General features: G+C 42.7%; 2 protein-coding genes and 2 long non-coding RNA genes across 6 annotated transcripts in view; 2 read left to right on the plus strand and 2 right to left on the minus strand.

Annotated features, from left to right (window-relative positions):
* Positions 1-58,354: 58,354 nt before the first annotated feature.
* On the plus strand, positions 58,355-724,642 carry BMPR1B (bone morphogenetic protein receptor type 1B). Of its 2 annotated transcripts, XM_030190709.1 has the most exons (15): positions 58,355-58,570; positions 206,130-206,191; positions 297,534-297,625; positions 375,474-375,572; positions 499,991-500,189; positions 609,373-609,511; positions 631,388-631,490; positions 633,143-633,245; positions 660,550-660,646; positions 666,084-666,222; positions 677,465-677,657; positions 687,721-688,018; positions 692,302-692,477; positions 715,722-715,852; positions 724,137-724,642. In XM_030190709.1, exons 5-15 carry the CDS (start codon positions 500,117-500,119, stop codon positions 724,260-724,262), a joined length of 1,578 nt encoding a protein of 525 aa, XP_030046569.1. In that variant the 5' UTR covers positions 58,355-58,570; positions 206,130-206,191; positions 297,534-297,625; positions 375,474-375,572; positions 499,991-500,116; the 3' UTR covers positions 724,263-724,642. The 2 variants fall into 2 exon arrangements, with proteins under 2 accessions (XP_030046569.1, XP_030046570.1); XM_030190710.1 differs by lacking the exons at positions 58,355-58,570; positions 206,130-206,191; positions 297,534-297,625; positions 375,474-375,572; positions 499,991-500,189 and adding an exon at positions 555,830-555,893.
* Positions 724,643-738,237: 13,595 nt separating this feature from the next.
* Positions 738,238-1,153,433, minus strand: part of UNC5C (unc-5 netrin receptor C) — a 644,470-nt gene continuing 229,274 nt past the window's right edge. Inside the window, exons 2-17 of the mRNA XM_030190711.1 lie at positions 1,061,690-1,061,911; positions 1,009,734-1,009,877; positions 942,711-942,814; positions 881,035-881,215; positions 873,406-873,573; positions 872,611-872,775; positions 815,169-815,225; positions 809,669-809,860; positions 805,785-806,129; positions 802,432-802,519; positions 789,817-789,985; positions 769,939-770,172; positions 754,559-754,708; positions 751,760-751,924; positions 742,493-742,674; positions 738,238-741,884 (exon numbers count right to left, since the gene is read on the minus strand). Coding sequence (XP_030046571.1) covers positions 741,719-741,884; positions 742,493-742,674; positions 751,760-751,924; positions 754,559-754,708; positions 769,939-770,172; positions 789,817-789,985; positions 802,432-802,519; positions 805,785-806,129; positions 809,669-809,860; positions 815,169-815,225; positions 872,611-872,775; positions 873,406-873,573; positions 881,035-881,215; positions 942,711-942,814; positions 1,009,734-1,009,877; positions 1,061,690-1,061,911 — 2,732 coding nt within the window. The 3' untranslated portion in view covers positions 738,238-741,718. The remainder of the gene's footprint in view (positions 741,885-742,492; positions 742,675-751,759; positions 751,925-754,558; positions 754,709-769,938; positions 770,173-789,816; positions 789,986-802,431; positions 802,520-805,784; positions 806,130-809,668; positions 809,861-815,168; positions 815,226-872,610; positions 872,776-873,405; positions 873,574-881,034; positions 881,216-942,710; positions 942,815-1,009,733; positions 1,009,878-1,061,689; positions 1,061,912-1,153,433) is intronic.
* Positions 960,070-977,283, plus strand: LOC115461118. 2 transcript variants are annotated; one of them, XR_003940665.1, is made up of 3 exons: positions 960,070-960,153; positions 970,824-970,828; positions 977,274-977,283. It is a non-coding gene; the product is annotated as an uncharacterized LOC115461118 (long non-coding RNA). The 2 variants fall into 2 exon arrangements; XR_003940664.1 differs by lacking the exon at positions 970,824-970,828 and adding an exon at positions 968,824-968,829 and having other exon boundaries at positions 960,071-960,153.
* On the minus strand, positions 960,075-979,055 carry LOC115461119. Its single transcript, XR_003940666.1, has 3 exons — positions 979,044-979,055; positions 973,552-973,561; positions 960,075-960,150 (listed from the first exon to the last, which is right to left on the minus strand). It is a non-coding gene; the product is annotated as an uncharacterized LOC115461119 (long non-coding RNA).

Here is a 1,153,433-nt window from a genome sequence, read left to right on the forward strand (position 1 = left end):
ATGCACAATAAGGAATGCACATCCCTGTTGTGGATTTGTTCCCTTGTATTTATTTTGCAAGGGTATGTTAGGGCAAAAAACACTGTTCTCGCTGAGGTGATGGCTTTTATAGATGGTAATCGTAAAGTGCTTGTATTCATAAAATGCAATCTGTATAGCTTCTATTATTTGCAGCTTTATTTTGCTTAATAAATAATCTACTCTCCCTTCTGATACCATATTTACAAATGTCATGAAATTCATACAAAAGAATTAAAATAGCCCAAGCTTGAAACCTATCATTGATGGTGCCAGCTGTTAAGCTTTCAGTATTTGTGATTGATACAACATCTCAAATGTTTCTTATTTCTGCTTGATCAAAACTTTGTATGTTACCATGTGGGTAATATACGCACATATATTTTTCAGTTCAGGTTTAATAAAAGAAAGCTGTCTGTATGATTAGGCCTAATTAAAATATTGATTGTGATAAAGGGTTTTTCTTTTAGAATATCAATGCTTTTGAGTGCATATATTCTCAATAAATGATTTACTGTAAAAGAGCGATTGTTGGTCTGTTTTATTTATGTTACATCTTCTTAGTTTACAGTCATAATGACACAAATATACTATGAAGGTGATTCTCACACTGGCAATATTGTCAAAGTCTGTATGCTTTTGACCCATGGTCTTTGCATCAGTTTTTAAAGTGAAAGTAAGCATGTACTTTCATTTTAAAAATTGCCTAAGGGACAATACCTGCTGATATTTGGACCTCTGTTCTGATGTTGGATAGAATTATTATTCTTTTCAGTCTAATGTTTATTAAGATTTATTTAGCGCCTTTTTGAAAGAATTCACTCAAGGCGGTGTACAGTAAGAATAAATCAAACTTAAGAAATAGACAATTACAGCAGTAAAAAATATTCAAATAACAGTAAAACGTATGGCATAGTATACTAACAATGTCAACACAATATGTAATAGAACATTTTAATAGACAGTATAATAGGGTATAAGCAAAGGTGAAACACATATGTAGGTAAGAGAGTGAGAGGAGTTAGAAAATAAGGTGACTAAAGAAAGTTGCACATGAGGTCAGAGAGATGGTTAAATATTATCTCAGCTAGGGTAGGAGTGGATAAACATGTCCTGCTGCAGTATGTGTGTGAGTGAGACTAACAAGTTAGTTACTTCTTCCATTAAAGGCCTGGTTGAAGTGCCAAGCTTTCACCTGCTTCCTGAAGTGGTGCCTTTCAGAGTGTGGGAGCTTGCGGGTATCACATCATGTAATATCTTTTGGAGAGGGTATGGTTAGGGAAACTCCTTGGGAGTGTCCTTGGAGGTGTGTAGAGGGTGGTCATGTTCATTTATTTGGGGCCATTTCCTTTAAGGGCCTTGGAGATCAGACATAGAGTTTTAAATTTAGCCCTGTATTGTACTGGTAGCTAATGAACTTTTTCCAAAAATGGTATGATGTGGTCACATCACTTGCAACCTTCTATGAGTCTTGCTGCAGCATTCTGAATCAATTGGAGCTGGTGCAAACCCTTTGTAATCGGACCATTGTGTAGGAAAAAGAGAGGGTTAAGAATGTCTGGAGGCAAAACAACTCTATTTAATGGAGCAAGAACAAATTTGGCATGAGAGTAAAACTAGTAGAATGACAAGTCAATTTTAAAATGAGCCAGCAGGCTAGGGTTTCCAGAGAAATGAGCTCCCCTCCACAAAATGGGCCAACATATTTCTACAAGAGAAGCAATTCCAGCTTCTGCCCCATGGAAACTTTGACGCAGTGAAACATAGCAGTTATGAAATTGCTTCTTTTAATCTACCTCTCCTCTGTTCTCTACTTGTCCAGTCAGACTATGTCAACATATGCACACACAACTGTTGACTGAATCATGGTATGAAAAACACTGTTCTCGCTAAAGTGATGGCTTCAAAGATGGTAACCGTAAAATACTTGTATTCATAAAATACAATCTGTATAGCTTCTATTATTTGCAGCCTATAGTGCTTAATAAATAATAAACTGAAATAATTTACTTCTGCTTTCCCTTCTGTCATCATATTTGAAAATTTTATGAAATCGCATTCAAAAGAATTAAATTAGCCCAAGTTTGAAACCTATAGCTGATGGTGCCAGCCATCAAGCTTTCGGTATTTCTGATTGGTACTACATCTCATAAGTTTCATATTTCTGCCTGCTAATATCTGTTGCTGTGGGCAGGCCAGATTAAGACACTGACTCATGTATAAGGGCATAGGCGTCAACTCTGTGGGTGCTCCAGCACCCCCAATATTGCACCCACCGGAAGTTCGTTCACCCACCGGCAGTTCGTTCCCTTCCTCCCTCCCTTCGAGTTCCAGGCCCCCTCCCTCCAAATTTTAAAAGTCATCTATTTTACCTCATCGTGGTTAGGGCAGCAGCAGTGGTAAAAAGCATGCAGGCTCGGTGCTTAGTTCAGTTTTCCCTTCTGTCTCTCTCAGCTCTGATTCCTGTTTCCGACGAGGTAAAATAGATGACTTTTAAAATTTGGATGGAGGGGGCCTGGAACTCAAAGGGAGGGGAAGGAGGGGACCCTGGAGCTGGGAGGGAGGGACTGAGGGACCCTGGAACTGGGAGGGAGAGGAGATGAGACCCTGGAGCTGGGAGGGTGGGAACCTTGGAACTGGGAGGGAGGGGGGACCCTGATAACCCTGGAACTGGGAGGGAGGGGGGACCCTGGAACTCGGGGGAAGGGGGCCTGGAACTGGGAGGGAGGGAGGACAGGAGAGAGGGAGGGGGATGGGGGGACGGGGAGAAGGATGAGGGGGAGGGGGAATGCACCACCTGTAAAAAAAAAAAAAAAAAAAATCAGCACCCCCCAATCATTTTGAAAAGTTGGCTCCTATGGAATAGGGCCCAAATATTTAGAGGGTCCCTGTCAAATGTGCTTAGGATTTGGGAAGCTGGGATTGTCTGTCTTTTTTTCTTTTTTTTAGGATTCTACAGATTTTTAATTAATGAGTGGAAGCTAAAAGGATGGTTAAAGTGTGTGAGCATTACTATTTGGGTATCTCCAATACTCCCTTCCCCCCTCCCCCATGTGAGTTAGCCTACCAGGCCTACTTCAATTGTCACTATCAGAAAATGGCAAGTCACTGGAGGCAGGAGCGCTGGAAGGTTGTGCTAGTCAGATACTGGGGGTAGGATCTAGCCAGTGGGAAAGCAGTAGATGCAGAGAAGTGAGAGGCAACCTAATAGCAAGAAAAGAGGGGAGTAGCGAAGGGAAAGGTCCTGTGCTGTTCCTGTAAAGCTTATGCATGAGGTGAGGGAGGCTGGAAATGAACTCTACACTTGCCTAAGCTTGGAGAGAGCCAGTGAGTGTCCTGAAGGAGGGAGTGTTCTGAGAAGGGGTAGAAATGGAATCAGATAGGGAGCTGCAGGCTGAGGAAAAGAAATGTCACCAGTGCAAGAACTTTACATGAAAATAGGTAGAGATGAGCAACATGGTAGCAGAAGAGTGTGTATGTGTGTGTGCGCACACGTGTTTTTGTGAGGCCACTGTCACACTATTTCCCTTTGAAAGCTGGGACTGGAAAGTCCACTGCTACAAATGTAACCATATGCATACTAAGTGGAAGGAAGTTTTCAGTCTGGGAAACTTACACAGGTAACCAATTATTTGTTCTAATTTCTATTCTGTGTGATTTAAACAATATTAATTTTGGTGGGTAGCAACACAACTTAAAACATTCTAATGTATTATTTGACCAAATTCCCTTGAAAACTGGCCTAATTCTGCCTGTACTCTTTTAGAGGCGCCAAAGAAAGCTAAATATTTCATACTGTTTCTTCTATTTATGAAGCCTTTTTGACACATCTTTCTAAATGCACTAATCATAACACAGATGAACATAAAAACATATGAAATGATATCATGGGTTATTGTAAGGTTCCAAACAATTTAAATGACCTTGGTCAATGTCCAAGAGTAACCAAGTGATGCAAAAATCTCAGTGACTGTCCATAGAAGTCAAAAGTCAGGTTCATAATATAGAATAGTGCTTGACTGTAGCTTTGTTTCTACAGTTCCAAGATCATCTCCTCCAGCCTTTCGCTGTCTTTTCTGGGTCAACTCAACCAGGGGGATGCCCACCAGATGGTCTTCTTTCTCCTGATCTGTTGTGTACCCTCATTTTCATAAAGAGCTTTGTAACATGGCACAAAGCACCCTTAGATCCTCTGCAGCTACTCCATTGCTATTCTGAATGTTTAATTTTCAGGTGTGCTATGATATCAGTGTGTGCTACTCGCTGTATTTCACTCCTCAAAGTACACCTACTTAGCTCTCATTAAGTTATAATGTATCTCCTCTGTCATCAGTGACTTCATCTTGCTTTTTGCTTTCTCAAGGGCCTTGCCTTGTCTCTATTATTACATTTGTACCCCGCGCTTTCCCACATAATGCAGGCTCAATGCGGCTTACATAGTAATTTGAAATACAAAGTTAATAGAATTCACCTTGCTCTGTTCCACCAGCTGTGGTCCCTTATCACCTTGGGCCAGTGAAATTTGTCTGTAGCAGCCTCCGCGTCATTGACCCCTGATGCAGGTGCGATAGCTCCGAAACACGGCCCATGTCAGGTGTTTCTTCAATCAAGTTCACTAATAAAGATTTTTTTTAATGAAAAAACTGTGTCCCTTCTGTTTTTAAAGGCCCTTTGTGCTCTTTTATTTGCTTGGACTTTTTTTCCGTACTTAGTTCCCTCTCTCTGTTACATATATTCCTATGGGCATCTCTAGCACTTAGCGTGTGCTAAAAACGCTAGCACACCTTTGTAAAAGACCCCCTTACTGAATAAGTATATAACCCAGGCTATCTCAAATTACAGTATGTTTTCATATGCAATAAATAATATAATAACTTTAAATATTGTTAAATGTGCTCCGAAAAAATAAAATGTGACCACACATGAAATTCATGGTTACTGTTCTCTATCTTCACACTCAGTTCTTAATCTTAACTGGTTCTACTAATATTATTCTGAAATGGCATGAATCCTAACAGGACTATACAATTACAGAATATTTTACTTGTACATTTCCCTCCATGTAAACCAAGAAACCCTGATACAATCCAGGGAAAAAGATCACCATCATAGTACCAGAATAACTCCACAAATATCAGCACAATGTCAAAAACCAGTGCCACCTGAGGAACATTGAGAGGTTTTGTTACAGTTTGCCTTCAGTGGTTTCTGACATACCCACAGGATTTTTCTACTAATGAGATCCAGGTAAGCTTTCTTTGCTATCTCCTCAAAGGTTACCTACTGCTGAAAAGTGACATCCCATCTTTGTATAATTTTAAAGATTTTATAACTGCCGTAACCTTCAGGTTGGGGAAGCTGAGTTCTGCTTTAATGACAACAAAATTTCTGGCTCTGATCTTGATTTCAAGAAGTCCTGTACCTATGGGTAGTGAAACAAGCTGGGCCACTAGGAAGCTCAACTGAGTAGGGGTGAAGGCAGATTGACCTTCTCATCCAAAACAGATGCTCTGTTTCTCTGCCTGTACGGCAGCCTCCAGCTCCTGGGAGCAGAAGTGTAGTTAGGTGGGGAGCAACTGCTTCCTGAAACAGATTTTGAATGAAATGGCGCCTATGTATCATATAATGCTTTCCTTTTTTTATGACTTTTGAACATGGATATTACACTTATGATTCTTGAACATAGATATTACATTTCATTTTATTTGATTTGGGTATTTATTTAAATGTATATACATATAGAATTCTTATGATTTCTAGTATTCATATATGTCTTAAGTAGGCTTTTCATTTTGACCAGTGACTTTTGTCTTTAGACTTACATGTACTTTTCTTGTTTTAATGCTTATGATGTTTGATGTTCAACCACAGATGTTTATTTGTTTATCTGAGTAGCATATATACCCCCCTACTTTTACAAAGCAGTGCAAGCGGCTGCTGGTGCGGTAATGCTGTTATAGTCCATTCAAAGTGAATGGACTGTATGGGCATTGCCACAAGGCTTTGTAAAAGGGTGGAAGGGGAGTCTTTTATCATTTTAACATTATACTATAATGTTATATACATATGAATTTTTTTTTTACTTTTTATGTTTATGTATTTATATATTCTTTATATTTGTATATTTATATTTTTATTTCTTTTTTGCTCATAGTGCATGTGATCCCTGAGGCAGGCAGTTCTCTCGGCTGAAACAGTCCCATGTCAGGTCCTTTATACTTGGTGCTTTTCCAATAACAATTTGCGTTCCACTCATCAAGCTGTGAGAGGTTATTTGTGTCTACCCCTACTCCTGCTTGTTTTTTGCCTATGCGAATTGAGCCTGCAGCCTTGTACTGGCACCTATTTTACAAATGGTCTGCTCCCCGTGACGTCAAAACCTGGCTATGCTTCTGCCTGGGAGTCTAATTTGAGCCACAAATACATCTGTTACAATGAAGTCAAAGATAATATTTACTGGCACTACCCAGTTAATGTTGTTGAATATTCCACTGGCTGGTACCTATCTGGTTAGCAACACCTGCTAACCACATAAGTGCCTTTGGGTATTGGCTGGCTAATTTGTTGCTAGCTGTACTCTATGCCCTCAAAGCATTTACAATGCAGGCCTCTCAGGCCAATTATATATGCTCTACACTCATTTAAAACTAGTAGTGCCAATATCTTTCATTGCTATTCTCTAGTACTATATTTAGTCTTGGCACCAAGAATTCTCTGCTTTCACCATCCACTCAGACACAGTCATTTACTTGACTGTGATGGGAACATCACACGAATCTAATTTGTCTGATATTGTCTAGCTAGATTTATTGTCCATGTTTTTCAAATGTTTTTAGAAAATATGAAAAAAAGTACTGGAAATGACTCGTTTGTGCAGCCTTACTAAAATTTATAATTGTTTCACAATTCAAGTTGTTAGATGAAGACTAATTTTAATCAACATACAAAACCTACAAAAAAATACAACTGCAGAAGCAAACACCCTTGCAAGAATTCATCTACCTTTCACATTTATGTGACAGATGTTTGGTTCTCTCAATCACGTCATCATTAACCCCCCCCCCACACACACACACACACACACACACACTGTTTACAAAGTCGCACGGCAAGGCCCACACAGCCCATTCGAAGTGAATGGACTGTGTTGGCATTAGCACGGCTTTGTAAACAGGGGGGTTAGTGTGCAGACAGAAATAAGAGATTTGTCACCCCTTTGTTAAGAAACTAATCTTGTATGGAAAGTGCTTTCACCATAAATCCTCTTCAGTGCCCAAACTTAGCCCTAACAAGTCTGTTGCTCAAGGCTCTTTACTGAAAATCCCTCAAACAAGAGCTAAGCAATAAGTCGTCTTCTGAAGAAATTTCTTTTGTTGGGAAAAGATCCACTAGAACTGACCCATAATTTCAAAGACCAGACATCTTGTTTTTATTAGAAACACGTGGAGGGGCATAATCAAATGGGGCGCCCAAGTTTTCCTGTGGGCGTCCTGGCAGGACGTCCCCCGCGAAGGGGCGGGGAAACCCATATTATCGAAACAAGATGGGCGTCCATCTTTCGTTTCGATAATACGGTCGGGGACGCCCAAATCTCAACATTTAGGTTGACCTTAGAGATGGTCATCCCCAGTTTACAGCCATAATGGAAACCAAGGACGCCCATCTCAAAAACGACCAAATCCAACTCATTTGGTCATGGAAGGAGACAGCATTCATAGTGCACTGGTCCCCCTGACATGCCAGGACACCAACCAGGCACACTAGGGGGCACTGCAGTGGACTAACTGAATGGAAAAAGCCCTTTCTTTACCGATCCCTTAGCGATTTGGAAAGGAACGGGCATGCATAAAGGAAATCACATGCAAATGAGCTGCTCACTGTTAGCTCATTTGCACACGATTTCCTTCCTAAGGAGGAGAAGCCAGTGCAGAGCAGCCAAGCGTTATGCGTGGCTGCTCTGCGCATGCCAAAGACGGCTTCATACATGCAGACAAGCTGCATGTATAATAACTGTCTACAACCTTACAAAAACACAAGTCCTGGTGAAAACATCCAAGTGCTCGTCAGGAAAGAACATGCTCCCCCGCAGAGACCACTAGACCTGGTGAAAACATCCAAGTGCTCGTCAGGAAAGAACATGCTCCCCCGCAGAGACCACTAGACCACCAGGGCTCTTCAGGTAGCACCGGGGCAGCGGGGTTGTCAGCTGCAGTGGTAGGGGAGGCAGCAGTGTGGCAGTAGGGGATGTGTCAGGCAGTGGCCAAGCAGGGGGGCCCAGACCAGTCTCAGTCCGCCCTTGCTTCCAAACCAGTTGGTAGAGGGAATTTCCATTGTTGCAGCAGCTTGTACCATTTAGATGCAATACCATTTCCCTCAGATAATTGTGAGCATAAATCCCAGCTGATAGGTGTGAAATTAGACATAGAAGCAATAAGCTGAATCCATTGAAAATGAAGACAAAGAGGAATATTATACTTTGTCTGCAACTCAGTAAAAGGCAACCAATTATTATTTTGAAGTAATTGATTTATACACCAAATGCTGGTCTTACCCCATTCACCATTCAAGCCAATAGAAAGCCATATTGTTGATTTTGAAAATGGGATTCTACCAAATCCTCATATGAAAAGTAGTGATATAAGGATGTTGAACATTTTCAATAGTTTTAAACACTACTTGGGAGGAAGAAAGCAACATATTCTGCTTCCCAGAGGGCAGAGTGAGCCAAGGCAAGTTAGGGAGCGGAATAATCTCCCATTTATTAGCTTCAAACCGGATCCAAAGAGGAGTTATGGACTTATCCTGGAAAGTTGTCCAGTTAGAATTCTGTTTCAACAAAAAATCCAGATAGTACTCATTAAATCTGGGAAAGTTTAGACCTCCATGCGTTTTGTTAAAACGCCATAAAAATTGAGTAAGCATTTTTCCTATTGATTTATGTGTGCTGGGGTTGAGCAAAAATGGGATCATACTAAACATATAATTAATTTTGGGGGCTATCATCATTTTTATAGTATCCACTCTACTCCACCAAGACAGCAGAAGAGGCGACCATTTAGAAGTTAATTCAGAGGTTACTTGGATTAGCCTGTCAGTATTTAAATGAATTGTATCATCTGTGGTAGGGCATTAAAAGATACCAGCAGGTGTCCATTTTAAACTGATGACCATCAACATCACATTTAAGGGTAAATTTGTTCAATGGCATCATTTCAGTTTTAGTGGCATTCAGTTTATAACCTGACACTGCCGAATATTTACTAATTATATTCCAAGATTGCAGGTATGGATGATGGGGCATATGCTGATACTTTTGCAGTAACGACACCTATATCCACACCCTGAACCTAAGAAGTGTTTCTAAATGCAATCAGGAGAGGCTCAAGGGCAAGATTAAAAAGGAGAGGAGATAAGAGGACACCCTTGACTGGTACCCCTAGTTGGATGAAAAGGGGATGACAAAAGGCCATTAATTTGAATTGTAGTTGTTGGAGCTGAATACAGGACATGCAGCCCATCTGTATATCCTCACAGCCTTCTCCGGGGTGACTCCCAGGTCCACCCCAATCAACTCAGAACCTCTGCAACAGGTGCCTAGCGCTTCCACCTGCCTCCGCTCCAGGTGCCTAGAGCTTCTACCAGCTACCTTCCTGGTGTCTTGCAGGCACAGGGACAGGACAGGGACAGAACCTATGGGGACGGGGCAGGGATGGGGACAAACTTTGTCCCTGTCCCCGTGTAATTCTGTAATGCAGATGACGATGTTTTGAATTTTGGAAAAACAAGCAAAAGTACTTTTCAAAACTTGCATGGGGGCTCCTGTGCATTCCTGCTACCAGCACATCTTCTGAGAGGATGTTTTCTATTGTGAGAAGGAATGTGGTAGAGCTAGACGGAACCCTGAGATTACTGATGATTTATTATTCATCCACAGATTAAAAAATCATAGCAGTGCTTTATAGGGCATATTTATCCCCCACTAAGGTATGTTGTACCCCTGGACATTTTATCCCTGGTGGATTAGGGCTCCTTGGGGTAGTAAAAGTCCGCTATTGTTAGGGTTGGAAGTGTAGAGGGTGGTGGTAGGGGTTATAATTGTTGCTTGTTGTTATTATTGTTTTCTATTTGTGATTTATAAACAACAGTTATACAGAATATTTTTCCTTTTTATACTTTAATAAAAATATTTAAATATAAAATCATAAATGTTCAAGGCTTGCGCAGATGAGAACAGAGCCCATGGGGATGGGGTGGGCATGGGGACAAAGCCCGCAGAGACAGGGCGGGGGTGGAGACAGAGCCTGTGGTGACGGATACAACTTTGTCCCCATGTAATTCTCTACTATATAGATCCTAAGGAGTCTATTTACTAAGGGGTATTAGTGTTACCATTCATGTAAATATATTAATGTGTGCAAAGTGCAGGGCCACCGAGGGGGGGGGGGGGGCAAGGGGGACAAAGTTCCTCGGGCTCGGGCCTCCAAGGGGGGCCCGGCGCTGGGGCCTCTCTCCTCCTGCTCCCAGGCCTCCAACGCTGCAGTCCCTGGTCTCACCTGCCTGCCCTCGGCTCTGTCGACAGCCCCCCTCCGTCCACCACTGGGCCCCCTGCATTCAAATCGGCAGCGCCTCACCTCCATGTGAAAGTGGCAGATCGCCTCCCTTCGGGCCTCCCCTCACTGTGTCCCGCCCTCATCTGATGTAACTTCCTGTTTTCGCGAGGGTGGGACACAGAGAGGGCCCGAAGGGAGGCGATCTGCTGCTTTCACATGGAGGTGAGGCGCTGCTGATTTGAATGCAGAGGGCCCATTGGCGGACGGAGGGGAGCTGTTGACAGGGCTGGGGGGTGGGCGGGTGGAGACTGGGGACTGTGGCGCCGGTGGCCTGAAAGCAGGAGAGGGAGGCAACAGCGGTAGCGATTGGGGGGGCGGCAGTGGCGGGGGGGCCCGGGGGCAGCCTTGCCCCGGGGCCCGGCTCAGTCTCTTGGCGGCCCTGGGAAAGTGCATAACCATTAGTATGTACAAATGCCCCATATTTAAACAATAGCTCTGTGAAATTTCGACCTTTCTTCTTGAGGTGGACTTTAGGATTGTACATTCAATATGTGATTTGTTTTCCTATCTTGATTTGTTTTGGAGATCTCTATTCCTTTTCCTAATTATATGGTTCATGTACACATATAAGTTTAAATTCTAAATTTAAAAAAAAATAGCTCAAGAGGCTTTAATGCTGGCTGTACAATCCAGTTTTAATATCTAAAGGGCCCTTTTACTAAGGCGTGCCCAAAAGTGGCCTGAGCTGGTGTAGGTGTGTGCTTTGGATGCATGCTGGTCCATTTCCTGAGTGTGCCTGAAAAAAAGGGGATTTGTTAATGTGCCAGAAAATGGATGTGCGGCAAAATGAAAACCAGCGTGGGTCCATTTTCGGCCTGAGACCTTAATGCCACCCATTGAGTTAGCGGTAAGGTCTCACATGCTAACCGGGCGATAGTGCCACTTTGACGTGTGTTGGATGTGCATAGGCACCTATGCGCCTTAGTAAAAGGGTCCCTAAATGCCTTGCTCAATATATTAAAATCGAATAAGTATTATTAACTTTTTTCTCTGGACCTAAAACTGTCCCCAAGGTGGAAAATGGGCTCTGAGCACTTCTAATGCCTCCCTCCATTATGGCTTTGTCTGGGTCAGAGTGTCCCCAATCCCTGGCAAAGATTTACATGATTTTGGGGGCTTATATTAGTCTAGAGGGCATCAACTGGTAAAAAGGCTTTAGTCATTTTGAAGAAATGTGGGGGTGGTGAATGGGAGGACCACAGAGACCCACTTGCTAGCTTCAGGGATATTAGGATGACCCAGAGACCATTGCCAAATTGGAGGGAGGGGTTTGGGAGGCCCCATAAGCTATTGTAAAGTTATGGATAGTAAAATGTTTTGAGGGCTTTTTCAGGTTCAGAGGGTGCGTGAGGAGGACCATTAGAGACCCATATTTGGGCCAGAGGAAGGCATAAGGGAAATTCCCTGATTGAACCAGCCATGAAACTTTGTGCTAGTTAGGGGGCCTGTATTACTATGGCTATACAGTCCTTCACACAACCAAGGTATCACTGTAATATTTTGTAGTTCATTAATTCTATACATTAGGCTTTAAAGTATAATGCAGCACTGGTACTAAAACTGAAACTCATATTACCACATTAGCTTTATCCCTTTTTGTAGTATAGATAGCTGTAGCATTTCTTGAGTAATGGGAAAACCACATGTCTGTAAATAGGGTCCTTAAGCTTTATGTATTTGCTCATATTGAGAAGGAAATGGTAAAAACAACTGATTATATTACACGAACAAATTACAGCTTGCATTGAATCATATGGAGGTAATAAAGTATGTATGCAAACATTAATGGCTTGTTAAGATGGCAAAGCATTTTATTTTCTGCATTTCTCATTAGGCCTGATTCATTACAAATTTAATTGGGCCGTTGGAGTTACATTTTTGCTCAGGCTTGATTTCATTCAATTAACCGGTCATTTGAACACCAAAGCACAAATACCTCTTGTTGTAAGGCCCCCCTCAGGCCAAGTACGTGCACAAACTGTACTCTGTTTAGTACTGCAGGATGCTTAAAATGGGTCTTGAGATTCACACCAAAACAATGTTTCATATTACCATATTGTACATTAGGTAATAATAATATTGTCCCTTTTACTGATGCTCTCATTCTACTTACAGGATAGGCTAGAAATATGCCGCTTCCTGCTCCTGCCCCTGTACTCCTCAGCAAAATACAGGGAATATGAGGGGCAGGGTAAGCCTGGAACAGACAGAACTCCGAACAGAGCAAAGAAGATCTATCCTGCACCTTAATTCAGTCCTTCTGTGACTATTCTCTTGTGCTTGACTGCTTAAATATTTTAAATTTAAATGCTTTACTTTTTGTCTATTAGATTGTAAGCTCTTTGAGCAGGGACTGTCTTTCTTCTGTGTTTGTACAGTGCTGCGTACACTTTGTAGCGCTCTAGAAATGTTAAATAGTAGTAGTAGTAGTATCTCCTCCTGTTGTTTCCCTCATTTGTCCCTGTAATACAGGGAACAGAATTGGAGTGGTGAGTGTAGAGTGGACAGAACAAAGGTGTTTCATAAAGTGCCTAAAATGGAGGGACTTTGTGTCATTGTTACTGAGGTGACCAAATAATTTTGAAAATGTTTTGTAGGGTGGTTAGTTCTGCCCATGATATAACAAAAGAGAGGGAACGAAGTACAAACTAAAGTCCAAACAAAAAAAAACAGCACCACGGGCCTTTAAAAATGGAACACAGTTCTTTAATGAATGAGCCTTGACAAAAAGACCCGACAAGGGCCGTATTTCGGTGACTAGCATCTGCGTCAGGGGTCCCCACGTCTCATATAGTAAAAGCTACAAAGCACCAAGGCACTTTCACAGGCCCGTGGTGCTGATTAGTTCTGCCCAGTCAGTTCAGAGATTTCTTCAGCCAATGCAGAATGAGTATCTTGTATTCACGTACTAATTGATTTTATTTCTGTGTTTTGCATGCAGTTCCCAAAGTTTGCAGATGACATGTTGTTTAGAAATTTTGGCATAATTCCTGAAGTAGACTTGTATTATCAGTGTATAGTACAGACCACTGCCAGGGTTGGGTTTTGGCTTGCTATGCCAAAAAGATAACACAAAGAATTTGTAAAAACTAACAAAAGGGGGTTTGCAGGTAACAAAGGGAGTCCACGGCTCCAAGAACTGACTTCCAGATCACACTGGAAAACTCTGTATTGCTCAACAGCTTAAAACTCCAGTCTAGTCCAGGGGATTCTTTCTTAACTGCAGCAGTTGAAGGCAAAATTAGCAAAATAGTTCAAACAGTATAGTTTCAAATGAATAGAACAATCATATATTTAAAGAGGTAGCAGGCTTCTCAACAAAATACTTCACATCCACTTTAGATTTGTGTTAACTGGCTGGTGTATGTCCAGTGCATTTTTTTCTAGTGAAAAAGGTACCAGTACTCAAATGCCAGGCCACCCTTCAGGGATGGGTGATCACAGAGGGACCCACTCCACAATAGCCAAGCCCCCTGCAACCAGCCACAGAATCTATGACAAGGCAGAATTGGTGTGTAGAGCCTGAGCTCTTTCATTAAAACTTGGGGATCATGGGTCAACTTTAGCAGACAATGGAAAAGGTGGCAGTACTCAGTACCCCCTCAAAAAAAGCACTGTGTATGTCTCATCTTCATGTGCCCTTAATTGGGCACCCACTCATCTTCACCTTCCCTGAAAAATACCTCATATAGGATACAAACTTCAATGATTTCCTCAGATACTTGAGGTAAGTACACTGCTTTTGTGCCCTGGACCTTATAGGAAGTCACTATAATCATTCCCAAAAACAGTGCCATTGGGAAAGGTGCAAAGGGTATCACCTCCACAAAGATACTTCAGAGTTCAGTCTCTCTCACCACAGTTTAAACTTCCTAGGGTGTTAACTTTCTGAGGAACATAATCAAGACAAAATCTTCAGACACTTCAGCCCTCTGCTGCTTCAATAGGTCTCTCTTTCTATCTCTTAGCCCAAGCTGGCCTATGCAACCTCTTCTCCTTCAAGGACAAGTTGGCCATACAGAGAGGTAGATCCCCTTAACTGCTTCTCTGCAGCTCCAAGCTTCTTGTGCTCCATGGCAGCTCTTTCTCAGGCACTAACAAAGGACTCCAACCAAATGACTGTCTCTAAGAACAGAACCTATAATTCCTTTCAAAATAAAGAATGGGAACTAAGAATGCACCCCAACTTCTGAGGTGCATTGGTAGCACCCAGGTCTAGAACATTAGCAATCAGCCTCACGAGCCCCTTCTGATGGTCGGTTGAGGGTTTGTCTAGGGCAGGAGTAGGCAACTCCGGTCCTCGAGAGCCACAGGCAGTTCAGGTTTTCAGGATATCTACAATGACTATGCAGGAGATATATTTGCAAGCACTGCCTCCATGGTATGCAAATCTATCTCATGCATATTCATTGTGGATATCCTGAAAACCTGACCTGCCTGCGGCTCTCGAGGACCGGAGTTGCCTACCCCTGGTCTAGGGTACCTACTATTCTATTCCTGTTCTTATATCCCGACTAAATCAATCAGGAATCAAGACGGGTTACATCCAGATAAAAATAACTAAAATAGCATCAAATATACATTCTCCGAGGACAAGCAGGCTGCTTGTTCTCACTGATGGGTGACGTCCACGGCAGCCCCTCCAATCGGAATCTTCACTAGCAAAGGCCTTTGCTAGCCCTCGCGCGCCGATGCGCACCGCGCATGCGCGGCCGTCTTCCCGCCCGAAACCGGCTTGTGCCAGCCAGTCTTCTTTTCTCCGCGCTCGGTACGGTTGTGTTTTACCGTTCGTGCCCCGAAAAGTCGACCTCGCGCGTCGTTTTCGACTCGTTTCTGTGAGAAACTCCAAAAATTGTTTGGATTAACCTCTTTGGGTTTTTTCCTTCCTCTACTTCGAGTTTTTTCGCCACGTTAAGTTTTCTTTCGTCGTCGGGGTAGGCCTTACTTAGGCCCCGGTCGAAATTTCCTATTTTGCTGGTGCCAAATTTCGCCATTTCGTCTTTCGATTTCGCCGGCGTGATTTTTCCGCCCATGACATCGAAGCCTTCCAGCGGCTTCAAGAAGTGCACCCAGTGCGCCCGGGTAATCTCGCTCACTGACAGGCACGCGTCGTGTCTTCAGTGTCTGGGGGCTGGGCACCGCCCTCAGGCCTGTAGTCTGTGTTCCCTTTTGCAAAGGCGGACTCAGGTAGCGAGGTTAGCCCAGTGGAACATTTTGTTCTCGGGCTCTTCGTCGGCATCGGCACCGGGGGTATCGAGTGCATCGACGTCTTCAGCGTCCAGACCGTCATCCTCGGCGGCCAGTGCATCGAGTGCATCGAGGCATCGGCCCTCTGCATCGGCGCTGAGACATCGGACAGCTGCATCGACGTCGGTGGTACCGGGACCTCGTCTGCTGATGTCGTCGGACGGTGGTGCTTCGTCTAGAGTGCAGGTGAGGGCTGTCCATTCCCCTGCTGGTGGCGGTGAGCCTTCGGGTGGGTCTCCCCCTACCCTGAGGGCTCCTGCGGTACAGCCCCCCCGAGACCGACCTTCTTCGGTCTCGGCCCCGAGGAAGCGACGGCTGGATTCTACGTCCTCCTCGTCGGTGCCGGGAAGCTCCGGTGACATGCTTCGTCCCAAGAAGTCGAAGAAGCATCGTCACCGGTCCCCTTCCCATGTCGGTACCGAGAGCTCTGGGTCGCCGAAGGAGTCGGCACCCAGCAGGCATCGGCGCCGAGAGGACCGCTCACCCTCTGTTCAGGAGGTGTCGATGCGCTCCTCTCTGGACAGCCCAGAACAGCCTCCACGCCCGGTTCTGACGTCGACGCCTGCATCGACCTCCATGCCTTTCTCTGCAGCCGCTCTGAACGAGAGCCTCCGGGCCGTTCTCCCAGAGATTCTGGGAGAGCTGTTGCGCCCTACCCCTCCGGTACCGGCGGTGCTTGCGCCACCGGTACCGTCGAGCGTGGCGCCGGCTGGCCCATCGCCCGAGATGAGGTCTCCGGCGTCGGTGCCGCGTGCGGTACCGGCTGCCGTCGCCTCCCAGGAAGGCTCCCTGACTACGTCGGCGGAGGGAGCTTCGCCGATGCGGGCGAGGGAGTCTACCTCTCGACGCCCCCATCGTGGACGTGGCTCCACGGAGTCGAGTCGGGCACAGTTGCAGACACAGGTCCGTGAACTTGTGTCTGACACCGAGGGTGAGGCCTCGTGGGAAGAGGAAGAAGACCCCAGATATTTCTCTGACGAGGAGTCTGAGGGTCTTCCTTCCGATCCCACTCCCTCTCCTGAAAGACAGCTTTCTCCTCCTGAGAGTCTGTCTTTTGCTTCCTTTGTCCGGGAGATGTCTACGGCCATCCCCTTCCCGGTGGTTGTGGAGGACGAGCCCAGGGCTGAAATGTTTGAGCTCCTGGACTATCCTTCTCCACCTAAGGAAGCGTCCACTGTACCCATGCACCATGTCCTAAAAAAGACATTGCTGGCAAACTGGACCAAGCCTTTAACTAATCCCCACATCCCCAAGAAGATTGAGTCCCAGTACCGGATCCATGGGGACCCAGATCTGATGCGCACTCAGTTGCCTCATGATTCTGGAGTTGTGGATCTGGCCCTAAAGAAGGCTAAGAGTTCTAGGGAGCATGCTTCGGCGCCCCCGGGCAAGGACTCTAGAATCTTAGACTCCTTTGGGAGGAAGGCCTACCATTCTTCTATGCTCGTGGCCAAAATTCAGTCCTACCAGCTCTACACGAGCATACACATGCGGAACAATATGCGGCAGTTGGCGGGCTTGGTTGATGCGCTTCCCCCTGAGCAAGCCAAGCCTTTTCAGGAGGTGGTCAGGCAGCTGAAGGCGTGCAGAAAATTCCTGGCCAGAGGGGTGTATGACACCTTTGATGTTGCGTCCAGGGCCGCTGCTCAAGGTGTGGTGATGCGCAGGCTCTCATGGCTGCGTGCCTCCGACCTGGAGAATAGAATCCAGCAGCGGATTGCGGACTCGCCTTGCCGTGCGGATAACATTTTTGGAGAGAAAGTCGAAGAGGTGGTAGAGCAGCTCCACCAGCGAGACACCGCATTCGACAAGTTCTCCCGCCGGCAGCCTTCAGCCTCTACCTCTACAGGTAGAAGATTTTTCGGGGGAAGGAAGACTGTTCCCTACTCTTCTGGCAAGCGTAGGTACAATCCTCCTTCTCGACAGCCTGCGGCCCAGGCTAAGCCCCAGCGCGCGCGCTCTCGTCAGCAGCGTGCGCCTCAGCAAGGCCCCTCGGCTCCCCAGCAAAAGCAAGGGACGAGCTTTTGACTGGCTCCAGCAGAGCATAGCCGCCATCCAAGTGTCAGTGCCGGGCGACCTGCCAGTCGGAGGGAGGTTGAAAGCTTTTCACCAAAGGTGGCCTCTCATAACCTCCGATCAGTGGGTTCTCCAAATAGTCCGGCAAGGATACACCCTCAATTTGGCCTCAAAACCTCCAAATTGTCCACCGGGAGCTCAGTCTTACAGCTTCCAGCACAAGCAGGTACTTGCAGAGGAACTCTCCGCCCTTCTGAGCGCCAATGCGGTCGAGCCCGTGCCATCCGGGCAAGAAGGGCTGGGATTCTATTCCAGGTACTTTCTTGTGGAAAAGAAAACAGGGGGGATGCGTCCCATCCTAGACCTAAGGGCCCTGAACAAATATCTGGTCAAAGAAAAGTTCAGGATGCTTTCCCTGGGCACCCTCCTTCCCATGATTCAGCAAAACGATTGGCTATGCTCTCTGGACTTGAAGGATGCCTACACACACATCCCGATACTGCCAGCTCACAGACAGTATCTGCGATTTCAGCTGGGCACACGTCACTTCCAGTACTGTGTGCTACCCTTTGGGCTCGCCTCTGCGCCCAGGGTGTTCACAAAGTGCTTGGCTGTAGTAGCAGCAGCACTTCGCAGGCTGGGGGTGCACGTGTTCCCATATCTCGACGATTGGCTGGTGAAGAACACATCCGAGGCAGGAGCCCTGCAGTCCATGCAGATGACTATTCGCCTCCTGGAGCTACTGGGGTTTGTGATAAATTATCCAAAGTCCCATCTTCTCCCAGTGCAGAGACTAGAATTCATAGGAGCTCTGCTGGATTCTCGGACGGCTCGCGCCTATCTCCCAGAGGCGAGAGCCAGCAACTTGTTGTCCCTCGTCTCGCGGGTGCGAGCGTCCCAGCAGATCACAGCTCGGCAGATGTTGAGATTGCTAGGCCACATGGCCTCTACAGACCATGTGACTCCCATGGCCCACCTTCACATGAGATCTGCCCAATGGACCCTAGCTTCCCAGTGGTTTCAGGCTGCTGGGGATCTAGAAGACGTAATCCACCTGTCCACGAGTTTTCTCGAATCCCTGTATTGGTGGACGATTTGTTCCAATCTGACTCTGGGACGTCCTTTCCAAATTCCTCAGCCACAAAAAGTGCTGACCACGGATGCGTCTCTCCTGGGGTGGGGAGCTCATGTCGAGGGGCTTCACACCCAAGGAAGCTGGTCCCTCCAGGAACGAGATCTGCAGATCAATCTTCTGGAGTTACGAGCGATCTGGAACACTCTGAAGGCTTTCAGAGATCGGCTGTCCCACCAAATTATCCAAATTCAGACAGACAACCAGGTTGCCATGTACTACGTCAACAAGCAGGGGAGCACCGGATCTCGCCCCCTGTGTCAGGAAGCCGTCAGCATGTGGCTCTGGGCTCGCCGTCACGGCATGGTGCTCCAAGCCACATATCTGGCAGGCGTAAACAACAGTCTGGCCGACAGGTTGAGCAGGATTATGCAACCTCACGAGTGGTCGCTCAATTCCCATGTAGTGCGACAGATCTTCCAGGTGTGGGGCACCCCCTTGGTAGATCTCTTCGCATCTCGAGCCAACCACAAAGTCCCTCAGTTCTGTTCCAGGCTGCAGGCCCACGGCAGACTGGCGTCGGATGCCTTCCTCCTGAACTGGGGGGAGGGTCTGCTGTATGCTTATCCTCCCATACCTCTGGTGGGGAAGACTTTGTTGAAACTCAAGCAAGACCGAGGCACCATGATTCTGATTGCTCCTTTTTGGCCGCGTCAGATCTGGTTCCCTCTTCTTCTGGAGTTGTCCTCCGAAGAACCGTGGAGATTGGAGTGTTTTCCGACTCTCATCACGCAGGACGAAGGGGCTCTTCTGCATCCCAACCTCCGGTCCCTGGCTCTCACGGCCTGGATGTTGAGAGCGTAGACTTTGCCTCTTTGGGTCTGTCAGAGGGTGTCTCCCGTATCTTGCTTGCTTCCAGGAAAGATTCCACTAAGAGGAGTTACTTCTTTCTATGGAGGAGGTTTGCCGTCTGGTGTGACAGCAAGGCCCTAGATCCTCGCTCTTGTCCTACACAGACCCTGCTTGAAAACCTTCTGCACTTGTCTGAGTCTGGTCTCAAGACCAACTCTGTAAGGGTTCACCTTAGTGCAATCAGTGCATACCATTACCGTGTGGAAGGTAAGCCGATCTCAGGACAGCCTTTAGTTGTTCGCTTCATGAGAGGTTTGCTTTTGTCAAAGCCCCCTGTCAAGCCTCCTACAGTGTCATGGGATCTCAATGTCGTTCTCACCCAGCTGATGAAACCTCCTTTTGAGCCACTGAACTCCTGCCATCTGAAGTACTTGACCTGGAAGGTCATTTTCTTGGTGGCAGTTACTTCAGCTCATAGAGTCAGTGAGCTTCAGGCCCTGGTAGCCCAGGCCCCTTACACCAAATTTCATCATAACAGAGTAGTCCTCCGCACTCACCCTAAGTTCCTACCAAAGGTCGTGTCGGAGTTCCATCTGAACCAGTCAATTGTCTTGCCAACATTCTTTCCCCGTCCTCATTCCTGCCCTGCTGAACGTCAGCTGCACACATTGGACTGCAAGAGAGCATTGGCCTTCTATCTGGAGCGGACACAGCCCAACAGACAGTCCGCCCAATTGTTTGTTTCTTTTGATCCCAATAGGAGGGGAGTGGCTGTGGGGAAACGCACCATATCCAATTGGCTAGCACATTGCATTTCCTTCACTTACGCCCAGGCGGGGCTGGCTCTTGAGGGTCATGTCACGGCTCATAATGTTAGAGCCATGGCTGCGTCGGTAGCCCACTTGAAGTCAGCCTCTATTGAAGAAATTTGCAAAGCTGCGACGTGGTCATCTGTCCACACATTCACATCTCATTACTGCCTGCAGCAGGATACCCGACGCGACAGTCGGTTCGGGCAGTCAGTTCTTCCGAACCTGTTTGGGCTTTAGGATCCAACTCCACCCCCCCGAGGGCCCTGTTTGTTCTGTTCCAGGCTCCACTCTCAGTTAGTTGGTAAATTTTTTAGGTCAATCTCAGTTATGTCCTCGCCGTTGCGAGGCCCAATTGACCATGGTTGTTGTTTTGAGTGAGCCTGGGGGCTAGGGATACCCCATCAGTGAGAACAAGCAGCCTGCTTGTCCTCGGAGAAAGCGAATGCTACATACCTGTAGAAGGTATTCTCCGAGGACAGCAGGCTGATTGTTCTCACAAACCCGCCCGCCTCCCCTTTGGAGTTGTGTCTTCCCTTGTCTTTGTCTTGCTACACATGAGACTGGCCGGCACAAGCCGGTTTCGGGCGGGAAGACGGCCGCGCATGCGTGGTGCGCATCGGCGCGCGAGGGCTAGCAAAGGCCTTTGCTAGTGAAGATTCCGATTGGAGGGGCTGCCGTGGACGTCACCCATCAGTGAGAACAATCAGCCTGCTGTCCTCGGAGAATACCTTCTACAGGTATGTAGCATTCGCTTTACAAATGTTCCATATATTTACTAAATAAGTAGGTTTTCAATGCTTTCCTGAACATTATATAATCAGAAAGTGTCCTTATCAGTACTGGGATAGAATTCCAAATCTTACTAGACTGAAAATTAAAAGAACTTTCAAGAATACTTAAAACAAACTTGGTTAATAGATGGACTACCCAATCTTATTAATGACCGAAAATGAGAGGCAGAGCGAACAGCTGGAAAAGTAACTGAACAAGAGCTTGAGGACAACAACCGTTAATTATCTTAAAGACCCAACATGCCACCTTAAATTCAATATGGGAATCCACTGGCAACCAATGCAAAATCTCTTAACAAATAGTGTCTTTTTAAACTAAAGATCATTCTAGCTGCTGTGTTCTAACAAAGCTGAATCATGTTTCTAATCTTATGAGCTGTACCCACATACAAAGCATTACAATAGTCCATCTGAGACAATAATACTGCTTGAATTAATAGTCGAAAATGCTCTGGATAAAATAAAGATCTTACAGATCTTAATTACGAAATACAATTTTTTTTTTTACTGTTACTAATCTGCTTATCCCTAGCCAAATCATTATCCAACCAAGGCCTCAATCCTTACATCTATGCAGACAATGTCACGATCTACATCCCATTCAAACATGATCTAACAGAAATCACAAATGAAATCAAATACAGTCTCCAACTAATGAATTCATGGGCAGATGCATTCTAACTAAAGTTCAACGCAGAAAAAAACACAATGCCTCATCCTCTCATCACAATATAACACAAACAAACCCACCACTATAAACACCCCAAACTATACCTTTCCTGTTTCAGACAGTCTGAAAATTCTCGGAGTTACAATTGACCGAAATCTTACACTAGAAAGCCATGCGAAAAATACAACAAAGAAAATGTTCCACTCAATGTGGAAACTCAAAAGAGTAAAACCTTTCTTCCCAAGGGAAATATTCTGCAGCTTGGTACAATCAATATGCTAAGCCACCTAGATTACTGCAACACCATCTACGCTGGATGCAAAAAGCAAATCATTAAGAAACTCCAAACTGCCCAAAACACAGCAGCCAGACTCATATTTGGAAAAACGAAATATGAAAGCGCCAAACCCCTAAGAGAAAAACTACACTGGCTCCCACTAAAAGAATGAATTGCATTCAAAATTTGCATCCTGGTCCATAAAATCATTCAAGGCGAGGCCCTGGTCTATATGTCAGACCTAATAGACTTACCAACCAGGAACACAAAAAGATCAGCATGCACATTTCTGAATCTACACTACCCCAGTTGCAAAGGACTTAAATATAAATCAACATATGCATCCAGCTTCTCCTACATAAGCACGCAACTATGGAACGCACTACCAAATGTCATAAAAACAATGCACGACCTAACAATCTTCCGAAAACTACTAAAAACCAACCTGCTCAAAAAGGCATACCACAATGATCCTTCCTAAAGACCAGACAACGAAACTCTACCAAAACTAGACAAAATCGAACTCTCCACACATGACTGCTTCAGCTACTCTGTCACTAATGAACGTTAACGCACTACCACTTTATTTCTCATGCCGGAAATGAAGTTCAATATTTAACTGCCTAACTTACTCTATAAGTTATTATCTAACTTACTTTATATTTTTCTCTATCATTTATGAACTCTAATACAATACCACTTTGTATTTCTCAGTCCAGAAATGGCGTTCGCCATTACGACACAATGTAAGCCTCACTGAGCCTGCAAATAGGTGGGAAAATGTGGGATACAAATGCAACAAATAAATAAATAGTTAATTGAGAATCCAAAATAAGCCCCAAGACTTTAGCCGATGTCATATAATCTATTTGTTCTCCAGATGTCAATCTTAAATATTTGGGAACCTGTAACAGGGAATTACTGAAATATAATAGGTTAGTTTTTTCAGTACTAAGTTTTAATAGATTACTAGTGGCCCAAGCCTGGACTTTCTCAATATATTCCAGGATCAGAAAATTGGAGGCTTCAGTATTAAAACACAGTGGAACTACCTTTGTATTGGCCCTGAGTTGGCACCTTTTTGGAAGTAAACGTTACCCCCAAGTTAACTTCCTGTGTCACAGCACTACAGTGGTCCAGATGAGGAATCAGTGACAGTTGCAAATGGTCATAATGTACATAACTATAAGCTCATCCATTAAAAATGTCTCTGTGTAGATATTTATTCATTTTATAGACCATCTAGTCATGGGTGTGGTGGTGTATTTCTTCCAGTACCTTTCGATCTCTTCCTCGTTGTCTGGGTAGTCTGGTACACCAAACACCACATACACAAGAACTGCTATAACTATCTTAGAGGGGGCTGCCAGCAGCTAAATCAGTCTTCATATATTAATCCCCCCCCAAAATATACATCATAAGCATAGACATGGACTACCTCAGTTGTCCTTACCCTTTAAAACACAGTTTATAGGCTAATAGGGATTCCAATACAATTATCGGGATCACATATTCTAAAAATCAAAAGATATTATATAATGAGGGAGTAAACCCAACTACAAAAAATGGGATCGCCCGCCCCACTATAACAACAATAATGGTTGTGGAAGTCTGCTCAAAAGGCAAAATCAATTAAGGCACCTTATAAATAGAAATAGCTCAAAAAGTATATCATGTTCTCAACAAGGACTCTTTATTTTACATTTCTAATTGAGGGGCTTCAGAAGTGACAACTGATGATTCAAATTCAAGAAGGCTGCTGACTTTGTAATAGACTCCGAGATTCAAAGTAACCAATCAAACTGAAGTATAAAAGTTGAATCTGAAACACGGAAGCAGGATGTAATCACTCTGCAGGAAAACAAAAACCCCACATCATTAATTATAAAACACATTCTACTTCACATGGATATTTAAACTAAATGACTCAACAGTGTTGAAATAAAAAAAAATCCAGTTTTGTTTGCACTGCTACAGCTGATATCACCTTTTGAGCCGAGTTATAAGGCACACCTCCTGTATCTTTAAAACCAGAATAATAGAACAAAAACATTGTATCACACATAAGAAACTAGAAGAACTAATAGTGAGACATTGGAGCTTATTTTCACAGCTTATAGATGTCTCAAAATGCCCAAATTGATATTTATTTATTAGGATATTTTTTTTTTGTTACATTTGTACCCCGCACTTTCCCACTCATGGCAGGCTCAATGCGGCTTACATGGGGCAATGGAGAGTTAAGTGACTTGCCCAGAGTCACAAGGAGCTGCCTGTGCCTGAAGTGGGAATCAAACTCAGTTCCTCAGTTCCCCAGGACCAAAGTCCACCACCCTAACCACTAGACCACTCCTCTAGAAACATCCAAATGTCAATTTTGCAAAGGGAGAAAAGGAACATCTAACACTGAGGTACATCCAAATAGCAAGAGATCATATTGTGATGTTTTGTGTGGGACTAGGGATATCCACGATCAATAACAGACAAACAAAGCAGATCAGCAGATAGAAATAAGTTTTATTAGTATAAGTTGCCCGATGTGATCATGTTTCACCTGCACTTAGGCTGCGTCAGGGGCCAACTATTAAATTAAATTAAAATATATCTAAAACATTATACACAGAATAACACAAATCAATACATAATAACAAATCATAACATTTAAAACAATACATAAGTTAGATCAATAAATAATGATAACCAAATAAAAACATTAAAAAACACCCCCCCTCCCCCGTTTACTAAGCCACACGGCAATGCCAATACAGGCCATTCAAAATGAATAGGCTGTATCGGTATTAGCACACCACCAGCCGCTAGCGCAGCTTAGTCAACGGGGGGTGGGGGAACTATTCCTTGTCCAGTTTAGTTACATAAAATGATTAAAGGTGTATGAGACACAAACACAAATGTAAAGGAAGCCAAGGACTGTGAAAGTTGTAAAAAAAAACATATACGTGCTTCTAGATTGGATGATGAATGAATCATGCACATTGGGCTAGATTCTCTACATGGCACCTGAAAACTCCATGCGGAAAAAAAACTATGACTAGGCTTATTCTCTAATGCACATCTATATTTTATAGAATAGGCTTAAATTTCTACACAGTATATAGGATACGCCGAGGACTTCTCCATGTGACCAAATTTAGTTGTGGCTATTTACGCCATATTTTACTTGGTGTAAATCCTGATACCTAAATTAACAACATGCATAGAATTCAGAAACACCTATACCCTGCCTATGGCCACACCCCCTTTTCAACTATGCAATTTTAGAATTTAAGTGCACCACGTTACAGAATACACTGAATGAGTTGTGTGCGTAAATCTTAATTAATGCCAATTAGTGCTGATAATTGCTTAACAGCAAATTGACAGCACTGATTAGCTAGTTAACCAATCAAGTTGCGTGCACTGTTATAGAATATGCTTCAATTTCTGCATGTAAATTAAGGCGCAATATACAGAATCCCAGGGACAATGTATTAAAGCATTTCAAAACAGCTCTCTATTGCAGCAACTCAATATCATGAATATTCATTGTGGCACCTGCACAAAAATAATGTGGAAGCAATTACCACTTCCTATTTAGGAGGTGTTGCATGCTCCTGCATTAACCCTGAGTTATCCAGTTTGAGGGGCACAACTGGAAGAGCCTAGATAGCTGCTTTGCTCCCTTATGCCACTCTTTTTATTGGAAAGCAGCTTGGTTGTCAGGGGCTAAGGAAAATGCACCACTGGACTAGGGGGGGGGGGAGGTGTCCACATAAGTTTGCCCAGGGCCCCATAGGTACTTAAAGTGGCCCTGAGTGCAGAGTTGGTGTAGCTGGCGAGGACGCCCAAGCCACCTAAGATGAAGACATTGGCAGCTGGCCAGAAGTCCCCTTACAGCAGGAGCATGTGTAATAACTGAGCATGCGTGGAGTGCCAGAGTCAGCAGCTGGGAACATTGCTGCTGACTGCCAAGAGGGGAGTTATGTCTGGTTGCCAATGTCTTCAGTTGGTGGGACTTGGGGAGCCTCACCAGTTAAGGTATTTAGTTTTTAAGTTGAGCAGGGGGGCAAGGAACAGGGGTCTAAGGAGGTTGGGACTAGGGGGGGCAGGAGCAGTGAGGAAATGCATCGGCCCACCCATTCTTTTGTTGACCCACATAGAATTTGCTGTCTTGCTACACTACTGTTTTAAACCATACCAGTGGAACTCATAGGAAGTTGCTGGATTTACTCTGTCTCTACCAGCAATGACAGGGTTAATTTCCATTTGGGCTGTTTGGCCTAATAATAATCAGGAACCAGACCAAGTCTGGGTCCTTGCTTGTATTTCCACTTTAAAGATCAGCTGCTTCATGGTCAAAAAATTATGGTATTTCCAAACCTTTATAGGGCTATGCAGATGAGGAGAAAAACCTTTCTGGCTTTTAAACCTCAAGTCTTGGCCTTGGGAGGAACATATTTCCTTCAGTTTCCATGTAAGTGTGTTACAAATCATGGGGGTAAAACATGTATTTTCCTTGATCCAGTTCATCTACAAAATTTTTTGGAAGCTAGGATACCTCCAGTTCCAATAATAGCGTATTCTACCTTTGGAAGATATTTTCTTTATTTTCTTTGTTATTCTGGGGTAGGTTCTGCTTCTCCACTTCCCTTTGCCCCCACCCCTTTAATCCCTTTAATTTTGTCCTCAGTAATAGCCTGTGGTCAGCCTCCTGCTCCGACGGTTGGACCGATGGACTTTTTTCTGTGGAGTTCCGAAGTGCTGATTAGGTCGGATGTCAGTGCTAGAGATCACCCTAAGCCCTGACCATAGAGTGCCTCCCCCGCAGCCATAGAGTGCCAGTTCTCTGTTATTGGTGGCGTCCTCTCTCCAGCTAGGAAGTGCAGTAGAGATGGCATGATGAGAGGCTCAGGAACAACAAACAGAGGACTTAGGGAGTTCTAGTGGTTTGAATTCCAGGGGAGCTTTAAAAGGATCAACTATTTCTGCGGGAGACTTCTTGGCTGCTAGTGGTAAGGTGAGCACTCATATTTTATTGGTTCAGAAGGTACAGACTCCATTTGATTTTACTTTCTTAGAAGAAAAACCATTAGAAGTTACCCATGATAATCTCTGGGCCTTAATTGTTAACCTGGGAAAAGCTTTATGTCCTCAGATTCAGATCTTGGACTCTCAAACTAAAAATTTGAAGGAGAAATTGGAAATAGTAGATGTTGATATCAAAACAATTATCAGAGAAAATCGAACTACAGGAAAAAGAAGTTGAAAAAGTGCAAGATGTGCAATCTACTATGATAAAAGATACAATGAATATGTGGAGAAAAATTGAAACTATGGAAAATACTTTGAGAAGTAACAATTTATGATTTTTGAATTTTCCCAAGGTTGGGTCTATTACACCTAGGGAAATGCTAAGGAAATATATAAAATAAATATTTGGGGTTCCAGAGGACTCTATTCCCCCTTTCTCTCAAATATATTATCTCCCGAGTAAACCGACAGGAAGTCAAATGGCTCCTGAACATGCTGATTCTCTTTTAGATATATCTGCAAACAGAGTCTTCAGACTCAGAAACAGTTATTGCCTCAACTTTATTGGCCTCTGTTGCTTTAGCTCCAGATAAAACATGGCTGATGAAAATAAAGAATAAAGAAAAAGACTTTATGGGACTTAAAATACGAGTATTCCCAGATGTATCAAGAGAGACTCAGAGAAGACGTAGACAGTTCTTAATACTTAAACCAGGGGTTCTTCAAATTGGTGCTGTTTTTTATTTACGTTATCCATGCAAATGTGTAGTCCGATATCAGTCAATTAAATATGTGTTTCATCTCACTGAATTTCTAGTAGCCAAGAGATCTGTGAGGATAAGTTAATATTAATGTTATATTGATGTTCTTGTTAACAATATTCTAGGAATGTAAATAGGGCTCTTTGACCACTTGGGTTATATTTCTTATAATGGTATTAATATACAATAATTCCACTTATGTATTCTTGGATCCTAAGTAGTGGACTTGAGTATAGTTATTGGATAACTTTATTTTCTTCATAATTATATAATTTGTAATTAATAGCGCATAACTTTCTTTTTTCTGTACAAGTTTTACTTGATTGTAAGAATTTGAAATTAATAAATATACTTATCATAATCCCTTTAATTTCCTTATTCTTGGGGTTGATGATGCAAACTATTCCTGTTTGTTTGTTTCTTCAAATATTTGGTATGTTTTTGTTTTATTGCCTTGAAATGGCTAGCATTTATGTTTTCAAGTGTTAATACTTGAGATGCAATTAAAATCACGTATAAATAAAAAAGATATTGGACATATTTGGTGTCTTTGGTTTGATTTGCTTCAGGTTTTTGCTTGTGTACAGTAGCATGTGTGTGAGAAAGAGCTAAATGTGCACAGATCATAATTCTGTACAAAGAAAAGATTCCAATAATAAGCAATTGCAAAGAAGTTAAAAAATTGCTCATTCAGTTGTCATAACAATGGTCAATGAAATGGAGGTGAACTATTTTCAGTCTTGGCCACGCTCAGGTTGACCAATTGCTACAGATGTACGATGGATAATGCGATCATAAAAGCAGCAAAACGTTCCCCAAGAGCATCATCAAGTGTTGTCAGAGCAAGAATTGCAGGTAGTCCACTGAAGAAACCAATAAACAGGACAATACGCAGGAGATTATGCAATGCTGAACTTTGATTATATCGGCCTACTTGAAAACCACAGTTGTTTGCCAAGAGTATCAAAGATTGGCTCGTTTTCTGTCACTAGTACAAGCAGTGGACAGCTGATCAATGGGAGTGAATTATGTATTCAGATGAAAGAACTTTCACTCAGTTCTACAACTTCTGTAGAAACATAAGGAGACCTTTAAATCAGAGACATAACCCAAAACATGTTATACCCACCGTGAAACAAGCATCATAAGATATGGTTTGGGATGCAGTATCAGGATGTGGTCGAGCAGGGCTGTGGATTACGCCAAAGAATACCACAATCAGCAGAACTCTTTATTTGAATGTTTTGAAGGAGAAACTGCCAAACTTTATGCTAATTCATCATTTCTAACAGGATGGTGCACCGTGTCATTGAACAAAAGCTGTTAAGGCATGGCTGGCTCGTGAAAAGATGCAACTGATAGAACCTTGGCTGGGCAATAGCCCAGATTTGAACATTATTGAAAACATGTGGACCACGATGAAGCAGAAAGTGGCCATACACGATCCAACATCTGAAGCAGACCCAGTACACTGAATCAAAGCTGTGTGGGCTGAGGAGATAACTGCAGACTTCTACTGCAAACTGGCCAGATCAATGCCAGAACATATACAGACAGTTATTAAGAACAAAGGACATAAGTACATAAGTACATAAGTAGTGCCATACTGGGAAAGACCAAAGGTCCATCTAGCCCAGCATCCTGTCACCGACAGTGGCCAATCCAGGTCAAGGGCACCTGGCACGCTCCCCAAACGTAAAAACATTCCAGACAAGTTGTACCTAAAAATGAGGAATTTTTCCAGTCCATTTAATAGCGGTCTATGGACTTGTCCTTTAGGAATCTATCTAACCCCTTTTTAAACTCCGTCAAGCTAACCGCCCGTACCACGTTCTCCGGCAATGAATTCCAGAGTCTAATTACACGTTGGGTGAAGAAAAATTTTCTCCGATTCGTTTTAAATTTACCACACTGTAGCTTCAACTCATGCCCTCTAGTCCTAGTATTTTTGGATAGCGTGAACAGTCGCTTCACATCCACCCGATCCATTCCACTCATTATTTTATACACTTCTATCATATCTCCCCTCAGCCGTCTCTTCTCCAAGCTGAAAAGCCCTAGCCTTCTCAGCCTCTCTTCATAGGAAAGTCGTCCCATCCCCACTATCATTTTCGTCGCCCTTCGCTGTACCTTTTCCAATTCTACTATATCTGATATTTTAGCAGAAAATGTCTGCAGACATTGGCTTTAGATGCTAAATACAACATAAACAAATTTGTAGCTTTCAAATCGGATTTGGTTCATGTGAATGTTGTTAAATATCAGTCATAAATAATGAAAATGGTAGAGTCGCAAACCTTTGGCCACGGCTGTAGAGCAGTTGAACAGAGAGGAAAGGTATTTGTCTGACTTGCAGCTAAAGGCATTTTAATTTTCTTTTGCTTATTTCAGGACTAAATCTTTTCCTCTAGGTTTTCTATTTCCTGGTGTTGCTAGTGCTGCTGGCACTCATTTTGGAATGTTCCCATATTAATATTGTGAATTTGTAATGATTTATAATAAGCTGTCATAACGTTACTGCCAGTGTCTCCTCTTAAGTGCCTGCTGGTATTTAAGTATTAAGATATGAAACAAAAAGAAAATAGAATGGCATACCATAATGATAACAAACAATTAATTTAATTAATACTGAAATACACATCCGGTTCAAAAATCTTACCAAAACATGGCATGAACAAACACATACAGAAACAGAACCACAAACTTGCACTTAAGCTGCTCACTGCATCTTTAATAGTCACATATTGATATGATATGATATGATATGATATGGTACTTTCATTCCACCAACTCCCTCATTAGGTTCAGACGTCCAACAAAATTCTTATTGCAAATGATACAATTTGTCTAATCATTCTGACAACAATTTTCACCGAGATATTCATGGGTGAAAAACATTTAACCTGTATAAATGGCCTGTCTGAAAATTGCCAACCCTGTATGAGAGGGATAAGCATTGTAGTGAAGGCTTTCCACAGGGAGGGCTTAAGTTGAGCGAGTAAACTAGGAGGTCTTTTTACAAAGGCACACTAGCGTTTTTAGGAATATATGGGCATCTCTAGCATTTGGCACATGTTTATTTTTAGTGCGCACTAAAAATGCTAGTACGCCATAGTAAAAGGACCCCTTGGTGTGTTTTGCTCGTGAAAAGTATCCACAGAGGAGGTAATTTCCAAAGTACCTGCACTAATGAGGTACCTGAGATGAAACAAAAAGTGGAGTTGGCCAACGAAAATGGGAACCAAATGATTCTTTATTGCAAGCATTTTATTTATTTATTTGTTACATTTGTATCCCACATTTTCCCACCTATTTGTAGGCTCAATGTGGCTTACATGGCACCGGAGAGGCGTTTGCAGACTCTGGTGTGAACAAATACAAAGTGATGTTGTGGTAAGATAAAGTTCATGTGGCACAACCACATTAGGGAATCGAGCAACGTAAGAGTTTTGTTATGTCCATGATGTTCTTTAGTTTTGTTGTGTTGCTGAGATCCGGCATTTAAGTTGGATCGGTAGGGTATGCCTTTTTAAACAGGTTAGTTTTTAGTGTTTTCCGGAAGTTTAGGTGGTCACGTCATTTTCAAGGCTTTTGGTAATGCGTTCCATAGTTTTGTGCTTATGTAGGAAAAACTGGATGCATAAGTTGATTTGTATTTAAGTCCTTTGCAGCTTGGGTAGTGCAGGTTTAGATATGTTCATGTTGATTCAGATGTGTTTCTTGTATACTTGACACAGCTGTGTTTCGGCCTAAACATATGCCTGCATCAGGGGTCAAAATAAAATCTTATTGTCAATTTCCAATAAAACCAATCAATTGGTGGGAAAATATGGGATACAAATGCTGCTACTACTACTAATAATAATAATAATTGTTGGTTTTGGATTCTTAATTCTCCAAAGAAAAGCTATTTCAAGGTATCACTAACAAGTGAAGGAGTTTAGTCTGCTGCTTGAACAGAACGCCTTACTCACAAAGGGCTTCTTTCACTAAGTGGTGGTAAGCCCAATGCAGGCTTACCACTCGCTATATAGGAAGTACTGCTGGGCTACCACAGCGGCCCGGCGGTACTTCCCACCCCTAGCACGCCGTCATTTCCGGTGCTACAAAAATGTATTTATTTTTGTAGCGCTGGAGGGTACCTGGTGGTAATCAGGCACTGCTGCACACTACCCAGTTACTGCTGGGTTAACGCGGGAGCCCTTACCGCCACCTCAATGGGTGGCGGTAAGGGCTCTCCTCAAAATGGCTGTGTGGCAAGTTCTTTACTTGCCACACGGCCATTTCCTGCAGGAAGGCGAGACTTCCCTTTTACCAGCTGTAGTAAAAGGGGGCCTCATTGCACATTAAAAAACATGTTCCGATGCCAGCATCGGCCCCCTTTTGCTGCAGCTTGGTAAAAGGGGCCCAAAGTGATTTAGCCAGCCAGAAATGGCTCCTGGGTGGTTAAATTGCTTGTTTGGGGCTCACCAGTCATATTCGGTGGCACGTAACCAGTTAGTGCCACTGAAAATGTCCATATAATGCTGTAATGGAAGATGTAAAGGATTGCTTTTCAACCCTGCTTTGATTGATAATGAACTCTGAAATCTTTTGTCTTTGACCGAAAGTAACTTTCCTTGTAAATACAAAAACAAGTTAGAAGATAAGAATTAATTTGGTATGCAAAGGGGAGGATGGCACTTGCTTTCTGGGTCCAGCCTGGCCACCTGGGCTTGAAAAGCATGTGACCACGTTCCCACAGTATGGCTTGTTTACCTAAACAGAGAAGCATTCTGTAATTTTCCCTAGCTCTGAACATGAGCTTTGAGTCTAATAAAAATGGGGACTTGTTGCAGCAGAGTGGGGGCTTATCTGTGAGTGGACACGCTGCGCAGAGGATCTGTTCCTGGTCCAAGAAGCTCCTGGCTCTCGCTGTGAACCAGGCCCCACCCCCCAGCTGATGTTAAGAGCCTGGATGATGTAAGGACCAGTGATGTTGTATGTATATAATGTATTATTGCTTCCTTTCCTGGTCTAAGAACTCTTAGCACTGCTTAGATGTAGAGACCAGTGATGTAATGATTGTTTAGCTAATCATTTTGTTTATATAGCTAATCATTGTATATACCTTAATCATTGTAGAATTTAGCACCTCTAATAAAGGTTTCATTTATCTAATATGAATCCAAAAGAATCCACAGTAATTATTGAGTAGTCTGTGTCAGTGAGACAGGCTGTAAATCCATAGCAGTACAAATGCCCAACTCAAATTGGCTATTTTGGGGGCAGAGTCAGCCCTTGACTGGTTAAGTGTCAATATTAAGCACTCAACTGGCCAAGGTCACCACATAAATAGGACCGCATAAAAATCAGTCCTATGTTTGTGCAGGTCACCATAGCCAGTTAATTGCTGAATATCTCACTTAACCGGCGATGGTTTCGCCAGATTCGTAATCCCAGAAATTCAATGCCAGAGCCCGGACATGACCAGGCATTGAATTTCCAGGTATAATGCCAGTGGTGATCAGCAAAACGCTGAGTTCCACCAGCTGAATATCGATCCCCAAGAGCATAAAAAGCTACGGTCCCTGGAGTCATCTTATATAAAATATTTAAAAACAAATAAGTATCACAAAATAACTAAACTGTTGCCAAACAATATCATTGATTTAGGGAGAAAAATTATCTAGAAAGCTATGTAAAATAGTCATTGTTCAGTCCATCTGAGTTCAGTTTTTCCATGATGATTCTCTTTGAAATAGCCTTTGTTCTCTCTCAGCTTCTCTTGTGGGACATACTTGAAACCCATGAATGGGAAAGGTGATAGATGATGGTTTTACAGCCAATGTTTAACAAGGGTGATTGTTTCTGCACTTATCCAGTCACACCCTTGCATTATGAAATTCTAATTCTACGTTTCCTGTTTGTTTTTCTTATACAGCACAAGTCACACAGATGATTAATCAGAAGTGAAGCACTCCGTATCACTGGCTGTCTGTCATTCCTGATTTTGGATGGTTAAAATGTTAAGCCTACAATCACATTATTGTAACAAGCACAACTGTGGGGTCTAAAGTTACCAACCAGCCCATTCTCGGGACGTGCACTAACAGGTTCTTCCCTGAGGTTTTGTTTGATAAGAGATCAGATGGTGCGTTCAAAGCTTTTTTCAGGAACAAGTTTGTGACAATCCTTCCTTGTGCTATTTTAAATGAAACCTACTGCTTTTGTCAATAAAGAAACAGCCACAGAAATAAATCTGTCACCAGGATCAGCTAATTCTGGGTTCCTCAGCAAACCATCCCTCCAGACTTCATTCACTTTTCCAGTCATAAATGGAAATAAAACAAAATATGACTTCAATTTTCCAGTGAAGTCCTGCTCTTTCCTTCAGTGCCCCAGAAATATTGAAATAATTTTTTCCAGTGGTTTTTGGCAGTTGGTGAGGAAGGAAAGTTGGATGACATTTTCATGAGAATCACCAATCAGCGATGTGTAATTTGAGTCCTGAATATATATAACAGGATGCCTATATGAGAAATCCAAAAGAAGCTTGAGGGATCTTGCAGGACAGAAGTGTGATATCCTGACTGGGAATCAGGAGAAAAGGAAGATTTCTGGCTGCTAGAGCAAGGAAGATACAGAGGGAGAAGTTTCCAAATGTATTTTTTGTCTTCTCTTTGTGGCAGAGCACCACAATGTGCTCTCTATGTCTAGACAGAGGAACATACTGGTGTCCTTGTTCCTTCAATGTGAGGTAGTGAAGAATGGGCTTGCCTGCCAGTCAGCGATCAGGAGGTGTCTTCTACATTACTTTTGGAAGAATATACGAGACTCTTTTTCCAGGACTCAGGGGTCTTCTTGTGTTCTCCACAGGAATCTGAGGGGGAAGGTGAGGCTACAGAAACCAACTTGGGGGGAGAGGTGTTGCTCTGGAGACAGTCTCCCACACAGAGAGTGCTGTGATTCCAAAGTCAAATAGATTTACCAGAGAAAGGCAGACCTGCCAAGCCTCCCACATTCAGTGGGAGACTCCAACTTTTGCAGGTCATCTACTGTTGGGGAACAAAAACTTTGACTGATGACTGAGCAGGCTCCCCTTCCATCGGCAGAAGGAGATGCATTAATAAGACGTCATCTCCCGCTGCCACGGGACCAGTCTCATGATAAGAACTGCAAACTTTCACAATTGTTATTGTGAGACTGGTCCTGCAGCAGCAGGAGATGCTGTTTTAAGGTATCTCCTGCTTCCCAAGAGGGAAGCAGCTTGTTGGTGCTGAGACTGAGGTCTGCCAGGGGAATGGAGCCAAGAGGTGGAGTATGTGGGTCTGGGGCATGGCTGGGTGAAGTGGAGTGGAGTGGAACTGGAGGCATCTTTCATAAAGATTGGGTCCCCTTGGCAGCTCTGAGAAGGTAGAAGACCCTGGAGGAGTCTTGGTCAAAGGAGAAGCCTAGAAGTCATCTCAAGAGCACAAGGTATCAAGAATTCAGTTTAGGAGTATCAGAAGCTCCATTTGCCCTAGAAGCTGTTTTCTTCAGTAAGGTATGTGGGATTTACAAGGAGTATCCCACCTCCACTACTGAAATATCCAGAGCTGAAGTACAACGGACTGGTCACCTCAGTGTATCCCAAACATCCTGTCTGGGGAAAAGTTCGAGCTTTTTGCAATTCTGAATTTATTCTCTTACAGGCCGATTCTCAGAATTCCTGCGGTAACGCCAACAGCACACACCCAATACCATCTAAACAGCATAGAAAAATAGGTCTCCAAAGGAAATTATATTCAAATTATATGCACACTATACAAGCAAAAGCAAGGGGGATGAATGTGCTTGGCACATGCACAGAAATGTTCCAATGTAAGCACAGCTCTTGTGCGCATGCACCAGGCAAATCTGACCATGCAGCACACAGCAATGCTGCTCTTCTTTTTTTTTTTTGTTACATTTGTACCCTGTGCTTTCCCACTCATGGCAGGCTCAATGTGGCAATGGAGGGTTAAGTGACTTGCCCAGAGTCACAAGGAGCTGCCTGTGCCTGAAGTGGGAATTGAACTCAGTTCCTTGGTTCCCCAGGACCAAAGTTCACCACCCTAACCACTAGGCCACTGGCCCTTAAATATAAGAGTTTCAATTTTTTTTTATTTGGAAGGCTTATATTTAAGCACAGAAAACAAGCACCAATGTATGCTTTCACTTTCAGATTTGCCTGGACTCATGCACATTTCTTTCTCAATACCGGCACTTACAGGCTGGCATGGGCTTTTGTTCTGCTTCCAAAAGAAATCAAAACTGGCAGATTTTAAACTGGAAATCAAAAGAAATCCTCTCTTCATACCTTCCACCGTCAGCTCTGAGCTGGCGTTATTTTTCCAGCAGTATGAGCAGTGTTTGAGCGCTGTTCTCTGAGCATTGCCAAGGCATAACAAACAACATCAATAGCACATATTTGACTACATTTAAATACAATTTGCGGCCATCTCTGCCACGCATGTTGTTTCCCACGCTAAAGACCTCTGCTCATTCTGTGCATATTTATAAGTGCACTGTTCCCATGCTAAATGGCTTTACCACTTGCAGTAGGTTTTGAGAATTGGCTTGTTGGAGAGGGACATAAATTTCCCAATTTTTTATGTTTACAGTTAGGAGGTTTTTTTGATGAGGGAGTTTTGAATTTTGTCAAATTGTACAGAGCATAAAACACTTGACTGTACCTGCTTGTGGTAGTAAATGTTTGGAGTTTTGTACTTTGCACATATACTGGAAGGAAACTGAAGTGCCCAGCCAGGGACCCTGGAAGTTTGACAAGGGGAATATCAGAGGAGCTACTTGAATTTCAGGAGTTGAAATAATAATTGTTTTGTGGATTTTTCTCTCTAATTAAAAAATAATAATTTCTGTTTTGTATTGTACGTACTTAAGCTTTAGAGATCACCAATCAAGATGTTTTCCCTAAAGAAAATTTTGATGCCCAAGTGTCTCTTGACAGCTTTTTAATGTTTTTTGCTTCAGTTGAGGCCTTGAGATGTTCTGACTCCCTGTTCCACCAGGACCCATTACTTTTATTGCAACTATTTTTCTCCTAGTCTACCTGGGTGCCAGGTTCCTTTTCTTTTATGTAGTGCTTCTGGGGATATAGTGGAATTAGAAAAGGTACAGAGAAGGACGATGAGAATGATAAGGGGATGGGATGACTTCCCTATGAGGAAAGATTAAAGCGGCTAGGGCTCATATGTTTACTCTTTCCAAAAATACTAGGACTAGGGGGGCATGCAATGAAGCTACTAAGTAGTAAATTTAAAACAAACCAGAGACAATATTTCTTCACTCACCATGTAATTAAACTCTGGAACGCGTTGCCAGAGAATGTGGTACAAGCAGTTAGCTTAGCAGGGTTTAAAAAAACGTATTTGGATAATTTTCTAAAAGTTCATATGGTGGACTTGGAAAAATCCACTGCTTATTTCTAGGATAAGCAACATAAAATCTATTTTATTCTTTTGGGATCTTGCCAGGTACTTATAACCTGGATTGGCCACTGTTGGAAATAGGATACTAGGCTTGATGGACCTTCGGTCTATCTCAGCATGGAAACATTTATGTTCTTATGAGAGGCCTCCTATACTGTTTTAGTCCATGACAAGTGTTTTACTCTATGTTTTAATTACTAATTAAAGTCTCTGGGCCTGATATTCAAAGCAAATTATCTGTTTACTAAGAGGTGACAAACCTATAACTTGCATATCTGTGAGGAGGTTTTTATTTGCCATTATACCAACAAAATCTTATTTCTCTAAACAGATGATTAAATCTAATAATCCAAGTAAAACCTCATTCTCTCTTACATCTGCTCTTGTCAATCGTCCTCCATCATCTAATTCTAGTTCAGAACCCTCTGCTGATGATCTAGCTCCTTTCTTCATTAAAAAGGAAACTTCTCTTGATCAAACTTCCTGTTCTTCTTTCACCACTTCATTGTATTCCATCGACCAAACATATCATAATACTAACTGTTCCTCCTGGACAACATTTTCCATCCCTTCGCTTATCCAGCTTTCTAAAACTTTGTGTGATATGCTTCTTACTACTTCCCATTTGGATCCTTTCCCCTCTAGCTGGTTAAAAATTGATAGGCATTGCCTTCTTCCTTTGGCCTTAGTTCCAGACTTTCCACTAGTGTGGTTCTATCAGTTTGGAAGCATACTGCAGCTAAGCCTATTCTTAAAAATTCTTCTTTAGACCCTTCTTGCCCTGAACACTACTGTCCTATCTCTAATTTTTGTCTTCTTTCTAAACTTACCAAACGCATTGTTTTTGATCAATTCACGGTACAATTCACGGATAGTCATCACATACTTCATCCCCGACAGAAAGAATTTTGAACTAACTATAGCACTGAAACCACCATAACTGCTCTGGTAAATGAATTCCACTCTTTTCTTGATTCTGGTCAGATGGTTCTCCTTGTTTCCCTTGACTTACCTGCTGCCTTTGATCTTGTCAATCATTTGGTCCTTCTGGCTCGTCTTAGCTCTATTGATATCTCAGGTTTAGTACTTCAATGGTTCACTTCTTTTCTCTCTGGTATGAATTTTCAGGTCTCTACTTCCATCTCTAAATCTGCCAATTTCCCACTTAAGCATGGTGTTCCTCAAGGCTCTATTCTTTCTCCACTGTTATTTAACATTTTCTTAAGTCTTCTGGCTCTTCTCATTCAAGATTTCAATATCAAATTCTTCTTCTATGCAAATGATATTCATTTGATTTTCCCAGTGGTTCCATATAATCCAAATATTTCATCTTTGCAGGCTTGCCAATCAACATTATCCACTTGGCTTCTCACTTATAAAATGGTTTTGAACCCTGGAAAAAACAATACTTGTTGGGTTTTTGGTGCTTTATCTCCTCCCACCGCACCTCCTGGGAGTCATCATTGATTGCAGACTCTTTTTATTCTCAAGTTTTTGCCATTATTAAGAAGGGATTCTGTTGGTTGCGTTGCCTCTGATCTATCAGACATTTTATGAACTTTACTTCCCTTCACACCCTTGTATGTGCTTTTGTTATCTCACGTCTTGGTTATTGTAATGCTGTTTTTTGTGGAATTTCATCTTCACTTCTTTGTAGATTATATAAGTACATAAATATTGTCATACTGGGACAGACTGAAGGTCCATCAAGCCCAGCATCCTGTTTCCAACAGTGACCAATTCAGGTCACAAGTACCTGGCAAGATCCCAAAAACTACAATACATTTTATGACACTTATTCTAGAAATAAGCAGTGGATTTTCCCCAAGTCCATTTTGATAATGGTCTATTGACTTTTCCTTTAGGAAGCCATCCAAACCTTTTTTAAACCCCACTAAGCTAACTGCTTTTACTACATTCTCTGGCAACAAATTCCAGAGTTTAATTGCACATTGAATGAACATTTTCTCTAATTCGTTTTAAATTTACTACTTTGTAGCTTCATTGCGCATCCCCTAGTCCTAGTATTTTTGGAAAGAGTAAACAAGTGATTCACGTCTACCTGTTCCACTCCACTCATTATTTTATAGACCTCTATCATATCTCCCCTCAGCCATCTTTCCTCCAAGCTGAAGAGTGCTAGCCGCTTTAGCCTTTCCTCATAGGGAAGTCGTCCTATCCCCTTTATCATTTTCATCGCACTTCTCTGTAGCTTTTCAAATTACACAATATCTTTTTTGAGATGCGGTGACCAGAATTGAACACAATATTCGATGTGTGGTCGCACCATGGAGCGATACAAAGGTATTATAACATCCTCATTTTTGTTTTCCATTCCTTTCCTAATAATACCTAACATTCTATTTGCATTCTTAGCCACTGCCGCCACACACTGAGCAGAGGGTCCTGAAATGGGGGGGTCATGGGCATTTTGGGGTGGAGCGTGGGTGTGGATTTGAGTTAAGCAAGCAATTATAGAATAAGGGGGCTCCGCGTGTATATTTAGGCGGGGGCATTTCCACCATATTTTTGTTGGTGCAAATGGACTCAACCACCCAAATTTATATGTGACCCCTGTGCTTAAGCATTATTCTATAAAGTGTGCCTAACTTTAAGCACGGCTTATAGAATAGTGCTTAAGTGTGTGTGTGTGGGGGGGGGGAGGTTGGCGCGGATTTTTTAGGTACGATTTATAGACTTCACTTCTATATGTGTGATGTTTTAGAAATTCAAGCACAAACACTCCTCACGATAGTCATAGTTAAGGCCTATTTTTTACCAACTGAGATGAATGTGGAGAATCTTTGAAATCATTTTTCTGTCGGGAATGTATCAAAGGACAGTCTAGAGGTCACCAGACTGTTGGAGGAACCTATCCAAGAAGAGGGACTTATGGGGTCTTTTACAAAGCATCGGTAGGCCCAACGCGGGCTTACCAAACGCTAAATCAGGACTACCACTGGTCCAACGTGGCAGTCAACGTTAGTTCTGCCCCAAGCACGTGCTATTTCCAGGGGATAAAGAAAACTCCTAGAAATGGCTTGCGCTGCAGTAACCCGGCGGTAATCGGGCATCGCCACGTGCTGCCCAGTTATTGCTGGGTTACTGCAGGAGCCCTTATCACCACCTTAATGGGTGGCAGTACAGGCTCCCTGCTGCATGGCCATGTGGTAAAAATTCTCTTACCACATGACCAAGTTTCTCTGGGGGCTTTTTACCTACTGCGGTAAAAAAGGCCCTGGCGTGTGGGAAAAACAGCCCTGGCCACTAGCGCAGGGTCTTTTTTCCAGCAACTTTTTACTTTCCAAATGGATAGGGATCATATGCTTAAAGTATGGGGTCCTTTTACTAAGCTGAATTACAAAATGCCCATTTTTAGTATGGCTGTCAAAAAAGGGCTTTTTTAAAATATTTGTTGAATATATATCTGTGCACTGTTAGCATTAGTGTGTGGCCACTGAAAATAAAATTACCATGGGAGCTCTTAACAGCTCTTGTTTAGAAGGTGCAAATGGTTTCCACTTTATGGACGCACTAGCATGTTAGTACAGCTAGCTGGTTAGTACATCTATGCCCATCCTCCACCCTGAAATGCATCATCCCAAAAAATACCACACACTTAGGACCAGATGATCAAAAGGAAGCACTGGCACTAGAGGTTATTATCGTCAGACTAGCACCCCGCGTTTGCCTGCACCCCAGGATTACAGCTGGGGTGCAGAGACACCCCCCATTCCCTCCTGACATGAGACCCCCAACTGACCGACCCCCTCCCTGCAAGACCCCCGACAGAAGAGAGGGTTGGAGGTCCGGTGGACCTGCAGCCCCCCCCCCCCCCGGGTGGTCTAGTGTCCCCTATACCTGGTGGTCGAGGAGCCCCGAGTGTCCCCCTCATAGCTTCGGATGATGGAGGAAGGAATAGCACTCCTTCCAGCGCCGCCTCCAAAATGGAGGCACCATGCCATGCCCAGGGCTTCCCTACCATATTGGCGCACAAAGAATGCAAAACTAACTTGGAAGGTTTTAGTGCATCCCATGTTAGGCCATTATTGTTTAGTAAAAGAGTCGCTATATTTCTGTAGAAGGAAGGCGCTGTTTTTTGGTCAAAAGGCTTGGATATTTCCTGACCTTTGCAAAGCTATGCAAGAGCACAGGAAAAATGCATTTTTTTGCCATTAGCATGTCTTTTTTGCTTCAATTTCCTTGCAAGTGTATGCTTAAATTTCAGAATATGAAATATGTCTTTTTTGACCCTTTACAGCTCCATTCTTTCCTGGATGCATATAAACCTTGGGACTGATAACTGGGTGGGAAGAAGGTTTTCATCCCTGTAAGTGGTGTTCTGGCTTCTCCTCCTAGTTTATTTAAATTACGCTCCTTTGTCTTTCTCTTGCTTCTTAGGCTTTCTAATACATTGGCTTTCCTTATTCATTTTTCTTGTAGACTGATTTATTTTCATTACTTTTGGTATTTGAGTACAATGTAATGCTCTGATTACTTCTGCATTTTTATCTTGTGCTTCGCTTGATGTAATTTATAAAATTTGATAAATAAAAAAAAAATAAAGAATAAATAACTGCACCCCATAAAACCCCCTCTGTACCATAGGAGCCGACTCTGTGGGTGCTGTGGGTGCTTGAGCATCCCCAATATTGAGAAAATTCCTTGTACGTGTCCAAGGCAAGGTTATTTCCACTGGGCTTAGCACCCCCAATAATTTTGAAAAGTTGGCTCCTATGCTCTGTATTATGGTTAGTTTGTAAACCTGACTACAACTGTCACTAGACTACATTCTCCTCAAAAAAATTAATTCACCTGCCTAAGCACAACCTTCCCCAAGAAGCAAGGGTTACTTACTAACATGCTGGCCTTTCTCCCATGCCTCTTAAGAACCGGACTAACTACTAGGGACGTGCATTCATTTGAAACGTCAGCCCGACATTTCCCATGTTATTTCATGTCATTTTCTGCCCGAAACAGGAAACATTTTTTTTTCATATGTACTTACTGTTTCCAAAATAGTGTGAACTAACAAAGATCTTGCTCTCATTAACAAAAAAATTGGAGAAAACCCCAAACCCAATGAAGATTTCAGTAAATGACATGGGAAATGGCAAGAAGTGAAAATTGTTGGGTTGCACAGCCCTACTAACCACCCTATCTTTCAGAATTCCTGGAATCTCTCCTAACCCTATTGAGAAATTCACCATATCAAGAGCTATGTTAGCAAAACAGGCAGCAACCCCCCCCCCCCCCCCAGTCATAAGGTCATAAAAGGTCAGTCAACCTCATTGACTGTACCACCTGATGAAGCTCAAATGCTTCATCCATCTTCAGATTATCACAAGCCTGCCTGTTCCCGCTGCAGCAAAGCATCCTCACACATAATGCCGTCCCGTTCCTTACACTCATCGAATAAGGGATTACTTGAGGTACCTTCATTCCATCATGTTTGGTAGACACTTTGTATGCATTATTCAGAGGAAGTATAAATGCCAACAGGGAAATGTTTTGAAATATATGTGTATTCTCCTTGTAAAATGGTAAGTACACATACATTTTAAAAGTCCATCGCCCATGCTTAAAACACACCCTGTGATATCTGTGTGTGCTACAGGTATACACATATATGTAGGCAGTTATTTATTTATTTATTTATTAGGATTTTTTGACTGCCTTTGTGAAGAGATTCACCCAAGGCAGTGTATAGCAGGTACAGTTGAACATGTATTTGCACCATCCATCTTTAGATCATCAGAAGCATGGGCATAGACTGGGGGGGCGAGGGGGGGCAATGCCCCCCCCCAAACGACAACGTGAGACTGGCGCCAGTAGTTAAAAAAAAAAAAACAAGCAGGCACGCGCTCATCTCCGTCCGCTTCACTTTCCTGCCCTCTCTGTCTGCGTCCCGCCTTCCTCTGATGTCATTTCCTTTTGGGCGGGACACAGACAGAGAGGGCATGGAAGCAAAGCGGACGGAGACGAGCATGTCCGTCTACCCCCTCTCTTCCTCCCTCCCTCCGGCACAGGCAGCAAGCATGCTTCTTCGCTTTTCTGTGTTCCTGGCAGCGGTAGCAACGTACACGCTGCCTTCGGCTCTGCCCCGAAGCCTTCTCTTCAAGTTCCTGTTCCCGCATAGGTGGGAACAGGAACTTGAAGAGAAGGCTTCCGGGGTAGACCAAAGGCAGCGTGTATGTCGCTACCGCTGCCAGGAGCACAGAAAGGTTGAAGAAGACTGCTGCCTGCGCCGGAGGGAGGGAGGAAGAGAGGGGGTAAATGGAGTCACGATCCTGGACCTCGCAGGGGGGGGGCAGCAGAGGGAAGATGGATGGAACTGGGAGGGGTGGGGAGCAGAGGGAAGATGGATGGGATTGGGAGAGGTGGGGAGCTGAGGGAAGGAGCAAGAGATGGATGGGCCTGGGAGGGGTGGGGAGCAGAGGGAAGGAGCAGGAGATGGATGGGACTGGGAGGGTGGGGAGCAGAGGGAAGCCTACTGGAAAGAAGACACTGCATAAAACAGAAGACACTGGGACCAAAGCGAATAGAAAAACTAAATGATCAGACAACAAAGGTAGAAAAAAGTATTTTATTCAGAATTTATTAATTGAAATATGTCAGCTTTTTGAAATGTGCATCTGTGATATTTTGCCTGTAAATGTCAATTCCTGCCTCCATATTAGCATATTCATTTGCATATGTATATATGCAAATGATATGCTAATATGCTCCGCCCATCCTTTGCCCCCACCCCCCAAATGAAACAAACTACGCCTATGATCAGAAGCTTCCCTGTTCTCGCTGCAGCAAGGTTTCCACACACATAATGCCATCCCATTTGTTAAGTCATTTAGGGCCCTGTTTACTAAGCAGCGTTATAGGTGTGTTAACATTTTTAATGCATGTTAACCATGTACGTGCCTACAATATCCCTACAGGCGACTACATGGTTAGCACACGTGCTAAGTGTAGGCATGCTGAAAATACTAACACACCTTAGTAAACAGGGCCCTAAATAAGGGATTACTTGAGGTACCTTCATTCCATCAAGTTTGGTAGACATTTTGCATATCAGGATTTTTCTGGTGGCAGTGCCTGAATTATGGAATTCTCCTCTGCAGGAGTTGACAGCAGCTTTTATGCTTTTCCAGACTAGACTGATGACAATGCTCAATGGGATTTATACAGAGGCTTTTAAAATTGTATGTTATTTGTGTTTTTGTTATTTTACATTATTTTAAATATTTTAAAATGATATATATGTTATTTGTACCATGCTTAGATTTTTAGAGAATGCAGGTTATAAATCTTGTAAATACATAGAGGGTGAAGAAAAAAAAGTAACTCCTTAGAGTTTTTGCCATTTTCTCAGCATCCACTTTGAATTTTAATTAGAAATGTTATGTACTTGTTTAATAGTAATACGTAAGTATGATGACTAACAGGCTTATTTTCGAAAGAGAAGGATACCCATCTTTCAACACAAATCGGGAGATGGGCGTCCTCCCAGAGTCGCCCAAATTGGCATAATCGAAAGCCAATTTTGGGCGTCCCCAACTGCTTTCCGTCGCGGGGATGACCAAAGTTCCCGGGGCGTGTCGGAGGCATAGCGAAGGCGGGTCTTGGGCGTACCTAACACATGGGCATCCTCAACCCATAATCGAAAAAAAAGTGTGTCCCTAACAAGCACTTGGACGAATTTATTTGGTCCTTTTTTTCTTACGACCAAGCCATGAAAAGGTGCCTGAACTGACCAGATGACCACCGGAGGGAATCGAGGATGACCTCCCCTTACTCCCCCAGTGGTCACTAACCCCCTCCCACCCTCAAAAAATATGTTTTTAAATATTTTTTTGCCAGCCTCTATGCCAGCCTCAGCTCTATGACAGCAGTATGCAGGTCCATGGAGCAGTTTTAGTGGGTGCAGTGCACTTCAGACAGGCGGACCCAGGCTCATCCCCCCCCCACCTGTTACACTTGTGGTGGTAAATGTGAGCCCTCCAAAACCCACCAGAAACCCACTGTACCCACAAGTAGGTGCCCCCATTCACCACTTAGGGCTATGGTAGTGGTTTATAGTTGCGGGTAGTGGGTTTTGGGGGCTCAGCATACATGGTAAGGGAGCTATGCACCTGGGAGCAATTTCTGAAGTCCACTACAGTGCCTCCTAGGGTGCCCGGTTGGTGTCCTGGCATGTAAGGGGGACCAGTGCACTATGAATGCTGGCTCCTCCCATGACCAAAGGGCTTTTATTTGGTTGTTTCTGAGATGGGCGTCCTCAGTTTCCATTATCGCCGAAAATCAGAAACGACCAAGTCTAAGGACGGCCATCTCTAAGATCGACCTAAATTTCACGATTTGGGCATCCCCGACCGTATTATCGAAACGAAAGATGGACGTCCATCTTGTTTCGATAATACGGGTTTCCCGCCCCTTCACGGGGTTGTCCTGCGAGGACGTCCTCAGAAAAACTTGGGCATCCCTTTCAATTATTCCCCTCCACATAACACTTAATTATCTTCAGCTATGTTGATGTTACTGAACATTTTAGTATTACTGCCTAGCAATTTTTGCTTGTTAAAATGTTTGAGCTAAAACATAGTAAAATAACGTCATTCAAAAAATACAACTAACTCTGTGTCAGAATTTCACAGTCACTGTGAATGCTCAAAGTGTCCACCTCCAGCTTTAACACAGACCTTCAGTCGCTTTGGGAAGTTCTTAACAGCCTTGTCAATTGGTCCCTGTGGCAGGCTATCCCAGATCATCTGCAGTGCTTCCTTGAGTTCGGTGATTGTTTGTGACTTTGGGTGGAGCTTGTGATAGGCATCCAACATTGCTACAAGACAAAAATCAAGGTCACTGTGACATCATTAACAGTAAGCTGGTACCCCATTTTTTTTCTCAAATAATGGTAGCTCTACAGTGCCAACATTTTTGAAAGCACAAAAATCACTGGGTGGTCACACTAAAAAGTCTAACTTCATTGTGTTTGAAGACAATCTCATTCCAATAGTCACATAAACGTAGATAGTAACAACAAATAAACCTGTAAAATTTCATGTTGAAATTCCAAGCAGTTGATGAGAAAAACAGTAAAGAAAACTCTGGAGGGATACATATTTTTGTCTCACCCTGTACATATGTTGATAATGCTTGACGTGAAGGCTCTGTAGGATGGATGGTTTTAACAAGAAACAGATGAACGAAGTCCCTCACAGGGCACACAAGTAAAAATCATAGCGAAGGTGACACCAAAAAAAGAAAATGACTAAATGAAGTAAATAAATAAATACATCTTTAATAAAAACATTCAAAAACTCAGTTTTAGCATTTTATGCAACACATGTTGTTGAGCACCGAGACAAGAAAATCTCATTGGCCCACAGAACCTTCTCTCACATGTGTGCAGTGTCCCATAAATCTTTCTTTATAAACTTTATATGACATTTTATATGGTTCTTCCTTAGCAGTGGCTTCCTTCTTGACATCCTCCCAGACCATGTCTGTAGAGTAACTTTGAACTTATTGAACAACCAACATTTTTCTCAGTCACAATCGGAAACATCTATAGCACTTTTAAAGCAGGGGTGTCCAACCTTGGCCCTTGCCCAATCAGGTTTTCAGGATTTCCACAATGAATATGCATGAGATCTATTTGGATACAATGGAGGCAGTGCTTGCCAATAGATCTCACACACATTTATTGGGAAAATCCTGAAAACTTGACTAGGTTGCGGCCCTCAATGACAGAGATTGGACACCCCTGTTTTAAAGCAATATTTTGCCACATAGTGATCTTCCTTGACAATGGACTGCATCCTCCTCCACAAATTCTCTCAATACAACCTTCACCTAGAAGCAAGGGTTAGTTACTGGTCAATAAGTTGAAAGCATGCTACCATTTCTCCCATGCCTTTAAGAACAAGATTAACCACTAGGGATACGCATTCATTTGAAATGACATGGGAAATTGCAGCAACATTTCTCATGTTGTTTCACGTCATTTTCTACCCAAAATGAAAGAAAAAACCCACAAATTTTGTTTTATTTGTCATTAATAGTGAGCATCTCTTGAACATCATCTTCACTGGCTACTGACTTTGGAGGGATGACCTGATCGACGCTGGGTCTTGGTTGTGCAAAGCTGTTAACACACTGAAATTTTCTTATAAGTACATAAGTCTATACTTTTGAATAGCTCTGTCCTGCGAGTCTTTTGGCAGCTTTGTGTTCAGCATAATTACTGTAGATCATTGCATCAAATTCACTTTGATACAACAGGAGTCAAATCAGCTATTCTACTGTGATTTGACATAGGTAGCTTTTAATTAAATTTGGGTTCCTTTACTAAGCTGCGGTAAAAGGGGGCCTCTGCTAGTGTCAGTGTGAGTTTTTGACGCACACTGAGGCCCATGTTTTACCGCAGCAGGTAAAAGGCTGCCCATTTTTGGGAAAAAGAAATGGCCGTGTGGTAAGTGAATCACCCATTGAGATTACGGTATGCGCTCCTGCACTAACCCGGTGGTAACTGGACAGTGATTATCGCCGGTTAAGTTCTGGCACTAGAAAAATCTAAAAAAATTACTGTAGCGCTGAAAATGGCGTGCACTGGGGGTGGGAACTACTGCCGGGCTCCTGAGGTAGTTCCAAATTGGTGCGCGGCAAGCCTGTTGCCGTGCGCCAGCCCTTTAGTAAAAGGGCCTCTTTGGAAACTGGTGAGCTAATCTGTGAAATGGAGCTAATCTGGGTTTGCTGTTATGCAGTCAAGATGTTTTGGTTTCTTATCCTTAATTTCAAACTCAATTACATATTGAAAAGAAATTGTACATGAGTCAAGAACATCTGTGGGCAAAACAACTCCTTGAAAATGTAACAGTTTAGGACTGAATTTTGCATGGGTCCCAAAAGCTGTACGAGTGGTAGGGACACAGAGGACACAAGGAAGATGGGGGCACAAAAATCACTCCCCGTCCATTATCTCCTCTGTAGTAGCCACAGTGCAGTGCACAGGCTGGGGCACTAGGGGGTACTGTATAGGGCCCAATTCCTGGCTTGGGACATTTCTGCTTTTACCAAGCTGCATTAAGCAGCTGATGCAGATTTTACTGTACAGTAGATATTAGCGTGGACCTGCACTAATTAATATTATTATTAGCATTTGTATAGTGCTACCAGATGCACGCAGCGCTGAGCATCTGATACAAAGAGACAGTCCCTGCTCAAAAGAGCTTATAATCTAAATAATACAGACAGACAAGACAGTTACGCGTGAGGGAAGTAATGGGTGAGAAGGAAGGAAGGAAGGGGAGGGCAATTGAGTAGTGGCTAGGAGCTAAAAAGCAGCAGTGAAAAGGTGGGTTTTCAGCATAGATTTGAAAACAGGTAGAGATGGAGCTAGACGTATAGGTCCAGGAAGTCTATTCCAGGCATAAGGTGCCGCGAGAGAAAAGGAGCGAAGCCTGGAGTTAGCAGTGGAGGAGAAGGGGGATGACAAGAGAGATTTGTCCAGTGAGCGGAGTTCACTGGGAGGAATGTAGGGAGAGATGAGAGTGGAGAGGTAATGGGGGGCTGCAGAGTGGATCCATGAATGACTTCAGTGCTAAAAAAGCAGACAGCACAATAAAAACCCCATGTTAGCTGCCTATCATGAGAGTGGGTGAGAGCTGCATGCAACATGGGTGCGCATCCACTGTACCTGATTGTAACTCACCTTGAGCTACTACTGAAAAGGGTGGGCGCAAAATCCAAAATTAACAATAAAAAAAATTCAGCCCTGTTTCTTAAAAATGTCTGGGCTTTTAAAGCCCTGTATATATTTCAAGAGTTTTACCTGGAAAATATACAGCTGACTAAGCCTGCAATTTTTTTTCATACTCGTCAAGAATTTCACAGGCATCAGAACCTTGACTTCTTTCAAGGAAAATATCAAAGTTCCATGGTAAAGTTGAAAATTCTAATTTCTTGCATTTCAGCAGGATAGTAAGCTTCCTGTGCGTGTACAAAGGGAGGTGTAAGAGATATATGCAGTAGAACTATCAGTTTTGATGTATTACACAAGGGAAGAGTGGACAAAAACATAGGGAAGAATGGACAAAAAACTATAATCTGAGGAGGCACATAACACAACTGTCAATTCACCACTTCCAAGGGCACCATTTCTGTCGCTGCCCGATTACCGCTGGGTTAGCATGGGAACCCTTACTGCCACCTCAATGGGTGGCGATAAGTGCTCCCCCTGAAATGGCTGCGCAGAAATTGGTTCACTTACCGTACGGCCATTTCTTTTTGTGAAAAGACAGTCTTTTACCCGCTGCGGTAAAAGGGGGCCTCAGCACACATCAAAAACATGCTCTGATGACGCTAGGAAAAGGATCCCTCAGTTTGGCTGGTCTATTTTTCACATCTCCTCAAAAATGTCATGAATTTTTTTTCTAATTAAATTAACTATGCACAGTATTTATGATTAAATTTTGTGGACATCTAGGGAACCGTAACATTTGCAATTACTGCCTGGTAAACTTGGATATTTATAGTTTTGAAAAAAGACACGTGTTAATTGAAAAATAAGTAAGAAAGAAATGCAGCCCAAAGATATTACTGGATAATAATTGTACCAACTGAACTTGGAGATTCACACCAGTTAATGTTTTCCAAATCTATATGTGCTTTTTCTTCATGGAAAGATAATTAATATACTTTTTTACTTTTTTGTGTAAATCATTTTTATTAAGTCATAGTACCAGCAAATGAACAATGTCCTGTCCCCAATCCCTCCCCCCCCCCCCCCCCCCCCAGTATTGCAGATATTTGTGATGTTAAGCCATGGGCACCATGTTTTGCGAGCTCAGTGTCAGAGCTTCATTCAAAGTGTCCTGTATGTCCTCACATAAATCTTCCCTAGGCAGCTGTCGCAGATAGTGAGCTAACTGAAAATAAGCAAACTTGCCTCCAGGTGGTAACTTATATTTATTACTGAGGTCTTCAAAAGATGGTAATCGTCCAGCATCCCGTCAGCTGCTACGAAAAGTAATGAATCCCTAGCGAACGCCAGTGAGAAAACACTGTAGAATCTGTACCAGCTGGAAAGTCACGATTGTGTTGCAAAGCCAGAAATGGGGTCACTGCCATTGAGAAATGATGGCGCCTGCAAAGCCATCTCCACGCAGCCCATGCTACCTGGAGGAACGGATTCAAATGGAGCAATGAGGGACATCTGCTTGGTATAATATAGAGTTGCCAGCCAAAATGAATGTCTGTGAACAAAGTAGTTTCTGGAAACGGAAAAGTCTTCTCTGTTACGGTACCAGTCATTAATATGTCTCATGCTGCTTGCTACTGATAGGTAGTGCAAGTTTAAAAGTCCCATCCCTCCATGTGCATGAGGTTTTTGAATTATTGAAATAGGTAAATGAGCACTCCTGCCCTGCCACAAGTACTTCTGTAGCAGAACATGAAGGGAGTGCTCACCCCGCACTTTCAAATACAAAGGAAGCATCTGAAAAACATGCATCCATTTAGGAGCTAAAAACATATTAAATAATGTCATCCGTCCACTCAAGGAAACAGAGTAAGCACAATATGCTTACTGTATGTCTACCATGTTAATATTAAACCTGGTTAGACTAGATTGGCTATGCTGGTCTTCATTATGTTACTACATTTATATCATTTAGCAGCTCTGCCTCATATACAACATATCAGAGGCATGGCAAATGGCCTAAGAAGAGCAGTTCCTTCCCTGGAGATGTGCTCTTTCATACAATGGCAAGAATGAAAGTAATATGAATAATTAACCATGGATGTACAAATACCTAGAGATGCAATATTCAACACATGGCAAATTCTAAACTGCTGGTAGTCACAGGCTGAATTAAGGCCAGATATTCAACACCAAGTCATGGCGAGGCACCATCATTCAATATCCAGGTAAGGGTGGTCACTTGGAGGTTACTTGACCATTAGCTGATATTTACACTGGTGCCTGTCTAGCTCAATAGATAAAGTTAGTATAGTGCCATCTAGTGGTCATTGGCAGTATCACACCCCTTTTGGTCCAAATGATATTAAGGCCCCCTTCTACAAAGCCACATGGCATTACCGCATCAACAGCCTAAATATGTTATAACAGCCAAACAGAGGTTGCCCCCCCCCCCCCCCAAGTGTGATATCTTACTAAGCTGGGGGTGTACAAAGAAGAAATACAAATATTTTTCTTTATTATAATAGATGTTATTGTATAAATAAACTAAACAGATGGTAATATCAGAATAAGTTATATATTATACCAGAAGATGAAGTAAAGGCAACAATATAATAAAGATTTACAATAACACTTGGAACATTAATTGTCACAGTACAGCAAAAATCACATTAACCAAAGAATTTGATTCTGTGCCTCTGATCAAAAATCAAGAGTGACAACACTTCAGCATTTCAGGTAAGTACATAAGTATTGCCATACTGGGAAAGACCAAAGGTCCATCAAGCCCAGCATCCTGTTTCCAACAGTGGCCAATCCAGGTCACAAATACCTGGCAAGATCCCCAAAAAGTACAAAACATTTTATACTGCTTATCCCAGAAATAGTGGATTTTCCCCAAGTCCATTTAATAATGGTCTATGGACTTTTCCTTTAGGAAGCCGGCCAAACTTTTTAAAACTCCGCAAAGCTAACCGCCTTTACCACATTCTCTGGAAACGAATTCCAGAGTTGAATTACACGTTGAGTGAAGAAACATTTTCTCTGATTCATTTTAAATTTACTACATTGTAGCTTCATCACATGCCCCCTAGTCCTAGTATTTTTGGAAAGCGTAAACAGACGCTTCACATCTTCCTGTTCAACTCCACTCATTATTTTATAGACCTCTATCATATCTCCCCTCAGCTGCCTTTTCTCCAACCTGAAGAGCCCTAGACACTTTAGCCTTTCCTCATAGAGAAGTCGTCCCATCCCCGCTATCATTTTTGTTGCCCTTCTCTGCACCTTTTCTAATTCCACTGTATCTTTTTTGAGATGCAGTAACCAGAATTGAACACAATATTTGAGGTGCGGTCACACCATGGAGGAATACAAAGGCATTTTTGTTTTCCATTCCTTTCCTAATAATACCTAACATTCTATTTGCTTTCTTAGCTGCAGCAGCACACTGAGCAGAAGGTTTCAACGTATCATCAACGACGACACCTAGATCCCTTTCTTGGTCCGTGACTCCTAACGTGGAACCTTGCATCACGTAGCTATAATTCAGGTTCCTCTTTCCCTCATGCATCACTTTGCACTTGCTCACATTAAACGTCATCTGCGATTTAGACGCTCAGTCTCCTAGTCTCGTAAGATCCTCTTGTAAGTTTTCACAATCTTCCAGCAATCTAACGACTTTGAACAACTTTGTGTCATCAGCAAATTTAATTACCTCACTAGTTACTCCCATTTCTAGGTCATTTATAAATATGTTAAAAAGCAGCGGTCCCAGCAGAGACCCCTGGGGAACCCCACTAACTACCCTTCTCCATTGAGAATACTGACCATTTAACCCTACTCTGTTTTCTTTTAACCAGTTTTTAATCCACAATAGAACACTACCACCTATCCCATGACTCTCCAATTTCCTTTGGAGTCTTTCATGAGGTACTTTGTCAAACGCCTTCTGAAAATCCAGATACACAATATCAACCGGCTCACCTTTATCCACATGTTTGTTCACCCCTTCAAAGAAATGTAGTAGATTGGTGAGGCAAGATTTCCCTTCACTAAATCCATGTTGACTTTGTCTCATTAATCCATGCTTTTGAATATGCTCTGTAATTTTGTTATTGATAATAGTCTCTACCATTTTACCCAGCACCGACGTCAGACTCACCGGTCTATAATTTCCCGGATCTCCTCTGGAACCTTTTTAAAAAAATCGGCGTTACTTTGGGCACCCTCCAATCTTCGGTACCATGCTTGATTTTAAGGATAAATTACATATTACTAACAATAGCTCCGCAAGCTCATTTTTCAGTTCTATCAGTACTCTGGGATGAATACCATCCAGTCCAGGAGATTTGCTACTCTTCAGTTTGCAGAACTGCCCCATTACATCCTCCAGATTTAAAGAGGATTCATTAAGTTTCTCTGACTCATCAGCTTCAAATACCATTGCTGGCACCCTAATGCAAAACAACCTATGTATCCAGATTTTCCTACATAAGCACACAACTATGGAACGCATTACCAAAAGCCGTGAAAACAACTTATGATCACCTAAACTTCCAGAAATCATTAAAAACTAACCTGTTCAAAAAGGCATACCCTACCGACCCAACTTAAATGCCTGTACCCTGCAACATAACGAAACCAAAGCGCGTAATGGACATATAATAACTCTTACTCTCTACAATTCTCTTCCTCTCTATGATTCCCTAATGTGTCTGTACACACGAACCTTATTCTACCACAACATTACTGTATTTGTTCATACCGGAATTGGCGATCGCCTTTACGGTACTATGTAAGCCAAATTGAGCCTACAAATAGGTGGGAAAATGTGGGATACAAATGTAACAAATAAATAAAAAATAAATGTAATATTGAGAATTTGTTTATGTAATCAGTAAGTTGTTTGGTTACCATGCTTTCCATCAGTTTGACTGCTAGTGGGATAGACGCTACTGGGCGGTAATTAGTGAGTTCATTTGTTTTTTTTTCTTGGTATCTTTTGGTATTGGGGTGAGTAGGATGTTGCCATTTTCCTTAGGGAAGAGACCTTGTTGGAGCATGTAGTTTAGGTGGGATGTGAGGTCTACTACTACTAATCATTTCTATAGCGCTACTAGATGTACGCAGCGCTGTACACTTGAACATGAAGAGACAGTCCCTGCTCGACAGAGCTTATAATCTAATTAGGACAGACAATCAGGACAAACAAAAGATAAGGGTATATTAAAGTGAGGATGAGAAAATAAGGGTTCTGAACAAGTGAACAAGGGTTAGGAGTTAAAAGCAGCATCAAAAAGGTGGGCTTTTAGCTTAGATTTGAAGATGGCCAGAGATGGAGCTTGACGTACCAGTTCAGGAAGTCTATTCCAGGCATATGGTGCAGCAAGATAAAAGGAACGGAGTCTGGAGTTAGCAGTGGAGGAGAAGGGTGCAGATAAGAGAGATTTACCCAATGAACGGAGTTCCCTGGGAGGATTGTAGGGAGAGATGAGAGTGGAGAGGTACTGAGGAGCTGCAGAGTGAATGCACTTATAGGTCAATAACAGGAGTTTGAACTGTATGCAGAAACAGATAGGAAGCCAGTGAAGTGACTTGAGGAGAGGGCTAATATGAGCGTAACGACACTGGCGGAATATTAGTCATGCAGCAGAATTTTGAACAGATTGAAGAGGAGAGAGATGGCTAAGTGGGAGACCTGTGAGGAGCAAGTTGCAATAGTCTAAGTGAGAGGTGAAAAGAGCGTGGATGAGGGTTTTGGTAGTGTGCTCAGAAAGGAAAGGGCGAATTTTGCTGATATTATAGAGAAAGAAACAACAGGTTTTAGCAGTCTGTTGAATATGTGCAGAGAAGGATATGGAGGCGTCGAAGATGACCCCAAGGTTACGAGCTGATGAGACAGGAAGGATGAGAGTGTTATCCACAGAAATAGAGAATGGGGGAGCAGGAGAGGTTGGATTAGGGGGAAAGATAAGAAGCTCAGTCTTGGTCATGTTTAGTTTCAGATGGCGCTGAGACATCCAGGCAGCAATGTCAGACAGGCAGGCTGATACTTTGGCCTGGATTTCGGCTGAGATTTCTGGTGTGGAAAGGTAGATCTGGGAGTCATCAGCGTAAAGATGATACTGAAAACCATGGGATGAGATCAAAGTACCAAGGGAAGAAGTATAGATGGAGAAGAGAAGAGGTCCCAGGACAGATCCCTGAGGTACACCAACTGACAGTGGGATAGAAGTAGGAGAGGATCCACTAGAGTATACACTAAAGGTACGCTGGGAGAGATAAGAAGAAAACCAGGAAAGAACAGAGCCCTGAAATCCAAGTGAGGACAGCATATCAAGGAGTAGGCTGTGATCAACAGTGTCAAAAGGTCTGCTATGAAGCGGTCGGGGGCGGATTTTATTAGGTAGCTGGGGCAGGTATCCAATTTGCAGTGAGTGTCGGAGAACCTATAAATCGCATGTGAGGAGAGCGAAGTTTGACCAGGTTCGGTCCGCTGGGTATTCTCCAAAGGTTGGGTCCAAACCATTGATGAAGTTTTCGATATCGGTATTGTCCTGAGGTAGTGTGTTGCATAGATTTGCAATTTTTTCATTGATGTATTTAGCAAGTTTGTCTGCAGATGGGATGTCTGTATTGGTTGTGGTGACCAAGGTGATGTCTAGTAGTTTGTTTACAAGTTGGTATAGTTTCTTCATGTCTTTGTAATCTGGCCCTATTTTAGTTTTATAGCATGACCTTTTGGTCTGTCTTATTGCGTATTTGTATTTTCTTTGTATTTGTTTCCATGCGTTGAGTGTGTGTTCAACTTTTTTTTTCCATGCTCGTTAGAGTTTCCTGGATTGTGTTTTTAGTTTTTTCAGTTCGTCGTTGAACCATGGTATCCAGTTATGTCTTCGTGATGTTCTTGTTCGTAAGGGTGCTATTTCGTCTATTATGCTTCTGCATCTTTTATCCCAGTCTGAGAGGTAGTATAAGGAGTCTGTTTGTGCTGTCCATTCGTTATTGTATATCTGTTGCCAGAATGTTTTCGAGTCTATTTGGCCTCTTGTGCTGTAGGTTGTCTGTTCTTGTATACAGTATGAGCCCTTCTTCCGCCAATTTAGGGATAGGTTTAGTTTGTAGTGATCGGTGCATGGTGTTTCTGTCCATTTAATATGTTATTATTAGGTTTCTCCAAGGACAGCAGGCCAGTCATTCTCGCATATCCTCTCACCTCCCCTTGGATTTGTTTCCTCATAGTAGTATGCTATATTATTGTACTGATGGTCCCAAACTCTCGCAGCCGGCAGGAAGGCACACACGAAAGTGCGGTGGGGACAGTGTGTGCTCTTAAAGCTCTAGTAGCTTGTTTAAGCTCTGCTACAGGTAAGTATCTTTGCTTTATATGGGTGATGGGGGCAGTAGAGAGTAAAGGAGAGAAGAAGAAGGGAAGAAGAGAGGAGAAGATGTTGTGTAGAAGGGGAAAAAGTATATCTACACCCCCTCACTTACAAATACCTACACAGCTCCCTGAGATATAATCCTACACCCTCCCCAATACACAACCCTGTAGTACAAAGTAAACCACATACAACCTCCCACTACCATCCTACCCAGACTTCACTACATCCTCCCTACCCAATGGTGAACTGGTTGATGTAGTGTATCTAGATTTTCAGAAAGCTTTTGACAAAGTATCTCATGAGAGACTCCTGAGAAAATTAAGGAGTCATGGGAAAGGAGGCAATGTCATGTGGATTAAGAATTGGTTATTGGACAGAAAACAAAGGGAAGGCAAGGTTAAATGGCCATTTTTCTCAATGGAGGAGGGTGAACAGTGGAGCGCTACAGGGATCTGTACTGGAACTGGTGCTATTTAACAGATTTATGAAAGATCTGGAAATCGGAACAACGTGAGGTGTTTAAATTTGTAGATGACATGAAATTATTCAAAAGTTGTCAAAACGCATGCGGATTGTGAAAAATTGCAGGAAGACCTTAGGAAACTGGAAGACTGGGCATCCAAACTGCAGATGAAATTTAATCTAGATAAATACAAAGTGATGCACATTGGGAAGAATAATCCGAATCATAGTTATCTGATGCTTGGGTCCACTTTAGGAGTCAGCACCCAAGAAAAAGACCTAGGTGTTATTGTAGACAATACACTGAAATCTTTTGTCCAGTGTGCGGTGGCAGCCAAAAAAGCAAACAGTATGCTAGGAATTATTAGGAGTGAGATACAAAATAAGACCAGAAATATTATAATGCCTCGGTATCGCTCCATGGTGCGACCTCACGTTGAGTATTGTGTTCAGTTCTGGTCGCTGTACCTCAAAAAAGATATAGCGGAATTAGAAAAGGTTCAAAGAAGAGCAACCAAAATGATAACGAGGATGGAACTCCTCTCATATGAGGAAAGAGGATAGGGCTCTTCTGCTTGGAAAAGAGACGGCTGAGGGGAGGATATGATTGAGGTCTACATAATTCTCAGTGGTGTGGAGTGGGTGGAGATGAATCGATTTTCTCACTCATCCTCAAAAAGCAGAAAGATCAGGGGCCACTCAATGAAATTGCATGGAAAACAAATAGGAGAAAATTTCACTCAAAGAATAAAGTTCTGGAACTCGTTGCTGGAGTATGTGATAACGGCATATCTGGATTAAAAAAAAAAAAGTTTGGATGAGTTCCTGAAGGAAAAGTCCAAAGTCTGTTATTGAGCTGAACATTGGGAAAGCCACTGTTTGCCCTTGGATTGGTAGCATGGAATGATGCTACTAACTGGGTTTCTGCTAGGTACTTGTGACCTGGATTGGCCACTGCTGAAAGCAGGATACTGGGCTAGATGGACCTTTGGTCTGACCCAGTATGGCTATTCTTATTTTCAGGAACGAGAAAGAAGTCATTGTGTGTCACGTTGTAAATACACACTTTCTCTATGAGGGCAATTAGCAGCAGCGCCGGGACTTAACTTGCTCGACGTTAATCAACAGTGAGGAGCCTCGTTCCCCAGAGGCGTTAGACGCCTGGTTCATTCGTAGCTTGGTGTCGGTGGGTGGTGTCAAACGTATAAGCCGTTCGGTTAAATACAGTCCCGGCAAACCGCCTTTAAGCGCTAGTGGGAGCTACAGAGAGAGCGAGAGCTGTGAGGAGAAGGTGCTGTATTTTATCGCGCCAGTTTTCCTAGTCACTGGCGTCTGCTGCAGTGGGGGAGGCGGCGCTCAGCCCAGACCCTGATAGCAACAGCACGAGCACGAGGAGCAGGAGGCATCGCACAGCCGGTAAGGGGCTGCATTGCAATGTGAGCTGCCATGCAAGCTAGGGGGGAGCCGCCGAGGAGGAGCTCACCTTTCATTTTACGACTGGGGTTTAAGTTTGCATCTGTTTCTCTGTCAGAGTGGGGTTGGGAACTGAAGGAGGGCGTGCGTTGCGCTTTGACCACTGACCTTAAGTTTCAGACGTGCACCGATTCGAATCCTTTTGGGAAAAGTCCCCCCCCCCCTCCCCCGCATAGCTTGTATGCATGCACTTTGAAAGTTTGAAGGCTTTTGCCTGTGTAGGCTGAAATCGTAGGTTTGAAGTCAGATTAGTAATATACTGGCTAGCAGTAGATTGTTACACTTGGCAGCTCGTTTATACTGTTTGGGTCAAATTGATTCCCCCCCCCCCCCCCCCCCCCCCGTTTTTGTGACAGACTCCGATTCAACCGGTTTCAATTAGTGCAAGGCTGGTGTTGATTTGTCTTTTTTTTTAAATAACCTTTCTTAATATAATAAATCCTTATTGTCATACTGTCTTCTATGTTTGTGCAGCGCTGCGTACGGTTTGTAGCGCTATAGAAATGCTAAATAGTAGTAGTAGTACTTGCACTATCCTATGTTTAAAAACAGTTAATTTTTTTGTTTTGTTTTTGGGGTTGGTGTGATATATTGACTAATTTTACTGAATAGCATATTTTACTATTTGGTTGAATACAAATAATGAAAAATATCCCCCACCCCTTTACTAAGCTGCATGGCAATGCCAACACAGCCCATTGAAAGTGAATGGGGTGCCCTGTTGTTCTCCTGGGCTGTCTGGGGGACCAGTCTACTAAAAATGCTGGCTCCTCCTACATCCCAATGGCATGAAGCTCTTTGTTTTTTGGTTGTTTTCTTTTGAAAATGGACCAAAAAACAAAACACCCAAATAACAAACCCATGTTGAAAATAGTATTTTTTTGTTTTTAAAAAGATGTTTTTCATTTTTGAAAATTACCTTCTTTCCTATCCAGATTTTGGATGTTTTGTGCAAAACATCCAAAGTCAGACTTAGACGTCATATCGAAAATGCCCCTCTATGTGTAGAAAGCATGCATTAAAATGAAGTATGTGATTAAAAAGGTTGTGATCATGCCCACAGCTTTTAAGAAGGCAAATTAGGACTGATGTGATGTGGCTTTTTTAAATGTCTGCAGTTTTTCCCCCCCTGTGGTTACCTGTTACAAGTTGAGATAATCTGGTTTACATGCGTGTCAGAAGCAGGTGATACATTTTTTATTGATAGTCTGATTTTAAAAGCATGTTTCACTTTTTGTCAGTTTCCTAAGATAAAACATTAGTTGTGTGAAACTAAGTTGGTCCCTACTGTTGGGAACCAGAGCCAGTGGTATTCTCTGCGCCTTGTGCAGCAGGAAAGAATGAGAATGTCTTAGGTTTTTCTTGTTGCAATTGCTCTAGTATTTAAAACCCAACTAATACAATTTAAGATGTCTATTCTGCCTTTCCAGAGCAGATCACAGCTAAGATGCTTATTTCAGAAGCCCTATGTTCATTTTTGACGTGCATAACTCAGCACTTTGAAGTGTATATTGTACAGACGTCTAAATCCCATTTTACAGTGCTGGGAATAACATGTCTAAAACTTAGGGGTATGTTTACTAAGGTGCGTTAGCATTTCTAATGCACTTTTAAATTTAAGGTGCGTTAAACGCTAATGCGCTTATACATTTCTATGGGCGTGTTCGCATTTAACGGGTGTAAAGCATTTATGCGCATTAAAAAGGCTAACGCGTCCATAGCGCACCTTGGTAAACATAGGCATTAGTGTGTTTATCAGAAGGGGGCGTGGTCTGGATGAGGAATGCATGTTTATTTTTTTTTGGCCACATTTCAGAAGGGAATTCATGTCTCTGTGCAAAAAAGATGGCTATCGGGATCTACACCAACTCGATAAGATGTCTTGGTTTCAGAAAAGTACTTGTTTTTGTGTGGCACTCCACTGGAGGCATTAGGGAACGTTTCCCCCCTTAAACTCTCAGTATTTCTTGGCCCCCTCAAAAGCAATACCAACCAGGGATAATGGACTCTGTGATGGTGTTGGAAAACAGGCATTTTAGAACATGCATATCATACACATGAATGTGCCCGCACATATGTATGTCCTGAAATAATTTCAATTCGAGCATCAAGAGGAGGTAGAAAATATCACAGCTCAACAGAAACCTTACTCCATAGCAAAACAGAAGTAAATTCACAAATTACATTGTAGTATTATTGGATCAATCAGAATTGCATAATTCAAACCTCAGGCAGTAACTTAGCCATTTAGCAATAGGGAGAATATGTAATCGTAATTGATCCAGCTGTATAAATATCCAAACTTTTATCAAAATATCAAATCACTTATCTTTATTTGGATTTTCTCTTTTCTTCCACAACTAGTGTAGGATTTTAATATAAGAAATTCAGATCAGGAGACACATCACACCGACATGAATCCATGTTTTGCCATAAGGCTGTCTGAAGGTCAGTCACCTAAAAAATGTAAATATCTTCAAAAACTTGTCATATCCAATAATATAGGCACTAACCATTTGGGTGCGTTCCCGCGGTGCATCAAAGATGGCTGCAGTGTCTTTTTTAAAGCTAGATATAGATAGATATATAGATATCTATCGATATAGATAGATATAAGGAAGACTATCTAAATAAGGTCAACACCAACAAAACGGAAGAAAAGATCACAACAAAAACAAACCATCCAATGAACGACAGCTAACAAAAATCCACACAACATCAAACCTAACAGCCCCATACCTAAATATCCAAGTGGGTTACATTAATGCTAGGTCCGTAGTTAACAAAATAACAACAATGTCAGACTGGATTAACTCAGAAAACCTTGATCTTATCTTCATCAGTGAAACTTGGATCCACAATCAAAAGGACCCCATAATCCTTGAACTATGCTCTCCAGGTTACAAAATCACTCACTGGACCAGATTGGAAAAGAGAGGAGGAGGCATAGCACTAATCCACCGAGAACAATTCACTATTGAAACCACTGCCAAATCCATAGTAACATAGTAGGTGACGGCAGAAAAAGACCTCTAAGGTCCATTTAGTCTGCCCAACAAGATAAACTCATATGCACTACTTTATATGTATACCTGACCTTGATTGGTATCTACCGTTTTCAGGGCACAGACCATAGAAGTCTGCCCAGTACTAGCCCCGCCTCCCAACCACCGGCGCTGCCACCCAATCTCCGCTAAGCTTCTGAGGATCCATTCCTTCTGAACAGGATTCCATTATGTTTATCCCACGCATTTTTGAATTCCGTTACCATTTTCATCTCCACCACCTCCCGTGGGAGGGCATTCCAAGTATCCACTACTCTCTCCGTGAAAAAATACTTCCTGACATTTTTCTTGAGTCTGCCCCCCTTCAACCTCATTTCATGTCCTCTAGTTTTACCTCCTTCCTGTCTCCAGAACAGGTTCGTTTGCGGATTAATACCTTTCAAATATTTGAATGTCTGTATCATATCACCCCTGTTTCTCCTTTCCTCCAGGGTATACATGTTCAGGTCAGCAAGTCTCTCCTTGTACGTTTTGTAACACAAATCCCATTCCATTTTTGTAGATTTCCTTTGCACCACTTCAATTTTTTTTACATCCTTAGCAAGATACAGCCTCCAAAACTGAACACAATACTCCAGGTGGGGCCTCAACAACGACTCGTAAAGGGGCATGTGCGATAGAAAGCAGGGGGGTAGCCAGACAACAGACTTTGGGTGGGCCTAGACAAGAAGTGGGTGAGCACCAAGTGCCCCCCCCCCCTCTGTCTGCCCCCACTCCTACTCAACTTTTTAAAATATACCTGGTGGGGATCCCAAGCCCCGCCAGCTAAAATCCCCCCCCCCCCCCCCCCCCGGTGGCACAGAAAACACTGCCCTCCACCTCTGCAGCCTGCGATAGCTCCCCGAACTGCCGACACTGGAACATGCTTAGGTTTTCCACATGCGCTGTAAAGTAAGCAGGTGCAAATGCCAGCGTTGGTAGCTCAGAGAGCTGTCCCAGATACCCCAACTAGAAATTGTTTCATTCAGAATTCAAATCAAATACTTGCTTGATCAACTGAACTGCATCCTATTTTATATACTGCCCGGTAACTGGAACGAAAGCCAACCTATTTTCACGGATTGCATCTCAAACACTTGTGTAAACAATTCCAATACACTAATACTAGGTGACATAAACCTCCACCTAGAAGACCCCAACTCCGCCAACGCACGCGAGTGCATAGACTTCCTACAGTCCTGGGATCTCAAATGGCCTCACATGCAAGCTACTCACATCAAGGGACACACACTTGACCTCTTATCACACAAACTGTCCACAGATCATAACCTATTAATAACAGACATCAAATGGTCAGAAACACCTTGGACTGACCACTACAAACTGAACCTATCCCTAAATTGGCGAAAGAAGGGATTAAATCGTACAACAGAACAAACAACTTACACTACGAGAGGGCAAATAGATCCGCAAACATTCTGGCAACAAATATAACGGATGGACAACACAAACTGACTCCATACATTATCTCAATCACTGAGAGGATAGATGCAGAAGCGTACTAAACGAAATAACACCCTTAAAGAAAAGAATATCAAAAAGACAAAACTTGATACCATGGTTCAATGACGAATTAAAAGAACTCAAAACACAATCCAGGAAACTTGAACGAGCATGGAAAAAAATCAAAAGATGAACATAGGAGAAGAGACGGCTGAGGGGAGACATGATAGAGGTATATAAAATAATGAGTGGAGTGGAACAGGTGGATGTGAATCGTCTGTTCACGCTTTCCAAAAATACTAGGACTAGGGGCATGCGATGAAACTACAGTGTAGTAAATTTAAAACAAATTGGAGAACATTTTTCTTCACCCAACGCATAATTAAACTCTGGAATTCGTTGCCGGAGAACGTGGTGAAGGCAGTTAGCTTGGCAGAGTTTAAAAAGGGGTTAGACGGTTTCCTAAAGGACAAGTCCATAAACCACTACTAAATGGACTTGGGAAAAATCCACAATTCCAGGAATAACATGTATAGAATGTTTGTACGTTTGGGAAGCTTGCCAGGTGCCCTTGGCCTGGATTGGTCGCTGTCGTGGACAGGATGCTGGGCTCGATGGACACTTGGCCTTTTCCCAGTGTGGCATTACTTCAATGCATGGAAACAAATACACAGAAAATACAAATATGCAATAAGACAAACCAAAAGGTCCTACTACAAAACTAAATTAGGACCGGATAACAAAGATCTGAAGAGACTATTTAAACTCGTGAATAAGCTACTAGACACCACCCCTGTCACCACAACCAACACAGACACCCCACCCACAGACAAACTGGCTACCTACTTTAACGAAAAAATAACAAAACTACGCAGTAGTCTTCCTCACCACAACACCAACATTGAAAAATTCTTCTACGACCTGGACATAATCCCGGGCGGATACCCAGCTGACCGTACGTGGTCAACATTTAATCTACTCACCTCTGAATCAGTTACACAAGCGACTCATAGGTCCGCCAGTACCCATTGCAAACTGGACATATGTCCTAGTCATTTACTTAAATCTGCCCCCGGCCGCTTCTTAGAAGACCTCACATCCCACATAAACTTCATGCTACAACAAAGTTTCTTCCTCGAGAAATATGGTAATATCCTTCTTACCCCAATACTCAATAAGATAAATACAAATGATCACACCAATTACCGCCCAGTTGCATCCATCCCTCTAGTAGTAAAATTGATGGAGAGCTTGGTGACAAAACAGCTTACGGAATACATGGACAAGTTCTCAATATTACACAACTCACAATCAGGATTCCGCTCCCACCATAGTACTGAAACTGTCCTAGTCACTCTCCTGGCCAAATTCAGGCAGGAAATAGCCACAGGTAATAGCATACTTCTCCTCCAATTTGACATGTCAAGCGCATTCGACATGGTTAACCACAATATACTACTAAGACTCCTTGGCTGCTTCGGGATTGTTGGAAATGTACTTAACTGGATTAAAGGCTTTCTAACCACCAGAACATACCAAGTAAAATCAAATTCTAACATATCAACACCGTGGAAAGCAGTGTGCGGAGTACCTCAAGGATCACCAATACTCTTCAACATAATGATGATCCCACTGACCTCAACCCGTTCATCTATGCAGATGATGTTACAATCTACATTCCCTTCAGACATGCCTTGACAGAAATAATCAATGAAATCAATGATGGCCTGAACATCATGAACTCTTGGCCGAACTCATTCCAATTGAAGATGAATACTGAAAAAACACACTGCCTCATCCTCTCATCTCAACATAACAAGTACAAGCCCGCAACCATTAACACCCCAGGACACACACCCTCCCTACCTCAGACAGCCTAAAACTACTCGGCATCACAATCGACCGCAACCTTAATCTCAAGAGCCAAGTAAGCACCATAATAAAGAAAATGTTTTATTCAATGTGGAAACTCAAACAAATAAAACCTTTCTTCTCGAGAGAAACTTTTAGAAACCTAATACAATCAATGGTCTTAAGCCATGCAGATTACTGCAATCAAATCTATGCGGGATGTAAAGAACAACTCATAAAAAAACTCCAGACCGCCCAAAACACAGCAGCCAGATTCGAAAGTGCTAAACCCCTTCAAGAAAAGTTGCACTGGCTCCCAATCAAAGAATGGATCACCTTCAAAATCTGCACTTTGGTCCACAAAATTATCTACGGCATAGTCCCGGGATGCATGACAGACCTCATTGATCTACCAGCCAGAAACAGAATCGGATCATCATGATCATACCTAAACCTACATTACCCAAATTGCAAAGGACTTAAATATAAAACAACTTACACATCCTGCTTCTCTTACATAAGCGCACAACTATGGAATGGACTCCCAAAAGCTGTGAGAACAATTCACGACCACCTAAACTTCAGGAAATCACTAAAAACCCTCTTCAAAAAGGCCTATCCCACCGACCCAACGTAAATCCCCACACCCAGGAACACAGCATAAATGATCATACTGGACAATTACAATCCTCATTCCCTTCGACCCTCATGATACTTGACTCATACCTACCTCATTGACCATAATATAACCTGGTATATGTTATCAACCAAATTGGCAAACGCCCTTACGGTACTATGTAAGCCACATTGAGCCTGCAAATAGGTGGGAAAATGTGGGGTACAAATATAATAAATAAATATATTCTACATAGATATATAGAGATATATGTCACTTGAAGGGTGAGTACCAATCAGAGCATGAAATCAAATAAACGTCATCCACTCAATTTTTTGGTTCAATGCCTTAGGTTCTATGGAGTACAGAGAAAAGATCCAATATTGTTATCTATAATTACGATAATTTTCCAAAGATAAGTGATTTGATATCTTGATAAAGTTGGACATTTTATACAGCTGTATCAATGATGAGGACATATTCTTCCTATTGCTAAATGGCTAAGTTACTGCCTGAGGATTGGATTATGTGATTCTGATGGCTCCAATAATATTATAATGTAATTTGTGAATTTACTTCTGTTTTGCTGTGGAGTAAGGTTTCTGTTGAGCTGTCCTGAAATAATGGGCTTTGAGCATCAGCACCTCAGTTACTTGAGGATCCTCTAAACTCTTGATTTACTCCCTGCCCTATCAACAGACTTTCTGACTTTTTATTTTTTTTATTTCTGCATTTTGGGTGGGCAAAGTTTAGGTCCCAGAAAAGAAATGTCTAAATTTATTAAGTCTAAGCATGGTTTATAAGAAAGTTTTGGGGTTAATTCCACAACAAAATACCAATGTGAAAAATAAAAAATGTGCCTATTTTTTTCTAGTATATAAAAAACTAATTTATAGCAGCCCAATAAATTTGGGTAAACAGAACTGTATCTTCATAAACCAAATCACACTTGATATTCACACACATTTTATATAGAAAATAGTCTTTCCTTATAAATAACCAAGTAATTTCCTGCTTTTTATAATCTCCTTGTTTAATCAGAGGTCCTATATTTTTAAAGACATTTGGATTTAGATTGAATAAAGATCCTGGCAGTTCAAGTTACAGTATAAATACTGCTGTCTCTGTCCGACATGCTGTGTTCACATCAGTAACTGCTTATGCAATCCGTAGCTGCCTATGATGTACCACTGTGATGATTTCTGAAAACAGAAGAAGCCACAATAAATGTGAAAGGCTGTCAATTAACTAATTGAGATTTCAGTGTGGATCACATTTTATGGGATGGCTCATAAGAGACCTAATAACCCATAATTAAGTCCTGATTAAGTATTTCTGGTATTCTTCTCATTGGATTTACATAGAGCATGTTGTAAGCTTTGCCACATTGAGAGCATATAGTAGGAACATTACTCTGTTTTTCCACTATTTTTCCTTTTTGTTGTTTATTTATTAGTGGTTTATTTACTCTCTTCATTTGAAGTTGTGGGACAAGTGACAGTCAAAAAGTAAAGAGAAAATATGCTGAAATTACTTCTGCCTCCGTTTGCTCAAAGCATCACATGATCTCTCCAGGTTCTCCAGTTTAAGATGAAGCAGCTCACTGGTTTAGTGCCACATGCTGCTTTGAGAACCTGGGATTGATTCCTGTGTGAGGGTTACAGGGGTTGAAGAGGTTCACAGCCATTACACAATGGCAGCACCTAATGGCTGGATTCAGAGCCCTTGGTAACTTTGTTTGTTCTAATATGTGTGGTGTGTGTGTTTGTTTGTAGACTGCTTAGAATGTAAAATGGGAGGGAATGAGTTCATTGTTTCACAGGTAGCCCTGGTGTTTGAGCCCCAGCCCAGTACTGTGGTTGAATGACAGGACTAAAAGATGGAGGAAGGGGAAATAATGGGGGTCTGCCCAGGTGGATGCAAGTGAAAGTTTACAGTTCAAGATTTCAGCCCTGGATCCGAATAAACTGGAAGCTGAAAGGAACAGGAGGAAACAGTTAATTCAAACAAAAAACAGGGCAGAGTACTCATCATATTTTAAAATATACATGGAAGAGAGGTTTTTGTGTAGTCCTTTTTGGAAGGAGCTCATCAGCAGTGTGACTAGACAAAAGCAGGGTTTTTTTTGTTTGTTTTTAATTATACTGTTTGATTTTACAGACTTCAAATGCCTTGCATGTAATTGATTTGAAAAGTAAAAGTGAAGCCTAGGTAGGAAATGTCCAGAAAAGACATTTAAACAAAAAGTCTTTGAATTATGTGGCAGTTTAAGTGTGCTTAATGAAAATAACATGTTTTCTTTTACTGATAGTATTAGAACCAAGTGGTTAGAGTAGTAGTCACTGTCTTGCTGCCACTCTGTGATCTTGGGCAAGTCACATAACCCTCAATTGATTCAGCTGCAAACTGAGGGGGCCTTTTACCAAGGTGTGCTAATGGAGTTAGTGTGCGCTAAATAAGACACCCATTATATTCCTATGGGCATCTTATCTAGCACGTGCTAAATCTGTTAGCACATCTTAGTAAAAGGACCCCTTAGAACGGACCTCCAGCTCCCCCCCCCCGTCACTTGCTGGGTGGGAGAGGGTTTGGCCGGTGGCCAATGGACATTTTCTGGGGGTTTGGGGGGCTGGAGACCCACCGGATCTCCAGCCCTCTCTGAACCTGGGGGGGTGGGATCGTCGGGGGGACCGGAGGGCCACCGGACCTCTAGCCCCCTGTTAGCGTTTGCTTTGGGGGGGAACGGGGGCCTGCCAGCATGCAACTGTATGCTGGACAGGGCTCACCATTCCTCCCCAATGATCGGCAAACCCTAACGCCAGCTTGGAGCTGGCGTAGGGTTTGCCGCGGCCAGCGACCCAAATTTTGGCACGCTGGCCGCTGATCATTGGGGAGGAATACCTAATGCCCTGTTTAGCATGCATTTGCTTGCTACTTGCGCTACGAGCCCTCGAGTACGTTCTTTCACGCGCTCGAGGGCTCTGATTATGCCGGGTTAGCAAAGGCCGGCGCTAGTACGGCGCTAACAGCCTCTAGCACCAGCCTTTGCTTTTGATCATGAGGGCCCTACTGTTACCTGCATGTAACTCGCCTTGACCTGTTACTTAAAAAAAAAAAAATGCTCTAAATCTAAAACTGTTATTCTGCATGGGGCAGTTTTCCGCACGTTAATGCTCCAGTTCTCGGAGTATTTGTGAAATATTAGTTTTAATTATATAGAACTCAGACTTCTAATCAGTTAACACATTGTTACTGAAACCAGAAACATAGAAGCATGATGGTAGATAAAGGCCGAATGACCATCCAGTCTCTGTAACCCCTAACTCTTCCTTTTCCTAAGCGATCCCACATGCTTATCCCATGCCTTTTAAAATTCTGACATAGTCCTCAACTCCACAGCCTCCACCGAGAGGCCATTACATGCCTCCACCACCCTTTCCGTGAAATAATACTTTCTTAGATTACTCATAAGCCTATTCCCTCTTAACTTCATTGTATGCCCCCTCGTTCCAGAGCTCTCCTTCAGTTGAAAAAGGCTCGCTTCCTGTACATAAATGCCCTTGAGATATTTAAATGTCTTGATCATGAAGATGGTCATTAGCTGCCTGTGGCCATTCTCTCTGTGGTTTCCTGCAAGACAACCAGGTTAATTGGCAGAATGAGCAACTTTATACCATGGCATTGTGGACTGCATACGGTTTGTCTATAGAAAGTAAACTTGTGAAAGTACATGTGTTCTTATAGAGGCCTGTTTACAAAACTGCACTAAAAAATAATAAATGCTTGTTTTGCCTTGTCTTGCATTTCTGGGTCCCAGTTTTAATCCAGCTCCGAGTCGTGCCTTGTCCTGTCTGGGTTCCAGTTCTGGTTCTTTGCCTTCTTTTCCTTGCCTTGTCTGGATCCGGTTCTTGTGTTGTCCATTGTGTGTTTGGTTACCTCTGTCCTGCCTTGTTGAGTCTGTTTATCCTAGTCCAGTCTGTTCTGATTCCTGCCTGTGCCAGCCCCGGTGATTTGTCTGCCAAAGCTCCAGCTTTGGTCCAAGGGCTCACCATTCCTGACAGTTGTGACAGTAGGTATTTAAATGTCTCCATCATATCTCCTCTCTCTCGCCTTTTTTTCAAAGAATACATATTGATCTTTAAGTCTGCCCCCCATATGCTTTATGATGAAGACCACTGACCATTTTAGTAGCCGCCATCTGGACTGACTCCATCCTGGTTATATCTTTTGAAGGCGCTGTTTCCAGAATTGTACACAATATTCTAATTGAGGTCTTGCCAGCCTTATATAGGGGCATCATCTTTTTTTTTTTTTCTTACTGGCCATTCCTCTCCTTGCATTTTTAAGCATTAAATCTTAGCTGTCAAATTCCAGACCATTCCTCTAGCTTTGCAAAGTCATATCCATACCATTAGGGGTGTCTACCCTATTGCAGATTTTGGCATCCTCCACAAAGAAGCAAACTTTACCAGACAGCCCTTCAGCAATATCGCTTAGAAAAATGTTAAGAAGAAGTGGCATATCACTGGCAATGTCCTCTTCCTCAGAATGAGCTCCGTTTACCACTACCCTCTGTTGTCTTCCACTCATCCAGTTCCTAACCCAGTCAGTCACTTTAGGGCCCATACCAAGGGCACTCGGTCATCTAAGTGGAACGTTGTTAGCTTTGCGAAAATGTAAATACACCACATCTAGCTCTCTTCTTTAGTCTAACTCTGATCACCCAGTTAAAAAATTTAATCAGGTTTGTCTGACAAGACCTGCCTCTATTGACTGCAGGAGTTGCTAACCTGCAGTATCTTGGTAATGCAGGTTTGTGATTCCCACAGTAAATTTTATACTCATTTCTTGTCTGCCTAAAAACTAGGTGGTATAAATATATACCACAACACAGATCAGATCAACTTCACTGATCACACCAAGAGATGATCATCGAAACACAAACAGTGAAGAGTGACTCGTCAAAAGGGGAAAATGTCTCATACACCTGTGGCAAACAATAACACTTTATATTCACACAGCACAAAAAGTAATCATCGACATAAAAACCCCCCAAAAAACATTTTTTAGTGTATTTTTCTTTTGAACTATGCAAAAAAAGTTTTAAAATATTTTTGGAATTTCTTTTTTTACATACAACAGTACACTAGAATCGAAAAACAACTTATCTTAAATGAGCTGTCCAGTTCATGTGAAAAGTGGTACATCCCAGCTTCCAAAATAGACAAGTGTGCAGTCCCAGTCCTGTTTCGCTCCAATTCTTCAGGGAACCACACCGCAGACCATAAGGTTCTGGAAATAAAAAAACCAATGCTTGAAATGACAAAAACCATGAACTGAAACATTGCCCAAAACAAACAAAAAGTCACTGTAGTCATATTACTAACTTCAAAATGCTGGAGGGTAGATTTCCCACTGCCCCACTACTGACAAACATCGGGTCAGGGCGGACGGCTAAGTATAAGCCATCCATTACCCATTCACAGATCGCCACATCATCCTCAGCTGATGACAAGTCGACCAATCCCAGTTAAACAGGAAAAACCCAGTGCCAAAAGTCAAAAATTCAAGTAAAAAAGGACAAGACAAAAGAGACTGTCAAACTATAAAAAGGCAGCCCAATGCATTCTGGAGTTCAGTCCACAAGGTTCCAGCGATTGTAGACGATAGATTCAATTCTGTTGACCTTGCAGTAGCCTCTTGCTGCGATCTCCCCCAAGTGTGTGGTCAGTAACACTGTCAATCACCCAACACTGAGCATGTCAAAGCTGTGCTGCAATTCTTTGCAATGGGATACCAAAGGAGCACCTAGCTTTTGATTTGAAACACACGACTCATGCTCACTCAAGCGTACACTTACAGGCTTATTTTCGAAAGAAGGGTGCTCACCTTTCGACACCAATCGGGAGATGGGCGTCCTTCTCCCGCGGTCGCCCAAATCAGCATAATGGGAAGCCGATTTTGGGCGCCCTCAACTGTTTTCCGTCGTGGGGATGACCAAAGTTCATGGGGGCGTGTCGGAAGCATAGCGAAGGCGGGACTGGGGTGTGCTTAACACATGGGTGTCCTCGGCCGATAATGGGGAAAAAAGAAGGGCGTCCCTGACGAGCACTTGGCCGACTTTACTTGGTCCATTTTTTTCTTGCAACCAAGCCTCAAAAGGTGCACGAACTGACCAGATGACCACCGGAGGGAATTGGGGATGACCTCCCTTTACTCCCCCAGTGGTCACTAACCCCCTCCCACCCTAAAGAAAACAACTTTTTAAATATTTTTTGCCAGCCTCAAATGTCATACACAGCTCCCTGACAGCAGTATGCAGGTCCCTGGAGCAGTTTTAGTGGGTGCATTGTACTTCAGGCAGGCGGACCCAGGCCCACCCCCCAGAAACCCACTGTACCCACATGTAGGTGCCCCCCTTCACCCCTTAGGGCTATGATAGTGTTGTACAGTTGTGGGTAGGGGGGTTTCAGTGCTCAGCACCCAAGGTAAGGGAGCTATGCATCTGGGAGCAATTTCTGAAGTCCACTGCTGTGCCCCATAGGGTGCATGGTTGGTGTCCTGGCATGTGAGGGGGACCAGTGCACTACAAATGCTAGCTCTTCCCACGACCAAAGGGCTTGGGTTTGGTCGTTTCTGAGATGGGCGTCCTTGGTTTCCATTATCTCCGAAAACTGGGGACGACCATCTCTAAGGTCAACCTAAATGTTGGGATTTGGGCATCCCTGACCGTATTATCGAAACGAAAGATGGCTGCCCATCTTGTTTCGATAATACGGGTTTCGCCGCCCCTTTGCCGGGACGTCCTGCGAGGACATCCTCAGGAAAACTTGGGCACCCCATTTGATTATGCCCCTCTTAGTCTCCTTTCAGTTTTGCCCACATATAATTTCATACATGGACATTGAGGGACGTATACTACATGATCGCATCTGCAAGTGGTCTGATGTCTCAGCTTGTATGCCTTTACATCAACCGGGTTGAGGAATTCAGTGCATTCAAACATCATGTCACAATAAGAGCATGGCCCACATTGCCTGTGTCCACCACTTCCATGGGAGAATCTTTTGGCCACATCAGCTGGACACAATATTTATTTAAGATTGCAATTCCTTGAAAAGTCTACCCACAAGCCACAGTTCCTAAAAATGTCGTGTGGTTGAATGATGTCCCAGTTTTTACGAATAATAAAAACATATGTGTCACAACTGTCAGGAATGGTCCAGAGTAGGGAGCCCTTGGGCCACTGCCAGTGATCGGCAGCAGCAGGTGAAACACCCATACAGGAAGCGAGGCTGAATACGGACAGGCTGGTACAAATCCAGGATTCTCAAACAGGCTTGGCTGGAACAGGATTCAGGATTCTCAAGCTTGAGCATCCTGTTCAAACTCCTTCTACTAACCTATAAATGTACTCACTCTGCTGCTCCCCAGTATCTCTCCACACTTGTCCTTCCCCACACCCCTTCTCGTGTACTCCGCTCCATGGATAAATCCTTCTTATCTGTTCCCTTCTCCACTACTGCCAACTCCAGACTTCGCGCCTTCTGTCTCGCTGCACCCTACGCCTGGAATAAACTTCCTGAGCCCCTACGTCTTGCCCCATCCTTGGCCACCTTTAAATCTAGACTGAAAGCCCACCTCTTTAACATTGCTTTTGACTCGTAACCACTCGCCTCTACCTACCCTCCTCTCCTACTTCCTGTACACATTAATTGATTTGATTACTTTATTTTTTGTCTATTAGATTGTAAGCTCTTTGAGCAGGGACTGTCTTTCTTCTATGTTTGTGCAGCGCTGCGTAAGCCTTGTAGCGCTATAAAAAATGTTAAGTAGTAGTAGTAGTAGTCAAGCAGGATTCTCAAACAGGCTTGGCTGGGACAGGATTCAGGATACTCAAGCAGGATTCAGGATTCTCAAACAGGCTTGGCTGGAACAGGCAGAGTTAGAGTAGAAGTTGAAGACTGGCAAGACAAGAATTAGCAGGGCTGGGACTGCAACAAACACACACAAACGAAAACTCATCTGAAGACCTCTGTTGGAAAGGCAAGCCTGAAAGTTCCCAGATGCTTAATAAAGGCAATTACAGATGAGGTCACAAGCAAGAGTGAGGTTTGAGAGCAAGAACACCACAGTGAGGCGTGACTGCTAGAGCACCAAAGTGAGGCTTGGCTGCAGGAACTGCAAAGCAAGTCTGGAATGCTGGAAGATCAGAATAGGACTGGAGTGAACTCTGGAACATGTTTGGGAAACGGGAAGAAGACAGCCCACCGCAGCCATAGGGCCTGGTCACTCGGAGGCTAGGTGAGTGTAGGCATGGGATACAGTCGCAACCAAGACAATATGTACACAAACTAAAAATGAGGAGGTGATCCACCGAGGTGGAAGAACACTAACTCCCACGAAAAATCAACAGATAAAGGGAAGTGGACCAATGACTCCAGGGAGACGGGATACTGATGTACAAAAGTACCACTTTATTCACAGACTCGACACAGTACCGTGTTTCGGCCACAGGCCTGCCTCAGAAACTAAACAATAGGTTAAAAGATATAAAAATAAATACATGTACATATACACACTAAATGATATAAAACTAAAAACAACATAATACAAAAACAGATAGAAACTACCCCCCCCCCCCCACGACTGTATTCTAGTAAAATCACGTTATTAGTATGTACTGCATTTTATATTGGCTTACTCGTTTTGTTAAAGAGAGCCTATGAAAAAATGTTAATTGTTTGTTAAATTTAGATATACCACAGACCAAATATAAATACACTGGCATCTTATTCCGCAGCAGAGAACCTGCAATAGTGAAGGCAGCTTCCCTTGTATCAGCAAAGAGTAACTTTGCCGAAGAGGAGAGTGAGAGGTGTCTTGTCCCAACTGATCTCTGTGCCCAAGAGGGCTGGTAGACTTTCAGTTCTGGGGGTCATATACAATGGAGAAGCAATATTCAAATTTCATGAATACAAAACAAGATATTAAATCTAATATAGTAACATAGTAGATGACGGCAGAAAAAGACCTGCACGGTCCATCCAGTCTGCCCAACAAGATAAACTCATATGTGCTACTTGTTGTGTATACCTTACCTTGATTTGTATCTGCCATTGTCATCCTATATTAGATTTAACTAGTCAGTAGTGGAGTAATATATGCTCGCACCTAGACATCCTAGTCAGTAACTTGGCTGCTCTTTTGTTGTGTTTTTATGTAACTCCAGGTTGCAGTAGTCACCTAGATAGCTGCCTAGCACACACTCTGTGGAGTGGGAACTGGGTACACAAACAGATTTGAACATTACCAGGACCAAAGCCAGGATGGGATGGCTCTAGGAGGCTGAATAAGCAGTTCAGACTTTTGATAAACTCCACTAAATGACTCTGTTAACTTCAATCATGCTGTTCTGAACCAATGGATTTTACTTAATGAATCAAGTCAATAGTATCGCAAACAAATATGTTCAAATGTGGCAGAGGCATATAGCAAGAATTTGAAACTGTATCCAAACGTATGTTGTAACCAGGTGCCCCTAGGTGCAGCCAAGGATAGAACAATCTCCTCCAGCCACAGGCTCCCAGCACAATGAAGAAATAGATGACCACCAGTAACGTCAGTCTTAAGGACTTTTATTCCATGCAGGTTTCTAGTACACAGTTCCAACAGCAGCATAGCACATACCAGGATTCAATACAGGCTTACAGGCTGCAGTCTGGGCTCTTTATCCAATGCACAATAAACAGTAATTCAATTCCCAAGACAAACAGTTCTTTCAGTTCATCATCACAGTTCAGTCACCAAGCAGCAGTTTCTACCTTCTATCCTCTTTACCTTCAGCAGAGTTCAATATTTTATGGACTCCTTCTACCCAAGGGTTTTCCCCTGCATCAGCTTCACAGTGAATTCAATACTTTTGGGACTTCCTCTCACCCAAGGAATTTCAGCCTGTAATTGCCAGTACTTTAGGGACCTCCTTGCCTAAGGGTTTTCAGCCTGCAACTCCTTCTCTCCTTCTGCTTCTCTCTCCTGAACTGAACTCCACTCCTGGGACTCCTTCCCACCTGCCTAATCAATCCCTGGCTTCAGCTACCACAACCAATCATTCTCCTTCCCTTAGCTTCCTCACACCCAAACCAGCTGAGTTAAGCATTAGACTAATGAGACCAATGATGAGCTCCTGCACACAGGGTTTCCTAACTCTCTTTCCGCCTAGTGGCAGCCACTCTACATAACCTGCCAGCTTACTCCCATGTCTTCCCCGATTGCAGCTAGGAGTCCAGTCCGGGTTCTTCATCTCACCCTCTGGCTCCTTGCCTGCAATGCCTTCTGGGACTTGTATTTCAGACTGAAACTGCCTTAACCCAACTATCCTGGATGTGACTTTATTACATACATGTGACCTTATCACAATGTACAAAAGTTATCAAATAGTTCACTTCTTTAGCCAGCAGTGGTCACACTCCTTCTAAGTTCTACCACTAGAAGTGAAGGACTGTCTTCCATTTTGCTTCTCCATTGCTGTGAAACCGGCAGATGACTTCTCTGGTTTGCAGTGCATGCAAATCTCTCTCATGAATATTCATTGTGGATATCCTGAAAACCTGACTGGCTGGTGTGCCTCCAGGACCAGGCTTGGGAACCACTGCCTTGACTCATATTTGTAGCTACTTGTCTTAAGTGGGACTGCTGAAAATCCATGGATAACCTTAAAAAGATATGTTTAAGTTTTTAACTGCTATTTGTGTGTAGCCACTTAAAACAAATCTAATGAGCCGCTAAATGTTGCTACTTTAACAGATAACTTTTTTGTCATGCCTTAAAATGCTCCTAGCCATGTTTTCCTTTTTAAAACTGTTAACTTGGGCCATTTAGTGATTTTAAATGGCCGTAGTTATCAATATGTCTGGCATGGATTTAAAAACAAAACAACCATGATCAGCGCTGTCGGTGACTGCATTACTGCTTTTGAATATCTACCCTAAAATATTTAGAGACCCCAGCCAAAGTTCTGAATACTTTGTTTTGGTACAGCCAGATAGGATAATTTGGGTCATTTATCACAAGTCTTCATAGTAAATTTCTGTTCTCACTAAATTAAAGCACTAAGGGGTCCTTTTACAAAGGTGCACTAGCGTTTTTAGTGCGCACTTATGATTAGCGTGTACTAAGCGCTAAAGATGCCCATAGAAATATATGGGTGTCTGTAACGTTTAGTGTTCGCTAATTTTTATCGTGCACTAAAATTGCTAGCGCACCTTTGTAAAAGGGCCCCATAATTAGGTAATATAAAATGCACTTCACTAAAGTACAGTATCTTTTAATTGCCATCTAAAACGTATCCTGAGCAAGATGTTTCTTGTATATTTCTAAATGAATAATTAATAAATATAAATTAAAAAAAAAAAACAAAAAAAAAACGTATCCTGCTTCAGGTTTTCAACCATGTATTCAAATTATAAAACTAGTTTTACAAGCTCCTGTAAAAGGAGTGGAGCATCCTTTTTGTGAGTGGAAAAAAAAAGTTGGAACAAAACATCATGTTGGAATGACGCCCAACAGTGGTGTGCTCTGCGCCCAGATTTACTCTTTAGCTATCTTTAGAGTGATGATTACTACTAGTGAGCTATATGAGCCCCAAATTTCACACTTCCATTCATTCTGAACTTCAGAGTTCCAATATTTCAGGAATCCTTTCATTGATACAGTCTAAAAAGATAATGAAGATTGTGTGTGTGGAATGTCCCGGTGGCTTATTGTGGTACTTCAGAGCAGCTAAAAATAAATAAAAAGATCAGTGTCTCGCTTAAAACAAATGTTTGTTTCCCCTTCTGAGCTGGTTGGATTTCTGTTCCTGGGGATAGAGCATCCTGCAGCTTTTTGGGCTGGCACATGCACTTTGGAGAGCTCGTTGCAAGCCTTACTGAAGTCTGGATAGATCACATCTACTACCCCCCCCCCCCCCCCTCCTCAGGACTGTTTTTCTATTTCATATTGCACTGACCACCTCATAACTCGCTCAGATATTTCTTTGGCAAGTATTTGAAATCATATTGCTTAGGATCCTGGAAATCCGTGGCTTTCAAGTATATTAGTGACGTGTTACTACTTTTGGCATCCATTTTGCTCACTGCTGATTGTAAACTACAGAGAGGAGGGTATTTAAAGAAAGAAAGAGAGCAGGAAAGTACAGAACAATTATGACATCAAATTTGCAGTGGGTGGTTTTTTTTTTAATTTTTAAACTTAATGCATGAAATTTTGTATATAATGCACTCTTTATTAGAGACTTCCCTGTAGACGTAACGGAGTTACCTTCAGAGGCTGCACTGTAAAAGTACAGTAATCCCCTTGTATAACTCTTTCGCCATTTTGTGTGCATTACAGAACTTGTAATAGTAGTAGTATAGGCCTGTGCCATTGTATAGATTCTTTGTGTCAGAAACTGTTTATACTGCATTGCATTAGACAAGGGCAGGGAGTGATGCTGCTATCCTGAATCAAGAACAGCATGTTCAATAACTCAACTAAAATCTCACCTTGAAGAATGAAAACATCCTTGGGGAAAGTATTGTTGATGCTGCTTCAGGCAGTTGGGAACCTTGCGCCCTGTTTTGGGATATCTGAAGATAATGTGGAAAACATCTATAAAATTAGGCCGATATGTCAACAATTGTCACTTCAGCCAGTCACCATCCACTGTACTGTCATGATTTGAAGGACTTGACTGATAAGAGTATACAGTACATATGATTGTTCAAGGATTACCACCACTTCCAGCTACCCCCTCCCCCACCATGACCCAGGCCTGCTGTCCTAGCATCTGTTCTCATCCAACCACTGTCGTCATCGGAGAAGTTTACACTGCCACCTACAAGTCATATTGTTCTATGATTACATTCGCATCCAGTTACAGATAGTTATTACAGAAGATGAAATGTATGTTGGACCAAGTAACACTGTTCTTATCTATGTTAGGATTTCTTAAACTTATTTGGTTTACACTGCTTCTTATTTCATTTATCCTGTTGTGCTAAGTAAAGAATGCAAACCATCAGAATCCCATAAATTTATAATGCTTTATCAATAGATATGGGGATTTGTGAATATAGGGACTAGCGATTAGGTGCATTTACTTCCTAGACATATCACTGTTATTTACCGCATACCCTAGCTGCAGCGTCTGGAATCAGATTCTCAGGGTATGAACTGCAATAGTTGTAAGGCAGGGCCTAGGAGATCATGTCCTTTCAAAAACAGTCAACAATTGGATGTTGTTCTCCAAAGTAAGAGTATGTTTACTGACTAAAAAAAAACAAACAGCCTTACAATACAAAAATAGTCGAGAATATTGCAGGTAAAAAGTCATTAAGGGTGGAAAGTTATCAACATGTAACTTCCTCAAGTGTCCCTTAGTCTTTTGTACTTTTGGAACGAGTGAAAAAATCAATTTACTTCTACTCATTCTACATCACTCAGGATTTTGTATTCCTCAATCATATCTCTCTTTTCCAAGCTGAAGAGCCCAAATCTCTTTAGCCTTTCCTCATATGAGAGGAGTTCCATCCCCTTTATCATTTTGGTCGCTCTTCTTTGAACCTTTTCTAATTCTGCTATATCTTTTTTGAGATACGGTGACCAGAATTGAAAGCAGATGCACCATGGAGTAATACAAAGGCATTGTAGTATTTTCAGTCTTATTCACCATCCCTTTCCTAATAATTCCTAGCTTCCTGTTTGCTTTTTTGGTCGCCACTGCTGCCGCACATTGAGCAGAAGATTTTGGCGTATTATCTACAATCATGCTAGTCTCCACCCCTTCCATGACATCACGGAGCATTGAGCATTTTAGGGAGAGGCCTTGCACTGGAGGTGCTCACGCTGGAGAAAGCGCACCGACTCATTGCTCTGAAGGAGCGTGACAAAGGAATGCTCCTTCATGAGGACAGCAGAGGATACTAGAGGACTCATTTATTGTGTTATAAGATTCTGTTTTTTTTGGGTAGGGACAGATATGCGGGTTTAAATATTAAGAGGAAACAGAATGTCACTTTATGTTGTCTAACCCCGGTTCATATGGTAAAGATAAGAAAAGATGATATAGTTCAGAAGTTACACCTCGTACTAGTTAATTCCCAGTCTATTAGAAATAAGATTGCAATGATAAAGGATTTAATTCTTTTGCGTAATCAAGATTTAGTTTGTATTACTGAGAGTTGGTTGATGGAAAGTGATATAGAGGGGCATTTTTGATATGACATCTAAGCCCGAAATAAGTGCAAAACAGATAAAATCAAGCCATTGGGATGTAGGAGGAGCAGCGTGTTTAGCAGACTGGTCCCCCAGACATCAGAGGGGAGCAGTGGGGCACCCTAGGTGGCACTTCTGTGCACTTCATAAAAGTACACATCTCACCTTTGCTCCCTTATCTTGTCCCCTGAGCTTTTAAAACCCACCCAAAACACCCCACTGTACACCACTACATTAGTCCTTGTGGGTGAAGAGAGCACCTATATGTGGGTACAGTAGGGTTTTGGTGACTTTAGGAGGGGTCACACTTTCCACCACAAGTGTGAGAGGTACAGGGAGATAGGGACCTGAGTTCCCTACTCCATAGTGCACTGCACCGACCAGTACACTACTCCAAGGACCTGCATGCTTCTCTAATAGACCTGACTATAACAACTGAGGCTGTCATAGAGGCTGATGAGTTCATATTTTTATTCACATTTTGTGAGGTGGGAGGGGGTCAGTGACCACTGGGGGGGGGGGGGGTATTGGGGGGGGGGTAGATTGTTGGCTGGTTTAGGAGTGAAAGCTGTCAGATTAAATCTGAATGTTTCAAACACACAGGTATTTATACTCTCCTATTCATCATCTGTAGAATTTCCTTTGATATGTTGGGAGATGATGATATTCAAATTTGTCGAGAGATTAAATACTTGGGTATTATGGTTGATTCTTCTTTGCCAATTGCATGTGAAAATGCTGTTACTTTTTTTTTAAATTTAAAATGTTGCATAGATTGAGATATTTGTTATCTGATTCTAATTTTAGAACTGTTTTACAGTCATTGTTTCTGTTGTTTGATTACTGTAACTTGTTCTTTTTGGGTTTGCCATCGTATGTTTTGAAACCACTTCAGATGGCACAAAATGAGGTGGCTTGGCTTATTTCAGGGATTTCGAGATATGAGCATGTTTTATTGAACTTCATTGGTTACTTCTGAAATGGAGGGTTCAATTTAATGTTTTGTGCTTGCCTTATGGGGCAATGCATGGGGATATTTCAATTCCTTTAGCACAATTTGCAGGTTTGCTGTTCACCTTGTCCTTTAAAGTCCGCAAATAAAATGTTGTTAAATGTTCTCTCTTATTAGTAGTTCACATTAGAAGACATTAGATCAAAAATCGTCTGTGTTGTGGGTGCACACCTTTGGAATTATCTCCCAGTTGAATTATGCAAAATTGAGTTATCTTCAATTTAGGAAACTATTCAAAGCTTACTTGTTTACCCAGGCTTATGATTAAAATTTGTAAGATTTTGAAAGTTTTGAATTGTTTTTATTGTACGTATTACATACAAAATCGACCAGCTCACGTGGATAAAGGTGAGCTGGTCGATTTTTTTTGTATGAAATACGTCTACTTTTTCAGAAAGCTTTTGACAAAGTTCCCCATGACAGACGCCTGAGAAAATTTTTAAAGTTCTCTGAGGACAAGCAGCCTTTATAGTCTCACATCTGGGTGATGTCATCCAATGAAGCCCGGTTTAGACGCCTACTAGCTAGTAAGGTAGAAAGTTCCAGCATTGTCCCATCGTGCATGTGCTGGTACCTTAATGCATGAGCGCAGGTCCTCTAGTCCTTGTTTTTCTGCAGAGCTGAGAGGACACGTTTTGTGTTCTGTCCCTCATGCTGTGCTGCTCGATTTTCATGAGTGCCTTCCTGTGTGGGTATTTTCATTATTTCATTCTTTTATAATTTTTTTTCTTCCATTTTGGTTTTTGCCATCCCCTTTATTTATTTGTTTTAAAGAACTTTTTTTGGCATTTCAAAGCTTCCTATATTTTCTTGTGTGACTGCGCATTTATGCCACAGCCTGTCCTCAGTTTGAACACTGCCCCTTTTTTTTCTCTGTTCAAGATTGAGACATTTAATTTAGCTGAGATTCTTTCTTTTTTTTTTTATGTCCCAGAAGACCGCCCCCCCCCCCCCCAGTGTAGGTATGTGATTTCTGCCACAGACCCGCACAATAGGGGCGTTGGGTGCCTTGGGCCAGATCATGAGCCCTTCTGTGATCTATTTACAAATGCAGGTGAGAATTCAGTGGGTGTGACTGGCTCAGATGGAGCATCTTTTTCGCTCTTTAAAGTCCAGACCACCAACTTCGGTACTGGGTGCATCAGACCGACAGACATTGAGGATCCTATGCATCAGAAGAAACCCAAGAAGCATAAGCTCGGTCTTCCTCAACGCATGGTGCCGGGAGCACAGGGGCATCGGCACCTCCAATGTTCGAGAAGCACTGGGAAGAGCGCTCACCCTCCTTAGAGGTGCCAGTACACAAGTCACCGAGTTTGGCACTGACACATACCACTGCCTCTGCCCCCAGCTCCCAAGCTTTTGGCGATGCCCACTTTTGGCGAGCAGTGGCACAGATGCTGCAGGAGACTCCTGCTTTGGCATCAAGTCACTGCCAGAACAGCACCAGACCCTCTCTGAGGCACAATCAATGCCACTGCCCAGATCTTAGATGCCAGTGTCTCACCATGTGTCAATGTCTGGGTAGGCAGTACCCACTTCAACATCAGGGGCGGAAGCTTCCCTGGAGTCTGAGAGTAGAGATGCCCCTCAGGGTTCCTCATTTCATTTTGAGTATTTATATACCACTTAGACCTAAGTGGTTTACAGTTTCACTTTACAGGTACTGGGTCTGCCCCTATTGGGCTCTCACAGTCTAGGTAGTACATTGTACTACTGTTGTACCTAGGGCAACAGAGGGTTAAGTGACTTGCCCAAGCTCATATGGAACTGTAGAGGGAATTGAACCTGGCTCTCCAGGATCTCAACCCACTGCTGACCATGAGGCATCAGCGAGAACTGAACCCAGTTCCCCAGGGCCGCAAACCACTACACTAACCTGCTTACACTAGCCATTAGGCCACTTTTCCACTTCTTAATGCATGGACATCATTCCACCAGAGTGAGGTCAGCACAGATTCATTCAGCTGCTTCTGAATATGGTGGTGACTCTGATTGGGACCGCTCATGGGACTCGGATGAGAATCCACATTACTTCTTGGAGGAGGAGTCATGTGGAATTCCATCTGATCCCTCTCCTACTCAAGAGGCAGAAATCTCCATCAGAGGCAATCTTTCAGCAGTTTTGTGAGGGAGATGGCAACAGCCATCCCATTTAAGTTGGAAACAGGGGAAGAGCTTAAAACAGAGACCTCTATTTTGGGCTATAAGCCTTCTATGGAAGGAGTCACAGTATCATTGTACCCTATCCTTAAGGACGCGCTGTTGAAGAACTGGGAGTCTTCCCTTACAGTGCAGGACCCACCTAAGAAAGTGGATATACAATATCATATCTAGAAGACTCCTGGATTTGAGAAGGCACAGTTGCCCCACAACTCCATGGTGGTTGAATCTACTCTCAAAACGGGCCAAGAGTTCTTGGTCTCATGCCTCAGTGCCTCCGGGGCAGGAGGCTAGAACTCTGGATTTGTTTGGGAGGAAGATTTTTTTTTCAGGCCTTGATGCTCATTGCCTGCATCAAGGCCTACCAGCTTTACACAAGCCTTCACTTGGAGCCTCTGGTAAACAGTACATTGACTCTGGTGGACTCTCTCCCTTCAGAGCAGGCTGCAGAGCTTCTCCAGCTGGCCAACAAAACAGATGGAGTGTAGCATTATCTGGCCAGGGGCGCCTAAGATGCTTTTGATGTTGCGTCCATACACTTTGGAATGGGTGTGGGGAGGTGCAGACTCTCATGGCTGCATGTCTCTGACCTGAAACCAGTGATTCAAGAGAGGTGGTTGGACATACTGTGCTAAGGGACAACTTGTTTGGATAGAAAGTGGAGGTTGCTGAGCTCATTAAAAAGCGTACACACTCTTTGCATACTCCACAACAGAACATTGCCTCCTATCCCATGACTCTTTAATTTTCTCAGGAGTACCTTAAAAGCTTTCAAAAAATCTTTATCAACTGGCTCACTTTTATCCATACGTTTATTCACGTCTTCAAAGAAATGAAGCAAACTTCGAGTGGTGAAACGCCACTACCAGTATTGTGTTCTGCCTTTTTGGCCTGGTATCTGCACCCAGAGTTTTTACCAAGTGTGTGGCAGTAGGCGCAGCCTATCTATGCAACCTGGGGGTGTATGTATCCCTACCTGGACAATTGGCTGGTCAAGAGCATATCTCAGGAAGAAGGCCAGGAGTCATTGAGGATAACTATTCAGGTGTTAGAACTACCGGGGTTTGTCATCAATTAACCCAAATTCCACCTACAACCAGTTTGTCAATTGGAGTACATAGGAGCCCTGCTAGATACAGCACAGACTTGGGCCTTCCGTCCACAAGCGAGAGCAGACACCTTGGTAACGCTTGCCTTACAGGTCAGCAGTAGGGTTACCATTCGTCCGGATTTCCCCGGACATGTCCTCTTTTTGAGGGCATGTCTGGGGCGTCCGGCGGATTTTGCCTGCACCCACGTTTGTCCGGATTTCTGGACAAACGTGGGTGCGGGCAGGCGCGTGCGTGTGGGCGGGCGATCGGCACCGTGGGTCTGGTCTCCTGTCCCCTCCCCTTCCTTACCATGTTCCCTGGTGGTCTAGTGACATCTTCGGAGCAGGAAAGAGCCCTCTCTTTCCTGCCCGGAGCGCTGCCTCCCCTGTCTATCATCTTCCTCGGTCTGGCTGGGGATTCAAAATGGCCGCCGAGAGTTGAACTCTCGCGAGGCCGCTTCAACTCTCAGTGGCCATTTTGAATCCCCAGCCAGACCGAGGAGGATGCAGCAGGCAAGGGCAGGCAGCGCTCCGGGCAGGAAAGAGGGGGCTCTTTCCTGCCCCGAAGAGAAGACGCTACTAGACCACCAGGGCTAGATAGTGAGGGGGGGGTATGTGGGGGGGGGGAGGGGACTATGTGACGGGGGGGGGGGGGCGGTGAATAAAGGGGCGGAGCGAGGACCCAAATGGGGCGTGGCGGGGCGGGGTATGAGGCGTGGCGGGGGCGGGGTAGGGGGCGTGACGTGTCCTCTTTTTCAGAGGACACAAAATGGTAACCCTAGTCAGCAGTAACCAGCAGGTTTCAGCTTGGCAAATGTTGAGACTGATGGGCCAAATGGCCTCCACTGTGCCCTGATTTCAACAGGACTTTTGTAGTGTAGACTGATGCATCAGACACTGGACTCGAGGGTAGTTCTAGTCCAAGCGATTGTGAGAGAACACTACCCTGTGGCCTTCGTTAGCCGGAAGCTGTTTCCCTGAGAACGGAACTATGCAGTCAGTAAGAAGGAGGCCTTAGTGGCCAAATGGACCTTAGAAACATTTCAATATTATTTATTGGGACATCACTTCTTACTGATTACAGACCATGAACCCTCAAATGAATTGCTTACCATTAAGGAATCAAATGCCTGCATCATGCGGTGGTTCCTCAATCTGCAACCCTTCAGCTTTGAGGTACAACACTGGGATCATTCTAATGCTAATTTCCTGTCTTGGGGAGTTGGAGCCTGAGGCTATGGTCACTCAACCAGGTAGGGTTGTGCTGAGAGGAGGGGGGAGGGTATGGGTACGGAAGACCAAACGTTGTGTATTGTGAGGAAGCTTTTCTTGAGGCCTGGTTGGAGCCGTACTAGTGGTTGTGCAACTCTGAGGTAAGGCTGCATAAACTGTGACTTGGGCCCTGGCAGCAACAGGCCCACAAAGATTGCATTTGAGTTTCCAGTGACATTGTTCATTTATTGTGCCTGTGAAGGAACAAGCTTCAGCATTTGTGTTAAAGATGTTTTGGTTTTCTTTTTACCTTTGTCTGGCTCAAACCTCGCACACATTATCACAGGTGGTTAGTACTGATATTCAGCAGGTAAAGGTTGTAGAACATCAGTAACTAGCCTGACACAGGCTACTGCAGGAGCCTCACCTGCCTGGTTAAATCACTTTGCATACACAGGGGTCAATATTCAAACAGCTTTCAAAATAGCCAATCTTTTGACTCCCTTTAGAACTCTTAAGGCTGTTCCTCAACAGAGATGCAGTTATAAAAGCTCTGCTTTTCATACCTTTTGTGCTCAGGAATCTGAGTTAACTTTCTACTGCCCAGTAATCCAGTAGTGAATACTACTTGAAACTTAGTGATGGCAGTGGTGTGGTATGTTATGATATACTTCATATCACTTCCCTTTTAATAAAAATGTAGCACATATGTTTTCTTCATGTTCCATTGATCTCTTTGGACTCCAAGGAAATGTAAGGGAACTGGATCTTCTAAATCTGACCTTTTTTTGGTCATGCAAACTACATACAGACACTGTAATGCATCTCTTATACAAATGTCCCAATATTGCCATTTTTTTGGTCTGATGTTATCTTCAAATTTCAATCACCATTTTCACCAAAATACATAATTTGAAAGTCCATATTAGTTCCATTTTCTCTCTCTCTCTCTAATGAAGATAAATTACTGTTTGATTTTTTTTTTTTTTTTTTTGCTTACTATTGCCTTAAAAATTATAATTTCTCAGTGGAAAGACAACTCGCATGTAAACATTTACCTGTGGTGGCATTGGATTTTACTTTACAAAAAGCATGAACAAGCTCTTAGGGCCCTGTATACTAAGCCATGCTGTAGGCACACTATGTGCGCACTAAAAATTAGCGTGTGCTAACAATAGAGACACCCATTATATTCCTATGGGTGTCTCTATCATTAGCGCGGCTTAGTAAACAGTGCCTTTTAGTTTCTTGTCACCAGGGTTACCAGCCAGAATTTAAGAAATGGAAAACTTTTGATTTTTTTTTCTTAAATAAGAATTCTTTTTAAATTTTCATGTTTAACTCAGCATCTACTTATTTCAACCTACTCATTTATGTCACTGTTCGATATTGTATTTATTTTGTTGTAAAAATCAATGAAAATAATTTTTTAAAAAACGTAGCACATATGCTGCACATTAAAACTGTCCCATAAAATGGCAGCAATGTACTCTTATACCATTGTGTTTTGCCATCTTCTGCAGACTCACATCATTCCCTGATGTGAAAGATAAGTCAGTGTTTATCCAGCTGGCCTTTCTATAACTTTGCTTTTTGGCTTCAATAATTCCCAGCTATCCAGATGCAAAAGGTTGTGTTGCATTTCTTAGGGAACTTTCCTGACTTCCCAGATTTTTTCAGAATCCATCATAAAATGCTGCCATTGGTGACATTGCCTTCTCATTATCTCACCTACTACCAGAGCTTCCCTCTATCCTCCCCACACTCCCCCTAATTTGGAATAGTCTGGCCTCTTCCATTTTCGATTATTAACTGAAGACTCGTTTGTATTTGTAGAGTTTACCATACTGTTAATGCTCTACTAGGCCCTTGTGGTCCTGACTTAATATTGTTGAGATATTTGTATTGACTTAATATTGTTTAGATTCATCAAAGGGCTCACCTTAGGACAGAGAATCGAGCTAATTTGATTTATCCCTACTTTACATACCAGTTCTCACAACAAGTTGGTAAAGCGGTGTACAAAACATCAACCATAACGTACATTAAAGTTCGATGATAAAATTAAAATCAAGAATACAATAAACTGCCCATAATAACAGTTAACCAAAAACCTAATTGCTTCAAGTAGGTCTGTGTTTGCAAATTAAACATGTACTATGGCACATAATTGATGAGCTGCTAATACTAATCTACAATGCAGCTTAGTGACTCAACATAGTAACAGACAGCAGATAAAGATCAGAATGGTCCATCTAGCCTGTCTAGTTAGGTGGTTAGTGTTGTACCAGCTGCTCTGTGCAAACATGCAGTTTGCCACCTCTTTGCCTTTGTTTAGGGTTATGTCTGCTACTCTATGCAGGTTACACCCATGATTATCCCATGCCTTTATTTACTTATTTATTTGTTGCATTTGTATCCCACATTTTCCCGCCTATTTGCAGGCGCAATGTGGCTTACAATATTACATCATGTCAAGCGTCATTCAAGAGTAGATATACAATTAATTACATATAATTATAGTCTGAATGTTTTCTTACTATATCAGTTTGCTTAATTCAATTATGTCATCCATGTTCTCTATGTAACACCTTTTACTCTGAATGGCGAATGCCATGACGGAACATTGTAAGCCACATTGAGCCTGCAAATAGGTGGGAAAATGTAGGATACAAATGCAACAAAATAAATATAGAACAAGTGAAACATAGTGGATATAATCAATTCCGTAAACAAGAAAACAGAATATCAAGTGACTAGCAGTATGTTAGAAATCCTATTATTGATTGTTATGGTAAGTCTTTAAAAGGTAAGTCTTTAATGGTTTTTGAAAGTTGATTAGGTCGTGAATAGTCTTCAGGTCAAGTGGCAATGCATTTATGAGTTCTGTCACGGTTTTTTACCCCATTACCTCTACTGGTTGGGTGTTCAGGCATAAACTAACTCTTATAGAAATTTTCCTGATTTTGCTTTTAAGCATATTTTCTTGCAGTTTCATTTCATGTCCTCTAGTTCTGTAGCTTCCCTGTCTTTTTTTTTTTGGGGGGGGGGGGGGGGGTTAGTCAAGGGCTTGATTCACCTAAAATTATTTTGGGCCCTTTTTAATAAGCTGCATTAGGTGCTAGTGGGTGCCTAAAAGCATTCTGTGTATGTGTTGCTATCTGCACACACTATTTTTTCATTTCTTTGGAGGGGGCATGTTGGCAGAGAATGGACATATATGTGCTAATCAGCTAATGTCTGACATTATCACCGTGCTAACTGGTTAGCACATCCATAACATGGGAGCTTTTAGTGCCTTCTAACGATGAGGCAGTAAGTGCTACCACAATACCTTTATATGAAAGGTCATGTGCTAATGCTAACATTAGTGCATGGCCATAAATGAAACAAACAGAAAAAAGCCCTCTTTAACGGCTGCACTAGAAATGGACTTAGTGCACAGGAATGGACTGTCTAAGGACATGCTAAGCCCATTTCTCAGTGCATCTTAGTAAAAGGACCCCTTTGGTACCTGGAAATTGATAAGCAGGAAATAAGAGGTTTTGCTGAATAGCAAACTATTATAAGAGAAAATGATTTAAGATTCTTACCACAAATAAGCTACTCATTCAGGCCTGTATAAAGATATTCAGAGCGTGCAGGAGGCAGCCCTGTTAGATATATTACCAACCTCTAGTTCACTTGCAGATAGACTTGCATACTTGGCTGACTAGATATTTATGCAGCTTTAATTCACTTCAGCAACCATCATCATACTTGGCTATGTTAACTCCTGTTCCCTGACCCCAAGAATAAAATAAGGGAAGAGCACTTGCAGTACTATTGCCAGGCAGCTCCCTTTGCTGACTATAACTTGCTTTGTGTTAATGAGAAATCCAAGTAAGTATGGTTGGTAGGAAAAGTGATACTGTGTGGTTCTGATGGAACCAAACACATGTACTTGCTAAGCATCAGGTGAGATGTAGTTTAGAAGGTCACTTTCATCATGAGATGTGCAGCGTTCTACACTACATTTCTCGCCAGGCTCAGCTAGAAGACTGACATTGCTGCTCATTTGTTTCAAATAGTGCCCCAATGATCCTCTTCATCCTTTCATCCTCCAGGCTTAAATTGCCTTGAGCCAAGAGGTGTGTGTGTGTGTGTATTACTGTTGTGAATTGGATCCAAACTCGCCTGACGGTACTCAAAGAACTCAAGCATGAAATTGATGATCTGCTGTTAGGTTACTTACTATCATTAAAATCGACCACAGTACCTGAAGATTGGAGGGTGGCCAATGTGACGCTGATTTTTAAAAAGGGTTCCAGGGGTGATCTGGGAAATTACAGACCGGTAAGCCTGATGTAATTGCTGGGCAAAATAGTGGAAACTATTGTAAAAAACAAAATAACAGAACGCATAAACAGTCAGCATGGGTTCAGCAAAGGAAAGTCTTACCTCACCAATTTGCTTCATTTCTTTGAAAGTGTAAATAAACATGTGGATAAAGGTGAGCTGGTTGATGTAGTGTATCTAGATTTTCAGAAAGCTTTTGATAAAGTTCCTCTTGAGAGATTCTGAGAAAATTAGAGTCATGGGATAGGTGGCCATGTTCTGTTGTGGACTAGGAATTGGTTATTGGACAGAAAACAGAGGATAGGGTTAAATGGTCATTTCTCTCACTGGAGGAGGGTGAGCAGTGGAGTTCCACAGGGATCTGTACTGGGACCAGTGCTATATAACATATTTATGAATGACATGGAAATCAGAATGTTGAGTGAGGTGGTTAAATTTGCAGATGTCACAAAACTATTCAAGATTGTTAAAACATATGCCTTACACAACCCATAGCCTTACACAACTAACTCACCGATCCACCCAATTATTAAAGTCTACCTTCTACCCTGCCTAACACCTTCCTTCTCTCTTCCCTCACTCAATCTTTGTACATCACTAATTGTATCTGATATCATGGAACGATTGTGTCATAACCAAACTCTGTAAGCCACATTGAGCCTGCAAATAGGTGAGAAAATGAGGGATACAAATGTAATAAATAATAATATGCGGACTGTGAAAAATTGCAGGAAGACTTTAGGAAATTGGAAGACTGGGCATCCAAATGGCAGATGAAATTTAATGTGGAAAGATTGAATGATTCACCGAGGAAGATTTGGTTGGGATACCGGTGCCGGACAGGGTATTCGAGGCTGACGAGTCGGAGAAACTTAATGAAATCTCTGTAAACCTGGAGGATGTAATGGGGCAGTTCTGCAAACTAAAGAGTAACAAATCTCCTAAACTAAAGAGTACCAAAACCCTCATCCACACCCTTGTCACCTCTCGTTTAGACTACTGCAATCTGCTTCTTGCTGGCCTCCCACTTAGTCACCTCTCCCCTCTCCAGTCGGTTCAAAACTCTGCTGCCCGTCTCATCTTCCGCCAGGGTCGCTTTACTCATACTACCCCTCTCCTCAAGACCCTTCACTGGCTCCCTATCCGTTTTCGCATCCTGTTCAAACTTCTTCTACTAACCTATAAATGTACTCTGCTGCTCCCCAGTATCTCTCCACACTTGTCCTTCCCTACACCCCTTCCCGTGCACTCCGCTCTATGGATAAATCCTTCTTATCTGTTCCCTTCTCCACTACTGCCAACTCCAGACTTCGCGCCTTCTGTCTCGCTGCACCCTACGCCTGAAATAAACTTCCTGAGACCCTACGTCTTGCCCCATCCTTTGGCACCTTTAAATCTAGACTGAAAGCCCACCTCTTTAACATTTGCTTTTGACTTGTAACCACTCGCCTCCACCTACCCTCCTCTCTTCCTTCCCGTTCACATTAATTGATTTGATTTGCTTACTTTATTTATTTTTTTGTCTATTAGATTGTAAGCTCTTTGAGCAGGGACTGTCTTTCTTCTATGTTTGTGCAGCGCTGCATACACCTTGTAGCACTATAGAAATGCTAAATAGTAGTAGTAAATCTCCTGGGCCGGATGGCATTCATACTGATGGAACTAAAAAATGAGCTTGCGGAGCTACTGTTGTTGATATGTAATTTATCCTTAAAATCAGGCGTGGTACTGGAAGATTGAAGGGTGGCCAATGACGCCGAAAGGATCCGGGGAATTATAGACCGGTGAGTCTGACTTTGGTGCCGGGCAAAATGGTAGAGACTATAATTAAGAACAAAATAACAGAGCACATTCTAAAGCATGGACTGATGAGACAAAGTCAGCATGGATTTAGTGAAGGGAAGTCTTGCCTCACCAATCTACTGCATTTCTTTCTTTGAAGGGGTAAACAAACATGTCGACAAAGGTAAACAAACATGTCGACAAAGGTGAGCTGGTGGATATTGTGTATCTGGATTTTCAGAAAGCGTTTGAAAAAGTCCCTCATGAAAGGCTTCAGAGGAAATTAGAGAGTCATGGGATCGGAGGTAGTGTATTATTATGGATTAAAAACTGGTTGAAAGATAGGAAACAGAGAGTAGGGTTAAATTGTCACTATTTGCAATGGAGAAGGGTAGTTAGTGGGGTCCCTCAGGGATCTGTGCTGGGATTGTTGCTTTTTAACATTTTTCATAAATGACCTGGAGGTGGGGGTAACTAGCGAGGTTATCAAATTTGATGACACAAAGTTGTTCAAGGTCATCAAATTGCAGGAAGATCTTGCAAGACTAGGAGACTGCGTCTAAATGGCAGATGACGTTTAATGTGAGTAAGAGCAAAGGGATGCATGTGGGAAAGAGGAACCCAAACTATAGCTACATCATGCAAGGTTCAGCGTTAGGAGTCACGGAACGAGAAAGGGACCTGGGCGTCATGATTGATGATACGTTGAAATCTTCTGCTCAGTGTGCTGCTGCGGCTAAGAAAGCAAATAGAACGTTAGGTATTATTAGGAAAGGGATGGAAAACAAAAATGAGGATATTATAATGCCACTGTATCGCTCCACGGTGCGACCGCACCTCGAATATTGTGTTCAATTCTGGTCGCCACACCTCAAAAAAGATATAGTGGAATTAGAAAAGGTGCAGAGAAGGGCGACAAAGATGATTAAGGGGATGGGACGACTTTCCTATGAGGAAAGGCTAAAGCAGCTGGGGGCTTCAGCTTGGAGAAAAGGCGGCTGAGGGGTGATATGATAAAGGTATATAAAATGAGTGGAGTGGAACAGATAGATGTGGAGCGTCTGTTTACGCTTTCCAAAAATACAAGGACAAGGGGGCATGCGATGAAGCTGGAGTACAGCAAGTTTAAAACAAAGAGAAAATTTTTCTTTACTCAGCGCGTAATTCGACTCTGGAATTTGTTGCCGGAGAATGTGGTTAAGGTGGTTAGCTTAGCAGAGTTTAAGATGTAGGTTTGGACAGCTTCCTGAAGGGAAAGGCCATAGAATGTTATTAAATGGACGTAGGGAAAAATACACTATTCTTGGGACAAGCAGTACAAAATGCTTTGCTCCATGGATCTTGTCAGGTGACTGTGACCTGGATGGGCCACTGTCGGAGACAGGGTGCTGGGCTAGATGGACCTTTGGTCTGTCCCATTGTGGCGATGCTTAAGTCTTATGGACAAATGCAAGGTGATGCACACTGGAAAGAATAATCCAAATCATAGTTAGCTGATGCTAGGGTCCACCTTGTGGGTCAGCACCCAAGAAAAAGATCTAGGTGGTGTTGTAGATATTGAGCAGAAGATTTCAGCATATTGTGTGGCGGTGGCCAAAAAAGCAAACAGGATGCTAGGAATTATTAGGAAATGGATGATGAATAACACTGAAAATACTATAATGACTCTGTATCACTCCATGGTTTGACCTCACCTTGAGTATTGTGTTCAGTTCTGGTCACTGTATCTCAAAAAAGATATGGCAGACTTAGAAAAGGTTCAAAGAAAAGCAACCAAAATGATAAAGGGGATGGAACTCCTCTCATATGAGGAAAGGCTGTCCCAAGCCCCTGTGGCTCCTCTGTGCTGTCTCCTCAAGCACACACAGTCACCTGATGCTTCCCGCTGAAGGAGGCACCTACCACATTTAGCAAGCGACGATCTCGGCCTCCCAGTCGTCGAAGCCAGGAGATGAGCTGTGTCCATGTTGCTTCTTTATTACAAGACTGCTAACCTGCAAGCCTAACATTTGCATAAACTTGAATAACTTTGCACACAACTCTTTCTGCAGCAGTAGTTACTCCAGACTTGTAACTGTTAGAAAAGAGACTGATGAAGGGAGATATGATTGAGGTCTATGAAATCCTGAGTGGTGTAAAACGAGTAGAAGTAAATCCAAAATTTTTTTTTTTTTAACTCGTTCCAAAAGTACAAAGACTAGGGGAGGATCAAGGAAGTTACATGGAAATACTTTTAAAACAAATAGGAGGAAATATTTTTTCACTTAATGAATAGTTAAGCTCTGGAACTCATTGCTGGAGGATGTAGTAACAGTGGTTAGCATATCTGGGTTTAAAAAAGGTTTGGACAAGTTCCTAGAGGAAAATCCATAGTCTGCTATTGAGACAGACATGGGGAAGCAACTGCTTGCCCTGGGGATTGGTAGCATGGGATGTTGCCACAATTTGGGTTTCTGCTAGGTACATATGGACCTGGCTTGGCCACTGTTGGAAACAGGATACTGGGCTAGTTGAATAGTATGGCTACTCCTTTTTTTTGTTGTTGTTCTTATGGGGTTTACCCTGTTGCATACAGGGACTTTTAGTTCTGCTTTCTCCATTGCATTCCCTAAGAAAAGAAAGTACAGGTCCCTGCATGGAATGGGGTAAACCCAGGACCAGATCAATCCGAGTCACATGAATCCTGCATGGCTGCCCGAAACCAGAGTGACTAGATAAGTAGATAGTAACATAGTAGATGACGGCAGAAAAAGACCTGCACGGTCCATCCAGTCTGCCCAACAAGATAAACTCACATGTGCCATTTTTTGTGTATACCTTACCTTGATTTGTACCTGTCTTTTTCAGGGCACAGACCGTATAAGCCTGCCCAGCACTATCCCCACCTCCCAACCACCAGCCCCGCCTCCCACCACCGGCTCTGGTACAGACCGTATAAGTCTACTCAGCACTATCCCCACCAGCCCTGCCTCCCACCACCGGCTAAGCTTCTGGGGATCCGGTTTGAATAGATGGAATGGAGAGATTTTCTGCCTCACCCTAGGTCCACCAAACAGGCTGATATAGTCCTGGTTTTGCTCCACTGCTTGTGTGGATTTCTAATGACACTGCTTGCGTGGATTTCTAATGATGGTTTCCTCAGATAGCAGTTGGAAGATCAAAACTAAAAATCTATTTAATGAGGCAAAACAAAGATAGAACTAGGCACACCCATTAAGGGGGGGCCGCCCACAACCGGGCTGAAGGCCAGGGAAGACTGAAGGGTGGGGGAGGGTACAGGGAGGGCCAGCTAGAGAGCAGAGGTAGTAGGTGGAGACAAACACAGGGTAGCAAGGGGAGGGGCAGGGAAGAAAGGGAGGAGGAGTGAGAAATACGAAGAATTAATTTTGAATTTGGAGACAGGAGAAGAGCAGCGCTGGCCCACCCGCCCATCCAATTGAGAGGCAAGGTTTGTCGCAGCGAGGCGTTAGGCTACAATATGTACGCACAGCCAGCAAGGGGTATAAAGCAGCTTGATACCTAATAGTTACAAGTTTGGGGTAACTACTGCTGCAGAAAGAGTTGTGTGCAAAGTTATTCAAGTTTATGCAAATGTTAGGCTTGCAGGTTAGCAGCCTTGTAATAAAGAATCAACATGGACACAGCTTGTCTCCTGGCTTCAACGACTGGGAGGCCGAGATCGTCGCTTGCTAAATGTGGTAGGTGCCTCCTTCAGCGGGAAGCATCAGGTGACTGCGTGTGCTTGAGGAGACAGCACAGAGGAGCCACAGGGGTTTTGGACGGCACGACCTGTGGCTCAGAATATGTATCTACGTTTAGAAGCTGTGTACCCCGGTAGAATTGTTAACATAATGGTTATTTAAAATTATGATGTATTTCGTTCAAGTTATAACGTTTTGATGTTCCTGGCTGCAGCCAAAATAAATCCAATTATAACAAACATACAGCTTGCAGTGTTGTATTGATGGGGACAGGGGGATAGGACGTCTGTGTGTGCCGAATGCCCGAGTTGTGGACCAAACTGAGATGATAACACCATGTTATGATGACTGATCCACTGCCTACCTTTTTGCGAAGTACAGGAAATTACTTTGCTCTGCCTCAACTTAGTCTACCTGAAAACAAAAAACAAACCAAAAACTCAGATATATGTTGGTCCCCTAATTTGTATTTCAAACATAACAGTAGCAAGAGTTTGTCTTTGGGGCAGTAATTCACTATCTGAGGATTTCCAGTTGTATTTAGGACTTGAATCATGTCATCAGTTTTTACTCTTTCTACTCTTAAACTCTTCAAAGCAGCACTGAATCAGCAGTTAAATGAATCTTTGTTGAATATACTGTGTATGTTGTGGCAGTCAGAAGCCGGCACCAGTTTTTGTGCAAGAGGCAAAATCTCATTAAATAACTGGCTGGTATTTTTGTGTTTCACTCTGGCTGGCTGTGCCAGTTTCAGTGTGTAGGGCGTCGTGCCCTTCTCACCTCAGCACTAATTCCCCTGTTACGTTTTCTTTGGCATAGGTTCACAGCAGGTTCTCGCAGCACTATTGTCAGACCTGTGGCTGTGAAATGTGAGCTGTGACTGCAGTTTTGGTTTTTATTTTTATTTGTTGGCATTTACATTTTATCACTCCACTAGGGTCTCTTCAATATTTTAACTTGAAAGAAAGGCTAATGCTTGTAAAGTGTTGAGAAGGAAAAGTAGTAGAAAGTGGAAGTGCTGAAAAATTAAACATGTGACTTTTTTAATTTTGTGTGTTCATCCTTCCAATGCCACCTCCCGGCAATGCATCAAAGAAAGGGAATGCAAATGAGCTGCTTGTTGCAGCTCACTTGCATTCTCTAATCTCTCGTAAAACGGTCGGAGAATCGGCCGGTTGAGCATGCGCAGAGCAGCCAAGCGTCAAAAAATTTAAAAAACGACGTGCCTATGGACGTCCTTTATTGACGGCGTTTGCCTCCCCCGCCCGAGGCTGCCGCCGCTCCCCCCTCTCTTGAAATGACAGCTTCCCCACCATCCTCTGCCCCCCCCTCTGTCTGCCACCGGGCCCTCACAGCGCCTCTCACCCCTGTGTGAAGGCGCTGCACCGGTCGCAGCAGCAACAGCTGATAGCTTGACTTCGGGACTTCCCTTCGTTCCTCCTTGGCCCGCCCTCGTCTGACGTAAGTAACTTAACACGTCAGACGAGGGCGGGCCAAGGAGGAAAGAAGGGAAGTCCCGAAGTCAAGCTATCAGCTGTTGCTGCTGCGACCAGTGCAGCGCCTTCACACGGGGGTGAGAGGCGCTGTGAGGGCCCGGTGGCAAACGGAGGGGGGTGGGTGGAGGGGGGAGTGACGGCGGGGACGAACTCAGGGGGGGCGGCGGGGCCACGGGGGTGCAGAGGATGGTGGGGAAGCTGTCATTTCAAGAGAGGGGGTAGCGGCAGCGGCGGCCCTCGGGGGGGGGCTGCGGAAAGCTCTTTCAATGCAGGGGGAGCGGCGGCAACCTCGGGTGGGGGGGGACGTCGGAAGGGAAAAAAAGAAAGCAGTGCTCGTCAGGGATGTCCTTGAAGGACGTCAATGTTAGGCAGAAACGCGCAGCTTTTTTTTTTTCTTTTCCCACAGCAGCCCCTGCCTAACGAGAGGTGCAGACCTCACGTTAGGGTTTCCACTGTAAGGGGAATCGGTAAACATTAGTGCATATCATTATAATAGCCTTGCAATGGTACTGCAGCTCATTATGTTTCAATTTGTTTATTAAATTTTAACATTTTAACAAGAATATACTTGTTATTGAAATACAGCCATAATACAGTTTATGCAGAAATAATAACATTCCTTAAGAAAACATCTTGCAGAAGTAAAATCTACTTCAAAAAATAGTATAATTTCTTAATTAATTATGATAATTATTGCTTCCTTAGACCTCATTTTTGGAGGAGACGAAAAGAGTTATGGGGAAAATATAACAATAATTCACAAAAATAATAAGGTGGCGTAATATTCCCTTGTAGTATTACAATTGTTTAGAATCTAGAAAAGATTTAAGGGCTTCTGGTGAAAAAAATGTATATTAACCTGACCCAGTCTTACAAGGCACTTGCATGGATAGGCCAGGAAAAACATCCCTCCTATCTCAACAGTTCTTGATTTCAATGCCAAAAAGGCTTTCCTCCTCTGCTGAGTTGATTTTGTAACATCAGGAAAAATCTGTACTTTAATCCCCCCAAAACAGGTTTTTAAATTCTTAAAATACTGTTTCATTATGTTATTCAAGTCCTGTTCGAATATTAAAGACACTATCAATGTAGACCTTTCTGTTGTCTCATCAAGTGTTTGTTCAAGTATGGCTGAAATGTTTCCAGGATCTATGTTCATAAGTTGAGCTTCTTGATTTTTCCCAGTCTCTCCTTTAGGAGTAGGAATATAATATAACTTATTAACAGGCGGTATAGCTTCCAGAGGCATTTTCAACACCTCGTTCAAATATCTCTTAAATAGATCTAGAGGAGTAATCCCTAGGAGTTTGGGAAAATTCAATAAACGTAGATTTAGCCTTCTATTAAAGTTTTCAACTTGTTCCACTCGTCTCCGAAGTTCAACATTATCTTTCACCACATTTATTTTAAATTCTTGTAAAGAATCTACATTCCTTTGAATAACAGTCATTTTTTCAGCTGTTTCTTCTTTTAACAGGTCTACCTTTGCATTTAACTCACCAAATCTCTTATTAAAGTTACTGACTTCACCCGATGTTTGTTGTAAAGTCATATCCATTCTGTTCAGCTTTACCCAAATCATTTCAAGATTTACCTCCTGCGTTTTCCTTGAGGTTCCTACGACCTCTGCTCCCAGCGTCTTCTGTGGAACTTCCCGACCCTCACCGTGGATCTTACCCGATACACTTCCGGTAGGGCGTTGATCCACATCGGTGCTCGCCATCGATGCTGGGCAGGGAGGTTTACTAGTAGATGGTGAAGAGAGAGATACATCCTCTCCCAGCGGGACCTCCACTTCCCCAAGGAGCCCCGCTATGGGATCCACATCTCTGCTTGTTTGGGAAATCGGGCTGAAAAAACGCTCTAGTCCCGTCCGAGTCAATGAAGGAGTCGAGGTAGGTGGGGGAACTATCCTCGTCAACCCCTTCCTTTTAGTATGGGGCATATTGTCCGCAAGAGTTTTTCTCCCGGGCTGGTTCTCAGAGCGACTTTTCGGCGCTACCTGTTACGCCGCCATCTTGAATCGTCTGTCTTCGGTACTGCAGCTCATTATAATATTTGCATTCCGTTTTCGTTAGCTGCTACCGTGATCGGGAAATGGCATTTAGTGCATGCCAGGGTATACTACGTGCTTGTTAAGGGCTCGTTAAGTTTAGTGCATCTGGCCCTCACTCAGAACTTGCCTCATTAGGGTTATGGTGGTATCAGCACTCATATGTGCCAATGATTCTACCCTTTTCCTCCTGTAACCTAGCCTCAACATTGACAATCCTCCATACCCCCACTCTTTCCAGAACCTGCTTCATATAAACTCTGAATACCCCCCCCCTTAGATGTCACTGTTGTGGGATGGCTGGCATTTCCTACATCCTAGAGACTGAGAACTGTCCTCCAATATATGCCAGTCCCTGCCAACTAGCTTTGATCTGATGTTTCAGAGTGGTATGAAATGCTCCATGTCCTTGAGGGTAGTGGAATTTCTCTAAGTATTACAGTGACAGAACTCCATATTTCTCCCTGTAACTAAAGATTATTCCTTAAGGGGTCCTTTTACTAAGGTGTGCTGAAAAATGGGCTGTGGTAGTGTAGGCGCGTGTTGTGGACGTGTGCATATCCATTTTTCAGCGCACCTGTAAAAATGCCTTTTGTAAAATTTTGACTGAAAATGGATGTGTGGCAAAATGAAAATTGACACGCGTCCATTTTGGGTCTGAAACATTACCACCATCCATTGACTTAGCGGTAAGGTCTAGCTTGTTAACTGGGCGGTAATGGTCTATCCATTTCAAATGCCTTTTACAACCTGGTAGCGCTGCGCACCAGAAAATGAAAACAATTTTCTGGTGTGCGTCCATGAAATTACCACACTTTTGAGTATTGTGTTCAATTCTGGTCGCCGCATCTCAAGAAAGATATAGTAGAACTGGAAAAGGTGCAGCGAAGGGCGACAAAAATGATAGTGGAGATGGGACGACTTCCTATGACGAAAGACTAAGGAGGCTAGGGCTTTTCAGCTTGGAGAAGAGATGACTGAAGGGAGACATGATAGAGGTATATAAAATAATGAGTGGAGTGGAACAGGTGGATGTGAAGCGTCTGTTCACGCTTTTCAAAAATACTAGGACTAGGGAGCATGCGGTGAAACTACAATGTAGTAAATTTAAAATAAATTGGAGAAAAAGTTTTCTTCACCCAACGCATAATTAAACTCTGGAATTCGTTGCCGGAGAATCTAGTGAAGGCGGTTAGCTTGGCAGAGTTTAAAAAGGGCTTGGATACTTTCCTAAAGGACAAGTCCATAGACCGCTACTAAATGGACTTGGGAAAAATCCACAATTTTGGGAATAACATGTATAAAATGTTTGTACGTTTGGGTAGCTTGCCACTGGATTGGCCGCTGTTGGGGACAGGATGCTAGGCTTGATGGACCTTTGGTCTTTTCCAAGTATGGCATTACTTATGTACCGCCCAGGCCACACTGTAGCCAGGTGGTAACTCAGAATTGGCACAGGTGGGGCACATGTAAGCGCTTACACAGCTAAGTAAAAGGACTCCTTTTACGCAGCTCATTGGAAATAATAAAAACACATATTGATTCTTTGTGCACTAATATCTTGACCAAGTTGCTCCTAGAAAGGTAAACTTTATAGGATGAAAGTACTAGTGACTACTGATTAGAATTTCTTGTTCTGTTTGGCTAGATATGGTGAGTTGTTAGCATTATTTTGTTGACTTGTGTTGGCAGCAAAACTAAGGAAGAAATCAACTTGTCTTGAGTTTCAAGACAAAGGCCGATGCTCTAATTTAACCCATGCGCTTCCAAAGGCAAAGTGGCCTCCATTCGCATCTGTACCAAAACTGCACGTGAACTCCTTAGAAAAATTAAACACAAAAATTAGCTACAGGGCTTGGTATAAAAAGATAATTGCACCTTTCTATGGTGTCCCACAGATCAATCCAGAGACTTGTGGTTGTGTCCCTCTACCAGCAGGTGGAGATAGAGAGCGCTATAGAAATGATTAGTAATAGTAAAACTTCCGAGGTTTGCTATATGTGGACCTGTGCAGCCAGTATTCTCTCTATCTAGCAGGTGGAGGGACATCTCTGTGCAGCTCTGTTTTGATCTGGCTACTAGTGTCCTTTGGGCCTAGTTTAACACAGACAGGGGTTGAGTGGCTCTTTGCAGCTTGTGGTGTACACCTGGTGGTGCCAGGTCCCTCCCGGTCTCCCCCTACCTTTCCTCCGTTGCCCGGGGCTGTTGGCCTGATCGGGTGTTTCCTTTCTCTCCTGACAAAAAAAAAAGGTACGAGACTTTGTTTTTGTTTAATCATACGGTGGAACTAGACGTTCTGCTAAGTCAGTTTTGGGGCAGTCATTTGAGGAGCATGTCAGTGCCTTCTGAGGCCACCAAGAGGGGGGGAAGGGGGGAACAAAATTCCCAGGCCGCCAAGGGGGGCCTGGCACCACAGTCCCACCTGCCCGCCCTCAGCTCTGTCGACCGTCCGCCACCGGGCCGGGCTCATTGCATTGAAATCACAGAGCGTCACTGCCGTGTGAAAGTGCAGCAGGCAGTGGCAGATTGCCTCCCTTCGGGCCTTCCCTCCCTGTGTCCCACCCTCGTCTGATGTAACTTCCATGAGGGTGGGACACATGGAGAGAAGGCCTGAAGGGGCTTCCTGTGTCCCACCCTCGTCTGATGTAACTTCCGTGAGGGTGGGACATAGGGAGAGAAGGTTGAAATCACAGCACATCACTGCCGTGTGAAAGTGCAGCAGGCAGTGGCAGATTGCCTCCCTTTGGGCCTTCCCTCCCTGTGTCCCACCCTTGTCTGATGTAACTTCCGTGAGGGTGGAACACAGGGAGAGAAGGCCCGAAGGGAGGCGATCTGCCGCTGCCTGCTGCGCTTTCACACGGAGGTGAGGCACTGTGATTTCAATGCAGGGGGCCCAGCTTGGTGGCGGACGGTGGGGGGCAGGTGGAGGGGAGGGCGGCGGCCTTGCCCCGGGCCCGGCCCAGTCTCTCGGCGGCCCTGCATCCTAAGATCCCATCTTCCAGAATTTCCTCTCAATTGAAAGAGGCTCACTTCTGTGCATTTATGCCACGGAGGTATTTGAATTTCTCTATCGTAACCCCCTTTTCCTGCCTTTTTAAAGTATACTTATTGAGATCTTTAAGTATGTCTCCATATTCTTTATTACAAAGACCACTGTCCATTTTGATAGCTGTCCTCTGGACTGACTCAATCCTGTTTATCTTTTTGAAGGTGTGATTCCCAGAATTGTACGTAGCAGGGGTGGACTGACATTGATCTGGGCCCCCCAGGCACTAAGGGTTATGGGCACCTAACCACTATCCAAAAATGATTAAACTAGATGGAAGGTAGGGGAGAATGGGCTTCTGGGCACTGCCCTATTGTCCGAGTGGTCAGTCCACCCCTGGTGTAAGGTACTCCAAATGAGATCTCAGCGGAGACTTCTACGAAGGCATTATTGGTACCATTAATTTTCTCCTCAGGATAAATATGACTAGGAAATAGTCAATCCCTGTGACAGGGTCACATGTAACTTATTAGTCAATTGATCACACCCTTGAACTGAATACCTGATTTTAAAGAGCGACCTGCATTTGTTTCCTGCACTTGTAGCTTAATACTGTAAAATGAATTAGACATTTCTAACAATAAGAAATACTGCCAGCACAATGGGAATAAACTTGAATTAAAAGAAGACTTATAACAGTGACATCCCTGTTATGACTGTCCTCATAAGTACTGAATTGTGTACTAAAATGGTACATACCTTTCTTGGAAAAATGGAAATGATTTTCTATTCATTTGATTATGTAACAGTTCTGCTAATGCCTTTCATAGCATACATGACATATTTTTACATCCTGTATTGTTATTAGATTACCTTTAATAAGAACTTGAATAAATACTACCTTTCGTGCACTTTTGGATTTTTATTACACAAAAACATGTACCCACAGAATCTGGCAGCACACCTCTGGTTTCAAGAGACTTTACGCAAAATTCCATAAGGGAGAAGGAAGAAAAATACATATTCTATGCTCTATATAAAAGCTGCACTAGTTAACCAGCAATAACAACCTCTTATGGGCTTTTTTTTTGTATAATTTTGTGATCATGTGGGCAGTTGTACAGTATATTTGGATCCAATATATGTTGTGTTTTACTGTTTAATAACATGGAGAGTACAAAGTGCCCCAGAGGCTGCAAGTCAGATTTTAAGATGCTCTCCAGGGAGTTTCCCTTTAGAAAATCCTTCTATAGGTTGGTTCTGCAAAAAGTCTTTTATCATGTGTTCTTTACAGAAGACAGCTGCTACTTTTAGCCTACAGGATAGCTGAGGAAAAGTTAGGGGCTTTGGGAGTGCTTTTTCTGTTTTCTTTCTACAGGTACATATACTTAAGCAACTGCAGTGTGGCTGGGAAACATGTCACCAAAGCTGTTGTCTGTTACAGCTTCTGCATCTGTGCAGACAGAAAATGTGATCCTAGGAGAGGGTCTGGTAAAATGTGCAAGCTGTCTTTAGCTTGAATCCCTCATGAAAGAATTGAAAGAGGAGGTGACAGGGCTGAGAAGCATCTGCAAAAATGAGAAATACTTCATGAAGCATCAGATTTCCAGCAGCGGGGAAGAAGCTGTGCTGAAAGAAGGCAACTGGACTCGGATCATGAGAGTGTGCAGGATCAATACCATGATTCCACCTGCCCTCGAACTGTAGAATCGATATGCGGCCCTGGAAGTGGAGGAAGTGAGAGCATCCCAGAGACAGGAGGAACTGGAGCTTGAAATCCTCAAAGTTGCTGACTCAGTGACCTCTAAGAGGCAAAAGGTAGGGGTGATTTGGTGATTTTTCTCTTCTGAAGGGCATAGAGGTGTCCATCTGCAGACCAGACATTTCCCAGGAGCTGTGTTCTCTGCTAGGTGCCAAAACTCAAGATGTTACAGAGAGCTTGCATTGGATAATAACTCTTTTCCAATGCTGCTCATCCATGTTGGCACAAATAAGAACATAAGAATAGCCATACTGGGTCATACTGATATCCATTTAGCCCAATATCCTGTTTCCAACAGTGGCCAATCCAGGTCATAAGACAAAGTACCTGTCAGAAACCTAAATAGTAGCAACATGTTACCAATCTCAGAGCAAGCAATGGCTTCCCCATGTGTATCTGAATAGCGGACTATGGACGTTTCCTCAAGTAACTTGTCCAAACTTAAACCCAGATATGCTCAAACCACTGTCACCATGACCTCTGGCAACAAGTTCCAGAGCTTAGCCATTGAGTGAAAAAATATTTCCTCCTATTTGTTAGTATTTCCATATAACTTGCTACTTTCTGAAAGAGTAAAAAAATCAATTCAGTTTTACTCATTCTACGCCACTCAGGATCTTGTACCCCTGCAAATGTATCAAAAATGACTTGAGAGAGGGTGAAGCAGATAGGTGCACAGGTGGTGTTCTCGTTGATCCTCCTTGTTGAGGTTAAAAGGCAGAGAAGCTCGCATCCTGGAGACGAATATGCGGCTGCACAGATGATGTTAAGAGCATTTTGGATTCCTGGACCAAGGGATGCTTTTCCAAGGGCTGTTGAGCAAAGATGATGTCCGTCTATCAAAGAAGGGAAGACGTGTCTTCAGCAGCAGACTGGCTAACCTACTGAAGAGGGCTTTAAATTAGAATCGTTGGGGCAGGGTGATCAAAGCCCCCAGGTAAGTACAAGTCCTCAGGTAGGTGAAGCATTAAATACCTCTACACAAATAGGGAAAAAGGGGCAACATCTGGAAAGCAGTATATACTAATGCCCAAAGTATGGGAAATAAGATTTTAGATCTTGAGGCTGTGATGACGATTTGGATTTAGTGGTAATCAGAGACATGATTCACAAAGAACCAGGACTAGGATATAGTTATACCAGATTAGGAAAGACAGAGTAGGAAGAAAGGGAGGGGTAGTGGCATTTAATGTTAAAGATAATATTAAAGCCACATAATTGCAAGACCTACAGGGTAAGGAAGAGGCACTGTGGGTCAATCTGGAAAGAGGGAATGTCAAATCTATTCCAGCAGTTGGTAATGGAACCCATACTGGATTTAATGCTTACTAATGGGGAGAGTATTTCTGATGTTATAGCAGGTGATCTGGCATCTAGGAAAGTAAAATGCAAATGGAAGAAAAGAATAGCCCAATATGGTAAAATTGGGGAGGGGGAGGGGACAAGACATTGAAGTGCAAAAGTGGCATTGTGAGCCTCAAAGGTGAAGGGGAGGAATATGTAGAAGCTGGTAAAGATAAGGTGGAATTGCTTAACAAATATTTCTGTTCTGTGTTCATAGCTGATGGGCTGGGAACAGGACCGCAGAAGACGAACACAAATGGGAATGGAGGGGTGGTAGTCCTTGGACGATTTTTAGAGGACTCTGTTTGTGAGGAGCTGGCTAAACAAAAGGTGGACAAAGCAATGTCGGATGGTGTACATACAAGGGTTCCGAAGTTCTAACGGTTCTGCTGGCTGATCTTTTCAGTGTTTCTCTATAGTTGGAAATGGTCCCAGAAGACTGAAGAAGAGCAGATGTGGTCCCTCTCCAGAAAAGTGAAAGTCGGAAAGAGGTTGGGAACTACAGGCTGTTGTCTGACTTCTGTAGTGAGTAAATTAATGGAAAAGCTTTTAAAACAGAACGTAAAGTTTTTGGAATCCAATGGATTATAAGACCCGAGGCAATATGGTTTCACTAGAGTCAGGTCTTGTCGGACAAAGCTGATTGATTTCTTTTAACTGGGTGATCAGAGAGTTGGATCGAGGGAGAAAATGATGCATATGGTGTATTTAACCTTTTGACACAGTTCTGCATCGATGACTGATAAACTGAGTGCCCTCGGTAGAGGCCCTAAAGTGACTGGTTGAGTGGAAGACGACAGAGGGTAATGGTAAATGGAACTCATTCTGAGGAAAAGGATGTTACCAGTGGTGTGCAGCAATCTTGTAAGTGATATTGCTGAAGAGTTGTCTGGTACGGTTTGCCTCTTTGAGGACGATGCCTAATTATGCAGATATGGCTTTTTAAAATTGATCTGTCTTTCTGTAAATTCATAAGTGGAGAGTGATAATGAGGGTAGCTTAGGTTTTGTGATTCCATCTAATAGCCTTGAGCTATCACCTTTTTTGGAGACTTCCTTCAACAAATTCTATGGGTTTTTTTTTTTTTTGCTAAGCTGTGGTAGGAAATGGCTTTAGCGTGCCCTTACATGGGTCTTTCCCACATGCTAAGACCATTTTTACTGTGGCTGCGATAAAGGGCTATTTTTTTTATTTTATCAGTTACCTCAGATGCACTTACTGCCACCTATTTAGGAGGCAGTAAGGGCTCCTGTGTAATGTAGGTGTGCTAACTGGTTAGTTCAGGAATGCCCACTCTGCACCCCTGACAACCTGCTCAAAAAATTTACAAAAAAATAATCACTAATTACAAAACAGCTCTTTAGTGCATCCTATTTTATGCTAATTCTTCTGTGGTAAGCGTACGTTAGCACTTAAGGTAGCTTAGGGGTCCTTTTACTAAAGTGCGCTGAAAAAAGGCTTTCGGTAGTGTAGGCACAGGTTTTCATCGCGCCTGAAAAAAGCCTTTTTAAAAACTTTTTGCCGAAAATGGATGTGCGGCAAAATTAAAAATTGCCACGCATCCATTTTTGGTCTGCAATCTTACCACCAGCCATTGACCTAGCGGTAAAATTTCACACATGTCTGAAAATAAAAATTATTTTTCAGCCTTGTGTATTGGACATGCGCCAGAAATGAAATTACCGCAAGAGCCACGCAGTAGCTGGGCGGTAACTCCATTTTGGTGTGTGTGGACGCTTACGCGGCTTAGTAAAAGGACCCTTAGAGCCATGTTTAGTTACATTCTCCTAAGAACTGGATAAACATGAGAAGGAGGAATATTTTAAGAACAAGCCAATTACCATTTGTACAGAATGTATATTCCCTGAATGGCAAATGTTACTCAATTGTGGTGGGGGGAAGTTAGCAACTTGGACTACCGTTAAGATGTGTTAATTTACTGTTAATCCCAGTTATTAGTAACTAGGTTTCATTGCATAAAATGGGGCCTATATTAAAATAGCATGAATTAATGGTATAATAACCCGTCTTAACGATGGCCCATAATAATTATGCCCCTGAGTTGGAAGAATTTCCTTTCTTTAAACCTTCAGGTACTTGAAATAGGGGCAACTACCTTTTAAGGTTCCCCTGTCTGGATGATGCTGTGGAGGTCAGAGGATATTCAGCGGCATTGCCTGGTAACATGCCACCAAATATCCCCTACTGAGGTGCTCAGCAGGATTTAAGCAGGCAGGAGCCTCTCTTGCCTGGTTAACTCCTTTGCATATTGAGCCCCCAGCTTTTTTGATCCAATTCAGTTGGCAACAGGGCTTTTATTCAGGGGGTAGTTGGGGGTACTGAGTACCGGCACCTTTTCTGTTGTCTGCTACAATTGACTCATGGTCCCAAGTTTCTCGGGCCCTACACACCAATTCTGCCTTGTCGTAGATTCTGTAACTGGTTACAAGGGGGCCTGGCTGTTGTAGGGTGGGTCCCTCAGTGATCACCCCATCCCTGAAGGGTGGCCTGGCATTTGAGTACCGGCACCTTTTTCATTATAAAAAATGCACTGGATGGAAGATTTCTTTCAAGATGAGAATGTGTAGTGCTCATCTTCCAATTTATAATTTTGCATAATCTTGTCTTTTCTGAGTAGTTAGATCACTGTGACATATACTGTTACATCAGGTCAATATTGATCTTGATTTGAGATTTCCTAGATGGTTTGTGGTGTTTCAAGGTCTATCTTTATTTAAACACCTTTTCCTCCTTTATTTGAGCTAGACATTTTATTTGCCTAGGTTTTCTGTTTTTCTTTGTAGTACTTTATGCTCCTTTTTTTTTTGTCTAGATTTGGAAATGTATATATTAAGAATAAAAAAATGCTGCTAAGCTCTGTTAGATATGGCGTTAGTTTACTCCTTTTGAATGAATATACGTGTACAATGTTGAGTAGCTGCTTCAAGCTCACACTTAAGTCATGTTTGAACTGAAAGTGTAAAATTGCTGATAAAATGTGAAAAACAATTTGTCCAATTCTAGAATTTTTGTAATCAGGAAGAGTTAAGTCCGAACATTTTCCTGGAACGCCTTACTGAACTTTCCATATCTCTCACTGCTGAGCAGGTAGCCACTATATAGAAAAGTCTACGCCTTTCCCACTCAGCTTTTATTTTCTTTCACTCTCCCCCTCCCAGGCAAAAACATATAAAATTAATTTTTTATGAATTTTCAACTGCAGCTAAGGTAGAACCTCCAGATGGCATTTTCATTCTCAAGTGACCTTTCTTTGAAGAATTGTGACTTTGAATTATAGTGGGCAATTTGTGTTTATATTATTATTTTAAACTGTTGCTCTAAAATGAGGATACATAATGCAGTTACCATGCAATAAACAAATTGCTTGTTTGCAATTCAATAGTCAGGGTACAAATTTTTTTTTTTTTTTTTTTTTTTTACTGCACATAGAACTGTATGCAGAAGGACTGTTCTTATGAGGGTACTTTTCAAAGGCTACTTATGTGATTAAATATTGGTTGAGGTTTACGGTTACTAACATGCACCCTGGGTCTCATTTTACGCAATGGAACCTAGTTACTAATGAACTGTGTTAATTAATTAATTAATTTTATTTATTTGTAGCATTTGTATCCCACATTTTCCCACCTATTTGCAGGCTCAATGTGGCTTACATTTGCCATAATGGCGGTTGCCATTTCCGGGTAACAGAATTACAATTGGTATTGCATTAAGGAGCATACATACATGGTAACATTCATGGTGTATACATGCATGGTAACATATATGGGACATAGTGTATATGGAACAAATCGTGATATATATATATATACCATGTGATACATATATGGTAAAGAATAAATTGTGGTAGTGCAAGAAGGTTCCTGAGTAATAGGCATTAGCACATGGTAACATGATAGTGCACTCTGGTAACTAGCCTTAGCTGGGTGCAAGGGCTATTTGAACAATGCTCACCCTTATCCTGGCTAAAAGTGTGCATCAAGTTTCATAACATGCATACATTCAGCTGTATTAGGAAGGGATATTCCTAGGTGCATGTTTAGATAAAATCGAGGGTAGGATAGTTGTGTGGAAGTACTTTATTTGATGGTGGGTTAAGTAGGTGATGATTGCTTTGGGGGTGGAGTAGCTGTGGAGGAAATGGGGGCTGGGGTAAGTAGGTGGGGTAGTTTTGGGAAAATGGGGGAAGGAGAAGGTGGGATAAATAAGTAATTGTTGGGGGGGTTGTTGAGTATGGGGCAATGGTGTGCCTGGGAGAGAAGTATGGGATAGAGGCAGTTTGAAAGGTTGTTTTTTTAACTGTTATGTTTGACTGATGTAAGTTTCTGTGCTGTAGAAGGTGGAACTTCCATAGAAATGAACTGGGCCATTTTGGGGGGTGGGTGGGTTTGGGGTCTTAATCCTCTGGAACCCCCACTCAAAGCTGGCTCATTTTTGAACTTATGTCTTTTTTTTTTTTTTTTTTACTGGTTTTCCCCAGTACTAGATTTTATCCCGCACCATTAAATTTTCAGAGTTATTTTGCCCTCAGACAGATATTCTTGACACCTTACATATAATTCTTTCCAGCTTCTGTTGGATTGAAAGAATAAAAAGGGCTCCAGGGATGATCTGGAAAACTATAAACCAGTGAGCCTGAGGTTGGTGCTGGGCAAAATGGTAGAAATTTATCCCCCCCCCCCCCCCCCCCAAAAAAAAAAATCACCAAAGAAGTAGATAAACAAAGCTTACTAGGAATGAGTCTGGATGAGCTTACCACAGGAAAGTCTTGGTATGGCAATTTATTCTTTTTTTAAAAGATTCGGTACAAACATATGGATAAAGGTGAGTCAGTTGATATAGTTTATTTGGGATAGCCAAAGGGATGTTGGTCAAAGAATTACTGAACTGTAGAATCTTGGTTTTACTTTCACTTAACTTTTTAATAAATGCATAACGGCCCAATGTTTGTTTGGTTTTTTTTTAATAGTATTAATTTAAAAAAAACACTTTCATAGGATTGAAAAAATAAAAACGGCTCATATAAGAATATAAATGCTCACCTCTATCCAGCGTGATAAGGCCTAAAGAACTCATAAACTGCACACGTAGGTTTTCAAACTGAAGATTGCTCCCCACTTTTCAGCACACAATAACTACAATTAACCCCAAAATAATCGAATCATATAAGGATTGATCCTAAAATCCCAAACTTACTAAGGGGCCCCTTTACTAAAGCATTTATCACAATCTAAGCTTTCGTAAAAGGGCCCCCAAGTCTCTTCAGCAGTAAAAAATGATCTACATTTTTGAAAGCAGCAGAGATGTCAAACTGAGGGAGCACGGTCTGTTACCTTGATGTAAAGCATCATCTGTATAACTAAAACAAAGTAAAGTTGTGCGCAAGGTGGATTATCTTTGTCAGATGTCGAAATTGACAGCTCTGAGAAGGGGACATCTCCAACTGTTTCAGAAAATATGGCAACCATATGAATATATGAGAGATATGTTAATGCCACCATCATAGTGTTGGGGGGAGAGGAGGGGGGAGGCTAGGGAAGGGAGGGATGTGCAAATTGTATGATGTGTTAAGGTTTGAATGTTGTTGTTGCGATGAGACGGACAATTGTGGCAATGTTGCTTGTCCTGTAAAATTTATGGAACAAAATATAAATAAACTTGGTAAAAAAAAAAACAAAGTAAAGTTTTATGCTATTTAGACTCCAAAATCCAGATTGAGAAGAATGACTAAATATTTAGATGATCATCAAAAGTCTACAAGAGCCTCAACCAATTGGTAAAAAAAAGAGGGTTGTTTGTGATTGGTCTAAATTAGGAAGTTTGTGACTAATCCAAACATCTGATGTGTGAATAAATGTTAATATAACCATTTTGCAATAATCCATTCACTAGTGTAATAATCCATACTAGTAATTTCTAGGGGAGGATTGCCTAACAAAAAAGATGGACAGCTGTCTGAAAACACCATGAGGTTAAGAGAGCTTATGTAGCAAAGGCTGAATTTCTTCAAGAGTAATAACATTAAATGTAGACCATGTGTGATCAGCTGGAATATCATGACTAATAACAGGCTGAGATTGAACTTGATCTAAGAACGTTAATTCACAAATTAAGAAGTTTTGGATTAAGGGGACCTTATGTGAAAAATATTTGACGTTTGTGAGCATTTGGGGCGCTGTTTTACTAGGGTGCACTAGCAGTTTTAGCATGTGCTAAACACTAGTCACCCATATGTTCCTATGGGCAAATGTTTAGCGCATGCTAAAAATGCTAACGCAGCTTAGTAAACAGAGCCCTAGGTTGCAAAGCCTGTGCTGGAAGATCTAAGACAAAAGTGATTTTTTTTTGAATTGAGGTGGGGGATTCTTATCAACTTATCATAATATAATTTTCTGGATTTAATAACTTTTGATTTATAATGGCTCATATCGTTCTAAGAAGATAGAAGCACCATGCAGATTTGAATCTGCTACTCCATTTCTTAGGAAGCTTCACTGGTTTCCGATTGAATCCAGGGCTCAGTTTAAACTTTGCTGTTTTGTTTACAAAATGTTAACTGGGTTAGACCCTTTCTATCTTGGGCAAATTTGCTTTGTTCTAATTCCTCTTATTCTATACATAACTTGATGTTGCTACAGTTTCCTTCAATCAGACAGCTTGGATATAAATCTATATTCAATTCTTCTTTATATTATCAGGCTGTAGTACTTTCTCAAATTACTTAATCTTTCGTAAATTGATAAAAACATGGCTATTTGAGAATGTTTTTGGAGTTTATTATTGAAATGTATTGTAGTTCTAGAAAGTTTTGATCCAGTCTTTATGTAATCCGCAACAAACTGGTCAGGTGTTTTGCAGAATAGAAGTACTATATAGTAATAGTTCTGATTTCGTGTCCACGACCTTATTTATTTTGACATTCATACCCCACATTATCCCAAACATATTTGAGTTCAATGTAGCTTACAATAAATAAAACGACAAGCAAGGTTTACAATAACATAAACAAAACATGAAATAAGAACAGGTCCCTTCAGTTTTTGTTGTTGTTATGATTAACTGAGATTGCTTTGAAGAAGAATCATTTTTTGTTAAGGGTGTAGTGCTGGGAACATCGTTTGCCCTGTCTATTGCAAATTTATTTGTAGCTGAATTTGAATACAGGTATGTGTATTGTTCAAGGTACTACCTGCATGCTAACTGTTGATTTTGAAGTGGTGGTGCGGTGGAATTAAATCATTTTGTAGGTGAATTGAGCAGCTGTCGTCCCGCGATTAATTTGAATACACCTTAAAGATTGTATTACTGGATATGAAAGTGGAAAAAATTGTGTGTTTTAAAACTGATGTGTATATTAAACCAACACAAATATTCTGTTGCATGCATCTGTTGTTTAATATGAAAAGGTTTGTCTTTTTTTGCAAATTTGCATCTTTTTAATGTGAAAAGGTCTGCTATCTAGTTTGAGAGAGATTTTTGAAGCATGGTTATCTAGATAAAACAGTAAAGTGATCTTGTAAAAGAGTACTATTTAATAATCAATCTGTTGTTGCAACCTTTGGCCCTTTCAGTGTTTTGACATCTTGTGTATGCTGAAACAATTTAGTAACCAAACAAACAAAGCAAATACTGGGCCTTCAGGGCTGAGAAAAATGTTTGAACAACTCGTCTGTAGAACGCCTTCAGCCTCGTAAACCGGTTTACGAGGCTGAAGGCGTTCTACAGACGAGTTGTTCAAACAGCGGGAAATATATCCTGATTGTTTGTTTATTTCACATCCTTGTTCACCAGTCCATAGCTGACCTATAGGAGTCTTTTGACCCCTGATGCAGGCGTTTGTACGCTGAAACACGGTCTGTGTCGGGTCTTCATCATAAATAAAGGACTACATTTTTCTCAATCCTGAAGGCCCAGTGTTTGCTTTGTTTGTTTGTTTGGTTGCTTCTGTATGCTGTACTCCCTCTCTTTTTGTGGCTGGAAACAATTTAGTAGACAATCATTAAACATTGGACTGTGCTATTGGTACATGAAATTTTTTTCAGAAGAGAATGCATGGAATGCTAACATTAGATAAAACTGTAAATTGGCTGTCTGGACCAACTATGAAGTAACTGGCGTGGGCCATTACAAATGTGGAAAGTGCTCTGTATGAAATGACAATGGAAGGCTCTTAAAATGGGATATAGGTCAGCAGGAGAAACAGTTGAGACATCTTACAACCTGCAACTCCATGAACATTATCTATGTGATTAAGTGCCCATGTGATCTTTTATATATAGATCTCGCATTGCATAGTTGTAAGACAAGAATCATTGAGTCATTCTCAGGCAGTGTAAGATAGAAGCTCTGATGGTCAAGCATTGTGTGCAGTTTAAGCATGCTTTTGAACAGATGTGATGTATGGTAATTGATCTGTTGCAATTGATTATGTGCGGAGGGGACATCAAGAAACATCTCAGAGGGTGTGAATAATGTCGGATTTATAAATTGGGAAAGCGGACCCTGGTGGTTTGACTACATCAATTGAATGGAATGCGTTTTATTGAAAGGTTTAAGACTGGGATATGTTCCTTTTAATTCTTCTGGATGTTCGGATTGGTCAGTTTTGATGTTGGTGTTTTATTTAATATCAACCGCCATCTTGTTGCCATTTTAAAAAGGTGAAAGTTCCAAATAGAAATTGTAACTCCTGACGCAGCAGTTGCAAGACATGAATTTAATTGAAGAAATTATTGGATTTGATTGAATTATGACCTTGAAGATAAGTGGTTGCATCTGATTTTTTTTTTAAATATTCTTTGTAATTGTGCACAGACGTTCTGGAACATTTTTCCACATTGGGCTGACTTGTGATTATATTATTAATAGTCATGGGTTTTTTTTGAAACATATATTTTTCTCCGTATTTTGGAGTTTTGACTTCTTTTTTTTCCTCGTGATTTTGAAAACAATGATAGAATCTCCATTTTAAAGTGTAATACCATAAAATATTTGAACCTTCAACTTTTAAACTATGATATCTGGAGCAAGGGATTTCCCACTCACCTTTATCAAATTCAGATTACCAGCAGACATGAGCAACATTACTGACTGTAGGCTACAGATGAATTTCCAAGACCGAAGTTCTTGATAACACGGTTACACTCTCGGACATCCGGTTATCCTTAACTGCTCCCTTTTCTTCCTGCAGAGCTCCCTGTGCATCAGCATTATTAGCTAAATAATTGTAGCTGTAATAGACTTGAATACAGATCCCTTGTACCCAGTGTTGACAGGTGTCAGCTAAATAGTGTTTAAAAATTTATTTATGTAATTTCTCCCCCAAATTAAGTAACTACTTTTTACAGAAAAGTAAGGCCCAACTACACAAAGTAAATATCATTTAAAATCATAATTAAATTATAAGGAAAAGAATAAGGGACCCTACCAAAGTCCATTAATTTAGGAATCGGAAGAGAACATTTAGGAGAAACATTTAGAAGCAAAAATATTAACTAATGAAATAAGACCAGAAAGCTTGTGCCAACAAGTTCAGTAACTTCTCAAAGCAAGCCTCAGCCCAGAGTTCCACCAAGGGTTGTCTCTTTGGTACTCATGGATACATATTTAGTAGTTGAGAAAAGCAGCCAATTGCAAGGATACACCGAGAACATGCTTTAGAGGTCTAATATTTTTCCACAAATCTACATGGGAATTTAGGAAAAGGTAAAGTCCCCAGCTGGGTCACTCCTTGATGCATCATAATCCCCCCTCACCCTTGGACAAAATATTTATTTTTTGATTAAAAACAAACAAAAAAAAAACCTCCAGTAATCTGGATGTTTTTAGGAGCATGACTTTGATAGTTTCAGGTATTCATTCCTTTAACTGTAGCCTATTCAAGAACACTTTAGCTGAATGTGCCACTGAATATACAGAATACATTTAACTGGATCAGGGGCGTAGCCAGACAACAGATTTTGGGTGGGCCTAGGCAAGAAGTGGGTGGGCACCAAGTGTTCTTCCCCCCCCCCCCCCCCCCCCCCCCCCCAACCACCACCCAAAAAATATCTCAGCTGGTGGAAAAATGCTTCTTTCCACCTTGGCAGTCTGAAGCAGCATGCGCAGGTGCCGGTATCGTGGAGAGTAGCATTTTCATTACCATCAGGAGAAAGTCTTCAACTGGCCGAGCTTGGATTCCCACCAGCAACCACTAAACGTGTGCTACTGTTGGGTGGGCCTGAGACCTGAATGGGTGAGCCCTGGCCCACCCAGGCCCACCTGTGGCTACGCCACTGACACTGGATAAAGATAGCTGCTTAACTTTTTACCTTTGACTACACTGCTGAATATCAGCCTAATTGAATTTAGCCATCCTTGCATGGACTCTGCACCCAAAATAGCAGTGCTTTTGCTTTTGAAGCTGGATTCCTGGAGAGCTCATGGAAAACTAAGCTTCTACAAAGTAGTTTCAGAAACAGTGACTAATAGAAGGAAAAGAGCTGACATTTATCCCTTCTCTGGCTATGAAATGATGACTGCAGGAAGGAGTAAATGTGGTTCTGATGTTGGCCTAGAAACCGTGCTCCGTTATGGTTAACAGATGATAGAGGGGAAATGTTTGTTTAGATAATGTACCCTAGCTGTATATTACTGTTGTGGTTAGTAATCTGTTCTGGCAAAGGGACAGAATAAAGTCTGAAGAAGCACTTGTGTGTGTTCTGACTGCAGCCATGTTTCTGCCGCAATAAATATCTCTCCTGGGCTATATTAAGTCATCATGGTAGACATAGTGTTTAAATAAATACAAGTATTACTGCTTTAAACTTTGAACCGAAACTTGTTTTTGGATAATAGTGGGATACAAGAATGGAGTGGAGGAGTGGCCTAGTGGTTAGGGTGGTGGACTTTGGTCCTGAGGAACTGAGTTCAATTCCCACTTCAGGCACAGGCAGCTCCTTGTGACTCTGGGCAAGTCACTTTACCCTCCATTGCCCCAAGTAAGCCGCATTGAGCCTGCCATGAGTGGGAAAGCGCGGGGTACAAATGTAACAAAAAAAAAAAAAAAAGAATGTATAAATCAGGGCTTTTTTTGAGGGGGTACTGAGTACCGGCACCTTTTTTTGAGGGGGTACTGAGTACCGGCACCTTTTCCGTTGTCTAATAAAATTGACCCATGGACCCCAAGTTTTAATGAAAAAGCTCGAGCTCTACACACCAATTCTGCCTTGTCATAGATTCTGTGACTGGTAGCAGGGGGCCTGGTTATTGTGGGGTGGGTCCCTCAGTGATCACCCCACCCCTGAAGGGTAGACTAGCATTTGAGTACTGGCACCTTTTTTGCTAGAGAAAACATACTGGTATAAACTGTAATATCCTTCAAAATTTGTACTCGCCAAAGCAGCCTGGTAGCTCATTTACAACACTCTGCATTGCCCTGTGGAGGATCTGGGTTCTAGTCCTGGGTCAGGTCCTCTTTTCTTCAGGCCAGCTTGGAGTACCATAGAGGCAGAAACTACAGTTCCTATGAGAAGGAATCCCAGCCATCATGTGGAGGTGACAGTTGGTGGCCCTTCTCAAAAAGAGGGGCCTGCCCATAACAGTTACTACTGAGGTTTTACACGTAATATACCTTAGCTTTTGCAAGTTAAACACACCCTGATGCATCATAATCTCCCCTCACCCTGGGATAAAATATTTATTTTTTTGTTAAAAACAAAAAACTCCAGTAATTTGGGTGTTTTTAGGAGCATGACTTTGATAGTTCCAGGTATTCATTCTCTTAATTTTAGCCTATTCAGCAACACTTTCGCTGGATGTGTGCCACTGAATTTAGAATGTAAATGTATCTGTATAAAAATAGGTGCTTAACTTTTTACCTTTGGCTGCACTACTGAATCCCAGCTGAGTCAGAACTTTCTTCCCTTGGGCTCTATGGCTGTCCTGGGGCAGGCTCTGTCCCTATCATACCATATAAGCACTTTTGAATACCAACCTGGAAGAATTTTTACGTGAATGACAAAATGAGGATCAAGTGTGGAATTCATGATTTCTTGTAATTCAAATTGAATCAAATGTGACGGAGTAGCCTAATGGTTAGAGCAGTGGCTGAGCTCCAGGGGAGCCTTGTTCAAATCCCACTGTAGTTCCTTGTGTTTTTGAGCAAGTCACTTAAGCCTTCCTTGCCTCGAGTACAAATTTATGGGCCCTGTTATAAGTGCAGTAAAATCTGGACTTAACACTTTATAAAACAGAACTGAACTTTACTGTGCGGTAAGCCCGGATTCAATGTGGTGCTTTATTAGGACTTTTTATTTGCAAGTCGTGCATTGTTCCCATTAGCAAGTGGTACCTGCAGATAGTTAATGCTCCTGCATTAAGGGGTCTTTTTACAAAGCCACAGTGAAAAGTGGCCCGTGGTAGTGTGGGTGCTTCGTTTAAGCATGCTGGGCCATTTTTTTTACCACGACAGGGAAAGACAATTTTTTTTAATGGGCCGGGAAATGGGCCTGCAGTAATATTAAAACTAGTGTGTGCTTATTTATGACCTAAGCCCTTACCCACCACCCATTTACCTAGCAGTAAGGGCTCACGTGCTACCCACGTGGTAAACATGCGGCTTGTTCCAATGTGGATACGCTCCAGTTAGTGCCGACAATGCCCCCCCCCCCCATGGTAGAAAATTATTTTCTACTTCAGGATTTGGCATGCACCAATTGCTGCTGGGTGCACGTGCTACCCTGGTGGTAGTGCCAATTGGGTGCACGCTATCAACACGTTAGCCCTCCCACGACTTTGTAAAAGGGCCCCCTAAGTGTTAGCCAGTTAACTTGTGCTAATCCTAATGTGCTAGCTGGTTAATGCTTCTGTGCCCATGCTCTGCCCATTTCATGCCCCCCCATCAGAGAAATATTCTTAACATTTAAATAAATCATGGTTTAGTGTGTGGAAACAGGAAAAATACAGCAAAACCTAAATCTGAAATCCCTTCTTATTCACAAATATAATGCTACATGAAATCCCCTGGATAATATATATGATGCTCAATTTCTGTTCATAATTTTAATTGGATAACGACCTAACTAGTGCTAATAATAGTTGATTGCTAATTGGCAGCAATTAGAATTTACGTACGCATCTTGCTAGGCATAATCTATAAAGCGCATGTAAATTCTAGTGTGCGGATCTGAGAAGGGAACATGACCACGGGAGTTCCTAGAATTTGTGTGCACTAGTGCTGTCCGATTTAGTCAAAAAAAATTTCAGTTTGGTATGATTCAGTTCTTTTTAAAAAAATAGTTTTTTCAATTCACTTTGATTTAAGTAGATTGAAATAGTGAGGCCCTCATGCTAATAGGGTGCAGGGGCATAGCCAGACCTCTGAGGGAGGGGGGGCAGAGCCCGAGGTGGGAGGGGGCACTGTTTAGCTGCCACCCCCCCGCCACTTTGGACCGCCGATGACCCCCCCCCGCTGCCGCCACCACTGCAAAAACCCTCCCCCGTCGCCGCCACCGCCACCAGGTACCTTGTTTGCTGGCGGGGTCCCCAACCCCCACCAGCCGAAGTGTCTTCTTCAGCACCGGTCGACTCTCTGGCGTCTTTGCTGTGCGATGATCTGTTTTGAACGCCTGACGTCCTGCACCGTGCACGTCCTGTATGTAGCCCTGTGCAGAACGTAAGGTGTCAGAAACAGATTATTACACAACGAAGGCGCCGGAGTCGACCGGCGCTGAAGAAGACTCTTCGGCTGGCGGGGGTTGGGGACCCCCGCCAGCAAACAAGGTACCTGATGCAGGGCGGGGGGGGGGGGTCAAATGTAGAGGGGGCCAGGGCTTCATCTGTAGGGGCTCATGTCCCCGTGGCCCCACGTAGCTACGCCCCTGAAAGGGTGAAAAAAAAGGCAGCAGCAATTGAACAAAGGCAAACTTTAATGTGTGCACGCCATGCTGTGTTACATCATGTGAAAAGTGAAGTTTGTTCAAGTCCTACGTCTTCCACTTTTTATTAAGAAAAATCATTTTGTCCACTTTGGTTGGCTTCAGACAACTGCATCTTGCAGCTTTAATTTGTTCAGCAGCAGAAAAAATTGTTTCTGAGGTGGCTGGCGTACACAGAAACTTCTGTGCAAGCTGGTTCAATAGTGGCAATTTCATTTGACTTTGCTGCCAAAAACAAAAAATGCCAGTTTCCAAAGGATCTTCATATTTTTGCACTCCATCTGATTTGAATATCACTGTCATAGTCTGATTATGATGGAAGTCTGGCTTTCTTAGCTGAAACATTTGTATAGTCCACTGTTTCCCAGAAACTGCATTTCTGTCGAGGCTTATCCACATCCTGTGTTCCAAACCCTGGAATAGCTGGTAATGTCTGAGTGATCTCCATGGTTTTGCTGCTGTTGACTGGTACATATGTGGTTTGCATTTTTATGATCTCTTGAGCTGCAACTGCAATGACATCTGGTATTTCACCGTAGGTTGACTTGAATCTCAGATCCAGGAAGCTGCTTAATCTATATAAAATGTCAAATAATATATCTTGAAATCTGTGGAGTAAACCTTTCTTCAGCTGTTCTTTCAAGCAAGAGATAACTTTCAGTTTTGCTGATTCTGTATCTTCATCATCGATATCCACTTCCTCTCCTGAATCTTCCCCATATGTTGTATCAATTGAATTAATCAGGTGTTCAACCAGAGGATGAACAACAGACACAGTAACATACTGTTCTCCAGATCCAATTGTTGGTGGCTTCCTCAAAAGCCTGCAAAATATCAACACACTAGGAAAAAATGCCCGTTTCTGAGGGCAATGAAATGGGCGCTAGCAAGGGGTCCCCTCCCTCCGTCCCTCTGAGCTACTTGCCTTGTTAGTTCGCTGTGGCGTTTCGGTTTCAGGCCTCGAGTGTCATAGCTCCGCCCTCGACGTCATGACGTTTTGACGCGAGGGCGGTGCAGACACTCCAGGGCACACCGGATATCTCGGGCGCCTCAACTTCCGTGGAGGCTTCAGAACGTTGGGGTTGCCTTTTATATAGAGAGATTTTTGGACAAGATCATAGTCTCATTCGGCAGGTGCACCTTTCTTTGTGATTTTATTGCTGCTGATCAAAGCTAAACCAATGGCTTGCTTCAGTTCAACTGCATTTCGCAACATAACACAAGTACTATTCCAGCGTGTTTTCACATCACCAATCAGTTTATTCACTGGCATTCCCAGCATTTCTTGAGCAGTTTTCAAGCTTTCTGTAAGTATAGTACTGTGATGGAAAGTGCTGACGATATCACAGAATTTATTGATGACATCGGAGATTGCTGGATGAGACTGCAGCCTATCTTCCACACATAACTGCAGAGTGTGTCCAAAGCAACAATGGTGAGCGGTACAGATTCCTTTTCGAATAAGTTTTCCTACTGCTTTTTTCATTGATGTAGCATTATCGGTAACAACTGCAAATCCTTTGCCTTCTAGCTGCCATTTCTTCACTGCACTTTCCATGGCATCTGCTATATTGTCACCTGTATGTCTCTCTGGCACGTACTATGTATCCAGCACAATATTCATTGCATGAAAGTCATCTATGCCATGTGCAGTAATTGTGATATAAGCCATCATGGTTCTGCTGGTCCAGAGATCTGTGGTAAAGCTTGCATATCTCAGACTTCGAAGCTGACTCAAAATGTTGATGAACAAATCATCATATTTAGCTTCAATCATTCTACCTAAAGTTTGATGTGATGACACGGTATAACACCCGTTGAGAGACTAAGAATAGGCCAAAAAGCCTTCATTTGTAACAACACTAAATGGTTGCATATGTTTAAAAATAAAATACATGAGGGCAGTGTCAGATAAGAGAGAATTTGTTTTCCTTATCTGCTGGTGCAAGTGGCTTGTGGAAAAAGCATGAAACCCGGGGTTGGGGTGCTGATGCTGACTTTACTTTATTCTTTCTCCGTCAAATCTATTGTGTTCAAGATTTGCAGTTCAGTTTGCATGGAGGCCAGGGGCATCCTGCGTGAAGAAAACAGAAGTGCAATCTTTCCCTCCAGCAGAGCAGAGTTTGTCTTCTAGGCTTGGGAAACGGTCGGAGAGCCACCGGGTCTTAAGAGGGGCACCACGGGGGAAGGTACGAACGTGGTGGCATGGAGCCTGTGGGCCATCCTGTGCGAAGAAGATGGAACTGCAATCTTCCCTTCAGCAGAATAGAGTGTGTCTTTTAGGCTTGGGGAACGGTCGGAGAGCCATCGGGTCTTAAGAGGGGTGCTGCGGGGGGAGGTGTGAACGTGGTGGCATGGAGGGGGGGGGCGGGACACGCATCCTGCATGAAGACGGAAGACACAGAGGAAGGTGTCTGGTGGCAGAGGAAGCGGCTAATAGTGAGCTTTTTTTAAAAATCCATTTTTCTTTTTCTTTTTTTTTTTTTTTTTAATCGAATTGATTCGCCGAAAATGAATCGATTCTGAATCGTGAATTGGACAGCACTAGTGTGCACTGTTACAGAACATGCTTACTTTTCTCAAATTTGGACACAGGGTTTTACGTCTGGTTTCAGTTGGTGTAAATCCTCATGCCTATATGGAGAAAAGCCTTAATGAATTGGCTTCTGACTATTTCTTAATTAAAACCTGTGGCATTTTGTGATGCCTACCCTTTCTTTAAACGGAGGTTAGGAATATTTTGGAATTTTTTTTTTTTTTATGTGTGTGCTTAACTTTCATTGCAGTAAAGGCTTACTTATAGTTTGCTTGCAAATCTCAGGGTGAAACACATTTCTGGGTATGTTGATTATCCATGTAAAAAAAACTTGATTTACTATGTCATCAGCCTCTTGTTTTCATGTTGCTCTAAGAAAAGAAACTGCCAAGCTCTAGATGTTAAATATAGTATTAACATCGCAGTCACTGGGCCAGATGTGCTAAAGGCTTTTTCCCATTTGGTGTCTATGGCAAAAACCAGCTTAGTACACAGGGCTCATTATCTTAAACTTCTGGTCAGCCCACACACACACACAAATCATAAATTATTCTCTGCATCATTTCCATATGCGTAACATGAATAACACCTAGTATTTATAGTCTCTGGCTCTCATCATTAAGTTATTTGCTTTATGTGGGTTTTGCTACTGAAAGATCAGTCGCCACGAGCAAGTATTCTCCATAGGTGACGGGACTATGTGTCTGAGTTTCCATGGATGTGGTACAGATTTCACAACATTCCAGCTTTGCTACTCTGGCCATGCCATTAGTGTGACATTAGCAACAACGCTTAATATTCTACTCCAAAAAGGGTACTGGGGGGGGGGGGGGAGGGAAAAATAATTCTTCTGTTTGTTCAGTGATCCTTACAGAACAAAATCCAATTGAACAGACAAGGAAATTGGCCAGATGGCATCATAGGCTGTGGTTCATATTTAACAAAAAAAATGTTTTTTTTTGCAACATTTGTAGAAAAAGTCCTATCTTTTTTTTTTTTTGTTTGTTTTATTTTATAACAGCAAATAGCTTAGTTCCACAGATCAAAATGAAAATGCTAAACTAATTCAGTTATAGGAAATTATCCTCTCTCAAGTCTCCAAATAGGGGAGAGAGAGAGAGAGCCAACAGAAAATATAGGGAAGTAATTTATAAAGCAGAAATCATCACAAGTTGTATGCACAGAACAAGACTATTCCAACTAGACCATTAATCCACCCCATGGGATATTATAATAGAATTCACTGCTGACTCCCCCAGTCTCGGAACCAGTCCTTTCTAAATCATCACTAGAGCTTCTCATTTTAGGCTTTACCTGATAGATACCAATAAAATATCCCATATGTTAAAACAAAAAAAAATAAAATAAAGTAGGTGCTTATTGGATAAGCACTAGAAGAATGCTATTTCCTCTAGTACTTTTTCATCTTTGTGTTCTGTTTTTGTGCCTTTTCTGTACTAACTGTTCCTAAGTGACAGAAATATACATATGGGTTCCACTGGAAAAGACACTAATAGTCTCTGGGAAGCAAAATCACTTATAAATGCCGTTTTTTTTTTGGTGTGGTCAAAGACAAACACCTAAATTGACAGTTTATAGAAACCTAAGAATAGATGCCCTAATCATGAAGCACTGTCATGCACTTGGTGAAAGCTTTCTGATTTGCATAACTTTGGCATTCACACTCCCTTGCTTCTAACATGAAATAATTAACATAAACGCTGACACTTTGCATGTGGCAAAACAGGCTTCAACTTTATTGCTTATATTAAACAATTTTAAACTTTAAACCTTTCCCTTTTTTCATAAATTGTACTTCTTCCAACTTATGTTTTATTATCAGTTTGCAAAGGTACATCCACGGATTAGTCAGTATTGAATTAACCACAGCTTCCAATCAACATTTACAATAACTTCCCCACCCCTCCCAAGGCAGACTCTGTGATGCCTAACCTTCCTGTTCAGCAGTTTTCGCAGACTCAGAATCACAAAGCACACAGTGAAGATGACACAAAGATGTAGTCTTTAGATAATGAAAGTCCAGATTTATTATGTAGCTCAAAAGACACGACAAGTCCAGATCAATTGGGGTAACCCTAAAAGACTCGACCGTATTTTGGCCAACCACTCTGCCTCAGGAGTCTTTAAGGTCTTTTGAGCTACACAATAAATCTGTCTTTAGACTACATCCTTGTGTCATCTTTGCTGTAACCTGCCTGTTCCCCAGGATCCATGGCGATGACAAAGATGAATCTTACCCCTTCCTTTTGTTACCCAGTGATATTATTCCAGATATCGATCCCCAGAATAACCATCTTATGGGGAATGGCCCTTAAACCACTACTACTAGTGGTGACAGCATTGTTTGTTTGCAATGGGTCCCCCCCCCCCCCCAATCTCCCAAGCTGCGACTGATTTAGTCTGTTGCTTCCAGAATATATTGAATGTCCGACAAAAGATATCTAATCCAATGTCTGAGAGACCTGCGCAAAACCCACTGTAAGGCAAGCTAGCCACCGAATAAATACTCTGCCCATGGGAATAATGCAACCGTGGTAGGCTGTGGCTAGACTTTTTCTTGGCTAAAGGCACTCCAAACTCTTGAGCAACTGCATGAAAGGCATTAACAAGGTCTTTACATCTCTCTGTCCTAGCTGCTTGTACAAAAAAAAAAAATCAAGGTAGTGCACAACATCCTCGCTACCTGCCACTCTGAACCACTCACTGCAAGAAGATACAGAGAGCCTCAAAATAGGCACAAGCAGTAGAGTAGTCCATTGGCATGCAGCAGCCACACATCCATAGAAAGTACTTTAATAGGCAATATGTCCTTGCATAAATGCTCCACTTGCACCCACTGTACCGGGAACACGGTGGCAGTATTCTAGAAAAACTCCCAAAAGGTGCTCTGCAGCAAGGGGCCAGGTGCAAACCACCGCAGACTGATCATCTGTTCTGAAGACGACATTCTGGGCAGTCACATCGCCCGCCATTGAAGTGAAGGCAGATACCAGGGGTCACTAACGTAGGGGATGGACCATCCCCACTGATCGAGAAGGCCCTGCAACACCAGGATGAAAAGAACCTGCAGAAGGACCCCCAGGCATCCCGTATCCCTCCTGCGGGTCCTTTAAATACACTCCTGGCAAATCAGTCATCTTAGCCAGCCAGAGAGCCACATAGCAGAAGCCCCACAAATCCACTTAATCTGAGGCCAGGCCCTTCTGAAAATGTTCATCATAATTAAGCCAAGCCCATCCCCCGAATGTTTAGGAAGCCCACAAGATCAAGATCAAGATCGGTGTACTTTAATAGGCCAGGGTAGAAGGCTGGCTGACTTCACTGCACCTAACACACTATCATAAATATTAAATCCCAGGAGCCAATTAAAGATAGACTTGGACACCTTGGACCTCTTCTTGTTATCCTGTCTTTTCTTTTTTTTTTTTTTAATGATCACCCTCATCCAAATCCCTAGCCAGCAATGAAAATACATACAGGTATTTTGTCTTGTAAAATCGGATGCCTCAATTTTTGATACAACTGACCATCTAAAGGGGCAATAGCATACAGAGTATTACCCCTTCTGGAAACTTGTGCGGCACCGTTCACTATCGATACAGCTATGCCTGGGAAACCAGTATTTGCACACTACCCTCCCAAGCCACATCTGACTCTGAAGAAGTGGCGAAACCTGAAGAACATGACTCCTAAACCTGCAGGAAATTTAAACCTCCACTCCTAAGCACGGTGTGGAAATCAACTGCAGTATCTTCTTGATACTTACAACTTTTTAAAAATGTGTTTGAGGGATCCACAATTGCCCTCCCCTTGTCCCTTCCTCCCTTCTCACCCATTACGTCCCTCACCCGTAACTGTCTTGTTTGTCTGTATTACTTAGATTGTAAGCTCTTTTGAGCAGGGACTGTCTCTTTGTGTCAGATGTTCAGCACTGCGTGCGTCTGGTAGCGCTATACAAATGCTAATAATAATAATTGGGGTTTGTGTTATACTTTCAGGGAGCATGGTGTGCTAAAGCATAGCCAGGCAGTTGGCAAGACAGGGGCTGATACAGGAATATAGCAGTTTTTGGAGCTGTTTGCAGTTCTGGTGGCAGTTGGTGTGTGGGACGGACAGTTGACAAATAAAATATTGGTAGGGTGTACAGATTTGCACGGGGTTCGCGGGAATCCTGCAGAACGCACAGGGACGCAAGCCATTCCGTGGGATTCCTGCAGGGACGGAAGCCGTTCTGTGGGATTCCTGCGGGGACGGAAGCCGTTCTGTGGGATTCCCTTGGGGATGGAAACAATTCCTGCGGGATTCCCATGGAAGTGTAGACTGCACCTGTGCCAGCCTCTCATCTACTGATTACCAAGTTCTTTAAGTGTTGTTTCCTACTCCTCTTCCTCCTTGCTTTAACAGCACAAATGTGAAACATCTTCTGTTAAGGAGGTGGTAGAGACACAAATGATGGAATTGAAAAAGGCATGGGATGAACACAGAGGATCCCTAATTAGAAAATGGAAGTTATTAAAAAAAACCCTAACCTTAAATGGTTGCATGCGTGTGGATGTGTCAAGTGACGCTTAGATGGTGACTCTGGCTGTGTTGAACTAGGGCCGATGCCGGGCAGACGTTTATGGCAATCTGGTTTAGGATGGGCTAGAAAGGGCTTAGACAGCAACTTCAGTGGCTGAAACATGAGGACAGTGCTGGACAGCCTTTTATGGTCTGTGTCTCACAAATGAGAAGATGAATAGATTGGAGTGGGCTTCAATGGCAACTCCAGCAGTTGGAATATAAGGGTAGGGCCGGATAGACTTCTATGGTCTACATCCCCAAAACACCAAAGGTAGACCATAATCAAGTATATAATATCACACTTGTTGATTTAATCATGAATTGATAATGAGTGCGGCTATTGGGCAAACTGGATGAACCATTCAGGTCTTTATTTGCCATCACTTACTATGTTATTGTTAATCCTCTTTGCTCCCAGTCTGGTGTGCAGACCTCAGCTCTGACACAGTGCCAGTGAATCAGAGGCAAATCTTACATGTGCGCACCAGAGTGTTCCAAGTTCCAACTTCCGTTCCTTGCTTGCAAGGCTGTGGCTCAAATCCAGAGAGAGACTGAGAGAGCTGACCGGAAGTTTCTTTTATGTACCATTAAATTCTTGTGGGGATGGGTAAGATTCCAGTGGGGATGGCTGGGGACAGGTAAGATTCCAGCAGGGATGGCTGGGGATGGGTAAGATTTCTGTCCCCGTGCAACTCTCTAGTAGGGTATTCATAATGAAATAGCTGATGCTATTTTTCATTTCCAGTGGCTGCAGGTTTTTGTGCTTTGCCACTAGGAGCCAGTAACGCTGTGGAGAATCATTCCAGAAGTTTAGTTCGTCTTTTGCCCTCATTGTTGGTGGGTGGACACGCAAACTTAGCATGCGCTAAAGATAGACATCCACTATGGGTGTCCATCGTTAATGCATGCTAATTTTTACCGCGTGATAAAAAGTTTGCTTTCTTACAGCGCGGCTTAGTAAACAGAGCTCAAAGAAAAGGAAAATGTATTTACAGGAACTTATCAGTGTTTACTTTAAAATAACAAGTTCAGTAACCTGAAGTGTGAAAGTTTTATGGCAAGCCGTGCAGCAGTGCTGACACAGCCTATTCAAAGTGAATGGGTTGTGTCAGTATTAGCTCACAGGAGCCGCTAGCACAGCTTAGAGGGGCATAATTGAACGGGGCCGGCCATCTATATGGGCGGCCATCTTCAAGGCTGACCCTGTAAAGCGGCGTCCCGACCGTATTATCGAAACAAGATGACCAGCCATCTTTCGTTTCGATAATACGGTTGGAGCCGGCCAACATTTGGGTTGGCTTTAGAGATCGCCGACATTGGTTTTCAGCGATAATGGAAACTAATGGCGGCCATCTCAAACCCGGCCAAATCCAAGGCATTTGGTCATGGGAAGAGCCAGCATTTGTAGTGCACTGGTCCCCCTCACATGCCAGGACACCAACCAAGCACCCTAGGGGGCACTGCAGTGGACTTCAAAAATAGCTCCCAGGTGCATACCTCCCTTACCTTGTGTGCTGAGCCCCCCAAATCCCACCCAAATCCCACTCCCCACCACTGTACACCACTACCATAGCCCTTAGGGGTGAAGGGGGGCACCTACATGTGGGTATAGTGGGTTTTGGGGGGGGGGTTGGAGGGCTCACATTTACCACCACAAGTGTAACAGGTAGGGAGGGATGGGCCTGGGTCCGCCTGGCTGAAGTGCACTGCACCCACCAAAACTGCTCCAGGGATCTGCATACTGCTGTCATGGAGCTGGGTATGACATTTCAGGCTGGCATAGAGGCTGGCAAAAAAATGAATTTTAATTTTTTTTGGGGGGTGAGAGGGGGTTGGTGACCACTGGGGGAGTAAGGGGAGGTGATCCCCGATTCCCTCCGGTGGTCATCTGGTCATTTGGGGCACTTTTTGGAGGCCTGGTCCTAAAAATAAATGGACCAAGTGAAGCCGGCCAAGTGCTCGTCAGAGCCAGCCTTCTTTTTTCCATTATCAGCCGAAGCTGGCCATCTCATAACCACGCTCCCGTCCCGCCTTCCATACCCTGCCGAAACGCCCCCTTTAACTTTGGCCAGCCCTGCGATGGAAAGCAGTTGAAGCCGTCCAAAATCGGCTTTCGATTATACTGATTTGGCCGGCTTCAGGAGATGGCCAGCCATCTCCCGATTTGTGTCGGAAGATGGCCGGCCTTCTCCTTCGAAAATAAGCAGGTTAGTAAACAGGGGAGTAAATGAGAGATCAGCTCATTTTTAAATTGAGAAGAATTGTTTATGTATAAATTCTGAAAAAATAAGAATTTTTAATAAAACTTGTCAGAGAGAATTTCAGACAGGTATCAAACAATTGAGATAAATCTCATTTTGTGAGCATTTTAAAAGATGAGCAAGTCTTTTTTTTTTTTTTTAAGAGGGCAATTTGAGAGAGAGTGAATTTTGAATGAGGGTTTGTTGAAATAATTCTGATAGAAAAAGAAATATTTTTGAACCTGAAATTTTCTGTGCACTGCTCCAGTTTTAAAATAAATACTGGCAACTGTTCTTTTAAAAAGAAAAAGAAATGTGCTGAGAGAACTGGGTCCTGTTACCAAGCTGCCACTCGCTCCAGCCCTTTTTACCGCAGAAGGTAAAAAGTCTGAAAATAGCCATTACTGTGTGGTATGATTGCTCTTACCGCATGGCCATGTGAGGGGGAGCACTTACCGCCACCCACAGAGGTGGCAGTAAGGGCTCCGGTGCTAACCTGGTGGTTAACAGCACGTGGTGTTGCACAATTACTGCTGGGTTAGCACTGCGCTAACAAATACGGGCCAGGGTTCCCCCCCCCCCCCCCCCCCCCAGTGCGAGAAATGGTGTGTGCCGGGGCTGCAACTATCGCCGGTGCCTGTGTTGGGCCTGCAGTAGCTCCAGATTAGCCTGTGGTAAGCCCACGTTGGGCTTACCGACACTTTGTAAAAGGGACCCTTCATGAACAGCACATTTCTCACTAAAGAACCCAGTTTAAAAGAGAGAGAAATTTAATTCTCTGTAACTGGGAGTTTGTATGAAGTGGATGTTTGAATGTTCTAGCAGAGACTCCTCTCTGGTGGCAATCTTATTCTGTCTCTTCTCCCCCACATCTGCCAGAAGTTTACTATTCTCGGGGGACACTTGGTAGATCTGAGGAGGCCCCTCTTAATTTTGGGCCCTAGACATGTGCATGATTTTGATCTGCATTAATTCCGCCCTGATTAATGTCACTCAGTGTTACTTGAAATATCCCATGTCCTGTGCTTGGTAGAAATTACAATGCCCTTTAGGTAATAAAGCTTTGCTCATCTTGTGGGTGAGCGAAGATAAGTAAATGCCTTTAAGAATTGGCTGAACCTTTAACCTATGTTTTATTTTTCATAATGATTACAGGATATGAGTGGCCAAAAAAAAAAGGAAAAAATCTTTCATGTTCATTAATGTATTATAATTGGTTTAAGCTACGGTAATGTTTATAATGCTATTGTCAATGAAACCAGATTCTAAATGGTATAATTGGTAAATTAGTAATATTAATTTGCTTCTGGTGTTCTTTGTTTTTGGACAATTTAGCTTATTAATTGATGAAATTATTGCAATTTTATTAATAAAGAAGTTCAGTATCCTGTTGACCTGATGTGGAGGTTCCAGAGGCTCTCAGGGACTATATTTTGCTACTAGTTTTTATCATAAAGGTGTGTTTGTATGGAAGTTCTGTGTGAAGGGCTCCACACAGCATGCCACTTAGACAATGAGGTAATGTACTGGTGTAAGGATGTCCATAAACTGCGCCTTACTAATATGGTATGTGCCTTGCAGATTCATGTCTGAGGTCAGAGAGCAGTTGTGCATTGTTGTCTTGGATGCTCCCTTAGGGAAGGTGTTTGAATAACAGAAAAGTCCTCAAAAGTTTCTTATTCCTTTCACCTATCTTTTTTTTTTTTTTTTTTTCTTGATGTCCTTCGGTGAAAGATGGCTGCACTCAAGGTTAGAGCATTGAGGCCTTTGGCAGGGAGATATTTTTCTTAGGTTCGTAAGGATCATGAGAGTGAAACAACCAGAAGACGTGAGCAATGAGAAGGGAGTTGGTTCCATATTCCTTGTTCTATACTGAAGGTTGGAGTGGAGGAGTAGCCTAATTTGAGCAGCAGGCTGTGGGATCCTTTAATCTTGGACAAGGCACTTCATCCTCCGTTCTTAGATTCAAACTTAGGGGTCTTTTTCTAACCAAAGCTTAGTGTGCGCTAAATGATGCACAGTCCATTTTATACCTATGGGCTGTGTGACACTTCGTGCACGAACAGACACTAGAGTGTACTCTAACTTTTAGAAGAAGGGCCCCTTTGATTGTAGGTCCTCCAGGGACAGGAAAAGATCTACTGTACCTGAATGTAACTTGGCATGAGCTAAAAACAAGCTCCCATCCTTTCCTTTCCCTTGTTTTTAAGAAAGTGGATTTACTTGCTGGACTTGGGGGGGGGGGGGGGGACTGAAGACCTTTGAGGCAGCTACAGAGTTGTGGCTTGGAAGAAGTGTCGACCTAAAATCATCTAGCCTAGTGGTTGAGGTGGCAGCCTGAGAACCAGAGAAGTCAGAGTTCAAATCCCACTGCTGCTCCTTGTCACTTAACCACTTATTACCTCAGATGCAAGATTAGATTGTAAACCCTTTGGAGGGCAGGGAAAATCCTATAATACCCAAATGTAACTCACCTTGAGCTACTACTTCAAGCTATGAGTTAAATCCAAAATTCATTCTCTTCCCTTTCCTTATTGGGTATTTAGGGGCCTCTCCGCTCCCAAAAGTGCCTTTGCTTCTGATCAGAGTGGAGCAAAGACTAGGCCCCAGAAAAACTAGACAACTTTGTTGCTGCTACTTTCAAAGGTTCTGAAGTTGGGGTCCGAAAATATGCATCATCCAAATGCACTACAAAACTGTTAGCTTTGACAAGATCAGTGGACTGACTTGATTCCTCACAATCTTTGTTGTGTGCGCAATTTATAGTTGACTAACAGAATAGTAGTGAAGTTCCCCTGAACCATTTCGTGTTCACCTCCACCCTCGCTTGGTTCCAGCAGCTCTGTCCTCACCCTTCCCGCCTACCTCTCCAGGCTCTGTCACTACCCAGCATCACTCCTCTCAGCATCAGATCCCAGCCCAAACAGTCCACCTGTCTTGCCTTTTTTTGGGCTTCTTGGGCTCACACATGGCCATGGGTTATGGGGCTAGTTGCTTTGTCCCCTTCCTACCCATTTGGTTTTTATCTTCATTAGTCTCACGGACCTAGCTCTGGAATCTACCCCTTGTCCAATTCCTACCTTCTTTTAGGCCTTTCTAATTTTGCATCACTTTGTGGTCTGGTGGCTATCATCTCCCCATGCCAGTTGCATGCATGTGCACCCCACTGATTGCTGACAGATCCCAAATGCATTGTTCTTCAGATTTGCATGCCCAAGATGCACTGCTTATTTCTAGGATAAGCAGCATAAAATGTATTGTACCAGGTACTTGTGACCTGGATTGGCCACTATTTGAAACAGGATGCTGGGCTTGATGAACCTTTGATCTGATCCAGTATATGGCAATACTTATGTAGCTGAGTAACAAACGCTTAACTACCAATATTGGGTGCCAACAATGAATTATTGAAGTTAATCGGTAGCACTTAAGATTTGCGTGCACATTTGGCTGTGCGCTATTCTATAAGGCATTGTGTGTGGCTAACTCTACTAGCGCCTAACTCAAAAGGGGGTGGGGCATTCCAAAAAGTTGCAACATAGGCATGCTGAGGCAGTGTCCTGTAACTAATTTGGGCGCCAGCATTTATACCAGGTTTCAGCAGGTGTTAAGTCTTGTGCCTGCAGTTAGGCGTATAAAGGGGGCCCTTTATAGAATAGTGCTTGGTGCCAATTTTTTTCACTGCCCATTTTTGACTGCCATTTATAGAATTTTCCCTTGTATCTTGAGATTTTTTATATGCTTTGTAGCATTTCTAATAATTTAAGCAAATTTGTATCATTTTATCATTTGTAAACCTGGGATATGTTTGGGCATAGCTATCCTGTTCCTTTCACAATATATCTGCAATCTGGTTGATGTGCCCAAAAGAATATGGAGCCTCAGAAAATCCCAGTGAAAGCAGCAGCAAATCAGGAATCCATTTGCCCATGACTTACTTATATTGCTTGCTGCTTTTTGGTCTCATCTCCAATTCTTTCTTTTGTTTCATTAAATTGTGTTTCTTATAATTTTAAACATCTTTGAAATACACACTGTTGGATCAATATCCAATAGCAGCAGTGACCATATGTTTTTTAAATGTTAGCCAATGATGATCAAAGAGTGGAGTGAGCCAATGAGAATGGAACCAGATGAATCTTTATTGACTCAGCAACTGTAGACACAGCTGTGTTTCGGCATACTAATATCTTTCTTGTATGATGGACAGGAAACAAAAAAACTGGTTCTGTATTCAGTATTTCACTTGATAGCAACTTCAGTGTAGCTCAGCAAGTACAGTCATATAAGAAACATTACCCCTGGTGCAGGCATATTAGTATTCCAAAACACAGCTGTGTCAGGTTCTTCCCTTGTCTACATGTCACGTCTGTGGCCGTGACCACCCTCATTCTTACCCTGTTTCTGGGAGTCAGTGGCTGTGCTGGCTTCTGCTTGTCTCTGTGTCTGTCTCTGTCTTAGTTTCTCTCTGGCTCTGTGTGCTCATTGCCTTACTGGACCTCACCTGTGTGGGCTATGCCTCTTCCAAGATGGCTGCCGACTCCTCTATGCCAGTATCCAAGATGGCTCCCACTGTTCCTTCCTGTGGGCTGACTTCTCTGTGTGTCAAGCCTCTGTTTGGAGGCAAGGAGATTGCTGCAGCTGTGCCTCTGGTGTTGAAGGGCTTTATTAATCACTTGGAGACTGCAGCCCTTGCCTTTGCATTTCGTCTAAGGGCCCTGGTATGTAGAGTGCTCTGTACACTGCTACCTTGTTTGCTCTGTGTGAGTTTCTAGTGTTTGACTAGCTAGCTTGGGCACAGCTTTGCTTGTTAGCCTGTGTACATCTTTACTAGTTCTCCTGTGTTTGCTCTTTGTATGTTTCTAGTGTATGACTTGTTAGCTTGGGCACAGCTTTGCTTGTTAGCCTGTGTACAGCTTTACTAGTTCGCCTGTGATTGCTCTGTGTATGTTTCTAGTATATGACTGGTTAGCTTGGGCATAGCTTTCCTGTTAGCTTGTGTACAGTTTCCTAGTCTTCTCGTGTTTAGCTTTCTGGTTTTTCCCGTGTGTGTTTTCTTTTGCTTCTGGAGCTTCAGCCCTTGTTCTGTCTGTTGCCAGTACTCTTTGATACTGGAGCTGCAGCCATAGTCTTGCTCCTTGTCCTGACCATTGCTTTGAATCTGACTACTGCTTTGCTAGCGGCCCGCCCAGAGACTTTGCTTTGAACCTGACTACTGCTTTGCTAGCGGCCCGCCCAGAGACTTTGCTTTGAACCTGACTACTGCTTTGCTAGCCGCCAGCCCTGAGACTTGCTTTGAACCTGCCTACTGCTGGAACCCAGACATTCCCTGCCTGTCTGCCTTGCTTTCGCCTAGGTGCCTCGGGGCACTTCTGTATCCTGACTCCTGTTGTTCCTGCCTGCTAGTTCCGGTTTTTCCTGTAAGCCCTGCTGGCTGCCCGAACCTGAGGGCTCAACCCTCGGGGAACGGTGGCTAAGCGTAGGTGAAGCCTAGGTCCAGTGTGTTCCTGTCCAACAGGTTCCGGTCCCGTGGATTCTGCTCCAGGGTGTTCCAGTCCAGCGGGCGTCGCTCCCGTATGTTCCAGTCCAGTGGGCCCACTCCAGTGTGTTCCAGTCCAGCGGGCTCCACTCCAGTGCGCACCCGTCTGGTGCGTTCCAGTCCTGTGTATTCCTGTGCAGAACTCCAGTCCGGGGTTCCGGTCCAGTCTCGTCTCGTCTCTACCTTGAAGGTGATCTTGCCTGCCACTGCCGCTCCACGGTAGTGGCCCAAGGACTCACAAACCCAGTACTCCCGGGGAAGAAGCCTGACAGTATGCCAAGGTCCTCGGGAACGTGACACTACAGTTGCTGAGTCAATAACTATTCTTCTGGTTCCTTTCTCACTGACTCACTCCACTCTTTGATTCATCATCATTGGTTTGCTCCATTCGTGGAGGTTTTCCTCCTCGTGTTTCCTTTTAAATGCTAGCTGCAGGGTTTACAAAATATTTATTTGGGTAGGCGGTGGTGCAGACTATACATATGGGACTAGATTAGTAAATGGCGCTGAAAGAAAATCAGCATGGAGTGCCATCCTCGATCCGCTTCAATCCGGTTTTCGCCCTCTTCACTCAACAGAAACAGCACTCTCTAAAGTCTGTAATGACCTGTTCCTTGCCAAATCCAGAGGCCACTACTCCATCCTCATCCTCCTCGATCTATCCGCCGCTTTTGACACTGTCAATCATGACTTACTTCTTGCCACACTGTCCTCATTTGGGTTCCAGGGCTCTGTCCTCTCCTGGTTCTCCTCCTATCTCTCCCACCGCACCTTCAAAGTTCACTCTCATGGATCTTCCTCCACCCCCATCCCCTTATCTGTTGGTGTTATCCAGGGATCTGTCTTGGACCCCTTCTCTTCTCAATCTACACCTCTTCCCTGGGCTCCCTGATCTCATCTCATGGTTTCCAGTATCATCTCTATGCTGATGACACCCAACTGTATCTCTCCACACCAGACATCACCACGGAGACCCAGGCAAAGGTATCGGCCTGCTTATCCGACATTGCTGCCTGGATGTCCAACCGCCACCTGAAACTGAACATGTCCAAGACCGAGCTTATCGTCTTTCCACCAAAACCCACTTCTCCTCTTCCTTCACTTTCTATCTCAGTTGATAACACCCTCATCCTCTCCGTCTCATCTGCCCGCAACCTCGGAGTCATCTTTGACTCCTCTCTCTCCTTCTTTGCGCATATCCAGCAGATAGCCAAGACCTGTCGCTTCTTCCTCTTTAACATCAGCAAAATTTGCCCTTTCCTCTCTGAACACACCACCCGAACTCTCGTCCACGCTCTCATTACCTCTTGCCTGGACTACTGCAACTTACTCCTCACCGGCCTCCCACTTAGCCATCTATCCCCCCCTTCAATCTGATCAGAACTCTGCTGCACGTCTCATATTCCGCCAGAACCGATATACTCATATCACCCCTCTCCTCGGGTCACTTCACTGGCTTCCGATCAGATACCGCATTCAATTCAAGCTTCTCCTTCTTACCTACAAATGCACTCAGTCTGCTGCCCCTCACTATCTTTCTACCCTCATCTCCCCTTTTGTTCCCACCCGTAACCTCCGTTCACAGGATAAATCCCTCCTCTCAGTACCCTTCTCCACCACCACCAACTCCAGGCTCCGCTCATTCTGCCTTGCCTCACCCTATGCTTGGAACAACCTTCCTGAGCCCTTACGCCAAGCCCCCTCCCTGCCCGTCTTCAAGTCTTTGCTTAAAGCCCACCTCTTCAATGCTGCATTCGGCACCTAACCCTTACCGTTCAGTGAATCCAGACTGCCCCAATTTGACTGCCCCTATCGGACCGACCGTTCACTTGTCTATTAGATTGTAAGCTCTTTGAGCAGGGACTGTCTCTCTTTGTTAAATTGTACAGCGCTGCGTAACCCTAGTAGCACTCTAGAAATGTTAAGTAGTAGTAGTAGTAGTATAAATAGCACCTCGAGTTGTGCGCTGTTTATAGACTAGCATTTTAGAGCCGATTTTTGTGCCAAACTTTGAGTGCGAAAATTTACATCCACTGAAACCTGGTATAAATCCTGGAGTGTAAGTTGGGTATGGATTCCTGGTATTCAGTAACGCATACAGGTTGTGAAAAATTGCCGGAAGACGAAATTGAATGTGGACAAATGCAAAGTGATGCACATTGGAACGAATAATCCAAATCCTAAGTAACCTGATGCTAGGGTCCACCTTAGGAGTTAGCACTCAAGAAAAAGATCTAGGTGTCATTGTGGACAATACGCTGACATTTTTTGCCCAGTTTGTGGTGGCAGCCAAAAATACAAATAGTATGCTAGGAATTACTAGGAAAGGGATGCAAGATAAGACCAAGAATATTACAATGCCTCTGTATCACTCCATGGTGCAATTTCACCTTGAGTATTGCATTCAGTTCTGGTCGCTGTATCTCCCCCCCCAAAAAGATATGGTATAATTAGAAAAGGCTGAAATAAGAGCGGCCAAAATGATAAAGGGAATGAAACTCTTCCCATATGAAGAAAGGCTAAAAAGGTTAGGGCTCTTCAGCTTGGAAAAGAGATGGCTGAAAGAAGATATGATTGAGGTTTACAAAATCCTGAATGGTGTAGAACAGGTAAAAGTGAATAGATTTTTCACTCTTTCAAAAAGTACAAAGACCAGGGGACACTCAATGAAATTATAATTAGGAGGAAATATTTTTTCACTCAGTAACTCTTTGCCGGAGGATGTGGTAACAGTGGTTAGCATATCTGAGTTTAAAAAAAGGTTTTGACAAGTTCCTGAAGGAAAAGTCCATAGTCTATTATTAAGAGAGAACATGGGGAAAGCCACTGCTTGCCCTGGGATTGGTAGTATGGACTGTTGCTACTAATTGGGTTTCTGCCAGGTACTTGTGATCTGGATTGGCCAATGTTGGAAGCAGGATACTGGTCTAGGTGGACCATTGATCTGACCCAGTATGGCTATTATGTGTGCATCTTTAGTGAACGCCCATGCCATTCCCCCTTTTGAGTTGTGTGCTATATGATTTGAACATATCAAACCTATAAATGGCAAGTGACCGACTCACCTGCAAATGCGCAGTAGAGACTTCCCTCTCTGTCCCGCCCCCGCGTCAAGACGTGATGACGGGGAAGGGGGGCGGGACAGAGAGGGAAACTGCGCTGAAGGGGAGGGAGGGAACCGCTGACGTCGCTACCCCGCTCCCCCCCCCCCCAAGGTAGCCGCTACCCCCGCCCCCCCACCCCCGGAGTCGCCACCACCCCCCCTTCACCCGGCCCGGGCCCTCTCTTCGTTATTGAACTTACAGCAGCGCCGAAACAGCAGCAAGCAGCTCAGCTTCAGCTCCCGTCGGCCTGCCTTCCCTGCCTGTGCCCCGCCCTCGCCGACGTGACGTCACACGAGGACGAGGCACAGGCAGTGAAGGAAGGCCAACGGGAGCTACTGCTTGCTGCTGTTTCGGCACTGCTGTAAGTTGAATAACGAAGAGAGGGCCCGGGCCGGGTGAAGGGGGGGGTGGTGGCGACTCCGGCGTGGGGGGGGCGGTAGCGGCTACCTTGGGGGGGGAGGGGACATGGGACGTCTCAGAAGGAGGGGGGCCTTGGAGCTGGGAGGGAGGGAGGGAAGGAAGGGGGCCTGGGGAGCTGGGGGGGCCTGGGGCCTTGGAACTGGGGGGGAGGGAGGGAAGGGGGCCTTGGGAACTGGGGGGGCCTGGGGCCTTGGAACTGGGGGGGAGGGAGGGGGGGCGGGGGGACTTGCAGCTGGGAAGGGGGGAGGACTGGAGCCTTGGAGCTGGGAGGGAGGGCAGGGGGGCCCTTACAGTTGTGAGGGAGAGCAGGGGGCCTTGGAACTGGGAGGGAGGGAGCTGGGGGGCCTTGGGAGCTGGGGGGGCTGGGGCCTTGGAACTGGGAGGGAGGGCGGGGGGGCCTTGCAGCTGGGAAGGGGGGAGGACTGGAGCCTTGGAGCTGGAAGGCAGGGGGGCTGTTACAGTTGTGAGGGAGAGCAGGGGGCCTTGGAACTGGGAGGGCGGGAGGGAAGGGGGCCTTGGGAGCTGGGGGGGAGGGCCTGGGGCCTTGGAACTGGGAGGGAGGGAGGGCAGGGGGCCTTGGGAGCGGGGGGGAGGGCCTGGGGCCTTGGAACTGGGAGGGAGGGAGGCCTTGCAGCTGGGAAGGGGGCCTTGCAGCTGGGAAGGGGGGAGGACTGGATCCTTGGAGCTGGGAGGGAGGGCAGGGGGGCCCTTACAGTTGTGAGGGAATGGGGCCCCTTACAGTTGTGAGGGAGAGCAGGGGGCCTTTGAACTGGGAGGGAGGGAAGGGGGCCTTGGGAGCTGGGGGGGAGGGCCTTGGGAGCTGGGGGGGAGGGCAGGGGGCCTTGCAGCTGGGAAGGGGGGAGGACTGGAGCCTTGGAGCTGGGAGGGAGGGACAGAGGGGGCCTTGGAGCTGGCAGGGAAGGAGGATGGCAGGGGCTTTGCAGCTGCAACGGGAGGGGGGCCTTGGGGAAAAAAACATTCCAATACCCGCCCGTTTTTACGGGCTTAACGGCTAGTATCTTTATAGAACAGCATGTAGCAACATGAGCACGCAAATTTTGGTTCCCTGATCCAGATTAGTGTGAGTCAAGCAAATGAAGGGGTGCTGTATTTGGTGGGAAGCCCCAGTAGTAGGTGTCATTCAGAAAATTGAGGGAAGTTAAAATCTGGATGTAGGGAGGTATCCAAGATCTTCCTTCTTACAGTTGGGAGTCTACTAAAGATGTAGTGAGACGTTTGATGGATTTGCATCCTAGTGACCCATGAAGACCTTGATCTTCCTTACTCAGAAACTAAGGGTTAGGAGAAGAGAAGGGAAGGGCCAGGAGTGGGACTTTCTTCCCTTAAGAAATCCACAGTTGAACCCCCCAAGGCACAGTGGGGCTTTTTACAAAGGCACACTAGCATTTTTAGTGCGCACTAATGATTAATGTATGCTAAACGCTAGAGATGCTTATAAGAATATATGGGCATCTCTAATGTTTAGTGCTTGCTTATTTTTAGCACGTGCTAAAAACGCTAGTGTGCCTTTGTAAAAGGGGCCCATTGTGCCCAGAGGAGGAAAAAAAGAGGGATCATCGGAGAGGATCCCATGCAAAGAGAGAATTAATAAATAAATCTGTAGCTAGTTCCACATCAAACATGGGGAGAAGGATGAGAGCCCAGAAGAGGTGAAACTATTCCTGTTCATAAGAACAGGTTATTCATAAGAAGTCCTATATAATATGTACATATACTGAAGTGTTTGCAGGGGAGAGAGAATGGTACGTTAACTCAAAACAATGCCATTCATATGGTGCTCTTTCACTAAAGTGTGGTAGGATTTTGCACTCACCACACATTAACAGGAAAAATTAATGTGTAGTAAAATCAAAACCTGGGCAGTGAATGTGGGTGGTGTGCTCTGCATCTGCCCTGCGTTTACCACAGAAGGAAGACTGTGCAAAGGCACCATTCTACATGATGTGCCAAACCTTGTACACCACCTTGGGTAATTTTTCTTTAACAAAATGCAGTAAATAAGTCTTAATAAATAACATGACTGCTCTCACACTGTATGCCACTGCAGGTAATGCAGGGTAGGCCGACCACAAAGATTGACAGAGCTGCCATCCACCTGACACCCCCCAACACTGTGGCCAGATCCGAAGTCCCATGACATCCCTTATATGGAAGGATGCCCCCAGCAGTAGTAGCATAAGACCACTGCTAGAGCTTATAGTGGCTATTCTGGATCCTGTCCGAGTTCCAGGTAGCAGCAGAGGGAGCTGCTGACTACCGTGAGGTCCTGGGAGGGGCAGCCTTTGGAGGAGGAGCTTGTGCTGGGTAGGGGAAGGTTATGGGCGGGGTTTTTAGGGTGGATTGGATGTGTGTGGGAAATGCCACAAATGGACTGCTGGTAGTGCAGTTGTGCGTACTGCTGCCTCTACAGATGGTGATAAGCACAGCAGTCCTATTGGCAGTTGGAACAACTAGTGCACAGTAATGACCTGCGTACTGTCACAGCAGGCCACTCCTCTGCTCTGTCCAGTCACACCCGCTCCTGCATTAAGCAGCTAGCATTGCTTCACTGGCAAGTTTGCTAATGCATTAGACGTTGGTGTGGGTCTGCACGGATGTCTACTGTGCGATCATACTCATGCTAGCTGCTCAACACAGCTTAGTAAAAGGGCCCCTATATCGAGCATAAACCTAATGATGACTGGAAATTTTTGTTTATTAAAGGGATTCATTTTCTTTCCCTCCCCCCCCCCCAAAATAAAAAAATTTCAATTAATGAAAATGTGTAATTGTGTTCTTCAGTCTCTCACCAGCGTAAATGAGCTTTTCATTTAATGTTTGTTGTTGTTGCCCAGTTTTGAAGCTGTACGTTTTCTCCTTTTCAACTGTGAGACTAGCTAATGGACACTTTTTCATTTTTGCTTCTTTGCTAATCCTATTAATTAAATGTAGTTTGTTCCAGACCTGCTCTGGAAGTGATTAAAGAGCTTTTTAATTGGACAGCAAAATATCTCTAACACTAACAGATACAGTCTTGGCAGAGTGGATGAACCAATAGTTCAAGGAGATTAAACTAGGAAATTGTTCTAATTTATAGCATTGTTAAATGCATAAAGTAAATTAATTCCCCTTACTAGCAATAAGGTTTAATGGGCTCTGCTACAGAGGTGACTGTTTCAACAACAGAAAACCTTTCTAAGGAGAGGATGAGTTTTTTTTTTTCTTTTCCTCTTTTTGGAAGCTCCGGAGCTCAAGGTGGGGGTGAGGTACTTTCTAGGCTTCAAGGAGAGGGTCCTTGGTTGGAGTGAGGATTGTGCCCCTATAAATCCATGTGGATGGCTTGAAGTGGGGTTTGGTGAACCAAGAAGGAAATGAGTTGAAGCTTCTACTTCGCTGTCCCAAAATGGCTTTGTTAACTGGCAGAAAAGCCATGCCTGTTAACAGAATAGAAATAGATGTTCATATGAGTGCAATACAAATAGGTGAATTTGCCATTTCCTTGAAGGCAGAGATTAAATATTTGGTGCTCCTTCACAATTCAAGGGTGATGATAGAGGCTCGTCTAGAAAACAATTTGTCAAATTGCATTTGTTAAAGACGTTTGAAGCCTTTCTTGGATCCTGCTTACATTAGGGACAGTTCCTTCTTTTACAGGGTCTGGATTACTCTAATTCTATACTTATTTGGACCTCTGGCATCCTCTGGGTTCTACAATTTGTGCAAAATGAGGGAGCTCAAGTGGTGTTTGGTTGCAGGAAGAGGGAATATATTTCCTTAAGGTTAGCCGAATTGCATTATTTACCTATTTTCTGTATTAAAGTCAAATTTGATTTTAGTTCTGTTCAAAGTACTTAATGATACATCTTCAGTCAGTCCACTTTAAATCTTTGATTCAATGGCCATCAAACTGCTCAAGCACTTCATCTCTCACAGTAGAGCATGTTCAGTTTACCTTTTTGTCAAATTTAATTTGGAGAGCCACCAGTAGGTTCTTGATTTTTTTTTTCTTTTTTTCTGTGCTTGCACCAACTTCATAGAATGCTTTACCAGCTGGCCTGACATCTTTGAGTGATTATTGTTTTAGAAAGCATGTGGAGGCTTGGTTGTTTTTTTGTCTTCCTTTTAAAGGTTTTTATTGTTAATTTTTATCTTTAACAGTATTTTTACATCTTAGGATTTTAAGAACATAAACATTCTACTGGTTCAGACAAAATGTCCATCATGTTCAATATCTTGTTTCCAGCAGTAGGTCACAAGTACCCCTCAAAGCATATCTCACACTATGACCCATACTATGCCTGGAAAAGTTCCCTCTTTCTAAATACAAGATACTAAAATACACTGAAGAAACGCTGAGTTGGAACCAGAGTTCATTGAGTGGGTAGAGGCAGGCACACCAAACACCATATCTCTGGAGCTATGTTAGATGGAGAAAAGCCTAACTTTCATTGCCCTGCCTCTGAGAATTTCACTTCTAATCTCTTCCAGCACCACCCAGTCCCAAAGAGGCCAGTGCCTGGTCCAAGGAGGTTTTACTGATGAATTTCTTTAAGAACAAATACAAACAGCTGACATCTTGCATAAGAACATAAGCATTGCCATACTGAGACAGGCCGAAGGTCCATCAAGCCTAGTATCCTGTTTCCAAAAGTGGCAAATCTAGGTCTTAAGTACCTGGCAAGATCCCAAAACATGGGATCTTGCCATGTACTTATCAACTCAGGAGTTATCCCAAGGCTACATGTATGATTGAGATCTGATCAAATCATAACACGTGGCGACCCCTAGGGTTTCTTCAGTGTATTTTAGTATCTTGTATTTAGAAAGAGGGAACTTTTCCAGGCATAGTAGGGGTCATAGTATGAGATATGCTTTGAGGGAGGTGCTGCCCATTTCCCAAGGATGGAGCAGGAATAAAAATGAGGATGCTGCAAGTGCTTGCGGATTGGGGGGGGGGGGGGAAAGGTATAATGAGAAGGAACAGTGGGAGTTGGCCAAGGGGGCAATGCCCTCAGGGGCTCCAAGGAAGCAGAGGCTCTTCCTTTTTCATTTGGAAAGAAATGTGTCTACACGTTCCTTCTGAAGTGAATCTGTAGTAGACCCATGTGAGCAGTGTCCATGAGGGTAAGTTTATGTCTTAAACTATGTCTCATGGATTAGTGTCTGATTCTGGAACTTTGCATTCAACAAGGTATTGAAGGGATGTTTATATCTGATAAAGAAAAGAGGACTCCTTCAGTTTTTCTGCTCTTAATCCCTCTAAGGCCTCTCCTCTCCTATTGAGAGGCCTAAGTTTCCTTCAGAGTGCTCCAGAAGATAGTCAGTTTGTCAGAGGATTTGATGTTACTACTACTACTGCTTAACATTTCTAGAGCGCTACTAGGGTTTCGCAGCGCTGTACAAATTAACAAAGAAGGACGGTTCCTGCTCAAAGGAGCTTTCAATCTAAAGGACGAAATGTCAAGTTGGGGCAGTCTAGATTTCCTGAGTAGAGGTGTAGTGGTTAGGTGCCGAAGGCGACATTGAAGAGGTGGGCTTTGAGCAATGATTTGAAGATGGGCAGGGAGGTGGCCTGGCGTATGGGCTCAGGGAGTTTGTTCCAAGCATGGGGTGAAGCGAGGCAGAAAGGGCGGAGCCTGGAGTTGGCGGTGGTGGAGAAGGGTACTGAAAGGAGGGATTTGTCTTGAGAGGGGAGATGAGGGTAGAGAGGTAAGGAGGGGCTGCAGATCAAGTGCATTTGTAGGTTAGTAGGAGAAGCTTGAACTGTATGCGGTACCTGATCGGAAGCCAGTGAAGTGATTTGAGGAGAGGGGTGATATGAGTATATCGGTCGAGGCGGAAGATAAGACGTGCAGCAGAGTTCTGAACGGACTGAAGGGGGGATAGATGGCAAAGTGGGAGGCCAGTGAGGAGTAGGTTGCAGTAGTCAAGGCGAGAGGTAATGATAGAGTGGATGAGAGTTCGGGTGGTGTGCTCAGAGAGGAAAGGGTGAATTTTGCTAATGTTATAGAGGAAGAAGCGACAGGTCTTGGCTATCTGCTGGATATGCGCAGAGAAGGAGAGGGAGGAGTTGAAGATGACACCAAGGTTGCGGGCAGATGAGACGGGGACAATGAGGGTGTTATCAACTGAGATAGAGTGAAGGGAGAGGAGAAGTGGGTTTGGGAAGACAATAAGTTCGGTCTTGGCCATGTTCAGTTTCAGGTGGCGGTTGGACATCCAGGCAGCAATGTCGGATAAGCAGGCCGATACTTTGGCCTGGGTTTCCGCAGTGATGTCTGGTGTAGAGGGATAAAGCTGGGTGTCGTCAGCATAAAGATGATAGTGGAAACCATGAGATGAGATCAGGGAGCCCAGGGAAGAGGTGTAGATTGAAAAAAGAAGGGGTCCAAGGACAGATCACTGAGGAACTCCAACAGAGAGCGGGATAGGGGTGGAGGACGAACCATGAGAGTGTACTCTGAAGGTACGATGGGAGAGATAAGAGGAGAACCAGGAGAGGACCGAGCCCTGGAACCCAAAAGAGGACAGTGTGTCAAGAAGTAAGTTGTGATTGACAGTGTCAAAAGCGGCGGATAGGTAGAGGAGGATGAGGATGGAGTAGTGACCTTTGGATTTGGCGAGGAACAGGCCATTGCAGACTTTAGATAGTGCCGTTTCTGTCGAGTGTAGGGGGCGAAAGCCGGATTGAAGTGGATCGAGGATGGCATGAGAGAAGAGAAAATCAAGGCAACGGCTGTGAACGGTGCGTTCAAGTATCTTGGAGAGGAAGGGTAGGAGGGAAATGGGGCAGTAGTTGGAGGGACAGGTAGGGTCAAGTGATGTTTTTTTGAGGAGTGGTGTGACTACAGCATGCTTGAAGGTGTCTGGGACAGTTGCAGTGGAGAGAGAGAGGTTGAGGATATGACAGATGGGAGGGGGGTGATAGTCGGAGAGATTGTGTTAAGTAAGTTGGTGGGGATGGGGTCTGAGGAACAGGTGATGCATTTCGAGGAGGAGAGAAGATGGGCGGTTTCCTCTTCGGTGATATCGGGAAAAGAGGAGAAGGAGGCCTGGGTTGGTTGGTTGAGGGAATGGGTTATAGGATGAAGAGGAGGAGAAGGTTTGGTGGTGAATTTGAGGTTGATCTTCTGGACCTTGTCGCGGAAGTAGTCAGCCAGAGATTAGGGGGAGAGTGAGGGGGGGGTGGGAGCAGAGAGCACTTTGAGGAGGGAGTTGAGGGTGGCGAAGAGACGACGAGGATTAGAGCTGAGGGAATTAGTCAATTGGGTGTAATAGTCCTGTTTGGCGAGGAATAGGGAGGACTGGAAGGAGGATAGCATGAATTTGTAGTGAATGAAATCAGTATGGGTGCGAGATTTCCTCCAGAGGCGTTCAGCTGAATGGGCGCAGGAGCGAAGGTATCGGGTGCAAGGGGTCAGCCAGGGCTGGGGATTGGTATGCCTTGTGGGACGGGAGATGGACGGTGCAAGGGTGTCTAGAGCAGAGGAGAGAGTGGCATTGTAAGTGGAGACAGCCTTGTCAACAGACTCGGAGGACATGATGGAAGGGAGGAGATCAGAGATACTAGAGGATAAGGTGGGGGGGGGGGGGGTCAACAGCCTGGAGATTCCTGGAAGTAGTTGTTAGTGTTGGGCGAGACTGAGGGGGAGGGTGATGAAGTGTGAATGTGATCAGGTGATGGTCAGAGAGAGGAAGAGCTGATGCGCGGAAATTGGAGGGTGAGCAGGTAGAAGAGAGGACGAGGTCAAGACAGTGGCCAGATTGGTGAGTAGGGGTGGTGGAGCTCAGTTGGAGGTTGAAGGAGGCGATTAGAGTGAGGAATTGAGAAGCGTATGAGTTGGATGGGTTATCAATGTGTATGTTGAAGTCACCAAGAATGAGGGATGGGGATGAGGGCTCAAGAAAAACGGAGAGCCAGGCATCGAAGTCGGTAAGGAAGGAAGGGAGGGACTTATCAGGGGGGGCGGTAAATGACTGCAACTCTGAGTGGCAGCGGGTAGAATAGACTGATGGAGTGGTCTTCAAAGGATGAGAAGCAGTAAGACTGTGGTAGGAGGAGAGGTTGAAAACTGCAGGAGGGCGAAAGTAGTAGCCCGACGCCGCCACCGCGGCCAACTGGGCGGGGCGAATGGGAGAAAAGATAACCTCCGTGGTATAGGGCCGCGACTGAGGCAGAGTCGTCAGGGGTGAGCCAGGTTTCAGTTAGGGCGAGCAGTTGAAGGGAATGGGAGATGAAGAGATCATGGGTGAGTGAAAGGTTGTTGCAGGAACAGGTGAGTGCGGTGGAGAGCACAGCAGCAGGACTGGAACAAGCTGGAATGGTTTGGAGCAGAAGAGAGCAGAGCAGTAGGATTGGAGCAGGCTGGAACAAGCAGGAGCTGACGGACTGGAACAAGCTGGAGCAGACAGACTGGAACAAGCTGGATCAGGCGGGCTGGAACAAGCTGGAGCAGAAGGCCTGGAGCAAGCAGGGAGAAGCTGGGTCAGGCGGGCTGGAACAAGCTGGAACAGGCTGGAGCAGAATGACTGGAGCAAGCAGGGAGAAGCTGGATCAGGCGGACTGGAACAAGCTGGATCAGGCGGACTGGAACAGGCTGGAGCAGATGGACTAGAGAAAGCAGGGAGAAGCTGGATCAGGCGGACTGGAACAAGCTGGAGCAGATGGACTGGACAAGCAGGGAGAAGCTGGATCAGGCGGACTGGAACAAGCTGGAACAGGCTGGAGCAGAATGACTGGAGCAAGCAGGGAGAAGCTGGGTCAGGCGGACTGGAACAAGCTGGAACAGGCTGGAGCAGAATGACTGGAGCAAGCAGGGAGAAGCTGGGTCAGGCGGGCTGGAACAAGCTGGAACAGGCTGGAGCAGAATGACTGGAGCAAGCAGGGAGAAGCTGGATCAGGCGGACTGGAACAAGCTGGATCAGGCGGACTGGAACAGGCTGGAGCAGATGGACTAGAGAAAGCAGGGAGAAGCTGGATCGGGCGGACTGGAACAAGCTGGAGCAGATGGACTGGACAAGCAGGGAGAAGCTGGATCAGGCGGACTGGAACAAGCTGGAGCAGATGGACTGGACAAGCAGGGAGAAGCTGGATCAGGCGGACTGGAACAAGCTGGAGCAGATGGCTGGAACAAGCAGGGAGAAGCTGGATCAGGTGGGCTGGAACAAGCAGGGAGAAGCTGGATCAGGCGGACTGGAACAAGCTGGAGCAGATGGCTGGAACAAGCAGGGAGAAGCTGGATCAGGTGGGCTGGAACAAGCAGGGAGAAGCTGGGTCAGGCGGGCTGGAACAAGCTGGAACAGATGGACTGGACAAGCAGGGAGAAGCTGGATCAGGCGGACTGGAACAAGCTGGATCAGGCGGACTGGAACAGGCTGGAGCAGATGGACTAGAGAAAGCAGGGAGAAGCTGGATCGGGCGGACTGGAACAAGCTGGAGCAGATGGACTGGACAAGCAGGGAGAAGCTGGATCAGGCGGACTGGAACAAGCTGGATCAGGCGGACTGGAACAGGCTGGAGCAGATGGACTAGAGAAAGCAGGGAGAAGCTGGATCGGGCGGACTGGAACAAGCTGGAGCAGATGGACTGGACAAGCAGGGAGAAGCTGGATCAGGCGGACTGGAACAAGCTGGAGCAGATGGCTGGAACAAGCAGGGAGAAGCTGGATCAGGTGGGCTGGAACAAGCAGGGAGAAGCTGGATCAGGCGGACTGGAACAAGCTGGATCAGGCGGACTGGAACAGGCTGGAGCAGATGGACTAGAGAAAGCAGGGAGAAGCTGGGTCAGGCGGACTGGAACAAGCTGGAGCAGATGGACTGGACAAGCAGGGAGAAGCTGGATCAGGCGGACTGGAACAAGCTGGAGCAGGCGGAGTGGAACAGGCTGGAGCAGATGGACTAGAGAAAGCAGGGAGAAGCTGGAGCGGGCGGACTGGAACAAGCTGGAGCAGATGGACTGGACAAGCAGGGAGAAGCTGGATCAGGCGGACTGGAACAAGCAGGGAGAAGCTGGGTCAGGCGGGCTGGAACAAGCTGGAACAGGCTGGAGCAGAATGACTGGAGCAAGCAGGGAGAAGCTGGATCAGGCGGACTGGAACAAGCTGGATCAGGCGGACTGGAACAGGCTGGAGCAGATGGACTAGAGAAAGCAGGGAGAAGCTGGATCGGGCGGACTGGAACAAGCTGGAGCAGATGGACTGGACAAGCAGGGAGAAGCTGGATCAGGCGGACTGGAACAAGCTGGAGCAGATGGACTGGACAAGCAGGGAGAAGCTGGATCAGGCGGACTGGAACAAGCTGGAGCAGATGGCTGGAACAAGCAGGGAGAAGCTGGATCAGGCGGACTGGAACAAGCTGGAGCAGATGGCTGGAACAAGCAGGGAGAAGCTGGATCAGGTGGGCTGGAACAAGCAGGGAGAAGCTGGGTCAGGCGGACTGGAACAAGCTGGAACAGGCTGGAGCAGAATGACTGGAGCAAGCAGGGAGAAGCTGGGTCAGGCGGACTGGAACAAGCTGGAACAGGCTGGAGCAGAATGACTGGAGCAAGCAGGGAGAAGCTGGGTCAGGCGGGCTGGAACAAGCTGGAACAGGCTGGAGCAGAATGACTGGAGCAAGCAGGGAGAAGCTGGATCAGGCGGACTGGAACAAGCTGGATCAGGCGGACTGGAACAGGCTGGAGCAGATGGACTAGAGAAAGCAGGGAGAAGCTGGATCGGGCGGACTGGAACAAGCTGGAGCAGATGGACTGGACAAGCAGGGAGAAGCTGGATCAGGCGGACTGGAACAAGCTGGAGCAGATGGACTGGACAAGCAGGGAGAAGCTGGATCAGGCGGACTGGAACAAGCTGGAGCAGATGGCTGGAACAAGCAGGGAGAAGCTGGATCAGGTGGGCTGGAACAAGCAGGGAGAAGCTGGATCAGGCGGACTGGAACAAGCTGGAGCAGATGGCTGGAACAAGCAGGGAGAAGCTGGATCAGGTGGGCTGGAACAAGCAGGGAGAAGCTGGGTCAGGCGGGCTGGAACAAGCTGGAACAGATGGACTGGACAAGCAGGGAGAAGCTGGATCAGGCGGACTGGAACAAGCTGGATCAGGCGGACTGGAACAGGCTGGAGCAGATGGACTAGAGAAAGCAGGGAGAAGCTGGATCGGGCGGACTGGAACAAGCTGGAGCAGATGGACTGGACAAGCAGGGAGAAGCTGGATCAGGCGGACTGGAACAAGCTGGATCAGGCGGACTGGAACAGGCTGGAGCAGATGGACTAGAGAAAGCAGGGAGAAGCTGGATCGGGCGGACTGGAACAAGCTGGAGCAGATGGACTGGACAAGCAGGGAGAAGCTGGATCAGGCGGACTGGAACAAGCTGGAGCAGATGGCTGGAACAAGCAGGGAGAAGCTGGATCAGGTGGGCTGGAACAAGCAGGGAGAAGCTGGATCAGGCGGACTGGAACAAGCTGGATCAGGCGGACTGGAACAGGCTGGAGCAGATGGACTAGAGAAAGCAGGGAGAAGCTGGGTCAGGCGGACTGGAACAAGCTGGATCAGATGGACTGGACAAGCAGGGAGAAGCTGGATCAGGCGGACTGGAACAAGCTGGATCAGGCGGACTGGAACAGGCTGGAGCAGATGGACTAGAGAAAGCAGGGAGAAGCTGGATCGGGCGGACTGGAACAAGCTGGAGCAGATGGACTGGACAAGCAGGGAGAAGCTGGATCAGGCGGACTGGAACAAGCAGGGAGAAGCTGGGTCAGGCGGGCTGGAACAAGCTGGAACAGGCTGGAGCAGAATGACTGGAGCAAGCAGGGAGAAGCTGGATCAGGCGGACTGGAACAAGCTGGATCAGGCGGACTGGAACAGGCTGGAGCAGATGGACTAGAGAAAGCAGGGAGAAGCTGGATCGGGCGGACTGGAACAAGCTGGAGCAGATGGACTGGACAAGCAGGGAGAAGCTGGATCAGGCGGACTGGAACAAGCTGGAGCAGATGGCTGGAACAAGCAGGGAGAAGCTGGATCAGGCGGACTGGAACAAGCTGGAGCAGATGGCTGGAACAAGCAGGGAGAAGCTGGATCAGGTGGGCTGGAACAAGCAGGGAGAAGCTGGGTCAGGCGGGCTGGAACAAGCTGGAACAGATGGACTGGACAAGCAGGGAGAAGCTGGATCAGGCGGACTGGAACAAGCTGGATCAGGCGGACTGGAACAGGCTGGAGCAGATGGACTAGAGAAAGCAGGGAGAAGCTGGATCGGGCGGACTGGAACAAGCTGGAGCAGATGGACTGGACAAGCAGGGAGAAGCTGGATCAGGCGGACTGGAACAAGCTGGATCAGGCGGACTGGAACAGGCTGGAGCAGATGGACTAGAGAAAGCAGGGAGAAGCTGGATCGGGCGGACTGGAACAAGCTGGAGCAGATGGACTGGACAAGCAGGGAGAAGCTGGATCAGGCGGACTGGAACAAGCTGGAGCAGATGGCTGGAACAAGCAGGGAGAAGCTGGATCAGGTGGGCTGGAACAAGCAGGGAGAAGCTGGGTCAGGCGGGCTGGAACAAGCTGGAACAGGCTGGAGCAGAATGACTGGAGCAAGCAGGGAGAAGCTGGATCAGGCGGACTGGAACAAGCTGGATCAGGCGGACTGGAACAGGCTGGAGCAGATGGACTAGAGAAAGCAGGGAGAAGCTGGGTCAGGCGGACTGGAACAAGCTGGATCAGATGGACTGGACAAGCAGGGAGAAGCTGGATCAGGCGGACTGGAACAAGCTGGATCAGGCGGACTGGAACAGGCTGGAGCAGATGGACTAGAGAAAGCAGGGAGAAGCTGGATCGGGCGGACTGGAACAAGCTGGAGCAGATGGACTGGACAAGCAGGGAGAAGCTGGATCAGGCGGACTGGAACAAGCTGGATCAGGCGGACTGGAACAGGCTGGAGCAGATGGACTAGAGAAAGCAGGGAGAAGCTGGATCGGGCGGACTGGAACAAGCTGGAGCAGATGGACTGGACAAGCAGGGAGAAGCTGGATCAGGCGGACTGGAACAAGCTGGAGCAGATGGCTGGAACAAGCAGGGAGAAGCTGGATCAGGTGGGCTGGAACAAGCAGGGAGAAGCTGGGTCAGGCGGGCTGGAACAAGCTGGAACAGGCTGGAGCAGAATGACTGGAGCAAGCAGGGAGAAGCTGGATCAGGCGGACTGGAACAAGCTGGATCAGGCGGACTGGAACAGGCTGGAGCAGATGGACTAGAGAAAGCAGGGAGAAGCTGGGTCAGGCGGACTGGAACAAGCTGGAACAGGCTGGAGCAGATGGACTGGACAAGCAGGGAGAAGCTGGATCAGGCGGACTGGAACAAGCTGGATCAGGCGGACTGGAACAGGCTGGAGCAGATGGACTAGAGAAAGCAGGGAGAAGCTGGGTCAGGCGGACTGGAACAAGCTGGAACAGGCTGGAGCAGATGGACTGGACAAGCAGGGAGAAGCTGGATCAGGCGGACTGGAACAAGCTGGATCAGGCGGACTGGAACAGGCTGGAGCAGATGGACTAGAGAAAGCAGGGAGAAGCTGGATCGGGCGGACTGGAACAAGCTGGAGCAGATGGACTAGACAAGCAGGGAGAAGCTGGATCAGGCGGACTGGAACAAGCTGGAGCAGATGGCTGGAACAAGCAGGGAGAAGCTGGATCAGGTGGGCTGGAACAAGCAGGGAGAAGCTGGGTCAGGCGGGCTGGAACAAGCTGGAACAGGCTGGAGCAGAATGACTGGAGCAAGCAGGGAGAAGCTGGATCAGGCGGACTGGAACAAGCTGGATCAGGCGGACTGGAACAGGCTGGAGCAGATGGACTAGAGAAAGCAGGGAGAAGCTGGGTCAGGCGGACTGGAACAAGCTGGAACAGGCTGGAGCAGATGGACTGGACAAGCAGGGAGAAGCTGGATCAGGCGGACTGGAACAAGCTGGATCAGGCGGACTGGAACAGGCTGGAGCAGATGGACTAGAGAAAGCAGGGAGAAGCTGGGTCAGGCGGACTGGAATAAGCTGGAACAGGCTGGAGCAGATGGACTGGACAAGCAGGGAGAAGCTGGATCAGGCGGACTGGAACAAGCTGGAACAGGCTGGAGCAGAATGACTGGAGCAAGCAGGGAGAAGCTGGATCAGGCGGACTGGAACAAGCTGGATCAGGCGGACTGGAACAGGCTGGAGCAGATGGACTAGAGAAAGCAGGGAGAAGCTGGGTCAGGCGGACTGGAACAAGCTGGAACAGGCTGGAGCAGATGGACTGGACAAGCAGGGAGAAGCTGGATCAGGCGGACTGGAACAAGCTGGATCAGGCGGACTGGAACAGGCTGGAGCAGATGGACTAGAGAAAGCAGGGAGAAGCTGGGTCAGGCGGACTGGAACAAGCTGGAACAGGCTGGAGCAGATGGACTGGACAAGCAGGGAGAAGCTGGATCAGGCGGACTGGAACAAGCTGGATCAGGCGGACTGGAACAGGCTGGAGCAGATGGACTAGAGAAAGCAGGGAGAAGCTGGATCGGGCGGACTGGAACAAGCTGGAGCAGATGGACTGGACAAGCAGGGAGAAGCTGGATCAGGCGGACTGGAACAAGCTGGAGCAGATGGCTGGAACAAGCAGGGAGAAGCTGGATCAGGTGGGCTGGAACAAGCTGGAACAGGCTGGAGCAGAATGACTGGAGCAAGCAGGGAGAAGCTGGATCAGGCGGACTGGAACAAGCTGGAACAGGCTGGAGCAGAATGACTGGAGCAAGCAGGGAGAAGCTGGATCAGGCGGACTGGAACAAGCTGGATCAGGCGGACTGGAACAGGCTGGAGCAGATGGACTAGAGAAAGCAGGGAGAAGCTGGGTCAGGCGGACTGGAACAAGCTGGAACAGGCTGGAGCAGAATGACTGGAGCAAGCAGGGAGAAGCTGGATCAGGCGGACTGGAACAAGCTGGATCAGGCGGACTGGAACAGGCTGGAGCAGATGGACTAGAGAAAGCAGGGAGAAGCTGGATCAGGCGGACTGGAACAAGCTGGAGCAGATGGCTGGAACAAGCAGGGAGAAGCTGGATCAGGTGGGCTGGAACAAGCAGGGAGAAGCTGGATCAGGTGGGCTGGAACAAGCAGGAAGAAGCTGGATCAGGTGGGCTGGAACAAGCAGGAAGAAGCTGGATTAGGCGGGCTGGAGCAGATTGCTGGAACAAGCTGGAGCAGATGGATTGGAACAGGGAGAAGCTGGATCAGGCGGACTGGAACAGCAGGGAGAAACTGGGTCGGGTGGCTGGAACAGATGGACTGGTACAGGCAGATGGATTAGAACAGGCAGAATGTTCTTTTAATGCTTTAGAAGTGAACAATAGCTGAAGAATTGACACTTTGGAAAATGCAGATTTTTTTTTTCCTCTGTGCCATTTCCAGCTGCTGTATCACTTCCTACTGTGCTGCTGGCTTAGTTTACTTCTATCAGTAAACTTGATTTGGAAAAAAAAAAAAACTTGTAGAGTGTGAGAACGAGTGATCCCTTAGGCCTAGATCTCCCAGCTATTGCTGGTCTCATTCCAAGAACCTATTTGCAAGATACAACAGCCAATGAACATTTTTGCTGCAATCTTTGAAGGTAAACCAACCCCTTATTTATTTTAAAAATGTATATACCACCTAAAACATAGGTAGTTTCCATAAAAATACACATAATATCACAAAACAATAAACAGTACATTATAAACACCAAACAATTAACTGCTACAGCTTGGGTTCTCAGCACAGTCCTTGGGACACACCCAGCCAGCCAGCCAGGTTTTTCTGGATCCACAATGAATATGCATGAGATACATTTGCATTCACTACTTCCATTGTATGCATACTGAAAACCAGACTAGCTAGGTACATCCCAAGCAATGCGTTGAGAACCACTGTTCTGCAAGGATTAGTCCCAACTATAAAGGTATTACATACATACAGTAACTGATATCTTAGTATATTTTTCCCATGGCTAGATTGATAACTGATTTTTTTTGCTTCTAATTAGTATGTGAAGGAAGGAGGACACATTAAGCGAGTCCGTGTTTTGTCCTATTGTTGGCATAGAGATGTAGCGCTAATTTTGAAATATATTTCTTGAATCAAAGCAGACCACTTCTCCATAATTACCGTGGAGTAAATTTGGAACTTGTTCAGGTAATACCCTTTGACATAGAGGTTTATGGTTACCCAGTTTGTAACTGAAATATAAATTCAGTATTTAATGCGTGGATATATGTAGATAAGAATACCTAATAACACTGTTTTGTAAGGGTGTGGTTCATGCTGGTTAGGACACAGATTTTTTTTAACAAGCATGCATTTGTATCCAGAGGTTGAAAACTATAATATCTCTTGTGGCAGAGGTGTGTATAAATAGGATTGGATGGTATTGTGAAATGCTGGCCAGGCTTAATTCGTTCTTGGTGGGAGTTTCAAAATAAGACTGAAAATAAACTCTCTGCATCCAAGATTCTAATGTGTGTGACTCCACAGGGTTCAGCATTGTCACTGCTTCTTTTTAATATCTTTTTTTTGTTTTGGGACTTTTATTTCAAGTTTAGTTTTTTTTTTTTCTGTATGCATTATCCTTTAGATAGATTGTACTGCTGGGGGGTGTGTTGGAGAGTACAATGGTGAAACTTAACCAGTGTTTTACCTGGGATTTGTCTCCTATATAGAGAGTTATCATCTAAACACATGTAGAGACTGCGCATGGTTCGGGAAGCAATGGCATGGTGATTGCTGGCTGGGGTAGAAGGGAAATTACCCAACCAGCCTTGGTCAGGATTGTGAGGACTGTTTGAGAGAGGGGTTGAGATAGTATGAACCAGTAAGATTGTTAAGGTCAAGTCAAAGGCATTTCTGCAGTGTTGGAGGTTAAGGGCATTTTCATTCATTGCTCCAGTGTCATGGAATAAACTCCAGTTGGGCTTTAATTTGATTAACCCCAGGAAACAGTGATCCTTTTTCTGAATGTTGGGTCAATGATGTGGTGGAGAATTGGATTTCCAGTTTTTGTTTTTTTCTTCATTTTCTGCAGTGGGGGTGACATGGTTAAGTTGTGTTCAAACTGTTTGCATTCTTGGGGGGTTTTTTTGTGTTGAATTTGAAATGTTTTGAGTTATTTTAAATTGCTTTGAATGATTAATCAGATACAGAAAGGGCCAGATTAACACTATATTTTCTCACACCCCCCCCCCCCAAAGACAGATTGTTTCCCTCCCTCTCCCCTCATCTTCATTCATTGTCTTGCTCCACATTTTACCTCTGTAGAAGTAGCAGAGGAAAGTGTAGTGTCTAGCTGTGGGAGTGGCAGCAGTAATTTGTGAGTGAGCTTGGGGCACTAAGCAACCACATGTATTGAATGGAGTGGCTTAATGATCGAAACTATAGAGCTGCCAAGATACCTGGTTCCATACACTCACTTTTAAGCTTTCATTCTTCAGATATACACAGACTGTCATGCATGCATTTATGCATGCATGCACACACAATCATCAATTCTTATTCTTCAGATATACATGTGTGCAGTTTCACACTTAACTAGAGCTGAACTGAACCCAGAATTTTTGGTTTCTGCCAAAACCAAATCTGCAATCAAAATTGGCCACTCTGTTTCAGTAGACATCAAAACTGTAAACGAAAACGCCCTGCCCTCCTCAGGCATACTTTAGGAAGCCCTTGTGGTCTAGTGGACTCTTCAGGGGCAGGAATGAATCCCACTTGTTCCTGCCTCATGCTGCTGCTCCACAGGGGCATAGCCAGACCTCAGCGGGAGGGGGATCCAGAGCCTGAGGTGGGGAGGGGGCACAGATTAGCCCGCCTCCCCCAGCCGCCAACTCCTCTGCCACTTTCAACTCCCCCCTCCCGTTGCCGACCCTCCCCCATCGTCACCACCACCAGGTACCTTTGCTGGCGGGGGTCCCCAACCATTGCCAACCGAAGTCTTCTTCAGCGCCGCCTTCGCTGATCTGTTTCTGTCAGTCCTGACGTCCTGCACGGGGCTACATACAGGACGTGCACGCAGGACTCAGGACTGACAGAAACAGGTCAGTGAAGGCGCTGGAGACCGGCGCTGAAGAAGACTTCGGCTGGCAGGGGTTGGGGACCCCCGCCAGCAAAGGTACCTAGCAGGGGAGGGTCGGCGGCTGCGGGAGGGGGATCAGAAGTGGTGGGGGAGGGTGAAAGCCTTTCAGCATATCTCTTGCTCGTTATTGCATGTCGCTATATATTCAAAGCAGCACTGCTGCCTGTAGCCATGGAGGTCTGCAGTGGACACACATGCTAAGGAGCATATGCCAGGGTAATTCTAAGTGTGCCTGTATATAGGCACCCTTTGGATACCTAAGTGACACCTTTTTCTGTAAAGTAGACACCTACTTTTCTATATAGAATACTAGTGTAACTGGGTAAATGCACAAGTGCTTACACCAGCCGTAGAATTGGTGTGTTTGTGCTTAAGTGCTAGAGCTACACATTTAACGAAAGTATTGTATAAATGTATGTATTTAAGCATGAGTACACCTAATGGTAAGATGTGCGTATTTACAGAATAGTGCTTAGGTGAATTTTGGGGATTTATGTACATATGTGCATACAGGTATAAGCTTGTAATCTAAACATTTGCATGCATAATTGGCATGAAAATGTTTGCAACTGCTTTTATAGCACTAGCCCCCCCTCCCCCCCCAGAACAGATAACTTGCTCACTTTGACTGACTGGCTGAAAATGAACAATGCTGTCAATGTGGTAAAGAGTGAAATCAACCTTTTGCAGGCAAAAAGTATACACCATATCAGTCCTTGAGGATAAATGAACATAATTTATCTTCTCCTGAAGCAGAGGAGGGTTTGCATTTAAGTTGAGAGGACCTAGCTACTCTCGCCTATCTGCACAGAAAGTGGCGCACCATTAAACCCTATCAAGGGACTTCTATATATGGTGATTAGCGTTGCATGCTATTTCCATACCAATTTTTCAGTGCAAAAAAATGTTATAATGGAAGCAAGACACTGAAATGGCCCAAAAACGGCAGATCTGCATGAAGCTACACTTACGTGCCCTGTTATACCATAGCACCTAAATGTTTCCACGAGGATCTGAAAAAGGGACATAATAATGGGAGGGACACAGAGGGGCATAATTGAACGGGGCCCAAGTTTTCATGAGGGCGTCCTGGCAGGACGTCCCGTAAAGGGGCGGGGCAACCCGTATTATCGGAACAAGATGGATGTCCATCTTTTGTTTCAATAATACGGTCGGGGACACCCAATTCATGAAATTTAGGTCGAACTTAGAGATGGTCGTCCCTGGTTTTTGGCGATAATGGAAACTGAGGACGCCCATCTCAAAAACGACCAAATTGAAGGCATTTGGTCGTAGGAGGAGCCAGCATTCATAGTGCACTGGGCCCCCTCATATGCCAGGACACCAACCGGGCACCATAGGGGGCACTGCAGTGGACTTCACAAATTGCTCCCAGGTACATAGCTTCCTTACCTTCGGTGCTGAGCCCCCCCAAAACCCACTCCCCACAACTGTACACCACTACCATAGCCCTAAGGAGTGAAGGGTGGCACCTACATGTGGGTACAGTGGGTTTTGAGTGGGGTTTGAAGGGCTCACATTTACCAGCACAAGTGTAACAGGAAGTAACCTGTTCCGGGGCAAAGAAAGCAGGTAAACAGCGGCGCCGACACTCCCCCAGCGCGTGCACCCGGGGCGGACCGCCCCACCGCCCCTCCTTCCTATGCCACTGGCTAGCAAAAAAAATGAAAAAATCATTTTTTTTAGGGTGGGAGGGGGTTAGTGACCACTGGGGAAGTAAGGGGAGGTCAACATCTGGTCAGTGTGGGCACCTTTTTGAGGCTTGGTCGTGAAAAAAAATGGACCAAGTAAAGTCTACCAAATGCTCGTCAGGGACGCCCTTCTTTTTTCCATTATCAGCTGAGGACACCCATCTCTTAAGCACGCCCCAGTCCCACCTTTGCTACACTGTCGAAACACCCCCGTTTAGTCGTCCTCGTGACGGACTGCAGTTGGGGACACCCCAAATTGGCTTTCAGTTATGCTGATTTGGGTGACCCTGAGAGAAGGACACCCATCTCCCGATATGTGTCGAAAGGGCGTCCTTCTCTTTCGAAAATGTCCCTGACAGTGTTAAAGAATTGGGGGATTCATGCCTAACGTGTGCTGGGATTTACACATGGTTTCTGTTGATGTAAATGCTCATGGCCAAAGTTGGGTGTGAATTCCAGGGCACCCTTTTATAGAATATCAATTCAGATTTATTTTTTTTTGGGGGGGGGGGGGGGGTGGCGCTGATTTTTCAGCGCCATACTCTGAATCTAGCCCTATTTGTGTTCCTGAACCTCAGTACACTCTAGATAGTATACAAAAAAAAAAATGCCCCTAAATGCTATGAATACATTGCTGGCATCACAAAAGAGTACAGTCCGTGAGACTTATTCAGCATCCTGAATTGTCACAGTGCAAATTCAAGTTTAGTCTCTGATACTTACAGGTCCAGAAGATGTCTTTTTGAGCCCTCGAATGACCGAATCCCCATGCAAGCACAATTGTTACCTTATTTTCCTAGTGGGAATGAGCTTGAGGGAGGTCCTATTGGATCCTGGGAAGAGTGTGTGTGTTTAAACTTATTAAATGAAATGAAATGTGATAACGACTGTTTCATAGAAGCTCCTTTGTGCCTCCTTACTCTTCTGCTTTGACCAAAGATAATGAAAGTAACCAGGCATGTAGGCAAGCCTGACCTACAGAAAGTAGTGGCAGCATCTGATGAAACAGAACTGAACAATTCACAAGCAGTGCAAAGCATGGCTCTCTGATCCCTTTTTGGTTAAGGTCTGCTAAGTGTGACCGGTCGCCCCATTGTTCTCGTCTCCGTTTTCTGTTGGCTTTTTCATATGTTTCTCATTTTAGATGAATTTTGATAATATTGTAAGATGGCTTCATTTTGAGTGGATATAGATATAAAGGAAATGAATGGATAGATAAGTCTCATCTCTTTCCACCTCTTGGAGGGCGCCAATACCCAGGTAATGCAAAGGTGTTACTATTTTTCATCTTGCAAAATTATAAAGGCAGGCGTTCTCAACCGTATCAATGGAGGCAGTGCATGTAAACTTCTCTCTTGCATTTTCATTGTGGGTATCCAAGGACTGGGTTGAGAACGTTTTTGTACTAAGGCAAATCACTGTCAAAAGGATGACAGACAAAGAGAAAATCATATATAAGAGAAAACAGATATTAATAATCAGTAGGAGTACTTCTTACCATGGGTTCAGGTAGAACAATGTAAATATACAAATAAAATATTTGAAAAGCCCAGCTTGGTGTCATGTGTTCCCCTATTATCCAGTCATGAATATATCCTATCTCTCTAGAAGTTGCAGCTGGGTCATGTCATTGGTGTACTTTAGCTGCTTACTTTGGGTTGTGGGGGGGGGGGGGGCAAAGGGTAAGGAAGTCATATTATAGGGAGGAGAGGGAACAATTCATCATTAGCACCCCAGTGCCCACCCAAAATTCTGCCTATGGGGGGGGGGGAGGGGGGTCACATGATTTTATCTAATTCAATAAAAAAAAAATAGTGGCCTGAGTGGATTCATTAAGCTTGGGAAAGTTAACTACAACAGTAACGTATGGGTTGTACTCTACCTTTCTAGTTTCTAGTTAGAATACTATCCAAAGTAGTTAGCAGAAAGTAAGAGGTGTAGTTAAATTTTTACCAATAGTGTTGGCAATCAGTATGCCTGCTGCTATTCTTGGTCTACTCTCTCCATAAGGAAGACCCTCCCACTGTTTAACGTGGTTTTATGTCCCCTTATCCTGCTCCTTACCAAGCAGTTGTTCCTTACCCCATTCTTCAAGCATTTTGGAAAGTAAAAATGGTGACCACTCACCTGTGGTCTCCCTTTGCCATTCACAATAAGCTCACTTCAGAATACTACTGCGTATTAAAGATTCATTTTGAAGACTCCACAAGCACAGGAGTTTTCAGGATATTCAGTTAGTACGTTTGAGTTAACTTTGCATATGCTGTCAACAATACATACTTAGGGGCCAACAATATAACTAAGGTGCACTGAAAAATGGCCTGCAGTAGTATAGACATGTGTTTTGGGCGTATGCAGAATCATTTTTCAGCCCACCTGTAAAAAAAAATGCCTTTTTTAAAATTTTTGCCGAAAATGAACGTGTGGCAAAATGAAAATTGCCACCCGTCCATTTTGGGTCCGAGACCTTACCGCCAGCTATTGATCTAGCGGTAATCGACATTTTACACGCGTAGACCATTACCGCCCGGTTACCAATATTTTTCGGCACACATAACGGACACGCCTCAAAAATGAAATTACAGCAAGGGCTATGCGGTAGCCGAGCGGTAACTCAAAATTGACACGCATTGGGGGTGCGTAGATGCCTATGCGGCTTGGTAAAAGGGCCCCAAAGTGTTAATCTCATGCACAGTCATCATAGATGTTCTGAAAACCAATTATCTCTGGCTGCCCAAGATAGATTTTTGAACCAAGATATCTAACTATTAAACTTTAGGCCAGCCTGTTGCTGTACTTTAACCTAATCTTAATCATTTTTTTTGTCTGGCTTTATTTTAAATCTTTACCAGATAATGTCACAATTTTGTTCAGTATTAGTTTAGTTACAGTCATGGCATTTTTTTTGTTAATAACTCAACTGTGTGTTTGTCATGAAATTTCTATGACTAATCCACATAAAGCTTCAAGTCAGCTTTATCAATGTTTGAATTGACCAATGTTTGTATTTGAGTGACTACATAAAAAATGTTGACTTTCCTTGAGATCATTAAGATCTAATGTACACTTGGTGTTACATGTGATCTTTTTTTTGTGTGTGTGGAAGTAAATATATCTTCTGGTATAGGCACAATAACATTAAAATACAATTTACAGGCTCTGTCAATATTTGTGTAAAGGGTAATGCAGCTCTCTTCTGAAAGGGTGGATTATTAATAATGCATCAAAGGTGACGGTTAGTTAATTCCAGGTGATTTTAAAGCGCATTCAGCATTTCAGAATGCTGTACTCATTCACAGCAGTTGAGATCATGGAAGCCAGTGTAAATAGTTATTTGCATGGTGTAGTACTCTTGAACATTTCAGAATTTAATTTATTAGCTCCTTGAAAATGCTTCTTGAAAGGGAAAAATTCTATTACCCGGTAAATAGATTCTTCATTGGAAAAAAATGCTATATAGCAGCTTCCTAGCTTTCTGCTTGAAAGCACAGCAGTATTATCCAAAATGCCTGCCACAACTTGACTTCTCACCTAATTTAAACAAAATTGTTACATTGAAGAAATGTCTGGCAATACATTATTATGGATTTTTTCTAGTTTTCTTTATTGGCTATTATCGGAATGTGAACTCTTTATACTGTTTGTAGAGATGGATTATATGCTATGGTTAACCATCAGCTCACTAGAGTGGTGCAAATGACCAGTGTCGTCGTGCTCCATATATTACATTTTAGTCTGCTGTATCCTATGCTACCATATTGGGGTTTTTTTTTTTCTTTTGGACACTTGTCTTACTTTTATGAACTGGATATTCTTTAGATTACTTCAGGAAACAAAGGTAATTTGATTATGTACACATTTACAACATCACCCAACAGTTCTTGCATAACCAGGTGTAACCTATTCATTTGAAACTATGTGGGAAAAGACTGGTTTATAATGTTCATTGTAAGGAAGATTATCTTTAAAGATTTTTGATGTTGACAGACTGGTATTTGTGTGTTTATTATCTTGCTCTTACTGCAATATGTGATTTTGCATTTCTTTCTCTTTCATTTATCTTGAATCTTGTATTTCTTGTGTCTTGTTATATATAGGAGTGAATTGATCTGCCTGTGACTTAGCTCCACCATTGTTTTCCTATTGTAGGTAGATGGTGCACATAAGGAACAGTACATGTGAAGTCTGGTCCTTCTGGAAAACTTTGAGTTCTTTTGATACTCCTATGGATTTCAACTTCCCTTTGGTGAATGGTGGGAGAAATTCTGGTTTTGCTCGAGTAGCAGCTGCCATAAAAGTTCTGTTTTAGGAACTGCTCAGGACTGAGGAAACAAAATCTGCCCTTTGTTCAAAGCAAGATGGATGTTTGGGGCGTGAGTACCTCCTGCGGTGCCTCCCCTCTTCCTCCAACATATAAGCCACCTGTGCATTTAGTGCCTCCATTTCCCCACACTACTGGTGCAATGCAGTGCCACCAGTGCTCACCTCTCCCTACCAACTTGGTGAAATACAGCAGCAACAAACAGAAGCTGACACTCACTCTCCTACCACCGACAAACAATGCGGTCACACACAGCAGAGCCACACTGCAAGCACTCTCTGACCCAGTACAAACTCTCCTGCCACACCTTCTAGCCACTCACTCTCCAAGCAGTCTTCACAAACACGCTGCAGCAGTACACAGGACAAAGAGACAAACAGAGACTACAAACAGGTAAGGGAATGAAATATGAACTTGGGGATAGTGAGTGGAGAGGGATAGGGGGAGGGGATGGGGGAGATAGAGGAAGGAGTAGTGATGTCTGGGTTTGGGGGCTAGAAGGGGTAGGGAAAGCTGAAAAGGTAAAACACAAACGAGGAAGGTGAGGGTGAAAACGTTCCGACTACGACACACAGACAGAGGTAACAGGTACTCAACAAACTCTTAGCTTTCTCTCCCAACAACGCTCTCGCCACTTTGCAACTGCACAAAATCGCTGATGGGTCTAAAGACAACTTCCTCCTTACCCTGGTCACTTTTATTTCGGGTCTAACTAAGGACGGCCATGTTCCGACCCATGCAAAACCATTTTGCTAGCTGTTATACGCTGGGGGCGCCCATCTCGTAACGCTGCCCATAACACGCCCCCTGTGGGGACAACCATAGATGGTCAACCTCGTGCTGAGGACGCCCTTACGGCCCAGTTTCGTTTATTGGATTTGGCCGACCTTCTTTCATGGGGACACCCATGTGCCTTTTGTGTCGCTTTTTGGACGCCCTTTTCTTTCAAAAATGATCCTGATAGTGTTCTTGATGGAGGCTAACTTGTGATTCTTGTCTCCCTTGAGGAAATCCTGTGTGTTGGATCTGGTTGACTACCATTTACTTCATTCCTTTTCATCATGGGCCTTCAGGGGACTGTGTTTTTAGCCTGGTTTTCATCTTCACCGAGCTCAAGGTCTTTCTATTAATGTCGTGACTCTTCCGTTTCCCCAATTCATCGTTACCTGAAATGTGGAGTCCTGCAGGGCTCAGTGCTTGCTCCTGTTCTCTTCACTCTATTTATCAGTCCTTTTTCCACACTGATACAATCTCTTGGAATCGGTAGTGATTGTTATACAGATGACCTACAACTGTCATCTTATGATATTCCTAATCAATTAGATTTTACCCTTCCCATTCTCGACACTGCTAATATTGGATAATGTCCAACAGGTTGAAACTGAACTCTGACAAAACTGTCTCTATGTGGATCATAGGCTCATCTGTCAACCCACTGATTTTTCCCATCTTTTTCAGATTCACCGATTTACACTTGTGGATTTGGTTCAAATCCTTGGATGTCATATTGACTCGACACTCTTTCTTTTGAGCAATAAATCACTGCTGTCATCCTGTTTTGCGTCTACTCACTACAACCATTACAGGGCCTCTGTTCCTTCTTTGAGAAAGAGGCCTTACAGACCTTAGCACATGCTCTTGTTACCAGTTGCCTTGATTACAGCTGCAACAGGCTAGTCTAAAGAGGTTAGAAAATATTCAAACTATCGCTATAAAGTTGGATTATACTTCTAACACATAAACCCCCTGCCCCCCACTTGTTGCAGAGCACTGGCTTCCATTAATATATCACGCTCTACTGCTTGCTCATAATACTTTTTTTCTATTGGCCTTCCTACCTATTTAGCCAATCATGAGACTCCAAGATCCTCAGTCTGACCTAGGTCATCCATGAGAACCAATACCTTCTACCTTTTGTATCTTGCTCTTGCCTTGTCAACTCATCACAGTGCTTTTCTTGTTGTTGTTGTTTTTTTTTTTTTTTTTTGCTTCATCTCTTTGGAATACTTTGCCAAATTACCTTCATGTGGAGTCATCCTGCCCAAGACTTAAAAAGGGGATGAAAGCATTCTTTTTATTTAGGGCATTTGGAGAAACGCTGGATGCAGTACTCTGATCCTGTCCCTAGAACACTTTTATTACATTTTCTCTAACCTCACTCTCTATCATTCTTATGTTTTTGTTTTCTTTTGGTCATGTTGGTCTGGTTTAAAATTTTGTTTTAATATTTTTGAATTGTAGAACAAAATGGTTTAATAAAAACTAAGGGCCGTGTTTACTATGCCGCATTAAGGGTGCGTTAGCGTTTTTAGTGCAGGCTAAACATTAGCACGTGCTGAACGCTAAAGACACCCATATATTCCTATGGGTGTCTCTAGTGTTTAGCATGCACTAATTTTAGCATGTGCTAAAAATGCTAGCACGCCTTAGTAAATAGGACCCTAAGTTTTAAAAGAAATTATTTGAATTGTAAATTGCCTTGCTGTAATTGTTTAGGAAAGGTGGTATAGCAAAACTCCAAATAAAATAAGCTAATTTATATATTTGCTGGCCCTTCTAGTGGGAGGGATGAAATGAAAGAAATTTCTTCCTGTAGCCGTGTCTGGATTCTTAAAGGTGTCTCCTTGGAAGTGTTGATTGAGCATGATAGAAAGGGACACTCTAGGGCTGTGCACATATTTTTATTTTATTTTATTGTTGTTTTTAATTTGTATTTATTAAAATGAACCCCACCCCCCACAAAATACCTTCCTGGACTCATTTATGCTCCTTCACAGGGCAGGAGTGATTCCCAGTCATTTCTGCCATGCTAGTCTGGCAATTACAAATGTTGCCAGCAGACCAAAACCAGTGCTATTGTTAATGTCTGCTAGAGAAAATTGTGCTGGCCTGGGTCTGAGCAGAGTAAATCAACAATGGTTCCAGATTTCTCTGCCTCACCGTTTTGTAGCCGTTGCACTGGTAGGGCAGGGGCAACAAAGGATCACTACTGTCTTCTGAAGAGAGTCTTGGAATGGGCTGGAAGAGATCAGGAGAGGACCTCGGAGATTTTTTTGTTTGTTTGGATGGTAGCTGCATAATGTTTAACATAACATAAACAAACAAACAAACAAACAAACAAAAAGGTTAAATTAAACAACATTGTGTATGCTCATTTTTTTTTTTTAGTTTTGCAAATGAATTGAAATTAAACAGGAAACTTCATTAAACCTTCCTGTTTGCTTTCAAACAAATGTGCATTCCTAGCCCCCTCACTTTTCTGGTTGGTTCTGTCATTGGAATACCAGCATTTCACAGTGGGACTGAAAAGGAAAACAAAGCGTGAGAGGATGCTTTGTAGACCAACGGTACCCAGGTAATGAAAATCAAGATACAAATCTTTGAAGTTGTGTGTCATCCTCTACTCCTTGGACCTTGTTCTGATCTATGTAGAGGTTTTTTCCTGTTTCTTTTTTTGATATGGCTACATGTAAAGACTCATCTCCTTTCTAGGGTAAGCCCCTGCCACGCATCCATTTATGGTAAGGCTAGACTGGGGGATTTGATCTTGATGGAGATGCGTAATCTTTCTATACAGAAAACTACAACAAAATAAGGAAAAATACATGGAGGAAACAGTAAAACATTGCAAAGTGGAATGCTATAAAACAAAGAAAAAGCAGGCAATATAGCAAAGAGCAGGAAATATTATAGCTATCCCTGAAATTCTAGACCCCAATCAACAAGCAAATGCCTTTTTTTTTTTTTTTTTTTTTTTTATGTAACAGCAAAGCCTACCCAAGGCATAACACAAACATGAATGCAAAGGACAAAAACAGCATGCATGCAGAATATGAAAGATTGCAAAGTGGCACACAGTACCAGCACACCAAATAGACAGACCTTTATGAAAGCAAAAGTGGGAACAAAGCATACTGTACACAACATGCATGGAGAGGGAGAGTCTTGCAGTATACCCATTGAGTAAGGTCAAGAACTGGTCTCCCAGTCTTCCATTAACCATTGCAAATACAGTATAGGATGATTTAAACAGTCATAAAACTCAAATTTTTAAAACTATACGGTAGTATCTTCATGATGCTGTTTCTTCAGTCATATAACTTTTTTCCTTGTTTTTTTCCCATATTTGTCTACCATTTGTCTATTTCTCCATATATCTCTATGACATCTTTCATGTTCCTTTTCACCAGTTATGTCTTCTCTTTCTCTTTCTTTCTCCCTGAATTTCTGGGGCCTCTTTACTAAAGCGTGGTAATCGATATTTGGAAAAAAAATACTTTAGTTGCAAAAATTAGCATGCAGTAACTGCAGAGCCTGTGTGGTAACTGTTGAGGGCATGGCCAGCATCTGTCCATACAGTTACTACACAAGACATACCTTTACCGCTTGGTAAATGCATTAATGATAAAATGGGTACATTTACTGCCTCCTCATGAGGAGGCAAGAACATCTGTGCTGTGCCCTTATTGTGTGCCAACACTGAGAAACAAGACCCCCTTCACAACCCTCTGCCACCACTCCTCATGACACTGAGTGCCAAGTCTCCCTCAGACCTTACCAGGGGTATCTGTAGCTAGGGGGTAGGAGTGATCCATTGGTTTTCTTGCCCCGTTTGTTTTATGGCACAGAATGTCAGTTCTGACACCTATGGGTGGATGATTGAAAGCCCCTCGCTGTTCCAAACAGTACTTTAAAAATAGCGCTGGAACAGCGCAGGGCTTTACCACCCCTATGATCAGAGATACTAGCATGCAAATTTAAGCACGCTATTCACTCTGATCATAGGGTAAAAGTTCGGGAGGATTGTGCCTGAGCATGCGCTCGGTCACAATCCTCCCGCACTTGTTTGACAGGTCTAGGCTGTGAAAAAAAAAACAGACACAAGTTCGGGGGGGGGGGGGGGGGGCTTGAGATCTGGTGGGCCATGAGTCAATCCCCCTGCTCCCCCCAGCACAGGTTCAGGGGGGGCTGGAGATCCCGTGGGTCTCCACTCCCCATAACCCCCCCTGGCATCCCCTCACATGGAGCCCTGGTGGCCCAGTGGGCTGCTAGTCAATCCCCCCCACCCCTACCTTTGTTGGAGGAGGGAGGTGGCCTCCCTCCTCTTCTATCGGCACCTTATATGGTATGAAGCCCCGCTGCACTGCCATTTTCAGTGGAAGCCACCTTCCTCCTCCAACAAAGGTGGGAGGTGGGATGGGGATTGACTAGCGGCCCACTGGGCCACCAGAGTTCCATTCATGTGATGGAATGCCGGGGGGGGGGGGGTTAGGGGGGCTGGAGACCCACCAGATCTCCAGCCCCTCCCTGAACTGTGTCAGGGGTGGAATTTGGGGGACTGGAGACCCACTGGACCTCCAGCCCCCATATCTGTCACTGGGAGGGTGTGTTGAGACGGGATTCCTGCTCCTTTGGGGGGGGGGGGTGCGGGCTGCTGCATTGGGGGGGGGGGGATGGGGGTCCTGCCCACATGCAAGTGCATTCTAGACAGGGATCACCATTCCTCCCCAATGGTCTGCGAACCCTAACACCAGCTCCGAGCTGACGTAGGGTTTTCTGCAGCCAGCAGGCCAATGTTTGGCTCTCTGGTTGCTGATCATTGGGGAGAAATAGGTTTAGCCCTGTTTTGCATGCATTTGCATGCTAGTTTCATTGTTTCACGCGCTCTGGGTCTCTAATCATGGGGCAGTAGCAAACGCAGGCACTAATATGGTATTAACAGACTCTAGTGCCTGCGTTTGCTTCTGATCGTCGGCCAACTAGTTAGTACTACTGCTAGGGGTCAAGTTGCCAAATAAGTGTGTACTGTAAAAAAAAAAAAAACTGCTGAAGAGTTTCCACTGCTGTTCTCCAGATTTTTGATCTGAACACTCTTACAGTCTCCATCTCAAGCCAGTCTGGCCTAGTGAACCTTTTCTCCTGCTCTTCCATGCCTAGGTGGCATGAAGAGTCAGCAGCCCTGAGTCGTGGGTTCTAGCAGCACCGCTGCTGCGATCTAGTTAAAAAAAAAATCAAAAACCTTTTCAGACCCAGCCTAAATTGAGCCTTTTATATTTCTCTCCAAAACTGCTCATATTAATTAATGACATCTGGCCCATCTTCTATTATATCATGTCTAGACCTGGACAGTTAGGAGCAGGGACTCTATACATTTCCTCATTGAAACAAATGGGGGAAGATCCTAGTGTCCTGCTACACCACAAAATACATTTCCTGCTGTAACCTTGTACATTGTAAATTTGTACAGGGTGAGGCAAAAAAAAAAAGTAACCCCCTAAATTTTTTTGCTTGAGTTTCAATGATAAATTTTACATAGTTATTTAGTCATCATACTTATGCAAGGACGGCCCAAGGCAGAGATGAGATGCCCCTGCCCAATCTGGCATCTCCCCCTTCTCTCCTCAACCCTCTTCTCTGCATTTACCTTATTTTATTCTATTCCAAAAGATGGCAGCGATTCCCATAGGCTGTCCTGCTGCAGTGCTGCTGGTACTGGCCTCTTCACTCTACTGTGTCCTGCCTCTGAGAAAACAGGAAGTTATGTTAAGAGGCGGGCCTCAGTAGGGACAAGAGTCCGGTGCTGGCTGGACCCATTGGAGGAGGGGGGAGCCAAAAGGGAAGGGAAAGAAATGTTGCACCAAGCGGATGAAGTAAAAGGGAGTCAAATAGTGAACCCACAGCGGGAAGGAGAAAGGGAAAGAGGGCAGGTAGGTGTACTAGATTGGGGGGGGGGGGGGCAACAGGGACACAAAGGGGAGGTGCTGCATGGAGATAGTGTGTATGGACACGGGGGCAATGCAGACACAGAAGACAGATCTTGATCCACACCGGGGGGGGGGGGGGGGGCGGGAAGCGAGATAGAGGAGATGATGGATGAAGGGATATGAACACGGGAAATACTGGACAGGAAAGTATAGAGACACAGAAGAGAGATGCTGAACATGGGGTATGATAGGGACACAGAAATGGAAGATGGATGGTGGACAGGGAGAGAGAGAAGAGATGTCAAATGGACATGTGAACCTGGTGAGTTAAGAGAAGATAGAGGTAAGCAGAAACCAGAGCCTGAGACCAACATGATTTAAAAAATAAAATGACCAGACAACAAAAGGTAGAAAAAATGTGTATTTTATCTGTTTTGTGATTAGAGTATTACTACTACTACTACAATTTAGCATTTCTATAGCGCTACAAGGCATACGCAGCGCTGCACAAACATAGAAGAAAGACAGTCCCTGCTCAAAGAGCTTACAATCTAATAGACAAAAAATAAATAAAGTAAGCAAATCAAATCAATTAATGTGAGCGGGAAGGAAGAGAGGAGGGTAGGTGGAGGCGAGTGGTTACGAGTCAAAAGCAATGTTAAAGAGGTGGGCTTTCAGTCTAGATTTAAAGGTGGCCAAGGATGGGGCAAGACGTAGGGGCTCAGGAAGTTTATTCCAGGCGTAGGGTGCAGCGAGACAGAAGGCGCGAAGTCTGGAGTTGGCAGTAGTGGAGAAGGGAACAGATAAGAAGGATTTATCCATGGAGCGAAGTGCACGGGAAGGGGTGTAGGGAAGGACGAGTGTGGAGAGATACTGGGGAGCAGCAGAGTGAATACATTTATAGGTTAGTAGAAGAAGTTTGAACAGGATGCGAAAACGGATAGGGAGCCAGTGAAGGGTCTTGAGGAGAGGGGTAGTATGAGTAAAGCGACCCTGGCGGAAGATGAGACGGGCAGCAGAGTTTTGAACCGATTGGAGAGGGGAGAGGTGACTAAGTGGGAGGCCAGCAAGAAGCAGATTGCAGTAGTCTAAATGAGAGGTGACAAGGGTGTGGATGAGGGTTTTGGCAGAGTGCTCGGAAAGAAAGGGGCAGATTTTACGGATGTTGTAAAGAAAGAAACGACAGGTCTTGGCGGTCTGCTGGATATGAGCAGAGAAGGAGAGAGAAGAGTCAAAGATGACCCCGAGGTTTCGAGCTGAGGAGACAGGGAGAATGAGAGAGCCATCAACAGAAATAGAAAACGGGGGGAGCGGGGAGGTGGGTTTGGGGGGGAAAATGAGAAGCTCGGTTTTGGTCATATTTAATTTCAGGTGGCGTTGAGACATCCAGGCAGCAATGTCAGACAAGCACGCTGAAACTTTGGTTTGGATGCAAGGTGAGATATCAGGGGTAGAAAGGTAGATTTGGGAGTCATCAGCATAGAGATGGTAGGAAAAGCCATGGGATGAGATTAATGAACCAAGGGAAGAAGTGTAGATAGAAAAGAGGAGGGGACCAAGAACAGAACCCTGAGGTACGCCGACAGGCAGAGGGATAGAAGTAGAAGAGGATCCACCAGAGTGAACACTAAAGGTGCGGAGGGAGAGGTAGGAAGAGAACCAGGAAAGGACAGAGCCCTGGAATCCAAGTGAGGACAAGGTATCGAGAAGTATGCTGTGATCGACAGTGTCAAAAGCAGCAGAAAGATCAAGAAGAATGAGGATGGAATACTGACCTCTGGATTTAGCCAGTAATAGGTCATTGGAGACTTTAGTAAGCGCAGTTTCGGTTGAGTGGAGAGGGCGAAAACCAGATTGTAATGGGTCAAGAATAGCATGTGAGGAGAGAAAATCAAGGCAGCGGCGGTGAACAGCACGCTCAAGTAATTTGGAGAGAAAAGGAAGGAGGGAGATGGGTCGGTAATTAGAGGGACAAGTAGGGTCAAGTGAAGGCTTCTTAAGGAGAGGTGTGACCACAGCATGTTTAAAGGCAGCAGGGACAGTCGCAGTGGAAAGTGAGAGGTTGAGAATGTGACAGATAAAAGGAATAAGAGTAGGAGAGATGGCATTAAGAAGGTGGGTGGGAATGGGATCAGAGGAACAGGTGGTACATTTTGACGAAGAAAGGAGAAGTGTAGTATGTCAGATTTGAAATGTACATCTTGCCAGAGTTAGTGTTAGACATGGTTGAGACCCAGCGCAGAAGTTTGGAAGGGTAACCCAAAACCCACTGCCAGGCTGCACTTTCTTCAGCTTTGATCAGGCTTGGGGCTCTCCCTGATTAGGGGCTAAGCACAGTTGCCCTACTTATACTCCCCTAGCACCATCCTTGGCATGCGCCACCTTCATTTTTCACAATACAGGAATAAATGTATCTCTTTCTATATCTATAACTAAACCAAGACAAAACCAAATTTCTGGTTCTATCCAGCTCACACAACCCCACTACTTATCAAAATATCACATTAGACCAACAAATGTATCTAATCGAAACACAACTAAAAATATTGGGAATTATTCTCGATAAACCAGGTTTCTGCAGTCATATCAAAAAGCTTCAAAACACTATGGAAACTGAGAAGGATTAGAGATTGTCTGGGGAAGTGATCATTTCGTCTTATAGTACAGGCGCTGATATTGTCCCAACTAGACTATTGCAATGCAGCATATGTAGGGTGCAAAGAAAACATATTGAAATCACTGCAGACCGTCCAAAACACCCCAGCACAGACCCCTGGGGTCCCGCAGGGGTCTGTGCTGGGTCCGTTGCTTTTTAATGTATTTATAAATGACCTAGAGATGGGAATAACTAGTGAGGTAATTAAATTCGCCGATGACACAAAATTATTCAGGGTCGTCAAGTCGCAGGAGGAATGTGAACGATTACAGGAGGACCTTGCGAGACTGGGAGAATGGGCGTGCAAGTGGCAGATGAAGTTCAATGTTGACAAGTGCAAAGTGATGCATGTGGGTAAGAGGAACCCGAATTATAGCTACGTCTTGCAAGGTTCCGCGTTAGGAGTTACGGATCAAGAAAGGGATCTGGGTGTCATCGTCGATGATACGCTGAAACCTTCTGCTCAGTGTGCTGCTGCGGCTAGGAAAGCGAATAGAATGTTGGGTGTTATTAGGAAGGGTATGGAGTCCAGGTGTGCGGATGTTATAATGCCGTTGTATCGCTCCATGGTGCGACCGCACCTGGAGTATTGTGTTCAGTACTGGTCTCCGTATCTCAAAAAAGATATAGTAGAATTGGAAAAGGTACAGCGAAGGGCGACGAAAATGATAGTGGGGATGGGACGACTTTCCTATGAAGAGAGGCTGAGAAGACTAGGGCTTTTCAGCTTGGAGAAGAGACAGCTGAGGGGAGATATGATAGAAGTGTATAAAATAATGAGTGGAATGGATCGGGTGGATGTGAAGCGACTGTTCACGCTATCCAAAAATACTAGGACTAGAGGGCATGAGTTGAAGCTACAGTGTGGTAAATTTAAAACGAATCGGAGAAAATTTTTCTTCACCCAACGTGTAATTAGACTCTGGAATTCGTTGCCGGAGAACGTGGTACGGGCGGTTAGCTTGACGGAGTTTAAAAAGGGGTTAGATAGATTCCTAAAGGACAAGTCCATAGACCGCTATTAAATGGACTTGGAAAAATTCCGCATTTTTAGGTATAACTTGTCTGGAATGTTTTTACGTTTGGGGAGCGTGCCAGGTGCCCTTGACCTGGATTGGCCACTGTCGGTGACAGGATGCTGGGCTAGATGGACCTTTGGTCTTTCCCAGTATGGCACTACTTATGTACTTATGTACTTATGTACTTATGTATTCAAAAAGTCAAAATATGATGGAGTAACCCCATTACTTATAATGCTAAACTAGCTCCCAATCAAGGCCAGGTTATTTTTCAAAACAAGTACAATAATTTTCAAAATACTGTTTGGCATGTCTCCAGATTACATGCTAGACCTGATTACACCGTCACCAAGAAATGCAAACCTAGGAACCAGGGGTTACCTACTGCTTCACCTGCCCAACTGCAAAAACATAATCTACAAATCCACCTACATGGCAGGATTGAGCTACCTGGGCTCTAAATGGTGGAACTCAATTCCTAAGTTCATAAGAAGCATCACAAACTACCTCCAGTTCAGAAAAGATCTAAAGACCTACCTTTTAAATAGGTTTTTATGGTTAGTCTAGGTGTAGTAAAAATACTTCGTTAATCATTTCTGTGTTAACACTGTACCACACAACTTTGTAATTGTAATACATCAATGTAATCTCCTATAACTTTTAAATGTAAGCCACATTGAACCGAAACTTGAGTTTGGATAATTGTGGGATATAAGCATGGATAAGTAAATAAATAAATCTTTGGTGTTGAGGCTTGTGCAGATGGGTCCAGAGCTACCTTTTGTCCCTGTGTCATTCTCTATGATCTTTTTCTGAGGGCACCAATTTATAGGTTTGCAGGGGGTGCCAGAATATAAGAGACAATTACAGCAGTAAAAATATTGTATGGCATAGAGGCATATTTTCAAAGCACTTTGGGAGGCTAAGTTCCATAGGTTTCTATGGAACTTTGGGAGGCTAAGTGCTTTGAAAATGAGCCTGATAGTATACTACATTACAATGCCTACACAATAAAACATTTTCATAGACTACATAGTGTGTAAGCAAAAATAGAACACATAGATCAGACAGAATAACAGAAATACCTCATTTAGGGCCTTTATCAAGCCGTGCTAGCGGTTCCTGCGTGGTGGTGCCAACGAACCCCATTCAAAGTGAAAGGGCTTTGTCGGCATTACTGCACCTGAGCCGCTAGTGCAGCTTGATAAGAGGCCCTTCAGTAATGTGCATTTACCCAGGGCTTGACAAACCCCAGGCACCAGGTTGCCATGGTGACTAAAAACAAATGGACTTGGCACCTAGGTTTTGCCAGCACAATTCAAGGCAGGAAGCAGCTCAGTTGGAGCTGCAGGAAGTAAACAGTAATGGCAGCTGGCTCTCTTCTTAGCTCCACCACAGAATCTGACACATGTGCATGCACATACTGGCATATGTCCCTAATCTCCCCCCCCCCCCCCACCCAAGCCCACCATAGGGATACATGAAAGAAAAATGGAGCAGCTGCATGTCAGGCAACAGTGTCCTCCTCAGCTGCCTGATGCTGAATGCAAAATTAGAACCATATACTTCATTCCTAACATTCAGCAGCAGAAGAGGACGCTGCCTGGCTGACACTGGGTCCCCCTCCTTTCACTCCCTCTACGGCAGGTTGGAGAAGGTGGGGGCAGAGAGCACTGAGTGTTTGTGTCCTTGAGGGGGGGGGGGGGATGGAGCTGGACATAGGCACCCTGAAGAAATCAGCAGGGGCTTAAGCAGTACTTCCCCATGGCAGCGGTCCAAGCCCAAATCTCGAAGTGAGTTGGGCAGCTGCAGCAGTAGGAAGGAAGAAATGGCTGCAGCCATGAAGACTGCTTCACCAGGAGCCATAGAGAGCAGCAGCCATAGCAGCATAGTGAAGTCTGGAGGTTATAAAGCTTGTTGGGACAAGGAACCAAATGTATACCTTCTGCTGCTAGGCACCAACACTTTCTATTCCTTCCATGTGGTTCAAAACTTCGACTCAGAAAACTGAATCAAGCTGGAATGAGGCGAAATCCTCATCTCTGCTCATCTTCCAGTGTTAGTTGGGCCCTGGAGGTAAGAAAGACTAGCAGTATTTTTGGCATTGAGGTGAGGTAGACTAGAGGACAGGAGCACCAGGGTGGAATTTAGGGGATGGGAGGCCAGGAAGCATGGTTTGATAGGGTGACTGGGGAAAGCAGCAATTAGAGGATGGGGGTCAGTATTGACTGTGGTGTTGGGTAAGCAAGAATTGGGAGACTGAGCATGGGTGGGCCGGGAGAGCAGTAGTGAATGAGTGTATTTAGTTACAATTGAGACATGGGTAGCAGGGGTGGTGGTGAAGAGAATAGGTTCTGGGGCTTGGAGGGTGGAGGGAGCTGGAGTTTGGTGGGACTAGATGGTGAGTCTGGAGGAGGAGATGCTGTAAGCTAGGTATATAGGTAGCTAATATGGAACACAGAACTAGTTAATATGTGTGTGTGTGTGTTGGGGGGGAGGGAGTTAATAATATGGTATAAAAATGGGGGCCCGCAAGACAAGGTAGTAGTGTGAGAGAAGGCTAGGGTATGTGAGATGTGGGGTGAGAGCATGACATGGTGTGAAGCATCTGGTGATTAGGGAAGAAGTGAGATGCAATGGAAAGAGACAGTGTGGGAATGGGTTATGGTCTCACTCACTCCCCCCACCCCGCTATACCCAAGTTGTGTATGTGTGTGTCTCTCTCTAACAAGCCAATCCCTGCAAGCTTTTCCATCCCTGTCGCTTCCTTGCCATTCTGTCACATCCTTTTTATTATTTTATAACATCCCTCTTCTTCCCAGCCTACCTCTATTTCTTACCCTATAGTCCCTACTAGTTTTCACATTCATCTGCCTACCTACTGGCTTTCTATATTCTCACACCCCTTCCCACCTTCCCAGCCCATCTTTCCCTTTCTCTCACCTCCTTCCAACCCAATTCTTACTCATTTCCTAGCCTACTGTTTCCTCTGTCTTTCACTCACTTTCTAGTCTCCCATTTCATCCCTTCGTACTCCTCCCTAGCCAATTTAGGAATAATGGGGGGGGGGGGGGACTGAAAAGTTGGACAGTTAAGACAAGCCAGATACCTGGTGAATAGGAGATGAAGGGCTGAGAGGGAGCAATGGATTGAGGAGAAGAATAACAGGGACAAACTAGAAAGGGAGAATGAGTGAAGAAGACAGAGTAATGAGATGATAGGGAAAAGTCAATGTCAGACAAACCTAGGGGAGGAAGTGAAGCAAGTGGGAAGATAAAGAAGAAAAAGAAATGTATTGAAGACTAGGGGGGGGGGGGGAAGCCTCAGGACCAACACGATTACAAAAAATAAAAGAATGCCCAGACAACAAAAGGTAGAAAACATTTTATTTTGTATAAAATGATTCTCACATGGCAATTGTCAGTTTATTTTTATTTAAAAATTCCTAACAGAGGAGAAAAAAAAGAAAACTTTATTTTTAAGTTTTGTAATTGGAACATGTCTGCTTTGGGACTATACATTTCTGATATATTTGTATTTCACACAGTGATGGAATGCATGTCTGTGGTTTTTTTTAATTCATTGTTTCATTGCATCTGGAGTCTGACTTCTAAGGGGTTCTAATTTATTCTAGATGAGGACTTGTGTGTTTAAAGGTGAGAGATTTTTACTATTGTTTTCTTTGTGCGAAAGAGCTTAGCAGTGCATGTTAGAGGTGTATTGGTGTTCAAGGACCTACCTGGTGTAATATTTGCATTTTCATAGGTAGGATTTGTGCTGTGTGAAACCTGGGAGTTAGTGCCATTTAGTTTGGCAGGCTTGCTACATTGCTTTTGTTGAATTTTGTCTTATTCCGAAGTGTCTGAAGCTTATAGGGGTAGGTGGATGGGTGGTCTACCCTTAATAGCTGCAGTTTTAGCCTCTCTTCCATTGCATCAGCAACCACAGCCAGATACACTGCAGGTGGGCGGGCAATGAAGAACAGTGACCTCTTATCCTTTCTTTCCCTGGTACTGTAATACATAGCTTATGTGCATCATGTCGAGCACATTATAAATATGCAATTTATAAATGTGCATAAATAATTCAAGTTGTTCCATGTCTGGCTCCTAGATCCTAAGAAAATTTGTTGAGGCCTGCTTTAACCAATTCAAATGTGTTAATTCGACTTATGCACATACCTGTTTATAATAAGGGGCCTAAAGTTAGAGGCCACTTGTGCACGTATATTATAGAATACTCCCATACACCGATTCTCAAAATTAACAGTATCAGTAGCTTCTCTTAATGGAGGGGGCTCCTATATCTCCAAGTGAAAATGCCCAGCTCCAGACATTACAAATTAATCTCACAAAATACACATGTCTAGTAGCACTCCTGGATCTATCGGATGCGCATGACACCACTACTATGGCTTAATTTATCAAGCCAAGCATTGCTTAGAGTGGGCATGTATTCGTTATTGAATCAAAATTTTATTACTTTTAACTTTTTCCTTATAATTTATCTTTTATCAAAAAACGTATTTTTCCAACATTCAAATACTTAGCTTAGACGCTTCTTCTTTTTTTATTTTCACAATTCTCAGTTTTCCACATATTAAATTGGAGGAGACTTCTCTTACCAACATGAACCCATGTTTTGCAAAGCTGCTGTATCAAGGACTGCCTCCTGTAAAGGAAAGCCAAGTATTAAATCTTCATAAGGCTCACAAAATGCAAATTTCTCATAGGTGGACCATTTTACCCAATATACCACTATACAATAGACTGCATGGGTTCATGTTGGTATGAGAAGTCTCCTCCAATTTAATATGTGGAAAACTGAGAATTGTGAAAATGAAAAAAGAAGCTTCTGAGCTAAGTATTTGAAGTTTGAAAAAATAAGTTGTTTTTTTTTGATAAAAGATAAATTACAAGGAAAAAGTAAAAAAGTTATAAAAATGTAAAATCAATGACGAATATATGCCCACTGTAAGCAATGCTTGGCTTGATAAATTGAGCCATAGTAGTGGTGTCATGCGCATCCGATAGATCCAGGAGTACTACTAGACATAAGTGTACTTTCTGAGATGAATTTGTAACTGGTCTGGTGCTGGGTATTTTCACTTGGTGTTATAGAATATTAGCACATATACACATGAAGGACTAAATTCTATAAGTGGCACCCAAATGTCACCTACTCTCATTCAAACATCTTGTCCTTTATAAAGACAGTGCTATTTGCTCAAGTGAACATTCAGATACATTTAAGTTTCTCAACCTGTCAAGTCCATCTGCATATTCCTCTCAGCATGCTACAAGGTGACTCCCAGGTCCACCCCAATCCACACATGTCCCTTGCCCCTGCTACCCAGTGCTCCCACTAGCCGCATACCAGGTGGCGTGCACCAAGACCTTGTATTTCCATAGGTTTTTATTTTCCTATTTCCAATGGTTCCACTATACTTTTTTTTTTTCTCTTCTTGATACTGACTTTTCCCAATCTTTTTCCCCATCTCAAACCACTGCATGCTTTAAGTCTACATTGCCCACTTTCTGCTTTCATCACCTTACCGTCCCTTTTGTCTTCTACCTTTCTCAGCTTTCAAGCTTCAAAATTTTCTTCCTTTCACTCAACCATCTTCATTCTATCTGAATAAATGCATCTCATCTTCATTGCTGTTATGCCTCTTCTACTCTTCTCTGTACTCATGCTCCTTCTCCTGCTCTCTGCTGTGATATTAGTTCCAATCCTGTTCCTCTAAGTCAAATCTCACCTTACCCATACAAATCACACCACGTCTCCAATTTTATTTCTGTTCCTGTACTTTCCCCTTCTCTGCCTTTTACATGTGCCCTGTGGAATGTCTGCTCTATCTCCAACAGCCTCGGCTACATGCACGACCTCTCTATCTTATACTCTCCATCTGCTTGTTCTGAGGCTTGGCTTTGCGCGGAAGACTCTACTTTAGTTGCTGTCATGTGTCATATAGGTAACCTTTTTCTCCCATACACCTTGCCTGGTTGACTGCAGAGGTGGTGTCGGGTTACTACTCTTACCTTGTACATTTTCTTTCTCCTCAGTCTCATTGCATTTCTTCCTTTTGGTCTACTTCATCTGTCTATTCACTCCACTACCTCTCCAGATAGTAGCCATTTGTTGACCCCCCCCCCCCCCCCCCCCCGATAAATCCTTTCTTCATTTCTCACTGACTTTGAATCCTGGATTTCCTTCTTTCTTGAACCTTCATCTCCTCCCTTCTTGGGGATTTTATAATTCATGCTAACGGCCATCTCATTCTTATTTCTCCAACATCCTTGTTCAGTTTTTCAGCAGTGCTAAACTACCCTTACTCACCAGAATAGCCACTGCCTTTGACCTTGTCATCTTCTCTAACTGCTCACTCTCCAATTTCTCCACTTCAGTTCTTCCCCTCTCTAACCATTTGATAACTTTCACGCTTAATCACCCTCCCTGGTCTCTTTCAATCTCCACCAATTCATTTAGGAATCTTCAGGCTATTGACCTTTGCACGCTCTCCTCCAGTTTCATCTGTCTTCTCATCCACTATGTTATTCAAGTCTAGCAATGGGGCTGTCTCTCTTTCTATAATACTATTCTGTCTTCTGCTCTGGACACTCTGCTCCTCCCATTCCCCATTCTGTAATATGTACCAAACCCCAGCCGTGGCTGACCTCCAGAATCTGCTACCCGTGTTCCTGTACCTGATTTGCTTGAACGCCTTTGGCTAAAATCCTACACCCATGCTGATTTCATACATTTCAAATTCTTGCTAACATCCTTCCTGTCTGCTTTTTCACTTGCCAAACAAAATTACTACATCCATTTGACAAACTCTTGGCTCCAAACCTCGTTGTCTCTTTGCCACACTGAACTCAAAGTACCTCCAGCTCCAACCCACCTTTCCATAGCATCCCACAGATCAATCCAGAGACTTGTGGGTTATGTCCCCCTACCAGCAGGTGGAGATAGAGAGAACGCCAGAGGCTTGCTATATGTGGTAATGTCAGCCACTTACACCTCTATATTCTCTTTAACTAGCAGGTGGTGGTAATTGTGCATCTCTGGATGGATCCGGCTCCTACTTTCTAAGTATCTGGTTGAGCCTGGACTGGGGTTGAGGCCTCTGCTGGTCATTTGAGGTGCACACCTGGTGGTGCCAGGTCTCTCCCTACCTCCCCCCACCGACCCTCCTCTCGTTTGCTGGTGAAAATCCTGCTGGCTGTCTCTCCTGCCTCTTAAAAAAAAAAAAAAAAAAAAAAGTAAAACAGCCTCGAGGTAAGCAGAATATCTGTGCTTTGGAAGGACTCCTTGTAGACCCGTGGTTTGGCGAGGGAGTGAGAGGCTCCGTTGTGGGAGCATTGTGCAGCATGTCTGTGCCCTCGGAGGCTGCGAAGCGCTACTCCCAGTGTGGGAACCAGCGAGCAGTGTCGGGGGAGTGCAAGGCGTGTGTGTGTTGGGCAGCACTAGAAGCGGACCATGGTTTAGCCTCCCCTGGGAAGTCACCCAACGGTGGGGCAGCGTTGGATGATGGTATAACGGACGGCTCTGGGTCTGGTTTTTCTCGCGCGCCAGCGGGTGCCATTTTTTCGGAGTTCCTGTGCTTGGACAGCATGGCGCTCGAAATGGCTGCAGCTCCCGCGTCAGGCAGTGAGCTGCCATTAGGACCAAAGGAGATGGTGAGTGGCTCAGTAGCAGAGCCTTTCTCACCAGAATTTGTAGTGCTTATGCACAAGGCCTTTATTTTAAAATGCGCTGGGGGAGTTTTAGGCTCTGCTTTGCCCTTGCAGACGGACCCCCCCCCCCCCCCCCTTCCTCCTTGCCTATATCTCAGTCTGGGTTCTCTAAGCGACCTAGAATTGACTTGGAGTTTATGGATATTTCTGATGAGGGGGAATTTGGTTACCCTGGGGGTTCTCCTTCAGGTTCGGTAGAGTATTTGGAGGATGTGGAGCAGCACGAGGATGGGGATGACCTGAGTGCGGTGCATTTATTCCGCAGGGAGGAGTTGCCTAATTTAATTGTCCGGGCATTGGAGATTCTGAATATTTCTGCTCCGGAGGCGTCAGCGGGGCCCCCTCCTTCCATAATGTCGGGTACCAGGTGTCCTGCGAGGTCTTTTCACATTCACGAGGCCATGAAGGTGCTTATTTCAGCTCAGTGGGATTCTCCTGATGGAGGCCTTAAGGTAGTGCATGCTATGAGCTGGCTTTACCCGCTACCGCTGTCTGATTTGGAGACCCTTAGGCTTCCGGCCGTGGATTCCTTAATCATGGCGGTTACTAAGAAGACAACTCTGCCAGTAGAAGGGGGCACTGCCCTTAAAGATCCTCAGGATAGGAAATGAGAGGCTTCTCTAAAGTTGTCATTCGAGGTAGCGGTACTTTGTTTACAGGCGTCGGTGTGTGAATCCTCTGCGGCTTTGGCCTGTTTGTCTTGGGTCCAGAAGGCATCCTCGACAGAAGAACTGCTTAGTTTTTTGCCAGCTATGGAGTCCAGTCTTGCTTATTTGGTGGACTTGCTTTATGACCTTCTCAGGGCTTTGGCTAAAGGGGTTTCCCTTGCAGTCACGGCTCGCCAGTGGATATGGCTGAGACATTGAGCGGCAGACGTGGCATCTAAATTCCGCCTTGCAAAGTTGCCGTTTGGGGGCAAGTTGTTATTTGGTGAGGATTTGGCAAGGATTGTAAAGGAGCTGGGAGACTCCAAGGGTCAGTGGCTTCTGGAGGATAAGGCTAGATCTTTGAGGTCTAATGTTCCGTGGCCCTGTTTTTGAGACACTAGGCGTTGTAGGCCAGGCCGGATTGGTACATTCCAAAAGCCGTGTTTCTCTCTGAAGCTGCAGCCCTTTTGTGGAGACCGTCGTCCTCTCGCCTCAGGATCTCGGCCTCAGCCAGTGGCAAGAGCTTCCCAATGATGGGACTCTGTTCCATCCCTTTCTGGTTATAGGGGGCCGTTTGTCCCTTTTCCTGGGGGAGTGGGCCAGGGTAACTTCCGATAAATGGTTCTTGGAGGTCATCCGAGATGGTTACAAGCTGGAATTTGCTCATCCTCTGTCGGATTTCTTTCTCGAGTCCCCATGCAAATCGCCCGTCAAGGTAAAAGCCATTTGGGAAACCTTGGACAATTTGCTTCAGCTGGGGGCGGTTTGCTTGGTGCCGCCGGCAGAGCTCAGACAGGGAAGTTATTCTATATACTTCGTATATAGGGAGGAGCCTTTCGACCTGTCTTGCCTCTCAAAAGAATGAAAAAGGCACTCCGGGTGCGTCATTTTCGCATGGAAACCCTACGGTCGGTTATAGCGGCGGTCCAGCCAGAAGAGTATTTGCCTGCGCTCCAATCTCAAGGAGGCTTACCTTCATATTCCCATTTGGCCTCCTCATTAGCGTTTCCTCCGCTTCACAGTATTCGGTCAGCACTTTCAATTCAAGGCTATGCCATTTGGGCTAGCGACCGCTCCACGAACCTTTTCCAAGGTTTTGGTCATCATGGCAGCGTTCCTTCGAAAAGAGGGAATCCAAGTGCATCCCTACCTAGACGATTGGCTTACTCAAGCTCCGTCTTTTCAGGAAGGCGTTCGGGCAATGGACAGGGTGATCAAGCTGCTGCAATCCATGGGTTGGGTCATCAATTTTCCCCAAGTGTGACCTACAACTTTCTCAGTCTCTGGAGTACCTGGGGGTATTGTTCAATACCCGAGTGGGGACGGTGTCCCTCCCAGTAGCTTGCAGTCTGCGAATCCAGTCGCAGTTACGAGAGTTGTTGAGGAGCTCGGCTCCCAGTGCCTGGGATTACGTTCAGGTTCTGGGGTCTATGGCGGCCACCCTGGATATGGTCCTCTGGTCCAGAGGGCACATGAGACCTCTTCAGTGGCATCTGCTCAGTCGGTGGTCTTCTCTTTTGGAGGACTATTCAATCCGCATCCTGTGGTTGACCCAAGTTCAGTCTGAAATGAATTGGTGGTTGAGTCCAGAAAACCTGCTAAGGGGCGCCCCCCCATTGGCTGCTCCGGAGTGGATGGTGATGACCACGGATGTGTCCTTAACTGGTTGTGGAGCACACTGCTTGGGGCACACGACTCAGGGGAGGTGGTCTCCGGAGGAGTCGGAATGGTCCATCAACAGACTGGAGCTCAGGGCCATTCGCTTGGCTCTGAGAGAGTTTCTCTTCTTGATTTGCAGTCGCCCGGTGAGGGTGCTCTCCGACAATGCTTCTGCGGTGGCTTATGTGAACAGGCAAGGAGGCACCAGGAGTGCTCCCTTGGCTTGGGAGGTGGCTGAGATCTGCCGGTGGGCAGATCATGTGTTCCTTCTCTTGGCAGCTCACATAGTGGGATTGCAGAATGTTCAAGCAGACTTTGTATCGCTCCATGGTGCGACTGCACCTCGAATATTGTGTTCAATTCTGGTCGCCGCATCTCAAAAAAGATATAGTGGAATTAGAAAAGTTGCAGAGAAGGGCGAAGAAAATGATAAAGGGGATGGGACGACTTCCCTATGAGGAAAGGCTAAAGCGACTAGGGCTCTTCAGCTTGGAGAAAAGGCGGCTGAGGGGAGATATGATTGAAGTCTATAAAATAATGAGTGGAGTTGAACGGATAGATGTGAAGAGTCTGTTCACGCTTTCCAAAAATACTAGGACTAGGGGGCATGTGATGAAGCTACAATGTAGTAAATTTAAAACGAATTGGAGAAAATATTTCTTCACTCAACATGCAATTAAACTCTGGAATTTGTTGCCAGAGAATGTGGTAAAGGCAGTTAGCTTAGCGGAGTTTTAAAAGGTTTGGACGGCTTCCTAAAGGAAAAGACTATAGACCGTTATTAAATGGACTTGGGCAAAATCCACTATTTCTGGGATAAGCAGTATAAAATGTTTTGTGCATTTTTGGGACCTTGCCAGGTATTTGTGATCTGGATTGGCCACTGTTGGAAACAGGATGCTAGGCTCGATGGACCTTTGGTCTTTCCCAGTATGGCAATACTTATGTACTTCCTGAGTCGGCACAGCTTAGATCTTGGGGAGTGGGATCTGTCTCCCCTGGCCTTTCAACAGATAGTGTTAAGGTGGGGGCTCCCGGTGCTGGATCTGATGGTGACCCGGTGCAATGCCAAAGTGACCAGTTTCTTCAGCAGGGGCAGGGAGACAGGCTCCAGTGGAATCGATGCGCTTCTTCAGCAGTGGCTGTTGGGCCTGCTGTATGTCTTACCTCCCTGGCCCATGGTGGGGAGACTGGTCGCTCGGATAGCCAGGCACCCCGGGTGCGTAATCTTGGTGACCCCGGATTGGCCGCAGCGGCCTTGGTATGCGGATTTGATCCGGTTGATGTTCGACAGTCCCTTACATCTCAGTGTGAGGAAGGGTCTGCTGTGTCAGGGCCCAGTGGTTATGGAAAATCCCTCCCCCTTTGGTCTTACGGCATGGCTCTTTAACAGAAAAAATTGAGGAGTAAAGGTTATCCAGAAACCGTTATTACTACCATGCTTCAGGCATGAAAGCAATCTACTTCCACAGCCTATGCAAGAGTGTGGCGCACCTTTGAAGTGTGGTGTGCTCAGTCGGGAGTTTCGGCAACGTCAGCCTCCAAATCAGAGATTCTCACCTTTCTTCAGCAGAGACTACAAAACCCCCTGTCTTTGAGAACGTTGAAGGTCCAGGTAGCGGCGTTAGTGTGTTTTAGGGGTCACCTTCAGGGCATGTCGCTGGCGGCCTATCCGGATGTCATTCATTTCCTAAAGGGCATGAACCATCTTCGGCCGCCTCATCCTGCTCTGCTGCTGAGTTGGAGTCTGAATCTTGTTCTCAGAGCCATGCAAAGATCGCCTTTTGAGCCTTTGACGAAGGTGTCATTGAAGGATCTTACGTTGAAGACGGTCTTCATGGTTGCGATTACTTCAGCCAGGAGAATTTTGGAGTTGCAGGCTCTTTCTTGCAGGGACCCTTTCCTGCAATTCACGGAAGCGGGGGTGTCCATTCATACGGTTCTGTCCTTTTTACCAAAGGTGGTTTCACGGTTCCATTTAAGCCAGTCTCTGTCGTTACCGTCGTTTCGCAGAGAGGATTATCTGGAGGATTTTAGGGCCCTGCGTTGCTTGGATATCAAACATGTTTTGATGCGATATCTGGAAGTCACCAATGAGTTCCGGCATTCGGATCATTTGTTTGCTCTTTTTGCAGGGCACAAGAAAGGTTCTCCGGCATCAAAGGCTTCGGTAGCTCGCTGGGTTTGGGAGGTGATTGCGGCCGCATACTTGGCCTCAAGGAAGGATCCTCCCTTACAAGTTAGGGCTCATTCGACAAGAGCGCTGGCTTCTTTGCTGGCGGAGGTCCGGTGTCTTTAGAAGACATTTGCAAGGCGGCCACATGGGCATCGGTTCATACTTTCACTAAGCATTATTGGGTGGATGTGGCTGCCTGCCAGGACACAGTTTTTAGTGCTTCGGTTATCACAGCAGGGTTGGGGATTTCCCGCCCTACTTTAGGACTGCTTTGTTACATCCCACAAGTCTCTGGATTGATCTGTGGGACGCTATGGAAGGTAAAATTAGTCCTTACCTGATAATTTTCTTTTCATTAGTCCCAACAGATCAGTCCAGAGGCCCGGCCAGTTAGTTTTTTTGCTGCGGTTCGGTTTGTTGTGAGTTCTATAAGGATTCCTTTGTTAGCACTGGTTAATGTTTATTAGCAGTTTAAATGTGTTGAAGGTTCCCACACACACATAGTGTGGTGTAAAATTGTTCTTCAGGAGAGGAAGGAGAGTGAGTTTGGTATCACATATCTCCACTGCTTTGGTATCGTTCATACTGAGGTGTAAGTGGCTGCACCTGGCCACATATAGCAAGCCTCTGGCGTTCTCTCTATCTCCACCTGCTGGTAGGGGGACATAACCTACAAGTCTCTTGATTGATCTTTTGGGACTAATGGAAAGAAAATTATCAGGTAAGGACTAATTTTACCTCACTTTCTTCACTTTGTCATGACTGAGTACTTCTATGTCGAGGTTCACAAGATTAACTTTGAGTTCTCAACCAAGTCATTTCCATCTCTTCTTCCCCCACTTATTCTCTCAACCTTCCTTCAACCCCACCACCTTTTCTTCCTTTTTTAAAATCATTGAAGAGGAAACTACACATGTTCTTTCCTTCTCCAAACTTTACTACCTGTTCCTTTGGTCACATTTCCACTATATACTCGGTTCTCTTTCTCCATCTGTCTGTCTGTCTCTTTATTTATTTAAAAACTTTTTATTCTGCCAATTTACCATCCTTGGTAGATCACAATAAAACATACATAAAACACAAAATACAAAATACAGTGGTGGAAATAAGTATTTGATCCCTTGCTGATTTTGTAAGTTTGCCCACTGACAAAGACATGAGCAGCCCATAATTGAAGGGTAGGTTATTGGTAACAGTGAGAGATAGCACATCACAAATTAAATCCGGAAAATCACATTGTGGAAAGTATATGAATTTATTTGCATTCTGCAGAGGGAAATAAGTATTTGATCCCCCACCAACCAGTAAGAGATCTGGCCCCTACAGACCAGGTAGATGCTCCAAATCAACTCGTTACCTGCATGACAGACAGCTGTCGGCAATGGTCACCTGTATGAAAGACACCTGTCCACAGACTCAGTGAATCAGTCAGACTCTAACCTCTACAAAATGGCCAAGAGCAAGGAGCTGTCTAAGGATGTCAGGGACAAGATCATACACCTGCACAAGGCTGGAATGGGCTACAAAACCATCAGTAAGACGCTGGGCGAGAAGGAGACAACTGTTGGTGCCATAGTAAGAAAATGGAAGAAGTACAAAATGACTGTCAATCGACAAAGATCTGGGGCTCCACGCAAAATCTCACCTCGTGGGGTATCCTTGATCATGAGGAAGGTTAGAAATCAGCCTACAACTACAAGGGGGGAACTTGTCAATGATCTCAAGGCAGCTGGGACCACTGTCACCACGAAAACCATTGGTAACACATTACGACATAACGGATTGCAATCCTGCAGTGCCCGCAAGGTCCCCCTGCTCCGGAAGGCACATGTGACGGCCCGTCTGAAGTTTGCCAGTGAACACCTGGATGATGCCGAGAGTGATTGGGAGAAGGTGCTGTGGTCAGATGAGACAAAAATTGAGCTCTTTGGCATGAACTCAACTCGCCGTGTTTGGAGGAAGAGAAATGCTGCCTATGACCCAAAGAACACCGTCCCCACTGTCAAGCATGGAGGTGGAAATGTTATGTTTTGGGGGTGTTTCTCTGCTAAGGGCACAGGACTACTTCACCGCATCAATGGGAGAATGGATGGGGCCATGTACCGTACAATTCTGAGTGACAACCTCCTTCCCTCCGCCAGGGCCTTAAAAATGGGTCGTGGCTGGGTCTTCCAGCACGACAATGACCCAAAACATACAGCCAAGGCAACAAAGGAGTGGCTCAGGAAGAAGCACATTAGGGTCATGGAGTGGCCTAGCCAGTCACCAGACCTTAATCCCATTGAAAACTTATGGAGGGAGCTGAAGCTGCGAGTTGCCAAGCGACAGCCCAGAATTCTTAATGATTTAGAGATGATCTGCAAAGAGGAGTGGACCAAAATTCCTCCTGACATGTGTGCAAACCTCATCATCAACTACAGAAGACGTCTGACCGCTGTGCTTGCCAACAAGGGTTTTGCCACCAAGTATTAGGTCTTGTTTGCCAGAGGGATTAAATACTTATTTCCCTCTGCAGAATGCAAATAAATTCATATACTTTCCACAATGTGATTTTCCGGATTTAATTTGTGATGTGCTATCTCTCACTGTTACCAATAACCTACCCTTCAATTATGGGCTGCTCATGTCTTTGTCAGTGGGCAAACTTACAAAATCAGCAAGGGATCAAATACTTATTTCCACCACTGTAAATACAATAGACAATACAAATAACTAAACATATATGAATAATACTCAGATTACTGTGTTAAGCTATAAAATGCAAAATCTAAAACACACAAAAAATAAAAATAATTGACATTAATAAGAAGATTACTGCAAAGAACTGTAGAACATACTCTTCCATTTCTTTCATAGTGCTCCATAAGCACATTGGAAAAAAAAAAAGGTTTTTAGACTATTTTTAAACTTCACCATATTTCTCACTCACTATCAGCTTAGATGACGGTGCATTCCATAGTTTTGAGCGAGCTATATAAAAGATTGATGCCCTATATTCTTCAAGAAAAACATACCGACATGGTTAAAAAGTGAAGGACACTATTAGAGCTAAAAGACAATCCTTTAGAAAATGGAAGAAGGATCTAACTGAAAATAATACGAAACACCATAAAGTCAAATGCAAAGCGCTGATAATGAAGGCAAAGAGGGACTTAAAAAAGATTGCATTGGAGTTTGAATCCTTTCTGTAAGGAGCTTCAGCCCCTAGGAGAGGAAAGTGGTTGGGTTTTACTCATGAGGTACCCATCTGTCATTAGCCATGGCCCCCAGCCCAGATTAGCAGGTTGTTTCTTTTCTTCACTGTACTTGTGCTAGGTCTTGCTATAGCTGGACAATAGAGAGAACAAGGAGAGAGTTCCTTGAAGTAAGTAAAAATTAAATAACAAACATAGGGGTCGTTTCATTAAGGTACGCTGAAAAATGGCCTGCGGTAGTTAAGATGCGTGTTTTGGCTGTGCGCAGAATCATTTTTCAGCACACCTGCAAAAAATGCCTTTGAAAAATTTTTGCCAAAAATGGACATGCAGCAAAATGAAAATTATCGCACGTCCATTTTGGGTCTGAGACCTTACCACCAGCCATTGACCTAGCGGTAAAAGTCTCACACAGTAACCGGGCGGTAATGACATATGTGTGCTAAATGCCATTTGACGAGCACCAGAAAAGAAAAAATATTTTTCGGGCGCACATAGCAGACGTGCACCAAAAATGAAATTGCTGCAAGGGCCACGTGGTAGCCATACGTAACTCCATTTTGGCGTGCATTGGGCGCACGTAGATGCTTACACAGCTTAGTAAAAGGGCCCCATAAGGTTCAAGGCAGGAAGGATGTAACGTTTCTCCTGTTTCAATACTTTTTTTTTTTTTTGCATATTTCCTGTCACTATCAACTTCACAATCTTGGTAGTAATTCTAGGAATACATGCAAAACAATATCTAATAAGCACTAAGGAAAGCATTAAACCTCAAATATTAACAGGCTAGGAAAGGATCTTGGTTCCAAGAGAGGTGCATGGGTATTTATTTAGTGGTGATTTGCACTGATGTACTGTACCTTACACATGCCCAGTCTCCTGGTGGTGGTGGTTGGGAAGGCTACTTTTCTGGCTGTTTGGAATTAACTTGAATGGAGGACATCAACAAAAATTAAACAAGTTTTGCAAAGAGGTGGTACAATAGTTCAAAACAGTTAATTAGTTAAAAACCTCATACTCTGCAGGCCACAGGTCAGTTTCTGCACAAGATATAGCAAACGTAGTATCCGCTTTTCATCTTCTTAAAAGCAGTACGTGTGCCAACATTTAGGTACTTTATTGGCTTGGGTAGTGATCCTCTTCAAAAAGAGCAATTATGCGCTTAAGCGTTCTTATAGAACTCTAACATAAAATAGCACCAATCCAGCAAAATTTAGGCATAAACATTTTTTGACAGATTTTATGGCTAGTGTAAACATTAGTGTTTTAAATGTGACATTTTTATACACGTAATTTACAATATTCTGTAAGTTATGTTGGCCCCCGCCTTTGCCCCCTCCCCCCAACGAACACCCCTCTAACAATCCCATATCAAGGTATTGTAGCATGTAATCAAAGAAAAATGCTTAGGCATGTGACTGCCACTTAAATGCATTAGTGTTCACTTACCCCCTGGATGGCAGTTTTCTATAAATTTAAGCCCATGAAGGGCATTTAAATTTAGGCTACCTGTTACAGAATGTCTTTATTAACCTTTTTATCAGCTCAGAAGCTGAAACTGTATAAAAGTTCTGTTGGCTCTGTATGCCTTGCATATCTCTTTCATAATTTGTAGAAGTCTCTGGATATAAAAGTCCCTTGACAATTTCCTTTGCTTTGCTACCTGTACTAGAATCAGCTTTAGTTTTTACTCATCCTGAAAAATGCGCAGTATAGTTTATATAACCACACTCTCTCTCTCTCTCTCATTTTACCTTCATATTAATTTATAGTGCACAAACCTAGTTTCTGTACACATTTCTCAAACTCCCCCATCTGGTTCTGTTAAAGAATCATGATGGGTTAGGATAAAAACTGGAAATGAAAACAAGCCAGCAGATATTCAGCCTGTGGCAGTTGGTGTGTGTATGTGTGGCTTTTTTTTTTTTTTCATTTTGTTTGTTGTTTTTTTAAATGCTGACCAGCAGGCACAATTAGCCCCAGATATTCAATGCCAGGTCTCGTCCATGCACTGTTACTGACATATGTGGGACTAATTCAGTATAAGGAAGCCGCCAGGTCTTATGCAGGCCCCAGTTCAATATCGACCGGGACCTACATAAGGAGTCTGTTCTTCCAAATTATTGTTCCTCCATTCCCATGTGTACGTAAGGGCTGGCCAAGATCCCCTCCCCCCCCAACGACCCTACCTGTGAAATGCCTGGTGGTCCTATGCGGGCTCGACTGGTCCTTACCTAGGTCCATGGTCATAGGGAGAGAAGATCGGAGGCATGGGGGAGGCAAAGGACCAGCAGGAAAACTAGTCCCACAGCCCAGAAGTTAACGGGTACCAGCCAGTATTTAGATTGGTTCCCGGTTAGTTTCACAGGTAAAATTACTGGTCTGAATATGACTTCTAATTGATTGGGCCTGGTTCCTCCCTTGCTCTACCCACAGACCCTCCCCCCCCCCCCCAACACCTAGCACTAATTGTACAGTGCAGGAGAGGTGTATGGTGATATTCTGCGGCACTTAGGAGATCAGAAGCAATTTAACTGAGCAAGAGCCATTATAGAATATTAGCGCACGTCCTCAGTTATGTACCTAACTCTAGGCAAAGGCATATATGCCATGCTCACATCTAACTCTTGTTTGTTAGGTACCTAACTGCTAGTATTCTAGAACCTATTTGAATACGTGCTGGGCATGCCCTTTCCCTGCCCATGCCCCTCCCAGTTACATGTAATGGATTTTGTACACACAATTTGTAGAATTAACTAAGGGCAAATTAGTGCCAACCCCAATTAAAGCAATTATTCGTTGTTAATGCCAGTGAGCAGCTAATTATTAAGGGCCCTGTTTACTAAGCTGTGCTGTAGGCGTGCTAACTTTTTAGCGCATGCTAAAAACTGATATCTGTATTAGCATGCGCATTAATTTTTAGCGTTTGCTAAAAGGTTAGCGTGCCTACAGTGCAGCTTAGTAAGCAGGGCCCTAAGTTAGGTGCATAACTGACAGTATTCTATAATTTGCACTTCCAGCTTTGCATGCTTAGCGCAAAATTGTGTGTGCAAGTTTATTGAATTAGGATGATAATGTCCAAAGCTATTTTTTGTAAATACATTTGATAGTCATGCTGTATTCTTAGCAATTAATTACATACACTCCAAGAAACACTTATTTCAGATCATAAATCATATTATTTGTATTCCACATAATCAACATCATCAAATAACAAGAGTAAATGTACAACAAAAATATAAAATAATCTAATAGTAACGGTCCCCTGCTGACAGCATACCATTGAATATCTACTATAATAATTTGCATCTCCAACGTTCTGAAGCTGACTGTGGCACACTGAAGTGAAGCGTTCGTAAGGTTCGTCAGTCTGTCACTATCTTTCTCTGTCCCGCCCTCGCGTCAAAACGTGATGACGTCAAGGGCAGAATAGTGAGAGGGAAGGGCACGCTGCAGAGTTGCCAGACAAAGGAACGTGATGTCACACGCATGAGGGTGTCATCGTCCCTCCCTCCCTTCCAGTTCCAGGCCCTCTCCCTCCGATTTTTAAAAGTCATCTTCACTTACCAAGTCAGGGTTATGGCGGCCGGTAGCAGCGGTAAAATGCGTGCAGGCTCGGCCCTTCTCTCTCTCTCTCAGCTGTGGTCCCGCCCTCATTTCCTGTTTCCGCAAGGGCGGGACCACAGCTGAGAAAGAGAAAGAAGGGCCAAGCCTGCACGTGATTTACTGCTGCTGCCTGCCGCCGTAACCCTGACTTGGTAAGTGAAGATGACTTTTAAAAATCGGAGGGAGGGGGCCTGGAACTGGAAGGGAGGGAGGGACGATGACCCTGGAACTGGGAGGGAGGGGGGACACTGGAAGAGGGAGGGAGGGGGGACCCCGGAACTGGGAGGGAGGGACCCCGGAAGTCGGAGGGAGAGAGGGGGACGACCCTGGAACTCAGAGGGAGGGAGGGGGATGACCCTGGAACTCGGAGGGAGGGACCCTGAAACTCGGAGGGAGGGGGGACGACCCTGAAACTCGGAGGGACAGAGGGGGGATGACCCTGGAACTCAGAGGGACGGAGGGAGTGGGGATGATGACCCTGGAACACGGAGGGAGGGGAGACACTGGAACTGGGAGGGAGGGAGGCCCCTGGCACACACTCTCAATCTCGCGCACACACACACACTCTCTCTCTCACAGACAAACTCGCACCCAGTCTCACTCTATCTCTGTCAGACACACACACTCGCACATTCACTCTCTCTCTCTCTCACACAGTCACTCTCACACACACTCTCTCAAACATACACACTCCGAGGAAAAGCTTGCTAGTGCCCATTTCATTTCTTTGAGAAACGGGCCTTTTTTACTAGCATACTAATAAAGGGCTCCTTTTTACTAAGGTGCGCTAATGGTTTTAGCTCATACTAACAAGTAGCACGCACCAAATGCTAGGAAGCTCATTTTGTTTCTATAGGCTTCTTAGCATTTAGCGCAAGCTAATTGTTAGTGCGTACTAAATCCATCAGCACATCTTTTGCTAAGCCCATAATATTGTGCCTGAAAAGACCAAAACCAACTTAAGAAGGATCCGGCCCAGTTATTGAGAATCCTACTTGATGGTAATTACAATTGCTGTGTCCCAAAAGCTTGGACAAATAAGTAAGCTTTCAAAATTAGCTGTCTGAGTCATCTTATCTGTTTTTGTTGGGGTAAGCCTATTCTCACGGTCTGCAAGCCTGGTTATAATTACTAATGACCTTGAGATCTGAACCACTAACTTCAAGTTACAAGAATTTCTTGATTTTATTCTGTGCAATATTTTAACCCTTAATATACTTTCACAAGAAATACTTTCTATATGACTAATGCAGAGAGGCAATTATTTTTCTCATAGCTGCTTTGTCTCATGCTGTATAGAGGCATAAATCTTTACTTGGGTAAGGATTCTATTCTTATTCTTTGCCTAACATGATTCTACCTTACTTGTTGCAATATTTTTCTGTTCATCTTTGGACAAATGTATTTACAGTTTTGAGCCCATATGCCTTGTGGAATTGACCAGTAGTGTCTGCCTAGAATTTTCCTCTCTGGGCTACTGTTATCATGAATCTTAATTCACAAGTATCTGATTTTTCCTCTTATTTTACAGTCAGCTAACATAGTCCATCTATTTATTTATTGGGATTTATTAACTGCCTTTATGAAGATACACCCAAAGCAGTGTACTGTAGATACCGTTTAACATCAAACTTACAATTTTGAACAGCATAACAATAGTAAAATGAACAAGTATAAACATAAATACAATAAAACTTGAAAACAGCAAATTGAAACTTAGTAGGACTGCCATGAAACAGGATAAAAAAATATACACATTTAATAGCACTGAAATTCAAATAACAGTGATATAACAGTGTCACGGAACACCTAGCACCCACCTGAGGCTATCCCTGCAGCCACTTAGAGGATCTGCCCTCAGCACTGCTCAGGTCTGCCTGCACCTGCCACCCATGCTCTATACCCTCCTCCCACTGACTGGGTCCCGCTTGCCTCTGGGCAAGTTCCCACTCTCAAGTTTATTCCCCAGTGATTTCTAGGTTACTGGGGCCACACTCTCAGGGGTCCCACAGTTCCTAGAAAACACCCACAGTCCCAATGCACAAACCACCAGGATTTTAAGTTAGTCCATGACAACAGAGCCAATAAACTAACAGGTTTATTGTCCCAGTAGAACAATGAACACTTGAAAAAACAGGTGAAAAAGTACACCAAGCAATAACAGATAACCAAAACAAGGATCAACATTAAAATTATCAAACACTTGTTACTACCTGAGTAGCACCTGAGGTGTTTCAGGAAATTAACAGCTCACAAGTCTTGAACAGGATGTCAGGACAGAGATGTTTCTTCTCTGTTCTCCCTAGCTGAGACTAGTACCTCCTGGCTAGATTTGAACCCCAGAGCCAATCAGAGCTCAGGGCACCAACTTTGAAAAGTATCTAGCCAATGCTACTGCAGGTTGCCTTTCACTAAGCTTAATTTGAAGAAGAAAGTCTTTACAGCAACAGCTTTAAAATACAAAACACCATCTGATGACCAATTAGGAGAAATATACTTCATGAAATAATACAATCCACAGGCTTAGAAACCCACTTTTTTGTAACAAATAGGATGTTGGCATAATACCAATGAAATATCTAATAAGCATACAATTAGAACATTCAAATAACATTGCTATGATACTAATGCTTTTCGACAATACAGCTTACCAGATATATAGATGGTAACAAGATGCGTGGTACAGAGTCAGTTGGGATAAATAAATAAGTGGCTAAACTAGGTACAGTTAATCAAGATAATAAGGAACTGGTCTATTGCAGTTGCTGGTCAGGAGCCACACATTGCAGGTCCCTCTGTAGTATGCACCAAGTCTAGTCAGTAAATATCACTTTTGTGCAATGGCTTGAATGCCTTCCCTTCTCTCCTGAGATTGTGATTCAAGAGCTTAGCCAAATGAGGACGCCTGGGCCCCTTCAATCGGTTTAAGGTTCAAGGTTCTTTATTTCTTGTTATACTGCTAAAGAGTGTATACTATCATAGCAGTTTACAATATTGTAATAAAACAGGGAGGAGATGAACTACAACATATGTATAGGAAAGGTAATAGGGCTGGTGTCACGATTGTGGTCGTGACCCCTCTCAGACTCACCTTATTTCCGGCGGTCAGCTTCTGAGCTGGCTTCTGTCTGTTCTTCCTGAGTTAGTTCTGTCTCTGTGTACTGGCTGCTTCCAGCATGGCTCTGATTACTCCACTATACTGCACCTGTGTGTGTTAAGCCTCTCTGTACTTCAGTATGCTTTCTGCCTTTGTTTTGGTTTGTGTTCCTCTTGCCCTCTGGTGGCCAGACCTGGTGGCTGCATTGGATTGTCTGTGTGCTGTTTCCCGTTCCAGACTTCAGCCCAGTCCAGTCCGGATCTTCCGGCCTGCCAGACTTGTTTGTCTTGTTTGATCCTGCACAGCACCTGTAGCTGCCTGGTGATTGCTGCTGCTGGGCTTATTAGCCATTTGGAAACTCTCTGCTTTGCCTTTGCATCGTCTAGGGCCCTGGTTTGTTGGTGCTTGTTGCACTTCTGCCTAGTCCAGTTTATAGTCTGTAATTCTTGCCTGATTCTAGTTTAGTCTTTGTGTAGCTTCTTGTACTGTATTGCTTGTTTCCCAGTCTTGTTTCTTGTTTGTATTTTGGTGTGTAGTTTTTGGCTTGTCTGTGTTTCTTGTTCAGTGGCTGCCTGGCAGCTTTCAGTTCTGTCTCTTGTCTATCAGCGTTTGTTCCCTGTTTCAGTGGCTGCCTGGCAGCTTTCAGTTCTGTCTCTTGTCTATCAGCGTTTGTTCCCTGTTTCAGTGGCTGCCTGGCAGCTTTCAGTTCTGTCTCTTGTCTGTCTGAGAGTCCTAGTCTAGTATTCTGCCTAGCCTCCCTGGGTATTCTAGACCTTGTATGTATCCTGCTGGTTTCCAGTTCCTGCCCTGTCCAGTAAGTCCTGCCAGCCACCTGGACCCAGGGGCTCAACTCCTGAGGAACGATGGTCAAGTGCAGGTGAAGTCTAGCTGGCCCTGTCAGAGTTCTGCCTTTTCCCTGTGTGGGGTGGTTTTGCCTGCCACTGGCGCTCCTCAGCAGTGGCCCAAGGGCTCACGATCCTAGTTCCTGCTTTTGGAAAACGTGACAGCTGGTAAGAATAAAGAATACAAAAGAGAAAAGGGAAAAAAACATAAAAGGGAAATGCAAATAAGGTTAAAAAGCAACGGTCAGCAGGTCCAGTATCCCAGCCACCAAACACACAAGTGGCTGCAAATTAGGCTTGTAGTAATGCAACAGACCCATATAGGTGTCTGAAGAAATAAATTTTAAGGGCTGCTTTGAACTCTGAGTGGGAACTCACTTGCCGTAATTCTAAAGGAAGGTTATCCCAGATGGTGGGACCAGATACAGGAAACATTGCCTTCTGAATAGTAGCAAGTGGCACTTGTTTGGTAGAAAGTATAATGAGATGAACTGATGAGTGTAAAGTCCGACGGGGTTAATGATGAGAGAGCACAACAAGATGGAGGGGTTGATCCAAAGTAAGTGTTTTGTGGATTAAAACCAAAATTTTATACCAAGTTTCATACATGAACTGAATGCTAGTGTTCTTGTTTTAAGAGTGGGGTCACATGTCCATATTTGCGACCGCCAGAGATCAGTTTTACAGCTGTGTTCTGTAGTACTTGAAGATGGCGCAAATCCTTCTCTTGCAGCCCATTAAATAGGGCATTACAGTAATCAATGTTACAGAGCACAAGTGCATGTGTCAAAATGTGAAGCGTGTTGGGCTCTAAGAGGGAAGCAACCTTATCTGATGTAATCTGTAAAAGTATTTGGAGATCATGGTGGAAATATGTGTTGAAAAGGTAAGGCCTATATCGATTGTGACCCCCAAGATCTTAAGGGAATCAGAGATGGGTATAAAACAGTTGGGAAGACATATATTATTCATCTGCAAAGAGTTAGGATCTTGAGAAAATACCATCGTCCATGTTTTAGAGACGTTCAACTTTATTCTGTTAGATGCAATCCAATGTAAAATTTGCTCAAACTTAGATAACTTGACAGACTGAGAACACATTAGTGGCTCAAAGGGTGCTAAAATCTGAATATCGGCATAGAGAAAAGGTGTTAAAAAGCAGTGAGCCAATAATGATCCCTGTGGAACACCACAGGTAAAGAGTATCACGCTAGAGGACATGAAATGAACAGTCTTTCAGATAAGATTGAAACCAAAACTACACATTCCCAGTAATGCCAAGGAGCCTTAAACTCTGCAAAAAAAATAATACAGTTGGCAAGATGGTGGGAATTCCTAGGTCCTGCTAGTTGAAGAAATCAGGATCAGAGTTGTAGGTATGACACCACGAGCATTGAAGGAAAACCAGCAGGAGCATGTAATACCAGCAAAGTGAGCATGTTCTGTGTTACCAGGAGCACTTGTGATGATCGGGTTAACATCATTCCTTTTAGAGTAGTCTGTAAAAAAGAATAATTAGACATGTTATATGTTTAAATATTAAAATGTATTTTATTGAACATAATGGTCCTGATTTTAAAATATGACTAAGTTCAAAAAGCTGCCTTTTTAAACCTTATTTTATAAAGGTAATATAGAGGGGCATAATCAAACGGGGGCGCCCATCTATAAGGGCGGCCCCGGAAAACAGCATCCCCGACTGTATTATTGAAAAAAGATGGGCGGCCATATTTTGTTTCGCTAATATGGTCGGGGACGGCCAAATCTCAATATTTGGACCGCCCTTAGAGATGGCCCACCATTGGTTTTCGCCGATAATGGAAACTAAGGACGGCCATCTCAAAACTGGACAAATCCAAGCCATTTGGTCGTGGGAGGAGCCATCATTTGTAGTGCACTGGTCCCCCTCACCGGGCACCCTAGGGGGCACTGCAGTGGACTTCAGAAATTGCTCCCAGGTGCATAGCTCCCTTACCTTGGGTGCTGAGCCCCCAAAACCCACTACCCACAACTGTACAACACTACCATAGCCCTTAAAGGGTAACGGGCACCTAGATGTGGGTACAGTGAGTTTTGGGTGGATTTTGGAGTGCTCCCATTTACCACCACGAGTGTAACAGGTGGGGGGGGGATGGGCCTGGGTCCGCCTGCCTGAAGTACACTGCAGTACCCACTAAAAACTGCTCCAGGGACCTGCATAGTGCTGTGATGGAGCTGGGTATGACATTTGAGGCTGGCAAAAAAATGTTTTTTTAATTTGTTTTTTTTGGGTGGGAGGGGGTTGGTGACCACTGGGGGAGTAAGGGGAGGTGATCCCTGATTCCCTCCGGTGGTCGTGTGGTCAGTTTGGGCACCTTTTCAAGGCTTGGTCGTGAACAAAAAGGGACCAAGTAAAGTCGGCCAAATGCTCGTCAGGGACACCCTTCTTTTTTCCATTATCAGCCGAGGACAGCCATCTCTTAACCACGCCCCCGTCCCGCCTTCGGTTCACTGATGACATTCCCCCTTGAACTTTGGCCGTCCCCACGACAGAAAGCAGTTGAAGGCGGCCAGTGGTAATTGGGCATTGCTACGCGCTACCTGGTTACTGCTGGGTTAGCACGGGAGCCTTTATCGCCTCCTCGGTGGGTGGCGGTAAGGGCTCCCTGTCCTTCTTTATTTTATTCAACACGACGGTTCCAAAATAAAGAAGGATACTATGGACATAGACGATATAGTTTAATACCATTTGGGTCAAGCTAAGTATCACTTATTTATCCCCAGGTTCTGGAAATTGGTAGAATATACATTTTGACTTCTTATTGAATTTACCATCTTTAGAGTTTCAGCGGTAAATGATAGATATTTGTTTGAGCACTTGGTTCAAAGTTTGTCAATAATAATTAAACCCCACCTGCCTTTTTTTACTGCAGATTTTTTGCTCCGTATTGTTTTTGAGATAACTCGGGAGTTTTTCTCTGCAGTTTTTTTGATTGGTGATGGAGCCAATGATGATAGCCATTACAGTTAGTGTCCTAATTACAAGGTACCCTGGGCTTATGAGGCTATTTATTAATAACAAATTTTGACTGCTGTCTCAAGGGCGGAACTAATATCTAATAATTAGAGCAGAATTATATTTTCAAAGTTTCTATAGTGTTTGCTGTATGCAGTGAAAATTTTTTTTTTAATTTTTAAACATAACATTTATAATATCTGTAGAGACCTAGATGAAAGGATTTTTGTTAATCTACCAAATGGCTTAAGCAATTCATAAGTGTTTTTCATTGTTGACACCTTTTAATCCAGTGCTGTCAGCAGAGGTCAAACATCTCATCAGTAATTTTAGAGCAACTTGATGTGCTCTAGATATATGCTCTGCTGGTACCAAAAGGCAGATGAAGTTCTACTTAAAAACATAGAAAATGAGAGCAGATAAAGATCATATAGCCTAGCCAGTCTGCCTATCCATTTAAACTACTCAGCTCTGCAGTCCATTCCTCTTCCTTAGAAATTATCTGTCCTTGTCCCATGCTTTCTTGAATTCAGATATAGTTGTTATGTCCAGTGGCGTAGCAAGGGCGGGGTGGTGGGGGCAGTCCGCCCCGGGTGCACGCTGCTGGGGGGGTGTCGGCTTTGCTGGCTCACTGCTCCCTCTGCCCCGGAACAGGTTACTGCCTGTTCCGGGGCAGAGGGAGCAGGGAACCAGCGGAACCGACACCCCCCCCCCCAGCAGCATGCACATGGCAGGCAAGAATGCACTTGGGGGGGGGCTTGGGTGATGTGCCGAGGGGGGGGGCTTGGGTGATGTACTGAGGGGGGGGGGGGGTGCGCAGCGGCAAACCGCCCCGGATGGCAGCCACCCTCGCTACGCCACTGCTTATGTCCAACACTGGGAGACCATTCTATTCATCAATCACCCTTGCCAAAAAAAATATATATTTCTTTAGGTTTTCCTGATTCTGTCCCCTTTCATTTCATCCTATGCCCCTTCAGGCCTTCTACCGTGCATTATGCCACAGAGCTGTTTGTCTTTTTTATATCTCCTCTCGACCGCCTTTCTTCCAAAGTATACATATTTAGATCTTTAAGTCTGTCACGATATGATGTATGTTGACCATTGTCCATTTCAGTACACGCCCTCTGAATAGATTCCATCCTGTTTTTTTATTGAAGATGCAGGCTCCAGAATTATCCTCTTTCTTTCTTGCTGGCTGTTTCCCTCCCTAGCCACCTTGGCATACTTCTGACTTTTGTTGTTATCTGTTGGGTGATCTTAAGATCATTAGATATAATCATGCTCTGGTCCTAATATTCTTTTGTGCACAGAAGTATTTCACCCTCAATACTGTACCTCTCCCTTTTGGATTTTACAGCCCTGCATTTTTTTATTTTATTTTATTTTATTATTTTTTAGCATTAAGAGGGAAAGTTATCAAGCCACATTAGGGCTCTAAGTTGTGATATTTGCCATTAACACATGTTAAAGGCCACTAACACAACTCAATTTACTGTAACACAGTGATTACAGGCTACATAGTAATCAGGTACAAAACATGCAAATGCAAGAAAAGCAACTCATTACTATGTAAAATCTATAACATGACTTGTGATGAACAATGTTTAAAATATGTAAAAAAAAAAACAAAAAAAAAAAAACCTGCTCTTTCCATATGTAATCCTGATCCCCTCCAGTTAGTCCTGGATGCCAGCTAAGCTCTTGTGATCACGGCTCTCGGACCACGGCATACAAAATATAGTCTCAATTTGAGCTGCACACAGGCTAGGGCCAGGCTCAATCCTGGTAGGCCATGGGGTTTCAAGCCACCACCTGGTTCACTTGAGACAGTTCCAAAAAAAGAATTCACTCTCACTCCAGTAGTTGGGGTTTTATTTTTCTAGCTCTTGAACTTTTATTGTTGAAACTTCAAACTGGAACACTTAACATCTAAGTCAATTGTAATAATTATCACTCTTCTCTCCCTCAGGGAATCCCTGGGGTACTAAACAGTTGAATAGTTCCCTCCTCTCCAGTGCAATTACAGTTTTTCTTGTGTCCTCTGTATCTCCTACACCCATCATACCCAGCAGGACAACCCAGGGCTATGACTTGTCTGACCAGAGAGCAGGCAAGTGTCCCATTGGGACATCCCATAGCTGCCAGACTATGCACAGGACCGGACCTTCCTATCTGTCCTCTGTCTCTCCCCAGAGGTGCAGTTTCTCTCGCCCACCTCTGGCCTGGAACAGGTCTCTCCCTGTTCTGCTCATGGGAGGTATTTCTTTTTTCTCTCTCCTGATCACAACCTTCGCCGCCTTTAGCAGAATTTACCTCATTGAGGCAGCCCCTGTTTGTTATGCCAAGTCAGGATATCCCCTCACTCCATGGGTCTTGAGCAGGGGTGTGGGCAACCAAAGATCTCATGCACACAGAGGCAGACACTTAAAAAAAAATTCTCCTTACTCCTCCCTCCAGTGACATCCCCTGTCGATCATTATAGCATTAATATTTCCCAGTCGCATCAATAACACCCAGTTGTGTTATTTAAACCACTCCTACTATTACTCCCAGCCCCTGGCTAGGAGCCAGACACATTTAGTAATCCCCTGGGGGAACTCTCCCAGATTCAACTCTTAACATTGATATTCTAGGGGATTACAATTAAAAGCTTTAAAAAGAACGTACCATAGAACAAATCCTCATGACTGTCTGTCACTGACAAAATCTACCACTAGTCCAGGGTAGAAGTTTCTGAAATTGTATAAATAAGCTCAGTTTTTCACAGTCTAAAGAGCTGAAATCACAACGTGGACCTTCAAATCGTGTGAGCTTGCTCTTGCCACCATTTTAAAATAAACTGTCTCACACGCTGAATGCTGATTGATAGCTGTGGTTCAGATTGGGGACAATTGTGTGCTTGCTATATTAATCATCATATAGAATTCAGCTATAAAATGCTGCTTTATTATGTGCAGTGTGGTGTAAAAACAATATACTTCCCAATGTAAATCTTACTAAATGGAGCTCTGTGCAGTTCAAACCACGGTTAAAATAGATGATGCTTGAACTGCGCAGGGCTCTGTAGACAGAGCCCCATGTTTCAAAGAGCAGCACAGAAATCACCCAGCCCGATCGATTAGAAGATGGAGCTGTTGTGCATCCCAGTGCTAGTTCCGCCAATCCCAGCCAGACCAGCTTAGGGCCATCTGGCTTTGGCGTAGGGGTCGCTACGAGGTGGCAAGTGCCACTCCGAAATATTGCCTTGTCACCCCTTTGCCTCTCCAGCCAAAGACTCTGATCCCCTTGTAATGTAGTACAACGGCCAGGGAACCAGAAACTAAAGACAAAGCATTTAATTGGAGCTATGGATTTATACTGGAGGAATACCCTAGTGGTCAGTGCAGTGGATTTTTGAACAATAGGACCCATGTGTAATTCTCTTATTCTTGTACAAATGGAGTGGAGGAGTGGCCTAGTGGTTAGGACACCAGTTTTGCAATCCAGAGGTGGCCAGTTCAAATCCCACTGCTGCTCCTTGTGATCTTGGACAAGTCACTTAACCCTCCATGACCTCAGGTACAAACTTGGATTGTGAGCCCTCCTGGGACAGAGAAATATCCAGAGAACCTGAATGTAACGCACCTTGAGCTACTACTGAAAAAGGTGTGAGCAAAATCTAAACAAATAAATAAATAAATAAATACTAGTCTTGGGGGTCAATGTGCAAAGTATTACTGCAGCACTAACCTGGTTTTACTGACCGAGCAATGCTCAAATGTTTCACCTTGGGTATTAACATGTCAAAACCTGTACCATAGACTGCATTAAAATGTATGTTAATGTGGTCATTTAAGTATTCTGCTATCCAGCTTGAAAAAATTCTCACGTACGTTGTGTGCAGTAAACTTTTTGTGAGGTTCAGGAATGGTCGATTGAGAGAGTGGGTGTCCAGCAGCACCTCTTTTCTCCCTCCAACCCAACTATCTTGCAATACTTCATGACCCAGATCCCTCCTCCCCTGGATACATTAAAAAAAAAAATTTGCCTAGATGGTCTAGTGGCTCCTCTGCTGACACAACCCCCATCCCCTAATATTAAAAAGAAAAAAAATGCCCTGTGGTCTAGTGACCCACTGGCCCCCTCCCCCTCCCAATTCCCTGGTAGTCTAGTAGTCCTCTCCCTCCTTCCCCCAGTCCCAAAAATTCCATGATATTCTAGTGGCCCCATCCCACCCCACTCTGAAGCCCTCCAACCTCTGACCTGAAACGATGTTGGAGCGATGCCCACTTGATCCTGACTCGGTCACCATCATCTTCAAAATGACAGCAGCCTGCCCTGCAAGGTGCATCTCCCTTTATATGGTAAACTGACTCCATCTGGTGCATTATACTGCCATTTTGAAGATGATGGTGACTGAGGCAGGAGTGAGGTGGGCATTACCCCTACCTCGTTCAAGTATGGGGTTGAGGGACCTTGTCTTGGGGTTGTGGAGGGGGGCCCACTGGACTACCAAGGATTTTGTTGGGGGTGTGGGGGAGAGGACTGTTATATCAGGAATTTGTTTGGGAGGGAGAGAGGAAGGGGGCTGGGGTGCCACTAGATCACCAGGGCATTTGTTGTTTTTTTTAAATATTAGGATGAGGGGTGGATGCTGCTAGATGCCAGGGAAATGCTTTGGGGGGGTTTTGGGGGGGAGGGTGGAGAAGTGTTGGGGTGAGGCCAATGAGCTACATCATGCGTGTGTGTGTGTTTTTAAATTTGTGTCAACCTTTCCTATCAGTTTCCTTACCAGTCACTGCTCAGGCACTGACATTTAGCAATGAACCATAGTTTACTGCCGTATTAAAACTGTGACAGAAGTTTTGTTTGCACATTGATTAGAGTAAGCAGTAGAGGGAAGACTATCGTAAGCTTTTGAGCACGGGGCCCCTCAGTCTTCCTCCAAAAGGGTTATCCTCCTACCATTACTTCACTGATCAGACCTCCCTTTGTTCTGGAAACTACAGGGGTACAAACAGCACACAGCACAATACTTTAGTAAAGCCACTAGAGGTCTCTGCCATCCACCTAAACAGAACTTTACATACATAGCCATGGAAATTTCCGACGTACTTTCCCCTCCTTAAGCCTCTAGACTAGGGGTTCTTGATGACCTCAAGACACACCTAGCCAGTCAGATTTTTCAGGATACCTACAATGAATATGCATGAAAGAGATTTGCATCCAAATTCATCTAATACCTATTCGTTGTGAATATCCTGAAAACCTGACTGGCTATGTGTGTCCTGAGGACAGGATTAAGAACCCCTGCTCAGGACAGGGTTATGTAGGCTTCATCCCTTCTGTCTAATCTGTGCTACTCCCTTGCACATAACAGCTATTGCACCTTGTGGGCCTCCCTGCAAAAACAGAGGCAGAGAGACAGGTCTCTTGAAAACCCTAGGGGTGTCTACACTGTTAACAACTCAGTCCTTTCTGCTAACCTCCCAAATGCTCACTCTTATGAATGGATCATAGCATATCCATATACTTCATAAAGCATATAATTTAGAAAGAGGGCATATTGTTTAGTGGTGAGGGTAATGGGCTATATACTTGGCTCATTCAAGGCTGCATTTCTCTTAGGGTTAGTATGTTTTTTTTACTTATCTGCTAGTATCTCAATCAAAGCTTATCAGAGTATTTCTTGTAAATAAAATAAATCCCATTTTAGATATCTAGTTTTGAAATAAAACCACCAAAATGACAACCCTTAATTTGGCTAGTCATTTTTTTGTGGTGTGGATCATGTATTCTTTTATAAATCGGACAAATCTCGAGGCTATATTCTTGTCTCGTTAATTGTAACATGAAAATGTTTTGCTTTCAGGAGAGCTTATCACTGAAGCATGGCCACCCTCATGTTTACACTTTTCTGAAATTTGTTCCAGCCTCTGAAATTGCCTTCATTTTGGTTAAATTTTTCCAGTCGGTTTTAACCATCCTTAATTCTGAGTAATTTGTTTAATTATCTCTAACTCTGTTCTCTTTAATGATTTCAGGCTGTGTCCCTTTGTGAACATTTTGCCCCAGGGTCTTGAAAATTGCCATGAAAGTGGATAAGTCAAATTTCATGTCAAAGATCCAGGGTTTCACAAACCTCAAAGTGGACACATTTTTAAGTGCTTGAAATTAGAATAGTATTCATCTGTAGCTACTGAAAGAGGTGCTGTCAGATGTATTTGAAAATGTATGAAAACCATTCTTTTGCCTGATTTTAAGATAGTAGTAGTAGTAGTAATAATAAAACAGTACTCAGCTGCGAGTCAGTCGGTCATTGCTCCAGGCGAGATCTATGGGCGGATTAAACAAACTGTAGTGAAAGCTGTAACTTGGAAGCACCAGAGCCAAGAACAGTGATGTAATATGGGAATCGTCCTTTGATCTGCATTCCCCTGGCCATGTTACTCTAGCACCAGCATAGCAAACATCCATGTTATGTCTTACCTTTCCTCTACAACTTTGAGGCAGCTGAGCTTGTACCTGTTTGGTTATTGCTTATGACTACAAGACGCTGCCTGAGCAGCTTCTGAAGGGGGAATAGCTAAAGACCTTAGAGCAGTGGTTCCCAAACCTGGTCTTGGAGGCACCCCAGCCAGCCAGGTTTTCAGGATATCAACAATGAATATTCATGAGAGAGATCTGCATGCAGTGGAGGCAGTGCATACAAATCTCTCTCATGAATATTAATTGTGGATATCTTGAAAACCTGATTGGCTGGGGTGCCTCCAGGACCAGGTTCGGGAACTAGAGCAATGCTTCTCAAACTATTTCTGGAGGCACACCTAGCCAGTCAGGTTTTCAGCCTGAATATGAGAAAACTATTTTCAACTTACAAAGCATTTAAACACCTGCTGCAGTAATGGTGACTCTGTTAGTGGTCAGTCCACCTGTACTCAGCTTGCTACATATTTTTCTCAGAAGATTCATATGATTTTTTTTTCTTTTCAGGAAACATCAGCTCATGTTTTTGAGGATAGAGATGAATACAGTAGATCATATTTCTTTTGCAACTCTAGCACGTACTCTGTCCACATTTTATCTAATGTATTATAAATTCTTAATCTCCTGAGAATGTATCCATAGAAATCAGTAATTGTATGTTGTTGAGTAAATAATCAGACCTAGAGACTGAATGAGCATGGTCAAGGGAAAGAGTATTAAAACGTAATGAGTCCTACTCTGACCCCTGGGGATCGTTTCACCACACTGGAGAGTCTGAGGGACAGAAACAGATTCAAGTCAATGTATCAAAAAGAACCCAGATTGGATATAGGATGGAAACTATATGAGAACTGTACCAGTTATTTGAAATTTAGAGGTTGTTGCTGAGATGACTGGGTTGAATAGTGAATAGGATATAATAGGACCCAAAAACCTCTGTTTTCCTGGCACCCTAAGCCAACAGAAGACTAAAGGAGCAGGGGGGAACTTCTGCCTGCTTACTGGTGGGGGGGATGGTAATGAAGTCATATTCACAGTTGGGAAGAGGGACCTGATCATCATTAGCACCCAGAATGTTTTGGGGGGGGGAGGGGGGCACCTTTCCATGCCTACCTCCCTATGTGTATGATAAAGTGTCATAAAGTAATCTGAAAGTAGCGTTGCTTGCTCAACATTTTAAAAATAAGTCTTAAGAACAAATTTTAAAATAGTTGGCAACAGAAAAAAAAATCACAATAAACTCAGATTGGGTGCTCATCAAGACTGTATATCTGCTTTGCTCTGCTCTGTTCCTTGGCAATTAATCCTCTTAATATAAGTTAATTAGGGTTTTATATTCTGCCTTAACCTAAAAGCTCAAAGCAGATTACAATAATTAGAAATCTATAATCCCAGCAACTACAACAGCAGGATAAGATATCAATAACAAAATAATTAGTTCGTCGATCCTGCAGTGCTATAGAACTCAATCCAGTTCCAAATGTCCCCTTCAATTTAGGCTTTAGGCCCATGTTAACTGTTATTGTATAATTTTAACATGCCCCTTAAGATACAATATTCTGACTAAACAGCCAGTTTTCTAGTAACTTCCTAAAATCTTTATAAAGGCTGCCTTTGTATTTCTAAAATAGAGAACTCATAACATTGACCCTTGTCCCTTCTGTGATCTTGGACAAGTCACTTAGCCCTCCACTTACTCAGGTACAAACCTGGATTGTAAATCCTGAATGTAACTGGCCTTGAGCTACAACTGAAAAAGGTGCAAACAAATTGCTGGCTTCCTTTCCCTTTTGCCTCATTCAGGATGATGCTCAGCTGGAGAGCCCAGACCAAGCAGGAAGCTGGGCTATGGTTGACAGTGGCTCAGTTGCATGGCATCTTATGTGCAGTTCTGATCATTCTGTATTCTGAATGAGCAGCATTGGATACAAGCTATAGGGATCATCCTTGCCCTGTGGACAATGATTACTTCTAATTTTATTTTCTGAAATTAGTCCAAGTTGATCAACAAATTTAACACTAATCTTTTAATCTTCTTTATTAAAAGGGTTGAACACTTTGTGCCTGAAACTGACTTGACAGCCTGGGACTTCTGCTTCCTTGCTTACGGTAAGAAGCATTCAGCATTGCGTCCTGAAACTAAGCTCAATTATGTTCTTCAGTTTGCTTTTTAAACTCAAGACCCTTAAAAATTGTGCTTCATGGTGACTTCATTTACTTAGAAAGCCACAGCAGTGTGCTGGGTGTACAGCTGCTGCATGCAGTCTTGCATCCACACACTTCATGAATGGAGGGGAGGCTGGGCCATTTACATCAGCTATGATTGTCACAGCATGAACTGCTATTCTGGGCCTCTGGAAGGGTTGCAGACCTTGGCTGTGTAGTGGGCAGACACATCACTGTAGAAGGCTGCTAGCTGTAAATCTGGATGGTATCAACAGAAACTTTGATAAGAACATAAGCGTTGCCATAGTGGGACAGATCAAAGGTCCATCAAGGCCAGTATCCTATTTCCAACAGTGGCCAATCCAGGTCACAAATACCTGGCAGGATCCCAAAAGAATAAAACACATTTTATGCTGCTTATCCTAGAAATAAGCAATGGATTGTCCCAAGTCCATTCTAATGGACTACTCTTTTAGGAAATTATCCAAACCTATTTGAAACCCTGCTAAGCTAACTGCTTTTAGCATATTCTCTGGCAACGAATTCCAGAATTTAATTACCCATTGAGTGAAGAGATATTTTCTATATTTTGTTTTAAATTTGCTACTACTTAGCTTCATTGTATGCCCCCTAGTCCTAGTATTTTTGTAAAGAGTAAACAAGCGATTCATGTCTACCTGTTCTACTCCACTCATCATTTTATAGACCTCTATCATATCTCCCCTCAGCCATCTTTTCTCCAAGCTGAAGAGACCTAGCTGCTTTAGCCTTTCCTCTTAGGGAAGTTGTCCTATCCCCTTTATCATTTTTGTCACCCTTCTCTGTACCTTTCCTAATCCGCAATACCTTTTTTGAGATGCGTTGGCCAGAATTGCACACAGTATTTGCTCTTTTAGCTGCAGCTACACACTGAGCAGAGGGTATCAACTTATCAATGATGACACCTAGATTCTTTTCCTGGGCAGTGACTCCTAATGTGGAACCTTGCATCACGTAGCTATAGTTCGGGTTCCTCTTTCCCACATGCATCACTTTGCACTTGCTCACATTAAACGTCATCTGCCATTTAGATTCCCAGTCTCGTAAGATCCTCTTGCAAATTTTTTTTTTTTTTTTTTTTGCAAAATCATGTTTATTGACACTAATAAATGACCAATACAAGGAGAAACAGACGTCATGAAACAAATAGCCAACTTGGCCAAGAACTCACAGAATCAAACATGGAGAACATTAGTGTCATAAAACATTTTCCAGTAACCCTCCACCGTCCCACCTCCCCCCCCCCCCCCCCCCCCCCCCCCCCCCCGAAACTTCCATCTGAAAACGCTCCAGATCTTTCCTGGGAACCCCTAACGGTAGAGATTGAAATAAGAATAACAACCTAGGTAGGAGGTTCATTTTAATTGCTGAAATTCGTCCCCACCATGATAGCCACCCATTCTTCCATCTACTTAAGTCTCTGCGGAGTTCCCTAAATAAAGAGATATACTTTAATGAGCACAGTTGGGTCAAGTCCTGAGGGATCTGAATTCCTAGGTACCAAAACCCCTTTCCTGCTTTTTTTTGAACGCAAATGACTGTAACAATCTTTCACACTCCTGTTCTGGAATGGTTACCCGCATTAATTCAGATTTGTCATAATTAACTTTGAAGCCAGAGAATCCCCCAAATCTGTTAAGTTCTCTAATAATGATGGGCAGTGTCAACAAGGGGACTCCCACGTAGAATAAAATGTCATCTGTGAACAATGCAATTTTGTGTTCTTGCTCACCCCCCCCCCCCCCCCCCCCCAAGGTGTACTCCTCTAATATCTGGTAGTGACCAGACTCTCTGAGCCAGGGGTTCTATTGAGAGGGCGAATAGCAAGGTAGAGAGGGGACACCCCTGCCGAGTCCCCCTCTGGATGTTAAATTGATCTGAATAACCCCCGTTAACTTTTATTCTTGCCACCGGGGACTCATATAGACACTGTAACCATCACACAAATTTTGTACCAAAACCCATATACTTTATAACATCCCACAGATATGTCCAGTCCACCCTGTCGAAGGCCTTCTCTGCATCCATTGTTAACAAGGCCAGTGCATCTCCCTATGTCTGGTCACTTCATATAATATTCAGGGATCCTCTAATGTTGTCTGCCACCTGTCTTTTTGGTACAAAGCCAGACTGGTCTTTATGAATAAGCTAAGGGAGCAACTTATTCAGTCTATCTGCCATTACTTTGGCTAAATTTTTGAAGTCCACATTCAGTAGGGATATCGGTCTATAGGACCCATAGTTAGTCGGGTTCCTTCCTGGTTTAAGCGGAACCGATATTCCTGCCTCAAACATGCTAGTGGGGAGAGAGTGCCTCAAGAAACAAGCGTTACCCACCCTCCTCAAGAGAGGGGCCAATTCTGAAGCGTATATTTTATAGAATTTAGCTGTTTACCCATCTATTCCAGGTGCCTTGCCCCCCCCCCCCCCCAGAGTCCTTTTATCACCCTTAGTACTTCATCCAAGGATATTAGGGATTCTAACTCTTCTTGTTGATTATCTTCTTGTTATCGGATAGTTTCTTTAATCCCAACTCCTTCAGATATTCACGTATCTCCGATCTTGGGACCCCTATGTCTTTAGAATATAGCTTAGTGTAGAATTGTACAAACTGTTCTCTGATTTCCCTATCCCCGGCTCCTTTTATTTTGGTTATCATGAATTTAGACTGACGCTGTCGGAGAGAGCGTGCTAACATTCTCCCTGCCTTGTTGCTATACTCAAAAGATTTCTGCTGTACCAAGCGTCTACAAAATTACATCTTTCCTATCTGAATCCTTTGCAGATCTGACCTACATGCCATGAGTTTGGGCAAGATGCCCGGATTCTTCCCCCCCTGATGTAATGCCTCCAGACGAGCCAGTCACATTCTAATCTCCAGCTCTTGGGCACAGCGTTCCTGTTTGTGCTTAGCCCTCCGTTTAACTAGGTATCCCCATATAATAGACTTGAGGGCATCCAATAGGATCCCATCCGATACGTCCCTCCCATCTAATAGTCCTTTATAGTCTCTCGCACCTCCTGACAGACCTTCACGTCATCCAACAGAGATTCGTTCAGTCTCCAGAAGGTAGTCTTGCGTTCCTTCTCTAACCCCAAAAGGGACACCCACACCGAGGCATGGTCGGAAGCATGTATGCTTTCGATTTCAGTATCCCGGACCTGTCCCCATAGGGAACGGCTGCACCAGATCACATCTATTATATTGTATGTCTGTTGTGCATGTGAATAGAAAGAAAAAGTTCTCTGCCCCAGGTGTTGCAATCTCCACATGTCCAGTAGATCCAGCTCTTTAACAAATTGGAGAAGCTTACCCCTATAAGCCGAGGGTCCCCCCATTTACCCCTTTGGTGTGGTCTATGTCTGCCACCATCAAGTTAAAATCCCCTCCCATGATCACCCTTCCAGAGACGAACTGTACCAGGTCTTCCCCCAAGGAGTCAAAAAAAATTACCCTGGCCCACATTGGGAGCATACAAATTAATAAATGTAACCTGCTGATTAGAAATCTTCCCTGTTACCGCTATATATCATCCCTGATCCTCTGTATACACTCTCTCTTTAACAAAATGTACCCCCTCCCGTACACAGATTACCAGGCCCCCCGTTTTTCCCCCCCCCCCCCCCCCCCCCCCCAGAGTCCACAAGAGGAAAACATTCTCCCAACCTCTTTTGGCATAGCGATGACGTGGCCTTCTTCTGTATATGAATTTCTTGGAGCATTATTATATCCCACTTCGTGGTGTAACTCACGGAAAATAATACTCCTTTTCCCCGGGCTATTGAGACCATTCATGTTCCAAGATCCCAACCGCAACCCCCTCCCATCCCCCTTTACCCGTGTCCCCCAACAACCGGCCATCTCCTCTTCCGGCCAGTTAAATCCCGGAGGAAGTGTGCCCTCTCCAGAGGCCTGTATACTTTATCCATGTCCCAGTTCTTTCCAAAACTCCTTGCATCCATCACACTTGCACTCCCCAAGCAATTCTCCAAACTCACCATCTTCTAACAGAATGCCTCTACTACAGCTCCCCATTACATACACCATGTCCTTGTATTTTTCATGTTGTCTCTCCTGGCTCAGGTCTGGACTCAGTCGGGGGAGGGGAGCGCCTCTTCCCCCTTGCACCTTCACCCATCCGTTTTGCTGTTTTGGTGGGGAACCCATGCTCTGATTCTGGGCAGCGCCACTTGTTCCAGGCAAGTCTGTGCATCCAAAGTCTAAGAGGACCTTCCAAGATCCAGTAGTGGTTTGAATCTTCCGAGTCTGGTTTCCAACTGTTACTGTAATCTACATGGGAAAAGCCATCGATATCGCAAACCAGCTTTTTGCAAGTAAGCTGTAATCTCCCGGAAGTCCCTCCACTTTTGTAAAGTCGTCTTGGCCAGGTTTGGAAAACTTTAATCTTGCCATTCTTCCAAGTGATATCACCCATGGCCCGGGCCCTCCTCCAAACCAACTCTTTCACAGTATATTTATGAAAACAAGCGATGATATCCCTAGGCATTGCCCCCTTCTGAGGACCCAGGCTCTGATGAGCCCTGTTGATCGCAATGTGGTTTTGACCCTGGTCTCCAGAAGAACAGTCTCCTTGTTGTAATATGAACTTGCACAGTTCCTGAACAACTTTAACACTGTCATTAAACTGTTCCTCCTCAGGGATTCCCTTAAAGCACAGGTTGCAGCGCCTTGATCTATTCTCCAAGTCTTCTATCATAAGTTCCATGTATGCCCTTAGTTCGCGTTCCTGTTTTAGAGCCGTTTGTAAACCATGTATATCTTCCGTGATAGTTTCCACCCTCTCCTCCATCTCAACTACCCGATTTCCAGTCTCTCTGACCTCTTCATGCAGCTCAGCTACTGCCAACTGGATGTCCTTTCTGGTCGCTATCAGTTTGGATTTCAGCTCTTTAAACCAGTGGGCAAAGTCTTTCCTGGTAAGCTCAGTGTCACTGTCTAGCTGCTCTTCGGGGTCTGGATCTGCAAGAGTTCTCAGCTACCATTTTGGTGCCTCGTGTCACCGTTCTCAACACTGCGCTCACGCCTGTTAATAGCTTCCCTGCAGTGTATTTAAATTTTGCTAGCTTCTTTCGTGCCGCCATTCATGCATGGGCTGTATCAAATCACTTGTGGAGGAATCGAGCAGTATTTCTCGGGCTAATCTGGCAATTAAATTCAGGCACCAGCGGAGCTTCGTGGTCAAGCGGCCATCTTTCAGTGATGATGTCACTTCCTCCTTTAGGTTCTCAATTTCAAAGCAGATGGTCACTTCAAAATACCTAAAAAAAAAAATAAAATCCATCCGCTAAAGACATCCAAATCCTGACTTTGGAACGTTTCACACTACAGTTCATCCAAATAGTAAGGGGGAATGTTTTGGACAGGACTAGGGAGGGCCCAAAAGTAGGACGTCCAACAGTAGTTCCTTTCTTGTGTTTTCTGTTCTTACAATTTTATTGTAAGCTCCTTTGATATAGTATTATGTAATGCGGTATATCAAAGTTAATGAAATTGTAAACTGTACCAAAAGATATGACACCTGCAGGAACAGTAGGTATTTTTCTGTTCCTAGAGGGATCACATTTACAAAAAAAAATGTTAGTGGGATTTGAACCTGTGTCCCTTGGTTTACTGTCCACCGTGCTAACCTTGAGGGTCTGATCTGCAAGGATGTCTGTCTGGCCACTTTCATAAGAATGCTGCAGACCTGTGCCTTGTTTTCCCCTGTTTATAATTTAAACCATTTTGTTCAGGATGGACTTCTCCAGTGGAAGGACATCTTTCTCACATTATTTTTGAACCGGAAATCTGGACATCTTTCCTGTTCAAAAATTACTGCGATATTACTTTTTTTTAATGTTATGAGCAGGATGTCCCAATTCTGACATAGACGTTCTTTTGAAAATACCCCTCCACATATGATGCTTAGCAAGGTAGTTTCTGTGCTATGATGAGCCTTGAAGCCTCCCATACTGGGGTATAAGACACGTTCGTGAGCTGATCATTTGCTGCACTGTCCACCAGTTTTGTAATGAAAAGCTGTTAGCAATGGGTCTATAATTGGAAATACTGGAGACTTTCAGTGCTGGTGACCACCAAATTGTCGCTGCCTGAACTTGGAACCCAAGGAGAGAACCAGAAAGTACAGGATACTCACTGATGAGGAGCAAGGTAGGAATAAGGTCAAAGTCAAGCAGAGAGTGGAGCAGGATCAAGAGGTATCTAATGAGACAAATAGAATCTAGTGAGAAGTAGGCAGCCAAAGCACAAGATAACACCATGTAGTGCAGACCAAGCTCTGTTAAGAAAACCAAATGATTGGTTCAAGTAGGAGTCCAGTTAGGAAAAGGATGGTGCCTGCAGGAAACTGCAGCCATGGTGTGAACAAACCATGGGAAGGCACACTGATACCAGTTGATAGGAATTCAGAAATTCATCCCAGCAAAACTTTCCCAGGAGCTGAGGCCCCTGTAAACTGGTGGCAGAACTTTACCGGGCTGAAGGGGCTAGCTTGACTTTAAAGACCCAAATATATGTTGTTTATGTGAATGTAGCTGGCCTCTCTCTGAGGGGGTGAGGGTAGCCCTGGAGTCCTCAGTTCAGACAAAAATTAATAGACAAATAAAAAAAATAGACATATATTTGTTCAAAAGTTCCTTTTTATTCTCCTCTCCTGATGCTTCCTGGATGGGTACCCATGTTTTAAAGATCTATTTCAAGTTGTATTATTCTGTACTGTAGGAGTCACTAGTTTGCAATACTGGAATTCTGCAGATTAGTGACTTCATGGAAAACTAAGATGTGGTAAAACACCAATTTCTAGAAATTTGTGTGTGCCTCTGATCAAGGTCTTGCGCTCACCTATAGATTGTATAAAAGGAGTGACATTTAGTGTTTCAGAGATATATTATTGCACTCCGGGCAATTTAAGATTTTTTGATTATGGTGTACTACTTGCAATGTCAACACAATACGTAATGGAACATTATAATTGATAGTGAAGGCTAAAGCAAAGTTGTAACATATAGATAGGTAAGAAAGTAGGAAGAGTTAGAAAGTAAGGTGACTGGTTTGAAGAAAGTTGCACATGAGGTCAGAGAGATGGTTAAATATTATCTCAACTGGGGTAGGACTGGATAAACATGGCCTGCTGTTTATTTCTATTGCAAAATGGGGAATGCATGTGAATTTTTGGCAAGCCCAACCATCCTAAAATGATTATAAAATAAAGAATGCTTGATGACTGAGCCGCATAAAAAACAATAGTATTCTCATCAAAAAAACTTATGATCAGTTGATGCGTATTTTACACACTCATTAATGTGGTTTGTTCTTTGACTCTTATGCATGTTCATGTCACTATCTTTCAATGTACCATTATATTATAGATTGTAATTTATTTGCATGTCTTAAATGAAATTAGTTTGTTATAGTTTTATTATTTGTTTTTTTAATTAAATTTGCATGTCTGGCCTAAATTGCTCTACCCCTGACGCAGCCTTTTTAGTCGAAACGTTGCCATGTCGGGTGTTTGTTTTAGTAAATTGCCTACTTTCATGCCAGTTGGTTGGAATATATAAACATCCAGCCAGTGATCCACCCCTTAGTTCCTTTTTACTCTCCCAAGGCTTTTAATGCTCTCCAGCTGTGGGATCAGGCATGTTTTAATCATTTTTCTGAAGGATTTATAATCTGTTTCTACTCTGGCTTCCCTGGTGCTGTCACTGCTGGCTACTACTTTGGTTTCTCTCTGCCTCCAGCACAAAAATGGAGCTGCTTTTTTTTCTCCCTCACTAGGTGGTACTGTGTTTAAGAACCAGCACTGAATTAGCAGAACATTGTTTATAAGAGAAGGAGCCTGCTGAAAATGCAACAGAATATTGGTGAGATACAGAAGGGTTAGGAAAACAACATCGTCATACACTTAAAAGTGGATGCACCACAATTGTGACACACAATTCTTCTCATATTTACAAGGACTGCTATACAGACTTTTGTCATGACATATTCTGAAGACTGTGTGTGTTTATATATATATTTAATATAACATTTCTTAATATGTATAGGATAAAAGTTTACTCTAGTAATGTATCGCATGACATCCTGTTCCCAACCTAGAGTGGGCTCAGATTGTCATAGTCACAGATTTGCAACGTTTTGGAATCTATCTTTGCAAAATAGAGTATGATCATTCATTTAGAGGAGCATGTCTCAGACCTTTTTGTCCTGGTGTCTGATATAAGGATTGATTTAATTGGAGAATTGCAAATCGTTTGAATGTAAAATAAGTTGAGCATTTGTTTCAGATTTCAGACGGCGGTATTACCACTAGGGGGGTTCAATTGCTGTGTGAGGGCAAAAGTACACATGCAAAAATAATCCTGCAGTTGTCATGAAAGTCCACATGGATATAACTGTCAAAAGACAAGTTTGTTTATGTTTATTAAAACCTTGATATACCATCTGGATTGGCTGAGTGACACCTTGGACTAATGTGAAGAAAGGATGCATTTAATTAAATTTTTAACTCATGATTAATTACACAATTAAAAGTATTGTGTATTTCCCACTGTAGCTCCTTGTGACTCTGGACAAGTCACTTAGCCCTCCATTGCCCCAGGTACAAAATAAGTACCTGTATATGATATGTAAACCACTTATGATTTGATGTACCCCCTTTCTGTGGTTACAATCAATCTCCCTTCCCTAAAGAATTGATCTCCCTGTCTCCCACCCCTAGATCCAACATCTCTCCATTTCTCTTCCTTAAGTACATAAGTAATGCCACACTGGGACAAGACCAAGGGTCCATCGAGCCCAGCATCCTGACCACGACAGCGGCCAATCCAGGCCAAGGGCACTTGGCAAGCTTCCCAAACATACAAACATTCTATACATGTTATTCCTGGAATTGTGGATTTTTCCCAAGTCCATTTAGTAGTGGTTTATGGACTTGTCTTTTAGGAAACCGTCTAACCCCTTTTTAAACTCTGCCAAGCCAACGGCCTTCACCACGTTCTCCGGCAATGAATTCCAGAGTTTAATTATGCGTTGGGTGAAGAAAACTTTTCTCCAATTTGTTTTAAATTTACTACACTGTAGTTTCATCGCATGCCCCCTAGTCCTAGTATTTTTGGAAAGCGTGAACAGACGCTTCACATCCACCTGTTCCACTCCACTCATTAACCTTCCTTTCCTCTTCCCCCCCCCCCCCCCCGTCCTCTCTCTCACTCCCACCCCCTGTGAGCAGCACCAAGCTTTTCTCATGGCTGATGGAACTCACCACCTTGGCCATAGCTTCAACCAGTGGCCCCTCCACTACTACTACTACTACTTAACATTTCTAAAGCACTACCCGGGATACGCATCGCTGTACAATTTAACAAAGAAGGACAGTCCCTGCTCAAAGGAGCTTACAATTTAAAGGACAAAAAGTGCAGTCAATCAAATTGGGGCAGTCTAGATTTCCTGAATGGAGGTATAATGGTTAGGTGCCGAAAGCGACATTGAAGAGGTGGGCTTTGAGCAAGGATTTGAAGATGGGCAGGGAGGGGGCTTGGCTTATGGGCTCAGGGAGTTTATTCCAAGCATAGGGTGAGGCAAGGCAGAAAGGGCAGAGCCCGAAGTTGGCGGTGGTGGAGAAGGGTACTGAGAGGAGGGATTTGTCCTGTGAGCGGAGGTTACGGGTAGGAGTGTAAGGGGAGCTGAGAGTAGAGAGGTATTGAGGGGCTGCAGATCGCGTGCATTTGTAGGTTAGGAGAAGCTTGAACTGTATGTGGTACCTGATCGGGTGCCAGTGAAAAGACTTGAGGAGAGGGCTGATATGAGCATATCAGTCAAGGCGGAAGAGAAGACGCGCTGCAGAGTTCTGAACGGATTGAAGGGGGGATAGGTGGTTAAGTGGGAGGCCGGTGAGGAGTAGGTTGCAGTAGTCAAGGCGAGAGGTAATGAGAGAGTGGATAAGAGTTCGGGTGGTGTGCTCAGAGAGGAAGGGGCGAATTTTGCTGATGTTATAGAGAAAGAAGCAACAGGTCTTGGCTGTCTGCTGGATATACGCAGAGAAGGAGAGGGAGGCGTCGAAGATGACTCCGAGGTTGCGGGCAGATGAGACGGGGAGGATGAGGGTGTTGTTGACTGAAATAAGAGAGTGGAGGGAGAGGAGAAGTGGGTTTGGGTGGAAAGACAATGAGCTCAGTCTTGGCCATGTTCAGTTTCAGGTGGCGGTTGGACATCCAAGCAGCAATGTTGGATAGGCAGGCCGATACTTTGGCCTGGGTTTCCGCAGTGATGTCTGGTGTGGAGAGATAAAGCTGGGTGTCGTCAGCATAGAGATGATATTGGAAACCATGAGATGAGATCAGCGAGCCCAGGGAAGAGGTGTAGATTGAGAAAAGAAGGGGTCTGAGGACAGATCCCTGAGGAACTCCAACAGAGAGCGGGATGGGGGTAGAGGAAGATCCATGGGAATGTACTCTGAAGGTACGGTGGGATAGAGAAGAGGAGAACCAAGAGAGGACAGAGCCTTGGAATCCAAATGAGGATAGGTATGGTAAGGAGTAAATTGTGATTGACAGTGTCAAAAGCGGCGGATAGGTCGAGGAGGATGAAGATGGAGTAGTGGCCTTTGGATTTGGCAAGGAACAGGTCATTACAGACTTTAGTGAGTGCTGTTTCTGTCGAGTGTAGAGGGTGAAAACCGGATTGAAGTGGATCGCAGATGGCATATAAGGAGAGAAAATCAAGGCAGTGGCCATGAACAGCGCATTCAAGTATCTTGGAGAGGAAGGGTAGGAGGGAGATGGAGCGGTAGTTGGAAGGACAGGTAGGGTCCAGTGATGGTTTTTTGAGGAGTGTTGTGACTTCAGCATGCTTGAAGGTGTCAGGGACAGTTGCAGTGGAGAGAGAGAGGTTGAGGATATGACAGATGGGGGGGGTGATATTAGGAGAGATGGAGTTCAGTAAGTTGGTGGGGATGGGATCAGAGGAACAGGTGGTGCATTTCGAGGAGGAAAGAAGGTGGGCGGTTCCCTCCTCGGTGATATCAGGAAAAGAGGAGAAGGAAGCTTGGGATGGTTGGTTGAGGTGGGTGATTTCCTCCTCGGTGATATCAGGAAAAGAGGAGATGGAGGCCTGGGATGGTTGGTTGAGGGAGTGGGTTAAAGGGTGAAGAGGAGGAGGTGGCTTGGTAGTGAATTGAAGGTTGATCTTCTGCACCTTGTCGCGGAAATAGTCAGCCAGTGATTGAGGAGAGAGTGGGGGGAGGGGGGTGGGAGCAGAGGGCACTTTGAGGAGGGAGTTAAGGGTAGCGAAGAGACGACGAGGGTTGGAGCCGAGTGAATTAGTCAATTGGGTGTAATAGTCCTGTTTGGCAGGGAGGACTGGAAGGAGGATAGCATGAATTTGTAATGAATGAAGGATAGCATGAATTTGTAATGAATGAAGTCGGTATGGGTGCGAGATTTCCTCCAGCTCTGCTTATGGGTCTGCATCTCGCTACTCTGCAGGGTTTGGCATCTGCCTCCCTCCCAATCTTCCCCCTCCCCTCAGCCTACCTTAAATGTGCTCTTTTGTTGAAGCTTTCCTTCTGGCCTGCCTGCCTTCTCTGGCACTTTTGTGTTTTTGTATGGAAGGGACCAGTCAGAGGGAAAGCTTTGGAGCAGGCCTCATGCAGCGTATGTGGTTGGGAATGGAAGAGAGCAGAAGGGATGATGATTGGAGGAGATGGGAAATGCTGAAATGTGATTTAATTTTTTTTTAAATCCCAAGTAATAATGCATTAATTGCAAAGTTAACTGTGATTAACTTGTAACTCTGATGTGAAGAGTAGCTTTATAATATGGTACCTGGGGTGGGAGGGCACCTATGGGTCTTTATAAAATTGCCCCACAAAAGCAGCCGAACTTGCAGCTTAAAATGAAGCCACAGTTGTTTAAAGCAGTTTGAAAGCAGGTGTAAATGCATGGTTTAGAAAGTATATGTGTAAATTAAGTCTATGCCTTTACTTCACCCAAGATCCACTCCCAAACATGCCTAGACATGAGTCATGTAAAAGTAGCCATATTCTTGTGGGCACATGTATTTTTATGTAGGGATAATAAGTGCATTCAATGGGGCAGATATAACTTTAAGGCCATCACACTAATCCACAAGATCATCCATGGAATATTACCAAGTTACATGGTCAATCTATTAAACTTTCCGACCAGAAACATGTCCGTATCTTCACGATCATACCTTAACCTGCACCTTCCCAATTGCAAAGGACTAAAGTACAAAACATATCATGCATCTAACTTCCCCTGCCTCGGATCCCAACTCTGGAATGCTCTACCCAGATACATTTGGTCAATTAGTGAATACCTTCCCTTTAGAAAATTATTGAAAACCCATCTATTCAAACAGGTTTACACAAACGACTTGACCTATCATAAGCAAACAAGGAACCCATCTATTTACTGGTTCATCTTATCATTAACAACATGACTCGGAAATATCTCCTACCAATCCTTCTTACCCTCCATGCTCTTCCCAACTTCTCCTTTATCGCTCCACCTTCTTACCTATCCATATCCTTTCTCTCATACCTCTTTTATCCCATTTACTCCTTGCTCATTTGTCCTATCACATACCTCCTTTGTTGATTCTGATACTACAGATTGTATTCTCTTGTTACTATGTAACCCGCCTTGAGTCTGCGATGAGCGGGAAAGCGCGGGGTACAAATGTAGTAAATAAATATATACAATTACCCCATAAGATCCAGTTGCACTAAGCATCAGCACTAATGGGAGAAATTCCTTCATCCATCTGCCTGTTAATACATTTGTGTGATTGACATCATTTAGCCTGCACAGTTAGAAGCAACGTGGATTTTTTTTCCTAAGGCATAAATCTAGTGGTAGGAAAAGCTTGTGCAAAATTGTTTCAAGTGAATAACCGTTTTGCAGTACCTTTGGGCCAGCTCGGTGAGTTAAAACTGAGAACCAGACTCAAGTCAAGAAATGTGTAATGCTAGATACATAGATACATGATTGCTGTAGCGATCACGTTTACGGTTCCACAAAGTGAGTTTCTTACTGTAATCTATCCAGGCAGAACTCATTCAAGATATTAGCTGTGTGCTTTTTGCGGCTTGGCTTTGAAGAGCAGCATTATCCATTTTTTTTAAATGTTTTGAAAATGAATGCTTTTTTTTCATGTGGAATCTTCCCTCTTTTTTTGCATAAAATCAGGAGGCCGGGCATCGTGATTTCCCTCTAAAGTAATGCAAACCACCCATCATGCAGGTGCCGAGGAAGCCGTTCCCAATAAACATTTCTGGCTTGTGTCTATCAGACCGGCAGCAGCTGTGAAAATGTAAGATTTCTCACTTTGCCCGTCTACGAGCAATTTGGCTGAGTGGCCGGCGGTGTTGCTGCTGGTCCTTCAAGAGAACTTTCCCAGCCCAGACTCAGCCGATTTTGCTTAGATGTTACTGTTCCAGCACTGAGGAAACCTGAGAAGGAGACGCAGCCTTCCTGCAAATAACAGATGGTTACTGTTTAAATGCAGGGAAGAAGGAAAAAAAAAAAAAAAAGCAGAACTCTTTTCTACCCTGGCTGTGAGGTTAAGAAGGAGGGAGGTCTGTCGCAAACAGAAAAGTTGATTGGGTCGTTTCCTTAACCTATTTCATCGCGGTTGCACAGGGAGGGCGCTTTGAGCTCTTAGGGAGAGAGAACTTTGTTGATATTTCTAGCAGACTGGAGTCTTGAACATGAGTTGCATTGCACGGTAAGTTCCTGTGGCTTTTAATCACTGTCTTAATGAATAGCTGCCAGGATTGCTTGCGAATGCATCAAGACGTTTATTATGAAATGCACCAAATTTTGACAGACGGCGAGTTGCATGCAGCGAGATGTGTGCTGCAATGGATTCTTGTTGGTAAACGTACACTTCATGCATTTTTCTTATATTTTTTTGTGTGTAGTTTTTTTTTAATAGGGGGTTTTGGCAACACAATTTGCAAACTGCAGCACAGAGCGTGAATCTTTCCAGGGTAAACGGTCTGGAGTTCTTTAACTGTACTAGCGGACAAGCGCTATTAATTGGTTCAGAGCTTGTGCCAAAGCCTACTTACTCCAAAGGTCGCTGTGATGCTGTTACTTCTCTCTGGCGAAGAGCAGCACCTCAGGCAGAGGGGAGATCAAGTTGGAGAGGATTGGGGAGCCAGGGGACAGGGCATTGAGACGGTGCTGCTCAGCGGGGCCTGAGGTTTGCAGCGATGAAGGAAGTCTGGACATGGGCCATCAATAGTACGCGAATTGTCTCGCTGCTGTGCTGGAGTTGGATGAATAGAAATGATGGCAAAAACCAGGGTGACGTGAACTAATCTCTTGTTCAGTGGCGTCAAGCATTCATAGATTTTGACATCTTAGAGGATGTCATACTTAGTTTTGTTATTTTTTTTTTCAGGTAATTCTACAATTAAGGCAGTTTTATTACAATTTAAGGGGCCTGTTGAGTAAAGTGTACTTGGCAGTTAAATGGTGATTATGTATTCTAGGCACCCCTTGTGTGTATAAGTTTATAGAATGTAAGTGTACATTCTATAAACTTACTTACCTTGCCTATCTTACCTATCCTCATCTAAACAATCACCTCTTTATTTACTATATTGCAGCTATATCCATTCTATGTGACTTTGTAAACCTGATATACTATGTAAGCCACATTGAACCTGCTAATAAGTGGGAAATGCGGGGTATAAGCGTTACAAATAAATACACTTAACCCGTGAACATGCCACGCTATTCTGTAGCAGTGTATAAACGCAAGTGACCGTATACATGGGCTCCCACTTCTGCACATACGCCCGTAGGTACACCATATTAACTGCTGGCATAATTGTGGGTGCATAAATGGTAGGTGTACCGATATCGGGGTACACTAATACTCTATAATGAGCTTGAGTAAATTCCTATGTATCCTTGGGGCTTTGAAATGGAGGTGCCCGGTTGTAGAATTGTCCCCTTAGGGCTAGATTGTATATATGGCACTTGAAAATTTCACAGGGAAAAATATGCCTAGGCGTATTCTCTAAAGTATGCTTAAATTTTATAAAATAGGCTTAAATCTCCACTTCGGTATACAGAATACACCGAGCGCTGAAATTGGTGCCAATAAGCTTAATTGATATCTCAGTGCCTAAATCTATGTGCATGCATTCACACACCAATGAAAATGTGGCGTAAGTCCTAGCATGTGGATTTAGGCACACGGGGGCCATAATCTATAACTAGTCATGTAAATTTTGGAATGCCCGAGAAATGCCCATTTCCCCGCCTATAACCGTGCTCCTTATTGCCTGCACACGTTAGAAGTTCAGCGCACATCATTACAGAACATGCTTAGTGAGTTGTGTGCCTAAATTCTAATCAGTGCCAATTAGTGGTCATTATTGCTTGTTAAGAGAAAGGGAAATGGGACTTGATATACCGCCTTTCTGAGGTTTTTGCAACTACATTCAAAGCGGTTTACATATATTCAGGTACTTATTTTGTACCAGGGGCAATGGAGGGTTAAGTGACTTGCCCAGAGTCACAAGGAGCCGTAGTGGGAATTGAACTCAATCCCCCAGGATCAAAGTCCACTGCACTAACCACTAGGCTACTCCTGCACTGTTATCAGCACTTATTAGCTTAAGCTTAAATTATATGCACTGTTATAGAATCCATGCTGATTTTGGCGCTGATCTCTAGGCATGCTATATAGAATCCAGGGGAGAGTGGGCATATACTGTAATAACTTACATAAGTTTTAGAAATGCCCACACCTAATGAATGTGCGGTTTTTAACACCATGCTTTCATTGGCTTTGAAGGTAATTTTTTTACATTGGAAATCCATGAATCAGGTCACATATCAGGACTGGTGGAATTTGTTGTTCCAAACTTATAAGTATGAAACATATCTTGCAAAAAAAATCACTTAAGTTTGCCTTGCATGTGGAAAAATGGTCTCCCCTTGTATCTTATTTTCAAAATGTACCACGCTGTGCTTAATATCACTAGCTGCTGTTCTTTTACTGCATATGGCATGTGCATGTTTTTTTTTTTCCCTCTTCCTTTCTTCTTTTCTTCTATTGCCTTATACGCCGTGTATACTGTTTGTTGCACAGTGGTTTGTACTGTATTCAAAACCAATAAAAATATTAAACAAGAAATGCCCACACCTTGCCTATGGCCATGCCCCCTTTTCAACTATGTGACCACGCCACATTACAGAATCCGCTTAGTGAGTTGTGTGTGGAAATCTTAATGCCAATTAGTGCTGATAGTTGCTTATTAACATCCAATTGACAACACTGATTAACACCTAATCAGTTAAGTTAGTGTATTGTTATAGAATACGCTTTGATTTTCCGCATGGAAATTAAGGCGCGATATATAGAATCTGGCAGTTAACTACAAGCAGCATCGGAGGGTGAGAACTGGATGGGGTTATGGGCAGAGAATGGGGCTTGGACTGCACATCGCAGTGATCACATGGTACTAACCGCACGCTGTCACTTTGCAATTAGCAAGAGTGTGGTTCCAGCCTCCAAGTGGAAGTGTTAAGGGCATGGGCAGTAATTACAAATCATCATAATGTGTCAAAAATGTATTTTTCTGTCCGGCACCTACAAAGGATATGCTGGGCTGGGCACAACCCCAACAGTTACTGCATAGCTTTTCCACTCACGATGTGTTAATTATTGCAGTTTAACCGCAGTAAGGGCAAAACTTTACCACACTTTAGTAAAGAGGCCCCTAAGATGATTTATGATTTTTTTAAAAATCAAACACACCTTTACAAAAAATTGGTCCAGCAGGTATAATTGGCTAATTAGAACACTACTGACATTGGAAGCTGCTGTGGAATAGAAGAGCACCAGTTATTTAAGTATTGTAATTTTGGGGGTGAGGGGTTGGCTTGGTGCATGGCATCCTGATTTTATCTAAAAGAAGGGAAGATCTTATATTAAAAAAAACATTCATTTTCCTCTGTTCTTCTTGTCTTGCATCTCAGTTGTAACTAGCTTCCCCTATCCTATGATATCATGAGTCCCCCCCCCCCCCCCACCCCCTTTGACTTATCTTTGCCAACCACTGCATCATCAACAGTCCTTCAGCAGTGGTCACAGATTTTGTCGTCCTCTGGAGTCTCTTATTAAGATGTGCTGAGTCTTGGCTACTAGCTGATACCTCCCCTCACCAGTATGAATGTTGCCTTGACAGCATGACCTCTGTGCACCAGGGAGCAGAAACTGACCTTGGGAATCACCCCCTAGGTCTCCTATATGACCGCACGCAGTACTGGTTGTGTGGCTAAGACCTTTAAAAAAAAAAATGAAATCGATCCCACTAGCTTTCATTCATACTACCAAACGCGCACAAAAAAAAATCCAAATACTTAATGCTGCTCTGGCAAAGGACTATTTAGTTGTTCATAGGAAATTGGAAACCGAAAGAGTTTCAGCAAGAGACTTAATCTTTTGATCTATCAACATTTCTATTATTGATGCGGTGACACCATTAAACACTTTATGGAGGTACTATACAGAGATGCTTAGTTTCCTCTGAGGCAGCCTTCCCCTCTTTTAGAGCTGCTGTTTTTTTTTTTTTACCATCCACGAGCTCAAGGAAATCAACAAAACCTTAGGCAAGGCTGGGGATGTTTCCAGGCTATTGGAAGAATCAGTGACTGAAGTTCTTAAGCCTTTATTGTTTTTTTTTAATCCCACATTATTTAAAAAAACAATTTTGAATTCAATGTGACTTACGTACTGTAGGAAAGTTGAATTATGATAATTTAGAGATTAAAGATTGCATAGCAATAAAGCAATTATATAGCTTATATGATGTTATAATAGAAATGCCAAAGTTAGTATCTAGGGATGCAAACTTTATGAACAAAGTTTTTAGGGGTTATCAGAAGGAGAGGTAGTTGTCATTTTGCCTTATTTCTTTTGGGAGAGAATTTCACCATTTTGTTTCTAGATATGAAAAGCCGCTTGTGAGTATAGATGTGTACCTGATATTCTTCCAGTTAGGGAAATTCAGAATAAGATTAGTCTTTGACACCTAAGGTAGCATTTCATGCTGGGTGGTCTATCAGGTTTAGCATGTAATCTGGTGCCATTCCATAAAGTATTTTGTATATAAAGGTACAGATTTTGAAGATAGATCTTGCCTTAATTTGGAGTCCCAGTGAAGTCTGATCAATGATGGTGATGCCCTTTCAAATCTAGAAAGCTCTGGAATGTAAAATTTGGACATCGAAAATGTTCTATAAATTTGTCATTTTAGGGAATACTATTGCTGGTTTTCCTGATATCTCCATGGCTGCTTAAGAGGTGTAAATCTTCTTTGAATAAGAGGCAAGGGATTATCTTGTTGGACATGTCCTTTATTTCATATTTTCCATGTTCGTGTTGTGTCAGAGTAAAATAAGTGCATCTTTTGTGATGTCCCCCCCCCCCCCCTCCCAGCCTGACCAGGATTTTCTGGATAATAGAAGAGAAATATATGCTAGTGATGGTGCCTTGGGTTGCACTATTGGATTGCTCCTGTTTGCTTCCATTTTATACCTCTAAATTGTTTTCTGTTCATGGTAAACGATTCATTGTTTTGAGATCTAATTGCTTTTGGTTAACCCTCTCTTGAGGTTTTATTCAACAGATTTAATATTTCTTTGCTATGTAATATTTCCTTAGGGGCCCTTTTACTAAACTGTGGTTAAATAAAAAGGGACCTGTGCTAGTGGCAAGGGCAGTGTTTGCCGCACGCTGAGGCCCATTTTACCGCAGTATCTGAAAAGGCTAAAAAAAAAAGACATGGCCATGCAGTAGGATTGTTCTTATTGCGTGGCTACCCAGGGAGTAGTAGTTACTGCCATCCACTGAGGTGGTGGTAAGGGCTCCCATGCTAACCCAGTGGTAACCGGGTAATGTGCGGCGCTGCCTGATTACCGTCGGATACCTGCAGAAATACTTTTTAAAATGTTCCGCTAGCGTTGGGTATTAAGGCAGTTTTATTACAATTTAAGGGGCCTGTTGAGTAAAGTGTGCTTGGCAGTCGAAGGGTGATTCTGTAAGCTAGGCACCCCTTGTGTGTGTAAGTGAGCACGCTGGGGGTGGAACTACAGCCGGCACCCGCGTTGGGCCTGGTGCTAGTTTCGTATTGCTGAGTAGTAAGCCCACGTCGGGCTTAACGCCGCTTAGTAAAAGGGCCCCTTAGTTTAATATTCTCATTTGTGAACTGTAGAATTCTGCAAGATTAATGTTGTAATTATGTTGAATGTGATATAAACCAAAAAATAAGAAAAAATATTTTCTAGTACCAACTTTTTTTTTCTTCTTCACTTTTTAGTATTTGTTCCCTCCAGCTGAGGCCTTGAGTTTTACTTCCCTCTACCTACCAGGACCTTTATGTATATTTTGTGTTTAGGTTGTCCATTTTTTTTTCTCCCAGTTTAACGTGCCAGGACCCCTTTATCCATTCGTTTGTGTAGGACATCCAAGATCACCCTCATTCCCTACACAAATGGAACATCATGAAAATCCTTTTCCTACTTGAAAGCAATTTTTTTTTAGTGCAACCTGACATTGAAATGAGTTTGACACCCCTGCTCAGTTGTTGCTAATGGTCAGAAGCATCTAGTTTGAAACATGATTAAAGCTGTAATCTAGCTGTCTTTGATTTTTCTTTCTTGTTTCCCAGATATTAAGCTTCAAGCTCCATTAAGTTGTTGCAAGTTTTGCAATTTCTTGTAGCCACTTTCTGTTGTGGCTGTAGATTCTCTTGCTCAGTTTCTAGATTTGTTCTTTATACACCAGAGAGAGACGCTACATTATTTACAGCATACCGCTTAAAGTCTTTATTAAGACTTCCCAGTACCATATTTATCATTAAACCTCAAGGATCGATTTAAGATTCCTGAGGCAGGCCTGTGGCCGAAACACAGTACTGTGTCGAGTCTGTGAATAAAGTTATTCTCTTTACTATCGTAACCCACTTCCCACTCTTCATTTGATTGTTTTGACTTTCGTGGGGGTTTGTGTTCATCCAGTTCTGTGGATTGCCTGCTCCTCTAGATTTGCAGCACCATGATGCATTCTACAGCATCTGATAGGACACTGACCCTCAAGAGTCTAAATATATTTTCCTGGTTTGACTGCATCACAGAACTGTTGCAGGTCATCCACATTATAAGGAACTTCCCTCCCCAGCCTGCAGGCTTTCTCCAGGCACCTCCCACCCCTGTATAATCCTCTCCTTCCCTATAACTTGCATAATTCTCCTTTCCTTCCCCTACAGTTTTTCCTTTCCATCCTGACCAGCAAGAGATGTATAGACCAATGCTTCATGCTGTCTCCTCTGTTGGCACAGTTCAATTAAGTCCCATAAGACTACAGGTCCTTAAACTTTCAAACTGTCAGAGTGAACCTGGCCATCAGAAGTTAAAGATGTAGCATGAAGCACCACACTCCTGATGGCTGCTGGGGTGAGAGGATCATGCTGGAAAAAGAATAGGGACCAAGAAGGGGAGCACTGTGCTGCCCCATGTCCACCCATGATGCTGGACCTGAGCAACTCAGTTTTACCGGCATAAAGCAATGTGGTTACCTCGTTAGTCCACTTGAATACACAGAACTAACTATACGCAATTCTTGTCTAACTTTAAGGAACAAACTCTCCCTTGCACAGGTCAGAAAAGAACGAACAAAATAAGTGAATCAAAAAAAGCATGATTATATTAAAGGGGGTGGGAGGGGATAGTTAACAGGTAACAGAACTATTTGGCTCATAATGAGTTAAGAAACCTAGAATGCTGAGTTTGAAGTGTCTGATTGTTGTAATCAGTGGCGTAGCCACAGGTGGGCTGGGGTGGGCCAGGGCCCACCCACATAGGGCTCAGGCCCACCCAACAGTAATACACATTTAGCAGTAGCTGGTGGGGATCCCAATCTCTGCTAGCTGAAGACTTCCCCCTGATGGTAATGAAAATGCTACTTTCCACGATACCGGCACCTGCACATTCTCAGTTTTCAGCGCCTGCCTGCTGCAGACTGCCAAGGTGGAGAGAAGCATTTTTCCACCAGCTGAGATATTTTTTTGGTGGGGTGGAGAACACTTGGTGCCCACCCACTTCTTGCATAGGCCCACCCAAAATCTGCTGTCTGGCTACGCCCCTGGTTGTAATGTCAGTTTTTCATTCCTGAAATGTTTTGAATTTCCTTTTCAGTAATTACCGTGATGAACATGTGAAGTGTCACCTACACATGCGCATGCATACACACAAGCTCGACAGGAAGCCACAGTTCAGCTGGGGGTCTACGGCAGGGCAGCAGGAATTAAACTGGTCAGACTACATGTGTCTTAAATTCCCCAGGCTTTTGCAGCTAATAATGGAACACTGACTTTCTAGATGATGATATATTTATTTATTTGTTTTCTTTTATTTATTCTTTCTTTTTTTCAGTTATGCTGTCTTCCATTTAAACAACCTTTTAAAAGAATTTTAATTTAAGCATTTAGCTCTGTCAATATTAGAGTGGGTAAACAGAGAGGATTATTTAGGTGTAGAAAATGTGTGCATTGGGAGAAAGATGTGTTTAGGTGCAATAATCGTATTTATGAACTGTTAGGCTAATTCTGTAACAGGAGCCTGTTCTATACAGGAAAGTAGTAATAGTGTGACCTCTTATGCTAGCCATAGAGCTGATGTAAATGCCAGAGATATGCACGTAGGGCGACATACTGACCCAGTGGTATTCAAACAGGTCTCCCTATATTTAAAAACAAACAAAACAAAGACAGATTTTAAGCTTGGCGGTTCTATTAGATACAACTTACAGTGCAAGCTCTGGATCACCCTGATTTATCTATCTTTTTTATCAATTGCAGGTTTTGATTAAAACGAAATCAATGCTGTTGATTGCTAGTGTTAACAAAATAAGACTCTTGTATGAGTTTATATATGGACGTAACATGGGTGAGATGTAGGATGTGAATTGCCTGTTTACTCTTTCCAAAAATACTAGGAGTAGGGGGCACGCAATGAAGCTATTAAAAGTAAATTAAATTAAAACAAACTGGAGAAAATATTTCTTCACTCAACATGTAATTAAACTAAGGCCAGTGACCCAGACATTTAGGCGGGCACAAACACAAATGGGCAGCAGCCCAGCACAACCGGAGGAGGTCTAGGGAGGGGGATGGGGAGTTAGGGGAAGATCGTAGGCCTATGCAAGTTAGGTTAGGGATAACAAAGGGGAGGTAGTAAGGGGAGATGGGGAAGGGAGAGACAGGTAACCAGAGGGGAAGTCAGTCCAGGAGGCAGAGAAAAGGAGGTGGCCACTGAAGCAGTAAGGGCAGTGTTTGCAAAGGGCAATCGCCATTTTGCTTGCTGCTCCAATGACTCGCCTGCCCCATTTCAAGGAAGTAGGGCTTTGTCGCAGCATTAGATAGGGTGGTGGGTCCTAGCCTGATAGAGAGTACACAGCAGTATGTCTCGGACCAAATCAAGATCAAATGTCAAGTAGTTGCTGTCCTATGGTAGCAGTGGCATGGACGATGTCTAAGTCCAGGGGCAATTCCCCTCTTGTATGGAGCCAGTGCCAGAGTAACAGATGATCCAATGGTGCCTACCTCAGGCTTGGATGGAATGGGGAGGCTGAAAGCTTCAAGAAAGAGTCAACGGTTGAGAAGGGGAAGATGCTTTTACGGCAATACCCTGACATGTTAGCACCTAGGCATGTCTGCAGTATATGCCCCAGGCGGAGCAGAAAATGTACCTTGTGACTAAGGCAGAAGTAGAGGGATCTGTGTGACTCAAAAGGCTAGGCCCCTTGCCCTAAATGCTCCAGATAGAAATCGAGTCATATATTTAATTGGTTATTACTGTAAAAAGTATATATGAATGAAATTACATGCTACTTGAGTGTATTTACATATATGTTGTAGAATGCTTCGGCATAATAAATTCCACACTTTTCTCGGATAAATTGTCTGTCAAGTGTTGATATATGTTGTGTATGGGAAAATCTACTACTTATTTATTTATTGCATTTGTATCCCACATTTTCCCACCTTTTTGCAGGCTCAATGTGGCTTACAATACTTATTCCTGGGATAAGTAGTATAAAATCTCTTTTGGGGATTTTGCCACGTACATATAACCTGGATTGGCCACTGTTGAAAAATGGATACTGGGTTTGATAGACTTTCAGTCTGTCTCAGTATGACGATGTTCATGTACTTAAGGCACTGCAAGGTACAAAATGCAGCACTGGCTTCCCATTCGTTTTAGAATTGTTTAAACTTTTGTTATTTGTTTATAAAGCTCTGTCTGTCATAGCTCCTTTTTATCTGACTAAAGTATTACATCTTTAAGAAATATCCTGTGCATTGAAATCTGAATGGACACCAGAGATGCAGCTTTTCCTATTGCAGGGCCACTGTTTTGGAATAAGTCACCAGAAACCCTGCGACTCCTCCCTTGACTCCTTCTCCTTTGTCGTGCTTTTAAGAAGTAGTTGAAAACACATCTGTTTCTTCAGGCCTCATTTTAGAGTCGGTAGGAATATGGAGCAGTTTGTTTGTTTATTGATGTGAAGAGCTTTGTTTTTAATTGTGTGTTATTATAACTCACCAAGTGTTCCTTTTATTAAGATGTAGTAAGAAATGAGTTTAGCGCATCCTAACATGGACCTTTTCCTGTACGCTAGGGGCCAGATTCTATATATGGCACCTGAAAACTCCACGCAGAATAAATTTTCACCTAAGCATATTCTGTAAGCAGCGCCTATATTTAGGCACAGTATATAGAGTACGCTTAGTTGATATCACAGCTCTTAAAACTACGTTCATCCATTTACATCATGGGAAACATGGCGCGTCTAAATGGCAGATGATGTTCATGTGAGCAACTGCAAAGTGATGCATGTGGGAAAGAGGAACCCAAACTGTAGCTACGTAATGCAAGGTCACCAACCAAGAAAGGGATCTCGGCGTCGTTGTTGATGATACATTGAAACCCTGTGCTCAGTGTGCTCCGGTGGCTAAGAAAGCTAATAGAATGTTAGGTGTTATTAGGAAAGGAATGAAAAACAAAAGTGAGGACGTTATAATGCCTTTGTATCGGTCCATGGTGCGAGCACCTCGAATATTGTGTTCAATTCTGGTCACCTCATCTCAAAAAAGATATAGTGCTATTAGAAAAGGTACAGAGAAGGGCGACGAAAATGATAAAGGGGATGGGATGACTTCCCTATGAGGAAGGCTGAAGCATCTAGGGCTCTTCAGCTTAGAGAAAAGACAGCTGAGAGAAGGTATGATAGAGGTCTATAAAATAATGAGTGGAGTGGAATGGGTAGACGTGAATCATTTGTTTACTCTTTTCAAAAATACTAGGACTATGGGGCATACGATGAAGCTACAAAGTAGTAAATTTAATACGAATTGGAGAAAATGTTTCTTCACTCAACATGTAATTAAACTCTGAAATTCGTTGCCAGAAAATGTGGTAAAGGCGGTCCAGGCAGCTTCCTGAAGGAAAAGTCCATAGACCATTATTAAATTGACGGGGAAAATCCACTGCCTATTTCTGGGATAAGCAGCATAAAATGTATTGAGCTTTTTTGGGATCTTGCCAGGTATTTGTGACCTGGATTGGCTACTGTTGGAAACAGGATGCTGGGCTTGATGGACCTTTGGTCAGTCCCAGTGTGGCAATACTTATGTACTTTTGTCCCAGCACGTAGATTAAGGCGCACAATCCAAAGTTTACAGTGCGTGTAAACTTTTGAATGCCCAGAAAATGCCCATTTCCCTGCCCATAACCACACCAATTTTTGGCACATTAGAATTTAGGTGCAGTGTGTTTCAGAATACATTTAACGAGTTGTGTGTAAAAATTGTAATTGCCAATTATTATTCATTAAGACCTGTTATCAATGCTGATTAGCTTGTTTAGCCAATTAACTTATGTTATAGAATATGCTTGGATTTTGGCACGGAACACTAGGCATGCTATATAGAATCTGGGGGTAAGCACGTTTCTACCATGTCTAGGGGCACACATGTATATCTGCTCTTTAGAATTTACAAATTCCCCAGCTTATTTTAGTCATTAAGCAAATGTAAGAGCGGATCAAAAACACAATGGAGCATATGAAAAACATTTTTTATTGACCACAATACTTGGAGAAAAAAATGCCTGATGTGCTCATATTTCATCTCTATAGGGGTTGCGTTAGAGGTATAAAAACTTAGTACAATATCAAATATAATAAAATCATTAATAGGACATATATAAGTAAAATTGTTTCCGTCGTGACACAATTAAATGCAAAATAAAATAAATGTCCATTCAAATCAAGGGGTCCTTTTACTAAGCTGCACTATAAAGTGGCTGAGGTTGCTGTCACTTTTGTATGCTGTGACCACTTGAAGCGCAGCAGTAAAATGGCTGTGTTGGGTTGTTTTTTTTTTTTTGTAATAACCACGTGCTAATTTCCCCATTAGCGCATGACCCTTATCGCCACCCAATTAGCACAGGCATGCCTACTCTCCACCCCTAGACATGTCTCCTCCTGCTGGAAAATAAAAGATATTTTCCAGCGTGGGATTAGCACTCAGTGGAACACTACCGCAGTCTGCCTCAGTGCATCTCACGGTAGTGCTCTTTTAGTGTGCAGTAGGCCCACGATAGGCCTACTGCAACTTAGTGAAAGGGATCCTAAATGATGTACACTCAAAAGCAATAGTAGAAGTTGTAAATTAATACATAAACATGAGTGTATGGATATTATTGACACAGACCAGGAAGTAGGTAAATTAAAGCACTTCCTTCAAGTACATAAAATTAGTTCATCTGAGCCTAAAAAGAAGGTTCTGTTCAAGTCACATTGGGTCAGTGTTGGAGATTTTTTTGATTTTGACTTTCCCTCCAATTATAGGTTGAGGAAGGCACTGAACTGAAGACCAGTGACCCTATTTTGTAGTGTGTCATGCTCAAACAAAACATCATTCATACCAACTTATATTGATGCCAAAGACCAGGAAGTCTTAATTTTGGCTATTAATAGACTGGGTATAAATGCAGCATCTTTGACCCTGAAAATCAACATAGCTGTAGGGACTTCATTGCCATAGTTCATGTTGAGATCCTGTTTCACCTTTCAGAGAACGTGGGGAGGAAAAAAGCTCCAGTCAGTGGTTCCCAAACCTGGCCCTGGAGGCACCCCAGCCAGTCAGGTTTTCAGGATATCCACAATGAATATTCATGGGAGAGATTTGCTTGCACTGCCTTCACTGCTGCAGATCTCTCTCATGAATATTCATTGTGGATATCATGAAAACCTGACTGGCTGAGGTGCCTCCAGGGCCAGGTTTGGGAACCACTGACTTGAGCAATTTGTAATTGAGTTTTTACTATATAGATTTTCATACTATATCTAGGTATAGCTACTGAAAAAATGTCAAATACTAGAGAACTGCAATTTATATCAATTCTTTCATAAGCTCTTGGATAAAGTACCTATCGTACGAATTAAAACATGGTGACTATCTTTATCACTTGCTATATGCATATGTATCCACATAATAAAGAAGAGAAAGGTATGTCCATAGCATATTGTTGTTAGAGTATTCATATCATGGCAAAAGGAACATTTCTCTGCACACACTTCTACATTTGTATTTTCAGATGTCAGAAGTTTAGCAGAGTTGTAGCACAATCAATATTGTTGACAGTGAAAACAAAATCAAACTTTGAAACTCAAACATAATGTATAAAATATTAAAAGAATGGCTGGCTACCAATGTATATTTTTGATGACAGGGCAAAGTGGAGGAGTGGCCTAGTGGTTAGGGTGGTGGACTTTAGTCCTGGGGAACTGAAGAACTGAGTTCGATTCCCACTTCAGGCACAGGCAGCTCCTTGTGACTCTGGGCAAGTCACTTAACCCTCCATTGCCCCATGTAAGCCGCATTGAGCCTGCCATGAGTGGGAAAGCGCAGGGTACAAATGTAAAAAAATAAAATAAAATAATGTTGTATGAACATTTTAAATCTATATATTCAAAAATACTCCTGAGGAGATTATATGCAAAACAAATTTGAAAATTCTGCACATAAATATTTCAAAATTCTGCATACTTTTAATTTCCAATTTCTTTCAAAGAATTCTCCCAATATATTTGACTCCTAACCCAGGCCTGAAATCTTTTCTTCCCCCCCCCCCCCCCCCCCAGCTTTCCCCCTCACCAGGGAACCCTCTCCATCACTGTCACTCTTCAGGTTCCACCCTCCCCAGCTCTCTAGCTTTCCCTAGCTTAGCTTGAATTTCTTTTCCTGTTCATGGTAGTTTCAGCCCTTAGCTTTCTCTGCTCCTTCTCCAGGGTGGACCTCTTCCATCTTTCTGCCTCTGCCCCTAGTTTTTCTCCCCTTGCCCTCGGTTCTTTTTGTTACCCCATTCTCTCTAATTCCCAGCAAATCCCCTAGTTCTGTCTTATGAAGGTCCCCCCCATAGCACATTGCCTCACCTTTCCAGTTCCCTTCAGCCACCCCTCCCCACACTGCTCCTTCTTTCTCCCCCACCATTCATATATCCAGCATGATCTGTTCCAACCCCATACGATACACACCCCTTAGCTTTCTCTTGCCTTACTGCCTACATATATCCCTCTATTTGCCCCTAGTCCTACCCAACATCTCCTGTGCTACATATCCCAGATTTTTATTCCCCCTTCCGCCCCCCCCAAAAAAATCCTGTGGCAAGAGGAGGAGATGTAGTGACCAGAATTGCACACAATATTTGACGTATGGTTTCACCATGTAGCGATACAAAGACATTATAACATCCTCATTTTTGTTCCATTCCCTGCCTAGTAATACCTAACGTTCTATTTGCTTTCTTGGCCACTGCGCCACTGCTGCACACTGAGCAGAGAGTCAATGTATCATCAATGATGACACTTTGATCCCTTTCCTGGTCAGTGATTCCTATTTTGGAACCCTGCATCATGCAGCTATGGATTGGGTTCCTCTTTCTCACATTCATTACTTTGCATTTGCTCATATTAAATGTCATCTGCCATTTGAAGCCCAGTCTCCCATTCTCGTAAGGTTGCCTTGCAATTTTTCACAATCCTCTTGTGATTTAACAATTTTGGATAACTTTGTGTCGTCTGCAAATTTAGGGGTCTTTTTTTCAAAGGCATGCTAGCATTTTTAGCGCATACTAAAAATAAGCACGGTCTAAATGTTAGTCGCCTATATATTTCCATGAGTATTGCTAGTGTTTAGCGTGCACTAATGATTAGTGTGCCCTAAAATTACTATTGCGCCTTTGTAAAAGACCCCCTGAATTACCTCACTAGTTACTCCCATCTCTAGATCAATTATAAATATGTTAAAAAGCAGCAGTCCCAGCATAGACCCCTGGGGAACCCCATCTCCATTGAGAATACTGGCCATTTAACCCTACTCTCTATCTTTTAACCAGTTCTTAATCCACAGTAGGACACTATCTCCCGTCCCATGACTTTCCTATTTCCTTTCATGAGGTACTTTGTCAAATGCCTTTTGAAAATCCAGATACACAATATGAACTGGCTCACCGTTATCTCCTTTATCATATTAAACTCTGGAATTCATTGCCAGAGAATGTGGTAAAGGCGGTTAGTTTAGCGGAGTTTAAAAAAGGTTTGGACGGCTTCCTAAAGGAAAAGTCCATAGACTGTTATTAAATGGACTTCGGGAAAATCCACTATTTCTGGGATAAGCAGTATAAAATGTTTTGTACTTTTTTGGGATCTTGCCAGGTATTTGTGATCTGGATTGGCCACTGCTGGAAACAGGATGCTGGGCTTGATGGACCTTTTGGTCTTTCCCAGTATGGCAATACTTATGTACTTATGTATCCACATGTTTGTTCACCCCTTGAAAGAAATGTAATAGATTGGTGAGGCAAGATTTCCCTTCAATAAATCCATGTTGGCTTTGTCTCATCCATGCTTTTGAATATTCTCTGTAATTTTGTTATTTATAATGGTCTCTGCCATTTTGCCAACCTAATTTAGGTGTACTTGATACAGCACGTGCGGTTTTTTTTAGCGCAGATTTTTCAGGCGCCATATATGTAGAATCTAGCCCATGGTGGCCAAATTTGGGTGAGCTTCTGAGTTGTGTGTGCAGCGTAATTGGCTAGCGAGCTGCTAACAATAATTGGATGCTAACAACCAATTATTGACATTAATTGACACTAGTTAGGATTTGCACGCACATCCGGCTGCTCACTATTCTGTAACACTGGGTGCCTAAATTCCATAGTGTGCAATTCAAAACGGGATGTGGCCAATGTAGAGGCATTCCAAAAAGTCACATGCAGTGTTATAGAATAATGGGTCTCCTTACCCAGCCAAGCACTGGGATTTGCATCAAATTTCAGAAGGTGTTAAGTATAGCACCCAGCATCACCCTTTATAGAATAGTACTTAGTGCTTATCTTTTCCGGTGTCCATATTTGAGCACCGTTTGTAGAATTTCCCTCCAGTTGCTTTGAGGAACTGCCCAAACCATGTCCAGAACACTCGCCTTTATTTGATTTTCATAATAGGACACCTACATGCATGTGAGAAATGTAAGAAGGCATATAAAGGGTCATTTTATTCCTATGGGTCCTGTTGCTGATAATTTGAACTTAGCTTTAGTAAAAGATCCCCATAGTTTTTAATGGCATCATTAGAAACTATGTGCCTCTATAAAATAAGAACATAAGAGTAGCCATACTGGGTCAGACCAGTGGTCCGTCTAGCCCAGTATCCTGTTTTCCAAACAGTTGCCAAGCCAGGTCTCAAGTACCTGGCAGAAACCCAAATCGCAGCAACTCTCCATACTACAAATCCCAGGGTAAGCATTTGCTTCTTATGTCTGTCTCAGCAGACTGTGGAGTTTTCCTCCAGGAATTTGTCCAAACCTTTTTTAAGCCCAAATACGCTAACCGCTGTTACCACATCCTCTGTCAAAGAGTTCCAGAGCTTAACTATTCATTGAGTGAAAAAATATTTCCTCCTATTTATTTTAAAAGTATTTCCATGTAACTTCCTTGAGTGTACCCTACAGGCTTATTTTCGAAAGAGAAGGATGCCCATCTTTCGACACAAATGGCAAGATGGGCGTCCTTCTCCCAGGATCATCCAAATCGGCATAATCGAAAGCCGATTTTGGGCGTCCCCAACTGCTTTCCGTTGCAGGGACGACCAAAGTTCCCTGGGGCGTGTCGGAAGCGTAGTGAAGGCGGGACTTGGGCATGCCTAACACATGGGCGTCCTCGACCCATAATCGAAAAAAGAAGGGCGTCCCTGATGAGTACTTGGACAACTTTACTTGGTCCTTTTTTTTGTTACGACCAAGCCACGAAAAGGTGCCTGAACTGACCAGATGACCACTGGAGGGAATCAGGAATGACCTCCCCTTACTCCCCCAATGGTCACTAACTCCCTCCGACCCTCAAAAAAATTCTTTAAAAATATTTTTTGCCAGCCTCTATGCCAGCCTCAAATGTCATATACTCAGGTCCATTGCAGCAGTATGCAGGTCCCTGGAGCAGTTTTAGTGGGTGCAGTGCACTTCAGACAGGCAAACCCACCAGAAAACCACTGTACCCACATCTGGGTGCCCCCCTTCACCCAATAAGGGCTGTGGTAGTGGTGTACAGTTGTGGGTAGTGGCTTTTGGGGGCTCAGCACACACGGTAAGAGAGCTATGCACCTGGGTGCAATATGTGAAGTCCACTGCAGTGCCCCCCCTAGGGTGCCCAGTTGGTGTCCTGGCAGTGAGGGGGACCAGTGCACTATGAATGCTGGCTCATCCCATGACCAAAGGGCTTGGATTTGGTCATTTCTGAGATGGGTGTCCTCAGTTTCCATTATTCCCAAAAATCAGAAACGACCAAGTCTAAGGATGACCATCTCTAAGGTCGACCTAAATTTCCAGATTTGGGCATCCCCGACCGTATTATCGAAACGAAAGATGGTCATTCATCTTGTTTCGATAATACAGGTTTCCCCACCCCTTTCATGGGGACGTCCTGCGAGGACGTCCTCAGAAAAACTTTGGCGGCCCTTTTGATTATGCTCCTCCTAGTCTTTCAACTTTTGGAATGAGTAAAAAATCAATTTACTTCTACTTGTTCTATGCCACTCAGGGTTTTGTAGACCTCAATCATATCTCCCCTCATCCGTCTCTTTTCCAAGCTGAAGAGCCCTAACCTCTTTAGCCTTTCCTCATATGAGAGGAGTTCCATCCCCTTTATCATTTTAGTTGCTCTTCTTTGAACCTTTTCTAATTCTGCTATATCATTATTGAGATATTGACCAGAACTGAACGCAATACCCAGAACCAGCCCCAATAGTGTACAAATGCTGGTGCACACATTTACACCTGCTTCAAAACTGGTGTAAGTGTGGTATGCACTCTACATGTATACTGGTATAGTTTATTTTTTTTATTTTTTTTAAATCACCCATATATATTTTTTGTTTAGTTTCTTTGTTCAAATGTCAAATATGTGTTGTGGTCTATTGGTCCTAATTTTGTATGTAAAGAAATATAATAGATTTACTATATTTGGTAGGAGTTGGAAATGGGATAGGACAGTAGAAAAATAGAGAAGTCAAAGGTTTGAGGTACTGATTCCACAACCCTGGAGACAGCAGTGGGTAAGAATTACTGCTCACTAAATCCTCCTGCCAAGTGGGGAGCAATGTGGTGGAGGGGAAGAGTAGACTCTACTCCTTCTTTCTGCTTTTCTTTCTACCAGTGGCTGACTGGCTGACTTGCTAGGGCAAAAGTTGTCTTGGGAACTTTGGAATTACTCTTCAGAGTCCCTCAACAGTTGGACCCAAGGCATGTGCCTAGTGTGTCTATGCTTTAATCCTACCCAGTCAGCCATCTTGCACATTATGGGCTAGATTCAGAAAATGGCACCTAAGTGATATTCTATAAGCAAGTTCAATGTGGTTTATAGAATAACACTTAAGTGTTTATGGTTGCTTGTAAATTTAGGCACCACCATTTGCTCCAACAAATGTATGAGCACCTTTATTCTGTACATACACGCGTAACTGAAAACCAAACCTCCGTTCCACCCCGAAACGCCCATTACTTCCCCTCTCCATGCCCCCTTTTGCAGGCCACATGTAAATTTTAGGCGCATAACACAAATCTAATTAGTGTCCATACTTGTTTAAAAAGCCAATCATTGGTACAAATTCGCTTGTTCAATTAAATTGCGTGCCCAAATCAGAAGTGCGCCTACATTTGTGCACACAATTTTTGGTAACCCTTATAAAATCAGGGGGTATGTTCCCATATCAAGTACTATGTGCCAGGATTGTTTAGAGCAGAGCATTGAATAAAAGTTTGTTGAACTACTTAGGGATCCCTTGGTTATTAATGTGTTTCCACTAAAGAACACTGTACCAGTGTAAAGCAATGTCAGAAGTAGATATTTCTCACATAGTTGCCAAGTCTTTTACATAATTTTTTAAAATAAGTTTGACTGTGCCAGCAGCTCACATTTTGAGCTGTGCTTATACAACAGATTTGGTAGCTTAACGATAATATAGCAGCTCCATTCACATTGCCCAGTCAGTATTTCTAAATTTAAACATTTATTCCTTTCTCTAATAGAAGGGTTTTTTTTCATGTAGAATACACATTATTTATTATCAGAACATATTTTAGAACAGCAATATTGCTGTTTCAGAAGAAATTCAGGTTATTACTTTTGAGGCTGAGGGTGCAGGGCCAGCTTCAGGCAGAGAAGCGTGGGAGGTGGGATTTGGGAATAACCTGCCAGTTGTAATCTTCAGAACCTTTATATAAACAAAGTAGGAATGAAAATAGAGGTGGCTGTTTTCACTTTGGAAACCTGTAGCTCGTCCAATCATAACATTCCATGCTGAGTACTTTGCATCATTTTAGAAAGACACTGCAGTGTGGTAGAGCAGGGCTGAAGCCCAACCTCAGTGCCTCTTTTGTGCACGGGCAGAACATTCTACGTCAGCTACTTTTATGGTGTATTTTTACTGTGTAACCGTAAAATGAGCAGCAGCTGGGAGGAAAAATGGACTAGCCTAGCAATCCTACACTGAAATAACACCACATATGTTTTGCCTGTGCTATAGAAAGTTGAAGAATACAGTACACGCTTTTAGTCATTTTGTGAAAAAGCTGGGAAGTGCACACTAAAAAAGACAGGCAGTTTTTTCTCTAAAGATTTGAGTACACGAGGGTGTGGGTGAGATGCATGGGTAAAGGGTTGTTGAAAATTGTGACTTGAACACAGCCTTCTTTTTTAGGTTTAGATGGACTAGTTTTATGTACTTGAAGGAGAATTTTCAGGGTCTCATGTTAATCTGTACTGTCTCCTCTCCTTTCATGTCTGTCTTTTCCCTCCCTCTCCTCTGTTATCTTCTTCCCTTTCCCTTTCCTGTGCACCCTGTCTTCTCAGCACAGCACAGGCTGCTTGCTTTTGTTCCTTACCATTAACATGTTCTTTTGCCACTGCATGGGTGTGCCCCCTTCAGCAGCTTTTATGCATTGATTTACCTGCGGTTGAAGGTCTGTTCTATTTTGAAAAATGCCCACAGTTTAAAATATTTTTACATGTATTTATCAGTGCTATCCGCAGAAATAGTGGTGCTGAATATACAGTGAATTATCACTGCTGTATGGATAGCTGGCAGTATTCAGTCACTGTCTGTATAGCTCTACAGATAAATATAAGAAGTCTTTTTGATTGACTACATTTATTCATATAACTATACAGAAAGTATCTTAATGTTGCCGGTTTAACCATAGGTTTAGGTAAGGGCTACTCATTTCTGTCCTCGAGGTCCACAGTTAGGCCACGTTTTCAGGATATTGGTAATGAATATGCACGAGAGGGACTTGCATACCAAATCTCTCTCATGCATATTCATTGTGGATATCCTGAAAACCTGGTCTGCCTGTAGACCTCAAGGCCTGGAGTTGAGTAGTCCTGATTCAGGTGGAATGGTCACGCCCCTTTCTCCCTTTGCCCCAGTGCTATGTAGATAGTGCCAGGGTGGTCTGTAAAACATTTTCAGCAGCACTATTCACATGGGGTAAACTTAATAAAGCTCACCTACAGCTAGGCACCATGATGCTGCGCTCTCATCGTGAATTCTGTATTGGCAATTTGTGAGTGCAAGTGATATCATAGAGCAGTATTTCCCAAGTCCGGCCCTGGAGTACCTCTTGCCAGTCAGGTTTTCAGGATATCCACAATAAATATGCTTGAACTTGACTTGCCTATACTGCCTCCATTACATGCAAATCTCTTTCATGCATATTCATTGTGGATATCCTGAAAACCTGACTGGCAAGGGATACTTCCCTGGAGAAACACTTATAGAGTACTAGATTAAAATAACGTGCCTAAGTTTAGATGTGAACGCTTACGTTAGCCAAATTACTGGGGTATATGCTCATGCCTAACTGTAGGTATTCTAGAACTTGTGCTCGTAAGTGCTGGGCACGCCCCTGACCCACCCCGGATCCACAGCTCCCTGGCAAATGCACACAAGAGAGCTTGAGCACCCAAGTTATAGAATCCTGACTAATGGCAGTTACATGCATAACTATAACAATAATGGTGGTTAAGGCCAATTAATATCTAAGTATTTCATTAAGATATGTGTACAGCTGACTTTATTCGATAACCTGGACATGCAACGTTTTGCGCTCAGCATGAAGTTGCACACAAGTTTCTAGAATTAGGAGGTAGGGCTGCTGAAAATTCAGATAGGACACTTACCTGGCTAGTGGGCTGCAGCTGCTTTTGAATATCAGGCCCAGAGTTATAAAGGGGTCATGGATTTGATAGACTACCTTTATTTGCTACAACCAAAGCAAATAAAGGTGCTTTCTCTGTCTCTACTGGGCTCACAGTGTAAGTTTTGTACCTGGGGTAATGGAGGGTTAAGTAACCTGTCCAGGGTCACAGAGCTGCAGTGGGAATTGAACCCAGTTCCCCTGATTCTCAGCCCACTGTTTTCAGGTTTAGCAAAAAAAAAAAACAACCCCAAAGTGCTTTTCTTTTGTATGGAGCTAAAGTGAAATCTTTCAGCCTTAGCAAAGACCACTACATAATTTCCTCAGTGTTCAGTGTGTTTGTACAGATAATCAGATTACTGTTAGTACAGTACTGTAACTAATTCCCAAAGAAATCTAATTTTGGCTTCTACTTTACCTAATGTTACGGCACCTGTAGAGAGATGCCAAGGAATACAAAAATGTGCAGAAGTGCTCATTCCAAGGTAGAACTCGTATTTTTGTCCCTACAGTTCTTGTGCAGTGTAGTATGTTTATATGGAACAACTGTAAAAGCATATCATAACATTATGACAATTTTACCACTTTTTTGTTCTTTTTCCCCCCAAAATATTTTTGCACCAAATGTTAAAAAAACAAAACGCATTTTCTTGAAAAGCCAGTATGTTTTTTTTCTCACAAAAGAAGTTTTGAAGTGAAACCGTTTTGCATATCTATTCCATAGGGGTTGCAATTCAGTGTGGGCTAATGTGACCGGATCTACATTGCCCATTACCCAATAGCAGAATCCAGGGTTTCAGAGCACAACTTTAAGTCTGACTGTGGGAAACGCATTCTGAATAAAGCTACAATTAGGCAAAAGAAGGGGGGGGGGATTCCTTGTGGACAGAGGTCTAGGAAGAGGAAAGAGTGGAGCCCTACCCAATCTGCAGCTAAGTTTGCAGTCTAAGATGGTAGAAGGTGATAGAGGTAGTGACAAATGGCCAGCTAGCAAGTGAGCCCTGGTGTCTGTAAATAACTCAAAAAGTTCAAAGCTGGAATCATTTACACAGCTGTCTCATAGAATTAAGGGGAATGGGACATTTGACTAAACTACTATTAGAGAGATTAGAAAACTGAGAACTGCTTCTGCTGTGGCCTCCTGAGAGTATACTGGACTGCCTAGCAGCTCACCCTAGAAGTTCAGAGCCTCCAGCGTGTGTGCAGCTGCTTTCCGAAGTCAAGAAGAAGAAATACTGAACTGTGCTGCATCGCAGTGCAATAGGTTTTAATACCATGCTGAACCTATGGAACATGGAAAGCAGGACAGGACTTGTTTGGATAATTAGGGCAAAATTCAGTAAATGGTGCTCAAAAATAAGCGCTCAATGCTGTTCTATAATGTGCACTCAAAAGATGGGCTCCCATTATAGAATAGCATTGAAAGCTGATTTTGACGCACCAATTTGGGCGCCTGCTGAAACCATGTGTAATTCCTGGCACCCAGTTTGGACGCACATCCTCAGTATTCTGTAACGCTGCACGCAAATTTTAGGAACACCCCTGACGCACCCATGCATCTCCTATGGCCACACCCCCCTTTTGGGTTGTACGCTATAGATTTGAGCGCACATTGTTGTAGAAAAGTGCAAAGCAAGATGTGCGCCCAAATCCAAATTTGAGCCAAGTAATACCAATTAGCAACCAATTATTGGCACTAATTGGCTCATTCACCGATTTAGTTGACCCTTTTTTGTCTATGGGGAGAAAATTTAGTAAATCAGGCCCTTAATTGAAATTTAATGTGGGTCCTTGTTGCTTTCTCTAATTTGTTTTACATTTACTACTTTGTAGTTTCATCGCATTCCCCCTAGTCCTATTATTTTTGGAAAGAGTAAACAAATGATTCGTGTCTACCCGTTCCACTCCACTCATTATTTTATAGACCTCTGTTGTTATGATTGTGGTCAGAACCCCTCTCAAACTTACCTTTTTCCTGGTGGTCAGCTTCTTAGCTGGCTTCTGTTTCCTGTGTCTGTCCTTTCTGAGCTAGCTCTGTCTCTCTATGCTGGCAGCTTCCAGCAGCATGACTCTAATTGTTTCACTATACTGCAGCAGTGTGTGTGGACTGAGTTAGCTCTACCTCTCTTTGGGTATACTGGCTTCAAGTGCTTCACGGTGCTGCATTGGTGTGGGTTGGGCCTCTCTGGGTTTCAGTGTGTTGTCTGCTTGGGTCTAGGGAGTGTGACATCATCTGGGAGGGCCTTGATAAGGAAGTGGTGTTCTTCCTTTCAGGGCCTTTGCAACGTTTGCTTGAGGTAGGGTGGTGCAGTGTGCACTTCTGACTTTGTGTCTAGTTTCCCTGCTTGCTTTGCTAAAGGTCCAGGTTAGTGTTAATGCAGTGTGCACTTGTGACTGTGTGTTTAGCTTTCCTGCTTTTCCCTTGTGGTTCCCATGCTTTTCTCTCTTGGTGCTTTGGAAGCACTGCTGTGTGTAGGGCTTTGGAAGCTCTGTTGCTGATAGAAGTACTTCAGGGTTTGGTGTTGTTAGGAACACTGCAGATTTGGCTGTTAGAAGTACTTCTGGTGTTTGTGCTGTTTTTTTTTTGTGTTTTTTTTTTGTTACATTTGTACCCCGCGCTTTCCCACTCATGGCAGGCTCAATGTGGCTTACATGAGGCAATGGAGGGTTAAGTGACTTGCCCAGAGTCACAAGGAGCTGCCTGTGCCGGGAATCGAACTCAGTTCCTCAGTTCCCCAGGACCAAAGTCCACCACCCTAACCACTAGGCTACTCCTCCACTCCTGTTGGGAGCATTGCTGTCTTTGCTGTTTGTGTTTGGTGCTTTGGAAGCACTTTTGGCTTACGTGTTTAGCTTCCCTGTATTTTCCCTTGTGGCTCCCCTGTCTTCCCTTTTAGTGCTAGGAGCTCTTCTGGTTGTTTGGTGCGTGGGAGCACCTTAGTTAGTTTAGAGTTGTAGAGCTTCTGTAGCGTGGTGCTCAGAGCACCTGTGTTAGGTCTGCTGAAGTTTGGTGCTTAGGAAGCACCTTTATTAGCTTATGTGTTTAGCTTCCCTGTTCTTCCTTGTGGCTCCCCTGCTTTTCCTTTTGGTGCTGTGAGAAGCACTCCTGTTAGGTCAGTGCCTAGGAGCACTCCTGTTAGTATAGGGCTTAGGAAGTCCTTTTGTTAGTTTACTGTTAGGAACACTTCTGTTGGTTTAGGGCTTGGGAGCACTTAGGTCAGTTTAGGATTTAGGAGTACTTCTGTTTCCAGTCCTGGTCCCTGTGTCATTCGGTTTCCGGTAAGTCCTGCTGGCCACTCGAACCCAAGAGCTCAACCCTTGGGGGGCAGTGGCTATGTGCAGGTGAAGCTGTACGGACCAGTCCAGTGTGTTCCGGTCTGGTGTGTTCCAGTCTAGTGTCCTCCAGTCCGGGGGATTCCAGTTCAGTGTTCCAGTCCTGTGTCCTCCAGTCGGGGGATTCCAGTCCACTGTTCCAGTCCAGTGTTCCAGTCCTGTGTTCCCCAGTCCGTGGGATTCCAGTCCGTGTGTTCCGGCTCGCTGGGCGGTGCCTGCAGTCCCTGCCAGTGCCGGAGTGCTTGCCCAGCGTTGGTTGGTGGGTTTTGCCTGCTGCTGTCACTCCTCGTCAGCAGCCCAAGGGCTCACGTTTGCTCCAGAGCCCGGCCCCGCAGGCTCTGAACCTGAGAACCTGACATCTGTCATATCTCGGCCATCTTTTCTCCAAGCTGAAGGGCCCTAGACACTTCAGCCTTTTCTCGTAGAGAAGTCATCCAATCCCCTTTATCATTTTTGTCGCCCTTCTCTGCACCTTTTCTAATTCCACTATATCTTTTTTGAGATGCGACGACCAGAATTGAACACAATATTCGAGGTATGGTCAGTCCATGGTGCAAAGGACGTTATAATGCCTTTGCACCATTGACTGATACAAAAGCATTATAATGTCCTCACTTTTGTTTTCCATTCCTTTCCTAATAATACCTAATATTCTATTTGCTTTCTTAGCCGCTGTAGCACACTGAGAAGAGGGTTCCAGTGTATCATCAACAACGATGCCGAGATCCCTTTCTTGGTCTGTGACTCCTAACGTAGAACCTTGCCTTACATAGCTATAGTTTGGGTTCCTCTTTCCCACATGCATCACTTTGCACTTGCTCACATTAAACGTCATCTGCCATTTAGACGCCCAGTCTCCCAGTCTCCTAATGTCCTCTTGTAATTTTTCACAATCTTCTTGCGATTTAACAACTTTGAATAACTTTGTGTCGTCAGCAAATTTAATTACCTCACTAGTTACTCTCATCTCTAGATCATTTATAAATATGTTAAAAGCAGCAGTCCCAGCATAGACCCCTGGGGAACCCCACTATCTACCTTTCTCCATTGAGAATACTGACCACTTAACCCTACTCCCTTGTTTTCTGTCTTTTAACCAGTTTTTAATTCACAATAGGACACTACCTCCTATCCCATGACTCTACAATTTCCTCTGGAGTCTTTCATGAGGTACTTTGTCAAATGCCTTTTGAAAATCCAGATACACAATGACCGGCTCACCTTTATCCACATGTTTATTCACCCCTTCAAAGAAATGGAGTAGATTGATGAGGCAAGATTTTCCTTCACCAAATGAGTAATATGCATGTGGATATCGGTGCCCATTTTATGAACTTGCCCCCTAAATTCATCACTATCTTTAAGTTCAGAGACCCAGTTGTTAAGGAATAAACCACTCTGCTCTTTCTCAGATTGTTTTTCATATCTTTTTTTCCAGATATTAAAATCTTTAATAGAGAAGGGTCACCTGAAGAAATAAAAGTAAACTATTCCTCCAAACCCTTCTGCAATATCTTTCATACAGATGTGGAACAGAATATGCCACAGGACTGATACCTAAAGCACACCCCTCATCGTTTCTCTTTACTGAACTCAGTGTTACGTCCCCTTTTCTCGATATTAACACTTAAAAGAGAGTTTTCTGAATCCACTTACATAATAATTATAAACATATTATAAGATGAAGATTCTTTGAGTTCTTTATGGTGAAAGCTGATGAACAGATGCTTCTGAGTGACCTGAATTTAGACTGTGTGCCATGCTAGTATTCATTAAGGGGGGGGTGTGGTGGAACTTCAAAATAAAGCTTAAAATATTTTTCTTGGTCTAAGATATCAGTTTCTAGTTAAGGATTCTGTGTGGTTTCTGATTTTAATTAGTCAAAGAATGCAAGTTAGAAGTTGACCTTAAAGTGACCCGGCTGCTGGTAATACTATGTGATCAGTTACATGGAATCCTAAAGATAACTTAATTTAGAAGTGTGGTGGTTATTGGAGAGTTAAAGATGCATGGTACACATCAGGTCTGATATTAGACATTTTCTGAAGTTTCATAAGGGTTCTCAATACTCCACCTTTGTAGCCGGTATAGAACATCGTTTTATGGGGAGCAATTGAGTTTGGGAAGTCTAACCATTTGATAAGCATATGACTGAATGAGAACCTTCAGCAGAAATTACAACTCTTTGAGAGGGGTATATTATGTTCTTATTTTACTTGAGTAAATTAATGAAGAAACAACGTGACATTGAGGAGATGAGTAGGACTCCACCTAAAATGTAGTTAAGCAGTGGACTAAAACAGAACTGTGGGAAATAGCTGAATAAAGCTCTTTTTTTTTTTTTTTTACCTTGTAGTTCTGTGGAAATTGAAGAACTCTGTCATTGCTTTACTGTCTTAACTCAGAATTCTGTCTGTTGTACTTTGAGATAGAGAGTTGCACGGGGACAGAAATCTTACCCATCCCCGCAAGAATTTAATGGTACATAAAAAAAATTCCAGTTGGCTCTCTGTTTCTCTCTGGGTTTGAGCCGCAGCACTACAGGCAAGGAAGGAACAGAAGTTGGAACACTCTGGTGCGCACATGTAAAACTTGTCTCTGATTCACTGGCACTGTGTGCTGAGAGGTCACCACATGCACGCTCCAGTAGGTCAGGTGATATCTGATGTTTGTGCCTGTATCAGAGCTGAGGTCTGCGCATTAGTCCTGGAGCAAAGAGGATTAATAGTAACATAGTAAGTGACAGCAGATAAAATCCTGAACGGTCCAGTCTGCCCAATAGTCAACAATGAACGTGATATTATATTCTTGATTATGGTCTTTCTTTGGTGTTTCTGGGACATAGACCATAGAAGTCCGCCTGGCCTTATCCTTATATTCCAACTAACGGAGTTGTCGTAGAAGCTCACTCCAGCCTATTTGTCTTCTCATTTGCGGGAAACAGGCTGTAAATCTGTCCAGCTCTGTCCTCATGTTCCAGCAACTAAAGTTGATGTCTATGCCCTTTCCAGCCCATCCTGAACCACATTGCCATATATGAGAGACAGACCATACAAGTCTGCCCAGTACCGACCCTAGTTCATCAGAGCTGGAGTCACCATCTAAGCATCGCTCGACACATAGACACACATGCAGCTATTTAAGTTTAGGTTTTTTATAACTTCCATTTTCTAATTAGAGATCTTCTGTGTTCATCCGCATCTGTGCTGTTAAAGCAAGGAGGAGGAGGAGGAGAAAGCACTCAAAGAACTTGTGCCAGCGTCTCACAGTACCAATTGCAGCATACACTTCCACAGGAACCCCTCAGGAATTGTTTCCATCCCCACGGGAACCCCACAGGAATGGCTTTCATCCCCACAGGAACCCTGCAGGAACAGCTTCTGTCCCCAAGAGAACCCCGCAGAACTGCTTCTGTCCCTGCAGGAACCCCGCAGATTTCGTGGGATTCCCATGAACCCCGTTTCCATGCAAGTCTCTACTTTGAGAGGGAATAGTACCACAAGAATGGAATAGGCTTCCTAAAATTCTATGATTTGAAATGAATCATTTACGTGGGGTGTGTGGAACTCCTTGAGACCTCACCATTTTCAAATGATTAATATAGGGCAGTGCATATTTAACCCTGTCATATATAGACCAACTCCCAATTAACTCACAAAAAACAATCTGCCTGATAGTCAAAGCGATTTAAGCGGGCAGGAGAGGCTCCGGCCCAATTAAATCTCTCCTGGCCACCCATGGGATTTCACATGTTATAGACATTACTATTCAGTAACATATCCCAGTGATAAATGAGACCTCCCCCCCCCCCCCCCATTATTACACATTCAAGTGAGCCATATTGGCCAGCATCTGCATAACTATTAAAGATTTCCTGGAGCCGTCTGAGGTAGCCTGAGGGGGGGGGGGTATTCCTTGGGGGGGCTCAGTTTCCTGGTGGTCCAGTGGGGGCAACAGGGGCAGAGGTGAAGCCCACTCACTCCTGCCCCTTGCGGCTGCCTGAAGAAAATGGCTGCTGCCCAAACTAGACCACCAGGAAACTGAGGTAGGCCCAGGAGGGTGGGGGGAGGGGAGGAAGGTTCTGATTATTGTGGGCTGGGGGCGGAGGCAGAAGGGGAGTGCTGTGGCAGGAGGGGAGGGCTCTGGGAAACCTTTAAATAGTTATGTGGGTCTCTGCTGATATTCAGCTGGGGCCCACATAACTCTTTTATGAGGGCCCGGCTGAGTATTGGCCTTGATCAACTTAAGCTCTAGCTGCTAGCAGCGAGACAATTAGCCCTGGATATTCAGGGCTAGGGCCTGCACGTGGCCTGACACTGAATATCTGGGGCTAATTCAGCTGGCCATGATCTGTGTTTAAAAAAAATATATATATATTGACTGCCACCAGCTAAATATTACCTCCAAGTGTGCTTTTAGAATCCCCTTTAGTCACTGCCCCTGAAGCAGCCTGCCATAGAGAAAACATGATCCATTGTCGTCTTCTGCTGCTAGGGTCCTGACATGGATTATGTTTCACTGTTCGCGGTTTCAAGGAACCCCAATAGTTAAAATTTATCTCTCTACTTGTTTATAAATGTGCTCCTCCCATGTCAGGCTCTGAAATAAAATCTACAAATTACCAAGTATCTTAAGCTAAAAATAATGTACAAATTTGTAAGCAATATAACACAGTAGTTCTTCAGTATAAGAATTAGGTAGGTTGGAGGGAGTGCCTCATATCTTGAAGTCGATGCCTTGTAAAAGACACCATCAGAACTTAATCCTGCCCCTTTTGAAGATTTTAATCATGTAATCAACAAACAAAACTTGATTGGAAGGTTTAAAATTGTAATCAACCGATACATTTGAGTTTACAGAAATGCCCACCATTTGACTTCGTGATTTTGTCCAATGGAGTTATGGTCCATCATATGTAGGTCCATTTTTGCTCCTTGTACCTAGATATTGTAAAGAGTTTTCTCCACAAAAATAGTCATGGAGCCTCCAGAACTACTAATTGGAGATCCACAAATGAATGTTTATTTTTTTCTTTAATCAATCCAGTGCTGTTCCAAAGGGGCCTCTGTGACAGCCTACCAAATGCAATTGAGATGTTCCATAGTGCCAATGTGAATTTGAAGGCTTTATGGGCCCAATATTAAAAAAGTGAGCATGGACATGAGATTAAATTACTCTGATGATAGTACAGTCGGTATCTTGCATCGACTAATGTGTACGTAAGTCTCTGGATGTTTCGTATTTGTCCAAAACAAAAAAGTCCTCTATATAGCGTTTTCATATTAGAATGTGGACAAAACGCATAGATGAATGCAAAATGGTTTCCTCAAACATAGCTACTTATAAATATGTTAATGTGGGAGCCATAGTGGCCCCCACGGCATTGCCTTTTATCACCATAAAAAAAATGTGTTTGAATGAGAAATTATTTTTGCAAAATGCTATTTTAGATATGGTGATCAAAAATTCAGTACATGCATATGACATAGATTATAATTGCAAATGGTAATGTATAACTTCCAGTGCCTCCGCCTGTGGTATGTTCATGTAAAGCAATGCTATCTAGAATAGCCAACAGAGCACCAGACTGAATACCATCACCGGTCTGTAAAAATGAATTAATCACCTCAGTAGAATTCTTCACATAGGATCTACTTTTGGGCACCAACTTAAAAAAATATGGTCCACAAAATCCGACAGCGGTTCCAGTACTGAGCCAATGCTGGAAACTTTGGGGTGGCTAGAAGATGCTGATAGAGATATATCTTGGGCACTCTCCCCTGGATTTTATATATTGTACTTAAAATTACACGTGGAAATTTGGGCACACGCAATTTAGTTGAGTAATGAGCTTATTAGTGCCATTTGGCAACAATTTGGTGCTATGCACGTATCTTGCATTATTCTATAAAGATGTATGCGTAAATCTCTTAGCACAAAACTAAAAAGGGGGCATGGCCATGGGAGGAGCATGGCGGGTCAGGGGCATTCAGTAGAGATGTGCATAGTATTGTAGAATTTGGAAGATCCGTGCCTAATTTGGGCATGAGGATTTACACCAAGTTTCAGTTGGTGCGGATCTTGGTGCTATGTGTTATTCTATAAATGGCACTCAACTCGTTTGTAGAATAGCGCTTAGTGCTTTTTTTTGTGCTATTTATAGAATTTGGCTCAAAATAAATAACTGGACTGGTGGGATGTTTCTGTAATAATTCAAACTCTCAGTAATTACATCAGATTTTAAAGTATAGGGGGAAGGGAAGGGAGATGGGATTTGATATACTGCCTTTCTGCGTTTTTTTGCAACGACGTTCAAAGCGGTTTACATATATTCAGGTACTTATTTTATACCTGGGACAATAGAGGATTAAGTGACTTGCCGAGAGTCACAAGGAGCTGCAGTGAGAATCAAACTCAGTTCTCCAGGATCAAAGTCCACTGCACTAACCACTAGGCTACTCCTTCACTCCTGGAGGAGAACACACTGATTCTGTCAGAAATGATGCCCAAATCTGTTAAAGCAGCTAACTTTAATGTTTCAATGTGAGGGTCAATAGGACCTGCAGGACACCAAGACAATTTCTTCCTCAAAGAGCAAACGAGAAGGGTTGACAGTGTGCTCTGGTAGAGGGTTTGAACGTTCAATTTTAAATGTTATTGGTCGGTGAAGACTAATTTAAATATTTCTATATTATTGGTGTTGATTACTAGGAATGCCAGATTGAATCATAAGGTATATAAGATGAATGTACTTGGATAGTGAGATTGATTATGTGGTAGTTAGGTGAACTGTATTTTACTCTATAATTTGTGTTTGTGTATTTTTATTATAGTTTATTAAGCTTGATATACAGCTAAACTTCACATGGAATCATAGAGCTGTAAATCAAAAATTAAAATATAAAGAAGGAAAGGAACTCCATATATAATAGTAAAGAACATTCACACCATAAAAGCAAAGAAGAAAGAAAACAGCAAGAATAGAATCAGTAGGTACCCAAAACATCAAACCCACTAATCCCCCAGAAAGAGCATCATCAAATGTGGCTACATAATAAGCTTTTAAAAGTGGCTTTAGCCAGCCTGCAAAGATTGTGGTAATGCATTCCACAAAATATGTGCCGCATTACAAAATGCCCTTTTTCTAGTCACAACTAACTGTACCTTGGTTGATGGTGGTGCTTACAACAACAGTGCCCCTGCTGAACGCAAGATATGGACAGGAACATACGGCGTTAACAGTACAGTCAGGAAGAAGGAACCCATTCATAATAAATCCATTGCGTAAGAACCATCAAGTTACAAAGAACCCTATACCCCAGCGGTAACCAATGATAGTGCAAATACAAAGGTATGGTCGACCTACAAGCGCTCCCCAAAATCTGTATCGCCATGTTCTGCAAAGTCTGCAGTTATGGTAAACCACCTAAAAATTAATTTAACTAGATTGTATGCTCCAGGAATAGAGTAGGCTATACATAAATTGCCTTAGTAATACATAATTCTGCAGTGTAGAATTCTTTTGGCTTTCACAGCAATGCCTTAAAATAGTTCAAGCTTTGAGGTTCCTGGTCTCTCCTGTTCTCAGGTGAGCTAACCTCATGATTGGGCTAATGGCTTGTTAATCAACCTGTCTCTGCACTGTCCCTATAAATCTGCTCTCCGATTGATTCTGCATTCTGGGACCTGTTCTCTGAAATGCTGTCAGGATTTGAAGTTACCATATGGTTTAATTGCAAAGTCTATGTTCTAACTGTTGGAGGTGTTCCCAGTATCTTGTCATTTAGTTAAGGCAAATTAAGAAAATTGTCTCCATGTCAGTGATTTGCAGTTAATGTGGTGCAGTTAGCTATACTTACTTAGGCGATATTAAGTGTGCTGTGCTATCTGCTGCTTTAACAGCTAATGAGCAGTAATTACCTCTGTGTTAACTGTGAGGCATAGTCCCTGGCTGTTCTCCATCCAGTCTCTACTTATTTATTTTTCACCTCGTTCCACATAGAAATGCACTTCATTTTGTACTGAACACAATCAGTGGCATAACCACAAAGGGAAGATGGCATAGAACCCCCTCCCCCACCTGAAATTAACATCTCCCTTGCTGTGGCTAGTGGGACTCCCCAAGCCTCACGAACTGATGACCACTACCTTTCTCTCCTCACATCCAGCAACCAGAGCTATCCAAACTCTGGCTGTATTTCAGAGCTTGCATGCATGAAAACTGAACATGTGTGGTGGTGGTGAGGGGGACAGGCAGTGGCAACTTGAGGATACAGCCACCAGCTGCAGAGCTTATAGATTTCTAGCTGCTGGACTGGAGGAGGAGGTCTTCAGTTAGCAGGGCTTGGGGATCCCTGTCAACTCAAGTATTTATATTTTGTATTTGGGTGAGGAGAAAATGTGGTGTCCACCCATTTTGGGTTCAAGCCCCATTCCCCCCCCCCCCCCCCAAATCAGCCATCTGGCTATGCCTCTGAATATAATACAAAAACCATCCGTGATGCACATATCCCAAAGGTAACATTCCAGTAAATAAATTCAAAATAAAACACTTTTTTCTACCTCTGTTGTCTGGACATTTTGTTTTTTCCTTCACCTTGGTCCCAGTTTTTTCTCTTTCTGCTTTCTTGTCTGTCTTCTGCTAATTCTCTTTCCAGTGTTTGCTGTCCATTTTTCTTTTCTCCTCTCTTCTCTCCCTGCCCTCATTACACCTGTCTCTAACATATTGATTTTTCCCTTTCAGCTGTTTCCTCCCGTTTTTTCCCTTTCTGCCTCTGTCCACCTAAATTCGCTCTCACACCCTTCTCCTTTTTAAATTTCAGCTACCTATCAATTTTCCATCTCTTCTCAGTTTATTATTAAATATTATTATTATTAATGTAGATTTTGCTCACACCTTTTTTAGTAGTAGCTCAAGGTGAGTTACATTCAGGTGCACAGGGTATCTCTCTGGAGGGCTCACAATCTAAGTTTGTACCTGAGGCAATGGAGGGTTAAGTGACTTTGCCCAAAATCACAAGGAGGAGTAGCAGTGGGATTTGACTGGCCATCTCTGGATGTCAAGACAGGTGCTCTAACCACTAGGCCACTCCTCCACTCTCTAGCTCACTCATTTCCCATCTCAATCCTTTCCCAGCCTCCTATCTCCTTCCATCTACTCCTCCTTACCCCATTTCTACTTCTGTACTCACTATTCTCCTCTCATTCATCTTCTTGCCATCCCCCCTTTTGATCTCTCTCGCATGGTTCCACCATTTCCAGAATCTCCTCTCCCTCTCTCTACTATTGTAGCCCACCACAATCTCACTGCATGATAGCTCCCTGTTGCTTTCCCTCCACCTCTTAGCATCTTCCTGTTCCACCTCTCTTCTCTCCTGTCCCCCCATGGGTTCATCTCTCCTCCTTTCTATCCCCACTCCCATAGTCCAATATTACTCCCTCTTTTCTGTTCTTCTTCCCCCACCTCAATGCAGCATATTTTTCCTCCCTCCATCCCATTGTTCAGCATTTCTCCCTCCATTCCACCCCCAGACCCAACTTTTCTTCCTCTCTCTTCCTTCCCTCCCTCCCATCTCCAGGTCCAACTTCTTTCTCTTTCTTCCAGACTGCCTTCCCGTCCATTATCTCTCTTCCTCCCTCCCTCCCTCCCTCCCTCCCTCCCACCTCCAGTCCACCTTGTCTCCCTTTGTCTTCCCAACTTCTCTCTTTCTGTTCCTCCCTCCTCAGCACATCTGAGAACACCACCTCTCCATTTCTCTTCGCAACTGCCCTCCCATCCAGTATCTCTCTTCCTCCCTCTGCACCAACTCCCCTGTCCAACTTCTGTCTGTTTCTCTTCCCTCTCTCCATCTTATTGTCCCACCATCTCTCTCCCTCTCCTCTGTTTCCAGGCCCATTATTTCTTCCTCCCCCTCCCCTCAGTCCAGCATTCCCCCCCCCCCCCCCCCCCCGTCTGACGTCTTCCTCGCCTTCCCAGTAAATGCATTTTTCATTGCAGAGGGCTGCTTTTGGCTTCCTCAGTGCTCTCCCTCTGCTGCAACTTCCTGTTTTCTGCCTATGCAGACTGCAGCAGAGGGAGAGCACCGAGGAGGCCAGAAGTTGCCTGTTTGAATCACTGCTGCGCCAGCAACCCTCTGAAAAGAAAAATACATTTACCAAGAAGGTGAGGAAGATGCTGGACGGGGATGGAGAGAAGGGAACAACATGCTAGCCCACTTGGAACTTTGGGGCCCAGGGCAGCTGCCCTGTTTGCCTCCCCCTCCCCCCCCCCCCCCCCCCACGCTGTCCCTGTGCAAAGATGGAGTTGCAAGAATCTAGTTGCGTGGCTTCCTGAGCTTAAAAAAGGGTAGCTCTACTGCCCACGTAAGCCAGTCTTATGTTCCACCTCCTATGCATTGTTCTTGAGTAGACAAGAGAAGCTGGGAAGCAGCGCTTCATACCTGCTGCTTCTCTTCCTGTCATAAGAGCATAAGATTAGCCATATTGGGTCAGACCAATATATTAACCCAGTATTCTGCTTCCAACAGTGGCCAATCCAGGTCACAAGTACCTGGCAGAAACCCAAAAAGTAGCAACATTCCAGATTATGGACTTTTCCTCCAGGAACTTGTCCAAACCTTTTTTTAAAACCAAGATACACTAACCACTGTTGCCACACCCTCCGTTATCATCCTCAGAGCTTAAATATTCTTTGAGTGAAAAAAAATTCCTCCTATTTGTTTTAAAAGTATTTCCATGTAATTTCATTGAGTGTTCCCTGGTCTTTGTACTTTTTGAAAGATAGATTCACTTTTACTGTAAGTTTTCCACTTCAGTCAAAACCACACAGGGCCCCATTTGGGTGAGTTTTAAGATTGTATTTGTATTAACAATGAGTGGTCCGATGTGCTTGCTTGCCTAGGAACCATCAAAGGGTTAATAGTACACATGTAGATTAGTATATATTTTACAACTCCACCCAGACCGTGCCTCCATCAGTGCGTACAATAAACAGATTCACATTCATGCCAGCGCATGTACTTATACCTGACTTAATTTTATAAAACCGCACGTACTTGGCACTACTAACTCTCTCTTTAAGAGCCCTTCAACTGTAACTACTCCCCTAACAAGGCTCATATATGGTTTTAACCTCCACCGTAACCATATATCATATAGAAATCATTCATATGTTTTTTATCGCCTCAGCAGTGCACATGACCAACTTCACTCTTTTATTGGACATTCAATAGCACCCAAATCCTCACTGGCGATAATATTTTATTAAACTGTTTCTTCATTTACTTATTTAACTGTTCATTTTACTTTTTAATCTCTAAGTTACTTATAAGCAATACTTAACTTGCACTGAACGGTCAGACCAGGGGTTCAACAATGCCCGACATGCATGTTTCGCCCTGAAAGGCTGTGTCAAGGGCTCCCCCTTAGCCCTTCTTAGTACCAGCCTCGCAATGTTTTCTTTCTGGATGTCCTCCTGCTAAAAGCCATTTTATGCAGCAGGGATATTGTCAAATATGTGCTAAAACGATGTTCTCAAATTACCTCCTTGTTGGAACGCTGGAGAACAGCACTGATTGTGTCTGTGAAGAAAGCAGTTTCCAACTAACTTCAAATGTAGAACATGTGAGGAAGGGATGTGGTTCAAGAGATGGGCATGTCTGGTTCTGTAATGGGCGACTTTCTGAAGAAAGAACCCTTTTGTAGAGAGTGGAAATTATACAGTGGATTATTTAGAATAGTGACTAAAAGATTTAGTAAATAATACAAGTCATCCCTCGTCTGAATAGTTTTAGCCGCGGTTTAATAGGGAACTGTTTTCAGACATATCTACAAATAGACATGTTTATAATGTTAGCTTTACAGTTTGGGCCACTTCTCATAAAGTGGAACTGCATAGTGTAATTCTTTGTGAAAGCAATAAAATGTTTCTTTCAGGAAGTGATTAGACTGTGGAGGAATACCTTGGTGGTTAGTAGGAGAAGCAGGATTTGAACTCTGGCTTTCCCGGTTCACAACCTGTTTTTCTAACACTGTGACTTCATCTTGCATTGCCTTAGGTGCAGCTTAGATTGTGAGCTGGTATGGGTAGGGGAATAACTCATGCACCTGAATGTAAGTTGCCTTCAACTCAGATTTGGAAAAGGTGAGTAATTCACCTAGGGAATCTACATCTGTATTGAAAAAAAAAACACATAGGTGTTGGAATTTACAGCTGCCCTGGGGCATATTTAATGAATGGATTTTTTTTTTAATGCCTAGAGATTTTTTCTCCATTTATATTTAGGTTTGCTGAATGATTGGTTAACAGTAGCACCGAGATTAGGAATTATTTCACATTACCACCCAAAGAAAGCTCTAGATGTCATAATGGATAATATGCTGAAATCTTTGGTCCAGTGTGTGGTAGCAGCCAAAAAAGGAAGCAGAATGCTAAGAATTATTAGGAAAGGGATAGAAAATAAGTCAAAAGAATTTTATAACGTCTCTTTATTGCTTCATGGTACGAACTCACCTTCTAGTGACTGTATCTCAGATATAGTAGAATTAGAAAAGTTTCAAAAGAAGGGCAACCAAACTGATTAAGGAGATGGAACGTTCCTCATATGAGGAAAGGCTTGGCTTAAGACGTTAGGGCTCTTCAGCTTGGAAAAGAGATGGCTGAGGGAGGATATGATAGAGGGCTATAAAATTCTGAGTGGAGTAGAACAGGTAAATGTGAATTGATTGCACTTTGTGAGTTAACAAAAAAAAAAAGACTAGAGGACACTCAACACAGTTACACGGTAATACTTTAAAAATGAATAGGCAGGGTCGGCCTGACCATTAGGTCACCTGAGGGGAGGCCTCAGGCGGCACTCTTGGAGAGCGGCATCTCCCCCTTCCTTGCTCCACCCCGTTCCCTGAGATTTACCTTCTTTCTTCATGTTCCAAAAGCGTCTGGCGGCAGAGATTTCCATACACTGCTCTTCTGCCAGCACCCGCCTCTTCTCTTTACGTGGCCGCCTTTCTGATGTAACATCCTGTTTCATAAGAGATGGCCACATTAGAGAAGAGGTCGGTGCTGGCGGCAGAGCAGCGTATTCAGCCAGCTTTTGGAACATGAAAAAAGAAGGTAAACTTGGCCCGGTGGGGACGGGGGACGGCAGCATCTGAGCCCTGCCTCAGTCGGCGGCATCTTGCTTTGGGCCGCCCCTGTGAATAGGAGGAAATTATTTTTCACTCAACAAATAGTTAAGCTCTGGAACTTGTAATAATATCAATTAGCATATCTGCTTTTAAAAAAAAGGTTTGGGCAATTTCCTGGAAGAAAAGTCCATAGTCTCTTAAGATAGATTTAGGGAAAGCTACTATTTATTCTTGGGTTGGTAGCATGGAATCTTGTTACTAGTATGAGGAGAGAGAAATTTGAATGTCTAAGTCAGGACCTGGGGAATTCCAATCCTTTTTATAAGAGACTCTTGTAAAAAGTCCCTCCATGTACAGAGACAGCAGTGATTATAGAAAGCTGCATGTGGAGCTAACAGACAGATACCCCTCCCCCCACACACACCTAGGCATGGGAGCAGCTTTCCAAAATTTCTGGGCCTTCTGCAATGGGCCTTGATCATATGTGACCCCCCCCCCCCCCCAAGGTATTAGTTCTCCAATGGCACCAACCAACTCCCTCTCCCCCATAGCATACCCCATAGTGGTCTCCGGTGTGGGCAAGCACCCACCATGTGGTGATTTCCTTCTGAGGCCTATACCCACACAAAAAGGTTAGTGATGAAAATGGCCTCCCCATCAGACCCTCCACCCCTCTGATCACATTGTTGATTTTACCTAGGCGTTTCTAGGGTGGGAGTGGAACACACTTGCTCAGCTTCTTCAAAATAACCACCAAGACCTTTAGCTTTAATATTGCTTGACCCAAACAGTCCTATCACCATATTACCTCTAAAGGTCTCAGCAGCCATTTTGAGAGCCGAGCATCACAGTAGGACTGAGTGGGCATCACTGTGCCCCACTAGACCTCAGCTACTTCTAGTAATTCCAGGAACGGAATCAAGGGTGGAGTCTATAGGGGTGCATTTTTACCACTAGGGGAGTATAAATCTTGGGGGAAAGGCACTACATGGACGCTTACCCACACATGGGGGCCTTCACCACCAGGGGTCTTAATTTGGGGAGGAGAGTTTGCAAGGGATTGTTGTCAACGGGGGGGGGGGGGGGCACAATTGGGAAAGGGAGATTCATGCCTTCAGGGGGAGCAGATGGGATTGGTTATCAGGGGATGGACATCAGGGGGGCCCAGGATGTCAGAAGCCATAAGCTAGAAGAATAGACATACTGGATTGGACCAAGGTCCATCTAATTCAGTAACCTGCTTCCAACAGTGGCCAATTCAGGTCACAAATACGTAGCAGAATCCTAAATAAAATGCAAGATTCCATGCTATTTACCCTTGGGGATAAGCAGTGGCTTTCCCCAGGTCTGCCTTAATAAGGGTCTATGGACTTTACCTCTAGGAATTTGTCTAATCCTTTTTATAAACCCAGCTATATTAACTGCAGTGAGTTTCAGAGCTTAACTATAAGTTGTGAAAGAATATTTTATCTTATTAGTCTTAATTGTGCTACTGTGTAACCTCATGGAATGTCCCCTAGTCTTTCTACTTTTTGAAAGAATAAACAATTTGTGTTTATCCATTCCACCCCACTCGGGATTTTATAGACCTTTATCATATCTTCCCTCAACAGTGTCTTCTTAAAGCTGAAGAGCCCTAACATCCTTAGCCTTTCCTCATCTGAAAGGCATTCCATCCTCTTAATCATTTTGCTACAACATCGCATCTCATGAATTTCCCAATGGTGATGTGACCTCTAAGACCTATCAGTGGTAAATTACTCAGCTTTTGTACATGGTACAGTATTTTTCAGGAATTGGCAATCACTGTAGGATGGAAGCTCTGCTAGTTGTCATAGTGAAGCCAATTGTTCAATCACAGGTGAATTGATGTAGGTTGGCCAAAGAGGGCTTTTATACCTGGCGGAGCTACACTATTGTTTCAGTAATGTTATTAACTTGTTCCTGTAGCTTGAATATAATGCTATAACCACTTGAATAGTTAGAGGCTTGAAGGCTTTAAAATGCTCATTTTTCCTGCAAGTAATGGGTCAAGGTTAAATATTAACAAAGGGGTTTTTTTTTCTTTCTCTGTCTGGGTAAAATTCTTAGTACATAGGCCTTGATTATATTGCTTTTCTAGCTGAGCTTACCTTAGGAGCCATTGAATTAGCACATCTCAGAGAGCTCCTTCTAAACATTTGGGCCGTAGACATGTACTAGTATTCTTACTGAATGGCTTAGCCCTGCCCTGTTGCATACTCTGTGCGGATATTTATACCAATTCTCAAGCAGGCGTGATGATAGTATTGTATAAAACATATAAGCATCTTAAAAATAGATTCTTCCTCCCTATTAAGAAATAAAATGAAGTAGCAACTTCTGATACTTCAGCTGCCTGATTTTGTAATTACAAGTTAACCTAAAGAAACATAGAACCTTGTTGCAAGACTATGTTGACACCAATCAGGTCCTATTTTAAAGGGGTAGAAGGAAAATGTAAAACAGATCAGGTTCTAAGTCTGAAACGTTTAGGGCTCCTTTCACTAAGCTGGAGGAAAAAAGTGGCCTTAGTGCCAGGGTCATACCTACATGGGGTCTTGAGGGGCCCAGGCTCCCCCCATTCCTGGCTCAGGTCCCCCCTAGAGTGTGGGCATTGGCCAACATGCATGCCTCCTCCCCCTCCCCCCCCCCCCCCCGTGCTCTATATCTCTCCCTTCGCTCCTCTTACAGTCTGGCATCTTTCATTTCTGTAATCACCGTTTGGTGCTGCAGTCATCTGACTTTCAGCAGCATTGGCAATCAAAGCAGCCTCACCTCCTTCCAGCCCCGTAAGTTTTCCCTTTGCACAACTTCTTGTTCCTGCACAGGCGTGCAGAGGCTCTGCAGAAGGAAAGCTTCTAGGACTGGCAAGAGGCAAGGCTGCTTTGATTGCCAATGCTGCCAAAAGTCAGAGGATAGCAACGCCATGGTGGGGAGGGGGAGATGGAAGTGGAGATTCCTAACCTGAGGGTGGCAGAGGAGCAATGAATGGAAGGGTAAACAAAATGCCAAATGGGGGGGGGGGGGAGAGGCAAAGAGATGCCAGATCTTGGGGGCTGGGGGAGGGAGAGGGGAGAGGGAAGCGAGAACTGGAATGATAGAGGGGGGATGGAAGACAGGGGAAAAAGACCCTGGACCCACTGAGTGGAGAGGGAGAGAGAGAGAGAGAGATATGCTGGGATAGGGTTGGGGCTTGAGTGGAGGAAAAAAAGTAAGAGCCCAGACCAGAGGAGAGATGGGACTCTGGGGTGAGGAGTCCAGGAGAAAAGGAACAGAGGGAAGAAGCTGGGCACAGTGAGGCACAGGGACATGGAAGGAATGATGATGGACAGGAGACCCTTGAAAGAGCAGATGGTGGATGGGATGGTGGGTGGGGGTAGAAGGGGAACAGAGCAGAAGATGAATTGGACTGGGGAAGAAGGGAAAAGACCAAAAGATGGATGGAGACTAGAGAAGAAGGGGAACGGAAGATGGATGGGACTGGGGGAAGAGGGAGAGTAAAGCAGATACTTGGACTCAGGGGGGCATAGAGCAGAAGATGACTGGGACTTGGTGATTTAATAGGAGAGCGTTAGGGAGCAGGGAATTATGGATGGTAGAGATGGAGTGGGAATTTTGAGAGGATATTGAGTGCTTGGAAATTGGTAGGTAGGAGTTGCAGGTATGTTGATGGGTTGGGGAAATAAGTGAGGGGAATGAAGTGAAGAGTAAGAGAGGGGATGAAGTGTGGGGGAGAATGAGAAATATTGAAATGGGATGGGGGTACTGGGTAGGGATGTGAGAGGAAGGGGGTAGGTCTCTGAAGGGGTTAAGTGAAAGCAGAAATGATGTTAAAAAGATGTTGAAAGAGGTAATAGGAGATGGAGTAGAGGGTAAGAGAAGAATGGTCTGGAGGCGAGGAAAGACCAGGGAGTGAGAACAGATGATAGAAATGGGGGACTAAGAAGTGGGTTAAAGATGATGGGAGGATAGGAGACTGGGGAAGGAGAGAGACAGAGGGGCCAATGGGAGTGCTGGAGAGGGAAATGGGAAAAGCGAGTAGGTAGATGAGATTTTATTTATTTATGACATTTCTATCCCACATTATCCCAAACAAGTCTGAGTTCAATGTGGCTTACATTAAACAGTATAGGATACATAACAAAGAATAATGCATAAGAAAGTAATTTGTTGTAAGAATCCAATTTTACAATACAGTATCATAAACATATTGGGATATCTATGGATGCTTAACATTTAGAAAATTTGTTATGAATGAGAAATTGTACATGAAGCAAAGAGAAGGTTAATGGTAAATAGAGTAATAACCAATTAAGGTAATAATTGTTTGAGATATGGTTGTTCTTTGTGAGGGTTTGTTTGAATAGGAACGATTTGAGGATATTGCGGAATCTAGTATATTCCTGTATATTTCTTATTTTGGATGGTAAAAAGTTTCAACATTTGGTTCCTAGGTACGTGAAGTCTGCAGAGTGGACAGTTTTGTAGATCACTTTTTTGCAACTTGGGAGGTGTGGTCTGAGATAGTTTCTTGCCTCATGTTTCGCGTTTCTTTGAGGTACGTTTATTAATGGTACCATATAGTCTGGAGCTGTGCCATTTAGAATTTGAAAGATAAAGGTAGATTATTGCCAGTGTAATTTGATTAATAAAGGGGAGGTACTTTCAAAATGAGAGATTTTGTATATGAAGCTGGCTGCAGTGTTTTAAGCTGTTTAGTTTTTTCAACGGGTACTCCTTACAACCAAGCATATATGGCATTACAGTAATTGAATTGGGATAATGTTAATGATTGTACCAATAGTCAGAATGTTTCTGATGAGAAATAAGGTCTGACTGATCCTTTTTAGTTTCCAAAGAGACCGGAAACATTTTGTGATTACTGAGGAAACTTGAGTATTAAATATTAAATGTTAATTATACCTAGAATTTTCAGATTATTTTCAATGGGGAATGAAGTGTTGTCAGTTGTGAAACTGTCATTTTGGTCAAATAGGTTGGTAATGACCATGAATTTAGTTTTTTCTTTATTTAGCTTTAGTTTGGATTCCGAGGCCCAGGTTTCCGTCAAATTTAAGCCAAGTTTTGCCTTTTGTAAGATGTCCTGAATATTCTTTTTGAAGGTTATGTATATGTTAACATCAGTGGTGTGCTGGAGCAGGCTCTTACGGGCTCGCGAGACCCATTTTGTTAAGTTTTTTTTTTTTTTTTTTTTTTTATTTATTTGAAGTCAATATTAACAAATGATACATGTTTCAGACAAGGCATACAAAGGTCTGATGACAATGCAAAGCCATACATATAACTTCAAATTTTATAAAACTTTTACTTTAGAAATCAAATTTGCCCCCCTCCCCCCACCCTCTTCCCATACCCCCCTTGGACTGGCTTTATCACAACCCGGTTCGTCATCAAAATTATGTATGAAGGAGAAAGGGGTCCCAAATCGTGTGCCATCTATTTGTACGGTTACTCCGCTCAGCTATGAGCCGTTCCATCTCACAGACATATCCCAATTTTCGAAGCCACCTAGTTAATGGCGGAATCGTATTCTGTTTCCAACAAGCCGCTATAACTATCCGAGCTGCACAGGTGGCATAGCGCACCAAAGTCTGTTGAGTAGGTGTGAGGCCCGCTGCTTTTGTTGAAAACAGAAATATGGTGGGATTCCATGGAATCTGAGTTCCCAGCCATACCTGCAGTCTGCTACGGACTGCTTTCCAGTAAGCTTTGATTTTCCTACATTTCCACCAAATATGTCCCATGGATCCCTTCACACCACATCCCCTCCAGCACTGCCCAGACATTGTGGGATAAATTCGTTGTAAACGCTCTGGTGTCATATACCACCTAAATAGAACTTTAATGGCATTTTCTTTGAACGGGACATGAGACGACACCCCGGCCGCCGCTCGTTCCATCCTCTCCCATACCGTATCCTCCAGTTCAATCCCCAGTTCCCTCTGCCAACCCTTCCTGTGAAGTGTATAACAAGGTGTTTGTTGAGTAATAATATGATGTAGACGAGATATCAGCCCTGTGGTCATAGCCTGTCCCTCACATATTTGCTCAAGAGTTAATTGCTGTCTGTGTATTACTTCCTGAATTGCTTTCGTCTTAAGGAAATGCGAAAGCTGGAGAAATGCATACTTATCAGTCACCACTGTTGGAAACTGTTGTTGAATTTCTGTATAAGACAAAAGGGACTCTCCCGCCAGTAGTTGCCCCCAGGTTCTCAGCCCTCCTTCATACCATCTAGAGAATATGCCTCTCTCTGTCCCCGGAAAAAATAAGGGGTTATATGCTATGGGGGATAAGCGCGACAGTAAGCATTGACGATGCGGAAAAAGACTATCCCAGTTAGACAGAGTAACGTATATGGAGGGGCACAAACCCTCCTCCAATGACCTAAGGGACTTTGGTAGCCACATTAGTGCCCCCAACGGCCTTGTGCCCAATGTGAACTGCTCCAGGCCCACCCATTGCCGATCAGGGTAGTCCTGGAACCATTCCACAGCCGCACGTGCCTGAGCTGCTCTGTAGTACCAACCCAGGTTGGGACCCCCAGCCCTCCCCTCCTCCTATCCTGGTACAAGAAGTTCGTGCTAGCCGCGGACGTTTGCCAGCCCAAATAAAGCGCACAATACGATCTTGCAGTGCAGCAAGAAATTTACGAGGCAAGGGGACCGGAAGAGCCTGGAACAGGTACAATAACGTGGTAGGATGTTTAGCTTAACTGCGGCAATACGGCCCAACCAGGAGAGTGCAATGTCTCCCCATCTCTCCATATCTGCAGTGAGGACACGGCCCAGGCCTTTATAATTTGCTGTGAAAAGATCAGAGAGCCTAGCAGTAATGTTCACCCCCAGGTAGCGAATACTCCCACTAGCCCACCGAAAAGCATACGTCGATTTTAGAGTTTCCACCAGTTCCGCATCGAGGGTCACGTTTAGGGCTTCAGATTTGGACATATTTACTCTAAATCCTGAGAGTGCTGAGTATTGTTCAATGTCCTGCAAAAGCTCAGGGAAAGATGTTAGAGGGCGAGTAATGAACAATAACACGTCATCTGCGAAGAGGGCCAGTTTATGTGCTCTCCCCGCTATTGTAATGCCAGTGATCCCCGGGTTGGATCTAACCCTAGACGCAAAAGGTTCCATAACCATTGCAAACAACATCGGGGAGAGAGGGCATCCCTGCCTAGTGCCCCTGTGCAGAGGGAAGAGTTCAGAGTAGCCCCCATTCAAGCTGATACATGCTTTAGGTGAGGTGTAGAATGCTTGAATCCACCTACAGAATTGGGGTCCTATCCCAAAGGTCTCCATCACTTTGTACATGAATGGCCAATGCACCCTGTCGAAGCCTTTCAGCGTCTAGACTAAGGAGACACATAGGCTTTCGCATTTTTTTGCCAAATACATTAAATCTACTACTCTCCTCGTGTTATCCATTGCTTTCCTATAGGAAACGAACCCACTTGATCTGGGTGAATAATCGCTGGGAGTATAGGGGCTAGTCTATTAGCTAAGACTTTGGCTAAAATTTTGACGTCTGCGTTTAGAACCGATATAGGACGATAAGACCCACAGTCCGCTAGGTCCTTGTCTGGTTTTGGCAATACTGCTATCCATGCTTCTAACATGGAGGCTGGTAGAGACTCCCCCCATCCTATTTGGTTGAACATGTCAGCCAGGAGTGGGGCCAGATCAGAAGCAAATTGCTTATAAAACTCATTAGGTAGTCCATCCAGCCCCGAGACTTACCAGATGGTAAATGCTGAATAGCTTTGTGTATTTCAAGCGGGGTGACCGGCTCATCCAGAGTGGCTCGTTGCTGGCCTGTCAAAGAGGCTAAATCAGTCTCAGCTATGTAATCTGCGATAGAGTCAGCAGGGGGGTTTATTTCTCGGGCATATAACTCCTTGTAGAAGTCACCGAACCGCCTTCTAATAGCTTCCGATGTATTCAGCATGTCCCCTCCTCTCTCCCGGATATGTGTTACCGCCCTTTCCGCCTTTTTCCTACGTAGCCTCAGGGCCAGCAGGCGTCCCGCTTTGTTAGAAAATTCATAGGAATAAACCTTCGATCGGGATTGTAATTGGCTTAAGTGTTCAGAGTAAATAGAGTCCAGCTGAAGACGCTGGTTTCGCAGCTCCTCCAATGTGGTCGGAGAGCCGCCAGCCTTGTGCTGAGCTTCTAAACTCTTGATCCTATCTAAGCATTGAGCCACTTGTTTTCTGCGAATCCTAGCCCTCCTACTAGCCAACTGTAAAAAGTAGCCTCTCGACACTGCCTTCATGGCGTCCCACACAATGCTAAGGGGTGGCCCCGATGTCTTATTGATCTCCAGATACTCTTTCAGCACTTTTTTACAGCCCTCCACCACCTCACTCTCTTGTAACACACTGGCATTAAGTGCCCATCTTTTGTCTTTAATCTCTGCCTTGATTGTTGGCAGTACGACCCAAACCGGGGCATGGTCAGACAGGGTCGCACTGCCAATACCTGCGCTGGGCCCCTGCTCTGATAGAGCTACATCGAGAAAAATATAATCAATACGTGAGTATGATGCATGCACTGCTGAGTAATATGTATAATCTCTCATTTGCGCGTGACTCAATCGCCACACATCCAGAGTCCCCAGAGAGGTGGCCATTGATCCCAACGCTAAGGCATCCCGAGTGCCTACAGTCTGCCCCGTCCCAGACCGGTCTAAAACCGGATCCATTACTCCGTTGAAGTCGCCTCCCAGTATTATAGATCCTTGTGCAAATGTAGCTAAAAGATTCCTTGTTTTAGTGTAGAAAGCCTGCTGGTGATCATTCGGGGCGTATATACAGGCTAGTGTTATGTCCATGTGATCTAGTGTTATGTGCAAGAACAGAAACCGCCCGCCTGGATCCCGTTTGACCTTTACTATTTGGGCCTGTACTGACTCATGAAATAACACCGCCACCCCACGTTTTTTGGATCCTTCGTTAGAGGAGGCAAAAAAGGACCTGGGGTATTTAGGATGGGAGAGGAGTCTTTCGTGCTTCCGGCGGAGGTGCGTCTCCTGCAACAGAACTATATGAGCCCCCAGCTGCTGGAGCTCTTAAATAATTTCTGCCTTTTTTGCGGCATATTCAATCCTTTTACATTGTAAGATAAGATCTTAAGATTTATACTCATAACTAAAACATAAAACCAAGCAGAACGAGCGGAGCATACCGACCCACTATCCTCACTTTCACCTCCCTCCTCCTACATTGTGCCAGTCCGAGCCCCCCCTCCCCTTCCCTCCCCTTAAACCCAGTATCTAACCCCCCCTTCCCCCTTCTCCAGTCACCAACCCGAAGGTACATGCCCCCCGAGTGGGATGTGAGAAAGTAACCCACTGTGTTTCAGGCCGATCCAATTCCCTCCCGCCCCCCCCCTTTAATTGTTGCCATGTTACCATCAGATGTCTAGTCCCATTTAAACAGAGCAGAAAAAAAAAACTGTAACTTATATACATGCCACAACTCTCCATGAATTACCCCTCTCCCAGTTCTAATACAAAACCTCACTCCTATTAGGCGTCTCACTGTTGAGACCATCCCTCCTCCCACTAAAGGAAAAGAAGAGGAGGAGATGAGAAGAAAGGAAAATGAATAAAATGTATATATATACATACAGACCCCCCAATAACCATGATACTTCAGAGTAAACTCAGAACAAAGCAGGTTGGGAGACTCTATGAGCAATGTCCCCCTGGTACCACATATGCGTCCATCTGTTCTTCATCATCCACAGACGCAAGGAACTCAGGTGACAGGCCCCGATTAGGCCAGCGTATCAGCATTCAGGTTCCCTCCATCGTCGCTCTCCGCCTCGGGTTGCTGCGCTTGTTGGATGCGGGAACCCGCTGCCATTTTTGTAGCTTTGCTTTCGTCGTAGGTGCCAGCTCTCCCAGAGGCGCCTTCGAGCTCACCAGTCCCACTGCATACAAAGACGCCCAAGCTTCGGTTAGGGAGCAAACCCTATATCTGGTCCCCTTAATCGTGAAGTTCAGCGAAAAAGGGAAGCCCCACCGGTAGATAAGCTTCTCTTTGATTAGGACATCCAGGGCCGGCTTCATGAGTCGCCTCTGCTGCAGCGTGAACTGAGAAAAATCTTGGTATACTGTTATCTTGGCTCCTTCATACTCCAAATCCTGTTTCTTCCGAGCACAGGCAAGAATTTGTTCTTTTATTTCATACTTATGAAATCGCACGATGATGTCTCGCGCTCTCGTCTCCTGACGCGGGCCCAGGGCTCTATGTGCTCTGTCCAAGTCAATCTTCTCTGCCGCTACCTCGGACCCATCAGGTTTGCACATATAGTTTGCACTATTAGTGGGACGTCTTCCGTCTCACCACCCTCTGGAACCCCGCGGAGCCGGAGATTATTCCTCCTGCCCCGGTTTTCTAAGTCGTCCAGTTTATAAGCCAAGTCTTTCGCTTTTTGGTCCAATTCCTGTATGTGTGCATCATGAGCAGTTAGGGACTCCGAATGCTCGTCCAGCCTAAGTTCCGCTTCTTCCATTCGTCCCCCCAGCTCGCGGAGATCTGCGCTTAGCACCTCCATCTTTTCTAATATCTCCTCCTTTGATTTTTGGATGTCCTCTTGGATACCGGACAGAATCTGTTTGAGTTCTCCCGAGACGCCCTTTTTTGCGGGGGGTCTCCGCGTTTCCGCCAGCGATAAGGCTGAGTCGGAGTCAGAAGGCGAGGCCTGTGCCATTGCCTCGTGGCGCTTCGGGGTCTTACTCGGCCCGCCGCCTGCCGACTTCTCCGAGTCCTTGTTCCGCGCCGAATGCGCCTTACTCATACCGGCTGGTGGGTATTGCCAATCGGGAGTACTCAAAAGCGGTGAAAATGGCTGATGGTGGTCACTTAAAGCTGTTTTATCGCGGCGGGGAGCGGGAGCTGAGAAGCTAGACCGCCATTGCCAGTGGTGACGTCACTTCCTCTCATTTTGTTAAGTTTTTAAGAATTTATGGGAGCCGGTTGTTAAAGTAGCCCCCCCTCCCCCCCATGGCTACTTTAACACCTGGCTCCCAAAATGTGGGCTTGGGCTCCCTCCTGGATTATCTTTTACTTTGCTGGCAGGGATGCTGAGCCCTGCCAGCCAAGTAAATAGACTGGTGCTGCTGCTCCCCACTCCTTGTTTCCAGCTCTGAGCAGCAGGCTGGGACTTCTCCTGCATGTGAGAGAAGTCACAGCATGCTGCTCAGAGCCAAAAAGAAACGTCAGAGAGTGGTGGCAGTCCATTTATTGGCTGGTGGGGCTCGGCGTCCCTTCCAGCAAAGGTATGCCTAGCATGCCCGCACGAAGATGGGGGGGAGAGGCATGCGTTACCCCTGCCACTCCACCCCTGGCTCCCCCAAATTGCAGGGCTGGCTACACACACAGAGAGAGGGCCCATTGTTAAAAATTTACTAGCACAACCCTGGGTAACATTGTCAGCATATATGAATCCTGCTGATTCTAGCAGTGGCGTAGTTAGGTGGGGCGCCAGGGGAGCTGACGCTTCCCCAAACGGTGTTCTGCCGGCACCTATGTTTTTTTATCCTTTTGCAGTGAAAATGTGTGCCAGCGCCGGTGGAAGTCCGCTCTCGCTCCCCCTGCACAGTCAACTTGCCTCATCCTGGCTCTGCTTCTGGTTTCTAGTCTGTTACCTATTGGTGACATCATTACATTAAATAGTAAAGGCGATAGTGGAGAGCCCTGAGGGATGCCACAGTCCGTTGACCAAGGAAAGGATAAGGTTCCTTTCATTTTCACTTTGTAAGGCATGTGAAAAGGAGCAGACTAAAGGTAAGGAATGAATGAAGTCTGAGCTGATAGAGAGGCAGAAAAATAAGTGAAGAAAAGTGAAAGGAAAAGATCAGTCTGATGGATGTAGGAGAAGAAGTGAAGAAGACAGGGACAGAAGTGGCAGATGGACTGGAGACATTGGAAAGAAAGTAAGACAAAGGAAAGCAGAACTGGAGACTGGGGCAAACATAATCAGAAAAAAAAACAGTGACCAGAGAGCAAAGGTAGAAAGAAGAACTTTATTTTTAATTCAGTGACAAGAAAATGTCAGTTTACAGTAGATTTACACTGCTTTATATTTTGCAGAGTGCAGGACGCTTTTTCTCTTTCTCTTCTTCAGTGTTGCACTGCATGCAGAATGTGGCTTCTTGGGGTTTAAGGTTAATTTCTGTCTACATATTCATATTTTAAGCTTGTGGTCACTTATTCTGTACTTGGCATGGGTCTATTTCAGGGGTGTAGCCAGACCTCGCCGGGAGCGGGGGCCACAGCCCGATGTGGGGGGAGCACTGTTTAGCCGCTCCCCCAGCCGCCGCCATGATCCCCTTGAAACCCCCTTCCCGCCACCAACCCTCCCCCGCCATCGCCGCCCGCCCCGCCGCCACATTGGACCCCCCTGCCAACGATCCCCTTGAACCCCCCTCCCGCCACCAACCCTCCCCCGCCGTCGCCGCCCGCCCCGCCGCCGCAGCCGATACCTTGTTTGCTGGCTAGGCCAGCCGAAGAGAGTCTTTTCAGCGCTGGAGTAGCGCATTCGTTCAAGGAACTTCCTGGTTGTGATCAGCTGTTTCTGACGCCTTACGCGACAGGCGTCAGAAACAGCTGATCACAACCAGGAAGTTCCTTGAACGAAGGCGCTACTTCCGGCGCTGAAAAGACTCTCTTCGGCTGGCCCGGCCAGCAAACAAGGTATCAGCTGCGGTGTCGGGGCAGACGGCGATGGCAGGGAAGGGTTGGTGGCGGGAGGGGGTTCAAGGGGATCGTCAGCAGGGGGCCAGGGCCAAATCTACGGGGGCCTGGGCCCCCTCAGGCCCCACGTAGCTACACCACTGGTCTATTTGTGTTCAGTATTTGTGACCAAGACCAGGTACTCCATTTGCAAGGAGTTTCTATTTAAGCATCTGTAATAATTCAGCTTGTTCAGTTTCCCAATAGGCATATTGATCATGATGCTTGATCACACCCTAACATTTTGTCTGAATCACCCCATCCTATTTACCGATACTTCTTAACTGTACTTGTCACTGTAATAGTACCCCTATACTGTATTTGTTCACACCGGAGTCTGTAACTGCCTCTCCTGAACTATGTAAGCCACTTTGAGCCTACTAATAAGTGGGAAAAGGTGGGATACAAATGTAACAAACAAACAAATAAATAATGATGTTCTAGGTCCCACTGCAAGATTTACTGTGTTGCTTTTTCCTAGGTAGTACTTGATGTGTGTAATCTGTAAGTTAGTGGTGTTGTAGTGAACTAGAGTAGCTCTGTAAGTCCTGAGTGATTTATTATTTTGTAGGTTTTGTATTACAGGTACTTCATAATATACTTGGGACTAGAGGGGGTTTATATTTTTACAGAGATTACAGCACAATCAGAACTTTTTTTTTTGTATGGTGAGTACCTGGGGAATAGAGCATTTATATTTGATAAAAAGCAAAGTTGAATATGTACCACTTGTAATTATTTTGCAGGATTACTGTGATGTGTGTTGAGATGTTGACCAGATGCAAGTGTACTATAATGGCAAAATTTAAGTTATGAGATAATGCAACTTTATTTAAAAATGTCAGTGACATTTCAAAATGTCCACGTTTCCATAAGTGTGTATGTGGTTTTTGTTGATTTAGGGCAGACTGTTTACTAAGAAATCCATCATCAAGTGCACTCTGAGGCATTATTTAGGAGTATTCCAAACACTACTCATACCTATATGCCTAGTGCCCTCCCCCCCGGTGTTAACTCTGCCCCCTCCTCAAAAAAAGTCAGGTCTGGCTACGCCACTGCTTAGCGTGCCCTTACTCTGGTCTTTCCATTAAGGCCGTTTGTTTTGCAGCTAGAAAATGGCTGATTTTTCATTTTCCACACTAATGGCCATGTGTCAATGTTACACACAAAAAAGAAGCTCAAATGAAGAAAAGTCCAGAAGGCTATTTATTCACCACAACAACTCTATTACCAAGTAGCCCAATACAGCCATGTTTTGCCCATGAATGGGCTGATTCAGGGGCATACACGGAACTGGTAATAAATAAATAAAACATATGTTAGTAGGAAATCATAAACGGAATTAAAATTATATAAACTCAATATCCTTTTTGGTGATTCTAATGTGTTACATATGTGTTCAGTAATGTAGCTGTGCTAACTTATTAGCGTAGAAACGCCCACTTTCCATCTCCCAGTCAAGCTCCCTCTGCAGAAAAGTAAAAAATATTTTTAGCACGTGGTTGGTGCATGCACATTACAAAATTACCAAGAGACACCTCAGCACATCCCATGATAAAGCCCTACTCAGCTGTGGTAAGTATGCGCTGGTGCTTACTGCAGCTTTGTAAAAGGAGCCCTTAATCATAATGTGTAAAACAAGTCAGATAGCTCATTCTAGCTGACGGTTTAGTCCTGGCTGGCACTGCTCTGCTAGCCTACAAGAACATTTCAACAGATTAGCACATAGATGTCATTTTAGAAAGATTTCCACACACAAAGTTCTTTTACATGCGGGAAAAGGGATTTTGAAAACTTGCTCAGCTGTGTATCAGGAGAAGAGCCACACCTGCTATTTTGGGTGGGCCCCGAGTTCACCTGGGTGGGCCCTTCCTACCCCTATCCCTGTACATACATACAGTTTTTTTTTCACCTTTCCGTCTGCCCCTACTCACATACTGTCATCATTCGCCCCTTCCCCTGCTCACCCAGCATCTGCCCATCTCTCTCTGAAACATCCCCCCCTCCCGTATACCTCTGAGCCATAGCCGGCAGCGATTCCAGTAGGCAATCTGCGCCGGTCCTGCAGGCTTTCCTCTACTACATCCTGCCAGTGAAAGAAACATCTTTCCTGTCATGGAGCGTGGGACCCGGTAGAGGGACACCTGAAGGTTGCCTATAGGAATGGCTGCCAGTGACGACTCAAAGGTAGACTGGGGGGAGGGGGTGGGGGTTCAGAGAGAGATAGGCAGATGCCGTGTTGCCTGCAGAGAGAGAGGAGTGAAGCACTGCCAGTGAGGTGTCTGAGGGGCCATTAGACTGAGTGGGCCTGTGCCCACCTAGACCCTCCCGTAGCTACGCCACTGCTGTATAAAGTACATTAACACATGTAAGATAAGTGCCCTTCCTAGGTATCCCTGGGAGGTAACTTTAAATCAGGTCACCTGTGTGAAGGCCACATAGGAGATTCTTTTTATCTGATATTATAGACTCATAGGCACTTATATGTCTTTATAAAATATTAGGGGTAAATGGGTACAAATCATGCCTAGATTGTAGCCATGAATATTTACGCTTGCCTGGGAGCAGGTGTCAATGTTAGCACCTAAAAGTACACGCGTGAATCATGATTCGTTCTCTTCTCCTCCCAAACATCACCTACTGAATACGCCTACACATGAGACATGTAAAACATGCCTTCTTGTCCTGCATACTTTTATGTGTTCAGTCTCTTTGGTAATATTATAAAAACAGTTTCATGTGCAAAAATTTATTTCTAGAATTTCCTCCATAGAGGTAACTTTTATGCCTGTCTTGAAACTGGTATAAATTTAAATTAGTTTGTTTAAATTTGCCTGGCACAGAGGCTGCCTCTGGCTGCTTATTTTATAAAGGCAGATAAGGGAGAGCAAGACTATATGGACTGTGGACTGTCCCTGTGAGAGGGAGAGGGGGGAGGGTTGAAGGGGGAGGGTGAGGGGATGGGATGGGAGGAGGGGGGAGAAAATGTAAAAAGTTACAAGAGCAGTTCATGTACGATGTTAAACATGTGCGCTTATTCTAATAGAGACGCTGAAACAAATTAGTCGACTGTAATGACAAGTTGCTTGTGGGAATTGTTGCTTTGGTATTTCTCTAATAAAAATCATTGAAACATAAAGGCAGATAAGGTGCCTTTGATAAAATACAAACAAAATAAGTGCATTGGTTACAGTTTGTATGTGCGCTTTTATAAAATTCCTGTTTGTGTTCTTGATGGACAAACATCATAGACTTTATTTTCAAAAAACGTTCTATTAGAGCATAACATGAAGAAAAAAAATCTCAAATATGAGAGGTTGCTAGGTGTAAATATTTAAATGCCATCACATTATATGAGTTATGTGGCAGACGTTGGGTATTGTGCCTGACATATACTAAATATAGTTGAAGGTGTATAGATAAAATTTGTGTGTTGATCAGAGTGATCCATTAAATTGTCTCATACTTTTTTCGGTAAGACCTTCTTTCTTTTTCCTTAACTTCCTACATCTTTCTGTTTTACTATTATCTGTAGACCAAATATTTATTTTAAATGCTCAAGCCAGCTGCATTCCTGCTAGGAAATTTCTTTGCAGTCTGCTGACAGGAGCTTGTCATTCAGGGCATAGTTAACCTTGTGCCATTTAGCAATGATTGATTTTTTTTTTTAAATAGAATTCCTTATTACTACTATTACTATGTATTACTGCTACTTATTTCTATAGTACTACTAGATGTAAGCAGGACTTCTCTGGTGAGGATTCTGGAGGTAGAGGAGATTCTGAAGGAGGGAGATGAGGCTGTGCTGCTGAACCTGCTAGGAGCATCAGAGAGCCCAGAAAGCTATGTTTGTTCAGAAGCATTTGCACAGGAAAAGAAGGGTCAGAAATTCCAGTCTTCTGTCTTGGAGCTGCCAGAGGAGGAGGAGGAGGAGCAGTAGTCAGAGCCAGAACAGGATAGTACAACAGAAGAAGGGTAGAAGAATCACTGCTGAAAGTGCTGAGCACTGAATTAAGCCTAGGTATCTTGTCTCCTAGCAGTAGTTCCATGAGACTACCACTAGAAGTTGCCAGCACCATTTTGAGCCCAGTGCTGGAAGGGGCAGAATGATTAGGAATTGTGACTGTTCAGTACCCACTACACCTCAGGGACTTCTGAAGGTAGCCCAGGAGAGGCGTGGGGGCCTTGAAAGAGAGGCCCTTTAGGGAGGTGTGATGAGGGGCTATGGAGGGTTGAGATCAGGAGGGATCCTTCACGGTGGTGGTGTATAATTGGGGGTGTGGTTTGTTGGCAGAGCTTTAAGTGTAAAGGGACAAACTAATGCCTGTCACTTGTGGCCGATGCTCCCAGGCGGTAATGCTCTTGCAAGGTTGATCATAAAGTGTTATTAATGTATTTGGGGGGAAGGGGTCACGAACTTGGAGTACTGAGCTACTGCGGGTTGGTGACTTCCACGATGATTTAAGGAGCAGTAAAAGCTTTTACCACTCCATAACTACCTCTCCCTAAATTCTCATATAAGGACACAATGGCCTCTAAGCTTAAGAAGTAACCAGATTCTTTGCACTTCAGTACAGCCCAGCAAGAGGATCTTGAGCTGAAAATCCAGGATTTGGCTGCCGTCCTTGTTGTCTTTCCTTGTTGTCTCTTTCCTGTTTTGTCTCATTGTGTTTAGAAGTACTTGCAGCAGTGAAAATACTTCCACTCCCTGTTCACTCTCTCATGCTCCCTCAAACCTAACAACCTGCCTTTGGCCAGCAGGTGGCTTTTAGTTTGTGCAGTGGGCAAGTAATACATTTTCAGTCTTACCTAATTAAGTAGTTTGTGTTTCAGCCTGGTGCTGGGGTACACCTTAGTTAGTCTGGTTTTTAGGACATGTGTGCACATAGGTGTCAGCTCTATGAGTGCGGACTACTCTCCGATAATGAGCACGCTCCTTCATTGTGTCCAGGAAGAGGTAATTTGTGTTTAGCAGCCCCCACTAATTTCAAAGGTTGGCATTTGTGAATGTGCATGGGAGAGATTTGCATGTATATTTAAATCTGTTTTATGCATATTTCTTGTGGATATCATAAAAACTAGGTGTTCCTCTCTGAAAATGTACTTACAGGTCCATGGGTACAATCTAATCCCTTGTGGGCTGCTTATTGATTGATTGATTGGGATTTAAAAATCTCCCTGTAAACCCTTCCACATCCCTTGTTGCCATAAGGCAACTGAAATAAGTTAAACATTTATGGGCACAGAAATATTATGGGCATGAAAGGATTACTGAATTGTGGGCTATTTATCATGCATACTATTTGAGACCTGTAGTGAATCAACCCCATTGTCTTTCCATCATAGTTTATTTTTTTTATTATTTTAGAAGCAAATATGGCTTTGATAGGTGCTTTAATCTTTCAGTGACAGTTTTATAAAACAATTGCACTCTTTTTAAATGAAAGAAAAAAAAGTGTCCAGATTTGATTTTTAATAATGTAGTTGACAGTAGAAGTTAATTGAGGAAGTGCCCTGAGTGGTCCTAGCCATAAGTTTGATGAGTGTTTTATGTGAACAGCTGACTTGTTGTGTAACATGCGCTATCCTGTTCACTCTGATGTGTTGCCTGACATGAGAAAGCCTGGGGCTGCCTTCATTCCAGGAATGAGATAAATTATGCTAGGATAATTTTGGCTGATAACCTTTGCATTCAGAATGGTTAATAAAAGGGCCACTGGGCAACCAGTTTTTCTGAAGAAAGCTGCATGGAGTTTTGCCCCTCTGCCTACATACAACTCAAGATTGCAGAAGTGGTGTTAACTTATTTTTGTGGTACGACACCTCGGCAGCTACCATGTATTCATCTGTCAGACTCTTGATAGTGTCAGTACAGAAGTAATGTTTTCCTCTACGACTTGCTGATTGACAAGAATCACTGCTTCTGGAATCAGTAATTCAACATTATCACAGGCAAGTAGACTTACAGTGGGCCACAGCACAGGTAAGAGCGCACACCTTACTGGTCTCGTTTTCAGGATGGCCACAATGAATATTCACTTTAACACAGATGTGGGCAGATAAATCAAGAGTGGCATATCTATTTTACCTTGTTACTCTGCTTTATAGGGCAGCTGTAGAAGCTTGGATAGTTGGAAGATTCAAGTGGAAATGATCTTTTTGGTTGAATTAAGATTTTGTTGGATGTAGACAGGTTTAGGGGGGTAAGGTGCAGGAATGTTAAAATCCTTTTAAGGAGGCAGATCTTTATAGAGTAAGGGAATGTTGTCATCGGTGAAAATGACATAATAGGGTTCATCAAGGCTCCTCAATGTCCCTCTAACTTTTTAATATCTTTATTTACAGTTGCTGAGATGGTTATTTTGTTCCTTTGTATATATTTTTATGCTAATCTTGGTGCATTTAACTTATTACACCTCTGGTACCTTCCCCAGACTAAGTGGTGTAAACTGTTGTTTGGATAAGGTCAGTTTTTCATGGATAAAGGCCAGTTGGTTCCTTAACAAGTCTTAGAAACTGAGTTGTTGATAACTGAGATTCATCCTTTCCAAATATCAATCAGAGCAATGACGGATGGGTGGCTACTTCAGGACTTAAGGTTGATTTTTGATGTGGAAGAATAATTTCTCCACCAAATGTCCAGATGGTGGCAATACCTACTATAAATTGAGTTGGTGAGGCAGCTAGGGCTATTTTCAAGTGTGTCTGTACTGCTGTTAACAATTCAGGTATTGGTTATTAGTGTTCTAAACTGTGAACATCTTTTATATGTAGACCTTCCAGCAAAATCTCTACAAAAGCCACACATATAGAATGTGGGTGTGTAAGTGATTATGGGCCTAGATGAAGGGGGTGTTAGCTAGGTATTCAGGGTCCTATACTGGCTCCCACTTTGGAAGTGAGTACAGTTTAAATTGTCTTTGTGAACCTGGCACCCAAAAGGGCAGGAGCAATGGGAGATCACCCTCTCTTACCTACTAGACACGAAGGAAACCCTTGATAGGTCCTGAGGGTGTCTTCAGGGGATGAGAGATTTTTTGCTGGGGAGAGAGGGCTGGGGTGTCATTGCTGAGGAGAGTTAGCACTTATTGTAACTCAACACCCTTTTAAGATGATTCTCAAGAACATCAGGTCACACATTCCTGGGGAGAAATAGTAATTCCAGCTCAATGCTGTGGTTAGTTTTCCATGAATAATGCAGCTTGTGAAGTTATTCAGTTAGCTTAGTAATGGAGTGCTTTGCTTCTCATTATTATAGTGTTTGCTGTGATAAGCTAAGATGTGTTAAGGGTAAATAACTGAGGTTTTTGACTTTAGCATGCGTTAGGTGACAAAAATCCTACATTATCCCTCTAAATTCTCTTGCACTTAATATGTTTGCCTCAGTGTTAATTCAGTACTGATGGCCTGTTTTATGTTGTGATTTTAAGTATAGGTGATAAATCTATTAAGTGGATGTCTGCATTTATATGTTTATAACAAATACATGATTAGGATAATGGCATATACATACATACATGTGCCGATGACTGGAACCACCCTGTAATTCCTGCTATAAAAGAAATGTTAAGGGAGGTTGGGTTCTGAGGTTTTTTCCTCGTTACATTGATCACACTATGCTTCTATACTATTGCTTATATTATAAATGGTAATTTATTGCTACCTTTGAGAAGAGTGGGGGGTTTTGGAATTGTACATGGGGGTCTTTTCTCTCCTCTATTAAGTATTTATACATAACAACATAATAGCCATACTGGGTCAGACCAGTGATCCATCTAGCCCAGTATCCTGCTTCCAGTGGCCAATCTAGGTCACAAATACCTGGAAGAATCCCAAATAGTAGCAACATTCCAAGCTACCAATTCCAGGGGAAGCAGCATCTTCTCCCATTTCCATCTCGATAACAGACTATAGATTTTTTTTCTCCAGGAACTTATCCAAACCTTTTTTAAACCCAGATAACGCAAACTGCTGTTACTACATCCTCCAGCAACGAGTTCCAGAGCTTAACTGTTCTTTGAGTGAAAAAATATTATCTCCTATTTGTTTTAAACGTATTTTCATGTAATTTCATATGCCAAAATCCATCTAGGCACTACACATATCTTACTTAGCATGTATTATACAGATGGGCATATGCATAGGCGGAGTCTGTGTGAAACTTAAAGAATACTATTAGTAACACACATCCTGGTATTTAGGCACCAGCAGGTACACCAGCTTGTGACTGGTGTAAGCACTCACATCTAACTACATAGTATGTACTCGTTTTTGATATATCCTATAAAAGAAAGTAGGGACTAAAGTAAATGAATTGTTACAGAATTCCTCTTGTAATGTAGAAGTGCCCCTCCCCCCATGGCGGAAGCCAGGGACAGAGCTAGTAATATTAATGAAGTCATAATGGAGAGGTTTGACATGAACTTGGTCTTTTTCCACTTAGAAGGAGAAGTTTGACGTGAACTTGGTCTTTTTCCACTTAGAAGTAGGCTAAGTGCTCAGCGTTATCAAGGATTGCTCTCTGAAGCACCAAACTGGTTTTAGGTTCAAGGAAAATGAGAGGAGTCGTTGGTCTTTGCCTCCTTTTTGCCAATTCGACAAAGAGGGAACATTGGACTCCTGAGGAAGCTAGGCTCTTGATATTGAACTAGACCCTCTACAAAAGGAAAAGTAAATGGTATGGGTTTTGCTGCCTTTTACCCTGAAGAAGAAAGTTGATAGCATAATTGGGCTTGGAAGAGTAGCCTAGTGGTTAGTGCAGTTGACTTTGATCCTGGGGAACTGAGCTCAATTCCCACTGCAGCTCCTTGTGACTCTGGGCAAGTCACTTAATCTTCCATTGCCCCTGAATGTAGTTGCAAAAACCTCAGAAAGGTGGTATATCAAGTCCCATTTCCCTTTCCCTTATTTTGTCCTGAGGAAAGTTTAAGAGTTTGGATTACAGTAGTTTGTTCATTCAGGGTATCTTGTTCATTCAGGTTATGGAAGTGCTTGAAGTGAAGAAGTCTTGGACTGGGAATGCATTTGTGTGCCAGATGGGAGAATCTTGTAAGCACAAGGAGGTCTTTTTTTTTTTTTTGTTTTTGGAGATCAGAGTTGCCAGAAGGGGACATGGCTAAAGGGGATGAGATTTGATATGCTACTTTTCTGTGTGTGGTTACAATCAAAACAGTTTACATATAATATACAGGTGCCTTATTTTGTACCTGGGGCAATGGAGGGTGCCCAGAGTCTCAAGGTGCTGTAAGGGGAATCAAACCCAGTTCCCCTAACATTAGGCGTCTACTCTACTCCTTGCAGAACCTATGTGTATGAAGCAAGAGGAGAAGTGTTGTTCTGAAGCAGTTTCCTGAGTCATAAAAGGAGTTGGCCTGTTACAAGAAGAGTCTTTCTGACTGAGGATCCAAAGATTTTGAAGAAAAGGAGAGAAATCCTAAGAGAGATGAGGAAGACAGAAGAAGAAGAAATGTTTTCAGTAGGTTTTTTTCCATGTCTATGAAGTTGAAAGGACAAATTGTGATGATCACCTAAGAAATAATTGTTTGTATACAGAGCAAAACTCGTTTGGGCCACAAGTGTCACTGCAGGGTGGCAAAAGGTGGCAAGTGCTACCCCAAAAACGTGGTTTGCCACCCCAGTTCTTGCAGATGTGGTGGCTTCGCTGCTTCCCACCTGTCTTCTCCCCTCTGTTTCCTCTACTATTTCTGCTTTGTGCAATGTGCAGCAGCAGCAGCAGCAATAAAGCAGAGAGATCCACAGAGCCTTTCATTTTATCTGCACTGCTACACCCTCTGCCGGTGCTGGTCCTGGTCCTGCTCCCCTCCCCCATGAAGTCACTTCCTGTTTTTGAGGGGCGGGAAAGGGAAAGATCGAAATTGGAGATGGATGTAGGAGAAGAAGTGAAAGACAGAAAGGGAAAGAAATGGCAGATGGACTGACGACCTTGGAAAGAGAGTTAAGAATTGCCAGACAACAAGGTAGAGTAAAGAATTTTATTTTTTTATTTAGCAAATGGAAACTGTAAGTTTTACAGTAGGAATTTACATTTGCTTTCTTTATATTTTGCAATTTGAATAATATTTGTGTATTGTGAGTTGTATGGGGAAAGGTCCTAGATCAGGGGTGGGCAATCACGGTCAGGTTTTCAAGATTTCCACAATGAATATTCATGAGATCTATTTGCATACAATGGTAGTAGATCATGCAATCAATTTCATGGCTATTCATTATGGAAATCTTGAAAACCCAACTGGATTGTGGCCCACAGACTGTGGTTTCTCACCCCTGCCCTAGATCCTTTGTTGGGGACTGCATTTTGTATTACAAATCTTGGAGGTTCCGGGTTTATACTGAGATTCTCAGAGTTGCCAAGTTACCCAGTTCCATTAGGGAGGTGTTAGACCATTTCTGGTTTCTAACAACCCTGCACTAATGTATTATGGGACCTGCAGCATGAATTTCAATGGATAAAATTGGGGACTGTAACTCCCACGCTGCTTTGTGGTGTAAGGATTGGCCAAAACATCTCCCTCCTGGAACTAGGTAACTTGGCATATCTGGTTTCTGATCTGTCTTGTATGGAATCCAGATTTCACTCCTATGTTGAAGCATTTGTGAAATAATGCTGTCATTTTACAATGGTAGTTTTCTGGGTGGCTGATATTAGCTGGCGGGATTCTTTATGCTTAGCAGTCCCATGGGACTTAGTGTCTTTCATATCTCTCCCCTCCCCCTCCCCCTTACTGGCTTGCCTTCCTGTAGAGTATTATCGCAAGGTGAAGACTTGCTTCAAGGCCTATCAATAGAAGGAAGGAATAGTTTCCACCTTCACTACAGTAGCACTTGGAAGTGCATGAAATACCATTTGCTGGAGGAGCCATTTAGCCATTAGTTATCTGCTCAGAAACAGCGAGAGGCTGCAGTACTAGTAGTGACCACAAGGTGGCAGTGTCATCTACTAGGATGGATAGATGCTACTAGGTTTTCAGGTAGATTAAGTTATTAAAGAGGGGGTCATAATGCTTCACTTGTGCTTTGTATTTTTGCTTTTGTCTTTGGTATTTGAAAATGTTTTATTTCTGTACATTGCCTGGTGTGGAACTTTTTATTTTGGGGCAGCAGTTACTAAATAAGTTCAATAAGTAAATATATATTCATTGGTAAGATGTACTATTTAACAATGGTCAGATGCCAATAGAGAAGGTTAGCGAAACAGTCTGCTATGGGATTGTACACTAGAAATATGTACACTATGGGAATATGTACACTAGAAAATTTGCTGTGGTATCACAAGAATTATAAGATATTTGAATAAACCAAAAACGAGCTTTCAAAGTTGAAAATTTAAACAAATTTGGGTCAGTCTTCAAAAATCTGCTCAGTAGATAAGATAACTGGTCAACATTACCTAGTAATGTTTAGCCAGATTTTTTTTTCTGCACTTTGATTAATGGGTGAAGATTTACTAAGTCTAACTGGACATAATTTGGTCAGATTTACACCTGGTATTTGTTGTCAAAGCTGTTTTGGATAAATTTAACAAGTTAATACTGATAGCACATGCTAACCACCTAACTATGTAAATCTAAAAACCAACTCTTAGCCTAGGGTCCTGTCTTGTTCTTGCCTGTCTATACTTTTGTGTATAGGCCAAAATTTGCATAGTTATCATATTTAACTGACTAAAAGTTAAATTATTTGAAAATTCAGATGGTGCATAAACAGATGTCAGTTTTTAAGGGTATCTATTGATGCTTCATATTAATGCTTTCTCTTTTTACCGTATTGTTTCATTTCCAAAACGTTAAGATGTTTAGAACAGAAATAAATCCCTCAACTACCATTCTGTTATGAAAAGCACTCTGGGTTTCAAGTGAAAGAAAAATGTGGTGAAACCTCTGTGCATAGAAGCCAACATTTCAGAATGATGGGGGGTACTAAACCCAATGGAATTCACTCCTCCCTAGACAAATGTCAAGGAGTTTGCTCAATATCGGGGGTGCTTAAGCACTCATAGAGCTGGCTCCTATGCCTTTGTGCTATCTGGTGGAAGTCCTTCATCTACTTACATTTTCAGTACCATTCACATATTTTTTTTTAAGGAATCAGAGTGGCTACAGAAACGAACACTAGGTTTGGGAGGATCTTGGTTAGAAAGGACCAGTACTTCATTTTTGTCCCTCACAGCCTGTTTTGGGAAGGTGAATTGGCTACGCTGTTGCAAAGGCCCCAGATTGATGGGGTAGTTGTTGCATTAGGAGTCTTCGAGTGTTAATAGATGGGAAGTCCGTATCCACAGCTTATGAAGGTTATCCAAACTGCCTTCTATAGGTTGAGTTTGATGCAGCAACCTTATTTAAATTATATTGCACTTTGATCAGTTATGCAGACGTTGGTAAGTAGTGTTGTGGGTTTGTAACAGTCTTTGTTGGACTATCAGCAAAGATGTTGTGGAGGTTACAGATTATCCAAAATAGAGAAGCCAGACTTATGACAGGTATCCCTTGAAAAGAAAGTGCCCGTCTGGTATTATTTAACCTTCATTGGTTACTGATGAAAGAGCAGATCCAATTTAAATGGATGGCAGTAGCCTTTAATGTGCTACATAACCAATACTCCAAGTTTGCTTGCTTGCTTATTTATTTATTTAAAACATTTTGTATCCTGCACCATCTTTAATTCTTTTTTGAATCAATACATTTTTGTTGAAGTTTTTCCAAAGCAATGCAATCATAAAGTAAACAGCAACAAACAACTGATATCCCGACACCACCCCTCCCCTTATCTTTATCACACCTACCATCCTCCCCCCCCCCAGCAAAGTCAACAACACAAAGAAACAAATGGCCAACCAGTGGTCTCTTCAGGTTGACTGTGCAAATTTTTAATACCTAAAGAGACACCCCCTTCCTTGCCCCTTCTTACAACATCTTCCGCCTCTGGGTCATAGCACTTCTTCCGGCTATCTGTATGTTTGTCCAACTCTGCCACCACCTGCAATCAGTAAGATCAATCCTTCAGTGTAGGGCCCACTGCCTGCTTCCAGTGAGCATCAGTTTCACAACTTCGCTGCAGCTAAAGAAATCCTCTTTAGTCTTCTGCTATTTTGCTCCCGAGCCACACCCACCCCTAGCAAATGTAATTTAGGAAATAACTAAATATTGTAACCTAGGCCAAGGGTCAGTTTGTGCATAACTAATGACCAGAATTGATCTGACTTCTGGACATGTCCCAGCTCAGATTCTGATAATTTTCCCCATAAACAGCAAAGGACATCTATATGTGTATGAGTGTTAGTTGCATATTTGCATGAGAGTAAAAAGTATAGTTTGTGTGTGTGTGTGTGTTGGATGTTGGAGTGTCTATACATCTATAAATTTGAGCGATCTAATAAAAACAAATAATACCACCCGATGACTATTGTTATAGTGAACCCCATCACCTTGGGAATGATCCAAAGTAGGGTCTGGTGCTACATTTACCCCCCCCCCCCCCCCCCCCCAAGATAACCTCTCTCTTAGGTAAAGATGAGAAGTCAGATCTAAGTTTAAAGTACATAGCTAGACTATCATTGGAAGCATAAAAATTAACTAAGGTAACATTGCCCCTGAAGTTCCCTCTTTTAGTCACACACCTCCCCTCTACATCTTGATACACCTCCCTAGCCTGAAAAGAGAAGCCACCCCCCCTTTTTTTGTACCATCTCCGGGACCCCTATGGGCAAAAATGTGATCAAATTCCCTCTGTTGAAGATAGCCATAGTCTCATGATCTCACCTTCTTAAATGGGGTTCTTGCATAAAAAAACAACATCCCATACAACCTGTTTAACTCCTGAAAGATAATGCTACATACCCCCCCCCCCCCCCATGAACATTCCAGGATCAAACATTAATCTCTTAAACCCCCTTCTAATCTCAACTTGACTCCCCACCCCTCTGTCGCCGACCTACCATTTGCTGAGCCAGCCAATAGAACAGAAAGATGCTGACAGTCTGAATCGAGCCAGTGTGCACACGATTGTTTACCTGAATCTCTGTTATTACCAGTGCTTTTTTTGTAGAAAAAAAGGTGCCGGTACTCATTATGGGCGGGGTCACGACATATGGCTCCACCCCTATGATAGCCACACCCACATTAACCACACCCCCTATACCAGCCATGGCGCATATAAACAGACATCATTGAAAATATTAGTACTATAGGAGAAAAAAATAACGTGATTTTTTTCATTATAAATAATCTGTGTAAGCTCTTACAGCTCCAGTATACCCAGTGCAAAATAAGACAGCCAATGTAAATTCTCAAATTGGACATAATTACAAACACTAAAATGAAAATAAAATGATTTTTTTCTACCTTTGTTGTCTGGTGACTGTTTTTCTTTCCATATTGGTCCCATTCTGTGATTCTGCTTTCTTTCTTTTCGCTTAACTCTTCTGTGCCATTTGTCATTTTTGTCTCCTTTTTCTTTGCTTTCTTCAATATTTTTCAGGCTCTCTCTCTGTCCAGATTTAATTCATTCTTACTATCCATTCTTTAATGTCCTTCATCTACCTGTGGCTTTTCATCTTTTCCTCACCCTTGTTCTCCCCATGCCCCTTCCTCTTATTCTCCAGTCTTTCTCTATTCCCCTTTTCCATCCAGCAGCTCTGCTTTCTCTCCCCATCCTTCCAGTGTCTCCCCTATTTCTTTCTGCATTCTTCCATCCAGCATCTTCCCTCTCTCTCTCTCCCCATCCTTCCATCTGTTTTCCCCCTCTCTCTCCCCATCCTTCCATCTGTTTCCCTCTCTCTTTCCCCAATCCTTCCATCTGTTTTTCCCTCTCTCTCCCCAATCCTTCATCTGTTTTTCCTTCTCTCTCCCCATCCTTCCATCGGTTTTCCCCTCTCTCCCCAATCCTTCCCTCTGTTGTTTTCCCTTTCTCCCTCTCCCCAATCCTTCCCTCTGTTGTTTTCCCTTTCTCCCTCTCCCCAATCCTTCCATCTGTTTTTCCCTCTCTCTCCCCATCCTTCCATCTGTTTTTCCCTCTCTCTCCCCAATCCTTCCCTGTTGTTTTCCCTCTTTCTCTCTCTCCCCAATCCTTCCCTCTGTTGTTTTCCCTCTTTCTCTCTCCCCAATCCTTCCCTCTGTTGTTTTCCCTCTCTCTCCCAATCCTTCCCTCTGTTGTTTTCCCTCTTTCTCTCTTTCCCCAATCCTTCCCTCTGTTGGTTTCCCTCTCTCCCCAATCCTTCCCTCTGTTGGTTTCCCTCTTTCTCTCTCTCCCCCAATCCTTCCCTCTGTTGGTTTCCCTCTCTCTGTTGGTTTCCCTCTCTCTCTCTCTCCCCAATCCTTCCCTCTGTTGTTTTCTCTCTCCCAAATCCTTCCCTCTGTTGTTTTCCCTCTTTCCCCAATCCTTCCCTCTGTTGTTTCCCTCTTTCTCTCTCTCCCCAATCCTTCCCTCTGTTGGTTTCCCTCTTTCTCTCTCTCTCCCCAATCCTTCCCTCTGTTGGATCCCTCTCCCTGCCAAGTTTGGCGCGAACGGTGCGAAGACGCGATGCACGCGGCACCCAGCCCCTATTTCCGGCCGCTGCTGCTTCTCCTGTTGTTGAGCAGCAGCGGCCGCTACACAAAGAAAAAGAAGATTAAAAAAAAATTGAAACCTGGCTGAAACGCGGCACCCCGGCACTGTAGACAGCCATTAGGCATTGGCTGTTGCCCCGCAACCGCTCCTCCTCTTGCCTCTACGTCACTGCCCCTGGAGGAAGACCCCGGAGGAGCGCAGTGACGTAGAGGGCAAGAGGAGGAGCGGCTGCGGGGCAACAGCCAATGCCTAATGGCTGTCTACAGTGCCGGGGGTGCCGCGTTTCAGCCAGGTTTCAATTTTTTTTAAAATCTTTTTCTTTGTGTAGCGGCCGCTGCTGCTCAACAGGAGAAGCAGCAGCGGCCGGAAATGGGGGCTGGCACTGCGTGCGGGACATGGACTCACGGGGCGGGGGGAGCAAAAAAAAAAGGTGCCGGTACGCCGTACCGTTGCGTACCGGCACAAAAAAAGCACTGGTTATTACACGGGGGAGAACCCCCCCCCCCCCCAATAAGGACTACAATAGCTAACAAGTAAAAACAGGACTGTGTAATAAATCCCTCCACAGTCAAGCAAGAGACATGAATATCAGAACTGAAACGTGAAAACAATATTCATAATTTCTTGACTCTGGAGTGCAGCATACTGCAGTTCTGGTTCCAGGAGACCCTTGCATTACCAGGAGATCACTGCATCCTAGCTCCTTTAGCGCCTTCCATGCATCTTTCACAGTATTCATAGTGAGCATGACTGCAAATGGGAAAAGCCAGTGATATTTCAACCCAGCATGCTACAAATACCGGGTAACTTCTCTAAACTCTCATCACTGCTGCAAGGTCCAACTGGCCAAATCCAGAAACACTGAAACTTTGCAGTTGTTCCAGACAATCTCTTTCTGAGCTCTGGCTTTGTGCAAAACTTGCTCTTTAGTCACAAATTCAGCAAAACATGCCACAAATGTCCCCCTGGCCTCACATCTGAATGGTGTCCCAAACTACAGTGGGCACAGTATAATTTGATAGTCATCAATACTACTTCTGTGGTTTCTGAATCAGCAGAGGAAAGGATGAAAGCACAAAGTTCTTGCCCCATCCACTCACAATCCGCAAATTGGTCCACTTCCAGAATGCCCTTAAATCTAAGGTTGCTATGGCAAGAGCAGTTTTCAAGGTCTTCTATAGCACCTTGGTGGCAGTGTGGCTTTGAGAAGTCTGTAAGTCTTTAAAGTCGGCCCTGAGCACAATCACTTGCTCTTCCACTTCATCCAATCAGGATCCAATTTCATGTAACTCCTACTTCATTTCATTAAGCGGACCTTGTACATTCGTACGCACTCCTTCAATGTCCAGCTTAAGTTCTTTAAACCATTTAAGCACAACCTGCTGAGAAATCTTTCAATCACTGCATTCAGACACCACATGCATTTCATCCTCCGATTCTTATGCATCATCTTGTCAGCTCAAGCTGATTCTCTGGAGGCTTGCAAGGTAAGCTGAGGATCCTATGGTTCACCGTAAATTTAGATTTCTTGAGTTTTTTTTCGAGTTACCATCGTGTCCACCAATAGCCAACTCACTTTAAGGATCCTAGCAACTTCTATAATTACAGGGAAACTGCACTTAAAATCCAACCCAACGGAGCTCTGATTCTAGGCTTCCATCCTCGGCTGTGATGTCACTTCCTCACCCACCATCTACAGTTCTAGATGGCTTACATAACATTCATAATAAAAATGACATCAAGACAATAAGTAAAATCCTTCATGCTTTTAAATAGAGCTCAAAATCATGCAAAAGCCTGCTTTAAAAAAAAAAAAAGACTTTTTTTAATTGTTTCCTAAAGGAGAATATTGGTTGAACTTGTTGCAATTGTTGTGGTAGAGGAATCCATAATCTTGGAGTTGTCACTATAAATACTGTCTCTCTATATTTTAATCTCACCTGCTTGTATGAGGGAATTTCAAAGAGACTGTGACTGAAATCTCAAAGAGTGAGTAGGAGTGTAAATCTTAAGAGAGGCCAAAAGTAATAAAGGGGATTCTTCATATAGTATTTTAAACACCAGTGTAATGATCTTAAAATAAATCCACCAGGTGATGAGAAGCCAATGTAACTGCATTAATGTCTGTGTTGTGATCATAATGGGAACCCCCTGAAATTAAATGGGCAGTAGCATTCTAGGTTACTTGAAGAGACTTCTTTGATAGCCATAACAACAAAGTATTACAGTAGTCAAATAATGTGAAAATGAATACCTGGACTACACGATTCAATTCAATTCTTGTATACTACTAATATCCCCTTTCCAGGGTTCAGTGCGGTTTACATTCTAGGTGAGACAAAAGCCGATAATGTTAGTGTGAGGTATGAGAAACATTAAGACCCTTGGTGTAATGCATGTGACTAAAAACATTAAAGGAAAGGATAATGGATAATACTAGGAAGTAGAAGTCATGGTAGATTATTATGAAGCAGTCTTTCAGAAGAGAGAGAGGTTTTTAGTCTCTTCCTGAAGTTAAAGTAGCTGTTTTCTCTTTTGATGCGAATAGGTAGAAAGTTCCATATTTTGACTCCAAGTACGGGGAATAGAGAGCTGAAAATCTTCTGATTTCGAATTGTCTAGCATTAGCATTAGTTGTTTTCAGGCTGTTAGACTGGCCAGATATATCAAAGTGGTCTTAGCAGTTCAGAGGTGAAGCCCTGTCCTGTACGATTTGAGAAACTAAACAAGTAGCTTTGAACCTGAGTCTTTCTGCTATGGGAAGCCAGTGCAGTTTGTTTAGATGAGTTGAAACACTAATATATTTATTCAATCTGTATATTAGTCTTGCAGTTGTATTCTGTAAGATTTCCAGTTTTTTCTGATATTGACATTTAATACCAAGAAGTAGAATATTACAGTAATCCAAGTGAGGTAGGACCAGGGGTGTGCTGGCAAATTTTTAACAGGCTCTTTCTCCAGACGTAGCCAGCTCTGCAGTCGGAAGGGCCAGGAGTGGCCAGGGGTGGGGGGAGGGGTGGGGGGAGCAACACTTGCCTCTCTCTCCTCCCTCCCTTCGTGCGGGCACGCTAGGCATACCTTTGCTGGCAGCCAATAAATGGACTGCCACCACTCCCAACGTCTTGCTCTGAGCAGCATGCTGGAACTTCTCTCACATGCTCGAGAAGTCCCAGCCTGCTGCCAGAGGTGGAAACAAGGAGCGGGGAGCAGCAGTAGTCTATTTACTTGGTTGGCAGGGCTCAGCATCCTCACCAGCAAAATAACAGATAATTCAGCAGGGGGCCGAAGCCCACATTTTGGGAGCCAGTTGTTAAAATAGACATGGAGGGCCCTACTTTAATAACTGGCTCCCAAAATTCTTCAAAACTTAACAACCAGCTCTTGCGAGCCTGTGAGAGCCTGCTCCAGCACACTACTGGGTAGGACTAACATTTGGACTAGTAGTGCAAAGGTTTTTTGGTCAAAGAATGGTCTGGCTAGACGTAGCTGTCTCATTTTTTAATAGTGTTTTCGTCCATGGCTACAGACTGAGTTGGATCTTTGTTTGATGCTGTTACTGGTAAGAGAATCAGGATGTGATACACGTAGGATAATAGTAGTTCATTAAGTCCCAGGTGTATTGAGGCAAGGGATGACATAAAGAGGCTGAACAGGATCAGTGAGAGGGGAGATCCCTGCTGGACCCCACAGTTAGTAGACCAGTAGTTGGAAAGTTGGTTGTTTTGCTTGACAAAATAGCTTCGATTTGAAAGGAATTCACTGAGCCATTTGAGCACTGTCCCTGTTATTCCTATGTGATCCAGGCATTTGAGTAGCAATGTGTGGTCAACTGCATTGAACGCCGCCGATATATCAAATTGGAGAAGAATTACTTGGTCATCTTTGCATACGTGTTTGATATATGTAGTTAGAACTAGCAGTAATGTTTCCGTACTATGTGAAGATGAAGCCAAATTGTGACCTGTGTAAAATAGAAAGTTTTTCCAGATAAAGAGTTGTTTACTAATGTATGTTTCTAATGCTGTAGTAAAGAGGGGTATGCTTGTCACTGGATGGTAGTTTGCAGGTGTTGTTAAGTCTAGCCCAGATCCCTTCAGTAGTAGAGTGAGAACAATTTTGCCCATATCAGGCGGAAGAGAATCAGTTTTTAACACTCATTGAGATCATCGAGTAACCAATTTACTGCTTCCGTAGGGATGGATTTGAGTAGGTGTTTTGGGCATTTATCCATGGAGCAGTTGACTCTGGAGCATTTCAACAGTATGGATCTTACATTCTCAGCTGTTAGTGGTTGAAAAGATTCCCAGTTTTGGTTAGTTTTGTGTCCTTGGGTTGTAGGATCTTCAGCGATTAAGACTGAACTACGGGTTGGGCTATTTTCCTCTGTTGGAGTAGCCTTAGATAGTTCGGACCTAATTTGAAGGATCTTATTGGCGAAATGATCAGCAAAAGGTCTTGGGCAGTGGGACATGTTTTCTGTGAATGTTCATCCTTATTAGTGGAACCTAGTGTTTTAACTAAGGAGAAAAGTTTTCTGTTATCAAAATCATCTTGACCTATTAGGGTGCTATAGTATTGGCATTTTTGAGTCAGCTAATTGTAGTGTTGGAAGGCTGACTTCCATTTGGATTTATCAGTAGTATCTTTGTTCTGTCTCCATTGTTTTTCAAGGCATTCTCCTTTTTAGGATGGTTAGTTCCTCTGTAAACCATGGCGAATTTCTGGATGTCTTGACATTTTCAGTGGTAAATGGAGCAATTTTGTCTAGTATGGCTTTCACCTTGGTGTTCCAATGGGATTTGATGGAACCATGTCTAGGAGATGCAGTAGTGAGGGAATCTGTTAGCTTTGATCAGAAAGTGGCCTCGTTGATTTTACCTCTGGTGGAGATGAGTTTGGATGACGTGTGACTGATTAAGCTTGACATACAGATATCAGTAGTGAAATCCAGTTGGAAATGATCAGACCCATGGTACTGGCTTCCATTTGAATGAACTAATCAAGCTATTAGGATAGGACATCATGAAGTCTAGCATGTGTCCTTTTTCATGAGTTCCATCCTCGGAGAATGTAGTTAGTTCACAGTCCTTCAGGAATGATTTGAAGTTGTGGACATTGCTGTCTGCATCATTTTCCAAGTGTAAGTTTAAGTCTCCCAGGAAGATAATCCTTGAGAATTGTGACATGGCAGAGGAAGTAATCTCTTCAAGTAGTGGTTCTGCCTTGGACCAAGCTCCCGGAGGTCGGTAAATGAGGAGTAGGGCAATTTATTTTTTTATTATTATTTATTTATTGCACTTGTATCCCACATTTCCCCACCTATTTGCAGGCTCAATGTGGCTTACAAAGATCTGTTATGGCATTGCCAATACAGGTTAAAAGATACAAATTGGTGTTAAAAGAGGTCAAGGACGACAGAGAAGAACTAAGTAAACATTTGCCTCTTTTGAATCATCACAGAATTTGCATAGCATGTATTCCAATTCAGAGAAAACCCCAGAGCTAACTAAATACGCATGGAATAACTCTTAAAGATAAAAGCAAGTCTTGCCTCCTTTTTTTTTTTTACCCTTTCTTGGAGAATGAAAAACACCATAACTGGGTGGATGAATGTGGGGCAGTATTGGACTATCAACTTCTGTGAGCCATAAGATAAACAGAAAGCCCAGATCTGAAGATTCTAGCAGATCCCTGAATAAGAGAGCCTTGTTCCCCACAGATCTAGCATTGATATAGATGGCTGGGACAGGAATGAGTTCAGACTTGTGTTCCAAAGGGGAGAGTTGTTTGGTTAATTGCAAAAGGTAGCAAGGTCTTTTAGGCCATCGAATGTTAGCCATTTTGTTCTGGTCCATAACCATAGTAGTATTCTGACGGCATATATTGGCATTGTCTAGCAGGTATCTGACATTACAATTAGGATGTTTCTTAGTTCAGGGTTTTCTAGACTGATTACAGATTATGAGGATAGGATTAGACACTAAGTTATCTGGTAGGTTGCCACCCAACATGCTCAAGAGAGCTAAGCAAATCCATGTGAGCCACTTCATGTTGATAGTTTTTTGAGCTACTTTAAGTTAATCGGGTTTATCGCTGTTTATGAGTTTTAGAAGTGCGCTGTTAAAGATTTCAGAACTGAGTTCTCCTTGAAGGTAGAAGCTACTGATACTGAGGAAAGTCATGGTGTCTCAGGAACTCATAAGATGGGGAGGTGTGGATGTGCCGGTGTGATAGACTTCAAAATGATGCTATCATTCGCTGTAATTAGGTAGGGTTCCTCATTTAAGCTGCCATTCTTCCAAAGTCAGTTGTGCAGCAGTAGGGAGAGTTTATATCAGGCGAGAGGCCACAGTGTAGCTCTCATGAAAACTACTGTCGCTCAAAAATTCACGCAAGTAGATTAGGGTTATGTGCTGATTAGAATTTGTGTTCAACTAAAATCTGGTTGATCTCCATACCCCTGTTAAGAGAATATGGAATGTTGCACCAAGTGATAGAGCCATTTCAATAGCGTGCCAGAATTGTGGAACCCACTCCCTGCAGAGATGCGATTGGAGGATAGGCTAGAGCCATTTTTAAAGAAGCTCAACCCATTTGCTTAGCAAGATAGGCTTGAGTTAGTATGGTAGCTGGCTGGGACTTCTTACTAATGCTGGGGAGGGTACAGATATGCATCACCAGATGAAATGTTTGTGTTTTTATGTTTGTAGTTTTGTAATTTTACTGTTGTGAGCCATTTTTGCATGACTGTTTCAGAAGGTGGTACATAAGTGTTTCATAAGTACATAAATTACTCAGAAGACCTGCTTCACAGTTTTAAGCAAATGGACTTGTTCATGCATATCCAGTTTATCAGCTATTAAATGGAGAGTTATTGGACATCAGGCAACTAAGCTGTAAATTTTAGATTGCGGCAAAGAGGTGGTTGGGGGGGGGGGGGGGTAATTTTACCTTGCGATCAGGTGCAGCCAATGTAGAAAGAAGTGATGGTAAGGAAAGCTTGGATGGTACCAGAGGGTGAAAGAGCCAAATTTAGGCTGCTTGTATTGTACCAATGACTTATATTTAGATTCTAGCTGTCTTCAAATCTAGGCTAAAAGCCCACCTTTTTCAGGCTGTTTTCGACTCCTAACTTCTGTTCACTTGTTTCAGTACCCATATCTGTTTTATCATTCTCACCTTAAGTAATTCCCTTAGCCATTATTTGTACTGTTTGTCTGTCTTGATTAGATGGTAAGCTCTGTCAAGCAGAGACGGTCTCTTACATGTTCAGTGTACAGCTCAGTACATGTATAGTAGCGCTATAGAAATAAGTAGTAATATTTGATTTCTTTACAAATGTTAATTTCTTGGAGTACACTTAAAAGTTTTAGTAAGTGTAATGTTTTAATCAGGCTTTGTTGTAGTTCTTTCTAAAAGCAGTATTTCATGTCTCCTTCAGACCCTCTACCCAAATTTCGAAGAATGATGAAAACATTTTGCAGCATTGTTCTGTTGTTGAAAGTGAAATAAAATTGCCACCTTTGACTTTAGTTTCATAGTTGGGGTACATTTGTAAATCATAATAAAAGTCATAAATGGAGGTGGGATGAGTAAGGAACACATAGCTCTTTTTTAGTTTTCAAACCCTGTGATTTTGCAGTATGGTACTTGTCTCCAGTATTACAGGACAGACAGCTAAGGCACGAGAGGCTTTAGGTTACCTCTTGGATAAAAACTGAGAACAGTCTCTTGCTTTTCCTGTGCAAGTTCTGCTGCTGTCATCAGTAGGAGTGAAAGAGCTTCCTGGCAGGAGTTCCCAGTGCTTCTTCCTCAGGGGATAGGTAACAGGATATTACCCAGCTAGAGGGTGACCTCTGACAGTGCTGCTCAGGCTTGCCTCAACCCTAGTAGCTGTGTCGAGGTATGTGCTTGGCTGTTGCAGACTGAGTAGACATAGTAAATGTCCTGAAGCATGTGGTCCTGTAGAAATCTAGGCTTTATTTGTAGATTTGAGGAATAATTTTTATAATGCTCATTTTTATTGGCGCTTTTTTTTTTTTTTTTTTGCAAATACATTGCAACTAGAAAACTAAATGCAACTGCTTCAATATTTCATCTATTCCCTGTAATTAAATCTGTCTCCCTCCCAAAAAATATAGAGAGAGGGAGGTGCATGGTTTGATTTATTAAGCACTTGATATACCACCATACATAGTAAAGAAAGGAGCTACAAAATATGCACAGAAAAGACCCAAGAGAGAAGGGCGTAGAAAATAAGCAAGCAGGAGCTTTCACAATTGCCTGCCACCACTGCCTTTAGCAAGATACATCAAAGTGGTTTACTAACAAATATTAAACTATGCTGAAATGAGCACATAGAACATTACACAGTGTCTTCATAGATGATGCCTTATTTCCCACACCTTGGTGTTTTACCAACCTTTACCTCTCAGAGGACAAATAGTACACAAAGAGACGAAAAACAAACCAGTGTAGCAAGTACCTTTAGTGTTAATAAAATCATTTTATTTAAATATAGTTAGTGCACTGATTTGTTTCCTTCTGATTTCATTGTGCTTATGTTTATTTCTTTAAGTTTAATTAGTGTGCTTAGATATGAAAATCTGCTCCAAGCATGGAAAAATAAAATACGAAATAACTATATTGACAGCCCTAAAAGTAATGGGAAATAAACTTTACTACAATGAAAAACAAACCCTAAAATAAACTATTCACTCTGTGAATTTTATCACCATAGTCACACAGAAATCTTCTGCTCGGTTTCTATTTTTGCTCTTTAAGAGTGAGTGTCTTCCTGGATGTGACAAAAGCGATTCAAAAGCATTGTAAATGGTTTCTTTTGATGCACCCCAGAGTTTTGGCTCTAGAGGGCGTTATTCTTCAAAATGTCCTTGTAAATGTGTAATTTAAATACCAAAGTGATACATATGTATTTTTTGATCCATTGCAGTTAGTGATGATCTTGAGTAATAAGACGATATGAAAGTCAGGCAGGAGTGAACAGGGGAAGCCGAGGCGCCAGCAATTTAATATCTGCAAACTCTACCTCTGGAAGAATTGGAATTTTGTCCTGCTCTAGGGCTAATTTCTTTCTTCACTATTATTGTATATTATCTGGATGGTTTGTTCTCTTCTCCCCCCCCCCCCCCCCCCCCCCCCCCATAAATTGGAGGACTATAAGATAGTGGGTCAGGTGTGATTTTTTTTTCCTATAATTATTGGAATTCTATTTAAATTTTGTACCTGATGACTACTGATCTCTTTTTCAAGTGTTATCTTGAATGATTTGTTTTGAAATTCAATAAATTAAAAAAAAATCTTCAGCTCAGGATTGTTTAATATAGCTGTGTGAGGAATGTTATAATGCCATCCCCAGGACTCTCAGATCACTAGACAGAAGCAAATGGAATCTCAAAAAGTTAGGGGCCCTTTTTCTAAAGCATGGCCATAGTAACATTGGTGCATGCCAAACCACCATAGTAATTTGGGCATTAAAAGAGTAATTCTATAACTGTGCATAAGTGGTGGCAAAACACCTAAGCACACTTCTGTAAGGGTGTGCAACATGTGTAAATGCAAGGAGGCATTCACATTAAGGCCCTTTTACTAAGGAGTGCTGAAAAATGGCCTGCGCTTCTGTAGACGTGTGTATTGGATGCATGCAGGTCCATTTTTCAGCGCACCTGCAAAAAAAGGCCTTTTTTGCCGAAAATGGATGTGGGGCAAAATAAAAATCAGCACACGTTCATTTTGGGCCTGAGACCTTACCGCCACCCATTGACTTAGTGGTAAGGTCTCGTGCGTCAACTGGGCAGTAATCATCAGTGCGCGTACACTGCCAATTACCGCCATGCGGTAGAAAATAGAAATTTAGACACACGTAGAAATTAGAATTACCGCCCAGGGCACGTGGCAGCCAGGCGGTAGTTCTAATTTGACGCACGTTGTATGCACACAGGCGCTTACCCGTCTTTGAAAAAAGGGCCCTATTATTGTTAATGGGCCTTTTTTTTATATCAAACTGTGGTAAAAAATGGCCTTAATGCATGCTTACATGAATCATTCCTATGTGCTAAGGCCATTTTTACCACATGGTTAAAACGGCTGAGTTTTTTTCAAAATTTAATGGCCACACACTAATTTTCCCTACTGCCACCTATTTTGTAGGTGGTAAGGGCTCGTGTGCTAACCATGAGCTAACTGATTAGCGCAGCATATGCCTACTTCCCCCCCCCCCCCCCACCATTTTCTTAGGCCATGGGAAGCATGTGTAGATGCCAAAATTACCATGGGAAGCCTGAGTGTGCCTGTCGTAAGGCATTTTAAGCTGCAGTAAACACACAATACCACTTACCACAGCTTAGTAAACGGATCCATACTGCCTGATTTACTTTTTGTGGTGTTGCTGCAAGTTCATTTTGCCCACGTTTATAAAGAAGTTTAGGCATCTACATTTCACACATAGGCAGTGTTTTAGTAAATTAATCTATCTAAGCCAGAAATAACTTTCAGAATTGCTTTAAGGCAGAGGTTCTTAGCCTGTGGTCCACGGATAGATTTCAGGGGGTCCGTAACTTGGATGGGGAAAAAATTTACAGTTTTATGTTTGCTAACCTCTAACTGAAATTTAGCTTTTAATTCAATAATGATTGTAGGCTACAAAGCAATTTATGGCTTCTAGGCTCCAAAAATGTTTAACTTTAAATCTCACCGTCTTAAATTATTATACTCTATAAAGCGAAACCAGAATATGTTTGGTTGTGCTAAATACCTTTTTGTCCAAAAATGTGCAATTGATGATGTGAATCCATATTTGTTTTTTAAAATAATTTAACTATATTTGAGCATAACCATATTACAAAGACTCTCACCAGACTCTCAAAGGGGTCTGTGGCACTAAAAGTTTAAGAGTCCCTGATATGAGCAGAATTTGTAAATGAAATTGAGAAATGCATAAACCATGCTACTGGGGGGGGAGGGGTATCGTGGTATAATGTATATATTTTTATAACTTCCATATTGCTGAAAAATACGCACAAACCTTTCACTATGCCTCTGCTGTATTATCAAAGTGAAAGTCTGCACGTCTTTTCATGTTGAAAATTACCTCAGGAAAATTTTGCGACTTGCACCTGCTATTTTGTAAAATACCCCTAAGTGAAAGCCCATTTCAACCCTACCCTGGTGAGCACTTCTTCAACTTCCAAGAAATGTTACATGCATATAGGTTATATACACATAACTTCATCTGCACAAAGGGTAGGCAGTTTTATTTGTTCTTAAAAAAATATTTCTTTTGGTAAAGCATTTCTTTACACATGGAAATGGCTTAAAAACTTACCCTCAATGGGAATAATTCTCAAAAGGCCACCTAAAGTTAGGCGCCTAATGCATAATTCAACAGTTAATTTATACGCATAACTAGCAGTATTCTGTAACCTGTGTGCACCATTTTACATTCTAAGTGTGAAAATGGACATGCAAGATTATAAAATTAGGGAGAATATGATCATTGCCATAATAACCATTAGTGCAATTTGCTTTTCAGCTTACTCCCTGCCACATCCTGTTTTAATGTAGTATGCAGACGAGGCAGTATTGCAGTCTGGCTTGAGTGACTAGTTATTGGCGTTACAAAAGGTAAGACTGACAGTTTGTTTCATTGAATCATTCTGGATTTAGTTTCCAGAAGCAGTAATCTCTGATTTGTTCTTCATTAACTCTTTTCCACGTAATATTCTTTACATTACAAAATAAATGGCTCAGTGAGATCTGAAATGGTGCTTTATTTTGTATGCCCATAGTGGCAGTTGTGTAGAGGTAGACGAGATAGTGACACTGTTTCCCTGTAGGAGACTAATTAGTGGTCGCCCATATTTATGTAATGGTGGCTTGATTTATTTAATAATAGGAATGTTCTAATGTTTTTCAATCTGGATTAGAACCAGATTTTGGTTTTCATAATTTGACATATCTAATCTAAGTTGACATTATGGCTAACCTAGTGTAAGGATTCTTGCAGGACCCTCTCCAGTGCAAAGTTATATTAGAGAGTTTACAGCATCCACCTTCTTGGATGGCCATGTAGGTCAGTCACCCCTAAAGAGTGTGTGTGTGTGTGTGTGTGTGTGGTGGATTTGTGTGGATAATGTTAAGAGAAGCAGAGTGTGTCTAAGGCTCAGCCTTTGGGCCATCTTTAGTTTTTGTCTTGTGTGAAATCTCCATTGACATTTGAGTCTTGTGTTCAGGGTGAAGTGAATGTGACAGGACAGAGGTTTTATCCAACCCTCTGCCTACTATTTAATTAGGGAGTGGAACAGTAGCCCCATTCCCAAAAAAGCCCCACTAAGAGCTGGACTACAGGAGGAGGAACAGTGTACAAAGGTTTTTCCTATTGGGAAGAATCTGTGTGGGCATGGATCCTAGAAAGGAGAGGCTGTGTGTTTGACTTATTATTCTATTTATTGTTCTATAAAGCTTATTTATCTGATCACTCTGTGGCCCTCGGCCCCTTTTTCCCCTTTTTTATTACAAAACAAGAATAGAACAGAAATAGAATTGGTCTTCTGTGACCAAGAATCTGTAATAAACTTTAATTTGTAATATATTAGATTTATGTCTGTACCCTCTTCTATTGTCTAGGTTAGGATATGGTTTGTTGAAACTGAGGGAAGACAAAGGAGTAGTTTATGCAACAGGACACTTCTGTGCTGAGGGGGCTTACCATTTGCTAATCCAGAACTACTGCTGGCCCAATTTCAGCCACTGGTGATAGTTCCGGCTGGAGTGCACGCCATTTCTGGTGCTCCAGAAAATTCTTTTTCTACAGTGCGGCACTAACCCAGCGGTAATCGGGCATCTCCACACACTGCATGGTTACTGCTAGGTTACAGCCACCTCAATGGGTAGTGGTAAGTGCTCCCCACCACATGGCCACGCAGTAAGGGTTATCTTACTGCGTGGCCATTTTTGGGGGGCATTTTACCTATTGCGGTAAAAAGGGCCCTGACGCATGGGGAAAACAGTCCCTGCTGCTATCGCAGGGCCCTTTTTCCCGTAGCTTAGTAAGTAGACCCCTCAATGAAAAATGACAATGCAGTCAAGATGTTCACAAAAGGGCTGTCTTTATTCTGAGACTAAACGGCACCGTGTTTCAGCTAGATGCCTGCCTCACGAGTCTTAAAAACTTATCACAAATTATGTGTGAGTCTGGTGCTGCTACTCTTTTTTTATCATAATCCTGCACGTTGCTTCACCAGATTCTTTCATGCTGTAGAAGTACACCTCAGTCTTTTTAAAGACTGCTGCATTCTTTGCCCATGTTTTATTGGTTCTCACATCGTCGTTTTTCATTGAGTGCGGAATTGTCCTGTTTCATACGCTACTCCTCAAGAACGTAGTGTTTCTGTTCTTCCACCTCAGTAGTTTTCTTTTGGTTGTTAAAATAAAGATCATGCTGGTGAGGTCTGACTGCTGTGATATAATATAGGGGTAATTCATCTGAGATCAATTTTTATTATTCGCTGTTCTGTTCTTGTTTGGTGCCTACTTCTGGGCATGTTTGCTTGAGCCTTCTCTCGGGAGTTGTGATGGCTAATTATATTTGCTTTTGGTATGTGATAAGGCACCCTGCTTTAAATTTCTTTGTGATTTACTAGATTTCTTGCCAAGCTGTTTACTTGGTTGTATTTGAAAACCTGGTAGTCTTTTCAGTTGATATTTTTTTTAAATTTACTGAAAGAGCGATGTCTTAATCCCCTGTGTACCCTGTTTCCCCGAATGTAAGACATCCCCCGAAAATAAGACCTAGTAGAGGTTTTCCTGAATTGGTAGATATAAGGCCTCCCCCGAAAGTAAAACCTAGCAAATTTTTGTTTGAAAGCAGGGCCGCCGAGAGCCGGACAAGGCCCACCCGAGGTCACCGGGCCCCCCTCCACCCACCCTCTGTCGCTTCCGGAACTAACCTTAAACGCCTCCTTTCACCTTCGCAGCAAGCAGCAGCTTTACTTTACTTGGAGAGGTCTTCCGGTGAAGGGGGAAAGGAAAGTTCTGGGTGGGGGGGATCTAGATATGTGGGGTACCTAAAGGTTAGGAATAGAGTTTCAGGAGGGGGTTGTGCCTGTGAGGACTCAGGGACACCTAGAGGTTACTTTGCTCGGTCTGATGCTCATGGGGACAGTAGCACAATGCTGCTCTTGAGGTTGCTCACAAGCAGTGTTATGCAGATACCACAAGTCAATTCCGTCAGTAACCTAAGGTGTGGTAAAATTCTGAGTTTTACTGCACCGTTAATGTCTGTAATGTTATTGTTTTGATTTTTAAACTTTGCTACATTCCTGCCTTAAGGTTGTGGTAAAATACAATAACAGGGCATTTCTATACAGTACATGGAGTTGCACATCAGTTACATGCATATGTCACTAGAATAATGGCATATGCACGTATAGGCCAACATTCCACCTAAGTGCTGTTCTGTAAATGTGTGTGTTTCATATAGCACATATTTTACAGGTAGGCATACACATGGAGAGGACTCGCATAACTTATAGAATGTTATGTTTGCGCCTATCCCTGGCTGTAAGGTGCAAACACACCAGCTCTATGGCTGGCATAAGTGCTTGCACCTAAATTATAGGCATGTACTTTCACTAGTATTCTATAAGGAAAGTGGACAGCTATATTTCTTCATAGAATAGGCTTCTACCAGGCCCCAGTTATAGAAATGTCCTCCTGTGTTTTTGATAGTAATGACAAGGCGCAAACATTCAAATTTTCTTAAAGAACTCTGAGAAATTAGGGGCAAATGAGGTTACAGCATGTTAAATTTGCATCTGTTCAGACTCTGGGCAAGCCATTTAACCCTCTATTGCCCCAGGTACAAATAAGTACTTGTATATACTATGTAAACCGCTTTGAATGTAGTTGCAAAAACCACAGAAAGGCAGTATATCAAGGCCTATTCCCTTTTCCTTAAGCTATTTTGTCTATACTTTCAGGACAGAATTGACATCTACTCTTCTCAACATCTTTAAGCAGTCAATATTATTGACTATCCCTTAAAAATCCAGATAGGATTGTAATATGCTGTTTTGGGGAGTGTGCACAGTGAGTTTTTGGCATTTAAGAAACGTGATTTGTTATGGATAACTTCAGCAGAAAATTGAGTTGTGAATTTTGACATAACAGAGTTACAGGATCTCTGCAAGCTCTGGAGACAGATTCATTAATATGGCTGCTCGCTGTGTGTTCTGTCCTGTAGTTGTTGAATTATATTATAATTTACTGCGGCTGAATGATATAGAACAGTTCATTCGGTAGTCCATGCCCTGCTTAGATACGAGTGTAAAATTATACAATAGTACGGGTCTAAGATTATTTATCCCTCTAGTACAGATAAAGGGGTTAAGTGCAACATCCTAGAGCTGCCATAGAATGATTAGTGGCAAGCCTGGTTATATCCCACACGTTTACATATATTTGCAATAATGACTCCTGTGTAATTCATTATTTTTGATGGAACTATATAGTTGACCACCCATAAAGAATTTTACAGTAAATCTTATTCAAATTTATGTGTATCCTAAAAAAAAGAAAAACAATGCTGTTCAGAATGTTGGAATGTAATTGTATTTTACATGCATTGCCTGTCACCTATTATTTCTCTGTGATTACTCTGTGACCTCTGATGTGAATTACTTAGAGAGGTCACACAGCTATGCAACTTCCTGTTGGGGGTTAGATGCAGCAGATGCAGCACATGGAGCACATGGAGCTCATGATCTCTCCTAACCTGAGAGGATCTATGGTGGTGTGAGCATCCATTACCATCTAAGCACATGGAAGGAGCTGATAATACAAATGTATAGTAATATGTATATATAAGCCTGTCTGATTATAATCTAACTACAAACTGTGAGTAAACAGATGTTTTGTTACTTCAACTTTAAAGTGACTCAGCAGTGAATTATTCAGGGGTGAATGAGAGAGAGATGAAGAAAGAAATTAACATTTCTAAAGCTGAAGCTGTGTGTACTAAAATCTGCTAATTATTTACTACAAATAATCCAATAAAGGGTTATGGGCCCAGGGCTCAGGAATTGAAAAAGAAGAGAAATATTACCAGGCAGAAAAAAAGGCCACATTTTTCTCTTAAGTTTTAAAGGAAAGATTCAGTCTGTCTCTCTCTCCCCCCACACAGCAGACAGAAGGCTAAGAAAATGGCTGAGGGAAGAAATTCACCATTGTTCTATTCTCTCAAGGTGCCTAAATTAACTGAATTTAATTATCGGCAGTGGGAACTAAGATTCATATGTCTCCTTCGAGCAAAAAGATTAGATATATGCTTAGACCAAGACAGAACAGCTGAAAATATGGCTGAATGGGACAATGCAAACTATTATGTGAAGTGCATGCTTTTGGAAGCTCTCTCAGAGAAACAAGCCATATTAGTGGAGGGAAAAGATACACCAAAGGACATTTTACATAAACTGAGAACTATGTATGCAACTACATATGCAAAGCAGCAACCAATTTGGTTAGCAGAGTTGAATGAAACCAAATTAAGGGATAAAAGTAAATGTAATGATCACATTATGCATCTTATGTCTTCATTTCAAAAGTTAGAACTTTCTGGAATTCCCATGTGTGATGCATTGAAAAGAGCATTTCTTTTTACCTCACTATCAAAGAAGTTTGATGTTTTTAGGTCTGTAAATGAGGCCATTGAAGGGCAATCTTTTGAACAGACAACATCAAAACTAAGGCAGGAATGCATAATAAATGATTCTGAGGAGATGTGTTCTCAAAGCAAGTCAGAGAGAAATGAAACAAATTTCTTGGCAAAGAACAGAGGAAGGCGGAGCTATGGGAAAACTCCACCCAAGGGCAAGCTGATTTGCTACTCATGTGGAAAGGAGGGACATGTATCTAAATGGTGTAAGGAAACACAAAACACTCCCTCTAGCTCACCTAAGCCAATGGATCTAAAGAATTTTCAAACCAGGAAATGTATGAAGGACAAAGATAAACACAAGGGCTTTCTAATGGCAGAAAAATCTTTGACTATGGTAAATAATAATTCAAATGAAAGTACTTGGATTTTGGATTCAGGGAGCACATGCCATTTAACCAATTGTAAGGATTTCTTTCAGGAAATGTGTCCAGAAGAAGGTATTCTTAAAACTGCAAACGCAGGGACTGCTAAGATCCAAGCAAAAGGGATTGGATTCTTAAAATGCAAAGTGTCTAATGAAGTTAAAGAAATTCCTGTAAGTGATGTCTTGTATATTCCCCAAGCAGTTTGCAATATGCTTAGTGTATCTACATTAGATAAGAAGGGATTTGTGATTCATTTTGAAAACAGTAAGTGCACAATCTCTAAAAATGATGAAGTGTATGCTGAAGCTTTTATGCATAATGATGTTTATAAACTGAGCATTTCAGGTGAAGCCTCACATATGGCGCAAGTAAGGAAGAATGATGGTAAATGTAGTCTGGAAATCTGGCACCGCCGCCTGGGACATCGTGATTCTAAGGTGATCCAGGATCTTTACAGTAAGCAACTGGCCACCGGCATTCAGATAAGTGCAGATGCTGGTAATATGGAGAAATGCATAGACTGTGTTACTCAAAAAGGTGTGAGACCCTCATTTCCTGCATACACAGGAAATAGGAGTAATAAAGTACTGGACTTAATACACAGTGACTTATGTGGACCGTTTAATATCCCATCATTGGGAAATAACAGATTTGTGCTAATATTCTTGGATGATTTCTCTAGATATTGTGTGGCCTATTTGCTGAAAGAGAAAAGTCAAGTCACAGACATGCTGAAGAAATACGTAGCCATGGTGAGCAATAAATTTGAAAGAAAACCAAAGGTTCTTCAGACCGACAATGGTGGTGAGTTCACTTCACGAAGCATGCACACATTTCTAGAACAAGAAGGCATTCAGCATATCACAACAGTAGCTTACACACCAGAGCAAAATTCTGTTGCAGAGAGAAAATTTAGGTCAATTGTGGAAATGACCAGATGTATGCTGTCAGATAGCAATCTCCCTAAAAGACTATGGGGGGAAGCCATTCTCACAGCAGTGTACCTACAAAACAGAATGCCAACTAAAGGCGCTGAGCGCACACCACATGAGACATGGCATGGTAGGAAGCCAAACCTGTCACACATAAGAACATTTGGAAGTACAGCATATGCTCATGTACCAAAGCAAAGAAGGCATAAGCTGGATTCCACAACAGAAAGGGGCATTTTAGTTGGCTATGCTCCAGGACACAAAAGATATAGAATTTTGAATCTGAAAACTGGCATTGTTGGCATAAGACATGTTACATGTTTTGATGAAAACAAAAGGGTTGATAAAGGCTGGATTATCCCAGATGAGCCTTATCATCCAGAATATGAAACTAGAACCATAATAGACATGCCAGTGTATATAAATGCCATACCAAGGCAGATGTCTGAAAGCAACTCACCTGTATCTAACGAGGAACAGGCAGAGGAAACAGACACAGAAAGGATCATTGAAGAAGACAGTACAGTTGGAGAAGGGGAATCAATTGGAGAAGGACTCTCAGATTTAGAGGATGCAGAAAGGTCAGACCAACCTGTTGTCAGACGCTCATCCAGGGAAAACAAAGGTGTTCCACCCCCAAGACTGTCTTACCTAACAAAGTCAGCAGAAGCTCAAGAGCCCTTAACATGGGATGAGATTGAGAAAATGCCAGCAGAAGAAGCTGCTGAATGGCATAAAGCTGCACAAGAAGAAATTGATGCATTGGATAAAAATAATACTTGGATTCTTACAAAATTACCTCCTGGCAAGAAAGCTATAGGATGCAAATGGGTATTCAAGTTAAAAAGGAATGCACAAGGAAAAGTGGAAAGGTATAAAGCCAGATTAGTGGCAAAGGGATATCTTCAAAAATATGGAGAAGATTTTGATGAAGTGTTTGCACCTGTAGTGAAACACACGACAATCAGAACACTTCTGAGCATTGCAGTCTCAAAAGGCATGCAAGTCAACCACGTTGATGTGAAAACAGCGTTTCTTCACGGAGATATAACTGAAGACTTGTACATGGAACAGCCAACAGGTTTCATAAATACAAAACAAAGACAGCTAGTGTGTAAATTAAACAAAGGTCTTTATGGATTAAAGCAAAGTGCAAAATGTTGGAATGAAAAATTGCATGAAATATTGACAAATTTAGGATTTAAGCAAGGTGAAGCAGATAAATGCTTGTACACTAGGTGCACAAATGGACAATATGCATACATTTTAGCTTTTGTTGATGATCTGCTCATTGCAAGCAAAAGTGAGCAAGAGTACAAGGACATTGTAAAGTGTTTAAACCTGAATGTTGAGATAAAAGAACTTGGTAATGTGTCATACTATCTTGGTATAGAAATTGAGAAACAAAATGATGGTTCTTATCTTCTAAGCCAGAAGCAGAAAATAAATGAGCTTATTGAAAGTTTAGGTATGCAAGATGCCCAAGTTGTAAGCACTCCCATGATCACTGATTTTCTGAAGGATGAAACAGTAAGAGAACCTTTACCAGATAACATCCAATATAGATCAGCCATAGGTAAGCTTTTATATCTAGCTACCACATACAGGGCTGATATAGCAAATGCAGTAGGAATTTTGAGCAGAAGGGTCAGCTCACCTACCAAATCAGATTGGACTGCAGTTAAAAGGATGGTAAGGTATTTAAAGGGTACCATTGATTGTAAATTAAAGATTTCAGCCAATAGTAATCCAAAACTAATATGTTACTGTGATTCAGATTGGGCAGGGGATCATTCTGATTATAAATCCACAAGTGGATATGTGTTTATGTATGGAAATGTACAAATTTCATGGGCCAGTCATAAACAAAGTATTGTGAGTCTGTCTTCTACAGAAGCTGAATACGTGGCCGTATCGGAAGCGTGCAGAGAACTGATGTGGATTGAAAAACTTTTGCTGGATTTCGGAATAGCTGAACAGAGACCAATCCAGTTAATGGAAGATAATCAGAGCTGCATCCGACTGTCACAGAATGACAAGGTTCAGTCACGCACCAAGCACATCGCAACGAAATACCACAACGTGCGAGAGTTGGCGAAAGAAGGGGTCATCAGTCTACACTATTGTCACACCAGTGAGATGACAGCTGACATCATGACCAAACCGTTACCCAGAGAACATTTTGTGAATCTGCGTATAAAGCTTGGACTTTGTATGAATAAATAATTGCATGACAGTTATGCATGAGAAGGGGTTTGTTGGAATGTAATTGTATTTTACATGCATTGCCTGTCACCTATTATTTCTCTGTGATTACTCTGTGACCTCTGATGTGAATTACTTAGAGAGGTCACACAGCTATGCAACTTCCTGTTGGGGGTTAGATGCAGCAGATGCAGCACATGGAGCACATGGAGCTCATGATCTCTCCTAACCTGAGAGGATCTATGGTGGTGTGAGCATCCATTACCATCTAAGCACATGGAAGGAGCTGATAATACAAATGTATAGTAATATGTATATATAAGCCTGTCTGATTATAATCTAACTACAAACTGTGAGTAAACAGATGTTTTGTTACTTCAACTTTAAAGTGACTCAGCAGTGAATTATTCAGGGGTGAATGAGAGAGAGATGAAGAAAGAAATTAACATTTCTAAAGCTGAAGCTGTGTGTACTAAAATCTGCTAATTATTTACTACAAATAATCCAACACAGAAGGCTACCCAGCAGCAGCAAACTATAAGGGCCATAAAAAATAGATTAAAAACCTGATTAACAATCAAGAAATGCAAAACCCCAATTAATCAAACCCAGCTCCTGGAGTAGCCAAATGATTAGAGCATGGGGCTGCGAACCAGGGAAGCCCAATTCAAATTCTGCGGCTCCAGTGATCTTTGAGAACTCGCTTAACCCTCCATTGCCTCAAGTACAAATTGAGGGCTAACATGCGCCTAACGCAGAAAAAAATGGAGTACTGCAGGACACACTCTGGCATCCTTTGGTAATTCTGAAATTTAAACACACTATCAGCGACATAATCGAAAGAGAAGGATGCCCATCTTCTGACACAAATCGGGAGATGGGCGTCCTTCTCTCAGGGTCGCCCAAATCGGCATAATCGAAAGCTGATTTTGGGCGTCCTCAACTGCTTTCCATCGCGGGGACGACCAAAGTTCACCAGGGCGTGTCGGCAGTGTACCGAAGGCGGGACGGGGGCGTGGTTAAGAGATGGGCATCCTTGGCTGATAATGGAAAAAAGAAGGGCGTCCCTGATGAGCACTTGGCCGACTTTACTTGGTCCAATTTTTTTCACGACCAAGCCTTGAAATGTGCCCAAACTGACCAGATGACCACCAGAGGGAATGGGGGATGACCTCCCCTTACTCCTCCAGTGGTCACCAACCCCTTCCCACCAAAAAAAAAATTAAAAAACATTTTTTTCCAGCCTCTATGCCAGCCTCAAATGTCATACCCAGCTCCATGATAGCAGTATGCAGGTCCCTGGAGCAGTTTTTAGTGGGTGCAGTGCACTTCAGGCAGGCGGACCCAGGCCCATCCCCCCTACCTGTTACACTTGTGGTGGTAAATGTAAGCCCTGCAAAACCCACCCGAAACCCACTGTACCCAAATGTAGATGCCCCCCTTCACCCCTTAGGGCTATGGTACTGGTGTACAGTTGTGGGGAGTGGGGTTTGGGGGGGTATGGGGGGCTCAGCACCAAAGCTTACATAGTACCGTCAAAGGTGTTTGCCCAGTCGGTCGATAACAAGTACAAGGTTGAAAAGTGATCATATGAGGTATATGTGGAGGGTCGGGAGGGATGTCCAGTTGTCCAGTACGGTCATAGTCATGCTGTGTTGCTGGGTGAAGAGGTTTATGTGGGGTCGTTGGGGTAGGCCTGTTTGAAGAGGTTGGTTTTTAGTGATTTCCTGAAGTTCAGGTGGTCGTGGATTGTTTTCAGGGCTTTTGGGAGGCCATTCCATAGTTGTGTGCTTATGTAGGAGAAGCTGGATGCGTAAGTTGTTTTGTATTTCAGTCCTTTGTAATTTGGGTAGTGTAGGTTTAAGTAGGATCTTGACAGTCTGACTTTGTTTCTTATTGGTAGATCAATAAGGTCTATCATGTATCCTGGGACAACGCCGTATATGATTTTGTGGACTCAGGTGCAGATTTTGAAGATGATCCGTTCTTTGATTGGGAGCCAATGCAACTTTTCACAAAGAGGTTTGGCGCTTTCGAAGCGTGTTTTGCTGAAGATCAGCCTGGCTGCTGTAATTTGGGCGGTCTGGAGTTTTTTTTATGAGTTCTTTGCAACCCGCGTAGATTCCATTGCAGTAATCTGTATGGCTTAGAACCATTGATTGTATTAGGTATCGAAAGGTTGCTCTTGGGAAGAAAGGTTTTAGTCATTTCAGCTTTCACATTGAATAGAACATTTTCTTTGTTACAGAGTTTATTTGACTCTCGAGAGTCAATGCATTATGCAAAAAATAGAAAAAAGGCACTTTTATGGCTGTGGTAAAAATGGCCTTAGCATACAGGAAAGACCCACTAAGGCCACTTTTTACTGCAGCTTAGTTAAAGGACTCCTTAGTTTATGCTTTCAGGGGACAGGAAAAATATCTACTGTATCTGAATATAACTCGTCTTACGCTACTTCTGAATATCCTTTCCCGATTATGTTTCCATAAGAGGCATAATAGTTGGCATCGGTGGGGGGGTGTTTGGGGAGGGGGTGTTTGGGGAGGCTCTTCCTATTGGGGCGGGGGGTGGTTAAGGTGATCATGGGGTGGGGACAGCATTGCAGCCCCTTTAAGATGCAGCCCGGGAGCATGAGGCTGCGCTTTTATGCTCCGTGCTCCGGGGCTGATAGACTAGCATTATGTGAGATGGTTCACAGGCAGCATTAACCCTTTACTATGGGATTCATACCACAGGTTAGTGGCTCCTGTTGTAAATCAAGGTGTGGTAAAATCTTGCTTTTTGCCACACCTTCATAACTTCCCTCCTCAATTTATTGCTTACATATTCTGACTCAGTTTCATGTAGAGATTAAAAGATGAGGGTTAGGGCATTAAATGGAATTCTGGAGGAAATTGGACAGCACTGTGGATTGGCCAAAGTTGGCATAAATCCAGCCAAGGCTGGTCAGTAGACAAGCAGCCAAGATTTGGATCAATTGCAACCTTAGAAGAGTTTTACATAGGTAAACCCAAGTACAATAAGTAGTTATAATCAAGATAGCATGTCAGGGTGGCAGGAATAATAAAAGCAAAAAAACAATTTGAACTAATGAGCATCCATATGTTTGTAAATGTTATGCATGTTGGGTAATAACCTTTTTCTGTACTGTATTATACATTATTACTCAGTGATTATATATTGTAAGATCTGAACAAGGGGAAACCTGCAAAATTTTTAAAATATCTGTACAATTACATTTTTCTGTTTTGCACAGAATTCTCTCTAGCGTTCTCCTTTGCATGGCTCTCTGTCTCTTTAACAGCTACTTTTGCCCTATTGCTGAAGGGACTGGTACACATGGTACCCTACTACTACTAATCATTTCTACAGCAGTACTATAGAAATGATAAGTAGTAGTAGTAGTACTAGACGTACTTTCTCTGTCCCTAGGTGTTTTTTTTTAATAAGTTTTTGAATCAGAACTGACTGTTGACAGAGCTGGTGACTTTGTGTGATCTGTTTTCTTGAAAATGTCTGCTTCCTGCCTTTGAATATTGTTTCAAAGAAGTCCTTCTTTGTCATTTTCTAATATATGTATATGTGGAACATGTGTACACACATTGTTTAATGCAAGTGAATGACTTGTTTACATTACATTACATATCACTCTTATATTCCGCAAACACCTATGCAGTTTTATGCAGAGCACAAAAGAAAAAAACTTAAACATAATTCAGGAGGTACAACCTAAAAAACAAATCTGACCAAAGAAATTAACTCCCATATTTTTTAAATTAAAAAAAGCTATCAACTGTTCTGATCTTTAATTACTCCCTAAGAGCAAGAACTGAACCAGGGAGAGAATTCCAAATTGAGGCTACTTGAAAGGACAGTGACAAGTTCAAATGTCTGATGTTTTAACCAAATAACCAAAAAACTTTAAAACATGTCCTCTGATTAATTGTCTGTCTAGCAAGGAAAAATCAGTCAAATAAGAAGGTATCTCCAACAAGGGATTGGAAAACTACAAAACACAACTTAAAATGAAATCTTGCCATCATAGGTAGCCAAGGATGATTGTGAAAATAAGGTGAGATGTGTTGTTTCCTTTTCAGCGAAAAAATAATTTGTACAGAAATATTTTGAATAGTCTGAAGCTTTCTCAACACTTCCTTCATGCAGCTAACATAAACAAGATTACAATAATCTAATTTAGATAACAATAAGGCTTCCACTATAGTAGTAGAGAGGTGTGGTAGCTGTGTTAGTCCACTTTTAAAGGTAATCAATAGAAATAAAAAGAAATAAAACATGGACAAGAAAATAAGATGATACCTTTTTTATTGGACATAACTTAATACATTTCTTGATCAGCTTTTGAAGGTTGCCCCACTATAGTAGTGAATCTCACAGGCTTTTGCCAAAATTAATCAATTTTGACAGGTGACATGCCCACTTCCAGGTTTTCAGCCAAACAAAAGTGAGGATACACCCAATCCACACCCACTCCCTGCCCCTTTTGATGATGTCACTGTTTAAGCCACATGCAAGACATGCCCACTCCTTGCCCCTTGAGTGACGTCACCAGATACGACATCTTGACCCCATTTGCATAACCATGTCCCTTGCCCCACTTTATTAGCATAGCCTCACTCCCATATCCCATCCCATCCCCTTTTTGCATAGCCCTGCCCCAAAACCCACCACTTTTGACGATGTCGTTGGGAAACGTCTCAGCTAAGTCCCTTTTCAAGATGGCGACCAGTACTGTATGCATCACGTCACTTCCTGTTTCCACTACTAACCGCCATCTTAAATGAGGTCATATGATAGGAAGTGATGTAAAAAAAGAAAAACCTGACGGCCCCCTACAGCCTCAGTGGAATTTAGCCACGCATGCGTACTTTAACCTTTTTTTTTTCTCACAGGAAAGAAAATAGACATTTTTGTTTTCTTTTTCTTATAATTTTTTTTTTTCAAAAGAATACCTTGCTTACTTTTAAAGCTGTTTCTTTACTTTTTTCTCACAGGAAAGAAAATAGGCATGTTTTCTTTCAAAAGGATACCTTTTGCTTACTTTTAAAACTGTTTTTACTGAATGACAGCCATTTTAGGTTTTAAAACAAAAAGAATAGAATGACCCTCCTCCTCCTCCTCTTTGCTTTTAGCTTACATAAGAATGCAAGAGCTGGCCCCCCTTCTGTTTTCAAGAGACAACTGTGTGAAATTGTGCCCTAAACGGCTGAAGTGAGACAGAAAAAAATGCCAAGGGGTTGCTTGTGTAAGAGCTGAGCTGGTTTTCTCTGCAGCCACTTTGAAAAGAAATGCCCTTTTCTAACTCATCTCTCAAAGCAGAGCACTGTTGCTTTGTGCCTCCCCCTTCCTCCTAGCTAGCAACAAAACTTACAGGTAGAATCACAGCTCTGAAATAAGACAGATGAATTTAAAAAGTTACAGACAAGCAAACCTTTTTTTTCAGTGCTTTCATTTTAAATGAAAAAAGTGGAATGGCAGAATAAATGCTTTTCTATAGGTATTGTTTTGTCCCCTTTCTTGGCAGTTTGAACCCCTCTTTGATCCCCACCTTTTTCTCTGTCTGTAGCCTCCTCCCTCTTTAACCTAGCAAGTCTGTTTATCATGCAGTCTCATGAATACACACAGTAAACTATTCTCTGTGTGAGATCAATAGGGTCTGTTGCTGCCACCTACGCCCCCCTCTCCTTCTCCCTAGCTAGCAACAAAACTTACAGCAAAATATCAGCTCTGCCTCTTCCAAAAAGCAGGCTCAGTCACCCTGGTTTCTCATAGCTTTTTTCAGCAAAAGCAAACTATATACATGGAATCCCAGCTCTGAGCTGTATGCTTTTATTCCAGGAAATATGCTGTTTTCTGTGTGAGATCGATAGGGGGGTCTGTAGCTTCCACCCACAACCCCCTCCCCTTTCCCCTAGCATAGGGAATCCCGGAGCTGCCCCTTCCAAGAAGTGTGTACTTAAGCATTAGATCCCCCTACTCCCCTTCTCCTACTCCATTCCCTCCTGCTTTCGAGGTCTACAAGTTTTACAGATAAGCAAACCTCTCACTCTCTGCATCTCCCACCTGCCCCCACCTTGTTCTCTGTAACCTCCTTTTACAGGGAGAAGCCCATGAGCTGTGCCTAGGTCTGCATCCTCCAGTGCGACCCCCTCCCTTTTTTGTTAGCCATCAGCAAACTTACAGGGAATCCAGGCTCTGCCTCTACCTCTTGTTTAGTAAAACCATCAGCCAACTGGCTGCAGTTGGGCCCATTTATATAGAGAGATGCAACGTGCATGTGCGGCTAATCCTTCTCTCCCTTTTTACGGCTCCCCACCCACCCTGTAGTGCTAGTATTGAAACACGCGCCACTCTATGAAGTCATGTACAAAAAAAATCCTAAGCAGAATTTACTTTGATCTAGAGGTGTTCAGGAGTTTACATTCGCGCTATAGCTACTGATGGGTTTGATGTGCGCTTGCGCCATCCCTTCTTGTGCATCATGGGGGGCCCTCCAATAGCGTTAAATGTTTCTTTGTTAAAAAATGATTATATGTAGAGCTTGAAACCCGATTCAATTGTATAGTATTACTCCTGTTGGAGTGGAGGAGTGGCCTAGTGGTTAGGGTGGTGGACTTTGGTCCTGGGGAACTGAGGAACTGAGTTCGAATCCCAGCAAAGGCAGCTCCTTGTGACTCTGGGCAAGTCACTTAACCCTCCATTGCCCCATGTAAGCCGCATTGAGCCTGCCATGAGTGGGAAAGCGTGGGGTACAAATGTAACAAAAAAAAACCTATGTATGAAGAATTGTCAAACCGTTACCTGTTTATATATTTTACGGATTCACTACCAGTGATGTTTAACGATAACCTGTTGTTTCCTCCCAATTAAGTAAACCTGGTGATCGTCAATGATTTTATGGAGACCGGTTGTAAAAATTGTGAAATTGGTGTGTATATTTGATAAAGGCTTTTTCACAAGAATTTAAGTATTATATATATATCATCCAAAACACTTTTTGTCAAGGGAGAGCAAGCTGCACCATTACCTTAAATACAAAATATATGGTGGTGTTTAAGAATCTGAGAGATAAACAGCAGATAGCTGTTCTCACCAGACAAATGTATCTGGGCAAGATGCATTTCTTTCTCAAAGCCTTCGAAGACGCTACCAGAAAACCGTACGGCTATCTCGTTTTTTATACATCCGATTCCCTGCTCCAAGATGGCTGCGGTATTTAAACTGACGTGCTCGGTGTCCCAAGCCAATCAGCTTTAGTCTACCTTTTAAAGGGACCTTTCAGTAGAATGCTTTCCTTTCTACGTTTTTATTCATTCCATTTGATGATATTGTATTAAATTAAAATATCAGTCGCTGTTCACGTTGCCATAATTGTTGTTTTATATCTCCCCCTCTCTTGCCCTTATGTACTACTTCTAAGACTATAAATTTCATCTGTTCAAAAGTATGGTTTTCTTTTACACAATGCAATGCCATAGGTGCTTCTGGTCTTTTATGCGTGGTGCCATACTTTGTATTGTTGTTCGAATATTTTTACTGCTCTAATTGCCTCCTGCTCATGTTTGATCTATTCTTACTGTACACCGCCTTGAGTGAATTCCTTCAAAAAGGCAGTAAATAAATTCTAATAATAATAATAAATAAAATATATATATACCATACTTATACAATACAAGCATATATGATAATATTATTGTACAGAAATAACAAATAATGTTACCTTTTATTTGGATATATGGGATGCTTAGCTAGCCACTATAAGATACATGTGGTTTCTAGTACCTGAAAAGGAGGAACATCTTTAAAAAAAAAAGCGGAAAAATATAAACAATCACAAAATATATTCACTCAAATAATAGAAAATGTGTGTGAAGTAGCTGAGAAATCCTATTATATAACAAAACTCCCAAAAATAAAGTGCAAGATCAGAATAGAGAGGGGTAAGAAATACTATCAACAGATGTCACTATTGTATTGTTTCTCAGTTACACAGAAGCAAAGCTACAGAGATGAAAACTGAGGAATAATAAAAAAAAAAAAAACATCCACTCCAATGGTACAAGTGACTCTATTAAAAATAATAAAGTCCAAACAAAAAAACAGCACCACGGGCCTTTAAAATGGAACAAAGTTCTTTAATGAATGAGCCTTGACCCGACACGGGCCGTGTTTCGGTGACTAGCACCTGCGTCAGGGGTCTACATAAAATACAAAACATAGAAATAATATATTTTTAAAAATTGTTAACATATAATGAATAAAACCAAGAATTAAAAATAATATTTAGACTCATCAAGCATACATATATAAGCCTATATAAACACCTAAAGCATTTAATATTTTAACATTGCATTTAATAATTTAACATTCTCATATATTATTATATAGTAATTTGAAAATAAATGGATAATTAATCAAAACAAAAATGGTAATGGTAACTCACCACAGTGATGATGTGGAAAACTTGGGGAATAACTCGAATATTTTCATCTACAATATTCCTTACTTTTGGACAAAAAATTTTTCATATATTAATATATGTTTAAAATGCTTATTTTAATTATTAATAATATATTTTATAGAAAGGCCATATTATATAATACTGGCTATAACTGAATTTAAAAATAATTTTTAAAAACATTTTAAAATATACAACAAATTTCAAACATTACACTGATAATATCATGAGCCTTCAAAAACATTCAAATCAGCACAGAATAAATAGATATATACATCTTCAAATATAAAAGCCAAGAATTAGACACCCATGTCAGAACCTCCAAAATGAAGCCCTTGGACCCAACTGTATTTAGTTTATTGCAATTGTACTTTTCCAGTGCTTATGTATTCTGCTTATAAAATAGTTTAATGCTGGCAGAAATAACCAGTGTCACTTAAGGAAAACATAGTAAAAGGTGTGAGGAATGGACTACATCAATTACACTAACTTGAGTTTCACTGGAGTTACTTTTGTTTGCATATTACTTCAAGAAAAAGAACATAGCATTTTACAAAATAAGACACATAAAGAACATACCTAGCTTTATACAAGATAAGTCACATATTTACAGAACCGTACGTAGGCATCATACTGGCATATGTGCTTATATGCAAGCATTCTAAACATTTACACATTCAATGGGGCATAAATGTTAGCATCTAGTTTATAGAATTTTCCTTTTTATGTCTTAATTGTTTTTATTGCCCTTCATTTGTATATTTCTGATGTCTAGGAGGCGCTCATTAAGTGGGAATTTTTATATAAATTCATACGTCTCCCTTGGGATTAAAAAAAAATTACATTTGGGTAGCTAGCTCCTACCCAGGGATTATAGAGAGAATTGTAAACCACCCACCAGGGGTCCTTTATTTATATTTTGTTTGCATGGGAAGAAAGTGGTGGAAGAGATTGTGAGATTTGAGCCACAGACACCAAAATGCTGGGGTCACCTTTAGCCACACTTATTTGAAGAGCTGGCAGTTATATTTTCACACAACTCAAGTTGGAACAATGTTCACCTGTAAATTCAAGGGTGAGATGTTCTTTAAAAAGGCCCAGGTCAACTATCTGCTGAGGTCTCAGTGCTGTCCTTGATCTGCACTCACATATTTTTCTGGGAGCCGGGTCTTCCTTCATTCAAAATGTCTGTTATACAACTAAACCTGTGGGAAATATTTTCACTGCTCACTTTAGATAAGGGCCTCAGTGTCATGGTGCCCTTGATCTTTGAATCTTTTTTTCCTCCCTGACTTTTTTATTATTATTTTTTTTTGCTTCACTTTCAGAATTAGTTTAATCATCCTAAACTGTGTTGCAGATTGTTATACAGAACTGTATATAATGAGAACCATGAAGTGGTAAGTGCATTAAATTGGAACCTTATACACAACATATTTTGCTTGCCTACTGCCAAGAGGCAAAGAGGTGAACTGCTACCACCATGGTTATTAGTGGCTTTATTTTAAGGGAAAACAGACCCTAATCCATTTTTCACTTATACTGCTCAGGAGATATTCCCATATGTGTGCGGTTCTGTGTTTAGTTAATGGAAGCCTCCCCCTGCACTGTGTGTGCACTGCTTGTTTAAAGCTCACAAATCTCACAGCATTGCTTTGTAAAATTACCATTTTTTTTTTTGTCTTGAGCTACAGAGAGTTCTCACACTAAGCTGGTATGTTTTGTGCCAAAAGAAAACAGTTTGGCAATAAATAAGGGCAATTAAAATAATAGCTAAAAAGTAGTACATGTTGTTTCACTGGCTTTAATATAAGCTAAAAGACAGGAGTCTATATGATTGTGACTCAGTTTTCCAGTCTATGTAACTCATTCTCCAAATGCCTCTCTCTAAGTTTCAACACTGTAACTGCCCTTGGGGCAAATACAAGGTGAGACATGATCTAAATGTAACCAAATATATATAGCATTCAGTTTTAATTAAGCTGCGCTAAACTTTATTAACATTTGTATGTGAACAAAAGAAATGGTTATTTCTTCTTCTGTACTCCTTCTCCTATTCTTCTGCTCTCAACATTTTTGGATACTCCTTTAGGATTTGTTTTCTCTTCTTGGGACTTAATGGGTTCCTCTGGCAAAACTCCTTACAAATTCTAGCTGGCAAACTCCTCCTGACCTGAAAAATACTTATCTCACGACTACTTTCTCTTTTATGGATTCTGTGAACCCAAGGGGAGGCTCTAAGCCACCAATTCCCCAGATGGTCACTTCTCCAAAAATTATCTGGCATGCAATTAAATTCGTGCTGGACATTCTCTCCCCAAGTGTACTCCACTGGTCATAGTCTCATCAGTATTTCACAAAAACAAAACAAAAACCATTTAGTCCTTTTCCCTAATGTAAATCTCCATGGGAAGTTGTACACAACATTACACGTCAAGGTCCCTGCAGTTGAAAGGAGACCATCTCTTTCTCTTGTCTTTCCCTCTGACCAAGGGCTCTGGTGGCTCAAGAGTCCCATGCTTTTATACTTTTATACTGATGTCATTGGAGTCTTCGGGTCTCTGCCTCTGTCTGCTGGTGGGACATAGGCCATTGATTTGGGCTGGTTTAGCAGGACTCAAGTAAAAGAAGCTAATAGGTAAGAATAAATTTCACCTTGTCCCAGGTCCAGAATCCAGCATTACAGATGCAGACACTAGAGCTGAAAAGGTCTCCTATTCACATTGAGTAATCACTCCAGGTCCTTGGAGTGGAGGAGTAGACTAACATAGGTGCTGGCAATGAACTCTGAACAATGCAAAATTAAGTAAAGATGTGAATTATTGTAGTTATGCAAATTCCAAATTAGCATATTAGTGTGCTGTGTAGCTAAAATGTTCTTTTAATGTGATGAATATACTCTGAGTAAGACCGAAGCAAGGGTACAGTTTCTGAAAATAAAGAAGTGCAAAATTAACTAAGCATGAAATGATGTAAATCATCTGCAAAGGTGCTCCTGGTAACATATGTTGAACTATGATAATACTAGTAAAAAAAAAGGCCCGTTTCTGACACAAATGAAACGGGCGCTAGCAAGGTTTTCTTCGGAGTGTGTATGTTTGAGAGAGTGTATGTGAGAGTGACTGTGTGAGAGAGAGTGAATGTGCGAGTGTGTGTGTGTAAGAGAGAGAGAGTGAGTCTGGGTGTGAGTGTGTGTGTGAGAATGAGAGTGTGTGCAAGTGCGTATGTGAGACACAGTGTGAGAGAAAGAGTGTGTGTTTCACACAGATACAGTGTGTGTGTGAGAGAGAGAGTGTGTATGAAGCACAGACTCTCTGTGAGACTGAGTGTATGAGACCAAGAGAGTGTGTGAGTGACTGTGTGACACATAGAGAGTGAATGTGATACAGTGTGAGACATAGAGTATGTGAGAGACAGTGTGTGAGAGTGAGAGAGAGAAAGACATTGACTGTGAGAGAGTGTGTGTGTGTGTGTGAGAGAGAGTGTGTGTGTGACAGAGATACCTCCCCTCCCTCTCTGGTGTCAGCCTCCCCTCTCTCTGGTGTCTGAGCATTATTGTGCAGGACGCTGAGCTCTGGCTGTGCTTCAAGGAACTGACCAATCCTATTTAATAGAATGCACCTCCAATATTCTGAAGCCGAGAAACCTTGTGTGGTTGGTCACTTCTGCTTGTGATGAACCCGGAAGTACGTGATGTCAATTCAGGAGATGGATACAGAGAGCAGGAATGCCTCAGCCATGCAGTCAGCTTCAGAATGTTGGAGGTGCGTTTTATTATATAAGATAGTTTTGAATGATTCTATGTACAATAGTGACTTATTGCAAAACATGCAAAGATATAATTCTGATACGTGAGTGAGAGAACGTGGTGTTTGTACTCTCTAATAACAGGCATATTGGTGGTGAAAATATGCCAGTATAGGAAATATGTGCCAGAAGTTAGAATAGGTGAACTCAAAAGTAAGTGTGCCTTAATAGTAGGATGAGAATAAACTACACAGAGCATTGATAAAAATGTAGAAAAACATTGTGATTGGTGAAACATACCTTTAAAAAGACCTGAGTAAGGTGAGCTGCCGCAGCTCCAAAGGAAAAATCAGAACTTAATACTGTTGCGGTTTAAAAGTGAAAATTGGCACCTTAAAACAGGGAGGGAGGAGGAAAGGTAAGCATGCGCAGAGATAAGAAATGCTGACAGTGAAAAAATGCAAAATGGCGGCCTAAAATAGAAAGCCAGAACTAATACTGTGAGGATAAAAAGGTGCAATGGGGTGCCAAAATAGATGGAGAAAGGAAGAGGGATGCGCATTCGCAGAAGTAAAAAGTACTTAGTGCTGAATGACCATCAGCCTTTATTTTGCTGCTCCATCCCCAGGGGATCCCCATGGGAGTCTTGTGGACCTGGAGGGGATTCCCGCAGGATTCTCACTAAGCCCTTTCCCGTGCCGCTCTCTATTCTAAATATCACCGTTATCTGGATAATTCTGTGCTCTGCCCATGGACCACCTCAACACTATCCAGATAGCACCGTGGCAGTCTGCAATGCTTTTCAGTGGGATTTGAAAATCGATTCACTTTATTCGTTTTACACCACTCAGGATTTTGTAGACCTCAATGATATCTCCTCTTGGCTGTCTCTTTTCCAAGCTGAAGAGCCCTGACCTCTTTAGCCTTTCCTCATATGAGAGGAGTTCCATCCTTTTTATCATTTTGGTCCCTCTTCTTTGAACCTTTTCTAATTCCGCTATATCTTTTTTGAGATACAGCGACCAGAACTGAATGCAGTATTAGATAATGACACAGGGACGGGGAACCGCAGGAACCCCGGGGATGGGGACAGAGCCCACAGGGACAGAGACAAACTTTGTCCCCGTGTCATTTTCTACTTTGAAGCCTGTTAATGAACTGGACTGTTATTTATGTTTAAGTGATGCCTACAAAGATATTTTGATTTTTTGGAAAAACAAGCAAACATACTGGCCACAACTAGCAAAATTTGCATGGGAGATCCTGTACATCCTGCTACCAGCACATCTTCTAAGAATACAACTTCTATTCCAGGAAGGACTGTGGAAGACTGGAGAGCTAGATTGAATCCTAAGATTGTTGATGACTTCTTATTTATCCACAGATTAAATAACCAAAACGGTGCTTCTTAGGGCATATTTTTCCCCTCTAGGGCATATAGAACAGGTTGTATTTTATACCCCTGGACATTTTAACAGTGTGAATTAGGATTCCTTGGTGTAGTATAAATCACTTATTGTTGGGGTTGGAAGGGTAGAGGGTGGTGGTGGGAAGGAAGGTTATTATAGCTGCTCATTGTTATTATTGTTCTATATTTGTAATTTATACCCAACAGTTGCACAACATATTGGTCCTTTACTTTAATAAAAAGATTTAAATATAAAATCATAAGTGTTCAAGGCTTCTGCAGATGGGGATGGAGACAGGGCCTGTGGGGACGGGGCAGGGATGGAGACAGAACCTGAGGGGACGGGGTGGGGACGGAGACAGAACCCACAGAGACAAACTTTGTCCCCATGTCATTCTCTATGCAGTACTCAAGGTGACATCACACCATGGAGCAATAACAGAGGCATTATAGTATTCTCAATCCTATTTACTATCCCTTTCCTAATAATGCCTAGCATCCTGTTTACTTTTTTGGCCATTGCCGCACACTTAGAAGAAGATTTCACTCTATTGTCTACAATAACATCTAGATCTTTTTCTTAAGTGTGGACCCTAGCATCAGGTAACTGATTCGGATTATTCTTCCCAATATGCATCACTTTGCAGTTGTCCACATTCTGCAATTTTTCATAGTCTGCATGTGTTTTAACAACTTTGAATAGTTTTGTGTCATCTGCAAATTTAATTACCTCACTCATCTTTCCGATTTCCAGATCATTTATAAATGTTAAATAGCACTGGTCTCAGTACACATCCCTGTGGCAGTCTACTATTCACCCTCCTCCATTGAGAGAAATGGCCATTTAACCCTACCCCTCTGCTTTCTGTCCAATAACCATTTCCTAATCCACAACAGAACATTGCCTCCTATCCCAATACTCTTTAATTTTCTCAGGAGTCTCTTTTGAGGAGTATTGTCAAAACCTTTCTGAAAATCTAGATTCACTACATTAACCAGCTCACCTTTTTCCACATATTTATTTATGTCTTCAAAGAAATTAAACAAATTAGCGAGACAAGACTTCCCTTGGCTGAAACCATGCTGACTGTCACATTAAATCATGTTTATGTGTTCCTTCATTTTATTCTTTATAATAGTGTTCACTATTTTACCTGGCACAGACATCAGGCTTACCGGTCTGTAATTTCCCAGATCTCCCCGGAAACCTTTAAAAAAAATCGGCATCACATTGGCCACCCTTCATTCTTCAGGTACTATAGACAGCTTTAACGATAGGTTACAGATTACAAACAGCAGGTGCAATTTCATGTTTGATTCCTTTCATTACCCCTGGATGCATGTCATCCGGTCCAAGTGATTTATTCTTGAATTTGTCAATTTGGCTCCGTGCATCTTCCAGATTCTCAGATTTTTCAGTTCCTCCACATCATCATCACCCTTAAAACCCATTTCTGGTACAGGTGGATCTTACATCTTCTTCCATAAAGACCAAAGCAAGGAATTCATTCAGTTTCTCTGCCATGGTCTTGTCCTCCCTGAGTTCCCCTTTTGCTCCTTCATGATCTGATGGTCCCATGAATTCCCTCGCAGGCTTTCTGCTTCTGATGTACCTGAAAAAGTGCCTTTGAGTTTTTTGTCTCTGTGGCAAGTTATTTATTTATTTGTTACATTTGTATCCCACATTTTCCCACCTATTTGCAGGCTCAATGTGGCTTACTTAGTACCGTAAAGGCGTTAGCCAATTCCAGAATGAACAAATACAGTAATGTTGTGGTGGAATAAGGTTCATGTGTAACAGACACCTTAGGGAATCGTAGAGAGGAAGAGAATCGTAGGGGGGAAAGAGTTCTTATATGTCCATTACGAGCTTTGGTTTCGTTGTGTTGCAAGGTACAGGCATATCAGTTGGGTCAGTGGGGTATGCCTTTTTGAACAGGTTGGTTTTTAATGATTTCTGGAAGTTTAAGTGATCATATGTTGTTTTCACAGCTTTTGGTAATGCATTCCATAGTTGTGTACTTATGTAGGAAAAGTTGGATGCATAAGTTGATTTGTATTTGAGTCCTTTGCAGCTTGGGTAGTGGAGATGTAGGTATGTTCGTGTTGAGCCTGTTGTGTTTCTGGTTGGTAGGTCTATGAGGTCTGTCATGTATCTCGGGGCTTCGCCATAGATGAGTTTATGAACCAGGGTGCAGATTTTGAAAGAGATACGTTCTTTGATTGGAAGCCAGTGCAGTTCTTCACGGAGGGGTTTGGTGCTTTCGAATCGCGTTTTTCCAAATATAAGCCTGGTTGCCATGTTTTGAGCGGTCTGGAGTTCCTTTATAATTTGTTCTTTGCATCCTGCATAAATTCCATTGCAGTAGTCTGCATGGCTTAGTACCATTGATTGTATCAAGTTGGGAATTGTTTCCCTTGGGAAACATTTCACAAGGGAATGGGAAGTTACTCTTCCCATTCTCTTTTAGCCTTCTTTATCAATGCTTTGTATCTAGCTTGACAGTGCTTATGTTGCTTATCTAGCTTGACAGTGCTTATGTTGCTTCTTATTTTCTTCATTTGGGTTCTTTTCCCATTCTTTGAAGGATATTCTTTTAGCTCTAATAACCTCTTTCACTTGACCTTTTATCCACTCTGGCTGTCATTTTCTCTTTTTTCCACCTTTGTAAATACGTGGAATGCATCTGGTCTGGTTCTTCAAGATGGTATTTTTAAACAACACCAATACCTGATTTAATGTCCTCCTAGCTTCATTTTAACCATTTTTCCTCATTTTATCAAAGTCACCCTTTCGAAATTAAAAGCAGCTATAGTAGATTTCCTTTGTGGCTTCATTCCAGATAGTAGCTCAAACTTGATCATGGTATGATCACTTTCCCAGCAGACCCAACACTGTTACCTCTCATGCTATGCCCTGCACTCCACCAAGGACTAGATCTGAAATGGCTCCCCTCTCTTCTTGGTTTCTGGACCAGTTGTTCCAAGAAGCAGTCATTCAGGTAACATTTATCCAGACAATACTGGGGTAATTGAAATCGCCCCATTATTATACTTTTGCCCAGTTTGCCAGCTTTTCTAATTTCTGTGAACATTTCTTCGTCTGTTCTTATGAAATCCAGAACACCAAGTAAACAGGATCTTATGGAGCTCGGATTCTACAGGTTATTTCATCATCAGGATATATATATATATATATATATATATATATATATAGTGATCAGGCGGGGAGCGAGGGTCGCGCAGCGATGGAACTGGGAGGGGGAAGTTGCTTGGGTATCCTAGACCACCCCAGGAGGACAGAGCCGAAAGGGCCAGAATCAAAGGTGCAGGGCCAGTGTGGGAAAGCAGCCTGTCTCCTTCACCTTTGAGGGCAATGAAGCTGAAGGACTACAAGTCCCAGCAGCCCTTGAGAGAGAGGCCGGTAGGATGAGGAAGTGTTACCCAGTGGTGTGCTGGTAAATGTTTAACAGGCTCTCTCCCCGGTCCCCCTCTGCGCCCCCCCCCCCCCCCGGTCCCCCTCTACGCCCTCCCCCCCAAATTGCAGAACTGGCTATAGCCGGGGAGAGAGCCTGGGGGGGGGGGGGTGGCAATGCATTACTTCAGGAAAAAAAAAATTAAATGATCCAAGGTTCCAATCTAATTCGTTTAATGTGCGATAAAATGCCATAAATAAGTAAATAAATATAAACTTTTAATGTTGAGCACCTGATTCTCAAAGTGAACATATTCCAAACACTGTAATGAAAAAAAAATGATTTTTTTTCTACTTTTGTTGTCTGGTGACTGTTTTTCTGCTCATGCTGGCCCAGTATCCGATTCTGCTGCTATCTGTCCTCTTAACTCCATTTCCAGGGCTTCCTTTCCATTTATTTCTTTCCTTTCCTCCTTTCTTCTTCATTTCTGGTCCTCAGCTTCTGCCTATTTTCTTCATCCATGTGCAGTTTTTCTCTTCCTTTCCCCTCATCTCATCTCCTTCCTCACTCTTCCCTCCCCTCCATCCATGTCGAGCATTTCTTCTCTCTCCCCTCCTCTCCCCTGCCCTCCATCCACCCATGTCCAGCGACTCTTCTCTCCCCCTGCCCTCCATCCACCCATGTCCAGTGACCCTTCTCTTCTCCCCCTGCCCTGCATGCACCCAGCGACCCTCCTCTCCCCTGCCCTCCATCTACCTATGTCCAGCAGTGACCCTCCTCTCCCCTGCATGCACCTATACCCAGCGACCCTTCTCTCCTCTGCCCTGCATGCACCCATATCCAGTGACCCTCCTTTCCCCTGCCCTCCATCCACCCATGTCCAGCAGCGACCCTTCTTTCCCCTGCCCTGCATGCACCCATACCCAGTGACCCTCCTTTTCCCTGCCCTCCATCCACCCATGTCCAGCAGTGACTCTCCTCTCCCCTGCCCTGCATGCACCCATACCCAGCGACCCTTCTCTCCCCTCCATCCACAAATGCCCAGCAACTCCCTTCTCTCCCCTGCCACTCCCTCCCGAGTTGTTCGGTGAATTCTCCTCCCTCCCTCTTCCCTCCCTCTGGATCCAGTCCCTCATGTCACTGATCTGACTCTTTGAATTCTTTAGGGCAGGCAGTCTTGCCTGCCCGCTGCCAGCACTGACTCTCTCCCGCTGGCACTGCCGGTTCATGCTTCAAAATGACCACCGAGACTTACAAGGGCAGCCTCCAAGACTTCAGCAGAAGTCTCGCGAGGCCACCTCTGGAAGTCTCGGCGGCCATTTTTAAAGCGCGAACCGGCAGTGCCAGCGGGGGAACCTGGAGAGGGAGGAGAAGGATTGAAGAGAGAGGAGCCTTCAGAAGGAGAGCCCATGGACATTTCTGCATTGGCACAAGCTAAAGGAGGGCAAGTAAGAGGGCTCCTGGCCATATGGTTTGATGACTTAATGAAAGAGGGAAAGAAGTGACTGCAGAAGCACTCCAGCTGGGGGTGAGGGTTTTCAACTGGGGTCAGGAGGAGTGGGTGCTGTCAGCTGCTAGAGACTGACAGAGGTTGGGTGGGGACCCCTTTCATCTCAAGAGTACTGAGAAGGGAGTGAAGGGAAAGTTGAAGCAAACCTTGCTAATTGTGTGTATCAAAACTGTGTTGGAGAAAATAAAGTGGAAAAGAAATACAGTTGAAATAATGTGGAAAAGAAAGACTGTTGGTCTGGAGTTGGTCAATCCAGGACAAGGGGATTCCAGGGAGGGACAGGCACAGGTGGGCTGTCTCTGTGCTTGTCTCCTGGCAAGAGGCCTGCTCAGCTAGGAAGTTTGAGGAATTGCAGTGACCAGAGGATTACAAACCTGTGAAGGCCCCTGTGGGTCACTATCTATCTATCTATCTATCTATCTATCTATCTATCTATCTATCTATCTATCTATCTATCTATCTATCTATCTATCTATCTATCTATCTAATGTGTGTGTGTAAAATATAATTAGAAAAAAAATTAGTGTACACACCAGTAGTGTTTGAACTGTATTATCACATGGGCTCTGTTTTGCAAAGGCTCAAAGTTTTTTTTTATTCCCTTCTCTCTGCTTCTTTCCACCAGTAATGTGTAAGAGAGCCTTGTACACAATCTTCACTTTAGTGATAAGCCAGAGGGAGAGAACAGTGACTGGACCGAAGCTTTGATAATTGGATTTAGAAGAGAGAAGGGATTTAGTATGTGCTCTGAGGAGAGTGTCTTAATTTTTGTTTGGTCGTAATGTTCCATTGTGCTTGTGAGTATCTCTTAGCTGCTCTAAATTTTATCATCCTCTGTATTAGAATTTGCAGGAGAGAAGTGAGTATGTGACAGGATTAATCAAGAGTGTGGATATATAGGCTTGCTAGGCATGGTAGTGATGGGTGTGGTTAGGAGCAGGAGAAGAGTGGCAAGGAGACTGAGGAAGAGCAGTGGAACATAGAGGAAGATGGAGAGTTCAGAGAGTTCCCCAGTAAAGAGAGAAAGAAAACAGGAGGATACAGAATGGGGAATGGCATAAGACAGACAAGCAAGATAGAAGCCATCAAAAGTATAGAGCCCCAACAGCAGCAGCCAGCAATTCAGGTGGTAAAAGAGGCAGAACCAAACACAAGTGGTGGTTAAAGCCATTGTTTTACATGCTCAAGTATAGCAAGATTCTGGAATATATGACACACAATTACAGCATTGTGTTTGGCAAAAAAAAAAACCCCACATGACTGAAGGAGCACTTATAGAAGTTGATGGGAATGGAAGTGAGAAGATTAAGTGGTATCGTGAACCATCAAGAAAGAAGAAATCAACATCAGTTTTGGTGGATTACTAGAGGAAAATGTAGCCAAGATAAGGGTACATGAGAAGAAAACGGAAAGTAGGGTCTTTATACGTATCAACTAACCAGCCTAGAAGAAAGGCTCTGTGGTAGCATGGAGCTGGAAGTCATATTTGGGCTCTTTGAGATGCCAAATATCACTGAAAATCATTGCAATTATTGTCAGGTCTCTAGTGGCTAATAGATTTGTTGCTATTGGTGTGCACTTGCTACACAATCAGTTGTATATTGGTTTTTAGTTTACGTTTTAGTTTATTCTTGATTATACTGCATCATAAGTATTTACTATCTAAGTGGTTTACAATCACTAAAAATTAAAGATGGAAAAAACAACAATAATTAATAGGACACCCTGAGCAAAGATTAGCTTACTAGCAGTCCCTATTTTAGAACGTTGGCTGCCCCACCCTGTACTATAGTACACAATGATAGCAGCCTTTAATGAACTGACCACTATGGGCGGGAGAAAAAAACTTGGTCTTTGGTTGCCCTCAGCCCCGCCAAGACCTTTGAGGAGAAGGGGTATTCTGCCTGACATTGCAATTGGGGGCTGAAGCAAGAAGGGAGTCTCTGCTATAAGAGCAGGGACTGAGAGAAGAGCTCCGGGAGAGGGAAAGGGGAGCGGAACAGGGCTGGACCTGTTTGGCGTAAGAGGTGAGAGGGTGGACCTGCATCTTAGAGCGAAGTAAGGTTAGACAGGGAGGTCTTGTCCTGAATTGGCCTGGCAGCCGGGGAAAAAACCTGGTGAGATGCTTTCCTGACGAGAGAGAAGATAAGTTGAAGCACTGGATTGTTTTTTCTGTTGTAAATAGTTAATTAATGAGGATTTCTTAGTACATCAAATTTGCACGTATTTTTCTCCAAGGGACATATCAGAGGAGTTGAAATTGTCTCACTTGCTGCTATTGTACTTGTTGGACTGTTGCAAATTGTTAGTAAAGTTATTTGAATGTTAAACCTTAACCAGAGAGAGAGTGTATTTTGTGAACAGTGATACAGAGGTGAAAGTGATGGCTGAAGACCCCACAGCCTACTGGGATTAAGCCTGGCCCTGGCCTGCACCCTACTCATCTGAAGTTTTGTGGACCCTGGTTCTAGGTGCCTGATTTGAGGAGCTTGGTCAGCAGCCCCAACTGAGGGTTACATTTATTTTAATCATTTTTATTGACAGCTTTTGGATATTTTGCACACAGGGGCTTAAAGCTTGACTATCAAGCACTCAGATTCTCTATTTAGATACATTCTCAACAAAAAGATATTCATTGACTTTGTTATTATACATAATTCTATTTGCCTAAACATTGTTCAAAAGTCCTGTGTATGTTATGTTTACTGCTGTAATTGCCTATTTCTCATGTTTGATCTAATCTTACTGTACACCACCTTGAGTGAATTCCTTCAAAAAGGCGGTAAGTAAATCCAAATAAATAAAATCAACCCCCTTTTATGCTGGTCTCTGCTTGAGAACACATAATATATCAGTGTCCTGACAATGTGCTTTTATTATATTATCCTATTTCTTATGTGCAGAGTCACTCATATGACAACAGCAACATCTGGAATTGGGCAGAAGTGTAGACCAGACATCCTTATACCTTAAAGTGATGTAAAACTAAAGGCAGGACGCCAAAAATGATTGGATACACATCAAATCATTGTATTTATATATGCTCAAAATCACTCATGGAGTCCAACTCCATAGAAAGGAGTGGGAGGGAGACAGAATATAAATCTTTCAATCCTGATTGAAAAAAACCCACTCAGAATTAGAGGAAAGGTTAAGGGCAACACTGTATTGGAATTATGAAAGACATCTGTTTCAGAATAAAAATCAGTTTATATAAAATATAATCCCTCTTGCACATCAGACAAGGTTTTCAGCCAGCACAGTCAGTGAATTAACTTAAGCGTTGATGTTTTTCTGTGTCTCTCTCTTTACATACGTGTATACACACATACATGTGTGTACTCACACTCACACAGGGAACTGAGCCAGGAGCCTTTAAGGGTCCCTCTCCCAGGGTAGCAATGTCCTAAAAAGAGGTATTAAAGAACAAAGAATAGGTATAACCCTTTAAGAGAAGGGGGGTAGGAAGAGAAACTCTTCTGTAAGCTATTAGTTCATCAGGGAGATTCCCCAGCTTCATTATTGAGGTAAAGCAGTTCATTCACAGAGGAGGGAGAGGAGAGATGTTAATTCCCCTTTCAGGAGACGGAGCCAGCCTTGTTATAAAAGACATTGAAAAGAAGGAATTCCCAAAGGGTTTTGTGAAAACCCTAATTGCCAGTCCCCATTGAGGGCTGGGGAGCTAATCTGTATATTCATTTACTCCAGACTAAGAAAACATGCATGCAAATCTCTCTCATGAATATTCATTGTGGTTATCCTGAAAATTTGACTGGCTGGGGTGCCTCAGGATCCAGTTTGGGAACCACTGTCGTAGCTAAACACATGACTCCTGGAGGAGAGACTCTTTTTTTATGGTCTGTGTGCAATGAGTATAGTTAGGAGTGTAGAAGTTTAAATTTGGCTATTGACACAACAAATTGATTATGTACCTGCCTCCGGTGTAACCCTCATCCTCAAACGTTGAGCATGCCACTACATAGATAAGTAAAACTGGGTAACATTTGGATGTGTTTATAGCATAATGATCATATTGCACCACACCTCAAAAATGCTCATTGGATACCGATTAATCACTGTATTACTTAATAAAATGTTACTTTTAGTCTAAAAGATCTTAGCCACCGAAGAACCATTGTATCTCTACAATAACTTAATTCCATACCGTCCTTCAAGAACTCTTTGGTCGGCGCAACAAAACCAGCTTATCATCCCTTCTTATCGTATTATAGTTCATGAACACATCAGACACTCTGTCATCTCTGTTCTAGGACCACAACTCTGGAACTCTCTCCCAGGCTCCTTAAAACTTCAGTCATCCCTAGTAAAGTTCAAGGTAGATCTTAAAACGTATCTTTTTGATGATGCTTTCTTCTGACATTGGCTGTTTGGATTCTGTCCAGGATTTATACCAAACTTACAAAGCCTCCCCCTCCCTTTTGTGTCTCTTGTTTCTTTCCTGTTATTATTGTAGTTTTTGTCTATTTATTTATTTATTTGTTCTATATATTTGATTGTAAACCACCCTGAAAGCTGCCATAGGGCGGGGTAGTAAATTCTAAATAAACTCGGAAACTTGGATGTTTGTGGGCCAGGTGGCGAGGGGTAGGCAATAATGGAGCATCTTTAATAGATTCTCCTCCTGCATGCTCCAAATAAGCTATGACACATTTTGTTTTTTAGCTTAGTATCTCCCAAATATCTGTTCCTTTCTTTCCCCCCCCCCCTCCCCTAGTATTTGCTCTCCAGAGATCAAAAAGATTGTGGGCGACTTGACACATCACGTTCAATGGAGCTTCTAAAATAAATGTTATTACTCCTCTCACAGTGTGAAGAATCATGCTGTTAGGATGATTATCTGTGAATCAATTTAGAGCAACATTATTTTCCTACTAAAAGCAGAAATTATCCTGCTTTGATTAAATTCTACCGTTGCTTTAAAATTGGTACATTTGACTACAAAAGATTGGTTTGGGAGCTGATGTGTTAAAATCAAGCACATAATGGAGCCTATATTTTACGATAAAAATGTGTGTTCATACAGGCGTTGCATCATATTCCTCTATTCTTTGTTTTTCTTCGCCTCATTTCATATCTAGTGCAAATAGCAGTAGCATAAATAGAAAGCAGTTATTTCAATTTTTGAATAAGTAGATTTTTGTCAGTTTGCAACATATTTTGCAATGCCAGCTGCAGCCCTTTCAGAGCAGAAGAGATGCCACTTGTGTTTGGGTGTTCTTATTGAACTGGGTAGCAGAGATTCATCTTGTTTAACTTTGACATCATAGGAAAACAACACATAGCCTAATTTGATTGTGAGAGGCCAGAGCAACAAATTGCTGTCTGCTTGGTCTCCCAGCACACACACAGCTCCTCATCAGGGAGGACAGATCTAATCATAACATTATTTTGTGTGGCTGCTCGACTGCCGGTTGCAGTCCCGCAAGGAGAGAGCGGAGACTTTAACCTTCTAATTTTGCAGACATTTGGAAATAGAGTGATGATAATGATTTTGGGCACAATTTGAGAAGCTTGGCTGTTTTGTCGTGAAACACAATAGCCCTGCAAAGAATTTTCATTCCCACTTGCAGGCCTTAATTGTTTGCTGCAGGCTTTTCAGTAAATATGTCTAACATGGGCAGGCCGGATTTGACCGACCATCCCTCCCAGGCAAAGCACAATAACACAAGCAGACAAATCCCAGGTAACTCAATATAAAGTTTGTGATCACAGGGAAAAATTGACAAATATTTTTGGTCAAAAATAGGTAGTATTAGGGGAATTGGATGAATGGCCAATATCCCCAGTTACAAATTGGAACAAAGTTAGATGGGCTTGCTCCAGTAACTCAGCGTCATTGCCATCGTAAGTCCCCATGGTTTAACACTGAATTACTTGCTTTGAAAAAGTGGTGCAGAAAGCTAGAGGGTATTTGGTGCAGGATCTGAATGAAATTAATAAAATTATTTGGTGAAACACTATTATTATTTGTTACATTTGTATCCCACATTTTTCCACCTTTTTGCAGGCTCAATGTGGCTTACATATGACCGTTAACGGCGTTAGCCGATTCCGGTCTGAACAAATACATAGTATGAATGAATACAAAGTGATATTGTGGTAGAATGAGGTACATGGCATGGTAGGTACAATTGGGGGGAGCTTAGGGAGGGAAAGGGGGAAGGAAGAGTCAGGTAATGCCTGTTATGGTCTTTGGTTACATGAATTATAAACATGATTAAACAGGCTAAATTGAACTATTATTCTACTATGATAAGGCAAAAATTACTAAATATGAAAAAACTATTCAAATTAGTATCTACAGATTAGACCTAGTATCTATAGAGGAGATCTAGCACATTTTTTAAAAGAAAAAAATTGATAACCCAAGGGCACGGATTATAATTACTGATATAGATCCAACATTATATAAGACCATTCATTTCAAATTTGGATTTTCTATTAGATAGTCTATGCTATCACTTTTCACTGTTAATAATAACTTATATTTTACACATGCTCCCAGCCAGGCATAAATGTGTGTACAGTCAAGCTCAGTCAGTTAAGTAAAGCTGAACCTTTATTTTTATACTAGCCGTTGAGCCCATAAAAACGGGCTCGTAAAGGAAGGGGGGGGGGTTGAAAGCCCCCCCCTAGATAGGTCGCCGCCGCCCCCCCCCCCCCCGGAGGCCCCTCTGCCACCCCTCCACCCGGGCCGGGCACCTGGCTTCACTATTCAAACCGCCAGAACGCAGCACACAGCTCATCTGAGCTGCTGTCGACCTTCCTTCTTCTCTGCGTGTGTTCCGCCCTCGTGTGACGTAACTTCGGCGAGGGTGGGTCACAGGCAGGTAAGGAAGGCCAACGGCAGTTCAGATGAGCTGTGTACTGCGTTCCGGCGGTTTGAATAGTGAAGCCAGGTACCCGGGCTGGGTGGAGGGTGGGTGGCGGCGTCGACTCCGGGTGGGTGGGGGGAGCGGTAGCGGCAACCCTGGGGGGGGGGGAGCTGTGGCCACGGCAACTTGCAGGTTGACGTGGGGCCGGGACAGAGAGGGTCTCTACTGCGCATTTGCGAGTGAGTACGCCTCTTGCCATTTATATGTTTGATGTTTGGCAGTGGGATGTACTGGTTACACAGTAACAATCCGTTTTTTGTTTTTTTTTCAAATCGATGCATGATGCAATTAAAAAAAATTTTTTTTTCAGAAAAAAATTAATGAAAAGAGAGAAATAATTTTGCACAACTGTTGTGGTTGGCTGGGGTTTTTTTGACCAAAGATTATAGAGAGCAGACACATGACCAGGATGGTCTCATTGCTATAGGCTTGCAGTAGCAGGTCATGAGTTTCTGAGGTCTTTTCCCCCATTCTTTGTCTTTTTTTGATTGGGTGGTGTTATCACATTCAAAGTTTTTGCTCGCTTTTTTGTAGTACCATTGAGGTTGACTCTGAGCGAGCTTTCCCCTTCTTTCTGTGTAGTACTTTGGTACACTATATGCATGTACATACAAATTTTATAAAGTATGCATATACATTTAATCTCTGCCGCCTTCTACATGCCTTCTTGTTCTTAAAACATGTGTATACAGCTGTGCAGTTTTATAAATGTCTTTCCGCTCCCAATGTTAACAAAAATATTTTCTATTTTTTAGTGCATGGGTAGCATATGCTGAACACAAAACTACGGCGGGATGCCTGAGTGCTCCCTTCGATAGTACATAAGTATTGCCATACTGGGAAAGACCAAAGGTCCATCAAGCCCAGCATCTTGTTTCCAACAGTGGCCAATACCTGGCAAGATTCAAAAAAGGGATTTTACCATGCGGTAAGCATGAGTAAGTGCTTATAAGAACATAAGAATAGCCTTACTGGGTCAGACCATTAGTCCATCTAGCCCAGTATCCTGTTTCTAATAGTGGCCAAGCCAGGTCACAAGTACCTAGCAGAAACCCAAATAGTGGCAGCATTCCATGCTACCAATCCCGGGGCAATCAGTGGCTTCCCCATCTCTGTCTCAATAGTAGATTATGGACTTTTCCTCCAGGAACTAGTCCATACCTATTTTTAAGCCCAGATATACTAACTGCTGTTACTACATCCTCTGGCAAAACGTTCCAGAGCTTAATTATTCATTGAGCAAAAAACTTTCCTCCTATTTGTTTTAGAAGTATTTCCATGCAGCTTCCTTGAGTGTCCCTTAGTCTTTTTACTTTTGGAATGAATAAAAAATGGATTTACTTCGTTCTACACCACTCAAGATTTTGTAGACCTCGATCATAATCTCCCCTTAGCTGTCTCTTTCCAAGCTGAAGAGCCCTAACCTCTTCAGCCTTTCCTTATATGAGAGGAGTTCCATCCCCTTTATCATTTTGGTTGCTCTTCTTTGAATCTTTTCTAAATCTACTATATCTTTTTTGAGAGATGGCGACCAGAAGTAAATGCAGTACTCAAGGTGAGGTCACACCATGGAGTAATACAGAGGCATTATACTATTTTGGGTCTTATCCCTTTCCTAATAATTCTTAGCATCCTGTTTGTTTGTTTTTGGCCACTGCCACACACTGAGCAGAAGATTTCAGTGTATTATCTACAACGATACCTAGATCTTTTTCTTGGGTTCTGACCCCCCCCCCCCCCCCCCAAGGTGGACTGCAGCTTAATAAAAAGGCCTTTTGGGAAATAAAGCTTTGCTGCTCTGAATGATCTTCCATTCTGTAGTCCAGACCTACACATTTCCTCAGTCTACCCCCTCCCCCGCCCCATAAAGATAAATACCTTGGCTGGCGGGGCTCTCCGGCCCTGCCAGCTGAAGAATCTTCTGGAGTCCCTCAAGAAGTCTCATCCCCGTACCAGTCACCAGCACATTTCCAGCTGCCAACACCGGCACTGCCCCCACACCCTGTGCATGCTCAGTTCAACCAGCATCCCAGTGCACGCATGTGCATTGGTGCCAATTGAACTAAGCATGTGCAAGAGGTGGGGGGAGGGGGAGGGGGAGGGTGCAGGCATCAATGGCTGGAAGCACACTACTGCAAGGTTGAGACTTCTCAGGGAATTTATTTTTGATGCTTTATCATTTGAGAAATGGATCTCTGCAGTTGTTCATGTGTGTTTCATAATTATTAGATATATTAGAGCACTTCATTCAGTCTTATATAAAACTGCTGGCTGGACTATTGTAGCACATTATACAATGGTATCATGAGTACTCTTTCTTTCTTTTTTTTTAATATATCATCTTTAACTTATTCAAAATACCAAGGTTGAACTCATTGTACGAGTCCACAGATTCAATCATGTCTCCTTTGCTGCCTATCAAATATCATATTAAATTTAAATTTGTAGTATTGACTCCTGAAGAATTATATTCTGGATTTCTGCTGTACTTGTCTAATTTGGTGATTCCCTATTGTCCCTCCAGATGTTTAAGATCACTGAACCAAAACAGATTGGTTCTAACTACTCCATCCCAAGCTAGATATGAGTGCACTTGGCAGTCTGCATTTTATTTGTTATCTCGTGTCTAGAATTCCCTTCCTAATAACTTTAGGCTCAAGCCTAGTGTGCACAGATTTGAATGGACTTTTTTGCTTCTCCATTTGAGGGTCTGCTAAAGCTTGATGTGCGGTTGAGGGGTGCGGATGAGGAACCCCAGCAGCACTTTTTTTTATAGGGTGCTTTTTACATTTACAGTATGTATTAGATATGTAAATCACCTTGATTATGTAGACAAAGATGGTATATGAAGTACATAATTAACATAAACCTACCTGTGCCTTCCTGTACTCCCCGTACACATGGCATGGCTTACCATGTTGAGCCATGATGACATCTTTCCAGTTCTGTTACACAGCGGCTTCAAGTAGTTCCTATTTAGGGGCCCTTTTACAAAGTGGCGGTAGGTCTACCATGTGTGTAGTGCACGCCAAATTGACACCACCACCCAGGTAGCGTGCCCACCTGGCAGTAATGTCAAAGTTGGCGTGCACTGTTTCCCATGGTAGAAAATATCTTTCTGTTTTCTACTGCGGGGGGGGGGCATTCCTGGCAGTAATCAGCAGCGCGGCCACATTGGCATGCGCTGCATGAGTGTCATGCATGTAGCACGTGAGCCATTGCTGTTAGGTCAGTTGGTGGTAGTAAGGGCTCAGGCAGTAAATAGCTGCTCACGGCCATTTATTGCACCCATTGAAAAAAGCCTCTTTTCCCAGCTGCGGTAAAAAATGGCTCAGTGCGCACCAAAAACATGTCCATACTACTGCAGGCCACCTTTTTACCGTGGCTTAGTAAAAGGACCCCTTAGAGAGCACCAGTGGCGTGCGGTGACATTTTACACCAGGAGATTCAGTAAATATGCAGCACCAACACCATATCAGCATACAAATGGGCAGTCTGAAACATATATATACAGATAAAGGGTCATTCTCTCATTCAGAGACAGCCACAGGTAGACACACAGACTTGCTGTCAAGGTGGCAAATGCAGGAGTTTGAAGGGAACCTGGAGGATGAGAGATACAGGGGGTTTGAATGAGGAGGCCATGAGGGTGATGGGGGGCCTGGAAACAGAACATGGAAATAAAAGGTAAGCAGAGATACACCTCCATGGGCACAGATGACAATCAGGCAATCAAAATGCTCTCAGGGAGAAAGGCCATCTCATAGCTTGTTATTTTGGGGGCAATAGGAGGATTTGGGGGTGGGAGATGTAGGCCAGCTAAAGGGAATAAAAAATATTGATTGCAGTAAAGTTATTTTAAAATAGTAGATTTGTATGGAAGCTCCCTCCATATAGTCAATTGTAGAAAAAAATGAAACACGGCTATGTTTGAGATATGAGCTTTGCAATGCTAAGGTGAACCGACAGTATTGTATTATAAGCAACTTTAGGCCAATCTTCTGACGATATATCCCCACCACATGAGGGTCAATGATGAGAATGATAGGTATCGAGAATAAAGATATAGGCTGGAGTTTGGGGAAGGGGAAGAATGTTGTGTGAGGTGTATGGAGATTTGTAAAAAGGGAAATACAATTAAATAAAAAAAAACACCATACAGTGAAGATACTGGCTAATGAAATTCTCTCTAGATCATATTCCACCAGAGGGAAAGTACGTCAGCTGTAAATGTATGTTGAAATAAGGTGTGAATTGTAAGCTAATATGGATATTGAAAGTGCAATTGTAGCTGGTTATTTTTGCTGTGGAATAAATAAATACATTTTTTTAAATGCTCTCAAATCTCTTCCCACAGCCAGTAACATAAGCAATGGATCCAAAAACGGGTAAGATTGTTGTTTGTTTGTGATCTATAGCAGGTATAGATGCTAACATTTAGATTTTCAACCGCTCAACATCTACAGGCTTTCTGGAATATGTCATAGATGTGCAGACCTCGGTGCCACCCATGCCAATCCTCAACATTCCTCTTTCCTAAACATGGATATCCACCAGCATATCCGTGTGAAGAGAGCTCAGTCATCTTAAAATTGATATTTCCACATGGAAGCTGCCTACATATGCAAATGCCACACAGGACTCGTTTGTAGAACTTCTAAAATAATGGCCACTGTATTGTTGCACAATCGGTAACTTTTTTTTTTGTTTTAAGAAAGCAACCAGAATTACTTAGGTGAACATTAGAATCTGCCTTTTGTTGTGTGTGTTTGGGGGTGGGGGGAGAAGGGAGAAGTAATATTGGATTAAAGGATGAGAAGAAGAGAAACTTTTATGGTGAAAGGAAGTATGCAAAGGTACTGCCAAGGAGAGACATATGAAGTGCATTTGCCTCCATTAAGAGGGATGGAGTCATATTTTGGATTCATCCCAAGGATGTGGTATCCTGTACTATTAATCACAGTGATGCATGAGGTACCTGTAATGGGGTCTTGTCATCACAGGTTCAAATTCAGGCCATTGACATACATTTGAAACAGGATCATGGTAGAAGACACTAGGGGTGCAAAGCTTAGAGAATAAAATGCTTCTGAACTAGAAAAACAGTGCATGCTGTTTACGCTCGCATAAGGGTCAGGAACCTATGTGAATAGAAAGCTGCCCTTAGTTGCAGTGCACTTGTCCGTGGTCAAAAATAACCTTGCATCACCATTGTAACATAAGTAATTGCGGTCTAAAGGGATTAAAGGTGCCTTAGCTGTAAACACAGTGGCCAGTATTCAAAAGTACTTATGTAGTTAGTAGGGATGGGCATTCTTTACCATACATTAAAAGGTTAGTGTACACAAAACAATTTTAACACAGCTAACTGGAAATTAGAGTGTGCATAATCAATTTTTTAAATTATTTTTAATAACTTTTTGAATAATAATAATAATATAACTTCTGAAGTACTGACCAGTTCCCACTATCATTAATAAATATGAACTGAACTCATACAATAACAAAGTTACCAACTTTTCCCCTCTAACCCCCTCCCCTCCTCCTGTACCAAGGGGATGTACAGCCAGTCTGTTATATAAAGTTCAGATAATTGCATCCATGTCCACAAGTGTTGCCCATATTTTGTTCATTAAACAGAGTCCAAATTAAGCAGCTCCAGCTATAAGATAACATAGGACTATAGGTTTGTAAGAATAGTCCCAGCACTCAGAATAGAGAATGGTATCATACCATACCATCTTTATTCCTCTTGAGGCCCAAACTAGGTGATCCATGGATGTCACAATTTCCCAAATTTTTGTTCTTGGTGGTATTTTATAGCTGTTAATTTAGACATATACTATATCGTATGCCAAATAATACTGTACATGCTCTTGAAATTGGAGGCACCTCAATCTTTTTTCCAAGCTTGAGCAAGTCCAATTCTGGCTGCAGTACAAATATAAGTAACCAGCTTATCCTCTTCTTCAGTCAATCCCCCCATGGGGGAATTCAGTAGACCTGTTAATATAGAAACATGGATATTTCTGCCTAATAAGTTAAACAATGTGACCCCGTCCTTCTAGTAACCCTGGACTTAGGGCAATCCCACCAAGTATGTTTATATGATCCAATACTTCCACATCCCCCTCCAACATGTAGCTGGTATGGCAAGTTTCATTCTATGTAAGTGTTCAGGTATTAAATACCAGCGATATAATTTATATTCATTTTCTACCAGAGATGACGCTATAGAAATTTTTGGGATTCTAAGAAATATCTTCTCCCATTGGGCATCAGTTATGTTAAGGATTTGTATCCTGCCAAATCCTTAATCAATTGGGTTCAAAGCAGGTAACAACATCATCAAATCTGCAATCGTAAATGAAATAATTTATATAAAAGTTTACAATCGGCGAATACAAACTTGGTAGGAAAAATGTATTTTCAGCTTCTTTCTAAATTCCAAATAAGTCAAAATTTGCCAAATGCTTAAAGATAAAAATTCCAAATACTAATTGTACCATAACCAAAGAACATTTCATGAGCAGATTTAAACTTCACTCCTTTTATCACTGGAAGAGAAAATTAAATGTGTACTATTTCTGCCACCTAAAAGTTGAAACATAAAAGAAAAATGCTCTGGTGCATCACCATTCAAAGTTTTAAAAGGAGGCCTTTTACTAAGCCACGTAGGCGCCTACGCACGGCCAACAGGCACCAAATTGGAGTTACCGTCCGGTTACCACGTGGTCCTTGTGGTAATTTCAATTTTGGTGCACATCCGCTATACGCATCTGAAAAATATTTTTATTTTTTGATGCGCAGCAGTTACGCGTGTAGACCATTACTGTCCAGTTACCACATAAGACCTTACCGCTAGGTCAATGGCTTGCGGTAAGGTCTCCGCACGTTCATTTTTGGGAAAAAAAGCATTTTTTGTAGGTGTGCTAAAAACACGCATCTACACTACTGAAGGCCATTTTTCAGCACACCTTAGTAAAAGGACCCCTAAACAAGGCTTAAATAAAATACGGGCCTCAACAGGAAGCCAACGAAGACTCTCAAACAAAAGGGTGACATGATCAAATCTTGCTTTCTTAAATATTAGCCTAGCATCAGTGTTTTGAATCAGAATTTCCTCATAAGCTTCACTGAAATACCAGAATACCAAGAGTTGCAGTAATCCATCTGAGACAGAATGATAGCTTGAACTAATATTCTAAAATGTTGTTGAAAAAAACAAGAACAAATTAAACACATTGTTTCAACTTATACAAATATTTTTTGACAATAGCATAAACCTGAGGATCCATACTTAAAGAGGAATTTAATAGCACTCCCAATAGTTTAGATATTTTATTTTAAAACAAGAGCCATCCAGCATTTTAACTGATGGCAGGAATACACTCCTGAGGAATACACTCCTGATTCAGACTAACCCACAGTAATTTAGGGCCCAATATTGCTGGCCACTGATTGATCAGGTCACTTGGTCGGGGCTAGCCGCTAATATTCTGCAGCGCATAGGGCCTCTTTTACTAAGACGCACTAGCATTTGTGGCATGCACTAATATTTAGGGTGGGCTAAACATTAGAAACATCCATATATTCTTATGGATGTCTTTAACTTTTAGAGTGCCCTAAATATTAGCACATGCTAAAAATGTTAGTGCACCATAGTAAAAGATCCCCTTAACTAGCTAATATATTGAGGCATATTTTCAAAGCACTTAGCCTTCCAAAGTTCCATAGGTTTCTATGGAACTTTGGAAGGCTAAATGATTTGAAAATATGTATGTGCCACTGAATATTGTGGTTGGCACCAGACACAAAGCTGGCTATATTGGGGGGCATTCCGGAGGGAGTGGAGTCAGTACTTGGCCACTTAAGTACCGATATTGAGCCCTTTAAGTAGCCACGTTTACCACATAAAAGTCTGTCCTATTTTTATGCAGTAACCCACAGCCACTTAAGTGATGAAGCGGCTATGTTCTAACTGGCTAATAAATAACCAAATATTCAAAGCCGAAGGCCGAACAGGTCACAGCCTTGAATATTCAGAAATGTCATCGTTGGTGGTGAGCAAAAATATTGACCTCTAAGTTTTCTTTGTATTAAGTTTAAGATGGTATTTTAACATTTTCAATGGCCATTGTCAAGATTTTAGTCAATATATTTACATGTGGACTAACAGGAAACAGCAGAAAAGTGTTATTCACATGAGTAGATTTTCGCACCCAAATCTAAAGGAATTGATCCCAATGAGCCTGTACAAATATTATATAAAAGTGGAAAAATTAGGGACCCTTGAGGAACTCCACATGGGAGAGTCCAAAAGAGAAATGAAACGCCATCTTTAATGACTTTGTATCACTTATTTTTTAGGAAACCCTCAAACCACTGTAGAATGTAACCTGTCATTCCACACTCAACCAATCTGTTCAACAAAAAATGATGATTAACAGTATTGAATGCTGCTGATACATCAAACTACTTACAACAAATTACTTTCTTATGAATTATTCTTTGTTATGTATCCTATACTGTTTATTGTAAGCCACATTGAACTCAAACTTGTTTGGGATAACATGGGATATAAATGTCACAAATAAAATTGCAGTAACATCATTTGACCTCCCTCTGCTTAATTTTCTTTAACATCTTATATCAATGCAATCAACAGTGTCTCGATGCTGTGAAAATTCCTAAAACCATGTTGAGATGGTACAATATATTTGAATTATTAATAAAATCTGAAGGTTGAGAGGCCACTGAAAACTCAATAAGTTCTGTCAAAAAGGGGGATACCAGTAAGTGGTCTGAGAAGAATCTAATCCTGATGCTTTCGGGATGGGAGTTCATACAATGTCTCCAAGCAATGGAGAAAACAAGCCACAACTTAAATTCATTATATAAGAATAGCCAAATAATCAAATACTCAGGAGGTTCAGAATATAGATATACAGGACATTTCATCTAATGGGCAGTGTGTTTTAGAAAGACATTTGACTATTAAAACCAGCATCTATCAGCTGGAATCCTATATAATAATTCTCACCTCCAACGTTCTACAGTTGCCTGGAACCGTGGCTCTCTGAGTCGGAGGTGGCCTGATTCCTGCTGTAGATCATTCCACTGATTGGCTGCGCCTCGGGTGAGGTCACCAGCCCGATGCACAGCAACAAACAGCGACCTAGGCAGGGGGAGGAGTAGGGAAACACGCGTTTCCCTACTCCTCCCCCTACCTAGGAATCACTCCAGACTGGCTGCCAACCTCCCGAAACACTCTCAGGAAGCGCCCTCCCAACCAAAAAAAGAAAGAAACACCTGAGCAGACTGCCGCTCTCAGGAAGCGCCCTCCCGACCCTGCTGTCCAAACAGCTGATCCGCCGCGATCCCGAAGCTGCAGCCCTCCAAAAAATGAGGTACCTGTGCTCTCCTGACCCTGCCGTCCAAACAGCTGACGCCAGTGCCACGATCCCAAAGCTGCCGCCCTCTGAAAAACAACGAAGCACCTGAGGAGACTGAGGAGGAGGTGGGTGTGTAGCAGGCAGGGGGAGGAATAATGAAGATCGCGGATCAAGAGGCAGGGAAGGCCAGAGGAGGAGGAGGTAAAACATGTCAGTGCTAGCAGGCAGGGGGAGGAGTAGCGAAGAAAACGGATCAAGTGGCAGGGAGGGCTGGAGTAGGAGGTGGGGAGAGATGGAGGGGGGGAGGCCCCTTGGCAGGCACTGGCACACATTCTCATTCCCACACACACTCTCATTCCCCCCACATACACACACACTCTCTCTCACAAACACACTCGCACACACTCACTCAGTCACAAACACACACTTGCATCTGGCAGGGAGGGAAGGGGGGCACCTTGGGGGAGGGGGGCACCCTGGCACACACTCTCATTCTCACACACACTCTCATTCTCACACACACACTCTCTTTCTCTCTGTCACAAACACATACACTTGCTACCACCCGTTTCATTACACATACTCTCACACACAAACAATGACACACTCTTTCTCTCTCTGACACATACATCTATCTCTCACACACACTCTTTCTCAAACATACACTCCGAGGAAAACCTTGCTAGCGCCCGTTTCATTTCTGAGAGAAACGGGCCTTTTTTACTAGTATCATATAATTCTATTTCGCAATTCTTTCCTCTGCAGTACTGAGCATTACTTGATATCTGATGACGACTTAAATATCTCCTCAATTTTGTTAGAAAAATAGGAAGCAAGATCTATTGCTAATGGATGAAGAACACTGGAAACATTAGAGAATGAATAAGTTGTCAAACGTTTCGTGTAGAGCTTTCTTAAATCAGGGTTCTCCAAACCTATTAAATTAGAATAATAGGTTCATTTAGCTAATTTTATCTGATATTTATATTGCATGAACAGTACTTTCCACTTCTTTGAATAAGTTCAACACCTGATTTTCATCAAGTATGTTCCAGCTGGTGACACTCTCGTTTTACAACTTTGAAATTATCAGAAAACCATGGATTCTTAGTTGTCTTAGAGAAGTATTTAATAGAAAAAGGCACTAAAGAATCTAAAACACAAGTAATATTTTTGACCATTTAACTAGGTAGGAGGCAGGATCTGTAGCATCACGTTAGATATAGTTTCATATGTTCCCAGAAAGTGGTGGTTTCAATTTTTTAAGTTATTTATTTATAACTTTCATATATTTATTTATTTATTTGTTACATTTGCACCCCACGTTTTCCCACCTATTTGCAGGCGCAATGTGGCTTACATACTACCGTATGGCGATCACCAAATACGGTATGAATAAATACAAAGTGATGTGGTAGAGTAAGGTTCATGTGTAACAGACACATTAGGGATATATATAATGATCAAGTAACACCAAAAATATTGGGATACAAATGAAACCAGAAAATAAAAAAAAAAGAAAATACTACAAATTCAATATTTTCCATCCATAAATTAGGATATATGATCCAAGGTTAAGGGAAAATAACAAGAGAAACAGAGAAGAAAACCCCTATCCAAAAGGACTACTAACCAAAGTTACTTCTCAGCCCTCCCTAAGCAGTGAACATATTGGTTACACAGGGGCTCATTTTCAAATCGCTTAGACTTACACAGTTCCATAGATGCTTTTAAAATACACCTCACAGGGACATTAAACTCCTCTTTAGATTTCAGAAAATCATCTAGTAGTTTAGGATCAAAAAACGAAATACAATTAAACATACACAAGGAAAATGTAATACAAATTTGGCTCACAAGGCTTAAACCCTAGGCCTATAAGGCAGGAAAGCCTTGAGCCTCATCTGTGTGACCCTAGCTAAATCAAGGAAAACACAAATTTTTGATCCCATAAACAATGTATCAAAGTACCTAAAATCAAAGTACCTAAAAAAGTTTCAATATGGTGTTAAGATTAGGTTCACGAGCAAAGGTAACCAATAAATCACCCTCACCTCAAGCTTGTGTCTTCTAACCACCAGAATCTCTTGTGGCTGGTATGTATTGAACCCTGGTTACTGGGGTCAGTGAATACTTGGGGTTGGATTACCATATGGAAACCTGTCGGGATGTCACCAAGAACACACATTTGTTTAGTCTTTTAAGATGGTAGTGTTGAGGCCTGCACCTGTTCTTTCAACTCCCCATAGAACAGAGGACATGAAACCACCAAGCATCACTGGATGGTGAGGTATGCTAAAACCAGTCAAGCTTTGACTGCTTGAAGAGGAGAGCAGGAGATATAAAGACTTTGCAAGATGGTGCAAGTCCTCCCATCATTAGGTCATAGTTCTGGAGCCTCCCATGGTGCTGCCAAAGATAGAACTTTTTTCAAGCCAGGGCTCACCAGTGGCATCTTAGAAGAAAAGAACACACCTATTATCGAAACCAAAATCCATTGTTTAGTTGCCTTTGGCTCCAGTGCCAACACTGGCACCATCAGCTCCAAAGATGGAACACCCTGCCAGAGACAATTTTTTGCCAGGTGATTTGAGGCAAGCTGGGCAACTGGTGGCAGACGACGTAGAATATCTTGATTTTTGTCAAAACATTTGAAGAATTTTGAGAAGTTCACGCACCATCACTGCACAAGCCCCCTTCCCTTCCAGTGAGCCCCCCCCCCCCCCAAGAAATGGGAAATGGTGATCACCATAAAAACACCTTTATGTCCAGACTCCTAGTAGTAGTAGAGTGTGGAAAACTTTGATCAGATCTTTCCTTGGTGAAGGCTTTAGTTAAGCAGCTTCCATTGCTGAGGATCTCTGGTGTGAAAGAAGTCATCTATGACTGTAATAGATATAACCTATACTGGTAAGAACCAGTTCAGGTAAAAGATCGAGGAAACAGTGGGCCTTATCAAAAACCATTGTTCCACCCTGGAAACAATGTCATAATCACTGACAAAATAGATAGCTTTGAGGAGGACCCGGGATCTATAAATAGTGTTACTTCCCTATGAGGTCCTACAGACAGTTCCACCATATCTTCTATTACTGATGGATACAGCAACCTTTTGTGAGACTTCAGGAACTGGCTGAGCTTGTTTGCTACTGTATTAATTTTGCTCAGGAGATAGGGATCTACTACTATTTTCTTAGTAAAAATAACCTCAACTTGATTTTTCCATTGGAATGAGGACTGTTTTCACTGACAGCAATTCTTTTAATGCTTTGAGAGCCTTGAAGATAGCTCTCCTCTAAAAGTGTCTGGATTGTTCATGTTTGTAAATCTTGAATACACAATCATCATATACAATCAAATACAATAAACCCCAACAGCACCATAACTCCCCTTCTCCACTAAAAAAAAAAAAAAAAAAAAACTGTGCAAGCCTAATACTCAGTCCTTCAATCCTCAAAAGCTTTCCTAAATGGGTAGGGTTTCACAGCTTTCCTGCTCTTTAAACCTAGACGAATCCAGATCTTCCTTGGGTAATGCATTTTAACTGTTACTACGACAGAAAAAAGCTCTCTGTAACATAACTCCAACAGACCTGACAAAATTCTAGTACAAAAAGAAAGAGGGGAAAATGTCTATGCACAAAGCAAAAACAGCACAGGTGACAACAAAGTCCCAAATCAATGGTGTAGTGCAGAGTTTTATTGATGAGGTATAAATTACTCAACACAAGCTGTGTTTCAGCTATAAGGCCTGCCTCAGGAGTCAATACCAGAAAATTACACAATGGTCTAATCCCGTATAATGATAATAAATAACTACACAGATATCGCTCATCTAAAAACACTGCCCAGAAGAACAGCCAACAATCCTTGGTCAACTAGACTAAGTGCCCTGCTAGGCCAATAACCTCCCATTTGGGCCTTTAAATATTTGGGGGCAATCCCTTTTTTCACCTTAAAGGTCAAGACTAGTAACTTGTTTTACTCTGAAATCAATAGGCAAATAGTGCAGGTCCTTCAACACTGGATACTCATGATCAAGCCTTCCAATGCCCTCAATTATGCACATTGCTCTTTTAGTTGAATATGCTTTATATACATAAGCCAACATATGCCACATTACAGTAATTGAATTAAAATACCCTCTAATGCCTGAGTGACTGTAACTGGACTCCCCTAAGATAAGGTAAGGATATATCTACTGATTATTATCCTAAGTATCCAGAATGACATCCAATTAGTGATGGTGTGGTCTGAGGATGGATTTGGCGTGTGCTTGGAAGTTATGTGGGCAACACAGATATTTAGTGCCAGTGTCTAGATAATTAACCAGGCATGTTGGACCACACAATTAGTCATTATTACTCCTGGTTAGCTATCACTTATGGCACTGAATATTTCCCGTACTCAGATATATTCCAGGCACTGCCTGACACCCGGATATTCTGTGCCAGTGCCCAGATAAGGGCTGGCATTGAATATCCAAACGTAATTTAGCTGGCAGCAGCCAGCACTTAAAGAAATGATAACAGCTGAATAATCGGGGACACAAATTTTAAGCAAAGCTATACAGTCAAGTGTGAACATTGAAAATGGCAGCATAACTTTAAACAGATACTGTACAGTATTCATTTACAGTGATTTCTGCTGCTTCTCCATTTAGACTTGTACGTATTTTATCTAAAGAATTTTGCATTCCTCCATATAACTGGTAGCCATGCCTCAGAACACCCCAAACCTTTCTTCGGTTTAGAATGGATATCATTGGCCATATTGTGACTTGTACATTCAACAGTCATCTGTATAAGCGCTACAAACTTTGTGGAAAGCATTTTTGTGGTCAGCACCTTCTGCTGACTATTTAAGTATTGGGAGCAATGATAATTACTTTTATAGTTACTACTTAGTAAGGGCCTCTTTTACCAAACCACGCTAGCGATTCCCAGTGCAGCAATGCCGACAAAGCCCATTCACTTTGAATGGGCTCTATCTGCATTTCCGCATGGGAATCGCTAGCGCGGTTTGGTAAAAGAGGCCTTAAATCTTTCATAGACTAAAAATCTGATCATGAAAAACTCATGAAAAAAAATAATCCATTAGATAATTGCTACATTTATGATGTACAGATTCAGTGGCACATGCTTCTAATCTAGGATTGCTACATCACCCCATGCCAGCCAAACAAGTTAATTCTCATTGTTTTTCCCTTCAGCACGCATGGATTTTGTTTTCATTTCCGTAAACGAATTGGAACTACAAATCCAACCATGCTGAGGGAGGAAACAATGACTGGATTAACCTGTTTGTTTGAGCTGTAGTGAGATGGCAACCCAATTCTGACCCAAGAGTGACACGGAAGTCATTCAATCTAGAGGATATTTCTGTTGCAACTTTTGACTGCTTACCAGATTGCTTTAATTACTTTGAGGCCCGTTTACTAAGATGCGTAGGCACCTACATGCATACAATGCGCATCAAATTAGAACTACCGCCCGACTAGCACATGTCCCTGGAGGTAATTCTAATTTCTACGTGTGTCCAAAACGCATGGCAGAAAATAATTTCTATTTTCTACTGTGTGGCGCTAACCGGGCAGTAATCAACAGTGTACATGTGCTAATGATTACCGCCCAGTTAACGTGTGAGACTTTACCGCTAAGTCAATGGGTGGCGGTAAGGTCTCCAGCTCAAAATGGACGCATGCTGATTTTTTATTTTGCCACACATCCAATTTTGGCAAAAAAAGGCCTTTTTTGCAGGTGCGCTGAAAAATGGATCTGTGCTTGTCCAATACACGTGTCTGTACCAGCGCAGGCCATTTTTTCAGTTTACCTTAGTAAAAGGGCCCTTTATGTCCCACTTATTAGGAAAAAGGCAGCACAGAAGCACGAAAATGAAATGCAATGAAAGCACAGCGGAGAGAAAATTTAACACGTTAAAAATAAAATTGGTTCCTTGAGAACTTGTAGTTTATCAGATATTCTTATGTGATACGGCAAAGTTTAGAGAACAGTTATGTCATAGAGGGGACTCTTGGGAGCCCTTTGTCACATTGATTTATAAAAACAGAGTCTCTCAGTTCAGGACAGAGTTGGTGAGAGTCCCTTGATAAGAAAGTGTGAGAATATCACTAGAAAGACAGCTCTGTCTGCTAAATAAATCCTTGCAGACTTGTCATTAAAATGAAAGTAGGAAACAAGGTCCCATAGCTGTCTTCACTCATCAGTACTTCATTTGGGTGACAAGGTCAAGGAGGAAACTGAGCTACCGTGGCTCTGGAGAGCTCTGGTCTTTTTCCAGCAGTATGTAGGTTTGTTATAAGAATGTTACTTGCAGTGTTTTTATTTCTGCACTTCAGCACACAAATATTAATATGTAAAGAACTGCAAGAGCAGCATAGAATGTCCGATACCAGATATTGTAAATCACTCATTGCCAGATTAAAATTGAATTGTTTTGTGAAGATAATTTCTGATTACATTACACTTTACAGTTACCCACAAAGGAAAGATATTCAACATAAAGGGATCTTTCACTTGCTCATCTTCCAATGTGGTATATATCATTCAGTGTAAAAAATGTAACGAAGGATGCTATATTGGAGAAACAGGCCAGATGCTTAAGACAAGATTCAATTTACATAGACAGCACATGAACAATACAGCCAGTAGGGCCCCCACCCCGGTGGGACAGCACTTCAAAGAACCAGGACATTGTACCAGTGATTTCACAATGAGAATACTGAAAGGTAACTTTAAAACCATACAAGAACGTAAGACCTTTGAAGTCATAATGATTGAATATTTTAACACCCAACAGAAAGGACTTAACAAGGATCTGGGTTTCCTAGCCCATTATAAACCATAAAGCTGTAAGTCTCTGTTGATCACCCTCCCCTCACCTCACCTATCCATACCCATCCTGATAGAATATCAATGATATGCTTTGATGTCCCCATGCATACCTCCGACCCACCCCCATCCTCCCACCCTGTCAGACTGTCATAGTAATGGTTGAAGGTTTTCACTTATATACACTGTCAGCGAGCACATTTGCTTATTTCCGATCTGAGGAAGAAGGGCAACCTTCGAAAGCTAATCAAGAAATGTATTAAGTTATGTCCAATAAAAAAGGTATCATCTTATTTTCTTTTCCATGTTTTATTTTGTTTGATTTCTATTGATAACCTTAAGAGTGGACTAACATGGCTACCACACTCCTCTACTTAAGATCAGAAATTGAGTAATTCTATCTACATTTGTCAGAGAGAAAATTAAAAGTGCTGCTGTATTTTGTATAGGATGCAATTTTTTCAATAAAAACCTAGGACAATCTAAATAGATAATATTGCATTTGGGATTGCAACAATACTTGTACCAGCAGACAACAATGATGATTTAAAAAATTATGAATTCATCTTAGCTGTTTTATCAAATTAAAAGTTTTCTTTATCATTGACTTAATTTGAGGTTCCAGTGAAAGCTTGCAATCAAGTAAAAACCCCCAAATTTCTGGTTAAAGGTGATAAAGTATAGTTCATGCCCCTTATATTCAAGATAGGATCATAATCCACTGTGCCAGGTTCTCCCACAAATAGAAATTTTGTTTCTTGTATTCAATTTTAATCTAAATTGAATCTTCCAATTTTCAATTAAACCAACAGTGTGCAATATCACTTTTAGATGATTCAAGCGAAGTTAAAATAAGAATAAGTACTGTAATATGATCCTCACATATGAATAATTAAAATTAGCATTTGTTAAAACATAGCCTAATGAATGTAAAAAGATACTGAATAAAACTGGAGATTGTAGGGAACCTTGAGGCACACCACAAGATATATTATTCCAAGACTCTGAATAAGAGTTTTCTACATAGGTATGCAAGTATTGTGCATTCTGACCTTAAGTTCTATGTAGAAAACTCTTAAGCCAAACACTCTTCCTGTTTTACCTAGACCAGTGTTTCCCCAAGTTCAGTCCTGGAGTACCCCTTGCCAGTCAGGTTTTCAGGATATCCACAATGAATACACATGAGCTTGATTTGCATACACTGCCTCCATTATATGTAAATCTATTTCATGCATATTCATTGTGGATAACCTGAAAACCTGACAGGCAAGGGGTACTCCAGGACAGGATTTGGGAAACACTGACCTAGATTAAGAGCTGCATAGATTTTGGATCAGCCAGATCAAATGCACTGGAAAGACTGAATTGCAAAATCAATGCTTTTTTTCCCCTTCAGTGACTACATTTTAATATTATCTAATAAAGATCCTACTACCTATCCTATTCCTATTAGAAAGGGTGCAGAGAAGGGCGACAAAAATGATAAAGGGGATGGGACAACTTCCCTATGAGGAAAGGCTAGAGCGGCTAGGGCTCTTCAGCTTGGAGAAAAGGCGGCTGAGGGGAGATAAGATAGAGGTCGATAAAATAGTGGAGTGGAATGGGTAGATGTGAAGCATCTGTTTATGCTTTCCAAAAATACTATGACTAGGGGGCATGCGATGAAGCTGCAATGTAGTAAATTTAAAATGAATCGGAGAAAATGTTTCTTCACTCAACATATAATTAAACTCTGGAATTCGTTGCCAGAGAATGTGGTAAAGGCGGTTACCTTAGCGGAGTTTAAAAAAGGTTTGGACGACTTCCTAAAGGAAAAGTCCATAGACCATTATTAAATGGACTTGAGGAGAATCCACAATTTCTGGGATTAGTAGTATAGAATGTTTTGTAGTTTTTTGGGATCTTGCCAGGTATTTGTGACCTGGATTGGCCACTGTTGGAAACAGGATGCTGGGCTTGATGGACCTTTGGTCTTTCCCAGTATGGCAATACTTATGTACTTATGTATCATTTCTGTGCTATATAAAGATTGAAATCCAAACTAAGAAAAATGTAAAGTATCAAACAGATCTAGATAATCTGATAGCTGTTTAGCCACCAAACCATCCATTATTTTCACAATAAAATGATATAGATGTCTATAATTTGAAACAATATGCAGTGCTTCCTTAGGGCCCTGTTGCTAAGGTGCGCTAGCGTTTTTAGCACGTGCTAAAAATGAGCACACACTAATGCTAGAAACACCCATAGGAATGATGGGTGTCTCTAGTGTTAGCGCGCGCTAAAAATACTAGCACGCTTACAGCGCAGCTTAGTAAGCAGGGCCCTTTGGTTCCTTATATTAGGTGTAAGGATAATTTCTTTTAAATGTGATGGAAAGTTTCCTAACTTTAATGCTTTGTATAACCATTCAAAGATCATTTATTTAAATTCTAAAGGAGCTGTTTTCATTATATATGAAGGGCAGCTGTCTAATTGACAGTGAGAGTTAGCATATTGATTGACTAAATAATAAAGTTATTCCAATCTGAATGACTAAAATCTGTCCAAATCTGATCTGCTGGAATAATGTTACTATTGTAATGATTTAAAGGAGAATTGATCCCAGTTGTACTCTCTGGAAAATAAGACCTACTAACTTGGATTTTGGACTGAAAATATTCAGCCAATTGGTTATCCATAGGGGGATTGTCTTTAGAGTTAGCTATAACATTTTGTGTATTTATAAGGGAGTCAAAATATTGAACAGATGCCTAGTATTTGTAATATCAATTGCGGATGTATTGGAGTAAAAATTATTTTATCATCCTCACTTTAATATTCCCTTATCTCTTGTTTGTCCTAATTAGATTGTAAGCTCTGTCAAGCAGGGACTGTCTCTTCATGTTCAAGTGTACAGTGCTGTGTACGTCTAGTAGTGCTATAGAAATGATAAGTAGTAGTAGCTTCTGCTAGTTTATGCTTATAATCTCAAATTGCCTTTTCCCAGTTAAGTCTGGATAGGTCATTGGGATTTTTTCCCCCATTTTCTCTCTAACTTACAACAAGTTTGTTGAAGTTTTAACAAATCTGAATTGAAACATTCTTAAACTTATTTTTCCTCTGAATTGGACCCAGTTTATCAAGTATCTCATCTGTTAATTGATTCCAATTATCAATAAAATACTGGGAATCATCAAATTTCTCAAAATTGAGTTGTCCCCCAAAATTGAGAAGTATCCAACTTCTTCGAACTGTAATAAATTTGGGTTTAACGGACCTTTTTTGTTTTGATAGCTAATGAATCATAAATTTTGACCATACATTTTCTGACAAATCAAATTTAGAATATAGAACAGTGGATCTTGAATCTTACATATAAGCAATTAAATCCAATTGGTGTCCTTTATTATGCATAGGTTGTGAGAGGGGGGGGGGGTATGATAGTTTAAAGCATCCAACAATGTACTTCCAGATGTAAATTAATGTCTCCTAACAGTAGATTGTTTTTAGAATATAGAGAATTCTTCAATACAAAATCATGAAATATCTCTCTTGCTCATGACCACTTGCCAGGAAGAAAATAAATCAACGTACATGTAAACTCTCCCTCAAGAGAGACATCCCCTAACTGGCAAGATAATTTCAAGATCTTGTGTACTAGTACACTCAAGTACCCTTAGTGTCATTATATCTTTAAAAATTATAGCTACCCCTCCCCCTTTCTTTCCCTTCTGCATGAAGATTTTATTTTATAGCCTATTGGGCATTGTTTGTTTATTTATTTATTTGTTAGATTTATATCCCACATTTTCCCACCTATTTGTAGGCTCAATGTGGCTTACATAGTACCGGAGAGGCGTTACAGACTCCAGTGTAAATAAATACAAAAGTGATGTTGTGGTAAGATAAAGTTCATGTGGCACAGCCACACTAGGGAATCGTACAACAGAAGAGTTGTGTTATGTCCATTATGTTCTTTAGTTTTGTTCTGTTGCAGAAATCAGGCATTTATGTTGGATCGGTAGGGTATGCCTTTTCAATATAGGATGCCTTGTTCAATATAGGATCATCATTGGATGTAATCCATGTTTCTGTCACACATAAAAAAAACGTGGCTGATGATCTTCAATCCAATCTTTGATCAGGTGCTGATCTTTGGGTAGATCTCCTCTTTTCATTGTTTAAAAAGGCTATATAAATAGGCTAAAATTCAAAGGAAATTATACATTCACCAGTAGCCAGAGAAAGTATAGCTTCCCTATAAGTGGACTTTTGGCTCTTATATGGCTAATATTGGGCTACAAATCCAACTGAATGGCCTAATATTATCCGTATTGTTAAAAGGGATAGGAGGAGGACAGGCCAAGGTGAGCATTCAATTTTTCCTACAAGTGGTCATTTTCAGCCACTAAGGACCAACTTCTATATATGGCTCTGAAAAAAATAAGCGCTATTCTATAAACAGCGCTCTGAGTTGGGTGCCATTTATTGAATAGCACCTAGCATGGGGATGCATGCCTAATTTTTAGGTGCTAGGATTTACACTAACTGAAACCTGGTTGCAAGTCCCCACGCCTAAATTAGGTGTGTATCAAGCATAGTGCGTGCAAATTCTTGCAGTGCCCATGCCCCTCCCATGGCCATGCCCATTTTCATATCCATTCACTAGAATTTACATGTGCATCTTTATAGACTATGCCAAGCAAGATCCCAATTAGTGTTGATGATCGACAGTGACCAATTATCAGTGCCAATTGGTTTGTTATTCAATTAAATTGCACATGTGGGGGGGGGGTTATCTGTGTAACTTATGTTTTGGCTTGCTGAATAGTAGGCCTAAATTAAGTGTTTAGAAGTAGCACAGTGCTCATATAATACACATATTAAGTATCACAGACTTTACATATAGCAGCATGCTGAATATATGTATTTAAATGGTGGCACTGGTGTTTAAACAGATATGGTCACCACTGCTACTGAATATTTATCCCGGCATTTATATGAGTTTGTGTGAGCAATATGGAGGGCACCTTTACAGAGCTCCTTTACTTTATATGGCATGGTCACGTGACGTCATGAGCTGAGCTAGCAGCGTGGTGCCTCAGCTCCAAGACCCTCATCCCGCAAACAGCCTAATCCACCGGGGAAAAACCCTTCAAAACTCGCTGAGTTAATTAGTAACAGCGTATGGAAAAATATATCACGAAATCGCCAACAGCAATGACCCAGCGGCTGGCCAATAAAGGAAAAAACAAGGCGAGCAGCGCAGAGGGCAAGATGGCGGAGGTAGGCCCCGAAGCGGCGGTGCCGAGTTTCACGGAGCAGCAGCTTTCCCAGTTGACCGGCGCAATTACGAGCGCCTGGGCTCTGAAATGGACAGCGCTGAATGATAAATTAGATAATCTCCAAATGGCAATGGACGGTCTGGGCACTCGAACAAGTGACTTAGAAACGCGAGTCTCTGCAATCGAGGACGACACACGCAGCTATGGTCCCGATTTGCGAAACCTACAGCAACAGCTAAGAGAACAAGGGTTAAAAATCGAAGACTTGGAGAGCAGATCACAAAGGAACAATGTGCGCATCGTAGGACTTACTGAACAATTGCCGGAGCGCAACCTAGAGCCATGGCTGGAAGCATGGTTGACAAAGGAATTGGCCCTAACAGATTCGGCGGGTCCGCTGGTAATCGAGCGCGCACATCGCGTGGGAAGGAAGTTGGAGATAAACGCCAGGCCCAGGGTAGTAGTGGCAAAAATCTTAAACTACAAACACAAGCTTGAAATTCTCCAGGGCTTTAAGATACGGAGAGATTCATTGAAATATGGAGGACAGAATATACTGATTTTTCAGGATTACACTCAAGCAGTACAGGAGCAGAGAAGAAGATTCCATCCTATTTGTTCAAAGCTGGCAGCAAAAAAGATAAAGTTCGCTCTGCAATATCCCGCGAAATTACGGGTGCAAGTGCAAGATCGATGGCAGACTTTCCAAACAGCAACAGAAGCTGAGAAAAAGCTTAATGAACACCACATATTGGCTGAGTCCTGACTGTTAATAGTTCCTTAATGGTGGAATTGAGAAAAGCTGTCTAATACCTGGTCTCTACTTGTTGTTAACGGAGAATTGAGAATGGAGGGCGGCAAGAATTACAGACACCAGCAGAGAGGTGCAAAAGAATCTGTTGGATCTGTTTGAAACATTTTAGAGTTTTTGGGATGACCACTGGTTAATATTAATTATTAGTTTTGAACTACTTTTAAGTTTCACAAGTGCAGAGCAGATCTTTACGTTGACTCTGTTCAGGTCTGGTGGATGAAAGGGGAGGAAATTGCATCATTATGGCTGGCAAAACAATGAATGAAAAATCAAGATAAATGGCAGCCCTCTCAAATGGCAGCCCTCTCAAATACACCAGCCTATTGCCTCAATACTTGAGGCAATAGGCTGGTGGAGTGAAGCATTACACGTTCCACTGAGAGGGAGAGGGGGAGGCTTTTCACCAACGGGCTGGCCAGCTGTTGAAGAGTTTAACTCGAGACTGGATGCTTGTAAAATATATGATTATCATTAACAGGGCAGTGTTGGCGAGATGATATGTTCTAAATGGTTAATTTGTTTACCGGGTTTCCAATTAGATGGCATTTATTGCTATGAAAGGGTTTAAGAAAATCCAAAATATTCAAAGGTTACAGTATTGTGGGATTGAGAGATGGTGTCTGCCCGCCCTGGCACAGGTCCTAGGGGAGAAATGTTAAAAAGGTTTTGTTTGGCAAGTACATATCTGTGGGAGTTTATTTGCAGAACATAATGTGTATAAAAATGAGACGGAGTAGAAAGGGAGAGAAGGGGTGGATCACTAATTTGGCTCAATATGAAGGAGGTATATTACTTAGGAATAGTATTGGTTGGTTGGGTGCGGGATGAGGGGGAGGCGTTAATAGTGACCAAGATCTCGCAGAGGGATAATAGGGGAACGAAGGGGAGTTTGGTTGGGATGCTTTGGGGAGGGACGGGAAGGGGGGTGGGAGGGATACCCAGAAAATGTGCGCCAAACAGGAAGAAAAAGATTGAATCTTATGAAAAAGCAAATTATTATGATGTGTGTGTTATTGAGGATTTGAGATCTTATATGGGGGGGACTGGAGGCTGGGCTGGTTCCCCCTGGACATGATGTTAAGTAAATGGGGTTAATTATTACTACCTGTAGAAAACATGGTTAAGATAGTTACGTGGAATGTGGGGGGTATTCATTCCCCCATAAAAAGATCTAAAATACTGCAGTATCTACAACGTATTAAGGCAGATATAGTGTTCCTGCAGGAGACGCATTTGTCGGAGAATGAACATGCTAAATTAGCAAAATGGTGGGTGGGGGAGTGTGTGGCTTCGGCGGCAGTGGGCCGCAAAAGAGGTGTGGCCATTTTAATCAGAAAAGGGGTGGCAATGCAAATTAATAACATAGTGAAAGACCCAGATGGACGCTATATTTTCTGCCGGGCGACAATAAACAGACAGCAGTTGCTCCTGGGAAGTATATATGCCCCAAACCAGCTTGACCTAAAATTTTATAAGAACTTAGTAGCGATTTTATCTAAGATAGAATCTATACCTTTGATGTTAGGGGGAGATTTTAATACGGCTTGGAATCCTCAGTTGGATAAATCTAATCCCCCGCCAGGGCACGGGTCATTGAAGATGAGGGGATTGCCAGATTTCTGCTCAATACTTGACCTCATAGACGTGTGGCGAGTCCTCCATCCGTTAGAAAGGGAATATACGCATCAGTCTAGAGCGCACGAAACTCATTCTAGGATTGACTACTTGTTGGTCTCGCGAGAGAGTTTCTCGGATGTAGTTGGAGCGGAAATTGGCCCTTGCGTGATTTCAGATCACGCAGCGGTGTCAATGTCATGGAAAAGGGGGATTCAAGAGGGGAAAAGTAGAGGTTGGTCTTTTCCTAGCTATCTTTACAAAGATGGAAAATTTAGGGAGTTCCTTGTAAATAAGTGGAAGGACTATTCACATAATAATGAAGAGATGAAAGATAGGGCTACTTTATTTTGGGAGGCTGCAAAAGCTGTTTTGAGGGGGGACATAATAAGTTATGTTAGTCATCACAAGAAGGCCAGAGATAATGAAATTTTACGCTTGGAAAAACAATTAATTGGTCTACGAAAAGAATTTGGAAGGCAGCCCACTCACCAGATTAGACAAAACATTATAAATGCCCAGACTGCGTTGAATACTTTACTACATGACAGGGCAGTTAAGTCGCAGGCATATTATAAATTTCAACTTTATAAACATGGGAATAAAGGGGGCAAAATGCTGGCGAAGCTGATTAATTCCAAGAACATGTCCAGACATATATTAACCATTAGAGATGGAGAGGGTAGATTACGGCATGCAGATAAGGAGATAAGAGATGTTTTTCAAAGGTTTTTCCAGCAACTATATAATCCAGGAGAGGAGAGTGGCCTTAGTGAAGCACTTTATTTGGAAAATGTTCTACTACCACACATAACGCAGGAAGAATGTAAGGTCTTGAACGCTCCCATAAGTAATGATGAGGTGAGCTGGGCCATAGGAAGTTGTAAGCCAGGTAAGGCCCCGGGCCCAGATGGCTTAAGGGCAGAATTTTACAAAATGCTGGGGGATTCCATAGTGCCATCTTTAACTGAGGCATTTAATTCTTGGGCGGAACAGGGCCAGCTACCAAAACACCTCAATTTAGCCCAGATAATAGTACTGCCTAAACCAAAAAGAGATCACACCCTGGTAACATCTTATAGGCCAATTTCGCTTCTTAACCAGGAAGTAAAGTTATTTGCAAAAATTTTGGCGAACAGGTTGGGTCGAGTGCTTCCAGGTGTCATCCATGAGGCACAAGTGGGTTTTGTTCAGGGGAGGTCGGTAACACGGAACCTTAGATGTATTTTAGCCTCCCTAGAACGTTTAGAGAGCACAGGTGACCCGTCCATTATGATCAGTTTCGATGCCGAAAAGGCATTTGATCGGGTGGAATGGCCTTTTTTGTTTTCTACCCTAGGAAAATATGGATTTCAGGGGTGGTTTATGAGGGCGATAGCAGTATTATATGAAACGCCGCGAGCTAGGCTGTGGGTGAACGGGATGCATTCTGAAGTATTCAACGTTCAGCGGGGTACTCGGCAGGGCTGCCCGCTTTCACCCTTACTTTTTGTATTATATATGGATCCTCTGATCCGCGATATTTACTCTTGTAGGACAATTAGTGGGGTGAAGTTTGGAGAACGAGAATTTAAAGTGGCAGCCTTCGCGGATGACCTGCTAATGGTGCTTACTAACCCCAGAAAGTCACTAGGAGACTTGTTGGAAATATTTTCAGAATTTGGGGCATACTCAGGATTTAAAATTAATTATGACAAATCAGAAGCGCTGGCTATAACGGCAGAGACACGTAGATCATGGGTGGGACAGTTTCCACTGCGATGGGTGGAGAACTCCTTTCGTTATCTGGGTATAATACTGACGGCAAGGACAGTGGAATTGCATAGAACCAATATACAATGGTTGTTAGAGAAAACAAAACAGCAATTGGATGCTTGGAAGGCACTAACACTGTCACTGTCAGGTCGACTGTGCTTGGTACGCATGGTTATTCTCCCTAGATGGCTATATGTAATGCAAACATTGCCAATAAGACTATTACAGAAAGAGATACGACTGTTTTATCGTTTGGTGACGAGGTTCTGCTGGGCATATAAAAAGGCAAAGATCCGAATGCCCTTACTTTTGGGGGGGTGGAAGCAAGGTGGTATGGGCCTGCCTAATATTAAATTATATAACACAGCATGTAACTTGAGACAAGTACGTGATTGGATATGTTTCTCTGAATACCATACACCCCTGGGCATAGAAAGGGAATTGTTTAAACCTTACCAACTGGTTTCGTTGTTGCATGGGGATGGGGCTACACTGGCACAACTGGGAGGTAAATCTGTTCTTCTGGGACCTGTACGGGATGCATGGAGATTCTTGGGGAAACTTTTGGGAGGCGACCCACAGGTGTCGGAACTCTTAACGATTAGAGGGAATCCTATGTTTGGACCCGGACAGGAAAATCCAGTATTCGTGCGGTGGGAAGCACATGACTTCAATAACTTGGGGACAATGGTAAGCCACACAGGAGAGCTTAGACCTTTGGACCATCTGATCCCTCAAGAGTCCATTCGGTGGGGTGACACCTTTGCACACTGCCAGTTGAGGCACTATGTTCACTCACTCAATAAGGCGGCACTTCAGTTTCGCTTGGGAGAGAGAATTTTAAACCTGTTTGCCGAGGTCTCTAGTGAGGCCCCCTCCATTTCTAATCTACAAAAGAAACTCTGGGCATTAATGCCTGAAAGGGAGCTGACTCAGCTTAAGAGACGTTGGGAGGTAGATGTAGGCCAGGATCTAGCATCTTGGGATATTGCAGCGCATCTTAAGAATATTACACAATTAACTACTAGTGCAGGATATAGAGAGTGCGCATACAGAGTTATACACAGAGCATACTTTTCACAAATTCAGCTATTTCGAGCGGGTGGAATACAGACACCCACTTGCTTGAAGTGCAACTTAGCTGATAATTCTTTATATCATGGGTTTTGGGGATGTCCGCTCATAAGATGTTTTTGGAAGAGGGTGGTGGCATTCCTTTCTCTCATGATGCCGAAAAGTGTACAGGGAACACCAGCCCAGGTGGTGCTTGATTGTCCAGACACATTCAAAGGGCTTGGAGCGGGTGAGGCCTTGCTATGTCGTAAGCTTTGCTTGATAGCAAGAAAGTGCATCTTGCAAAAATGGGCCTCACAGGACAAGCCAGAATACTGGCACTGGCGAAATCAAGTGCATCAGGTAATTACTTGGGAAGCTCAAGAGGCTAGAGGTTCTTATAAACGTAAGCTCCGATTTCTTGGAATTTGGAACCCATACTTGGCCAAGATAACACAAAAGGGAAGAAGTCTAATCCTTAATAAATTATGAACAATATTATACTTAAGGCTGGTGCACTGTGGGGGAAACATTATATGGGGATATAAGGAGGGTGGGAGGGGTAGAGGAAGGGAGGGGGGTATATGAGTTCAAATATAAGGCAAGCGACTTAGGGAGTTCGGGTGATATATCAGCAGAATTTACTGTGCATATGTTGGTTTGATATCAGGGGTTTTATATTTTGCTATTATTAGGTATAGATTCTGTATCACCAGATGGCTGTCTGTTTGTATGTTTCTTTGCTTAGTTAAGTCAGTACTGACAATCGTTGGAATATAAAAGCTAACATAGAACGTAGTTAAGGGGGGGGGGAGATGGGGATAAAAGTTATAAATATTTGATGGCTGTAAGCAATGCAGTATTTTTGAAATGTTGTACCACTGAGTCCAGTTAAATTGTATGGAAGCTGCTATGTTAAGGCGGATTTGTATTTTTTTGATGTGTCATCAATAAAAACCATTGAAACATACTTTATATGGCATTGCCCACACATTTCAACAAAAGTTTTAGATTTTTTTCTTTAGTAGTCTACACTATGTATTTGTGAGATCATTTTCAAAAACATGTGAAAAAAACACGCTTTTTGTGCAGAGCAAGGCGCCTGGAGTCTGTCACTCTACTTTTCCTGAAATTGTATTGGCTTCCCGTTCAGACCTGCATTCAGTTCAAGATTCTGTCTCTAACGTTCAAGGACTTACCTGATGGTATTCCAGAATTCTGTCTCTAACGTTCAAGGACTTACAATTCCTTATTCCCCTTCGCGACTGTTTCGATATCTCAATGATTATAGACTGGTTCTTTCTTCTCCCTCTCGGGCTCATTGGGAATCTACGAGATCCTCTGCCTTTTTCATCCTGTCCCATTGGCTCTGGAATAATTTACCTCTAGACTTGCAAGCTGAGCAGTCCTTTCAATCCTTTAAGGAAAAACTCAAGACCCATCTTTTCGCTGTGACTTTTAATATGTGTTAGTCCTGGTGAACTTTTCAGCAACAACATTTAGTTACAGTTTTTATTTAAGTTTTAGTTGCCTCTGCTTTCCACTGTAGCTTTTTAAAGTTAGTTTTGGGTATGTCTGTTTTCTGCTGTACCTGGGATCTGTCCTTTTCTTTTTATATAATTGTGAAATTTTGTAAATCGCTTAGATATGGGATTTCCCAGGATTTGGCAATTCATCATTAATAAATATAAACACAAATATTTCTGTGGGTAAACCAGTGTATTGCCTATGGAAATAAGCCTTTATAATTTTGCACACCAGATATGCAGCTAACGTGATGTGCGTAGGGGCATAGCCAGACTTCAACGGTAGGGGGGATCCAGAGCCGAGGTGAAGGGGCACATTTTAGCCCCCCCCCGGCGCCACCGCCCCCCGCCAGCCAGCCAGCCAGCCATTGCCGACACTGACCCACCCCGCCCGCCATTGCTGACACCTCCAACAACTTTGACCCCCCCCGTGCCAATGACCCTCTTGCCCCCCCCGCCCGCCGTCGCTGTTGCCTACCTTTGCTAGCGGTGGACCCCAACCCCCGCTGACCGAAGTCTTCTTCCTTCGTTTGGTTTCTGACTGAGTCTGACGTCCTGCACGTACAACATGCAGGACATCAGACTCACAGAAACAGAACAAAGCCTTGTGATCTGCAGGGTTTTGTTCTGTTTCTGTGAGTCTGACGTCCTGCACGACGTCAGAATCAGAAACCAAACGAAGGAAGAAGACTTTGGCTGGCGGGTGTTGGGGTCCCCCGCCAGCAAAGGTAGGCGACGGCGGGCAGTGGGGTCGAGAGGGTCATTGGCAGGGGGGGTCAAAGTTGTTGGAGGTGTCGACGCTGGCTGGCGGGCGGGGGGGTCAGCGGCGCTGGGGGGGTTGCCGGGGGGGGCTAAAATGTAGCAAAGGTAGCAGGCGGCAGGTTGGCGGCGGGAGGGGGGGTTGAGAGGGTCGCCGGCAGGGGGGGTCCTTGGCCAAATCTACGAGGGCCCAGGCCCCCGTGGCCCCATAGCAGCTATGCCCCTGGTGCATACAACTTTTTATATGTATAAGTTTACCTGGACTGAGTGGAAGTGCTGCTGGGACTGGTTTGGGGTGAGGTTTGTATTTGCATGAATATTTTGAAAACTAAAGGACCCTTTTACTAAGGTGTGCTGAAAAATGGCCTGTGCTGATGTAGTCGTGTGTTTTGGATGTGCACAGGTCCATTTTTCAGCGCGCCTGGAAAAAAGGCCTTTTTTTGTGACTGAAAATGGAGGTGTGGCAAAATTAAAACCAGCGCACATCCATTTTTGGTCACATGCAGTAACTGATGATGGCATTCATATGCAAATGACCTCATTAATATTTATTAATGGTGTCATTCACATGCAAATTAACTTTGTGCGGTTTGGGGCTGGTTTTGGGCGTGAACATTTTTTCCCATGTGGCAACACTGGCCCACCATATTCGAGTGGATTAGTGAGCCATCAAGCAGCATCAAACTCTTCCCTAAAAGAGAAGTAAATCTTACCTGAAGCCAGGAGCACCTAAAAAGGAAAAGGGGGGAGAAAAAGAGTAGACAGCCCAGGTAAAATTTGTCTTGCAGTCAGTTTCCTCAGTAATCCCCTCTGGGAGTTAGAGGGAAAATGGGCAAGAAGGGTTGGTAAGTCTGAAGTCCTTATGCTCCAGAATGATTAGAGCAGGCTTATCTAACCTATGGTCTAAGGACCAAAACCTGGCATGCCAAGAGCTTTTACCTGACCCTCAGAAGCTCAGCAGGATTCTAGCTTCCCCTGCTGTGTCTTAGCTATCTGCAAGCTTGAGTCGCACAGTGCTGTACATTCAGGTTGCTCTTGCAGTGCTGTGGGGTAGCTGATCAGCTCTTTAGCATGTATTTTAACATGCTGTGCACTGATGGCTAACATGGGAGTAAAAAACATTTAACATGCAGCGACCATTAACAAGCTCATTAAGGGCGCACTGTAGCTCATGGTAGCTTTTTGCATCAGCCCTATAGGCAGGAAGGATTTTTTTTTTTTGTCTAGCTGTCTGAACAGCGAGGTTCTATGTGCTCTGTCCACACTACCGGGAGAAATCCCTCTGCTCTCAAACATCTGTTTCTGCAGAACCTATACTGTGTAACTTTAGCTGGGGCGTTTTTTTCTTTTTCTCAGGATTTCCATTTTCCTCCATTCTCTGTTTCAGGAAGTAGTTACTCTCCAATTTCAACAGCCCCACAGTGCCAGTGGCCAGAGCTGACAGAGGGCAGGCAGAACGGAAGGAACGGAGTTCTGCAGTTGGCTTAAAGTCCTTAGGTCCATCAGAAGGGGGCCCCTACCAGTGGGCAGCCCAGGGCTTTATACCAGCATCATTCATTGCTAGCTACACCCCTGATCACCACTTGAAGACTGCAGTATTCCTATTAAAAATCAAATTTAGTTACATGTTTTGAGTAAGATTAAGCCTATGATACCTAAAGCAGATGATAGGATTGTTCAAAGTCTAGTGTTATTGGACTATTGTAATAGTCTATATTTGGGTTTATCGCAAGCATGTTGTAAAGCTTTGCAGGTGGTGCAGTTGATTGTGGGGTTACAAAGAACTGATCAAGTTTCTTTGTCAGCGAAGGCTTTGTTTTGGCTTCTGGTGCGGTTTAGAGCACAATTCAAATGTGATGCTTATTTTCAAGACCTTAACTGGTGTGGCTCACTCCCTAAAATCAGCAAGAACTTGGCATTTGACATTGCCTTTCTTAGTAAGGGTGCGCTATTCTGACGCCTGTAACAGCACATTATCTGGACCTCTTCTATGGAATAAGGCAATGTTCACATGTTATCAGTTGCTGAATTCAGAAAGATTGAAAAAAACATTTGTTTATGCAGGCATATGCTTGATATGACATTGGGATTAAGAACTGAATTTTTAGTATTTCATATTGTCTCTGTTTATGTATTTTAATTATGTATGTTTAACTGTTACTTGCCTAGGTGAGAGGCGTCTATAAATAAATAAATAAATCACCATTCCTTTCCTCTGGACTCTTCTTTTGCCTAGTCTCAGCTGGATGTATTATTTCCTATCTTTGCCCCTTAAAAGCAGCTCTCAGCCTTCCTGTGCACATCAACCCATTGCCCTACCAGCCTAATCCCAACCAGCCACCTCCTCTTCTCTTTTCTGAACAGCTTGCCCACTCATTTTCAAACATCCCTACATTCATGACCTTTTTCTTTCACTCCCTTCATCGTGGTTTGACTTTCTGTTGTTGACTCTTTCAGTTGCCACTTTCTAGGCTAGAAGTTGTCATTTCTCCCTCACACCAAACTTGGTTGGTGTGTTAGGCTGCTGCTCTATTCCTCCTGCAGCCTGTCTTTCTCCTCAGTTCAACTGTCATTGCACACGAGCAGACTTACACCCGCCCCCCCTACCATAACCAGTTATGTATAAATGCAAAGGGGGTGTTAATGTGGAAGGGGAATGGGTGGGTCATGGGCATGCCAGGGTGTGACTATTGCATGCAGTTTATAGAATAGTTGCATTTACGCACCCAACTGCCGAATTTAGCCAGCCACAGACATGGCAAAAGTGGTCGCACCTAAAGTATGGCATGTAACTGCTGACGTAATGCTAGCATTCTGAAACAGATTAGGTGCCCAGAATACTAGCTTAGTGTCTAACCTTTAGCAACCTCAATAGAATTACCTTTGTGTGTCTGTCATACAGATACCCCCCCCCCCCCACACACACACACTTTTATGTAAATACTTGTACAAGCAGGAGTCATTCAACTAGGCGTTCTTAAGCAGATCATCAAAACATTATGAAGCTGATATTCAAAAGCATTTATGCAGTCAACCACAGTGCCAACCAACTAAATGCATTTCTTTAAGATCTCTGGCAGTTCTGTGCATAAATTTGTCCATTTTCTGGGGGATTCTATATATGGCGACTAGGTTGCACGTGCAAATCACGCATTGCCAATTTGTGAGCCAATCTGTGCCAATAATTGGCTGCTAACCAATTATTGGCATTAATTAGTCTTAATTGGGATTAACATGCAGATCGTATTCTATAATGCTCCATGTGTAAATCCTATACTGTGTAAATTCTAGGGGGCATTGTGACAGAATAGACCCCATCAGTGCTTAATTTAGGTGCTGGCATTTACATCTGATTTTAGCAGGTGTAATGCCAGTGCCTTAAGTTAGATGCCATTTATGTGCTTAGGGTTAGATTCCAGTGGCATACCAAGGGTGGGGCGGTGGGGGCGGTCCACCCTGGGTGTCAGCAGGTGGGGAGTGCTCCACTCCCACTGCTCCCACCCAAAGGCCGCTGGCACCGCAGTCCCCATCTGCCTACTCTCAGCTCTGTGGACAGACGACAGCCCTCTTCTCCTGCCACCCGGCACTCTGCCTTAAAAAAAATCTGTGAAGCAGCGGCGCAGCGCCTCACGTCTGCGTGTAAAAGAAGCAAATCGCCTCATCGGGCCATTCCTCGCTGTGTCCCGCCCTCCTCTGATGTAACTTCCTATTTCCGCGAGGGCAGGACACAGTGAGGGAAGGCCCGATGAGACAGTTTGCTTCTTTTACACGCAGACACGAGGCGCTGCACCGCTGCTTCACAGATTTTTTTTAAGGCAGGGTGGCAGGAGAAGAGGGCTGTCATCTGTCCATGGAGCTGAGAGTAGGCAGGTGGGGGACTGGGTCGGGGAGGGGGGCTCAGATGGGAGAAGGGGCCTGGAGCTGGAACTGGGGTCTGAGAAGGGGGCAGGTGGGAGAATGGGGCCATGCCTGGGGCAGGTGGGAGAATAGGTCTGGGGCTGAAAAGGGAGGCCCTAATGCAAGGCATGTGGATGAAGGGGACTGGAACTGGGGGGTGAAAAGGAGGGTAGGTGGGATAAGGGGGCTAGTACTGGAACTGGGGGCTGAAAAGGGGCAGGGGCTGAAACTGTGGGGACTGGGGGCTGAAAAGGAGACAGGGAGAAGTGGCTGGGGGCTGAAGCTTGGGACTGGTGGGAGAAAAGGGCTGAGGCTGAAACCAGGGACTGGTGGGATAGTGGGGCTGAAAATGGGGGGCAGGTGGGAAATGTGGGCTGGGGCTGGAACTAGGGGCAGGTAGGATATTGGGGCTGGAACTAGGGGCTGAAAAGAGGGGGCAGAGAGAGAGGGGATAGATCCTGGATGGAAGGGAGAACGAGAGGGAGGGCAGACCCTGGATGGATGGGAGAGGGAGGGCAAATGGTGGATTGAAGGGGCAGAGAGAAAGGGCAGACAGTGGATGGAAGGGGGGAGAGAGAGAGGGCAGACAGAGGCAGATGTGGATGGAAGAAAGAGAGAGGGCAGACATTGGATGAAGGAGACAGCAGAGAGGGCAGACACTGGATGGCAGAGAGAGAGAGAGCGAAGACAGATGCTGGATGGAAGGAAGACAGTGAAAAGAAGATGAGGAAAGCAGAAACCAGAGACAACAAACTGTAAATAAAATATATATTTTTATTTTTTTGCTTTAGGATAAAGTGGTATTGTAGCTGTGTTAATAAATGTTTATAAATAGAACATATAAATAAGGTAATCTTTTTATTGGACTAATTTAAGTACATTTTGACTAACTTTCGAAGAACAAAACCCCCTTCCTCAGGTCAGGATAGGATACTGCAACAGCACTATACTGTATTGACCTGAGGAAGGAGGTTTTGGCCTCTGAAAGCTAAATCTATTAGTCCAATAAAATGATATTATTTGTTTTATTTCTATTTGTTAATTTGTAAAGTGCTGATTGGTATTTGTTAGTTTTTTCAAATTTACATCTGCTGTCTTTATATTTTGCACAGTACTAGGGGACATTTTCTGTTTCTGTGGTGTTGCATTGCATGCAGAGTCTGGCATCTTGAGAGGTTCAGTTTAATTTTTGTCTAAATAGAAATTTTATGATTACTTATTCTATAGTGGATTAGGGTGTGTTTGTGAAAAAGACATGGCTTTCAGTTGGCATTGACTGTGCAGGATCGCCGATCTGTACTATTCTGTCTGGTTTCATTTTACAATAGGTGAATTGATGTTCTAATGTAATGCTCACTGTAGTGTTTAAGATGCTTTCCTTTTCCTTGTGTGGCTCGTAGAAATGACTGCTTATGGTATGGTAGAATTGCTGTATAGGTCCTGAGTGTTTTGTATTCTCGGTATGCCTAGTACTGGATTTTGGAGGGGGTGTTAAAAAATGACCAGCCCCAGGTGTCAACTACCCTAGGTATCAAAATTTGCCCACTGAATTCTATATAGTTATACAGTTTTCACACGATTCTATAATCAATAGCACAATAATGTCACTGTATCCTACTGTTCATATATAGTTTCTCTTATATTAGACCTCAGAGGTGTTGTTGATATGAATTTCCACTTTGATGTTATGAACATCCAGAAATCAAACTTATATGCCTCTCGTCATTGGTCCAACACCTATCTTTTGTTTATAAATTTTTAAATGTTCAACTTTTAAATAAGCATATTTCTTTGCGCTGAGCTTTAATAAAAGCTTCACCCCTTCAAGGGTTCCCTTATATTTATGGTTTTTTAATATAGAAATTTTTATACTTAGCTTTAGTTAAAGCTTCAATTCATTAAATTTTCTATCATTCCAAGGGCTCACATCGCTCCAAGGGCTCACATCGACACGTGTTTCGCCTTACAGCTGTTTCAAGACAGTATGCCCCTAGAGACATAATTATAGAATTTACTTTCATACAAATACATTTTATATATCCTAACCATTCAACAGCAGATCTATTACCTTACACTCTCATAGCTGAGTAGATTATCTTCAATCACGAGCCATCAATATGGCCGCGGCGTTTTGTTTTACTTTAAAGAAAATCAGGTGACTCGACCAACCAATCACAGTTACTTCCTATAGCATCAATTTACAACAGTGTTTGCCATTCAATTTCCTTATTCAGTCCATATGGTTCAACTGATTTCAATTTAAATATCCAATTCTGTTCTTTGTAATTTAGAATGGATTCTATATTGCCCCCCAATTCATTGGGTATAACTATATCAATGATTCTCCATTTCAAATCATTGTATGTGTGTTGTTTTTCCATCCAATGCTGAACGATAGGAGCTTCAATAGACTGTGTGTTAATTTTTGATTTATGTTCATTTAATCTGATTCTGATAGGTCTACTGCTTCTCCCAACATAAATTTTATCACACGGACACTGAATAATGTAAACTACATTACTACAACCCTATATAAGAAACAAACTGATCGGAACAATTATTTAAACTTCCATAGTTACCACCCCACCAAATTAAAGGCAAGTTTGCCCATTAGTCAGTTTCTCCGTCTACGAAGAATCTGTTCTACAAATGAAGAGTTTAAACAACAAGCTCTGATCTTGACCCAACGATTTAGAGTTCGCGGATATCCTAAACAAATAATTAGAAAAGCTTATTTGCGTGCTAAATACGCAAACAGAACCTTGTTGTTACAATACAAACGTCCTGCTAATAATGATAAACCTGTATGTGTATTACCTTATTCTCAAGCTTCAGGAGCATTAACTGAAGCCATACATAGACATTGGCATGTTTTACAATTAAATGACAGGTTTAATGAACATCCAATCACAGCCCTACAAAGGGGGAAGAATGTGGGTGAACTTGTCAAACATCAGTTTTCTTGTAGAAATATGTCCAATGACATTGGTCATGGAAGTTGTGGCACATGTCAATGGTGCCCTTTATCTATAGCAGGCAATAGTTGGATATCCCCTACGAATGAATATAAGATCAAAGCGCAACATAAAACTGATTGTAACACGAGAAATGTAGTTTACATTATTCAGTGTCCGTGTGATAAAATTTATGTTGGGAGAAGCAGTAGACCTATCAGAATCAGATTAAATGAACATAAATCAAAAATTAACACACAGTCTATTGAAGCTCCTATCGTTCAGCATTGGATGGAAAAACAACACACATACAATGATTTGAAATGGAGAATCATTGATATAGTTATACCCAATGAATTGGGGGGCAATATAGAATCCATTCTAAATTACAAAGAACAGAATTGGATATTTAAATTGAAATCAGTTGAACCATATGGACTGAATAAGGAAATTGAATGGCAAACACTGTTGTAAATTGATGCTATAGGAAGTAACTGTGATTGGTTGGTCGAGTCACCTGATTTTCTTTAAAGTAAAACAAAACGCCGCGGCCATATTGATGGCTCGTGATTGAAGATAATCTACTCAGCTATGAGAGTGTAAGGTAATAGATCTGCTGTTGAATGGTTAGGATATATAAAATGTATTTGTATGAAAGTAAATTCTATAATTATGTCTCTAGGGGCATACTGTCTTGAAACAGCTGTAAGGCGAAACACGTGTCGATGTGAGCCCTTGGAGCGATGTGAGCCCTTGGAATGATAGAAAATTTAATGAATTGAAGCTTTAACTAAAGCTAAGTATAAAAATTTCTATATTAAAAAACCATAAATATAAGGGAACCCTTGAAGGGGTGAAACTACCCTAGGTATGCCACTGTTAGATTCTGTGTATTATGCCAAAGCCAAAAAAAAATCGGCACCCAAAAAGCACTGTTCTATAAGCAATGCTTTTAAAGTTAGGCATGGGAATAGCACTTACACCCAGGAATCACGCCTAACTATGCACAGCCATTTGCACCAACTGAAATTTGGTGCAAATGTACTCACCTACACTAGGCACGTATCCCCCATTATTTTATAACAACTCGTATTAATTTTAGGAACGTCCCCGTTATGCCTACCACCTTCCCATTTTCACACCCCCTTTTTTAGATCGTACGTAAATGCTAATTGAATATAATTAGTGCCAATAATTGCTTGTTAAAAAGCTAAATGGCACTAATTAGCCCATTATTCAATTGTGCTTGCTAATTGGGCATGTGCTGAAATTTGCGCACACATGTTTTGGCCACATTTTTGTAGAATTTGAGGGTTAGCACTATGCACATGTGTGCACGCAAACCCACATAAATGCTAGCTGGTCACCTAATCACCATTCTGCAAATACCTGTTTAACTTGCGTAGCACATGTTTGCAAGGGGGCGGGGCGTACACAGGGGCTCTCACTTAATGCATAGATTACACATGTCCCCACCACATCCAGGTGTCCTGTACTTATGCCAGTTCTGTCACTGGTGTGATTGTGGTGCCTGAATGTTTGGCATTGCGCTTATGTTCTGTAATGGAACCTGGATGCCTCGGGGCACCCTATATGGATGCATCCACTTATAGAATTACCACAGAAAGGCTAAATTGTATGGGAAAGGAGCATGGTTTGGTATGGGCAAGGGCATAAAATTCATATGTTCATCAGTGAAATTCAACAGTTGAACATAAAGCTTATCTGTCAGTGTCAACTAATGAATAGGAGGCCTAACTTAGGAGAGGGTATTATAACAGGTCACCTAGGATGGGAGGATATTTCATAAAGACAACATAGGTGCCCCTTGTTTTTAAATAAAATGTCCTTACTAAAGCTGCAGTAGTCGCAACTGAAATGCACCTTTACACCGGCATGGCAGATTGTGTAGATATACATGTATATTTTATAAACTATACACATATTCCCTGGGATTCTATATATCCCACCTTCGATTTCCATGTGGAAATCGAAGAGTATTTCATAACAATGCACATAACCTAATTGGTTAACAAACTAATCAGTGCTAATTGGATGTTAAGCAATTATCAGCACTAATTGTCATTAATTAGAATTTACATGCATTACATGCTAAGCATATTCTGTAATGTGGTGTGTATAAATTCTAAGTCGCATAGTTGAAAAATGGGCATGGTCATGGGTGTTGATTGGGAGGGTCATGGGCATTTCTAAAATCTGTGCACTTTATTATAGAATACACCTGCTCCGCGCCTAATGTAGGCGTCGGGATTTATACCAGGTTTTATTTGGCGTAATTTGCCATGACTAAATTTAATTGTGTTGATCAGTGCTTGGTATCGTCTATAAAACTGCACAAAAATATAAATGTATTCTATAAAATATTGCTAAATTAAAGCATACTTTATAGATTACACTTATGTGAATTTCATTGTGGCGCCAATTTTTTTTTACAGAATCTAATCCATTTTGTGGTTCTGCCCATGCTCCAACCAAACTATGCCCCTGAACATACCTACATACACTTGGAGCATATAGACAGATAAGATAGTCACAGGAGTTTTCATAGTTTTATTTTTAATCCTTAAGTTATCGTCTGAGAATAATATAGACAGATAAGATAGTCACAGGAGTTTTCATAGTTTTATTTTTAATCCTTAAGTTATCGTCTGAGAATAAACTAGTAAGGTATGCTATTTTCTTCATTGAAATATGTTCAAATAATTTCCCAGAGAGTTCTTTATGGAGCAAGCTTTGCATACCCTGATTTTGAAAGTTTTGTGTCAGATGATACAGTGTTTGATAGACGTCCCAAACACCATCCGAAGTATCCAGCTTTTTATGAGAAAAGTAATTATTTTCCTTGTTCAACCCTGTTTAAACAATTCCTTAGTTGGATAAGTTTTCAAATGTCTGTTTCAGTAATTTAGTTTCAGGACATTGGCTTAAAAAATGTGAATATGATTCCTCTAAATAATAATTTAAAAAAAGCCTAACACCATTTGCATATTGTTTTTGTCCAAATATTTACTCCCATCTTTTAACCTCTTGAAGGAAATGCTAATTATCTCAAATATAATTTTAGACTAGTTTCCATTACAGAAAGTGGCCTTAAGAGGCTGCATCTATCTGTTCTCTCCTAATTGTGTGTATGTTTAAACGAACGGTTCAGAAATCAGTGGGAAGATGCAATTTTATTCACACAGGTGACAAAGTACTCACTGACCCCTGACTAAAATGTTTATCTATTGCAAGTATCTTGTATTAACTTTTGAAAAAAAAAAGTGAACAAGTATCAGAACAGTAATATTGGAAAGGTTTATATTGCTACTCTAAAAGTATCAATGATACAAGTTCAGTTGGGCAATGACATTCTGCTGAGTCCTGACACACCTGCTTTCCTGTACTATTCAGAATTCTGAAGTAGCTCTATTGCAAGCTGCTCTTACTGTGGCTAGGGGAGAGCAGAACCAAGAAGCATCCAAGGTTGGTGCTGCACTGTAATGGTGTTGGGCATGGTATTCTCAGTTGGTTCAGGAGACCTGGAGCAACTAGCGACTCAGGAGTTGATGGGGAGCAGAGACATGGTACAAGAGCCAACAGAGTTGCCTAATGTTCTACAGACCTGCCCTTGGTCCAACCAGAAGAGATCTTGATGGAGGTCATCAAAAGAGGAAGCAGAGTTTTGAAAGTAAGAATTCAGGGAGGCAAGAGACTTTTTGACAAAAAGAAAAATAAGAAAATGGAGCAGGACCAGAATAATACCTTAAAGGCGAGTATGCCAACCAGAAGTAACAGAAGTAGAAACTGATTGGGGGGGGGGGGGGGGGGGAATCCTTCGGATCAAACAAGGCAAAACTATTACCCTCCAACTTAAGATGGCACTTTTAGGAAACTGAAGGAAAAGTCTTGCCACAACGGCCATAAAGGCCTTACATTTCTCATGTGTGGCCCCCAAGAAATCAGAATATATATGTACATGAGGACCCCAATAAATCTCACTTCTTTAGCAAAAATACAATTTTAGAAACCAGCTCTTGTCTGGCTCCAAAGCAAAAACAATCAAGGTGGCTTGACCTATCCTGAGAGCTTTCCACTAAGTTCATCAAGTCATCCTCCCTTCTTTATCCACCAGAATCAATGTAACAAGCAGATGACAAAGGAGGAATAGCATCTTGAGAAACATGAATTATTTCCAAGAAATACTTCTTGTTAGAGGTCAGCAAGGGAGATTTAGGAAAGTTCAGTAACCTTAGATTGGGCTATGATTTTTCAGAACTTCATTTAATAGCACAAATCCTCCCTCTCCTTCATGAGAGCATTACTAAATGCTCTCCATTCAAATAGTTGTTGCCTTTCCTCATATTTCCCCACTAATTCCTTCTCTAAATCAACTTGAGTTCACAACACACCAGACCAGGGGCGGACTGAGAGTGGGCTGGGCCTGACGCCCCCCTACCACCGCAGCCGACGCCCCCACCATCCCAGTTCTTTCCTACCCGCTGTGATGCTGATATTCCCCTGCCCGCAGATGCAAATTTCAAAAACTAACATATTTCAATCACTATACTGTAGGTTAACAAATACACATAAAACAAAAAATGCAAAATATGATGATACCAATTTATTGGATCAAATATATTTTCCATTTAGCTTTCAGAGTCCAAAACCTCTTTCCTCAGGTCAGGACAGTATACTGCTATTAAGGTATTCTGTTCAGACATGAGAAAGCAGGGTTGGGTCTCCAAACATTAGCGTCTGCCCCCTCTCTTCCCCCTTTCCATCCAGCATCTGACCCTTCTCCTCACTTCCATCCAGAGTCTCTCCTCTTTTTCTCCCTTCTCCATCCAGCATTTGGCCCTTATCTCTCTCTTCACTTCCATCCACTCAGGCCCCTCTCTCTCCCCAGTTCCATCCAACATCTGCATTCTCTCTCCCCCTTCCATCCAGCTTCTATCCCCTCTCTCCCCTTCATCCAGTGTCTGTCCCTTCTCTCCCCATTTCCATCTGGCATATGTCCCTTCTCTCTCCCTCATCCAGTGTTTGTCCCTCCTCTCCCTCTTTCCACCTGACATCTGTCCCCTCTCTCCTTCTCATCCAGCTTCTGTCCTCCCTTCCCCCTCCATCCAGCATCTGTCCCATCTCTCCCCCCCCCCCCCCCACCAGACACCCACACTACCACTGGCATACCAGGAACAGGCTATCCTCACTCCCAACCAACAACCCTCTGCTGCAGCCACCACTGCTGCTGTTTCAGCAATGCCGGCAAAAATAGAAAAAAAGATCGCGGGGCTGCACCATTGTTCCCTTCCCGCTTGCAGCTGACCAGCTCTGCCCCGGAACAGGAAATTGTTAGAGGAAGGCGGGACCGGCAGCTGCGAACAGGAGGAACAGTGCGGCTCCGCGTTGCAATCTTTATTTCTGTTTTTGCCGCCACTGGCTAGTATCTTGAGGTAGATATTGAATAGGTGACAGTTTCAATCCTTATGGTACCCCACAGATCAGTGCCCATGGTGGTGATGAGGTGCTGCCAAACACTATGGACTGTTGCCTGTCTGATAGGATCTAAATCAGGTAAGTACTGTTCCAGTGATACCGGTTTCTGCCAGTTGTGCTAGCATAATATCGTGATCCACAGTGTCAAAAACTGCTGAGAAATCTAGCAGTACTAACACTGAGGCAAATCCCCTGTCTCGGTTTCTATGAAGATCATCTAGTAGGGATATAAGGACTGTTCCTGTTCCATAACTGGGTCTGAATCCAGATGGACATGGATCTAGCCAGTTTCTCTCTTCTAGACAATCATTGAGTTGATCACAGACTGTTTTATAAGTTTTCCTAAAAATGGGATGTTGGATACTGGCCAGTAATTTTCAAGTTTGTTCTGGTCAAGTTTGTTCTTTAGCAAAGGACGCACCACTGCTCTTTTTAATGCTGTTGGTAGTTGCCCATTAGAAAGAGAGGAGTTCACGATTTTTGTGGTGCCTTCTATGAGGCCCCTGCTTGCCTTCTGCTGGGCAGGGGTCGAGGGAGCAGGTAGTTGGTCAAAGGTTTCTTAGGATTTTGTCAAAGCTCTCCACTGTTATTGGGTTTAAATCATAGCAGTTCTATTGTGGGGATTGCAGTATGCTATTTACTATACTGAACAGTCTCTATGTTGAACGATTTGGACTCTAAGCTCCTATATTTAGATAATTTCCTTAAGAAATCTGACTCTCAAATTGGGGTTTTTACAACAAGCAAGAACATTGGGGATTAAGGATAATTTATATTTACATAGACAGGTATTAGAAGATCAATTCAGGGCTACCACTTTGAGATTCTTGAATTTTCCTGTTTGTCCATTATTGTCAGCTGAGATACTGAAAAGTTTTACTTATGCCTAATGCTGATACTGTTATAGTTACAAAATGTTACTATTTGCCTGGGATAGTACTAAAAGGAGGTCCAGGATGGAGAGGAACTGGATGTGTTGTCCACTCGAGATAAGATGGATAATTTAACTGCCTTTTTAGAGACTTCCCAGGATAATATATCATTGTGGTCCACTCTCCTGGTGTGTCTATCCTCAGAACTTGGCAAGGCTACAATTAGACAAAATTATTGTAGGAAAAAAGATTTCCTGAATTGTGGAGGGAAAATACAGATATTTCCAGATGTTTCTAAGGCAACTCAATTAAAATGTAAGCAGTTTCTTCAGTTGAAGTCTAGGGCTTTGGCATTTAGGGCTACTTTTTTCGTGAAGTTTCCCTCGAAATGTATGATTACTTTATATGATGTTAAATGTTTTCTTTGAACCAGGTCAGTTGGAAAAACTGTTATTAGAGAAGATAAATAATATTATCATGTGTGGTGTGTAGTATCATTGCCTTAATTATTCTCCAAGTATGTTGTGACTAGTTGTCTTAAATTTCCTGTTGATTATTTTCTAGATCATTGTTGTTCTCCCTTTGCTGTGATGTGGGCTGTATTGGTTTCCTGAAAAAGTGAACAGTACTTTAGTACACCCCAATTATAGGATAGCACCTAAGTAGAGGAGTGGCCTAGTGGTTAGGGTGGTGGACTTTGGTCCTGGGAAACTGAGGAACTGAGTTTGATTCCCACTTGTGACTCTGGGCAAGTCACTTAACCCTCCATTGCCCCATGTAAGCCACATTGGGGTACAAATGTAACAAAAAAAAAAAAGTCAGGGATTCCCAAACCTGGTCCTGGAGGCACCCCAGCCAGTCAGGTTTTCAGGCTACCCACAATGAATATTCATGAGAGAGATTTGCATGCACTGCCATCGCCTGTTTATATTTAAACACAAACAAAGAAGATCCGACCAAATACTGGAGGTATCTTTCCATTGCCACTGTTTGGTGTTTTTAGATTTAATCGTAAACTGCCATGATGGACCTTTTTTTTTTTTTTTTTACTGGAGTCAAGTAAATTGCTAAACAAATAAATTATAATTGTTCAGCACCATAAAGGGAGTTGCTGATGGAGTAGTCCATTTTCTCCCTCCATGCCCCCCCACCACACTTTTCCACCTGCTCACTACAAACAGTATTTCTGTTGAAAATGCTTATAAATCCCCCCTCTGTGCCTGATGCGAGTTTCAGGAAAGAGCCACAGCATCTGTGAAGCTGGCATTGAAATGGTATTTCCAGGCAGGCAGGCAGAGGGCTGTGGAGTGAGAGACGGCAGTCCAAGGCAGTGTCTGAGCTGCAGAGAACTCCATTGAAATTAATACCTCAGTGTACAGCAAGGCAGACCTGAGCCACCAGCAAGTAAAATACCGGGGTCAATATTTACAGAGAACTGCGGAGCAGCTCGGGAGAGTACAGCACACAGGAAAACAGCGAGGAAGAGAGAAAATTCATTGGCTGCAGTGGCAGCATTTGATCTCTGATTTGCATTTCTTTTACTTGACAGGAGGTAAAATTACTCTGGCTGAATCAGAATGTTGCCCTTCCAAGCCATGACAGTTGAGAAACAACGTAAAAACACCTGGATCTGAGTGCAGTGGGAAAGGTAAGTGATTTGTCTGGTTCTCACTGGCCACTGGTGGACTGATCTTTGAGGGTTTTGCTTCCGAAGTTGAAGATGGGTGGGCTGCAAGCTCTTGACATCTCATTTGTTCCTGTCATTGCAAGACATTCTAAAATGGGGGGGGGGGGCTGTAAGTAGAGGGGCTTCAGGACAGAAGGCATTAAAGAAAGCCAAAAGCTCTGTCCAGGAACAACACCTGTTTCCAAAGCTGGCTTGTTGTGTTTGTGTCCATGTTTTGTTTTGGGGATTTTTTTAGGTATCCTTGCATTTTTTGGAAAGGAAAAGCATGACATGTAAATATTATTCAAAGCAGTTAAGGAAAATGTTTTCTCTGTGCCAAAATAGAAAGAGGTAATATAAAATACATGCTCAAAATGGTAAAATGAAGCAGTTTCCTTAAAAAGGATTCTTTCTGAAGCAAATATGTATTGATTTCTGTCTGTAAAGTGACAATGTATAATTTTCTTATGCCCAAAGAGAGAGAGATCCGTTGTGGAACCTCTTGCCACATAAGGATTCTGTAGCAAATTTCTGCTGAGCAAGTTAGGAGCTGGATTTTGTTTTCAAAAAGCAATTAGACACAGGGCCTGAAAAGTGACTGGGTTTCCCTCTAGAGCTTTTTTTTCCATTACATACAATACTGTTTAGCTGCCCCCACTGTACATTCACACTGCAGGCAGCTTTTTGCCAATTGCCTGCTTCCATCCTGGTGGTTAGGTTGCAGAATGAAAAAGGATAATTCTTCTAAAGGTCTTTCCTGGCAGGTTACCCTCTGAGGTATGTAGGTGTGGGGTATTTGCAGTGTATTTACCAAATAGAGTTCAGGAAAATTAATGCATTTCTGTACCAGGAACTCCACATTTACTAAATGAAATGTATCAGTTGACAGCACAGACATTATTTCTTTAAGTTAAGAAAATATGGACTTTGGCACCCCATGAAGATTTTTTTGGGTGTTCAGAAGACTAGAGAATTTTAAACACACATACTTACACAAGCCCGAAGCAAAATGGTGATAGCATCCTGGCTAACGGCCCCTCTTTATGCTCCTGGTGACCACCCTCTTTAACCTGCCTCTTGGACTTCCTTGTTGTAGTTACCCCTCCCCTTTATGCTCTCTCCTACCACCCTATTTTTGTTCTTGCCTTCCTAGATCCTTTCACGTTCCCTTCCAAGTCACTAGCACTTCCTTTCTAACCTACTTCCCTACTTATTACCCCCCACCCCCAGGACCCTTTCCTTTAGCCATGCCAGGCCACCTCCCTTTGTGCACTTGACCCTCCCCCTCCTTTTAAGTGGCTAGGGGGTAGATGCACTAAACCAATCATTAAAGCCCTTCCCTTACCGATTCCTTAGTGAATCATAAGAAACGGGCATGCATCAAGGAAATCACATGCAAATGAGCCAGCTGAGCATGCACAGAGCAGCCAAGCGTTATGCTGGCTGCTCTGCACATGCCAAGGACGTCCTTTATGGACGTCCTTCACCTTAGTCATTATAAACTGAACACAGGAGTACTTAAAAAAAAACAGCACATCCGATCCCGCTGCACAAGCTACCTGCCAGCGCCGGGAGAGACGGAAAGCGAAGGCGGGCCCAAGAGCGGGGGTGGCGGCGGGCGCTAAAACTGGGCTGCCCCGGCCCGATCATGGCGGCTCTCGGTGCAGGCGGCTGCAGCTCTTCGCCTTGGATCCAGACCAGCTGTGAGCTGATCGCAGAGAGACATGTCAAGAAGGGTTTCTCTTTTTTTTTTCTTCTTCCGATTCCCTCACAGCAGCCCCAACGAGAGGTGCAGACCTCTCATTAGGTTTTCCATAGTAAGGCAATTGGAAAATGGTAGTGCATCTCATTACAATACGATTTATACACATTATAATACTAATTTGTTCATTTGCATTCCGTTTTCATTAGCTGCTACCGCGACAGGACAATGCCCTTTTGTGCATGTCCTGGTTTACTACTTGCACGTTAAACTGGCTAGAACCAGTTTAAAACCTACGTTGCTGGCTCGTTAACTTTAGTGCATCTAGCCCTAGGTCAGATCCTGAGTATTTGTTGCATTTCAAACCTTTTGGAGTAAAGAGAACACTATAAATTAATATCCAGCCTTTTACCTGTTCATGTGAGAACAGGGCAGGAATTCAAGCACCTCTAGAGAAAGTGTGTTTGTGTGTGGGGGGGGGGGGGGGTAACAAATTTGTGGGACGGCCAGGGAAGTGGGTAGAGAGGATGGAGGCAAATGGAGGTTGAGACTAACTAGGAAGGTGTAGGGGGAAAGAATGTGTGTGTGTGCATGTATATGGAAGGTGGAGAGAGTATGTTGATGGATGGTATGTAGGGGAGGTAGGGTGCAGGGGGATAGGAAACAATTGAGAGGACAGAGAGGCTTGGGGGAGGATATCTTTTACTTGCTTTGAATGCACCTGAGCATCCAGGCAGCTTTGCCTTCATAAGGGGTCTTTTCTCTGCTCCCCTATTGCCTAGGACAATTGTCCTTGAAAGTTAGTTTGGTTGATTTTTTTTCCCCAAAGTGATCCGTGCTTGGGTTGGGGGGAGAAGGTAAATTTTCCAATAGGACACCTAACTTCAGAGACATGCATGCTTTTCAACCTATACAAGCCCAGGCAGTTCTCAGACATAAAACTGCACACCTACATTTACAGAGTTAAGGTTAATTAATGTCCACTGACAGTATGCTGACCACATGCATGCACGTTTGAAAGGTGAGAATGTGCTCACAGTTTGTAACCATGCCCTTGGAATGCCTCTTATAGTAAAAAAAAATAAGTGGGGTTGTAAAAGTACACATGTATTTTAGGCAACTGAAAATCTACTAGCACAGATTAAGCCAGTCTGTCTGCATTACTGTCTATTCCACGGTCATAGATCCTAACTAAGGAGTGTAGTTATCAACATGAGCTATTGTTATTTTAGCACTACTTGTGCTATTTTAGGACAGGTCCCATTTTATGCAGTGAGACCGAGTTACTAATAACTGGAGTTAACGGTAAAATAACATGCTTTCATTGTAGCCTACGTTGAAAACTTCTGCCCCGAGTCTTTAAAAATATACCTCTATGAATTGTCTTTTATAAAAGACGTGGAGGGGCATTTTCAATATGACATCTAAATCTGACTTTGGACATTTTGCTCAAAGTGTCCAGAATCCAAGTAGTGACTATAGCAATTTTTGAAACGTCTTTTTTTTTTTTCTTCCCTAAAATAGACACTTGCTAGATGTTTTTGTGCTCTGTGCGTTTATCTTTTTGGTTCATTAAAAAATCCAAGTGAAAAAAGCACAAAATCAACCCATTGGGATTTATGGCCAGCATTTTTAGTAGACTGGCCACACAGACATCCCAACAGAGCATTGGGGCACCCTAGAGGGCAATGCAGTGGACTTCACATAAAAATTCCCAGGTACACATCTCTCCATTAACCCCCTATATTGCCTCGCCTCACCCTATGCTTGGAATAAACTTCCTGAGCCCTTACGCCAAGCCCCCTCCCTACCCATCTTCAAATCCTTACTCAAAGCCCACCTCTTCAATGTTGCTTTCGGCACCTAACCTTTATACCTTTCAGGAAATCTTGACTGTCCCAATTTGACGACCCCTACTTGACTGACTGTACATTTGTCCTTTAGATTGTAAGCTCTTCGAGCAGGGACTGTCCTTCTATGTTAAATTGTACAGCGCTGCGTAACCCTAGTAGCGCTTTAGAAATATTAAATAGTAGTAGTATAGTGAGCCCTCCAAAACCCAACAATACCTACTTCACCCAACTGTACACCACTACAATAGCCCTTACGGCTGCAGGTGTCACCTATATGTGTGTACAGTTTTTGATGAGTTTCGGAGGGCTCACACTTTCCACCACAACTGTAACAGAGTGGGATAGGGACCTGGGTCCCCTTTCCTACAGTGCACTACACCAGTCATTAGGTTACTCCAGGGATCTGCTTGCTGCTCCAAGAGGACTGGCTGTAACATCTGAGGCTGTCATAGGCTGGAATGTAGTGTTTTTTTTTCACTTCTCTGGGGGGGTGGAAGGGGATTGGTGACCACTGGGGGAGTAAGGGGAGGTCATTCCTTTATTCCTCCAGTGGTTATCTGGTCATTTAGGGCACTTTTTTGTGGCTTGGTCGTTATTAAAACAGGTCTAGCTCAAAACGTTTTCGTTTTAGTCCTGGCCATGTTTGGTTTGTTCCATTATTGCAGAAAAATATCCAAATGTTAGGAACACCCTAATCCCAACCCCAACATACCCACTTGTGATTTGGATGCACTGCAGACAAACTGCACAGATAAATGTCTGTAAAATAGGTTTCAACAGTGGCGTAGCAAGGGCTGGGCGGTGGGGGCAGTCCGCCCCAGGTGTGAACGGGTGGGGGGGTGCTCCGTCCACCCCCTCCCTGGCGTGGCATGGACCCCCCCTGGCGTGGACCCCCCCCCCCCGGCGCAGCACCTCTCACTCCCCCCCCATCCGACAGTCCCCACCTTCCTATCAGCTGAGCTCTGTGCACCCGGCACCTCGAATCTGCAGCGCTGCTGACTGTAAAAGAAGAAAACTGTCTCGTCGTTGGCCCTTCACTCACTGAGTCCCTCCCTCTGATGTAACTTCCTATTTCCTCGAGGGCAGGACACAGTGAGTGAAGGGCCAACGACGAGACGGTTTTCTTCTTTTACAGTCAGCAGCGCTGCAGATTCGAGGTGCCGGGTGCACAGAGCTCAGCTGGTAGGCAGGTGGGGACTGTCGGGGGGGAGTGAGAGGTGCTGCGCCAGGGGGTCCATGCCGGGGGGGGGGCGCCGTGCCATGCCGGGGGGGGGGGGGGGTGCCGTGTTGCACTGCACCCGGGGGGGGGGGGGTGCGCATAGCGGCGATCCGCCCCGGGTGTCAGCCAAGCACGGAACGCCACTGGGTTTCAAAGATAGTGATTTGAACGTTTTGGTAAGCAAAACGTCCATATGCTGCACTATGCCGCTTTTTTAACATTTTACTCTTTCAACAGTAAGCCCCTTGGTCTCATTTTGTACTATGAAAAATTGCACAAAAGCATCAGATTGGTAGGAAGGCTGAAAAGGCAGCTTGTTTTTTTTTGCCGTTTCTTGTTGATAATGTAATAAACTACATGGTCTCAAAAGTGTAGTAGCAAAATCATTCCGTCTTGTCTGAAAATGTCTTTTTAAATCTATGCAGTGATAATCTATGCAAATAATGTTTTAGCTATATTTTCATTCATTATAAGCTTAATGAACCCAAGTTTTTAGACCTTTGGAGCAAAGGTTATCTAACTTATACTAATTTTTAATAAGTGAGTATATTCAACCAAACATGAAAACAGTGAAACTGGCAAAAATTATACATACATATATGGGGTGTGCCGGAAGAGAAGCAACTGCTGATACACCAGGAATCTCCTCCATTCAGTGATATCTACCAGTCTGCTAGAGTACTGGACCAGGGCACTTGTACTGCTGCACAGCCTCATTCAAATCATTGTGAGTATTTTTGGAACTCTAAAACTTTTTCCAGCTTTGGATGATAGGAACTTTCACACTTGTTTAAAATCCCTTCAAAATATATTTTTTAAATGATTCCTTTATACATTCCTACTCAAAATTCCATATGAAAAAGATGCTTTCAAAGGGCTCTCACTCGTTAGAAAAAGAAAATAAACAAAACTTATTTTGCTCCATAATGCCCATGGCTTTCTGTAGAATCTTTGCAGAATTACATGTCTCGTATCTTGTTCTAAGTCTTGGTTATTTCCAATAACCATGTCACACTTGTAGAGTCATACTTCACAGTATAACTTCCATACTTGTGGAACCCTATGCATACTCAGCCATATTCCGAGAAGGTATTTTCCATGTGTAAATGACTTGGAAAATTGTCTTCACTGTGTATTACCTGATATTGGCTTTTGCTTAAAGTCTGATAAGGGCTCAGTTGCGGTCCTCTCATTTCATGATATTGCCCAATATATCTGCAGGCAATGGAGAACACCAGGTCAGTGGGCATCATTTTGCATTATGGTGCCAGTTGGGCAAGAGTGACTGTAGATTATTTCTGCCCCCAACATAACTTTGTGGCCTCTCAGTCTGGGGTAAGTTTTGTTGGGAACTGACATGGGGCTAGGGGGTTTGAGGAAAGGGTCATATTAGGGCTTTGTACCTTCTGTCTTGGAGCAGGAAGGTCTGGGGGCCATGTGCCCCTCTGTTTTAGAGGTGGTGAGGTTTTTGGTGAGAGGTTGTCACTCAGGGCTGGAGTCCCATCTGTCTTCATGGGGAAAGCTGAGATGTTAGGAGGTGCAATAGCCAGGTATAACTTTGGTCAAAATTAACTGCACTTCTTGAGCTAGAATTGACTGTTGTAGCTATGATATATTTTTTTTAGTTGTTGGATTACTTAGCATTATTGGTAATGTGAAGTAGCATGTGCTTAATACACATTAAACATTATAAATAATACCTAGCATTTAACATGCATTAACAAACCTTACAAAATCAACTCCTTAGTTCACATTCACTACCCCTCCCTTACCATGTCCATGCATAAAGCTGTTTTCTGAAAATGTGGTCTCCTGGTCCCCTGTGTAGCCGGCCAAACAGTCTGAGCTGCTTAAACACCTGTGTTTCCAGTAGGTATCAGGTTGAAGTCTTCAGCAGTGATAGGTCCTAGTCAGCAATACTGCCTAATAATGGCTTCTTTATATATGAGCTGGAACACAAGCAGAACCTCACTTACACACTGCAGGCATTTAGAAAATACAACTCAGATGTTTTCATTACAGTTTGGGGGGGTGTAAATATTCCATGCATTCAGTCCCAGGTCAGGTTCTTAACTACAGACACAGTATGTACTGGACACTACATTAGGCATTACACATTATTCAGCATCTGGAATGGAGGATTACACACACACACAGGTCTTCACTGGATCCTCCACATCTTTGGCCTCTGATCCATGAAATTGCTGGGACTACAGTTTATTAAGTCCCCAGGACCAAGCAAGAGTAGGAGCAGACACTAGCATGGCAACTGTTCTATGGCTCAGCACACACACAATAAAAAATAGCACCCTTGAACCATGGAGGTTCAAGTTTATTTACTGTACTGCAAATCAGTAATATCTAAGCACATAATTCAGGTTATAAATACAAAACTTTTGTAGCAAGAAGGGGGACTGGCGGAAACATAAGGAAGCTAGAATACAATTTCTCATTTAATAAGGGTAAGGGGTTGAGGGATAAGAGATAATTCTCTAAAAGAGATGCAAAAGGAGGGGAGGATGTGCTAGGAAAATAATACAATAGTAAGGCGCAGCCCAGGGCCATACAAACGAGAGCATCCAAACAATATTAGGAGATCCTACAAAGTATACATCAAGTGACGTTAAATACCTTAGGGACCCTTTTACTAAGCCACATAAGCACCTATGCACATCCTACACACATCAATTTGAACTACCGTCCGGCTACTGCGTGGCCCGGGCGGTAATTTTATTTTTGAAGTGCGTCCTCTATGTGCACCGGAAAATATGTTTTTATTTTCCGGCGCATGATACTAACCAGGTGGTAATCGGCATTGTACGCATGCTGACGATTACCGCCCAGTTAATGCATGAGACCTTACCGCTAAGTCAATGGGTAGCAGTAAGGTCTCAGGCCTAAAATGGACGCGCAACAATTTTCATTTTGCCGCATATCCATTTGCAGCAAAAAAAAAGGCCTTTTTTGCAAGTGCGCTGAAAAATGGACCTGCGCACGTCCAATACATGCGTCTATACCAGTGCAGGCCATTTTTCGGCACACCTGAGTAAAAGGACCCCTAAATAAGTCCACATAGTATGCATTAAGCAATACCAAACAATGTATTAAAAATACTTTTTCAGAGCTACTATAAAGTCCTTAAGGAATTGTTCTAATTGGAAGTTTGCAAGAACAGAATTCCAATGAGTAGGAGCAACTACCAAGAAACAGGTCGATCTTACACAATGTGAGTGAATTTGTAGATGTTGATCATAGGATCACAAAGTATGCACAGGAGTATAGGGAAGAAGCAATATAAACAAGGACTGGGGTAGAACAGAATGTAAAATCTGATGCATCAATACCAACATTTTATGTGTCAACATTTTTATTGATGATTCCACCTGGTAACACATCCATTAGAGTACCTACACAACAAATTGTAAAGCTATCGTTCTTATGTACATTAATCTTAAGTTGCTATCATCAGTTTTTGTTTTATAACAGTACCCTCTCTTATCCCCCTCCCCCCTTACTACCTTCACTTTTGCCATGTACTCTGAAAGAAACAATAGTCAGCATGTTACATTAAACTCAAACCGTAATTCCAATAGTAACACCTTACATTATTCTGTAATTGAACCCCTTATTACTATTATTCCCCCCTCCCCTCCCACTCATCCCCTCACCCCCCTGTCTTTTTAAATACTCCATGCTCATTCGTAATCCTTTCATGGTCTAGTCATAGCCATCCTCTTCATTTTCAAAACCAACATTTTAAAGATGATACAGAAATGAAGGGGAAGTTGGTGTTCCAATTTCAATAGGGGAGTAACGTTATCATATTTACGTGCTCTGTGAATAAGCTTAACTTCCATGTTTTGGACTAGTAAAAGGCGATGGATTTGGTAATGTGGGAGTCCATGGAAAAGTGGTCCTTAGTGGTCACTTCACTGAGATTGATAATTTGTTAAGCATCACCCAGTCTACTCCCCACCCCCAGCATCTTGAGTCTACCTGATATTGGGGATTGTTCATTTTTATTCCAACTTTTAGGAACAATTTACCATGTGTCTTAAATTAGAAACCAACTACAAAAACTTTAGCAGGGGTCTAAAGACTTAAGGTTCAATATTCAAAGAGTTCTCTGGGCAGGAGCTTCTGCTACTTGAATAACTCCTGCTGACCAGGCCAAACCTGGAAATTCAGTGGCAGATATCCGGATAGTGCTGCAGATTATCTGGGTAGACTGCCCAGACTCTACTCCTGGATCCTCAGGCAGTACCTTGATAGTGCCCTGGAGGAGTTTGTAGTTACTCGGGTGCTGCCAGTATTCAGCGGCATTACCTAGATAACTACCTGGTTGACTTAGGGCAGCAAGAAGGCTATCCTAAGTTAATCAGGTAACTTGCAGTAAGAGCCAGACAGACCATAGCTCAGTGGTTCCCAAACCTGGTCCTGGAGGCATCCCAGCTAGTCTGGTTTTCAGGATATCCAGAATGAATATTCATGACAGAGTCTGACATGCAGAGGAGGCAGCACATGCAAAGATCTCTCATGAATATTCATTGTGGATATCCTAAAAACCTGGGGCATAGAAACAAAGTGGGAAGTGGACCAATGACTTCAGGGTACTGAGACTCTGGTGGTATATAAAGAAGCGAACTTTATTGTAGACTCAACACAGTACTGTGTTTCGGCCACAGGCCTGCCTCAGGACTCTTGAATGATACAAAAAATGTTAAATTGCTGGTCTTGAGTGATGCACACAATTGTGTTCAAAACTGTTTAGTCTCATCAAAGACTTGCACGATCATCGGACTGTGGTATAGCAAGTCGAAACTGCCTCTACAGTCCGATGATCGTGCAAGTCTTTGATGAGACTAAACAGTTTTGAACACAATTGTGTGCATCACTCAAGACCAGCAATTTAACATTTTTTGTATCATTCAAGAGTCCTGAGGCAGGCCTGTGGCCGAAACACAGTACTGTGTCGAGTCTACAATGAAGTTCACTTCTTTATATACCACCAGAGTCTCAGTACCCTGAAGTCATTGGTCCACTTCCCACTTTGTTTCTCTGTATCTTTACTTCGTGGGATTTTGTGTTCATCCACTCTGTGGAGAACCTTCCCATATCCTAAAAACCTGACTGGCTGGGGTGCCTCCAGGACCAGGTTTGGGAACCGATACCATAGCTGAAGAGTTCTCAAACTTATTTTGGATTGCTGTGGACAATTATCGCCTTGCAGTTCAGAACTGAATTTTTGTTGAGCTTCAGGTTTCGCAAAGGTAGCAGAGGGTACAAAATCCATAATGCCACTTGAGTTTTTCTTCTTGTTTAATATAAATTTGAATGTCAGGTCAGTAAAAGAGGTAGCATTGATTATTAACAGGACCTGTTATGTTTGACCTGACCTGGCATTTTAGAGTGGGAGTAGAACAGGTGCATCAGTTTTCAAGTTTATTTACAAGCTAGAGTGAGTTACTGAGCTCAGAAGCTGTATGTTTGATGGCGCGTGTCTGAGGGTCACAGAAATGTGATCTGTACAGTGGGTTTTCCTTCCTGAACAAATGAAGGTGCTGATACATGCCGGTGGTCATGTAGAAACTCATAAAAACCAGTGAGCTGAGAACACTTATAATTATTTTATGCCACCTCAGAAAGCCCAAAATTAAAATGTAACTTTAAATTAACGAACTCATTGTGTTAGTGCTATGACTTGGAAAATTATTTATCAGCCTCTCTGTAGATTTATAGACTATTGTTTGGTTTGAAATAGCTGCAGGTCAAATGCTATTTTGCCAAAACTGAAGTTGAAACAAAGAAGGGCAGTGATATTAGAAGGTCAAACATTTGGTTAACTCTTCCACTAACACAGACATTCTAGGCATGATGTAGCTTATTACCAATGTTTTCTTAAGTGGATACAATTTCAAACGCTTCAAAATAAAATGTCAACATCATTATCGGTTATTAATATTATAGGTAGGCATTGAGGGGCCCTTTCACTAAGCTGTATAAGCGTCTATGCATGCCCAATGCACGCCAAAATGGAGTTACCGCTCAGCTACGGCATGGCTCTTGCGGTAATTTCATTTTTGGCGCTTCCGAAAAAATAATTTTTATTTTTGGATGCATATGTTAAGATGTGTGCCAAGTGACATTTGATGCACTTAGGTCATTACCCCCGGTTACTGTGTGACACTTTACCGGTAGGTCAGAGGCTGGCGGTAAGGTCTCAGACCCAAAATGGACATGCGGCAATTTTCTTTTTGCCGCACATCCATTTTCAGCAAAAATTTTAAAAAGGCATTTTTTACAGGTGTGCTGAAAAATGGAACTGCACGCGCCCAAAACCCGTGCCTACACTACCACAGGTCATTTTTCAGCGCACCTTAGTAATAAGGACTCCTAAGTAACATTTTCAGAATATTAAACGTTTTTTGCTTGTACATATTAACCAAAAGAATTACTTTTTCATAGGAACTTGCATTCATTTGAAATGTCATTTCATGCCACCATCTGTGTCATAAATAGTGCATGCTCTTCGGAGGAGTGGACACTGTCATCCCTGTTTACTAAGCTGCGTGGCAATGCCGACAGCCCATTCAAATTGAATGGGCTGTGTCTGTATTACCGCACCAACAGCCGCTAGTTGGCCTGGAACCAGCTGAATCCAAGAAGAGGCACCACTAGTGTGACCCCTCGGACCCAAGAGGAGATGCTGCGAAGGCCAGCCTTTACCCTTGGGCTGTCCAGTGTCACCTATGAGAGTGGAGGAAGCGAGAGATAATGAAGTGGGATAGATGCTGGAGAGAAGAAAAACAAAAATACGTGGAGGGAGAGGGTGAGAGAGAGAGAGGCAAAACATAAATCAGACAAGTTAACACAAATCAACACAACAGTTATAAAGGTGTCTTTTTATTAACCTGTGGTAAAAACTAGTGCACGCTTACTGCAGCTTAAAAGAGCTTACTGTGGGATGCCCTGACACGTCCTATGGTAACTTTGCAATCTGTGCATGCAAACTGAGCACTAAAAAGTAATTTTTATTTTTTTTGCACAGGATGTGTGTCTGGGGGTAGAGAGTGGGTGTTTTCTACAATCTGTATTATCATGCACTAATTGATTATCATATGAGCCCTTCCCACCTACAAAAGAGGTGACATAAGGGCTCACACACTAATTTTTATTAAAGGCTGCACGAAGTGGAGGAGTAGCCTAATGGTTAGGTCACCAGGCTTTGATCCTGGCAACTTGGGTTTGAGTCCCACTGCGGCTTCTTCTGACCTTGGGCAAGTCATTTAATCCTCCATTGCTCCAGGTAGGAAAAACTTAGATTGTGAGCCCTCTAGGGACAGAGAAAGTACCTGCATATAGGGCCAGATTCCATATATAGCGCCTAGAAAATCCATGCAGAAAACATTTCTGCCTAAGCGTATTCTATAAGCAGTGCCTATATTTAGGTGTGGTAGATAGAATACGATTAGTTGATATTCTAGCACCTAAAACTATATACCTCCATTTACACCAATGAAAACATGGCATAAATCCCGGCACGTAGATTTAGGCGCAGAGGGCCATATTCTATAGTAACGCATGTAAATTTTGGAACACCCAAGAAATGCCCATTTCCCTGCCCATAACCATGCCCCTTTTTGCCTGCACGAATTAAAATGTAGGCGCAGTGTGTTACAGAATATGCTTAGGGAGTTGCACAAGTACATTCTAATTTTCGACTACTAGTGCTTGTTATTGCATGCTAAGTGCTGTTAAGAACACTGGCTTGTTAAGCCAATTAAGTTACACGCGTTGTTACAGAATATGCTTGGATTTCGGCATGGAATGCTAGGCACTGTCTATAGAATCCAGGGGATAATGTGTACAACGCTGCATCCGTCTAGTAGCACTATAGAAATGATTAGTAGTAGGAGGTAATGGCAGCATTACCCCATGGTCATTAATTTAGATAATGAAAAATTGGCCATTTTCCAGATGTGCTAAAAATGGCCTTGGCTCGTGGGAAAGACCCATCCATGTAAGGGAGTCCTAAGGCTACTTTTTAGTGCAGCTTAGTAAAAGAATCACAACATAAGCACAAAACCAAGAGGGACTATTTCCTAGTTAGCTGGCACCCAAGTTTTATAATTATGTCTGTAGTTATATTAGATAAATTATGAAACGGACAAGTGCTAATAGCTTAGCGTGGTAGAAAATCATTCAAAAAAAAAACCTACATGACATTTCCTTAACAGAGGTGACAATAAGTAGGCTGCATTGTATATACTATCACTAGAATGTCAAGTTTTTTGTGCCTTTTTGTTAATTGTACATTGGTTAGAACAGTCACAAAATGGAGTAAAAAATATATATATATCACTTGTGCCCTTCCTTGGCTTCCTTGGCCTGCAGTTCATCACCACTTCCAGTAATAGTTTTGCCTGCTAATCTGAAAAAGCTAATTCTCTGTTTACTTTAAAAGCCTTGCAAGTAAATTGAGCCTGACAATCAGAATGAAGCAGAGTGACCTAGGACACAGAGTTCTGCAGAAATCTTTCAAGGCTTACAGTGTTTTAGTTATGAATTGTTATGCATAGCTAAAAAAAAAATCAGCCTGATTTAGCAATTAATGGTCAGCCTGAGAATTTAAACTCTCTCACATCTTAATTCGTTTTGTTAAACCTAATAGCCTGTTTATTACAGTGAACGTTTGGGTGCCATGATTGTAGCATGGTGTGATGGAGAGGGAAAGGGATGGGAATTTCTGGGAATTGAACCCAGTTCCCCAGGATCAAAGTCTGCTGCACTATGCAGTAGGCTATTCCTCCAGTTCAGAGATTCTGTAAGGAGCAAGCAGTCCCATTCCTCATCCTGTTCATGGAAAGCATAAGTTGATATACTGTACAGGATTTTAAGATCAGGTGTATGCAAACTAATCCATTCAGCACCCTCTAGTGACCAGTTTCCCAAAATGAAGAATTTAACAATAAATGATTAAGCGTATTTTTTTTAAATTGTGATTCCATGTAAACTTTCTAAAGAGTTAAAGATTCCTTCAAGTTTGTATACATAAAAAGGGTTTTTGTTTCTTTGTATTAAAACTTATCTTAACCTCAGCCTAAGGCATGATACTGCTAGGCACCCTTTCAGTCTCATTTTCGAAAGAGAAGGACACCCATCTTTCGACACAAATCGGAAGATGGGCGTCCTTCTCCTAGGGTCGTCCAAATCTATATAATCGAAAGCCAATTTTAGACGTCCCCAACTGCTTTCCGTCGCAGGGACAGCCAAAGTTCAAGGGGGCGTAGCGAAGGTGGGACTTAGGCGTGCCTAACACATGGATGTCCTCGACCCATAATGGAAAAAAAAAGGGTGTCCCTGACGAGCACTTGGACGACTTTACATGGTCCTGTTTTTCTTATGACCAAGGCACAAAAAGGTGGCCGAAATGACCAGATGACCACCAGAGAGAATCGGGGATGATCCCCCCCCTTACTCCCCCAGTGGTCATTAACCCCCTCCTACCCTCAAAAAAAGTCTTTAAAAATATTTTTTGCCAGCCTCAGATGTCATACTCAGGTCCTCACAGTATTATGCAGGTACCTGGAGCAGTTTTAGTGGGTGCAGTGCACTTCAGGCAGGCAGACCCAGGCCCACCCCCCTCCCTACCTGTTACATTTGTGCAGGAAACAACGAGCCCTCCAAAACCCACCAGAAACCCACATCTAAGTGCCCCACTTCACCCGTAAGGACTATGGTAGTTGTGGGTAGTGGGGTTTGGGGGGCTCAGCATACAAAGCAAGGGAGCTATGTTTCTGGGAGCATTTTATGAAGTCCACTGCAGTGCCCCCTAGGGTTGGTGTCCTGGCATGTCAGGGGGACCAGTGCACTACAAATGCTGGCTCCTCCCACAACCAAAGGGCTTTCATTTGGTTGTTTCTGAGATGGGCGTCCTTGGTTTCCATTATCGCCGAAAATCAGAAACGACCAAGTCTAGGGACGACCATCTCTAAGGACGACCAAAATTTCAAGATTTGGGCGTCCCCGACCGTATTATCGAAACGAAAGATGGACGTCCATCTTCTTTCGACAATGCGGGTTTCCCCACTCCTTCATCGGGACGTTTTGTGAGTACGTCCTGAACAAAACTTGGGCGTCCCTTTCGATTATGCCCCTCTTTGTGTTCTGGGCTTGTGCAGATATGGAACCCATATTTAAAGGTGAACACATTTGAAGCAGAACTTTCTCCCCTCCATCTTGCCACCACAACCCCTCATCTATGTGTAAGAGCTATGGCTTTGTTTAATAGGAACCTATAAACTCTTTCCTGGGTTACAGCTTTATTCTAAGTACTGGTATAGTGCATTCATTGGTGTACCTTATGATACTCAGTGTCAGCAAATTGATTTCACATGCATTAACCTATAAATTAACATTTGTATGCTGGATTTGCACATTCATTTCATTTAAATGAATATATGAAATAAACAAAAAAGAAACACCCAGAAAAAAAGGAAAAAAGTATGAAAAATAAGAAAATAGAAGATATTTGCCTATGCATGTCCCTTGTAAGTAGTTGTTTCTGCTCAGTTTAAACATACTGTAAATATCTTTTGTAATGTTTGGAGTTCTTCCTGATTGAATACTTAAGGAGTCGATATTCAAAAAAGGTTTAACTGAGCAGGAAAGGCTTATGTCTGAATAAACCCTGCTGAACTGGCCATTCACTGACATTCAGTGGCACTTGAGTGAGTAGTGCCACTGAATATTATTACCTGTGATCGTCCAGACGTTTAATGGTTACTGCTAGAGGAGTCCAGAGGCCAAGGCTGGCTGAAAGGATAGTGGCACCCTGAGCCAACTTCCTTTGACAGCGCCCCCCCCCCCCCCCCGCCCCAATTGCAATGCTTCTGGCACCCCCTCACCACCCAAAGGTTCAGCGTCTCTGTGCCTCCTCTGTCCCCTTCCCTGGGAGTCTGGCACTGCTCCCTCACCTCTCTCACTCCCATGCAGCCTGTAAAGGTTACATCGGTCACCCAGTGCAGCAACAGCAGCATGACAGGCTGCCTTCAGCCAGCCTGGGTCTTCCCTCTGCCCATCCTGCCCACAGGAATTTGCATCAGAGGAGGCAGAGCGTGGCAGAGGGAAGACCTAGGGGGTAAGGGACTAGTGCTGGACCTGCTGGGAGGGGGGGGGGGGAGAGAGAGAAGGAGAAAGACTGGACTTGGGGGTGGGCGAGTGGAAGAAAAGGCTTAGTCTGTAGACCAAGCAAGGTCACAGCTGGGTATGTTGGCACTCTTAATCACCCGTGTCCTGGGCCAGAGCCTTGCCTGGTCCAGGGATTAAGCTGGCCCTGCTAGGGGCAAAGCTTGGGCAGAACTTGCCTTTAACCAGTTAGCAGCAATATTCAGTCAGCTAACTGGTTAAGTAAGTGAATAAAGTTACGACAGACTGTCCTAACTTTATCTGATGAGCTGACTGGGTACAGATCTGAATATCAGCCAGTGCCCCATTAACTTTCAGGTGACAGCATGTACCTGGATATGCAGTGCTGGAAATTGGACATGGCCTGGCATTGAATACCTGGGTCCAACTTTGCTGGCGACTGACAGCATTTAAAAAAAAAAATGCTCGCCACATTGAGTATTGACTCCTAAATTGATTGTCCAAATTGATTGTCTAATGCTGGGGAGCTTCCAAACTATTAAACCCACAATAGGATTATATTGTAGCCTCATATTTACCCAGTGTTACAAACTGAGTATGATACATAGGAATGATTCACTAAACTGCATCCTAAAATACATTTTGCATACACGCAATATATTTTAGTATGCAAGCATAATAATTACAAAGAAATTCAACAAAATAAGGTGCCCTTTTACTAAAATGCAGTAAACATTTGCTGTTACCATATATTAGTTCCAAAAGGTAGCACTGGTAAGTGCAAAGCCTCTGTGTTCACTGTTGGGGACAAGCCTGGCATCTTCCCATACACTTAACAGAGAAAAATCTTACTGCACCAGTGGAAGGGAATTCTATAAAGAGATATGGTTTATATTTAGGACTAAGAACATGCCTACTTTACAGAATATGAATATAATTAGTCAAAGTGCACCTATGTTTTAGGTGTGATCACTTAAACCAGCCATAGAGCTGTGTAAATGCTCACCCCTAGCTTGTTAAAGAGCGTGTGTATATTATAAGTACATAAGTACATAAGTACATAAGTAGTGCCATACTGGGAAAGAGCAAAGGTCCATCTAGCCCAGCATCCTGTCACCGACAGTGGCCAATCCAGGTCAAGGGCACCCGGCACGCTCCCCAAACGTAAAAACATTCCAGACAAGTTATACCTAAAAATGCGGAATTTTTCCAAGTCCATTTAATAGCGGTCTATGGACTTGTCCTTTAGGAATCTATCTAACCCGTTTTTAAACTCCGTCAAGCTAACCGCCCGTACCACGTTCAGAGTCTAATTACACGTTGGGTGAAGAAAAATTTTCTCCGATTCGTTTTAAATTTACCACACTGTAGCTTCAACTCATGCCCTCTAGTCCTAGTATTTTTGGATAGCGTGAACAGTCGCTTCACATCCACCCGATCCATTCCACTCATTATTTTATACACTTCTATCATTTTGTAATGAACATGCATAAATGAACTCACATGGAAATACTTTTTCACTCGAATAGTTAAGCTCTGGAATTCGCTGTCGGAGGATGTGGTAACAGTGGTTAGCGTATCTGGGTTTTAAAAAGATTTGGAAAAGTTCCTGGAGGAGAAGTTCATAATCTAATTGAGATGGGCATGGGGAAAGCCACTGTTTGCCCCGTGACTGGTAGTATGGAATGTTGCTACTATTTGGGTTTCTGCCAGGTACTTGGCCACTGTTGGAAGCAGGATACTGAGCTAGATTGACCATTGGTCTGACTCAGTGTGGCTATTATGTTCTTTGCAGATGGGCACACACTTGGGCAGAGTTTGGGTTGGGTACACTTAGGGGCTCATTTTCAAAGCACTTAGACTTACAAAGTTCCATAGGTTACTATGGAACTTTGTAAGTCTAAGCGCTTTGAAAATACACCTCATATTGGGCTCGATTCTATATACGGCGCCTGAAAATTCTCTGTGGAAAAAAAATACACTTAGGCCAGGGGTGTAGCCAGACAGCAGATTTTGGGTGGGCCTATGCAAGAAGTGGGTGGGCACCAAGTGTTCTCCACCCCACCAAAAAAATAGCTCAGCTGGTGGAAAAATGCTTCTCTCCACCTTGGCAGTCTGCAGCAGGCAGGCGCTGAAAACTGAGAATGTGCAGGTGCCGGTATCGTGGAAAGTAGCATTTTCATTACCATCAGGGGGAAGTCTTCAGCTAGCAGAGATTGGGATCCCCACCAGCTACTGCTAAATGTGTATTACTGTTGGGTGGGCCTGAGCCCTATGTGGGTGGGCCCTGGCCCACCCCTGCCCACCTGTGGCTACGCCACTGACTTAGGCGTATTCTGTAAAGTACACCTAAAATTTAGGCACACCACGTTACAGAATATTCTTAGCAAGTCGTGCACATAAATGTTAATGTCAATTAGTGCTGATAATTGCTTGTTAACTTCCAATTAACAGCACTGATCAGCTAGTTAACCAATTAAATTATGAACATTGTTATAGAATATGCTTCAATTGCCATGCAGAAATTAAGGCACCATATATAGAATCCCAGGATTATGTTCTTACGTCTACCCCACCTAAACTCTGCCCAAGTGTGTGCCCATCTGCAAAGTATATGGGTGCATGCTTGCAGAATGGCACATGGCCTCTAAATGTTCATTATATATGTTTGTCGACATGCATGTATGCATGATTAGAATAACAGCAAGCACTGCAGATAATGCAGATGCACTTAAAGGGATTGGGACTTGATAGACCACCTTTCTGTGGTTTTTGCAACTACATTCAAAGCAGTTTACATAGTATATACAGGTACTTATTTTTTACCTGGGGCAATGGGGGGTTAAGTGAATTGCCCAGAGCCACAAGGAGCTGCAGTGGGAATCGAACCCAGTTCCCCAGGATCAAAGTCCGCTGCACTAACCACTAGGCTACTCCTCTACACTATCTACTGAGGCGGCATTAATTGAGCTGGACTATCTGCTGTGGTAACAGATAATGTACAGTAAGCCACCATGAATTAACTGTAAGGCACTGCCCACACCCAGTTCCCACCACTCATTATTTCAATGGGGGGGTTAAGTGAATTGCCCAGAGCCACAAGGAGCTGCAGTGGGAACTGAACCCAGTCCCCCTGGTTCTCAGGCCACAGCACTACCCACTAGGCTACTCCTTCACTCTATTGTACAATACTAGCCCTTATGGCACATAATTGGAGGATTGTACATGATGTATGACTCATTCTTGTTAATTGTACCTTCATTCATTATGCTGTTAATGCAATTGAATTCTATTAAATATAAGCCACATTGAACTGAAATTAATTTTCAGATAATGTGGGCTATAAGAACAAATAGATAAATTTTTGCACAGAACTGCTAGTTGGGTCCCAAGCGGTATTTTATAATCTTAGTGCGTAACTTGCAGAGCGTGTATTTGCAAAGGGGGCATTTCCCGCAATTACACACACATTACAGAATAGTATTATTTATGGACCAAAGTGCAGCATTTAGGCTCATGCATTTCTGCCTGCCATAGACACATGGCACAAGTTGCTGCGCATAAATGCCAACTTACTATTCTATAATGGAATCTGGGTGCCCAGATCCCATTTTAGATTTTGTGCTTGGTGCCCCCTTAAGATCAATTCTATAACCTAGGCACTTACATTTATGCCCATTGCATGTGTGAATGTTTAGAATACTACTGCTTCCATTGTGTATGTGTGCACATAGCATCATAAGTGCTAGCAGGGTGTCTAAACGCTCTTCCACAAATATCTGTTTAACTTAAATAGTGATATTTGTAAAAGGCTATAAATAAGGGGGTGGAATATGGATGGGAACACAGAGAGGTGCATTTTCAAAGTACTTAGACTTACAAACAATACCATAATAGCACGCAAGAACATTCAAATAACAGATATAATACTATCGACCTTATTTTCGAAAGTGATGGGCGCCCATATTTCGACCCAAATTGGGAGATGGGCGCCCAAATCGGTATAATCGAAAGCCGATTTTGGGCGTCTTAACTGCACTCTGTTGCGGGAACAAACAAAGTTGATGGGGGCATGTCGGAGGCGTGGTGAAGGTGGGACTGGGGCGTGTTTATCGGCTGAGGAGAGATGGGCACCTTTGGCCGATAATCAAAAACAAAAGGGCGGCAGAAGTGAGAATTTGTGTCGCTTTTGCTGGACCCTTTTTTTCAGGACCCAAGTCCCAAAAAAAGTGCCCCAACTGGCCAGATGACCACCAGAGAGAATCGGGGATGACCTCCCCTGACTCCCCCCCAGTGATCACTAACCCCCTCCCACCACAAAAAATGAACTTTAAAAACTTTCTTTGGCAGCCTGTATGCGAGCCTCAAATGTCATACCCAGCTCTCTGACAGCAGTATGCAGGTCCCTTGGAGCAGTTGTTAGTCGGTGCAGTGGACTTCAGGCAGGCGGACCCAGGCCCATCCCCCCTACCTGTTCCACTTGTGCTGGTTAATGTTGAGCCCTCCATAGCCCATTGGACCCACATATAGGTGCCCCCCTGCACCCCTTAGGGCTATGGTAATGGTGTAGACTTGTGGGGAGTGGGTTTTGGGGGGGATTTGGGGGGGCTCAGCACACAAGGGAAGGATGCTATGCACCTGGGAGCTATTTTAATTTTTTTTTCTAATTTGTAAAAGCGCCCCCTAGGGTGCCCAGTTGGTGTCCTGGCATGTGAGGTGGACCAGTACACTACGAATCCTAGCCCCTCCCACGACCCAATGCCTTGGATTTGTTCGTTTTTGAGCTGGGCGCCTTCAATTTCCATTATTGCTGAAAACCGATTAAGCCCAGCTCAAAAATGCCCAAATCCTAGGCATTTGCCCTGCACAACCCGTATTATCGAAAAAAAGATGGGCATCCATCTTTTTTCGAAAATTCGGTTTGTCCCGCCCCTTCGCATGGCCGCCCATGGAGATGGGCACCCACTTTCGATTATGCCCCTCTATGTATTGTAAGTGTCAATTTTTACATATGTAATTTTTTGAGTTTGATTCCAAGACCATTGCTGGATTGACAGCATATTGGATCAAAACTGAAATGTGTTCTCTGCAGAAGCAATCACAAAGAAGTCGATATACATCAATCCAGCAGCAATAAAGTTATCTGATTAAAGTTATCTCATTAAAGGTATCGAAATAACTTTAACCAGATATTCACTGGGACTTATTCAAGTAAGTTTGCAGCTGAATATATCCTGTAAATGTAGCTGGATATCTCTAGCCTGTAACATTAAGCTTGCTGCTTTGGCTGCCTGACTTAGATAAATTTATCTGAATATCAGCACTGCCTAAGCAAAGTTTTTGCCATGCCCTGGGTTAGTCAAAATAAGTAACCCCCTAGAGACTGTTGCTGTTTTCTCAGCAACTGCTTGGAATTTCAACATGAAATTTTACGGCTTTATTTGTTGTTACTGTATATGTTTATTTGCTGAGTGACATGAGTATCTTTAAACACAGCAAAGCTGCAGACTTTTTAGCGTGACCACCCAGCGATTTTCACATATTCAAAAATGTTTGCACTGTAAAACTACCATTATTTAAAAAAAAAGGTACCAGCTTACTGTTAATGATGTCACAGTGACAGACTTCTGTAAACAATAATTTAAATCTGAATTATTTGTATTTGATATGATAATTTACAGATTACTTCTTTAAAAGCATTTTGGATCGGAACAACAATCATGGGCAAGGTGTCGGTAGTGGACAAACTGAGAAAGATGTTATTTTACTGTGCTTTAGCTCAAACATTTTAAACGTGCACAAATCACCAGGTAGTAATGCTAAAATGTCAGTAACATAAACATAGCTTAAGATAATTAATTAAATATTGTGTAATAGTAATATGTAAGTATGATGACTAAATAAGTATGCAAAAATTTCTCTTTGAAATTCAAAGCGATTGCTGAGAGAACTGCAAACAACTGTAGGGATTACTTTTTTTTTTTTTGCCACACCCTTTAGATAACTCTCTTAAAAACTTTCCCAGACACATCTTTGAATATAAATTTCTCTATTCTTAGGTTACCTCAAGCAGAGGGTGATGCAAACTGAGCAGGCAGAGCAAATCAAATACAAACATCCCAACAAACTGGTTTTTCCTTCTAGAGGCTGTAGACATTTATACACCAGTTATATATAAATGTTCAGAATATTAGCATTCATGTACTTACGTACCAGATATTGGCCTATGTGCTATTTCAAAAATGTGTGCATATCAAACATATAAACGGCGAGTGACCGAACTCACTCGCAAATGCACAGTAAAGACCCTCTCTGTCCCACCCCCACATCAATACGTGATGACGGGGGCGGGACAGAGAGGGTCTCTACTGCGCAAGGGGAGGGACGAAACCGCCATCGCTACCGCTTCCCCCCCCAAGGTCGCCGCCGCCACCCACTCTTCACCCGGGGTCGGGCATTTGCTCCGCTATAGAAACAGCGCGGGAACGGAGCACACAGCTCAGCTGAGCTGCCGTCGGCCTTCCTTCCCTGCTGGGACACAGGCAGAGAAGAAGGACGGCAGCTCATCTGAGCTGTGTGCTGCGTTCCCGCGCTGTTTCAATAGCGAAGCGAGGGCCCGGGTGAAGGGGTGGTGGCGACTCGGGGGGGGGGGCGTTGCGGTGACCTCAGAGGGGCAGCAGCGAGCTCGGCGGCGGCAACAGGGTTGAAAGGCCCCCCCCCCGTCCTATACTAGCCCGTTTTTTACGGGCTCAATGGCTAGTCTTGCATAGTGTGTATTTTACATAAATTAAAGAATATATGTTATGCCTGTCAACAGCATTTAGAAGCACATGCTTACGCTAGCGCTATGGCTGGCATAAGTACCTGTGCCTAAGCTCATATGGGCATATATACCCAGTTACACTAATATTCTGTAAAGGAAAGTAGGTACATTCTTTCCTTTACAGAATATCTGCCTATGAGGCACCATCTAGGCATCTATATAGACGCATAGTTATAAAATTACTCCGTAAGTTCTTGAAATGGCATAGATGAAGGGAAGCTGTGATTCTTATTTAAGGCATACTGTATGGATTTTGAAAAGGCTTATCACTATAAATGAACAGAGACAGACCCCGGCACCGGACACCCATAGAGGCCGGGCCCAGGGAATCTTCCCACCCCCTCCCCTCTTGATGGCTCCATTTCCCCCTCAGCTGTCTCTTTTCCAAGCTGATGAACCCTAACCTTTAGCCTTTCCTTATATGGGAAGAGTTCCATTCCCTTTATAACTCTGGTCGCTCTTCTTCTTTGAACCTTTTCTAATTCCACTATCGTTTTTTGAGATACGGCGTCCAGAATTGAATGCAATACTCAAAATGAGGTCGCACCACGGAGCGGTACAGAGGCATTATAGTAACTTCCCAATAATTCCTAGCATCCTGTTTGCTTTTTTGGCTGCCGGCGTATCCTGGGCAGAAGATTTTAGCCTATTGTCTACAATCAGGCTTATTTTCAAAAGAGGACATCCATCTTTTGACACAAATCGGAAGATGGGCGTCCTTCTCACAGGGTCGTCCAAATCGGTATAATCGAAAACCAATTTTGGACGTCTCCAACTGCTTTCCGTTGCAGGGACAGCCAAAGTTCACGGGGGCGTGTCGTAGGCGTAGCGAAGGCAGGACTTGGGCATGCCTAACACATGGACGTCTTTGACCCATAACGTCCCGGACGAGCACTTGGACGACTTTACCTGGTCCTATTTTTCTTACGACCAAGGCAAAAAAAGGTGCCTGAACTGACCAGATGACCACCAGAGAGAATCGGGGATGACCTCCCATTACTCCCCCAGTGGCACTAACCCCCTCCCACCCTTAAAAAAATCTTTAAAAATATTTTGTGCTATCCTCTATGCCAGCCTCAAATGTCATACTCAGGTCCATCACAGCAGTATGCAGGTCCCTGGAGCAGTTTTAGTGGGTGCAGTGCACTTCAGGCAGGCGGACCCAGGCCCATCCCCCCCTACCTGTTACACTTGTGGTGGTAAATGTGAGCCCTTCAAAACCCAACAGAAACCCACTGTACCCACATCTAGGTGCCCCCCTTCACCCATGTGCTGAGTATGGGCTGTAGTGGTGTACAGTTGTGGGTAGTGGGTTTTGGGGGGCTCAGCACACAAAGTAAGGGAACTATACACCTGGGAGCAATTTCTGAAGTCCACTGCAGTGCCCCCTAGGCTGCCCGGTTGGTGTCCTGGCATGTCAGGGGGACCAGTGCACTAGGAATGCTGGCTCCTCCCATGACCAAAGGGCTTGCATTTGGTCGTTTCTGAGATGGGCGTCCTTAGTTTCCATTATCGCCGAAAATCAGAAACGACCAAGTCTAAGGATGACCATCTCTAGGGACGACCTAAATGTCAAGATTTGGGCATCCCCGACCGTATTATCAAAACGAAAGATGGACGCCCATCTTGTTTCGATAATACAGCTTTCCCTGCCCCTTCGCCTGGACGTCCTACGAGGACGTCCTCAGGAAAACTTGGGCGCCCCTTTCGATTATGCCCCTCTTAGTGTCATCTGCAAATTTAATCATCTTACCCATTGTTCCGATTTCCAGATCATTTATAAATATGTTAAACAGCGCCGGTCCCAGAATAGATCCCTTTGGTACTCCACTATTCACCCTCCTCCTTTGAGAAAAATGACCATTTAACCCTACCCTCTATTTTCTGTCCAATAACCAATTCCTAATCTACAGAAGGACATTGCCTCTTATCCCATGGCTTTTTAATTTTCTCAGCAGTCTCTCATGAGGAACTTTGTCAAAAGCTTTCTGAAAATCTAGACACACTACATCAACTGGCTCACTTTTAGCCACATATTTATTCATGCCTGTAAGTGTGACTGGCGGTTGGCTACAGGATTTCACAGACACTGACAGACAAAGGGCTAAGAGTAAACAGAATAATTCTTTATTACTGTATTCTAACATACAAACGCCTGTTGCATCACAGCTTAGTGCAGTGCAATTAGTGTTCTTGTCAAACCCTAAGCAAGCAGTCTTACTAGGGCTGGCTTCTTGCCACACTCAAAATACAATATTACAGTTCCAAACAAACACAGTCCAACCAAGGCTTGTCTTCAGCCTGGACACACAACATATGAGTATTCAAGGTAATTGCAGAAACTTCCTACCTTGATCGTCTTTCCCACATAGACTCTGGAGATATTACCTTCAAGGCCACTCTGCTTCCCTGAGTCTTCCCCAAGGTACTATAGCCCAGCCAACTCTTTGGGAGGATTTCTTCTCTTACAGCCTTCCTCCAGGAGACCTCTTGCGTCAGGGCCTCACTGACTCAGGGCTTTTAACTTTCCTTCCCTTTGAACCCCGTCCTTCTGACTCAAGACCTGCTTTGGCAGTTTAGCATCACCTGCTTTCAGGCAGCTAAACTGTGCCCTCGTAGCACCACCTACTGTAAGGTGGTTAACCTGCACCTTCAGTGAGGGAGTATTCCTAGGATGCTTGCTGCTGTACCACTCACTCCCTCATACAGACTTCTTATGGCTGAACCCATGCTGACTCTGTCCCATTAAACCATGTTTGTCTATGTGTTCCATAATTGTATTCTTTATAATAGTTTTCACTATTTTGTGGGACACATACAGTAAACGTCTGCCTGGCACTGTCCTCACGTTCCAGCTACTGAAGTTTCTGTTGAAGCTCTCTCTAGCCCATCCTAAACTGGATTGCCATATACTGGGGACAGGCTGTACAAGCCAGCCCAGCACCGGCCTTAGTTATTCACAGCCGGAGTCACCATCTAAGGACCACTAGACACATCCAAACACTTGGAACCATTTAATTTTTGGGTTGTTTTTTTAAATGTCATCCATTTTCTTATTAGAGATCCTTTGTGTTCGTCTCTGCCATCTCCCTCAGAAGGGCATTCTAGGCATTGACCGCTCTCTCCATGAAAAAGAATTCCCTGGCATTATTCCTAAGTCTACCACCCTGCAGTGTCAATTCATGTCCTCTAGTTTTACCATTTCCCCTTCTGTGGAAAGGGTTTGTGTTTATATTAATACGTTTCAAGTATTTAAGCATCTGTATCATATCTCCCCTGTCCCTTCTTTCCTCTAGTGCATACATATTCAGGTCTTCTCTTCGCATACATCTTTTGGTGCAAGCCCCATACCATTTTTGTCGCCTTGTTCTGGACCACTTCAAGTCTTTTTACATCCTTAGCAAGATGGGCCTGACCAATGACTTGTAAAGGGACCATCAACACCTCCTTTCTTCTGCTAGTTATGCCTCTCTATGCAGCCTAGCATCTTTCTGGCTACAGCCAACACCTTGGCACACTGTTTCATCACCTTCAGGTCCACAGATCCATCACACCAAGGTCCCTCTCCCTGTCTGTACATATCAGCCTCTGATCTCCTTGAATTTATACAGTTCTTTGCATTACATTTTAACTGCCAAACATTAGACCTGTGGTCCTGGAGGCATCCCAGTCAGTTAGGTTTTCAATGAATAATCATGAGAGAGAGATTTCCATGTAGTGGAGGCAGTGCATGCAAATCTCTCATGAATATTTATTATGGATATCCTGAAAACCTGACTGGCTAGCGGCCCTAGCACTGATCCTTCAGACACTACATTACTCAATTTCCTTTCTCTGAGTGAATTCCATTAACCCACCACCCTCTGGCATCTGTCAACTAGTTTCTAGTCCATTTCACCACTGTGGGTCCTAATCTTAGCCTGTCAAGTTCATTCAAGAGCCTCCTATGAGGAACCATGTCAAAGACTTTGCTGAAATCCAAGTAGATTACAATTAGTGTATTTATTTATTTAAAATACTTATAACCTACACCAAATTGTTCTTGGTGGCTTACAAATAAAACATTCCAATTCTCTGGTCATCCAGTCAAAGAATTCAATCGGATTCATTTGGTGCTATTTAAATGTGGTAAACCATATTGTCTTGGATCTTGAAGTTGTAAGCCAGTGGATTCCAGGAAATTCACTGTCCTTTCCTTTAGCAATGCTTCCATTACTTTTCCAATAACCAAAGTGAAGGTTACCTGCCTGTAGTTTTCACACTTCTTCTGTATCACCACTTTTTTGAAGAGGGACCACATCCTCTCTTTTCCAATCCTGTGGAACCTCTCCCATCTCCAAGGATTTATTAAACAAATCTTTAAGAGGACCCACCAGAACCTCTCTGGGTTCTGATCTTTAAACTGTTTTATAAAAACTGTGGTGTTTTGTTTCATGGTTCAAAGATCAGTGTCTTCCCAAATGTCTCTCCAGTTACACAGATCATTAGGAGAGAATTGTTCATTTTGGTCACTGGCTATAGGGATGAATTTCTTCTTTAAATGCATTTGTGTATTAGTAAAATGCAGAGTGAGAGCTATCTGTCTATTTATTTATTTATTCATTCATCTATCCCACTATTTATCCAAAAACAAGTTTTGGTTCAAAATAACTTACAATTTACATTTTGGTGGAGTTACAAAAGTGTTGTGCAATGTGGAGAGGGCATATATAGTTTGTGTGGTTATTCATAGAGTTTTTGAAGAGATAGATTTGAAGAGGAAAAGGTAGTGGTAGTTTTTGTGTTCAGTTGTAGAGTTTTGGTGATAATTATTAATATAGTTTTTGAAGAGGTAGATTTGAAAGGAAGGCGATGATATCTTTGTGAGTAACTATAGAATTCTTTGAAGAGGTAGGTTTTTATTTCTTTTCTGAATTGGAGGAGATTTATGATGCTTCTTACGGTTTTTGGTATCGAGTTCCACCATTTCATTTGAAGGTCAGTAGCCAGCGTAGATCAGCAGCAACCTAAAAAGTACCATCTGTATTCAATTATTCAGTTGTACCTGGCTGAATAATATTTTGGAGGTATTTTGTTTTAAGTAGTTAAGTTAGCCTTTTTTGGAGCCCTTTTACTAAACTCAGTTAAGCACTTAGGAGATAATTCTGCAAAGAAAGCACCAACAATTCCCAACATTTATTATACAATAAGGGCTGAATTCTATAAATGGCAGATAAATGTGTGCTGCAAAAGATAATGGTACTAAGAACAATTCTACAAAGACACCCTTTATAGAACTGCACTTAGCACTGATTCCCGTGCCCTGTGGGACACCAGACTTGTGCCTGCTGAAACCTGGTGTAAATGCTGGCACCAGAGTTGGGTGCACTGACCCATTATTCTGTAACAACACGCACAACTTTTTGGAATGTCCCTGACATATCCATGCCCCTTCCATGGCTACACCCCCTTTTGACTTGTGTGCTATGGGATTTGGACATCAAGTATTGCAGAAAATCGTGCACCCAGATGCATTCACAAAACCTAATCAGTGCCAGTAAGTGAACAATTATTGGTCAACAGCTCATTAGCCAATTAAGTTGTACATGCATTTCAGGATCGTGCCCAAATCTGGGAGCCATATATAGAATCTGCAGGTAAATGATAAGAAGACCAGCATAAGTACATAAGTAATGCCATACTGGGAAAAGACCAAGGGTCCATCGAGCCCAGCATCCTGTCCACGAAAGCGGCCAATCCAGGCCAAGGGCACCTGGCAAGCTTCCCAAACGTACAAACATTCTATACATGTTATTCCTGGAATTGTGGATTTTTCCCAAGTCCATTTAGTAGCGGTTTATGGACTTGTCCTTTAGGAAACCGTCCAACCTCTTTTTAAACTCTGCTAAGCTAACCGCCTTCACCACTTTCTCCGACAACGAATTCCAGAGTTTAATTATACATTGGGTGAAGAAAACCTTTCTCCGATTTGTTTTAAATTTACTACACTGTAGTTTCATCGCATGCCCCCTAGTCCTAGTATTTTTGGAAAGCGTGAACAGACGCTTCACATCCACCTGTTCCACTCCATCCATTATTTTATATACCTCTATCATGTCTCCCCTCAGCCATCTCTTCTCCAAGCTGAATATCCCTAGCCTCCTTAATCTTTCTTCATAGGGAAGTCGTCCCATCCCCGCTATCATTTTAGTCGCCCTTCTCTGCACCTTTTCCAATTCTACTATATCTTTCTTGAGATGCGGCAACCAGAATTGAACACAATACTCTAGGTGCGGTCGCACCATGGAGCGATACAACGGCATTATAACATCCTCACACCTGTTTTCCATACCTTTCCTAATAATACCCAACATTCTATTCGCTTTCCTAGCCGCAGCAGCACACTAAGCAGAAGGTTTCAGCGTATTATCGACGACGACACCCAGATCCCTTTCTTGGTCTGTAACTCCTAACGTGGAACCTTGCATGACATAGCTATAATTCAGGTTCTTTTTTCCCACATGCATCACCTTGCACTTGCTCACATTAAACGTCATCTGCCATTTAGCCGCCCAGTCTCCTAGTCTCGTAAGGTCCTATTGTAATTTTTCACAATCTTGTCGCGATTTAACAACTTTGAATAACTTTGTGTCATCAGCAAATTTAATTACCTCGCTAGTTACTCCCATCTCTAAATCATTTATAAATATATTAAAAAGCAGCGGTCCTAGCACAGACCCCTGAGGAACCCCACTAACTACCCTTCTCCATTGTGAATACTGCCCTTTTAACCCCACTCTCTGTTTCCTATCCTTCAACCAGTTTTAATCCACAATAGGACATTTCCTCCTATCCCATGACCCTCCAATTTCCTCTGTAGCCTTTCATGAGGTACCTTGTCAAACGCCTTTTGGAAATCCAGATACACAATATCAACCGGTTCCCCTTTGTCCACATGTTTGTTTACTCCTTCAAAGAATTGAAGTAAATTGGTCAGGCAAGATTTCCCCACACAAAAGCCGTGCTGACTCGGTCTCAGTAATGTGTAATGTGTAATGTGCACATACATAAACGACAGTATTCCTACTATGCACTTTTCTTTAAGATGGTACTGAAATACGATGGACAGGTTCCCGGAGGAAAAGTCTATAGTCTGCTATTGAGATGGACATGGAGGAAGCCACTGTTTGCCGCGGGATTGGTAGCATGGAACGTTGCTACTAATAGGGTTTCTGAAACAATAAAAGGAGTGTTCCAACAGAGCAAAAGTGGTGGAAACCAAAATCCATGTGAGATGACTCAATACTACACATGTCTAAATAAATTTTAAGCATCCTAAAATTTCAAAAGGAAAAGCTCTCTTAAGACAAACCTAGCTCAGAGGCATCATATGGCAATTATATAGGTTATGAGATCTCTCCTATAGCCACCAGCTATTCCAGATCTACAGCACTTAAACATATACTAATCATCTGCCTCCAATGCTAATAAAGTATGTCTTTTCTAATTTAATGATGAAGTCTTTTATTCAATCTTAAAAAGTCAAAATCAGCAACCCCAGTACTTAACTGACACAAAGCTAGCACAGCGCTGGAAGTAATCGAGACTCCCAACACCCAGTGGCTTAGCAAGGGCGGGACGGTGGGGGCGGTCCACCCCGGGTGCACGCTGCTGGAGGGTGCAGAGAGCAGCCACACGCCTGTCGGCTCCGCTGGTTCCCTGCTCCCTCTGCCCCGGAACAGGTTACTTCCTGTTCCGGGGCAGAGGGAGCAGGGAGCCAGTGGAGCCAACAGGCGCGCAGCTGCTCTTTGCACCCTCCAGCAGCCAAGAATGCACCCGGGGGGGGGCTTTATGCGCCATGGAGGGGGGTGTCATTGCGCCGGGGGGATGTGTCGTGCTGCACCTGGGTGGGAGGTGCGCAGCAGCGATCCGCCCCAGGTGGCAGCCGACCTAGGATCGCTACTGCCGACAGCCACTACGAATAAGGCATGGCGTTTCGGTTCCACAGAACCTGCTTCTGGGGTAGTTCCAAACAAGGTCAGTGAATAACTACAGCCACATCATTCAAGCAGCAACCATCAAAAAGACACTAAGGCGGAGTCAGGGGCAGAGCATAGGTAGGATGCACAGTTAGGCAAATAAATATAATTTACAAGCATTTTTTAGCAAACTAGGTGTGAGCATTTACACCAGCTATATAGAAGTAATTTAAAAATAGGGTGCCTGTGTGGAAAGTCCGAAAAGAGACCTGTTTTATGTCCTTTTATAAAGGCAACTAAGGCTTTTATTTGCATTTATAAAATAGCCACCAGCTCCAATAGCATACAAATTTACACGTGGTCCAAAGAAGGTAAAGGGTTAAGGATTTGATATAGCGCCTTTCTGTGGTACAACCAAAGCGGTTTACATTCAAATGTATGCATGTGCTCACACATTGTATGTACATTGCAACTCTGCCCCTGCTTCACTCAAATTGTGCCTCCTGTTTTCATCAGACCATAACTGGGCATGCAGCAGTGGGGGAAAGGGCACCCTCAATGCCACTCTTATTATACTCTGGGAAATTATAAAACTCTTCTTTAAAAATGGAGATTTTTTTTCAAAACTTTTAAATTAATAATTATATAAATTGATAATTTTACCTATTCTCTTGAGGAAATGAGATTTCAGAGGGAAAATGCCACTGTACGTCGGCGGTCTGAATGTTCTCTTCATTGGCAAAAAACCCCCCCCTCTGTTTTATTTTATTTTCCTCTTCGCTTGTCTTGAAAATCAATGAGTATAGCATATGTATTGCAGTCTTTTACTTCAAATATTGCAAATAGTATATATCAGCACAAATATCCAAAATATCAAAAACTATACAACTTATCTTTGAATTGTCTTCTCTTAATGGTCTCAGCCGCCAATGGGTCCCATTTCGTCCATTAATTTCAGCAGGCTTCATCAGGGAATTCCATATTTTATAGCTGATACTCTGTTTCACTTCACAACATTTCTCCTTCTTTATATTTGTGGTGTTCATGACAAACTATAAAACAAAAAAAATCTCTGTCAAAACTCCACATCATCGCTTTACTTACAAAGTTTAATTACCAAATTCAATGGCAAAACCTGTTGCCTGTCAAATATTTCCTAAAGCAGCCCGATATCTACAACCTTTTCACTGAAAGGCACTACTTATTTAAACAATGCTTACTTGTACTGCAGCTTCTTCCTTCTTGTTGTTAATCCACAGTGCCAGAAATAAAAAATGGCGCCCATATTTAAAAAAGATGCTTATTAATTCATGATGTCATTTGTCCCTTTAAACTTTTAAAGAAACACTGCCCATTGGATCGCTGTATTCAAACCTTTAAGGTTCTAGAGTCTGCAATTTAAAGATTCAGCGTTGCTCGAGCTGGAAAAGGCGTCTAGCCCGATCGTCCCCTCTTACATTAATATTAACCTGATCGATGACAAAACTTTGAAAATGAGTCAAATCATGTTTGGTTAAATTGCAGTGTGCTACCAACGGGGATCCTGTTTTGGATCTTTTTATACATGACTTGTGTTCAAGCAGCCTTGTGTGCAACTTTCTTGTAGTTTTCCCAACATAAAATCTGTTTGTAGGACATTGTAAAATGTAAACCATGAAGCTGGAATTATGGTCTGTAATAGATTTAATGTGATATTTCCATTGGTCAACTGGTTTGATAAATTCAATACATTCCACCGTTATGGCACAAGTACTGCATTTGCCACATTTTACATGTCCATGGGGTGCATCCTCTTCCAGATGTGATTTCAATTGGGCTGGACTTAAAATCCCTTTTAAAATTTGTCCTCTTGAAAAGGCTAAATGGAGATTACTATGTTGGAATAATGGGTGTGTTTTTACAATATCCCAATTTTTCTTAATTACTGTATATTGCCCACTTCTCCTTCTCTAGAAAATCGCAATAGAAAGACCTCCATCTTATCTTCTTCTATTATATTTAAAGATTCTCTCTTGTAAAGATCTCTATTGTTAAATTTTGCTCTAGTATATGCTTTTTTAACTATAGATGGTGGATATCCCCACTTGTCTGTTGTTTCTTAATTCTAGTTACAAGTATATGGATGGGACCCATATATTTGTAATTATGTATAGTGTCTAGGGAGATCAAGAGCTATTGATTTATTTATTTAATATCTGGAGATTATCCTCTTCTTGAGGCAGACTTTCAGTAAAACCTTGCTGAGGGTCCCCTAAATCAGGAGTTCTCAGTGGCGACTTCCTACACATCTGGTTTTCACAGTATCCATAATAAATATTAGATTATTTTCGAACCTACGGTCTAATAACTAAACTGTTTTGCACAGTTCGAGTATCCTGAATATCACACTTGTTTGTAACCCTAAGGGTTGAGAATCAACAGTATTTCTTACAATTAGCGTTTGGATCATCATTTTCATGAGGATTATTGTTTACATCAACAGCTGCTATTCTGGACTGCAATGCCTTGTTGAGTAATTTATTTAAAGGATCCTTTAAGGAATCACAGTGTTTTTGAACATTGAATTTATCAATACAGGAAAACTTGAACTTGTCCGCCAGATGGTTTGTGCTAAACAAGAGTGGTATCTTCCTAAAAACATTTATTGAAGGATATTTATATAAGTGTTAACTGTGAACGTACAAGAAGTTAGTAAGTTTATGTATAGCGAAAAGAGTTGAAAAGAAATTTAATACACCTGGAGATTTGTTGCAACAGGCGGTTTTTAAATAGGGTTTGGAACGGATTGTAAAATATTATGTTGTTTGTAATAAATGCGTTTGTAATAATCTATTTTTATTAGTGAATGTATTGTAGAATTGAAGAATAGTCACAGTGGTAGTTCCCAAACAGCTTTTTTAAATAATGGAACATTGTCAGTTTGCAACATTGTTGGATCGCTGGTTTAATCAGATATTGACAATGAATTTGACTATGCTGCAGCCAAAATTCTAAAGCCATTCTTCTATGATTGTGTCATGTGTAACTGGTTGGCATTGTGGCAAATTGCCAGCTGCCCTATTTGTGATACCAGTATCTGATCATGAAGGAGTGTAACCCGTGTGGAGTGTGGCTCTAGCTGCCTTGTTTGGTGGACTGGATGGACCATGAGGGTCTTTATCTGGCGTCATATACTATATTTACATGTAGAGCTTGAATATTTATTTTTCAGATATCAGCTAAAAACTTTACTTATTCACATGTTACTTTTAACAATGAAGGATTATGTAAGTAACTTATGTGTTTTGCTAGACATCTGCAGTTCTATAAAAAATACAGGTCAGCTTTGTTGTAAGGATTGTTATTGCTAATTTATTTATTATAATTGTGATTTTTATTTGTAACACCACCTCTGGGCATATCTATTTTGGGGATCAAGGGAGAGGAGTATCAGAAAAGAAAATGAATAAATTTACTCTGAACACAGACAAAAATGTAATATGCAGGTTCATTTACCTTCAAGTGTTCACATACACTGCTAAGTATGAAAGTTTTCCCAACATCCAAACTTACAATGCCATATGCACTGGGGCAGCAAAGTAAACAAAAAGCAACTTCTGTTTTTCACTGTTTATTTATCAAACTATGGGGGCCCTTTTACAAAGGCACGGGGAGGGCTAATGCATGGGTAGCGTGCACCCAATCGGCACTACCGCCGGGGTAGTGGATGCGCCCGGCAGTAATTCTGAGTTTGGCGCGGCCGAATCCTGCGGTAGAAAATAATTTTCTACTTCAGGGAGGTGTTCCTGGTGGTAACCGTCAGTGCGCCCATGTTGGCGCATGCTGCATGGTTACCACATGGGTAGCGCATAAGCCCTTACCGCTAGGTCAGTGGCTCAGGCCATAAATAGGCATGCGCTAGTTTTAATATTAACGTACACCCCTTTCCCGGCCCATTAAAAATAGCCTTTTTCCCAGCTGCGGTAAAAAATGGCCCAGCATGTGCCTAAATTCTTTTCTGGAAGCTAAACTGGCTGAACTACCTATGATACATCCAAGGATTGTAACAACTTCGACTCTGTAATAGTATATACAACCCGGTAGCTCTTCTTGGCCGTCTTTTTCTTTCTTAGTGTCAGATGTTATTAATCTACCCTAAGTTTTGATTTCCTTATGTATTGTGTAATGCCTCCAATTGTTGGACTAAAGATGAGCAATAGATCATTCCTTTGATTACGAAATGTATAATTATTATTTTCAATGTATATATTTTGACTTAAAATCATCTTTTCATATTTAAAGTGATATGTTGAAATTAAAATGAAAAATTTAATAAATAAAAGATGTCTACACTACCGCAGGCCACATTTTACCGCGGCTTTTAAAAGAACCGCTTATATCAGTGTCATGCAACTATTTACAGATTTAATTGTAGACAAAATAACAGCATAATCATACACTGAAACTTGAAAACAGAAATATACACAGGATGAAATAATAATCATAGAAATGAAGAAAGTCCAATTGAGAAACTAGGGGAAAAATATTAGTCTATATTTTAGTTGTGGAGAGAGGAAATTCTTCACTGTCAACATAACAAAAGCCGTATCACTGTATCCAGCTGGATAAATGAAGGTGCAAGGACAGGTTGACTTGGCAAAAACAAAGTAGGCACCAAATTTTATTTTGCTAAATGGCAGCAAAATGCCCACCATAGTGTGTATCTTTGATCCCTGCCTGTGTAACTTAAAGTAGTTAAGGACATACTGGGTCAGACCAAAGCTCCATCTAGCCTAATACCCTGTTTCTAGTAGTCCCCAAAAGTAGCCAGATTCCATGCTACCTACCCCCAGGGATAAATAGTGACTTTCCTTCCAGGAATTTGTCCAAATCTTTTTTTAAATCCAGCTATGCTGTTTTTTTACCACATCTTCTGGTAACGAATTCCAAAGTTTCATTATGCATTAAGTGAAAACACATTTACTCCTATTTGTTTAGAATATACTACTGTGTAACGTCATGGCAGGAGTTGTGGGACCCTATTTATGGTCGTGTGACGAGTTTCTGCTTGGTGTTTTCTTGTTTAGGAGGCAGAAGTTAATGAAATCAAGGACTTTTGCACAATCATGCGTGTAGGAGCTGTTCTCTTGAATTTGTTCCCTAAGGAGCTTAAGGCAGAAGGGAGCAAAGGGAAAGGGAAATGGGACTTGATATATTGCCTTTCTGAGGTTTTTAAACTACATTCAAAGCAGTTTACATATAGTCAGGTACTTGTTTTGCACCAGGGGCAATGGAGGGTTAAGTGACTTGCCAGGAGCTGCAGTGGGAATTTAACTCAGTTCCCCAGGATCAAAGTCCACTGCACTAACTACTAGGCTACTCCTCCATTAGCAACATTCTAGGTAGAAGCCTGCCCTTGCAGGCCAGCAATGCAGCTGCGCAGGCTTCTGTTTCTGTGAGTCTGACGTCAGACTCACAGAAACAGAAGCCTGCGCAGCCGCGTTGCTGATCTGCAAGGGCAGGCTTCTACATGGAATGTTGCTAATGGAATAGCAACATTCCATGTAGAATCTCCAATAGTAGCAACAGAATCTCAACATTCCATGTAGAATCTCAAATAGTAGCAACATTCCATGTAGAATCTCAAATAGGGAAAGGGAAATGGGACTTGATATACTGCCTTTCTGTGGTTTTTGCAACTACATTCAAAGCAGTTTACATATATTCAGGTACTTATTTTGTACCAGGGGCAATGGAGGGTTAAGTGACTTGCCCAGAGTCACAAAGAGCTACAGTGGGAATTGAACTGAGTTCCCCAGGATCAAAGTCCACTGCACTAACCACTAGGCTACTCCTCCACAGCTCTTGAAAACCCATTGCTTAAATGTCATTTAAATAAACCAGCATAAAATATACTGATACGCTGGCAATCTAGTTAGTATGCATCTTTGTATAAATTTTGGAACATGTATAAAAAGCGAAATAAGAATGACACCTTTGATCCATGTTTGTGCTTAAATGGGAAGTATGCAGTGGATCAATGTCCCCCACTAAAGCAGAAAGTCTCTTGAATGGAGTTGGACGTGGCTGACCTAGATCATGCGTAATGGCCCAGTACTTACTTTTTGTTTTAGGCTGCCTCAGGCCTGGGCAAATGCATAGTAATGGTGGCAGCAAGAGGAGAGGAAGATGTTAGATCAGTGACGTAGCCACAGGTGGGCCCACCCACTTAGGGTTCAGGCCCATCCAACAGTAGCATACATTTAGTGGTAGCTTGTGGAGATCCCAAGCTCTATCAGCTGAAGACTTCCCTTTGATGGTAAGCCAAGGGGAAAGAAGTGTTTTCTCGCCAGCTGAGATAGTTTTTGGGTGGTGGTGGTGAAGAACACTTAGTGCCCACCCACTTCGTTCCTAGGCCCACCCAGAATCTGTTGTCTGGCTACGTCCCTGTTAGATAAGGAGAGGGAAGTGAATAAAGTGAGAAACAGTGGGCACAGGGGAAAGAGAAGGAGAGAGGGGAAGCTACTGGATAATAGGGGCAGAGAAGGGAAAGGGGATGGGATTTGATATACTGCCTTTCTGTTACAGTCACAGAGGTTTACATATACTGTATACAGGTACTTATTTTGTACCTGGTGCAATGGAGTGTTAAGGGGGTCTTTTAGTAAGGCACACTAGCATTTTTAGTACGCACTAATATTTAGGGCACTTTAAATGTTAGAGACGCATGCGCTAAAAATGCTAGCGCGTCTTAGTAAAAGAGACCCTAAGTGACTTGTCTAACGTCACAAGGAACTGCAGTGGGAATCAAACCCAGTTCCCCTGGTTCTAAGGTCACTGCACTAACCATTAGGTGGCTACTCCACTGGGGAGATGCTGGATATGAAGGGAGTGACAAGAGGGAAAGATGATGACCATGGAGGGTCGGGAGAGGAGGGAAGAAATGCAGTTATACTGGATATGGAGGGGAGAAAGAAAAGGGAGATGCTGGACATTTTGGAGGATAAAGAAAAAGAGGAGGTGCTATATATGGGGCAAAGGCAGAGGGCCAGTTAGAGAACGAGGAGTTAGGAAAAAGACTAGGGAACAAGAAAGTGGGAAAGGAGAAAGAGACATAAAACTATAAGTGACAGTGGAAGCAGAGTTAAGTAAAGATAGAGGAAAGCAGAAACCAGAGATGGGGACTAAAATGACTGGGAAAGATTAAATTGCCAAACAATAAAAGGAGAAAAAATAATTTATTTTCAATTTAAGGATTGGAATATGTTAATTTGGGGAATTTACATCTGCTATCTTTATATTTTGCACAGTACAGGGGAAAATGTATCTCTTTTTGTTTTTCTGCTTTTGCAATGCATGACGAGCCTCACCAACTGGGAATTTCAGTCTAATGTTTGTATATTTGGTTTTAGTTTGTGCAATTTATTTTGCATTTGGTAAGGGTCTACTTGTGTTGTGTGTTAGCATGGAGTTGTTATATAGGGATCTGTAGTAATCCAAATTCTTCATAATACAGAAAAGGGGAGATACGATATATTTAAATACACAAGACTCAGGTCTTTTTCAATGAGGATTTGGATTTAGCTCACTTTTTTAAGTTTTAGCTCAAGGTGAACTTACATTCAGTTACAATAGGTATTTTTCTTGTCTTTGGAAGGCTTACAATCTAAGTATATGCCTTGGCAATGGAGGGTTACCTCAAGGAGCCACAGTGGGATTTAAACTAGGTCTCCCTGGTTGTCAGGCCACTGCTCTAACCATTAGGTTCTGGAAAGAAGGATCATAGGATGAGGTTGAAAGGGGGCAAACTGAGAAGTAATCTAAGAAAATATTTCTTTACAGAACAGGTAGTGGGCTTGTGGAACAACCTCACAGTAGAGATGGTGGAGACACAGGCAGTATCAGAATTCCAGAAAGCATGCGACAAGCACCAGGGATTTCTGGGGAAGGAAGGGGTTGTAGATTCCAGACTGTAGGTTTGGATGGGCTTTTTCTGCCATCATTTTCTATATTACTATGTTTAGTTTTTCCAATTAGTGTATTGACATCCTTGCACCCATCACCCCCACCCCATGTACTGTTTATGGTGCTGCCTTTTCCTGGTGAGTTCTGATCCTGAGTGATTTTTCTAGAGTTCTATATTACTTCACAATATACCTAGTCTTGACAAGGTTTTATGTCCGTATCTAATTTAACTTCTACAGTTGCTGAATATTATTGACCAATAGCGATGTAGATATAGATATATAGAGATATATAATATAGCCTGGGAATATAAGCTGAGCTCTTTTTCTTATAGCAATCACATGACCAGTGTTCTGAGTGACAGCACTGCCCCTTCCCCCTGATATGGAATTCTGAAAGGGGGCATTCCCTTTTGGGTGCTTGGGAGGCACTATCTCATTCCTCGCTTTAGACAACAGATTGCCTTGTGCCACCCCTACTGATAAACAAAAATAAATAAATGTCCATCAGGTAGAAGGTCAGTGGAAACATTTTTTTTGATTAGCAACAGTGTACAGGTTGAATTCTTGTTCCTCATTTCCATATCTATTTATTAGTATATGTTCTGCTCCAGATTTACTGTAGAAGTTGTGGATGTATGAGTAGACCAGCTTACTCATGGATTTGTTTTGCTGCTGTTGAAACAGAGCCCTAGAAATTTCTGCTTGCATACATAACCGACAGGTGTCAGACACAGGATTGCCTTCAAGTTTAAGGGATACAGTTTCATACCACTGAATACTGCATCATTCAGGCTTGTGTTTAGGGCAAGATAACGAAAAACACCCCAATCGTTTTGGTGAGGTAGACAATGACATTTCAGTGTGTGCAGGAACTATAACAGCTTGTACATCAAGAGTTAAGTTCTCAATTTCACCATGAACTGTGTTTACTGATCCTTGTTCTCCTTGTGTGTCTTTGTGTTAATTGGCACCTCGGATTCTGTACTAATTAATGAGGTTGCAAGGGCAGGTGGCGCCATTCTGTTTTGATAATCCATGTTGGCGGCGTCTGTATAATCTCTTTGTTTAATTGAAATGAATGTGCAATAGGGGTGCCTGAACTTTCAACAGCTTCATTCCAGTAGGAGTGCACTGGTCAGGGACAGTTCTGCAATTATAACAGCGTATTGTATACCCCAGCCTCTGCTCATACCGTTTGACTCATTAATACTCCAAAAATGTAAACCATTTACTTAAAGAATTCTCCTCACGCCACTCCAGGAATCCTCAGGCTTGCCTTTAAAGATCAAAACTGTTCAATTTTGGATTAGAGATCCAATGAAAACCTTTGTTTTGAACAAAACATTTATTTCCTGAAGCATATGTCCAAAAGAAAAGGGTGCATATTTGTTTTCTCTGGTAGACCCTAGAAAGTCAAAATAAACTAGTTCAATTAACTCAAGAGTTTGCATGGTTCAGCTGTTAGCAGACTAGGGAGGGAAAACCCTATTGGACAATAAATATATAGAGAAAACCTTCTGCTCCTTTTGCATTTATGTGGCAGGAGGCTACAGAGCAGCTGACTTGAGCTCCTGCTGTTCTAAACTCATGTGTCTCTTCTATTATATCTACCAGTGCCTGACAAAGTGCTTGGTGAAATGAGCACACGCTATCTGCATTCTTCTCTCCCACTCCCATCACACAGTACCTCTCTTCATTCTTTCCCCTTCCACCTTAGACCTCCTCACCTCACCTCGCCTTGTCCTTCTCCATTATCTGATGCAGTCTTTGATCTCTTAATTCGTTTCAATGCTGCAATCACACCAAACACTGCTTGACCTCATAGTGGTAGATATTCAATGGGGTTTAAGCAAACCCCATTCTCAGCTGGTTGTTTCCGGATAGTCAGCAGCACTTAACTACACAGTACCACTGTCCTATCATAGTACCACCTGACATCAAGCTGCAACATCTCAATAGCCTTGAGCATAGGGTTAGATTAATTTGCTGTCATCTCTCCCCCTTTTGGAGACTAGTTTACACCACTTTGCTACGGCAAGCCATCTCATCAGTTCTGAAAAGTGTCAACGTCTGGAGAAAAATCATGTTAGCTCAGACAGTAGCAGCCATGTTAACTGTGGTTTGTACAGTGAAGGAGCATATACGCCCTTTCTTAGCTGAATTTCATTGGTTGGCTGTGAAATTACATATTCATTTTAAGATGCCCTGTCTTGTTTGGAAAAGTAAGCAAAAGTTGAATGCCTGTCAAAGACGCCTAACTCTGAAGGACTACCGACCAAAGGGTAGTTTGTGTTCTGCTAATTAAGGATTTTTTTTTTAATGTCCCCCACCAAATATAGTTTGCTTAACTTTTCACTCAATTTTTTTTTCATTTTTTTTTTACTTATGGGTCCTTCAACATGGAATCAGCTATGAACTGAAATTAGGAGAATTTCAGATTTTTAAATTTCAGGAAAAGATGAAAACATTTTTTTAAATTTTAGCATTTGGAATTGACTGTTTTTAATATGATTTAGCGTTATATGTACTATAGGATAATCTTACTATGAATGTTTTTTTTTTTTGTAATTTGCCTAGAAGTGTATAAGATAGCTGAAAGGCAAACATTTTAATAACTAATTTTCAGTCTGGCATCTAACATGGAATGGATTTTGGAGGCTAATCAATCCATCACCACTTTGATTGCTCCCACCAGCTCTGGTTATATTGCCGCATCTGATGTCTTGTCCTCCTTGTCCAAGCAGTAGTTTTTCCACAGGGCAGCCCCCTCTGACTGTGTATGCTAAAGATTTGGTGGCCAGGCCACCTCGCTCCACATCTCATACAGGAACCATGTAGTGCCTTTCCAAAATACAGCAGAGTACTTTCCAACACATCTTTAAAAAAAAAAAATGCAGTTTTAAATAGAGGGCAATGAGAGACCTTACCTGTGTGTATGCGCAGCTTACCTGATCATAATTAACCATTTGCTCATATTCTTCGAGTTATTTACTCCCAGGATAGCACAGCTACTCTGCAACAGCCAAAACCAGCCCTTACCATGGCATTCTGTCAAACTGCTAAAGCTCAAACAGCTTCCAAGCCTTCTGACATGGATATCCTTTGCCACTGTGATAGCTCTCAAGTTACCCTGGCTGTGTTTCTTCAGGCTGTGCCATTTTTGGCCACATTCAGGACCCTGCTTTTCTTGTTGCTTCTGTACTGGGGCCTCTCTGAGAACCTTTAAGCCTTTTTGTCACCCCTTCTTGCTTCTGTCTGTTCTCCCCCTCTGTCCTATTAAATGTTGGAGTTCCTGTCTGCTTTTATTTTAACCTGTAAACTGCTTAATATGCCTGGCACCATTCTGTTACAGAAGGACCTTACGAGACTGGGAGACTGGGCGGCTAAATGGCAGATGACGTTTAATGTGAGCAAATGCAAGGTGATGCATGCGGGGAAAAAAGAACCCGAATTATAGCTACGTCATGCAAGGTTCCACGTTAGGAGTTACGGACCAAGAAAGGGATCTGGGTGGCGTCGTCGATAATACACTGAAACCTTCTGCTCAGTGTGCTGCTGCGGCTAGGAAAGCGAATAGAATGTTGAGTATTATTAGGAAAGGTATGGAAAACAGGTGTGAGGATGTTATAATGCCGTTGTATCGCTCCATGGTGTGACCGCACCTTGAGTATTGTGTTCAATTCTGGTCGCCGCATCTCAAGAAAGATATAATAGAATTGGAAAAGGTACAGCGAAGGGCGACTAAAATGATAGCGGGGATGGGACGACTTCCCTATGAAGAAAGACTAAGGAGGCTAGGGCTATTCAGCTTGGAGAAGAGACAGCTGAGGGGAGAAATGATAGAGGTATATAAAATAATGAGTGGAGTGGAACAGGTGGATGTGAAGCGTCTGTTCACGCTTTCCAAAAATACTAGGACTAGGGGGCATGCGATGAAACTACAGTGTAGCATGCCAAAAAAAATGTCCCTGCTCTTCTTCTTTCCTCTCTCCCATGGCACTCCCCTGCCATTTCAGGATGAGCAAAATCCAAAATTACCAGGTTTACTCAGATTATCATCCCTATGCTGTACTACCTTGGCTTTCTTTTCTGCCTCCTCCCCAATCCCTTGCTCTTTTCTGGCCCCATACTCTTGTTCTCTCTCCCCCCCCTTTTCTTCTATACTCTTTTTGTTTCCCTCTTGTACTTGTAATCATATGCTGTACCATTTAGCCAGTACAGGATGAGCAGTCATGGGAGGGAAGGAAGGAAGAAATGCTTCTCTCAAGCTCTGTTTTCTCTTGCAGCCTCTCAGTTTCAGCAATTGCACTGACAAGCCAGTAGTCATGAGAAAAGGCAGGATCAGTTGCTTGTTGCCTTCCCCTCCTCCTCCCTGTGCTATAGTGGTTCAGGATACAGTCAAGTCACTTGCCAGCTCCACATTCTTACTCACCAGTAACAAGTTTGTGACCGGAAACTTTGCACTCTGATGACAGAACATATTCTTGGAATGTAATAACTGCACCATGAATGCAGTAGTTGATGCTATTAGCGTTCATTTTGGGTCTAATCTACTTAAGAATGTCTATACTTTTGTGTTCATGAGAAAATGCCTAGTGCATCAGCCCAAAAAATTCCAAAGAACTACGGTTTATGCTCTGCTGCTAATGGATAACCAAATTCAATGTGGAAGGGTGGGGAAGCCTGTATTTTTATTTTGTGCAAGTGTTAGCCTGTTTATTTTAGTACTCAGGAAATACATCTCTTGAATTCTGTGGTGCCCTTATACATGCACTAAGACATCCATAGAACAGGCTGTGAAAGTGTTGCTGCATTCTATATAAGCGGTGCACTGTTGTTCTGTTGTGGCAATGGAAGTCAGTGAGGAGCAGGAGGCAGATAGAGAATTAATTGGTCTTCTCAGTACATTTTTTTTCTAGCGAAAAAGGTGCCAGTACTCAAATGCCAGGCCACCCTTCAGGGGTGGGGTGATCACTGAGGGACCCACCCCACAATAGCCAGGCCCCCTGCAACCAGTCACAGAATCTATGACAAGACAGAATTGGAGTGTACAGTCTGAGCTCTTTCATTAAAACTTGGGGACCACGGGTCAATTTTAGCAGACAATTGAAAAAGGTGCTGGTACTCAGTACCCCCTCAAAAAACAAGCCCTAGGTCTTCCGTTCTTTGTTTTTAAGTTCTGTAGTTTTCTTTATCTGGCAATTAAATGCCTAATGATTGAAAGGAAATTACTACCTCTTTGGTCTGAGACAGATTATAGTTTTGCAATCGCTGGACAAATGCAGATTACAAGATTGCTCTCTCTTCTGAGTTTGTGATGGGTATGCGTAGGAGAGAAGGATGAGGGTTTATTTTAAATGCCAGAGTGGTGGTTTGAAATTAAGATGTCAATGTTGGTTTGTTGTGCCTAATTTCCTTTTTCTGTTTTCTTTTTATGTGGCTTTTCACCCATTTTACCAATATATAAACTGTATTCCTTTCTTCTTTCTTATGTTTAAGGATTATGGAGGTCCTTTCACAAAGGCGCGATAGCGTTTTTAGTGAGTACTAAATACTAGAGATGGCCATAAGAATATATGTAGCACCAAACTCCACATTGGCTTCTACATAAACATCTTAATGTTAATGTATCTTGAACACTTATCTTAAAGGTATTTGGACTGGGCCCCAGTCCGAATACCTTTAAGATAAGTGTTCAAGATACATTAACATTAAGATGTTTATGTAGAAGCCGATGAGGATTTTGGTTCTACATAAATTGCCATAAAGCAAATATTGGACAACTAAGCACCACTGAGGCAAGATTGGAAAATATAATAAATGTATTTTGACAATATATATAAGATGTGGTGGAGTAATACTGTTTATGTTTAAATCATTTTTATTCAAACAATACAACAATAACAAAACTGCTCTTGAAACAAGAAAGAATTTTAAATTTCTTCTCCTCCTCCCCTTTCTATCCCCCCCAACCCTCCCCCCGTTCCCCCCCTTTTTGTTCTATGACGAACATCACATTATTTATAAATTCAATAGATGACTGCGCGCAGATGGAGTTAACGTGCTCCAAAGAGGTGTCCACAGTTGTTGAAATTTTTCCCCCTCTTGTGATTCAAAGTCAACAATCCCTACCCTCTCAATCCGCATCATTAACAACATTTTCGACCGCCACTGCTGGAGGGGTAAGAGCGTTAGGCAACAGCCACTCTGTTAGAATAATTTGCTTCCAGATTCCTTCTATGTTTTTGCATGTCCAAAACATGTGCAGGAGTAATACTGTTTATTAAATAATAACGGGTCTGAGACCGATAAATTTGAAGGATATCTATATAGACGGTTCTCAGTACAAGGAACATATTATAACTGCCTTGATATCAGTGTGTTACATAGGAATATATGGGCATCTCTAGCATTTAGCACACCTTTATTTTTAGTGCACGCTAAAAACGCTAGCACGCCTTTGTAAAAGGACCCCCTATGTGTGTTGTATGGATTATACCACCTTTACTTTATTTGAATGTTTGTTTTTATATGCTGGAGTTGTATTCAGCTCTTAATAAATGAATAAAGATTAAATTGAGTAAATGGCATAATTCTTCTATTCTACTGTCAAAACTTTAAACATGCGCTATATCTTTGAAAATGCCACTTTTTTTCTCAACATGTTGCCAATAGTCTTTTTTTTTTTTTTTTTAAACTTCTTGTACAGATAGTTTCTGTAGCATTGAGAAGTTCTGTTTTTAGGATGCTATAAATAACTTTATTCAAGAGCAAGAAGAATTTAGAAAAGCTTGCGGTCCGAGACAATGGAAAGGGTCACATTTGGCCGGCAATTAACAGACGCTGCATCCAAGAATCTTAACACTGCATGAGAAAGAAGGAAAGCCAAACCTCCAAGGAAAACCATCTCATCGCTTACTAAATGTGGCCTGCTGTCTGGAAGAAAGATCATATTGGTTTGCTTTTTTGTCGTCTTGTTTTCCACTTTATTATTCAATTGTCAATGCACAATTGAAGGAAAATATGCAATATTAGAAGCAAAGAATGCAACAATTAATGTAGTCCACATCAAGGAGAGAAGAAAGCAGTAGAAAATCATCTCAAAAATAGTAATATTTAGCCTTACTATCAATTTGTTTACTTTTTATTTTATTGCAGCATAATACACTGTGCGTGCCTCGTAAACGTCTTCATACCTTTATATGCTTTTTAAAAAGAATACAATTCAGAATTCATTAAAGTAGGTGTTTATTTTACTGATCTGCATAGCACGCTCTACATATTCAATATGAAAGAAAAATAATAGAGATAATGATTTTAGAGGGCTTCTGATTTTAGATTTTAACCAATAAACACAAAACATCTGCAGGGGAAAGAAAACAGGTATTCACTGATCACACAAATCAAAGAAATACCTGTTTCCCTAGTATTCTATCACTCTTCCACTGTCCTAATTTCGATCCTTCACTCTGGTTTTGTGTCTTTTCTCTGAGGATGACTCTTTAGCTGCACAAATGCATATATTTGATTCAACTGGAATAGATATCTAGAAATGGCACTTGCACTGTAAAAACAGTAAACCAGATTTTTTTATAATCTCAACCCCCCCCCCCCCCACCCACCCATTAGCTAAATTTATGCAGGCAGCAGAAAGTGCCCCATAATGCCCTTGACATCCTAATTTTTATCCTTGGTAATTCTGACTTCCCCTATGCCATCATCTCCCTCTCCATCTACCACCCCACCTATCCTCCTCTGCTACCACTACTAATGTACTTTTCCAAGAACTGTGGCAGGAGCAGTAAAACAAACAAGAAAAAGGTGTGGGGCCTTTGAGGTTATATGTGTGTTGAAGGACCTGCCGAGTCCTGCCCCTCAAGATCATGAAGTCTGTTTCAGGAAGTGGGATGGCTCAGGGCCTTAAGCATGCATACAGCCTCAAAAGCCTCACGCCCCCCTTTTAGTTTTTACTACTGCATAGGTCCAAGGGGGAGGAAAATATTAAGCTGATGGTGGAGAGGGGTAGAAGATTTGAGAGAAGATGCTGAACTAGGGGGTGAGAGGTTGGAGGAGAGATGCTGGCCTGTAGAGCGAGAGGTTGGAGGGGAGATATTGGACTGCAGAGGTGGGAGGAGGGAAGAGAAAGGAAGTGCTGAATCGTAGGGGTAGAGTAGAACAAAGAGAGTGAGGACATACTAGATCACAAGTGGGGGAAACGAGATGGGGGCATGATTACAGAGGTGGGGAGAGGGTAGATGATGGGAGTAGGGAGACGGAAGAGAAATGCTGTACTAAAGAAGGGAGATGCCTAGCTATGATAGTATGACATAGGAAGAGGAAGAAAGAGGAAATGCTGGACAAAGGGGGAAAAACAGAGGAGATGTGTTAAGTGCTTAGATGCCCAGCTGGCACTTGGGACAAAATTCTATATATGGCGTTGAAAAAAATGAGCACTAAGCACTATTCTATAAATGGGCGCCATTTATAGAATAGTGCCTAGTGCTAGAATCCACGCCTAACTTTTAAGCGCAAGGATTTACACCACCTGAAACCTGGTGGAAATCTCCATGCCTAAATTATGTGTGGATCAAGCATATTCTGTAATAGTGTGTGCAAATTCTTGGAATGCCCTTGACCCAACCATGCCCCTCCCATGGCCATGCTCCCTTTTCAGATGCACGCACTAGAATTTATGCGCGCATCTTTATAGAATACGCCTAGCAAGATGCATGTGTAAATTGTAATTGTTGCCAGTTATCACCGTTAATTGATTATTAACACCCAATTATCAGCACTGGTTCGTTCAGTTAAATTGCAAGCAGAATTTTGAGCACCAAATATAGAATCTGGCGGTCTATAGGTAAGTGTACACTGATGCATATAGGTGCTAGTAATCTATACATTTGCGCAAGCAGGGGCCATGTAAATGTGGGCACCCAGTTACAGAATTGCTGTTTTGATATGAGTACATTTTGAACACATAAATTGCACACATCCCACCTTAACACATGCTTCCCCCCCCCCCCCCCCCCCCCCCCCCCCCCCCGGAACACCTTCATCTGAGTAAAGTACACATTACGAAATCTTGTGAGTCCTTTTCAGGAGTAATTTTATAATGAGCTGCCTAGTTTTAAGCGCTAAAAATGCATGTAACTGCTAGGATTTTAGTCGTATATGCACATAAGTGGCTACTTACGCTTGTAAATTACCTCTTATAAAATACCGACTAGCTTGATGAAAGTACATATGTGTACTTTCCCTGCGTGCATGCATAGCGGCAAAGTTTGGATGCAGCATGGGCGAAGTGTGCACTTCAACACGTAGATTATAAAATTCTGTAATTTATATGTGTACACATGAAAAGCATGCACTAACGTTTACAACAGCCCTGGAGCTGGTATAAATACTAGTGTCTGCATACACATGTGCTTTTTTTTGTAGCTGTACTAGTGTTTTATGAAGTCTGTTCAATAGAGATGCAAGGCAACCTGCTGAGGCAAGTGATAAAATGCTATTCCTCCCCCCTTCCCCCCCTCCCCACACAAGGCACCAAAAATGGAGCCTTCTCAGAGCTCCTGTTAGGAAGCAGAGAGGGGGGGGGGGGGGAATCCCTGACTCAAACCCTGCAGATCACCAGTCGAGTGTTTGCCCCCAAGGAAAAGGAAGGCAACTTACGTTCCTATGTTATATAATTTAACAAAGAAACTTTTACATGGCTGAAGGTTTAGAAGGAAATCTTGCCAAAGGGTTAGGAGAAGATTGCCTTTTTGTGGAGGACATGAAGATTTGCAAGTGTGGGCACCCCAGAAGGAGTAGACTAAAGGAGAAGTGATAGAAGCCTGGTCTAACGTTTTGCTGCTAAAATGCAGTGCAAAATGCAGAGTGATGCACTTGGGATATAAAAATCCAAAGAATTTGTATGTGATAGGGAACAAGAGGCTGATAAGCACAGTCCCGGAGAGAGACCTTGGGGTGATTGTGTTTCAGCCATTTGTGTGGAGAAACTCTTATTGGTTTCCTTAGATAAAGATCTGTTGCCATTTTTATAGCTCCTTTCGGCTTCGACCACATGCAAATTTTGGAAAAATTGAGATGCATATGTATCATGGCCCAGCTGTCATATGCATGTCTGTAGCCCAAAAGCTGCAGTTGGTGAGGTCCTCTTGTTAGCGTCCCCATTTTGCAGGTCCTCTATGCTTGCAGCAAAAACAACCAGGCATTAAATTTTCACAAATACTGCCAAAGAACAAGCACTAAATGATGATAGGCATTTTTGAAAAAAAAAATGATTTAAGCAGTCTTTTCATTGACTGGATGTTTTCTTAACCCCAGAAGCAGGCGTTTATATGCAGCCAAAATGTCATTGATCCTCCCCTACTTTGTTGTGGGCGTTGGATTTAGTGTCTCAGCACTGAGCTAAATATTTGAGATGTGACTACAGATTTTGGATACCTTTGTAATTAATTTGTTTTACTTTTGAGCACAGTAGTGTGTTACACACCATTGGTTGTAGTGGGGGAACAAATTATTATACCATTCATGTTAGGGCGACTTGAAATAGATTTGGGCTATAAGAGGTTGGATGACCTGTTATTATATATACGATGTCCCCCACCTGCTTTTGAATTGAATTCACTTTATATATAATTTTTTTTAAGTAGTATTGCTTGTATCGTCACCGATATAGAGTCCACCCACTTTTTGGGGGGGTGTCCTTTCTGACCTTTTGGCCCTTTGTGGTTACTGCATCAGTGTGCAAATATTTGATGCTACACTTGCATTAGGAAGCTGTGAGCTAAGATGTGCATAACCGTAACGCAAGCTTACTGTATCAGCCCCCCCCCCCCCCCCGGGGTCTTTTTTAGTTCCCTCCCCATCCCTAACCAGGCTCTCTTCCACACAAACTTTATAAAAATGTTTAGCAGTCTCAAAGTTCTATTTGCCTGGACATATCTGCAATCAAATCTACTAAACCTTAGTATGCAATACTTTTTTAACAAGTCACTTCATTTAACTTTTGGCATAGCCTTAAATTATTGAAGGACTATAATCTCTCATATCCACTATAATTTATGCACTGCTTCCTATCTTAAACTGTTAATCCTGATATTGTCTTGAATACATGTAGCTTATGCACAGCTCCTACTATCTTAAAACTGTCCATTTTCTGATATTTGATAGCACTGGTTGGAAGAAATCAGATTTATTTCTGTGCTTTCCTGCTGCAAAAGTTAGTTATATTAGTCCCCTGTCCCCTCCCCCACAGTTTCTCTAAAACAGTCACTGGCCTTGAAGGCAGGCTTTTGTTACCAAGCAGAGGTGTGGTAAGGTGGTTTTAATACAGCACTGGAGATAGGTTTCACAGCTAACACATTCTTCAGACCTCCCACCCTGCCCCTGCCTTAGATGGGGTATTCTTCCAATCCAGTAGACAAAGGAATGGATCAACTCCAGCCTTGGAGGCTTCCTGTAAAATTTGCTTTGCTGTTCAGACTATGTTTTCTGCCTTCACATTCAACTGATGGTGCTTGGGGGAGGATGTCGTATGTTGAAATGCAGTCAAATTCTGTGAACTCCCTGAATGGAGAGTTCTCATTAAACACCTCTTCTGGAATATTGTGATGTGCAAAATGCCTTTTAAAGCAATGTATGTCTTGCTCAAGTATTCCACCACTAGGAGGTACTGAAATTCTTTGAATTGAAATACGTTAATGTCCACCTTTTGCCATGGCCTTCTAGGCATGCCAGATGAGGGAATAGAAGTTCTTGGGCAGTGTCTGACTGTATCTGTGCACATATATAACTTTTCTTGACAAACTTCTCAACGTCATGATCTCTAGTTCATCAAATGCATTCTGTTGCTAGGGGTTTCTTAAAGATAGGCCAATGGCTTGTGATTGGTTTAAACAGTCACTTGTCTAGCATAGACATAAGTATGAAAATGCTCCATTGCATACACTATGGCTAGAAGCTGTTTCTTTATTAAGACATAGTTTTGTTCCACCTTTGTCAATGCTCAGTGGTTCTCCTTTTTGGAAGAGGCATGACCCTAAACCATACTAGCTAGCTGTGCACTGTATCATAAAATCAATGTTGGCATCATAGAATCCTAATACCAGACCAGTGCTGGGCACCAACTATTTAAAAAGTAGATAAACTACTTTTTAAGTAAAGTAACAATAGTTAAACTACTTGGTTGACTACATTTTTCTTGTAGTAGTTTAACTACATGAGACAGCTACTGCAAAAGTAGTTAACTAGTGGTTAACTACTTAGTGGCATTTTAATTTGCCTTAAAATCAATTACACTTAGGAAAAAAATTGTTTAATGTTTAGTAATTTGCTGAGAATTTATCAACTTTAATTAACTAATGCTAAATACTTTTACTCTGCTTTATGTGGTCTCAGAATTCTCAATATATCACTTCAATTTGTACCACAGAAAAAAAACAGTTTCTCAAAGTTATCTTCACTAAGAGAGCATGGTCGTGGTAGTACAATTTTGTCCTGAGCAGCTAGATAATTGTTCTACTGCTGCACTGCTGGAAAGTGCAGCATTGAACTTGATAAAAGCTTTTGCCACTTTTGGAAATGCAAGCAAGCTGTTTGTGGAAGTATCTGAACATTGCGGGAAACGCTTTACCTTTTCCTTTGTTCCAGGTTCGGCTGCTGGAAGCCTGTTCTTTGCAGTGGACAGAACATCAAAGAAGTCTTCACCTCCAGTAGTAGTCTTTTCCATGGAGGCTGACCGTAACCACTGCGCAGATGAAAGTAGAACTACATCACTAGCTCTGACTTCAGTCTCTGTTGCAGCCACAGCACAAATGAGCAGCTATATCTTCTCATACCGTTTTTATTCTGGTAGATATCTCAACTTGAACTTCGGAACAAGTATCGTTGCAATATGGTAGTCATCATCATCAAATACAGGACCAAACCTTTTGAAGCAATTCCTTTTGTCAGAGCTGTGATTAGTGACTGCGTTGTCTTATCTAAGTTGCCATCATTTGCTACTCCCTGTAATTTGGGCGGAATTCTCATTATCGTGGGGATTACACATCCAATATAGCAGTAATTTTCAGCTTGCATATCATCACCGTGGAAAGCAGACTGTGGAGTACCACCAACATCACCGCTATCACCGATCCTCTTCAACCTAATGATGACCCCACTAGCCAAGTCCTTATCCAGCCAAGGCCTTAACCCTTTCATCTATGCAGACGATGTCACAATATTCATCCCTTGCAAATCTAAACTGACAGCATTCACCAATGAAATCAAGATCAGCTTGAACATCATGGACTCTTGGGCAAATGCATTTCAACTAAAATTAAACAAAAAATACACTGTCTCATCCTCTCATCCCTACACAGCGTGGATAACCCCACAGTTATCAACACCCCAGATTACACCCTCCCTATCTCAGACAGCCTGAAAATCCTCGGCGTTACAGTGGACTGCAACTTAACACTAGAGAGTCAAATGACATCCACAACAAAGAAAATGTTCCACTCAATGTGGAAACTCAAACGCGTGAAACAATTCTTCCCGAGGGGAACATTTCGCAACCTGATAATCAATGGTACTAAGCCATGTAGACTACTGCAATGGAATTTATGCGGGATACAAAGAACAAACCTTGAAGAAACTTCAGACCGCTCAAAACAAGGCAGCTAGGCTTATCTTCAGAAAAACACAATTTGAAAGTGCAAAACCCATTCGCAAAAAACTACTCTGGCTCCCAATCAAAGAACGCATTGTTTTCAAAATCTGCACTCTGGTTCACAAAATTATCTACGGTGAAGCTTCGGGATACAAGACAGACTTGATCGACCTACCAACTAGAAACATATCCGAATCAACATGAACGTACCTAAATCTGTACTACCCAAGCTGCAAAGGACTCAAATACAAATCAACTTATGCGTCCAGTTTTTCCTACATAAGCACACACCTGTGGAATGCATTAAAATAAAAGCCTTGAAAACTACGAACAACCACCTAAACCTCCGGAAAATACTAAAAACTAACCTGTTTAAAAAGGCATACCCTACCGATCCAACATAAATACCTGATATCTGCAACACAACATGCAATCTGTTTTCAAGCCCCAAATGCATACAGTGGGGGAAATAAGTATTTGATCCCTTGCTGATTTTGTAAGTTTGCCCACTGACAAAGACATGAGCAGCCCATAATTGAAGGGTAGGTTATTGGTAACAGTGAGAGATAGCACATCACAAATTAAATCCGGAAAATCACATTGTGGAAAGTATATGAATTTATTTGCATTCTGCAGAGGGAAATAAGTATTTAATCCCTCTGGCAAACAAGACCTAATACTTGGTGGCAAAACCCTTGTTGGCAAGCACAGCGGTCAGACGTCTTCTGTAGTTGATGATGAGGTTTGCACACATGTCAGGAGGAATTTTGGTCCACTCCTCTTTGCAGATCATCTCTAAATCATTAAGAGTTCTGGGCTGTCGCTTGGCAACTCGCAGCTTCAGCTCCCTCCATAAGTTTTCAATGGGATTAAGGTCTGGTGACTGGCTAGGCCACTCCATGACCCTAATGTGCTTCTTCCTGAGCCACTCCTTTGTTGCCTTGGCTGTATGTTTTGGGTCATTGTCGTGCTGGAAGACCCAGCCACGACCCATTTTTAAGGCCCTGGCGGAGGGAAGGAGGTTGTCACTCAGAATTGTACGGTACATGGCCCCATCCATTCTCCCATTGATGCGGTGAAGTAGTCCTGTGCCCTTAGCAGAGAAACACCCCCAAAACATAACATTTCCACCTCCATGCTTGACAGTGGGGACGGTGTTCTTTGGGTCATAGGCAGCATTTCTCTTCCTCCAAACACGGCGAGTTGAGTTCATACCAAAGAGCTCAATTTTTGTCTCATCTGACCACAGCACCTTCTCCCAATCACTCTCGGCATCATCCAGGTGTTCACTGGCAAACTTCAGACGGGCCGTCACATGTGCCTTCCGGAGCAGGGGGACCTTGCGGGCACTGCAGGATTGCAATCCGTTATGTCGTAATGTGTTACCAATGGTTTTCGTGGTGACAGTGGTCCCAGCTGCCTTGAGATCATTGACAAGTTCCCCCTTGTAGTTGTAGGCTGATTTCTAACCTTCCTCATGATCAAGGATACCCCACGAGGTGAGATTTTGCGTGGAGCCCCAGATCTTTGTCGATTGACAGTCATTTTGTACTTCTTCCATTTTCTTACTATGGCACCAACAGTTGTCTCCTTCTCGCCCAGCGTCTTACTGATGGTTTTGTAGCCCATTCCAGCCTTGTGCAGGTGTATGATCTTGTCCCTGACATCCTTAGACAGCTCCTTGCTCTTGGCCATTTTGTAGAGGTTAGAGTCTGACTGATTCACTGAGTCTGTGGACAGGTGTCTTTCATACAGGTGACCATTGCCGACAGCTGTCTGTCATGCAGGTAACGAGTTGATTTGGAGCATCTACCTGGTCTGTAGGGGCCAGATCTCTTACTGGTTGGTGGGGGATCAAATACTTATTTCCCTCTGCAGAATGCAAATAAATTCATATACTTTCCACAATGTGATTTTCCGGATTTAATTTGTGATGTGCTATCTCTCACTGTTACCAATAACCTACCCTTCAATTATGGGCTGCTCATGTCTTTGTCAGTGGGCAAACTTACAAAATCAGCAAGGGATCAAATACTTATTTCCCCCACTGTATGCCACTTCCATTTTGAGAAGTGCTCTTTGTTCTCAAGCTAGTTGATTCCAGTATATAGCAGCAGTAATTAATTCAAAATACAAAGTCACAAAATATTTATAGAAAATGCCCTTCTCCTGAAGATCAGGCTTGTGTGGAAAGTCCCAAAAGCGACCAGCCCTGTATCCCAACGATCTTAGGTGGCGGCATGCCCTGCTTGCGTCAATAAGCTAGCTAGTGTTTGGCAAGCCAGGCGCTATAGAATTTTTAAATTTCTATGATGAAAGAAGCTAGATAGCTATGTACAGCATGTGTGTGCCAACCATGACACAAGAAGAAGAGAGGTTTAGATAACTTATTTGGCGGTCAACCAAAATCATTGAAATCTCTTTTTTCACTTCTGAGACTGTTGGTGTTAATGTTCTTGAATGTTTTTTTCTACTTCATTCCTCTCACCATTATACATCTGAGTGGGTCAGGGAGGGGCTGCACTGGTCCTTTTTTAGGGCACATTTTGCCAGTATATGTAAAGAATGAATTTGGCATGAACATCGGAAATATGTCAGCTTACCAAAAGGGACACTGTAGTAATCAAAGACACACGTCATCTACTCCAGGAAAGAAAAATAGTTATAGTTATGAGAAGTAAAATCTATTATGACCAATGAAAAAAGATGAAAGTAGTATCTAAGTGTTGAAAGGAACCTAATAAGGGTATTTGTACATTTTTGAAAGTTGTCAACAGTAAATATTTCAATAAACTAAAGAATAGAACACATGTTTTGATTATAACTAGGGCTTCTGATTGTAGGTTTTAACCAATAAACACCAATAATGGATAAACATTGGAAACACCTCTTCCTTGGCTTGCCTTGTATCCTTCACTTCATTTTTGTGCTTTTTTTCTGTGCTGACAGCTCCTAAGTGATACAAATGTACATATTGAGTTCTACCATGAAAATACCACCATAGTACCTTCATCACAAAAAGACTGAGAAACACTAAGGGCTCCTTTTACAAACCCGTAGGTGTGATTCCCGGCATGGCAAATGCGACAAAGTCCATTCAATTCCTATGGGCTTCATTGCATTTGCCACACAGGAATCACTACCGTGACTTAATAAACGGAGCCTTAAATTTTGTGCTCTCCTAATTTGTGGAAAATATAGTAGTAACTTTATAATTTATGAATGACAAGGTTATAGAAGCCCTAATTATTATCTTAATCCATAGAGTATAGAAAATAAGACTTTTCAAAGTTTGTTTAGCAGAACTTGATAACACGCCTCACCAAAAAAGTTTGACATGTTACAAATATCAATAAACATTTCAAGAACCCCACCTAAATGAAATGGACAATAAAAGACTTAGGCGCCCTTTTACAAAGCGGCGGTAAGCCCAATGTAGACTTACCACATGCTATTCCGGAACTACCACCCGCCCAAAGTGGCCACTGGCGGTAGTTCCAGCTCAAGCGTGCCATTTCCAGCGTTAACAAAATCCCAGAAATTGGTAGCCCAGCACTATCCTGGCAGTAATCGGGCATCACTGCACGCTGCCCGGTTACTGCCGGGTTACTGCTGGAGTCTTTACTGCCACCTCAGTGGGTGGTGGGAAGTGCTCCCCACCGCATGGCCACACGGTAAGAGTTATCTTGCTGCATGGCCATTTTTTGAAGGGAGCTTTTTACCTGTTGCAGTAAAAAGGGCCCTGGAGCATGGGAAAAATGGCCCCCACCGCTTCTGCAGTGCCCTTTTTCCTGCAGCTTAGTAAAAGGACCCCTTAATAATAAGTATTTCACTCTAGAGGCATATTCTGCTGCCACATGCCAGCACAACATGATTGCAGTACTAAGAAAAACCTTTCCAGCTACTATTACTAGGCAAATGGCTGATTCTGAAGACTGTTGGCTGTTATTATAACTGAATCTTAACACTTTATACGCTATATTGAATATCTACGGCCTCAATTCTGACAGTCCTACCTGTGTGGCATGAAAGTTGCATTTGGTCATTGTCTCTGCTACTCCGGATATGCTCATTCCAGAGTCTTTCCATAAGCTTTTTGATAGACTGATGGCATTGGCTTCTCATATCATTGTTCTTCATTGGAGAAGCAACACTCTGAATGTTCATGAATGGTGGAATCATCCATGTGCCATCTGGAACTATGAAGAATCTGCTGCCCTGAAAGCCTACATCCTTCATCATTTAAAAAAAGTTGTGGTCACCTTTTGACCTTTTTTTGCAAGCATCATCAAAATTCCTCTGCTGTCTTCTTTTATCCAGCTTATAATGCCAACTTAATGCATATACTTTCGTAAAACTAAAAAAAAAAAATCTTTGAAAAAAAAAAAATCCACTGGTCGATATTCAAAGCAATTTAACTGGGCAGGCGAGGTTCTTACCCAGTTAAATCATGGTCACTGGCCAGATATTCAGTGGCAGTTTACTAGATGGTTCTCTTTAATACGTGCTCTGCTGCTGGGGCACTCTTTGGTTAGTGCCAGGGCAGTCCAGGGGCAGAGTCCAAGCAGACCCGGGCATTGCCGATATTCGTATTCTACTTTCTTTATTAGAAAATGTTAAGATAATATAGAAAACAACATGAAAACTTCACTAAAGCCCACATACGGACAATAAACAGCTTATGAAAAGCTAGAATCCAGCTTTTTCCATTTAACTAAGCAAGCTTGGAGACATCCTCTCTTTTCTGCAGCTGCCACTTCATATTTCTTACAAAAAGCAAACAGAGTTCTACCACATATTAACATCCAGAACCGAGTTATTTTTCCAGTTCACTAACACAAGCTTCAGCGCTATAGTTAACAGAAAATCAAAGAGGAAAGCATCATTTTTAGACAAACCATTGGCAAGGGCCACTGACTTCCAAATAAGTAATTTAAAAGAAAATGGTGCTCGAATACCCAGCAGCCCAGGGCACTGCCAGTTTTCAGTGGTGGTGCCTGGATAGCTCACTGGGCATGTTGGACCACACAAGCAGTCCTGACTATACCCACTTAACTATGTGGGTACAGCACTGAATACTGGCTGTACTCAAATAACATCTGGGTGCCACCAGAGACCCAGCTGTACAGTATTGTTTCTTGAATAACCGGCAGCACTGAACGTCCAGGCCTAATTCTTTCCTCAGCGCTCAGCATTGTTATAAGAACACTGCCACGGGCTGAAAATCAGCCCACCAGTTTTCAACTTATTCCTCAATACTATGTAACATTGCTGAAATGATTCTTGTTCTATATTGGGGTACTAATCATGGTGAAGAGGCTAGCCTGCTTGTAATAGTATGTTCATTTCTGTGTAAACCAATGATCAAAAGAGAAAATAACACAAACTGGTCTTTTTACCACTTTATTGCCTATTTTATTTTAGGCTTAATAATTGTTATTCCATACGTATCGGGAGGTTCAAAGCTCATGCACCTACATGAAGTGTTAAAATAGTGTATTCAAATTTTTTCAGACTTTCTAGGCATGATTCAAACTGTCAGGGCTTAGTACCCTGACTCTTACCTTAAAAATAAGTGCAATTCAGCTTTTCTAGGCACTCATCTCCCTGTTTCTTTCTTCATTCTTCCTGCGGTTCAGTTCTGCACCAGTATGCGGCATGGGGCAGGCTATGAAACAGCACATGAGTCTGACTGGATTTTTGGTGCCTACGCATGTTATGGCTGCCATGAAAGTTCACTGAATGCGTCTTTTATTCTCCCTACTGTCAATACAGGTGGCTTTCCAAATTAGCTAAAGATTTATTAATATAGCAAGAAATAAAACAGCTGGTAGAGTCTAACAGGACATGGACAATGTATCAGTTGTGGTTGCTACCCCGTCCTCTGTTTCAATCCTGTTCACACTGACTTGGCAATAAGCCATTCTTGCCTGTTGCTATCATTCAGCCAAAGAAGTGTCGTGCAATTTTGCTCCGTGTAATTCAGCTTTCATCGACATGAAAGACCAGTTATATGCATTTCTCATGTAGGCCATAACTGCTTCAGCTTGTCAAAAATAATTTTGTACTTTTCAAAAAGGCACTTCAGTCACAAAAGAAATGAATGGTGAAATGCTACTTGAGGTTACAGAGTGCCAACACAACATCAAAAGAAAGAAAAAAAATTATAATTTATGTGCTGCTTGGTATACAGTGGGGGAAATAAGTATTTGATCCCTTGCTGATTTTGTAAGTTTGCCCACTGACAAAGACATGAGCAGCCCATAATTGAAGGGTAGGTTATTGGTAACAGTGAGAGATAGCACATCACAAATTAAATCCGGAAAATCACATTGTGGAAAGTATATGAATTTATTTGCATTCTGCAGAGGGAAATAAGTATTTAATCCCTCTGGCAAACAAGACCTAATACTTGGTGGCAAAACCCTTGTTGGCAAGCACAGCGGTCAGACGTCTTCTGTAGTTGATGATGAGGTTTGCACACATGTCAGGAGGAATTTTGGTCCACTCCTCTTTGCAGATCATCTCTAAATCATTAAGAGTTCTGGGCTGTCGCTTGGCAACTCGCAGCTTCAGCTCCCTCCATAAGTTTTCAATGGGATTAAGGTCTGGTGACTGGCTAGGCCACTCCATGACCCTAATGTGCTTCTTCCTGAGCCACTCCTTTGTTGCCTTGGCTGTATGTTTTGGGTCATTGTCGTGCTGGAAGACCCAGCCACGACCCATTTTTAAGGCCCTGGCGGAGGGAAGGAGGTTGTCACTCAGAATTGTACGGTACATGGCCCCATCCATTCTCCCATTGATGCGGTGAAGTAGTCCTGTGCCCTTAGCAGAGAAACACCCCCAAAACATAACATTTCCACCTCCATGCTTGACAGTGGGGACGGTGTTCTTTGGGTCATAGGCAGCATTTCTCTTCCTCCAAACACGGCGAGTTGAGTTCATACCAAAGAGCTCAATTTTTGTCTCATCTGACCACAGCACCTTCTCCCAATCACTCTCGGCATCATCCAGGTGTTCACTGGCAAACTTCAGACGGGCCGTCACATGTGCCTTCCGGAGCAGGGGGACCTTGCGGGCACTGCAGGATTGCAATCCGTTATGTCGTAATGTGTTACCAATGGTTTTCGTGGTGACAGTGGTCCCAGCTGCCTTGAGATCATTGACAAGTTCCCCCCTTGTAGTTGTAGGCTGATTTCTAACCTTCCTCATGATCAAGGATACCCCACGAGGTGAGATTTTGCGTGGAGCCCCAGATCTTTGTCGATTGACAGTCATTTTGTACTTCTTCCATTTTCTTACTATGGCACCAACAGTTGTCTCCTTCTCGCCCAGCGTCTTACTGATGGTTTTGTAGCCCATTCCAGCCTTGTGCAGGTGTATGATCTTGTCCCTGACATCCTTAGACAGCTCCTTGCTCTTGGCCATTTTGTAGAGGTTAGAGTCTGACTGATTCACTGAGTCTGTGGACAGGTGTCTTTCATACAGGTGACCATTGCCGACAGCTGTCTGTCATGCAGGTAACGAGTTGATTTGGAGCATCTACCTGGTCTGTAGGGGCCAGATCTCTTACTGGTTGGTGGGGGATCAAATACTTATTTCCCTCTGCAGAATGCAAATAAATTCATATACTTTCCACAATGTGATTTTCCGGATTTAATTTGTGATGTGCTATCTCTCACTGTTACCAATAACCTACCCTTCAATTATGGGCTGCTCATGTCTTTGTCAGTGGGCAAACTTACAAAATCAGCAAGGGATCAAATACTTATTTCCCCCACTGTATGCCTAAAAAACTGCCATTCTTTCCCAGCTGTGCTGTCCAGCCTGAAAACCAGCTCTGAGTGAACTGCAGCTGGTAGCGTTGTACCCAAAACAAATATCAGGGTATATAATGATACGAGTCACGTTTCAGTAGAGGTGAACAGTGGATTTTTTTTAAACACCAGTCATTACATTGAATAAATTCCTACAAACAATCAATATATAGTGCTGAAGACTACACATAACTCTTACTTTGAATTTATTTAACGTTTTGTTTTAAAGGGAGTAAAAGACCTCAGCAGTTGTGGCATGTCAGTGCTGTCCATACCACTCTGTGATGATATTTGCAATGATGGCCATCCAGACTCAAAGTTTGTTCATAGGTCAAAAAAGTCCCCTTCTTTTTCTGCTATTCATAATGTCCCAAATTTCTTTTTATATCCATTTTCTTTTATATATAACATGTTCACCAATGTGATTTTGAAAAAGATTAAAAATCATCCAGTGCATTCCATTTCACCCTCCAGCTTCATCAGAGGATGACCATATGTGCTCACACTTTTTCTTAACCTTTGACAAAAATTGTTGTTACAATTTAACCCCATCTAATCCATTTGGCCTGGTAGACCATTTTATTGAATCTGCTAAGTGACTATCAGGCTTATTTTCGAAAGAGAAGGGTGCCCATCTTTCGACACAAATCTGAGATGGGCGTCCTTCTCCCAGGGTCGCCCAAATCGGCATAATCGAAAGCCAATTTTGGGTGTCCTCAACTGCTTTCCATTGTGGGGACGACCAAAGTTCACGGGAGCGTGTCGTAAGCATAGCGAAGACAGGACTGGGGCGTGCCTAACACGTGGGTGTCCTTGAGCTATAATGGAAAGAAGAAGGGCGTCCCTGATGAGTACTTGGGTGACTTTACTTGGTCTATTTTTTCTTACAACCAAGCCTCAAAAAGGTGCCCAAACTGACCAGATGACCACCAGAGGGAATTGGGGATGACCTCCCCTTACTCCCCCAGTGGTCACTAACCCCCTCCCATCCTAAAAAAAACACCTTTTTGAAATATTTTTTGCCAGCCTCAAATGTCATACCCAGCTCCCTGACAGCAGTATGCAGGTCCCTGGAGCAGTTTTAGTGGGTGCAGTGCATTTCAAGCAGGCGGACCCAGACCATCCCCCCCTACCTGTTACACTTGTGGTGGTAAATGTGAGTCCTTCAAAACCCACCAGAAACCCACTGTACCCACATGTAGGTGACCCCCTTCATCCCTTAGCCTATGGTAGTGTTCTACAATTGTGGGTTGTGGATTTTAGGGGGGGGGTTGGGGGGCTCAGCACCCAAGGTAAGGGAGCTATGCACCTGGGAGCAATTTCTGAAGTCGACTGCAGTGCTCCCTAGGGTGCCCGGTTGGTGTCCTGGCATGTCAGGGGGACCAGTGCACTACGAATGCTGACTCCTCCCACGACCAAATGGCTTGGATTTGGTCATTTCTGAGATGGGCGTCCTCGGTTTCCATTATCGTCGAAAACCGGGGACGACCATCTCTAAGTATGACCATCTCTAAAGTCGACCTAAATTTCACGATTTAGACGTCCCCGACAGTATTATCGAAGCGAAAGATGGATGCCCATCTTGTTTTGATAATACGGCTTTCCCCGCCCCCGCCCATCCTCAGGAAAACTTTGGCGCCCCATTCGATTATGCCCGTCCACGGGATAACAGGTTCTGTCTGGCAGTGGTTTGAAGGATTTTTGATTAGGAGATCATACCAAGTAAAGATGCAGGGTGAACTATCTGTAGAATGGTCCCCTAAGTATGGTGTACCACATGGGTCTCTCCTGCCACCAATTTTGTTTAATTTTCTTATGGCTCCATTGGGCTTTATACTGAAGTTCTTAGATTTATACCCATTTATCTATGCAGACGACATCACCATCTACATCTATTTGAGGGTGATTTTCAGACAAGTTTTTCCTAAAATCATATAGAGTTTTGAAGACTTTGGAATTACAGGCAGCATCATTTAAACTGAAGTTTGAATGTGGAAAAGACAAATTATGGAAATAATTTAGAATTGGATGGAGTTAGATATGAATTGGAACCCTTCTGAAAATTTTAGGAATTAATAAGCTTTTAACTTTTGAACCTTACCTTTAAGCACTCACTTCTAGGTTGTTCAAACTTTTATGGAAATCGCGTAGTATTCGAGCCTGCTTTGAAGTAGGTGCTTTTTGTTTAATAGTTCAAACATTGTTAATGTCTCACTTAGACTACTGCAACATTATTTATATGGGTTGCAGTAGGACTATGTGATGCCGCCTACAGATGCTGCAAAATATGGCTGCTCGATTAATAAAACAAAAAACCAAAGAGGAGGTAAATGCCCTCACGAAACCGTGAGATAAAAAAACAAAAAGTGAGGAGAATGGATGAGGATACCAAAAAAATGTATTTATTCTCATAAAAAATCAAAATTAAAAAATAACAAATTTGTACATAAAATGGACCCGACACGGCCGTGTTTCGGCCCTAAGGCCTGCCTCAGGGGTCTTTGTAACCTCAGAAGATATACCTCAGAATATGTGCTCCAAGGGTAATTTCGAAACGAAGATCTCTAAGGTCTCCTCTCTTCTAAAAAATATATGTAAAATGTGCTGAAAAGCACAACGAACTTGTAATACTTCTCTCCGAAGAGATGTCTACAATTGTGAAATATATTGTTTTTGTTGTTTTTTTAAATTTTATATGGTCTTGCTCCTCAATACATATTACCTTTGATTAAAACGTTGGCTAAGAATTATTCTTGTACATTATTTATTGCTTCAATTTCCCCCTTCCTTGAGGATGCGTTATAAGACTATCTTTTTGTTGAGGGTTATGTATCAGGCCACAGAATGGTGGAACTTAAATAACTGCCACCTTTTATTCGCTGTGAATCAATTACAGGATTTTTTTGTAAAGTCCTAAAAATCTTGGTTGTTTTCAAATTTTTTTTTTTTTTTTTTTAATTAGCTACATTTGTGTATATTTGGGAGTTCTCACTTGTTATTTTGTAAGCCGTGTTGAACGCTTTTATGGTATGTGCTGCCTATAAGCATGAATTGTATTGTATTATTGTATCAGATGTTCTTCAAAATAGTTAAGTACCACTCACTTATTCATATCTAGGCTGGACTCTTTCCAAGCATTCTGCATTTAAAATAAAACAAATGGTGCTGGTTTTCACTAGGATGCCATCAGCTCTGTAACCAATTATCTATTCATGGAAAATCAAATCTGAAACACATATTCTTGTAGCAAATAGTCTTAAAATTTGTATGCGTGTTTCATTGTGATTTATATAAAAGCAGACCGTTCAATACAGTTATTTAAGCCATGTGATTCTAATGACCTCAGTTTGTGGATTCACCACTGCTCACATTGAAACAATCTTCTTGCACAGTTTCCTCCCCACACACCGATAGGAATTTGATCTAATACAAAGCACCTTAATTCTTCAAATTTGTGGTTGAAATTTCTACAATGAGATGTCACGGGTGCGTCTATTTTACATCTCTGTATATTAGGTCTATGTCCATTGATCCTAAGGTTCAAAGCTCTTAACAGTTTTTCCCACATAAATCTTCTCACATGGACATTTCAAAATATAGACAACATGGTCAGATCTTGTGAGATCTTTTAATTTGTACAATTTATTATCTACTGGTTTCTTAAATTCTTTCAATTGAAACATAATCTCGCACATTCTGCAATTGTTGCATTTTATAATGTCCAACAACCTTTGCTTCCTGCTTCCCTTTTTACTGTCGTGGATTTATCAATGTGAGCTGGTAACATAGCTGGACATAAAGGCACTTTTAAATTTCCTTCTCCTTTCCAGTAGTGTCCCCATCTCCCCCCTTTCCAGTAGTGTCCCTACTCCCTCCTTTCTAGCACTTCCTCTGTGTTCCATTGTCCCTACCCTCTCCCTCAAGGAGATTTGATAATCAATCTTCCTTGCTCTCCCTGTCCACTATTGACTCTCTGCCTCCCTGTCCCTCCTTGCCCAGCATTTATTTTTATGGCCATATTTGCCCCATGTTCAGTTTTTCCTGCTCTCTCCCCCCCCCCCCCCCCCATGCCAGTCCTGCATCTCTCTCTTCCTTCCACCTGCTCTCTCCTGTCCTGTGGACATCATACTTCTCCAGCACTGGCAGTTAAGGAAGTCAATCTTCTACCGGTCAGGGCCTCTTCTCAGATGCATCCCACCTATGCGTAAAACAGGAAGTTGCAGTAGAGTAGGTGGGACGCATCTGAGAAGAGGTCCCGACGCCTGTAGAAGGTTGACTTTCTTAACCGCTGGTGCCGGAGAAGTACGGCGACCGCAGGATGAGAGAGAGCGGGTGGAAGAGAGAGAGATGCAGGACTCACACGGGGCAGAGAAGGGAGAGACATACATGGGTTTCAAGGACAAATTTACCAATGTACAATGGGTCAGCTGGGCCCTCTATATGCAGGAGGCCCAGGGCAGCTGTTCCCTTTTCCTATTGGTAAAAGCGGCCTTGGGAGGGATACTTGGGGCTCAATGAAGGCTTATTTAAGATGGGTCTTGTGTGTAGCACTGCCATGAGAAGGGAGCCCAACCCTGTGGCACTGCAGATCGTGCATGGGGACTTAATAGGAAATGGACAATTGGGAATGGGGACAGCTAATTCGTCACCGACTAGTTCTGCGGGGGGGGGGGGGGGGTTAGATGCTAAAATGTTATGGTTGTTAAAATCAAGTATTGTTACTTTTTGCTATGTTAATAAAACTGTGGCCAGTCTTTGCCCGTGTTGTGGTTATATAAGAGTCCTGTGTTGTTGTTTAGCATGGATGTGGATAGGGAGTCGAAAGGAATATGTGACTGCCACTGTTTTCAGAACTAGATGGGGATTAGGATATGTTCTTAATGTAGAAAGTATGACATCTAAAGCCTCTTCTTGTGGAATGGATATATAAAGAGACACAATATTTAGCAAGACCATCAAAGGACGAGAATTAACTGTGGTAACAATGTTGAGAAATGTGTGATATCTTTAATGTAGGACAAACTCTCAGCCACCTTGGGTTTTAAAAATCAGTCAACAAATGATAAAGCTTCGAGTAATGATCCTCTTCAATTTTCCATGTATTTAAGGGAGAATGAAAATAACGAGATTCTTTGTTTGAATTTGCTTCTGGTTAATTTATTAAGAGCCATCTAATCTTTTTCTAGATCCTGTTGCTAAGTGTTTATTTTCATTAAATAAAAATAGCCTATAATGTTTCAAAGGCTTTTCTGTTTTTTTTTGTTTGTTTTTTAATTTCTAAATAATCAACTGATCCATGTCAGATATTAAAAGCATGCTGGATCAGTATTTAGTTGCTGCAGGTCAGTATTATTTCTAAATTCTGGCTATTGAAGTAAAATAAAACTGGTTATTCAGCATTGCTATTAGGATGCCGAGCCGTGCTGAATATCCACATACTACTACTACTTATCATTTCTATAGCGCTAATAGACGTTGAGAGAAGTGAATGCCGCTGCCATCCATATAGCAGCAATATTGAAATTACTGGGCAACAATCCAAATAGCAAACAAAGGAGTGAGGTAGATACAAGGAGGATATCAAAAAATGTCCACTGTGCTGCAAACACATCTGCATAATTCACGTCACCGACGTCTCGACGGTCAGTCAGTATTTGCAGCACAGCGTTTTTTTTTCCAACAGAGGATTTCACAGAAGTTCAACAACCTGGACATTGGTTTTACTCTTTTGTTGAGCTTTTTCGCCATAACATAAGACAGTGATGGTGAACCTTTCAGAGACTGAGTGCACAAATAGGAACCCAAAATCTAATTATTAATCGCAAAGTGCCAACAGGGCAATTTAACAGGTGGCGCATTCCCCCTCATCCCCCCTCCCTCTCCTGTCCCCCCTCCTTCCCTCCCAGTTCCAGGGTCCCCCCTCCCTCCCTCCCTTCGAGTTCCAGGCCCCCTCCCTCCAAATTTTAAAAGTCATCTATCTTACCTCGTCGGGGTTAGGGTGGCAGCAGCGGTAAAAAGCATGTAGGCTTGGCTCGGTGCTTAGTTCAGTTTTCCCTTCTCTCTCTCTCAGCTCTGGTCTCGCCCTCATTTCCTGTTTCCGCAAGGGCGGGACCAGAGAGAGAGAGAGAAGGGAAAACTGAACTAAGCACCGAGCCGATGCTGCTGCCCTAATTCCGACGAGGTAAAACAGATGACTTTTAAAATTCGGAGGGAGGGGGCCTGGAACTCAAAGGGAGGAGGGAACGAACTTCCGGTGGATGAGGTGATGGCGTGCGTGCCCTCTCTGGCACGCGTGCCATAGGTTCGCCATCACTGACATAAGAGATCAACCTGATCCCTGAGGCAGGCCTTTGTGCCAAAACATGGCCGTGTCAGGTCGCTTTTATGCTGTTTACATTAAAAACTTTTTCATATCCTCCTACTACTACTTAACTCACTCCTTTGTTTGCTACTCACGTCCACATGAGGTTTTTCCTCCTTTTTTTGTTTTGCTTCGAACAATCCAAATATCAATGTTTCAGTTCTAACCTTATCCAGGTAGTTATTTAGAGAGTGCTTTGAATATTGCTACTTTCTGAATAACTGCCAGCTCTGCCCTTGCTCTGTTTCCTCACTGCCCTGGCACTACCTGCATAATGCTGAGGTGGTCTGCGCTATCTGAATGATGCCACTGAATATCCAGTCAGCACTGGCTAAGCCATTTATGTGAATTAGGGTGGTTGCTATCCGGATAAATGTTTTGAATAGATATAGATATATAGATGCATGTTAATATAGATATGATGCTTTACTTAGAAAAGTGATTGCGGTAGGCTCAGAAGGAAGTAAGCCTTTTAAAGAAATCAGTGCACTAGACTTTTAACCTTTCTTTTTCTTTCTTTTTTTCATCAAACCATTTCATGATGATAGAAAAAGAGTACCTAATTTTTTTTTTCACTTATGGAACCCAGTGTCCTGTGACTGTTTTTCTTACAATGGAGCTGGTGCTTTGATGCTCTGTTGTGTCTAATGACTCCAGGATGTACCAGCCCTGAGCAAGACCCAATGTGTGAAATCTCTCTGCCCTTCGGTGAACCCAAGCAGATGTGCACTGTTATTCCTTCCTCTTTGTAGAGAAGAATGTGCTTGCTGCTATATTCTGCAGCTGTGCATGGGGCTGGTAGGAATCTAATGCTTAAGGAGGTGTCCTTGGAATGCATGGCATGTTCATTCTCCTCAGGAACCCCTATCTCCACCTGGAATAGGCTTTCACATCATTCACCCACTTCTTGCCCTCTCCCACACCACACCCGTAGCTCATGTTCTGTTTATCATAACTAAGAAGATTGTCAACTTTGTTCTTAGAAACAGGGGCTTTGAGAAAAAATCCATCTCTCACATACAAATGATGTTTCCATGAACCTTTGCCTCTACATACCTGTTGTAAGGTAGTTTTCCTCATAAATGTAGTCCCAGCCTTTCTTAGGGGGTGAGTGATGCCCCAAGGCCAGACACAACATAATTTGTGACCTGCCTCTCTAAATCAGGAAATCCAACAGCAAAATACGGTAAAGCAGAGCACCTAAAACACATGAAGAGGCCTGATAAATAAGGCTGCAAAGCTTAAGGCCTTAGCTGGCATTAAAGCAAGCTAAAAAAAACAAAACAAAGGCAAAGGGGTACAAAAAGGTAGTTTATATATAACCCCTGTATTATGGTGATCCTTTCAAATATTAAGCGTTTAAGCGTTTTCAGTCTTTCAAAAAATACAAAAGGCAACACACAATTGCAACAGAACAAATGTAAAATAAATTAGCAAAAAGTTGTTCAAAGTCCTTTGACTTGAGGTTTTCTTCAACATTCTCCTTCCCTCCTCTTTATTGATTTATGGCCAGGTAATGTTCTCCACACTTGGTGTTTATACCAGCACACATCCCCTCCAAGAAGTGTCCTCTCCTCCCGCAGGTGAGCCAGCTTCTGGTTCCGGAATATTCTAAGTCCAAAGGGCAAGATTCTCTACACATGTTTTGCCAAAGGAATACATATTGTGGTTCTTCAGAGTCTCAGTGAGTTGAACCCATTTTTGTTTCCCAACACTTCATTTTATACTTTTAGCTTGTTTTAACGCAGGTTGCATTTGTAACATTGCAGAATGGAAACAATAATAATGTTACACGTTTGGGTTTGTCTTCCCCTGAGGCCCAGGGGTTCTGTGGTAGCATGTAACAAAAAAGGTGCACACACATTTATTAGACACATGTAGCTTACAAGAAGCAATACCACTGGCATGTGGCGCCTTGTTTCACAGTCCTGATCTTCCATAAAACATATGATAATAGCTGAGATTTTGGGGGGGGGGGGGGTTAACCTCTGGGGGGAGGGTGGACCCCACAACTAGGCCCTGAGGCTCAGGCAGAGCCAGGGCCTTAATTAAAGCCGCCTCCTACAAAAAGCGAGACTGCTGCAGCTCCAAAAACAAGTCTGCTGCTCCGGAGCACCCGCAGACCATGGCTCATACCCCAGGACCTCCTCCCCCCCCCCCCCCCCGAGGTTTAAAAAAAGAAAACCTTGGGTTACGTGAAGGGGCATTTTCGAAAGTGACGTCCACGTTTTGATTTGGACGTCCTTGCAAAATATCCCAATCCAGGGGCGGGGAAACCCGTATTTTGAAAATACCGTCAGGGATGTCCAAATCCTTAAATTTGGTCGTCCTTAGAGATGGACGTCCCTAGACATGAGCATTTCTGATTTTCAGTGATTTTCGAAACCAAAGACGTCTATGTCAGAAACAACCAAATACAAGCCATTTGGTCGTGGAAGGAGCCAGCATTTGTAGTGCGCTGGTCCCCCTGACATGCCAGGACACCAACCGGGCACCCTAGGGGCACTGCAGTAGACTTCATAAATTGCTCCCATGTACATAGCTCTCTTACCTTGTGTGCTGAGACCCCCAAAACCCACTACCCACAACTATACACCACTACCATAGACCTTATGGGTGAAGGGGGGCACCTAGATGTGGGTACAGTGGGTTTGTGGTGGGTTTTGGAGGGATCGCTGTTTCCTCCACAAACGTAACAAGTAGGGGGGGGGGTATGGTGCTGGGTCCACTTGGCTGAAGTGCACTGCACCCACTAAAACTGCTCCAGGGACCTGCATACTGCTGTCATGGACCTGAGTATGACATCTGAGGCTGGCAATCAATATTTTTAAAGATGTTTTTTGAGGGTAGGAGGAGGTTTGTGATCACTGGGGGAGTAACAGGAGGTCATCCCCGATTCCCTCCGGTGGTCATCTGGTCATTTTGGGCACCTTTTTATGCCTTGGTCGTAAGAAAAATATGACCAGGTGAAGGACGTCCAAGTGTTAGGCCCAAGTCCCGCCTTCGCTACATCTCCGACACGCCCCCTTGAACTTTGACCGTCCCTGCGATGGATTGCAGTTGGGGACGTCCAAAATCAGCTTTCGATTATACCGATTTGGACATTTCTGTTTTATGTCGAAAGATGGGCGTCCTTCTCTTTCGAAAATGAGCCCAATATTGGAAGCTTTCAAATAATAAAAGAAAAACACACACACACACACATAGGCAGTCAGAAACCTCACAAGTTTGCTATTGTTTTCAGTAGCATCTGCAAATGTTTAGGGTCACACAGTATGGTGGCAAGCTGTACCCACTGGCTACAGCCCAAAGAATGGGCTAGATAGGCTTATGAAGTATTGCAGAGAGAGGTAACAAAGTACAAACAAAAGTCCGAAAAGCAAAAGAAAAAGTACCAGGAGCTTGACTGACTCCGTGATTGAGGGAGTGCGTTTTTTCATTAGAGAATATCTCTACCAGTTTCTCTTAACAAAGACCCCTGACGCAGGCGCTGTGTGCCGAAACATAGACCGTGTTGGGTCCACACAAAGACTGTTTTCCTAATGCATATGATTAAAGGTCTTATGTCCCACTTTTTTTGAAGGCTCCTGGTACTTTTTCTTTTGCTAGATAGGCTTATGCCATCTCCTGTTATAAAACCTCCTTGACCGTACATTACACCAACCACAGTGCAGGTGTAACTGCGGCCCGCAGGCATCTAAATGCAGCAAGGGCATAGGCAAGTTACTATATTTTGCAAGTTATATATATATACATAAGTAGCAGCCTTGCCCATGCTCTGCCCATGTGAACACCCCCTTGTATTTGCCTGCTATGCCACTTACACGCCCCTCACAGAATAGTGCTCAGTTGATTTGCTGTAACTTACAAGTAAGTGCTGTTTTTTCTGTTATATAGAATTACTCTTCACGTTTTGAAATATAATTTTATAATGAGGGGTTTAGGTTGTCCTGGCATGGGGCTCTTATCTTGCGCTGTACTTTTATAAAATAGTCTTCCTTGAAACTCCCTCACAAAGTTACATGTGCTCAGACAAGAATATCTTTGTTTGGATTTCTAGACCTCCCTGATTTTTGGGCACTCCCCCCAATTAGGGACTGTATTGGCGTGGCAGCGGGCCCGGGCCCGGGCCCCTTATATATACAGCCAGCAGAAAAGTCTTTATGTTTTTCATGCAGCCTGTTTTCTCTCTCAGTCAGTCCTTTAATGTAACCACCATAAGGCCTGGTCTCAAATGGGCCTCAGTCAGACACAAAAATAGATTTTAGCAGTTTCTATCACTTCTCTAGCAGTCTCTGCCCCTTGTATATAAAGGCCTGTCCTACCTTGCAAGCTGTAGTTCTTAAACTCCTTCTCTGTAATCTCCGAGGTAGGACTGGCCACGTTTGGAGGCTACCCTCAGCTACTGCTCACAGAGTACAGAGGCTACCATCAGCCACCCTTAGCAAGGCAAGGGAGCCTTTCCTCAACATCCTCCCCCCCCCCCCCCCCCCCCCCACTCGGGCCTCTGACTCTCCTATATTCAAAGTTTATTCTCCCTGATTTGGGCCACACCTTTCTGCCTAGGCTTCCAAGGTTTGGATCTGTTAATGTGGCCCTGGGAAGGATGTGCCTTAAGGGAACTAGGATTTGCCTAGGCAGTTCCTCACAGGGATACTGTCCCCAGCTGCTGCTTGTCGGGGCCACAATGTTCCCACAGCCTCTCTGTTTGCACTCTTCAGGAGCTTCTCTGCCACCTCTGCTGCTTGCCGGCCCATTCTCACTCTGCTCAGTTTGAGTCTTTCTGAACCTCCCAAAACATGCAATACTTACATCTTGAAAAAGCCTTTTATGGAAAAGTAATTGCAAAATCAGTTCTCAGTCAACTAAATGTCCTTTTAAGGAGAAATATATCAGCCATCATTATCAATCAGATTTTTGCCCTAATTATAGCATTGAAATGGTGCTTTTGAACCTTAATCTTTTTTTCTTTTTTTTTGCATTGCCAGATCATCAATTTCTCTTATGTCAGTTACGGAAGATTGGGGTTGGGGGAGGGCTCCTTAGTTTTGGTCATTTTAAAATGAGCAAGCTTTTACACTTGTGATGGTTGAGTCCATCATCTCAGGTAAAAACTACATTTTTTGGTATCCATCAGAGGTTTTTTTTTCTGTAACTCTTTTCAGTATATATTTGGCACGTTTAGCTGATGTCATCAAATAACTTCGCTTTGTAAGTATGTTTTGTAAGTTTTAGCCATTATGGGTGAGGATCTGCGAGAAGGTCTTGGCAAGAAAATAAGATGAAATTGACTCTATTAAAATGTGAAGCATTGTGGATATCAAAAAGAAGAGCTTGATTTACTCTGTTTGTATAGCAGGAGAGAAAGCATGTATGAATTTGGGTTAAACATCAAGGACCTAATATTTAGCTGCTAAATTTTAAGCTTCTAAAGGGCCCTTCTACTAAGCCGCATAGGCGCCTATGCGTGCCCAACGCACGTCAATTTTGAACTACCGTCCAGCTACCGCGTGGCCCCTGCGGTAATATTATTTTTTACACGCATCCACTACACGCCACGGAAAATATATTTTATTTTCCGGCACGCAGCGCTAACTAGGCAGTAATCGGCAATGTACACGCATTGACGATTACCACCCAGTTAACACGTGAGACCTTTTCGCTAAGTAAATGGGTGGTGTTAAGGTATGAGACCCAAAATGGATGCGCGCCAATTTTCATTTTGCTGTATGTCCGTTTTCAGCCAAGAAAAAGAGACTTTTTTACAGGTGCACTGAAAAATGGATCTGCGCGCATGCAAAATACGCACCTACACACTAGTGCAGGCCATTTTTCAGTGCACCTTAGTAAAAGGACCCCTAAATTATGGACCTAAATTTGAGACAGCAGTAAACTTAGATGCATAACTTAAATGCCCAGCTTTTTTTGAATATTGTGCCCTTGGTGTTTAATGAAACCCACTTGCTGCGATTATCATCACACATTGCCCATCCTGCGTCGAGAGAGTACCTACTTCTCCATTTTCTGAATTGTAAGAATCTGTGTTATAAATCAATTCATGGTGCCAGTTTCTCATAACAAGCTACTAAACAATGGAATTCCCTCCCAAAGTCAATTAGGCATGTTTCTGATTACCTAAAAGTTTGTAAATTGTTGAAATCATTTTTATTTAGTGAGTTCCTTGCCCCTGTTGACCACTGTAATTCTCTTAGCTAGTTTATTTTCACATGAATCATTATTCTGCTATGTTATACCTCTTATTGGGCCCTGTTTACTAAGACGCGCACGTAACAATAGAGACACCTGTTATATTCCCGTGGGTGTCTCTATTGTTAGTGCACGCTAAAAAGATTGCGTGCCTAGAGCGTGGCTTAGTAAACAGGGCCCATTGTCTTTTACTTTTTTTTAATCCTTATTGTACTTTGCTTTAAAGGTTTATGTAAGCCACATTGAACCCAAATTTGATTGGGATAATGTGGGGTATAAATGCTATAAATAAATAAAATTTTAAGTTTTTTTCATACTTATACACAGCTGCAAAAAGAAATGTGGAACGTTTGCCCATTTCACACATTTCACCTTCAGGAAAAAGTTCTAAGTATCTTTCTTGCGGAAACTTTCCCTTGAATGATTTTTTTTTCTCTTATGGATTTCCCGCTTCCAAAAGCTAGACAAAATTAGCAGCTAGAGTTACTACTGTGCGTTATTATACTGCAGGTCTCATCATATGGAATGGGACATAGTTGTTAATAATGCACTTTTGTGCAAAACATGGAGTGTGTTAAAAAAATAATTCTGGACTTTCAAACATTTTGAACCTTTTTTAATTGTAGCTTTAATTGGAGTAAAAGCTGTTAAAATATTCAACCACACAACAAAAAAAAGGAGCTGTTGAAATATTAAAGCAAAAAAAAAAAAAAACCCACAGTAGGCATATTGGAAGTACTTATGCTTTGGTAACAGCTGTTTAAGAAATAAAATCTCATATCTTTAGTTTTCAAACCAGCTGACATATATATAACAAACTTCAGAAAGATGTTTTCACATTCCGTGGAGCTAGCAACTCTTTTGCAAAAAAACTACATAAAAGATTTGTTGGATTAAGAAACTCTGGGGTGGGCAGCTGTCAGCATGTCTCTATTTCACAGCACACATCTGGCAAAACAAAGCTTTACGAAACACCAACAGTGACAGCATTAAGCTACCTAGGTGCTCCTGCACAATGGCCGATCTCCTGTCAAAATCAGAACACCGGTTTTCCTCACCCTTCATGTCCACACGAGCCAGAAAGAATCTGCATCCATTACACACAAGTGAAAGTCAGTTTCCCAAATCCATCGCCTTCCTTTAGTCTTTCACAAAGGATTATTATAACTGCATTGGTTGCTTGGAATGTCTGAGATCTTCTTGGCTTAGAATGAATGGAGGAAAAACAGCCCAGGATTGCTCAGGATTGTAAAGAAGTTAAACAGAAGAGTTCTCTTACTGCAACAAAAAGTTTAACATTATGCAGTTTGCCTGTGAGAATCTTTTCCGTCTGTAACTCAGAGGTTGAAGGCGTAAGTCGGAGGGCAAACTATTATCTGACCTTTATAGGAAAATCTGTTCCTCCGGAACCATCCAAATTATCTCATCACCTAACACTAGTATTCAGACAGTGTTTTCCATAGAACGTTTTGTAAGCCAGAGTAACTGGGGGAGTATTAAAACTGTGCAGTATTATAACATTTTCTGGTACATTAGCCAAGTCGTCAGTAGAACGGGCACACCACCCAGGTGATTTTAAAGTTTTGGGGAGAATACTGATTTGGGGCCAGTGATTATGTGCCAGGGATGTACATGCAAATATTTCTCTGGTTTTTGTTCAGGTCACTCATCCATTCAGTTCATTTTTGGATTCTGAATTATTTAAAATGTACAAGTTGGGGCCATTAAAGACAATGAGGCAAGCACTTTTGAACTCTGACAGTGGGGGAGGGGGGAGGTGTCTCCATCCATTTATAATCAGACGTGCTTTAAACCTGCTGACAGGCATCTGCAATAGAGGCAACAGCTTTCCAAACCATCAAGAGTGGTGTAGTACAAAGGTATAAACATTTCGCAACCTGGTACAATCAATGGTATTAAGCCATGTAGAGTACTGCAATGGAATCTAGAAACTTCAGACCGCTCAAAACACGGCAGCTAGGCTTATCTTCTGAAAAACGCGATTTGAAAGCGCAAAACCCCTCCGCGAAAAACTACACTTGGCTCCCAATCAAAGAACGCATTGTTTTCAAAATCTGCACTCTGGTTCACAAAATTATCTACAGCGAAGCCCCGGGATACATGACAGACTTGATCGCCCTACCAACTAGAAATACATCCGAATCAACACAAATGTACCTAAATCTGCACTTCCCAAGCTGCAAAGGACTCAGATACAAATCAACCTACGCATCCAGTTTTTCCTACATTAGCACACAACTGCGGAAGGTATTACCAAAAGCCTTGAAAACTATGTACGATCACCTAAACTTCCGGAAAACACTAAAAACTAAACTTTTTAAAAAGGCAAACCCTGCCGATCCAACATAAACGCCTGATATCTGCAACACAACAAAACTAAAGTACGTAATGGACATAACACAACTCTTCCGTCATACGATACCCTAATGTGGCTGTGCCACATGAACTTTATCTTACCACAACATCACTTTGTATTTGTTCACACCAGAGTCTGCAAACGCCTCTCCGATACTATATAAGCCACATTGAGCCTACAAATAGGTGGGAAAATGTGGGATACAAATGTAACAAACAAATGAATTAATTAATTAAAGCACAAGAACTAAACTTTTTCTAAAGGAACAGAAACTGTAGAACTAGGAGGTAGACTCGAGCAATGTCAGGAAACATTTTTCTACAGACAGGGTGGTGGACACCTAAAATGTCATCCAGTAGAAAGTGGTGGAGAAAAAAGTGCTGATGGGATTTAAAAAAACAGTGGCATATACCCAGAGGATCACTAAAAAGGGAAATGGACAGAAACAAACCATTGAGTGCCTCGACTCAAAACAGCACTAAAATGACTTTAGCACGCCTTGAGAAGGCCTTGGCATGCGGGTAGGATGAATTAACTCTGTGTACTAGTTACAACCCTAACCATCTGACTGGGCATACTAGATGGCCCATTTTGACATTTGTGACATTGGGAGTCATTTTCAAAGTACTTAGACTTATAAAGTTCCATAGGTTACTATCAGGGGAATTTTCGAAAGAGAAGGGCGCCCATCTTCCAACACAAATCGGGAGATGGGCGTCCTTCTCTCAGGGTTGCCCAAATCAGCATAATCGAAAGCTGATTTTGGGCGCCCTCAATTGCTTTCCATTGCGGGGATGACCAAAGTTCACGGGGGCATGCCACCGTACCGAAGGCGGGACTGGGGCGTGATTAAGAGATGGGCATCCTCGGCCGACAATGGAAAAAAGAAGGGTGTCCCTGACAAACATTTGGCCGAATTGGTCCATTTTTTTTCCACGACCAAGCCTCAAAAGGTGCCCTAACTGACCAGATGACCACCGGAGGGAATTGGGGATGACCTCCCTTTACTCCCCCAGTGGTCACAACCCCCTCCCACCCAAAAAAAAAAAAAAAAAAAAAATTAAAAACATTTTTTGCCAGCCTCTATGCCAGCCTCAAATGTCATATCCAGCTCCCTAACTGAAAGAGGTGCTATGCCACTTGGCAATAAAACAGTATTGCCTAAAAAATAGTGGTTATTGCTGAGGGTACTCTTAAAAATAAAAAATAAAAAAATTACAAATTCTAAAAAAGTACAAAAAGTAAAAACCTTGAAAAAACATTTTGAAAATAGAGACACATTTTGAGCTAATTGTTTGGGTTTATAGTATTGAGAGATGTGGGGTTTATACCCAGCTCCCTGACAGCAGTATGCAGGTCCCTGGAGCAGTTTTTAGTGGGTGCAGTGCACTTCAGGCAGGCGGACCCAGGCCCACCCCCCTACCTGTTACACTTGTGGTGGTAAATGTGAGCCCTTCAAAACCCACCCGAAACCCACTGTACCCACATGTAGGTGCCCCCCTTCACCCCTTAGTGGTGTACAGTTGTGGGGAGTAGGTTTTGGGGGGGCTCAGCAAACAAAGTAACGGAGCTATGTACCATTTGTGAAGTCCACTGCAGTGCCTCCTAGGGTGCCTGGTTGGTGTCCTGGCATGTGAGGGGGACCAGTGCACTACGAATGCTGGCTCCTCCATGACCAAATGGCTTGGATTTGGTCGTTTTTGAGATGGGTGTCTTTGGTTTCCATTATGTCCGAAAACCGGGGACGACCATCTCTAAGGTCGACCATCTCAACATTTATGTCAGCCATCTCTAAGGTTGACCTAAATGTTGAGATTTGGGCGTCCCTGACCGTATTATCGAAACAAAAGATGGACGCCCATCTTGTTTCGATAATACGAGTTTCCCTGCCCCTTCACCGGGACGTCCTTAGAGATAGGCGCCCTTAGAGATGGTCGTCCCTGTTCAAATGCCCCTCCATGAAACTTTGTAAGTCTAAGTGCTTTGAAAATGCGCCTCTATATCAACTATGAAGACCACCAGCACCAAAAGAGAATAAAGGACACTAACATGAAGACTCTAAGCAACTGTGAAAGGAACAAAGCATAATAAACAGTGGGATGAAGATCCCATGTCATGGAAAGAGGGGGAAAGCAATACCAATGCTATAGGAAGACTCCAGCATACCAGGAGAGGGGTGAAGCAGTACCAACAATGGCAAGAAGAACCCAAGACACCAGGAGTGTAGCAAAATGGCACAACCCATACATTTCTCAGATTATGTGAAGATTCTTCAAATTTAAAGTGATCTCTGTTTCGCGATTCTTCAAAATCAGCCTCATGAATATTCATACATTGAGAATACTGTACAAGTCTGCTTCAAGGTATGAAAACTACTGACTTACATTGTTTTCAGAGAACTCAAAATATAGCCATAAACCTCTGACAGGATTGGGTAAATATGATCACGTGACACCCTTCTTAAGATAAGAACACTGGCTGCCTATGACTCTCAGAATTTTATTCGGAATTCTGTCTATAGTATAGACAGCCAAGATTACATCCTGAAAGGAGGACCTAGTGAGAAGTGGTCCATGGTTTTTCCTAGGTATGGTGGAAAAAAAAAATCAAGGGGAAGGCATGGGATTTCCCCTCTGAAGCCCAGCAATCTTCCCCTTTAAGGCAGACAATTTTGGAGCTAGGGGGTCTTTTACTAAAGCTTAACTCGAGTTATTTGCATCAGGGCCCATTTTATTCCTGTGGGCTCTGCTGCAGATAGCTCAAGCTAAGCTTTAATAAAAGACCTCCCTAATTTGTTGCAAACCAGCAGGTGGCATCCTTTGGAGGGGCAGAATTCACTCTGAGCCCTGACTCACGGGAAGCTCTACCTTCCCCTGCATTGGCGTCTTCGTTCGTGGAGCTACAGCAAGAAAAGCTGCAAATCGGCTCTCCAGCATCAGAGGAGAGCTCCTAGCCGAAGGTATGGACGTCGACAAAGAGATCGGAAGTAGGGGAAAGTGCTCTGGGTGATATGAACTCATCTGGGATATTGCGAACGTAGTGAGTTTGCCACAAATAGATCAGGTATCAACGCAGAAACAGGCAATCTTGTTGAATATCTCTCCTTTTGACTAAACCAGATACTGTTACTCTTGGATGTCTGTGGGATGTGATCCCAGCATTTCATAAATCAATTTCAGAATATGTTGAAGGAAATAACTGAAAAGATTGAGAGTGCATGAGAGAGATTGGATAAATTGGAGGGTTCATGAGTGAGGGTAAGATGACTTATTTACAGAAAACTCAAGTTGCTTTAGTACAAGATAATATGTTGATCACTAGAAGACTTGAGATATTGGAAAACTCATAGAAGTATTTGAACTTGCATTTTTGTACTTTTCCAAAGCACCCTATTTTGTCACCAGAGAAATTACTAAAGAAATAATATGAAATTTACATATTCCTAAGGACGTGTTTGCTCCTTTTTATAGTATATTTCTGCAAAAAATTACTTCAAGGAAGATAAGGTGCTTCTAAGCTAGAAAAATTGACTCAAGATAGTCTGGATATAACAGAGTTCTTGGAAGGCTCAGACACCGATGTAGTCAGTCGGGCTACCCTCATGGTTACCTTTATCTTTCTTCAAGATCATGACCGTATTTTTAAGGCTTTTTTTTTTTCAATATAGAGTCACAAGATTTGGGTCTTTCCAGAGTTAACAAAAAGTGCTCGAGAGAAGAAAGAAATTTCTTACATACAGGCAACAAGTTCAGTCCATAGGAGGCACATTTCAATTGCGCTACCCTTGTAAAAGTAAGGTTACTTCCTAAACTAGATGTGTATTCTTTGATCCAGGCCAACTGCAGTTCCTTGTAGGAACTAAGCGACTGGATCTGCCTGCACAAACTCAAGCCAACATTTCTTTGGAGAGAGATCTGTAGAGTGAATGGAAAATTTAGGACAATTCTCCCGTCTGCTTATTCTTAAAAATTTCATCTTCATTTTATATTGAGCCCTGTTGCTTCAAGGCTTAATTTGGCTCTCCCTTTTTTTTGTGTTCTAAGTAGCATATATTATTGCTTCATGACATTATGTTTCTTCTTCTTCTTCTTTTTTTTTTGTTCTTTCTTTACTGTGGTAGACTTTTCTTAATTACCCCCGTTTTCTAAGCTGCACAGCAATGCTGGCACAGCCCATTCAAAGTGACTTAGTAGCATGGCATAGTAAATAGTTTAATGCAAATAATTAAAATAAATTACCTGGGCCTCTTTCAAGCTACTTGGGAGCCCTTCTGGGACACTCTATCTATCACTAAGGGCTTATAGTCGTTTACTTAATTCTTGAAGACCGCGGTACCATGGGGATATAATACCACTATTCTGTTTCACTTTTGGGGTGGGGTGGGGGGAGGGTTGTTGAGGGTAGGGAGGAGGGTGAATGAGCTGTTGCTTTTTTTGGTGGGGTGGGGGTGGAGTTTGAATACATGCAAAATGTTGGAAGTTCCCTTTGTCATATTTGAGATTTTCGGTCATCTCTGGACCTGGTGTGCATGTTGTTTACCGCCCTAGAGCCCTCTGACCATTCTTTGCTAGTTCCTTACTAATTGCCTCTAATGCCGGCATTAGGTTTTCAGCATCAGCCCCCAAGAAAGGTGTAAAGCAAGCAGAGGAATAGGACTGCCATCTACATACAAAGAGGCTGCTTGCAGAGGAAGTAAACAGACAGCAGTGTTTGTAGGATCAGAACAGCAGATCACTTGACTCATGTGTAAGCAATGTTAGGAAGCAATACTTTTACAAATAAAGGAAAAGGAAAATAGGAAGCTCAAGCTGCTAGTTGTACTTTAAATCTTTCCCCCCCCCCTTTTGTTTGGGGGCAGGAGAGGGAGACAAACTAGAAAGTAGCAATGCTGCTGAATACACCTGGCAGCAGTGGCCAGAGAAGCACTGAAAACAATACAGTGGGGGTGGTGACCCTGAACCAAAAGAGGCCCATGCAGTGGCAGGACCTGACACAGACAAGGCAAGCAGTGACATAAGCTGCAACGGAAGCAGGAGAGGGGAGGGGAGACATTATTTTTATTTGTACAGCTGAAGAATCACAGTGGAATCAGGCCAGTGGTAGACCTGGAGAAAGTCTGTGTATTTGGCAGCACATACCATGTGAACAGCTACTTTACAAAAAAAAAAAAAAGTGCAGAGAGAGAGCAGCATCACTTGTGTATACCTTACCTTGATTTGGAGTTTTATGTCTCTGTGTGCTAAATTGTACACATGTAAACAGCTCTTATCTATGCATGTAAGTGGTAGCTCTTAAAGGTGTATTAGGTCTTGCAAAACTGCATATCCAAGGGCAGCCAGCTTAACCAGGCACAGAACTCAATTTTGATGCTTTCTAAGGTGGTTTTGAACACCAAAAGTGCCCCCCCCCCCCCCCCCCCCCCATTACTACTCCAGATGAGTAGTTAGCTGGCAGCTACGGAAAATGAAAGAGCAGCTTTTAATCCTAGGCATAAAACTAGATGGAAAGTGAAATTGCGGACAACATCTTAGAAAAGATCTTCCTTAAGGCAGCATGTTCACAGAATGGGCACAATATTCAAAACAATTTGTGGCCTATTTTTAACCAAACTTGGTAGCCTTAGCTTTTGCTGAAAATTTGTCTTAATTTAGGACCTTAAAAGCTATCCAGTCAATATTTAACTATTGGCAACCTCTCCTGCATGCTTCAATTACTTTGACTATCAGGCCTATGCTTATAAATTAAGGCCTGCTATTCATTTGCCTATATTTTCGAGCCTAGTCCTGAAAATCTGTGCTAAACTTCTAACTTTTTTTTTCTCTTCACTAAATTGCCACCCACTTTTTAGGTTCCTAAGTTAAGGGTTTTAGTGAACTTTTGAGTATAAATTTATATACTCAGTCACTGTAAATTTTCAAAGAGGCTGATTTAGGATCATAAATGTCAGCAAAATCCTTTGAATATCAGGCCCAACGTATATTAACAGCGTTATAATTTACTCATGCAGTAGGGAAAATTAGTAACTCTAGCTATATGTGCATTCTTGCTTCTCCTGACTACCTCAGGAGAACCTTCAAGAAAAGATGGTAGTATGGGCAGTACACTTTGGGGACCTTCTATCACCTGCCAGTAGGACCATTGCCAGGTTTGCATGTGGCAAATTGGCCCTACCGCTGGGCTCACCCAGGAGACCAGCAGTAGTTCCGAGTCTGCTGCGCATCACTTCTGGTGCTAGAAAATATTTTCTACTGGTAGATGGGAAGTGAGCATGCCCAGCGGTTATCAGGCAGCACTGCATGATGACCACTGGGTTACTGCCAGAGCCCTCCAGCTGCATGGCAATTTTTAAATTACTGTGTTGCAGGAATTGAGATAGGAATTTGTGATACTTCAGGAGTCAGACAGCACACACCAGAATGAGAAAGTAATCTTCTTTATTTGCCAGCAAACAAAGCAGGACATCAGTTCTAGCTCTCTGCTCTCTCTCTCAGCTCTCTTCTTATGCTGTCTTCTCCTTCTTCTGTCTGTTCCTTCTGTCCTTCTCTTTCTTCTGAGCTCCTTCTGAGTTCTTTCTGACGTAAACTGCTTCTGCTCCTACTTAAATACTGTTCTATCCAGCCTAGCCTAGCCCAGCCCCCTTACTCTCCAATTGGTTAAGGAATTAGATTGGCTACCTTGCCTCAACCAATCATTACTTTTGAAATATCAGTTACATAGGTTCCAGACATCCTAAACTGACCTCTGACCTGGGCCCCTTAAGCCAGACATTTGGTCTCCAGTCTCTTACATGTTATTATGATTGATTTCTCATATTCCTAGTACTAACTGCTAACTAAACTCTGGCATTCATTAAAGAGGTCAAAAGCCAATCTTACTTAATAGCATACATATCAGGTTATTACTTCCAGGAGGCCAGTCCTACACTTAGCTATAATTAATCAAGGAGAAGAGAGCTGACTAGTTCTGACCTTTTTTTACAGCTGTGCCAGCTAGCATTGGCAATTCACAAGGGACAGAGTTTCATTTCTCACTGACCTTTCCTAACCTTAGCTCGGCCAAGACTTTCAAATAATATGAACCATCTGGCATTCCTTTGCTCTGCTTGCAAGGTAAAAAGCTGATTTTGAAATAGGAATTCAAACACCACTTTTAAACTCCAGATTTTAACAGAATTAACCCTTAATATGATTTCTTATATATATAATTATGCCATGGCTGCCTCATTCCCCCCTTTGAGACTAAAATCAGCTTATGCAGAGATAAGTCTCACAACTCAAACTCTGGAGATTATAGTGATCCTAATTAGGAATAGACTTGTGAATCACCATTACCCTACTTATTAAGGTCCGACGGCATACTGCCGAAGCACATGAGGCCAGGAAACAAAACAAAAACCCTGCTAAAACTAAGACTATTAGGGAAATGAACAAGGGACGTATCCAGGAGGTCAATGACCACCACCAGGAGGTAAGGTCTAATCCTCCTCGGTAATCCTCCACATTAAGGCTGGCCAACTGTAGGACTTTATCCATGGCATGCCTAACTACATGCGTCCTATTTATGACAATAGTACAGCACTCTGAAGAATTTAACACTGTGCAGAGGCCACCCTGAGCTGCAAAGAGATAGTCAAGGCCCATACGGTTATATCTAGAAACTATACTTAATTCATTAATTTGATCCTGCAATGCATTGACTACCACGTTCAGCTCATGAACTAAAACATGGAGTAGGGATTGAAGTCTCCGGGTAGCCATACCTAGTTCAGTAATACCCGCTACCGGGCCTCCAATTGGAATCCAGGCCGTGGCAGAAAGGGCTACAAGTCTCTTTTTAGTCAGAGGATAAGTAGAATTAATATACTGGAGGGCTAATTCAATCGCCTCATCCTCTGTGGCAACGGAGGAGGGTAAGGACAAAGCCTCTCGCTTAGAGCGGTGCGGGGATAGTGGCTTAAGAGGAATGACTTTAGGAAAATAATTCAAGGTTACCAATACACAAAAATCATATGTGGAGGGAAGAATCATGTGGAGGACATTATCACAGAGCCAGTAATGACCAAGGAGAGGGCGACGAAAGTTCCCAATAAATGTAGGCACAGGATGGAGATTAGGATGCCCATAATGCGAGCCCCTATCCCAGGGGGAACGAAGAAGAAATGGAGACTTTGTACACCATAGGTGCCAATCTCCAATTGTAACAGACCGCTCATATGATGCAACCCCTTCATCCCCCGGGGACTTATGAAAGTAGAAAATAGGATGGGACACTATAGTCTTCTCAGTAGTATAGTTAGGAGCCAGATAATCACCTTGGTCATAATCTACAGGTATGGTAGTAGGGCACATAGGAGTACCTGGAGAAACTACCCACACAGGTTCCTCCTTCTCTGGGAGAACATTAGTATAGTTACAGGGAATGGGAAGAACAGTTGAGATGCTTCTTGTTAAACAAAACACTCCAGAAGCTGGATAGGGAGACGTAAAAACTGGCCTTAGAGAAGAGTCAGAGGGGGAAGTAGCATTATAAAAGGACCACCAAGTATAATCCTGGCTCCAAGGGCCTGAACTCGAAAAGTAGGGAGGTATAAGAGCTGGGAGTTGCACAGGGACAGGAACAGCTGGGACATCTGTGGTATAAGGAGAAAATCGGGAACACACAATACAAGGGGAAGTAATCTTTGCCTGGCTAATTAGTTCCTGGACTGAGTGTAACCAAAGGTTGGAGCAAGTTGGGGTATTAGGAACAAGGAGGCAAGGAGTAGAAAACAACAAAAGCATCCAAACTACTAACATTTTCTTTCTTCCTAATCTAAAACAAATACAGCAAACTAATTAAGCAATAATATTTCAACAGTCTGTGCTAATCACAGATTACTCTAATATAGTGTTCTCAGTCTTTGAGTTCTTATACCAGTTGGGATAGACCCTCAACTGACAAGGATCAAGCTCTCAAATTCCAAGAAAGCCAGAATCCGGCAAGAAAGAGTCCCAGTGTGAAGCCGAAGTTCAGCCGCTCCTGCAGTATGCAGTTGACCCTTCTTTTCAGCTAGTAGATTCTTTGGTTCGGGTCAAGCGCAACTTCAATGGCTCCGCTGGATCTCTTTCTGCTCTCCACTGTCTAGGCTCCGTCTGATCCGTGCTGGGCTCAGTCTGGTCAGCAGACTTAATTCGAGACCAATGGACCCATGGAGTTATCCCTGCGACCTTCACAGCTGCAGGGGTAGAAAGCAAAACAGTAAAAGGTCCTTTCCATCGGGGCCCCAAAGGCTGGAGCCTCCAGTCTTTCACCCAAACTCTTTCCCCTGGCAGGAAGGAATGTACCTGAGCCTGGAAGGGGACAGGGTTTATTTCTCTCACATAAGACTGAAGCTCAGAAATTATCTTCCCCAAGAGGGCTACCTGCTCCTGCACCTGGGCAGACCCTAAAATCCCTATGTCTCCCTTAATTCCCTGTAAAATGGCTGGGGGCTTCCCATACACAATTTCAAAGGGAGAGAGGGCTGTTCCTTTAGTTGGGGTGCATCGGAGGCGGAAGAGGGCTAGTGGCAATGCCTGTGGCCATTTCAATTGGGTTTCCTGACAAATCTTTGCTAGGCTATTTTTCAAGGTTCTATTTGCTCGCTCAACCTGCCCTGAACTCTGGGGACGATAGGCACAATGCAATTTCCAGGTAATGCGCAATGCGCGGGACAGGGCCTGAAGTGTAGCTTCAACAAAGGCGGGACCATTATCTGAACCTATGGCAAGGGGCAGTCCATACCTGGGGATGACATCCCTAAGGAGAGCTCGAGCTACTTCTGTGGCTTTCTCAGTGACTGTAGGATATGCTTCCACCCACCCAGAAAAGGTACAGACCATGACTAAGAGGTATCGGAACCTACCACTCCTGGGCATTTCTGTGAAGTCTATAACTAGGGACTCAAAGGGTGTTAGACCTCTAGACTGAACTCCTGGTGGAATACGGGGTCCCTGACGAGCATTATTCTGGGCACAGAGAGTACATCGGGCAGAGGCAGTGGCAACCAGACTATCCAATCCTTCCAGCACCACTACTCGACTGAGTAGGCGGGCTAGTGCTGTTTTCCCTAAGTGTGATAGGTCATGAGCTTGAGACACTACAGGCCAAGCTAGGTGGCGTGGCACCAGAACTCTGGTATCAGGGAGATGTAACCAGCCATCAGGTCTCCTTACTGCACCTTCTTCTTGAGCCCATTTCTCTTCCACTTGGGTATATATAGGTGTCCATTCTTGCAGTCGAATTTGGAACAGGGGGGTCACAGTACTTGCTGGGGGTCCTCGAGCAGCTTCCTTGGCCACCCGATCAGCATGGCGGTTCCCTCGGGCCACTGGAGTATCTATTCTTTGGTGTCCCCTGCAATGAATAACAGCTACCTTCTTAGGGGCCCACACAGCCTCTAGCAGCTGAAGTATTTCAGGTCCATACTTAACAGGTTGGCCTGCAGCATTTATAAGTCCCTTTTCCTTATACAAAGCTCCATGAGCATGTAGGGTTGTGAAAGCATACTTAGAATCAGTATAAATGTTGGTCACCAGTCCTGCTGCTAGCTCCAGAGCTCGTATGAGGGCCACAAGTTCTGCTTTCTGGGCTGAAGTTCCTTGGGGCAGGGCTCTTGCTTCTATCACCTTGTCCTCTGTCACCACAGCATAGCCTGCCAATCGCTTGGAGTTCTCCACATAACTGCTTCCATCTGTGAAATAAATTACATCTGGGTCCCTCCACGGAACATCTTTAAGATCTGGTCGACTGGAGTACACTTCATCCATAGTTTGGATACAGTCATGATCTGGTGGTCCCTCAGATGCTGGCAAAAGAGTGGCGGGATCAAATGTAGCCACTGTTTCCAGGTGTATCCGTGGATTCTCACACAAGCTGGCTTGGTACTTAACCATACGGTTATTTGTAAACCAGTGGTTGCCCTTATACTCCATGAGGGTGAGAACTGCGTGGGGGACTTTAACAACCAGTTCTTGCCCCAAGGTCAACTTATCAGCTTCCTGGACCAGTAAGGCTGTTGCTGCAATGGCCCTCATGCAGGCTGGCCATCCTTTAGCCACTCCATCCAGCTGTTTAGACAGGTATGCAACAGGCCTCTGCCAGGATCCCATCATCTGGGTCAGCACACCCAGAGCAACCCCCTGTCGCTCGTGGACATACAATGAGAAAGGTTTCTCCACATCAGGAAGGCCTAACGCAGGGGCTTGGAGTAGGGCTTTCTTTATGGCAATGAAGGATTGTTGAGCAGTAGGTCCCCATTCAAATGGTTCCTTTTCACCCCCCTTTGTGGCTTGGTAAAGGGGTTTCGCCATCAATGCAAAATTTGGAATCCAAATTCTGCAGAATCCAGCTGCTCCCAGAAATTCCCTAACTTCTCTTCTGGACTTGGGTTGGGGGATTGCAGCTACCGCTTGCTTCCTACTAGCATCCAGTCTCCGACTTCCCTGGGAAATACAGAAGCCCAGATACTTCACTTCTGACTGACAGAGTTGGGCCTTTGAGCGTGAGACCTTATAGCCTGCATCCAAGAGTAGCTCCAGCAATTCTCTAGTAGCCTCAAAACACTCTTCCTGAGTCACTGCTGCAATCAGGAGGTCATCTACATACTGGAGTAAAACTCGCCTGGAAGGCTCAGATTTAAAAGTCTTAAGGTCTTGCCCTAGGGCTGTCCCAAAAATAGTGGGGGAATTCTTGAACCCCTGTGGCAGGCGGGTCCATGTATACTGAAGCTTCCTTCCTGTTACTGGGTTTTCCCATTGAAAGGCAAAAAGCAATTGACTGGCGGGGGCCACCCGAATACAAAAGAAGGCATCTTTTAGGTCTAGTGTCGTGAAATGGGTAGCTCCAGAAGGTATCAATCCTAGCAGGACATATGGATTAGGCACTACAGGGTGTAATGAGATAGTGGATTTGTTGACCACTCGTAAGTCTTGGACTGGCCGGTAGTCCTCAGTCCCTGGCTTCTGAACTGGCAATAGTGGCGTATTCCATGGAGACTGGCAAGGTCGAATAATTCCATGGGATAACAGACGATTCAGATGTGCTTGAATCCCTTCCAGAGCCTTTCTGGGAATTGGGTATTGGCGAAGATGGATTGGCCGGGCACTTGGAAGTAAGTCTACATGTACAGGAGGAATATTTCGGGCCAACCCTGGGGGATTATCTTCTGCCCATACCCCACTGACCTGAAAGCTGTCTGCCAGGGGTAGGTCAACTTGGCCATGCGACTGATGCAGCCGCCATTCTTCTTCAAGAGGGCAGCAGAAACTCAATATACCCTTAGGGCTGGATGCTGGGGGCCGAAAGGAGACTGAAGTCTGGCCATCAGAGTCAAAAGAAATTTGGGCCCTAAGCTTGGACAGCAGGTCTCGACCTAACAAAGGGATTGGACAGTCTGGCATATACAGGAATTCATGAGTGACTATGTGTGAGCCTAATTGGCATCTACGGGTTGTCAGGAAGGGCCTCCGGTTCTGCACCCCCGTGGCTCCCACCACTCGGACAGTTTTTCCAGACACAGGCGCTAATCGCTCCGTCACAACAGAATGTTCAGCTCCTGTATCAATCATGAATGGAATTGAGCGGCTCCCTATAGTTAGCTTGACCATAGGTTCCTGGGAGCCCAGTTTGTAGGAACCCGGTCTGTCCTATTCGTCCCATTCTGCCATCTCGGCTATCCCGATGATGTCAGATTCAGGAGGCTCATATCTTCCCTCTCGAACTCGGCCTCGGCTTCCTCGATCTCCTGGTCCCCTTCTCAGTCCCTGGCGCCTCTGGGGGCATTCATCTTTCCAGTGCCCTCTTTCCTTACAATAGGCACACTGGTCCCTCTCCAATCTTGGTCTGGGATTCTCCCCCCTTGGCCGGGATTGATTGAAGGAATCTCGGGTCCTGGCTGGTGGTCCGGGGTCCCACTTTGGCTTCCCATTAGCTAGAAGTCGACCTCGGTTAAGGGTGGAATTAGTAATGGCTGCCGCTAAAAGGTCGGCCTTCTTCTGCATCTTCCGGTCAGCCTCTCGGCGCACCTCCTGATCTCTATTAATGAAAACCTTGGTTGCGATCTCAATTAGCTGGGTGGTATTCATCCCTGCGAATCCCTCCTGACGCTGCAACTTCTTCCGGATATCTGGCATACTCTGGGCCACCAATGCACTATTCACCATTCTCTGGTTTTCTTGGGCTTCAGGGTCAAATGGGGTGTATGTTCTGTAGGCTTCAATTAGTCGCTCTAAAAAGGCCCCAGGGGATTCAGTTGCCCCTTGGAGAATTTCAGAGACCTTTGCCAGATTAATGGGCCTCTTTATGCCTTTCCTCATACCTTCCAGTAAGTCCCGGCAATAGCCAGACAACAGTTCATAGTGCTGCCCATCATTTGGATCCCAAGCTGGAGCTGCGCGAGGAAACCGAGCTCTAACCCATCCCTCTGGGTCTTGTGTCCCCCCGGGGACACGCTCTCGCGTGATGGCCTCAGCATTTTGCAAAATCTTCCGCCTCTCCTCAGTTGTGAAGAGGGTCAGGAGAAGTTGTTGACAATCAGTCCAGGTTGGGTTATGGGTGGCCATAATGCTAGCCACTAGGTCCACCACTGCCTGAGGCTTTTCAGTATAAGAGGGGTAATGCGTCTTCCAATTCAGGAGATCGGTGGTTGTGAAGGGTACATACTGATAGGCCTGTGCCTGTATAACCTGACCCTGATTATTAGGATCCGGTCGAGTGGTAGTTACCTGACGAAGTGGCAGAACTCTCGAGGAGGTGGGAATGGAACCTGAGGTAGAGCTAGGAGCTACCCTCCTATCATGCTCAAAGGTGATTGCAGCAGGTCTAACCCATTCAGTGGAGGTGTGTTGAACCCCTGAGGGATGGGGAGGGGTACTCATAGACTGAGAGGTGGTCACAGGTGAGTCAGTCCATTGAAAGGGATGCCGGGCCCCTAATGAGTGGGTAGGGGTACTAGAGGGAGAGGCTGGGCTGTCAGGAGTTGAGGAGTCAGGGAGTGGAGCCCAAAGTGGGTCTTCGGAGGTTAACAGGGGAGGATGTGGCACAGAAGGGTAGAGGCCAGGTGAAAAGTCCAACCTAGGGTGTGGCAGGTTTGGCACAGGAGGGGAAGAACTATCCGGAGAAGCCTGTGCTGGAGAGGCTTGGGCTGGGCGGCGTGGATCTCTAGGGGTGGCACGGAACCCCAACAATGGGCCATAAGGTGGTGGCTCAAGATCTGAGGGATCATCAGAGAGTATGGGTTTCTCAGACAGGGTAGGGGCGGAAGCCACCGATTGGGTGGTAAGCTTCCTGGGGCTCTTTCCCTCTTCTAGTTTAGATTTTCTAATCTTTCTTTGAACACGGCCTAACATGAATTTTACTGGGGATCCCATATAAGTTTTCAACCACGAGGGAGGGTCAGTCACAAGGCTGTCCCAGGAATCTATATAAGGGAGTTGTTCAGAATATTCTGATTCTCCTACTACTATGCTATAGACCTTCCGGATTACTTCAATATCTAAGCTGCCACTAGGGGGCCACCCCACTCCCATAGATGGCCACTCAACTTCACACAAGGTTCTTAAAGTACCTGAGCTTAAAGTCTGTCCATAGTCATTAATTAAAAAGCCTTTTTTGAAATTTCTAAGCATACAATCTAGGGGGGTAACAATTTGTCTAGATGATGTCCCACCCATAATGCTTACAGTTACAACACACAAAAAGGGAGGGAATTTTTGAAAGTGCAGTAAGGGGTCTGCACTCTCGAGACACTAGGTAGACAGACAGCAATCGCTTCCTTCCGTTGCTGACCAATTGAACTCGCGTTAATTGGAAATGCAGCTATAAGAAGTCCGCACTCATTAACATTCAGGCATCACACATTCATTCAGTACAGAAAATCCCACCCAACAATTTCAGATTTCTCAGATACAGATAAGCTCAAGCGTTTTCGCTTCTAATCCCCGCGACTAGAAGGTACTAGGGCCTTCGCTGAGAGTTGATCAGGCTCTCCTTCCTCAATTTGTTTGAGGGGCTGATTTACAATTTTCTAGCTAGAATTACAATACAAAATACAGAATACATACCCGGCGAATGTTCTCCAGTCAGTTGGGTGCTGGGATTAATGCAGGATTCATCCCACCGCTGCCACCAAGAATTGTTGCAGGAATTGAGATAGGAATTTGTGATACTTCAGGAGTCAGACAGCACACACCAGAATGAGAGAGAAATCTTCTTTATTTGCCAGCAAACAAAGCAGGACATCAGTTCTAGCTCTCTGCTCTCTCTCTCAGCTCTCTTCTTATGCTGTCTTCTCCTTCTTCTGTCTGTTCCTTCTGTCCTTCTCTTTCTTCTGAGCTCCTTCTGAGTTCTTTCTGACGTAAACTGCTTCTGCTCCTACTTAAATACTGTTCTATCCAGCCTAGCCTAGCCCAGCCCCCTTACTCTCCAATTGGTTAAGGAATTAGATTGGCTACCTTGCCTCAACCAATCATTACTTTTGAAATATCAGTTACATAGGTTCCAGACATCCTAAACTGACCTCTGACCTGGGGCCCCTTAAGCCAGACATTTGGTCTCCAGTCTCTTACATGTTATTATGATTGATTTCTCATATTCCTAGTACTAACTGCTAACTAAACTCTGGCATTCATTAAAGAGGTCAAAAGCCAATCTTACTTAATAGCATACATATCAGGTTATTACTTCCAGGAGGCCAGTCCTACACTTAGCTATAATTAATCAAGGAGAAGAGAGCTGACTAGTTCTGACCTTTTTTTACAGCTGTGCCAGCTAGCATTGGCAATTCACAAGGGACAGAGTTTCATTTCTCACTGACCTTTCCTAACCTTAGCTCGGCCAAGACTTTCAAATAATATGAACCATCTGGCATTCCTTTGCTCTGCTTGCAAGGTAAAAAGCTGATTTTGAAATAGGAATTCAAACACCACTTTTAAACTCCAGATTTTAACAGAATTAACCCTTAATATGATTTCTTATATATATAATTATGCCATGGCTGCCTCAACTGCACAGTCATTTACTGCCTCTTTAATAAAAAAAACACTTTTACCCATGGTGATAACAGGTAGCCTCTGCGTACGGCGATGCCATGTGCTGACGCCACCGCGGGCCAGCTTTTACTGCTTTTTGGTAAAAGGGCCCCTTTGTTTTACCCTCAAACACAGATTTCTAAAATCCCAATCTTTTTTACTAGGTAAATTAGACATAACAAGGGGAAATGGCTTTTGAAATGTGACCTCTTACAGTATAGTGACAGTCACAGTGAAGTACCTCTCCTTTGGAAGTCTTGCCTTTAATTGCCAGGGACAGAAAGTGCAGTGAGTCAGAATTAATGCATTCTTGTGCTATGGGAATTGCCCGCTTGAGTCCTTGCAAAGCTCATTATTACTACTTCACTGTCATTGGTATTTATGATATTCATGTGCAATGAACCCTTGAATTTGGACTGGCCATTCTTGCTTGCCTGTAGCTGAGAATCTTGTTTTTCCCTAATGCCAACAGTGAAGTTTAACAGTTGCGTGCACAATATTGAAGTGCATTCATTTTCTGGTTTCCATTCCAGAAACTTTTTGTGTACAAACGTGCACTAAATTGAGTTTATGCATATATAAACCTTCTGAATTACTGCATGAAAGGTTGATTTGCACCCATTAAAAAGTTTACATGTTAATCAAGTTTTACATGCATGAATTTCTGAAATGAATTGAAAAATTAAAAAACAAAACAATTGTCCTGAAAAATCTAAAAACGATCCTGAAATTGAAAAATTAATCTTTTGATACCTCTACTGTACAGAATTCAGGCTGCTTGTGCTGCCATATTCAGATGTGATTTTCAATATCAATTGTACTTTTATTAACAGCAGCCGCCTCCCTTTGGGGCCCTTTCACTAAGGCGGGTAGGTGCCTACTCACATACAATGTACTTCAAATTGGAACTACCACCCAGCTACCACATGCCCCAGGCGGTAATTCCATTTTTGACATGTGTCCAAAACACGCAGTAGAAAGTTTCTACCGCGTGGCGCTTACCCAGCAGTAATGGGCAGTGTACGCACACTGACGATTACTGCCCAGTGCGAGACCTTACTGCCAAGTCAACAGGTGGCGGTAAGGTCTTATGCTGAAAATTGACATACGCTGGTTTTAATTTTGGCACACTGCCATTTTCTGCCACAAAAAAGGCCTTTTTTGCAGGCGAGCTGAAAAATGGACCTGCGTGCGTCCACACAAGCACAGGCCATTTTTCGGCGCACCTTTGTAAAAGGGCCCCTTTGTTTGGTATACCTGCAACATCCAAGGTATCAGGAGCAACGGGATAGCTGCTGCTGGTAAAAACAAGTTGAGCATGTCGGTGAGAATGTGCATGGGTGGGATATTTCTGTGGCAGTAGTGATTGGATGAGGATTTTTGCATAGTAGTGGAAGCTGTGGTATTGCTTGAGTGGAATGCACCTAGTATATGATGCTCCCTTCTGTATAGTAAGGCACAAGAAACGGTGGAGATGACAAACAACAAACCAAACCAATGGTGCGCAAAACTACTTTAATGAAAGTCATGTAAATGTCTCGACACAAGCCGTGTTAAGACTGAATGGCCTGCCTCAGAAGTCTATGTAAATAGAAAAATATAAAATACAAAATGGGAGACCACATGACTGCTCTGCTCCGGAGACCCCCCCCCCCCCCCAGCTAAATTTATCTGTTTCACTTATCTGGCAAGACAGTGGGAGACTGAAGCACCTTCCTTAGAGTGCAGGTGGATGGACCAGTTTGTGACAACCAGAGGCTAGTCAATAGCATCCAAATCAACTCGGAAAGGTCTGGAGAAGCTTTAGGGTCTGTTTATGAGTAGAACTCAGTGGGGCACAATACATACAGTATCCTGAAATGTGTGTCGTGTCACCTCCCCAGTGAAACGTGCAAAAATGTTGACGGCTTTGCAGCATTATCATACTGGTATAGCTTATCTGTTTCCATTCTGTGGTGAGATCTGAAACCTGATTGGGATTCATGCAATATGGAGAATTTGTTGATGTGTTCTGTTAGTTGTTTGGCCACTAAGCCTTCCATTATCTTGGTAATTAGTGGTGTAGATGCGACTTGTCTGTAGTTTGAGATATTTTTTTTTTCTTGGTGTCCTTTGGGATGGGTTTGACCAAAATGTTTCCCTTGTCCAGTGGGGGTAGTCCTTCTTGAAACAGGAAGTTTAGTTTGAATGTGACATCTTCGATCATATGTTTAGGGGGTGTTTTCATTATGTAATTTGGACATGTATCTAGAGGGATAGCATGCAGAAGAGTACTTTCTTATCACTTAGGCTACTGTCTCATTTGAGAATTGGGTGAAATTTGTCCATATCCTGTCTGATGGTATTTCTTCTGGTGTTGGGTCTTTTTCATCTAAGTAGGTTTCGCGGTTGGTACTTTCCTGAGGTAGATTTTTACATAGGATGATGATCTTTTCTTCATAATGTTTGTCTAGGTCTATGGTATTTGTTGTCACTGTTTTGATGTCTAGTAGATATTTACTAACTTGTACAGTTTCCTCATGTCTTTATAATCGGGGTCTATATGTTCTTTATAGAATTTTTTTTTTGTTTGTCTTATTTTGTGTTTGTACCTCATTTGTATTTCCTTCTATATGTTTGTTGTATCTTTGTTTTTATTTTTCCTCCATCCTCGTTCGTGTTGTCTGCATTGTGTTTTTAGTTTCTCAGTTCTTTGTTGAACCAAGGGATTGTGTTGCATTTTTGTGAAGTTTTGGTTTGCATAGGTGCTATTTCGTCCAGGATGGTGGTGTATCTTCTGTCCCATTCTGTGAGGAATTCTTGGAGTTGGTTGGCATTGACCAATTATTTTCATACATGGATTGCAGAATTTAGTTGTCGACTTGCCCTCTTGTTTTGTATGAGATTCAACTTTGCATTTGGTGAGATCTCTTTTCCTTCCAATAGAGGGTCATGTTTAATCTGAAGTGATCAGACTAAGGAGTTTCAGTCCATTTATAGTTCTTTATTGAGGAGTTTTGGTTTGTTGAGAATTTATATGCTAATAGATCTACTGTATGACCTTTTCTGTGGGTTGAGTTCACTTGTGGGCTTTTGAATTCCCATATTTAAAGAAATGTGTTGCATTCTTTAGTGCTGTTCGTGTTTTGATCTTCTAGATGTAGGTTAATATCTCCTATTAACTGCACGTTTGGGTTGGTGGTGCAGGTGTTTGATATAAAGTCCATGAGGTTTGTCTGATCTTCTTTCCAATTTCCGGGGGGTTTATAGAATATGGTACAGCACAGATGGGTAAGTAGTGATTTGTCTTTTATCCTGATTGAGGCGATTTCAAGTTGCGGTGTTACTAATTTGGCAATGGTTTCCATTGTAAACAGGGATCTGTATAATAGTGTGATGCCCCCTTCCTTTTTACCCTTTCTGGTCCAGTGTAGGATTTTGTACCCTGGAGGGCAGAGGTCCAGGATTGTAGGGTCTTCCTTGTTGTGACCCATGTTTTGTTGATGAACACTAATCCAAGGTCTTCCTCATTAATCCAGTCTTTTATGATTTCCATTTTGTTCACTGCTGATCTGGCATTTATGTATTCCACTTGAATTGTTTGATAGTTTTCTTGTATTGTCATGAGTTTGGGAATTTTTAAGTTGTCGATTGATTGTTTTGTTGGGTCGATTTAGTTCTTTATTAGTCGTTTGCTGTGTTTGGTTTGTGGGTGAGACCTTACTATTGTCTGATGGATTTTTTACATGGTGGAAGGAAATGTGTAAGGTTGTGTGGTGTGGGTTGTATAGTATGGGTCTTGTGATCATCCTGTGGTGGGGCTCCTGTTGTACTGGTTAATGTTAAGATCTATAATCCTACGAGGAGTTTTAGGCAATGCATTGTCTCCTATAGGATTTTAGCATGTATATTCCTAGGAGGGGTTTTATGATGTATACTGTGTCTCATTGAGTAGATGGAAAGCATATATCAGGCAGTTGCTGTTAGATTGTGTTTATGTTATAGCTAGAGAGACATCTCCTGTGAGACTGTTTCAGTGCCTAACAGGGGTCTTATGAGGTGAATAAACAAAGGTCCTGTGAAGCTGTATTAATGAATGGTTGAAAGTCAGTTCCCCTGAGACACTGTCAAATGAGGGTAACAGTATAAGAATGCATTAAAGCACAGAACAGTATTGCAATGTATAACATAGCGATACAACAGTGTGAAATCAGCATTAAGGCGTATTTGAACATATTTGAACAGCATTAATCAGTACTAAAAGTCAATACATAGTGAAACACTGTCAAATGAGGATCTCAGTGTTAGAATACATTAAACGCAAAATAGCATTAGACGCATTGAAACAGCAATAAAGTAGTAATAAAGCAGCATTAAAATGCATTTGAGCAGCATTAATCTGCTCAAAGAGGGAGCATGGCCTATTCACAGCTCTGTGTCCAGCTTCTTGCTAGATGCAAGCTGCTGTGAATAATAAAACTTTGCTATTTATTTAGCCGCAATCTACCTGCACTCCCGTCTGTCCGGTTGGACCGAGGTAGTGGCGGGCCACGATCCTGAGGTGGTGGCTGGTCATACACCGATCTCGGTCTGCAATGGAAGCATTCTGTGTTACTGTCCAGGTTGAGTTGCGGTGATTTGCGGTGGTGCCGGTGTTCCCTGGGATTCTAACCTTGAGGTCTTGATCTTGCCATTGGCTCCACTTGGCACAGGTTAGAGGTATTGTGTTGATGGGTAGGCATTTCCGGACTGACACTTTCCGGCCTGCTGCTCTGGCTTAGTACAGGGCGTGCAACTTCGTCCAGTGCTCGATCACTGTTGGTGGAGGCACCTCTGCACCGGTACTCCTGGCACGCTACCCTGGCTCGGTACAGGGTGAGCAACTCTGTCCAATCTCTGGTCACCAGTTGGCGGGTGGGTGGCTCCACTCACAAGGGATCTGACCCTGGCACCAGCCAGAGTAAAATCCACAGCTTCTGTCGGGACTACAGTCAGGTTGGTTTCAGGGCATGCGTCTCCGAATCAGGGTCTGCAGCTCCATCCACTCTCCGGTCCACTGTGGGTGGGCAGTCAACTCCACTCACATTGGACCCAGCTGTGGTTCTAGTCAGGTGGGAGATGCCGGAATCTCTCTCTGGATGCACTCGGTGCATTCAGAGCACTCTGCCTCCCTGGAGCTCGTCGTAGCGTGGGCTGGAATTATCTTCATGTTTTCTAGAAACATTTTAAAGTCCATGATGTTTTTGTCGTTCTCATGACATTCTCATTGTGCACCGGGTTTTAGACTTTGAGTTATCGTAAGTTCATAGAATTCTCCTTTGACTTCTTTCCACTTCCCTGGAGGGCAGTAGCATACAGTACATTGTAAGCTACCTAATAGTGAAGCGTCTCTGATCTTACATGATAATAATTGTAACTAGGATGACTGATAACTCTCCTCAATCTGAGCATTAAAAACTCCCCTTTTATATATTATTGCCACCCCGCCATCTGTTTTGGATGTACGAAATACATGTGTGATTTTATATCCTCCTGGTAAAGAGGTCTCGTAGGACCTCTCATGATTGTAGCCATGTTTCTATCACAAATATCAATCTAGATTGTACGAGTTCCAACCAGTTCCTCACTGCTGTGGCCTTGTTGACCAAGGATCTTGCATTGAAGTAGTAGCAGAGGACTGGCAAGACCTCACCATTCAATTGCTTATCTATTTGTATGTATTTCATTGCATTTTCCTGTTTATTTTTTCCATCATGTCCTTTTTAATGTTGGTCCTCTTCTTTCTTTATTTGATATCTTAACCTCTGTTGGACTATTGTATTTCTCCAAGTTGGGTGATGTAAAGCTTAAACTTCTAACATCCTCTCTCACAATTCTTCTGTAATAATTTGGGAGCATTTCTCTAACTTGTTCTGCCCTCCTGTGGTTGTACTGTCTATGCTGGCTATTAACAACATATACCACCACAATCCGGCCATTCTGGAGCATAAAGAGATTAGATTCTAATACATACATAAGAGAAAAAGTCTTTTTATGCTGGAGAGATAGAGTGTGATTGCGGTGACTTCCTGGGGGACTCCTCGGTGGGAGCAAGAAAGACTGCTGGGGCCTGGCCGGAGGGAGGGAGGGAGAAGAGGGAATGATAGAAACAGGAAGGGGAAGGGAGAATGAGAGGGCTAGTGGGGCAGGCTTGGTGCTGAGGGGAGGGTGTATAGGAGGAGCTGTTTGAATGAAGACCTGTTCTCTGAACATTTTGAAAGTTAATAGGGATTCCACACAACCAAAAGTGTCAGGAATCTCTGCTCATGATAACCAGTTCATACTTTACTCCTGGGGAAATTCTGCACAAAACAATTTAATATTTTGCACTTTTTATTTGGATTTTTTTCTGGGTAAAATCCTCCTTCTATAAGATCTGGCAGTTCCCTGCCCCAAGTCTGCCACCCTGCCTCCTCCAGTTTTCTCCCTCCTAGGCAATATCATTTAGAGCTGTATCGAAAAGCATATTATACTAATCAGCAGAATACAAATAGTGAAAAATATTTTTCAACCGAATACAAATAATGGACATTGAGCTTTAACATAAATAATAAAATAAACAATGTGAAATCAGAGATCAAGTGTTTATTTCAGTAGGATTTAGCACAATAGAGCCCCCAGATTATTTGTTTTCTAATTTAAATTACTATTTGGCCGACTACGAATAATGTATTCGAGGCCGAATCGAATATGAATACTTGGTACAGCCCTACTATCATTCACCAGGTTCTACCTGTCCCAGCTTGCTGCCTTCCCTAGGCTTGATACCTCCTTCCCCCCATTAGGTGCAGTCCCCAGCTTTCTGCAACTCTCCTCCATGGTGCACACCTTTAAAACTTTATTTTTCTGCTGCCCAGTTCTTTTCCCCAATATCCACACCCCAGCTTTCTCTCTCACCCACCACCCCTTAATCTGTCTCCCTCAGTGGCATTCCTTGGTCGGCTGCCACCCAGGGCAGATCGCTGCTGCGCACCCCCCCCCCCCCCCCCCGGTGCAGCACACCTCCCCACCTCCTCCCCCCCCCCCCCGGTGCATTCTTCCTACCTGCTCCCTGCACCCCTCCTGCCGAGTGCACCCGGGGTGGATCGCACCCACCGCTCTGTCCTCGGTACGCCACTGGTCTCCCTCACCTCCACTTCTTTCTCTGCTCCCCTGTTCTTTGTCTCTCTACCTCAAGCAAGATCCCTAACTCTCTCTCATCATGCCCTAGCATCTTCTCTCTTCCTACCCCCAAACATCTCCACCCACCCAGTTTTCTGTCTCCAACCAAGCTCTCTCACCGTCCTTCTCTCTGCTGAGTGCTTGTTTCCTCCAACAGACACACACATGCAGCTCTTCCTTCCCCCTCCACAGGATATACCTCTTTCTCCCCTTCCCTAGGCACATTCTACAAATACACTCTCCCACCCCCACCCTCAGCACACATACACAGTTCTCATCACCCTCCTTATCAGAATAGACCCAATCACCAGGTTGCTTTCTATACCTTCTCTCCAGTGTCACACTGATCCTATCCACTCTCTCACTACTCACACAGCAAGAGTGGTAGGAAGGAAATGGCTGAGCATCAGACTACATCCTCCTCCTTTGTTGACCAAAGAGAGACTGCTGATTTGAGTCAGGCTAATGTACAGTGTCCCATGCAGTTCAAATCTGCAGTCAGGCTCAGGGAGGCAGAGGATGGACTTTACAAAGATTCTGTGTAAGTGGGAGATTCTGTGTGAATTCTGCATTGTGCAGACGCGTAGAATTGTCCCAGACATTAACAGAGTAAAAACAGCACTGAATCAGCATATTGTAAAGACTATCCAGCCAATATTCAGCTGGTGGCAGACAGCGTTTTTTTAAAATCCGCCACCAGCACTAAAACCGATAATTTAAAGCCAGGCACTGTGTGGGCTTCAGCCAGTGGTGTGCTGGAGCCGGCTCGCAAGAGCCGCTTGTTAAATTTTGACAGCTCTTGCGAGCCGGTTGTTGTTCGGAGCGATCCGGCTCCATTGCAGCAGGTAAGGTAAGGGGACGGATCCCGCAGATCTGGCTTTTACACCGTCCCGGTAAGCATGGCAGGAGGGCACCATGCTTACCTCCCCTCCTGCTCCCAAACATGCCCAGCGATTGCCCTTCGCCCCCACCATGCCCTCTCACTCCCATCCATCTTTTTTAAATACCTCCTCGTCGTTGAAGCGCCGCATTAAAGCCCTGCTGCTGCTGCCAAAGCTTTACCTCCGTTTGCTGTAGTTCTTCGCGTGAACTTTGTGCCCTTAGTCCCGCCTTCTGACGTATACGTCAGAAGGCGGGACTAAGGGCACGAAGTTCTCGCGAACTGCAGCAAACAGGGAGGGAAAGCTAGAGACGGGCAGCAGGACTTTAACGCGGCGCTTCAACGGCGAGGAGGTATTTAAAAAAGATGGATGGGAGCGGAGGGGACGGTGGGGCGAAGGGCAATCGCTGGGCATGTTTGGGAGCGGGAGGGGAGGGAGGAGAATCGCTGGACATGAGATGGGAGCGGGAGGGGAGGGCAGGGGAGGGAGGAAAATCGCTGGACTTGAGATGGGAGCGGGAGGGAAGGGCAGAGGAGGGAGGAGAATCGCTGGACATGAATGGGGGCAGGGGAGGGAGGAAAATTGCTGGACATGGATGGGAGCAGGAGGGAAGGGCAGGGGAGGGAGGAGAATCGCTGGACATGGATGGGAGCGGGAGGGCAGGGCAGGGGAGGGAGGAGAATCGCTGGACATGAGATGGGAGCAGGAGGGAAGGGCAGGGGAGGGAGGAGAATCGCTGGACATGAGATGGGAGCGGGAGGGAAGGGCAGGGGAGGGAGGAGAATCGCTGGACATGGATGGGAGCGGGAGGGAAGGGCAGGGGAGGGAGGAGAATCGCTGGGCATGGATGGATAGAGGGGAGCAGGGGAGAGAAAACAATTGCTGGGCATGGATGGATAGAGGGGGGCAGAGGAGAGAAGACAATTGCTGGGCATGGATGGGTAGGGGGGCAGGGGAGAGAAGAGAATTGCTGGGTATGGATGGATAGAGGAGGACAGGGGAGAGAGGAGAGTTTCAGGACATGGATGGAGGGGAGGGAAGGGAGAGAGAAGAAATGCTGGACATGGAGGGAAGATAGAGGAAGGAGATTAGATGAGGGAAAAGGAAGTGAGGAGAGAAACTGCACATGGATGGAGAAAATAGGCAGAAGCTGGATCCACTGTACAGTCAAGTGTGCAGAGGACCAGAAATGAAGAAGAAAGGAGGAAAGAAAAGAAATAAATGGAAAGGAAGCCCTGGAAACGGAGTCAAGGGAACAGATAGAGAGCAGCAGAATCAGATACTGGGCCAGCATGATCAGAGAAACAAAGTCACCAGACAACAAAGGTAGAAAAAAATAATTTTATTTTCATTATAGTGTTTGGAATATGTCCACTTTGAGAATCAGGTGCTGAACATTAAAAGTTTATATTTATTTACTTATTTATGGCATTTTATCCCATATTAAACATGAATTAGATTGGAACCTGGGATCATTTAAATTTTTTTTTCCTGGAGAGAGTAATGCATTGCCCCCCACCCCTGGCTATAGCAATTTTGGGGGGGGGGGGGGGCGCAGAGGTGGATGGGGGGGGGCGCAGAGGTGGATTGGGGGGGTGCAGTGGTGGACGGGGGGCGCCGAGGTGGACCGGGGAGAGAGCCTGTTGTTAAAATTTTACCAGCACACCACTGGCTTCAGCACTGAATTGCCAGTGCAAGCCTGGTTAAGTCAATATTCAGACTTAACTGGCTATGGCTAGCGCATAAAGATAGGACACCTATTTATGCGGTCCTATTTTTGTGCTAAACATGGCCAGTTAGCTCTGAATATTGGGAACTAACTGGACTCCACCTCTAAAACATCCCCAGAATGCCCCGACATAGCCGGCTTCTACTTCAGCTCTAAACAGTCATTTTCAGTGTCAGTAACCAGTTGAGTGCCACTGAAAATGATTGCATACAAGCAAGTGAACCAGCTGGCAGCCGTTCCCAGCTGGTTAACTCGCTTTGAATATCTGCAAGAATGGAATCAGCTGATCACCCTTTCAGGATTAAAGAAGAAAAGCAGAATAAAAGGCAGGGTTCAAATCCAGTATCTTCCACTGATGCTCCTTGTGGCCATGGGCAAGTAGCTTCACTCCTCATTGCCTCAGGTACAAAGAGCTAAATTTGCTGAAAGGTACTGCTCTGCACTAACCCCTGTTACTTGCTGCTGGTCCCATTTGCAGTTAGCATGAGCTACATTGGCAGCACACTTTGGTAATCTAACACTTAGACTGTAAGCTCTCTGGGGCAGAAACATATCTACTGTGCCTCGAGAAGACTGACAGTGAGCTGGGTCCCTGGGCAGTAAAGATCATTGGGCAGCCTGGGCACTGGCCACACCCCACATCTGTATACTGCCTCCCCACCTCCCCCAAACACCAATTCCCTACCCCCCCCCCCCCCCCCCACACACACACACATACTGCCACCCTACCTCTCTGCAACTCTAATGCACTCTCCCTGGTTTTACCTTGAAGGGCCTTTGTGGTCTAGAGGCCTCTTCGGGGGCAGGAAAGAACCCTACTCTTTTCTGCCCACTGCCGCTGCTCTACCCGGCATTGCCGTGTTTTCAGAATGGCTGCTGAGACTTCCTGTGGTAGTCTCATGAGACTGCCGCAGACAAGTCTCAGCAGCCATTTTGAAAATGCAGTGTTGCCGGGCAGAGTAGCTGCATGCAGGCAGGAAAGAGTGGGATTCTTTTCTGCCCCCCGAAAAGGTCACTAGACCACCAGGGCCCTTTAAGGTAGGACCAGAGAGGGCCCACCAAGGCTCAGGGGGCTGTAGTTTGCAGGGGGGAAGAGAGCCTCTGTGCCTGAATGTTATTCACCATTATCTCACATTTGGAATGACAAGTGGTTCAAGTCAAATCCTACATTATGGCAGAGGGAGTCATTTCTATAGCATGCGTAAAGAAACACCAGTTATTAAACTAGGTATTTTTCTACTGACATATATTGAGAAGATTGTTTTTGCAATACACAAATAACTTCTTTTTCAACTTTTCTTCACAAGTGTCACCATATTTCTACTCTCACTCATATGGTGGTCCAAGGGCACTGAGTGTAAAGCCCTTGTACGTGAGCTCCCCAGCCTAAATTGGAAGCACCTGTTGTGAGAACAGTTTGGTGAGAAGGAATTTGGAAAGCTAATCCCTTGCACGCATTGATGTGGGAAAGCGACAAAGATGGGAAGGCTCTGAGTTGCCCTTTACCACAAATATGCTCCTTTTTATCCTTGACTTGTCTTATAATGAAGACACTGAAAGGAAAAATTGAATAGAGAACAGCAGGGATAGATACAGTCACACTGCATAAACAAATTCTTATCTATAATAATTACAATTCCAAAACATGTTTATACTGTATAACGATGAGAAAAAATACTTAAGAATATTTATAAACCACTTGATAAACTGTGGATATTAGGACTCCATCATATTTTATTTTTTAGGATTAATATACTGCCTTTTTGAAGAAATTCAATCAAGGCAACGAACAGCAAGAATAAGCCAGACATAGGTAATAGATAATTACAGCAGTAAAAATATTCAAGTAACAGAATGCATAATGGCATGGTATGTTACTTACAATGTTAATACAATACATATTTAAAACATCTTAATAGGCAGCATAGTGTGTAAGCAGAGGAGAATCATATGGACAGAGTAACGAGAGTTAGATAGAAATAAGGTGACTAACTTAATGAAGAATTGCACATGGAGTCGGAAATGTTGCACGAACATGATCTCAACTAGAGTAGGAATGGATAAGCAAATCCTGCTGCAGTATGTGCAGCTGGTGTAATTCTTTGTGTGTATGTGACTAGCTAGTTAGTTGCGTCTTTCATTAAAGGCTTGGGAGAAGAGCCAAGCTTTCACCTGCTTCCTGAAGTAGTGATAGTCTTGTGTTACATAAATAAAGCCTTTCTGGGAATGTGGGGCGCTACTCCAGAAAAGGCATGTTGCATGGTTTCCTTTGGAGAGGGTGTGATTGAGGAATATCATCGGTCAAAAAAAGCCTAATATTCAAAAAACTAAGTATTTTTAAAACAAACTCAAGCTTTTATATTTGAAAAAGGTGTAGGTTGATCCGTGGGTAAAGTGGGTCCCTGATGAAGCTTCCATAAAACACCGGCCAACATTGGACACCTGCATTTGCAACCATTATTTGTGATTTGCTCATTCAGGAATACAGTGGCAGACTACTGAAATTATTTACCCAAGATCTTTGTTCAAGCTTGTTTTGAAGAACATGTGTAGGGGTCAAGGTTTGTGTGGTTTAAGCACGTAAGAGAGGCTCCTGCCTCTTAAACCATGCTGAGCAGTCTCTTTATGGATTTTCAGTGCACTTAACCACACAGTGCTAGTGTGAATGATGTGAGACTCACCAATTAGTGCGAGGAGCCACGAATTATGTGGGCAATGGTGATATTCAGTGTCGATGCCCATATAGCTTAAGTGGGCATTTAGAACCACATAAGACATCCCTATCTTTGCCTAATTAGTTATTGTTTATTTGCTCGATTCCCACTGCAGCTCCTTGTGACTCTGGGCAAGTCACTTAACCCTCCATTGCCCCTGGTACAAAATAAGTACCTGAATATATGTAAACCGCTATGAATGTAGTTGCAAAAACCTCAGAAAGGCGGTATATCAAGTCCCATTTCCCTTTCCCCCTTCCCTCATGATATACTGCCATACCTAACTGGTAGATCACAGCAGTTTACAAAAAAATTACAAATAAAAAGAGATAATCAGAAAGGAACTACAAATCGTGGTAGGAAAGAATGCATATTCATATCATACGCATACATATCTAAGAGCAAACATGGGAAAAGGGCAAGGAAAGGAGAAAGGAACAAACCCCAAGGGCATCAGGGAATAGCCAATCCTACCTAATTTAAAGAAAAGGCCATTTTAAAGAGCCAAGTCTTTAATAAAAGTTTGAATGTTTGAAAAGATTTTTCATATCAAATTGGAAGGGGAAGAGAATTCCACAATGAAGGGGGAGACAAAATAGAAAGCATGGTGCCTAATGGATTCAAGCTGTGAACCAAGTATCAGCTGTCCCACATAAATTCCAGGCGCTGCAGATGAGCCGGATATTCAGTGTAGCCCAGCACTGAATATCTAGATTGAATTTTGCTGGAGGTGGTCAGTGTTTAAAGAAATGTTGACTGCTGCAGGCTGAATTTTGACCCACTAAAATTTCGAGCTTGTTTTGAAAGTACTTAGGGGTTGGTATTGCCTTCCATTGGGAGCCACCAAACCTTTTATCATAACACAGGCGCACCTGGATTTAATTACAATAGGTATTTCCTTGCTCTAAAGGGCTTACAAAGTGAGTTTCTACCTAAGGCAATGGGTTGGGGGGGGGGGGGAGGAATTATTTGCCCAAAGGCCACAGGGAACATCTGTAGGAGAAGCAGAATTTGAATATCATCTTTCCTGGTTCTTTAACCTCTAGACAATTCCTCCAGGTCAGCTAGTGTCAAATGGCACAGATAACTACTGCTGGCTTTCGTCTTCCAGACTTGACCTGTGAATTTCCCTGGCCATCCTAACGGCCCCTCTAGCAGTGCAGGATTAAGAACAAGTTACATTGTAGCTTCAGCTCCTTTTCAGCAATACTTCCTTAGAGGTCTGATACAACTGGCCCTGTTGTGCATAAAGGTGTGCTACCTTGGGACTCTCCTCACCTTCTGCTTCTCTCCTACTCCACTCGCTTTACCATCACTCAGCTGCCTAGCTTCTCAACATGCCAATATTTGATCCTTATTTCCTGCTAAGAAAAGATTTGGGTGGGGAATAGATGCATATAACTTTCATTCAACCAAGTGTTATGCTAGGAGTATGATAGCAAAACTGAGAGAGGGAGGCTTTGGTAACTCCATATGGCTGAAATAATTTCTTAATGTAATTTGAGAAAAGTGTATGGTGGGGTAACGGGGTGAGCAAGCATAGAAATAGTGAGGGAGAACAGGAAAGCAAGGATTGTGCTAAAAATCTCCTCCTTAAGACTTGCTTCCCTTTCTCAACTCTGAAAAGGAGAGAAACATTCTTTGGCTTCTGACACAAACACATTGTAGATGACGTTTTTATTGGAGTAATGCAAAGACATGGCCCACAGTCTTTTGTTTCTACATACTGTGATAAACGCAGGGCTGCCCTACCCTGAGGAGGCCGGCAGAGGGTGCTGTCCTAGAGAAAATACTGGAAAATACCATGATCTGGTCCCTAGAGGGAGCTCCAATGGTACACCAGGGTAATGACCTGAAGGGGCCACTAGAGGGAGCTCCAGCCAAGGCCAGGAACATAGGTGCCAGAGAGGACCCATAGCAGAGGTTTCCCCTTTAAGAAAAGGCACCCGGGAGAAGATACTGGATCCTTCTGGAACCAGGAGGAGAGGCCCAGAAGGGCTGTGGTAGGCTATTAGCAGTCCTATATAAAGAGCACCTCCAGAGGAGCTAGGCGAGAGGAAATGGAACCGATAGAGCCTGAAGGGGAGAGACCTGCTGTTTTCACTTATATACACTGTCAGCTAGCACATTTGCTTATTTCCGATCTGACGAAGAAGGGCAACCTTCGAAAGCTAATCAAGAAATGTATTAAGTTATGTCCAATAAAAAAGGTATCATCTTATTTTCTTTTCCATGTTTTATTTTGTTTGTTTTCTATTGATAACCTTAAGAGTGGACTAACACGGCTACCACACTCCTCTTTCTGTGTACAGAGACCATCAGGCAATTACACTTTGAGGCGGTATGATTGTCACACCAGGTAGAGAGCTTCCACGAGATGGTGTTTTAGTTTTACAGTTTCAGCTGTGCTCAAGTTCACTCTGCACTGCCTTTGGTGTTCACTGCATATTTTACTTTGGAAAGCTCTGATGTTATTTAGGGAGTGGGACAAATTATTTGAACTTTAATTTCTAAAGAGATTGTTTAGACCAGGAGTGGGCAACTTTGGCCATCGAGGGCCGCATCTCAGTCGGGTTTTCAGGATAGGTTGCCCACCCCTGGTTTAGACAATCCAAAATGCAGTTACCCAAACTGAAGAAATCCTGCATGAACTGGAAAGTGTTAGAAAAGATTTAAGGAGATTAGCATGAGATAAAATGTGAAAATCCAAGACAGCAGTGCCGTGTCATTGAGAGGCAAGTGAAGGGATCTGGAAGCTTACTGTGTGTGCGTTAAAAAAGACGAAAGTGATTTTTAGATATCATTTTGCCTGTTTCAGAGCTCTTTAGTCCAGAAAACTATTGCAGATGTAAATAAAGAATTGTCCAGTCATTCAGTTTCTAGAGGGAGACTTAATACCAGTTCTGACTTTTTGACATCCCCTCCAGATACATGTGGGCACCTGCAGTGCTAATTTCAAATAGAGGAAGCACCATAGCACTCCGGGTCATAAGTTCAAAAAGTGAGAATGGTCAAACATCTCCTTCTAGAAAATAGGTCAGTTGACAGCTCTGGAAATTGTAGTCTTTCGTTCGTAGCCCATCTTCAAGTATTTTTATCCTTTGTTAACTAAAATGACTGTGCCAAAAGTTTTATTATAAATCTAAAACAATGCCCATGTAAAATGTTTGGATTTGAGAGTTTGAAAAGTTCATGGCACACACAGTCCATTCCACTCCATGGAGTACACACTATATCTGTGGGTGGTCTTTAATTGTTTCTCAGCTCAGTCTCCAGTCCTTTTTTGCTACTTTACTCCTGCTCAATCCTGTTCAATCCTCATTCATTTCTCCTCTTCTTCAGTGCCTTGAGAATCCCTATCGTTACCTCCGAGACATAATTTTGCCCGTTAGTTTTAAATAGCCTCCACCCCCCAAACACACACACACACCTAAGTTCCCTCCCTTATCCTCAGTGGTCCTCCCCAGCCTTAATCTCCCCCTCAGCTTCAGCCACCTCATTTTCAGTGAGTGTGTATGTGTTGTGTATGGATTTGAGATGCATCTTTCAGCATATCCTAGAACAGTGTTTTCCCAAGTCCAGTCCTGGAATACCCCTTGCCAGACAGGTTTTCAGGATATCCACAATGAATATGCATGGACTTGATTTGCATTCACTGCCTTCATTATATGCAAATCTTTCATGCATATTCATTGTGGATATCCTGAAAACCAGACTTGCAAGTAGTACTCTAGGACCAGACTTGGGAAACACTGTCTTAGATCATTGAGAGTGGCTGACTGTTTGCTTGGCGACTGGTTCCAAAGTTGATTATTTGGGAGAGGCTTTATGATGTCACATTCCTTTTTTGGAAGAGTGGCAGCCAGACACTGGCTTTTGTTGTATAGAATGGCTTATTTAATTTTCATGGTACATCGTAATATGTTGGTTTTTGACATACAGTGCCATTCTGAGTGAGATAAATACATTAGCATTACATTTCTCTCTACAGTAGCTCATCATTTGCCCACTGCAAATCTCTCTGGGTTATTTTCATTCGTGTTTTACATTACAGTACACAAAATGGATTTTGCAAGCTTTTTTTTGCAAACAGTACAGTTTTGCACTGAGTTTCAGGCATGCAAATCTTTATTGAAATGAATAGTTAATGAGTTGCTGTGATGCATTAGGGCCCCAATTTAGCCAACCACTTTCTAACAGCAATGAAGATTTTATTTTATATATTTTTTTGCTTTTAAGGATTAATGTTTTTTATTAAAGCAACGATAACATTACAATGCCATTAATTAATTTTCATTAGTCACGTCAGGCTTAAGTTATACAAAATCAAGTCTACTTGGCATTCTCCGAGGACAAGCAGGCTGCTTGTTCTCACTGATGGGGTGACGTCCACGGCAGCCCCTCCAATCGGAAACTTCACTAGCAAAGTCCTTTGCTAGCCCTCGCGCGCCCGCGCGCACCGCGCATGCGCGGCCGTCTTCCCGCCCGAAACCGGCTCGAGCCGGCCAGTCTTCTTTTGTCCGCACTCGGTACGGTCGTGTTTTCGCCGTGTCGAGCCCCGGAAAGTCGACCTCGCGCGTCCAATTTGTTTGAACGTGTTTTTTTCCTTCGGGAAAGCTTTGTCCTAGTCGGGAAGTGCTCCGGAAACCCCCCGCCGGGTTTCGTGTAAATCCTCCCCGTACTTCCAGCTTTTTTGCCCCGGTAAGTTTTCTTTCGTCGTCGGGGTAGGCCTTTTTTCGGCCTCGGTCGAGATTTTTTCTCCCTCTAAATTTGGTGCTTCAAATTTCGCCATTTCGGCTTTTGATTTCGCCGGCGTGATTTTTCCGCCCATGACATCGAAGCCTTCCAGCGGCTTCAAGAAGTGCACCCAGTGCGCCCGGGTTATCTCGCTCACTGATCGACACTCGTCGTGTCTTCAGTGTCTGGGGGCCGAGCACCGCCCTCAGAACTGCAGTCTGTGTTCCCTGCTTCAAAGGCGGACTCAGGTAGCGAGACTAGCCCAGTGGAACGTGTTGTTCTCGGGCTCTTCGTCGGCATCGGCACCGGGATCTTCGAGTGCATCGACGTCGTCAGCGTCCAGACCATCTTCCTCGGCCGCCCCTGCATCGAGTGCATCGAGGCATCGGGCCTCTGCATCGGCGCCGAGACATCGGATAGCTGCATCGACGTCGGTGGTACCAGGACCTCGTCTGCTGATGTCGTCGGACGGTGGTGCATCGGGTGGAGTGCAGGTGAGGGCTGTCCATTCCCCTGCTGGTGGCGGTGAGCCCTCGGGTGGGTCTCCGCCTACCCTGAGGGCTCCTGCGGTACAGCCCCCCCGAGATCGACCTTCTTCAGTCTCGGCCCCGAGGAAGCGACGGGTGGATTCGACGTCCTCCTCGTCGGTGCCGGGGAGCTCCGGTGACATGCTTCGGAAGAAATCGAAGAAGCATCGACACCGGTCTCCTCCCCGTGTCGGCACCGAGAGCTCTGGGTCGCCGAGGGATTCGGCACCCAGCAGGCATCGGCACCGAGAGGACCGCTCACCCTCTGTTCAGGAGGTGTCGATGCGCTCCGCTCTGGACAGCCCGGAACAGCCTCCACGCCCGGAACAGGTACTGACGTCGACGCCTGCATCGACCTCTCAGCCTTTCTCTGCAGCCGCTCTAAACGAGAGCCTCCGGGCCGTTCTCCCAGAGATTCTGGGAGAGCTGTTGCGCCCTACCCCTCCGGTACCGGCGGTGCTTGCGCCACCGGTACCGTCGAGCGTGGCGCCGGCTGGCCCATCGCCCAGGTTGAGGTCCCCGACGTCGGTACCGCGTGCGGTACCGACCGCGGCCACCTCCCAGGAAGGCTCCCCGACTACGTCGGCGGAGGGAGCTTCGCCGACGCGGGCGAGGGAGTCTACCTCTCGACGCCCCCATCGTGGACGGGGTTCCACGGAGTCGAGCAGGGCGAGGTTGCAGACACAGGTCCGTGAACTTGTGTCTGACACCGAGGGTGAGGCCTCGTGGGAGGAAGAGGAAGATCCCAGATATTTCTCTGACGAGGAGTCTGGGGGTCTTCCGTCTGATCCCACTCCCTCTCCTGAGAGACAGCTTTCTCCTCCCGAGAGTCTGTCTTTTGCCTCCTTTGTCCGGGAGATGTCTACGGCCATCCCCTTCCCGGTGGTTGTGGAGGACGAGCCCAGGGCTGAAATGTTTGAGCTCCTGGACTATCCTTCTCCACCTAAGGAAGCGTCCACTGTTCCCTTGCACCATGTCCTGAAGAAGACATTGCTTGCGAACTGGACCAAACCATTAACTAACCCCCACATTCCCAAGAAGATCGAGTCCCAGTACCGGATCCATGGGGACCCAGAGCTGATGCGCACTCAGTTGCCTCATGACTCTGGAGTTGTGGATTTGGCCCTAAAGAAGGCTAAGAGTTCTAGGGAACATGCTTCGGCGCCCCCGGGCAAGGACGCTAGAACCTTAGACTCCTTTGGGAGGAAGGCCTACCATTCCTCTATGCTCGTGTCCAAGATCCAGTCTTACCAGCTCTACACGAGCATACACATGCGGAATAATGTGCGGCAGTTGGCGGGCTTGGTTGATGCTCTTCCCCCTGAGCAAGCCAAGCCTTTTCAGGAGGTGGTCAGGCAGCTGAAGGCGTGCAGAAAATTCCTGGCCAGAGGAGTTTATGACACTTTTGATGTTGCGTCCAGGGCCGCTGCTCAAGGTGTGGTGATGCGCAGGCTCTCATGGCTGCGTGCCGCCGACCTGGAGAATAGAGTCCAGCAGCGGATTACGGACTTGCCTTGCCGTGCGGATAACATTTTTGGCGAAAAAGTCGAGCAGGTGGTAGAGTCTCTCCACCAGCGGGACACCGCATTCGACAAGTTCGCCCGCCGGCAGCCTTCAGCTTCTACCTCTACAGGTAGACGATTTTTCGGGGGAAGGAAGACTGTTCCCTATACTTCTGGCAAGCGTAGGTACAATCCTCCTTCCCGACAGCCTGCGGCCCAGGCTAAGCCCCAGCGCGCTCGCTCTCGTCAGCAGCGTGCGAATCAGCAAGGCCCCGCGGCTCCCCAGCAAAAGCAAGGGGCGAGCTTTTGACTGGCTCCAGCAGAGCATAGCCGACATCCAAGTGTCAGTGCCGGGCGACCTGCCTGTCGGAGGGAGGTTGAAAGCTTTTCACCAAAGGTGGCCTCTTATAACCTCCGATCAGTGGGTTCTCCAAATAGTCCGGCAAGGATACACCCTCAATTTGGCCTCTCAACCTCCAAATTGTCCACCGGGAGCTCAGTCCTACAGCTTCCAGCACAAGCAGGTACTTGCAGAGGAACTCTCCGCCCTTCTCAGCGCCAATGCGGTCGAGCCCGTGCCATCCGGGCAAGAAGGGCTGGGGTTCTATTCCAGGTACTTCCTTGTGGAAAAGAAAACAGGGGGGATGCGTCCCATCCTAGACCTAAGGGCCCTGAACAAATATCTCGTAAAAGAAAAGTTCAGGATGCTTTCCCTGGGCACCCTTCTCCCCATGATTCAGCAAAACGATTGGCTATGCTCTCTGGACTTGAAGGATGCCTACACACACATCCCGATACTGCCAGCTCACAGACAGTATCTGCGATTTCAGCTGGGCGCACGCCACTTCCAGTACTGTGTGCTACCCTTTGGGCTCGCCTCTGCGCCCAGGGTGTTCACAAAGTGCCTAGCTGTGGTAGCAGCGGCGCTTCGCAGGCTGGGGGTGCACGTGTTCCCATATCTCGACGATTGGCTGGTGAAGAACACATCCGAGGCAGGAGCCCTGCAGTCCATGCAGATGACTATTCGCCTCCTGGAGCTACTGGGGTTTGTGATAAATTACCCAAAGTCCCATCTTCTCCCAGTGCAGAAACTCGAATTCATCGGAGCCCTGCTGGATTCTCGGACGGCTCGCGCCTATCTCCCAGAGGCGAGGGCCAACAACTTGTTGTCCCTCGTCTCGCGGGTGCGAGCGTCCCAGCAGATCACAGCTCGGCAGATGTTGAGATTGCTGGGCCACATGGCTTCCACAGTTCATGTGACTCCCATGGCCCGCCTTCACATGAGATCTGCTCAATGGACCCTAGCCTCCCAGTGGTATCAGGCCGCCGGGGGTCTAGAGGACGTGATCCACCTGTCCACGAGTTTTCTCGAATCCCTGTATTGGTGGACGATTTGCTCCAATTTGACTCTGGGACGTCCCTTCCAAATTCCTCAGCCTCAAAAAGTGCTGACCACGGATGCGTCTCTCCTGGGATGGGGAGCTCATGTCGATGGGCTTCACACCCAAGGAAGGTGGTCCCTCCAAGAAAGCGATCTACAGATCAATCTTCTGGAGTTGCGAGCGATCTGGAACGCTCTGAAGGCTTTCAGAGATCGGCTGTCCCACCAAATTATCCAAATTCAGACAGACAATCAGGTTGCCATGTACTATGTCAACAAGCAGGGGGGCACCGGATCTCGCCCCCTGTGTCAGGAAGCCGTCAGCATGTGGCTCTGGGCTCGCCGTCAAGGCATGGTGCTCCAAGCCACATATCTGGCAGGCGTAAACAACAGTCTGGCCGACAGGTTGAGCAGGATTATGCAACCTCACGAGTGGTCGCTCAATTCCCGTGTGGTGCGACAGATCTTCCAGGCGTGGGGCACCCCCCTGGTGGATCTCTTCGCATCTCAAGTGAACCACAAGGTCCCTCAGTTCTGTTCCAGGCTTCAGGCCCACGGCAGACTGGCGTCGGATGCCTTCCTCCTGGATTGGGGGGAAGGTCTGCTGTATGCTTATCCTCCCATTCCTCTGGTGGGGAAGACTTTGTTGAAACTCAAGCAAGACCGAGGCACCATGATTCTGATTGCTCCCTTTTGGCCGCGTCAGATCTGGTTCCCTCTTCTTCTGGAGTTATCCTCCGAAGAACCGTGGAGATTGGAGTGTTTTCCGACCCTCATCACGCAGGACGAAGGGGCTCTGCTGCATCCCAACCTCCAGTCCCTGGCTCTCACGGCCTGGATGTTGAGGGCGTAGACTTTGCCTCTTTGGGTCTGCCAGAGGGTGTCTCCCGCATCTTGCTTGCTTCCAGGAAAGACTCCACTAAGAGAAGTTACTCTTTCATTGGAGGAGGTTTGCCGTCTGGTGTGACAGCAAGGCCCTAGATCCTCGCTCTTGTCCTACACAGACCCTGCTTGAATACCTTCTCCACTTGTCTGAGTCTGGTCTGAAGACCAACTCCGTAAGGGTTCACCTTAGTGCAATCAGTGCATACCATTACCAAGTGGAAGGTAAGCCGATCTCAGGACAGCCTTTAGTTGTTCGCTTCATGAGAGGTTTGCTTTTGTCAAAGCCCCCTGTCAAGCCTCCTACAGTGTCATGGGATCTCAATGTCGTTCTCACCCAGCTGATGAAACCTCCTTTCGAGCCACTGAATTCCTGCCATCCGAAGTACTTGACCTGGAAGGTCATTTTCTTGGTGGCAGTTACCTCGGCTCGTAGAGTCAGTGAGCTTCAGGCCCTGGTAGCCCAGGCCCCTTACACCAAATTTCATCACAACAGAGTAGTCCTCCGCACTCACCCTAAGTTTCTGCCAAAGGTTGTGTCGGAGTTCCATCTGAACCAGTCAATTGTCTTGCCAACATTCTTTCCCCGTCCTCATTCCTGCCCTGCTGAACGTCAGCTGCACACATTGGACTGCAAGAGAGCATTGGCCTTCTATCTGGAGCGGACACAGCCCCACAGACAGTCCGCCCAATTGTTTGTTTCTTTTGATCCCAACAAGAGGGGAGTGGCTGTAGGGAAACGCACCATTTCCAATTGGCTAGCAGATTGCATTTCCTTCACTTACGCCCAGGCTGGGCTGGCTCTTGAGGGTCATGTCACGGCTCATAATGTTAGAGCCATGGCAGCGTCGGTAGCCCACTTGAAGTCAGCCACCATGGAGGAAATTTGCAAAGCTGCGACGTGGTCATCTGTCCACACATTCACATCTCATTACTGCCTGCAGCAGGATACCCGACGTGACAGTCGGTTCGGGCAGTCAGTTCTTCAGAACCTGTTTGGGCTTTAGGATCCAACTCCACCCCCCGAGGGCCCTGTTTGTTCTGTTCCAGGCTACACTCTCAGTTAGTTGGTAAATTTTTTAGGTCAATCTCAGTTATGTCCTCGCCGTTGCGAGGCCCAATTGACCAATGTTGTTGTTTTGAGTGAGCCTGGGGGCTAGGGATACCCCATCAGTGAGAACAAGCAGCCTGCTTGTCCTCGGAGAAAGCGAATGCTACATACCTGTAGAAGGTATTCTCCGAGGACAGCAGGCTGATTGTTCTCACAAACCCGCCCGCCTCCCCTTTGGAGTTGTGTCTTCCCTTGAAGTGTATTGTCTTGCTACATACTGGACTGGCCGGCTCGAGCCGGTTTCGGGCGGGAAGACGGCCGCGCATGCGCGGTGCGCGCGGGCGCGCGAGGGCTAGCAAAGGACTTTGCTAGTGAAGTTTCCGATTGGAGGGGCTGCCGTGGACGTCACCCCATCAGTGAGAACAATCAGCCTGCTGTCCTCGGAGAATACCTTCTACAGGTATGTAGCATTCGCTTTATATAAAGCATCCAACTTTAAAAGCTTTGACATTTTCTAATTTTTTTAACACCCCCCCCCCCCCCCACTCCTTGCAATGAAGATTTAAAAAAAACTAGAGTGAAAATTATATGCTGGTTTCTTTGAGTCATTCTTTTTTTTTATTTAGATTTGCTCACACCTTTTTTTCAGTAGTAGCTCAAGGTGAGTTGCTTTCAGATACACCAGGTATTTCCCTGTTGTGTTCACAATCTAAGTTTGTACCTGAGGCAATGGAAGGTTAAGGGGCCCTTTTACTAAAGGGTTGGCGCATGGCAGTGAGCTTGCCAAGCATCAATCCGGAACTACCACAGGAGCCCGGCAGTAGTTCCCATCCCCCAGCACCTGCCATTTCCGGAGCTACAGGAATTTTCTAGATTTTTGTAGCACTGAAACTTAACCGGCAGTGCGGTGCTTTGCCCAGTTACCGCCAGGTTAGCATGACAGCGTCTACCGCCATCTCAACGGCTGACGGTGAGGGCTTCCCTCTGAAATGGCCGTGCGGTAAGTGGTTTACTTACCGCATGACCATTTCTTTTTGTCTAAAACGGACAGCCTTTTACCCACTGCAGTAAAAGGGGGCCTCGGCTTGTGTCTTGCTAGCACAGGCCCCCTTTTACCGCAGCTTAGTAAAGGGCCTCTAAGTGACTTGCCCAAGATCACAAGGAGCAGCAGTGGGATTTGAACTGGGCACCCCTGGATGCCAAGCCTGGTGCTCTAACCACTAGGCTACTCCTCCACAATAAGATGTCTAAAGCTGAAGACAGGTGCAGGTGATGGGGTAACCCTCCATGGAGACAGGAAGTAGAGCTTGGTGGTGGTTTTTTCTTTCTTTCTCAGCTCTAATTACATTAGAGTACTTGGGGGTGGGAAGGGGGAGGGTTGTGTTCCTATCAGATTCGCAAAACAACAAGCTCTAGTCCTAAATTCAAGCATTACTGGGAGCAGACCTTTCCCCAACGTTTTGGACTATATGCAGCATCAGTGGAAGTGGTGCCATGGGCAAGAATGTATGTGTAACCCTTGCAAAGAGTTCTCCTGTCCAGCTAATCACCAGTAGTCAGAAACTACAACAAGATCATCTTCTTGGAGAATATACAAAGACAATCTATCATAATGGATCCAATAATCATATCACCAAAAATCCCATAGATTATTATTTGTTGCTTTTGTATCCCACATTTTCCCACCCATTTGCAGGCTCAAAGTGGCTTACATATTACTGTTAGCCGATTCCAGTCTGAACAAACACATGGTATGAATGAATACAAAGTGATAATGTGGTGGAATGAGGTATAAATAGTATTCATTGCGGTCTTTGGTTTTGATGTGTCGCTGTTGTCCAGGTTTTTTATGTTGGGTCGGTGGGGTATGCTCTTCTGAACAGTTCCGTCTTTAGTGCTTTCCGGAAGTTTAGATGGTCAAACGTAGTTTTTACTTCTTTTGGCAATGCATTCCATATTTGTGGTCTTAAGTAGGAAATGCTGGATGCATAGGTAGATTTGTACTTGAGTCCTTTGCTGCTTGGGTAGTGGAGGTTTAGGTATGATCGTGTGGATTTTGTAGTGTTTCTGGTTGGCAGATAAATATATTCTTTGGATTTTTCTATAATGAGTAACATCTTATTCTACTTAGTTTTTTAAAATGTACTAATTTTCTTGGAGAAAATCACAGACTGATAGGTCTTGAAAATCATCCATCTGGCAACTAATCATCACACATTATTTTAGACTTCCTCTTGTGCCATAGCGTGCCAATCTTATAGTGAAAGAATACATGACATTGTACTTAACTTTCTATATTAGGTTCTTGGGTATAATAGTGGGTTGACAGGAGCAAGTTGTAAAAAGGGGAGTACTTGGAGTTCCCTTCTTGAGTGGTGGTAAACACTAATGTGACCCCAGAGCGTAGGGGAGGAGAGCACACTGTCTGGATTAGGTAACGTAAAGCCAAGAAGAATCTACACATCAGGGCCATTAGGCTGGCTCCTCACTGGTTTCAGTTGCTCCTTCAGAGAGAGAGAGACAGACAGACAGACAGACAGACAGACAGACAGTACAGGTCCTGTCAAATAACACAATGGTGGTGGGCTACATGAGCTGGCAATGGGGAACCAGAAGTCTTTAGCTAGTATAAGAGGCAAGCATTCCCAGCTGGGTAGAGAATCATTCAAAGACCTTATCAGAATGTCACATAGTAGGCAAGGCCGCTATGGAAGCATTCTAGAACTCAGCAGAGAAGTGTTTTGATGTGATTGTGGTTAGATAGGAATTGCTGTACATCATCAGAATGTAAAGATCACAGATTCTCCAACAGAGGAAAGAACAAAGATGGAGGCTTCCAGTGTGACAGATGCACTACTATAGTGGTTATGGGACATAAAACAGAGGGTGGGGTTAAATGGCCATTTCTCTCAATGGAGAAGGAATCTGTAAGGGGACAAGTGCTATTTTAACAAATTTATAAATTATCTGGAAATCGGAATGACAAGTGAAGTGATTACATTTGCATATGACACAAACTTATTCAAAGTTGTTAAAACACGTGCAGTCTGTGAAAAATTGCAGGGAGACCTTAGGAGATTGCATGACTGGGTATCCAAATAGGGAACACAATGAAGTTACATGGAAATGCTTTTAAAACAAATATGAGGAAATATTTTTTCACTCAACAAATGAAGCTCTGGAACTTGTTGCCGGAGGAAATAGTAACAGCAGTTAGTGTATCTGGGTTTAAAAAAGGTTTGGACAAGTTCCTGGAGAAAGTCCATAGTCTGCTATTGAGACAGACATGGGGGAAGCCACTGCTTGCCCTGGAATTGGTAGCATGGAATGTTGCTACCTTCTCGGTTTGTGCTGTACTTGTGACCTGGATTGGCCACTGTTGAAAACAGGATAGTATGGCAGCTATTATGCTATCCAAACAAAGTACTATATGTGTTCTTACTATGGCTACTGATCAGCATGATTATACAAAAGATTGCCAGTAATGTGGGTGTCGTCATTCTAATAGTCCCAGACTGGCTGGGGTCCATGGTGTACTTTTAATTGGCTAACTGTCCCGTAGCATTTGGGGTTGGGGTTAGCGGTGCTGTTTTAAATTCAGGTGCCACCGGGGCAGCAGCATGCAGGGATTGTTCCTGCCTCTACCCCTGCCCTTCCCCCACCCACCCACCATGGAGACTCCGTGTAGGTGCTGGAGAGGATCAGGAGGTAAGGGGTTAGTGGATGGTGAGGGGTGGAGGAATAAATTAGAGGGTGGGGGTTTCTGTCACAAGCACCAACTATATAAGAGAGAGATATCAGGCCCAGCTTAGGGCCTGCTATCTTTTTGTTGCTGCATCATGGAACATTTCATATTTTTAGCTACAGCGACACAAAATTAAATTTACCATGCAAAGTTACTAATCTGCCATAGTGGTACAGGTCACAGTGACTCACATGGTACATTTCGCTGTGATAAAATGTCATATTTTACCACAGGTTAGTAAATACTCCCCCCCCCCCCCCCCCCCCACACACACACACCCTTTCCCAGTATTGCCATACTGGGTCTTTCCCAGTATGGCAATACTTATATACTTATGTACACTTCCCCCTTTAACTAGTTATTTTCTACCGGATAGCATTGATATTCAGCAAAAGTGTAACCATGCCTCCAGCATGCATTCAACTGTGCCCAACATTAACTGGATAACATTGTCCAGAAAAAGGGTTGACCAAACAAAATATAAAGACTTAGTGGGGAGGGAGAGGAATCGGAAAACCTAAGATTCATCCCAGTAACTCCCAAAATTACCCAGATAACTCTTGTGAATGTCGGTGTTGATGATTAGAAAAATGAGACATTATTAACTTGGAGACCTGGTTATTTTTTATTGACTGAATTTAATATACGTGTGTCTTCATTTATTACATTCGTGGCTGTGTTTAAAAAAAGTTTGGATTTCACTGTGTGTTTGAATAAAAAAAATAAATGTGTCAGAAGTCATAATTGTAAAAGTGTGTGTGTGTGTAGCTTAGCAGGGTTATCTCAATAAATGGAAGTCAGTAAAAAAAAAAAAAATCAGGCTAGCACTTTGGTTTTTGTTCTTCTGGATTTATAGTTTCTAAGGGAAACTGCAAATAATTTGTCAAAAAGTGTGCACTTTCAGGAGACAGTGGAACCGTGAGCAGACTGTGGCTCAACTTTCAACTTTATTAAGTTTATCTCAGATTCTTCTTTCCTCATCCCAGCTGAATGGAAGAAAAGTTTGGCAGCCTCCACGCTGTGAACTTGATTGATGCCCAGAGCATCTGAGGGACTTTTGTGTCCAGCTAGCTTGCCATGAGTGCATAATGTGTGAATACTCAAATAAGGTCAGCCCTTATCACATGTAATCTAGGCCTGAAAGGAGATCAGCAGTGACAGTCATACCCCAGAAGCGAAAGCACAAATCATCCTTTGCCGACACTGCAGAACTTGAAGGCCCCCCCCCCCCTCTCTTTTTTATCCTTCTCTGCTCTAGGGAGAGAAAAGGCTTCTGTAGTTCTGCCATATGGAAGTTGAAGAGAGACGTGCTCAGAATACTGGAAGAAGGAAGGGTAGGGGTGGTATTATTTACTAGGGAGAGGGAAGGGGAGGTAGAAGGTGACCTGAGGAGGGGGAAGGACAGGGATTTTTCATTGGAGGAAGTGGCAGGGTGGGAGAAAAAGTAGGAGATAAAAGGAGGGGGGTTGATGAATTGTTTTCTTGTAACCCAGTGATCATCTTTTCACAGAGAGGCTACAGCGAGTCCCTCTCCTACGGGTTGTCATTGACCACTGATGTGGAATGTGAAGAGTGGGAAGAGAGGCACTTAAAAGAACACATTCAGAATATTATTTAACAATAACACACACCTAAAACCGATTTTCTGACTTACTGAAATAAGTAAACTCCAAGAAAGGACCTCAGGCTAAGGGGTTCTCAGACTTTTTCCTCCTTTTCCATTCTTTTGCCCCCATTGCACGGGGCAGCTTGTGCTGTCTCTGTGTGACAGATTGTATATTTATTTGTGTATATGAATCAGATACCTGCATTTCTGCTATCCTCTGTGATTAGTCCTGATGAACATCTGTGTTTTGCTCTCAATGCCTTTTGGGGCTTTATAGTTACTGCTTGTGTTGATTGCTCTCTTGAGGAGAATTAGAGAGCTGGTAGCTGTACCTAGGTCTCAAATCCAACATGTAGAGGGCATGAACCCTCCATGCTTGTTTTTTCCTCTCAGGGTAGCAATTCATAGTGAATTTGTATCTGTGTGGCTGCTGTGCAGTTACCTGTGCTGTGTTTCTGTATTTCAAGCACCAGTCACTGATAGCTACTACTACTACTACTTAGCATTTCTATAGCGCTACAAGGTGTACGCAGCGCTGCACAAACACAGAAGAAAGACAGTCCCTGCTCAAAGAGCTTACAATCTAATAGACAAAAAATAAAGTAATCAAATCAATTAATTTGTACAGGAAGGAGGAGAGGAGGGTAGGTGGAGGCGAGTGGTTACAAGTGGTTACAAGTCAAAAGCAATGTTAAAGAGGTGGGCTTTCAGTCGATTTAAAGGTGGCCAAGGATGGGGCAAGACGTAGGGCTCAGGAAGTTTATTCCAGGCGTAGGGTGCAGCGAGATAGAAGGAGCGAAGTCTGGAGTTGGCAGTAGTGGAGAAGGGAACAGATAAGAAGGATTTATCCATGGAGCGGAGTGCACGGGAAGGGGTGTAGGGAAGGACGAGTGTAATCTACATGCCTCCATTTACACAAGTGAAAACATGGCATAACTGGGCCATATTCTATAACTACACAAGGAAATTTTGGAATGCCCTCAAAACGCCCATTTCCCCACCAGTGGCCATACCCCTTTTGAACTGAGCGCTTTAGAATTTAGATGTGCAGTTCATTACAGAATACGGTTAGTGAGTTGTGCACGTACATTCAAATTATTGCCAATTAGTGCTCATTATTGCTTGTCAAGTGCAGTTAGTAATGCTGATTAGCTTGTTAAAGCCAATTATGTTACATGTGTTATAGAATATGCCTGGATTTCTAGGCGTGCTATATATAATCCAGCAGTATGTGGGTAAATAGCTTTCAGCAGTTCATCACCACATAGTCCATTTTTTTCTAGTAAAAAAAAAAGGTGCCTGTACTCAAATGCCAGGCCATTCTTCAGGGTTAGGGTGATCACTGAGGGACCTGCCAGGCACTCTGCAACCATCCATAGCATCTATGAAAAAGGCAGCACTGGGTGTGTGGAACCTGAGTTCTTTCATGTAGACGAATAACCTATTGCAGTGGTTCCCAAACCTGGTCATGGAGGCACCCCAGCCAGTAATGTTTTCAGCATATCCAGAATGAATATTCATGAGAGAGATTTGCATGCACTCAAGGCAGTGCATGCAAATCTCTCTCATGAATATTAATTGTGAATATAATGAGAACCTGACTGGCTGGGGTGCCTGCAGGACCAGGTTTGGGAACCACCGTCATATCAGTCCAGTGGCCTGAGACCCAGGGGAACTAGGTTCGATTCCCACTGCAGCTTCTTGTGATCCTGGGCAAATCACTTAACCCTACGTTGCTCTAGGTACAGAAATAAAGAAAAAGCAAAAATTAAAACCTTAGTGTCCAACCACTAGGGACAGAAAATATAACAAATGTAAACTGCTTTGATTTTAACCACAGAAAAGCAGTTTATCAAATCTCCCCCCTCATTACTTGAGGACCATGGGTCAATTTTAGCAGGTAATGGAAGGTGCCAGTACTAGGTACCCCCGGGAACCCCCCCCCCACCCAAAAAAAAATCCCTACAAATAGACGCACAAAAAAAATATCTGTTTAAAAGGTATATATAAGTTAATCTTATTCTTCTTCTGTGTGTTTTTGTTTTCCTTGCAGTTAAATACCTGCCCACTAGTGTTATTTCTAGGCATCTTCATTTCTCACATGGTTAAGAAATGGAGTACTTTATTTGGAGAAAGTGGGTGGGGGATAAGCAAAATAAGGTAATTAGGGAAAGAACCTGTGAACCTTTTTTCCACATTTGTAGCTCTGTAAATATGTGATTGACTTTCCTCATTTTGTCAGAGAACCAGAGTTACTTTGTCCCAGTGTGCTGGTAGACATGCAGCGGAACAAAGTGCCAGATGTGGGGGTGCAGTGAGTGCCGGAACACTCAGTATTTAGCAAATTCCTTCACTATGTGCAGGGTGGGGTAATTTCTGTTGAGTTTAACACCCGTCCTCCCGCAAATCATTTTGAAATTTTGACTCCACAAGGCCCAAATTACATGTCCTGAAAGTGTGTCCCACATTTATCTGTTTAACAGCTACCTTTTACATGTGCATGACGTATGCATGACAAGGGCAGTGATACTTAAATTGCATATAGACTGTATAAGAAACAATCACCATCAAACCCATTTGCAGATGTAGCAGTGGCGTACTGAGGGCAGGGCAGTGGGGGCGGTCCGCCCCGGGTGCACGCTGCAGGAGGGGTGCTGGGAGCAGCCGCACGGCTGTCAGCTCCGCTGGTTTCCCTGCTCCCTCTGCTGTTACTTCCTGTTCCGGGGCAGAGGGAGCAGGGATCCAGCAGAGTCAGCAGCTGTGTGGCTGCTCCCAGCACCCCAGCAGGTAAGAAAAATGCTGAAATTAAATTTGCTTAGGCGTATTCTATAAAGTGCACTTTATAGAAGTGGAGTGCACTTTATAGGAGTAGAGGAGTGACCTAGTGGTTAGGGTGGTGGACTTTGGTCCTGAGGAACTGAGTTCAATTCCCACTTCAGGCACAGGCAGCTCCTTGTGACTCTGGGCAAGTCACTTAACCCTCCATAGCCCCATGTAAGCCGCATTGAGCCTGCCATGAATGGGAAAGCACGGGGTACAAATGTAACAAAAAAAATTTAGGTGTATTTTACAGAATAAGCCTAAATTTCCATGTGGTTTATAGAATATGCTGAGTGCCGGGCCACGCAACTAAATTTAGTTGTGGTCAATTACCCCAAGTAAAACCTGGTGTAAATCCTGACGCCTAAATTAGGTGCAGAATGGGTGTATTATATAACACACATAGATTTTAGAAATGCCCACAACCTCATTCCATGCCCAATTTTCAACTATGCGACTTATATTTATGCGCACATTACAGAAAACACTTACCAAGTGGTGTGCGTAAATTCTAATTAATGTCAATTAGTGCTGACAATCAGTTAACATCCAATTATCAGCACTGAATAAATTGTTAACTAAGTTATATACATTGTTATGGACTATGCTTTGATTTCTGCGCACGAGGGATAGGGTGGAATTCTGAAGAGGTCATCTAAAGTTAGGTTGTGGGATGCCATGAGCTAAGTACAAATTCATTTGTAATTACCTGTGTAATTACCATTCTAAACTACTAATGTAAGTCCGCAGTTACGCACCTAACCTTAGTTGGGAGCGCTTAACACTGGTGTAAATACTCGTGCCTAACTGCTGTCAGGTGCATATACTCGTGCTTAACTGCTGTCAGGTGCATAAGCCAGGTGTTTAAGCGCTAGACGTGCCCCTGACCTGCCCATGCCTCTCCCAGGTCGCTCGCCCTTTGCAGTTACATTCTATGGATTTTACACGCATAATTTGTAAAATCCCAACCTAGCACAGTTAGCGCCAATTATAGCCAATAATTAGTTAATTAGCTGCTATTTGGTGTTAAGTGCTTAACCTACAGTATTCTATAACTTGTGCATGCAACTTTGCACGCATTAAATCTAAAATTGTGTGTGCAAGATTACAGAATCAGGAGAATAGTAACCTGATTCTCCTCCAGTACATGTGCAAATGAGGTTGTTTTGCACATGCTTAAAAGTGAGCATGTCATTTTTTTTTTAAATTTGTTTGTTATCTGTACCCTGCGCTTTCCCACTCATGGCAGGCTCAATGCGGCTTAGGTACTTATTTGTACCTGGGGCAATGGAGGGTTAAGTGACTTGCCTAGAGTCACAAGGAGCTGCCTGTGCCTGCAGTGGGAATCAAACCCAGTTCCCCAGGACCAAAGTCCACCACTCTAACCACTAGGCCACTCCTCCACATTTTGAAAAAGTGGCTCTAAGGGGTTAGTTTTATAAAGCCTTAGCCTATTTTAAATATAGAAGCGGGCTTTTTTAAAAATTGCTGAACTGCATATGCACGTAAAAAGTACACACATGTAGGTGCTTAATTTGACATGATCTGTACATAGGCATTGGCGGAGGCTTAGTTTGGGGGCAGCTGAGACACAGTTGCAATGCACATGGGTAGTTTGTAAAAATACATGAGTACACGTGCAGAGTAGGGGTAAATTAGTGTGTTGGTATTTGTGTACTGTTAAGGCTAGATCCTGCTTTATAAAGATGCACATAAGCTCCTAGGTTACCTTAATAAAATAGGCTTGAAACAAGTGCTTTTTTGAACTTTTTATATAAAATCAAGCCCTGAATGTTTATTTCAACAGAGCTGCGAAAAATGAAGTACTTTTCCTTTTCATGAAGCCTGTCTTTAATTTTTATGAAGCTGCACATTAATAAAGTATGACTAAACCCATACAGAATGGATGTTGAATGAAGGAGCATTTTTAATTTTGTGGTTAAATGCACATCTAAAAAAATAGATGTCTAGTATATGGTACTGGTGTGGGCCACTTTTAAAGGTAACAAATAGAAATAAAATATTATATTTTTTAATGGACAATCGTCCTCTTTCTTTTCTTTGATGTTTCATTTTTAATTATTAGCATATGGCAAGAAATGTAAGAAATTGTAATTGTTGTTGGACTTCTACTTATGTGTAGGGGTGTCTCTCCCTTTTTCTTTCTCTTGGAAATTGTAATTGCCCATTGGAAGACTTTACCTGGATTGGCGAAAAGATAAAATGTTTCGCTAAACAGAGAAGCAAATCCCTGAAGAACGCAGGGCTCCCCCTTAAACTTCTCGAGAACTTTTTGCAAATATGTTGCTGGCACACAATCAAAGGAAAAGAAGGGGTTAAACTTAGTTCTTGTCAGGGGAAAGTTCCCAAGAGTACACAAATCCTTCTGTTGGGCAGTCAGTGTAGAATCCAGTCGGGCTGGGGATCCTGGCTGCCCCTTTGTTGTCCTCCCCACGAGGTGATCACTTGAGGTCTATGTGATGACAGAAGCAGTTTGTAACAGGCTTGCCTTTCACATTCTCTCAGGCTTTCTGGCAGACCAGTGCGAGGACCTGACAGAGCTGGAGCAAGGCCTTTTGGCGGAACAAGAAAAGAAAGGAGACAAGAGATTAGGACGAGGGTAATCGGGAGCCCTGTCCTGTCCCCCCAGTGATGGGCTGGCTGGAAGAAGCAAACTGCCAGCTTCACATTTCCTTGTTGATGTTGCTTTCCTTGCACACCACAGGTAAGGAGAAAAGTATTTCAGCTGTGACAGCAGCTACCAGCTCAGGGGGAGAGGAGGTGGGGGAGTTTAGAAATCCATATGGAAGAAGGCAACTTCTAGTAAACGGAACTGCCAAAGGAAATAGTTTTAGCTGGTATGATCAGAATGCATCGTTTGGGGAAAAAGGAAAACGTTACAATGCATGGCCAGATTACTGTTTTCTAAACTGCAGGTTTCATTTTTTTTATGTGTACATACAGACTTGGCGAGATTGCAGGACTTGTTTAGGAAGGCTTTGTGTGTGTGTGTGTGCTTTTTGCAACGTTCTTATCAAAGTTGCATTATTAGACGTTTTGATAATTTGGACCTGTAAATTAGCCTTTCATGCATCTGGAATATGAATAATTTGTTAGTATATATTACTCAGTGTCTTAAAAATGCACTGTTAGAACAGATTTTAATCTGATACATTCGTAACAATTATACTGTACCATCACTGGTGCTATGGCATATATGAATGTGTGTATGTATGTATAGAAAGATAGATAAGAAACTGCTGAGAACAGTATTTACAGATTAGAAATCTTACTGTTCCCTCTAAGCAGTACGTTGCGCTTCATGACGACAATCGATGAATCACATTTGCAAGGAAAGTGTTATGTGGTTTTACCTCCAAGCCTTATAAATTAGGGAGGAACATGTTTTAAAACTAACCTTATAACTAAGGGGTGTAATGTAATGTAAGCTACATTGAGCCTGCAAAGAGGTGGGAAAATGTGGGATACAAATGCAATAAATAAATAAGAAATAATTCTAATTGTTGTTAAAAAAAAAAAAAAAAAAAGAGGTGAACAGCTTTGAGATAATAAAGGGCTAGATGTACTAACATGTATTTATTTTTATTTTTGTTACATTTGTACCCCGCGCTTTCCCACTCGTGGCAGGCTCAATGCTGCTTACATGGGGCAATGGAGGGTTAAGTGACTTGCCCAGAGTCACAAGAAACTGCCTGTGCCTGAAGTGGGAATCAAACTCAGCTCCTCAGTTCCCCAGGACCATGTACTACTATATTACTGCAAGCTAACACATTAATGTGCGCTATTTACTGCAGGTCCCACGATTTGCAGTAGGACTGACTTACTAATAACATGTGCAAATGCAGTAGCGCACTCTAGTAAAGCTAGCCCAGGAATTGTTTTCTCTATGATTTGGAGGCTAGCATATACCAAGAAAATCAGGATTCTGCCCATGCTTGTGCTCCTAACTCTTGAGGAACCTGTCAACAGCCAAGGATATGCAAAAATGTGTGTGTGAGGGTTTTTTTGTTTGTTTGTTTTTGTTGTTGCAATTCTAACTTCCACAACATCATCATTTGGTGACACCAGCCTTTGTCACATCTGTTACTGCAGGATGTTGTCAAGTCAGCTACCATAGCAGAAATCAAAAGAGGTATGGACAAGTTCTTGGAGGAAAAGTCCATAAAAGTGATTATCCAGGTAGACTTGGGAGGGCCATTAATCATCCTTGGAAATAAACTCTGAGAAATAGGTCCACGTTTGGGATCTGCTGAGTGTTTGTTACTCAGACTGACCACTATCAAAAGGATGTTGGGCTTGATGGACCCTGGTGTGGCTCAGCATGGATTTTCTTACATTCTTATGCTCCTAAGGAGCAGAATCATCTTCCCAAGGACTACAACAAGAAACAAACAATAATGTATTCAGGAAACATATTTCTTTTCTGAATAATGGCATGTGTCTGCTTAGTATGGAATTTTCTGAAGTTTTAGAGGAGTTGGCTAATTGTTAAAGGAACTAATAGAGGGCTTTTAGGTGTATTTTTATCTGTGGAATATATTGGAGGGTTATTATTCCAGAGGACGGTAGGATATTGATGTTAGGAAGGCATTAAACTGGTTCTGTTTTACTGCTATAGGTGTTTCCTCTGCTGGAATTCATGTGACGAAACTAAATTAAATTAAAGGAAAATCAAATGCTGAAATAGCACATTCTATTTTTTTTAAATAATGTAAAATTAGTGGGCCATTGTTAAGATGTTTTTTTTTTTTTTTTTAACATTTATATTTCAATAATTTTTATTGATGATCTTCAACAATGTCAAACAAAACCATATCATTCCTGTTATAACCATGTTTATACACATAGATATAAATCATTCAACTGTATCATCCAGATTTTACCTTTTCTCCCTCCCACCCCCCTTCCTTTAAAGTGTTGTCCTGATATCTAGTAGTAGTAATAGATTCAACTGTTATTATGTTTCAACATTTTGTTATGGAACAACCGATACAAAAATAAAATTTTTCACATATGAATCTACAAAGCCAATTGTCGTCTGTGTTCATTATCAGCATCCAACATTATTTCCCCTCCCCCTTTCCCACCCTCCCCCCCCCCTTCCCTCTTCTTTCCAATGATACCAACCATTTGTGTATTTCTTCACTCCTCTCTCCCCGATCTCCCTCCTAGCTTGTATTCTGAGATCCCTGAGAGTTCCCTTCCCCCTTCCTTCTCCCCCCTCCCCCCCACTGTCTTTGACTATAGCATCTGTGTGATCAGAATTATCTTTAACCTTCAGGGTGTCGCATTATGCCTATTAAGTAGTAAGCTACGTCCTCTGGGACTTAATGCCTCCAGATAAGGGCCCCATATCTGCTTGAACTTTGCATATCTCTTCGGGGAGCCCCTAGCCTCTCGTGCTTCCCATGATACTAAGAGGTGTACCTGATTTCTCCAGTGCCAGTAAGCCGGCGACTCCGGAGCCGTCCAATACTGCAATACGGTCTTCCGCGCCACCAAGCTAAGCTTACGGCATAAGGTACTTGCCCCCGCTGAGAGTGTCCGGAAGGCCCCTTTAGTGTCCAATACAAAGTGATCCCAAGTTCCCTTTACTGATAAACCTAGCATCCGGGACATAAATCTTTCAACCTGTGTCCAAAATGCCCTTACCCCTGGACATGTCCAAAATGCATGAAATAATGTATGCGGGGTTTGGTTACATTTAATGCAACTCGCTCCTTGCGGGGAGCTTGTATGTGACAACTGTTGTCCTGACATATATGCCCGCATGATTGTCCGATAGCCACATTCACGTAGCCTTTCATCTGACGTAAGGGCTGCTATTCCTTTCAGCATGTTTCTCCCTTCCCAACCCACCAAGATTCTCCCTGCCTCCTGTTCCCATCTACCTTTTATACCTTCATAATTTTTTGCAAGAGGTCCCCGACGGGTCCAAGCTTTATGAAGTGCCGACACTGACAGGCCTGTTGCTTCTGTTTCTTGAAAAAAGTCCCTTACTTTTTGCCCCAAACCCTGTCTCAGCATAGGTTGTTCCAAAGCAGATATGTAGTGTTTAATTTGGACATACGCGAACTTATTCCCCCAAGAAACTCCTACTCGTCTCTGCAATTCTTCATAACCAATTAGTTCTCCCTCTTTCCCCAGGAGATGTTCCAATTTCCTAATACCCTCTCTTTCCCATTTTATAAATACTGGATTATCTGTGCCCGGTTGGAAAGTTGGGTTCCCCCTTATTGCCAGTTGGTCAGACACTGTATAGCTCCCCCCCAACCTCCTCGCCAATCCTTTTCATGCCTCCCTCATTGATGTAAGTATCACACAGCCTCTAAATTGTCGCGGAAGTTGTTTCTGGGTCATATGCAACAAAGTGAGGAAATCATATGGGGCAAAATATTCCCTTTCCATATCAGTCGGAGTATACATGTCAGTCTTACAAACCCAGTCCCCCAGATGACGTAGCAAACACGCTTGGTTATACACATATAGGTCTGGGATTCCCATGCCCCCCTGATTCCAATTCCCTAGCAAATAGGAAAACCTTATCTTTGGCTTCTTTGCTGCCCAACAGAATTTGCCAAAAATTCCATAGAGCCGCTTCAAATCTTTCCGGGTCAGACGAAGCGGTAGTGTCCGCAGCACATAGAGCCACTTGGGAAATATCATCATCTGCACTAAATTTATCCGGCCTCTCAATGATAATGGAAGATTTCCCCAATTTTCCAGATATTTCTTAGTTTCTCTCATCAAATCTTTAATATTAAGTTCATATAACTTCTCCAGTTCCAATGTCAGTCTGATGCCCAGATATCTAAATGAGCCGTCTGCCCAAACTAGTGGAAATGTTCCCCCCCATATCTGTCGCACCTCCTCTGAGGAGGGCAACGCCTCTGATTTGGCTAAATTTATACGTAAGCCCGCAAATTCGCCATATTCCCGTATGGTTTCCATTAAGGCTAGAAATGATTCCCTCGGATCAGTCAACAGCACCAGCAAATCATCCGCAAATGCTGCAATTTTAAAATCTCTATCTCCCACCCGTACTCCTCTCACTGAAACATTATCTGCCACGTCCCTAATAAAAGGATCTAAAGTTAAGACGAATAGCAAGGGCGATAGTGGGCATCCCTGTCTTGTTCCTTGAAGTATAGGAAAACATTTTGATTCTACACCATTTACCAAAACTGTGGCCTGAGGTGCATGATATAAGGCTCTAACTGCCGACATAAAGCGCCCCCCAAACCCATACGCCTTTAGCGTAGTAAACATAAAGTCCCATCGTACCTTGTCAAATGCCTTTTCAGCATCGAAACTGACAAGCATTGACGGGATCCCATTCCTCTTCCGAGCTCCTATCGCCATCAGTATCCTCCTCAGGTTTTTTGCTACGGTTCTCCCCTCCACAAATCCCACCTGCGCCTCATGTAACAGTCCCGGCAACATTCCTGCCACCCGATTAGCCATTATCTTGGCCAATATTTTTGCTTCCACATTTAACAAAGAAATGGGGAGGTAGGACTCCGGTTTAGAGGGATCCCTACCCGGCTTTGGCAAGACTACAATTTGCGCCGATGATAATGTATGTGGCAGTTTCTCCACTTCCACCACTCTATCTAGATATCTAGTCAACGTCGGTATGATTTCTTCTCCCAGTGTCTTATAAAATTCCATTCTAAGCCCATCCGGTCCCGGGGTTTTACCAAGTGAACCTCTTGTTATCACCAATGCCACCTCTTCTTCCTGTATTGGCCTATTCAGCTTTTCTATGTCAATCTGCCTCAAAGTTGGCAGGTTAAGATTTTCTAAATAGAGATGTCCCGGCAGCCCCTGGTCTTGCGGCTTATCATATAGTCTGCTATAGAACTTTTGGAAGACCTCACATATATCCGCATCTTTCCGTACTACCTTCCCCTGACTATCCTTCAACTGAAGCACCCTTCCTCCTCCCCCTTTAGGTTTTGCCAAGCGAGCCAACAAGCGGCCCATCTTGTTACCGTGTCGATATAATTGGTATTTATAGTAGGCTTGGGATTTAGCTGCTCTCTGATGTAAAAGTTCATTTAATGCCACTTGCAATTCCATTAGGCGCGTTCTATGGGCTGTACTATGTGTCTGACCAAACTGTTTACGGGCTTTGCAAATTTGCGCAATCAGTCTCAAAATTTCCCTATTACGAGCCACCCTTACAAAATGTGAGTAACTTATGACTTCTCCTCTTAGTACCGCCTTTGCAGCGTCCCAATACAAAACTGGGTCACTGACATGTCCCCCATTTAAATTTGCATAATCTCGCCAACAACCCACAATTTTCTCTTTAAAGCGTGTATCCCTATATAACTCCATCGGGAACCTCCACCCGCCTCTGCCCCCCCTTTGAGAATTCGTGGACCATTCCATGAATACCCAAGCATGATCCGATATTGTATAGGTCCCTATCTCTGCTTTGAGAACCTTGCTGAACAATCCTGTGGATACCAGCACATAATCAATCCTCGCTTGTGTGGAATGGGCTCTTGATAAATGTGTGTAGTCTCTCTCCGTAGGATGGAGAACTCGCCATACATCAACCAGGTCTAGCAAGCTCCCCATACGGCGCAGTCCCCTATCAGATGCCTCCATATCTCTACGCATCCCCTGTGAACTATCCATCTGTGGATCCCAAACCGTGTTGAAATCACCCCCCACCACCAAATGGGCCCCTGTGCAGTTGACTAGTTGATTAATCACACTAGCATAAAACTTTTTGTCATATTGATTGGGTGCGTAGACATTACACAGTGTAATTTTTTGGCCTTGCATCTCCAATTCAATTATTACAAACCTACCTCCTGGGTCTATGAATATGGGACGAATGGCGGCTGCTACCCCTCTACGGACCAACACCGCCACCCCTCCTTTCTTTCCTATAGCCGCTGCTGCTATGCAATCTCCTACCCACCATGTTTTAAGTTTCGCGTGTTCTGCTTGTGTAAGATGCGTCTCTTGCAGCAGTGCCACATCAACCTTATATCTCTGCAGCTGTTGTAATATTTTAGACCTCTTTATTGGGGAACTAATGCCTCCGACATTCCAAGATACCAGCTTTACCATGAGCTCCACCCATCCAAGATAACAGCAGACTTATTTCCATAAACTTCTCCCCCAGAGAGGCCTCCCAGCCAGCGCCTCTCTGGTTTGAATTCTGCATTTACAATTCTGTGTCCATTACATAGAACCTGGTCACCCCTATCTGTTATTCTCCTTAACATCTTGTCACACATACCGTTCCTATTATCTTCCCCATCCCCTGTCCCCCCTCCCTTCCCCCCTCCCCCTTCCCAACCCTGCCGCCCCTTTATCTCTGTTCCCAGTATGGAAACTGTCACGTCTAGACGCCCCCTCATCCTCCCCCTCCTATATCCAACTTAACAACCTCTTTTCTTTTCTTTTAAATTTTTAAAACAAATCTCCAACTCTTATTAACAGAACCCCTTCAAAGTATACCCTATAAACTTTAAACATCCTGCACAATTCCCTCCCCTCCCCCGGAGTAATAGGGGATAGAGATAGATAACTTATGTCTATGTCCCAACCTCCATCTCTCCAACCCCTAACGCCCATGTAAAGTCCCCTTGATTACTTGTCTCTAATACTCCTTTGTTGCTGCCTTTTGCAGCCAAACCTCCAGTCCGATAGAGCTTCCTGTCTTCATTCACTCTCTCCAAGTGTCGTCTCTCAGCCCGATCCGGTTGCCTGCTCTTCCTCCAACTGTGAGACAAACTTCTGCGCCTCCGCCACTGTTTCAAAAGAGTAGTCTTTTCCCTTGTGAGTAATCTTTAAGTTAGCAGGATATATTAAAGCAAATCTGATTTTCCACTCAAAGAGTTTTGTACATATTGGCGAGAAAGCCCGTCTGCGTCCCGCCACTCCTGCTGAATAGTCCTGGAAACACAGGATCCGCTTATTATCATATGACAGTTGTTTGTCCACACGGGAGTGTTTCAATATAAATTGCTTGTGGGCAAAATTAAGAATCCGCATGATAACCACTCGGGGTTTGTCCATATGAGTCTTGCGGGGTCCTATTCTATGTGCTCTTTCCACCCTTACTGGGCCCATCTCCACCGGAAATGCAACCGCTTTTGCAAGCCAGCGTTCAACCTCCGCTGTTAGATCTTGGTCTCTCACGCTTTCAGGGAACCCCACAAGTCTCAGATTGTTCCATCTGGATCTGTTCTCCATGTCCTCTAGTTTTTGCTCCACCGACTCCATTTTCTTTTGCATTGTCTTTTGTGTCTCCTCCACTTCCGTCACTCTGTCTTCCACCTCACTCGTCCTCGTTTGAAAGGCCACACACTCGCGCGTCAGATCCTCCATCCGCGTTTGCAGCTGTTCCAGCCTTGTACTTATAGGTGTCAGACGTCTCTCCAGCATTTCTTCCAAAACCATCGACATTTCTGTGGTGATCTCAGCCACCCAGGCCGATGAAACTGATCCCGCGGGGTCCGGGGACGCCGCCATCTTGGATTCCGCCGATTTGCCTCTAAGTTTTTCCTTCTGTGCCGATTTTGCCGCCATCGGAGCCGTTTTCTTTATGGAGACTATTACCCCTACGTGCTGCTGCTGCTTCAGGTTCGTTGTGCACGTTTTTTCGGGGCCGAAATTCAGTGCGATTTTCGGAAGTTTAGAATAAGGGTCAGAGCGTCGCTCAGTTGCGACCTCCCTCCCTCATAGCGTCACGTGACTCTGTTAAGATGTCTTTATTGGTTCGCTGTAAAATACTGAGAGAAATAGTTACAGCATTCATGAGTAATTCACACTGGCCAAAGAAGTGCTCAAAAGGATTTAAAGAGCGGTCTGATTCCATGACACCATGATGCAAGCTCTGAATCACTGAAAAAGTAACCTTGAATTTAGTAGTTATTTAGCATATATTCAACTCATGTAAAATACTGTTAGATCATTCGAGCTTTTCAACCTAGCTAATTTTGGACAAACTAGACTGACGTCCATCTTTAATCTCAGCCAAGATTTAGAAAAGGTATGTTTCTACAATTTCATTAATTAAAGAAACCTATAAAATAATGTAAGGCAGTAGCTGAAATAGACTGAGAATGTTTTGTTGTATGATGATATGGTCTTAGAATGTGTTGTTTTTTTTTTTTTTGCCTTTTGTTGCGTAGATTGTCCTTATTCTAAATTACCATATTCATTTCATTTCACTTGCTCATTGTTGGGGCTGGTCCAAGGGAATCTGACACTCTAGATTGTGGAGATTTGAGGGGAGCAAGTGGGCTGTGGGGAAGCTAGAATAGGAGCTGCTGGTTGGGCAGGGAGGGGAGAGAGAAGGGGGATATACTGGACCATATGAGAGGGGGAAAGGAGGAGGGAAACCCTGTGTCCTGCAGCATTTGGGGAGGGGCAGGAAGCAATGCCCCTTCTTAGTCTCCTCATACTACACCCATTGTGTGTTGCCCATAAATTGGTTTTGCTGTAGGCAGCTGCCTAGTCTGCTCTTTGTAACCTTGTTTGAGTCTCACACATTGGAGTCTGCCCTAGAGGTGTAGTAGTATTTAATGCTGTGTATTCTCAATGTACATTGTGATGAACAGAAACGAGGTATGCTCTGAAAGCATTGTATAATGAGTCAGAAGTCCAATGATGCAGGTTCAAATCTCCTCTACCACTGCCAGATAAGGTAACCCTGTGCAAGTTATTTTATCTCCTGGAGCTCTAATTATTTTTGCATGCAATTGTTTAATAGTACTTTACTCCAGATTTATTTTCAGCCACTTCTGAGTGAGAGGGGACAGGTTTGGACTGGTTTGGTCCGATGTGGTTTAGATTCTCAGCTGGCCTTGTGTGGTTCAGAACAAATCCAATATGGTTTGCCCTGGCTTGTGAACATCTCAAACCATCCCTGACTGGGCTGCCACTCTCATGTTTGACCCAGATCTTCATGAAATAGGCGGTCATTTGGTGTTTAGATTTCATTGGGAGAGCCAACTAATATTGAAAATTGTACAGGTTGTATGCAAATAGTAAATAATTTTTTTACAAATTTCTCAACCAGTCTGAAAAATCCTGAGCCAGACTGCAGAAAAGGCCAAGCCAAAAGAGGCCAAGTCTCAGCTGATCCAAGCATCCATGAATTCAATTAAAGGCAGGTTGGATTTGACTCAAGAGAACCAAGCAGAACCATTTCTCAAATTCTTCTAGGTTCAGATTTTAGTTTGAATGCTGCAGTGGGAATTTATTCTCTGGCGCAGCTGGTGGGACCTGATCCTACTGCTAATATGCCATGCCCACATCTCCCAGGCTGTGCAGTATCTCTTTGGGGGTATTTCTAGGGGATTTACCTCCAACCAAGGTCATCAAGTTTAAGAATAGGGTCTTTCTAGCATGCCATCTGGTGTGAGGAGATGGTAGAGACAAAGAGAAAAGGGGATGGGATTTAATTATACTGCCTTTCTGTGGTTACAAATCAAAGGTGTTTACATTTATATGCAGGTACTTATTTTGTACCTGGGGCAATGGACTTGACTTGCCCAGAATCACAAGGTTCCTCTGGTTCCTAGGCCGCTGCACTAACCACTAGGCTTCTCCTCCACTGCATACCCATCCCAAATGGCGCTGCCTCCTATGCTTTATCCTGGCTTTTATGTTGTCCCATCAGCAGAAATATGTGTGCGTGTCCCTCAAGTACTACATTATAAGGATTGTTTTAGATGAGACACTTTTGTATATCAATTCTTTTTACTACTGAATATTGAAAAATACGAAGACAAGTATAAAATTAACACATTTCAAAAACAGTACAGTATGGGCTAGATTCAGTAAATGGCACTCAAAAATCTGCGCTTAACGCTGTTCTACAGTGCACACTCAAAGATGAGCACTCATTATAGAATAGCGTTGAATGCCGATTTTTGGGAGCCAAATGTAGCTGCCAAAACTTAAACCTGCTGAAACCAGGTGTAATTCTTGGTGCCCAATTTGGGCACACATCCTTGGTATTCTATAACACTGAGTGCAAATTTGAGGAACGCCTCTGATCTGCCCATGCACTTCCCACGGCCACTCCTTTTTGAGTTGTACTTCATGGGATTCGGTCACAGATTGTTATAGCGAGTTGCAAGATGTGCACCCAAATTCAAATTGGTGCTGATAAGCGCCCCATTATTGACGCTAATTGGCTTGTGAGATAATGTAGTTGGGTATACATCTTGGATCGGAGCTCAAACATTGGTGCACAATTGGTGCCTTCACGGTGTTATGTAAGCCACATTTAGCCTGCAAATACGTAGGAAAATGTGGGATACAAATGTAACAAATAAGAATATATAGAATCTGGGGCTATATGTGTATGGTATTATCATTTGTTACCTTAGTAAGCTGGTATTATAACAAACTTATATTGCATAACGTTTTAGGATATAAGATCATGACTGAGTCATTTCTGTTATAACAAGCTACTTTTTTACTGAAAAGGCTCTACAGAAAAAAGAAAAACTAGTAGGAGATACCCCAGGTAAATTTATGAGAAGCTCTGTAGATCCCCTGTCCACAAGCCTGACCTTAGCAGATAAGTTCTATGCATTACCAACCCTGTCTTGAGGTTCCCCTGTCACCCAGAACATACATAGCCTCTTCAACCCCCCCCCCCCCCCCAACACACTGGACAAGAGTAGCCTCCACATTCCTCCTCATATCCAACTCTCTACCTCCTGTTGTGTCCTCTGGTCCCACACCATGAATCTCCCTGCAGCTCATGCAAACCCATGGCTCTGTGGCACTCTGAGTCCATTAGCTTCATACGGTAGGACCAAATAGCCTCATGTTTTGCTGGTGAAACACCAATCCAGAGCCAAGCTTATTAGATATACTTAAATTTCTTATTCTACCCAATATATATCAAAAAACTAATGAATGCACTCTTGCTATACACTCTGTGAGAAATTGCACAATACTGATATATATCATATACTTTATAAACTAGCCTCAATAGCCCAGGGAACCATTAATTAGGACTCCACTGAATTGGCCTGTATCATGGGCTCCTCCTCCTTTCCGAAAAAACATCCACAAGTAACAAAAAACTCCCTACATAAGGAAGAAAAAGATCTTGTGAATAAAAAACGGATGGAGGGGTATTTTAATGATCTACTTCAAATATCAATGTGACTATAAGTGCATTATATCACAGAGAGTATTGAATGGAAGTAAAGAAAAAGTATGTATGATCACTTCGCAGTCCTCTTAAAGCTATATACTGAAGCAATATTCAAACAGAGAACCTTCATTCATTCATTCATTGCTTGATTAGAATCTTTTTTTCATGTTGAAATAAACCACTTATCTTAAAACCTGGGAATATTGTCACTTCTATCCATCAGAGACAATCCATCCAAAGTAATTGTAACCGGTTCTCAACTCTAGTTTAAATCCTTCAGTCCCATATAGTTCCGGTTGCGAAGTGAAATACTCAAACGTGGGAGCTGCTAGAGCAGTAAAATCTGCTCAGCCATGATGTCTTCTTAATTTTCTCGACAGCAAGGGACCCCACTGTTTCGCGTTCTTCGTCAGGAGAAATATACAAAAACAATTAAATGTATTTCTTTTCTATCCATCGCGAACCTCGGTTCAGAACATGGCGGCTATTAATATAGAACGCCAACATTAGTAGCTCCACCCAGTGGGAGTTCCGTGATTATTTCAAACAACCAATCACTGAACTAGCCTACTTATATCCTATTGTCCAATCACTTCTGTTGAAAGATTTAAAGTGATACAATCTTCATTTAAGGAAGGTTAATATAAATTTTGTTATACTGTATAGTTTGAAATTGCTTTAGAAAAAGTCTTAAATGTCCATGAGGAATTGTCACTCTTTATGATTGTTAACAAGTTACAATAAAGAATATATATACACACATGTATGGAAAAAATTTTTTTCTCTTCGGATGATAATATATTCTGAGAATACACCTTTTTAACATTAAAAAAATGCTTCCCATTCCATCGGTCCGTTTAAACCTTCTGGATAAACAGTTTGCAAATAATAAATCCATTTCTGCTCCTTTTGATGTAAAACACGAGAAACATCCCCTCTTCTGTTGTTATTTATTAGTTGCTCAATAATTAGACAACGTAGCTGTTCAAATTTATGATTCCTTTCTATACAATGTTTAGCCAGAGGCATATATGTTTTGCCCGATTGAATCGCATGCTTGTGTTCCGAAAGTCTGATTTTAAACATGCGTTTAGTCTGCCCTATATACCGTAAGCCACATGGGCATGTAATCATATAGACTACTGCTTTTGAAATACATGAAGTCACTCCTTTTAGATATACCCAATTTGTTTAATTCTATCCCAAAATTTGTTTGTTTCCTCCATAACTGAACACATAATGCATTCTCCGCATTTCTGTGTCATTATCATTCTGCCAAGCCCATGATACAGGCCAATTCAGTGGAGTCCTAATTAATGGTTCCCTGGGCTATTGAGGCTAGTTTATAAAGTATATGATATATATCAGTATTGTGCAATTTCTCACAGAGTGTATAGCAAGAGTGCATTCATTAGTTTTTTGATATATGTTTAGTGCACTCTAGACAATTGAAGATATTTCCATTTTTGTATTTATTCTACCCAATGAAAACTGTGCTTCTCAGGTTTTGAAATTCTGCATCTTGAAATAGAGTTATTTGAAACCAGTTAAGTAGAAATATATGTAGAAACCTTTTAAAATGTCAATACATTGATAACCACTTTTGAAACCAGATGATAGGGAATTAATTTCCTTTGGTGAAGTGCCACAAGCTGGATTCAAGAAGGAGCAGGACATGTACAAACAGCCCCTTGCTCTTCACAGACTCCTATGCTGTCCTGTCTGAGTATACAGCCCCAAAAGTTTAATTTTGTTACCTATTTTTGCATAAATTACATGGGTTGCCTATAAGGGCTTTGAGCTTGTTTGTTAGGGGGATATAAATGCGGATGATATTGTTATCATAAGAACATAAGTATTGCCATACTGGGATAGACCGAGGTCCATCAAGCCCAGTATCTTGTTTCCAACAGTGGCCAATCCAGGTCACAAGTACCTAGCAAGATCCCAAAACAGTACCATAGGTTTTATGCTGCTTATCCTAGAAATAAGCAATAGATTTTCCCAAGTCCATCTTAATAATGGCTTCTGGACGTTTCTTTTAGGAAGATATGCATCCCTTTTTTAAACCCTGCTAAGCTAACTGCTTTTATCACATTCTCTGGCAACAAATTCCAGAATTTAATTACACGTTGAGTGAAGAAATATTTTTTTTCCGATTTGTTTTAAATTTACTACTTTGTAGCTTCATTGCGTGCCCTCTAGTCCTAGTATTTTGGGAAAGAGTAAACAAGCGGGGTAATGCCATAAATAGTGTGCACTCTTCCAGTGCAATATTTTTCAACATTGCATGTATATTGAACTATTTGCACGTACAATTTTCTAATAGTGTGCACACTCGCAAAGAGTGGGAACTTTTTCTCAAGATTACACACACTTTCTTAACACTTACACATGCATACTCTTTGCAAAGTATATACACTCTTTCTGAAGACTACATACTGTTTAGAATACCAGAGAAAAAAAATATGAAGTGTTTGGATTTTTCCTGTCATTTCTGCAGATATGCCAAGTTACCCAGTTCCATGCTGGAGACTTTTTGGCCAGTCCTGGTTTTGAGCTTATATCCCAAAGTAGTGTAGGATTTATAGTCCTTGTTCCTACCCAGTGAAATCAGTGCTACAAATCCCATACTACACCAGAATGGGTGGTCAGAAAACCTGGACTGCCCAAAATCTCCAGCCTGGAACTGGGTAACTTGGCATCTCTTTTGGGATAAAAACAACATGTGAAATGTAAAGTGTCAAATGAATAAACATCCCCAATAAACTCCAACATATGGGGAGCTTTCTGTTTCACTTCTCTCAGACCTGACCTAAGATTTTGAAACCCTTAAGTCTTAAAAGGAAGAGAAAGCCATATGAGACTTCTATGAAATGGCATTCACTAGGCTGAAGTAGTCCCAGGTAATAAGGATGAAGCCAATCTTGATTTTTGATCTACCAATAGTAAGCCATTCTCAAAATTAAAATGGAAAACCTTTGATTAATGCACTGAAAAATCTAGACTGACTCAGTTTCCCAAAGATTTTAAACAAGATGATCACCCTAAATACTCTAGTCAAAATATCAAAAAGGAGAAAAACTGACAAAAAATAAAAGTATGACAGCATCATTGGTTAAATAAATTAAACAATAAAAATTCCTATGGTACAGTGTGCTCACATAGATTTCTTAAAATTATTGCACTTATCCTATATTTATTTATTTTAAAAACTTATAACCTACTTTAAACCTAAGTGGCTACCATAAAAACATACATAAGATACAAAACAACATAAAATACAGTTACAACATATTTGCTGCTACCATCCTCCACTATTATTACTCAGGTGCCACCATCAAGCAATAAAATAAAAAATGTCTGAACAAAAAGCTGTGTCTTTTAACAGTTTCTTAAACTGCAAAACATTGGAGCATAAACGCAGGTAACCAGGTAAAGCATTCCACATCACAGGCCCTGCTACCAAAAAAGCCAAAGCCCTTGTTAAAGCATAATATACGGTCACCCTCTACCAGAAGAAAAAAGCTTGGTGCTCTACCATACACAGATTGATGGATAAGGGGCAAGATTTTATATTGTATTCTAAATTTTATAGGCAGCCAATGCAGCTGTTTTAAAACTTGTGTAATACGTTCCCATTTTGAAACTCCCGCCACCACCCTTGCGGCAGCGTCCTGCACAATCTGCAGCGCCTTAACCCTAGCGCTCGATATACCTACATAAAGAGAATTACAAAAGTCCACATTTGATAGTACCATATTTTGCACAGCACTCCAAAATTAGTCAGACTCATCATCGGCTTCAACATGGATGCTTGAATCACATTCACAATCTGTGTCTGCGTTGTAAGCTGATACCCCCCCCCCCCCAAAAACAACTTTATTTCCTTTTTCACAGGGACATCTGATTCTTCCACCTGTATCGTCTGAGGCCATCTCTCCTCCACTACTCTCCCCACAATCATAATTTCAGTCCCCCCCCCCCCAATTCACTGCAAGTTTGATTGCACTCACATATGCACTTATGACCCTCATATAGCCTGATACTGAATGTTGAAAATAGTAAGAAGATATGCCCTGAATAGAAGAGAATTAGCCACCAGAAAAAAAGTACAATTAGACAAAAAATCATCAACATATAAACTCTATGCAAGATACATTTAGGTCAAAGAAACTTAACTTTTTCCCAGGGAATTCTTCTACCAAAGTATTAATATTATATGGTAATAAAAGCTTCCAATATTTGGTGTTTCTATATTACTTTCCTGGTGTTTCTACATTGTTTTTCTGGCTCAGGATATCTCCTTTTTCCATTCTCTGCATTTCTACCTGTTTTTTTTTTTTGTTTTTTTTTACCCCTATTCCCCTTTTTCTGGTGTCCTTTCTTTTTTTTTTTCCTCTTATTTCACACTAATTTGTCACTTTCCTTCAGGATGAGTATTTTAGTGCCTTCTCTGCTTTCAGTCTTTCTGTTCCCTTGATTCTTTCTTCTTCCTTGTCCTCTCTTCCAGCCTTCCCTATTTCCTATCTTCAGTCTCCTGTATTCCTCTTCCTTCTCCATTATTTTCCAGATTCCTTCCCACAAATTCAGCGTTGTCTTTCTTCCTCTCTATTTAACCAATACTCTCTCCTCTTGCTTTTTCCTTTCTTTCTGGCTTATTTCTACCTCTTCCTCCCCAACATTCAGTATTCCTCTATCCCCTAAGTTCTCCCTTTCCTCATCCCCAAATGATTATCCCTCTTTTCTTGTTCTCAACTCTCATACCAGTAACCTGTCCTCTGTTCTTTCTCTCTTTGTATCCTGCTCCTTATTCAGGGTCCTTTCACTCTTTCCTCTCCTCCCCAAAGTATCTCCCTTTCAGCCTCTCTTTCTCTTCTCTTTTTCTACTTCTCCAGCCTCTATGTCTTCACCCTCTTAGGTTCTACCACCTTCTCGTATCCAGTCCTCCCTCTCTCTGCTCACTTTTCTAGGATTTTTCTCTCTTCCTTTCCCCTGATCCCTTTGCAGCCCCACTCCCTCCATATTCCTTGCAAAGCTCTTTCCAGCCCCTCTTCCCCTGTGATCCTACTTGTCCTTGTGCACTTCCAGCTGGAAGGGGAAGCAATATCTGATTTGTAAGTTTCTTTTGCCCCCTCTCCCAAGCATTCACTCTCCTCCATACTACTCCCCCACCGCCACACCCAATATCTCCATAGGCTTTCACTTCATAGCCAATGAGGTTATACTGTGATGTGAAAATTTTTAGTTGAATCTTATTCCTTCCCTGGGTGGTAGTACGTTTTATTTTTACAGATTTGAGTGCTCAGTGGGGCAAATGCTGGGTTAATCACCATTTTTGATGGTAATAGAGTAGTTTTGAGCCCCATAACAGAGAATGTAGCATGGAGCACGTAGCTTTTTTTTTTTTCAGACTGCTCTGAATATCTTTCAGATGTTGCCAAGCATCCTGAATAGATTCTGTTTTCTACAACTGGGAAAAAAAAAAAGCTGCTTTACAGTAACTAGTTTCTAAGTGAAGGCTCAAACCTTGAGGGTGAATTTATCTTACAGCAAATTGTCAACTTTGCTTTTATTGTGATATGCTCCAAAGCCTTCATTTTTTCTTCCAAAGATTAGTAATGACAAGAAGTGAACAGAAAAATTAGTGAAAAGAACTAGCATAGCTAGATAAAGAAAAATACATTTCCCAAAAAGTAGAAGTCTATTCGGTTTCATTGGTTTCACCAGCTTCAATAAAGTAAAAAGACTGCCGTTTTTCAACGGTTCCATTTCCAAATGTAGACCTTGCACGTTTTGGCAAAATTGTGACATTTCAGTTAAACTTTTTTTTTTTTTTTAGATGAGCTGATACCTATCTGTGAATTTGTTTTTCATGCGAACCTTTCCCCACAGCCTTGCTAATATCCGTGATTGCTGGCCTAGTTCGATGTCTGCTGAAAAGTTGCTTGCATAGTTCAGTTCGAAGTACGTGATGATGTGCCAGATGCAGATTCTAGAAGATTAACTGTTTAAGGAAAGATAAGGGTCTTTCTTGAAATTATGACTCTGCTAAAATTAGATTCTCATGCTCAGATTTAGATTCGGCCAAAAACAATTTACATATAAATGGCGACCCATGAAATCTACTGTGCAGATTTGAAATAATGTAAGTTTTATCCTAGTTATAAGCTTCCTGCTTTGAAAGAACTCACTGAAAGAATGCAGCTGCTTCAAGATGTGCAAATAGTGCTGTACAACTTTCATCCAGTCCCTGAAGCCGGTTCTTCTGCTTCTCGCTTTGTGCGAAAACAGTGTAGAATAGGACCATACGTTATCAGTCACAGGCAAACTTTCAATGGCTTCCCGATCAAGTCCCACATTATGCACAAGGTTCTCACAATTCTATTTCACGCTCTTCACTCTGGTTCTCCATCCTATCTGGCTGATTTAATTACATCTTACTGTCCTCCGTGCCTTCTCTGGTCTGCATTTGACTTTCGTCTTGCTATTCCACCAATTCATTTCACAAGGTTAGAATCCACTCATCACTCAGCCTTCTTTTACTTCTCCTACCCTTATTCTCGCTGTTTGAAAGCCCATCTATTTTCTCTGGCATTCCAGGACTCCCTCTAATTCTTTCCTTGTGAGGGGTGCTAGAACCAGGACCCAGCTGATGGGCAGCATTTCCCCCATCTCTCCCCTTCCTTTTCTCCTCCCTTCCTCTTCCCTCCTCCCTGTCTTCTAGTGCATTTTTCTCTTACCACTTGCTAATTTTCCTCTTTCCTATATTGAGTAGTGCTCTCAGTTTGAGACTTAAGTCTTACGGAGGATTAAAAAGAAAAGAGAAAGCTGCGAAGTGAATTCTCCTGTGTGGCCTAGGTGATAGGAATGGATACAACAAGTGAAGCGGAAGATATCCAGAAGGACCAGACTGAAGTCACAGAAGTTAAAAGCCAAAGTCATTTATTGGGACTCTACACGGTCCGTGTTGAGGCCAAAAAGGCCTTCTTCAGGGGTCTTCAAATTGGCAGATACAGATAATACTTCCTAAAGTGCTTATAAAGCAAAACGACCTAGACAAAACTCAGGATAGAGAGCACTAAGACTGTCCGAATACAGCATAGGCTTCCAAGTCTGTGAGAAAAGATTTGGACTCTCTTTGTTGTTTTTTGGATATGAATGGATAACCTCAGGATTGTTCTAAAGTTGTTATTTAAGCACACTGCTACTGGAATTGTTAGTTTCTGTGGCGGGTCGGTGTTGTTGGCACGATCCTCTTACCCCTGGAAGAAGTTGTTCTGGGACCGTGCTGAGTCCACAGTGTGGAGGAAGCCTGCATGGAGGCTATAACATTATAGTTTGAAGCATAGGTGGTCGGTGGCCCAACTGTTTGGGGAGGCTAAAGGGGTGGGGTTAGGGGTGGGGCCAGGGGTGGAGCTTAAATCCATAATTGTCTGATAACACACAGAAAATAAATAAATACAAATAAAAGTCACAATACCTTTTATTAAATTTAGATATTAGATATGTATCATATGTCAAAGAATAAAGTGGTTGCTCAAAGCATATTCTAAGCACACTCGCTCAACTGCAAAACACTATGCACAACTTTGTGCAAAAACACACTCAGAACCTTACTGTACCATAAATATTACACTGGGCAGAACCTAATACACCAATATACCACCCATACGGAAAATGCAGACCATCAACAATATGAAACAAGGGATCATAATATCATGATACGTGTAGAGCCACAAAACACCCTAATTCATGTTTAATGTGGGATAAAATGTCATAAATAAGTAAATAAATATAAACTTTTAATGTTGAGCACCTGATTCTCAAAGTGGACATATTCCAAACACTATAATGAAAATAAAATGATCTTTTCTACCTTTGTTGTCTGGTTGTCCGATTCTGCTGCTATCTGTTCTCAGTGCAAGTCAGGAAGTCATCCTAGTTAAATATCTCCCTGGCAACCCAGCCAACCCCCCCCCCCCCCCTGCTCTCTCAACAGTAAGGTAAACAAACCATAAACCAATTTCTACAATTGGTTACACAAGGCTAGAGGGCTTTCACTGCAGCTCCTGCTGTGAGGATGGAGGTAAATCAACAATTTAAACCTCTCAGAGCACAGCAGGGGAGGCTTAGCCTGTCCAAGCCTCTTATACCAGGCGCCTATGGTTTGAAGCCGTGGCATAGCCACAGGGGAGGGGGGGCCTTGGGGGCCTGGCCCAGACCCCTTCCAGAACAGCAGCACCCCAGGGGTGGACTGGGGGGGGTAATGTATTCCTTCCCCCCCCCCCCCAATCATGCTCTAATCATACCTTTGCTGGTGGGGATGCCGAAGCCCTGCCAGACAAATAAATATAGTGCCTCTGCTCCCCTCCTTCTTAGCTACTTCCTGCAGATGTCGTTAGCGTGCCTTCAGCCACCGCTGCCAGGACCTATTGCGCAAGCTGCTCAGAGCATGCACAGGAAGTCCCAGCACTACTGACTTCTGCAGGATGGAAGCAGCTGAGAAAGAGGGGAGTGGAGGGCACTGTATTTGGCTGGCGGGGCCTTGGCATCCCTGCCAGCAAAGGTATGGTTAGAGCTTGAGGGGGTGGGAAGGAATGCATTGGCCCCCCCAGTCCACCCCTGGTCATCCCCAAACTTGGAGGGCTGGCTATGCCTCTGGTTTAAAGGTGACATTTTCAAATGTTTTATGTCAGAACTTTTCATGGATTTGAAGTTTCATGTGGTTGGGAGGTATATAATGAATTGTGATGGTTGACCATAACTTAAATTTGCTGGTAAACTAGCATGAATATTAAGCACAGTACAATTCTGCAATTAAGAGCTAAGCAGGCTAGTGGAGAGGATGGGAGTTGGGGAAAGGAGGGGGAATCTACATTTGGCACCTCCTAAAAGGCAGATGGGCGGTAGGAGCCTATTTTATACAAGAACCGAGGTTCTATTCTAGAATACTAGCATAACCAGGTATTGGTTCACCTAACTTTAGGTACCAGCAGTTAAATCAGCCATATAACACACTACCTGCATAACTTATAGTATTCTGTAAGTTACAGGTGGTGTGGGAGCCTTGCCAATGTCCTGCCATGTCCCACCCATATGTGTGCTCCCCTTGTAAATACAGGCTATGCAAGATGATCAACTAATTATAAATAGTGCTCTAGGCAGTATATTGGCATATATGCACATACATGCTACTGTTCTAAACAATTGACACACATAATGAGCATGTAAATATTAGCATCCGTTTATAGAATTGCACTTTACTGTATATAGCTTCATGAACTGACACAGGTTTGTGGAGTTCCACTTTCAAATCTGATTCATGTCAGTATTGACTATGAGCAGTTTTAAAGCAGAGCTGCGGAGAGACAAAGCTTGGGCCTGGGGCAAATAATGTCAAGAGCCCTGCTGCCGCCACTACTCCCTTGCTGCCTTCCACCCCCAGCCGTACCAATCAGTCAGAAGTAAGTCATTGGCTGGGATGCAGCAGCAATCAGCAAGACTGTTCTGCCAGCCACGGGTCCTTCTTCTGCTGCATCCCGCCTCCTGTTTCTGCATAGGCAGGATGTGGCAGGAAGAAGGACCCCTGGCCAGCAGAGCAGTCTGTCTTGATCGCTGCTGCCTGCGAGCCAATGACTCCATGGCAAATAGAGGACTGGGGGAGGTGGGTGGAAGGGGAGGGAAAGACGCTGGATCTGACTGAGTGAGGCTATCAGGCTGGCTGCAGCATCACTGAAAAAAGGCAGCTTTTCTATGGCCAGCGCAGGGCTCTGCTTGGAGGCTGGGCCTAGTGAGTCTTACCCCACCCCCTCTCAGCAGCCCTGTAGAAAAGTGTTGGCGTTACAGTCCCCAGTGGATAAGGGTCTGTGCTAATTTATAACCTTGTTGACAGTTTCCACCAGAGAGACCAAAGATTGTTCTAACATTAAAACTGAACTACCCTCCCGCAACTAGAAGCTGTCACTGCAGAGAAACCTTGAAGCACATTACTCGTAAATATTTTGAGATGTTTATTATCAGGACAAATGGAGGACTTCTCTTGCTAGGGCTGTGAACTAAACACCTTTCAGAGGCATGCAATTTGCTAGAAAAATTGGTATAAAAACCCCACCTAGGACTATTTGTGCTTCATATGAGATGCTAGACACACATGTCTTTCATCAGATACGGAATCCTTTAGAATCTGTTCCAGCCACTGCTGGTCGTGCTATCGACTGGCAGAAGTTCAGATCTTTCTACTGCGAGTGAGAGAAAAGAGGTTCATATGGTATATTCTGGCTTACAATCATAGAAAAGCATTTAAATCATGAGATAAACAACTGGTTAGCTGAATAACATTTAAAAAAAACGATAAATGAGTCGTGCAACATAAGGGTAACAGATCAATGTATCAATGGAAGGACAGATAGATACAATAGATGCAAACAGATCATACATCTTTGATAGAGTAGAAATATTCATTTAAAGTAGTATATATGTACTAGTCCTAGTTGCTATTTAGAAATGCAAAATTAAAATTTTATTGCTCTGTAATAGCTGCTAAATCTATTCCTGTAGCAATGTAAGTTGAAGCTTTGTAGAGTATTGCAGCCAACATAAGCTATAGGAAATTACAGTAGAGTACCTTTTATCTAAAGAACCATCAACTGAAACTCCTGTTATCTGGTAAAGACTGCCATACGCGGGATGTGATCCATTTTCTGATTAAAAAAAAAAAGGAATATCTCTCTCTTCATAGTTTGTATGGCACTTACCAAATGTTTGTGGCACCGAACAGAGAGAATTGATGGACATCCAAATTTGTAAGGTACACAGGTAGATCGGCATCGTCATTTGCAGTTGCCACGGCCATGGTAGATCAGCAGCATTGCTCCTCTCCTGTTCCTGGCATTTCTAGCGATGATGGTCATAGTGAGCTCAGCAGCACTGTCCCTCTCCTGTCCCCAGTCTCTGGTGGTGTTGGCAGTGTGAGTCTGCCAGGAAAGAGATGTAGAGACTAGAGAATGACGCGGGGACAAGGTTTGTCCCCATCCCCGCCCCATCCCCGCGAACTCTGTCCCTCTTCACAGAAGCCTCGCTGGTTAACCAACCTTAAGATTTACCTTTGGGTTTATAAGGCAAAATCATGTGCATGTAAGGACTGCATAAACAAATTAAAACAATGCCCTTCAAATGTAATAATACTGGACTGGTCTGGCAAGCAATAAATGAAACAGTGATGGAATATTCATTCACATAACAAGCACTAATTTTTCTAAGCATTCTACAACGTCGGTCTTCTCTAATGCTTTTCCACGTTGGTATTTCCATTTCTTCTCTCTCCTCTTGGCTTCTTCCTTTCCTTCTCTAATGTTCTGGCAGTGACCTTTCATTTCATGTCCCCCACCCCTTATTTGTGCTTAGCCCCCTTTCTCTCACCTTAGTCTCTGTTTTCACTTCTCATCTACCTACTAGCTTTTACCATTGCTCCCTCTGTCTTTCACTTAATATCCAGTCTCCTAACCCCTATCTTTTTTCACCCACTTCCTTAGCCCCCATTCCCATCCTATTAGCCCTCATCTACAATTCCACTGGATCTCATCACCTTATCAGTCCCCAGCTCCATCCTTTCCTCTCATTCCCTTGCATCCAGGCCCTATACCCCATGCCGCTTCCTTCCTCTTCCCCCTTGCGAGGTCTGGTGTCACTTTCCCTCCCTCCCTTCTTCCTTCCCTCCAAGGTCCGTGTCACTTTCCATCCCTCTCCCCCCCTCCACAAAGTCTGGTGTTGCTTTCACCCCCCCCCCCCACTCCCCACAAGGTCTTGTGTCGCTTTCCCTCCCTCCCCCTCCCTCCCAAGTTCAGTGTCACTCTCCCAATCTTCCTACCTCCCCTCCACAGGGTCGGTGTCACTCTCCCTCCCTCCGTTTCCATAGGGTCCGGTGTTGCTCGCTCTCCCATCCCCACCACCTGGTCCTGTGTCACACTCTACCTCCCCCCTCTGCAAGCTCCGGTGTCACTCCTCCATCTCTCTGCTGTGCTCCCGCTGCAGCCTTTCCATCTTCCGGGCTGCTGGCAGCGTTAGCAATGTAAGCACGCTGCCTTTGCGCGCCAGGAAGCCTTCTCTCTGCAGCGAGCAGAAACAGGAAGTCACAATAGAGAGAAGGCTTCTGGGCTGCACGAAGGTAGCGTGCTTACATTGCTAACGCCGCCAGCAGCCCGGAAGATGGAAAGGCTGCAGCGGGAGCACAGCGGAGAGGTGCAGGAGTGACATCGGAGCATGCAGGGGGGGAGGGAGAGTGTGATACAAGACCCGATGGCGGCGGTGGGGAGGCAGGGAGAGCAGACGAGCGACATCGGACTTGGAAGGGAGGGAGGACGAGAAAAAGGTAGGCGTCTGTTGTACCGCGAGTGCAGGGGTTATTACCACTCCTGCGGGGCGGGGAAATAACCTTCTTTGCACCCGCGGTAAAACTTCGAAAATTTTCCCATTCCTGCAGTTTTACTGCGGATTCCTGCATTTTTCTGCGATTACCCGCTCCCGTGTCATTCTCTAGTAGAGACCCTTAAGTTTCAAGTTTATTAATGCTTGATATACTGTGTATCGTCGTACATCTACACAGTTTGCAATTTAAAATTATTCTAAGTGAAAAAAAGAAAAGAATGCCATTCTTACATTTGAAGGATGAAGAGAGAGATTAATTTTGCTGTGTCAAGCTTCCAGACCCAGTACTGCTACCACCCTGCTTCTTGACTATGTTTAAAAAATATATTAGTATTAAGTTTTCTCAAAACATGTTGCATGGTGAATACGTATCTGGGGACAAGCTGCACCTCTTGAGGAAGAACATTAAAAAGTTCACACATTCACCAACACTACAGGAGCGACAGTATAAATTTCTACAGCGATTATAATATTCACTGCACCAAGCTTGTTTAGGAAAAATAACAGACAGTGCAGCATACCCTAAATGTCAGACGTCCCCAGCAACCTTCGTTCATATGTTTTGGTCGTGTGAGCAGATTGAATTATTTTGGAAGCAGATTTTGGACTATTTTATATGGTCCCGGGAAAGAGAATACCATTACAGGCCAAATTTGTTTATTTTCCAATTTAATTTCTCTTGGACTTCTTCACAAAGCCTTTCTTCTGGTAAGGGAAATGTGTTTTGGTCTGGTGGTGACAATCGTATGCTCCTTCAGTGATGGCATGAAGAAATGACGTAAACCTCTTGATGAAGATGAAAAGAGATCTTCTTGTGCTTGGCGACTTTTGGAGACTTTCAGCAAACCTGGTCACCAATTTGAGACAGGCTGCCACATAGAGCCCTTAGTTACCTTTTAAATCAGTGACATGGACTAAAGTAAAGGGGGGGGGGGGAGTATACAGAGGACTGGATTGTTTTATTGGAATAGCAAAGGAGTTGAGATCACCATAAAGGAATCATGTGTGCGATCTTGACCTTGAAATGATGTCATAAAATCTGGGTTTTGGAATGAGGGGAGGGGGATGGAAATAACAAAATTAACCGCACTGCCTATATAACCTAGTAGTTATAGAGGCTTTCTTGTAGTTTACCTTGTGTATGCTCACATCTGTTTGATTTTCTGTGGTTACAATAAAAGAAGATCTTTTGAGGAAACGTATGTTATTACAAAAAAAAAACAAAAAAAGTCCAATTTTGAACTTTGGTAAGCAAATTGTTGACCCTGATGACACTGAATATTGAGGCATGAGTATCAGCAAATTAGATGTCATGGAAAGATGGAACTACCAAGAGACTCTATTGGCAGGATACCTTTTTATGTATGTTTTATCATATTAAACTACCATGTGTGAAGGATCCCTCCGCTCCTCTCAGGAAAACTCTGGCCTCCGGCCCAAGTTTTCTATAGGATATTCCACTTAGGTACAACTCCCTGTAATCCTCCAGGTGTACCCTCCGACCTGAGGTACTTCAGCAGTACTATTCCAGCACAGCTCCTGAGATATCCACCAGGGAAATTATCCCAGCGGTTTGAAGAATGCAATCTCAAAAACAAACAGTGTAGAAAAAGTAGTTTTAATAATGCAGTTCCAAAAGCAAAGCAGTTCAGGACTCTCCACAACTTCAAAAATGCAGTTCATATAACCGACAGGACATGAATCATCAGCAGTCCCAATGATGCAATTCAAAATAAGTAATCCCCAAAGCAAAAAACGTTCCACAAAGAAAAACAAGCAGTTCAAAGAAAACAGGCAGTTCAAACAGCAGTTTAGAAATCCCATCAGCAGTTCAGAGGCAGGAGCTCCAGGGGTCCTCTCCTCCTCTGGCCAGCTCTATCTCCTGGATTCCTCCCACTTGACCCTGTCACTCCCTGGCTCCTCCACGATAGCCACTGCCTTCCCTTGTTTACCAAGACCCCGCACCAAGCAGTTACCTGCTGTCTGAACCTTTTACTTGTGGATCTTGCTTTAGCTGCATCTCCATCGGCTCCTCTTGCCTCACTTCTTCCTCCTTTTCTTCCTCTTCCATTCCATGGGCTCCTCACCCCACCCATTCCCCAGCTGATCCTCCTCTCCCTGATTAGCTCTGCTCAGAGGCTCCCCTCCATTCCTGGCCTCCTCCCCCCCATGTCTTGGGTTTCACCTTTACCTGCCTTTCCTTGGGCTGCACTGGGGGCTGCTGGGGATAGGAAGTCTTTGATTCTGTTGTAAGACTTCCTCAAGGGCTGCTGGGAATCGCAGTTTTTACCCTGCCCTCCAGCCCTCTGGGGAAAAGATCTATGCTTTCTCCCGACACTTGGAACTCCCTGAGCTAAGAATCTGGGTTGTCCCCTCCTCTGGGCCTTATCTTCTCCTCCGCCTGTACCCCCCTCTCTGTTCCCTTATCCCCTTCTTCACACATGGTGGTTTTTCCCTAAGGCGGTATATAAGATCTGAATAAACGTAACTGTACAGTGCAGCTTGGTTATATGGTATCAGTAGTCGTTGTAGGAATGATGGAAAATATTGTGTATTAGAGTTAGAATTAGTATGTTTGAGGTGTTCATCCACTCTCAAAGAACCAGTTATTTTTTTCTGGAAAAGTTCAGAAAGGAATGTGCTAAGCATTCAGCAGAAGACAGAGTGGCTTAAAAAAAGCATGATCACAAGGCAAAGTGCTACCTAAATGATATGTGTTTATAAAATAGGTGACTGCTTGACCTCCTAACCCGGTGACCTGTTACAGTTTTACTCTCCATATGTGCATAATTATACCCGTGTTTCAGAGAGACATTTCCAAGAGCAGGGCTGGGGCACAGAGCAGTTGCACACATACGTTTTGAATTTACAAAGTCTGCATCTAAGTGTTCATCGATATGTATCCACACATAAGTACATAAGTATTTCCATACTGGGAAAGACCAAAGGTCCATCAAGCCCAGCATCCTGTTTCCAACAGTGGCCAATCCAGGTCACAAATACCTGGCGAGATCCAAAAAAGTATAAAACATTTTATACTGCTTATCCCAGAAATAAGTGGATTTTCCCCAAGTCCATTAATAATGGGTCTATGAACTTTTCCTTTAGGAAGCTGTCCAACCCCTTTTTAAACACCGCTAAGCTAACTGCCTTTACCACATTCTCTGGCAACGAATTCCAGAGTTTAATTACACATTGAGTGAAGAAAATTTTTCTCAGATTCGTTTTAAATTTACTACATTGTAGCTTCATTGCATGCCCCCTAGTCCTAGTATTTTTGAAAAAGCGTAAACAGACGCTTCACATCTACCCGTTCAACCTCCACATTTTATAGCCCTCTATCATATCTCCTCTCAGCCGCCTTTTCTCCAAGCTGAAGAGCCCTAGCCGCTTTTAGCCTTTCCTCATAGGGAAGTCGTCCTCATAGGGAAGTCGTCCCATCCCCTTTATCATTTCGTCGCCCTTCTCTACACCTTTTCTAATTCCACTATATCTTTTTTGAGATGCGGCGACCAGAATTGAACACAGTATTTGAGGTGCGGTTGCACCATGGAGCGATACAAAGGCATTATAACATCTTCATTTTTGTTTTCCATTCCTTCCTAATAATACCTAACATTCTATTTGCTTTCTTAGCCGATCAGAAGGTTTCAACGTATCATCAACGACACCTAGATCCCTTTCTTGGTCTGTGACTCCTAACATGGAACCTTGCATGACGTAGCTATAATTCGGGTTCCTCTTTCCCCATGCATCACTTTGCACTTGCTCACATTAAACATCATCTGCTATTTAGACGCCCCAGTCTCCCAGTCTCTTAAGGTCCTCTGTAATTTTTCACAATCCTTCCGCGGATTTAACGACTTTGAATAACTTTGTGTCATCAGCAAATTTAATTACCTCACCAGTTACTCCCATCTCTAGGTCATGTATAACTATGTTAAAAAGCAGTTGTCCCAGCACAGACCCCTGGGGAACCCCACTAACTACCCTTCTCCGTGGAGAATACTGACCTTAACCCTACTCTCTGTTTTCTATCTTTTAATTGGATAGGTACAGATTTATAGTTTTTCTGACTTGATTGTCAAAGAAAATTTTCCCTTTGAACATTGATGGACAGGGTCTGGGTGCAATGTACCTATGGACTTTACTTGCATGCTGTAACGAGGGCATCTTATGTGCTATATGTAATGTTGGTACAAAACAAAATTGTTGAATATAGCCATAGAAGAAAATATCCTCTGAGTTGCTAAGTACACTGTCTGAGAGAGAGAGTCTGGTTTACAGGTGAGCAGAGTTGTAGCCAGCTTATCCACTAACAGATACCTTCTCCCAGCTTTCCTTCTCATTAACTTTTCATGAGAGATTGGTTTCTCCCACCATGTTGCTTATATTAGCACCTTTTGTGCTTGAATAATGAGCAGTCCAGCATGTCCACGTCATTTTACTTGTGTTCTGCCACCGTAGGTACTTCACATGAAGACGTTTCCTTTTGGCTGGCATTGGCAGTAAGGGTTTAAAATTATATTTTGGGCTGTCCATGCGACTCCCATCAGGGATCTAGGTTCAGGAGAGGTGGGATGACAAAGACTAAGGGTCTTAGGTTTGAAAAATAATAGTTGAAATGATATATTGTAGGATTTCAGGTGCAAATGAGCTGTGCAAGCAGCAGGGTTTATCTGCCTGGCAGTTCTGGGTTACATCAGTGTCATCACAGCAATGGAAAGCAAGTAGGAGCAATTTACTGAAGGGTTTTTCATTCCATTTGGTAGGCAATTCTTATTACGAGATGTCTTTCTATAAAGGAAAGTAGGTGCCTATTTTCCTTTCTAGAATACTACAAAGGATATAGATGTACTTAGGGCCAGATTCAGTAAACGGGTCCCCAATTTAGGCGTTGGGGAAAAAAATTGTGTTAAAGCGATATTCTATTGTGGACGCTCTGGGCTGAGCACTTAGAGCAGATTCCCATGCCAGCATCTGCGCTCATGGAGTTTTATACCAGTTTAAACCTAGTGTCAATCCATGGCACACACTATGCGGCATGTAACCACTTATATTCTTAAACATTGTGCCTTAATATTTGGAATGCCCCTTGAACCTGCCTATGCCCATCATGTCTATGCCCCCCTTTCAGGGTTGCATACAAGATTACTGTGGGCCCTACAGCATTATCGGAATGGAACATAGGCAGATGTGCACATAAATCCAAAGTTGTCTTCTACTAATCATTTCTATAGGCGTTACTCGATGTACGCAGCACTGTACATTATATGCAGGTACTTTCTCGTCTCTAGTGTGCTCACAGTCTAAGGGGCCCTTTTACTAAGCGGCAGTAAGCCCAACGCAGGCTTACCGCTTGCCAGTTGGGAACTACTGCCGGGCTACTGCACGGTGGTAGTTCCCAACCCCAATGCGCACCATTTCCACCACTCCAAAAATATTTTCTATTTTTGTAGCGCCAGTGCTTAACTGGCAGTAATTAGGCAGAGCTTTGCGATGTCCGGTTACCACCAGGTTAGCACAGAAGTCCTTACCGCCACCTCAACGGGTGGCAGTAAGTGCTCCCCGCAAAATAGCCACACGATAAATGACGGTAGTGCACTGGGTTGAAAACCTGGGGAACCGGGTTCATTTCCCACTGCAGCTCCTTGTGACTCTGGGCAAGTCACTTAACCCTCCATTACCCCAGGTACAAAATAACCTTACATTGTGAGCCCATTAGAGACAGAAAAGTACCTGTAAAAATAGTATATGTAAACTGCTTTGACTGTATCTACGGAAAGGCGGTATATCAAGTGTGGAATAAACATAACATTTGCACACCAGGCAGGAACCATGCTGTCCTTACCCTTTCTGGAAAGAAGTTTTCCAGCCAGCACCCTCTTGAGGTTTTCATCAGGTGGTGCGATACACCTGTTTAGTATCAGCAATTTTTCTGTTCTGGAGCATTATCTTGAGGCCTGCAAGCTTGGCAGGAAGGCTTGAAACATTCTCGGAGCATGCAACACACTCATTACAGTCATCGCGAAAGAACATCATTACAGTCATTTGATCTCTAAGCTGTGAATTGTTTTTAGTTATACAAAAAAAGCACAAACATTTTCTCCAAGCACTCAATGTACCGGAATCTTCCGAGTTATCAGTATAGGAATTCAAAATAAAAGCAAGAGAATCCGCTAGTGACCGATTTTAGAGAGAAAAGTTTGCTGACAAGTAGGTACATTTGTTATTGACTATCAAATGCATTTTAATATTAGATAATGTACCACTATTGAAAGTGAAAGCCAGCTAAGGGTGAATGGTTAAACCTAACCCAGCCACGCAATCTGGGTAAAGCAAGGAGCACAGAGCATTGATTGAACTTTGCTCTATACATTGCCACTCTCAATTTTTTCCAGGCATGGCTGCTATTGCCAAGTTTTTTCCACCATTACTTCATTCGGCAATTTCCTGCTTTGACTCCATTATTGCAGCAAGTGTAGATTTTTTGCATTCAGGGGCCCTTTTACGAAGGCCAGCGGTTACGTCGACGCAGACTTAACTGCTCGCTTCATCCAGGAACTACTGCTGGGCCCAACGCAGAGCTGCCGGCAGTGGTCCCACCCCAGGTGCGCCCATTCTCTGGGGGAAAAGAAAATCCCTGAATGGCTCTCCTCCGGACGATAACCGGTGGTAATGGGCCTCAGCGTGTGCTGCCTGGTTACTGCCGGGTTAGCGAGGGAGCCCTTGTTGCCACCTCAATGGGCGGTGGTAAGGGCTCCCTGCTACATGGCCATGCGGTAAGAGTTCTCTTACCGCATGGCTATGTGTGTCTGGGGACTTTTTTACCCACTGCACTAAAAAGGGCCCTGGTGTGCGGGAAAGACAGCCCCCACTGCTAGCATAGAGCCCTTTTTCCCGCAGCTTGATAAAAGTACCCCTCAGTGAGCGGTAGCATAAGTTCAAATTAAAGGCCCTAAGCAATTGTTTCAAAAAGGGCCCCTAGGGGGACAGAGGGGGCTAGGGTCCACCACAGATACACAGTAACAAAGTAAATGACGGCAGATAAAGATCTGAACGGTCCATCCAGTCTGACCAACAAGATAAACTCATTTTACATGGTATGTGATACTTTATACCAGAGTTTGATTTGTCCCTGCCTTTCTCAGGGCACAGACCATAAAAGTCTGCCCAGCACTGTTCCTGTACTAAAAGTTCTGAAGCTAACGTTGAAGCCCCTTAAAATTTACACTCCAGACCATCCATATCTATTCAGCCACGAGCAGGGCACAGACTGCAAAAGTCCACCCAGCACTAGTTTTACTCTCCAATTACTGGCATTGCCACCCATGAGCAGGGCACAGACTGCAAAAGTCCACCCAGCACTAGTTTTACTCTCCAATTACTGGCATTGCCACCCATGAGTAGGGCACAGACTGTAGAAGTCCACCCAGCACTGGTTTTACTCTCCAATTACCGGCATTGCCACCCAATCTCTGCTAAGATTCCGTAGATCCATTCCTTCTAAACAGGATTCCTTTGTGTTTATCCCACGTATGAATTCCATTACTGTTTTAATCTCCACCACGTATCTACCACCATTTCCGTGCAAAAATACTTCCTGATCTGGGAGTGGTTGTAAGTGGGTGCCCTCTGCACTGCAGAGGCTACTTGGTTGGAATTTATGCCATTAGAGTTAAGTTATGTTGTACTAACCTTTGATGGGAAGCCATCATGTTGATGTATAGTTTTTCCTTGGTCAAAGGCAGGTATGTCCGACATTGCTGCCTGGATGTCCAACCGCCACCTGAAACTGAACATGGCCAAGACCGAACTTCTTGTCTTCCCACCCAAACCCACATCAACCAAAATAGAGAGAGGAGGTAGAGGAGAAAACACCCTCATCATCCCCGTCTCATCTGCCTGCAACCTTGGTGTCATCTTCGACTCCTCCCTCTCCTTCTCTGTGCATATCCAGCAAATAGCCAAGACCTGTCGCTTCTTCCTCTATAACATTAGCAAAATCTGCCCCTTCCTCTCTGAGCACACCACCCGAATTCTCATCCACTCTCTCGTTACCTCTCGCCTTGACTACTGCAACCTACTCCTCACTGGTCTCCCACGTAGCCACCTATCCCCCCTTCAGTCCGTTCAGAACTCTGCTGCACGTCTCATCTTCCGCCTGAACCGATACACTCATATCACCCCTCTCCTCAAGTCACTTCATTGGCTTCCGATCAGGTACCGCATTCAATTCAAGCTTCTGCTACTAACCTACAAATGTACTCTATCTGCAGCCCCTCCTTACCTCTCAACCCTCATCTCCCCTTACGTTCCTACCCGTAACCTCCGCTCTCAAGACAAATCCCTCCTTTCAGTACCCTTCTCCACCACCGCCAACTCCAGGCTCCGCCCTTTCTGCCTCGCCTCACCCCACGCGTGGAACAAACTCCCCGAGCCCATACGCCAGACCCCCTCCCTGCCCATCTTCAAATCCCTGCTTAAAGCCCACCTCTTCAATGTCGCCTTCGGCACCTAACCTCTACACCTCTACCCAGGAAATCTTCACTGCCCCAACTTGACATTTCGTTCTTTAGATTGTAAGCTCCTTTGAGCAGGGACCGTCCTTCTTTGTGCATTTTGTACAGCGCTGCGTAACCCTAGTAGCGCTCTAGAAATGTTAAGTAGTAGTAATGTTTAGTATGTTCCTAAAAGCAGGAGACTGGAGTTTAACGCTGAAGTGTGTGTCAGGCTTTTCTGCCAATCCAAGTCAGGAGAGCTGAGCTATGGAGAACATGGTATTTGAGTAGTTTGGCAGAGATTACTGTGCTGCTGTTTTTGTTTTTTTACCTTCAGTAACCCAAAATGAAGGCAGCGCTGGAAAGTAAACACACCCTTTCAAGCCGGTAGGTCATTTACTGACTTGAGCAATTTGGGTACTGCTATTGAGACAGACATGAGGAAGCCACTACTTGCGATTGGTAGCATGGAATGATGCTACTATTTTGGGTTTCTGCCAGGTACTTGTGACCTGGATTGGCCAGAGTTGGAAACAGGATACAAGGCTAGGTGGACCATTGGTCTGACCCAGTATGGCTATTATGTTCTTATGTACTGGCAAACCTCTGTCTACCTCTGGAGGTAAGCAGAGAAAAACTGTATGGCAAAAGATAGGTGCATTATAACAGCACCACACTCCAAACATAACTAAAGTCTAACAACAGACATCAAAATCAGGACCCCACCTCCCCTAAGCCTTTTACTCTTATAGGCTGCCAGTATCTTAAAGGAAATCCCTGTGATATTTTGCTTTGGTAGACATATTGGATTAAATTTTCAGCATAGCCTGAGGAAGTTGTCATAGACACTTATGAGGGAGGCCCCCTTATGAATACTCCTTCAGCAGGTCACCATAAGGGTATGCTAGGTAGAATGCAGAGTCAGATGGGCAGGGCTCAGGTAGAGAGGAAGTTAAAGGCCAGAGAATGTAACACAACAGGGAGACCCAAGTAAGCCCAAGAGTGTTCCAGGCGGGTGCTGCAGAGTCTGAAGATGGACCCCAGATGCCTCAGGGAAGGCAGGTGCTTTCACCTAGCCACCAGAGATTTTCTGAGGTAACAGAAAATTGCCAAGGTAGGCAAATTTATCCCTTGGCATGTGCGTGTGAGATTCTAACCCTTGAGGACTGTCCAGAGTTAGGCCTGGGTGGGTTAATTAGGAAGACGAGGACTAGTGAATATCAAGATTGTGAAGCCTATCAGAGACAGGATTAAGGGAAGCATATATAAACTGAAGAGACTTGCTGTTCTTACTTTACTCCATCTGTAAGTGAAAAGCTGTTTCACACGCTACCAGAAGACCCAAATATTGGTTATTTAGATTTAGGCCATTTAATCTTAACAAAAAATGGGTATATAAACCTGAAATTTCTCTGAGACATGATCCCACTGGAGCCATGATCCACTCTTCCTCATTGCTCAATACAATGAAGATCATTCATTGGCTTCTCCATTCCTTCCCCACCATGATGATCCTAGGCTCCATTACCATATTTCCAGAATCATAAATGAATAGGCTAGAAGGGTGGCAGTAGGGTTTATATCTGGTTTTGGGGGAGGGAGTGGAAGCAAAAAAAAAAAATGTCAGCACACACTATCCCCAAAAAGCCTTGGGCAAAACTATTGCTTTACTGATAGAACAACATATTTCTACAAGTGGAGTGGCCATCTCATAATGACCTTAGTTCTCTGTTTGTTGGTTCTGAAGTATTGGTGCATTTCTATTTAGGACCCCTAGCAAAATAGGAGGTCCCAGTTTCCTTTTAATATGCTGAAAAGCACATTCACCCAAAGCCCCCAACATAGGCAAACAGAGGCCCCTTGTCTGTGTGAGACCCTGTCCAAATGACCCTGCTGAGCCCCCCCCCCCCAAAAAAAAAAAAGAAACTCAAACAAAAACAGACCCTGTTTCTAATTGTGGGAAAATCTTTGATAAATCAAGCCCATATAGCTATAATTCCATTCACGTATGAATACACTGAAAAAAAAGTGTGATATTCATGTTATTTGTATTTCTTTCCATTTGTTGTAATATTGAAGTATTTCCAAAGTCAGACTGCTCAGTGCATAGCTTAGGGTTGCCATATTTGCAGAGAAAAAAAAGAGGGCACAACAAAATAAAAATGGTTGCTACCTTATCTAAAGAAATATTTAATTGTAACAAATGTGTAAATAGCTTTTAGTTAATGAACACACACATCAGTCAGTGACTAACTTACAATACAGCAGTAGACAATCTACTTTTCAAAAACTTCCAGATTTGAGTTTCACTGAGTATACTTGTCAGAAGAACAGATATCCGTCAACAACTTTGACTGGATTCCGAGATGAATGGAAATCATTGCATGACATATGCTTAAAAGTTGTACTGCATGAACAAAATTCCTTCAACAGATTCAAGTAGCAGGGAAATAAAGAGGGGGGTCAGCAATGCCTTTCACTCTCTTTAGCACCCCCAGTCCAAATGACTAATAGGGCAGGGATAGTTTCTCTCATCATGTGGGTAGGTTAGATCTCTCTATATAAAAGCAAGACCAACGTTCTATGAAGCCTCCAGCGGAAGTGTGAAGGGGGCGAGATATCCGGTTCCCTATGAGTGTCTGCCCCGCCCTCTCTGTAACACAGTCAGTGAAGGAAAACAGCAGAGCACGAAATCAAATCGCTGGCTCTGTAACAGTGAAGGACTCAGGGGGGGAGGGGAGAGAGGCCAGAGGGCAGGGACAACACACTCCCACATGCACACAGAAGAAAACATTGCTAGCCCCCGTTTCATTTGCATCAGAAACGGGGCTTTTTTACTAGTATGCACATAAAAGAAAATGAGGACATTTTCCTAAAATTACAAAACCTGGAGGACATATCTGAAGAAGTCCAAATGGAGGACATATCCTCTTTAGAGGATGTATGGTAACCCTACACATACTGTCTGGTAGGATCAAATAATGTTCCAAACCTTGGTCTGTGCCTTTGATTCTTTCAGTGTGCTAAATAGTTGGGGGGATTATTTTATACATAAAATGACTTTTGTTATGCTTAAATGTACTTGCAACTTTAGAGTTGGTGTGCTCAAGGAAGGAGTTTGGGCAGAGTATGGGTAGGGTTCTGAAGTGGAGGAGTAGCCTGGTGGTTAGAGCACCAGTCTTGATATCCAGATATCAATACTAAATCTTATAGTAAAACAGGGAAACAGAGAGAGAGAGAGAGCAACGGATATGTTTCCAGCTCATGTAGAGGAGACGTACCTTGACACAGCATTTAGTGCGAAACATGATTTCATGTCGGATTAGATGATGTCTCCGAGATGATCAATTTTCATAAAAAAGAAAACAGCGAAATAGCTAAGTGTATTTTTACTATAAGATTGAGTATTGAAGATTTAAATTAATGGGTGAAAGTTTAAATATTAAAAACTATGGATCAATGACTAATACATGCCCACCATAAGAAAATGCCTGGCTCATATATATAGCCTGATTGGTGGTGACATGGTTATCTGATGGAGCCAATACTCAGTACCCTTTAAGGGATATGTAAGGTTATTGAGAAGGAGCATTTGGAGCTGGGTAATAAAGATTTGTTCATAAGAATGCATTGGCATCTCTAATGTTTAGCGCGCCTACAATTGTAGCACGCACCAAAAACGTGAGCGCGCCTTAGTAAAAGACCCCCTTAACCCTCCATAGCAGGGTTATCCTCCATCATCACTGGCATCCCTGAGGAAGATTTTTTTAAATGGAAATTTCTGTAGGACATTTGGAACTCACAGTGAACGAGCGAGAGTTGCAGATTCAGACAAGTCTGCCCCTGTTTGTTTCTTAACCTCCAGTGCTTGCTGTTGATTTTTTTTGTTTTTGTCAAAGAAGTTGAAAGCTTAAAGACTTTATTTAGGTCTTAGAGAATATACTTTAGCCCTTCTTTATTTGGATCCTGTGGCATACGATGCCCATTGAGAACTCATTATCACGTTTGGTTTTGATCTAAATTGCACATTGGGTTTAAACACTAAGTTCAAAATGGGAGTTCTATGTGGAGTATTTCATGATGTATAGAGCTTTCAAGTGAGCCGCTTCTGTGGCCTGACTCACGGAAGTTATGCTCAGCTGCAAGTACAGCCGATACTGAACTTTCCGTTTAACCCCTTAAAATAAAGATGTATTATTTGGTTCTCGTTAGGCAACATTCTTATTCCTTTCTTAGAGAGAGATATATATATATTATATATATATATATATAATATATATATATATATATATATATAATATCTATATACTTTTGGGATTGACGTTTTGTATGTTATACTAGAGTTGTCTCTCCCCTGGGATTGTTGTTTGTAGTTATTGAGTTGCTGAATGACAACTAACTGAAATCCACCTAATAGGCCACTAAATTATCTTTTGCACCATGAATACATTGATAAACCATTTATCTTCCTATATTTCCAACACTGGGAACACCTAATTGCCTAAAAAAACCCACCTAAAATTCCAAATGATAAAAACCTAAGATCATAGGCCCTGTTTATAAAATACGCACATAATTTTATAGGGTAACATTTGCACCTGCTCCTAAATAGGTGTGTCAACACCTTCAGGGCCCTACTAAGCTGCACTGTAGGCGTGCTAGCTTTTTTAGCGCGTGCTAAAAATGAGCACGAGCTAATGCTAGAGACGTCCATATATTCCTATGGGTGGCTCTAGCATTAGCACATGCTAAATTTTAGCATGCACTAAAAATGCTAGCGCACCTTAGTAAACAGGACCCTCAGTGTAGGTGTGATTTCTGCAGGATTTCTGTGAATATCTTATAAAGAAACAAAAAGTGCCTACGAGGCTCATTTTCAAAGCACATAGACTTACAAAGTTACATAGGCTAAGTGCTTTGAAAATATGCCTCTATACGCCTTTCTGTGCAGTTAACGTGGAGGGGAATAATGTAACGGCGGCGGCAAAATACATGGCCGGTGATGTATTTTGGCGGCGCCGCAAACAGTTGGCCAGACCCTATTTTCGAAAAAGATGGCCGGTCATTTTGTTTCGATAATACGGTTCCGGCCCGCCAAATGCCTTGGATTTGGCTGGGGTTTGAGATGGCCGGCTTCGTTTTTTAGCGATAAAGGAAAGTTATGTCACCCATCTCAAACCTCGGCCAAATTCAAGACATTTGGCCGTGGGAGAAGCCAGCATTTTTAGTGCACTGGCCCCCCTGACATGCCAGGACACCAACCGGGCTCCCTAGGGTCACTGCGGTGGACTTCAGAAAAGCTCCCACGTGCATAGCTCCCTTACTTTGGGAGCTGAGCCCCCTAACCCCCCCCCACACACAAAACCCACTACCCACAAATGTACTGCACCCACTAAAACTGCTCCAGGGACCTGCATACAGCCTCTAGGACTTATTGCTGCTGTATAACTTTGGCACACCAGTTCACAGCTGAAGACTAATCTCTCTGAAAAAGTCCTTTCTTGAAATAACCACATTTACTCACAGTTAACTGCAGATCAGAGGTTGTGCCCCACTGGCAAAGAGTCCCCTGGTACTAAGATGAGCAGTAGGTCAGAGCTGGCACAATGGTGTACAATGCCCTCTTTCAGCACCATTCAAGGTAAGAACTACGTTCTCTAACGTGGGTGACACAGGAAAGGGAACTAAAACTGGCTTACAAAAATGGCTACTACCGCATGGACTACAACAGGAAACAAAACAGGGCACACTCTGACTTAGTAAGCAGGGGGAAGCACCAGGGGAGTAGAGCCTACCAACTACCAATACCTACACCCACCACAATGCATTGCTGATGTGAATCTGCAGTGCAAATAACAGAAAAGGTGTTACACTCACCCCAGAGCCACATCACAAGCAGGAAAAGGCTGTCGGAGGACAGAACACATTCTGCTGTCATGGAGGTGGGTACGGCATTTGAGGCTGGCATACAGGCTGAAAAAAAAGTGTTTCAAGTGGGTTTTTTTTGGTGGGAGGGGGTTAGTGACCACTGGGGGAGTACGGGGAGGTTATCTCCGCTTCCTTCCGGTGGTCATGTGGTCAGTTTGGGCACCTTTTTGAGGCTTGGTCGTGAAAATAAAAGGACCAAGTAAACCCGGCGAAATACTGCTTAACGCCGTTTTTTCCCATTATTGGCGAAAGCCGGCTATCTGGTAGCCACACCCATACCCGCCCATGTCCCGCCCTTGCTTCGCCGCCGAAACGCCCCTTTGAACTTTCGCCGGTGAGGCAACGGAAAGCGGCGATGCTGTCAAAAAAAATCAGCTTTCAATTATACCGATTCCGCCGCTTTTCCGGATTGCTGGCCTCTCCCGATTTATGTCGGGAAAATGCCGGTGATCACTTTTGATTATGAGCTGATGTGACCAGTTATAAAATTACCTCATAATGGGCATTAGTTGGTGCGTATGGTTATGAATTTATTTATTTATTCCAATTTATACATCACCTCTCAAGCACTTGAGGCAATCTGCAGTCCAACCCTCTTCCCTCCCCCATTAAAAAAGTTCTAACATGCCAATTTTGTTTTAATCAAATCAATGGATGAAACAGGAATGTCCAAAAATTGGGGAGGGGGAGAAGGGGAAACAAACCCAAGTGAAAAGAATGGAAAATGTTTGCCTTTTTATTTCCTTTGCCCATTCTAAACTGCAGTGCAAAAAAATAGAATAACTTCTTTTCATAAATAGTCCTATCAGTAACTGTGCATACAGCATAGATTGGGTGTCTTGAGTTGTCTGATTTTTAGTTTCAGAATGGAAAGTAATTGGTGGGGAAAATATATATTGGTGGTGCTTCTGAAGACTGCCACTATGCCCATTTTTGCTGAAAATGTGTTTCGGGTTTTTTTTTTCTTTATTGAAAACAAGTGAGGCGGAGTATTTCAGACTGCAGATAGGCATCCTATAAACTCGGTTTTTAAAAATATTTAATCTTCTTAAGCTCCATTTGACTGATCAAAGCAGCATTGTGTGAGACATGTGGCAGTGAGTTTGAACAGCTGGGATTCATTTGCTAGGGGGTTGTAGCTGATTCCTCTTCCTTATCAATGGTACCACAGTTTTACATTAACAAAAAGGCCTAGTAATACTGTACAGGAGCTAGGACGACTATTAAAGTTCATTTCCCCATTATGCAGCTCGCTCTAAATAGGTGGTTGTGTATGGCAAAAGTAGATTAGTAATGTGGAAATGAAAGCAGAGAGCTATACACCTTGGTCATTATGGAGGATAGTGACCTGAACATGGAGAACAGCATTTTAAGTGCTAATAAAACAATATATGAATGCATTAAAAAAAAGTCTCTCAGAAAACATTGGTTTTTCAAAACAAGTTACATGTTCACTACTGGCTGGTAGTGAACACATACACCCCCCTGTTTTACAAAGCTGCATGGCTGTCAGTATGGTAACTGGCATCATTTGAATTTACTTGCACATCTTACTAGATGATATTCTATAAAGATGCATGTGTAATTTTTTTTAGCACACAACTGAAAAAGGGGGCATGGCTGGGTCAGGGGCATTCACTACAGATGTGTGCAATATTATAGAACTAGTAAGAAAACGCCCGTCTCTGAGCCAATGAAACGGGCGCTTTCCTTACCATCCCCCTCCCTTGTTGCTGGACGTAACCTCTGTGTTGATCAGGTGTTCGGACGGCATTCCGTGGGGGGGGGGTGGAGGATCTGCGTAGGTCGCTGTTTTTCTGTGGCGTCGGGGGTGGGGGGGTGGAGCGGCGGTGGAACTGGGGATTCGTTGAGTGTCATAGCCTCGCCCCGAACGTCATCATGTTGTGACGCGAGGGCGGGGCAAGCACTCATGGTGGAAAAACTGATCTGGACCATGACAACTTAACTTGGAATGCTGGGTAAGTTTGCCTCATAGAACATTGGCGGTGCATTTTATATGAGATCCAGGCCTAATTTAGGAAAGAGGATTAACACTAGGTTTCTATTGGTGTAAGTCATTGTGCCCAAAACTGGGCAGCTGCATTCTGCACAAATTGTAACGCTGTAAGCCCATACTCTGGAGCACCCAAATAAAGAGAATTGTAGTAATCTATTTTTTTACAGAACCATCATCACCTGAATAACATTCCTAAAGTCACCAAACTTAACATAGGTTTTAATTTAAACAACATCCGCAGTTGATGAAAGGCTGATTGAACCACATGCACAATTTGTTCTTTCCTCGTAAGATGAGAATCTAACATCACACCCAGTAACTTGATCTCCTTCTGCACTGGTACATAGTTTCACCCACATGAAGAGTCAGAGGTCAACAATCATTCATCACTCTCCCTACCATAAGAATTTCAGTTTTATCAACATTTAAAGTGAGCTTATTAGATGCCATCCATTTACAAATCTCATTCTTATAAGATGTCAGTCGCACAGACAACTCCTCTCCCCATGCTTCTATTGGGAACAAAATTGAATATTATCGGCATACAGCCGATACTCCACACCTAATGATTCAAGGACCTCACACAAAGGGGCCATATAAATGTTAAGCAGGTGCACAGTGAAGGCAGAACCTTGTGGGACCCTTCTTAATACAGGAATAGATTTAGAAACCCCTTCTCCACTTTGAACAAGTAAAACACGTTCTGTCAAATAAGAGGCAAACAGGCCTTAAAACCTTATCCCTATATCTAATTTCTGTAATCTAGCCAATAATATAGCCTCATCAACAGAGTCAAAGGCAGATGACACATCTAAAGAAATCAAACAATAACACAGATTTCTATCCATACCTCACCTCAAAGTATCAACTATAGAAACTACACTGTCTCCACACTGGGGGATTTTATAAACCCATATTGAAACTTATTCATAACAGTTATTCTCCTCCACAAAAGCTTCAACTTGCAGCAAAACACCCTTCTCGATAACTTTCCCCAAAAATGGGACAATGGAAAGAGGTCTATAACTACCCATACTTTTTGAGTCTAATTTTTAATTCATTAAGAATGGTTTTACAGTAGATTGCTTGCAAGCAACTGGAAGTTCGCCCTCTGTGAGAGACCTATTTACAATACATGTCAATGGTAGTGGCATTTTATCAGCCATTTCATGAATGACTACAGAAGAGCAAGAGTCAGACAAAGACCAAGTAGGAGTAATTATAGAGACTATCCTTGTCATCTCTGGAACCCCAACCTTCTCAAACTCAACCCATTTTAACTCTGGAACCTGCAACTCCAATTTTTTCCCCTTGATGTTCACAAACTCCTACCCTCTTCTCTAAGATAGCCATCTTATCCATCAAAAAATCTGCATAAGCCATAGCATCAGACCCTCTCTGTACACTTATCATAACCATTGTCCAAGTAATCACGTATGATATAACTCCTGTGGTCTATTCAAAGCCTCCTGAACCTGCTATAAGTATTTCAGGTTCTTTTTTATTTTTAAGGAAGGGGCAAACTTCTAGCCCTCAAGTGAAAGGAGACTATTGACTATTGTAATCATAGATCATGATATGGCAAGCTGATGGGAAGTGAGAGGAATTAATTAAGCCCGTCAAATAGGGGATATGGTGATGTGAGAGCATTCGGTCATGGATACTCTTGCAATCCATGAAGCAAATTGTGGCTTGGTGAACTCCACAATAGGGGAATGGACATGTGTTGGGAACTGTAGAAATAAAACCAAAGTCACTGTTAGTGTATGCTTGCCTTGGGGAAACACATGGCTGCTACGGCAATAAATCTGTGGCATTACGATTATGGGAAAAGGATGGGGTGGGGACTCCAAGGGTATCAGATGTATAATGCTGCTGCATTGATGAGGTAGATACATGAAGTGCAGTTGGGTGCAAGTTGTTAATGCTCCAGAGGGATTATTAGAGAAGTGGAGCTCATTGGTAGTATCATGCAGGGAGACCCTACAAGGATGTAAATATTCATATCAGTGTGTGCTGTACCATTTTGAAAAAGCATGGAGGTGGTGGTGAATGCGAGGGCATAAATTTAAATAAGGCTTCTCCCTTTCATACCCTAGTTAATTTATTTATTTGGATTTTGCTCACATCTTTTTCAGTAGCTCAAGGTGAGTTACATTCAGGTACACTGGGTACTTCTCTGTCCCTGGAGGGCTCACAATCTAACTTTGTGCCTGAGGCAATGGAGGGTTAAATGACTTGCCCAAGACTGGTGCTGTAGCCACTAGGCTACTCCTCCGCTCTTATAGCATAGAGTTCCCACTGGGGGTAGGTTGATCAGTGTTCAAATGTTGACATGAGCAAGGATGTATCAGAAAGGGTAGTAAGGGCAGTTTCCTGTCCTTTGAGCAAGAGAAGCAGAGAGAAGGCTTCAAAAATAAACACATGCTTCCATATTATCCCAGCACTATTGTAATTCCCTCCATAGTATATTCAGGGAGCGGATGGGATATAGTGACCTAGATAGAAGATTTCTCCACATACCAGCAGTATGACTAGGTTGTAGACAGGAGGGAGAAGCAGCTACCTAGTACAAAAAACGTGGGCCAAAGAAGTTGCCCACAAAAGTATAATGAAATTACTTGCAAATATTAGTGCAATCACTAAGGATGCATCCCTACAAGTATGCAGTTCAAAATATTTCATTGGGTATAAAGGGAGAACGGTGCTAAGCTAGAGCTGTGTGAAGAAGAATACTGTATAAAATGCAAAACCATGAGGGGGAATTGGCAGAATTAATTGTTAAGGATGTACTCAGTCAGTAGGTCTGTGGTCTGCAATCTTAATAGCTATAGAGGGAGCGATACAGAAGGTGGTTAGTTGGTTATATAGGTTACTATTGCCACAGGAGGAGGATGTACTACTGTACAGGCAGCTTTATTAATTACAAAAAAAAGTAAATTTAAAATTCCAGACAGGCATGGAGGAGCCACCAGGTCAGTGCTGGCTGGCAAACATGAGGGAAATTAAGGCTTTTCAGCTTCAAAATTATTAAATGCCAGTGGAAACAGGAGGGGATAGAGCATAAGTAGATTTGGCAAGGTAAGAAGTTGAAAGAGAGTGTGGCCAAAAAGGGGTATGAATGTATGAAGGATGAGAGAATTGGATAAGGGGAAGTGGGGAGAGTGGGGTGTAGCTGGGGAGGATGAAGGTAAGGTGTGTGAGATGGAATGGGGGACGAGGGAAGAGAGAGAACTTGAGACAGGCTACTGTGTAGGTTGTGGAATACCAATAACCATGTGGAAGCTATGTTACCTTCTTTTCAAAGTGCTTGTTCTGACAAGAGGCTAGATGCACTGATTGATGAGCTGCAGAAGTTTGAATGTATCTGAAGTTTTAAAACACTGTTTTCTATGTGGATGGGGTTGATCTTTTATCCTTGTTGAATGAATAAAGAAAATAATAAAAATAATTTTGATAAAGCAATAAAGAGATGCTGATAAATGATATCCGAAAAAAAACCAAAATGAATTTCATGACAAAGAAATAAGCCAAGCCAGTCTCTTAGAGAGTAATTGTATAACAAGGCACTTGGTTAAAGAGAGAAAATAGGCACCTACTTAGGCACTATTTTAAAAAGACACGTGCAGAGGCATTTTTGAAAGGGACGTCCAAGTTTTGATGAGGACGTCCTCGCAAAACGGCCCCATCCAGGGGCGGGGAAACCCGTATTTTCAAAACAAGATGGACGTCCATCTTTCGTTTCAATTAATACGGTCAGGGACGGCCAAATCTGGAAATATGGTCGTCCTTAGAAATGGTCGTCCCTGATTTTCGGCGATAAAACCAAGGACGTCCATCTCAGAAACGACCAAATGCAAGCCATTTGGTCGTGGGAGGAGCCAGCATTTGTAGTGCACTGGTCCCCCTGACATGCCAGGACACAAACCGGGCACCCTAGGGGACACTGCAGTGGACTTCATAAATTGCTCCCAGGTACATAGTTCCCTTACCTTGTGTGCTGAGCCCACCAAAATCCCCCCAAAACCCACTACCCACAACTGTACACCACTACCATAGCCCTTATGGGTAACGGGGGCACCTAGATGTGGGTACAGTGGGTTTCTGGTGGGTTTTGGAGGGCTCGCTGTTTCCTCCACAAACATAACAGGTAGGGGGAGGGTATGGGCCTGGGTCCGCCTGCCTGAAATGCACTGCACCCACTAAAACTGCTCCAGGGACATGCTTACTGCTGTGATGGACCTGCGTATGATATCTGAGGCTGGCAATCAATATTTTTAAAGATGTTTTTTAGGGAGGGAGGGGGTTAGTGACCACTGGGGGAGTAAGGGGAGGTCATCTCCGATTCTCTCCGGTGGTCACCTGGTCATTTGGGGCACCTTTTTGTGCCTTGGTCGTAAGAAAAACACGACCAGGTAAAGTCGTCCAAGTGTTTGTCAGGGACACCTTGTTTCTTTTGATTATGGGTCGAGGATGTCCTAGTGTTAGGCACGCCCATGTCCCGCCTTCACTACATCTCCGATATGCCCCCTTGAACTTTGGCCGTCCTTGCGACGGAAAGCAGTTGGGGACGTCCAAAATCGGCTTTCTATTATACCAATTTGGACGACCCTGTGAGAAGGACGTCCATCTTCCGATTTATATCGAAATATGGGCGTCCTTCTCTTTCGAAAATGAGCCCAATAGGCACCTACCTTGAAGGTGCAGACAGTTATACCTGCACCTAGATTATTAAAGTATGTGCACAGATTTGCATGTTTTTATGGATATGGGTCATGCATTTAGTATACTACATTTCTGTGGTACATCCAATGTGGTGTACATATTATATACAAGTACTTTTTCTGTCTCTTTTGGGGTCACAATCTAAGGTGTTTGTACCTGGGGCAATCCTGGGTTAGATGATGTGCTCAGGGTCACAAGGAACTACAATGGGGATCAAACCCAGTTCTGCTGGTTCTCAATTCACTACATTAACCATTAGGCAATGCTAAATGTGTACTTGAGAACTTGAACCATGCTGTACCCAAGCGTCACCCCATACACACCTACAGGCAATACACATGCCATCATGATATGGTTCATATTTTTATGCTGGCCAGTATTTTATAGGCAGCCATGTATGCATGAAAATCACTTTATGAAAGTACCTCCTCAAAGTCCACCTTATTAAAGCAGTAGAGTAGGCCCAAATCCAAGGAATGTTTTCTTTTAAATCTAGTGCAAGAAAAAGAACCAGGTAGTAATACACAAAGAAACACCTATTATATATTGTATAGCAGCTTCAAATTGCTGGCACAGGGACTCTGCAGAGGCAAAATGATCAGGACAGGGAGAGGATTGAGCTGCTTTATTAGTTAGAAAAAAAGGATAATTATGATGGATCAGAAAACATGATATTATATTTCACATTGTATTTAAAGGAAGCTTAAACTATATTCTAAGTGGAAATATTTAGCCACAGAGGGAATATTATAAATCCATGAAGGGATATTTTTATAAAGTTATTTTCATGCATATGTGGCCTAAATTGTCTTATAAAATATCAACCAGCATAAAAGTACGTGTCATTTACATTTTGCCCTTAGTTGGCAGCCTTTGAGGGCAAGAAAGCATTTTTACTATAGCATTTCTGGAGGCTAGTACTACATGAACTTCCTTAATATTATTTTCAAAAGCATCACATTATTTGCAGCTCAATAAAAATCAACATAGGAATAGACTTAAGACACTCACCAACTTTTGTATATCACAGCAAAAACCTCTTGATGCAGATTTAAGGGCCTACTAATCCACTAAGTCACTTTTAAGTTTCCTAACTTTTTATTCTGAAAATCCCACAGAATAGCTAAATAACCATGTTCTAACTCTGTTGTTTTTCTTTTTTTTCTCCATTTACTTTCTGCTCTTCATAGTTGGCATTTCAAATTCATGGCTTCTTCCATGTATCAAGGAACAGATCTCTGCTGAGAAGGCCATTATTAATTTTTTTTTTAAGATGCTAACTCATCCCCCAGTTTTCATATTGCAGTACTCAACTAATGCAAAAGTAGCAGAAACCGTTGAAGTAACAGAATCAGGAAACAAAAAATAGAATTTTCTAGATCAACTTGCAGTCTGTCAGAAGAATTCTTTAAAGCCAGATGATGATAAGAAAGAAATCTGGGAAATTATCAACCTGCAACTTCCATTTGCTAGAAAACTGAAGCAAATAATGAGTGGGCAATAGCAAAGGTTCATTTTAAAGTGGTACAGTTGAGAAGATGGGTCAGCCTATCAACAGTGTTACAAACCCAAGGCAAATGGTGCCTCTAAACCAGGCCCTCTGATGAGACCTTTACTGCACTTTGTGCTTATATTTATTAAATGTATTATACTGCCCTTTCTGGACAAACAGGTCAGGGTGGTTTGCAAACAGGCTAAAATTACAAAAATAAAAACAAGGAAAATAATTCTATTATGACAGGAAAGACACAAACAAACCAAAAGCACTCAGAGTATAAATTAAATAACATCAGTTGAACCCTAGTCAAAAGAAAAATCACTGAGGTGTTCTAAAAGCTAAAGAAAAGTAATGGGATTTGAGTAGGAATTTACATTTCTTAAATAAAGGCTGAGACCAGATAAAAGGGTGTAGATCATTCCAGAGTTTCCGACCAAGAAAATAAATAGTGGTATGCCATGTAGATTCAAGGTGAGCCCCATATTCTATATAATCTTGCCAAGATTTCCATGTGGAAATCTAAGCATATTCCATAACAGTGTGCATAACTTTATTGGTTAACAAGCCAGTCAGCACTGTTAATTGGATGTTAAGCAATTAGGAGCATTAGTTGGCATTAATTAGAACTTACAAGTAGAACTCCCTAAGTGCATTCTATAACCTGTTGCGTGTAATTTGTAATGTGTGTAATGTGGGCGTTCCAACAATTTACATACAGTGTTATAGAATATACCTGATCTCTGCCTAATTTAGTCATCGGGATTTACATCAGGATCTACTTAGTGTAATTCCTCGTGACTACAGTTGCGTGGATGGCCATGAGCGTAGTCCAGTGGCGTAGCTACGTGGGTCCACGAGGGCCTGGGCCCCCATAGATTTGGCCCTGGACCTCCCTGCTGATGACCCTCTTGACCACCCCTCCCACCGCCAACCCGACGTCACCAATCTTTGCTGGTGGAGGACCCCAACTCCCGCCAGTTGAGGTCCTCTTCTTCCGGCGCAAGGCTTCGTTCTGTTTCGAAACAGAATGAAGCCTTGCGCCGGAAGAAGAGGACCTCAGCTGGCGGGGGTTGGGGTCCCCCACCAGCAAAGGTAGGCGATGGCAGCGGCGGGAGGGGGGTTGAGAGGGTCGGGGGGGGGGGGTCGGAATGCAGGGGGGGGGTTAAAACGTGCCCCCTCCACTCGGGCTCAGGACCCCCCTCCTGCGAAAGTCTGGCTACGCCCCTGGCATAGTCTATAAACCGTGTAGATATTTTATAGAATATGCTTAGGCGAAATTGATTTCTGCCTGGATTTTCCAGTCGCCATATATAGAAGCTCTCCCATAATGTGGATGTGCCTAAATGTACATGTGCTAGTGCCGACTTAAGCTAGCATCTATAACGGAATCTGGGCGCCCAGATGCCATTATACAATTAGCGCTCAGCATACAGCATTGAGACAGCTAAATTGTAGCACCCAGTTATAGAATTGCTTCCTGTGTTTGTAGGCACTGGGGGGAGTCCAGATGATGTTTTCTCCCCAGTCTAATCCAGGCACATTTCATCTGTGCTGGGAGCCCCTCTGCAAGTCTGAGTGCAGCAGAGCATGCATGCATCTGATGCATCTACATGCATGTGTGCGCACTCCTGTATGGACAGATGCATGCATGCTCTGCTGCACTCAAACTTGCAGAGAGGCTCCCAGCACAGTCATAAACCAATGCTGGGCCCAACATAGCATCAAGAACTAGAGAGCTTGGGTGCAGGGCTGGAGAGTGTTGCCCCCCCCCCCCCCCCCCCCCCCACTAAAGTGTTCCACTGCCTTGTGTTATAAAAATGAGTCAGTTTTTCCATGGATTATCTCCTGTTTTTCAATGCCAGGGAAAAAACCTAAAGTAAAAATGTTAAAAAAATAAATAATAAAGAAACAGAAAAGGAAGTCCCTTAATTGGGTTCTATTAAGAAAGAAACAAAAACGGAAGTCCCTTAATTGGGTTCTAATATTTTTTTTCTCACACTGAGTGACCAGACACACTAAAATGAGGCCTAGCCCCAAGCTGGTGCAGCTCAGCATCCAGCTTGTGTGTGCAACACAGTCTTTGCCACCTCCCACCCCCACCTCCACCTGGACCTCCACCTGACAGCAGTGCTGCTGAGGCATTTGGATCTCAGCAGCCTAAGGTAAGGGCAGGCAGTGGCAGGCTGATGTGAAAATGTGGGGGTTTTGTGCTGCAAAAGGTGTTCTTGCATGCTTGCTGCCTCTGGAATGATTCCTAGTGAGGAGACACCTGTGCTGGACCAGAAGCCATATCTGGAGCCCTGCAGGTTTGGGAGGGAGGGCTGACTGGCCTGCTGTGGTAGAGAACACTGCTGTGGTAGAGAGCACTGCTGGTAAGATCTGGGGAAAATGAAACTGGGGGTTCAGGCCATATCGGCAGAGGGAGGAAGACAGAGACTGATGTTAACCTGTGAGGAGAGAAGGGAGGGTAGTCTGTGCAGGGGGAGATTGGAATGCTAGAAAGTGGGGTTATGAATGGGGCAGGAAGAGAGATTGAGGGGATGCTGGGCAGAGCTGTGGAGAGGGAATCGCAGTGGCCTTTCTCCTAAACTATGTTGTTTACCTGTTTTTAGCACTTTATCATATAATCCAAGTGCTGCTGTGTATCAAAACCTGTATCTTGGTGTTCCCTCATATTTGATATTAATTCCACATTTGTCAGGTTTTCAATCTTCTAGCCTCTTGTGCATCACCACCTATTTAGGGGTGCATGGAGGCTGAGGCTGCCACAGTCGCATTAGTTTTACCTCAGTTCTTTATGTGGGAGTTGCAGCTACAGAAGAAAGTACAGAAAAAGTGTATTTCAAATTAAAATATTTCAGGTGCATTAATCTATGTGTGTGTTTTGTTTTTTTTTGTTGTTGTTGGGGGGGGGGGGGACTTTTTAAAGTTTATTTTCTTTTGATTAGCTGGGCTCGTCGTGGATCTTTCATGATTTACTTCGTTGGAACTGAAAGTTGCCTGATTTAGGAAAGTCTTTCTTAGGCTGCAGAAATACTTTTCAGAACTCCATCTCTTTTCTTTGAATCTCTTTGGTGGCCTAGGTGTGGTAATGAATGCGCACCTTAGACCTAAGCAACTGCTTGCGTTTAATGAACAAGTAACAAGCCGATGAGACGGTTGATATTTCTGTGGGCAGACTAACTGTTTTCTACGTTTAAAACATATTGTTAAAAGAAGAGAAGTAAATTGAAAAGTATATTAGACCAAATAGTGATTTATAAAAATGAAGAAAGTTCTGAATACGTGTTTAAAAAAGTGTCAAACATGGGTATGATAGTATATCTGCAGTTTCAGGCAGACTGGTATCAGCTGTAGCATTTGTACCCAGTTAATAACTAAAGAGAAAATCGGATGAATATTGTTGCTCAGTTCGGGGTTTCATTTGAAATTTTACACCCGTGGTACGGTGCCGATTGACCTTTGAAATGGGTGCCATATAACAATAAGGGAGTGATTTTTGAGTAGCGCAAGTACGGTGTGCCCACATAAGCCCTATTTTCATAGGATGGCCGGGCAGGATGTGTTCTGTTCTTGTATTTTAAAGTCTTTTGAGTGTGGAGCCTTTGGTAAAATACGTATAAGAAAACACTATGCACAACTGTTTGCCAGCACATCCAACGAGAACAGTGATTAAAAAAAAAATCAAAGTATTTATTTATTGCATTTGTATCCCACATTATCCCACCTATTTGCAGGCTCAGTGTGGCTTACAGAGTATGGTAATGACATCATTTCATTTCATGATAACAGGTATGGTTCTTAGTGTTTGAGGATTAGGTTAGGGAGGGTCAACAGAATCGCTTCATGATAACGGGAACAATTATTAAAGTTTGAAGGTTAGGTGAGGGAAGATAGAGGAAGGTGTTAGGTAGGATAGAGGAGAGCTGTATTAATTGTGTGGATTGTTGAGGTAGTTTGTAGGTTATGTGTTTTCTTTATAGGCTTTTTTGGAAGAGATGTGTTTTCAGAGATTTGCGGAACTTTGTTATATCGTCAGTGGCTTTCAGCTGCAGTTAGTGTACCTGGCTGAAGCAGTCCAACTTATCTGTGAAAAGCACTGATGATGGGTGGGGGAGAGGAGTTTGTGAATTTCACCAGGACCCCTTCCTGAGGCTGGCCGTAATGTTGAGTGGCTGGAAGGAGCAATCTCTAGTAATCAGGCACTTGGTTCAAACGGCAGTACTCCTTCGGCACTGCTACCGCTGCTAGAGGTAAAGCTGTCACGGGGAATTCACGCTTGCGTTTGGGGAGGGAGTATGTTTGACGTTGGGAGAGAGGGTCGTGGGAAATGATTAATGTCCAGCAGCATCTAGGAGGGAATGCCAGAGGGTCCAAGGAAGAGGGATATACTCGATTGTTGGGTGTGCGGTTGGCAGTAACTTTTGAACCTGCCCTCTTAATTGAAACCCTGTGGGAGCTGTTAGTTGTTTATGCCTCAAAAAAGGTGCTAAAGCCAATGTGGATTAAAAAAAAGAAATAAAACTAGGACCTATTTTTTTTTTGAAGGCATCACAAACTATGCTTTTGTAACTCCCGCACCATGCCCCATTAACTCTGTCTGGGGATTCGCACGTGCAAATTGCCCTGCACATATATGAAATCTAGACATATAACTTCGGGACGGTGTAAAAGCCAGATCTGCGGGATCCTGCTATGTCCGTTTTGTACCTTTTGCCTATAACTTGTCCCTTTGCACATCTAGAAGCTTCTAAAATGACCAGCAGCTCATTTTCTGTTTGAATAAAATTCTGCATGCAGAAAACTATGTATAAAAAAAATACATTTTTGTTCTTTGCAATGTGAAAAACTTTGCAAATGGCGCTCTGTGTGGTCGAGTGCCAACAGGTGCGTGCTGTTGCAAACAAATGCTACAAATTGCAACATTTTGTGCACATCCGTTCACCGCTTCCTGTGCTTGAAAAATGTTTCCAAATCAAACTGATACAAGGTTCAAGCCCCAAAGGTTGCTGTACGTTATGAGTGAATAATAATCTCACCTGCAGACTAATGCACACTGATTTATAGGGGGGTAATTTATTTCAGTGTTTGACCCTTGAAAATCCAAGGAAGCGGAGATCCAAAGCTGCTTCTGCTTCAGAAAGTCAGTTACAGGGCAGTTTTCATAGAGACCTAAAGTGCTTGACATTTGCTGTTTGTGCATTCAGTGGCGGGAGAGAAATAGCAAGTGCACATTTGAAAAAAAACGAAGAAGCATGCATGCATGCACTTATTAATTAATTTTTTGTTGCATTTGTACCCCACGCTTTCCCACTCATGGCAGGCTCAATGCGGCTTACATGGGGTAATGGGGGTTAAGTGACTTGCCTAGATCAGTTACAGGTATACACGTGTGCCCTGCACAAACTTTTTTTTTTTTTTTTTTTTACCCAAGATGATTTTAGGTCTCCCTGAAAACTGCCCTGTAACAGACTTTCTGAAGCAGAAGCAGCTTTGGATCTCCGCTTCCTTAGATTTTCAAGGGTCAAACACTGAAATAAATTAGTCCCCCCCCCCCCCCCCCTCTAAATCAGTGTGCATTAGTCTGCAGGTGAGATTATTATTCACTCATAACGTACAGCAACCTTTGGGGCTTGAACCTTGTATCAGTTTGATTTGGAAACATTTTTCAAGCACAGGAAGCGGTGAACGGATGTGCACAAAATGTTGCAAATAGCCCTTTGTACGCTAAACCATTTGTTTGCAATAGCACGCACCTGTTGGCACTCAAGCACACAGCGCCATTTGCAAAAGTTTTCACATTGCAAAAGATAAAAATGTATTATTTTATAAGTAGTTATCTGCATGCAGAATTTTATTAAAACAGAAAATGAGCTGCTGAAGTGCAAAATCATTAAAACAAGCAATTATTAGTAAAGCCTTATGTGAAAACAGCTTGGTGGACAAAATTCTGCCACAATCTCCAATGTAGATATCTGTGAGGTATTTTTATTTTCATTTGTGAAAGTTCCTGGTGCTAAATTGTGCATATAATCTTTCTACCATGCTTATTATGTAAGTCCCTGAAGAAGTTGTGAACGCTATTTTGCTAACAGTACATTTAATTTTCTGAGTGTTAGTACATTGACCTCAGAGCCTTATTAGTAATTAGTATTGGGTTCTAATATTTTTTTTCTCAATGTTTCCTTAGTAAAATTTCAGCCCATGCAGTCACCATATTTAAGTGCTGGCACTGGTATGTAAATTAATGTGTATATTCAGGAGCAGGTCTATATAAAAGATGATGCTGAGTATACATGTGACTGCACTATCCATTCAATTTAGGCTTGAATTAAACAGATAACTTACCTGTTTTGTGGTTGAGTATTACAACTAAAGAGAGACTTTTCAGGCTGTTTCTCCACCCTGCTTCTAACCTAGCTCAAAATTGTATGGATAGCATCTGACTTAGGACTCCTTTCACAAAGCAGTGCTACCGATTAGGGTGTGCTGAGCAGTGCTACCGATTAGGGTGTGCTGAATGCGAAGAAGCCCATGGGAATAGAATGGGCTTTTTTGCATTCAGCTCGCTGCCCTTAATGCTGTTCAAAGTGATTGAAAGACATAAAACCAAACAAACAAAAAAAAAACTAAATAAGGATCCATTAAATATTGCCATACTGGGACAGACTGAAGGTCCATGAAGCTCAGCATCCTGTTTCCAACAGTGGCCAATCCAGGTCAGAAGTACCTGGCAAGATCCCAAAACAGTACAATACATTTTATGCAGCTTATTCTAGAAATAAGCAGTGGATTTTCCCGAAGGACTTTTCCTTTAGTAAGCCATTCAAACCCTTTTTATACCCCGCTAAGCTAACCACTTTTACTGCATTCTCTGGCAACGAATTCCAGAGTTTAATTACACGTTGAGCGAAGAAATATTTTCTCCGATTCGTTTTAAATTTACTACTTTGTAGCTTCATCACATGCCCCCCTAGTCCTAATATTTTTGGAAAGAGTAAACAAGTGATTCATGTCTACCCATTCCACTCCACTCATCATTTTATAGACTTCTATCATACCTCCTCTCAGCCACCTTTTCTTCAAGCTGAAGAGCCCTAGCCACTTGAGCCTTTTCTCATAGGGAAGTCATCCCATCCCCTTTATCATTTTTGTTGCCTTTTTCTGTACCTTTTCTATTTCCACTATATCTTTTTTGAGATGCGGTGTGCAGAACTGAACACAATATATGAGGTGCGGTCGCACCATGAAGAGATACAAAGGCATTATAACATCCCTTTTACTATGCTACATTAAGCGCTAAGACATGTCTAACGCATCTTACAATGGCATACTGTGGCATGTGCTCAAGCGTCATGTGGTAATTGCCAAATCTACATAAGCTAACCATGTGTCGGGGCAGTGAGTGGGTATTCTTGTGCTAATCAGTTAACGCAGCTATATTAACACATGCTAACTGGTTAACGCATGGATACCACATGAGTCTTTTCTGCCTACGAAATGGCAATATTAGCACATGGTCATTATTGGAAATAAAATACCAAAAGGCCATTTTTACATCTGCAGTAAAAATTGTCTTAGTGCTCGGGGAAAAACCCAAAGGGCACGCTAAGACCACGTCTTACTTCAGCTTAATGAAACTGCCCCCAAAAGCACATATTCGCTGACTCCTGGTGGCCACATAATTTGTATATCACTTGCAATCTGTAAAGCATGAGGTCCTCATGATCAAAAACAGCGCCCTAAAAATAGTGCCGGGACAGCGCAGGGCTTTTCTTCATCGATGATCAAAGATAATGCATGCAAATCTAAGCAGCGCTATTATCTTTGATTATCATGTTGAAGTGCAGGAGAATTGCGCCTGAGCATGCGCTCAGCACAATCCTCTCACACTTGTTTGACTGGTCTGGGCTGTCAAAAGCCCAAACCTGTCTGTCAGCCTGCCGAGGCCCGAACAACGAGGGCTGGAGGTCTGGTGGGTCTCCAGCCCCCCCAAACCCCCACAAAATGTGGCCGCCGGCCAAACCAAACCCTCTGCCACCCAGCGCCGGGGGTGGGGGGGTGGGTGCTGGAGGTCCGGTGGACCTCCAGCCCACCCCAACTCCTGCCCCCAGTGTTCTTTCAATCCCTGGTGGTCCGTGGTGGGTGACAACCCCCCTCCCGGCTCCCTACCTTTCATTGGAGGAGGGATGCAGCATGCCTGCCTCCCTCCTCTTCTAGTCGACGCCGCTTCAAAATGGGCGTATACATTGATATCAACTGTTGCATATACAATGATGATCAATCACAGGCTTTATTATTTATTTATTTATTCCATTATTTAGTCTGTCCTCCCGACAACGCCTAGAATGGGTTACAGAATTACATTCCTAATATAATAATTATCAATAGAAATCAAACAAAATAAAACATGGAAAAGAAAATAAGATGATACCTTATTTATTGGACATAACTTAATACATTTCTTGATTAGCATTCAAAGGTTGCCCTTCTTCGCCAGATCAGAAATAAGCAAATGTGGTAGATGACAGTATATTTATAAGTGAAACATCCAAGCATTTCATTGACAGTCTAACAAGGTGGGGGTGGGTAAGAGGTATGCATGGGTACATCAACTAACACATTTGCTTATTTCCGATCTGACGAAGAAGGGCAACCTTCAAATCTAATCAAGAAATGTATTAAGTTATGTCCAATAAAAAAGGTATCATCTTATTTTTTTCCATATTTTATTTTGTTTGATTTCTAATGATATTTACACCTTTCCCTGGATATGTGGGATTATGGAATCAGTGTGTATTTTGGCACCTTTATACTTATTTTAGAAAAGGCTCCACAGTCATAAGAACCTTTTGTATAATTTTTGTGGCAATGTGAATGTCTTGACCAGGGTTTCCAAATCCTTATCCCATGCAAAATGAGGCTTCCTGCTTTGTAGATAAAACCTTTGAAAATTTACCTCAGTGCTGGAGTAACTTTGTTCCATTAAGGAAATGTCTTGTTCCTCAAATAATTTCTTTCAGAAAAATAATTCCTATATCGTTTGGCTTTTGTAAAATATTTCATTGTTGGATTTAGTGACAAATCTTCAACTGGAATCAGACCAGTAGTCTCGTTCCGGAAAGAAAAAAGAAGATTTTTGGGCTCTAGGACACAAAAAGGTACTGACATTCATATAAATTTAAAAAGCTGTTTATTTGTATATGCGTAGAAAGTGTTTATATTAATTTAAAAATGCTGTGTTTATGTGTTGGGGGCTTTGGAGTGTTTTAGGCTCATGCTTATGGCTCGAGCTGCAGGGGAGAGATGTCATTAGGTTCTAAACGTTGTAGTTGGGAGGTAGGTTAAATGCTGTGAAGACCTGTAGTCCTGGTCTCTGATCAGCTGAGTGGGAAATTCTGTTTTTTTAAAACTGATAAAAGGGTTTTTGGGGATGAGCTGTATGTTCTGAAGTGTGACTGTGTAATATCTCTTAACTTACAGAGATCCTTTCGCGTTTTTAAAAGGCTTTAAGAAGCATGATTGAGACTTGCTGAATGCTCTGTTTTAATCTAAAAATACTTTGATATTTTGGCTAAAACAAGGGGTAATTTGGAAAACTGGTATAATCTATTTTATCAGAAAATTGTCCTATTGAGTATTTTGAACTCATTTGAACTCCGGTGTAGGGCCAAAAATCATTACTTTAGTAATGAGAATAAATTGATCATCTGAGTTATTACAAACGTTAATTTCTAATGTGTTCTTAGGAGTTTGAGACAAATAGTTGGCAGGAAGTTAAACTCCAGTTTTATGGGTAGCTCCCAGCCAACACATAGGAAATGAAAATGTAAACTTAGGGGAAGGGAGTAAGACAAACAATAGCTCTTTAAAAAGGGCTTGGCAACATTTTACAATGGTATTTATTTATTTATTGGAATGTATTAACCACCTTTATGAAGAGTCACTCAAGGTGATGTACAGCAGGTACATTTTAACATAAAACTTACAATTTTGTTAACAGCATAACAATAGTAAAATGACCAAGTATAAATATAAGTACAATGAATGAGGTAAACGTGAAAACAGCAAACTGAAACCTAATAATAGGCCTACCCAGTGGCATAGCTACGTGGGGCCTGGGGGGGCCTGGGCCCCCGTAGATTTGGCCCTGGTCCCCCTGCTGACGATCCCCTTGAACCCCCCTCCCGCCACCAACTCTCCCCCGCCGTCCGCCCCGCATCAGATACCTTTTTTGCTGGCAGGGGTTCCCGAACCCTGCCAGCTGAAGAAGACTCTCTTCGGCTGGCGGGGTTCGGGGACCCCCGCCAGCAAAAATGGTATCTGATGCGGCGGCGACAGCGGGGGAGAGTTGGTGGCGGGAGGGGGGTTCAAGGGGATCGTCAGCAGGCCGGCAGGGGGGGTCCAATGTGGTGCGGCGGCTAAACAGTGTCCCCCCACCTCGGGCTCTGCCCCCCCTCCCGGCGAGGTCTGGCTACGCCCCTGGGACTACCATGAAACACGATCAAAAATATACACATTTAACAGCACTGAAATTGAAAAATTGGAGGTATAATGCAATGAGCATAATGCTAATGAAACATCTAATAATCACACATTAGAACGTTCAAATAACATAGCTACGATATACTAATGCTTTTTGAAAGCTACTTTTATTATAGGAAGGTTTTTTTTTTTTTACTTTTCCAAATCCTAGCTCAAAGGAAATTGCATTCAGGTACATGAGTTAGTTTCCATGACCAAATTGGTTCGCAATCCAAGACAGGGGTGGGCAACCTCTGTCCTTCAGGGCCGCAACCCAGTTGGGTTTTCAAGATTTCCCCAATGAATATGCATGAGATCAATTTGCATGCACTGCCTCTATTGTGTGCAGATAGATCTCATGCATATTCTTTGTGGAAATCATAAAACCCGACTGGGTCCTGACCCTCGAGGACTGAGTTTGCCCACGCCTCATCTAAGCTCTTTTTTGAGCAGTGGAAAATGATGTGACTTGCCTGGTAACAGAATACCGGTAAGGGTAGGTTTTGCTCCACCGAGTGTATTGTAAAAGCACAGTGGAAGCCTTTACGTCTTGAATTATTTCTGTTTCTAGGATTTCAGTTTTCTTAACTTTGCACGGTATCTTACCCCTGAAAACACAGTGGAAATGTCTGCATGACCCCTCTCAACCACCTCTCTCTGAAGTTACAGAAGGAATTTGAAGTTATGCACAATATAGTCTCTTCCTGTGAGCAGCTGTGGAGAATGTAGATTATATTCTCTAAACAAAGCCCATGAGTCTTGTCAGCTCTGCCTTTTTAGAGAGTTCTAAAAGCCAGAATAATCAAAATACAGGAGTAAGGCTGCTGATTATCTGAAGCACCTGCATATTTCACTCTGTACACGGACCCTTACTGTAAGATACTGTAATCCCAAGGGGTTAAGTTACCTGGGTACTGTGGGGGGGGGGGGGGGGCGATCCGGTGGAGCGGCGCATCTCCTGTCGGGAGGCTAGCCGTGCTCCCTGCAGCGTGGGTGAGCTGTTGCGGCACTAGTGTGCTGTTTTGGAGGGTGAGGTTGGCGAATCTGGAGGGTTTCGGCTGCGTTGGAAGCAGCGGCACATTTTGTTTTTTTTTTGGAGAGTGAGGGGGAGCTGAGGCGGAAGTTCTGGCCATAGTGGGCTGAATTGGAGGTGGCAGCAGGAGCAGCGCTGTGCAAGGGGGGTTGCCGGAACGGAGGGTCCAGTGTTCTTCGGCGGCCAGCATTTCTGCAGGGGCTGCGGGCATCAACGGCGTCAGCTGTTCGATGGGGCGGCGTCGATCAGCTGTTGTGCTGGTGCGGAGGAGGAGAGGAGAAGCTCGGGAAAACTAGGGGAAAGTCTGGGTTCTGACTGGCCCTGTGTCAGCGTCTGACGTCGACGTGATGACGTCAGACGCACGTTTCGACGCAGGGCCCGGAGATTCCCTTCTCTTAAGGGAACCGGCTCTTGTAAATGAATAGAGCCGGTTCCGAATGCAGCAGAGGACCGGCGTGGGATTGGGAAAGCTGTGGAGAGTGTTTGGTGCCCTCTCCCAGCGTTTTTATTTTTTTTAATAGAAGCGGCTGGCTATGATGTTGGCGCTGCATGCACCGGGAATAGTGAGGAGCCGGTTGCAGAAGGTGGGCACGAGCCAGATGCTGGCTCATGACGGGACTGAGCAGTAGGCTCGTGCTGGAAAGAAAAAGATTTGTGGGCTCTAGGACACAAAAAGGTACGGACATTCATATAAATTTAAAAAAGTGTTTATTTGTATATATGTAGAAAGTGTTTATATTAATTTTAAAATGCTGTGTTTATGTGTTGGGGGCTTTGGAGTGTTTTAGGCTTGTGCTTATGGCTCCAGCTGCAGGGGAGAGATGTTATTAGGTTCTAAACGTTACAGTTGGGTAGGTTAAGTGCTGTGAAAACCTGAAGTCCTGGTCTCTGATCAGCTCAGTGGGAAATTCCATTTTTAAAACGGATAAAAGGGTTTTTGGGGATGAACTGTATGTTCTTAAGTGTGACTGTGTAATATCTCTTAACTTAAAGAGCCTCTCGCGTTTTTAAAAGGCTTTAAGAAGCATGATTGAGACTTGCTGAAAGGCTCTGTTTTAATCTAAAAATACTTTGATATTTTGGCTAAAACAAGGGGTAATTTGGAAAACTGGTATAATCTATTCTATCAGAAAATTGTCCTATTGAGTATTTTAAACTCATTTGAACTCCTGTGTATCTTTGTAACATCAGTGTCCTAATATAGCAGTGGGAGAATATCCAGCTCATTTTCAAAAGAGATCGCCGGCCATCTTCTGACACAAATCAGGAGATGGCCGGCGATCTCGTGATCCCAGCCAAATCGGTATAATCAGGTGCCCTTGGCCTGGATTGGCCGCTGTCGTGGACAGGATGCTGGGCTTGATGGACCCTTGGTCTTTTCCCAGTGTGGCATTACTTATGTACTTAAAAGCCGAATTTGGCCAGCACCAACTGCTTTTTCGTCGCGAAGCCGGCCAACCTTCAAGGGAGGGTACAGAATGCGGGACAGGGGCGGGATGGGGGCGTGGTTATGAGATGGCCGGCTTCACCCCATAATGGAAAAAAGATGGTTGGCTCAGATGAGCATTTCGCCGGCTGGACTTGGTCCATTTATTTTTAGGACCAAGTCACAAAAATGTGCCCCAACTGACCAGATGACCACTGGAGGGAATTGGGGATCACCTCCCCTTACTTCCCCAGTGGTCACCAACCCCCTCCCACCCAAAATAAAATCAAACATTTTTTGCCAGCCTGAAATGTCATACCTAGCTTCCTGACAGCAGTATGCAGGTCCCTGGAGCAGTATTTAGTGAGTGCAGTGCACTTCAGGCAGGTGGACCCAGGCCCATCCCCCCTACCTGTTCCACTTGTGGTGGTTAATGTTGAGCCCTCCAAAAAAAACCCTAAACCCACTGTACCCACATGTAGGTGCCCCCCTTCACCCCTTAGGGCTATGGTAATGGTGTAGAGTTGTGGGGAGTGGGTTTGGGAGGAGATTTGGGGGGCTCAGCACCCAAGGTAAGGGAGCTATGCACCTGGCAGCAATTCTTTTTTATTATTTCTAGAAGTGCCCCCTACGGTGCCCGGTTGGTGTATTGGCATGTCATGGCAGTGCACTACAAATGCTGGCTCCTCCCACGACCAAATGCCTTGCATTTGGCCGGGTTTCAGATGGCCGGGCCCGGTTTCCATTATGGCTGAAAACCGAAGCCAGACATCTGCTCTAAACCCGGTGATCGATTTAGCCGGCCCCAACTGTATTTCGAAAATAAGGTTGGCTCCGCCCCTTTGTGGAGCCGGCCCCGAAGATGGCCGGCCATCTATTTGGCTGGCGCTGTTCGATTATGCCCCTCCATATTAACTATATTATCTCCAACACGCTTCTAACATAAGAGATATAATTTAAAAAATAATCAAACGTACACAGTATTTTGATACAGTTTTGGGCTGTTATTTTTTTGAGAATGAATTAAATGCTTTGGACATACAGAGTAGTCTCAGTAATTATATGTTAAAAGGAAAATTATACTGAGACTAATCAAAATTCTTTTGGGAAAAAATTTATTATTCTGGGAGGGCTAGCATAGGGCTACCGAATTATCTTTTGTTTTATTGGTGAAGCTAGATAGTGAACTGTTTAAAATGAGCACAAAAGTCTTGAGACATATAAAGTAGTTAGGGTTTAGGGATTTGTTTTTAAATTTTAAAGCCTAGAGTAGTAGGTATTCTTCATCTGGCTTCCGGTTCCTGTTGTCAGCAAAAATAAGGTACCCAACGTTGAAAGGCGAAGAACAGAAGATATACAAGAAAGCGGGAAGAAAAGCTAAATGATCTGAGGTTACTATACAAAACAATACAAAGGACTGATTTATAAGAGACTAGCTAAAGGAAAAGAAAGTGAACCATAATAAATATTTACCTGCTTGGTCAAGGACCTGAAAAGAAATAAAAACAAAGAATCAATTTTTATAAATTAAAAGGATGTTTTTGAGGTTTAAATGTTTATTTAGATATTGACTTTTGCTAATTTAAAAATATACTTATCTGATAATACATTGAAGAAGTTTGGCAAAATGGGGAGTTGATGTGCTAGAAAGAAAGATAGTAAAAAATTTTAGTTAACATAATATGTATACAAAACATGAATAAAAAGGAATAAATTATTGAACTTCCTATGTAAATGTCATTTGTTATCCTGAGTTAAAAACAAACATAAACTTAGATTCATTTCTCTCCTTGTTTTAGAAACTAGGAGATGTGGTTAGTGTAATGATTGTATCCCATCCCTGTCCGTTTTCACGATAGTTTGCCTGAGGTATTTTCAGGGTATTGTAAGGTGAACTATCGTGCCAAACTCTTTAAGATTAGCAGAGGAGGTTAATCCTTTGGAATTGTCACTGAAACCTTTACTTACATGCCAAAAAGAAAAGATCTTTTTTCCCCCCAAGTAATCAAAACATGCAGTGTCTGTTTCCTTTAACCAACTCAGTGTCATTGTCAAGTGGAAATGGCATAGATTTTCGCTAACAACTAAATGGATGCTTTTTTTTTTTAATGTGGATGATTTTTGTGTGATCATGTAGTCATTGTTAAGGAACATAATGATATTTGCAAATTTCTGTACCTACTTCTAATTCTTGAAGGTGTTTTTCTCATATTAGCCATGATGAAGACAATGTTCAGAACCACCTAGCTAACTTATTAAGGCATAAGGGCCCTATTTACTAAGCCGCGTTATTGGCGTGTTAGTGTATTTAACGTGCGTTAACCATGTATGCGCTACAATATCCCTGTTGCCGCCTACACGGTTAGCGCGTGTGCGCTAATTATAGGTGCATTAAAAACGCTAACATGCCTTAGTAAACAGGGCCCTAACGGGCATTTTCGAAAGAGAAGGGCACCCATCTTTTGACACAAATCGGGAGATGGGCGTCCTTCTTTCAGGGTTGCCCAAATTGACATAATCGAAAACTGATTTTGGGCGCCCTCAACTGCTTTCTGTCGCGGGGATGACCAAAGTTCCTGAGTGCGTTTTGGCAGCATACCAAAGGCAGGACTGGGGTGTGCTTAACACATGGGCATCCTCGACCGATAATGGGAAAAGAAGAGCGTCCCTGACGAGCATTTGGCCAACTTTACTTGGTCCATTTTCTTTCACGACCAAGCCTTGAAAAGGTGCCCAAACTGACTGTAGGGAATTGGGGATGACCTCCCCTTACTCCCTCAGTGGTCACCAACCCCCTCCCACCCCCCACCCCCCAAAAATTAAAAAAACATTTTTTTCCAGTCTCTATGCCAGCCTCAAATGTCATACCCAGCTCCATGACAGCAGTATGCAGGTCCCTGGAGCAGTTTTTAGTGGATGCAGTGCACTTCAGGCAGGCGGACCCAGGCTCCCCCCCACCTGTTACACTTGTGGTGGTAAATGTGAGCCCTCCAAAACCCACCAGAAACCCACTGTACCCACATGTAGGTGCCTACTACTACTACTTATCATTTCTAAAGCACTACTAGATGTACGCATCGCTGTACACTTGAACATAAAGAGACAGTTCCTGCTTGACAGAGCTTACAATCAAATTAGGACAGACAAACAGGACAAACAAGAGATAAGGGAATATTAAAGTGAGTAAGATAAAAATAAGGGTTCTGAACAAGTGAGTAAGGGTTAGGAGTTAAAAGCAGCATCAAAAAGGTGGGCTTTTAGCTTAGATTTGAAGACGGCCAGAGATGGAGCTTGATGTACCAGCTCAGGAAGTCTATTCCAGGCATATGGTGCATAAGGAACGGAGTCTGGAGTTAGCAGTGGAGGAGAAGGGTGCAGATAAGAGAGATTTACCCAGTGAACGGAGGTGCCTCCCTTCATCCCTAAGGGCTATGGTAGTGGTGTACAGGTGTGGGGAGTGGGGTTTGGGAGCTATGCACCTGGGAGCAATTTGTGAAGTCCACTGCAGTGCCCCCTAGAGTGCCCGGTTGGTGTCCTGGCATGTCAGGGGGACAAGTGCTCTAGGAATGCTGTCTCCTCCCACTACCAAATAGCTTGGATTTGGTCATTTTTGAGATGGGCGTCCTCGGTTTCCATTATCGGTGAAAACTGAGGTTGCTCATCTCTAAGGTCGGCCTAAATGTTGAAATTTGGGCGTCCCAGACCGTATTATCGATCCGAAAGATGGACGCCCATCTTGTTTTGATAATAAGGGATGCTCCGCTCCTTCGATGCGCCGTCCTTAGAGATGGTTGTCCCCGTTCAATTATCCCCCTCCATGTCAGCTATATTAGGTGTGTGAAGTTGTCCCCCACTGAGGGGCCATTTTACTAAGCCGCGTAGGCACCTATGCGCGCCCAACGTGCGTCAATTTTGAGTTACCGCCCGACTACCAGATGGCCCGTGTGGTAATTTTTGACGCGCATCTGCTAGGCACACTGGAAAATACTTTTATTTTCTGGCACGCGGACGATCATCGAGAGGTAATCGTCATTCTACACGTGTAGACCATTACCGCCCAGTTAGTGTGTGAGACCTTACCGCTAGGTCAGTGGCTGGCAGTGAGGTCTCAGACCCAACATGGACGCGTGGCAATTTTGCTGCACGTCCATTTTCGGCAAGTATTTAAAAAAGGCATTTTTTACAGGTGCACTGAAAAATGATTCTGCGCGCACCCAAAACATGCATCTACACTACCACAGGCCAATTTTCAGCGTGCCTTTGTAAAAGGGCCCCTGAGTGGCTACGTTTGCCACCTGTTTTCATAACACAGCTTTACCTACTTGCTCCAAAAACATTTATATTTCAAGCGACAGGCTTGAGTTAGGAGATGCAAGAAGCATGGGTACCAAAATGCCTATGTAAATGTTAGCAAATTTTTGATATGTGGGTATTTCTCCTTAAAAAATTTGCTAACGTTTATATGGGTGCTTTTGTGCCCAGGTTTTGTGCCTGCTTTATTTGCCTGGTAATGTTGAAAAACTATGCCATCTTTTCTCTTTCAAACTATATTTTCTGAAAGTTATATTGGTAGAAAGTAGCTGTGAATCTTTCTGATAGGCAACTTAAGGAATATTGTCCTCCGTGAAGGTAAATTAGTTAGGCACCCGTTATAGTGGGTACTTTTCTGCCCATGGAGCAGCAGGTAGTAGAAGCAACAAAACCAAGAACTCAATCTGCAGAATACAAACGATGCACAAAAAGGGGGAAACGGGTGGGGGATGGTACTTGTGGTGTTTGCAACTACATTCAAAGCAGTTTACATGGTATATACAGGTACTTATTTGTATCTGGGGCATAGGAGGGTTAAGTGACTTGTCCAGAGTCATAAGGAGCAGCAGTGGGAATTGAACCCAGTTCCCCAGGATCAAAGTCTGCGGCACTAACCACTAGGCTACTCTTCCACTCCAGATCTTTATTCAGTGGGTCATTTTCATTGAATAATGATCTGCTGCCAACCATCAATCACTTCGCTGTTTTTTGTGCTGCAGGTAGTAGGCAATTTTCAAAGCAAACTGTGTGAACAGTTTTATGTTTGAAAATTTGCTATTGTGCTTCCTTGACCTACAGATGGAAGAAACAGGGAAATACATACACACAGATTTGGAAAATTCCATTTTGCATGCATTCCTAACTTATCCACTCTTTATACTATACCACCTTTTCCTTAGGGCTCTTTTTAATAAGCCGTGCTACAGGCACGTTAACGTTTTTAGCACATGCTAACCATGTAGATGCCCATAATATTCCTATGGGCGTCACACAGTTAGTGTGTGCTAATTATTAGCACACGCTAAAAACGCTAACACACCTTAGTAAACAGGGCCCTTAATATGGTTTAAAATGTGTGAATTAAACCCTGTTCCAGAGGTCATTTTACCCTCATAAATTGTTGCTCTTAACCGTTCAAAATATGAACTTGTTCTTTTCATTGTTGCTTTCTCTTTTGGATTTGGTTCTGTGTATCCTTTACTAATTTGTCATAATCTAGTTCTGGTATTTTTCTATATGTCAGGGCTGGTTCCTTAAACTGCACACTAAAATATATATATAATTTAGCTTGCACATAATACATTTTTTAGGATGCATGCTGAAAAAATATTTAACATTCAGTTCACTAAGTTTAATGACATGTAGCATGCACAGCAAGAGTGGGGGAGTAGCCTAACGGTTAGTGCAGTGGGCTGAGGAACTGGGTTCGATTTGCACTTCAGCTCCTTGTGATTCTGGGCAACGCACTTAGGGGTCCTTTTACTAAGGTGTGCCAAAAAGTGACCTGTGTTGGTCTAGACACGTGTATTGGGCGCGTGCAGGAACATTTTTCAGTGCATCTGCAGAAAAGGCCGAAAATGGACGTGTAGCAAAATGAAAATTGGCACATGTCCATTTTGGGCCTGAGACCTTACCGCCACCCATTCACTTAGCAGTAAGATCTCGCGTGTTAAATGGGGCGGTAATTGTCAGTGCGCATACAATGCCAATTACCGTCCGGTTAGCACCGTGCGCCGGCAATTTTCCAGCGCGTGTAGTGGGCACGCTTAAAAAATAAAATTACTGCCCAGACCACGTGGTAGCCGGACGGTAGTTATGAATTGGCGCACGTTGGGCGTTCGTAGGCAACTGTGTGGCTTAGTGAAAGGGCCCCTTAACTCTTCACTGCTGAAGGTACAAAGAGATTGTGAGACCACAAGGGACAGAGAAAGTCCCTGTTAAATCATAAAAAGGCAGTACATCAAATATACAACCCATACCCTAGAAAAGCTCCACAAAATGTTTCCTGATAAGAAATGTTAATTGAATATTAATAGCTTCTGAACATTATTCAGTACATATGCAGTTGTTTTTCTCTTACTTTCCTCTCCTCCATCCACAAATATGTGAAAACAAAGCTAGTTTTAGCATAGTTTCAGAAGGGGAAAGGAACCAGACCTAGTTTAGATTCAGGTGCAACACAGGAATAACAATACATGAAAGTGGCGAAGATGTATTTATTTTATTTATTTTGGTTCTTATATCCCATATAATCCAAATACCAATTATTCAGGTCAATGTGGCTTACAACACTTAAGTAAAAGCAGGTACAAATATTGATGTAGAGATTGTTCCATTACTGCAACTTAGCAAGAGTTCATAGGCTTTTACAGAACTACTAGAATTCAATGGATAACATACTTATTATCTGGAATTTTTTTTTCAGAAATTTTCATAATATTAAATAGTTAGAAATTCATTTAATTTCAACTGGTAAATCATTCCACTATTTAGTGCATATGTGAGAAATCTTTGCACAATATGGACTTGAAATAGATGTCTTTATAGTTAGGATAATGACGTATAAGGTATTTTCTGGATTTTACGGATCAATTAAATCCAACGTGTATTCAGGTGCCAAGCCATGTATTATTTTGTAAATGAATGTGTAGGTTTTGAAATTATGCTAGCTTTGATTGGAAGCCAGTGTAATTTGGAAAGTAAGGGAGAAAAAGCTCTGTCGAATTCTGAAGCTGTCAACACGAGTCTCGCAGCTGTGTTTAAGGTAGTTTGCATTTTTTTTAATGAAAGATTTTTTTATTCCCTAGGTAATATGCATTATAGTAGTCCAGTTGTGATAGGACCAGTACTTGCACAATTGTTCAGAAGGAACTGGATGGGAAAAAGGATCTAATTCTTTTTAACGTCTATAGATTATAGGAAGAGATATACATCTGTGGTGTGGTCCTGATTAGAATTATTATATGCCAAGAGGAATGGACCTCATAGAAATAATTATATGTATTGAGCTGCTGTCATAGACCTCCAGGCTTACTTAACAGGCACCCAAGACATTCCTGCCAAAGAGTGTCTGTAACCTGAAATCTCTAGCTTCCCATGCATGGGACTTTTCAGAGCTTCCAAGTTTCCAGTTCCCGGAGGGGGATTATAGACCAGCCCTATCTTGATGCATTATACAATTTACAACACTGATTACAATGGAGAGAATCAAGAACAACAAATACCATAGTAAGAACGTAAGAATAGCCATCCTGAGTCAGACCAAAGGTCCATTTAGCTCAATGTCCTACTTCAGGCAGTGGCCAATCCAGGTCACAGGTACCTGGCAGAAACTCAGTTAGTTACACCATTCAATACTACCAATCCCAGGGTGAGCAGTGGCTTTTCCCATGTCCATCTCAATAACAGACTATGGATGTTTCCTCCAGGAACTTGTCCAAACCTTTTTAAAACCCAGATATGCTAACCACTGTTACCACATTCTCTGGCAATGAGTTCCAGAGCTTAACTATTCTTTGAGTGAAAAAATATTTCCTCCTATTTGTTTTAAAAGTATTTCCATACAATTTCATTGAGTGTCCCCTCGTCTTTGAACTTTTTGAATGAGTAAACAATCTATCCACCTTCACCCACTCCAGACCGCTTAGAATTTTGTAGACCTCGATCATATTCCTCCTTAGCTGTCTCTTTACAAAGCTGAAGAGCCCTAACCTCTAGCCTTTCCTCATATGGGAACAGTTCTATTCCCCTCATCATTTTCGCCGCTCTTCTTTAACCTTTTCTAATTCCTGCTATATCTTTCTTGAGATACAGCGACCAGAATTGAACACAATACTCAAGGTGAAGTTGCACCATTATGCAATACAGAAGCATTATAATATTTTTGGTCTTATTTTGCATCCCTCTCTTATTAATATCAAGCATCCTGTTTGCTCTTTTGGCTGCCGTCGCACACTGGGTAGAAGATTTCAGGGTATTATCTACAATGACACCTAGATCTTTTTCTTGAGTGCTAACTCCTAAAGTGGACCCTAACATCAGGTAAGTGTGATTCAGATTATTCTTCTCAAAAGCTCTATTGAGCAGGGACTGTCTCTCTGTGTCAGGTGTTCAGCGCTGCATGCGTCTGGTAGCGCTATACAAATGTTAATAATAATAATAATGTGCATCACTTTGCATTTCTTCACATTAAATTTCATCTGCCGTTTGGATGCCGAGTCTTCCATTTTCCCAGGGTCTTCCTGCAATTTTTTACAATCCACATGCGTTTTGACAACTTTGAATAGTTTTGTGTCAACTGCCAATTTAATCACCTCACTAGTCATTCCAATTTCCAGATCATTTATAAATATGTTAAATAGCACAAGTCCCAGTACAGATTCTTGCGGCACGCCACGCTCCTTCATTGTGAAAAGTGTCGATTTAACCCTACCCTCTTCTTTTCTGTCCAATAACCAATTCTTAATCCACAGAAGGACATTGCCTCCTATCCCATGACTCCTTAATTTTCTCAGGAGTCTCTCATAAGATACTTTGTCAAAAGCTTCCTGAAAATCTAGATACACTACATTAATTGACTCATCTTTATCAACATGTTTATTCACTCCTTCAAGGGGTTTGCTCAATATTTTGGGTGCTCAAGCACCCATATAGCTGGCTCCTATGCTAAGAGATCTGGAGCTTCCCATCCCTCTGTTCCCTCCATCCCCCCCCCCACCACCCAGAGTGACTTCCTTCTCGTTGTGCTGTCTCCTCTTTGGTCACAATGTACTTCGCCTGCCCATTCTTGTCCCCCTCTAAACACACTTTTTGTTTAATCTCTTTTTAGAGTTTTCTAAAGATAGGGATCATACATCCTTAGTTCACATTGAACAGAGCAAGCTATTTTCAGATTCTTCATGTGGAAAGGAAGATGTGGATTCTGTTTCTTTTTCCTTTGGTAAAAGTAAACAAGAGATCACTCTGGTGTGAATGCAGATTAAAGTTAGAAATGGTGGTTTCTGGTTTTCCTCAGAACTTCAATATGAGGTTAGGGGAAGAGGGGATGTTGCCTCAAATCCATCTTTAAAATGTAACATAATGTGTTACAAAGTTTAAACATTTTGAAAGAACTCCAATTTATCACACAAGGGTCTTGTGCAAACCTCGTCCACCAAACTAGTTTCCACATAGGCTCTCAAATAAATTTAACAAGCTTCTTTAAAAGGTATTAATTTAATTTGGAATTTCATTTATTAAGTTTTGTTCCATTGTACTCTCAAAGATCTAGACATTACAAGTTGGTATATACATATTCAGAGAAAAACAATACAGTACTGTTTGTCAACATACTAGATACCACAGATCAGAACATATGATACTATTAGGGGCATAATCGAAAGAGAAGGGTGCCCATCTTTCGACACAAATGGGGAGATGGGCGTCCTTTTCTCAGGTTCGCCCAAATCAGCATAATCGAAAGCCGATTTTGGGCGTCCTCAACTGCAGTCCGTCGCGGGGACGATCAAAGTTTATGGGGGTGTGTTGGAGGTGTAGCGAAGGCGGGATTGGGGCGTGCTTAAGAGATGGGCGTCCTCGGCCGATAATGGCGTCCCTGATGAGCAATTGGTCGACTTTACTTGCGCCATTTCTTTTCATGACCAAGCCTCAAAAAAGTGCCCGAACTGACCAGATGACCACTGGAGGGAATCGGGGATGACCTCCCCTGACTACCCCAGTGGTCACTAACCCCCTGCCACCCTCAAGAAAACAAATTTAAAAACCTTTTTTGCCAGCCTCAAATGTCATACTCGGGTCCATCACAGCAGTATGCAGGTCCCTGGAGCAGTTTTAGTGGGTGCAGTGCACCTCAGGCAGGCGGACCCAGGCCCATCCCCCCTACCTGTTACACTTGTGGTGGTAAATATTGAGCCCATCAAAACCCACTACAAACCCACTATACCCACATGTAGGTGCCCCCCTTCACCCCTTAGGGCTATGGTAGTGGTATACAGTTGTGGGGAGTGGGTTTTTTTTTGGGGGGGGGGGGGCTCAGCACCCAAGGTATGGGAGCTATGCACTTGGGACCAATTTGTGAAGTCTACTGCAGTGCCCCCTAGGGTGTCCTGGCATGTCAGGGGGACCAGTGCACTATGAATGCTGGCTCCTCCCATGACCAAATGAGTTGGATTTGGTCGTTTTTTAGATGGGCGTCCTCGGTTTCCATTATGGGTGAAAACCGGGGATGACCATCTCTTAAGTTCGCCCATCTCGACATTTAGGTCGACCATCTATAAAGTCGACCTAAATATTGAGATTTGGGCATCCCTGACCGTATTATCAAAACAAAAGATGGACGCCCATCTTGTTTCGATAATATGGGTTTCTCCGCCCCTTCGTGACGCCGTCCTTACAGATGGGCGCCCTTAGAGATGGTCATCCCCGTTCGATTATTCCCCTCTTTAAGAGAACTGTAAAATTGTGTTATAAAAACACCATCAGAATACCAAAAAAGGCACAATCCACTTAAAAGGTCTTACCAAAAGCTTGTCAAAATAAATATTGTTTTAATTTCAGTTCTCACCTCTGAAGGTAAAGAATTCCAAGCAGTGGGGACCAACCACAGAAAAAAAGATGCTTTCCTAGTAATAGGAAGCTTAGCTGCTGTCCCAGATGAAAACACCAACTATCAGGTCTCAACAGACCTCAGATTGATCCCAAATTTCAACCCCATTTATGTTTCAACATTTTTATTAATGACATTGCCAAACATAATTCACTTTACATTTTCTTAATACACATCAGTTCGATCATGTTCAAGCTACCAGTGAATCATTTAACTACGACAATTAAACATCTTTTCTTGTTTTTTAAGAGACCCCCCCCCCCCCGCCATTATAAATTTTCAACGGTTTAACAATTGCGCCTCAGCAACAAACAACTTCAACCAATCTTTAACACAGTAACTTCTGCAATTACTTCCTTACACTTCCTCCATCCCTGTATTCCTTTCCCCCCTTCCTCCCTCCCCTCTTTCCCCCCTTTTACCGTGTTCCAATTTTCAACCCCATTTATATAGTAACATAGTAGATAATGATAGATAAAGACCTGCACGGTCCATCCAGTCTGCCCAACACGATAAATTCATACTTTATCCTGATGTCCCCACCACTTCCAGGGCACAGATTGTAGAAGTCTGTTGGGCATTAAATCCTCCTGTAGGAAAGCAGGTCCATGCTCAGCAAGAAGATCAAAAATTACAAGATCTACGCATTACCAAGCTAATGGGGAAAATAGTCTGATGAATGGAAATTAAAAAATGCTTTCTAAATAGCATGAGCGTGCTAGGTTGAACTTGTTCATCTCTCATTTACTCTTGCTTCATCCTGCTGATGTCTTAAGATATACAACTAAGTATGCTACATGACGTTTGCGTGTTAGTGCAGAACGAAGATGTGGCAGACCTACCACACCACCAGTAAGAAGGTCTGAGATTTTACATAATTTCACCTTTACAGTTATCAATGAAGGATCTTCAGTGTCCTTTCAAAGGGCATGAAGGAAGGCAAGATGAAGTATTTGAGGTGGAGATCCAAGGAGGAATATAGCCTTCTTGACTCAGAAGGGCATTCTACAATTCATTCACCCGGTTGTGTGAGCACTGCAGTGATTGTACCATGCAGTCTGCCACTGCCTCAATGCCCATGGTAATATTTCTGCACTTAATCTAAAATAATTGGTTACCTGAAAAAAAATCTTTTGAAGCTCAGCCCAGTTCCTTAGCATCCCTCCGGACCGACCCAGAAAGTGACTGATGGGTTATGCACACCTTCCAGCTGGTGGAGATTGAGAATTCTGACTCTGAGAGAGCCAGTAAGAACCCTGGCTAGCTAGAGAGAGATTCAGTATTCTCAGTCTTCAGCAGGTGGAAGGTGGTGAGCCCTTCAGTCTCTTACCTTTTCTTTTAGTTTAAAAGAGAGTTCTCTTTTTGCAAAATGCATAACCCATCAGTCACTTTCTGGGCCAGTCCGGAGGGACTAAAGGAATGCAAATTAGCAGGTAAGATCTAATTTCTCCTTTTTGGACTTATGATAGACAAACTGTCAATGACACTAAAGATCTCTGTTCTTTGGTAGTCTATTGCTTGCTGATACATTTTTTTTCTGTGTACAAAGATATATTTATTTTTTGATTCACTTAAGTATTACTCTTCTGTCATCTTTTTTTCCATTGTTCCTTTTCTCTATATTTCCCTGTCTTTATGGAACCCTATGAAAGTTCTTTTTCCACATTGGTGGGAGAAGGACTAGGCAGCTTCACTGACTGTAGCTCCTTACCGGGGTGGGGTTGTGACTTACTAGGGAGAAGGGATGTACCCTCCACAAAAAAATGGCTTTCAAGGGCAGATCTTCAGCAGAGGAAGGGAAGAAAAGTATTGCATGCCAGATAGACCCAGATGCTAATTATTATTCTTTCCTTCTCTACATTTTTGTAACCGAGTCTTCTCTTTGCTTATCCCAAGTGTTGAAAAGGGCATTGGATAAGCACAAAGAAGAATTACTAGCTAAACAATAAGGCGAATAGAAGCTGTAGTAGTTGTGTATTTCTGGCAAACTGTACCTTCCTCTTTCTTCTTGATATGTGAGAAGTACGTTTAGTCAGATCTTTTTCTCTTGGGTGAACTCTGCTCTCCATGGAAGACTTTTCCTGGAGTATCCTGCCCTGCACTAGCAGAAAGAAAGTAAGTGAATTTATTCTCAAAAATAAGTTGTGTCAATCTGTAATCTTGGAAGTATGTCCCTTCGTAATGTGTATTGGACTTCTACATCGCCCCTTCAGGAGTTCCAGCATTTCAGAGGCAAAAAGCAGTAAGTTAATTGTAGAGATACCAAGCAAAATGTGATTTTGTTTTTTTCTCAATTTTCCCGCAAGTAAGCCAGAATGGACTTTCTTCCTTCTGATGTTGCATTTCTTCTGCATGGACAAACAAACTCCATGTGCCAGGCTGCCTTGTATATTCCTTGGAGACGATCGGAAATCAAGAGAAAAAGAAAACTGAGTATGCCGAATTTAACATTATCATTTTATTTGACTTCCCTTAAACAAAACACAGACTTAAATTAACACCAGTTGAAGGTAAGTGGAGTGGAGGAGTGGCCTAGTGGTTAGAGTGGTGGACTTTGGTCCTGGGGAACTGGGTTCGATTCCCACTGCAGGCTCAGGCAGCTCCTTGTGACTCTGGGCAAGTCACTTAACCCTCCATTGCCCCAGGTACAAATAAGTACCTGTATATAATATGTAAGCCGCATTGAACCTGCTATGAGTGGGAAAGCGCGGGGTACAAATGTAAGAAAAAAAAAAAAAAATAAAGTATTAAATAATAGGGCACCATGACAAAAAAACCCAACAAAACAGAGTAAAACCAAAACAGACCATCACAAAAAAAAAAAAAAAAAAACTCCCAAAAAAACCCCAAGACAAAATAGACTCTACACAAAACAGGGCAGGGAAACCTTAATCAAGCTGGATTATCTTGTCAAGCAGATTTATGATTCTCACTAGATACCAAGTGTGGATAGTGAAGTCAAGCTGTAGGCAGGTGCCAGGACTTTCATGTGACAAGCCATGGACTTTCTCAGTAAATCTATTTCATCAGACCCTTTTGTCAGGAGTCTATTTTGTCAGGGACTTTTATGTCGGAAACGTTTTTTGTTTGGAACTTTTTTGTCTGATTTCTTTTGTCTGCTTTTTTTTTTTGACCGGTTTCTTTTGACAGGGTGCCAAATAATAGGCATCTACCAAGCATTCTCGATGGTGGGAAATTAGAATTTGCAGAATTGTGGTGGTTAAAATCCAGGTAAAGAATTGTGGGGTCAGCTGATGAGATGTATCTTAACCATATGTACCTAGCTTTACACCTCTGTGGTTTTTGTTATTAACATTGGTAGCTTGGAAGATAGATGTACGAGTCCAAGAGGCCTTTGTGACATGGCTGAAAATGATGAAACAGTATTTTCTCTGTATATCTACGTGCATATGTAGCAAGACTAGGATCCACATTTACTTCAATAACAGATTACTTGGAAGTAAGAAGAGAAGTCGTCAAACTGTTTACTAGAGAGCAGTCTATAGGTCTTCTGATATAAACCATGCCTGAATGGGTTTCATTATAACAACCATTCAAAGAATGGCAGCGAGCCAATAAAGCACTAAGTGGAGTTCTCCATCTTTCATTTATTGTCCTCAGACTTTATAGTATTGGGTCAGACATAGATATGCTATATTTAGGTTTGTTATGTTACAAAGATTATCCATAGAGATTTTTCTGAATCCTGTATTTGTACAACCTTATCTTGGGGTCAAGGTGTGGGAACAATGCCTCTAAAGCATTGTGGTAGTTTCTCTCTTTAGCAAATGGTTGGGCATCAGGGAATCCGATTAAAAAAAAAAAAGGTTTATTGCAGAAATTATCTATTTTAGTGGTACACATGGCATGAAGTGCAAGATCTTGTGGCTGTTACTATGAGATAGACCACAGCAGCAGGAGATGTGTGATTGAATGCTTCTCCTGCTGCCTGCCCTGGATGTTGGAGGAGGAGAATTGGAGGGCAGAACAAAACTGGACAGGACTGCATTGTAATCTATTGGATCAGGCAGGAATTTGGGTTATGGTCTGTGTTAGATTTTTAAAACTGACATGGTAAAGAGTTGGCAAGCCATCTTTGGGGGTGGGGGACTCTTGCCACCCCACTGTGATGCCTGTATCTCTGGATCTACTTTTGGTTCAGGTAGATATCGCAAGTAAAATATCATACCTAGACTTGAAAGTGTGTCAGTATTCAGTCGGACAGCTGTTATTTATAGATACCTATATGTTGTCCAGCTATCTTTAAGCATATTTGCAAACTGTTCATCAAACTTGGACTACATAATATGCAAGCCTAAACTGAAACTGATAAATTGTCCCTTTAAGTTAGGATGGCTATTTATATGATCTTACTTGGTTATCTAGCTAGCTCAGAATATCAGGTAATTTTTGGCTCTGCCCCCAAAATGTTGGTCAGACATTATCCTAAATTTGTAACTTTTGGACAGATATTGAGGAGTTCATCCGGAAGTTATGCTGTGGACAATCTCAAGTTTTCAGCACAAATAATTTTTTCCAGTTGACTCCAAAATGAACCGCATAAATGATTTTGGATAGTGACCTCAAAGTCCTTACTGTGCCACTTGCCAATCCCAAGCAAAGCATGCCCTCAGGAATGTCTCCCTTTAAAGTAGGCGTGTTGCCCACTCCATGGATATTTATAGCTGTATTGAAGTTGGGCAATTTTCAGTTAGTCAGTATACATGTGATAAATTGTTCTGTACACTTATAAATGAATTTGAAAATTGTTCTGAAAATTGGGAACTTCGCATCATCTTTCCTTCTGATCTATGAAGGCAGAGCTGAATAGTGCTTTAAACTGTAAAGCTCCTCTCCTCCTCTTCACTTTTCCAACCCATTCCTGCTGACTAGCAATAGTCAGGATTGGGGCTGGGAAATGTCAGGGCTACAGCTTTAATATCAAAATACTGACGAGGATTGTGTCAGAATTTAAGAAAGGGTGGGACAGGCATGCTTGAAGTGGCATCAGCAGTCAGCAACATAACACCTAGCTGGAAGCGAGGTTGGCCTACTTGGTGGATGCTATTTATGACACATTACGGGTTATGGCCTACAGTATGCCTTTGTCTGGTATGGCACGTTGGCAGCTCTGGTTGTGGCATTGGACAGGGGATGCAGCATCAAAGTCGTGTAGTTGAACTGTCCTTTCAGGGCAAATGGCTATTTGGAGAAGATTTCAGTAACCTACTGAAAGAACCGGGGGAAAGTAAGCCACAGCGATTGCTGGCGGATAAGCTGACTGGGCAAACGCCTTTGATGGTACTATGTAAGCCACATTGAGCCTGCAAATAGGTGAGAAAATGTGGGTTACAACTGCAACAAATAAATAAGCCGAAAGCCTCTAGTTGTCCACCTTCAGGGGGCTCGTGATCTCCATTTTGAGACATCAGACGAGGTTGGTCCACTTTTCTCTTCCTCTGGTGGGAGGATGTCTTCAGGAGTTTCGGGAGGAGTGGGCCAAAATCACATCAGACCAGTAGGTTCTGGATATTCGTACAGAAGGTTACAAGTTGGAGTTCTCCCGCTCGGTTGCTCCTTTCTTCGTGCAGTCTCCTTCTTTAAAGGGAACCAAGGAGGTCAAGGTTCTGGCCACCATAGATTCCTTGTTGGCACTCCAGGCCATTGTTCCAGTTCCCCAGGTTGAACAGAGACAGGGCAAGTATTCCATCTGCTTCATTGTCCCAAAGAAGGAAGACACCTTTCGCCTGGTCTTAGATCTCAAAGGTCTAAACCATTGCCTCCAAGTGTCCCGCTTTGGCATGGAGACACTAGGGGGCCGATGCTCAGAAGCAAACGTGAGCACTAGAGACCATTAGCGCTGGACAAGTGCCCGCATTAACTAGCGCAGAATGCTCAGAAGGCTGTAGCATGGGAAACGAGTGCTCCAAGGATTAGTGCAAATAGCATGCTAATATAGTCAAATGGATGCTAATGAGGTAATTTCCTGTTCCCTCCTAATGCTCAGAGAACAGCACACAAGGATTTCTCATGATTCTTCCTTTAAAATCTGCCAGTTTCGATTGGTGTTGGAAGCAGAAGGAAGCCCGTGCAAGCTCCTAAGCGCTGGTTGTGAGAAGCGAATATGCACGAGTCAGGACAGACCCAAAAGTGAAAGCACACATTGGCGCCTTTTTCTTGCATTTAAATATAAGCATTCCAAACTAAAAAAAGAATTGAAATGCTTACATTTAAAGGTACAGAAAACAGATGCCAATGTGTTCTTCATGTCCATGTTTGCCATGAACATGTGCAGAGTAGCTGAGTTTACCGCGGAACTCTTCTGTGCATGTGCCAAGTATGTCCCCACCTTCTTGCTTATGCTTTAACAATGCTACTCCCTCCTCCAAACAAGTACGGGGAAGAGGGGACCACTAGACCAGCCGGGTGGGGGGGGGGGGGCTTAGGGTTGGCTACTGGGCCATCAGGGATTTTTTTTTGGGTGTCGGGGGGGGGGGGGGGGGGGGGGGTTATGGGGGATGGAGAGCCGTCGGACCTCCAGCCCCCTGTGTCGCTGTCTTGGGGGGGGGGCTGGAGGGGGCACTAGACCATCAGGGCTTTGCTTTTGGAGGGGCCAGGGGTCTACTGCACTGAGGGTGGCAGTCCAGGCTGACAGTGACAGCTGGGGCTGCCTGACTTTGGACAGGGGGTGGAGGGCAGGAACGAGGATTACAGAGAGGTACATAATTGTTAGCTCCCACATCATAAAGTTCTCGCTTTGTGCCTCAGGGCAACTAGTTAACACACATAGCCCAAAATGAGGCAGAAATAAAGCTTACCTTCCATATGATTTTATTTTATTTTGCTTTATACTGACATACATGTAATTGCTATACTATACTCTGTACAAATTATTAAAAACTGTTTGTAGATGAGGTATGGCAATTTAAAACAATTTACTTTCTATATTGGCATAGTTTTAAACTCATGTGAGTTTATTTAGGGCTCCTTTTACAAAGCGGCGCTACCAATTAGAAAGAAGCCAATGGGAATTGAATGGGCTTCTTCACATTCAGCGCATGCTAATCAGTAGTGTGGCTTTATAAAAGGCGCCCTCGGTGAGTATTATCCCAGGGCTTCTGAGGAATTTTATTCATATATGGAAGCAAAAGAGACAACATCTGATCATCGTTCTTTCCTGTAATCCTAATACATCCTCAATTTGATTTGCCTCTTTGCTGGTTTTTCCCACATGCCAAGTTTCATCCCGGTGCTCTAACCACTAGGCCACTCCTCCTTGCTAGATCTGTCTAGTAAAGCCTTTGCGGAGAGTTTGATCATACAAAAGGAATATGGTTTCCTTACTGGGAACTACCTTGGCTTATTAATAACAGTGGCCATGACACAGGATGTTTTGTTTCTCTAACATTACCCCTGACGCAGCTCCAGCAAAATGGGGAATCCCTGTTGGGTATAGTGGATTCATGAATATGTCGGTGGGCTTCTGATAGAATTATAAGAAGATGAAAGATGAATATTAATCTAAAGATATATCAAGCCTTTAACAAATGACTATTGGATAATGTTTTTCCTTTGATTGGTCTCCTGTGTTTGTGACTTTGTGATATGTTTGAACTGGTTATCCTGTATGCTATACAGTGGAGTTTTTTTTTCCTATGATGGTTGACTGGGCTCATGCCTTATAACTTCTGTTGGCTGGGTGGCTGAACTGAGGTTTTTTCTCCACTGGTCTTTGAAGAGTATTGGGGTGCTGTTCTATCACAGAGTCCCTGAGCATCCAATTATTATGCCATACCAATTGTTTCGACAATGTCTCGCCACTACTACAAAAATACCATTGGCTTCCAATTCAACAGCGTATTTTATTTAAACTTCTGGTTCTCACATTAAAATCTCATAGGATGTTTACCACACTATCTCTCGTCTCTTACTATTCCATACTCACCTCCTCGCCTTTTTTTGTTGTTGTTGTTGTTACATTTGTACCCCGCGCTTTCCCACTCATGGCAGGCTCAATGCGGCTTACATGGGGCAGTGGAGGGTTAAGTGACTTGCCCAGAGTCACAAGGAGCTGCCTGTGCCTGAAGTGGGAATCGAACTCGGTTCCTCAGGACCAAAGTCCACCACCCTAACCACTAGGCCACTTCTCCGTTCAATTATAAATGATCATTGCTTAGTCCTACCAGGTCCCAAACTTGTTCATTTAGAATCCACCCATCGTGCCGCTTTCTTTGTTGTTGCCCCCTTTCATTGGAACTTTCTCCTTTTTAAAATCTGTGCAGAACTGAAATGTGTGTTAGTATTGTAAATTGCCAAACACTGCTGGTTAGTCCTGTAGCAAATCTTAATAAAGTAGAACTTCTTTGGATGTGTTTTTGTGCATTACGCGATCAGAGAAATAAATGCTGTTTGGTGCCCTGGGGTACGAATTCATCTTATGGATCATCCCATACCCACCTTAAAAGTTGTTTGAATGACTGTTATGTGTTTGGAAGTTTACTGTAAGTTAAATATTATGACCATAAGCTTTTTGGGTTAAGGTTTACAGAACAAGTTTTGAGGCACTGGAGGTAGGGTGGAGTGTATAGAAAATCCGTGGATATCTTTTTGAGGTGGGTGGTCGTCAGTGCCATATTCTACGTGGGTTTGTTGTTGCTTGATACTGATAGTATTAAATGTATAAATTTTTCCTTTTAGAAAATTAAGCCCCACTTGTTCTGGGATCTGGAGCTTCTTTCTTGCAGCCTAATTGAGTAACCGCTACTGTTTATCCTGAAATGCAGATAGAGTGGCTCACAGAAAACTGTTTATAGTCTAGCAGTTCCTGACTTTACAGTCAACATTATCTGCTGGAGACTACCAGTCATAACTAATGATCATTCTGCTTACACAGTGCAGCTAGCGAGGAGACACTGAACTCTAAATCCATTCTCCTTCCATCCCCCACAAGAGTTTTGTGCACTTGGAAGGCAGTTTGCAAGTGATGGCGCCTGCATCCTGAGACATCCAGTTTTTGTGTTAATTGCGAGTGTTCTCATCTACCTCTAAATTTCTTATCATTGATCAGATGGAATTACTGGTGTGTCTAGATAAATTGCAGCTTATTGGGCATCTTCATTTGCATTTTGTGTCTTTCCTGAAATCGTACCTAGGGGGAGATGTCTAGCTTATTTATTTTGTTGCTTTTTCTTTTCCATTTTTTTTCTTTGATCCGTGTCCTTAGAATGTGCTCTGAAAGAGGACGGGAAACAGAACTAATATCTGGGAAAGTAAATGTCTGAACAACATAGTAGAAGATTTTCTGACTTAGGACCAGATGTCGTAATGGGTTTGTTCCATTTTGGGCCCTTTTATCTGAATCATTTTTATTCTTTCCAACCCAAAGAATGTTGGAAAGAATTACACAAAAGGGGTCGACAATGGCTTTCTGAGGGCAAAATAACTCTCTAAAATTATAACACAATGGGATGAAACTTGGCATGTGGGAAAAACCAGCAAAAAGACAAATCAAATTTAAAAATGGTTGAAATTGGATAGGAGGTTTCAGAGAAATAAGTCCTCCAAAAATGGCCTGATGCATTTCTAAGGTAGAAAGAGTTCCAGTGTCGGCACATAAATTAAAAACAGGCAAACTCTGAAACTCAGCATTTAGGGAGTTGCTTGTTTCTCCCCGTTTTTCTACTCTCCCCCAAATTATCCCCCCCCCCACTCACAAACTGCCCACCTCAAAACTGTACCCCCACAGCTGCCTCACCAACCCAAAGTAGCTGTTCACAACTTCCCCACCATCCTACAAACTGCCAGCTGCCAAAAGCTAGGCCCTCCACCCCAGTGCCCCACTAACCTGCACCACCACCTAAAACTATTTGCTTTTGTTCTGTACTTAGTTTTGGATTCTAGGGAACATAACCTCTCTAAAAGCAGTTCCACTTTCTTTGGCCAACCTATGATACTTTAACCTCTCATTTCTCTGAATGAGATAGGAATTGAGATAGGAGAGTTTCACTGTAAAAATGAATAACCTTGATGCAAATAAAACATTTGGCACTCTGTAGAAGTGAGAGCTGTCTCACATGCTACAATGTTTTCAGCCCCTTACTACTATTACTACTACTACTTATTTTTATAGCGCTACTAGACGCTACTAGATGTAATTGAAGATGAAGAGACAGTCTCTGCCTGACAGAACGTACAATCTAATCGGGACATATAAGGGATAAGGGAAATACTAAGGTGGGAATGATAAAACAGACAAGGGTACTGAACAAGTGAATAGGGGTTAGGATTTAAAAGCAGCATCAAAAAGTTGGGCTTTTAGCCTAGATTTGAAGACTGTCAGAGATGGAGCTTGACGTACTGGCTCATGAAGTCTATTCCAGGCATATTGCGCAGCGAGATAAAAGGATCGGAGTCTGGAGTTGTCAGCGGAGGAGAAGGGTACAGATAAAAGAGATGTACCCGAAGAACAGAGTTCCCAGGGAGGAGTATAGGGAGAGATAAGGGTGGAGAGGTACTGAGGAGCTGTAGAGTGAATGCACTTGTAAGTCAGTACGAGGAGTTTGAACTGTATGCGGAAATGGATAGGGAGCCAATGAAGTGACTTGAGGAGAGGGCTAATATGAGCATATCGACACAGGCGGAATATAAGTCATGCAGCAGAATTTTGAACAGATTGAAGGTGAGAGAGATGGCTTAGTGGGAGACCTGTGAGAAGCAAGTTGCAGTAGTCTAAGCGAGAGGAGATGAGAGTGTGAGTAAGGGTTTTGGTAGTGTGCTCAGAAAGAGAAGGACGAATTTTGGTGACATAGAGAAAGAAACGACAGATTTTAGCAGTCTGTTGGATATGTGCAAAGAAACAGAGGAGTCAAAGATGACCCCAAAGTTACGAGCTGATGAGACTGTTATACACAGGGATAGAGAATGTGGAAAGAGGAGAGGTTGGTTTAGGGGGAAAGATAAGAAGCTCAGTTTTGGCCCCTTCAGATGAACAATATAGCCAGAAAGGGAAACTGCGATCCGAGAATAAAAATGAAAATGCTCCTTTTTTTCCCCATTTTTTTTCTAGTTTTAAACATTGTCATAGGAGTATTGCATAGAAATTATACTGTGCCTGTATCTTCATGGAATAAAATGTTATGTGAATAACGTCATCCCTTCCTATGTAACACTGAAGTATTATATACAAGGCCAGGAAGTGATCTTAGCTATCAGAAAGGCTTTTATACAGCATTATACACCCTCTGGAAGGAAACTTTTATTAAAATAAAACCCAGTTCTTCCATTATCTGTTTTCTGTGTAGGTCCAGGCAGGATGATTACCAGAGAGGGCATAAATGCTATTTTCTAGATCTTTCTTATCACAGAGAGAACATTCAGAAAATAATCCCCCCCCCCCCCCGTAAGGACACATAGCTGCCTTTTACATCTACAGCTGTGCATTTCACTACTGCTATTGTATGGTTCAGAAGTTGTTCAAGAAAAACGGCCACCCGTTAAGAGGAATGGTGGGAAATCATGCAGAGGAAGAAATGGGACAGACATGAATACTCTGTTCCTCTAGAGCCATCCCAGATATCCTGTTGTACAGAAAGGGATAAAACACTGTAGGATGGATAGCTTCAGATACTGATCAGGCAGGGCTCAGAAATTCTGTAGAATGGAAGCCTGAGGGATTTCTCTCCTTTTGTTCTGCAGCAAACAAATCCTCCATAAAGATAATTCTGATCCAGGGATAGCAATTTGCTGAGGCTGTCAGTGCTAAAAATAACCGAATCTGACTGTATTTCAGTAAAGGCCCTTTGCGCATATTTGTATGAGAGGTCGAAAGTTACCATTTTGTAGATGGTAATAATTGCTGTATCAGTCAGATGTCTTTTCTTTTTTTTTTTTTTTTCTTTCAGTAATGGTCAGGTTTCCATTTTCTTTCGCCTTTCCCCTGTCATATGTCATGCATCCCGACTAGTACAGCAGTACTGCTGCCAGTTTGCAATCAAAGTGAGCCTGGAGAAAAACAGCTGAGCTGTGTTAGGCATCCAAAGCTGGGACTGCATTTCTTAACTGTTAAATAACACATCACAGGTGCAGGATTAGTCCTGGCATACGGTGCTGTGTGGTGTTTGTAGAATCCCTTTAGCAGTCCTGTCTCACATGACTCTCAGCGAGAGAAGAAATCCTGCAGCAGTTGCAACAAGTGCCTCAGAAATGTAAGTAGGAGGGAGAGCCTATTTTTGTCTGCGTGCATCCTTAAAAAGTACCTGTTGGTTGTTGAGGTTTGCTTTAAATTAACAGTTGGGCAGGAATCGGTCTGGTAGCATCTCTTGAGACCAGTTCAGCGTTTTAAAAGATAGTTAGAAAGTTAAGTGCAAAAACATATAGCTCAAGATAGAAAACAGAGAGTAGGGTTAAATGGTCAGTATTCTCAATGGAGAAGGGTAGCTAGTGGGGTTCCCCAGGGGTCTGTGCTGGGACCGCTGCTTTTTAACATATTTATAAATGACCTAGAGATGGGAGTAACTAGTGAGGTAATTAAATTTGCTGATGACACAAAGTTATTCAAAGTGGTTAAATCACGGGAGGATTGTGAAAAATTACAAGAGGACCTTAAGAGACTGGGAGTCTAAGTGGCAGATGACGTTTAATGTGAACAAGTGCAAAATGATGCATGTGGGAAAGAGGAACCCGAACTATAGCTACGTCATGCAAGGTTCCATGTTAGGGGTCACGGACCAAGAAAGGGTTCTAGGTGTCATCGTTGATGATACATTGAAACCTTCTGCTCAGTGTGCTGCTGCGGCTAAGAAAGCAAATAGAATGTTAGGTATTATTAGGAAAGGAATGGAAACCAAAAATGAGGATGTTATAATGCCTTTGTATAGCTCCATGGTGCGACCGCACCTTGAATATTGTGTTCAATTCTGGTCGCCGTATCTCAAAAAAGATATAGTGGAATTAGAAAAGGTGCAGAGAAGGGCGACGAAAATGATAAAGGGGATGGGACGACTTCCCTATGAGGAAAGGCTAAGGAGGCTAGGGCTTTTCAGCTTGGAGAAGAGACGGCTGAGGGGAGACATGATAGAGGTATATAAAATAGTGAGTGGAGTGGAACAGGTGGATGTGAAGCGTCTGTTCACGCTTTCCAAAAATACTAGGACTAGGGGGCATGCGATGAATCTATAGGGTAGTAAATTTAAAACAAATTGGAGACACTTTTTCTTCACCCAACGCATAATTTAACTCTGAAATTCGTTGCCGGAGAACGTGTTGAAGGCGGTTAGCTTGGCAGAGTTTAAAAAGGGGTTAGACGGTTTCCTAAAGGACAAGTCCATAAACCACTACTAAATGGACTTGGGAAAAATCCACAATTCCAGGAATAACATGTATAGAATGTTTGTACGTTTGGGAAGCTTGCCAGGTGCTCTTGGCCTGGATTGGCCGCTGTCGTGGACAGGATGCTGGGCTCGATGGACCCTTGGTATTTTCCCAGTGTGGCATTACTTATGTACATCATAACAACTTCACTGGGATAAAGATAAGCAGAGACAAACTATATAAGTATTTTTGAGTGATAAAAATACTTTACATCCGGTGAGAGGATTACATGCTACCGTTTATAGGACGTACATATGGAACAGTGAATATGCTGTGATGGTTCCTTGAATGGTTTTCACATTTGTTTGGTGATTACTTTGGTGAACTGAGCACAGTTCACATTATTTTATTTATTTATTTAATTATTTAAACCGTATCAGTGCCGAAGTTATTTAGCATTTCTCTCTTTGCATTTAGAAAACCCAGCATAGTTTTGACATCTTAAAAAAACAAACAAATACTCCTGGATGAATTCTGTGCCCCTAAACATCCCAGTATTTGAATAGAATTCCCCTTTAGTATAGAATTCTTCAGAGAGACCAGGAAGCAGCTGTTAATTCACATAGGGGCCCTTTTACTAAGCTGCATAAGCGTCTACGTGCGCCCAGTGCGCACCAAAAAAGAGTTACCACTGAGCTACCGCGTGGCTCTTGCAAATATTTCATTTTTGGCGCATGTCTGATATGCGTGTCTGAAAAATAAATTTTTTTTTCGGACGCGCATATGGTGCGCGTAGGTCATTACCGTCCGGTTACCATGTGAGTCTTTACCGCTAGGTCAATAGCTGGTGGTAAGGTCACAGACCTGAAATGGACGCATGGCAATTTTGACTTTGCTGCACGTCCATTTTTGGCAAAAATTTTAAAAAGGCTTTTTTTTACAGGCGCGCTGAAAAATGGATCGGCGCATGCCCAAAACCCACGCCTCTACTACCGCAAGCCATTTTTCAGCGTGTCTTCGTAAATGGACCCCATGGTTCCTTCCATCCTCCCATGACATACACCCCTTAACTTGGCCCCTTTTTCCCTATGATCCGCTGTGGCAAAAACTTTCTCTAATATTTTTCCTTATCCCTGGAGCCTAATCTCTAAAAGCCGGTAGGAGAAAAGTGGCTGCTCTTCTCCACCACCACTTCACTGCATTATTTGAACTATGGGGCTCTACAGTGTCCCACGTGGTTCAAATATTGTAGTCAGCCTAGAGTGATAAAGTAGAAGGACATGGCCTGACATGCTGCTGCTCTCCACCTCATTGGTTTTGCAGGTTAAGCTCTGGAAGTGTGGGAAAATAATAGAAACAGTGTAAGCCGTGATGAGGGTCCTAGAGGAGGGGTGGGGGGAGATGTGCTGCAGGAGTGGTAGGGAAAAGAGGCTAAGCTTTTGGGATGTGTAGAGGGAGCAGGACTTTTTTTGAGGGGGTACTTGGGGGGTATTGAGTACCAGCACCTTTTTTTTGTTTTGTTACATTTGTACCCCGCGCTTTCCCACTCATGGCAGGCTCAATGCGGCTTACTGGGGCAATGGAGGGTTAAGTGACTTGCCCAGAATCACCAGGAGCTGCCTGTGCCTGAAGTGGGAATCGAACTCAGTTCCTCAGTTCCCCAGGACCAAAGTCCACCACCCTAACCACTAGGCCACTCCACTCCTTTGTCAAAATTGACCAATGGACCCCAAGTTTTAATGAAAGAGCTCAGGCTCTGCACACTAATTCTGTCTTGTCATAGGTTCTGTGACTGGTTGCAGGGGTCTGGCTATTGTGGGGTGGGTCCCTCAGTGATCACCCCACCCATGAAGGGTGCCCTGGCATTTGAGTACCGGCACCTTTTTTGCTAGAAAAACTGATGGAGAGAGAGCTAGAGCAGTATGTGCCTCAGGGTGAGCAACCTCAGTCCTGGAGGGCCACAACCCAGTCAGGTTTTCAGGATTTCCACAATGAATAAGCATGAGATCTTTCGGAAATGAGCCCTTTTGTGGGGTAAAAATCTAAAAGGTCAATAAGACCACGAGAACAAACACATGATAAAAGAAAAAGCAACAGTGTATACATTGTGACATTTTTTGGATGTTTTTCTCAACATCCAAAAAGTGTCATAAAGCAACATTTGGATGCATTCCTTCTCAAAATGTTCAAATCGGTATTTTCGAAATCAGTTTTGCAGACTTTTATCTATGCATTTTGTTTGCAATGCATCCAAATCACAGGCAGGTGGATCCAGGCCCATACCTCCCCCTACCTGTGGTAAAGTATCAACCCCTCCCCCCCCCCCCCCCCCAAAAAAAAAAAAACAAACTTACCCAGACCCTTCTGTGTTATTGTAGTGGTGTATTGTTGGGGGCAGTCTATTTTATGCAGTGTACCTGAATGTAACTCACCTTGAGATACTACTTAAAAGGTGTGAGCAAAATCCAAATAAAATAAATTTTGGGTGGGTTTAGAAGGGTTCAGAAGACAAGATAAGGGGTTTAATGGTGAGATATGTATCTGGGAGCATTTATATAAAGTCCACAGCAGTGGCCCCTAGGCTGCCCCATTGTGATCCTGGGATGTCTGGGGGACCAGTCTGCTAAAAATGCTGGCCCCTCCTCTATCCCAATGGCTTCATTTTGTGTGGTTTTTAACATGTGCAGGGTTTTTTTTTTTAATGGCCTAAAAAGATAAACACACAAAGCACAAAACCTTGTTCGAAACAGTATTTAAAAAAAAAAAAAAAAAAAAAAAAAGACTTTTTCTTTTTTGTTCAAAGAGGGGTATATTTCCTATTCGGATTCGGTACATTTAGCGTAAAACATCCAGCTTACATCTACGATCAAAAATGCCCCTCATATATATTTTTAATTTTGCCTTGGACATCTGTTGATTTGATGACTTAATATTTTGTATTTTTATTATGGGTTGCAGTTTTTTGGGATCCAGATGACTTCATCAGGCTCTGCAGCATTGGTCTTACTGTGATTTTGAATGTTTCCTTACACAGTGTTTTCAATTGCTGCAATCTGTTCTATATGACCTTGGCTATTTATAAGATAAATTCTGTTGCATAAATACTTTTATGGATATGCACTATAGATTTGCAATGATTTTGCTTGGCTTTATTTTGTCTACCGTGGTTTTGCAGTTATGTGATTTGTAGCCCATTACTTTTTCTTTTAATCATATGGTCCTTCAAACATTTTTCAATCAAACACCTCATTTTTTGGACCATACACACATGTATTACACTTTATTTATTTGAAACATTTCTAAACCGCACTATCCATTAGTCCTGGGTGGTGTACATCAAGAACATACACAATACAAGACCCAAAAGTATAGCAGAATACACACTATAACAAATAATCACCAAATGAACTCCCCTTACCATGACTAGAAACTTGTGACTGCAAGCCTTAATACTCAAGCTAAACTGATAAAACCTGGGCAAAAAGAAGTGATTTTAACTGTTTCCTAAACTGAAGGATTGAAGTTATAATTTGTATGTACATAGGCAAAGAATTCCAAAGAGGCACGCTGGAAATCTGAAGTATTGCTGAATGGTTAGCTTCAAGTCTAACACACTGGAAGGAATACCAATAAAAGTTTATCCACAACGTAAACTACGAGACTGATGATACAGTCTTAAAGATGAAGCTAATGCCAGGAGTGCATCATTGCTCAAGGCCTTAAAAATCAAGGTCAACACCTTAAACCTAATCCGCCAAAGCACAGGAAGCCAGCGCAAACGCTTCAGAGCTGATGTAATCAGATTTTGACAATACTGTCAAAGCCTAGCAGCAGAATTTTGCACAATTTGAAGAGAATGAGTCATCGATCTAGAGTGAGTTACAGTAATCTAGATCACATAATACCAAAGCTTGCAGAACTGTCTGGAAATTTACATCGGATAACAAATTCCTCAAACGTCTTAATAATCTTAACCTGAAGAAGGCTTTCTGAATAACCTTCCTTATTTGAAATTTGCAAGTTTAAGTTAACTTGCAAAGTGCCATATGCCATGTATAATAGAACTCCATTTTACATGGCACACCTGACTGTTGTAAAGGGTTGCTGAGAGGACGACCTCAAGGAAAGCGAGAGCAGACCAGGAAGGAGCTAAAGAGGCAGGCACACATCCCTTATAGGTGGGAAGCTCGCCCCCTGGTGGGTAAGAGATTGATTAGAATGAGGAGTAAGGCTAGGGACTACCATCCCCACAATGCACCTGACCCAATACAGGACTCATAGGAAGTGGAGGGGGAGGGGCAGGATTGGGAGATGGTTTCCAATTAGGGGGATGAGGAGCAGCTGAGGGAGCCCTGGGTGGAGGAGGAAGAGATGGAATGGGATAAAATGGAGGAGGCAGAAGGGAGTAGGGAGGAGAGGATGGAGGTGTCTGCATTCGCTCAGGCTCCAGAGCTAAGGTGAGGGGTTTACTAGCTGCTGTATTTCCTCAACTGATTAAAATTGGAAGGAGAGAATTGAGACAGCTGGGAAAGAATCTGTGGCAGCGAGTAACCCAGAGCATTAAGGGAGCAGGAAAGTAAAACCATAGGTTGGAATGAACTTTTGATCAGCAGGACAACTGGTAGCTTACCTGAAGAGGGATAAGGTGGCATTAAAGTGAAATGAACTGTATTCAGCGAGGGTTGAGATGAACCTCAATTGGGCAATGTGAATGTGAACAAATGTCAATGACTTGAGATGAGGCAGTATCAAGTGCTGTGGAAATGGTGATAACTGAGCTGTGGAAAATAAAAGAAAAATCCTTTTTATGAAATGATGGGAGTTGCTGGTCATTTCTTCGAATACCACTTAAGTGCAACCTCAGAGAGCGCCTTAACTGAGGGAGACGCGGATGTGTGAGGCACAAGCTGAGAAGCAGCAGGTGACAGGAAACAGGAGCCCGCATTGAAGCATTCCTGCTAAGCAGGGTCGACCCAGGCTGAAGAGTGGAAGGGAGACCTGCTGACACTGTTTAGTTTATATACATTTCTGAGTGCACTGGATTGTTGATTTTTAGGGTGTGTTTGCTCCTACTGCCCATTATATTTACATTTTTCATTTCATATGTATGTGCAGCATTAGCTGGCGTGTAGCCTGTCATGTGCAGGTTTGTGCCCTTTTGGTTTACCCATTTTACTGAATGCACCAGATTATTTTAGTGTCGCTGCCATTAATATTTACATATCTTTGATATTCATGTAACACCCCGCGCCTTCGTATTTAAGGTGTCTGTGAGCATGCTTAGCGTTTCTTAGAGCTTACAACGTTGGCGAGAAAGTGTTTATGGTAAGCCTTCTTAATTCACATTTTTCTCTACACTCATAAGGGTTTTAAGATCCCGCCAGGGCTTGGCCACACGTGTTATATAAGCTTGTTGATTTTATTATTTTTAAACATTTTTTTATAGATCAGGTTGAAATTCACTTTTGCTTTTTTTCACACAGTAAGGATTGACTGTTTATACATAAGTACATAAGTAGTGCCATACTGGGAAAGACCAAAGGTCCATCTAGCCCAGCATCCTGTCACCGACAGTGGCCAATCCAGGTCAAGGGCACCTGGCACGCTCCCCAAACGTAAAAACATTCCAGACAAGTTATACCTAAAAATGCGGAATTTTTCCAAGTCCATTTAATAGCGGTCTATGGACTTGTCCTTTAGGAATCTATCTAACCCCTTTTTAAACTCCGTCAAGCTAACCGCCCGTACCACGTTCTCCGGCAACGAATTCCAGAGTCTAATTACACGTTGGGTGAAGAAAAATTTTCTCCGATTCGTTTTAAATTTACCACACTGTAGCTTCAACTCATGCCCTCTAGTCCTAGTATTTTTGGATAGCGTGAACAGTCGCTTCACATCCACCCGATCCATTCCACTCACTATTTTATACACTTCTATCATATCTCCCCTCAGCCGTCTCTTCTCCAAGCTGAAAAGCCCTAGCCTTCTCAGCCTCTCTTCATAGGAAAGTCGTCCCATCCCCACTATCATTTTCGTCGCCCTTCGCTGTACCTTTTCCAATTCTACTATATCTTTTTTGAGATACGGAGACCAGTACTGAACACAATAATCCAGGTGCGGTCGCACCATGGAGCGATACAACGGCATTATAACATCCGCACACCTGGACTCCATACCCTTCCTAATAACACCCAACATTCTATTCGCTTTCCTAGCCGCAGCAGCACACTGAGCAGAAGGTTTCAGCGTATCATCGACGACGACACCCAGATCCCTTTCTTGATCCGTAACTCCTAACGCGGAACCTTGCAAGACGTAGCTATAATTCGGGTTCCTCTTACCCACATGCATCACTTTGCACTTGTCAACATTGAACTTCATCTGCCACTTGCACGCCCATTCTCCCAGTCTCGCAAGGTCCTCCTGTAATCGTTCACATTCCTCCTGCGACTTGACGACCCTGAATAATTTTGTGTCATCGGCGAATTTAATTACCTCACTAGTTATTCCCATCTCTAGGTCATTTATAAATACATTAAAAAGCAACGGACCCAGCACAGACCCCTGCGGGACCCCACTAACTACCCTCCTCCACTGAGAATACTGGCCACGCAATCCTACTCTCTGCTTCCTATCTTTCAACCAGTTCTTAATCCATAATAATACCCTACCTCCGATTCCATGACTCTGCAATTTCTTCAGGAGTCTTTCGTGCGGCACTTTGTCAAACGCCTTCTGAAAATCCAGATATACAATATGTATCACATGAACTGTTGCTTCTTTCAGCATATACTCGATGGCACTGTAGTCATCCTGATTTTGAGAATAACCCATTTTACCTGGTTGCACTGGATCATTATCATCACTTTTTGTTGTTTCTTTGTTTTCTCAGAAGGAATTTTTAAGGTAAACAATTTGCATTGTCACAAAAGTGCAGAACAATACAGACATCATACTGCAAACAGTTCAACAGTGTTCTATTTTACTCCCCCCCTCCCCAGACCTCAACAATGTCCTACCCTTCCTCACCCAACAATATGCATACAATCCGCTCGCCTACCACTCTTCCCCTCATACTTCCCCTCACATTAGCATCATCACTTTGCTTTTATTATCTTTGTGGCACAGTGCTGGGGTTAGTTTATTGTGTCATCAGTCAGTAGCTTTTTTTCATTGTACTCTTGTTCATTTGCATTAGTGAATGGTGCAATTCGTTTAGAGGCTTTGTCATTTGATTCTCGGTGGATCGGTACTGCTTTTTGGCACGTTAGAAAGATTTTTCATTTTATACTTGTAGACTTCTTTCACACCAGGTGCTTTTTCTTAGTTTATACGTATTTCTGTTTACATGTTTGTGCTATGAGTTAATGCACGTCTTTTCTATTGTTTTATCATTACTTTTTCTGCCTACATGTGCTAAAGGGAAATGGGACTTGATAATACCGCCTTTCTGAGGTTTTTGCAACTACATTCAAATTGGTTTACGTATATTCACTACCCCATATATCCACTACCCCAATTGCAGAGGTCTTAAATACAAATCAATACATGCATCTAGCTTTGCCTACCTCTGCACACAATTATGGAATAAACGACCGAATACTATGAAAACTACGCACGATTTGACAACCTTCCGAAAGTTACTGAAGACGTACCTGTTCAAAGAGACTTACAAAAAGAATCCTCCTTAATGACTTGTTTCCTAATCTATACCAGAACCAACCAATATTGATCCCTTCTGATTTGATTATTTTATCATATTATCATTATTGAACATTACATTTTTTCCTACTCTCACTTGTATGTTATGTATTATCATTTTATTTACCCCTACCTACCTGTTATTCTTGTACATTAATTGTAACAATATGCTGAACCTCTTACTCTGTTAATGGTGATGCCATTGCTATATAATGTAAGCCATATTGAGCCTACAAATAGGTGGGAAAATGTGGGATACAAATGCAGCAAATAAATAAATATTCAGGTACTTATTTTGTACCAGGGGCAATGAAGGGTTAAGTGACTTGCCCAGAGTCTCAAGGAGCTGCAGTGGGAATCGAACTCAGTTCCCCAGGATCAAAGTCCACTGCACTAACCACTAGGCTACTTAGGTGTGACAGGTTTTGATTTCCAACTTCAGTACAGTTGTACTTTATCAAATTTCAAGGTATGCTTCTATTTTCCTTTGATTAAGTATATATGCAGTACATATGTTTTGCCATACTGGGACAGACCGAAGGTCCATCAAGCCCAGCATCTTGTTTCCAGCAGTGGCCAATCCAGGTCACAAGTACCTGGCAAGAGCCCAAAAAGTACAATACATTTTATACTGCTTGTCCTAGAAATAAGCAATGGATTTTCCCAAAGTCCATTTTAATAATGGTCTATGGACTTTTCCTTTAGGAAGCCATCCAAACCTTTTTTAAACCCTACTAAGCTAACTGCTTTTACTACATTCTCTGGCAATGAACTCCAGAGTTTAATTACACGTCGAGTGAAAATAGCTTTCTCCGATTCGTTTTAAATTTACTGCTTTGTAGTTTCATTGCGTACCCCCTAGTCCTAGTATTTTTGGAACGAGTAAACATGTGATTCACGTCTACCTGTTCCACTCATTAGGTGCACATCTTCCTTTTATAGAGTAGGCTTCAAATGGGCAACTTCTTGGCACCTTAAAATAGGCACAGTGTTGTAGAATTACCACCTATGGGGGTAATTTTTTGACTAGATGCCACAATTTAGGTGCTTAGATGTTGTGTACTAAGCGCTAATTTTATAGCTGCATCTGGGTGCCAAGGTTCAGTTAGAGAATGCTAACAAGTCGGCATCAATGTGCCTACATAAAAGCACATGCCTAAATGCATCCCTGTAGCTAATAACTTACAGTATTCTGCAGAGTTGCACTGGTAACCTGAAGAGATATGAGCCAAGAGAAGAGGGTCCAGACACTTCCTTCATTTTCCCATTTACTATCTGAATTAGCATTTTGGGCGCATTTGCTGAAATCATTGATACTGCCCTGGAACAGCTTAAAAGACGACTCTTCCTGCAGCTTGTGGGCCTTTCAGGGCCACCGAGAGACTGAGCCAGGCCCGAGGCAGGGCTGTCGTCCCCCCAGGACGCCGCCATTGCCACTCACCCCAGGATCGCCACCACTGCTGCCCGCCGGTCGCAACTGCAAGTACTTTGGCTGGCGGGGAATCCTGAGGCCCCGCCAGCAGAAGAGGTCTTCCTCCAGCGCTGCTCTTTCCTCTGCCGCATTGCCTGCCCCACGGCTGCTTTTTCTCTTACATCCTGCTTGAAGCTATATATTGTATGAGTTTTATTTCTTTATTATTGTAAGCCACATAGAAATGAATAATTGGACTTTGGATTACATGGGATATAAGTACTAATAAATAAATATAGCTAAGTTGTCCATTACTGCAGCGTTTCCCAAATCCAGTCTTGCAGTACTCCTTGCATAGTAACATAGTAGATGATGACAGAGAAGACCTGTACAGTTCATCCAGTTTGCCCAACAAGATAAACTCGTATGTGCTGACCTTGATTTGTCCCTGCCATTTTCAGAGCACAGACAGTAGAAGTCTGCACAGCACTAGCCCCGCCTCCCCACCACCGGTACTGCCACCCAATCTCTGCTAAGCTTCTGAGGATCCATTCCTTCTGAACAGGATTCTTTTATGTTTATCCCATGCATTTTTTAGTTCCGTTACCGTTTTCATCTTTACCATCTCCCACGGGAGGGCATTCCAAGTATCCACCACTCTCTTTGAAAAAATACTGCCTGACATTTTTCTTGTCTGCCCCCCTTCAACCTCATTTTATGTCCTCTAGTTCTACTGCCTTCCTGTCTCCGGAAAAGGTTTGTTTGCGGATTAATACCTTTCAAATATTTGAATGTCTGTATCATATCAACCCTGTTTCTCCTTTCTTCCAGGGTATACATGTTCAGGTCAGCAAGTCTCTCCTCATACGTCTTGTAACGCAAATCCCATACCATTCTCGTAGCTTTTTTTTGCACCGCTTCAATTCTTTTTACAGCAAGATACGGCCTCCAAAACTGAACACAATACTCCAGGTGGGGCCTTTCTATACAGCCTAGCATCCTTCTGGCTACGGCCACCGCCTTGTCACACTGTTTTGTCACCTTCAGATCCTCAGATACTATCACCCCAAGATCCCTTTCCCTGTCTGTACATACCAGACTCTCACTGCCTAACACATACGTCTTCTGTGGATTTCTACTCCCTACGTGCATCACGTTGCATTTCTTTGCATGCAAAATCAGCATGAACTTGATTTGCATGCACTGCCTCATGCATATTCATTGTGGATATCCTGAAAATCTGACGAGCAAGTGGGTACTCCAGGACCGGACTTGAGGAAACACTTCATTTGTGCAAGTAGCAAATTATGGTCTACCGCATCGAATGCACTTGACATATCAAATTGCATAGCGATGATTTTCCTGTCTAGGCTCATTTCTTTCCTGAAGTTAGCAATTAATGTGGTTAGGACTTTTTTTTGAGCTGAAATTGGGTCTGAAGCCAGATTGTGTATGGTGAAAAAGGGAAAAGGAGGACAGATAATCCATAAATTGGGGAGCGACTATGCCCTCAATTGCCTTTACTAATAAAGGGATAGAGGCAGCTGACCTGTAATTTGTTTATGGTGTCACCCTTCTATAAGATGGAACCATGCTGTTTTGATCACGCAAGCACAAACCTCCTCACCAAGGCTGCTGGTACGCTCAACGGCACTCCGCCTCTCTGTGGGCACATTACACCTGACTCAGAAGACGCAGGTCCTAAAAAGAAGGGCAAGCCAAACAGTGAAGGCCCCCATACCAGCACTGTAAATAGTCAAACGGCCGCCCGAGCCGCCCACTGCTCTTCAGCCCTCTGCTGCGAGCCAGACCCCTGTGCTCCCTTCCTGGCCGCAGCCAACGGCCCACAGAGCAGGCATCCTGGACCAAACAATGCAAAATGCAAGAAGAGGTAGATTAGACGAATTAAAAAAGAAGTTACCAAATGTTTGTGGAAGGGAGCAGAGCTGTGGGAGCAGCAGGCTAAAATGGTGAGTTCACCTTGCAGGCACTGCCCTTCTTGCTCCCAGAGGTCACCTCTTTCCCCACCTCCCAGACTTCCTGTCTTGTTACCTGCCTCCCTATAGGTCCCCTATTCTTTAGTGCCACCCCTTACTTATCCCTTTCCTAACTTGCCTGTGCGTGCAAGCTCTTCTGTACTTCCCATCACCCTCCACCTTCCCCTACTTCCTATTAGAGGCGTATCTGAAATGCAGCGGTAGGGGGGGGCCAAGGCCAGAGTGAGGGGGCACATTATCCCCCCCCCCCATCGCCGTCGTCGTCACTGTCACCTTCCTTTGCTGGCGGGGGACCCCAACCCCCGCCAGCCGAGGTCCTCTTCCTCCTGCCGCTACCTTTAAAAATATTCCTTCGGCTGGCGGGGGACCCCAACCCCCGCCAGCCGAGCAGAGGTCTTTTAAAGTTCTTTTTCGTCTTCCGGAGTCCGTGCTGTTCAAAGCTGCTCCTTTCGGAGGCAGCCTCCAGACATGCCATTATGGAATTGCTCTCAATACATCCTGCAGTGTTTACATGTGTAAATAGATTGTCCAAAATTAATCTTCACAGCGACATACTTTTATATTTAATTTCAGTATTGTTTTCATTTTTTTTAATTATTGGCCATGTGCTGATTTTCCCATTAGCACTTGTGCACTTACTTTCACCTGTTTTGTAGGCGGTAAGTACCAGGGTTTCTGCCAGGTACTTGTGACCTGGCTTGGCCACTGTTGGAAACAGGATACTGGGCTAGATGGCCCATTAGTCTGACCTAGTATGGCTATTCTTACGTTCTAAGGCACTAATCACACGCTTATTGGTTAATGTGCGACAGTGTGGCTGTAATTAGTACAGAATGCAGAACACGCCTTCTCGCAGCCTCCAACCTGCCCCCAGCGCTGATGCCAAAATTACCATGGGACGCCCGAGTGCACCCTGCGGTAAGGCATTTTAAACTGCGGTAAGCACGAGTTAGTTAGTGCTTACTGCAGCTTAATAATCTTAAATAAAGGAAATGAGAACTAGGATGGATGCTTTACCTGTTGTTTACTAAGTACAATTTAGAAGTATTTCGTTATTTTTAACTCTTTGAACAGAAAATATCATGAAGGGGCAGTTCGTAATGTGACTGGAAAGGAACTAGACGCTGCATGATTTATACAGAACTTGTTCTGAATCAGGATCTCTTACTGAATTTCTTTATGTGACCTGGCACACAGGATCCTTTACAGATGTCTCTGTGAACAGGAAATAAATTGAGTAGCTTGTAAACGAAGGATGAGCCTTGTCTAGATAGACTTAAAAAAAAAAGGGCACTTCAATTTCCAATTGTCATATCCGTTATTTATATGAGGCAACTTTCTGATTTATGATTATTTTTTCAGTCACAGAGAGGCCCCTGCTTGGAATAACACAGAGCTTTAAATCATATCCAGAAAGTGTCACGGTAGATGAAAACAGAGCCTAGTGTTTTCCCCCCATATTACTATTAATATTATTTAACTCTGCTGCCCTATGAGCCAGATGTCTGAAAATCCTTGGCTGGAACACATTTAAAAGCTCATTCCCTGTCCATGAATAACAATGTTATATAGTCACAAAACCTGCTTTGTCGACTGCTTGCTGAAAGAGGACTTAGTTTAAAGTGTACGTTCCACTGAACCAGAAAATAAATATCTATTAAGGTTAAAATTTACATGAACTGGATTTCAAAACTGTCATAATTGAGCTGCATTTTCTTTTTGTTGGGGGGTAAGGTAAAAGGCACTTACATTTATAAAAGGTGGCATCTATGCATCAGGTTTTATGGATATAAAATTGATGTTCCAGTCATTCGTTTATAATGAAATGACTCTGAAGGTGTATAATTTACAAGTGCTAAACCTTTGCTTCTTTTCTAAAGTTTATTCACTGTGCTAACATGGTTAGGGGGAAAGAGCATGGTACAAATTAGATCTTGGGGCTTAGGGTTCAGTTTATCTTGATGCAGCTTTGGAGGTGTTCATTTTACCATTCTTCAGATAATGGGTTGTTTTCTATTTGGGAATGGACTTAGAGCAATGCATGTGTCCAAATTAGATATATGCGGACAGTTATCCAGAAGCAGCTACTTTTGGAGTAGCCTTCGCTAAGGGGGAAATTATATAAACAACACTCAAGAATGGGTGCCAGAAAAGATTTTATTTATTTATTTAATACATTTATACCCCACATTCTCCCGCTAGTTGCAGGCTCAATGTGGCTTACATAAACCTGTATGAAGGCTACAGTAAAGAAAAATATAACCAAACAGTATTAAAGTAAGATAATGAACATATAGATAACATTTAAACAGCAATATGTAGATGATGATAAAGAATAATTAATGTCTATGAGTCTTGTTAAATCTGGAGTTAAACAGATTATGTTGAACCTGGAGAATAAGCCTTCTTGAACAGGACGGACTTCAATAATTTTCTGAAATTCAGGTAGTTCTGAGTGGATTTAACTGATTTGAGTAAAGCATTCCACAGTTGTGTGCCCATGAAGGTGAAGTTGGAGGCATAAGTAGATTTTACTTGAGTCCACTACAGTCTGGGTAGTGTACATTTATGTTTCATTTTTATTAAGTTGACATAATCAGCTGTAACATTTCGCATTACACAAGTAAGTTCCAGAACAGCAGTTGGCATATCTTCACATTTTGTATTTTTATTAATATTAGTAGTTCCCCTCCCCAAAGCCTCCCCCCCTTTTCCCTTCTATGTCCAATAACAAGCAGAGGTTACAGGAGCAGCAGCAGCAACGGGTATTATAGGTTCAATATCTGGCTCCGGACCATTGGGGTCAAGGTTTCCCAGAAGGGTGCTGGGTAGTGTAGATTTAAATAGGATCGTGAGAGACTGAATCTGTTTCTGAGTGGTAAGTCAACCAATTCAAGCATGTAATCTGGAACTTCCCCATAAATGATCCTGTGAATCAAGGTACATACCTTGAAGGCAACTCGTTCTCTAATGGGAAGCCAATGCAGTTTTTCGCGAAGAAGCTTGGCAGATTCGAATTTAGATTTTCCGAAGATCAGTCTTGCCACAGTGTTCTGAGCAGTCTGAAGTTTCTTGAGTAATTGTTCTTTGCAGCCTGCATAAATGCCGTTGCAATAGTCCAGTTGGCTTAATACCATTGATTGTATCATATTGCGAAAAACATCACGGGGAAAGTACAGTTTTATTTATTTGAGTCTCCACATAGAGTAAAACATTTTCTTTTGTGGTGTGATTTATTTGGGTTTCCAGGGTTAGGTGCCGATCAATTGTGACCCCTAGAAGTTTTAAACTGTCTGAGATGGGTAGGGAAAGTTTGGGAGCATTTAAAGTAGTAGGATTATATTTATTATACTGAGACGATAAGATGAGGCAATGAGTTTTTTCAGTATTCAGTTTCAGGTGAAATGAATTAGCCCATTCGTCCATTGTACTCAGAACTAATCTAATAAGATTGGTAATTTCATCATCCAAGTCCTGTTTGAAAGGTATATATACTATAACATCATCTGCGTGTATATAAGATCAACACTAAACTCAATTGTAAAAAGTGCCCGATTCCCAAGCACAAACTTCGGGTGCTAGACTTAAGCTTGCTGAAACCTGGTGTAAAATGTTGGCACCCAAATCGGTTGCACTAACCTCGTATTCTGTAAGAGTCCTGTTTGAAAGGTATATATACTATAACATCATCTGCGTGTCTATAAGATCAACACTAAACTCAATTGTAAAAAGTGCCCGATTCCCAAGCCCAAACTTTGGGTGCTAGACTTAAGCTTGCTGAAACCTGGTGTAAAATGTTGGCACCCAAATTGGTCGCACTAACCCCGTATTCTGTAAGTGCGTGTGCAACTTTTTGGAACACCCCTGACACACCATGCCCCTCCCTCAACCATGACTCCTTTTCAGATATGCAGTATGGGAGTTAGGCTCCCTGCCTTATAGAATAGCGAAAATAGACTAGTCAAACACAGTATATAGGACACTCGGAAAAGGATTTCGCACAAAAAAAATATATCATCAAACAAGTTAAGTTAAAGAAGGGAAATCGAAGGAGTATTCAATATAGGCTGTTCCCATAGTCGAGCCAAGTTTTCAGTGAGTCCAGCTGTAACAACGACTCACTACTACGCTCTATATATCATCAATACTCCTTACTTTGAAACCCTTCAAACTTTTATTTCTTGTGTAAAAATTCAGAAAATTCAAAAATATTCATAAATGAGTGTGAAAAACTTTAATGAAAATCTTTATAACCCTTTTCTAAAGAACCCTTCAAATAAGTTCAATCAAAAATGTACAAAGATAATGTATGCCAAAATGTACTTCAAAAATAGCAGAGCACCAGACATATTGGAGACCAACAGACAGGGGTGATAACTTAAACTTGTTTCCTTGCTCCAATACCATCTGCTCCTTAAACGTCCAGCTGGGATCCCTGTTTCAAAACATTTTCAGAGACGCCAAGAGGGGCATAATCGAACGGCGCTGGCCAAATAGATGGCCGGCCATCTTTGGGGCTGGCTCGGCAAAGGGGGTGGAGCCAACCGTATTTTCGAGATATGGTTGGGGCCAGCTAAATCAATCGCCGGGTTTAGAGGAGATGGCCGGCTTCATTTTTCAGCCATAATGGAAACCGGGCCCGGCCATCTCAAACCTGGCGAAATGCAAGGCATTTGGTCATGGGAGGAGCCAGCATTTGTAGTGCACTAGCCCCCCCTCAACGTGCCAGGACACCAACCGGGTACCCTAGGGGGCACTTCTAGAAATTAAAAAAAAAAAAATAAAAATAGCTCTCAGATGCATAGCTCCCTTATCTTGGGTACTGAGCTCCCCAAATCCCTGCCAAACCCCACTCCCCACAACTCTACACCATTACCATAGCCCTAAGGGGTGAAGGGGGCACCTACACGTGGGTACAGTGGGTTTTGGTTTTTTTTGGAGGGCTCAACATTAACCACCACAAGTGGAACAGGTAGGGAGAGGATGGGCCTGGGTCCACCTGCCTGAAGTGCACTGCACCCACTAAATACTGCTCCAGAGACCTGCATACTGCTGTCAGGGAGCTGGGTATGACATTTCAGGCTGGCATACAGGCTGGCAAAAAACGTTTTGTTTTACACTTTTTTTGGGGGTGGGAGGGGGTTGGTGACCACGGGGGGATTAAGGGGAGGTCATCCCCGTTTCCCTCCGGTGGTCATCTGGTCAATTGGGGCACTTTTTGTGACTTGGACCTAAAAATAAATGGGCCAAGTGCAGCCGGCGAAATGTGCGTCTGAGCTGGCCATCTTTTTTCCATTATGGGGTGAAGCCGGCTATCTCATAACCATGCCCCCGTCCTGCCTCCCGCCCCGTCCCGACTTCTGTACCCTCCCTTGAAGGTTGGCCGGCTCCGCGACAAAAAGCAGTTGGGCTGGCTAAAATCGGCTTTTGATTATACCGATTTGGCCGTGATCAGGAGATCGCCGGCCATCTCCCTATTTTGTGTCAGAAGACGGCCGGCGATCTCTTTAGAAAATAAGCTCACAACTTGAACCAAGGAACTGTTGAGAATGCAGCACTGGCATCCCTGAAGAAGATGCCTTCTGAGTGTCCTATATACCCATATAGGGATTGACTACTGTCTGTTTTTGCATTTTGAAGTGTCTCTTCCCTGGGATTTTATATTGATAGTGATCAGTTATAGAATAGCGTGCAGCCAGATGTGTACTCAAATTCTGATGGGTGTCAATTAACCTCAATCATTGGTGATTAGTTCTCAACTTGTTCAATTAATTTTGCGTGCACATCTTGGGAGCATGCACAAATCTGAAAGCCATATATAGGAGCCGGAAGTAAATGTATCCATGTCGTACCTTTGAATTTTAAGCATCAATATTAAGGTAATTCTATACCTGGACACCTATAAAATAGGTGCCCAGAGAGCATTTGATAGGAGCTTATTCTATAAAATAGCATAGCTGTAAAAATATGTGCCTATAGGTTAGATAATATAGCATAATTGTTATTATGCGCTTTATAGAATTACTCTCCACATGCATAGATTACCTGCCCCTACTTTGGAGTGCCAGGGCAGAGCAAGGGCATTCTACCCACTTATAAGGAACCAGTGCTATGTGGATAGTTAAGGGGTGTAGTTATCAATGTGGGCTAGATGAGTTATTTTTATTGTTATCCCCAGTTATTAGTAACGGAGTCTCATTGTCTAAAATGGGGCCTGTGCTAAAATAGCACGGATTAGTGGTAAAATAACATATCTTAACAGTAACCCACATTGATAACTACGCCCTTTATCTATCCAGATAGTTTAATTTAACTATCCAAGTAGTTTAATTTAGGCCAGCAAAAAGGTTGTGCTAATTTAAACCACTTAGATATACATATAGCAGCTGAATATAACCACAGTAGAGTTCAGCAGCCATACATATGTTCAGTGTCCATGATAATGCTTGTATTGTTTATTAAAATAGCAATGCTGAATTTATGCAGATGATGCCTGGCATTAAATTAAAAAAACCCCCATTGGCTATGGGGTTTATATATCAACACAATAGTAATTCATATATGTCTATATCTGCCAATTTTATTTCTCTCTCTCTTTATATGTGCGTGTATGTATGTATCTCTTGTTTGTCCTGTTTGTCTGTCCTAATTAGATTGTAAGCTCTGTTGAGCAGGGACTGTCTCTTCATGTTCAAGTGTACAGCGCTGCGTACGTCTAGTAGCGCTATAGAAATGATAAGTAGTAGTAGTAAGTGTGTGTGTGTGTGTGTGTGTGTATATATATATATATATATATATATACACACTACTGAAAAAGGCCCGTTTCTGACACAAATGAAGGTTTTCCTCGGAGTGTGTGTGTGTGAGAGATGGAGTGTGTGTGAGAGAGAGAATGAGAGAGAGAGAGACAGAGTGTGTGTGTGTGTTTGTGTCAGAGACAGAGTGTCTGTGTGTGTGAGAGTGTGTGTGTGTGACAGAGAGGGGAATAATTGAACGGCGCCGGTGAAATAGATTGCCGGCGATCTGTTTTGGCGGAGCTGCAAACAGCTGGCCGAACCTTATTATCGAAAAAGATGGCTGGCCATCTTTTCTTTCGATAATACGGTTTGGCCCGGCCAAATGCCAGAGTTCGCCGGGTTTGAGATGGCCGGTTTTGTTTTTCAGTGATAATGGAAACTAAAAGTGGCCATCTCAACCCCAGCTACATCCAAGGCATTTGCTCATGGGAGGAGTCAGCATTTGTAGTGCACTAGTCCCCCTGACATGCCAGGACACCAACCGGGCACCCAAGGGGGCACTTCTAAAAATTAAAAAATATATACAAAAATAGCTCCCAGGTGCATAGCTCCCTTACCTTTAGGTGCTGAGCCCCCCAAATCCTCCCCAAACCCACTCCCCACAACTCTACACCATTACCATAGCCCTAAGGGGTGAAGGGGGGCACCTACATGTGGGTACAGTGGGTTTTGGGGGGGGGGGTGGAGGGCTCAACACTTAGCACCACAAGTGTAACAGGTGGGGGGAGATGGACCTGGGTCTGCCTGCCTGAAGTGCACTGCACCCATTAAAAACTGCTTCAGGGACTTGCATACTGCTATCAGGGAGCTGGGTATGACATTTGAGGCTGGCATACAGGCTGGCAAAAAAGGCTTTTATTTTTAATTTTTTAGTGTGGGAGGGGGTTGGTGACCACTGGGGGAGTATTGCGAGGTCATCCCCCATTCCCTCCGGTGGTCAGTTGGGGCACCTTTTTGAGGCTTGGTCGTGAAAATAAAAGGACCAAGTAAACCCGGCGAAATACTGATTAATGCCGCTTTTTTTTCTATTATCCGCGAAAGCTGGCCATCTGGTAGCCATGCCCATGCCCGCCCATGTCCCGCCTTTGCTACGCCGCCGACATGCTCCCTTGAACTTTTGCCGGCTCGGCGACGGGAAAGCGGCGATGGTGTTAAAAAAAGCAGCTTTCGGTTATACCGACTTCGCCGCTTTTGAGAGATCGCTGGCCATCTCCCGATTTATGTCAGAAGATGCCCGGCGATCACTTTCAAAAATAAGCCTGAGAGAGAGAGTGTGTCAGAGAGTGTATGTGAGAGACAGTGAGTGAGTGTGTGCCCCCACCTCTCTGGTCTCAAGACCCCCTCCCCACCTCCCTTTCCCCTGCCCCACCCACCCATCCATGCCCAGCGACCCTCCCCCCCCCCCCGGCGCATCAAACCCCCTCGCCACCTGCAGCTGCCACTGGTAACGCTGTCCGGCCGCTGCTGCTTCTCCTGTTGAGCAGCAGCGGCCGGTACCAAAAGAAAAAAAGCAATAAATGTTTTTTTTAACCTGAAACGCGGCACCGCAGACAGCAATCAGGCATCGGCTGTTGGCTCTGCAGCCGCTGCTTTTCTCGCCTCACGTTGCGCTCTTCTGGGGTCTTAGTCCAGGGGCAGTGACGTGGAGGCGAGAGGAGGAGTGGCTGCAGAGCAGATAGCCAATGCCTGATGGCTGTCTATGGTGCCGAGTTTCAGGTTTAAAAACATTTATGGCTTTTTTTTCTTTTTGTAGTGGCCGCTGCTGCTCAACAGGAGAAGCAGCAGCGGCCAGACAGCGTTACCAGTGGCAGCTGCGGGTGGCGAGGGGGTTGATGTGCTTCGGGGGGGGGGGGGTTTGGGTGATGTGCGCAGGTGGTGTTTGAGCGGCGCACTCACAGCTGATTCTCAGGCAGGGGGAGGAGTAGGGAAACATGTGTTTCCCTACTCCTCCCCCTGCCTGGGAATCAGCTGTGAGCGACGTCAGCTTGGCTACGGAGCCTAGCTCAGCAACTCCAGGAGCCAAGGACACAGGCAGCTACTTTAGATCGTTGGAGGTGAGACTTGTGTATATATGTGTATATATATATGTGTATATATGTGTATATGTATATATATATATATATATATATATATATATATACAGTGCAATCCACTGAAGTACAAGGGTCTGGGACCAAAGAAATACATGCAGTTAACCGGAGCGTGCACTTGACCCAACAAAGTTTGACATCTGATAAACGTATGTACAGTACTGTTTATTATTCATACAGTATACAGTCTTCGTTAACTGACGTTCGGCTTACTTGAAGTAATCAGTCATAGTCCTCCGTACACTCTTGTGTCTGTGAGTTCCATAGACTACGTCTGCCAGATGGTAAAAACTGTCATAGCACTGACATCCAGTGGCCTCCAGATAAGCCCGCACGGTGTTGAGACTCTCCAGCGCTCTTGCAAAAGTGACAGGAGGTTGTTGAATTTCGTCAGCCTGTGCCTCGCTTTTCATTTCATCATCTGTTTCATCATCAGCTTTTGCCTGCGTGTAGGCGCATTTCTCTACATCAGTGCTGTCGTCAGCTGTTTGTAGATGGTAATCAACAGCTATGTAGCCATGAAACTCCTCTTCAGTAACACAAGCTGGGATGTCAGTAGCCTTTTCATCTGACGCGTTTGCAACAGCTGCATCTGTTTCATCCCTCTCCACAACCCTAACAAAGCTTGCCCGCTTGTAGCAGTTCACAATGGTTGCCTGTGTAACATGATTCCAGGCTTCTTTCTGCATATGTAGGGAATCCAACAGTGACAGATTACAAGCCAGTTCAACATGACGTTTATTATTATTATTATTTATTTATTGCATTTGTACCCCACATTATCCCACCTTTTTGCAGGCTCAATGTGGCTTACAGAGTGTTGTTATGATGTAGTCATTACTTGATCTTAAATACAATCGATAGGCTGAAGGTAGGTGAGGATTTAGATGGAAAGGTGTTAGGTAAGGTAGTGTGAGAGGTGTTTTTTGATGCACCTGAGTGGTTTGAGGAATGATTTATTAAGGATGTCTTTTGTAGGCTTTGTTGAAGAGATGTGTCTTCAAAGATTTGTGAAAACTGGTTAGATTGTCCATAGTTTTCAGGGCCATGGGTAATGCGTTCCATGTCCGTGTGCTTTTATACGCAAAAGTAGTAGCATATGACTGTTTGTATTTAATTCCTTTACAGCTGGGGAAGTTCAGATTGAGGAATTTGCAGGCCGATCTTTTGGCGTTTTTGGGCGGTAGGTCCACTAGGTTTAACATATAGAGTGGGGCATCTGCGTGGATGATTTTGTGAACAGTTGAGCAGATCTTGAACTCAATTCGTTCCTTGAGCGGGAGCCAGTACAGTTTCTCTCTTAGGGGTTTTGCCCTTTCGTATTTATTTTTTCCAAAGAGGAGTCTGGCTGTGGTGGTCTGGGCTGTTTGGAGTTTTTTAATGGTCTGTTCATTACAGCCTGCGTACAGAGTGTTACAGTAGTCCAAATGACGTATCACTAATGACTTTACTAGGATGCGGAAGATGTTTCTTGGGAAAAAAGGTTTTATTCTTGCCAGTCTGGTAATCCATAGCTCTCATCAGACGACGTAGCACAAGAGCCCGATAATGTTGTTTGAAATTGGCTATTATGCCCTGATCCATAGGTTGGATCAGAGAGGTAGTGTTTGGTGGCAGGAAGACCACCTTGACGATAGACAGCCTGACATCATCCCTGTGTGCAGAACAATTACCACAAAGCAACAAAATCTGATGCTTTAGTGCCTGCATTCTAGTGTCTAACTTCTTTAGCCACTGCTTCCAAATTTCCCCAGTCATCCATGAATTTGCGTTAGCCTCGTATGACACAAGAAGTCGCTTAACATTCTTGAAGCAACGGGGCTGTTTGCTCTTTCCAATGACGAGGGGTTCCAACTTCTCACTCCCATCCATATTGCAGCAAAGGAGGATCGTCAGTCAGTCCTTCGACGTTTTACTTCCTGTAGTTTCGGCTTGTTTGAATGCAAGTGTTCCATCAAGAATCGCTCGCCAGTAGAAACTGTTTTCATCAGCATTGAACATGTCACGAGGTGCAAACTCGTTCAAGATAGTAGGAAGAACTGAAACAACCCAATTTTGAGCACCAAAGTCATTAGCGTCTTGTTTCTCACCATGCTGTTTCTTGAATTTTATGTTGTTCCTCTTCTTCCATCTTTCCAACCATCTAACAGTGGCTTTGAATTCAGTTAGTCCAAGACTTTCAGCTAGCTAATTAGCTTTCTCCATAAGCAGTGGACCACTGACAAGAAACTGTCTGCTTCTGACTTGAGAAAACCACCGAAGAAGAGCATCTTCTACCTCCTCAGCTTTTCCCACCCATTTTCGTTTCCGGTGTGGATTTGTATTGTTTTGCCAGTCTTCCAGAAGCTGGTCTTTCTGCTTCAAGATACGAGAAATTTGACAGGGATCGACACCATATTCTTTAGCAATAGATGCTTGACTTTTTGTTTTCTAACTTTTTAAGAACACTGGAGTCATCATGCAACTGTAAGACTTTAACACTGGCTGAATGAATAGAAGAACTTCTATTCGTTCAGCCAGTGTTAAAGTCTTACAGTTGCATGATGACTCCAGTGTATATTCTAACAACATTCTTTCGCTTCTTCTGCCTGTGGCAGTTAACCAACGAGATTTCAAATTTACCGCCCCTTTGTCACGCTTCAATCGACTTCCATATTTCTCGCGTTGGCTTATGCGGAGTCTTTCCTGCAGAGGAGTGGTCTTTAAACCATGCATATAAGCGAATCTTGCACTTATCAGTGGTGCGCTAAACCGAAGTTTGTCCCCATAAAAATTGATGGCACCAAAAACGGGACCGAAGTATGGCATGCAGTTAAACAGAGCATGCGCTTATCCGACATGCACTTCAATGGAGTGCACTGTTTATCATATATATATATATATATATATATATATATATATATATTATACACACACACACACACAAACAAACATTTGAGTGTTGTATTATATTTTGCAAATGAAAGGAACAATACAAAATTATATTGAGCTTGCTTTGGCTTTATTTCAGTTGCAGTTCTTTAATTGTATGTGAAGTTTGGAAAGTTGTAATCCATATGCTAAGGAGACCTTTTCGGGGGTGCTCTTTTAGGGGCCGATACATCTACAAAAACGTTAAAGCCCTTCCCTTACCGATTTCTTAGCGAATCGGTAAGAAACGGGCATGCATCAAGGAAATCGCATGCAAATGAGCTGGTCGCTGCTAGCTCATTTGCATGGGATTTCCTTCCAAGCCAGTTGGCCAGCTGAGCATGCGCAGAACAGCCAAATGTTATGTTGGCTGCTCTGTGCATGCCAAGGACGTCCTTTATGGACGTCCTTCACTCAAAAAAAAAAAAAAAAAAAAAAAAAACCAAGGCCTCCCCATAATAGTTGCAGACTTTCACATGCTAAGGATGTCCTTCACTCAAAAAACAACAAAAAAAAGGAAACCTGTCAGCAGCCTGAAACCTCAGAAGAGAAAGAGAGTCCCAGTTAATTTAAGTGATGCTGCTTGTGTAACATTTCCATTGTTTACTGCTTTGCATGTTAAAGGCAGGGTTACATCAGGCAATTAGGAAGGACTTTCCAAGGAAAAAAAAAAGGAGGTCCCTGTTTATCTTACCTGCCTGAACTGACCACAGCCACAGGTCTCTCAACAGTCCCCTCCAAGGTTGTTTTCAGCTTGCCCCCCCCCCCCCCCCCCCCAAGAATTGGGACGTGCGAGGACGTCTAAATCAAAACTTTTTGCATGTCCCTCCCTCCAGGTTTCTCTCTCTGCCAATCACAGCGCGTTTAGCTGTTACCAGTATCAGCTAAACGCTCTGTGATTGGCTGAGAGAGACCTGGCGGGAGGGACATCCAAAAAGTTTTGATTTGGACGTCCTCGCACTTCCCGATCCTCTGTGTGTGTGTGTTGGGGGGGGGGGGGCGCAACCTTGGAGGGGCTGTTGAGAGAACTGTGGTTGTGGTCAGTTCAGGCAGTTAAGAAAAACACGTCCAAGAAGGATGCTCATCACAAAAGCTGAGGAAGACGTCCAGCTCGAGTTAGGCACTTGGATGTCCCTGACGAGCACTTGGATGTTTTTTTTTCCTTCAGATTCCCTTGCAGCAGCCCCAACGAGAGGTGCAGAGTGTCAGCAAAACTTCCCGGAGAAGCCACGCTCCCTTCTCCCTCCCTCCACACCTGGCTGCTCCCTACCTTCCGTGTGGCAGCTGGAAGCAGTGAGCCACATACGATTAATCAGACTTCTCTAAACTGACTGGAACTTCGAGGAGATGCATCCTGTTTAAAGAATGTAGCCCTTCCTTTGGAGAAAGCTGCAAACGTCCAAGTGCTCGTCAGGGATGTCCTTTTTTGTTTTAGTGAAGGACGTCCATGTTAGGCACTTTAGAAGGACGTCCCTGGCGAACACTGGACATTTTTTTTTCCAGATTGTCATCCGTTTTTGGAGCTTGTTGTTCAGCTCTGCAAGAATTTTTTTTCCTTCCGATTCCCTCACAGCAGCCCCAATGAGAGGTGCAGACTTCCCGTTAGGTTTTCCATGGTAAGGGGATCGGAAAATGGTAGTGCTACTCATTACAATATGAATTTTACTCATTATAATACTAATTTGCTCAGCTGCATTCTGTTTTCGTTAGCTGCTACTGTGACAGGACGATGCCCTTTTGTGCATGTCCTGGTTTACTACTTGCATGTTAAACTGGCTAGAACCAGTTTAAAACCCATGTTGCTGGCTCGTTAACTTTAGTGCATCTGGCCCTTAGTGTGTATATGTAATATATATGCCTTTATGCGTCCCCCACCTCAAGCTTTAGTTATTTCTCCCTTTACTCCCAAGTCTTCCTCGGGGCTCCCTCCAACAAGCCATCATTTGGCTTTAATATCAATCCCTAGCCCAGCAAACTCTCCCTTTCATCTCAGTCTGTCTTGCTGTGTCCACATCCCCCCCCCCCCCTTAAATCATCTTTCATGGTCTCAGTTTCTCTGTCACTGTCCCTATCAATCTCATTTTGGTCTCAGTCTTTCTCCTGCCCATCATCCCACCCCTTTAGCCTTGGTTTCCATCTGCCCACCTCAGGCCCTGTCCAAGAATATCAGATGCCAGGAGATCCAGGCCACAGTTTCCTTCAGGAACCCTCTCAGTGTGATGATTAGGAATCATTGTTGAGCACTGGCTAGGATCCCTTCCCTATGGAGATATAAAAGCTTCCACAACATCTCCCAACCTTGATCATCTCAAGGAGCCAAATGCCAGCTTGGGAACTGAATCCATATCTCCTATAAAGTAGAATGCAGCTCTGCTACTAAGTTATTGGACATAACTGAAACCGTAACTTAAGTTATTGGACATAAATAAAAGCCAGTATGGTCATTTTCTGAATATATTCAGTACGTAGTAGTAGCCTGTCTAAAAAAAAAACAAAACGGTTTCTTTTTCTCTTTGCAAATTTCTTAGACAACATGCTTCTGAGGAGTTCCATAAAGAATGACAAGAAGAAGCAGAGTGAGGATAAAGGGCCTACACCATCTCCAAAAATGCTGCAGTGTCGCTGCTATCACCATTGTCCAGAAGACTCTACCAACAACACCTGCAGGTTGGTGCAAGTTATGTATTGAAATATGTTACTTTTTAGATTGATTCTAATGCCTTCTACTTTCAAATCCTATTCACAAATACCTAGAAAGGAGGAAGTGATGTAATCTGAGAGATGGCTGCTTAGCTGTCAAGCTCCTCCAATCCCTGCTTAATAGAGCTGCTCTTAGCGTGGTTGCTGGTTTCATTTTGGCTCCTCAAGGACTTCTCCTGAATCGTACTGCTTCCCAGAGATGCTTAGCAGAAAAAGTAAGCCCGATCTTAAGGCTTATGCCTTTCAGCCATTGGAGTCCGGTGACCAAACAGATGGCAAGATGGCGCCCCTGCTTGAGGACTCCATGAGGGAGGCAGATCACCACGGCGACAGACCAGGGGTTGACCGAGATGCCATGCTGGAAACTCGGGCCGAGCTCTGTACATGGATCACAGACTTGAAATTCACAATTGTGACAGTGCAACAGGAGCTCCATAAAGATGTGGAAGGTTTGCGGAGAATGGTGGAAGATATGGGCCAACGGCTTGATGACTTTGAGGAGCGGGTAATTGATGACAGTGGGGATATTGTGGCTTTGCAAAAATGCTATGATGCCATAGAAACCAAACAGGAAGATCTCCTATCTAATATTGAGGATGGAGAGAATAGAGCACACCGCAGTAACCTCGGGGACCATGTTGTCCTTGAGGCTCAAGGGGAGCAGTCAGCGGAAGAACTCGTGCAATCCTTCTGCTGCCAATTTTTTTCAGGTTTTGGACTCTGCAGCAAAACTTCCCTCTATAGAATTTGAACTTGTGCACAGAGTTTTAGGACCTAAACTAGCAGATAGGCCACGGGATATTGTGTCGTGGTTCCTGGTGAAGGAGCACGTTCTGCATGCCGTACATCAGTTGAATATGAGCAGACACCAAAGTAGAACTCTTTGGAGATATTTCACTGTAACTGCGCAAACGTAGAAAATTCCATGAAGTTACCAAATGCCTTACCTCGCAGAGCATCACATACCGTTGACACTAACCTTTTGAACTTTCGTTTACGCTCCAGAACTGTCTTCATAGAGTCAACACTCCACTGGAGGCCATGGAGCTCTTAATTACGGCAAAAATGTGGCATATTACAGAGGACCGAGATCATAGAGTGAGAGGAGTGGCCCGGCAGGGGCCTCCAGCACAGTGGTAGCGGTCATGGTGGGGTGACCCTAAAACTCTGCAACTGCAACACAACTCCGACATCTCCCCTGCAGATTCTGACACCCTGACCTGACTTTGCTCACTTGGACATAGTCTGTGCTTTTAGCTTTTTGATTCAGCATGGGATTAACCATTGGCATATTTTTGGTTCATAACGAAGAAGTTCTTATGCTTACTCTAAGGAGCTGCTGTTTTTACACCAGTGGCTTCTTACTGTGCCCTAGCGGGCATGGGTCCAATGGAATTATAGGAGAGGTTTTAGGGGGGAAGTGGGGGGATTTATGTTTAGTTGGTTGCTGAATGTTCATAGATACAACTGTGGGTTTTTGGGACTGTTCCAGCTTTATTCTATGTTTCACATGGGCCCATAAATACCTCATTTTGTTATTGGGTCCATTAAACGGATAGCATTGCTTACATCGAATGTCCGTCTTCATGTGGGGATGGGATTTAATCAAGAAACTCACCTTAAGCCTGCTTATGAGCATCTTCTACAATATAATCACTATCCTCACATCTGCTTGACATGCAATAGATCAAATACTAAGACGCATGGTGTGGGGATAGTGTATATGTGCTCCCTTAACCCTGAGGTGCAGGATATAGTTTAACATTGGTGCTGTATTCTCTTAAAAGTGAAGATTGGGTCCTCCTTATATACTCTGGAGAAGAAAGCTTTCTATATGAAGATAGGCAGGTTGATTGATTCCAGATTGGGGGAGATTTTAATCTTACACCTGACCTGGCTCTAGATAATTCAGCTTTGGGGAGTCCATTATGACTATGCAGATAGGAAGCAATTAAAACCGCTTTTTTCCCAATGGGATTTGGTTGACCTCTGAAGACATTTTCATCCGAGTGAGCATGACTATACCTACTTCTACATGATACCCATTCCGGAGTTGGTTTTTGGGAGCTGATAAGTCGGTTCTTTGGGTTCACGATGCTGTCATCAACCTTTGTGAATGGTCTGACCATGACCCAATTCTGGCTTTTAATCCAAGAGGCTGCAGAGGCTTATGGTACCCGGGACTGGAGGTTTAATGATGGTCTCTTGCTTCACCCGCAGAATGTGACACAGTTGGAAGGACCACTTAAAGAATATATTGAGTTTAATAACTATCCAGATATTGCTCCTAGAACTTTTTGGGAAGGTTTGAAAGCTGTCTTGAGAGGGAAGGTTATATGTCTGGAGGCCCACTGACGTTAAACCCGAGCACAACAGCAAGAGTCCCTGAGGCACCAATTGGCTCAGCTAGAAACTCAGTGCAAGCATGGCAGAGGGCCTCGTGGGCTTCTTACCCAATTGGAGGCCACCCGGGGATCCCTCCAAGATGTGAAACTTGAATTGCAGTTGCTGAACAACTTCAGTTCCTCCAACGGGAATATCTGAGACTAGCAATAGAGCCAGTTGGCTCCTGGCCAATAAATTAAAGCATCGACAGGTCAGGAACCATATCCCTGTGATTAAAGATTTCTTGGGAGTGGAACATAGGGATCCCCGACAAATTAGTGAAGTGTTCACTGAATTCTACAAAACCCTTTATACACCTGACACTATAACGGATGAGGGTGTGGTAGATGATTACTTGGTCTGAGGGAGAGGCAGCTGTTTTGTCGGTACCAATAAGGGAGGATGACACCTTATTGGCTATCAACTCACTGCCTCTTGGTAGAGCTCCAGACCTCGATGGGTTTTAGTAACTGCTTTTTTAAGTGTTTCCGAGGCCTTTTAGTAAAACTTTAACATGAATGTTTAGTAGCTTACAAGACAGGGATGAGTTTCCCCACTCGTGGAGGTTAGCTGGAGTGACTTTGATTCTGAAACCGGGTAAAGATCCCACTCAATGTGGCTCCTTTAGGCCAATCTTATTATTATTAGGGACTGACTATGAGATCTTCACAAAACGTTTGGCCACCCGCTTACAGTCATACCTGCCCAACCTCATACAAGATGATCAGACTGGGTTTATTACGGGGCACCAAACGTTTCACAACATTCGGAGAGTGCTACATAGAGTAAATACAATTCATGTGGCCCGGGATCAGGCAGAGCCGGCCCTGATCTTATGCATAGATGCAGAAAAAGCAGTTGATTGGGTTTCCTGGCCCTTTCTGCTTTGCATATTGACTCAACGCGTTAGTTAAAATGTATACTAAACCACTGTCCAGTCTTCAAATTAATGGAGTATATGGGAGCAGCTTTGAATTGGCTAGAGGCACCAGACAGGAGTTTGCTCGGTCCCCCCTGCTATTTGTCCTGGCCATGGAGCCCTTTGCCTCCATGATTGGAGACGGGATGACATTCAAGGCATTATTAATGGAGGTTTAGTGAATAAGATCTTACTATTCGCAGATGATGTGCTCCTGATTTTGGACGCCCAAGAGAATCACTTCCACGGATGGTGGAGGCTTCGGAGACATATGGTCACATTTTGGGCTTTAAAATAAATTATGCTAAGTCTGAAATTTTAAATGTTTCCTTAGGTCCAACTGATATATCGTGGATGCAGTCTTATTATCCCTTCCAATGGGCTTCTAAGATCCTGAAGTATCTGGGAATTTATATGAGGCAGATTACCCCCTATTTTGTGCTCACTTTGGGCAGACCTAGAGAAATGGGAACGTCTGCAAATATGGTTGGGTAGAGTATGTGCTATTAAGGTGATGGTGCTGCCCAAATTGAATCTATTTGTAGCACTTCTGATAGATTTGTATGATCATTTTTTCCAAATTCCTACAATGTAGAGTGTTCCACTATATCTGGAAGTGTAAATCTCCATGTTTCAGCTGAGAAGTGGAGGGAGGTGGTTCCCAATTTTCAGCAATATTATATAGCGGATCAGTTAAAACATTTGGTGGCTTGGCAGAGGGATCCCCATAAGAGCTGAGTTCATATGGAACAACATGCCCTAGGTGAGGTGCCACTGGCCCAGGTCCCTTGGTTCCCTCTGGTCCCTTGGCGCCCCTGTCTGATCTGCAGGCTTTAATTGGGAGGGCCAGTCCTTATCTGACCATGACAAAGGGGAACTTGATCACGGATTAGGATGTGTTTTTTTTTTTGTTACCCCTCTTGTGGTAGCTGAGAGGTTTGTACCGGGTTGTAGTGACCCTAGATATTGTGGATGGGTGGCCAAGGGGTTGACTTAATTGGGGCACCTGGTAGAGGAGGGGACGTTGCTAGCATTCTCAGAGTTAGAAGAGGAGTATGGATTGACCCAGAATGATGCATTTCACTTATGCCAACTGTCTGATTTTATCACCAGACATGCTCTTCCAGATTTACCTAAGGCTGAGACCCCTTAGAGTGGGCAGTGAATGGCAGTAGTGGCAGGGGCTGTGTTTCCTGCTTCTATAAAGCTTTGGTCTAACAGGATGCACTTCCTGTTAAAATATCTTCAGATGTGAGAAGCTGCCTTGGGAAGGTACACATCACAGGAGTGGAAGCTGATTTTCAAAAGGTTATTAAAAGTCAGTGGCTAGCAATATAGTGGAAAATGGATATAAAATGATGTATATGTGGTGTCTCACCCAGGACCATTTACATGCTATTTACCCTGCCACTTCCGATTTAATAGTGGATTCCCACTGTCATCCTCGATGGGGAGTAGATTACTGAACCTTAAACCTTCAGTGTTGCTGGTTTAATTCAACAGATTGGTTTTTCATATCATAACAGCTGGCCGAATTGTGTTGGCGATGACCTGGCGGGCAGCACTTGCTGATGAAAGTGGGCTATGTTTGTTGAATGCCTAAATTGACTGCTCTATGGTGCAATAAAATGTGAAACCTTATTAAGGTCTGAGAGCCATTCACCATCTTGGGGGGGGGGGGGGTAGTGATTTTATTCTTGTTACTATTTTATGGTTGCAGGCAGTGGCACTACCTTGCTGTATTAGCCGTGGGGGAGGGGGGAATGGGGCTTGAGCATCCTTTGCTGTGCCTGAGTTCTCTTGTGTCTTATACCACATAGTAGTGGTATGGCTTCTGCTGTGATAGACACATTTGTTTGTATTATGCTGCAATTGTTATATTGCTCTGTTTTCTATTCTATAAAAATTACAGTAAAAAAGTACCTAGCAAGATCCTAAAATGCAGATAGATGCCATTCGATTTGTCCTCAAAGATAAGGAATACATTTCCCCAAGTCACCTTAATAATGGTTATGGACTTTTCCTCCAGGAAGTTGTCCAACTCTTTTTAAAACTTAGCTACACAAAACAGTTTTTACTACATCCACCAGTAAGGAATTCCAGAACTTAATTATGCTTTGCCTGACAAAGATATTTCTAATTTGTTTTAAATGTACATAAGTATTGCCATACTGGAACAGACCAAAGGTCCATCAAGCCCAGCATCCTGTTTCCAACATTGGCCAATCCAGGTCACAAATACCTGACAAGATCCCCAAAAAGTACAAAACATTTTATACTGCTTATTCCAGAAGTAGTGGATTTCCCCTAAGTCCAATTTATTAATGGTCTATGGACTTTTCATTTAGGAAGCCGTCCAAACCTTTTTTTAAACTCTGCTAATCTAACCACCTTTACCACATTGTCTGGCAACGAATTCCAGAGTTTAATTATACGTTGAGTGAAGAAAAACTTTCTCCGATTCGTTTTAAATTTACTATTTTGTAGCTTCATCGCATGCCCCCTAGTCCTAGTATTTTTGGAAAGCATAAACAGACGCTTCACGTCTACCCGTTCAACTCCTCATTATTTTATAGACCTCTATCATATCTCCCCCTCATCCGCCTTTAGTAACTTTATTTCATGCCTCCTCTAGTTTTTGTACTCTTTGAAAGAGTAAACAACTGATTTACGTTTCTTCACTCAACTCATTGATCATTTTGCAAGGGTTAGAATTGTTTTACATCCAACGTGACCTTTTTGCATCCAGATCCAGAAATAGATCTCTGAGAGCATGGGGCATGCCATGATGAACATGTAGGAAAATTGAAGGTGAAAATAGGCCACCTTCACTAAGAAAATTACTGCCTAGGGATTATGACAGTTCTCAGGCTAGCATCAGCTGAAAAAGCTGACTTTGAATCAGGGAAGGTAGTGTAAATCTCAATGTATGAAGTTGCTTTAGCTGTCTAGGGATTTGATTTTTTTTCAAATTTTGACTGTGCAACAAGATCACCCATGAAGAATTAAGTACAGTTTGGAAAGTAGGAGTACACCACATTCAAGCGTAACCATATGCAGAATTACCAATGGCGATGTACAAAAAGAATTGGCTACACTGAGCTGTTCCTTGGCAGGTTTGTTCTGCTGTTTTAATATGTGGAGAAAGGAATAGAAAATACAACTGTGAATATAAAAAAAAACTGAGAGGGTTCCTGGAGGAAACCATGGCCTTGATGTCCTGGCACCCATGGTTAAGTAAGCTCCTTTGAGCAGGGACCATCCTCTGTGTTAAATTGTACAGTGCTGCTGCGTAACCCTGGTAGCGCTTTAGAAATGTTTAGTAGTAGTAGTACTTTGAGCACTGCGTGTGGTTCTGGTCACCCTATCTCAACAAAAAAAGGAAGTCCAAACATGCGCCCTATCCTAACAAAGATGTAGCAGAGTAGAAAGGAGAAGGGCATAATAAAGATTAAAGACCATGAGGGGCATAATCGAAAGGGGCACCCAAGTTTTCCTGAGGACGTCCTCGCAGGACGTCCCTGCGAAGGGGCGGGGTAACCTGTATTATCGAAATAAGATGGGCGTTCATCTTTCATTTCGATAATAAGGTCAGGGACGCCCAAAGACATTTAGGTCATCCCTAGAGATGGTCGTCCTTAGACTTGGTTGTTTCTGGTTTTCGGTGATAATGGAAACTAAGGACGCCCATCTCAGAAATGACCAAATGCAAACCCTTTGGTCGTGGGAGGAGCCAGCATTCCTAGTGCACTGGTCCCCCTGACATGCCAGGACACCAACCGGGCACCCTAGGGGCACTTCAGTGGACTTCAGAAAAAGCTCCCAGGTACATAGCTCCCTTACCTTGTGTGCTGAACCCCCCAACTGCCCCCACAACCCACTACCCACAACTGTACACCACTACCATGGCCCTTTCAGGTGAAGGGGGGCACCTAGATGTGGGTACAGTGGGTTTCTGGTGGGTTTTGGAGGTCTCACATTTACCACCACAAATGTAACAGGTAGGGGGGTGGGCGGGCCTCGGTTCGCCTGCCTGAAGTGCACTGCACCCACTAAAACTGCTCCAGGGACCTGCATACTGCTGTGATGGACCTGAGTATGACATTTGAGGCTGGCATAAAGGCTGGTACAAAATATTTTTAAAGTTCTTTTTTGAGGGTGGGAGGGGATTAGTGACCACTGGGGGAGTAAGGGGAGGTCATCCCTGATTCCCTCCGGTGGTCATCTGGTCAGTTCGGGCACCTTTTTGTGCCTTGATCATGAGAAAAACTGGACCAGGTAAAGTCGTCCAAATGCTCGTCAGGGACGCCCTTTTTTTTCCATTATGGTTCGAGGACGTTCATGTGTTGGGCACGCCCAAGTCCCACCTCTAACACGCCCCCAGGAACTTTGGTCATCCGTGCGACAGAAAGCAGTTGGGGACGCCCAAACCAGCTTTATGATCCCTTCCTATCTCTGAGATCATCTTCCACTGTGCTTGTCCCATGCTTTCTTGAATTCCAATATTGCCCTCATTTTAACTTCCATTGGGAGGCTGCTTCATGCAATCTCTACCCTTTCCATAAAGAAATATTTTCTTAGATTAATCCTGAATCCACTCAAAATGAGGTCTTGCCAGAGTATTTACTCCTGGGGAATTCTGTTCAGAAAATTTCAAAATTCTGTACACAATATTTGAAAATTCTTCAAAATCCTGCACACTTTATTTGTAATTTTTCTGTACAGAATTCCTCCATTCCATATCATCAAGCTGATCAATCCATAGACTGGTGGGTTGTGTCCATCTACCAGCAGGTGGAGATAGAGAGCAAACTTTTGCCTCCCTATATGTGGTCATGTGCTGCCGGAAACTCCTCAGTATGTTCTCTATCTCAGCAGGTGGTGGTCACACACAGCAGCAGCTCTGGCTAGGCCTCCAAGCCTAATTTTTAGGTTTTGTTGAGTGCCTGGGGTTGAGGGCTCTTTTGAGCAAGTGCAAACCTGGTGGTACCAGGTCCCTCCTTTTCTCCCCCCTCCCGCTGGCTCCGTTGAAAAAAAAAAAAAAATTTTTTTAACGTCCTTAAAGGCGTTTATTTCGACGTTTATTTAAACGTTCATTGCAGCTACTCACTGGGACACCAGTTCGTTACAGCTCGGAGCGGACAGCAGGTAATTTTTACCTTTTTATAGCGGGCAGGGGGTTCCCCGATTCTTCTCCTCGTGGCTTATGGCGTCGGAGGGCGAGGGCGCAAAGGGTCGCTCCCCGGATCGCTTGAGCGCTTCTAGAGGGGATGCGGCCTGATTCGCCCTTGTTGGGTGACAGTTTCGTGACCGATGAATGTCCCGGTCCTTCCTCCGGCGTGGCGGTTTTTCCCGCCATAAATGCCTATCCCCCGCTCCTCGCCTCCGCCATCTTGGCCGGCCACGCGGCTCGGACGGCTTCTTCGTGGGCCGCCCTTGAGGTTGGAGACATTAATGCCATGAACGCCCTTAATTTGGGCGACGGCACAAAAGCGGCTAAAGTTAAGCGCCGTTCTTCCCGCGCGGCTCCTTCGCGGAGTGTCGCGCCGGATGCCATTTTGGATGCGCAGCATGTCTCTCCCCCGCTCTTGCGAGCGCCGGTTGAGGGTGCGTCTAGGGCTGTTGCCCAGGCTGCGGAAGTGCACAGTCTGGGGGGTTTCTCCCCCGAGTTTGTTTTGCTGCTGCATCAGGCTTTCCTCATGCAAAACGCTGCCCCTGCTCCCTCGCCTGGTAAAGAGGTTGAGGTTCCCAGAGGTAAACGCCCTCGGGTTGATTCCCAGGCCTTGGAGGACTTTGTCTCCTCCGATGTAGATGAGGGCAGCGTGTCTGAGGTCTCCCAACGGTCCTTTGCGGATTCCTTGGAGGAGACGGATCCCCGCTCGGATGGAGCGGATGACCCCTCTGCAGCGCGGCTTTTTAGCCCAGAGGATTTGCCCAACCTGTTGTTACAGGCCATGGACACTTTGAAGATTTCCTCTCCGGAGGACGTCTCTCCCTCAGCCCCTGTTGGCTCTGCCATTATGCTGGGGACGAAGCGCCCGCCTAGAACCTTCCACGTGCATGATGCCATACACACCTTAATTTCGGCTCAATGGGATGTCCCGGAAGCGAGCCTTAAAGTGGCTAGGGCTATGTCCCGCCTCTATCCTTTGGCTGTGAGTGAACGTGAGGCCTATCTGTGGCCTACCGTGGATTCTTTAATCACTGCGGTGACTAAGAAAACGGCGTTGCCGGTGGAAGGTGGCACGGCCCTAAAGGACGCCCAAGACAGAAGATTGGAGGCGGCCTTAAGGTCGTCCTTTGAGGCGGCTGCTTTAAATTTGCAGGCCTCAGTTTGCGGCTCCTATGTGGCCAGGGCGTGCCTGACTATGGTGCAGCGGGCTTCCCCCTCGGATCATTCCTTGAGGGCTGATTGGCCGGCCCTGGAATCGGGCTTAGCCTATTTGGCAGACTTGTTGTATGATGTCTTGAGGGCCTCAGCTAAAGGCATGGCTCAGACAATCTCTGCGCGGCGGTGGCTTTGGCTGAAACATTGGTCTGCTGACCACGCCTCTAAATCCCGCCTGGCTAGATTGCCTTTTAAAGGCAAGCTGCTCTTTGGGGTCGAGCTGGACAAAATCGTGACCGATCTTGGCACGTCTAAGGGCAAGAAATTACCAGAGGTCAGGGCTCGGGCTAGTACTCGTCCCGGTACCTCCAGAGGACGGTTGCAGGAAGCCCGTCGGTACCGCCCGGGCAAACCCGCCCGGGTTCCTCTGCCCCCTCTTCCTTCAAGAGGAATTTCTCCCCCAAGCAGCATTCCTTTCGCAGAGACCGCCGTCCCGGAGGTGCTTCCTCCGGTCCTCCCCCAGGGTCTCGTACCCAATGACGGGGTCTTGGTCCACGCCCCAGTGCAGATTGGAGGACGGCTGTCCTCGTTTCTGGGCGAGTGGACCAAAATAACTTCAGACGCGTGGGTGCTGGAAGTCATCAGAGACGGCTACAAGCTAGAGTTCTGCCGACCCCTAAAAGTTGGGTTTGTACTCTCTCCCTGCAAGTCTCCGGTCAAAGCTGTGGCAGTGCAGCAGACCTTGGACAATCTGATCCGCCTGGGCGCGGTCGTTCCGGTGCCAGAAAGTCAGCTTGGCAAGGGACGTTACTCCATTTACTTTGTGGTGCCAAAGAAAGGAGGTTCTGTCCGGCCTATCCTCGACCTCAAAGGGGTCAATCGGGCCTTGAAAGTGCGGCACTTTCGCATGGAGACTCTCCGCTCTGTTATAGCGGCAGTGAAGGCAGGAGAGTTCTTGGCTTCCTTGGACATCAAGGAAGCGTACCTGCATATTCCCATCTGGCCTCCTCATCAACGCTTTCTGCGTTTTGCAGTCCTGGGACGACACTTCCAGTTCAGAGCCCTCCCATTCGGGTTGGCTACTGCTCCGCGGACCTTTTCCAAAGTAATGGTGGTCATCGCGGCCTTCCTACGAAAGGAAGGGGTACAAGTCCATCCTTATCTGGACGACTGGTTGATCCGAGCCCCCTCTTATGCAGAGTGCGGCAAAGCTGTGGACCGGGTAGTTGCTCTTTTGAGCTCCCTGGGATGGATCATCAACTGGGAGAAGAGCCAGCTGCGCCCGACTCAGTCCCTGGAGTACCTGGGAGTTCGATTCGACACCCAGGTGGGCAGAGTGTTCCTGCCAGGCAATCGGATTGTCAAACTTCAGGCTCAGGTGGACCAGTTCCTGGGAGCCTCTCCTCTTCGGGCTTGGGACTATGTGCAGCTGTTGGGCTCTATGACGGCCACGATGGAAGTAGTGCCCTGGGCCAGGGCTCATATGAGACCACTTCAACACTCCTTGCTGCAGCGCTGGACTCCGATGTCGGAGGATTATGCTGTGCGACTTCCCTTGGACCCAGCAGTGCGCAAGGCGCTGAGCTGGTGGATGCAGACAGACAAATTGTCTGCGGGAATGCCTCTGGTGACCCCAGAGTGGATTGTCGTCACGACGGACGCCTCTTTGTCGGGCTGGGGAGCCCACTGCTTGGGAAGGACAGCGCAGGGGCTCTGGTCTCCTGCAGAGGCAATGTGGTCTATCAACCTCCTGGAACTCAGAGCCATTCGGTTGGCGCTTTTGGAGTTCATCCCGGTACTGGTGTGGAAGCCTGTACGGGTCCTGTCGGACAATGCCACGGCTGTGGCCTATGTCAACTGCCAGGGAGGTACCAAGAGCGCCCCTCTAGCCAAGGAGGCTATGTATCTTTGCCAGTGGGCGGAAGCGAACCTGGAGCAGCTTTCAGCGGCCCACATTGCCGGAGTCATGAATGTCAAGGCGGACTTTCTCAGTCGCCATACCTTGGAGCCCGGAGAGTGGCAGCTATCTGCTCAGGCGTTCTTGGACATCACGAAGCGCTGGGGCCAGCCGAGCCTAGATCTGATGGCGTCATCGGCCAATTGCCAAGTGCCGCGCTTCTTCAGCAGAGGACGGGACCCTCGATCCCTGGGAGTAGATGCTGTTCTCCAACAGTGGCCGACACAAGAGCTCCTCTATGTGTTCCCGCCCTGGCCCATGTTGGGCAGGGTGCTAGACCGGGTGGCAAAGCACCCCGGCAGGGTAATCCTGGTGGGTCCGGATTGGCCCAGGCGTCCCTGGTATGCGGACTTGATCAGGCTCTCAGTGGACGATCCTCTGCGTCTGCCAGTGGAGCAGGGCCTGTTACATCAGGGTCCCGTGGTGATGGAGGATCCCTCCCCCTTTGGTCTTACGGCCTGGCTATTGAGCGGCAGCGTCTGAGGAAGAAGGGCTTCTCAGACAAGGTCATCGCCACTATGTTGAGAGCGAGGAAGCGCTCTACTTCTACTGCTTACGCCAGGGTTTGGCGTATCTTTGCAGCGTGGTGTGAAGCAGGCTCACTTTCTCCCTTCACTGCTCCAATTTCTTCAGTGTTGGCGTTCCTGCAAGAAGGTCTGGAGAAAGGCCTGTCGCTCAGTTCCCTTAAAGTCCAGGTAGCGGCTCTGGCTTGCTTCAGGGGCCGCCTGAAGGGTGCTTCCCTGGCTTCTCAGCCAGATGTGGTGCGCTTTCTCAAGGGAGTTAATCACCTGCGCCCTCCTCTGCACTCAGTGGTGCCTGCGTGGAATCTCAACCTGGTGCTAAGAGCATTGCAGAAGCCGCCTTTTGAACCCTTGTCGAGGGCATCTCTGAAAGACCTGACGTTGAAAGCAGTCTTTTTGGTGGCTATCACTTCAGCCAGAAGAGTTTCCGAGCTCCAGGCGCTCTCATGTCGAGAGCCTTTTCTGCAGTTCACTGAGGCAGGAGTGACTATTCGCACAGTGCCTTCCTTACTGCCCAAGATTGTTTCTCGCTTCCATGTGAATCAGCAGCTCTGTCTCCCTTCCTTTCGTAGGGAGGACTACCCAGAGGAGTTCTCTGCTCTTAAATATCTGGATGTGAGACGGGTCATCATCAGATACTTGGAAGTGACCAATGATTTCCGGAAATCGGATCATCTGTTTGTCCTGTTTGCAGGTCCTCGTAAGGGTCTGCAGGCTGCTAAGCCTACAGTGGCAAGATGGGTCAAGGAAGCCATTGCGGCGGCTTATGTGGCCGCGGGGAAGGTGCCGCCTATCCAGCTGAAGGCTCACTCCACGAGAGCTCAGGCGGCCTCGATGGCAGAGGCCGGATCCGTCTCCTTGGAAGAGATATGCAAGGCGGCAACTTGGGCTTCGGCTCATACATTCTCCAAGCATTACCGTTTGGCTGTGGCTGCACGGGCGGAGGCCCGGTTTGGAGCTTCAGTGTTGAGGTCAGGGATTTCTATGTCCCGCCCTGGGTGAGTACTGCTTCGGTACATCCCACCAGTCTATGGATTGATCAGCTTGATGATATGGAAGGTAAAATTATGTATAATCATACCTGATAATTTTCTTTCCATTAATCATAGCTGATCAATCCATAGCCCCTCCCAGATATCTGTACTGTTTTTATTCTGGTTGCATTTCAGGTTCAAGTTTAGTCTTCAGTTACTTCAGAAAGACTTCGTGTTCAAGTTTTTTCACTTGGATTCTTCAAGAGTTGAGACGAGTTTGTGTTACAGTGAGCTGCTGCATTCCTCTCCCCTCCGTTTTACGGGGCTGGATTGAGACTTAAAATTCTGCCGGCACTCCCTCCCGCTTCGTGCGGCTGTAGGGCAGCTTTGTACCCCTCCCGCTTCGGCGGTGTTAGGGTCAGTCAGCTCCTCCCGCGGTTGCGGTTGCAGGATAAGCCAGATCCCCCCGCATCGGCGGGTGTGGTGTCCCTCCCCCGCTCCGCGGGGATGAGCTGGACGGATTCCCCTCCCCCACTTGTGTGGGGATGAGCTGGGTTAATTCCCCTCCCCCGTTTCGGCGGTGGTGAGCTGTGCAGAGTGTCCCTTCGTGGGTGTAATTCTCTAAGTGCTGAGTCCTGCGGATGGAGCTTTGATATCGACATACTGAGGAGTTTCCGGCAGCACATGACCACATATAGGGAGGCAAAAGTTTGCTCTCTATCTCCACCTGCTGGTAGATGGACACAACCCACCAGTCTATGGATTGATCAGCTATGATTAATGGAAAGAAAATTATCAGGTATGATTATACATAATTTTACCTTATAAGGGCTGGCATCTCCCCCAGGCGCACACATCCCCCAACCACCTTTTTCTAGCCCTCCACCCCATGTCACAAACACTATCCACCTTTCTCAGCCCCCACTCCCGTGGCAGACACCAGTCATCCACCATGCTCCAGTCCTCCACCCTCTCATGGTACACACCACCCCATCCACCTTGCTTCAGTCCCTCCTCATGGTACTTCATCCACCTTTTTTCCATGCATCTCCTGCTCTCCTCTCTGCCTACCTGCACATGCACCACTACAGTATGGCAGGAGACAGGAGCTGCACAGCCACACATCAGGCTGTTTCCTCCTTCTCTGCTATCATTGCCCGGAGTGTTCCTTTGAGCCATGCAGGCCTCAGTACAGCCACACTGCTTAAAGGAACCACTGGGGATCACGGTGGCAGAGAAGACAGAAGCAGTTTGATGTGCAACTAAGCAGCTCTTCTCTCTTGCCACGCTGTGTGGTGCGTGTGCAGGTACGCAGAGAGGGAAGGAGGCAGCCAGCTGGAAACAGATTATATTTAGCATACTTTGGTGAAAGGCAGAATTCTGCGCAGTCTGTGGAGGAGGAGAATTCTGTGCAAATTCTGCATTAAGTAGAATGTCCTCAGGAAGTAAGAATTATACAAAGGTGCTTTGATCTCGTTTTTCTTGCTGCCTATTCCTCTCCTTCATCCCAATCATCTTCTTGGCTTTTCTTATTGCCTTTTGGGATTCTGTTTGCTTTTTTTGTATTCTGCTATAAAGCAAGCAGAAGATTTCAGTGTATGTTCTACAGTGACACCTAGGTCCTTTTCCTGGGATTGTGACTCCATCATTTGGGTTGTTCTTCCCTATATATACAGCATTTTGCAGTTATTCACAATTTTGTCTGCCATTTGTCCTGCAATCCACACGTGATTTAACAACTTTGAATAATTTTGTATCTGCAATAATTGTGTGTCAAATCTATGAATTGGAAGAATGCATCTGGTTTAATTGGGTGTGGAGGGTAGAGGGAAAGGGTAACGTTTTACTAAATTTGAAACCTGTGCAAGTATTTAATTTCCTTTTCTGCAGTATGAACATTTTTTTGTTTTGCTCAGTGCCTCTGAGGTAGAGAATGCCACGGGGACAAAATTTGTCCCCACTTCATCCCCGCAGGCCCTGTCTCCATCCCTGCAGGTTCTGGCCCCACCCCATCCCCATGGGCTCCGTTCTCATCTGCAGAAGCCTCGAACACTTAAAGTTTTATATTTAAATCTTTTTAAAGTATGAAAAGGAACAATATGCTGTTCAACTGTTGTATATAAATTACAAATAGAAAAAAAATAGTAACAACTAGCAGCCATAATAACCCTCTCACCACCACCACCATCTACCCTTCCAACCCCAACAATAGCTGACTTCTATTACTCCAAGGAATCCTAATCCACCCTGTTAAATTGTTCAGGGGTACAAAATACAACCCGTTCTGTATGCGCTAGAGGGGAAAAATATGCCCTGTGAAGCACACTTATGATTTTTTAATCTGTGGATGAATAAGAAGTCATCAACAATCTCAGGATTCAGTCTAGCTCTCCTGTTTTCCACAGTCACTCCTGTAATAGAAGATGTCTTCTTAGAAGATGTGCTGGTAGCAGGATGTACAGGATCCCCCGTGCAAATTTTGCTAGCTGTGGCCAGCATGTTTGCTTGTTTTTCAAAAAAATAAAAATACTGTCATCTGCATTAATCAAACATAACAGTCCAGTTCATTGACAGGCTTCAAAGTAGAAAGTGACACAGGAACAAAGTTTGTCCCCGTCCTCATGGACTCTGTCCCCATCCCCACAGTTACTGTGGGTCCCCGTCCCTGTGCCATTCTCTACTCTGAGGTTATGAACATGCGTAATGTGATAGAGAACACAGAAAATTTAGCCTGTTGCACCACTCATGCCTTTGACCTTCACCCCCACACTATCAAGTCATCCATTAGTGTACATTTTGCTCCCCGTTACACATGTTCTTGTAAACTATGATGTTATGAATCACTTTACGTTTATAATTAGCTATAAACAGTCAGGAAAGTTGTTGACAATAACTCAAGAAGTCATCCAGGAGAGAGTGTTGCTTAGTAGGGCAGGGCAACAAATCACCCTTAATAGTGCTTCATACTGCCTTGTCACAGGTAGTCCTGATGGGATTTTCTGTTTTGATTCAACCATGAGCCTCTTCGTTCCAAAGCAAATGTAAAGCAAAATGACTGTTGTGTATATACTAGTGTTCCTAAAGCCACTTTAATAAATACATTTTTACTCAATTGAGAAAAATTCCTTTCTTGCTATGGTTTCTATACTGAGAAAACACAAATCCGTGATTGTTTTAACATTTGACAAGTAACACGTTGATGCTGTTTAAGTTTCTGCATTAGGGGCTGACATGTTATTGACATGTTTGCATTGTACCAGTGTCGTTGAGATGTTGTTTAACGTGTTTCGCCCCACTGGGTCCTCTACACAGACATGCCTGAGGATGTGCATGATGGAAAGGGAAACATGCCATTGTATCACACTGTAAGTGTACACTTTTCAAAATTATTTAAAAGTGGCTTTCCTTTTCATTACCCACTCATATCCCCACAAGCAGGCATGCTTTCCTTTCTAATCACTCCCAAGTGTCACTTACAATGATATTGAAGACTGACTGAGTTACCCAGTGTTGTTCAGGAAGTGGTTTCCATTGGTTGCTGTATTAGAAAACAGAAAAAGTCAAATTTAGTAAATTATACATTGCATCAGATTTTTATTGCCATATATTTACTGGAATATATAATGAGCTTTGTTTTAGAATTAGGGGCAAATGCATTCTAATTTTTTCCAGTTCCAGCGGTTGAGGACCTTTCATAAAGTAGGCAAAGAGAAGTGCAAGCAGTCCTCTTGGTTGATATATGCTGCCTTAAGTGATTTTCCTCAGTGGAGAGACAGAGCGAGTCTGCATTTTTCAGAGAAAAAGAGAAACAGACTGTGAGCATTTCTTAGAAAGAGAGATTGTATCGGAGAGAAAGCACGTGCATGTGCTTCTCAGAGAAAGTGTTGTGTATGTTTCTCAAAGAATGTCTAGGTGTTTCTCAGAGAGAGAGAGAGAGAGGGAGAGCCAGAGAAAAAGTATTTATAAGGAGAAGTAGCCTAATGGTTAGTACAGCGGGTTCAAGTTCCACTGCAGCTGCTTGTGACCCTGGGCAAATTGCTTAACTCTCCATTGCCCCAGCTACAAAATTTGTAAACTGCTTTGATTTTAACCACAGAAATGTGGTATATCAAATCCTATCTCCATCCCCATCCGGTGCCCCCTGCAGTGGTGACAATGTAAAGCTTATGGAAGCTCTTGCTGGACTCAAGAAAAAGAACTACTAAAACTTTGCAGGAGGTAACAATGCTTGTTGCTAACGTTGGGTCTTTAGCTTGTATTGTTGAAGGAATTAGACCATTCTGGCAAGATTCATCAAATGCAGGAGAATGTGAAGGTACTCCAGGATTTTCAAATATTTATTTACCGCCTTTTTGAAAGAATTCACGCAAGGCGGTATACAGTAAGAATAAATCAAACATGAGCAATAGACAATTACAGCAGTAAAAATATTCAAATAACAATACGAAGTATGGCATAGTATACTACTTACAATGTCAACATAATACGTAATAAACAGTGTAGGGTATAAGCAAAGATGGAACATATAGATAAGAGAGTAAGAGGAGCTAGAAAATTAAGGTGACTAATTTAAAGAAAGGTGCACATGAGGTCAGAGAGATGATTAAATATTATCTCAGCTAGGGTCGGTGTGGATAAACTATGACAAAAGATAGACCTTTAGTCCAAAGGAAAAATCAAACGAATTGAAAATTATAACAGAAGACTTCACCCCCATTTGTTAAATTTTCCGGTTTATCCAGTTATGCCCTCCCAGGATTTATTTAAAAAAATACGTTTTGGAAATTTTTTAACTTCCTCAATCCTCTATTCCACCTCTAAATAAAATGTATTATCTCGCTGTTGCCTCGAAAGATTCCCAGGGTTGAAGGGGATTTCAAGGGGTTGAAAATGCTCAAAGTAAACAATATTTCTGCAATTTTAGAAGACTCAGAAGTCTGAAATTTCACAGTGGGCCACGTTGTTCAAGTTCAGGAGGCAATGAATTCCATACAGTTACTGCTTGATAAGAAATAGAAGTGGAAGGGTAGCTTGTATACCTGACCTTCACCAAATACAATGGAGCCTCACCATGCAACATTCTAAAATTTGTAATCCCCACTTTAAACTAATGTAAGACCTGTGGTGGCAAAGGAACTTCAGATAGATTTTTGACATACCCCTTTCCAAAAAAATCAGCAAATAGCTTTTGAATAAAAGAACGGGAATGCTCTGGGAACTGAAGAGATGTCAAAGATGACGATATATCAGCCACTGTAACCAACACTGGTGTAGAAGATGTAGGCCATTGTGCAAAGTACTGTGCAGAAGCAAGCTGTTCTGTACTGAACATGTCTTTCATAACATAAGGGGAGTCCACAAGACAGATGCTAACACTGTTATTGTTGTTGCATGGAAAGTGAGTCTATGCGCCCTTTAGCTATAGGATTGTCTTCACTGGCATGAATATGTTTTGTAAGTGCTTTAGCTAGGTTTGACAAAAGTATCTCTTCCTTGGGCTTTTGCAGAGGCTTCGAAATTGGCTATGATGTGAGCCTAGAAACCTCAGGACTCCTAAGATTACTGCACCTAAATGTTGCTGGCCTTTCCATGGAAGATACTCAACATGTATGCACAGATGTGGGATTCCTTCTGCACAGAGGAGTTCTTAGTGTGAAACAATTTTATTGAACTATAAAGAACAGCCAGTGACAAAACAAGACTGGTGTATCATTATTTAACAAGTTTCAACCTGAGCCCAAATCTCCATCTCCCCACCCCCTCTCTTCAACAAGTAGCCTCAAGATGGTAAAAATCGCAGAAATGGAAAGCAAACATAGCAAATCATGAATATATAGCGAACAAGATACAGAAGCTACTAATTGTGGAGAGTCTAGGTTCTGATAGCTTATACGAAACCAGTAGGGAGTTATATATAAAACACCAAAAGCAGAAAGGAATATCCATAGCTACCTACACCCACCCAACCTCCCTCCAGCCCCCCAATCCCCCTCCTTTCCCCCCCCCCCCATGCAAAGCTATGAACACAGCGAACATGGACTACTGTGATGGAAGAGTCTAGAACCATAGGCGGGAAAGGCAGCAAGTTACTTTGATGTACCTGAAATAGCACCTAATTGATTAAGGATAAGACTACGAACCCGGGTGGGGGGGGGGGATAGAATGTGAGCATACTACTGCCCCATACATTTCATACCCACAAGGCCACATACCAACTGACCCTGTACCTTTTTTAGAGACTGAAAATTAGGAGGGAGGAATGTAACATTTAGCCTTTTTTTTAGGTCCTATTTTCCTTGTTTAAAGTTCCACTGTTTTCTTTCTCCATCCCCCCCCCCATTTAGAATTGTGGTCTGAAAATCTTTATTGACCACCCTAGCACTATCCAGAAAGTGCTAGTGCAGTCCAAAGGCAGAACCAAAGCAGAGCTGGAAGGTATCTGGATTCCACCGATATTCAGCAAATAGTCAAATTTGTCTGACTATTTATCCAGGTACCGCTGCTGAATACTTGTGGTAACCCAGCTAACTTCAGACTTCAGTGGTCGCCTTATGCGTGGATATTCAGTGCTGGTATTGAGGTATGGCTCAGTGCTGAGTAGAAATTTAAACGCCATGGATAGCATTTGAAGTCAGTGTTGCCTGCGGAGTTTATATATTGGGGGAGGGGGTCTCTCCTTTTGTTTTTTTAAGAAAATAATAAAGAAGGAACTGATTAAAACAGTGTTGAAGAAACAACTTTTTAGAAAATGTGTTATTGGAGAGCTTTGTTTTGCATCCTTTCAGCTGAGCAGAAAAAACAAAATTGAGGAGCCGAGGAGACTGCTGCATGTGGAAAGGGCAGCACATCCTCTGAACTTTACACTAAGTACTGAGTCATGGGAAAGTAGTTCTGTCCCAGCGCCATTAGACAGTTTCACCCACTTGTGTGCCTGATCAGTCCTACTTGTTGAAGGAAAATGAATACAGGCAATTCTTTAACTGTGCACATGCAGTTACTCACGCCTTGTGCTCATATGCATAGAGAAAGTGGCACTTACGCGCATAAGTTATGGCTGCCAACTAGATTCAGATTTGAAGGACTTGTAGTTCTGATTTTCCCATTGCATTCCCTAAGAAAAACAAGACTACAGGTCCCAGCATGCACTGTGGTAAATCAGGACTGGATCAACCTTGTCCTGAGAATCTGAGTCCAATTGCCAACCTTAACTTGAGTGCACTTCTTTAAAGGAGTGCATAACTGCACAGGGACATACATATGGGTGTGTCTTCCATTTATGCATGTAACTTACAGAATACTGTGCGTTATGCATGTTACACTTAGGTGTGCCCATGTAAGCCTGCTATTGACCTGGCATGAGTAGGCACACACATGCGGGTTTGTGCGAATAATCTATAACAGAATCTGGGTGCCTTGATCCATTCTATAGTAGGTGCTCCTCGTGCAGCACTGGAAAATCTCACAGGGGGTGCCCAGTTATAGAACTGCCCTCACAGTTTTCATTATTAGGAAATATTTTAAGACTCCTAGAGGAGCAGGGTCTTATGTGCAGGAATGATTGCTTTTAAAATTGCATTTGTGATATTCCAGTGAAGTTCTGTATACTGTCCAAGTGTATAGCTTTATTAAAACGGAATGGAGGTATTTCTGTGGGGATCGGGATGGGGAGGGGTTCACCTTTATGCAGATTGATTTTTACACACGATTGTACATGTCAAAAGGCAGATGTAAACTAAGAGCTTAAGTTCGCCTGGGTAATTTTCAAGAAGGAAATATGCTCCTTCTTTCATTCTGAACATTTGTTGGTACTTGTGCAGGAAAATGTTTGCATTATATAGTAGTTTGAGCCACTCCTGCTTTTACTATGAGCTTAGTTAGTATCTTGAACCTCTGTAAGAAGTCCGTTGTCATAATATTGCAGGTGAAAAGAGCCACTGATATGCCTGAGTTACCCAGTAAGCTTTAAAAAAAAAAAAAACCTCCTGGAATGATTCAGGCTGGTATGCAAGGAGTCTTAACTATTCCCTGATGATTATCATCTATAATTCCCCTCCCTTTATGCAGTTTCAGTATTAAGGCTGTATCTGTTCACTCATATCTGACTAGCTCAGTGGTTCCCAAATTTTTCCAGTTCACTGAGTCCTTGGTGTCCAGTTAATTTTTCATGCCCCCCCCCCACTTCTTGTCTTCCCTCCCCCCCCCCCCCCCCGTCACATATTTCTTCTCAGGTATCTCTCCTCCCCACCTCCCACCCCCTTCAAAAGCAGCGTGGAGTCCTACCTTGTCTGGGGACAGAGTATTTCACTTCCCTTGCGGCCCCACTGACAGCCAAGCCTCCTCTGTGTGGAGCCTTTAGCCTGTGCTGGACCCTCAGCTCCTCACATACCCTGCTCCACCCCTCCTCAAGGCTTCCCTAGATGAGGAGCTGCAGCTGCTCCATTTACTGCCTTCAGTTCTCCTCACCCTCCAGCAGCAGCAGCGGGGCCTGGGATTCGTCTCCCCACATGGTGTCCGCTGTCACGGTGCAGCTGCATGCCAAGGGCGGGCAAGAAATGGCAGTGTCGTGAGCAGGCCATTAACGTGCATCTCCTTCTGCAGCACCCCTGTGAGTTTGTTGTGGTGCACAGTTTTTGGGAAACACTGGACTAGGTATTGACACATCTTCATGTGTTTGTTCTAGGATATTACATACTAAATTGCTTCTACCTGTAATTCCTTATTTGCAGTCACAATCTAATTTGCTCCTTTTGAACACACAGAACTGATGGGTACTGCTTTACCATAATAGAAGAAGATGAGTCTGGATTTCCTGTGACGACCTCTGGGTGTTTGGGGCTGGAGGGTTCAGACTTTCAGTGCCGGGTAAGAAACAAAGCATGCTTTGCACAATGCAATAGTTTCCTTGTAAATATTTCTAATCGGCTGGGGGGGGGGGGGGGGGGGGGCGTGTGCACTTGATCTTAAGGACCCTAGACTATGTTTGCTTATGCAGCTTTATAATCCCTTTCTTTCTCTTCTGTGTAATCCAGTATTGCAGTTTGCAAAGTGTTGTTATCTGTTCTGCTTGTATGTTTTAGTTCTGCACAGGAAGGATGTAGGTTGTTTTTAATTATCTGTATCTCTAGTTACAAAGACAGAGTTGTAAGGTTTAAAAAAAAATAGCCCAAAAACCACAACTATAAGACAAATAGAAGATTTAATTAATAGGGCAAATAGATGTTAGTAATGCTAGTTGATAAATTGTTTATAATTTTTTGTATTTTGTCAGTGTGAGGAAGTGAGTGGTATAGCTGCAGGTGGCCCTGAGAACACTCCCTCTCTAACCTGCTATGTCAGATGCTGAGCCAGAGGGGTAGGGCTCAGGCCAGGAGAAGATCAGGGAGGCCCCAAGGCAAGAGGTCTCCAGGAGCGAGACCCAGAGTATAATGACGGAATCCTCCCAAAGTGTTGGCTGGTATTCAGATTCAGGGCCCTTGATTGCCGGGTTCCAGACTGAATCCTGGGGCATGGCCTCTAGAGTCCATGGGGAGGAAAGGGTGATACATAATATAAGAAATTCTTGAAGTCGAAGGCTTATGGTGCCAGATTCTAGCCAGGAGTCAAATTGAGATGGAAGCACAAAAGAGTAGGAGGAATGAAATAGAAGTGATGTGTGAGGCACAGGTGCTTGGAACCAGGGGTACAGTAACACCCCTTTGGTTGGATGCATAGTAATGCTGACTTCTATTATACAAAGTTTAATTTATTAAAAGCTTGATGTACTGCCCTTGAAAACAATCAGAGCGGTGTTCAATTTCCAAAATTAAAAACAGCTAGAAAGAAACTCTAAAATGTAAAAGGGAAAGGAGGGTGCGAGAGAGAAAAAAAAACCATACATACACATAAATCAGGGTTCCTCTGGGCAGGTCTGTTTGTTTAAATAGGTGGGCTTTCAACTGGGACTTGAAATGACATAGGGACTGTTCTGAACGAAGGGACAAAGGAAGGGCATTCCAAAGTGAGGGAATCAAGCAGAAAAGAGCAGAGTGACAGGTGGATTCAGGATGTGAAAGATGAACATTAGGAATAGACAGACAAGAGGGATTGAGAGGCATTTTTCAGAGCTGGTCCAACCATTAGGCAAGACTTGGAGGTCTCCTAGAGCAGCAAAGAGCAGCTGTGGTCAAAGCAAAGCAATAGGTCCTGATCAGACAGACTCAGAACCACCAATGTGTGCTTTTACCTCCAGAAAGGATGACCAGTTTTCAAATAGCCCTCTCTATTTGTATATGTGTTGTACAAACATACAACAGAGTTTAGTATTTAAAAGTATGATGTCTTGGAACAGGGATTAGGGACCTGAAAGTTAATTGAATGGGATGAGGGCATAAGACTGAGGGTTCGCCTAGGGTGCCCCATACCCTTGCACTGATTTTGAGATTTTCTGCACTACGGTTCCTGCTCTTCTACCCTATCATACCGTGTATTTAAAATGAAAATGTTGTCACAATTGTATGTGGCTATCTTTATTGCAGGATACCCCACTATCTAACCAAAGAAGATCAATTGAATGCTGCACAGGCCAGAACTTTTGTAATGACAACCTTAACCCCACGTTGCCTCCACCAAAAATTTCAGGTAAGGAAGAAAAAAAAAAAAAAAAAGGAGTGTGCCAACTTGATAAAATGATTTTTTGGCAAGAAAAACGGTTGGTTGAAAAAAAGATGACAATTCGTGAATGTAAAGCATGCAGTCTTACTGTTGAGTTCATAATGTTGTGCAATCAATTGCTGTTACAATTTGAAGTGTTCTCCGATAGTCCAAGAGTAGTTTGTTTATTTATTAGGATTTATTTACCGCCTTTTTGAAAGAATTCTCTCAAGGGGTTGGTACAGCAAGAGTAAGTCCAACATAAGCAATAGACAATTACAGCAGTAAAAATATTCAAACATCAATGCAAAGTGTGGCATAGTATACGACATTAACATTACAATGTCAACACAATACAACATTTTAATTGGGTGTAAGCAAAGATGGAACTTATAGATAGATAAGAGAGAGTAACAGGAATAAGAAAATAAGGGACTAGTTAAAGAAAGTTTCAAATGAGGTCAGAAAGGTGCTTGAACATTATCTTAGCTAGGGTAAGAGTGGATAAACATGTACACTTTCTTCCTGAAGTAGAGATAATCTTGTCTTGAGCGATTATGTGTTTGAAGCAACTATGAAAAAAAAACATATTCTTTCCAACCCCTCTGCGTGTTTGTATGGAACTGTGCTATCTTTGTGTGTGTCTTTCACATAGAAGAGAGGGGGTGGGGGTTAGGTGGGTGGAGGATAGTGGTGTGGAGGTAGCTTTTAAGGGGTGGGGTAGGTGGGAGTAGTTTTGTGGGATGGGGCAGTTTGTGTGGTAGTGGGATCCAAGTAGGGAACAACTTGTTTTGGGGGGGGGGGGTGTGGAGGGGGAGATGCAGTTTGAAAGGAGCATGTCCTGCCTGCTGTGTTTCACTGTATGTATGTAAATTTCTGTTGTGCAGAAGCTGGATCTGCTTTTCCCAGAGAAATGGATTGGGCCATTTTATTGTTGTTGTTGGGGAGAGGAGGAGGTTTATTTTTCTGGAACTCTGGTCTGATCTGGTCCATTTTTTAACTCAATGTTTGTTTTCACTACTTTTTCGCCCATGACAAGTTTCATCCCATTAAATTTTGAGAGAGTTATTTTACAGACAGACAGCCAGTCAATTATCGGCACTAATTAGCAATAATTAGAATATATGCACACAAGCATTTTTGTAGTCGCTATTCTATAAAAATGTGCACGTAAATTTTTCCGCATGGATCTGAAAAGGGGACATGGCCATGGGAGGTGCATGGGTGGGCCAGGGGTAATTGTAGGATTTGGTGGATCCGTGCCTAATTTAAGCATGGGGATTTACACCAGGGTTCAGTTGGTGTAAATCTTCGTACCCAAAATTAGTGTGCCGTTCATAAAATAGAGCTTAGCATGCATTTTTGGTGCCCTAATTTGGGTGCTGTTTCCATAATTGAATCCCATATTTACAGGTTTGCTCTCCATTCCTTCCTTAATTCCTAACATTCAAGTATCAGCACAAAACCATCATATTAGATACTGAACAATTTGGAAAAAAGATATCCCTTCAGTGTTTCTTGAATATTACTGTTGTTTTCCGCCTGTCTCAAAGAGTGGCATCTGATTCCATGCCACTTGTCCTGTAAGTGAGAGAGTTCTCGTCCACGTCCCCTCAAGACACATCTTAGCTAAATTAGGAGTAGACATCAAGCTAAGCTTGTAAATTTTAAGAACATGGCGTGAGATGAACACAGAGGATCTCTAATGAATGGTATATAAAAAAAAAACTTAAAGGTTTGTTTGCATATCAAGTGGTGCTTAGATGGCAACTCTGGCTATATCAACTAAGGCCAGTGCTGGGGGCTGGCTTGTACGGTCTGATTATCTCATAGCTATCCAGTTTAAGATGGGCTGGAGAGAGCTTCGTCAGAAACTCCAGTAATTTGGAACGTAAGGACAGTGCCGGGCAGACTTTTATGGTCTGTGTCCCGCAAATGACAAGAAGGATTCAGATGGCCTGGCAACTCCAGCAGTTGGAAAATAAGGACAGAGCCGGGCGGACTTCTACAGTCTGTGTCCCTGAAACAACAAAGAAAGACCATGATCAAGTATATAACATGAAGTTCATTGTTGATTTAATCTAGAATTGAGAATGAATGTGACTGTTGGGCAGACTGGATGGACTATTCAGGTTTTTATCTGCCTTACTATGGGGGTCCTCTTACTAAGGTGCGCTGAAAAATGGCTTGCGGTAGTGTAGACGTGTGTTTTGGGCGCGCGCAGAATTATTTTTCAGTGTACCTACAAAAAATGTCTTTTTTTTTTGTGCCAAAAATGGATGTGTGGCAAAATGAAAATTTGCCGCGCATCCATTTTGGGTCTGAGACCTTATCGCAAGCCATTGACCTAGCGGTAAGGTTTCACGTGGTAACCAGGCGGTAATGGACTATGCGCGTCAAATGCCTCTTTAATGCCTGGGGCATGCAGTAGCTGGGCGGTAATTCCAATTTGATGCGCATTGGGCGCGTGCAGGTGCCTATCAATCTCATTTTCAAAGCACTTAGCCTCCCAAAGTTCCATAGAAACCTATGGAACTTAGCCTCCCAAAGTGCTTTGAAAATATGCCTCTAAGTGCCTTTGTAAAAGGGCCCCATAATGAGTTACAATTAGAGTTGTACCAAATAGCATATTTTACTATTGAAATATAAATAATGAAAAATATTATTCAGCTGAATACGAATAAAGGGCATTGAGCTTTATCATAACAAATAATAAAAGAGGTAACCTGAAATGAAAGATCGAGTGTTAATTTCAGTAGGATTTAGCACAGTAGAGCCCCAAATTACTCCTATTTAAATTTAAATCACTATTTGGCCCAATACAAATAATGTATTCAGGGCTGAATCGAATTGAATGTGGTAATTCAGTACAACCCTAGTTACAATAGTCTAAACCATTCAAATACACCAACCTAAAAATCATCTTGTGTAATTCTTTCCAACTTCATTTGGGCTGGAAATAATAGACAGCAGAGTGAAGAAATTGAAGGAAACCTAGAAGTATATAAAAACTGCCATCTTCCTGATATGTCTCATTGGCAGCTGTTCTAAGAGGCTGCAACCAACAGCCAAAATTGTTGACTGGTATTCACCAAACGTGTTAAAATAGTTTTAACACAGTTTTTAAATTGTTTGCTTTAATTATTCTTTTTCTTTCTTGTGTAATTGTTGGATATGCTTAGAAACAATAAAAAGAAGTTTGAGAAACACATTTGGTGGTGATTTTAATTTTTTCTTCAAGCCGTCCCAGCCTCTAGAGGATTTGGGCTTTTTTAATAGCAGCAAATTAAGAAATGTTCCATATGCAGCATGTTTATGTAATCTCTCTTTCTTTCTTTCTTTGCTTATATACGTGTTGCTTTTCATTTGTTTTCCTACTTATTTGGCATGGACCATTAGAATAACAGAGCAGTTTTCAGAAAAGTAACATTACACCACTTTGTTACTCCAGATTGTTGTTTAGGTAAAAATGACAGTGCAATTGCATTCTGATCAGAACTCAAATGGAGAGGGAGAGAGAGAGAGAGATCAGAGTCTCTATAGTATTCAGGAAGCCAAGGGATGCACAACTTCCAGTGTGTTCTATAGCCCTATTTATACATGACATATTTCAGCACACAGAGGAGGTCTTTCCTCTAGAAGTATCACCTTTTGCGTCACTAATTTGATGCTGGCGTGCGAGTATTATACAGTGGTATGTAACTCTCCAATCTACCTTGAGAAAATATGGCTGAGGGGAGATATGATAGAAGTATATAAAATAATGAGTGGAGTGGAACACGTAGACATGAATTGTTTGTTTATTGTTTCCAAAAATACTAGGACTAGGGGGCACGCAATGAAGCTACAAAGTAGTAAATTTAAAGCAAATTGGAGAAAATATTTCTTCACTCAATGTGTAATTAAATTCTGGAATTCGTTGCCAGAGAATGTGGTAAAAACAGTTAGCTTAGTAGGGTTTTTAAAAAGTTTGGATATCTTCCTAAAATAAAAGTCCATAAGCACATTATTAAATTGGACTTGGGAAAATCCGCTGCCTACTTCTAGGATAAGCAGCATAAAATGTATTGTACTGTTTTGGGAACGTGCCAGGTACTTGTGAACTGGATTGGCCACTGTTGGAAACAGGATTCTGGGCTTGATGGACCTTCAGTTTTTACCAATATGGCAAGGCTTATGTTCTTGCCAGTTAGATGGAGGAGTTACGTGGGTGAGTGGCTCTGTATGTGAGAGAATATCAGAGCGGCTGAAATGCGGGGAACCTGGGTAAAAGAAGAAGCTTTATGGATCATCCTGGAAACAAGGTGGAACCTGTATCCGCACGGGAGTTATCTACAGACCTCCTGAGCAAACGGAGAAGTTAGACAAGGATCTGATAGAAGATATTCAAAAGATTGGTAGAAAGGGGAGGTGCTACTGTTGAGAGATTTCAATTTGTCTGACGTGGATTAGAATGTCTCATCTGCGGAATCGGAAAGAAGTAGGGAGATTGTGGATGCCTGTCAAAGTGCCTTGCTCAGACAAATGGTGATGGAACCGACAAAGGAAGGGTCAATGCTGGATCTAGTGCTCACTAATGGAGGTAGTGTTTCCGATATCCAGGTGGGTGACCACCTATGTAATAGTGATCATCACACCATATAGTTCAATATAAGGGTGAAGGCAGAGTGCGGACGCACAAAACTGCTTTTCAGACATACTGATTTTGATAAAATGGGGAAATACCTGAAGAAGGAGCTGTTGGGGTGGGAAGGCGTAGGAGAAATGGAAAACCATGGTCCAAGCCAGGGGCGTATCTGAGGTTCGGCGGTAGGGGGGGCAGGGGCTAGAGTGAGGGGGCACATTATAGCCCCCCCACCGCCGTCAGTCCCCCCCTTACCGCCGTCAACCCCCCCCCACCGCCGTTAACACTCCCTCCCTCCCTCCCTCCCCCGCCTACCGCCGTCACCTACCCCGAGGTCCGCTTCCTCCGGCTTTTAAAAATATTGCTTCAGCTGGCGGGGGACCCCAACCCCCCGCCAGCCCAGCCGCAATCTTTTTAACTTTTTCATCCTCGTCGTGCAGCGCGCTGTGAAAGCTGCATGCATCTTTAGTTCAAGTTGGATGGAGTCTGATGTCGCAGCACGTTGTAATGTCAATGTGCTGCGACGTCAGACTCCATCCAACTGGAACTAAAGATGCATGCAGCTTTCACAGCGCGCTGCACGACGAGGATGAAAAAGTTAAAGATCGCGGCTGGGCTGGACCCCCGCCAGCTGAAACAATATTTTAAAAAGCCGGAGGAAGCGGACCTCGGGGTAGGTGACGGCGGTAGGCGAGGGAGGGTTAACGGTGGTAGGGGGGTCCGGGGCAAAATCTGCGGGGGCCCAGGCCCCTGTGGCCCCACGCAGATACGCCCCTGGTCCAAGCTAAAGGCTGCTATAAATATGGCAACTGATCTTTTTGTGAAGAAAGTAAACAAATAGGAGTAGCAGGAAGCCTATTAGGCTCATTTTCGAAAGAGAAGGATGCCCATCTTTCAACACAAATTGGAAGATGTGCCCCAGGGTCGTCCAAATCGGTATAATCGAAAGCTGATTTTGGACGTCCCCAGTTGCTTTCTGTCGCAGGGAAGGCCAAAGTTCAAGGGGGCATATTGGAGGGGTAGCGAAGGCGGAACTTGGGCGTGCCTAACACGTGGAAGTCCTTGACCCATAATGGAAAAAAAAGGCGTAACTGACGAGCACTTGGACGACTTTACCTGGTCGTGTTTTTCTTATGACCAAGGCACAAAAAGGTGGTCGAAATGACCAGATGACCAACGGAGAGAATCAGGGATGACCTCCCCTTACTCCCCCAGTGATCACTAACCCCCTCCCACCCTCACAAAACATCTTTAAAAATATTTTTTGCCAGCCTCAGATGTCATACTCAGGTCCATCACAGCAGTATGCAGGTCCCTGGAGCACTTTTAGTGGGTGCAGTGCACTTTAGGCAGGTGGACCCATGCCCATCCCCCTCCCTAGCTGTTACATTTGTGGAGGAAACAGTGAGCCCTCCAAAACCCACTGTACCCACATCACCCATAGCCCTTATGAGTGAAGCCCCCCTTCACCCATAAGGGCTATGGTAGTGGTGTACAGTTGTGGGTAGTGGGTTTTAGGGGGGTTTGGGGGGCTCAGCACACAAGGTAAGGGAGCTATGTTCCTGGGAGCATTTTATGAAGTCCACTGCAGTGCCCCCTAGGGTGCCCGGTTGGGGTCCTGGCATGTGAGGGGGACCAGTTTACTACAAATTCTGGCTCCTCCCACCACCAAAGGGGCTTGCATTTGGTCGTTTCAGAGATGGGCGTCCTTGGTTTCCATTATCGCCGAAAATCAGAAACGACCAAGTCTAGAGACGACCATCTGTAGGGACAACCTAAATTTCAAGATTTGGGCGTCCCTGACCATATTATCGAAACGAAAGATGTACGTCCATCTTGTTTCGATAATATGGGTTTCCACGCCCCTCCATCGTTTTGCGAGGACGTCCTCAACAAAACTTGGGCATCCCTTTTGATTATGCCCCTCTACATGGTTCTCCAAACAAGTAGCTGAAAAAATAAGAGCAAGAGAGGCTTTGTTCAGGAAATACAAAAGAACGCAACTAGAGGATCACGCAAAAGATTATCGGATTAAACTGAAGGAAGTGAAGAGGGAAATACGGCTCGCGAAAGCGCGAGCGGAAGAAAAAATGACTAAAGATGTAAAGAGAGGTGACGACTTTTTTCAGATATATTTGAGAAAAGAGAAGAGAGGAATAGAATTGTGAGACTGAAAGATAATGAGAATGGCTATGTGTGGAGTGATGAAGATAAAGTGAACGTGCTAAACAATTATTTCTCTTCGGTGTTCATGGAGGAAAATCCTGGCGAAGGACCGCGGTTGGCTGCCGAGGGAACGTCTGGGAATGGAGTGGATACTGCACCGTTTACGGAAGAAATTATTTATAAACAGCTGGAGAATCTGAAGGTGAACAAAGCTATGGGGCCGAATGGGCTACATCCCAGGATACTGAAGGAGCTCAGAGAGGTCCTGGCGGGACCTCTTAAAGATTTATTTAATAGATCTTTAGAGACGGGAGTGGTTCCGCGAGATTGGAGACGAGCAGATGTGGTCCCTCTTCACAAAAGTGGAGACAGGGAAGAAGTGGGAAACTACAGACCGGTAAGTCTCACATTGGTGGTAGGAAAAATAATGGAGTCACTGCTGAAAGAAAGGATAGTTAACTTTCTAGAAACCAACGGGTTACAGGACCCGAGGCAACATGGCTTTACCAAAGGAAAATCCTGGCAAATGAATCTTATTGACTTTTTTGACTGGGTGACTAAAGAACTGGATGAGGGACGTGCGCTAGATGTAATCTACTTGGACTTCAGCAAAGCCTTTGATATGGTCCTCCACAGAAGACTCGTGAATAAGCTGAAAGGGTTGAACTTAGGACCGAAAGTGGTGAACTGGATAAGAAACTGGTTGACTGACAGAGGGTGGTGGTAAATGGAATCCGCTCGGAGGAAAGGAAGGTGAGCAGTGGAGTTCCTCAGGGGTCGGTGCTGGGGCCTATTCTGTTTAATATATTTGTGGGAGATATTGCTGAAGGGTTGGAAGGAAAGGTGTGCCTTTTTGCGGATGACACGAAAATAGCCAATAGAGTGGATACCCTGGAGGGAGTAGAAACGATGAGAAGGGATCTCCGAACGTTAGAAGAATGGTCGAGGGTCTGGCAGTTAAAATTTAATTCTAGTGTCTTCTAGGGACATAAAATGGTTCAGTTTCTCCTCTTTTGTGGATACTTCTTAGTAACATAGAAACCTACAAATATATCATATTTATAATTCAATCATATTCCTTTGTGTATTAAAATGTGATATGATAGTTCTCATTGATCAGCGCCTGTCTTTAATCTATTCAGCAGCTTACACCAGCGCACTAGTACCTGTAGTGCAATGATGGACGGGTACTAGTGCGCTGTTGTAAGCTGCTGAATAGCTTAAAAGACTGGCACTGAGCACTATCCTATCACATTTTAATACCCAAAGAATATGATTGAATTATAAATATTACATATTTGTAGGTTTCTATGTTACTAAGAAGTTAAAATTTAATGCCAAGAAGTGTAGAGTGATGCACTTGGGGTGCGGAAACCCAAAAGAGAGATGATAGGTAGGAGAGGAGAGATTTTTAAGCTTGACTCAGGAGAGGGACCTTGGGGTGTTGGTGTCGGAGGATCTGAAGGTGAAGAAACAATGCGACGGCTGTTGCCAGAAGGATGCTAGGCTGCGTAGAGAGGGGCATAGCCAGCAGAAGAAAGGAGGTGTTTATGCCCCTCTACAAGTTGTTGGTGAGGCCCCACTTGGAGTATTGTGTTCAGTTTTGGAGGCCGTATCTTGCTAAGGATGTATAAAGAATGGAAGCGGTGCAAAGAAAAGCTACGAAAATGGTATGGGATTTGAGTTCCAAACCGTACGAGGAGAGACTTGCTGACCTGAACATGTATACCTTGGAGGAAAGGAGAAACGGGTGATATGATACAGACGTTCAAATGTTTGAAAGGTATTAATCCACAAACGAACCTTTTCCGGAGACGGGAAAGCAGTAGAACTAGATGACATGAATTTAGGTTGAAGGGGGCAGACTCAGGACTAATGTCAGGAAGTATTTTTCACAGAGAGGGTGGTGGATATGTGGAATGCCCTCCCACGGGAAGTGTTGGAGATGAAAACGGTAATGGAATTCAAACATTTGTGGGATAAACAAAAAGGAATCCTGTTTAGAAGGAATGGTTCCGTGGAATCTTAGCGGAGATTGGGTGGCGACGCCGGTAAATGTAAACAAAACGGGAGGTGGGCAAACCTTTACTTTCTACGCCCTGATCGTGACTGAATAGATAGGGCTGGACTGGAGTGTAAATTTTAAGGGGCTTCGATGTTAGCTTCAGAACTTAGTACAAGAACAGTACTGGACAGACTTCTACGGTCTGTGCTCTGAGAAAGGCAAGGACAAATCAAACTCTGGTAGACATATAACATATCATATACTATGTAAAATGAGTTTATCTTGTTGGGCAGACTAAAAGGGCCGTACAGGTCTTTATCTGCCGTCATTTACTATGTTAGATTTGTGCAGTACTGTGCCAGTGTACCATGCACCAAATCCTGGTAAATGGCTGATGTCGCTGCGCATTTTGGAGCTTATTTTAGTGGATCTTGTGGCACATGAGGATGAGCCTGTGCTGGAAATTGAGCATATGCCATCTGCCAACAATTGAGCAAATCGTAGCTGGGCCAACCAATTGCTCTTTGGCTTAACATTTCTTCAGAATTTTGATCTATGTTGCTTTACCATCAGATCAGGGTTAAAGCAAACAGTCCTGAAAGTAATGGGTAATTGTTGAGAGGAGACCAGATTTTTTACAAACCATCATGTGCTGTTTGGAATGTGAAAGCGTGAAAGTTTTGTGCAAAGCTGGGGCTTATGACTAGGGTCACCTCCCAGGAGAAAAGGAGGTTAGAAGAGGGCTTTCAGCTCTAGGTCAGAGGTCATTGTATAACAAATTAACCCTTGCTTTCAAACAAGCAGCTCCCATAAAGAAATGATTTTTGGGTTATTTAACTTTCCTTCTTATAACAGAATCAAAGAAAATGGAATTTAAAACAGTATTCAAACAAATTTGTTTTACTTTAAAAATACTTACTAGAACCGTCAGTATTTTGAAAACAGTTATGAAGGATGTATGGTTGCGACAGACGTGACATGACAACCTCCGCATATAGCCTTTCACATAACCTTCTGCCCCTCACCATCAGCACCCCGACCGTTGCCTCTTACTGAACTGTACCGAACTAGGTGCTGTTTACTATAAGAGAACTGTTTGGCCACCGTTATTAAAACAGTTTTTAATCCATACCTCTCTTCCCTGTTACTGTTCTGTATTGTAACAGAAAACAGCAACACGGTCTGTCAAGATATAACCAATGCTTCAGCTGTAGAAGTAGCACAGAATAGCCTGAAGATGATGTGAAGATGTGATGAGGCCTGTCTTAATTGGAAAATTAGAAAATAAATCTGATAAAACTATAGCACCCATATTTTATACATGAGAGGGTGTTTTTTTTTTTTTTCTGAAATACTGGAAGTCCTGATGAACACGCAGGCAGTAAACAGATGGCAAGAGAGATGTTTTTATCGATACAGAACTGTTATGATGATGGTGCCAGCAAGTCTGCCTTCCTGCCTGTAAAGCTGTTGTTACAGGTCACAAGCATGGCTGAAGGAAGGATGAGATTGAGGAGGGGAAGAAAGGGATAGTGACATGTGCATTCTCCCACTCTGATTGCGCTAGTACAAATTATAATACCCTTACCATTTTAGAATCCTGCGTAAGGTATTTTTTTTTATTTTTGTTACATTTGTACCCCGCGCTTTCCCACTCATGGCAGGCTCAATGCGGCTTACATGGGGCAATGGAGGGTTAAGTGACTTGCCCAGAGTCACAAGGAGCTGCCTATGCCTGAAGTGGGAATCGAACTCAGTTCCTCAGTTCCCCAGGACCAGAGTCCACCACCCTAACCACTAGGCCACTCCTCCACTCCTGGGGGCTGCTGGCAAGGAGAGACACCACTCTGATGACTTTTCATTTGGATTTTAATTACCCTAGTTTAAAATAGTGTATTGCTCAATATAGGTACAGTTAAGGGTCCTTTTACAAAGGCGCGCTGAAAAATGGCTTGTGGTAGTGTAGGCGCGGGTTTTGGCCACGTGCTGACCCATTTTTCAGTGCACCTGTAAAAATAGGCCTTTTAAAAAGTTTTGCCGAAAATGGACGTGCGGCAAAATGAAAATTGCAGCTCGTCCATTTTGGGTCTGAGACCTTAACCGGCAGCCATTGACCTAGCGATAAAGAATCATGCGGTAACCAGGCGGTAATGGCCTATGCATGACAAATGCCACTTGGCACTCGTCTGTTACGTGCATCCGAAAATATTTTTTGGACGCACATATCGGACACGCGCCAAAAAATGAAATTACCACAAAAGCCATGCGGTATTTGGGTGGTAACACCATTTTGGCGCGCGTAGACGTTACACAGCTTAGTAAAAGTGCCCCAAAGTGGATAGCAGGAAGATGCCACCTCTAGAATTTTTACCTGACTAAAAGATTCCTCCTTGCTTTCTCTTGTGTTTGTAAAACAAACACGTGGCTTCCATATCCCAGTTACTCATCACTAGAGAAAAAAATTATAGCAACCGTAACCGCTGTGGTTGGCTGAAATGAGGGTAGGATTGATGATCGGTGATAGATGGGGCCTGCTGCATTTACTCTAGGTCCTTTCATTGCCCAGTGTGTTAAAGGCAAAGAAAAGAAGATGGGGATTGCAGTATATACCACATTCATTACTATGAAAGTGAAATTGATAATCTTGCTTAGAAACCTATATAAAAATACGGAATACGATGACCAAAAGACTTGTTTAGTCTGCTTATGTTCCCTTCCTGTTGCACTGTCTGCATCTTTATTCCACACTCCCTCACAGGAGAACGTCCTTCACTTTTCCCATACATTCTTGTAATTCTGAAACTGTTTTCTTCCCTTCCATTGGTAAGATTATAGTTTGTATTTGCCAATTCTATTCTTTATCTTCCTCAATAACATTAAAATGGTGTGATAGAACATTACCAACTTAATCAGAATAATATACTGTTAATAATTAGCCTCCTTTGCAACATGCAATACATGCACAGAAAATCAGATCTGTTTTATAACAGTGGGAAATAGATACACAATTGCGCATTAATTTCTAAGTGCTGGGTGAATCTCTGTGTGCTTTCATATATAGAATCAATATGTATGCAGCAGAAAATCTGGTAAGGGAATTTATAAGGAACAGCATTCAGCATTGGCTACTAGAAAAATTGCACAGATACATATGAAATTTGGGGTTTTAAAATTTTTTATTTATGAAACTTTTAATAACAACCCCAAGTACACGAACCTGTAAAGCAATAAAGAGCAAATAAAGAAAATACGTTATTTAGTTCTTCATGACATTTGTATCCCACCTTATCCCGAACAAGCTCAGGTTCAATATGGCTTATATTCAAGAAAAACATCAATAATATCTTTAAATCACACTCCTATTGAAGGAAATTATTATAGTGCTCTAAATTTAAAATCCACAATTAGGGCAGAGCAAAGTTTTCAGGGAAAAATAAAGAATATTGAATATTCAGAACTAAAAGGTGAACACTACCTAACCTGTAATACAATCTCAGACATCCACTGTAGGTTCTAGGGTAGATGCCCTAATACCCGCTTCAAGAAAAGTGAGAATGAGGATCAAAGTTAGTGGTGATGGTTCTTCAAAAATGTGTTTTGCATTGTTGTACCATAGAACACATTTTACAAGGAAATTTAAAATAATTTGAAGTCCCTATTTCAAGGGCCCTGGGCCTCAGAAGCAAAAACTGCCATGATTGTGATTGCTTGGATCTAGCAGTGTCTGGAAAACCCCAAATGTTCCTACCAAACAACCCAATTCTTGTCTACCCCTGAAAAACCTCTGCAAAACCATATTGCATACTACCATATTTTGAAAACCTGCAATTAAAGTCTAAGGGGGTCTTTTACTAAGGTGCGCTAGCGTTTTTAGCTCACGTTAAAAATCAGCTGGCGCTAAACACTGTGACACCCATAGGAATATAATAGGTGTCTCAGCATTTAGCGCCAGATGATTTTTAGCGCACCTTAGTAAAAGAGGCCCTAAATATGGTGAACGAAGGCCTGTTTTGTTTGTTTGAACTTTTCTAGTTTAGGTGCTGTAAATCTTCAATAAAATATAAAGTTTTAAAAAGTTGATTGACAACTAGAATGTATTAAGTTGATAATTTAAAGTTTCTGGTATCTCCAATGAATCTACCAAATTAGGCTCATCTGTAGAGTTAAGATGAATGGTTAATTTTCTGAAAAATGGCTGGCTGCATGCAGGGTGCTGCAGGGCTCTCCTCTGTCCCCCTTTGTTTAATATTCTAATGTTTTCGCTGGGCGAAAAGTTAGAAGCTGAGGGATATAGTCTTCATATATGCTGAAGACATTTAAATTTTAATACCTATATTCTCCAGTATTGACAAAGAAATTGGAGACACATGGGATAGGAGGTAGTGGCCTATTGTGGATTAAAAACTGGTTAAAGGATAGAAAACAGAGTAGGGTTAAATGGTCAGTATTCTCAATGGAGAAGGGTAGATAGGGGTGTTCCCCAGTGGTCTGTGCTGGGACTGCTGCTTTTTAACATATGTACAAATGATCTAGAGATGGGAGTAACTAGTGAGGTAATTAAATTTGCTGATGACACAAAATTATTCAAAGTTGTTAAATTGCAAGAGGATTGTGAAAAATTACAAGAGGACCTTACGAGACTGGGAGACCTGGGTGTCCAAATAGAAGAGGATGTTTAATGTGAGCAAGTGCAAAGTGATGCATGTGGGAAAGAGGAACCTGAACTATAGCCACATAATGCAAGGTTCCACGTTAGGAGTCCCCGACCAAGAAAGGGATCTCGGAGTCGTCGTTGATGATACCCTGTGCTCAGTGTGCAGTGGCGGCTAAGAAAGCAAATAGAATGTTAGTTGTTATTCGGAAAGGAAAACAAAAGTGAGGACATTATAATGCCTTTACATCAGTCCATAATGCGACCACACCTCGTATATTGTTTTCAATTCTGGTCACCGCATCTCAAAAAAGATATAGTGGAATTAGAAAAGGTAGAGAAGGGTGACGAAAGTGATAAAGGGGATGGGACGACTTCCATATGAGGAAAGGCTGCAGCGGCTAGGGCTCTTCAGCTTGGAGAAAAGATGGCTGAGGGGAGATATGATAGAGGTCTATAAAATAATGAGAGAGTGGAACGGGTAGATGTGAATCGTTTGTTTACTCTTTCCAAAAATACTAGGACTAGGGATCATGCGATGAAGCTGCAAAGTAGTAAATTTAATATGAATCGGATAAAATATGTCTTCACTCAACGTGTAATTAAACTCTGGAATTTCATTGCCAGAGAATGTGGTAAAGGCAGTTAGCTTAGCGGGGTTTAAAAAAGGTCTGGACGGATTCCTAAAGGAAAAGTTCTTAGACCATTATTAAATTAACTTGGAGAAAATTCACTGCTTATTTCTGGGATAAGCAGCATAAAATGTTTTTAACTTTTTTGGGATCTTGCCAGGTATTTGTGACCTAGATTGGCCACTGTTGGAAACAGGATGCTGGGCTTGATGGACCTTTGGTCTGTCCCAGTGTGGCAATACTTAAGGCAAGGTAAAGATCAGTGCCTGTATTTCTCTAACTGAAACAATAAAAAATTAAATAAAGATAAAACAAATTTTTTATTAATAGGAGCCAGTTGGTATTTAGATCAAGCCAAGTTAATTGATATTAATAATGTTGTGTATAAAATTGAATCTAGTTTAAAAATGCTAGGAATAATTTTTGATTAGTATCTTACTTTTGAATTACAAGTAGATACATTAGTGAAATAAATGCTTTTGTATGTTGTGGATGCTTAGAATAATTCAGAAATATATACACAAGGATAAATTTAAGCTGATAGTCCAGGCACTCATGTTATCATCGCTGGATTATTGCAATGTTACATATTTAGGTTGCTCAAGATCAATTCTAAAGAATCCAAACAATCTAGAACATGGCCATTCATTTGTTTTATTCTCTTACCAAATTTGACAGGGCGTCAGAATAAGTCGGTGGAAAAACAAGTGTCACTTTGGGAATTGGTACTTAAAGACAAAAATGGATGACATCTTATTTATTTAGGGTCCTGTTTACTAGGCCACGCTGTAGGTGCACATTTTTAGCGCATGCTAATGATAGAGACCTCCCATTATATTCCTATGGGTGGTCTCTAGCATTAGCGCACACTAATCTTTAGCAAACACTATAGAGTTTGTGCGCCTACTGTGCGGCTTAGTAAACAGGGCCCTTAAGGGGTCTTTTTCTGAAGCTTAGCTCGAGTTAAGCTAAGCTTTAGTAAAAGACTCCCTTAGTTAGACTTGATACACCGCCTAAGGCTAATGGGTAGATCCAAGCGGTGTACAATAAGAACTAAATTAAAGAAATCAGAAAGAACTCCAATAAATTTGACAGGAAAGAGTATACATTCATTCATGTACAGAACTAGAATTATAGGAAAGAAGGTTGGGGAGCATCAAAGGAATTAAGGGAAAAGAACAGAGAAATTAAGAGTGAGAAAAGGAAAGTTATAGCCATTGCAGCAGAACCTCTTAAGTGTCATTAAATGCCTGTTAATATGTCATTTTCCTGTTATAGAAGAAATTTAAGAGCTCATGGAATAATGGGATGGTATCATCCTGGCCTTGGGTTAATTAAAAAGCAGCTTAGGAGAGCTGGAAGGCTCTGGAGGAAAACAGGTTCCCCAGATTTGAAGATTAAATATAGATATCACCAGGGATTTTATAACCAGGAAATTCATTTAGCCAAAAAAAAAAACATTGTATACTAAAAAAAATTATGGAAAGTACTAATAAACCTAATTTTTTTTATTAATAAGATGTTAAGAAGGAAAAAAGTTGTGCGTTGTAGCACAGTGCCTTCGGTTGATCAGTTAGGTGAATATTACGTTTCAAAAGCCGAGAGGCTCCATAGTGGGTTTATGGTAAATATTTTAAGAGATTTTAATCTTGAGGAATATAGTATATTGCATGAAATGAATGTAGAGCCAGGTGGCATTCCTAAGGCCCGGTTTATGTAATTTCAAACTTGTTCATTAGCTTCATTGTCAAAGGTGTTAACCAGAATTAAAAAAAAAAAGGCTGGAGCACCCATCTCCGACTATGGCTCCTATCCTTTCCACTACTAAATTAAGAAGAACACTTCCCTGCCTGCCAGTTCCGGATTCTTGCTCCCCCGGAACACTTAGTTACACCGATACTTGACTATGTTCCATCACTTTGTTGTAACAAAGATACCGCTACACCGTGGATTTGATATTATAGTTAGGTTCCCTGTTACCCTCTAAACATGAGGTTTGTAGCTTTGTATCTACTGTTACTTAAGTAGGGTTACCATATGGCTCCAGAAAAAGGAGGACAGATTGAGCCAGTCTGGATTTTACTGTGATGATGAAGTTTTGCGGTTCTATTTTACAAACTACCATAGCGAATCCTCCGCTTGACTGTAAACCTATGGCTCACAGCTTTAGCACTATGTAACATACTCAGTAAACAACACCTCATGCACCCTGTTACTCTGTAAGCCACATAGAACCAAACTCGATTTGGATAATGTGGGATATAAGACTAAATAAATGGAAAAACAGGCTATATATTAGACCAGTGTTTCTCAAACATGGTCCTGCACTGCCCCCACTGCATGCAAATCTCTCTCATGAATATTCATGATGGCTATCCTGAAAATCTGACTGGCTGGGGTGCCTCCAGGACCCGGTTTGGGACCCACTGTATTAGACCCTATTTCACCAGATTGGCTTATGATTTCTAAGCATGGGCTGCTTCCACTGCTCCTTAATAAGGTTAATCAAAGTTTAACCAGAGGATTGGAGTGGGGTGGAACAGGTAGATGTGAATTGCTTGTTTAGTCTTTTTCCAAAAGTACTAAGACTGGGGGGGGGGGGGGGGGGTGGCATTTAAAATGAATCGGAGGAAATATTTCTTCAGTCAGCGAGTAATTAAACTCTGGAATTCATTGTAGAGAATGTGGTAAAAGCAGTTAGCTTAGCAGGGTTTAAAAAAAAGGTTTGGATAATTTCCTAAAAGACAAGTCCTTAAGCCATTATTAAGAGGGACTTGGGAAAATCCACTGCATATTCTAGGATAAGCAGCATAAAATCTGTTTTGATGTTCTGGGATCTTGCCAGGTACTTGTGATCTGGATTTGCCACTGTTGGAAACAGGCTATACAGGGATTGATGGACCTTTGGTCTGTTCCAGTATGGCAATGCTAGAAATAATGGTACCGGAAAGTTGGAAACAGTCAGTCTTGAAATCATCCAAAGTAGACCCAACTAGTGTGTGAACAATTTTAGGCCAATTACTAATCGAAAATTCGTTGCTAAAGGTATTGAATAAATTGTCTTTGATCAGCTTAATAGTTTTATTGAGGGGTCCTTTTACTAAGCTGCTTAGGCACCTATGTGGGTCCAACGCACGTCAGTTTTGAACTACCGCCCGGCTACCATGTGGTCCGGGCAGTAAGTTCATTTTTTTTACACGTGTCCACTAAGCGTGCCAGAAAATATTTTTTATTTTCTGCTGCACGACACTAACTGGGCGGTATTCAGCATTGTATGCTTGCTGACGATTACCACCCAGTTAATGTGTGAGACTTTACCACTAAGTGAATGGGTTATGGTAAGGTCTCAGACCCAAAATCGACACGCACCAATTCTTATTTTGCTGCACGTCCATTTTCAGCAAAAAAAGGCCTTTTTTGCAGGCATGCTGAGAAATGGATATGCGCACATCCAAAACACCTGCCTACACTATTGCAGGCCATTTTTCAGCACACCTTAGTAAATGGACCATCTGCTATTGAACTGCATCCTGGACAGGCAGGATTTAGGTTAGGGTTGGTCAGAGTACTGAAACTATGACTATTCTGTCTAGTGAGCTTTATGGATTGTTGGATGGAGGTACTCTTGGATTGACTTTATCATTAGATTTAGCGTCCGCTCTCGATCTTATAGATCATGAATTACTATGCTGGCGCCTACACTCATCAGGAATTACTGCTGCAGAATTGCGATGGATTTCTTTGTATTTATCTGGAAGGTCTTTTTCTGTAGTTTCAAATCAGCTAAGTTCCAAAACATTTTTTGGTAAACTGTGGAATGCCACAGGGCTCTGCAATCTTCCCCTTTGTGTAATATTTTTATTATTTTCCTTATTACATTGATATAAAGTTTTGGTTTGGGCGTTTATTTGTTATGCAGATATTGGCAAGGATATCTCCGTTAAACTTGATCTTTGTGTTCCTCAGGATTGTTTTAGATGCAGTGTCAATCTGGTTAAAAGAAAACCATTTGGTGTTAAATAAAACAACCGATTGTTGGATCACAGGGCACCGAGAGTAACCTACATTGATTCCGACTCTTTTTGGTAACCCAATGACAGTTGTTGACAGTTTTAAGTATTTAGGCGTGCTAATAGATGATAGATTGACTTTTAATGACCAGATATCCTCTTTAATCAACAAAGGTTTTGGTACTTTGCGACAAATTAGGTCTGTGAATATTTACTGGATGAAAAACCTCTGCATACACGTATACATGTGTTATTTATATCCAGATTAGATTGTGGAAATGATTTTATGCAGGTATTTTAAGTAATAACTTAAAACATTTGCAAATTTACAAAATACAGTGCTAAGGGCCTCTTTTTGTAAACCATGCTAGCGATTCCTGGTGTGGCAAATGCACCGCAGTCTATTCATTTTGAATAGGCTCTGTCGCATTTGCCATGCTGGACTCAGCACGGTTTAGTAAAACAGGCCCTTAGACTTTTGGGGGATTTTTCGTAAATTTGATCACATACCATTATTTTTGCAATATCACTGTCTTCCAGTTAAATATAGAATTAATTTTAAGATGTTGAGTCTGGCTTATAGAACCCTTTATATCAACATCTTTTTGAGCTTGTTGGCAGTTCCCTATATGCTGAGTAGAGCTCTATGATCATTGCAAGATTTTCGGATGGCGCTCCTACCTATATCTAAGGCACATAGGATAGCTACACATGAGAGAGCTTTCTTTTGTTTGGCTTCTTCCTGTGGAATGGGCTACCAAATATATTTCACGGTGGAGGACAATTTTAAAAAGTTTAAGGTATTTTTATTTTCAGTTAGCATTTGATATTCAGTTGGATGATAATGGTAAAGGACTATTAGATTTCTAGAGGACTGTGATTTAGCATGTCGATTTATTTATTTTTTTTAATTGAATGGTTCTTGATTTGACTGTAGTCTTTTCTATCATTTTTATGGAGTCCTTTTTCTATTTTGTTATATATTTTTATTTTATGGCATTATAAATTGCTTAGCTCTTTTAATGACCTGGTGATATGTAAAATTTTTAATCAACATAAACGTATGGAATCTGGCTTACCATAGAGGCTAGAATTGTATTCAAGACGTGTTGTTTGATATTTCATATCATTCATGGGATGGCTTCTCTTTTTATATGAATGATTTGATTCATATCCCAGATCAAATGTTAAAACTATCTTCAAGAAATCAACTAAGGCTGATCTTTCCAAGTCCAAGGTATACAACATTATTAAAAATCTTTGTTTCTTTCTTTTCATAATTGGCAGCAAAGACATGGAATTCATTACTCGTAAAAATAACTTTGGAATCAAATTATCTTCTTTTTATGAAGTCGTAATTCAGGAATAAGATTGTTTTAAAGTCTTATTCCTGAATTATGTGTCGAAGAAATTGTAGTCTTTTAGGGCCCTGTTTACTAAGCTGCGTTATAGGCGCGTTAGCGTTTTTTAATGCGCATTAACCTTGTACGCGCACTGTGTATGCACCTACAATATCCCTATAGGTACCTACACAGTGCGTGCGCTAATTCTAAGTGCGTTAAAAATGCTAATGCGCCTTTGTAGACAGGGCCCTTAGTTGGTTGACTTGATAAGAAGAGAAACCCATCTAAAAAGTGGCATAAATCAGCATTTGGACATTTTTCTCACAAAAAGGTGCAAATCTACTTTTCAGATGTTTTTCTATGCTGTTCATCTGCAGTGCATCCAAACCTCAAGGGGGCGTGCCAGGGCATGTTAAGGATGGGATTTGGGCATTCCAAAGACTTAGACACTTTTCAGCTATAATGGAATAAAACAAAACCTTCCAGGACTAAAACTAAGATGTTTTGAGCTAGACCTGTCCTAATGACCAGATGACTACTGGAGGAAATCAGGGATGACCTCCCCTTACTCCCCTAGTGGTCACTGACCCCCCTACCACCCCCAACCCCCAAAAATGTGATTTAAAAACATTACTTACCAGCCTCTGTGCCAGCCTCAGATGTTATACTGAGGTCCATTAGAGCAACATGCAGGTCCCTGGAGTAGTGTAGTAGTGCAGACAGGTGGACCCAGACCCATACCTCTTTCTACCTGTTACACTTGTGGAAATTGTGAGTCCTCCAAAACTCACCAGAAACCCACTGTCCCCACATTTAGGTGCCCTTTTCACCCATAAGGGCTATTGTAGTGGTGTACAGTTGGGGGAGTGGGTTTTGGGGGGGGGGGGGGGCTCGGCAGACAAAATATAGGAGCAATGATGAGATGTGTACCTGGGAGAATTTATATGTCCACTGCAGTGCCCCCTAGGGTGCCTCATTGCTCTCCTGGGATGTCTGGGGAACCAGTCTAGTAAAAATGCTGGCCCCTCCTACATCCCAATGGCTTGATTATTTACATTATTCATTTGAAATGTTCTTTTTTTTTTTTTTAATGGTCCAAAAAATACAAATCACAAAATCTTGTTCAAAATGGTATTTTGGGAAAAAAAAAAGATATTTTTCTTTTTTCAAAAATGACTTCTACTATTCAGATTTTGGACGTTTTGCACAGAGTACCCAAAGCCGGATTTAGACATCATATCAAAAATGTCCCGGCACATCTCTGATTGATTGGAATCCGTGTTGAACTCTTTGGGTGTGTGCGGAATATAAGAGATGTTTTATTATTACTACTTTCTATAGAAGATCGCGCAATCTTTAAAATCTCCTTTAAATATTTAGAAAGCATATCTCAAGCTGATATGATCCTTCATTGAATTTCTCCAAAATTTCCAGTTTAACCATATGAACAGTTTCCAAGGGATGCCTGCAACTTTTCCGGTTATAACCATTTTTGTTCAATGGGACCCAGGGCTGCTCCAGATCCTGTATAACTTAAGGGCGACCTCAAAAGTCTGGGGAGACTGTGGAGCTCCCTCCTTTGATGAATTTCCCAGTGGCAGAACCCCGGCATAGTTTATTTCAGGAGAGAGCACTGATGTATGTTTGTAGTAATCGATTAGCCCCACCTGGTTCTGTAACAGAGCACCCACATTTATGCACCCCTTGAGCATGTTCCCAAACCTGGTCCTGGAGGCACCCCAGCCAGTCAGCTTTTTAGGATATCCACAATGAATATTCATGAGAGATTTACATACCAAGGAGGCAGTGCATGCAAATCTCTCTCATGAATATTCATTGTGGATATCCTGAAAACCTGACTGGTTGGGGTGCCTCCAGGACCAGGTTTGGCAACCACTGATGTAAATGTGTAGAATACTGTCCCTTATGTGCGTAAGTGAAAGGGACAGCAGGGCTACTAAGTGCTGTTTTGTAGTGGCACATGTGAGCGGCATAGCACATAAATGCAAGGGGCTGTATATATTAGTAGAGTACGAGCTGGGCTCCCACTTACGCACGTAACTTGCAGAATTCTATCAGTTATGCACATCCGTGTCACATTTACATGACCATAATTATGCCACGTCATGGCAGGTGTAATTGCAAGCATGCAAATATATGGTATGCTGATAGCAGGCTACGCTAACATTTTATAGTGGAACCTGGGCACCCACATGGCCATTTTGGAATAGGCTGTCACTGCATGGAATTGGGCTGCTCAGTTGTAGAATCGCCTCCTTAATGTAGCCTGCTGCTTAGCAGAGCTCTCGCTAAGGGCCAGATTCGGTAAATGACACTCAGATTTAGGTGCCGGGAAAAAATCTGCGCCAAGTGCTGTTCCATTAAAGGGTGCTCTGAGCACCCTTTATAGAATAGCGCTTAGCATGAATTCCCATGTCCAGCTTTGGGCGCAAAGATTTATGCCTGCTGAAACCTGGTGTAAATCCTGGCGCATAAGCTGGGCTCATACCCCCTGTATTCTATAACACTGTGCTGAAATTTTTGGAATGTCCCTGACCTGGCCCATGCCCCTTTGGGTTGCATGTGAGACAATTTAGGTGCGCAGTGTTATGGAGTGCAGGCAAATGTGTACGCAATCCAGATCATTGCCAATTAAGATCAATAATCGATGACCCCTTGTTAACTCGTTAATTTGCATGCCCTGTGTGCCCAACTTTGGGCGACCTAAATAGAATCTAGGGGTAAATATATAACTGAATATCACCTCTATGCAGATAAATTTGTGGCCATACTGTCTCAGTCCTTTACTGTATAGACAGTACCAGGCTGTTGAGACACATTTTCTGCCAGATAGTCTCTAAATAAGAGCAAAAATCAATAGATAGCCAAGTTTTGTTCACAGACCACCAGTAAACATACAACTCATTTTGAATATTAGCCCTTAAGGACTAAATTCTATATATGGCACCTGGAAAATCTGCATCGAAATCATTTACGCCTGAGCGCATTCTATAAGAATATAGAATATAGAATGTGTTTAGTTGATATCCCAGCACCTTTAACTACGGGCATCCATTTATACCAGCGAAAATGTGGCATAAATCCCTGCTCGTAGATTTACGCATATTGGGCCATATTCTATAACAACACGTGTAAATTTGGGAATGCCCACAAAAACACAGATAACCATGCTCCATTTTGGATGTCTGCATTAGAATTTAGGTGCAGTTAGTTTCATCATACTCTTAGCAAGTTATGCTCATAAGTTCTAATTATTGCCAATTAGTACTCATTATTGCTTGCTGTTAACAACGCTGATTGCTTTGTTAAGCCAATTAAGTTATGCGCATTGTTATGGAATACGCTTAGATTTAGGCACGGAATGCTAGGCACGATGTATAGAATCCGGAAGTAAGACTTAAAAAATTCTTTTAGAAAGGTATGTTCCCACTAAGCTGAGTGAAAGTCCTCCACTTACAGTCCTGCCAGCAGGGGGTGCTATTTCACTATCACATTTTTAATAGTGAGGGACAGGCAAGTACTACAGGACTCCGTGAAACCTGCCTGACTTAGTGATTGAAACCCCAATATTGAAGCGCCACCCACCACTGGCAGCAATGCAGTTGGAGAACTCCCGCTCAGCTTAGAGGGAACATCGCATGACAGTAAAATAGAACTCCCCCTCTGCCATTTACTCTCAATAGGCCAGGCCAATAAGGATAACATTCTGCATTCACATGGATGTGTAAAAGAAAAATCAAATTTGCCAGGGAGCACTTTAAATTGTTTATTTTACAGTTGACTCTGAAAATAAACTGTAAAAAAGAAAAAAAAATGGGAGGGCCGGTATTTAAAACTACTTAACTATACACAGTTGGCAGCAGGTGCTGATCTTATTCTGTCTGCTCAACCGTTTGAATTTATGCATCTCAGTTGGGGTGGGATTGGAACTTACTGGGGGTTGAGTTTAACGTTGTTTGAAAAGTGGCGTAATTCAGCTGCTTTCTGTATAACTTGTTTGTCCAAGCAGCAGTAGCCAAACAGAAGGTATAACTTTCAATGGTATATTATCTGTTTAAAGTTATACATATTTTCAGTGGTGTTAGATAGATAACTTGTCCATGGAAAGTTCTGTGGTTAACTCGATGCTAAATATCAGGCCCTATGTGGATAGGTATGCTTAGGTTCATCTGTGGGTAGATGTTTGATTTCACAGGAACGCTGGTGAAAAGAGAGTCTGGAGTGCAGATTATCTCCTTGCCAGAGCCATGGAAGTAGTGGAGGAATTCTATATATGGGGCTGAATGTTAGGCAGTGTTTTGCGTGGAAAAGCGTTCCAGCGGATGCAAGTGCCAAAACAGGGCAGAAACGGCAAATCCACGAGAAAACACACTTACACGCCCATTAATAGAATACCTCCTAAGTGTTTTTGTTTGGATCTGCAAAGAGGATGTGGCTGTGGAGGAGGCATGGGCAGGTCAGATGCACAGTGTTATAGAATAGTGCAGATTGATGCCTAACTTGTGCGCCAGGATTTACACCTGGTTTCAGTTGATGTAACTCCTTGTGCCCAAAATTGGCACAGATCCTGGCGCTACAACCGTTAAAGAATACTATTCTGCTGCCTATTCCGAGTGCCATTTACTGAATCTAGCCCTAGAGCTGTAGGTTTTGGCAGGTTTGCAGGAGTGTTTCCTTATATTCCATCATCCAGGGAGGTAGTATTTCCAGATATGCATCCTATGGCTAACAGCGTGACACATCAGGAATTAGACCTGTGTTTAAATTTGTGGTAAATGCACGCCTTGATACAGTGATTTTTTGTGAAACTGAGGCCTGAGTCGGTGTGTTTGGAACCTAAGACACTTCTTTATCCATACCTGCATGTGAAAAAGTTAATTTGTTAATATTAGTTCTTCCGAGATGGATCCTCCCCCATTTTTTTGATTCTGTGGATTCTTTTAGTATCCTTTACTTTTTGAAACACAAGGGTTTTTCTGTCTGTGATGACAACCCCCTCCGATATTAGAAGAGCACTACGGCTCTCAAAGTGAAGCCTTGTATAGACTTTTCCCTTGTACTTTTCAAAATTAGAACAGATACGTTCCACATAATCTTTATTGGGTCAGATTCAAGTACTTTTTTCTGTGCCACAGTTATCGTGAGAGTTTTCCTTTTTTTGATTACCTAGTTTCCCTTATGCATATGCACTTAAGGCAGCTGTAGAGTTGGCACAAGCTTGTGCGCACCTGTGTTCGAGAGATATGCACCTAACTTATAGTATTCCTTAAGTTACGCATATAAATTTATATCCTGCCCATGCGCCGCCAACCTGCAAACTACACACTGTATACCGTGTGCAGTTATAGAATAGCACTTGGGCGCTTATCTGACTTATATGCAGACACAGACTCCCAGATTCTATATAGCGCGCCTAGTGTTCTGCAGCAAAATCCAGGCATATGCTATAAACAACGCACGTAGCTTAATTGGCTTAAGCCAATCAGTGTTGTTAAGAGCACTTAACAAGCAATATTGAGAACTAACTGGTAATGACTAGAGTTTATGTGCACAAATCGCTAAGCGCATTCTATAATGCAGAGCGCCTAAATTCTAATGCATGCAGGCAAAAAGGGGCATGGCTATGGGTGGAGAAATCGACATTTCGTGTGCGTTCCAAAATGTACGCACACTGTATTAGAATATGGCCCTCTGTGCCTAAATCTACACACCGGGATTTATTCAGAAATCACCAGTTGATTTAAGCTGAATTTACTGCAAAGGATGCAGTGAAGAAGATTGCTCAAGTTGAATTGGCACTACTATTGAGCTTGCAGCTACTTTTGTGATTGACTCTTGCGATGCTCATTGACTATTATTTAATAGAGCCCGCAGACCCCTTGAGCATTTGAACTACTCTACAGCGTATGTTATGATTCTGTGGTGATTACGCAGTGTGAGCTCATTTTAGAGTTTACACGTTAAGAAAGACTATCTACATCTGCTCATAAAGGAGTTTATACGTTGAGCAAAAGATTTCCTACAACATTGTGAAAAGAATTGCTGCACATCTTTATATAGTAGTTTTTGTATAGGTTTTATATCTTTAATGTTTACAGCATTATGTGGAGTGATTTTAGGTTGTGGATGTGGGTTATGAATGAGAGTGTGTAAATGTGATTGGATGACAGGATATACTATGTTTAGATTATTTTGATAATAAAGATTGAATTGGTCAGGAATTGTTTAACGGTTGCTTGATAGTTTTGATACTTGTGTGCAATCATTGTCTATGTTTGAACCTGAGTTAGAATTTTGTTCGCAACATTTATGTGCGTAACTGGTGCATACATGTTAGTGCCTGTTTTATGGTGTTACTATCCTAAAAGATTAATGCCAAAGCTCAGAGAAGACAGCATGGAAATTCATACCAGCAAGACCAGCTCAAGGGACTGTGGCGCCCTGAGCACCGGCACCACCCTTGCGATCCAGTAGCTCCCTCCACTTTCAAGTCCCCCCCTCGTCCACTGGTAATAAAGGCTGCCAAAATCCTAAATCCTGGTCCAGCATCTCCCTCCCCCCCCACACACACCCACCTGCGAGGGGGTGGGGGGAGGGTGAATGAAGAATTATTGTTGGGCAGACTGGATGGACCGTACTGGTCTTTATCTGCTGCCATCTACTATGTTACTATGTATGCAATTGAGGGAGAGGTACGAGATCGGGATTTTGGCACCCTTTATTACACAGTATATTTTTCAGTGTTTTTTTTTTTTAGAGACAGCAGGAACATGGAATGTCACTCTGGGGCAGTGCCTCACCTTGTCCATAGGTTAAGCCAGCCGTGCATGCCAGGAAATGGATTATAGGTTTCATTAAGAAGTATAGTAAGTTTTATCCCCCCCCTTTTTTTTTATTAACATAGATAGGTACTCTTAATATAAAGGGATGATCAAGGATCTTCCAAAGCCTTTCTCAGGAAAAATAACAGAATTGAAGGTTCACTGTGGAAGCTGTAACTTCCTTTGCTGTGCAGTTCAGCTAAGTACAGTGAGTTAATCCACATTATCTACAACAGCCTGGAGCTCAAATCAGACTGAAAAGTTCAGAAGATGCCAGGGAGGGTGCTTCTGTCTTTCTTCAGAAGCCAAATTGGTTTTAAGCAGGATAGCTCTATTGAGGGTGGCTGTTTCAGTTCTGTATGGGACCTGTCATCTCAGCAAACTGAGAAGGAAAAAAAAAAGTCCCAATTATTATTACACAGTATATTTTTCAGTGTTTTTTTTTTTTAAGAGCACAGCAGGAACAAGGAATGTTACCCAGTAGTGATGGTCATAGGGAACATATTTTCAGTTCGTTTTCAGAGGAGGCCTTTTTTCTCCAGTTTTGAATTTTTTTTTTTTTGTTTCTCAAATTTGTTAATCAACATTTTTAAAGCTGCATTAGAACGCTATAATGTGTAAATCAATATTGTGTGTGAATTTGAAGGATAATTGCCCACTGAATACATTTTGTGTACACCAATGTTTTTAAGACATACTAACAAGTATTCCCATTTATAGATGGTGCTCATCTGCCTGAGAATAGCAAATGCGCACTGCGTTGTACAGGGATATGAACCTGGGAACCCACAATGTTACATGGAGGCGAGAGAGTTAATGCCAATCGGTTGATTTCTACCTCCAATTTGAGAATAAGTAATATAAAAAATAATTTTCTATTTTGTATAGTAATACTAGGCTCATTGATCATTAAAAGCAGCGTAAATTACAGATGTTGATATCTTCCATAAAACGCATCTACTTACGGTATACAGTCCATAACAGTGGCTGCTCATGGTGGTTTGGCTTTTTTCTTACAGGCTCTGTTAATGGGAACATTCACCACATAGCCTTACTGATCTCGGTGACTGCCTGCAGTGTGATTCTGGCCTTCATCGTCCTATTCTTTTATTTCAGGTGAGAAGGAAAATACCCAAGCTTTAGACTCTTCCGGGAAACTCTTCCTACCCTTCTTTTTACTATCCTCACTTCTGCTTTATTTCTGTGTTTTGTTGTCTTTCCATTGCATCTGGTCTTTTAGGTAGAAACTTGACCATCGCTTTAGAAGCAGTATTCACATTCTACATGTCCATAAACCAGCATTTAGACACTCTTAGGGCCCTGTTTACTAAGGCGCATTAGCGTTTTTAACACGCCTAGAATTAGAGTGCGCGCTAATCGTGTAGGCGCCTATAGGGATATTGTAGGTGTGTACACAGTTAATGCGCATAAAGACACTAACACGCCTATAACGCGGTTTAGTAAACAGGGCCCTTAGTGCATGAATATCTAAATCCTGATTTTACAAAACTGGGATATGTATGTCTAAAACTGAAGCATATCCATATGGCACAAGGCTGTGGTCTGGGTGGTGGTGCGCGTGGGACTAGGGCAGGTCAAAAAATTAGACGTTCATTTTGGGAAGTGAACATCTATGTCCAAAAAGATGGACATACATGTGCATTTTATTTATTTAGTATTCATTTACACATTTTATACTCATTTTGGATTTATTTGCTGTACATGTTGTGGTATTTTAGTATTAGTATTTTACTATTTGTGACATATTTATGTTGTTTGTTTTTATCAATGATTGCATATTTAGCATTATTTATTACTGTTTACTGATAATGAATTTTTAAAAATTTGTTGTTAGTTATCGCAGCCCTGTGCGGGCAAAACACGGCCAGTGTTGGGCTCTTTTTTATGTATAAACCTCACATGAATAAAGTATTTCTCTAGGGACTTTTTATTGTGTGATCTACATCTTTCACATCACTGTTTTGGATCTGTGGATCGTTTGCCACTGCAGTTCCCTTGTATCTGCTACCTGGGACATCCAGGTTGCAGAAATGCGCTCTTATTCAGTAGCATGGAGGGATTAGGTGAGGTCACCTCCTTAATCCCCCAGTACTTGGTGTCCCCTTAAAAGTGAAAGTGGCAAGGGATGCTGGGCTCCATGACAGCTTCATGAAAAATAAACCTTCATCATTGTAAAACGGCTGACATGAATGTTTGTTGCAGTACATAAATGTTAATATTGCCATTTCATAACACAGAATTTCATGTGCTGCCACAGAGACAGTCATGCTCTGTTTCCCCATTGATATTTTAGACATTCATGTTTCTAAAATTTCCTGCCATATGTATTTGGTGCATGAACATACAATTCGACATTGTATTTAAGAACAAGCTGTACATCAGCAGATCCTTTTCTAAGATGCCAGTGGAATTTGAGTCAGTCCAGCTTATTAGCACATGTGATTGGGATATAGGAGAGCAGCACGAGTGTGGTAGGCTTATAGGAGAGCAGTATATATATGAGGGAGGTGTTCGTTACAATGTGCATGAAAGAGAGGAGAGATCTTGGGCCATTGTAAGCAGTGATCTCACGATTACAAAACACAGTGATGAGAGCTAGAACAAGAATTCCCAGACCAGCTGGGTTTTCAGAATTTCCGTATTGCGTGCAGATCTTGCTCTCGAATAATCAGTGTGGATATCCTGAAAACCCAACTGACTCAAGGGTTCCTCAGGACAGGTTTGGGAATCCCTGAGCTAGAGGAATACTAGAATGCAAAGGGAGAGTTATTATCAGTAGAAAAGATAAACAAAAAGTCTCTGTTACAGGTTATTGGAGACACTTCAGGTGGCATTTTATACCCGTGTCTAGGATGCCGCAACTCAGAAAGGATAATGTAGAGGCTGCCAGGGAAGGGATGCAAGGATATTTTAGAGTATGTGCTATAAAGCTTCTGGCATATACATAAACAAAGAGGTGCTGGATTAGGGGGACTCCAACCTCAGCCCTTGACAGGTCGGGCTTTCAGGATTTCCCCAATGTATACGCATTGTGGAAATCCTGAAAATGTGACTGGATTATGGCCTCCGAGGTTGGACAACCCTGTCCTAGAGGCATTCAAATATATAAATATTGTAGAAGAGCCAAGCATTCACAATAGAAAGGAAGCTTTAAAACAAGGGATCATGAGATGAAGCTCAGAGGGGATGGATTTGAAATTGAGGTAATGAAATATTTTTGATGAGATATTGTCTTCTGGTTACCAGTTATAGGTGGATAACGTTATCTGCCGTCACATCCCTTGTTTCTTTTTGTTGAGAATCTTTTTAGTTGTAGACCAGTTTTAAAATGTACAACAGCGCCATCTAGAGTGTATGAGATGCTCTTCATGCCTCTCGCAGTCATGTGCTATTTTAAACAGGTAAATGATTCCATCCTAATTTCAGATCCTGCCTCAGACAGCCAAAAGCTTGTGGATGTTACCTCAAATGAACTGAGTATGGTGACACTACAGAATGTCAATAACGATCCAGATGCCCTTTTTAAAAGGTGGCAAACAATGCTGTCAAAAATGTAACCCTTACTCTTGCTAATGTAATAGTGGAACTAACTGCTTGAAAGTGCTCTCCACATTGGGTTTTTTTTTATTTTTGTGCTTTATGGCTGATTCTGAATGTTGATCCAAAACACAAACCAGAGTAATATAAATACTCTGAGAGAATAAGTAGTAAGACCTGAGACACTACAACTAATATATAAAAAAGAATTCTTTTTTGAAAATTATTTTTTTTTGTATGAAGTAGAGATTCTCAGAGTATTAACTCACCCAAAAGACGGAGTAGTTCCCGAAGGTAAAAGCTATTCCTCAGGGTAAATGAGTTTCTCAGTCATTGAAAGTCTCCCAATGAGAAGTAAGCAAAACTTCTGCTCCCAATCCAAAACGTGACAAATAATAAACAGAAAAGGTCTCTCTACCCATATTCTCCATGAATACACATGCACCAATTCTTACAAAGCTATGTATAGATACAAAATCTTATTATCACTCGTACCACTAGCTCTATACATGTAATTCAAAAGCACGTTCCTATAAATTTGTTATACCATAGCATTTACATATGCTTATCCCTCCTATAACGTATAAAAAAAATTTCAAAAGGGAAAAGCTAATTTAGTACACTCTCTAACATGCTGTTCATACTGATATACTTCCTAAAAAGATATTTTATGCAAGTATAATATATACAACAAAACTTGAATATACAATAGAGCTAATGTGTTTCAATTTTATCTTATTAGATGTTTAAATAAAAGCGCACTTATCTTTGTGCTGCCGGGTTTGTGCACCGAACCCAGCAACCACACTTCTTTAGGCGTTATTCAGCTTGTATCCAAAGAAGTCAACAGAAAAAAACATTCTCCTATTGCCAGAGTCATCACGAGTTCGACTCTGCAGGATTTCGATCAATCTTCCTCAAGAACTTGAATTATAATATATCTGAAATCAAATGTAAAGATGCGCCACAATTCTGATAATGAAAAATGTACCTGAACCAAAGAGGATTTTATTCTCCTCAGGCAGGAAGTGAGGACACTACGTGCCAACGACGTCTAGCTTCAGAGGCGGACCGGAAAAATCGGTCATTCTAAAACAGAAAGAAAGAAAAAAGGTTTTATGCTAATAAGTTGTATGTCCTACAAAACTAAATGTTCTATATCTGAAGAAATATATGTAATATGTATGAAAGAATCCCACTGTCCTTCCCAAACCTAAGCATTTAGAAAAATTATACATTATCTACTGATACGGTAAGTGACAGTGTTTGTAAAGAGCAGAGGTAACATGCTGGATAACTTAATGATTTCATTGAATGGAATACTGTAGTTTAAGTCCATTGGGAACTATAGTGTCCAATTCGAATATCCAAAATTGTTCTTACTTAGTTAACACATTGTCCATATCTCCACCTCTGGCAGAAAAAACTACCTGGTCGGTAATCAACCATTTCAGTTGGAAAAATTGATGGTCATTTTCTATACAGTGTGTAACTAATGGTGCAGTCAATATCTGTTTATTGAATCCACTTTTATGTTCCGTGAGACGAGTTTTTATCTGTCTAGTGGTACGTACCACTTACCACAAGGACATATAATTGCATAAATGACATAAGTAGATTCACATGTAGTCTCAGTCCGTAACTTACAGATTTTATCTGTTTTTCTGGGATGCTGCCAATCGTTTGTGGGCAGAACTGACATTGTCCGCACGCTGCATGTCCCTTTAAGGAAACTACCTGACCTGTAGATTTATGATATACAGAGTGGACCAATTTGTCATGTAGATTTTGTCCTCTGCAATACGCTATACAAGGGCGCTGTTGAAAAATAGAATGAAAAAAGCACATCCCAGTGTTGATTGATCACACATGCTATTTGGGGAACTAGGTCGGTGTAAGTTAAAACACAAACAGATTTGTCTAATGATTCCTCGGGTTTGTCCAACAATAAAAGAGAACGTTGGGCAAACTAAGCTGTCTTGTAAGCATGACGAGTCGAAATCGTGATGATTGTGGCAATAGGAGAATGTTTTTTCTGTTGACTTCTTTGGATACAAGCTGAATAACGACTAAAGAAGTTTGGTTGCTGGGTTCGGTGCACAAACCCGGCGGCACAAAGATAAGTTCGCTTTTATTTAAACATCTAATAAGATGATAAAATTCAAACACATTAGCTCTATTGTATATTCAAGTTTTGTTGTATATATTATACTATCATACTTGCATAAAATATCTTTTTAGGAAGTATATGAGTATGAACAGGATAACGCATGTTAGTGTACTAAATTAGCTTTTCCCTTTTGAAAATGTTTTTATACGTTATAGGAGGGATAAGCATATGTAAATGCTATGGTATAACAAATTTATAGGAATGTGCTTTTGAATTTACATGTATAGTGCTAGTGTTTGAGTGATAAAAATAAGATTTTGTATCTATACATAGTTTTGTAAGAATTGGTATGAGTGTGTTTTCATGGAGAATATGGGTAGATAGACCTTTTCTGTTTATTATTTGTGATTATTAGTCACGTTTTGGATTGGGAGCAGAGGTTTTGCTCACTTTCAATGATTGAGAAACTCGTTCACCCTGAGGAGTAGCTTTTACCTTCGGGAACTACTCCGTCTTTTGGGTGAGTTAATACTCTGAGAATCTCTCCTTCACACAAAAAAATGTTCTTTTTTTATGTATTCGTTGTGGAGTGTCTCGGGTCTTACTACTCACATTCTCTCTGAATATTTATATTACTGTGGTTTGTATTTTGGATCTGCAGTTTTTATACCAGAGATAGGGTTGGGAATTTCATTTATATGATCCTGAGTGTTGGCAGACAAAGCTGTTAAATTTTGCAGTATGTACTCCTCCTCTTAACGTAACATAAAACTCCATTATTACAGTATCATTGGCAAAAATCATAGATTTGTTTCCATTCTGACAGCGCTGAAACATTATTTTTTAAACTGCATGCATAGTGACCCACGTTGTGCTTTTCTTTAGGTACAAAAAGCAGGAAGCCAGACCCCGTTACAGTATTGGGCTAGAGCAAGATGAACCTTGTATTCCTCCTGGGGAAAGCCTAAAGGACTTGATCGAGCAGTCACAGAGCTCAGGAAGTGGTTCCGGGCTCACTCTACTGGTATGAAAGGAGTACTGCTCCAGCAGAGGCTTAGCAGCCAAATATGCTGGCAGAATCCCTACTGCTGTTCATTAAAGCTACAGGGGCAATGTTCACTAGAGAATAATAAAGAGATGGGGCTATCATCTTTGCAGTAACAATTTGGAGATCCTTAGCCTGCCTTTCCAAATGGTTTTCAAAGCAGCTCATGGCATTATTAGAGTTTTGTTAGAATAATTAATAGTAGGATTTAGGAGATTAATGGTTCCGTCCTTCAGTTCTTAAATTGTAGAAGCACTGGGCAAAGGTATGTGGAATTGCACTGTAAGTGCTATAAAATAATGACTCTGCAGTGTAAAATGATAAAGCTCTTTTTATAGTAGGTTATATATTATAGCCAGAAACAGCATGATCATCCCTTATTTAATAGGTAGGCAGAATAATTTGTCAACAGCTTAGGCTGATGACTGTACTGTACAATTATAGCAACATGACCAAAGCCCCTAAGCAATTACATGAATATATGCTTTAGTCGTAAGGTTTGTCTGCACAGAAAGCACAGAAGTTTTAATATTCTGACAACTTTCACAGCAATTACACTGCACACTTACTAATTCAAATGGCATTTTGCATGTAGTATTTGTAGAGGTTGGCTTAATGATCAGCTGTTCAGTGTTCCTCTTTATGATAAAGCATGCTTGAAGAAATGGCAGGATCTGTGGAAAGAGCGTGTTGCCATTCTGCTGCGAATAGTGTTATACAGTGCATGCCTACAGGTCTGTGAACTACAGAACACAGAGGGGATTTTTAAAAATTTGATTTTCTTAATAGAAACAGTACCCTGATTCGCTTTGCTTGCACTAAATTTTGCTCTGTGTTGAGCAGGGTTATCAGTTAAATTATTTTATCCCTTTTTGGAAGAAAAGCTCTCCAGCCTCTAGTTCATGCCCCGTCCTTCAAGCGTGAATAGTTTATTACTGTTGTCAGTATGTTTCTCCCTGGCCATGCCATTCCATAGTGAAATTGAAGCTCCAAAACGAGAGGTCTTCAGGAGAGACTAACAGAAAAATAAACACCAGCCATTGACACAATGACATGGGTCAGTGGAGTACTTGGATCCTTACATTTAATTTTATTTTGCATTAAATCTATATACTGTAGATGGATCTCTGAAACAGTGCTCTTTTCTCCCTCTCCAGGGGACTTCAGACTTCAGAATTTGAATATACACCTCTCACTAGAAGCACGTTTGTTTCTCCCTTACAGAGGTGCACAAGGCCTCATAGTACAATTGATGCACCCATGACCTCAGTTCAAATCCCACACTGGGATCTCTGACAGGTAGCCAGCCTCTGGTCAACTCATCCATCCATCCATCCATCCACTTCCAGTCAATGAACGAGTACCAGCCTTTAGCCAGGATGTAAAAATGACTAGGGAGGGCAATAGTATACAGCCCTGCTAATAGTCTGCTGAGAAACTATCATGCAAGTGGTGGCCCCATTCAAACTTATTTATTTTAATAAATACAAAGGAAGAGAAACGCCAAAAAAAAACAGGATAACAAACCATAAAATAGCGCGAACATCAGGGAATCGTAACTAGGAAAATGCAAGGAAATTACATCTGCATTAACAAAGAGAAAAAAATGTACAATAACAAGAGTGACCCCTATAATTCATTTGTGTCAACTTGGTACATTGCATACAGAGGCTACCTTTTCCTAGAGGTGCAGCACAGCTGTGTAAATGACCTATGAAAAATCAAAATCCCATGGATCTGAGCTATGCAGATAACCTCCCCTTACAACACACATTCAGTTCTTCCTTTCCAGAAGAGTTGCGGCTGATTAAGTGATCCACGTGATATACGGAAAGCCCATGGACATTGTCGTCATGTTTATGCTTATATTGGTGTAATAAGAGGTAGCACAAAGACTCCGGTGTACTCAGGAATGTCCATTTCTGTACAGTATGCATTCTTCATATAACAGTCAGCAGTGGGGATATGTGTGTATGTAGAGTTTTTGTTTAGGTAGGGTATTAGAAATGAATACTAAAATCAAATCTTTAAGGGCCTCATGTACTAACCCATGAAATTGTTTGTGGCTTAATACACATTTTTGCAAAATTTAGCTGAGGGATTTGGATGAATTCCTTGATCATCTGCATCCATAGGTAAATTCCATTTTGTGCACATGAACTGAGCATGTACATTGTGTTGGTGTTGATACTGGGAGCATGCCATCTTCCCTCCTCAGATGGCTGGGGGAGGGGGAGGTTCCAGGAGAGGACATCTTCAGCTGATAGGGCTTGGGATTCCTGCCATCCAAGGTATTAATTTTTAATTGGGGAGGGCACAGGGAGTGGGGATGGAAAGCAATTGCATAGGCCAACTCAGAAATTTATTTCTGGCTGTGCTACTCGATCAGCCAAGTGCTGTAGGCAGCAAGTGAGAAGCTGAAAGAGAAAATTATAAAGCACAACCCCCCTCCCATAATATCTAGTTTTTATCATGGATAGTCAGAACAGCTATGACTATGGAAGTTTGCACTGCCTATTTGAACTGATGCTTTAGAATGTTATACAAAGGGAAGATATGTAAATTGCTAGTTAGAAGCCCATAATGAAGCAGTCACCTGAATTTGTAAATAAAGCATGTAACTAAATCAGCAGTGTCGTGCCTCATCTATGGAAAAGGGAAGAGACTGCTGAGGAAAAAACTGACCTAGAGGGAGCAGCCTGTGACAACATATAGACCCTCAAGACACATCACAAGAAATAATTCCAAAATGGAATTAAAATACTATACTATATTATATTAACATTTGTTATCCACCCTATTACCTTTGGCTTCCAGTTTAGAAATGTAATAAAGATTAATAAAACAACATAATATGTTATCTCTTAAATTTATAAATACAAATAACGGCAAGTATCCTAGGAAAGGAAAGAAAACCCTCTATCTTAACAGTAGCCAAAAAGTCTACAGTCCCCGCTTACATTGTGATCTCAAAGTGGCCACTCAACTAATTTCTATCCCCTTCATGCAGAAATAAATTACGGCATGTGGTGTCCCAGACGATTACAGTTTCCTTCATAATTTTCTTTCTAACTTTTCTGTTTTCAGAGCTGCACTTAATCCAAGCACCTTATCTCTACGATCTGTTGTGCAACCAAAGCATGTATTGTCTTATTTAAGCTACCATTCTCCCAGCTAGTTATCATATCAAGCTTTTGTTTCTTTACTAATGGAAAGCTTGTGTAAAGAATCAAAGCACTTTTTGGAATATTAGTTAATTTTTATGATCCTCTGATATCCACTGGTAGCTTCAAAGAGAAGAGCCAGCTGTACCGATGCTGATGTCAAGTGTTCTGTCTTCGTTATAGGTTCTTGTAGCAGTATCTCCTCAGAGCATGTAAGGTAGGAATAGGCAGCCTTGGTCCTCGAGGGCCGTAACCCAGTCAGGCTTTGAGGATTTCCCCACTGAATATTCAGGAGATCTGTTGCATACAACGGAGGCAGTTGATGTAAAGAAATCTCATGCGTATTCATTGGGTGAATCCTATAAACCTGACTAGTTTGAGTTGTGGCCCTCGAGGACCGAGGTTGTCTTCCCCGATCTAAGGTCTCAGGAACAGGGAAATAGGCATGGGCGGGCCAAGAACACTCCACTTTGGAATCAGTCAGTGGATATTGTTACTTGTTTTAGCGTTTGAATTTTGTTACATTTTATTTGTTGTTTTGGGCTGAGTGTTTTTATGGGGCAGCAGACTTATACCATTCTGGTTTGGCGGGGAAATAGTCCTGCTTCTCTTCAGAGTTCATGACAAAGAGCTGATGCTACTAATTTAAGGGTGATTCATGTTGGACGTGTGAGACAGGAATATTTGTCTCTCCCTGTATCGTTGAGTACAGCATTACTAAATTGCAGATCTTTGAAATCAAAGACAATTTTGGTATTAGACTTAATTCTTGTATATTCTTGAAGGGGGGCAGACTCAGGAGTAATGTCAGGAAGTATTTTTTCACGGAGAGGGTGGTAGATTCGTGGAATGCCCTCCCGCAGGAGGTGGTGGAGATGAAAACTGTAATGGAATTCAAGCATGCGTGGGATAAACACAAAGGAATCCTGTTTAGAAGGAATGGATCTATGGAATCTTAGCGGAGATTGGGTGGCGACGTTGGTATTTGGAGAATAAAACCGGTGCAGGGCGGGCTTCTACGGTCTGTGCCCTGATTGTGACTGAAATATGGAGGGGCTGGAGCGTACATTTTAAGGGGCTTCGACGTTAACTTCAGAACTTTTAGTACAAGAACAGTGCTGGTCAGACTTTTACGGTCTGTGCCCTGAGAAAGGCAGGGACAAATCAAACATAGTAACATAACATAGTAGATGACGGCAGAAAAAGACCTGCACGGTCCATCCAGTCCGCCCAACAAGATAAACTTATATGTGCTAGTTTTTGGGTATACTTACCCTGACCTGTACCTGTCCCCTTCAGGGCACAGACCGCACAAGTCTACCCAGCACTATCCCCGCCTCCCAACTGCTTCCCGTTGCGGGGACAACCAAAGTTCCCAGGGGTGTGTTGGAGATGTAGCGAAGGCGGGACTGGGGCGTGCCTAACAGATGGGCGTCCTCGAGCGATAATGGAAAAAAGAAGGGTGTCCCTGACGAGCACTTGGCCGACTTTACTTGCTCCATTTTTTCTTATGAGCAAGCCTGAAAAAGGTGCCCGAACTGACCAGATGAACACCAAAGGGAATCAGGATGACCTCCCCTGACTCCCCTAGTGGTGACTAACCCCCTCCCAACCTGAAAAAAACAACTTTAAAAACTTTTTTTGCCTGCCTCAAATGTCATACTCAGGTCCATCGCAGCAGTATGCAGGTCCCTGGGGGGGGGGGGGGGGAGGGTGTATGTGTCAGCGGAGGCATAGCGAAGGTGTGGACATCCTTCTTGCAAATATTTTGGACATCCTGAATTGCCACCCCCCCCCCCCCCCACCACACACACAGGGACGGCCAAATTTCAAGGGAGTGGAGTGGCCTAGTGGTTAGAGCACTGGTCTTGCAATCCAGAGGTGGCCAGTTCAAATCCTACTGCTGCTACTTCTGATCCAAAATCCAAATAAATAAATAAAGGGGGTGTCGGAGGAATAGCAAAGGCATGGACGTCCTTCTCACAGAAACGGCCACATTTTGGATGTCCTTCACCCATAGTCAGAAAAAAAAAAAAGATGTCCCTGATGAGCACTTGGACGTTTTCACCTTGACTTGTGTTTTTTTAAGGTTGTAGACGCAATTTATTTAAGGTTGTAGATGGCTATTATACAGGCAGCTTGTCTGTGTGTATGAAGCCGTCTTTGGCATGCGCAGCTGGCTTCCAGTTCATTTGCATGCGATTTCCTTTATGCATGCCCGTTCCTTTCCGAATCGCTAAGGGATTGGTAAGGGAAGAGCTTTTTCCGTTCAGTTAGTGCATCAGTTAGTCCACTGTAGTGCACCCTAGGGTGCCCGGTTGGTGTCCTGGCATGTGAGGGGGACCAGTGCACTACGAATACTGTCTCCTTCCATGACCAAATGAGTTGGATTTGGTCGTTTTTGAGATGTGTGTCCTTTGTTTCCATTATCGCCGGAAACCGGGGACGTTCATCTCAACATTTATGTCGACCAACTCTAAGGTCGACCTAGATGTTGAGGTTCGGGCGTCCCCGACCGTATTATTGAAACGAAAGATGGCTGCCCATCTTGTTTCGATAATTCGCGGGGACGTCCTGCGACGACACCCTCAGGAAAACTTGGGCACCCCATTCGATTATGCTCCTCCACGTCAACCGGCTCACCTTTATCTACATGTTTATTCACACCTTCAAAGAAATAATGCAAATTGGTGAGGCAAGACTTCCCTTGACAGAATTCATGCTAACTCTGTCCCATTAAACCATGTTTGTCTATGTCACATTGGCCACCCTCCAATCTTCTGGTACTAAGAACGATTTTAATGACTGATTACATATTAATAACAGCAGGTCAGCAATTTCATGGTTGAGTTCTTTGAGTACCCTTGGATGTATGCCATCTGGTCTAGGCAATTTAATACTCTTTAATTTTCTCTGTTTGGCTCAGTATATCTTCCAGGTTCACCAAGATTTCTTTCATTTCCTCCGCATTCTCTCTCTTTCTCTCCCTCACCCATGTGTTCCCCTGTTTCTTCACCCATTCTCTCTCTCCCACCCATGTGTTTCCCTGTTTCTTCACCCATTCTCGCCCTCCATATACCCCCTGTGGCTTCACGCATTCTCTCTCCCTCCTTCCATATGCCCCCCCCCCGTGCCGTCACCCATGCTCTCCCTCCATAAACCCCATGTACCTTCACCCAATCTCTCTCTTCCCCCTCCATGTGACCCCCCCGTGCCTTCACCCATTCTTTCTTTCACTTTCTCTTTCTCAAATATACCTCCACTCCCACATTTTCCCTCAATTCCCACGCCCTCCCGCATTTTACCTCACTCACCCGCCATCTCTCCCAGATCACTACCAGCAGCTCTCCTCTCCATCCAGTTTACTTCATTACTTGGTCTTGCAGTAAATCTTTGCCCTGCAGCAGGCCTTTCCTTCTGACCTGGCACCCTCTTCTGAAAACAGGAAGTTGCATCACAAGGTGGCAGGACAGGTCAGAAGGAAAGGTTTGGTGCAGTCTGAGGCGGTGTTTCAATAGGCTGCTGCTCCAGGGTGAAGATGTACTGCAAAACAAGTAATTACGTAAACCGGAAGAGGAGGGGAGAGCAGCTTGCGGTCTAGTAGGGGAAGAAGATGTCAGACTGGGCGTGTAGGCGGGGAGTGAGAAAGGGAGGGCAGTTAATCATTAATCACGATTAATTTTTAAAATTGCGATTCATGATTGACACGCTGCTAACGGCATTAATTACAATATTACTGATACTTTACAACAGAGAATATACCCAAGAAAGGAAAAATTAACTTACATCAAGAAGCGCTAAGTGGAACTGCCCAGATGCCAAAAAATGAATTTTCAGTGCATAAGCAAATATCGGTGAGTGTAGCAACATGGCGCGCACAGTACTCTGTGTGGCTAACCTCATAACATTTTATGCAGTGCAAAACCAGCAAGGATACCCAAATATAGTGACAAGGGCTCCCACAGTAATCCAGCAGTAACTGGGCAGGGCGCAGTGATGCCCGATGACTGCCGAGTTACCGCTGCACAAGCAGTTTCTGAGAGGTTTCTTTTTCCACAATATTCAAAAAAATTCCACAATAGTAACCCAGTAGTAATAAAGGGGTTTCTTTTTCCCCCAGAAATGGTGTGCGCTGGGGGCAGGACTACCGGCGGCAACCGCGTTCAGCCGGTGGTAGGCCCGGAAGAGCAAGCAGTAAGCCTGCGTTGGGCACTGCTCTTTAAAATAGTCAGTATGGTCCATCTAGTCTGCCCAGTGGGGTTGCCAGGGCAGTACCTGCCATGCAGTGGCATGTCTTTAATATAGCTACGATTTCTACAATGTGTAATTACTTCAACAGGTTCATAGATCACACCATCCATGTTAATTCTGGTTCATTCTTCCTTTTGTTTATAAGCAAGGATTAATGAAAACCTAACCTTCAGTGACAGTCATTTACTTTACTTCATACCATTTGATGTCATTCCTCACCAAACAAGCCCAAAGCAAGTTACAATTAAAAACAAAAGCAATTAGTATACAAGAAGTTGTTTTCACTTTAAATCATGCCTAGCAGCAATCCTTACATATTAATAGGATAAAACAATCCAAAAGGCTCCCAAACCATCTTCACTGAATGGATGCAATCGGGATGCTTAATACATTCAATACAGTCCAGGTTCACCATCTTACCTGACTTGGGTACAGCCAGATTTAAGAAAGCTAAGCAATAAGAACTTTTTTGTGCATACTTGAAGGGAAGTTGGCCCAACCCAGCACTACATCCATGTTTTCTTCTTCTTGGTAGCTACTGTTTGATTCAAGAGTTGTACTTTTCTCTCCTTATTCTTGCATGTCAGAAACAGCCTTAGCCTCTCTTCCTCTCCCTGACCGTTAGTCAATAGAAGCTCACTTTCTATAATACAGGAGGATAGATATGACATCAAATTAGAGAAAACATGAACAATTTTTACTGATCCATAGCTGTACAAATAAAAATTATTTTGAAGAACAGGGTCAGAGATTTTAGTAAGACTTACTTTATCAATACAGTCAGTGGTTTTACTCCTTGTGACGTTTTAAGTTCAAAGAAATAGAGGGTGCAGCGTTTGTGTAAACCTCAGCATGGTTCACAGTGGCAAAAATATGATTTGTGGTGTAAAATGACCCTAATCCAGTTCACGTATTGTGTCACCTCTGACAGACACACGCACACTATTAATCTAATTCTTTGTCAGGAGGAGTGGCCTAATGGTTAGTGTAGCAGGTTGCGGACCTGGGGAACTGGGTTCGATTCCTGCCGCTGCCTGATGGCAGTGGGTTGATATCCTCGGGAATCAGGTTCAATTCCCTCTGCAGCTCCTTGTAACCCTGGGTAAGTCACTTAACACTCTGTTGCCCCAGATAACAACAGTAGTACAATGAACTACTTAGACTGTGAGTGCACTAGGGACAGACCCAGTACCTGTAAAATGAGACTGTAAAACACTTAGGTCTAAGTGGTATATAATTACATGAATGTATTGTTGAAGAAGAAAAATGCCTTGTGTTGACTATCTTAAGATAGTACAGTATTTGTTTGCCACCAGTGAATCTGAAGGACACTCATGTTGCTACTGGGGGATAATTTTAGCATTTATGTGGCAATGTACACATGTAAAGTGGCTTTTATAAAATTAGGTCAGTTAAAAGTACACAGTTGGTGTTGCCAGTGAAGCACGTGTGATTATAAAATACATTAATCCTATGTACAGACATCTACATCTGCCTTCAAGCAGGTGTAACGTCCACACTTTAAGTGTAGATGACTGTTGGTGTTCGATCTGCAATAATATTTTATAAAGACACATAAGTACATAAGTACATAAGTAGTGCCATACTGGGAAAGACCAAAGGTCCATCTAGCCCAGCATCCTGTCACCGACAGTGGCCAATCCAGGTCAAGGGCACCTGGCACGCTCCCCAAACGTAAAAACATTCCAGACAAGTTATACCTAAAAATGCGGAATTTTTCCAAGTCCATTTAATAGCGGTCTATGGACTTGTCCTTTAGGAATCTATCTAACCCCTTTTTAAACTCCGTCAAGCTAACCGCCCGTACCATGTTCTCCGGCAACGAATTCCAGAGTCTAATTACACGTTGGGTGAAGAAAAATTTTCTCCGATTCGTTTTAAATTTACCACACTGTAGCTTCAACTCATGCCCTCTAGTCCTATTATTTTTGGATAGCGTGAACAGTCGCTTCACATCCACCCGATCCATTCCACTCATTATTTTATACACTTCTATCATATCTCCCCTCAGCCGTCTCTTCTCCAAGCTGAAAAGCCCTAGCCTTCTCAGCCTCTCTTCATAGGAAAGTCGTCCCATCCCCACTATCATTTTCGTCGCCCTTCGCTGTACCTTTTCCAATTCTACTATATCTTTTTTGAGATACGGAGACCAGTACTGAACACAATACTCCAGGTGCGGTCGCACCATGGAGCGATACAACGGCATTATAACATCCGCACACCTGGACTCCATACCCTTCCTAATAACACCCAACATTCTATTTGCTTTCCTAGCCGCAGCAGCACACTGAGCAGAAGGTTTCAGCGTATCATCGACGACGACACCCAGATCCCTTTCTTGATCCGTAACTCCTAACGCGGAACCTTGCAAGACGTAGCTATAATTCGGGTTCCTCTTACCCACATGCATCACTTTGCACTTGTCAACATTGAACTTCATCTGCCACTTGCACGCCCATTCTCCCAGTCTCGCAAGGTCCTCCTGTAATCGTTCACATTCCTCCTGCGACTTGACGACCCTGAATAATTTTGTGTCATCGGCGAATTTAATTACCTCACTAGTTATTCCCATCTCTAGGTCATTTATAAATACATTAAAAAGCAACGGACCCAGCACAGACCCCTGCGGGACCCCACTAACTACCCTCCTCCACTGAGAATACTGGCCACGCAATCCTACTCTCTGCTTCCTATCTTTCAACCAGTTCTTAATCCATAATAATACCCTACCTCCGATTCCATGACTCTGCAATTTCTTCAGGAGTCTTTCGTGCGGCACTTTGTCAAACGCCTTCTGAAAATCCAGATATACAATATCAACCGGCTCCCCATTGTCCACATGTTTGCTTACCCCCTCAAAAAAATGCATTAGATTGGTGAGGCAAGACTTCCCTTCACTAAATCCGTGCTGACTTTGTCTCATCAGTCCATGTTTTTGTATATGCTCTGCAATTTTATTCTTAATAATAGCCTCCACCATCTTGCCCGGCACCGACGTCAGACTCACCGGTCTATAATTTCCCGGATCTCCTCTGGAACCTTTCTTAAAAATCGGAGTAACATTGGCTACCCTCCAGTCTTCCGGTATTACACTCGATTTTAGGGACAGATTGCATATTTCTAACAGTAGCTCCGCAAGTTCATTTTTTAGTTCTATTAATACTCTGGGATGAATACCATCAGGTCCCGGTGATTTACTACTCTTCAGCTTGCTGAACTGACCCATTACATCCTCCAAGGTTACAGAGAATTTGTTTAGTTTCTCCGACTCCCCCGCTTCAAATATTCTTTCCGGCACCGGTGTCCCCCCCAAATCCTCCTCGGTGAAGACCGAAGCAAAGAATTCATTTAATTTCTCCGCTACGGCTTTGTCCTCCTTGATCGCCCCTTTAACACCATTTTCGTCCAGCGGCCCAACCGACTCTTTGGCCGGTTTCCTGCTTTTAATGTATCTAAAAAAGTTTTTACTATGTATTTTTGCTTCCAACGCTAATTTCTTCTCAAAGTCCTTTTTTGCCCTCCTTATCTCCGCTTTGCATTTGGCTTGGCATTCCTTATGATCTATCCTGTTACTTTCAGTTGGTTCTCTTCTCCACTTTCTGAAGGATTGTTTTTTGGCTCTAATGATTTCCTTTATCTTACTATCTGCCTTTTTAAAATAGGGCTAAATTAGGCACTTTCTTGCCTAAGATGCCCTGTTATATCCTGCACAGATGCTTAAACTGAGATTAGTTTGCTGTGATGTGGCTATTCTAATAGTTGTTTTTTTTTTGTGGGGTTGACAGGTCCAACGAACCATAGCTAAGCAGATTCAGATGGTGAAAGAGATTGGGAAAGGCCGTTACGGAGAGGTTTGGATGGGGAAGTGGCGTGGAGAGGAGGTGGCAGTGAAAGTCTTCTTCAGCACAGAAGAGGCCAGCTGGTTCAGAGAGACGGAAATCTATCAGACTGTACTGATGAGACACGAGAACATCTTGGGTAAGTGAACTTCCATGTAATTGTTGCATCTCCAGGGCAAATTCCAAAGTCCTCAAGCACTTGGGGGGCCCTTTTACTAAGCTGAGGTAGGCTCTACACGCTTGCAGCGCGTGCATAGTTGAGACTAGTGCCAGGCCAGCATGCCCTCCTGGCGGTAATTTCAGATTTGGCGCATGCACATAATACATGGATGATTTATTTCCTCCTCTGCACAGCACTTGGCGCGCGCCGACTGGTCACCTTGCATGTAATATGTGATCCTTTACTGCTAGATAGATGTCGTTAAGGGCAGTACGCTGGTTTGATTTTTACCACAGGCCCCTTTCCCGTCTCTTTAAAAAAGCGCCATCTTTTGTAGATGCAGCAAAACTGGCCCGGCACGGGCCCAATACATGCACCTACACTACTACCGCAGGCCACTTTTTACCGCGGCTTAGTAAAAGGACCCCCTTGGTTTGAACTGAAAAAAGATTCAGTCCTTGTTTTCTCAATTTAAATAAAACTAATTGTGACGATTATTCTAAAGGTTTGGCTCTTTTAGGGTGCCCTCTCTGTAAAGGATGTTAAAGGCAGATTGCTTTTAAGCACAGCAAATGCCTCTGCTTCTTGTATGGTTCAATTTGTGGATTGCTCTAATATAATCATGGGTGGAAGAAAGTAAGAAATGTGAAGCAAATAGAATGTTAGGAATATCAGGAAAGGAATAGAGGACAAAACTAAGAATATTATAATGCCTTTGTATTGCTCCATGGTGTGACCGCACTTCAAATATTGTGTGATGTTTTGGTCACTGCATCTAAAAAAAACATATAGCAGAATTAGAAAAGGTACCAAGAAGGGCAACAAAAGTGATAAATGGGATGAGACAATTTCCCTATGAGGAGGGCTCTTCAGCTTGGAGAAGAGACAGCTGAGGGGAGAAATGATAGGTTTATAAATTACTGAGTGGAGTGGAAGAGGTAGACATGAATCGCTTGTTTACCCTTTCTAAAAATACAAGGACTAGGGGGCACACAATGAAGCTAGTAAATTTAGAACAAATTGGATAAAATATTTCTTCACTCAATGTGTAATTAAACTCTGGCTTGGATAAATTTCTAAAAGAAAAGTCCATAAGCAAAACTGCATGTATACCAACCTTTGAGAGTTTTGAAGTCTGTAGAACAATTATGTTTAGACATACCATCACATCAAGTTATGAAGTTGAATGAGTACCAATCAACTGTTTTCTATACAGTAGGTTCCACCATGTGGAACAGCTTACCTTTAAGGCCTAGAATCCCCTTCTGCTGCCTTTCTCTTTCCTGAGTGACTTTTTGTGGTACCACCTAACTCCTCTTAGATCCCATCCTCTAATCCTCATTGCTGTCTTACTAAGATTACACTAGTGGTTGGTGATTAATAATTCTGTTGAAATAAATAAATAATCGATGACACTTGAAAATCTTAAGTCCGGGGCAGGGAGGCCCCATCGAACTGGTCTGCATAGGGCCCTGCAATTGCTAAGACCAGCCCTGATGACATCTAGGTTTTTTTCTTGAGTGCTGACTCCTAAAGTGAACCCTAGTGTTGGATAACTATGGTTCAGATTATTCTTCCTAATGTACATCATTTGGTATTTGTCTACATTAAATTTCATCTGCCATTTTGTTTTCTCCTGTTAGGAACTGACAAGAGAGGAAGCCATTTTAGATCTAGTCCTTTGTGGAGGGTAGGGCATAGTACGAGAGGTAACGGTGTTGGGTCCAGGGGGAAACCCTGCTCGTAACATGATCAAGTTTGAACTTCTATCTGGAATGAAGCCCAAAAGGAAAATCTACTGTAGCAGTATTTAATTTTTGAAAGGATGACTATGATGATGAAAATGGTTAATAAGAAGCTAAAAGGATCGGCTGCAAATGTTAGGACATAAAATCATGAATGGACGTTGTTTAAAAATACCATCTTGGAAGCCCAGACCAGATGTGTTTCACATATTTACAAAGGTGGAAAGAAGAGAAAACAGCCAGCATGGTTAAAAGGTGAAGTGAAAGAGGCTATTAGAGCCAAAATAATGCCCTTCAAAGAATAGAAAAAGGACCCAAATGAAGAAAATAAGAGGCAACATAAAGCGCTGGCAAGTTAGATGCAAAGCATTGATAAAAAAAGGCTAAAAGAGAATATGAAAAGAAATTTGCCACAGAGGCAAAATCTCAGAAAGCCTTTTAGGGAATGCAGGGGAACATTAGATCATGAATGAGCACTCAGGACAAGGCCAGGACCGGTTGGCATGCATCCAAGGGTACTGAAAGAACTCAAACATGAAATTGCTGATATGTAACCTGTCAAAATCGTTCGTAGTACCTGAAGATTGGAGGGTGGCCAATGTAACACCGATTTTTAAAAAGGTTTCCAGTGGTGATCTGGGAAATTACAGACCGGTAAGCCTGATGTCAGTGCCGGATAAAATAGTGAAAACTATTATAAAAAATTAAATGGAAGTCGCGTGATGCAGTAGGAACAATCAGATATGTTTTCATCTGCTCCTGAGGTCTCCGGCCTACATCTTTGCTACTCACCATTCTGGAGATCCTAATGGATTTTTTTATTTTTGGTTGTCTTCCCTCAGTCTATAGATAAATATATAACCCGCTCTGGAGCTATAATGAGCACTAAACTGCACAGAAAGGCTGGAGAAAAAAAAAGTCTCCCAAAGACAAAATGGCGGAGGATGGTGGAAAATGGGTTTTACCACTCACTGCAGATCACATTAATACTCTTACCGATGTGGTGGTCCAAGCCCTCAACCCTCATCTGGCTCTACTTTTGGGGCAAATGACTAATTTTAGAGGCTCTTCTGGCTGAAATCTCCTGGAGAACGGGGTCCCGCAGGGATAATTTGGGCTTTATTGGACTCCCAAAGCAGTATCTGATGTCCGCATAATTGCAGTCCTGGAGTACTGGCCGCTCTGTCTGAAGAGTGCTCATAGGCTTTCGAGACGGCGAGAGGGGCAGATTCGGCCCAGGGCTGTAATAATCAAGGTCCACAATTATGCCCATTAAACAGCAGTGCTTCGCAGATACAAGAGTGCTCTACAGTTTGAAGACATCCAAATCCATATTTTCCAGGATTACTCCCCAGCTGTCATGGAACAGCGTTGAGCCTTTAAACCACTATATACGTGTCTGGTGGAAACAAATAACCATTTTATGCTTTTATATCCAGCTATTTTAAAAGTGTTCTATTTGGGTCATTGGCATACCTTAGATACCCTTACAGGGGCCTGTGACTTTGTCAGTACTCTGGGGGCACAGAACCCTCCTGCTACGGCATGATTTGCTTTCCTATTGCTCCACTGAAGCTGTTTTATTAAATGTTATGCTCTTTCTGTGGTGGGGAGATTTGCATCTATATGCCTCTTATTTTGAACAATGATTGGGTTTTATATTTGATCTGTTTTGTGACTTTGTAATTTCATGAGCGTTTAACCCATGAATTGGTGTGGATTGGGCTGGGGGGCTTGCTGCACCTTAAGCGTGTGTTTCTAGGCCTCCTTTGCATGGTGTGCTTTGCCTGTTGGTAGGAATGTGTGTTTTTCCTTTCTTCTTGGGGTGGGGGTGGGGAGCAGGGAGTGTTTGTTTTCTCCTCCGCCTTTCTTGGTTGGGGAAACCTCCTGGAAGTTGTTCTGTTTTGCTTGTTTGGGTACACTGTGGGTTCCTATCATCCACACTCTTATCATCCCTCGCTTATTATTGCAACTTGCTTCTCACATGTCTCCCACTTAGCCATCTCTCTCCTCTTCAATCTGTTCAAAATTCTGCTGCACGACTAATATTCCGCCAGTGTCATTATGCTCATATTAGCCCTCTCCTCAAGTCACTTCACTGGCTTCCTATCCGTTTCCGCATACAGTTCAAACTCCTGTTATTGACCTATAAGTGCATTCATTCTGCAGCTCCTCAGTACCTCTCTACTCTCATCTCTCCCTATATTCCTCCCCGGGAACTCCATTCACTGGGTAAATCTCTCTTATCTGCACCCTCCTCCTCCTCCACCACTGCTAACTCCAGACTCAATTTCTTTTATCTTGCTGCACCTTATGCCTGGAATAGACTTCCTGAGCCAGTACGTCAAGCTCCATCTCTGGCCGTCTTCAAATCTAAACTAAAAGCCCACCTTTTTGATGCTGCTTTTAACTCTTAACTCTTGTTCAGAACTCTTATTTTATCATTCTCACTTTGTTGTTCTCATTGCAGGGGAAGAGGGGGTTACAGGGCTGACGGTTCGATCTCATGCTCTCAAGATTCTGGCTTTTACAGATGATTTGTTGTTGGTCTTAACAGACCCGCAGTGTTCTGTTCTGCTGGCCGAGGAATTGATAGAAGAGTATGGGCTCCTTTTAGGCTTTACCCTGAATTTGAACAAATCTCATTGCTCGCTTTTAGCAGTCTGTAGCTCTTGGGTAGATCCCTTCCCGCTTCAGTGGCCACATCAATCTATTAGACATCTAGGGGTGATTCTTTCTAGTGATTTAACTAGGTTGTATAGATAAATGTAGATCCTCTATTTACATATACTCACCATCGCCTGACAGTGTGATGGGCTTATCCGTTGTCTTTGATGGGGCGGATTCATTTGTAGAACCTGCTTATAGTACCTAAACGGCTTTACATTTTTTAAAATGTTACCCTTTTTTCTGCAAATTTCTGTTGAACGTTTGCTTAATAGACTCCTTCAGTCCTATCTCTGGCAGGGTATGTGGGGCCAGGATGGAATTGTTGAGTCTTTGTTATTTGACTGTCAGCTGTGGCATAAGACACATCTAGGGTTACCATATGGCTCCAGAAAAAGTTTGGTGGTTGAGACCTCTAGTCCCATTTCCGATGCTGCTGTTCTGTGAATAGTATTAAGATTGCATTTACAGTGAAAATAATAACCATTGCGTACTCCAGAAAAAGGAGGACAGATTGAGCCAGTCTGGGTTTTACTTCCATTGCTTTCAATGGACGCAAAACCCAGGCTGGATCAATGTGTCCTCCTTTTTTCAGGAGCCATATGGTAACCCTAGACACATCAACAATTGGTTTTGCAGCACCTTTATGTTTTATAACACTTCACTGGAATTGGCTTTATTTGACCAAAAACATTTCAGTTCTTATCTTCATTCAGTGACTCCTCCTCCCTCCTCCCTGGTCAGTCACCTTTGGTTAGATAAGCCCTTACATCTAGTCTGGAAATGGGTTTTCAAATTTCATAAGCTGGGTGCTTATTCTTGCTGTTCACCACCTTGAGTGAATTTCTTCAAAGAGGGGGTAAATTAAATCCTAATAAATAAGAGGACACCCGTGCTCCCTATACTCAGCAATGAAGCTTTTCTGCCAGCAATTGATTCTCCTAACTTTCTCCAGTGGGACACTCATGGTCTTCACTATTTATTTCAATGCTTAATGGAAGAAAGCCGTTTAAAATCCTTCGCTTCCCTGCAAGGGGAATATCATTTATCTGCTCATGACATCTATACCTATTTGCAGCTCAAGCATTATGTATTCTCGTTGCCCACAGCTTGCGTTACAGGGAAGGTATACGAGCATCTCTGTGCTGCTTACACCTAACTCTCAGTGCAAAGTGCCTTTGCTGTTTCATCATCCAGGGGAATACCCCTATGTGAGGTATTTGCCCCTTCATCAGGCCTGGTCCTAGGACTTGGGTGCCACACTGGAAGAGGACTGGCTGTTGCAGGGCCTCAAAAGTTTGCAGTCCCATACTGAAATTCTTTCATTTTGAGAGATGCAGTATAAAATAGTTATTCGCCTTTGGTTCCCCTAAAAAGGCACATGTGTTACTGTATTTTTCGGACTATAAGACGCACTTTTTTCCCCCAAAATTTGGGAGAAAAATGGGGGGGTGCGTCTTATAGTCCGAAGGTAGACTTCTCCCTACTCATGCGATCTTCCCTGGTGGTCTAGTGACGTCGGGGCAGGAAAGAGCCTCCTCTTTCCTGCCCAGCGCGCTGCTCTCCATCCTCCTGTATGCATTGCTGCCTGACGGTCTCGGCGAGATTCAAAATGGCCGCCGAGGGGGGCTCTTTCCTGCCCCGACGTCACTAGACCACCAGGGAAGATCGCGTGAGTAGGGAGAAGTGGTGACAGGGCCGGGGGGAGGGCGATTCCGAACTCGGAGGGAGGGAGGGATTCGGACAAGACGCACTGGAGCACCTAGGTTTTAGAGATGGGAAAAAGGAAAAAAAAAATTTTCCTATTTCCCTCCTCTAAAACCTAGGTGCGTCTTATGGTCCGGTGCATCTTATAGTCCGAAAAATAAGGTATATTTGCGTCTTGACTGCAAACTGCCCAAAATGTGGGACTTCTGAAACTTTCCTTGGCCATGTGTTTTGGACCTGTTCAGCTATGTTTTCCTTTTAGCGAACAATTTCCCATTTTGTCTCTTCAATCTGGAAGACCGCAGTTCCTCTTTCTTCTCGTTTGCTATTTGGGGCTACCATGCCCTAGACCTGGGCAGAAAGGTTTTCTTCAGTTTTACCAATGGAAAGTGTTGCTCACCCTCCATGTTATTCTGCAGAACTGGCTCTCCTTCCTGGTACCCACTTTCCACATAAGGTGTACCCAGATGATTGGTATTTTTTCATTGGAGCAGTGCTATATGTACAACTTTGCATTTCCAGCAGGGCTCCACTTCCAGGCCACATGGGAACCTTTTTTTCAATAAGGACTATTACGGTGATACGGAGAGGAGGGTGGACAGGTAGGGTGGTGGAGTGTCTACTTTTGGTTCTGTTTTGTTTGTTGTTTGTTAGCTCTTTTGCTACTTTCTGATAAAAATTGCTTTAACAATAAAGAATAAAATTATGGAACACATAAATAAACATGGTTTACTTGGACAGAGTCAGCATGTTTTCAGCCAAGGGAAGTCTTGACTCACCAATTTGCTTCATTTCTTTGAAGGCGCGAATAAACATGTGGATAAAGGTGAGCTAGTTCATGTGTAACTTTAGATTTTCAGAAAGCTTTTGACAAAGTTCCTCATGAGAGACTCCTGAGAAAATTAGGGTCTTGAGATAGGAGTCAATGTTCTGTTGGAACATTCTGTTGGAATTAGTTAATGGACAGAAAACAGAGAGAGTAGGGTTAAATGGACATTTCTCTCAATGGAGGAGGGTGAATAGTGGAGTGCTGCAGGAATCTGTACTGGAACTGGCGCTATTTAACATATTTATAAATCATCTGGAAATTGGAAGGACAAGTGAGGTGACTTAATTTGCAGATGACACAAAACTATTCAAGGTTGTTAAAACACATGCGGATTGTGAAAAATTGCAGGCAGACTGCATAAAATTGGAAGACTTGGCAACCAAATGGTAGATCAAATTTAATGTGGACAAATGCAAAGTGATGCATAATGGGAAGTTTAATCCAAATCATAGTTACTTGATGCTAGGATCCATCTTGGGGGCCAGCACCCAAGAAAAAGATCTAGGTGTCGTTGTAGACAATACGCTGATATCATCTGCCCAGTGGGCTGCAGTGGCCAATATAGCAAACAAGATGCTAGGAATTATTAGAAAAGGGATGGTAAATAAGACCGAGAATACTATAATGCCTCTGTATCGCTCCATGGTGTGACCTCACCTTGAGAATTGCTTTCAGATCTGGTTGCCATATCTCAAAAAAGATATAGCAGAATTAGAAAAGGTTTAAAGAAGACTGACCAAAATGATAAAGGGGAAGGAACTCCTCTCATATGAGGAAAGGCTAAAGAGGTTAGAGCTCTTCAGCTTGGAAAAAGAGACAGCTGAGGGGGAGATATGAATGAGTTCTACAAAATCCTGAGTGGTGTAGAATGAGTAGAAATGAATCGATTTTTTTTTTTTACTCTTTCAGAAAGTACAAAGACTAGGTGACACTCAAGGAAGTTACATGGAAATACTTTTAAAACAAATAGGAGGAAATATTTTTTCACTCAATAAATAGTTAAACTCTAGAATTCTTTGCTGGAGGATATAGTAACAGCTGGGTTTAAAAAAGGTTTGGACAAGTTCCTGGCGGAAATGTCCATAATCTGCTATTGAGACAGACATGGGGGAAGCCACTGCTTGCCCTGAGATTGGTAGCATGGAGCACTGCTACTTTTTGGATTGTGACTTGGATTAGCCACTGTGGGAAACCGGATGTTGGGCTGGATTGTCCATTGGTCTGACCCAGTATGGCTATTCTTATGTTCTAGGCTTGCCTCTTATGAAAGCAGCCATCAGAATCTGTGCACGGGCGCTAATAAATTAGATTGATCTTCTCCAAATTCTGCCTTCACCTTGCCTGCATCCACACACACTTCATTTCCAAGATGACTAAGACTGATCTCAGATGAGCAGAAACAGGACCCTACAGTTGTAGAGGACTCCATCCTGGCATGCCCTCAAAGATTTTCCCATTCCGTCAACCATTAGATACACTTTAGAAGAATAGTAGGTGGTTCCAGAAACAACATTAAAGGGGGCCAGGGTGATGAGTGAGCAAGTTATTTCTCTTCCTGAGGGAGGAACAATAGAAGTTCCTAAGAGTTCCTACAGTGAATGCATTGATTTACAGCAGTGGCCAAGCATAACACAATCCTGGTTGGAAGGGAGCAGACTGGGACTGAAACGATAGGAAGCTAAGGTACATCTTCAGTAGTCATTCAGGGGCTCTTGAGCCTGTCTTTACAGACAACAGTGTGCAACTAGTCTGTGGTACGTGCCCTCCTCCATTGGATTCAGCAGTTCTACATAGAGACACTCTTGGAGGAAGCCATGCTGGAGTCAGAAACACATAGCTGACACAGAGTATGAACGAATTCATATGTGTGCAGAGCTGATGGCTATTAACAGCCACAGTTCATAGAGAGCTCTGCCACTGTGCCATAAAGGCTTACTTGGGCAGGTTGCCATTTAAGGGCCATTTGCTCTTTAGTGAAGAGCTAGAAAAGGTTGTCACGGGTCTAAGGGGAAGAAGCAGTGTCTTCTCAAGGATGAAACTCAGGAATCTTGGAAGAATGACCAGAAAGAGATTTAAAGAGCTCCATAGCTTTAGATGGGGAGGGTACCCTGTGGTACAGCGATCAATCATTGCAGGCATGAACGGGAATTGGCTTAGGGTTGCAACGAGAACAGAATCATCCATGAGAGCTTAGAATATTCACAAAGAGGCTGAGCATAGTGAATGTAGGTCTATTTATTTGTTACATTTGTATCCCACATTTTCCCACCTATTTGCAGGCTCAATGTGGCTTACATAATACTGTAGAGGCGTTCGCCATCTCCGGCATAGAAACAAATACATAGAGTTAATGTGATCGAAGAAGGTTCATGTGTTATAGACACATTGGGATTCGTAGAGAGGAAGAGTTATGCAGTGTCTGTATCAGGCCTTGGTTTCATTATGTTGCAGATTTAGGCATTTAGGTTTGGTCGATGGGGTATGCCTTTCTGAACAAGTTGGTTTTTAATGATTTCCGGAAGTTTCGGTGGTCGTACATTGTTTTTACAGCTTTTGGTAGTGCGTTCCACAGTTGTGTGCTGATGTAGGAGAAGCTGGATGCATAAGTTAGTTTGTATTTGAGTCCTTTGCAGCTTGGGTAGTGGAGATTTAGGTATGTTGTGTTTCTTATAGGCATTGCTCAGGGCAGGATTAACTGACAGCAAATAGGCGCAGAGGAGGAAAGCAGCAGGAAAGAAGCACCCCTCACCAACTGTTCCTGGCAGCTAGAGGACAATGCATGGAGGGCAAGGAGCGCTGTTTGCAGTAGTAGCTCTGCCCCTCCCCCCTAACCACCCCCCCAAACTATTCCTTCTGCAAACAACTAACTTGCTGAGGAAAAACCCTGCCTTGGGAGCCATTGAATTAGCACATCTAAGGAGGTCCCTCCTGCACATTTGGGTCCTAAACACATGCATAGTTCAATCCTGCCCTAGCATTGCTTAAAAGCTTTTATTTTAATAGTCTTGAAAAGTGAAACCCAGTACACTGTAGTATGTTCTTAAGACTTGACTGTAAAATTACAACTACTGTTCCTTTTATTACTGTTTTTCAGGGTTCATTGCTGCTGATATTAAAGGTACAGGATCTTGGACCCAACTGTACCTGATCACAGATTACCACGAGAACAGCTCCCTGTATGACTACTTGAATTCCACTACATTAGACACTAAAGCCATGCTGAAACTGGCCTACTCCTCAGTCAGCGGTCTCTGTCACCTGCACACAGAGATCTTTGGCACCAAGGGCAAACCAGCCATTGCCCACCGTGACCTGAAAAGCAAAAACGTCCTGGTAAAGAAGAACGGCACCTGCTGTATAGCAGACCTGGGCTTGGCAGTGAAATTTATTAGGTCAGTATCTTTCAGGTATCTGTTAGCAAAGATTAGCTGTCTGGACCCTGGCTTATTAGCACAGCCAACACGAAAACGAGTTTCACTCAGCAACATTGTACAATTAATATGGGAATATCAGCTCAGTGAACTGTTTGCCTGTTCAGTGTGTGATCTTGTGGATGTCCATCCCTATATTGGTGTGCATAATTTTGAGAAGCACAGTGTGCATTAATAGCACTGAATAAATAATGAATACCTCTGCTATTCCTAATACCTGGTGTGAGAAGAATAGGAGGATTTGGAAGTTTCAAGAACCCTGGCATAAAGGAGATACCTAAGGGTTCAGTAATGGAAGAGACTTCATTTCCATCCCCCTGCTAGCTGCATCTATTGATTACTAGGCATGCCCAGTGGGGTAAAAGTCAAAATGCAGGAGAGAATATTGTTTCTTTATGTCTTCTCTTTCAAGCATGTTTCAGGGATTTCTTTTCCTTTTCAGTGGAAGGTAGTTAGTTATCCAGGGTACTAATGCATGCAGAAACATTTCTTAGCATTTTTCTTGCACACCGAGATAAATGAAATTATACAGAACCTCCAGCACTGTAAGAATGTATTAATTTTGAGATGAAAGTAAGTTTATATTGTGTCTGCCCGAATGTAGAACTAATGTTAAAAAGCACTTCTGCATTTTCTCTACATTTAACCTCCCTGCAGCGTGTTGCTGTGTCAGTCAATTGCGTGACACTTTTTTTTCCCCTGTTCTTTTCATGCATCTTATATAACAGAGTGCTACATTTAGGTGAGAAAAGGTTAGAGATTACAGATAATGCACATGAAAACATAATGTTCCTTTTTCATTCCCAGCTCTTCTGAGAGGACAGTCTCTTGCATCAGATCTTAAGACCAAAGCATTAATGTATTGTATTGTGATGGGAAAAAATAATTCACATGAACCGAATCTTTGATTTTTAACCATGGCATTAGGATTTAGTCTAATTTTAATGAATTCTCTGAAATGTTACCAGCATTCCCGTTGAGCCTTAGCTCTACTGTAGTTCTGTTTTTGAATATTTAAATGTAGCCTCAGGCAAGTAAGTCTTCCAAGGAGGTTTGCAGTTCACACACAGGCGTTGTTCTTATCCAAAAGGATTGTATTTATGCACGCACAAAGAAAATAAATGTTAGTTTTGACCTGCTTCAAGAATTGAATTTTCTAGTTTTCTTAAAGGCAGACAGATAAGGACCACCTGCCATCACAGGTTTTCCTCCCCCAATTAATGTCCCATTTTTATGTCTGTCTACCACTGTTCAGGCTCTTTCCACTTCTAAAATCTGTGACACATGTCCACTGTGCTTTCTACCTCAAAGAATTTCTTTATTTTCTCTTGAGCCTCCCTTCCCCTTCGTATGATGATTTCTTTCTCTTGAACTTTTCAGTCCATGGAATGTGCTACTAGCTCTTATGTTATTGAATGTTGTATCATTTAAGAACATAAGAAATGCCGTGCTGAATCAGACCAAGGTCCATGAAGACCAGCATCCTGTCTTTGACAGTGGCCAGTCTAGGTTGCAAGTAGCAGATCCCCAAAAGTAGATCCATTTCCCATAGTTAATTCCCAGGGATGAACAATGGCTCTCTCAGGTCTGCTTGTCTGATAATTTTTTAAGGACTTTCCTTGAGGAACTTGTCTAATCCTCTTTGGAATCATGCTATGTTGGTCGCCTTGACCACAACCTCCAGCAACAGATGGAGAGTGCATCTTTAGCTCCTTCAGTCTCTCTGGGTATGATTTTTGCAGGCCATGTATTGTTTTAGTGGCCCTCTTTTGAATTGCCTTCATCTTATAAGTATTTTTTTGGTCTCCACAATTATATACAGTACTCGAGGATGCCAGAGATGTGTACAGAAGTAATAATAGTACTTCTATTAATAGTGATACTTTCTTATGTACCCAATATACTATCAGCTTTCCCAAGTGCCTTGTCACATTGATTGGCTAGCATTAGTAATCAGGCAACACAATTTCTCAGAACTTTTTCGTCTATGTTGACTGCTTTTAATGCAACTGTCATTTGATCGTTGAATTTCAGCACAGATCCGTGATTTCCCCTTTCTTATAGTAAAACTCTTGACTATTCCTTCAATTTTTGGGTGGTAATATTTCATCTTATTACGTCCACTGTGTTAGAGATTTTTATGAAAAATGAAAACGGGAACACTTTCTCCATGAGCCCTTCCATAATGTTACTTAGAATGGCATTGAAGAATGCTGGGTCTAGCAAGGATCCTAGGACATCAGTAATCAGTATTCGGGTGTCAGAGCTTGTCTTTCATATTGATCAATGCGATAGGTAAATACACAAAGAAATATACATGACAAATATATATGTATATATATATGTGTGTGTGTGTGTATATATATATATATATATATATATATATATATGTATATATATATATATATATATATATATATATATATTCATTCAGCATGGCATTTCTTATGTTCTTAAATGGTATAACCATTCAATAAAATGTGAGCTAGTAGCACATTCCATAGACTGAAAAGTTCAAGAGGAAGGAATCATCATATGGGGAAAGCCACTGATTGCTCTGGATGGACCATTGATATGACCCAGAATGGCTACTCTTATGTTTGTTGTCTTATGCTCGTTCTCTTTGGTTCTTTTTCATATATCTTCTAACCTTCTCTTCCTCTACAATCCCTTTGTCTTCTTTCTCACCAGGCATACCTCAGCTCCTTAATTCCTCCCAGCTGTCCCTTATCCCTCTTCCTTCCTCCCCAGCTGTTCTACAGCTCCCATTTCCATAACTACATCCAACACTCGCTTCCTCCTTTACTGCCCTCTCCCCCCCACCCTCAGTTCTTATCTCTCTTACCAGATATCATTTACCTTCCATCCCCTTCACCACCTTGCTCTCAGCTTTAACTGTCCTCTTCAACTTACATCCACAGCCTGCACACACTTGTTTATCTTGTATTCGACAAAGAGTTATGACCTCGCCCAGAGTCACTTTCAGATTTTAAAAAGGAAAAGCCTTGTGTAGAAGTTAATCCCTACTTTGGAGGAGAACCTTCTTAAAACAAAGATTGCAAGGCTGCCTCCCTGAACTTAAAGGCAATTATATAACAAATCAGTTACATTTACATGCCAATTGCTGGACTAAATATACAGATTTCCAACATATGTGTGCCCTAGTGTATACTTCCCTGCGAAAATGCCAGTAGGGCACAATTGGTATTCCAGTGGCACAGTGCATATTTGTAAGAAGACATTCATGTGGGCAGGCCATAGGCAAGGAACTTACTGAATACTGTAAGATGTCCATGTGCCTGCTACATTTATGCACCTCATTTACCTTTACCACAGCTCTATGGCAAGTGTAAATGGGAATGCCAAAATGTAGATAAAATATAGGCCCTAAGGAGGAGATTCTGTATATGGCGCCTGAAAAAATCTGCACGGAAAAAAATACGCCTAGGTATTTTATAGAATAGGCTTCAATTTCTGTGTGCTATATAGAATAGGCCAAGCACCTCTCCACACGGCCACATGTAGTCACGGCCATTTATGCCAAGTAAAACTTGGTGTACATCCCAGAAACTAAATTATGTGCAGAGCCAAGTGTATTCTATAACTATGCGCATAGTTTTTCAGAATGCCCACGACATGCCCGTTTCCCCGCCCGTAGATTCTAATGATTGTCCATTAGTGCTCATAATTGCTTGTTAAGCATTGTCATCAATGCTGATTGGCTTGTTAAGCCAATTAAGATAAGCGCATTGTTATAGAATACACATGGATTTAGGTGCGGAACGCTGGGTGCAATATATAGAATTTAGAGGTAAATGTTACACTAGTATTCTATGAAAACACTTAAGTGCATAAGTGTCCATACAGAATAGGTTTTCACCCTGCATTACCAGGGCACCTAAATGGAGGCACTATGCTGTAGAATTGTCCCTCACCCCCTTTTCTTCCCCTTGTGCTTTAACTTTCCAGCTGATATATTTTAATTTTCAAATTTTGACCTTGCAGCACTTTTAACTTTTTCAGCAGTTCTAATAAAACAAAATGGTTCCAGGCTTGGCAGTGGTTTGGGTAATACTTTAGCAGCTGCAAAAGTAAATTGTTAAAAGAAGACCAGGCTTTGATGGCCTCTTTGCTCGCTGTCACCAACTGTGTGTAATTTAGGCTTGCTATCTCTCTTTCCTGTGTAGAGTTAGACTTGTCTAAAAGTGCACACACATTTATATCTTCATTTGATTTCTTTTCAGTGATACAAATGAAGTGGATATACCTCCCAACACCAGGGTAGGTACGAAACGTTATATGCCACCAGAGGTGCTGGACGAGAGCCTGAACCGCAGTCATTTCCAGTCGTACATCATGGCGGACATGTACAGCTTCGGACTCATCCTTTGGGAGGTGGCTAGGAGATGTGCATCAGGAGGTAATAGAATTTCTCTGGAACATTTGTTTGTGGTTTGCAAATCCCCCCCCCCCTTTCAGCATCACAGCAAATATGCCTGCTGCAGAAGGCTTCCCTCCTTCTAATTGGTCCTATATAAATAAGCTGACAGGGACAGTACCGTGGTGGTCTTGAGGCAAACTCATTTCTTTGCTTCATTGACCGAGACTTTTTTTCCAGATGTATGCAGTTTCAAGTAGAGTCACTAATACAGCACCAAGATTTACATGGCACTTTAATGGAATATTAAAAGGCGCAATATTTCATAATTGAGGCAGGAAATGGAGCTCTTTATGCTTCTCTTTCTTCCTAAGTGGATAAGACCGCTGCTGGATGGGAGCACTCTGGTGCAGGAACATCAATAAGCACAAGGGATTGTGCCTGTGTATGCAGCTCAGTTCATTTTTAGACAGACACGTCTGAAAACAAGAAAAATCATTACCGAGTTCAGTGGTGCTTGCACTGCTTCTTATATGACTGTTGTGAAGATAGTTATCTTCTGGTGTTTGCCTACTTATGGGCCTGATTTGGTATCAGATCACCTCTGTGAGAAATCCAAAAAGTACCTCCTTTACACTCATTTTATAAAGGAAGCATAGGTACCTGTGTGCCTTTATAAACAAGACTCCCAGATCAAGCCCCGCTGGCTCTGAATCAGATGTAAATGCAAGAGTGTACTTTATGCATACACTTAAAAAGAGTCATGTCTCAATAAGTGTTTCTACTTCTGTGATAGATATCCCCAAAGCCCAAATTATTGCTACTACTACTACTTGTCATTTCTCTAACGCTACTAGACATATGCAGTGCTGTTTAGGTTGGCCAACTTTAGGCTTTTATAGAGAATGACACGGTGACAAAGCTTGTCTCTGTCCCCACCCCATCCCCGCAGGTTCTGTCTCCATACCCTTCCCGTCCCCACGGGCCCTATCTGTGTTCCCGCAGGTTCTGTCCCTGTCCCCACTGTGCAATAGTTGTTTATAAATCACAAATAGAAAACAGTAATAACAACTATAATAACCCTTCTCACTGCCAGCCTCTACTCTTCAAACCCCAATAGCTGACTTCTACTACCCCAAGGAATCCTAATCCACCCTGTTAAAATGTCCAGGGGTACAAAATACAACCCGTTCTGTATGCCACTGTTATGATTTTTAAATCTATGGATGAATAAGTCGTCAACAATCTCAGGATTCACTCTAGCTCTCCTGTCTTCCACAGTCCTTCTTGCAACAGAAGATGTCTTCTTAGAAAATGTGTTGGTAGCAGGAATGTACAGCGTCCCCCATGCAAAGTTACTAGTTGTGGCCAGCATGTTTGCTTGTTTTTCCAAAAAATCAAAATATCGTCGTCTGCATCACTCAAACATAAATAACAGTCCAGTTCATTAACAGGCTGACACGGGGACAAAGTTTGTCCTTGTCCCCACGGGCTCTGTCCCCATCCCCGCCCTGTGCCTGTGGGATCTGGCGCTGTCCCCGCCCTGTGCCTGTGGGATCTGGTGCTGTCTCCGCACCATCCCTGCAGGCTTTGTCCCCGCCCCGTCCCCACAGGCTCTCTTCCGGTCCCCATCCCCATGTCATTCTCTAGGCTTTTAGTGCTAATTGAAAAAAAAATAGGCAGAAAGATCTATATTAGCTTTGTAGTACTGTAAATGTAATCATGGATCTCTGTACATTATAACGTAGCGTGCTCAAAATGAAAGGAGAATGGTCATCACTCACATGATATGTTCATATGGGCGCTAGGCTATTTATCTATTTATTGGGATTTATTAACCACCTTTATGAAGAGATTCACCCAAGGCAGTATAAAACAGGTACAGTTTAACATAAAACTTAGTTTTGTTATTGTTTTGCTGTTATGTCTTGTTTTTATGTTGTATTGTTTTATTATATATATATATATATTTTTTTTTTTTAATGTTTGAATATTTTATTGAGCATCATTACAATACAACAATGTAAACTTCTTCATTTTTCTCCCACATTTCCCCCCCCTCCCCCCCTCCTCCCCCTCCCAGCTCTATGTCAACTGTCCTTATTGGGTTAATCGCTTAAATCGAGACCACAGTTCAGAAGATGGGCTGTACCTTCCCATTCTTTTGTCCGTTAGTTGCTCCAATTCCCCGACCAGGGAAAGCTTCAGAATCCAGTCCAGCTCTGAGGGAGCCACCTGTTTCTTCCAGTGCATTGCAATGACACTCTTAGCCGCTGTTAAACAAATCCTCTTTAGGCACCTCTGCCATTTAGTTCCTCTTCTGTTACCGAGACCCAAAAGACACCAATGCGGCGTACATTGAAATGGCTTATTCGTACTTTCTGAAATTTTTGTCGTTACTGTCTTCCAGAATGTTTGTAAAGTCCGGCACGACCACCAAATATGCAAAAAAGTCCCCTCCTCATCTCCACACCTCCAACACAGTGAGGATGCCGAGGAGAACATAGCATGTAGTCGATGCGGGGTGTAATACCACCGCGACAATATCTTAAAAGCATTTTCTTTTAACAACACACAATTCGAGGCTTTTTTGACTTCTATTACTATAGCCTTCCACTCATTTACTGTAAATTCCCTTTGCAGATCCTGTTCCCATTTTATCATATAAGCACATTTCTCAAAAGATCTACCTCTGATCAATTTGTACAACATAGATATAACTCTTCTCATTTTCCCCAATGATCCCCACAAATTTTCAAGTTCCTCGTATTCTCCCGGGTCCCTTTTCAACCACCCTTGTTGGCTCATATAATGCTTGACTTGTATATAAAAATAAGTATCTCCCGCACCTCCCCCACACTGTTCCCGGATCTCCTCTAAGGGTCTTAACTCCCCATCATCCAGAAGATCCCTAAAACAAATCAACCCCTCCTCTTCCCACCACCCTGCCACCTGGTGGCCCATTCCCACTTGAAAAGCCGGTTCCCAACCTATACCTGCCATTGTGGAAGTTTTCCTCTTTATCCAGAACCTGGTTCTGAAAGAAGCCCACAAGGTCAACAGATGGTTCACAAATGGATTCGTTGTCATTTGGCCATATACCCTCGGTTCTAGTGAAGCCCATATAACCGACTTCAACTTATAACCCTGCACCATCTCTTGGTCTAAACTAGCCACCACCGATGGAGGCTCCTGACTCCATGCCACCACAAACTTTACCTGTGCAGCCCAAAAGTACCATTCCAAATTGGGCACCCCCCTCCCTCCCAGGTCCACCGACTTCCACATCAATTTCCTATGTATTCTCGGAGCTTTACCCCCCCATATAAATTTCATAATCTCCCCCTGAAGCTTATTTATTTCCTTTTTAGGTACCTGCACAGGCAAAGTCTGAAACAGGAACAAAATCCTGGGTAAGATATTCATTCGTACTGTTGCTATTCTCCCCCACCAGGATAGCCACTTACCCTGCCAGCCCGCCATGTCCCTATGTATTTGTTGAAACAACGGGCCATAATTTAGTGAGTATAGCTGATTCAACTCCGAGGGTATCTGAACCCCTAAATATTTGATATTGCCCTTCTTTAGTCGAAATGAGAACCCCTGTAGCATTTCTTCCAGTCGACCCTGTGGGATAGTCACCCCCAGAACTTCAGACTTGTCATAGTTTATCTTAAACCCTGAAATTCTACCAAATTGATTAAGCTCTTTCACCAAGTTTGGTAAAGTCGTCAGGGGACTCGTGACAAAAAACAGAATATCGTCAGCAAATAATGCCAGCTTGTGTTCCCTGCCCGCTACCACCATCCCTTTTATGTCGCCCATCTCCCTTATCCTCTGCGCCAGCGGTTCAATCGATATCGCAAACAACAAGGGAGATAGTGGGCATCCTTGCCTCGTACCTCTCCCTATCTTAAATGCATTAGAATACCCCCCATTTACCTTGATCCTTGCCGAGGGTCCTTCATATAACCTTTGCAACCATCCTATCAACCCCTCTCCCACACCAAGATGCCTCAAAACCTCCCATAAATAAGGCCACTCCACCCTGTCAAAAGCTTTTTCAGCATCTGTGCTTAGCAAGGCCATATGTCGACCCTCCTGTTGAGCCTCCCAAATCATATGCAGTGTACGGCGTATATTATCGGCTACTTGTCTCCCCGCTACAAACCCTGATTGATCTGGGTGGATTAATTTGGGCAATATCCCCCCCAATCTGTTCGCAAGGACCTTAGAGAGAATCTTAACATCCAAATTAATTAAGGAAATTGGTCTATAAGACCCACACGCAGAGGGGTCTTTGCCTGGTTTCAGTATGAGTGATATACCAGCTTCATGCATACTAGAAGGGAGGGAGCTGCCCTGGAAACGAGCATTTCCCACCCTTACCAACAACGGCCCTACCTCCCCAGCAAAGATTTTATAAAACTTTGCAGAGTAGCCATCCACCCCTGGGGCCTTCCCTCCTTTAAGTCCTTTTATGACCTGCCTAATTTCCTCCAAATGAAAGGGGGCCTCTAGCTGTTCACAATCCTCACGAGATAACTTGGGCAACTTAAGAGAGCACAGTTCCTTTCTAATTTCACCTTCCTCCACTCCTATAGTGCTAGTATATAGTGTACTATAAAATTTCAAAAATTGCTCTCTAATCTCTCTGTCCTTGTAAAGGATCTGATCCCCCTGCCCTTTAATTTTGGTAATCAGTGAGTCCCGTTGACGGTGTCTCAAACAGTTAGCCAGCATCCTCCCTGACTTATTACCAAACTCAAAAAACTTATGCTGGAGACGTTTCCTCAGGAACTCCACCCGCTCAACCTGTATTTGATCCAAGGCCACCCTCCATTTACGTACCTCGCGCAACTCCTCTCCCAACCCCCCTTCCTGATGTTTACGCTCCCAGTAGGCCAACCTCTCCCTGGCTTCCAGTTCTTTTGCCTCCCGTTCCCGTTTTTTCCTGGCACCCCACTTAATTAGGTGACCCCGTACCACTGCCTTTAAAGCATCCCAGAGTGTGCCCTCCGATACCTCCCCTATGTCATTCATACTACAGTAATCTTGAATTACCTTGCGTATATCCTCACATATCTGTTTATCGCCCAAGATGCCCTCATTAAGCCTCCAAAATCTCTGTTTATCCTCTTCTCCCAACCCCTTCAAGTCAAGTTCTACCGGGGCATGATCAGAGACTGAGATAGACCCCACATCTGCATCCACAACGTGTTCCCATAAAACCCGGCTACACCAAATCATATCAATACGTGTATATGAGTTCTGCGAGTGAGAAAAGAATGTATACGCCTTCTGGGTCGGATGTTTAAGTCTCCAGACCTCCAGGAGATCCAATCTCGAGGCCAGTGCCCTCAAACTCTGAGTATAAGGCTTGTGTACTGTAATGTGTCCCTTAGAATGATCCATAGATGTATTCCACAAATTAAAATCTCCTCCCATAATCATCCCACCTCTTTGAAATTGAAAAAGTTCCTCCCTTATATGCTCAAAAAACTCTCCCTGACCAGAATTAGGTGCATAGACATTCACAATTGTCACAGATTTCCCATATAAGAGCCCTCTGACCGCTAAACAGCGCCCCAATTCATCTCTATAAATGTCATCAGTTACAAATGGAGTCCCTTTCCGAATATAAATGGCCAAACCGCCCACCTTTCCCCCTCTTTTGTCAAAGTGTGCAATACATTCACTGTAGGCCCTCTGCTGTAATAAATGTGCCTCTCGGCGTCTAATGTGTGTCTCCTGCAGCAAGACTATATCCCATCTACTCCTCTGTAACTCCCGATATACCATATTTCTCTTCCTCTGCGAATTTAACCCATTCACATTCCAAGTTCCCACCCTCAACCCTTTCCCTCCCTGTACCCCCCTCCCGCCCCCCTGTTGCTGAGCGGTACCATTTGCCGCCAGCCTAATACTGTAAGGAAATAACCCCTCGCCAGAGCTGACTCCCCCCTCTGTTTTTCCCCCCTCCCCCCAAACTCGTATTCCCTCTCCCTCCGCTCCACCTTCTCCAAACTCATTACATTATAACAGTGTAGAAAACATCCATTCTCTGAACTCATAACAGAAGATAACTATTGCAAACCCTGTCCGGTAACCCTCCCGGGCTACTCAACCACCTATAACTGTGGTGAACTGAAACCAGTAGTGTCTCATACTTTCCATCAGGGTACTCTGTCCATTTCCGGCCTATGTGAGCCCGGTCCTTTGCGAGAGCCCGCCTTTTGCCACGACGATCCTCTCTTCTCGGTTGCTGCCTTCCCTGGTTTCCCTGTATCTCCATCAGATGGCAAATTGTTACAGCCAAGCTCCTTCAGCACTTTCCATGCTTCAACCAGCGAGGTCACCCTCCTCGTGTGGCCCTCTACTGTAAGCTGCAATCCAAACGGGAAGACCCATCTGTACCTGTAATTGGCCTGCTGTAGAAACTTGGTCAGATCTCGAAACTCTCGTCTTCGTTGCAGCGTGCCCAGGGCTAGGTCTTGAAATACTAGCACTGTTTGATTGTCCCAGGGAATTTCACCCATCAATCGTGCCTTACGCCAGACCAGATCTTTAGTCTTATAATCCTTAAAGCATGCCACTATATCCCTGGGCTGTTTATCTCTTCGGGGTCCCAGGCTTCTGTGTACCCTATCAAATTGTATCTCAGTCCCATCTCCAAGCATGTGTTCATCTCCTTCAGATGCCAGGATAAAGGCACAAATTGCTTTCACCACCTTAGTGCAGTCCATATTTTGATCCGTTTCTAGGACCCCTTTGAATCTTAAATTATTCCTTCTGGATCTATTTTCTAAGTCCTCAAGATCCAACTGCATTTTATCTTTCTCTGCACGCAGGGAGCCAATCTCTGTTTTCAATTCCAAGATGTCTCCCTCCACGTGCTCCAGTGCTTCCTCAGCTTGTTCCACCCTGGTGCCAATTTCCCTCACCTCTTTCTGAATGTCCACCACTGCATCCTTGATTGTTTTCCTCACTGCCGCCATTTCAGCTTTGAGCGCTTTAAACCAGCGCGTTACCTCCTGCTTCGTGAGTTCAGTATCGCTCTCCTGCTGTTCCATCAGCCCCTCCGTATCCGAGTCCGCGTCCGCCATTTTGTCTTGCGCGGGGTGCGGCTCGATGTTGCCGCTCCGTCCCGCTGATCAGCGCTGTATTTAAATTTCTCCAGGCGCTTTCGGGTCGCCATCGATCCCCGGACTCAGGCCGCCTAAATTCGCGATCGCGATTTCGCTGGGGGAAAATCACTGTTTTCACTGCTGCCCCGACGGAGCTCAAACTTCAAGCAGCCATCTCTGACGGTGACGTCACTTCCTCTTGTTTTATTATATTATGTATATGATTTTGTAACCTGTTCCGGGCGCTTTGGGGAGAATGGGCTAAATAGTAGACAATGAATGAACGAATAAATAAGTAAATGATGATGGTGAGTACTTAACAGCCCGCCACTCTCCCAAAAATAGATTGAGAGTGGGTTAACAGTGAATCATGTTATAAACAACAATAATCCTGTTTCCATGTTATAGACAACAGAAGTCCAGATTACAAGTAAACATAAATTACCAGCACTTTCAAGATGAATATTATGAAACAAATATGACATCAACAATTTCCAAAACTTAACATAGGATAGACAAGATTTAATTTCTATTGGAATTATATTCAAAAATTTTGCCATTTGAAAAATCATATACCTCTCCTGAAAACTTTTGAACTTAATTCCTCTAAACGAGAGAACTCTCAACATATGATGTGTAAAAGTTTGTTGATTTCTACCAGCACCTAACAATGTGACTAATAAAGTTAAATCAACTGAACAATATCCCTCTAAAATTTTAAAAACAAAACAACATATCTTAAAAAATTAATTCTTGCTTGCACTGGAAACCAATGTAAACAAACCACCAGTGGAGACACGTGCTCATATTTTACGTTCCGAAAAATAGCAATAGTAAAATGGCCAAAGATAAACATAAATGCAATAAATGAGGTAAACTTGGAAATAATAAATTAAGGGGTCCTTTCACTAAAATGTGCCGAAAAATGTCCTGCGCTGTTGTAGGCGCCTATATTGGACGCGCGCAGATCTATTTTTCAGTGCACCTGCAAAAAAGGCCTTTTTTGGAGGGGGCCTGAAAATGGACGTGCGGCAAAATAATAATTGGCGCGCGTCCATTTTGGGCCTGAGACCGTACCGCCACCCATAGACTTAGTGGTAAGGTCTCACATGTTAACTGGGTGGTAATTGTCCACATGTGTACACTGCCGATAACCACCTGGTTAGCGCCACAGGGAAGAAAATAAAAAATATTTTTGGACGCGCGTATCAGATGCGCATAAAAATGGAATTACCACCCGGGGCTCGCGGTAGCCAGGTGGTAGTTCTGCATGTAGGCACCTACGCGCCTTAGTAAAAGGATCCCTAAAACCTACTAGGACTACCAATTGTTGATATCAGTATGGATTTTGGTATTACAGTGCTTCTAAGACCGCAGTTTGTGTCTGTTTTTTTTTTTTTTTTCCTGAGAATAATTCATAATCTGGGAAAATTAAGGCCACAGGTAAACTAGGGACATTTCTGGAGCCCCCTCAGGTGTGCTAGTTCAGTGGCTTCAAAGTCAGGTTTTTGCTCCAGTAAGTCGTTTGTGAGGTAAGGAGGAGGGCGACGACTTAGACACACTACTATTCACAAAGGTATGTCCTCTCCACCCCCTGTATACCATTCCATAGTTGTCAAGAGGAATTGATGAACAGCGCCCTCTGTCTGTTTTCAACTGCAGTCAGAAGCATGTCGGGCCTGTTTATATAAGTTTTAAAATGTATTTATATTACGGGGGGAGGGGCTTGCACCTGTTTGCCTAGATCTCCCTAAAGGGTTAGTTCTGCCCTGTTCATAATTTGTTTCATCACATTTAGTTGCTTATCTTTTGTCCCTGTTTAAATATTAAATGGAATACTGTTACCATTATTACTATGGTTCACATAATCAGCTTTTAACCTGAACTCTCAGAATACAGACACAGGATAGGGTACTAGACTAAGTATCGGTCTTGTAAAAGTTAGAAAGAATGATGGTGGCAAGCACTGTTACAGAAATCAATATGATAGAAAAAGGGTTGAAAAAAATCAGTTGAAGGACATAGAGGGAGCTGGTGTTGGTGGAAGCATGGAATTTTATATTCTTATCGAGCCAAAGTAGTTGAAAACCCAAGAGGAAGAATCTTGACTAGAGAGACGATAAAGACTAATGTTTTCATATCTGTTATATATTACTGTGTTATGTTACCGTGAACTGTGAGAAGTCTTCCACAGGTTTGGTATGCATTGAGAGAAAACTTGACAGCTTTATGGTATGTCTTCCTTATGCTGTGAGTATAAAAGTATATTATAGACTCCTAATGTAATTTTCCACAAAATGAGTTTGAAGTGTGTGCCATTCATCCTTCGAATGCAATTGGTAAATCTGTTGGAAATTCAAATGGCCTCTATTTTAACATTTTAGAAAGCTAAATAAGGATTGTACATTATCTTGCTATCTAAATCTGCACATTTCTTAGATTATTATATTTAAAATTTTAATGAAGCAAACGAAACAATGTATTGGGAAGTTATTTCACTAAAGAATACATTAGATTCCATCATAGCTTTAATTTTCTGAAAAAGAGATAATATATTTCATGATATGTTACTCATAATTACAGTCTTAATTGCCAGTCCTACTTATCCCCGGCCCATCGTGAGCATCAATCAAGATTTTATTAGCATATGAATCTAAAGACCTATAAACGGGATCAAGGAAAGAAAGTTAGAGAATAAGTTTTTAAAGAAAAAAAAATGATCTTAAACTGGCTCTGAAGGAAGTTTTCTAGACCAAAAGAAACTGCGAAGAATTTCAAAGCAATGCAAATAGAGCTGAGAAAATCCTATATTTCTATTTACACGCATTTGATGGCAAAATTATTCAAAGTTGTTAAATCACTTGCAGATGGTGAGACATTGTAGGAGGTACAAGACTGGGCCTCAAGTTGCAGATCAAACTGAATGTGGACAACAGCAAAGTGATACACATAGGGAAGACTAAGAGTAACCCAAATGATAGCTACGCAATGCTAGGTTCCACAATACGTGTTGCTGCTCAGGAAGGCAAAAAAGGAAGCAGAATGTTAGGAAGTAACAAGCGATCCTTCTCCGGAGTAGCCCCCATACTCTGGAATGCACTCCTTGAAAGGAGTGCACAATACGTAATAGAACATTTTAATTGAGAGTGTAGGGTATAAGCAAAGATGGAACATATAGATAGGTAAGACAGTAAGAAGATTTAGAAAATAAGGTAACTAATTTAAAGAAAATTGCACATGAAGTTAGAGAGATGGTTAACATATAGGGCCCTGTTTACTAAGCCATGGTGTAGGTGTGCTAACAATTAGCACGCACTAACACTAGAGACACCCATAGGAATATATGGGTATCACTAGCATTAGCACGTGTTAAAAGTTAGCGTGCCTATAGCGCGGCTTAGTAAACAGTACCCATAGATAGTTAAGATAGTAAGAGTAGTTAGAAAGTAAGGTGACTAATTTAAAAAAAGCTGCACATGAGGTTAGAAAGATGGTTAAATATTATCTCAGCTAGGGTAGAAGTGAATAAACATGTCCTATTGCAGTATGTGCAGCCCGTGTCACTCCTTGTGTGTGTGAGTGAGACTAACAAGTTAGTTACTTCTTCCATTAAAGACCTGGTTGTAGAGCCAAGCTTTAACCTGCTTCGTGAAGTAGAGATAGTCTTGCATTAAGTGGAGCATTTCAGGGAGTGCATCCCAGAGTGTAGGGGCTACTCCACAGAGAAGGCTCGCTTGCGGGTATCACATTGTGTAATGTCTTTTGGAGAGGGTGTGGTTAATGATAGCCCTTGAGAGGACCTTAGTGTCCTTGGAGGTGTGCAGAGGATCATCCTATTCTTCAGGTACTTGGGGCCATTTCCTTTAAAGACCTTGAAGATCATAGTTTTAAATTTAGCCCTGTATTGTACTGGTAGCCAGTGAAGTTTTTGCAAAAATGGTGTGATGTGGTCACGTCACTTGCAACCTTCTGTTAGTCTTGCTACAGCTTTCTGAATCAATTGGAGCTGATGCTGACCCTTTGTAGCGCAAAAAAAAGAAGAAACCAGTCTTCGCAAGAAATAACAACAAACAAAACAGCGAAGATGACTGACAAAAAAAATAATAATAAAAAAATCAAACCACAAGAATATGTAAAAAATCTTCAAATTTGTATATAAAAATATAAAAAAGCGACACGTTGGTTGTGAAAATTAAAAAATAAACTTTATTGATCAATGGATAGCAGGGAGAAAGGGACTCGATACAGCTGTGTTTTGGCCGTACAGGCCTGTGTCAGGAGTCTTCTCACTGTATGCTGATTTCTTATACTATCCGGTTAGGTGTGAATATTCAGCGCCTAACCGGCTATGTTGAGACCAAAATAGGCCGCTTAAATAGTAGGCCTAAAATAAACCCAGATATTCAGTGCAGATCACAGGATAAGGCCCGGCATTGAATATCTGGGTTTACGCTGGCAGTGCACATCAAACACACTGCCCACCATCGGCTGAATATCTGGCCCATTGTGCTTAAACTAAGCAGATTAGAAACCAAGATGCATAATCTATACATATAAAACACTATAACATACCATTAAATAAAACAGAACTGTTAATGAGTGTTAGCTTTGTACACTAAGCGGTAACTGTTTTTCACCATGCATTAAAATGCACATTAGACACCAAACACTGCTTAGTAGGTGGGCCCTAATTATGATTATTGGGACAGTTTAATAAGTCTAAGGTCTCTGTTTAACAAAGTGCATTTAACACCTTAACATAAGTTATAGCAAATCTACATTTGGGTGACACAATGGTAATTCACGTGCTTGTGTAACCATTAATTCAATATTGCATAGTGCAGTATTTTAAGGTACTATACGGCAATCAAGTCATGTAAAGTAGCTCAGTAATGTTAAAATAGCATTCTATGCTTCATGTTAGTCCATATAGTTTGCAGTAACTATAATGTACCTGCCAGTGGCCTGCAGGCTGTCTGTGGTGAACGTAAAGTGCTACCCATGGCTTGTTTTCCTCCCTCCCCTCATTCTCTGGTGACTAAAGGACCTACTGCAGACTGACAGCCCCTTCTCTAATCCCAGTGTTCTCCCCACCACGTTTCTAACCTCCAACAGCTGAGCATGGGCACTGAGCCTCAGTATCTCACTGACCCTCTTTCCTCACCTACTGCTTCCAATATCCTATCCTATTTGTTCTCAAGATGCAAATGGAAACAACTGACCTGACTCTGGGCCAGATGCATCAACCAAACGTTAAAAAATAAGAAACGTAAAAGTGCTTAATGATTTTTAAAAAACGAGGAATGCACTACAAAAACACTCCAGAAATGTTCGGAGCGGTATTGCAAAGTAGGATGTATCACAGCATCGTTAAACCCGTCGTTAATCAGCGCCTAAAGCATGCGCAGAGCAGCCAAGCATTATGCTGGCTGCTCTGCGCATGCCACAAAGGCCCAGCTGTCAAAAAAAAACAAAAACCCACAAACACGTGTGTTTCGGGAGGGGGCAAAGGCGCTCGTCATGAGCGTCCTGTATGGACGCCTTGCCCCCCCCCCCCCGCGCTGATCCCCGCTTCCCCCCCCCCCCCCTGCACGAAAAAAACTCCAATTTTAGCAGCCCCGGGCCGGCCCTCCTCCCTTCCTGTGTATTCTCCCACACTAGCTCCGCCTCTTGCCATGCTCCGGTCCCGCCCCCGCCACCCCCCCTTTGGTCGTGGCTGCTGCTCCCCCCCCCTCCAACGCCCCCCCCCCCCCTTTTGCCTTATCGGCCCTTGCAGCGCCTCTCACCTCTGCTGCACGGGCAAGAACAGCTGATCGGCGATTCAGAAAGCCTACGTCAGAGGAGGGCGGGCCCAGGAAGAAAGAAGGGACGTCTGAGGGGCCAATATCCAGTGGGATTTATCCAGGTAGGAGTGGCTTCTACCTGGATAAGTTCTGCTGAGAGCAGTTACCCAGAATTACCCACCAAAAATCAGCACATCTGGGTGGAGTTTCAGGATAGCCTGCAAGCAGTGATTTTCAGTCTGGTGATTGGGTAAGTACCTGGATAAAGTTAAGACAGCAAAAAAGAGTGGTTTCTGGGTACCAGTCTGAATATCACTGATACCCAGATCAGTGCCAGCGGTCACCGAATACCCAGATATTCAGCACTGGTATCCAGTTACAACCTGCCACTGAATATCCAGATATAAAGAACCCTTTGTGACCAGCATTAAAAAAAACAAACAAACCACTATCTACTGTTGGCTAAATTTGAGATCGAGGCAATTGTAGAGGTATGCAAACTGACAAAGGGAAAATAAATAATAAGCAAATGGAGGAAAAGTCATAAATAACATAAGAAAAAACCTCCAATGTAAAATTGCATACAAAATCTTCAAAACTTGTTTCAGATATTATTACATTGTGCTCATATCATGCAGTGGCACCAGCCTAAACATTCGGTTTAAGGTAGTCGACTGCTTCAGTTTAATCACTGCACAAAAACGTATAAAGCAACTTAAACTTATAAAAGTACTTTAAAAACTGTGAGCATTACCATTTCACCAGTGTTTCAGTAGTGGTGTGAGAGAGTTTCTAATAGTCTTTTGTTGGTCTCCCTGAAGCAGCCAAAGCAAAACACAGATAGAAGAAGCAGATTTAAAAAAAAAGATTAGAATCTATTTCTTTACTCATTATCATCACCACTACCACCGCAAAAGGTAAGTACTCCAAAAATCATATTGGTGAACTGGTATTGCTCGTAGTTTTTGAAGTAGGTTTTGGCAGTTGGCTACCTTAACCTGATTATTTGGGCTGGTGCCATGGCATCATATGAGCACAATATAATAATTTTGTAAAAAAAAAGTTTTTTGAAGATTTTGTGTGTACAATTTTACATTGGATGTTTTTCTTTAGTTATATATTGTAGAGGTGCATGTTTTAGTTAATAGACCTTTAAATCTGTTAATAGATGATGAGAAAGCTTGTGGAAACAAACAAAAACGTATTATAAATACTTAAATAATACTGTTTATATTCTCAGAGGTATTGGCTTTTTATAGTATGTTCTCATAATCAACCCTGGTTCTGGTGCCAATGAGTATTTTATATAATTTTTGGGGGTGGCTTGAACCCTGAGACTGAATTTGTAACTTGAATAATATTTTGCAGTTCTGTTCTGCATCCGGTTAAACAGAGACTTTGAAATAACAGGTTCGGTTTTGTTCCTGTTCAAGCAAGTATAAGGTTCAGTGCAGTTTCTGGTTTGGTTTGAGTCCCTGCCATAAACATCAAGTGATCAACACAAACGATGTTTGCAATTAGTTATGAAAATGAAAGAAGCTCCTTCTGGAAGATAAGCAAAGTTGAACAAAGATGTCTCTCCTTTGACAAGGGGACCAGGGACAGTGATAGATCCACCTCGTAACCGGATCAGTGTTTGTTTTAGAAATGTCCATTAGGGATGTACCCTCATTTTAAAATGACATGGAAGCACCAGCAGTATGTTTTACATTGTTGAATTGTTGTCCTTTCTAAGGAACACATAAACTTACAAAATTGTTTGTTTGTTCATGCTTTTTTGTTCTTCTGTTTTTTTTTTTTTACAACAGCCATTAATTTTTATAGTACATCTTGCAGGTATTTTTTGTTTTTGTTCCCCCCTCCCCCCCCCCAGTTTTCAGAATAGTGCGCACTATTCCTAAAAATATAAAAGGAGAAAACTGATTGATTGTAAATGTTAATATGCGTTGCAAACAATATCGTATGCCAGCGTTTCCCAAACTGTGTGCCGCAGCACCCTGGTGCACCGCAGCGACCTCTCTGGGGTGCAGTGGCAAATCCCTCCCTCCTGCCCGAACCACTACTGCACACAGCAGCGCAGCAGCAGCAGAAAAACAACAACAAAAAAGCAGGCGTGGGACTGCAGCAGCCTTCAAGCATGTGAGGTCAGTTCTGCCAGTCCTCTACCCCCGGAACTGGAAGTTGACGTCAGCGGGGACCAGCAGAGCCGACAGCACATGCCTGGAGGCTGCTGCGGCCCTCGCACTTCTTTGTTTTGTTTTTAGACGGTGTTCGGGACTCAGAGGTGACTGCTAAGGAGGTTGGATGAAAACAAGAGATGGGATGAAGTCAAAAAATTAAAGCCAATAGGTCAATAGTCTGTTTCCATTCCCATTCAAAAAAAAGCAAGCAAACCTATGAGCTGCTACATCCGAGTTGTCATTCTTTATTGTTGGTAGCATTTTTTATTTAATTTCATTTATATTTTTTAAACATGCTGGCTTGTGCAGCATACAGTTGTACAAAGAGGAAGTATAATAATGGAATAATTTTTCCTAGGTAGAATAGTAATTTGTTATAAATCGTAATCAATGTGTTATTTGGAGGGGCTGGTTATAGGGACACCCTAGCACTGATATATTTGTGCAGATAAAAAGATGAAGACGTGTGGCTGGGGAAGTGGAAGTGGAGGTTGGGGGTGCCACGAAAAATTGCTTGGACACAAAGGGTGCAGTGAAGTGAAAAAGTTTGGGAACCACTGTCGTATGCTAAAAACAAAATAAATCAGAAACAAAAAATGAAAGTTAGTTCCCCCCTCCCCCCCATCCTTTAGATTATCTCCTCATGACTTGAGCTAGTTTCTACTCACTCATGGGAAGCAGTAAATGCCAGCTTACTTTAGCCAGCCTAAAGGGACACAAGTCATTTGTACCTTTAGTAGAGCAGATGTTGCCCAGCCAAGGCTTGACTTGATGGAAAGAGACAATCCATTAGTGGAGTAAGAACAAATGTAATATATGTTTTTTCTTCGTGTTTGGCACATTTATAGAGTAGAGAATGGAACAATTCCTACCATGCAAGCAGAGTACCACTGAAAAGTGCTGTCAGGAAAGAGAAGTACATTTTGTACAAGTGGAAAGACAGCCAGAATTAAGCATTCTTTATAACACCTTGTAAAAGTTAAGTATACAGCATAAATGTAGGACAGTACAATAGTTTGGTAACCTTGCCATTGCCTCTGGTAAAGTGCATGGTTAGAGCCATCTCCAAATGTCTTCAGTAACTGCTCAACCCGTATTCACACACTACCTGTACATTAGTGAATTGGTTCAGCATTTGTGTGTGTGTGTGTGTGTGTTTTTTTTTTTTTGGGGGGGTGTAGCTATTATAACAGATTCCTGCTGCTGCCTGATGGTCAGCAGTGGGTTGAGATCCTTGGGAACCAGGTTCACTTCCCTCTGCAGGTCCGTGCGACCCTGGGCAAGTCACTTAACCCTCCATTGCCCCAAGTACAACAGTAGTAAAATATGGAGCCCACTAGCCACAGTCCCAGTACCTATAAAATGAAATTGTAAACTGCTTAGGTCTAAGCAGTATATAAATACTTAAATGAATGAATAAACGAAGATTCATCGAGTTTCAAACTTACCTCTAAAAGAAAGCATATAATTAAGAAAACATTATTTGATGGCAAATGCTTTGGGAGGGATGATGTTGGAGTGATCATGATTGATGAGTTAGTTATTAAAATCTTAGTTTGGGGGGGAGCTACAGTAGAGACTGAAACTACTTTTTTTGGAGGGTTTTTTTTTTTTGTTACATTTGTACCCCATGCTTTCCCACTCATTGCAGGCTGAATGCGGCGGGCAATAGAGGGTTAAGTGACTTGCCCAGAGTCACAAGTAGCTGCCTGTGCCGGGAATCGAACTCAGTTCCTCAGGACCAAAGTCCACCACCCTAACCACTAGGCCACTCGTTCACCTTGCGCATCTAATATCCTTGAACTAGCCCCACTTAGATCCCTTAGTCAAAATAATTTGTGGTTGCCATAACATTTCAAACTTATATACAGAGGGAGTAGCTGATCTAATGTGGCATCTGGGGAAGGAACTGAAAGCCAACCAGATAATGGTGAGACCTGGGCACTGATAAAACAGTGGAACTAGCGAAATTGTTCAGTCCACAAAGTGAACTCTTGCTTAAATCTTTGTTGGATTCAATAAAGAGTTTTATTGAAAGAGTTTTTTCAGGAGCTCCAATGATCGAGAATGAAAGTAAATTACAGGAATTTTAGATAGTTGAAATTGTAGCTCTTTGTCAATTCATTATATATTTTTGTCATAGCTTTTCTGTGTCCTTAGACTTTATTGTCTTACTAACATTTTAATCTATTGTACATTTTATCAAATATGTTTAGAACCGTGCTTGTACCTTAAACTCAGTGCGATTTCCTGCAGCGAAGCCCTGCCAAAGTCTGAAATATTCAACCTCACAATGCCAGTGGAATTGTGTTCAAATGATGCATTCACATTTTCATTGCAGTATCAAGAACTTGTTGAAGCCCCTATTCATTACACTATTCTCACCCCAAGATTGAAAAGCGCCTACATGGGTAGCAGCACCTGCTATCAGATAAAGGGAAAAGGGGATAGGATTTGATATTCTGCCTTTCTGTGGTTACTAATCAAAACAGTTTACAAATTATATACAGGTACTTATTTTTTGTACCTCATTGCTTTTCAGTGGCTTTATTTGGATAATACTGCTGAAACTCATTTTAGTATGCCCTGATGCTATCTGGATAGTAACGGATGGTCGTTGGGCAAAGTGAGGGAGGTTCTCAGTTATCCAGTAAGTGATGTTATTTATTTGTTACATTTGTATCCCACATTTTCCCATCTATTTGTAGGCTCAATGTAGCTTACATAGTACCAGAGAGGCCTTTGCAGGCTCCGGTGTGAACAAATACAGGGTGATGTTGTGGTAAGATCAAGTTCATGTGACACAGCCACATTAGGGAATCAGAGAAATGGAAGAGTTGTGTTATGTCCATTACGTGCTTTAGTTTGGTTGTTTTGCAGAGATTAGGCATTAAACTTGGATCGGTAGGGTATGCATTTTTAAACAGGTTGGTTTTTAGTGATTTCCGGAATTTTAGGTGGTCGTACGTCGTTTTCAATCTGCTAACCAGATAACTTGCTAGATAAAGTTGGGACAGTACAAAAAAAAAAAGCCGTCCTATATTTATCCAGTTAGCTATCAGGATAGTGCTTTAGAAATGCTAGTTAGTAGTAGTAGTAGTAGTAGATAGTGGGCTTTTGGTATTATCCAAATACTGCTGGCACTGACTGACCTATTTGTTGTAAACAAAATATCTTTGTAAACAAATTAGTTACTAAAATCTTGTATGTGGTAAAACAAGCTGCCAGAAAGACTGCACTGGAGCAGGAGCTAGCAGCCAAAATTTGGTACCAAGACAGAATGACATAAATGTAAGAATAATTCTTGAAGGCAGCTTAGGCCATATAGATAACTTATTCATGTGCTGAGAACCATGAAAAGTGCAGAAGTTCTCAATGTTGAGAGCTGGGGGAGGGAGAGACAACCCCATTACATTATCGCTACAGCATCCCAAAGCAATTATCACACAAACTGACAGTTATTTTATATATTATCACCTTTACAGTTCAGTAATATAGTTAAAAACAGTCGCTTAATAAAGAATGCAGCCTCAGATCTATCAATTCCAGTACCACTAACATAGTTCATGTCCTGCTAAGGCACTATATTCAATGAAAACTGTCCGTCACTTGGGAAATGTGGTTTCCAACCAATCAGAACTGTAACTAACAGAAGGTAATGGCAGCTCATCACACCCTGGTCATTGCTCTCTGCCACAAATATACTGCCCTTCCTAATTAATCTCAATTCTCCTTAATGTACAGTATCCACCTGAACCTGTAAATTCTGCTAGCTACCCAAAATGTCATGTTGAATTACCAAAGTGGGGCTTGTTTCCTGAATTTTAAATAATTATCACATCAGTTAGTGTATCTCAGGGCTCTGTCTTGGGACCTCTTCTTTTCTCCATTGATAACTTCTTTCCTTGTTATTCAGATCTCCTCTCATGCTTTTCAGTATCACATTTATACGGCTGACTCCCAGATCTACTTCTCCACACCAGAAATTTCAGCAAGAATCCAGGCCCAAGTCTCAGCCTGCCTGTCTGACATTGCTGCCTGGATGTCTCATTGCCATCTGAAACCAAACATGGCAAAGACTGAGCAGCTTATTTTCCCCCTTAAACCCACCTCTCCTCTTCCCCCACTCTCTATCTCTGTGGATAACACTCTCATCCTCCATGTTTCATCGGCTCATAACCTCGGGGTCATCTTTGACTCCTCTCTTCCTCTACAGATGTCCAATAGACTTCTAAAACCCTGCCGTTTCTTTCTCTGTCATCACCAAAATTCATCCCTTCCTTTCTGAGTACAGTACCAAAACCCTTATTCACACTCTTATTACCTCCCACTAAGACTACTGCAAATTGCGTCTCACAGGTTTCCCACTTAGCCATCTCTCTCTCTCCCCTTCAATCTGTTCAAAATGCTGCTGTATGACTTATATTTTGCCAATGTCGCTATGCTCATATTAGTGTAAGCCCCTCCCCCACCTCTGGGTTCAGCTTAACCTACCAATGTGTTGTGGTTCAGTTATTGTAAGTAGTCTGGACCGAGTACCATGAACACAGTACCCAGAAGTGGAGGGAAGCTACAAATAAAACTGGAGTGAGAACTGATTTTAAGGATGCTTTTATTTGAAACCATTATTAACACAAAAATTGAACGGTTCAAAATTCTGCTGCCTGTCTCGTCTTCCGCCAGGGTTGCTTTACTCATACTACCCCTCTCCTCAAGTCGCTTCACTGGCTCCCTATCTGTTTTTACATCTTGTTCAAACTTCTTCTACTAACCTATAAATGTACTCACTTTGCTGCTCCCCAGTATCTCTCCACACTCGTCCTTCCCTACACCCCTTCCCGTGCACTCCGCTCCATGGATAAATCCTTCTTATCTGTTCCCTTCTCCACTATTGCCAACTCCAAACTTCGCACCTTCTGCCTCGCTGCACCCTACGCCTGGAATAAACTTCCTGAGCCCCTACGTCTTGCCCCTTCCTTGGCCACCTTTAAATCTAGACTGAAAGCCCACCTCTTTAACATTGCTTTTGACTCGTAACCACTTGTAACCACTCGCCTCCACCTACCCTCCTCTCCTCCTTCCTGTACACATTAGTTGATTTGATTTGCTTACTTTATTTTTTGTCTATTAGATTGTAAGCTCTTTGAGCAGGGACTGTCTTTCTTCTATGTTTGTGCAGTACTGCGTACGCCTTGTAGCGCTATAGAAATGCTAAATAGTAGTAGTAGTAGTTTCTCACAATATTCTTCTAATGGTGGTACCACCCTTCCTCTTTTACTTCTTGCCTCCTATAACAAAACTGTAGCACTTACACACTTTAACAACTAAGTTTCATTTTCTTTTCCCAATTCAGTTAGTAACTATTAACAACTTGTAACTATATAAGATTACAAATGTGACCATCAGATACGTATTTTTGTCTTTCTTATATCACCTCTCAACTTTGTAAACCTTTACTGTCAGTGAATTCACTTCAGGCCACAGAGATTTATTCTCCAACTAGGTCATCAGATAAGTATTTTTTTTCCCCTTTAAGTGGTGATGCAAATGTCTCTTCCCTGTGAAGCACACTTATCTCGGTCTCTTCCACGGTGTAGACGGAAACCTTTCTTGCGTGGGGGGGGCCCAGAATGTCTTCAACCGCCAGCTCCTTAGGATCCTTTTCTTCTCCCTAAACCTTCCCTTAATAATAAATGGGAGGCAATACCCTCTCTCCCTAATCTTTTGTTGATGCCTTTCTTTGCGTGATTTTAAATTTTATTTTATCAAGACTGTGGCCACTTAATAATCAAAATGAACTTCAATTTAAGTACCCTTGCTTATAGATCCTAATCTCACTTTGTTTCCCTATTCTTACAGAAGCAGGTCTGAAGCGCATTCACACTTTTTCTGCTGCAGCATTCACTCTCTACATTCCTGCTCCCATAGCATTCTATAACAGTCCCCACTACTTTCCCCATGCACAGACACAGCAGCCCTGGCGTAACCTTTAAATACACCTGAGACCAGTTTTAGGTCTATGCAGTTAATTCCCCACTAATTTACATCCAATCCCTCAGACACCCCTCAGACATGCAGAACTTAATATTACTAATTCTCAATCCAAACAAAAATAATAACCCCCAAACCCTCAGAGAACTGGCACTCACACTCTCATCACAACCCCTTTTGCTCACTCCAAATTCCTCTTACTGTCAGTTAGTGTCTTAAACACTCCTACAAGGGCCAGCCAGTCTCAGCCACACTGCAGCACACAATCTCTGCTTCAACTGCTTCTCCCTTCTCCTCTGCTGACCAGCAAGCTGTTTCCCAGACAAAGGAGTCTCAGCAAATTCTAAGGACTGCACTGCTGGCCACAACGGAACTCTGAGACAACTCAGGCAATTTTATTTATTTAAAAACAAATTCCATTATAACCCCTTAGGGTTACATTAGCCCTCTCCTCTAGTCACTTCATTGGCTCCCTATTCATTTCCACATACAATTCAAACTCTTCTTATTGACTTACAAGTGCCTTCACTCTGCATCTCCTCAGTACCTCTCCACTCTTATCTCTCCCTACACTCCTCCCCAGGAACTCCGTTCATCGGGTAAATCTCTCTTACCTGTACCCTTCTCTGCCACTGCCAACTCCGGACCCCATTCCTTTTATCTTGCTGCACCATATTCCTGGAATAGACTTCCTGAATCAGCACGTCAAGCTCTACTCTGACTGTCTTCAAATCTAGGCTAAAAGCCCACCTTTTTGAGGCTGCGTTTGACTTCTAACTCCTATTCACTTGTTCAGTACTCATGTCTGTTTTGCCATTCCCACCTTAAGTAATTCCCTTATTCCTTATCTGTCCTGTTTGTCTTGATTAGATTGTAAGCTCTGTCAAGCAGGGACTGTTGTCTAGTAACATTATAGAAATGATCAGTAGTAGTAGTTCACTCCATTCAGTGGGACCTGCTTCTGAAAAAATGTGAGCATGGGCCTCTGTCAGATACCATTGCTTTAATGACAGAATATGTAACAATTGTGGCCTCTCCCATCTCAAAGGCCTTGCTGGTCTATAAATCCTCAACGTTTGGCTACTATATTGGGATGCCTCACCAGAGCATGATAAATCAAGTTAAGCACCTTAAATAGGATTCACTATTTCACAGGTAACCAGTGCAATTCACTAAGCAGGGGGTAATGCATTCTAGTCTTAATACTCAACACTAATCTAGCTGAAGAGTTTTGTACTACTCGCAAAGTCGTTAATACACTGTTGCTCTGTCCCAAATACAAAAAGGTTACAGTAATCTAGTTGAACAATCAATGTAAAGTCCTCTAGTGCAAGATATGGCTTCATTCAATACATCAAACTGGTTCGTCCTTTCTTACCCTTTTTGTTTTGGTTACCTCTTCCCTATACCATCATCCCTCTTTCATTGCCTCTCCCCTCCCTAAGCAGCCATCAAAACAATACCAGTGGTATCTGTGCTTGGTTGCTCTTCTGCTCTGTTTCGGCAGTGCTGTTTGGAGGTGGGAAGACTGTTCGTGCACTAAAATGGCAGATTTTCAGAATAGTGCATTCTTCTATAGTTAGATGGTTTGAGTTGGAATAGAAAATAGAACAGCTAAAATAGACTTCCAAAAGTGAAACTATTCCAGTCAAGAAACTTCAAAGGCTTGGTTCCTGTACAACAGAACCCTACTATATTATGAGTTTTAGTTACTGGTATACTTTGCAACCATAATAGTGATAGATCTATAAAGAAAAAGTACTGAATAATGTGGGTTATTTTTACGGGTACTGAGACTTGAATTTAATATAGCATGGAAAGAGACAAGTTGCATGAGAGAGAATACACACAGCAGGCATTAGTTTGTAATGATGGAGATATTAAACTGAGGGCTGTGCTATAGGGTGTAGTGACAGCTCGAGGATTTGTGTGAAGAGTTTGAATATAACGTGGAAGGAGGGGATTCCACAGAGGTACTACTGCATTGTATTTCAGAAATGACCTGGCTATGTCTTGCTGCTCTTTTGCGCTTCTAGCTCAGATCTAGGGCCTAATGAGAATGATTTGCTTTCTACTATTTACTACTATTTAACATTTCTCCAGTGAAAGGAAAAAGGTACGAGATACACATGAATTTGAGACAAAATGGAGGTGGTATATTTTGAGCTGTAATGTTCCGCTGAAACTAGGATATGTTTCTTTCAGGGATTTTAGATGAGTACCAACTCCCATACTATGATGTGGTACCCAGTGATCCATCCTATGAAGACATGAGAGACATTGTGTGCATCAGGAAATTCCGCCCATTATTTCCCAGCAGATGGAGCAGTGATGAGGTAAGGCAAAAAGATGGGCAATGGGTTTTCTAAATTTCAATTCATATAAAATGCATTATACCGGTTTTGGCCCTGTTTGGCAATAAATAGTCTAAAGCCGATTGTACAAATAAAAGAAAGTTAAAATCATACGCATTATATTTGTTTTAGTGGTCACAAAATAGAGTTTGACCAAAACAGTTTTCTTCAGTTTTGGCTGAAATCAAAAATGTTACTGAAACTGTCCAAACATTTTTGGCCAAAACCAAAACTGCAGCCAAACCTTGTCACCTGTTTTAACAACTTAGAATAGTTTTATGTCATCTGCAAATTTAATCACCTCACTCGTCATTCCGGTTTCCGTATCATTTGTAAACACATACCGGTCCGAGTACTGACCCCTGCGACACTTCACTGTTCACCATCCACCATTGAGAGAAATGACTATTTAACCTTACCCTCTGTTTTATGTCCAATAACCAATTCCTAATCCACACCAGAACCTTGCCTCCTATCCCATGACTCTTACATTTCAACTATTTTATTGATGATTCAACAGAATAAACAGCCAATAAGCTCAATATACAACGAATTAAAAACAAAACAATCTGAATAAGAGCAAGGTAACAATCTCATCATCAAAGTTTTAACGCTTTTCTCCCTACCCAAACCCACCCCACCCTCAATATTCTTTTTAACACTTACCTCCCCCCACCCATACCCCTTCCTGAACAACACAATTATAAAATAAGAAACCCTTAACAACCACATGGAAAAAAAAGGGGGGGGGAAAGGGGGGGCATCCCGGCGAGTGCAGCACAGAACATCTCCCTCAACAATACATCTAACCCCTACTTAAATGCATTCAAAATCAAACTTCTGGCCTTATGCGGGAGAGACTGAATACACACTTCCCAGATACCCAAGAACATCTTCCTCCCGTTAGGGGAATTTTGTGCTTGTCTCTGTTCCAACAGCATTAACGCGTGTAGCCTATTCCTCTAGGCCCAGTAGGAAGGCGCAACTTCGCCTATCCAGTCCCCTAATATAACACGCTTACCCAACACTGCCACTTTCCAAAGAAGAAAAACTCTGTTACGATTAGCAACATGAAAAGCTTCATATTTATCTAAAAGCAGTCCCTCAGGCATGAATGGCAGAGAGCATCCCCACAGCCCTTCATGATAATGTAAAATGGCCTTCCGAAATAACCTTATCTTCGAGCAACCCCAAAAAGCATGATAAAAAGAATTATCTTGATTGCATTTCAAGCAGACCAGTGTTCCCATTCCCCCAATCTTAAATACTTGCTCCTGAGTAAAATAAGCCCTGTGCAATATCTGAAATTGACATTCTCTCAATTCTGCACTCACTGATATTTCAGGTATTAGTTTAATTAGCTTGCTATAGTCAAAAGCAGAAACAGGCAAACCCATATCCCCGCTCCATTTACAAATCAAAGCATCCCTAGCACGAGCAGAAGAAAGAAGCTGCAATTTCCTGTGAAGAGAAGAAATTGATGTTACCATCACGAAATGTTTCAAAAAAATTCTGCAAATAACTACCCAAAGAGAAAGCTAGACCATTGACAACCTAGGGATTGTATATAATGTTGTAATTGCCTATATACTAAAACGTCTTTAGTCTCCACTAGTCCCCTACTCCGCAGCTGCTCCCAAGATAACATCTCCCTCTCCCAACACATGGCGCAAAAAACGAATGCCTTTTGACACCCAATGCCGAAAATGCTGTCACGACTTGGTAAAAATTGAATATTTCCTGTAATAGGGAGCTGATCCAAAACTTCTGGATTCCCCCTCCCCCAAAAGACTAAATATTGCCATACCTCTCACATTGGATAAAGCAACACGCTCCAATGAAGACCAGATGGTACAAATCCCAATGGGCAATGCAAAAGAGAATTAATATGCCATGGGGAGTAGAACGCATTTTCATACTCCACAGGGGTGAATCCCTGTTCCCCAAGAAACCAGTCCCCCCAAATGGCACAATAAGCATGCTCGGTTGTATACACGTAGGTTTGGAAGCCCCATCCCTCCATACTTCCACGCTCCCAGCAAATATCCAAATGCCATTTTTGGTTTCTTGCCAGCCCAACAAAATTTAGCCAAAAGTTTACGTAGAGAGCGCAAATCTTGCTTTATCAATCTTATTGGCAACAACTGCATTACATAGAGCCATTTAGGAAAGAAAACCTTAAAAAGTTGAATGTGGCCATGCACCGAGAGAGGAAGATGCCTCCAACGCTCCAAATATGATCTTGTAATATCCAGCAAAACTTAAATTTCTATCATGCAGCTGTGATGTTGTATTTGGTAATTGAATCCCTAGATTGCTTGGACCCAGGCCCATCCCCCCCCCCCCCCCCACCTGTTACACTTGTGCTGGTAAATGGGAGCCCTCCAAACCGCCCCCCAAACCCACTGTACCCACATGTAGGTGCCCCCCTTCACCCCTTAGGGCTATAGTAATGGTGTAGACTTGTGGGCGGTGGGTTTTGAGGGGGATTTGGGGGCTCAACACCCAAGGGAAGGGTGCTATGCACCTGGGAGCTCTTTTACCTTTTTTTTTGTTTTTGTAAAAGTGCCCCCTAGGGTGCCCGGTTGGTGTCCTGGCATGTGAGGGGGACCAGTGCACTACGACTCCTGGCCCCTCCCACGAACAAATGCCTTGGATTTATTCGTTTTTGAGCTGGGCGCTTTCATTTTCCATTATCACTGAAAAAAACGCCCAGCTCACAAATTGTCGAATAAAACATGGACGTCTATTTTTTTTCGAAAATATGGTTCGGTCCGCCCCTTCACGGACCCGTTCTCGGAGATAAACGCCCTTGGAGATAGACGTTTTTGTTCAATTATGCCCCTCCACATGGACTATTCCCGCTGCAAGAACTGCAGAGAAAAGTGTAGTGGAAATAAGCCAACAGTCGATTCTAGATTGGGATCCATATGCTCTGGACATATGCGTGTAATCACGCTCCAAAGGATGCGGTGTCCTTCAGACATTCAAAAGCTCCAAAGAGGAGCATAACATTGGGATGCCTTTAACAGAAGTCCCCTCCCTTCCCCTGCTGAACTGGGAGATCTATCCAAAGTTGGATCATGGACCATATAAAAATCTCCTCCCATACGAACAGGGACATTTGGCAAAGTCAAAACCCAACGAGGGAGTACTTTTAGAAAATTACGACCATACACATTAGGACCATAAACATTACACAGGAGCAAGAGTTTCCTATTAATAGTAGGTTTAACAAAAAGAAATCTACAATTGGGATCTTTCCAAATCTGATGTAATCTAATAGCCAGTCCCTTCTGAAAGAGAATTAAGAGTCCTGCTTTACAATTCAAAGCTGGAACCTCTATTAAGTCTCCAACCCACCACCTCTTGAACTTCATATGTTCTATTGTAGATGTGTTTCTTGTAAGAAAGCTATATCTGCTCTCTGCCGATTCAGAGCCTGCAGCACCTTCTGTCTCTTAATGGGAGATGCCACCCCATTAACATTCCATGACACTACCTTAATCGATGCCACAATATAAAATATAAATGGTACCCTGATTAAACCCATATTTTTGAAAGGGCCACGGAACTCTCCCAGCCAGATCCCATGACTCTAATTTTCTCAGGAGTCTCTCAGGAACTTTATCAAAAGCTTTCTGAAAATCTAGATACACTACATCAACCGGCTCACATGTTTATATTCACACCTTCAAAGAAATGAAGGTAATCAATAGAATAAAATAAAACATGGAAAGTAAAATAAGATGATACCTTTTTTATTGAACTAACAATACATTTTTGATTAGCTTTCGAAGGTAGCCCTTCTTCATCAGATCAGAAATAAGCAAATGTTGATAACAGTATATATAAGTGAAACATCAAAGCATTTCAGTGACAATGTAACAGGATGAAAGTGGGGTGGGTTAGGTGAGAGACAGGGAGGGCCAGGTAGATGAGGAACAGGGAGATATGCATGGTGATAAGAGGGTGACAAAGCAGTAGAATTTTATGGTTTATAATGGGCTAGAAAACCCATATCTTTGTTAAGTGCTGTCTGGTGGGTGTCAAAATATTTAATCATTCTGACTTCAAAGATCTTACGTAGACCTTTTCTTAGATATCATATGAAAAATGCCAGTACCAACCAGGATGTCACCTCTGCGGGGCAGCACATTACTAAACCAGAACATTGTACCAATGATTTTATGGTGAGAATATTAAAAGGTAACTTTAAAACAATACAGGAACGTAAGACCTTTGAAGTCAGAATGATTAAATATTTTGACACCCACCAGACAGGACTTAACAAAGGTATGGGTTTTCTAGCCCATTATAAACCATAAAATTCTACTGCGTTGTCTCCCTCTTATCACAATGGATATCTCCCTGTCCGTCATCCACCTGACCCTCCCTGTCTCTCACCTAACCCACCCAACCCTCATCCTGTTAGTTTGTCACTGAAATGCTTTGATGTGTCACTTATATATATACTGTTATTTATCAACATTTGCTTATTTCTGATCTGACGAAGAAAGGCTACCTTCAAAAGCTAATCAAAAAATGTATTGTTAGTCCAATAAAAAAGGTATCATCTTATTTTCTTTTCTATGTTTTATTTTATTCTATTTCTATTGATTAGCACATCTCTCTGCTCAAAGAAATGAAACAAATTGGGGAGGCAAGACTTCCCTTGGCTGAACCCATGCTGACTCTGTCCCATTAAACCATGTTTGTCTATGTGTTCTGTAAGTTTATTCTTTATAATAGATTCCACTATTTTGCCCGTCACTGACATCAGGCTTACCAGTCTGTAATTTCCTGGGTTACCCCTGGAACCCTTTTCAAAAATCAGCGTCACATTGACCACCCTCCAATCTTCAGGTACTACGAATGATTTTATAGACAGGTTATGTATTATTAACAGCAGATCAGAAATTTCATGTTCGAGTTGTTTGACTACCCTTGGATGTATGCCATCCGGTCCAGGTGACTTACTACTGTATAATTTGTCAATTTGGGTCAGTACATCTTCCAGGTTCACCGAGATTTCTTTCATTTCCTCAGCATCATCACCCTTGAAAACCGTTTCAAGCACACGGATCTCTTACATCTTCTTCTGTAAAGACTGAAGCAAAGAATTAATTCAGTTTCTTTGCTATGGTCTTGTCCTCCCTGAGTGCCCCATTTGCTCCTTTGTGATCTAACTGTCCCACAGATTCCCTTGCAGGCTTTCTGCTTGTGATGTACCTGAAAAAGTTGTTACTGTGAGTTTGAGTTTCTCTTCATATTCTCTTTTAACCTTCTTTATTAATGCTTTGCATCTGACTTTCCAGTGTTTATGTTGCTTCTTATTTTCTTCATTTGGGTCCTTTTTTCCATTCTTTGAAGGACAATCTTTTGGCTGTTGTAGCCTCTTTTACTTCATCTTTTAACCATGCTGGCTCTCGTTTTCTCTTCTTTTCACCTTTACAAATACGTGGAATGCATCTGGTCTGGGCTACCAAGATGATATTTTTGAATAATATCCACGCCTGATTTAGTGTCCTAACCTTAGCAGCTGATCCTTTTAGCTTCTTTTTAACCATTTTCCTCACTTTATTATAGTTGCCCTTTTTAAAATTAAATGCAGCTACAGTAGATATCCTTTGCGGGTTCATCCCAGATAGTAGCTCAGACTTGATCATGTTATGATCACTGTTTCCAAGGGGATACAGCACCGCAATCTCTCGCACTATGTCCTGGCTCCCCCTTTCATCAGTTCCTGGACCAGTTGCTCCAAGAAGCAGTCATTTATTACATCTAGAAATTTTATCTCCCTGGCAATCCCTGATGTAACATTTATCCAGTCAATATTGGGGTAATTGAAATCACCCACTATTATAGTGTTACCCAATTTGCCAGCTTTCCTAATGTCTGTAAACATTTCTTCATTTGTCTTTGTTCTGTATCCACAAAAATCCACCCCCACCCCCCTACAACAGGTAGGACATTTCTCCTTGGAAGTCACCATACAATAGATATTCTGATTTTCATGTCATCTGAGCAACAGCAACATAAATCTCTCTACCAGGCACATTGTGACATACAAAACCTGGAAAAAATTCCAACTCAACATAAACATATGTAGCAAACCTGACATACAGCTGTAGCACTAATTTCTAAGATTCACATAGCAAGTCAACACTACAAATATTGCACTGGGCTGTAGAACACCAATCCACCTACTAATGGTCAAACAGAACAAGTGGGATTTCTATAGATCTCTGCACAAACTACATGCAAAGAGCATACCGCACCTTGATCACAGGCAAACAAACCACAGTCACATAGGAGCCAGATCTGTGGATCCAGTGGGTGCTGATCATCCCCCTATATTGTGCAAGCTCCTTCATTGTATCCAGGTAGGGCTTATTAATATTGTGTCTGGCACCCCCAATCATTTTGAAATGTTGGCACATATGCACAGACAGACCCTCATCAAATAGAGATCATAAACTAGAAATAGAAATATGAAAACAAAAATTGAACTGGTAACCTCAAGAAGTCAACAGTCAAAACTCAACACTTGAAAAATAAAAACAAATTAATTTGCTGTTGTATTGAACACAATACAAAGATACCTGTGATTCACATTTCCCAAAACTTAACATATTTCAGTTCATAAATTAAAAACAAAAGCAATTTTTCCCACCTTTGTTGTCTGGGCATTTTATTTTTTCCAGTCATGTTGGTCCTAGCGAGTTTCTTTCTTCTGCTTTCTTGTCTGTCTTCTGCCAACTTTCTCCAGTGGCTGCTATTTGTCCTTTCTCCTCGCTCCTTCTGTCTTCTTCTATTCACATCTGTCTCTGACATATTTATCTTTCTCTTTTAGCTCTTTCCTATTTTTCTTTTCTGCCTTTCTGTCCACTCAAATTTTACCCTCTTTCTCACCCTCCAACTGTTTCTTTTTTTATTTTTCACCTACTTGTCAACTTTCCATCTCCTTCCCTCAGTCCCTACCTATCCCATTTCTGATCTCACTCTTTCCCCAGACCCCTTTTCTGTCAGTCACCCCCCCCTCCCCATTGCCACATTTTTACCCTTTGTACTCGCCACTCTCCTCTCTCTCACCTCCTCTAGGCCTCTACCACATGGTTCTATTATGATCAGCATTTCCTCTCCCTCCTCCTTTGTAGCTCATCATCTCATTTCTTTCTCTCTCTACTTCTATCCACCCCCATACTGTTGTAGTCCAACATCTTCACTTTCTCTCCTCTCCTCTCCACCTCCACCCTTAAAGCCCACTTGTCATTCCGATTTTTCAGATAATTTATAAATATGTTATATAACAGTAGATCCCTGTAGCACTCCACTATTCACCCTCCTCCAATAAGAGAAATGGCCATTTAACCCTACCCTCTGTTTTCTGTCCAATTCCTAATCTCCCATTATTCTCCTCTCCCCCAATAGTCAGCATCTCTCCGCTCTTTCCCACTTCATATCTAGAATCCCACTGTCTCTTTCCTCCCCTTGTCCCAATTATGCCCTCACCTCCCTGTCCAGCATTTCTCCTTCTTCCCTCCCCCCCTCCTCACCAGTGGTCCAATATTTCTCCTTCTCTCCGTCCCATCTCATCCCCACACCCCATTGGTCCAGCTTTTCTCCTCCCACCCTCCACCATTGGCCTAGCTTTTCTTGTTCTTCCCCCATCCTTTAAACCAAGTAATACCAATAAATACTGCCATTTCATTAATGTAATCTCTAATTACAAATTAGACCAGTTGAAGATTAAAGCTACTCACTGTGTTTGCCCTCCCTTCATCCTTCAACCATAAGACTGAATGGCCAGCTGGGGAGCCTCCCCTGAAGATTAGAAAGCCAACCTGCTTTGAGGAAGTGTAGCCTAATAATGTAAGACCAGCGAGGTGGGACTAGTTCAATGGCACCAGGGCTCCCAAAAGCATGGAGCCAGGGTTCATCTCCTCCCTCAGCCACTTCTCTGAAGACAAGGAAAGATAGTTCTCCCACATGCAAATAGCATTTGAATTGCTCTAACTTTCAATAACGTGCTCATTTCACGTTCACTATTGGCTTCAAGACGTTTTAGGGCTAAGCCTATAACATACTCTGTAGAACCATGAAATTATTAGTAAACAGAACTGCCGTACCCTTACAAAAAGCAACATATTTTCTGATTTAATAGCGAAGCACACTGAAATTAGGGTCTGTGTTGTTTTTGTAACTTAAGAGACATATAAATTGGACCACTAATCGTTTTTCTCACTCCCATTGCTTTTTGCAGTGTCTGAAACAAATGGGGAAACTTATGGCAGAGTGTTGGGCTCAGAACCCTGCTTCCCGACTCACAGCCCTGCGTGTGAAGAAAACACTAGCCAAAATGTCAGAGTCCCAGGATATTAAGCTTTGATCCAGTGCCAGCTCCAGCAGAAGCCCAGCCTGATGGACTTTTTTGTTTGAAAAGAGAGTGGAAGAATTGAAAGCTTTGACTCAGAGCTGCCATAAACGTCCTCAATGCAGCCAGTAGGCTATTCTTGACATCTGAGGGAAAAGTTCCAGGCAGATGCAGACAAATATCGGACAACCATTTTGGGATGGCATTCCTTCTTATGGGAAAACTTGGTTTCGTTGAATTGTTCAAGGTTATGCGTGTTGCTTTCTGTGAAAGTTCTGTTCTATTTTTGGATTGTTAAAAAAATGTTTTAAATTTTATAAAAGTTAAACTTTCAATGTAGGAGTAAAAAAAAAAAAAGGTATATTGTTACAAAAAAAAAAAAAAAACTCCGTTCCTGAAAAAGTATAATGGTGTTATTTTTCATTTTCAAAGAAAACTGCACTCCCAACCCTAAAAAGAGGCACTTTTTTTTTTCAAAAATAAATACAAATTTGGAGGAAACCTTCATAAAAAGCACCTGCTGCCAGACGCTGCTTTCCATAGCCACCCCTCTCCCCCAGGTATAATTTGGTTTTGCTTTTAAACCATGTAGATATATCTGGACATAAAACTAAACTAAACACTTCTTATTTAGAATTCTTAATATCTACAGGCAGATTCATTGTAATGTGGGATGGTTGAAAGCAGGGGCGTAGCCAGACTTCGGTGGGAGGGGGGTCTAGAGCCTGAGGGGAGGGGGCACATTCTAGCCCCTCCCCCGGTGGCACCGACCCCCCCCCCCGCCTCGCCATTGCTGACCCCGCCATCTTTGCCAACGACCCTCTCGACCCACCTCCCGCCGTTGCCTGCCTGTGCTGGTGGGGGACCCCAACCCCTGCCAGCCGAGGTCCTCTTCTTCCCGCAAAAGGCTTCCTTCTGTTTCTGACATCCTGCACGTTGTTCGTGCGGGATGTCAGAAACAGAAGGAATCCTTTTGCAGGAAGAAGAGGACCTCGGCTGGTGGGGGTTGGGGTCCCCCGCCAGCACAGGCAGGGGTTGGCGGCGGGAGGGGGGTCGAGAAGGTCGTCGGCAGGGGGGTCCAGGGTCCCCTGGCCCCATGTTGCTATGCCACTGGTTGAAAGGCATTACACTAATTTACAAAACTGCCTGATCCCTGTACAGCTGAAGTTGCCTGTGTGGAGCTTCAGTGCACATTAAGGGCTGGGGGGGAGGGGCTTTACATTTTTGCACATACTCATATATTTTCAAAAGTACTTCCCTATAATTTCCCTGGAAAACAAGCATACTTATTAGCAGGTGTGAATGTGTATGCATAGCTTTCCTGGTGTTGAAACATGAAAGTTAATGTACAGCCCACAGATAAGCTACCTGCAGAAAATAACGGCTTGGGTGCTAAAGTGTAGGACTGCATGTGTTTTAAGCATAAGGTTTCCAGTAACACCAAAATGGTGTAAATGATGATTAACTTCTGTTCTCTCACACAATGCTTAAAAACCTCAAATTTGGGGACTAAAGTTTATGCTGCTGTTATCCCAAATATATGTTTGTTTACCATAAATGTAATGGGTACGTTTACATAGTCTATATACTTCTAGTGAGGAAAAATGTGCTTTAGGTTGTTTTTTTGTTACCTAAAATCTACCTGAAAATTCCTTTTCATACATCTTGAATTCAGTGTATCTGCTTCCAGAATGTGGGTTTAATGAGGTTCTCTGCAGGTTAACTACTGAGAGAATATTTTCCTAACCAATGTTCTATGTTTGATGAAAATTTAAATATTGACTAATATAAACTGCTGCAGTGCATTAAAAAAAAATCCACAGTAACCCTAGAGGAGCATAAATGAGTGCAGGTTCAAACACTGCTAGGATATCAGAAGACGTTTTGTTGTTTTGTTTCCTGAATGTCTCAATTAAGAAATGCCTTGACCATATTTTCCTAACTCCAGGGCTATTGGGTTTGTTTTGCAAGCCAGCTTCAGTCCTCACAGCGAATGCTGACAGTCAGAGTGTTAATAACATATGAAAGCACTTTCAGAATTACAGCTCTGCAGATTGAGAAAGATATGTAATAAAAACTGGGCTATAAGTCAGTAACCTTGCTAAAAAGTCACAGAAAGGTTGTCATTTTCTTAAGGGCCTACTTAGTTATCCATCGTCCTTACATGTGAAATCATAAAACTTAGGTTGGACCGTGAGAGATCTGGATGTGTTTGCAAGAGATTTGAAGTGTCTTACCCACTTCAAATCTCTTGCAAACACATCCAGATCTGTCATGGTCCAACCTAAGTTTTATGTTTTATGTAGGAAAATATGAGGGCCAAACCCTAATATTTCCCTACAACTGCATATACCCAGTATAAATTGAGATTCTTTTTAAGCAATAGTTTTTCAGGGTATGATTTATGCCTTTCAAGAGCAGAAAATCTCCATAGCAAAATGGAAACTCAACCAGCACACCGATGCAAGCTAAAGCCCTGCAAATTTTGGAGTAGCCGTTAGTCACGGTCTTATATTTAGGATATCCACAAAAAAATATGTGCGAGAACAGTTTGCATGACAAACAGTGCTATTGGCAGTGGTCCAAGGGAAATCTTTGTACAGTACAGTAACTTGTGTTTGCTTCGGCAAGAAATGTCAGCAGAGATCATACGTACAATCAGAGTGGTCTATTTTGCACTCTGAGATGAGAGGTATGAGACTTGATAAAGTTTGTATGTTATAATGTTCAAGTTTGTGTATCCTGTTTGCAGTTGGGAGTCTAAAATCAGGCCAGATTTGAGGGGTGAGAGTGTAACATATGGCTGCCAGAGCATTTAGGGGGTCTTTTACTAAGCTGCGGTGGTGTTTTTAGCTCGTGGTAGAAATCAGCTGGCGAGATGCCCACAGGAATATAATGAGTGTCTCGGCGTTTATTGCCAACTGATTTCTACCATGAGCTAAAAACGCTACTACAGCTTAGTAAAAGACCCCCTTATTCACAGGAGACCCACAGTGCGGGCCAATCAAAAGTACCACTAAAACCTGATTTGCTAAGGTTTTTTCCCCCGAGATGCAGAATGGGGGGTGGGGAGAGGGAGCAGAGTTTTTGTAAAGAAATGCATGCTTTGCATAGAACTAAAAAAAAATGGCCAGTGCTGTAAAAAAAAACTGCCATTGATTATTTTTTTTAAATTATTTGGAAAATATATTGGTGACACTGCAAGGCTGTCAATATAATTATACCTCTCTTTCCACAGTTAAGAATTGTTTCTTTTGTATAAATTTTTTGTTAATTATTTGGAAAATGTATATTGGTAACACTGAAAGGCTGACATCCCTCCCCCCTTCCCACAATTAAGACTTTATTTATTTTTTTTATTTTATGATTCTCTAAATCACTGGGGTTTGGTTAGCTTCCTGTAGATTGAGTCTATTGTAATCACTTTGGTGGCCAACATGGACAAAGAGAGTCCTCACAGTGTAGCTATAGTACCTGGTTTTCATTGGCCTTCCTGGCAGTTCAGTGAACAGCAGTAAAATACAGTGATAAGCTAGTACCTAACCCTTGTACCACTAAAATCATTTTTGTTTTGTTATGGAAGAAATATGGCATGGTATAAATTTAAGATGAATAACGTATGTTGCTTTATTTGAAGGGGGAACCAGTGCCTTAATACATTTGTAAATACCATAATTATGAAGAACTAGGGATCAAAATGTTGCATTATATTAACTGTAACTGTTGTGCTCAACATTCCCCAAAATAAAATGGTCATAGTCTCCCCTTTCACACTTTTTGTATCAATTTTTTGACTTGTGTTGTTTATTGATATGGCATTTTTTTATCTCTCTGTTTGAAGGTTCAAGATCTTTCATAAAACTGTGCCTGTTTTTAGCTTATATAATTTGTATTTGAAAATGTTTTTAAACTTAACTCGGGGAGGGGGCACAGTGTTAAGTGAGCACTGATGTCAATGAGTATACATTACTGTTCCAACTTGCCTACTGGTACTATGCCTTATTATCTCTAAAATCAATGAGTTGGACACCTAATTGTATGGGTAATGCTTCTCCACTGATTATACATCAGTTGATGATTAGGGGAAGCCCCAGAGGGCATGAGGAAAGCTTTGAAAGGTAATGGACTCATGTCAATGCTATGAAATGTAGTCCTTGAGACTCCTGAACAGACAGAACCCTGAGCTAGCTAGTATTGGAGAAAGATAGTCTGGGAGATATAGCAAAACAGCAATTAGGGTTAAGGACACGGGTGGAAGCAGTAAAGCACCCTGAACCGATTTGAGAAGCAAAGAAAAGGAGGGATGGTCATGGATTGGTCACAGAAGGTGGAGGCTTTGGGCTTAGTGGTCAGACTTTGAAGTGAGATAGGAGCTTGATGGAAAGAATGCTGCTGCAGATTTCATTAAGGAACTGCAGTGTTTTGGGAAGCTCACAGGAACATAGTTGATTTGATGTGAAGAGTCCTGATTAGAAACCACAGTGAAACATCCACCTTGTAGCTTAAAACCTTGGGCAAGAAGTCTATGCTGGAGAGAGGAGGAGGAGAAGAGAGAGTCGAGCCAGCAGAGAGATTCCTATTGCATTAGAAATACACCTTGAATTAAAGCTGGTCCAGAGGGTTATTTCTTGGCTGTGAAATTTACTGATTACACATAGGGGCCAATATCCAGACCACGGGAGGCAGCCCGGCTAACTTCCTTGGTCGATGGTGAGGCCAAATATTGAATGCCAGGCTATTTCCTGTGACCGGCATTGAATATCTGGGTTTTTTTTGGCCAGTTTAAACTTAACCAGCCAAGCTAATATTCAGCGCTGGTAAGCTGTAAATGGCCATGTGGCAATATTTTGCTTACTGCACGGCCATTTACCGGTTCTCCTGAAAAAAGGCCCTTTTACCGACGACAGTAAAAGTGACCTCGGCGCACAGCAAACCCACGAGCTAACGCCACTGCAGCTACATTTTACCACCATTTGGTAAAAGGGCCCCTTAATGTGCTACCTGTAACAGCAATGCTGGGAAACACCCCCAATAGTTGCCACATTATGGGGTCCTTTTACTAAGCTGTGGTAAAAAGTGGCCTTAGTACATCCTTAGGCAGGTCTTTCCCGACTGCTAAGGCCATTTTTACCACAGCCTTAAAACGGCCGATTTTCTGTTTTCCCCTGTGCTAATGTAACAGAAATTACTGTCACCCATTTTGTAGGTGGTGAAGCCTTGCACACTGATGAACTTGCAGTAATGTAGCTGTGCTGATTTGCGCAGTGATGCCCAATCTCTGCCCCCCCCCCCCCCCCCCCCACATACCCCCTGTGAGAAAAATTCAGGAATTTTTATTACTGCATGATTTGTATGTGCACATTGTGATTTTTACTGCAGGACACCTCAGCACATCCCACAGTAGGCTCTTTTAAGTTGCGGTAAGCAGACGCTAGTGCTTCGTCAATGGACCTCTATATTGCAATCTCCGCATGGTAAAGTCCCGTATTGAGCTGTAGTAACTGCACATTTTACCATATTTTAGTAAAAGAGCCCAATTGTGTATATATAAAGAAAATTAGATGACTGTTCTCTGTGAATCCTGATAAAAATGTGACATGCCAAAATAAGAAAAATAAATCCTGATTTCTCTTTTTTGTTTTCCTCCTTTGATATTTCATTTTTTTGTATGGTAAACTATCTCCCTTGCCATGGGCTTGTGGTTTTCCTGTATAATTAACTTCAAAATGATGGTTTTATTTTTGATTCCAATCCTATACATTTTTGTTTTGTTGGCATGTGGAATGTTTTGCCTGGCCAGCTGCATTCAAATGCTTGTTTTCAGCAATTTTATTTATTTATTTTATTTGTTACATTTGTATCCGGGTAGCACAAATCTTTGGGAAAAAACACCACTCAATATTAAATAACTGCAACCAAAAAACAGCAGGTCTATTTATATAATTTGTAAGATAATGAATCAGTAATGGAAGAGGGAAAGGACCTCAGACTGGTGACATCTTAATAAGATTACATAGATCTAGTCACCCTGCTTTAATCATAGGTCCTCTACCAATCTCCTCCCTGGGTGTTCACTCCTACACTTTTAGTGCATATGTTTAATATACAAAACAATCCTACTCAAAAGATTTTTGTTTACTATAAAAGCCAAAGCTACTTAGCTTATTGCAGCTTGAAAAATGGGCCTCCCCACCGGTCCCATTTCGCCTTCATCAGGGGAAGGACGCCCTGCTACAAGAAGCTATGGCAAAATCCTAGCGTGCCATCAGCACAGCAGGATGTGTGTGAACCTTAAAGGTCCTGGGCCTTAAAGGAAAAAACTATGCTGGGTTACATCTTCTGTTGGATGAGAACAACCCAATTCTGTACCACCTGAAAATCCTTGTGACTGACATGATCCTTAGGTGTAAATTGCCCTCACATCAGGAGCATAGCTTCAGTCTAAAAACCTGGCCCCCACTGGAACCACCAAGGGGCCCTGCCTGCCATCATGGGGAGATATGGTGGCTCCATCTCTGCTGAAGGAACTGGAGGCTCCTGATCTCTAGAGGCCGTGGAAAAAACCTTGCTTGAAGGGCTTTCCCCTTCCCGAAGCCTGGGTCGTTGAGTGTCGAGTTGACTGAAAAATGGCACACTCCCTTGGAGCAACCTCTAGTCGCTGAGGACCTTTAGGAACCTTTTGGCCTCAGCTCAAGAAGCTGGAGAGGCTGATCCTCCCCTATATTCTTCGCCTACTTCTTCAGTATCTTGTCTAATAGACTTTCTGCCTTGGGGTAAGTATTACACTGAAATGCACTTTAAAAGGAGCTGTTAACACCTTTGTTAATGGTTTGCAGTACCATCTGCTGCAAGGCCCATAGGAACAAAATGGCCCCTGTGGCACAGAAAGGGCCTCTTTTAGGAAGCCCATTCAATTCCTATGGGCTTCCTCTCGCTGCGCAGGAATCACTAGAATGGCTTTGTAAAAAAAAAAAAGCCCAGAGTTTGCTGACCCAGAACCCCCATAAATCATTGGCTGCATCATTACAACTGAAGTTTTATACCTGCAGTAACACATAATATAGATTTTTGCATTAAGGCAATTATATTATTTAATTGGGCTGTGCAGCAGTAGTAGTAGAATCATCATTTTACATTTTAATAAACTCATTTAAAATTTGAAGACAAAAGTCCAGGTTAATGGGGGAAATGTGCATGCTACCATTAATGTCCATGTGTTATTTACCACACTGTTTGCATTAGCTCAGGTTAGTACATAGAATCCTAAATCCTACACAGCCCACTGGTAATATAGCACCAATGGTACCTGCCTAGCAGGAGAATTCGATGACTGATGTCGCTTTAAAAATAGATTAAGGGGCCATTTACTAAAATGTGTTAAATACAAATGGCAACACATTTTGGGATGTAGTTATCAATGTGGGCTACCATTAAGGTGTGTTATGGTCAGAGATGGGTAGTAACGAAGTATTTATACTTCATTACAATACTTAAGTACAATGTTCAGTACTTTTACTGTAAGGAGTTACTTTTTTTTGCTATACTTTTTACTTGTTACAAATAAGCAGTACTTTTGTATTTTATAGCCAAGTACGATAAGGCAAACGATCCGCAAACTCCAAGATTGAAAACAAAAAAGTAGATCAGTAGTAGATATAAATAAACTTTATTGGTGGTGTAAGAAAATTGCCCGACACAGGCCGTGTTTTGCCCAGAAGGGCTGCGTCAGGGGCTATTGAATGAACTGTATTATAGGATGCTTGTGAAAAAGTTGTAATGTATTCCAACAGTAGATGTTGATCAATTTCACCAAAATCGTGAAAAAAACCAGCAAGGGTCATAATCCTATAAGTGAGGAATGACCTTACTTATCACAAACGGCATGCCTGTACCATAACATAACATTGTCACTGGAAAAAATTACCCATGCTGGACTGGCCACTGTTAAAAGCAGGGTACTGGGTTAGATGACTATCAGTCTGCCCCAATATGGGTATTCTTGTAACTTAGAGTCTTCTTTCACTGCTCTAATGTTTGACTTTTCTGGAATGCAGCATGGGACAGAATAATATCTGTTATTCAGTGGAGAAGCCCACCCTTATATCTTACAGTATTGTTGTCCTACGTTCATCTTGCCCCAACCTGATTCTTCATGAAACTTTTTCAAATTGTTCAATATAATACTAGCAATAGCTTCCCTTCTAATTATCTTACACTGGAAGGATGACCCAAAGCTAAATTTTGCTTAATGGTGGACTTATCTTCTTTTAAGAAATATGAAACAGCACACTCAATATGGTTTCATCCCTTCTTCCAATCACAGAAGGTGTGGCTACCTTTGGACAATTTTTGCAAAGTTATGATCTCCTGAATACTTGACACACATTTAATCTTGCTGCCTTTTGTTAATTAACATCTCCCTCATAACAAAGCCTTTTAACGGATATTGTCTTGTGTACATGGTGATAATGGTTAACTTGTATTCTGTTATCATTTGTTAATGTTATTGTAAATCTCATTTTGGATTCTGTTCTGTGCTTTCCTTCTTGTGAGAGCTCGTGTATATATGAAAATCTTGAATAAAAATATTTTTTTAAAAATGCACACATTCTGGGCTCATTCTCACTTCTGATTTGTTTTTAGCAATAAACCTGCAGCATCGGACTTGTGAAGTTCCCAGGTACGGATAACACAATAGTCCTTCGCTAATGGCAAAACAGAAGTCCACAAGAGACACACTTTCAAAACATTGGCAAAAAAAATAATCTTGGAACACAGGATTTTCAGTTGCTTATAAATATAATTTATTACCTGTTTAAAAATTCTTTATTACACTTTGTACATGTCAGGTTGACAGCATAAATGCAAGCATTTACAAACAGAGGGGGAGGTGAGAAAGAGGGACTGGGGAGGGAAGGAAGGAGGCACACCCAACAGTAAAAGTACACCCCCACTGTACAGGAATACAAATAATGTGACTTTTCCGTCAGTACAGGAATACAAATTATGTGACTTTTCCGTCATTACTTCTTTAGAAAACGAATTGCATAGTAGATACAGCTTCAGGGAATTCAGAACAAAACCAGATACCATTTCTAGGCTTGAATAGCCCAAGAATAATGTTTAAATAACATTTTCACAGTAATACAAACCTTGGATGAATGAGACTCTCTCAGACTGTTCCTTGAAATTGTTCCTAGCAAGCAGTCCATTCTGCAAGCTTCTGCATTGTTCTGAGAGAGTTAATGGTCCATACATTGTCACATTACAGTTTGGATTTAATAAAAAACAAAACAAGCGAACAAGAAAAAAACCTGCATGTTTTAAAATCTGAGATCATGTGCATAAAATCCTGTAGTAATGCAGAATTACATCATCTGCTTTGAGGGATATTTTTTTTTGTATTAATGAGATTATGTGAACACAGAGTTGCTTGGAATGTGGATGTATAGTTCACATTTATGTTACTGGGGTTTTTTAAAGACTTTTTTTTTTGGGAAGTCTGTAGATTTTTTAGAATAGTGGATTTAGCTTGGTGGAAATCAGACATAGTAGGACTTAACCGCCAGCATCAATTATTCAGGAACACTTAGTTCAAAAGGTTTCTTCCATTAGATTGTAATTAATCACACCCTTTTATGGCCACCCTGCCAGATATAGCTCTGGAAAGATTACAGCCAATCCAAGACTTCCACAGTTAAGATTTCAAGTTAGCATCAGAATTTAGGTGTACCTTCTGCAAACATAACACAGAATCAGAACTGGTTAAAACAAAAATAATGAAGATGTCACAAAATGTAACTTTTCTAATAAATGGGGAGATGCAGTAGAAATTATCTGAAGGTAGAAGAAGCCCTCTGAAACCTTGCAACTGATCCTGAGGATTAAACAAAATAATTACAAACAGTTCAAAATGATGCCTTGTTGAATATGTGTCTTAATAATTTGTCTGTATGCGAATGTTAGCAGCCTCACCTTCCATTTACTGCCTTCACCCTCAGTGCTGGCTATTTACATTTTGGTATGAGCCTCTACTGCTAGAAAGACTTATGTCACTGACTTCTCTCCAAGGTACTTTGCCATCTTTTCACTGTTTCTTTTTATGTGGATTTCCTGCCTTGGTCTCTTTTGGATTAAGAGTGGGTATAAACTCTCAATTGTGTACTGAGGAATGGTATATGTTAGATAAGACTGAGAATCTGTATAACCTGAGATGTTATATCCGAACCTCTGACTGCAGTAGATCCCGGTCAAACCGGGAAGACAATGTCCAGGTAAATTTGATAATGCTAGATCCAGGTTCATTCAGTGGATCTGAGTTTGGATCAATTTCTATACGATTTTAAAAAGGCCAGCCCTGCCATTAGATGTCCTACACATCTTCCTAAGACAGTAGCAGCTGGGAAATGGAGGGGCACTGGCAAGGCCAACATAACATGGCAGAGAGCAGCAGCAGCAGTCCATTGAGTACCCATGTACTCAAGGTCAACTGTGTCCTACCTCTTCCGACTGCTTCAGAGAGGGCAGGACACTGTAGCCCTGAAGTGTATGCTGGGTCCTCAAAGGTCTTGTGCTTCATTTTGCAGGATGAAGGTAGGATGGTGGTGACAGCAGGAGGAGAAAGGAGGGACTGAGGAACTTTTAGACATGGCAGGAAAGAGGTGGGAGAGGGAAGGAGAAGTGCTAGATATGGCTGGGAAGGGAAAAAAAGAGGTGAAGGACATAACAAGGAGGGGGCGCGAAGGAGAGATGATGAATATGGCAGGGAGGGGGGAAGAAAGAGATGATGAAGATGGTGAGAGGAGGGAAGAAGAGATGTTGGACAGTGGGGGGGGGGGAGCGAAGAGGGGGTATATGGCTGAAGGCTCACCTAGGGTGTTTGGCCATTTGTTCCAAATTTTTATGCTTTTTCTCAGGTGTAATGGGAAAATTTGTTGGAAGTTCTCCAGCAAATTTGGGAAATATTGAACCAGATTCACGATATACTCACCAAGATGTGTGAATCTGCACGGAATCTGGCAGCTGCAGATCCCTTGAGCTGTGTGAATCTGCTCAAACTCCAATTTTGAGGAATCAGCATCTGACTTTAATTTGTTTTGTAATATGTTTTGAAATTATAACGAGAGTCACATATTCATTTAGAATCTTAGCATGTTTTCTGCAGTTCTAGAACCACAGTCAGCATTTCCAGAACTTCAAGCAAGTCTGACAATACTTTCTCAATTTTTGCTCTCTAAACAAAGCTCAGTGGCCGGTTAAAAGGTTCAATGAACATAGTTAAAGCACATACAGTAACTTTGCAGTAGAAAACATCACACTAATACCTGAAAAGACTTCTGAGTGCTCAGTTAAGGTAGTTTACACAAGGCCCTGAATAAAGAGTCCAATAAATTGACCACTATTACATTTATCTAATCTAAGTGCTGAAGATATTACTCTGCTTTGGGGGGGGGGGGGGGGGGGGGGAGAAAAAAAATCTAAAGAGAAGAAAGTCCTGTATCATGAAAAAGAACTGCTCCCAGGCTAAAGAGCTACTTCAGAGAAGAAAAATTCACCAACCTAATGTAAGAAGTCCATGTCAACAATATCATAGTAGTACTACAGGCTTACTTTTCATTATACAGCAACAAGGGGTCCTTTTACTAAGCCGCGTAAGCTTCTACGCACACCCAACATGCTCCAAAATGGAGTTACCGCCCGACTACCACGTGGCTTTTGTGGTAATTTCATTTTTGACGTGCGTTTAAAAAATATTTTTTATTTTCGGGCACGCCTAATGGATGTGCACAAAGTGGCATTTGACATGCGTAGGTCATTACTGCCCGGATGCTTTACTGCTAGGTCAATGGCTGGCAGTAAGGTCTCAAACCCAAAATGGATGTGCGGCAATTTTGATTTTGCTGCACGTCCATTTTCAGCAACAACAGCAAAAAAAAAGAGGCCTTTTTCACAGGCGTGCTGAAAAATGGATTGGCGTGTGCCCAAAACCTGCGCCTACACTATCGCAAGCCATTTTTCAGTGTGCCTTTGTAAAAGGACCCCCAAATCTTATCTGGACTGCTGGGTGCTGTTTCCCAAAAGTGTTTTCTCCATGGAAATGGAATAGACACTTTAAACAAAAAAAAACAGCATCCTGTACCCCCAAGTCTACTACGCATCCTCTTAGTTATATAAGTAAGAGTGCTCTTTGCTTAGAAGCTTTTCTATGAGAAAGAAAACATATACTGAAATTCAACATCTTATAACAAAAACCACAGCTGGCCTACCTCTAGTACATATATGGATGTGTGTGCGTGTGGACACACTTGTCTCCTTAAAGATATCCAGGTGCCATGGATGGGCGCCCTAGCTATTTTGAAGTAGTACAACTTGCTGCCAGACTGTACGCTCCTATTGAAAGAATCTTGCTAAGTGCTGCCCCATGAAATACGTGTATTATCAGAGCTGTCAACCTTCCCTCGTGGGGATTCGGGGGGGGGGGGAGAAATGCCATTTTATTTGCACAATGTCTCATTCCCCCCCCCCCTCCTCATTCTCTCGTTCCTGTTGTATATCTGTCTCAAAAGGCTGAAAATCGTCAAGCAGAAACTACTTTGCTTAAATGTGTAGCACTATCTGTTCATAGTTAATTTGCTCTTTTTGCCACTAGATGGCAGCTTGCATAAGTCCGGAGCAAAGCAGACCTGCTTATAGGTCATTTTTCCAATAATAGCAAAGCAACATTTTTAACAGTTCTGCAGGCTAAAAGTGTCACATTTCATTTTCCTTTACACTGCCTATTTTTTTTTTTTTTACTATGCAGTACACTACACAGCAGTAGATAGTTCAATCTGACCAAGAGTTATCTAAAAAAATCAAACCTACTACATAGACTGCTTGCTCCTATCTGGATTAATTTATTGTTGGCAGTTAAGAAAAGATGTTGGAACATCCCCTCTACCCCCTCCCAATGAAACCTGGAATGAGAGAATGAAAAGTTGTTTGTACAAAGCGCAAAGGAACGGAAGTTTGGCATCATCACCCCACTCCAAGAGCTTTAGGAATGGCAGGTAAGAGATGCAAAAGCAAACATAAATAATGAAATTGCTCTAACGATCCAGCTGAGCCCCCACCCAGAGACACAGCTCCTGTGAAAAAGGCAAACACGAAATAGCCTTTTCTGAAACTAGTGAAATATATGACAATAATAACTGATCAGATCTGCACAACCCCCACTCCAGCCATTTCCATATGTAGGAGAGACACACACAAAAAAGAAAGAAAGGCATTACTTTAATGACATGCCAGTGGCATAGCTATGGGTGGGCATAGGCCCATCCAGTGGTGGCACCCCATGTCAACATCTCTCTTCTTCCATGGTGTCCCGGCATCTGCCTGTCAGTTGTTAAACTCTGTTCCTCACTGGTGTAAGTTACAGGCATCCCCGGTACCTGCAGTGATTCATTATTTCTGTCTGCGCCAGTCCCGCAGGCTTCCATTGGCCGGGTTCCACACTCACTGATGTAATTTCCTGTTTCCTGTCTAGTGGGACCCAGCCAATGGAAGCTAGGTCTGGCTATACCACTGAGACATATGAGTCCTCTAATTCCCCCCCCCATCCCTAATCCATGCATGTGCTAGTGGATGGGGGAGAAGGGGGTCATTATGTTGAGATTTGGTATGGCATGGGGAGATCCCCTGTTATGGAACAGCAGCTCAGGTTTCCATCTCTGGTTACCAGACCTACAGTGTCACATTTCTTCAGTCTGGCCATTCTGATTACAAAGAACTCTATTTGAATTATACCCACACCCTTTTCTTAATCTCATTTCCCATCTAGTCCTGCCTAATTATGCTCTCACCTATCCACCAATAATTATTTGTTTGTCCTTGAAATAGTCTAAATCCCTGGCTACTTACTGCACACATGTATTAATTTGTTTCTTGAAGTTATTGTAATTTGTGTTATATTCTGTACATTATTATGTTTTATTCACTTTATTGTTTGTAAACCACATTGAAATTGAGTCTATTTCGGGCTAATGTGGGGTAAAAATGTCATAAATAAATAAACGAAAGGTATCAGAGGCACATTGCACCAGGCCTTAGGGTAGAGCAATGCAGGATCTTCCCGCCCCCCACTCATCTGCATAGGAGCCAGCTTTTCAAAATTATTGAGGGTGCTAAGCCCAACAGAAATAACTCATCCCTAGTCACATACATGGAATTTTTCTCAATATCGGGGGGTGCTCAAGCACCCACAGAGCCGGCTCCTAACTAGGAAGCATTGCAAAGTGGTACTCCAAACAGAGCCAGGGATGTCTATATATGACTAATGTCTTGAATGATCGCCAGCACTTGGAAGAGGAACGCTGAGCACTGGGAAGCTCTGTAAAATGCACTACATGTTCCCCGTTTAACGAAAGCACTTGTACCATCCTTAACTGTATAACTGCTGCCATGTGTCACTGCTGTCGTCATTCCTGCTCTGTAGTGTTCGGGGTGAATGCTGTTTTCCATAAATTTATACAGTTTGGGACATTTGTCACAGATAGAAAGCATGAGAAGACATTTAAAAAAAAAAGCAATTCTACATAGGGCATCTAATGTAAAGCACTAACTTGCACGCCAATTTTATAGACTAGCTGCACCTATGCACGTGAATGGCACCGTAAATTGTCAGTTATGCACACAAGTGCTGGGTGATCTGCTATAAACTTGGTGAAAATGTAGTTACATATGGTCAGAGCATGGGTGCTGCTCACAACTTATAGATTACGGTCAGTTGCGGGCATTGTAAGAAACCTATTAGTGCAGCAACTTACACCAGCCATGGACCTTGTGTAAGCGATCATGCATAAATTTTGGATTTGTGCTCGTATTCTCTGATGGGTAGGCATGCCCTGACACTCTTGTACAACTGGTGCTAAGCCCACCCCTTCATGGTGTCTTAATTTAGGTACCACTTTATAAAACCTGTTCAGCTCTCCACATTCATTTCCTCTAGAGGGTCATGATAGGACCTCTTCTCTCATACAAGCGGCAGAAGACCCACATTGAATTATTTTCTGTATTCAGAGCTTGGTGTCAGTAGCTCTTTCCTTTTTTTCTCTTTTGACTTTTCTTACATCTTAGAGCTTGGTGCGCTGCCCTTATGGAGGACTAGAGTTAATTGATGATTATTTTTCCTTAAATATTTAAGGGCCCCTTTTACAAAGCTGTGGTAAAGAGGGCACTGCAGTAGCATCAGTGCGTGGATTTGCTGTGTACCAAGGTCCCCTTTTAATGTAGCAGGTAAAAGACTTTTGTTTTTGGAAAAAGGAAATGGCCGTGCTGTAAGTGAACCACTTGCCGTGTGGCCATTTCTGGGGGGCCTTACTGCCACCCATTTAGGAGACGGTAAGGGCTCCCGCGCTAACCCAGTGGTAATTGGGCAGCACGTGGGGCTACCCAATTACCGCTAGGCAAGCCCCTGGCACTTTAAAAAAAAAGTATTTTTTCAGTGCCAGAAATAGTGTGCATTGGGGAAGGCATTACTGCCATGCCGTGCCGGATTGGTGCATGACAAAGCAGTGGTACAGGTACCTCCGCTTTGTAAAAGGGGCCCTAAGATTGTAAGTTTGAATTTTTTCTAATACAAATGGTGTGCATTCGGGCAGTTACTACCTCTGGGCTCCTGCGACCCACCGGTAGTGCTGGATTGGTGAGTAGCAAAGCACTGCACCTTTGTGCCTAACTTGTGGGTGCCTAGTTATAGAATTTACCATGGGTGCCAACTTTTTAAAATGACTGTGGGTGCTAAACACAATACAAACTACCCTTCTCTGGACACCATGAAGGAGCTTGCTCAATATTTCGGGTGCTCAGCACCCACCGCACCCACCGCACCCTTGGAGATGACTCCAATACAGAATGAGATTTTAGGCCTGATGCACTTGAGAGTTAATTTTATAAACTTCCTCTCCCCCCCCCCACAATAAAACCTGTTTGTAAAATGACCCTGTGTATACAGTGGGTGTAGCGATGGTTTGTCTCTACATTTATACTGTAGGCATGTTTGAGGGAGGAGTTTGGTGGGGGGTGTAAAAGTATGTGGGTCTATTTATCCACTATCGTTGTAGATTTTGTGAGGCTAGTTTATAAAGACACGAGGTGCCCATCTGGTCTTTAGAAAATAGCCCCAATCCTGGCACTTACCTAGGCAACCAGTTATAAAATTACCCTCCTGAAGGATCTGCAGCGCTGAGTTCAGTGGGTAGAGTCAGGGACTACAAATCCCATACTGTTTTACATACAAGTTCAAAACCAGGACTGGCCAAAAAGTCTCCCTCCTGCAACTGGGTAACTTAGCGAAGGATAAGCATTACCAGATAAACCCCCAAATGTTAGGTCATGTTGCTTTCTATCAAATCCAAAACATTCCTTGGCTGTCTTGCCTGGTAAAGTAGGACCTGCATGCCACTGGGACTCTGGCACAGCACATTTGGATATCACTACATTTGCTCCAACAGGGAAACTAAAGCTGGAAAAGTACTCTGAGGCTGTTTCTCAGTCAGAGAATTAACCACTTGAGTGCCTCCAAATGACTGATTAGCCCTGAGCCTTTATATGGTTCTATTTTCCTGGTCAGCAGCATGGAAAATGGAACCCAGATCTAAACAGCAAGGCTTAGAAAACCCAACCTATCACACAAACAAACAAAAAAAACAAACCCAGTGCTGATAAATGCTAATCAATATAACAATACGTTCTCTTACTACTCCAAACTGTATTCTGTTCACAAATTTTTAAAGGACAGTGTTCTATATCAGGAGGCAAAACCAAAATTCCAGTCAGCTGTACACTTCCATTTCACCATTTGCTAGAGGCACAAGGAGAGCTAAGCTTTTCCTACTTAGCACCCAGGCTTATTTGGTGTCCAGATCCACTTGAACAACAGATCTGGGGAACAGAACAATGGCAGGAGGATTATCTGGGACTAGTTGCACTAATCCATTCACTAGAGATTACTTTCTGACACAGCCACACACTGTCCACAGCTTTGATGCAGATGGCTTAGACAAAAGAAAAAATATATATATATCTATAAAGAGACAGAGTGCTCAACTCCTGCCCATTATCTGATGTAAACAGCGTCCATAGGAACTGGGATTGTTACAAAGGTTTATCCACATATCTGGATAGCAATAAAAAGCGTTTCCTAGGAAACTGTAAAATCCTGTACCAAACGGTGTACAGCCAAGCGGAGAGGAACAGGAGGAGGAGTAACAATTTTCAAGCTACAGCTTTGCATGAGATTCTGTTTTGTTTTTAGATCTCGTGATAATGTACAAGAAAAGTGTATACGAAAGTCAGAGGGATTTGTTTTTGTTCATGTGTTTTCTTTTTTGTTAATAGTGTCATTGGCCTCTTCTAAGCCATTCAAAATTGCCAAGACAATGGCTATTGCCACATCTTGATCCCTTCCTTCTTCTTGCGCTCTCGGGATTCCGTCAATATTTGTCTTCTAATGCCAAAGCATCAATGGTCTCATGTCTACCCATTTCCTCCAAGACAGCAGCTAGAAGGCTCAGGTTCCCATCTGGGAAATTCTGGGCTTCCCAAAGATCCAGGATCACACCGGTGGGGCTGGCTTTCGTGGCAAAGTAGTTTAGGTACCTGTGGAGAGTTTTGAAAATGTCCTGTGACCAAGTGCTGTCAACAATACTGCCTGACCTTTTTTCTTTACATATATTCCTTTGGTACACTCGGAGGCAAAGCGTCAGTTGAAACAACCACATTGGTATTCAAAATAAATGTGTGCTAAACCTTCCCTCATGTATATATCAGAGTGTTTGTCAGTGAAAAAACTACTTATGGGCCTTTGAGGGTTTGTATATGTACAGTTTATTTGCTTATAGGGCTGCAAAACAGAATTCCCTTCTTGATCTGGTTCTAGTACATGCACAATTAGCACAACGATGTCTTTGGCTACCTATGGGCCTGGTTCCCTAAGAACATTTGCACACCGCGTTTGTGAGGAAAGTTGAAAATGAAGAAGCTTCTAGGAGGAGAGAGCAACTAAAGGTTCATGCCCGTTCCTCCTGGCCCACACTGTCATATCCTCTCATACCCCAATGTTATTCATGTTAAAAATAACATTGAAATCTTTTATGATTTTGAATTGGTTGTGATCACTCTAAGAATATTGGACTACATCGATGACGTTGTTTGGGCTATGGTGGAGTTTTTTTTTATGGCTAACTGAACAGAGGCTGGCTCCTTACCTGTCCAACTTCAGCTTGTGTGCTAGCATCCTCCAGTCATGGCCTCTGGTCTGAGGGGCATCAAGGCTGCTGCAGAGCTTTTGCCGGATGGGAAGAGGAATGCTAAATGCGCTGGGTCCGACAATGGTAGTGATGGTACTTGCTGTATCCATGAGGGGAAAAGGAATTATGTCACTAGGCTCCTGTGTAAAACCACAACAAAACAAAACACACATTATCAGTCAAAACAAATATAGTCCATAGTCAAGCAAAATTTTTGTTTTTCTTTGAGACATGCAAAGATAAAAAGCTATTACTCTTGGCACAGAGGAATGGCTGATTACTAGTCAGCTGAAAGGAACAGAAATATTTATAGCTGACTTAGCAGAGGCTGCAGATTTATTGGTCCCTGTTGAAGCTCAGGCTGTATGGGAAAGCTGGAGCCTGAGCTCATTAAAGCCATCCTAATATGATCATTCAGGAGACAGAATGAAAGTGCTCGCTGAGAAACGGGGGAAGAAGCGAGCTGGAGGGAAGGAGTCGGCACAGAGAGAACTACAGCATTGATGTATACAACCTCTACATATTATGTGTCCCTTAACTAGTGAGCCTTTACATAAAGCAAAAAGATGGGACCGAACATAGAAGTATGGAGAAGGGAGACATCATTTTTGTTATCCATAAAATGTTCTTTTTCTCCTCCACTCCATGTCTCTCGCCTCCAGTTTCCCTACTATACATCAGTAGACACGTGAAAGGCAATTCTAAAACCTAGGAACCCTCATTGATGTATGCGTTGCACATGGAAATGTTTAGCGTAATGGCAAATATACATGTATGTGTGTGCATATCCATATAAATGCATAAATTCTGCTTAAATGTTATCTATAAATACGAACTTAACTCACACAGCATGGGGATGAACACAAGGGAGGAGTATGAACAGGATCTGTCTCACTTTCATGCATAACTTACAAACTACTGTAAGTCAGTGGTTCTCAAACCTGTCCTGGGGGACCTCCAACCAGTTGGTTTTTCTGGATATACCTAATAAATATGCCAAAGTATGGCATATGGGATGTATTATATTTTAATAGTCAACACCAACCAATTAGCTATATAATGACTAAAATTTTTTTGATTAATTATTTAAATTGCTAATTGCAATTATCAAAAATCTTTATTCACATTACAAAATGTCAAAAATACACATATAAAACCTATACATACAAAACTAAATATTCTCCTACACTGACTAAACTAATCTAATGTGACAGTCTCTGATACAACTTACTCATTGGTACACTTTCCTTCAACTTACGTAGATGATGACTATTAAAATGCAAAATGATGTTCCTATCAGTAGATTTGCGATACACTTTAGTCAAAAAGCTACCCAAATGATAATGTATATCCAAATCCAAAAACTGTACAGCCACGGTGATAGAGTTTGTTATTAACTCAGCAGTGAAACTTTGAGCGGATGGTGATAATTCACGGGTTTGAGAGCAATGCTAATCTGAACTTTTCCCAAACGCTCCTACTGATGAGGGTTGACGGATTATAGAAGAACTGAATGGTGATTTTCAACATCATAAGAAACCTCATATTGAAACTGGTGGAGATAAGCAGGCACATGCCACTACACAGCTATGGAACGCACTACCCACAGCCCTGAAAACCATAGACAATCTAATCAACTTTCGCAAATCTTTGAAGACACATCTCTTCAACAAAGCCTACAAAAAGAACCCTTAACGACACAAAACACCACCCAACCCACTCAAGCATCAAAATACACCTCTTACACCACCCTTTCTAACACCTCCTTCTCTAATACCTCATACATCTTCTGCTTAATACCGATTGTATACAAGATCCTGACATGACTATGTCATAACAACACTCTGTAAGCCACATTGAGCCTGCAAATAGGTGGGATAATGTGGGGTACAAATGCAATAAAATAAATAAAAAATTTACAATAAGAATGATTGTTGTAAGTTGTATCAGAGGCTGTCACATTACATTAGCTTAGTCAGTGTAGGAGAATATTTAGTTTTGTATGTATAGGTTTTATATGTGCATTATTGACATTTTTTAAATTTATTTTATTTATTATTAGGACTTATTTACCGCCTTTTTGAAGGAATTTTGTAATGTGAATAAAGATTTTTATAACTGCAATTAGCAATTTAAATAACTGTTAGTCATTATATAGCTAATAAGTATGCCAGAGAGATATTTGCATATAATGGAGCTGACAGGCATGCAAATCTGTCTCATGCATATTCATTAGGACAGTAGTCCCCAAACCTGATCCTGGAGGCACCCCAGCCAGTCAGGTTTTTTGGGATATCCACAATGAATATTCATGAGAGACATTTCCATGAAGTGGAGGCAGTGCATGCAAATATCTCTCATGAATATTCATTGTGGATATCCCCAAACCCTGACTGGCTGGGGTGCCTCCAGGTCCATGTTTGGGAACTGCTGTGTTAGGGATATCCTGAAAACCTGACTGGCTGGTGGTCCCCAAGGTCAGATTTGAGACCCACTGTTACTCATGCCCCTGACACACTTAGGTGCTCGTACTTATACCAGCTCTATGGCTGGCGTAAGTGTGGGTGCCTAGATGTTAGGCACACATATATATATATCAGGTTACACTAGTATTTTATAACAGAACCTAGATGCCTAGGCTACTTTATAGAATAGAGTCCAACCGCCCACCCTCAGGGCATCAGGTGAAAAAAATGTATATTTAACCTGACCCAGTCTCACAAGGCACTTGCACGGATAGGCTAGGAAAAACATCCCTCCTATCTCAACAGTTCTTGATTTCAGTGCCAAAAAGGCTTTCCTTCTCTGCTGAGTCAATTTTGTAACATCCGGAAAAATCTGTACTTTAATACCCCCAAAACAGGTTTTTAAATTCTTAAAGTACTGTTTCATTATGTTGTTTAAATCCTGTTCAAATATTAAAGACACTATCAATGTAGACCTTTCTGTTGTCTCGTCCAGTGTTTGTTCAAGTATAGCTGAGATATTTCCAGGATCTATAGTCATAAGTTGAGCTTCTTGACTTTTCCCAATCTCTCCTTTATGAATAGGAATATAATATATTTTATTAACAGGCGGTATAGCTTCCAGAGGCATTTTCAACACCTCATTCAGATAACTTTTGAATAGATCAAGGGGAGTAATCCCTAGGAGTTTGGGAAAGTTCAATAAACGTAAGTTTTCAACTTGTTCCATTCGTCTCCGAAGTTCAACATTATCTTTCACTACTTTTATTTTAAATTCTTGAAGAGAATCTACATTCTTTTGAATAACAGTCATTTTTCCAGCTATTTCTTCTTTTATCAGGTCTACCTTTGCATTTAACTCACCAAATCTCTTATTAAAGTTACTGACTTCTCCCGATGTTTGTTGTAAAGTCATATCCATCCTGTTCAGCTTTACCCAAATCATTTCGAGATTTACCTCCTGCATTTTCTTTGAGGTCCCTGCCTCTGCTCCCAGCGTCTTCTGTGGAACTTCCCGACCCTCACCGTGGATCTCACCCAAAACACTTCCGGTAGGGCGTTGATCCACATCGGTACTCGTCAATGACGCTGGACAAGGAGGTTTACTAGTCGATGGTGGAGAAAGAGATACATCCTCTCCCAGCAGGTCTTCCACTTCCCCAGGGAGCCCCGCTATGGGATCCACATCTCTGCTTGTTTGGGAAATCGGCGCGAAGAAACGCTCAAGTCCCGTCTGAGACGATGAAGGAGTCGAGGTAGGTGGGGGAACTATCCTCGTCAACCCCTTCCTTTTAGTATGGGGCATTTTATCGGCAAACAGTTTTCCTCTCAGGCCGGTTCTCGGAGCGACTTTCCGCGCTGCCTGTTATGCCGCCATCTTGGATCGTCTCCAATAGAGCATCGGTTTTGATGTTCAGAGGTGGCTGGTTTAAATCCCACTGCTGCTCCTTGTGATCTTGGACAAGTCAATTAACCCTCCATTGCCTCATGTATTTACTTAGATTGTGAGCCCTCCAGGGACAGGGAAATACCCAGTGTACCTGAATGTAACTCACCTTCAGCAGCCACTGAAAAGGTGTGAGCAAAATCCAAATAAATAAATGAATAAGTAAATAAATATGGTTACAAAAAACTGGGCAGAGCAGATGGGTTAACTGGTCTTTTCCTGCCATCATCCACTATATTGCTATGTTACATTGATCCAATAGAAAGAATCACAATATCTAGGACTAGTTTGCCATTAGAACTCTGTGATGTTACACACTAATACCTGTACAGCTCCATTTTGCTGAATCTAGGGCTGCCACTGAATTCCAAACTCCCCTGACTTGCACTCCTGCTTATAGTGAGTGGTATTACTCCCACCCAGAGGTGATCTTGAAGGAGCAATAATGAGTTGTTTCTTCAGTTAAATATCCATGGCATAGAAAAGCAGCTGAGAGCAGGCAAGCTGGGACTTCATTTTCATATGCTCCTGCTAATTCTTTCCCTTGCTCCCTCTATGAAACTAAAACAATTACCCCTCTACAGCAGTTATGCAATAATTGTTTATGATAGTTATGGTACCATCTGGTTTTAATGTTATGGCATCCCAAGATAAATATATAATTTTACACTCCACAACCTAGCAGATGCTGAAAAAGGTAATGACATAGAGAAAGGCCCTATAGAGCCAATAACTTTCTGGTGTGTCATCTTTCTGCACTTCCTAAAGTCACTAAGAACGTCCTTCTTTGCATTACTTTCCCTGTTTGACTATAGATAATAAAGTGTTATACTTCTTAGGAGTGTTCATCAAAGTGCAAACATACTCTGAATATGAGAGTTACTGAGTAAATGATGATCTTTTAAGGGTTTGTTGTTGTTTTCTTGTTATTGTTTGTTTTTTGCTGCTTTTTTCCACTGTCATGCTTTTGGTTGGTAAGGCACAAAGTCCTATCTTTCTAGAGAATTTTCAGAGCAAATTCATTAAATAACCTTTTTTATTTTTTTGGCCTAGAGCACTTGGGAATATTCCACGTTGTGCCTGACTGAATTTTACAATGTACTCAAGTTATAAACAGGGTAAGCTGCCATGTGCCGAGTCTATGTGGGACTGTGTTTTTGCACCTAAATTTGATCAAGACTGTACATAGAGCTACTAATACTGGAATTGTTTTACCACCACCTTGGATCATCCTGATGTTCTATCTCTTCCACTCTTGTGTTCTGCTAGGGTACCCATTTTTCTACTCTTTTATGATCCACCTTGAGTCACAATTTGGTTACGTGAAATATAAATGACCATATTAGATAAGGTTAGACATGGGCTGTGGGACACATGTTGTTTGTAACTGAAATCACTTAAACCAATTTCAAAACAAACCTCTGGAGGGGTAGGGGCAAAACCCCTGCCTATATAACTACAATTAGAGATTGGTAACAACCTCAGCACCTGATACTTCAAGCCATGCATCAATACAGTATGAACTGTGCCTGGATTTTACCAAGGTCCTCCGTCAGCAAAAACGGGATTGCTTACGGACTGGTTGCCTAATGCAGTCACCTGACAACATTCTTGCTCAGTGACATGCACCCCAAGTCAGGATGACTCAGCCACTATGGAGCCTGGGCATGAAATCAAGACCACAGAACCGACGTCACTGGACCGTTTGGAGTCTAAGACCCAGGAATTGCAATTTTGCTGACACAAAGTGGACATTCTACAAATGTCCAAGGTCAGAAGGTTCAGAACATTGGGAGCAGCTTGCTTATCTTCAAGGACTTTGCCTCCATCACAACTGTACAAAGTTGTGCTGGAAACCAAGGAAAAAATCTGTTTTTTCCATTCGGCCTGAATTATCATCATTCATGTTTTTACCAGCCATCCTCTCTGAAGCACTACTGGGACCTGCCGAGGATCTTCTGCATCCAGCTGTTCATTTGTCACCCTCATCTATATCCAGATTGTAGACCAGCTCTGTTAATGCTCTGGGGGTAATGATAGGAGGCCTGATTCCAGGCCTGACCCAGGGTTTAATTTGCATTCACTCTGACCTATTCTCTGATAAGAACATTTGTCTTTCATTTTCCTGAGTTATCTTGCATTTCTATAAAATTACATATAATTTTCAGTTACTCTTGTTTTCACTTTTGTCAGTTTCACTTGCTTGTCAGTTCCAGGAGCAATAATTGGCTTGTTTCCTTGCTTATCAGTTCCCAGAGTAATAGAATTTGGATTTGCATAATTTGTGAGGAGGGATTTTAGTTACCGATAAGAGTTACCACTACGCACTTTTACCTTCCCAATCTTATTGTTCATACAAAGCTCTGTACTGTAGTTAGCTCCACCTACAGAGGAATCATTTCATGTATAATATTTGACACCCTTTCACTGATTAACATGGCTATGTTAGAAGCTCTATTCCTGTTTTGGATGTCTGAAAACTTGCATTTTGATGTCCATATTGCATGGATGTCCAAATCCCAATTTTATAAAGCTAGAATATGGATGCCTAAAACTGCAGCATGTCCATATAGCAAGGGGGCATGGACTGTGAAGGAGACATCCATGTCTAAAAAGATCGACATTCATTTTTAGACCTGTTACTTGGCATGTTCAGGTCTACAAAGATGCTCCGATTGAGCAGCTGTCCACTGGAGGGAGTGTGGGAAGTCTCAGTAGGTATTTTTCTGTCCCTGGAGAGATCACAATTTAAAAAACACGAAAGAAAAGAAAAAAGAAAATTTCAAACAGCTATAATTGGGATTTGAATGTGGGACCTCTGATCTCTGCTGTATTTCTCAGCTGGTTGTCCTAACCAGTAGGCTACTTCTCTGCGTGGGCATCTGTGTGGCCATTTTGTAAAATGGATGTACTTATGTTGCTCAAAGATGTCCATCTCCCTTGTTTTGCCCCATTCATAGTTTGAATGTTCCAGTTTGTGAAATGGATGTGCATGCTGGACACATCCAGCACTTGGACATCCATTTCTCATGCATTTTAAAATGGGCTGTATGTCAGATGTGGACATCCTTTCTAAAATTCTGCTCTATTTATCAGCTTGGTGCTAGAGGGAGCTGACAGGAAGTGAGCTCACGTTAGAGACAGGCAGCCTGGGAGATGTAATAAGAAAGCAGCAAGGGCTCAGAACACAGGAAAAGGCAACCAAGCCCCTGCATCCAATTAAAAAACTGCTGGTAAAAGCTGCTGAAAAGCTAGATTGTTTGACACTGAGGCAGAAAAGCCTGAGCTGCAAAGCCACAGGGTGGTTTCAGGAAGAGGAATACAGAGATGTAATGTCTTAGTTAATATTATTATCTTATCTAGGTCACATTTTTTCATAGCGGTGTAGTGAGGGCAGAGTGGTGGAGCAGTCTGCCCCGGGTGCACACTGCCCGGGGGGGGGGGGGGGGGGGTGAAGGGAGCGGCTGTCGGCTCCGCCGGTTCCCTGCTCCCTCTTGTCCTGTTCTTGGACAGAGAGAGCAGGGAACCGGCGGAGCCACCAGCTGCTCCCAGCACCCCCAGGAGGAAAGAGGCAATGCACCCGGGGGGGGTTGTCTTGAGGTGATGCGCCGGGGGGATGACGCAATAACCTTTTGCAGAGCTCTGATAGAACAGCAAGCCATGCATCCACCACTACAATACCAAATCACTCCAAGTTGCAGTTTGGACAGCTTTTTGAGATTTTATATTGTGATGGATGGAATACATAGTCAGTCTACATATTACCTTTAGTTTCCCAGATGGTGTTTTGTCTTGTGTGTATGACAGTAAATAAAGGCTTAAAGGCCCCTTGCTATCATTTTCCCTTGCTGTTGAAGTATGTGACACCCATTTGATTTCTGGGTTTAACTTTTCCAGTGATGAAGGATCTCCATATTTATTACACACTTTTTTGAATTGTTACTGTTTTTATCATCATCTCCTCTTCTGGGAGGTTATTCCATGCATCTACTTCCATTCCTGTGATATTCCCTTATGCTACTCCTGAATGAATGTCACTTGGCCTCACACTTTATCCCCTTCTTCTAAAACTTCTTTCCCTCTCAAGGTACTTGCATCTTGTACTTTTATGTATACCTTGGACAGGTATCCGAATGTCTAAGTACTAGCTCCTGTGTCTATCTTCTCCTCTGATTCTTGATCTTACACCAGGCCTGATGAAAAGTGATACTACACCAGCTTGTGCGGAAGACATATCCTAAAGCTGCTACTAATCATTTCTATAGCGCTACTAGACGTATGCAGTGCTGTACACATTATATTCAGGTACTTTCTGTCCCTAGAGGGCTCACAATTTAAGTTTTGGAGAGTTAAGTGACTTGCTCAAGGTTACAAGGAACTGCAGTGGGAATTGAACCCGGGTCACCAGGATCAAAGTCTGCTGCATTAACCATTAGGCCACTCGTCAATTCTAAAAGTAAGAGTTGACCAAGATTACAAAATGTTTCCCATAGAGACTCAACGATACTAAATCTATAAGAGGGCACCTAATTCTAGGTGGCAAGAATGCACCTATTTAGAACCCATTTTTAAAAAGAAAGTAGGTACCTACTTTTCTTTATAGAATACTAGTGTAACCAGTCACTTTAGGAAGGACATTTGCTACTGTTTAAGCGTTGGCCAACTTGGATCATTTAATAGGCTTCCTGTTGGGGGAGGGGGGTGTGACGGTGAAGGATTAGGAAATGACTATGAGGAGCTTTTGTAATGTGATGTTGAATAACGCTTATAAGTTTATGCAATATGGAAGACTGTGTATGTTTAGGTTGGACTATACTTTGGTTGACATGCTTTACGCTTCTGCATTTGTTTCATTTGCAATCAATAAAGTTTTCAAAAACTATGCACAAGCACTTCTTATGTCAGCCACAGAGCTGGTGTAAATGCTAGCATTTAGACTGGAGAAGTACATGCGCAAATCATAGAATTCTATAATTTACGCATCTATGTGGGCACCCTACCTACATGACACCCCAAACTCTGTTTAATGTGAGCATCCACCTGTAAAGTACATGCCAATGAAGACTGGTGCATATAGACAGAATAGCCATAACTGTATTACTGTCATGTATGCACGTGTGTATTCACATACACATGTACATGACTAGTTACGCATGTTCTGGTCACCCAAATCTAGGCAGCTCCTTACAGAACTGCCTCCAGCATCCAGATTTCACAAACTGATATGCCGTGGACCTGCTAAGGATACAACATTGGAGTCTGACTGCCCTGCATGGTGGCTGATGGTATGTGGATGATCCTAAGGCCTCTTACCTCTGATGCAGTGCAGTTGAGCTGGAATATTTGCCCTTCTCCTTCCACTTGTCGCACACAGAGTTTGCAGACCAGTTCCACTGTGTTCAGGCTGAACCGCTCCAGAGTGAAGGTACAGTGAAGGTTTCTTTGACACCCGCTCCAGATGTGATAAAAGGGGATTTCCTGCAGGCGTCAAAGAGGATTACGTAAATTATTTACAAATACATGCGTGCCTACTAAGAAATATGAAAGAAATGACTTTCTCCAAGATGTGTGTTTTATCTCCGCTGGACTTTGCTTTTGGCGTTCAGTGTCTTGATGTGCAAGACTGTTGAGGGATGCTTGGGATGCCTCTCCAAAAAACAATGGGAGAAAGGGGGGTGGAGGAGCAGGGGCACAGCAATTTGAGATGAGAAACAAGGGTCATTCAAATAATGTGCACCCTATACTAATACATTCATAAGCCACTGCCAGTGCCACATGCTAATAATTCACTTCCTCTCATTCTGTTTTATCTACTGTTTTCTCTGGCTTCAGCATGTGATTGCAGGGTAAGCCCTAGGTGGGTGTGGGACTAGAAGCAACTGTCAACAGCTAGCAGAGGTTTCTCACAATTTAAAGCAGTGGTCTTCACTAATTTTTAAGTTGGGGTCACTTGGTACTCAAATAAGTTGAAAGAGAGCTCCAAATATCTTCCCATGTGAGGCCTCTACATTGCTGATCAGTGTGTGCCAATGACATCAATCAGCCTGCCTTCATACTTTTCACTATATGTATCCTCAAGGAGGTGGGCATTTCCTCTATTGAAAAATGCCTTGTCCTTTAAGCATGTGGCTCTTCCTCCCACCTACTACCCCCTTTGTCGTGTGCATGGGTAAAGAGGCAGACAATAGCAGAAAAAAAGCCAGAATGATGATGAGGGCTGCCCCAGAGGTCTACAAGGGCTGCCATTGGCTTCCAGGCCTTACATTGAAGAACAGTGATCTAAAAGCATGTTGTGCCACAAAAGTAAGTGTAACTTCTTTTGATGAACTTCAACAAAATAGTGGATTCTTTGCAGTTAGGTTTGAATTTTTTTGTTGCTTTTTTTTTTTAAAGATATTCACATACTTACAAACAGTCTTAACAAATCTCAAAAGCTGGCATACATGAAAATGCAAAATACAAAATGATCTTGCAAACAGAATGAAGGACATCAGCAAACAGAACACCATGTAACAGAAAGACAGTGGCAACACATAAAACAGGGATCAAACTTTGCTAATCGCTTTGCTAAGATCCTGTACATTTTCCTGACAGAAGATCCAGCAGGTGACTATAGCAATCTGAATTACTGCAATATGTTAAGAGCAGGCTTTGCTGTCCACTGGGAGCCTTGAGAGCGCTATGAAGGGAACTGCTAACTGTGCATAATTCTCAGAATCCAGTCCTGCTGCAGCCTCCTGATGGAACAGTGGCTGAAGACAGGCCACCAGAATCACCAACTATGTTGGTGTTCTGGGCACTGAGTACTCACAAACCACTTTTTTTTTTCAGATACTCTATACCCTGTGGGCCCAAAACCTATTGAAGAACAGGGCAGGAAAAAAATCAGTCAACTACTGGGACCAGTGTAATGGGGTCTTTGGATCTTTTACTAAGGCCCATGTTCCTCCCATTGAAAAGCACATGGGTAGTGGCAGAGGAGACTAAACCATTTGTTAAGGTACTCTCCCAGCGTGATCATAGTGGTACATTCTAGGGTTGCTCAAGAGGTCCAAGAGGAGATTCTTGTCAGTGTGTGTGAAAGAGTTGGTTTTGTGTGAGAAGAGGAGAAGCTGGTTTCTTGCATCTCTGAGCAATATTCTGGGCTGGGAAGGAGGTCAGTCTCTTAGGATTGGAAGGAGGCAGGAAAGGTGAGGTTTAGCCTCTACAGCTGGAGAGGGAGGATACCCACCTCCTGTGCATAATGTCCTGGGGTGGACGGGGAGGACTGCACCATATAGAATTCTTGTAAAAATGAATGAGAAGTCAAATCCTTGTGGTTTAGTTATGTTGATACTTATCAGTAAAAGGTATATGGAATAATTTTAGAAAAGAGATTTAGGGCTGTTTTCTATTTAAGGCTTGGCAAGTAGCACGTGTTAAAACTGTGCAGTCAATTTATGCATGCTATTCAATTGAATAACAAGCCAATAAGTGATAATAATTGGCCGATAACAATCAATTATCATCACTAATTGGCAATAATTGGAACTTACGCATTTTTTGTATAAGCCGTGCGTAAATTCCAGTCGTGTAACTGAAAAGGGGGCATAGCCATGGGAGGAGTGCAGGCATGCTGGGACATCAATCAAATTTGCACATGTTATATAATTCAGGGGAACGCATGTCACGTACATATAGGCGTGGGTATTTACACTAGGTTTTCAGTGGCATAAATGGCCATGCCTAAATGTACATGCGTTCCCCCGGTCTATAAGCTATTCATGTCTTAATGTAGACGCTGTTTATAGAATACTGCTATGCACGTTATTTCGTCGTGCCTACATTTTAGATGCCAATTACTGAATCCAACCCTTAGTGTTGAGGGGTGGGGGAAGGGAATTGATGCAATGTGTCATCAAGAAAGAAAACAACCTCTTGATTCTTTGTAGTAGAATAGTTACTGGAGCAGGGTGGGTTGGGGTTATAAACAAAAATGTGTTTATTAAAGTGGCTGTACATTCGTTTGTTTACCTAAGAGCTATTTTATTGTATATTTCTGACATTAATTAAAATATGAACAATGAAATGTTCCTGTTCTGCAATGAACTAAGATGCATAGTGATGATTTACCTGATACTTAGCCAACAACTTGCTCTTCCAGAAGGAGTGTGGGATATCATGAATAGACAGACGCAGGTTGTGGGTGCTGCCTTTAAAATGAAGGGCCTTTGGTTCATCAAGTAACTGTCCTCCCATCTTCCTCTCCAGCTGCAGGACTTCCTAGAGGCCCAAACAAAATACATCTGGTCAATGACTGATCCCTGGATTAAGGGCATATATTAGGTACACAGTGCAAAAATGGAAACAAGTACCCTTCTATCAGAAGCCTGTTTTGGATCCTACTAGGTATCATTTTACTGCAAACGAAAAACTCCTCAGAAAAACATAGGTCCTGATACTCAGCAGTGGCACTTTATTTGTATAATTCTGCAACACTATAAGGCCAATTCTCAAAACACAATGGCAGCGTTATTGCCCATTAGCGTCTTAACAACGCACATATTAATGTGTGCACAATGCTCAGAGGCTCTAGCGCCAAAACAACCTGCTTGCCAAAAATTAGCACAAATGACATTTAAATGTATGCAAACAGTATTCCCTCTCATGCTCACTGAACAGCACAGAAAGCAACGCTGCCCCTAAAGCTAGAAACCTACTGGTAGGGTGCTTGAACGGAGGATTTCTCAGGGTTTTCACCCTGCATTGGAAAAAAGTAAGCAGGATGCTGATGATTGTTAAATACCTACAAGATTTTTTAATTTCTTTTTGCTAATTAGTTAAATGACAAGAGAGTCAAAATATCTGGAATTCTCATTTGTCCTTTGGTGCTTTCTGATGTGCTGATTGCGAGGTTTCTCTTGTAGCAATTCCTATTGACTCATCTTTCTCTTCTCTGGTAGTTATGTAGCTCAGGTTCCTTTTACAGCTGGATTCCTGCAGCACAGGCTCCCTGCTCCCCAGTTTGACTGGGCATGTGTACAACAGCTATGTGTACTGCATAGCTCTTGTAGGAATGCACCTGGCACATTCCTCCCCCTTGCACAGTGCGCATAAAATTTGCATGCTGTTAGGGATGTTACTTTTGTGTGCTGCTCCAGTGCTGTTTCATACAGTGCTGGAGTTCTGAGCATTGGCCCCTAGCTGTTTAAGTACCACTGTTAAATATACCTTTAAGCAGCAGTCAGCCTTTTCAGAGAGAGTTCTTAGAACATAGTGAAGCCTCACTGGGTAAGTTACTTTGCTTGGAGATTTACTGAAGAGATTTACTGAAGAGAATTAGTAGATTTATTGATAAAAATCAGTTTTAATTTCATTAAACAAAGTAAACATCTGGAAATAGCTTGTTTAAAAAGTCTAACATTCTTTTTCCTCAGTTAAAAAGTGTTTTATGAACTGTTTGGTGAATGAGCAATTCCCTTGCAGAGTGGTTAATGAAGACTACAGAAGGGCTAGCTAACGCTAGCTGGAGTGATTTTGCTTATTGATGGACTAATTTGCATATCCTGTGAAGCCTATAGAGGAGCTAGCTAATGGAAGCTGGAGTAGATTTGCATATGAAGTGCCTAATTTGCATGAAACTTGCTAATCCAGTGGTGTATTTCCCAGAAAAGGCACCAAGGGGGCATCACAAACATATGAGAACTGCAGTCTATTGCCAAGGTAAGCCTCAAAGTGTGTGTGTGTGGGGGGGGGGGGGGGGGGGGGGAGGCTAGAACAAGATGGCTGTAATTAAGAAGTCAATGGTAAGTACTTTACAGGTGGGTATTTACATGGGCAGAGTTTGGGTGGAGCCTTGGTGGGGCAGACAATTCTGGGCATACATTTTAGAATACTATAATTTACATTTGTTTTTTCCCTCAATCTAAACATGAGCATTTACACCCCGGGCTGGTCAAACCCAGTAAGCGGGGTAAGCGCCGCAGGGGGGTGCCTGCCTTCAAGGGTGCCGCTGCAATGCCATACCGTGCCACCCTTGGTGCTTTAAATCTTTAATTTACCTCCGTTCCAGCAGCCGCATCATTTGAAAGCCCTGCCCCGACTCTAGCCTTCTCTCCCTTTGTGAGTTCATTCCGCAGTCCCGCCTTCTGATGTCATTTCCTCGAGGGCGGGACTGCAGAACGAACTCACGAAGGGAGGGAAGGCTAGAGATGGGGCAAGGCTTTCAAATGATGTGGCTGCTGGAACGGAGGTAAATTAAAGATTTAAAGCACCAAGGGCGGCGGGGGATAGGAGCGGAGATTCGCTGGACAGGGCAGGGTGGGAGAAGAGAGAAAGGAGATGCTGGGGGGGGGGGGGGCAAGGCGTGCGGGTGCCAGAGGGGGGTGCGCGGGCGCCAACTCATAGTCTGCAGGGGGGCGCCAGAGACACTAGGACCGGCCCTGTTTACACCAGTTCTATGGCTGGTATAAGTGTTCAGGACCTAATTACATATGTGGGTATTGGACCTATAAAGCAAGTATTCTATAAAGATAAGTAGACAGCTGCTTTTCTTCATAGAATAGTTAATAGGTGCATTCTTTGTACTTAAAAAACAGACGTTCCATGTTAATGTGAATTCTGTTTGTTAATTTTATATGTGCAAAACCATTTTAACATGCATTAACTTATGAATTAAAGTGCCTAAGGTTAATTTCCATGTATACAATTTTTTTTTACGCCTGTAAAAAGTTTAAACCAAACAGAAAATGGGCCATAAAGTCTGAACTTGAACTGAACCTTTTTTTTTTTCTGTAAGTGTATGTTTATTGTCAGAATTTGTTATACCTCCTGTCATAATAAAATATCAAAGCAGTTTACAAGCAAAGAAGAAAGCATTAAGAAACTCCAAATCATAATAAATCAGCTTAAAATCAGAAAAGAGATAGAAGAGATATTAGGTTAGGTAGAGAATGAACACATGACTGCCCTTATACCAAGAAGGACCCTAAAATACTGTATGAACAAGCAGGCTGTCCATTTTGATGTACAAATTCAGTGACAAACAGCACAGCATATACATAGTCCTCCAGGATATGCACAGATGTAACTAACAGCATAGCATAATCATAGTTCTCCAGGATATGCACAGATGCTAGAAAGGGGCATCTGGAATCAAAATGAGAGTAGCATATGCCGGATCCCTTTGGACCGCTCTCCTTCAGCAACAAGGTGCTCTGCAACAGGCTTGCCTTATTTAGATAATATATACTCCTTAGCATAATGGCAAGGAGTTGATGTTTCCACTGAACTGGCCACCTGACAATTCCAAAAGCTAAAATGAAGTTTGTTTATGAGTCATTAGAAGAAAAGAAACATAATTAGAAACCTTTTAAATTAGGATTGTGTCAATCAATCACTTCCAGCTTATTTGTAGAATACTCTAATTACCTCATCAAGACATCTAAAGAACAATCAATAGTAATTATCTGATTACTATAAATCTTCATTATGTTCAGATTACCTTCCTGGCTGTCTTAAGGAAGATTCATAGTATTCTGTGAGGTAACTGTGTCTCCTAGCATACTAAATACTTTCACTGTAGTGTACAGCTAAAGAACAAAGACCACAGAGGGCACACATGGGTCTGCTTGGGTTCATTCATCTTAATTTGGATAAAGTGAGTCAACTAGGCCACTGAATAACTTAAGAGGCTTCTCACTTACTCAGACTTTTAACTCCTAACCCCTATTCACTTGTTCAGTACCCCTGTCTGTTGTGTCATTCCTACCGTAAGTAATCCCCTTATCCCTTATTTGTCCTGTTTGTCTGTCCTGATTACATTGTAAGCTCTGTCAAGCAGGGATTGTCGCTTACATGTTCAAGTGTACGACTCTGAGAATGTCTAGTAGCGCTATAGAACTGATAAGCAGTAGTAGCAGTAGAAGGGAAGGGGAAGGAAAATGGGATTTGATATACCACCTTTCTGTGGTACAGCCAAAGCGGTTTACTTATTATACACAGGTAATTTTTCTATCCCTAAACACTATATATTTAAGCTAACATGATTTTCAAACTTTTTATTTTTACTTTTAACCAAATATAATTCTGGCCTTTTATGAGCACATAAGTATGTGAGACGCTGAGGGAACAAGAGAAATGCCTGCAGTTTGCTCGTCACCTAATATAATTTTTCCTTGAAATCTTACCTATTTGCTGATGCCAAAGTGACAGGGCAAGACCTGGGGTACTATTCCCTCCATTACTGCCAACACTCACTAGACTGCAGTAACTTCTTATGCGGTCACTGCTACATTGGGTATTGCTGCAGTCAGGCCAGTGAAAAGCCCAGACTTAGCCAGTGAAGTATCTGGACCTGAGTCTCCTACAAGCCTGGGATTTGGAGCTGAGGTGCCAAACCGTAGAGATGGAGAGCCTGGGAGTTTATGATTTGTAGTAGTAGTAGTTTAACCAGAGCCTTGAGACAGGTCAAGTGCAACTAAATTGAATTCAGAAGCATTGATGGAAGGGAGGAGCAGTGTGGCTGAAAGTCTGATGCAGGGAGCATGAGGCTCATTAAATCCACCATTACCTTTGCATGATTCTCATGTCAACTACTCACCCACTGAGCAGACAGTGGAGACTTTTTGCCATGGAGAAATCTACATAAAGTTTGTTCCCAGTTTCTGTCTATTTCAATATCCACCAATGTAAGACTTCAGGAAACAGACTAAAGTATTTCAGCAAGTCGAGAGATTAACTAAAAATTTGAAATCGGTTCAAATGATGTCATTACAAGATACATCTGTGATTATGAGGATAACTGAAAATCTAGAAAACTGTAATTGGAATCTTAATTTAAGATTTCTCAATGTTCCCTGCTTGAAAGTTACATCAGCAAAAGATCTTTTGACAAAGTTTATTACGACGGGAAATTATAGATCAGTGAGCCTGACATCAATGCTGGGCAAAATGGTAGAGACTATTATAAAGAACAAAATTACAGAGCATATTCAAAAGCATGGATTAATGAGACAAAGCCAACATGGATTTAGTGAAGGGAAATCTTGCCTCACCAATCTATTACATTTCTTTGAAGGGGTGAACAAACATGTGGAAAAAGGTGAGCCGGTTGATATTGTGTATCTGGATTTTCAAAAGGCGTTTGACAAAGTACTTCATGAAAGGCTCCAGAAGAAATTGGAGAGTCATGGGATAGGTTGTAGTGTCATATTATGGATTAAAAACTGGCTAAAAGACAGAAAACAGAGAGTTGGGTTAAATGGTCAGTATTCTCAATGGAGAAGGGTAGTTAGTGCGGTTCCCCAGGGGTCTGTGCTGGGACCACTGCTTTTTAACATATTTAGAAATGATCTTGAGATGGAAGTAACTAGTGAGGTAATTAAATTTGCTGATCACACAAAGTTATTCAAAGTCTTTAAATCACGCGAGGATTGTGAAAAATTACAAGAGGACCTTATGAGACTGGGAGACTGGGCATCTAAATGGCAGATGACATTTAATGTGAGCAAGTACAAAGGTTTGGACGGCTTCCTAAAGGAAAAGTCCATAGACCATTATTAAAATGACTTGGAAAGAATACACTGCATATTTCAGGGATAAGCAGCATAAAATGTATTGAACTTTTTTGGGGATCTTGCCAGGTATTTGTGATCTGGATTGGCCACTGTTGGAAACAGGATGCTGGGCTTGATGGACCTTTGGTCTGTCCCAGTGTGGCAATACTTATGTACTTAAATATAAATTACTTAAACCAGCTTAAAACAATACCAATGGATGCTAACTGAGGTGTCATGATTGAGTATCAAATTCTGCTGGAATGTCCAGCTGGATTAGGAAAAATGTATTTATAGCAAAACTCCTGTGAATAATATCATAAATTGAAACCAATAGTGGTTGAAATACAAACTGAAAAGGGTCCAAAATTTCCTGAATCTACATGATCCGAGAGCTGTTTAAGAATACATTCTCTAACACCACGATAAAAGAGGAAGGGGGAAATTGCCAATAGTTTTCTGGGTTTAATTTTTTTCTAAACAGGTTGTACAGAACCCAAAGGAATATAAAAAGAACAAACACACACAAAAATAAAACAAACCCAATGGTCAATACTTGCTAGGTATAAAGCCTGAAGTCTAGGACTCTGCCAGGTACTTGTGACCTGGACTGGTCACTGCTGAAAACAGGATACTGGGCTAGATAGACCCTTGATCTGACCCAGTAGGGCTATTCTTATGTTCTTATATACAGCAAAATAACCTGTCAGAAAGAATTTGCTGCTGGTGATTCAAGATAGTCTGGCATTCAGGGCCAGATTAAGACCAACTGATGCCCTAAGTACAGCCCAACAAAGGTACCCCTCGGCCCTTCCATTGCTTAACTGAAAAGACATTAAGACTCAATAAGTGCTGAGAAATATTATTGCACTAAACAGAACATCATATATATGTTGGATAATGGGAGTAAAACAAACAAAAAAGTGGGCACAAAACCAGGAGTCCCAGAGACTGGATCACAGTAAAGCTAAATTAATAAAATTTGGTTTTAGCTTTACTGTGATCCAGTCTCTGGGACTCCTGGTTTTGTGCCCACCTTTTTGTTTGTTTTACAAAGTATCCGTGGGTCTTCTTTGAGTTCTCCACGCTTTGTGGATTCTCTGTTGTTTGTGGATAATGGGAGTGGCAGATGGCAGTGAAAGAGTTAAAGGACATGATAGCTAGGGGGAAATCTCTGTGAAGCCTCCCTTCTCTTGGTGCCCTAAGCACATACTTATTTTCCTTAATGGTTAATCTAGGGATGCTGGCAGCACAGTTTGCCTTTTGACAGACCCTATACTTGAGCCTTTATGGTTCTTTTTCCCATGGTGTGTGGGTTCTACCCTCCTTTAGTAACCTCAGTGGCTGTCCTGTTATATATTTCCATTTATTTAGTCCCTGAAGCAGGTGGTTCGCCAAAACATGTTGGGTGTTTTATTTATTTATAATGCAAATCCCTTTGACCCAGGGGCATAGCCACGGGTGGGCCTGGACGGGCCCAGGCCCAGCCACTTTCCCTCCAGGCCCGCCCATCCAACATCCTGCTGCTGTCACTGCCTTGTCTCCCCAGGCTCCACTGCATTTACTTCTTTGCCCTTTGCCGCGTCCATCTGGCCCTACATATCCACTACAGGAAGTGGATCAGCGAGGGCTGGATGGACGCGGCAAAGGGGAGCGGAGCTGCCTGTGTGAAAGGCAGCGCTTTGCGACGGGCGAAGAAGTAAATGCAGCGGAGCCTGAGGAGACAAATTATTTTAAAAGGCAGGCAGGCATGCAGGCAATGCTGCTTCCTGCCACGCTGGTGACTGGCGCAGGGATGAGACTTCTCAAGCCTTGGGGCCTCCAGAAGATTCTTCAGCTGGCAGGGCCCGGAGATCCCCGCCAGCCCAGGTATTTATCTTTATGGGAGGGGGATGGACAGAGAGGAAATATGTGGGTCATGCCCACCCAGTCCACCCCCAGGCCCACTCAAAAAGTGAGGTCTGGCTACGCTACTGCTTTGACCATGCCACACCTTATTGACTGAGCAACACTGCTTACCTATACGGAGTAGGATCCAATCACACACAAACCACTCTATACCAGGCAACCATTGTACTTATCTAAAATGTTTATCCCATACCTGCCATTAAAAGGCCTCTGTTCTTCTAACTCTAAGCTCTTGGTAGTTCCTCCATCTGTTATTTATAAGTTTTAAGACTGCTTTGAAAACATTAGATTGTGAGCCCTCCTGGGACAGAGAAATATCCAGAGTACCTGAATGTAACTCACCTTGAGCTACTACTGAAAAAGGAGTGAGCAAAATCTAAATAAATAAATAAATGGTTTTGAGCCGTACATTCTCTCCTATTATCAAACTTCTAGGAGTCATAAATACAGATTTACATAAGCATTGCCATACTAGAACAGACCAAAGCCTAACCTTGCCACTCGCACAGCATCCAGACAGATAAATATTAAGGGGTCCTTTTAGTAAGGCACGTTAACAGATTTAGTGCATGCTAAAAATTAGCATGTGCTAAATGATAAGATGCCCCTTATGGGCCAGATTCTATATAAGGCGCCTAAAATATCCACATGGTAAACATTTCCGCCTAAGTGTATTCTATAAGCGATGCCCCTTTTGAACTGCTCGCATTAGAATTTAGACGCAGTTCATTATAGAATACACTTAGCAAGTTGTGCATGTAAATTCTAATTATTGCCAATTAGTGCTCAATATTACTTGTTAAGTGCTGTTATCAATGCTGATTAGCTTGTTAAGCCAATTAAGTTGCGTGCATTGTTATAGAATACGCCTGAATTGCAGCACAGATCGCTAAGTGCGCTATATCGAATCTGGCAGTATATTCCTATGGACTTTTTATTTAGTGCACACTAATCATTAGCACGCCTAATGACCCCACAGAAGCGTATTTTCAAAACACTTAGACTTACAAAGTTTCATAGTAACTGATGGACCTTTGTAAGTCTAAGTTCTTTGAAAATGAGCTCCTAAATCTCTTAATACCAAATAAAACACTACACAATTCTTTAGTGCCAAAAACTAATGGCCACATTGCTTTTATTTATTTAACAATTCACAAACATATGACATAAATAATATCTTAATCCCTTTTTTCCAGGTGGCCTTAACCTACCTCTTAACACTTAAATTTAGAGGCTAGTCGATGATGACCTAGCCTCAACACCCAAAATGAATTTCTAACAAACTACATCAAATATTATATTAATTAAATTCAATTACATTTCCATTAAAGCGAGTCTTGAGGTGACACCATGACCTTGCCTCAGCTCAATGGGGTATCACACCTGAGCCTTGAATCCTCACATACCAACTGTATTGAATTCAATCCCAAATTTCTCCTCATACAATTGGCCACCTGGCTTTATATCCTCCTAACCCCTCATAACCTGTGAGTGAACAACCCCCCACACCACCCACAAACACACCCCTACCTCCCAATATACTATCCCTTTTCTTTCTAAACCCCCTCCCCCCAGGTGGAAAACACCCTTCTCTAACCCCTCCAACTCCCTCAAACAACTTCCTCAATGTCCCACCACATGAAATACACCCCAGCCCACCAAAATTAATGTTCCATACTCCAGCTTCCTGCCCCTTCCTAATTAGCCAATCCCCTCACATGACACCCACTCCTCATTCTTCATTTTCCCTGTAAATCACTACAAATCACCACGTACCCTGACCATTCCCCCTTTAGATTGTAAGCTCACTTGAGCAGGGACTGTCCTTCCCCTTGTCTAAACTTGTACAGCGCTGCATAACCCTGGCAGCGCTATAGAAATGCTAAGTAGTAGTAGTAGTAGTAAATCACCACGTACCCTATCAATTCCAGTTTATTGATATAATCCTTTTTATTATTAATTTTCTTTCACTCTCCAAATTCAAACCCCTTTCCCTCCCCCTCCCTCTACCATCCCTTCCCTTCCCTTCCTTAAATTCCCCTCCACTGAATGCAGCACTGGCCCAGGTTAACAGGCCACTATTAATGTCAGTGTGTTAAAAAAAAAATATCCGATTTCCAACAGTGGCCAATCTGGGTCACAAATACCTGGCAAGATCCTGAAAGCGTAAACCAGACTTTATGCTACTTATCCCAGAAATAAGCAGAGGATTTTCCCAAATCCATCTTAATAATGGCTTATGGATTTTTCTTTCAGGAAATTATCCAAACCTTTTTTAAACTCTGGTATGAAAAACTGCGAACACCATTTGTGACCCCTGAAACAGGCATTTTGTTACGCTGAAACACGGACCATGTCAGGTCCTTTCTACAAGCAACTAATAAAGCATTTTCCAAGTACCATCTCCCAAGTTGGCTTTGTCTGTTGGTCAGCCTCTACTCCTGTTGGTTTGGTTTATGGGAGCAACTTTCTAAAATTGCTGCTCCCTCTACAAAGGGCCCCGATCCCAGCATTAGCAGCCCACTCCCCTATGGCAGTTCTCCCTCCCCCACCTGGCAGCACACCTGATGCCACTCCAATAGCACCTGAGCCTCCCCCCACCACAAATAGTCCCTCTATGGGTACCCCTCCACCCCACCAATACAGTCCCTCCAAGGGCACCCAACCCCCTCTGCCAACACAGACCGCCCCTCCAGACCCCATGGGAAGGTCCCCACCTGTGGCAATGGGCTACACAAATGAAAGCCTCCCCTAGACTCACCCCTCCTCCTAGGGCCCAAGGCACTCCAAACTGGCCCTGGGGCCATATTTTTCCCCACTTCCACCCCCAACTCAATCCCTGGGCATACCGGGGGTTCCTGGTGTCTAGTGACACAGATGTGATGTCCACTCACTCCTGCCTTGTGGCCACTGGGTCATCAACATAGCCACTGACACTCTAATGGTAATATTGCAGTGTTAGCACTAGGGGTCAGGCTTTCACATATGGGCAAAATGGTGGTGGTGAGGATTGGTGCTGTTGGAGTGACATTGGTGTTCTGCCGGTTGGGGGGGGGGGGGGGGGGGAATAAGTTGCCATTGTAGTGAGGACTTGATTGGGGAGAGTGCTGGCATCACAGGACCTGACATCAGGATTTACAACTGCCCTATAGTAGGTACTTAGATGTGCCTTGGAGCAGGTATAAATTCCAATGTCCAGGTTTCCCAGTGCAGATGTGGATTCCCTGTGTGAAATAAGAAATGCTCATCTGTATTGTTGTCCTGCCCAGACCAGCCCCTCTCCCCCCCCCGTCTCCCCACAACCCCTTTGCCATCTGTTTATTTTTTACTAATAAATTTCTATACCACTTACACTATTTCCACAGCAAAGTAGTTTACAGGCAAAATCAGAATTAAGAAAGGAATGCCATAATCAAAACAGAAATGTTTAAGAAGAACAAAAGAAAAGATACTGATACAAAGTTCCTCATTAGAGGTCCATTTCAGCCAAGACTACTGCAGGCTGCTAATCTGGTGCGAATGCTCAGGTGAATCATGTGAGTCATAAAGCCAGCCTTATATTTTGTAAATGAGAGTTCAGCTCTCAAGTCAAATGACCGTGAATTCCATAATGTCAGGACCAGGAAAAAAAATGCTGACTATTGGGTTGAATCTAAACCTGTGCACAAGGGTGGAGGGAGGGACAAAAGAAAGTTCACTAGAAGAACGGAGAGAACGTGAGGGGGTTATAAGAGAGGCCAAACAGGATGGGATGCCGGTATGGAGCGCTTTATGTGCCAGGATAAGAATCTGCCTCCATACGTCTGAATGGCACCTTCTCTGAAATGGCATTTAAACCTCTGGGCCGCTCCAGTCCTTTAACAGCTGTGGGACTGCTTCTAAAATAAGGACCTTAGTGGGCTGTCAGTAATTGATGAATCTGTGTTTCTAGTTTATGATTGATTTTATTAAGTATACACTATTTATGATTAAAAGTCTTCATAACTAGCTGGTATTGACTATTGTATTTTTTTATATTCCTTTGCACTCTATTGTGTATTGCTGTCACTTGTTCATTTAGCACATTGACTGTAAATCAAAGCACTTTAGATTATCGAAATGCTTTAGGAGATTAATGATTAACTAGATTAGGAATGACTAAGAGAGTACAAAAGAAAGCATATGTATTTAACCTGTGTACTTCATTAAAAGATCATGTACCAGGTTTCAAAATAAACTCTATAGTGGCAAAAATAAATATTTCTTTAGCATCTCCAGTAACTGTGGGAGCAAATCCACTTGGCAAATTGTACAGCTCAGATATTTTTTTTCACTATAGAAATCTAGTCTATGAGCTAAGAGAATAATAAACCCAGAGGTAGCATAAGATGTTCCAAAGAACATTCAAGGAAGGAAATGTGGAGTCAGCACGGGAGCAGCCACTGAACACACTGATAGTACGGATTGAACAGATAGGTTGTTTGCGTGTATGATTTGTGACATGGATTTGCTGGGTTTTACTCATAAATGGACTGTTTCGCCCTTCTGTGCCCATGGAGAAAATTCTTATTGAATAAAGTCCACTGTTCCTTGTTCGTCTCATACGGAGCAATCTTTCATTTGTACCAGTGCTTCTAATCAGTTGCCACCATACTGTGCGCTCTGCAGGTCCACGTACACACAGTACATTAAGACAGAATTGATTTTTAGACAGCAATACATCCAGCGACTATGTTTATCTAAGATAAAACTAACAGCAGAAATATGTAGAAAGATTAAACAGTCTGGAAGAAGACAGCAGCTATCAGCCGCTGTGCTTTATTAGTCTTTATCTAGCACAGACAAGGCTGGTGGTTATAAATTGTCAGATAAGGACAACTACGGCAAAAGGCCTTGGACGGGAGGGCTCACAATTTTCTTCTATTTTACTTAGCTTGGCCAATATCCAAAATGTATCTCTCTTTTTCCTGGCATTACCCATAAGTTGCTGCTGTTTTGGTTGCTCCCCAATCAACGTTGACTTAATATTAAGGCTGAGTTCATTTCATCTTCTAAGGTGTTCTTGTGAAGTGTGACTGTCTTTGATGAACTCATTGTGCCCAGGGAGTATTGTTTTAGGCCAAAGCATGACAGTCATTCCTGTCCTCTGCAGAAGTGCAGCAGGATCTTTCAAAATGTCACAGTATTTTCAGTTTTGCGATGTATTTTTCCCAGCTGGGATACGACATCCATCAAAATCCCAAACAAAGTCTTTCCTAAATATATTACTGGCATAAATAACCATTTTCTCTAATGCCGTCTTCCCAGCTGTCCCTGACATTTATATATCCCGCCAACAGCTTTGTGGAGAATTACCTCACCTCCTGCAATGCAGTGTAGGAGATTATGGTTTTTGCAGTCTAAGATGGCCGCCACCCTGTACCCATTATAGTGCTCTGTAAGTTTAATTTCTATTGTTTCTTCAGAAACTCACAAAACTATCAAAGTACTTGACAGGTCTAAAATACAGGATGAGGAATTTCAATGCTGTGCTTTGTAGCATGTAAGGTCATTCTCTTAAGAATCTAAAATGAAGCAATTTGCAATATAAAATCCATAAATACTTGTAGATCTTTACACATTAAAATGCTTCAGTGTCCCAGTTCTCATCTCCGTACTTTAACAGATAATGCCTTGGTCTTCACTTCCAATCCTTGTGGGCTGCCAATGTGTCATGTGTTCTGGATATCCCTAATGAATGTGCATTATATATAATACAATTCTAGGGTAAATATATCTTCTATGTCAAGAAATTAAAAATATCCTTCTGTCAATTTTGTTGATTCAACTTCCTTTTCAGATATATACAAAACTAGGGGCCTGTTTACTAAGCCGCACTGTAGGCGTGCAAACCTTTTAGTGCGTGTTAACGCTAGAGACACCCATAGGAATATAATGGGTGTCTCTATCGTTAGTGGATGCTAATTTTTAGTGAGTGCTAAAATGTTAGCGTGCCTACAGCACAGCTTAATAAATAGGGCCCTAGATATACAAATTTCTTACTACAATATTTAAAGTGATATATTGGTGCTCAGTACATCCCCATAGTGCTAACCTGGGACCATATGACTACTGGATGATAGTCACTGCACCAACAGCACTTTTGCGAAACCTTAAATTCAAAATTATAGGAATGAAAACTGTACTTATCTTCATCTGAAGCGCTGTGGATGCTTAATTCATTTTCTCTATGAGCTCAGGTTCTTCATCAGAAAACAACCTTCGTGCAAAGTTCTGATAAGCTGGAAAAACTGTTAATTACTTGAAAATTCCAAGAAAAAATATATGGGCCAAATATGTTGTTACTCATCCTTGAAACGCCTCAAGGTGTTAAAAAAATATCCAAAAACAAAGGAATACTGTCTCTTGTGATAAACCTCACTGCATCTCATCAAGATGTTCATAAACTGTAGTTCCTAAAACCTCTTCTTCCATTTAAACCAGCTCCACTGAAAGTCCAAAAGAAAATTTAAAAACTGTAGATCTTTTCACCACAGTCCAGAAATGAACTCGCTCAGGATTGAGACAATAGCAGATTTGAGCGAGTTCATTTCTGGACTGTGGTGAAAGATCTACAGTTTTTTAAATTTTCTTTTGGACTTTCGGTGGAGTTGGTTTAATTGGAAGAAGAGCTTTTGGGAACTACAGTTTATGAACATCATGATGAGATGAAATAAGGTTCATCACAAGAGACAGTATTCAATTTTTGGATTTTGGATATTTTTTGAATAGCTCGAGGTGTTTCAAGAACAAGTAACATATTTGGCCCATATATGTTTTCTTGGAATTTTCAAGTAATTAAGAGAAGTTTTTCCAGCTCATCGGAACCTCAAAGGATTTGCACGAAGGTTGCTTTTTGGTGAAGAACCTGGGCTCATAGAGAAAAAGAATTAAACGCCCACAGCGCTTCAGATGAAGTTAAGTACAGTTTTCATTCCTATAATTTTGAATTTAAGGTTTTGCGATAACGCTGTTGGTGCAGTGACTTTCATTCAATAGCCATATGGTCCCAGGTTGGCACTATGGGGATGTACTGAGCACCATTATATCACTTTCAATATCGAAGCAATAAATTTGTATATGTAGTGTTGTATGTATTTAAAAAGGAAATTGAATAAACAAAATTGATGGAGTGATAATGAATATGTATGAGAGGTTTACATTCAAAGGAAGTAGTAGTATGCAAATCTCCTTCATGCATATTTATTAGGTATATCCTTAAAACTTGACACATTGGTGGCTCTCAAGGACTAGGAAAGATGACCAAGGAAACAATGCTTACAAAACTATTAAGCTAGAACAGTAGTTCTCAACTCAATCCTCAAGACAAACCTAGCTTGTTTGGTTTTCAGGATATCCACAATGAATATGCTCAAGAAAGATTTACATACAAAGGAGGAGGTGATTGAAAGACTAGCTCATGCGTATTCATTGTGGCTACCTTGACAGGCTGGGTGCTTCGATGGGACTGGATTGAGAACCCACTGAGCTAGAACAAACACTTATAGGAGGCACATGAAAACGTAAGGGTAGCTGAGGCCAGTGGGTCTAATCTGAGACACATTATTACAGGAAGTCACTTACTCCGGACACATTTTCTAGCATTGCACCATTTGAAATAATATGTACAGAATGTGACTATGCTACAGCACTCTGTGCCTTCAGTATAATAAAGCCTTTTCCAAGTTCAGTCCTTTAGGATTTCCCTAATGAATATGCATGACAAAGATTTGCATGTTAATACCTTCATTGTGAGCACATCTCTCATGCATTTTCATTAGAGGTATCCTGAAAACCTGGCCTGTTTGAGCCCTTGAGGACTGAATTTGGAGAAATCTGGTATGATGCAAGCAGACGTCCTATGAAGCTTGTCCTGGTTCTGCTAAGGCAAAGCATGAAATATTTCTGGAAAACAGTTAATTCCATGGCAAAAAAAAAAGGGAGAAAAAAAAGAATACAAGTGGGACATATACTAAATCCATTCTTTATACAATCCATATGCTTAGAAAAACAACGTTGGAACAGCATTACCTTAAGTGCATCCTGCGCGTCATCCAGGCAGTACACCCGGATGTTGTACTCCAAAGATGTGCAGGACGCTGGTCCAAAGATGGCCAGCTTCAGTCGTTTGGCTGCAGCTTTGGTTGTGGCCTGCCCTACCAAGGCATAAGTGCTGAGGGTCTCGGTGAGGATATGACAGGCCTCTGGGTCCATCTGGATGTAACATGGAGTGGTGAAGTTCTCCTCTCCAACCACAACCACATCCTAGAAGACAGAGGGATAACAAGGAACAGCAGCCAATGACTGGTACAATCAACACACAGCTGTCTTTGAACAATTGACAGCCTTTATATGGCATCCAACTGTTGGTAAAAGCAGTATATATTTCATTTAATATGACATTGGAGCACTATACATAGCCCCCCTTCATTGTGTATATAATACATATACACATGCACAATAAAAGGGAGACGAAAAGTGTATTTAAGAATAGCATAAAAACAGTAACTTCCTCATTCTATAACTTGGTGCTGACTATTAGAAGCCAAGGACTAGATTCTATAGGCCTGTTTACTAAGGCGCACTAGCATTTTTAGCGTGCGCTAATGCTAGAGACACCTATATATGTGTCTAGCATTAGCGCGTGCTAAAAACGATAGTGTGCCTGCAATGCGGTTTAGTAAACAGGGCCCTATATATCATGCCAAAAAATTGGGAACCAAAATGAAATTTGCTTAGGCATATTCTATAAAGTATGCTTTAATTTAGGCATACTTTATAGAACACGCCTACATTTCTGCACAGTTTATAGAATATGTCGAGTGCCGGTCCATACGACTAAATTTAGTAGTGGTCAATTACGCCAAGTAAAACCTGGTGTAAATCCCGACGCCTAAATTAGGCACGGAGCGGGTGTATTCTATAACAATGCACATAGGTTTTAGAAACACCCATGACCCACCCATTCCATAACCACAACCATGCCCACTTTTCAACTATGTGACTGATATTTACGCGCACTACGTTACAGAATACGCTTAGCCAGTAGTGCGCATAAATTCTAATTAATGCCAGTTAGTATTGATAATTGATTGTTAACATCCAATTATCAGCACTGATTAGCTTGTTAATTTATTAAGTTATGCACATTGTTATAGAATACACTTCGATTTCTGCACAGAAATCTTGGCGCAATATATAGAATCCTGGGGCAAGCGCGCACTTAGGTTGTAGAATATTTATTTGTTTAGCACATTTGATATACTGCTGAGGCCTTCACATAGCCACATAGCAGTTGACAAGTACATTTTTCTATACAGGCACTAGTAAAGAATGTAAATACTAGTACTTATATTCTTTATGGGCATTTACTATACTGCTGTAACTGAGAACAGAACTAAGTGGTTTACAGACTAAATACAGCAAGAAAGGAACTCCATAAATTTGGATAGAAAAGCACAACAGTCTACTCTACACAGGCTTAAAGGGAAGGGAAAATAAGGAAGAAGAAATAAGGGAGGGGGGAAGGAAGCATAGACACTGCACTCACTACTGGCTGCCGAAGGCCTGCCTATACAGCCAAGTCTTATCCGTGGCTTTGAATTTAGGGAGGGACAATTCATCTCTAACTTCTAATGGGAGACAATTCCAGGTGGCCAGAGCATGAAAATAGAAGGCATCAATACTAGAACCAGTTAAGGGGGTCTTTTACCAAGCCTCCGTAGCATTTTTAGCTCATGGTAGAAATCAGCTGGTGGTAAATGCCGAGACACCCATAGGAATATAATGGATGTCTCGGCATTTACCACCAGCAGATTTCTACCATGTGCTAAAAACACTGCCGTGGTTTAGTAAAAGACCCCCTAAATGCATAAATGCTAGGCACTATTCTATAAAATATATGACACAGTTATTGCATCACTGTTAGGGGGGGCGAACATGTGGATTGAGCATGGGCGGGCCATAGGTGTGTCTTTATTTATTTGTTGCATTTGTATCCCACATTTCCCCACCTCTTTGCAAGCCAAGCAATGTGTCACCAAGCAATCTGTACAACTTATAGAATACTATGAGTTGCGGGCATTGCATTGACTCCAGCCATTGACCTGCCATTACTGAATGCTTCTATATTTTGGCACACCAACACAGATTTGTGTATTTTACAATGGCTTCAGTGCACCCTGCAGCTGTTATAGAATCAGTGCCAAGCACGCTCCATTGTGGCCCCTACGTCTTGGTGCCAAGTTATAAAATGCCCCTAAATACTTACCATATTTATTAATTTTTCTTTGTGTATGTGCACGTGTGTATGTAATTTTTATGTGAAATAAGTTTAGTTTTCTTTACAAGCATCAAGGAAGCTTTTACTGACTGCTGAGCAAGGGAAATGAAAAAATAAAAAAACATTTCTGCGCTGAAAAAATGTTTTACCCCAAGTCACAAAGCATCCCCATTCAGCAATGTGCTACAAGCTCTTTTGATGGCTAAGAAAGTCTAACATAAGAACATAAACATTGCCATACTGGGACAGACCGAAGGTCCATCAAGCCCAGTATTCTTTTTCCAACAGTGACCAATCCAGATCCAAATACCTGGCAAGATCCCAAGAGTAAAACAGATTTTATACTGCTTATACAAGAAATAAGCAGTAGATTATAGTTTATAGCCTTTCTTTGGAGGAAATTGTCCAAACCATTTTTAAACCCTGCTAAGCTAACTGTTTTTACTACTAGTAATGAATTCAAGAGTTTCAAGAGTTAAACTCTCTGGCAATGAATTATACAGTGAGTGAAGAAGTATTTTCTCTGACTTGTTTTAAATTTATTGCTTAGTAGCCTCACTGTGTGCCCCCTAGTCTTTTCATTTTTGGAAAGAGTAAAAGGTGATTCACCTCTACCTATTCCTTCTATTCAATATTTTGTAGACCTCTATCATATCGTCTCTTAGGCATCTCTTCTCCAAGCTTATAGGGAACTAGTCCCATCCCCTTTATCATTTTTGTTGCCCTTCTATGTACCTTTTCTAATTCTGCTATATCTTTTTTGAGAAGCTGTGACCAGAATTGCACACAGTATTCGAAGTGCGGTTGCACCATGGAGCGATACAAAAGCATTATAATATTCTTAGTTTATTTATTTGTTACATTTGTACCCCACATTTTCCCACCTACTTGCAGGTTCAATATGGCTTACATAGTAATTCTGTTCTCCATTCCTTTCTTAATAATTCCTAACATTCTATTTGCTTTCTTAGCCATTGCTGCACATTGGAGTACATAAGAACATAAGAGTAGCCATACTGGGTCAGACCAATGGTCAATCTAGCAAAGTATTCTGTTTTCCAAACAGAGGCCAAGCCAGGTCACAAGTAACTGGCAGAAACCCAAATCGTGGCAACACACTCCATACTACAAACCCCTGGGCAAGCAGTTGCTTCTCATGTCTGTCTCAATAGCAGACTATGAGCTTTTCCTCCAGGAATTTGCCTAAACCTTTTTTAAACCCAGATACGCTAACTGCTGTTACCACCTCCTCCGGCAAAGAGTTCCAGAGCTTAACTAGTCGTTGAGTAAAAAACTATTTCCTCCTATTTGTTTTAAAAGTATTTCCATATAACTTCCTTGAGTGTCCCCTAGTCTTTGTACTTTTGGAATGAGTAAAAAATCGATTTACTTCTACTTGTTCTATACCACTCAGGATTTTGTAGACCTCAATCATATCTCCCCTCATCCGTCTCTTTTCCAAGCTGAAGAGCCCTATCCTCTTTAGCCTTTCCTCATAAGAGAGGAGTTCCATCCCCTTTATCATTTTAGTTACTCTTCTTTGAATCTTTTCTAATTCCACTATATCTTTTTTGAGATACGGCGACCAGAACTGAACACAATAGTGAAGGTGCAGACACACCATAGAGTGATACAAAGGCATTATAGTATTTTTGGTCTTATTCACCATCCCTTTCCTAATAATTCCTGGCATCCCGTTTGCTTTTTTGGCCGCCGCCACACACTGAGCAGAAGATTTCAGCGTATTATCTACAACAACACCCAGATCTTTTTCTTGAGCGCTGACCCCCAAAGTGGACCCTAGCATCAGGTTACTGTGATTCGGATTATTCTTTCCCATGTGCATCACCTTGCATTTGTCCACATTAAATTTATTCTGCCATTTGGACGCCCAGTCTTCCAATTTCCTAAGGTCTTCCTGCAATATTTCACAGTCCGCACGTGTTTTAACAACCTTGAATAGTTTTGATCACCTCACTCATCGTTCCGATTTCTATATCATTTATAAATATGTTAAATAGTACCGGTCCCAGTACAGATCCCTGTGGTATTCCACTGTTCATTCTCCTCCATTGACAGAAATGACCATTTAACCCTACCCTCTGTTGCAGGCTTTTGCCACTTCTCAGCCAGGTCATAGTAAAGGCCTTGATGTTGGTTCTCCCAAGTCTCTTATTGCATGTTCTGCAATGTGTTCAGCAATCTGTGGTAATACTAATCACAGGAGAACAGTCAAATTAACCATTACATCAGTTGTACAAATAATCTGCATGGGCTCACTATTTATTTTAGGGAGTTATTTCAACTTCTTAATGTTAACACTTAAAGCTTTGAATGGTGGTGGCCCTAAAGTATTTATAAAGTCTGCTCTGCCCCTCTTGTATGCTGCAATCAATGGGTACAATTTTGTTTTGCCTGTACCTTCTGTTTAAACAGCTTGTCTATCTGGTAGCAAGTATTGTACCTTCTATTGTGCCTCTCCAGCGCCCTCAACTCCGTTCACGTGTATATTTGTTTGACTCGGGATTATCTGAGCTTCTGCAAAGTTTTTAAATCCTGGCTTTTTGCTCAAGCATTTTTTAGTGGATGATTTATTTTTATTAAAAAATGAGGGTATTGAATAACATTGTATTTTATGTTTGTTTTATTCTTATTTATACCTCTTTTATGATTTACTTGTTTTCTTTATTGTTTTATACTTGATATATATTTATTTTTATATGCTTTATTGCATTGTTTATATTTGTTGTGCCACACTTGACTGGAATGGTGTGTAATTAAATAAAAGAAGTTGTTATCCCTCCAGCTGTAGAGACATCGCAGGTAAATCATGCTGGTTTGTATTAACGCTGCTTTTTACTCTACCTCAAGCCGGGAGTTAAGTTCCCAGTGCTAAAAAAATTGTATTAAGAGCCTGCCAGGCTTCTGTGCACTTCTCTGCCTCAAGGCATAATATCTAATTTAAAAGGCAATGCGTTAGCATTTGTGTACAGAAGTTCTTTCTGCACCAGGGGCTCTGGGTCCCACACTAAGCTCTGTGTAAGAATTAGCCCCTGTATTCCATCAGCCTGGGTATGAATTGCTCCTGCTGTTATGAGATTCCATTCCAATCACCCTGCCCAAGCAGACAGCACAAGGCTGCAACTTCCAAAGGCACAGGACCAGCGGAGAAGAAATACAGGTATTGGGCTTTATAAGCACTAAACAATTCTGTAACTAGGGCCCTATAAATGATGTCTATAAGTTAGGCATGTGAACTTAGGTGCACACATTTACTCCAGCTCTATGGATGCACAGGCAACCTACAGTATTCTGTATGACATGTACATGTAAGTCCCCCCCCCCCCCGACTCCACCTATGTGCTGAATGCGTGTAACGTGGTTTATGATATAAGTGCACACATATGAATGTATATTCAACTAGTCTTAATGAATATGTGTATAATCGGCATGTAACTGTGAGGGCATATTATATATAACTGCCACCGAATTAAAGGAAAGCTAGGTTATTTGTCTAATGTTTAATATTTCTAAAGTATACACAGTCCTGTATTGTCACTGGGTTTGAAAATGCGTTCTGCAGCTCCCCTTCCATTTCCGTGAGCCCCTGGGAACAGCATCACAGCTCGTACCGGAAGTGATGACAGCTGATTCTTGCAGTGGATATGTGCATGCATATATATGTATTAGCATACAGATTGTGGGCCAGGGATTCGAGTCTCACTACTTTACTCTTCTCAGAAAGTTTTTGACTATCTATTTAAACACCACCTATTAATTTACCCAGAGAGAATAGATCTTCCCTTGATCCTCCCCTAGCTTAGTGGGAAAAATTAATATAAAAGTATATAAGAGACTACTGGTTCAAACTGTAGGTCAGCTGGGGATGGGGGAGCCTGTTGGCTTTGAGTAGACAGCAATCACCAGAGTGTCTCACTTATGTCTCTATGACATCACTGCACATTGCATGTCTAATAGTATTAGTGGTAAGAGTAAATAATACCCTCTATGACATCACAGCACTGTAGGTGTCTTGTAGTATTAGTGGTAAGAGTAAATAAATAATACCCTCTATGACATCGTAGCCAGGATGGATCAAATAAATGTAAAGAAAGATCTAACAGGGATTGCTTCAGAAAATATAGGACAACTGTTTATTTATGTATTTAGATTTTGCTCACACCTTTTTCAGTAGTGGCTCAAGGTGAGTTACATTCAGGTACACTGGATATTTCTCTGTCCTAGGAGGGCTCACAATCTAAGTTTGGAGGCAATGGAGGGTTAAGTGACTTGCCCAAGATCACAAGGAGCAGCAGTGGGATTTGAACCAGCCACCTATGGATTGCAAGACTGGTGCTCTAACCACTAGGCTGCTCCTCCACTCTAAGCCAGGGTGTTTAAAGTATTTCAAAATTGATTACTTAAGAAGAATTTTTAATTCTGAAAGAATGATGTATATACTCCTTGCCACAGAGCTTTCTTTAAAAAAAAAAAAAAGGCTGCATCCTTGGGAAGATGGTGTGTAGGATAGGGATGAAGTAGGTAAACATCTGGGCAGAGTGGGAACAGAAAATGCAGGGACTGCAGAAAGCTTCGCAGCTCCCAATGACTGGGCCACTGACAGGGGAACATTTACAGCAGCATAAAGAGCAAGGCACCAGATTTTGAAAAAAAAAAAAAAATGCTAGGAAGGCTGATTCAGATGGTCATGCCTTTATTTTACCTCTTCCATCCTCTGAAAGTGAGGTGTGCAGTCGCTATTGCCCAGGCTATTAAAGCAGTCGTTTTGAATTATGAATAGCTTTGTGCGAAAAATGTGAAATGTATTCAATTGAAAGACTGCATTCTTTTTTTAGCAACATGCTTTTCCTAATCTAAACTGTGGACCACACAAGCAGTCCCCTTCCCTATGATACAATTTTAAGTTTTTAGATGCATACAGCCACTAGACTTCTGTACAACCTTTTAAAACATACAACGTTTGGGGGAACTGCACAGTGACAGTGTGCAAATAGTGCATTTTTCTCTTGTCTATTTGCAGAAGGCAGTACAATATGGAAATCAGGCCCTTCATCCCTCTATTTCAGAGGGCTATGGCATTAATTACAAAATCTGTGAAGTGTACACATTTTACACTACTCTGGTTACTATGCAAATATATCAAGAACTCTGCAAAGACCAGTTAAAAAAACTGGGAGGTTCAATTGAATGACACCTAAAGGTTTGGCCAGTTCCCACTTTGTTTGCTCCAAGGATCTAAGAGGCTATTGGTACTTTATAGACCAACAGATTTAAATGTATGTCTCAATAAATCTATGCCAGGCAACCTTTCCAGAAAACTACTTAGCACCAAGTCTGAATCATGATATAAAAAGATCAACAATCAACAGGCATAAAACCTAAAATAGTAAGCAACACAATATAATCAAGGCAGAAGAAGACAAGAATGAGCTATAAACATAACATAGGAAATAAATGTTAAAATCATTCAGTGCATCTGAAAAATCAAAGTAAAATCAATCATAAAAGCCACATAAATGGTAATACCAACCAAGGCGAGAGGCAGAGAAAGGACAATTCTTTTACTAAGAAAATTGAACTAGCATCCAGTAGTTTCTTAGGTACAGTTTAAGCTTCTATCTTTAATAAGCTACCTTTCCAAACAACTATAAGATAACAAGTTGTACCTACTGTCTGCCGGATTAAAGATATCCCAAATGCAAGTCATTTAAAGTGTGGCAGCCTATATATTAATTGGCATGAAATTTAGAGGTTACATTTCACTAGCTCTAAATAACTTACGTATGGTCACCTTTAGAGTAGAATTTAAAATGTTAAAGCTTTAAAGGCAAATGGACTCAAGTGCCTTAAAAGCCATTTAAGTCTCTGTGTCCCTAGAAGGGAACTTTGCTCAGGCCATGAATTTTAGCTTAAGTGTCCCCCTTTGAAGGAATTTAAATTTACAGAGACAAGAATGGAAGGCTTTTCATGTGTAAGACCCTTTTTATGGAGCTGAGATTTGGCAGGAGATTATCAAGAGTTCAGAAAACTTCATGTCTCTAGTCTTTATTTCAGAAATGTATGCAAAATTTGCTGAAAACAAGTGTATGTAGACTTTTCAGCTCCGCTGCTATCATTTTGTTAGAATATTGTTGTTATGGTTTTTGCTTTATTATTTGCATATGGTTATGTACTACATATTTGTATGTATTTACCTGCATTTTTACAGTTATATAACATTTATTTATTGATTTATTTCTGGCATTTATAAACTATAAATCCACAGACGACTCTAGAGAAGTTACATAAACACACAATGCAGATGTACAATGGAATCCTTTCTGTGGATTTATAGTTTATAAATGCCAGAAATAAATCAATAAATAAATGTGTGTCATCCTAAATGCAAACATGCAAAAATATAATTTTAGAAGACAGTTCTGAACAAATCTGTCTGTTCCATGTAATATTAGAGCTTGTCCACTAGGTGTCAGCATATGACTCAAACTGAGCAGGCATAGGGCCATCTGAACTGTTGCTTCAGGTATTTATTAAATGCCTTTGTGAAATGCTAAATTTTGTATTCACTTATTTTTATAACTGCACAAAAAAGATTTTACTAGAAAAAGCTATTTATGAATCCCAAAATGAGTTAAACACAGTGGCTTTGCAAGGAGGAGGTAAAATCCCACTGAAAACTAAGGATATAAATGGCCAGGCAAAGCCTTCCTTTATGTGACCGTGCCGGGGAGCAGCTTCCCTGTTTAACGTGTAAGAGAGTGACACACACTGTTTTCAGAGGGCACAAAATCTCCTAATTAAATAATACTATAAGGCAGCTTCCTTGCCGGGGAAATGACATTTAGGGAGCGCATAACCTAATATTGTTTCTTTCGTGATCTGCCGCAAAGGCAGCACATATTTTTGTATTTTTTAAGTTTAAATGTTCTGCTTTCGTTTTTCTTTTCAACTGTTTGAATCGTGTGCCAAAATAACACTGCCTTTTGTATAGGGTGGCAGGTTTTACAGGCTAAGCAAAGCAAGCCGAGGGACATCACAGATATGGGAAAACTAGAAAAGACTAATTTAGTGCAGGGGAGCTAAACATTCTAGGGTACAACTTGAAAGGGTTCTATTTCCTCATTTTGTCATGAATTTGATAAAGGGAACTATGAACTACCTAGATTAGGGGTTCTTAACCTTCTTTGGTTCCTGCACCCCTTTACCTGATCAAGGAAACCCTCCTCCTCCTCCCCCTTCCTGAACCATGTGTTCCTGTTAGCCACTAACAGTGCTAATTGCTAAGATGTTGCTGCAATAACAGTGGTATCCAGTTATACTACCAAAGAAATCACACGTAAAGCTATAATGTTGTTGAATAAAATGACTATTTACTTATGATACATACTAGATTTCAACCTTGAAATCTAGTATGTATCATAAGAAAATAGTACATACTAGAAGACCCTTCTCTTTGTTCCGTTTGACCTCATCTCACACCTCTTGGGGGGTGCAGGTATCGCTGTTAAGAACCCATGATCTTTGTTCAGCATCTGCCTAAACAAGTAATAAATTGGCTGGTACAGTTTATTAATGTGTCATTGGTAGAGGGATCCTACCCGTCTTCCTGTAAACAAACTTTTATCATGATCACAGTTAAAAGACCCTAACGGAAGATATGACTAGACTGTGCGAACTATCACCTAAGAGCTAATGTATCTTATTTATCTAAGCTGTTAGAGCACAGTTTCAGACATTTCCTGATAAACATGGTTTATGTTCATCACAGTTGGGAATTAGGCAACAATTTAGTAGAGAGGATGGTAGATAAAGGGACATCAGCACTGTTGGTCCATGCATATTTAACAGCAGCCCTTGAATTAGTGGACCATTGAGTCATGATATGTAAGAGTGACTACATGGTACCTTGAATTTTTGAAAGAGAGGTCAATGTATGTCAAACTGACATCTAAATGAACTTAAATCAGGCAGTGGGGATTTCAAATTAGGACTATTGCAACCTGGTTTATTTAAGACTGGCAATCAAACTAGCCAGGTTGAAATGGGTTCAAATCACTGCAGACAAAATCATAAAGGCAGCAACACATTGGGAAAGACCGATGCCTTTACTGGTAAAACTGAGGATTAATTTACGGATCTTGTTTGCTTGTTACAGTGCACAAGTTTCTCTGGGGGATCTGGCCCTGGCTATTTGACCAAGTTTTTGAATTTGTATACATTAGCACATGTTAAAATTTGGGACAGAAATTTGGTTGGACTTCTCTTCTGTTAGGGCCTGTGAGTTACCTGCTACTAAACAAAGAGTCATATATTAAGAAGTGTGGGACCTGCGAAGCAGAACAGGCAATCAGTAATACTGAGGACAGAAAGAAACCACAGGTTTTTCAGAAAGAAACAAAACAAGGGGCCCGAGATTCAAAGTGATTTAAGCAGGTAGAAAAGGCTATTGCCTGCTTAAATTGTACTGAGGAGAGGATATTCAGCAGCACATAACTGAGGAGCACTGCTAAATATTCTCTAAGACCACCAAGGCAGTGTCTGGGTAGTGCTGGGGTTAGTCTGGGGGTGGAATCTGGGCAAAACCAGCAATTTTGCATGCACCAGCAATATTCAGCGCTGATCCCCTTATAGATAACCGGGCAAACAGGACCGCTTTAAAAAAAAGTCCTATCTTTGCCCAGTCAGCTACAGTATGTGGATAAGGCACTGAATGTTGGCCACACCTGCATAACTTTTAGGTACCACTGCTGAGGTTGGCATTGAATAACTGGCTGTAAATTAGCCAGTGGCAGTCAGTATTTATAAAAGCACTGACCGCTGCTGGCTCAATATTGTCCCAATGGCTATTTTCTTTTATTGGTAATTGATGTATGACTGGGAAATGGTTATTTAAGGAAATGTAAATATGGCTGTCAACATGATAGCATGGCATTTTTATGGTGCGTGGGTTGTTTTTCCCCAGGTTCAGTCCTATTGGTCATTATAGCTAGTTACTACTGCTCATGAAGGGTCATTTTAGATTTAGATATATTTTATAACTATTTTAATTTGGCTTTTCTTAGTTACCTGCCCCAAATGTTTTTTTGGAAAGAAGTGGAATATACATGTCATTTTAAATTACATTAAATAGGAGAGGGCCCGGTGCATTTGCTGATGCTTTCTCAGGGGGACAAACATTAAGCACAGAATGCTGGAAACCAGTGTTGTATAGTGACTAAGTAAATGCAACTAGTTATTGTACTTAAGTAAAAGTTAGGCCACTTTTACTTGTAAAGAAGTAGGGGATAATATTTGTTACTTTTACTGAAGTAATAATTTCACCAATTTTGACTACTTTTACTCAGTTGCATCTAATGCATGCAGTTGCAAGTAAAAAAGTAAAAGTGGAAGCGAGATATAAATGATAACCAAATGAAGTAGCAAAACTGGGAACAAGATTTTGCTATTGTAAACATTGTCACAAAAACAGTGGCTCATCCTCTTCAATTTTGCTGTTCAGTGAATAGAGCCTATAAGAACAGTGGAGTTGTCAGTGGTTGATGAACTGTTGAACTCCAGCCAAACAGAACAGTGATGAGTTGGATCACTTTGATGTGGAGATGAAGCTGAAGCTGGTTGCTGTTCTTGGTGAACAGATATATGTCTCTACCACAACAGACTGGCATTGGACAATTTTACATTGGGGTGACTGTTCTCTGAATTGATAAGAGTCTTTAGAGAGGAAGTCTGCTTGTCTGGCCTTAAGACTGAAGGGTTCCCACACATTTGTCCCAGGATTCTATATATAGCGACTTAATTTCCAAGTGGAAATCGAAGCATCCTATATAATAAAACGCACTTCCAACATTCTGAAGCTGACTGCATGGCTGAGGCATTCCTGCTCTCTGTATCCATCTCCTAAATTGACATCATGTACTTCCGGGTTCGTCACAAACAGAAGTGACCAACCACACGAGGTTTCTCGGCTTCAGAATGTTGGAGGTGCATTCTATTAAATAGGATTGGTCAGTTCCTTGAAGCACAGCCAGAGCTCAGCGTCCTGCACAGTAATGCTCGGAGAGAGAGAGGGGGGGGGGGGGGGGGCCTGACACCAGAGAGAGGGAGGGAAGGGGGCCCTGACACCAGAGAGGAGGGGGGGGAGGTATCTCTGTCACACACACACTCTCTCTCACACACTCTCTCTCTCTCACAGTCAATGTCTTTCTCTCTCTCACTCTCACACACTGTCTCTCACACACTCTATGTCTCACACTGTATCACATTCACTCTTTATGTGTCACACAGTCACTCACACACTCTCTTGGTCTCATACACTCAGTCTCACAGAGAGTCTGTGTCTCACACATACTCTCTCTCTCGCACACACTGTATCTGTGTGAAACACACACTCTCTCTCTCACACTGTGTCTCACATACACACTTGCACACATTCTCATTCTCACACACACACTTGCACCCAGACTCACTCTCTCTCTCACACAAACACACTCGCACATTCACTCTCTCTCACACACACAGTCACTCTCACATACACTCTCTCAAACATACACACTCCGAGGAAAACCTTGCTAGCGCCCGTTTCATTTGTGTCAGAAACGGACCTTTTTTACTAGTAGTCTATAAGAATGTGCATAACTTAATTGGTTAACTAGCTAATCAGCGCTGTTAACTGGATGTTAACAAGCAATTATTAGAACTAATTGCATTCATTAACATTTACGTGCACAACTCGCTAAGCGTATTCTATAATGTGGTACACCTAAATTCTAAGTCGCATAGTAGAAAAGGGGGCATGGCCATGGGCAGGGCATGGGCATTTCTAAAATCTATGCACGTTGTTATAGAATACACTCGCTCTGTGTCTACTTTAAGCATTGGGATTTATGCCAAGTGAAACATGGCGTAAATGTCAGCAACTACATTTGGTCACATGGAGAGGTGCTCAGCGTTATTTTGTATACTGCGTGAAAATTTAAGCTTATTCTATAAAATGTAGGCGTCCTTTACAGAATACGCCTGGGTGTATTTTTTCTCTGCGCAGAATTTTCAGGTGCCATATATAGAATCTAGCCCTTGATGTTCTTACATCAAAGATATTCGAACAGATTTTGCCATCAGACTTAAAAGTGTTTAAACAACAACAGACGATTTCAACTTTGTGAAAGCCTTTGTAATTGGACAGCATGATGATGATAACAGAGATAAAGATGAAGATGCAAGTGATGAATTAGACAGCATACCTCTAATGTACATAATGACAATAATGATGATAAAGTACTTTTTGCTCTATGGAAATAAAATGTTTCAGAGATTCCCTTGATCAAAACCTACGGACCCAGTCAGTAGACATCAGTAATACTGCAATCTGGCCTGATTTGAAGGAACTTTTTATCAGACTGAATAATCTACTTCATCCTAGTGCACTTGTTGAACCCCTTTTTAGCTGTGCTGGTTTTAATAGTGACTCACAAGCACACTTGCATGAGTGACAGTCATTTTCAAAGATTAAGTTTTACTAAAAGCAAAATGGACTGAATTGTAGAGCAATAAATTTATTGGGATAAAAATGTTAACAATTGTTGCATTCATTGTAGTTGTGGTACTTTAACCTTTTACTCAAAAAGTATTATATTAGGCAATACATTTTTTACTTTTACTTATGTACATTTTTTAAGTATTTTTCACTGTACTTTTACTTAAGTATTAAAATATACATTTAGTTTTACTTTAATTTAAGTAGTTTAAAGAACACTGTTGGAAACCAGCCTTTTGTATGCTGTTGCTTACTGTCTTTGATACTGATGTGAATTCCATCCCTCATTAAAATACCCCAATTTAGTACACAAATTCATTTGAATTCACTAATCCAGTGTAATCCTGTGTAGGGTAAGCATGGGTTTAAGGGTTCTTAACAAAGAGTTATCAAACAGATGGTGTAGTACACCAGCGGGCTGGCAGGCTGACCAGGCCTCTCTGCATGGATCTGCACTGTCTTCTTAGGGTTTAGCTAGAAAATGACAGGGAACAGGCAGAACATTTTCTCACTACAAACTGAGATGCTGTGACAAATTCAAATCAGACTATGTGCTGTAGTTCCACAAAGGTCAGAGGTATTTATGAAACAGCATATTTACTCAGGCTCAGATCCACAGGTGAAAGTACAATGAATGCTCTGAGACAGTTACTGTGCCTGGGAACTTGACTAGGCCAGTTGAATCATGCAGACTAGTCTGCCAGTGAGTGGCTTGTGAGTGGCTGAGTTTAGGAAAGTCATTTTCACACCTATGTTTAAATAGCCTGTTATTAAATTAAGAGTATGTGCATTGACATCATGATGTGTACTTTGTCAATAGGCTTACATGGAGTGGAGCTTGAGTAGGGATAAGTACACAGGTAGATTCTAAAATACACTAATTTATGTGCATAATTAATAATCTAGTCCAGTGGTTCTGAAACTTTCTCGGGTCACAGTGCCACTAGGCTACATATTTCTTCATAAGTCTCTCCGTTGCCCTGCCACCACCCCAGGCTGCCCTGTCTTGCTCCACCCCACCCCACAGCATTAAGCTCTACCTTTTCTGGCAGGGATGCCCAAGCTTCACTAGCTGAAGAGGTCCACTGGCCGCGGTCCAAGCTCCATGCTTCTTGCATAAGCAAATCGGTAGCAAGCTTCAGTCACCAACACCTACATTCCCATGCATGCTCTCCTTCTCTCTCCCCTTCCATCCAGCATCTGCCTTCCTTCTCTCTCCCATCCAGCATCTGCCCTCCTTCTCTCCCCCTTTCGTCCAGCATCTGCCCTCCTTCTCTCTTCCCTTTCATCCAGCATCTACCCTCCTCTCTCCCTTTCAGCCCTCCTTCTCTCCCCTTCCATCCAGCCTCTGCCCTTCTTCTCTCACCCTTTCATCCAGCGTCTGCCCTCTTTCTCTCTCCTTTCCATCCCTCCCTTTCTTGCAACGTTCATCCAGCCTCTGCCTTCTCTCCAGCTTCCATTCAGCCTCTGCCCTCCCTACCCTTTTCATCTAGCCTTTGTCCTCCTTCATACTCCCCTTTCCATACAGCCTAAGCCTCCTCTGTGTCCCCACTCCTCCCACACACCCATCACTGCATCGGTCGCTGATGCTTTTCTAGATGAGTAGCAGCAGCGGCAAAACAAGCTGCAGCCACACAGGACCAGACTCTCTGTACAAGTGGCTGCTAGCTGTGCCCTGAAACAGGAAGTGATGTTCGAGGGGGGCAGGATCGTCAGCCATGTGTATAAAGAATCTGGCGCTGTGTGGCTGCAGCTTGCTTTGCCACTGCTGCTGCTCATCTAAAGAAGTAGCAGTGGCAGGGATAGGTGTGTGTGTGGGTGGGGGGGAGCGGGGACAGAGAGGAGGCAGACGCTGGAGTAGGGGTAGCAGGGTGGTGTGGCACACAGTTTAGGAACCGTTGATCTAGTCAGAGATATTCAGACTTGCTCTAGGGCATGTGTACATCTCCATGCTTTCTACATAGGCAACATGTCTGCTGCGCTTATGGTAATATTTTATAAAGACAAGCACTTGCTTTTATAAAAGTGCCTGAAACGGGCTTTACACTAGGTGCCCCTCTATAAAATTAACCTCTTTGGGGTAATTCTATAAAATGGGCATCAACACTCAGGCCCCTCCCAATAGGTGCCTTTTAGGAACCTAAACATAGGTACCTCTTCATAGAGCTGCCATGTTTATGTCCTACAAAAACTCTTCTAAAGGATTCTTGCTCTCTTTGCAACCTTGTTAAAGATGATCATTTCCTTCAAAGGTCACAAGCCAGAGATGACTTCAGAAAAGAGGAGATGCATTCAGGTAGTTCTGCAAAAACCTCCTATGGGCATCTGGAAGTGTTGAAGGACTGGCCTTTTCCATAGTCTTATAGGAACTGAGCAGATAAGGTGTTTACTACTAAGCTTCCTCCTGCAGAATCACATTGAACCCTAAATGGGCACGTTCTAAAGAATGACTATTTATGTATTTTAAAATTAAAACACACAATCAGAAATAGGACTTCTTAAGTTGTTAGGCAGGTGCATGAGGACTCAAAATGTGCACACACACAGTTTCAAGGCATATTCCAGGACTGTGAGGAGCACCTGTTTACACTATGCCACAGTGCTACATCAATTTAAATCATACATATCAGGGAGGAGGACCCTATCTGTTCATCTAGTAATTTACAGGACATAAACAGCTTCTGGACTTTGCTGATATTATGGAAGGCAACTTTCATCAACATCTACTATAATAAAACTCACCCTCAACGTTCTGAAGACACTGACGTCAGTGAAGCCAAGCCCTGACTTCCTTCAAAAAGGTTCGAAGGTTCGTGGTGGTGAAGCCACCAAAATCGCTCCGGGCCCCGCCCTCGAGGGCGGAGCAATGGCAGAACAACGAAGGGGTTGGCAGGAAGGGAGGCAGGGAGGGTGGGAAATCGCTCCGGGCCCCGCCCTCGCGTCAAACGTCATGACGTTGGGGGCGGAGCAATGGCAGAACAATGAAGGGGTTGGCCAGGGAGGGAGGGGGGGTGTTGGCGACGAAAACCTTGCTAGCGCCCGTTTCATTTGCTCTGAAACGGGCCTCTTTTACTAGTAGAAAATAAAGACTAAACTATTTCCTTCCAGCTAACAGTTAAAAGATTAAAGTTTCGGCATGCAAAACATTGCCAAAGGTCATGAACTACTGGATGAGGTGATCTAGCAATATTTCCAAGGTAGGCAACTTTCATTTGCTATTTTGAGGGATATTTCCAGATGTGTAATGAAAATGAAGGGGCTCTCTGGAAAATCTTTTTGAAATGCATTTGTCTAGGTGCAGGACCAACAGAAAACAAGGCAGCCATTTTTCAACCTAAGTGGAGCACTTTCTTCACAAGTCTTTATCCAGACTTTTCGCACTCTGTTTACATTGGTGTCCATTTTCACTTATGCACATAAATGACTAGAATATCGGCTTATATGTGCTTTCTTGCCACCTAAAATTGGGAGGCTCCTTATAGAATTACCCCCAAAATGGCGTGTGTCCAAGCGGTTGGAGTACTTGGCACTCTTAAGGTCAATTGCATAACACGTTACTTATATTTACTTGCCTACTGTGTGCCCTAAATGTACAGAATACTGACATTTAGACACCTCAGTGTCCACTCACTTGCAAAAATGTCATTTCACACCTAAGTGGTATTCTACAAATTGGTTCTCAAAAGGCATAGTACAAATTTCTAAGGGGGATGTTCACTTGGGCAGGGCATGGGCAGGCCTTCGTTTAAGTGGGTAACTTATAGAATACTTTAAGTTGCCCACATGGCTACTAGAGCTACTTGTCGCCATTATACAAGGTCAATGGCAGGTGTAAATGAGGCCTTCAAATGTACACTAGTATTCTATGACACCTGGGTGTCCAAGTGTCCTTACAGGAAAGGCTCTCACCCTGCATTACTGGGACACTGAAATGGAGGTGCCCTGTGGTAGAGCTCTCTAGAGGATATTGTCCTCTATCTATATAGTACCTTTAAAGACCGGTGACTTCAGGAGCTATACCTTTCCTGTCTGCAGTTAAACATATACTCCAGGATTATATATAGTGCGCCTAGAGATCCGTGCTGTAACACACACAATTTAAATGGCTTAACAAGCTAATGAATGCTGATAACAGCACTTAACAAGCAATAATGAGCACTAATTGGCACTAATTAAAATTTAGGTACACAAATCGCTAAGCATATTCTGTAACAAAGTGCACCAAATTTCTAATGCACACAGGCAAAAAGTAATGTTGGTTATGGGTGGGGAAACTGGTGTTTTGTGGGTGTTCCAAAATTTACACGCGTAGTTATAGAATATCAGCCAGTGAACGTAAATCTGCATGCCAGGATTTATGCCACATTTCCACTGGTGTAAATCGATGCGCTTACATTTAGGCGCTGAGATATCAACTAAGTTTTTTTATAATCGGTGCCTAAATCCAGGCGCCGATTGTAGAATACGCTTAGTAGGCACTGATTTCAGCGCAGATTTATTTAGGCACCGTATTGTGATAAGTAAGAGGGTGTCCTATATGGTGTAGGCCACTAGAGGGCGCTAGAAGAAGGTGGAGGTCGCTAGGACCAGGGGAGAGCCCTGGGAGGTCCACAGGTGTAGGAGATTATGGGCGGGGTCCTGGGTAGCTAATTAACCACTTTATACCCCACCTGAGTTGTGAAAGGAGGGAAGTGAGCTAGCAGCAGAAGAAGAGAGAGCCCCTGAAAGATACTGGCGAACCTTGTGGACTTGGGAGTGGACTGGGTGTCCAAAGGAGATCAGCAGGCTGAAAGTCCTGGGGTAAGAAGTCCCTAAAGCATTAGAGTTTGACTGTGTGTCTAGAACTGTGTGTTCAAGAAGAAAGACTGTGTGTCTAGAACTGTGTGTTCAAAGAGGGACTGTGTGTCCAAGAAGAAAAGACTGTGTGTCTAGAACTGTGTGTTCAAAGAGGGACTGTGTGTCCGAAGTACTAAGAGAAGCAGGCTGCAAAGCCTGGGGTTGAGAGTCCCCAAAGTATTGGTATAGTACTGAGCCCATGTATCTGTGTGGGGAGGCTCAATGTGAAGATCTATGAAAGCATAAAGTGTTAAGCTAGAAGAAGTGTACCCAGGGGCTGGAATAAAGAGTTGCCTGAGAAATATGCAGTTGGTGAGACCTGCTTAATTTGCTGAGTGGAAACCAGGTCACCCTGAGTGAGAAGGGATAGCACACTAATCTGCATATGATTTGCATATTGAGAACCAGGTCACCCTGAGTGAGAAGGGGGATATCACAGTATATAGAATCTCCTCCTCCTTTTCAAAACTGTCCTGATAATGGTATGGAAACAGGATACTTGCCATTGTCTTGATGAAACTGTAAACACTACTCAGCTCTGAGGACAGATACCAGCAGCTTCTGAAAAACTATGGATCTGTGTTATAGAGGATGCAGTCAGGAGTCCGAGGAACGGAAGCAACTATCCTCTTCAGTGCAATTACTCCAGTGAGCGATATTCACCAGTAGTGCTAAAAGCTTTGCATACAATTCCAGAGGAACATGCAAGCATGCTGTAGTATTTATGGATATGTTGCTTTTTATTATATATGGAGCACACTGTGAAATGACAATGCATTTACAAGACACATACTAAAGTTAATACTTAAGTAAGACCTCACTGGCACCTTGCAAAGTGAGCACTTCAGGAGTAGAGCAGTGGTTTTCAATCCAGTCATCGGGATCAACCTATCTGATTTATTTATTTATTATTACATTTGTACCCCGCGCTTTCCCACACATGGCAGGCTCATGGCTGATCTGGTTTTAGGGCCCCTCTAATAAATATGTGCAGGTATATTTGGAAATGCCATTTGCAAATATTTCTGGTGTATAATCATGAAGGATAGTATGAATATAAGACAGGTAGAACACTTTTGAGGACTGGGTTGAGAATCACAGACTTTGGTGATAACGGAGGAGTTGAGTTTATAGTCTACTGTTAAGGAACTCTTTGAAAGGATTTAAAAACCTTTTTCTGTATCACCTCATTCCAGATCAGAGAACACAAGCGCTGCTCTAACATCTGAGAACTCACCTCCCACTGTCCCTGTGTGGACTGATTCTTCAGTTGGGTCTTCCAGTTCTCTGTGTTGGACTCCGCACAGTGGTGCATGGTGAGAATCACCGGCCGGGTCAGTAATGCTCCTAGAGGTCCACAGCTCACCACTGGCGTCAAGAGAGTTTGACTGTCCTCCACCGGTGGCCTGGTGGAATGATAGAAAGAAGTTTTTGAAAGTTCAATCCATCTGCAGCGCATCAACCCAAGACTGGATTCAAAGCTTCTGCAAACATTACACATTTCACTTTGCTGCTTCCCTTGTTGGACTTCAGGTGATTTAAAAACAGCTGCTGCATGACAGCTACAGAGCTTATGGGACTCGACGGGCTGTCAGTCACGATCCTGGTGGGCTCATGCTTCTAGGAATGGGTAGCTACTCTCTGTTTCTTCTAGTGCTGATAGAAGGGCACCAGAGTGGCAGAGGAAGCTTTTACACACTGCTGGCAGCCCGCGTTGCCAGCAGCACTAATTGACAATCACCTGAGGTATGTGGCTGTTTAGCTCTCACGCAGAAGCTTACCTAATAGAGAATTTTAGCTAATTATTTTTTTAAGTTATTATTGTGAAGCATGTGCCAGTAGAATTTTTTTTACAAAGACAATCCAGTGTTAATTTTTGAAGGAGCTTTTGTGCATCAATAGAGCAGTCCTCTGAGAGAAAAAAATACAGCCAGCAGCATTCCACAAATTTTTATTACAAGGGGATTTGATTTCTACAGCAAATGCTGTGCATGATTTATGTGAAACAACATTGATTTGCTTTGCTTGGGTAATCCGATCATGGTATGTGCTATTGTCAACATTACACTTACAAGAAAGAAACCAATGCACTGAACCTGAGAATAAATGTCCATTTAGGAGATCCATGAAATAGTGATGTCTTTATCCAAGAACAGAAAATCTTTTCATGAAGTTTCTGGAGAAGGGGCAAGGACTGCCTTTCTTTAATCCCTCTATCTAGAGGGCTCTTGAAAAACCCTTAAGTAGTGTAGCCACCCCAATCTTGGTATTTCCCTATGAAGTTCTAGCTCCAATTATCCCCCCTGCCCCCCCCCCCCCAAATGTAACACTAGGACTTCTTGCATTCACTAGAGCAGAACAAGAACTTAATCAGGGGTTTACCTCAGCAAGGCAGGAACAGAAACTCCACTTCCTCCTTAAGGCGTGAGACTACGTCAGGAACTCTTAAAGTTTTGCAGTTGCAACACTGTAACCCCTGGATTCTATAAATGGGGTGCAAATTTGTGCTCAGTCCTGAGATGCATGCACAATTAATTTGGCTAATGAGCCAATTAGCACCAATAATTGGGTGCTAACAATCAATGCTTGGCATTAATTGGCAACGTTTTGGATTTGTGCATGCATCTTGATAAGTGCTATCCTGTAAAGATCTACATGCAAATCTTAAAGCGCACAGCTCAAAAGGGGGCGTGGCCATGGGAAGGGCATGGGCGGGTTGGGGCATTCACTAAAGATGTGTGCAGTATTACAGAATACTGGGGATCAGCACCTAGATTACACCTTTTTGTCGGTGTAAATCCTCACACCCAAAATTTGGCACGGAAATCAGCTCTAAGCGGGGATGCCAAAGCTTTGCCAGCCAAACAGATTTTCTGCCAAAGTAGCGTCTGTACTGCAGAAGCATTAAGGAAGACGGCAGGGTGCTCCAACTGCTGGTGCCTGCAACTTCCGCAGATGTGTGGAAGTGCCGGCGCTGGAAGCTAGACCATCCTGCTGGCTTCCTCATTGCTTCAGCAGTACGGACGCAGCGCCAGCAGAGAATCTCTTCCAATGGTAGGGCTTGAGTATCCCTGTCAGCAAAGGCATGATTTGGGGGGGGGGGGGAGAACTGACAGGAAATACTTGGCCCTCCAATCCACCCCTGCCCCCCCCCAAAAAAATAGAGTTCTGGCTACATCCCTGGTTGTAAATATATAGAAGGGATCCCTTGTAAAGAAAGACATGGATACAAACCTTTTATGGGCAAGACAGGGTTAACCAGCAATCCTTGGAATCTGTGCAAGGCAGAGAAACCTCTAGCTGTCCAGGCATTCCCAAAAACACCAGCAATTGAAAACCCCCATTGGTAACTGCTTTCTTTCTTCCTACCTTTCACATGCGCCAATACATAACTACAAACTTTCAAAAGCTTCCATTCATCCCCTTTAGATTGGCTTTTTGTGAGCAGCTTTATGTATTTAATGGAGTTATTCATTTGAGTGGGTCTAACCATAATAAAGCCAACAGCTTCCCATTAAGGCAGCTATGACCTCTCTGCCTGGGCCTGCTGGTGCCAACGCTGCTTGAGATATCCTGCCTGACAGGCACAGCTTTCTCTACATAGGGACCACAAGGAGGTCGCAGGGGGCGAGGACTTAAGAGAGCATGAGTGGAAAAAATGCACTGTGCTAGAAACCTAGTGGCAAGAACAAGGAGGAAGTGTTCAGGTAGAGGGAGATGAAAAACACCCTTCTGAAAAAACTGAAACTCAATATTTCCCATGCTGTTTTATTTAGACCAAAACACAGTTCCTCTTTATCCCCCTAATTGCTGTGTTTTGCACACAAGATAAGCCATTTCCTTTTCAAAGCCTTTCCTATAGGCTCACTGCTGAGGTTGTATACAAAGCTGGGAGGAGAAAGAATGTGCCTGTCCTTCTTCAGGAGCAGTTGCTTTACTACTGAACTGCTCAGATTCTTCTGTATCCAAGCCCCTGGTAGTATCAAAGGGGGGAGCCCATTAGCCCAGCTGTGGTCTCTGCTCTGAGGCAGGGTGGCCCATCTGGCTAAAATCCAAAAACATCGTGATTTAGACTGTGATCCTGACCTGACTTGTGAGCTTCATGCTCCCCTGCCCCACAAGGTAAACTGCACATATAACAACCAGGTCAAATAAGCTATTGAAAAGATACCACAAAGGCACCATTCTCTATTTAAGATTCAGCTACATAAATTAAATGTTTTGGCAGTGTGTGAACTGAACACACTACCAAAACCCTTAGACACACTCATCAACTACTGCTTTGATTACTTCGGCCTGCCCTCACTACTACTACTACTACTATTTAGCATTTCTATAGCGCTACAAGGCGTACGCAGCGCTGCACAAACATAGAAGAAAGACAGTCCCTGCTCAAAGAGCTTACAATCTAATAGACAAAAAATAAAGTAAGCAAATCAAATCAATTAATGTGTACAGGAAGGAGGAGAGGAGGGTAGGTGGAGGCGAGTGGTTACGAGTCAAAAGCAATGTTAAAGAGGTGGGCTTTCAGTCTAGATTTAAAGGTGGCCAAGGATGGGGCAAGACGTAGGCCCTCACAGGCCTCCCACTGAACCAGACCTCTCACCTTCACTCTGTTCATAGCTTGTCTTTATTTGATATACCACCTATAAAGTTGCTTATCTAAGTGGTGTACAATATAATAACATTTGACCCAGGGAAGTTATAAAACACTAGCAGAATATATTAAGAGGCCTAAGTTACAATTGAAGTATATAATAGAAATCTACCAAATATAACATAAATATTAAGTTATAAGTTTCAGAAAGCTACACTTTAAGCGGCGAACCTAACTTTTATGGCTCCCGGGCAGCACCCCCCCCCCTTCTCCTCCAAGCAAGAGGGTGTGTGGAGCAGGCATGAACTGTTGGTCCTGTCAGTCCCCTCCCCCTTCAGATGTCAACTTCTTGTACCAGGGCAAGGGACCGTCAGAGCCGACAGCGCGCACCTGCTCCGTGCACCCTCTCGCTGCCGGCACCTGGGGTAGACCGCCCCTACTTCCCCACCCTAGGTACACTAGAGACTGTGCCCTTCTCCTCCACCACTAACTCCAGGCTTCATTCCTTTCATCTTGCTGCTTGGTATGCCTAGAATAGAGTTCCTGAGTCGGTACATTATGCTCTTTCTCTGGCCCTACTTTTTTGAGGCTACTTTTAACTCCTAACCTCCTGTTTACCTGTTCAGTACCCATGCTTGTTTTAATCATTCCCACAATAACTCCCTAATTCTTTATTTTTCCTACGTTCCTGTCGTGATTGTTTTTTCTTGTCACAAAAGTTTAGTCAATGTTCGGAGTGAGGGGACCCTCTCTCCATCCTCTTTTCATAACCTCAGAATGAGCCCTCCCTTTTGAGTGCTGTGTGTGTGTGTGGGGGGGGGGGGTACCACCTCATCCTTAGCCTTTGTCAGCAGTGCCTTGAGCTGTCCCTGGGTTGGGGGGAGTGCCACACATCTGAGGGTTTTCTAGGGCTTCAGATAATTTTGTGATGGACCCGATAGGGATCTGCACTAATATGGATAGTTTGATTATTGCCTTGAAGGTGAATTACTTTGGACATCAGAAGAGCTGCATTGTAGAATGACTGGAAGTTGAATACTCAGTGATTCCAGTCTTTGTGCAATGATTTGATGCTCTTTGGATGTGAATGAAGGCTGATTTGTTTTCCTCCTGAATTGAAAAATAAATAAAGCTACTCAGTAGCATGGGGTTGATGCTCAGCAGCGTCATGGTCCAGAAGGGCACAAATTTCTGTTTAAAATATGTAAGCTAAGTAAATAAGAAAGAAAAGCTGAAAACCTAGAGCAAACCACAATCCCAGTAATCAGCGATACACTTCTAATTCTGTTGCGCGTTACATGTGTGGCTGATCTTGTCACAGATTTATTGGAAACTGCCAGAGGAACATTTCTTCTCTGGTTGCCTTGGAAGAAGTGTTTTCCTGTTGTGTAACTAGTTCCTGCTTTCAACAGATAAGGCTCTCAGAGAAACTCAGGGAGACCTTTCATTCTGCAGACAGTGCCCCTTTTTATAGTGATTAAACTGGAAAGGTTCATAGACAGAATGTGGATTTTTCCTAGAAGTTTCTACAACTCCAGAATAGTTAAAAATAGTTAACAGTTTTCTAAGATGTTCCATCCCACTCATTCTTGTCTGTCATAGTACTGTGTTATAGTCAAATATTTGTAAAATGAATTCATTGCCTTTCAATCTGTCATAAGAAAGGAGGTAAAACTAACTGTTATGCTTTCAAAAGGGCTATTGCCAGTATTAGCACCATACTAATGCCCATGTTTGCTACCGCCCCATGATCAGAGCTCCTGAGCGCATGAAACAACGAGTTTGCAGGTTCTGAGTGCAAGTAGCATGCAAGCACATGCTAAACGGGTTGAGGTGGAGCATCTGTTTACGCTTTCCAAAAATACTAGGACAAGGGGGCATGCGATGAAGTTGCAGTGTGGTAAATTTAAAACCAATCGGAGGAAATTATTCTTCACTCAACGCGTAGTTAAACTCTGGAATTCGCTGCTGGAAAAGGTGGTTAAGGCGGTTAACTTAGCGGACTTCAAAAAAGGGTTGGCCGGCTTCCTGGAGGAAAAAGCCATAGAATATTATTGAATGGATGAGGGGATACAGTATTTCTAGGATGGGCGGGACAAATTGCTTGTTCTTTTGGCCGCTGTCGGTGACAGGGTGCTGGGCTCGATGGACCCTTGGTCTGTCCCAGCATGGCGAAGCTTATACACTTATGTAAACAAGTATTTTATTATTCCTCCCCAATGATCAGCGGGCAGCGCAACAAACATTGGTGTGCTGTGCGCAGCAAACCCTACGCCAGCCGACACCCTATGTGAACCCTCAGCCTTATCCCCCCTCTCACCAATTAATTTTCAGCCCCCCCCCCACCTATGATTTTGATAATTAAACTCAACAATCATGACCATCACACAAACATGCTATACAAATGCAGGTAACATTATGCACTGATGGTTATTTGAGTGAGTGTGCTGTCAGGATCTACTGTTCTGCATTGACTACAGCTGCTCTTTGCTGGCCCCAAGAAGTTGCTGCTCTGTGTGACTGCCTAGTTATGGTTAGGCTGACTCTGGCTATTCCCATCTGATCTCCAGCCCCCTAACCCCTTCTCACATCCCAAAATAAAAGCCCTGGTGGCCCGCAAACATAAGCCCCTCAACCTGGTGGTCTAGTGGCCCCTTCCCCACCCCACCCCCTTTACCTGATGAGTGATGGAGGAGGGAGTAGTACACTCCCTCTTCTTCCAGCTCCACCTTGAAAATGGCGGCGCCCAGCCCTGCCTAGTGCATCCTGCGACGCGTTGGGTGGGGCTTCACCATCATACAAGGGAAAACTCTCTTTAATGGTGGTGAAGCCCTTCCCAGTGCATCCCAGGATGCACTGGGTAGGGCTGGGTGCCACCATTTTCGAGGTGGTGCTGGAAGAAAAGGAGTGTACTAATCTCTGCTCCACTACTCAGGTATGGGGGTGGGTGGGCGGGGAAGGAGACTGCTAGACCGCCAGGTTGGGGGACTTGTGTTTGCAGCACACTGGGCACCAGGGCTTTTATTTTGGGGTGTGAGAGGGGTTAGGGGGCTGGAGATCCACTGGAACTTTTGTCGCTGGCTTGGGGTGGGGGTGTGGGGGTTTGGGGGGGCCTTGCATTGCAGGGGATCCCACAGACCTCCATCCCCTATGTTTGACAGGTCTGGGCTTTTTATAGCCTGGATCTGTCAAACAGGTGCACTTTTACCCTATGATCAGAGATAATAGCATGCTTAAATTTAAATGCTATTTTCTCTGATCATAGGGGCGGTAAAGCCCCACGCTGTTCCAGTGCTATTTTAGAGCGCTGTTTGGAACAGCGCGGGGCTTTTGATCATCTGCCCATTAGAGACATATGCTGTGCAAATCAGGAACGTCCCAGGGAACACGGGAGACTTGGGAGCCAACCTCTTCTCTGTCTGCACATGACTATGAGCAAGTTCAGACCTCACTGCTCACACCTGCTGTGAGCTTAACAGTCAGGTGAGATCTGAAATGGTTCACAGTTGGGGTGCAGGCAAAGTTGCAGAGAGGGTGGAGTGGGGGGAGGGCAGGGAGCTGGGCTGGGAGTGAGGTCAAAATCTCCAGCTTAAGAATGTCTCCCCGTCTTGGCATCTCTGGTTGAGAGGCCAAAACAAAATCTCTGGAAGTAGAGGAACATATTTGGAAAAGAACAGTATCACTCAGCAGTATTCTCCCTGTCAGCCCCAAGACAACAAAACACATTATGCCATCAATATAAGGATATTACAAAGGGCATCTGAAAGAAAGAATACAAAGATCTATGGTTGCAGTTACCTTCTGCTGGTCCTGTCCTCCTCCTGCCCCAGGGGATCCCTGGACTTGTTGTCTCTCTTCATCCTTCTTTCTTTACATGATCCGCTTTCTCCTCTCTTTCTAACCCCTCTGTTTCCTCCTCATCTCTCTCTCTCTCTCAGTGATAGGGTTGATCGAATTGGTGGAGGGGTAGCTTTATATGTTAAGGAGGGCCTTGAATCAAATAGACTAAAAATTCTACAGGACACGAAACACATCTTGGAATCCCTATGGATTGAATTTCCATGGGTAAAGGGGGAAAGGATAGTGGTTGGAGTGTACTACCGTCCACCTGGCCAGGATGAAGGGTTAAATGGTCAGTATTGTCAATGGAGAAGGGTAGATAGTGGGGTTCCGCAGGGGTCTGTGTTGGGACTGCTGCTTTTTCACATATTAATAAATGATCTAGATATGGGAATAACTAGTGAAGTAATTAAATTTGCACACAACACAGTTATTCAAAGTTGTTAAATCGCAAGAGGATTGTGAAAAATTGCAAGATGACCTTATGAGCTAAGGAGACTGGGCATCCAAATGGAAGATGATGTTTAATGTGAGCAAGTGCAAAGTGATGCATGTGGGAAAGAGGAACCCGAACTATAGTTACATGATGCAAGGTTCCACATTAGGAGTCACTGACCAGGAAAAGGATCTAGGAGTCATCGATGACGATACTTTGAAACCCTTTGTTAGTGTGTGCGACAGAGCAAATAAAATGTTAGGTATTAAATGAGGATGTTATATGTCTTTGAATCGCTCCATGGTGCGACCGCACCTCGAATATTGTGTTCAATTCTGGTCACTGCATCTCAAAAAAGATATAGTGGAATTAGAAAAGGTACAGAGAAGGGCGACGAAAATGATAAAGGGGATGGGGCGACTTCCCTATGAGGAAAGGCTGAAATGGCTTGGGTTCTTTAGCTTGGAGAAAAGATGGCTGAGGGGAGATATGATAAAATACTGAGTGGAGTGGAGTGGAACGGGTAGACGTGAATCACTTGTTTACTCTTTCCAAAAATACTAGGACTAGGGGGGAACGCAATGAAGCTACTAAGTAGTAAATTTAAAATGAATGGGAAAAAATATTTCTTCACTCAACGTGTACTTAAACTCTGGAATTTGTTGCCAGAGAATGTGGTAAAAGCAGTTAGCCTAGCGGGGTTTAAAAAAGGTTTGGCTAACTTCCTAAAAGAAAAGTCCATAAGCCATTATTAAAATGGACTTGGGAAAATTCACTGCTTATTGCTGAGATAAACAGCATAAAATGTACTGTAATGTTTTGGGATCTTTCCAGGTACTTGTGACCTGGATTGGCCACTGTTGGAAACAAGATACTGGGCTTGATGGACCTTCGGTCTGTCCCAGTAGGACAACACTTATGTATTTATCTGCTTCTCAGTTTTACTAGGATTTACTTAGGATTTCTGAGGCTTTTTATGTCTTACCTTGTTAGGTTAAAGTTATTTATTTTGAGGTTTGTCTATTCAGTTTGGACTAGCTTTTTGTCTCCTGTGAGTTGCTAGGATTTGTCCTAAGCTGCTTGGTCTCTTATATTTTGGTTCACGGCAAGAGCAAACAATGGTCTTGGATTTTAATAATTTTCTGAGTATTGCCTCCGACAATTACTTTTCAGGAATTTGATAATGCATCAAGTTTAGGTTTATGTCATGCAAATACATATAGATGGTTGCTATTTTGATTTCTAGTATGCACAGTGCTAATGAGCTGCAGCTATTTACAATTAATTATCTCTTTGAATTCTGATTTCTCATATGCAGTTTTATAGGAAATGTTTAGCTTTATTTTAAATATGCATTTTAATGAGTTATTGTTTTATTAATCATGTCTGTAATTTGACCTATTTTTCTATTGCACTCTGAATGCTTTAAGTAGAGAATGTCCCAAATTTTGTAAGTAAGAGGTAAACAAAATCTCTGGCTCTTTCCCTCTGCTCACCCTCCACCAAGTTCTCCTGCTCCATCACATACATTTCCTGCATCTTAAAACTCACAATGTTAGCTCAACCATGTTGGGAGCGGGATTTGAGCATTCCTAACATTTGGATGTTTTCTGCCATAATGGAAGAAAACAAAAATGTCCAGGGCTACAATTTACATGTTTTGGTCTAGACCCAGAAAAAGGTGCCCTAAAGGCCAAGATGATGACTGGAGGGATTAAGGCATGACTCCCCATACTCCCCCCATGGTGATTGACCCCCCACCACCTAACCCCCAAAGATGTGAAAGAAACATTACATGCCAGCCTCTATGACAGCCTCAGATGTTACAGCCAGACCTAGTGGAGCAGCAAGCAGGTCCCTGGAGTAGCCTAGTGGTCAGTGCAATGCACTACAGAAGGAGACCCAGGCCCTAATCCCACTTTTAATAGGCACATTTGTGGTGCAAAGTGTGAGCCCTCCAAAACTCACGAAAAGCCTACTGTATCCACATATAGGTGACACCTGCAGCCATAAGGGCTATTGCAATGATGTACAGTTGGGTATATAATGGTATATGGTTTCTTAACAGCCAAAACTGACTAGCAGGTTGTGGCGGTTTACAAAAATCCAAAATATAAGAGAACAGGAAAAGAACTACAATATTTCGATAAGAAAAAGAAGCACACACATGTTCTTAACCTAAAGGAAAGTGGTTGGAAGGGAAAAGCTATACAGTGAGGCAAGATAGACAAAGGCAAGGGGTGGGATGGGAGGGAGAGGCGGTCATGGAAAGAAGAGGAGAGAGAGAGGGAGGGGGAAGGGAGTGGGACAGCGGTAACTTATCCCAACAGATTAGGAGAGAAATGGGGCTCACCATACAATATAAGGGGGTGATGGTGAGATGTGTATGTGGGAGCTTTTAAGTGAAGTCCACTGTAGAGTCCCCTAGGGTGCCCCACTGCTCTGCTGCAATATCCGTGTGGCCAGTCGCCAGTCTACTAAGAATGCTGGCTCCTCCTACTTCTGAATGGTTTGATTTTGTATGTTTTTCACTTGGACTTTTTTTTTTTTTTAAATGGACCAAGAAGATAAATACACAAAGCACAGAAACATCTAGCATGTGGCCATTTAAAAAAAAAAAAAAAAAGATAGACGTTTTGCTTTCAAAAATCGTTACATTTGCTGCTTGGATTCTGGACGTTTTGAACAATACTTCCAAAGTCGGACTGAGACGTCATATCAAAACTGTCCATCCACGTTAATTCCTACATGCAACCAAAGCCTAATTTGCATCTGACATTCCCTCATTTCCAGGAACATACGGTAAATGCTAATGTCTGTTGGGGTTGGCTTAGTGTGCCCACTAAGCTGTAAAGGGCAGTTCTTTAAAGGGTGCCGAAATCGTAGGTCCCAATTGCACATGCTAATTTATAGAATAGGGGCATATATGCACATGAATGACATCACAAAGGGGCACTTGCAAGCACATATTATGGGGGGGGCAGGGGAGATGGGATTTGATATACCGTCTTTCTGTGGTTACATTCAAAGTCGTTTACATATGACATACAGGTACTTATTTTGTACCTGGGCAGTGGAGGGTTAAGTGACTTGCCTAGAGTCACAAGTAGTTGCAGTGGGACTTGAACCCAACTCCCCAGGTGCAAATTTATAAAATTGGTGCACTAGTTGCATGACGTGTAACAGCAAATAGGCTTTACTACTACTATTACTACTTATCATTTCTATAGCGCTACTAGACGTACACAGTGCTGTACACTTGAACATGAAGAGACAGTCCCTGCTCATGGGCGCAGCATGGATGTTCTGCCTAGCAATGCGCACACCTTATAGAATAGTATCAGATGCAAAAGGCCCACTTATGCCTGCCATTGACTTGGTTCAAGCTGTCACACCTAAGTTTTGGCATGCCAAAGTGGCTTTCTGCTACTATTATATAATGGGTTAGGTGTGTCTTAACATCGTTGACACTGAGGAAGGGGAATTCTATGTAAGGCGCCTAAAAAATCTGCATGGAAAACATTTCCACCTAAGCATATTCTATAAGCAGCACCTAGATTTAGTTGCAGTATATAGAACATGCTTAGTTAAAACCCTAGCAACTAAAACTACATGCATCCATTTACGGCAAAAAAAAAACATGGCGTAAATCCCGGCACATAGATTTAGGTGCACAGGGCCATATTCTATAACAGTGCACGTAAATTTTAGAACACCCATAAAACGCCCAATTCCCTGCCTATAACCACTCCCCTTTTTGCCTGTGTGCATTAAAATTTAGGCGCTGTGCATTGCAGCACACACAGCGATTTGCACGTGGAAATTTTAATTATTGTCAATTAGTGCTCATTGCTGCTTGTAAGTGTTGTTAACAACACTGATTGGCTTGTTAAGCCAATTAAATTACGTGCATTGTTATGGAATACGCTTGGATTTTGGCACGGAACGCTAGGCACGCTATATAGAATCCAGGGATATGTGCGCTTCTTTGCACACCTACATTTAGGCCCACTTTACACAACTGCCATCTTACTGTATAGGCCCTAAATCATTGAGGATATCCTGAAATCCTCCCCTTCCCAACCCCCAAGACTTGCTTGTAATACTCAAGGGCCAGAGTTTGCAATCTGTTCGCAAAACCCTTAGGATTGATAATTGTGAAATAATCAATGGGGATTTCCTTTCTTTTAAAGAAAAGACGGCAAGCACAGTGGCGTAGCCAAGGGTGGGCCTAGATTGGCCCAGGCCCACCCAGTAGCACCACACCTATGATTTGGCTCTCAGGGATCCCCAAGCCCCACCAGCCGAAAACTCCCAACAACTGTTCCTCCTGCATACCTTGTAAATAGCAGATCTTTTCCTGCAGTGAGCAACAACTGATACATACTGTTCGCACCGGCCCCACAGCCTTCCCTCTGATGTATTCCTGCCTATGCGGAAACAGGAAGTTGCATCAAAGGGAATGCTGTGGGGCCAACATGAGCAGTGTGTACTAGTTGCTGCTTGCTGCCAGTGAAAATCTGCTATTTAAAAGGTATGCAGGGGAGGGGGGATGTTTGAGAGACCATATGGCATGCAGGCGAGAGAGGGAGACACCAAATCACTTGTGGGGCAGGGCAGAGGAGTTCTGCCCTCCCGTCTTGGGCCCAGGCCCACCCAAAATTGGGTGTCTGGCTACGCCTCTGGGCAAGCATATGATTCTGTGTTTCACAGGTTTAACTTCTTCTTGTTTCACAAATAACTTTCATGCTGAGTTTTTGCATCAACAAACTCAACTCTCCCTTGCAGAAAGAGCAGCTAGTTTTTCCACAGAAAAGAGGGACTTTATTCACCAGGTAGAATGTCCCGAAGCTGTCTCAATTCAGCTGTCACAGGACTGCACTTTCACCTCTTTCCTATGCTGTGTTTTTTTTTTTTTAATTAACTTGCCTTCCCAATTAGTGCATTAAAGGCAAATCCATAGTAAACAGAGCTGTTACCTCATATTCTCTTTCCTATGAACTGTCAGATACATTTCGTACACTCTTCCCTGTGGGATGGCTCCAGCAGGAATCAGCAAGCTTACTCCTGTAGAACAAAGCACAGACAAGAAGAAGAAGAAAACTCAACAAAATGAATGAATAAGTGAGCAGAATAATAGATGCTCTGTTAATCCTCAAACTGTGTATCAAGCTAGGCTATGTGCAGTTTTTCTAACACCGCTTTGATGTAAGTTTTAGGTAAAAAAAAAAAAATCTCTGGGTTTGTTTACCACTAAAACCCATGGAACCCTTCCTCTAGAGAAGTCTATATTTTCCACAGAATGAAAGGAACAGATTTGAAAACCAGACTGTGTGAGAACAGAAGAAATGTTGAAGTGTCTCTAATGGAGGGTGGGGAGGGGGGTTGGGACTTGATATACCACCTTTCTGTGGTTTTTGCAACCTGAAAGATAACTTTAAAACCATACAAGAACGTAAGACCTTTGAAGTCAGGATGATTGAATATTTTAACACCCAACAGAAAGGACTTAACAAGGATCTGGGGTTCCTAGCCCATTATAAACCATAAAGCTGTATTTCTCTGTTGATCACCCCACCCCTCACCTATCCACACCCATCCTGTTAGAATATCAATGATATGCTTTGATGTCCCCATGCATACCTCCAACCCACCCCCATCCTCCCACCCTGTCAGACTGTCATAGTAACGCTTGAATGTTTTCACTTATATACACTATCAGCTAGCACATTTGCTTATTTCCGATCTGACGAAGAAGGGCAACCTTCGAAAGCTAATCAAGAAATGTATTAAGTTATGTCCAATAAAAAAGGTATCATCTTATTTTCTTTTCCATGTTTTATTTTGTTTGATTTCTATTGATAACCTTAAGAGTGGACTAACACGGCTACCACACTCCTCTACTGCAACTACAATGAAAGAGGTTTAAATAATATATGCAGGTCATTACTTATACCTGGGGCAATGGAGGGTTAAGTGACTTGCCCAGAGTCACAAGGAACTGCAGTAGAAATCAAACCCAGTATCCCAGGATCAAAGTCCGCTGCACTAACCGCTAGGCTACTCCTCCACTCCCAAGTCAAAAGAACTTAGCAGGATCTTAAAGAGCAGATCCATTCCTTGTTAACTACAGTCAGGGATAAGCAGTGGCTCTCTATGGTATTCCTAGCTTGTTCACCACCAGGGCGGGACACCGCTCTGCTCCCCTTAGCGTGTCACCTCCCCCCCCCAAGGCACACAACACCCCCTTTCCTCTCAGCAAGGAGGTACACGGAGCAGGCGCATGGCTGTCAGCTCTGTCAGTCCCCTGCCCCGGAACAGGAAGTAATGTCAGAGGGGGCAGGGAACTGGCAGTGCTGACAGTAGTGCACCTGCTCTGCGCACCCCCTTGCTGCCTGCTGCCCCCACTGCCCTGCCCTTGGTACACATAATGGTTTATGGATAGTTCTTCGATGAACTTGTGTAAACCCCTTTCAATTTCCAAACCCAGTTCTGTCGAATATTTTTCCTACATCTTCTGACAACAAATTCCACTGCTTAAGTGTGTTGCTGAGTGAAAAAAAAAAAACCCCAACCCTTCCTAGTGCTACCTAGTAATTTCATGGCGTATCCTGTAGTCTCAGTACTATTTGAAAGGGTACCCCATCCCTTAACTCTTCCATTCCATTTATGATTTTATAGACCTTCGACTTCTCCCCTCTCAGTCATCTCTTTTCCAGATTCAAGAGCCCTAACCTCCATAGGGAAATTGCATCTTCCTCTTTATAATTTTTGTCACCCATCTCCATACCTTTTCTAGTTCTGCTATATGTTTTTTCACAGGGGGCAACCAGTACAAAGAAAGATCCAAAGATACGCAAAAGAAATGGATGCTCTAGTGTCATAGGTAATTCTTGTACTCTCTGAAGTACCTAAGGGCCAAATATGCTACAATGTGTTAGTGGTTAAGGTGGAAATTGCTGCAAACTAACAGTTAACATGACACCTTAACGGTGTGGTAATTTCTGTGAACACAGTAGATAATGCAGTTAAAGCCACCTTGAGGAGTTGTTAACTGCAGCACATTATCTGCCATTCAGCCCTGGGAAAGAACATTTCTTTGCATTAACTGAAGGGCAAAATGTAGGCAATGTCCCCAGCAGTTAATGTGGAGGCTTTGCATGACGGCATTAACTCGTGGTTCAGTACTCTATTACTCTGTAGAACATTTGCCTCATAACCAAAATGCTTGTAGTATATTATTTCAGAATTTTTTCAATGGGCCTATTTCCTGTGTGAATGGATAGGCCCCTTTCTTTCCTGTGCACTCTTCTCTAAACCTTTAGGCCCCTACTGCAGTACCAAGAATTAATAGCTATGACTATGGCATGGAACCTGCAAAACCCTTGTGTCAACTGTTTGTAGCCAACTGGTGCTCAGTCACCAAATGCCTGCTTTTGAAGCAGCACCTGAAGTAATGGCTGCTGGTGGCATTATGAATTGGAGAACTGTTACAACCTTTGAGACCCTACTTGACGCTAAACCATGCATGTCTTTGCAATTAGCTGTAAACCAATTTTAGATTGGAGACCCGAAATACCACAGCTTTCCGCTTAATTTTTGGGTAAAGACTGAGTTGTTAAAATATGTGTTTCTAAAAATAGCATTATGTATATGACAAAATTGCAGTACATGTAACATTCCTTTCAAAACGCTGTAAAGCAAATGACCCTTTTCCCCAACGTTATTCTTTTTTCCTCTCTCTCAACAAAAAGAGCTGGTTGGTTTCCTCGTTCACTGCTCCTCTCTACATGCCATATCTGATGACGGTGAGAATTGTTTAGCTTTTAGATCTCCTTAAGATTAATGCTTCCAATCACTACTTTGCATAGGATTGTTCAGCATCTTAAAAACAGCAAAGCCCTTCATAAATATAGCTGAGGAAACCAAATGTATGCTGTGTAGGTCGCTCAGCCTAAATATGGGAATAGAGTGGCTTTGCCTTTTTTTTTTCCTCTACCTAAGACACATTTTACATATGGCCTCTTTCCAAGCTTAGCTGCCTACTTTCCTTTATAGAATATTTGCTGATTAGGTGCCTGGGGAGGGGGGGAGGGGAGTTTGAAGTATTGTGTGTGTGTTAGTTGCTTTCTGTTCAGTTCCTGATCTTACTGATCATTTCACAGATGAGACGCTACTCATTACCTGTCTCAAGCTGAAATAAAATGAAAAACCATTTATTCTACAAATGGCTCATTTCAGATTCCTTTTGCATCCCGTTCATCAGTATGTTAGAATAAGCTAATTCTATAAAACATGGTGTCCCGTTATAGCTTCAGCCTAGAATAATTACCTGAGTTAGGGACAATTAGGTGTCCACCAAGAGAGTTAAAAGTCCCAAAAGCTGTGCATGAGGGATCTGTTTGCCGTGTGAGGCTCTGGTTTTTCAGGTTGAGGGTTTCGTTATCCAGCAGAGATTGTGTGATCTGCGGGGACAACTTTGAGGCAAAGTCCGACAGGTCGTCCTGCGGTGTGATGGCTCCGGAAGAATTAAACACTTTGATCTTCAGGCTGGGCAGTGGATCAAGAAGTGGCGAGTTCGTCATGGGGATTTTATCGGAAACATCGTGCAAGGCATACACTGGGCCTCTGTACATGGCTGCAGCAGACGTGAGGTCAGGGGGTACTGCCAGCAGATCTGGTGGGAGTTGAAATGAAATGTTAACAAGGAAGCTAATAAAAACCCTCCTCACCTTAGTAGCAGTTAATGTCAGGCTTGGGCTTGTACTTTACAAGAATACCAAAATATTGTTTTCTCCTTCAGACCTGAAGTTTACATGCAAAATCCCCTAGATCTCTTGGTAAATAGCAATTTGCAGCTATTTGTACTAGTTTTAAAGGTTGATTAATCCAACTATGGTGATTTAATGGTCAAATATTGTGATTATGCCAACAAGTTTTCATTTTATACTCAAGGCAAATGTCAAAGGTTGCAACCTGTGGACAGTGAGAGTGTGTGTGACATATATATATATCTATATATCTATATATATACATATATATATATATAGATATAGATATATATATATAGATAGATAGATAGATAGATAGATATAGATATATATACACATACATACATACACATATAGATAGAGAGATTTTAAGTGATTCTCTCTACTTATAGAGCTAAACCATTCTTTTATTATCTATTGCAGATGGTTAAAGTGGATTGTCCACAGCACATATTTCTTGTCTTTCTACATTTCAAGGCAGATGAAGAATTAGCTTCTTGACTCACTACTTGGTCTCAGAATAGAAGGTGCACAGTGGTCCCTCCCTCATGCTAGGAAAGAAAGAGCAAGATGAGCTTGAAACCCCAGACAGGTCATATTGTGTTGTCCTGCATCACATCCATCTTTTCCAGTGCTCAACTGAGTAACTACTAACTGATGAGAGGGCTCAATATATTAAAAACAGTGATGCAAATGAAATTTTTTCCTGAGTTCCACAGGTCACCTTTTGATCTCCAACCCTTCTTCTGTTTCTTGCTAGGGATTGAAGTATCTGTTTTAGTGCTGAGAATGGCTTATGGAGATCCACAAAATAAAAAAAAAAGCCATGAGCTACATGCTTTAAAATTATTTCTGATAAAAACTAAAATGTAATGAGAAATATCAAAAGAGGGCTTATTCCATCAAAGGAGGTTCCCTGGATAAATGAGCATCTACTCATGGAAAACCCCATATTGAAAAGTGTCAACTCCACTCTATGGGAAAAAAGTGGCAGAATCGGAGGGGGGGGGGGGGGGGGTGGTGGCTGCAACATTCCTTTAAATTCTCCTATTTGAGAGTATCTTGAATGTGGATTTTGTGACCACAGTATAGGTAACATTTTTATGGTGGTATAACACATATGCGGCCCTATACTGTCACAGAGAAGAGACACACACCACTCCATGAAGCTTACAATCAGGAAATGCAAATACTTTTGAAGTAACTCTTCAGGTAACATGTTTAAAGTGTGAAAGCTAAAGTCTGGAGAAGTCAAGGCTTTTGAATTTTAAAGCAATCTCAATAAGCAGAATGCTCTCCAGGGCAAGGGTTTGACATGGCTGGAGCCCAGGGCAGAAATGTGCAAAGAAGCCTTAAAGCAATGCTCTCTACAGCAACTTGATGGCATGCTACCGACTTCCTTATTACAGTAGTAGCAAAAGGAGGAGGAGGAGGAGGGGAGTGGCTTGGGTACCGAATTTCTTTGGCTGGTGGGGCTTCAGCATTCCTGCCAGCAAAGGTATTTTAACATGCATGGGGGGGGGGGGGGGGGGGAGGAAGGAATGTATTGTACCCCCAGTCCACTCTTGGGCCCCTCCCCCCAAAATCAGAGGGCTACATACCTGCAGTAGTTTAACTAGGTATATACAGATGTATCTGTTTAGGTACAAGATCTTATGCCAGCCACACACCTGGTGTAAATGGTTGCACAAGTACTTGTGTCTAGATTGGAGACACATGCGTGTTATTTACAGCATTTCATAAGTTATACAGATAATTGTGTCCCTGCCTATGTGAATGTCCACCTGCAAAATACACACTAAGAAAGATATGTGCATACTTACAGAATAGTGCATAGCTAGATTCTTGTTATTTATGTGCATAGAACTAAGACAAATAAAGTATTAGTTGCTATTAGTATTATTCTAACAGTGTATTATATATCTCTGGTATTTGAATTCCAGTGCTGTTAAATGTGTATATTTTTTATACTGTTACATGGTAGTCTTATTATTAGGTTTCAGTTTACTGTTTTCAAGTTTACCTCATTTATTGTATTTAGTTTATTCTTGGTTATTTTACTATTGTTATGTTAACAAAATTGTACATTTTATGTTAAACTGTGCCTGCTGTATACCACCTTGGGTGAATCTCTTCATAAAGGCGGTTAATAAATCCTAATAAAATAAATAAATACAATCTTTAGGAAACAAATTAAGACCCATCTATTTTGACTGGCATTTGCTATTGATGATAAATGTGGCAAATAGACTCATGAACCCGTTTGATGATTAAACAAGCTTCTTGGAAGCATTATGGTGACTGTTCTAGCTGGTGAATTTGAGAAATGTGTTCTTTTTTTTTTTAAGATAGATTGTCATAATAGGCCTGATTCTATATAAGGCGCCTAAAAAAACTGCAAGGTAAACATTTCCGCCTAAGTGTATTCTACAAGCGGTCTAGATTTAGGTACGGTATATAGAATATACTTTGTTGATGCACCAGTGCCTAAAACTACACGCCTCCATTTACACCAATGAAAACATGGCGAAAATCCCTGCATGTAGATTTATACGCACTGGGCTATATTCTATACCTACATGTGTAAATGTTAGAACGCCCATGAAACGCCCATTTTCCTGCCCATAGCCACACACCTTTTGAACTGCGTGCATTAGAATTTAGGCACAGTTCATTACAGAATATGCTTATTGCCAATTAGTGCTCATTATTGCTTGTTAAGTGCTGTTATCAGCGCTGATTAGTTTATTAAGCCAATTAAGTTACATTTGTTATTATAGAATACATCTGGATTTTGGCGCAGATCTCTCACCATGTGGCATTGGACCACCTAAAAGGAAGCGTCTACTTATACAGTAGTTTTTCCTTCAAATATTAGCTTCTATGTTTGCACGGAGTAACGAGGTGGAGTTGGGGAATGCACTCATAGATTTGAAGACTCCGTTCAGTGTACTTTACTCCTTCTGATCTAAACACACCCCAGCAAATACTTCTTTTTAATGCAGCTAACAATGTGCAAGTTGTGAACCCTCTGAATACATTTTAGCCACCTGAGGAGGGCAATTTTCAGACATAGCAATTTACTTTATAAGCTGCTATTTACTCAAAATTGCTATCTTAAAAAGGCATCATGACCTGCAAATCTGCAAAGATTTATACAGGGAATGTAACTACATGGAGAAAAATGTATCGATGACCGACACTGTCTTGGTAACTGGAGCTCTGAAATTCTTAGGTATTACACCACCATAGTACTAGCTCTCAGACGTCCCTAGCACAAGCCCACAGATGATGTAGACACACAAATCTTGTAAACTCTATCATATATCAAAAGACACAGAGTACATATAAGTTATAGGGAACAAGGAAATCAGTTTTCTACAGTGAGTCATACGCTAGCACCTAAAAAGAAATAGATGAGCAATGTCCTGACATGACCACTAACCTTGCCTTGCAGCCTTGATGTTGACGGGCTGAAACCCACCATTGAGTGCCGAGGAGTCTATGATATCTGACTCAAAGTCCCGATGGTTCTTCCGGTACACAAACAGTGCCACGATAAATGAAATGGCCAGGCATACAATCACAGCTATCACAATACCAACATAGAGAGCCACATCATCAGTGTTAGGAGCAGCTGAAGGGGTGGAAGGGTAGAGAATGAAATATTAACCTAAATTGCTGATACAAATATACATAAATATCTATCTGCAGATATTGCAAGTTTTAGTTACTAAAGTCTTTTTGTTTCTCATGCTATTTCATATATCATATGTCAGTGAAATCTAATATGCTACTTTGGCTATGTCACATTCCCAGAAATTAAAGCATGACTGCCCTATAAACCAGGAAACACTTGTGAAATTCATCCAAAATTAACATCAGTGCCTTGGCACTTAAAGTTATAAGTTCACCAGTCCCATTGTCATCCTCCAAAGAAGTAAACCACTAAAAGAAGTATAGAAGTATAATGCTTTCATTAAAACTTTCTTGCTCCAGCTGCTATCACAAACAGTAGACTGCTACTTCAGATACATGTATAGTTCTGCCTCTCAAGCAAACATCTATCCCTAATGGACAGTGGATTCCATTGTTTCACCTCAATAATGGTGGTAGTGCAGACACATGCATGGGGGATCTCTAAGTCCGAGATGTGAACTTGGTATGAGATTTTTATAGCACACATTAAAAGTAATGCATATGTAACAATAACATGGATAGCTTGACAGATAATAGTTTGCTGTCACAGAAACATATGGACTATTCAGTCTGTCCATCCATAGCAAATAATCACTTCTACAATCCCTACCTTCCCTCTGTGCTTGTCCCATGCTTTCAAGATTTTAAAATGCACTTCTATTCTCCACCACCTCTGCTAGGATGCCATTCCACGCATCCACCATCCTTTCTATAAAGAAGTATTTGCTTAGATAACTCCTGAGTCTATCTCCTTACACCTTCATCATATGCCCCCTTGTTCTAGAGCATCCTTCAATTGAAAGAGACTCACCTTCTGTGCATTTATTCCATGGAGGTATTTAAATGCCTCTATCATATCTCCCTTCTCCCACATTTCTGTCAAAAAATATATATTAAGATCTTTAAATGTGTCCCCATATGCCTTATGATGAAGACCACAGACTGTCTTTGTAACTGCCCCTATGGACAAAATCCATCATGTTTATATCTGTTTGACGGTGTAGTCTCTAAAACTCTACACAGTACTCCAAATGAGGTCCCACTTGAATCATGCCTCTTTTTCCTGCTGGCTATTTCTCACTATGTGCACCTAACCACCCTTCTTGTTTTCTACCTTTTCTACCTGTTTGACCACCTTAAGAACATCAGATACAATCATCTTTGGGCCCCAATCTTCTTTCATGCATAGACTACTTCAACCCATATACTATACTGCTTCCTTGTTTTTTTTGCATCCTAAATGCATGACCCCACATTTATTTTTTTTAGCATTAAGTGTGTCTATGTGTATATGTGTGTGGGGGAAGTTATCAATCTCTGGTAAAAGGGGATCTTTACCACACTTTGATATACCATGGGATTCAGCAACCTGTGGTATCTCGTTCCTGCAGATTATTAAAATCTGTGCTAATAGAATAATGTTGCTTACAAGCCATCTTGCAAGCAACGTTATTCTATGTGCCTGGGAGCAAAGAGCTGCAAAACCATGGCTCAATGCTCCCAGGTCCGATGTGAAACAGACTGCAGGGCTTCTTAAAATACCCCTGATTCCAGTGCCCCCTAATGCAGCTGCCCCATTGATTCCAGCCCCCCCCCCCAAGGCATCCACAGTCACACTTCCTCCTGATCAAAGCCACCAGAAAGCTCCCTTCTACCTCCAAACCTTCCCCATTACCTGGTGGCTGCAGGCCAAGAATGATCCCCTTTCACTCCTTCCTAGCTGGCACCACACCCAAAATGGCACCCCTAGTAGGGCCGCTGGAATTGGAGGTGTTTTAAATAGCTCCATAGCCATTTCCTCATTGCACCCAGGAGCATCAGGCTTTTGTGGTTTTGTGGCCCAATTCTCTCAGGCAGTAAAATAACCCCAGCTACAATCTGGGGTTATTTTACCATGATATTTGGGCCATAACATGACTTGTGTTAAGGCATTTGCATAGTAATGAGCAGCAACACATTGATTTGCATGTTTTGAATCTCATTACTATGTAATCTGCAGCACATAAATTAAATCAAGATGCATTATGGCCCTTTAAATCAAGTTAAGGGGCAAATAATACAACTTAATAACTTTCCCCCTAAATCTTAGCTGCCAAATTCTAGACCATTCTTCAAGTTTTGTTAGATTCCTTTTCATGTTATCCATACCTTCCAGAGTGTCTACCCTACTGCAGATTTTGGTACCATCTGCAAAGAAGTAAATCTTATCTAACCCCAATTAGGTTTTGTATACCAATTGATCCTGAAAATCAGCAATATCACCCACAAAAATGTTAAAAAGAATCGGCCAAAGGACCAATCCCTGCGGCATATCACTGGCAACACCTTTATCCTCAGGTTAAACACCATTTATCAATACCCTTTGTTGCTTCCCACGTAATCAGTTTCTAACCCAGTCAATCACTGTGGGGCCCATACCAAGGAGGTTCAATTTATTTATATGTCACCTGAAATACAAGTACACCACATCCAGTGCTCTCCCTCAATCCATCTCTGGGATTTAGTATATAAGGCAGCCCAAGTAGTGATGAACAGCCCAAATAATAATAACCATTTAGTAATTTATAAGCTGATAAAAGAAATACCAACAAGGCAGCTATGGTAACATGCGATAACCATACACATTTGAAGATAACTATACAATTTTAGAATTTGTTGGGTTTTTCTTTTTGGATACTTTCTGCCCTCGATTTTTCCAGTCTAGATTGCCTGCCTGTGCCCTCCCACTCAGCAGCCTGAATGTCATAACTTTCTGCAAAGTGCATTTCTATTCAGAACCATCTACTTTGGCGGGCTCTGAGAAGAGACCAGAAGAACAATACTGAGCTCACTGAAGATATAAACATTGTTTTAAGGCACCCTAATTCTTGCCAGGCCACAGAACTGAACTCAAATTATTCCTGCCCATGGGAGTGTGTTTTGGACAAGGAGAAAGGAAATGACTGCAGACGGGTCTATGAGTACTCCATTCTTCTCTACTGAAAGATGATGGGAAATGCATAGTACATCATAACCCTGGTTTGATATTTTTGCCTACATCTCGTGATACAATTTGTGTTCTTTGCTTTTCCAAAATGGAAATATTTAATCTTCTAGCTGTGTTGATAACAGCAAAGGGGGGGGGGGGGGAGGGCTCTGCTAACTCCAGGACGGTAGGCATTGCATTCTTCAACTGCTTGCACTGTGTTTGCCAGGAACAGCCCCTGTAAATGTTTATCTCTTGTTTGAAAGGACAAAACCAAAGACGATGGGAAAAAAAAACTATGATGTGCATGCATCACCAGTGATTCTATATTTGGTCATTTCTCCTCTCCTCCCATACCTCCATACTCACTTCCAGGGTTGGTACATTAGTCACACCTTCTGTCTTTCATTCATTCTCCCCCCCCCCCCTTTCCCTAGAAGTTGCTGCCCTGGCTTACTTCCTAGTCTGCCTTATGGTTAAGCCAGCCCTGCTCATCCATTTTTATGCCCTTAACTAAGAGGAGCAGCACCTACATAGCAACATACATAGTAGTTGATGGCGGATAAAGACCTGTACGGTCCATCCAGTGTGCCCAACAAGATAAACTCATAGTATAAGGTATGATGTGCTACTTCATATATATACATGATCGTGATTTGTCCTTGCCATTTTCAGGGCATAGACAATTAGAAGTCTGCCCAGCATTGTCCTTGTTCTCCAACTTCTGAAGTTGTCATTGAAGACCCAGTTCAGCCCATCCAAATCTGTCCAGCTACGACCAGGGCTCAGGCTGTAGAAGTCTGCCCAGCACTGGCTTTGCTTCCCAATTACTGGTATTGCCATATAATCACTGCTAAACTTGTTTTGGATCCATGCCTTCTAAACTGCATTCCTTTGTGCTTTCCCACTCAATTTTGAATTCTGTTACCGTTTTCATCTCACCCTCTCCCCTGGGCGGGCATTCCAGGTATCTGCCACCCTCTCCATAAAATGGTATTTCTTGGCATCTTTCCTTTTGTTTCATATCCTGTATCTTTCTTTTTTAAGGTGTCACTAATACCTCTACAAACATGTTCAACTATGTATATAGGATCCTATTTAAGTAGTTTATTCAACCAGTGGGGCCAGCCCAACCATTAGGCATAACTAGAAGGTCACCTAGGGCCAGTGGCGTAGGAAGGGGGGGGCGGGAGGGGCGGTCCGCCCTGGGTGCATGCGCTCGGGGGGTGCCGGCCCCGCTGGTTCCCTGCTCCCTCTGCCCCGGAACAGGTTACTTCCTGTTCCGGGGCAGAGAGAGCAGGGAACCAGCGGGGCTGACGCAGCTCCGAGTGACGTGCACTCGGGGCGGATCGGCCCTCCCGCAGGTAAGAATGTGGTCCGGGTGGGGGGGGGTCGCAGTCCAGAGGGGGGGTGTGCCGCAGAGGGGGGGGGGATCGTGCCGTGCTGCTCCCGGGGGGGGGTGCACAGCGGCGACCCGCCCCGGGTGCCATTAGCCCTCGCTACGGCACTGCCTAGGGCAGCCGCTTTTTGGGGGCAGCATAGAACCTTTGTAGTCAAAGTAAAACAGGTCCTGACAGCAACACAAAGAGCCATAACCACATACTTTAACATGCATTTGTGCAGGCTGTTTGTGTGATGATGATGATTGTTGCATTTAATTATCAAAATCCTGAGTGGGGCTGCACACTAGGAACTTGAAAGTTAATTGGGGGTGAATGTAAGGTTGAAGGTTCACCTGGGGTGCCCACTACCCTTCTATTGGCTCTATCAGCCAATGTAATACTTTTGAAAAATAAGAATGATTTTATTTAAGGAAACTGTGTATATTTTTGTGTTTTTCCTTCATTCAGAACCTATTAACTTTATTACTGTCTGATAAACATGGTCTAAGTCTCTTTCCCTTCTTCTAGCCCATTACTGCTTTTCTTCAGTTCTTAAAGTTAATATCTGCCAATCTAGAGATGGCTTTCAGGTCACAATCCCAGAAATATGACCTGAGGCAAGAAAACCTTGCACCGATCGAGGTGAAATCCAAGAGATAAAATCCCATGTTCTTAATCATAAAATAAAAGAGAACAAGGCATGACTTTGAGAAAACAGAAGTGGACGTGTGTAAATATTATTCCCTGGAGCATCCGCAGGGAAGAAGGAACAAGGGTTCTGCGCACTGTCGACCCCTTAATTTTAAAGGCCTATGCAGGTGGGCTGAGAAGCAAAACGTGAGCAGGGAATAACATAAATGTATTACCTGAGAACATAAAATCAAAAGGTCAAAACTTACAAGGAAATCCGTATTCTTTCGAGGTTTTCTGTTCAGTTGAAATAGAATAAATCAAACCTTAAGAAAAAGAAAGAAACAATAAAATGGGAACCAAACACAAATGAATGAGAACATAAATAGAGTCATGGTAGAAGGAAAATAAATGTTAATAAAGAACAAAAAAGAAAACTAATTCCTCCCCCCATGTTAAGTGTTCCAGTCTTGATTCAGCATGGAATCCTCATGTTTACATTTGGGTTCTCTCCTCAACTGCCTACAAACTAATAACTAGGCAGACTGAATTTCAGAGGCCAAATAGGTCTCGAGCCACTAACTCTGGAGTGCTTAAAATCTTTCTTTTACTGAGCATAAACTGTAATGGTTCCCTTTTATTTCAGTCATCAAGGATGATTAGCATATGGAAAGTCTTCTCACTCCCTGCCATATGCTTTGATTTCCCTGGATGTTTTATGAGGGGCTTTAACCATTTTAAAATTTAATTTAATTATTATGGGTTGCTGTGGGGATCTAATGGAATGAAAGGAGATCTGTCATCCTGTGGTCAAAGGTTAAATACTCAGTGCTCAGGCCAACTCTTAAGGGAATCACCCTTGACAGAATTCCCCATTGTTTTGTTACCCCCCCCCCCTTATTTTTGCTGTCTTTAATCAGAATCGAGTAAAAACTCCCCCCTCCCCCCACCACTGCTACAAACCCCAAAGAACCAGAAACAGTACAAATTTGGCCTGAAATCATTGCAACGTTCATGCATCTTAAGCTTACAAACTCATTTAAAACAAACCTATGCTAGGCTGCTAATGACCATGCCATTTCTTAAGGAAGAGATGTGTTGTGTGGTTAAAGATTGGGACTGGCACTCAGGAATCCAGGCAAATCTCTTAGGCCCCAGCTTTACCATTAACCATGGTTTGGCCAAAGGAAAGTGATCCTACCTTTACAGTTTACCCAGCTGTGCTTGGGTAATAGTCCAATTGGCTTGCTGTACCCAAAATCTTTTGCAGCAAATAGTGGAAAATACTTATTGTGAAAACAGATATTCAGGATACAATAAAAAAATATATATTTAAGTTCTTAAACCATCTCATCACTCTTATCTATAATCAGAGTTGCCAACACCGTGGTTTTCCCGCGGAATTGGACAGCTTTTATAAGTGAGAGCACTTTTTAACTGTCATGGGTTGTGACTTTTTGGGTTGTTTCTGGCTCTGTCTCCTATTGATCAAATTTTGTGCTGGAATGAGGCTTGGTGCCTCTCAAGCCTCATTCTGGCTCCAAATTTGACCAACAGGAGGGTGAGGTGGGTGATGAGGTCACAGCCCTGTGAGAGACGGTAAGCAGTAACCACATGGGATTGGAGGAGGAGGAAAAGCAAGCAACTGCAAAGCAGTGACCACTGGGGACCCCCTCCACCGCTCCTCGCTCATCTTGGGCTATTCTGGGTGCAGATTGGGCAGGAAGATTTTTTTAAATCTGGCAACCTTGTATGCTGTTACCAGATCACAGTGACAGGTACGTAAAGAGTTGTTAAATGAGCCAGATGAATCGCTAGCTCCAGTGCAAAAGTTCTGATTCAGGCTCACTCTCGGTAGGCCTGACATACTAAGGTGGCAATTCTATAAACTGGCGCCAAGATGTAGGTGCCTAATGCCATCTGCTTAACGCCAATTCGATAATGGCATCTAAGTGCCAAGATTCCCTTAGACAGTAGAATACTAGAGTAAGCAAACACTGGTGTGCTGAAAGTTAGATGCCAACAGTGTTACCAAAGTCACTGTTATTGCCTAAGGGGCCCTTTTACTAAGGCATGCCGAAAAATGGCCTGCGCTGGTGTAGGCTCATATATTGGACGCGCACAGGTCCATTTTTCAGCGTGCCTGCCAAAAAAGGCTTTTTTTTTTGCTAAAAATGGACATGCGACAAATAAAAATCAGTGCACGTCCGTTTTGGGCCTGAGACCTTACCGCCATCCATTGACTAAGCGGTAAGGTCTTATGAGTTAACCGGGCGGTAATCGTCTGCGCACGTACACTGGCGATTTCCGCCCGGTTAGTGCCATGCGGTAGAAAATAGAAATTATTTTCTGCCACGCGTTTTGGGCATGTGTCCAAATTAGAATTACCACCCGGGGCATGCGGTTGACGGGCGCTAGTTCTAATTTGACATGCGTTGTACACGTGTAGGAGCATATGCGTCTTAATGAAAGGGCCCTTTATTGTGCCCTGAAGGGTGTGTAATTTCTAGTATCTCTAAGTTATGCAGATGACATTTCAGTTATCATACCAGTAATCTCCACTTTAGCACGAGTTACCCAAGAATTAGCTGTTGGCTGAGCAAATTTAAATTTAAACTTAATACCAATAAAACTACTTTTATCCTATTTGATAATACCCCTGCTCCTAATTTGGATCATATTTTTATTAACTAACCCCCCTGTTTACTAAAGCTTAGCTCGAGTTATCTGCAGCAGATTTAAAAAGGATTTTAAAAAGGCCTGGCAAATCTCTAAAAAGAAAAGTCTATAAGCCAGTATTAATTAATTATATTATATTTGAATCCCACCTTTGCCCAAAGTGGGTAACAAGAAAAACATAACCAATAGTAAAAATAATAATAACCAATACATTCATTCAACTAACTAAAAAACAGTCATTATAGAAGACGTTTAAATTGTTGAACATTATCACAAGATCTCAAATGTCCTGGCAGAGTGTTCCACAATGATGGACCGGCAATCAAAAATGCTCGCATCTTCGTTTTCACATAATGATAACATGTTGCAGAAGGCAGAGAAAATTTTTGAGATGTCTCTATCTTAACGCTCATCTAGGTCTATGCATCTTGACAATATTACCAAAATATACAGGAACAATTCCATATATATGCCGATGAATCAGTACCAGCACCTTAAACAAAACTCTATACATTACAGGAAGCCCATGTAATTTTTTTTTAACACTGGAGTAATATGTTCTGATTTTGGTACTCCAGTAATTAACCTGCAGCTGCATTCCGGATGACCTGCAAAGCCTAGAGCTGGGAAGATGGCATGCCCAAAAACAAAGAATTGCAGTAATCGATTTTTATTAGCACCAGGCTCTGCAAGATCGTTCGGAAATCATAACCTGAAATAAAACAAAAGATGTAGAAATTACGTGATCTACCTGTTTTTGCATTGTCAAGTTATTATCCAAAAAAATCTCCAAGACTATAGATAAATGGCTTTACAACAATCTTTTTACCCTCATATTCAAAAATTGTCGACAAGCAGAATAAAATCTGTTTTGTTGTTTTGGAATCTTGCCAGGTATTTGGACCTGGATTGGCCACTGTTGGAAATAGGATACTGGGCTTGATGGACCTTCAGTCTGTTCCAGTGTAACAACATTTATGTTCTTATGTTCTTTTTGGCACCCCAATGGTGCACGATGAGAGCCTTTTCTTTGACAGCATCTGAGCACACAGATTTGATTATAGAATAGTAGGGTAACCCAGTGTAACCAGGGTCTCACACCCTGCTAGCTCAGCTCTGCTTCAAACTTAGAGTCCAACTCGGGCCCACAAGCAAATTTCCTTCCACAGTGTCACTGGGGACCATATGAAGACTGAACTCGTGGTTCCAATTCACCTGCAATCAAGTTGGGGAGTGGGTCAATGGTCCGGAAAAGAGGTCTGTGGTGTTGGGAGTTTACTGGGTTCTTTATAGTGCCACTTCTCTCAGTCTGGGAGCACCCACTGTCACTCTCTTACCAATAATCATGCAGCACTCCAGTCATTTTTTAGAAGGTAACAGAACTTTACTGGAACTTCTGCAATCAGAACTTCAGAACTTGTTATATATATGACTTCATTCCACCACCAGTTGTGATGAATGTATCCACTCTTCTCTCTTTGGAGGTTTAAGTTGTGTACATATTTACAGAGACCCCCCCCCCCCCTCGTCCTTTAACCACCCTGTTTTGTCAACAATAACATCAAGGCTGATTCTCTTACACCTGATTCCAATCCGTTTCTTTCAGGCACAGACCCTTTAGGCTGTCCTTCTTCTAGCAGTTCACCTCTCAGGGCTACAACTTCCCTGGTCCTGCTCCCAGGCTGGATTCCCCTCATCCACCTGAAGCTCTGTCTCCTTTTCAGTTGCCACTTATAGGTCAGCAACTATTCTATTATTCAGCCTGAATTTATTTCCTTCACTCCAGGATCCCCCAATACTCCCACGGTCCTGGCTGGGGGTATAGGCAACCAAAGACCTCTTTATCTCTGAATCTTCTGTGCCAACACCTCCCATGGGTAGGCCTCTCTCAACTTCACACTCCAGCCCTCTGGCAGACACCACCCCTCCCCAGGACCTCTGGAAAAATCCATCATTGTAGGATCTAGTAATACACATATCATGGGGTATTACACCAGCATTGGCGTGCCTAACATTTACATGCTTTACAACAGGGTCTATAACTGTGGGTGCCTTAATGTGGCAATGTTGCATATAACTTACAGTATTCTGGAAGTCATGTGCGTTAACTGGCAGCTCTGCCCACTGCATGTATGCCCTATATCACTTATGCATGGCTTAACATGGCTTAGGAGACCTTTTAATAAAGGGTTGCTGTGCAGCAACCCGGAACAATCGCCATTGCAACACAGATGCCTGCAGGTTCTACCCCCAGCATGCACCATTTCTGGCGCTAGCAGAAATATTGACAAAATATTTCCACAGGGGGTTACCTAGTGGTAATCTGCCTGGTTATCGCCAGGTTAGCATGGGAGCCCTTACTGCCATCTCAATGGGTGGCGGTAAGTGCTACCCCCAATATGGCCATGCGGCAAGTGCAAACTTACTGCATGGCCATTTCTTTTTTCCACCTTTTTCATTCATTCAAGTATTTATATACCGCTTAGACCTAAGCAGTTTACAGTTTCATTTTTACAAGTACTTGGTCTGTCCCTAGTGGGCTCACAGTCTAAGTAGTACATTGTACTACTTTCCTATCTGGGGCAACCAAAGGCGTAGCCAGACTTCGGCGGGAGGGGGGTTCAACGTGCAGGACGTCAGACTCACAGAAACAGAACGAAGCCTTGCGCCGGAAGAAGAGGACCTTGGCTGGCGGGGGTTGGGGTCCCCCGCCAGCAAAGGTAGGTGACGGCGATGGCAGGATGGTGGTGGGAGGGGGGTTGAAAGGGTCGTCGGCAGGGGGGTCCAGGGCCAAATCTATGGGGGCCCAAACCCCCGTGGCCCCACGTAGATACACCACTGGGGGCAACAGAGGGTTAAGTGACTTGCCCAGAGTCACATGAAGCTGCAGAGGGAATTGAATCTGGTTCCTCAGGATCTCAACCCACAGCCGACCATCAGGCAGCAGCTGAAACTGAACCCAGTTCCCCAAGTCCGCAACCTGCTACACTAACCATTACCCACTGCGGTAAAAGGGGACCCTGCACATGGCAAAAACTCACGCTGCCGCTAGCTAGCACAGGGACCCTTTTACCGCAGCTTATTAAATGGGGCCCTTAGTCACTTTGCTGCCACTTACATGGGAAAGTGTACAATTACTGATAAAAGTGCTGATATTCTGTACATTTACTGTTATAGAATTGCCCTTTCAAGGTATAATCCCTCGAGCCATGAATTTTCAGCAGTGCTACAGGGATAATGCCAATGAGTGCCAATGGCTAGCCTGATTAATATAGTTGAATCAAAATCATATATAAACAGGATACACTTTATGAAATTACTATGGGAGGACAAAGACCGCAGAAACCAGACAATATCAAAAAATGGGAGGTTTTTAATGACCAGTGAAAGAGAAATGAACCAACTATGAAAAGACACTAACAATCATTCTAAACAGTTTCTGAGGTCTTTTAATTTCCATATCAAGGGGACCTTTTATCAAACTGCAGTAAAAGGTGGCCTTAGCACGCTCTTATGCGGGTCATTCCTGTGTGCTAAGGCTACTTTGACCGCAGAGGTAAAATGGCTGATTTTTTCTATTTTCTGTATTAACGGCCACGCTCTAATTCTCCCGTTAGTGCATGGCCATTAGTGTGTAGGCCCCTACGTCCACCAATTTGTAGGCTGTAAGGGCTCATGTGCTAACCAGTTAGAGTGTGGCAACGTAGCTGCACTAACCAATTAACACAGAGCACGCCCAGTCTCTGCCCCCCAGACCCACCCCAGTGCTAAAAAATAAATTTTATTTTTTAGCGTGTGGGTAGTGCACTGCGATCCCAAAATTACCATGAGACACCTAAGCATGCCCCACGGTAAGGCATGTTTAGCTGTGGTAAGCATGTATTAGTGCTTACTGCAGCTTAGTAAAAGGACCCCTAATTTTATAAATTGTATCCTGTTTGCATATGATTTTGATTCAGCTATATAGGTCAGGTCCAAAAGGGTATGTTGGGCCAGATTCAGTAAATGGTGCTCAAAAATCGGCACTGAATGCAGTTCAATATAGAATAAGCATTGAGTGCTGATTTCCGCTCCCAAATTTGGGTGCCACAACTTACGGCTGCTGAAACCAGATGTAATTCCCACTGCCCAATTTAGGAGCACATATCTGGTCTTCTATAACACTGTGCAGTGGCAGCCCTACCATTAGGCCAACTGAGGAGGGGGCCTTAGGCGGCACTCTCCATGAAGCAGCATCTTCCCCCTTACCTCCTTCTCAACCCTCTTCCCGTGTTTACTTTCTTTTTTCTTTTCCAAAATGCGGCAACGATTACGATAGGCTGCCCAGCGACTGGCACTGGTCTCTTTTCCCTACTGTGGCCCATCTCTTGACTTAACGTCCTGTTTTCTCAGAGGTGGGAAACGGTAAAGTGAAGAGGCCGTGGGAATCATTGCTGCTGCCATCTTTTGGAAAATTAAAAAAAAAAAAAAAGAAGATAAATGCTGGAAAGAGGGTTGAGGAGGGAAGTGGGGTGGCATCTCATCCCTGCCTCAGGTAGCAGATTGCCTTGGGCTGCCCCTGACTGTGCGCGAATTTTAGGAATCCTCCTGACTTGCCCATGCTCCTCCTATGGCTGCACCCCCTTTTGGGGTGCACACTTTGGGGCCCTTTTACTAATGTGCGCTGAACAATGGGCTGCGCTAGTGTAGGTGTGTGTTTTGGATGTGCACAGATCCATTTTTCAGCGCGTCTGTAAAAAAGGCTTTTTAAAACTTTTTGCCAAAAATGGACGTGCAGCAAAATAAAAATTGGTGCGCATCCATTTTGGGTCTGAGACCTTACCACCAGCCATTGACTTAGCAGTAAGGTCTCACGGGTTAACTGTGCGGTAATCGTCTACACATGTAGAATGATGATTGCCGCCCAGTTTCTACTGCGCGCCAGAAAATAAAATTTTTTTTCCAGCACATGTAGTGGACATGCATCAAAAATGAAATTACTGCAAGGACCACACGGCAGCCAGGCAGTAACTCCAAACTGACGCGCGTTGGGCACGTGTAGGCACCTACGCGGCTTAGTAAAAGGGCCCCTTGATACATTAAGAAGGGAATTCGGTAAATGTCACCCAGAGTTAGGTGATAGAATGATGCACACTAAGCAAGAATTCTATAAAGTCAGTTCTGTAATTATTTTGTAGAGTTTTCCAGTTGATAGCCTTGACTGATGCCCGGTTGCCACAGTCTGGAAATGTAAAAGTAGAACCTGCGAATCTCTGGTTTTTGGATCAGTTTTGAAAAACCTATGTGGGAGACCTGCTGCAACGAACCTTCAAGGTAAGTCTTTACCACTACGGAAAACAAAAATGTACCCATGACAAGAAGTCAACTACCTTAGCTTCAGGAAGAGGCTACAAACCTTTGTCTTCCCAAAGACTGCTTCATAACAATCCAATGACTTCTACCTCCTAGTAACATCTATTATCCTTTCCTAAAATGCTGTTGATCTCATGCATTACACCAATGGTCTCTGATTGTTCTCGTACCACACACTAGCATTATCGACTTTTGTCTCACCTAGAATGTAAACCACACTGAACTCTGGAAAGGGGATATCAGTGGTATACAAGAATTAATTTGATTTGATTTGATGTATGGAACTGTGGATGGAGTAGCCTAGTGGTTTGATGTATGGAGTGGAGGAGTAGCCTAGTGGTTAGTGCAGTGGACTTTGATCATGGGGAACTGAGCTAAATTCCCAGTACAACTCCTTGTGACTCTGGGCAAGTCACTTAACCCTCCATTACCCCTGGTACAAAATAAATACCTGAATATATGTAAACCGCTTTGAATGTAGTTGCAAAAGCCTCAGAAAGGCGGTACATCAAGTCCCATTTCCCTTTCCCTATTTGAGATTCTACATGGAATGTTGCTACTATTTGAGATTCTGCATGGAATGTTGAGGTTCTGTTGCTACTATTGGAGATTCTACATGAAATGTTGCTATTCCACTAGCAACACTCCAAGTAGAAGCCTGCCCTTGCAGATCAGCAACGCGGCCGCGCAGGCTTCTGTTTCTGTGAGTCTGACGACGTCAGACTCACAGAAACAGAAGCCTGCGCGGCCGCGTTGCTGATCCGCAAGGGCAGGCTTCTACAGGGAATGTTGTTAGTGGAGGAGTAGCCTAGTGGTTAGTGCAGTGGACTTTGATCCTGAGGAACTGAGCTCAATTCCCACTGCAGCTCCTTGTGACTCTGGGCAAGTCACTTAACCCTCCATTGCCCCTGGTACAAAGTAAGTACCTGAATATATGTAAACCGCTTTGAATGTAGTTGCAAAAACCTCAGAAAGGAAGTATATCAAGTCCCATTTCCCTTCCCTTTCCCCTTTATAGAATACTAGCTTAGAACACAATTTTGTGCCTAACTTTGGACCTGAACACTTATGCCACCCAAAGTTTTATGTAGATGTTCATGCCCAACTACTGTCAGTTAGGCACATAAATTCAAGTATTCTAAAACCACACGCGCCTAAATCCTAGGAATGCCCCTAACCTGCCCATGCCTCTTCCAGAATTGTGCGCATGTTATAGAATGGGGGGAAAGATCCACATGTAACTACTGTCTGCCAATTAGTGCTTGCTAGTGCCAATAATTGATTATCACCTATTTGGCCCATTAGTTTACACGCATACCTGTGATCTGTGACCAAAAGTGCACATCCAGCTTTGGGCAATCTATACAGGATCCGGTGGTAAAGGCTTGATTTTCGCATTCTGCCATTTGATGAATCGGGGTACTGGTGATATAACCCAGGAGACACAGGGTGCATGCATGGCTCAGGTTCCATAAAGTTTCAGCAAATTAAGAAGAGTAAATGTCCCCCAAGCTATTTCTGCCAGGCTCAAACCAATTAGAATGGTTTTCCTTCAGGATCCAGTTTTAATGCAGAATACTAAGCAGGCTAGTGATGACTTAGACAGGCTTTATAACCCTACTGTGTGGCCAGTCAAGAGGATCATGCTAATTAAGGCCCTCAAAGTGTTATAGAAGGAATAGGCCTATGAATGCATACCTTGGATTTGCATATGGCCAGTCAGATTGCACTCTCTCAATTTCACCAACCAGTGGGAAAATGTAGGATATAAATGCTTCAACCCTTTTCACCAACCAGTGGGAAAATGTGGGATATAAATGCTTTAAATAAATTTAAATAAATAAATTCTGTAAAACATATTTTTTAAACTTTATATTTATTCAGAATTTATAACGACAAAGGTTAGCATAACCAATCTTGTTCCGTGAGAATAATAAGTAATTACAAAGAGAGAGAGAGAGAGAGAGAGAGAGAGAGAGAGAAAGAGAAAAATGCATTTTCTTTCAAATTTAAATCAAGCAAATACTCCTTTGGCCCCATATAATTTGGGAGGGCAGATTAATGAATATCAAGGGAGTTATAAAGGAAAGTGTATATTACTTTAACACTCAAATGGCAAATCTTACTCAAATATTAGCCAACATGATTTCCATGAGGACTACAGGTGGAAGTAACTGGAATTAAAGACTTTTTAGCATCCATAAAGCTCCTCAGCTGATCAGGGACATAAAAAACATAACTATTCCCCAAGTATTTAACAAGACATTTACAAGAATATCTAAGGAAAAATGAAGCACCAAGACAATGAGTCTCAGGGCGCAGAGCTCCCGCGCTAACTGGGCAGTGATTACTGCCAGATACACACCAGCACTACAAAAATAAAAATATTTTTGTAGCGTCAGATATGACGGCACGCTGGGGGTGTGAACTAGCGCCGCTTTGTAAAAAGCCCCCCTAATTTCTTTATTTTTACATTTATCTCTATCTATATAATCTATATAAAAGACAAAACTCTGCCCGTAGAGAAAGATCTTTCTTTTGAAAAGAGCGTTGACTTTGCCAAGAGCTCTAGAAAAGAATGAGTGCTAATTAAATCAGGATAATGGTGTTCTCCGGATCTGTTGTAAATTGGTTGTACAGATAAGACAGATTGCATGGCCATTAGTTTATGACACAGCATTATTTCCAGCATAAAAATAAGTGACCTATAAACACTTGGAAGGGGAGCGTGGGAGTCTTTTCTTTTTTACAGACTGAAACAGTCTGAATGCATGAGAGGGAGTCCAATGACACTAAAACTGAAGGCCTGATAGCAGAACAGTAAAGCTCTCTAAAACCCTTTGTTTCTTTAACAGACAGCTTATAGAGTGCTACAAATTAAGAGCTGATGGCTTGAAGCAAGTCTTGTCTGTTTACTTGGCTAGTCCACAGTCCTTCCTGTGGTCTGGAGCATGTCAAGGGTAAAAGCACAAGCCTATAGCTTCTTCAAGTGTAACCACATTATTTTGCTGGTGAAAAATGTCTCCCACATCCTGAAGGGAAATGAAGACAAACATATCTACTCTTCCTCCAACCAAAACATTCCATGCTATTATCTAGAAAGTGTTTCATAACTGTCACTAATGATGTCAAAGGTCAGCTCTGACATCAGCCATCCCGGAGATAATTCACAACAATTTATCTTTCCCCGATTGCCTAATTATTGATGGCTACAAGGACTTCTGACATGGAGAAGTTATCGGCCAGGACCTGCCCATGAACCTATTTATAAATCCCAGATCCTGACAAATAAAAATGCGAATGATGAATTTGCTTTTATTGTATGAGGCTGAATTGATTTCAGGAACTAATGATGTTAGAAATGATTTCAGATTCTTTGGTAGAGTGGTGAGCTCTGGATTAGAGCCTAGCCACTTGCTTTAGTAGCAACAACAACAGAAAAAAAATGGGATGTCAAAGCAACAGTACGCATTAGTCAGCCTTTTCTTTGCTGAACAAAAAATATGCCATTACTAAAATAATTTATGCATCCTCCGATAAGAGGTTTGTGTATCAGAAATGCCTGAATCAGCACTTGTGGTTAACAGATCCAAGCTTTCCAACCTGTAAAGCCCTATAGACAATCTACCTGCAGTACCACAGAAGGTTTGAATTAAACACTTCGGCTTTTCTCCCATTATTGTATAGATCTTATGGGAAACATTCAGTTCAGCAAGCTTTGCTAGAGATTTTCTGGAGTAAGTGGGATATATTCTTAGGTGGCAGTTCTGCAAATTGGTGCCTCCCTTTTGGTACCTCAATTTCGTGTAGGGAGTGCCAATTCTATAACGGCATCCTAGCAGACCAATGTCGTTAGAAAATACTAGTGCAAATTCGCATTTGGTGGACCAAAAGATGGTGTGCCTGCTTATGTCGTCAATGGCAGGCGTAGGAGGGTGCACCTAGATCTGACAATCAATGTGTGCACTGAAAGTATTCTATGTGACACGTGCATTGATGGGTGACACTCCCATGTTCTGCCCATGCTCCTCTAATACGTACAGATAAAGGAACCATCGAGATGGAACCACTACAAACGTAAAGGAAACGTCTAGTGGAATAGGGTGAAAGGATGGCTCTTCCAACACAAACCATGGAATCGAAAATCTGTCATGGTATATTGCAAGTGTAGAACTGTGTGAATGCTTGAATAGCAATCTCCAAAAAACGTGGTGTGGTCCACACATAGTGCTTGTAATGTACCATCAAATTCATATTTGTACATCTGCAGACTCCTGAGACAAGTGGTTATGCCGAAACACAGCTCCATGTTGAGCCTTCAAGGTGTATTTATAACAATAAAATACTGTTTGTGACAGATTTTCAATTCCCTGTTTTGTGTTGAAAGAGCCATCCTTTCACTCAATTCCAGTAGACGTTTCCTCTCACATGTACACTTTTTCAATTGCATGTTGTATCACTTACATGCAAGTTTACAGAATAGAAAGTTATGTGCCTATTGAGTGTCTAAGTTATAGAATACTAGCACTTATGCACGAGGCTATTATACTAAGTCATAATCTATAACTTTAGCACACAACTCACTTAGAAGCAGGGCCGCCGAGAGGGGGGGCATGGGGGAAGGGAAAATTCCCCGGGCCCGGGCCTCCATGGGGCGCCCGGTGCCAGGGTCTCTCTCTCCTGCTCCCGATGGGACCCGGGTGATCACATCCCGACAGGAGCAGGAGAGAGAAAACTCTGGCGCCAGGCGGAGGAGCAGACACTGGTCTTCCTCCAGCGCTGCTCTTCACTCTGCCAACTGTTTGCCAAGCAGCTGCTTTTCCTCTCCGGCTGCTCATGCTCGGTTTTGAAACTGAGCATGCACTGAGAGAAAAAGCAGCCGCAGAGGCAGGCAATTGGCAGAGTGAAGAGCAGCGCTGGAGGAAGACCTCTTCCGCTGGCAGGGTCTCGGGATCTCAGACAGCCATGGTATTTGAATTGCAATTGTGGCAGCGATCGGGGAGGGGGGGGGGGGCGTTAGCAGCGATCATCATGGTAGGGGTGGCAGCAGTGACAATCGTAGGGGGGAACGGCAACCCCGCCCCGGTTCTGTCTCTCGGTGGCCCTGCATAGCACATAAATGCAAGGAGGCATGCACGGGGTGGAGGGGGGGGGGGGTGAGATGATTAGGTTGGGCATGGTGTATCCCACATTTAAATGCGTAACTTACAGAATACTGTACATTATGCCAACTTACATTATTATTCTACAATGGAATCTGGGTGCCCAGATGGAGTGGAGGAGTAGCCTAATGGTTAGTGCAGCAGGTTTGGTCCTGGCAAGTGGGTTCAATTCCCACTGCAGCTCCTTGTGACCTTGGGCAAGTCACTTAACCCTCCCGTTGCCCCAGGTACAAAAAATTTAAGATTGTAAGCCCCTTAGGAACAGAGAAATTACCTGTAAATAACGTGTACAGCACTGTGTACATCTAGTAGCACTATAGAAATGATTAGTAGTAGTAGAATTAGCACTTAGCTTCTTGGCAACCTTTATAGAATTGGTTTGAACTTTTTTTTTTAAAAAGATGAACAATAGCAAATTTAGGGACAAGTTCTTTATTAAATAATCATGGAAAAAAATCCTCCAAAAATTCAATGAGTTTGACTGGAGTAGAGCATGCAAGGTCAGAATCAGAGAGGAGTGAATAAATATACAGCAGCGAGGCTGACCGAACGTAAAGTTTCTGCATAGTGGGAAACAAGCTGTGGAAAAGGCTCTTTCTGTGAATAGATTCACCATGCAACTTAATGAGTATCCACTGGATAAAATGTGTGGAACCACTTCTTTTGCTGCATGTCTAGAAACCTCTCTCCAGATTGCTGGTGTAATTGAAACTGACCTCAAGTACCGTGCCATGAGTCTTCAATTTGCAGCAACCTGGGATTTTTCTCTTTGGGGTGGGCCTGAGCCCAAAGTGGGTAGGCAGAAAAAAATTCTCTCTGCCCCTTCCTCCCCCCCCCCACCACTCCCCCAGCACCTCCCAACTCAAAATATACTTTAGTTCTTGAGGATCCCCAAGCTCTATCAGCTGAAGACTTCCTCTGAAGATGGCCAGAACTCCCTTTTACCAGGTTTTGCGGTAGCATCGATACTGGAGCCTCATGCATGCATGCTCAGTTGTCAGTGGCTCAAAGATGCTGCCGCCATCTGCCAAGCTTAGTAGAAGGGATGTTCCTCATCTGATAGATCTTGGGGATCCCCACCAGCTACAGCAGAAAATAAAGACACCCCCCCCCCAAATCCCTCTCTTCACTGCCTCTCCTCCAATCTTCCCACCTACCATTGCAATCACACTGACAGACCCTCACCAAATACAGAACAAGGGATCACAGTATTATTTGATGTGATATGTGTGAGTGATATATGTAATTGGTTTGTTCTCTTTGTTATGGAAGTTTCTGTTAGAGCTGTCCTGTTACAAATGGATTTCTTTTATGTTAGAATATTGTTGTATAATGTATAAGGAGTGGGAGTACGACCAAGGATACCAGAAACTGGAAGATGTTCTAAAATGAAACTTTATTAAAGGTTTGAAGACTCGACACGTCGTGTTTCGGCCGACAGGCCTGCATCAGGAGTCTATAAAAAACATTTATATAAGATATGTATGATACTAGAACAAAAAGAAAATAAAAAGCAATGAATATAATAAATTATACGAACTCATAAACTTTAAAAATGTATGTGTGACAATTTCATAAGATAATATAAAAAGAATAATAATAATAATTAAAAATAAGCCACGTACATCTAATAAAATTGTCATGAGAGAATACTATGTAAAATAATAATGCGAGGTACCAAAACATCCATATCTTATATGAATAGTAAACAATAAAAATACATAAATTTGAAAGAAAAATAACAAAAGGTGCACATACATATTAGATAATAAGACCATTTAAAAAATTTTTAATTTTTAAAATTGAAGTTAATATCATAATGTTATGGTGTATATACATACATATACTACATTGAAATCACATACATATAAAAAGTATGGTAATAATAGTTAAAGGTTTGATACCAACCACATGAATGGAGAAACAGCTATAAATAAAGGTATGGGGAAACTTATGAAAAAAACTTGCTAATTAACATAATACATAAACGCATCGCTTTGGAAAAAGGAATATGTAGAAAAAATGGCAAATTTTTATTTTTATCTTTATTTTATTCTTTTTTTCCACCCTCGGTTTTTGTTCATATATTTTTTGTCCAGTTTCTGTTTCCCAGGAAGTATTAACTGTCATCCTTCATTTTTTTAAATGGTCTTATTATCTAATATGTATGTGCACCTTTTGTTATTTTTCTTTCAAATTTATGTATTCTTATTGTTTACTATTCATATAAGATATGGATGTTTTGGTACCTCGCATTATTATTTTACATAGTATTCTCTCATGACAATTTTATTAGATGTACGTGGCTTATTTTTAATTATTATTATTATTCTTTTTATATTATCTTATGAAATTGTCACACATACATTTTTAAAGTTTATGAGTTCATATAATTTATTATATTCATTGCTTTTTATTTTCTTTTTGTTCTAGTATCATACATATCTTATATAAATGTTTTTTATAGACTCCTGATGCAGGCCTGTCGGCCGAAACACGACGTGTCGAGTCTTCAAACCTTTAATAAAGTTTTATTTTAGAACATCTTCCAGTTTCTGGTATCCTTGGTCGTACTCCCACTCCTTATACATTATTGTTTTTACCGTGGGGTGCTTGAGTTTTCCGCCTGCTGGCGGATCTTTTCTGAGAATATTGTTGTATGTTATTTGTATTTTAAAGATATTATTATATGTCATTTATATTTTAAAGATGCAAACCATTCTGATTTGCTATGTAAGAAGTAGCAGTACAGTACAGTAAATAAAAGATAAATGATAAACGATGTAGTAAAAAATTGAACTTGGAATCTCGGCATGTACTGCAACAGTGGAGAATGTATTTCTTTTTCTACTGAACACAATAAAATGACATCAAGCAAACATATTTCAGTTAATAAAGTCAAAATAAAATGCCTTTTCTACCTTTGGTCATTTTATTTTTCCATCATGCTGGTTCCAGTTTCTCCTTTCTACTTTCCTGTCTTTCTGTTAATTCTCCTTCAAGCAGCTGCTGTTCATTTGTTTTTTCTCCACTCTCATTCCATTCCTCTGACATATTGATCTTTCCATTTTAGTTCTTTCCTCTCTTTTTCTTTCCTGCTCTCTGTCTACTCAGATTTCACCCTCTTTCTAACCCCTTTTCTTCTTTTTATTTTTCAGATACCTATCAGATTTCCATCGCCTTCTTTCACCCACTAATTCTCCTATTCCTCATCTCACTCCTTCCCTAGCCTTCCATTCCCTTCCATCTTCAATCTATTCCCTATTATCATATTTCTACCCCTGTAATCACTGTCATCCTCTTGTTCATTTCCTTACCCCCCACATGGGTTCACCATCCCAGTGTCTCCCTCCTTCCAACCCTTCTAGCCCAGCATCTGCTCCTTCTTTCTCCTCTCCTCACCCTCCACCCCTCCCAACATCTTCCTATCTTCCTGTCCCTTCTCTCTTTCCTCCTGCCCCTTCCCCTGGGGGCCAGCATTTTTGTCCTACTCCTTACCCACCTCCTATGGAATTAAGTATAAAAGACTTTTATTCATGCCCTGGGCAACAATACAGAGTCCACCTCTGCAGCACCATTCCACCCAGAGAAAACCCGCCTACACTTTTTTAAAAAATCTTTTAACCAAGGCACTGCAGAAACCACCCCCACCCAAAAACCCTGAGAGAAAGACAACTTTTTAAAAATTAAGCTGGGCACTATTAAAATGTATTGTTGGGGAATTTCTGGGTGGGGATGGCCTCCTCATTGCTTAAGGCAAAAGAGATATATTTAATGACTAAATACATCTTTGTTTTTTTGCCCTAGGCAGTGAAGAGTCTACCCCTACCCCCAGAAGCCCACCACCAGACCAGACTCGAGCCATCATTTTGATTACAAGAGTAATCAAAATGCTGGCCGGTCCAGTGGCGTAGCCAGACTGCCAATTTTGGGTGGGCCTGAACCCAAAGTGGGTGGGCACAAAATTTTCTCTCTACCCCCCTCCCCCCCAGCAAAATGTAGTCACACTCAGATGCATTTGTCACACAGGGTAAAGTGCTGCTTTTCAGTGCATCAGATTTCAGACAATTTATTTAATAGCCTAATCCTTTTCAGTGAGCTTTCAGAGGCCAAAACCTCCTGCCTCAGGTCAATATAATGCTGTTACGGTATCCTCGCCTGACCTAAGGAAGGAAGTATTGGTCTCTGAAACTTCATTAACACAGGTACCATATTACTTTATCCTAAATTAAAAATAAAATTATTTTCTTTACCTTTGTTGTATGGCCATTTACTTTTTCTCATTGTGTTGCTCCCAGTCTCTAGATTCTGCTTTCCTTCGTTTTCGCTTAACTCTTCTGCCAGGGTTTCCTGGCCATTTGTCATTTTTCTCTCCTTTTTCTTTGCTTTCTTCAATATTTTTCTGCCTCTCTCTGTGTCCAGATTTAATTCATTCTTACTATCCATTCTTTAATTTCCTTCATCTACTTATGGCTTTTCATCTTTTTCTCACCCTTGTTCTCCCCATGCCCCTTCCTCTTATTCTCCAATCTTTCACTACTCCCCCTTTCCATGCAGCAGCTCTCCTCTTTCTCTCCCCATCCTTCCAGTGTCTCCCCTCTCTCTCCCCATCCTTCCAATAGTCTCCCCTCTTTCTTTCTGCATCCTTCCATCGTGTCACCTCTTTCTCCCTACCCTTCCATCCAGCGTCTTCCCTCTTTCTCTCCCCATCCTTCTACCCATCTACCCTCTCTACTGATCCTTCTATCTAATGTCTCTCTCCCTCCTTCTAACCAGTGTCTATCTCTCTACACTTTTCTGTTCAGTATCCCTTCTCTCTCCACATCCTTCCAGTCTCTCCCTTTTTTTCTCTGCATCCTTTCATCCATCTCCCCTCTTTCTCTCCCCATCCTTCCGTTTTCCCTCTTTCTCTGCCATCCTCCCATCTGTTTTCCCTCTTTCTCTCCCCATCCTTCCGTTTTCCCTCTTTCTCTGCCATCCTCCCATCTGTTTTCCCTCTTTCTCTCCCCATCCTTCCATTTTCCCTCTTTCTCCCCATCCTGCCATCCGTTTTCCCTCTCCTGATTCAGGCCCACCAGCCCCAGCTTCCATTGCCGGCCACTGCTGCTTTTCCTGATGAGCAGCAGGGCTGGCGCTACAAAAAGAAGAAGCGCTCAGCTGACTGAGCTGAGCACCAACGCTAACGACGAGAAAAAATGTTTTTAAAAAAACGCGGCACCGCAGGCAGCCTCGAAGCATTGGCTGCTGGCTCTGCAGGCTCCTCTCATCTCTTACGTCACTGCTCCTGGAGCGAAACAGGGGCAGTGACGTAAGAGACGGGAGAAGCCTGCAGAGCCAGCAGCTAATGCTTCGAGGCTGCCTGCGGTGCTGCGTTTTTTTAAAAACATTTTTTCTCGTCGTTAGCGACGCGTTGGCACTCAGCTCAGTCAGCTGAGCGCTTCTTCTTTTTGTAGCGCCGGCCCTGCTGCTCATCAGGAAAAGCAGCAGTGGCCGGCAATGGGAGCTGGGGCTGGCGCGGGCCTTGAGGAAGAGTGGGTGGGTGGGCCAGAGCTGAAATTGGGTGGGCCTGGGCCCACCCAGGCCCACCCGTAGCTACGCCCCTGGGCTGGTCAAGGTGGTGGGCTTCTGGGTGGGGGTGGGCTCTTCACTGCCTGCTTAGGGCAAAAACAAAAGGTATATTTTAATCATTAAATATACATTTTTTGCCCTAGGCAGTGAAGTGCTTACCCCACCCAGAATCCCACCACCACCAGCCAGCATTTTGAGTAAAAAAAAAATACCTACATGATGATTAAAAAAAAAAAAAAAAGTATTTCAAATTTTATTACCTGCAGTGCTGAGCAGCTGCTTACAGTAAAGTTGCAACTGCCACGTGGTGCAGAACACCCTGGCTCCTGTAGCTGACTCAGGCAGAGTGTGTTGTGGCCCACCGTGGGGCACTACTGGGACGCTGGGGAATGCTACTGCACTAAGGCACAATGTAAGAGAGCTAAGAAGCCGCACCTGCTGCTACACAGGCGGCACCAGCCTTTCCATCTGACAGTGGCACTGTGGTCTGGGCCCGGGGCGGGGGGGGGGGGGAGGAGGAGCAGACAGTACTGTATGGTCCCGACTCCCAGTGCCTGCAGCTGAGCGTGCAGCTATTTTGTAGCCTGTTGAGATGACGAGCCGCGAGAATGAGGCTAAGTGCCCACACGGGATGGCACATGAGTCATCAGCATGTAGGGGGCTGAGAAGGAAGAGGACATCACGCATGCTGCAGGTCACCACAAAGTCAAGAGCTGCAACCATGTTTGCAGAGTCGACTCACTGCCATGCCGAGTCTGCCCAAAAGGAAGGTGGGACTGGGAGATCAGCTGAGCGAGCTGCGGTGTGACGATGGTAGAAATGAATTAGTGAAATGCTGCTGCTTTGGCTTTGCTCTGTGTGCTTTAATTCAACTGCGCTTAAAACTGGGTGGGTGGGCCTGAGCTGAGATTGGATGGGCCTGGGCATGTAGTTACGCCCCTGCTCCATCCCCTGCACTCATAGGCGCCAACTCCGTGGGTGCTGTGGGTGCTCGAGCACCCCCAATATTACACCCACCGGAAGTTCGTTCCCTCCCTCCCTCCTCCCTTCGAGTTCCAGGCCCCCTCCCTCCAAATTTTAAAAGCCATCTATTTTACCTCGTCGGGGTTAGGGCGGCAGCAGTGGTAAAATCCATGCAGGCTCGGCTTGGTGCTTAGTTCAGTTTTCCCTTCGCTAGTTCACTCTCTCTCAACTCTGGTCCCGCCCTCATTTCCTGTTTACGCAAGGGCGGAACCATAGCTGAGAGACAGCGAACTAGTGAAGGGAAAACTGAATGAAGCACCGAGCCTGCATGGATTTTACCGCTGCTGCCACCCTAACCCTGACGAGGTAAAATAGATGACTTTTAAAATTTGGAGGGAGGGGGCCTGGAACTCGAAGGGAGGGAGGGAGGGAGGGGGGACCCTGGAACTCGAATGGAGGGGGACCCTGGAACTCGAAGGGAGGGGGGACCCTGGAACTTGGAGGACCCTGGAACTTGAAGGGAGGGAGAGAGGGGGGACCCTGAAACTCAAAGGGAGAGAGGGAGGGGGACCTTGGAACTGGGAGGGAGGGAGGGAAGGGACCCTGGAACTCGGAGGGTGGGCCCTGGAACTCGGAGGGAGGGGGGCCTGGAACTCGGAGGGAGGTGGAGGTGGGACGAGGGAGGGGGGCAGGACAGGGGGAGAGGGAGGGGGGATGGGGGACAGGGGAGGGAGGGGGACAGGGGATAAGAGGGGGAGGGGACAAGGGGGAGGGGGAGGGGAATGCACCACCTGTAAAAATAAATAAATAAATAAAATTCAGCACCTCCAATCATTTTGAAAAGTCGGCTCCTATGCCTCCCATGCCCAACAATTTTCCCTCTCTCCTACACCCCCTGTGCAGTATCTCTTCTTTTCACCCTCCCCTCCACTCCCATGCCCAACAAGTTTCTCTCTCTTCACCCCCCCCCCCCCACATGCGGCATCGGGAGCACCGGAGGACTTCAAACTTTGAAATTCAAAAGGTCGCTGACACTGTATAAGCATTACTGTACTGCTGCCAGCTGACCCAGAAGCCTTTTCTCAGCTGCATTCCTCCCAGTAAATTACATCATAGTTGGGGGGGGGAAAGACATGGCAGAGGAAAGGTTTCTGGATCAGCTGGTGCAGCAGCAGCAATTTTTACATGCTGCTGACGACCCTTTAAACAAGCACAGCAGCAGAGAGAAGGCTTCCGGGTCAGCTGGCAACAGTGGCAGCGATTCTTACATGCTGCTAGAGACCCTTTGAACGGGAGCAGCTGCAGAGGGAAAGGCGGATGTGGGAGCCTAGTTTGCTCCGGTGTTGGCAAGGGTTCACTGTTGCTAGGTGGGCCTGAGCCCAAACTGGGTGGGCTCATGCCTACCCGTGGCTATGCCCCTGTCCCCTACATTTATATCACATTCCTAACTCAATCTAGTCATTGTAGTTATAGTTCGACCAGGGACCACAAACAGTGGCTTCCCCGTAGCATGGTTAATGTGGATTCTACATCTGGCCACTAGATGTCACTGTAAAGTGATAAGCTCACATTTGCTCTGCCCCCAAGTATTGCAAATTCAACCTTCCCGGATTCCCAAGCCCTGGGTAACAGAAATCTAGTCTGCACCTCAAAACTCCCACAGGGGGATGAGTAGCCTAAAGCTTAGAGCAGTGGGCTGAAAACCAAGGGAGCCAGCTTCAAATCCTGCTTCTGTCACTGATGCTCCTTGTGACCTTCAACAAGTCACTCCACTTTCCATTGGCTCAGGCACAATCACAAACTCAAATACCTTTGTACTAACCCATGGTAAAACAGCAAATTTGTGTGATCTATTTTTACAGGATTCATCAACCCTCAATAAAACTGGTTTGTGAATCCATGGTAGTTTTTTTTTCTTTTTTTGCATTGCCACAGATGAGAACATTACATGTTATCAGCTGTGAAAATGAATGATAGAAGACTGTAACTTCCTGCTATCTTTCAAGGGGCCAGACTGGAAAATACAAAAAGACCCTCCCCTCTCCATGGCTCCCACCCTCATGATCTCTTTTTGTGTGGTGGCATGGGCATATCTACCCCCCACCTGATCTGTAAATATGTGAAGGAATATACAACCTACTAGGGGAGGGGCAGCACCATTTTGGAAAATGGCATCACTGGGCATGAGTGACTAGAGGTCGCTCTTATCTCCACTGGACCATCATAGATGCCACAATAGGTGCTGGGTTGGGCAGGGGCAGAGAGTGGTGATGGAGCTAGGCTGAGAAGGGGGGGTGGAAAAATCCCCCAGGCACAGCCTCCAAAAAAGGGGAGGGTCTGGCGCCGGCAAGCTTCTTCCTGCTTACCTGCTTCTGGCTCTGTCTCTCTCCTGCTCCTGTGTGCCAGGACCCGGATGACTGTATTAATGCGATAACCTGGGTGACCCGGGTTATCATGTTAATGCAATCATTTGGGTCCAGGCACACAGAAGCAGGAGATGACAGACTGAGGGAGGAGCAGTCAGACCATCAAACCTCCTTGAGTCAGATACAGGAAAGTAAGGGGGCGGGTGGGGGTAGTGGCCCGAATGGGGGAGGCAGCCCGAGTGGGGGGGGGGGGCACAGCAGCCCAAGTGGGGGGGGGGGGGGGTGACGGTTGGTTGGTTGGTTAGCAATCCTGAGCCCAGCTGTGTCTCTTGGCAGCCTGGGGGTTGTGTGTGTGTGTGGGGGGGGGGGGGGGGTGGTAGCATTATATACTGTAACTAGGGTTTTGGATCACTAGGGTTGGGCAGTGGGGGGCTTTTTGCATTTTCCCCCACTGTCCCCTTTAAGCTGGTTCCTGGGTGCATGAGTTGTGCATTAGAAGGTCAATGCTCATGGGGGGAGGGGGAGACATTATCAACACTTCCAGAGGTGGTGTTAATTTTCGTGGAATAATGTAGCTTGTGTTTTTTCATTGCATAATAATGAGTAGCTTCTCAGCTCATTATTTCATAACATGAATTGGCCCTGATTTTTTTTCACACAAAGCTGTGTTATGGGAAAAGCATCTTATGACCCTAATGTAGCTTAATAAAGAGACCCCTTAGATTGCAAACCCTACGGGTCAGGAAATTTTCTACTGTGTCCACAATGCACTTTGCACTGAGCTTTAGAAAGGATGATCATTAAATCCAAAGTAATTAGTTACAACACTGATACTGAGCCATCAGTTCAGCCCCATCTTTAATTTGTTGAAAAAGTGAACTACTACAGAATTGACACCTTTCATTATTTTATGTAGTCTGTGCAGACATTTCTCAGGAAAGCCCAAAGCAAATAGATCTACAAAATTTACTTCTCTGCACACATGTGGCCAGGAATTATAGCTAACATCTAAGCAAAAGCAAACCCCGAAGCAGTTCAACTGTCTTACAGAAAGCAAAGTACTCAGATGGGATACATTGATATTCTCAATCAATGTGTTCCGAAAAGATATTATGCATATAAGTCTTCCCTACCACCACGATTCTTCTACTGGTACAACTCCCTGCTTTCTTGCCCGACTGTGATGTGCTCTTTGCACACTGTTCGGTTTATGGTTTCTGCAGGTGTTCATTTGGTCACTTGGCTGAGTTGTTCCTTCCAGCCGACCTGCCCCTTGTTTTCAAGCAGGATAAATGTGTGGTGGACATCAGATAGGGATAATTCTATACAGTGGGTACTACCATGTATGCAACGAATAAGAGGGTCGAATGAAAAATGTCTCCAATTCCGTAACTTTTATTTAAATAAAGATATTGTATTGAATAAAAACAAAAAAACCAAAAATAGCATTTGAAACTTGCTCTTTTATTAAATGTATTTACTTTTCTACATAGTTGCCACCATTCCCTACATATTTCTGCCAACAATGGACAAGTTTTGGAAGCCATTGCAAGAGAACTGCACATCATGTCTCTTCAATCAGTTGCTCACAGTCCTTTCCACTTCTTCATTGCAGTTGAACAGATGCCTCTGGAAAAAGATGGAAATTGTATGTTGCTAAGTCTGAGTTGTATGGCAGATGGAGTAAGACTTTGAGACCCATCTTCACAATTGCCTGTATGGTGTTTCTTGCTATGTGAGGCCTAGTGTTGTCATGTTGCAACAAAATTTTCTTCTTGTGCTTCTGAACTCTTCTCGGTTGTACCTGTGAAACGTCAAGAGTGTCGGCAATTTAACTTTGAATGATCTTCCCATTGTCCTGTATGAGTTCTTCAACTTTTCTTGTTTGTTGCTATCAAGGTCACCCACTTCATATTTGTTTACACAAATCAGCCCTTCCTGATCCCCAATCTATCTATATATTTTTTTGTCCAGTGTCGCACAGTACTCACATCAATACTGTGATCAGCATAAATAACCTGCACGTGGCAGTGAATTTCAATTGGAGAACCTCCTTCAACAGTCAGAAATTCTATCATGTTAATACTTAAATATTACTTTACATCTAATCATTTTTTTTGGAAGGCGGATATTGGTCTTCCCTGATGTTTCACGAGAAACTTAGAAGCGTCAAAAGCAATTTTTGTTATTGAGGCTTGGTATGTTTCCAATGGAAGCCTCTTTCTATATAAAGTTTTCCTGCAAGTGTATTGTACACTATCAGTCGTATAAATTTGTATTTTGGGAACCCTCTCATCTGACTTTATTTCTGGCAGTAAAGGGATTGTTAATAAGGAGCCATCTAAAGGTTCTGCTGGTGGAGTTTAAATACTTATTTGCTCTCTGCAACATTTTCCATGGTGTAGTTTTCCTGTTTATTTATTTATTTTAATTATTTCTTTTGTAACCTCTGTAGTTACTATTGAGTCTCCTTTGTGGTGGATTAGGGCTGGATATGTTTCTGTGATGATAATTTACTGATAAGTTACTTTATTAATGATCAGGATTTGTTTCTCCTCTTCTTTTGTCAGGTTTCTGTACTAGTTGAAGCTACTTGGTTGTAAAGCTTATCAATAAAAAAGAGAAATTCTATCATGGCACATTGCTTAAATTGAACTGAGGAGAACTCACTGCATGCCTCCATTTCACGAGCAATAAGCCTATACTCAAAGACACTTCTCATCAACTGAGGAGAAAGAATAGATTTCAAAGAACAAGTGAACAAATATAGCACATCAGTGTTGCCATCTGTTGATGAATTATGGGGCTGGAGGCATTACTTTTCAATTATTCCTTGAACGTTTGTAAATAATTAGAATAACGGCATATGCAAGCATAAGTGCACACACACGTGCATAAATGCCAAGATTCTGCCTAAGTACTATTCTGTAAATACATACATTTCTTACATAGCATGCATTTTACAGGAAGGTGGAACATGGGCAAGATTCTCACACATATATCTTATTGAACAGTGTACCCTTTGCCAGTCAGGTTTTCGGATATCCACAATAAATATGCATGAACTTGATTTGCATACACTGACTCCATTATATCAAATCTCTCTCATGCATATTCATTGTGGATATCCTTAAAACCTGACTGGCATGGGGTACTCCAGGACTGGACTTGGGAAATGTAGTTTACATGCATATTGCTGGCATTTAGGCGCAAGCAGTTACACTAGCTTTATGACTGACTTCATTGCCCGTGCATAAGTTATAGGTGAACATTTTAGCTGTTATAATAGTGGCATCTAGTAGGCATCTACTTTCCCCTTATGAAGTAGGTTCCTATATATAGATGCACTGTTATAGAACTGCTTTCCACTTGAATTACTGTGTTGAATACGCTGTATCTGTGTCTATATTCAGGGAATATGTGCACATTTGGAAGACTAGTATAGCAATCAGTGACATGCACTCAGTGAATCCCTAGCCCTGCCATGACAGTGTTTACAGTAGTATTTTTCTCCCTTCTCCTCTTCTCCCTGCCCCCCTACAGGTCCAGCATATCTTCTTCCCTCCCTACATGGTCCTTCAAAACTGTCTTTAATGGCAGCGCAGCAGTTTAACAAATGCTGCCTTCAGTCAGCCCCTCTGCCATCTTCTGCCCATGTGGAAATAGACAGTTCAAACAGAGTGGGTGGGGCACACCAAAGGAAAGGCCCCAGGGCCAGCTAAAGGCAGCTTGTGTTAATTACTGCTGATGATAAAGGCAGATTTGAAGGACTACCTGGGGAGAGAGAAAAAGGGGAGAGGTGCTGGACCTGTGAAGAGAAGAGTCAGGAGAAAGCCAGACTACAGGAGGGAAAGGGGAGAGAGAAGGGAGATGCTGGACCACGGGGGAGGGGGGAAGAGAGTTACTGGATCCACAGAGGATTGGAAAAATACTGGACCCAGGAGTGGGTTAGAAGGGAGAGAAGAAAGAGGGGGTGATGCTGGCTCTGGGAGGAGAGAGTTGGGAGGGGAGGGGAGCGATGCTGCATAGGTTTGCCAACCAGATAGTTTTTGGCTGGACTGGCCAGTTTTGGAAATGCAAGGCTGGCAGCAATCAGGATAGAAAACTGGCTAATTTAAGTGCTAGTTTTTTGTCAATAGCTGATCACTCCAAAGTTCCACCTCCATCACTGCTACTGTTGCTGCCAAATGTCTATAGCAGCCAGTGGCACTGGCATTGGAAACTCATGGAAGTAGTGCCTTTCTCCATACCTTCCACCAATGTGGTTCACCCCTTCCCTTAAACTTCCTGAATTTGTTCAACGCTGCAAGTTTCAGCACTGAAATGAAATGGAACAACAGGCTGTAGCGCAGGATTCTCCAACATTGGTCATCGAGGGCCTCAATCCAGTCAGGTTTTCAGGATTTTCCCAATGAATATGCATGAGATCTATTTGCATGCACTGCTTACATTGTATGCAAATAGATCGCATGCATATTCATTGGGGAAATCCTGAAAACCCAACCTGGCGAAGGCTGACGTTGGACATATGTGCCATAGAGCCTTATGTTCAAGCACTACTACTACTACTATTTAGCATTTCTATAGCGCTACAAGGCATACGCATCACTGCACAAACATAGAAGAAAGACAGTCCCTGCTCAAAGAGCTTACAATCTAATAGACAAAAAATAAATAAAGCAAGCAAATCAAATCAATTAATGTGAACGGGAAGGAAGAGAGGAGGGTAGGTGGAGGCGAGTGGTTACAAGTGGTTATGAGTCAAAAGCAATGTTAAAGAGGTGGGCTTTCAGTCTAGATTTAAAGGTGGCCAAGGATGGGGCAAGACGTAGGGGCTCAGGAAGTTTATTCCAGGCGTAGGGTGCAGCGAGACAGAAGGCGCGAAGTCTGGAGTTGGCAGTAGTGGAGAAGGGAACAGATAAGGATTTATCCATGGAGCGGAGTGCATGAGAAGGGGTGTAGGGAAGGACGAGTGTGGAGAGATACTGGGGAGCAGCAGAGTGAGTACATTTATAGGTTAGTAGAAGTTTGAACAGGATGCGAAAACGGATAGGGAGCCAGTGAAGGGTCTTGAGGAGAGGGGTAGTATGAGTAAAGCGACCCTGGCGGAAGATGAGACGGGCAGCAGAGTTTTGAACCGACTGGAGAGGGGAGAGGTGACTAAGTGGGAGGCCAGCTAGAAGCAGATTGCAGTAGTCTAAACGAGAGGTGACAAGGGTGTTGATGAGGGTTTTGGTAGAGTGCTCGGAAAGAAAGGGGCGGATTTTACGGATGTTGTAAAGAAAGAAACGACAGGTCTTGGCAATCTGCTGGATATGAGCAGAGAAGGAGAGAGAAGAGTCAAAGATGACCCCAAGGTTTCGAGCTGAGGAGACAGGGAGAATGAGAGAGCCATCAACAGAAATAGAAAACGGGGGGAGCAGGGAGGTGGGTTTGGGGGGGAAAATGAGAAGCTCGGTTTTGGTCATATTTAATTTCAGGTGGCGTTGAGACATCCAGACAGCAATGTCAGACAAGCACGCTGAAACTTTGGTTTGGATGCAAGGTGAGATATCAGGGGTAGAAAGGTAGATTTGGGAGTCATCAGCATAGAAATGGTAGGAAAAGCCTCTGTAATACTCTGCTTGTCCCACTCCCTATGACATGTACTTTCCTCTGCTCTGGGAGCAGGGCCAGCAGAGCTTTAAGAGTGCCTGAGTGCAAGGCTCTGTGATCCATTCCAATTCATTTGAGTGCTGAGACTTGCAGTGGCAAACAAATACAAGAGACTTGAGGGGAGGGGGTTGACCACGGAGGGAAGGAGAGACTAGGTTGTGTTGGTGGACCACCGGCAGGGGGAGGCAGAGAGGAGAAAGATGGAGAGATGCTAAACAACTGAGGGGGGAGGGGATAGGGAAAGATGATGGACCATGTTGGGGGCAGGGGGAAGAACTGGACACAGGAAGGAATAGAAAATAGAAGGGAGATGGATGGAGCAAAGGGACAGTAACACAGGGAATAGAAACACAGCTGGACAAGGGGAGAATAGGGACACAGAGGGATGATGCTGGACATGGGATGAAAGGGACACAAAGGAGCGATGCTGAACAAGTGGGGGATAGGGAAACAAAGAGGCAATGTTGAACAGAAATGGAGGGATAGGGACACAGAAAGGGGATAGGAACAAGGAGGGGAGAAGATACAAAGGGGAAGACAGGGACACTACGTGTATTCCCTAACACCATCCTTGACATCTGCTATCTTTCTATTTTGCACAGTGCAGGGGAAATGCATTTCTTTCTATTTCTCTGATGTTGTACTTCATTCAAACTTTGGCTTCTTGGGGTTTCAGTTTAATTTCTGTCTACTTACTTCTATTTCTAGTTTTGTGGTCATTCATTCTGTATTTGGTATCTGTGTTTCCTTGTGTGACCGAGGCTAGATATTCTATTAGCATGAATGTTCTACGTAGTGATCTGTAGTAATTTGGCTGGTTCAGTTTTCCCAACAGATGTATTGATGTTTTAGGGTCCACTGTAATATTTACAATACTGCATTTTTTGGAAGTGGGATCTTTGTTTTGGAAGTTAATGCTGGCATGGTAGATTTGCTCTAGGTCTTGATTGACTTTTTTTGTACAGTTTTGTATTATTTCCCAATATACCTGGTACTGAGAGTTTTTATGGTACTATTAATGAGATTACATTAGAATCAGACATTTCTTTGTATGGTGAGTTTTATGGGGAAATGCCCTAACTCTGCTCTGCACTCTTTGTTGGAAAAGGGGCAGTGGGTTCTGTGGATGCAGGATTTGTTTGGCTTTAATGCCTGATTGAGGAACAATATGCTTGTTGGGGACTGTGGTTCAATGGGGGCTGAACAGGGCAACCTATTGTGCTTTCCTCCTGTCCCCTCCCCCTGCACTTAATGTGATCTGCAGGCAGTGAATCTTCTGCTGTAGTCCTCACTACAGTTATTTGTTGGGTGTGGGGTAGGGGTGGGCAGAACATGGGGCAGGAAAGGGGAGGAGCATGGGCACAGAAGGTAGTGATTTTTTTTTTTTTGTCGTTCAAAAAGACAGTCCTTGAGAAATAACAGGAGGCGGAATTTCCTTTGTACTCTTCTGTTCACCCCTCCCCAACTGCAACATCTCTATAGGCCACTGAAGGAAGAAAAAGAGAGGCTGAGTCATCATCGCCATGAAGGTAAGAGGACAAGAGACCTATTAAATCCAATGCCTTTTTTGGTTTGGCCAAAAGGAAGGCAGAGAGAGGAGAGTTTAGGAAGCAAGAGAGGGAAATGAGAAAAGATGGGAGCACTGGGCCACAAGGAGGTGAGCACAGGATGAGGTTGAGTCTTTGAATAAGGAATGGTACAAAGAAGTACAGGGGGAGGGTTTGAGGGTACAGAGGGGAGAATTTAGGATGGCAAGGGGAAAGAGAGATGGGGTCAGGGCTGATGGAAAGAAAAAGGGGAGTGTGGGGTAAAACAATGGGAAAAAGGTGTGGTGAGTAGAGTGAGGGAAGTTGAGGGATGGAGCAGAGAGGGGAGTATGGGTTGGGGTAACAGGAGAGGAAGAGAAGATAGTAGGGTTAGAGGGAAGAGAGAGGAGATAAGTGGACAGTAGGATAAGTGATAGGGGAGTGTGGATCAAGGGATGGGAGACAAAAGTGAGAGAAACTGCAAGGGGCGAGAGAGGGAGAAGCAGCAGTGATTGGGTGCAGTTTACAGGGAGATAGAGGATTGGGAAAGGATACTGGTGATGTTTTTGAAGGATGAAAGGTATTGTGTTGGGGTCATGAGTCCCACCGTCTCTGTTTTAGGCAGGAACTATTATGTTGCGGCCTGCCAGCTTCTCCTTAATATACTTACCTACTTTGCCAGTCAGCATTTTTAAATTCCAGGATTTTGAGCTTGGTTTGTATGAAATTGGTCTTAGCTTTTGTGTCAGACCATACCATCAGGTGATCACTGGTGAACAAGTGGACATTAGACACTTTAGGGCCAATATTCAGACTGCAGGAGGTAGCCAGGCTGCCTTCCATGGTCAGCACTGAGCTTGGATATTCAATGCTGGGCCATTTCTGGTGACTGGCATTGAAAAGCCGGTTTATTTTTGGCCAGTTCCAACTTATCCGGCTAAGCCAATAGTCAGTGCTGGCTGGTTAAGTTTGAACCGGTGAAACATATTTCAAGTATTGATGCAGCCATATTTGGCTGCCAAACTTGGCCGGCGGCTCACTGAAAATCAGTGGATAGCCAGATATATCTTGTGATATAACCAGCTATCCGTTAAGCACTAACCGGTGATATTCAGCTGGAGACAACCAGCTATCTTCTGCTGAATATCGCCGGATAACCAGCTGCGTACCGTCTAACCAGCCAGGTGTCGTTCCTGGCTGGTTAAATGGTTTTGAATATCGGCTGGTTTATTTCCATTTGTGAGTACCAGGTCCAGTGTTGACCCTTCCTTTGTGAAGTCCATCACCATTTGTCTGAACAAAGCCCTTTGAAAGGAATGTAAATGACTAGAATACTTCCAGTTATACACTTTCTTGGGGTCTAAAACTAGGTAGCTCATTACAGAATTCCCCCACGTTGAATTGATGCTGGTTGTAATACAGTCTTTAGGTCCGTTATTCAGACCACAGAAGGGAGTCTGGCTAACTCCTGCTGTCGGCCCAGATATTCAATGCCGGGCTGTTTCTGGTGACTGGCATTGAATATCTTTAGACAGTTTAAAGTTAACCGGCTAAGTTGCTATTCGAAGACTGCCAGTTAACTTTAAACTGCCTGAAGATATACCAGTTATTTAAGTGGCCCAATGTGGAATGCTTAGAATAGATAGATATGGCTTAAATATTTGGGGATAGCTGGTTATCTCCTATGCGCTAACTGGGAAAATTCAGCAGGGAATAGCTGTCTACCTCCTACTAAATATCTCCAGATATCCGGTTAAGTTCCATTTAACTGGCCAGGTGCTGTTCCTAGCTGGTTAAATGGTTTTGAATATCGGGGGAGGGGGTTCCTTCTCCCTATCCTTGAACAAATTATACTTCTGAACATGCTATATTCATCTACACTAAATTCAGGAGATGTTTCTGCACTATAGATATGCTGTTTCTGACCAGGTATTTTGTTCCCATCCAGCCTTCCTACATTTTAGTACAGGCTGAATTTTTAAGGCATTTCATTTAGGGGGAAAAGTATCACCGTGGGCTACCATTAGGATGTGCATTTTATCACTAACTCATGCTATTTTAACACAGATCCAATGATATGCAATGAGACCTAGTTACTAATAAATGAGGTTAACAGTAAAAATAACCAGTCTTAACAGTAGCCCACATTGATAACTTCCCCCCTTAGTGTATTACCCATTTATTAAAAAAGCAATTAGTGTGGCTGCATAGCAGCACTTTTACCACCCTGAAAGATAATAAGGTTTAGATGACCCTGCCAGGACCTGAAATGGAGAATCATGTCTGCACTCAGACGTTTTAGGCTGTCTGGAATACGTTACGCCTATTAAGATGGGCTATTTTACCACTGACGGGCTATTTTAGCACAGATCCCATTTTATGCAATGAGACCCAGTTATTAACAACTGAGGTTACCAGTAAAATAACATGTCTTAACAATAGCCCACATTGATAGCTTCCCCCTTAATCTTTGTCATTCAAAAAGCTGCATTCATATTCGCTCTAATACTGCAAATGTTGTGTCTTACCTCCATTTCATTCTACAACATTTAAAGCATATCTGTGGTACAAAGGATTCAACATGAAGGCTTCTAAGAGCCATGACTTTCAAGGTACAGGTACAGTACCATTGGGTTAGCACATATAAAAAGTGTTTGATCATGATACAGCAAAACCAAAAAGTCGAGGTGATGCTATAGTTTCATAATTTTTGACAATGGATAAGGTAAAAGCGGGAGTTTATTTGAATTCTCATGCTTCTGGCAATTCTTTTTTATTGTTTTCATTTCTTCAGCATCGAGCTTTCACTGATGGCAGTTTGTGTTTAGCTTTTTTCCCCCTTATTTATTTGGCACCGACAAACTAGACTTACGGATGCTCATTCTCTTATTGATAAATACAAAACATATATCTTAAACCATATGCCTCGGGCTTATTCTGGTTATCTGTTTGGGGATGCGTGTGTCCTGCTAACTGTTGAAATGAAATAGTAAAGACACTTTCATGAGCTTTCATTAATATCTGTAAAATCCTCATGAAAATTGCATGGTTATTTGACTTGCGCTAACCAAACACACTCCATTACAACTGTTTGCTGTCATCGACAGAGACAGTTCTGTTAGTTTTATACCAGTCATCTCAAGAACACACTTATTCTTTTTCAAAGAGGATATGAAATGCCTTGAGATGTAGGGGGGGGGGGGGGGTCATGGATTTCATATACAGCCTTTTTTGTGGGTACAATCAAAATGCTTTACCTATATTGTATGCAGGAGGTAGGGGAGAAGGATTTTTAAAATGTTCACAGCAAAGACCAGAATCCTAGTTTTCTAAGGCTTGTTGCCAAACCTTAGACCACTAATATTTTTCAATCAAGATAGACTCTAATTCAGCGGTTCCCAAACCTGATCCTGGAGGCACCCCTGCATGTCAGGTTTTTGGAATATCTACAATGAATATTCATAAGAGAGCTCTGCATGCAGTGGAGGCAGTGCATGCAAATCTCTCTCATGAATATTCATTGCGGATATCCTGAAAACCTGACTGGCTGGGGTGTCTCCAGGTCCAGGTTTGGGAACCACTGCTCTGACTTATTATCTTTCGACATATTGTAATTAGTATACATATCAAAGTGGTCTCGCTCTACTTCAGGGGTTCTTAATCCAGTAGATTTTCAGGATATCCCCAATGAATATGTATATGATCGATTTGCATATAATGAAGGCAGTAGATGCAAATCTAGCTTGTGATTATTCATTGGGAATATCCTGAAAACCTGACTGGCTAGGTGTTTTCAGCAGGCAGCGTGTTTGTTATGCTATGCTATATGGGTCTTCTAGTCCGCCAAATCTTCACAAAGGAGTTCAAAGCGGGATAACAAAAAAAAAAAGTAGCTGATACAGAACATCAGGATGTGACATCTTTAGTACAACTTGAATCTAAAACAAAATTAAAAGACTAATTACCACTGAGAAAAAGATACGTTTTTATATCTTTCCAAAAAACAAATACATTTTCCAAACACGAGTTGCAGAGAACAAAAAAGATCCAGAAAATAATGCCTTAAAACAGATATCTTTAGCAGATGGAAAAACCAATAGCAAAAAATTACATGTCCTCAAGAAGCTTAAAACTATTTAAAAAAGCAGAATAAAGGCCATGTAAATATTTAAATACAAGACATATTATTTTAAATTTAATTCTAGCCAAGATCGGCAGCCAGTGCAAATTTGCCAGCAATGGAGAGACATTATCATACTTTGAGCAGTGAAATATCAGTCTGGCTGCTGAATTTTGAATCATCTGTAATCTTGATGTCTGTTTAACCATAAGATATATATATATATATAAAGAATTACCATAGTCTAACAAAGAAAGAATTGATAATTGCACTATAGTTTTACAATGTTCATTTAAAAAAATAGGAGCATATGAAGAGTAATTGCTTAAGTTTAGAATAAGCTTTGCGTATAACACTCTTTATTTGAGGTTTCATAGAAAGTGAATGATCCAGTATAATACCCAACACTCTTGAGTCGCGGTCAACCTGAATTGAAAGTCCTTTGTTGAGAGTGATAAATTGTGGAATAACTGAGTGATCCAAACTGAACCAGAGAACTTTTGTTTTTTCTTTGTTCAATTTTAGTATCATAGCTTTTGACAACCAATTTTTTTTACACATAGATATTAACTTTAGAGTAACACATATCAATGGAAAACAACAGAAAAATGACCAAAATTTAGCATCCCAAAGGAATTTGACTCAATGTGCTCATATATACATTATATAGCACAGGAGACAAAGGAGATCCTTGAGGTACTCCACAAGGAGAGTGCCAAGATTTGATAGAGAGTTATCTTTTAGTACTGAGTAGTATCTACAAGTAAGAAATGATTTAGACCTCAAAAAAACTGAATTTGTTAAACCAAATGAAGAAAGTAAATTCAGTAATAAAGCATGATTTACTATGTCAAAAGCAGCCGAAATATCAAACTGCAATAAAATCATGTTACCTCCAACACACAAAGGTTTTTTGACTTAAGAGGTCAAAGACAAAAGCAAGGTTTCAGTTCTGAATCCATGCTGAGAACTATGGAAGAGATTAAACCATTCTATGTAATTTGTTAACTGAAAAATAACCACAAATTCTATTAATTTTGTCAAAAAAGGAATATTTGTAATCAGTCGATAATTAGAAGTCTGTGATAAATCACCATTAACTTGTTTTGGTATTGGGGTTAAAGTGATATTTCCCATATCTTTAGAAAACCAATCATTCTTTAATGTAGTGTTTACAAATGAAACTATCCAATCCAAAACTTCAGTTGGAAGATCCTTAAGTAAATAAGAAGGCATTAAACCCAGATAGGAGCAGGGTTTGGCAATAGCAGAAGCCAGGAACACAGGAACTAGGCTTCAGGAGCAAGACACAGGAACAAGGGACAAGATACATAGGAACAAGACTAGGCGGGAAACAAGGCTGGAACTCGGGAGCAAGGCTTTCAGGAACAAGTTTGCAGAAGCAAGGCTTTCAGGTACAAGACTCACAGGAACATGGTTTAGGCAGAAACAAGACACACAGGAACAAGGATTCAGGGACAAGATTCACAGGAACAAAGCTAGGCAGGAAACAAGGCATACAGGAATAAGGCTTTAGGGACATAACACACAGAAACAAGGCTAAGCAGGAACTGGTTCCAAACAGGGAACACAAAGACAAGGCTAAGAGACCTCTTGCTAAGGTAAAACATGAAACTCCCAGAGTTCCTTATAAGATGTCAGAACCTCTGGTGCCCTGGGAAGGCTTGGACACAGAAACACCAAAATGAGTCTTGGATAGACTGGAGTGGGGCTTGCATAACCAGGAAGCAGGCAGAAGATGCATCAATGCAAGGACAAAACATTCCATAGAAGCCACATAGCCTGGCCACTGGGAAAAAAAGGTGAGTCTGGACGCCGGGGGGGGGGGGGGGGGGGGGGGGGGGGGGCGGGGGCACAGCCACAGACGTGATACTCACTAGTCTTGTTCTGTCTGGCACTAAATTCACTTATTAAATTATTGGGCTACGGTCATGCACTTGGGTCACAAGAATCCAAAGGAATGGTACATTATAGGGGGTGAACTGCTTCTGTGTACAAAGGAAGAGCGGGACTTTGGGGTTATTGTGTCTGATGACCTTAAGGTTTCCAAACAGGTAGAAAAAGCGACGGTCATAGCCAGAAGGATGCTTGGGTGCATAAGGAGAGGGATGACCAGCAAGAACAGAGAGGTGATAGTGCCCTTGTATAAGTCTCTGGTAAGACCCCATTTAGAGTACTGTGTGCAAATCTGGATACCACACCTACAGAAGGACATAAACAGGATGGAGTCAGTCCAGAGGGTGGCTATGAAATTGGTAAGTGGTCTTGGACATAAAACATATAGGGACAGGCTTATGAACCTCAACATGTATACGCTGGAAGAGAGGAGGGCCAAAGGAGATATGATAGAGACATTTAAATATCTTAGGGGTAATAGTGTACAAGAAGAGAGCCTTTTTTAAATGAAATAAAACTCTGGAATGAGGGGGCATATGATGAAGCTATGAGAACGCAAGCTAAGAGAACGCAAGATTAACTATGTGAACCTTGTTAAGGAAGTACTTGGCCATAGTCTGGGTAGAAAGTGAAGGGGAAGGGGTTGGAGGTGGAGGCACTTTGAGGAGGAATATCAGTGTGGCAAACAGATGGTGAATGTTGGAGACAACAGTGCATGTCAAATGGGCACAGTACTTTTGTTTGGTAAGAGCAATTGCAGACCGGAAGGAGGTCAGCAAGAATATGAAATGTATAATGTCAGCTTTGGCACAGGATTTTAGCCAAAGTTGCTCTGTAGAGTGGGCACAGGAATATACATAGAAGATTCTGGAGGTCAGGCAAGGCTGGGATTTATTATGCCCTACAGAACAGGGAATGGGAGAAGTGAGAATGTCCGAAGCAGAAGTTTTGCTTGCATTTTTGCCACTAGCCATTTTGGCCATGTCTTTTCCTTTTTCCTGCCACAATGTAGTATTGCTCAGCTTTCCAGACTGAGCAGTCTCTGTGTCCACTCTTGGCTCTGTTCCCCCTTTTGTTTTATGTGCTGCCTTAAAGCCTGCCTCTCAGTAACTCTGCCCATGCTGGTCTCTTTTCTGCAGTTGCCTTCATCCTTCAATTTCTCTTCAGCGAACTCTGATGTTGATTCAGTTTCGGTCTGGTTCCAGGGCACTGATTAGAATATCATAGGATACAGGTGTCTGCTGCAATGTGGTTGTCTTTTATCGCCTCTCCTGTCCTCCACAGCTGCTCTACAATTTCTTGCATGGACTTCACACACTCTAACCTTTGCTGCCAGGTTTTACACTCTGTGCAATACACATCACGCTCATCTGGCTGCGTTTTCCTTACTGATGTGCATGAGCTGATCATCCGATTGCTGCCTTGGCTTATCTATTTCTTTTGTCCCACTGTTCTAGGTTCTGGGTAGGTTTGTCTGATTGCATTGCACAAATTGCAGAGAGTACTTCCATCTTAAACTTGCACAGCTGGTAATTACAGTTGTTCAGTTTGGTTATACCTGATTTAAAATCCAAGCTATTAGCCATTTGCAATCAGCTTCCTTCTATTTCTCCAAAGGACTTGCAGGATCATATTATAGCAGGCATTTGTTCCAGGGCACAGATATTTTGTTGAAGAAATCAGATGGAGTCTGCAGCTCTAAGATGTAACCGACAAACTTTCTACACAGCTTCAGAGAAAGCAAATGAAAACTAAACTGAGTTCTTAAAGTTATCTGAATGTTGTTACTGCTGTTATAGTCTACTGCTTATGTCTGATTTATTCTTACTGTACACCGCCTTGAGTGAATTCCTTCAAAAACACAGTAAATAAATCCCAATAAATAAATAAATAAATAAATAAATAAACTACAGAATGGAATGTATAGTACAGGAAATGAAAGCTACTCAGATTTTGGGTCATGTCCATAAGAAAGGAGGACCATGTCCCAATCTCCCAGGTCTTTCATGCTGGTCAGCGGTAATTCTCTGAAAAAGTGACCAGTTCCTGTCCTGCACCTTCTACTCCAGTTGCATTAGGGAAAGGGAAGCAGGTTGGGAAAGGTTTCAGGTCAGAGACCTGGCAGAAAATCACCACTGTTGCTAGGCAATTTTTCCCTTTCCTCACCAGGGCTGAAGAGCTGCAAAAGTCAAGTTTAACCCTTTCTTGTCTGAGCGTAAGCAAACTTGTATTGCCATTTTCCCAACATTAACACCCTTGTATGTTACAAGTTCTGAATTTCAGTCAAAAGGCAAAGATGGGGCCATCCTCAGCTCCTAGCTCTAATCCTACACCCAAGAAATTTGAACCAGTACTTCAGAGCATAACAGTGCTCCCAGACTGTTTGAAGATATAAAGAACAGCATCTTTTCTTACAGATTTCCTAGGAGGTAAGCATGAGAATGAGTTTAATTTAAAACTCTGTGGGAAGATAATTTAGATAATCATTAATTTAGGAGTATAACATTTGGATCCTTCAGGGCCACAAACAAGTCTGATTTTTCAGGATATCTGCAATGAACATTCATTAGATCTCTTTGTATAAATCTGGATGGAGAAACAGATTGATTTGTGTAGCATGGTAACCCTGAAATCCAGAGAGGTGTGCAGATCTTAAGGACTGGTACTGTATATCTAAGCAGCCAGTGTATCTGGGTTTAAAAAGGTTTGGACAAATTCCTGGAGGAAAAGCCCATAGTCTGCTATTGCGACCGACATGGGAAGCAACTGCTTGCCCTGGGATTTGTAGTATGGAGTGTTGCCACGATTTGGGTTTCTGCCAGGTACTTGTGACCTGGCTTGGCCACTGTCTGGAAAACAGGATACTGGGCTAGATGGGCCATTGGTCTGACCCAGTATGGCTACTCTTATGCTCTTATGTTATAAATGCCTGTGAAGTGCTGTGTCTATATCACATAAGGGATACTTTCACCCAGTAATAGGTTTTAAACCTCTGTCTCCTGAATTCTTGAATTTGTAGTCCTGAGTTTCTTTTTACTTCCTAAAGCACGACCATGAATGCCAAAAGGGAAGTTAGAAACTGGGAGGGTCTTTTACAAAGTGTTGGTAAGCTCAACATGGGCTTACCAAACGTTAAATCAGGAATACTGCTGGCCCAACGTGGCCGCCGATGGTAATTCCACGCCAAGCACATGCCATTTCTGGGGGAAAACAAAACCCCCGGAAATGGCTTGCACGGAATCTGGCAGTAATCAGGCATCGCCTCGCGCTGCCCGATTAACACTGGGTTACTGAGGGAGCCCTTATCGCCACCCCAATGGGTGGTGGTCAGGGCTTCCCGCCGCATGGCCATGCAATAAGAGTTCTCTTACTGCATGGCCATATTTGTCTGGGGGCTTTTTACCCACTGCGGTAAAAAGGGCCCTGGTGCGCATGAAAAACGGTCCCCGCCGCTAGTGCAGGGCCCTTTTTCCCACAGCTTGGTAAAAGGGCGCCTGAAATGGCTGAAAGTATATGCCAACTTGGAGTATGCTGGAGGAGATCCGCCGGCAAGCAGAGAACTCAAACACCCCACGGTGAAAACAGAAAAATGCAAAGAGTGGGAGAGCGATCAAGGATGCCAGAAACTGGAGGATGTTCGTTAATGAAGAATTTTATTAAAAGTTTTAACTTGGAGTATGCTGGCAGGAAGGTCTTTGACAGCGCTTTACAAACCTGCCTTGGGAACCCCACTGCTACTTTGTTTTTTAGGACATAAGCAATGAATATGTATGAGATGAATGTGTACATAGTGGGTCTCCAGTGACTGCAGAGGTTATCATATGCCTACTGACTGGATATCTGTTCTGATACCTCTAGGACTAGGGCCACATTTATGCATGTTGTGGTCCCTAAGCTGCAACATGTAAGAGACCCCCTTCAATTAAGTAGGGGTAAAGTTTATGTATTGCATTTGTATCCCACGTTTTCCCACCTCCTCGCAGGCTCAATGTGGCTTACAATATATCATGGATACTGGAAATAGAACAGGATATACATTTGGTTTAACAGAAGGATTTTGGGTTACATGGTCATGAAGTACAAGATAGTGGTTTTACTGAAGACATTATCAGACATTAGAAATACAAGATAATGATGTAGCAGAGACATTGTAAAACATTAGGCGCGTTAAGACGTTTCTGGGTGTATTTGGAGATTTTACATATTTTGTTCTTTGTGGTATATCTTTTCAAAGAGATGAGTCTTTAGTAGTTTACGGAAGTTGGTCAATTCATAGGTCGCTTTCAAATAGCGTGGTAGCGCGTTCCAGAGTCTAGGTGTAATAGGATGCCATGCTAGTGAAGTATGAGGCCTTGTAGTGTGAAAACCTAATGTAGGTTGTCTAGCTAATAAACAAACCTAGCCCTGTCTAGGACAGCATGGGAAAGCCCCCAACTATGGTAACATAGTAGCATGGTAAAATAGTAAATGATGGCAGGTAAAGACCAGCATAGTCTATCCAGTCATCTCAACAGTCACATTAATTATCAATTCATGATTGAACCAACACTCCAGTATTACTAACAACATTTTACTCGCCAAGTTCCAGTTTAAGATGTTATAAACGTGGTATTAAAATACACATATTTGATCTTGATTCATCCTTGCTGTTTTTTGAGACTCAGACTGTAAAATTCTGTCTGGCACTGGCCTTACTTCCCAACTACCAAAGTTGCCATCGAAGCCCACTCTGGCCCAACTGATCTGTCTTGTCATATACAGAACACAGACCGTAGAAATCTGTTCGGCCCTGGCCTCCTTTCCCCACTGCTGGAGATGCCATCTAGGTACCACCCCTGCCCATCATAAATGAACTCATAGCTGTTGACGTGTTAAGTTTTGTTTTGATACCATCCTATTTAGGATTCTTTGTGTCTATCCCATGCATTTTTGAATTCTACATTTTCCCCCTACATAAAGATATGGAGGCCGATTTTCAGACCGCAGTTATACTGGCTAACTCCTGTGGTCAGCGCTGAGTCCGGATATTCAATGCCAGCCACTTCCAGTGACCGGCACTGAATATCCGGTTTATTTATGGGCGGTTTCAAGATAACCATCTAAGTCGATATTCAGAGTTAGCTGGTTATCTTGAATCTGGCCAAAGATATTCTACGGTTATACACGGCGAAATATGGCCACTAAACACGCTTTAAAAATCGGCAGATAGCTGTTATATCCTGTGATATAAATGGCTAGGTGCTAACTGCTAACCGGGGATTTTCATCAGGGGATAGCTTGTTACCCCCTGTGGAATATCGGCAGATAGCCAGTTAAGCACTATTTACATATAGTAACATAGTAAATGATGGCAGATAAAGACCTGCATGGTGCATCCAGTCTGCCCAACAAGATAAACTCATTTTACACGGTATGCGATACTTCATATGTATACCCGAGTTTGATTTGTCCTTGCCTTTCTCAGGGCACAGACTGTAGAAGTCTGCTCAGCACTGTTCTTGTACTAAAAGTTCTGAAGCTAACATCGAAGCCCCTAAAAATCTACACTCCAGCCCATCCCTAGCTATTTTATTTAACTGGTCAGCAGCCATTCTGGCTGGTTAAATAGCGCAGAATATAAGGAACTACATATTATATACTTGCATGGTGTCCTCTGGAAAATATTTTTGTCATTTTTAATTTTTTTGGATAAAGTTGATATTATATTTACTTCCAGTATCTTTAGCACAGTGCACAGCACTGCTCCGAATGACTAATTGACAACATTTAGTTTGCACGAGTGGCTCAGCAAATCTTCTTAATTCTACATTATGTATTGCTGAACTTTCTGCTCAGGTTTTATCTGTTGCTGGTTCACTGTAGTGTCTGTACTGTCATCTTGTAATTATTTGTTTTATGACTGTAGTCCACTGAGAGCTGGGCTTTGTGGATTAGTGGAACATGAATGTTTTGTAAATACTTACATACAGGATCATAGAGATCAGCGGTGCTCATCACTTTCCCTTCTAATTCGTTCCACGCTCTTGTTTTTTTCTTCTCAGATGTGCTGGCAGAGTAATATCTGTTTCGTTCATGTTTAGGGGAAAATAATTATGAACTCCCCAGTATGGGACTGTATGAGCGAGTGAAAACATTAGTCTGAATTAACGTGACAGCAGAGCTACAGTATAAATACCACAGCGAGTAGTAAGCTGAAACTACAGCTTTCAGTGTAAAATACTGTAATTACCAGGGATGGGGAGGGGGGGGGGGGACGCCACAGTTTTTATCCCTACAGAAATCAATACTGGCACAGACTGCAGATCTGTGCTGGAAGTGCTGGAATACAGAGCCTGATTAAAGGGCTTATTGATTTGCCCAAGTGGTGTTACTGAAGTGAATAATAGACTGATGTAAAGAAATAAAGCTGGAACACTGGACTAAGTCAATTAAACATTTCCTTCTATATCTATATCTACATCTATATATAGATATAGATATAAATATAAATATATATAGTACCCTATTCTCTAATCTTGGTTGTACATTTTCAGGCTTAGCATATAAAAATGTGCAATTAGGTTACAGGGATGTTTTGCTATCACATGAAAACATATTTTTCATTCTGTGTCATCTTCAAAACAAAATAAACAAATTTTAATTTCTTTTCACCTTTTTTCTTTTGGCTCATGCTAAAACAAAAACAACAAAAATAAATAATAAACCTCCCCTTTCCCCTACAAAGTGAAGCAAAATAAAATATCAAAACAAAGAAACTCCAACAGAGGACAAAGATGTAATTAAAGGATTTTTCCCTGCTCATCCCTACTGACAGGATGCCCTTCCACTTCCTGACATTTCTGAAAGTCTGGAGGTGATTCACATTCAAAAATACATGTTTTGCATCAGGTGCTGGCTGGATTAGGGGCTCTTTTACTAAGCTGCGTAGAGGCCTATACGCGCCCAACGTGCGTCAGTTCGGAGTTACTGCCCGGCTACCGTGTGGCCCGGGTGGTAAATTCATTTTTTACTTGCGTCTGCTACGATCGCTGTTAAATAATTTTTACTTTCCAGTTCGCAGCGGAAACTGGGCGGCAATCGTCAGTCTACAAGCGTAGACCATTATCGCCCGGTTAACGCATGACACCTTACCGCTAAGTCAATAGGTGGTGGTAAGGTCTCAGACCCACGCCAAAATGGACACACGCCAATTTTGATTTTGTCGCACGTCCATTTTTGGCAAAAATGGAAAAAATGGCCTTTTTTACAGGCGCGCTGAAAAATGGATCTGAACACGCCCAAAACACGCGCCTACACTAGTGCAGCCCATTTTTCAGCGCACCTTAGTAAAAGGACCCCTTAGTCCTTTGCTTTAAAAGTTTCCCACCAGGGAATGGAGAAATTGTCCATAGATGCTAATTTCAAACAAAATTTATCTGTTTAAGTTCAGGAGTGGCCAGAGGCATCGCAGGGGAGGGGCCAAAAGTTATACAGCTAATAGTGAAATTCAGTGGTTCTCCAGAAAACCTTATCACTTTTGCATGAATACCACATCATTTATCTGCTTAAAGTTGGGATTGATGTTCAGTGCTCTATGGGCTGGCCGAATGTTCACGAAAAGATGTAAGGACAGCATCTGAATATATTTAAGCAGTGGTCGGCCCACTGAATTTAGACCCAAAAGTTATTGGGGGTACACATGGATGCACAATGGTCTTATATGGATTTATTTTTATATTTCTTTATATTTTTCTTCTGTGTTTTTGTTTCTTTTAATTTATGTTGTAATCAGCTTTGTTCAGGCTTTTCCTGTAAACAGCAGAATATACATATGTAAATTAAACTGAATGATGTAAACCTTTTCTCTTTCAGAAATTAAAATGCTTTTACACATGCAAACAAACAGAACCCTTCATTGCTATATTTAACAGGGACTCGGGAAAGGGGGATGGAATTTGATATAGTGCTTTTCTGTGGTTACAATCAAAGCAGTTTAAATATTATATACAGGTACTTATTTTGTACCTGGGATGGGGCAATGGAGGGTTAAGTGGCTTCCCCAGAGTCACAAGGAGCTGCAATGGGAACTTAACCTGACTCCTCTAGATATAAGGCCACTGCACTAACCATTAGGCTACTCCTTTACATAGTAAAATAAGGTCCACAAATATGTTTCATATAAGCTAAGGTCCTGGAGTGGTACCACCTTACTTAACAATAATAAACCAGCTTTAAATTCAATAGATACTAAAACTGTAAACATTCACACAAGCATAGCTTGACGGCCATGACGCTAAGCAGATCATCATGAGCAACAGGAATAATTTGCATTGTAGAGTGATTAGCTAGGGCTCTCCGTCAACAGGCATTTGGTGAGAGCACAGGACTAGAAATTCAGAGGAAGTAGCACTTAGGCACCTGCCACTTTCTGCACCTGTTTCTTTTGTGGTTCTGCCAAAGCTCTGCACCTTGAATACTTTGCTTGGTTTATTTTTTCCTCTCTCTATTCTTGGGCAATATGCATTCGACAAATAACAACAGTAGCAGTGTTACCTTCTCTCAGGCAGGCTCAATATGAGTCCACCCCGTGTATCAGCTTTCTCTTTTCTGTCCCCAAGTCTTTGGAATGGTCTCCCTCCCAGACATTAGAAATGAACTTTCTCTTACTAAATTTAAGGCAAAATAAAAACTTACTATGCCAGATTGCCCTGAGGGCGTGTTCTGTGATCAGACTAGAGGGCATATGCCTTTTTCTTCCTCCTATCCCTTTTCTTTTTATCTTAGACTCTATACTGAATGTATGAATTCATTCTTTCCTGTTAATTATGACGTTCCTTTCCCTGGATTTTATTTTGATATGTTAACCGCTTTGGTTTTGATTAAAGTAAAGGCAGTATATCAAGCCTTATATAAACAAAAACATAACAATAACGGGGCCTATTTACTAACGCTTTGCGAGATAATGGAATTAGTGCATGCTAAATGCTAAGAAGCAGGGGCGTAGCCAGACACCCAATTTTGGGTGGGCCTGGGCCCAAGATGGGTGGGCAGAATAACTCTGCCTTGTCCAATAAGTGATTTGGTCTCTCCCTCGCTCGCCTGCATGCCATATGCCCGCTCAAATATCCCCCTCCCCTGCATACCTTGTAAATAGCAGATTTTCACCTGCAGTGAGCAGCAGCTAATACACACTGCTCATGTTGGTCCCACAGCCTTCCCTCTGATGCAACCTCATGTTTCCACATAGGTGGGAATACATCAGAGGGAAGGCTGTGGGGCCAGTGCAAGCAGTATGTATCAGTCGCTGCTCACTGCAGGCTAAGATCTGCTACTTAAAAGGTATGCAGGCAGGACAGTTGTTGGGAGTTTTCGGCTAGTGGGGCTTGGGGATCCCTGCCAGCCACATCATAAGTATGTTGCTGCTGGGTGGGCCTGAGCCCAAAGTGGATGGGCCTGGGCCCACCCGGGCCCACCCTTGGCTACGCCACTGCCAAGAAGCCTATTTCATTGGCCTTATTGGCCCCTACTTGTTTCATGTTCCTATGTCAGGCATTTAACATAAAGAGGGTCAGTTCAGCAAGCTGAAGAGTAGTAAATCACCGGGACCTGGTATTCATCCCAGAGTATTAATAGAACTAAAAAATGAACTTGCGGAGCTACTGTTAGAAATATGCAATCTGTCCCTAAAATCGAGTGTAATACCGGAAGACTGGAGGGTAGCCAATGTTACTCCGATTTTTAAGAAAGGTTCCAGAGGAGATCCGGGAAATTATAGACCGGTGAGTCTGACGTCGGTGCCGGGCAAGATGGTGGAGGCTATTATTAAGAATAAAATTGCAGAGCATATACAAAAACATGGACTGATGAGACAAAGTCAGCACGGATTTAGTGAAGGGAAGTCTTGCCTCACCAATCTAATGCATTTTTTTGAGGGGGTAAGCAAACATGTGGACAATGGGGAGCCGGTTGATATTGTATATCTGGATTTTCAGAAGGCGTTTGACAAAGTGCCGCACGAAAGACTCCTGAAGAAATTGCAGAGTCATGGAATCGGAGGTAGGGTATTATTATGGATTAAGAACTGGTTGAAAGATAGGAAGCAGAGAGTAGGATTGCGTGGCCAGTATTCTCAGTGGAGGAGGGTAGTTAGTGGGGTCCCGCAGGGGTCTGTGCTGGGTCCGTTGCTTTTTAATGTATTTATAAATGACCTAGAGATGGGAATAACTAGTGAGGTAATTAAATTCGCCGATGACACAAAATTATTCAGGGTCGTCAAGTCGCAGGAGGAATGTGAACGATTACAGGAGGACCTTGCGAGACTGGGAGAATGGGCGTGCAAGTGGCAGATGAAGTTCAATGTTGACAAGTGCAAAGTGATGCATGTGGGTAAGAGGAACCCGAATTATAGCTACGTCTTGCAAGGTTCCGCGTTAGGAGTTACGGATCAAGAAAGGGATCTGGGTGTCGTCGTCGATGATACGCTGAAACCTTCTGCTCAGTGTGCTGCTGCGGCTAGGAAAGCAAATAGAATGTTGGGTGTTATTAGGAAGGGTATGGAGTCCAGGTGTGCGGATGTTATAATGCCGTTGTATCGCTCCATGGTGCGACCGCACCTGGAGTATTGTGTTCAGTACTGGTCTCCGTATCTCAAAAAAGATATAGTAGAATTGGAAAAGGTACAGCGAAGGGCGACGAAAATGATAATGGGGATGGGACGACTTTCCTATGAAGAGAGGCTGAGAAGGCTAGGGCTTTTCAGCTTGGAGAAGAGACGGCTGAGGGGAGATATGATAGAAGTGTATAAAATAATGAGTGGAATGGATCGGGTGGATGTGAAGCGACTGTTCACGCTATCCAAAAATAATAGGACTAGAGGGCATGAGTTGAAGCTACAGTGTGGTAAATTTAAAACGAATCGGAGAAAATTTTTCTTCACCCAACGTGTAATTAGACTCTGGAATTCGTTGCCGGAGAACGTGGTACGGGCGGTTAGCTTGACGGAGTTTAAAAAGGGGTTAGATAGATTCCTAAAGGACAAGTCCATAGACCGCTATTAAATGGACTTGGAAAAATTCCGCATTTTTAGGTATAACTTGTCTGGAATGTTTTTACGTTTGGGGAGCGTGCCAGGTGCCCTTGACCTGGATTGGCCACTGTCGGTGACAGGATGCTGGGCTAGATGGACCTTTGGTCTTTCCCAGTATGGCACTACTTATGTACTTATGTACTTATGTACTAAAGACAAAAAGCACAAGGGGCCTTCAGAATTGGCTTGGTTAAAGATATATTTTTATTAAGGAATCGACACGGCCCATGTTTCGGCAAGGTACCTGGGTCAGGGGTCTGTGAAGTATCACTATCTCTCTTGATGTAGTATAGTCTGCCAAAAATCATCTATTTGAAGGAGTTTCACAACACAATACTGTCATCAAGAGCACATAAACAGTTGTGCTGCAAGTGTACCTGGTGATACATAGTCCGAGGATTTTCAGAGATCCAGCACTGTTTATGTGCTTTTAATGACAGTATGTTGTTGTGAAGCTCCTTAACCTTCTCCTCCCAAATCAATGAGGCAGCTTCGACTGGTGCAGTCAGTTTTTGACCAGAAAGCCTTTACACTGCTGGTCCAAATGCTGATCTTACCACATCTGGACTACTGTAACATACTATTTTTTGGCATTAAGGCTCAATACCTAAAGAAAATGCAAATAATACAGAACACCGCAGTAGGACTGATTTTCAAACAGAACAGGTACGACAGTGTTTCATCACATCTTGCCAAATTATACTGGCTCCCAATAACTGAATCAGGATCAAGGCCGCCTGTATAGTTTTTCAAATTTTACACGGCATCACATCGTCCCTATTGATTAATATATCTTTGCTATGCCTGGCCCAATCAAAGAGACTGAAAGACCAGCTGTTCCTATCCTCTACAACTTACAAGAGGACCAGATCTCATTAAACCTTCAACTCGCTCTTCTCCGTGGCCGGATCTTCCCTATGGAACTCCCTTCCCATCACCATCAGAACAGACAGCAACTATATCAGCTTTAGGAAAAAGTTAAAAAACCTTCCTCTTCCCACACACAGCTTCGTGATTTACTGTTACCGGACTGCACCCCTATCACCCTTAAGACTATATTGTGCTTCTGACTCTTATATTACTGTTTCCTCTCACAGTCTACTCCCTATCTCTGCATACAATTTAAGCTAAGCTAATTTTTGTAAACCTCACTGAAGGGGATTTTAGCGATATATAGGACCTCACGTTAATTGAATTGAAGCTCTTTCAATTAGATGATTTTTGGCAGACCATACTGCATCAAGAGAGAGAGAGAGTGATATTTCGCAGACCCCTGATGCACGCACTTTGCCGAAACACAGGCTGTGAAGGGGTCCCTTAATAAAGAAATATCTTTATGCCCAAACCAATTATGAAGGCCCCCTCATGCTAATTTCTTTTCTTGGTTTGTCTTATCATGCTTTGGACTCCCTCTCCTCTGACTGTTGAGGCATTTAACATAGGAATTAGCATATGCTAACAGTTAATGGTTACATTTATTTATAGTATTTAGCTCATGGCAGGTTACATTCAGGTACAGTAGGGTTTTCCCTGTCCCCAGAGGACTCACAATCTAAGGGACATTTTTACTAAAGCTGCACTAAGAAGTGGGCTTAGCGTGTCCTTACACGGTCTTTCTTGTGCACTAAGCCCCTATGTAGCGCAGCCATAAATCTGGCCTTTTTCTATTATATATCTTGTTTTGTCCATGCACTAATGATAGCATTAGTGTATGGGCGTTAAAAAAAATAACCGCAGGAGCACTAATTGCCTCCTATTTAGTGAATCCACACCCATTCTTCACACTTGGCACATCCCCTCCCCCCCAAAACATTTTTTTTTTAAAAAATACCGCATGCGGATGGCAAAACTAATGCTGATTAGGTGCAGATTAGCGCCTAATGCAGCTTAGTAAAAGGGTCTCTAAGTTTGTAGGTGAGGCAATGGGGGTTAAGTGACTTGCTCAAGGCTACAAGAAGAGTCAGTGGGATTTGAGACAAGGTCTTTCTGGTTCAGGGCCTGCTGCTCTAACTACTAGGCTATGCCTCCACCCCTTCAAACACATTAAAACCTAACTTTAAACACTGATCACTACTTAGCGTTAGGCACCATTATTAGGAATAACATATTAAGAGGGTCCACCGGATAGACCACGGACCAGATAACATTGGCTGCGTCTACTGTAGTGGCCCAATTACAAATAGAGGGTATTCAGGGTGGAGAAGGAGAAGGGTGTACCTAATAGGTAAAAAAAGAAACAAGCCAGAATGCATTGGGGATATGTTTGATGAGATGCTTAAAGTCTGTCCAGAATATGTATTGAAAGCAGTATGGAATAAGGTGGGAGGGGGATGATGTGGAGTTGAGGACAAACAGGGAGCACCTAGGGTGATGGTGGATCAAGCGTGGAGAAGTTGGATTGGTGGGTGGGTTGGGATTGGATAGTGTATTAAGGGGCAGGGAAATGGGAAGATGGAATGTTAGAGCTGTGTTTTGGCGGTCTTTGTTTATGAGGTGGTGGGCAGTGGAAAATTTGAAGTGGGTTTTTCCTGCCCACCTTTCTTGGGGGTTTAGGGATGTTGTTCAGGGATATCTTTTTTTGTGTGTTGGGGGCGGTTTTGGGGTGACAGTGGAAAAGATAAATTCCAGACAGCCTTCATTATAAGAAAAAGAGGTATGGAAATAAAATTGGTGATGTGTTTTCTTGTGTGCGATACCGACACAAGCAGCCTTGTCAAAACTGCAGGTCTCAGAGGTAACTGAAGACAATGTTGAACTTTGGTACGTGTATGGGGTAAACAGGGGCAGCTAGGCTGTCACCAACTAGCTGCTAATGGGGAGGGGGGGGGGGGAGATAGTTAGACATGAAGGTTGCTCTGGAATTTACTAGAAATAATTATAAGTTAAGTGAATCAGTTAATTTGTTCGTTTGATGTTTTTTCTAAATAAAGCTGCAGCCAAGTGTTGTTCCAAAATAATTCTTATTTTTCTGGGGCTCAATATTCAGCTGACAGTGGGCAATCCGTTTGCTGTCTGCTGTTGGTGTTAAACCCAGATATTCAATGCTAGGCTGTATCCAGAAACCGGCACTGAACATCCAGGTTTTATTTTGGCCACTAAAAAGTTAACCAGCTATGCTGATATTCAGCGCTAACCGGTTAAGTTTTTAGCGGTCAAAGTTAGGCCAGCTATTTAAGCGACCTACTTTGACCGCTCAATATAAGCCGTTAAGTGCTGAATATCCATGGTTAGACATTTAGGGGCCCTTTTACCAAGCTGCAGGGAAAAAGGGCTCTGCGCTGGTGGCGGGGAAAGTTTTTCCCGCGTGCTGGGGAACCTTTTTCCCACACACCCGCAGCAGGTAAAAAAAAGCCCTCAGCACACATGGCCATGCGGTAAGAGACTTCTTACCGCATGGCCATGCAACAGGGAGCCCTTACCGCCACCCTTTGAGGTGGCAATAAGGGCTTCTGCACTAACCGGACGGTAACCAGGCAGCGTGTGGCAATGACCAATTACCACTGGGTTACTGCTGCGAAAGCCATTTCCGAGGGTTTTCTTTTTCCCCCGGATATGGCGCATGCTTGGGCGGGACAATCACCCGCGGCCACGTTGGGCCAGCGGCAGTCCTGAAAGAGCGAGTGGTAAGCCCACATTGGGCCTACCACCGCTCTGTAAAAGGTCCCCTTAAACTGTATTCAACATGCCAGGAGCCATTCCTGGTTGGTTAAATAGTTTTGAATATCAGGGGGAGGGGACAAATGGTCTTTATTTGCTTGTATGAGGTGATCCACAAGTGTGTGAAAGTGCCGATGTTATGCTCTGCTTTTGAAATATAACTACTGAGGGGCAAGACGTTTGGTGTCAACTTGCTAGAAATATTACAGCTATTCTTTTGCTCTATGGACTTGTGATTACTACACATGATACCTTTTTTATTTGTGTAAGTTAATACATTTCTTGATTGATTAGATTTCGAAGGAATCCCTTCTTCAGATCAGAAATCTAGACTCAAATGGCTACCACACCATTTTACTTAATCATATCATTTAAAAAATAATAATAATCACAAAAGTAAAGAAGCTGGCATCTTTTATAACCAAAGGCAGCGCAAAAAGAAGATATAAAAGAGAATATACGAATTATGCTGCTGATGGTCCTGCAGCAAGAAATGCTTTCTGCCAAGTGATTTTGAGAGATGCATGTCTACATGAGGTGTGTCAACGTGCATGCTGTCCAGCTGTACTCACCGATTAGGCTCCATGCTACCTCTGACTTAGCTCACCAGAGTTTTTATACCGATTTTGGAAGTGCTGTGAATGAGCTGCTCAAGTACGAGGTTGGTATGAAACAAATCTTTCCGTAGGGCAACCAATAACTTCCTGCTGCTCCTTTGCTGTCTCGCCAATGTTCCTCTCCTCCACCATCTGTCAATCTAAGGGTCTAAACTTCATTGCATTTTGGGGGGGGGGGGGGGGGGGGTTGCAGGCCCAGGCTTCTACATGTTTATTGCAGTGATGTAAATATGTTTAGTGCTTTTTGCCCATTTTTGGAAGGTATGCTTTTCCTCACTTGTTTTGGTAAGTTTTAAGATTGTGTTGTTGATGATAGAAGGGGGGGAGGGGTCTGTACTGCTGCCAAGAGAGGGACCATCCACAAACTTAGGTTTAAAGCTAGAACTCAGGGACTTATTTGAGACGGGGTACTTCTTGGTGTGCTGGGCAAAGTTCCTGTTTCAAAGTGTCTGTTTGGTGCTCCCCAGGGGAGGGATTTCCCCGCATGTAGGTCTCTCAAATCAAATCCCTGGTGGACTTCCACTGACCCACCCTCACCCTGTCTCACTACAGCTCATTGTACCTACAGGGAAAATTATATTTGCAAGGACAATTGTGACCGTCTCTGAGGAAAGGTGACTAAAGTCTCAGATCCAAAATGTTGAGAATGGCCAATTTTTCATCTCATGGGTCCATAAGCAGTCTGAAAAGCTTTGTGTTTGAACTTCTGTAACTTTAAAAAAAAATTTATCACCGCAGTGAATGAGAACCTACACTGAGACAGACCTTGATAAACATAAGCATCATGCACCTATATCACCTTTATAAAATAATCCTCTTCCCAATAACAAAATACCTTCTGGAATCCACACACACTAGTCAAAAAAACCTTGCACAGCCAATGCAGGTGAATTTTTAAATTAAGGACCATCATACTCTGATTGTTCGGACACATAAATTGTTCCAACCTCCATCTGTGTCAGAAAGTGGGTTCTGATAAAATGTATATATGCACTTTATAAGTTTTTGATGATGGACTGAAAAATAAAAAAAATTGGACCAGTGATTACTATTTTCTGACACAGATGGAGGTTGGAACAACTCATATCTCCGAACAATTAGAGTATGATGGTCCTTAATTTTAAATTGTTTTTGTATAGCTGCATAAGAAGATTCACCTGCATTGTCTGTTTTGACTACTGTACCTTTATAAAATAGATATAAAAAGCACTTTATTGCTATGCAGTATAAGTGCTCTTATCGTAAAACTAAGAACAGATAGCTGCCAAGTTTGGTTCCCTAATGTAAAATAGATTTTTTTTTTTTGTTTTTGCTTTATGCCTCGCGTGTAATTTTGAGGCTTTTGAGATAGAAGTGACTGAATCCTATGAACTCCAAGAATACAGTGTCCTATGTATAATCTTGTCTCCCCACAAGTAATGGTTTATTTGCTACTGGCTTGCTTACAGCCATATAACTCAGCCCCAGAATGAATGTGTATAAATGTTTCACAAGCAAATCCAGAAGAGAGACAGAGTGTAATTTGGGATGGAGGGAGGGGGTGGAGACACCAAGCACTGAACACAGTCGTACAGCAAAGAAAATCAATCTTTTCAGCAGTGATGGATCACAGAGCAGGACTATAACTTTGCAGGAATATACACAGTTGTATATAAAAACCATTAAAGTATTACAATTAAACTCAGACATCAAGGAAATCGCAGTCCCTAGGGCTAAAATGTCTCCATTCAACCGCACTTTTCATAGGTCATGTACTGCTGTAGAAATGGTTTGTAATGTATATAACATGAGAGAGAGAGCACGGGGGGGGGGGGGGGGGGGGGAGTCAGGTAGGTAAATGAGTGCTTGGTTCAAGCTGCATACTTTTTAAAATAGATATGTATATGACCCTTGAAAGTACATGTGGACATGTGTGTGTGTGTGCATGCATTGTATGGCATGTAATCTCATTTAATGCGACATGTGCTTGATGGCACTGGTGTGGGGACATGGCAAAATGGCTCCCAGAGCTTGGAAGCTGACATTTGGAAGACAGACACATTTCTCTTTGCCCAGATATGTCAGGCCACCAGGTGAGGCTGATCCTATCCTCAGGGCAGAAGAGGGACTTCCAGAAAATGTCAAAGGCCTAGGAGAAACTCTGGAGGCATTTTAATAGCCAAGCTGCTTACCCCTCAGAGGTAAACACCTACAAAAAGTTGCATACAGTTTTGCCTCAAGCAGAACAATATAGCATGGGGGTGGGGGTGGGGGGGATGACCACACAGGATATCTGGAGGGATATAGGTGTAGAGTAGGCCCTTGGATACAGTAAGTTCTTTGCTAAAATCATAGTGCCATCATGCCACACAGTTATCATGTGCTTGTCTACCACTGGCATCTTGCTAGTAGTGTGTTGCCCATTGTTGGCACAACATTACAGCAGCCTCAAGGGTCTAGAGATACAGGTAGCAATGCTCGGCAGGTACCAGAAGATGTTCCTGAACTCTATGACAAGGTGGTAAGGGGTTAAGGAATCCTCTTCTGGGACATGAGATAGTGTCACCTGGTCAAGTACATTAGCCAAAGGTGTGAAAGGATATACATGTTCAGAAGCAGAGCAACATCATTTACTAGGTTGTAGGCTGGGCATATCATATGAGCTCACCAAAGAAGCCTGTATAACTCTTTCACTTGCTCTACAGATTGAGGATCTCAAGAAGCAGACTTGCTTCTTGCAGCTGTATCAAGAAGCCTGGATTGTGGAGGTGGAAGAGGAAATGTGTTTCAGCTCATGCCTTTTTCAGGTGTAGCTCAAGATGAGTTACATTCAGGTACAATAGATAGTTTCTTATCCCTGGAAGGTTTACTATCTGAACTTGTATCCAAGGCAATGGAAGGTGTGGAATGGGTGGAGGTGAATCAATTTTTCACCCATTCAAAAAGTACAAAGACCAGGGGACACTCAATGAAAGTGTATGCAAATATTTTAAACAAATAGGAGGAAATTTTTTTCACTCAAAGAATAGTTAAGTTGTGGAACTCGTTGCCAGAGAATGTGGTAACAGTGGTTAGCATATCATGGGTTTAATAAAGGTTTCGACAAGTTCCCGGAGGAAAAGTCCATAGTCTGTTATTGAGATGGACATGGTGGAACCACTGCTTGTCCTGGGATTGGTAGCACGGAATAGTGTCACTAATTGGGTTTCTTCCAGGTACTTGTGACCTCAGTTGGTCATTCTGGAAGCAGGATACTGGGCTAGATGGACCATTGGTCTGACCCAGTATAACTATTCTTATGTTCTTATGACTTGTCCAAGGTCACAAGGATTTCAGCCTGCTGCTCAAAACCATTAGGCAACTCCTTCACTCCATTAGGAGTGACCTACTGGGCCACAACACAATCAATAAATATATATACACACATTCTGTGGCATGCCAATCATACATTCTGTACATGTGGAAGGTTTAAAACCCAATAGCACATCACTTTCACAGCTATAACAGCTCCTCTCAAAGCCATCATAACACCTCCAGCCATTTGGAACCCAATTATAAAAGCATCCTCTCACGCAGATCTCTCCATGGATAAGCAGCTTATAACTCATGTGTGCAATAACCAGAAAGTCCCCAACGACAACATGCAAGATTTTCAAAAGCAACGAAGCTATCATTGTTTGAGTGTACACCATGGCTGTTCACTGCCACCTCATACATACCTCAGCATCTTTGCTGCATTAGCCCCTCACATGCTTACACAGCTCTGAAAACAGCTGCCCTATACAGTTTTCCCACCTGTTTCATGTTACCTAGTTTCAGGGTCAAGGTCACTTCTCTCCCAAAGAAATCAAACAACCCTCCAGAATGGGCCTTATAGCCCATAGCTTTGCTGCTATGCGTACAATCCCTTTTCTCTCATATGTCAGGTAACCAACAGATTTGCCCTGCATCTCCACAAGCTAAAAGTGAGGCAGCCATAGGGACAGACCCTGCACACTCCTTGTATCAGCAACAGCTACAGAAGCAGAAACTCCCAAAAGCTAGGAAGAGACCTCCCCTCTGTCCTTGCAGAGCCCCTCCCCAATTCTGCCCCAGGCGAGAAAGATGGGTCAGAGGGTAATCCTGCATTTGGAGGTTCTGCTTCTTGCTGACCATAAACAGTTCTCTTATGCTGCCCTGACTGTAGCCATTGCACCACCTCTAGCTGGTGGTCTTGAAGGAGCTCTGCCTTCTTGGCTGGGGCCTAGCAGAGATGGTGCAAGGGATGTTTTATGGCAGGTTGATGTCAAAGAGGGATAGCTCAATAGAAAGGAGGCATGCAGACATCTGCTCTTGAGCATGAGGGCATTTTCTGCATGCTCTTACCTCATTCCCACAACAACTTCTTGCACCTCATTTCCTCCTTTCCCTGGGGTGTTTCTTGGCCTCTCTCTTTTCCTTCCGCCTCTCCCAGTATATGATAATATATTATTATGTTTTCCCAATATCTATAGTCATGTGTTTTATAAGAAGGGGCACCCCCTTCTCTCAACCCAGCTGAAGATAGGCCCATACATTGATGGGAGAGGGAGAGTTCCTATGGAACATGATACAAAATAGGCACCCTATCTACTAGTTCTTCAGATTAGCCAACACTGCACCTTAACACTAGGCCTCACCCCTATCTAACCTGTGGGATCTTTCATAAAGGGAAAGGGAAATAGGACTTGATATACTGCCTTTCTGTGGTATTTTGCAACTACATTCAAAGTGGTTTACATATACACAGGTACTTATTTTGTACCTGGGGCAATGGAGGGTTAAGTGACTTGCCCACAGTCACAAGGAGCTGCACTGAGAATTGAACCCAATTCCCCAGGATCAAAGTCTGCTGCGCTAACCACTAGGCTACTCCTCCACTCCATGAAGATCTTTGCAGTGGGAAGATGACATGGGTGAAGCCTTCCTTTGGCTCTCTGCTGCAATGGTGAACCTCCTTGCCCATCTTATCCTCGAGCCACTCTTGCTGGCTAAGCACTGGTTTTCACTAGAACTGTAATTTGTGGTGACCAGATTTAGGGCTATAGGGATGACAGGTTTGTCTGATGGTTGCTTCTTGGCAATATGCCACAAGCAAGGACTTGAGCAATATATAGTGCCAGCTTTACATCACCTCCAGCGCATGTTTGGTTATTCTAGCATAACTATCTCAGCACTCACCCCACCCTTCTGGCTCCATTCTTAATTTACAGGCCAAAGTAAGATCTTGATACACTAACAGGCAAGGAGGCCTCTCCTCTGACACAGAGAATGGTGGCTCCAATGTTCAAAGTGATTTAACCAGGCAGTGCTGCTGAGTGCCGGGTCTGACCATCACGGCACTGGCCAGTTAGTGCTAGGGTGGTAAGTAGGCAGACTAGGGGAGGAGCCAACAGTTATACAGACATCGTCTACATTCACATTCCAATCATCATATTACTACAGTAGGCACGTACCCCCTCTCATTCTGTAACATTAATGTCTAGATGTTAAGCGCCATTTATGCATTAAAATTACAGAATACTAGCACTGAATGTGCCTGTGAATGTACACTTATGTGTATAAGTGTAAGAATGGTATTCTAAAACTGATGCACGCAACTCATGTGCCGTGCAAATGCAAGGTGACGTACACATGGGCAGGGCTCCCACTAATAGTGTAACTTACAGAATGCTGTGTGTTATGTGCTAAATTGTTGCATTTAGGTGCGTGCATTTATACCTGCTCCTAACATGGTGCAAGTGGGCGTGCCTGAACTACGTGAAAGACGGTGTATGGTTTATTCGACTTTGGGGCTCATTTTCGAAAGAGAAAAACATCCAAAAAGTGTCATAAAGCAGCATTTGGACGAATTTCTTCTCACCAAATTGTATTTTCGAAATCTATTTTGCAGACGTTTATCTATGCAATTCATCTGCAGTGCATCCAAATCACAAAGAGGCATGTTGGGGGCTGGGATTAGGACGGGCTTAGGGCATTGGACACTTGGACATTTTAGAGCCATAATGCAGCAAAACGAAAACATCTAGGGCTGAAACTTCAATGTTTTGGTCTAGACCTGTTTTTTTTTTAGAACAAATAAGGCACAAAAAGGTGCACTAAATGACCAGATGACCACTGGAAGGAATCAGGGATGAACCCCCCACCCCTTACTTCCCCAGAGGAGGAGACCATGCACTTAAGCACTAGACAGGTGTACAAGAACAATGTTACAAGGCCCAAAATACAGCTTTCTTCCACTGTTGACATTATGTGAAGCAGGTGTAAATGGGTCAAACAATCTCGATGACATAGACATGTACAAAGTATAAAATGTGTCCTACAGGCATACTTTAGTGTTGCCCCAGTACACACCCATTCTCACCCAAAACATGCCCCTCTTGCAAGCAAATAATTGTAGTCACCTTACCATCTACTCAGCTATTATGTTCTTTTGTACAGTGTAGCATGTACCCCTCCATATGAATACCTATTCATCCTATCTACTTTCATATATGATATTACCCCATCCTGTATATGAGTGAAAAGAGTGGGCTTCATAATACCTGCTCATTCTCTTGCCAGACACTTGCCTGAAACTCAGTGATCAGAGCCACAAAAACTGCACAATGTGATTCCCAGGGACCTTTTACTTTAATTCTGTTCCATTGTTGCAAAGTTCTTTTAAGACTTCTCTATAAGATATAGTGTCACACACAAGCATATACCAAACCGTACACAAAGACAGGTAAAATCCACCTCAAATGTGTTCCCCCCCATTTTGAATCTACTGCAAGTTAACCTATCAGATGGGACTTGTTATGCAGCCTGAAATCACAGGGAGGACGTGTAGCATGGGGCTAAAAAAAAAAAAAAAAAGCCTGGATACCCAGAAAGCACCCTTCTTTTTGAGTTCTAATTTCAGCTCTGCCACTGATTCTCTCTAAATAATTCCGTCTAAAGCTGACTAAATTTACTTAGTCATAACACTGCAATACAAATTCTTCTGATCAGCGTGTTCTTGTTTTTTTTCCAGTTTTGCCAACTCTCAGTATCTCCTTCCACCTTATCCATAGAGTGTTGCTTACTTTGCATGCACAGTCCATCTGTGCAGTTTTTGGATTGCAGAGCAGGCCCATCACAATCCTTCCCGCCGTTCTTTGGTGCTGGGTTGGTGCATTCTCTCTTGCGCCAATGTGTACACTCTGTCCCACACGTTGACCATTTGCTCCAACCTGTCCACTCACCATCCTCTGCCACAAGAAAACAGAAAGGCTAAAGAAATGGAGCAGGTTATACCAATGTAGAGAGACTTGAGCAATAAAAATTCTCCTTTGTAAAACTGTTATCTATATTGATTCATAGAGGGATATATGACAGTCACATGGAGGTATTTGCTATACCTGTAATACTTGTATAAGATCTCTTTTTAAGATCTCCAGCTTAGCTTTCTGGACTTAAAGCAGATGTGTACTGTCACAAGTATGTTTTGATTTAAATCATTTTCTGAACTCACATTCCACTTTATTTTTTTATGACTTTCAAAAGATCATGGGCTATAAACGCTATCTAATCCCCTTGCAATGCAAGAGATTTCAGTTACAGTCCAAAATTTCTGTAGCAATGGGATTCTGTCTCACATGGTTTGATGCGCCTCTGTGTCCTCATTAATGCAGTTAAAATGTGCAATTACTGGTCCTCTATCAAATTTCTGCAATTTCTTTTTAGTATACAAAAGTAGCATTTTGGTAAAATTATGCTCCTGGAGAACACTTTTTTCAAGTCTATGACTGGAAATAAACGAAGGAGCTAAATCCACAAATCTTATGTGCATGTGTGTGTCATATGTGTCAGAGATACATGTCCTTTAGAAATGATTTTACCTGGGCATAGTGTGGTGCAGGTTATCTTCTGGACACTTTGACCCTCACAGAAGGATCCACCATTGAGAGGGGCGGGATTAGTGCAGGTCCTAGTACGCTTCTGAAAACCTTTTCCACAGCGATTGTTGCACACAGACCATTCTGTCCAGGTAGACCAACCACCATTGACTGAGATGTGAAAGACATAAAGAGCACTTTAAGTACTGGAAACAAATATTCAAAATTAGCTTTCAAATGAACTGAAACTTGTGGCCATTGTTCTCTGATATGCTAACAAGTATCTTTTGTTGAGGCAAGGGTTGGCTTCTTCCATAACTGAGCTACTCACATTTCAGAACTAGTCCCAACACCAGAGAAAGGTGTTAGGTTTGAAGGTAGACTTAGTGGGCTTTTTTTTTCCTGTACAACTCTTTTGAGAGTAATTTTATAAAGGGCTATATACTTTAAGCAGTAAAATCCATGCCCGCTTTAGTGTATTTTGTCATTTCTGCACAGATGTGGCCACATGCTTGCATAAACAGCCTCTTATAACATGCTGAGCGGTGCAAAAGTACACGCATTTAACTAATGGTGAATATTTTGCTGATAGGCATGCACAGGGCTGCAGATTGGGCATACTGTAGGCAGAGTGTGGAAGTACACATGCGGATTATAAAAGACTTTAATATATGCATGTACTTAACAAATATTTGTGCGAACATTTACGCAAGCTGTAAGAATGATATAAATGTCCACACCTGCCAGTTACCTGCAGCAGGGCCTATTTTATTCCTATGGGCCCTGCTCAGATAACTCAAGCTAAGCTTTAGTAAAAGACCCCCTGTAAGCACATTGGAGAATTGTTGGGAGAATAATGAATTTTAAGAAGCATTGGACTTCTCTTTTTACACTGATTTCCCGGAACACGACTCTTCTACCTTTTTTTTTTGTTTCACTTAAAAATTGTTTACAAACACTTTGAAACATCATGTGAAAACATGATGCAAATGCAGAGTGCAAATGCAAAGTGCAAATGCAGAGAACCTTATGCTCAAAATCATTCTGCACACAAAAATTTGCCGAATTAAAATAAAAATTGACCTAAGATGGCATCAGGAAGTTTGGATGCGATGCAGTGAACTCCCTGAGGCTGGTCCTAACAGGGAAGCCTGAAACCGGCTTGACCTCAGCCCTGGTATTGGTCCAAACATCTTTTGCAAGCTATGCTATTTTGGCACCAACTACTGTGGCATTGGAAGTTTGGGAGCAGGGGCATGAAAGAGGAGGTTCAGCCCCTTGACATTTGTGATGTGTCACTTAGCCCTGAAATGCTTGGACCTGGGACAATGCTAGAGATTGAGCAAGTCACAGCTGACGTGGTAGTCGCTGTGTTGTCTTCAAACATACGTGGGTCACCTCCGATGTGGAGTACTGTGTCTGCTTTGGAGCTGCAAGCTCAGGGAATTAAAGTGAATTATGATTAATCTATGGAAACATTTCTTTACGGTGAAGGTGGCAGATGCATGGAACAGCCTCCCGGTGCAGGTGGTGGAGATAAGGTCTGTATCTAAATTCAGAAAAGCATGGGACAAGCACCAAGGATCTGCAAAGGAAAGGATAGGATTATAGAGCTTAGTAGTTGATGAGGATGGGCAGACTGGATAAGCCATATGGTCTTTATCTGCCATCATTTTTTCTGTTTCATTATTTGTTGCAATCAGGAAGTTTCTAGAGTCCCTGCACCTATGAGTTGTCATACCTATGGTACAAAATTAATAAATACAAATGAAACACAAAATTAATAAATACAAATGAAACACAATACAACATTAATTTTAATTTGTACAGTGTGTGTATCAGACCCCTGATGCAGGCGGACTGACCACTGAAACATGGCCCCATGTTGGGTCTTTATTTGGTGCTTCAATAAAGATCTGTTCTCCAACCACATGTGGAAGTCGTGAGTCATCATCTACTTTTCTGAACACTTTCTTTGGACTTTTGTAGAGGTTTTTCCTGCTTTCCTTTGGGAGTTTTTGTGCCATCTTGCAATGACCTTAGGTTATTTTGCCTCCCTCATTCACTAGACGCCTCATATATTATGTTTTTCCATTGTTTTGCATACCCCTCTGAAGCTACTGTCATCCCAAGTTTATTAAATTTGATACACCACATAATGCGGTGTACAATTAAAAATAATAGAAAAAGAATGCCATAAAAACAATAGAATAGAGAAATATGAGAGCCCTGCGAACTGTACAAACTGCAGAGCCAGCCATGCGTCAGCCCACCTACACCTCAAGGGGCATTCAAAGAAAAAAATTCTTCAAAAAATAGATCTTAAGACCCGTCTTATATTTAGCATAAGAGGTGAAAGGGCCATTACACAGAGTAAAAATCTCATTCCTGTGTTTGTGATAAATTTGATTTCAACCAAAACCAAGTTTAAGAATCTGAACCTATTTCACTTTTGACGGGTACCTAGGGGGGACGTTATCAATGTGGACTACTGTTTTTGAGATATTTTAGCACAGGGTCCCATTTAGTGCAATGACACTGTGTAGTAAAATAACTCAACTTATGGTAAAATAACCTGATTTAATAGTAGCCCATGTTGATAACGTCTACCCCTAATCTACGAAGACTTTGAGCAAACGGCATACAAATTCCAACTGAAGAGAAAAGGCAACATGCCCAAACGTTTCTTTCCAACTGTGCAAGAATTAAAAAAAAAACATCAGAAATCAAAACCCCAAGCTACCTTTAGCTGCTGCTATCTGCCAGAAGGCCCTGTGCAGACCAAATCCAAGATGTTATTTGAGTTTCATCAAAGCTTGATGTCATTAAGGTGAAACAAGCCCAAGAGCTGACAGATTCATTCACTGTCAATCATCTGAGTCTCACCGTCTTCTACTCTCTTTCTTTTAGTTTGCAACATTAAGGGACCCTTTTTTAAACCGCATTAAATGTTGTTACCTGTCAGTGTGTGCCAATTGCACACTATTTATTTTATTGGTATTTTTCTTTGGGAGGGGGTGTGACCTGAGGGGGGGAGAAGGGCAAGGAAGCATTATCCAGCTAGTATGTACGCATTAGAATGTGCTAACTGGATAATGTAGACTTAGGGGTCCTTTTACACAGGCGTGCTAGTGTTTTTAGCTCGCACTAATGAAGTGCGCTCTAAATGCTAGAGACACCTATAGGAATATATGGGCATCTCTAGTGTTTAGTGCACTTATATTTAATGCATGCGCTAAAAACGCCAGCGTGCCTTTGTAAAAGGACCCCTTAATGCAGAAGCACTTAGGGCTAGATTCTATATAGAATGCCTAAAAAATCAGCACCGAAATGAAAAAAGCCAAAGCGTATTCTATAAACTACATCTTAATTTAGGCGTACTTTATAGATAAGCCTAAATTTCCATGCAGTTTATAGAATACACTGAGCACCTGTCAAGGCGACTACATTTAGACACGGCCATTTACACCATGTTTTGCTTGGTTTAAATGTGGACGCCTAAATTATGCGCAGAGCAGGTGTATTCTAAAACAACAGGTGTTGATTTTAGAAATGCCCATGACCTGCCCATTCCACACCCCCTTTTCAACTATCCAGCTTATTTTCAAAAGTGATCGCCGGCCATTTCCCGACATAAATCGGGAGATGGCCGGCAATTTATTAAAAGCGGCGAAATCGGTAAAATCGAAAGCGGCATTTTTGACAGCATCGCCGCTTTCCCATTGCTTCGCCGGCGAAAGTTCAAGGGGGCGTGTCGGTAGCTTAGCGAAGGCAGGACATGGGCGGGCATGGGCGTGGCTACCAGATGGCCGGCTTTCGCCAATAATGGGAAAAAAAAGCGGCGTTAAGCAGTATTTCGCTGGGTTTACTTGGTCCTTTTAGTTTCACGACCAAGTCTCAAAAAGGTGCCCCAACTGACCAGATGACCACTGGAAGGAATCGGAGATGACCTCCCCGTACTCCCCCAGTGGTCACCAACCCCCTCCCACACTAAAAAAATAAAAATAGAAACCTTTTTTGCCAGCCTCTATGCCAGCCTCAAATGCCGTACCCACCTCCGTGACAGCAGAATGCGTTCTATCCCTGGTTGTGATGTGGCTCTCGGGTGAGTGTGACATCTTTTCTGTTAGGTGCACTGCAGAGTCACATCAGCAATGCATTGTGGTGGGTGTAGGGTACTGGTCTCTACTCCCATGGTGCTTTTCCCCCTGCTAACTGGGTCAGAGTGTGCCCTGTTTTGTTTCCGGTAGTCCATGAGGTAGTGACCATTTTTGTAAGCCAGTTTTAGATCCCTTTCATGTGTTAGCCACGTTAGAGAACTTAGTTATTACCTTGAATGTTGCTGAAAGAGGGCATTGTACACCATTCTGCCAGCTCTGACCTACTGCTAACCTCAGTACCAGGGAGACTCTTTGCCAGTGGGGCACAACCTCTCATCTGCAGTTAACTGTGAGTAAACGTGCTTATTCAAATAAAAGACGTTTTCAAAGAGATCAGTCTTCAGGTGTCAACTGGTGTGCGAAGATTATACAGCAGCAACAAGTCCTAGAGGCCTGCGTATATGCAGGTCCCTGGAGCACTTTTAGTGGGTACCGCAGTGCACTTAAGGCAGGTGCACCCATGCCCCCCCACCTGTAACACTTGTGCTGGTAATGGGAGGCCTCCAAAACCCACTGTACCCACATGTAGTTGCACCCTTCACCCCTAAGAGCTAGGGTAGTGTTGTACATGTGTGGGTAGTGGGTCTTGGGGGGGGGGGGTTGGGGGGCTCAGCACCCAAAGCAAGGGAGCTATGCATGTGGGAGCCTTTTCTGATGTCCACCGCACTGACCCCTAGGGTGCCCAGTTGGTGTCCTGGCATGTGAGGGGGACCAGTGCACTACAAATGCTGACTCCTTCCATGACCAAATGCCTTGGATGTCGCTGGGTTGGAGATGGCCGGCATTTTTTTCCATTATCGCTAAAAAACAAAAACGGCGATCTCAACCCCGGCGAACTCTGGCATTTGGCCGGGCTAAACTGTATTATCGAAAAAAAAGATGGCCGGCCATCTTTTTCGATAATATGGTTCCAGCCAGCTGTAGCGCCGCCGCCAAAATAGATCGCCAGCGATCTATTTCGCCGGCGACTTTCGATTATGCCCCTCCATGTGACTTAGAATTTATGCGCATCACTTTATAGAATACGCTTAGACAGATGTGTGCTTAAATTCTAAGTATTGCCAATTAGTGTCAATAATTGTTTGTTCTGAAGAAACTTCAGTCAGTCCAAAATACAGCTATCAAACTCATCTGTCATGTCCGCAAGTTTGGCCATGTTTCCCTTCTACTGCAAAAATTGCATTGGCTCCCTATAGACAAGCGTATCATCTTTAAATTACTGACACCTTCAAAGAACTTACACTGGGCCTCCCAGATTACCTTGCTTCCCTGACTATTCCCTATTCTCCTGCCCGGCTACTCCGCACACTAAACAATCATAGGTTAGTTCTTCCAAATCCCAGATCAGCTCAGTTAGAATTTACCCATCATCACGTTTTGTTTTTGCAGCCCCCTTCTTTTGGAATTCTCTTGCTCTCCCCCATCTTTCAAGAAGTTTAAAACTGCTATTAAAACCTGGCTCTTTCAACATGTTTTTCCCTCTGAATCTTCATTTTTTAATGAGTTGGCATTCACTGTAATCATTGTAACCATTACTCCTGTGTTTCTCGTTTTCTTCCCTTTCTACTTTCCCCTACTGTGACTACCCCTCCCTTGTCTTCCATTGCTTAGGTTTGAATGACTTGGTTTGAATGTTCCCCCTCTTTCCTATTACACATTGTGTTTCTTTTCTTTTTATTGCTCTTTTATGCTTTTTTTATTGCAATGTAAACTGCCCAGTTCTGTGAGTCAGCTTGTACAGTATGGCAAGTTTTAATGAACTATAAACTATTGGCAATTATCAGAACTGATTAGCTTGTTCGCTAATTAAGTTGCGTGCGCATATACAGAATACAACTGTATTTGTGAGAGGCAACTTAAGTCGCACTATATAGAATCCGGGGGTTAGTGCTTCCTAAACAGGAGGCAGAAAGTGTTCCCACATTAATATTTTTGCAGGGCTTGTGTGCCAGGATCTGCAAAAATATTTTTAAAAAAGACAAAATTCTTATTTTTGGGCTGCGTTAAAAAAGGGCTTAATGTGTAGGAAAGTCCCATGTTAAAACTCAGTAAGCCCATTTCTTAATGTTTTTGAACCCTAAATTAATTATTGTGACTCCATAATTATTTATAATCACTCTGTATTATGTGCAACTAGTTTTGAAAACTTAGTGAACTGGCTGTATCTGAGTTGCCATTTTTGCATCTATTTCCTTTTCATCCTCAAACTGTAAGGATGGTTTTCACAGTGGCAGCTTTTAATGACCTGATACTTACACCAGGGTTCTCATGTTCTATCCTGAATAATCCTGTGACAACCCTTTGTTTAAAAACACTTCCACTGAAGCAGGTTACTAAGCCCCAACAGACAGGACAACCTTTGATCTTAACTGTATAACGTTTCAGGGACTAAGGGAACCCATAAGTACATAAGTACATAACTGTTGCCATACTGGGACAGACCAAAGGTCCGTCAAGCCCAGTATCCTGTTTCCAACAGTGAGCAATCCAGGTCACAAGTACCTAGAAAGATCCCAAAACAGTACAATACATTTTATGCTGCATATCCCAGAAATAAGCAGTGGATTTTCCCATTAGCAAACTGTGCATTTGCCCATCAGACTACACAGTATTTGTTTCTCTTTTCGGCTTTAAGCTAAGACTGTCCTTAACATCAATCATTTCATTTGCTAGAGAAACTTTTATAAATTCCTTATCGCAGCTACAAGGGATTGTTTACAATTCACTGCTAATTGCTTTATGAAATGAATGGTCATAGCCACCTAATGATTTGTCTTGCATCCCTGTCCACTAATTATAATGATATATAATATGCTGAATGGGCGACCAGGTCATTTGTGCTTCATTTCAGTGTGTTTTGTTCTGCCCGTCAGGAAATATCCCCTGCTTCAGATACATTGCCGAAAATAACTAGGTTGAAGACATTTCCCAAATCAGGAGTCTCGTTCCTTTTTTAAACTCATATTAAAGCCATCCTGGAATCCTCTAATCTATACTCCCTTTCCCTTCACAACTGCATTGTGTAATGTTTCTAGATCCCTTATCTCATAAAACTGGATCCTGATATTGATATTCTTTGAACAGCACTACTGAAAGATTTCTTAAACCAAAGCAGCAGCCCTATTCTAAACACCCGTAACCCAATGGTTGGTTCATGCAAAGTGTGTATATGTGCGCAGCTATTTGTGAGATTCTAATACACTAAAACCAAAATGGACCAACGTCCAAAGTGTACGAGCAATCTGTGATGCTCCTCTAAGCATGGTTGCTTCCTACGGGCATTGGGAATTTCACAAATTAAAACTTCAAATTCAAAATTGCATGTCAACTGGGATGTGTAATGTTCTCTTAAAAATGTCCTTTTGAAACACTCATTGAGCATGGTGGGTATGGCGTTCTTGTTAAAAGTAGGATGAGCTTCTTGGATGAGCTTACTCATTGGAGTTAAGTCTACGTACTCTGCCAATCTTACCATAAACAATGACAGTGGCCGTGGTGCTTCTCCTCTTAGCGACAATGTTTTTGGCCACGCAGGTGTAATTGCCCGTGTCTGAAAGGCGCGCTTGCTTGATGATGAGATTGTGGTCGATAGTGATGTAAAAGTTTCGATCTTCCACAGGATCAATGACATCTTCATTTTTCAGCCACTCTACCTGGAACATTCAGAAGAAATTCCATGGATAAAGCCACTGTCATGATAGATTGAGACCACGTTCTGCTGCTGTGGAGTGTAAGAAACTTTTAATATACCAGCATCACTATAAAAACATCCTGGTCCATACTCAACCAGCATTTTCTTAAATACTGGCTGCCACCAGCGATATCTGTCCAGAATATTTAGTTCTGGCACTTATCTGGGCATTGGCACATAATATCCAGGTGTTTGACAGTGACCAGTAGTTATCCAGGTATGGCTGATATCCACTGTTGTACTCTGATAGCTAACCGGGCATAATTCTGCATTATGTATGGTCCAGCATGCAGAGTTAGTTATCTGAGCATTGCCACTGACTATCTGCAGTGTCTGGATAACAGCCAGGTCGGCCCCTGCTCCGCCCCAGCACTAAGAGGCAAATTTTGTACAGGGTCATCTAAAGTTAGGCATTACAATGCTGTGAGCTAAGCATGAATTCTATATTGGTAGTTATGTGTGTAACTGCCATTATAGAATACTAGTGTAAGTCAGTATTTATGAGCTATCATTTAGGCACGGCCACGTACGTCATGTCAATGGCCGGTATAAATGTCTCGGACTAAATGTTGCAGATGCGCGCATAACTGACATGATTGTAGAGGCTTATGCACATAAATGCTTGGCACTCCTTTGATTCAGCCATACCCTTCCCACATTCACCCCCTTGTAGTTATATGCTATAGATTTTAAGCACTAAGGAGTCAATACAAAAAAACTTGCCTTGAGTTTGGCCATCCATCTATTTATCCCAACTGACTCTGTACCTCCCAGCTTGACCCCATCTATATATCTGCACTTGGCCCCTCAGCTATATGGTAAACTGTATTGTACAACAGCATTAGCATCATAGCAATGTTATTAAATGTTCTAATGCTGCTTATTAGATGTTTCAGTAGTATTATGCCGACATCGTATTATATCTCTGTTATTTGAATTTCGGTGCTGTTAAATGTGTATATTTTTGATCCTGTTTCATGGTAGTCCTATTATCAGGTTTCAATTTGCTGTTTTCAAGTTTACCTCATTTATTGTATTTGTTTACACTTGGTCATTTTACTATTGTTATGCTGTTAACAAAATTGTAAGTTTTATGTTAAACTGTACCTGCTGTACATTGCCTTGGGTGAATCTCTTCATAAAGGCGGTTAATAAATCCCAGTAAATAAATAAATATTCAGCCATTGGCAGTGAGCATTTTGCTCACCACTGATGGCATTATTCTCAGATATTCAAAACGGGGACCTGTGTAGGCTTTGTCTTTGAATATCCGGTTATTTTTAAGCCACTTAAGACATAGCCTCTTAAGTCGATAGTTATCACTTAAGCAGCCATGGGTTACCACATAAAATAGGACAGACTTTTATGCGGTTCCATTTATATGGTAAACCTGGCTATCTAAGGGTGAAATATTAGCACTTAAGTGGTCAAGTGATGACTCTACCCCCGAACGTCCCTAAGATCAGTGCTAACTGCGACATTCAGCAGCACTTAGCCAGTTATGTGCTGCTAAATATTAGTGGCTAACCCCAACTAAGGGGCCCTTTTACTAAGCTGCATGGGCGCCTATGCTTGCCCAATGTGCATCAATTTTGAGTTACCGCCCGGCTACCGCGTGGCCCTTGTGGTAATTTTATTTTTGATGCGCATCTGCTAGGCGCGTAGTAAAATATTTTTATTTTCTGGCACGCGGGTGGTAATCGTCATTCTACGCATATAGATCATTACTGCCTGGTTACCGTGTGAGACCTTTCTGCTAGGTCAATGGCTAGCGGTACGGTCTCACATCCAAAATGGACACGTGGCAATTTTCATTTTGCCGCACATCCATTTTCAGCAAATATTTTTAAAAGACATTTTTTACAGGTGTGCTGAAAAATGATTCTGCATGTGCCCAAAACATGCATCTACACTACCGCAGGCCATTTTTCAGCGCGCCTTTGTAAAAGGGCCACCAAGTGATTTAACCAGTCAGCGGCCGACTAAGTTATTTAAAATATCAGGCAGTAAGTTTATAAAATATCAACTGAGAGCAGTTATGCATGTAACAACACATTAATGCCAATTAGTACCAATTAACTCCAGCTTTTGCCAATTTCTGGTTTATTGACAATTTGTGCCTAATTTACAACTTAAGTTACTACTACTACTACTTACTACTACTACTTAGCATTTCTATAGCGCTACCAGGGTTACGCAGCGCTGTACAAGTTTAAACATGGGGAAGGACAGTCCCTGCTCAAGAGAGCTTACATGTGTAACTGCTGTTGTTCTATAATCTATTCACACAATTTTGCATACTATCCCCTGGATTCTATATAGTGTGACTTAAGTGTGCAAATCCAGTGGTATTCTGGATTTGCATGCACAACTTAATTGGTTAACAAGCCAATCAGTGCCAATAATTGCCACTGAAGCATTTATTGACACTAATTGGCAGAACTGTCTAAGTGTATTCTATAACGTGATGCACATAAATTCTATGCGTCTAGTTGAATGGGGGCATGGCCATTCAACTGTGGAATGAGCATTTCTAAAATCTATATGCGTTGTTATAAAATACACCTAGTCCACGTGGAATTTAGGCATCAGCATTTCCACCAAGTTTTACCTGGCATAACTACCCGCAACTCAGTTTAGTCACGTGGACAGGTATGCATCATATTCTATAAACCGTGCAGAAATTCAGGCTTATTCTATAAAGTACGTCTAAATTTAGGCATACTTTATAGAATACACCTAGGTACCGATTTTGTAGGCGTGATACATAGAAACTAGTCCTAAGGGCCTAACTATATATATGCTGCCTAAAAAATCAGCATCGAAGGAAAACACACAGGCCTATTTTGTAAACTGTGTCTCAAGTTAGCCGCAGTTTACAGACTACGTCTAAATCCGTCCACGCGACTAGAATTTAGGTGCAGCCATTTATGCCAATGAAAACCTGGTGTAAATGCCCACGGCTAACCTTAGGCGTGGAGCATCTTATAACTGCATATACATTTTTGAAACACCTACTACCCACCCATCCACCTCCCATAGCCACGCCGCTTTTGGGATCTGTGCAGTAGAATTTAGCAGACTACATTCTAGAATATTCCTAGCAAGTACTCCATGTACATTCTAATTATTGTCAATTATGGTGATAATTGCTTGTTAGTATCCAATTATCAGTGCTGTTTGACTCATTGTCAAATTAAGTTATGCACACAAATAGGAATATGTGTAACTCATGGTGCCATATATATATAGAATCCGGGGGTAAGAGGGGTATTCTATAAATGAGATCCAAAGTTGGGTGCCAGGAAGATCCGCGTTAAACTGGTATTCTGTAAAGGGCGTTCTTCATGGAGCACCTTTTGTAGAATATATTATTTTACTGCGGATTTCGCACCTAAGGTTGGGCATCATGCTTACGCCTGCTGAAACCTGGCGTAAATGCTGGCGCCCAACAATAGCAGCTGGGTACATAAATGATCTTATTCTATAACATCACACCTAATTTCTGGGAATGCCCCAAACCTGCAAATGCCCCTACCATGGCCACACCCCTTCTGAGTTGAACACTAAAATTTCGATGCACACTTTAAAGAATAGGGCACAGGGCAGATCTGTGTGTAAACCCAAATGAGTGCCAATCAACACCAAGGATTGATTGTTAATGGCTTGTTAACTAACTAGTTTGTGCAAGGAACTGGTACCTCTGCCTAAATATGTGTACCCAAATCCTGGCAAGCTACATAGAATCCAGAGGTAAGTGTGGAAATGAGTGTTCTGGATTACAGAAGAACGGGGTAACTGGATTGTGCTGTGACAGTCACCATCTACATGGATAAATTCCACTGAACATCCAGTTTGCAGACTCAGCACAGTAATAGCAAAATGAACATGCTAAAAACTCTTAAGAGGCAATTAGATAAGTGACAATGTTAGTTTGCTCTGCTTAAGAGGCTGTCTTTGGTGTTCCTGTTTTCTGAGCAAGAGATGGTTTCATTCACCAACAGTATTGGGTTGGCATATTCCTTCTCACTAATAAACCAGTTTGACAGAAATGCAGAACTCCCTCAAACAAATCATGTAAACTATATTGACAGCTGGCAGTGATGTTGGCAGATGATATAAATCAAACAAAACAGTATTTTATATCACTTAATGCAGTGTTTCCCAAGTCAGTTCTGGAGTACTCCCCCTTGCCAGTCAGGTTTTCAGGATATCTGCAATGAATATGCATGAAATTGATTTGCATACACTGCCTCTATTCTATGCAAATCTCTTTCTTGCTCATTTATTGAGGATATCCTGAAAATATGCCTGGCAAGGGGGTACTCCAGGACTTATTTGGGAAACACTGACTTAATGCACCTTCCAAGTAAGCTTATTTTACCTTTATGTTTTTACACTGACATTAATCCAATGCAGGAGTATAAATTAAAGGAAAAAAGAAAATTATTAATCAGTGCAATATCAAAACATGAACGTTTACAATCTACTTCTCACTTTTTAAAGTCCATTCAGCAATAATATGGCCAACATTAGAAAATGCGTAGAAATGGCATCCCAACTTAGAACTGGATGTATAATGGAATATGTCATATTACTGCAGAGAAGTCTCTCATTTCCCTTAGATTTGATTATGCGATAGCTATGTTAATTCCTTTGATTATGCATAAATGAAGTAGCCCAAAAGAGACAGGCAATGAATTAGTTTTGCATTAACAAACTTCTTTGGGCTAGCTTTCAAGATTCAAAAAAGGAGTTAAAAGGTACATGTCCTTCATTGAACATTGATTGCTTTCAACTCCGTTTTCAAGTAGCTCATTGAGGGATTGAAACTTGCAGCTGCTTTTAACTCTCAAAAGTTTGCCAAAAATTACTTAGACAAAAACATAGGCCCCTTGTCTCTTTATCAACCATGAACTGCTGTAAGACTCAAGATGAATCGGCCTGAAGGTCTAAATTTGGACGTTTGTGGGCAAGTTGAATAACACGAACCAACCACATAAATTTAAAGTAGAAATGTTTCTATGCAAGAAAACCAGTGGGAGGTTGTTGTCGCAGACAGGCCAGAAATAAATCCAGAGGAGGAGAACAGAAGGAGCAGAAAAACGAAGTAACCATTAAGCTTATTAGTGGAAGATGGTCAGTTAATCTATGTATGGAATTAGATTACAGAAAGGGCATGTGGGATTCATTACAAAGGCAAGATAAAAGAACCAGGTCAATAGTATGCTATTTTTACCGAGGAAGCTATATGAAATAGAGGGTACAAAAGAAAGGAGATGAAACTGGAGGGGCAGCTATGTGGGATATCCTCTCCTGTCCCATAATCATGTGGCAGCCTTACTCCTTTGTAGGCTGCCAGAATCATACAAGTACCCTCATCAACACACATGAGAGAAGGCTCAAGGAAAAACCAATGCTATTATGGAAGGTAGATTGATGGATGGCTTTCTGTGCAGAAATGAAAGAATGCAGGAGAGCAGGGATCAGAACAGGCAAGTTGCACTGAAGTGTGCAAAAAGGAAACAAGAATATATTTTCAATGCAAGAAAAAGGGATACCTAAAGAACAAATACTCCATATGGAAAGCAGAACAACAAAATGAAATTCCATACACATCCAGGCAAAAGGCAAAGAAGCTGATATTCAAAGAGTATTGGATGTAAAACTGAGGGCAAAGTCAAGCAGTAGAAAGCCTAACTTGTAGTTGCAAAATGTTTTCTTCTAGTATATAGCAGATGCATAAGCTAATTAAGAGATGATTTGGCTGTGACAGTTGCTCACAAGTCTTGGCCAAGATCTGAAAAAACAAAAACACACACAAATTCTGGAAGATTGCACTCAACCATACAGATGTGAAATATAATTTCCTGAAAGATTCAGAGGGACAAGGACTAACTCAAAAAAGCTTTATCAGGACAAGAGAATGTCTTTGCAGGCTATTAAACAAAATGTATCTAGTGCTCTAACTTTAACTACTGAGAAGGAGTGTCAAGACAAGTTATAGATGTGGATTCTTCTATTAAAGAGAATGCAATCTGTAAGGCCACTAGCAAGGCATTTTTGAAAGAGAAGGGCGCTCATCTTCCGACACAAATCGGGAGAAGGGCATCCTTCTCTCAGGGTCACCCAAATCGGCATAATCGCGAAAGCTGATTTTGGGCGTCCTCAACTGCAGTCTGTTGCGGGGACGACCAAAGTTCAGAGGGGAGTGTCGGAGCGAAGGCGGGACTGGGGCGTGCTTAAGAGATGGGCGTCCTCGGCCGATAATGGAAAAAAGAAGGGCGTCCCTGACAAGCATTTGGTCGACTTTACTTGGTCCATTTATTTTCACGACCAAACCTCAAAAAGGTGCCAAACTGACCAGATGACCACCAGAGGGAATCGGGGATGACCTCCTCTTACTCCCCCAGTGGTCACCAACCCCCTACCTATAAAAAAAAAATGTTTTTTTTGCCAGCCTCTGTGCCAGTCTCAAATGTCATACCCAGCTCCATGACAGCAGTATGCAGGTCCCTGGAGCAGTTTTAGTGGGTGCAGTGCACTTCAGGCAGGCGGACCCAGGCCCATCCCCCCTACCTGTTACACTTGTGGTGGTAAATGTGAGCCCTTCAAAACCCACCCAAAACCCACTGTACCCACATGTAGGTGCCCCCCTTCACCCTTTAGGGCTATGGTAGTGGTGTACAGTTGTGGGGAGTGGGTTTTGGTGGGGGGTCGGGGGGCTCAGCACCGAAGGTAACGGAGCTATGCACCTGGGAGCAATTTGTGAAGTCCACTGCAGTGCCCCCAACGGTGCCCGGTTGGTGTCCTGGCATGTCAGGGGGATAAGTGTACTACGAATGCTGGCTCCTCCCACGACCAAATGCCATGGATTTGGTCGTTTTTGAGATGGGCGTCCTCAGTTTCCATTATCACCGAAAATCGGGGACGACCATCTCTAAGGTTGACCATCTCAACATTTAGGTCGAACATCTCTAAGGTCAACCTAAATGTTGAGATTTGGGCTTCCCCGACCGTATTATTGAAACGAAAGATGGACGCCCATCTTGTTTTGATAATAGCATTTTCCCTGCCCCTTCACCGGGTCGTCCTTAGAGATGGGTGCCCTTAGAGATGGTCGTCCCCATTCGATTATGCCCCTCTAGGTGACACCAAGCATTGTGTGTGTGTAAGTTACTTTCTGTTTGGTTCCTCTTCTCACTGGTATTTCTTGGAGAAGATGATAGTCATTTCCTGTCTCAAGCTATATGAAAATAAAAAGTTCCATATATTAAATTAAATCCTATTTCAGATTCCCGTTATATCTTGTCTATGAGTTTGATGGAAGACGTTCTCTCTGTAAAAATGGCTTTGTTCTGGAGGTTGTGCCATACACACCACAAATGCCCAAACCAAACCTACAGATGGCATGCAGCCAAGAGTGTGAAAGTTGGAGAAGAACTCTCCAGATGTTGTCTGGCCCAGCCTGTTCAGATCTGTCCTAGTGATACCTACAGGTAACTTCACTTGCCAGGGCCACATGCACAGAAACTAACTTTTGAAAATGATTGGATGGTACTTACCTCCACACAAATTAACTCCTTCTTGCCCCATAGCAAAAAGAAAAAAACGCAAAGCTAAGTGGCCAACTCATATTTAAATGGTCAGAGCAGAGCAAGTGACATGGGAAGACATGTGGTCAAAGCAAGAGATAGGGATGCACTGAAAATCCCACCAGTCTTCCCAATCCCAACACATCCCCATCAGTTTCTCCTCTTCCCTTGCAGCCTATCTATACCACACTCTCTCTTGCCTCCAGTTCAGTCCATCTACTCCATTGCACATTCTTCCCCCCATCCTCACCTTTCTTTTTCTCCTCTCTCTTGTCCATCCACACCACATACACCCTCCTCTCTCCCTTGTCCTGATCTTTTTCTTATCCTTTCCTCATTCCCTCTTTAGCCCTTCTGCTGCTTTTCAATTGTCACTCTCCCCATAAATAAAGTTCAAATATTTGATGGCAGTTGGTTTAATGCCACTCTGCCTCTTCCACTCTCACATTCTAGCTTGCTCTAATCTCCACTCCTTCGTGACCTAGCCTGCTTTGCTCCTCTCCCAGTTCCTTTCCCTCCCCTCAGAAGCAGGTTCTACATCACCCCTCCCAATTCCGCTTCCATGCCCTGTTCAGCTCATCCATTCCGCATCCCTTCTTCCTGAGCAGGGTAGGCTTCCCTCAGCTCTCTATTTGTGGCTCCACCTTTCCCACAGGCTGGTATCACCTCCTTATCCTGCCCATCCAGAACCTAGGCACATCCCTGTTCTTTGGGTTCGTTCCTGCCTCCTCATCCTCTGCCGCACTTCTACCGACATAGATTCCATCTAGCAGCAGTTCAAAGCTCATGCAAACTGCTCTACCATCTGCATGTCCTAAGCCTTAGCAGCTCAGAAGTCAGCAGCTCTCCAGCCCCAGGGCCACAAGTGAATGTGCCTACTAAGCCGCGGTAGGCTCTATGCACTTGCAGCGTGCGTTCAAATGAGACTACTGCCATGCCAGCGCGCCCCCTGGTGGTAATTTCAGATATGGCGTGTACCTATAACGCCTGGATGAATTACTTATTTATTTTCCTCCTACGAGCAGTAAGCAGCAGTTGGCGTGCACCAACCAGTCACCGCATGTGTAGCGCGTGAAACCTTACCGCTAGATCAATGGGTGGCATTAAGGAAGGTCAGTTTTAGACACATGCTGGTTTCAGTTTTACCGCGTGCCCTTTCCCCCATCACATTAAAAAAAAACTTTTTTGCAGACACGGTAAAAACTGGCCCGGCACATGCCTAATACACTGCCGCAGGACACTTTTTACCATGGCTTAGTAAAAAGGCCCCTATGTACCTTGATAAAATAAGCTCTCAGGAGTCCAGTAGCACTCTCTTTCTACGTGCCTATTTTTACATGTGTATGGCTATGAATAATTTACAAGAGCTCTTTTCTGCATGCAAGCATGCTTAAAACACATGTGAAGGGCAGGTCTACATCACGACAACCACATCTATGTGCCATTCGAGCACACAAATGACATTTTTGTAAGTGCACACTTATGTGTGTAAGTGGCAGTAAAAACACCTAAGCACTATTCTATCAGGGCGTGCGTCTGTGTCATAGTGCAAGGAGAGAACTCAAATGGGGGGAACGAAACTGTTGAAGCAGACACGGTTCAAAGATGAAAGAATAATGCTATTAATATGATGCCTGGCATGTCTGGGTTTCGCCTGGCACTAGCTGCTTCATGGGCACATCATACTGTAAGACATGGGGCTGAGCTGCTACTTATCTGTGTAACTTATAGACTACAGTAAGTTATGTGCTTCATCACTGCACTGAGGTACACACACAGTTACACCAGGTCTACATACGGTGTACCTGCAATCGCCGATTTACGCTAGTATACTAAGAAGCTGGACGCCTGGGCACCGGGCACCTAGAAAGAAATGCTCATTCCTAGAATTACCCTCAATTGGGTTTAGTACATGCTACAATCATTGAACACAAGCTACAGTGATTTTTAGCATGCACTGAAACCATTTAGTTCAAATACATAATTCCAGATGTACTAAACAAAAGGAACCAAAACACATCACCACTTTTCAATGCTTGTACCAAGTTAAAACATGTTTTAAGTGAATTCCATATCAAGGGACTGGCCCAGTGCTTGAGTGACAGTGTTGTACATTGCAATGTAGGAGACTTGGGCTTGGTTCTTCAGCCTAGCTGAGACTGAGGTTACCACCTTTGGGAAGGAAGGCGTCCCTATTCACTGCACAATGGTATCACCTACAGTACTCAACTTATTTAGGGTATATGCATATCTAAGGAAACTGAATGGATTAGGTGACAGAGAAGGGTGTTTGAAAATAGAGGTAAATTCTTTGTCTACTTGTGAATAACGTCTCTCATTGCCGCAATCTCAGTAGAGGCTTGTTCTGATAGAGCAGAAAGCATCCTAGCTATTTGGAGATCATGGTTGCAAAGAAAAAGTTATTACTTTCAAACCTCATGCTGACTTGTTTCTCCGGCTCGTCAGCACACTAGCATCATACTCTTGTATTTCATATGTTGACCAATAACAGTAAAATCCTAACCATAGCAGAATCTGGTTAAAAAAAAAAGTGAAGGCAGAAAATACATTTTGGTCCATTCACACAAGGAGTTATAAAGAAGGGGTTAAAAACCTGTGCAGCACAGAGTTCCCTAAACAGGCTCTCAAATGCATTCCCACCTTTCTTGCCTCTTATCACTGTATGTATCTGGTTTACATCATGTACCACTGCATGATGTTCTACTATTAAGAAGACCAGAGCTCCCAGAACTTAATGAACCCCTTGGGGCGCAATGATCCTGCTGATTAGCGAGTCAGCTTTTAACATTCTGAATGTCATGGCTCTGAAAAAGCAGGGAAAAAAAGCTAGCAGTTAGTGGGAAGGATGCATGATTATTTCTATAATATATTTGAAAATCTCTTATCTGAAAAGTACCTGCTTCCTAAAATGAATAGATGGCTTAATTAGTGGGTGTATTCCACGATGGCAAGTATGTAAAATATATGTTGTGTATGAATTAACATTTCCGAAGCTCTATGAAAAATGAAAAACAGAAACAAACATGACAGCAGATAAAGGCCATATGGAAGGATCCTCAAATCCAGTGCTCAATGTCCACAACCCAGCCTGTTTTTCAGGATTTCCACAATGAATATGTATGATATCTATTTGCATGCAATGGAAGGAGTGAATGCAAATAGACCTCATACATATTCATTGTGGAAATCCTGAAAACCAGGCTGGGGTGTGGACCTCTGCCATATGGCCTATCCGCCCATCCACACCAACTGCTCAGTTTTACAATCTCTTCCTCTCTCTCAGAGATCCTCTGTACTTGCCGTAGGCTTTCCTGAATTCAGATAGTGACCTCACCTCCATCACCTTCACTGGGAGGGAGTTCCACCCATCTATCATACTCATATCAAGATATATTTCCTTAGATTACTCCTGACTCTAACCCCTTTCATCTTTTTTTTTTTTTTTGTACCCCACGCTTTCCCACTCATGGCAGGCTCAATGTGGCTCTAGGTACTTATTTGTACCTGGGGCAATGGAGGGTTAAGTGACTTGCCCAGAGTCACAAGGAGCTGCCTGTGCCTGCAGTGGGAATCGAACCCAGTTCCCCAGGACCAAAGTCTACCACTCTAACCATCAGGCCACTCCTCCACTCCATTCTATGACCCCTCGTTCCTATACAAATTTATATCTATAAGTCTTGTCCTCATATGCTTTAAGGTAAATACCACTGACAATTTTTGTACCTACCCTCTGTATCCACTCCACCTTCTTTATTTGCTTCTGAAGTTGTGGTCTCCAAAACTGCACATACTTCTAATAAGATCTCTCCAGAGACTTACACCGAGGCACAACATTTCTTCTTTCCTGCTGCCATTTTCTCTCCCTATGTAATCAAGCAGCCTTCTGGTTTTGCCATTGCCTTTTCTACTTGTTTGGCCACTTTCAGATACTACTCTGTACCCTGAGACCACCGGCAAAATGTAGCCACAGATTTATCAGATCGAAGACAGATCTTCCATGCACTTACCTATATCTGTATTAGTTTCAATGCCTTTGGGATGAAATTTTATCTTGGCTTTTTATCCTTATCTCATGTAAATGTCTTTGTGCCACGGCTATATGGCTGTCACTAGTGAGTCATCATGAATGGCCTCCAGTATGACCCTGAGCTTTTGTTCTTACATTTCCGTCAACACATACTTCAAATACTGCAGCAAGTGTGGCCACAGACCAAGAATCGGCTCCTTGTAATGCAATCCTGCTCTGTGTAAGAGCCACATGTTGCTTAGCCCTGGGTTCGTAAACGATATCCCCACAGCACTGTTAGTCACCATACAATTCGGGAAGCAGGAGCCAGAATTAAAACTCAAAGTGCTCTCTCTACTTTGGAGAGGGGAGGGCTAGAGGGATACACATGGGAAAGTTAAGCTAATAAAATAATGGAAGATCCAAAGAACGGGACAATAGTATTTCTTTATCATGTCAGTTCTCAGATCACTCTCCTGTTTTGTTTTAGTTAATCATAATGCCACAATGCTAATAGTTGTATTGGACCAAGAGCAAAATGCATTCTGTATGGTCCTGAAGCCTCATGTGTGATGGTACTTTGTGCCCACTTCAGTTAACTTTCTGTTTTATTTATTTATTTGTGCTATTTTAAACACAAGCATCCACTTGTTACAGAAATACAGATAGAAATATTGAAACCAGAAAACCCAACTATTCATAAAGAAGAAAAATAAAAATCCATATCACCAAATCGTTCATTCTTCCTTAGACCACAATATATGGGGAAGTAGCATTATATAAGAGAAGGAAATCCGAAAACAAGAAATATACATTAAAGTAAGGCCATTAACATAAAGCGCAAATTTAGGCACATTCCTGATTTGCAAGTGCAACAACAGAATGAGGCAATTAGTGCCAATAACTGTCTTTCTAACAAGCAATTATTGGCACTAATTAGATTTAATTGGGACTTACCTGCGTAAAGTTAGACTCCGGAGCTGTGCTTAAAATTTACACGCGGTCCAAATGGAAATGGGAAGGTCATGGGTGTTTCAGGGCAGATCGGGGCGTGGGTTTGAGTTACGTTTATAATTGTAGAATAACGGTGTTCTATGCGTACATTTAGGTGCGGGCATTTGTTTTTGTTGGTGCAAATGGCCATGCCTACATTTATGCAAGACATCTCTGCTTAATCGTTAATTCTATGAACCGCGTTGAATGTTAGGCATGGCTTATAGAATTCTGCTTACACGGGGAGGGGGGGGGGGGTTGGCGCCATATATAGAATCTAGCCCTATATACATAGTGATGACAATCTCCTAAAGCAGATATTTGAAAACTGAAAAGAAATCAGACGTAGAGGAGGACCAACAAAAAAGTGAAAAAAAGAAACCTCAAAGAAGGACAAATGCCGAGTTTATTGTAAAAAATAATAAAACATGGACCAACAGGTCTGCATAACACAAATCCCCAAAGACAGTGAGAGGAAGGACTCGACACTGTGTCATGTTTCAGTGCAACCACCTGCCTGGTCAGCTAACTGGGAGAGGAACCTGAAAGGGCATGTGGAAGATGAAGGATAGGAGTGGAAGATCCTGGAAGGAGTCCTGTGGATCATTGTGACTCCTGAGGCATTTAAAAAAGCTGACTTAGGCCATTTTTCTGCTGTGCTAGAAAATGCACTACGCATGCACTAACCGCAGCACCAGCCACTTTCTAGCACGCCTTAGTAAAAGGACCTCTTAGTATCAGGGGGAAGTATACACATCGGCATGTCAGGGGTGTGTCAAGGGTGTGTCATCAAGCAACATGCACAACTTACAGATTACAATCAGTTGCGCAAACTGCATGGCACAGGCACACCTTAAGCCAACGATTGACCTGTTGTAAGTAGGTGCACCAAACCTTTGGTGCACCATTGTGGCTTTGGTACTAAGCACAGCCCTTTGTGGTTCCTAAAATGAGGTGTGAAGGGAAGTAGGAGACAACAAAATGAGGGGCATAATCGAGCGGGGTGCCTAAGTTTTCCTGAGGGCGTCCTCGGACGTCCCCACGAATGGTCGGGGAAACCTGTAATATCGAAACATGATGGGCGGCCATCTTTCATTTTGATAATACGGTTGGGGACGCCCAAATCTCAACATTTAGGTTGACCTTAGAGATGGTCGTCCCCAGTTTTCGGTGATAATGGAAACCAAGGACGCCCATCTAAAAAACGACCAAATCCAACTCATTTGGTCATGGGAGGAGCCAGCATTCATAGTGCACTGGTCCCCCTGACATGCCAGGACACACACCGGGCACCCTAGGGGGCACTGCAGTGGAGTAACTGATGCACTAACTGAATGGAAAACACCGTTCCCTTCCCAATCCCTTAGCGATTCGGAAAGGAACGGGCATGCATGAAGGAAATCGCATGCAAATGAGCTGCTCACTGTTAGCTCATTTGCACACAATTTCCTTCCTAAGCGTTATGTGTGGCTGCTCTTCGCATGCCAAAGATGGGTTCATACATGCAGACAAGCTGCGTGTATAATAGCCATCTACAACCTTAAATAAATTGCCATCTACAACCTTAAAAAACACAAGTCCAGGTGAAAACGTCCAAGTGCTCATCATGGACGTCTTTTTTTTTTTAGTATGGGTGAAGGATGTCCAAGTGTCAGGCGCCTCTGTGCGGCGGGCAGTTGAGGATGTCCAAAATGTGGATGTTTCTGTGAGAAGGACATCCATGCCTTGCTATACCTCTGACACCCCCTTTATTTATTTATTTGGATTTTGGATCACAAGTAGTAGCAGTGGGATTTGAACTGGCCACCTCTGGATTGCAAGACCAGTGCTCTAACCACTAGGCCACTCCTCCACTCCACCCCCTTGAAATTTGGCCGTCCCTGTGGGGGGGGGGGGCAGTTGAGGAAATCCAAAATGTTTGAAAGAAGGACGTCCATGCCTTCGCTATGCCTCCGCTGACACACACACACACACACACACACACACACACATACACACACACCTCCCCCCCCCCGGGACCTGCATACTGCTGTGATGGACCTGATTATGATATTTGAGGCTGGCAAAAAAAGTGTTTAAAGTTGTTTTTTCAGGGTGAGAGGGGGTTAGTCATCACTGGGGGAGTCAGAGGAGGTCATCCCCGATTCCCTCCAGTGGTCATCTGGTCAGTTCGGGCACCTTTTTGAGGCTTGGTTGTAAGAAAAAATGGACCAGGTAAAGTTGGCCAAATGCTCGTCAGGGACGTCCTTCTTTTTTCCATTATCGCTCGAGGACACCCATCTGTTAGGCACGCCCCAGTCCCACCTTCGCTACGCCTCCGACACAACCCCGGGAACTTTGGCCGTCCACGCGACGGGAAGCAGTTGGGTACGCCCAAAATTGGCTTTCGATTATGCCAATTTGGGCGACCCTGAGAGAAAGATGCCCATCTCCTGATTTGTGTCAAAAGATGGGCGTCCTCTTTCGAAAATAAGCCTGATGACTCATAGTAACATAGTAGATGATGGCAGAGAAAGATCTGTATGGTCCATCCAGTCTGCCCAACAAGATAAACTTATATGTGCATACCTGACTTTGATTTGTATCAGCCATTTTCAGGGCACAGACCCAATGGGCAGATTAATGTAGACACAACTTTATTGAGTAAGCACCAAGATGGAACCCGTTGGGAGTAATTTTGTTGTCCCTTACTTTCCCTTCACTTGCCTTAGGGGATCCTTTCCTGTTCATTGCTTCATTTTCTAAAATGAATTTATAGAATTGCTGCCTTACATTGTAAGCTCTCCAGAGACAGGGATCACCTCAACTTCCGGAAATCACTAAAGACCGATCTGTTAGAGAAGGCATACCCTACTGATCCAACTTAAGTGCAAGAACTCAGCAAAACAACAAAACCAAAACTTGCAATGAACATTATATAACTCTTCTTCTCTTGATTCTCTAATGTGACTGTAACAACATCACTCTGTATTTGTTTCATCACCGGAGGTGGCTAACACCTCACGGTACTATGTAAGTCACATTGAGCCTAAAATAGGTGGGGAAAATGTGGGGTACAAATGCAACTTCCAAAAAAGGCCTGTACTAAATTCAAAATCCCTTCTCTCTGAGTTTGTGGCTGTCAGGACCTATGGTTTTGCTTTGATTTCAGCTCTGAATATTACCCCCTAAAAGATACTGAGCTAAGTAACTATCTAGTCTACCTCATTGAGAAGCCAACCTTGCCAAAAATCCATAGGTATAAAGAAAAATCCTGCCCTCTCTGTGGACAGCTGAATCTTCCTAAAGGACATACACAGCAAGAAATAGCACCCGCCCACTATTATCACTGAGTCATTATCTTCCTTTAAGAGTTTAACAGCTTCACGCACAGCCCCCATAAACATGCTTGGATGCAGCAACGGCCAGGACAGGGCCACAAATTACTGTAGTTTATAGAATCTGATCTGATTGGCTTATGTAATGTGTATAATGGCCAATGTCATCAATCAGATATTGTGAGTGTGAGGATTTTTATGACTCTTGCCAACTTGGCTGGCCCTGAAGTGTTTCAGAGGAATTATGGAGTGGCAACTTAAATCATTTCAACAAATCACAGTAACATTCTTAAACCTTACTCAGTAAGTCAGTAATTGATATACAGCAACAATAGAAGACTTTCTATTTTCTGTCAACTATTTAGCTTCATATTGGGGCCTGTAGCACATGTCTGTTCCTATCAAATGCTGTCTTAAAGGTGTGTACAATGTCACTTCTACACAGATTGGCATGCAATACACTGAAGTCACTGTTCTCTTCATAATGTACTCCAAGAAAAGCTCTACATATTCCTTTTATATTTTCACTGTATTGAGTCATTCAGCTTGGCAAGAAAAGGGACTTTTTTTCCCACTGTTAATACCTTCTTAAAGGATTTACTACACTTTAATGTAATAACCCCCCCCCCCCTTTCAACCCTACTTAAAACAGATTGTCTTTATATTCTATAGCATAAACTGCTTACTATATGTCATATATTAGCTTTTTAATTCTGCTCTGCAAGTCAAGGGTCTCATGTAGCAAAGGTTACAGATCCCCAGCTCAAATTCGGTTGCTACATCTGGAGTTTATTTCTCAAGTAGGTAATATATCTGTATGGTCTTTGTGCTGTTATTACGCTGTGCATGTTCCATATCACATGGAAGTTAATAATATTATAAGTATAAAAAGAAAGCATATTGTGGGCCTTTGGTGACCTATCCTGACTTGAGTTCAGTAAAAAGCATACAAACAAATTCTAGCCCATTCATGTACAACTGACAGATTTAAACAATTACAGGACTTCAGCTTTGAACTTTGGATTTTCTTACTGTAGGCATTAGGGGCTGGATTCAGTAAATGGCACCCAAAGGTAGGAGCCATTAAGATCTGTGCTATCACCAGTTCTATAAAGATTGCTTAGTGCTATGCAACATTTTAGAATAGTGCTTAGAGTGGATTACTGCACCCAACTTTGGGTGTGAAGACTTACGCCTGCTGAAACCCGATGCAAATGCTCACGCCCAGCTGATGGCATTTGGGTGTGGAAATCCAAGTATTGTATAACATGGAGCCTAGTTTCTAGGAATGCCCCTGAATCACCCATGCCCCTCCTATGACCATACCCCCTTTTGAGGCACACACTATAAAATTTAGTCACCCCATGTTATAGAATATGGCGTAGGGCAGATTCGTGCATAACTCACAATTAGTGCCAATTAAATACCAATTAACTCCAATAACTGATTGCACCTAATTAACTAGGTTCTGTGCACATCTGGGATCTGTGTTTAACTTTGGGCGACCTTCATAGAATCCGGGGGTAGGTGCACAGGGAACAACTTTCAAACAGGTTTTTTTTTTTTGTGCCAGTACATTGTACCAGCAAATTTTCTTTGCCTTGTCCACTCACCGCCCCCCCCCCCCCAATCTCCCACTTCTCTTCCACAGCTGCAGCTGCTTCTCCTGATGAGCAGCAGCAGTGGGAAAAGCAAGGAGTAGCAGGCACGGGGCCATAGTGCTCGGGTGCACACTGTCGGTTCTGCCAGTCCCCTGCCCCAGAAAACGAAGTTGACGTCAGAGGGGTGGGGAATTGGCAGAGCCAATAGCATATGCCTGAGCACTGCAGCCCTGGCCTGCTTCTCCTTGCTTTGCCCCTGCTGTTGCTCATTGGGAGAAGCAGCAGCAGATGATGGAGAGAATGGAGTTGGGGAGAAATGATGGACAGAAGGGGGACAGAAAGAAGGGAGATGCTGGATGGAAGGAGGGAGAGAGAAAGGGGGAGATGCTGGATGGAAGTTTGGAGGAGAGAGCGTTCAAATACTGGATGGAAGTTTGGAGAAGAGGGGGTAAATTCTGCATGAAAGTTTGGAGGAGAAAGGGGGCAAATGCTGGATGGAAGTGGGCAGAACAGAAGGGAAATGTTGGATGGAAGTGGGGAGGAGAAAGGGGTGGATGGAAGTGGGGAGGAGAAAGGGGTAGACGGAAGTGTGGACGAGAAACGGGTAGACGAAAGTGGGGAGGAGAGAGGGGGGAAATGCTAGATAGTAGTGGGGAGGAGAGAGGGGCAAGCTGTAGGTAGACACAGTCAAAAGAGAGAAATTGAAGATTGGATAGTAAGAAAGAATTAAATGTGGACAGAGGCAGAAAATAAACTAAAGAAGCTAAAAGGAAAAGGAAGAGAGAAAAATCCAAACAAACAGGAAATCTTGACAATAGAGTTAACAGAAGACGAGGAAAGTAGAAACCAAAGAGTGGAACCGACACAATTGAAAAAAAGTTTTTAGTTTTAAGATAAAGTAGCGTGGCAGCTGTACTATTTTTTTGTTTTATTTGTAGTTGTTATTTTGTAACGTAGTGAATGGATTATGTCAGTTTTTGAAATTTACATCTGCTATGTTTATAGCAGTATAAGGGGAAAATATTTTTGTTTTTCTGGTGTTGTCCTGCATGCCAGAGTCTACTTTTGAGGGTTTTAGCTGAATTTTTGTCAACATATTTTATTAGTTTTTTTATTAGTTTATGGTCACTCTTAGGGGTTCTTTTGGACCTATTTGAACCTAGGGGACTGGTGTACTATTTTCAATGATGCCTTTTTATATGGCTAGTAAAATGGGTGTGGCTACTGTAGGGGTGGAGCCATACATTGTGACCCCACCCTTAAGGTTGGCCCTGTATGAGTACTGGTACTTTTTTCCTTCAAAAAAGCATTGCAAGAAGTGCAGCCACAGACTTTTACACAATTTTTAAAGGGAAAACCTGCCCCTTGAAAACTGATATGAGAAAAGTCTCTGATGACATCTGCAGCTGCAATTTGTGCGTGTGCTTTTTCCATGAAAACTTTTAAAAATCAAAAACCAAAATTATGAGCAAGAGCACACTCTGAGGGAATTCTATGAAATGGGTGCTAACATTTAACACTGATTACACACATACATGTTTAGAATAATGGCTGTATTTTGGGGACCTGCTTTAAAAGAATTAGCGGAATTGCAACAACTATAAACTATTTGTGTTTTGAAATGGAGTATCTTGGAGTTATTAAAAAGAACCTCACCAAGCCAGGCATGTTGGAGTTGAGTCTCAGAATCGTCCAGGACAAGCTGAGGAGACATCAGTCCCCAGGAGGGAGGCGTGATGACAGCATATGTGTGTATTATGTGTGTGGCAATGCCACAATTCAGCCTAAGTGCATACATGCATATTTTAAGTTGTACACATACATAGAGTCTGAGGGGATCATGAATGGCCCTCACACTTTTAATACCCCATGAAATTGATATTACTAGAGGTTGTTTCAGCGTTAAACTATGGATTCTGTGGAGTGCATCTATTTTGAAGGAAATTAAGGGAAAAGTCTCTGAATTTAACCCAACCTCCAACCCAAGTAGTCATTTAATAATAACAAGGGTTGGGAAGACTTTTGTGGGAATTATATCATCATAGGCAAAAAAAAACCCCTTTAATTTCAAAGTAAATGAAAAGAGATGCTAAAGTTCAACAGAATCAGCTCGGGATCCATACAGCATGTGAAAGTCAAAAGAGTAACTTAGCTTTCAAGTGCAGGAACAAAGCAACAAGTGGGTCATCGATCAAACACACCGACTTCGGCCAAGGTTTCGCTGATAACGCTGTGTCAAGGCGTGAATAGTCACAAAAGTTCATAGTATACTTCCTTGTTGCTTTGTTCCTGCATATATATCACATATATGCAGTGACCAATCTTCAAAAACCTGTTGCTATGTACAAAACTTATTTTATGCATGGAAATGTCTTTGAAGATTTCCATTTGTCTGTAAAGTCTATATCTTTGAAAGCATTCCTGGTTTCATGCTTTAGAATGTGTAAAATAGACCATGCACTTTGGGATTTCCTTGGTAAAGAAAATTCGTCAACCTTTCTTCCTGTTTTGTTTTAGATAACAGAGGCTCAAGTTAAAAGGCAACACTTTCAGATAAGGAGTTCTTTTTATCTTGCCACAAAAAAATAGGCAGACCCTAATTTAACCAGTGGACTAAATAAGATCCTCTTTGCAAACTCACAAACATGTGTTCTGTGGCCAGGCTTTGGATGATGGGTTTTTATTTGAAGTGAGCATGCATTAGTGGGTGGGAACGGAGCCATAAATGAATTAGTGCTGTGCCCTCACAACTAAGGTTCTCTGAACTCACGCCCAAGATAAATCAAAGAAAGAAAAACAAAAGCAAACCAAAGTAAAAATAGGAACTAAAAGGCATCAGAATAGATGATGTGGTACCAATGAATAATGAAAAAAGTGAGGCTTTTTTTAATATTTAGTTCGCTTATGCATTCAAAAGTAGAAAAAATACTATAACCAGTCATCCACCGCAATAGGCACAAGATCTAACTAGGAACATGTTTTTTCAGTAGATAATGTGACAAATAATTTAAATGTTAATGAGTTTCAAATTCAGTTCATGAACATGGAATGTTTAAAAAAAGTTGACACATTTCTATGCAGTGGACCTATTTATCCAGGACCGTGAGCATTTGTGTTTCTGGTGAACCGGAAGTTGCGTGTGTGGCATTTACAGAGTAAGTGATGTTGAAAATGCTTGTTGCAGTTTAAAAAAACTTAAAAAATCTGGTCTAGATCTGATTGTCAGTGGAAAATGCAACAAAGGAGCATGGTTATATTATCAGAGAATAGATAAATAACAGAAATCTAATACCTAGGACATGAAGGTGAAGAAACAATGTGACAAGGCAATGACTGTGGCCAGAAGAATGCTAAGCTGCACAGAGAGGGGTATAACCAGCACAAGAAAGGAGGTGTTGATGCCCCTCTACAGTCGTTAGTGAGGCCCCACTTGCAGTATTGTGTTCAGTTTTAGAGGCGTAGCCTAGTGGTTAGTGCAGTGGACTTTGATGCTCCGGAACTGAGTTCAATTCCCACTGCAGCTCCTTGTGACTCTGGGCAAGTCACTTAACCCTCCATTGCCCCTGGTACAAAATAAGTACCTGAATATACGTAAACTGCTTTGAATGTAGTTGCAAAAAAACTCAGAAAGGCAGTATATCAAGTCCCATTTCCCTTCCCTTTCCCTAAAGATGTAAAAAGATTGGAAGCGGTGCAAAGAAAAGCTACAAAAATGTTATGGGATTTGTGTTGCAAACCGTATGAGGAGAGACTTGCCAACCTGAACATGTATACCTTGGAGGAAAGGAGAAACAGGGGTGATATGATACAGATGTTCAAATATTTGAAAGGTATTAATTCACAAATGAACCTTTTCTGGAGACGGGAAGGTGGTAGAACTAGAGGACATGAATTCAAGTTGAAGGGGGACAGGCTCAGGAGTAATGTCAGGAATTATTTTTTTCATGGAAAGGGTGGTAGATATGTGGAATGCCCTTCCACGGGAGGTGGTGGAGTTGAAAACAGTAATGGAATTCAAACATGCGTGGGATAAACACAAAGGAATGCTGTTTAGAAGGAATGGATCTACAGAATCTTAGCGGAGATTGGGTGGCAAAGCCGGTAATTGGGAAGCAAAACTGGTGCTGGACAGACTTCTAAGGTCTACGCCCTAATTGTGTCTGAATAGATAGGGATGGGCAGGAGTGTAAATTTTAAGGGGCTTCAACGTTAGCTTTAGAACTTTTAATAAAAGAACAGTGCTGGGCAGACTTCTGCGGTCTGTGTCCTGAGAATGGCAAGGACAAATCAAACTCGGGTATACATATAAAATATCACATAACATAAAATGAGTTTATCTTGTTGGGCAGACAGGATGGACTGTTCAGGTCTTTATCTACCGTTATTTACTATGTTACTATCAGGCTCATTTTTGAAAGAGATGGACGTCCATTTTCCGACATAAATCGGTACTTGGACGTCAATCTCTCAGAGACGTTCAAATCGGTATAATCGAAACCTGATTTTGGACGTCTCTAGTGAAAGTCCTTTGCAAGAACGTCCAAATCTCAATGGGGCGTATCAGAGGCATGGTGAAAGTGGGACTTGGACATTCCTAAGACTTGGATGCCTTTGATCCATAATGGAAAAACGCAGAGACGTCCATGACTAACGGATGTTTTCACCCAGACGTGTTTTTATTACGAATAAGGCACAAAAAGTGCCTGAAATGACCAGATGACCACTGAAGGGAATCGGGGATGACCTCCTGTTGCTCTCCCAGTGGTCACTAACCCCCTCCCACCCTCAAAAAACATCATTAAAAATATTATGTGTCAGCCACTATGCCAGTCTCAGATGTCATACTCAGGTCCATGACAGCGCATGCAGGTCCCTGGAGCAGTTTTAATGGGTCCAGTGCACTTTAGACAGGCGGACCCAGGCCCATATCCCCCCTACATAGTAGAGCTGGCGCTAGGAGAGACTATAGGGGAATGTCCTTGATACAGCTCGTGGCAGAGCGAAACATGCATGTCGGGTAGCTGAACCCCTTGGTCTGATTTTGCAAAAGAAAAGATAAGTAATTTAATTGATAAGAGAGATAACAGAGATAGTAAAAAATTAAAGAAATTGGGTGGACCGATGAAGAAGTGGGTGCTAGTTACATTGCCATGTTTACATTTTTGGCAATGGGCACCGCTGAGGTCACCATAAAAACTATAAAAATTATCAATATGTGATTTGAAAACTATCAACTGTGTGATTTGAAAGATATATGGTTTGAGTGAGAAAGAAAAAACCTAAAAACAGTTTTGAATGAAGAATCTGTTTTGAATGGATTACTGCTGGATCCTATTGAATTGAAGAACTTGTTGGATATTTTTGGGACTGGTGTTTAGATTTTGAAAATTAGCTATTACTTGGTTTCTATACATTTGTGGAGGAAACAGCAAGCCCTCCAAAACCCATCAGAAACCCTCTGTACTTACATATAGGTGCCCCCTTCACCCATAAGGGCTATGGTAGTGGTGTACAGTTGGGGGTAGTGTGTTTTGGGTGGCTCAGCACACAAGGTAAGGAAGCTATGTACCTTAGAGCATTTTATAAAGTCCACTGCGGTGCCCTCTAGGGTGCCCAATTACTGCCCTGGCATGTCAGGGGGACCAGTGCACTTCGTCCAAATGGCTTGCATTTGAACGTTTTTGACTTGGAAGTCTTTGGTTTTGAAAATCACTGAAAGTCAAAGACGTCAAAATCTAAGGACATCTTTCGGTATTTTCGAAACTAAAGATGGACACCCATCTTTTTTCAAAAATGAGCTTTTCCCCGCCTCCGGATTTGGACGTTTTACAAAAACGTCCAAATCCCATCTTAGAAGTTTCTTTCGAAAATGCCCCTCTATGTTACTAACTACTATAGCATGTGCTACATAATTCCTTGCATTCTTTATAGAAGGCATGTACATTGCTGATGTTCAATGGTACTTCTCCAGATAGCAGGTGCCACTAACTGATAAGTACTGGTCAGCAGGATATTCAACATAATACTCCTGGTTTAATTTTCCCTTTGACTGCCTTGGAACTACCCGGACAGTGCCAGAACTCTCTATGGGCAGAGCTTAGGCAAAGCTCACCAGAGCCTAAGGTTATCAGGTTAGTGACTATATTCAGACCATTAACCTGATAAAGTTAGGACAGCAAAAAGATTGTCCTAATTTTATCCGGTTAGCGGTTTTAATATTTCCTTTAAGCAGATACCTTGTTTCCCTGAAAGTAAGACATCCCCCGAAAATAAGACCTAGTAGAGGTTTTCCTGAATTGCTAGATATAAGACCTCCCCCAAAAGTAAGATCTAGCAAATTTTTGTTTGAAAGCAGGGCCGCAGAGAGCCGGACAAGGCCGTGCCCCCCCCCCACCCTCCATCGCTCCCGGAACTAACCTTAAACACCTCCTTTCACCTTCGCAGCAAGCAGCAGCAGGGCAGACCTCTCCTTCCTTCCGTGCCCTTCCCTCGCGGACGTTACGTCAGGCGAGGGCGGGACACCGAAGGAAGGAGTGGCCTGCCCTGCTGCTGCTAAGGTGAAAGGAGGTGTTTAAGGTTAGTTCCGGGAGCGACGGAGAGCGGGGGGGGGGGGGGGGGGGCCAACCCCGATGTTTCCCCGAAAAATAAGACAGCCCCTGAAAATAAGACCTAGCGCATTTTGGGGGGCAAAAATTAATATAAGACAGCGTCTTATTTTCGGGGAAACATGGTAGCACTGCCAGTCAGTGCAAATTCCTGGATATTCAACGCCGGCCAGTATCCAGATACAGACACTGAATTATCTGGTAGGTTTTTTTTTATATGTGGCAATCAGAGCTTTAAGAAACATTGACTTCTGTAGGCTGACTATTGGCCCCTACATTTCTCTGTATGCACTTTTGTGAAGTACTTTGCGGAGGCAGGGATACTGCTATTTTACAATCTGTTTTTTTCCACTCTGCATGGTTTATATAATACAGGCACACATTTAGGCAGCCTACACAAATAATCAGAAATCAAAGAAGCACATATCACTTGTGAGGGGGTTGCTTGCACAAAATTGTCAGCCAGCTATAGAACGTTAAATCTCATTAGGAATGCTAATTTAGTCTTGGCTTACCAATTTTCTGGAACTAGAAACTGGGTCCTCTTGGAAAGACCATAATGAGTACTGCTGGGGTCTGGAGGAGTGTCTTTATTAGCTTACATGTTCCCACCGATACCTGAAGAAGTGCTACTCAAAAATACACACATACTTCTGGGGCACTTCTTTTCAGTAACAGTATTGGAGAGGTCTCAGACATATATATATATATCAACAAACCCTAAGGCAGGAGAGCATACTCATCACATTCTGAGTGAATGCAAGTCTGATACATAGCTCAAACCTAGAGGCTATAGTAAAATGTAACTGTCTGATAGAAACAATGGGCCTTTTGTTTTTCTGGGGGTACTCGGTACCTGTACCTTTTCTACTGCTTGTTAAAACTGACCCACTGTCCCCAACTATTTGAGTACCGGTACCTTTTTTGCTAGGAAAAAAAAAACACATTGAGAAACAATAAATTTAAAGGACAAAATTGGGGCAAGTGGGAACCACAACCTTAAGAAAACAATATCAGGAAACTGTGCCACATCAATGAAAGGGAAAAGGTAAAACACTCCATTTCAGCCACTACCTTAAACAGCATACTCTGTAAAGCAAAGCATGGCATCTGGTCAGTGGGAGATATCTACTTTGGGAGATGCTACTACACACAAATAAAATGTAATTTACCAATGGTTAAAGCTTTTCTTTCAAATTGTCTTCTCTGAAGCTCTTCTATAAAATAAATGAGTTGCTCTCTCACAGATTGTACACTTTCATTTATAGCTTCTGCACGATCGATAGTTTGACTGTTGTTGTCCTTCTTTTGGAATAAGACCAACTGGCCCATTTACCTTACCTGCTGCCTCAGATGTAAACAATGTCTGCTTTTCTCAATACCTAATAAGTTAAAGCAGGGTGGATTTGATTGAAATCCAATTGATTTAAATCACTGGGCAGGAAAATCCTATTTAGTCACTATTTTCTAGTAAAGTGCATTCTTGTTTGATATTACCTCAATACATATTCACCAGCACTCAGCTATAGTAGATGTAAGCTTTTGTTTTCAGGAAGTAGGTAGGTAAACAGTAAACATCATAAAAAAGTTGTTTATTTCTCTTTCTTTTTTCAGATTAATTTTCATCAACAATTGGACGATGATTTGGCCGTGTTAACTAGTAAAATAAATAAATATTTGTGAAGTCATTAGGTGGTAGACCAGGCACAATTCAATTAATTATGGATATTTGAAAGATACTTTTCCAGTTATGTACTAGAGAACCTCCATCAGCATCAAGTGGGCATTTAAACTCTCTCAGGGCTCCTTTTATTAAGTGGCGGTAAGCCCAACGCAGGCTTACCACTCGCTATACAGGAAGCACTGCTGGGTTACCGCAGCAGCCCGGCGGTACTTCCCACCCCTAATGCACCATCATTTCTGGCGCTACAAAAATTTATTTATTTTTTTAGCGCTGGAGCGCACCCAGCAGTAACCAGGCAGTGCCGCATGCTGCCCAGTTACCGCTGGGTTAACGTGGGTGCCTTTACCGCCACCTCAATGGGTGGTGGTAAGGGCCCCCCCCCAAAAAAAATGGCCGTGTGGCAAGTGCTTTACTTGCCGCATGGTCATTTCCTATAGGAAAGTGAGACTTCCCTTTTACCAGCTGCGGTAAAAGGGGGGCCTCGGCTAGTGTGTAAAACATGTGCAGACGCCAGCGTAGTCCTCTTTTGCCGCAGTTTGGTAAAAGGGGCCCTCAATAAGCAAAGGAAGGCATAACCTGCATGTAGCAACAGGTATGACTAGCCTCTTTACTGAGCAGACCAGAAGGGCCATTTGTATTATGCTTGCCAGTACGCGTGATTATCTTCATTTTCCAAAAAGTCTTTTTCAAGACCAGATTCCCTTACCATTATTCTAGCACGTACCATAGGAGTTCAAATATATCACACAAGTTTGCTCGAAGGCTCCTGATGCAGGCCTATGGCTGACACACAGTTTCTGTGCCAAGTCTCCATAAAATCCATTTCAGAAACTTCTGATTGTTGTCCTAGACTCTTGAGACCGTGGTCAATTCCCCACTGTTCAGTACTCTCGGTCTTTATTTGCCATCATTTATTATATTACTATGCTAAGCTTGTTTATTCTGGTTAGTTTTGATCAACATATACACCAACATAAAATTGTTTTAACAAACAAGTACATGCATTTTTGAATTATTAACTATTTTAGAATTACCCTTTCTTGTCTGTTGAGTATCAGGGTAGGTTACTTGTTCTTACTAGTTTAACAGTTTGTAGGGAGGTCAAGACTGGGACTAGCTGGGTCTGAGATGCTGACTGGCACAGCAATCCACTCATTTAGCACTCTTCTTTTATTTAATGTCAGTTCAGGCCAGAAGTTGCAGTTCTGAACCAAAAAATTTACTTAAGCTTGGATGAAGCAGGAAAAGATACAGGACAATTTCAGCATAAACTATATACAGGCAGAGTCGGAAATAAAAGTTTCAATCACTTACAGTCTAATAGGTTTCTTCAGAAGTCTCTGGGTTGCAGGAGGCTCCTGGTGAATATCCTTTTACAGTCTTCCTCTCTGTGGGCCTCTCCTCCAGGTGGAAGCTGCTCTGTAATCTCTTATTATTTTGAGTTGGGTTCTATGAGCATATAGACACACTGTCCTTCTCTGTGAAGTATTTCCCCAGATGGGATTTCTGGTGTTGGATTTCTTTACTCTTGTAGTTATTCTGAGACTTTCATCTAGTCCCCTCCTATTTTTAAGGCTTGATCTTGTTACTTTTTCTCCCTGTCCTCTTAGCAGGACTGTGGTGAAAAGCTGGCTCCTAGTGCAGATTCGGCAGGTCTGTAGGTTTTGATAGGTGCATTTCACTCTGTCTCTCTGCAGGTGTGTTTTTTTTTTCCTGCCCGGTTCTTCTCCGATTATAGAATACGCTTAGTTGATATTTCAGTACCTAAATCTACATGTATCCATTTACACCAACAAAAATATGGCATAAATCCCAGCATGTAGATTTAGGCACATTGGGCCATATTGTATAACTAGGTGTGTAAATTTCGGAATGCCCACGAAACGCCCATTTCCAAACCCATAACTATGCTCTTTTTTGCCTGTGTGCATTAGAAGTTCGGCACATATCGTTACAGAATACGCTTTGTGACTTGTGTGCCTAAATTCTAATCAGTGCCAGTTAGTGCTCATTATTGCTTGTTAAGTGCCGGTATCAGCACCCGTTAGCTTGTTAAAATTATTAAGTTATGCACATTGTTATGGAATCAATGCCGATTTTAGCATGGATCTCTAGGCACACTACATAGAATCCAGGGGTTAGGGGTTATTTATTTTGGGGAATGTAATTTCAGGGGGCTTATTTACTAGTGTGCATTAATCCATTCATGTGTGTCAGTGCACATGAATGCATGTTATTTCAAGATAAGTGCATAGTTAGTAAACAGGTCACATTGAGAATGGACAGGATTTAACACTATCCCCATTGCTTTTTAACCTTTATTTAGGTCCTATAGTTTCTAGGATAGAAAAATGTGTTTTAAACTGTCATTTATTTGTGGATGATGTTCAGCTTTGGTTGGAGGATGGGAGTGATCAGATTACAACTTTGAACTTGCTGGATAAATATCTGCATGAGCTTTCTCAAGGTTTAGAAAACATAAGTTGAAACTAAACCTTGTAAAAACACATTTTATGTGGTTCTGAAGACATCAGAGGTCTCTAACTTTGGTGCCTACTATTGATGGCATCCCTTTGATTGAAAACAAATCTGTGGTAACATTTGGGGGTTTGGTTGGACAAAGATCTTCACTTTGATGAGCAGGTTATTTTTGTTAGACATGCTTCCTTTGCCAGTTAGCGGCTTCTTCGAAGGTTGTGATTATTGTTAGATCAAAAGCATTTAGCTATTTTATTACCTGCTTTTACTTTTTTCTAGAATAGATTACTGTAATGTCTTGAACTGTGGTCTTCCAAAATATTAGTTAAAGAGGTTGTAACAAGTGTACAACAAGGCTGCTGGTTTTTTTTATTGAATAAAAATGTGTGATCATTTGACTCTTATTGTGGTAGAATTGCTCTGGCTACCAACAGAAGAGTGAGTTTACTTTAAACTGTCATATTTAATCAATGCATTGTGCTTTGAGGTATAAGTGAGTTCAAGAAATCTGATCAAGACTAGGCTACCTGATGAGATGGATTCCCATTTTCAGCCCTGTTAATGGAACAGGAGGCATCAGAAAGCATTCACATTTCTTGCATTTGTTTCTTTGTTGTTGTCAAACACTTCAATATGATTTTTATTTTAGGTTGTAATCATTTTATAGCACACTGAGATATTCTTTTACAGGTTCCAGTTACTTTGACTGCAAAAAATAAAATGATGACAAGGCCAATTGTACTGTTGACACAGTGTTTTATTTGTACCGTAGCTTTCATGGTTCATTCATCACACAAGGTATTGGCTATTTTTCCATCAAAATTAAATAAACAAAATAGAACGTTTTGCATCCATAGTAAAAGGTAGGAAACTGAACTTTTGGACTAGTACTTTATATAATGAAAAAAACATGCCCTTGTGGATATCAGGGACAATATAGCCTGGACAGGCAGTTGAGAGACATTGACTGGTCTATTTTTGTATTCATTATATTCATATTGGTAGAAATCACAGCTCAAAGTGGAAGTCTAGAGCTTTTTCACATTTTGGTACATTTAGGGGGGGGGGGGAATTCATCAAGCAGCGTTATAACCTTAATGAACCTTAACGTGCGTTAAGGGAATTAACACGCGCTAAATGCTAAAAACCCAAAGGTACAGAAAGGGCCTTTAGCATTTAGTGCATGCTAATTCTCTTAATGCATATTAAGGTGCATTAAGGTTATAACGCTGCTTGATGATTCCCCGCCCCCACCTTAACTACTGCTGCTACAAAGTACATACATGATCAGTCACACTCTGGCATTTATCAGTAGAACAAAATCTACAGAAATAGTCCCACAGATGAAATATATCTCAAGGATAATTAAAAGCTAGTATTTATGCCAAATAAGGAAGGAAAAGCCTCAAAGAGCTACAAGACAAAACTGACTTATAGAGCTATAATGATGAAAACCGATCTGCTCATCATCATCGGCAAAAACCTTCCATGTGACAGGGAACTACCCATGCCACAAATAGTATTTACAGGATGGAGAGGGTGGAGGGAGAAATAAATAATGGACCTATAGGTGGAGGGGGAAGGAAGGAAGAAAGAGAAAGAGGTATTGGATTCGGGGTGGGGGGAGATGGGAAAGAGAGAAGAGAGAGAGAATGTACAAGGTGGAGGGGAGAGAAGAAGAGATTCTGGACAACGGGAAAGAGGGAGGGAAAAGAGTGAGAGCTGGATGTGAGGATGGCAGAGAGGGAAATAATAGTCCTTTAATCAGTGGTGTATCCACAGGGGGGCTATGGGGACCTGCCCCCTCCCCCCACTTTGGGCTCAGGTCCCCTGCAAAGCTGTAGCACCTGTTCAATGGCTGGTGAGTTTGCCAAAGTTCTGCCAGCCAAAGAAATCTGCTGCCCGAGATGCCCCCTTCCTCTTCGTACTGCCTCAGGAGCAAGGAGCCAGGCGTACCTCCCCCCAAGCATGTTCAGTTAATACATGAACTGAGCATACTCAGGGAGTGCCGTGTCAGCGGTTGGAGGCATGGCACCGCCACCTTTGAGGAGATTGGGGGGGGGGGGGGGGTGGCTCAGACAGCAGATTTCTTTGACTGCTGGGGCTTCAGCATCCCCGCCAGCAAAGGTATGATACCTAATATGGTGGAGGTGGTGGTGGATTGTAGAGAAAATGCATGCGCTCCTAGTCCACCCCTGTAATCCCCTCAATGGACTGCTGGCTAAGCCCCTGTCTTTAATCTTGTTATTAATCACTTAATTAAAATTTTAATCAAAATGCAGCCCTAATATCAGATATTTGTCCATATGGGCTAAACAATCCATGGGATGATAATGTGGACACCAAGAAAGGGTTGATCCAAGTGGAATAATTGGAAAGGGCATGGGCTCACCAAAGAGGCAAGAAACACATCTGTCCCCTCTCACAGCATCACATGGCCTCCAGAAAGGCATTATAACATTCTCATTTTTGTTTTCCATTCCTTTCCTAATAATTCCTAACATTCTACTTGCTTTCCTAGCCGCCACTGCACACTGAGCAGAGGGTTTCAACATGATGACACCTAGAACCTTTTCCTGGGTGGCAGCTCCTAATGTGGAGCCTTGCATAACATAGCTATAGTTTGGGTTCCTCTTTCCCACATGTATCACTTTGCACTTGCTCACATTAAATATCATCTGCTATTTGGATGCCTACTGTCCAAGTCTTGTAAGTTTCTCTTGCAATTTATCACAATCCTCTTGCGATTTAATAACTTTGAATAACTTTGTGTCATCAGCCAATTTAATTACCTCATCTCTAGATCATTTATAAATATTTTAAAAAGCAGCAGTCCCAGCACAGACTCCTATGGAACCCCACTATCTACCCTTTTCCATTGAGAATAGTGACCATTTAACCCTACTCTCTATTTTCTATCTTTTAATCAGTCACATCCTTCTTCCATTTTCTAAAGGATGTTCTTTTAATTCTAATAGCTTCCTTCACCTCACTTTTTTTTTACTATGCCAGCTGTCATTTGGCCTTCCTTCCTCTTTTTTTAATACATGGACTACATCTGGTCTGAGCTTCTAGGACAGTATCTTTGAATAGCATCCACGCCTGATGCAAATTTTTGACCTTTGCAGCTGCTCCTCTAAGGGTTTACTTTTTTTTTTTTTTTTACTATTCTCCTCATTTTATCATAGTCTCCCTTCTGAAAGTTAAATGCTAATGTATTGGATTTCATGTGTGTACTCCAGAGATTATATTAAATTTGATCATTTTATGATTACTGTTATCAAGTGGCCCCAGCACCATTACCTCCTGCACCAAATCATGTGTTCCAGTAAGGACTAGGTCTAGAATTGTTCCCCCTCTTGTTGGTTCCTGAACCAGCTGCTCCATAAAGCAGTCCTTAAGGAATTTTGCTTCCCTAGCATGAACTGATGTTACATTTACCCAGTCAATATCAGGGTAATTGAAATCACCATTATTGTATTCCCATTTGTTAGCCTCCCTAATTTCTGATAACATTCCTGAATCTCTGTGTTCATCCTGGTCAGGTGGACTATCCTTTTCCCCTTAAAACATGAAATTTTCATCCATAGGAATTCCAAGATGTGTTTTGTGTCTTACAGAATTTTTATTCTATTTGATTTATAAAACTTATACCCTGCTCACACCTAAGTGGTTCACAGAATAACATACATAATAATAAAAAAAACAACAACACATACACCACAATTACAACAGAGTCTACATAAACCCCTTAAAAATAACAGCTAATAACTGCTGGTCCCCAAGTGCATCACATGGAGAAAGCCTGAACAAAAAAAAGTTTTCAAAAGCTTCTTAAATTGTCCTGCATTTGCACAGAGGCGCAGGTGGACAGGCAAGGCATTCCATAAATCCGGACCCACAACTGAAAAAGCTGCAGCCCACATGAGAGCATAATGTGTAGCTACCAACAAATCAGTCGCTAATTTCTTCACTGAATCAGATCTTAAACAGTCTGATGAAGCAATCAGTCTGATAAAACACACAGGTAACCAATGTAGTTGCTTCAGAATGGGAGTCATATGATCCCACTTCGAAGCACCTACAAACACCCTTGCAGATGCATTCTGCACCACCTGCAAGGCTTTAACTCTAGTATTAGAGTCCCCCAAATACAGAGAGTTACAATAATCCACCTTTGATATGACTATACTTTGTACAACATTCCAGAGGTCTGAAAAGGTGAACATCGGCTTCGATCGATACAATAAATGTAACTGAGCAAAGGATGCTCAAACAACATTACCAATCTGAGTTTGTATAGTTAAATGACCATCTAACACTACCTCAGCAACTTCATTTCACTCTTTATAGGCATTTCCACACCACACATCTGTACTGTCTGGGGCCACCTTTCATCCACCATTCTGAATATAACCGTTATCTCAGGTTTCTCCAAATTTAAAGCAAGCTTATTCTCCACCATCCAGACATCTGGATTGCCACACCCTAAACACAGCCTTTCAGTTATATTTTACTTGTTGGGTTTGGCTCTGGTCAGACTTCCCACAAACTTGCAAAGTTCAAACCAGACTCCCATACCACTATGGGGAAAAAGAACTGCACATCATCAGCATAAAGGTGATATTCCAACCCCAACTGTTCAAACACCTGATACAATGATGCTAAATAGATATTAAACCCCTCCACCAATTCGATCTGCCCGATCTCTGCAATATAATTTGAACCCTGATATGACGTGTCCCATTGGTTATCTTTCACCAAGTCTCAGACATGCCTATTATATCTTTATTGCAATATATTCTCTTTGTCAATGGTCGGGGTAGTGAGCCCTCGGCTCACTGCCAGGTTCCTAACCTGTAGGTCAGGAGGCCTTCACAGACAGCTGATGAGACACATGCTGAGGCAGGGCTGAAGGCAGGAATGCTGAGTAGACTGTGGACTGGCACACTGGCCAGGCAGAAGATGGAGGCATGGATGCAAGGCTGGAACTGGTCACCCTGAGGCAAAGCTGGAATTGAAGATGATGAGGCAAGGCTGGAACTGGATACACAGAGGGAAGACTCAGAAAACAAGGCAGAATTCTAAACAAGAGTAAAGGCCAAGCAGGAAAAGAATCCATTTCTTGCGAAGGCAGTGAGGAAGAGCAGCTGTAGACCTAAAAAGGGCCAGCGTCTGACGTCATTGGCAACCAAGCTATCTACATGCCTAATGATCGAATCTCCAACTACAGTAGCCATCCTAACCCTTCCCTTTTGCAGAAGCCACTAGAGACATATCCTTAGTGTGAGAGGATATTGCATCCCCTGGAGGGCAGGTCCTGGCTACAGGATCACTTCCTGCCTCTCCACAGTGATGTTTCTATTCAGGAGACCTTTCTCTTCCATAGTAGCACAGAGGTTGCTAGATTAGAGGTGGAACTTCTGTTCTCTGTCCCTATAGGTCTCCTCTACAAATCTTTCTATCTGCCTCATCTCCTCCAAGTCTGCTATTCTAGCTTACAGACTTCGGACCCATTTCCCGAGTGCTAGGAGCTCTTTGCACTGAGTACACACATACGACATCTCTCCAACTGGGAGATAATCAAAGATGTGACATTCAGTGCACAAGACTGCATAGCCCCATCTCACTGCTGGACTGCTGCCTGCATCTTATTATTGGTGATTTCTTAATTAAGTTGCTAATGGAGTGGGAATATGTAAGCTAAAGTCCTCTAAGATTGCTAGTTATATGCTAGGCTATGCTAATATTTAGTTTTCATTATTATTATTTTTATTCCTCTCTATGGATCTGAGTAGACTGCATTTCTAAGAGCTAATTACTAGCTGATAGAGATGCCCTAATTTGTAGCCTCCTAATTCGTTCAGGAGCCTACAAATCAGAGATTAGGCCAGGGGTGGGTGGGAGTTGGGGTCGGTGATGGGTATTAAAGTGTAAACTGAAGCTTCTTTGCCTGTTAGCTGTGCTTTATGCTGATACAATAATGTGGAAAATAGCCCCCTAAAATGTTAGCCAATGGAACTGTAACAGAGACTCTATATACTAAGAAAAAATATTCTTTAAACTCTTGCTAAGTGGGCAGAGTAACTTAAAATAAAGTCCCTGAAGTTACTTAGTCTACCTTTCCCCAGGTTTAAAAACAATGTCCCAGCAAATTCTTACCAATGAAGATCTTTCCTTCTGTGGAAGTCTTCTCACAGCACCTCTTCTGGACTGAGGGGAACTCAGCTCTACCTTACTTATGTGTTTATGCTTCCTTGGTGATTCACACTGCAACCAGTATGCCAATAAGGCCCTTTGAACTTTTTTTTTTATTTAATCAGTTATTGTGGTTTGATTGACAGATAACTGAACACAGTGTTTATCTGCTGCCTAAAATGAAATCTTTTGCTTAAGGTTCTCTGTAAAGGTTTCTTTCTCTAGCAAATAATTTTAACTAGATATTCACAAATATGAGCCTACCTTCCTTTCTGTTTATACTGATAGAGATGTCTTTGGAATGGCTAAAGTTAAAAAAATCTAAACTGAGGCTTCCCTTGCCTATTAGCTGTGTTTTGTACAGGTACTATAGTAACTGTAAAATAGCTCCATTAAATGCTAGCCTATTCCTTAAACTCCTTTGCTAAGAGAGCAACGTAAAGTCCCTGAGGTTAGCTATTTAATTCTAACCTTTCCCCAAGTTTTAAAACAATTTTCCAGCAAATTCTTGCCAATGAGGAGGATCTCTCCCTCTCTGGAAGTCTTCTCACAGCACTTCTGCTGGCTCTGAAGTGTTTCAGAACCTGTCAAGGGCTGCAGCTGTAATCAAGGCCATTTTAGGAGGTCTCCAATCCAACATGGCAATAATTTAGATCAACCTACCTTACAGCTTCTTCTGCTGTCTCTTCCCATTCCCACTGAGAGACAGATGTGTTGTGTCTAATTATTCACTGATTGGTATCAGGAGATGCATTACCATAATTGGCACATTTGTTCTAATTAACAGAGGAAAACTGCCACATGCCACCCAATATTGAAATATGAGATAAGCAACCATCAGCAAGAATGGAAAAAAATTCCCCATTCATCAGAATTGCTTTTAACAGGCCTGAACTGTCTAAAGACATATGTGAAATGTACACATAGGAACCACTGTAGGATTTCATTGCAGAACAGATGCATATTTTGTATATTACTCAAATAACTGTATAAGTGAGAACACGCCAATTATAAGATGCATACACAGTCATGCGAAATGACCACTAGTTTGAAACTGGAACCCCTTAAGTCTTTGCTCAGCTCTTTGGAAATGGGGAGGAGTGGATAATATTGATAGCAGCTGAATTTATAATGATTTTAAGGTGTTAATTCTGGAAGAATAGGATATATTTGTGCTTGGGGACCAGAAGGCTTTTAAGGAGGAAGTTGCTAGTGAGACTGCTGAGTCAGACAGATATTACTGATGTGTTCAATCTTTCATATTAATGTGTAGTTTTTCTCACTGCTTGAAGTGCTGCACTGAATAACAGAACTGCCAAGGGAATGGGAGGGGGGGGGGGGGGGTTGCCAGGGTGGTTTAATAGAGGCATCTTATGTTGTCAAAAAGAGGATAAAGGCTTAAACTTCATGCTCAGCAGACAAGAGTAGACTTGCTGCAGAAGCAGAATTCACTGCCCTTGGGGGGAAAAGTTCCACTCAATGTGTAACAGCGACACCTAATGGCTAGATTTGGCTAGATTTAGGGTCCATATGGATACAGAGTAAACCCTAGTATGTGTTCCTCCTCCCTCAAGGGTTAAGTATACTACAGATAATGATATGGAGGAACTGAGATAGATCTTAGGGAACTTGGAAGAATAGAGCAAACAAGCTAAAGAGCAGCAAATCACCTGGACAGGATAGTATATACTCCAGAATACTGAAAGAACTCAAAAATGAAAGTGCAGATCTACTACTGATAATCTATAACCTAAAATTTAAAATTATCCATGGCACCTGAGGATTGGTAACTGGCCAACCTAATGCCAGCTTTTAGAAAGAGTTCCAGGGAAGAAATCCTAGGTACTGGATGCATATAATATCTTGCATGCCTCTTAATCAGACTTTCATTCTATCTTTAGTACTGAAACAGTAATAAGTTCACTATTGGGTCATGCCAGGATACTGCTAAGTGAAGGAAAGAGCGCCTTATGACTTCAATTTGACCTTTCCTCAGCTTTTGATTTGGTAGATCAACTATTCTTTTGCAGATCTTAGAGAAAATAGGCATTGCTGGAAATGTTCTGAAATGTTTTTTTGTTGTTGTTTTTTTTTACTAGTAGGTCTTATAGGGTAAGGATGAATGGTGTCCTTTCCTTGAAGTGGCACAATCCATGTGGAGTTCCCCAGGGGTATGTGTTGGAAAGTAATGGTTTTTTGTTATAAAGTTATGCAGATAATATTTCTGTACTTATTCCATCAAGTTCTGCTACATGATTTGATCTTTTTAGGGTTCAAAAGAGTATAAATTTGCTAGAATGGATGCTTAGTCATAAGTTAAAACTCAATACTGGTAAGACCAAATTTCTGTGTTTCGACAATAAACCAGATTCTATTCCCAGTTCTATTTGTAGTAATCAAGTACAACACAAGATGTCCACACTGATAAAGATCTTGGGTGTCTTAGTTGACTGTTCAGTTTCTATAGAAGCCCAAATCTCCTCCCTAGTAAAGAAATCATTTTTTTCCTGATGAAACTTTGTTGCATCCAAAACTACTTTGAGAAAGATCAATTCAAACTCCTGGTACAGGCAATTTTACTCTCTGTAATCTTGGTTATTTGGGCTGTACTATGGGTCAACTCAAACAACTACAGATGCCTGATTTTTGTTTTAACTAAATACGACAGAATCTCTTTATTTTATGTTAAGCTTCACTGGTTGCCCATTGAGGCTAGCGTTCCTTTAAATATGTCTATAATGAGATAGTGTATTTATGCATTCTTGTTATATATAATAGTACATAAAGTTCAATTAAAAAAAAAAAGAAACTACATTGGTATTTCAAGCTGCCAGTCATTGCTGAGACATTTCAGTTATCTCATTCTGATCTGTCATTTAGGAAGAATATTAAGACTGCTCTTTCAGAAATTTGTACTATGAAAAGATTTTTAACTATAATTTTAATTATAATGATCACTCTTTTTTAACTGTCCTCCCAGAGGATTGTTCTGGCTCTTGATCTTACTGTAACTCGCTTTGAACTGCAAGGTCTAAGCGGGATATAAGACCAGATGTTATGTTATGTTACAAATGGAGGCCTGTTGTACTGTGCAGTGACCCTTCAGCTGTCGGGGTGCCACCACCACCAAAGGACACCAACGCACTTAAACACCACTCTCCCTCTGTAATGTCACAGCAAGGCTCATCCTCTTGGTCATTGTGGAATTAGTCAACAACAGATGGTTTCTCAGGAGGTTACTGCCTATAGGGAATCAAAGTAACCAAATTCTGAAGAGTTTCTATACTGTTACAGGTTAGGTTAAAATAACCAGGGCATATTTCTTAAAGACAATTAAAGATTTTTTTTGTATTTCAATTTTGAATCTATACATATCCACAGCAGGAACATGCAAATTGGAATTACAAAGAAAACTCAATAATATAAAATACAATTCCAAATCCAACTAGCCCACATCTAGGGGAAACGTTATAATTTAATAATCACAAATAAAAAGAAAAAAAAGTCAGTTAATCTGACTACTAAACATAATCTGGCTCATTTTCAAAAGAGATAGATGTCCAAAAAGTGACATAAGTCAGCATTTGATCATTTATCTCAGAGAAACGTCCAAATCAGTATTATGGCAACCTCTTTTGGACGTCTTTCTCTGAAGACCGTCAGAAGGATGTCCAAATCTCAAGGGGGCTTGCCAGAGGCGTGTTCAAGGCGGGACTTGGGTGTTCCTAAGACATGGACGTCTTTCAGCAATAATGGAACAAAACAAAAACTTTTGAGCTAGACCTATTTTTATAGTGAATAGCTGCAGTGGAAATTGAACCCACTCCCCCAGGATCAAACTCTGCTGCACTAACCAGTAGGCTACTCCTCTACTCCATACAAGAGGTGCCCCAAATGACCAGATGATCACTGGAGGGACTCGGGGATCACCTCCTCTTACTCCCCCAATGGTTACTATCCCCCTCCCACCCCCAAAACATGTGATTAAAAATATTACTTGCCAGCCTCAGATGTTATAGTCAGGTCAATTAGAATAGCATGCAGGTCCCTGGAGTAGTCTAGTAGTGGTGCAGTGCACTGCAGACAGGTGGACCCAGGCTTCTACCTCCCCCTAATTGTTACATTTGTGGAGAAAACTGTGAGTCCTCCAAAACCCACCAGCAACCTACTGTACCCACATATTTGTGCTCCCCTCACCTGTAAGGGCTATGGTAGTGGTGTACAGTTGGGGTAGTGGGTTTTGGGTGGGTTTTAGGGGGCTCAGCAGACAAGGTAAGGGAGCAATGGTGAGGTGTGTACCTGGGAGCATTTTATAAAGTCCACTGCAGTGCCCCCAAGGAGGCCCTATTGCTTTCCTGGGATGACACTTTTCCACTATTCTACCTGATGCCAAGCTTTCTATTTTTATAATAACATCTAAGCTTTGTGTCTATTGTTTATCATTAGATTTGGGCTTTGAATTCAGATCTATAGATGAAAAGGAGGTCTCAAAACATATATCTAAATGCCAGAGTGCTATTTTTCCATACTTCATAGCAAGAGTGTACATTACTTACAGTAATTACTTGTCTCAATGCAACTGAAGCTTTTACCTTCTCAGTGCATGTAAATGGTTTCATCCCTGTGTGGATTCTCTGATGCCATGTGAGGCTTTCTTACCACACAAAGCTTTTACCACACTCAGGACATGTAAATGGTTTGAGTCCTATGTGTATTCTCTGGTGCATTGTGAGATTTACCATTCTGACCAAAGCTTTTACTGGACTCTATACATGCAAATGGTTTCTCTCCTGTGTGGACTTTCTGATGCACTTTGAGATTTACATTACAACCAAAGTTTTTACTACACTTAGAACATGTGAATGGTTTCACTTTATTGTGGATTTTCTTGTGTATTTTGTATGTTTTGCATTTGGATGTATTTGTTTGAAAATGGACCAAAAAATAAAACATCCACATCAGAAAACATTTTTCCAAATAGCATTTTCAAAAGGAAAAGACAGACTTTTTTTTGTAGAAAATGACCTTTCCTGTTCTGATTTTGGACGTTTTACAAAAAACGTCCAAATTCAGACTTACATGTCATATCCAAAAATGCCACTTGTGCATTTGACTTGCCCAAAGTCACAAGGAGCAGCAGACCCATGTTATCAGGATCAAAGCCCACAGCACTAACCATTAAGCCACTCCTCCTCTGTTTTGGATGTGTTGCAATTGGTCTTTTGTTCGAAAATGGACCAAAAAAAAGGACATCCAAATCACAGAATGTCCATAGTATTTTCGAACACAAAAGATAGACGTCCATCTTTTTCAAAAATGACCTTCTTTCCTGTTCGGAATTTGGACGTCTTTGTAAAATGTCCAAATTCTGATTTAGATGTTTCTTTCGAAAATGCCCCTCAATGTATACTACTATAAGATACTCCAATTAACCTAGAGAACCACCTTCATGAGAAATTGCTCTAATTGTAATGAGTAAAAAATACATATTCTGTACCTTGAAAAGTTAAAAGACATTTACAAGGGTATTTTAAGAAAAAAGATGCACCAATAGCCAACACCCTAGTCTTAAGGGACAAAAAAGTGTTTCATTTAAGTTGAGTGGCTCTGGCTACATCTGGAAATACACTAATCTTAGCACCACAGAAAACTAAATCTTTCTTTTGAAAAAAAACAATTTTAAGACCAGCAATTTATTATTTTTCCTGGCCAAAGTTGCCAGTAAAGCAGATCTAGTTTTAATAGTCTCTTGTGAACCTTCTAAAAAAGCAGTAAGATCAACCTCTGTGGAAAGTAATTGATCAGCCTCTTGCTGTACATCAGAAACCTTTTTCTTTTCTGGTAAGTAATAACAATTCACAATTTGAATCGATCAGCTGTGGAAAGCCCAAGGTTCTCCTTGAAGTACTTCTTCAAGAGATCTCAGGTGCTAATAAATAAATACAAGGACAATTAAAAAAATAAAGGTTTCTGCTTTTACTGGCATTCTCCATCATCTCCAATTTAAGATGTAAGTTTAAGGAATCTTTAAGATCTGAACAAGAAGAAGCCTGTAATGCAGTAACCTAAGTTTCTTCAGTTGTACAACATCTATCTGAAGTTTTGAATATTTGACTTCACATTAATTAGTTTATCCACAACGTCTTGAGAAAAAGTAGCACTCTGGGACATAGTGGTTGTAAGCAAGCCCTCCATCCGACAATTTAAATCCCAAAGATCTTTTAAGGTAATATCCTGTTTGTCTCCCGATGGCTGAGACTTCTGACCAACCTCGATTATTGGAATTGAAGAGGGAATTTTTGTATAAGAAAGAACATGATTATCAGTATGCACAGTCACAGCAAGAGCAGAGGCAACTTCCTGTGATGCTCCTCTTATACAGGATAAAGGTAGAAGAGGGGTACGTTCACGAGAGCTCAAAGAGGTGCCTAGTATGGACAATGCTTGCATCAGTACCCGATTAGATGACATCCTGGAGGTTTATTTAAACCAGGCTTGTCCAAGTTCAGTTTTTTGACTAGTAGGTCTTATAGGGTGGTGGGCTTACCGCTGCTTAGTAAAAAGGCCCCTATATTTTAGTGTTATGAAAGAAAAGAAACAAACTTAAAATATGCAAATTTGAAGGAGCTTAAAGTAACAGAATCGAAAACCAATCATGTATTTTGTCCTTTGTTTTCATGATTCTTTCACGTTTTAAATTCTGATCCTTTATTTCATGTTTCATATCTCTACTTTCACAGATAGATGTAAAAAAAGAGAGACTGTAGAACAGAAGCTTTAGGCAGTGCCGTAACAAGGGCTGTGCATTCAGTGCACATGCACAGAGTGGAAATAAGGGGGGGGGGGGGGCAAAAATTGCCACCAGACTACCAACGCCTCTCATTGGTGAAGCCAAAGTGGGCAGGGCGAGAGGGCACCAGTGGACAAACTGCAAAAGATGCAACTATAGTTTGATATGGTCTTGCTTTAGATATCTCATAGGCCTTGAGATGTCAAAAACTGACCTGTGTCATAACAAAAGATCACATAAAGACAATCTCTTATTGATCCTTTAAAAAGTATGAAAACCCACACTGTCTTGAAGAATAAGGAGAACGAAACTAGTTTAGTGATTTACCATATTTCATTTTAATCCCACAGTTTCCTTCTATAGTACTTGGATTTGTTCTATCATCAAAGGCACACAAAAACTAAAAACACTCAAGATTTGAAAAACTTCAGTCCAGTCTTCATTCTAGCCTGAACAGAAATGTTATAGTCCAAGTGCAGTGCAGTACAGTACTTTTAAGTTTTGCTAGCCTGAGGTGAAACAGCTTCTCTCAGGTGCATAACTTTTCACCCATCTTTCTTCACCTTGTAATGTCAAATAGAGGCAGATGACCAGTGGATATTTGCCTTTCAATATGCTTGAGTTGTGTGAGACTCTTGCTTGACCCCTTTTACATTTCTGATTGTGAGCCTACTAGAGATAGAAAGTCCTTGCATAAATGTAAACCACTTTGGTTATACCACAGAAAGGTGGTATATCATATAGATAAAGAGTCATGAATTCATCAGCAGTTGGGAAAGCGCAACAGGCACATTACAGGTCAGAGGTCATTAGGGAGGCACATAGGCAAACAATTTTTTTCTCTTTTATCCCCTGATTTTTCAATGTATTTTGTTCTTTTCACATTTTTTTTACTTGGGTTTAAATCAATTATAATTTGTAAGGTTATTATGTGTGTACATTTGATGTGTGCATTAACATTTTTCAGGTGTCCAAATGAACTGAATGCACGCTGACGAATGTGCATCCCTAGAAGCAGTACCACAACTGACAGAGCAAGTTTCCTGAAAACTAGGTGAGACAGGGGAGATAGGATAGAGATGTTTCAATTGAAAGGAAGCTCTGGAATGAGGGGGGCATAAAATGGAAGTGAAAGGAGACAGCCTCAGGAGTAACCTGGGAAAATACGTTTTCACAGAAAGGGTGGTGAATTTGTGGAACGGTCTCCCAAGTGGATGTGGTAGAGACAAAAATCTGAATTCAAGAAAGCTTGGGACAAGTACACAGAATCTCAAAGAGAGAGGAAGGGATAGATGGCATGGATGGGTAGACTAGAAAGGCCATATAGGCTTTATCTGCCTTCATTTTCTCTGTTTCTATGTAGCAGTGCAGTAGCGAGGGCGGCTGCCACCCGGGGCGGTTCGCCGCTGTGCATCCCACCCGGGTGCAGCACGGCGCACCCCCCCACCTTGGTGCACACCCCCCGGAGTGCATTCTTACCAGTCGCGCGTGTAGGAAAGGGAGCGGGCGGGAGGGCCGGTCCGCCTCAAGTGTACGTCGCTGGGAGCTGCGTCGGCTCCGCCGGTTCCCTGCTCTCTCTGCCCCGGAACATGAAGTAACCTGTTCCGGGGCAGAGGGAGCGGGGAACCAGCAGAGCCAACACCCCTAGCGGCGTGCACCCGGAGCTGACCGCCCCTCCCGCCTTCCTACGCCACTGCTATGTAGCTATCAGTATTGTTTCCAAACCTTCTCCTTGACAAAGCCTCCTGCCCTGATATTTCTTTGGAATACCAAATGCTACCTTGGTGGTGCTCTCACCTACATGGAAATGCATTCTATAGTAATTAGGGACTGATAACCATAAGAAAACATAAGCTGCTTCTCATGAAGCAGAGCAAACAGTCAGTCCTATTAATAATCAATTAGATGCAGAAGCCACCTGATGCTGCTTATTTGGTGAACTCACCAGCTGCCACTGGTATTTTGGCCTGTCAGTACAAGCTACGGTAAATAAACTCAGGGCAATGCTTGTTTCATCTTAGCATAAAAACACATCCCTTCCCCCATTAGTTCTCTCACAATTTTATTCTGTTTTGAGATCACAGAGACAAATGTGGGTAAATGTAATGACGATATTTACACTCAAGTATACCCGAGTGTCTGGTGCACTCCAATTAAGCCCATGTGGGAAATGCCTCAATTATAATTAGAGAAATAATTGTCTCTGTATTAAAGCTGCCGCAAAATCACATGTTTTAACAGAAAATTTGATTGAGTGGCTTATGGCATATTATCTTACGTCTCAGTAAGCCATATGACCTGTGACCTAGTTGCAGTATGCTGATCTGAAAAGACTGCATAATTCTGAACACAGTTTGGCCAGCAATATGTTGCTGATGTCTCATTGAGAACTGAAATCATCAGAGGAATAAATTACTAATTATTGCAAGGCAAGGATCAGTGCAACGTTCCCCAGAACTCAAACTGTGGAGGGCCAGGCCTGGATTTAGACATAGACAACTGCCTAGGGCCCCAAATCTCTGGCCTGAACAGGATCTTGATTCTGCTTGCTTCTGGACCCTGTTCTATGACTGCTAGAGGAGAAACCTCTCCATCCCACTGTTCTCTGGCACTGTCTATGAGCACCAGTATCTTAAATCCAGCCCTGCATAGGGCCCTTAGAAGTGGTACACTGAAAAACCAGTGAAGAAATGTCCTTGAGAATTGTGTACCACTGGTATGGTGAGATGGGTTTTTGTTGCTAGGTTCTGCCAAAAGCTGTCATGCTTCAGTTCTCAAGCATGGGTTTACTGTACACAAAAAACAAAGTACTTCCTTGTTTTATGTTATTGGTTTTATAATTCCCTGTGAGCTAACATTTCAATAGTGATGACAAAATGTAAATAAATAATACTTAAATATTCCTTTCTAATATTTAATCCTCATCTCCATTTACTTCCAAGCTGCAAAAGAGTGGTACAAACCAGTGAGACTACATTCACAGAATCTAGGTCAGAACCTAAATAAAATTAATTTATGCACACAAAGGACTAGATTTTATATATGGCACCGAAAAAAACTGGTGTGGAAATAAACATGCTTAGTGCTATTCTATAATCCGTGCCTAATGGGCGTGAATGAGAGGAGGGCATGGGGAGGGTAATGCCAGAAAGGGATGTGAGAACCAGTAGGTGTAGCAAGGGACTTGGGATGGGTCGAGGGAGGGGCAACCTTACTTATATTTCCAGTGGAAACCAAAGTGTAGTACTTTTCCTCAATACTCCCCAACCTCCCTCCACCTGCCTGGATGGGAGCTGCCCTCCGTTCCCCTAGATGGGAGTGTCCCCCCCAAAGTGCTTCCTATTCACTGTAGGACCCCTGGCCACCTCACAAGAGGGTCTGCTGCTAAAAATTATGGCAGTAATTTTGAGAGCAGAGCTGGATGGGCAGGAATGACTGGGGATCGTTCCTGTCCCGACTGTATTCACTAGACCACCAGGGATTGTAAGGTAGACATGGGGGGGGGGGGGGGGAGGGAGAGCTATGATTAAGTGGGAGCATTTGGGGGGCTGTCTTATTGAGGAGGTGGAGGGAAGGAGGGGACAGCTCCCATCGGAGGGAGATGGAGAGAGAGAGAGAGGTGCAGCTCCCATCTGGGGAGGAGGGGGGAGCACCTGACTGTGGAGGGTAGAAGAGATTTGGGGGTCCAGGAGAGGGCTACTCCCATTCAGGTGAGGGAGGGAAGGAGAGAGCCCAGATTAGAGGCAGTCGTGCTCACTTTCAGCTGCTGTTTGGGAAGGGGCTACTATTGTTCCGGGGGGGGGGGGGGGGGGGAGGAGGAAGCGGCAGTCAAGCTCATTTTCAGTTTTGGTTTCAGACAAGTTTCAGTGTCACTTGCTACTAGTGCCATCTAGTACAGTTGCTAATCTAACCCTACTTTTTCTTCTCTCCTTCTCTTTGCTTTCATCATCTGGGTTTGAGTGAATTTTGAAACATTAGAATAGAGTCATTTTTGATAAAAGTATAGGAAAGGGGAGTGATTTAACAGGACACTTAAATGCAGTGCTTTTTTTGTAGGAAAAAAGGTGCTGGTACTCATTATGGATGGGACACGGAAATCCCTATAGTAGCCACACCCACAGTAGCCACACCCCTTATACCAGCCTTCTTCTGATGTATTTCCTCTTTCCGCAAGAGCGGGACACTGAGAGGGAAGGGAAGGCTGGAGGCGAGCCTGCTGCTTTCACTACCGCCGCTGCGATTTGAGGTAAAATAAAAGATTTAAACGCAGGGCGATGGCAGGAAGGAAAGGAGGACTGTTGGGAATCTAAGGGCGGGCAGGTGAGCCGGCCCTGGGAAAAAAGGCGCCAATACGCTGTACTGGCACAAAAAAATCACTGCTTATGTGACAGGTTGAAACAGATGCCTATTATAAGGCTATTTTATAAAGGCCTCATAGGTGCCTATGTGTCTGACCAAATTCACAACTCAGTAGAAGGTATAAACGTATCTATGTGCTCTGTGCATATATTTTATAAAATACATGTGCTCACACTCTGCCCAAACTGCACCCCCTGGGAATGCTGCAGCAGACTGCATTGTACTTTCTATGCTTGTACTTTTAAGAGTGTATGCAGTCACTTAGGGTCTCCTTTATAAAGCGGCAGTAAGCCCAATGTGGGCTTACCGCTCGCTAAAAAGGAAGTACCGCCGGGCTACCACAGCAGCCCAGCGGTACTTCCCACCCCCAGTGTGCCATCATATCTGGCAACGGGTGGTGATAAGGGCTCCCCCCAAAATGGCCAAGTGTTTCATTTGCCGCACAGCCATTTCTTTAAAAAAAAGAAAGACTTACCTTTTACCCGCTGTGATATAAAGGGGCCTTGGCGTGTGTCAAAAACATGTTGGGCCTCCTGTGTAGATTAAAAACCCAGCAGAGATATATCAATTTAGATCCCATCCCATTCAGTAAGATGAAGAGGAATATACTTCAAAACAGGCCTCTAAGAATGATTTATTTTAGTATTTTTATTGCCCTCTTCCCCTGAAAGAAGGGTGAAATCTAGTTGTTACTATAGCTGATGATTTTGAGATAGAAGAAAGAATGGATAAGGAGAAGGCAAAAGCCTGAAGGATGGTTGGTTGTATGAAGAACAGAACAGCCAGCAGGAAAAAGGAGGTTACATGAAGGATGGAGTCTTTCTCTTTTAACGGCTCAGGCTCTGTGAAGCTGTGGTACTCAACAGTTGAGGACTAGGCCTCTTTGCATAAAGAGGTGAATCTTGGCATAGTAAGTTCAGTTGTGTATAATATGGTAGTGCTAAAATGTGTACTCAGGAAATAGGTTGTCAGTAAAAATCTGGAAGACCTTCAGTAAAAAACATTTTTATGACTTGACAACCCTATCATCAAAGAAAGCACTAATAATGTTTGAGAAGTACTACAGCAATTTCCCGAGACTTACCTATCGCTTACCCTGATACATGATGTATATAATATAGGAACATTTGCAGTTTGGTTTTTCAGTTCCCTTCATCACTGGCTATATAATTTCATATCAGAAGAATTCCTCAGGCAAATAGATAACGTCTTAAACAAAGAGCACATTCATCTCTAAATTAAAGTAATCATGTAATCCTTCATCCCACCAAGTTACCTTTCATCTATTCATTCTTTTAAAAATGTATCTTACCAGCTTCAACAAATGATAGTAATAAAGTGTCACATTCAGGTTTTCATTTTATTACTGTTCTGGTCTCTCTTTTAATAGCACCAAAAAGACCCCACAAAGGAGCTCTATTAGACTGCTCTCCAATCTGGACTTTGATCTTTCACAAGACTTCAGAGCGAGAGAAAAAAATTAAAACTAGTTCTTTTGAACATCAGCTCGGCACATGAATTTTCAGTCTGCCAAGAGTTAATTGGTGTCTGCCCTGAGCCATAGTGCAAAATGCAATTCATAGCCAATTAGCTTCTAGTCATGAATCTTTGCTGTTTGACAAAGTGAACCAGTATGCATTAGGCCATTAAAAAATATCATTATTTCTAGCTCACAGAGCATCTTTTCATACTGAGATGGCTACCTGTTTTCTGGAATATGTCTGTAGGTAAGCATATCACCTGTGTTGACTGATTTTTCTAATTGGATAGATATGACTCTAATAATATAATTTATTGGCTTTAGCTCACACTTTTTCAATAGTAGCTTACGGTGCATTATACTCAGGTATTTCCTTGCCCCAGGAGGGCTCACAATGTACCTGAGGCAATAGAGGCTTAAGTGACTTGCTCAAGATCATAAGAAGTAACAACGGGATTTGAACTGGGCTTCTTTGGTTGACAGTCTAGTGCTCTAACCACTAGCTTCCTCCTTCTAAGGTGGGGCTCAGTGACAGTACTGTGGATTCCAAGGAAAGGGCTTTTGCTTCCTGTCTAGGTCTTGGGATTCTGTGCAGGAAGTGCACATGACCTCTTGGGAAAGAGATAGAAAGAGTTCTAATCATTGCTTACATGTGACACCCAAGGCCCTGTTTACTAAACCGTGTCATTGGCACGCTAATGCTAGAGACACCCATATATTCCTTTGGGTGTCTTTAGTGTTAGTACACGCTAATTTTTAGCGTGCGCTAAAAGGTTAGTGCACCTACAGCGTGGCTTAGTAAATAGGGCCCCTAGAGCGGCATTTTAGAAAGGACATCCAACTCAGAATAGGGCCAGCCAAGTCAGAATGCCACAAATGGATGTCCATCTCACATGTATTTTAGAACAGGATATACAGCCTGTTCTAAAAAACTGTAACATGGATGTCCATGTACTGGAAATGTCGAGCATAAATATCCATTTTACAAACTGAAACATTCAAATTATGAACAGGGAAAACAAGGGACATGGGTGTCTATGTGGCAACGTATGAATGTCCACCTGATAAAATAGCCACACAGACATCCATACAGAGCAGAGGGGTTGCATAATGCAGTGGGTTGCAAATCAGGGAACCAATGTTCAAATCCCACTTTAGCTCTTTTTATTATATATACACAATGGTTTTGTTTTTTTTTTTTTTTGTAATTGTGAGCCCTCCAGGAACACAAAAAATATCTACTGTACCTGATTGTACACCACTTCAAAAGCCTTCAAGCTTTCAAGTGTCTTTTATATTCAGGTACAATACATATTTTTCTGTCCCCAGAGGGCTCACAATAAAGAAAAAAAAAGAACTGAATTGGGATTTGAACCTGGGTCCCTTGGTTCATTCCACTGCACTAACCATTAGGTAACCCCTCAGATCTACATGCTGCTTTGTTAAGAACATCCATAATACCTAAAGCTGTCATAGAGTCTGGTATCCCTTGCCTGTTTCACATTCAGGGGAGAGGGAGACAGGAACCACTGAGGGATTAAGAAAGTGTCATGCCTTAATCTCTCCACTGGGCAACTGCTCAGTCAGAGAACCTTTCTGTAACCTGGATGTGAAACATACCAGGTCTAAATAACAATGCCCATCTTTTTAGATTTGGACATCCCTTCCCCTTCTGTGATCGGAGTCGGACATCCATATTTTGGGTCCTCCCTAGTCCCACCTAAAAAACACCCAGACCAAGCTCCATTTGCCATCTCGATGCATTTCCATGTTAGATGTCCATATCCTGCCTTTATAAAATTGGAATTTGGATGTCCATACAATACTGACATCTAAATGCCAATTTTCAGATGTCCAAAACAAGAATAGACCTTCTAAAATAACCACTCTAGTAGTTAGACTATAGGCCCTATTTACTAAGTTGTGCTGTAGGTGCACTAATGTTTTTAGCATGTGCTAACACTAGAGACACTCATAAGAATATGGTGCAATAGACAATTACAGAAGTAAAGATATTCAAATAATCAATAAACAGTATGGCATATTATACTACTTACAATGTCAACATAATAGAACACTTTAATAGACAGTGTACAGTATAAGCAAAGACAGAACATATAAATAGAGGAAGAGTTAGAAAATAAAGGGACTAATTTAAAAAAAATTGCACATGAAGTCAGAAAGGTGCTTAAATATTATCTCAGCTAGGGAAAGAGTGGATAAACATGTCCTGCTACAGTATGTGCAGCCGGTGCCACTCCTTGTATGTGAGAGACTAGCAAGCTAGTTACTTCTTCCATTAAAGGCCTGGTTGAAAAGCCAAGCTTTAACCTGCTTTCTGAAGTAGAGATAGTCCTGTATTCAGGGAGTGCATTCCAGAGTTTGGGGGCTAATCCAGAGAAGGCTCGCTTGCAGGTATCACATCATGTAATGTCCTTTGGAGAGGGTGTGGTTAGGGATACTCCTTGGGAGGACCTTAGTTTCCTTGGAGCTGTGTAGAGGATGATCCTGTTCTTCAAATAGTCAGGCCGTTTCCTTAAGGGCCTTGAAGATCAGACATAGAATTTTAAATTTAGCCCTGTATTTTACTAGTAGCTAGTAAAGGTTTTGTAAAAATGGTGTGATGTGGTCACGTTGTTTACAACTATCTATTAGTCTTGCTGCAGCATTCTGAATCAATTGGAGCTGATATTGAACCTTTGTAGTTTGACCAGTGTAGAGTGCATTACAGGAATCCAGTCTTGCACAACTGAGACAAGATTTGCCTTCTGCCCTTCTCAGTGTAAGGAGAGAGGCAGCAAAGTTTTGCAGATGGTAGAAGTAGCTCTTAAAGGTTGCTTTGATTTGGCGGATCAGAGTAAGGAATCTAGCTGCATTCCAAGGTTCCTGACTTGTGATTTGAGGGGGAGTTCTTACTTCCCAAAAGATATTTTGATGTCAGGTGTCCCCCCACTTGTGTTAGAGACCCAGAGAAGTTCAGCTTTACTTGGGTTCAGGCAAGTGTCTATTGACCGAATCAGCTTGGCTAGTGGCTTGAGATAGATATTGAACAGAGTAGGTGACAGAATTGATCCTTCTGGTACTCCACAGGTCAGTGCCCATGGTGGCGATAAAGTGCTGCCAAACAGTATGGACTGTTGCCTGTCTGATAGATAGGATCTAGACCAATCAAGTACTGTTCCATTGACACCTTGTTATGCCAGTCATGCTAGCATGATATTGTGATCCACAGTGTCGAAAGCTGCTGAGAAATCTAGTCGTACTAACACTGAGGCAAATCCCCTGTCTCAGTTTCTGTGAAGATTTACAGCAGTGCCTCCAGTCTCCTGTTATTTACATATGTACACCTCTTCCTTTTTCTATATACCCATCCTGTTGTTCCAGTGATAATCCAAAGCTGATCTGGTTACTCCTGATATCAATCCCACTCCTTCAGGCACAGATCCTTTAGGCTATCCTTCTTTCAGTGATGCACCTTGCAGGGCTGCACCCTGGCCTTGAACAAGGTTCTCTTGCTCTGACTCCTACGTCCGGGCTGGATTCCCCTTACCCACCTAAAGCTCCAAACTCTTTCCATTTGCCACTTATAGGGGCAGTAATCACTCCATTTTCTCATCCTGAATCCCTCCAGGATCCCTCTCTGCTCCCAAGGGTCCTAGTGGGAGGTACAGGCAACCAAAGACCTTGTGGTCCCTATTACAATCCCTCTTATTAATTTTCCAAATGCCACCCCTGCTGACACTTGCCACAGGGTCCACTTTATCTCTGCAACTTCTCTGCCAGCCCCTTCCTTGGGCAGGACTCCCAATTTCTTCCTCAAACCCTATGACAGGGATCTCCCCCCCCCCCCCCCCCGGGACATCTATGCACTTTTAGAAATCCCTCTATCATAGGGGGTTATATTTAGAAAACATTTTAATGTTTTTTTTTTCAAAAAAATATTTGCATTGGTTTTACCTTTTGCTTAATTTATTGCTTTTTGTATTCTTTCCTTATATTGTTACTTTTCCTTCTGTAAAGTACTTTGGACCTAATTTTGACCGAACCCCCACCCACTGGTCCACCCTATACCCACCCTCTCAACTAACCCCTTATACACCTGCCAATATATCCAACTATCCCCTCACCTATCTGCCATCATCTCAACCAACATTCTTTGTACCCTCTCACCTACCGAGTCCCACCCACCCATTAATCCATCCCTATTACCCACCACATCCATGATCCATCTAATTAACCTCTCACCAACCTACCCCATCAACCAAACCATTTTATCAATTTCCACCTACCTACCATAAATGGTACTGGTATATAGGTGGGGATGAATTATTTGCGTAGGTAGGTGGTTGTTGGGGACTGGAGGGTAGGGACTATTTTAGAATGGCAATGGGGGGGGGGTAGTGAATGGTAGTGTAATTGTGAAAGTATATTTGAGGATCTCTGGGGTCATGGTACATCTTTATACCACTGCAGTACCAGGGAGGGGCCAGATTTTCATGGTTTTGGGGATCCTAATTCAAAATTTCCCTGGCTTAGGTTTCAATGGGTAGAATCTCCATGCCTCTGGGGTTTTGGGGATAGACCAAGGAGCCTCCAATTCAATGGTTAGATGTGTTAATTAAACTATCTTTCACCTTTAATCACCGCAGTTAAAATGTAAGTAAAATTAACTTGACTTCCATTTTAACACCTTTTTAAAAAATTTGGAAGCAATTCGGTAAATTGACTCCTTTTCAGTGCCCCAATACAGCATTGGGAGTGACAATTCGATAATGGCATTACGGCGCTTGATGTCACTACAGAACACTAGCACAAACTCACATTTGTGCACCAGGAAAGTGCCAAGTCCATGGCAGGCGTAGGCTAGAGCGCCTGGATCTGTCAATCAATACACATATCTGATAGTAGACGCTAGCATTGATGGGTGACACTCCCAGGCCCACTCATGATCCTCCCACTTGAATGCCCACTTTTCAGATGCACTAGGCCAATTACTTGTGAGCTTATAAACTAGCATTTTGGGCAAGTGCGTGTGTAAGTAGCACCTGTTCTTCATTCACACTCATCACACAAACACACACCTAAATGCAGGTGCAACTTATATAGAATTGCCCTCCACAAGTTTAGTATTTTTATTGTTTTATAGTATGCATCTTATTACTTTATTATAACCGAGGTCAAGTAAAAAAATTAACACAGAAGAAAAAACTCTGCTTTAAAAATTTAATGCAGACTTTGATTGCCCTCTGATACATTATTCTGAAACCAAGTATTAAGGTTAGCACTACCAGTAAATCCAAGAGATTGATATCATACCTAATATATTCTGCTGAAGTTCATTCCTGACATGGTGGGCCTGATTCTATATTTGGTGCCATAAAAATCGGCGTGGATGGAAAATGCACCTAGGCATGGTTTATAGAATACATGTAGAACTGTCCACGCGACTAGGCACAGCCATTTACCCCAATGAAAAGCTGGTGTAAATACCCAGGCCTAACTTTTGTGCATAACACGTTATTCTATAACACTGTGTGCAAATTTTAGCAATCCTATGCTCCTCCCATGGCCACACCCACTCGAGATCAGCAAGGTAGAATTTACTTGGACTACTTTATAGAATACATTTAGGGACCCTTTTACAGAGTGGCAGTAAGCCCAACGCAGGCTTACTGCTCGCTCTTTCTGGACTATCGACGGCCCAACTTGGCCACCAGCGGTAGTCCCACCCTAAGCGTGTGCCATTTCCTTGGGAAAAAGAAAATCCCTGGAAATGGCTGCACGGCGATAACCTGGTGGTAAAGGTTACTGCCGGGTTAGCACGCGAGCCCTTATCGCCACCTCAATGGGTGGCGGTAAGGGCTCCCCGTTGTATGGCCATGCGGTAAGAGTTCTCTTACCGCATGGCCATGTGTGCCTGGGTCTTTTTACCCACTGCAGTAAAAAGGGCCCTGGTGCATGGAATAACCAGTCCCGCCGCCAGCGCAGGGCCTTTTTCCCACAGCTTGGTTAAAGTACCCCTCAGTGAGTAGTGCTTGTAAATTCTAATTAGTGTCTATTAGTGCTGATAATTGCTTGTTAACATCCAATTAACGGTGCTGATTGACTTGTTAACCAATTGAGTTGTAAGTGTAACTCTAGTCGCACTATGTAGAATTTACAGGAGTTTGTGCAAAACTAACCCATTTAAAGACACTGTCTTGAGTAAAAATTTTCTTGACTGATGCATAATCTTCATTTATTGAACCCAAATTCCTGGTTTCCAGAAGAATTTCCAGGATTTACAATGCCATATAAGAAAAAGATGCAGCAATACAGCTGTGTTTTGAACGTATTACAGGAAAGGGAATGTGAACTGTCTCAGGTCTGCTCTTTCCCATCTTTCCTGCTCATTCTGACCAGCACTATTATGGCATGTGCAAGAGAGATGCTAAGGAAGGACAAGATAATAGAATAAATTATTTTTTTCCTTGGTTATTACTGAGGGGTTAGACTCACAATGGAACCATTCTTTGGTGGTGAAGACTCAAAGCAACTAAAGTAAATCACTTTAAATCCAGAATATGCAGTAGAGCAAAGTGACAAACTAAAGAGTATTATATCAACAGGACCAGATAGTATTCACTCAAACAACTCAAACATGAAACTGATAACTGTTACTAGTAACTCATCATATAAAATGGCTATCATACTTGAGGACTGGCAGGTGGAGGCCAATGTAATGTTTACAAAGGGATCTGGGGGTGATTTAGAAAACTATAATTTGGTAAGTCTGACACTGATCCTGCGGAAATGATTTAAGCTATTCTAAAAACAAACCAAAACAAAACCTATATTACTGATCATAATGAACCAGTATGAGTTTAGCAAAAAGAAGTCTTGCCTTATCAATTTATTAGAAAGTTTGAAGGTATAAATAAATGTGTGTCTACAGGTGAGTTGGCTGATGTGTGTGTGTATTTGGACAAAGTACCTCATGAAAGATACTTCATGAAATTAAAAGGGGACACACAGAGCAGGACTAAATGGTCAGATTTCCAAATGGAAAAATTGAGAACTGCCCCAAGGATCTGTACTGACACTTGTGCTGTTTGACATAAGAACAAAAGAATAGCCATAGAGGGTCAGATCAATGGTCCATCTAGCCCAGTATCCTGCTTCCATTAGTAGCCAATCCAGGTCACAAGTAACTGGCAAAAACCCAAATAACTTCAACATTCCATATTACCAATCCCAGGGCAAGCAGTGGATTCCCCCATGTCTATCTCAATGGCAGTCTATGGACTTTTCCTCCAGGAACTTGTCCAAAACGTTTTTAAACTCAGATACACTAATCACTGTTACCACATCCTCCGGCAACAAGTTCCAGTGATTAACTATTCATTGAGTGAAAAAATATTTCTTCCTATTTGTTTTAAAAGTATTTTCATGTAACTTCATTGAGTGACTCTTAGGCTTTGTACTTTTTGAAAGAGTAAAAAATCGATTCACTTCTACTTGTTCTACACCACTGTCATGTCAACCACTCAGGATTTTGTAGACCTAAATCATATCTTCCCTCATCTATCTCTTTTCCAAGCCGTAACCTCTTTAGCCTTTTATCATTTGAAAGGAGTTCCATCCCCTTTATCATTTTGGTTGCTCTTCTTTGAACCTTTTCTAATTCTGTTATATCTTTTTGAGATACAGTGACCAGAACTGAATGCAATATACTCAAGGTGAAGTCGCACCATGGAGCAATACAGAAGCATTATAATATTTTTGCTTTTATTTACCATCCCTTTCCTAATAAGCCTTAGCATTCTTTTTGCTTTTTTGGCTGCCGACGCACACTAGGCAGAGGATTTAAGTGTATTGTCTACAATGACACCTAGAATTTTTTTTCTTGAGTGCTGACTCCTAAGGTGGACCCTAGGAGTAACTATGATTTGGACATATTCATAAGTGATCTAAAAAAAAAAAAAGCAACAAGTGAGGTGATCAAATTTATTCAAAGTCATTAAAAATGCAGGGGATTGTGAGGATTTGCAGAAGGATCTTATAAGACTAGGACACTAGGCATCTTAATGGCAGATGAAATTTAATGTAGAAAAATGAAATGTGATATGCATAGAGAAAATTAATCCCAAATACAGGTACAAACTGTTTAGTTCTCAGTTAGAAGTCATTATAAAAGAAAAAGATCTTTGAAGTTATTGCAGACAATACATTGAAATTTTCAACCCAGTGTGTTGTGACTGACAAAAAATGCAAATAGAATATAAAGGATTATTCTGAAAGGAATGGAGAACAAATGTAAGAATACCATTTTTCCTCTGTATAGCTCTATGGTGTGTGCGACTTAATTATTATATGTAATTCTACCAGCCCCATCTCAGAAAAGATATAGTGGAAATAGAAAAGACATTATTTTGGCATTTATGTAAAACCCTAAACCAGGGTAATTTACAAGAAATTAAGTACAGGTATAATGTACCTTACCCCTGAGGGACTTAGAATAAAGGCTCTCTTTACTATATAAGAACATAATGATTGTCATACTTTGTCAACCAAATGTCCATCTAGCCCAGTATCCTGTTTTCAAATGTAGCCAATCCAAGTCACAACTATCTGGCAGGATTTCAAAAAAGTATCAAGACTCCATGCTACTTATTCCCAGCGATAAGCAGTGGTGTTCCCCAGTTCTATCTTAATAATAGTATATGGACTTAAGGAACTTATCCAAACCTTTTTTAAAACACTGCTATGCTAATTGCTTTTACCAGATACACTGGCTATGCATTAAAGAGCTCAGTTATACAATGAGTAAAAAAAAGGAAAAAGTTTTAAACTCTTTATCCTTTCATTATGGAGTTATTGTTCCATATCCTTTATCATTTTAATTGCCCTTCTCTGTACCTTTTCTAATTCCACTATATCTTTTTTGAGATGCAGCAACCAGAAATTCACACAATACTCATGATGTGGTTGACCCATAGACAGATACTGAAGCATTATATTCTCTGTTTATTTATTTATTAGGATGTATTTACCTGTTGTATTCTCCAATCCTTTCCGAATAATTCCTAACATTCTGTCAGATGGCACACCTAATCTAATGTGCCTTAACCAGCTAATGCATGTTAATTCAAGTTAAGCTTATATTTAATAAATAGGTACCACTGAGAATAATAGGGCTTGTGTTATTTAGTATGTGTTAACTGGTTAATGCACTTTAGAAAACAGAATCCTAAATATGTGCACGAAGCATGGGAGATGACTTGCTCAAGGTCACAAGTGACAGTGACAGAATATAAATAATTTCTCTCTGTCCATTTCCCTAAGGCAGGGCTTGACAAACCGCAGGCACCAGGTCTCCATGGTGACTAAAAAATTGGGACCTGGTGCCTAGGTTTTGTCAGCAGAACACATAGCAATGGACAACTCAGCTGGTGTTGCAGAAAATAGGGACCATCAGCGGCAGGCTGTACTCCTCACTCTGCCTCCCCCTCTCACCATGGCACCTCTGATATATGCGCGTACACACACACACACACACACACACACACACACACACACACACACACACACACACACACACACACACACACACACACACACACCCTAGTCCCAGGCCTGCTGCTGATCATAAATGGAAGGGAAAGGAAGAGTGGTGGCACTGTATCAGGCCACAGCCTCTTCTTCTGTCACTTGGTGTTCAATGTAATATTTGAACTATGTGGTTCAAATGTTACATGTAGCGCCAAAGTGGCAGAGGAGGAGGATATGGCCCAATGCTTAGCTATTCTCCCTTCCCCTTCACCTTGTGATCTTCACCAGACTGGGGCTGCAAGGGGGGGAGGAAGGAAAGATGAAGCAAGAGCTGGGTGTCTGTGTGCAACAGGGTGGGGAGGGGGAAGGAGTGAAAGGGAGGAGAGAAACTTTGGTCTCTCTGTGCTGCAGGAGTAGGGAAAGAGAGAGAGATGAGTATCTATGTGCTATGGGGAGAAGGGGAGAGTGAGGGAAAGATAGGGAGCTGGGTGTCTATGAGCTGAGACATATTAGATTTCAACCTACTTTTTTCAAGTTTATCTCATTTATTGTATTTTGTTTATTCTTGGTTATTTTACTATTGTTATGCTGTTAACAAAATTGTAAATTTTATGTTAAACTGTACCTGCTGTACACTGCCTTGGGTGAATATCTTCATAAAGGCGGTTAATAAATCCCAATAAATAAATATGTACAGGTGGAGGAGAGAGAAAACTGGAGAGATGTACAGAGGGGTTTAGTTATGGGGGTGGTCATTGGGAGACACCTAAGGGAAGTATAAGCCACAGGAAGGTATATGGGGTGATAGTCATCAGAGAGCTATGGGGGTATATGCTGTGGGGACAGTTTGGGTTGGTGATTGAGAGCTATGAGGCTGTGTCCTGGAGGAGGAGGGTTGAGAGAGATATATATGAGTGTGTGCTGGAGGAGGGGGTTGAGAGAGAGCTATGGGGTGTATGCCAGAGGAAGGGGATAGAAAAGAGCTCGGGGGGGGGGGGGGGTGCTGGGAGAGGCAGGGAGAGCTATGGAGACATGTGTGTGCCAGGAGCAGGGATGAAGATGGAAAATAGAGGGGACCTTGCTGGGGGACAAAGAGAGAGAGAGATTAAGAAAGAAAACGTTTGGGGGTTTCCATCCTGCAAAGGAGGCACATTTGAGTCTTGTAAATAAGAAGATACTCCAGCAGCACTGTTGGTAGGATCAATTAAAATTTTTAAAGTCTGTTTTTTTTTTTGGGGGGGGGGGGGGTAATTGAGGGAGGCTACTCCAAGGGGTGGGGGAGGGGAAGAATTCTGAGAGGCTACTTGAAAGGAGAGGAGAGTTTGAGAGAGGCTACTGCTTGAGAGAAGAAATTCAGAGAGGCCACTGCTGGGGGTGGGGATAAGATGCCAATGCAGCTGCCAGAGTGGTTGGGTATGCGATGCAGAGAAGCTTTAAGCTGTGGCTGCTGGAAATGGGTGAACTAACAATGGGAAGAGTTTTAAAAGTGCAGTTGCTGATGGGCAACAGAGAGAGGCTAAGGCTGCAGCTTCTGGGGCTAGGTGGATGGCTGCAGCTTTAGCCTCTCCCCTACTCCCACAGCAAACACAGCCTAAAGCTTTTCTCTACTGTCAGATAATGCTGCAGATGTGTGGGCAATGGAGGACAACAATAGTCTCTTATTCACTACTTTCTTGCTACTGTAATAAATAGCTTGCTGTATATCACACATTGACCACATTATACATATGAGTTGTGCCCTTGAGCTACAAATCCCTGCAATCCTGTAGTTCCCTGTGATAGGCTCTTTCAGAGTACATGTTCTGTTCTCTGAGTCTTATGGGACTCTTTCTATTGGTTTGCATTGTTCTCTAAGCTTGATGGGCAAGTTGCTCCTCCTTCTCTCTCCATCGGATCTGTAAGAGTTAGTCTGCAGCATGTCTCCTCTGTGAACTGAAACTGCCTATGCTGTATTTTGCTGTATGACCTCCTTCAAGCAACTGTGACCCTGTCAAGATTTTACGAGTGTAAAAGTATAAACAGTATTGCTATTCAGTATGTTGCTGCAATCTCCCAGTCTCTTTTGCTTGAGAGAGAGAGAGAGAGCGAGATGGTAGAAAACAGACTCCCAGTTTGCAAGACAAAAACTCTTATCCAGTACATCTGAATTTATTTTTCCTTGTTTGATTACTGCATTAAAGAAGATTTTGGTTCAAGAGTTGAACCAAAATCTTCTTTAATACAGTTCCGAGTCTACTCATAATAATGTTCTATACTCTGGTTTAAACTGCATGCCAATCACTCCAGTGAGAGAACAGAACAATGTATAAATAAATAAACTCAGTCATCTCAAGTCTGTCTCCTAGATCCTAAGAAAATTTGCCCTAAGGTCAATCTGAGGCACAGTCCTTTTCTTTACAGTCAAACCTTATGTCTCTTCTCACTCTGGCGGTAATAACATATTTTGGATTGGTTTTGTCCCATCAGGCAATGTGTATGCAGGAGTAGGAAGACATGAAAACTGCAAAGATAGGAAAATGGGAAGTGCCCCCTGTTGGGCCAACTGCAGGGGCCAAAGTTTTAGGCTTGACAATCAGATCTATGTCTCCTGCCACGACCATGATTTCCATATTGAAAGAAGAGCTACAATTCCATGCAGACAATAAGTTAAAATCAGGAATGGTTCCTCCTGTCCTGCTATGGTGAAGCCAGCTGGCTAATTTAGGGTTGGACTACCAGCGCCGACTCACCTATATACTGCACTTCTCTTTGCACTGTCCCTTATATTCAGTAAATTTTCGCAGTGGATAAAAAGGGAATCTCAATTCATACAAATTGAAATTTTGACAGCAGCACAGAGCATACTGATGACCAAGCAAATATACAGTTGCTACAGTGGTCAAGTCACATCTGCTTCAGGGTCCGATTCGAGTGAAACTCTTCCTGACAGTATGGGAACCATTTACTCTAATTCTGTCATTTGTCCATTTTAGCATAAATAAATAAAATATACTGTGCCTCTTATCTAAAAATAAAATATTACCAACTTTAAAAGGGAGCAGAGAAACATGATACCAGCAAAGTGGAAAGGCATAAAAATGAAATCCGAAAGAACCATTTGAGCCTAAATGACGCTCAAAACTATTTACAGATTTTCAGCCTCACAGACACAATTGGAACCAGTAGGGAACTGGGGGTGCAGTATAAAACACACAGATTTCCTTCCTGTCATCTACAGAATTTTTAGAATTCTGAGGCGACCCATACACAACCTTCTAGTGTACTGCATCTTATAATATTGCAATTAAGGACAAAATTCAACACCCCTATATTCCATGTTCCATAAGTTTGCCATACTTTCTTCCATGTTAAACGAGCTTCACAACATAACCATGACCTCAAGCAACACCTGTTGCGACCACTATCATAATAAAGTTACTTTACACATCTCAGCAGTGAGAAATTTGTGCAGGTGAAACCAATCTGTTCCACAACTGAAGTGGATGTGAAGACTCTACTACCAGGTATTTAATGTCTCATCAGTCTTGTTTGTGCAAAACTGCACAATATTGAGAAGAGCAAGGTAGATGCAAGGTTTCATGCATTTATGTATATAGGATTTGTTTTTCAGTTTTGGCTAAAACTGAATCTGGGGCTGAAATTCGGCACTGAAACCAAAGCCAAACCTGAAACTGGCCGCTAGTGCCCCAAATCAGTGCTACAGCCCTAGCCCAGCCTGGTCCACTCTGTCTCCAAACAGGTTTAAAGAAAATACTGCCTTTCTGTGGTACAACCAAAGTGGCTTACATTTATTATATGCAAGTATTTTCTCTGTCCCTATTCATAAGTTTCAGCCCCCTCCTGGACCCCTCTGTAGGTTCTCATACTGTCTCCCCTATCCAATTGGCTGCTGCAACCTCCAGAAGCAGTCTTGCAAGACTGCCTCTATAGGTCGTAGCTGCCATTTTGAGATTGCCCAACCCTGCACTATGGAATCAGCAAAAGATAAGACCTCTGAGTAGCACAGCACAAATGAACATTTCGTTTGTCACCAGGAAAACATTTTCCTCCATGTTTTAGACAATATTCACAAGGAAAAAGAGGAGTAGAAAGTAGAAACCTGTCTTCTCTGCAAATAACTGAGACGTTGTGAGCACTTTTCTACAGTTCACTAAAACACTGTACAAGTGTACTTTCTTAATGAGACTAACTGAGGTGACACACTAACCATTCCTTTCTAACCTAAAATTCAGGGGTTCCTTCTAAAGAAAACAAAAAAGAGATGGGGAGGGACAGGGTGAGCTTGGAACTGTGGTATTTATCATGCATGTTTCCTACCAATCAGACAGTAGAAAGCCCTTGCATACGCTTTTCATCACAAGTAATAGATGTCTAATATCAGAAGGCAGCTTGTTTTATGGTCTTTGGGAGTTCTGCATCAGTTTTCTCTGGTGCATGGATAAAAGTCACAAGCTACAATGGCTGTTTCAAACAAACATTTCTAAATCTCATAATGTATGTCTGCTTTGAACACCAGATAGGATTCTGTGTTCCAATTTGTAGAAAGGGAAGAAAAAAATATTAATAAATAAGACTGAACTAAGCTGCCTGTAGCTCTGTGCAATGGTGCATTCTAATTGACTCAAAAGTCATTAATCAGTTCTCAATCAATCTACTCTACCAGCAGCTCAGCAGTTAGGACTCCATTACTACACATCCATCATGCCAAACCCTAATTCACTGCACCATTAGCCACAGATTAGGCCTCTGTTCGGATAACTAAGCGCCAATGGATATTTGAGAAAGCTGCTGCCACTCACCTCAGCTCCTGGAATCCCTTCAGGTGGACGGCATTGTAACAAAACTTCCTGCTCCAATGATACTTCCTTTCCCAGCGGCTCTTGTTCAAAAGTCTTCCGTAGATCTGGAAACAGAGCAATAGACAAAAGAGAGGAGGTTATTAAAAAATTGCACTTTTTAAAACAGTTATTCTTTGGTGTGACCCCATTCAGAGTTGATGTAAGAAATTTTAGAGCTCAGTACCCATGTGCATCAATGAGTCTTTTCATGTGGGGTTCAGTAAATGAATGGAAACACTGTTAAAACAGAGGATAGCACAGTATCTATAATCCAAGGAATTACAGGATCTGAGGTAGCACGATTTTACAGGAGGTCGGTTAGAAGAATCTGATCAACTTCTATGACCGGGTGACCAGAGAATAGGATCAGGGAAGATATGGTGTACTTAGATTTCAGCAAGGCTTTTGATAATGTTCTGTATAAGCAACTTATAAATAAACTGAGCACTTCTCAAAAATAAAGTTAAATAGGACCTTTCCTCTCTATATAGTTTGGATTCTAAGGTGACTGTTTCAAACAAACCCTTTGAAACTAGCCCAGTAATCAGGTTGCCCTTAGTAACTTTTGCAAATATTCTACTTCCTCACACCTTAATTAACACCTATATCAGGTCTGTAGCAGAGCTACCTCTCCAGCAGGCAAGAACAGAAATAACTTTCTTTTAGGACAGTTTAAGCCTTGCTATTCTTTTTCATTCTCTTGACTGTTGAATTTCTACCTCTAGAGAATGTTTCAGTTTAAAACTTTGAGGAAAAGGGTTGCACACTATGGAAACTAGTTAATAATGCTTGCTTCTCTTTCTCTTTTTGATTTTATTTTTTTTCTAAGACTAAACTAGGTCCTACTGTGCCTTCTAGAGACTATCTTTAATGCTGTGGCAGAAAATTTAAGTTTTAAAACTATGGGGAAAAGGGTATGATATGAAAATAAATATACCACCAACTCAGTACACCAGTAACCAACTGCATGCTTCCAGGGCTGCTGAGAGGGGGGGCAGGGGGGACAACGTTCCCCGGGCCCGGGCCTCCAAGGAGGGCTCGGTGCTGCAGTCCCCTCCACCCACCCCTTCCGTCCACTACCGGGCCGGGCCCCCCTGAATTAAAATCATAGCACCTCACCTCGACCTCGCTCCGTGTGAAAGAAGCACAGCAGTGGCAGTCTGAGGGCGGGGCACAGGGAGGAAAGGCCCGAAGGGAGGCGATCTGCAGACTGCCGCTACTGTGCTTCTTTCACACGGAGCGAGGACAAGGTGAAGCCCTATGATTTTAATTCAGAGGGGCCCAGCCCAGTGGTGGATGGAGGACCTCAGGGGAGGGGGGTGGCGGTGAGGCCTCGGGGGCGGCCTTGCCCTGGGCCTGGCCCAGTCTCTCGGTGGCCCTGCATGCTTCTGAGCCTTTAGTAACTGAGTGCTTATTTCCCAATATGTCCACTATGAACCTCAAAGGTCATTCTTCCCTGATAATATTTGTTGGACAAAGAACAATTCTTACTGTAAGTCACTAGAGATCATGTTCAACAAAAATGGACAGATCTTTCCATCACAGGAGAACTTGTCAGGTGTTCATGTCGTAGTTTTCATTAGGGATATGCATTTGTTGCTAGCAGGTATTCCGTTCATTAACATGCTTCAAAAATTTTAGTGCCTATAAAATCAATTTGATGAATGTTAACCTCTGAATTAACACACATGCAATCCATTTGAGCATGTTACTAAGTTCTAAGGCACATTTAAAAAGTGATTAAAATAAATGTGTGAAATGAACAGGAAAAAAACACCCAAAAATTGGGAAAAAAAATCCCGCACCAAAATGAAAATAATTCCTCTGGGTCATCAATTGGAATGGCAGCTTGAGTTTGCTGCTCCTTGGTCCCTGGCCTCAATCACTACTATATCATAGAGGGGTATAATCGAAAGGGGCGCCCAAGTTTTCCTGAGGACGTCCTCGCAGGATGTCCCGGTGAAGGGGTGGGGAAACCCTTATTATCGAAACAAGATGGGCGTCCAGTTGGGGATGCCCAAAATTGGCTTCGATTATGCCGATTTGGGCGACCCTGGGAGATGGACACCCATCTCTTTCGAAAATAAGCCTGATAGTCATCCTGTGGTCTGAAGCTTTATTTAACATCTCTGTGAGTCCTTTAGTATTTTCTAATTTACTTTTGGATGGCTTCAAAACTGCAGCGTTTTGACTTTGCTCGCTTTTCTTACTTGGCGGCAGTGCAGTCCCTGTGCATGGAGCCTAACACTAAGGTGGAGGTATGGCACGCGGGCAGCTCAGCGGTGTGTCTGAGCACTTCAGTGGGGGTAGAGACCTTTAAGAAGGAGTTGGCTGCGTTCGGAGACATTCGTGAGTGGTTACATGATTTAAAATCTGACATTAAAGCTCTGCATAATGACCTGGCCGTGTTGGGCTTGGACTTGTGGAGGGATATTGGAGAACTGGGCAAAAGAATTGATGAATCGGAGCAGCGCCTACAGGACCTCAGAGGCTCTTACCATTATGGATAAACGTATGGAGGATTTGTGGTAGTCTAATGCAGACTTGGTACTCAAAATAGAGGACCTGGAAAACAGATCCAGGCATTGCAACATCAGAGTTAGAGGCCTGCCAGAGACCCCAGACTACTTGAATTTTGAGCTAGTACTGCAGCACTTAGCCAGCACTCTTCTTTTGGAGGGGGGTGAAAAGATCCTGGAAGAGCAGATTGAAAATGTGCGTGCACATTGAGCATTCTGAACTTGACTTCAATGTTGTTTGTTCTGTTCTGTGTTCCATCTGCACTATACTTTCTGGCATATCTGGGCTGCGGGATGACTATTTAGTTTTCTTTACTGTGCCCCTGATTTGTGAGCATGACTTGTTTGAGCGATAGACGGGGTGAGGTGAGTTTTGCTTTTTGCTCTATAATTGCATTAACAGTGCGGGTGCATATGGGTGTGAGTGGTATGCTTGGTTTTGGGGACACAGTTGCAGTAATGGTGGTGGTTGGTGGAAGGGAGGGGATGCTTTCGCTTCTTTCTTTCTTTCATTTTTGATATACTCAGAGGGAGGGTTATTTGGGGATATAGGTGAAGGTTGGAGGGGTGTAGTGAGGATTACAGGGTGGATGGGTAGAGGGGATTGTGTTGTTTTGGGTGGGGGGCGTGGGAGGAGTGGACATGGGTTATCTTGGATGGGGAGTTTTCTGATAAGGGTTGAGAAGGAGTAGGTGCTGGGGAAAGATATAGCTTGGGCACAATATGGGCTAATTCACATTATAGGAGTTTATGGGTGATTTTAAGCCCTAAATGTTAAAGGGCTTAATTCACCTTTTAAACGATGTCTATTTAAAGAACTGCCTAGGCTATCTGCTACTATTTGTTTGTTACAAGAGACACATTTATTGAGGCGCCATCAGCACGTCTTGCAACGTAGGGGGTATCCGCTGCAGTTCTTTGCTTCTCTTCCCTCTGCGAAATGCTGGAAAGTGGGCATTTTGATCTCCAACACAATTCACCCGATTATCCATCAAGTCCTGCCAGATTCTGATGGCTGCTTTCTTGCTGTCCAGCTTGAGCTTCACGGGCAGGTATATCATTTAGTGTCAGTGTATGGTCCTAATGATTCCCAGAAGGCCTTCTACATGGATTTAGAGTGATCTCTTTTGCAGTGGCCTACTGGTTTGTGGGTTCTGGGAGGTGATTTTAATATGATATTACATTCCAAATTGGACTTTATGGCATAATGGACATATAAGCAATCTGACAAGAAAGCGCTATTAGCTTTGATAGAGTATATGGGGCCGGTAGATGCCTAGCAATATTTCCATAGAACCAGCTGAGTCTTTACTTAACATTTGAGTCCACATGTCACTTCCTCGTGTATTGATTACTTTCTAGTTGATAAAGGGTTTCTCTCTAATCTAGAGAGTGTGGAAATTGATACTGCGGTGTGGTCTGACCATGCTCTGATTTGGCTTGCATATAAGGGTCAGTGTGAAGTCAAAAGACTTTGCTTATGGAAACTTAATGAATCCCTCTTGGATGAGGAGTGTGTTGTGCAAAACCTCAACAAGGAAATTCCCCTTTTCTTACAAGATAATGTCGGCCTGGAGGTCTCGTTGGGTATTTTGTGGGACAGATTAAAGGATTATGTCCATGGCCATTTTATAACGTGAGCTATGTGATCAGGTGGGGAGCAAGGGTCACCAAGCAGGAGAAGCGGGGAGGGGGAAGTCGCTTGGGTACCCTAGACTGCCACGAGAAGACAGAGCCGAAAGGGCCAGAATCAAGGGTTCAGGGTCAGTGTGGGAAAGCAGCCTGTCTCCTTCACCATTGAGGTCAATGAAGCTTGAGAGACAGGCCTGGTAGGATCAGGAAGTGTTACCCCCACTATGAGTCCCAGAACCCTAGGAGAAAGGAGGAGGATCTGGGAGGACTGGATGAATAGAATAGGAAACAGCTGGGAGATGGAGATAATGAGGATGGGAAGCAGCTGGGGTGGAAGGCTGTAGAGGAGCCCATGGACTGGCAGGAGGATTGGAGAGAGAGGAGACTTCAGATGGAGAGCCCATGGACATTTCAGCCTTAGCTCGAGCTAAAGGTGGGCAGGTAAAAGGGCTCATGGCCACATGGTTCTGTGACTTAATGAAAGAGGGAAAGAAGTAGCTGCAGAAGCACTCCAACAGGGGGTGAGGGTTTTTCAACTGGGGTCAGGTGGATGGCTGTCAGATGTCAGAGACTGACAGAGAGTGGGTGGGACCCCTTTCATCTCCCAGGAAGTAATGAGAAGAGAGTGAAGGAAATAATCTGTCTTGGCCGCTGACCAGAGGGTCATGGAGCCGCTGCTCCAGTAACCCCGGTAGGGACACGGCCGCAAATGGGACCGGACGACTACCTGTCCCGCACGCGTGAGTGCCGCTGAACGTGTGCCATCCCTGTGGTGCTCCGTGGGCTCCTGCTCTAACAATTCGGTGAGGGGGACTCAGTGCTGGGAAATGACCGCGGCTCACCTCTGCCTCATGGCCGCGGCACTGCCCTGGTCAGATCCAACGCCTGCACCCGACCTGTCCCGTGCACATAAGTACCACTGAACACAGGTCATCCCTGCAGCACTCCGAAGGCTCCCGCACGAACGACTCTGCGCCAGGGACTCGGTGCTGGGAACCGACCACCGCTCACTTCCTCCCTCATGGCCGCAGCGCTGCCCTGGCCAGATCCGATGCCCGCACCTGACCTCGCCCAGGAATCAGTGGGTGAGCGGTGCAGTCCACCCACATGCCTTGGCCGCCACCTGAAACAGCAGACTCGGGAGATGTCAGCTGATTGGGACGAAGAGCAGCTGACGGACAGGGAACGGCGATCGGAGTAGAAGCGGTCCGCCCGTATGCCTCGGCTGCCACCACCCGGAACAGCAGACTCAGGAAACGTCAACAGACTGGGACACAGGCAGTTGCGCCCCAACCTCAGCGAGCTGCCCAGCCGCCGGGAGAGACGCGGAGAGCACTGAACAAGCAGCGGATGACGTCCACGCTAGACTGTCCAACTAGGAAAAGAGAGGCGTAAGGGCCTCACCCCGGCCAGGAAGCGCACGGGAGTGCAAGGCCCTCGCCCGATCGCCCAGCCAGGAGAGAAAAGGAAACCGGGCCTCACCCCGACCAGGGAGCGCACAGGAGCACTCGCTCGCGACCACACACGCTCGAGAGGCAAACCAAGATCCGAGACGGCAGAGACATTGAGGAAGGAAGGGAGGAGAAGCGAAGACACCACTGAGGACATTCTCCGCGGAACTGAAGCGCGATGACAAACGACCGCACATTCTGACCACCCAGCACTGAACCACCATAACTGGCTCAACGGGATCAACTGGCACCTAAACATCCAACTGTGAGTAAATTCAGACCCACAGGAAAAACTCATCTGAACACCTAACTGTGAGTAACCTAGTCATTTACAATCAATCAACCCGCCCACCCACCAATATTATACAACCTCAGAGTCACTTCAGACCCCATAGATACCATCCTAAGAACAAAGCCCAACAACTTAACCATCAAACGCGGTCATCCAGTAGCCCAAAACAATCTAACACCACAATGAACACCTTCAAATTGCTCCTAATAATTTACTCCCTATCCCTAATCCACCATACACTAACCACACCTCTCATAGAAACCAACATTATACCCACAATACACAATATCACTAGACTGTCCAGATACAATACATCCCAACAAAATGACAACAAAAATAATGGAAGACCTCCAATATGAGGACAAAATCAACACAAGGGAAAGAAAGGCCACAACAAACACATAAGGACAAGAGAATAGACAACTAACAAAAAGCAATACAACATCGAACATAGCTGACCCCTACCAAAAAATTAAAGTGGAATACATAAACGCCAGATCAGTAGTTAACAAAGCAACAATAATAACAGACTGGATCACGTCAGACAACCTTGACCTACTACTCATCACCGAAACCTGGATCCATGATCAAAAGGACCCCATAATTCTAGATCTTTGCCCCCCAGATTATAAAATCACTCACTGGACAAGAAAAGAAAAAAGAGGCGGAGGCATAGCACTAATCCACAGATCCCACTTCACCATAGCAACCGTAGCTGAATCCATAACACCCCAACAGTTAGAATCCACAATACAACCTTGCTTGATCACCTAAACTGTGTTTTGTTTTACAGACCACCAGGTAACTGGCATGACTGCCAACCACATTTCATGGACTTTATATCAAACACCTGTATATCCAACTCCAATCTACTTATAATAGGTGACATAAACCTACACCTAGAAGACCCCAACTGTACCAATACCCGTGAATGCAAGGAATTCCTCCTACTATGGGACCTTAATTGGCCACATATGCAAGCAACCCATGCCAAAGGGCACACACTTGACCTTATCACACACAAAATGTCTTCAGACCTTAACCTAATACTATCAGATACAAAATGGACTGGAACACCATGGTCAGACCACCACAAACTAAACCTATCCCTACAATGGCAAAAAAAAAGGATCGCACCACACACATGAACGCACAACCTACACCACGAGAGGCCAAGTAGACTCTGTAATATTCTGGCAACAGATATACAATAACAAATGGTCAACAAACTCGATACACTACCTCCTAAATTGGGACAACAGATGCAGAAGCATATTAGACTAAATAGCACTGCTACAAACGAGAACCTCACAAAGACACAATTCAATACCATGGTATAATGAAGAACTGAAAAAACTAAAAACACTAGCCAGGAGGCTTGAATGAACATAGAAAAAAATAAAAGATGTATACACACTCAACGCATGGAAACAACTGCAAAGAAAATACAAATATGCAATAAGACAAACCAAAAGGTCTTACTATAAAACCAAAATAGGGCCAGATTACAAAGACACACATAAACTATACCAACTTGTGAATAAATTACCAGATACCACATTGGTTACCACAACCAATACAAGCACCCCATCTGCAGATAAACTTGCAAAATACTTCAACGAGAAAATTGTCAACCTTCCCAAAACTCTACCACAGAACACCACTGATTTTGAAGGTTGAAAAATTCATTGACTGTATGGACCCAACCCTTGGTGAATATCCAGCAGACCGAATCTGGACAAACCGAATCTGGACTCTCCTTACCGACGAAATCATAACCCAAGCGATCAACAGGTTCGCCAATTCCCACTGTAAACTGGACACATGCCCTAACCATCTAATAAAATCAGCCCCTCAACGCTTCATAGCAAACCTCACTTCACACCTAAATTACATGCTGCAACATGGACTCTTTCCTAATGACAAAGGCAACATACTACTCACCCCAATACCTAAAGACTCAAAGAAAAAAGCAAATGAAATCACCAACTACCGCCCAGTAGCATCTATCCCTCTGGTAGTCAAACTGCTGGAAAGTATGGTTACCAAGCAACTTACCGACTAGTTAAACAAATTCTCAATATTACATGAATCACAATCAGGATTTCGCTCCAACCACAGCACCGAAACAGTACTAATTACTCTCCTAACCAAATTCAAACAAGAAATTGCAAATGGCAGAAGTGTACTTCTCCTACAATTTGACATGTCCATTGCGTTCGACATGGTAAACCATAAAATACTACTAAACATCCTAGAATACTTCGGGATCGGTGGAAATGTACTTAATTGGATCAAGGGTTTCCTAACCACAAGAACATACCAAGTGATATCAAAATTGAATATATCATCACCATGGAAACCAGAATGTGGAGTACCCCAAGGTTCACCTCTATCACCGACCCTCTTCAACCTAATGATGACCCCACTAGCCAAATCCCTAGCCAACCAAGGCCTTAACCCCTATATCTACGCAGACGACGTCACAATATACATTCCTTTCAAACAAGATCTAACAGAAATTACAAACAAAATCAAACTCAGCCTACAAATCATGAACTCATGGGCGGATGCATTTCAATTAAAACTCAACGCAGAAAAACCACATTGTCTCATCCTCTCATCACGATACAACACAAATAAACCCACCACTATAAACACCCCAGACTACACTCTCCCTGTCTCAGACAGCCTGAAAATTCTCGGAGTTACAATCGACCGAAACCTTACGCTAGAAAGCCAAGCGAAAACTACAACAAAGAAAATGTTCCACTCAATGTGGAAACTCAAGAGAGTAAAACCTTTCTTCCCGAGAGAAATATTCCGCAGCTTGATACAATCAATGGTGCTAAGCAACCTAGACTACTGTAATGCAATCTATGCCGGATGCAAAGAACAAATTATTAAGAAACTCCAAACTGCCTAAAACACCGCAGCCAGACTCATATTTGGAAAAACGAGATATGAAAGCGTCAAACCCTTATGCGAAAAACTACACTGGCTCCCAATCAAGAATGAATTGCGTTCAAAATTTGCACCCTGGCTCATAAAATTATTCATGGCGAAGCCCCAGCCTACATGACAAATCTCATAGATTTACCAACCAGGAACACAAATAGGTCAGCATGCACATACCTAAATCTCCACTACCCTCCTTGACTATCTAATTCACTCTGTCACGAATGTAACTTTAATGCAATACCACTCTGTATTTCTCAAAGCGGAATTGGCGATTGCCAACACGGTACCACATTGAGACTGCAAGTAGGTGGGAAAATGTGGGATACAAATGCAACAAATAAAAATATGAAGCAAAACCCTGCTGATAGTATGTATCAAGGACTGTGTTGGAGAAAATAAATAAAGGGGAAAAAAAAGTAAGACTGTTGGTTGGGAGTTTGTAAATCCTGGTCAAGGGCATCCGGAGGAGGGACAGCCACAGGAAGGCTGTCTCTGTGTTTTCTCCTGGTAAGAGGACAGCTCAGCTAGGAGGTTCAAAGAATTGCAGGGTCCTGTGGATTAAAAACCCGTGAAGGCCCCGTGGGGTCACAGCTAGTAAGCTGAAAAGGGACAGAGAGAGGCAGGACAGGGACTTATGCCAACATTTTGTTAAAGAAGCAGTGCAGTCAGAAACCCACTCCCACTTTGATGTGAAAAACTGGTGATCTTCAGCAGTCACTAAAGGCTCTTTGGGCAGACGATGTAGTGTTTAACCTAAATAAGGCCTGGCAGGTTTACTTTAAGGAGGAGAATCAAGACAGTAAATTGCTAGCTTCTCAACTGAAACATCAGCAGGTATGCACGCAGGTAGTGTCCCTCCGGGATATGGATGGGATGGAATACTTTAAATCTGAGGAGATGAGAACTTTTTTTTTGCACTTTTACTCAGTTTTGTACTCCTCTGAAACGCGAGTTACCAAGACAGATATACACAGGTATTTGGATGAGATAGCCTTGCCATGTCTTATGGAGGGTCAACGTGATAGTCTAGATCAAGACATTCAGGTTGAGGAGTTGAACTTTGCAATTCAGTCTCTGAAACCAGGCAAATCCCCTGGGCTGGATGGTCTTACTGCAAAATTCTACAAGAAATTTAAGGGGTTGGTTTCCCCTTTATTGACTCAGGTTTTTAATGGAATATTGGAGGGGGCTAGTTTACTCCTCTCGATGATGGAGACAGGGATCACTATTCTGCCTAAGCCTGGGAAAGATGCAACACAATACAGTTCATATAGGCCGATTTCTCTCCTCAACCTGGTCATTAAGTTTCTGGCTAGTGTGTTTGTGAGGTGCATGAATGGGCATATAACTAGCTTAATTCATGAGGATCAATGTGGGTTTATCCCTCAGCGAGCCACTAGGGATAATGTTCAAAGGGATGTTCACTTAAATTGGTATGCAAGGCAAGAGGGGATTCCCATGGTTTTACTTGAGGTTGATGCTGAAAACACTTTTGACCGTGTGGAATGACCCTTCATGCACATGATCTTGGAGCATATGGGCTTGGGATAGCATTTCCGTTCTTGGATAGCGGCATTATATCAGTCATCCATGGCTAGAATTCTAGTAAATGGAGGGTTATTCGGAAGCATTTCCCTTGGAGAGGGGGACCAGGCAGGGTTGTCCCCTCTCTTCCCTTTTGTTTGCTCTAACAGTGGAGCCATTGGCTGCCCAGATACGTCAGACCTCTAGTATTAGAGGACTAAGAGTGGGTATGGATGAATATAAAATTTCTCTTTTTGCAGATGATATTCATTTATTTGTTACAGAACCTGTATCTCTGTGTCTTATTCTTCAAGTATTACATACCTATGGTTCCTTTTCTGGTTTTAAGATGAACGCTAGTAAAACTGAGTTTCTTAATATTAGTTTAGATCCCAACAGGGTGCACTCTCTGAAGGCCTCTTTGTCTTTTAGGTGGGCTAAGCAGTACAGTTGATATCTAGGCATGAATATCTGCCCGGACTTCTTATCTATATAAGTACAATTATGAGGCAGTGATTTAAGAGCTTTCACTGGCCTTAAACCATTGGCATGGCTTGACTCATACATGGGTGTGGAGAGTAGCCATTTGTAAAATGATGTTATTACCTAAATTTCTGTACTTATGTCAGGTTCTTCCAGTACCTGTTCCTTGACGAGTTTTGGCGAACTTACAGTGTAAGTGTTTTCAATATTTTTGGTGGAAGTGACCTCCAAGGGTCTCTAAATGGGTTTCAATGAAATGAAGGCGTGAAGGGGGTCTTGGAGTTCCTGACTTGCGGTGTTATTACTGGGCAGCCCAGCTTCATGTCTTTCTGGTGTGGGGGGTTGGCATCTCCTATGCCATGGATAAAGATTGAGGAGGGAATGTTGGAATCCAGCTCGTGCTCCCAACTCTTTTGGATTTCGTTTGAAGTGTCTGGTTGCTGGTGTATTTTGAATCCGATCATACGTAGCTCTGTAGCACTCTGGGTTCGTTTGTTTTGCATGCTGCTTAAGGGTGGTCGGGTCCCGCGATGTGCCCCACTTTCTGTGCTGTCTCCACTTCTTGAGAGTTGGTCTAAACATGCTTTTCAACATTAGGAGAGGAAGGGATTGGCCAACTTCTTCAGGGCATTTGTTTTTTTGTCTCATTTTTACTTATAACATACTTTTCATGTGGATTGTAAGGATTTTTTAATGTACTTGCAACTTCGACACTTAGTCTGTAGTGCACCTTTTTGAGAGAGGCTGCGAGCACCTTCTACTCCGTTTGATTGAGGAATATCTTACCAGAGGATTGTGTCAGCGAAAAACGATCTTTACTCTATATGATTTTTTATCTCTTCCTCTTTCTTAGCAGATGCCTTCCTATGTTCGCTAGTGGGAGCAAGATCTTGGGCGTGTTGTGACACCGCAGGAGTGGCAGAGTGTGTATTCCAATTTGGCACTCATTTCCATCTTGGCTAATTTGCAGGAGAATGGGGTCAAGTTATTGTACTACTGGTATAGAGTGCCTGCACAAATTGCTTGTTATTTACCTGTCTCTGCAGGAGACTGTTAGATAAATTGTGAAGGGGAAGGAAAATGTTTTCATATTTGGTGGGACTGCCCCTATATTCATTCTTTTTGGATTTGCTGGGCGAAGGTTTTTACCACTATGCTCTCTATATCAATAGTAGCGGATCCTGCTCTGTTTTTACTAAATATGGTGCCTGTTTCTGTTCCACCGGATGTGAGTAAATTACTCCTTTTATGCTTGGCAATTCTTTGGCGAGAGGTGGCTAAATATTGGAAGTCAGTTGCACTTCTGTCACTGGTACAGCTTAGAAGTGCTACTTGGTATGCCTATTATCTTAGCAAACCTACTGTGCTGAAGAGAGGCCGATTGGATGGTTATCAGCGCAGATGGGCACCTTTCCTTACTTGGTACCATTATCTCCTTTCTTAGAATCTTCTAGTGCTTATTTTATGGGTGGGGGGGGGGGAGGGGGGACTTTATATTTGTGTATAGTTGGTGACTATTGATTAAAGTTACCTTGTATTTGTTGTCTGTTTGCTATTACCAATAAAAATAAAGTTATATTTCCCCTGCATACATCCCTAGTTTTTCGACCTTACAGTAGATACTACATATTAGCATTCATTTACACATCACAATTTGTACAGTTAGAGCAAGTGTTTTTCTAACCTTTACAAAATAGTTCAGTTTTCCAAAATCTCCCATTAAATCCTTATCTTGAGAACATCTAGCCAGTGAGTTATCATTATTTTCTTTCCCACAATCTAGTTTGTCTTTTCAGAATAGCTCTGGATTTTTCTCCTAGGGTGGGAGTGGGCGTGCCAAATGTTCAGGACATGCTTAATTATATCTGAGAAACTGATAAGAGACAGACCAGACGCCTCTAAGGCAGATGTAATGCTGGGGTGGCTAATGAATAAGCTTGAAAGATGGACACTTGTCAGACAGAAATGTGATGCAAGCCAGAAACATGCAGAACAATGAAGCATTACTGTCAGGGAAGATAAATTCCTGCACTCGATGGACCTCAGGGATTCATCAGTACTTCTATTCTGAGCTCCTTCCAGTAACTCTTGCTAGGACTCTCCCACTAAACTAAGCAAGTTTAAGTCTTTGGAAAATGAAAACATATTTTTCTTTTCTAATGGGCTGTCTTTGAGCTCAACAGAACTTCCACTTACAAAGGTTAAGCAGCTTTTATAGTAATGCATTGCGAAGAATTTCAAGAGGTTGTAAATGCTCTATTATGGGTGTGCCACTGAAAGACTGGTTGAGTCAAGAGGTTAAGTAACCAAAATTTGTTTACTGAGCTCCAAGGGTACTAAAATTGGCCCATAAGTCTTAGTAAATCACAAACATATCCTGGTAAGCAGTTCCTTGCTTCTGTACCGTTTGCCCCATGCAATTATTAAGGCATTGTAAATGCATCTTTTCAGTAGATAGTGTAACTATCCATTCATTACGAGTGTTCACATGAAACTGAAGGCACATTTAAGAGACCTCAAAATATTTCCATTTGCCTATAGAGATTTCTCTCATTTCAGAAATGTTGTAGTCGTTTTCCTCCTTATACATCTATGAACAAGCACAAAACTAGATTAAATATGCACCCTCTTCCCCAAAATCCCACAAAACTAACACATATAGATGGAACTGAGTTATGTACAAAAGTGCAAACTGACTTAATTTGCACCAATTTTGTACTATTGCATAAATTGTACCATTTTTTAACCATCCTTTTCCCAATTGAAAATAACAGAACGTGTTTTTTTCTCTCTCATATATTCAGGACAACACTGGAGCAAATCTTTAAAAAAAATCAGCCCCAAGGACTTATAAGCACAAAAAATTGATGATCTGAGCATGCAGGTTTGAGCAAATCTGGGAAATGTACATTTCCAGGTTAAAAATAGGCCAAATGGGCATTTAGTTCTAATTGTGCTTCCTCTGACCTGTCTACTCAAGCCTTTCCTGTTAATCACCAAAACACACATCTTAAATCAAGCATGAAGTGCTGAGCTCTGATAACAGTATTGGTCCTGGAGGAAGCTGGAGTCTTTGCCGGCTGTGGTTGATTTATGATTTGCTAACATAAGAATCATGTTGTACAGGAAAGATTCAAGATCATACCCATCCTCCTTCTTTAAGTGTGTACTACACAAGAAAGGATTTTTGCTGTCTCCAAATCTCATGCACAGGGAATATTTTATGCCTGAGATTTTGAAAAACAGAGCCTATTGCTGAAGAACTATGTGTGGCTATTATTTATTTATTTATTTATTTATTTATTGGGATTTATTAACCGACTTTATGAAGAGATTCACCCAAGGTGGTGTTAAGCAGGTACAGTTTAAAATAAAACATACAATTTTGTTAACAGCATAGAGGGGGATAATCGAACAGGGACGCCCATCTCCATGGCTGCCCATCTCCGAGGATGGGGGCGCAAAGGGGCGGGACAGACCGTATTATCGAAAAAGGTGGGTAGTCATCTTTTCTTTCGATAATACAGTTGGTGCTGGCCAAATGCCTAGGATTTGGGCGGATTTGAGATGGTCGGCATCGGTTTTCAGTGATAATGGAAACCAAAGCTGGCCATCTCAAAAACAACCAAATTCAAGCCCTTTGGTTGTGGGAGGGGCCAGGATTCATAGTGCACTGGTCCCCCTCACATGCCAGGACACCAACCGGGCACCCTAGGGGGGCTCTTTTAAAAATTAAAAAAAAAAACATTAAAATACCTCCCAGGTGCATAGCTCCCTTACCTTGGGTGCTGAGCCCCCCAAAACCCACTCCCCACAACTCTACACCATTACCATAGCACTTATGGGTGAAAGGGGGCACCTAGATGTGGGTGCAGTGGGTTTTGGGGGGGTTTGGAGGGCTCCTATTTACCAGCACAAGTGGAACAGGTATGGGGGATGGGCCTGGGTCCACCTGCCTGAAGTGCACTGCACCCACTGAAAACTGCTCCAGGGACCTGCATACTGCTGTCATGGAGCTGGGTATGGCATAGAGGCTGGCAAAAAAATGTTTTTAAAGTTCGGTTTTTTTTGGTGGGAGGGGGTTAGTGACCACTGGGGGAGTCAGGGGAGGTCATCCCTGATTCCCTCCGGTGGTCATCTGGGCAGTTTGGGCACTTTTTTGGGACTTGGACCTAAAAAAAGAGTCCAAAAAAAGCGGATCAAATTCTTGGTAGGGCCGCCCTTCTTTTTTTCCATTATTGGCCGAGGGCGCCCATCTCTTAAGCACGCCCCTATCCCGCCTTCGCTACCCTTCCAACACGCCCCCGGGAACTTTGTTTGTCCCCGTGACGGACTGCAGTTGGGGGTGCCCAAAATTGGCTTTTGATTATACCGATTTGGGTGCCCGTGAGAGAAGGGTGGCCATCTCCCGATTTGGGTCAGAAGATGCCCGCCCTTCTCTTTCGAAAATGAGCTGGTTGGCGGACCAGACCGAAGATAGCTCGTGGACCAGCCTGATCCCGCTGGTAATGGGAAGGGAAGGCACTGTGGAACCCGAACTGAGTCCCGATTGCCTATCCAGGTCGGGAAGCCGTGGACAGCCGGCCGCAACCACCCCAGCCGGGGCCACATTGCTGACCGGCCATGTCCACGCATTGCTGACCAGCCATGACCCAACTAGAACAACATCGCCACCTAGCCCGACCTCAGTGTCCGTCCGACGGTGCCTACCTCCAGCGACATCGACACCTCCCGCGCTACTGACCATCCTACCAACGGGGCCACCGCTAGTTCACCGAAGCGCCCATCGGAAATCGAGGCCGAGCCTGAGGCCTGAGTCGATGGTGAATAGCGTGTCAGATGGCCCCGATCTGAGAGAACATAGCAGAGGAAGCTTTGGGTACTGCAGCTAAGACTGGCCCTGGGCAGAGACCACCACACCCGGTCTGGGCGTCACACAATCGCGGAGGTGCGAGCCCACGTAAGAACCTACCACACGGTTCGGAGCGTACCCATTGGCATTGGCCGCGTGAGCCGGTACAGGGATCCAGATAGACGCATGGTCAGCTGATCGCTCTGGACCATGCAGGCCAATGACCGCGGTGAAGGCATCCGAAGGACGGCCACATCTTCATCCCAATACTGAACAACCGCCCGAGGAAGTAAGGCAAAGTTCCGAGACAGCTCATGAACCTCCGGGACAGCTCATAGACCTCCTACAAAAGCAGACCTCCTACACCTCTGCAGACAGAGGGCCTCACCTGTGGCCGATGAACCTACAACCCTGGACTTCTCCGTTGCCACTTTCCAAGCGGGCCGACACCGCACACAGCTCTCCAACCAGCACCGGTGGCACTGCACTCCAACATCGAAAACTTCCTCGACAACCTGGACCTACTCCCAGGTAGATACCCAGCTGACCATAACTGGTCAACATTTAATCTACTCACCACTGAATTAGTCACACAAGCGACTCATAGGTTCGCCAACACCCACTGCAAACTGGACACATGTCCCAGTCATCTACTTAAATCTGCCCCCAACTGATTCATAGAAGACCTCACATCCCACATAAACTTCATGCTACAACAAGGTTCCTTCCCTGAGGAATATAGTAACATCCTACTTACCCCAATATCTAAAGACACTAAGAAAAAAAACAAATGATCTCACCAACTATCGCCCAGTTGCGTCTATCCCTCTAGTAGTAAAATTGATGGAGAGCTTGGTGACCAAACAGCTTACGGACTACCTGGACAAGTTCTCAATACTACATGACTCACAAACAGGATTCCGATCCCACCATAGCACTGAAACTGTCCTAGTCACCCTCCTGGCCAAATTCAAGCAGGAAATAGCCATAGGTAAAAGAATACTCCTCCTCCAATTTGACATGTCGAGTGCATTCGACATGGTTAACCACAACATACTACTGAGACTCCTGGGCCACTTCAGGATAGTTGGAAATGCACTTAATTGGATCAAGGGCTTTCTAACCACCAGAACTTACCAAGTAAAATCAAACTCAAACATATCACCACCATGGAAAGCAGTTTGCGGAGTAACATAGTAACATAGTAGATGACGGCAGAAAAAGACCTGCACGGTCCATCCAGTCTGCCCAACAAGGTAAACTCATATGTGCTACTTTTTGTGAATACCTTACCTTGATTTGTATTTGTCATTTACAGGGCACAGACCGTAGAAGTACCTGAAGGATCATCATTATCACCAATACTCTTCAACGTGATGATGATGCCACTGGCAAAGTCCTTGTCCAATCGAGGTCTCAACCAATTCATCTATGCAGATTACGTTACAATCTACATTCCCTTCAGACATGACTTGACAGAAATAACCAATGAAATCAATGATGGCCTGAACATCATGGACTCTTGGGCAAACTCATTCCAATTGAAACTGAACACTGAAAAAACACACTGCCTCATCCTCTCAACCTAACAATTTGTGTTGGAAAATATTAAAAATTGCTTTTCAGTCTTGCTTTAATCGATAATACATTTTTAAAATCCCTTGTCTTTGACCCAAAACTGACTTTCCTGGTATATCTCAAAGAACAGGCTGGTATAAGATAAGGCACACTCAAGAACAATGTATTAGATAAGGCACCTCTTAAGAAGAATGTATGTCCCTGAAGCCAGTTTGTGCAGTAGGGGGGCGGGTACTCTTGAGGTTTGGTAAATAATTCACCTGGCCAGTGGTTTGTTTTCTTAAACCGAGAGAGTATGACTGCATCCCCATGCACATTTCTGGATAAGTTTTAGCTTAAAAAGGGGGCTTTTTGCAGCAGAGCCTTGGGGCTCATTCTGTGGGTGGACGCATCGTGCAGAAAAGACTTGTTCCTGATCTGGACGCTTCAGGCTTTCGCTGCAACGGGCCTCCCAGCTGATGAGTTAAGGGCCTGAATGATGTAATTCCTGATCAGTGATGATGATTATGTATGTATATATATAAATATCTTTCTTATTTTACTTTTCTATAGCCTTCCTTTAGTAATGTACTCGATTAGTGTATTTCTTAATCATTGTGATGCAGTAACAATAATGACTTATACACTCTCCAATTAAAGTGCAAATAAAGAGTTTCTAAAAGAATCTGTAGTATTTTATTCTGTGAGCAGGCTGTGGTGATCAAGTGAGCAGGCTGCAATACCGAAGCAATACATAATTACAAACCCGCAGCCATAAGCACCCCAGGACACACACTTCCTACTTCAGACAGCTTAAAAATACTCAGCATCATGATCGATCGCAACCTCACTCTCGAGAACCAAGTAAATACCGTAATAAAGAAAATATTCTATGCAATGTGGAAACTCAAACGAATAAAACCTTTCTTCCCGAGGGAAACTTTTCGAAACCTAATACAATCAATGGTCCTAAGCCATGCAGACTACTGTAATGGAATCTATGCGGGATGTAAAGTACAACTCACAAAAAAACTCCAAACCGCCCAAACTACAGCAGCCAGACTGATATATGGCAAAACACGATTTGAAAGTTGCACTGGCTCCCAATAAAAGAACGGATCATCTTCAAAATCTGCACTTTGGCCCACAAAATTATCTACGGCGTAGTCCCAGGCTACACGACAGACCTCATAGATCTACCAACCAGGAACAGAATCGGATCATCACGATCATACCTAAACCTACATTACCCAAATTGTAAAGGCCTAAGATTGGATCTAGCTTACGCATCTAGCTTCTTCTACATAAGCGCACAGCTATGGAATGGACGCCCAAATGTTGTGAGAACAATCCATGACCACTTAAACTTCAGGAAATCACTAAAAACTCACCTCTTCAAAAAGGCCTATCCCACAGATCCAATGTAAATCCTCACACCCAGCAACACAGCATAACTAATGATCGTACTCAATTGGCAAACGCCACTACGGTACTATGTAAGCCACATTGAGCCAGCAAATAGGTGGGAAAATGTGAGGTACAAATGTAATAAATAAATAAATAAATAAATGCATTGATCATATATTGTATTTGGAACTGCAAATTAACTTGTTAATTAAAAAATCTTTTATCTTGCTGAGAAAGTTAAGATGGATCCAAAAATTGTTTAGGGAAGCAGATTTTCAATTATTAATGCAAGCCTTACTTGATTATTGTAATATAATTTTCTTGGATTGCCCTACCAACCTACTAAAGAAGTTACAACATATTCAGAATGCGATAGTATAGCTGATCTTTTCTTTGCCTAAAACAGAGAGAGTAACCCCTTTTTTAAATTTGCCTCCACTGGTTGCCAGTTGAAGCTAGGATTTTGTTTCTATTCTTCTGTATTCTTTTTAAAATCCAACAAGGGTTTGCTCCATAGTCAAAATAGTAAAGCAAAGTGAGAGCAAACAATGAAAAGCATGTTTTTATAGCTAATCTGTCTCACAGTTTTTAACTCCCTCATCTCAGCTTTGCCTGCCAATCACTTTGTCATTTATTATTTCTTGCACTTTTTTCTCCATAGACAATCACATCCCCCTGCAAACCTGTTTCCCCGCTGGAATTTTAATTCCTCTGAAAATTCAATTGAGGGGCCCTTTTATTAAGGGGTTGGTGCACAACAATGGGCTTGCCGCACACTAATCTAGAACTACTGTCGGGCTCAGGGCCACTGAGAGACTGAGCTGGGCTTGGGGCAAGGCCGCCGTCAGCCCCCCCCCCCCCCGAGCATCATTGCCGCTGCTGGGCCTCCCCCTCCAGGATCGTCAACGTCACCGGGCCCCCCCAGGATCGTCACTGCTACCGGGCCTCCCCTCCAGGATCATTGTTGTCGCTGCTACCACCGGCCCCCCCAAGGATCATTGCTGTTGCTGCTGGGCCCCCCAGGAGCCGCTGGCCCACCCTCCCTGATCACTGCTGCCACCCGCCCTGGGTACCTTGGCTGACGGGGATCCCAAGGCCCCGCCAGCAGAAGAGTTATCCAGCGCTGCTCTTTTTCCTTCTGCCGCGTGGCCTAGGGGAAAAGCAGCCGCAGGGGAAGGCAATGCGGCAAACGCTGTGTCTGTTCCTCCAGGTCCTCCCCAGCCTTCAAGGGGGGCCTGGCGCCAGCGTTTTCTCTTTCCTGCTCCTGTCAGGACCCGATCACCCGGGCCTCCCCTTGGAGGCCCAGGGAATTCCCCCCCCCCTTTCAGTGGCCCTGGTCAGGCTACCACAGGATTTGACATGCTACAGTAGCAGTACCTGCTTCGGGAGGAAGGCTGAATGAGTCGGTTAATATTAGTGCAGACAGTCTCGTTGAGCCCGGATCAAAGACTGGCTCCCCTTCAACCCAGAAGCAGTACAGGCATGGAGGCAGCTGAAGGACTGCTATCTCGAGAGGAGTTTGTGGCAACCAGCCATGGAGGGACAGCAGAATAGCGACCCTTGGGTGAATGCCATGCTGAAGTTGGGTGATTATTTTTCCCTGCAATGGGTGAAAAAGGAGAGGATTCTGTAGGTAATATTTTTATATTTAGGGAGATTTCCAAGCCAGCTGTTGTCAATATGGATGCCCAGTAGCAAGTTATCATGATCTTTGACTCTAACTTTAAGAAAGCATTGACAGTTTTGAGAAGTGATTGTGTAACTCTCTCTTCCAGATTGGAAGTGCAAGGAGAGACATTACAAGCCTATGGTGAGAGGCTGGGGAAATATGAAGAGCAAACACCTTGCAGACATGATCATCTTACCTCCTAAGAACTCACTCATGGAAGCAAGGAACCACCTGACCCTTCACTACCCCAGATGTCACAAGATCCTCTCCAAATCCATTCACTCAGTGAATTTCCCCTATCTAAGCACCAAAGTATGGAATTCCGTACCAAAGGCAATAAGATCCATAACATCATACACTAACTTTCGGAAACAACTCAAGACTTACCTGTTCAAAAACTTCCTAACCTGAGACAACAGAAATGAAGCATCCTCATCCACATAACACACAATACAATCCGCCCCCACACATACAAACTAAGCTCAAGACCTCAACATAACCAACCATAAAACACAGCTAACCAAAAACCCGAACATAATCAACTAATCTTCCATGACACAAGAACATATCATACTCTACCTCTCACTCATTGTTCTCTCCCTTTATCCACTACTCCCGTACCTATGATCTCTCTCTCCAAAACCTCTACTCCCCCAGCTAGTCTCAAAATTGTATCTCACTACCTCCACAAAGTAACATTGTAAGCCACATTGAACCAAACATGTTTGGAAAATGTGGGATATAAATGCTGCTATAAATAAATAAATAAATTTATTAATTAATAGGCTCCCACTGCATGGCCTTCAGGAACCTAAATGGAGACACCCAGTTACAGAATTGCTCCCTAAGTACACCCGTGCTAACTGTATGATTATCAGCACAGGGTAGGTACCGTGCCCTAACCTCAGTGGGCAGTCCACACTTATTCTCCACCCATAACCTGTCCAGTTCCTGCCCACTAACATAGGATGTAGTTAGCATGTGCTGTCTTACAACCACTGAAACAGTTACAGTACTTGTGTGGTAACAGCACATGCTAATCCACAAGTAAGCCGATGGTAAAAAGTATGAAACTTGCTCATAGTTTTGTCATCGGTTTATTCAAGGATGCAGGTAAGTCAGGTTCAGTAGGCATGAGTAGCTGCACATTGTCCATGTAGATGTAGAACTGAGTTTCCATCAAGTGAATCAGCTCAGCTAGCTTGAGGTAGATATTGAACAGAATAGATGATAGTATCGATCCTTGTGGTACCCCGAAGGTCAGTGCCCATGGTGGTGATGAGGTGTGCCAAACAGTCTGGAGTGTTGTCTATCTGACAGATAGGAACCTGAACCAAGTAAGTACTATGCAATTGATACCTGTTTTTGCCAGCCATGCTAGGATGATATTGTGGTCCTCCCCAAGCAGATACACAAGTATACATATATGTATGACACTGCCTTATTGCAGCGACCATCAAGCACTTCCCATGTTGTCACTACCTTTCTGACATTCAGTTTTACCAGTTTCATCAATCATTTTCAGAAGCTTATTTAAGTCCCCCAAAGTGCAATTCTTTGTCAGAAATTCAGCAATAAGTCACTTTGCACTGTAATATTTAATTTCTTGCAAAAACGTAATAAAAACTCTATCTTCTTTAATAAACACCACTTTCAAGTTAGTGTAAACAATGACAACATACTAATATCACTTGCGAACATAAGAACAGCCATATTGGGTTAGACCAATGGTCCATCTGGTCCATCTAACCCAGTATTCTGTTTCCAACAATGGCCAAGCCAGGTCACAAGTACCTGGCAGAAACCCAAATAGTCACGAGGAAAAATGGGAAACATTAGCACTCCACAGTGAATAATCAATGAAAGATAAAGGAGTACTTAAAGAGGAGCAAAAATGGCAAGATACCTAAAGTGTGTCATAAAAAGGGGTATATACCTTTGTTACCAAAATTGAAATTTTAACCCTTTATTTTTTACCTTTATTTGGATTTTTCAATTTTTTGTTGATTAAATCAAGCATGAAGCATCATATGACAGTCATGTAGGCTACTTATAACCCATGGTTATTTCAGATCTGCAGCACTTTTAAACATCTTGATCATTTGCCTCTAATGCTATCAAATCTTGACCTATACACATACATTTTAATATTTCATCTGAAGAGTAAAAATTAGCAACCAGCAAGCAAGTGCTTAACTGAAATATCAGAGTCACAGCTCTGAGAACAGATAGTTGCTCCCTCTCCCAACTTCAATCACTAGCACATAAAGAGGGGCATAATCGATGGTGGCTGGCCATCTATATGGGTGGCCATCTCTAAGGCCGGCCCCGTAAAGCGGCATACCCGACCATATTATCGAAACAAGATGGCCGGCCATCTTTCGTTTCAATAATACGGCCGGGGCTGGCCAAATCTCTACATTTGGGCCGGTGTTAGAGATCGCTGCCATTGGTTTCCCGCAGATAATGGAAACTAATGGCGGCCATCTCAAACCCGGCCAAATCCAAGCCATTTGGTCGTGGGAGGAGCCAGCATTTATAGTGCACATGCCAGGACACCAACCGGGCACCCTAGGGGGCACTGCAGTGGACTGCACAAATTGCTCCCAGGTGCATAGCTCCCTTACCTTGTGTGCTGAGCCCCCCAAACCCACTCCCCACAACTGTACAACACTACCATAGCCCTTATGGGTGAAGGGGGGCACCTACATGTGGGTACAGTGGGTTTCGGGTGGGTTTTGGAGGGCTCACATTTATCACCACAAGTGTAACAGGTAGGGGGGATGGGCCTGGGTCCGCCTGCCTGAAGTCCACTTTAGTAACCACTAAAAACTGCTCCAGGGACTTGCATAGTGCTGTGATGGAGCTGGGTATGACATTTGAGGCTGGCATAGAGGCTGGCACAAAAATGTTTATAATTTATTTTGGGTGGGAGGGGGTTGGTGACCACTGGGGGAGTAAGGGGAGGTGATCCCCAATTCCCTCTGGTGGTCATTTGCTCAGTTGGGGCACTTTTTTGAGGACCAAGTAAAGCCGGCCAAGTGCTCATCAGAGCCGGCCTTCTTTTTTCCATTATCGGCCGAAGCCGGCCATCTCATAACTATGCCCCCGTCCCACCTTCGGTACACTGCTGACACGCCCCCTTGAACTTTCGCTGTCTCTGCAACGGAAAGCAGTTGAAGCTGGCCAAAATCGGCTTTCGATTATACCGATTTGGCCAGGTTTATGAGAAGGCCGGCCATCTCCCGATTTGTGTCGGAAGATGGCCAGACTTCTCGTTCGAAAATAAGCAGGAAAGGCATTTCGGTTCCACAGAACCTGCTTCTGGGGTAATTCAAAGAAAGATTGCTGTAGGCTGCTTACAATCAAAAGTCGCATTCCATAAGCAGCACCATTCTAAAAACGCCTTAGTGCATGGGAAAGACCTGAATTGGGACACACTAAGGCCACTTTTTACTGCAGCTTAATTAAAGGTCCCCGAAGTTAAATGAGGTTCCCTTTTATTTCCTATCACCAGTTATATCTTGACTTGGACTTCCTCTGTAGGAAGAAAAGACGACGATCACAGGCACCTCCTTACATTCCAGTTTATTTTTCCCTCCCTTTTCCAAGAGACGCCTACTGCTTGGGCTTTCACTGAATAGACCACTGCTTCATTACTTTGTCTGAAATTACTCTGGAGCTGGGTCCCAAATGTTCAGTTATTGTAAGGAAGGCACATGACGGCATCCTGCTACAAACTCATTACTCAAATGTTTTTTCTACATAGTGGTTGTTAATGCACACATACATGCCCATGTGGGTTCTCAGCTGTGCTAGGGATGAAGCTTTTTTTAGTATGTTGCTTTCTACTTCTCCAAATAATGTACTTTCAAAAAATTAGCAGATGACTGAGAAAGTATATAAAGTGTATACACATTTTCAAACCTTGTTTTTCACAGACTTTTCTCACAAATGCAGAATGAGGAAGTCTCTTTCTTAAACAGAGATCCCCTTTAATCTCCCTGTAAGTATTATTCTACACTTCCCCAGTTGTAAAGGACTAAAATACAAACTTGTACACTGTGAAGATGAAGCTTCTGCTCCCACTTTCCAGCAGGCCTCACTGGCCTGTGGCCTCTGAACAGGACTCCAACTGGTCTCTTCTCAGCACCCGGAGCAATCCAACTTCAAGATCCTGGGCCCCTTTTTCACTCAGTGTGAGCTGGTTCTCAGTATGCAAATTGTATGCAGATTAGCATGCTACCCTTTCTTGCTCAGGGTGACCTGGTTCTCCAGAGGCAAAATTAAACAGGTCACACCAACAGCATATTCCTCAGGCAATTCTTTATTCCAGCCCCTGGGCATGCTTCTTCTAGCTTAAATACTTTATACATTCACATGTCTTCACCTTGAGCCTCCCCACACAGATACTCGGGCTCAGTACTAAATTCAATACTTTGGGGACTTCTAACCCCAGGCTTTGCAGCCTGCTTCTCAGTACTGGGAGACACAGCCCCCCCACTTTTGGACACACAGTCCTGGATACACAGTCCTACTTCTTCTTTGGACACCCAGTCCTTCCTTTGAACACACAGTTCCTCTAAGTACTGAGGCTACACAATCCAACACTAATGCTTTAGGGACTTCTTACCCCAGTCTGCTTTTCTTCCTTGAGCACACCGTCCACCACAAGTCCATAGGGTTTAGCCAGTTCTTTCCAGGGGGATCCTCTTGCTTCAGCTACCAGCTCTCCTCTCTTCCTTTCACAACTCAGGTGGGGTATAAAGTGGTTAATAGCTAAACAGGACCCAGCCCATAACCGCCTGCACCTGTAGCTATCCCAGGACTCTCCCCGGTCCTAGCGACCTCCACCTATGCACTCCCCTACTGGCACCCTCTAGTGACGCACCCGGACATTCTGGACATTTTTTAGGTGAACAGCACCATCTAGGGTCCTGCCCAGGATAGGTCGGCCTCTTACTTATCACAACACGCGACTTCCTTCTCCTATATTAGTATGCAGTTGTGGAACGCACTACCAGCAAACCTGAAAGCAATCGACGAAATATCCAACTTTCGTAAATCCCTGAAGACGTACCTCTTCAATAAGGCCTACAAAGAGACCCCATAGCTCAACTATACCAACTCACCAATCCACTCTAATCCAAAAATCATCTTTCTATACCTATTTTATTAATACTTCTTTCCATCCTTAATCTCTTTGCATCAACAATTGTATCTGACATCCTGGTATGGCAATACCATAACAGACCTCTGTAAGCCACATTGAGCCTGCAAATAGGTGGGAAAATGTGGGATACAAATGCAATAAATAAATAAATTATAATTAAAGGCATTACATTTCTTATCTCAGACCCACTTTACCAGAGCTGATATGTTTGATTGGCCTACTCATAATTGCTGATTCTCAAAATACTCTCTCATATACTAAGCCAAAAGTACTTTCCAAACTTCAAACAATGCTCATGGAGTACAAAAATTCCTGAAAGGGAAAAAGCCTCAGTACCCTCACCTCCATACATAAGCTTACAGGGTGAAAAGGACTATCAGGGTAGTCTCTCATCTCAGGTATAAAAAACCCTTTCAAGTCAATTGTTAAAACTCCATTTGCATAAAATTTGTAGATCAATATTTAAATGTGACAAAAACAAGAAAGAGTCAAAAAGACTTAACTTTCAAAAAAAGGAGTGCTTTTCCACTTCTATGAATCACAATTGCAGCCAGTTGTTTGTAATCCATCATGATAAACTACAGACCTACTCTCTCTCTGCTACTGCCAAAGATGCCAAAAGTCACTGCTACATCAAAAGTACACTTGGCTAAGATCTTGTAGTCACTTAGGCAGGGTGATGGCCTGGAATACTGAGATGACAGTAATACATTACAGTCCATTATGTGGCCTCTCTTCGCACACTTCTTTGGAATATTTGAAAATGATCTTTCTGTGTGGTAACCAATTATTTGTTGGTGGATGGGGATAACCACAGCTTTTAAGAGTATTCTAGTATAATGATGACCTCTGTAATAATAAGATAGCATGCAGAGGACATCTCAGAAAAATGGCTGCCCTTATGAAGTACGCCTGAAGAAGGCTGTGCTCCAACTTCATCTTGGGGCATGGAGGAACAGATGAAGTCTGTCTTGGGTAGCAACAGGGTAAAGGCACAGTGCAGAGATGGATGGCCTGGAATAGGAGGCTCTGTACTGCTTACTAAGGTCTCACCTCCTGTTGCTGTTCTGGCGTTTCTGCCTCACCCACTTTCTTTTCTTGTTCTCTCACTCACTTTTTCTCATTTTTGGGCCAATGCAGAGAGCCATATGGTAGAATTGTTCACAAATGGCTTAACACACGGCTTTTACCATGAAATTAAATCCAACATATATTGTTGCTATCCGAATACATGCTTCTGAACCTTGAGTGTCTAGGTTAGGTCACAAACCCCCTAATTTCTATACATGCGCACACACAATGTTACGTTTAGCATGCAAAGTTGCACTTTTAAGTTATAAAATAGTGCCAGTTATGCATGTAACATAATTTAATAATTAGTTGCTAATTGGTCTTATCAATTAATGGTTATAATTGGTACTAATTAGCTGTTACATGCATGCTCTTAGTCGGGATTCTAGACATTGAGCATGCAAAGTCCATAATACTCAACTGCAAAGGGGACATGGACCTGAGAGGGGCATGAGTAGGTCAGGGGCGTGCCCAGCACTAACATGCAAATGTTATAGAGGTACAGGGTCAAAATAACCCTGACATTATAGCCCAAACAAAAAAGCCCCATCCACAAAGCTTAGAAACAAAATAGGCCCGACAAAATAGACCCTGACAAAAAAGCCTGCCCACAATTTGACTCCTGACAAAATAACCCCGACAAAAGGGCCTGACAGGGGTAGAACAAACTGTGAAGAAAATTTAGTGTTCCTGTGTTCAATGAATACTGATCCCTGGCCAACTCTGGAAGCATAGGCATCACTGCAAGGGGGGTGGGGGGGGGGGGGGGGAAATGCCTCAGCCCATCAAAACCTTCCTCTCTCCTCACTTATTCAGGGCTGGCAGCAGCATGAAGGGAGAGAACTGGACAATACTGAATGGTGGGGGAAGAGAGGCTGAGGGGTGATGGTAGAGGGAGGAGTGGGCAATGCTGGATAGTGGGGGGGGGAGGGGCATCATTGGTGGACAGACATCTGAAAGGGAGATTACTGCATGTGAAAGGATGGGATGGGAAGGAGGGAACGCTATATATGAAGGAAATGGATGGGAAGAGGGGAGAAATGTTAAGTGATGATTGCACTTGTTTTAATCTCGCTCTCCTTCTTTTCATTAAGGGTTTGTTCCATTTGGATAGCCGATACTTTTTTATTTTTGAGAAGAGCTAATTTGTTACAAAACTATTTTTTCTGGACACAGTTATAGAATAGTAGCAGTTAGGCATAAGTGAACATCCAATATCCTGAACACATATTACAAGATAAGTGTGTTTTCTATTCCTTTCAACGCTTTTAAGATTTTGCTGCATAGTGAATGCATTCAGGAGGTTTTTTTTTCTATTGTAGTGATTAGACTGGGTTAAGTTGTTTTACTCATAGTAGGGCTGTATAGTATGCCTGTCTGAGCACATGGTTTTCCCCTTTTTGAAATAATTTTATTTGTAGAAATAAAGATCTATGTTGTTTACATTTTTGTTTTCTTATAGTGCCTCTTGGTTGCTAAGCAGTTTTTGTATGTATAGGTAATAGATTGACGGTTTGGCCAGCATGCATTTAAAACTGTCAAATCCTGGAAAGAAATATAGCCACCATCTTGAACCATTTTTTCAATGGATAAATCTTTCTGTCCATTTAAACTAGATAACTAGATTTAGCTCCTTGGCTGGTATAGGTTTTCACTGCATAGAATCTAGCTGTTCAGCAACTCAGTCCTTTGAATATCATCCCCTTAGAATGAAGCCGGTGTTTACCATGTGTGGCAAACCTTTTAAATGAACTTTAGTACACAGCCTCTCAAAAGCTGTTTTGCAGAGTATCACTACTCAATAATTGTCTGATTCCTCCCTGATGCACTGTAACCCCCTCCCCCCCCCTTCTGGGCTTATCAGGAATAAATCTCCATTGTAGAATTCGGGAAGGCATTGCATAAGAACTGTCAAATTGGTCCATTTTGCCCAGCTTTTTATATCTGACAGAAGCATGCAATGGGTGATCGCATGTGACACAAGGTGTAGGTTATATGTACTGTGGTACATCCCTCTCCCATGCCCTTCTACTTTTCAGGAATCTTGAGAATGCAATATCCAGGAAATGGCCTGCAAATGCAGCAGAAGGAAATAATGAAAATAATATATAGTTTCAATGGTAACAGTAGTATAGATACATGGTTGAGTGCAAACCAGTTGAATGTTGGTTGCTTAGGTTGAAATATTGCTTTTATGTGCTATTTCGTTATCAGTCTAATGAACAGGAACACACTTACAGAATGACCCACAGGTTTCCATTTATCATACACAAATCATAATCCTCATCTATCATAAACTGCTTTAATTAGAGTCTTTAAGCCATGCACACTGAAGACAAATTTTTGGAAGAAGACTGTTTCTGCAAAGTTACTGAATGTATCTGGTTCATTACATAAAAGGTCACAGACTAGCGATTCGATAAGATGGTCCTTTATGCACAATTTTATACTATATTTCAGATTTTAGTATTGTCCAATTATAAAACACAGGGAAGGTAACTTTCAAAGCTTTTTATGTGATGGTTCCAGATTCCTTTGATTTGGTAAGAGAGAACAGTTGCAAGATTAGTGAGTTCCTCTCAGACTACTGCAGTGGGATTTATGCAGGCTGCCAGGAGCATCTACTGAGGAAATTCCAGACTGCCCAGAATACTGCTGCAAGACTCATCTTGGGCAAACCACGCTTGGTTTCTGCGCAGTCCCTACGTTTCAATCTATACTGGCTACCTGTGAGAGAACGAATCGCATTCAAGATCTGCACTCTGACACATAAAATAATCTACGGCTTAACTCCGGAATATATGATTCCTCTCATAGATCTCCCGCCTAGAAATGCCATCACAACAGCACGTACCTTTTTACAACTACATTATCCATCTTGCAGGGGTATTAAATACAAGCTTCTTTTTGCCTCTACTTTCCACTACTCCAGCCTGAAGACTTGGAACGCTCTTCCCCTGTACCTAAAATCGCAAGCTGACCACCTTCTTTTCAAGAAGCTGCTGAAAACGTACCTTTTTGAACAAGTGTATTCCATTAGTAATTCTGCTGTTTAGCCATCCTAATTGCTGCTAACGTTTTATCTTTATTCTACTGCTAAATTCATGTGTTGTATCTTTTAACTTTTGTAATTCATGGAAGCCACATTGTGTCTGCATTTGTGGGAAAATGTGGGGTAGAAATGAACCGTAAATAAATAAACCTGGGTTGATAGGACAGAAGAAGTATTGTACTCTTCCTCCATATTTCCAGCTCATCTGAAACCAGGGCAGGGATGTGAAACCATGAGCCTTCCCTTATAGCCACCTCATACCCCCACCCCCAAACATATTCATTCTGGTCATTGCAATGACAATACTCAGCCAGGGGCTATGCATAAGGGTTTTTTCTGAAGCAGAATAATCATGAAATTAATTACAAGAGCCACAATTCCTTCCTCTTCTAGCAGCTGTGAACACTACCTCTCAATGTGGGAGTTGAACTGGGAAACTACCAGACTAGACCTGGGTTCTGCCTTCATAAAATGTCCATATGAGGGCTCATCACAGCAGTCAGGAATGCAAAATCCAAAAGCTGGTTCACAAGCATTAAACAATAAACTTGAAACTTTATCTTGAATTGTGAAACAGCATCCTCTAGCTAGCTTCTCCTCCTTTCATATCCATCTAGAGCATTGAGAAAGGGAACTCCAGTAACAAAAAAAAGAAAAACTGAACTACCCTTTTCCCCATAGTTTCTAAAACGTGAACCACAGCATACAACATTGGCAGATTGCTTCTAGAAGGCAGAGCAGGGGCTAGTTCAGTCTTCATTAAAAAAAAAAAAAAAGGAGAAGCAAGCTTTATTAACTAGTTTCCATAGTGTACAACCATTTTCCCCATAGGTTTAAACTGAAACTTTCTTCTAGAGGCAGAAACTGAACTTTAACAACCAAGAGCATTAAAAAGGATAGTAGCAGGGCATAAACTTTGTCTTAAAAGAACGTTACTTTCTGTTCTTACCTGGAAGTGAAGTAGCAGTGCTACTAACCAGAATTAGGTGTTAATTAAGGTATGAGGAAGATAATATAGTTGCAAATTACTGTGTTAGCTTCAAAGGGTCTGTTTGAAGCAGTCCCCTCAGAATCAAAACTACATAGAAAGGAAAGGTCCCAGGAAACTTTCTTTTTGAGAAGCTCTGAGAGAAAAGGACATTTCTCTGGTTAAGTGAACATTTTTTGTACTCTGTGCTTTGGTGATTTAAAGGTTGGGATTTAAAAGTGGTAAAGTAGGTTTATAGATAAAAACAGAATTTAAAAAAGCAAACTTTATTAACTAGTCTACCTACCCTTTTCCCCCTAGTTTCTAAAACTTGAACTATAGCATACTGCATTAACAGATAGCCTGTAGAGGACACAGCAGGGCCTAGTTCAGCTGGGTGGCTGGTGGGCATGAGGATCGCCTGGTCACTTGCCTGCCTGGTGTGAAGGTGACGGCTCTCACTCATCACCTAAATAAGATTTTAGATAGTGCTGGGGAAGAGCCTGCTCTCTTTGTACATGTGGGTACCAATGGAATAAGAAAATGTGAGAAGGAGATATTGGAAGCAAAATTTAGGCTCTTTGTTAAAAAGCTGAAATCCAGATCCTCTGGGGTAGCATTCTCAGAAATGTTCCCCGTTCCACATGCAGGCAAGAGGCAGGCAGAGCTCCATATTCTCAATGCATGGTTGAGATGATGGTACAAGGATGAGGGATTTAGATTTGTTAAGAACTGGACAACATTCTGGGGAAGAAGCACCCTGTTCTAAAAAGGATGGACTCCACCTTAAACTGGGATGGAACCAGGTTGCTGGCACTAACTTTTAAAAAGGAGATACAGTAGCTTGTAAACTAAAATGGGGGTGGGGGAGCCAACAGTTGCCCAGGAGTGCATAGTTAAGTGTAGAGTATCTTCAAAGGATACTATTGAATTGGGACATTGGAAAATCCGAATAGAGAGGTTTCAATAATGGTAAAAAAAAAATGCCAGGAGTGTTTAATGGAAGAACAGAATAAAGGATGGAAATTATCCTTGTCAACTTCAAAGCAGCTTGTAGATGCTAGGAAAAAAATCAATTTGAAGTATCTATGTACAAATGCTAGAAGCCTAAAAAATAATGGGGTCTTTTACTAAGGCTCGCTGGCATTTTTAGCGTGGATTAAAAATAGGTGCATGCTAAAGATGCCAATATATTCCTATAGGCGTCTTTAGCGTTTAGTATGCACCCATTTTTAACCATGCAAAAAATGCTAGCGCGCCTAAGTAAAAGACCCCTTAAGATAGGAGAGTTGGAATATAATAGCACTAAATTAAGAGGTAGATATAATAAGCATCTCAGAGACCTGGTGGAAGGAGGACAATTAATGGAATACTGTATTTTTATTTATTTATTTTATTAGGATTTATTTACCGCCTTTTTGAAGGAATTCACTGAAGGCGGTGTACAGGAAGAATAGATCAAACATGAGCAGGAGGCAATGAGAGCAGTAAAAATATTCAAACAACAATACAAAGTATGGCATGGTATACTACTTGCAATGACAACACAATATGTACTAGAACATTATAATTGGTAGTGAAGGGTAAGGCAAAGTTGTAACATATAGATGAGTAAGAAAGTAGGAAGAATTAGAAAGTAAGGTGATTGATTTGAAGCAGGGATGTAGCCAGACAACAGATTTTGGGTGGGCCTAGGCAAGAAGTGGGTGGCACCAAGTGTTCTCTCCCCCCCCCCCCTTACCACCACCAAAAAAAAATATCTCAGCTGGCGGGAAAACGCCTCTTTCCACCTTGGCAGTCTGCAGCAGGCATGCACTGAAGACTGAGCATGCGCAGGTGCCAGTATCAAGGAGAGTAGCGTTTTCATTACCATCAGGGGGAGGTCTTCAGCTGGTGGAGCTGGGGATCCCCACCAGCTACCACTAAACGTGTGCTACTCTTGGGTGGGCCTGAAGCCTAAGTGGGTGGGCCCTGGCCCACCCAGGCCCACCTGTGGCTACGCCACTGAAAGAAATTTGCACGTGAGGTCAGAGAGATGGTTAAATATTATCTCAGCTAGGGTAGGAGTGGATAAACATGTCCTGCTACAGCATATGCAGCCCGAGTCAATCCTTGTGTGTTTGAGTGAGACTAACAAGTTAGTTACTTCTTCCGTTAAAGGCTTGGTTGAAGAGCCAAGCTTTCACCTGCTTCCTGAAGTAGAGGTAGTCTTGTGTTAAGCGGAGCCTTTCAGGCAATGCATTCCAGAGTGTGGGGGCTACTCCGGAGAAGGCTTGCTTGCGGGTATCACATCGTGTAATGTCTTTTGGAGGGTGTAGTTAGTGAAAGTCCTTGGGAGGACCTTAGTGTCTTTGGCGGTGTGTGGAGGATCATCCTATTCTTCAGAAACTTGGGGCCATTTCCTTTCAGGGCCTTGAAGATCAGACATAGAGTTTTAAATTTAGCCCTGTATTGTACTGGTAGCCAATGAAGTTTTTGCAAAAATGGTGTGATGTGGTCACGTCGCTTGCAACCTTCTATGAGTCTTGCTGCTGCATTCTGAATCAACTGGAGCTGGTGCAGGCCCTTTGTAGTCAGACCACTGTATAGTGCATTGCAGTAATCCAGTCTTGATGTTACCATGGCATGCACAACTGGGATAAGATTTACCTTCTCGATGTAAGGAGAGAGGCTGCGTAGCTGTCGCAAATAGTAGAAGCAGCTCTTGAAGGGTGCTTGGATTTGGGGAATCAGAGTAAGTGTTGAATCTAACTGTATTCCAAGGTTCCTGACTTGTGATTTGAGGGGGAGTTCATACTTCCCAAAAGGGATTTTGATGTCAGGTATGTATCCACTTGTGTTAGGGACCTGTGGAGTGCACCACAAGCCATGCTTACCATCACCTGGGCAGCTCACCTGCAGACAGCTCTTGGATCCCACCTGCTCACCCTCAGTTCCTCAACAGCTCTCCTTTCATTCCTGCCGCCCTGGGGGGGGGGGGGGTAAATCTTTTATTTTACCTTAAGTTGCAGTGGCAGCGGCACCAGCAAGCTTGCCTCTAGCTTTCCCTTCCCTCTCAGTCTCAGTGTCCCACCCTTGCAGAAAGAGGAAATACGTCATAGGAAGGCCGGAGAGGAGAAATTTCTGGAGATGGAGGGGAGGGCAGGGCCCAGGGAGAAAGGAGAAATCACTGGACATGGAGGGGAGGGCAGGGGAGAGAGGAGAATTGCTGGGCATGGATGGATGGATGGAGGGGGCGGGGAGAGAGGAGAATTGCTTGATATGGATGGATGGAGGAGAGGGCTGGGGAGAGAGGAGAGTTGCTGGATATGGGTGGATAGATGGATGGATGGGAGGGCAGGGGAGAGAGGAGAGGTGCTGGATATGGGTGGATAGATGGATGGAGGGGAGGGCAGGGGAGAGGAGAGTTTCTGGATGATGGATGGAGGGGAGGGCAGGGGAGAGAGGAGAGTTGCCGGACATGGATGGAGGGGAGGGAAGGAGATGCTCATTGAGGGGAGGGGAGGGGAGAGGGGATAAATGCTGGACATGGATGGAGTGGAGGACAGAGATGAGAGGAGAACTGTTGGATAGGGGTTGAGGGAAGGAAAGACAGAGGAAGGAGATGAACACGGATGGAGGGGAAGGGAGAGAGAAGAAATGCTGGACATGGATGGAGGGAAGGAAAGACAGAGGAAGTAGATGCACATGGATGGAGGGGAAGGATGACAGGAGAAATGCTGAACATGGATGGAAGGGAGGGAAGTTCAAAGAGAATCCACGTAAGTGGAGAACTCAAAAAAGTACCACGGAGTAACTCACAGCGAGAAATATCTTTAATTAAAACAAGGTTATTGAGAATCAAAAATGATTCAACACAACGTTGTGTTTCGGCTGGAGGGCCTGCATCAGGAGTCTGTGTGCAAACTTCAGAGTAAAAACATCAAAAGGTGAAATCGTAAGCTTCTGTAAGGCAATTAGTCTTATCATCGATCAGCATATACAACCAACGGTCTTTCTAAAGACCACCTTTCTACTTTTATTGCAGATTTTACGAATTAGAAAAGGTTAAAAAAAGAGTGACCAAAATGATAAAGGGGATGGAACTCCTCCAATATGAGAAAAGGCTAAAGAGGTTAGGGCTCTTCAGCTTAGAAAAGAGATGGCTGAGGGGGGTATGATTGAGGTCTATAAAGTCCTGAATGGTGTAGAAAAGGTAGAAGTTAATTAACATAAAGTAACATAGTAACATAGTAGATGACGGCAGAAAAAGACCTGCATGGTCCGTCCAGTCTGCCCAACAAGATAAACTCATATGTGCTACTTTTTGTGTATACCTTACCTTGATTTGTACCTGTCCTTTTCAGGCCACAGACCGTATAAGTCTGCCCAGCACTATCCCCACCTCCCAACCACTATCCCCGCCTCCCACCACCGGTTCTGGCACAGACCGTATAAGTCTACCCAGCACTATCCCTGCCTCCCAACTACCAGTCCCGCCTCCCACCACCGGCTCTGGCACAGACCGTATAAGTCTGCTCAGCACCATCCCCACCTCCCAACCACCAGTTCCGCCTCCCACCACCGGCTCTGGCACAGACCGTATAAGTCTGCCCAGCACCATCCCCGCCTCCCCCCACCGGCTCTGCCACCCAATCTCGGCTAAGCTCCTTAGGATCCATTCCTTCTGAACAGGATTCCTTTATGTTTATCCCACACATGTTTGAATTCCGTTACCGTTTTCATTTCCACCACCTCCCGCGGGAGGGCATTCCAAGCATCCACTACTCTCTCCGTGAAAAAATACTTCCTGACATTTTTCTTGAGTCTGCCCCCCTTCAATCTCATTTCATGTCCTCTCGTTCTACCGCCTTTGCATCTCCGGAAAAGGTTCATTTGCGGATTAATACCTTTTAAATATTTGAACGTCTGTATCATAACACCCTTGTTTCTCCTTTCCTCCAGAGTATACATGTTCAGGTCCGCAAGTCTCTCCTCATACGTCTTGTAACGCAAATCCCATACCATTCTCGTAGCTTTTCTTTGAACCGCTTCAATTATTTTTACATTCTTAGCAAGATACGGCCTCCAAAACTGATTTTTCACTTATTCAAAAAGTACAAAGACAAGGAGACCCCCTATGAATTACATGGAAATACTTTGAAAACAAATTGGAGGAAATATGTTTTCACTCAAAGAATAGTTAAACTCTGGAACTCGCTGTGGGAGGATGTGGTAACAGCGGTTAGTGTATCTGGGTTTAAAAAAAGGTTTGGACAAGTTCCTGGAGGAAAGTTCATAATCTGTTATTGAGATGGACTACTTGCCCCAAGATTGGTAGCATGGAATGTTACTACTAATTGAGTTTCTGCAGGGTACTTGTGACCTGGATTGGCCACTACTGGACGCAGGATACTGGGCTAGATGAACCATAGGTCTGACCCAGTATGGCTATTCTTATGTTCTTAACTATAGTATATGTAGTTTATATAGGTAAATGGGGCTAAGGGTGGGTAGGGGGATTCAATTCCCTTACACGCAGAGATGTACAGAGATGCCAAGTTACCCAGTTTCAGACCAGACCTGGATTTCTGACCACCCCATCCTGGTGTATTATGGGGCTTGCAGCACTGATTTCAGTGAGAAAGATCAGGCACTAAAAATCTTACACTGCTTTGGGATGTAAGATCAAAACCAGAACTGACCAAAAATCTCCAAACTGGAACTCGGTAACTTGACATCTCAGTACATCTGGTATTTGAACTGCACTAAATCAATGCACCTGCCCCTTTTCCAGTGTACCGATAGAACTGCCCCTTGTAAAGCTGCACACAGAAGAGAAATAACTAAATATTTGCATGTTCCACATCCTGTTGACTTTTTACAACATTGAGCTTTAGTCCAATTTATTCATATTTTGCTTTCACCCTACTTGCCCCTGCTAAAATCCAACGAGCTGATGCACTTAAGCATTGATGGTGGGTCATAAGCTGATTGTTTTTATTTATTTTCCTGGTTATAGCGTCTAACACTTTGAGACTGCAATAAACAAGAATATGCACTTCAATGATATAATATATGAGCAGGAATCCAAGAGCTGAAAGGTTAGCTAATAGCTAACTCTTGATGTCAACAACAAATGTGTACTTATTTACATATCTGTCTTTCTATATGACTACTTGTCAGGTTTAAGTGGAGATAAATCCATTGAGTAAACCTGGCCCCTCTTCTGATAGCATATTTATATTCCCTGAGCATATGGCATGCTAGAAGTTGCTGTTTACAATTATATACAGTGTCGAGAAAAGGTTTGTTTTCCTCAAGTATAGTAATGAAAATGACAAGTTCATACCATGATACCCATGGTTAATTGAAACCAGTCTTTACTTACGCAATAAAAAGGGTATAATTTGAACAGTTTTGTGCTTATGGAGACAAAATAATCTATGACATTGGAACAATAAGATTAATTGAGAACCAGTGTGCAAAGTAGTAAGTGAACATCTAGTTTCATTAGCACGATTAATTGGCTTATTAGAATCAGGTGCATAAATAACTGAACAACAAATAACACACCCTGCAGAGTAAATCTGCATGAGTGAGCTTGGGCATCCTGCCTTACATAAAGGTCCAAAAGGTTTTGAATTTGATCTTCCCCATACAATTAACTCATCATACCACAATCAAAAGAAGTTTCAGAGGACATATGAAACTGAGTAGTTGATGCTCATACGCCTGGACTGGATTACAAGACTTCATTCACCTGGACAGGATTACAAGAGTATTCCTACACATTTGGACTCTACCTATCCACCTTCAGACAGATATAGGACAAACCTATGACTGGGCGCATGCAGTAGCTCAATGTAAATTACATTCAGGTACACTGGGTATTTCCCTGTCCCTGGAGGGTACACAATCTAATTTTGTACCTGAGGCAATGGAGGGTTAAGTGACGTAACACAAACACATGAGGCACTGGGATTTAAACCAGGCACACTGGATGTCAAGCCCAGTGCTCTAATTGCTAGGCTACTCTACCACAGAACAGGCTACTCCTCCATTTTGAGACTGCAAGTGCACAGATAAGTGTACTATCCCCTGGATTCCATAAGGCGCCTAGATTTGCATGCCAAAATTTGGGCGCACTCCCAAGATAGGTGCACAAATTACTACTACTACTACTACTACTATTTAGCATTTCTATAGCGCTACAAGGCATACGCAGCGCTGCACAAACATAGAAGAAAGACAGTCCCTGCTCAAAGAGCTTACAATCTAATAGACAAAAAATAAATAAAGTTTTGTTCGTTCTTACAGAATATTGCCTCAGCATGCCTAACTTGGGTGCCAGCATTTATACCAGGTTTCAGCAGGCGTAAGTCTGATGCAAAAAGTTAGACAAAGGAATGAGAACTAATCGTGATTCTATAAAGGGCACACACACTTTATAGAATTAGACAGTGCCAATTTTGTCCATCGACAAATTTTGAGCACCATTTATAGAATTCCTCATATGCTATTCTATAAAGGAGCAAGTCAGTGCTATAGCAGTGGGTCCCAAACTTGTCCTGGGGGTCCCCCCAGACAGTCGGGTTTTCAGGATATCCACAATGAATATGCATGAAATAAATTTGCATGCAGTGGAGGCAGTGCTTACAAATGTTTCTTATGAATATTCATTGTGGATATCCTGAAAACGGTTTGGGAACTACTGTACTATAGCATGTAACTGCAAGGAGGTAGTGGACGAAACATGGAAGGGGCATGTGTGTGTCTCCAAATTATGCATGTAACTAATAAATTAAGTATATTATATGGTGCATTTAGGTGCATCTATTTATGTCTGCCATTACAATGTGTTCATGCATAATGCCAGTTTTTGCTGTTCTTTATAAACTACACACCTCCCTATGCTGTCCTGGGATGCCTAAAATGGGATTTATTTATTTCCAAGACTTTCTATGCTGCTCTGACAGGCAGAGCAGAATGGTGTACAGGCTACATGAGGAAACAAGAAAGGAACTCCATTAAAACATAAGAAAGCAAACAAAGGGGGAAATTAAGAGAGGGGATGAAAGGGAGAGTGGAAAAGAGGGTAGGCAGTCTATGCAAATACAGCTGGTAAATTCAATCACATAGTTTGTCTATAAGCTATTTGAAAGAGCCAAGTTTTAAGTCCTATCTTTAAATTCCTGAAAGAGAGATTACTACAGAGGGTTAGAGGGAGATTATTGAAGTATGGGGTGCTAGATGTGTAGCTTCCAATTAGGCAAGTCTTGGGCTGGGCAGATTTAAACAGTGGTCATTTAGGGAGTATAATCACCTAGCAGGACAGTAGGGGATAGTAAGCGAGGAAAGGTAATCCGGAGTGCCTAATCTTAGGGCCTTGAAAGTGAGAATAACAACCTTATATGTGATTCGCTGTTTGATAGAAAGCTGATGATATTGTTTCAGGAAAGGTGTAGTGTGGTCGAAGCAGAGGGCATGGAACAGTATCCTAATAGCTATATTTTGCACTGTTTGGAGTTACAATAGTCTAGATAGGAAGTGAAGAAAAAGAGGACCAGTGCATAAAAACGTTGATTGTCAAAGAGGTGGCGAATTGCGCGTAGTTGACGGAAGACTAAAAAACTAACCTTGGCCAGGTACAATATTTGAGGTACAAATGAGGGAGAGGAATCAAGTATAATGTCCAAATATTGAAAGCTAGATACTGCTGAGATTGAGATGCCAAAGAGTGTGATAAGTGAAGGGAGGGAGAAAGGTGTGCCTGAGAACCAACAGGCCACCCTTTTATCAGGATTAAGTATCAACTGATATTCTTTAAGCCGGTTAGCTACAGATGCAAGGCAAGTCTGCAGTGGAGTGAGAGAGGGGGAGACAGGGGGTGTGGGATACAGCAGAAGAATGTCATCAATATAGAAATAGGCAGAAATCCCAAAAGACTGAATAAGGGTAGCAAGTGGACTCAGGTAGATATTCAAAAGTAGCAGAGAAAGGATTGAACCCTGAGGTACCCCATGGTTTAACTCCTTCTGTTTAGAAGTTGTGTCAGAGAGAATGACCTGAAAAGTACAATTTGAAAGTAAGGAGGTGAACCATGAGAGGACTGTATTACAAGTGATCTCTAAGGAAGACAGGTGTGAGAGCAGGAGGGAATGGTTAACCATATCAAAAGCTGTAGACAGGTCTAAGGATACTGCTAAGATAGCTCTGTGTTGATCAAAGCGAGAGTGGAGTTCGCTAGTGACAGCTGCCATAATAGTTTCTGTACTATTATGAGTTCTAAAACCAGATTGAAGGGGATGTAAGGCAAGGGTTTTCACAGAGAAAGATGTAAGTTGAGTAAATACAATTTTTTCTAAGATCTTGGACATATAACAGAGGTTTGAAACGGGATGATAATGGTTGGGAATAGTAGGATCCAGAGTAGGCTTCTTCAAAATAGGATGAAGAACAGCTTGTTTCCAAAGATCAGGGACTTTGGAATAATGTCCGGATAATAAATTTAGGTTGATTAAAGATAGCAGGCTTGGGTATAGACCTAGTCTGGCTTTTTGAGCCAGATCACTAAGGCAGTATGTAGTTTTCATGGACGTCTTTGTTTTACATAGAGAAACAAGAGTCTAAATTTCAAAGGAGGACAAGATGGAAGAGTAAGCATGCACAGTTGGGGTAAGGACAGAGGGTGAGGGAGAGTCAATGAAGACTGTAGAAGGATTAGCTGGTGCAGGGAGAGATTTCACCAGAGTATCTATTTTATTAAGAAAATAGCGAGAGGGCTTCTGCCGAGGGCTGACTAGACTGTATTTACAGAAATGGATGTGGTTATCTGACGGTAGATTGAATAAAGGTCCCTGAAGGGATTAGAAAACTGCAAATGCTTCCTATCAATTTATTCCCCCTTTTCTCTCTTTAAGTGAAAATTATAATTATGATGAAGAGAGCTGCATTTGAAAAGGTTATCTTGGGCCTTAGACTTTTTCTAGTCTTTCTGCTTGTCTATATTGGAGTTTGAGGGGTCTCAGATTAGGGGAATACCAGTGGTTCCTTTTAGATGGAGTCCAGTGATAGAAAGTTTTTGGAGCAACATTGTCTATGACACGGGACAGAATAGAATGCCAGGATTTGGTTTGATCATTAAAACATTTGTAGAAAAATTCTGAAGAAACAGAGAAGTGTGATGGTGAGAGGGTAGAAGCATCAAAATTGAGAGAGAGAGAGAGAGAGAGAGAGAGAGAGAGAGAGAGAGCCCTTGTCCAATAACCATTGGACAGAGGAAGTGCTAAGGGGTGGGAAGGTATAGAAAGCTTAAAAAGAATGAGATGGTGATCTGCCTAGGAAAGGGGGAGAGGAGGTAAAAGCTGATGGGCAATGTCGAGAGTCCTGCGGTATAAGCAGTGTGTTTTTTCTAGCAAAAAAGGTGTCGATACTCAAATGCCAGGCCACCCTTCAGGGGTTGTGTGATTACTGAGGGACCCACCCCACAATAGCCAGGCCCTCTGCAACCAGTCACAGAATCTACGACAAGGCAGAATTGGTATGTAGAGCCTGAGTTCTCTCATTAAAACTTGGGGACCATGGATCAATTTTAGCAGACAATGGAAAAGGTGCTGGTACTCAGTACCCCCAAGTACCCCCTCAAAAAAATCCCTGGGTATAAGTACTAGATCTAACATGTGGCCAGCAGCATGGGTAGGGAAGGAAACCAACTGACGAAGGGAGAGATCAGAAAGAAAGCTGAAGATTGTACAGACTCTATCCAGAAGCGATCATCCGGGCAAGATCACCCCGAGAATAAGCTGGGAAATCATCCATGAAGTTACAAAGAATTCCAGATTAACAGCTGAAGATCTGCTGACCTTTCAGGAGGAAAAACTAAATAGGAATGGTGCTCATGGGGTATTTCCCGGTCCGTGGAGGGCTCACAATGTACCTGAGGCAATGGAAAGTTGTGATTTCCCCAAGATATTTTGAATTTTACACACCAGGTGATAAGTAAGGAGTGCAAGGAGAAAAGGAGTAATGTGATCATGTGTTTTACCAACAACTTGCAGAGCCTTCAAAAGGCTAAGCAAGGTGTCCTAGACAGACTGCATGACAGTTATCTAGAGGTGCAAAAGGAGTTGTTGCAGTACTGAATAGCAGTCATTAAAATGCAAGAAAGCCCTAAACTTATGAGTGTAAATATACACAGCTTGTAAAATACACCTTTGCCTTGAATGAAAGTGGAGAGTCAAGCATTCCACACAGATAATGGACTTTCTTTTGAATACATATTAGTATTTGAACAGGTTAATGCATTTCTTAATACATTAGATTGGCCCCTATTAAATCAGGAGGAAAAATACAAATCGGACTCCAATTATAGATAAGGATATCAAGAAGCCACTTAGGAGGAATTTTTTCAAATGGCTGCCTTGTTACACAGTACATGTGTGACTTTCACTGATTTTCTTTTGAAAATTAACAGTAAGTACACTTGCAGAAATGACGAATGAACTTTGCACCTGCTTTTTCTGCAGGTGGCTGATTAGGGGTAAAATAGTGTGCATACATTTAAAAATCAAATGTATGCATGCAGTTTTCCTCTTCAACCGAGGAAACCTTGCTTTCTCATCCAAAGTATGTGCACTATGAAAGCTCATGCATTTTTTTTCTATAAGTAATAAGCACAAAGAAAACAAAGAATAAAATAAGTTGATACCTTTTTTTTTTTATTGAACTAACAATACAAGCTTTCGAAGGCAGAACCTTTTTTCTAGACACCTTAAATGGTGATATGTCCAACCAGGACAGTTTATTTCAGTTCCTTTCTAATGCGTCCTTTATACCTCTAGGTCCTCATAAGTTACTGGCCCTGGTTGCTGTTCATGGTGGAATTTTATCAAACTTTAATAGTAAGGTGACTCCCAATCTTAAAAAAAAAAAAACATATCAAGATCTTAGCTCCTGGAGTAAAGCTACTTGTGTAAACACAATCCCCCTGAGACTCAGCCTGCGACATTGGTGTAGATATAGGTGGGCCTGGGTGGGCACAGGCCCACCCAGTGGCGTACCAAGGGGGGGCGGTGGGGGCGGTCCGCCCTGGGTGCACGCCGCTGGGGGATGCCGTGGCGCGCGCCTGCTCCGAGTTCATTAAACTTCTTTGCTCGTTCGCTGTAGCTCCCTCTGCCCCGAAACAGGGATATTCTGTGCTGGTATCTGGGCATAGCCTGGTACTGGCCTTCCAGGCACCAGTGGCTGGTGTTTAAAAGAATTGCTGTTCATTGCAGGCCAGAGGCATAGCCAGACTTGGTACTTTGGATGGGCCCAGAGGTAAACTGGATGGGCCCTTCCACACGCATGTGCCCCCCTGCCCCTCCTCCCTCCCAAACATACACAGAAGAAAACACACAACAAATATCTTCCCGGAAATATTTTTTAAGAACACAGATTTTTTTTTCACCTACCCCACATCTTTTCCCTCTCTTCTGCGGCGTCCTGGCATCTGCGCTCCAATCTTTGAACCCCGTCCCTCCCCGGTGTTGGTGCAGGCGTCCTTGGCGCCTGCAGCAATTCATTCTCGCTGCTTTGCTGGCCCCACTCTCTCTGATGTCATTGCCTATTTCCTGTCTGGCGGAACGTGGCAGGTGGAAGCCTGCGAGACCGTCACAAGCAGTGAGAATGGGGAGTGAAGGGGTTCAGAAACAGGAGTGTGGATGCCAGGATGCCGCAGAGGAGAGGAGAGAAGAGAGCAGTATGGCGCTGCAAATGGGTGGGCCTGAGCCAAGAATAGGTGGGCCTAGTGGCGTTCCTTGCCTGGATGGCACCCGGGGCGGAGCGCCGATGCGCCCCCCCCCGGGTGCAGCGCGGCCCCCACCCCATTAAATTACACCTTCCCCCCCCCCGGCGAAATGACACCCCCCCCTGGGTGCACGCCGCTGGGGGGGGTGCCGCGGCACGCGGCGCGCGCCTGCTCCGAGTTCGCTAAACTTCTTTGCTCGTTCGCTACAGCTCCCTCTGCCCCGAAACAGGTTACTTCCTGTTCCGGGGTAGAGGGAGCTGCAGCGAACGAGAGAAGTTAGCGAACTCTTGCAGCAGGCACGCGCCGCGGCACCCCCCAGCGGCAGATCGCCCCCACCGCCCCCCCTTGGTACGCCACTGATAAGAGGGTCTCCTGCATTCTTTCCTAATGCTCAGCAGGTAGCGTGCCAAACAAAGGCGCTGCTCCCATGACAAACCCTACAACAGCTCGGAGCTGACATGAGGGTTTGCCGAGCAGGGGAGGAATGGGGAGATTGGCTGAAACAGCCCTGGGGGTCCAGTAGACCCCCCAAACCCCACCCCACCAAACACAAGGCCTGGAGGTCTGGTGGACCCCCAACTCCCCCCCCCCCCGCCCACACACAAACACACACACACACACACACACACACACTCACTGAGGATACCCTGGTGGTTCAGCAGGACACTTGATGTGACCCACCCTCTCCAACCTCCTCACTCACCGAAGATACCCTAGTGGTTCAGTGTGACCCTCAATGTGACCCCCTCCCAACCTCTCCTTCCATACCTTAAAGTAGTAGTAGGAGGAGAAGGGACTAGCACTTCCTCCCTCTTTGAGTGCCACCTCAAAATGGCGGTGTCCTGCCCAGGGTGGGGTTTAACTTCCATAAGTTATGCCCCACCCAGCTTTTCCTGGATGCACCGGGTAGGTCGCCATTTTGAGGTGGCGCCTGGACAGGAGGGAGGGAGTGCTAGTTCCTCCTCCTACTACTTTAAGGTATGAGAGGACTGGGTTGGGGTAGAGAGGGGGGTCATGTCGAAGGTCCCACTGGACCACCAGGGTATTTTCAGTGAGTGGAGAGGGGGTTGGGGGGTCACATCAAGGGTTCTACTGGACCACCAGGGTATCTTCTGTGGGGTAAGTTATGTGATTGGGTGGTGGGGGGGTGAGGGGGTTGGGGGTCCACTGGACCTTCAGGCCCTTGTTTTTAGCGGGGTGGTGGGTCTGGAGGTCTACTGGGAGAAAGAGGGGTGCATCCAGGAAAACCTATATAAAATAGTGTTTAAAGTGTGAGTGCTCAAGGGAAAGGAGAGCTATTTTAGTGGGCTAGAAGAATCTTCTAGAACAAGCAGACCCAAAAAGTTAAGGGCTGGGTAGAAAGTGGTTCAGGAGTGGTTGTCCATAGCTAAAGCAGGTTTGGACCTGGCTGATGTTTGGAAGGGAGGGAGCCCCTCTGAAAATACCTTAAGGCAAGTAAACAAGGGAAACCACAGACTTGTTGGAGGGTATGGCAGTCTTTGTGTTAGAACTCCCAGGGAGAGAGACATTGTATGAATCTGCTAAAATAAACAGTCCCAAAGGGCTGGGGCACAGAATTTTAAGCAGTAGTAGCCTAGTGGTTAGTGCAATGGACTTTGATCCTGGGGAACTGAGTCCAATTCCCACTGCAGCTCCTTGTGACTCTGGGCAAGTCACTTAACCCTCCATTGCCCCTGGTACAAAATAAGTACCTGAATATATGTAAACCGCTTTGAATGTAGTTGCAAAAACCTCAGAAAGGTGGTATATCAAGTCCCATTTCCCTTTCCCTTGGTATGCGGGAAAATCTGGAATGAAAACTACAGTGTTTAGGAAAGCTTTCCAGGAGTGGAATTGTTTCTCTATAAAAAGTCTTGTTAGAAACTCTGTTTTTTTTTTTAGTTTGTTTGTGGTTATTATGTAAAATAAAAGTTGATATCTTGAACAAGAGAAAAACTTGATTATTCAATGGCATAATTGTCCTCTTAATAAAATGTTCCTTGAACACTGATTAATAAATCTTTTCAACTTAAGATTGTCTCTCTTCTCTCTGGAACCCGTGGTCTATCATCCACCTTTTTCCTTTTGCCTTGAACACTAGCAGCTATTCTATTGTGATATTAAGGGATTCTGCATAAGGAGGGTTGGCTTAGAGGGAACTGGGGGATGGAGGTATAGTAGAATAGGGCAAACGCTGTTCCCAATATTAAGCTACTGAACTGAGTACACTGGAGCATCCTGCTGCGGGGGAGTGGGAGCAGCCACTAGGGTGACCCCTAGTGGTGACAATATCAATCACTTTGATTATAGTTTTGGGATACCCAAAACTTGCTCAAAATTGTAGGTTTATTTTATTAATCACCTTTGGCTGTAAAATTTAGGATTAGAAAATGCATTAGCCTAAGATGTAGCAAAATCATAGGATATTAATCCACAAGAATCAATGAGGCTTTTTAAACAGTTGTATGCCACAGGTAATGTTAGGCTCTTTCTTAATATCCTGCACAAAACTGAAGAGGTAATTTGCTTGGATGCCGAAAAGTCTTTTGATTGGTTCACAGCCTTTGTTCGACAGCCTTTGTTCAAGATTTTAGACTGGTTTGGGTTTGGTAAATAACATATATGCAGTACGGGATCTCTATCACAAGGTTATTGTGAATAATAATCTTTTATTCCTTTGCCCTAGGTAGAGGTACTACAAAGAAATGTTCCTTCCACTTTTGTTTCATCTCTAGAGAAATTTATGGGTTCAGAGTTAATCACATTGAACGTAAATTATCCATATATGCAATTACAATATTAATCTAACTGTGTTAGATGATTCCATTTCTAAACTGTCTGACATTGTTTCCTTGGTTGTAGGTCTATCAAATCACAAAATCAATTGGTCCAAATCAGAAACTCTTGCTTTTAATATTCATCGTACAATCTATTTCAGACCTTTAATTATTTCAGTGGAAACAGGAGAGGATAAAGTATTTGGAGTAATACATTACAATGATTAGAAAAGACAAGTTTGATAATCATGGGATAAATTGAAGATTTGCTTACAGAAATTACTTTAAATTGGTCACCATTATACTTATCATGGTGGGAGAGAGATGTAGCTATTAAAATGTCTGCTACACTGCAGACAAATTATATACTACATGTATTGATCATACTTTTTCTAGATTAAGAAAAAAACTGCATGCTTTCCGAGTTCCTCTGGAAGAAGAGACCTCCATATTAGCTCTTCAGAAACTTTAAACAAGCAAAGACAAAGGTGGAATCAATTCCCCAAACTTTCTTTTGTATCACCATACATATATCTTGCAACAAGGTGGCTTTGGCCACGAAACTGGAGGGAACTCTTAACAGATCCAGACTTCCCACTATCCGCACTTTCTGAATGGGATAATTTTATTGCCATTATCATGCGGATGTGGCCTGTTATAAATACTTATTGGTATGTCGCATGATATGAAGGTGCATACTTTGGCAATAGACATGTACAGGGATGTAGGTTGGACAGACCATGGGTGGAGTTTGCAAATACACACACAGATTATAAAACATGTGAATCTACGTGCATTGGTAAATAATCTAGGTGCAGATCTGCTTGATTTCTGCTAGTATTTTATAAATACATATAGGTGCTATCTGGTCTTTATAAAATAGCACCTAAGTTGGCTCCTACTTGCCTTCTTGAATCTGGTGCTCTCTGGTTCTCATATTCAAATCTCATAGGATTGGTTTACCACAATATCTGTCATCTTTTACTATTCCATACTCACCTGCTCGCCTTCCCTGTTCAATAAATGGTTGTCATTTAGTCCTACCAGGTCCAAAACTTGCTCATTTAGAATCCACCCATTGTTCCGCTTTTTTTTTTTTTTGCTGCCCCCTTTCATTGGAACTCTTTCCTGCTTGAAATCCATGCAGAATCCTCATTTAGGAATTTTAAATACCTATAGGCTTATTTTCAAAGCACTTAGCCTCCCAAAGTTCCATAGAAACCTATGGAACTTAGCCTCCCAAAGTGCTTTGAAAATATGCCTCCTGGTTGTTCACTAATACTTTTTCTCTAGACTAACCTCACAGTGATTCATAGCTTCTGTCCTTTTTCCCCCCAATTAGTTCCTCTCCTGCCCCCCTTCCCTTTTTGTGTGTGCTCCTTTCCCCCATTCTCCTCTCTTTTCCTGTGTGAGTGTGAAGTTGCTTTCCTATCATATTTTGTAGTTCTTTTCTTTTAACTGAAATGTGTTTTAGCATTGTAAACCGCCAAATACTGCTAGTCAAACCTGGCGGTATAGCAAATCTCAATAAACTATAACTATAAACTCTAAAGGTGCAGTAGTTCATAGGTCAACAGCCTTTAAGGGAGAGGAAAAGATACTAGATGGTATGGATGAACAGATTGGATAGGCCTTGTGATCTTTATCTGCCATCATTTCTATGTTTCTATTAGGACTGTAAAATAAAATTGCTTGCAGCCTACTCCTGTGTGGTTATGAGTGTGGGTGCAATGAGATGGCACCACTCAAGAATGTGAAACTAGATGAATGAAGATAAACCTCTTACATCCTGGCATACCTTCAGAGAGAAACTAATGAGTCTCTCCCCTCATCCGCTACCATAATCTCATGGCTCTCATGTCTCACCCTCCTGTTCTTGGCCCTGACCTTTGATGGTTGGAGGCGCAATGACAATTACTCTTTCCTCTTCCTGTATGATATTTCAGGGTTAGTATCTACAACAACTTTTAAGGAAAATTTAGTACTAGTATTAACCCCTAGAGCATTTCAGATATAGGATGATGCACTAAAAATTAAATGGCAAGTTACTATGCAATGTTTTAAATTAACATTTTTCCTGCTTTAGTTGGCCTGGGTAGTAAAGCAATGAATACCAATGTTAGATTCAGTGGCAGAGCTACTCTCACTTGGGTCCTGGTGCAAGTTTTCATTTTGGGCCACTCTACACAAACACGCATATATATGCATCCCTTAACCCCCCACCCCCATCCCCACCCCTCCCCCATGCCTAGTATCCTTCTCTCCTGTCTGCCTATAACCAGAGCTTGACCTCCTTCCATAGGCGCCCCATATAAGAGGCTTGGGGAGGCTAAGCCTCCCCAACCTGAACCGCAACCTTCCCTGCCTGTCGGACCCACTGCCTCTCTCCTCCCATCCACCCCTGGCTGTTCTGCAACAGAGTTTGGCTGCCTCCCATTGCACTGCTGCTACCGGACCCGCCGCGCTCATAAACAATGATAGAAGAGCGTGGGACCCGGCTCTCCGCAACACCGCTAGCACTTCTTGTGCTGGTCCCGGAAGTTTATATCAGAAGAGGCAGAACCGTCACAGGAAGCGCTAGCGGCGCTGTAGAGTCTGGTCCCGAGCTCTTCATTGCTTATTAGCACGGGACCGGTGGCAGCTGGCAGAAGTACAAGGCCTCCCCCCAGCCTGCGCGCGCCCCCTTGAATTCTTGAGTCCCCGGCTCTCTGCTGCCTCATCCTCCTGCCGCGACGGCTGAAAACGTTTCCTACTTTTCCTCCTCTTCGGTGCAGCACATGGCTGTGTTCGGGGAATGCCTTCGCCTAGCGCTTCCCTGTCTGCTGCTCTCGATGGGGTCCTGTGCTTCTGGGTCCAGGAGAACCATCCCACGAGAACCAGGTGGTGAGAAAGAAAGAGACAAGAGAAGGGATGCAGGATGGCAGGTGTGGGGAGTAGAGGAGAGAGAGAGAGACAATGGGCATTGCTGCATTCTGGGGGAGAGAGACAGACAGGCATTGCTGGATTACAGGGCTATGGGGTATGTGGAGGAACATAGAGGAGATGCTGGTTTCAGGGAGAGACAGGAGGTGAGAGAGGCAGAAGCAATACTGCATGGGGGGAGAGAAGGGGCAATGCTGGATGGTGGGGGTAAGGGAAAGAGACAGAGACGAGATACTTTATGGTGGTAGGGGCAGAGAGACAAGAAGGGATGCTAGCTGGCGGGAGGGGGGTGAGAAAGAAAGAGACGAGAGGAGATGCAGGATGGCAGGTGGGAGAGAAAGATGAGAGGTAATGCTAGATGGTGGTGGGAGAGTGAGAGAGAGAAGATACTGGATTGCAGGTGATAGAAACAGAAAGGGAGGAGTTGCTGGATGAAAGGGGTAGAGAGAGGAGATGCAATGCTGGATGGTGGTGGTGGGAGAGAGACAGAGACAGAGAAATGATGGATGGCAGGTGATAGATACAGAAAAGGATGAGATACTAGATGGCAGAGGTAGAGAGAGAGGAGATGCTGAATGGCAGTGGGAGAGAGAGGAAAAAACTAGTGAAAGACTGGGGAATAAGAGAAAGGAGAATCGGTGGGCCAGAGTGAGGAAAAGAGATGAAAAGCTGTAGGTGGATGCAATAAAAAGAGGGAGATGGAAGACTGGATAATAGGAATGAAATCTGAATGGCTAGGTAACAAAAAAAATGGAAGAAAGCTGAAAGGAACAGATTAGTGTTAATGATAGTTGTTTTGGAAGAGGTGAAGAAGACAGAAGAAGAGAAAAAAATGACACATGGACAGGAGACCCAAGGAAAGAGAGTTAAAAGAAAACATGGAAGCAGACAGCAAAGGTAGAAAAAATAATTTTATTTTTAATTTAGGATGAAGTAATGTGGCAGCCATGTTAGTCCACTTTAAAAGTTAAATAGTTATAAAATTAAAAAATAAAAAAGGTGACTAAATACATTGTTGTGACTTGCTTTCGGAGACCAATACCTAATTCTCCAGGTCAGGACAGTATACTACTATAACAGTATACTCATCCTGACTTTAAGAAGGAGTTTTTGGCTTCTGAAAACTAGCCAAATATGTTGTTAGTCGAATAAGAAGATATCACCTTATTTTTTGGTTTTGTTTTATTTGCTAATTTTTAATGTAGCAATTGAAATGTGTTAGTTTTTTAAAATTTACATCTTCTTTCTAGATTTTCCACAGTACAAAGGGATGTGTCATTCATAGGCGCCCGTATAAGAGGCTTGGGGAGGCTAAGCCTCCCCAGCCCGCCACTGCCCCGCCCCCCGCCGTACCTTTAAGTATTATAGTTTTGCTGGAGTCGCGGGCAGCCGGCATTGAAGACATGGGCAGGCTTACGCCGGTTCCAGCAGCCTTCCCTTCCCTCGTTGCAAGTCGGATGATGGCTCCGCCCTCTTCTGACGTATTTCCTGTTTCTACGAGGGCGGAACCATCATCCGACTTGCAACGAGGGAAGGGAAGGCTGCTGGAACCGGCGTAAGCCTGCCGATGTCTTCAATGCCGGCTGCCCGCGACTCCAGCAAAACTATAATATTTAAAGGTACGGGGGGGGGGCAGGAAGGGCAGATGGGAGAGGAGAGGAGGGTTGCTGCACATGGTGGAAGAAGGGGAGAGGAGAGGGCAGGGGAGAGGAGAGTTGCTGGATGGAGGGAAGGGGAGAGGAGGGTTGCTGGACATGGTGGAAGAAGGGGAGAGGAGGGTTGCTGGACATGGTGGAAGAAGGGGAGAGGAGGGTTGCTGGACATGGTGGAAGAAGGGGAGAGGAGAGGGCAGGGGAGAGGAGGGTTGCTGGATGGAGGGAAGGGGAGAGGAGGGTTGCTGGACATGGTGGAAGAAGGGGAGAGGAGGGTTGCTGGATGGAGGGAAGGGGAGAGGAGGGTTGCTGGACATGGTGGAAGAAGGGGAGAGGAGGGTTGCTGGATGGAGGGAAGGGGAGAGGAGGGTTGCTGGACATGGTGGAAGAAGGGGAGAGGAAGGTTGCTGGATGGAGGGAAGGGGAGAGGAGGGTTGCTGGACATGGTGGAAGAAGGGGAGAGGAGGGTTGCTGGATGGAGGGAAGGGGAGAGGAGGGTTGCTGGACATGGTGGAAGAAGGGGAGAGGAGAGGGCAGGGGAGAGGAGAGTTGCTGGATATGGGTAGATGGAGGGGAGGGTAGGGGGGGAGAGGAGGGTTGCTGGACATGGAGGGGGAGGGAGGAGTGAGGAAGGAGATGAGATAACAGAAAAGGAAGAGAGTAGAAAAACTGCACATGGATGAAGAAAATAGGCAAAAGCTGGATCTACTGGACAGTCAAGTTTGCGGAGGACCCAGCTTTCACTTACGGATGTAGGACAAGAAATGAAGAAGAAAGGCGGAAAGTAAACAAATAAATGGAAAGGAAGCCCTGAAAATGGAGTTAAGAGGACAGATAGCAGCAGAATCGGATACTGGGCCAGCACAATCAGAAAAACAAAGTCACCAGACAACAAAGGTAGAAAAGATCATTTTATTTTCATTATAGTGTTTGGAATATGTCCATTTTGAGAATTAGGTGTTCAACATTAAAAGTTTATTTACTTATTTATGACATTTTATCCCACATTAAACATGAATTAGGATGTTTTGTGGCTCTACATGAGAATTGTGATATTATGATCCCTTGTTTCAATATTGTTGACGGTCTACATTTTCCGTATGGGTGGTATATTGGTGTATTAGGTTCTGCCCAGTGTAATATTTATGGTACAGTAAGGTTCTGAGTGTGTTTTTGCACAAAGTTGTGCATAGTGTTTTGCAGTTGAGCGATTGTGGTTAGTATACGCTTTGAGCAACCACTTTATTCTTTGACATATGATACATAGCTAATATCTAATAAAAGGTATTAATTGTGACATTTTTTTTTTTTCTGTGTGTGATCAGACAATTATGGATTTAAGCTCCACCCCTGGCCCCACCCTAACCCCACCCCCTTTAGCCTCCCCAAACAGTTGGGCCACCGACCGCCTATGGTGTCATTGTTTCTATTTCTTTGGTTTTGCATTGTATGCAGAGTATGGCTTCTTGGGGTTCAGTTTAAATTTTGTCTACATATTTCTATTTTTAGTTTGTGGTTACTTATTCTATACTTGATTAGGGTCTACTTGTGATCATGTATGAAAAAGGCTGGGTATTCTGTTAGCATTGAGTGTCTGTGTAGGACTGATCTCTACTAATCCAGCTTGTTTAGCTTTCCAATAGGTATATTGATGATGTTCTGTCCGCTGCAATTTATGGTGACTCCTGAAGGTTAGTGTTATGGTAGAATTGCTTTATAGGTCCTAAGTGATTTTTGTTGGGTTTTGTATTACTTCACAATATGCCTGGTACTGGATTGTGTATTTGGATGTAGTTCAATCCTTTTTCAATTGTAGCTCAGTGAGAATTATATTAAGATGCAGTAGGTATTTTCCTATCTCTGGAGGACTTACAAATCTGTGCTAAATAATTGTATATATTTCCAGAATACTGCAAGTATTGTCCTGTTTAATAGGTTGTATTGTTTTGGTTCACTATATTCATTTTTTGGCACATAATTCCTGGATTGTATTCAGTGTGCATATTACAGTGGTATTGGGGAGACAGCTGATAGAGTGGCACCAGAACCACAAAGTGAAGGATTAATTCTTAGCAGTGTTCAAATGTTCTCCACTATCGTTTCCCTCCACTGCAAGCATTTTAACGTACTCTGTTCTAGTCCATCTCTCCCATACCCTGATCTTAGCCCCGCCCTATAACTTCATCTAGCCCCACCCACTTTAGCCTCCCCAAACAGCTGAGTCACCGACCGCCTATGCCTCCTTCCCCACTATTTCCCTCACATTTATTTATTTATTGGGATTTATCAACTGCCTTTATGAAGAGATTTACCCAAGGTGGTTACAGCAGATACATCACTCCACACCAGGTGTGTGCAACCATGGTTTTCAAGGGCCAGAATCCTGTCAGGTTTTCAAGAGTTCTACAATGAATATGCATGAGATGAATTTGCATGTACTGCTTCCATTGTATGTAATTAGATCTCATACATATTCATTGTGGAAACCTTGAAAACCTGACTGGATTGTGGCCCTTGGGGACCATGGTTGCACAACCCTGCTATAGATATATACACTGGGAGTGGGAAGAAATCTTGCAAAACCCAAGGATCCTAATCCTACAGCCAACTGGCTCATTGTACACAAAAGCTTGGAAGAGATGGAACGGTAGCACCAGCTTGGCAGGTGACTGGCAGGTCTTCTCTTCCATCCATTACTGGGTTGAGATAGAGAAAACAAAATGGTGGTCTAATCCTGCTGCCCTTTCTGCCCAATGATCAGTGGTGCTTTTAGCCAGAACATTTGGTGGAACAACAGTGGGTCAAGATAAGAGATTAAGTCACAGGGAATTTCCCCACGTCAGGACCATTCTCATAGATGCCCTCCTACCTTCAAACTGGCTATTCAAGACACTAGAAAAAAAAGGTCCCTGACACATTTTAACCAGACTATAAGATTATTTCATAGCATCATTTAAACAATTCTATATGGGTGTAAAGTATAGATTATATAGGACAGGACACAATCTTAATATAAATCCTGCATTTACAGTTTGCTAACTTCTCCCTTCATAGAAATACCCCCATTAATGGTTGAAGGACAGTACTAGGAGTTGTCTCCCCCCCCCCCCCAAAAAAAAAATAAGCCCAAATTTGTGTTATCTCAGTAAAAGCAACACAAACTCCTTGCAATGCCAGATACATGTGGGGCAATATTCAAAAGCACTTACGCTTTTCTGAACAAATATTCTCCAACTTAAACAAGGTTTTGGCCATATAAGATTCTATGCATTCAAGTTATCAGTTTTCAGTTTGATTTGGCATGGTCTGATGTTAAAAGTGATGCAGGTAGTGGCAAAACTCAGGTAGCCTATGCATTTAAGTGAAGCTATTTTACCAAAACAGATAAGCACCTATGTTTTCTTTACTTAGTAACTTATAGTAAATGACGGCAGATGCAATGTCTGGAAAAAACAGACACGATGTTCGGAAAAAACGGGACCCCCCTCACACAGTTTCAGAATACTTTGCAATTGTTTAAACATGTAGCATGACCTTTGAAAATACATTAGTCCAACTGTTATTAGGAAACTCCCTTAGCAAACGCTTTGTGCCGTATGCTTATTTTGTTGCAAAACTTTCATTGCAGCTGTATCTTCTTTGCTAGACACCATTTTGCTACAACGGATCTGAATGGTCACTTCCTGAATGACGTCATTTTGAAAACAAGGATCATACAGTTTTTACAGCATCCTGCAGTAACTCATCAATAATAGTAATAATTTTTTAATAATAAGTACATACTGTAACTATTGCCATACTGGGACAGACCGAAGGTCCATCCAGCCCAGCATCCTGTTTCCAACAGTGGCAAATACATTTTATGCTGCTTATCCTAGAAATAAACAGTGGACTTTCCTCAAGTCCATTTTAATAATGTTCTATGGACTTTTCCTTTAGGAAGCCATCCAAACCTTTTTAAAACCCCGCTAAGCTAACCGCCTTTACCACATTCTCTGGCAATGAATTCGAGAGTTTAATTACACATTGAGTGATGAAAAACTTTCTCCGATTCCTTTTAAATATACTACTTTGTAGCTTCATTGCGTACCCCCTAGTCCTAGTATTTTTGGAATGAGTAAACAAGTGATTCACGTCTACCCATTCCACACCACTCATTATTTTATAGACCTCTATCATATCTCCCCTCAGCCGCCTTTTCTCCAAGCTGAAGAGCCCTAGCCACTTTAGCCTTTCCTCATAGGGAAGTCGTCCCATTCCCTTTATCATTTTCGTTGCCCTTCTCTGCACCTTTTCTAATTCCACTATATCTTTTTTGAGATGCGGCAACCAGAATTGAACACAATATTCGAGGTGGGGTCGAACCATGGAGCGATACAAAGGCATTATAACATCCTCATTTTTGTTTTCCATTCATTTCCTAATAATACCTAACATTCTATTTGTTTTCCTAGCCGCCGCAGCACACTGAGCAAAGGGTTTCAATGTATCATCAACAACGACGCCTAGATCCCTTTCCTGGTTGGTGATTCCTAACGTGCAACTTTGCAATTCAGGTTTCTCTTTCCTATATGCATCATTTTGCACTTGCTCACATTAAACGTTAGCTGCCATTTAGATGCCCCAGTCTCGTATGGTCCTCTTGTAATTTTTCACAATCCTCTTGCGATTTAACAATATTGAACAGCTTTGTGTTGTCAACAAATTTAATTATTTGTTTTTGGGTTATTTGGAAAAATGTTGGGGATCCTGTTTTTTCCAGACACCATCCAGTCGATATTCAGTGTTATTTAACTGGCCAGGAACAGCTCCTGGCTGGTTAAATAGTACTTAGCTGAAGTGTTAATATTTAGCGTGGGATAGCCGGTTATCTCTGCTGAATATTAGCACTTAGTGCATAGCAGCTAACCGGCTAGCTGCGAATATTCAGCAGTTCGCTGGCTAAGTTTAATGGACAAATCGGACCACCTAAATAGCAGTCCTATCTTTGGCCACTATAAACTTAACCAGCCAGTGTTGAATATTAACTTGGCTGGTTAAGTAAAAGCCGGACAAAAACCCCCCAAAACAACCCAGATATTCTATGGATGTCACTGGAAACAGCCTGGCATTGAATATCCAGGCTCAGCGCTGATCGTGGTACTTAGCCAGCCTGCGTCCTGTGGGCTGAAGATTAGCTGGCATACATATGGTCACATGGGGGGGGTATCTGCTTGGGGCCACAGGGGCCTGGGCCCCCGCAGATTTCACCCTGGCCCCCCTCCCCACCGTCAACCCTCCCCCGCTGCTTTTTGCTGGCGGGGGGCTCCAACCCCCGCCAGTCGAGGTCCGACCCGCAGTCTTCATATTTCGTCTTCCTCCGACTCCTCCGTGGCCATGCTGTAACGCTGCTGATTCGTTGAATCCAGTTCGGAGTCTGACGTCGCAGCACGTTGTACGCGCGTACAAAGTGCTGCGACGTCAGACTCTGAACTGGATTCAACGAATCAGCAGCGTTACTTACAGCATGGCCACGGAGGAGTCGGAGGAAGATGAAATATGAAGACTGCGGGTCGGACCTCGACTGGCGGGGGTTGGAGCCCCCCGCCAGCAAAAGTAAGCAGCGGGGGAGGGTTGACGGCGGGGGGGGGGGGGGGGGTGGAGAGTGGCGGCGGTGGCGGGGGGTGGGAGGGAGGCAAAAATGCGCCCCCCCTCTCTGGCTCTGGCCCCCCCTACCGCCGGATTCCAGATACGCCCCTGGGTCACATCTCTAAGGTTCTGTTTTAAGATTATATTACTGTTCTCATTACTATTCTGTTACTATTATTCTGTTTGCGAGCATTGCCATTTTGAATCTATATTTGTTCATTTTAAAATAAGAAAAAGCGTTGAAATTGATAAAATGGCCCCTAAATAGCTGGGAAATTCTGAAGGGCTATCTGACTCTCTAACAATTCATAAAGGAGTCTAGTTGCTAAGCTGCATTTGTTACACTACATAGGAATCAATGTGAACTAACAGTGTGGTGGTGCCCATATCAACTGCTAGCATGTGCTAATTGCTGTGTTAAACAGCTAAAGTGAAGGTGGTGGTGGTGGTGGGGGGGGGGGGGGGGTGAAATGAGTAGGGAATAGGAAGGGACTATGCTCTGCAGTTACTAAGGTGGTCATCTCTGTGTATTAACTGTTAATGTGCCAGATAGCAGAGGTGTAGGGAACTGCATTCCAAGGGCAATTGTATAGCATAGGTACTATACTAAAATTTATGCACCCATTATACAGGTAATTAAACTCTGGAATTTGTTGCTAGAGAATGTGGTAAAAGCAGTTAGCTTAGTGGCTTTAAAAAAGGGTTAGATAGCTTCTTAAAAGAAAAGTCCATAAGCAATTATTAAAATGGACTTGGGGGGAAATCCACTGCTTATTTCTGGGATAAGCAGCATAAAATGTATTGTACTGTTTTGAGATCTTGCCAGCTACTTGTAACCTGGATTGGCCACTCTTGGAAACAGGATGCTGGGCTTGATGGACCTTTGGTCTTTCCCAATATGGCAATACTTATGTACTTATGTGCCTAGACTAAGCCAGTGCTTGACTTTAATAAAACAGCTGAAGTGACCTTTCCCGAGACATTGCCAGATATCTGTGACCTGGATTAGCCACTATTGGAAACAGGATACTGGGGTTCATGGACCTTCGGTTTACCCTGTATGGCAACACATATGTATTTCAGAATAATGGCATTTATGCGTGTACATACGTAAATGGCAAAAGAAAATCTACCTAAGAGCTATGCTGCAGATATCCACTTAATTATTACATAGGGGCCTTTTTACTAAAGTTTAGCATGTGCTAAATGCTAAGAAGCCCATAGGTGAATGGGCTTCTTAGCATGTAGCGTGTTCTAATTCCTTTAGTGCACACTAAGCTTTAGAAAAAGGGCTCCATAACTCAGACAGTGCATGGACATGGCTCAAACGTAGGCATGTAATGTGTAGAATGTTCCAAATAATGCACCTATCAATGGCATTTAGGCGCTAACAATGACACCAGCTCTGTGGCTGGTGCTAAGTGTTTCTGTCTAACTTTTAGGTGTATATAAACCTGGTTATGCTAGTATTCTATAAAAGGATGTATTTGTCGATTGGTCTCAGTCAAAGCAAAATAAATATCCTACAATGGGATAGCTTAAAGTCCAAACCAAAAGCATTCTAAAGTTCTTTCGGGGTGCTTGTGAAAAAGAGGACTGGATAAAAAACACAGATGACAGAAGCTCCTCTGGTGGCGGGTTAATACATTGTGTGATCTAAAGGATTTGCATTTCACGAGGGATTTCTTAGGAAAAGGAGGATTGAGGGGTTATTGAGGATGGGCAGACTGGATAGGCCGTTTGGCCCTTATCTGATGTTTCTATATTTGTTAATGACATTCCAGTGATCTTGAAACTTGACGCAATGGCACAGATTAGTGTATTACCCGAAGAGGAAATGGAAAAACTGAAAAAGAAATGCAGACAGCTCAACAAAACAATTAAACTGAAAGCACACAAAGTGCTATGCAAACATAATAAAAAAATCAGAGGGGAAGTACCTCCCTAGAAATTTTAAAATGAGCTCAGAAAAGAAGATATTTATTGTGGAAATGAAAACAAGTCAAGGTCTAAAAATGATGTCAAACATTTTCTACGTGTAATACCCTTCCTAAAAGACTAACATCTGAAGTATTGTCAGCCACACAATCCAAATATTTTAAAGGAGGTGTGGAGGTGTATTTTCAAAGCACTTAGACTTACAAAGTTACATGCAGGTTTATTTTCGAAAGAGAAGGGTGCCCATCTTTCAACACAAATCGGGAGATGGGCGTCCTTCTCCCAGGGTCACCCAAATCGGCATAATCGAAAGCCGATTTTGGGCGTCCCCAACTGCTTTCCGTCGCGGGGACGACCAAAGTTCCTGGGGGCATGCCAGAAGCATAGCAAAGGCGGGACTGGGGCGTGCTTAACACATGGGCGTCCTCGGCTGATAATGGAAAAAAGAAGGGCGTCCCTGACGAGCACTTGGCCGACTTTACTTGGTCCATTTTTTCTTGCGACCAAGCCTCAAAAAGTTGCACGAATTGACCAAATGACCACCGGAGGGAATCGGCGACGACCTCCCCTTATTCCCCCAGTGGTCACTAACCCCCTCCCACCCTCAAAAAAAAAACTTTAAAAATATTTTTTGCCAGCCTCAAATGTCATACCCAACTCCCTGACAGCAGTATGCAGGTCCTTGGAGCAGTTTTAGTGGGTGCAGTGCACTTCAGGCAGGCGGACCCAAGCCCCCCCCCCCACCTGTTACACTTGTGGTGGTAAATGTGAGACCTTCAAAACCCACCAGAAACCCACTGTATCCACATGTAGGTGCCCCCCTTCACCTGTAAAGGCTATGGTAGTGTTGTACAGATGTGTGGAGTGGGTTTTCGGGGGCTCAGTACCCAAGGTAAGGGAGCTTTGCACCTGGGAGCAATTTCTGAAGTCCACTGCAGTTCCCCCTAGGGTGCCCGGTTGATGTCCTGGCATGTCAGGGGGACCAGTGCACTACGAATGCTGGCTCCTCCCACGACCAAAGGGCTTGTATTTGGTCGTTTCTGAGATGAGCGTCCTCGGTTTCCATTATTGCCGAAAACGGGGGACGACCATCTCTAATGTCGACCTAAATGTTGAGATTTGGGCGTCCCTGAACGTATTATCGAAACGAAAGATGGATGCCCATCTTATTTCGCTTCTATGGGTTTCCCCGCCCCTTCACCAGGACATCCTGCGATGACATCTTCAGGAAAACTTGGGTGCCCCGTTCGATTATGCCCCTCATGGTAACCTATGGAACCTTGTAAGCCTAAGGACCTCTTTTACTAAATTGCGCTAGCGATTCTTGCTCAGCAAATGCGACGTAGCTCAAATGGGCTGCGGTGCCTTTGCCACGTCATGAATCGCTAGCGCAGTTTAGTAAAAGAGGACCTACATGCTTTGAAAATGAGCCCCATAGTTTACCACAAAAAGGTTTTATTGTTAATATTTTTTTTATCAGAAGAACAAAATAGTATAAACCCAACAAACAATTTGGCACAGTCCTTTTTTAAGGAAAGAGGGCCTCCTGATACAGCCCTCTGGGAAACACATGACCATATCGAGTTTGTGCTCCTGTTAATTTATTTGGATATTGGCTACAGCTGTTTTTAAGATAAGATGTTCTTCCCCATGTGTTTGGAAGACTCATTTTGTTGTGCATATTTTTGGAAAGCAGTGGATTCTATAACAACCACCCAATTTTGAGAGTTTCTGCATTATATATATTTGTGTTATTCAGAAAATGCTATTTGAACTATTTTTCCGGAGCAGATCTAATGTGACTATTATACTTTTAGTCTGCTGTGTGACACCGTAGTGACCTTCCTTATTTTTATTTTGTAAAAGCAACGTAAGTGCCTATGTTTCTTCATAAAAAAGGCTTGTATAATGGTCCCCAGTAACAGGCAAATTCACATCTGCTCCAAAGGGAGTGCAAAGATGTGTTTGTACTCCCAACCCCCTAATTCTGTGATCTTCCATGCACATTTCCTTGCTCAGTGCACACAATTGCACATCTAGGTTATAGAAGACTGGAAGGTTACATGTGTAGGAATTAATTGGCACTAACCAACAATAAGTAGTGATAATAGGAGTTAATTGGCGCTAATTTGCAGTTATCTGCCGGATTCTATATATCGCGCCTAGCGTTCCGCATCAAAATCTACATGTATTCCATAACAACACACGTAACTTAATTGGCTTAACAAGCTAATCAGTGTTGATAACAGCACTTAACAGGCAATAATGATCACTAATTGTCAATAATTATAATTTACGTGTATAACTCGCTAAGCATATTCTGTAATGTACTGAGCCTAAATTCTAATGTGCACAGTTCAAAATGGGCGTGGTAATGGGCGGGGAAAAGGGGGTTTCATGGGCATTCCCAAATTTAAGTGTGTTGTTATAGAATATGGCCCTCTGAGCCTAAATCTGCGCACTGGGATTTATGCCATCCTTGAAACATTAGGTGCATAACTTAGGTATTGTATAACACTGAGTCTACATTTTTGGAAAGTGTCTGGCCTGCACATGCCCCTCCCCTGGCTAAGTCTTCTTTTCAGTTGCACGGGATACAATTTAGGTTCCCAGAGTTATAAAATAGGGTATAGGCAGATCCATGCGTAAGTCCAATTAGTGCCAATTAACATCAATAATTGATTGTCAATGGCTCATTAGCTAATTGGTTAATAATACATGGATCTGGTATCCATGCCCAAATTTGGGTGACCTTTATGGAATCCGGGGGAGAATATGCCTCTTCAACTAGAACATCCTCCATATGATAAAATTACTTTTCAATTTATTTCACAGTGGAAAGGAATTTTTCTATTTTAATGGACTTCGGGAGTAATTCTATAACCCTGGAAGGCAACTGTAAGGGTGGTCAGAAAGAGAATGGAAGAAAGAGCTTCTTTTTTTTTTGAATATGATAGACACAATAATTAGGTTGTCAAGGTACAGTACAGCTTGTGCTCAAACCCTGGAACATGGTTGCCACAGAGAGGCAAAGGCTGTGAGCAGAATGTTCCTTTACGAGAACAGACACATCTTCTGAACTTTGTAATGCCTATTCAAGATGAAAACAGGTTTGAAGCTTTAAGATTTATGAAAAGCAAAATAAATGAAGTCATGATTGATCGGTGGTATTGGCGATGAAGGTGGAAGCTAGTGTTCCAAACTGCGCAATTCTCCACTTATCTGGGTATGCTGTGTTATGATTTATAGGTGATATGTGTTCAATTTCTTGTTAAAATGTGCTTCATTGTCATTCAGTTATTGCAAAGTAGACATGAGTGGGGACTTCAGATGATTCTGTCAGACACTGACTTCACTTAGTACGGAAAGGGAAAGGGAAAGAAATTTGATATACCGCCTTTCTGTGGTTACAACCAAAGCAGCTTACATATAATATATTATATTATATATTATATTACATTTTGTAGGCACTGCCTTCCTGTTCCAATGATGTCAACTCTTGAAACAATCCTGAACTTTTAATTCTGTTCTGTACTTTATATCTGAGTTTTGTACCAAAATGTAGGACTGCATTTATTTGTTTCATATATATGTGTAAATATAACCCCCCCTCCCACATGCAATACTACAAGAGATAACATTACAATAAAAATAACTGGAAAAGCAATGCCCCTCCGCCCCTCCCGCCCCACCAACACACACACGTACACACATTAAGCATATGATGCTCTTAAGAACTTACATACCCCTGGAAATGTCCTGCACCACCCTCCAGCAACAACACCCTCAACATATATATTAACCCCCTAGATATCCCCACCTCCAACAGAAAGCGTACATATGGGAACTGAATGCTGAACAAAATAAGAGCGGACCATTACGTTTCAGTGTACATGGACTCGGTTTGGAAAACCATGATCCCATTCCCCTCTATAGAAGGTGTAAACAAAGCCAAAATAAAATACAGATGGGTATATAGATGCCGATCTATACCTCTTTATGGGACCTATTTTACGAAGATGTGTTTGCAGTTAACAAGGCAGCACACATTAACTGTTAAAGGGGTATCTTACCATTTATTGTGTACTACTATTAACAGAGAAGGTAGAATGAGGCAGAGAATGGCCAGAAAACAGGTGGTAACTACACCTCAGGTCACAAATACCTGGCAGAAACCCAAATAGTAGGAAGATTCTATGTTACCTATCCCAGGGCAAGCAGTGGCTTCCCCCATGTCTATCTCAATAGTAGACTATGGACTTTTACTCCAGGAACTTGTTCAAATCTTTTTTTGAACCCAGATATGCTAACCGCTGTTAAGATATCCTCTGGCAACGAGTTCCACACCTTAACTATTCATTGAGTGAAAAAATATTTCATCCTGTACGAGAAGATGCTGGGAATGCCCCCCAACAGTTAACACAGGACTTTAGCAGTTACCATGTGCTAATTTTGGCAATTAACATGCAGTAACTGCAAACTTTACTGCTCCTTAGCAAATAGGGCCGTATATATAGTATGTGATATAAAAATAATGGTTCATTCCAATTCTCCATCCTTACTATTGACATGTATCTCTGATGGTAATTAGCAATGCAAAACAAATAAGCTCTTAAGCTCTAATTAACCTTTCTTCAGTTACATGGGATATACATGGAGGTGAGCTTATTTTAGTACACTTTTTTTTAAATAAGCTTTTTTGTGAGAATTACTTTATCAAACCATGAGTACAGTTAAACTGACAAACAGGTGTATTAATATAGAAGTAAAAAGGAGTGCTAATGTTAGATTTCATTTTACTAAAATACGTTATGCAGCTAACCTGCAAATTTGTGTGTGGTAATTGTTTACTATGACAGCATGACAGTGCACATTAATTCATGCATGCTGTGAGGAAGTGGGTGGGTTACAGACAGAGAATGGACATGGACTTCACAATACAGTTAGCACACAGTACTTAACCATACACTGTCATTTGTGCAGTAAGGGGGCTTTTTTTTACTAAGGCACGGTAGGCCTAACATGGGCCTACCATGCGGTAAAAGGCACTACCAAGGATTGTCCTGAGGTGTCCCACAGTAGTTTGGTCATTAGTGCATGCTGCTTCACGGTAAAAGAAAATATATATTTTGCTGCGGGAGACATGACAGTAGGGATGTCAGTAGCGTGGGGACATGTTCATGTGCTACCTGATTAGTGTGGGAGTCCTTACTGCCTCCTAAATAAGTGGCAGTAAGGGCTCCTGACGGTAATGGCCACGCGCTAAGGGACCGATTCTATATATGTCACCTAAAATTAATGCGCGCTAGGTAATTACACCTAACCGTGGTATTTAGAATACGCATATGTGTAGTTAATGTTACTGAATCTATGCCCGTCCATTTACACCAATGAAAAGCTGGTGTAAATCCCTGCACGCAGATTTACGCTCATTGGCCAATATTTTATAACAATGTGCATACATTTTGGAACGCCTATTTCCATGTCCCTTAACCACACCCCTTTTTGCCTGCACACATTAGAATTTAGGTGCAGTACATTACAGAATACACTTAGCAATGTACATGCGTAAATTTAATTTTTGCCAATTAGTGCTCATTACTGCTTGTTAAGAGATGTAACAACGCTTAACAGCTTGTTAAAATTATTAATCTATGCACATAGTTATAAAATACACCTAGATTTACATGCAAAATTGCATGTAACTCTAGATGTGCTATACAGAATCCGGGGTAACCCCCTGCTATGCTAAAAGTGTCCACAGTGTGCGGGAAACCCACTTGCAGTGCTGGCCACTTTTTAGCGCAGCTTACTAAAAGACCCCTTAGCGTGGGTACACTATTGGGTACAGGAGTAGTCTAACGGTTGGTGGAGGGTGCTCGGAACTGCAGCTCCTTTTGATCCTGGGAAAGTCACCTCCATTTCCCCAGGTACAAAACTTAGGTTCTCAGCCCACTAGGGACAAAGCAATTTCCTGCACATAATATAAGTAAAACGCTTTGGTGTACCACAGAAAGGCAGTATATCATATCTACCCTTTATAACACAAAGAATATGTAAGGGAATTATTAGTCTTTTGGTTGCAGTCAAAGCAAGGAGATATTAACTGCATACTCACTAATTGTGAATAGTCTTAAGGAACATTTTAGTGCAGTAACTGCAGAGGACATGCTGAGCATACTGCCAACAATTAACTCACAGCTTTTGCACTCACTGCTGTTAAAGCACGGTAAGTACAAAAAATGTATCGCACTGTAGTAAAAGGGTAACATAATGTCCATCAGCTTCTGTGTTCAGTGAAATGTTAATTCCTTAATCTTCTCCATGGAATTCATGTCATTCAACATGAAACGAAGAGATTTTTCCCATTAAAAGCAACAAAACTATAAGAAATAGCATGAAAAGGGGAATTTCCAGTGAGAAGAAATAAAAAGAAGGCTCTTTCAAAGAGGTGGAAATGAATTTCAGAATTTCAACATGTAGCTCAGTTTTATCCACATCAAAAGAAACAATAAAGACAGAGGAGTTTGAAATACGAACTTTACAAAGAGAAGCCTCTTTTGAAAAAACAATGGAAATGAACAATGTGGGCAACAGTGCAGGTAATTTTGACAGGGATGGAATATTTTTATTGGGTATGAGCGAGGGGAGGGGAGTAGAGAGAGTACTATAGTACTATATGACAGAAATGTTATCTTAGACAGTAAGGTCCCTATTTACAAAGGCGCACTAGTGTTTTTAGCACGTGCTAACCATGTAGAATGAGCGTCTACATGGTTAGTGCGTGCTAATTTTTAGCGTGCACTAAAATTGCTAGTGCACCTTTCTAAACAGGGCCCTAAGAATCTATTCTGTGGAAAAGGAAACTAATATGCATTTCTTTATTTAGCTATTTGCTGCCTGCTCTTTCAATAAAATATGGTATTCGAAGCTGATGAGTCGGAGAAACTTAATGAATTCTCTGTAAACCTGGAGGATGTAATGGGGCAGTTCTACAAATTGAAGAGTAGCAAATCTCCTGGACCGGATGGTATTCATAACAGAGTACTGATAGAACTGAAAATGAGCTTGCGGAGTTATTGTTAGTAATATGTAATTTATCCTTAAAATCGAGCATGGTACCGGAAGATTGGAGGGTGGCCAATGTAACTCCGATTTTTAAAAAAGGTTCCAGAGGAGATCCGGGAAATTATAGACCGGTGAGTCTGACGTTGGTGCCGGGCAAATGGTGGAGATTATTATTAAGAACAAAATTACAGAGCGTATTCAAAAGCATGGATTAATGAGACAAAGTCAACATGGATTTAGTGAAGGGAAATCTTGCCTCACCAATCTACTACATTTCTTTGAAGGGGTGAACAAACGTGGATAAAGGTGAGCCGGTTGATATTGTGTATCTGGATTTTCAGAAGGTGTTTGACAAAGTACCTCATGAAAGACTACAGAGGAAATTGGAGAATCATGGGATAGGAGGTAGTGTTCTATTGTGGATTAAAAACTGGTTAAAAGATAGAAAACAGAGAGTAGGGTTAAATGGTCAGTATTCTCAATGGAAAAGGGTAGTTAGTGGGGTTCCCCAGGGGTCTGTGCTGGGACCGCTGCTTTTTAACATATTTATAAATGACCTAGAGATGGGAGTAAATAGTGAGGTAATTAAATTTGCTGATGACACAAAGTTATTCAAAGTCGTTAAATCGCAGGAGGATTATGAAAAATTACAAGAGGACCTTACGAGACTGGGCGTCTAAATAGCAGATGACGTTTAATGTGAGCAAGTGCAACGTGATGCATGTGGGAAAGAGGAACCCGAATTATAGCTATGTAATGCAAGGTTCCACGTTAGGATTCACAGACCAAGAAAGGGATCTAGGTGTTGTCGTTGATGATACGTTGAAACCTTCTGATCGGCTAAGAAAGCAAATAGAATGTTAGGTATTATTAGAAAAGGAATGGAAAACAAAAATGAGGATGTTATAATGCCTTTGTACCGCACCTCGAATATTGTGTTCAATTCTGGTTGCCGTATCTCAAAAAAGATATAGTGGAATTAGAAAAGGTGCAGAGAAGAGCAACGAAAATGAGAAAGGGGATGGGACGACATCCCTACGAGGAAAGGCTAAAGCGTCTAGGCTCTTCAGCTTGGAGAAATGGCGGCTGAGGGAAGATATGATAGAGGTCTATAAAATAATGCATGGAATGAAACGGGTAGATGTGAAGCGTCTGTTTACGCTTTCCAAAAATACTAAGACTAGGGGGCATGCGATGAAGCCACAATGTGGTAAATTTAAAACGAATCTGAGAAAATGTTTCTTCACTCAACGTGTGATTAAACTCTGGAATTCGTTGCCTGAGAATGTGGTAAAGGCTGTTAGCTTAGTGGAGTTTAAAAAAGGTTTGGACGGATTCCTAAAGAAAAAGTCCATAGACCATTATTAAATGGACTTGGTGGAAAATCCACTATTTCTGGGATAAGCAGTATAGAATGTTTTGTACTTTTTTGGGAGCTTGCCAGTTATTTGTGACCTGGATTGGCCACTGTTGGAAACAGGATGCTGGGCTTGATGGACCTTTGGTCTTTCCCAGTATGGCAATACTTATGTACTTATGTATGTACTTATGTACTGTAGACAGTAGATCACAATTCAAAGTTCTCTACAGCAATGCTAGCCTAAGCTGATGGATACTTACATGCAATCCGAACATAGGCTTTTCGGCTCTTTGTGGTGCCGGCAGAACTCCAAGCAACACACTGGCACCAGTAATCCTCAGGCCCAAACAGCTCCTCCACCTGCTGGCGAGAAATCTCAATGCTCACCTCACGGACGATGAGACCTGGCAAAACACAAGCAACATCCTTATATGCATCTGGTCTTGGAAGATTTTTACTTAGAATGATCTTGCTACTGTCAAATGCTTGTATTTCTTTTCACAGTAACATGCAATGCATTTGTAGTCAACTTAATTTTCCTTCACTTCTTTTCCACAACATATTAATTGAAAATAAGTATGTATAGCCTCAGGCATGTGTATTACATTGTACAGTTACTTTGCAACAGCATTCTTTCTCATAAGATGCTGTAGAGTCTGGTGCTCCAGTACAAAGGCGCTCCAAAATCCACTGGCTTTCTTGATGAATGCCCAATTCAGGGGGTCTGGAAATCTTTCAAAGAAGAGGGTTATAGGATACAGTAATTGCCTTGTGACCCTAGGCAAGTCACTAAGGGGCTCTTTTACTAAGCTGTGGTATAAAAGGGCCCTGTGGTAATGGCGGCGGCTGTTTTCGCTGCACGTTGAGGCCCTTTTTGCCACAGTGGGTAAAAAGGCTGAAAAAAGAAATGGCCATGAAGTAAGATTGCACTTACCGAGTGGCCATGCAGGGGGGGGGGGGGGCCTTACCTCCACCCACTGGGGTGGCTGTTAGGGTTCTCATGCTAACCCAGCGGTAACTGAGCAGCACGCAGTGTTGCCCGACTACCACCAGGTAACTGGTGCATTAAAAAATAGGGACTTATCTTCCGGCGTGCACTAGGGGTGGAACTACTGCCGGTGCCCATGTTGGGCTGGTGGTAGTTCCAGATTGCCGTGAAGTAAGCTCATGGTGGGGTTATCGCTGCTTAGTAAAACAGCCCCTTAAATCTTCATTGCCCAAGGAACAAAAACTTAGATTGTGAGCCCACCACATACAGAGAAAATACCTGCATCTAATAAATATAGACTGCTTTGGTTGTACCACAGGAAGTTGTTATATATCATGAAAGTGCACCAAAAACTAGGCATGAAATATATGGGCACTAAAGGTCAGATTCATTAAATGGTACCCAAAGTTAGGTGCCATTATGATCTGTGCTAAGATAGTATTCTGTAAAGGGCACACTGCAAAGAGTACCCTTTACAGAACATAAGAATAGCCAAACTGGATCAGAACAATGGCCCATCTAGCCCAGAATCCTGCTTCCAACAGTGGCCAATCCAGTACCTGGCAGAAACCCAATTAGTAGCAACATTTCATTCTACCAATCCCAGGGCAAACGGTGGTTCCCCATTTTTATCTCAATAGCAGACTATGGACTTTTCCTCCAGGAACCTGTCCAAACCATTTTAAAATCCAGATATGATAACTGCTGTTACCACATCCTCTGGCAACGAGTTCCAGAGCTTAACTATTTGTTGAGTGAAAAATATTTCCTCCTGTTTTAAAAGTATTACCATGTACTTCATTAAGTGTCCCCTAGTCTTAGTACTTTTTGAAAGAATTTACAATCGATTCATGTTTACCTGTTCTACACCACTCAGGATTTTGTAGACTTTGTAGAGGAAAGATATGATAGCTTTCCTCAGCTATTTTTCTACCAACCTGAAGAGCCTTAACCTCTTAAGCCTTTCCTCATATGAGAGGAGTTCCATCCCCTTAATCATTCTGATGGCCCTTTTTTGAACCTTTTCTAATTCTGCTATATCTTTTTTGAGATACAGCAACCAGAATTACACATAATACTCAAGGTGAGGTCACACCATGGAGCAATACAGAGGCATTAGAGTATTCTTTGTCTTATTTGCATTTACACCTAAAGTTGCCAGTTCCATGTGTTATAGTATTCTATAACTTACAAGTGGAACTGCAAGACTGATTTACCTATATGCACACTCCCTTTGTAGTTGCACACTATATAGAAACTTAGAAAAATGTAGATAAAGACCACACCGCCTATCCAGTCTGCACACCCATGTCATTTCCTCTCCCTTTCAATCCCTAAGAGATCCTATGTACTTGTCCCAAGCTCTCTTGAATTCAAATACTATCTTTGTCTCCACCAATTATACGGGAGGTCGTTTCACAAATTCACCACCCTTTCCATGAACAAGTATTTCCTCAGGTTACTTCCAAGTCTGTCCCTTTTCACCTTCATCCTATGCCCCCCTCGTTTCAGAGCTTCCTTTCAAGTGAAAGAGACTCACCCCCAGTACATTTATGCCACATAGGTATTTAAAATGTCTCCATCATATCTCCCCTCTCCCGTTTTTCTTTCAAAGTATACATATTGAGAACTTTAAGTCTGTCCCCATACACTTTATGATGAGATTTGTGTTTGCATAAAATTGATTTAACATGTGTTAAACTATAAGTTAATTAATATATATTAAATCAATTTGTTCATATTAAAAAGTTCAAGTGTGGATTACAATTATTTATTAAAATGAATTGGTAAAATGAACTGGAAAAAAAAGGTCTGCAATCTGGGAAAGAAAGTCAAATGAACCAAAAATGACTGAAAAACTGCCAGTGCAGATTTCTAGTAGGATATTTTAGTAGCCACCCTCTGAACTGACTCCATCCTAGCATGTAGGTTTATAGAATAGTGCCAATGTGCAGTGATGCGTATAACTACAATTTAGTGCCAATTAGCACCAATTAATGCTCCTTAAGGGATTTTATTAGTACTTAAAGCCAATTGGCGCCTAATTTAGGCACAGAACTTGCACTGTTCTACAGTGGCATTCCTAGGTCGGCTGCCACCCGGGGCAGATCGCCACTGCGCACCCCCCCACCCCCAGGTGCAGCACGACACCTCCCCCGGCGCATCAACACAGCCCCCCCACCCGGCGCATCAACATACCTGCATCAACACACGCTGCTGGAGGGGTGTTAGGAGCAACCGCGCGGCTGTCGGCTCCACTGGCTCCCTCTGTCCCGGAACAGGAAGTAACCTGTTCCGGTGCAGAGGGAGCAGGGAACCAGCGGAGCTGACAGGCACACGGCTGCTCTCTGCACCCCTCCAGCAGCGTGCACCCGGGGCGGACCTCCCCCACCGCCCGCCCTTGGTACGCCACTACTGTTCTATAACTTTTGTGCCTAAATTAGTGTGCTAGTCCAAATTTGGGTGCACAACTTTATAGCATCTGGCTCAAGGCCTTTTAGCCCACAATGAGGAGAAGGGAGACCAAATCAGAAAACTGAATATATTTAGAGAAAACCAAACCAAAGATCCTAGACAAAATATTCACTGCAGACCCCTCAGAAGGCATAGGGGCTTCTGTCACACTTATAAAAAGGCTGGAAATGCCTGGTGAGCAGCCACACATAACATGGTGGCTGCCACGTGGGAGCTCCCTGGCCAGTGCTGTGCTCCTCTTCCGGCTTCCTTGTCAATGAGTGACATCACAGGAAACTCCAGCGGGGAGGCTGAGAGGGGGCAGGTACAGAGCCCAGCAGTGTGAAAAGTGGCAATAAAGAGCTGCTGAACAGGCAATGGGACCTTTTCGGCGGCAAGCAATGGATCAATTCTGTGGATCGTTTGGCAGCAAGCAAGGGATCAATTCATGCTTTCTCTTTTCCTCCTCTACACACAGATTGGTGGCAGCAGGAGCACGGCAGAACAGCTGCTGAAATCATCAAGTGATCGAGGTGTAAGGGAACTTGGAATCCACCGGGGCATTTCAGGCAGCTGCACTCAGCTGTAGGCAGCCTAGTGCAGCGGGGTGAACATCTGGAACCAGCAGCAGGAGCAGCGGCGAAAACATCAAGAATCCAACCAATGGCAACTTGAAGCAGACGGGCCATAGAGCTTGAAACAGCAGACCTCTACACACAGCATGTGTTCAGCAGGGTCAGGAAGCTGGCATTTGGGCCCTCCATCCCCCCCCCCCCACCCCAGAACAGCACACACCACACGTGTTCAGCAGAAGCAGGTAGCTGGAACAGCACAGCACTGACTGAAGGTGGTGACAGTCAATGGGAGCGAGAGCTTGAATCCCATTCCTCCTCCCCCCCTTCGTGGCTCCTGCTGATCGGCCTTGAACCCCAGAGGCTGCCATTACTACCTGGCCTCGCCTAGTATTTCACAAGCATGCCGCACCAGGGCAAGACCACAGTGCTGCCGCTGCCACATGACCCTGCTACAGCTCTGAATTTTGCTGAAACACCTGTGTCACAGCGCTCCTCAACACGGCGGTGGCAGCAGCCTGAGAGGTACATTGATTATGCTGATCTCTCACTTCCTTGAGTGGTGGTACCCAGGACTCCACATTGCCAGCCTGCAGCTCCAGCAGTACCCGAGAATGTAACTGACCACATAATGCAGGACACCATACCTCACCAACCACCAGACACCCAGGATGGCAAACCTTGACAGCAGCAGATGAAGGAAAATGAGCGGCAATGCACTAGTGCAGAGCGCCAACTAGGAGCAGGTAACTCAAGTACCGCCAGACCCCTGCCCACCCACTCATTATCTTCTACTCGCACTGGAATGGATGAGCCACTACGCAGTGGCCACACACAAAAGGCTGATGGGAGTGCGATCTTCTCACGTCGCCATTTAAGGACCCCCGTAACACCACCCAGTTCCAGATCCAGCACCAGGGAATGTAGATCCCAGTTACGCATGAGGCAGCGGATATCCTAGTCTGGTACTGGTCAACACAGATCTAGTCAGTACAGATCCGGATCTGGCCCTAGGCATCTTGGATCTAGATCCCCCTCTAGAGGCTGCAGAGGCAGGTCTAGCCCCAGGTACCATGGACCCTTGATCAGGGGCAAGATGTCACAGATCCAGATCCAGAACAGGACGTTACAGATCCAGGAGCTGCACAAGGCACTGTAGATCCAGAGCCAGAACCAGAAGCCGCAGATCCAGGTCACACTACAGACACCACAGATCTAGGTCCTGCTGCTAACATCACAGGGCACAGATCAGTGGCGTTCCGAGGGGCGCTGACACCCGGGGCGGATCGCCGATGCGCCCCGCCCCCTGGGTGCAGCGCCCCCCCCCATGCAGCGCGACCCCCCCCCCGGCAGAGGGAGCATGGAAACCAACGACGCTGACTGGCACGCGGTACCCCCCAGCGGCGTACACCCGGGGCGGACCGCCCCCACCGCCCCCCCTTGGTACGCCACTGGTACAGATCCCTGCCTAGTTCTAGATATTACTGGCCCATGTCCAAGAGCGAACGACATGGATCCAGCACCGATGGGGGATGATGGAGAACAACAATCGAAGACGACTACCGTGGACTCGCATCACACACCGGACATGGCAGATCAAGAGCTTCAGCAAAAATCAGGTCCCCAACCAGAGTCAGACTACCTGAGCACACAATGAAGATTGCCCTGCTTGGGGCCTCAGCCGGTATCGGCACCTGGGACACCCACTCATAATGCTCCCACAGGCATTCCAGGAGGACATGATGCCACCATAGAACAAGCACCCACTGGATTGGCTGTTAACAACACTGCGCTTCAAGTTCCCAGTGGGCTTCCGGTGCACAACTCGGGAAAAGCTTGTACAGCTAAGAGGAAGAAAAAAAGGTAAAGGAAAGGGAAATGGGACTTGATATACCGCCTTTCTGAGGTTTTTGCAACTACATTCAAAGCGGTTTACATATATTCAGGTACTTATTTTGTACCAGGGGCAATGGAGGGTTAAGTGACTTGCCCAGAGTCACAAGGAGCTGCAGTGGGAATCGAGCTGTAAGGGGTGGTCTAGTTCCACATTGATTCTTCCTTTCTCCTCCCTTTCCCCCACCCACGAGCCCCATGCACAACCCTCAACACCTGTGCTGACATACTACTACTACTTAACATTTCTAACATACTCTTACGGTGTCCCACCGCTTGTGGCAGAAGGTTCCAAGATCCCTTCTGAAGAAGGTCAAGCAACGAGAATACGTCAAGAAATGCACCAAGAAGGAAGACTTACCATCAGATCATAACAAAACAATCCCACCAAACCTCACTAGTTGTGTGCTATCCTACGTACGCATGATGAGCATCATGTGCAGAAGACGCATAACCAGATTGATCCAATGCTCTGCTACTTTGAGACAGCCATCAGTATCTATCAAGAGCACGAGGGACACGTCTGGCTTGCATATAATGAGAACTTTAGGGAGAAGATGGAATCCAACCCTAATATGGCCTGGGACATGGATGACGGAGGGCTGTGGCTGCAGAATGTCTTCATGTGGACTGGAGGTGCACCTGGATGTTCCTCCTTCCTTAGGGCACCACAGCCAGGAAAAAGGCAGGGGAGGCCTACCACGCTGTCCCGAGAGGTGTGCTGGAAGTACAACAGAGGTACATGCAGCATTCCCAAATGCAAGTTTAAGCACCTGTGTGCCACCTATTGTGCTCCACACCTCCTCGCCTTGTACCCTAGGAAGAACACACCAAGACAGGGAGGACCTCCAAAACAATGACCTGATTGCTAGAGCACCCACTCTGATACGGGTTCACACCATGACCCCCCTGGTTAGCACAGTACCCCAAAAACAAGGATGAAGCCTGCTCCTACTTGTCTTCACAGAAGGCTTTCTCATACCGTTCCATAGATCCATAGTGCTGGCCCGCACGGACAATCCTGCCCATGGACTCACCTTGCCCAGGTGGTGGCAGACAAATTGGCAGCAAAAATAGCAATGGTCCGCATTGCAGGATCTTTCCCTGATCCTCCCTTCCCTAGGATGTTTGTGTCACCTCTCACTGCAGTCCCAAAAAAGGAACATGGGAAGTACTGTCTCATCCATAACCTCTCACACCCTGCTGGGCACTCAGTATATGATTCCATCCCGGAACACACCACCTCAGTCCAGTACATGTCTTTTGACTCAGCTTTGGACATGATGTGAGCAGCTGGACACAGAGCTCTTATGGCCAAAGTGGATACAGAATCTACATTCTGTCTGTTTCCCATACACCCGGACTGCTTCCCGTTGTTGGATTTCTGCCATGTCAACCAGTTTTATTTTGACAATGAATGCCCATGGGGTGTGCAGTATCATGCAACTTGTTCAAGGCCTTCAGTTTATTTCTATACTGGGTGGTGTCCAGGCGGGTGCCGACAAACACCATTGTGCACTATCTGCATGACTTCTTCTTTCTGGGCCCACAGGACTCCAGCATATGCAAGGACCTCATGGATGTCTTCAACACAATAGCCAATGAATTTGGGGTCCTCGTTGCATGCAGCAATACCTTCCTGGGAATTGAAATAAACTCATTATCCAGACTACCAAACTACTGGAGGACAAGCTGCAAGACCTAAGACGAAAAATTCATAATACTGTGGCATCTTCTAAGCTCACTCTCTAGCAGATGCAGTCCCTCATTGGCTCACTGAATTTCACCTTCCATGTCATTCCAATGGGCAAAGTATTTGTTTGCAGACTCACGAAAGCCATGGCCAGCATGACACGTAAGCACCATCACATGCGGGTCACCTTGCCCATGAAGCAGGATCAATGAATCTGGCTGAGCTTCCTGCAGACCTAGATCCGATCTGCGGCGATATTCAGTGTTGACCTTAATCTTTTCACTGATGCAGGAGGAGCTGCACCGGCCAAAAAAATTATCATCCTATGGTCAGACAATGCAGCAGTGGTAGAAACCATCAACCAGAAAATGGTGCACTGCCCGCACATTGCTGAATTTATCCAGCAATTTGTGCTCCGTTGCCTGTAGATTAACCTGACTGCTTGGGCAAAGCATGTGCTGGGAGTAGACATCTGCATTGCTGATGCTCTCTCGCACTTTCAATTTTCACTCTTTCCACAGCTTGTTCTGTCGGCGAACAAATATCCCACTCCAGTTCAACAGCACCTATGGCACCTGGGAACTTCATGGCGAACCTGCTGGTCACCGGCTCTTTAGCCTTCTCTACCTTGTGTGCTTACTGGAATTTCACCATGTCTGCGTCTACTTGCTGCGACATGGATGGAGAAGCGGGATAGTACCAGATCACCTAAGGCATCACTAGGACAGTGGTCACCTCATATATCACGGGCTTCACCTTCTTTTCCAAACTTCAAGGAACTTATCCAAACCTTTTTCAACCCAGATACACTACCTGTTGTTATCACACCCAGAGCTTAACTATTTCTTGAGTGAAAAAGTATGTTCTCCTATGTATTTTAAAAGTATTGCCATGTAACTTCATAGGTCCCCTCTTCTTTGTACTTTTTGAAAGAGTAAACACATTTATACATTCTACTCCACTCAGGATTTTGTAGGTCTCTATCATACTCCCCCTCAGCCGTCTTTTTTCCAATCTGAAGAGCCCTAACCTCTTAAGCCTTTCCTCACATGAAAGAAGTTCTATCCCCTTAATCATTTTGGTGGCCCCTTTTTTGAAACATTTCTGATTCCTCTATATCTTTTTAGAGATACAGTGACTGGGTCGGCATACAACACTCAAGGTGAAGTTGCACCATGGAACAATACAGTAAGAAAGTAAAATGCTGGACCATATGTGGGAGTGGGAGGGCAGAAGGATGCAGGACCATGTGTGGGGGTGGGAGGAGGGTAAGAAGATAAAATGCTGGTCCATGTGTGGGTGTGGTGGTGGGAGTTAGGGAAAGAAGGTAAAATGCTGGACTATGTGTGGGGGTGTGCATTGACAATTTTAGCTCCATGTAAGTGTGCCATGAGATGAAAAAGCATGAAAATCTCTGATCTAGTTGTTGACTTTTATCCAAATTCAACTGCTGTTTCTTTGTGCAGCTTGAAGCTCTGACAAGCTGAGCCTTAACCAAAGATGTGATTAAATCAGTATGGCCCCACTACAAGAAAATCATACCGCTGGGAATAAATCAGAAACTGTAATAGTGAAATAAAATGCGTTGCTTGTATAAAAACTAAAAACAAAACCAACATTAGCTACACGAAAGTACTCAAGGATATTTATATATTGGGAAGTGTAAAAGTATAAGGCATGTCTTTGATTTCGTTGTGTTTTTTCCTTTTATGCTAAGAAATGTAACTGAAAGCAGGCAGGGTTTCTGTGTGTAGTATTTACACCCCTGTCAAATGCCCACAGAGAATCATGAGGTTTCCTACCAGTACAGGTTGGAATCATTAAGGGAAGCCTGAATGCAGCCTCCTGCAAATAGGACTGAAAGGCGATAGTCATTCATACTGTGAATATTCTTGATTGTGTTGGTCAGAGGACCAGAGAACTTTGAAGAACCAAATAGTTTCTTTGATTTGACCTTCAGTTTCACAAAAGCTTCTTTTAAAAAATGCTGATGATTAAATACTGGTTAGAAACAGTTTTATACTGTTACTCGAACCATATGTCAGCATATGCCATTTATACTGGAAGACTGGTTAACAGCATTCCAAGAAAAAATAAATGAAGCATGAAACACCTTCAAAACTTCTTTGGGGGCACTTTGTAAGAGTATAAGTTATCAATGTCGGCTACTGTTAAGACATGTATTTTAGCACAAGTCACATTTTATGCAACAAGACCTAGGGCCAGATTCAGTAATTAGCACCCCAAATTAGATGCTGTTAAGATCTACACTAAGCACCAGTTCTATAAAGGTTGCTTAACGCTAAGCAACGTATATAGAGTAGCGCTTCACACGGACTCCGTCCCCAACTTTGGGCATGAGGACTTAACACCTGCTGAAACTGATGACAGTTGGGTGTGTAAATCCAAGTATTCTATAACATTGCGCCTAATTTCTCAGAATGTTCCTGACCTACCCATGCCCCTCCCGTAGCCATGTCCCCTTTTCAGTTGCATGCTATGAAATTTAGGCACGCATGTTGTAAACCAGGGTGTGGAGCAGATGCTCATGTAACAACATCTAGGTTCAGTGCTGCTCTGTTCCAGTGTAACAGCTAATGTCGCTGCCGGTCACAGTGATCAAGCTAGGTAGGTTTACCTGAGACAGAGAACACGTCCACTCCAATTTACAACAGACGTTTGAAAAACCTGTGTTAAATTTGGGAGTGAGCGATGGCTCCTACAGTTACTGAGCAGGAAAAGATTCTGCACAATTCTCAAGCAAATACGTTTTTTTATTGTATAAACTTTTTGAAGAAGATGTTAATCCCTATGTTTACTAAGCCGTGCGCCAATGCCGGTACAGCCCATTCACTTTGAATGGGCTTGGTTGGCATTGCTGCGCAGCTTAGTAAACAGGGGGGGGGGGGGGGGTAAAACTGCAGTTAGAATATGCCAGAAGAAATTAAAGTGTCAACAGCTTTAAAACATGTCGTATTAAATCCTTTTGCTGAGGTTTACAGCTGTGTTGTGAAATGCTTTATGTTTCCAGAAGATCCCCAAATCTATCTAAAAGATTGCATCAGTACAGACCCCCTTATCAACACACAGCAATCAGATTAAGTGTCATTAGCTTTTCTTCCAACGCCTGTATTTCTCTTTAACTCTTAGAATACATTGCTTTGTGTAAAATTATTATTTTTTCATTGTTCTCTTTTTCTAGCTCAACTCAGTGAGAGGTAATGTGGACCCCCACCCCACTTCAGGTAAGTATGTCGCAATAAAGTGTTCAGTTTCCCAGTTTGAGTACTCAGCTTAAAATAAATGCTTTTTAAAAACAATGTCCCAAAGGGAATAATGTGGAAAAACAGAAGACAAAATTGTGTGTACACATACAAAGAAAGTATCTGCTCTTCCCAGCTCTTGGTTGATATTGGCTAGCCTCCTTACTCATGGAACAGGAACCGGGACCACTGAAACCAGGATCAGGACCAGGAGCCAGCAGGATCTTTAGCATCAGGTAAGCACCTACTACCATTTTAAACCAAATCAACAACAAAAAAAAACCTTTCTCCCTGTGTGCGCAATCTATGTGTGACCTGTCTTCTTAGCAGGAACCTCTTCCTCTGTCTCGTCATGGTGAATTATCTTAACAAAAATTTAAATCCACCCTAAAAACCCACCTTGTTTCCTTGGCCTTCCCAGGGGCCGAATGCATAATGATCGAATCAGCAAATACAACAGCTGTCCTAACCCCTCCCACCTGGGCAGAAGTTCTTGGAGACATATCCTCAGTGCGAGAGGATAGAGCATCGCTTAGGAGTAACCTAAGGAAGTATTATTTCACAGAAAGGGTGGTGGAGGCGTAGAATTGGCTCCCGGTGGAGGTGGTGGAGTCAAGGACTGTCCCAGAATTTAAAAAGGCATGGGATAAGCATGTGGGATTGCTTAGGAACAGGAAGAATTAGGGGTTACAGAGGATGGGCAGACTGGATGGGTCATATGGCTTTTATATGCCGTCATGTTTCTCTGTTTCTCTACTACACTAGGATGATGCTGTCCTTTTAGGAGATCTTCCTCCTCCAAGGCAGCACAGGGGCTGCCAGACTGGAGGTGGGACTTCTCTATAATATCCCTGTAGGTTTCCTTTATGTACCTTTCTGTCTATTATTATTTTTATTATATATATATATATATATATATTTTTTTTTTATGTTTTCCATTTTTAATTATTATTTCCCTTTTTTAAGTGTTAGTCTCATTTTTATTCATCCATTTTTATTTTTGCTTACAAACGTGACGTTTTTATTTTTAGGGAAAGGGAAATGGGACTTGATATACCGCCTTTCTGAGGTTTTTGCAACTACATTCAAAGTGGTTGACATATATTCAGGTACTTATTTTGTACCAGGGGCAATGGAGGGTTAAGTGACTTGCCCAGAGTCACAAGGAGCTGCAGTAGGAATCCAACTCAGTTCCCCAGGATCAAAGTCTGCTGCACTAACCACTAGGCTACTCCTCCACTTAGTGCAACCATTTCCACTGAGCACTTCTATAATCACACCATTATTATTTTTATTTTCATTTTTATTGTCATTTTCATACATGCCCACAACATGACATTTTTACATTTTTATTTTTAGCACAGCCATTTCCACTGAGCTCTTTTATAATCATACCGTCTGAATGGACATCATGTGCACGTCCTTCGTGCGTCCTTACATTTTTCTGCTATTGCATTAACAAGTATGTGCCTGTGCATGCCTGATCAGGTCCTTTTTGGCACAGATTTGCTGTATTTAAATAACAGACAGGGGCATCCTCACCTTTTCTCGTACCTTTCACTGACACTGTTGGTGAAGATCGTGAAGCAGTGGCGTAGCCACAGGTGGGCCTGGGTGGGCCAGGGCCCACCCACTTAAGGCTCAGGCCCACCCAACAGTAGCACACATTTAGCGGTAGCTGGTGGGGATCCCAAGCTCTGCCAGCTGAAGACTTCTCCCTGATGGTAACGAAAATGCTACTCTCCATGATACCAGCACCTGCACATGCTCAGTTTTCAGCACATGCCTACTACAGACTGCCAAGGTGGAAAGACACATTTTCCTGCCAACTGAGATATTTTTTTTGAGGTGGGGGGGGGGGGGGGGGGGGAGAGAACACTTGGTGCCCACCCACTTCTAGCCTAGGCCCACCCAAAATCTGTTGTCTGGCTACGCCCCTGTCGTGAACATATTAGATTGGCATCATTTGGTGAGTAACAACGGCCTTTTCTGATTTCTATGCTCGGCCCCTGTGTCCACCAATTTTTTTTTTACTGCCGTAATGCATTTTGTGTTTTTGCTTTTTGATACAGTAGTTTAACCTATTGATCTGGCGACACTCATATTTGTCTGTATAATGCCAATCATGTTCATCTGGTTTGTCCACTACATGTTTACTGAGCCTAAATGTCCCTCTTATGTTTGTGTTGCTTTTTTGAGAACATATGTGTGTACTAAGCAAGGTGTTCTACATATGTGACGCGCAGTTTTCTATTTTTATTTTACACATGAAGCATTTCTTCATCGAAAAACCCAATGTCTTAAAGTGACACATCCTTTTGTTTTCTATTCTTGAAATGGTCATTTCTTATTTATTTATTTGTAGCATTTGTATCCCACATTTCCCCACCTATTTGTAGGCTCAATGTGGCTTACAATTGTTCCGTAATGGTGATCACCAATTCTGGAAAAGAGAAATACATAGTTAAAATATGGAGGTGGCCCGCGACGTCCACACCGGCAAGCGGAGGTCTGGAACGCTTCTTCCCTGCATTGTCCCGAAGAAGCGGAGCGGAGTCCTTAGCGGGTGGGGTCGGTGAAGCGACCTCCCCGCAGGAAATAGAAATTTCTCTCTCCCCGCCTTCTACGACGCCTCCATGCCCTGCAACCGCTCTGAGCGAGTCGGGGTTTCTCTTGGAGCCCGGAAAGGGCTATCCCGGGGAGCCCAGAGGGGAGCCTAGCTCTGTAAAGAGAACTGCAGCTGCAGAGGAGACGGAGGTGAGCCTGAGCAAGATCTGGCTGAAACTATTGGAAATTGAACAAACTTTGAGACAATCTTCTGATGAGGTAAAGACTTTAAATCTTAATATCCAGGAAGTGAAAGGTTCCCTAGATTTGGCAAAACAAGATTTTACTTCAAAGATTGAGGCCTTAGAGAGAGAGACAAAGCAAACAGAAGATTTTAAAATGGCAGTGGTAAAAGACAATACGGAAATTAGAAGAAAACTGGAGCAGGTAGAGAATTTCAATAGGAGACTGAATCTTCGAATGCTGAACTTTCCTAAAATATTGGGAGAATCTCCAAAAGATTTGTTCCAGAGATATCTAAAAGAAAATTTAAATTTTCCCCAAGAAGTATTCCCTCCTCTGGAAAAAATTTACTATATACCAAGTACGATGAAAAAAGTTGGGACAGGAAATTCTATTGATTTACAAAATGTCACAGCCATTTTGGAGCAAACAATTGAGGAATCACCAGAAAGGGGGACATTGATAATTTCCTTTGTATTTCAACAGGATTTAAACGCGGTTATGCGTCTTTACTTTAAATCCACTAATCGAGAATTTGCAGGCCAAAAGATTTGGCTTTACCCGGACGTGACTAAATCCACACAAGAAAAACGTAAAAAGTTTCTATCTATGAGGTCAAAGGTATTGGAATTGGGAGGCTCTTTCCTCCTGGCTTATCCATGTAAATGTGTCATCAGGTTGAATCAAGTTAAATATACATATTATATGCCTGAACAGCTTCAGACTTTTCTAGATACTAAACAACGATAGAGTTAGAATTAAAATGGGACTGACGGAACCAAAATTTTCACTTATAATGTTATGATTTTGTATAACTTCACTATTTCCTGCCCCCCTATTATTGAGGTCTAAGGAAGCCAATATTTGATTTTATTTAGATAATTTGATGTATTATTATTTTTTCTTTTGTGTATGCAATGGCTGTATTATACTTTTGCAGTATGATAATTTCTGTAAAGTATGTATAAAATTAATAAAAATTATGAATCACAAAAATATGGAGGTGGCAGAGTGGAATTAGGTAGTCATATAAATAAAGTTCATTTTCCTAATAGGAAATAAAAGGTAATTGGATAAAACTTCAATCGTAGTAGATTAGCTTGAACAATCAGGAATAAAGAGTTACGTTTTGTGTAGTTCTGGTGTAAATTTTGTTAATGGTAACTTTCCGATGTTTGTTTTTTATATTTTTCAAGTGCTGTTAGGTTTTTAGCTTGTCTTGGTTCTCATGTCCAGTACTCCTTTTTTTTTGGTTGAAAAAGAATTATTAATTAGCTTGCTTACATTTTCAAATGCGGTTTTGCAAGTGTCTCTGTTCCCCGTTTATACCAATATTACGTTAGGTCCACTTTGAGCACATAATATCATTTCGGTTTGACATTCGTTTTTCTGTCCCATATTAGTACTCCGTTTTAAATTGAAACTTCATTTTATTTTGAAACTCCCTATTTTGACACCATGTTTGTCCTTCTTTGACAATCTTTTGCATTTCTTTATAGGATTCTGATACACAATAACTGGAATATATAAAGAAGTTTTGTATTATTTTTTTTACATCCTTGGAACATTTTAAGGTCAGTGGCTTAGAGCACACTTTATAAGCTTTGGCATATGATACACGTGTATGCCCACATGTAAATGGGTATTTTTTTACATTTATAGAGTTTCGTTCCATATTTGTTTTTAGAGATTATGTACATTTTATTTTTTTTTCATTGTATTCAATTTTAGGTCATATATTATAGGCATATCTTAATCTTTAGATGGTTTTATATTCATATTTTATTTCATTGTACTTTAATTTTAAGTCATATATTATAGTCACAACTTGATTCTAAGATGGCTTTGTATTCATGTTTTTCACTCATATATGTGTGTGTTTTGTATACATTTTATGTATGTTTTCTAGACTCCTGACGCAGGTGCGGAGGTGCCAAAACACAGCTGCTGTGTCGAGTCATTTGATGTTTCCTAATTAAGACTGAATTTTTAGACGTCTCCCTTGGTTATTACAGAGGCCAGACCATCCTACTCCTCTTTGCTGTACTATTTGTGATGTAGGATTGTGGGTTCCTCCACCTTGTGTGGTCGGTCCTCATTCTACCTAAGACTTTTATTCCACAAATATCTAAACGGATCTATGCGGATTACAATATACCAAGAAAACTGGATAAAACAATCCAGGAATTACAATCTAAATCCAACACAGTCTAGTTTTTAAGTAATTCATATTTGTTAAATAATAAAGTTTTAAAGAGTGTTTTTTAGCCATTATATTCAGGCATTTCTGGCAGAGGATATGATTGTGAAACAGGAAGAGACCTTTTTGTTGACTGGTGATACCACTCATCGTGTTTTCTTTTATTATAAGGTATTACGGGCAGACCTGCCCCAATTGAATTTTCAAAGAGGGGCTGCAGCTTGGACAGTGGATCTGGGAGCCATGATTAAGGAGGAGGTACTAAAGAAACTCATTTGTAAACCTTTAGTTCAGCTTACTTCTATGGTGTATCAGGAGCAACAATATAAATGTTTGTTTTGGGCCTATATTTCATCAAAAAGAGCTTTCTGGATGGGAATTTCACCCCATGCTGATTGTCCTAAATGTTCTGCCTCCGATGCCACTCTTGGTCATATGTTCTGGCCCTGTCAGCCTGTTATGCATTTTTGGACGCAAGTTCAAGCGCAACTGCAGTGTATTTTTCACTTTCGTTTTCTTCTGCAACCTCTGTTCGATCATTATGCTGGCCTTGTTATTAGCCCTAATAAGAGGAAATGGCTCCTGTTGCATTATTTATTTTTGCTGGCTCGTCATGTGATTCTTCTACAGTGGCTGACACCTTAATTAGAGCATCATAAAGCAAGCTGGGACCACCCTGGTCACTGGAGGCAGTTTCAATCTGTCTGGGAACCAGTTTGGACCATTGTGCCTCACTGAATGCGAAGCTGGGTCCTGAATTGTTGACTGTTGATTTACTCATCTCGTGTTTCCGTCCCTTTTGTTGATCAGGCCTGGATAAGAGTCCCACATCGCCATGCATGATTTTAAAAATAATAGTGCAAAGCATAAACTGTAGCCTAACCTCCACAGGGAGCCAATGCAGGGGCGGCCCAAGGCAATCTGCCACCCGAGGCAGGGATGAGATGCCGCCCCCGCCTGGTCTGGCATCTCCCCCCTTCCTTCCTCAAACTTCTTCCTGCGTTTACCTTATCTTTTTCCTTTTCCAAATAGCGGCAGCAGCAGTGATTCCCATAGGCAGTGATTCCCTGCCCATCTTCAAATCCTTACTCAAAGCCCACCTCTTCAATGTCGCCTTCAGCAACGAAACCACTATACCTCTATTCAGGAAATCTAGACTGCCCCAACTTGACATTTCGTCCTTTAGATTGTAAGCTCCTTTGAGCAGGGACTGTCCTTCTTTGTTAAACTGTACAGCGCTGCGTAACCCTAGTAGCGCTCTAGAAATGTTAAGTAGTAGTAGTAGTAGTAGTAGTAGGCTGCCCTGCTGCGATACTACCAGCACTGGCCTCTTTGCTCTACTGCGTCCCGCCTCTGAGGAAACAGGATGTTATATCAAGAGGTGGGCCTCAGTAGGGTGAAGAGGTCGTTGCCAGTGGCAGGGTAGCCTAAGGGAATTGCTGCCACTGCTGCCTTTTGGAAAAGAAAAAAAAAAATAAGGTAAACATGGGGAAAAGAGTTTAGGAGGGAAGAAGAGTGCTGCTCCTGGAGAGTGCCGCCCGAGGCCCCGCCTTAGTTGGCCTAATGGTAGGGCCTCCACTGAGCCAATGCAATTCTCTGAAAAGAGCTGTAACTGAGTCAAATTTACAAGCTCAATGCATCAGTCATGCCCTGTATTCTGTATAAGTTGGAGAAAGGATGATGGAGGTTGACAGGTTGTCTGCTGCTTTGTCCAGCAATGGCCTTGGTTCTCACACTGAACTTTTTCTGACAATCTGGCCCCTGCTTGAAAACTAGTGAAGATCTCTGCGTAAGGAATTATGCAACCTTTCAGTGACCCAACAATAAAATACACTGGCAGCTGAAGAAAGGTCACTGCCAGTCTTAAGAACTACAGTGCCTTTTGTTTTCAATTGCTGCAGTAAAAGCTATCATAGCCTATGGAAGTGCCTGTAGATTGATCAGTGATGTGAACAGCAGCCTGAAGATGTCCAATTTGCTTAAAAGGAAGGCGTAATAGTAAGTGACCTCATTTGTATAGAGTATTGTGAGAAAACCCCAATAAAAAGGAAGCAGCAGCAGCAGTGTCTGTGCTAGCTGGAAATTTTAAAATGATTGCCTGGCAATAAAAGTTTTCCCGAGGTACAGTCAAATCCATAATAGTGTATCAGATGAAAAATGAGATTATGGTGAATCATGCCGCAATGTCATATTGGTATCCTAGTTTCAGAACATAATTAATATCTGTTGGATACATATAATTTGAGGAAGGCATACTAATGCATACTTTGCCTGAACCCAAGTAAAACCAAGCTTCTCTGTGTCCCTAACACAAGTGGATAAATACCTGAAATCAAAATCTCTTTTGGGAAGTACGAACTCCCCCCTCAAATCACAAGTCAGGAACCTTGGAATACAGTTAGATTCAATGCTTACTCTGATTCCCCCGAATCCAAGCAACCTTCAAGAGCTGCTTCTACTATTAGCGACAGCTACGCTGCCTCTCTTCTTACATCGAGAAGGTAAATCTTATCCCAGTTGTGCCTGTCATGATAACATCAAGACTGGATTACTGCAATGCACTATACAAAGGCCTGACTACAAAAGGCCTGCACCAACTCAAGTTGATTCAGAATGCTGCAGCAAGACTCATAGAAGGTTGCAAGCGACATGACCATATCACACCACGTTTGCAAAAACTTCAATGGCTACCAGTACAATATAGGGTTAAATTTAAAACTGATCTTCAAGGCCCTTAAAGGAAATGGCCCTGAGTAACTGAAGAATAGGATGATCCTCTACACACTGCCAAGGACACTAAGGTCCTCTCAAGGACTATCACTAGCCACACCCTCTCCAAAAGACATTACAAGATGTGATACCCGAAAGCGAGCCTTCTCTGGAGTAGCCCTTACACTCTGGAATGCATTGCCTGAAAAGCTCCGCTTAACACAAGGCTATCTCTACTTTAGGAAGCGGGTGAAAGCTTGACTCTTCAACTAGGTCTTTAGTGAAAGAAGTAACTAACTTGTTAGTCTCACTCACACACACACACAAGGAGTAACACGAGCTGCACATACTGCAGCAGGACATGTTTATCCACTCCTACCCCAGGTAATATTTAACCATCTGTCTGACCTCGTGTGCACCTTTCGTTAAATTAGTCACCTTATTTTCTAACTCCTCTTACTCTCTTACTGATCTATATGTTCCATCTTTGCTTATATCCCTCACTATCAATTAAAATGTTCTATTACATATTGTGTTGACATTGTAAGTAATATACTATGCCATACTTTGTATTGTTATTTGAATATTTTTACTGCTGTAATTGGCTTTTGCTCATGTTTGATTTATTCTTACTGTACACCACTTTGAGTGAATTCCTTTAAAAAAAGTGGTAAATAAATCCTAATAAAATAAATAAATAAATATGAAAGCTATCTACAAAAATATTCATTAAACTTGTACACAATTAGCAATACTAATGCCTTTTTAATATCCATGACCAAAGACTAAATGTACTCACTCTGCTGCTCCCCAGTATCTCTCCACACTCGTCCTTCCCTACACCCCTTCCCGTGCACTCCGCTCCATGGATAAATCCTTCTTATCTGTTCCCTTCTCCACTACTGCCAACTCCAGACTTCGCGCCTTCTGTCTCGCTGCACCCTACGCCTGGAATAAACTTCCTGAGCCCCTACGTCTTGCCCCATCCTTGGCCACCTTTAAATCTAGACTGAAAGCCCACCTCTTTAACATTGCTTTTGACTCGTAACCACTTGTAACCACTCGCCTCCACCTACCCTCCTCTCTTCCTTCCCGTTCACATTAATTGATTTGATTTGCTTACTTTATTTATTTTTTGTCTATTAGATTGTAAGCTCTTTGAGCAGGGACTGTCTTTCTTCTATGTTTGTACAGCGCTGCGTATGCCTTGTAGCGCTATAGAAATGCTAAATAGTAGTAGTAGTAGTAGTAGTACTTGCATGTATGGTGGGGGAGGGGGAGAGTAGACTAAATATATCTTTTCTGTGATCATTTCTTTTTTTCAAAGGTTTTAGTTTTCTTTGAAAATGTTTAACACACTGGAAGGAAAAAAATAGGCTTATGAGATGACTGTGTGTATGTTTGTGTAGGTGTGTCTGCATGTGTGTGTCTCTCTCTCCCCTCCCCACCCCCCCACACCAATAACATTTGAGTTTGATGTTCTATGCATACCAAAGTTTCAGGACATGTTTGTGGTACCAAGAGGATCCTGAAAGGGATTTTATTTTGGGGATCCACATAATATATCCATGCATGGATCCTGGAAACCAGGGTTCAACTGTTCTGCATGGATCTTATTTTTCCTCTCAACATATATAACTTGATCCATTGTTTTACATTCCCCCTACTTTCTTTTCTTATCCGTAAGCACTAGATATTATATACATAGGAGAACTATTTGAAGTATCTGGATCAGTGAACAACTGACCTGAATTGATTGCATTTGTTAAAAAAGTGAATTGGGTATCAGATTCTTTTGAATACGGAGCCAATGGTGTGTTTCTGATTCTATTGACATATTTTGCTTAAAGGGCTTCAAAACCCTACATTTACAGCTCATGGTCTCCAAACACAGAACAGATAAAGAAAATTAAAAGCAACAAGAAATGTATATTAAGGCATATATTCATCAGAGGCATTATATCACTACCTATTAAAAACCATCTGGGATTTTAATTTCAAAGATGTGGGTTCTCTGAAAGATACACTAAAGAAGAGATCAATATTTTTAAAATGCTTTCTTGCAGAACAAATACATTTTAATAAGTTGAAAAGTTTTGATATAGGTGTCTTTGGGGAACAAACTCTTAAAATTCTGACAAAAAACATACTGTTGGAAATTCAATAACATAATCCACTGACCAAAATAATGAATCACAGAATGGGGTTAGAAAATCCAACTCAAATCAAGGATGATATTCTTGGAATAGCCCAACACTGTTAAATTCTAAGGAGATGATTCTTAGGGGCCCTTTTAAAAGCTACAGTAAACACTAACACGTGCTTAGTGCAGGGTGTGCTGATGCGTCCCATGGTAAAATCCTGATGTGTGCATGCTACCCACACACTACAATATAAAAGCTTTTTTGGCTGAGGGCATGTCAGGGGGGGGGGGGGTAGAGAGTGGGTGTGTCTGTGCTAATTAATTAGCGCAGACACATTGCCGAGCACTAACTGATTAGAGCATAAGCCCTTACCACCTACAAAATGGGTGGCGATAAGAGCCCATGTGCTAATGGCAACATCACTAAATGGCCATTAATACCAAAAATAGAAAACTGGTCATTTTCTGGCTGCAGCAAAAAGCAGCTTTAACGTGTGGGAAAGACTCACGTAATGGCAGGGTAAGGCCACTTTTTGCCACAGCATTGTAAAAGGGCCCCCTTGACATGGTGATACCATTGAAGTTGAAGGAGGTGAATGATAAAAGGTGACTGCCTGCCAATTAAGAAGTCACCCTCACAGTGAGGGTTAATCGGGCAGTATGTGATTGTGTAACTAGTTTTAAGTAAACTTTTTATTGACCTGAAGGAGTTAAGGACTGTCTTCTAGAGCAGCCCCCATGTCTGCCATCCCCCTCTTCCATGGACTGTGCAGAGCGGAGGGGGGGGGGGGGTCTTAGAAGCCGCATTCCATTGTGGCAACACTCCAGGCCTAAGAACCCTGAAGTGAAAGCTAGCTGTTGCAAGAAAGTAAGATTTGGCGAGAGAAGAGAAAATCATTACAGATTGTGAGGGTGTCTGGAAATGCCATGAGTGCAGTAGCATCAAGAAGGCAGCAATGGCCTGACCCTAAGCCCCAACCCATTAAGACAGAGAGAGAGAGAGAGAGAGAGAGAGAGAGAGAAAGAAAGAAAGAAAGAAAGAAAGAAAGAAAGAAAGAAAGAAAGAAAGAAAGAAAGAAAGAGCAGTACTGGATCTCTCTCATAGCCACAGGTGCAGAGACTACAGGAACAGGAATGGCTTCAGGAGGAAGTCCTGCAGCTAGAAAAGCCCGAGCCAGGAAAAGGGGCACAGCACAAAGGAAGAGCCCCAGAGCCTAGATCCAGAGGGAGCAAGAAGACCCTCTCCTGCAAAAAAAAAAGGACCTCCAATCATATTTGCATGGTCTTATGGACAAGTGGGTTGACCCTCAATTATGACAATTTGTGGCTTTTTGGATCTAGTGCACCAAGACATCAATATTTACCAATGGACAAGTGAACTAAGCTAAAACCAATGGATTTCAAAGATTTTTACACAAGATTGAAGTGGCCATCCTCAACGGCTATATGGACAACTGGCCCAACCATTTCAGATGTGCAAAAAGGGATTAGCCCACGTTTCCATGAGTCATCCATTTGAAAGAAGATGAGTCATAAGCAAATTGAATTCTAATGTCTGCTACAGAAGAGCATAGGGGGCATATGCAGGCACATGCTGAAGTGAAAAGTCAGTGCAGCTGGGAAGAGATGAGCAGCCAGTTGATAAGGAGCCCCCATCTTCCTCCTCAGAAGAGAGATGGGCAAGAGAAAAGAGGGAACAGCCTGACAGAGAAGGTTGTATGTGTCAGCATCAGCAGACACAACCTCAGTGAAATGCCTGAGGAGGGACCACACCAGTTGAGAGCAGGAAGGAGAAGGAACAGACTGAACAGCCAGACGACAGCTGAGTAACAACAGAGTCTGGGAGTCCAGCTTGTGCAAGGAAAGCCAGCTCTAGAGAGCCCACTAGAAAAAAATCACAGCAACCGAAAACGGAGTCCAGCTGAGAAGAGGAAAAGCTATGGTAGAGACACAGCCGCCAGTACTGTGACAGAGTGACTAAGCCTGCCAGCAAAGTAGGAGCATCTGTCCCTTAAAGCCAAGGAAGACAGCAGCTATGGGCTATGAAACAGAGGTACTTGCAAGTTTTACTTTCACTTCAGAGAGCTGGGAAGGACTACTCAAAGGGGACAGTAAGTAAGAGAAATTCAAAGGCTAACTTTATCATGGTGATACCCAAAATCTAGAGTGTTTTGTGTTATCTTGAACTGGTTGATTATAGGTACCGTTATTTGTATTAGTTGCTTACTTGTTTCTTATTAACCTATAAGTGCATTCACTCTGCTGCCCCTCACTACCTCTCCCCCCTCATCTCTCCCTACACTCCTTCCCAGGAACTCCGTTCACTAGGCAAATCTCTCCTAATTGTACCCTTCTCCTCCATCGCTAACTCCAGACTCCGTTCCTTTTATCTTGCCGCACCTTATGCCTGGAATAGATTCCCTGAGCCATTACGTCAAGCTCCATCCCTGGCCGCCTTCAAATCCAGGCTAAAGGCCTACCTGTTTGATGCTGCTTTTAATTCCTAACTTGTCACCTGCTCGTAACATGTCCTATCTGTCTGTCCTACCCTTATCCCTTATTTGTCCTGTCTGTCTGCACTGATTTAGATTGTAAGCGCTTTTGAGCAGGGACTGTCTTTTCTTCATGTTAAATTGTGAAGCACTGCGTACGACTGGTAGCGCTATAGAAATGATTTATAGTAGTAGTTTCTAAACAACTTCCTCCCTTGTGTCTGGTCTTGTCCACTACCTATTCACCCTTGCAATAATGTTGACATTTTCTTTCAGTGCCAGGCCCTTGCCCTTGTCTCTGGGGAAACCTTACATAAGTGTAAATTATGATCTCACAGAGGGGTGGGGTTTGTGTTGTGCCTTACTCAGTAAGAGGGGTCAGAGTCCCAAAGCAAAGCTCAGCCACTGGTGACCTGAGAAAAAGGGAACCCAGATCACCTGGTTGGGGCGAGGACCACACCTGCATACTGTATGTGATGGGAAATATGTTTCAATCACAGGTGACAGTGTGATTGCAAGGACCATTGCTCAGAGTCCCCAAAATAAAAAAACAGAATACTGACAGCACTATCTATTAGTAGTCGAGCTTGCCTGTAATAAATGGATGAAAACAGATTATGTAACCCTAGCAGTCCATGCACTAACCTAATTGATTTCTACAATGCTATTTGTGCATTGCCATTCCTTACACTTTCTTGCATAAGTACATAAGTATTGCCATACTGGGAAAAACCAAAGGTCCATCAAGCCCAGCATCCTGTTTCCAACAGTGGCCAATCCAGGTCACAAATACCTGGCAAGATCCCCAAAAAGTACAAAATATTTTATACTGCTTATCCCAGAAATAGTGGATTTTCCCCAAGTTTAATAATGGTCTATGGACTTTTTCTTTAGGAAGCCGGCCAAACCTTTTTTAAACTCCGCTAAGCTAGCCGCCTTTACCACATTCTCTGGCAACGAATTCCAGAGTTTAATTACATGTTGAGTGAAGACAAATTTTCTCCAATTCGTTTTAAATTTACTACATTGTAGCTTCATCGCATGCCCCCTAGTCCTAGTATTTTTGGAAAGCGTAAACAGATGCTTCACTTCTACCTGTTCCACTCCACTCATTATTTTATAGACCTCTATCATATCTCTCCTCAGCCGCCTTTTCTCCAAGCTGAAGAGCCCGAGCAGCTTTAGCCTTTCCTCATAGGAAAGTCGTCCCATCCCCTTTATCATTTTTGTCGCCCTTCTCTGCACCTTTTCTAATTCCACTATATCTTTTTTGAGATGCAGCGACCAGAATTGAACACAATATTCGAGGTGTGGTCGCACCATGGAGCGATACAAAGGCATTATAACACCCATATTTTTGTTTTCCATTCCTTTCCTAATAATACCTAACATTCTATTTGCTTTCTTAGCCGCAGCAGCACACTGAGCAGAAGGCTTCAACGTATCATCAACGACGACACCTAGATCCCTTTCTTGGTCTGTGACTCCTAACGTGAAACCTTCCGTGACGTAGCTATAATTCGGGTTCCTCTTTCCCATATGCATCACTTTGCACTTGCTCATATTAAACGTCATCTGCCATTTAGACGCCCAGTCTGGTAAGGTCCTCTTGCAATTTTTCACAATCCTCCTGCGATTTAGCGATTTTGAATAACTTGTCTTTCTTGTCTTTGCAATTAATTACATCAAATGATAGCAGAGTGTGTACATCACTGAGAAAGCATCTAAATACCTGGTATTTAAACAAATGTATCATTTGTAGCTTCTAAAAGCGAACAATTTGCTTGAGGATCTGCAGCTACTACTATTCTTTCCATTGCTGTACTTGCTATGCCTGGCAGGTATGGTTATGATGTGTAAAATATTGTGCAGTCTGATTCTTGCAAACCTCTGCATTTGCTTTAAAGCAATCCACAACTCAGGCTGCTTGTTTCTGAGCAGTCTTCTTCCCCGTTATGTTTGGTCCTCCCTTAGCAATACTTGGAAGGACTGGTACCATTAAGAGGCAATCAAGATGATGAAGCATATGAATGGGTGGCTGTGCTAGTTTCCTTCACTCTTGACAGAAAGCCCAGTCCTTTTTTCATTGTGTGCACACTTGGGGCATAGTGATTCAAGTAAAGAAGAAAAAGAGAACAATAAAAGAGGCAGTCTAAAAACGGCCAGAGGTCCCAGGAAGAAAATCTGTGCGCTTTTATTTCTGGTTCAGAGGATTTACATGCTCTTCCTAATGATATAGGCCTGAAGCATTACCTAATGCTTCCCTATCCCCAGCTTAGTGCTCACACCAAATTGAAGCGCTTTCTGATATAGATTAGAAGGTGCCAAGGAATCTTCATGTGCAGGAAACAGTATGTTTACCATTTTGTTATCAGCTAAAGATCATCATGAACATTAAAAGAAAGAAAGAAAAATCCCCAGTGAGCACTGCCATCTGCGATGAGGATGAGCAAGAGAGCTATGGAACTCTGAATTATATGTTCACAGATTCCAGAAAATAAATTGAATTTCAAAATTTACAAATCTATTGTCTAGTTTAGTGGCTTGTTCCTTTATTGCATGGCAGAATCTGAGTTTTGTGGAGTCACTAGAGGTAGAAGACAGGAGGAGGCAACATGACGATGTCTGTGAGGCAGAGTGTGGGGGATTGTGGGTAAGACGACATTCAGTATCTTATCGGGAGGGATCCCTGGGTATACTGGTGAGCAAGTTTTTTTTTTGTTGGGGGGGGGGAGGTTGCTTTCATTAGTGAGAGATAATACTGACCATACACTCAAAATAAACAGTGCAATTACTTCCATAGATTCTTCTGCTCAATATGCTGTCAATTCAAATAATTATTTGCACTGGCTTCCTGTCAAAGACCTTATCACTTTTAAAATGTGCGCTCTGGTGCATAAAATCATCTATGGTGAAGCCCCTGCATACATGGACACCCTAATCAACTTGTCACCAAGGAACTCCAACAGATCCTCACGAATGTACTTACACCTCCATTACCCAGTATATAATGGACTTAAATACATAGTAACATAGTAGATGATGGCAGAAAAAGACCTGCACGGTCCATCCAGTCTGCCCAACAAGATAAACTCATATGTGCTACTTTTTGTGTATACCTTACCTTGATTTGTACCTGTCCTTTTCAGGGAACAGACCGTATAAGTCTGCCCAGCACTATCCCTGCCTCCCAACCACCAGTCCCGCCTCCCACCACCGGCTCTGGCACAAACAGTATAAGTCTGCCCAGCACCATCCCCGCCTCCCACCACCGGCTCTGCCACCCAATCTTGGCTAAGCTCCTTAGGATCCATTCCTTCTGAACAGGATTCCTTTATGCTTATCCCACGCATGTTTGAATTCCGTTACCATTTTCATTTCCACCACCTCCCACGGGAGGGCATTCCAAGCATACAAAAGCACCTATGCATCAACTTTCTCCTACTCTAGCACTCATTTCTGGAATGAACTGCCTAAACTGGTGAAACTTACTACTGATCACCCTACTTTCAAAAAGCGCCTCAAGACCTTTCTATTTGGCAAAGCGTATGCATCACTCCCGCCGGGCATCTCTACCTTCTGATCTGTCTTACCCCGGTGTCACATTACTCACCGCTGTTCTTTCTCTTTTACTTTACCTCGCTTTGCCTTTTCCCCATTATACTTCTAGGACATTAATTGTTTGACCCCTGACATGCTGTGTTTTTATGTAGATTGTTGTAAGCCACATTGGGCCTGCCCATGGGTGGGAAATTGTGGGATATAAATAAATAAATAAATTTGAGTTATGTTCTACAGAGCTACTGACAAGAGTCCAAGATGTAGGTGAAACTTGATGATGGTGATGAGAGATATAGACGGGAGGTTTTTCAGTCACTGAACTGAGTTATTGGGGGCAACTTTCAAACTGTGCACATATGTATACTCACAGAGCTTACATCAGTCTTCAAAGGGAAGAATTTCCCTTTCAAAATTGGACTTGGAAAAACTACAGACAATAAACCTTTGCACTTGCTGTTTGTGTTGGTGATTTTTCTAAGTATAGTTACATGCATACTTCGGAAATTCAAAAAGAGTGTGCTTATCTGTATTCTCTACCCCCTCCCCCTCCCTGCTAGGCAGGGACAATTAGTATGTGTTGTATTGGCTATATGCACATACATGTGAATCTGGTGTACAATTTTCAAAACGTTTTCATACTTAAGATCATGTTGTATGCAAGCAAAGCCTTTGAACATTGCCCTCTATTTTTTCACGTACTGTGCTGCACAGGAATAAATACACCTTATTTCTTACAAATGGCTGTTAAGTAACTCATGAGTTGGCGGAGTCACAAACCATTGATTCAACCATTCTTAATATTCTGAAGTGGGAGATTTTACATGCGGTAAGGGCACACGCTCTACCCACTGCACTCAGCATTTTATAGACCTCTATCATATTTAGCCTCAGCCATCTCTTCTCCAAGCTGAAGACCCTAGCTGCTTTAGCCTTTCCTCATAGGGAAGTCAAACCATTCCCTTTATCATTTTCGTCGCCATTCTTTGTACCTTTTCTAATTCCGATATATCTTTTTTGAGATGCGGTGACCAGAATTACACAGTATTCAAGGTGCGGTCCATGGAGCAATACAAAGGCATTATAATATTCTAATTTTTGTTCCTTTCCAAATAATTCCTATTACATTCTATTTACTTTCTTAGACACAGCTGCACACTGAGCAGAGGGTTTCAACGTATCATCAATGATAACACCTAGATCCTTTTCCTGGGCAATGACTCCTAATGTGGAACCTTGCATCACATAGCTGTATTTTGGGTTCCTCTTACCCATATGCATAACTTTGCACTTGCTCACATTAAACATCGTCTGCCATTTGGATGCCCAGTCTTCCAGTCTTCTAAGGTCCTCTTGCAATTTTTTGAAATCCTTTTGCGATTTAATAACTTTGAATAACTTTGTATCATCAACAAATTTACTTACCTCACTAGTTAGTCCCATCTCTAGATCATTTATAAATAGGTAAAAAAGCAGACTGGAGCAGGAACTCAGAAACAAGGCAGGATGGGAGCTTGGCAGGAACTTGGAGACTTGGCAGGAACTTGGAGACAAGGTAGGAACTCGGAGACAAGGCAAGAACTCGAGGCAAGGCAGGACTGGAGCTTGGCAGGAACTTGGAGACATGGTAGGACTGGAGCTGGCAGGAACTGAGAAACAAGGCAGGACTGGATCTGGGCAAGAACTGAGAAACAAGGCAGGACTGGAGCTTGGCAGGAACTCGGAAACAAGCAGGCAAGGTAAGAACAGAAGGGAAGCCACATCAAGGCAGGAGACCTCACTGCGAAGGGCCTGATGGAAGGCAGGTACCACCCTCAGTGGCGTACCAAGGGGGGGGCGGTGGGGGCGGACCACCCCGGGTGCACGCCGCTGGGGGGTGCCGCGGCACACGCCTGCTGCGAGAGTTCGCTAACTTCTCTCATTCGCTGCAGCTCCCTCTGCCCCGGTTACTTCCTGTTCCGGGGCAGAGGGAGCTGCAGCGAATGAGCAAAGTTAGTATACTCACAGCAGGCGCGCGCTGTGGCACCCCACCCCAGCGGCATGCACCCGGGGGGGCTCTTTCGTGGGGGGGGGGGGGAGTCCGTGCTGCATCGGGGGGGGGGGGGGCGCTGCGCCGCCCCGGGTGTCCGCCCCCTAGGAACGCCACTGACCACCCTAAGTACTCCCAAGGCTGGAAGAGGACTTTCCAGAAGACCCCGTAAGTCCAGAATACCGCCCTAATAAGGGCAGGTCTTCACATGCATGTATACCCTAGAGTCCCAGCATCTGGGAGCAGAACAGGGTCCGAGGAATGTTGTCAGATGCCAAAGGAGGCCAAATTGGAGGCCCCACCAGATCCACCCATTCTCCTCGCATAGCCCCACCCCTTCTTGTGATCTGCACATTAGAATTTATGTGATCACTTTATAGAATACAGTAAGAAAGGTGTGCACATAAATTCTAATTAGTGTCAATTAGTGCCAATAATTGCTTGTTAGCAGCCAATTATCAGTGCTGATTAGCTTGTTAAACAATTAGTTGTGCACACAAATTGGCTTCGCGTGCAGATTTGCGCATGCAACTTAATCGTCATTTATAGATTCTAGGGATATGGATGTCATGCAGGTATTTGCAAATAGCATTTAGTCAGAATTTTGGACTTACACACAGATATGCTCAAATGCACGCATATATGCCATTATTCTAAACATTTATGAGTGTATCATGTGTATAAATATGAGCACCCAGTTCATAGAATTGCCCTTTTATCACATTGCTCCTATATTGGATATGAACATCAACAAACCTGTTGACTAACATGTCTCAGGAAAGGTCACTTCAGCTGTTTTACTAAAGTCAAGCACTGGCTTAGTCTAGGCACATAAGTATTGCCATATTGGGAAAAACCAAAGGTCCATCAAGCCCAGCATCCTGTTTCCAAGAATGGCCAATCCATGTTACAAGTAGCTGGTAAGATCTCAAAACAGTACAATACATTTTATGCTGCTTATCCTAGAAATAAAAAGTGGATTTTCCCCAAGTCTATTTTAATAATGGCATATGAACTTTTCTTTTAGGAAGCAATCCAAACCTTTTTTAAACCCCGCTAAGCGAACTGCTTTTACTATATCCTCTGGCAACGAATTCCAGAGTTTAATTACACGTTGAGTGAAGAAATATTTTCTCAGATTCATTTTAAATGTACTACTTTGTAGCTTCATTGCATACCCCCTAGTCCTAGAATTTTTAGAAAGAGTAAATCAGCAATTCACATCTACCCGTTCCACTCCACTCATTATTTTATACACCTGTATCATGTCTCCCCTCATCCATCTTTTCTCCAAGCCCTAGCAGCTTCAGCCTTTCCTGATAGGGAAGTTGTTCCATCCCCTTTATTATTTTTATCACCTTTCTCTGTACTTTTTCTAATTCCACTATATCTTTTTTGAGATGCAGTGACCAGAATGGCACACAATATTCGAGGTGCAGTCACACCATGGAGCGATACAGAGGCATTATAACATCTTCATTTTTGTTTTCCATTCCTTTCCTAATAATACCTAGCATTCTATTTGTTTTCTTAGCCGCTGCTGCACACTGAGCACAGGAAGTCAATGTATCATCAACGATGAACGCCTAGATCCCTTTCCTGGTTTTCCCTATTTTTAAAAAAATGGATTTTTGGTGATAAATCTGGCCCAGGTATATTAAACAAACCCAGCACAAATCCTTGAAGTGTATTAACTTTAAAAATACTCAAGATAGAATGATATGGGGAATAGAATTCAGTTGTCTTAGATTAAAAACAAAATAATGACGTTAACAAGGACGTGGGATTCAAGTCCCTTGTTAATTTTTAACACTTTTTGCTTATGATCCTCATGGGGTACTACATTCCCACCTTATTCTTAATATTTCTAACACTCATAGAGACCAAGCTTCTGCTAATTGATACTAATTGGTACTAATTTAATCTTTATTTGACACCTCCTAATGACCTCAGCTGTGGAAATTGCCCTCCCATAGTACTTCTTCCCATTGGCCTTGCAGTTACATTTGAGAACATATTCATGATGGCCTCAGCAGTTCATGTACTATAAGATCTGTTAATTATTCTTATATTTGGCTAGGAAAAGATGATATGTACAAACAATCCATTCTGGTTATTTATAAATGTATCCAGGCATAATGAGACTAATAGTCAAATGATTTTTCTGATTAACTTTTAATTGCTAACTGGATAAATCTTCCAGTTTTGAATTTCCCAGGACGCTGACTAATCATTTTTTGACTAGAGAACTCGATGCTTAGGTAAAAGTTACATTATTAAAATAAGGAGGCACTGGGATGTGGCAGGGTGGATTGAAATTTTAACTAGATAGCACTGATAGTCAACGTTATCTGGTTAAAGTTCACTTTAACCTCTGATAACCAGTGGCACCAGTTTGACTGGATAACTCTTTCAATGTATTTAATTGGCACCCTTGAATATTGACCTCAATATGGAAATGCATGATGACACAAAGAAATATAAAAACAGATTTATAGAGTCTGACAGCAAGAAAGGACTGTAAGGCCCATCTGGGCTGTCCAACAAGGCTGGGTACTAATGTAGTACAGTTACTTCATTACAATACTTTGTTATAATTTTTAGTACTTTTTACATGTAACAAGTTACATTTGTTTTGCCTTACTTTTTACTTGTAAATTGTTACTTTACAAATGTGTTTGTAAGAAAGTATTTTTTGGAAAGTAATTTTTAGATGTAAATTACACTTCAACAATAGTGCTCTACCCCTTCAATTTTATGACTTAATACCTCTAATGATATCAACACAGTCTTCTCAGTCTTCTCAGCTTATACAATAACCTTGACTTCAGATCCCCGGTGTGTCTATCGTTTTTTTTAATATATATATAGACTACACCGCTCCGCTGTGCCTTTTGAGCAAACCAGTGAGAATGTCCAGACAAAAAGATACGTGCTAAATGGATTGATATTATAAAAGTGAAATATATATAAAAAATGCAAAATCACAATTATTAACCTAGGCTAATGAGGATTCCCGCTGATACCGTAAAGATAGCGGAAACCAAAAGGCACAGCGGAGCGATGTAGTCTATATATATAAAAAAACGATAGACAAGCTTCTCTTTCTAACCTACAAATACACTCGATCTGCAGCCCCTCCTTACCTCTCTACCCTCATTTCCCCTTACGTTCCTACCCGTAACCTCCACTCTCAAGACAAATCTCTCCTTTCAGTACCCTTCTCTACCACCGCCAACTCCAGGCTCCGCCCTTTCTGCCTCGCCTCACCCCATGCTTGGAATAAATTCCCTGCCCATACGCCAGGCCCCCTCCCTGCCCATCTTCAAATCCTTGCTCAAAGCCCATCTCTTCAATGTCGCCGTTGGCACCTAACCACTATTCAAGAAATCTAGACTGCCCAACTTGTCATTTCGTCCTTTAGATTGTAAGCTCCTTTGAGCAGGGACTGTCCTTTTTTGTTAAACTGTACAGCGCTGTGTAACCCTAGTAGCGCTATAGAAATGTCAAGTAGTAGTAGTAGTAGTAGGATCTGAAGTCAAGGTTAATGTATAAGCTGAGAAGACTGTGTTGAAATCATTAGAGTGCCATAGAGGTATTAAGTCAAAGTAATTTTTAGACAAAAGTATTTACCTTAAATATAGAGTGAAAATGTTGCAGCTCCCAACGGTGGTGAGTCACCAGGTAATGGCTTGGTGAAGCCAGGACCGTAGATAACAGCCCTGCTATGTCATTTCACTCCAGAATAGCCATATCCTTCCTTGGGGTGACAGTCCACTGGATAGATCAGATAACAATGTAAAGAAGGTCAGCAGCTTTGGCATTTTGTTGCCTAAAAGGATCCCACACATATGTTATTACAGCTGCATTAGAAATTAATCCATTCTGAATTCAACCTCCAGGATAAAATCACCAAAACAACTATTGACAATGGCTCCAATTTCTGCAAAGGTTTTCAACAATTTTCCAGATCTCTACAACATGCTGATCAAATTGCATCAAATGACTGAGTCAGCGGAACCTGACGATTATGAAGATGAGATGGAATGTCATAACTTGCACAATACCTTATCATCATCAGCTGGTGATTGTCATTTGCTGCCACATCAGCACTGTGTTTGTCACTCCTGGTGGCTACATGACGTGATGCTACAGAAGCATAATCTGATTCGGCTTACAAAAACCTGTATCGCTCTACTTTTGCCAAATGCCAAGCATTATGGAACAAACAGTCACACAAAGCGTGATGTCTGCTGAGGTTACTGAACATGCGCTTGGACTCCATTGTTTTTACTCTTAACCAGACTTGCTGGAACTCCATTGTGGAGCGGAGTGGAGGAGTAGCCTAATGGTTAATGCAGTAGACTTTAACCTGGGGAACCGGGTTCAATTCCCACTGCAGCTCTGTGTGATTCTGGGCAAGTCACTTAACCCTCCATTGCTCCAGGTACAAATAAGAACCTGCATAGACTATATGAACTGCTTTGAATGTAGTTGCAAAAACCACAGAAAGGCAGTATATCAAGTCCCTTTCCCATTTACATTTTTATGGAATGACTTACATAAGTATTGACATACTGGGACAGACCAAAGGTCCAACAATGGCCAATCCAGGTCACAAATACTTGGCAACATCCCAAAAAAGTACAAAACATTTTATGCTGCTTATCCCAGAAATAAGCAGTGGATTTTCGCCAAGTCCATTTTAATAATGGTCTATGAACTTTTCCTTTAGGAAGCCGGCCAAATCTTTTTTTAAACCCCGCTATGCTAACCACCTTTACCACATTCTCTGGCAACGAATTCCAGAGTTTAATTACACATTGAATGAAGAAACATTTTCTCTGATTCGTTTAATATTTACTACTTTGTAGCTTCATTGAATGCCCCCTAGTCCTAGTATTTTTGGAAAGAGTAAATAGATGCTTCACGTCTACCCTTTCCACTCCACAAACATAAGTAACTGCAAAAAAAAGGCATAAATTCAGTCTGCAAATAGTTCGATATTGCTGCATTTGGTTATTCACAAATATTGTTTATTGCAGAATGTCTCTGTAATGAAACCTTTGGTGCAAGCTTTGGACATTCTTCAATATGAAACTAAAGCATTCATGGCCTACCTTGCGCCCATTCTGATATGGCCGACTATGAAACTACAAGCATCTGAGAAAAACAACACACTTCAGACTTGTCAACCATTAGTAAGAGGATTACTAAGTGGCATACAGAAGCGCTTCGAAGAGCAGTTCATGAATAAGAAACTTACAGCAGCTGCAGTATTACATCCAAAGTTCAAGACTGCATGGATCAAGGACCCTAGACAGAAATTGCTAGGAATGGATTTGCTGTTGAACAAAACCCAAGCCAAGAGTGCAGTCACAGTTAATGCTACTGCAGATGCCACATCTGCTCAGACTCAGTTGGATGTGGATGATGATTTCTCCAGTTTCAACACTGCACTGAGGTTGCGGAGGAGTAGAAATCCAAGGGAGCTGTATGTGTTAGGCGGTGAGAGGCTGATATGCACAGACAGGGAGAGGGACATTGCGGGATAGTATCTGGGGATCTAAAGGCAATGAAACAGTGTGACAAGGTGGAAGCCGTAGCCAGAAGGATGCTAGGCTGTATAAAGAGAGATATAACCAGCAGAAGGAAGGAGGTGTTGATGCCCCTGTACAAGTCATTGGTGAGACTCCACTTGCAGTATTGTGTTCAGTTTTGGAGGTTTTATCTTGCTAATGTAAGAAGACTTGAAGTTGTCCAGAGGAAGGCAACAAAAATGGTATGGGACTTGCGCCAAAAGGCATATGAGAAGAGACTGAAAGACCTGAATACGTATACCCTAGAGGAGAGGAGGGACAGAGGAGATATGATACAGATGTTTAAACACTTGAAAGGTAATAAAATAGAAACAAATATTTTCCAGAGAAGGGAAATTGGTAAAACTAGAGGACATGAATTGAGGTTGTGGAGTGGCAGACTTAGGAGTAATGTCAGAAAATTATTCTTCACAGAGAGGGTGGTTGATGCCTGGACTGCCCTCCCGAGGCAGGTAATGGAGAAAGAAAATGGTGGAATTCAAAAAGGCATGGGATAAACACAGAGGATCTCTAATTAGAAAATGAATGGTATGTCAAGTGGTGCTTAGATGGCAACTCTGGCTGTAAAATCTAAGGCCGGTGCTGGACTGGCTTGTACAGTCTATGTCCCGCATATAGCAATCCAGTTTAGGATGGGCTGGAGAGGGCTTCGACGGAGACTTCAGTAATTAGAAACCTGAGGAGAGAGCTGGGCAGACTTTTATGGTCTGTGTCCCACAAATGACGTGACAGATTCGGATAGGCTGGAGTGGGCTTTGACAGCAACTCCAGTAGTTGGAACATAAGAACAGTGTCAGGCGGACTTCTATGGTCTATGTCAAAGAAATAACAAAGAAAGACAATGATCAAGTTTATAGTCTCACACTCATTGTTGATTTTAATCTTGAATTGAGAATGAATGTGACTGCTGGGCAGACTGGATAGACTGATCAGGTCTTTATCTGATGTCACTTACTATGTTACTGCAGTCACCAATACCACAAGTGACGAAGGTACTCTGTCTGGCTACATGAACCGTGTAAACTCAGTGGCAGACTTTGTTGGAAATCCTGTTCTCAAAGATTTGTTTTCTGAACTAAACATTGCTTCAACAGCCAGTGCTGCATGTGAGCATTTGTTTAGTGTTGTTAGACAGTTGCTTAGTCCAGAGGTAAAAGGACTGATGACCATTTTGAATCAATGGCGTAGCCACAGGTGGGCACAGGCCCACCCACTTTAGGCTCAAGCCCACCCATAAGTGGCACAACTCTGATGTGGCTGGCGAGCCTCAAGCCTCATCAGCAGAAGACTCCCAGCATCTCTCCTTCCCCTCCTCCAAAGGCATTTTGGCATCTGTCAACTCAACCCCCCCAACCTCTCTGTACCTTTTCAATTTTTTAATGTTTCGCAAACAGCGAATCATAACCGCAGCTCGTGCCAGTTCAGAGCCTTCCCTCTGATGTAACTTCCTGTTTCCACAATAGTGGTACCAGGTCAGAGGGAAGGCTCTGGTGAGAGCAGCAGGTATGAGTCACTGTTTGCTGACAGTGAAGCGCTGAAGATTTGAAAAAGTATGAAGGGAAGGGGGGGGGGGTGGAATTGAGAAATTATTGGTCGCCTGGGGGGTGGGGGGGCAGTGGAGGGAGAGATGCTGGATGAGATTTTTATGCCCACCCACTTTAGGCTCAGGCCCACCCAAAATTGGGTGTCTGGCTACGCCCCTGTTTTGAATATCAGCTACTACTGGGTCTTAACTCAGCATTTGATTAAAAATCAAATAAGAAGGACTAAAATACTTACATGTCCATCTTGTTAAGAATACTTTTTACTTGGTAATAAGAAAGTAGATTTAAGAAGCTCTGGTGCTCATTTTCAAAACATGGAGACTTACAAAGCTACATAGTAATCATGTAACTTTGTAAGTCTATGTGCTTTGAAAATCAGCCTTTATACTTCATTACTTTTACTTGAGTATTTTTTTTTAATAAGACTTTGTGAAGGGCATTTTCAATATATTGTCCATCTTGAGTAGAGAGGTGTGGTAGCCGTGTTAGTCCACTTTTAAAGATAATCAATAGAAATAAAACAAAATAAAACATGGAAAAGAAAATAAGATGATACCTTTTTTATTGGACATAACTTAATACATTTCTTGATTAGCTTTCGAGGGTAGCCCTTCTTCGTCAGATCGGAAATAAGCAAATGTTGGTAGATGACAGTATATATATAAGTGAAACATCAAAGCATTCCAGTGACAGTCTAACAGGATGGGGGTGGATAGGTGAGAGACAGGAAGAGGGACAGGTGAGATATGTATGGGGACAGGAGGGTGAGAAAGCAGTATCATTTTATGGTTTTTAATGGGCTAGAAAACCCAGATCTTTGTTAATATTTAATCATTCTGACTTCAAAGGTTTTACGTTCCTGTATTGTTTTAAAGTTCCCTTTTAAGATTCTTACCATGAAGTCACTGGTACAGTGTTCTGGTTTTGTAAAGTGCTGCTCCATAGGCGTGACATCTTTATTAGTACTGGCATTAGTACAAAGAAACAGGAATGGCCATTATATCTGCAGCTGCCATAGAGCCTGGTATGTACTGTCACTTTTTCCTCTTTGGGGGGGGGGGGGGTGGGAGGGGATCAATGGCCACTGGGGAATTAAGGGGGGCCATGCCTTTATCCCTCCAGTGGTCATCTAGTCAGTTTGGGCACATTTTACTTGACAAGTTTTGAACCCAAAAAAGTAATGACCCCACCCCAGATGTCCAATTTGTATTACAGATTATGCCATACACTCTTTTTTTATTTTTACTTTTTATTTTTAAGCATTTATAATTATTTCCAAGAATAACGCTTGTAACAGTAAAGATAGCTGTATTAATGCAGCCATACACTCCTTTTGATTGCTGTCTTTCCCCTTACTTCTTGGAACAGCAACATTGTATGTAATCTTCCTTTCCTCTTGTTTTTAACTTTTCATATTTAGTTCCTTTCCTTTTTTAATATGTTTTTATTCTAACTGTTGTACACCCCTTTGATGCTACCTGCAAAAAAGCAGTATATTAAATCCAATAAACCATAAACAAGGAATGTTCTGTGCTTAACCTAGGTTTTCTTGAATTCTACTGCAGGTTTTGACTCTGCTTTCTCAACAAGATTATTTCGTACAACCCTTACCCTTTCGTTGAAAACGTTACCAACATAAGAATAACCTTAAAGGGTCACACATATGGCCATCTAGCCCAGTATCCTGCTTCCAACAGTGGCTAATTCAGTTCAGAAGTACAGAACCCCAAACAGTAGCAAGATTCATGCTACTGATCCCAAGGACAAGCAGTGGACAATGGACTTTTCCTCTAAGAACTTGACCAATCATTTTAAACCGTTGATACCACATCCTTTGGCAATGAGTTCCAGAGCTTAACTATTCATTGGGTGAACAAATATTTCCTCCTGCTTTGTCCCCTAGTCTTTATACTTTTTGAAAGAATAGAAAATCAATTTACGTTCACCCGTTCTATGCAGTATTTTGTAGATCTCTATCAAATAACTCTCAACCAAGCTGAAAAGTCCTAAAGCCTTTCTGCATATGAGAGGAGTTCCATCCTCTTAATCATGCTGGTCACTCTTTTTTTTTTTAAGCCTTTTTAATTCTGCTATATCTTTTTTTAAGATACAGCAACCAGAATTGCACACAGTACTCAAGATATGGTTGAACCATGGAGCAATACAGAGACATTTGATTTTGCTCAGTACACGTTCCAGGTTATTCGAGATTTCAGTTCCTCTGCATTGCCTCCCTTGAAAACCATCTCTGGTACAGGTAGATTTCTTACATCTTCTCCAGTAAAGACCAAAACAAAGAATTCATTCAGCCTCTCTGCTATGGCCCTGTCCTTCTGAGTGCTCCTTTTACTCCTTGATGATCTTCACAAGTTTTCTGTTTCTGATATACCTGAAAAAGTTATTACTATGACTTTTTGCTTCAGAGGCAAATTTCTCTTCATATTCCCTTTTGGCCTTCTTTATCAATGCTTTGCATTTATCTTGCCAGTGCTTTCGTTGCTTCTTGTTTTCTTCATTCAGATCTTTTTCCATATTCTGAAAGATGTTCTTTTGGCTCTAATAATTCTCCCACTTTCAAGGTTGGAATAACTAATCTTCGTCGTTTCCAACATCTTTCTTTATCATGTTTGTGAAGAGAGATGTTTTCTGTTCTCCAGTACCATGAAATCACTCATCTTCAAACAGCTGTTGAATGGATCCTATTGTGCATGCACTGGAATTGCTCTTAATATATAGCTTTGTCCACTCTCAGTTCTGCTAGTGCCATGCAAACACATTCTTGTCCATATGATGTGCCATCTACCCATTTCTATAGAAAACTGAAGATGAGGATTTGTATAGCATGTCCACTGATACCACTTGCCACAGTCTTCTTTTTCTTCTCTTGATCTTACAATCCTACCTCTTCCCTTCCTTATTTTAGTGACATACCTGAAAAAGTCTTGTCACCTTGCTTACCTACAGTAGCAAGGTATCAAAACTTGTCCCTTTGCTTTCCTAAGTCCCCTTGCTTCTTTCAGCTTCACTGGCTGTTCTGTGTCGTCTTCTCTTTCTGAGACCCCTTGTGCTTTAACTAATAAGTAGCATGATGGGAATTCTGATGTTTATTCTGTATTGTTAGACTGAATTGAGAACAAAAACACAAAAACCAAAAAATGATTTATAGAAAATCAATATTAACCACCCCCGGCCGGCATATTAGAATTCTCTTAGGGGAAGATGCCTGCATATTTAAAATTCTTTTAAAAAATATGTATCAATCTTGTATGCATGTTTCAAATTCTACGCATAGAATGTTACATTTGTAATCTAATCTCTTATTAAATGATGAAGCAAAAAGAACTAATAACTTGCAGAATCAGACTTTTTGAGTAGAGTATTATCCCTTAATATTTTCCTGACAAATATATTCACTGGAAAAAAATTACATCTATATATTTCTTTTGTTATACATACACACACATAAATCTAGATAGAGATTAATTTAAAAAATTGTTTCGTTTTTCCAGGGGTTGTATGATTTTGCTGTATTTTCAAAGTAAACGTAGGTGCATACTTTCACTTTCATACCCCCGGATGCTACACGGTGCGCTTAGATTTAAGCACTGAAATTGATGTGGATTCTATAACACCGTGTGTAACTTAATTGGCTTAACAAGCAAATATGTGCTGATAACATCACTTAACAAGCAATAACAAGCACTAATTGGCAATTATCAGAATTTATATGTGGAAATTGCTAAACATATGCTATAAGGAACTGCGCCTAAATTGAAAAGCGCACAGTTCAAAATAAATGCACGCAGTTTAAAAGGGGTGTGTGTTTATGGGTGTTTCGTGGATGTGCCAAAAAATCCACACATAATTACAGAATACAGGTCAGTACATCTAAATATAAGTGCATGGATTTAGACCAGGTTTTTATTAGTATAAATGGGCATGTGTAGATTTAGATTCTATGGCATCAAGCATATTCTATAAACTGCAGCTAAATCTTATAGAATATGTTTATATCCATGAGGATTTTTTTAGGCACCATACGGAATGGCCTAGTGGTTAGAGCATTGGGCTTGTAGTCCAAAGGTGGCCAGTTCAAATCCCACTGTTGCTCCTTGCCATCTTGGATAAGTCACTTAACCTTCCATTGCCTCACGTACAAACTTAGATTGTGAGCCCTCCTGGGACAGAGAAATATCCAGTGTACCTGAATGTAACTCACCTTGAGCTACTACTGAAAAAAGTGTGAGCAAAATCTAAATAAATATAGAATCTAGCCAAGGCACTTAAAACTCTGTGTGGTAAACATTTCCACCTAAGCATATTCTATAAGTTGCACATAGATTTAGGCAAGGTATATTTGCAGTGTTTTTTTTTGAGGGGGTACTGAGTACCGGCACCTTTTCCATTGTCTGCTAAATTTGACCCATGGACCCCAAGTTTTAATGAAAGAGCTCAGGCTCTACACACCAATTCTGCACTGTCATAGATTCTGTGACTAGATACAGGGGACCTGTAATTGTGGGGTAGGTCCTTCAGTGATCATCCCACCCCTAGCATTTGAGTACCGGCACCTTTTTTTACGAGAAAAAATGCACTGTATATTTGTATCCCACATTTTCCCACCTATTTGTAGACTCAATGTGGCTTACATAGTGCAGGAGAGGCATTTGCTGACACCGGTGTGAACAAATGCAAAGTGATGTTGTGGTAGGTAAAGTTCGTGTGGCACAGCCACATTTGGAAGCATATAGAATATGCTTAGTTGATATCCCAGCACCTACTATGCACCTCCATTTACTGCATGGATTTTTTAGGCACCTTATATGGAATCTGGCTCCCTATGTAGAATCCGGGGAATAGCCACAAACCCCACGCTCAGGAATACCTCCCTTACAGTGGGTAAAAATACCACTATCCAATGTCATGTGTTCATATACAGGATGACCGCTACTGCATGAAATCCCGCTTCTGTTTGGCAAACCACTGTTTTATCCATAGAAACAGCTTTTAAAATGTCTTTCAAAGTATCTTGTCTTCTTGTTCTGTCAGAGCTCCTCTCTCCCTTTTAGAAAGAAAAGTGATAAGGGAGCTCCAAGGAATTCTGAACTCATTTTTTCCCTTTAAACAAGTTTATTTATAAGTGCTGTGTTGGCTCCCATCAGCAGCTTTGTTTACAATCTGCCAACAGGAGTCTGATGTGTGGGGCAGAGCTGTCACACTGTATCATGGGATGATGTTCCAAAAGATAAACAGAAGCAAAAGAAAAGGGGGATCCTGGCAGGAGGGAGAGAGAGAGACAGAGAGAGAGAGAGATGCTTAAAAGTAGTAATAAAAAATCAAGGTGATAAAACTATTTTTGCAGGATTTGTCAATATTGAGTTCTATTCCTATGACAGATACAGTATGGCATCACTATGCTATCCTCACTATGGTGCCCTTTTACAAAGACTAATTCGCGGGTAGCAAGCACCAAATCGGCACTATCGCGGTAATCAGCAGCTTGGCTATGTTGGCACACAATGCGTGGTTATCGCATGGATAGCGCATGAGCCCTTACTGCTAGGTCAATGGCGGTAATCAGCAGCTTGGCTATGTTGGCACACAATGCGTGGTTATCGCATGGATAGCGCATGAGCCCTTACTGCTAGGTCAATGGCGGTAATCAGCAGCTTGGCTATGTTGGCACACAATGCGTGGTTATCGCATGGATAGCGCATGAGCCCTTACTGCTAGGTCAATGGCGGTAATCAGCAGCTTGGCTATGTTGGCACACAATGCGTGGTTATCGCATGGATAGCGCATGAGCCCTTACTGCTAGGTCAATGGCGGTAATCAGCAGCTTGGCTATGTTGGCACACAATGCGTGGTTATCGCATGGATAGCGCATGAGCCCTTACTGCTAGGTCAATGGCGGTAATCAGCAGCTTGGCTATGTTGGCACACAATGCGTGGTTATCGCATGGATAGCGCATGAGCCCTTACTGCTAGGTCAATGGCGGTAATCAGCAGCTTGGCTATGTTGGCACACAATGCGTGGTTATCGCATGGATAGCGCATGAGCCCTTACTGCTAGGTCAATGGCGGTAATCAGCAGCTTGGCTATGTTGGCACACAATGCGTGGTTATCGCATGGATAGCGCATGAGCCCTTACTGCTAGGTCAATGGCGGTAATCAGCAGCTTGGCTATGTTGGCACACAATGCGTGGTTATCGCATGGATAGCGCATGAGCCCTTACTGCTAGGTCAATGGCTGGGGGTAAGGGATCAGGCCGTAAATAGGAGTGTGCTAGGTTTAATTTTTGTGCATGCCCATTTCCCACCCCATTAAAAGATGGCTTTTTTTTCCAGCCATGGTAAAAAGTGGCTCAGCGCACGGCCAAAAGATGCGCCCATACTACCACAGGCCACTTTTTACCGCGGCTTTGTAAAAGGACCCCCATGTTACTTTCTATTTAATTAAAAATGTGTCCTCACAGCTGATGATCTATTATTAGTTTCTTTAACAAGATAATATGGGTTGAAACTGTAGAATAAAAAGTGTATTAATGTTCCCTAATTGTATTTTTCCCTCCATGTTCATGAGCCATATCATATGGGGTAGATATTCCGTGCTGGCGGACAGCATTTTTTTTTAGCTGCTGTTGGCATTATTCCCAGATATTCAATGCCAGGCCAAGTCCGGGCACCTGCATTGAAAATCTGGATTTATGTGGATGGCATTTAACTTCCTAAGCGACATCACATAAAGACAGATCTGCGGTCTGATATGGCTGCAACACCAGTAACTGGGAAGAAAAAAACAGTGCTAGGCAGACTTCTATGGTCTGTGCCCTGATCGTTGCTGGACAGCTTCAGCTTCAGTAACTGGAGAGCAAGGCCAGTGCTGGGCAGACGTCTACAGTCTGTGCATTGAAAATGGCAAGGACAAATCAAGACCAAGTATACATATGTAATATCACATCATACCTTATACTATGAGTTTATCTTGTTGGGCAGACTGGATGGACCGTACAGATCTTTACCTGCCATCATCTACTATGTTACCATGTTAACTCAAGTGGTTTAAGTGTTGGATATCGGCACATAAGTGCCAACTCTGCCCTCTGACAGCCCACAAGATATCCGGCTTTCACTTTAGTGGTCTTTGGTGATATTCATCAGGACTAACTGGTTATTTTTGAATATCGACCCCTTGTAGATATCTTTTAAACCAAATATACTATGAGACTTGTGTATAGCTAAAGCACTTTATCTTGTAGAAGGTAATTTTGTAACAGGTTGCTTAGCTTAGAAGTTCAACTAGGCACCTATTTTGAAGCTATTTTATAAAGACACATAAGGGTGCTAAGCACACCTTTCTCCCCTGTCTTAAGCATATGGTTTAGTAAAAGGGCCCCTATGAGTGAAATGACTAAAATACTGGCCTTTAGGCATGTTCTTAATGTCTAAAACAAGGCAGCAGCTTATAAAATTACAGCCTTAAGGGGGAATTCTATATATGGCATAAAAACAATTGACATGAAAAAACTGCTCTTAGCGCTGTTCTTTAAACCTCGTCTAAAGTTAATTGCAGTTTATAGAGTACACGTAGTGCTGTCTCCATGACTAAAATTTAGGCTCAGCCATTTAACACCAACTAAAACCTGGTGTAAACGCCCACACCTAACTTAGGCATGGATCGGGCAAATTCTGTAACTGTGTGTAATTTTTAGGAACGCCCATGACCTGCCCATGCCCCTCTTATGGCTACAGCCCTGTTTGAGAGCCACGCATTAGAATTTATATGCACCCAAGAATTCGTTGCCAGAGAATATGGTAAAGGCAGTTAGCTTAGTGGAGTTTAAAAAAGGTTTGGACGGCTTCCTAAAGGAAAAGTCCATAGACTATTATTAAACTTGGGGAAAATCCACTATTTCTGGGATAAGCAGTATAAAATGTTTTGTACTTTTTGGGATCTTGCCAGGTATTTGTGACCTGGATTGGCCACTGTTGGAAACAAGATGCTGGGCTTGATGGACCTTTGGTCTTTCCCAGTATGGCAATACTTATGTACTTATGTACCACTTTACAGAATATGCTTAGAAAGTAGCATGCGTAAATTCAAATTAGTGCACAATAATTGCTTGCTATTCACCAGTTATTGGTGCTGATTGGCTTGTTAATCAATTACAATGCATATGCAATTTGGCCACACTGCCAAATTTGCATGTGCAACTTTAGTTGCAATTAGGGCTGTTCATTGAGCAAAAGTTTTAATCACGCGATTGCGATCAAAATGTTTAATCACATGGCTGGTCGCATAAACTGTCCCCCTCACATTTTCACCTGTATAGTGCAAAATATAGACTGCAGATGTCAATTCTCAAAACTGACATATTGTACTTCAGTTACTAAACTGAAAATAAAATCATTTTTCTTACCTTTGTTGTCCAGTGATTTCATTTTTCTAATCATCTTATTCGCTGTTTCTGGTTCTCTTCCTCTGTCTATGCTCTGAACTCTATTTTCAGGGCCTCCTCTCTCCTCACTTCTTCCCCTATAACATCTATCACATTCAACTTTCTGCCATTTTTTTCCTCTTTATAGGAGAGAGCAGCATGATGCGATTAATCGAGTTATAATTATTAGTGCTTGTGAAAAGTTTAACACGATTAATCGAGTTACGTGAACAGCCCTAGTTGCCATACATAGAATTCTCCCTAACTCCAGATTCTATCTATGGTGCCTAGAAATCTGCACAGAAACTGAAGCGTATTCTATAACAATGCGTATAACTTAATTGGTTAATTAGCTAATAAGTCCTATTAACTGGATGGTAACAAGCAATTATCAGCACTAATTGGCATTGAGATTTACACGCACAACTTGATGTGTATTCTATAACACAGTGCACCTAAATTCTAAGTTTCATAATTGAAAAGGGGGCGTGGCCAGGGGCGCGGCTTGGGCATTTCTAAAATCAATACACATTATTATAGAATACACCTGATCTGCACCTAGTTTAGGCATTGGGATTTAGACCAAGTAAAATGTGGCCTAAATGGATGCGGCCAAATTTAGTTGCATGGCGAACCGCTCAGCTTATTCTATATACCATGCAGAAATTTAAGTTTATTCTATAAAATGTAGGCATACTTTAGAGAATATGCCTAGGCATAATTTTTTCCTTGTGGATTTTTCAGGCGCCATGTACAGAATCTAGCTCTAAACGCAGAAATTAGTATGTGCTGTTAGTGCTAACAATTAACACAGTGGCTTGGTAGTTAGCATCTATTTTAATTTTGATGTTAAGTAGTTAGTGTGGAATCCGGTAGATAATAGGTGCTCCTTCCCATGTCTTTTCGGTGTATTCATCCAAACTCTGTCATCCTATGTTTATACCTTTCTTTTATTGTAATTTTTCTTGAGCTACTGTACGCCACATTGAGCCTGCGCTCATGGGAAAATGTGGGATAGAAATGCACTAAAATAAATAAATAAATTGAGTCTCGTAGTTAATGCATGATGACTTACAGTACTGTGCATTAACTGTTACCGAAATGTGGGCATACCGCTTGCTTTAAAGGAAGTACCGCCAGGCTACCACAGCAACCCGGTAGTACTTCCCACCCCTAGCACACCGTCATTTCCAGCGCTGGAGTGTACCTTGTGGTAATTGGGCAGTGCCACGCACTGCCCAGTTACCACCGGATTAATGCAGAAGCCCTTACCACTACCTCAATGGTGGTGGTAAGGGCTCCCCCCCGAAATGGCCGCGTGGCAAGTGCTACCCAACCATTTCCTGTAGGAAAGCGAGACTTCTCTTGTACCAGCTGCAGTAAAAGGGGGCCTCAGCATGCGTATAAAACATGCACCGATGCTAGCGCTGGCCTGCAGCTTGGTAAAAGGGGCCCTTAACCTCCATCTCAACATATGCTGGGGATGCCTCCAATAATTGATAAAGGGTAATCCTAGAAAGTTGTACCCATAAATTTCCAACTAGCATGCAAACATGCACATCTTATAGAATAAAGACAGTTGCGTGCATAACTGGATATAATAATGAGCTGGTAATTGATGTTAACTAACGATAACTGACAGTCATGTTAATTGGTGCTACCTGTTACCGATTAGTGGTTATGCACGCAGCTCGCCTTAGTGTTCTGCAAAAAGTGTACGTAATATCCAAAGCATATAACTTGAAGTGGGTGTGGACTGGAAGGGGCATGACTAAGTCTTGTGCACAAATGTTATAGAATACATGAAGTTATGCACCTAACTGCCTACAGCTAGGGGTGTAAATGTGGACTTACAATAGTATTCTATAACAGTAGTTGTATGCACAATTTCCTTTAACCTGGCATGTAACTTTAGGCAATCTATATAGATTTACTCTCTTAGGACTAGATTATATATATATTTTAAAGATTTTTCAGATGCATCAACTCTTTATTGGAGTTTTTCCAAATATTAGCAAGCAGGAGACAATCAACTCCGACATAATCTGGGTCTCAAAGGCTGCATCAGGGAGGTATATTTGGTCCTCATATGATGAATTTAAGCACCATGCCAAAGTTATGAAACAACAGTTTAAAGATTGAGGCTAACCTACTAAAGTAATTAGAAAAGCATATCTTAAGAGCAAAGTATGCACAACGGAGTCTACTTTTACATTATAATCCACTAGAACAGAAAGATCTGCCGACATTTGTATTACCATTTTCAACACTGGCATCACTGATTGTGAAGTCAGTATGTAAACATTGGCATATTCTACAATTATATGATGTATTTTCTGAGCCCCGGGTAGCAGCCTATACCTGGGTAAAACTACTGGAGAAATTATTTCATATAAGCATTTAGATCACCTGGAACAATCAGTTAATCATCACAAGAAATGTGGTGAATGTCAGTAATACCATACGACCTTTGAAAGTATACAGTGGACTTGTAAAGGAGAGCCGTATCTAGCTAGAACAGATACTTACTGCGGGTCATCTTCTATAATATATTTAAGGCCCTGTTTACTAAGCCACCCTGTAGGCGCACAAACATTTTAGCATGCGCTAACAATAGAGACACACACTATATTCCTATGGATGTCTCTAGCATTAGCACACACTAAAAAGTTTGCGCACCTACAGCACAGCTTAGAAAACTGGGCCCTTAATATTCTGCCCTAGTGATTTAGCGTATGTAGGTAGATCGTCTCAACAGACAAATCACAGATTCAAAATAAAGTTCTCAGTGCCCCTATAGTTCAACATTGGTTGGATCAGCATCATACTTTGGAACAGATTCAGTGTAGAGTGATAGCATGAGATAGAATTGTCTGAATGGCAATCCTGTTTGTGTAATTATAGAGAGCAAATCTGGATTTTTTCTTTAAATATGATAACTCCCTTTGGATTGAATGCAGAGATAGAACTATTATTAATTCAGATTTTGCTCACACCTTTTTCAGTAGTAGCTCAAGGTGAGTTACATTCAGGTACACTGGGTATTTATTTCTCTGTCCCAGGAGGGCTCACAGTCTAATTTTGTACCTGAGACAATGGAGGGTTTAGTGACTTGCCCAAGATCACAAGGAGCAGCAGTGGGATTTGAACTAGCCACCTCTGGATTACAAGACTGGTGCCCTAACCACTAGGCTACTCCTCCACTCATGTCACTAATCTAGCCTTGTCGTATGACTGGCTAAATTTGTCACCTGACTCCATTTAATCAGCAAAAAACATTGAGGCCATCTTTAGAAGAAGGAAGTTTAGAGTCAGAGAAGATGTTGGTATGTGACCTCAGAGATCTTCACAATTTTTAAAAATATTTTTGTTATTGTTTGAAAAGATTGGGAATTTACTTCTGCTTTTGTATCTTAGAAGACCTCCCTGATGCAGCCTTTGAAATATGCGCTATAACGGAGTTGTCTCCTGCTAATATTTGGAAAACATGTTTATTGAATTGATGCATCTGAAAAATCTAAGATACATTTTTGTGCATTTTATACAATTTGAAATATTACATATAAAATTAAATCTTAAAATTGTCAAGGCAATCCCTAATGGACTAAAGAAGATTTGGGTAGAAAGATATTGGTAATAAAAGCATTGAACCAATATCAATATCACGGGCCATAAAAGATCTCTTTGTAAGATTTTGAAAATCTAGATTATGAGGATGTGTTGACATTAACATTGAGATCTTCTAATCATTTCAATTACGTTCTGCTGAACTACATAGGGACATAATCAACATGGGTTACCATTAAGATGTGTTCTTTTATCACTAACCATTCTATTTTAGTATAGGTGCCATTTTCTGCAATGAGATCTAGCTACTGATAACTGGGATTAACAGTAAAATAACCTGTTTTAATGATAGCCAATATTGATAACTTCCCCTCCTTAGTGTCCCTATAAAAGTGAATCCTCCAAAATGGAGTATAATATTCAAAGTCAGGTCTTAAAAATGAACTATTTTGAGTAGCAGGCTGAGAACCATGGATACCAGGTTTGAATCCCATTGCCACTCCTTGAGATTTGGGCAAGTCATTTAATCCTCCACTGCCTCAAGTACAAACTTAAAACTGTAAGCTCTCCAGGGACAGGAAAATACTTATTGTACTTGAATGTAACCCATCTTGAGCTACAACTGAAAAACGCATGAGCTAAATCCAAAATCCCTTCTCTTTCCTTATACCTCTACTTATGGAAAGCCTACCTATATTTTTCCCAGTTGCTTTATTACCCTGAGGTTACTTAAGATGAGATATTTTTCTTGTTTGATAGTTTACGGTTCTTGTTCTTCTAAACGGTACCCTGCTAAAATATTTTCTGTCCCAGTGAACTACATATTTTACACTTCTGTGTAAATGCACTGAATCTCATTTTCCAAGCCTTTGGTCTTTCATTTTTTTTCAGGTCCCCTCTCAATTTTTCCACTCTTACTGGCATGTCTACTGTGTTGCAGATTTTACAGTCATCTGCCAATATTTTCCCTCTAGTTCCTTTAATACTGTTAATAAATATATTGAAACAAAGTGAAAACCCCTTCATCAAAGTTGACTCAATTAACCATCACTTTGAGTTCTATCACTTAACCAATTCTTCATTCAATTTACAGCCCTCTTGTCCACTCTTATGCTGATCATAAGAGTGGACAAGTGGCCTAGTGGTTAGGGTGGTGGGCTCTGGTCCTAAGGAACTGAGTTCAATTCCCACTTCACGCACAGGCAGCTCCTTGTGACTCTGGGCAAGTCACTTAACCCTCCATTGCCTGCCGCATTGAGCCTGCCATGAGTGGGAAAGCGTGGGGTACAAATGTAACAAAAATAAAAAAAAATCAACGTACTTAATTTTTGTTTCTGAGATTTAATTAAAATCTCAGTTGTTAGAACTTCCAAAATATTGAGCCCTATATCAAAGATAAATACAACAAGGATACAGAGTCATATCCTTGAATGTTAATAACCTGGTCCAATTTACTGAACCATATGTATTGTGTAAATCTACATATATATTCCCAAAAGGACTTCTTTATATAGCTTCAAAACATGCCACTAGTGAGTGTTAAAGAATATACAAATTTCATTATGGAAATATTCAGATTTTAAAAAAAGGTCCAGATTTTCTATAAGAATTTTGTGGAATTTATTTGAAGAGATTTTAACATTTTCTGTGTGAAATTTGTACATTATTTGTTTAACACTCCTTACATTAGGTGCTGCAGTGGATTTATAAGTACAAGACTCATCGCCTCCTCAAACTCCTCTATTCTCACTATTATCCCAAGCGGTGGGCAAGAAAGGTTACTGCCTTACATGCCAGTCTGGAGGCCCATTCTGCCCTTTAGAATTAGTCTGTGAACACATCAGCCCAAAAGGGATAGGGGAACTGAAAGCAACTCTTACCTGGGATGCTGGAATGTTACTGACTGGGTAAGCACTGTGGGATCGTCTTCAGAATCTGAAGCTCCCGTTGTCTAAGTGTCTCACGTTACCTAGCCCAGCAATCATCACTCTTGACTCTGTCTGGACCTCATTAGCACAGTATGAGACCCTTTTACTAAGCCGCGTAGGTGCCTATCAGGCTTATTTTCGAAAGAGAAGGACGCCCATTTTTCACCACAAATCGGAAGATGGGTGTCCTTCTCACAGGGTCGCCCAAATCGACATAATCGAAAGCCGATTTTGGGCGTCCCCAACTGCTTTCTGTCGTGGGGATGGCCAAAGTTCATGAAGGTGTGTTGGAGGTGTAGCGAAGGCGAGACTTGAGTGTGCCTAAAACATGAGCGTCTTCGACCCATAATGGAAAAAAATAGGGCGTCCCTGAGGAGCATTTGGAGAACTTTACTTGGTCCAGTTTTTCTTACGACCAAGCCTCAAAAAGTTGCCCAAACTGACCAGATGACCACCAGAAGGAATCGGGGATGACCTCCCCTTACTCCCCCAGTGGTCACTAACCCCCTCCCACCCTCAAAAAAAGAACTTTAAAAATATTTTGTGCCAGCCTCAAATGTCATACTCAGGTACATCGCAGTAGTATACAGGTCCCTGGAGTAGTTTTAGTGGGTGCAGTACACTTCAGGCAGGCGGACCCAGGCCCATCCCCCCCTACCTGCTGCACTTGTGGTGGTAAATGTGAGCCCTCCAAAACCCACCAGAAATCCACTGTACCCACATCTAGGTGCCCCCCTTCACCCATAAGGGCTATTGTAGTGTTGTACAGTTGTGGGGAGTGGGTTTTGGGGGGGCTCAGCACACAAGGTAAGGGAGCTATGTACCTGGGAGCTTTTTCTGAAGTCCACTGCAGTGCCCCCTAGGGTGCCCGGTTGGTGTCCTGGCATGTCAGGGGGACCAGTGCACGCTGGCTCCTCCCACGACCAAAGGGCTTACATTTGGTCGTTTCTGAGATGGGCGTCCTTAGTTTCCATTATCGTCGAAAATCAGAAACGACCAAGTCTAAGGATGACCATCTCTAGGGACGACCTAAATGTCCCCAACCATATTATCGAAACGAAAGATGGATGCCCATCTTGTTTCGATAATACGGGTTTCCCCGCCCCTTCACTGGGACATCCTGCGAGGATGTCCTTAGGAAAACTTGGGCGCCCCTTTCGATTATGCCCCTCCATGCGTGCCCAACACGCATCAATTTTCAGTTACCACCTGACCACCGTGTGGCCCTAGCAGTAATTTCATTTTTGACGCATGTCCACTACACAAACTGGAAAATAATTTTTATTTTCTGGTGCACAGCAGAAACCAGGCGTTAATCGTCATTCTACACGCATAGATGATTACCACACAGTTAACATGTGAGACCCCAAATGGACGTGTGCCAATTTTTAATTTTGCCACATGTCCATTTTCAGCAAAAATTAAAAAAGGCCTTTTTCATGGGCGCGCTGAAAAATAGATCTGCGCGTGCCCAAAACACATGCCTACACTAGTGCAGCCCTTTTTTCAGCGCACCTTAGTAAAAAGACCCTTATCTTTGTTTGTTATGTTAACCTTTGACATACATGCACAAAATTATCAGGCCAATCAGTGTGAAGGAGCAGCCTAGTGAATAGAGTAGTAGGCTAAGAACCACTTATAGAGTTGCCACCTGAATGTTACCCACCTCGAGCCACGACTGAAAAGGCATGAGTTAAAGTTAAAAAAATTGAAGCAGCCGCTTTGGGTCATGCAGGGATTCTGTGGTACCTACATCAGCGTCCACAAGAAGGGCGGAAGAAACCAAAAGGACCAGACTGAAGACCACAGATGGTAAGAGCACCAAAATAGTTTTATTGGGACCCTACACGGTCCGTGTTTCGGCCAAAAAGGCCTTCCTCAGGGTTCTTCAAATTGACGTATACAGATGTTCCTCCAAAATTACACGGGATAGAAAGAATAAGCGCAAAAACTTCAAATCGACGTATTAATTTTGGAGGAACATCTGTATATGTCAATTTGAAGACCCCTGAGGAAGGCCTTTTTGGCTGAAACACGGACCGTGTAGGGTCCCAATAAAACTATATTGGTGCTCTTACTATCTGTGGTCTTCAGTCTGGTCCTTTCGGTTTCTTCCGCCCTTCTTGTGGTTGCTTGTGCGCTTTGCAGGAGATTTGGACCCTCCTTTGGTTTGACCTACATCAGTGACCCAGGAAAGGATGGTGCTACATTGTAAAGCAGTCTGTACAATAAGACTGAACTTTGGTGTGATAAGAGAACACATTACTGATGTCTCAAAGAGGAATATACAGTATAGACTGTGACCTCCTTCACTGCTACAACTAGTGCAGTAACAGGCAATAGACTGAACTTACCAGATGTCTCATCCACACTCTCATCTACTGCATGGTCTTTTTGGTGTACCCATTCACTGTTACATTTGAAATAGATCTGGGTGGCAGGACTGGCTTTGCAGTACAAATTCACAGGCTTGTTTTTCACAATGTAAGCTTCTTCAGGTTCAATAAGGAAATGTGGCAGAGGCTCTGGAGGGTCAGATGGGAATGTTTCAGGAAGTTCATGAAAAAAGTCATCATCTGCAAATAAGCACAACAGAAAAACAAATTTAGGAAATTTAGAAGCTTCTATGTTCAACTTGTTCGGCTGGCACTGTTCAAATATTGCTTGGATCCATTAAGGGGGGAAGTTATCAACATGGGCTACTGTTAACCCCAGTTATTAATAACTAGGTCTTACTGCATAAAACGGGATGTGTGCTAAAACAGCACGAGTTAGTGGTAAAATAACATGGCTTAACAGTGGCTCACACTGAAACTACACCCCTTAGACTCTAAAAAATATTATTTGTTATAATTTATCCCACATATCTTATCCAGAGAACTGGTAGAAACTCTATGGGGGGGAATTCTGTAAATGGTGCTCAAATTTCAGTGCCGGAAAAAATCAGCAGTAAGTGTAATTCTATAAAGGGTGCACGTGCTTTATAGAATCGCCTGACTATTGGCGCTTTGGTTTGTGCTGAAACCAAGTGGCCAATTTCAGTTGCAGATTTGGTTTCAATGGATACTGAAGATCCCAGTTTGGCCAGGTTCTAGATCATGTGCAATTATAATTCCCATCTAACTGGGGAACTTATCAGCCAAGGGCTACTGTTAAGACAAGAGGCTGACCAAATTTTGCTCAGGTTCACTGAGATTTGTTTCAGTTCCTCTGCATAGTCTCCTTTGAAAACCATCTCTGGTATAGGTAAATTTCTTATATATTCTTCAGTAAAGACCAAAGCAAAGAATTCATTCATCCTCTCTGCTATGGCCCTGTCCTTCTGAGTGCCCCTTTTACTCCTTGATGATAAATGCTGATGCATTTTCCCCTCAACCAAAATTGGGCTGCACAGCCCCCTAGTTCCCTTGACAGAAAGCTGTCCTCCCCAGACCATCCCACCAAAAACTGCCTCCAAACGTTGCCCCCCCTGCCACCATTGTAGGACCTCCACGGGCCTATCTTAGTAGCCCTGGTGATTTAGTGGTCTCATTGGGGCAGTACTGATCCCCAATCACTCCTGGCCATGTCAGTTCTGCAGTCAAAATGGCTGCTTGGGTCTCCTATGGCAGTCTCGCAAGACTGCCACAGGAGATCATGGTAGCCATTTCAAAATCAGACTCAGCATGGGCAGGAGTAATCTCTAGCTGCTCCTGCTTATGACGGCTCCAATCTCAAAATGGCTACCGTGACCTCCCACGGCAGTTTCACAAGGCTGCCACAGGAAGTTGTGGCAGTCATTTTGACTTTAGAGCCAAACTGTGAAGCAAATTTCGACTGTAGATTCAGTTTTGGTTGCCCTCTAGTTGAGACGTGTTATTTTCCTGTTAACCTCAGTTATTAGTAAATAGGTCTCATTGTATAAAATGGGACCTGTTCTAAAATAGCATGTTAGTGGTAAAATAACCCTTCTTACTGGTAGCCCTCTTTGATAACTATGCCCCTAACTGGCACAAATGTAGGTTAATACTGTACATAGTTTCCAGTATAGATGCTTTAAAACTGTATAGCACAGGGAAATAACCAGCTTTCAGGTGACATTCTAAAAAAATAGTCAGCACAGTTAATGGATGAAAAAAAAAAATCCACTCTAATATAAGAAGAAAGGGAATTTCTTATGTAGCAAGAGAGTGATAGTCATCCCTAAGGCTAGAAAGTTTCACTCATCTACTGAGTTTTACTTGCTCTTAAGGGTAATTTATTTACAGAGTCTGATGTATCAAGTACTGCTAACGTTTTGTGCCCTAACTCCTCACCATAAATTTGGCACACACTTGAGAGTGTGTATTATTGGTACTCAATACAGCAATATATATATATATAGAGAGAGAACCTGTTTCACATACAAAAAGGGGTTATTAAATTGTGTGAAGGTACATGCACATGAAAAATAGGCAAACAGAAAGAGTTTTAAATTACTATTAAATATGTCAAATATATATTATATGTTTTTAGGCCGTCAGTTTCTTTCTGCTCCTTTGGGCTTCTAGCTCAATCTGGAAACAACCTCTGTCAGGCAACTGTGCCTTGAACCTTCATAGGCAGCTTGGGGATTTCCTGTCTATTTTTTGCCCCCCCCCCCCCCTTTCCAACTCACCTAACCAAGTCATTGCAGTGAATGTCCTCAGGTACCATAAACCAAGGGCCTGTTTACTAAGCTACGTTATAGGCTTGTTAGCATCTTTAACGCGCATTAACCATGTACGTGCCTACAATATCCCTATGGGCGCCTACATAGTTAGCATGCGTGCTAATTGTAGGCACGTTAAAAATGCTAATGTGCCTTAGTAAACAGGGCCATAAGATTCCTTCTGGAACCCTGCAATCATGGGATCTACAATAAGCTACTAAGAGCCACTGTTGCTCAATGCCCGGCTTCCCTTTCCCCCAAGGGCTGTAAATAAGAAATGGTAAGTATTATATCACTTTAAACCGGATTCATACTATTTATCTGCCAGCATAAAAAAGCTCTATGAGTTGAAAATTCAAAATAGACAATCTAATTTGTCGTTGGCATTTCTCCTTCTTCCTTGGAATGGAAAACCTAAACTCCTCATGAGTAAGGGTCTGATTCACTATGGTTGTTTTCATTGTCACATTCTATTTTTTTTCCATAAACTGTGAAAAATGAGGCCCTGGGATAAACCAGGATGATACTAAAGCTTGGAAGACTGAAAAGTAAAAAAAAAAAAAAATTATGTAATAATAATAATAATAAAAAACTTTATTTATAGCTTGCTATATCTGGAGAAAACTAAGGGCGTCTTTTACATGCATGCTAAAATTGTGGGCACGCCTTAGTAAAAGACCCTCTAAAGTGGGGAACAAAACCAAATAAGATAATACAACATAGCAATAAAAAAATGCATCACAACTATGCAAAATTATACTGTACTACAACTTAACAAAAACTTACTATAATATAAATCCAAATACCACTGTGAAACAAATTAACATCATATATCTGGTGACCTGTATGCCTGAATAAACATATAGGTTTTTAAGGCTTTTTTGAACTGGGCAATATTCTGCATAGTACAGAGTATAGGCAACAAGTTCCATAACTTTAGGTCTTTAAGATAAAAGGTAGAAGATCTACATTCCTCTAAATGAATCTGCTGAAAAGAAAGTATTTCAGGTTACTGTTTTTGAGAGGGATCTCCACATCCAAAGCCATCATTAACACGGTGTGCCAGCATATAGTTTGTTCCTGCGGTGGGAGAGTATCAAAATTGGTTGGAAAGTCAACTGTTCCATATCAATGTCCTTCTAGTTCTGACAAAAGCTTATCATTGCTATTGCTCCTAAGGTCATACTATAAAACTAAAATAGGGCCAGATTACAAAGACACGAAGAAATTATACCAACTCGTGAACAAACTACTAGACATCACCTTGGTCATCACAACCAATATAGACATCCCATCTGCAGACAACCTTGCTAAATACTTCAATGAAAAAATTGCAAACCTACGTAACACGCTACCTCAGGACAACACCGATATCGAAAATTTCATCACTGGCTTGGACCCAACCCCTGGTGAATACCCATCAGACCAAACCTGGTCAAACTTCACTCTCCTCACCGTGGAAACGGTCACCCAGGCAATTAATAGGTTCTCCAACTCTCACTGTAAACTGGATACCTGCCCCACCACCTACCTAATAAAATCTGCCCCCCACCGCTTCATAGCAGACCTTACATCCCACGTAAACTACATGCTTCAACAAGGTCTTTTCCCTAAGGAAAATGGCAACATCCTACTCACCCCAATACCAAAAGATCCCAAGAAAAAATAAAACGAAATCACTAACTACTGCCCAGTAGCATCAATCCCACTGGTGGTCAAACTGATGGAAAGCATGGTAACCAAACAACTTAATGATTATATAAACAAATTCACAATATTAAATGAATCACAATCAGGATTTCACCCCCTCCATAGCACTGAAACAGTACTAATTACCCTCCTAGCCAAATTCAAGCAGGAAATAGCAACAGGCAAAAGCATACTTCTCCTCCAATTTGACATGTCCAGTGCGTTCGACATGGTAAACCATAAAATACTACTAAGACTCCTAGATTACTTCGGGATTGGCGGATACATACTTAGTTGGATCAAGGGTTTCCTAACCAGTAGAACATACCAAGTGAAATCAAGCTCAAACATATCACCACTATCATCGATCCTTTTCAACCTAATGATGACCCCACTAGCCAAATCCTTATCCAACCAAGGCCTTAACCCTTTCATCTATGCAGACGATGTCACAATATACATTCCTTACAAACGTGATCTGACAGAAATCACCAACAAAATCAAGCTCAGCTTGAATATCATGGACTCATGAGCAAACACATTTCAACTAAAACTCAACACAGAAAAAACACACTGTCTCATCCTCTCATCCCAATACAATATGAACAAACCTACAAACATAAACACCCCAGATTATACCCTCCCTATCTCAGACAGCCTGAAAATTCTCAGCGTTACAATCGACCGTAACCTCACACTACTGAACCAAGTGAAATCTACAACAAAGAAAATGTTCCACTCAATGTGGAAACTCAAACGCGTGAAACCATTCTTCCCAAGGAAAACATTTTGCAACTTGATACAATCAATGGTACTAAGCCATGTAGACTACTGCAATGGAATCTATGCGGGATGCAAAGAACAAATTATAAAGAAACTTCAGACCGCTCAAAACACGGCAGCCAGGCTTATATTTGGAAAAACGCGATTCGAAAGCGCCAAACCCCTCCAAGAAAAACTGCACTGGCTCCCAATCAAAGAACATATTGCTTTCAAAATCTGCACCCTGGTTCATAAAATCCTCTGTGTTTATCCCATGCTTTTTTGAATTCTGTCACCATTTGTGTCTCTACCACCTCCTTAATGGAGACTTTCCGCATCTGTGCTGTTAAAGCAAGGAGAAGGAGGAGACAGCACTTAAAGAACTTGGTAATTGGTAAGTGAGAGGCTGACGCAAGTGCAGCATACACTTTCACAGGAACTTCGCAGGAATTGTTTCCGTCCCCTTGGGAACCCTGCAGGAACGCCTTCCATCTCCACAGGAACAACGCAGAACTGCTTCTGTCCCCAGGAGCTACATACCATATTTAAATAATAGAAATTTGAGAAGTTTGGAGATTTCTTTTAAGAGATAAAATAAAATAAAATAAAAATACTTGGGGACTGGTGACGATTTTGGGAAAGTTCTAGGTGGTAGTGAAGTTTATTGACCACTAGACACCCATGCTGAGGTCCTTTAAATTCTGTTCATTAGAAAGTTGTGTGAAGAAAAACTTTGAAATGTTTCATATACAAGTGCGGATTGTCTATGATAGGGGCAGAGAATGGGCATGAATGGGCTACTCAGCTAGAGTGCTGACATTACTGCCATACTAACTGGTTAGGATGTCCATAACGCAGGAGTCCTTAGCGCCTCCTAAATAAGAGGCATTAAGCGCTACTACATTCAGGGGTCCTTTTATGAAGCGGCGGCAAGCCCAACACGGGCTTACCACTTGCTAAAAGGGAAGCACTGCAGGGCTACAGCAGCAGCCCGGCGGCAGTTCCCTCCCCCTGCACGTGCCATTTTCGGTGCAGCAAAAATATTTCAATTTTTGTAGCGCCGGTGTGTACCTGGCAGTAATCAGGCAATGCCACCTCAATGGGTGGAAGTGCCCCCCCCCCCCCGAAATGGCTGTATGGTAAGTGGTTCACTTGCCACACGGCCACTTCTTTAAGAAAAGGGAAGCCTTCCTATTTACCCGCTAAGGTAAAAGGGGGCCTTGGCGCACATCAAAAGCACACAGATGCCAGCGCAGGCCCCCTTTTGCCGCAGCTTCGTAAAAGGACCCCTAAGGGCCTCTTTTACTAAACTGTGCTAGCAATTCCCAGCGCGGCAAATGAGAGGAAGCTCATAGGAACTGAATGGGTTTCCTCTCATTTGCCACGTGGAAATTGCTAGCACAGTTTAGTAAAAGAGGCTCTAATTTCTTTAAATGGCCGCAAACTAATGCCAACATTAGCTCATGGCCAGAAATGCAAAAAAATGGATGGGCTTAGCGCACGGGAAAGGCCCATTGTAAGGATGCACTCTAAGGGGTCCTTTTACTAAGCAGTGGTAAAAAGTGGCCTGCAGAAGTCTGCACATGTGAAATTGATGCGTGCTGGGCCATTTATTTACTGCGGCTGGAAAAAAGGGTTTTTAAAAAACAAAATGAGAGCAGTAAATGGCTGCATGCTAAAATTAGAAGTTGCATGTGACTATTTACTGCCTGAGCCCTTACCACCACTCACTGACCTAGTGGTAAGGGCTCACATGATACTCGTGTGGTAATCAGGCATCATGCGCCAATGTAGCCGCCAGGAACGCCCCTCCCCCCACTGTAGAAAATAGAAAAATATTTTCTATGGCGGAAAACAGTGCGTGCCAACTTTGAAACTAACACAGGGTGCCCACGCTACCCCTGCAGTAGTGCCGATTTGCAATGCACTACCCATGCGTTAGTTCTACCGCTGCTTAGTAAAAGGACCCCTAAGTCTATTTTCTTAGCTCAGCCAACTTAAGGGGCCACTTGTGATTAGTCTGCTGTGCTATTACTCTCTGTATCTTATTCTTTTTCGGAATGCCTAAGTTCTTTACCGTCTCCTGTCCTTAAAATATCCCTCGTTCTTCTTCTTCAAAAAACAACTTTTTGTTTTGTTTTTCCCAGGTGCATTGCTTTATGTTCTCAACACTGAATCACATCTTCTACTTTGATATTTCATTCCTTTAATTTTTTTTTCAGAATTTTCCCACAGCATGTCATGGTCTGCTGGATTATTTGCTACATCTAATATCAGTGTCATAAACAAAAACTGCCTTTCGCCTCTCAATGTTACGTACGGAAGATAATGAAAAGTGAGCCTATCACTCACTACACAATCCCTACGGCATTCCTCTTTCTACCTTATACAAGCCATAACCTGTGTTATTAATCATTATCTTCCACATTCTACCACCCAACCAGTTTCACATATATTTTCCTCCATACTTATTTATTCCATTTTCTCTATTAGCTCCTGGTACGACTACGACATTGTATAAATGCCTTAGCACAATCCAGATAAATGAAACCTAAGCTACTACTGTATCTCTACATATTACTCGGATAATGACCTGAAAAATGCTTATTCCGTTGCTTTAGTACAATACCTTTGCCCTAAGCTTATGCTGTAGCTCTTCGATATCTCCTTTGCTTTCTAAATGGATTGCTCATCTCTCTCGAATGACCGATGCTAGTATTTTCTGCTGTTTTAATTTAACCATTCTATAATTGCATGCTAACAAAGGGGCCCTTTTACTAAGCTGCGTAGGCGCCTACATGCACCCAACGTGCGCCAAAATAGAGTTACTACCCGGTTACTGCATGGCCCTTGTGGTAATTTCATTTTTGGCATGCGTCCAATACACGTGTCTGAAAATTATTTTTTTTATTTTCGGGCGCATGTAATGGACACACGCCAAGTGGCATATGGCGCGCGTAGGTCATTACCCCCTGGTTACTGCGTGAGTTTTTACTGCTAGGTCAATGGCTGGCGGTAAGGTCTCAGACCCAAAATGGACACATGGTAATTTTCATTTTGCCGCACGCCCATTTTTGGCGCAATAAAAAGTGGATCAGCGCACGCCGAAAACCCATGCCTACACTACTGCGAGCCATTTTTCGGCGCGCCTTTGTAAAAGGACCCCATAGTGATATGGCATGTGACAGCAGAAACGAAACAACTGGCCTATCCAGTCTATACAGATGCTCCTTTTCCTAGGAAGGTGCTTTCATTGGAAATGAAACAGTAAATTTCAATAACATTTCCAGTGATGTGTCGAGTCCTCAATCTTCATAAAAACTATTTCACTGAATCTGTGAAGTTGTTTTTCGGTTTGTCCCTGGAGAGCCATACACTTCCCATTGTCTTTTATCTATTTTGTTTCTTTTTACTTTCAAAATAAAATGAAAGAAAATCCCTTTCAGGGGGTTTTAAATGCATATTGAATAATTTATATATTTTTATGATACTGTATGTTTTTTTTATGATGAGACTTTTCTTACTGTGTGTTTGTTTTTATTTATTTATTAGGGTTTATTAACCGCCTTTATGAAGAGATTCACCCAAGGTGGTGTACAGCAGGTACAGTTTAACATAAAACTTACAATTTTGTTAACAGCATAACAATAATAAAATGACCAAGTATAAACATAAATACAATAAGGGCTTCTTTTACAAAGCCCATTCAATGCCTATGGGCGTCCTCTCATTTACCACACAAGAATCACTAGCGTGGCTTTGGAAAAGAGGCCCTAAGGGGGTCTTTTATGAAGTGGTGGTAATCCCAACATGGGCTTACCGCTCACTAGTGCGGAACTAGCACCGGACTACTGCAGTAGCCCAGCGGTAGTTCCCACCCCAATGTGCACCACTTCCAATGTTACAACATTTTTTTATTTTTGTAGCGCCAGTGTTTACCCAGCGGTAATGGATGGTGGTAAGTGCTCCCCCCAAAGATGGCCATGCGGCAAGTGGTTCAAAGGTAAAAGGGGGCCTCAGTAAAAGGACCCCTAAATGAGGCAAACTTGAAAACAGCAAATTGAAGCCTAATAATAGGACTACCATGAAACAGGATAAAAAATACAGTGATACCTCGGTTTTCGTTGATAATCCGTCCGAAAACAATCGGCAAAATCTGAAACCAATGAAAACCGAGGCAATTATTTACATATGAATCAACACTGGAAAGCAATGGAATTGTTTGGCTAGACGCGTGGAGTAATGCTCACACTACGAGAAACAACGCCACACTGAGCAGGAGAAAACGTGGGTCGCCCTTTGTTTTTGCAAAATTAGCAGCGAGGTCACGTGGGCACGCCGACGAAATCCGAGACAAATTTTTCGCCGAAACAAATCGACGAAAACCAATACCGACGTTAACCGAAGTCAACGAAAACCGAGGTATTACTGTATACACATTTAACAGCAATGAAATTCAAATAACAGATATAATATGATGTCAGCATCACAGCAATGAAATAAACACACAATTAGAACACTCAAATAACATTGCTATCATACGAATGCATTTCTACAATACAGGTTACCATATAGCTGAGGGGCCAAGTGCAGATATATAGATGGGAACAAGATGAGTGGTACAGAGTCAGTTGGGATAAATAGATGGGTGGCTAAACTCAAGGTAAGTTCTTTGTACAGTTAAACAAGATAAAAAGGAACTCATCTACGTTACAGTGTGTGTAGTGCTAAAAATGCTAGTGCGCCTATAGCATAGCTTAGGGCCCCTTTTACTAAGCCACGTAGGTGACTACGCGTGCGCCAAATTGGCATTACCGTCCAGTTACCGTGTGGCCCTTGCGGTAATTTCAGTTTTGGCACACGTCCATTATGCACATCTGAAAATGTTTTTTTATTTTCTGGTGCGCGTCATGGATGCGCGCCAAGAGGCATTTGAGGCGCGTAGGTCATTACCGCCCAGATTCTTTACCGCTAGGTCTATGGCTAGTAGTAAGGTCTCAGACCCAAAATGGACACACGGCACTTTTCATTTTGCCGCACATCCATTTTCGGCAAAAAAAAGGCGCGCTGAAAAATGGATCAGCGCGCGCCCCAAACCCGTGCCTCCACTACTGCAAGCCATTTTTCAGCGCGCCTTTGTAAAAGGACCCCATAGTAAACAGGGTCCTAAATCTAATATAGAGAGATGCATTTCTCTCATTGTTATCTGGATGGCAAATAATCAACTAAAATTAAATAGTGATAAAACAAAATTTGTCATGGCCAGAAAGGGATAGTACTGCAGGATAATTCCTTTATAGTAAATAACTTGACTTACTGGGCTAGATGGACCATTGGTCTGACCCAGTATGGCTACTCTTATGTTCTCTTAATCCTCACTGAGGATGCTAGGTATTATTCTTGATCAAAATTTAATTTTGGAAAAACAAATTAATGCGCTTGTTAGACGATATTTCTAGTGGATGCATAATCTCAGGTGATTTTGAAAATATCTAACACAGGATAAGTTTAGACTAGTAGTGCAAGCTTTGATATTATCTAAGAGGCCCTTTTACAAAGTGGTGGCAAGCCTAATGCGGGCTTACCGCATGCCAATTTGGAGCTACTGCTGGCCCAACACTGGCACCAGTGGTAGTTCAAGCCCCAGCCATTTCCTGTGCTGGGGAAAATAGGGTTTGATTTTTTTTGCACAGCAGTTACCCAGCAGTAATCTGGCAGCACAGCGTGATACCTGGTTACTGTCAGGTTAGCGTACAAGCCCTTACTGCCACCTCGACAGGTGGTGGTAAGTGCTCCCCCCGCATAGCCACATGATAAGAGCAATCTTACCACATGGCCATGTATTTTTGCAGCCTTTCTACCCACTGTGGTAAAAAGGGCCTCAGCACGTGGCAAAAATGGCCGCTGCTGATTCCGCAGGGCCCTTTTTACCGCAGCTTAGTAAAAGGGCCCCTAAATTAGATTATTGTAATATGATCTACCTGGACTGTTCTAAGAACTTGTTAAGGAAGTTACAAACAACACAAAATACAGCTATACAGACAATTTACTCATTGAACAAGTTTGACAGAAGTATACCTTACTATCCACCTTATAATCGAAAGAGAAAAACGCCTAGATTTCGACCCAAATCGGGAGATAAGACGTTTATCTCACAAAAACGAATAAATCAGTATAATCGAAAGCCGATTTTGGACGTTTTCAACTGCACTCCGTCGCGGATGTGGACAAAGTTGATGGGGGCATGTCAGAGGTGTGGCGAAGGTGGAACTGGAGCGTGGTTATCGGCCGAGGAGAGATGTACGCGTTAGGGCGATAATTGAAAAAATAAAGGCGTTTTTAGCGAACATTTAGGACACTTTTGTTGGACCCTTTTTTCACACGAACAGGTCCCAAAAAAGTGCTCTAAATGACCAGATGACCATCGGAGGGAATCGGGGATGACCTCCCCTGACTCCCCCAGTGGTCACTAACTCCCTCCCACCACAAAAAAAATGATGTTTCACAACTTTTTATTTTCACCATCAAATGTCATACCCACCTCCCTGGCAGCAGTATGCAGGTCCCTGTAGCAGTTGTTAGGGGGTGCAGTGGACTTCAGGCAGGTGGACCCAGGCCCATCCCCCCCCTACCTGTTACAATTGTGCTGCTTAATGCTTATTAGTCGTCCAACCCCCCAAACCCACTGAACCCACATGTAGGTGCCCCCCCTTCACCCCTTAGGGCTATCATAATGGTGTAGACTTGTGGGCAGTGGGTTTTGAGGGGGATTTGGGGGGCTCAACACACAAGGGAAGGGTGCTATGCAACTGGGAGCTCTTTTACCTTTTTTTTTGTTTTTGTAAAAGTGCCCCCTAGGGTGCCCGGTTGGTGTCCTGGCATGTGAGGGGGACCAGTGCACTACGAATCCTGGCCCCTCCCACGAACAAATGCCTTGGATTTATTCGTTTTTGAGCTGGGCGCTTTCATTTTCCATTATCGCTGAAAAACAAAAACGCCCAGCTCACAAATTGTCGAATAAAACATGGACGTCTATTTTTTGCGAAAATACGGTTCGGTCCGCCCCTTCACGGACCCGTTCTTGGAGATAAACGCCTATGGAGATAGACGTTTTCGTTCGATTATGCCCCTCCACATTTAACTTCATTGGTTGCCTATGGAGGCCAGGATAACTTTTAAATTATGTTGTTTATTGTTTAGAATTATTCATGGAATCTCCCTGGCTGATATGTTTATATTGATTAAAATTCTGTATTCGAAATATAGGACCAGAAATCTTCTAAGGCTATCATTTCCAACATATAAGGATTTAAGCTGTAAGAGAATTTTTCTTTTTTTTTATCAGGCCAGGGGCGTAGCCAGACCTCTACTACTACTACTTATCATTTCTATAGCGCTACTAGATGTACGCAGTGCTGTACACTTGAACATGAAGAGACAGTCCCTACTCGACAGAGCTTACAATCTAATTAGGACAGACAAAGAGGACAAATAAGAGATAAGGGAATTACTGAGGTGGGGATTATAAAATAAGGGTACTGAACAAGTGAGTAAGGGTTAAGAGCAGGGCTTTTTTTGAAAGGGGTACTTGGGGTTACTAAGTACCGGCACCTTTTCCATTGTCTGTTAAAATTGACCCATGGTCCCCAACTTTTAATGAAAGAGCTCAGGCTCTACACATCAATTCTGTCTTGTAATAGATTCTGTGACTGGTTGCAGGGGGTCTGGCTATTGTGGGGGTGGGTCCCTCAGTGATCACCTCAGCCCTGAAGGGTGCCTGGCATTTGACTATCAGCACCTTTTTAGCTAGAAAAAAAATGCACCGGTTAGGAGTTAAAAGCACCATCAAAAAGGTGGGCTTTTAGCCTAGATTTGAAGACAGCCAAAGATGGAGCTTGACGGACCGGCTCAGGAAGTTTATTCCAGGCATATGGTGCAGCAAGATAAAAGGAACGAAGTCTGGAGTTAGCAGTGGAGGAGAAGGGTGCAGATAAGAGAGATTTACCCAGTGAACGGAGTTCCCGGGGAGGAGTGTAGGGAGAGATGAGAATGGAGAGGTACTGAGGAGCTGCAGAGTGAATGCACTTATAAGTCAATAAGAGGAGTTTGAACTGTATGCGGAAATGGATAGGGAGCCAGTGAAGTGACTTGAGGAGAGGGCTAATATGAGCATAGCGACACTGGCGAAATATAAGTCATGCGGCAGAATTTTGAACAGATTGAAGAGGAGAGAGATGGCTAAGTGGGAGACCTGTGAGAAACAAGTTGCAATAGTGTAAGCGAGAGGTAATATGAGTGTGGATAAGGGTTCTGGTAGTGTGCTCAGAAAGGAAAGGGCGAATTTTGGTGATATTATAGAGAAAGAAATGACAGATCTTAGCAGTCTGATAAATATGTGCAGAGAAGGAGAGAAAGGAGTTGAAGATAACCCCAAGGTTATGAGCTGATGAGACAGGAAGGATGAGAGTGTTATCCACAGAAATAGAGAATGGGGGAAGAGGAAAGGTTGGTTTAGGGGGAAAGATAAGAAGCTCAGTCTTGGTCATGTTTAGTTTCAGATGGCGGTGAGACATCCAGGCGGCAATGTCAGACAGGCAGGCTGATACTTTGGCCTGGATACCTGCTGAGATTTATGGTGTGTAGAGGTAGATCTGGGAGTCATCAGCATAAAGATGGTATTGAAAACCATGGGATGAGATCAGAGTACCAAGGGAAGAAGCATAGATGGAGAAAAGAAGAGGTCCTAGGACAGATCCCTGAGGTACACCAACTGACAGTGGGATAGAAGTGGAGGAGGATCCACCTGAGTATACAGTAAAAGTACGATGGGAGAGATAAGAAGAAAACCAGGAAAGAACAGAGCCCTGAAATCCAAGTGAAGACAGTGTATCAAGGAGTAGGCTGTGATCAACAGTGTCAAAAGCAGCAGATAGATTGAGAAGGATGAGAATAGAATAGAGACCTCTGGATCTGGCCAGGAACAGGTCATTTGAGACTTTAGCAAGTGCTGTTTCAGTTGAATGAAGGGGGCGGAAGCCAGATTGAAGTGGATCCAAGAATAGCTTGAGAAGAAAGTCAAGGCAATGGCGGTGAATAACATGTTCAAGTATCATGGATAGGAAAGGGAGGAGGGAGATGGGGCGATAGTTGGAAGGACAGGTAGGGTCCAAAGAAGGTTTTTTAATGAGTGGTGTGACTATGGCATGTTTGAAGGCATCAGGAACAGTCGCAGTGGAAAGTGAAAGATTGAGGATATGACAGATAAAAGGGATGACAGTAGGAGAAATAGTGTTGGTAGGAGGAACAGGTAGTTAGTTTCGAGGTGGAGAGAAGTTCTGCTAAAAGACATCTCTATTCTGAATATTTACTTCAGGGCATATGATTCTCTATTTTTTTAAACTGACTTCACAATTCTTATCCTTAGCAGTCCTTTTAGCCTCGGATTGCTGGTTTTATTGGTAAAATACACACTGAGCTTTATTTTTATGTCTAACATGTAGTACAGCATACTTCTGAATCACAAGGTTTAAACATTATTATTTATACAGCACACCATAAAATATAAGTGCCATTATCTCTGTTTGAGATATGATGCAAATTCTTCTGAAATGGGATTTACTTTCAGAGCGTCTCAGCTTCATTTAAAGGATGATAGTTGCAAAGCCACTTCCATTTGCATCTCACTGCCTTTCACTCAGAGAGATTACAATACATCACAACAAAGGCAACCAGCATTAACTACAGGGGGATTGCAGCTTAATTTTATAGTTTAGATTTAAAAAGCCTTCTGGAGTAGCACTAACGGAGGAATTAAAGGAACTAAAGTGATGAGGCTAGGCTAGTCTGCTGAAAGCTGCAGCCTGCCATATATCATTAGAGGAAAAATGGCATGAAGGGTGTCTTACGGTATCAATTTCACACCACGATCACGTGTGCAGTTCAATGAGTCATATTGGGTCAAAGGAAAACTGGATTCATTACAGATTGTAATATCATTTATCACAAAAACCATGAAAACTGTACAAAGATGATTTGCAAAGATGAACTTTCAAGACCGCAGAACTTCTCTTCAGATGTGACTTGAAATCTTATGCATATGACATTTTAATATAATTTCCATGTTGGAATGGAAAACGATATCATAGCCCACAAGAAAACCAACAGTACTTGATTTAAAATATAGGTCTGACCCCCAAGACAGAGACTCACTCAATTCCAGGGCTAGGACCAGCGGACCTGAACCCCTGGCATGGATCTATGATGGGGGCAAGGGACTCCCTACTTCAAAACCCAAGCATATAATTATCTAGTTTAAGTAGCTACTTCTGACAACTATAGTGTTTCAGAATAAAAGTTTTTACTGAGAAAAGTTTCTTTATAGCAAAACAGTGAGATATAGGGAAAGAGTGGAGGAGTCGCCTAATGGTTAGTGCAGTGGCCTGAGAACCTGGCAAACCGAGTTCAGTTCCCACTACAGCTCCTTGTGACCCTAGGCAAGTCACTTAACCATCTACTGCGTCAGGTACAAAAACAGATTGTGAGCCCAGCAGAAACAGAAACAGGGCTTTTTTTGTGCCGGTACGTGCTGGTACAGCATACCGGCACCTTTTTTCACCTGTTCTAACTTTGAGCTGCGCTCGCGCTCTGTCTCTCTCTTGCCGCTGCCTCTGCCACCAATGATAGCTGTCTGTCCTGAGCTTTTCTCCCTCTCACCTGCCTACCTACCTGTTCCAATGTTTCTTTTTTTCTCTTCGGAACACTAACAGAGGCAGCGTTCCACATTCAGCTGCCTGCCCTGCATCGGCTCACGAGTCCTTCTTTCTCTCTGCCACGCCCCTGCGGAAACAGAAAGTTACAGCAAAGGGGGCGGGACACGGCAGAGAGAAAGAAGGACTGCAGAGCCGAGGCAGGGGAAATGTTTAGCAATGCTGGCAAGGGAGGGGCGGGATACAGGAGAAAGACATGGGGAGGAAGGAAATTTTCACCTGACCTGGGCACGGGGTGGGAGTGTAGGGGAGAGAGACATACTGGACTCTGGACTCAGTGGAGATTAGAAAAAGCGGGAGACGGCCGACAGGGTGAGCCCATCACACTGGTTCATGCAAAAAGATACATTAGAAATAAGGGACTGCCTGTGCCTGGTCAATCTGTAAAATGTTTAAAGCTGTTCCAGTTGGATAGGCTGTGCCTTCAAAGGTGGAGCAGATAAGATTTTTTAAAAACTTATTGGACAACTTTTTAATTTATTTGAAAGCTTCCCAAAGAAACAGCAGTTACAAACTCTGTATTTTGTGCTCATTTTTCTACACTGTCCTATACAATACAGGTGGCAAAAATTTAGTGAGACTAACCTGTTTCTTGATGGGTTCATCTTAACTGTTGTAATATGCCGTGGGAAGCCTGGTATTATAAATATTGGAAGTAAAATTAAACTCTCCATTTATTGGGGCACTTGGAATCACATGTTCACCTGGACATGGAATGAGAGGAAAGCAAGGGAGAGAGGTGAATTGCTGGACATGGATAAATGAATGGAGGGGAGGGCAGGGGAGAGAGGAGAATTGCTGGATGTGGATGGAGGGGAGGGCAAGGGAGAGAGGAGGATTGCTGGACATGGAGGGAAGGGCAGAGAGGAAAATTGCTGGACATGGATGGAGGGAAGGGAGAGAGGAGAATTGCTGGACATAGATGGAGAAGAGGGTGGGGAGAGAGGAGAATTGCTGGACATGGATGAAGGAGGGCAGGGGAGAGGAGAATTGCAGGATATGGATAGAGGGGATGGCAGGGGAGGGGAGAGAAGAGAAGAGAATTGCTGAGCATGGATGGAGAGGAGAGCAGGGGAAGGAGGAGAATTGCTGACATGGATGGATAGAGGGAAGGACAGGGAAGAGAGGAGAATTACTGGATATGGATGGAGGGGAGGGAAGAGAGGAAGGAGATGCACATGGATGGAGGGAAGGGGAAAATGCTGAACATGGATGCAAGGGATGGGAGAGAGGAGAAATGCTGGACATAGATGGAGGGGAAGGAAGAAGATACACATGGATGGAGATGAGGGAAAGGGGCGAAAGGAGAAAAACTGCACATGGAGAAAATAGGCAAAAACTGGATCCACTCTAACTCTTCCAGTCAAGTCTGAAGACTCAGTTTTTTATTTATGTATGTAGGGCATGAAATGAAGAAGAAAGGAGGAAAGTAAAAAAATAAATGGACATGAAGCCCTGGAAATGGAGTTAAGATAACAGATAGCAGCAGAATCAGATACTGGGACCAACATGGTCAGAAAAATAAAGTCACCAGACAACAAAGGTAGAAAAATAATTTTATTTTCATTTTAGTGTTTGGCAAATGTCCAATTTGAGAATTTACATTTATCTTATTTTGCACTGCATAGGAGTTAACATGTTTCTTTCTGGTAGTGTTCTGCATGCAGAGTCTAGCTTCTTAGGATTTCAGGTTAATTTTTGCCTGTATTTGAAGAGGGGCTATCTGTTCTGCATGTGTGACTGCAAGGCCAAGTGTCTGAATAGGGATCTGTTTGTTAGGTTCTGAGATATTGATAACATATTGTGTTTCACATTTGGCAAGACTGTTCTCCTAATTCCTGGTCTGTGTACTAATTTGGTTTGTTTCGTTTTGGGTATACTGGAGCTGTAACAGTTTATTTATTTATTTATAGCACTTGTATCCCACATTTTCCCACCTATTTGCAGGCTCAATGTGGCTTACATTTGCCGTAATGGCGTTCGCCATTCCGGAGTGAGAAATACAGAGTATTGTAGCATTAAGTACAGGAAATATAGGATAAGTTATAAGAAGTATATCTACAGTTCACTTCAGGCATTAAGGATCAGATTAGATGTAAAAAAAACATTCAACAGTATTCGTGTGAATAAGTAAACCAATAAAAAGAGTCACAATGTTAATTTGAATTGGTAAGGTTTTGATGTATGGTCATTATGAGGGATCTTTTAGGTACGTCTCTTTGAACAATTTAGTCTTTAGTAGTTTATGGAAGTCTGTCAGAACGTGCATAGTTTTTATGGTAGTTGGTAGTGCATTCCACAGTTGCGTGCTAATGTAGGAAAAGCTAGAAGCATGAATTGATTTATATTTGAGTCCTTTGCAACTGGGGTAATGGAGGTTCAAGAGAGTGCGTGATGATCTTTTTGTGTTTATAGAAATGATTTATAATGAAAACAAATGACGTTATTTTTTTCTCCTATACTGGTGTAATATTTTCATTGATCTCTTTTACTAGCCATGGTGCATATAAACAGGTGTGTGGCTACTGAAGGGGTGGAGTCAGATAGTAACCCCACCCCTAAGGTTATCCATAATGAGTACTGGTACCTTTTTTCCTACAAAAAAGCACTGCATAGAATGCACCTGCACATAATATATAAACCACTTTACCCTTTAAAGAGATGGCAACAAGGGGGAGGAGTAGTTCTTTATCTCCAAAACAATATGAAAGTATCTGTATTGCAGGGGACATGGAGAAAAGAAGTTCTGTGGATTATGTTGGATAGAGGAGAAGGCACTTTCAGCCATATTAGTTTAGTCTACAGACCCCCAACTCAAACAGAAAAATTGGACAAAGATGTAATCAAAGATATTTCAAAAACGGGAATGAAAGGAGAGGCGATGACATTGAGTGACTTTCATCTACCAGATGAAGACTGAAATAACCCATCTGCAAATTTGCAAAGGAGTATAATTATAGTAGACATTTTACAAGGGGCTTTGCTCAGACAAATGGTGATGCAACCCATTAGGAAAAGGTCAATGCTAGATTTAGTACTCAAAAATGGAGAAAGTGTATCTAATGTCCAGCTAGACTCCCCACCTGGGTGGGAATGATCACCACATGATATGGTTTGATCAAAAAGCTAGGGTGGAATCCAGTCACATGAAACTCAAAGTTCTAGATTTCGAACACACTGACTAGTAAAATGGGGAAGTACCTGAAGGAGGAGCTGGTAGAGTGGGAGGAAATAAGGGAGGTGGAAAGAAGTGGGATAAATTGATAGGACTATAAAAAAGGGCAACTGATCTTTATGTAAAAACGGTAAATAAAAGCAAAAGGAAAAGGAAAATGATATGGTTCTTCAAAGAAGTGGAGGCAAAAATAAAGACAAAAATGTATTCACAAATTATAGATGATCACATAAATGGAACACACACACACGCACCAAAACCACATAATGCTGAAAGAGTCAAAGAAATAAATCGAGAAGGCAAAAACATGGCTAAAGAGGAAAAGTAAGGAGGCAAGACTTTTCTCAGGTATATTGGGGTGAGGAGGCGACTCAAAGGTGCAGAGGACCAATGTGTAGAAAATAATGATGGACAAGCAGAATTGCTTTACGAATACTTCTGTTCAGTGTTCATGGAAGAAAAACCATGAGGGAACTGCAGATGTCTGACAAAAGTACATATGGGGTTGGTATAGATACCACACCATTCACAGAAGAAAGTGTTTCAACTTGCAAAACTGAAAGTGGGCAAAGCAATGTGATCCCACGAGATACATCACAGGATACTGAGGGAGCTCTAAGACGTTTTGGCAGGTCCTCTAAAGCAAACTTTTAATAGATGCTTGGAGACAGAGAAAGTTTCATAGAACTGGAGAAGGGCTGATATGGTCCCTCTTCATAAAAGTGGAAATAGAGAAGAGACAGGAAACTATAGGCTGGTGAGCCTTAACTCAGTGGTGGGAAAAACCTTGGAGATGCTGCTAAAGGAAAGATCCAAGGCAATATGGCTTTAACAAAGGCAGATCATGCCAAATGAATCTGATAGATCTAGTTGAGTGATAAAGAACTGGATCAGGGATATATTCTAGATGTAGTCTACTCAGATTTAGGCAAAGCTTTTGATACTGCTCCTCACAGGAGGCTCATAAATAAATTGAGCAGTTTAAGGATGGAACCCAAGGTGGTAAACTGGTTCAGGAACTGGTTGACTGACAGTCAACAGAGGGTGGTGATACATGGAATTTGCTCAGAAAAAAAGAAAGGTGAGTAGTGGAGTGCCTCAGGCATTTGTCCTGGGGCCAGTTGTTTTATTTATTTTAAAATATTTATAAACCACTCAGTCCACAAAGATATTACTAAAGGGTTAGAAGGAAAAGTATGCCTTTTTGCTGATGAAGATTAGCAGCTGAGTGGATACCCTAAAAATAATGAAAGAATGAGAAGTAACCTACAAAAATAAGAAGCTTGGGCTTTGACGTGAAGAAATTTAGAATGATGCATTTTGAGTGCAAAAATTCCAAAGGAGCTATATGCAATAGGAGGTAAGAGGCAGTTATGGGACCTTAGGATAATAGTTTCTGGGGTCTCAAAGAGGCAAAACAACATGACAAGGTGATGGCCAAGGCCAGAAGGATGTTTGGCAGTATAGAGAGGGGCAAAACCCGCAGAAAGGAGGAGGCAATAATGCCCCTGTACAAGTAATAACTGAGTACTGTGCTTAATTTGGGAGGGCATATCTTACCAACAACATAAAAGTGGCAATTCTATAATAGGGAACCTCCATTTAGGCAGCCTAATAAATTGGGTAGTGAGCCTTTTCTAAGGACATGCACGCATAGGTGTCCTTATAGAATACTAGCGTAGCTTGGCATCAGTGAACCAAAATGTAGGCATGAACATTTACAACAGGTCCATGGCTCATGTAAATGTTTGCACCTAGATGTGACATCAATGCACTCAATTAACCATATTCTGTAATTTGCCCATGTTAAATGTCAGCCCTGCTCATGGCCCGCCCATGCTCATCCCCTGTCAAAACCCTTCTGACACTTAAATGCAATTTGAGTGTGTACTTACAGAATAGCAGTTAGGCAGGATGCTGCCATTTATATGGTAAATGTACACCTTCCCGTGTGGATGGCAGTATCCTATAAATTTACACACACAACTGGCGTGTAAGGTTAAGCAAACTTCTATGGAATGAGGGGGAAAGACTTGGCGCGGTTTAGAAGAGTGACCAAAATGGTATTGGGCCTGCACTGGAAGATATATGAGAACAGACTTAAATGTATACCCTTGAGGACAGGAAGGATGGCTCCTGAAGAAACACATTGTGAAATGGAGGTGCTCTGTTGAGCAAACCGAACAAGCAAGAGATGGACTTCTTTGAAACAGATAAGTTTTCTTCAAGACCTAAGATTTGAAAGGAAAATTACTGCCCTGATGTGAGCAATAATATGCAAGCAACTAATGTGATTGATTAATAAAGAATTAAAGAATTATTTTAAAACTTTCCAAAAATTATTAGAGGAGGTTTTTCTGACCTATGAGGACATTCGCACGGCTGTTTTTTGTTGTAACAATATGGACAACAAGGCGAGCATCTGAAGTCTTTTCCTCCCTCTAAATTAATTTACTTGGAATCCTTAAAATAATTTTATATAATTGTAGTATAATCTATTATTCTTGCTTTCATTGATTATTAGAGATATAATACAGACATTTTAATACTTGAAAGATGTCAAAGGACAAATGAACCTTTTCCACAAACAGGGAGGCTATAGAACTAGAGCACATAAAATGAAGCTGCAAGGAAGGAAACTGAAAAACATCATCAGGAAATGGTTTTCATGGAAAGGGGTGGTGGATGCCTAAAATGCTCTTCTGTGGGAAATGGTGGGGATGCAGTGAAGGAATTCAAAAAGGTGTGGGATAAACACAGAAAATCCCTATACAGTAAGAGGATGGAATAGAATTATAGAGCTATCAAAGAGAGCATAGGGGGGTGGGGGGTGGAACCTGTACTGAGTATGGATTAGAAAGGAAATTAAAAGGATTTAAAGACCCAGTAACCAGACAGATGGTAAGCACAATTTGGGGTATAGAAAATGTGGTGATATTAACAAATTAGGTTCTTTTGCTGCATAAACATAAATTCAAACATAAACTATCGGTAGTATTGCTTAGGAACAACAGTGAAACCATCAGATAAGTATTGACCAAATTATCTTATTTGCTCTCTCTTACTCTATAGTTATAACTTTCCTTTGTAGTGTATGTCTCAAGAATTGATTCTTTTTAACTAATTTATGTCTTTCAGGTAAGGATACCCAGAATCAGTCTCTAAAACAGGTAAGTTTGTTTAAACTCAGTGACTTCTCAATGTCCTTTCCTATGCTGTGCACGGAAGTGTAGACTTATCTTTACTTTGGTCTTTCTTTGAGTTTCTTTCTTCACCTTGCTCGAATGCTGGCGCTCAGGTTCTTTTCTTCTAGTTCAGGAACCTACTACCTCACACTTTAAGAAAATCAATAATTTTGCAGCCCTAAAGAGTTCTTTCTATTCTTTTACTGTGTACCCTAACTGAGGGCCCCTTTTACTAAATCACATAGGTGTCTATGCATGCCCAATGCACACCAAAATGGAAATACTGCCCGACTACCACATGGCTCTTGTGGTAATTTCATTTTTGGCGCACGTTCGCTATGCGCATCTGAAACATTATTTTTATTTTTGGATGCGCGTAGTGGACATGTGCCAAGTGGCATCTGATGCATGTAAGTCCTTACTGCCCAAATTCTTTACTGCTAGGTCTATGGCTGGTAGTAAGGTCTGAGATCCAAAATGGACATGCGGCAATTTTGATTTTGCCGCACGCCCATTTTTTTTGGGGAAAAAAAGAGCCCTTTTTTATAGGTGCGCTGAAAAATGATTTTGTGCATGCCAAAAACCCATGCCTACACTATCGCAAGCCATTTCTCAGCGCACCTTTGTAAAAGGACCCCTAAGGAAGGGCACTCACACTCTTCATTGAACATTGTAGTCACACTGCCCACAGCAACTCGGTCTCTCCAAAAGGGTGCAAACTCCCACACTAGCACACCATTGGTTACAGTTTCATAGCTGATGAATTTTGACCCTTAGTTCCAAGCTGTCTTAAGACACCTTCATTCCCTTCCTTTGGACTTTAGGTTCCCTTTGAACTTGACTCTCAAAACATTTGAACCTCTTCTCTTAACTCATTTTCACCTTTCCTCTTGACTTGTGTATACCACACTGGATGAACAGCTCTCTCCCCTTTCACTTTCCAACAAGGTGGGCACATCTACATAGACACAAATCATGCAATTTCTACTGCTCCTGTGAAGATCTTTGCCCTTTCCCAGAACTCAGATCATGGACCAGTGAGAGATTTACACCCTCAGACTGGGAAAGTGCTGCACTCCATGACCAGATCCCTCAGATACAGATCCTATGGTGAAATGCCAGAAACACGGCCCTAGGGGCTTTACTTTACTAGACATTAGAGACAGGAGATATGCTTCCTCCCTATCCGGTTCCAAACCACTTCTGATGGCAATGCTCAGAAGCAGGATAACTGACTACTGCCTCTCCCTTCCACAAACTCCAACCCCGTTCTGGTTAGAATCTTCTGAAGAATCACTGACTTATACCTGAACTATATCATTGTGGCCACTCCTGAAGGACAGTATCAAAGCAGAATGGTTCAGTGCACTTGCCTTGTTAAGCCCTCCACTGGGTGCAGCATAAATCCTAGTAAAAGAATCCAAAGGCCCTTTATAAAGATTTGGGCCCTTATAAGCACTGAGAGAATGGATATCATACTCCCCAAATCATGAGACCTTGTGGAGGGAGAGGCCACCTATCTTGGATTACCCCTGCCAAGTCCTGCCCTATTTCTGTCGGCCTCTGTATTCGTTTCCCTCCTCACCTTTGAATCAGTCCCCTCTGAAGTATATCTACTACTACTACTACTTAGCATTTCTATAGCGCTACTAGATGTACACAGCGCTGTACACTTGAACATGAAAAAACAGTCCATATCCTTGAAGAAAGGTCAGCCCAGGGCCTGTTGTGGATCCTGGCTCAGAAACTATAGTCAGTGGCAGGTCCAGATGGTATGGTAGCACTGTGGCAATGCCTATCAAAATTTGGCACTGGAGGAAGTTGCCTACAGCACCTGTGCCTACATGCAGGCCTAGAAACCACATTTATAAACAATACTGCACATATCCTGGCACTTCTTGCAATTATTGTATGATTTTATTACACCTCTGCTGTATGCAGCAAAAATTCACACAAAGGCATTCAACGTGGTAGGCACACGTGCTAGTCTGATACTTCCCAGGAGCCCTGGCTGCACATTTTATACCTTTAGCAGCAATTCATTAACTTGCTCTCTCCTTTCCTCCCCCATTACTAAATGCACATTAAGCCCTTGAGAAGGTTAAAAATAAGGTTCCACAATCAAATCATGAGATTTCTAAAGCAGTACCTACTGAGTTTAAACAAATTCTTCTAATTGGAGCATAGTACGTGGCTCAAATTACTCCACAATTCAAGCTAAAAGGTACTATACACACTTTCATACTGTCATCAATGCAAGGCTTAATATGAAACATCTATACTCCAGCTTGCATTAGCAGCCATAATGCTTGACACTTGGTCACCAAATTATCAAAGCTCCAAGGAGCATGATTTCCTTTTCTGTGCTGGGCTTCACTTTGTTTTGACACATTAGTCCTAGAGCAGCTGCAGGCTCTTGACCCACCTTTTAACCCCGATAACTAATTAAAGATGGACACAGTTCAGTCCAAAGTAGTTTTTTTTTGCTAACCTATTCATTGGAAAGCCCCCTTCAGGCAGTCCTTGTCAGACAGCAGCCAGGCTGACATACTAAGCTGAACTTAAAAGAAACTCCTCCTTTTTCTTTCGATATGAAATATTTCTTTTGTAACCCAATTTAACCTTTGAAGTTAGGTGGTGTGATTCCCTTTGCAGCTGTTTACAAAAGTTGATGCTCCATCACCATTTTCCTCCCGCTGATATGCTTGAAATGGTTGTTGCTGATCTAGAGGGTTTCAGAGGTAAATTGGTACAGTTTCTTGCACGTGATGGAGCTGCTGCACAGAAGAAATATATGGACTTTGCGACGCTAGCTGTGTATCCCATGCCAGCAAGCCAGATCTGATGGTAACCAGAAAATTCAGTGAAGCTAATAAGCTGCTGATTTAAACTGTAAATGATGACATATTTGGCAAAGACAGGGCTAACATTTAACACGGGCAACTTACAGAATCTGGTGTGGGAATTGGCAAGTAGTGAAAATATTTTTCTTCCAATGGATTTTTTTTAAATTATGACAGAAATTCATAATTTCTGGCTGAGGGGAGACATGAAAGAGGTATATAAAATAATGAATGGAGTGGAACAGGTGGATGTGAAGCGTCTGTTCACGCTTTCCAAAAATACTAGGACTAGGGGTCATGTAGTAAATTTAAAACAAATCGGAGAAAATGTTTCTTCACCCAACGCATAATTAAACTCTGGAAATCGTTGCTGGAGAACGTGGTGAAGGCTGTTAGCTTGGCAGAGTTTAAAAGGGGGTTAGATGGTTTCCTAAAGGACAAGTCCATAAACTGCTACTAAATGGACTTGGGAAAAATCCACAATTCCGGGAATAACATGTATAGAATGTTTGTACATTTGGGAAGCTTGCCAGGTGCCCTTGGCCTGGATTGGCCGCTGTCGTGGACAGGATGCTGGGCTCGATGGACCCTTGGTCTTTTCCCAGTGTGGCATTACTTATCTACTATAATAAAACTCACTCTCAACGTTCTGAGGACACTGACGTCAGTGAAGCCAAGCCCTGACTTCCTTCAAAAAGGTTTGAAGGTTCGTGGTGGTGAAGCCACCAAAATCGCTCTGGGCCACGCCCTCAAGGGCGGAGCAATGGCAGAACAACGAAGGGGTTGGCAGGCAGGCAGGGAGGGAGGGTGGGGTGGGAAATCGCTCCGGGCTCCACCCTCGCGTCAAACATCATGACGTTGGGGGCGGAGCAATGGCAGAACGAAGGGGTTGGCCGGGGGGGGGGGGGGGTGGCCAGGGAGGGAGGGAGGGGGGGTTGGCGACGAAAACCTTGCTAGCGCCCATTTCATTTGCTCTGAAATGGGCCTCTTTTACTAGTATACTTATATGTACTTATGTACTTATTAACTTAAACCAGTTTTGACTATAGAATTGCTGTGGTTGAGTAATTTCAAAGCTATGGCAATATGTTTGGCTGCAGCTTGTTGTGCCTCAAAACCTTGAATGCATCAGTGATGCTGAGAGTTACATTACCGGTAGATTAACTATTTGCAGAGTTCTCTCAAGATACATAGGTCTCAGCTGAGGTGCCAGACAGACATATCAGGCACAGCACAGTGGAGACAAGTCAATGGTGCACTAAACTCCTTTAATAAATATCTTAGAGGAACAATGACTCGACACAGGCCATGTTTCGGATCTAGAAGCCTTCATCAGAAGCCCAATGGAAACATAACAAACATTATAGTGTCCTTAGAATGTAAAGAAGCATCCAATGCAGCTATGTTGCAATGAAAGACGTTGACACTACAAAAACACACGGTGCCAATCCTGGAAACAATGCACTGGGGTTCTGTAGAGATTAACACTTCACAACGTGTTGCCAAAGACCTGGATATTCAGTGCCTCTGCCTGGAAAAGGAACTGGCAGTAAAAGGCACAGCTGGGGGGGGGGGGGGGGGTGCAAGGGGAGCAGTTGTTTCCCAAATGGATTTTGGATGAAGCAGTGTGTATTCAGATTAGCCCTTCAGCCTTGTGCCAGTGCCTATTTTACAAAAGGTCTGCTCCCCCTGACTTAAAATCCTGGCTACGCTTCTGCTGGCAGTGAATATCTGGATCTAAATTAACCAGTGGTGGTCAGCATTTATAGAAATGCTGACTGCCAATGGCTCAATATTGACTGGAAATTTTCTGGCCGTATGGATAGAAATGGCTTAATTGGGCACAGCCAACAAGGGTTTAGGAAAGGAGTGACTTGCCTTAGAAATTTCTTAGATTTTTTTTGAAGGTGTTACCAACAGGTGGAAAAGAATGAACTGTCTGATCCAGTATATTTGAATTTTCAATGGAGAAAAATATATAACGTAGAAAGAAAGAGCAGATCCCAAATAAGGGTGAAGATACAACAACTTTTTATTAAAAATCCAAAGTCCTTAAAAAATACCCGATGTAGGCCACATTTTGCCCGTGCACGGAAGGAGTGTGATTCACATATACTCCTAACAAAAGTGTTAATGCTCTGCAAAATAGCCTGCTTGCTCTCTCTGTTCAGCTGCAGCATGGCACACACCACATCAGTTAGTGCACAGTAATCTAGATGTACTAACTGATTAGCACAGAAACATCCACTCTCTGCCCCAGATACACCCCATCTGCGAGAAACTTTTAAATATTTTCAGTGCACAGTTCGCACATGCAGATTGTGATCTTACCACAGGATGCCTGAGCGTGTCTTGCAGTAAGCCCATTTAAATTGTGGTAAGCACATGCTAGCGCTTACCTCAGCTTAGTAAAAGGGTCCCTTAGGAGCTTAGCACTGATTTTCAGCACTGGAATCATAAATCTAGGCAAAAGAGTGACAGGCCTAAATTTATATGCACAATATTTAAGCTCTGAAATTAAGATGAATTTTCATCTGAAAATCTAGGGCCCTGTTTACTAAGGTGCGCTAGCCTTTTAAGCACGTGCTAACCATGTAGACCTCTACATGGGCGTGTACATGGTTAGCACGCGCTAATGCTTAGAATGCACTAGAAGTGCTAACACGCCTCTAGCGCGACTTAGTAAATAGGCACCTTGGGCTCATATGTTTGGTTGAAAATAGAGCACAAATTTAGGAGCGTAGCTTAGGAGGATATATGTAGGAACTCAGGTCCTTTTACTAAGGCATGCTAGCATTTTTAGTGCATGCTAGTAAAAGACAATCTTAGCTGTTTTTTGTTTTTTTTTTTAATATTGGCTTCTTGAGATCATCAGGTAGTGTTACCTTAAGAGCTCTGGTGCACATTAATGTAAGGGGACAAGTTGGTTGCTGCCTATAGTGTGCCCAGAGTATGAATAACCCCTTTCCATAAAAAGTATTTATTTGGCTGAGATCAAAGCCGGGACCAACATTCTCAGAGAGGCTTGTAAGAAGATTCTCACACACTCCTTTTCTTCAAGTTCAGGATAATTGAGACTACTCCAAGGCTGTTGTTCTGAATCAACTGTTTACTTACTGTAAATCAGTCTGCAGGCAAACAAGTACAATGTGCCAGAGGCAGACACAGTGCAAGAGACAAGTGACAACTAAATTATTTACAATGTCAGTGATTCTTGATACTCCCTACTTCAGATACCACAGAAAGTTCAAACTCCTCTGTCTCTCTTTTTCTATTGGCCTACTACAGTGGGTATAAGGAGGCATATACAGTTCCACTCAATATTCACTTAAAATTCTGGAGATAGATAGCTGTGATCTGGGACTTGGAGACTCAGATGCAGGTCCTCACAATCAGTATCTGCTGATCCTTAGAAACCTTGTAGTTTTAGATTGTAAAGCACAGTAGATGCTCCTGGACAACCAGAGGATGAAAACAGTCCAGACTGCCTTGCTGGAAATCTACATGTAGCCCAGTGTCTCCTCTCCGCTTCATTTTCCCAGAATGGAATTAGAAGGTTCCCTATTCCCTCAGCCTCACCTCCTGTACATTAACATCACTGAGGTATTAAAACGTCTCTATCATATTTCCTCTCTCCTGCCTCTCTTCCAGCGTATACAAGTTGAGGGTCAGGAGTCTATCACTATATGTTTTATGACCAAGGCCGCTTAACAATTTGGTAGCCACCCTCTGGACCGACTTCATCCTGTTTATATCTGTCCATAGGTGTGGTCTCCAGAATTGCACTCAGTACTCTAAGTGGGGCCTCACCAGAGACTTATACAAGGGGATTATCACCTCTTTTTTCCTGCTGGTCATCCCTCTCCTTATGCACCCAAGCATCCTTCTGGCTTTGACTTTCACCTTTTCTACCTGTTTGGCCACCTTAAGATCATCAGTCACAATCACCCCAAGTCCCACTCTTCTTTTGTACACAGGAACACTTCACCCCCTATATTGTATTGTGCCCTTGGATTCTTGTAACCCAAGTGCGTGACCCTGCATTTCTTAGCATTGAATCTTAGTTGCCAATTTTCGGACCATTCTTCAAGCTTTGCTAGATCCTTCTTCATGCCATCTACTCCCATCCCCTTTCCCTTATAACCCAAACACTGCATTTTTTTCTTCCATGAATCTATAATACAGAAATATACATTGTGGCCGATATTCAGACCATGGGAGGGAGCCTGGCTAACTCCCGCAGTCGGCAGTCACCCTGGATATTCAATGCCGGGCTGTTTCTGGTGACCAGAATTGAATATCCAGTTTATTTTTGTTTGATTTGAACTTAACCGGCTCAGTCGATATTCAGTGATAGCTGGTTAAGTTTAAACTGGCCAAAGATATTCCAGCTATTTAAGTGGCCTGATGTGGCTACTTACAATAGCTGGCCGTGCAGTGAATATTCAGGGATAGCCGGCTATATCGTGTGATATAGCCAGTTATCTCCTAGCTGCTAACCAGGAATATTCAGCTGGCTATCCCCTACTGAATATTGACGGATAGCCAGTTAAGTGCCATTTAACCGGCCAAGTCCGTTCCTGGCTGGTTAAATGGTTTTGAATATCGGGGGAATAGTCACCTTGTTTTACTGCCTCAGCTATAGTATTTTTACCTCTGTGTTTTTCCTGTCCTAACTTCCCTCCTCTGATCCCCACTAACTTTCCAAGTACTATGCCTGCCCCCCTCTGAGACCCTTTGTATATCTGCAGTGCTAATCTTTTTTGCTTGTACCTTTTGAAAACAATATTACTTTTTATTTTTCTTATTTGTATTCACTGCCAGTCCTTGAGGGGCCACTGACAAGTCAGGTATTCAGGACATCCCTAAAGAATATGCATCAAAGAAATTTACAAACAATAGAGGCAGGAGCGTAGCCAGACATGCCATTTTGGGTGGACCCCGAGTTAATCTGGGTGGACCCTTCCCACCCCCACCCCATACACATATAGTTTCCCTCCACCCCTGATATCATCATCTCTTCCGCCCCCCCCCCCCAACCTGGCATCTGCCCCTCTCTTCCCCCTGTCCGCCCAGCCGGCATATGTATCTCTATCCACCCCCCCCCCTCACAGCATCTGACCCTCTCTCTCTGAAACCCTGTCCTCCCCAGTCTACCTCCAAGCTGTCACCAGCAGCGGTACCTGTAAGCAACCTCCACTGGTCCTGCATGCCGTGTCCCTGTCAGTGAAGAAACAGGAATTGATGTCATTGAGGGCAGGATGCAGTAGAGGGAAGCCTACAGGGCTGGTGCAGGTCGCCTATAGAAATTGCTGCAGACAACGGCTCAAAGGTAGAATGGGGGGGAGGGGGAAAGAGAGAGACAGGCAGCTACCATGAGAGAGAGAGAGAGAGAGAGAGAGAGGAGTGAGGCACCACCAATGAGGTGCTTTGGGGGGACACAAAACTTGGTGGGCCTGAGGCAAGAATTGGTGGGCCTCTGCCCACCTGTAGCTACAACACTGAATGAAGGTAGTATGCATGAAGATCTCCTTCATGCATTCTAATTAGGGGTACCCTCAAAATCTGACCCACTGGCTGCCCTTGAGGACTAGGAGTGACCAACAAGGCCTTAGCTCAGGGTTTCCCAAAACCCGCATTTGGGGTTATGACCTAGATGGGTTCTCCATAGGTGCATCATTATTCTGTACCTCTGGAAGGGGGGGGGGGTGTCACACAATTTTATTTGGTCACTATCCTGGGATCACAGCCACAAAAGATTGATGGGCACTGCCTTAGCCAATACATTGCTTGATTTTACCATGACTGGTGGGTGTTAAGCCCACTGTTTTTGTCACCCTGATCCTTCTGCCCTGCCAGCGCTTCCCTACAGTTTTCTCTCATCCTAAGAAAGCTGGTACTTTTAGTGTTTACATTGTATCATCAAATTCCCCTTAAACAAGGGAAAACTCCAATTATTTGATGGACCAAATATATGACTTTAGAAAGCAACGGTAAATCTCAGTCCTTGTGCTGGTACTGCTGGTTAGACAGGTTTTTCATGATCATGTTCAGAAAACTGCTAAAATATATGATCCAGGAAAATTATTTTTATAATGTGCACAAAGCCCTGGATTATTTTGGGGGACTATGTAACAGTTTGCGACAATATGATAGGAATGATAATTCAGCTAAAAAAACTGCACATATAAGATTAACTTTGGTTATCGCTTCATTCTGCAGCCACTTCATGTCTCAAGGAAACATAAATTGTATTGTCTATGACTGATTTATCCCAGCAGAACTTTAAATCTTGTTAGGAATCCATTAGCTAAATTCTAGGGAAAAATGACTTCTGCCAGCAAAAGCCTCCCCTCTTCTCTGCCCCCACCCACACACAATGTTTCCATCCTCCTATAAAAATCTTTAATCAACCGGACAAGATGAATTAGGAATTAGGCCGATACTCTGGGCCAGAGCTTTATCACTGTATTTCTGCTTCTACAAGCGCAGAGCAATCTTAAGGGAAATAAAAGGCAGGCATCCTGGAAATCATACTGTAAATAGCAGATCCAAAAAATGGAAATAGTCTCTGCTGTCTAGAAACGTGCCTGTAACCAGGAATCTTCACAAAAAGCCAGCAAGCCCTTTTAATTTTCTCCCACTTACGTAAAGGTCTTACTTATACAGGGAAGGTAATCATCGGGTTTCTGGAGACAACGAAGCTTTTTAATGGAAGAGAGACTCACACAGAGTAGCCCTTGGAAGACATGTGTTCGTATACGAGAGGCCAAAACCCTTCTCGCCTTCCCTGTGGAGCGAGAAGGTGAAGTACTATACTAGGAGATTAACTGGTTGATTGATAGTACCACCCAATGTGCGTTCAGACTGGCAACATTAATGGATTGATTTCAGGGTGCACAGTGAGACGGTATAAAAGTCTAGACCATAAGACTCTTGGAAACAATACAAATTCAGCGAAAGGTGTATCAGATATTCATGAAAACCTTCTCACTGTATTGGGTTACGGACTGTAGTTTCCTCCTGCAACAACTAATTTCCTGCAGGACCCCTGCTGAGTCTTACAGTGCATTTGGTATTCTCGAGATCCACTTTCATCTGAATCCTCTTAGAAACAAGAATTTCAAGATGTGCCTTTTCCTTACACACAGACATATAAATTCATGTACCATATGAACACACATATGCAGTGAACACAAAAATACACTTTTGCACACATACAACCACCAATGTTCCCTCTACGCAGACAGCATGAACAATTGCTCATACGTTTTAGGAGCATCACTCACAGATTTTATATGGTTGCTCACAAAAATGTTTTTTTTTGTGCTATATATACAGAAATGCATTGCTAATACTGGCATTCAAAAATTGTTGGTTTTTAAAATTTTTGCTGCTCACACACACACACAAAAAGTTTGCGTACACACCAGGCCACTCCTTAGAGGAATCACTGTTAACCACTAATAGATGCATATAGAAAGGCTTATTTAATGTATAACAGGGGCATCCAACCTCGGCCCTTGCCCAGTCTGGTTTTCAGGACTTCCCCAATAAATATGCATGAAATGGGGGTAGTGCATGCAAACAGATCTTATGTATATTCATTGAGTAAATACTGAAAACCCAGCTGGAAAGTGGCCCCTTGAGGACTGAGGTTGTATGCCTCTGATACAGAACTTTGAGATTGGAATTGAGATGTCCAGGTCAAGACATGTTCAGTTCTGGAAGTATTTTACAAAAGGCTCTTGCCAAATACAGAGGCTTTTGTACAATACACATAAGGACGTGCAGAAGTACACAAACCTGGCAGCGTTTACAGGGAAACAGTGATTTTACAGCTTTATGTGTAAGCGGTGCTGTTTCCACATGTAGCCACCTCATTTTACAAAGCTACACTTATAACTACCACCGACCTAGCAGAGAGGCTGCAAATTTATTTTTCATTTTGGAGGCCGAATAAAGAGTGGAGGGGATAAAAAAAATTAATTCCTTTTGTAAATCTCTATCTGAAATGATCAGTTTAATGCTGTAAGTTACGTGCAAAAAATGTCACACCTAGATGCTAACATTTATGTGAGTCATGTGATGAGGGAGGAGTAACTTAATGGTTAGTGCAGTGGGCTTTGATCCTGGCTACCTGGGTTCAATTCCAACTGCAGCTTCTTGTGACCTTGGGGAAGTCACTTAAGCCTCCATTGCCCCAAGTACAAAAACTTAGATTATAAGCATGTGTCCTTATAGAATTAACCACTAACTGCACAGTGATACAGTGGTCAGAGGGGATATTCAATGGCACTGAATATCTAAGAACAGCCCACGAACGGGGTTTAAGTGGGCAGGAGCCTGTTAGGTTGAGCCTGGGAAGAGCCAGAAAGAAAGAAGACCAGGAGTTATTGAGTTTAGAGGGAAGGAGATAAAGAGATGGGGAAAAAAGTTAGGGGTAGAGCCTGAAGCAAGAGTTGGGGGGCTGAGTCTGGGGAGAGGAGAGGGTTGGACCTAGGAGGTAGAAGAGGGAAAGAGATAGCTGGGGTATCTAGCCTGAAAAGATATCCCAGCCAGGGAGGAGTCAGACCTTATGAAGGGGGAGTTCTCCACAAAAAAATCAGATTCTTTCAGTAATAACATTTTTCTATATTTGTATTTTAAAATTATTACCCAAGGATATTTTAGCATTCACTGTAACACCTCTCATATAGTCAACATCAAAGTGGTTAACAACAGAAATAAAGTTACTTTTTTAAAATTATTTTACCTGGAAAATATTGTGTGCAGAACTTGTCATTTTCTTTTTCAAAGAATACCTCCAGGAGCGAGCAGAATGCATGCATGGGGGGGGGGGGGGGGGGGGGCTCAAAATCCAGTCACCAGACCTCACCTTTACTAATAACAATGACTTTCTCCCCTCAGGTGCTCTAAGGCTGCCTCTGCAGCAACCTGATAACAATCCCTGTATAACAAATCTTGCTTAGACAAGACTAAAGCAGACAAAAAAGCGGAAAAAATCTTGCACAGTCTTTGTAATGGTAATCACATTCCTCTGCAAAATATTCCTGGCGCCAATTGGCTGCAACTCAGCTATATGCTGGAAAGAAAGTGTGTTTCATGTGTTTGGTGAACTAGAGGATTAAGATCATCAAGCAGACCCACATTAAAGGCAAGAGGTAAGCTCTTCTGCCACTGGCTGCCATGGTCCCTAGACTGGGATTTTTTTCACTCGTGCACCATTTCCAAAGAAAACTCACTGCAGCATTTTGACTTGCAAGATGCATTGGTTAATAAACATAAGGACATAAGGGCTTGTAGTCTCTAAGGGGCTCTTATACAAAGTTGTGGCAAAAAAGTGGCCGTAGTGCAGGGGCATAGCCAGATAGTGGATTTTGGATGGGCCTAGACAAGAAATGGGTGGGCACCAAGTGTCCTCCCCCGTTATCTTAAAAAAAAAAATCTCAGCTGGCAGGAAAATGCTGCTCTCCACCTCAGCAGTCTGCAGCAGGCATGCACTGAAAACTGAGCATGCGCAGCTGAGGAAGTTCAGACTGCTGAAGTGGAGAGCAGCATTTTTGGCACCAACAGAGGGAGGTCTTCAGCTGGTAGAGCTTGGGATCCCCACCAGCTACTGCTAAGGGTGTGCCACTGTTGGGTGGGCTTGAGCCCTAAGTGGGTGGGCCCTGGCCCACCTGTGGCTATGCCACTGTCATAGTGGCTCTTACACAGATCTTTCCTGCATGCTAAGGCCACTTTTTGCCATGGCCGGAAAAAGGCCAATTTTCTATTCTCTGCATTAATGGCCATGTGCTAAAATTGTTTTTTTTTTTTAGCGCACTGGTAGTGCACACACATCACAAGTACAGCGGGACATCTTACACTGTTGAAAGCATGCAGCTTGATAAAAGGGTCCCTACGTTATTAGAACCACTGAAAGCTCCTGAATGTATGTGTGTAAGTATGCTCTCTACAGCACAGAAGAGCAGTAAAAGACAAGGCACTTCATTCCACAGACTGATCATAAGAACGTAAGAATAGCCATACTGAGTCATACTAATGGTCCATCTAGCCCAGTATCCTGCTTCCAACAGTGGCCAATCCAGGTCACAAGTACTTGGCAGAAACCCAAAAAGTAGCAACATTCTATGCTACTAAACCCGGGGCAAGTAGTGGCTTCCCCATGTCTGTCTCAATAACAGACTATGGACTTTTCCTCCAGGAACTTGTCCAAACCTTTTTAAAACCCAGATACTCACCGCTGTTACCATATCCTCCAGCAATGAGTTCCAGAGCTTAACTATTGTTTCAGTGAAAATATTTTTCCTCCTATTTGTTTTAAAAGTATTTTCATGTAATTTCTTTGAGTGTCCCCTGGTCTTTGTACTTTTTGAAAGAGTGAGAAATCAATTCAGTTTTACCTGTTGTACTCCACTCATGATCTTACAGACCTCAATTATATCCTCCCCATAGCTATCTCTTTTCCAAGCTGAAAGAGCCCTAACCTCTTTAGCCTTTCCTCATATGGGAGGAGTTTCATCCCCGTTATCATTTTGGTCGCTCTTCTTTGAACCTTTTCTAATTTTGTAACATGGTGTCAGAATTATTGAGCAGATTGTGCTGAATCAGATACAAAAAAAAAAAAAGCCCTCTTACCCCTCCCTTTGGGGAACATTTAAAAGACAAAAGGTACTGCCTACAAAGAGTTTTCAAACTCTCTCCCTCCCTTCTCCTGGGAAACTTTTGGGAACACTTAAAGACAAAAGAGATATATAGCTTCCTTCTCCTCCCAATTGAAGGACTGTTTAACAAAAGCATGACTAAGGTGGGTACCTGAAGACTCATCCAGACATCTCCGAAAACCAAAGACCCAAGAGACAGAAAGTCTGGAGAACCCATTGACAACAAAGAACTCAGAGAAAAACCATAAACAAAACATTTGCCTGTCATCAGAGGTATACCTGCCCCCTCCCATCAGTTATCAGACAAATGGACGCCAGGACACATGCAGAAAGGAAAGACTTATAATGTGATCATGTGAACAGACTACAATAACCATAATGCCTTGCAAGTTATCCAGTGCAAACCAGGAAGCAAGTGCTGGGACTCTGTGATCATATCCTCCTGCAAGCTTGCAAGATATAAAAGATACAAGCTGTTCCAGACAAGCAGATTCTCTCTTCAGCTGCAACTCAGATCCATCTCTGCAGAAGCCCTGCTCCCTGCTCCCTGCTCCTGACCATGTGCTCATCACTCTGCTGAATAATAGAACTTTTCCAAAAGACTTTCTCTCTCTCAGCTTCAACAATCCTACAACAAAGACTGTTCTGTAAGTTATAACTTTTGATCTAGATTTGCTGCTTTACTTACGCACAGATTATCTGTAAAGATCTCTTAAAAGAACTATCTCTCGCTTATATGATTGCATTAATCATATTGTAACTTAATAAACCTTTTGAATCTAAATATATAGTGTTCTTGTTCTTTAAACCTGGTAATGCAGGTTAATGCAAGCCAATAAATACACTTAATTCCTTTTAAATCATTCTTACCTTATAGGTAAGTGGTGGAGAAACATTAGTGAGTGCTTAGCTATCCCCAAGTATAAATTAATTCCTTGTAACAATTTCACTATATCTTTTTTGAGATACAGCAACCAGAGTTGAACACAATATTCAAGGTGAGGTCGCACCATGGAGTGATACAGAGGCATTATAATGTCCTCATTTTTGTTTTCCATTCCTTTCCTAATAAAACCTAACATTATATTTGATTTTTTAGCCGCTGCCACTGCACACATTTGGAAGACAGTATTCTAGGAACAGAACAGGAACTGAAACACTAAAGGAAAATGGAAGGCAGTGGAATAAGGTTGGAAGAAAAAATAGGAAGGGGGGGATGTTGCAGACTCTGTGCCATTACTAACCCCTGTTCAGGTATTTGAACAGTGTATTGAAGGTCCAGAGATCTGGAGTAGACTTTTTTTTCTTATTTTGCTGTGGTTAGTCTGATTAACAGTATGTACAGTATGGTATGTCCGCAAAGTAACTTACAGAGCAATTCTATAACCTCATGGACAGTTAAAATACTAACACAGCATGTATGCACACATCCCCATGTAAGTGCTAACAGGGCTGGATTTACATTTTGTGTAGCATGGGTGGGAGATAAGAGGGGCTCACACTTATGGGTGGAAGAAATTCACATCCCTGTTGCATTGAGGTGCTCGTGCTTATGTCATTCTATGACAGTGTAAGTGCTTAAATGTTAGGTGTGCAGATACCGTGTTCTGCTTGTATTGTATAATAGAACCTAGGCTCTTACCAAACAGCCTCAGGATACCTAAATGCAGGTACCCAGTTCTAGAATTACCCCTTCAACACTTTATTGCCTCAGGTACAAACTTAGAGGTCCTTTTACTAAAGCTTAATGAGTGCTAAATTCTAAGAAGCTTTAGTACAAGGGCCTCTTTACACTGTAAGCTCTCCAGGGACAGGGAAATACCCACTGAACCTGAATGTAAGTCACCTTGAGAAAAAGGTGTGAGATAAACCCCAAATCCTTCCCTTTGGGAAAATGCCCCTCTATATATCCGCGAACAGTGCCCTAATGTTTGGGGCAGCTGCCTGGGAGCCAAGGGAACTGGGTTCAATTCCCACCTCAGCAACTTGTGACCCCTCACCTACCCCTGTAATGTTAAAGCCTTGGCAAAGCTATGATTGAATCCACCAGGGACTGGGGAGGTGCCTTTAAACTTTGTACCCTGTATCATAACAATCCCATTGAGAGTACGTGTTAATACCAGTCATTGTGAAGCAAAGCCAGTGTTGGACAGACTTCTATGATCTGTGTCTAGACAGATTCAGCTTCAGTAGCTGGAGAACAAGGCCAGTGCCAGGCAGACTTCTATGGTCTGTGCCCTGATTGTGGCTGGACAGATTTGAATGGGCTGGAGTAGGGCTTCAGTGACAAATTAGAAGTTGAAGAACAAGGCCAGTACCAGGCAGACTTCTATGGTCTGTGCCCTGAAAATGGCAAGGACAAATCAAGATCAAGTATACATATGTAGTATCACATCATACCTTATACTATGAGTTTATCTTGTTGGGCAGACCGGATGGACTGTACAGGTCCTTATCTGCCATCATCTACTATGTTACTATATCCTAGATAAATATGCAGAGAAGCAAACACATAGATGATGGGCACAAACCCTTTTTATGCAAAAAAAAAATTATTTAACTTAAGAAAAAATTAACCAACAAAGATTTCTTTATTGAGCATCTCGCTGACACCTTTCCATTGGTGGCTCAAAGTGAATTATGTTCCAGTACCTAGGTATCTCCCTTGCCAATGAACTGCACTTTGGCAGAAAGTAACCCCCATGAACATGAGGATTTTTTTTTTGTCTCTCTAGCCTCCAGCTCTCCGGGGAAGATAAACAGTTCTCATATTATTAATTCTATCATCTCTTGCAGAAAGCTTTTCCCCTTACTACTACTGCTTAAGTTGCTCGCTTTGATACAGCAGCTACTTCCATTAATCACTTCATCAGCGTGAGAGAACAAAATCCATCATACTTCCCATTACCGCCTGGCTCTATTAACAAGAATCAGTTACAATGGGAAGTATTGAAGAAATGCCCCTTTCAAACTAACCCATCCTTTCAAAAAATGTCTTCTTTATTAATAGCCTTTGTGAGAAGCAACCACTAAACGGCTTTGAAAAAAAAAAAGACAAAGAAAACAATATTGTCCAGAAGTAGCGGGGTGAATAGAGTTAGTAACAGGGTGCAAATGGATAATGGAAAGATCCCAGCTGTAAATATTAGTTCCCCTAAAAAAAAAGGTAGATCCTACCCTATGCAATAATCACTTTCCCCCCCACCCCCTTGCACGTGCTACTCCCTCTCTATCTACTCACAGGGATTCTCTAGAGAGGGAATATGGATGGGGGAAACAAATAAAACTCAACAGGGGACAGACGCTCCGTTCTCAATTTGCTCCAGCATGGTTGCTAACAGATTTGTTTGCAAAGCAATTATTAAACGTGTGATCTGTTTGTGATTTGTGGCATCCCTCTCCCTTGTCTCCTGACAACAGCAATACTAGGCTGTCACTGACAATCAGCGGATGGCCAGGGGGGAGTCTATTCTGCAGCATGCTGGCATGGCCACTGTGTATCAGCTGAGCAATACCAGGACCCTGGGATGAGCTTTATTTATCTTTCCAGTGATGGTACTGATCAGATCAAAATGGCAGCGCCATGGCTCCAGCTGTGCAGTTCAGTCAGAGCCCTCTTTCCTGGTCATTACTGTACATATTTTTTATGCTTTTAAGTGCGGCTCATGATCTATGGTCCGTGAAGAAAGGGGAGCGTTTCAGCAGCTCTTCCAAAGAGCACTAAAATATGTGGATGTCAGACTGGATCATTTCCCTGCCCCTCTACCCTAGAGGATGCATTAGTAAGTCTGAGGTGCTCAATATTTAATATGCTACAGCTGCCTTGCTGAACTTGCACGTTATGTAGTAGAAAACAAGCCTGGCTGTGCCAGGGCAATATTCACAGTGAGACATTTTGCTTGTTTTCTAGGACTGGGCAAAGTGAAGTTTTGCTTGCAAAACTGGAACTGCCACTGTGAAACAGGTACTTACTGCTACAGCTAAATCTGGAAGAGAAATCTGAAAAAAGGTGAGTTTGTTACGGTCATCCTCTCTTGCTCAAGCTTGGGAACTAATAGAGGGCTGTTCCCAAAGCCATTCACATGGGAAAATAGCAGTTTACTTGTGTAAACTGGCTGCCCGAGTACTGAAAAGACAAGCCCGAGAGCTTGTCTCGACGGGCCCAGCTTAACCGTGGGCTGGGCCAACTCGCCTAGTGTTAACCCGTAGGCTGGCGGTCAGAGTGGGGTGGTGCCGACAGGTTCTAGGCACAAGCAATTGGTTGCTTTTGAATAGTGAGGGATGCCTGCAAACTTGCCAGTGGGGTGATTGGATAGGCAAGGGAGGAAGGCGGGTTGCGGGCCAGACCATAAAAGCTGGCTCCCTCTGAGGATCAGGGCGTTCCTGCTCCTTGGAGGCAGCTTACCCTCCCTCCATTTTTGTTAGTGTTGTGGGGTTTCCTTCTCTGACCTGTTTAGTTGTTACAGGCAGTTGGCTCTGGGTTGTAGCAGTGGTGGAAAACCTGAGCTAAAGGGCTGGTGGCTCATGGGGGATAAGCCAGGTTATTAATTGGGGGTTGGATGACTCGGTTCACGGGTATGGAGGCCCACACCTGAGCGGGGCTCTTGCTGGCAAGGTGGAGCTGGAAGGAGACTGGCAGTGATGGACTGGAAGCGGATTGGCTGCTTTGCTGACATGGCCAACAGCGGTGGGGGTTTTGGATATTCCTACCCTTGATAGCTGTAGCTCGGGGGGGGGGGGGGGTATGATTTATTATGAAGAATGTTGCAATGTTAAAAGGCTGTTTAATAAACTAAGCTGCGGCCTACTGTTTACCCAATAAGAGTGTTATTGACTTATTTGATACATGAGAGGATTGTCTTATTGGGGTAATGTGGGTATTGGAAAATGAGGAGCTTAAGGACAAGTGTGTGTGTGTGTGGGGGGGGGGGGGGGGGGGGTACAACGTGCACAGGCAAGTTGGTCCCTACTCCAAGAGTTAATCCCTAAAAGCAGCTGAAACAATTTTCACTGTTCCACTTTAACAGCAATCAGAAGGGGCGCTCGTGTGTAGTGTGCAAAGCTGCCACGGTACCCATTACAAGAATAAAAGCGGACATGGATCTTGTCCCACTGTGGAAAGTTTGAAAACTGCATCCTTAATGACTACAGGTGTATTTTACTAAAGATTAACTCCTTAGTTAATCTTTTGTATTCCTGTGGGTCCTGCTGCAGACAACATGCACTAATCTTTAGTAAAAGACCCCCTAAATCATTATGGAATTAGGAGCTCCTTCATTACTTGAGGTTTTCCGATGTAATATGGATTCTTCTTGCAGTATATCAGATTGAAAGGAGTTGTTTAAATAGTCAGCACTGGGACTGTAGTTCAAGCCATCAGGGAGATAAGTAAATACTGCTGTACCAGCAAAAGCGATGTGCTACTGGTGAAAAATGCCAGTAAAAAACTTGCCAGAAAAAAAAATGCATCTGCTCCAGGGCCAGATGCATTAAACTTAATGAGCCAGCAACGTGGTTTTTAAACTGGTTCTAGCCAGTTTAGCGCACAAGAAGTAAACCGGGACATGCACAAAAGGGTTCTCCGAGCCATTTTCCTGTCACGGTAGCAGCTAACGAAAATGGAATGCAAATGAACTAATTTTTATTATAATGAAAATGGAATGCAAATGAACTAATTTTTATTATAATGTGAATGCGATGCGATGCACTACCGTTTCCGACCCCATGCACAAAAGCAGTCCCTACTTTTACCGTGGAAATTTTAACGTGAGGTGTGGGCCTGTCGGTTCTTCATTATTGCAAGTAGGAGAAGAGGAGAAACAAGGCAGAGAAGATGGAGCACAAAAAAAATTGTATAACAGCTTAGACGCAGCTTCTTTGCGTGTATGAAAGCAGTGTGCCACATGTTTCTTTTTCAAATGACATTTACTGGCAAGAAATTGGTGGGGGGGGGGGGGGGGGTACTGAAATGTAAAGCATAAAAGTAATGGTGACTTACCAAAAATGCAAGGAAGTTAAGGGTCCATTAAAGAAACAGCATCTGTGGGACACGGGCTTGGTTCCACCCCCAGCTGTTCCTGCTGCTTCCTTCTATTGGCTGGCTGACATCCTAGAACACCCACCTCCCTGAAGATGGACTCTCATTGGCTGGCTGCTGTCCCAACTCCTCCTCCCTGCAGGGCTTCCCTGATGACATCACTTTAGAGCCATGAACTGAGAGGATCTGAACTTCCTGGTGTCCCCCTCCACAGAGAGGGGCTAAACCAATTGGATAGCATCAGCCTAGGATATCCCACCCACTCATTAGTACATAAGTACATAAGTAGTGCCATACTGGGAAAGACCAAAGGTCCATCTAGCCCAGCATCCTGTCACCGACAGTGGCCAATCCAGGTCAAGGGCACCTGGCACACTCCCCAAACGTAAAAACATTCCAGACAAGTTATACCTAAAAATGCGGAATTTTTCCAAGTCCATTTAATAGCGGTCTATGGACTTGTCCTTTAGGAATCTATCTAACCCCTTTTTAAACTCCGTCAAGCTAACCGCCCGTACCACGTTCTCCGGCAACGAATTCCAGAGTCTAATTACACGTTGGGTGAAGAAAAATTTTCTCCGATTCGTTTTAAATTTACCACACTGTAGCTTCAACTCATGCCCTCTAGTCCTAGTATTTTTGGATAGCGTGAACAGTCGCTTCACATCCACCTGATCCATTCCACTCATTATTTTATACACTTCTATCATATCTCCCCTCAGCCGTCTCTTCTCCAAGCTGAAAAGCCCTAGCTTTCTCAGCCTCTCTTCATAGGAAAGTCGTCCCATCCCCACTATCATTTTCGTCGCCCTTCGCTGTACCTTTTCCAATTCTACTATATCTTTTTTGAGATACGGAGACCAGTACTGAACACAATACTCCAGGTGCGGTCGCACCATGGAGCGATACAACGGCATTATAACATAAGTACATAAGTACATAAGTAGTGCCATACTGGGAAAGACCAAAGGTCCATCTAGCCCAGCATCCTGTCACCGACAGTGGCCAATCCAGGTCAAGGGCACCTGGCACGCTCCCCAAACGTAAAAACATTCCAGACAAGTTATACCTAAAAATGCGGAATTTTTCCAAGTCCATTTAATAGCGGTCTATGGACTTGTCCTTTAGGAATCTATCTAACCCCTTTTTAAACTCCGTCAAGCTAACCGCCCGTACCACGTTCTCCGGCAACGAATTCCAGAGTCTAATTACACGTTGGGTGAAGAAAAATTTTCTCCGATTCGTTTTAAATTTACCACACTGTAGCTTCAACTCATGCCCTCTAGTCCTAGTATTTTTGGATAGCGTGAACAGTCGCTTCACATCCACCCGATCCATTCCACTCATTATTTTATACACTTCTATCATATCTCCCCTCAGCCGTCTCTTCTCCAAGCTGAAAAGCCCTAGCCTTCTCAGCCTCTCTTCATAGGAAAGTCGTCCCATCCCCACTATCATTTTCGTCGCCCTTCACTGTACCTTTTCCAATTCTACTATATCTTTTTTGAGATATGGAGACCAGTACTGAACACAATACTCCAGGTGCGGTCGCACCATGGAGCGATACAACGGCATTATAACATCCGCACACCTGGACTCCATACCCTTCCTAATAACACCCAACATTCTATTCGCTTTCCTAGCCGCAGCAGCACACTGAGCAGAAGGTTTCAGCGTATCATCGACGACGACACCCAGATCCCTTTCTTGATCCGTAACTCCTAACGCGGAACCTTGCAAGACGTAGCTATAATTCGGGTTCCTCTTACCCACATGCATCACTTTGCACTTGTCAACATTGAACTTCATCTGCCACTTGCACGCCCATTCTCCCAGTCTCGCAAGGTCCTCCTGTAATCTTTCACATTCCTCCTGCGACTTGACGACCCTGAATAATTTTGTGTCATCGGCGAATTTAATTACCTCACTAGTTATTCCCATCTCTAGGTCATTTATAAATACATTAAAAAGCAACGGACCCAGCACAGACCCCTGCGGGACCCCACTAACTACCCTCCTCCACTGAGAATACTGGCCACGCAATCCTACTCTCTGCTTCCTATCTTTCAACCAGTTCTTAATCCATAATAATACCCTACCTCCGATTCCATGACTCTGCAATTTCTTCAGGAGTCTTTCGTGCGGCACTTTGTCAAACGCCTTCTGAAAATCCAGATATACAATATCAACCGGCTCCCCATTGTCTACATGTTTGCTTACCCCCTCAAAAAAATGCATTAGATTGGTGAGGCAAGACTTCCCTTCACTAAATCCGTGCTGACTTTGTCTCATCAGTCCATGTTTTTGTATATGCTCTGCAATTTTATTCTTAATAATAGCCTCCACCATCTTGCCCGGCACCGACGTCAGACTCACCGGTCTATAATTTCCCGGATCTCCTCTGGAACCCTTCTTAAAAATCGGAGTAACATTGGCTACCCTCCAGTCTTCCGGTACTACACTCGATTTTAGGGACAGATTGCATATTTCTAACAGTAGCTCCGCAAGTTCATTTTTTAGTTCTATTAATACTCTGGGATGAATACCATCAGGTCCCGGTGATTTACTACTCTTCAGCTTGCTGAACTGACCCATTACATCCTCCAAGGTTACAGAGAATTTGTTTAGTTTCTCCGACTCCCCCGCTTCAAATATTCTTTCCGGCACCGGTGTCCCCCCCAAATCCTCCTCGGTGAAGACCGAAGCAAAGAATTCATTTAATTTCTCCGCTACGGCTTTGTCCTCCTTGATCGCCCCTTTAACACCATTTTCGTCCAGCGGCCCAACCGACTCTTTGGCCGGTTTCCTGCTTTTAATGTATCTAAAAAAATTTTTACTATGTATTTTTGCTTCCAACGCTAATTTCTTCTCAAAGTCCTTTTTTGCCCTCCTTATCTCCGCTTTGCATTTGGCTTGGCATTCCTTATGATCTATCCTGTTACTTTCAGTTGGTTCTCTTCTCCACTTTCTGAAGGATTGTTTTTTGGCTCTAATGATTTCCTTTACTGGAGGAGGACACCTGGAAGTTCGGATCCAATCAGTTCACAGCTCTAAAGTGATGTCATCAGGGAAGCCCTACAGGGAGGAGGAGTCCATCTTCAGGGAGATTGGCATTCTAGCATGTCAGCCAGCCATTAGAAGGAAGCAGCAGGAACAGCTGGGGGTGGAACCAAGCCCTGATGCTGCTGATTCCTCACAAAAGAGCAGAGAGCAGCAGAGCGAGGTTTTTCTTATTTTTTCCCAGCGGCCGGAGGCAGGGAACTGCAATACAGGTAAGCCCATCCAAAAAAAAAGAGCTTTTGTGTCTGCCAAGAAAAACAAAAATGGTAAATCTACTGCTATCATAGATGCAGCTTGTCTGCGTGTATGAGAGCCATCTATAGCATGTGCAGAGCAGCCACGCATAGCGACTGACTGTTCTATACATGCTCAGCTCACCGACTTGCTTCCCCCATATCGCATGCAAATGAACTGGGTCACAAAAGCAACGAGCAGCTCATTTGCATGCGATTTTCTGTTGACTAGTGCAATTTAATGAAACATTCATTTGAGGATCTAAGATGTTGCATCTTAGATAAAATACAACCGGCAAAAAGAGGAGGTGATCGGAAATTATTGTTACAACGGAGAGAAGTAAAATGGATTTTTGAGTTGAAGACCTCAGAACCGGCAGGTTTAAATAGTAGCATTGTACATAAGTACATAAGTATTGCCATACTGGGACAGACCAAAGGACCATCAAGACCAGCATCCTGTTTCCAACAGTGGCCGATCCAGGTCATAAATACATGGCAAGGTCCCAAAATAGTGGATTTTCCCCAAGTCCAATTTAATAATGGTCTATGAACTTTTCCTTTAGGAAGCCGTCCAAACTTTTTTAAAACTCTGCTAAGCTAACCGCCTTTACCACATTCTCTGGCAACGTTGAGTAAAGAAACTTTTTCTCCGATTCGTTTTAAACTTACTACTTTGTAGCTTCATCACATGCCCCCTAGTCCTAGTATTTTTGGAAAACGTAAACAGACGCTTCACGTCTACCTGTTCAACGCCACTCATTATTTCATAGACCTCTATCATATCTCCCCTCAGCCGCCTTTTCTCCAAGCTGAAGAGCCCTAGCTGCTTTAGCCTTTCCTCAGGGGAAGTCATCCCATCTCCTTTATCATTTTCGTCGCCCTTCTCTGCACCTTTTCTAATTCCACTATATCTTTTTTTGAGATGTGGTGACCAGAATTGAACACAATATTCGAGACTGGCATCTATTTTATTAAATTAGGTTGCTTTTGAACAACAGTAAAACGTGAAATAACGTCTTATTCCATTAAGATCCTGCTAGTGCTGCCATGATGACATTACTCTATTTAAATGATCAGGTTGGTGTGTGACGTTCCAGTGCCATTTTAACAATATCTCCGACAGACTGGAAGTATGTGAACCGGTTGGTTGGAGATCAAGTTTTGTAAGTTACAAGGAATTTTTTGAACTTGTAAGACTTTATTTTTCAGATATATAGATGATGATGTTGATGGTGATAACAGACAGCACAAGTTCCTGAGGAAGCCATGAGTTGGGTGAAACGGTGGCCCCGTTGAACTTAAATTAAGTGCTGTTCTATGAACGATATTTTGGAGCTTTATATCACTTCATTAATTTATGTATTTGATGCACAGTAAATGGAGGCATGGTAAAAATATATAAAAATATATACAGTATAAAAAAAGGAGTTTTGAGCCCGACGATAGAAACAAGACACCGACTTAAGTAATTGTTGGCTATAATTGAGGATTTTATCCAAATGGTTTCTCAGGTCTCTTTCTCCTTCTAACAAACAAGTCTTTTTTACGCTTACACTAACTGGTGCTTATAGTTGATAGGCTTGGAGCTGTCTCATTCATAGGGCAGGGAAGAGAGAACAAGGCTGGGTGACAACAGGGCGGGAAGGGGAGGGAGAGAGAGAGGAACCGGGTGATGGGGGGGGGGGGGAGGTAGAGAGGTTGCTGCTGTGTATTTCTGGCAGTGGTGTTCAGGAGTGCATTAAGGACTGATGTAAGTTCTCATGCCCAAAGTTGGACATAGAATTCGCACTAACGCTAAGCGCTCATCCCGGAGCACCCTTTATAGAAAAGAACTGGGCACCATTTACTGATTCTAGCCCTATATGCTGATTTTCAACCAAAAATCTGCTTGTTATCTATGTATGGCTTATGGTTTATTCAGCGTTTGCTATACCACTTCTTATACAAGGAAATGGCACCATAGGTAAAATTATTTCCATAACTTTTATGCTCGGTAGCTGAATTCTGCCGCTTGTTGCACCCTCAGACAGCCCCAAATCACTCCTCTTTTCCAGATGCATGACTATGTATTTTAAAATAAAAGCTTTTATGGGGTTGGCCTTTCACTGGCTGCATATATGTATTTGACTATCGACCTCTCCATTGCCCTTTACTACACCAGCCTTTTAAGGTCCTTTTGTGATTCTCTCATTTTTCTCTACTGACATTTCACCAATTTTACCCTCAGTTCATTAGATCAGAGAGGCTAATGGAATGGCAAAATGTCTGTGTGTCTTGCAGTTTGTATTTATTTATTTGATACTGTATCCCACATTATCCGAATGCAATTATTCAGCTCTATATGGCTTACATGAGTAATAAACAGTAAAAGTTAATTTATATTACATGTTATGAAAACTGTAAGAGTTAAAGAAACATTCTTGAAAAAGTAGCGGCAAGGAGAAAGATTTTGGCTATAACTGATTTCAACATCTAGTGAAGGAATTTATTGAAAAGCCTTCAAGAATTTATGTGTGTATGTCTTCCCCCTCCCCCCACCCCACACACAACTTTGGAATAGCTACACCTAGCTACACAAAACTTTGTGCGGTAGCAGTCCTTTGTAGGGGGAATCTGACCTTTCCATCTTTCAAAGTGGATAAGTAATTGAGGAGGGGCCAATGTCTGCAGCTTTTTCAACTGAAATGAAGTTTGTCCTGTATTAATGTCTGTGTGGCCCTAATATAACTTTGAAATGGATGAACCAAACTATTAATAAAGGAGGAGGGGTTTGGATCTAACTCTACCAAATTTTTTTTTGGGGGGGGGGGGGTGTGAAGGGGAAGAAGACGGAATCGTCTGCTATTTTTCAGAAGTTTCTGAATAATTTGGTAGGAGCCGGGAAGGGGTGGTGTAGAAGTTAACACGTTTTAGAAAAGAAAGGCAAGGGGAGAGGGTGTTGAACTGAGGCTATTTCAATGTCACACTGTCTAAGGGCCCTGTTTACTAAGGTGCGCTAGCGTTCTTAGCATGTACTAAACACTACAGATGCCCATATATTCCTATGGGTGTCTTTAGCATTAGCACGTGCTAATTTTTAGTGTGCGCTAAAAACGCTAGCGCGCCATAGCGCGGCTTAGTAAACAGGGTCCTCACTGTTTTATTTTATAATAGAGAAAGCACGCAACTCCCTTCTCAGATCTGGCTGGCTAGTACACAAGCCACGCTTAATTTAACATCCATTCAAATAGTTAGATGTTCTTGAAATTTTATTAGACAACAGGCTAATCTTTAAACTCGTCAGGCAAGAAGTAACATGTGTAGCTGGTATTAGCCTCATGATCTTATGCATCTTTTAGTTCAGTCTCTAATCAATAAGCTGTGTAGTGAGCTGGCCTCCAGATCGATACCGAGTGGAAACAGGGTCTGTCCTTGCTCAGGGTACACAGAAATACAGCTTTCCTATTAACTGCAAAGAAAAGGGATTTAGTGGATCTTTATTCAGGACAGTCCTTGAGCAATGCCCGTTTATGTAAAGCATGGTATGCTTTTGAAGCGTGGGTGTGCAGTGAGCATGTATATAAAGGAAGCAATGCACTTTTCCTATTCTTTCATTTCAGAGCAAGCATTAGTCAGGAAACAAACACCAACAAAATGAAATGTGGCCTTTATCGCTCTGTGCATCGTTCTCGCCTTTTTAGTCACTGTAATTACTTACCCACTACGAGCTCCAGCATTCCCTGCCTATCTTGCTTAGAGTCCCTACTGATTTCGCATCTCCAAAATCAAATCATTTTAACCACTTTGGGAAAAAAAATCATTTTATGCAGCTTATCCTTTTCAGTTGTACAGAGTACAAATTGGTCCGGTGGTTTTTTTTTTTTTCCTCTGAACTGGTGCATTGCTACAAGTGAAGTCCCCACAATTCCCACCAGACATCTGTTCTGTAAAATTATGCTTGGGTTTACTGTTAAATTACATTCCTCCTGTGAAATTACATTCCTCAATACATTTTCTGTTTAAAAAAAAGATTTGAGGGACCTTTTGTTCTTGCTGTTTGAAACTTTGTTAATGGTATCCATTTCAGTGCATCTGATTCTCCCTTTCTTTGTCTACACATGAAATAATCTTACTATTGCTCAAAAATGGGACAGAAGGTTGATGCGATGGGTCCTAAGCCTAAAATTATGTTTACACAAGGTTTCTTGAAGGGACATTTCTGAAACACACATTGAAGATTTTAGGATAAATATACATTAGGATGTATACATTTAAAAGTATGCCCAGGGAGGATAACTTTCAGGTAAAGCAATGGTTTATGTATGGAAATAGCCCACTGCAAGCCTGTTCTTCTGTTATCTGGGAAATCTTATGTGCATGCAACCTATATACAGGATGAGGCAAAAAAAAAAAAAAAAGAAAGTAACCCCCTAGAATTTTTTGCTGTTTTCTCAGCAACCACTTGGAATTTCAATGTGAAATTTCACAGCTTTATGTGATGTTACTATCTACGTTTATGGAATGAGATTATCTTTAAACACGGTGAAGATACAGATTTTTAAGCGTGACCACCCAGCAATTTTCACGTGTACAAAAATGTTTGTACTGCAAAACTACCATTATTTGGAAAAACAAAACCCCACAGGGTACCAGCTTACCATTAATGATGTCACAGGGATGCACACTTTTGTAATCAATAATTTGAATAATTTCTATTTGATAATATGATAATTTACAGATAATTTCTTTACAAGCATTTCAGATCAGAACGGCAATCATGGGTAAGGTGTGGGTAAAGGACAACATGAGAATCCAGATTCTGCGTGAACAATGTTTTGGAGCAAAGGTGACAGTGGCTGCGTATCATCTCAAGAACTGGAAGCCTCAGCACTGTGAAGAAAATATGTTGGTGTGACAGCAAAATTATAACACATTTTTTATTATATTGTTTGAATGACGTTATTTTACTATGTTTTAGATCAAGCATTGTTAACGTACAAAAATCACTAGGTAGTAACACTAAAATGTCAGTAACATTAACATAGCTTAAGATAATTAAACGTTGTTTAATAGTAATATGTAAGTATGATGACTAAATAAGTATGTAAAATTTCTCGTTGAAATTCAAAATGATTGCTGAGAAAACTGCAAAAAACTATTAAGGGGGCTACCCTGTACATACAAGTTCAGGCACGAGTCCACAACCAATGTCAAAGAACAAAGATTAGGCCCCAAGGGAGCAAGAAAGTCCCAAGGAGACCACAGGTGTTTATTCAAATAATTCCATAAAACCTGATGTAGCCATGTTTCAGGAACCACCTGTATCAAAGTACATAAAATCCCCTGGACATGAATGAAACAAAAATTAATACTATAGAAACAATTATTACTAATAACCTACTTTTTTTAAATTACAAAATACTAGCTAGACACACATCAATGATTTATCGCGTACTGGCAGCTCTTGCGCCGATAACAATTCCCTTTTTATCTTAAAACATTAAAAATAACCATTCATGTCTTTTTTAAAAAGAATGTAAGAAGTTTATTATGACAATTTTTACTATTTTAGGGGTCTGTTTACTAAGCCATGCGAATTGCCGACACAGCCCATTCAAACTGAATGGGCTGTGCTAGAACTAACGCACAGCCAGCTGCACTAGCGGCTTAGTAAACCCCAGCATTAATCTAGTATTAACAAAGAGGATCTTTTACTAAGGTGCGCTACTGTTTTTAGTTCACGCTAAAAATCAGCTGGCGCTAAACGCTGATGGCATAAAGGGCTAGATTCTATATATGGCACCTGAAAAATCCATGCGTTAAAAAAAACTATGCCTACATTTTATAGAATAGGCTTAAATTTCCAAGCGCCTCTCCATGCAACCAAATTTGGTCGCATCCAATTAGGCCATGTTTTACTTAGTGTAAATCCCGATGCCTGTATTAGGTGCAGACTAAATGTATAATAATGCGCATAGATTTAGATTTTAGAAGTGTCCTTTCCAGGTTAACCAATTAAGTCACATGCACTGTTATAGATAATGCTTTGATTTCCATGTGGAAATTAAGGTGCAATATATAGAGGGGCCCTTTTACTAAGCCGCAAAAGCGCCTACGCGTGCCCAACACTCTCCAAAATGGAGTTACCACACGACTAACGCATTGCTTTTGCGGTAATTTCATTTTTGGCGCACTTCTTAAAAATAATTTTTATTTTCGGATGCACGTATCGGACGCGTGCCAAGTGGCATTTGATGCGCGTAGCTTATTACCAAGTGAGTCTTTACAGCTAGGTCTATGGCTGCAAGTAAGGTCGCAGACCCAAAATGAACGCGTGGCAATTTTGATTTTGCCACACGTCCATTTTCTGCAAAAATGTTAAAAAAAGCCTTTTTACAGGCACGCTGAAAAATGGATCGGCGCATGCCCAAAACCCCTGCCCACACTATTGCAAGCCATTTTTCAGCGCACCTTAGTAAAAGGACCCCAGAATTTGGGGGAAAGTGCATGCAATAGTGGTGTGCCCTTCAATTCACACAGGGGTTCTTTTACTAAGGTGCCCTAACATGATTAGTGCACGCTAAATGCTGTGCAGTCCATTGCATACACATGGACCACATGACACTTCGTTAGCATGCTACAGCAAAAGGGGGCTGGTGCTGGTGTCGTGCGCCCAGGCCCCCCTTTTACCACAGCTGCTAAAAGGGAAGTCTCGCTTTCATACAGGAAATGGCCACATGGCAAGTAAAGCACTTGCCGCGCAGCCATTTTGGGGGGAGGGGGGAGCACTGCTCGATTACCGCCGGGTATACTCTGGTCCACAAAAATGAACAAATTTTTGTAGCACCAGAAATGACAGCGTGCTAGGGGTGGAAAGTACTACCAGGCTGCTGTGGTAGACCGGCAGTACTTCCTGTATAGCACGCAGTAAGCCCTGCGTTGGGCTTACTGCCGCTTAGTAAAAGGAGTCCTAAGTGCACCTTAGTAAAAGGATCCCATAAGAGTTTGGACACAAATATATGCACACAGACGGCAATTCTATAACAGGGCACCTATTTCAAGCCTATTCAATAAGGAATTTACGCCCAAACTTCACCCATGCACACACCCAACAGTAAAGTATGCATCTTTAAAACATGGCACACACTTTTCCTGTAGGTGGTATTCTATAAGACGCCATTTACACACATTTCTGCCACCTGAAACTAGGCAGTTTCTTTTAGAATTACCCTCCTGTTGGTTCAGCTTGTTTTCCCTTCACAAACATTCAGGCAACTGAAAATCCACTTATGTGCATTCAGCCAATCTGTCCACCTCTCTTTGGGGTCCTTTTACTAAGTTGCGGTAAGAGCTAGCACGCGCTTAACCGCAGCTTAATAGGGTTTATCGCAGGATGCACTTTGGCATCCTGCAATAATTACCGAATCTGTTCTGCTACCCCTGTGCTAAAAATGATCATTATTATTTTTTAGTTTGAGGGCGTGTGTCTGGAGGTGTAAAGGGAGCATTTCTGTGCTAATCAATTAGCACATCTTCAGAATACAGCAGCTAAGATTCTGGGACAGAAGAGATCAGATCATGCTACGCCCACGTTGATAAAACTTCACTGGTTACCTATTAAAGCATGTATTATTTTTAAATGTCATGTTGAGTTTATAAGATATTTAGAGGTACATGTCCAGAGTATTTATTTTATTTATTCTCTTTTCCATTCTCCTTCTTTGTCCCGAGCCATAGATTCTTGTCTTATCTATGTTCCATCTTTTGTGAAAGTTAAATACAAAAAGGCTTTATCAACTTCATTTCCTTACCAAGCAGCTTCTGCATAGTGTTCTTTACCTGCTGATCTTAGAATGATCTCTTCTTATCTATTATTCCAGAAACAATTGACGGCCTATTTGTTTAAAAAAATTCTTTATTAAGGCAGTTTTTTTATATAGCTTTTATATCTTTCTTATTCTAATTGTAATTTGTTGTTATCCACTTTGAACCTATATAAGGGAGTTGGCAGACTAAAGGCATCATTACCATTCATTAACATATAACTAATTAGTGCAAGAGTATGACATGAGCCCTCGCCACCTACAAAATGGGTGGTGGTAGTAAGTGCTCACGTGGTAATATTTTTTCAATGACCGCAGGAAAAAGAAAATCAGCCATTTTACTGCTGTGGTAAAAGTGGCTTCAGCGTGCAGGAAAGACCTGTGTCAAGGGCGTGCTAAGGCCACTTTTTACCACAGCTTTGTAAAAGGATTCCTTTGTGAGGTACACAATTATATATTTTGGACCCTGTTTACTAAGCCACATTATAGGTGCGTTAACGTTTTTAACGCACGTTAACCATGTATGTGCGTAAACTGTGTACGTGCCTAAACTATCCCTATAGGCGCATACACAGCGCATGCGCTAATTGTAGGCGCATTAAAAACACTAACGCACCTTAGTAAACAGGGCCCTTAGAGTCTACAAGGCCATTTATATTTCACATTAAAGACTACGACAAGGACTGAAAACAAGAAGCCACTGACTGGACTCCAGTTCCCTTCACTAATGTAGAGTGCACACAACAGCCACTTCTGCACTTCACGTCAAAGGTTAGCTAGATATTAAGTACATAAGTAATGCCACACTGGGAAAAGACCAAGGGTCCATCGAGCCCAGCATCCTGTCCACGACAGCGGCAAATCCAGGCCAAGAGCACCTGGCAAGCTTCCCAAACGTACAAACATTCTATACATGTTATTCCTGGAATTATGGATTTTTCCCAAGTCCATTTAGTAGTGGTTTATGGACTTGTCCTTTAGGAAACCGTCTAACCCCTTTTTAAACTCTGCCAAGCTAACCGCCTTCACCACGTTCTCCGGAAACGAATTCCAGAGTTTAATTATGTGTTGAGTGAAGAAACATTTTCTCCGATTTGTTTTAAATTTACTACACTGTAGTTTCATCGCATGCCCCCTAGTCCTAGTGTTTTTGGACAGCATGAACAGACGCTTCACATCCACCTGTTCCACTCCACTAGATATTGAGATGGAAAAAATGACAGTGGTAGGTCTTGTTTAGAGTGTACTCTTGTTTGAACTGTGGCCTGCAGTGCTTTCTGTGGAGTGATGCAGACAAAGAGAGAACGGCCTTTTATGTGACAGCTACAGGCACAGTCTACTAGACTTCACTGGTGCAGTTCAAGGACATTCAATAGTTCAGTTGGCGCTAGAAAAACAGTAGACATTTTTAGGAGTCGAGAAGAAAAGTCCCTATCCTTGTAGTGTGCATTGAGGAAAGGTAGTGTTTGTTATGGGAAAAATGAGAAGAGAACAGTACCCCCTCATTCCCTGCAGTCTTCCTCACCACTGCTTCATCAACACCTCCACTTAAGCTAGTGGACTGTTCAAACTCCACTGTACTGACTGTAGTGCCCAATTCCCGACCTCGTCTTTCTGAAAGGCCTGGGAGATGTCTGGCATCAAAAGCATCTCCTATTCTATGCAGTCCTCACTGATGCCAAGCTCCTGTTGTGGCTACTTTGCCAGTTGCACTTCTGTTTCCTTCAGGCAGGAGTTGGGGTGGAAGGCAGGGAGCCAGTCCAAAACAGAAGGTACTTCCTGTCCAGTAAGCCCAATTCTGTACTGCACTGACTGTGGCTGTTGATAACTCAGTCCCCTCCCTTTTGCCTGTGACTGGTTTGCATGCCATAGCAACAGAGAAATGCTAGTATGCAAAGACAGAGATATTAGCTATTTGTTTTTATGTTAGGCTAATGTTCTATTATTATTATTATAATCTTTACTGAATAATCATTCAATGTGTTTACAGAATCATGACCACCACTACTATGTACCTTATCTTTGGTAATGGAAATTATAAATTGACATAAAATAGAAAAAGCAAAATTTTAAAGATAGAAATTATATATATATATATATATACAGAGAGAGAGAGAGAGAGAGAGAGAGAGAAGAGTGTGTGTGTGAGAGAGAGAGATAATAGCACAGATATGCACAACATAAGGTTGCCGTGATTTTATTCTAATAGTGCATCAGCTCTCAACAATGCTGTAATTAAACTATCGCCTATCAATTAACTAGATTCGCTAAATTACTTGCTATAGCTGGTGAAGGTTCCTAAAACTTGCACCAACCCAAGCACATAATCATTGCAAATTCTTCCCTAGCAATGCTGGTTGTTTAAGGCAGATTTCTTTGAGCTTGCTAAGAGAAATTGTTATTGACTGTTTTCATTAGTAAGCTATTGACCCTTCTCTGCTGGAGCATCCTAAGGAGAAATTCAGTAAATGTGCACATATTTCATCTTTGGAAAGGCAAGGTACAACAGGCCTGCTGAAGGATACGCTTTATTTAATCTGAAATTAAAATTTTGTAGGCTACATTACCTAAAGTAAATTGCTTAATCTATTTAGAAGAACAGATGCATTTTGAGTATTCGGCATCTGTGTATTGAAGCCTAAATTACATTTGAATACCCAACAGCGGGACATTATCCTATTGTTAATCCTTGTCCTTTTCACCTATTCAACAGTAAACAGGTATATTTAGTAAGATAGTTTAAATTGTCATGACAGTCCTACATTCTGGCATTTGCCACCCAGTGGGTATGGAAGAAGGATAAAATGAGTTCCTCTGAGATTATTCTTTCTGCATACCTATCATACCATAAACAGTACGTGTAATATAAGGAAGCTAGGTCTAGGATATTGGGGCTGCAGTTCTGAATATTATACCGGAATTCCACTAGTGGCCACCGATGTTCCCTCTAAACTGTATAGGAGCCCTCCAATTGTATTGCTGCCAGTGGGCAGTAGTGCTTCCAGAGCTGAATTTTGGGGTCCTTTTACCAAGCTGCGGTAAAAAGGGCCCTGCGCTAGTGGAGGAGGCCATTTTTGCAGCGGGAAGCGGCCCATTTTGCTGCAGCAGGTAAAAAAGGCTGAAAATACCCATGCCCATGCAGTAAGATTGCTCTTACCGTGTGGTCATGTGTGTGTGTGGGGGGGGGGGGGGGGGGGGGGGGAGGCACCACTTACCACCACCCATTGAGGTGGCGGTAAGGGCTCCCATGGTAACCTGGTGGTAACCAGGTAGCATGCGGCAATGGCAGTGCTAGTAAGCACCATCTGGTCCTTTCCATCTACCAGGGATTTAACCCACCTAGCATTCTTTGTTTCTTTAACTGCCAAGCTAACGGTTTCCCTGTCCAATTCCCATGTTCCATAAAGTCCCGACTCACATATGATGTGGAATTCAATAGCCTGTGTGTCTAAAAGGTCCAGGGCTTTCTTTTGCGCTCTTAATTGAAAAAGTATTTTGGGATCTTTGAACTGTTTGTGTTGGTGTTGTAAGGTGGATGTAGATCTAAGTAACTGCTTCTGTTGGTTCCTCTTATCCTGGGCACCTCTCTGTATCAACAGCCCTCGTATGCATGCCTTCCCTGCATCCCAAATTGTATGCAATGGCATTCCCTCAGTAGAGTTAAAGCGGAGATACTCCCCCCATTCCTTTTGTAGCCAAGTCACTACTTGCAGACATTTAAGCAAGGATAAATGGGCCCTCTAGGATCGCTCACCTAAACTATTATTAATAAAGATTAATTGCCCTATGACCATCGAATGGTCAGAAATATGTATGGGATGAATCGTAGATTCTCTCATTGATGCATCTGGTCCAGGGGGCCAAATAGATACTCGAACCTAGAGTAAGGTTGGTGATGCCTGAGAAGTAGGTATAGTCTTTACATCCTGGGTTATGACCTCTCCAAAGATCCACCAATCCCCATTTGTCCAAAGTTCCTTGCAGACTCAGTGCTTCATCTATTTGTCCCTTGGATCTCTTATCCCTAACCAAGGGGTCCAAGCTGTAGTTCATATCTCCTTTCACTACCAGCATCTCCTTCTCTGTTGGCATTATAGACTGTAGGGGCTTATAGGTGCATAGATGTTGAGAAGTATAAGCTCCTTAACATCAACTCTCTCACCAAAACATAGCAACCTTTGAGTCCTTACCCATGACCCAGACCACAAAGGGGAGATTTTTTATTAAGCAAGATACTTACTACATCTCCTAGATCCCTCTGAAGAGTAAAAGAACTCCCACCCCCTGTCTTCCCTTTAATTTGTTACACTCCATATCAGACAACTTTAACTCCTGCAAAAAACAGTGTCAGCAAGGGCAACCCGATGGCTCTTGAGGACCCTCTTTCATTTTATAGGGTGATTCACACGGAGGAAGATAGGGGTCAGATCTGTCTCAGTTCTCGAAATGCTCTGTCTGCTTTGAACAAGGGGGGGGGGGGGGGGCGGGTAGCAGCAGACTCAGGAAAGCAAGACATCAATAATCTGTGCACATACCCTAGGGAATCTCATCTGATCCTTCACTGCCCTACAGTACTCCAAGAATACTAAGGTTAGCATGTTTATTTCTATTTCTCTGATCCTCGAGTTTATCCAAACGTTCTTCTATTTCAGTTTGCATTCTGCCTTTAGTGTGGCACTCCTCCATGTACCATTCTTCCAATTCAAGCAGTTTACCCTTCTATGGTGTCCACACATGAGATAAGTGACTGGAAGCGTTCTTCCAATTTATGAACCACAGAGAGGGGCATAATTGAACGCGAACGCCAATCTCCATGGGCGTCTATGTCCGAAAACAGGTACGTGAAGAGGCGGGACAGACTGTATTTTTGAAAAAATGGACGTTTTTCAGCTGGGCGTTTGTTTTTTTTAGTGATAATGGAAACTAGAAATGCCCAGCTCAAAAACGTCCTATCCGAGCCATTTGGTCGTGGGAGGGGCCACGATTCGTAGTACACTCGCCCCCCTGACATGCCAGGACACCAACTGGGCACCCTAGAGGTCAGTGCGGTGGACTTCAGACAACACTCCCACATGCATAGCTCCCTTACCACGGGTGCTGAGCACCCAACCCCCCTCCCCCAAAACCCACTACCCACAAATGTACAACACTACCATAGCTCTTAGGGGTGAAGGGGGCACCTACATGTGGGTACAGTGGGTTTTGGAGGCCTCCCATTTACCAGCACAAGTGTTACAGGTGGGGGGGATGGGCCTGGGTCCACCTGGCTGAAGCGCACTGCGGTACCCACTAAAAGTGCTCCAGGGACCTGCATACATGCAGGCCTCTAGGACTTGTTCCTTCTATATAACATTGGCACACCAGTTGACACCTGAAGACTAATCTCTCCGAAAACGTCCTTTATTGGAATAAGAATGCTTACTCACAGTTAACTGGAGATCAGAGGTTGTGCCCCACTGGAAACGAGTCTCCCTGGTACTGAGATGAGCAGTAGGTCCGAGCTGGCAGAATGCTGTACAATACCCTCTTTCAGCCACATTCAAGGTAAGAACTAAGTTCTGTAACGTGGCTAACACGTGAAAGGGATCTAAAAGTGGCTTACAAAAATGGCCACTACCTCATGGACTACCGGAAACAAAACAGGGCACACTCTGACCCAGTAAGCAGGGGGAAAAGCACCATGGGAGTAGAGCCTACCAACTATCAACATCGTGAGCATTTGCCACAAGCTAGTGGAATCATGGAGCCCTATACCCTTCACCCACCACAATGCATTGCTGATGTGACTCTGCAGTGCGCATAACAGAAAAGGTGTCACACTCACCCGAGAGCCACATCAGAACCAGGAAAAGGCTGTCACAGGATAGAACACATTCTGCTGTCATGGAGGTGGGTACGGCATTTGAGGCTGGCATACAGGCTGGAAAAAAAGTTTTTAAAGTGGGGTCTTTTTGGTGGGAGGGGGTTAGTGACCACTGGGGAAGTCCGGGGAGGTCATCCCCGATTCCCTCCAGTGGTCATCTGGTCAGTTGGGGCACTTTTTTGGGACCTGTTCATGAAAAAAAAGGGTCCAAAAAAGTGACCCAAAATCGCGGTAGAAACGCCTTTTTTTTGATTATCAGCTAAAGACGCCCATCTCTCCTCGGCCGATAACCATGCCCCAGTTCCACCTTCACCACGCCTCCAACACGCTCCCATCAACTTTACCCATTTCCGCGACGGATTGCAGTTGGAAACGCCCAAAATCGGCTTTCGATTATACCGATTTGGGTGCCCACGGGAGAAAGACGCCCATCTCCCGATTTGGGTCGCAATATAGGCGTCTTTCTCTTTCGATAATAAGCAGGAGAGTCTCCTATTTCTGCCTTTGCGGCTCTAATCTCCACAAGGACAACATCCTACATATTACCCCCTGTAGAACCTGCTGGAGCTGATGGGCTGATCCCACTAGGATCAGGGGAGGTGCTCTTTTCTCCAGGGTCACCCACTCATTTAGCTTTTGCAGGATGTACCCCATGATGATCCTTAATAGTAGAGGAGGCTGTTCCAGCAGCCTTTGCCTTAGCTTGTTTAGGCATATCGAGAAGGCACTTTCTATTGTGTTCTAGTATGGAGCACATAAGCAACCTTGTCCAGTCATGTCCTCCACACAAGCATGCAACTAGCAAACAAAATGAGGATACAGTTCCACAGGAGGAGCAAAACATGACTAGAGAAAAGCACACTCAGTGCCTTAGCACTCCTTATACATCCGGGACATTCCTGCTGTTAAATCCAAAATGGTGCTCCAGCCTGTAATAGCTCCCAAAATACCTGTATCCAAGTCCCCCATCATCTAAAAGAAGAAGCAACAGCTGTAAAATAAGATAATGTATGCTCAGACAGCCTCAGCAGGCTCTTAGATGGCAGTGACCTGCGACTGAGTAGTGCCTGAAGGGGGGGGGGGGGGGTCCTGACTCTGTGGACAGATTGCACTAAGGAGTAATGCCACTCCCTCCGTCTGGTGCTAAATCCAACTCAGTGCCTCTCCTCCAAGTTGGGATCAGGGGCCTCTTCCGGCACACCGCTGAATTTCTGCAGTCTCCAGCTGGAAATTACTCTGGGTGAAAGAGCTCATCCCACCTCTCCAGCTGCCATCTCACAGCTCTGTGGTAGAACAGACACCGCATTCACTACAGTCAACCACCTTACAGCAGAGAAGGAGCATCGCAGCACTTACAGACCAGCGCCGTGTCCAGCCCCAAACTGCCATAGACAGCAATCTCCCCCAACATCAGGGATTCATTAAGGCAGCACCAACAGCAATGCAAAAAGGTCAAAACTGTCCCGGAGGCGAGCATGGGGGAAGAAACCAGGAGCCTCTTCACCATGTGGCCATCTTAGACGGCAACTCCACCGGAAGTCTCATTGCTGCCTATTATTTGTGGTTTTTCTGGATTACATTCTTTTTTGCAGCAAGAAAAAGATGTGGAAGGTGGATCAAAGCACTTCAAAAACAGAGCAGTGAACGTATGACGAAGATTGAAAACTTTTATTGAAGATTCTTAATCATAACTCGACATGGTACCATGTTTTGGCATGTTCGTGCCTGCCTCAGGAGTCTCTTGTGAATATCAAATAAATCGAAACTGTCTTCAGTAATGTGAAACAGACACACATGGGCGTGTGTCGCTAACATAAAAACGCTAGAAAAGGTCTTTAAAAAGACCATTTTTTAGGAGAATGATAATCTATAGAATATGTACCGTCAGCGCATACCAATTAGCAGACACTGTTCCAAACAGACCCAGAAAGATACACACTGATCCATGTTGGTGGAGTGTTTAGATTTGCACCAGCTGGTATTATATACCCCTGATGCAGCCTGTATTCTAGGCAAAACATGGTCAAATAGGGCATTTGAGAGTGTATCCTGGGAGCATTAAGAAAGACTGTATTTTCTCCAGCAATGTCTGCTGTTTGTCTTTTGTTCCATGGTGGATATTGTGGACCAAATAACTTCTTGCTTTCTTACCCCCATATTTATCAAATATGCAAGTACACACAGAAAGAGGGCCCTAAGTGACCTGCCCAAGATTACAAAGAGCTACAGTGGGCTTTAAACCAGGGTCTCTTGCTTCTCAGCCTGCTGTTCTAACCATTAGGCTACTCCTCCTCTCTATGCCCTTACTGAAGGCCTAGATTATTTGTACAGCAAAATATTTTCTTATAATTTACATTCTACGGTATGGGCCTAAATCCTGTTGTACAATCATTTTCTAATATTTCTGAAATATATTCACAAAACCTGAATAAACAAGGTGAAAAAGAAAAAAATATGATCTACAGGTTTGTAATTTAAAATATATCCTCTCTAGCGGAAATTGTACTAAATTTCTGAATTAATGAGCAGCTGCAATGCAATATCACTATGATTAATTCAAAGTCCTGCAAAAGCCAGCATGTGAGGACATCTTTGTTGAACAGTTATCTCAAAAATTTGACTACACCTCAGTGAGATATAGTTATCTTTTTCAGCTGAACACCATAGATAAAGTTCTTATGCAAGTTTGCTATGGAGCTCATTTGTTTCCACAGCAAAACTTTCATGGATACATGCTACTAACCCATTGACAATCTCAAAGTAACCACTAAGCAAATTTTATGAATTCAGTCAGAAGAGGGGCCCAGAATTCTGATTCTGGTGTTGTGGCATTTGTGCATTATTCTGCAAAAATTGAAATCACCTTGGATAAGACACTATGCCCCGGATTCTATATATATGGTCTCCAGATTTGGGCGCCTAAATTTGGGCACGATTCCGAGATAAGCACAGAACTTTATTGACTAATGAGCCATTAACGAGCAATAATTGGCTGCTAACAATTACTGACGTTAATCAGCACCAATTAGAACCTGCACATGCATATGGCTGCACCCTATTCTATAACGCTTGGTGCCCAAAACCCATAGGGGCCCTTTTACTAAGCCATGGTAAAGAGTGGTCTGCAGTACTGCGAGCACGTCTTTTTGGGTGTGCGCCGGGCCATTTTTTACTGCGTCTAAGAAAAGGGCTTTTTTTTAAAGGGCCAGAAAATGGACGTGCACTAAAATTGAAACCAGCATGCGTCCATTTTCAGTCTGAAACCTTACCGCCACCCACTGACCTAGCGGTAAGGTCTCATGTGCAGTAAAAAGTGGCCTTAGGGCACCCTTACATGGGTCTTTCCTGCACACTAAGGCCATTTTTACAGCAGCAATAAAATGACCAAGTTTCTATTTTTTGTATTAATGGCCACGCACTAAAGTTGCCATTAGTGTGCAGCCATTAAAAAGTATTACCGTGTGAGCACTTATTGCCACCCATTTTTTAGGCAGTAAGGGCATAATTCTATAAAGGTTATGCTATTAAATTTATACTCCTAAAATTTATGCTCCTAAATTTATGAGCATAATTTGTGCTCCTAAATCACGAGTGTAATCTATTTTGGAGCATAGATTAGGCTCACAATTTAGCGGCATAAATTTTAGGAGCATAATTTAGGAGCATATAGAAATATAGAATAAGGCCCTAACCCCCCGGATTCTATATAGTGTGCTAGAGATCCGCACCAATTCTACAACGCATGTAACTTATTTGGTTTAACAAGTTAATCAGAGTAAACAATGGCTCTTAACAAGTAATAAGAAGCACTAACTGGCACTGATTAGAATTTACGCTCACAACTCGCTGCGTATTCTGTAACGAAGAGCGCCAAACTTCTAATGCACACAGGCAAAAGGGGTATGGTTATGGGCGGGGAAACGGGCATTTCATGGGAGTTCCAAAATTTACATGCGTAGTTATAGAATATGGCCCACTGCGCCTAAATCTACATGCCAGGATTTACATTATGTTTTCAATGGTGTAAATGGATGCATGTAGTTTTAGGTACTGAAATATCAACTAAGCGTATTCTATAATCAGTGCCTAAATCACCAACATTTTAGGCACCATATACAGAATCTCTTCCTAACTGCTGATATAGGTGCATGATTAATGCAGAAACACCCACTCTCTGCCCCAGATATTTCCCCCTCAACCATTTGGGACTAGATTCTATAAATCATGCCTAAAAAATGGTGCCAAAACAAAATAAGCCTACATTTCCATGTGGTTTATAGCATACGCCGAGTGCCCATCCGTGTGACTAAATTTAATTGCGGGCAGTTACGCCAAGAAAAAATTGATATAAATGTTGACGCCTAAATTAGGTGTGGACTGGTTGTACTCTATAGCCATGCGAATGGATTTTAGAAATGCCCATGACCCGCCCATTCCACACCCATGACCATGCCCCCTTTTCAACTGAGACTTAGAATTTATGTGTATCATGTTATAGAATACGCTTAGACAATATTGTGCGTAAATTCTAATTAATGCCAATTAATGCCAATAATTGCTTGTTAATTGGCAATTATCAGTGATGATTGGCTTGCTAACTAATTAAGTTGCATGTGCAAATCCACAATACGGCTGAATTTGAACTCACAACTTAAGTCTCGCTATATAGAATCTCTTGGTAAGTGCCCAGTTTGCATGTGCTGATTCAGGAATTGCTGCATCGGCGGTGCGGTGGTGGGTGCTAGAGTGAGTAGACCAGCACTTGATCGGGAGCGATGCAGTTTCGAGAGCGGGCTGGGCTGGTGGCTGGCTGGCTGGTTCAGTTATTCCTTCAGCCTTTCCGCCGGACCGTTGGCGTCTCTGCATTGTGGGCCTTCTTCCTGCGAGCTCCGCCTGAGCCACTTGCCGCTTGGCTTAGTCACCAGACCAGATCGGGGTCGTCTTCTACATTGCCTTTCCCGGCTGTGGCGCGTTGGCAGCTGCTTCGCTTTGGAGAGTCTTTTCCAGTTTGGCTGCACCTTGCCGGGGACTTGCTTCTTTTTGAGTCGCCAGATCCAGCTGATGTCGTCTACGTCCGGTGACCTCTTCCACTCTTCAGGCCGCATACTGCTGCTTCTTTTGCAGCTCACCTGCGCTTCCTGGGTACTCCTACAGTTCCGAATTATGGATTGCCATGGCAAGAGCTGTTTAAGCCACTCTGATCCGGCTCAGCATCTGGTCCTCCACAGTCCATTTTAGACCCTCTTATCTTTTTCCTTTTATTTCCTACCCTGTTCCTTTTACCCTACCTAATGTAATTGTAATTGATTCCTGTACATTGTAAGCCACTTTGAGCCTGCTTAATGTGGAAAAAGTGGAGTACAAATGTTCATAAATAAATAAATAAATTATTGCAGGACACCTAAGCGTATCCCATGCTAGCACTTAGCACATCTTAGTAAAAGGACCCCTTAAGTTTGTACCTGAGGCAATGGATGGCTAAAAGTGTAAGTCTATAAAGTGGGTTCTTACATTTATGCACGGATTACATGCATTGTCTTTTGCATGTTTGCACACATCCATGTAAATAATAATTGCCCTAAGCACCAATTGTAAATACCCGCTGAACTTACAAAGTGGGTATCTGCAAAAAGGCATAGACAGGGGAGCAGCATGGGATATAGGTGAGACTCAAATAACTCACTTGCTTCCCTAAACAAAATAGCAAAACAAGAACAGATCACTCCTAACCTTCCTTTTATCTCCAGTTAATCATCAAAAAGTGGAAAAAAAAAAAAAAGATCTCAGTTTGTTATATATAGCCCACCAATCATGGGCATAAGCCAAACCTCCATAGGTCAAAAAACTCCACCAATATGAAGTGGATAATCACACAAGGTGCTAGAACGAAACTGAATCTTGTAAGCAGAAACAGGAACGTTTTTAATATAATTATTGCCACACACCCCCCAAAAAAAAATTTTAAGCACTCATAAGACCATATCTACCGATGATATCTTCCACATCAGTATTACAAATGTCCGGACAACTCAGGGGTCCTTTTACTAAGCTGCAGTAAAAGGGGGCCTGTGCTACCATCAGCGTGTGTTTTTGGTGTGCGCTGAGGTCCCCTTTTACCACAGCAGGTAAAAGGCTGTCTGTCTGTTCTGGAAAAGAAATGGCAAGTGAATCACTTGCTGCATGGCCACTTGGGGGGGGGGGGGAGGAGAACATAGCATCACCCACTGAGGTGGTGGTAAGGGCTCCTGCGCTAACCCTGTGGTAACCGACAGGTCTAGTGATTTCATCAACATAGGTGGGCCGTCCACTTATGCATGCAACTTACAGAAATTGCCTTGATTTGGTTGTTACTAAGATTGGCAATACAGCAAATATGTAAATAAACATAAACGTGTCCCTGTTGCATTTAGGCACCCACATTTCTACCAGTTCTACGCTTGGTGTTAAGTGTGGGCACCTAAATGTTAGGCATGCCAATGCTAAGTTGTACTATTGTTCTATAATAGAGGTTTTCAACCCAGTCCTCGGGGCACACTCAGCCAGTCAGGGTTTTCAGGATATCCCCATCCACATTCCAATGTGGACATCCTGAAAACCCCGACTGGCTGAATGTGCCGTGAGGACTGGGTTGAAAAGCTCTGCTATAACAGAACCTGGGCACCTGGGTGCCATGATAGAATAGGCTCCTCCTACCATATGCCCTCAGGATCACAAGGAACCACAGTGGGATTTGAATCTGGCTCTCAGCACACTGCTCTAGCCTTTACAAAAGCACTCTGTATCAGTATGGGATGTGGCCAGAGTAAGCACCAACAAAATGTTTATTCCCAAAGGGTGCATCTGCTGATATTAAAGTCAACGGACTAAAGTGTGCAGAACTGTGATCGATTTAGCTTTTGCACACTCCATTTTGTTACCCAAATGTACATGCAAACAAGGCCCATAGTAGAATTGCTTTCAGAGTTTTCCTAATTAGTTTTGCAGAATTGCATTTAGAAAGTTATTTTGATGTGTAGTTTTATCACACTTTTACATGAGCTGATTTGAATATTGCATTGACATCACTCATTAACAGTGAACTTATATGTAATTGTACAAGCATTAATCTATGTGCAAAAAAATCTTTCTAAGGCAAATAGTTACATTTTGTGCTAAAAGGGATTCACTTGTGCTTTTAGCATTTGGAGTGGCTTTTGTGCAGTTTTATATGATTTAATCTATTGAATCCATTGTAAGAAGTTTTCTTTGTGGATGAGAGCATCCTCCAACCTTTTCTGTGGCCTTAATGGATCAGTCACCTAGGTACGTCATCCCTTGACGTAAAGGGCTTCTCCGAACCATTCAGATTCACTAGCTTCCGAGACTATTTTGTTCTCTAATTGGAGCCACCACTAAAGCACGAAATGTAGGCAGTCCTTAGATTTCGACTTTACCACATGAAACAGTTAGCTTCAATCATTCGCTATTTCCTCTTAGCGAATGATTGAAGCTAACCGTTTCGTCTGGTAAAGCCGAAATCTTCCTCTTGTTGCTTGGCGTCTTCAAATCCTTGCCCTTCAAATATCCACAATCTCAGACTCTCTCAAAACTATAGCATTCCTTTCTGGGGATATTAACACATCTCTATCCACACAGACACACAAATGCCCCTTTTTAGATAGAACATAGAAAATGGAATTGTGAAGTACACATCGGGACATCAAATTCTTCTAGTATGTTAGAAAAAGATTGTAGAGTCTTTCCTACAGTACATGCACCAGTTATGTACAGTGGGAGCATCCATTTTACAACTGTCAACATCTAAAACATCAATGGACGAAACTAGGCAACAGGCACATCTAAGTGTCGGCACTTTACACATGGAGGTTGGTATTTCAGAACCTAGACATGGAAGTGCCGACACATAGATGTGTGTGTTTGTCATTTTGGAAACAAACCTGTTCCCAATTAAGTACAGAGCCACAATCATTCAGCACAAAGAATTCCACAAATGTCGAGGTGACGGGGGGGGGGGGGGGGGGGGGGAGGGTAACACTGGGGAATTAAGGGGGGGAAATTCCCCTAATCCCTCCTGTAGAGTGTTGCTAAAACCAAGCTTGTTTACTAAACCTGGGAACAGCTGTAAATCCTAATATTGATCACGGTGATCATAGACATGAATTCTTCTTCTGAAACAGGGAATGCACATGCATTTTTTTTTGATCTGCCCTACTCCAACCCAAACCACTTCTCCTTGCTATATGCATATTTTGCAGATTAACATGTGTGGATCTCAGCTTTCTAAAATTGGGTTTTCAATATTTATTTGATATACACATACAAATACCAGTATTTGCATGTATAAATCACAAATAAGGCTTCTAAAATAAGGGTCTTAATATGATATTAAGACAACCAAAGCAAGATGATGAAACAGCAGAGTCAGAAAACTTAAGTGATATTTGTTGCTGTTTAAAAAAAAAAAAAACAACGTTATTACTGCTGTTTCTCCTTTTTTTTGTGAGCAATGTTGCTAGCAGGCAAGGGTAGTCCCATCGCTTAGCAGCGAGGGAATTACAGCTATTTTTAGGCTGTGTTTAATTAAATTACCACACCTATAAAATGAGAAGAAACATTCTGGTTTTTTTTTTGCCCTCCTGTAACATTGCATTAAGAATAATGATGGTTTAATATGTCTACAGAGCATTTTTGAGAAAAACACACAGGCACACGTAATGAAACAGATGAGTGCTATTGTCCTAGAGTACCACTTAAGCCCCAGAGGCTACTTCTCTTGCTGCTGGCTGTTTGGATTTCTATTTGAACAGACTCAGAGGAAGTGCCTGGCAGAAATGCCACTGGTTTCCTCCACTGGGAACCTTGCCACTATTTGAAATCTCTCAAAATCCATATGGATTCTGAAATTCTTCTGCAGTTTTCATTTTACATTTAATTGATAAGTACTATTATGAAACTTCTTAAACAAAAAAAAAAAGGAAATCTCATGTAAACCTAATAAAATTAAAGAAAAACAAGATGGTGGTTGGGCAGAGATAATATCTACAGTATAATAGTAAGGTTTCTGATTTTAGGTTTACACTGATAAACACCAATAGACACCCCACTGCAAAATAAATATATAAAAAAAGAATACATTAAATAGGTGTTTATTATTTAAACACTGGAAAAATAGCTCTGGCCTATCCTGTATTCTCCACTCCCAATTGTGTGCCTTTTCTTTGCTGACAACTCCTAAATGACACCAGCATACATATTTGATTCCACTTGAAAAAGAACCCAGAAATGATATTTGAGGCATGAAAACACTGATAAACACAAATGTTTTGTATCTCAAAAACCTTCTGACTAGCTAGAAAATAAACACATTAATTTATAATTCATACACACCTAGGAATAGAAGCCCCGTGAAGCCTCATGAATGTTTATGTATACGTGTCTTTCTTTCTTTCTTTAAATACCGCATTATCTAAAAACCTAAGCAGTTACAGCTGGACATACAGAATAAACATATTACACTAAACCACCAAACAGACTAAGGGTAGAAGTTACTCAACTGTGGTAAAATATTACATTTTACTGCAGCTTAGTTCACCATGGAAGTCAGTAACATGGTACAACTCTGTCTCACAGGTTAGTGACACCTGTAGTTCATGAATAATGTTAAGTTGTAAGCAATCCCACAGTTTGTGTTAATCTACTAACATGTGACCTGATGCTCTTGGGATGCCTTTCTTAAAGAGGGCTGGAGCTGTATAAATAGTGGCTCCCTTCCCATCCCTCTGAACTGACCTCCCCCCACGCCACCCAATATGTACCTTTCTAAACCCTAGCCCCCACCCCCAAAGACTTCTCTTGAGCCTACCTAAAACATCCCTGTTGGTCCAGTGGAAAAGAGGAATAACTCCTACTCTTTGTGACTCCAGATTCAAAATGGTGGTCATGACCCCTAGCAGTAGTTTCCTATATGGTAACCCTAGCTTGCAGAATCATGGCTGCCATTTTGAACATGGAACTACAAGGGTAGGAGTGATTGGGGCTCATTCCTATCCTATTTCATTGGACCACCAAGGATTGTTTCAGGTAGGCTGTGTGGGGGGTGGAGGGGGGAGCTACAGGGGATATTAAGAGGGTTGTGGGAGGCTATGGAGGCTGACTTGGGTGGGAGCTGGGGGAGGCTGTCATGAATACAGTTATGGCCCTTTTTAAAGTTGCACCTGGATACATGGGGGTATGCATTAAAAGCCTCATGCTCCCAGGGGGGGAAATTAATGGGGAATTCCAGAAGATGGAAAATATAATTCATGTTAAAAAAAAAAGATAAATGGTATAACAATGTTTACCCAAAAATATACTAATGCCCTAACACACTGGACTAGCAGAAAATTGGATTTCTCACTAGGGACACCCTTCCCTTCCACAAAAAATCTGCATATCTAACGTTTTCCAAAGAACTAAAAAATTTACAAGGATGTGGTACCTAGAGCCTGAACTTGTTCTTGAAGAGCTAAAAATTGTTCTCTTCTTCTAGTCTGTGTCCCTTTTTGAAACATCCAGAAATACTGATATTTTTCCACCTAAAAATTACACTCAGTAGTTCTGAAAAACAGACATAATAAAACCTCTTTGCCTGCAAGATGACAAATAAAACCAATAAGGTTGTTCTAAAAATAACTTCATCCGCTGAGCTCTTATGAATATTAAATAAATTCTGACTATCTGAGGAAATCTCAGCCTCAGCTCTTCCAACTGGAGAACTGCTAGGTAACGAATTGAAACTGGAACATAATAAATCTTCTGTAATGGAGGAAGACCCAAATCTGTATATTTAAATTACTTCTAAAGAATCTATAAATAGATCTTTAGTAAAAGTCGTCATCGATTGTAGAAAACCCATGTCTCAAGTTCCATTGTTAGCATAACTTTCAAAGTTTTCCTACTTATCATATATTAACATCTTGTGCTGTGTCAGAGAACTTTGAACGTGCTTCATCTGTTGAATGAAATCCAAGATCTTCCAACTTATTGAGATTAAAAGCAACTTCCATCTCCACTTCTCCATGGGGAGAACTCCAGAACAAATTTTATATAGAGCATCCAAAGCCTGTCAAATTGCATCCAGCATAATTTCAGGTGGTTTAACCAAGGGAGGCAGTGAAACAACAAACTACGCTCCCTGACCACCTTCTTCAACACCACACGTATAGGAGATGTCAGCTGCCCTAAAGAAATCAGAGCAGTTCCTTCATGCGCTCATAGCTGTGGCTTGCCTATTGCTACTTTAGTTGGTATTGCTTGTGCCTCCGAAGACTGCTCCATTACACTTGTGTCATGGGGAGGCAGGGAAGAATAAGGCCAATGGGGCTGACTGAAATCTTGCTCCCACACCTGTTGCCGCCAGCATGCCCCAATCCCAGGAAATGGTATAGCCAGTAATTGCAGCCTGCTTCGTCAAGGGAGTATTGGCTTGGTGGGCTAAAATGTGCCCCCTCACCTCGGGCTCTGGACTCCCTTCCTGCCAAAGTCTGGCTACGCCCCTGCTACACAGGTAATGTGTGAGTTCTTACCGCTGAGTCAATGGGTGGCATTAAGGGCTCAGGCCATAAATAGATGTGCTTTGGTTTTAATTTTGCCACAAGTCCATTTCCCGGCCCCCCAAAATGTCCGTTTTTTCCCAGATGTGGTGAAAAAATAGTTCAGCTGGCATCCAAAACACACGACTACACTATCGCAGGCCACTTTTGACACGCCTTGGTAAAAGGGTCCCTTAACAAGCTATGTTTTCGCTGGCTCTGACGTAGCCCGGCATTGAATTTATAACTCTGCAGCGGTCAGCAAAGTGCTGATCATTGTCGACTGACTATTGGACCCTTAGATGTTTAAGTAAGATAATGTTTAAGTGCCAGTTTATGCACGTCGCAAATGTGAATAGCCCTTCTAAAATGACTGCCTTAATATTGCTTGATTTTTCCTTTCTGAAACACTCCTTTGTTTTCTTTATAAAATGAAGCAGACACACAACACGTGATTGATTATCTGTGAAGAATACATTATGTATATCCTGCACAGACAAGCTGTTCAACTACATCGAGACAATGTATATGACATAGGCACTTTGAATATTGACATACAGAAGACGGTGCTTTTTGTCTCTTCAGATGATTAATATCTTATAGGGGAAGTGTCCAATATGTGCACTAATTTTTATATAAATCATCTGAGTCTCCATTTTCCAAGGCTGATAGTGATATTACATGCAGTACAGGTTCTTCATTCAGGCTAATAAATAGAAATAAAGGAAAGAAGAAAATATATGATGATATCTTTTCTATTGGACTAACTTAATAATTATTTATTGGGATTTATTAACTGACTTTATGAAGAGATTCACCCAAGGTGGTGTACAGTAGGTACAGTTTAACATAAAACTTATAATTTTGTTAACAGCATAACAATAGTAAAATAACCAAGAATAAGTATAAATACAATAAATGAGGTAAACTTGAAAACAGCAAATTGAAACCTGATAATAGAACTACCGTGAAACAGTATCAAAAATATACACATTTAACAGCACTGGAATTCAAATACCAGAGATATAATACAATGTTAGCACAATACTAATGATACACCTAATAAGCATGCATTAGAACATTCAGCTAACATAGATATGATGCTAAAGATTTTCTGCAATATGGCCTACCATATAGCTGAGGGACAAAGAGCAGATATATGATGGGAACAAGATGTGTGGTTCAGAGTCAGTTGGGATAATTTGATGGTTAGTTAAACTCAAGGCAAGTTCGTTGCATAGTTAAGCAAGAGATCAGGAACTGATCTAAGTTACAGTGGGGCTCATTTTCAAAGAACTTAGACTTACAAAGTTCCATAGTAACCCAAAAGAGGGGGCTGAAAAAGGGGGCCGGGGCTTGGAAATGGCCCTGATTTAGGGGCTAGGAGAGGATGACTGAGGGCTGATACGAAGTGGGGGACAACAGTGGTGTAATGTTGGGGGCAGATGGCAGAAGGGACCTAAAGTTAGGGCTAGGACAGGGAGAAAGGGGCTCAGAGCTATCATGGGAATGGGATGGGAGAAAGGATCTAATGCAAGGCCTGAGAAAAGGGGCTGTGGTCTGCCAAAAGCCAGATGGGGGTTAGTGACTAATGCAGGGGCTGGATGAAGGAAGAGAAAAACAGGTATTGTATGGGGGAGAGAGGGATAAGCAAGGGTATATGCAGGGGAAGGTGAAAATAGAGGGGTTAAGGTGAAGGAAAGGTAGGGTAAATAAAAGCTGTAGGAGGAGGTAGGTGAACAGATGCCGGAGAAGAGGAGAAGCAAGTATGGGAGAAGCAGGGCAAAGGATGACGAGGAAAGGGGAAAATAGAGAAAGGGCTATGAAGCGGGGGAGAGACAAAGGTAGGGGACAGATCATTGAAAGAAGTGAGAAAGGGTGGAAATAGGGAAGGTAACAGGAGAAGTAGGAACCTGAATATGGGGTAACACATAATGGGACTGAAGCTGGAGAGGGAACGAGTGACAGAGAAATAAGTGCGGTTTGTAAGGGGTTGAGAAGCAGAGACAAGCTGGGGAGGCAATGATTACAGAGAGTGGATATGGGAGACTGGAAAGTAGGTGAAAGATGGGGAAGACTAAGAGAAAGATAGGAATGGGAGAACTATGGAGGTAAGAGTAAAAGCTGATAAGTATATGAATAAAGGGAGACTGAGGATTGCAGGGGGGGAGGGAGGAGAAATAATCTAGTTGTAGGTAGATTTAAAAAAAAGCAGATGAAATGGAGAAAAAAAATAAAACAAAAGGATAAGTCAGAGTTAGATATGAGAGAGGAAAGGAAGAAGATGGACAGTGAAGAAGGAAAAAATAGAAACTGGATCCTGGAAAAGGACTTAGGAGAAAACCAACAGGGGAAATAGTAAAGAGAGACCAGGACCAACCCAAGCAAAATGTTCAGACAACAAAGGTACAAAAAAAATTTTGTTTTTTAATATTTAGAGAATAAGATGTGAGCCTTAAAATGTGGATTCCTTGAGGTCGATATTCAGCTGGCAGCAATCAGCTGCTGGCGGTGTTATGCCTCTTAATTCAACAATGGGCCATGTCTGGGCTTTGGCATTGAATTTCCAGGTTTGCAGAGCCAGATAAAGCAGAGCCGGTTAAGTGAGATATTCAGCACTTAACTGGCTATGGGGCATCGCATAAAGGGCCCCTTTTACCAAGCTGCGGCAAAAGAGGGCAGGTGCTGGCATCGGTGCGTGTTTTACACGTGCGCCAAGGCCCCCTTTTACTGCAGCTGGTAAAAGGGAAGTCTCGACATCATGCAGGAAATGGTCTTGCGGCAAGTAAAGCACTTGTCGCATGGCCATTTTGGGGGGGAGGCCTTACTGCCAACCACTTAAGTGGCGGAAAGTGCTCTCACGTTAACCTGGCGGTAACCAGGCAGCGCAACAAAAATAAATAAAATTTTGTAGCGCCGGAAATGACGACGCACTAGGGGTGGCAAGTACCATCAGGCTGCTGCAGTAGCCTGGTGGTACTTCCTGTATAGCGAGCAGTAAGCCTGTGTTGGGCTTACTGCTGCTTAGTAAAAGAAGCCCAACGATAGGGCTGACTTTTATACAGTCCTATTTATGCCATGACCTTGGTTGGTTAAGTGCCAATTCTGCTCTCAGAACACCCCCAAAATACCTGGCTTTCAAAATGATCCGAGACACTTCTTTCAATTAAATCCTCTCATCTGTCCCGCAAATGCTCTTTCTAGAGATGGTTTATAATTAGAGGCCAATTCAGATTGCAGGAGACAGATGGTCGCCTCTATTACCAGTTACGTTAAATGTGCTTTATCATTCTGCACTGCATTGACACCTGCAGACCACAAACAGGTCTTGTTTCCAGGATATCCACAATGAATATTCATCAAACTTATTTGTACACATTTGGTTCAAAATTATTTGCATGCTTTGGTTACCTGGAAAATCCAATCGATTTATGGCTGACAAGGTCCAGGCTTATGCATCTCCGGTTTAGGATACAGATGCATGTAAGGATTAGTTACAACAGACAAGTATGTTGTAAATGTAGTATTAAAACAGTGTCTGAACCTTGAAATAAATTGATAGTACTGAAATGTCCTTCCTACACTATAAAATAAATCTATGCATTTGGCCTCATAGGAACCTTTTCTTATTCCTAAACAGCCAGCTCTGCTTGCCAAAAACATACTCGCTGTCCATCATTCACCACACATGAATCTATGTAGACGGCCTCCTTTTAGGGGGAAAGATTAGCACATACCGCAGATTAATCCTCAAGGTACGAGCCATACACTACAATTTCAGTAAGTCTGCAGTCCCAGTAGGGATTCGATCCAAGGGCAAAATGTAACAGAGGCACAATCCATTAAAAGACAAGTCATTAGTACAGTGAAATAGCTCTTGTGCTCATTTATAAGCTAGAAACTGTCTGCAACCTGAACCGATAATTGGTTAATGGTAAGTGCACATGATATCCTGCACAACTGCCTGGTGATCATGTTAACACAGGATACTTAAAACACAATGACCCCACTTGTCTGATTTACAAAAAATAAAATTACCTGGGTGCCTCATTTCCAAAGGTGAACAAATCACAGGCATAAACCATTGGCTAAAGGGCACCCTTATTGCAATGATACAGTTAATTATTTCTTTTCTAAGTACGCCATTTCTAAACTCAGAACAGGCACATGCACCAAATTAAAGTGTGCCCTTACTACAATGTAAAGTGTGCAAGGACTGTTTTCTCGGCTCCCTTTCAGAAAACAAAGCCCCCGACATTTCCGTTGTTATGTACAGTATGTGCAATAAGTTCATGCCTCATAAACTCAGATACACAAATATATCTGGATAATTGTTATGTTGGTTCAATAATGGATATTACAACCTGCAATTTTCTTGAGGACCGGTATGACTGCACCTCTGAATTAAGCACAGATGCATGGGGTATCCAAAGATAACAGGGCAGTATTAAAGCAAACCTGGCAAAAGTTGCTTAACAAGCTGAAGCTGTGCATTGGAAAAATAATTATTTTACGCACACATGTTGCCATCAGATTTCCATGCTTTTGATGCTGTTTCCCCAGGCTTTAGGACTTTTATAATGCATTTTGTCTATGTTGCATCTATTATAAGTTTGCATGAAAGAATATATAAAACAATATTTGATACATAATCTCATCAAAGCCCAACTCATTCTCTAACACAGAGAATGGATATGAGTCTGGTCGCCCCATCTCAAAAAAGATATAGTGGAATTAGAAAAGGTGCAGAGAAGGGCGACGAAAATGATAAAGGGGATGGGACGACTTCCCTATGAGGAAAGGCTAAAGTGGCTAGGGCTCTTCAGCTTGGAGAAAAGGCGGCTGAGGGGAGATATGATAGAGGTCTATAAAATAATGAGTGGAGTTGAACGGGTAGATGTGAAGCGTCTGTTTACACTTTCCAAAAATACTAGGACTAGGGGGCATGCGATGAAGCTACAATGTAGTAAATTTAAAACGAATCAGAGAAAATTTTTCTTCACTCAACGTGTAATTAAACTCTGGAATTCATTGCCAGAGAATATGGTAAAGGTGGTTAGCTTAGTGGAGTTTAAAAAAGGTAAGAACGGCTTCCTAAAGGAAAAGTCTATAAACCATTATTAAATGGACTTGGGGAAAATCCACTATTTCTGGGATAAGAAGTATAGAATGTTTTGTACTTTTTTGGGATCTTGCCATGTATTTGTGACCTGGATTGGCCACTGTTGGAAACAGGATGCTGGGCTTGAAGGACCTTTGGTCTTTCCCAGTATGGCAATACTTATGTACTTATGCACCCCTATGGATGTGTAGTATTTTTATTTATTATTTATTACGATTTATTTACTGCCTTTTTGGAGGAATTCACTCAAGGTGGTACACAGTAAAAATAAATCAAACATGAGCAATAGACAATTACAGCAGTAAAAATATTCAAATAATACAAAGTATGGCAGAGTACTTGTGATCTGGCTTGGCCACTGTTTGGAAAACAGGATACTGCGCTAGATGGACCATTGGCCTGACCCAGTATGGCTACTCTTATGTTCTTATGCTACTTACAATGTCCACACAATACGTATTAGAACATTTTAATTGGCAGTATAAGGTATAAGCAAAGATGGAACATATAGCAAGGCAAGAGAGTAAGAGGAGTTAGAAAGTAAGGAGACTAATTTACAGAAAGGTGCACATGAGGTCAGAGAGAGGGTTAAATATTATCTCTGCTAAGGTAGGAGTGGATAAACATGCATGTGGTGTCTGCCAAAAGACAGTATGCAGAGTACCTTGCAGGAAAATTGTTAGATCTTTTCCAGGAGAGTACAGAAATACTTGTGTAGGATATTGGAATTTGCTTCAATCTAGAGAGAGGAAGATTGAAGAAGCTGGAGGTACTCCAATATGTCTCTAAATAGAATCCTTACATAAATGCAAATACATTGCCCGTTGTTATAGCATACAGCGGGTCCACGTCTAATTTAAGTGTTGGAATTTAGTGTAACTGCCCATGACTCAATTTAGTCACACAGACAGACGCTTGGCGTATGCTATAAACCACGTGGGAACTTAGGTGTATTCTATAAAATTCACCTATATTCAGGTGTGGAAGAGTAGCCTAGTGGTTAGTGCAGCAGACTTTGATCTTGGGGAACTGGGTTCAATTCCCACTACAGCTCCTTGTGATTCTGGGCAAGTCACTTAACCCTCCATTGCCCTTGGTCTCCGTTGACCCTCCAAGTACCTGCATATACCATGTAAACTGCTTTGAATACAGCTGCAAAAAACCACAGAAGGGCAGCATATCAAGTCCCTTAGGCAAATTTTATAGACTACACCTAGGCATATTTCGTTTCGGCACCGATTTTTTTTTAAGCGTGATATATAGTCTAATCCTAAAAGTACACAACAATTGGGCAATGCATGCACACATAATTGCCATTTATGTGCATAAGTGCTAGGTGTTATTCTATAAAGTACACAACAAAGTCACTTAATGCATAACTGCAGTTCTATTGTGGAACTCTTTGCCCCTTCCCATTTGAGCTGAATTATCCCTTTAAAAATTTAAGTCCGCCTTAAAAACCTGGCTTCCCTACTAAGATAAGAAAAAGAAATAAAGCACAGTTTCCCCAGAAATATAAAATTAGAATTTAAATAGAGCCTTTCCTAAAATAAATAAATCAGGCATAGCACTTGTTGCAAAAAAACAAAACTTCAGTCTACAATATATTTTCTTCTTAACTGGATGGAGAGCCTATAAATCAAAGATCAGCCTTGGGGTGGGGGGCAGGGAATTAAGCAGTAAACAGAGGTTTCCCTCAACTGATATCTGCGCTTGAAACTGAAGTTATGCCATGCTGTAAAATGCAACCTAAAATAATAAACTAGACTCAAACTCACTATTTAGTTGCGCTTTAGAAATGTCAAGTAGTAGTAGTAGTAGTATTTATATGCAACCCTAACAGAGACTTAAAAGGCTACACTACTGCCTAAATCAACTTTGCTGAATAACTACAGTAATTCAAGAAAAAAAAGAAAAATGAAATAACCTATTCAACCCCAAGTTTATCTTTTCCCAAGTCTGAAAGCAAGTTCCAGCTGGTAAGATAAGTGTTCCTCCCCTCAGCAGGTCCTCTCTCAGGTCCTCTTCAGGACTTAACCCTCCATAGCCTTGGTCTGGCCAGGGGTGGCACTAGCAACCTTACTCCATTCAGAGTCTGCCATCAACCAATACACTTGCAGTGGCCCCATAAGCATTTCACAGGTTAGCTTGCTCCTTGTGGGCAGTGGGGACTTGAAAGAGAGAATGTCCAGGACTCAATTAGTAACAAACCCTACTTATAAAGAGGCAGTGCACTAGAATACCAGTATACTTACTACTGAAAATACAAACTCACCTTCCCCCCAGTCTGGCATTTCTCTCTCTCCCCCCTCCTGCAAGTCTGGCATTTCTTTTTCTGCCCCTCCTCCGTGGGTCTGGGTTCTTTCCCTCTTTCCCCTTCCATTTGTGTGTGGTTTCTTCCCCTCTCTCTCCTATCATGTGTCTCCTTTCAGTGTAGAAAGGTATAGTGATTTTTCACCTCTGTGTGGCTCTTCACAATAAACTTGTGCAGTTGCTGTGCCTGTTGATTTCTGTATCCAAATTACCAGACACTGACAGTTCCTCCTCTCTGGAGAAAGGTTGATCACAGACAGACTGTACGTGCAGAACCCCTAATCCATCTCAATGCAACTGTAAGTGACTGAATTGGTTTTTTATTTTATTTTGTCATCAATTGGATTAAATAAACAATTGGGATTAGGGATTAAGGGTTAAGAGGGGGGTTTTTTTGTTGTTTTTTTGGTAACTAGAAATCCCAGGTTTGACTCTCTGGATATACAGGGATAACATAATACCTCGTAGAGGCCAGGACGTTTCTAGAAAGCTAAAACATAGTAAATCGGGAACCTGTGTTTTAGTAATTCAGCCTCCAGTATTTATAGATATGGATCAGCGATGACGTTTTCTAGTTTTATAGATTTGGGTTTTAAATTAATAGACACATCTTCTCAGTAGCTTTCCTTGAACCTTTAACCCATATAAAGCTAGTCACAAATGTATCAGGTTAGTTCAATAAGAGGGTATCACCTTGTGACTGATGTACTGACCTTTTGTATGTCTGTATACAAAACACAGTGACCAAATGGCTTCATGTAAATATTTGAGCAAAGAGGGAGAAGAGAGAGGGGATAAGATATTAGAGACAGAAATAATAAAAAACAAAATATTAGATTACTTACTAGGCAACAAAAACCTCCCCCAGGACCCTAGACCTTCAAGTTCATTTGAACCTTAACAAACTTTACATTTCAAATCATATCTAGCAAGACAAGTGATAGGATTACATGGCCAAATCCATAAGCATTGATTTTGTCTCAGTTACAAATGCACACCATGCACTATTGGAAAATCTGCTCAGAAGATATGAGGATGGCATGCAGTAAAGAGCAAGTAGCAAATGTTAGAGAAAGTTTCCTAAGCTGTTATTTTTGGATAATGAAATAAAAAATTAAGGGCCTGATATTCAAAGGATTTATGATTCTAACTTTGGAGCCCCTTTACCGAAATGCACTAGAATATGTGTGTAACACCACATGCTAAGATATGAAACAAAAAGTGAGGAGAAAGAACGAGGATACCAAATAATTTGTTTATTCACATAAAAAATGACGTAATTCGCATTAAAAATGACCTGACACGGCCGTGTTTCGGCCCAAAGGCCTGCCTCAGGAGTCTTTGTAACCTCAGAGAGTATAACTTGAAATGTGTACTCCAAGGGAAATAATAAGACAAGACTCTCTTGGGTCTCCTCTCTTCTAAAAAATGTTAAAACACGGAACGAACTTGTTATACTCCTCTCCAAAGAGATGTGTACAAATGTAAGGTACTCTCTGAGGTTACAAAGACCCCTGAGGCAGGCCTTTGGGCCGAAACACGGCCGTGTCGGGTCATTTTGAATGCGAATTACATCATTTTTTATGTGAATAAACAAATTATTTGGTATCCTCGTTCATTCTCCTCACTTTTTGTTTCATATCTCACGGTTTCGAGAGGGTTTTTACCTCCTTTTTGTTTTAGACACCACATGCTAAGTCCATATTCAACGCTGCACCTTTTGGGGGTGCTCCCTGCATTTTTTTTTTAAATTGCAGGTTGAGTGTTAACGTTACCATTAGTATGCAATATCTGCAGTGGGTTAATGTAGGAGCACTTACTGCCTCCTATTTAGGAGACACTAACCCCGGATTCTATATGTGGCGCCTGAAAATCCGTATGGAAACCAAAGCATATTCTATAAAAATGCACATAATTTAATTGGTCAACTAGCTAATCAGTGTTGTTAATTGGATGTTAACAAGCAATTATCAGCACTAATTGGCAATAATTGGAATTTACGCGCACAATTAGCTAAGTGTATTCTACAATGTGGTGCACCTAAATTCTAAGTCGCATAGTTCAAAAGGATGCATGGCCATGGGTAGGGTGTGGGCGTTTCTAAAACCTATGTGTATTATTATAGAATAAACCCGAGCTGCACCTAATTTAGGCATTGATATTTACACTAAGTAAAATGTGGCAATCTTAATTATAACATAAAATATTAATCAATACTAGGGCTCTTAAGGCTGTGTAAAAGGTTTGAAATAGGAGTGAGTCTCCTAGAGTTGCAAGTGGACACGGGGGGGGGGGGAGGGGATGACAGTTGACTATTAAGTTTAAGGGGTTAAAAATGGAAAAAGTGAGTCAAAGGTGAGAATATACGGTTTATTGTCATTGTTAGCTATGCAGCCGGTAGCAGCTTGATGTTGTAAGTAGCAATGAAACTGCTAGTGTTGGAGAACACTACGATGGATATTTGAGTTAATGTATGTTTATGATACTTTAAAGATACTTTCAAAAAACAAATGTGGCCTAAATGGACGAGACCCAATTTAGTTGCACGGCAAGTCAATCAGCATATTCTAAGTGCAGAAATTTAAGTCTATTCTATAAAATGTAGGTGTACTTTAGAGACTACACCTAGGCGTACATTTTTCTACACAGATTTTTCAGGCGCCATATGCAGAATCTAGCACTAAGTGTTCCCATGTTAACAGTACGATAGCCAGTTAGTGTGTGTTAAGTATAACGCTCTGTCTGGCTAATGCTTCCATGCTCACATTCCACCCATGCCACACCCCTGATAAAATTCTAACATATGTAGCAACGCGCAGTTCAATGCGTGGAAACAGGGGAAACTACCAAAATGCCTTTACATGATCACACAATAACCTGCCATTAATCACATATTTAATGCCCCTCATAAATTGGCTGCTTTGAAAATTTACTAGGGCTGATTGCATACATTAAAACTTAAATCCAAATACTCTAGGAAGTTTGAAAAAAGTTTGTTTGTGTATGTCTCCCCCCTGCAATGGAATGATTTGAACCAGGAAATCCGTTGTCTAGATTTACACAACCAGACCCTGAGAGCTCCAGATAGGGAAAATACATATAGTATTGAAAAACCACTATCAAATCAGGAGTAAGCTGGTCCACAAATTTTTGGAGCTTAGGACTGATTTTCAGTATTAGCCTAATAAATTAGGCTCATAAGTCTAGGCAAATGCATAAAAGGCCTAAATTTATAAGCACAACTTTTAAGCTCTTAAATTAAGATATGCTTTTGGCTGAAAATATATGCTCCTAAATCTGGCTGAAAATAGGGTACAAATTTAGGAGTCTAATGGAGCTCAGCTTGTGTTTTGAATATTAGGCCCTAAGGTGCACTTTTACTAAGACGCATAGGCGCCTCACTACCACATGCCCCGGGCAGTAATTCTAATTTTGACGTGCGTCCAAAACGCGCAGCAGAAAATAATTTCTATTTTCTACCGCGTGGTGCTAACCAGGTGGTAATCGGCAGTGTACATACGCTGATGATTACTGCCCAGTTAATGTGCGAGACCTTACCACTAAGTCAGTGGGTGGTGGTAAGATCTCAGGCCCAAAATGGATGCGCGCTAATTTTTATTTTGCTCCACATCCATCTTCAGCAAAAAAGGCCTTTTTTGCAGACACGCTGAAAAATGGACCTGCGCGTCCAATACACGTGCCTACACCAGTGCAGGCCATTTTTCGGCGCGCCTAAATACCTATCTTCCCCGTACACATATAAGCATTTGATCAGAGGGCGCTACTTATTGTGTTGGTACCTCTTGTGCTCCGTGGAATTTCCTGCCATGAGAGCAGGTTTTAAGGTCTTCCCAGACTACTATCACACATCAGTGTTTTTCAATGTTTTTAGTTCATGCCACCCCCTCCTAACCTTTTTCTCATTAAAACTTTCAACTCCACCAACCAATAAAGAGTGAAATTAGCTATCTTTTCAAATTTCAGGGCAGTGCTCTGGAATATAGATTATATATCAAGTTTCTCACACCTGTGCTTCCCCATCTTGCATCCCTCTGGGATGACCCACCATACCTTCTCCCCCTCCCTCCTGGTTTGAGAGTCACTGTTATCAGAATTTCATATTTGGACACTTTTATAACACATTCAAACACATACACACTCTTCACTCCAGGTCCCATTTAATCACACTCCTACACTACTACTCCCTACCCCTCCCTAGCACAGAAACATGGGTGCTAATGAAGTGTGGTTAACAAAGTCATTAGCTTCAATTAGAAAAGAACCAAATGATGACTATTCATTACTGTGATTCTAAACTCTGCCTGGGTGAGGTTACTGGGTTGTGATAGGAAGCCATGTGTGAAAATTATGAAGACTCTACTTGTCCGGGGAGACACTGTCATATTTACTGCAGTTTTGTAAAATAAATACCACCCATGAGTGGACTGGAGGCAGGATCTGAGATAATTTAACTCATATTTAGTTTCAGTAAATACAGAAATGCAGAACTCAAATTAAAATTGTGCAGGCTCAAAATGAGATAGACAGGAGTAATGGAAGAATGATTTCAACAGTACAGGCAAGTAAAGAAACACAGAACGTTTTCTTCATTTTCTGTCAGAAAGCAAGGCAGCCTCTGTAATAAGGTTTCAATATTCATATATCCATACTGGGAACATCACTGGGCTGAGCTGAAAGTTTAGGTATTTTAAACCCAGTAATGGTTTCATGTATCTTTCTTGCATTATAATAGAAGCCAAATTTAAACAAATTTTTAAAGGATTCTGAATAGATTAATGACAGTTCAATATTAGGATGGCCACTGATGCATCCCTAGAATACAGGGCATATCCTTAGCAAAAGCCAGACCAAACATTATTACGTGTGAATGGCTGAAGTTCCTCTGCTTCCGTTCCTCCTCGGCAGAGATGCCAGACAGGGAGTATATCGCGACAAAGTGAACATGTAACCCCAGGCTCTACCCTTAAGAATATAAGAACACAAGTATTGCCATACTAGGACAGACCGAAGGCCCATCAAGCCCAGCATCCTGTTTCCAACAGTGGCAAATCCAGGATACAAGTACCTGGCAAGATCCCAAAACAGTACATTTTATGCTGCTTATCCTAGAAATACTCAAAACAAATAAAAATAGTAGAGGATCCAAAAAAGTACAATATATTATAATGTTATGCGCGGGTAAGTCTCATATGTACTTAACGGCTGGTGTCACTTCACTCCCTCGGTGAACCTCTTGCCGTACAATATTGTAATCATAGACTTTCACCCCCAACCTACCAATACCTAAATTCTTTACTATTTATTCCTTTATTCTTAACATTGTATGTAAAGTTCAGGCAATGTGTTACTTATCTTAGCTTGTTCTTAAACGGGTGTGCTCGCAGACCCCGACAGGTAGCCTGTTTCGCAATTCTTGCTTTGTCAAGGGGGAGCGCTTCACCTCATGTTTAATCGTAACACCTCTGGTTTCTTCTATCCTAGAAATAAGCAGTGGATTTCCCCCAAGTTCATTTTAATAACAGATTATGGATTTTTCTTTTAGGAAGCTATTAAAACATTTTTTAAACCCTGCTAAGCTAACTGCTTCTACTACATTCTCTGACAAAGAATTCCAGAGTTTAATTACATGTTGAGTGAAGAAATATTTTCTCCACTTCATTTTAAATTTACTACTTTGTAGCTTCATTGTATGCCCCCTAGTCTTAGTATTTTTGAAAAAAGTAAACAAGTGATTCACATCTACCCGTTCCATTCCATTCCTTTCTTAACAATACTTAATATTCTATTTGCTTTCTTATCCACTGCCGCACACTGAGCAGAGGGTTTCAACATATCATCAACGATGACACCTAGATCCCTTTCCTGGTCGGTGACTTCTATTGTGGAACCTTACATTACGTAGCTATAGTTCGAGTTCCTCTTTCCCATATGCATCACTTTGCACTTACTTACATTAAATGTTATCTGCCATTTGGATGCCCAGTCTCCCAGTCTCAAAAGGTCCTCTTGTAATTTTTCACAATCCTCTTGCAATTTAACAACTTTGAATAACTTTGTGTTGTCAGCAAATTTAATTACCTCACTAGTTACTCCCATATCTAGATTATTTATAAATGTTAGAAAGCAGTGGTCCCAGCACAGACCCCTGGGGAACCCCACTATCTACCCTTCTCCATTGAGATTACTGACCGTTTAACCCTACTCTCTGTTTTCTATCTTTTAACCAGTTTTTAATCCACAATAGAACACTACCTCCTATCCTATGCTCCAATTTCCTCTGGAGTCTTTCACAAGGTACTTTGTCAAATACCTTTGGAAAATCCAGATACACAATATCAACCGGCTCACCTTTATCCACATGTTTGTTCACCCCTTCAAAGAAATGTAATAGATTGATGAGGCAAGATTCCTTTCACTAAATCCATGTTGGCTTAGTATCATTAACCCATGCTTTTGAATATGCTCTGTCATTTTGATCTTTATAATAGTCTAATAGACTAAAACATTATGGGGCCTGCGCACCTAACATATGAAAATGGCCTAGTGCAGGATGCTCTAAAGTGCTCTGCATTGTTTTAGCCATCTGCAGGCGGGGGGGGGGGGGGGGGGGGGGGGGGCAAATTTCCCCAGGTCTATCCTCTCTCCTGCTCCTGCATGTCCCGCCCAGGACCCAGATGATTGCATAGCATAAAGAGAGGCATGACCAGCAGGAAAAAGGAGGTGATAGTGCCGTTGTATAAGTCTCTGGTGAGGCCTCATTTGGAGTATTGCATGCAGTTCTGGAGACCGCACCTATGGAAAGATATAAACAGGATGGAATCGGTCCAGAGGGTGGCTACGAAATTAGTAAGCGGTCTTGAATGCAAAAATTATAGGGACCAGCTTATGAACCTCAACATGTATACGCTGGAAGAGAGGAGGGAGAGAGGAGACATGATAGAAACGTTTAAATATCTCAAGGGCATTTATGTACAAGAAGAGAGCCTATTTCAAATTTCTGTATTTATTTATTTAATTAATACATTTATATCCCACATTGAAGGAGAGCACTGGAATGAGGGGGCATATGACAAAGTTAAGGGGGGATAGGCTTAGGAGTAACCTAAGGAAGTATCATTTCACAGAAAGGGTGCTGGAGGTGTGGAATGGCCTCCCGGTGGAGGTGGTGGAGTCGAGGACTGTTCCAGAATTTAAAAAGGCATGGGATAAGCATGTGGGATCGCTAAGGAACAGGACGAATTAGGGGTTACAGATGATGGGCAGACTGGATGGGTCATATGGCCTTTATCTGCCATCATGTTTCTATGTTTCTATATTGTGTTAATGCAATCATCCTGGTCAGACAGGAGCTGGACAGGAAAGGCTGTGGGAGAAGGCAGACAGTCAGAAAGAGGTTTGCCAGTGCCGGACCCAGGCCCCTCCTTGAAGGCAGAGACAGAAAAGTAAGAGGCAGGCGGGAGCGGTGGCACGAGTGGGGTGGCGGCGGCATGAATGGGGGTGGCGCGCGCAGTAATCCGGTTCTGCCTCGGGCCTGGCTTTGACTCTTGGTGGCCCTGTCTTCACGCACTAAGTGTGCGGTATTTTTTCTTATTTTTCTGAGAAGGGGCGTGTGCTGATATTACCACTGAGTGAACTGGTTAGCTCATCCATAATGCAGGAGCCCTTAGTGCCTCCTAAATCAGAGGGCTCTCTTAGTAATTCTTTTCAATGGTCGCGCCCCGATGTTAACATCAGCGCACAGCCAGAAATGCAACAAATAGAAACATGCTCTTTTTGAGGGTTGCACTAAAAATGGGCTTAGCACATGGGGAAAAGTTTCTCGTAAGGCTGTGCTAAGCCCATTTACTGGCACCAGATTAGTAAAAGGGCCTCTGTATTGTGTCCAAAAAGAAAATATAAAATGCATGTGCCTGTGGGCTGACTGGGGGTTGCAGTCCTCAGCTAAAAGACCCCCACGGAGCCTGCATAGTCTTCTCTATCATTGAATCATTATGCATTAATGAGTTGTGGGGGGGGGGGGGGGGGGAGGAAGCAATATAAAAGCAAGGATTTTTCTCAGTTTCACTAAATCTTGACCATTAAAAACCTAGTTAACAGATAGACAGAGAACAAGTGGAAGCACCAGGCACTGCTTTTTCTTGGCTAAGCCTGCCACGTGCGCAGCCCTCAGACCGATCCCTGTCTGACAGAGCCCCTTTTGGCGGTGGGATAAATAGCCTCTCTGTTATTTGATTGGAAAATGATGCTCCTATTTAGCTGCTGCTTCATCAATGCTTGGCTGGATGTAAAACTGAGAGCGAGCTGCTTCCCCAGGGTGCAGTGCTCTTGATGGGTTAGCTGTCAAACGCTCCATTGTCCAAATTACACTGCTACTGTAGATTTCCTGCTAAGAAACAATTTACTGCAGCACTGTGCCATCAGTCTTATGAGCTGTGGTGCAGTTAGTTTTCAGGTATCAAAAGCTGATTAACTTACTAGAGCCATACAAGCACTTCTCACTGGCGCTTTCACAAACTAGGCAGAAATTCCATTTTGCTCATCGTCAGTGTGGGAGATACGATGATGGGAACATATGAGCCCTGTCTGGTGTGCTTTTGATGATCTCGAAAGAAACACTGCTAAAGATGAGCCACTGCAGTTACATTATGGGCATGGGGACCAGACTGATTCATTCCAAAAAGAACAAAGCATCTACATCTTTCCTGATGAGTAGTTAAGACACACAGACAAGTCAATTTCTACTAAATCATGGGGGGGGGGGGGGGGGGGGGGGGTACTAAGCCATGGTAGCATTTTTATCTTGCTGTAGAGAGGTGTGGTAGCCGTGTTAGTCCACTTTTAAAGGCAATCAATAGATTCAAGATGGCCGCTTAGAGCGAACATGTGGAAGCAGTGCTCTCAGCAAGTTTAGTCCTAGCTTTTCGCTATGCCTAAGCGAAGGGGCAAATCGGCCAGCATTGTGTCTTCTGGCCGACACGCAGTCCCGGCGACCGGACCTATGGACTTATTCGTTCAGAACTTACAAGGAAGCGGGTCTGTGAGTGGCACCTTGGCGTCGGCTGGTGCAGTTGGAGGCCTAGAGCCAACGCCGGTGTTTGAGACAACATTGAGTCCAGACCAGAGGACACCGCCCCCGTAGCCACAGTGAGCGAGTACCCCCTTGATGGCATCTACCACAGAGAAGTTGGATAGACTCGAGGCACGGGAACAGCCAGGGGTAGGCTCGGAGAGACTCGCAGAGGCGGAAGCTGGAACCACTGCGAGACAAACAACTATATTGGCGGGGGAGCTCCTGGTTACGGGAAGTGAGATAAGTACTTCTTTGAAAACTAATCTACCTATGCAAATGTTTGCTTCTTTAGAAAAACCATCTGAAGTGACTCTTGAAACATTATGGGCCTTGATTGCCTCTTTTGGTAAGGCTTTATGCCCCCAAATAAATCAATTAGAACTAAAAACACAAACATTAACCGAAGATATGATAAAAACGAAGAATGAAGTCAAATTAGATGAGAAAATACAGAATTCCGATCAAAAAGAAAAACGAACTCAAGATATTCAAGCGACAACAGTTAAAGATTTGATGAACTTGCGCAGGAAAATTGAAGTGCTAGAAAATAATCAGAGAAGCAATAACCTCAGGTTTATTAATTTTCCAAGAATTAAAACAATGTCACCAAAAGAAATGTTATTGAAATACATGAAAGATATACTTCAAGTTCCTGAAGATGCAATTCCTCCGTTTCTACAAGTGTATTATTTACCGGTGAAAGCACCAGGTGAACAAGAGATCTCAGAATCCCCCATAGATGTGTCAGTATTACTAGAGACTTCGGACTCTGAACAAGTTATTTCCTCTATGCCAGCCTCAAATGCCGTACCCACCTCCATGACAGCAGAATGTGTTCGATCCTCTCACAGCCTTTCCCTGGGTCAGATGTGGCTCTCGGGTGCACTGCAGGGTCACATCAGCATTGCATTGTGGTGGGTGTAGGGTACTGGGCTCCGTGATTTCATTAGCTTGAGTTACAGTCTCATGATGTTGGTAGTTGGTAGGCTCTTCTCCTATGGTGCTTTTCCCCCTGCCTACTGGGTCAGAGTGTGCCCTGTTGTGTTTCCTGTTGGAGTCCATGCGGTAGTGGCCATTTTTGTAAGCCAGTTTTACTTCCCTTTCCTGTGTTAGCCACGTTACAGAACTTAGTTCTTACCTTGAATGTGGCTGAAAGAGGGCATTGTACAGCATTCTGCCAGCTCTGACCTACTGCTAATCTCAGTACCAGGGAGACTCGTTTCCAGTGGGGCACAACCTCTGATCTGCAGTTAACTGTGAGTAAGCATGCTTATTCCAATAAAGGACGTTTTCGGAGAGATTAGTCTTCAGGTGTCAACTGGTGTGCCAATGTTATACAGCAGCAACAAGTCCTAGAGGCCTGCGTGTATGCAGGTCCCTGGAGCACTTTTAGTGGGTACCGCAGTGCACTTCAGCCAGGTGGACCCAGCCCATCCCCCCCTACCTGTAACACTTGTGCTGGTAAATGGGAGGCCCCCAAAACCCACTGTACCCACATGTAGGTGCCCCCTTCACCCCTAAGAGCTATGGTAGTGTTGTACATTTGTGGGTAGTAGGTTTTGGGGGAGGGGGGTTGGGGGCTCAGCACTCGTGGTAAGGGAGCTATGCATGTGGGAGCGTTGTCTGAAGTCCACCGCACTGACCTCTAGGGTGTCCTGGCATGTCATGGGGGCGAGTGTACTACGAATCGTGGCCCCTCCCACGGCCAAATGGCTCGGATTAGGACATTTTTGAGCTGAGCGTTTTTACTTTCCATTATCGTTAAAAAAAACCGCCCAGCTCAAAGACATCCATTTTTTCGAAAATACAGTTCGGCCCGCCCCTTCACGGACCCGTTCTCGGAGATAAATGCCCATGGAGATAGGCGTTTCCGTTCGATTATGCCCCTCCACATCTGCAAAAGTCTAAGCAGGGAACAAATCACATACAAAGTATTTTAAAAAGTTGGAGTGGAGCCTGAGAAAATAAATACGTTTTTAAAGCTTTTTTAAAACTGATCTAAATTCTGTATTAAAGAAAAGTTCAATGGGCAAAGCTTAGATTGTGAAGCCCTCTAGGGCAGGGTATATCTAACGAGTGCAGCTAGCACTGTCCTTGGTTTTGGAAAGGTGTCTAATTAAATCAAAACCCAAATCTCTTGACCAGACACATATTTCCTATATTATCACACACAGCTCTCTGGGCAGTCAGGGTGTACATGCATCAACTCACTGTGCAATGGTAGAAAAGTAATAATGAGCAGCAAGTTAACTGCTGACCTCATTGAGGAGCTAAGCCATTATTTTACTTTGCTTGGCTTGTTAGTGTGGGGAGTGCAGGATTACTCCATAAGCTTCAACCTCATTTCAAGTTGGAAATAATGTAAATTACGTTTGAATTTATGATATGAAAAAAAAAAATAAAGTGGTGCTCAGAAGAATTTATAGCAGGGGGATATTTGCCACATTTGACAAATAAAAATGATCACATCTCATGTTTACAGAAAATGAAGTACAGAATCCTTCATTTTCATCCTGAAAAGCCACATAAATTCTATTTGCAAGCCTTTATAGATCGACTGAACACATTATCAGTTTTATTACAATACGCGTTGGTCTCCTGTGTCTGATACTGGGTGGAGGAAAGACCAAGAACAATGTCCCACCACAATGTCAACTTGAACCAAAACAAAAAGACAAAAAAATACTTGTCAACTGTTTGGCCACCTTGTTGACTCCTCTGACTATAGAAAAACATCTTCCCCTTCAAGTATCACTCAAGTGACTTCTTAAAAGAAAGGCGATGTGTCATTGATGTATAGATGTTTAGAAGTACAATCTCAAAATTAGCAATAGACCATGTTAGATACACCTGTCCCTGTCTTAGTATTAGGCTAGAATCTAGTAAGGTCACTATCAGGCTTATTTTCGAAAGAGAAGTGCACCCATCTTTTGACACAAATTGGGAGATGGGTGTCCTTCTCCCAGGGTCACCCAAATCAGAATAATCGAAAGCCGATTTTGAGTGTCCCCAACTGCTTTCCATCGCCGGGACGACCAAAGTTCCTGGGGGCGTGTTGGAAGCATACCCAAGGCACGACTGAGGCGTGCTTAACACATGGGCGTCCTCGGCCGATAATGGAAAAAAGAAGGGCGTCCCTGACGTGGCCGACTTTACTTGGTCCATTTTTTCTTGTGACCATGCCGTGAAAAGGTGCCCGAACTGACCAGATGACCACTGGAGGGAATTGGGGATGACCTCTCCTTACTCCCCCAGTGGTCACTAACCCCCTCCCACCCTAAAAAAAACTTTAAAAATATTTTTTACCAGCCTCAAATGTCATACCCAACTCCCTGACAGCAGTATGCAGGTCCCTGGAGCAGTTTTAGTGAGTACTGCAGTGCACTTCAGACAGGCGACCCAGGCCCATACCCCCCCTACCTGTTACGTTTGTGGAGGAAACAGCGATCCATCCAAAAACCCACCACAAAACCACTGTACCCACATGTAGGTGCCCCCCTTCACCCCTTAGGGCTATGGTAGTGTTGTACAGTTGTAGGTAGTGGGTTTTGGGGGCTTAGCACCCAAGCTAAGGGAGCTATGCATCTGGGAGCAATTTCTGAAGTCCACTGCAGTGCCTCCTAGGGTGCCCGGTTGGTGTCCTGGCATATCAGGGGGACCAGTGCACTACGAATGCTGGCTCCTCCCACGACCAAATGGTTTGGATTTGGTCGTTTCTGAGATGGGTGTCCTCAGTTTCCATTATCGCTGAAAACTGGGGATGACCATCTCTAAGGACGACCATTTCTAAGGTCAACCTAAATGTTGAGATTTGGGCATCTCCAACCGTATTATCAAAACGAAAGATGGACGCCCAACTTGTTTCGATAATATGGGTTTCCCGCCCCTTTGCGGGACATCCCCAGCAAAACTTGGGCACCCCGTTCGATTATGCCCCTCCACGTATGACCCTTACTAAATTCTAGCGTAATACTAAAGGGACATTAATTTACAATTATTTGCAATGCTACCTATCGGTAATTCTTTACAATTATCACTTCTTATGAATTATAAATCAGAAATAGAGAGAGACTCCCCCCATATATATATTAGGATGATAATCACACAGCATTTCAACTTACACTGAAACAGTGAGCAATAAATTAATTGTGTATTCATGCCAAAGCTGACACAATCTACCAGTTACCAACCCTACAATAATATCTCTTGCTCTGTTCTGATGTTTACTGACCACCCAAAGTATCACTCACACAACCTTTGAAACTTCGCTGCTACTTTGCACCAATAACCCTGCTCAGATATGTTTCCGACAACCTTCAATCACTTTGATACGTCCCTTAATCTACGGTGGAGGTGGAGGTGTAGAGTGGGGTTCTTCATCCTGTGCTTAGTAGTTATGGATACATGTACCATCATTTGCCCACCAGCTTCCAGTTATATCATTTCACATGACTGTTGCTCAGTTCACAACACACTACAAACTCCTAGATAATTCACGCTCTGCTACTTCTTGCAATCAACAAAAGCTAGTGGGTAGGGTATTCCCTTGCCTTGCTCCACAATAACAGCATTTAAAACATGATGTAAGAAAACACCTTTTCTCATGCTTCCCTGCCCTGTCCAAATTTGACACATGCAATCACAGTCATTACATCCTTCCTTTGTTTCACACACAGCCAGTGTCACGGTTGTGCCCATGTTTCGTGCTCTCCTTCTTCTCGCCACCTGGTGGCTGCAATGGACTGTCTGGTTCCTGCCACCCGTTCTGGATTTTAGCCCAATCCGGTCCGGATCTTCTGGGCTGCCAGCCTTGCTTGTTTTGTTTGGATCTTCACAGCACCCGTAGTTGCCTGGTGATTGCTGCAGCTGAGCCTGGCTTATTAGCCATTTGGAATCTTTCTGCCTTTGCATCGTCTAAGGCCCTGAGGTTTGTTGGGGTGCTGTTTGCACTTCTGCTCAGTCTAGTTCTTGCCTGAAGTTCTTGTCTGTTTTTAGTTAGTCTATGTTTAGTTTAGGGTTTGCTTGTTTCCTAGTCTTGTTCCTTGTTTGCAGTCCTTTGTGTAGTGCTTGGGGCTCTGTGTTGTCTGTCTGTAGTGGCTGCTTGCAGCTTCCAGTTTCTGTCCCTTAGCTTGTTCCTTCCCTGCCTTGTGTTTTGTTGTCTATATGTGAGTCCTAGCCCAGTTTCCTGCCTTGCTGCCTATGTTCTTTCCTTTTCCCTCTGACCCTCAGTCCCTGTGCTGCCTACCTA

The sequence above is a fragment of the Microcaecilia unicolor genome, chromosome 2 (genome assembly GCF_901765095.1).
Source record: "Microcaecilia unicolor chromosome 2, aMicUni1.1, whole genome shotgun sequence".
NCBI classification, from domain to species: domain Eukaryota; kingdom Metazoa; phylum Chordata; class Amphibia; order Gymnophiona; family Siphonopidae; genus Microcaecilia; species Microcaecilia unicolor.

What these genes read in the sequence shown, in the direction of transcription:
- BMPR1B (XM_030190709.1), top strand. Translation starts at nt 500,117, where the DNA reads ATGGGCTGGCTGGAAGAAGCAAACTGCCAGCTTCACATTTCCTTGTTG. An exon ending in GCCTCCACCAAAAATTTCAG is followed by an intron (nt 633,246 to 660,549) that starts GTAAGGAAGAAA and finishes TTTTTCTTACAG; the next exon opens with GCTCTGTTAATGGGAACATT. An exon ending in GTTCCGGGCTCACTCTACTG is followed by an intron (nt 666,223 to 677,464) that starts GTATGAAAGGAG and finishes TGGGGTTGACAG; the next exon opens with GTCCAACGAACCATAGCTAA.